The sequence below is a fragment of the Ovis aries genome, chromosome 4, assembly GCF_016772045.2.
Source record: "Ovis aries strain OAR_USU_Benz2616 breed Rambouillet chromosome 4, ARS-UI_Ramb_v3.0, whole genome shotgun sequence".
NCBI classification, from domain to species: domain Eukaryota; kingdom Metazoa; phylum Chordata; class Mammalia; order Artiodactyla; family Bovidae; genus Ovis; species Ovis aries.
In genome coordinates, this window is record NC_056057.1 from 13,701,444 (window position 1) to 14,854,876 (window position 1,153,433).

Consider the following 1,153,433-nt stretch of genomic DNA (forward strand, 5'->3'; position numbering starts at 1 on the left):
CCTGGAAAAGAGAATGGCAACCCACTCCAGTGTTCTTGCCTGAAGAATCCCATGGACAGAGGAGCCTGGCAGGGCTATAGTCTATGGAGTTGCAAAGAGTTGGACATGACCAAGAGACTAAACAACAACATGTATTTATACATTTATATATTGAGTATGCACACACATAATATTTTTGGTACATATTAATATTTTCTCCCAGTCTGTGGTCTGCTGTTTAATTTCCTAAAAGGTGTCTTTCTAAAAACAAAAGCTTTGAATTTTTTTTTAAAATCCAACTTAAAAATTTTTTTTTCTTTAATATTCTTGGTTTTTCAGTAATTCTGAGGACTTATTTTCCCTAGCCATGGTCATAAAGGAGGAAGCGACTTTTCCCCCTGTATCTTGTATTGGCTAATTCCAGTCATTGTGTTAAGACCTACCCCCATTCCCTTCCTTTCCATAGACTCATGATGATTTGGCTGGAAAAGAACCACTTGTTGGGTGTCTACACTAGCCAATTTGACAGCAGCATGATTATGCCCTATTTAAAAAGAACACAGAGGACATATGTAATACATAAAACTCTTAGAAAAATAGCCTGAAGGCCTTTCTCAACCACTTTATTAAACAAGTCTTCTAAAGCTACTCTCTGTCATGTCACCTTGGAAATTTCCTTCAAGGCACAGTTATATTTGACCATCTTGTTTATTTGTGTACCGGTTTCTCACATGACTCCCTCATTCGACTGGAAGCTTTTCTGTCTTGTTCATATGTAATGAACAAGCAGATGAACCAGTAGAGACCAGGTTGCATTGTGACTGACGGTATTGACATCAACTTGAGCTCTGTGGCTCCCACCACTTCAGCCTCCAGAAGCCTTCCCTCTCTGTCACTCTCACCCACAGCATTTGTAAATACTACGCGGAGGGATGGCTTCCCTGGTGGCTCAGAGAGTAAAGAATCTGCCTGCAATGCTGGAGACCCAGGTTCAATCCCTGGGTCAGGAAGATCCCCTGGAAGAGGGAATGGCTACCCATTCCAGTATTCTTGATTGGAGAATCCCATGGACAGAGGAGCCTGGCAGACTACAGTCCATGCATGGGGTCACAAAGAGTCGAACGTGACCGAGTGACTAACACTTTACCTTTCATACGGAGGATAAGGCGTTTGCATAGAACTGTTAAGCCATTTCTTTCAGGGAGGCAATCTCTCTAATTCTCACTTTAATGAGAGCTGAGATTCTCTGAAACTACCATATTCACCCTTTCATGAGTAAGAGATGATTCAGGGTGGAGTAATTGGGGAATTATTAAGAAGATTGCTTCTTTCTATAATTTCCTCTCTAGCCTTTTATATGGGTAATTAGCAACAGAATATTGGTTTTCTTAGATTGTTGCCTAGTAGCCTAACCTCGGTTAAAGCAGTCCTGCTGGCATTCTAGGAAAAGGTTTCATTTACTGGTGTTTATCATTCAGTTCCTGAAACTCACACTGGGTGAAACCTGGCATGGCAGCTCTCAGCTCAATTGCAACTTAAAAGAAAACAGATTCTGCTTTGCTTAAACTGTTTTCGACTGACTGGGTAAGAATAAATTAAAGGTTCTCGTAGGTAATAGCTTCTGAATTCAATTAAAAATATCATCAGGCAGCTGCTTTCTTTTTTTCTGAAAGTACAGAAATGATTTTGAGCAAGTTAATTGATTTTCTTATGTAGTTTTTTTGACTGACAGATTTAGTTGAATTCTTACTTAACATTTTTCACTTATAGCTATATAGAAATAGAAAATGAGAATCAGACAAAAAATTCTAATTATCCTGCTATGGTAAAAATCTCAGAGTAATAACATCTTAAAGGTCAGTCAGTTCATCTCTTCATTTGTTCATTCATTTGAACATTGATTCATTGGTCAAATATTTATCTCTTAATTTGGGCCAGGTTCACTGAACAAGTGCTTAATACTTACCACACTTGGGATTTTTGGTTTGTTTGTTTACAAATGACCTTAGTTTGCTAGTCTGTAAATTTTAAGCAAGTTGGGGCCACGTCTGTTTTATTTACTGCTGGATCCTAGGTACCAAGAATAATGGATGGTGTACAGTAGACTTTCAGTAAGCATTTGGTGGAAGAAAGAAGAAAGGACGGAGGGCGGGAAGGAAGGAAGGGAGAGAGCAAGGAAGGAAGAGCAGGAAGTTGGCGGGGATAGGACACTGTGAGATGTCCTGTGCACTGCGCTCCCTTGGTGTCTGACTTTTCGTGACCCCTTGAACTGTAGCTCACCAGACTCCTCTGTCCATTGGATTCTCCAGGCAAGAGCACTAGAGTGGGTTGCTGTTTCCTCCTCCAGGGGATCTTCCCAAGTCAGGGATCAAACCAGCATCTCATGCGTTTCCTGCGCTGGCCGGTGAATTCTTTACCACTGAGCCACCTAGGAAGCCCTGGAACCCTCTCCAATTATCTGCATTGCTCTCTGTCTCTTCATTCACATATATACTTAAGTGTCCCATATCTGACCCCTTTCCTGACCATCTTTTTTAAAGCACCATACCTCACTCTTATTACATTAAGTGTTTAGATTTTAGAATATTAGTCAGGGCTTCTTTGTTTTGTTCACCATGTCTGGCACACAGTATATGCTAAATCAATTTTTGTATAATAGATGAAGTGTTCCCCAAATGCAGCACAGTAAGTTAATTGCCTCTTTTGCTCCTTCTCTACCTCTAGAAAAATATCTTTGGGAAATGTGAGCAAGAGCAGGAGGTATTATATCACCATAATGATATCGCCGTGGAGCATGTACTTACAAATAATACACAGTTTTGTCCTAATCATGTGATTTTAGAGACACCTTCATCTGTCAATTACCAACTTGTGGCTCATGAGATTAGAAAGGTTCTTGGAAGTCTTTTTAATATTTCAAAAAGTTTAATAAAACCCATGCAGTTATCCTTAAGAAGGCTGTGGTGAAAAACAAAAATAAATAATCCAGAGGTTGCAAAATTTTCTCAAGTCACAGTGATTTGATTATTTTTTCATAGTATTTATAAGCCAAAAAATGTCTTAACCATCTTACTTATTAAATATTTATATCCACACAACTTGTTAGTAATAGTTTGTGTAAGAAATACTGCTATGTTTCCCTAGAAATTTTAAAATATCTTGCAGGGCTCTTGTGAATTTTTTGTGGTACTCTGAAGTGATTTGGAACAGAGTTTAGGAACCATGGAACTTACCAAAGCTTCTGAACAATATATGTTCACCATATTAATAAGACCAAATTACTGTAATTCCAGTTTAATTTGGTCATTGACAGTATCATCAGAATTCCTGAGACAAGATTGCCAAGCCAAATGCAACTATCAGAGCACAAGTTGAGTGATTGTAGTGTTTCAATTGAATGGGTTAAATTCTGCCATGGACAGCCAGTGTTAAGCAACCAAGGGTTCTATGTTGCCTAGACTCAACAAGGAAAAAAAGAGAGGACTCAAGCTATTAAAATTAGAAATGAAAGTGAACATCGCTACCAACTTTACAGAAATAAAAAAGGATTAAACAGAAGTAATATGGACAATTGTATGCCAATAAATTGGATTAATTAGATTAAATAGACCGATTACTACAAAGATACAAACTACCAAAACTGACTCAATAAAAAATACAAAATCTGAATAGACCTGTAAATTTAGTCAAAAAACTAGGCACAAAGAAAAGTCTAGGCCTGGATAGTTTTACTGGTTAATTTAAGAAAACAGTTAAAGAATTAATACCACTTCTCCATGAATCTTCCAAAAAAACAGAAGAGGAGGGAACAATTTCAACTCATTTTATGGGATCACTTTTATGCTGATGCAAAATCCAGACAAGGACATGACAAGAAAGGAAAACTATGGACCAATATTTTTATGACTATAGATGCAATCCTCAACAAAATATAGCCAGCCAAATATGGGAACCTATTAAAAGAATTATGTATATACACCATGACCAAGTGCAATTAATACAAAGTTGGTTTTTACATCTGAAAATCTGTGTAATGTGTGTGTGTGTGTGTGTGTATGTGCTGTGTGCTCAGTTGTATCTGACTCTTTGTGATTTCATGGGAGTCCGCCAGGCTCCTCTGTCTGTGGGATTTTTGTAGGCAAGACTACTGGAGTGAGTAACCATTTCCTCCTCCAGGGGATCTTTTTGGCCCAGGGATCGAACCCACATCTCCTGCGTTGGTGGGTGAATTCTTTACCACTGAGACACCTGGGGAGCCCAATATGTAATAATAAAGGACAAAATCTCACATTATCATCTGAATAGTGAAAAGTGAAAGTGTTAGTCACTCAGTCATTTCTGACTCTTTGTGACCCTATGGACTGTAGCCCACCAGGATCCTCTGTCCATGGAATTTTCCAGGCAAGAATACTGGAGTGGATTGCCATTCCCTTCTCCAGGGGATCTTCCTGACCCAGGGATATCTGAATAGATGTAGCAAACCTATTTGAAATAATCCAATACCCTTTCATGATAAAGTTACTTTAAAACTTAGGAATAGAGGGGAACTTTCTTAATCCAATAAAGGGTATCAAGTCCACAGCTAATATCACACTTGCTGATGAAAGACTGAAACCTTCCCCCCTAAAGTCAGGAACAAGACAAAGATGTTTGTTCTCATCACTTCTAGTCTACACTGTGCTAGAGATTCTAGTCAGTGCATTTAACCAAGAAAGTAAAATGAAAGTCTTCAAGATTGGAAAGCAAGAAGTAAAACTATTTCAAGATTGGAAAACAAGAAGTAAAACTGTTTCTATTCACAGATGTCATGATTTTGTATTTAGAGAATCCTAAGCAATCCAACCAGTCCATCCTAAAGGAGATCAGTCCTGGGTGTTCATTGGAAGGATTGATGCTGAGGCTGAAACTCCAATACTTTGGCTACCTCATGCGAAGAGTTGACTCACTGGAAAAGACCCTGATGCTGAGAGGGATTGGGGGCAGGAGGAGAAGGGGATGACAGAGGCTGAGATGGCTGGATGGCATCACGGACTCGATGGACATAAGTTTGGGTGGACTTCAGGAGTTGGTGATAGACAGGGAGGCCTGGCATGCTGCGATTCATGAGGTTGCAAAGAGTCGGACACGACTGAGTGACTGAACTGAACTGAACTGAAGCAATCCACTAAAAACTAGTAGAAGTTGTAAGTTCAGAAAAATTATAGGTTATGATATTAATATACAAAAATCAATTGTAGACAGGGGCGTGGGACTAATAAGTACAAACTACTATGTATAAAATGAACTGTACGGATGTATTGTACACCACAGGGAGTATAGCCAATATTTTTATAATAAAATTGAGTGGAGTATAATCTATGAAAATTTTGAGTCACCATGTTGTACACATGAAACTAATATATGACATTATAAATCTATGTACATCAATTTAAAATGACTGATTATAGTTCTGTACACTAGCAATGAGTAATCTTAAAGTGAAATTCAGACATTTTTTATAATAGCTTAAAAAGAATAAAATACTTAGGATAAGTTTTACAAAAGTGTGAAACTTACACTCAATAATCTTTAAAGCATTGTTGGAAATGACTAATGAGGACTGAAATAAATAGAAGGACATTTTATGTGCACATATCGTCTTCTAACAATTGATCTACAGATTGAGTTCTTGAATTCTTCTCCCTCAATTCATCTAATTCAATGCAATTGTTATCAATCTCAGACTTGGTTTCTTTGCAAAAATTGACAAGCTGTTATAAAATTCATATGGGGATTCAAGGAGACAGAAAGAGTCAAAATACTCTTGGAAAAGAACAAAGTTGTAAGTTGGAGGACTTAAATTTCCCAACTTCAAAACTTGCTGTAAAGCTACAATAATCAGGACAGTGTGGCACTGCCAGAAGGACACACATCTAGGTCGGGGGGTAGAGCTAAGAGTCCAGGGTTTATAAATAAACCCTCCATGTATAGGCAATTGAGTTTTGACAAATGTACCAAAAAAATGAAATGGGGGAAAGAATAATCTTTTCAATAAATGATACTGGGGCAACTGAATATCTGCATGCAAAAAGAAAAACAAAGTTGGACCTATACCTCACATCATATACAAAAATTAAGTAAAAGCACATCACAGACCTAAATGTAAGAGCTGAAAACATGGCACTCCTAGAAGAAAACATGGGCGTAGATCTGTTACCTGGATTTTGGCAGTGGTTTTTTAAAATATAAAAACAAAAGTATAAGAAACAAAAGAAAAAATTGACTAATTGGACTTTATCAAAACTAACACATTTGTACTGCAAGGAACGTAATCAAGAAAGTGGAAAGACAGCCCACTGAATGGGAGAAAATATTTGCAAATAATATATCTAATAAGGGACGTGCATCTAGAGTGTATAAAGAACTCTCAGAACTCAAAAATAAAAAGACAAACTAATTAAAAAATCAGAAAGGATCTGAACAGACATGTCTCCAAAAAATGTATACAAATGGTAAATCAAAACCATAATGGGATATCACTTCATATATGTATAATAAAAAGACGTGTAAGTTCTTGCTTGAGTAGCATGTATACTAAAATTGGAATGTTACAGAGAAGATTAGCATTGCCCCTGTGCAAGGATGACACGAACTCATGAAGTACAAGCACTGGAGAGGAAGTGGAGAAATTAGAACCCTCATACACTGCTATTAGGAATGTAAAATAGGACACTTTGGAAAACAACCTGGAAACTCCTCAAAAGGTAAACATACTGTCTGTGTGCATGCTCAGTCGTGTCTGACTCTTCGTGACTCTGCGGACTGTAGCCCACCAGCTCCTCTCTCCTTGAAATTTCCCAGGCAAGGATACTAGAGTGTGTTACCATTTCCCACTCCAGGGGATCTTCCCAACCCAGGGATCTCTGGCATTGGCAGATGGGTTCTTTACCACTGTGTCACCTGGGAAGCCGTCAAGTCATTCTATGACCCAACAATTCGATTCCTACACCCAAGAAAACACATGTCCACCAAAATATGTTGTATGTGAAAGATTACAGCGGCATTCTTCATAATAGTCAAAGAGTAGTAGAAATAATCCAAACACCCACCAACTGATGGATGGATAATAATAAGTGGTATAGTCACACAAGGAAATATTATTTGGCAATAAAAAGGAATGAAGTATTGGCACATGCTACAACATAGATGAAGCTTGAAAACACTAAATGAAAGAAGCCATTCACAAGAGGCCACATATTGTTTGAGTGATATGAAATGTCCAGAACAGGCAAATCCATAGGAACAGAAGTGTATCAGTTGTTATCTAGCTCTGGAAGAGTTTCGGAAGTGACACCTAAAGAGAACAGAGTTTCTTTTGGAGTGATGAAACTGTTCTAAAATTTATTGTGATGATATTCTCACAATTCTGAGAATATGCTAAAAACCATTGAATTGTACAGTGGAAATGAATGAATGGTGTGCCATATGATATTTATATTTTAATAAAATTAAAATACAAAATGCCAAAAAGGTCAATAATGTATTAACCAAAGACTGTACTCATTGTGGGATTTCCCAGGTGACACTAGTGGTAAAGAACCCGCCTGCTAATGCAGGAGATATTAGAGACACAGGTTCAATCTCTGGGTTGAGAGGATCTCTTGGAGGAGGAAATGGCAACCCACTCCAGTATTCTTGCCTGGGAAATCCCATGGACAGAGGGGCCTGGCGGGCTACAGTTCATAGGGTTGCACAGAGTCAGATACGTCTGAAGCAACTTAGCACACACAGACACATACTCATTGAAGAGGAAACTAATGAATTGGAAGACAGACCTGAGAAAATCACTCTGAATGCAACACAGAAACATCAAGAAATAGAGAACTTGAATGGGATACATGTTTGAGAATCTCTGTCGTATGTCTAGCCGAGAGCCGAAAAAGAGAGAAGAGCATTGAAACATATGTGAAATAGATCGCCAGTCCAGGTTCGATGCATGAGGCAGGGTGCTCAGGGCTGGTGCACTGGGATGACCCTGAGGAATGGGATGGGGAGGGTGGTGGGAGGGGGGTTCAGGATGGGGGACACATGTACACCCATGGCTGATTCATGTCAATGTATGGCAAAAACCACCACAATATTGTAAAGTAATTAGCCTCCAAGTAAAATAAATAAATTATTTGTTTAAAAAAAGAAAAGCAAAAATAAATTAATCAATAAAGGAAATGAAGATATTTTTAAAGATTGATCATGGCTAAGTAGTTTTCATGATTTAAGATAGATCAGAAGAAGTCCAAGTCTGAAGGATTTTATGAAAAAGGAGCTGTTGCATAGTCATGTTTAAAGAAAACTTTAAATCCAATTGAGAGAAAAATAATATTGCTTATAAAGGAATGGTATTTAGCCTGACGAAACAATTCTGTTTGGCAGCAATGAGTGCCACAAAACGAAGAAACATCTTTAAGGTGCAGAGAAAAAAAATTATCAACTTTTACCCAAAACTGTAACTGTTGGGTTGGTCAATAAAAATATCTCAGGCATCCAAAAAGTAATTGTTACTACTCACAGCTCTCTGCTTTTGAGCTTCTGATTGACATAATTCAGCAAGAAGGAAATTAAGCCTGGAAGAAGGCTATGGAGTCAAGACGCAACACTAAACAGCAAAATTCTAAGTGTGCTGAACAAGGAAGAATGCCACTGAGCCCCATCCACCCATCTTATATTTCATATCAAGGTATCAGGCAACATGACTAAACTTGGTATTGAATAGACTTGGGGGGACTTAGCTATTTTGAGAATCTTTTTATCTGGCATGAGAAGGTTGAATGTTTACGGAAGGAACTGAGATTTAAAGTGTCGCTCAGGTAGAGGTGTGTGTGTGTGTGTGTGTGTTTCACGGAGAGGCATGTCTAGTTTGTTCACAAGTCTCCCCTGTCTCCAGGGAGCTTGCGGTCGGCAAAAGACCAGATTATTGAAATGCAGGCCTCGGAGCTGTCCCCACGGTTCTTTGCCCCGTCTCTCCCTCCTCCATGTCTTACACTTCACTCTTCTCACTCCCACTTCCCTTCTCTGTTCCTACTGGCAGTGACCCCTTCACCGATTGCTGGACACTGGGTGAGAAGCATAAGAGCTGGTCAGTATATCCATGTTGTGGGACCCTTTTGGCAATAGTTACATCTAATCTAAAGTCACTGATGACTATTCAACTGGAATTTTTGCCTCTTTTAAAAATCATGGCATGTTCAATATACAGTTTAAGTATGAGATGACCTGACCACTGTTGGCCAGGCCTTGGAGAAGCAAGTCTCCTGTGATTTACACAATGTACCTGGCTCAAAGCCTTAGGAAATGCATGGATCATTGTTCTTCTGGTATGAAGTAGCTGCTGCTAGGTGCCTCTTCAGACCATTTGTCAATCCCCTTTCAGGAAAGCCCACTGTCCCAGGGTTCCAGCAGGGTATCGCTGGATGGTAGCTTTTGGCAGAGTGAAGTAGTATTCCTGTCTCCATGACCTGATGCACTGCCTCAAGCTTTGTCCTCTTCTTTGGGTCCTATTGTTTACTGTTCCCTTTTATCTTGTGAGGGACTGCTGCTTTCACAGCACACCTCGTTCTGAGCCCTGACGTCAAGGAGCTGATGGTTTCCATGCAGTTGGCAGAGCTCAGCTCACAGTTCTCTCTCTCATCCGCTCGAAGAATCACATGCAGAAAGTCAAGCAGACCCTTTTCCGCACTTGTGCTATATTTATTCTTAGCACTCTGCTGAGACTTGGCAACAGTCAGTGGAGCCAGGAGATACTTTGTTTGGATTAGGTCAACAGTCATCCTCTGAGATTTTCATCTATCTCGTTTGTTATGATGCAGTGATCCCCGTTCCAGCATTCCATCCAAATCTCAAATGGCTTGGGTAAATCCATCTTGATAAATGATATGGAGAGATGAATCACTGGTATTTATTTGCTTTGAAATTCATGTTTAAATCAATCATTATTAATTAAAATGACATTGATGTGTGTCTACCAACACTGTTTTCTTAGTTAAAAAAACATGGACGGAAACTCTTAAAGAATTCCGGTTTCTCTAAGCTATCCTACTGCTGCTCTTTAGTTGCTGCTGCTGCTGCTAAGTCGCTTCAGTCGTGTCCGACTCTGTGTGACCCCATAGACGGCAGCCCACCAGGATCCTCCGTCCCTGGGATTCTCCAGGCAAGAACACTGCAGTGGGGTGCCGTTTCCTTCTCCAGTTAGTTGCTGAGTTGTGTCCAGCTCTTTTCGACCCTATGGACTGTAGACTTCCAGGCTCCTCTGACATGGGATTTCCCAGGAAGAATAGAGGAGTGGGTTACCATTTCTTTCTCCAGGGATCTTCCTGACCCTGGGATCGACCATGCATCTCCTGCTTGGTGGGTGGGTTCTTTACCCCTGAGCCAGCTGGGAGGCCCTTAACTGTCCAGAAGTGTGTAAATATGTCACTGCTTAGAAAGGCCATTGTCACTGCTGTTATAATTTCAGTTAGTCTGAAGAAGGTGTTAATATCCTTGCAAATATATATTAAGTTTAGTAGCTTTCTCTTTAAAGGAAGAGAATAGAGAAATGAATACATACTCTGTAGAATGAAGCTAGGCTGTTGTTATTACAGTTCCTGTGTAGCTTTCTACAAATACAAAGATTTCATGCTTTGTATTTTGACCTTCCTAAATTTCTTCTCTTTAGAAATATAGATTTTCCGGATCAGATACCCAGTTCTACTGCCTCTGCAATATGCTTCTCTTTTCGTCATCCCATCACCCACCTCACTGGATTGTATAACACTTCACAGTTTTCAACCTCTGGTGTCTACTTGGATCTTCACAACAGTCTTGTGAGATAGGGTCACCAGATATTGTATGACTTTTCATTTTACCTTAGGTGTGAATTGTTTTTCTTCTTATAATTAGTGTAGTTACAGTAAAATTACTTATGCTGTAAGAATTGTACTGCTGCTGCTACTGCTAAGTTGCTTCATTCGTGTCTGACTCTGTGCGACCCCATGGACTACAGCCCACCAGGTTCCCCCGTCCCTGGGATTCTCCAGGCAAGAACACTGGAGTGGGTTGCCATTTCCTTCTCCAGTGCATGAAAGTGAAAAGTGAAAGTGAAGTCGCTCAATTGTGTCCGACTCTAGCGACCCCATGGACTGCATCCAACCAGGCTCCCCTGTCCATGGGATTTTCCAGGCAAGAGTACTGGAGTGGGGTGCCATTGCCTTCTCCAAGAATTGTACAATGCCCAGTAAAACCAGAAGAAATGTTAAGATGTTGTGAAAACAGAGGCATTTCTGACTTAGGAGTCAGAGCCTCCTGCATGTACAGTGAAATAAACCCAGAAGCAAGCTAATGGGGAAAAGATGGTATATAGTAAATGCCAAAAACAAAACAAAACAAAACAAAAAAAAAAACCCACAAACCTGGAGCTACACGTAAAACACTGCCATATTTGGCTTCTCATTCCCTTCATGTTTTTCACGCATGCCTCTCAGGCCACATGTTGATCTTTGAACTACATTTCCTTTCTTCTCCCCCTGCTCCTCCCTCTCCCCAGAAGTTGTGTGCCTTATTTTTAAAAAGCTTTACCTACATTACAATTTTAAGATATAGGATGTGGAGGAGTCTGAGTACTGTATAAGTCAGGGCAAGTAACTGCTGGCTGCTATAACAGCCACACTTTAAAATCTCATTTACTTAACACAACAAAGTATTACTTCTTATTCTTGTCACAGTCAAGTGCGGGCCAGGCAGATTTTCTTTAGTGGGATCTCAGAGGTCCAGGCTGCTTTCATACTGTGACATGGGAAGGCAGAGATTCACACATGCTCATAACTGCCTTGGACCCAGAGAAGAACATCATTTACGTTCACATTTCCGTCATGAGGTCTCAAGTCAAGTACAATGTTGAGAAACGTAGAGGAACATATTGAATATCTGGTGATCACTGCATCTCCTGGGCTTCCCTGGTGGTGCAGCTGGTAAAGAATCCACTTGCAATGCAAGAGACCTGGGTTTGATCCCTGGGTTGGGAAGATCCCCTGGAGAAGAGAATGGCTACCCACTCCAGTATTCTGGACTGAAGAATTCCATGGACTGTACAGTCCATGGGGTCACAGAGTTGGGCACAACTGAGTGATTTTCACTTTCAACTATATGTCCTGGGCTTCCCTGAATTTTCACTGGAAGGACTGATGCTGGAAGCTGAAGCTCCAATGCTTTGGCCACCTGATGAAAAGAGCTTACTCTTTGGAAAAGACCCTATTGGGGAAAGATTGAGGGCAGGAGAAGGGGGCGATAGAGGATGAAATGGTTAGATGGTATGACCGACTCAATGGACATGAGTTTGAATAAACTCTGGGAGATAGTAAAGGATGGGGAAGCCTGGCATGCTGCAGTCCATGGGGTCACAGAGAGCTGGACATGACTGAACAACTGAACTATATCTCCTGTGAATGTACAGAGTGATTTCGACTCATAGAAAATTAGAGCTGAAAAAGATTTTAGAGAACATCTAGTTTAATCTATTTCCTTATAGCATCAGAGGTTAAAGAGGTTGAATGGCTTGGCCAAATTTGCACTAAGTGGCAGAGGAAGGCGTGATCATAATAAGTAGTGCTTACTAAGCTGTCGTTATGTGCCAGGCACTATGTTAACACATCTATGTGCCTTATCTCCTTGAAGCCTCACATTGACCCCGTAAGACAGATGCTGTTCTTATCTTCATCTTAAGGATGACAAATTAAAGCTCAGAGAAGACAGGTAAGCAACTCAGGTTACGCAGTTAATAAATGTCAGAAGGCAAATTCAAACCGAGACGGCCTATCATGAAAATGTCAACATGTATTACTCAATGGCCACTATTTTTGTTTTGATTTCCAAAGCCTTTTTCTGATCATACCAACAGACTATGTGGGATCAAATATGGACAGACTATGTGGAGATTAAATATGGACATCTTCATGAAAGAATTATGCTATAGAAACTTTAAGACCTAAACTGTAGCAGTGTCTCTGCTTGTCTAGAAGATAGGTTGAAGTTATTTGTGAGAGCAGAGAGAAAGCAATGCCATAAACGTAGGCAAGTAACATTAGATTATCAAGGTGAAACTCGCTCCTAGCTTTGGACATGGTTTTTCCATACAGTACATGAGTATTTTCTGTCGCAAAAAAATAGCCAGTATGTAGGAAATATTAACTTACACCTACAGGGCAGATGAATGGAGAAAGCAGATTTGCAACATCTGTTTAAGAAGCAAATACTAAATTAGATATCATGGTCATTTCTTGTGGTTCTTGTTCTTCTACATGACAGCAATGCTGGAAGTTTTAGTCATAATTGTTCACATCTACTTATCTGATCAAGTAGCAGGCATCAAAGCCTAGATTTTATGTTGGAAAAGTTTGCTAGTTTACCATCCATGCAACATTTATTTCTAGTAAAAAAAAATAGGTCAAAAATAGATGTATAAAATGGTTTCTCATTAAGATTAAATTATGATGTGTTTTGCACAGTCCCTGGAATATAGTAAGCACTCAATAAATCTCTTGCTATTCTTCTTCTCACTATTATTATTATTACTATTATTGCTGTTACACATCTTACCCTGTAAATCACTACAGAACCAGTTTTTCCTTTCTTTCAACCTTGATTTTATTTTTAAAAATATTTATTTACTTATATTTATTTGGCTGTGCTGGGTCTCAGTTGTGGTACATGGGGTCTAGTTGCCTGACCAGGGGTCAAACCTGGGTCACAGGTCAAACCTGTGCTGCCTGAACTGGGAGCACAGAGTCTTAGCCACTGGACCACCAAAGAAGTCTCACAACCTTGATGTTTTTGCAAAATTCTTTATACCAGCAGGGAATGAAACTTCACTGGGGAGATGGGGGCAGTTATGACAGAATTACCCATCCTGTTTACTTGCTGAAATGATTGCTTGTCTGACTGACTTCACCATATTGCCAGGCTGTTTTAGACCCAGAGTGCAGTAGTGAAAGTGAAGTCGCTCTGTCGTGTCCGACTCTTTGCGACCCCATGGACTGTAGCCTACCAGGCTCCTCCGTCCGTGGGATTCTCCAGGCAAGAATACTAGAGTAGGTTGCCATTTCCTTCTCTAGGGGATCTTCCCAATCCAGGGATCAAACCCAGGTCTCCCGCATTGCAGGCAGATGCTTTAACCTCTGAGCCACCAGAGGCTTGACAGAATGCAGTTGGATGCCACCAACTGGTCCAACAGGAAGGCATGAACCTTCAAAGTTTCCAAAACATATGGACAAAGGCCACATAAAACATGAGATAATTAACTGAGTATCATTCCAAATAAGTGTTTTGGAAGAAAAATAAATTTCTGTTATCTGGTCTTGATGAAGTCTCCTAGAGAAGGAAGCATGCGGTCCAAGAAGAATTAGTCTAGTTGCCATTAGAACTGGTGGGAGTCCCAGCTCTTGTTACTGATTTGTTAAGTCCCTTACTTTCTTCAGAGCTGCCTGTTTTTAATTTTTCTTTTCTACTGTTAAATGGGGTAGTTATTTTGAGAGTCTAATAAGATATATAAGGCTTAAAAAATTCCATATTCATATAAAACCCCATCATAATATGAGAAGTCTAAAAATTAAGTTGTGTAAAATAGAAAGTCATTTTATTTCATGAGAAATAAAATGCAGGAAGTTCCAGGGTCCAAGTGTGTCATCCCCACTACCCAAGGCCTATTGCAGTTTGGGATTTTGAAGTTTCCTGTTTAACTGGCCAGTTTGGGCCAAGGGAATTGAACGCTGGCCCATTCAGGATTCTGAGGACTGTTTTCCTTTCCCCAAATAGTTTGAGATTGTTTACTGTTTCTGCTTCTGATGTCACTTTTTTCCCCCTCCCACCAAAATAAACTTTAGCTTTTCCTGATTGAGACAGGGCAATCTTGTTATATCTAAAATCATTTTATCAGGGGATTTTCACTGTAGGTCTTTAGAATTATAGAGGTGAGGTAAGTGACCCATGGTCAGTGTGTAATACAATAAGAGAAGTTTGTCCTCCTATTTGTTAATAGGGAAAGCACTGCTGTTTACTTGAGATAATAATTTGATACACTGTAATTCATGCTCTGCATGAACTGAGAGGAGGAATTGGCATTTCTACTGAAGGGATGGTATGGCTGAGGGAGGGGTGGAGGGTGGAGAAAACACAAAAAGGAGAAAGCAAGACAAGAGAGCAGGGAGAAAGGGACCAGAAGAATACTGTGCTCAGAGCTCCTGGTAATCCCTGGATGTTCAGTGTATGTAAAATATCCAGATATATGCTTGAGGTCATGGGTATTCCTGTGGAGATCTGAGAAGGGGTTGAATTCTGAATCTGGGTTTCCGTTAAATTGATATGGGAAGAACACAGATGAACACAGGCATTTAGGATCCCTTCTGATATCTGAGCTGTTTGTGAAAGGTCCCAATACTACTTAATAAGATAATTACTCATGGCCAAGTCATTAAAAATGTACACTAGAATCTCAGTGAGACGGTCTCAATTTAACATTAACTTGTGAGTCTGGATCCATATATAGTCTGTAGAAAGCTTAATTTCTGTCTTCTGTTTGATCTAATTCCAGAATATGGTTAAGTTTTAAGACTTACAGCTAAAAACACCACTTTTCCTTAAATCCTTTTAGATTGGAAACGAAGCCAGAATTCACAACTGGTCCCTTCACTGCAGATCAAATAAGCAGGGCTCTGCTGAGTAGCATATTGAAACCTTTAGAATTCTTTGCACAAAATTGAAACTGCAGAGAATGTCATTTTTTGGGAAATAAATCCATCCCATGGCCATTGCCTATAAATTTTCCACTCTGTTCTGAAGCCATAAAGAAAACCTTCATCTATTCATCTACATGTAGTTGATATATAGGAGGAAAACCTCACTTTACTAGCATATAAAATATTTATTGTCTATGTTATTAAAACATTACCCAAGACCAGTGGTTCCTGCTTTGCCCGAATAGCCCCGGAAAAATATCACACATTTCTCATTGGTAACAGCGACTTCCCAAGCCAGGATACTCCCTTAGGAGTTGGGGCAGGAAGCGGAAGAAATGTTTCCATTTTCAAGAAGTGGGTGAAAAGCAGGTCCGAATTTCAGGGTTTGTGCGCACTTATGAAGCCTCATTTTGAGAATCTGACCATTGTCAGTTGAACTGTGTCCTCCTAAATTCATCTGTGAAAGTAGTGACCTCCCTGTTATTTCAGAATGTGACCTTATTTGAAGATACAGTCTTTAAAGAGATAATCAAGCTAAAGGAGGCCTTTAGGGTGAAACCTAATCCAGTGTGTATATGTGTGTGAGTGTGTGCACACGCTCAATCACTCAGTCCTGTCCGACCCTTTGTGACCACATAGACTGCAGCCCATCAGGCTCCTCTGTCCATGGCAAGAATACTGGAGTGGATTGCCATTCCCTTCTGCAGGGCATCTTCCCATCCCAGAGGCCAAACCTGCATCTCTTGAATTCCTTGCATTGGCAAGGTAGGTTCTTTACCAGCTGAGCCACCAGGGAAGCCCCAGTCCAGTATGACTGGTATCGTCACAAAAAGGAAAAATTAAAGAACAAATCCCAAGTCTTGATTGTCCTGAGGCATCTCAGATTTTTTTTTTTAATTTAAAGCATAATGAGGACAAGACATGGATTAACAGCCAGAATTTTCAGGAGGACAAGGACAATTCTGGTAAACTTAATATCAGGTTCTATCAAAACCATTTCATATAATCTATAAAAACAAGTGCCAAGTATAAAAGAAAGTCAACATACTATATAGGAATAAATGTTAAGCCAGATCTAAAGTAAAATTAAAAGAGAAAGTTGTGTTTACTTTTAATTGTCAGAGACAGAGCTAAGTGCAAATATTTCAAACATAGATTACTTTTAATACAAATTAAACCAATTCCTGCCTTGCAGGTGGATTCTTTACCAACTGAGCTGTCAGGGAAGCCTAAATTAATCCACATGACAGTATTTTATGTCAGGCGAGGAAGAGGTGTAAAGGACAATTTGTCATACTGTGTGTTTAAATCCTTTCTGGGCTTCTTGAGGGAGAAACTATAAAAGAAAAATAACAAAATAAATATCAAATTATTTTATGTATGAACCTTATTGTTGTTTCAATAGGGAAGGTATAGTTTGCTTAGCATGGTTTTCTCCTCAAAAAACAAGGGCGTGAATGTAGGTTGTTCATTTTGGGAAGTGGCCCCAAGAAACAAGAGCAAAGGGCAGTGCAGAACAAAGGAGGGAAGTGGGAGAGCTGCTGAAGGGCGCCTTCTTGAGCTGGTCCCTGCTGCGGGCAGGGGGACTCTGACGAGCAGTGTAAGCTGTGCATCAGAATGGACCACCGAGAGGCTGGAAAAGCGAGCACTCACGCTCATCCACTGCCTCGCATTCTCATTGGTCGAGAGTTGCCCTGTGAGTCTTAACTCCCCCTGTGTTTCCAGGCTGCACACACGAGGGAATGCGACAGGTACCCTACAGGTCCTTCAGGGTATGGCAGAAAACCTAGAGGTGAGAAAGTGACAGATGAGGGGTGAAGCCAGTGTGAGGTGCAGTCGGGAGATGCCTGTGAGCAGAGGCGCGGGCTGCAGCAATGTCTGCCGTGAAAGGTGAGCTGAGACGAAGAGACAGGGCACAGGAGGGATCCGCTGCATCCCACCCGCCAGTTCTGACTCACTCATAGTGGCTGCCACAGGTCTGGTATTGAGAAGAATCTGAAGCCGATTCTGGGTGTATCTGCAAAGAACCCAAGGTCTGCGAGGAGGGAATTATGGCAGGTCTTAAGTTCATCCTCACGTTATGTCATCTGGATGTGGAGAGTCATGACTTCGTCTCCTTGCTTCCGTCTTTGAAAAGAATAATGGGAAGGAAGACACTGGCCAGAAACTGACATGATTCAGCTCAGAATGCTCCCTTTCACAGGCGTGTTTAGGTGTCACCACAAGGAGTAAAACGCCTTGTGTTTGGGGCTTCTCTAGTGGCTCAGATGGTAAAAGATCTGCCTGATGTGTGGGAGACTCAGATTCGATCCCCGGGTCAGGAAGATCCCCTGGAGATGGGAATGCAACCCACTCCAGTATCCTTGCCTGGAGAATCCCATGGGTGGAGGAGCCTGGCAGGCTACAATCCATGGGCTCATGAAGAGTTGGACATGCCTGAGCAACCAGCAATTTCACTTTCACAAGTGTAAAACAGAACAAATTTTGTTTGTCAGTGTCCAGGAAAGTCTTTCATGGATTGGACTGGCAGAGAATAACCAATTCCTTTGGATTAGTTTGCTTTTGATTGAAGAGAGTAAACCATCAGAAGCACGGCAGTGAGTGCTTTCTACATGAATATTATCAGGAGAAACGATATCGACTTTTTAAAGGAAAGAAAAGCAGATTTTTGTGTTAGACAGTGGAGAAGGAAATGGCAACCCACTCCAGTATTCTTGCCTAGAGAACTCCGTGGACAGCGGGGCCTGGTGGGCTCTGTCCATGGGCTTTCACAGAGTTGGACATGACTGAAGAGACTTAGCATGCATGCATGCGCTGGACAGAATTCATAGATCTCTGAGTCTTCAAGTATTCTGTGTACAAGTTTCAGCTGCACACTCTTGCCATGTAGCTTGGGAAGTTCACCTCCTTCTTTAGTACTCGTGAGGCTCCTGGGATGGGAGAAGTGTACATTCTTCCGGGTGATGACTGCCATCTGTCCTTCAGACTTCCTTCCCCCTGCCTTGCCTTAGTCACCCATACATGTTTTGTTACGCGTGATGCCTGGCCTCTCCTTTCTTCATCTTTGCTCCTGATATGGAGACTCCACCTTCTCCTCCATTCCTCAAGGCAGCTCCACCACACAGCTGCTGTTGTCACAGTATTTTAATGAAGATTTGGGGATAATAAAAAGATCTGAGATCAGATGAAGAAGCTAACTGAATGGCTGACTTCACTATTCCTAAAGAACTCAGCCTACTCATCCCTACTCAGGGGAATCCATCAGAGCCCTTTGCTCTTTCCCCGCCCGCAAACGCCTCAGGTTGCTGGGGTCTGCAATTTCCCATCTTCCCTTTTCCTCACTTTCCTGGTGTCCCTAATACTTCCTTCCCCTCTAGTTGCCAAGGACAAGTCAAGAAGCCCTGTAACATTATTATGCAACCTAATTTAGCTCCTGCTTTTTCTCAGTTTCTTTTTACCAGACCAGCCCACAGGCAGCTTTTCAATAGAATAACACTAAGACCTAGAGACAAGTCTTCCCAAATGAAAGTGATATATCCTGCTACTCATTCAGAACACAGCTCCAGTGTGTTTACTTTTTTTTTTAAAGGCAATTTTATTTTCTTCATACACAAATAGAAGTCCAATTCTTTAAAATAGGATTGGAGCCGGTTTAAGTTTGAAATCCAAGGACTATTCCAGAGAAATGTCAGGATTTTGGATGGCCACAGAGACTGAGGCTGGTGGAAATAAGTTCTTAATGGAAGTTTTAAACTTATGTCCAAGCTACAACAAGGAGGGATATAAGGATTTTCCCCGCAAAGTGCTAGAGAGAAACAAACACCGGAATTTGCAATGCAATTATGATGATTTTGCTTCCAAATATTATGGCTTAGAGATGTCGTATTTGGTAAAGTAAATAGATATTTTAGAATGAATTAAATAGTTAGCCAGGTAAAAGAAAAGGTGAGTAAGAGAACCACAGAACAGAACTGTTGAAAGTCTTGAATTGTACACTAAGACATTAAACTTTTTACATTGGGATTAGAAAATCCAGTTACTTCCCCAAGAGTTTGCTCCCCATTCTAACTTGAAATGGAATAAATCCCCTTGTATGGGAGGTAGAATTTGAGGGGATTTATTTCTTCTCAAGTTGAAGGGCATTTGGAAAAAGCAGACCTTTGTTATTAATGCTCAAAAGCATCCAGATGCTTTTTTTTTTTCTTTTGGGAATGCTAATGATTAAGTAAAGTGATTACAAATGACAGAGGAAAGAACTACCATCCTACTAAGCATAAAATCAAAGCACTGCAGTTCAAATCACAATGAATGTGCTGAAATTAAAGCAACAGAAAAAAATCTAAGCAACTATAAGTGAACAGTTACCGTATTAGAATATTTCTAAGGTCCTCAGTGAGAGGAAACTAGGGAATAAAACCAATCTTGAAAGTTATTCTGAAATTGGATTCGTTTCCCATTCAAGAAATACAATATTCCCTTCAAAATGGCTCTCCAAGTCAGCAATACTTATAGAACTCTTCATCGTGCTTTGAAATGACACTCCTGTACAGAGCTCTTTCAGGAAATTGAATTTTTATTCTTCAAAGACCAAACCTGCATCCAGCATAGGTAGGAACTCAGGGGCGGATATCTCCGGAAATAACAGTTTGCTCTGTCTTCCCTAAGAACTAACAGAGAACTGGCTCAAGCTAAAGAGTATGAGTTTGGCATTGGGGCAGGCCATGGCCACCCACTCCACTGTGGGCCTTATTGCCAATTCCTGCCATTCTGAAAATGGTGTGTGCTTGGCTCCTTGCAGATAAAATCCCCTCATCTTTGTAACTAGGACTTGTAGACGTTTGCACAGTGCTGTCAAACAACTTCTGTGACTTTGCTTGTTCCTATCCACAGGTTATTTCTCAAGCCCCCACGTCCTATGAAATGCTTGCTTGTAGAAATCTTTGCTAGCACTGGTTCCCATCCTAATGCCTGGGACTCGGCCTGGCCATTCTGGATGGTGTGGCTGGCCAGCCTGCTGCCACCCAGAGCTTTTCCCTGTGCTCTATGTGCCGTAGCCCCAGGTTAAGCAATGTCCTATCCCCTGGCAGGCATGAATTCCCCAGACATTGTATTTCAGGTCAGCCAAGAGTTCCTGAACATTCCTTTCTCAGAGGAGAAAACGTTAGACTGATTGGAACATTTAAGGAGCCAAAGCCACCTCTGCCTCTGTCAGCCTCACAATGACCTTGTGGCCTCTTGCTTTGAATCTGTGATTAATGCTTTGACTTATGCCACAGTCTTTTGACTTAGGCTACCATCTAAGTCTTGATCTTAAGTGACTCCCAGCTACATCTGGGTGACTTTTTATTCTGATTACCCATCTGCTGCTCACAGGGAGAAGGAAATGGCAACCCACTCCAGTGCCCTTGCCTAGAGAATCCTGTGGGCAGAGGAGCCTGGGGGGCTGCTTTCCATAGGGTCACACAGGGTTGGACATGACTGAAGCAACTTAGCATGCATGCATGCATTGGAGAAGGAAATGGCAACCCACTCCAGTGTTCTTGCCTGGAGAATCTCAGGGATGGGGGAGCCTGGTGGGCTGCTGTCTATGGGGTCGCACAGAGTCAGACATGACTGAAGCGACTCAGCAGCAGCAGCAGCAGCAGCAGCAGCAGCAGCAGCAGCAGCATCTGCTGCTCACTTTTCTCTGGGACTGACTGGCAGTACCGATTCTTCCGACCCTTCTTTCCAGTGAATAGAGATGTGTCCTTGGGTAGAAGTCTCCATGTCTGAGTCACTGATGCCCACTCCCTCCTTACTCTACCATAGCCAGCGCCAGGTAGCTATAGACTGTGGCTCCTTCTCTGAGCTCATGTCAATGGCCTATCACCGTAACTACTGTAACTCTTTGTGCCCAGATTCTCTCTGGCTCTTTTTCTCTGTCAGACCATGTCTGATTTCGCTTTTTAAAACAGCAAATCAACGTCCAGAACAATAATACCATATAAGCTGTGATGAACAATTATGAAGTATCAATATTGGGCTTGTTATCGCTAAGTCTCATGACTTATTACTATTATCTTATCCCCAAGGTAGGTCTCATTACTCCATTTTATTGATGAGAAAAATGAGTCTTTGGAAACTATATTACCAGAAAGTAGTAGAGCTGGAATCAGGCTGAGGTCTGGAATCAAAACTGAAGCAGCTTCATTTTACCAGGCTGCCTTCCTTTGACAAAAGCTGTAGTATATTATCTTGAATCACCACCAATATTGTTGACTCTGTTTACAGATGAATATACGGAGACTTCGAATCATCATGAGTGAGGAGTCCTGTTAATAATAGGACTCAAAGTTGACTCTGAAACCTTTTCTCTTTCCACTACAGGATGCTATGTTCCATGATGGCACTTCCTACTTTTCCAGTTATATGCTTGCTTTGTAAACACTCAAATTTCAGCCTGCAACCAGTTTAAGTGCCCCTATGATAAAGTCTCTTGTTATTGCATCTGAAACTTGGTTTGGACAACACCTTCTTTCTCCTTCTGCTTCTCTGCCTCCTTCTTAGCTTCCCCTTCCACCTGTTCCTAGAATGATTCATCTTCCCATCTTTCAACAGGCATCGATTGTCCCTGAGGATGCTCACAGAACTTGAAATACCAGCCAGAATGTCAGCTTTAAATTACAGTGAGGAATGGAGCTATCAAGCTTTCCAGTGACTCATGTTTGTTGATCAGTACCCTCTCTCCCTTTGGGCAAATCTATGTGGGATGTTAAATTTGTAATTGGGAGATGGGTTGGCAAAATAAGAATTGGAACAAGAGCAATTAGTTGAGGTGTCTGGGTGTGACGGGGTAAAATGGTTCAATGCATCCATTTCTGCATTTGAGATTTTTCTGTCGCTGGTCTGGGCTGCTTGAATCCTTGGCCCAGGGCACTGACTCTCAGATGGTGCTACTGTAGAGTGTTGAAAAGCTGTAATTGTGCTTGACATAATAAAAACAATTTTTAAGAATTTTAAAACTTCAGTGTTCCACAAATGCAAAAATATTTGTGAAATATATGTAAGATGTAAAGCACAAAGACAGTGAAAATCCACTTACCCATTCTCCAGGCAAAAAACAGAACATGACCAAGAATGTTGAAGTTTCTTGTGTGTTTCTTTCTCTTCTGTGTCCCATTTTCCTTTTTCAAATAACAATGATCCAAAATTTTGTGTTTATACTGATGAAAGAAATCAAAGAGGACACTAATAGATGGAGAAATATACCATGTTCATGGATCAGAAGAATCAATATAGTGAAAATGAGTATACTACCCAAAGCAATTTACAAATTCAATGCAATCCCTGTTAAGCTACCAGCCACAATTTTCACAGAACTAGAACAAATAATTTCAAGATTTGTATGGAAATACAAAAAACCTCGGATAGCCAAAGCAATCTTGAGAAAGAAGAATGGAACTGGAGGAATCAACTTGCCTGACTTCAGGCTCTACTACAAAGCCACAGTCATCAAGACAGTATGGTACTGGCACAAAGACAGACACATAGATCAATGGAACAAAATAGAAAGCCCAGAGATAAATCCACACACATATGGACACCTTATCTTTGACAAAGGAGGCAAGAATATACAATGGAGTAAAGACAATCTCTTTAACAAGTGGTGCTGGGAAAACTGGTCAACCACTTGTAAAAGAATGAATCTAACACCGCACACAAAAATAAACTCAAAATGGATTAAAGATCTAAATGTAAGATCAGAAACTATAAAACTCCTAGAGGAGAATATAGGCAAAACACTCTCAGACATAAATCACAGCAGGATCCTCTATGATCCACCTCCCAGAATTCTGGAAATAAAAGCAAAAATAAACAAATGGGATCTAATTAAAATTAAAAGCTTCTGCACAACAAAGGAAAATATAAGCAAGGTGAAAAGACAGCCTTCTGAATGGGAGAAAATAAGAGCAAATGAAGCAACTGACAAACAACTAATCTCAAAAATATACAAGCAACTTATGCAGCTCAATTCCAGAAAAATAAACGACCCAATCAAAAAATGAGCCAAAGAACTAAATAGACATTTCTCCAAAGAAGACATACGGATGGCTAACAAACACATGAAAAGATGCTCAACATCACTCATTATTAGAGAAATGCAAAGCAAAACCACAATGAGGTACCACTTCACACCAGTCAGAATGGCTGTGATCCAAAAATCTGCAAGCAATAAATGCTGGAGAGGGTGTGGAGAAAAGGGAACCCTCCTACACTGTTGGTGGGAATGCAAACTAGTACAGCCACTATGGAGAACAGTGTGGAGATTCCTTAAAAAATTGCAAATAGAACTACCTTATGACCCAGCAATCCCCCTGCTGGGCATACACACCGAGGAAACCAGAATTGAAAGAGACACATGTACCCCAATGTTCATCGCAGCACTGTTTATAATAGCCAGGACATGGAAACAACCTAGATGTCCATCAGCAGATGAATGGATAAGAAAGCTGTGGTACATATACACAATGGAGTATTACTCAGCCGTTAAAAAGAATTCATTTGAATCAGTTCTGATGAGATGGATGAAACTGGAGCCAATTATACAGAGTGAAGTAAGCCAGAAAGAAAAACACCAATACAGTATACTAACACATATATATGGAATTTAGGAAGATGGCAATGACGACCCTGTATGCAAGACAGGAAAAAAGACACAGATGTGTATAATGGACTTTTGGACTCAGAGGGAGAGGGAGAGGGTGGGATGATTTGGGAGAATGGGAATTCTAACATGTAAACTATCATGTAAGAATTGAATCGCCAGACCATGTCTGACATAGGGTGCAGCATGCTTGGGGCTGGTGCATGGGGATGACCCAGAGAGTTGATGTGGGGAGGGAGGTGGGAAGGGGGGGTCATGTTTGGGAACGCATGTAAGAATTAAAGATTTTAAAATTAAAAAAAAATAAAATAAAAAAATAAAAAACAAAATTTTGTGTTTATAATTTGATTTTTTTTCATAGTAACATTACTTTTTCCTTGAATCTCTAAATAACAGATTGACTTTAAAGGAATGGAATCATGCAATATATTTTTATCATTTTTTAAAAAATTCATGTTGTTTATATAGCCAAAATTCATTAAATTTCCAGTCCTTAGTAGTTCATTCCAGCAACACACAGCTTATTTATTCTATTGTTGATAGGCATTTGGATTGCTCAGAATTTGTTGAAATAATAAATAGTACTACCAGATACATTTTGGGGTATTTCTGTTGGTGCATACATACATGGATTTTCAGGAGTAGAATTCTTGAATCATGGGGTATGCATATTTTCAACTTTACTAGAAACTAAATTTGTGTTCAAAGTAGTTGTAGCAACTATTAACACTTCCATCAGCTGTATAAAATCCATCTTTTTCCCCACATCCTCACAAGCATGTTATGTTACCAGACTTCAATTTCCATTGTGGGTGTGATATTTATCTCACTCTAGTTAGAATTTATACTTCATCATTTCTAATAAAGTTAAGCATCTTTTCCTATGTTTATTTCCATTTAAGATTATTCATCTGTGAAGTTCTTGTTCAAAATGTTGCCTTTATTTTTTTGAATTGTCTGCTTTCTTATCAACTGATTTGTAAGAGAGGTGTTTTGGTCTAGGTCTTTTATTTTTAAAATATATTTTGGAGATTAATCAATCCTTTTTCAGTTTTGCGTGTCAAAAAAATCTTTTTCCCAGTTTGTGCATTTTCTTGTAATTATTTTTATATGTTTTGAATGAAACAATAGAATTTAAGTTTTCCTTTATGGTTTGTGTGTTTTAAGAAATCTTTCCCTGTTTGGAGGTCATGAAAGCACTTCCTCTGTTGTTAACTTTGCCTTTCTGATCTAAGACTGGTTTAACTAAACTGGTTTTTTAATATAGTGTATGAGAGGGATAGAATTTTATTTTTTCACATGTGAATACTCAAGTGTGCCAAGATAATTTATTGAGAAGTACATTCTTTCTTGTATGACCTGCTACACATTTTCTGTCATATATCAAAGATCCATGTAAGAATAGACTTGTTTTTAAAGTTTCTATTCTGTTTCATTTGACTGTTCCATAACAAGACCCTCTGTCTTAATTATCATGGCCTTATAATAATTCTAACTATGTGATAAAATAAGTGCCTTTTCTTCCTTTTCTTCACGGCCCTTTGCTCTTTCATATAAACTTGAAAATCAACTTGTCAAGTACAACAAACTGTCTGTTGAGATTTTAATGGGAATATCATTGCAATCACCAATCAGTTTGAGAATAATTAATGTTTCTGTGATATCAAGCCTTTTCATCCATATACATGATGTATATATCTATGTTTACTAGGTTTTCTTTACCTTTCAGTGTAGTTTTATAATTTTCTTCATAAAGTTCTTGTATAATTTTGTTATATTTAATTCTAGATGTTCTGCAGTTTTGATGTTACTATAGATATATTTTTAAATTTTCATTTATGCTGTTGAAATTCACTATTGTATACTGAGTTTTACATTTTATAACTGTGCCAAATTATCATATTAAGTTTAGTAATTTATCCATAGCTTCTTTTGGATTTCTAACACACAGATTATATTCACAAGCGTAAGTTAACAGTTTTGTGTCTTTCTTTCCAATTCTCATATCTTTTATTACTTTTTATTTTCTGATTACTAAGGACTCCAGTACAATATCATTCAAATAAAGCTAGCAGATACCATGTCTTTTTCCTAACCACAAAGGGAAAACTTTAAATATTTCATAATTAAATATAATGCTGCTGCTGCTGCTGCTAAGTCGCTTCAGTCGTGTCCGACTCTGTGCGACCCCATAGACGGCAGCCCACCAGGCTCCCCTGTCCCTGGGATTCTCCAGGGAAGAACACTGGAGTGGGTTGCCATTTCCTTCTCCAATGCATGAAAGTGAAAAGTGAAAGTGAAGTTGCTCAGTCGTGTCCGACTGTTAGCGACCCCGTGGACTGCAGCCCACCAGGCTCCTCCGTCCATGGGATTTTCCAGGCAAGAGTACTGGAGTGAGGTGCCACTGCCTTCTCTGAACTATAATGCTAGCTGTAGGTTTTCTGTAGCTATCATTTACTGGTTTAAGGAAGTTCTCTTTTATTTTCATTTAATTCAGAAAAGGATGTGGAATTCTATCAGTTGCTTTTTCTATAATCATTTACTTGAGATGATTATATTATTTCTCCTCTCTTCAATTAATATAATGATATATATTAATTCTTTTCCTAGGTGAAATCAAACTTTAACTCCTGGGATCAACCAGCTAATGCATTATCTTGATAAACACACATGCATACTCCTGGATCATGTTGCTAATATTCTTATTTTTGTACCTGTGTCTATGAGCAAGACTGGGCTGTAATTTTATTCTCATGCGTCATTGGATTTTGTATCAAAGCTACAGTAACCTGATAAAGTGACCTAGGGATATTCCCAATTTTCTATACACTGATAGTCTCTGTGAGAATGGAACTTTTTTCCTTAATGGTTTGCCAAGTTATTTTGTCCTTGACTATTTACTTGAAATTACTGGCTCCCCTGACTAGACCTTGTTTTTCTGAAGGAAGATTTTAACTTCTGATTCAACTTCCTTTGCAGTCATGTGACTGTTTACATTTCACATTTCTTTCTAAGTAAATTTTAGTATGTCGTCTTTTTTTCCTAGGGGTCTAATCATTTTATCTGAGTTCTCAAAGACGTCACATGGAGTAGGCTCTTAGCCTACTTTCTGTTCAGTTCAGTTCAGTTGCTCGGTCGTATCCAACTCTTCGCAACCCCATGGACTGCAGCACACCATGCTTCCCTGTCCATCACCAACTCCTAGAGCATACTCAAACTCATGTCCATCACATTGGTGATGCCATCCAAACATCTCATTCTCTGTCGTCCCCTTCCCCTCCTGCCTTCAATCTTGCCCAGAATCAGGGTTATTTCCAATAGGTCGGGTCTTCCCATCAGGTGGCCAAAGTATTGGAGTTTCAGCTTCAGCATCTGTCCTTCCAATGAATATTCAGGACTGATTTCCTTTAGGATGGACTGATTGGATCTCCTTGTAGTCCAAGGGATTCTCAAGAGTCTTCTCTAACACCACAGTTCGAAGGCATCAGTTCTTCAGTGCTCAGCTCTCTTTATAGTCCAACTCTCATATCCATACATGACTACTGGAAAAATGATAGCTTTGCCCAGACAGACCTTTGTTGGCAAAGTAATGTCTCTGCTTTTAATATGCTGTCTAGGTTGGTCATAACTTTTCTTCCAAGGAGCAAGCGTCTTTTAATTTCATGGCTGCAGTCACCATCAGCAGTGATTTTGGAGCCCTCAAAATAAAGTCTATAACTGTTTCCATTGTTTTCCTATCTATTTGCCATGAAGTGAAGAGACCAGATACCATGGTCTTAGTTTTCTGAATGTTGAATTTTAAGCCAGCTTTTTCCCTGTCCTCTTTCACTTTCGTCAAGAGGCTCTTTAGTTCTTCTCTGCTTTCTGCCATAAGGGTGGAGTCATCTGCGTATCTAAGGTTGTTGATATTTCTCCCAGCAATCTTGATTTCAGCTTGTGTTTCAGCCAGCCTGGCATTTCTCATGATGTACTCTGCATATAAGTTAAATAAGCAGGGTGACAATATACAGCCATGATGTACTCCTTTCCCGATATGAAACAAGTCTGTTGTTCCATGTCCAGTTCTAACTGTTGTTTCTTGACCTGCATACAGATTTCTTAGGAGGCAGGTAAGGTGGTCTGACATTCCCTTCTCTTGTAGAATTTTCCACAGTTTTTTGTGATCCACACAGTCAAAGGCTTTGGCTTGTCAATAAAGAAAAAGTAGATCTTTTTTCTGGAATTCTTTTGCTTTCTCGATGATCCAATGGATGTTGGTAATTTGATCTATGGTTTCTCTGCCTTTTCTAAATCCAGCTTGAACATCTGGAGGTTCACGTACTGTTGAAGCCTGGCTTGGAGAATGTAGAGCATTGCTTTGCTAGCATGTGAGATGAGTGCAATTGTGCAGTAGTTTGAACATTCTTTGGTGTTTCCTTTCTTTGGGATTGAAATGAAAACTGACCTTTTCCAGTCCTGTGGCCACTGTTGAGTTTTCCAGATTTGCTGGCATATTGAGTGCAGCACTTTCACAGCATCATCTTTTAGAATTTGAAATAGCTCAATTGGAATTTCATCACCTCCACTAGCTGGGTTTGTAGTGATGCTTCCTCAGTCCCACTTGACTTCGCGTTCCAGGATGTCTGGTTCTAGGTGAGGGATCACACCATCGTGATTATCTGGGTCATGAAGATCTTTTCTGTGTAGTTTTTCTGTGTATTCTTGCCACCTCTTAATATCTTCTGCTTCTGTTAGGTCCATACCATTTCTGTCCTTTATCAAGCCCATCTTTGCATGAAATGTTCGCTTGGTATCTCTAATTTTCTTGAAGAGAACTCTAGTCTTTCCCATTCTATTGTTTTCCTCTATTTGCACTGATCGCTGTGGAAGGCTTTCTTATCTCTCCTTACTATTTTTTGGAACTCTGCATTCAGATGGGTGTATCTTTCCTTTTCTACTTTGCCTTTAGCTTTTGTTTCCTCAGCTGTGTGTAAGGCCTTGTCAGACAACCATTTTGCCTTTTTGCATTTCTTTTCTTGGGGATGCTCTTGATCACTGCCTCTTGTACAATGTCACAAACCTTCGTCCATAGTTCTTCAGGAACTCTGTCTATCAGATCTAATCCCTTGAATCTATTTGTCATTTCCACTGTATAATAATAAGGGATTTGATTTAGGTCATACCTGAATAGTCTAGTGGTTTTCCCTACTTTCTTCAATTTAAGTCTGAATTTGGCAATAAGGAGTTCATGATCTGAGCCACAGTCAGCTCCTGGTCTTGTTTTTGCTGATTGCATAGAGCTTCTTCACCTTTGGCTGCAAAGAATATAATCAGTCTAATTTCGGTATTTTCCATCTGATGATGTTCATGTATAGAGTTTTCTCTTGTGTTGTTGGAAGAGGATGTTTGCTATGATCAGTGCATTCTCTTGGCAAAACTCTGTTAGCCTTTGCCCTGCTTCATTTTGTACTCCAAGGCCAAAGTCGCCAGTTACTCCAGGTATCTCTTGAATTCCTACTTTTGCATTCGAGTCCCATATAATGAAGAGGACATTTTTTAGGGAGTTAGTTCTAGAAGGTCTTGTAGGTCCTCATAGAACCTTTCAACTTTAGCTTCTTCAGCATTACTGGTTGGGGCATAGACTTGGATTACTGTGATATTGACTGGCTTGCCTTGGAAACAGAGATCATTCTGTCATTTTTGAGATTGCATCCAAATACTGCATTTTGAACTCTTTTGTTGGCTATGATAGCTACTCCATTCCTTCTAAAGGATTCTTAGCCTATTTCAGTTCAGTTCAGTTCATTCACTCAGTCGTGTCAGACTCTTTGCGACCCCATGAATCACAGCACGCCAGGCCTCCCTGTCCATCACCAACTCCCAGAGTTCACCCAAACTCACATCCATCGAGTCAGTGGTGCCATCCAGCCATCTCATCCTCTATCGTCCCTTCTCCTCCTGTCCCCAATCCCTCCCAGCATCAGAGTCTTTTCCAATGAGTCAACTCTTCGCATCAGCTGGCCAAAGTATTGGAGTTTCAGCTTCAGCATCAGTCCTTCCAATGAACACCCAGGACTGATCTCCTTTAGGATGGACTGGTTAGATCTCCTTGCAGTCCAAGGGACTCTCAAGAGTCTTCTCCAACACCACAGTTCAAAAGCATCAATTCTTTGGCGCTCAGCTTTCTTCACAGTCCAACTCTCACATCCATACAGGACCACAGGAAAAACCATAGCCTTGACTAGACAGACCTTTGTTGGCAAAGTAATATCTCTGCTTTTCAATATACTATTTAGGTTGGTTATAACTTTCCTTCCAAGAAGTAAGCGTCTTTTAATTTCATGGCTGCAGTCACCATCTGCAGTGATTTGGGAGCCCAAAAAATAAAGTCTGACACTTTTTCTACTGTTTCCCCATCTATTTGCCATGAAGTGATGGGACCAGATGCCATGATCTTCGTTTTCTAAATGTTGAGCTTTAAGTCAACTTTTTCACTCTCCTCTTTCACTTTCATCAAGAGGCTTTTTAGTTCCTCTTCACTTTCTGCCATAAGGGTGGTGTCATCTGCATATCTGAGGTTATTGATATTTCTCCCAGAAATCTTGATTCCAGCTTGTGGTTCTTCCAGTCCAGCGTTTCTCATGATGTACTCTGCATATAAGTTAAATACGCGGGGTGACAATATATAGCCTTGATGTACTCCTTTTTCTATTTGGAACCAGTCTATTGTTCCATGTCCAGTTTTAACTGTTCTGGACATGTAGTTCTAACAGTTCTAATTGTTCATATAGAAACCTATATGCTTCCTGACCTGCATATAGATTTCTCAAAAGGCAGGTCAGGTGGTCTGGTATTCCCATCTCTTTCAGAATTTTCCACAGTTTATTTGATCCACACAGTCAAAGGCTTTGGCATAGTCAATAAAGCAGAAATAGACATTTTTCTGGAACTCTCTTGCTTTTTCGATGATCCAGCAGATGTTGGCAATTTGATCTCTGGTTCCTCTACCTTTTCTAAAACCAGCTTGATTTACATCTATTTGATTTTTGAAGCAGCATAATATTGTTATTAGCATCTTTTAATCTTTTCAAAAATTTATCTTCAGATATCTTTGCCCATTTTATTTATTATGTTAAAGAATATTATATATATATTTTACTCTGGTAGTCTTCCAGGCAATTTTCTACTCTTATAAAATTATTTTCTCTATCAAGCAATGGCATTCTGGATTTGATATTATACTAGATACTTGAAAAATCACTTTTTCTTTCACAAGTACTTTAAATGCTTCTTAAGTATAAGTGTGGGTAGAACTCCAGTTGAAAAATAATTATGAAACCAGTTTGCGGAGTTAGGATATTAAATGTTCCCTTGTAAGTCTTAACAGGAGGTAAACTGGGTGTTTATACAAACTTCCCACTTCTTTACCTCCATAAGCTTTTGCAGACAGGTCTGAACAGGTTGGTTTTCAAATCCTATAAGCAATCTGCCAGCACAGAACACAGCAACCATCAGGAAAGGACAAGCAGAACCCTGGCTGCTTCAAGTTGGGGAGGGTGGGGTGCAAAATGGAGAACAGGATTAGGACTAAAGGGCAGAGAGTCTGTTTCCAAACTGATTTTACAGGGCATTCCCTCGCTTCCTCTTGCTGGCTAAGCAGAACCATGAACCCATGTATTGGTATCCAGACAGGACTGCACTTGTTTGCTTTGCTTCACTTCTTCCTTCTGCCTGGAAGTCTTTTCTCGTATCTCTTTTGCCTAACACTTGTCTCTCCTAAAAATATATGGTATTTGCCTGTTAGGTTTCGCCTAGCTTATGCCCCCCCTTCTTTGAGTTCCTTCCCTTCTCTGCCCACAGGAGTGGCTCCTGCTGCTTTGTTGTATGCAACCTCTCTAGTCTTACCGCTGTTAATACGACCAGAATTGGCATCTGACCAAAGTGAGACACGCACATCCCTACTTATAGAGTTTGGAACTGGGATTCAGAAGTTTAAGTGAGTCTCCAGCGGTCCCTCTTGGACTTGGATGTTGTGGCCTTTAAGGCTGAGGATGTCTTTCTGCAGCAACCATTCTCAGAAGTAGAGAAAGCCATTCCATAAATAGAAATGAAGGTAGGTACACAGAGAAAAGCAAAGATTTTGAAATTGATGCTGATGGGCTAGATGTAGTAACTCTGTTTTATTTGGCGCCAGATTCCTGGTTCCAGTTTCTCATTAAGCTCAGCTGTACTTTCCACACTTAAGTTCCAAGAACTACCCTTGTATCCTTATATAGTAAAAACAGCCCCCCAACTTTTTTAACTTTGACAAGTCAAGTAAGATTCTGTTTCTCGCAACCAAAAGAAATTTAACAAAAACATCTCCTTCATGAAGCCCTTCTTTATTCCCCCTATTGAAAGAACAATCTTTCTATAGATGACTACCCAACTTTATTCCTTCACTCACTTAGAATATATCCTATTTATAAAAAGCACTCCTATATGCTACTTTCTATTTTTCAATTTTAGACTTACATATTGACTTCACAGGGCTTCCCTGGTAGCTCAGCTGGTAAAGAATCTGCCTGCAATGCAGGAGACATTGGTTCAATTCCTAGGTCGGGAAGATCCCCTGAAGAAGGGATAGGCTAAGGCTACCCATTCCAGTATTCTTGAGCTGCCCTGATGGCTCAGCTGGTAAAGAATCTGCCTGCAATGCAGGAGACATTGGTTCAATTCCTAGGTCGGGAAGATCCCCTGAAGAAGGGATAGGCTAAGGCTACCCATTCCAGTATTCTTGAGCTGCCCTGATGGCTCAGATGGTAAAGAATCTTCCTGCAATGTGAGAGACCTGGCTTCAATCCCTGGGTTGGGAAGATCCCCTGGAGAAGGGCATGGCCACCCACTGCAGTATTCTGGCCTGGAGAATCCCCATGAGCAGAGGGGCCTGGTGCCATGGGGTTGCAAAGAGTCAGACACGACTAAGCGACTAAGCATAGTGCAACATTGACTTCCTAATAAGGAAAAAGAGGACTTGCTTCTGTTCCTGTCCTCTCTTTTTCTTTCTTTTTTTAAATTTTAATTTTTTTGACTTGTATCAAAATGTGATATTTTCAGACTTGTCAAGCTAAGCAACTCTTAGCAACTCCTAAGCAAACTCTTTCCATTCTGTCTGCAGTATCTGTCTCCTGGAATTTATATTCAGGGAATTCTGAGGAGGCCTGAACCTCATCAGCTAATTTTTAAGGCAACTTCAAGGGTCAGACTTTTTTGTGTTTCAAAACCATAGATACCGGTTACCTGGATTACTGATCTACACAGGCCACGTAGAAGAGGTGAAGTGGTATGCCATCAGTGAGAAAAGAAACATTGATAAATAAGTCAGAGAAAATTAGTAATGATAAGATTTTCTTCCATTGTTTAAAGCATTTGACCCCATTCTTAATGATTACCTGTTTTCCCAGTTTTTTAAATTGTGGTAAGAACACACAGGGTCTTCCCAGGTGGCACTAGTGGTAAGAACCCACCTGCCAATGCAGACATGGCAACCCATTGCAGTCTTCCTGCCTGGAGAATCCCGCGGACAGAGGAGCCTGCAGGCTACAGTCCATGGGGCCACAAAGAGTCAGACACGACTGAAGTGAGTTAACACGCACGTGCACATGCAGGAACATGCAACATGAGATCTACTCTCTTGACAGATTTTCAAGTGTACAGTACACTGTTGCTAACTGTAAGCACAATGCTGTACAGCAGTTCAGTTATCTAGAACTTTTTCATCTTGAATGACTGAAACCTCCTAATTATTGAACAGCAACTGCACATATACCCCTCCTTCCAGACCCTGTCAACCACTGTTTATTCTCTGCTTGTACAAATCTGACTATTTTAGATGCCTCTTACATGTGGAATCCGGAGAAGGCAATGGCATCCCACTCCAGTACTCTTGCCTGGAAAATCCCATGGGTGGAGGAGCCTGGTAGGCTGCAGTCCATGGGGTCGCGAAGAGTCAGACACGACTGAGCAACTTGACTTCCACTTTTCACTTGCATGCATTGGAGAAGGAAATGGCAACCCACTCCAGTATTCTTGCCTGGAGAATCCCAGGGACGGGAGAGCCTGGTTGGCTGCCGTCTATGGGGTCGCACAGAGTCGGACATGACTGAAGTGACTTAGCAGCACATGCGGAATCCTGCAGCATTTGTCCTTATGTAACTAACTTATTTCACGTAGTATAATGTCTTCCAGGTTCATCCATGTTGTCACAAATGGCAGGATATCCTTATTTTTTAAGGCCGAATAATATTTCATCAGATATATTTGCCACATTTTCTTTATCCATTCATCTGTCAACAGACACTTGGGTTGTTTCCACATTTTGGCCCTTGTGAATAATCCTACGATTTGTCCTGTGTGTCCTCCCGCTTCATTTTCCTCTCATCCTACTTTGGTTGTGTCATAATTTTGGTTAAATCACTGTTCAATATTTACCTTTGAATATATATGCAAATATCCTAACAGCTGAACCATATGCTATGATGTGATTGCTTTCTGTTTTATTTCACTGAGATTGATCATTGTCTTTTTTAATTTTTTTCTTAGTTTTCTATGTGAAAGTGAAAAGTGAAAGTCACTCAGTTTTGCCCGGCTCTGTGACCCCATGGACTGTACCGTCCATGGAATTCTCCAGGCAAGAATACTGGAGTGGGTAGCCTTTCCCTTCTCCAAGGGATCTTCCCAACCTAGGGGTTGAACCCAGGTTTCCCACATTGCAGGCGGATTCTTTACCAGCTAAGCCACAAGGGAAGCCAAGTTTTCTATGTACTTGTTATTCATTCAGCCACAAATTTTCACTGACAGAATTTTAAAACTCTTCTAAATATTGCAAACACATCAGCTGCTCCGTAGGTTCATTTTACTTTCTTGGAGATGTCCCAATGAAGCCTCTTCCTTCCCTCTTCCAGCATGGACCAGTTGCCATCTGCACAGTTATTATCCTGAAGCTTTCTCTCACCACTCTCCTCTATGCAGTTCTTCTGTCTCCTGGGTCTCAATTTCTTCCTTCTTGGTTTTACCTCTGATGGCTTAGAGACTATTCTCTCTAACCAGTGGTCTAAAACTTCATGGGGATTTGCCTGAATGTGAGTCTTTTTCCATTCATTGTGCAGGATGAGTCTTTTTAATCTACTAAACCATGACCTTGGTATTGGCAATTTTTCTTATTATTTCTTTGATAGTGTCTTCTTTTTTCCTTTTTCTTTGTTCTGTAGAACTCCTAGTAATTAAAGTTTGAACTTTGTGAGGTAGACGTCTAGTTGTTTTTTTTTTTATTTTCCACCTCTTTCTCTTGTAAATGTTACCTTCTAAGAAACCTCCTCATCTTTATCCTCCAAGATTTCTACTGAATTTTGGAAACTTTTTTCTCCTCATCTTTTTTGAACTTCCATGAACTTTTTTATTTGTTTAGTGTTCCTTTCACGGCATCACGATCTTATTTCATAGATTAATCTTTTCTCTTACATCTCAAAGCTTATCAGTTATAGTTGAGTTATTGTCTATGTTATTGTTCAGTTGCTCAGCCATGTCTGACTCTTTATGACCCAATGGACTGCAGCATGCCAGGCTTCCCTGTCCTTCACTATCTCCCCGAGTGTGCTCAAACTCATGTCTCTTGAGTTGGTGATGTCATCCAACCATCTTATCTTCTGTCTCCTTCCTCTCCTCCTGCTTTCAATTTCCCAGCATCAGCGTCTATACCAATGAGTTGATCTTCACATCAGGTGGCCAAAGTATTGGAGCTCCAGCTTCAGCATCAATCCTTCCAATGAATTTTCAGGGTTGATTTCCTTTAGGACTGACTAGTTTAATCTTGCTGTCCAAGGGACTCTCAAAATGGCTCAGCAGGGAAAGAATCTGCCTGCAATGCAAGAGACACAGGTTTGATCCCTGGGTCAGGAAGATCTGAAGGAGGTCACGACAGCGCTCCAGTTTTCTTGCCTGAAATCCCATGGATAGAGGAGCTTGGCAGGTTGCAGACCAAAGAGTCCGACATATCATGTACAGGTGTGAAGTATAAATGTGAAAGCTTTTGTATATAATTCATAATGGAGATTTCCCTCAAATATCATGTGATTCTGATGATTCAGTTTTTATACGTTTCAGTTCAGTTCAGTCAGTCAGTCTGGTCTGACTCTTTGCGACCCCATGGACTGCAGCACGTCAGGCTTCTCTGTCCATCACCAACTCCCAGAGCTTCTCATGTCCATTGAGTCAGTGCTGCCATCCAATCATCTCATCCTCTGTTATCCCCTTCCCCTCCTGCCTTCAATCTTGCCCAGCATCAGAATCTTTTCTAACGAGTCTGGTCTTCCCATCAGGTGGCCAAAGTATTGGAGTTTCAGCTTCAGCATCTGTCCTTCCAATGAATATTCAGGACTGATTTCCTTTAGGATGGACTGATTGGACCTCCTTGCAGTCCAAGGGACTCTCAAGAGTTTTCTCCAACACCACAGTTCAAAAGCATCAATTTTTCAGTGCTCAAATCTCTTTATAGTCCAACTCTCACATCCATACATGACTACTGGAAAAACGATAAGCTTTGCCTAGACAGACCTTTGTTGGCAAAGTAATGTCTCTGCTTTTAATATGCTTTCTAGGTTGGTCGTAACTTTTCTTCCAAGAAGCAAACGTCTTTTAATTTCATGGCTGCAGTTACCATCTGCGGTGATTTTAATACCCCCCAAATAAAGTCTGTCATTGTTTCCATTGTTTCCCCATCTATTTGCCATGAAGTGAAGGAACCAGATGACATGATATTTGTTTTCTGAATGTTGAGTTTTAAGCCAGCTTTTTCACTGACCTCTTTGACTTTCATCAAGAGCTTCTCTAGTTCTTCTCTGCTTTCTGCCATAAAGGTGGCGTCATCTGTGTATCTAAGGTTGTTGATATTTCTCCCAGCAATCTTGATTCCAGCTTGTGCTTCATCCAGCATGGCATTTCTCATGATGTACTCTGCATATAAGTTAAATAAGCAGGGTGACAATATACAGCCTTGATGTACTCCTTTCCCAATTTGGAACCAGTCTGTTGTTACATGTCCAGTTCTAACTGTTGCTTCCTGACTTGCATACAGATTTCTCAGGAGGCAGGTCAGGTGGTCTGGCATTCCCATCTCTTTCAGAATTTCCCAGAGTTTATTGCGATTCACACAGTCAAAGGCTTTGGCGTAGTCAATAAAGCAGAAATAGATGTTTTTCTGGAACTCTTGCTTTTTCAATGCTCCAGCGGATGTTGGCAATTTGATCTATGGTTCCTCTGCCTTTTCTAAAACCAGCTTGAACATCTGGAAGTTCACTTTTCATGTATTGCTGAAGCCTGGCTTGGAGAATTTTGAGCAGTACTTTGCTAGTGTGTGAGATGAGTGCAATTGTGCAGTAGTTTGAATATTCTTTGGCATTGCCTTTCTTTGGGATTGGAACGAAAACTGACCTTTTCCAGTCCTGTGGCCACTGCTGAGTTTTCCAGATTTTCTGGCATATTGAGTGCAGCACTTTCACAGCATCATCCTTTAGCATTTGAAATGGCTCAACTGGAATTCCATCACCTCCACTAGCTTTTTCCATAGTGGTGCTTCCTAAGGCCCACTTGACTTTGCATTCCAGGATGTCTGGTTCTAGGTGAGTGATCACAACACCATCGTGGCTATCTGGATCATGAAGATCTTTTTTGTATAGTTCTGTGTATTCTTGCCACCTTTTCTTAATATCTTCAGCTTCTGTTAGGTCCATACCAGTTCTGTTCTTTACTGTACCCATCTTTGCATGAAACGTTTTCTTAGTATCTCTAATTTTCTTGAAGAGATTTCTAGTCTTTCCCATTCTATTGTTTTCCTCTATTTCTTTATATTGATCACTGAGGAAGGCTTTCTTATCTCTCCTTGCTATTCTTTGGAACTCTGCATTCAAATGGATATATCTTTTCTTTTTTCCTTTGCCTTTAGCTTCTCTTCTTTTCTCAGCTATTTGTAAGGCCTCATCAGACAACCATTTTGCCTTTTTGTATTTCTTTTTCTTGGGGATGCTCTTGATCACTGCCTCTTGTACAATGTCACAAACCTCCATCCATATTTCTTCAGGCACTCTGTCTATCAGATCTAATCCTTTGAATCTATTTGTCATTTCCACTGTATAATCATAAGGAATTTGATTTAGGTCATACCTGAATGGTCTAGTGGTTTTCCCTACTTTCGGCAATCCAAGTCTGAATTTGGCAATAAGAAGTTCATGATTTGAGCCACAGGCAGCTCCTGGTCTTGTTTTTGCTGACTGTATAGAGCTTCTCCATCTTTGGCTGCAAGGAATATAATCAATCTGATTTCACTGTTGACCATCTGGTGATGTCCATGTATAGAGTCTTCTCTTGTGTTGTTCAAAGAGGGTGTTTGCTATGACCAGTGCTTTCTCGGCAAAACTCTGTTAGCCTTTGCCCTTTGTACTCCAAGGCCAAATTTGTCAGTTACTCCAGTATCTCTTGAATTCCTACCATTGCATTCCAGTCCTCTATAATGAAGAGACATCTTTTTTGGGTCTTACTTCTAGAAAGTCTTGTAATTTATCATAGAACCTTTCAACTTCAGTTCTTCAGCATTATTGGTTGGGGCATAGATTTGGATTACTGTGATATTGACTGGCTTGCCTTGGAAACAAACAGAGATCATTTTGTCATGTTTGAGATTGCATCCAGGTACTGCATTTTTGGACTCTTTTGTTGACTGTGATGGCTACTCCATTTCTTCTAAAGGATTCTTGTTCACACTTGTAGATGTAATGTTCATGTGAGTTAAATTCACCGATTCCAGTACATTTTAGGTTACTGGTTCCTAAAATGTCAGTGTTCACTCTTGCCATCTCCTGTTTGACCACTTCCAATTTGCCTTGATTCATGGACCTGACATTCCAGGTTCCTATGCAATATTGCTCTTTACAGCATCGGACTTTACTTCCATCACCAGTCACATCCGCAACTAGGTGTTGTTTTCACTTTGACTCTGTCTTTTAATTCTTTCAGGAGTTATTTCTCCACTGAATATCCTGTAGCATACAGGGCACCTACTGACCTGGGGAGTCCATGTTTCAGTGTCCTATCTTTTTGCCTTTTCATGATGTTCATGGGGTTCTCAAGGCAAGAATACTGAAGTGGTTTGCCATTCCCTTCTCCAGTGGACCATGTTTTGTCAAAACTCTTCACCATGACCCTTCCACTTGAGTGGCCCTACAAGGTATGGCTCATAGTTTCATTGAGTTAGATTAGGCTGTGGTCCATGTGATCAGTTTGGTTAGTTTTCCGTGATTGTGGTATTCATTCTATCTGCCCTCTGATGGATAAGGATAAGAGGCTTATGGAAGCTTCGTGATGGGAGAGACTGACTGAGGGAGAAACTGCGTGTTGTTCTGCTGTATAAATGTTTAAACATTTAGGAGCAAGTTACTGTGAAGCTGATTAATGATTAGGAGGTCTGTATGAAGGGAAGGGCTTGCTTACTAGTGGGACTCCACTTACAGCAATGAAGCAGAAAGTTGGCTCTATTTTGAGAGCCTACTTCAAATTTTCTCTTGGGCTGCTCAGTTTTTCCAGGGAGAATCTTCTAATTTCCTGCTTGGGATATAAACATGATTGTCAGTATTCTGGGAGTCTAGCAAGCTTTCCCTGAAAACTGCTGTTTTTGTTTCAGAGCCTTATCTTGCCTACAGTTATACCTGGAGTTCCGCATTTGTAGTCTTCTGGTGCTTCTCACCAGAGTTTGTGTGTCTGATCTTCTGCTGCTGTTGGGGATGAGGGAATGCAGGCTTTGGAAGCAAATCTAGGGGTCTAACTGTTTCTCGTGCAAGCCTTCAACCAGTTCTGTTTGCAGTCTGCCACACCCAGGCTTACTTCTTATTTGTTACCTTTTTATTATTGAGCTGTAAGTGTTCTTTGTATATTCTAGATATGAGTCCTTTATCAGATATATAATTTGCAAAGTATTTTCTCCCATTCCGTGGGTTGTTTTTTTCATTTTCTTGATGACGTTCTTTCGGCACAAATATTTTAACTTTGATGAAGTCCAACTGGTTATGTTTTTCTTTTTCTTATTGAGCTTTTAGTGTCATGAATAAGAATCTATTGCCAAACCCGAGGTCACAAAGATTTACACTTAACATGTAAGCTTTCTTCTAAGACTTTTGTAGTTTTGGCTCTTATATTTATGTCTTTGATCCATTTTATGTAAATATTCTATATACTATGAGGTAGAGGTCAAAGTTCATTTTTTTTTGCATACGGCTACATAGGTGTGTCTGTACCATTTGTTGAAAAACAACATCATTCTTTTCTCATTGAATTATTGTGATATCCTAATTGGTAATCTGTTGACCCAGATAAATGAGTTTATTCCTGAACTCTTAATTCTATTCTATCGACCTTTCCATCTATTCTGATGCTATTGCTACACTGTTTTGATCATTGTTGCCGTGTAGTAAGTTTTGAAATCGAGAATTGTAGATCCTCCAATTTTTTCCTTTATTATTTTGGCTATTTTAAGTTCCTCGAATTTCATATGAATTTCATCAACTTCTGCAGAGAACCCAGGTGGAATTCTTTCAGATTGCATTGAACTTGTAGATCAATTTAAGGAGTTTCTCAGCTCTTTCTTCTGTTTCCTCCATGAAATATTTCTTGTCTAGAGTGAAATTTTGTCTTCTTTCTTGAAATATCTTAGAATGAGAGTAAAGACTTTATATGGAGTAGAAAATTGTAGAAACAGAGAAATCTATGGGTTTTTTAAATCTCATATTTTAAATTAAAGATTTGTTATTATAAGATATTTTTCTAGAACCTTCAAATTTTCTTAGGGGCCAGAATATGGAGCACAGAATGTGAAACAGGAAAAAGACCATATTTAATATATGAAAATCCTCTACTCTGGGGGGAAATAAAAGCCCTATAGAAGGAAGAAAATATATATATATATATATATATATATATATATAAAATTTTTAATTGAGTTTTTACTGTGAAGATGATAGGCAGTAAATATTATTATTCACCTGTAACTATTGTTAATACTAATATTAATAACAATAACATCATTATCTAAATAACTTTTTATGGGTTGCAAACTAAGTTTATGTACATTATATCTCTTCTGTATCTATTTTAAATCATTTTGCCATCACCACAAATAGGCCCTTTTGTGTCTACATTACTAAATTTCTGTAAAAGTGCATTTTGGAGTTGTTACCTTCTGCCTGACCTATAATATTTCAGCATATGGAACAAGAATTATTTACCTACTTTGTACTATGGGCCCTTTGACATTGTGACAGGCTTCTAAATCAGGAAAATATACTTAAAAACATACAGTAGGATAAATAGGATTACAAAGGAAACAAGCTATACTAAAATGTTGCTATTAGAACATTTAAAACCACATTTGCGGTATGTGTGTGTGCTAAGTCGCTCAATCATGTCTGACTTTTTGCAGCCCTACGGACTGTAGCCCACCAGGCTCCTCTGTCCATAGAACTTTCCAGGCAAGAATATTGGAGTGGATTGCCATGCCCTCCTCCAGGGGATCATCCCAACCCAGGGATCTAACCCCCTTTTCTTGTGTTTCCTACTTGGGAGGAGGATTCTTTACCACTAGCACCACCTGGGGAGAGTAATGTATGTATCTTTAAATAAATATTTTAAGTAATAAGAACTTACGACAGGTCTAATAACTTCTGTGGTTTTAAGGTAGAAAAGAAAACAGTATTTTAAGATACCTTCAAAAAGTTAGTACAATATAAGAATAATTATGATTTCTAATGGTGAAAAAGAGATAGATTTTGTACCTACTTTCAAAATTGAAGAAAATGCTAAATTTCAGTTAGAAGTTATTGAAAATAGTAATAGAACTTTTTCCCCATTCAAGTTCATGGACCCCTGAACTACATCCATAGACTCTTGAAGAAGAAAGAGATATAGGCAGTGAAATCTATTTTGTTACAAATAAAATTCAAGAAAACTACACTCATCACTACATTTCTCTGTGTGTGTCTATGTTTTCATTGAACTTTGATATTTAGTTCACCCTCACAAGGTGAGAGTGATCAGCCGTAGGGAATACTCAGGCTGCTCTGCTTGCTCTCTGTGAAAATGAGATTCTGGCAAAGACATATTAAGATCCAGTATGATGGACGGTTTCCCTGGTGGCCTCCCTGGTGGCTCAGACAGTAAAGAGTCTGCCTACAATGCAGGAGACCCGGGTTCGATCCCTGGGTCAGGAAGATCCCCTGGAGAAGGCAATGGCACCCCACTCCAGTGCTTTTGCCTGGAAAATCCCATGGACGGAGGAGCCTGGTGGGCTACCGTCCATGGGGTCGCAAAGAGTCGGACACGACTGAGCGACTTCATTTCACTTCATGATGGATGGTTTTCTCAACAAATGTGTTATGTCATTTTTGTGTCACCCAGTTAAAAATTCAATGTCAGCAAGTTAAAAGAGACGACTGCAAACCCAGAAACCTATGCCCAAACAGATCTCACATTACTGGTTGAAACACTCTTTTCAAATCTGCCAATTTCTTACCTCTTCCCTTTTCTAATGCAAACAACTTCTGCACTAAATAAATATTCATTCATTAACTAGTATAACACTCTGTGTTGCCTGAGGACCTCATAGTCCAAATTCAAGTTTAGGGTCAAGGTGGCTCCGGGGAAGGTAAAAAGAAATGGAATGACAGGAAGGAACTAGTACACCATAATCAAAAATTCAAATCTTTTCCCAGTAGCCTTTTTGAGCAATACTCAAAAGACAAAAAATGCTGAAATTTAGAATAGATCAATGTTTCCAGACAAAACCTTAGTTCAAATTGGAATATACATTCAAGCAAGGTGGTTAACGGTAGAAACGTAATTTTGTTGTATTAAGACCCACTGAATTACACGTGCTGTAGAGAACATTATGAAGGCCCTCTCTGTAGGGTCAAGATTAGAAGCTGCTTGTGATGTTAAGAGATAAGTAAAATTTTGTTTTGTTTTGCTCCTGCCGCCCTTCCTTCCACCATGTTTTAAAAAGTGAATTAATCAATAAAGTACTTTTGAGAATGTGACCTGACGGGAGCATTGGGTGGGATTTCCTGGCTAAACATATCAACCTCTTTAGTTTGTCCTTTGACCTTTATAGTTTAATTCCTTTGGATCCTGAATCATTTTTAAAAATGTTACCATTTTCCAGATCTTTAAGTGTCTCTGAGAAGCATGAGACTGAACACCCCTCATTAGTTATCACATAACTATTAGAGGATTAATTGACAGATAACTGACAGCTGGGTTCTAGGACCCTGAGATAGCAGAGAAGTGTCTGAGAGGAAGGATACAGTGTGAATTCAGATGACCTGGGCCAAATTCTTCCCCTACTTTCTGAGCGTCAGTTTCCAAATCTTTGAAAAGGTTTTGATTATAAAGTTTGCCTTCATATGTTGTAAGAATAGTTTGTAAAATTGCACTGTAATTAATAACTACTACCTTGTTCTTTTTTTTCCAGTGGCCATGTATGGATGTGAGAGTTAGACTGTGAAGAAAGCTGAGTGCTGAAGAATTGATGCTTTTGAACTGTGGTGTTGGAGAAGACTCTTGAGAGTCTCTTGGACTGCAAGGAGATCCAACCAGTCCATCCTAAAGGAGGTCAGTCCTGGGTGTTCATTGGAAAGACTGATGCTAAAGCTGAAGCTCCAATACTTTGGCCATCTCATGGGAAGAGTTGACTCATTGGAAAAGACCCTGATGCTGGGAGGGATTGGGGGCAGGAGAAGAAGGGGACGACAGAGGATGAGATGGCTGGATGGCATCACCAACTCGATGCATGTGAGTTTGGGTAAACTCCGGGAGTTGGTGATGGACAGGGGGCCTGGCGTGCTGTGATTCATGGGGTCGCAAAGAGTCGGACACGACTGAGCGACTGAACTGAAGTGAACTGAACCTTGTTCTTTAGTGCTTTGTATGAGTCAAAGAGTCAGGAAGGCAAATAACAGATAAGTGAAAAAGAATATTAATTTTTGATGATTTTGCCCAAGCTGGGTCAGCAGGGCCCATGTGGGGTCTCAAAAGTGCGAGAGAAATTTTTTAAAGAGTGCAGGAGAGGTTTAAAATGCGGTTTTTATAAGCAGTTTATACCCAGAGTGTGTCTTTAATTTTCTATCCATCTAACCAACCCCTCTGGAGAAGGCAATAGCACTCCACTCCAGTACTCTTGCCTGGAAAATCCCACGGGCAGAGGAGCCCGGTAGGCTGCAGTCCATGGGGTCGCGAAGAGTTGGACATGACTGAGCGACTTCCCTTTCACTTTTCACTTTCATGCATTGGAGAAGGAAATGGCAACCCACTCCAGTGTTCTTGCCTGGAGAATCCCAGGGACGGGGGAGCCTGGTGGGCTGCCGTCTATGGGGTCACACAGAGTTGGACACGACTGAAGTGAGTTAGCAGTAGCAGCAACCAACCTTCAGCAAATAATTACCAAGCTCCTATCCAATGCCAGGTGTGGAAAGAGTAGAGACTCAGGAAAAATCTGTCATACCCCTACCAGCTTGGGCTAGTTGTAGGAGTCCCAGAGTTATGGATCTTATTATCCTTATCCATTGCGTTTCCTTCCATTCAGCACTTTGAAACCACTGTTGCCCGAAATGTTCCGGCCCCAATGGAATTAGGCCTTCTCTGTCAGAAAACCTAAGGTTTCCTGAAGCCAAGCAGGAGGTACTTTTTGTGAAAGAACCTAGAAAATTATCTGAAAAATTATAAATCCTTAACACATGCATGGGAGTGTTTATTAGTTATTTATTTGGTGGTAGTGGTGTGGAAAGTAGCTTGAGTGTCTGACATATGGAAGGATACATGGTTAAGTGGTAGCAGGCATCCAGACTGAGAAATCATTAAAAACAAGCAACTGGTCATTTTTAGTTAAGGTGCCTACACAGAGGTTACAGTAAAATTATCAATTAAATTTATTTTAATTGCAGGAAAAATATGCAGAGGATACCACACATTGATCGTAGGTAGCTTTGCAAAACCGAGTGTGTGAGTGCAATGCGTTAGTTTGCAGGTCACTGTTTTAGTGTTTTCTTCATTGTCTGTCCTTTCACTTCACATTACCTTCACCTAGTCACATATTTCACTGGAGAAGGTAAGACACAAAATATTAATAAAGCGACATAATCAGTGGAATTTTTTGTGCCTGCCTTTTGCATAATCAGAAATACTACAAAGAAAACTGTAATAGGAATCAGGCAACTTCTGTGAGCTTGAGCAAGACACTTAATTCCTCGGAATATCTGTCAAAATGGTGTAACTTGCTTCCTGACCTCATGAGGTGGTTGTGAAAATCAAATAAAAGTATTCACAAGGAGGTTCTTTTTTTTTTTTTAATCAAAAACGTACAAGTGTTACCTTATTATTCTGTATCGTCTGTGCTTCTCAGTCTAATATTTTGTTCACTGTATAGCCTCACCATGGTACCCCTTCTATTAATAAAAGCTGCCCATGGAGTAGAGTAGATCTCCTTTTATTGATCGGTGTATAACTGTCCAGCAGAAATGGAGCACCACGTGTGCTGGAGCCACCACGGTCATGCCCAGGATGGAGTGGTGCCACCTTGTTATAAAGAGCATGCTGTTCACAGGTTACCTGAGGCTCCAGCCCTGTCTCCTGTCTGCAGGATGATTTACAGTGCCTGCTGAATGGGAGATTATAGTGCTGCAATCAGAGAACAGAGCTCCTGCTGTGGCCAGCACAGCAGGTAGGAATCGAAAGTGGTCGACACACAGTTTGGGAAAAAGAAAGTAGGGACAGAATGAAAGTTTGAAAGATGGGACCTGGGGACTCAAGCCCTCTTGGGCCAAGAGCCCTGTTCCTCGGAGCCACATCACTGTTGCTTAGTGTCTTGGCTATCAGAAAGGACCTGTTTTGTTGTGATGAAGTCAGCCTGCTGTGTCCTAGGTCATGTCTTCTATTTTATTGATTACTTTAAGCTATCTTCGTTATTTTCTTGTACGAGGGCTCTCACCTCGCTGGAGGTCATCGACCCGCATATGCCTTGGGAAAACACCTTAGTGTGTGCACAAACAGCGTCCTGGACTTACGCTGACCCGGCGTCCCAAGGTCCACACTGTGTTTCTCCTTAGCTTAGCAGGGCATGACAACCCCAACTGATCAGCCCAATGTACTTCTATTTGGGTTATGCTGTATTGCTATATTTTGCTTTTATTCTTTTCCCATGGGGATTTTCTCATGGCTTAGCCAGAGTAACAGGTGGCTGACTGTTAACCCCTGTAAGCTTCCACTTGCATTAGAGAACGGCCATACCTAATTCTGTTCACAGGATACACCGTCTTCCCGGAATGGTCGGGAATAATGTAGTAGCAGAAGAGCAAAAGAAAGTAATTCGGGAAATAAAACTAACCTGTTGGTGATGCATAGCACTGCTAGTTCCCAAAGTGTTCTTTGTTCTCATTACGCTTTTATCTTTCTAGGAGAGAAATTAACAGCAGTAATACCTCACATGTGCATGCTATATTGCACCCTATAAAGAGTTTTTGTGAAATATACTTTAATCCCTAACACCTCTTAATAAAGTGGGAAGAGCATGATCTCATTTTAATTTTATAGAAAGGGAGGGAGATAAGTTTTAAAACTAGGTTTAAAACCTTGCTCAAGATTACATACCTCTTTAGTAGTGATGGTGAACCAGACGCAGGCCTTTGCATCTGCGTTTCTGTTTTTAAATATTTTATATTTGTATCTATTTACTCTAAAAGTGTAAACAACTGTGAACACTTGGGATGGTGATTAACTATATATCAGAGAATTTTTCTGATTTGAAATAGACTTTCTCCACCTATGGTACAATCTTGAGTAAATAAAAGCAAAAAACTACAATATCATACAAAAATAAAGACATCACTATAATTATTTTTAAAAAGATTCTGTCAAAGGCATTTTGACTGATTTTCTAGTTGGATATATATCAGTTCCTTGAGTAAAGTATCAGAGTTCTTATCATCTTTTTCAGTTATTGCTTAATTATTCCTGTTCTGCAGGTGGTACAAAATGTACTCATTTTAAGAGGGAGAGTTGCAGAAAATCTGCACTAAGGTCAAAGTACATTGTTTAGTTTTCCCCCGTGATTAGAAAGCCTCAGGCCTAAGGACAGATCTGCCGGCTGAAGTAGCCAACTCAGCAAAAGGAGGAGGACTTTGCTTTCCAGTTGAGTCTCTACTATGGGTACTACTAAGGGAATCTTGGCAGAGCCCCATTCTTATTTACCTATGAGCTCTGTCCTTCATTACATAAGAGGGCAAAACAGAAACACTTCCTTTATGACATCAGAGAAGTCTTTGCTAATGGCCGTGCTCCATGCTTATGTAATATAAAGTAGTGCTAACAGCAGAGACAAGGCAGAAAGGACTGCCTTAAAAGAAGTTTATATGGAAAGGGCGTTTTGTGCATCATGATACATTGCCCTTACTTTCACGTTATGCTGCATTTACACAACATAAGTAAGATGGAGATTTGGCACTTATCTGGCTAATGTGATCAATGTTAATGGACAATCTGGTTAATTTGGCTTTTAAAAGTAGAGTCTTAGCAACAAAAAGTGAAATGCCCAGAGAGCTCTTAAAGGAAATTTGTTTAATTTTTAAGGTAAATTGCAGTTCCTGATTTTATTTTTCAATTACCTCCTGATGTTTTCAATGGTATTGCTGCAATAATAACAGTTTATTCTTAAATAGTCCCTTGCATTCGATTAGTTCAAAGTAGACTCAGGTAGGTTATCAGTTTCCATCCAGCCTGATGAAATGAATTTGAATTACAAACATTGGTAACTCTGCTACTTTTATTATCTTTTTTCTTCTCTAAATTCTAGGCATACTGATTTCTGAGTTCTTTCAGAAATTTCATTTACTCTGTGTGTGTATGTGTTTACACTGAGGGATAAAATTCTAATTCTTTTTACTCTGAGCTAGACTTTTCTTTCACTATGGACTGTATTGCTTATTCTCATTAAAATGTTCATTTACTCATTTTAGGCAAATATTTATTAGACATATGCTAACTTTATACAAAGCACTGAACTCGGTTTTTGTTTGCTTCATAAGAAATTGCCAACATATGACCACTCTTGACCTATAAAAATTTCAATCTCATTTGGTTTGATCTGGTATATAAGAGATGAGATGAGTATTAGGGAAAAAGTCTAAGGTGAAGAGGGAAGATCTTTTGGAGGTGGTGACATTTAGAATTTGCTTGGCATTATTAGATTTCAAGAGAGATACAGTAAGAATGCTATTCCAGAACACAAATGGGATGTACAAGAATATAGAGACTTCCCAGGAGGCGGTAGTGGTAAAGAACCAGCCTGCTGATGCAGAAGACGTAAGAGACTCAGATTTGCTTCCTGGGTCAGGAAGATCCGCCGGAGGAGGGCATGGCAACCCGCTCCAGTATTCGTGCCTGGAGAAGCCCATGGACAGAGGAGCCTGGTGGGCTGCAGTCCATAGGGTCACAAGGAGTCGGACATGATGGAGCAACACTTTTTACTTTCACACAGTGTGTTCAGAGACTGACAAGTGGTTAAGTTGGCCTGATGCCTGAGTAGAGCGAGATACAAGCCTGAAAAGAAAGCCCAGAGGAAGTTCATGTGGGCTTACACAAGTATTGGTCGAGGAGGCTGGGCTTTTCCTGTTGATAAATGCGAACTCATAGAAAGCTTCTTATAAAAGGCATTAAATTATGGAGGCAAGACCCAGAATGAACTGGAGAGGGAAGTTCACAGAGGAAGGGAACTCAGGAGAAAGGTAGTGATGCTTCAGATGAGGGTCGACTAAGCTGGGAGATGTCAGTCTTGTGAAAGAACCGTCAGGCGTGACTACACAGACTGGACAGGAATCAATGTCGACTTTGTACCTTTGAGAATGATGTGTGGGAAGATAGTGCTGCTTCTGTCAGATGACGGTGACAGGAGGAGGAAGTGGTGCTGAGAAAAGATTCTGACTTCAGTGCAGAATAGATAAGATAGAGGTGCAGGCAAATACATCTACACGGAAAGGTCTAACTCAGAGTGGAAATCGAGAATGTAACACTGGAGATGAAAAGCAGCCTGTAAGGATGGATGCCACCAAACCAAGGGAGGAAACATACAAAGAGGAAAGAATGCCAACGATAGAAACCTGGTTAATAACAACATTGCCGAGTGAAAGGAGGGCTAGAGGAAAGAAAAAACATAAGGGAGACTTCCATTTCTGAGACTAAGGCTGATCAGTTTGCTGGGGCTAATACCTCCCTGAGCTAGGTGGACTATGTCATATTTAAAGAATTCTTTTTGCTGAAAATTCTGGATCCAATAATACTCTTTTAAAATAGTAAAGGCTTAAAAGCTGATAATAGAGTAAGTAATTATGAGGCGTAGGAGGAAAGTGGGGCCCCAGAGATTTGGTGCCTTAGCCTTGAGGGCCTTTGCCAGTTTCTGCAAACTTGAACGTTTTTTTTCTTGACTGTGCCGGATCTTAGTTGAGCATGCGGTATATTTTAGTTGTGGCGTGTATCTTTATTTGCTGTGGCATGCAGAGTTAGTTGTGGCATGTGAGATCTAGTTCCCCAACCAGGGATCGAACCTGGGCTCTCTGCATTGGGAGCATGAAGTCTTTGCCAGCAGACCACTAGGAAAGTCCCTTGAACTTTGATTTTTGGCATCAAGTTCCAGGGCTTGCTCAATGGGATCTCAAACAATCCCTCCCCACATTAAGCTGGGACTCCAAAGGGCCAGGGGCTTCCGGGGTGGTGCTAGTGGTAAAGAACCCACTTGCCAATGCAGGAGATATAAGAGATGTGAGTTAGATCCCTGGATTGGAAAGATACCCTGGAGGAGGGCATGGCAACCCACTCCAGTATTCTTGCCTGGAGAATCCCACAGAGGAGCCTGGTGGGCTAATGGTCCATAGGGTCACAGAGAATCGGACACAACTGAAGTGACTTAGCATGGATAGATGCACGCCAAAGGGCCAGATCATTGTGGTAAGGGTAACAAGAGGTAAATTCATGTACAATGACCACCCAAAATAATCCCAAGTGTCGGTGTTGGTGGTAGCTACCCACCAGAGGGAAATAAAATCTTTCCCTTAGAAGTTATATTTACAAACTGATTTTCTGCCAATTTTGCAGTCTGCATTCATATCACTTAAGTAGTTCACAAAATATCAAGGCATGAATTTTATTTTAACCTAAATTGGTCTTAGGCTAGTAATACTGCTAACTATAATAAATGTAAATGCTTTCTGAAAGAAGGTACCTTCTTTCAAGGCTACAGATTCTCCCAACTAATGTTTCAAGGATAATATGCAGCCCACAGTCTAAAATCACAAAGCATATATAAAAAGCAAGTTATTATCCATGAGGAAAGTGAAAAAAAAAAAAACATCAGCAACAGAAACTTAAGATAGCAAATGAGAATTATTAGCAAATAACTTACAGTAATTATGTTGTGTAAGTTTAAATGAATAAAGGAAAAGCTTGCAAGTACCTGCAGGGAGTAGGAAACTAAAAATTAGCATAGCAGATTTTTTAAAGAATCAAATATAACCTTTAGAAATGGAAATTACAATAACAGTTATTAACAACCAAATGGACACTCTTAAAACTCAACTACAGACAATGCAATTTAAAAGATCTGAAGAGAAACCTCACTAAAGAAGATATAAAGTGTTAAATAAATATGTGAAGAGATGCTCAACATATGTATGTTATTAAGAATTTTCAAATTAAAGCAATGAGATACTACTATATACCTATCGGAATGGGCAGAATTCCAGTCTAACAATACTAAATGCTTGTTGGCTCAGATGTGAAGCAACAGGAACTCTCATTTATTGCTGGCGAGAATGTGACAAATACAGCCAATCTGAAGACAGTTTGACAGTTTCTTACAAAGCTAACCATAGTCTTAACCATACAGTCCAGCAATTGCACTCCTAGGCATTTTCCTGAACGGGTTGAAAACTTATGTCCACACAAAACCTGTATGCAAATGTCTGCAACAGCTTTACCTATAATTGCCAAAACTTGGAGGTGAACACGATGTCCTTCAGTAGGTGAACAGAAAAAATGTGGTATTTCCACACATTGGAATATTATTCAAGGTTAAAAAGAAATAGGCTCCTGTGTAGTGAAAAGACATGAAAGAATTTCAAATGCATATTGCAGCGTGAAGGAAGTAAGTCTGAAATATGATATTTAGGGGAAAGCAAAGTTGTAGAGACAGTAGAAACATCGGAGGTTGCCAGGGGTTCAGGGGTGGGGGCAGGGACAGATACACAGTTGGAGCATAGGGGGTTTGGGGGCAGTGACACTATTCTGTATGCTACGTCTGTGGCAGATACAAGACATCACGCATTTCTCAGAGCTCACAGAACTGCAGGACACGAAGGATGCGTCCGTACTTTCACTAGCTATGAAGTAATCACTCAAGCCCATAGCTTACATCAGGGTTTACTCTGGTGTACATTTTATGGATTTTAGCAAATGTTTAATGACACATATTCACCATTATAGAGTCATACAGAGTAGTTTCACTGCCCTAAAATTCCTCTATTCTATTCCTACCCATCCCCCCTCCCTGCTAATCCCTGGTAACAGCTGCTCCGTTCACTGTCTCTGTAGTGTTTTTTTTCTTTTTCAGAATGTCATCTAGTTGGAATCATAGTTCAGAGCCTTGGCAGATTGACTTCTTTCATTTAGTGAGATGCATTTAAGGTTCTTCCATATCTTCTCACAGCATAAAACTCATTTCTTCTTCTCATTCCATTGTATGAATGTATCAGCATATATTGATCTGTTTATCTACTGAAGGACATCTCAGTTGCTTCCAAGCCTTGGCAATTATGAATAAACCTGCTATAAACATTCACGTGCAGGTTTTTGTGTGGACATAAATTTTCAACTCTTTTTTACTTCAGTCCTCCAATCATGTTGACTCTTTGTGACCCCATGGACTACAGCACACCAGGCCTCCCTGTGCCTCAGCAGCTCCTGAAGTCTGCCCAAGTTCATGTCCATTGCATTGGTGATGCTATCCAACCATCTCCTCCCCCTGTAGGTAATTATTAAAGAGCATGATTGCTGTTTATATATTTAGTTATATAAATGTATATATTTACAGTATGTTTAGTTTTGAAAGAAACTTGAGAAACTGTCTTCCAAAGTCTGTTAATTCCTACCAGCAATAAATAAAGAGTTTCTGTTGCTCCATATGCTAGGCAGCTGGGGGGGGGGGGGTTGTGTGTGTGTGTTGGATTTTGGCCATTCTAATGGGAGTGCAGTGGTATCACACTGCGGTGTTAATTTGCAGTCCACTCTTGACATACGTGAACTGTGAACTTCCAGAGGTTCAAGCTGGTTTTAGGAAAGGCAGAAGAACCAGAGATCAAATTGCAAACATCTGCTGGATCATGGACAAAGCAAGAGAGTTCCAGAAAAACATCTATTTCTGCGTTACTGACTATGCCAAAGCCTTTGACTGTGTGGATCACAATAAACCGTGGAAAATTCTGAAAGAGATGGAAATACCAGACCACTTGACCTGCCTCCTGAGAAACCTAGATGCAGGTCAGGAAGCAACAGTTAGAACTGGACGTGGAACAACAGACTGGTTCCAAATAGGAAAAGGAGTATGTCAAGGCTATATACTGTCATCCTGCTTATTTAAATTATATGCAGGGTACATCATGAGAAACGTTGGACTGGAAGAAGCACAAGCTGGAATCAAGATTGCCAGGAGAAATATCAATAACCTCAGATATGCAGATGACACCATCCTTATGGCAGAAAGGGAAGAGGAGCTAAAAGCCTCTTGATGAAAGTGAAAGAGGAGAGTGAAAAAGTTGGCTTAAAACTCAACATTCAGAAAACGAAGATCATGGCATCGGGTCCCATCACTTCATGGCAAATAGATGGGGAAACAGTGGAAACAGTGTCAGACTTTATTTTGAGGGGCTCCAAAATCACTGCAGATGATGACTGCAGCCATGAAATTAAAAGATGCTTACTCCTTGGAAGGAAAGTTATGAACAACCTAGATAGCATATTGAAAAGCAGAGACATTACTTTGCCAACAAAGGTCCGTCTAGTCAAGGCTATGGTTTTTCCAGTGGTCATGTATGGATGGATGTGAGAGTTGGACTGTGAAGAAGGCTGAGTGCCGAAGAATTGATGCTGCTTTCGAACTGTGGTGTTGGAGAAGACTCTTGAGAGTCCCTTGGACTGCAAGGAGATCCAACCAGTCCGTCCTAAAGGAGATCGGTCCTGGGTGTTCATTAGAAGGAATGATGCTAAAGCTGAAGCTCCAGTACTTTGGCCACCTCATGTGAAGAGTTGATGCATTGGAAAAAACTCTGATGCTGGGAGGGATTGGGGGCAGTAGGAGAAGGGGGAGACAGAGGATGAGATGGCTGGATGGCATCACGGACTCGATGGACTTGACATATACTGTGGAGTATCTTTCAGTTCAGTTCAGTTCAGTTCAGTTCAGTTGCTCAGTCATGTCCGACTCTTTGCGACCCTATGAATTGCAGCACGCCAGGCCTCCCTGTCCATCACCAACTCCCGGAGTTCACCCAGACTCACATCCATCGAGTCAGTGATGCCATCCAGCCATCTCATCCTCTGTCTCCCCCTTCTCCTACTGCCCCCAGTCCCTCCCAGCATCAGAGTTTTTTCCAATGCATCAACTCTTCACATGAGGTGGCCAAAGTACCGGAGCTTCAGCTTTAGCATCATTCCTTCCAAAGAAATCCCAGGGTTAATTTCCTTCAGAATGGACTGGTTGGATCTCCTTGCAGTCCAAGGGACTCTCAAGAGTCTTCTCCAACACCACAGTTCAAAAGCATCAATTCTTCGGCACTCAGCCTTCTTCACAGTCCAACTCTCACATCCATACATGACCACTGGAAAAACCATAGCCTTGACTAGACGGACCTTTGTTGGCAAAGTAATGTCTCTGCTTTTGAATATGCTATCTAGGTTGTTCATAGTTTTCCTTCCAAGGAGAAAGCGTCTTTTAATTTCATGGCTGCAGTCATCATCTGCAGTGATTTTGGAGCCCCCAAAAATAAAGTCTGACACTGTTTCCACTGTTTCCCCATCTATTTGCCATGAAGTGATGGGACCAGATGCCATGATCTTCGTTTTCTGAATGTTGAGTTTTAAGCCAACTTTTTCACTCTCCTCTTTCACTTTCATCAAGAGGCTTTTAGCTCCTCTTCCCTTTCTGTCATAAGGGTGGTGTCATCTGCTTATCTGAGGTTATTGATATTTCTCCCGGCAATCTTGATTCCAGCTTGTGCTTCTTCCAGTCCAGCGTTTCTCATGATGTACTCTGCATATAATTTAAATAAGCAGGGTGACAATATATTATATTATGGGTATTTGTCATCTGAATATCTTCTTTGGTGAGGTCTCTGTTTGGGTTTTTCCCCCATTTTAAAGCCAGGTTGTTCATTTTCTCGTTGTTGAATTGTAAGAGTTCTTTATATATTTTGGATAAGTCTTTTGTCAGATGGTAAAGAATCTGCCCGCATTGCAGGAGACCTGGGTTTGATCCCTGGGTTGGGAAGATCTCCTGGAGAAGGGAATGGCTACCCACTCCTGTATTCTTGCCTGGAGATTTCCATGGACAGAGGAGCCTGGCAGGCTACATACAGTCCGTGGGGTCCCTGAGTCGGACATGACTGAGCAACCAACACTTTCATCAAATATGTATTTTACAAATACTTTCTCCCAGTCTATAGATTGCCTTCTCATTTTCTTGGCAGTATCTTTTGCAGAGAAGTGTCTTTTTCATTAAATTTAATGAAATCCAATTTATCAATTGTCTCTTTCATGAACTGTACCTTTGGTGTTGTATCTAAAAGGACGTCACCACACCCAAGGTCATCTACATTTTCTCTTCTGTTATCTTCTGGGAGTTTCTAACATACTTTTTATTGGGCTTCAATTGGGATAGGAAAGAGAGAACAGATTAGAGGCACTTGGGGATGCAGAGGGGGAATGGCTAAGAGTTTTTCAAAAACAGAGGTGGGGAAAAAAGCTACTGGAAGAACAGAACCCTGACTATGCATCCACCAAAACTCATGTCCATGCAGGATTTAGGAGTGGAAAATGAGAAGCTAAATTGTAGGGATTGTTTTTCTCTTTTCCTATTGCTTATTGAGAATGAAAGAATTTCAACAGCTGGTCAGAGATTCATTCACTTTCTTTGTGGGTGTTAAGAGAAACTACACTGGGGAAGAGAAAAAGGCAGGTTAATCCAGTCTAATCTCTTTGTCAACTGAAACTCCAGATAAATAGACTAATAATATTTGCTAAAGGGAAGGGCTCTTATCATAGAATGCCTTAGCACGATGTCCTTGCTAAGGGTTACTTAATAAGTAAACCCAGAATCTATCGATCTATGATGCAAGGTTCCCTGAAGAGTCTCACACAAGTTATATAACTCTTCTGATGTATAAAATGAAGGTATTTCATAACTTAAGCACTCTTCATGCTCTGTGAAGTAAGCCTGCGAAACATTATCTGAAATGTCATCTATTATTCTAGATCAGAGAGAACATATCTGCTGTGGGGTGAAAGGACCCATGGAGCCACCTTTGGTGCCCCAGACTTCTGTCGGCTCTGCCCATGCCTCTTGGTTGCCCATATCCTCCAACTATCAATAAAGTTTGTTATTGCAGAAGCATCCTTCAAATGAGTCTGATTTGACAACCTGATCTAGAGTATTAGCCCACTCATATCAATAAAATCAATTAAAAATCTATAAAAAGAGTTTTCAAATTTAATGGATGGTGCAGTATAATGCTTTATTCTATTAAGCCCTGGGAATAGACTAAGGTAAAATGAAATAGACAGCACATTATGGGCCCTTAGAAATTATTCTGCAACAGACTAGGATCTGTGAATATTTGTATTACCTCTGCTATAAACCAATCTATGTGTGTGTGTGCGCGCTCAGTTGCTGCAGTCACGTCTGACTCTTTGCAACCCTAGGGCCCACAGCCTGCCAGACTCCTCTGTCCATGGGATTCTCCAGCCAAGAACACTGGAGTGGGTTGCCATTTCCTCCTCCAGAGGATCTTCCAGACCCAGAGATCACCCCTCATCTCCTGCATCACAGGCAGGTTCTTTACCTGCTGAGCCATCAAGGAAGCCCAAATCAATATATTCCATTAACAACTTAAGAAAATACCCTAGAAAATGATTGTAAGAACATATGCCAAAATATTGTTAGTAGTTATATGTGGGTAGTGCCATATGGGGTAATACTCACTTTTTTATTTTATCTATTTTTCCAAAATATTTTATAATTTCAGGTATATTTCCTATTTTAAATCATAAAAGAGAAACTTAAAAAACTATAATCAGTCTTTCATGATGCATATTTACTGTAACTATGTTACAAAGATAATCAACAAAAAGACTGAACAGAAATACACCATATGTCACCTAAGATTTTCTTGAAATTGTTGGGTTTGTTCATAATTTTCAGCATTGCTAAAATTTCTATAATGAGGATGAATTATCTGTAATCAAAATAAAAGCTAATTTTTTATGGGAGTATGCACTATGAAATAGATTTGAACAGAGTATCTCTCCCTTCCTTTCTGTCCTTTTTCAACCCAAGTATTCCTATAAAATAACAGTTAATGTTTAATAGGCATAGAAAAAGTTCAACACTTATAGATTTTAGTATTAAGAATGAATTCCTCAGAGTCACCAAGGCCCTTTTGTTCCTACCAGATTCTCTAAAAATGCTATTGATTCTATAATTTCATACATAGTTATGTAATCCTACCTATACGTATTGGAACTAGAGATCAAATTGCCAAAAGAGTTCCAGAAAAACATCTATTTCTGCTTTATTGACTATGCCAAAGCCTTGACTGTGTGGATCACAATAAACTGTGGAAAATTCTGAAAGAGATGGGAATACCAGACCACCTGATCTGCCTCTTGAGAAACCTATATGCAGGTCAGGAAGCAACAGTTAGAACTGGACATGGAACAACAGACTGGTTCCAAATAGGAAAAGGAGTACGTCAAGGCTGTATACTGTCACCCTGCTTATTTAACTTATACGCAGAGTACATCCTGAGAAACTCTGGACTAGAAGAAACACAAGCTGGAATCAAGATTGCCAGGAGAAATATCAATAACCTCAGATATGCAGATGACACCACCCTTATGGCAGAAAGTGAAGAGGAGCTAAAAGCCTCTTGATGAAAGTGAAAGAGGAGAGTGAAAAAGTTGGCTTAAAGTTCCACATTCAGAAAACTAAGATTATGGCATCTGGTCCCTTCAGTTCATGGCAAATAGATGGGGAAACAGTGGAAACAGTGTCAGACTTTATTTTGGGAGCTCCAAAATCACTACAGATGGTGACTGCAGCCATGAAATTAAAAGATGCTTACTCCTTGGAAGAAAAGTTATGACCAACCTAGATAGTATATTCAAAAGCAGAGACATTACTTTGCCAACTAAGGTCCGTCTAGTCAAGGCTATGGTTTTTCCAGTAGTCATGTATGGATGTGAGAGTTGGACTGTGAAGAAAGCAACAACTGTCGGAGCAGGGGCAGGATTTAGGGGCTGGATAGCAATGAGCAAGACCGACACAGTTCCTGATACGACTGAATCTTAACATTTTAGTTAGAGAGGGAAGAATTAGATGAAGGTAGTCAAAGGTAACAGACTTCCAGTTGTAAGTAAGTACTTATTGTTGTCCCATCGCTAAGCTGTCTCCAGCTCTTTGTGACCCCATGGACTGCAGCACGCCAGGCTTTCTTGTCCTTCACTATCTCCTGGAGTTTGCTCAAACTCATGTCCATTGAGTCAATGATGCCATTCAACCATCTCATCTTCTGTCTAACCCTTCTCCTCCTGCCTTCAATCTTTCCCAGCATCAGGATTTTTTTCAATGAGTCAGTTCTTCATATGAGGTGGCCAAAGTATTGGAGCTTCAGCCCCAGCATCAGTCCTTCCAATGAATATTCAGGGTTGATTTCCTTTAGGATTGACTGCTTTGATCTCCTCACTGTCCAAAGGAATACCAAGAGTCTTCGCCAACATCATAATTTGAAAGCATCAATTCTTCAGTGCTCAGCCGTTTTTATCACTACTGAAAAGAACCATAGCTTTGACTATATGGACATTTATGGTCAAAGTGATATCTCTGCTTTTTAATATGTTGTCTAGGTGTGTCACTGCTTTTCTTCCAAGGAGCAAGCGTCTTTTAATTTCATGGCTGCAGTCACCATCCACAGTGATTTTGGAGCCCCCCCAAAAAAAGTCTCTCACTGTTTCCATTGTTTCTCCATCTATTTGCCATGGAGTGATGGGAGCAGATGCCATGATCTTAGTTTTTTGAATGCTGAGTTTTAAGCTAGCTTTTTCACTCTCCTCTTTCACCTTCATTAAGAGGGTCTTTAGTTTCTCTTCACTTTCTTCCATTACAGTGGTATCATCTGCATGTCTGAGGTTGTTAATATTTCTCCTGGCCATCTTGATTTCAGCTGGTGCTTCATCCAGCCCAGCATTTCTCATAATGTAATCTGCATATAAGTTAAATAAGCCGTGTGACAGAATACAACCTTGATGTACTCCTTTCCCAGTTTTGAACCAGTCCATTGTTCCATGTAAGGTTCTAACCATTATTTTTTGACTTGCATACAGATTTTTCAGAAGACAGGTAAGGTGGTCTGGTATTCGCATCTCTTTAGGAACTTTCCACAGCTTGTTGTGATCCACACAGTCAAAGACTGTATCATAGTCAATGAAGCAGAAGTAAATGTTTTTCTGGAATTCTCTTGCTTTTTCTATGATCCAACAGGTGTTGGCAATTTGATCTTTGGTTCCTCTGACTTTTCTAAATCCAGCTTGTACATCTGGAAGTTCTTGGTTCACATACTGTTGAAGTCTAGCATGAAGGATTTTGTGCATTACCTTGCTAGCATGTGAAATGAGCACAATTGTATGGTAGTTTGAACATTCCTTGGCTTTGCCCTTCTTTGGGACTGGAATGAAAACTGACCTTTTCCAGTCCTGTGACCACTGCTGAGTTTTCCAAATTTGCTGGCATACTTGAGTATAGCATAAGGAAGTATGCGGGATGTAATATACAACTTAACGAAGATAATTAATACTTTCATATATGTTAGTTCTCATCATGAGGAAAAATTTTTTTTATTTCTTTAACTTTAAATCTGTATGAGATGATGAATGTTTAGTAAACCTATTGTGGTATTCATTTCATGATGTATGTAAGTCAGATCATTATGGCATCCACCTTAAACTTATACAGTGATGTATGCCAATTATATCTCAATAGAACTGGGGAAAATAAGGAAAATAATAAGAAAGAAATAATCACAAAGTTAAGGATATATTTATAATGTGTGATGATGACTATGAAGGGCCTTGTGGAAAAGAGTACAGGAGAGCCTGTCATAACCTGGAAAGTCCAGGAAAGCTTCTTTGGAAATGACATTTAACTGAGGCTAGGGGTATGAGTAGGGGGCAGAGAGGATGCCTCAGTCAGCAGGAAGATGGGAGAAAGTCCTGAGGGAGGAAACTGTGTGGAAAGAAGGCAGAACCATGGGAAGCTAGAGAAGTTGAACCAGTTAAGTGAAGGAGCCTGGAATGGAGGAGAGTCCAAGTGTCCAGGAACTTACGGGTGGAATTTTTATCCAACAGCAATAAAATTCATTCAAGGATGCTGATCAGGGGAATCACCCTCCTGGAGAAATAAATAAAAGTAAATGCCATCTTCATATCAGAGTTGAAGTACTAGGTCGCATCTCTTTGAGGACCTAACTGTATGTGGTCTGAACAAACATCAGGCATAAAGTGTGCATCTGTGGAATTGAGTACTTTTCATAATATGATGGTTAAGACTTCAGGCTTTGAAATCAGACTGTCCTGCACCTGCCACATCCTAAATGCGTGACTCTAGATGAGCTTCTAAATATGTGCGATGGAAATAATAGTTTGTTGTTGTGAGAGCTAAATGAATAATGCATATAAAATGTGAACACAGTGCTCGGTACATTATAAGTGATCAAAAATAATAGCTATTATTTCCTGACTCACTGCCATAGGAAAAGAATAAAATCATCACACAGTGGACCTTAATGCTCCTTACATAAGCTAATGCTGGATGTGTTTTTAGGGAACTAAATTGTACTCAGTGTTTCCAGAGTAATGAGCCAAATACATTAACTGTTCTGAAAACAGATGAAGCCTGACTATTTTGACTAAATATAGAGATAATTAGAGTCTACACTCTGTCTGTTGATAGGCCTTAGAGAAACATAATGAGAATCATCATGCTATAATAGAATAATATGCAAGGCTAAAACAAATCAGAAATTTCACAACACTGATGAAAAACAACTAATTTTATTGATGTCACAAATACATTATTAGCTGAGTCTTCTCACGATCTTATGATGTTTGTTTCATGTTGTAACAGCTTTCTAATAGTGTAATCAATTATGGTCTTTCTGTTGTTTAGTAAAATTATCAAGTGTCAGATAAAACTCTTTTTCTGTGGTTGTATAATATGCTTTGGAAGCACTCATTCTTTGATGTAACTGAGTATATAGATGAAAGGTCCTTACAAGTACTCTTTATTCAAAGCCAGAGAACTATTTTCTATAGGATATGTATTGACTATTTTGCCTGGTGTCAAGCCCTGACTACAAATTTGCATTCTGTTAATGGAGTAATTCATGTTACCAGGAAAGGGCCGATATTATTGGATAATACACATGCAGATAAATACACAATACCAATGTGTTCCGTGGAAAGGAGGAAAGGACAAGCGATAAAATAATGGACTCTGTCCAGCCTCAGGAAACAGAACCAGATTAAATGTTAGAATTGTAGGACTCCTGTTCATTCTCAGCAGCCTGGAAAGAACTGATAGGACTTAATTAAGACTATCTTCATTTTATACTTTAGGTTTTAGAATCAGGCTGCAGTCCAGATCCAGGAAGACCAAACCACAACTGGAATGAGTAAAACACACGAATCAGGTGAGCTGCTTTAGGGCTAAGCTTGGAAACATTAGTAAAAGGAGTATAGTGCGGGTTTGCAAATATCACTGATTATAACCAGTCCACAGTTGATTTGCTACTGATCTTTCATGAAATGAGGAAGAGAAAGACATATAGTGAGATTTTCATAGGATAAATTCTTTCAGTTAAATTCAGCTTAGTCGCTCAGTCATGTCCGACTCCTTGCAAACCCATGGACTGCAACCCGTCAGGCTTCCCTATCCATCACCAACTCCTGGAGCTTGCTCAAGGAGTCCCTCGAGTCAGTGATGCCATCCAACCAACTAAACCTCTGCTGTCACCTTCTCCTCCTGCCTTCAATCTTTCCCAGCATCACGGTCTTTTCAGATGAGTCAGTTCTTCCCATCAGGTGATCAAAGTATTGGAGTTTCAGCTTCAGCATCAGTCCTTCCAATAAATATTCAGGACTGATTTCCTTTAGGATTGATGGGTTTGATCTCCTTGCAGTCCAAGGGACTCTCAAGAGTCTACTCCAGCACCATAGTTCAAGAGCATCAATTCTACAGCACTCAAGTTTCCTTATGGTTCAACTCTCACATCCATACCTGGCTACTGGAAAAACCATAGCTTTGAATAGCTGGACCTTTGTTGACAAAGTAATGTCTCTGCTTTTAAATATGCTGTCTAATATGTTGGTCATAACTTTCCTTCCAAGGAGCACACATCTTTTAATTTCATGACTGCAGTCACCATCTGCAGTGATTTTGGAGTCCCCCAAAATAAAGTCTGTCACTGTTTCCATTGGTTCCCCGTCTATTTGCCATGAAGTGAAGGGACTAGATGCCATGATCTTCATTTTCTGAATGTTGAATTTTAAGCCAACTTTTTCGCTCTCCTCTTTCACCTTCATCTAGAGGCTTTTTAGTTCCTCTTTGCTTTCTGCATAAGGGTGATGCCATCCGCATATCTGAGGATATTTCTCCTGGCAATCTTGATTCCAGCTTGTGCTTCATCCAGCCCGCATTTCATGTGATGTACTCAGCATAGAAGTTAAATAAGCAGGGTGACAAAATACAGCCTTGAAGTACTCCTTTCCCAATTTGGAAACAGTCTGTTGTTCCATGTCCAGTTCTAACAGTTGCTTCTTGACTGGCATACATATTTCTCAGGAGGCAGGTAAGGTGGTCTGGTATTCCCATCTCTTAAAGAATTTTCCACGGTTTATTGTGATCCACACAGTCAAAGGCTTTGGCATAATCAATAAAGCAAAAGTAGATGTTTTTCTGTAATTCTCTTGTTTTTTCAATGATCCAACAGATGTTGGCAATTTGATCTCTGGTTCCTCTGCCTTTTCTAAATCCAGCTTGAACATCTGGAAGTTCAGGGTTCATGTACTGTTGAAGCCTAGCTTGGAGAATTTTGAGTATTACTTTGATAGTATGTGAGATGAGTGCAATTGTGAGGTAGGTTGAATATTCTTCAGCATTGACTTTCTTTGGGATTGGCATGAAAGCTGACCTTTTTCAGCCCTGTGACCACTGCTAAGTTTTCCAAATTTACTGGCATTTTGACGGCAGCACTTTCACAGCATCATCTTTTAGGATTTGAAACAGCTCAACTGGAATTCCATCACCTCCACTAGCTTTGTTTGTTGTGATGCTTCCTTCCTAAGGCTCACTTAACTTTGCCTTCCAGAATGTCTGGCTCTAGGTGAGTGATCACATGATCATGGTTTTCTGGGTTATGAAGATCTTTTTTGTATTGTACTTCTGTGTATTCTTGCCACTTCTTCTTAATACCTTCAGCTTCTGCTAGATCCAGAGCATTTCTGTCCTTTATTGTGCCCATCTTTGCATGAAATGTTCTCTTGGTATCTCTAATTTTCTTGAAGAGATCTCTACTCTTTCCCATTCCTTGTTTACTGTCACCCTGCTTATTTAACTTATATGCAGAGTACATCATGAGAAATACTGGGCTGAATGAAGCACAAGCTGGAATCAAGATTGCTGGGAGAAATATCAGTAACTTCAGATATGCAGATGACACAGCCTTATGGCAGAAAGTGAAGAGGAACTAAAAAGCCTCTTGATGAAAGTGAAAGAGGAGAGTGACAAAGTTGGCTTAAAGCTCAACTTTCAGAAAACTAAGATCATCACATCCAGGCCCATCACTTCATGGCAAATACATGGGGAAACAGTGACAGACTATTTTGGGGGGCTCCAAAATCACTGCACATGGCAATTGCAGCCATGAAATTAAAAGACCCTTGCTCCTTGGAAGGAAAGTTTTGACCAACCTAGACAGCATATTCAAAAGCAGAGACATTACTTTGCCAACAAACCCATCTATTCAAAGCTATGGATTTTCCAGTAGCCATGTATGGATGTGGGAGTTGAACCATAAAGAAATTTGAGCACTGAAGAATTGATGCTCTTGAACTGTGGTGTTGGAGAAGACTCCTGAGAGTCCCTTGGACTTCAAGGAGATCAAACCCGTCAATCCTAAAGGAAATCAGTTCTGAATAGTCATTGGAAGGACTGATGCTAAAGCTGAAACTCCAATACTTTGACCACCTGATGTGAAGAGCTGACTCATTAGAAAAGACCATGATGCTGGGAAAGATTTAAGGCAGGATAAGATGGAGATGACAGAGGATGAGATGGTTGGATCACATCACTGACTCAGTGGACATAAGTTTGCATAAACTCCGGAAGATGGTGATGGACAGGGAGGCCTGATGGGTTGCAGTCCATGTGGTCGCAAAGAGTCGGACATGACTGAGTGACTGAACTGAACTGATTCTATTGTTTTTCTCTATTTGTTTGCACTGATCAGTTCGGAAGGCTTTCTTACCTCTCATTGCTATTCTTTGGAACTCTGCATTCAGATGGGTATATCTTCCCTTTTCTCCTTTGCCTTTAGCTTCTCTTCTTTTCTCAGCTATTTAAGCCCTCATTAGACAATCAGTTTGCTATTTTGCTTTTCTTTTTCATGGGTATGATCTTGATCACTGCTTCCTATACTATGTCACAAACCTCCGTCCATAGCTCTTCAGGCACTCCGTCTATCAGACCTAATCCCTTGAATCTATTTTTCACTTCCACTGTATAATCATAGGGATATGATTTAGATAAATTCTTTAGTGGGGATTGTTCTGAATTTGTCCTTCTCTTTCTTACATAGCATAATTGTAGCAGATGATTTTTTTTTAATTAATGGTCTTGGTGAGACAAAATTTGATAAGATTATATCAGTCTGCAAAATATCTAAATTATATATTTATTTAATCTGTGAAATCTAAGTCTAGTCTATGCGTGTTCAGTCATTTCCAACTCTTTGTGACACCATGGATTGCCCAGCTCCTCTGTGCATGGAATTTTTCCCAGGAAGAATACTGAAGCAGGTTGCCATTTCCTCCTCCAAGGAATCTTTCTGACCCAGAGATGCAACCTGCATCATCTCTTAGTCTCCTGAATTGGCAGGCGAATTCTTTACCACTGAGCCATTGGGGAAGACCAAACCTCTAGTTCCACTGGTATTGAGACCATGCCTCCAAAATGGTCAGGAAGATGGGAAGTCAAAGGGCCTGTTAAGCCGAAGTCTGGAAACTCAAAAAGTCAGATTGTTAAAATATATACATTGAAAGCAGTAAAGGTTGGAACCTGGAGGCTCTAGTTCAATTCAGGCCTGCAGGCTCAGGAGAGGAGAACTTGCAGAACATTTAATACACAATTCAGGACCATTTATTTAGAACAGACTCTGGCTCTAGTGCTTGCGGAGGGCCCTGGGGCAACATACCAGGAGCAAATCTTTACTGTGAAGAGGGGGAGATGTGAGTTGCAAAGTGTGGGGAAACAAAAAAGGGGCTAAGTGACCAGGGCACTTGGGACCCTCAGGACAGTTGCATTTTACCCACTAGTGTGTGTATGTATGTGTGTATGTTAGTTGCTCAGTCGTGTCTAACTCTTTGCAGCCCCATATACTGTAGCCCACCAGGCTCCTCTGTCCATGGAGTTCTCCAAGTAAGAAAATTGGAGTGGGTTGCCTTTCCCTTCTCCAGGGAATCTTCTCAACCCAGAGACTGAACCCAGGTCTTCCACATTGCAGGCAGATTCTTTACCATCTGAGCCACCAGGGCAGCACACCCACTAGTGCAGAAGTCTTCATATTTTAGCAACTGGTGGCCTTATGTTGGGCTTCCCTGGTAGCTCAGAGGTTAAAGTGTCTGCCTGGAATGCAGGAGACCCGGGTTCGATCCCTGGGTTGGGAAGATCCCCTGGAGAAAGAAATGACAACCCACTCCGGTACTCTTGCCTGGAGAATCCCATGGAGGGAGGAACCTGGTGGGCTACAGTCCATGGGGGTCACAAAGAGTCGGACACAACTGAGCGACATTGGCTGAATATCATCCATAAGTATTTAGAATGGAGCTAAATCCCTTAAAAAACAGCAAGGGAATGCCAGAGGGCTTTCATAAGCAGGCACTAGTATTTGGTATCAGCTTCTATTCCAGACAGTTTTGTGAATTAATCCTTAATGGTGAGCCTTACTTGTTTCCAAAGGAAAGTCTGTCTGGAGTTTGCACTAATTTCTGTTCTGGAGGATATCATAGAAGTCAGTTTGATTCCATAATATTAGCCCTGTTCTTGGAAGGATTAACCTAACCATGGATCTAAACCCCTAGACAGACTCTATCTTTGGAAATTATGGAGAAAGGTCAGTTTTCCCATTCTCTGTCCTCTCCAGGTGCTAACCACAGTAGGTTTGACCTCATGGTTAATACCAACTTTTTTTCAATAAATCTTGTTTTCCTTTATTTTTAGAGGAAAAAAGGAAGGCACAGGAGAATATGATCTGTCCCAGAACCATTGGAATATAGCAAGACAATAAAGAAACTCCAGGGCCTCCAATGCCCTATGTTCACACTGTCCCCAGTCAAGATTATTTGTATATTTAACTCCTCACTTTTCCCAAAAGTGTTCACCCTAAAGGATTCCTCTTTGAAATAAATCACTATAATTATTCAACTCATGTCCTGAGAAAGATGTCCTGCTCTGTACCAGTAGAATAACATTCTAGAAATAGTACTTATAATCTTTAAAATGGGAGTCAATAATACTGAATTTACAATCAAATCTCAGATGGTCCTTTATTGCTCTGTGGTTTGTTGGGTTGGAAACATTCATGGTCTCTGCAAGGAATTATAATGTAGTTATAATACAGTTTAATATCCTCAGATAATATCAGTGCGTTATAATTAAAATGCATTATTAGAGAATCTCTATTTGCTTTTGCTATATTTAACATTTTTAATTTGCAACATATTGCTATCTCTAATTGCTCTTTCTCAGAATTACTGTATGAGATGAATGAAAATAATACTTGTGTGCATCATCCTTTTTTTAAAAGGGAAGGAATGGAAATTCAGACAACTTGTTTAGATTACATAAAAGAAAGGAGAAAACTGGCTGTGAGAGACTTCTGCTTCTGACAATAAGGTAACACTAGAAAACCTGAAAAACCCTAGATGTGTTCAGTTCAGTTCAGTTCAGTTCAGTCGCTCAGTCATGTCTGACTCTTTGCAACCCCATGAATCGCAGCACGCCAGGCCTCCCTGTCCATCACCAGCTCTAGGAGTTCACTCAGACTCCCGTTCATCGAGTCCGTGATGCTATCCAGCCATCACATCCTCTGTCGTCCCCTTCTCCTCCTGCCCTCAATCCCTCCCAGCATCAGGGTCTTTTCCAATGAGTCAACTCATCACATCAGCTGGCCAAAGTACTGGAGTTTCAGCTCCAGCATCATTCCTTCCAAAGAACACCCAGGACTGATCTCCTTCAGAATGGACTAGTTGGATCTCCTTGCAGTCCAAGGGACTCTCAAGAGTTTTCTCCAACACCACAGTTCAAAAGCATCAATTCTTCGGTGCTCAGCTTTCTTCACAGTCCAACTCTCACATCCATACATGACCACTGGAAAAGCCATAACCTTGACTAGATGGACCTTAGTCGGTAAAGTAATGTCTTTGCTTTTCAATATGCTATCTAGGTTGGTCATAACTTTCCTTCCAAGGAGTAAGCATCTTTTAATTTCATGGCTGCAGTCACCATCTGCAGTGATTTTGGAGCCCAAAAATATAAAGTCTGCCACTGTTTCCACTGTTTCCCCATCTATTTCCCATGAAGTGATGGGACGAGATGCCATGATCTTTGTTTTCTGAGTGTTGAGCTTTAAGCCAACTTTTTCACTTTCCTCTTTCACTTTTATCAAGAGGCTTTTGAGTTCCTCTTCACTTTCTGCCATAAGGGTGATGTCATCTGCATATCTGAGGTTATTGATATTTCTCCCAGCAATCTTGACTCCAGCTTGTGTTTCTTCCAGTCCAGCGTTTCTCATGATGTACTCTGCATAGAAGCTAAATAAGCAGGGTGACAATATACAGCCTTGATGTACTCCTTTTCCTACTTAGAACCAGTCTGTTGTTCCATGTCCAGTTCTAACTGTTGCTTCCTGACCTGCATGTAGGTTTCTCAAGAGGCAGATCAGGTGGTCTGGTATTCCCATCTCTTTCAGAATTTTCCACAGTTTATTGTGATCAACACAGTCAAAGGCTTTAGCATAGTTAGAGAGTGGATTCGAAAAAAGCAGATAAAATCCCTAGGCTCCTGATATGTAGTGGAAACAGAAAACTAGAGCGCTAAGGGGTCGTCTGAGCTGATGGTGCCACAGGGTGTGGGCTGAGTGAGAGCCTTGCTCTTGGTAAACTAGAAGTTGGGCTTAAATATCCACATGGGGACAACAGACAAAAGATTAAATGTTTGTGTCTCCCTCAAATTCATATATTGGAGCCCTAACTCCCCAAAATTGGCCTGCAACGCGGGAGACCTTGGTTTGATTCCTAGGTTGGGAAGATCCCCTGAAGAAGGAAATGGCAACCCACTCCAGTATTCTTGCCTGGAGAATCCCATGGAGGGAGGAACCTGGTGGGCTACAGTCCATGGGGTCACAAGAGTCGGACACGACTTAGCGACTAAACCACAACCAGATAGCTCTCCCAGTAAGATGGTATTTGGAGATGGAGTATTTGGAGGTATGAAAACTCAGCAGTGGCCACAGGACTGGAAAAGGTCACTTTTCATTCCAATCCCAAAGAAAAGCAATGCCAAAGAATGCTCAAACTACCGCGCAATTGCACTCATCTCACACACTAGTAAAGTAATGCTCAAAATACTCCAAGCCAGGCTTCAGCAATACGTGAACTGTGAACTCCCAGATGTTGAAACTGATTTTAGAAAGGGCAGAGGAACCAGAGATCAAATTGCCAACATCTGCTGGATTGTCAAAAAGCAAGAGAGTTCCAGAAAACATCTCTTTCTGCTTTATTGACTATGCCAAAGCCTTTGACTGTGTTGATCACAATAAACTATGGAAAATTCTGAAAGAGATGGGAATACCAGACCACCTGACCTGCCTCTTGAGAAACCTGTATGCAGGTCAGGAAGCAACAGTTAGAACTGGACATGGAACAACAGACTGGTTCCAAATAGGAAAAGGAGTACGTCAAGTTTGTATATTGTCACCCTGCTTATTTAACTTCTGTGCTGAGTACATCATGAGAAGCGCTGGGCTGGAAGAAGCACAAGCTGGAATCAAGATTGCCGGGACAAATATCAATAACATCAGATATGCAGATGACACCACCCTTATGGCAGAAAGTGAAGAGGAGCTAAAAGCCTCTTGATGAAAGTGAAGAGGAGAGTGAAAAGTTGGCTTAAAGCTCAACATTCAGAAAACGAAGATCATGGCATCTCGTCCCATCACTTCATGGGAAATAGATGGGGAAACAGTGTCAGAGTTTATTTTTTGGGGCTCCAAAATCACTGCAGATGGTGACTGAAGCCATGAAATTAAAAGACGTTTTTTCCTTGGAAGGAAAGTTATAACCAACCTAGATAGCATATTGAAAAGCAGAGACATTACTTTGCCAACAAAGGTCCGTCTAGTCAAGGCTATGGTTTTTCCAGTGGTCATGTATGGATGGAGGGTTGGACTGTGAAGAAGGCTGAGCATCAAAGAATTGATGCTTTTGAACTGTGGTGTTGGAGAAGACTCTTGAGAGTCCCTTGGATTGCAAAGAGATCCAACCAGTTCATTCTGAAGGAGATCAGCCCTGGGATTTCTTTGGAGGGAATGATGCTGAAGCTGAAACTCCAGTATTTGGCCACCTCATGCGAAGAGTTGATGCATTGGAAAAGACTCTGATGCTGGGAGGGATTGGAGGCAGGAGGAGAAGGGGACGACCGAGGATGAGATGGCTGGATGGCATCACGGACTCAATGGATGTGAGTCTGAGTGAACTCTGGGAGATGGTGATGGACAGGGAGGCCTGGCATGCTGAGATTCATGGGGTCGCAAAGAGTCGGACACGACTGAGCGACTGAACTGAACTGAACTGATGGTAGGGCTTCCCACGTGGTGCTAGTACTAAAAAACCCGCTTCCCAATGCAGCAGACATAAGAAATGTGGGTTCGATCCCTGGGTCGGGAAGATCCCCTGGAGGAGGGCATGGCCACCCATTCCAGTATTGTTGCCTGGAAAATCCCATGGAGAGAGGAATCTGGAGGGGTACAGTCCACATGGTTGCAAAGAGTCAGACATGACTGAAGTGACTTAGCGTGCATGCATGCTTGGTTAGATGAAGTCAGAAGGGTAGGACATTAATTTAACCAGATTAGTGCCCTTTGCAAAATATTAAGTTTTAAATTAATATTTATTCAAGTGTAGTTGCTTTAAATGTGGTGTTACTCTCTACTGCATAGCAAAATGAATCAGCCATATACACACATATATCCCCTCTCTTTTGGAGTTCCTTCTCATTCAGGTCACTACAGTGTGTTAAGTAGAGTTCCCTGATCTATGCAATATGTTCTCATTAATTATCTATTTTATACATAGTATCAATAGTATCTATGTGTCAATCCCAATCTCCCAATTCTTCCCACCTCCTCCTATCCCTCTTTGGTATCCATACATTTGTTTTCTGATCTGTATCTCTATTTCTGCTTTGCAAATAAGATCATCTATACCGTTTGTCTAGATTCCACCTATATGCATTCATATACAATAGTGCATAAAAATATACAATTATTTTTCTCTTTTAAGAAGAGACACCAGAGAGATAGCTCACTTTTTCTCTCTCTCCTTCCTCTCCATCATATGAAGACACAGAAAGAAGGTAGCCATCAGTAAACCAGGAAGGGAATTCTCACCAGAACTTGACCTGCCAACACCCTGATCTTATACTTCCAGTCTCCCAAACTCTGATAAAAAAATAAATTTCTGCTGTATAAGCCCCCCAATCCATGGCAGCCTGAGTGAATTAATACAGGGCTCAAATGATTAAAAAAAATTGGAATTACTTCCCACCTAAACCTGATACCCTGAAAAGACTGCGCCATCCGTGAAAGGGGAGAACTAAGAAATGCATTTGTTCCCTAGCGAAGGGAGAAAATAGATGCATTTATGTGTTTCTACCTTGGTTCAGGGTTTAGTTCAGTTCAGTTCAGTTCAGTCACTCAGTCGTGTCTGACTCTTTGTGACCCCATGAACCACAGCACACCAGGCCTCCCTGTCCATCACCAACTCCCGGAGTTTACCCAAACTCGTGTCCATTGAGTTGGGGATGCCATCCATCCATCTCATCCTCTGTCGTCCCCTTCTCCTTCTGCCCCCAATCCCTCCCAGCATCAGGGTCTTTTCCAATGAGTCAACTCATCACATCAGCTGGCCAAAGTATTGGAGTTTCAGCTTCAGCATCAGTCCTTCCAATGAACACCCAGGACTGATTTCCTTTAGGATGGACTGGTTGGATCTCCTTGCAGTCCAAGGGACTCTCAAGAGTCTTCTCCAACACCACAGTTCAAAAGCATCAATTCTTTGGCGCACAGCTTTCTTCACAGACCAACTCTCACATCCATACGTGACCACTGGAAAAATCATAGCCTTGACTAGATGGACCTTTATTGGCAAAGTAATGTCTCTGCTTTTTAATATGCTGTCTAGGTTAGTCATAATTTTCCTTCCAAGGAGTAAGCGTCTTTTAATTTCATGGCTGCAATCACCATCTTCAGTGATTTTGGACTCCCCAAAAGTAAAGTCAGCCACTGTTTTCCCATCTATTTCCCGTGAAGTGATGGGACCAGATGCCATGATCTTCGTTTTCTGAATGTTGAGCTTTAAGCCAACTTTTTCACTCTCCTCTTTCACTTTCATCAAGAGGCTTTTTAGTTCTTCTTCATTTTCTGCCATAAGGGTGGTGTCATCTGCATATCTGAGGTTATTGATATTTCTCCTGGCAATCTTGAATCCAGCTTGTGCTTCTTCCAGCCCAGCGCTTCTCATGATGTACTCTGCATAGAAGCTAAATAAGCAGGGTGACAATATACAGCCTTGACGTACTCCTTTTCCTATTTGGAACCAGTCTGTTTTTCCATGTCCAGTTCTAACTGTTGCTTCCTGACCTGCATACAGGTTTCTCAAGAGGCAGGTCAGGTGGTCTGGTATTCCCATCTCTTTTAGTTCTGTGTAGAAAAGTCAAAACAAAAGCGTTATATCTGATAATTTGATAACCACAGACCTGTGTCTCAAATAGAATTAGGGTTTGAATTTAACCTACCCAAGAAGGTTAAACTCTTGCCCCAGGCTGAGGAATTAATATAAAATTGGCTTTGGACCAAAAGTACCCCAAGTTTCTGCTCAAAACCAAACACTCTAAAGAAATACTCCCACAATATGAAATTCTCATAGGAAAAAATAGTCTTGCTGAAGAAGAGAGCTCATGATAAAATAAATTACAGAGCACACAAGGAGAGTGAGAGTGAATAAAAATAGCAGAATTATCACCCCAAAATTGAGATAATGGAATAATAATCTGAAGCAGAATGTAAAGTATGTTTAAAATAATTAAGACATGAAAAAATTGAAATTCTAAAAGAGAACAAGAGAATATGAAAAATAGTAGTTATGTTAGACAAAAGAATAAGAAAATAAAAACATGGTGTTTAAAACTAATGAAATAAACAGATTAGACATTTGAAGAACTGGTGAACTGGCAGGTCTAACTGAGGATATCAGAAGGACTTGTAGCACTGGGAAATTATGAGAAGGAAAAGGAAACAAAGGTCCCCACGCAGCTATGAGGAGATCCGGAAGGATAGAATAGGGAAAAGGGGGAAGAAGCTCTCTTGAAAGGCTTGGGAATTTTCCAGAAATGATGAAAAACATGAATCCATAGAATCAAGAACCACATGACTTCCCAAAACCTTAAATAAAAAAGAAATCCACACATAAATCCATCACAGTGAAGCTATAGAACCTAAAATCTTAAAAGCAACAATAAACAAAAGATACAACCAAGAAAGGCACAAAAATTACTTGCAAAAAGTGTCAATATATTATTAATAATATATTATAATTTTTATAAAGAAATTAACAGAATTCATACAGAAGGAGTGGGACAAAAGAGACAGTGATAAAAAGCACATTCATAGACATGTGGCTATATCTAAGCATCAGCAATGACAATAGCAACAAATTTAAGGATATGAAAACAAAACAGAAATACTAGAAAACTATAAAGAACTAAAAACAAGCCTGAAGGTAAAGCATCTAAGACCATTTCAATTTTCAGAAGAGAGTAAATATTGACTGAATTTAGGTGCTGCTGTGTAAATAATTCATGTTAATAGTTTTAAAGTATCACTAAAGGATGAGAAATAGAATGTATGAGTTTTAAACCATGGGCAGTGATTTTTAAAAAACCTATTAGTTAACTAGAATCCTGAAAATAAGAAGAAGAAACAAAACAGTAAGCTAAGTAGAATGCATATGGTAGAAGTAACCATGTGTACTACCCATGTGTGTCCATACTCAAAATAAGTGTAAATATATTAAATTCACCAGTTAAAAGAGTGAAAAAGGAAGCTTCAGTTGCTTAGTCGTGTCCAGCTCTTTGCGACCCCATGGACTATAGCCTGCCAAGCTCCTCTGTCCATAGAATTCCCTAGGCAAGAGTACTGAAGTAGGTTGCTACTTCCTTCTCCAAGGGATCTTCCAAACTCAGGGATCAAACCTAAGTCTCCTGCATTGCAGATTCTTTACCATCTGAACCACGTGGGAAGCACAAAAGAGAATAGATTTTATAAAAATCAACTCCACTGCTTATGAGATGCATGTAAAATATGACGCAAAGAGCTGAAATTAAGAGGATAAAAAAGTCATGCTAGGAAAATGCGAATGAAAAGAAAGTTGGTATCACTGTAACATATCTGACAAAATAGTTTTTAAGTGAAATTTAAAATGTATTTTATATCGGATGAAAAAGCACACTATATAGTGATGAGGAACAAAAACACCAAGATATAAAAATACTAAACTGAAAAATAATTGATGATGAAAGACGAAGGGGGCAGCAGGGAGTGAGATGATTAGATAGCATCACTGACTCAGTGGACATGAATTTGAGCACACTTTGGGAGATAGTCGAGGACAGAAGAGTCTGGCATGCTACAGTCCATGGGGTCACAAAGAGTCAGACATGACTTAGTGGCTACAATAACAACAAACATAATTGATAAAACTACAACAAAAAGTTGATGTGTGCATAATTATATTGCAAGACCTTAATACATTTCTTTCTGTAATTCATGAATCAAGCAAATAAAAAATTACGAAGATTTAGTATATGTTTCAAGAAATTTAAGCTCACTCTAATATACTTACATAGAATTCTACATCAAAGAGTTAAAGAACACACACACTTTTTAAATACTTATACATCATTTACAAAAACTTGACCACATAATGGTTTCAAAACCAATCTTTACAAACACCAATGGATCGGATCTAGATTCCCTACATCATACAGGTATTATTTTTAAATCTCAATGCAGTAAAATGAAAAATAAATAGCCAAAAGATGATATTACGAAATTTAAAAACATACTTCTAAATAATTTATGGGTCAGTGAAGAGACTGTCATATCAAAATTTGTGAGTTGGGATTAACACAATTTTTAATGCATTAATTGTATATATTAGGGGGAAAAGACTGAAAATTAAGATCAGTCTGTGTAATTTTAGAAGGCAGGGGAAAAAATACAAGTTAGGCAATACAGAAAAGATAAGCTTTCCATGCTTTATAAATTTCTGGTAGTGACTTATCTCTAATTGACAACTAAAAGCACTTGGCCCATACCTACACAAATGGTTCAACACTCAAATTAGACTGCCTTCAAATTCTGGTTTTATCATTTATGAGCTGTGTGGCTATGGGCACACTGACTTTCACTGAGCCTCAGTTTTCTCATCGGTAAAATAGAAATCATAAAATACAGGAAGATCTCATCATCTTGGCATTTATTATCCAAGATTTTATAGGAAAATAAAACATGTCATAATATGAAAATATTGACTAGTGAGTTACCTCTTCAACTGACCTCCCCACTCAAGCACGTTGGCCCTTCCCATCAAGGTAGGTCACCTCTCACTGAGAGTACGAAACTTCTGCACTTTCAAATGGTAATGACCATTAGGAATTTTAATGCAAATGACTATAAAATAAAAATATACGTGATGCAAATGATGCAAGATGTCATGAAGTCAATGAAACTGGAGAAGTATTTGAATTACACACAGAGCTACCAACAAATGTTATATTTGGCAGAGTTAAACATGTTAACACTCCACACAAAAAAAAATTAATGAGCACAATAATATGATAGGTATTTCAAATAAAAACAGCTTTGATATCAAAGTTCTAAGGAAATTCATGAAAAAACTCAAATAATTTTGCAAAAACCAACCCTCTTTACAATCACGCTGAAGATATAAACTGAAGAATATTGTATTATGCAGTCAGGTAATTTTCTTGGAAAAATATGCCTCTCCCCTAAAATGTATTTGAATTATTCTTTCTTAGTTTTAAGAATTAGTGTAAAGTTTTAATTACAATATATATGTGTTGTTGACAAAAGATAAACATCTGTCATAATGTTAATCATTTTTAAAGTTAATATTCTAATCATTTTCTCCCCTATAATTTACCATGAAAACATAAATTCCATTTCAACTGAGATCTTTTAATTGGTTTTTCCCAGCATCAATTATATTTTGTTAAGAAGGACTTCATGAACCTACAAAGGAGGTTATTATAAACCTTCATTAAGATAATTTATGTAATTACAATGTACCTGGCCCATAGAAAACATTCAACAAATATTAGTTTCTATCCTGTGCTCAGTCATTAAAAACTGTAAAAGATCTCCATGCAAACTCTCAATGTACCTTTTCAATATTGTTGCCCAATGATTGTCCTTCATAAACCAGATCTTGTTCAAATTTAACTGTTCTCCATCTTCCACACATCAACACAGTCCACCTGGTAGTCTTTCTTTGCCTCAAATATCTTTTCCCAAAATCTGCACATCTAGATTTTTCAAGGTTCAGCTTAAACACAACTTCCGGCAAAAGTTCTTTCCTAGCACTCCAATTGGAAATAATCCCTTCTTCCCTCTTATTCTGTATTCTCCTAGTAAAATGTGTAACAATTGGATGGCACTTATTACATTTTCTCAAAAGGGGTATTGCAGTCTCTATTAAGATCAATTCCCATTTTTGAGTTATTTTATTTTTCTCATAGCCCCTCGAACTTTGATTGGTGCATTATATCCATTCATCTCCCCATTTGTTGACAAAACATTTATGGAACTCCAAAAACAGTTTTTAAGTCTTCATTAAGTATTCATTGAGTGAATGAATTCAAGATAAAGCAGTTTATTAAGTGAGCATAATAGGAAATTTTCTTTTGGCGCTTGTCTGTGAGATCTCTTCCCAATCTCTTCTAAACTATTATTGCAGGATCCTTGCATCATTCCAGAGATGCGCTTGAGGGAATAGCATGTGTTATTCATTACATCACATATAACCTTTTCAAGTTTACAATCAATCTTGCTTGGAAGCCTGGTGTCATTTAAGTACAGCAGTGTGCTGGAAGGGGAGACAATCTGAGTGGGGTTCAGTCTGTGAATCCAAATATCCTGCTTAAAGGTCCAAACGTGGAGAAGGAGGACGTACTGAACACATTTTTCCTCCAAGTGATTGAAAAGGGATGGTACACTGAAGCTTTGTTGGGTTTCAATGCATTGATTTTCTCACTACCTATTGTTCTCAGGCTTGTCAGGTACTTAAGAATCTTATTTCATGTTGCCAGCAAATTCCTTTTCCCATGTTTCTTAAAACTATTTGTGATTAGATTATCTACATTGTCTTCCAGGCTCTAATGATTCTCTTCCTGCTAAATGTGTGATTTTTTCCCCTTTGTATATGTGTGTGCGCACTCAGTCATATCCGACTCTTTGAGACCCCTTGGGCTATAGCCCACCAGGCTCCTCTGTCCATGGGATTTTTCAGGCAAGAATAAATGGAGCGGGTTGCCTTTTCCTTTTCCAGGGGAACTTCCCAACCCAGGGATTGAACCTACATCTCCTAGGCCTCCTGCATTGCAGGTGGATTCTTTGCCACTGACTGTACTCTGTTTTCTCACGTCTTTATTTTCTGTTATGCTGCTTGCTATCAGTATCCCCATCACTTTTTCTGTTTTTGGAGTCTCTGTGCAATCTCATATTTGCTCACCTACTTGTTTATTCACTCAACATATAGTCACTGGGCACATTCCAGCATGGAAGAGTTCTCAATCAGAGCTGTATATTGCAATCACCTGGGAAGCTTTGAAAGACTGTTGGCGCCCACACAGGAGATTCTGAGTTAATTGGTCTTGTGTAGCGTCCTGGAATCACTGTACTTTACAAGCTTTGCAATGACTCTAGCATGTAGCCATGGTTCACAGACACTGCCTGAAGTGTTGCGCTGGGCCTAAAGCCTCTGTTGATTCTAGACTACTGTTTTCTGCTTTGCGCATTCACCAAGACCAATCTCATCTATGCCTGGTTTCAGTAAGCATCTACATGCTGATGACTTTCCAACTTATTTCTCTTAGATCTCTCTCTTGAGCATCAGTATAACAGCCAGTTGGACAGCTGTAATGGATATGCCATTGATAACTTACGATTACCTATCATATGTAATTTTCTTCATTATTTCTTTGCCCGACCGTAAGTATACCTGCTCTTCTTCCTGCATTTACTATCTGTGTGAACAGTTATAAGAATTAGAAACTTCAGCTTCCTCTCCTACTCCTCATTCTCTCGGTGACTCCGTATAATCAACTGTTAACACCTAGTTTCTAGATTTTAATGTCTCTCACATTTGTTCCTATCTTTCTATCTCCACTGCCATCTCCACTGCCATTTCTTGCCTATATTGGTTTCTCTACAGAGTCTTGCTCCCTTCCGATCTTCCTCAGCACAGCAGCTGGAGAGAATATTTTGAAACACACACCCAATCATGACACTTCCTTGTTTCAAACCCTTCAGGGGTTCCCCTTTGCTTTGGGATGGAAGCCAAATGTCTTTGCCGGGACCACCAGTTCCTTCATGATACGCCCCAGTCTTCCTCTCTGAACTCATGGTTCATTATTCCTTTCCTCCTTTATGCTACTATGTATTGTTTAGTCCCTAAGTTGTGTCAGACTCTTTGTGACCCCATGTACTATAGCCCCCCAGGCGCCTCTGTCCATGGGATTTCCCAGGCAAGTTTACCGGAGTGGGCAGACATTTCCTTCTCCAGGAGATCTTCCTGACCCAGGGATTGAACCCACATCTCCTGAACTGGCAGGTGGATTCTTGATCACTAAGCCACCTGGGAAGCCCCTATACTATTGCCTTGGTGTGGGGAAGTGCTTGTAGTTTCCCACATTCAGGTTCTTCTCTGTGCCCACACCTAACTCTACTAAAATGTCCTGATTTCTTAGCTGATGGAACAAATAGTTCCTAGACTTCCCTGGCTGCAGGGAACTGAGTCTTGATTGCCACTTGTTTCTGTAAGCTTTTATATGTCTAAGGTATAGTTGATTCTACAACAAATATTATTTCCTACCTTCTGTGTTCCAAATGTCATAGAGCTTACACTGTGGACTCAATATTTATGGGATGAAAATAGGTTCTTAGTTATTTTATTTATGGCCTAAGAGAGCTTTGATAATTTACCAAACATCACAGAAAAAATTTGACTGAGACCATGTTTGAGCAAGGTTTGCTAGTTTGAAATCTCAGGTGCTCTTCCCATACTAACATTTGCTGTTCAGTTGCTAAGTCATATCCAACTCTTTGTGACCCCATGGACTGAAGCAACCAGGCTTCCCTGTCCTTCACCATCTCCCAGGATTTGCTTGAACTCACGTCCATTTACTTAGTGATGTCATCCAATCATCTTATTCTCTGTCACCCCCCCTTTCCTTCCTGCCCTCAATCTTTCCCAGCAGCAGGGTCTTAAGTGCCAAAGTATTGAAACTTCAGCTTCACCATCAGTCCTTCTAATGAATATTCAGGATTGATTTCCTTTAATTGACTGGTTTGACATCCTAACTGTCCAAGGGACTCTCAAGAGTCTTCTCTAACACCACAATTTGAAAGTATCAACTCTTTGCTGCTCAGCCTTCTTCACAGTCCAACTCTCACATTCATACATGACTACTGGAAAAACATAGCTTTGACTATGCAGACTTTAATCAGCAATGAAGTCTCTACTTTTTAATACACTGTGTAGGTTTGTCATAGCTTTTTTTCCAAGGAGTGTCTTTTAATTTCATGGCTGCAGTCACCAGCGATAACTTCTAAACAAAGACGATTTGTGAAGAAAGTATAATTCAGTTCAGTTCAGTTGCTCAGTCATGTCCAACTCTTTGCGACCCCATGAACCACAGCACACCAGGCCTCCCTGTCCATCACCAGCTCCCAGAGTCCACCCAAATCCATGTCCATTGAGTTGGTTATGCCATCCAACCATCTCATCCTCTGTCATCCCCTTCTGTTCCCGCCCTCAATCTTTCCCAGCATCAGGGTCTTTTCAAATGAGTCAGGCCTTTGTGTCAGGCGGCCAAAGTTCAGAGTTTCAGCTTCAACATCAGTCCTTCCAATGGACACCCAGGACTGATTTTTAGGATGGAACGATTGGATCTCCTTGCAGTCCCAGGGACTCTCAAGAGTATCCTCCAACACCACAGTTCAAAAGCATCAATTCTTCAGTGCTCAGCTTTCCTTATGGTCCAACTCTCACATCCATACATGACTATTGGAAAAACCATAGCCCTAACTAGACAGACCTTTGTTGACAAAGTAATGTCTCTGCTTTTTAATATGCTGTCTAGGTTGGTCATAACTTTCCTTCCAAGGAGAAAGTGTCTTATTTTCATGGCTGAAGTCACCATCTACAGTGATTTTGAAGCCCCCAAAAATAAATTCTGACACTGTTTCCACTGTTTCCCCATCTATTTGCCATGCAGTGATGGGACTGGATGCCATGATCTTAGTTTCCTGAATGTTGAGCTTTAAGCCAACTTTTTCACTCTCCTCTTTCACTTTCATCAAGAGGCTCTTTAGTTCTTCTTCACTTTCTGCCATAAGGGTGGTGTCATCTGCATATCTGAGGTTATCGATATTTCTCCCAGCAATCTTGATTTCAGCTTGTGCTTCTTCCAGACCAGCATTTCTCATGATGTACTCTGCATGTAAGTTAAATAAGCAGGGTGAAAACATACAGCCTTGACGTACTCCTTTTCCTATTTGGAACCAGTCTGTTGTTCCATGTCCAGTTCTAACTGTTGCTTCCTGGCCTGCATACAGGTTTCTCAAGATGCAGGTCAGGTGGTCTGGTATTCCCAGCTCTTTCAGAATTTAAAGGCTTTGGCATAGTCAGTAAAGCTGAAATAGATGTTTTTTCTGGAACTCTCTTGCTTTTTCGATGATCCAGCAGATGTTGGCAATTTGATCTCTGGTTTTTCTGCCTTATCTAAAACCAGCTTGAACATCTGGAAGTTCACAGTTCATGTATTGCTGAAGCCTGGCTTGGATAATTTTTGTTTGTTTGTTTGTTTTACTTTACAATATTGTATTGGTTTTGCCACACATCAACATGAATCCACCACGGGTGTACACGTGTTCCCAATCCCAAACTCCCCTCCCACCTCACTCCCCACACCATCCCTCCAGGTCATCCCAGTGCACCAGCCCCAAGCATCCTGCACCCTGCATTGAACCTAGACTGGTGATTCATTTCTTATATGATATTATACGTGTTTCAATCTGGCTTGGAGAATTTTGAGCATTACTTTACTAGCATGTGAGATGAGTGCAATTGTGCGGTAGTCTGAGCATTTTTGGCATTGCATTTCTTTGGGATTGAAATGAAAATTGACCTTTTCCAGTTCTGTGGCCACTGCTGAGTTTTCCAAATTTGCTGGCATATTGAGTGCAGCACTTTCATAGCATCATCTTTTAGGATTTGAAGTAGCTCAACTGGAATTCCTGGAGAAAGAAATGGCAACCCACTCCAGTACTCTTGCTGGGAAAATCCCATGGATGGAGGAACCTCATAGGCTACAGTCCATGGGGTTGGATACGACTGAAGCGACTTCACTTTCACTTTTCACTTTCATGCATTAGAGAAGGAAATGGCAACCCACTCCAGTGTTCTTGCCTGGAGAATCCCAGGGACAGAGGAGCCTGATGGGCTGCCGTCTATGGGTCGCACAGAGTTGGACACGACTGAAGCGACTTAGAAGCAGCACCAGCAGCAACTGGAATTCCATCACCCCTACTAGCTTTGTTCGTAGTGATGCTTCCTAAGGCCCACTTGACTTCACATTCCAGGATGTCTGGCTGTTGGTGAGTGATAACACCATTGTGATTATTGGGTCGTGAAGATCTTTTTTGTACAGTTCTTCTGTGTATTCTTGCCACCTTTTCTTAATATCTTCTGCTTCTGTTAGATCCATACCATTTCCGTTCTTTATTGAGCCCATCTTTGCATGAAATATTCCCTTGGTATCTCTAATTTTCTTGAAGAGATCTCTAGTCTTTCCCATTCTATTGTTTTCCTCTATCTCTTTGCATTGATCACTGAAGAAGGCTTTTTATCTCTCCTTGCTATTCTTTGGAACTCTACATTCGAATGGGTATATCTTTCCTTTTCTTCTTTGCCTCTAGCGTCTCATCTTTTCTCAGCTATTTGTAAGGCCTTGTCAGACAACCATTTTGCATTCCCTTTTCTTGGGGATGGTCTTGATCCCTGTCTCCTGTAAAATGTCATGAACCTCCATTCATAGTTCTTCAGACACTCTATCTATCAGATCTAATCCCTTGAATCTATTTGTCATTTCCACTGTATAATCGTAAGGGATTTGATTTAGGTCATACCTGAATAGTCTAGTGGTTCTCCCTACTTCCTTCAATTTCAGTCTGAATTTGGTAATAAGGAGTTCATGATCTGAGCCACAGTCATCTCCCGGTCTTGTTTTTGGTGACTATATAGAACTTCTCCATCTTTACCTGCAAAGAATATAATCAATCTGATTTCACTGTTGACCATCTGGTGATGTTCATGTGTAGAGTCTTCTCTTGTGTTGTTGGAAGAGGGTGTTTGCTATGACCAGTGCCTTCTCTTGGCAAAACTCTATTAGCCTTTGCCTTGCTTCATTCCATATTCCAAGGCCAAATTTGCCAGTTACTCCAGGTATCTCTTGACTTCCTACTTTTGCATTCCAGTCCCCTATAATGAAAAGTACATCTTTGCGGGTGTTAGTTCTAGAAGGTCTTGTAGGTTTTCACATAACCTTTCAATTTCAGCTTCTTCAGCATTACTGGTCAGGGCATAGACTTGGATTACTGTGATATTGAATAGTTTGCCTTGGAAACGAACAGAGATCATTCTGTCATTCTTAAGACTGCATCCAAGTATTGCATTCTGGCCTCTTTTGTTGACTTTGATGGCTACTCCATTTTTCTAAGGGATTCTTGCCCACAGTAGTAGATATAATGGTCATCTGAGTTAAATTCACATTATACATGAATACACGTAGACGTATCTACATGGCCTTATAAAAAGGAAATCATTTTGTTTTTCTTTTAGTCAAGTGTTTTTGGTTTTCTGATGCTTTCAATGGAAAAAGCTAGCTTTTTCCAGTTGTCTCAAACTTATAAAAGGTTGTTCAGTCATACTCAAATGAGAGAAACAAATTAAAGTGAATAGGGATGTAAGTTTTCATCTTTCAGATTAAAAAATCTAAGCATTCAATAATATGCTACGTCGAACCTGCTGTGAGGAAGTGGGGCAACCTCATATATTAGTGACGAAATGTAAGGTGGTTGTGGTGTGTACAAAGGGCAATGTGGGACTATTTGTTAAAATTAAAAATGTATGAACTTTTGCACCAGCAAATCCACTTCTAGCAACTTATTCTACAACTGTATTTACATGTCTGAAAAATACCATATGTATCAAGATATTCATTATAGTATTATTTGTAATGTTAAGATGTATGAATCAAACTCTTGCATAATATGAATAAACCTATCAAGAGGTTAAATGAAGTATAGTACATCCATATGGTAGAACACTATAAAGATGCTTTTAAAAATTCTGGAATTTTTATTTTGACATGTTATATTTCTAAGATATGTTGTCTTGCCAATCAATTTTATGCTATCACTTCTATAAAAATGGAAGAATATATATTCATACATATGTAAATCTCTGGAAGGATATGCAAGAAACTACAGACTCATTACATATTTGAGAAACAGGCGTGGGAATTTAGCAGATGGGGGATAAGATTAGAAGGGAGAATTCTTTTTCCTGAATATCCCTTTATTCCTTTTATTTTGGAGTCATATAAATATATTACTTATTCAAAACTTTATAATTTCATTTTAAAGAAAATAATAACTTCCTAACTAATTTGGAGGCCTGGCGTGCTGCGGTTCATGGGGTCGCCAAGAGTCAGATACGACTGAGTGTCTGAACTGAACTGAACTGACCTAATTCATCAAAACAAGGACATATGTAGATTCTGGCACTAACCATTGACGATTTTCATTGACCTGTCAGACTTCCTCCACTTTCCAGAATTTCCAGTCTGCTGCAGTTCTGAAAGATGGGGGTTGTAGTGCCCCCAAAGAAACCTTCCTTGATTAAGGTCGCCCCTACAGGGCCAGAGAATCATGTTACTTTGTTCTCCCTTTAAGGCCAAACAGTTTACAACAAGTGACCAAGGATTTCCCTTTGCTCTTGCTAGAAATGAAAGTTTTGGTGATTACTGATGTAAACACTGCAAACAAAGCCGCTTCATAGACAGCAGATGGAAATGCCAGTGATCTGAAGAAAGGAATATCCCAGGATTCTGACCTCTCCATGTCACTCATCCCAAAAGTCCCTAACCTCTTCAAGCCCTAGTTTCCTCACTTGTGAAACACAGATAATATTACCCTCCTTACAAATGTGCTGCTTTTTACAGCTCATAGCTACTATCGGTCAGGGATGGCTAACCTCTGAAAAAGTCTCAGGTCCCCCAAACTCACTTCAGTAGGAACTGAGCTTGACAAAAACCATAGCAAATATAGAAAGGCTTTCTAGAGAAAAGAGCCAGAATGGCCAGAATACCTCATTCAGGCCATCTAAGACACAGTTTGGGTGGTGTTCTGTTATCACTATTGTGTCTCATTTTCTGCATTTGGGATGGAGTTTTTATCATAATTAGAGTGTTCTTTCTCTGTTAGAGAATAATCCAGGTATTCCTTGAGGGCGATTGATGTTAGGATTTACTATAAATTGCTATAATATTTTATGTATAGTAAATATAACTATTTGTTACAAATTACTATAATGCCTATACTTGGGAGAAGCCAAGCCTAGATCTGACCAACAGTGCATATCACTTAGTTATCCCGGACTTGAACACTAGATTGCCTCCCCCAGAAAGAGAGTGAGTGGTTTTTAATTTTGCTGTGCATAGGAGCATTTCTTAAGATGTATACATGGGAAGAAAGATGAGTATGGATGCTGTGTACGCATTGCAGTACCCATTCATTTCCTTGTGTATTATACAACTTTAGTTTTCCTCAAGAAGGTCGCAACACTAATCTCTGAACCTTAACCCTAAACCTCAATCCACATAATGGGAGAAACAGCTATCAGGTTGATGCTATCTTTGGCTCAAAAAGAAAAATTTAACTCAGACCTGGACCATCCAAGCCCTATATCTTTACACCTCAAATATGAACACATAATCCAGTTCAGCTTAATGATAAGACAGTGTTGTCCAGAAATTTTTTCTCAACTTGGAGCTGTGAGGTTATAAGTATAGAAGTGCCAGGGGTCACCACAGGAAAGAAGCCCCTCTCAGATAGAGAGAAGTCAGCAAACGCCCTCTTCCAACAGCACAGGAGACGGCTCTACACATGCACATCACCAGATGGGCAACACCGAAATCGGATTGGTTATATTCTTTGCAACCAAAGATGGAGAAGCTCTATACAGTCAGCAAAAAACAGACCAGGAGCTGATTGTGGCTCAAATCATGACCTCCTTATTGAAAATTCAGACTGAAATTGAAGAAAATAGGGAAAACCACTAGACCATTCAGGTATGACCTAAACCAAATTGCTTGCTATTATACAGTGGAAGTGACACATAGATTCAAGGGATTAGATCTGATAGACAGAGTGCCTGAAGAACTATGGACAGAGGTTTGTGACGTTGCACAGGAGGTGATGATCAAAACCATCCCCAAGAAAAAGAAATGCAAAAAGGCAAAATGGCTGTCTGAGAAGGCCTTACAAATAGCTGAGAAAAGAAGAGAAATGAAAAGCAAAGGAGAAAAGGAAAGATACCTCCATCTGAATGCAGAGTTCCAAAGAATAGCAAGGAGAGATAAGAAAGCCTTCCTCAGTGATCAATGCAAACAAATAGAGAAAAACAATAGAATGGGAAAGACTAGAGATCTCTTCAAGATAATTAGAATACCAAAGGAATATTTCATGTAAAGATGGGCACAATAAAGGACAGAAATGGTATGGACCTAACAGAAGCGGAAGATATTAAGAAGAGGTGGCAAGAATATAGAACGGTACAAAAAAAGATCTTCCTGACCCAGATACCCACGATGGTATGATCACTCACCTAGAGCCAGACATCCTAGAAAGTGAAGTCAAGTGGGCCTTAGAAAGCATCACTACAAACAAAGCTAGTGGAGGTGATTATTTCAAATCCTTAAAGATGATGCTGTGACAGTGCTAGACTCAATACGTCAGCAAATTTGGAAAACTCAGCAGTGGCCACAGGACTGAAAAAGTTTTCATTCCAATCCCAAAGAAAGGCAATGCCAGAGAATGTTCAAACTACTGCACAATTGCACTCATCTCACATGCTAGCAAAGTAATGCTCAAAATTCTCCAAGTGAGGCTTCAGCAATACATGAACTGAGAACTTCCAGATGTTCAAGCTGGATTTAGAAAAGGCTGAGGAACCAGATATCAAATTACCAACACCCGTTGAATTTGGAAAAAGCAAGAGAGTTCCAGAAAATATCTACATCTGCTTTATTGACTATGCCAAAACTAAATTTTGACTGTGTGGATCACAACAAACTGTGGGAAATTCTTAAAGAGATAGGAATACCACCTTACCTGTCTCCTGAGAAATCTGTATGTGATTAAAAAGCAACAGTTAAAACCAGACATAGAACTTAAGGACTGTTTCAAAATTGGGAATGGAGTATGGCAAGGCTGTATATTGTCACCCTGCTTATTTAACTGTTATGCAGAGTATATCATGCGAAATGCCAGGCTGGATGAAGCAGAGGCTGGAATCAAGATTTCCAGGAGAAATATCAATAATCTCAGATATGCAGATGACACCACCCTGATGGCAGAAAGTGAAGAGGAACTAAAGAGCCTCTTGATGAAGGTGAAAGAAGAGAGTGAAAAAGCTGGCTTAAAGCTCAACATTCAGAAAACGAAGATCATGGCATCTGGTCCCATCACTTCATGGCAAGTAGATGGGGAAACAATGGAAACAGTGACAGACTTAATTTTCCTGGGCTCCACAATCACTGCAGATGGTGACTGTAGTCATGAAATTAAAAGACACTTGCTCTTTGGAAGAAAAGCTATGACCAACCTAGGCAGCATATTTAAAAGCAGAGACATTACTTTACCCACAAAGGTTGATCTAATCAAAGCTATGGTTTTTTCCAGTAGTTGTGTATGGATGTTGAGAGTTGGACTGTGAAGAAAGCTGTGCACCGAAGAACTGATGCTTTTGAACTGTGGTGTTGGAGAAACTCTCGAGAGTTGTTTGGGCTGCAAGGAGATCAAGCCAGTCAATCCTAAAGGAAATCAGTCTGAATATTCATTGGAAGGACTGATGCTGAAGCTGAAGCTCCAATACTTTGGCCACCTGATGCAAAGAACTGACTCATTGGAAAAGACCCTGATACTGGGAAAGATTCAAGCCAGGTGGAGAAGGGGACAACATAGGATGAGATGGTCCACCACCGACTCAATGGACATGAGTTTGACCAAGCTCTGGGAGTTGGTGATGGACAGGAAAGGCTGGCATGCTGCTGTCCATAGGATCGCAAAGAGTCGGACATGACTGACTGAGCTGAATTGAGGGCAGAGAGTAAGAGATCTTGAAATCCAAGAACATCCATGTCCAGTTATGTGAATACAGATTTCTTCCTCTTGCTTCAGTTTCTATGAGTTGGGATTTCTAAACCTCACATTTTTCTAAAAGTGAAAAAAACTCAACTAAACACACAGGGTTTTCATCGATGAAAAATTGCTTAATTTCACTTGAAATAGAAGAAATACAACTGCACAAATATACCAGTTTTTACCTATCAGACCTGCAAATGTCCAATAACTGGATAATTCACTGTAATTGTCCAATTTATGGAGCAAGGACTGTTAGTGGGAGTGCTAAAATGATACCATCAAGTGGAAGGCAATTTGGAAATGTTCACTGAAATTACAAATACATTTACCTTTTAACTCAACAATTTCACTTCTAGGATTTATTCTACAACTATTTTATACATTTACAACGAAGAAGCTTTTATCCATTACTGCATTGTTTGTAACAGGAAAACATCAATATAAATGTCCATCAATAGGGTCTGGATAAATGAAAAATAAGGTAAAATTATACAGGGGAATATATGAAGTTGTAAAAGAATTTCCTTTTTGCTAATATGAACATATCTTCAACATACGTTAAGAGAAAATGTTTAAGTGCTAATATTTGTATAATACATATATAAACAGAGAAGAAAGGAAATATATTTTCTTATTGGCTTGCATGTACATGGTTGTCTCAGGAAAAATAAAACTGTAGTTATCCATGAGGAAGGGGCAATGGAACATGGAATTTAAGGGATAAGATGGGGAAAGAGATTTTTTTCACTGTATACATTTTATTCCACTGTATTTAAATTTTTTTTGGAACTACATAAACTCTTCACAAATATTTTCAGTGCATACTTTTTAGAAAGAAAGACACAATAACAACATAGCGGAGATCCAGAATTCTAAATTATATGTGAGATGCCAGTGCAAAATGTCAGTTGCATAAATATAAAGAGCAGTTTTCTTCCATCTTCTAGAATTTCAGCCTTAAAGAGATCCGTGCTACACAGTGGAAAAGAGATAGCCCATGGTGATGGTGGCACCTACAGGACACATCCAGAATTTTCCATTTCGGTTTTTCTTTTTTTTGTTTATTCGGAGTCAATGGATGGGCCTGGATTGAGGTGGTGATTGATTTTTCCATTGGAGCTCCTGAACAAAAGCATGTAGCTAATCACTGGACATTCACTGTCAGATGCACCTGGATAGTAATACTGTCCCTATCATTCACTGGGTAGCTCTAGGCAAAGAGCTATATCTTTCATATCTTTTTATATCTTTAAAAAGCATAGTTTCTTCACTTGTAAAATGTGGACGACTTAGACCTTGTCATGTTGTTGCTTACTAATATTTTAAGTGAATTTGTGTCACTTAAAGAGTGCTGCCCCCCAAAATGGTCCATGATTGCTCAATGCTTCTGACAACCCCAGGCCTCTGAACTTGCAACCACAGGAGGTTAGATGCTAAATAAATGCAGCCCACAGGAGAAGAGATGAGGGTGCAGTTCTGGAGCCTCCCTGGCCAGCAAAGGAAGGGAGCCTGGAGAGAGGGAGGTAGAGAAAAGGGGAAAAGTGAGAGAGAGAAAGCAAGTGAGGGCGTTCGGACCCTTTGTATCCAGGCACCCTGGGACCTCTGAGTTTACCCCCAACTTTTCAGTTGTAAAGACAGTAAATTCCTTTCTCTAAAGCCAGATGGAGGGGCTTATGTTTTCGTTTTGCTTGTAACTGAAAGACCCCTAATCATTTCTAAGGCTGTCTATTGAAAGCTACTCAACTTCACTCCGTTATAAAGTTATGAATTTAAAATGAGATAGCGTTTCCATCTATTGCAATGACAAAATATAAAAGTTAAGTCGATCACATATTATGTTGGTCAAACTGAGAGGAAATATATTATTGTACTAGTGAGAAAGTGAGTTTAATCTTCCCTAAAGCGGATAAAAGGCATATTTGTTAAACTGCAAATACATATATCCTTTGACCCAGTAATTATGCTATTGTGTAACTTGTCCCACAGATATATAGCCTCCCACACAAAATGAGGCAGGGACAAGGTTATTCAGTGGAGCATTGTTTGGAAATACAAACAATAGGAATCAAACTAAATGTTCCTCCAGGGAGAATCCGTTTCATCCACCCAGTGGAGGATGTGAAATCTCTTAAAAGGAATAAATTTCTTCAGGAACCGCTTATGAAAAGCACTCCGTAATATATAGCTGTGTAAAAGAAAAAGAAAGCAAAGAAACAGGCAAATGAATGTGAATAACTGGCATTAAAAATGGATGGGGAGAAGAATGTGTTTCTATTTGGTTGCATATATATTAACATCTCTAGAAGAATAGACCTAAAACAGAATGCTACCATAAATGCTACATAGATGGATAAAGAGTTTATTTTCAAATAAGATTTTTTTTGTACATTTAAATTTTTGAAACCTATAAAAGTACAAGCTATTAAAAAATGAGGTGAATAAAATTTTAGTTGAAAAGAACCCTAACTTCTATGTTGGAGATACAGAACTCTAAACCTGTGAGCGGGGGTCCTTAGACTGCATTGTGTGTAGACTGGACTCCATCTTCTAGAATATCTGATTCTTTCCAGTCTTAAGAGATCAAGTTGCAGGGCTGGAAAGAAACATCCTGTGGTTAACAGTGCCACCTAGAGGACAAGCAGAATATTTCAGTTTGTTTTCTTTGTGCTTTTCTGGGATGAGGGTGGGGAGGGAGGGAACGTCAGAATAAGCTGACCAGGGCACAGGGGAGGAGGGTAATTTTTCCCATTAGGGTTGCTAGTTATTGTGAGCCTAATTTTTCATATAAGCATATTGAAAGCTTAGACCTTAGGACTGGTTACAGATAGTGGCTCTCTCACTCACTGTTTGTTCCTCCCAGCGGCAGGGCTACAGGTAAAGGCACTTAGTATCTCAGATCCACAGCATCTATTCTGTAAAACAAGAAATAGGCTATCCATATGTGTGTGTATATATATATATATACACACATACATACATAGGGATTGGTGTTCCTCAGTTTACTCCTCAAAAACTAAATTTTTATAGTATCTGGAAATTGGGACGGGGGAGCTTCCCTGGTGGTTCAGACAGTAAAACATTCACCTGTGATGCAAGAGACCCGGGTTCAATCCCTGGGTCGGGAAGATCCCCCGGAGAAGGGAATGGCAACCCACTCCAGTATTCTTGCCTGGAGAATCCCATGGACAGAGAAACCTGGTCAGCTACAGTCCATAGGATTGCACAGAGTCGGACGTGACCGAGTGACTAACACACACACATCCATGTATATATCACAGGCGAATGGCTCACAGTGTTTTTTACATTTATTTTATTGAAGTATAGTTGATTTGCCATATTGGGTTCGTTTTTTCTATACAGCAAAAGTGACTCAGTTATGCGCATCTTTTTTCCACACTCTTTTCTGTTCTGGTGTACTACAGGATACTGAATATACTTCCCCGTGCTATACAGGACCTTGTTGTTTATCTCCACTACACTTAATAGTTTGTGTCTGTTAATCCCAAACCCTCAATCCATTGCCCCCCATCCCCTTGCCCCCTTGGCAACATGAATCTGTCCTCTATATCCGTGAGTCTGTCTCTGTTTTGTAGAAACGTTTACTTATGTCATATTTTAGATCCCACCTACAAGTGATATCATATGCTGTTTGGCTTTCTCTGGCTTACTTCACTTAGTATGATAATCTCGAGGTCCATCCATCTTGCTGACTTACTTCATTCTTTTGTGTGCCTGAGTAGTATTCCGTGGTGTATCTATACCACATCCTCTTTACACAACATCTGTTGATGACATTAAGCTTGTTTCCTTGTCTCGGCTATTATACACAGTGCTGCTAGGAATGTAGAGGGGACATGTGTCTTTTTGAACTGTAGTTTTTTTCTGGATATATGCTCAGGAGCCTCCCAATATCTTAAGAGATGTATTTTGCTAGAGAAACTCCAAATCTGGAAATCAGCAGCCTGTGATTATTTAATCTTTCAGTTTACTTCAGTTCAGTGGCTCAGTCGTGTTTGACTCTTTGCGACCCCATGAATCACAGCACGCCAGGCCTCCCTGTCCATCACCAACTCCCAGAGTTCACTCAAACTCATGTCCATCAAGTCGGTGATGCCATCCAGCCATCTCATCCTCTGTCATCCCCTTCTCCTCCTGCCCTCAATCCCTCCCAGCATCAGGGTCTTTTCCAATGAGTCAACTCATCACATCAGCTGGCCAAAGTATTGGAGTTTCAGCTTCAGCATCAGTCCTTCCAATGAACACCCAGGACTGACCTCCTTTAGGATGGACTGGTTGGATCTCCTTGCAGTTCAAGGGACTCTCAAGAGTCTTCTCCAATAGCACAGTTCAAAAGCATCAATTCTTTGGTGCTCAGCTTTCTTCACGGTCCAACTCTCACATCCATACATGACCACTGGAAAAACCATAGCCTTGACTAGATGGACCTTTGTTGGCAAAGTAATGTCTCTGCTTTTTAATATGCTGTCTAGGTTGTTCATAACTTTCCTTCCAAGGAGTAAGCGTCTTTTAATTTCATAGCTGTAGTCACCATCTTCAGTGATTTTGGAGCCCCAGAAAATAAAGTCTGTCACTGTTTCCACTGTTTCCCATCTATTTCCCATGAAGTGATGGGACCAGACAGTCCTAAATACATGAAATCCATTCTAAGAGGAAGAGAGCTGCTCATGAGAAGGGTCCTCCTTCTCCTCCCAATCTCTAGCTCACAGGGGCTAGGGAAATACAAGACAAAGGTGATGACTCCAGAGAGCAGAGCAGAGCAGCCAGGTTGGCTAAGGCGCTCACTACCTCCAGGTCAGGGAAGACTTGCCCTCCTGTCCTGTGAGTGCTGGACCAGAGACCGCTTCGTGCCGTTTCCCTTACCGAATGGACATTCTGTTTCGATTCCCCTGTTCTTTCGCGTGCCTTTTGGTTTTTTAGGAACCACAGATTGCTGGGCCAGGCGGAGCCCCATCAAGCCCTGACCAAGAAGACGGCACATCACCTAGAAATCTTGACCTTGGAGCAGGAGCCACACGAGTCTCTGTGCTGTCTCCCTCTGGGAAGGGGGTGAGTGCAATTTTATAGCATGTAATGATGGCTTCATTAGAGCTACAGCATGGATATTTTTTAAGGTGTGTGTGTGTGAATGAAAAGTATGTGGATGTTGAGCTGTCGAAGGGGTGGATGACAACACAGATGTGCAGTGGTCCCCAGCCAGTGCCCAGGCATCCGTCTCCACATAACACTCTGACCTTTCACTGAACAGCCAGCATCCCTACTTCTCACTTAATCCACGCAGCTTGCGGGGGAGGCTGGCTCTGTCACGTGACTCAGTCCTGTCCAATCAGAGCCCTGAATCAGAGCCTGTTAGAGAAGAGGCCCAGGACAGAAGGGAAGTGGAACAGAAAAGGAGGGGAAAGCAAGGGAGTCAGTGAGCAGACAGAGAGGAAAACAGAGAGAGAGAAAAAGGCTCAAAAAAGGGAGTCAGTATGCTGCAAAAACTTTTGCAAGCATGTTCTCAATAGCAAAAGCTACTTATTTTAGCACTATTTTTATTGGATTTTTATTAAAATCCGCATACATACTCATCACTAGAGACCTGAGTGGATAAATGTAGCTGCTTCCATGTTGTGAGAATACTTTGAGGATTAAAAAAAGAGTAAGAGAGGAAATTTTATGGGTTGATATAAAAGATTTCTAAGATATAGTGTTAATGTGTTAATGGAACGATCAAGATGGAGAAAAAAATTACAGTGTGCTATGCAAAATTTTAAAAAAGGTAGTTTAAAAATACATTTTCTTATATATGAATAAAACTTATTCTAGAAGTACAAAATAAGCTGATAACTAGTAGCTTTTGGTATGGATTTGATGAAACAAAAGTTTTTCCCCACTACATTCTTTTGCACTTTTTTGTTTGCTTTTGAGCCATTATAAATATATTCCGTCAGTTCAGTTCAGTTGCTCAGTCGGGTCCGACTCTGCGACCCCATGGACTTACCTGTTCAAAAATCAAACAAATTAAAAATAGAAAGAGTCCTAACTAGAGGACATACAGGACCTACATACAAAACAACAGAAACATATTCTGGATGCTGGCACCGGGCTCCATAGATTAGATGCTGCTTCTTGTATCCTTCTAGAACGCCGGAGTCCATGGTCCCCGCGGGAGAGCCCTGCGGCAAAACTGGGAAGATATATTCTATGATGAGGGCGACACCTACAGGGCAAGTTGCGAACTTTTCTTCTGATTTTCGTTCTGACTGACAAGTTTAGCAGGAAGTGCAGTGAGAATGAATTTCCCACTAGAGTTGCTAGATACAAAAGTTTTGCTGATAATGATAGAGATATTACAGACAAAACTATTTTAATATAAGGTACACAGGGAAGCAGGATGAAAAAGAGGGATGATGGAAGGCTCCTCTGATTACAAAAATTGGCTTTGTCTCTCCCCAGCTGTATGGCTTCACGTTTCTGAGCAGTAGAATTCACACTTATGAAATGAGAATAATAATACTTACCTTACAGGGTTATTGCCTCTTAACGTTTTAAGCGAGATTCATAGCCAGAAAAACCTTAAGCCCAACAAAGAATAGCTTGCCAATGTTCAAGGTCCAAGGTCATTCCAGGCCCTCACACCTACTCTTTCAGGAAATGAGATGCCAACAAATGCAACCCATAGAAGGGGCACATCACCTAAGGTCACCACCTCAAATGGGGCCAGGGAAGATGAAGAGAAGAGAGCCTTCCAGGGTGACGGCATTAAATGACTAATGAGCTCACCTCACTAGGGCCAGGGGTCTCAGGACGTGTTCCAAGTCAGGGCCCGCTGTGGGCAGTTCCCCACGCTCCTCTTTTTCCAAGGGAAGGTTTTACTTTGCTTGTCATTATCTCTTCCTATAAGTGTATAATGAGAGTTATAGTTTTCATTTAATCATAATTTGCTGGACTGTGAGAAGCCACTTTAGGACTCGACCAAGAATAATACTCAAAGCCTAGAGATTCTGGGGTGGCAAAGTAACTAGTTTGCTTATGAGCTTGGGGTTGTTTACCTCACCTCCTTCTAAGAGGAGGATGTGCCAGGGGCCAGCGTGAGGAATCCTGCGCGTGACCTTGTCAGAAGGAAGTCTGACAAAACGCAAGGATGTGATCAGGCTTCAGGGGTTCCCCCTGGAATTTCCTGAGCATCCACCCCGCAAGACCAGAGTCTGCCTGCTTTACTGTGTTATGCTTTCCACCTACTCTTCTGACATTAACAGGGGGCTGTCCCCCCACCACCTTTTTCTGGAAAAAATTAGAGCTTTTAGATAATAAATCTCCTGGGCATAATACGAGTGTTTCAACCTAAAAACCCCTCTGATGGCTTTCTAGCCTGCCTGCAGGACTCGTACAGCTGCGCATGTGATTGTTTGCGGCCCCCCGACAGAGGGAGGCACAGGAAGCTTAAAACATCCTAGGAATGTAGGGGCTTCCGTGGAGTCAAAATCATTAGAATAGGACTGATTAAAGGTTTCATTTGTTGAGCCAATACTTGCTGCCAAATTTTCATATCTTTTATTTGTTGATATAGTTGGTATATAGAAAAAACAAGTAGCAACATTAGATCTTTGAGTTAAGTACCTTCTTTGTTATAACCCACTGTGCCTTTGTTCTATAGAGATGTAACTTTAGTGCTTTAAGGAGATGCAGATTAAAGAAAAACACTTCAGGGGAAACGAAATTAACATTCATTAAGGAAGAGAGCCAAAAAGTGTTAGCAAGCCTCTTGGCCAGAAGATAATGTAAATCACCTGAGACCTTTTGTATACAAAAAGATATACAGAAAGAGTCTGGGCTGCTAATGCTACATAATTTTGTATTACCCATTGATCTCATGTATAATCAAAAGTATAAAAGGCCTTGAAAGACAATAGAGGGAGGGGCCAATCATTGGAAGGACTGGCTTCCCCCGTGTCTCCTTAATTTCAGGCTGAATTCCCATCTGGGGTGTAGAGGCTCGCCATGTCTACTTACTTGTCCCGGATCCGTAAGAGAGAGAGTCCAAGGCGGGGCACTCTCTGATATTCAAACGGGCGCCGGCGGCCTAACGTAGATGGTGCAAGCTCCTTGTCTGGAACTTTATTGGCTTTCCGCGTAAACCAAGTTATTCAGCCTCTTTTCTCCACTTAATTTCCCTACTACACTATTTCTTCATAATCTAATCTTATATTAATAAATAAATAAGTTTTTCCCTCGCCAACGCCGTCCCCACTTCAAATTCCCTGGATCCACCAGGGCTGGACCCCGGCAAGGATGAGCACAGCTTTTATTGTGAGTAGCAGAGTTGCATGATTTCAATATGGACGTCTTGGAAGATACATGCGTGGATAGAAGCGAGTATGGTCCTGTGACTCGGGCCTGGGCAAAGAAGCAGGACCTCTCTGTCTACAGTGATGGTTCAAGGACAGGCATATAATAAAACTGGAATCAATGAGCATCAGACCTAGTCTTTTTGCTGAACTTGAAGCTTGAGGATGAAAACCTGGTGCTGCCTGGGGCCACTACAAGGAGACAGTCTCAGAATAGAGCCAAGCAGATGGAAAATTCAGAGGGCCAGAGGCAGAGAGACTGAGAGAGAAAAGACGGGGGGCACAGAGGGAGAGGGAGGTCAGCCTTGATGATATCTTTTGAGTCCTTGCATCAAGACGTGTCTCTAGATATACCAACTCACTTTTCCTTTATGTGAATCTTATTTCTTCTCTGTTGCTTAAACCAGATTAAGTTGAGTTTAATACCGCTTGAAACTGAGTGAGTTCTTAATGAACTTCTGTGAAAATGTTACATCGCTTCATTTAAAAAAGAAATGCAACAACTACACAGAGATATGCTTTTCACCCACCATATCGTCAAAAACACAAGCTTTTGACAGCACATGTTTGGACAAGCTGTGGGATTAAAGTTATTCACATACGGGACCATACGTATACACATATATGTGTATATACTTGCGTGCGTGCTAAATTGCTTCAGTCTTGTCTGGCTCTTTGCCATTCTATGGACTGTAGCCTGGCAGTCTCCTCTGTCCCTGGGATTCTCCAGCTGGGAAAACTGGAGTCGGTTGCCACGCTCTCCTCCAGGGGATCTTCCCGACCCAGGATCCAACCTGGGTCACAAGGCAGATGGATCCTTTTACTACTGAACCACCAGAGAAGTCCAGATAGATAGATAGATAGATAGATAGATAGATAGATGGAGATAGATAGATAGGTGTGTGTGTGTGTGTGTGTGTGTGTGTGTGTGTATGTATATATATATATATATATATATAGTTCCTCTGGAGAACCCTAACTAATACATCATCCCTCTTAAAATGTTTCCTTCATCAAATTCTCTTCAGTTAAATCCCTTGAGTATGCTACTTGTCTCCTGTGACAGACTTCACTGATACAGTAAGTGGTATAAAAAATGGCTCAAGGAAATAAACCCTCCAGATGGGACTCTGAGATTCCATTGCCAATACCTTTGATAAGCTCACAGATATCCTCTCCCAGGGGGAAGTGGGATAATAGTATCCCTGATATGGAGCAATATCATGGTCACCCAAGATAGCACTGCTGTGGGATGCAGGACAAGTGAATGGCGAGACAAGATCAAGCGACTAAGGTGCGTAATTGCTCTGGCAGCAGTGGTGATTATAATTAGTGGCCTGGATGCTCCTGACGGCTTGGAGAGCTTACAAAAAAGGGAAAATTTTTTAAGCCTAGAGACTTGAAACTTTAAGTTGTGGAACAGGAAGAGAATCAGAAAACATAAATGGTGGCCTTAAAAAAATTATTTTCTAGAGGACACACACAACCAAAATTTAGGTCCAAAGACTAACTACAGGTGTAAGAGAGAAATAGTACTAGTCAAGTGTCCAATCTCTCTAGGTTATCATATACCAGTTAAGGCACTAGTTAATGAGTGTGGGTGGGATTCTGAGACTTAAATAGGAATAGTTGGAAAACTAGACATGAGACCAAGATTTTTGAACACTGAAATCTCCCCGAATCTTACTTGCCTGATTAAGCAGCCCAGCTCTTTCTGAAGGAATCTTGACTTTCCTTTCATAAATTTCCTTTGTTGATTTAACTCAGGACAACCACCTCACAAGGGGAATCAGTTCTTCCCCCGCCCAGTCTTACCATCTCTTACTTACTTCTAGATCCATAGTGAGAGTTAAATGCCAGCACAGCCCAAAGAGAGAAGTGCAAAGCATTCTGCAGGAGGTATTGTAATATATGTTAAATGTAGCTATAAGGCTTACCTGGTGGCTCAGTTGGTAAAGAATCCGCCTACAATGCAGGAGACTGCCTGCAATGCAGAAGACTTGGATTCAGTCCCTGGGTCAGGAATATCCCCTGGAGGAGGGCTTGGCAACCCACTCCAGTAGTCTTGCCTGGAGAATCCCATGGACAGATTAAAGTGAGGAGTGCCTGGAGGGAAACAGTCCATAGGGCCTCACAGAGTCGGACACAAATGAAGCAACTTAGCATGCACGCATGAATAAGAACTAGGCAGACAGGGGCAGGACTGAGAAGGAGACTATTGCATACCTTTTTACACTTTCTGAACTTGGCTTCATGTAAAATATTCTCTTTCAAGAAAACAAGGAAAAATGCATGTTAGAGTTACAGAACTCTCAACACATGGGTGGGTTTACCAGCATGAACCATCAGTCACATAAATTGGCTTCTCTCTTCCAGAATTTCTCATCTATCGCAGCCCTGGGAAATAAGAGCTGACAAATAAGAAAGAGGTATTCTGTGGTTGGGCTTCTCTGGTAGCTCAGCTTGTAAAGAATCTGCCTGCAATGCAGGAGACCCCAGTTCGATTCCTGGGTCAGGAAGATCCCCTGGAGAAGGGGGTACCCGCTCCAGTATGCATGGGCTTCCCTTGTGGCTCAGACAATAAAGAACCCACCTGCAACGTGGGAGATCTGGGTTCGATCCCTCGGTTGGGAAAATTCCCCTAGAGGAGGGCGTGGCAACCCACTCTAGTGTTCTTATCTGGAGAATCCCATGGACAAGAGGAGCCTGTTGGGTTACAGTCCGTGGGGTCACCAAGAGTCGGACACGACATGACTAAACACGGCACATTCTATGGTTATGGTGGCACCCACAGGACAAACTGAGAATTTTGGTTTGTTGATTTCAGTTTTCCCTGAAAGGCATACATTGGAAAGAAGGAATTTTGAATCACCAGTGGAACAGCTTAACAGAAAATTTTAATAATAACCAATGGAATTATTCCAAAGACATACTTACACAGGTCACACCAGATGGGAAGTCAGAGTGATGAGATAAATATAGGTTGCAGAGCCTCATACACTTGGCTTCATATCTTCTCCGTGTTGCCTTCGGTACACGAACTGCAGCCTCTCTGAGCATGAGCTTCTTCACATATTTAGTTTCTTCACAAGCACAAAATTGCCCTCTTCTGCAGAGTTAAGTGTAATATTAGAAAGAGTGCATGTAATATGCTGACTATGGGGCCCGGCACAGAGTTTTCAGTGGCCAGTGTGTTCTTGCATTCTATTGATATATATCCTTCAGTATCATTGCACCCACAAGGCTGGTCTCCCTTTAAGGGTCACCATGTTTCAACCCACCCCCACCTTGAAGCACATTCACCTCTTCTCAGCTGTCCATAAGCAAGCACATCACAGCAAGCACAATTTAGCTTTCTTGAGCTTCTTAATATCAAACCCACATAGCCCCATCTCCTCACTGCTACTGTACTCTTGATGCGGGGTCATTTTTTAAACTCTTGCTGTGTCTGTTTCATTTTTCAAGAAAAACACTACAAATTATGTTTAAAGACTTTTTTTTAACCTAACTGACACTAGCCTGTATTTATCCACACAATGACATGGCATTTTCTCCTCCAAGACCATAATGAGACTAGAGCCTGACCTTTTCTCACCCTCAGGACACAAAGGTTCCTATGAATCTCTTGTTGACCTTAGGTCTATACGCACAGCATCGCATTTTTTAGAGTGGTGCGCTCCTCTATGCGTGTAAGCCTCAAGCAAAATAGAATTTGAGACAAGAGCTGAGAGAAATTCATGACTAATTTTAAACCATCAATGTATGTTACAGGCTTTGTGATTCAGTAAAAGAATATTTACTAGGGTAACAAACTAGGCAGGAATGATTATTTAAAGAAAATATGGAGTTATGTTTAAACCTAAAATAGAAAGAGGGTTGACTCCCTGCTCTCATGATGTTTAGACCAGCTAGAGAAGAGAAAACTAGACAGTTAAAGTATATGATGATTATAATCAAAAGTAGTGCAGGATTCAGAAATAATTAAGTAAAAACAAGGGTAGAAAGAATTGTGTTTCCAAACATACGGTGCTGCATGCCGTAAAGATTGTGATGAATCTAATGATCCACGGGGTTCTGAGCTGGTCAGATGACACTCTAATGGGGAATTTCAACAACTGATGGCAAGAATGACAGAGAGTGACTAGTCATGATTACTGAAAAATCTATGCTTTTGTGGACACAAACTCAACCGTAGAAAAATGGCATCACCAATTTGATGGACATGAGTTTGAATAAGCTTCAGGAGTTGGTGATGTACAGGGAAGCCTGGTGTGCTGCAGTCCGTGGGGTCGCAAAGAGTCAGATACAGCTGAGCAACTGAACTGAACTGACAGAAAAATGAAAACATAATATAGCAAATATAATCGTAATATATAATATCGCTATTAAATGGTAAACTATTGCTAAAGAATTCAGAAGTCAGGTTAGAGAATCATAAACCTATGGCAATATATGATGTCATGTTCCTTGATACTGTTAAAGTTAAAAGAAAAGAGACAGTTGACATTCAGACTCCATAAAAGTCACAAGCCAGAGATAGTCATTACTAGAATGGATATTTACAGGATGGATAATTAGATGACCAGCCCTAAACAGCAGTTTAAGAGCTAAACAGGGAAAGATTATAGAAAAGCAAAACTATACTGATGAAATTAGGATGAAAATATTAGTTGCTCAGTTGTATCTGACTCTTTGTGACCCCGTGAGCTATAGCCCGTTAGGATCCTCTGTCCAAGGAATTCTCCAGGCAAGAATACTGGAGTGGGTTGCCATATACTCCTCCAGGGTCTCCTGCATTGCAGGCAGATTCTTTACCATCTGAGCCCCCAAGGAAGCCCATTTTTATCTAGAAACTAGGACAGAATGGGCATAAAACACATATATAAATTGTTGCTCAAATAAGCATAGATGAAATGAAGAATAGATCGTTTTTAAGGCAAGACCCCCTCAGGAAATAATTACAATTATGGGGGAAACTAAAAGTGGGGCTTCCCATCAGATGACTCGGTTAGGTAAAGAATCCACCTGTAATGCAGGAGCTGCAGGTTTGATCCCTGGGTTGGGAAGATCCCTTGGTAGAAAATGTCAACCCACTCCAGTATTCTTGCCTGAAAAATCCCATGCGCAGAGGAGCCTGGCAGGCTACAGTCCATGGTCGAACAACAACAATGAAAGTACAGGTGGGGTGTGATGATATGCCAGTTGAGATAAGCATGATTAGGACATAGTTATACCACTGGAAGATATGGACATTACTGCAAACCAGAGTAGATTTAGGGAAATATAAGGAAAGAAGCATATAAGAAATCTACTAGGAAAAAAGCAAGACAAAAGACAAGGATAGAAAGACACCCTCTCCCCTACACCTGCTGCACTCTTTAGTATAGACATGGAAAGCATCATATCTACCTTACGTACAGGCAACCCCTGAGACAGAATAATAGACACAGAAGGACAAGTGGCTGTTATGCATTACCAAACCCAAGAGGCCCTACCATTCCAACAAGGAAGAGAAAGAATGAGCTATCACAGTCAAAGAGACCAGGGAAAAGCTCAGACCCAGGATAAAGAGCAAACCTAGAGCTCCAAACAAGATGCTTTGCATTGTTGTATCTTCCCAGATTAGACAGTTTTTTCCCTGTATAATCTATTAATATGTCACTGAGCTAAAAATGCTGGGATTACTAGGTACAGGATGACAAATATCAACACTTTCAGGAAAAATGGCAAAGTATACATAAAGGCAAAGATAAGATTTAAAATCTTTGGAAGAGAGGCTTCTCTAGTGATCTAGGCTTCTCTGGTGTTCCAAGAATCTGCCTTGCAACGCAGGGGACACCAGTTTGATCTCTGGTCTGAGAAGATCCCATATGCTGCAGGGCAACAAAGCCCCTGGGTCACAACTACTGAGCTTGTGGTCTGGAGCCCAGGAGCTGCAGCTTCTGAAGCCTGAGGGCCCCAGAGCTGTGCTCTGCAGTAAGAGGAGCCGGTGCAGGGGGAAGCCTGCACAGCCCAGCTAGAGAGTAACCCCCTCTCACCGCAGCTAGAGAAGAGCCCACACGGCAACGAAGACCCAGCACAGGCAATGAACAAACAAATGCATAAAATATTTGGAAGAAGCTGCTCAATAGGAGTTTGGTGAAATGAAACCTAAAATCAGCTAGTTGCCTTATTGGAATTTATGACTTACCCCTTAATACCAAACTCTGAATGAATCATTGGAACAGATATAATTAAGAAATTACAAGACATTGGAGAAGATAGAATCAGTTTAGCTGTACATATAATTCTATTGGAGGGGCAAAATTGATACCATTGTCATTATTCACATTGAGCTGGGAAATGTTACATGTTTTTTTCCTTTGGATCAATTGTATTCTTGTAAGTTTCATAGAATTTATTCAGTGCTTTTAATATGGGAAGTTTTTCTAGAAATTTGCCCATTTAATCTATGTTTTCAAATTCACTGACATAAAATTCTTGTCGAAGTGGCAGTAGTCATGGCATCTCAGTGGTTTCTTTTTGATAATGTTTTGAAAAAATTATAGACTCATGAGAAGTTGCAAAAATAGTACAAAAAGGCCCTGTATACCCATCACCCAACTTCTCCCAGTAGTACATTTGTACCATGTGAAAACTAAGAAATTAATATTGGCACAATAATACTGACTAAATACAGACCTTATCTGGATTGCTTTACCCTTTACATGCACTGATTTGTTTTCTGGGTGTGTATAGTTCTATGAAATTTTATCACTTGTATAGACTCATGTGGCTGCCCTAACAATCAAGATATGGAATCGTTCCATCATACAAAGGTCCCCCATGTGCCACGCTTTCATAATTACACCTCTTCCCTACCTTCTGACAGTCACTCATCTATTCTCTGTCTCTATAATTTTATTTCAAAGTTGTATAAATGGAACTGCATTGTATGTGAAGTAAAGTGAAGTCGCTCTGTTGTGTCTGACTCTTTGCGACCCCATGGACTATAGCCTACCAGGCTTCTCCATCCATGGGATTTTCCAGTCAAGAATACTGGAGTGGGTTGGCTATTTCCTTCTCCAAGGGATCTTCCCGACCCAGGAATCAAACCCGGGTTTCCTGCATTGCAGGCAGATGCTTTACCCTCTGCGCCACCAGGGAAGCCCTTGTACGTAGCCCTTACATACTGGTTTCTCTTTGCTCGGCATGGTTGATGATATTGAACATCTCTTCATATGCGTATGTGCACCCATATCCATTTTTGGGTAAGTGTTTCGGACTGGATTTGGTGTTCTATTCTTTTGCTTTGCTAACTGCGTTGTGTTTTTTCTGGTAAACTCAGAGTTCTTTATATCTTTTGGATACAAGTCCTTTGTCAGATATGTGATATACAAATATGCTTTCTCAATCTGTGGCTTATCTTTCTAACCTCTTACCAGAGTTTTTCACAGAGCAAAAGTCTTTAATTTTTGTGAAGTCCAGTTTATCAATTTTTCTTTTATGGATTATACTTTTGGTGTCATATTTAAGAACTCTTTACTTAGCCTTCGGTCACAAAGATATTTTCTAAAGGTTTTCCTTAAAAGCATTACCATTTTACTTTTCACATGTAGGCTTATGGTTCATTTTGAGTTAATTTTTGCATGAGGCATCAGGTTTTCTTTCTATGAGAGGTCAATGTGTTAAAAACTCTGTTTTTCCTTCATCACATTGGTTTTTCACCTTCATCAGAAACCTGTCGGCCCTACTCATGAATGTCTATTTCTGTGTTGCCTATTTTGGTCCGCTAATCTATGCAGCTGCACTTCACTGGACTGGCCATGTGGAGATAACCCACATCCAAGGTCAGAGAAACCCCAGTAAGACATTTGGCACTGGTGTGGCTATGAGGAGAATCCCCACATACAAGGGCAAAGGAGAAGCCCCAGCAAGAAGGTAGGAGGGGCGAATTCGTGTTTAGAATCAAATCCCATTCCAGCCAGAGAGGCTTAGAGGGCTCAAACAAACCTTGTGTGCACCAGGACCCAGGGACCCCACAGAGACTGAGCCAGAACTGTGTCTGAGCATCTGCCATGGAGGTGTGGGTCGGTGGTGGACTGCCACAGGGACAGGGGCCCTGGGTGCAGCAGACTTGGGTGTGGCATAAGCTCTCTTGGAGGAGGTCGCTGTTAACCCCATCATAGAGCTGCCAGAACTTACACAGGACTGGGAAATAGACAACAGAAACCTGAGCACCAGGACCCAGAAGAAAGGAGCAGCGGCCCCACAGGAGACTGCCCCGGACTTGCCTGTGGGTGTCCGGGAGTCTCCGGCGGGGGCGTGGGTTGGTGGGCTGCAGGGCTGGGGGCGCTGAGTGCAGCAGTACACGCAGTGGATCTTTCGAGGGAGGTCTCCGTTACCTTCATTGCCTCCATCACAGTGTGAGTGAGTGAGTGAAGTCGCTCAGTCGTGTCCGACTCTTTGCGACCCCGTGGACTGTAGCCCACCAGGCTCCTCCGTCCATGGGATTCTCCAGGCAAGAATACTGGAGTGGGTTGCCATTCCCTTCTCCAGGAGATCTTCCCAACCCAGGGATCGAACCCAGGTCTCCCGCACTACAGGCAGATGCTTTAACCTCTGAGCCACCAGGGAAGCCCCCATAGTTTGGCCCCAGGTAAATAGCAGGGAGGGAACATGGCTCCACCCATCAACAGAAATTTGGATTAAAGATTCACTGAGCATGGCCCCACTGATCAGAACAAGACCCAGTTTCCCCCTCAGTCAGTCTCTCCCATCAGGAAGCTTCCATAAGCCTCTTATCCTTCTCCATCAGAGGGCAGACAGACTGAAAACCACAATCACAGAAACTAACCAATCTGAGCACATGGACCACAGCCTTGTCTAACTCAATGAAACTATGAGCCATGCCGTGTAGGGCTACCTGAGATGGACGGGTCATGGTGGAGAGTTCTGGCAAAATATAGTCCACTAGAGAAGGGAATGGCAAAGCACTTCAGTTTTCCTGCCTTGAGAACCCCATGAACAGTATGAAAAGCCAAAAAGATAGGACACTGAAAGATGAACTCCCCAGGTTGGTAGGTGCCCAATATACTACTAGAGATCAGTGAAGACATAACTCCAAAAAGAATGAAGAGATGGAGCCAAAGTAAAAACAACACCCAGTTGTGGATGTGACTGGTGATGGAAGCAAGGTCTGATGCTGTAAAGAGCAATGTCACATAGGAACCTGGAATGTTAGGTCCATGAATCAAGGCAAATTGGAAGTGGTCAAAGAGAAGGTGGCAAGGGTGAAAGTAGACATCTTAGGAATCAGTGAACTAAAATGGACTGGAAAGGGTGAATTTAACTCTGATGACTATTATATCTACTACTGGGGGCAAGAATTCCTTAGAGGAAATGGAGTAGCCATCATGGTCAACAAAAGAAGAGTCTGAAATGCAGTACTTGGATGCAATCTCAAAATGACAGAATGACAGAATGATCTCTGTTCATTTCCAAGGCGAAACATTCAATATAGCGGTAATCCAAGTCTATGCCCCAGCCAGTAATGCTGAAGAACCTGAAGTTAAAGAGTTCTATGAAGACCTACAAGACGTTCTAGAACTAACACCCCAAAAAAGATGTCCTTTTCATTATAGGGAACTGGAATGCAAAAGTAGGAAGTCAAGAGATACCTGGAGTAATAGGAAAATTTGGCCGTGGAGTACAGAATGAAGCAGGCCAAAGGCTAATAGAGCTTTGCCAAGAGAACACACTGGTCATAGCAAACACCCTCTTCCAACAACACAAGAGAAGACTCTACACATGGACCTTACCAGATGGTCAACACCAAAATCAGATTGATTATATTCCTTGCAGCCAAAGATGAAGAAGCTCTATACAGTCAGCAGAAACAAGACTAGGAGCTGACTGTGGCTCAGATCATGAACTTCTTATTGCCAGATTCAGACTTAGATTGCAGAAAGTAGAAAAAACCACTAGACCATTCAAGTATGACCTAAATCAAATCCCTAACGATTATACAGTGGAAGTGAGAAATAGATTCAAGGGATTAGATCTGACAGACAGAGTGCCTAATGAACTATGGATGGAGGTTCATGACATTGTACAGGAGACAAGAAGCAAGACCATCCTCAAGAAAAAGAAATGCAAAAAGGCAAAATGGCTGTCTGAGGAGACCTTACAAATAGCTGTGGAAAGAAGAGAAGTGAAAAGCAAAGGAGAAAAGGGAAGATATGGCCATTTGATGGGGGATGCAGAGTTCCAAAGAATACCAAGGAGAGATAAGAAAGGCTCCTCAGTGATCAGTGCAAAGAAATAGAGGAAAACAATAGAACAGGAAAGATTAGAGATCTCTTCAAGAAAATTAGAGATACCAAGGGAACATTTCATGCAAAGATGGGTTTGATAAAGGACAGAAATGGTATGGACCTAACAGAAGCAGAAGATATTAAGAAAAGGTGGCAAGAATACACAGAAGAACTGTACAAAGAAGATCTTCACGACCCAGATAATCACGATGGTGTGATCACTCACCTACAGCCAGACATTCTGGAATGTGAAGTCAAGTGAAGCTTAGGAAGCATCACTATGAACAAAGCTAGTGGAGGTGATGGAATGCCAGTTGAGCTATTTCAAATCCTAAAAGATGATGCTGTGAAAGTGCTGCACGAAATATACCAGCAAATTTGGAAAACTCAGCAGTGTCCACAGGACTGGAAATGGTCAGTTTTCATTCCAATCCCAAAGAAAGGCAATGCCAAAGAATGCTCAAACGAATGCTCAAACTAATGCACAATTGCACTCATCTCACACACTAGTAAAGTAATGCTCAAAATTCTCCAAGCCAGGCTTCAACAGTATGTGAACCATGAACTTCCAGATGTTCAAGCTTGTTTTAGAAAAGGCAGAGGAACCAATGGTCAAATTGCCAACATCCGTTACATCATCAAAAAAGCAAGAGAGTTCCAGAAAAACACCCATTTCTGCTTTATTGACTATGCCAAAGCCTTTGACTGTGTGGATCACAATAAACTGTGGAAAATTCTGAAAGAGATGGGAATACGATCCCTCTGGGTTGTCCCAGTGCACCAATAGGGAGGGAGGAGGGAGGGGGTTTCAGAATGGGGAACGCGTGTATACCTGTGGTGGATTCATGTTGATGTATGGCAAAACCAATACAATATTGTAAAGTAATTAACCTTCAATTAAAATAGATAAATGTATATTTTAAAAAAAGAGAGATGGGTATACCAGACCACCTTACCTGCCTCTTGAGAAACCTATATGCAAATCAGGAAACAACAGTTAGAACTGGACATGGAACAACAGACTGGTTCCAAATAGGAAAAGGAGTACATCAAGGCTGTATATTGTCACCCGGTTTATTTAACTGATATGCAGAGCACATCATGAGAAACGCTGGGCTGGATGAAGCACAAGCTGGAATCAACATTGCCGGGAGAAATATCAATAACCTCAGATATGCAGATAACACCACCCTTATGGCAGAAAGTGAAGAGGAACTAAAGAGTCTCTTGATGAAAGTGAAACAGAGAGTGAAAAAGTTGGCTTAAAGCTCAACATTCAGGAAGCTAAGATCATGGCATCTGGTCCCATCAATTCATGGCAAATAGATGGGGAAACAGTGGAAACAGTGGCTGACTTTATTTTGGGGGGCTCCAAACTCACTGCAGATGGTGATTGCAGCCATAAAATTAAAAGATGCTTACTCCTTGGAAGGAAAGTTATTACCAACCTAGACAGCATATTCAAAAGCAGAGACATTACTGTGCCAACAAAGGTCTGTCTCATCAAGGCTATGGCTTTTCCAGCAGGAGAAATATCAATAACCTCAGATATGCAGATGACACCACCCTTATGGCAGAAAGTGAAGAGGAGCTAAAAAGCCTCTTGATGAAAGTGAAAGAGGAGAGCGAAAAGTTGGCTTAAAGCTCAACATTCAGAAAACGAAGATCATGGCATCCAGTCCCATCACTTCATGGGAAATAGATGGGAAACTGTGGAAACAGTGTCAGACTTTATTTTTGGGGGCTCCAAAATCACTGCAGATGGTGACTGCAGCCATGAAATTAAAAGACGCTTACTCCTTGGAAGGAAAGTTATGACCAACCTAGATAGTATCTTCAAAAGCAGAGACATTACTTTGCCGACTAAGGTCCGTCTAGTCAAAGCTATGGTTTTTCCAGTAGTCATGTATGGATGTGAGAGTTGAACTGTGAAGAAGGCTGAGCGCTGAAGAATTGATTCTTTTGAACTGTGGTGTTGGAGAAGACTCTTGAGAGTCCCTTGGACTGCAAGGAGATCCAACCAGTCCATTCTGAAGGAGATCAACCCTGGGATTTCTTTGGAAGGAATGATGCTAAAGCTGAAGCTCCAGTACTTTGGCCACCTCATGCGAAGAGCTGACGCATTGGAAAAGACTCTGATGCTGGGAGGGATTTGGGGGCAGGAGAAGAAGGGGACGACCGAGGATGAGATGGCTGGATGGCATCATGGACTCGATGGACGTGAGTCTGAGTGAACTCCGGGAGATGGTGATGGACAGGGAGGCCTGGCGTGCTGCGATTCATGGGGTCGCAAAGAGTTGGACACGACTGAGTGACTGAACTGAACTGAACTGATGTATGGATGCGAGAGTTGGACTATAAACAAAGCTGAACGCCGAAGAATTGATGCTTTTGAACTGTGGTGTTGGAGAAGACTCTTGAGAGTCCCTTGGCCTGCAAGAAGATCCAACCAGTCCATCCTAAAGGAAGTCAGTCCTGAATATTCGTTAGAAAGACTGATGTTGAAGCTGAATCTCCAATAACTTTGGCCACCTGATGTGAGTAGCTGACTCATTTGAAAAGACCCTGATGCTGGGCAAGATTGAAGGTAGGAGGAGAAGGGAGTGACAGAGGATGAGATGGTTGGATGGCATCACTGACTCAATGGACATAAGTTTGGGTAAACTCCAGGAGTTGGTGATGGACAGGGAGGCCTGGCATGCTGCAGTCCACGGGGTCGCAAAGAGTTGGATAGGACAGAGCAACTGAACTGAACTGAATCTAAGTGTTTATACTTCTATAAACCTGTCTTTTTTACTGTAGTCATACAGTAAGTCTTAAATCAAACTATTCTGATTTCTCTAAATTTATTCTTCTTTTTCAAAAACAGCTAACTGCAGTTTATTTGCCTTTCCATATGAATTTTATATTAACATGAATTAAAAGTGGCAACCCACCTCCAGTATTCCTGCCTGAAGGATTCCTTGCCTGAAGTCTCCCAGAGGAGCCTGGTGGGCTACAGTCCATGAGGTCCCAAACAGTAGGACATGACTGAAGTGACTTACCACACACACATATCCACAAAAAGACTGTAACAGTTTTTATATGAATTGCACCAAATCTGCAGATAAATTTAGGGATATAACTGACATCTTCACTACATTGAGCAAAGCGTCTCTTCGTTTTACTGGTGCTTCTTTTATTTTATCAACATTTTGTACTTTGCCGCATATCAGAAGACTGTGCTCAGTTGCGTCCGACTCTTTGTGACTCTATGGACTGTAGCCCAGCAGACTCCTCTGTCTATGGGATCTCCAGGCAAGAATACTGGAGTGGGTTGCCGTTTCCTACTCCAGGGGATCTTCTTGACCCAAGGATTGAACTGGCGTCTCCTGCATTGGCAGGCCCATTCTTCACCATGGCGCCACCTGGGAAGCCCTGCTTTGTAGCATAAGTCTTATAAGTCTTTTCGTGAGACTTGTGCCTGGTGTTTCATTCTTCTGTGAGATTGTATAGGTTTTGCATTTTTGATTTTGGTTTCCAATTTATTAATTCCCAACATATAGAAGTATGATTGAGTTTTGGGTGTTGACCTTATAGAGCCTGCTAAACTCATTTCTGTGTTGTGCTGTGCTAAGTCACTTCCATCATGTCTGACTCTTCGTGACCCAATGGACTGTTGCCCACTGGGCTCCTCTGTCCGTGAAATTTTCCAGTCAAGAATACTAGAGTGGGTTGTCATTCCCTCCTCCAGGGGATTTTGCCAACCCAAGGATGGAACCTGCGTCTCTTACGCCTTGTGCATTGGCAGGTGGGTTCCTTACCACTAGTACCGCCTATAGAGTGTTTTTGGTTTTGTTTTTAATGTAGACTGGGATTCTAGAGAGTATGACCTGTGTGACAAATTCAACCCATTGTCAGGTTTGGAAATAAACTTTCATAAAAACATGCCAAGTTGTTTATGTATTGCTTATGACTGCTTTCAGGCTGCAATAGCCAAGTTGAAAAGTTATGACAGAGCCCATATTGCCTATTTTCAACTTAAAAACTTTTAACCTAACTACATATCATTATATTAATATTTAAAATGAGCTTCTTATTAATAGCATGTAGTTTAGTTGTAGTTTTTATCCAATCTCTTACTGTGTTATCTAAGTATATATATAAGACATTATCATTTTTCTTTCAATTGTCTAATATTAATTATTTTAATATGAGTCTTTAATAATTTTAAAGACTCATAGGAAGATTGATATTTTGTTTTATTTACCCATTTCATTGTTCTTTATTACTGATGTTCTCGGTTTTTTGTATTACTATTTTCTTCCTGTTGTAGCAATTTCTTTTTTTTATTCTTTAATTGAAAGATAACTGCTTTACAGAATTTTCTTGTTTTCTGTCAAACCTCAACATGAATCAGCTGTAGGTGTACATATGTCCCCTCCCTCTTGAACCTCCCTCCCATCTCCCTCCCCTTCCCATCCCTCTAGGTTGATACAGAGCCCCTGTTTGAGTTTCCTGAGACATACAGCACATTCCCATTAGCTATCTATTTTACATATGGTAATTCTTTTAATAGAAATACTTGATTCCTTTCATCTGTATTTTAGAACCACAAACCTGGCATCTTCTAGTATTGCATTTAAATTTTTCCAGATAATCAAAATTTATACCCTTTTAAAAAAATTTAATTGGAGGCTAATTACTTTGCAATATTGTGGTGGTTTTGCCACACATTGACATGGATCAGCCATGGGTGTACATGTGTCCCCATCCTGAACCCCCTCCCACCTCCCTCCCCACCCCATCCTCTGGGCTGTCCCAGAGCAGCACCGGCTTTGAGTGCCCTGCTTCAGGCATCCAACTTGCTCTGGTCATCTATTTTACATATGGTAATATACATGTTTCAATAGTAGTTCTTTTAGACTAGGTCTGCTGACAACAAATTCTTTTTTTTTTTTTTAATCCAAGAATGTCTCTATTTCACCTTTTATCTTGATAGGTATTTTTGCTAGATATAAAATTATGGGCTGATAGTTGTTATCTTTTAGCAAAAGAATCAGGAAGAAACAAACAATTTGAACAGACTGATCACTAGTAGTGAAATTGAATTATTCATAAAAATACTCCCAGTGTTGAGGAGGAGAGAGAACAACTTGAACTCTCATCATTGTTGGTGAGAATGCAAAATGCCGTAACCACTCTGGAAAACATTTTGGTGGTGTCTTACAGAGCTTAATACCCTTATCACATAACCCAACAGTCCTACCCCTACATTCACACAGAAATTGAGCATTGAATGTTTATCGTGTTTATTTATAATCACCCAAAGAGGAGGCCACCTAAATATCCTTCCACTGTGATTGCATCGCCAAATCACATTATATCTCTGCAACAGGATCCTGTCTAGCAATGAAAATGAACAGACTCCTGACAAAATGATGTGAGCATTAAGCTAAATGAAAGACGCTAACTCAAAAATGACAGTACTCCATGATCCCATTTGCATGACATTCAGGAAAAGATGAAACTCTGGAGGCAGAAAGATCAGTGGTTGCAGAGGCTGGAGGTGAGAAAGCTTGACCTGAAAGTGACAGGAGGAAATTGGAGGGGTTGATGAAACGGTTCTACAACTCGATTAAGGTGATGATTACAAGAGTGTAGGCCTTCATCACAATTCTTAGAACTACATACTAAAAATAGTGAATTTCACTTCACAGAAGTTAAGCCTTCATAAACCTAACTTTTTAAAAAAGTACACACAAAGAATTCTCTAGAGGCGTTCCTCCATTCCCCCAACCTAGCAGCAAGTCTAAGACAGGCCAACTATTTCATGGTTTCCATCTGTGGAGTGACTTTGATTTTTCATTCACCCTTCCAACGAGAGTTTACCTCCTTGGGGCCCCAGCTTCATGCAGTGGGATCCTATCTGAATTTTCATCTTCAGAAGTCCTGAAGGTTTGCTTCCTGCTCTGATGTCCTTGTGAGGCCACTGGATAGAAAGCTGGAGGTCACCTTAGTTCTGAGATGCCCTGTAAGCAGGCTGTAGCCTCTGAATTCCTCACCTTCTTAGTTACCCTCTCTACTCCTTTGTGTCCTCTGAAATTTTCTGATACTTTCCTGCCTTCGTTTAAAGATTTTCAGCTTTCAACTTCAGGAAATTAACTCTCCTGAACTAAATATTTATTTTTACATAACTTATCTAGAATTTTTAGAGCTTTTTCCTAAGAAGTAATTTTTAAAAACTATTCTGCCATTCAATCCCTGGGTTGGGAGGATCCCCTGGAGAAGGGAATTCAGTGGGGGGGCGGGGCGCAGAGTCCGAACGCTCTGTATTCTGGCCTGGAGAATGCCGTGGACTGTATAGTCCACACGGTCACAAAGAGTTGGACACAACTGATTGACTTTCACTTTTTGATATTAATTGAAATGCTAGTGGTAAAAAACAACAACAACAACAATAACCAAAACCCACCTGCCATTGCAGGAGACGTGAGAGACCCAGGTTCAGTCCTTAGGTAGGGAAGATCCCCTGGAGGAGGGCATGGCAACCTGCTCCAGTATTCCTGCCTGGAGAATCCCATGGACAGAGGAGCCTGCCGGGCCACAGTCCGTGATATCACACAGAGACAGACATGACAGAAACGGTGTAGTGCACAGGCAGGGTGTATTTAGTCTGTGTAGTATAATATCAAACAGCTGGAGGCTGAAAACCAGGAGACAGGCATGCTAAACTTGGCTCTGCTTGTCACCAGCTAAGTGACGCCGGACAATTTGCTCTCCTTTTTGTGTCCCTTTTATTCCATTTGGAGACGAAGAAAATGAACTAAATGCTAAGTGCTCTCCACTTAAAAAGTATATACTATAGGAAAACCACTGGCCTGAAAATCTGGAGTCCTGAATTCTAGATTCGGCTCTGCTACCTTCTGCTTTTGGACATGTCACTTTTCTTCCTGAGTCTTTGTGTCTTAATTTATGAAATGAAAGTTCCACAACACTGCAAATCAGCTATACTTTGATACACTGTAAAAAAAATCACAATATATAGTGTTCATTCGCTAAGTCACGTGAGACTCTTTGTGACCCCATAAGTGCAGCACATCAGGCTTCCCTGTCCTCCACTATCTCCCAGAATTTGCTCAAACTCAGTCCATTGCGTCGATAAAGGCATCTAACCATCTCATCCTCTGTTGCCCTCAATCTCTCCCAGCATCAGGGTCTTTTCCAATGGGTTGGCTCTTCGCATCAGGTGGCCAAAGTGTTGGAGCTTCAGCATCAGTTTTTCCAATGAATATTCAGGATTGATTTCCTTTAGGACTGACTGGTTTGGTCTCCTTGTAGTCCATGGGACTCTCAAGAGTCTTCTCCAGCACCACAATTAGAAAGCATCAATTTTCGGCATTCAGCCTTCTTTATGGTCCAGCTCTCACAATGTACGATCTAAATATACACAATTTTTATTTGTCAAGCATACCTCCATAAAGAATAAAATAAAATTTTAAATAAACTTAAAAATAAATTTTAAAAAACAATGAAAGTGGTAATATTTACCTCACAGAATTATTGTGAAAACAAAATTAGATATTATTTATAAAAATGCTTGGCATATAAAAGTTGAGTAATAAGTCTTGGGAGGATCCAAGTATATGAAATTAAATGATCTCTAGATTCTTTTCGTGTTCTAGAAGTTTATGATATCAACCCAAGTCTGTTCTTTACATTAAAACAAAATTTTAAAGGTTTAGCTGCAGTTCTAATCGGAACTCGCTAGAGGGCTCTGTTGCCAAACAAATCAGCGTATATTTTGCTGTTGGTTGTGGAAGTTCAGAAACTGAAGTTCCTTCGCACTTTTGAGGCAACATCACTTGATTTCCTAATTATATCCATCTTTTCTTATTCAGGTTACTGAAGAAGAATCTTCTAATGCTCACCAGCAATTTTGTACTGGGAGTAGGTAAGATGCTGTCTCTAACCATAATACGATTTTTTAAAATGTGGATTTAATTCTCCCTCACTCCATTTCAAAAACCCCTAGCCCCAGATATCACCCTATTCTATTCTCTTCCAAACTAAGCTTACTGGTCAAAATAAACAATCAAACAAAAAATAGAGGGGTGGTGGAAGAAGGAAGAAAAGAAAGAAAAACAAAATTCTAAGGCAATGTTTTTCTTAAGCACTCTTGCAGTGGCACCCCACTCCAGTACTCTTGCCTGGAAAATCCCATGGATGGAGGAGCCTGGTGGGCTGCAGTCCATGCTAAGGGTCAGACACGACTGAGCGACTTCCCTTTCACTTTTCACTTTCATGCATTGGAGAAGGAAATGGCAACCCACTCCAGTGTTCTTGGCTGGAGAATCCCAGGGAAGGGGGAGCCTGGTGGGCTGCCGTCTATGGGGTCGCACAGAGTCGGACACGACTGAAGTGACTTAGCAGCAGCAGCAGCTTCCCCAAAGAAGTCTGTGTATTTCAGGTTGCGCCCACAACACACACACGTGTTTAACGGAAACAAGCATTTCACAAGGCAGCAATTATCTTTAGAGAAGGAGATACACTTTCATATTCTCTATTCTGTCCACCCTATGCTTCTTAGGGGTGCTTTGCATGCATGCTCACTGGTTCAGTCGTTCAGACTCTGCGCCCCGCCCCCCACCAGGCTCCTCTGTCCGTGGGATTTTCCAGGCAAGAATACTGGAGTGAGCTGCCATTTCCTCAGGGGATCCGCCCGGCTGAGGCATCGAACCCGCCTCTCCTGTGTCTTCTCCACTGGCAGGCAAATTTTTTACACTGAGCCACCTGGGAAGCCTGAATGGTGCTTTGACACACTAGTTAATTTCCTGGACCACTAAGGGATGCCACCAGCAGTTTTAAAAAATCTCCTCAAGAGTATGCAGAAACTAAAAAGAACGGTTTGGGGTACTGTGCAATATGTACGGACTGACCTCAAAAGACTATGAAGTGACAAGTGAAAGTCACTCGGCACTACACTTGGCAAACAGTATGTGGTTCCGTTTCTACCAAGAATGAGCATGCATGTATACTCATTAATTTAAAGAGGTTGGGTAGGGTGCTGTGCTGGACTGTGCCTTTTTTTTCCAATCCAGGTTAGAGTTGTCTGTAAGGAACTTGGATAAGATTTGGAAAGCAAAAGTAAAACGGCAGCCAATCCTCGGAAGGTCACTGTGGTCAGATGTGGTGATGAACTGTGTGGGTCAAAGCTCCCTGTCCATTTGGTCTTTTTGCTCTCTGGCCCTGATGTCTAATACCAGCTCTGAGCTGTTCAGAAGATGCTTGACTGTGGATCCACAGGGAGGAAGTTTTATGCAGAGGGAATAGCTTCCCATAGCCTCCTCCTAAGCACACTCTACTGGTTGACATGCCTGACTTCACTTTCTCTGAAGTTCCAGGGCTTGGCTTCCCCATCTCTGCTCCAGGCACCTTTCCAGACTTTCACTTCCTCACTTGCAACATTTTTGTTAGATTTAATTCCTGCAATGGGCTTCCCAGGTGGCGCAGTGGTAAAGAATCTGCCTGCCAGAGCAAGAGACGTAGGAGACACGGGTTTGATCCCTGGGTCAGGAAGATCCTGTGGAGGAGGAAATGGCAACCCACTCCAGGATTCTTGCCTGGAAAATTCCATGGACAGAGGAGCCTGGCAGGCTACAGTCCATGGGGTCACAATGAGTCAGACTCGACTGAGCACAGACATAGACCCACCTTGTTGACTTAGGATAAAGCCAGATCCATTCTTTTGTCATAAAAGGTTGCTGACCTGTTTGTCCCCACTAAAAAATCTGAACAAAATGCCCACTAACTTACTTCAACCAAACTTTAGTTAGACTTCTCTCCTTCCCTGGAGCCCTGTAAGTTGGCTCCTCTCCCTGAGGTTAAGCCAACATTGGAATGTGGATTGTTTGTGCTAAGTTGCTTCAGTTGTGTCTGACTTTTTGTGACCCCGTGGACTGTAACCCATCAAGCTTCTCTGTCCGTGGGATTCTGCAGGCATGAATACTAGGGTGGCTTTCCATGCCCTTCTCGAGGGGATCTTCTCGACCCAGGGATCGAACCCACATCTCCTAAGTCTTCCTGCATTGGCAGGTGGGCTCTTTACCACTAGCGCCACCTGGGAAGCCTGGAACCTGGGATAATTCCTCCTTAATGACATCACCCGCGTAACTGGTCATCCCACCTGCTCATCTACTCCCCCAGCTCCTGTTCCTTCTAGCCTTGTTTACGCCTCCCGACACAATAGGCCGTCTTTCTCCCTGACCACTGAGATGCTCTTAGATCTTAGAGTCAGGAGCTCTTGTTCTCCCTATTGCAACATCTCTTTCTCGCTGTTGGAATAGTCTTTGAATCGTCTGCTTCCTGAAGTCCATTTTTTTTTTTTTTGATTTGACAGAAGTGTAAAGTGAGAGAGAGAGACATTGCTCTGAATAAGTCAGGAGTGCGGGAAGGAGGCACCGGCTGGGAGTTGCTGGGTTGGGGAAATCTTGGAGCCAGGACACGGGAGTCCTGAGGCCACATGCTACAGGGGGGAAGGCCCTGCTTGGGCTCCCGGTCTCTGCCCAGGTGACTCTGCTGTGTGGCTCTGCAGTATAACCTCAAGAATCTTGTACTTGGTGTGGCTGGAATCATTTGGAAGGTGGTAAAGGCGCTGCTTTGCAGCAAGCTGGGTATTTGGCTGAAGGATCTGGTCCAGTACACAGTGACTATCAACGATACCAATAGCTACTAGCTATCGGACACTTGGAATGTGCCAGGAGCTGAACAGTGAACTTTACATACCTTATTTCAGATCCATACAACTCTGAGTATTGAGCCTCATTCTCCATATTTTGCACCTGAAAGAACCATGCATCTGAGGCTGTTAAATGCCTTTGCTGGATGACAGCTGGTGAGTGGTGACTGACTTTCCTGGATTCCTTATATAAAAATGCCTTTGTCTGTAGTATTCCCACCGGTACTTATGCAAGCTTCTTTAACACTTTGGGTGGGAAATCCACCATCACCCGCCTTAAATCATGCCCCTGGTTAATGCTCTTGTGCTCAGCAAAAATAAATAATTTGACAGATTCTCAGTTTCTCCTGCAGGTGTCACCCTTGCCACCAGATAGGTGTTTGAGTTCTTAGAATTCCCCTCTCAGTATTGGAATTGATCAGAAATTTTCGAAGAAGACGAGAAACTGATCATATAATTTATGCAGCCTAGATTCAGGATCATGACTCTCACCTGTAGATTTAGAGTTCCCCAGCTCCAATGGATTGGTTGTTCTCTCTTTTATATTTTCATTTTAAAGGTATTGCTTGTATTTGTGAATAGATAATAGGTTTGCAAGTTCTTAAACTGAAAAGTATAAAAATGTACAGTGAAAAATCTATCTCCCATCACTGTCACCCATCTGCCAAGTTTTTATGCCCCGGATAGAAAAACAACTATTATTAGCTTCTTATATATCTTCCTCATGTAATTTTACACATATGCAAACAAAAACAAGTATATATTACTCTACCATATTGTTTTACACAAATATAAGCTGTTCTGTAACTTCTCCAGATTAATATATTGAATAAATCTGTTCACTTTTAAACAACTATAGGATATTCCATTTAATGGCTATATTACAATTTATTTAATAAATCCCCTATATTTTAGGCTGATTCAATCTTTTGTCATCTAATAATAATAGTAATAATAACAATAGCATTATTGTTGTTGTCATTATATTAATAGCAGACACTCAGGCCTGGCACTGTTTCCAACAGTTTACTTCTCCTAACCCATTTAAGCCAAACCACAGCATCTACAAATTGTGTTTTGATTATCATGTTATAGATGAAGAAACAGAAGCAAGGAAAGGTCGGATGATTGGCCTGAGATTTCCTAGGCAGCAAGTGGTGGGTCCAGGATAGCACAGAAAAGGACAAAGGGGGTTCACTATACTTGGAGGGTTGGAGTCGTCGAGTCTATAGACGAGGGCAAGGCTGCAAAGGGGAAGCAAGGAAGAGCCAGCCACCACCACACGAGAGAGGTGGTGTTCCTGTATCTGGAGGTTCCCAGCGCTCAGGACCAGCACACAGTCTGCACACAAGTGCGCAGTTGTGCCAAAGCAGAGGAGGAAAATAAGAACCTTTCTCTTCGGATTCAAAGTGGCATCCTGGGGTTCGAAAAAGAAGAACAAGAAACCAAAATGCCTCAGAAGGCCCAGGAAAATCTGTCTGACTTTATAACACATCAAAAAAAGATACGGATGCTGGTGGGAAATGCCTGCCAGACCGCAGCAGCCATTCTCGCTAAGGACACCTGGCTCACATCGTTACCCCTGCCTTCTAGGCCATGCTGGGGCCTAAATGGTGTCGCTGTGCGACTCAGGTTTCTGCTCAGCTGTGTCCCACTATCCACTTTAAGGACTCTGGTGTCTATTGTGATGACTATCACAGTCTGTTCAGGCCACTGTAAGAAAAATACCGTAGACTGGCGGTTTCAACAATAAAGATTTGTCTTTCACAGCTCTGGAGGCCGGAAAGTCAACGACAAGGGGCGGGCAGTGTGGTGCTGGCGTGAGCTGGCCTCCCGGTTCACACACACTTTCTTCTCGCCACCTACTCTTGTGATGGAAGAAGTGAGAGAGTTTCCGGAGGGGCCTTTTAAAGGACACTAATCCCACTCAGGAAGACCCGCACCCTCATGACCTAATCATTGTCTAAGGCCCCACCTGCTGATACCATCATGTTGGGGATTAGGATTTCAACGTGTGCATTTTGGAGGGACACAAGCATTCAGACCATAACCATGACCCTCCAAGCACCTTGAACCCTTGCCTTCTTGATGCCCCTTATGCCCCCTAAGTGGGACTGCTGCTTGCACATATAGTGAAAAGTGAAAGCGTCAGCCACTCAGCTGTGTGCAGGCCCGTGGACTGTAGCCCGCCAGGCTCCTCTGTCCATGGGATTCTCCAGGCAAGAATACTGGAGTGGGCTGCCATGCCCTCCTCCAGGAGATCTTCCTGACCCAGGGATTGAACCCGGGTCTCCTGTACTGCAGGACAGACTCTTTACCATCTGAGCCACCAGGGAAGCCCCTATAGTACCTTTGTATACAGTAGAATCACAGCTGGGTATATTATAAACTGGGGGCCCAGGAAAAGAAAGCTGTTCCTCTTCCGCCCCTTTGGTCTTCATTTTTATGGGGTGGGCAGGAGAACAACTTTGATACTGGCCACTTTATGTGTGCAGCCTGGCAGCACCTTGACTTGAGCCTGCCGTCGCGCCTCACCAGTTCCTGCCCAGGAACTTTCTACTGATGCTGTGCTGCACAGAGGTGGTGGGAAACTGCTGGCCCTTCACGCATGGATAACTCATAATTCACCATTATGAGATAAGAGTCGGTGGATAAAAGGTTCTTTCTTTTCCTAGGCATATAGTCCTGAGTTGCATTTTAAGTAGCAGACTGTATTCATTTTCTATTGCTGTTGAAACAAATTGCCACAAACTTAATGACTTAAAAAATCAAACTGTTATTTGATTGAGAGTTGCTCAATCGTGGCCAACTCTTTGCGACGCCACGGTCTGTAGCCCACTGGGCTCCTCTGTCCATGGGGTTCTCCAGGCAAGAATACCAGAGTGAGTAGCCAATTCCTTCTCCAGGGGATCTTCCCGATCCAGTGAACCAACCTCGGTCTCCTGAACTGTAGGCAGATTCTTTACCATCTGAGCCACCAGGGAAACCCTCTAGTGACTTTAGTTCAGTTCAGTTCAGTCACTCAGTCGTGTCCGACTCTTTGCGACCCCATGAATTGCAGCACGCCAGGCCTCCCTGTCCATCACCAACTCCCAAAGTTCACTCAAACACATCCATCGACTTGGTGATGCCATCCAGCTATCTCATCCTCTGTCGTCCCCTTCTCCTCCTGCCCCCAATCCCTCCCAGCATCAGAGTCTTTTCCAGTGAGTCAACTCTTCACATGAGGTGGCCAAAGTATTGGAGCTTCAGCTTCAACATCAGTCCTTCCAATGAATACTCAGGACTGATTTCCTTTAGGATGGACTGGTTGGATCTCCTTGCAGTCCAAGGGTGTCTCAAGAGTCTTCTCCAACACCACAGTTCAAAAGCATCAATTCTTCGGCGCTCAGCTTTCTTCACAGTCCAACTCTCTTAAAATGACACAAATTTTGGTCTTGGTCTGTAAGTCACAAGCCTGGTTTGGCTTCATGGGTTTCTCCATTCTGGATTCCACAAGACCAAAATCAAGGTATCTGCTGGTATAGGCTCTTTTCTGGCTGCTCTGAATGCATCTTTTTTTCTAGTTTTTCCTGCTTTATGACCATTAACTCTCATTCTAGCCCCCTGGATCGTACTCTCCAATAAAGTATTGGCTTATAAGCCTTTTTCTCAGGCTCTGTTTTTTTTTTTTTTTCTTTCTTTCTGGTAAACCAGGCTGACACAGATGCTATTCAGTGTTAACCTCTTTTTGTTGCTAGCACAATCTCAGAAGCCATTCTGTATACCAGTGCTCCTGGTCACACAGGAGGTAGGTAGAGGTGGTGAAGCTGTGTAGGACCTTCAGACATTAGTTTAGTTCATTTTGTCTTTGGCAGTTCTTTGGGGCCCAAAGAATGCTGGGAATTAGTAAAAGTAACCCTGCAATCTAGGAGAAAAGGTATATGAATTTACAACAGGGCAACACAATAGGAAATATATTTGAGAAAAATCACCCTGAGATAGACGATTTAAGAGATCATATTTTTAAATTCTTAAAGATAGCAAAATCATGTCTTGTAGTCTTTTAGGTAGAGTTAATCATTGCAGTATGCATGGACTCTGGAGAAATGAGGATTTGGTAGGTATTGTCAACCCAACAGGGATTCCCAGGTGGCGCTAGTGGTAAAGAACCCGCCTGCCAGTGCAGGAGACGTAAAAGATGCAGGTTCAATCCCTGGGTCAGGAAGATCCCCTGGAGCAGGGAGTGGTAACCCACTCTAGCAGCCTGGTGGGCTCTGGTCCATAGAGTCGCAGAGTCAGGCATAGCTGAAGTGGCTTAGCGCACATGGGTGTACAAAAGCTTCACCAACTAATTGTACTTTGAATTCAGAGAATCAGACTGACTGGGTGGCATCTGTGGTTTTATTGGAGTTTATTGTCAGATCCTCATGAATTCAGAGACTAATGAGAAGAGAAATATCATGTCTGGTAGAACTTTCCAGTCTTAAGAGAGTGAGTCAATGTATTTCTAAGGCTCAACGACCTTTCTACAGGAAGAAGGGGATAGAAACTATTTGAAACTTCTGATGTTCTCAGAAGGACTTTGGAGGAGGCTGATTTTGTAGCCTCTTGAAGGAGGCAAGTTGGAACTGATCTCAATAAGCATTGATGCTATTGTAACTTTGCGATGTATAAGGAACACAATTCTTTCCCAATAGGGGATGAGCTCAGAGCCAGGGAACATTTGAGTTCAGAATATTGAGAGCCTCTGGATCCTTCAGTAACAGGTGGGAAGAGGCCTGAGAGCAGCCATTCTGAGCATTTGTGTTATATATTGAATTTTCTCAACCCTAATAATATTTCATATCAATGCCAACTTAAAAGGCTTGAAGTGGTATTATAACAGCAATAACCTCAAGTAGAGAAATCCAAAGAATGAGCTAGGTTGATCCAGCCAGACAATTATATTTGCTACCTTACTCATAAATTAAAATTCTTGGATGTGAAGAAGTAGATGGCAGTTAACGTTTAAGGTTTGTATGAATTGCAATACCTTTTATAGTATGGATGCATATCAAACCACTGCTAATGTCCTTGCCAATGCTAAATTGGGCATGAATGTGGAGAGCAACGCTAGCAACTGAACTTTTGCTCTTATGACTGGTCAAAGTTGAGAAACAGAAATGGAGATGCTCTATTCCTCTGCGACAAGCCAGCCTTTGGGGGCTTCCCCTGTGGCTCAGTGGTAAAAAATACACCTATGATGTAGGAGACATGGGTTTGATCCCTAGGCTGGGAAGCTCCCCTGGAGAAGGAAGTGGCACCCTACTCCAATATTCTCGCCTGGAGAATCCCATGGACAGAGGAGCCTTGTGGGCTACAGTCCATGGGGTCACAGGGAGTCAGACACAACTGAATTGACTTGGCATGCATGCCACCGCGAGGCTCAAATCTCTGATTCCCTCTCTATTGCCATTTGGGATGCTAAAACCTTGTGTCCTGAAGACTGTGCTGTCTGTCATCAGCCACAAATTAAGTAACCTAAGACTTTGGCAGTCATCCCACACGACAGTGGAGGTCTGATCAAGAGGCCAGCAAGAAAATTCAAGGTGACAGAAAGTAGTGGAGTCTTTACATGGGAAAAGAATAAATCTCTAAAGGCCAGAACCCAACTCTGGGAAAGGCAGAAATGAACACTAATGAGGGTTTTCAGAAGGTGCTGGAGTGCTTCATGAGTGGACTGTGGGTAGCCCTGATGCTTTCTCAGCAGTATCCCCTCAGGGTGCTTAGGAGATGCCTGGTGATTATACCTCTGGACTGTGGATAAACCGCAGAGAAAAGGAATACAACACTGTTACGTAGCTCACAGATTTGACACAAAGTTAGGAACTTTGGCTCAGATGACAAGCAGGATTCAAGCCAGACTGGAAAGCAGACAGCGCATCCAAGGTTGGGCCCCAGGGTCCCGTGCAGCACCCGAGCCCTCGTTGACTCCACTCCCATGCATCACCTCCAATGTTCTATGTCTTCCTCTGCGTTCAAAATCCTGGGTAAGGAAGGAAACCTCTGATATTCTGTAAGTTTCATAATGGGGTGAAGTCTCTAGCTCTTAAAATACTCATGTGTGGTGAGTTCTTTTTGTTTTAACAATATGAATGGGGTTTAAGTGCTGGGCAAAGATCACTGGCAAATACCTATTCCCACCACCCCGGTGACTGCCCAATATCTCACATGCATTCTTCCTCTTGTAATTGCACTTCGCTGGAAAAGTTAGTGAAAGACTGGTGCTATTTCTCACTTACTGTTCAAAAAAAATATAACATGTTTGCACATCTATCAGAGCCTGGAACTTTTTTGGAGGGAAAGATTTTTATTAATGATTTAGTTTCTTTATCATCAGTCTACATTATAGAAATTGTGAATATTTGACTATTATGGGACTATTTAGGTATCTATTTCTAGTGTAGATTTTAAGTGATATTTTCTAGAAATTTATCCATAGCATCTACATTCCCATATTTATGTGCATAAAATTGTTGATAATATCTTAGTATCTTCATGAGATTCACCTTTTTCAGTACTGATATTCTTTTATTTATACATTCTGTCTTCTTGATTAGTATTGTTAGGTATTTATCAATACTCGACAAACTTTTTCTTTTGGTGATTTTTCAGTATCAGAGGTTTGTTGTTTACTTCATTATTTTCTACCTTATTTTACTATTATTTCCTCGTGCTTCCTTGGGTTTATTTTACAAGTTTGTATCTTAATTTCTTGAGACTTCTGGTGTTAGCTATGACACGTCAAGAGCCTGGAAGGCATTACTCTTACCCTTAATCAAGAAACAAGATGTAGAAGGCATGGACCATACTAACACCCAACTTATCCTAATGGGCAATTATACTACCCACCAACCGACAGTAGCAAAAGATGCAATATTTTCAAGCGCAGGTGGAATTTACAAAGGTGGACCATGTGCGGGACTTCCTTGGTGGTGCAGTGGCTGAGACTCCATACTCTCAGTGCAGGGGGCCCTGGTTCAATCCCTGGTCAGGGAACCAGATCCCGTATGCTACAACTAAGACCCAGCTCAGTTCAGTCACTCAGTCGTGTCCGACTCTTTGCTACCCCATGGACTGCAGCACGCCAGGCCTCCCTGTCCATCACCAACTCCCGGAGTTCACTCAGACTCACGTCCATTGAGTCGGTGATGCCATCCAGCCATCTCATCCTCTGTTGTCCCCTTCTCCTCCCACCTTCAATCTTTCCCCGCACTGGGGTCTTTTGAGTCAGTTCTTCGCATCAGGTGGCCAAAGTATTGGAGTTTCAGCTTTAGCATCCATCCTTCCAGTGAATATTCAGGACTGATTTCCTTTAGGATGGACTGGTTGGATCTCTTTTCAGTCCAAGGGACTCTCAAGAGTCTCCTCCAACACCACAGTACAAAAGCATCAATTCTTTGGTGCTCAGCTTTCTTTATAGTCCAACTCTCACATCCACACATGACTACTGGAAAAACCATAGCTTTGACTAGATGGATCTTTGTTGGCAAAGTAATATCTCTGCTCGTTAATATGCTGTGTAGGTTGGTCATAATTTTTCTTCCAAGGAGCAAGCATCTTTTAATTTCATGATAACTAAGACCCAGTGCCAAATAAATAAACATTTTTTAAAAAGCAGACAATATACTGGGTCACAAAACAAATCTCAATACATTTTTAAAGGACTGAAATATTTTAGACCACCTTCCAATGTATGGATTATGCCTTCATCATCCAAAAATAGTCTCAAAGTCCAAAAATCCATAGTAACTCTTCACCCAGAAAGAGACAAACTCATAAGCATATTTCTTTGTTCATAAAAGCAATGCTATTAAGAAGCTAGTTTCCTTTAAATATTTTTAAAGTTGCATCAACTTTCCTTTAAACTCTGTTAATGCAAGAGAACAAAATAAATAATTTCACTTCTGTCCATAACTATAATAAATTAAAAGGAAATTCCAGGAGGCTTAGAGGATGCCTGTTGCTATAGGACTGTATAACAAATAGTTGGTCACCTAGGAAAAGTGCCAAGACCTCGAGTAGGCAAACCTGACTGCTAGCAGAGAGCCCTGGTATGATAGTAAACTAATCAGAATCCGTGTTATTAATATTAGGTAAAGGCTAAAGTGCAGTCTGTTACTTAGAAGCTTCTTACCCCTGAGGGAGCTGATAGGGAAGATACCTGCCTCAGGACTCTGACACCAACATCCAGGACTGAGTTAATAAACTCTCAGTGAGGCCACAGAGGAGCCCTTCACCTCTATGAGACGTTAGAAGAGGAATGGTCAGGAGGAGCAAGATGAAAGTGAAGTGGGGGCTGTGAACCATCAACCTTGGCTAAGGAGAGTAGAACTATCCCCCAACAAGATGAGGAGGCCCCGCCTCTTCCACAGATCTGCATTTGGGACTGGTAAAATTTAAACTTGTTGGGCCTCATCAGTGTGATACAGAAAAGCACAAAGAAACAGGTGGTGCCTGCTGGAGATGGATGGGAAGCTCAGATTCTGAAACCGAGGATAAAGGATAACTCCCCGTAGGAAGTAAAAAGAAAGCTGCGGCTGCTGCTGCTAAGTCGCTTCAGTCGTGTCCAACTCTCTGCGACCCCATAGACAGCAGCCCACCAGGCTCCCCCGTCCCTGGGATGCTCCAGGCAAGAACACTGGAGTGGGTTGCCATTTCCTTCTCCAATGCATGAAAGTGAAAAGGGAAAGTGAAGTCACTCAGTCGTGTCCGACTCTTCGGGACCCTATGGACTGCCGCCTACCAGGCTCCTCCGCCCATGAGATTTTCCAGGCAAGAGTACTGGAGTGGATTGCCATTGCCTTCTCCAGAAAGAAAGCTAGTCCAGACCTTATCTGACCTGGGATAAGCTGGGTATGCAACCCCTCCGTCACCTGTTTCTAGACCTTGTTGTTGTTGTTTAGTCGCTAAGTCAAGTCTGACTCTTTTGCGACCCCATGGACTGTAGCCCATCAGGCTCTGCTCTTCATGGCATTTCCTGGGCAAAAATACTGGAGTGGGTTGCCATTTCCTTCTCCAGGGGATCATCCCAGACCAGGGATCAAACACTCATCTCCTGCTGGATTCTTTACCACTGAGCCACCTGGGAAGCCTCTAAATCTTGAATAAGGCCTAACCCAGAGAAACAGAGGGAAATTTTTTTAAAAGCAAAATCATGAGCAAGAGTTATGCTAAGAAGAGGTCAGCGTGGCAGAATGAGTGGACTGAGTTTTGACATGCACCGCATCAGCAGTTCTTCACGCAGCCTCACCTCATCCAGAGTGGATCTGAAAGGAGGCCAAATGATGGGCATTCTGCTTTGCTAAAGGAACCAGACACTGGGAAAGGGTGTCAAAAGGGTAAAAATGACTACTTATTGATTGGGAGAGTACAGAAGGAGTCATATTTTCTCTAAGGATCACTTGGGCTTGGGGATATGGGTAGCCCTGTCACCCTAGATTGTTGTTGTTGTTCAGTTGCTCGGTCGTGTCTGATTCTTTGCAACCCCGTGGACAGTAGCCTGCCAGGCTCCTCTCCGTTCATGAGATTCTCCAGGCAAGTCCTAGAGTGGGCTGCTGTTTCCTTCTCCAGAGGATCTTTCCGACCCAGGGATTGAACCCACATCTCCAGCACTGTCAAGTGGATTCTTTACTGCTGAGCCATGAGGAAATTTCCTGTCAGCCCAGATAAGAGGTCACAAATACACAAAGTGACTGTGAAGACAAGTAGAGGAGAGTCAAGGAGCCACTTCCAAATCCCCGTACTCATCTGGATTCATGTGGTGTTGAAAGATACAGCCCTAATCTGAAATATAGAGTATTTCTTTACAAACTATGTGCGTGTTTGACAACCAAACAGCAAAGCTGTTTAATAACTGACTTCTACTTCCACTATTAAGGAAACTGTATTGGAGTAATTGCCAGATATCTGACAGCAGATACAAAATACACATACCCTTGAGAGTATATAAGATTGTCTGTTTATATACCTCCTGTATACGATATACAACCCTGGGAAAGATCAAAGGCAAAAGGAGAAGGGGGCAGTGGAGGATGAGATGGTTGGATGGCATCTCTGACTCAGTGGACATGCTGCTACTGCTGCTGCTGCTAAGTCGCTTCAGTCGTGTCCGACTCTGTGCGACCCCATAGACGGCAGCCCACCAGGCTCCCCCATCCCTGGGATTCTCCAGGCAAGAATACTGGAGCGGGTTGCCATTTCCTTCTCCAATGCATGAAAGTGAAAAGTGAAAGGAAAGTTGCTCAGTCATGTCCGACCCTCAGCGACCCCATGGACTGCAGCCCACCAGGCTCCTCCGTCCATGGGATTTTCCAGGCAAAAGTGCTGGAGTGGGCTGCCATGGACATGAGTTTAAGCCAATTCCGGGAGAGAGCGGAGGACAGAGGAGCCTGGTTTGCTGCAGTCTGTGGGGTCATGAAAAGTCAGACAGGACTTAGTGACTGAACAACAACATCAATACACCTCCCGTAGGCCTACATCTTACCCTGGGTATTATTATTTTTTCCAAAATAGTTATTTGATTCTATGTTTGCATATTTAAAAATATCCCATAGTAGAAATTTACCAAAGTCTAGAATTAGAAGTTAAGAGGGTGTGACAGAGACAGCTGATTGTCCCCCTAACTCCAGTCTTCCTTCTGTATACAACAGACTTGTGGCTGGGCTCCAGGGACTTTAGAGACTACATTTCCCAGCTGCTCATTTAGCTCAATGAGGTCACATGACTCAATTCTTGCCAGTGAAGCGTGCGTAGAGGTGACTTGTGTCGTTTCAACATCTGAGCCACCGGACAGTGGATTTGTAGGCCCCTTTCTCGCTTCCTGCAAGGTATACGCCGCTCACCCATGACTCAGCTTCCACTCGCTGACGAAGACCTGCTCTGATCAAAGCAACAGGAAGCAGAGAACCCGAGTCTCTGAGTGAGCACCTTGAGAGCTACCTACGGCTCTCAGCCTGGAGTCCTCTCCGCATACAGTGTGCTCTCTGGATTTAGTGTGAGATGAATACACCTCCCTTGTCTTTATTTATTTATTTTTTTCTTTATTTTTCTTTACAATACTGTATTGGTTTTGGCACACATTGACATTAATCCGCCACGGGTGTACATGAGCTGCCAGACATGAACCCCCTCCCACCTCCCACCCCACATCATCCCTCCGGATCGTCCTCCATTGTCTTTAAATCACAGTACTTTGGAACCGGTTGGTTTTACTGCCTCAGCCTGTGATCAAGCTTATAACACAGATTTTAATAAAAAGTAGAGTACCTTGGCAGGTGAGAATTTTACTTTCCTCTGCTTTTGTATTTTGTAAATTAGTAACCTAAATGATCAACTATATAGTTTTTTTTTTCAATTTAACAAAGACATGGCAGTTTGTTTTTAAAACAAAAAACTGAGTAGAGGTGATTAGCCCCTCTGTGAACCTTGAGAATAGTTCTTATCAAATCATAGAAGCATCAAATTTTATAACTTGGGGGAGGGATAAATTAGAAACTTGGATTGATAGATACACACTAGTATTTTTAAAGTAGATAAACAATAAGGTCCTATTGCATTCTGTTCTCTCTCTCTATACGAATAGTTACATATATATTCAATTATATATAAAACTGAATCACTTTGCTATCCACCAGAAACTAACACAACATTGTATATCAACTATACTTAAATTTTCTAAAAGATTATATAGCCTGGCCCTGGAAGTGAGAAAAGAAATATAGTGTCGTCAGTGAGGAAACGACCTGACCAAGATTTCAAAAATTTGCTCAACTATGTGTATTAGAGTGTCGTTATCTTTCTATCTGCCCTTACCAGGGCATGTATGTGTCGGGGATACACAAACACACTTGGAAAGGAAAGGCCCTCATATTTAAGACTCTTAAAGGGAAAGATCAAAAGTTTTCATAAAAACAAAGTCAAAGCTTATCACACCAATGAAAACTGAGAAAAATAAGTGTAGAGTGAAGTGAAAAGTAGCCCTATCCTAAGAGTTCATATTTAATGGTTAATTTCCACTGCTTTTAGAAACTCTGAGCACCTTCTCCACTGCCTTTGCAAAGGCTAATCATTCATAACCAGCACTTTGCAATCTGCAGATATAAAATCGATATGATTTTCTTCCTTCCCACTCACTGCTACAAAAGAGTCCATAAAAATCGTCTGCAAGGCTGACCATGTTTAGGATTCAGAGGATGTTCCATGATTTTGTACACCATCATTGGCAGGAATAACAAACTTCACCATTGGTGCCTGATTAAAGCCTTCAGGGAGCCAGTGTGCAGCAAGGGGTGGAGTCAGGGGCGCGCAGGGTGACGGCACAAGGTGTTTAGATGTGGTCGTGGGAGATCAGAGGCCCAGCTAGCCACAGCCCCTAACAGGCTGCCTCCGGGACAGGAGCAGGTGGTGGCAGGGAGGAGATGCCTGGGAATCAGTGCAGGGAGGGCCTCTGAGGGTGTGATTGTATTACTCTCCTCTGCTCATTTTACCCAGCCCCTCATATTTACTGTCTTGGATTTAACGGGCTAATTTATACCACCAGCTCCCTGAGTCCTGATTTCTATAGAGACAATTATAAGGATGTACGTGAATGTGTATGTGTAATTCTAGGGTAGCTCTTAGAAACTCCCCTTCTGACATGGAATATTTTTCTTTTTCTTTTTTTCTCTCTTTTGGTATCTCTTGATATCATTATGTTTTCTAATTGCCTTTTTGTGTAGCTTTCTTCTTTTAACAGTAACAGCTGAACAGCTGCTTCTGTTTTGTCTTACCATCCCCCAACATCAGAAATAGAGAATTAAAAACAAGACAAAAACTACATATCCACATAGAAATGAAAATCTCTAAGAACACAATTCTAGATAATAAAGAGTTCACAAGATTTAACAATAGAGCTCACTATAAGTGTGACATTTGCCTAATGCTTCATACATGTTAACTCACTTAATTCTCAGGGCTGAGATTAGGTACTATTCAGGAATAACAAACTTCACCATTGGTGCCTGATTAAAGCCTTCAGGGAGCCAGTGTGCAGCAAGGGGTGGAGTCAGGGGCAGGGAGGGTGACAGCACAAGGTGTTTAGATGTGGTTGTGGGAGGTCAGAGGCCCAGCTAGCCACAGCCCCTAACAGGTACTATTAATATCCTCATTTGACCAATGAAGAAACTGAGGCACAGAGAACTTTGGTAGCTTGTCCAAGGTCAAGGGAATATTTATCTGATTAGACACCCTGGCCCAAATCCTAATTTGAAGGAGTCTGTGTACAAAATCCAGGCATAGCAGTGCTAATTAAAGCCCCAAGTAAGATACATGCAGACTGCATTGCCAGTGAAGCACTTGGGTTCTAACATCAAACATCCCGATTTAGGGTCCTGGTTTTACTCTTTACCTGCTGTGAGAATTTGAGCAATTACTTAACCACTCTGAGTCTCAGTTTCCCCAAGTGTCATCCATGGGGATAACGATGATGAAATCTAACACATGGCGAAGAGCCTAGCACACAGTAGGAAGCTGTATCTCTGGTGCCCAGCACATAGTAAGTGCTTGGAAAATATTTGTTGAATGTCAGCCATCAGAATAGTGCTTGTTGACAAGAGGAGCAAATTGTGATTTATTAAAGCCAAGCCTGACTGCCTATTTAGTCTTTAAAAAACGGCCTCATTTGTCCAACATTTGAGGTATACGAATGGATCGTATTAATAAAGCAGAAAACCCACTGATACTGCTTTGATGATGATGTTTCAACCAATAAAAATGGTCTACCTTGCTTCCTTCTCCTGCCACAAATGGTATGCTCATTTATAGGATAGCCAAATGTTTAAAGAATAGTTGGCAACTTATGAATAATGATTACGGTACTGATTTCTTCAATTTTTTTTTTCCTCCTTAAATAATGTTCACCCATAAATGATGCCTGATAGAATATTTGTAGAACAAATATCTGTATCTGATTTGAGGAAAATGGCTCAAAATGTAGATTCTGACCTTAGACATTGTGGTATGAGATGTTTATGTGGATTTCACATAGGGAAAAAAAAAAAAAAAAGGAAACCTAAAGAGCTGTGAAATTCAAAGGGCCACTAAAGATAGAAAGTGAAAATGTTAGTCACTCAGTCACATTCGACTCTTGGCAACCTCATGGACTGTAGCCCACCAGGCTCCTCTGTCCATAGACTTCTCCAGGCAAAAATACTGAAGTGGCTTGCCATTTCCTTCTCCAGGGGATCTTCCCAACACAGGGATTGAACCCGGGTCTCCTGCACTGCAGGCAGATGCTTTACCATCTGCACTACTAGAGAAGCCCAAAGGACATGGGAACATTTTTTAATGAACAAGCCAATTAGCATTGATCCAATACAAAAGTGTTTGAAATAATAAGTGATAGTGTACTTCACCTTACACAAAGGCTAGTCTCAGAGTTTACTGACTCCCTGTCTCTATTTTTTCTTTTGTTTTCTTTACTTATGATTCTTTGAAACCTCTGCCAAATTTCCAACTTTTGGGGAAATCTCTCTGTCTCTCTTTTTCCCACTCCACCATAGAGATGAAACATGAAATATATTCTTACTTGTTAGCTTTGTTGAACATAATTTGGATGCTTATTAATTTATTGACCTGAAATGTTTCAAAATGTTTTTCTTAAAATGCACATATTTATTTGTAATTGCAATTCTTTGACTGTAAAGAAAAACAGAAAGATTTTCAGACTCTTATAATGGCTAATCACCCCGCTTAACATGCTCTTATATGACATTATTCTTATTTGACAAGTTAGAATGTTATGAAACTATTTGAACAGCTCAGCAATTTATCTCCATCAACCTGAGCCTTTAGTGAGGCGGAAAGTTTGACTTAAAAATGATGATGTAATATTAAGAAAGTCAAGGTACCAAAAGACATACTATAGTTTTAGGCAGCTTATGATATTTTATCTTCCATCATTTTTAGTCCATATGGTAAGAATACCTTAATAAGAAAAAATATTTTGAAAAGAGAGATTTCACTTTCAAAAGATTATAAGTTGAAGTTGAATTTTTATAATATTCTGAAAAAAATTTATTCACTACTGCTGTTGTTAAATACCTTCATGCAAAGTAAGAAAAGTAAAGCCGAAAAAATGACCCCAAGATCTAATGCCAAATGGACATACAGCTAACTTTTAAAAATATTTATGAATCACCCTTTATCAGCTTCAGGCTCTTCAGAAGTTGAACACACGTGCACGTGTATTTGAATAATAGAGAGTTCACTTTAAAATATCAGTTTGGAAATCTTCCAAAACAGAAGCGCTTCAAGTGAACCTTAAGCTCTTGTTCTTATAGGAGAACGTAAAGGTTTTCAAATGTGTCAACTGTTTTCCACATTAAAAACTTATTAAATGGGAGATGATGTCTTTCTTTTGCTGTCTTATATGCTAATTAAAGTTATATTTTTCTGTTAGGCTAGAAATCATCTGGCCAATAATGTGAATTATACTAGCCTCTGTTTTCAAACTGATCCTCTAAAACACAGAGGGCAAGGAAAGATCAAAGAAATAAGCCCCTCCAGACTGGCAGTGGTGGTTTTAATAAGTAAGGGAACTTAGATAGGGAGCTTGTCTTGGCGACTGCAAGACGGAGTAGACCTCTGCATCCATCAGGCAGAATCCTTAAAGTCGGTACAGAGCCCTTTACTGGGTTCAGTCCCGTATTCAGTCCCAGTGGCCTCACCAATACACTGCTCTCTCAAGGCTGTGGGAGCACTGAACAGAAGGTACATTCCAAGGACAAGGGAGGAGGGAGGAACCTGTCATTGCCAGATTGCCTGGCTCCAGCTCTTGCATCAACAGGCAGTCATGCCCTCTCGATGACCTCCTCCAACATGCTCTCTGCAAAGAATTTAATCTGAATACTTAAATGTAGGAGAGTAAGGACGGGAAGGTCACAAGGGCACTGCTGGTCACAGGGCTCTGTCTTGTCATCCCTACCATATGGGACATCTCCCCAGAGGACAGACAAAGGCAGTGTGTACTTTTAGTTCAGGGAGGATGGTAGCATATCATTATAAAGTCCCTTGGGAAGGATTCCTTTATGGCTCATTGCTTCTCAGTGGAGGCAGAGCATCACAAATAACCACCTGAGTGACAAGTGCTAGAAGTGTGTGCAGGAAGAGCAACACACGACAGTAAGTATTTATACAGGAAGTAAGAGGGCTCAGTCATTTTCATTCATCCTCGCTCCATCCTTAGCCTGACTCCATTTCTAGCAAAATGGCGTAGCACTTCTCTGTGCTGCTGCTGCTGCTAAGTCGCTTCAGTCGTGTCCGACTCTGTGCCACCCCACAGACGGCAGCCCACCAGGCTCCTCCAACCCTGGGATTCTCCAGACAGGATCGCTGGAGTGGGTTGCCATTTCCTTCTCCAATGCATGAAAGTGAAAAGTGAAAGTGAAGTCACTCAGTCGTGTCCGACTCTTTGCGACCCATGGACTGCAGCCTACCAGGCTCCTCCGTCCATGGGATTTTCCAGGCAGGAGTACTGGAGTGGGGTGCCATTGCCTTCTCCGATCCACAGCTTATTGTTTCTAACGACTAAATTGTATATCGTAACCACTGCCTCAAGTGGTAAAGAATCCATCTGCCAATGCAGGAGATGTGGGTTTGATCCCTGGGTTGGGAAGATCGCCTGGGGAAGGAAATGGCAACCCACTGCAGTACTCTTGCCTGGGAAATCCTATGGACAGAGGAGCCTGGTGGGCTACAGTCCACGGGGTTGCAGGGAGTTGGACATGACTGAGGGCACACGCACACCTTGCAAACACCGCCAAGTGATAAGACTTGCAGTATCTTTAGGGAATTTCAAAAGGAAGAAGGTTATAACATAAGCCTTTATTGCTTTTAAGTGACTTAGTGCTGTTGCTAGCCTATCCTTGATATCTAACAGGCTTGGTGGAACACATGAAGCATATTCATCATAGAGCATTTAGAAAGTAAGCTTCAACTCCAAGGAAAAAAAATCCTTAATCCTGTCACCCAGAATAGCCATTGTTAACCTTTTTGTGTAAACTTTCAATCTTTCTTCTATGCTTACCCACATAATAATAACAATGCTAATATTAATTTAGTGTTTACTTTGTGGTGATAACTAAATTCTTTATAATCATTATCTCATTCAATTCTTATTAAAAGTTTAAGAGATGGGCACTGTTATGCCCATTTTACAGGTGAAGATGTTGAGGCTTAAAGAGTTTAAGCCATTTGCACAGAATCACACAGGTAGTGAGTGAATCATTTGCACTAGTTTTAACCCAGGTATGCCTAACTCCAGAGCCTGTGTTCTCGACTTCAATGTACTATTTCTGAATTATACATGCTTTTGATACTATAAAATTTCACTTTATAAGTTGTGCTTTATAATTCTTCTTAAAATACAATGCTGTAATGAAGTAGCATATAAAGGAAGAGTGGGAAATGTAATATACAAAATTTATATTCTGAAATACATAAAATATTCAGATTGCACTTCTCAAATAGTCAAATGACATTTGGAGTTGGCACATGAGAGATAACAAATAATGAAACATAAAAAGTGCTCAGATTTGCTGGTTAAAGGCACATATAGAGTATCCATGTGTATTGATACATTGTAATTATTATGCGTGTGTAATTATTTATTTTTTTAAAATACAGATGACTCTTTTAGAGTGTTGGGAGATCTATTAGGATCAATCTTTGCAAGAAGCAATTACAAGAATTATGAAGACATGTTTATAGGAAATAATCTAGCGAAGGAACTTACAAAAAAAAAGTGGTTTAATTTCTTTTGGTGAGGTAGGTTTATTTGATTCCTAGAAATAGAAATTTGAAATAACATGTAACGAGGCAGAACACAAGGATATAGATACTGATTTCACAGCTGGAAAAAAATTAAGATTTATATTTGGACACTGATGGAATGTGACTTTAAAGTGAAAGAAATAATTTATGTTTTATAATCACTGTATTTTCCCCTATACATTTAAATACTTAAAATGATCCTTTTGAGATCCAAAGACTTCTATTTTTGCTGTATAGATAGTTTCATGTTTGCATTGTATTATTGATCATGAAAAACATTGTATGCATTTTGGCTTAGCATCATCCTCAAAAGAAAAGCTGATGGAAGGAAATGAAAGGAGAAAGGGTGGGGAGTGGTGGAGGGGCAAAGACACGTGATGGCAAGGTGAAGGCGGGAAATATGGGTGATTATAACACAATTATATCACAAATATAGGCAATCATATAGTATAGAGTATAACTGGTGCTGAACTTGGAAGTTATTCACAAAGCATTTAGAGAAATCTGAAGCTATACAGCAGACATCTTTGAATTCATTTGTCCAAAATTGAAGGCAAATTTATGTTTGTATTTATTTATTGCAGTCTTTGCACTTACTATATAAAAACATAGGCGATGTCCCTTAATGAAAAGTGTCCAGAAGAATAAAAAGTAGACGTTGGAATCCTTGACTTCCCCAGAAGTCACTCTTTAATTTCTAATAAGCCTTCAAACACTAATAATGCCCCTGTTTGGGGACATCTATTGTTATTTTCATTTGGCACAAACAGACCAACATCAATCGTAGAAAAATACGATTTTCTATAGAAAATACTTAAAACATAGCCTACCTAAAAATACCTAACACATTTCCTACCTGCTATGTATCCCATACAAAACTGTGTATAACACTGGGCAGAGCTTTAAATTAGTCTCCTCACAGATTTTTATTCTGAGCATGATGTAGAGCCCACGTCGTCCAAAACATTTTCAAGCATGTTTTTAGAGGGGGGCACTTTTCATTTTTAATAGCTGATTCTGGTGGCTCACCTTTCTTTTCTGTGCTTTTAGAGCCTTTGGACCACTGAGATGAATATTCAGTTTATTTCTTGCAATGAAAATGTAATTAACTGAGGAATAATTTCCAGAGGAGATTTTCCGGCAGACAAGAGGGCATATGGAGTACGAAAGTTGTGCTGGAACCTGTGTCAAATGGGGCCCTGCCTGCATTCAGTGCTAATGGGTGACAGGTGCGCAAACGCAAGTCCTGAAGGCTAGTCATGACCCCAGAGTCCCAGGGGTCCCTCGAGTCTGGTAATGTCAAGACTGAATATTGAAGTTAGAGAGCACAAAGCTCTACCTTTGGTATTTTTCATGAAGGCTGGATTAATTATAGCAAACTATAGCTAAGATTTATTGAACGTTTTTCCTGGGGAAGGAAATGGCAACCCACTCCAGTATTCTTGCATGGAAAATCCCATGAACAGAGAAGCCTGGCAGGCTATAGTCCATGGGTCACAAGAGCTGGACATGACTCAGCAGCTAAACAACAAAAATCACATGTTTAGGGACTGTATCAATTGCTTCACATGGATTAACTCATTGAAATATCATAGAAAGACAAGTAATATTATTGCCCCTTTTAGGCTTCTAGGAAACATGGGTCTTAGAGAAGTCTAGTATTAATAACATGTGCAAATAGACAAAAACAGTAAATGGTAGACTTACGTTCCACACCCAGTCTAATTCCAGAACAGGGGAGCTTAGCCACACTCCTATCTCTCTGGAGGCACCTCCGAGTGGCTATAGCAAGTTAGCCATTTGCCCAGTATGGTGTGTGTGTGTTCATGTGAGTGTGTGTGTGTGTGTTAGTCACTCAGTCGTGTCTGACTCTTTGCAAGCCCATGGAGCCCACCATCCCCCTCTGTCAATGGAATTCTCTAGGGAAGAATAGTAGAGTGGGTTGCCATTCACCTCTCCAGGAGATCTTCCCAACCCAGGTATCAAACCCAGGTCTCCTGCATTGCAGGCAGATTCTTTACCATTCTGATGGTCATTTAATCTGTTCTTAAGGACCTTCTTTCAAATTTTGAAGCAATAGCTAGATTAAGAAGTGAAACGGGTTAGTTTATAATTTGCAGGGAGTATGTAGGAAACAAGCTGTACTTTCAGCACATTTTTTGGTAAACCTAGAGTGCTCTAAAAATGTAAGATCTAGTAATATACTTAAGGTTTCTGCCTCTGTCTCTGCTGGTTTCCTAACCGCATTCTCAAGCGCATATCATCATATGTGAAAATGTGCATCTAACTAAACAAAGACACCCAGAACCTCTTTGACAAGACCTTCTACTTCGCAAGAATTCTCAACTGGAATGCATTTTCTCCTTCTCAATCTCTCATGACAAATGTCTTTAAACGTCCTGCTTTTCTTAGTGTGCCTGGTATTACAACCAATAGTGTCTTTTCTTTAGATTTTGAGTCTCTGGAATATAGAGACCATTTATTTCTTATTCATTTCCGGTACCACACCAAATATCTGTATTATGCCTGAATACATGATAATAAAAATAATTACAACTGCTCTTTATTGAGGGTTTAATTTGTGCCAAGAATGTATTTCAAGTTATTCATGATGAATACCATCGTCAAATTTAGGCCTTCTTAATGCTGGCCTGGGCTTCCTTGGTGGCTGAACGGTAAAGAACCTGCCTGCCAATGCAGGAAACGTGGGTTTGATCCCTGAGTCAGGAAGATCTCCTGGAGAAGGAGATGGCAACCCGATCCAGTATTCTTACCTGGGAAATCTCATGGACAGAGGAGGCTGGCGGGCTACACTCCACGGGGTTGCAAAAAAAGTTAAACACGACTTTGTGACTAAACAACAATCCTGGCCTGGATTCTTACAATGAACTGCGGACTGGCTTCTTTAGCCTTTGTATGTTCCAGTGCCCTACACTTAGATGCCCTCAGATGATTCTTCCCAAGTGTGATTTCCTGCTCAAATATCTGGAACGGTGGTACTCCATTGTCTGCCCTTCAGCATCCGTTAAGGCCCAAAGCTGCTCCCCTAAGAATCTCTTATGCTCCAAAAAGCTGGCTCACTCAACATTTGTTAAGTACACATAGTGCTTCCTCTTCTTTGGAGCTTTGTTTATGCCTGAAAATGTTCTCTGTTCTTCATTTATACTGCGAAACACTTTACCTATCATTTCAAACATTATCCATATTCATAATCCTAATTTCCTCCTACCATCTCCCTCACTCATACCAGTTGGGCTCTTATTTGAGTTCTAACACATTGTACTACTTTGGCCATTTCCTTATTATTTGACTTTAATTATCAATTGGGCTTCCCAGGTGGCATAATGGTAAAGAATCTGCCTGCCGATGCAGGAGACCCAAGGGATGCTGGGTTTGATCCCTGGGTTGGGAAGATCCCCTGGAGGAGGAAATGGCAACCCACTCCAGTATTCTTGCCTGGAAAATCCCATGAACAGAAGAGCCTGGCAAGCTACAGTCCATGGGGTCGCAAGGAGTCAGACATGACTGAGCACCTAACACTTGACTGTTTTTTTCCACTTTCAACTGGATTTTAACCCTACTTGTGAAAAGGGATTCCATTGTCCTCAATTTTGGACCATCTGAAACTTCTAACACAATGCTTTGTAACAGTGGACAGCTCAACAATCCTCATACTGGAAAGACAGTAACCCCAAGTGGGAATGTATAAGCTGTGATGTCAGGTGAACAAGGATTCCAATGTCAGGTCAATCACTCAGTAGCTGTGGAATTTGGGCAAGGTAGTTAACTTCTGAGACTCAAATTTGTTTTCAACAGGCATGGCATTGTATCTGGTACATAGTGTTATCGAAAAATTTTAAAGGAAAATATATGTTGAGTTTGACATTCATTCAATATCTATTACATGGCAGTAGCAAGTATTTGTTTCATAGAATTTTTCTCCTGGAATACCTTCCATTTTTTCTTACTAAAGATATTCTAACTCTCTCTTAATTTAGACATATTTGTGCTTGCAATAATTTTCAAAGAAGGCAAAAATTGGATTAAGGAAAGCTGTTTTATATATAGGTCTGATATTGTATTTAAAACAAGATCTATATTTATTTTGCAAATACAGTAGTACTTGTCAATTAAGTAAATTCATGAATATTTATTGAGCATCTGTTATTCATCAAACACTATTGTAGTGTTTGGGGATACTGCTGTGAGTAAGATACAGTCCTAGCTCTCCACTCTCATTCTAATGTGTACAAAGACCCCACAGATATCTAAGAAACATGATGGAAAGCTTACGTAAAAATGGGGCCAAACCTGCATTGATTAGAATCCCAAACTCCATTTCTGAGTCTTAAAACTCATCTGTTACGGCAGCTTTGGGGGAGTCCGGCAGATGGAGGCCTGGCGGGCTGCGATTCATGGGGTCACAGAGTCGGACACGACTGAGCGACTGAACTGAACTGAAGAATGGTTACTCAGATACTTATTCATTTTTTTTCCTTTTTCATGTGTTCTTTTTTTTTTTTTTAATGAAGTATAGTTGATATATATTTGTTACTGAACCAAACTTGGGTTTGCTTGCCTGCTCACAATAGAGCCAACCGGTTGACACCTGGCTATGATGGGGAAAGTGCAGCATTTATTCCAAGGCTCCATACAAGGAGTCGGGACAGCCAGTGCTCAAAAAGCCTGAAATCCACAATGGGGTTCAGCAGAGTATTTTTAAAGGCAAGGTGAGGGAGGCAAGCCCCAGGGTTGTGCACAATTCTCTGATTGGCTAATGGCGAGGTAACAGGGCGTGTCAGGGGTTATCCTTGGGTTTAGGGGTTGTCCTTAGGCTTCAGTAGGTTTGGGGAGCTTCATGCTCTCCATTTTTTGAATAGTTAACTAGTTAACATCTTCCACCTGGGGGTCTTTAGCCGCGGTAAAAACAACTCAGGAAATGTGCATCTCAGAGGAGCTAAAGCAGAGAATATGAGTGAAGGGTCTGTCCCTGTTAAGGCCCCATTTGGTTCTGCTTGTTTACACATTATACGTTACAGATGTACTATACAGTGATTTCACAATGTTTAAAGGTATTTGCTATATTCTCCGTGTTGTTTAGCTTATTTTATACATAATGGGTTCGATCCCTGGGTCGGGAAGATTCCCCTGGAGAAGGAAATGGCAACCCACTCCAGTATTCTTGCCTGGAGAATCCCACGGACGGAGAAGCCTAGTAGGTTACAGTCCACGGGGTCGCAAAGAGTCGGACACGGCTGAGCGACTTCACCTCACCTTCACCTCTTAACCTCCTACCCCTCCCACTGGTAACCACTAACATTCTCTGCATCTGTGATTCTGCTTCTTTTTTGTTATATCCAATAGTTCCTTGTATTTTTTAAGATTCCAGATACAAGTGATTTGTCTTTATCTGACTTATTTCACTTAGCATATGCAGGGTATTTTGTTACCCAGAGTTTTAAAAGCTAGGACTTTATGAAACAATGTTGCCAAGCCAAGCTGAATATGTGTTTCCTCTTCTGGGCAAAACTAAGACTAAATCTGTAAGTCTTAGGGTGTAGCAGATGGATCTGAGCTTTCTCTATTCCTATTTAAATAACCTAAAGTAGTTCTCAGGGAGTGAAAGTTGTTCCATGTTGGCTGGCGGACAGGAGCTCCCCAAACACCGACGCTCTTCGTTTGCAGCCTCGTAGGTGAGTCCTAGCGGTGTCCCAGGTCCTTGGCCGCTCTGAGCCTCCGGCCGGCGCCGGCAGCCCCCGCGGGCCCGGGTGCGAGGGCCGTCCGGAGGGAGGAGCGCGGAGGGCGTGGGCCGGGGCGGGGCGAGCCCCCGCCTGGGTGCGCGCGGGGAGCTGTCAGTGTCACGCTCGGGAGCGGGAGGAAGTGCCGGGTCCCCGAGGAGCGCGAGCCGAGAGCCGGCGCAGCGTGAGACAGCACATCCTGCGCGCGCCCGCCCGCCGCCCTCGGGAAGCGCTCTGGCGCCGCCGCCGCCGCGCTCGCGAGCCCAGCGCCGCCGCCGCCCGCGTGCAGGTAAACGGGAGCGGGGCGGGGGGTGGTCGCGCTGCCCGGACCGCCGCCCCCGGGGGGCCTCGGCTTTCGCAGCCGCCCGGCAGCAGTGCGGCGCTGCAGCCGCAGCCGGACCTTGGCCTCGGCCCCCTCCCCGGGCTCCTGCGTGCCCCGCGGCGCCCGAAAGCAGCCAGAGCCTACCCCCACCCCTCCCCAGCCCCCGCGGCAGCCCCTGCTGCCGCTCTCCCGGCCGAGCCAGGAGGCGAGCGCGGAGCAGAGAGAGTGAGTCGTGGTGCCATCACCTTGTCGCCCACCTTATGCCCTGGGAGGGGCGTCCCGGGGCGCCCCGCCTCGGTTTTTCTCCCGGGGAGCTGACGGCTAGCAGCAGTGAAGCCTGCACCCCCTCGGGCATGAGCTGACGCACCAGCTGACGGGGAGGAGGAGGCCGCAGAAGGCGGGCGGGCGGGCGGGATGCTGTTTTGAGTACATTTTCAGCTGTCTGCAAAGCTCTTAGATGCTGTTGCTACCCGCCAAGTGGAAGGAAGCGAACGCACTTCCAGCAAGGCATTAATGAAACACTCGCGCAAGAAGGGGCCCGTTTCTCTCACGGCTGCGCACACACAAAAAAGTGTGGCTGGGGGATATGTTTTCGTAAACACCTTTGCGGCCGCGTGGCTCTCCTTCCCCTGCTCCCACTCCCGCAGCGCTCTGGCCTTAAAAATCCGTGCGTCGTCATCGCAAGGGCAGTGATCCTGGCGGCACTGATGGGAACTGAGAGTGCGGGAGTCTCATGACTTATAACAAGGGTGAACACAAACCCGGGATCAGGACAGGAAATTACTTAGGAAATTAAAGAACTCAACCAAATACAGGAGATGGAATATATTCGTTATCCTGGACTCTCCCACATCTAGGTAAGGGGCAGAAGAAGTAGCCAGCCATTTTCTTGCCTGGAATGCCTTTCAAGTGGGCTGTAGACTTGCTGTAGTTAAGCGTTGTGTAAAATTGCTTCCAAATATTCCAGATGAGCAGAAAATATTACTAACATAAAGGCGTGGTAGCTGCAGAAGACAGCATATGGTTAATATTAACACAGATAAGGGTGATTGCTTATGTACACATTTTCATCATGGAAATTATAGAGAAATACATTGACAGTATTTAGTAAATTTGAGCGTTCAGTGCAAGTTGCAACCTGAGGGTACCAGTGGGAATGTGACTCATAATTTCTCTGATTATTTAGAATGCCAAATTTTCACCAGAAGTTTTCTCATGGAAGAAAATGGACCCAAACTCTGCTCTTCTGACTCCGCTTCTTAGTAAAATAAAATCATACACTCCTGTCACCGAGTGGTCATTAGTTCTCTTCATAGGGACCAACTTTCCAATGTTTCTTGAGGTTTGAGGATCCAGTGCTCCAAAGCCATTTCTTTTAAAAATCTTCCAGCACCATCATTGGTATTTTTAAATAACGTCCAGGCTTTCTTCAGCCGGATCAGCTGTGGAGCAACTTCTTGGCTCAGGACATCTTCTCTATCTCTTCCTTGTCTGGGGTATCAGGCACTGATGCACCTGCTTGCTCTCCTTGGACCTCAAGGTTGCTGAGCTTCTGCTCCTCAGTTCCCTGGAGGCAGAGGGATGGCTCAGCCTCTCCCTACACCCCTCAGCCTCTCCCTACACCCAGCCTTTCCTCCTCTCCTGCTGGAAATTTGTCCTGAGGCTTTTGTGGTGTTACAGGTCTGTGTTATTAAGAATAGTCTCCACTTGGGATATGGGCAGAGGAGATAAATGTAACCCACAGGAAAATGGAGCAGAGTTCTTACGGTAGTGGTCCTTGGCCCCTTGTTTGTAATGAACTGAGATGGTAAGAGGAAGTCACCAGCTGTTTCTATCATCACGTTTTATGTCTAAGAGTTGGCTTTATGAACTTTTTTCCCCACCCCTCCTACTTCAAACACTCCTTCCAGAGTCTGCATTTAATAAATGAGCCTTTCCCTTGTGCTGAGTCAAGCAGTTCTTGGAGATAAAGCCTGGGTACTGCTCTGTCCACATTCAGAAAAACCACGTAGAACACTCTGGTAAAATCCATGCCAAGTTTTTAAACCCAGCCATATCTCTTAGCACAGACAAGTATGCACAGGCTTCATCAACAGTTACCTCAAAAAAAACAAAAACAAACAAAAAAAGACTTTACTGGCAGTCCAGTGGTTAAGACTCCGTGCTTCCAATGCAGGGGGCCTTGGTTGGATCACTGGTTGGGGAACAAGGATCCCACATGCCATGGGGCACAGCAAAAACAACAACAAAACATCAAACCCAGTTACCTCAAAGGGCCACTCACTCTCCCAGGTTGAGTGTATCACTTTGTTTCTTTCTGTTACTTAATAGCATCAAATGTAAAGGTCACACGCATCCATTGCAAACTTAAATATATTCTTTCATCATCATAAGCATGTTTTTATTCATTCTTTCTTGTGCTTTGCCCTCTCAAAGAAAACAAAAGTTGTTGATAATACTTTTATTTATAATAAAATAAAACTGAGCATTTTAGCAGTGCTTAGTACATTTCCTAAATGTGTTGCACTAAATGTATATCACTAAATATATTTAGTGTATTTAGTAAATGTATTGAGTTAAATGCATTTCACTCCCAATATGTTTATGAAATTGTATTGAGTACTTGACCAGGTATTGCATTTTAAACTACTCATGTATTAACATATTTAATCCTCACAAAAATCTGCTAAAGTAGATATTATTTGTAATTCTGTTTGACAAACAAGGAAACTAAGACACAAGGATGTCAAGTAACTTACTGAAAATTGCTCAGCTGAGAAGTTATAGAGCCAGGATTTGAACCTAGGCAGTCTGACTCTAGTCTTACAGAGGACAGTTTATACTGGTTAATTTTTATTATTGAAATCCAGCTCTTCTGTTATCTCATTTTAATCCCTATATTAATCTTATGAAGTAGACATTATCTGTGTTTTACAAATAATAAAACTGAGTTAAGTAGGTTGATACACATCAGAGGTAGGATTCAAATCACTTCTGTTTGACTCTAAAACCAGGACTTATCCATTTTAGCTAGCATTCTCTCTGAGAAATAAAAATGTTGAGCTTGTCTGTTCTTTTGGGTTTGTTGCCCATTTTCCCTGTGAGCCATTGCTATTTCTTTTACGCCTGAAGGGTAGCCGTGTTTCTTTGCCAAGCGATTGGTATGCTTTTTTGCCAGGCAGATGATACGGCAAAACCAACGTGGGACCATAGCTCTTTTCACATCAGATATTGCCTTTGTTCTGTCTTCTTAATGAAACCAGCTAATTCCCCATAATACTTTATGGGTCTCAAATACCATATAAATAGTTGTTTCCTTGGTCAGAGATCCCTTTTCCTAGCAATGTTTGCGTCTTCTACATACCCTATAAAATGTGAGAAAATAGTTCTTTCGGGAACTTTGCTGGGACAGAGAGCTTCTGGAGCTCACTTCTTTTGAGAATTAACTAGAGTAAGCCCTACTGTCATTTCTTTGAAATTTATAAACCATTGCCTGGGTCCACGTTAAAAAAAGGAGGCGTTCTCTTGCCTGGGAACTCTTCATTGGTACCCCAGACTTATTTCCTTGGCTTTTTCTCTGCAGGAACGCTGGCACCAGACTGTCAGTGTGAAGTTTGCATTGTAACACAGACATCGCTGCCCGGGTGCCACGTGTTTATAAAGCATCTCCGAGTCTTTGTTTAGAGGAGGCTTCTGAAGCAGTCACCATGGAGGGCAGGCGTATGAGAGTTTCCAGGTGGTCATTGAACCCAATATAATTGATGCAAAATTTTATGCATTTGTGCTAAAGGCAGTGTTCCAGGGAAAAGCGGGTATTTGTGACTAACAAGAGATTAAGAATCGCTGGTTCTGGTGCGCTGTTTAGGAAGGGGGAGGAGTGGAGGCCATTCTGCTGAAGTGTGTTGCAAACAAGGCAAAGCTATCCTGTTGGAGCCAGCCAAGAGGGAATGTTCTTGGCCCTCAGGACATTGTTGGCATTTCACTACAGAGGCATGCTAGAGTGCCTGGTGCAGGGCGACACCCACTGATGCACGCTGCAACCATGAGAGGTCTCCAGGGTTTCTCGCAGCCCTCGCACTGCTTGCCATTCACTCAGCACTTACCCTGCACGCTCACAGTTCATAGACTCTTCCCAACATTCCTGTAAGGCTGGCATTTCTATCTTCACTTGGCAAACAAGGAATTGGGTGACTAGAAACATTAAGCCACTCGATCAAGGCCACAGCAGGCCAGTTAGTAGAAAGACTGGATTTCAAATGTAGGTTAGATTCCAAAGCCAGTTCATCCTCTTCCCAACATAGTTCATTGTTTCTCTATGTGGGATGCTAAGAAAGTACTGTTTAGTGTAGCTTTTTACTGTGGCAGGACAGAGTTCCTCAAGAACACTCTCATATGCTGATAGGAAAAGCCTGAATGTGTTTTTAGAGGGGAACAAGAGAATTGGACATTTCTTGGCACGGCAGAGGATAAGCGCATTTCCTTGAGGTGTGCTCATACGCCACACGTTTGATTCTCAATATGGTGTCTTGCTGAGCACCAAATGAGTAACAGTCTCTGGCAAAGACAGCTCAGAGATTGGATTAGTTGATTTTTCCCAGGTAGCTGCAAGACTTTGCATCTGTGCTCCATCACTCAAGGTCTGTCTGACTCTTTGCAACGCTGTGGACTATGGCCCACCAGGCTCCTCTATCCATAGGGTTCTCCAGGCAAGAATACTGGACTGGGTGGCCTGTTTCTACTCCGGGGACTCTTTCAGAACCCACAGATGGAACCCGTGTCTCCTGAGTGTCTCCTGCATTGGCAGGTGGATTTGTTCCGGCTGAGCCACCTGGGAAGCCCAGCTGAAGACTTTATTTATTGCAAAAATGAACTTACTTCAAAGTTGAGTTTGAAGCAGCGCAGTGTTCTGGGGCTTGCATGATCTAGCTGCACCGTTGTGATCTGGAACCCTAACTGGGTACTTAATCCTGGGAAGACCTCTGCTCACCAGATGACCTACATGCCCTTTAATTTTCAGTTCCTATCAACCCTGCAGTCCTTCCCCATCGTTTCATTTTGGGGTACAGATCAGCTAATGCTGTTAGTGTGGCAAACATGTGAAAGCAGAAATCTATGTTAGGGTCGAGGGCATTCTTTTTATTTATTTGTTTATTTTTACCTTATCTGGCTCCACCAAGTCTCGGTTGTGGCACGAGAGAGTTCAACATTGAGAGAGTTGAACTGTAGCCCCTGGACCACCAGGGAGGTCCCAAAGTGGCATTCTTTATGATAAAAATGAGCCGCAGACACTGTAGAGGATGACTGCCTTTGATCAACGGGTTGTCTGGGGAACAGACACCACCAGTGTGCCTCATTATGCTTCAGCCTTTTTTCTCTCCTATAACGTCTATAAAGGTTTTTAAAAATTCTACTGCTCCCCCACCTCCACACACTTTAGGTTGACATCTAACATTTTTATTATGTAAAGAATCACTGTGAATGTCATTTCCAGAATATTGTAAACCTTGACCTTTACAAATAAAACGATGACATCATTCTTTGAATCCCAAGTACAATCCAAATGCTAGTCCAACCTCTTTTAAAACGTACCCGAAGAAGCTCTTCTACAGAAGCGTGCTTTTATACCTTGTGGTCAAGCATCACAGTGAGCTTTGGGTTTCCTTTTTTACCCCTGGTAATGGAGGTGGGAGACGAGACCTTGAATGACTCTTCAGCCGCAGGTATGTTCCCTGGCTGGTCAGTGTTTGGAAAACCTGCAGACAGAAGGTCGAGATCTGGAAGTAACAATGTTATTAGCTCTCTCCTTTCCTGCACACTCTGTAGAAAGCCTCGTGGGTGCCAGGGCACATGACGCCAGTTTGGAGAGCACATATTTATTTAGCACAGGTGCTGTGTGTTACAGGTCACTGTGGGGCCAGTGCTGGGAGTCAGGTCCGTGGGCTCTTTCCATGTGGCTCAAACTCAAAGTGGCAGGGCTGGAAGGAACTGCAGAGCCGCTGTTCCCATCTCGTGCCCTTAGGCTGGTGACTGTGTGAATAGTTGTCTTTCCTTTATTGAGTGATTTATAGGAAGAGATCTGCCCTTTCCCCTGTGTTTATATCTTATTTTTTATATATTTTTTGATGTGGGCCATTTTTAGAGTCTTTATTGAATTTGTTACCATATTGCTTCTGTGTTACGCTTTGGTGTTTTGGCCATGAAGCAGGTGGGATTTTAGCTCCCCGACCATGAATGGAACCTGCACCCCCTCCACTGGAAGGTGACATCTTAACCCTGGACCACTAGGGACGTCCCTCCAGTGTGCTTTTGTAGATCAGTGGTTCTCAGCCAAGAATGACTGTCCTTCCCAGGGGACATGTGGGCAATTTGGTTTTCACCTTTGGGGAGAGAGGGTGGCTGCTGGCATCTATAGTAGGAAGAGGTCAGGGTGGCTCCTGGCCAGCTTACAATGCACAGGACAGCCAAGCCTGAGAAGCCCTAGTTTAGAGAGCCACTGTGTTTTTCTGCTGAAATCTTCCCTGCCCTAAGCTAAGTTCATTTCTTTAGCCTTCTACCAGGGAAGAACATAACATCTAAGAGGCAGCATAAGGGAAGGAAAAGAAGAAGCATGATATTCCATTGACTGCCTCTGAGAGCCTCAGTTTCTTCATCTGTGAAATGGGAATATCAATACCTGGCTTGCAAAATTATTGTAAGGCGTGCAGATAATGAAAGAACTGGGTGCAATATGTGGCCCATTCTCAATGTATGGAGGATGCTTTTTGTTATTCAACAGCCATGATATCACTCTCTCGCCTTCTCTTTTCAGGGACTTGTGTGATCTTGTTCTGCTTTGAACCAAAGGTATGCTTTTTAAAAATGAAACGTGCTATGTATCTGCCTCCTTCCATTTCTAGACTCTAGGCTCCCTGAGGCATCCTTTGTATCTTTCAGCAGAGGGTTTTTACACACAGTGGCTCTCAACAAGCTTATTGACCTGAAATATTAGCCAGAATAAATCCCACTTAATTTTCCTTTTATTATAAGATTTTATTCTTTCCCCTTGGATTATTTGTAATGTGTTTAGTAAAACATTCACTTCCTAAAATGTAGTTTCTATTGCACAGCTGGGCCCAGTATGAACATGGTCTGGGTAATGCCTCAAATTCTGGAAGCTTTACCTTCCTGAACCAGTATCACGTTGAACATTTCTGCAGAGGGAACAGCAGCCTTGAGGGAGACAGCCTATCATTTTCTAAGTGACGGGTAGGGTGGTTTGAGCCTTGTGTTTTCCTTTGTGAGTCCCTTGGTCTGATCCTTTTGATCTGACTTTGATCTGACACTCTCCTCTGAGCAGAGCAGCCCTTTGGCTCCTTTCTGGTGAGAAAGGAGAAATTTTTATCCATTTGTCAGATTTCTATTTTATGTTAATCTGTAGAGTGAAGCCAAGAGTAACACATGCATTTTAAACAGTGCTAATGAATAAATGATGGCATACTATATTATATCCTTGGCCGCCATCAGTTTCTCTCATTGGGTACGGATTTTTCCACTCCAGCTTGAAATAGTACCTGTTTCTTTGTTTGACAAGCTGAGGATTTTAGTAATTGAAATGGAATGAAGTCCTCTCTTTTTGAAAGTAGTTTAGATCCCGTAAGGCACATATGGAAGCCTTTAAAAGTTGACCAAGTGTTTGAATGCTACGGTGGGCCCACGTGGAGGGGATGATCATAGTAGTCTGTTTTGGATTCAGCTTGTGGGATTTTAGGAGTTGGTGTTAGGAGGCGGTGGGTTTGAGTGGCTGAAAGGGTAGAAGGCCCTGCGGGGAATGTGTGTTTTGACAGTATCCCCTTTTAAAAATGAAATGACTCTCCTGTTTCACCATCCACCCCATTAGTGTCAGAATAGCAACGCATTGTGGAGACTGATGAGTATTTTGTGGGAGAAAGAATAACAGAAAACTTCTCTGCTTGTTTCCTTAAAAAGTGTGACTTTGTTCACTTTCGGAAGGTGTAGGTTACCGAAAGAGGATCCTCTCTCTTTGAATGTTTTCAGACTCAGAGGAGAGTGAGAATCTATTTACTTTAGTTAAAATGCCAAACCAAATCTCCCAATGCAAATATGGACCACCCAGAGACATTGTAAAGGCCAGGTTTGGGGTTTTGAATACAGATTTCCTTGCTTTGTCTTTTAAGCTTTTTAATATTTTTCAAATACTGTCAAAAAGTAATTGGCACATCAAGCAAGGATGAAATCCCATATCTTTTGCCATGAACTTTAAAGGGGGGGAATTGTACTCATTTCCCTTAAGAGCTCCTTGTTTCTTAAAACGAAGGAATATGAATTATTAAAATTTGAAGGCCACCAAGTTGAAGATTTTAAAGTAGATAGAAAAGTTGGGTTATAACACAGGTATAGGAGAGGAGGTCCTGTGAATAGTCAGCAGAAGCAGAGGTGCTACCTCAGGCCAAGGGGGGGCTCATAATTTGAGCAGGTTTGGAGATATTAACCTTGAGGATCCATTATTGATCTCAGCCACCTTGCCTGATGGTTGAGGGTGACAGGGACAGTGATAATTTCAAGTTTACAGGGTTTTGTTAAAGCTTTATATGATTTGCCCAGTGAAGTGGTTGCCACAGTCAGTAATGATTGTGGAAGGTTCACCTCAAGTGGGAATACACTTCCCATCAGTCTCCTGCAGTCTTGCTGCCAGACTCTTCCGTCCCAATGTCCTTACAATAGACAGCAGCCTGCTTCTGAGTCAGAAATCTTAATGGGCAGACGGTGGGGAACCCAGCATCCTGGGTTCCTGAGAGCCCTGACTGGTCATTGAATCGACAGCTGTTTTTTGCCCATCATGATTTCTCTGACTCAGAAACAGGCTGTTTTCTGTTGTCTTTGTCAGGATGGCAAAGTTTGCCAACAAGCAAGCTGCACAACAGGCCAGTATATCTGCGACGAGGCACTGAGGTAAGAAATATGACTTTATTTGGAAAGAACACTGACCAAGACGATGGCAGACTAATGCCTCAAAATAACCATCTCATCCAGGTCTGGATGCCAGGTTCTTTTATAGAACAGAGATGGAGGTGGGCGGGTGGTGAGAAAGCAACGTGAAAAGGCCGTTAATCTTGCAAAATCTCCTGGAATGGCAAGCCAGGGGAGGCAATGGATTAATTTCTTCCTTCCTGTAGTCACCTATATGTGGACAGAGTCCTGTACAAAGGCTCCTTGGTTTAACATTTGGGCAGAGGGGCAGGGTTCCCCCAGGCAGGTCAGTATGTATGGACGCAATATCCTTTTAGTGAACAAAAGCAATGGGAAGCCAAGGTTAAAGAAACAGATCCAACATGGAGTCAAGCTGTTCCCTGTAAGGAAGGCATCAGCCTTGCAGCAGAAGTCTTCAGCCCATCCAAAAAACATACAGACGGTAAGAACATATTGGTAACCCCCACTAAGTGGCAGTTGGATGATGTCCAGCTGCAGGTATTCAGAGGGCTCAAAGGGAGAAGGTTTGAGGCCTCTGGGAACAAGCATCGTTTTCCAGGTTTGGGGAGCTGGCAGGTCAGACATTGGTGGTGAACTGATTTTGCGATTTTATAGAAGGCCTCTTACTGTCAGGGGAGTGTGTAATTTCCTTGGTTCTGTCTCGTTGCAACAAAAATATGAAGTGATGGACAGACCAGCGTTACAGCCCTCGGATGGGCCAGTGTTACAGCTCAGTTTTATTTAGAAAATAAAGGAAAATACATCCTCGAGGTGTGAGGGAATGCCGACCCAAAAGATGTGAAGAGAAGAGAGGCCCTGGCCCAATTTTGGCTCCTCTTTATATATATATATATATATATATATATATATATTTTTTTTTTTTTCCCTCCTCCTGGGCCTGCCCTATGTAAACTGGGCTAGCCAGGAGTGCTGTTTGTTTACCTAAAGTCCTCACTCTGGTCCTCGGACCTCCCTTTGTTCTATTTTCGCAAGCTGTTCCCTTCTTTGTCTTTTAGCCACTGCCATTTGGGACTCCTTTTTTCTATTCTAACTACCTAACACTATCAAGGGTTATTTCCTGATTTGAGTCACTTTAATCGCACCGCAGTGGATTAAGGAACGCAAAACCTGACAAATGGAGCTTGCTGGGGAGCCGGGAAGAACCAAGCACTGTCCTGGGTTCCCCAGTAGCCCTGACTGCTCATTGAATTGACAGCCGTTGTTTGAAGATCATGATTTCTCTGACTCAGAAGCAGGCTGTGGTCCAGTGGAACTTCCGTGGGGGTCCAGTGGTTAAAACTTCGCCTTCCAATGTAGGAGGAGGGGGTTCGATTCCTGATCACTAAGACCCCACATGCCTCATGACTAAAAAGAGCAAAACATTCAAAAGAAGCAATATGGTAACAAATTCAATAAAGACTTTAAAAATGGTCCACATCAAAAACAAAACAAAACAAAAAAAAAAAAACCTAAGAAGCAGGCAGTTGCCTGTTAATAGGGACATCAGGATGGCAAAAGTCTGGCAACAAGGGATCATTTTTTGCAGGAACAGAATGGACTTCATCCACATGACCCACAGCCTTTGTAGATTCTGTTGCTGCTGCCTTTTCATGGAAGTCAGCTAGAGCAATCCCCTGACAACTCAGGTTCAATCTTTTTAGTGTGAACCTCAGTTTTTATGACAGCAGTTTCAACAGATAAGGGAGTAGCAGCAAGGTTTTTTTACCTGCTGTCTGTTTTTGCTGGGGTCCTGTTAGACTTAAAGGGCTTCCCTGGTGGCTCAAATGGTAAAGAATCTGCCTGCAATGCAGAAGACCCAGGTTCGATCTCCGGGTAAGGAAGATCCCCTGGAGAAGGGAACAGCAATCCACTCCAGTATTCTTGTCTGGTGGCTCAGACGGTAAAGCGTCTGCTTGCAATGCAGGAGACCTGGGTTCAATTCCTGGGTCGGGAAGATCCCCTGGAGAAGGAAATGGCAATCCACTCCAGCACTCTTGCCTGGAAAATCCCACGGACAGAGGAGCCTGATAGGCTACACCCCATGGGGGTTGCAAAGAGTCAGACATGACTGAGCAACTTCACTTTTTCTTGTCTGGAGAATTTCATGGGCAGAGGAGCCTGGCGGGTTACAGTCCATGGGGTCACAAAGAGTTGGACGTAATTGAGTCACTAAGACAGGTGAACAAAACAAAACAAAACAAAAAACCCTTAGCTTCCTTAACATTCCAATTATGGATGATCCCAAAGGCATACCAGATTCCGGTATAAATCCTAACAATTTGTCCTTCTGGTAACTAGCATGCTCTTAGTCAGGGCGTGGAGCTCTGCTTGTTGGACTGATTTCGCTTATGGGAGACTTACCCTCTTAAAAATTCATATTGGGTAATGACAATGTAGCCAGCTTGGAAATTTCCTTTTTTGTTTGGTGTGACCCATCAACAGACAAAATTAGATCAGGATTAGTCAAAGGGGCACTTTGTGAATTAGGATACAGCGTCACAAAGGTCATGGGCTCACCGTCTTTGGTCAAGGGTAGTAACATAGCAGACTGTTTTGTTTGGGATGCAGACTTAGGTGCTGAAAGCAGAATTGTCTCATAGGAGGTTAGTATGTTTGCAGAGAAATGTTGAGTTACTTCAGAATTGAGAAGATTTTGGACAGTGTGTGGAGTTGGTAAGTAAATGTCATTTCCTAGGGCTTCCCAGGTGCCACTCGCAGTAAAGAACCTGCCTGCCAGTGCAGGAGACGTAAGAGACATGGGTTCAGTCACTGGGTTGGGAAGTTTCCCTGGAGGAGGGCATGGCAGCCCACTCCAGAATTCTTGCCTGGAGAATCCCATGGACAGAGGAGCCTGGTGGGCTACAGGCCATGGGGTTGCAAACAGCTGGACACGACTAAGCGGCTTTCACTTCCCTTCTGTACTTCTCATGTTTTGCTTGAGCGTCCCCAGGGCTTGGCTATCTGTTTCACGTGCAAATAAGGTGAAACATTTTGAAGTTGGGTGGCTCTGGGGCAGGCGGTTCTTGCAGCACTTGGTTTCGTCTCATAAAGGCCTGCTCATGTTTATCTTCCCCAGGAGCTGGTTCAGTGATTGAGCTTTTAGTGAGTTCATAGAGTAGGAAAGCTGATAGAGGAAAAACTAGGAACCCATACTCTGCAATAACCAGCCAGGCCTATGGATGCACAAGGTGGTTGTTTTGATGTGGCTTAGGGAATTTGGGGATCAGCTTGGTTTTTTGGAGCTCACTGGATTCCTTCAGTGCTTAGACTATGACTTAAGTAATGAGTAGTGTCTGGAGATAATTATAATTTTTCCTTGGAGACTTTATGTCCTTGTTTAGCTAACTGTTATAGCAAATAACTGGGATTCTTTATGGATGCCTCTGGTACCTGAAAATAGCAAAAGTTTGGCTATATACTTAGTGTAGAAGGGTCAATTTCCTGGGGAAATGGAGGGTACCTAAGTTTTGGTGGAGTATTGGTGGGAAAAATAAGAAGGGGTCTCACTGAACTCTCCAAGTTTGCCTGTCCCAGGTATATTGTCGTTTGTTCCAAGTAAAGGTGAATAGCCACTGGTTGTTGGTGTCCCAGCGTGCTGAAGACTGGACAGAGGTCCACAACTGTGAGCCATTTCGAGTCTGATGAAACTTGTGACAAAGGGTTTTGGGGTATGGAACAGCTGGGAAGTAGGGAATCTTGTTAATCTCAAGTCAAATTGCCATCCCCACCCATTGGGTTTCAGGACTGTTAAGACCAGGTGTTACGGGGGCTGGTACAGGGAATGGTTAGCCCCTGAGGGAATTGGTCTATTATTGGTATAAGACCTTGCATCACCTCAGGTTTTAACGGCTGTTGAGGCAGTTTAGGAAGAGATTTGGTTTCCTCTATGAAAATTTTATAGGTTCTGCACCTTTCATTTGTCCAGGGTCAATGTTAGAGGTAGCCCACAGATTTTCAGGCACCTTGATTAAGTTAGAGGTTTTTTGCTGGAATCCTTTCTCTTCTATATCAAGGACAGACTGTAAAGAACATCAAGGATCAGGTTCAGCTTGGTCATAAAATTCTAAGGTGAGGTGTCCACTAGAAGCGGACACCTTTTAATATATTAGCCCTTTTAATTCAGGAAGGAGATCACTACCTGATAGTTAGACTGGAGCTGTGTTAGTCGCTCAGTCGTGTCTGACTCTTCGCGACCCCATGGACTGTAGCCTCTGACTGTGGGACTCTCCAGGCAAAAATACTGGAGTTTGGTGGCCGTCCCCTTCTCCAGGAAATCTTCCTGACCCAGGGATCGAATCTGGATCTCCCGCATTGCAGACAGATTCTTCACCATTTCAGCCACCAGGGAAGCCTGGTAGACTGACTGGAGCTGTATCATGTAGCAAGAAAGGGAACTTTCTCAGGGAAAGGTCCCAGAGTCATTTGTCCTGCTTATGGAAGAATGTTAATAGACACCCACCATGGGAACTTTTTTTTCACTCCAAGGCATGTGTTGTCCTGTGACAGTGGGGTTTAAAGTAGAGACTGTAGCTCTGGTATCTATCACAAGTTGGCAAGGTTTCCCATTACTTTTGACATTTTTAAACTGCTTATTTAATTTTGGCTGTGCTGGGTCTTTGTTGTGGCACGCAGTCTTTCTCTAGTTGCAGCGCTTGGGCTTAGTTGCCCCAAGGCATGTGGGATCTCATTTCCCCAACCAGGGATCAAACCTGCATCCCCTGCATTGGAAGGTGGCTTCTTAACCACTGGACCACCAGGGAAGTCCCTCCATTAATTTTAGTTTCCCCTTGGCTATTTAAAGCAATTACTGGTGGCAGCTTATCAGAGAATTCCTTGTGCTCCTGTCAACTCCTGGAGGGGCCCAAAAGAGGGCCCCCTTTAGGGGGAAGATAGGAGAGAATTTAAGTTGCTGTTGAAGAATTTTGATAGAGTTTTTGAGAGCAATCGTTTTTCCAGTGCCCTGGTTGATTACAGTTGAGATGTGGACCCCTAGACCAGCCTTTTGATGACAGACTCTTGAGGAGGGTGCCCTGTGGGAGGCCCAGGTATTATTTTTGGTCACTTGTCTTGGACCTGTTGTCATGTAAAGGCGAATAGTTGGGCAGACTTTTGTGCACTGTCTTATTCCAAAGTCCTTTCAAAGTGCTCAGCATTGATCATGAGTTCAGTCAAACCAGTGGCCTCCCATCCTGTTTTCTGCCTTTTTCAGTTTAGATCAATCGCTCAGTCATGTCCGACTTTTTGCGACCCTGTAGACTGCAACACACCAGGCTTCCCTGTCCATCACCAACTCCCAGAACTTGCTCAGACTCATGTCTGTTGAGTCGGTGATGCCATCCAACCATCTCATCCTCTGTCATCCTCTCTTCCTCCTGCCTTCAGTCTTTCCCAGCCACAAGGTCTTTTCCGATGAGTCAGTTCTTCGCATCAGGTGGCCAAAGTGTTGGAGTTTCAGATTTAGCATCAGTCCTTACAATAAATATTCAGGACTGATTTCCTTTAGGATAGACTGGTAGGATCTCCTTGCTGTCCAAGGGACTCTCAAGAGTCTTCTCCAACACCACAGTTCAGAAGCATCAATTCTTCAGCGCTCAACTTTCTTTATAGTCCAACTCTCACATCCATACATGACTACTGGAAAAACCATAGCTTTGACTAGACAGACCTTTGTCAGCAGAGTAATGTCTCTGCTTTTTAATATGTTGTCTAAGCAACAGCTAGAACCAGACATGGAATAATGGACTGCTTCCAAACTGGGCAAGGAGTACATCAAGGATGTATTTTGTCACCCTGCTTATTTAACTTACATCCAGAGTAACCTCAGATATGCAGATGACACCACCCTTATGGCAGAAGTGAAGAGAACTAAGAGCCTCTTGATGAAAGTGGAAGAGAGTGAAAAGTTGGCTTAAAGCTCAACATTCAGAAACAGTGGAAACAGTGAGAGACTTTCTTTTCTTGGGCTCCAAAATCACTGCAGGTAGTGACTACAGCCATGAAATTAAAAGACGCTTACTCCTTGGAAGGAAAGCTATGACCAACCTCAGCTCAGTTCAATTCACGGGGTCGCAAAGAGTCGGACACGACTGAGCGACTGAACTGAACTGAGGTTGGTCATAGCTTTCCTTCCAAGGAGTAAGCGTCTTTTAATTTCATGGCTGTAGTCACTACCTGCAGTGATTTTGGAGCCCAAGAAAAGAAAGTCTCTCACTGTTTCCACTGTTTCCCATCTATTTCCCACGGAGTGATGGGACCGGATGCCATGATCTTAGTTTTCTGAATGTTGAGCTTTAAGCCAACTTTTTCACTCTCCTCTTCCACTTTCATCAAGAGGCTCTTTAGTTCCTCTTCACTTTCTGCCATAAGGGTGGTGTCATCTGCATATCTGAGGTTATTGATATTTCTCCCGGCAACCTTGATTCCAGCTTGTGCTTCATCCAGCCTGGCATTTCACTTGATGCACTCTGGATGTAAGTTAAATAAGCAGGGTGACAAAATACATCCTTGATGTACTCCTTGCCCAGTTTGGAAGCAGTCCATTATTCCATGTCTGGTTCTAGCTGTTGCTTCTTGATCTGCATACAGATTTCTCAGGAGGCAGATAAGGTGGTCTGGTATTCCCATCTCTTGAAGAATTGTCCACAGTTTGTTGTGATTTACCTTTTTTTCAATCCACTAATCTCAGGAGATAATCCATTTACAAGTTGGGCAGTGAGAGCAGGTTTATTTATTGTGTGGAACCCAGGATGCCTTGGGAAGAGAACTTCCAGACAAGTTTTAAAGTCAGGCACAGTCAGCTACAGATTCATTTTTCTCTTGTTTGCATGTTTGACCAATCATTGTGGGCAAGGAAAACTCTAGGTCTGGCTTTTAAGAGATCAGCTGCATTTTGCAAGCTTTTTCTGCTCCAGAAGGGACCATGTTAAAGAGGGAGGATCTGAAATATAGTCAGTAGGGTTCCACCATTCTGCTTCTTGCATCCTTTTTAGGAGTCACCAGGTCCTACCAGCAGTTGCACGAGCTCATAAACATCTATCTGGAAGCCCTGGTCATAGGTTCCAATGAGGACTTTAAATTCTTCAGAAACTTTTGGTTCTCTTCCAGTTTTAGGAAATGCTTTACCTATGGTCTTTTAGTTTGGTCTTTGATCAAGGAGTGAAAAATAACCTGAGGAGGATCTCCAGCAGCTTTGGTGGGGTGATTTATTTTAAAAGGTAACTTCCCAGAGTGGAAAGTCAGGTCAGGTAGAGACTTAGAGAGCGTGAGTACTCAGGCAAGCAAGTCAGAGGGGAGCAGCGGGAGTTATGGCAGTCTTACTGTCTTTTGATTTAGGTACCTCTTGCGTCTTTAATTTTTTATTAGCCTTTTGTAATGAATTTTTTAATGATGTTATTTTGGAATCTTGAAGCTTTTTGGAAGCTTTTGCATACTGATTGAAGTAGGTTTCCCATTCTGTTTGTTAACGTGGGAGCACTTGCTTTCAAATGTACTGCTTAAATGAACTGCTGCGGCTGCTGCTGCTGCTAAGTCGCTTCAGTCGTGTCCGACTCTGCGACCCCAGAGATGGCTCCCCCGTCCCTGGGCTTCTCCTGGCAAGAACACTGGAGTAGGTTGCCATTTCCTTCTCCAACACAGTCTTGTCTAATTGGAATATTTCTTCTCATGGCCACTGTGATTTTAGGTTGGTTTTGGTAAGATTTTGCAGGTTTTGAACGTGTATATGTTTCCCAGGACTAGATTCTTAGACATAATGAGCAGGTGTTGCCTAAAGATGGCCCACTCAGCTCTTTGGAACCTAAACATCCCATTTTTGTTTTAAGCTAGGCCTTAAATTTCTTGGAGCCAGATTAATACTTAAGAAGGATGTCCTGGTGGCCAGAGATTGTGTGGTGTTTTATAAGGTACCTTGATGGATGAAAATTTGCTGGAGTTTGGTGGGTGACTTAGTGTCAGCCTAACCATCCAGCCACCAACGTATCTAGTATGGGAGTCTTAGAGATGGGTAGGAAGCCCTGCCTGACAGCTTTTATGATCTCAATCCAGGCTCACTAGTTTTGCAGCTTTGGGTTTCTGAGATTCCGTTAGGCGCAGCCTTGAACTACAAGCAAACATGTGCACGCTAACACAGCAGCAGGACCAAAGACGTGTCTTGTGGACTGGCAATGCTTGGTGTGAAATTGGGGAGTGAACCAGCTGACCCCAACAGATGGGGACCGCAGACAGGCTTCCAGTCAAAGGAGGGACTGCAGGATGAGTCACCAGTGGCTCCCAACACGGAACTAGGGATTTTAGTCAAATAGGGAACTGTGGATTGAACCAAAGATAGGGACTTGTGTTCTGGATGGAACTGTCTCCCAGCCCAAGGGGAACCATGAAATCCTGGACTGGAAAGTCTGCTAGGTTGGGAGTTCTGCCCAAAGACAGCAGAGCTGAGACTTGAGAGGAACTTACCCCCAGAGATGATGAGAAAGACAAGAGAGCTCGAAGGATTTGTGGCTCCCATGCCTTGCTTCTCATCATCCCCAAAGCTGTGAAAAGTCTCCTCTGCTTCTCCCTGCTGCCACCGAGATTGTTGAAAGACAGAATTCAGCTGAGTAAATTTTAAAAGATCTTACGGGCTTTATTCAACCATCCACGAAGCTGGCTGCCCCCATTTACCTATCTAGGGCTTACCAGGTATTTCTAGATTGATTAGTTTAAGTTTCTTCCCTGTGAGAGTTTGAAGCTGTAATTAAGTTGTTCAGTTGCTAAGTCGAGTCAGATTCTTTTGCAACCCCATGGAGTGAAGCCTGCCAGGCTCCTCTGTCCATGAGATTTCCCAGGCAAGAACAGGGGAGTGGGTGGCCATTTCCTTCTCCTGGGGGAGCTTCCTGACCCAGGGATTGAACCCGCATCTCCTGCGTTAGCAACTGAGCCACCTGGGAAGCCCCAGCCCTTTGTGGTAGTGCTATTATTAAGCCAGTAATTAAGTTTAGGTATCGAGTTTTGGTTTGGTGATGACATGGGCTTAGAACAAGTGACTCCATGTGGGGCCTGTTGTCTCTGTCTCTCCTGAACACCGGGTGGCTCAGACAGTAAAGAATCCACCACGAGACCTGTTTGACCCCTGGGTTGGGAAGACCCCCTAGAGGAGGAAATGGCAGCCCATTCTAGTCTGAGAATTCCACGGACAGAAGAGCTTGGCAGGCTGCAGCCCTTGGGTTGCAAAGAGTCAGACACAAGTGAGTGACTATCACTTAACGTTGTCAGGACCACTGTTACCTTCCTGAACAATGGGAAGGTTGATCTGGGCAGCACACAGGAGTGTTTTGTAAACTCTCTGGGGAAAATTCGGAATGAAAGTTGCTTTACCTAGGACACATGTTCTGGCAGCATATGGTAAACAGTCATATTTAGTGTTTTCTTAGTCTTTACACATGTTCCAAGAAAAATGTATTCATGACACTTGTTAAAGAAATGGTAAGGCAAGCTTTATTCAGGGGGGACTATGCATCATGGTAATATCAGGACCATTGCAATGGGGTTTTGCAAAGGGGAGAAGGATCGTGCCCAACTTTAAATACAACAAGGAAAAGTAGGAATTTATAGCCATGTAACAGTCAATCCTAAAGGAAATCAACCCTGAATATTAATTGGAAGGACTGATGCTGAAGCTGGAGCTCCAATACTTTGGCTTCCTTATGCGAAAAGCTGACTCATTGGAAAAGACCCTGATGCTGGGAAAGATAGAGGGCAAGAGGAGAATGGGGCAGCAGAGGATGAGATGGTTGGATGGCATCACTGACTCAATAGATAGGAATTTGAGCAAAGCCCTGGGAGATAGTGAAGGAAAGGGGAGCCTGGAACACCGTAGTTCATGGGATCTCAAAGAGTTAGTGACTGAACGACAGGAACAAGCAGAATAGGGGTCAGTGTATGGAAGATTACTAAAAGGAAACACCAGGATAATGGTAGGGATTCAAGCTAATCCTTAATAGGATTCTTGATAAACGCAGGCCGAGGTGATCAGCTATCACTTGGGAGATGTGGGGCATAAGGAACCCAATCAGATATCAGTCAGGTATTGGTGATCAGCAACCCACTCCAGTACTCTTGCCTGGAAAATCCCATGGATGGAGGGGCCTGGTAGGCTGCAGTCCATGGGGTCACTAAGAGTTGGACACGACTGAGTGACTTCACTTTCATTTTTCACTTTCATGCATTGGAGAAGGAAATGGCAACCCACTCCAGTGTTCTTGCCCGGAGAATCCCAGGGACGGGGATCCTGATGGGCTGCCATCTATGGGGTTGCACAGAGTCGGACACGACTGAAGCGACTTAGCAGCAGCAGCAGCAGCATTGGTGATCAGAGCTGGAAGGTGGGACACTCTGGCCAAACTGACTTACCAGGACTGTTGCTAAAATTGGAGAACATGCCCATGGACAGGGCCTAGTTGAAAAACACTTGGAGGACCCCAACTAGGGTTTGGTCAAGGAGATCATCTTTGTGATACCCTTTTCAGAGGGCACTCCACCGCAGGCTTGGGTGGGGTGGTGAAGGACAGGTGCTGGAAGTTGCTGACAGCAAATTGAGAAAGGGGGAAAAGTAACCAGAATGCTGGATCACTGGAGTAGTGTTTAGGCTGAGGGAATGTATTGATCTGGTTAGGTTGCATCACCATTCAGTATGAAATAACTCACAAACCTCAGCAGAGTAGCATGAGGAAAGATTTTTCTTACTCTCATTACATGTCTAGTGGGGGTCAGTAAGGGGCTCTGTTGACCACATTCACTCAGAGACTGATACTGAGAGAGGTTTCATCTTGACGAATGTGCCCAGTCCCTAACGTGTCATTAGCAAAGTGGATTCATTGGCTCTGCTTGATGACAAATGGGCTGTTACGCATAGTCCTGGAGGAGGGGAACAGGAGTGTTTATAATTAATCCAGATGACTGGAAGGGAGGGGCCTGCCTGAGTTCTGCCTACTCATGCTGCTAATCACATTCCTAGGAAGCTCACTGAGACACAACCACACATGTAGTGGTTTCAACATCCTACTTTAGGAACACGCGAAAGAATGCCCATTTAGACTATAAAGTGCATTTGAATGGTTTTAGCATCGTCAGTAATAACAGGGTCCTGGAATTAGTGGGCTTTGAAATCCAGTTACTGATAATAAATAAAATATGTGTAGGGGTAGAGATGGTCTTCCTACAGTAGTTTTTCAGTTGTGGTCAGGAATATCCTTTAGTCCTGATGGAGTGCCAGCCGTGACCCAGACTTAGTGCTTTGTGGGCACATGAAGATGGACAGGGTATAGACCCAAGGGACTGAGGTCTAATTAGAGGAAAGTAGCAAAGAGTCGGACACGACTGAAGCGCCTTAGTAGCAGCAGCAGCAGCAAAGTTTAATATCCATAACAAAGAGTTTTATGTTATCACGTGTGTGTGTGTGTGTGTGTGTGTGTGTGTGTGTGTGTGTGGTGTGTTCAGTCACGTCCAACGCTGCGACCCTTTGGGCTGTAGCCCACCAGGTTCCTCTGCCCTTGGGATTCTCCGGGCAGAAATACTGGAATTGGTTGCTATTTCCTTCTGCAGGGATCTTCCCAACCTAGGGATCGAACCCAACTCTCTTGCATATTATCACATGTATTACATGGTTATTGTATGAGGTAAAGGTGATAAATACCTAATAGAAGTATAGCAAAGTATAATGGGAGCTCAAACAAGGAAAGCTGTTAATAATCAAGTGAATAATCACTTCTTTTCATCAGGCAAAAGCATTAGTAGTACTGTGTTACCTTCATTCTTCCTGTCTTGTTCTTGGGCTCAATTTGACCTCAAACTAATTGTAACAATGATCAATAGATAGTGTAAGAGCATTACCTCTGGGGTGCGGGTTCAGATCTCAGTGTTACCACTTACTAGCTCCCTGACCTGGGCAAGTTACTTTGTCTCCCTGTTCCTATTTTCATCACCTCTGCAGCAGAACTGATGATTATAGTACCCCCTTCCTAGTGTTGCAGTGAGATTTGAACGAATGCATCCTACTTAATTTTACAGGGTTTAAATGTTTCCCCTTGGATCGTTTTGGTGTCTTTAGTACAAACGCTGACTTCCTGAAGTGTGCCACTTGTTAAGTGTCTCGGCCCAACATGGATGCTTGATAATTCCTAGGATCCTGGAAGTCTTGCTCACCTTGAGCATTTCTTTCTGTGCCCAGTAGATCAGGGTGAGTACATTGTAAGGGCCAGACTGTCAGCATTTTCCTGGCCTGTGAGGCAGCCTTAGACTAGAGATCTCTGGAATATCAAGGTGGCCTCTGTTCTGATCTTGGTTCCGGTCTGCTGAGGACACATTTCCAAGCCCTCACTGTGATTACCTGCACCTCTCCAAAATCATGTTAAATTCAACTCAAATGTGATACAAATCCACTGTGGCAAAGTCCTGGAGGTACTCTGCTTCTTTGAGTTGAAAAAGTTAAAAAGTCTGTGTGTTTGGGAAGATCCCTGGAGAAGGGAATGACAACCCACTCCGATATTCTTGGCTGGAAAATTCCACGGACAGAGGAGCCTGGCAGGCTATAGTCCATGGAGTTGCAAAGAATCAGACACGACTGAGCTTGATGAGCTAGAGGCTGGGTATGATGGATGGGAGGCATGTGGCTCCTCTTGGCCAGCGCACATCCTGCCTCTCCTCTTCCCTTGCTGCTCCTTGAATACAAAGTGGATGAATTTGAGATGATGCTGCAGAAAGCTTGTGGGCTGTGAGCAGGTGAAGGGGTGGGCATGGAGACCCTGTCTTCGGTAAATAGGTCTGAGGACACTTATCTATTGTAGCCTAAACTTATAAGGAAAAAGAGTTCATATCAATATAATGGAGAGAAACTTAAAAAAATGTATGCATTTATTTGGCTGTGTTGGGTCTTAGTTTTAGCCCATGGGCTTAGTTGCCCTGGGGCATGTGGGATCTTAGTTCCCTGGCCAGAGATCCAACCTGCGTCCCCTGCATGGCAAGGCAGATTCTTAGCCTCTGGACCACCAGGTAAGGCCCCTGGAGAGAACCTTTGACTGATTCAAGCTCTCCAGAAAACTGGACTGGCTGCCAGTGAGTTCCTAGTGCCCAGGAGAATTTAAGCGTACCACCTCCAGGGCAGATTTTCTGTGAAGGGATTATTACATAATGAAACTCAGACCAGAGATTCCTCTAGTGAGCTCTCCATTTTCTTTTTTTTCCTCCAAATTTAAAAAGCTCTGATTTTGTACCTTTGATGGAGCCTGGCATCACTCTCCTCTCTGGCCAGGTTCTGCCATTCCCTTGGGGCATGTGTAAATAAGAGAGCAGGTGCCAGACTGGAAAAATAAATATGACAGTCTCTGTCTACTTCCTGTCCCACATAGCTGTTCAAATTGTAACATTCGTCCATCCCTTGCTTCATTCCACAGACATTCCTTAAGCTCCTGCCAGACACTGGGAATGCTGTAGCAGTGTCAGGCCAGGCCGAAAGAAATTTAACTGCGTGTGACAACCGTTAAAAACAGACAAGCGATGCTCGCATCCGACTGCATTCCAAGCTGCCCACACCATCATGCATCTGAGGGCTCAGTGTCTCATTTGTCCATTTGTTTGCTCTTTCAGTAATCTTCTTAATGTACCTTGAAGATGTTCAAAGTCTGAGCCATCCTGCCAACCGCAGAGGCTAGACGAATATGTCACTCCAAAGGCATATGCCAGAAAACCCCAACTACCTTATTCCCTTTGCAGCCTGAAGAATGGAAAACGACAAGATTTCTTGGGGACTAGTTCCCCCTCCCCTGCACCGCCCCCCCCCCCCTACCATCGAATGCTGATCTTATGCAAAGCATGTATTACAAATGCTAAGGTACCTATTTCAGGAAATTTATTCCTCACTTTTTCATTGCATACAGCAGAGGTGTGATTATAAGGGAAGCGTTAATTCTCGTTTGCATTACTTAGCACATTTGAATAGGGTGGATTGGTTTAACACGGAAATTTTTTTTTTTTTTTTTCAAGACCCTCATGTCTTTTAAAAATGAATAGTTTCTTCAGAAGTGAGGAAGGACCAAAGGGCAGAAACAGTTGACCTGGGTCATGAACACTTGAGCGTTTTGTACCAAACACACACCTTTCCAGATGATGTCCCATTATACCGTGGCCACTCCCTTTTTTTTCGAATTGGAGGAAAATTGCGTAACAATGCTGTGTTGGTTTCTGCCATACAGCAACACAAATCAATCACGACTATACATATATAGGCATAGTTATGAAGTGTGTGTGTATATATATCCCTTCCCCCTTGAGCCTCCCTCCCCAGTCCCACCCCCTAGGTCGTCACAGAGCCTCAAGCTGAGCTCCCTGTGTGACACAGCAGCTTCCCACTAAAGCCTTCGGTTTCACACATGGTAGTGTATGTATGCGTCAATGCTCCTCTCTCAGCTCGTCTCACCCTCTCCTTCCCCTGCTGTGCCCACAAGTCCGTGCTCCGTGTCTGCATCTCCATTCCTTCCCTGCAAATAGGTTCCTCAGAACTATTTTTCTAGATTCCATATGTATGCATTAATATACAATATCTTTCTCTTTCTGACTGACTTCACTCTGGATAACAGGCTCCAGGTTCATTCCCCTCATTACAACTGACTCAAAAATTTTTTTTATGGCTGAGAAGTATTGCATCGCATATATGTACCATAACTTTATGCTTTCATCGGTCAGTAGCTCTCTAGGTTGCTTCCTAGATGTCTGTTGCTATCTCGGGTGAACACTGGGGTACACGTGTCTTTTCTCAGTTATGGTTTTCTCAGGTATGCCCCAGTAGTGGGATTGCTGGGTTCTATGGTAGTCTTATTCCTGGCTTTTTAAGGGATCGCCACACTGTTCTCCGTAGTGGCTGTATCAGTTGCCTCTTGTCATTCCACTAGCGCTCGCTCTCCTTCCACGGGAAACACTTCCCCAGTTCCCAGGCAACCCACGTCTCCGCATCCTGCTCTCACGGCCCGCCTTCAGGAAGCCCCTCCTTCAGGAAGCCCACTTGAGCGTGGGTTCTGCAACTCTGCTTTGTGCCTTGAACATTTATCACACACTTGCCCCACTCCTCCCTTGCCACGGAGCTAGCGTTTTCAGACCCTACCGTGTTACAAGTGTTTTGAGACAGACTGTTTTTTTTTTTTTTCCAGGTAATTTATTCATCCAACAAATATTTATGGATAGGTTTGTCTTATAATTCATTGTATAAATCATGACCCTGTGTTATGCCCAAGTATCGAAATCTCCCAATGACCACCAGGGAGCCGATATCCGATGCAAAAGCAAGAGAGTTTTTATTACCAAGCTCGAGCTGGGGCTCCCACTGATACCAATGCAGCAGCTATAGGGAGGAGCCCTGAGCTCTGGGTTACATTGCTTATATAGGGTATTATCGCGCGAAAAATTCAAAAAACGGGAGTCTCCGGGTCTGATTGGTCACCTTCTGGTGAAGGGTTAGGTGTTGAGTTCTGATTGGTTCTCCTTTCCCGGGCTTGACTCGAATTTCCCCCGGGCTGGCCAAGGGTTCTGATTGGTTCGCAGGTGGTGGGGGTGAGGTCAGGGGATTTCCAAAGGCTCTTTTCCCGGAACCTTACAAAATGGAGTAGCTTTGATTCTTCACCTGCCCTTTTTCTCTGAAAATAAATAAAATTGAAAATAGGAAGAGTCAGAGGATGGCTAACGTACTTGAGTGCTTCATAAATTTATTCCAGACCCAGCTGTCACCGCAACAGCCAACGTCTCTCTCTCCAGGACTTTGGTTTGGACTAAGGAGGGACAGATCATAAACAAGCATTAAAAAAGAGTGTTCCTGCTTATAGAAATCAAATATATTTATTATAGAAAAAGGTAAATTCATAACTTGTTTTCTTCCTTCTCGTATTAGTGTGATGGCAGTTAAGGAAAGTTGACTAACTGGTGGTTGGTGTCGTCACTCAGTCGTGTCCGACTCTCTGTGATCCCATGGACTGTATGTAGCCTACCAGGCTCCTCCGTCCATGGCATTTTCCAGGCAAGAGCACTGGAGTGGGTTGCCATTTCCTTAAGCAAGTCTAAAATCTAAACTTCCTGGATAGGCGTCCTGCCTCTTCCAGTTGGCATACTAAACGAAGATTAAATGAGTTAACACGTGGAAAAGACTTACAGCACTGCCTGGCACATAGTAAGAGCTCAGTTAGGAGTATGTTACTTTCATTATTACTCGACAAGGGCACTATATTAATAAATCCACTGAGAATCTGGAAATAAGACCGTTTTCACTGTTCACCTCTTATCAATACATTAAGAGATGGACAAATTGTCTCAAAAGCTAAGGGTAGTTTTCCAGGGCAAAAGGCTCTGTTTTAACTTTTTGCGATAGATCAGTACAGCTAAAATATCAGTTATGTGTTTTGTTAGCCATGAAGGTTTAGAGAAACGAGAGCTACGTGGTGGGTATTAGTATTACCTGTCCAAACACTCCCAGCAGGGAGAGTGTCAGCCTCACAGCTTAGCCCAGTGTTCCCCTCTGGGATTCCCCCCCCCCCCCAGTTTTACTGAGAAATAATTGACATACATCACTGTTTAAGTTGGAAGTATACAGCATGATGTTTTGATTTACATCTATTGTAAAATTATTGCAGTAGGGTTAGTTAACATCCTTCATCTCATGGGTACAACAACAAGAAAAAAAAAAAAATCTCCTTGTGATGAGAGCTTTTAGGAGCTACTCACTTAGCAACTTTCCTGTATAGCAGTGTTAACCATACTGTGAGCAAACGCTGGGAGATAGTGGAGACCAGAGGAACCTTGAGGGCTGCAGTCCATGGGGTCACAGAGAGTCCGGCACAACTTAGAGACGGAATAACAAGTGTTGACCGAAATCATATTGTACATTACACCCCCAACACTCACTTCCCTCATAACTGGGAGTCTTTTGGCCACTTTCCTCTTAATCGTTTGTGTAAGCCCCACAGCACCCAGAGCAGCACTTTGTACTTTATAGGACTTCAGTGAGTCCCAATAAGTTGTATTAACATAAAGATACATTTAGCGTTTTGTGGAGCCAACTACTTGGGCTTCCTGGCTCTTAACAAACTAGAAATTTCGGTTGAGCCGTGTGCTCCTCCCTCCTCTACAAATGTATGGGATCCTGCTCAGATACCCAAGGGATTCTCCCATCCCCTTTGACCCGGTAAATCACCCCCGTTCCTGCCCTCTGCCCTTGACTGACTTCCTGCAGAGGGTTACTGTGCAGCAGGGACTGGAGCCTGGAGAAACGTGCTCTGATTGCCGAAGGAATTTGGGGTCAGATGACTGCGTGTGCACACGTGTGTGGGTGCACGCTCGTGTGCTGGGAACATGTGCAGGCAGCGCTGGTGGGCATCGCTCTGATCGGCACTCAGCTGTCATGTTGCAGCTGTGGGGACAGAGATGTGGTCAGGGCCAGCCAGAAACCAGCTGGGCACACAGATGAGAGTAAAGTCTGAATCTTAGTTTTGAAGGTTGAGATATTAGGTTGTTCGTATATAGCCAAAATTCCCTAGTAACTTAGTGGTGAGTTCACACAATCCAGTGCAAGTGTGAGTTACATATTAGTCTGCAAACATCAATGCCAACTTCCTGACATGCAGGGAGGAATCTAACTTCTTCTTATGGGCTCACTGTGCCTTGCTTAGTTAGTATTCTGCAGTCTCCGGAGAACTTGGGTCCTCAGGCCCTTGGTCTCAAGAGGTCTGAACTGGGTGTGATTGGAACGGTGCTAGCCTGTGGGTATTAAAATTTTGTCCTGAAGGCTAAGTCCAGAGGTAACATGGGCATTGAAAAATCAAGTAGACGGTATAATTATGTCATACATTCAAAAGGACCAGGAAGGGAGGTAGAATCTAGGTGTGGCAATGATATGGCCATTAAGGGTACTTTTGAGAGGGAGGGTCAGGAGCAGACCTAGGAGAATTCCAAAGCCAGTGGAGCCTTGACCCTTCTTACGGAGAATGAGGGTGGGAGGAGAAGAAGCTCACTTAGGGAATTTTTGAAGCTAAATTTGTTCATTCATCTGTGCTGTGCTTAGTCACTCTGTCGTGTCTGACTCTGGGGATTCTCCAGGCAAGAATACTGGAGTGGATTGCCACGCCCTCCTCCAGGGGATCTTCCTGGCCCAGGGATCAAACCCAGGTCTCCTGCCTTGCAGGTGGATTCTTTGCCATCTGAACCACCAGGGAAGCCCCATTCATCTCATAGGTATTTATTGAATTTCTACAGCATCTGCTCTGTACCATTCACCATTCTAAGTATTGGCAGCACGTGAGTGAACAGTACTGACACGATCTTTGTCTTCATTGGAGCTAGGAGAAAGAGAAAACAATGAAATCTATTTAAATGTGTTATGGAATATGTTAAGTGGTAATATACATAATAAAAAAATAAAGCAGTGGGAAAGACTTGGGAACGCATGTGGGGCTGGGGTGGGGGTGGGGGGGCAAGTGGTTTGCTCTTTTAAATAGAGTGATGAGTTAAGAGCTCATGAGATGAACTTTGAACTCCGTTTTCAAGAAGCAAATCTTTCAGAATTTTAGAGGAAAAAAGTGTATCAGGCAGAAGGAATAGTAGATGCAGAGTCCTCGAGGCAGGAGTGTAGGTGATGTGTTTGGAGAACAGCAGGGAAGTGTGCCTGAAGATGAGATCAGAAAAGTGATAGGGCTGGATTGTGTCCGGTCACGGAAGCCAGGCAGGACTTGGGCCTCTCTAACTATGAGATGGAAGTTGGTGAAGAGCGCTATGCAGAGAAGTGGCATGATTTGACTTGTGTTTTAATGAATTACTGTTGCAGCTGAGAACAGGCCCTGGGTAGACCCAGGGAGACTGTTAAGGAGGCTTTGGGAATAATATGATGGGGGATGATGGCAGGGGAGGTGGGGAAAAGCAGACAGGTTCTGGAAATGCTTGGAAGGTAGAGTCCAAATAATTTGCTAGTGAATCGGATGTAGGTTTTGACAGAAAGACAAAGCAGGGATGACTGCAAGAGTTTGGGTCTGATCTAACTGGAGGGCTGGAGTTGCCTCTACCTGGAGTGCAGCAGTTAAAGCTGGATGTACATGGAGGCAGAGCAGGGGGAGCAGTTGTCATAACTGGGGCTGCAGGGGAGCCACCTGGCGCGTCGTGGTGACCCTCCTAACAGAGGCACAGTACGTCAGCTGGTCAGGGCATCTGTCTCCTGGGACACGCCAGAGAAAACCTGAAAACTTCATACCGCATTTCCTGTCATTCGAGACTTCATTCTCCTTTCCTCGTAGCAGGTTTCTGGTGGTTTACCGCTGATCTTGGCAGTGGTTTTCCTTTACCTTTGGTCAGTCCTAGCTTTGATGTTTTAGCACCGTGTGTCATGAACAGAGGAGCCTGGTGGGCACTGAAGTAGCTTAAGTATGCACACACCGTGTGTCATAGTTTTGACTTGGGAGATGCCCTGTCATGTAAGATAAGGTCTAGTTTAACTTCAGAAAGTGGTCATGCTGCATTCCCTTCATTTTCAAATTCTTGGAGACTACATACCATTATCATCTCCCACACCCCTGAATGTTGTCACCCAAATCCAGGAAGTCACTTTTATGTCTCCACTCCGCTCCACCCAGAAACCGCTTTATTCTTATAAGGCGGTGATTGGGTGGCAGAGGTCTAACTGCAGTGATGTCCATTCAGGCAGTGGCCAGGAATGCGGGCAGCCTACTAGGCAGTAAAGGAGACGGATGTGTTCATGGAAGTTCCTCCTTACTTTGAATATTTTGTTACTTCTTAGCAAGAGCCTGAAAATGCCCATATAATTCTTCCTCCACTTTAATTTTTTTCTGCCAAGATTGATTTTCTTCAGAAGCTCGTATATATAAGCCTGTCTCCTATTTTCACTCAAAGAGACAGATGGTTGAAACTGACTCTAGCTTACATTTAAAAAAAAAAAGACATCTTGAATTTGAAAAATGCACATGGGTATCAGAAGGGGGTTAAGCCTTTAAGAACTGGTTGAGAAATCTGTTGTGAATCCTGCCTCATACCACTGAGTGATCCATTCATGTATAGCGTGCTGTGTGCGGGCGAAGCTGGGGGACTCTGCAGCCAAGCTTTTCAGATGGGTATTTGCTTTCTGAAAGGAATATAAAGGTTGTGCTGATGAGACAGATGGCAAACCTCCAGGCCCTGGGCTCAGTCAGCATTTGCTCTGACATGGCCTGCAGGAAACATACCATGGTCCCGCATTTCCGACAGTATCGATTTTCTGCACTCTTAAGGGCATACGAGGGTAACCGGAAAAGCCAGTTAATCTTTGTAAGTACATCCATCTTGATGCGTTTGTGCCCTGAAACATCCATGGGTTTACTCTGTTATCTTTCTCACTTTCTCTGGTGGAACTTAAATGTTGCTGAGCTTGCTTTGGCCATTCCGTGGTAATGCGTCCTCACCAGCACCCTGCAAATGACTGCAGGTTACGTGTTCACCCAGATATTAATCTCTTGGCCCTCAGGGTAGTCGGGGCCTGGGTCAGTCTCCTGTGGTGGCCAACAGCTTTCTCTGATCCCTCAGCACACTGTGCAAGTGTGACGTGGGTGTCATGCCGTGCGAAATGTTGGCTGAGAAAAGACAGAGGTAGAAACAAGTTTATGAATGAAAGTGTATTAATTCTACAATCGATGTAGCCCAGTATATTTGGATCTCATTTACCTGCAACCGACGATAGATAACGCTGTGCCTGTGCAACAATGAACGGGCGTGTGTCCAAAACCAAGTTCTGTGAAACCGTAGTTGTCCTTCCCATGTGCCGTGTGCCTCTTAGCAGTTTTCATCTGTTAATTACAGACATTGCTCCCTGTGACTACTAACGAACTTGATTTTGTTACGTACTGGTGGTTTGCAACCCATGTTTAAAAAGCCTGTGTGTGAAACACATAGCCAGTGGAAGTTTGCTGTATGACGCAGGGAGCTCAGACCTGGTGCTCTGTGACAACCTCAAGGGGTGGGATGGGGTGGCGGGTGGGAGGGAGGTTCAATAGGGAGGGGATATATTTATATATATATAGCCATATATAACTATGGCTGATTCATGCTGATGTATGGCAGAAACCAACACAACACTGTAAAGAATGATCCTCCAGTTAAAAATAAATAAATTAAAATGTTCAGTAAAAAAGGCTGTATGTATTACACCACCTGGTCTTGAACTTGGTTGAATCCTTTGGTGTTTCCTTGCTGCCTACAGAGTTTAGATCTCACTAAAGTATGGAATGGCACCCCACTCCAGTACTCTTGCCTGGAAAATCCCATGGATGGAGGAACCTGGTAGGCTACAGTCCATGGGGTCGCTAAGAGTCGGACACGACGGAGCGACTTCACTTTCACTTTTCCCTTCCATGCATTGGAGAAGGAAATGGCAACCCGCTCCAGTGTTATTGACTGGAGAATCCCAGACACAGGGGAGCCTGGTGGGCTGCCGTCTACAGGGTAGCACAGAGTCAGACACGACTGAAGCGGCTTAGCAGTAGCAGCAGTGGGCATAGGCAGTAATTAAGAGCGACTAGAAACTGGCTTTGAACCTTAGCCTTTCACAGGTCAAGTTGTTTGCTTTGATGTGAGGATAGAGTGTTACCTAGCAGAGTCCTTCTCAGTGTGAATTTCTCCATCATGATAACTTCAACCCAGATCAATGGTCCTTAAAATTACGTAGGCTTAGTTACAAATTTGTAAGTGTTTTGTAGTTAATTTGGGAGGATATTGAATGAAGTGGTTTTAAGATGTACAGACGTATTCTAATAACTTACATGTTTAGAAGATTAAAAATCAATTGACTTTGTGAGCATTCATATTGAGAAAAATCTATTTTTGACTTTATTGTTTAAGGATTAAAATTTTCCTTCCCTTATTTTTGTTAGTATGTCTTGATTTTACTTCCTTTAGTATGATGGTTTGAACTTGCTCTCATTTGTGAGTTGCAAGACTCTCTGGGTAGTTTGAATTTGCCTGCATTCTCTATCAGAATAGAGTAGCCTTGTTAGGCAGCCCTGTTGGGCAGGGCTGTCTTAATTTAATGATGCTGCACAGAACATCTGGCCCCTTCATAGGAATGGGTAGTCAAGGACTCCGAGTCAAAGCTAAACTTAGTCATGTCTGAAGATTTGCTTGCTATCAGTTATTTTAAAGATCAGCCCCACAGGTTACCTGAGAGTCGTTTATTTTTAGACACATTCATTTATCATCTTAGCAACTCAGGGTAAACAGCTTCGGGTACAATGGATGACTGTGTTTTAAAGCACTGATATTTTTACATCACTTCTAATGAGAAAGCCCAGCTATTGGCATGATGATTTATCCTCAAGGCCTTTTGGGCTTCTGGATTGCTGAAATTTTGGCTGAGATAAGCCATGGAGACTGTCAGTTATAAAGTGAATGGATTTTGCTAAATAATCCTTTTAGAGTCAAAAAACAGAGATTGAGATAAACAATGTAAACCAGGTGGGAAAGCGTGATATCAGTGGGTATACATGATTTAGAAAAAGATAGTTGAGAGGATGAGGCAATGCTTGGATTGTGTGTTTGATGCACATATGTCCTAATGGATGAAAAAAATCAATTCCTTCCCCCCACCCCCAACCCCGGCTGCCCATGAGGAATAAAAATTTATTGCAGAAAAAGGAAGCACTTTTCTGAGTTGTATCATTGAAAAGCTTAGTGCAGCGGTCCATAAACTTTGGTACCAGGGACCAGTTTCATGGAAGACGATTTTTGCACAGCCTGGGGAGGGGTGGTTTGAGGATGCTTCACGTGAATTACACTTATTGTGCACTTTATTTCTACTATCATGACATCAGCTCCATCTCAGATCATCAGGCGTTAAATCCCAGAGGTTGAGGACCCCTGGCTTAGTGCACTCACCCACCCAAGGTACTGATGATTAGAAAACTCGCGATTGTGAAATTGTGGAAAATTTCACGCTTCTATCTAATGATTATTTAGCAGTTCAAGGACTTGTATTGAACACTCATTGCTGGGCACTAGAAGCACAGAGCAGAGTGGGCTGCAGTCCATGGGGTCGCTAAGAGTCAGACACGACTGAGCGATTTCACTTTCACTTCTCACTTGCATGCATTGGAGAAGGAAATGGCAACCCACTCCAGTGTTCTTGCCTGGAGAATCCCAGGGATGGGGGAGCCTGGTGGGCTGCCCTCTGTGGGGTCGCACAGAGTCGGACATGACTGAAGCGACTTAGCAGCAGCAGCAGGAGAAACACAGAGATAAATCAGACGTGGCCTCTCCTTCAGAGCAGCTATCGATGCAACAGGAGAGCATCGTGTGAGGTGCACGTAGGAGGACCGCGGGGTCCGTGTTGCCGCCAGCCATGCGCATGCGCAGCGTGCCCGCGGGCCGCCAGAGGGATGCTTGTCCAGTGCTTGAGGCCATAGGAGGCCTTTCTGAAGGGGTGTGTGTGACAGTTTCAGGGGCACAGCAGAGGGATTCAGCCATGGGTACACATGTATCCATTCTCCCCCAAACATTTACATAGTCTTATATAAAGTATAGACTTTGCACTTGAGGCTTCTTTGCTGATACCTGGTGTAGGCAGATGATCCGCCTTTCCCATCTATTTGGGCTGAGGTTAGCTGTTTCAGCAGGAGTCTTTGTATAAGGCCTCACTCCATTCTTCATTCTAGTGTTCCATCGAGTGGTCTTCTCCAGATGGCTCCCATCTCCTTTCTTCCGGTTCTACTTTCCAGCCCCTTTTCTGCCCTGAGTCTTCGGGACCCAGTACCAAAATACTGCTTTCCAGTTGTCCAAACTGGTCCATCTTTAGTTTTCTCTTCTTTCAAGGATGGTCCTTGAAATGCTCATTTCCTAAGGACTCTTGATAGCGTCTGAGTGTTTCCCGAGAGAAGAGGCCCTAAAAACTGAATGAACGATTCCCTTAATTGAAGAGCAATTCCTTTCCCAAAGAGATGAAGCACGCTAAGTCTTCCAATGGGTAGAATGTACCACAGGCATCAGAAGTAACTTGAAAATTTCCGGAACTTTTTGGCGGAGATGACAATGGGTTTTGAGTCTTTTAAATTGAAGAGCTCTCATCTGTATTCTGTTAACTAGATGAAAGGGCAGATCCCCTTTGGATTGATTTTTCTCTCTAGCATAATGGGCCTTTATGCTGAGTGCTGGAGAACCTCTCCTGTTTAATGGGCTGCAATTGCCCATGCTCGAGTTACAGGGCAATTTGGGTAGCTCAGAATCTTCAAGTGGTGAAAGGAGGACTAGAGACAATATGCAGATATAATGATCTTAAATATAGTTCATAAACCCAACAAGAGAGGTTCTAAAGGCATACTGCAGAAATATTACCTGATTTCCTAGTCAAGAACCAACACAATATGAATAAAATGAAGAGCCTTGAAAAATCAACAGAGATTTTTAACTGTTTGTGTGTACTAAGATATTTCCTCTCCAAACCGATAGTTCTCTATTGACATAAGGAGATCCTTCCTATGTATTAATAGGTGAGACTCTTGCAGTGCCTGGGACTACCCAGTATTGGCTTGGAGACCTGGCTGGGAATTTCCGAGGCAAAGCCTTTTCGTGTCAGCTCTCTCATGCAGGTTATGTTTGCTGCCACCAGGCGGTGATAGAGAGTGATTGCAAGATTGGGCTGGGAGTAGACAGATCAGGATCTGCTGTGAGTGCCTTTGGTTTAAGAGCTTTCTTGTGACTGAGAGTGAAATCCTGAATAAGTAAACTGTGACAGGGAAGCATTACTTAATAAAAGTTTTCAAGAACAAAGGCATCTGGCGATTCCATTTCTGACTTGTCCTCTTAATGGTGGTGCATTTAGATACATGCAGCTCAGTTTCCCTGTTTATGGGTAAAATATTGGCACTGGATTATATAATTGTTAAAGTTCTTATGTTAAAAATAAGCAAGTGTAATTTTAATTGTTAAAACAGCAAAATTAAAAGAATAAAACCTTTTCACGTAACAGAGAAGTCTATATTTTATTAATAACCATTTGCGGCTCAGATGGTAGAGTCTGCCTGAGTGCGGGAGACCTGGGTGTGATCCCTGGGTCAGGAAGATCCCCTGGAGAAGGAAATGGCAACCCACTCCAGTATACTTGCCTGGAAGAGCCGCGGATGGAGGAGCCTGGTGGGCTACCGTCCATGGGGCTGCAAAGAGCGGGACGTGTTTAGGTTACTGCTATGAATTCGGCAGAATTTTAAGTAGATGGCTTTCTAGAATCAACTGCGTCTTATCAGAAGTAGGTTAAGGCAGACTGTGCTTTGAGGATCTCTGGGAATCCCAAGATGCATTCTGGTGTCCAGAAGGTCAACACCATTTTCATACTAATGTTGAAGTGTTACTTGTCTTTTTTAGTGTATTGACATTTGCAATGATGGTGTGAAATCAATGGTAGGTCAGTCTTCAGGTAAGTTAGCGTGAGCTGAGACAGGGCAGCAAACTCCTGGCAGTGCTGGCACAGCTCACTGCCACACACTTGCCGCTAAAAAGACAAGCAACTTCACTTAAGAATGTCCTTCATGAAGCAGAAAACGATGCTAGTTACATTAAATCTTCAACCTCGAGCACACATCTTTTCTGTGTGGCAGATGGGGACGTGAAAGGCACTCTGTTGCTTACCAAAGTTCCCTGGTTGTCTGGAGAAAAGGATTTGTGCAATGTTTGAGTTTTGAGCTAAATGAGCTGCCTTTTTTTTTTTGCAAGAAACACTATTTTTACTTAAAACTACGATTCATAGACAAGCTATGGTTGTTTAGGCTTGGTTATGTGGCAGAACTTTACTCAAAAATCAATGACATGAGCTTGTCACTTCAAGAACACGATTGACAATATTTGTTGCTCATGATAAAAATTTAAGCTTCAAGCAAAATTAGAGTTTTGGGAAACTTGTATCTGCCACTGTGAGCTGGACAGCTTTACCATCCACCTGTAAAGACCCTTCTGAAGACTTTGGTAGTGATGGTACCAAATGTGATTTTTGGATGCTGTATAATGAAATGTATCAGTATTTGAGAGAAGTCTGCATAATTTCTAAATAACCAGTGCATGATGTTATAAAATAATACATGGATAAAATAAATTTAGAGTTTAAAACAGAACAATGGATTTTAATGTAACAGAGTATAAAAAGTTCACTGATGGGTGTGGCTCATATTCAGATTGCAAATGAACTTTGGGAAACTGCCATTTGTTGATTGTTGGTGCAATATCAAAGAATATCCAAAATTACTTCAAGAGGCTGTTTAGGTACTCCTGTGTACTTTCCAGAATACACAGTTATGTGAGATCAGATTTTCTTCACAACCAAAATAGTGTATCATGACAGATTGAATGCACACAGAGTTGTAAGAATCCAGTTGACTTTTTTTAAGCTGGATATTAAAAAGAGAAGTGAAAATATAAAAGAAATACCGTCTTACAGTATTTTTTTTGTCTTGGAAAGTATAGCTGTTTTTCCCTAAAAGTTTTATGTTAAGTAATAAAGCTTGGTGTTATTACAGAATTAATTATTAGATATTTAAAGTTTTGTCAGTTTTGATTTTTAACGTGGTTGGTGTTAATAGGTGTAACCCACATAACAAAAGCTCTTTGAAGTCACTGATAATTTTTATAAGTCTCAAGGGATACTGAGACCAAACGCTTGAGAACTCATCTATAAGTAGACTAGGTCTGGGCTACCCTCCCTCTATGAGATGGATCTTATTAAAATGTTTGTTTTCCTAGTATACTGATGGCTGTACAGTTTAGCATATAACCCTCCCACCTCTTTCACCAGCAGACTTCCTCTAAGATTTCTCTCACCCTGTTTTGTTGACAGTGGGGTATAGCTGTAAAAATGGTTGTGGTTCCATTCAGCCCTTGGCCTCCCATCCAAGAGGAAGGAGATAGCTGCATTTTATAAGAAGTCAGGCAGGTGAATCGAGGTTGTAAAAGATCAGTTTCTTATGCATACCAAGTGGCAGATGAAAAGTGCAGTAGCTGATAGTGAAGAGCTGACAAGAGCAATTGTTTTCAGGCAGGAAAAGAGAATTTATTTCCAGGTAGTTTCTTTCAGTGAGTCTGGCAGCAGCTGGGCAATGATTTAAACCTCCTAGGATTCTGACTTTAAGCTTAAAAATACATTTGCATATGCCAGCATTAGAAATGGAATCTCAAACTGCTGCCAACTTAGACAACCAAAAGGAAATAGAGATCTAAACGGTTCAAAAGCTAAGCCTCGGGAGGTTCTGTTGCTTGGCAGCTGTGTAAACAGAGCTAGACCCTGTGCTTGTCTCTGAGACGCTCGGTTCTAAACAGGACCACACCATCTCGCGACCACATGGGCAGGAGTGGAAATGAAGGGGACGCGTCTCATTGTTGGGTTCAAGAAAAGTCGAACATTTTCCTTTCTGTATGCATGTGTGTGGAGTAAGGAAAGTGGCGGCGATGCAGGGTTAACTGGGGAAATGACGTTGGTTTTCCCCTAACTGGGTGTCTATGTTTTTTTCTCTTGTTTTCTTCCTTTCTTCCTCTCTCCGTTCTTTCTTCCTTGAAACATAGGACTGGGAGACAGTTTTACGCCGAAGCAGCAGGAGTGACCCTCCCTGTCATTAACTTCTTAACCAGAGAAGGACATTTCTCCACGCACCCCTCTGTCCTTTGCGGGAAGTGGGTGAGACAGGACAGGGTGCCCACCTGGGACAGCTTGACGTATAATCCCTATCTATGTTGGACAGAAAAAGCGAGAGGGATTTTACTAGTTAGATTAAGTGACCACAGTTAGTTGTGTAAAAAAATAGTTTTCCTTCGAGTCACAGCTCTTTAACCACGTCTTCCGTTTTATAGTCCATTTAGGTCGAGAAGCATACTATACGTTTAGTGCATTTCTCACTGTAACGTTTTAATACTTATTTTTATTGAGGTGTAATTGGCATACATTATGTTAGTCTCCGGTGTACGACGTAGTGATTTCCTCTTTGTAGATATTGTGAAATGTGTACGGTTTCACAATATGAAATTTTGTGATATTCGCCACAGTAAATCTAATTTAACATCTGTCACCATGCCTAGTTAACAGCAGTTTTTCCCTTGGGTTGAGAACTTTTAGGATCTCCTCTCTTAACAGCTTTAAAAGTGTTGTTAACCATAGTCACGGTGCTGCTCGTTACATCCCCGTGACTTATTTGTTTTCTCACTGGAAGTTTGTGCCCTCACTCACTTCACTTGCCCCTCACCCCCAGCTCTGGGAACCATCGGTCTGTTCTCTGTTTCTGTAAGCTTGATTTGGACTCTCTCTCTCTCTCTTTTTTTTTTTTGGTTAAAGTTTTAATTTTTTGTTTTGGCTACTCAGCATGGCTTATGGGCTCTTTAGTTCCCCATCCAGGGATTGAACCATGGCCCCCAGCAGTGCGGGTACTGAGTCCTAACCACTGCACCACCAGGGAATTCCTCCCGCTCCCAAGGTCTTTAGATTTAAATCATTTGCAGTGAACTTTGATGTTTTTAGTTATTGAATTAATGTAGAATTAGTGATGGGGTAAAGAGTTCGCAGGGTGAAAAATAGCAACACTATTAATAATCGTAGAAAAAGAGGAGGAGGAGGAGGAGGAAGAGAAACCACTTTTCTTGCATGTTTAATATTTTGCCAGGTATAGTTTTAAGCTCTTATATTGATTCAGTTATTTGAAAGGTAAGGATGGCGGTTTACTGAGCTGAAAGATGGGCGGAAACCCAAGTTGTGAGAACAGAGGTATCTGGGAGATACCTAGATGGAGATGTCATAGTGATCCAAGGGGATAAAGGCTGAACCAGGAGACAAGAGAGAAATTGGAAGGAGGGAGTTGAAATTTGAAAACGTTACGGACATTGGGAATTGGGGTATGGAATCCAGAGTGAAAACAGAGTAGCTGATCTGAACTTTGAGGTGTCTGCTGTCAGGTAGGAATAATTTGGCAGATGAGAAAAGAAATGCCAGAGATGAAGTGGAATTACATCCAGTGATAAAGAACCTCCAGCAGACCAAGCGCAAAGATGCAGAGGTAGGAAATGCAAATGAGAGAATGTGGGCTAAAGGAATGGCACTGATGGAAAGCAGATGCAGAACATGGGCTCTGCTAGGAGGGGAGCTGGGACGCATCCTGAACAGCGGACCCCGCGTGGGTGGAGCTGGGGAGGGGCTGCCGTGAGTGTTCCCAAGCCAGGATGGAGTTGCGCTGTGGTTGGCTGGTGGGTAGGAGCACAGGGGGATGACGAGACAAGAAGGAGACATACACCTTGGGGTGGGTTTGATTTTTCTGCTTGACTCCTTGCCCTTTGTAAGGGAAAGAAACTGGCTTTTCTATGTGTGTGAAGTAAGTGAGCAATGATTAGCAGCAGGTAGCTCTGACTCTTATTTTCTTAAACTGAAAGCGTCAAAATTGCCTTTGCAGTGTGACCTGCATTAGCCCCAGGAAGCTCTGGTGTCCCCTGTGCCTTGCTCCTCGGTTTGCTTTGTTTAATGTGCAGGGAGTTTTTAGTGGATGAGCCTGCAAGCCCCCCGGGGCAAGCCTGTGACGTTCAGTGCTGACACTGCATTTCGTGCCACTATTTAAGCCATTTCACTCTGTGTAAAGGTCCATTCATTACTGCGTACTTTCCAAAGCCTCAGTGAGGTGTTCTCTTGAGATTTCGTATTCTTCTAACGGTCAGTGCTTAAGTGTCTAGTTTGGGATAGATCCAAAAATCGGTAAGTGGAAGGTATTCTGTCTCTGTCTTTTAACACTGTGCTTCTCCTGCCTTTAAAAAGTGAAGTGTTATTGGAAACATCGCTATGTGGTATAATAGTATGCTACATACTATACTGTAACAGTATACTATGTAGTATGTAATATAATGCTTTTAAAATTCCCTTGGTGTTTTTGTTGTTAAACTTTTTAAATATTGGCTTTGTGACTGGTAACAGCAACTTAAATGACCACCATTATCAGACAGATTTATCAGTGTTAAGAAGACCTTAACACTTCTTCCATAGAGAATACAGTTTACATCCCACTATTGAATCAAGTCCTTCTCAGGAAAATCGCAACAAATGCAGGATGCTCCTATTACATGGTTTGCGCCTTAAGGACCGTGATCTATCCCTGAAGTCATGCTGATACTTTTGACAGATTGGGAAAGGCAGAGAAAAGGGAATGTGGAGAGAGGGAAACTTAGGGTGTTTCTGAGACATTGCCACTGGCTGTTTTCAGCATAGGATGACACAGCTATTGCTTTAACAGTAGTTTTTCTGATAAGACATTTCATTTTTGACAGCAGAAAAGTAACAAAACCGTAAATCGCATTGGCCCCCATTGGGGAAGAATATCCCTAAGTTCTCAGGTGGTTTCTGGCAGCAGGTTCTTATTTTCTCTTGCCAGGATTTTTGGTGTTGAAAATTATTGGCAAACAGTATTTTAGTGGTAACTGTTACTTTTATCAGTTCTATGGCTTTTTTTGGGGGGAAAAAAAATCAGCTCTAACTGCTTGAGTCCATGTTCTTCCATGTCAGCTATCAGTTTGGAACCAGAAAGACCTCCTTCCTTCAGGCAGAATGTTTCCTGCCTCCTGGCGTCAAGCACTGCTTCGTGTCCTCAGGTTATATACCTGTCCTTCACTACCTCCTGGAGTTTGCTCAAACTCATGTCCACTGAGTCAGCGATGCCATCCAACCATCTCATCCTCTGTTGCCCTCTTCTCCCACCCTAAATCTTTCCCAGCATCAGGGTCTTTTCCAATGTGTGGGTTCTTCACATCAGATGGCCCAACTATTGGAGCTTCAGCATCAGTCCTTCTAATGAATAGTTAGGGTTGATTTCCTTTAGGATTGACTGATTTGATATCCTTGCTGTCCAAGGGACTCTCAAGAGTCTTCTCCAATACCACAATTTGAAAGCGTCAGTTCTTTGACCCTCAGCCTTCTTTATGGTCCAGCTCTCACATCCATACATGACTACTGGAAAAACCATAGCTTTGACTATACAGATCTTTGTTGGCAAAGTGATGTCCCTGCTTTTTAATATGCTGTCAAAGTTTGTCATATATTTTCTTTCAAGGAGCAAGCATCTTTTGATTTCAAGGGATAAGAATAGGCATAAGCAAATTTATATGCTGTTTTCATTTGTCACTTTTCTTTTTCATACACCTGTTGATTTCCCAACCCTTATTACACCTAGTGAATCCACTTTTCTGTTTTTTTCAGGTCCTTGCCGCTTGCCTCCACAGGTCTGTGCTTACTGACTAAAGTTTGCATTTCTTGACTTGAGTTCATCTGTTCCTCTCATGCACAGCCTGCTGATTCTCCCCTCTGCAGGTCTTTGCAGACCTCTGTCTCCCCTTCCTGTGCTAGTCCCTGACCTCATTCCATGTCAAGTTCAAATTCCACTACTCAAAGCTCACCTCATCTACTCCACCAGATCTGTGTCTTGTTCTGCATCCACTGGTGATCAGCAGAGTGAGGTTCAGAATATGGACATGCTTAAACCGAGGTCCATCTGTGTATGGACTTTAACTTGAACTCAAGCAAACTCCAGGAGATAGTGAGGGACAGGGAGGCCTGGCCTACTGCAGTCCATGGGGTCTCAAAGAGTCAGACACGACTTAGCAACTGGACAATATCAACAAATGTGTGGACTATACAGGGTTAGGTCTTGCTGAATCTCCTTTATCTGAATTGTGAAAAAGGCACTCATGATAATATTGGTCTCCTTGGGTGATTGTGATTAAACGTGATAATACATGTAAAGTGTCTGGCCCTCAGTGATCAGTGCGCCAAGCTCTCAGGGAGCATTTCCAGCCACACTGCATGCTCACAGAGTTGAGATGTGCAGTCCTTGAAGGAAAGAATCTGGCTCTGCAGAGAATGCCTAGCACAGGTTAACTATTCAACGAGCATGTGTTGAAAATGGAGAGCATGGTTGTGAATAGCTGCTGCTGCTGCTGCTAAGTCGCTTCAGTCGTGTTGGTCGTGAATAGCAGAGATTGACTATCATGATGACGGTTATTATTTCTGCAAATCTTTGCCATCATACTATAAGCAAAAATGTGTGTGGTAGGACAGGAGGAGCACAGTACACTCCCCAGTGTGTATTTCATCTGAACGTGCCTAAGGGTGACTGCAGATTCTTGATTACCTTCTAAAGACAGTGACAGGAAGTTCCAGGATTTTTCATTGCTTGCGCTTTATATGTACATATAATACACACACACACATACATATAAAAAATATATATATAAAGTTTATTTATTTAGTTTTGACTGTGTTGGGCTTTCTTGGCTGGGCTTTTCTTAAGTTGCTAGGAACGTGGGCTGCTCTCTAGCTGTTGTGGGCAGGCTTCTCATTGGAGTGGCTTCTCTTGTTGCAGGGCACAGGCCCTTGGGCACGCAGGCTTCAGTAGTCGCAGTGTGTGGGTTCTGTAGCTGCAGCTCTCCAGCGCTAGACCACAGGCTCAGGAGCTGTGACACGACCAAGGTGCACCTGGGCCTGTGGGGTCATCCTGGATCAGGGACTGACCCCGTGTCTCCTGCATTGGCAGGCAGATTCTTTACCACTGAGCCACCAGGGAAGCCCCGCTTTGTATCCTTTAGGGTGTTTTTTTTTTTTTTCTGTCCCTCGCTTTGTCATCTACTTAGAGGTATATCATATGTGTGTGTTCCTATATTCATCATAGTTGCATACAAGTAGAATTCAAATGGATACTTGTGACATTTATCATTAGTGTTTTAAGAAATGTATTTTAGGAATTTGGGTCAGAGAAGGGTTCTTCATTTCTCAGTGCTTCCATTTTCTTAGTTTCCAATTGGGAGCAGAAAAGAGACAAATATAAATGATGGATAATTGGTGACAGTCTTCTCCAAATTCATTTCACTTGAAATGTCTGGCACCATCACCACTAGTTTCATCCTCACCGTTAACATGAAAACTCTTGTTCAGATCAGTTTTCCCAAGAACTTGTCATGGTGTTATCTCCTAATTCATGTGCTTACAAACATTTTTTGCTGTGAAAAGGAAAAGTGCCAGAATAAGCAGAATTGCATTCAGTATGCAAATGAAAGTTTTATAGAAATAGGGTTGTATTGGAGATGAAATTAATTGTGACAGTTCAGGAGGAGTTTTACGGGAAAAGATTAACATGTTAGGTCCTCAGGGCTGTCTTCCCTGATGCATATAATATTAGGCAAAATGAAATCTCCATGTGCCCAAGCTTGGTGGAGGAATGTTTATTGAGTGCATAGAAATTTAAGCAAGGCATATCTCTAAGAGTTTATGACAGCCCATTTTCTTTTCTCAGTGTGAGGATGAATTGGTCCATTATCATCTAAATTGGAAGTCATGATGATGGTTCTTCTTTGATTCTCTTGTTGTTTACTTGTTAAGAAACTTGTACAGGAAAATGTGTTATTCTGAATTAAGTTGCTATTATAGAATAGCCTATAATGTTGTATTTTTTCATGTGTTTATGTGCACGTGAAAAGGAAAGATTTTATATAGGGGGAGATCAGATGTAACTTATTTGATTTTTCAACAGAGGGTAAGGTATACAATCTGTTACTACCCAGAAGTTCTGTTTTCAAGTTTGATTGCCTTTTGAATGATTTCTGCAGTGATAATACAAAAAAGTTATTTGTGTATATTCACTTTTTTTCTTCTTTTGCTCCAAGGAAACCAACATGTCTGACAAAAGTGACTTAAAAGCTGAGCTAGAGCGCAAAAAACAGCGCTTAGCACAGATAAGAGAAGAGAAGAAACGGAAGGAAGAGGAGAGAAAAAAGAAAGAGGTAAGTCCTGGGTGCTGTGCTGTCATCAGGGAAAAGGAAAACCACTCAATTCCGAGGGGCTGGTCAAATGGATAAAGAGGACCCTGTGAAAGAATGCATTTACAATACCTGCATAAAATGAGTGATATTTACATACTTAGAACAATAAGCTCATTGCCATCTATTGTGCACTGCTCAGGCACCACATAAATGGTCAGTAGCATTTGGTCCAGAGATCCCCAAACCCCAGGTTTACCCCAGACTTGAACAGAACCCTGAAAGTGATCCGCGATAGCTCTACTGTTAGAAGTTGCTTCTCCTTTCCGGGTCTCAGTTCCCTGTGCTTAACAGGGAAATAGGGTCCAGTAGTGTCCAGTCATGAGGATTAAACAAATTGATCTTATAAAGCACTTGGCAACATCTGGGATATATTGTTGTTCAGTCGTGTCCGACTCTTTGCGACCCCAGGGACTGCAGCATGCCAGGCCTCCCTGTCCCTCAACATCTCCTGAAGTTTGCCCAAGTTCATGTCCACTGCATCGGTGATGCCATCCAGCCGTCTCAGCCTCTGACGTCTTCTTAGTAACTCTGTCCCAGTAACCTGGGATGTAGTTACTACTTAATGAAAGTAGTGTCGAGCAAAGCCTTTAGGAAAAAAAAAAAACTACCCAACCTGAACATTTTAGGAGGAAAATAGAAAATGATGCCAGTGGATTACCATTATTTCCTAAGTGTGTGTATTTTTCGGGGTAAATAAGTATGCTGGAATTGGTAAAGGGAAAGCTGCATTTTTCTCCTTTGATGAGGGAGTAGATAGTCTAGGAGATACTGCTGTATGATATGTTACATCCAGAAGAGATTTCAGTGACCTTCCATTCAGGCCCCTCCTTATGCCAGCAAAGCAACAGAAACCCAGAGGTGAAGTGCAGCTTTTCTGCCTGTCAGACCTGGAATACAGAACTCTTTTCTTTTTTTAAAATTAAACCTTTAGACCATTTAATAAGCATACTATAATAGAAAAGCCATCCTTTCTTTTTCCTAATTTCTTTCATTATTATTTCTAAAGATATTGTGATGTATGTTCTTTTCCTCTTATAAAATATTTTAAAAACTCCTTTATTGAAGTATAGTTGATTTATGATGTTTGCCAATCTCTGCTGTACAGCAAAGTGGCTCAGGTATACACAAACATACATTCTTTTTCATACTCTTTTTCATTGTGATTTATCACAGGATTTGCAATATAGTTCCCTGTGCTAATCATTAGGACCTTGTGGTTTATCCATTCTAAACGTAATCATTTGCATCTACCAATCCCAAACTCCCAGTCCATTCCTCTCCCCGCCGCTTGGCAGCTAAAAGTCGGATTTCTGTGTCTGTGAATCTGTTTCTGTTTTGTAGACAGGTTCATTTGTGCAATATTTTAGATTCCACATGTAAGTGGTATCATACGACATTTGTCTTTCTCCTTCTGACTGACTTCACTGAGGGTGATCGTCTCGAGGCCCACACGTGTTGCTGCAAATGGCGTTATTTCACTCTTTTTAATGAGGAAGTCGTAGTCCATTGTATATATGGGTCACGTCTTCTTTCTTCATTCGTCTGTTGGTGGATGTTTACGCTCTTCCCATGTCTTGGCTATTTGAGTAGCGCCGCTCTGAACATAGGGGTGCATGCATCTTTTTGAATTATACTTTTGCCCAGATATTTTCCCAGGAGTGGGATTGCTGGGTCATGTGCTGAATTCTATTCGTAGTTTTCTGAGGAACCTCCATATTGTTTTCCATGGTGGCTACACCTGCTCACATTTCCACCGGCAGTGTAGGAATGGAATCTGGGACTCTTAGTTCCCAGTTAAATGCCTTTCTGCTATATCATGTGACTTTCCTATTATCTCAATCCAACACATAGTTTATTTTTAATTCTCTGATTTGTTGTGGCAGTGTAGAAATAGTCCACATCTTGTACACAAACCAGATGCCACATTTAGTTTTGGTAGTTTTCTAAGAAGGAAGCTTTGTATAGTGTGGTATTGCTATGTGTACAGAAATCAGACCTGCATCCCAACTTTTATTTTAAGGGAAAAAATAATGTATTTTGAAGACTTAGAAGCTAAGTGCTGTTTCACACTATCAGGCTGGGAGACCACGGCAAAAAAATCTCTAACAATTATTTCCCAGCAAAGTAAAACATAATTGTGTCACCCTCTGACCTCCTGGCATCTTGCTTCTCTTGGTACCATTATGCTTTGATTGATGCCATAGTTTATTTGTCCTTGACAGTGAGCATAATGTTTTGCCTTTGGAGATCTCTGCTGTTATATATGCAGTCTTGAGTGAGGCAGAGGTGAGAATTGACAAGGAATGGCTATTCATTTCCATGTGAAGCCAAAAAAAGCATTAAGTTATTATGTTCCCTTTCCTTCAAATGTCAACACTTATTGTAGTTTTAAAGCACCTGTTATCCTTTACTAATAATCGGTTTCCTTTTAAACTGACATCCTAATATCCCACTTGAATTCCATAGAATTACCACAAAATGCCAAGTGATATGGGGAATCTGGCTCCAAATTATTCTGTCTGCTTCATCCTTGTCATTTCACACATTTGGGGGGAGGAAATTACAGGCAAACAAGACTGATGGAAACAGGCCACCCTTTCTGTTCCTATACCACATAACTGCCTGGTGGGGATTTAGCTTTTATTCAACAGACAGAGCCTTGGCGGGTTGGGGACAGCACATTGTTGGGGGTGGGGGTGATGGTGTGCAGAGCACCTGGACTTGGGGCCTTCCTGGGCCTCCACCTCCTTTTGGAATTAAAGTTTTACACAGTCTTAGTCTCCTTGTTGCTAAACTGACAGGCTGGTTGAAACCTGACTGTGCTCCATGGCTGCCTATGTTAGTCACTCGGTCGTGGCCAACTCTTGGCGACCCCACGGATTGTAGCCTGCCAGCCTCCTCTGTCCATTGGATTTTTCGGGCAGGAATTCTGGAGTGGGTTGCCATTTCCTCCTCCAGGGGATCTTCTCGACCCAGGAATTGAGCCTGCATCTTCTGTGTCTCCTGCATTGGCAAGTGGATTCTTTACCTGCTGAGCCATCAGGGAGGTCCTATGGCAATGGAGTCCCAGTCTCCCCTCCCCAGAGTTTCTGGTTTGAAGTATCTAAATAGGGTCAGATTTGGGGATCATTGAACTGTATCATCCTGAAGGTCTATCCTGGCTTTCAGCGCTGACCCTTCAAGTCCATCTCCCCTGCAAAAGATCTTTCCTTGGGTCAGATTGTGATGACTTGGTTTGTTCTGAGAGTCCAGTGTTGTATTAACAAGACGTAGGCAGTAGAACTCTGGGCTGACACAGAGGCTTTCAAGCTTCACATGGCTGGGAAACCTGGTTCTGCCCTTTGCAGGATGGCCTTGAATGGGTCTGGCACCCCTCTGCACTTGGATTCCCCTCTGTAAAATGGAGAGGAGAGTGGGTCCTTCCTTGGAGTTCTGTGAGGATCCAAGGAGGTGGTGCAGGACTGTGAAGACACAGAGGATCTGCTTGGTAAGAAGCGGCTGAAACTCTGCTCCTGAAATGGCCCTCACGCGGGGCCATTCATCAGCATCAATGCTGGGGACTCCATTTTTCAAAAATGCCCCATTGTCAGCAGAGTCTTCTAACCTGAGGCCCCTAATTTCCTGGGATGACAGCATTCTGTAGTTGAAAGAAACCTGGAAGTAATCTCTTCTGATCTTTCTTTTTCACATGCTCTTGGGCCTTAGGGGCTGAGCCTCCGAAGTGATCTGATTTTATCTCCAGTCTCAGGAAGGACCCCCTATTCCAGCCAGTTGTCCAGATCAGAAACGTGGGGCCATGCTTTCAGCACGCCTCCTCCAGCTTCCACTGATCAGGGGTCCCAGACAGGCACAATGGCTCTCCCTGTTCCGTTTCATTTCCTTTCTCCCTAAATCCACATTCCAGCCAGCAAGGCTCGGCTTCTTACATTTCCCCCCATGGGCCAGGCTCTCTCTTGACAGGAGTTCATGAATATTCTCTCCTCTTGGCTTCCTCCGCTCTGTTAACCACATGCCTTCCAGTTCTCAGCCTGGACGTCTCTTCCTCTCGAAAGCCTTCTCTAACCCTTCTTTAACCTTTCTGTAACCCATGACCGAGTTAGTCCTATGCCCTATCCCTGACCTTACCAAATTATTTAGCACCATTTACCTATTTTTTCCTCCTCACTGAGCACAAGCTTTGGGGGACAGGGTTGTATTTTTCATCGCGGAGTCAATGTCCAGCACAGATCTTGCCACATAGTAGGTCTTCAATAGAAGGGCGCTTCCCTGGTGGCTCAGACAGTAAAAGAATCTGCCTGCAATACAGGAGATCCGGGTTCGATTCCTGGGGAAGATCCCCTGGAGAAGGGAATGGCCACCCCTCCCAGTATTCTTGCCTGGAGAATTCCATGGAGAGAGGAGCCTGGCGGGCTACGGTCCATGGAGTTGCAAAGAGTTGGACACAACTGAGTGATTACCATTTTCACTTTTCAAAGAACTAAGGAGTGAGAGAATGAATAAATAGCTGACCTAGGTAGGGCGGGTCTGAGATGCTGGTCACAGACATTCTTTCCAAGCACCTGCATTTTTTTTTCTGTGAATTTCCTTGGAAGCTTCAGATCCTGAGTCTGTGAGATGCTCCAGTTAAGGGTCGTTATCATTGACTCCTGAGTTTAAGATTTTCCAGTTTTTGTCTTGTTTGTAGAGAGACATAGCCTTAAGCTTATGTTGGAGAAGGAAATGGCAATCCACTCCAATATTCTTGCCCGGAGAGTTCTGTGGACAGAGGAGCCTGGCGGGCTACAGTCCACGGGGTTGTGAAGAGTCGGACACGACTGAAGTGACTTAGCATGCATTAAGCTTATGTTTGTTTTCTTTCAGCTTTACTTAGGCTTATATTTGGAATAAAACATGTTTAGAATAAAAAGGAAACAAAGTGCTCTTTAATTGCTAATCTGAGGGTCAGTGTATTTGCCATGACTGAAAACTGGTATGAATTGGGACTACCCAGGTTGATTGTCTCCGCAGACCCAGGAAACTGTGTTCATGTATAATATTACCACTCTCTATGCCTTTGGATGTCAACTGCTTTCTTGGTTGTGCTATTATGGATGCAATCTGATTTTTAAATAATTATAGTGGCCACCATTTAAGATGCAGAGCCAATTTCATGAAAAACTGACTTTAAAGCAATGAGGTGTGCTTAATGAGGCCACCCTGACGTTTTGTCCTGTTCTTGGCCTTCTGCTGACTTGCTGCAAGTTCAGAGGAGATGGTTGGATGGCATCACTGACTCAAGGCACGTAACTTGGGCAAACTCCAGGAGATAGTGAGGGACAGGAAAGCCTGGCATGCTGCAGTCCATGGGGTTGCAAAGAGTCGGACAAGACTTAGCGACTGACCAACGAACAACAGCAGGATGGACAGGGGTTTTCTGACCTGTCGTGTGTTAACAGCTCTGCAGCTGTCTTTGGGAAAATGACAAATCATTCAGCTGACAAATTTTCTTTTTTTGGGTCCCCTCTCTGGGTCTCAACTCACAAACAGAAATACCATTTGCTGGGAGAGACATGGAGCATATTTTAAATTACTAGTATGCAAAAACTCCTTATTGAGTCATTAAAATGTGTGAGGACTCTGTAGTATTTACATGGGAAATGTCAAAGTTTCATGATTAGGGCACTTGGTATAACTGTCTTGGATGAAGAAGCACATTGTTTACTTTAAGGTGTTAATTGATAGCAGTTAGGAACTGGCTTTATTTCCAATAAGGCCCAGTTAGCTAACCTTGCAATTTTCCTGGTCAACGTTGAGTGTCAGCGGCTTTCCTAAGCTTCTGTTGCATCTAGATGGACGATTTATCCTTACTAATACGTGTCATCTGCCATTGCATTGTCTGTTTCATTAAGAAGTGAAAAAGGCTGAAGGCAGAGAATGCGTTGTGGAGGCGCCTTGTGTTGTGGGGGAGACACTTGGAGGTGGAGTTCTGCGTGCTGCCTTTGCACACTGTCTGGCAACGCATGTTGACACGAGGTCTACTCTCTGGTGTGTTTCTTGTTCTTATTTAGTCGCTAAGTCGTGTCCAACTCTTTTGCAACCCGAGCGACTATAGCCCGCCAGGTTCCTCTGTCCATAGGCTTTCCCAGGCAGGAATACTGGGCATAGGCTTTCCCAGGCAGGAATACTGGTGTGGGTTGCCATTCCTTCTCCAGGGGATCTTCCCAACCCAGGGATCAAACCCATGTTTCCTGCTGGGCAGTCAGATTCTTTACCACTGAGCCTCCAGGGAAGCCCACTCTAATATGTTTCTTGCATGCTTAATGATGAAAGTTAGAATGAAAGTAAAAAACAACTTCTGTGCCTTTCTGCCTAGGGCATACATGACAGAAAGTTATAGATAATATGCCTTCAGTTGATTCAAAAGGAAAAGATTGGATGGCTCTTCTGTTTCACTCTATATGAGCTTCATTAGAACTCATGTTCATCATCACTGGCACCCTGTTGTCCTTAAATAAGTTTTTGTTGAAGGGATGAAGAAAGGTTCGATTTTTTTTGTTGCTATTGCTAGAATATAGAAATGGCTTTGTTATGAGCGCTGGGTCACTGGGAGTTTAGGTGATGCCTTCTCATGGTAGTGTGGTAAAGGAGCTTTCTGAATGGGGTGTAGCTGGTGGAAACTCTCCTGAATGGTGTATAATTCTTAGATTTGATATCTATAACATAACAGTTACCAAAGGCCATCGTTTCATTCATTCAGCATTTTTGAACTGAGTGTCGACCATGTGGCAAGCCTGGATCTAGATGTGAGGATATAGTTGTGAACAAAATAAACACATATCTGTTCTCAGTGAAGTTGACAGTCCAGTCAGTTACAGCTTACCTCTTCACTGTAAAACCATGCTATGCCATTTTGGCTTCCTGAGACGAATTTTGTTTATCTTGTTTTTGTTTTTTTTTTTAAAATTTATATTTCAGTAGTGACCGTGGTAATTCCCTTTTCTTTTATTGCCCCACTTTCCCTTCAATCCTTCTTTTAAATTTATGATAGGTGAACATTGACATAGATCATCACTCTGCAAGGTCCTTTTTAAAAAATCTTAGTTCTGTCTTTGCCTCTGGGCTCCACAGGTGGTGCTAGTGGTAAAGAACTAGCCTGCCATTGCAGGAGACATAAGAGATGTGGGTTTGATCCCTGAGTTGGGGAGATCCCCTGGAGGAGGGCATGGCAACCCTCTCCAGTATTCTTGCCAGGAGAATCCCATGGACAGAAGAGCCTGGTGGGCTATAAAGACCATAGCGTCGCAAAGACTTAGACACAGCTGAAGTGACTTAGCATGCACACATCTTTGGCTCTGTTGTCTGCATAAACTTTGGAACTTGCTAGTTTAAAGGTTAAAATTGGGAAAGAAAGTGAGCTTTCATATCTTCCAAGATTAAACTGCCATTTCAGAAATCTCATGGATTACATGAGAGAACCTGAATCTTCTACATCCTCATTAGCCCTTATTGATCCCCATCATGGCAGTTTTCCCTCTGATGACAGAGAGCCAACTCATTGGAAAAGACCCTGATGCTGGGAAAGATTGAGGGCAGGAGGAGAGGGGGTAACAGAGGATGAGATGGATGGCATCACCAACTCAATGGACAAATTCCGGAAAATATGAAGGACAGGGAAGCCTGGTGTGCTGCAGTTCATGGGTTTGCAAAGAGTCAGACACGACTGAGTGACTGAACAACAAAGACATCAAACACCTGAGTGTATTTTAAACCCGAGGTGCTTAAAACAGAAGCACTGAGCCCCGCACTGTGTGCAAAGATGCATTTTGCTTACAGTTGGTGTGTAGGTTACCATCTGGGTGCAAGTCAAAGTTGCATGAGCTCTTTCTGTTGTAGATGCCATGACGGAAATTATGCTTTACTGTTTTGAAATGTACTTTGTACTCCTGAAAGAGGTAATGTGTCTGTGAGGGAGCCCAACTTGCCCCCAGAGAGGAAGGTGTGTCTGATAAGTGGATAATCAGCTTTTGACAAACTCTGAGACAGTCTCACTCCTGGAAACTCACAAAGCCTTGTTGTGAAGTAGCTGCACATCAAATGGGATGTTATCGTGTTTCAGATGTGGGGCAAATGCCTTGTCTTAAGTAGTAATTGTGTTCTGAAAAAGAAAAGAAACCTGAGTATTTAATCCCCCCCCCCCCAGAATTCCACCGCCAACCTTCTTTAACCTGTATTTTGGCTTGTTGCTATTTTGACTTGTTGATTTTCCTTTAACTTTCCCACCAAGCATTCTGTTTTCCTCATTTCAAAAAGACAAACTGGGCATCAGAAGCTCATACAAGGAGTGTCTTCCCCAAGAAAGCACTTGGGGAAAGAGTGTATCTCTCCTGAATGACTTTTTGTTTTATATTTTTCCATGTGCATAATTTTCTCCTTTGAGTTAATATGTATAACAGAAAAGCCCATGAAAATCAGAATTATGTAACAATACTTAAGATAAGTATTGTTCACATGCCTTAATAAGAATTTTAGCCTGGTTTATTGAAACCATGGTAAACTTAGAGTACTGGTACAATCATGTATTTTACAGTTACAGATTTTCATAACTAATCTTACAGCCAGACACTAATAATTCCTTGTTTGCATAATCCCAAATGTGAGGCATGAATATTACAAGTGCATACTCATCAAGAACTGATAATACGTCTTCCCAGAAGGGACACGGGTATCCAAATAACTAGACAGATTTGTTTTTTTTTTTTGTTTGTTTGTTTAAATCCACATCCAAGTTAGAAATATTTTGTCTTGATGGTTTCTTCTGAGACCAAGTGAGAAAAACTCTCCTAACATGTGATAGAGGCAGGAAAATGCCTTCAACCAGAAGAGAAAGTACTGGGTACTTATAGTAGTTATTAAATGGAGCAGTTACAATGTTTCAATGTTTTTTCACCCTTTATACACATGTTTATATCTATTTAGGGCTTTTGCCTGGTCTCTGCTGCCATGCATTTACCACTTTCAGTTTCATCCAGAGGCATACATTTAGCTCGGTTATTCACCTTCTCACTGGCATCTACTTTTTGTAGGCTGACATGCAGCAGAAGAAAGAACCAGTTCCAGATGACTCTGACCTGGATCGCAAACGCCGAGAGACGGAGGCCCTGCTGCAAAGCATCGGGATTTCGCCAGAGCCCCCTCTAGGTACTTTAGAGTGCCTTGTGTTTTAATATAGCCTCAGATTTGACTTGTGTAGGATAGACCATGTCCAGAGTTTACTATTCTGTTCCATCTCCTGTTTTTATGTTTTAAGAAATGCTTTGGCTTATGGTTCAGGTGTATTTATTTTTGGAATTGAGGGGGCTGGAAGGAGATAGGAGGACAGATTGTAGAATGGTTAGCAATTGGCTGCTTACTGGCTGATGCTGCAGTCGACCTACTCCACTGCATTACTGTTAGAGTCTCTTATCCTTGTTAAATGAGTTACCACTGGTAAATACCAGAAATCGCAAGACGGAGGAAAAAAAACTTCATTGCTGAATCCCAGCCTCTCTCTGCCAACCTAAATACTGTGAATCTGGTTATGAATTTCATAACCACCCCAGGCCCAGAGTTATTCTATGATGAAAATAGAATGCTCGGTGGGAAACTTAAAGGAAAACTTGAAATGGTGGCAGATTAGCAGCTAATTAACATGTTTAAATTTCTTTGACTCTGTTGTATATCTTGGTTTCATTGCTAATCAGCATCTCTACTGCAGCACCCTTCCTCCAACTCATTCATACCTAGTTACTTATCCATGATCTCATTTTATTCAGGGTTTGGATGTTGAACTATTTCTTTTATTTTTGTTGAAGGTGACTTGTACATAATATGTTTATTCTGTCACTATATATCACTCATGTGATAAGTTGCTTTATTTTTCTTTATCCATTTGCTTTCCATACATTTCAGAGTAATCCTAGGGTGTCTGTAAAACTACATTATATCCAATATAGTAAAAAAAAAAAGCTTCAGAAATAATACATATAAACAAAGATAGTATCAGATCCCCTTTTATAAATTGTTCATCTTTTAATTCCATCATTGGCTTTTATATCAACATAAAATTTCATTGATTTCCATAATTACTTAAATTAACAGTAAAAATTATCCCATGAACAATAAAATGGCAAGTGTGTATATCACTACAAGCAAGTAAAAGGGCAAAATAGAATAATCATATAAATTATTAAGTGTTTCTGGATATAATTCAGTACATACACACAAAACTAAAACACCATGAAAAAACATTTTATACTCAACCTCAGTGTGTATTAATAGTAAGTAAAATCATATGTCTAACAATGATATAATAAACCCCAAAAAGACGTTGATTATTTTGTTAGTTTCTTTGTGGTATGGGAGATGTAACCCACAGGATATTTGAGTGATGGGTCTTCTGTGAGGAGCTGACAAACCTTTTTATTCCTTAGTTGACAAGTAATACATGTTAGACCCTTGGCAATTATATTTTTGCCTCAAAATAGGCTTTGAAGTTCTGCTGCAGTGTGAACACTGGTTAAACACAACCGTAGAAGATTTGTTCTCCCCTAACCTGCATAAAGCCAGCAATTAAACCGTAAGAGCAAAACAGTTTAAACATCCCTAAACCATGACCAAATTCTGAACTATCCTGTCATCCCTGCCAAAGGGCTCTGGCAAAAGTGGACCCCGTTTTCAACTTTTATCCATCTCTCCGACTTACCCTCTGACTTACTGCAGAGAGTAATCAGTGAATTAATTGTAGAACCACGTGAAATTCCTAGTTTCTTGACAGATCTGCCATTGTGTTATAGGATTTGGGCAACATAGTTAAACCCTTTACCTTATTAAATAAATAAAAGGAAATTGCACATGATTGAAACCAAATGGGAATCTACACTATGGATTGAAGTTTCTTGCTGCCCATATGGCGTCTCTGGCATGAGCGATACTGAGATCCCGTTCTCATCTGGCCTGGAGCCGCCTTGGCTATTTGGTGCAGCTCCTATCTGAAGGACATTTGGCTTGTATCTGAAAGACAGAGGGGAAAAAAATCCACTTGCATTTCCTCTGGTTTATTTTCTTTTATTACCCTGTTTTTGAGAGTTCCAGCCTGCACTGACCTTGCTCTGTGAACCTGTTTCTCCTGTCTTCAGAATGGCGGTTTGCTTATGTGTACACGGCAGTGCTTTCTAGAGCTGCCAGATGCAAAGCACACAATTCCCAAACACAGTAAACAGTGCAAGGGGATGAAACTATTAATTAAGTGTAAAAATAAAGCGGCCTGGCATCGTGCTTTGTTTTGAAAGAGATTTTTAAATTACCGGGCTCAACATTTGCCCTTTTCTCTATCTGTCGTTCAGTTCTCATAGCAAATGCAGTGTATACCCCACAGACAATAGGCTTGCCTCCAAGTGCAGACATGCAGCAGGCTTGTCTGACTCCCCGTGACCCTCTAAAAGTCCTCAGAATCACTTATTTCATAATCATTTAAAGTTTTATAGACACCTCGTTTTATTTTGAATAGGTCACATCTATACTAACAAAATGAAGTGGAGGATTAGAATTATCTGGATAGTTCATGCTAGAGAGGGATTTGCCTTGAATTATCCAGGTAACTGTTTTGATTCTCCATTTTACTTTGTTAAGGTGGACATGGCCTTAGAATCTCTAAGTTAATTCTGTCTAAATTCATTTCAAATTTTAATTTCCGAAGTATGAAAAATTCACTGGACTCTTCCTTTTCTTTTCTTTCCTTTTTTTTTTCCTTATCCCATCTCAATCTTTCCTGACCATACAATCACTTTAATTTGAGCCCGTTTGTTTTGATTTATCTGACACTGCTCTTCCCCAGTGCAGCCGCTGCATTTTTTAACATGGGATACCTGTTATTTTCATTATTTAGTCCCAACCCCTATGTCTCCCTCCTCGAAATCAGTGAGCACTCCCAGTGAAGCTGGAAGCCAAGACTCAGGCGACCTGGGACCGTTAACAAGGTAAGAATTGTCCCTTCATCAAGGCTGTGGTGGGATGTCAGTATTAACTCCCTTCCTCCCCCCTCCCAAAAAAGCAAGAAACCAAAAGTCTGGAAAACCACACCATTCTGTTGCACATTGTTAACTGTGCGTTCCTCTTTACATATCAGTCATTTTTTTTGTGTTTACATTTATGGTGGCTTGCTATTTTTGGTGACATAGGATTGACTTTGAACCCTTGAAGTGATAAGTGTCACCCTTCCGTGAATAGGCTAATTTAACACCACGTGTCTTATTTGACAAACACAAGCGTATCCATTGGCTTCAGTTTAAAAGAAAGTAGGGAAGGACCAAAGACAAATTGAATATATATCTAGCTTCTCACTATTCTACCTTGGTTTTGGTTTCCATGAGAATCTTTGTGAGTGTAACACTGAGATATTCTAACCCTAAATTTACTTTTTCAAAAATCTTGTTTATTTGCTTAGTAGAGTTGACAAATTTGAGAGCTCGGCCCCCAAAGTGCTTTTATTATCATTATTAATTATTATAATCATCAGGATTAACTGCTTCATTTTTGTCAGTTGCCAAACTTTTATTACACTAGGTATATTCCAAGATTATGTAACTAACTTCTCAAGGCTGATATACACATTCTCTAATTTGACCACTGAGGGAACAACCAAAATGTAGCAATGTGATGAGAGAAAGGAGGAGGCTTATTAATATGTATGGGGTCATGGAAACTTTCTCAGTCCAGATGTCTTCAGCAGTATTCCCACATGTGGGTGCCTATAGGCAGGCGATAGAGATGAGTGGGGAGTGGGGCCTTTGGCAGCTTGTTAGCTAGCACTCCCTTTATAAAGCTCAGATGGTCTCTTCATAGCTCTTGGGCTGGTTGAGCTCAAATGGGAACATGGACCCAATTTTTCCACACCTTTCAATTTTTCATGAGAAGCTAAGAATGCGAATATTTATGCAACAGTCTCATGGACATTAAATGTTAATGACTTTGTTAAAAGGAGTTTTGGGCTAGATTTGGCTCATGAGTTGGTAATGTGTGACCTCTCTCTGACTTTTGAAATAATCATAAAACATTTTAATAAAGTTTTAATAAAAGAAGCAATCATCCACAGCCCCAGCATTCTAACAGATCAGCCTTTGTCTTGTCAGGGTACCTTTCAATCCTTATCTACCTGTTTGCATGTCTTGCTACTGTATTGCTCCTGGAGGAAGTGAAGTGAAAGTCGCTCAGTCATGTCCGACTCTTTGCAACCCTATGGACTTACATAGTCCACGGAATTCTCCAGGCCAGAATACTGGAGTGGCTAGCCTTTCCCTTCTCCAGGGGATCTTCCCAACCCAGGGATTGATTGAACCCAGGTCTCCCACATTGCAGGTAGATTCTTGACCAGCTGAGCCACAAGGGAATTCCTGCAGGAGAGGTGTACGATTTTGCATTGTTCTCTGTTCACTTAACACCTTATCATGAGCATTATCCTCTGATGGTCTGTTGTTTTCAGAAAAGCCTCGGCAATTTTGGTAGAGAAAAACAGAAATGAGAATAGGGTTCGCCTGTGTTGTAGGATTTTTAGCTTTCTGAAGTCAATACATAAGACTAAAATGATTTCACCAATACCTGTCTGTTCATGTGTTTCAGACTTGAGGGTTTTATTTTCATAGGGTCTATTGAAACAGGTTGGACACTGCTTTTAATTTGAGAAAAGTGAACATAGAGGCTTTTGTGGGCACCAGGCTGGTTTGCGTTAGCAAATTGCCTTTGTGATTTGGAGTAGCACACGTCTTCCCTCATTTTTCGCTTTGAACACTTCAAAAGGTCTTTGAGGGTGGGGGAGGAAAAATAATAATAACACAGCATGTAAGATCTAACATTTATACAAGAGCTGGCACAATATAATCACATTCCTCAGGGGGGTCCATTGACCTGTCATTAAGTTAATATATTTGCCTGTTTCTGCACAGCGATGGTATTGTGTCAGTGATGTGTAGTGTCGAGGGGTTCCATTGGCAGTGTTAAATACTATTACCAACTTCATAGTTGATTAGCCCTTTTGAAAACTTCTAGAGAAAGTTGACTGATGCTGTTAGCGCTCTGGGGACAGCAGCAGTTATTCTGTTGGAGGGAACGTCATTCCTTTCCCCTTCTTACATGATTTTTTTAACTTAACGACTTTGGAAGAGGTGCTATCTACTCCCACCTCACACAAACTCCGACTAGCTTCAGTTCTTTATAGAAACATTCTGGCAAGAGCAGGCAACTGGAAGTCAATGAGTATATCCCTTGCTAAGTGCAGGTTTCATAGGGATGCAAAGAAACTGGCTTTGAGGAAATGATTTTTCAGAAGAACTGAGCACAGAGTTGGCTTGAGAAGGCATTAGGAATAGCTTGGTAAACTGTGCCCTTGTTTTGAACTTAGGCACATTCCATGCAAATTTATGTTTTTGTTTCCATAAAGTATATATGCGAGTAAAATTTCAGAAGAATGTTATATTTCAGTTTTTAAAATTCCACTTGGAATGTCTTTTTCTGTAGAAGAAACATCTTTGAAAGCAGTTACTGTTAACTCTAACACTTCATAAAACACAAGACTGAGAAAAGCACTTGGTAATTCCTAAGAATATAACGCTATAGCCATAAATTTGCATACTTGTGTAGAATTTGGACTTTTTGAAAAGTGGAAAATCTTGCAGGAGATAACTTAGGAATCAAAGCAACACATCTGGTCCTGCCTAAAGGTGCACATAAATTCTTTCATTTGCCAGACCTTCAAACCAAAACTACAGTTTGCTTTGCAGAGCCAGAATTAGCAAACATTTCTCATATAACCCCTGTAAGTGGTTAATTTGGAAATGGGCATACTTAATATGCCCTATTATAAAGAAAAGTTTAAATGGTGCTTTAAACATATGAAGTATAACAAAAATTTCTTTTATTGATTTTTAGGAGCAGTTAAGTAAATTTTCTAAACTGAGTGAATAGAGTGTAGATATATTTAACATTTTTTCAATTATACTAGTGTGATTTAATTTTTAAACTTATAGTATCATAATTTGTGTTCCAATTTCTGCTTCTGTAGTTATAGCCTGCTTCTCATTACAATTTACATTTGTGGTACTTTTCTCTTTCTCATAATTAGTTTTGGTAGAGTCAGTTAATCATTGCTTGTTTAAACATACTAAACAAAGAACAAGCTCTTTGGTTTCAAAAAATTAACCTATTAATAAAAAATTTGAAAGACTAGTTTTACATATAAATGTAGATGAAGTGCTAAATATGTTATTTGTAGCTGGAATCCAATACAATATTAAAAGGATACAATGTTATGCTTAATTGTGTTGGATTCAAAAATTCAAGGATATTTTAGTATAGAAAAATGTTACCTTTATTCAGCATATAAAAAGGTCAAAGAGGGAAAAGTAAATATTGCAGTGTATACGGAAATGGTACTTGCGAAATGTAAACATCTAGTCTCATATTTTAAAACTTAGTAAACTAGGAATATAAATGTTTTTCTCAATATGATAAAGAATATTAATTTCAAAGCAAGAGCTTACATCTTTGATACATGAGAGTGAAGCATTAGCATTTTGTAGCCCTTAAAGAATGATTTATGTTTGGTTGAATACATGTTTCTCTTCCTCAGGAAGTGATAGGTTCCTTGTGAGAATGGAGTAAGTCATATTTGTGGTTGTGTCCATATAATAGGTGCTAAGCATTTATTGAAAGAATCAAGTATCATCCTACTTTTTACAGGGCATGGAGGCACAGAGAGAAGAAATAATTTTCTCAGATTCACACAGGGCATAGCTGCAATGCTAGGTTTGAACCTGGGCAGGTCGATACAAGTTTCCTCAGCCCTACATCATCTCTAACAGCAGTTGCTATGTGATACACAATCTACTCCATAAAGTAATCATGATTAAACAAATTAGTATCTGTAAAGCACCAGGAAAGGAGTCTGACATGAATTAAGAATATGTGAGTTTTATCTATTAGGTTGATGGAGAAGTAATTGTGGTTTCAGACAATGAATTTTAAATCATTAGAACTAGGCTCAAACACATTTTTATTAATCAAAATAGGAACCATTACAATCAATACCTTTTTGCCAATGAGAAATGTTTGTTTATTCCTGTAGCATAAAAACCCATGCTTCAGGATTCATGGAACTCTTGGAAAGCATCTTCTGCCTCCTGCTTGTTGTAGAAGCATTTTCTTTTCCTTTTTGTTTCAGATTTTATTTTATTTTACTTTACAGTACTGTATTGGTTTTGCCATACATCAACATGAATCCACCATGGGTGTACACGTGTTCCCAATCCTGAACCCCACCCCCCAACTCCCCATACCATCCCTCTGGGTCATCCCAGTGCACCAGCCCCAAGCATCCTGTATCCTGCATCGAACCTAGACTGGCGATTCGTTTCTTATATATTATACATGTTTCAATGCCATTCTCCCAAATCATCCCACCCTCTCCCTCTCCCTCAGAGTCCAAAAGACTGTTCTATACATCTGTGTCTCTTTTCCTATCTCTCATACAGGGTTATCGTTACCATCTTTCTAAATTCCATATATATGTGTTAGTATACTGTATTGGTGTTTTTCTTTCTGGCTTATTTCACTCTGTATAATCGGCTCCAGTTTCATCCACCTCATCAGAACTGATTCAAATGAATTCTTTTTAACGGCTGAGTAATACTCCATTGTGTATATGTACTACAGCTTTCTTATCCATTCGTCTGCTGATGGACATCTAGGTTGCTTCCGTGTCCTGGCTATTATAAACAGTGCTGCGATGAACACTGGGGTACACGTGTCTCTTTCAGTTCTGGTTTCCTCGGTGTGTGTGCCCAGCAGTGGGATTGCCATGGAAGCATTTTGCCTGCAAACGGTGTTTGAGATGCTTGAAGCAGTGGTTGTGGGTTGGCGAGAGGTCAGGTGAATGTGATGGATGAGGCAAAGCTTCGTAGCCCCATTCATTCAACTTCTGAAACTGGTTGTGCCATGTGTGGTCAGGCATTGTCACAGAGAAAAATTGGGCCCTTTTTATTGACCAGTACCAGCTGCAGGCATTGCAGTTTTCGGTGCATCTCATTGATTTGCTGAGCATACTTCTCAGATATAATGGTTTCGCTGGGATTCAGAAAGCTGTAGTGGTGGGCAGCAGACCACCAAACCATGACCGTGACCTTGTTTTGGTCCAAGTTTGGTTTTCAAAAGTGCTTTGGAGCTTCTTCTTGGTCCAACCACTGAGTGGGACATCTGCGATTATAAAATCTGCTTTTCATCACACGTCACAGTCTGATTAAGAAATGCTTCATTGTTGTATAGAATAAGAGAACACAGCACTTTAAAACGATGGTTTTTTGGTTCTCGGTCAGCTCATGAGGCACCCACTTATCCAGCTTTTCACCTTTCCCATTTGCTTCAAATGCCTAATGACCGTATAATGGTCGGTGTGGAGTTCTTTGGCCGCTTCTCATGTGGCTCAAGAGGATCACCTTTGGTGATGGCTCTCAGTCGGTCACTGTCAGCTCCCAGTGGCCATCCACTACACTCTTCATCTTCAAGGCTGTCTTCTGCTTTGCCAGACTTCTTGAACCACCACTGCACTGTGCGTTCATTAGTAGTTCCCAGGCTGAACGTGTTGCTGTTGCGAGTTGTGTCTGTTGCTTTATGACCCATTTTGAACTCAAATAAAAACATTGCTCAAATTTGCTTTTTGTTTAACACGATTTCTGTAAGTCTAAAATAAATGTAAAATACACAGTAGGTAATAAGTCATTAGCAAAAAAATAAGGCAAGAAATGCTCATTGAAGTGATATATAACATAACCATATTTATTAAAAGATGTATTCCAGTATCAAATGGCAAAGTTCAGCAATGCAAAACCGCAATTACTTTTGCACCAGTCTAATATCGCTGTTTGATTTACCCTAACAATTCCTAACCTTCAGATATTTGACCAGAAATGAATCTATTGAAGTGATAATAATTCAGCCCACATTTATTCTCATGTACACGGATGGCTTATAAGGGACTTTGCTTTAGGGATGTTCTCATGTTTGGCTGAGACTCCTTAGGCTTCCCAGTGACAGAGCTAAATTAGAGAACGCGTTGGCTTGTAGAAGCTAGGAAAGTATTGACATCATAAAGTTTACTGTACACCAGGGCATAGGCTACACACTGTCCAAAACTTGATTTAAAAGGAATACTTTCAAAATGATTTCAAAGATAAAATATGTCTCAATATGATAACATATTGTGCAGTCTCTTACTACATAACCTCCTTAACAAGATAGAAGATGACTGATGTTTGAATTTTGTGACAAGTGGCTTGGGTGGATGGATACAGTAATTCGATTGATTTCTGTCTTCCCTTTGGACCATCTATGGCCTTAATATCATCACTAAGTTCTACCTTCCAATCAGTCAAGGACACTCAAGCACCCCCCATTTATTTTTAATAACCTCTTATTATTATAGAAATAATATCAGTTTGTTTTATACAATTAGAAAAGATAAATGAGCAAAAGTAGAACAAACTATGTTCCTACGAAGAATATGCATTAGCATTCTTAATACCTTGGTGTATATTCTTTCACACAAGATGTATGTCATCATATATATCATAAATGATGTCATATTGTACCAACTGAAAAACTTGCTTTTCTATTCAAGTATTTCCATTTTTCCATTTCAGTACATTTTCAACTTCTCTACTATATATACCATCTTCAGATTTCCCCAGTTGCTCCCACCATACTCCCATTATATTAAAATTGCCTTCCTTCCCAGCTGTCAATACCTATCAGCTAAAACCCTTATGTCCTTGATTTTCTGTAGAGAGGTGAAGCCTCTCCCAAGGGGACCTTAGATGCAGCAGAAACAGAAGTGTCTTCCGAAACCCTTAACAGGAGAACAGAAGTATGGAGTGAGTGGATTAGGGCTCTTTGGGGCTTCTAGCTTCATGTGCATACCAGACCAGAACTGAAACAATACAGTATTGTAAAGTAAAATAAAGTGAAATTTAAAAAAAGAACTGAAACAGATGTCTGCAGATACTCTGCTATTCAATTTCAACGGTAGGCTTCCATATAGTTCATATTGTTTTATATTGAGAAAATGCTTTGGGTAAAATTCAGATATTTAATAAACCCTACCTTTCCCTGATTCACATATTGCCTAGTGAACTCATGAATAAGGCAATTAGAAGAATTTATTCATGGTCAACTTGTACTGGCTGCACCCAGTCACCACTTTTTTCTCGTGATTTGAGGAGAGGAAAGTGTGTTCAGGGGCTCCGTGAGCTTAATGCCCAACACAAAATCCTCAGGACTTTCAACTTCATCCACACTTGGACTCCATTGGATTCTCTAGCACTCTATGAACCTCAACGGATTTTTACCTCTTTTTGGTGAAACCATCCCCATCTTTTAAGGTGCTCTGATAACTCAGAGGCTAAAGGCAAGACGTTAAGGAGGTTTTGGTAAAGGTGAAAAAGTACAATTCAATAATGCAAAACCTAGGGGAGAATTTAGTAAGACTATTACGATTTTGTATGTACAAAATTCATTAAATTATCTTTATGTAAAGAGGAGTTGGCAGGATGCTTGCTACCAGCTAATTGGACTTCAGGGAGACTGAAAATCTCTGATTCGAGGCTATTTTAAAGTCAGTCTTTGCAAATTAAAATAAATTGTGTACTATAGGATTTTTTTTCTTTATGTAGCACATGGACTGACTAGTTAAAAATTGTTGCTATCTTGTCAGGCAGAGAGTTCTGTATATAACCATATGGTTATAGTAACAGGGTAAGCATCTATTTTTAGCAGAGTTGCTGAGCTTTCTTCCAGAGAGAGAACCTACTTGATAGCAGGTCCTTTATGGAAGATTTGGGGAAAACACATCCGTTTTTTCTGATGGGAAGTCTTGCATTTCTCTTTGAATCCTGCGCAGATAGACTTCCTGTGTGACTCAGAGTGGCCTGTGTCAGAGCTCCTTGTTAGGGCTTCGCTGTTGGCCAATGGAGGGAAGATTCTCACACAGTAAATTAAGAACGAGGCTTGGTATAAGTGTGTGGTACACTGTTCCAGTTTTATTTCTGACATCAGGAAATCTTTATCATCATCACTGCCAGTCCAAAGTAAGGAAATCATTGAGGCTGGAAAGCAAAACATTAACTCATTATTTAAATGTCATTCTTAATTAATTGACATCACATTAATGATTTTGACAGGCTGAGTGATATGATGGATATTTAAATGTCTTTGTTATTCAATGTATTCCTTTTGGAAATGGCACTTAGAAAAACAGTTTGGGGATGACACTGACTGGAGATTTTCTGTTGGGCACTGTGCTCACATTGGTCCAAACTTTTCTTTATCAGTTTAGTGACTAGTGATTTGTTTGACATAGAAGACATGTGAAGCAAGAGTCCAGAAAAACTCTGGGACTCAGAGTACCCTGCCCTTGAGCAATCTTTCTACCCTAGAGAGAAAAGAAGAAGGTTAAAAAGTTGGGCTCCAATGTGGTTGCTTCAGGGACTAATAAAAGTTGATGAGCTCAGAATGAATAAAAGAAAAAACATTTTCTCCTTGGAATGAGAACTCTTAGATTTACTTTCTTAGCAACTTTCCCATATATTATACAACAGTGTCAGCTTTAGTTATCATGTTGTATATTACAGTCCTAGTACTTACTTATCTTGCAACCTGAAGTTTGCACCTTTTGACCACCTTCATCCAATTTCCCCATCCCTACCCTTTGCCTCTAGTAACGACAAGTCTGATCTCTTTTTCTATGAATCTGTTTGTTTTGGATTCTACATGTCATTGAGATTACATAATTTTGTCTTTTTCTAATTTATTTCACTTACCATAATGTCTTCAAGGTCCATTCATGTTGTCACAAACAGTAGGACTTCCTCATTTTTTATGGTTGAATAATATTTAATTATACGTATGTGTGTGCACACCACAACTTTTCTATCCACTCATACATTGAGGTCAGCCTTTTCAAGATAAGCTTTCCTTCTTCAGTAAGGAAGTGAGTCTGAAAATTCTTCTGGAACCCTGTGATGGCATCAGGCCACATAGACTGAGTTCTTTAGAAGTGGCTTGCAGACATGAAGGAAACAGGCAGACATGCCCTGATGTATGCGCTCATTTTTTTTACATAAAGAAAGTAAAAACTGTTTCTTAGGGAACCGACTTACCCTCATACTTAATACCCATCCGCAGAAAATGCAAGTAAAGACCATTCATTTGTTCATTTGTTCATCACATTCATTCAGTAAACAGTTAAGAATATATCGTGCAACACAATAAATGCTAGACCTGCGAGGAATATAATGAAGGAATTCTTCTCTCTTCTAAAGATCCCGCTTCCAGTAAATGACATATTTAATTTGAAGCCGTCTGAGGATATGTTTCTATGTAGTTACGGCTCTCAAATATTTGTACTCATAGAGGTGAGCAATGATATAAAGCATTATTCCCAGATGCAGTTAATTTGTATATTCTTGTGGGACAAGTGCTTTTGATTCATTACCTAGAGTCTTGATATTAGGTACTTGGTAAATTTATTTATTGAGGTAGGGGTGTGTGGGTGTGTGTGTATGTGTGTGCGTGTGCATACACACTTAGGCACGTGCACAGTTTTCAGAAACCTGCATGGGATGGGTGTGGGGTGAGTGAAGAGATGAGGACCCAGGTAAAAGCTGGGTAGTTCAAGGTTGCTGGGCTAGTTTCCAGAAGTGGCCTTTGCTCAAGGGGAGCTGTTGGCAGTGGTTAGAGCACTCAGATACAAAGCGAGGATTTCCTAGCAGAAACAAGGCAGAAACCAGTTACTGGGCTCAGGGCAGAAAGGCAGATGGGACTAACAGTGTGTTTGTCTTGATGCTGAGGCCCCTGGGCTTGGTAACAGTGCTCCTTATATCCTTCAGACCATCTGTACTTGGTTTTAAAGCTTGATGCCAGGCTACTATTGAGGTCAAGTGGATTGCAGGTTGGCAAAGAGAACTGTGAGATAAGAAGCGCAGTCCCATAGAGAGACAAGCTATTTGTGAAAGAGGTGATTGAGGACAAATATTTTTAGAGAATAAGGCATTTGAGTTGGGTCTCACATAGTGGCTATGCTTTGGACAAGTAGAGATGGGAGAAAGGGCATTCAGATAATATCGAGGGAGATGTGGGAGAGAGGAGACGTGTGGGGATAGAATGTGTGTGAAGGAGACAGTATGAAAATACATCAGAGTCTGGGAGGCAGGTATGGCCTTGGAGGTATTTGAGCTTCCTAGTCCCATATTTGAAGCCAGGAAAATATTGAATTTACCTGGCAACTTACTAAATATACAGATACCTAAGGCATAGATCTGAGTTGAGGTCTGGACCACTGCATTTTTGTAACACTTTCAAGATTTGAGGATGTGTTTGGGGGAGCCACTGATCAGATAAAAAGGACAGAAAATGTGAACGAGGATTGTGGTGCTGGAGAATGAAAGAAGAGCCTGACGAGACAAGAAAAGGTTAAATGCTTTTGGTGTTATGGATGGATATGTCCAAAAAGCATGTGAAAAGGAGGAACTTTGAGTTCAAGGGTGATGAGGACTTTAGGGTTATCTTTTGCAGAAGATATGTGGGCATCTTGGAGACCATCGGTAGCTATAGAGGTGAGGGGAGAAGAAATTACTCTGGTTGGGGAATGTCTGTCTTTATGGGGATGGAAAGAATGAGGATCCTTCCAGAGGTATAACAAGAAGTGAAAAAGACGTGGTTTTTAGGGGCAGGAACACTAAAAGAAATAACATGCTTATGGAGGAGCCAATAGTCACCAGAATGATAGCGATCAAGTATGAGAAACAAGAATAAGCCATGGGATTTGATGGGTTAGTGGTCAGCATCTTCATTATCATCATTTTTGTTATTTACCACTTGTGCTGTTTTATTTCCATAGGGTGAGTTCCTGGGAGTGAAACGAGTTCCAGAGTAATTCTGTGTTTGTGATTCTTGCTCCATGCTGGCATGTTGCTTTCCCAAAGAACTGTGCTAGTTTGAAAGGGCACCAGCAGTAGATGAGAGTGCCTCAGCCACATTGAATGTTAGCATTGCAAATGATGGTTCTTTTAAAAAATTGTTTTTGTTTAATTTTCTTTTTTAAATTAAATTAATTTATTTCTAAATGAAACAAAGATGAGTATTTTTAATGATAAAAGGTACAATTCGCTAAGAAGATAGATATCATAAACCATTAGGCACCTAACAATAAAGAAACAAAGATACAGAAAGCAAAATCAGAAGAAATATAAGGGAAAAGAAAATAGTATATAATCACAGTGAGACATAGTAACATTTTTCTGTGCAGAAAAATAAGAATAGGAGCATTTTAAATGATGTTATTAAAAATTTATATATGATAGATTTCTATTATATTACTCTTATAGCCTATGCAAATATATTTAAAACTTTGTATTTCATATGTTGTTATTAGATGTCCATAGGACATTTAGAAAAAGTGGCCAAAAGATAAATATTACTAAATTTCAAAAAATATAATTCTTCTTTTTGTGATTCAGTTATACATATACACATATATTATCTTTGAAATTATTTTCCAATATAGGTTATTACAAGATAGTGACTCTAGTTCCCTATGCTATACAGTAAATCCTTGTTGCTTGTTGCATATCTATTTTTTTAAAATTAGAAATCTAGCATTCTGTTCATACTGAGTCAAACAAGTGGAATCAAAATGGCAAATGATAGTTCTTAACGACTGCCTTCCAGGTATTTATCAGACATCTCTCTCTTAAAACCAAAACAAACAAACAAACGAAGAAAAGGTAAGAGCAAAGATGCTCTTTAAGGGAAAAATATTAAGACTGTCTACTCTGGAGTCTAAGCAAATGGGAAGAAGACTGAAAACTACCAACATGCTCCGAACAGGAAGGAATTAACTGCTCATCAGGGAGTGTGGTTACACAGCACAGACATCATGTCTCTTACCCCTAAGTTATGCTTTCCGTGGAGGGCCAGGGATTGCTTTGCTTTGTTTGAATTTTTACTTCCTTCTATCTAATAAACTGAGCGAGTAAGATTGGGCCAATGAAGAGAGACTTTTGTAGCCAGCTGAATAGTAAAAGGGTGTGATATAAACTTCTGTTTGTCTCTTAATGGGTTCACTGCTAGTTTGAATATTCTTTTTCTTTGTCATATTCTTTTTCTTTATAAGAAATATTGAAAAACAGATTGTTCTGCAGATTATTAACTGTTATCTGGTAGGCCTTTTTAGATGAGATACCAGAGGCTACACTGTTCAACATGTTTAGTATCCAATAAGTGAGTGATTATTCACCGTGGTGTGGGAAGATTCTATATCTAGAAGTTTGAAACAAGTTGGGAAATGTGACCTTAGAGTCTGTCCAGAACTGCCAGTCCAACCATAGGGCCATGGAGCCACGATGTTGCCACATTAGGTTAGAAATCACTAGGTTATTCAATATCTGTGCAAGTAGCAGCTTCCTCATGAAAAAAATCCTCCTGTGGATCCTCAGAGAGTTAGCCTAAGAAATCAACCTACAGTTGATCAGAGCAGACAAATACAGCTCTTAAAAATGAGTAAACAAAACTAAGATGGTTTCCCAGCCAGGAACAATAGACAAAATCTAATTGACAGAATTAAAGATTACATGCAGCAAAACGGGTTCTATTGGTCATCCCAAGAAATTAGGGAAAATGGAGGCTCTGGCAGCAGTGAGTGGTGGTCTAGTCCTGTTATAAAATGTGGACATGATGGGCTTTAATAGTTAAAAATTCATCTTCACTTGTTCTAATTCTAAAGACACTGCTAAAGTCTGACCTCCAGGAAGTCAGTCTTCAAGGGAGAAGACTTCTTCAGGCTTGTATAATTAATTGGTCAGCCTGGCATTTGCTGTTCCTGTGACAGATTGGTGACTTGGCATCTAAAATATAACTTACCAGGTCTAGTAGTCTTACTTTAAGGGTGCAGCGTGTTCAGGTGAGTTGTAGGTAAATAATAGAACAGCTGTGACCACCTGGGAGCTGCCACATTCTTCCCTTGCCTGAGAAGAGTGAAAAAGGCCCCCAAATTGTCCCATCAGAAACCTGAGCACAGAGGAGCTGATCCCAGCCCTTATGAGGGAATGCTTCTCACAGTCAGCCAGAGCCAGAGGCTACTCCTCTGTCTGTAATCAAGGAAGTATCCATAAAGATAAAAGGTTTGGACTCCAGAGATACATGAGCAGCAAGGGTGAATCACTGTAATGGATTCGGTCACTTCCATCATTTGAAAGGAAGTGATGGAACCAGTGTCCAGAGCCAGGAAGAGCTGCTTTCCTTGGGCAGAGAAAGAGTGCACAGCAGCAGTTTTCACCCCGGCTGCACATGAGAGAGTTTCAAAAAAATCTGGATGCCTGGGTCCCACCCCAAACATTCTGATTTCATTGGTTTAAAAGTGGCCTGGGCCTTAGGCCAGCGTGTGTGAATCACTTGTTTAGATGCTGATGTATTTGAGAATCAGTGATGCTTTCTGCCTGCCAACTAGTGGAAGCAATAGTCTAGCCTAGCTATTCTCTAAAGGTGGTTCTAGGATCAGCTGTGAGCATTCCCTGGGAACTTAGAAATACAGATTCTCAGCCCCACCCCAGAACTACTCAAATCAGAATTTCTGGGCTTGAGGATCAGCACGTGTATCTTAACAGTCCCTCCCAGTCATTCTAATCCATGTCAGAGTTTGAAAACCACTGATCTAAGTCCAGACCTTACTACTCGAAGTGTGGTCCACAGCCCAGCAGCATCGACCCTGCTAGGAGCTGTTAGAAATGCAGAACCTCAAGCCACCCCAGACCTACTAAATCAGGATGGGCATTTTAAACAATATTCCCAGGTGTCTGTGCATTAAAGGTTGAGAAACACTGGGCCTCCTTGGTGGCTCAGACAGTAAACTTTGAGAAGCATTGGTCCCAGAAACAGGGACCAAGTAGTGTTCTCACCAGACTTTAGTTGTCATCTTTCAGTGCATTTAGGTCAGAGGACAAGAGCATAACCAGAACTTACCAGAGGAGCTTAGAAACTGGGTTCTGATACCTCTGCAGGAGGTGCTTAGGTGGGTTCCATTATATAGGTGGTGCATTGTGTCAAAGAAACATTGATAGTAGATACAGTAGCTATTTCACTTTCACAGTAAATGTGGCCTAGTAAAAACAGCTACTGTTGATCAAATACTTTGTGCTGTATAGGTGTAATTGCATGCAATCCCTATAGAAAACCAGAGAGAAACAATCCATCCATCCATCTGTTCAACTATTGTTTTATTATACAAGCATGCATTGTGGGACAAATTGAGAAAGGAGCACTGACATATATATATATATATATATATATACACACTACCATATGTGAAATAGGCAGCTAAAGCGAAGCTGCTATATAACAGAAGGAGCCCAGCCTGGCTCTCTGTGATGACCTGGAGGGGTAGCATGGGGTTGCAGGGCAGGAGAGAGGCTCCAGAGGGAGGGGATATAGAGAGAGTTATAACTGATTTGCATTGTTGTATGGCAGCTGTATTTGCATTGTTGTATGCCAATACAACGTTATAAAGCAATTATCCTGCAATCAAAAAATCAGGGAAAATACACGTGCATGCCAGGCATGGGCCTAGGCATATTCGTATAATTTAGGGATGTAGCTCTTCCTGCTATTTTGAGACTTAATTCCAGAGTTACACAGCAAACAGTCATAAATACACTGATGTATAATAAAGCCGTAGGTAAAGATACCTTATGGAAAAAGTAAAGCAGGATAAGAGAACGGGATGAAGAGTGACGAGGAAGTGCTGCTTGCGGGAGGTGGTGAGAGAAGGAAAGCCTCTCTGGTCAGGGGACATTTGAACTGAGACGGAAACGAAGCAAAAGCATGAGCCATGTGGCTCTTTGGAGAAAAAACATCAAGGAGGACACAGTGAGGGAGAGGCCCTCCCTTCGAGGTGGATTGGGAAGAGAGCTGCAGGCCAAGTCCTGAATTGTTGTATAAGCCATGGTAAATCCTTATGGACAAGGAAACTGAGTGGGCTTCTTAAACTTCAAAACGCCCCCGGATGACCTGGGGCCTTATTAAACTGTAGTCCAGAGTCAACAAGTCTGGGTGAGATCTGAGGCTTGGCATTTCCAGCAAGTTCCCTGAGATGCTGATGCTCCTGGTCCATGAACTACTCTCAGAGTAAGCACAAGGGTGCAGGGGTTGAGAACGGAAGCAGCATGCCCACTGTCACAGAGCTAGTAAGTCACAGAGGCAAGATTTGAATCTCAGGTGCCTGACCCCAAAGTCCCTACTGTCCATTGGCTGCCTCCTACGTACTTAGGCCTCACTCACCTGTTAACTATATACCATGCGGGAAATTTAAAGGGCCTACCCAAGAAAGGGCCCTGTGTGCACTCTGTTCATGGAAGAGCTCCTTTTATGTGGTGGAGAACTAACAAGGGAAGTTGATAACTGTTGGTAACCTTGGTAACCATTGATCCTTTGTGCTAGCTCTTGTGAAGTACTTAGAAGACGTTAAGACATCCCTGGCATCTTTCGAGATGAATGATATTGCCATTGGTGACCGTCTTGGTGTCATACATAAGAAACACCAAAATACCCATGAGCCTCAAAATCTAATGCACTGTAATAGCAGTCACTGACCCAAGGAAGCCAGTTATTCTCCAGGCTCTGCACTCATGCTCTGCCTGGCCCAGCCTCCCGAGATGCTTCTACTCTGGCCCATTTGAACCCTTGCAGTTGGTCACCATCACTGCCTGGGGAATGCTTGCTGCTCCCTGGCTCTGGGGTACATACGAAGCAGTTTGCATGCTCCAGTCAATCGTGCTTCAGTATAGAACGAAACAACCATGAAAAGGGGGTGTGTGGGGGTGGATGAATATTTAGCTCTGGGTTTCCTTCCATGGAAACAACTGTAGCTTCCAGTATCAAGCAGTTGTTCCAGAGGAAGGGCGGCTTCTCGCTTTCTCGTGTCCCTTGATATTCACGGGGTCTCCCTGGCTCCTGGGGGTTTTGGGGGTGACAGAGTGGGGAGAGGCCCTGTGTATGTATTGTATATGCTGTTGCCTTGATGAATGACATGGTTTGGTTTGGTTTGTTTCCCTCCCCTTTTGTTAATTCTCTGTGTTCTTTTTCCTTTGTGCTGCGCGATTAGGACCCTGCAGTGGGACACAGACCCCTCAGTGCTCCAGCTGCAGTCAGACTCAGAACTTGGGTATATGTCTGCTCTTTCGTTACTCCTTTTATTATTCCTTTGCTACGGTTGTGTTGAAAGGCCGGAGCCGTCGTTGCTCTTGCTTTTTTCCCCTTTGTTGAATTTCCAGTTTGATAAAGTTCATTTCCTTCTGTCAGTGTGCCTTCTACAGTTACGCTTTGAAGAAAGTCTCTCTTTGTGGAAAACACCACAAAAAGATGGCTTTTGACCCCCCCCCCCTTTTAATTCCTAGTATTGCAAAACAGCACTCCCCTGAATGAAAATTATAAGCATATCACCATGCCTCTGCTTCAAGGTGGGGCGCACAAGTTCTGTGATGACAGATGTGTTTAACTTGATCCTCGCCGTCTTCCCCTTGACTAACAAGTTACCTTAAGTTAATCTTTGTCTACAACCAGTATGAAAATGTTGTGTCTTGTTTGTTGCCTTTTCACTTGTTTGGGAACTCACAATTAGCATTTAATTTGAATCCAGTTTGAGGGTATAAAGATTCCTGTTAAAGAAAAAAATATGGTTTGTTGAATGCCTCAATATTAAGAGATCTCAAAATTATTTGATGATCGAAAATGTCTCCTGCATGCTAAAGATCATTTTTTTTTTTTCAGGTGGAAATGTATGTTAAAAGGTAGCTTCAGAATTGAGAATTCTTCCACAAAGAATAAAATGTACAGGCAATTCCTAGAAACGTAGTTTACTTCTATTCCAGGGTTAGAGTTAGCTATATTCATACATGAGATGTTTCCAGTGGGGTGCTTGTCCTAGCAGTGCTCAAGCTTAGGGGCGCCGACTATGTGCTTCTTTCCAACTTGCTTTGGTGAATTCAGATCATCTTGAAATCAGCCATGGTAGGGGTGTTTGCACCACAGAAACTGACAAATGTTTCAAACCAGGGCTTATTCCCTTTCCCTCAAGCAAGTTATTGAACTTTTTTACCAACATACCACTGGGTACCTCCATATGTGAGTAACAGATTTTATTCCAATATTTTGTAGAGCTATTACTTTTTATTTCTAAATATAACCTGATGAATCCTGATGTGGGCATTTATTTATTATTTATTTGAATTTCTGAGATTTCTGGGCTTGTGTCTGTGCGTTTCTGTCAATGTTAGTACCTACTGTAGACATGTTAAGTTGAAGGGCTATCTTTATATTAGGTTAAATGCCATCTGCTGTGTCCCTTTATGTATGCAAAAGTTTTCTGCAGACTCTTAACACTGCTAAGCCAAAGAAATATCCTAACATTTTGGGTAACTGATAACACTGTTTTTTTAACACTACTAAATTATTTGCTGTTGAGTTATATAGTTCAGTGTATGTTTTATTTCCACTTGTATTATTTAAATAACAAAAAATATGGCTTAAATCAAGCAGAAAAAAGCAATGAATATATAGTATATTACTGTTCAGGGGAATTTCAGAGAGTAGTTCTTCAATATTTCATTGTGGTTTTTATAGAAAGGAAGCTAGAACTGGCAGAGACTTTGCCGTATGCACTTAACAGATTTTTTAGACAGATTGTGACATTGGTAAATTATATGTGCTGGTGTGGAACAGTTAGGAATTTTCCTATTTTTATCTGTTTTCCAGGCAAAACTCAGTTAACTATACAGATGAAAAATAACCCTAGGGAGATGGCATGTCTGTGACTTCCACCTTGCCAGCCATATTTTATTTCAGAGTGGACACAGTGAGTCAGAGAAAAATGGGAAATGAGATTTTTGTGTGTGTGGTTTGTCTTAGAGTTTGGAAGGAATGTTCAGAGAATATTTGAGAGAGGAGGTTGTTTCAGTCATGTCACAATTTCAAATATTGATTTAATGAAATTTTCTGTCTCGTAAATAGTCCTTACGTGCAGGCAGTCTTCCTGCCACACATATTTTTATGAAGTGTTGTTTGTTGTTGTTTAGTTGCTAAGTCAAGTCAACCTCTTTTGTGACCCCATGGATTGTATAGCCTGCACAGGCTCCTCTGTCCCTGGGATTTCTCAGACAAGAATACTGGAGTGGGGTGCAATTTCCTTCTCCAGGGATTCTTCCCGGCCCAGGGATTGAACCCACATCTCTCGCATCTCCTGCACGGGCAGGCGGATTCTTTACCACGGAACCACCAGGGAAGGGAAGCCCTTTCTGAAGTCTGTCTCAGGCAACAAGAGTTCTGTCGAGACAGGTTTAGTTCCTCTTCTTGGCCTTGCACGTAGAGCTGACCATAACATATAACTGGCTCTGTCAGCTGATTTTTTTTTTTAACAGCTCTATTGAAGTATAATTAACATTAAAGAAATGACACACATTTGTAGTATTTAACATGACAGGTTTTAATGTATACACATTCGTGAAGTCGTCACTGCAGTCAAGGTAATAAGCAGAGTCATCGTCCCTGAAGGTTTTCTCCCACCCCTTTGTCGTCTTCCCACCTGCTTCTCCCCGTCCCCCTAGACACCTGACCTGCTTCCCAGTCCCTTAGTTCACATCTCCGAGAATATCACTGCAAATGAAATCGGGCAGTAGGTGCTCTTTTGACTGACTTCTTCTATCCAAAATTATCATCTGGAGACTCATTCATGCAGGCGTGTCTCAGCAATTCATTCCTTGCTTTTGCTGGCTGGTTTGTTGTGTGGATACATCGCCGTTCATTGATTCGGTCACTTCTGATGTGCATTTGGGTTGTTTCCATTACAAATGAAAATGCTGTGAACGTTTATGTACAGATATTTTTAGCCAATATACTTCCATTTCTTTTGCGTCAGTATCACCAAGTAGAATGGCTGAAGCATACAATGATTGTACATTTAAACTGCCAAACTGTTTTCAAAATAGTTTTGCCATAATACATTCTCACGAGTAGTGTAGGAGAGCCTCAGTCCCTCCACGTTCTTGACAACACTTGGTTTTGACTTTTTGAAAAATTACTCTTTTAACCGTTATTAAAGAAATATGATGGTATCTCATTGTGGTTTTAGTTTGAATTTCCCCAGTGACTAATGGTGCTAGGTTATCTCTTTGTGTGCATATTTGCTATTTGAATATCTTCTCTGATGAAATGTCTGCTTAAATATTTTTGGACTTATTGTTTATGAATTGAGTTGTTGGTTTTCACATTACAGAGGTTTTATGTATTTGGGATACAATCCTTTACCTGAAACGTAATGTGTAAATATTTTCTCCCAGTTTGTCACTTGCCTTTTTCATCCTCTTAATAGTGTCTTTAAGAATGGAAACCTTTTTGATTTGACAAATTCCAGCTTTCAGCTCTGTTCTTTTATGAATCATGCTTTTTAGTGACATCAGTTTGTAGTAATTGCTTAAATCGTTGGCAGAATGTAATTCACTTGTGAGATGATTTGAATTTGCAAGTTTATGTTGGGAAGTTTAAAAATACAAATTTAATAACAAGCAGTAATGGAGCTATTGAGGTTATCTGTATGTATATATATATATATATTTTGAGTGAGCTTTGACAGTTTGTGATCTTTGAAGTAATATGCCCGTTTTGTCTCTGTTGGCAAACATGTTGGCCTAAAATTGTGTATACATTGCTTCATTATCCTTTAATTATTTGCAAACTCTGTAATTACCTCTCTCTTTCCTGATAATTGGCAACTTTTGTCTTGTGTTTTTCCTTCTGATAAGTTTGGCTAGATGTTCATCAATTTTATTGATCTTCTCAAATAACCTGCATTTGGTTTCATTGATATTCCTTGTTTTTCTATCTTCCATTTGATTGATTTCTACTCGGATATTAATTATTGCTTCTCATTTGCTTAATTTGTATTTAATGTGCTTTGTTTAGTTCTTTAAGTGGAAGCAGAAGTCAGTGACTTGAGAATAATAGAGGTGTGTAGTGCTGTTTCTAATGTAGGGGTTAATGCTATTAAATGTCCCTTAAGCATTAACTTCATGTCATCTTGAAGATTCTTACATAGTTGTTGTCATTTTCATTTGGTTAAAAAGACTTTTGAATCTCTCTTTTTATTTCATCTTTAACTGATGAGTTGTTTCGAAGTGCGTTATTTACATTCCACATATTTGGAGATTTTTCGGAGATGTTTCTGTTACTGATTTATAACTTATTTCTACTGCGGTTAGAGAACATACTTTGTGTATTATTTGTATATCATTTTAAACTTGTTGAGACTTATGACTCACTGTATAGTCTGTCTTAGTAAACAACCCGTGTGCCCTTGAAAAGGGTGTGTATTCTGTTCTTATTGGGTAGAATATTCCAAATTTGTCAATTAGATCAAGTTGGATGATTATGATGTTCCAGTCTTTCATATCTTTTATGTCTATGGCTTCTAACAATTATTAGGAGAAGAGTGTTGATGTTTGCAACTACAATTTTGAGTTTTTCTGTTTCTCCTTGCAATACTATCAGTTTCTGTTTCATGTGTTTTGAAATTTTGTTATTAGGTACATAAGTGTTTGGGATCCTTATATCTTTTGATGAGTTGATGCATGTGAAATGAACTTCTGTATCACTAGTAATACATTTTGCTCTGAAAACTCCTTTGTCTGGCGTTAATAGGGCCACACTAGAGAGGAGCCTGGTGCGCTGCAGTCCACAGGGTCGCTGAGAGTCAGACACGACTGAGCGACTTCACTTTCCCTTCTCACTTTCATGCATTGGAGAAGGAAATGGCAGCCCACTCCAGTGTTCTTGGCTGGAGAATCCCAGGGACGGGGGACCCTGGTGGGCTGCCATCTATGGGGTCGCACAGAGTCGGACACGACTGAAGCGACTTAGCAGCAGCAGCAGCTTCCTTCTGACATGTGTTAACATGGTCTATCTTTTCTCATCCTTTTGGTTTTTTAAACTGTTTGTTGCTTTACATTGAAAGTGCATCTTATATGCATCATATAATGGATCTTGCATTTTTAATCTGTTGTAATAATATCTGCCTTTTAGTTGGAGTATTTATATCATTTATATTTAATGTGATTATTGATATGGTTAGATTTAAATCTCTGTGCTATTAATATCTGTTCTCTATCCTCTATATTCTTCTTTCCTGATATTCTTTTGAGCTTTCTTTTGTATTATTGCAATTTTTATGATTCTATTTTACTACTTCTTGATGTTAACCATATTTCTTCATGTTATTATTCTAGTGCTTGCTTTAGTGTTTATAATGTACATCTTTGGCTTATCTTATTGTGGTTTTGATATGCCATCATCTGTTAGTTCTGGGTCAGTTTCAATTGCTTGACTTATCTCTACCTTATAGTTATGTTTTCCTTCTTGTTTGTATGTATGCTGATTTTTGATTAACATCAGACATTGTGACTATTGGCTAGGTATTGGATATATTGGAATTCCTATAAATCTTGAGGTTTGTTCTGAGATATGGTCAGTTCCTTTGAAAACACTGTGATTCTTTCAAATCTTTTTATGGTTTGTTAGTTGGGACTGGATCAGTGCTCAGTCTAGGGCTAATTAATTTTGGTACTTAGGCAAGATTCTTACATGCATTCTATACAGCCTTGACGGTTTCCTGCCTGGGTGGCTGGAAACAGGAACATTTGTGTTCCTGTGTGCATGCCCAAAACTATTACCTCCAATTCCTCCGGGTACTTTTTCCCTTGGCCTCAGGTAATTTCCTCATTAGTATCCTATGATCATAGGATACAAAGCTGAAACCTCGAGAGATCTTCCCTGCTGCACCACACATGGCCTTAAAGCTCTCAGTGCAGTAAACTTAGGGAGTATAGGACTTGTCTTATGTTTCTCTGCTCTTATGCGTCCCTTTCCTTCATTGCTTAACCTCTAGTATCTTGCAAACTGTTGTTTCATTGAAATTTCTGTCCTTTTTGGGAGTTGTTTCAGATGGAGGATAAATCTGACCATCTTGACCAGAAGCACCAACATTGTGTCTCTTTTGTATGATGTTATATTAACTATGTGATCAGCAAAACAGGTCCCAGAATAGAGGAATAAGGGAGAAAAAAATAGCTTCAAGAAAATTGTGAATAAAGAAAAATTGTTTATTTTTTACCAAGTAACTGCTTATGAAAGTACCCCCAGTACTTAAATTTCTTAGACAATTATAATAATTATATAATATATTTATAAATATAATAAAGTACAATTATATAATATAATGAATATTATATTTTAATAATATAATTATATAAACATTATAATTTAATGTTTTAATTATATAAATTATTGTAATATAATATATAAAATATAATGAATACTATAACTATAATAATTAAGTAAATTGAAGATGGTCAAAGTGAAAAATGAAATAATAGGATAAAAAGAGTAAGTTAAAAGATCATAGGATCTAAAAGTCTATGCTGACTGGCAGGTGATTAAATGGATTGAAATTTGGACAACTTTGAGGAAGGATTGTATTTTAAATTTCTTTTTGTTGTCTTATGAAGGGACCTTAGGTCAGATTCCACCATGAGATTGCTGGTCTTTAGGGAGATGTGCTGAGTCAACATAAGGGGTGCAGTGGTGGGAGGGAGGCAGAGATTCTCAGTGAGGAGTAGAATCAGTGAGTAACAAGGGTGTTTTGTTGCCCTTTGCTCCAAATTGTTAGGCTTATGTATATACTTTGCCAACAAAGGTCCATCTAGTCAAGGCTATGGTTTCTCCAGTGGTCATGTATGGATGCGAGAGTTGGACTGTGAAGAAAGCTGAGCGCCGAAGAATTGATGCTTTTGAACTGTGGTGTTGGAGAAGACTCTTGAGAGTCCCTTGGACAGCAAGGAGATCCAACCAGTCCATTCTGAAGGAGATCAGCCCTGGGATTTCTTTGGAAGGAATGATGCTAAAGCTGAAGCTCCAGTACTTTGGCCACCTCATGCGAAGAGTTGACTCATTGGAAAAGACTCTGTTGCTGGAAGGGATTGAGGGCGGGAGGAGAAGGGGACAACAGAGGATGAGATGGCTGGATGGCATCACCGACTCAATGGATGTGAGTTTGAGTGAACTCTGGGAGTTGGTGATGGACAGGGTGGCCTGGAGTGCTGCAATTCATGGGGTCGCAAAGAGTCGGACACGACTGAGTGACTGGACTATAACTATATAGAGGAATATTTAGTGGCTTCTGATTTTATTGAAGCCTCACAATTATATTTCCTTTATGTCTTAGTGTATTAAACCCTTAGTAGGGTTTTTGAGATATTTGGAATCAAAGTGACAATGAGAAAAACTGAGGCTGTGAAGGATTTGGTTGCTCCTTACCTTAAAGAGGAACTTAGAGAGTCCTTCAGTCCTTGGGAGACTTTGTTAGAAGGTGGTGACCTCTTCTCTCAACCTTCTCTTTCGCCTCTATTTTCTGCTGAAAAAGAGAGTGAATATTACTCCTGAATCCACCAGGCACCATCTCAAACTGCTGTGGTGAAACAGAGTGATCCCTCTGTTAAGAACAGAATTTAAACCAGCTCTGTAAAGTCACCAGAAAAAACACATATCCTTCAAGATGGTGGGAGGTGTTTGAGAAGATCTCACCTGCCAGTTCTGGAGATCTTTTCATGTTTTAAAGTTATTTTTCATTTGCCTAGCAGAATAGTAATAACCTCATTAGCTTTTGATGAAGTACCCCTCTTTAGGCTTATTTTGTCAGCAATTATTTTGCATTATGTTAAAATCTCTGATTTGAATTAATTTTTAAGGTTTCCCATGTGACAGTGCCTGGAATTTTCTTGAGAATGATACGAGTTGTATTCTTGATCCAACTGACAGTCTCTGCCTTTTCAGTAATACCTAATCATACTTTCTAGAGAAACTGGAATATGGAACAGCAGCTTGGGAGAGGTGTGTGTGTGTATCAAAAGGTAATAGTAAAATGCATTTCAGAATCTTTAAATATACAGTGAATTCTGACCCATGAAAAACTTGGAGAAATTGGTTTTTGACAGATCCAGTCAAAATTTTGGCACAAGAGAGGAAATAAGTACTTTGTTTACGAAGTCCCCAAACATTGCTTGAGAAGTTGTTACCTGCTGGTCTCTTTGTTCTCTGCCCTCAAGAACCTCGAGTAAGCAATTATAGGATATTTTCTGTTCTGTGTTCACAAATGGATGTTCATAAAATAATATTCCTCTTTTATTCCATTTCAGAAAAATTACTATGGCCATTTGGGAAGGATGTATGCTTACCCTTTGGTACTCAGTGGCTTGAAGATTTCTGTAATTTTAATAGCTTTACATTACAACTTCTACAGAAGGTTGTTCATAAATATTAAGCCAATTAAAGGCCAGTCTGTAAAATTTTTATATCATTGTTGTCATTTATGTGCAGTATTGGAGAGAACACATTTTCATACCTTCTGATCTTATAATTCTAAACTTTCAGTTTCCTTTATAAAGTGGCTACTTGATAGCACAGCTCCCACCAATATTGCCAAGCTCTGTATAACCATGACTATTTTGACTTTTTCCCATCCTGGGAATTTATAAGGTTTACTTGTGTGATGAAGTTGAAGACAGACCATTCAACTGTGCCTGTTGACTGAACCAGACTTGACATTTGCTTCTGCTGAGGAGAAATGATTTAGCTGCCAAGCCAATATCTCTGCACAGTAAGATGCAAATATCATGGAAATGAAATAAATACTTCCTGGAATGATTTTTTGAGTGTGAACATAGATAATGGCAACCGATCCTTCTTGAGGTAATCAGCAAAGGTCAACCATCAAGCTGCTTCTCAGCCCTGGGGAGAAAAACACCCCCTCTGAACACAGAGGATGCATTGCATGTGAGGGGGCCGCGATGCTGGGGTCATTTCAGAAGGTGTGGTACCCCATCTCCACCTTCCCTCTGTGTGAAGTCCCATTCATGACTCTAGGAGCCAGTCCTGGAGATGTCACACACCTTACGACACCAGCATTCAGTGTGAGGAAAACAAGGTGAGCTTCTGTCCTTTTAACAACTTCTTTCCTATTTCATGCGTTTCTGTGCCCTTAGCTCTCTCGGCGCTTTTCTCCTCTGGATGCAGCATTTTCTCATGCGCCTCTAGGTGGGTGGTTGCCAGGACCACATTTTCTCCTTTCTCTTTTTTCCCATAGCTTTGGTCTTAAGCTTCATATAGCTGGAAAACTCCTCACTCATAAACTCACCCACTGAGGTACTCATTTTTATCCCAAAGCAGATCTTTCTCTGGCTTCCCCAGTGTCTTCCAGTTACACTACTTTCTTTCTTCCCATAAGGCCTGAAGTCTTGACGTAATCTCCAGTGTATTCCTTTTCTTTCACCCTCTGTACCGAGTGCACTGCCTTAATTCTTCTCCAGCATCACCCATTTACAGCCTTTCCTTCCTGTTCCCAGTGGCAGCAGCTCTCAGCGCTTTCTCATCCCCCGGGACCTCGTTTCCGCATTGTCTACACTGCGGTTGCAGCTCCAGGAGTCCGGCCTCTGGCTGCCCCTCCTTTGAATTAATGCTTCTTCTGGGTTCTCTAGTTCCTGAAGCCACCCATTGTCTGTTGGAAGGCCCTTTTTCAATCCCCCCTTTGCTTTACACTTAGCTTACTAGAGCCCCCCACCCCCACCCCACATAGCCTGGTTGCTCATTTGTCAAAGAGGGAGATTCAGACTCGATTCTTCCCATAGGTAGCGTGTGTGCTCAGCCCTGTCTGACTCTCTGTGACCCTCTGGACTGTAGCCTGCCAGCCTCCTCTGTCTAGGGGGTTTCCCAGGCAAGAATACTGGAGTGGGTTGCCATTTCCTCCTCCAGGGGATCTTCCCGACCCAGGGATTGAACCTGCATCTCCTGTGGCTCCTGCATTGGCAGGCAGATTCCTGACCACTGCCCTACTTGGGAAGCGCTCTTCACATAGTTGCTTCATTTGAAGTGTCGCCTTGAAGCTGTCACTTTTTTAGTAACTTTCAATGGTTCCTCACTGTCTACCACGTAAAGTTCAAGTTCCTTACCCTGAGATTTAAAGCCCTCAAATTATCTGGCCTTAGTGCTACTCTCTAAATTTATCTTCTGCTGCTGCTCAACTAAGTCTTCGGTTCTGAAAACCTGGTCTCCCAGGCGTCAAATGTGAATTCAGTCTTTAGATCTTGTTCTAGGGATCTGCTCCCTAGAACACCGCCTCATTCCCTTTTACCTGACTGAGTCTTACCGCTCCTTCAAGACGTACATCAGGCCTTCGGTTCTCAGTGAAACTTGTTTCATTTACCCAAATGCATAGTAATCTGCCTGTTGCGCTTTTCTGTCCCACTTATAATGTCAGTCGCCCATGTTGGCTCTTATTCTGTTCCCTTTCATTCTTATTTGCTTTTTGTGGTGTTTGTTTAGTCTCCTCGTCCTCTGTATTGCAAGGAGCGGGCCTGGTTCTGTGCCTCAGAAATGGTGCGTGCTTGCTGATAACGATGTTGGCTTAAAGAGTTCCTGTGCTAGTTGTCAAGGACAGTGTAGGTGCCCACATACCATTTTTAGACAAAGCAGAAAGTGGCACCATTATCGCTCTCACTATCTTAAGGGCCTCTTCTTTGAGAAACCTCAGGGAATTTTATAAGCAGCACCAGGAGACTAAGTCACTGGCAGCACTGTTAGTGTCTGCTGGGGATGAAACTCTCGCATGCAAACAAGCACGGATGAAAACCCAGCAGGGCTGAGTCTGGAACCAGTGTAGACGGTCTTTTATTCCCTGGCCTTGAGCTGCCTTGGCATCTGGCCAAATAGCTCCTTATCTCTGGGAAAATCTGCTTGATTTATTTGTCTGCTTGACTTCAGGTTTCTTCCCTGCTCCAGAGACTGCCAGTCAGTACAATGACCCCTTTTATTTTCTGGCTGCTGAGTGCCGCACACTGGCTTCCGATCCAAGCTCCAGACTCTGCCACTTTATCTGCTGCCCACACTCCTGCCACCAGCTTTAACCAGTATATCCTCAACTTCCTAATTTCTAGTCCCTGCACACTCTGAGACTGCTACTCGCAGGCCCGTTATAGAGAGTCTTTTGTGATTCACAGTTTGTAAAGTTTGAACTGTTGCTTAGATGCTTGGTATATTCTTACTGTGGCTTTTCTGTACCTTCACATAACCTTTTGTACTGTGACATTAAAAAAAAGTCTACTAACGTGAGTCTTGTCTACTCCCAGTATTGGTGATGGGTCAGAAACTGAATCATCAACTCTGATGTAAGTGCATCTTTGAGGATTAGCTGATAGCATCTCCGAATTTACCACAGTAGCCTTCTTGCTTAATACTTGTAGCAGTGTGGAGCCAGATCTCTGATATTATCAGGTTCCCTTTTGAGTCCAGTAGATAGTATGGTAATATCAGTGCAGTTTCCTTCACTTACCCTGAGTATGAAATGCAGGACATCAGGTTTGCTGCATCTGATTTACTTGGTCTGAAATAAGAGCATCAGAAAGAGTCGTATTGTATCTAACTGATTCAGGAGGAACTTGGTGATGCTAGTGATGGGGATGGATGATGTGCTCAGTGTTGTGAAGGCGTTCATGATCCCTGGGAAGCTCTCAGGTGATGAAGTCCCTCCTCTTAAATCTTGTCCTCATATAGTCAGAGTTGGCCAGTGCTTGAGGCCCCTGGGCATCAACAAGGAGCAATATTCATGGCAAAGCCTTCCTCTGCTCCCCTGTACAATCTTGCCAGCGAGCTTTAAGAAAAATTAAGCCTGAGTCAACTGGATATCCACATGCAGAAGCATGAAGTTGAACCCATACTTCACATATATGCATAATTGATTCAAAACAGACCGGAGACCTAAATGTGAGAGCTAAAACTATACAACTCTTAGGAGAAAGTAGAGTTGTAAACCTTTGTGACCTTGGATTGGGCAGTGGTTTCTTAGCACTAGCAGCTAATGAGAAAAATAAATGAATTGAACGTCATTAAAATTTAAAACTTTTTCTTCAAAAGGCATCATTAGGAAAGTGAGAAGGCAACCCACAGAATGGGATTAAATATTTACAAATAATATATCTGGCAAGGGCTTCCCAGGTGGTACAGTGGTAAAGGACCCATCTGCCAGTGCAGCAGGTGCAGAAGACATGGGTTGCATCCCTGGGTCAGGAAGATCCCCTGGAGGAGGAAATGGCAACCCACTCCGATATTCTTGCCTTTAGAATCCCATGGACAGAGGAGCCTGACAGGCTACAGTCCATGGGGTCACGAAAGACTGGCCATGACTGAGCAACGGGGCATAGAGTTCAGTTCAGTCACTTAGCTGTGTCTGGCTCTGCGACCCCATGGACTGCAGCACGCCAGGCTTCTCTGGCCATCACCAACTCCCAGAGTTCACTAAAACCCATGTCCATTGAGTCGGTGACGCCATCCAACCATCTCATCCTCTGTCGTCCCCTTCTCCCACCCTCAATCTTTCCCGGCATCTGGGTCTTTTCCAGTGAGTCAGTTCTTCACATCAGATGGCCAAAGTATTAGAGTTTCAGCTTCAACATCAGTCCTTCCAATGAATATTCAGGACTGATTTCCTTTAGGATGGACTAGTTGGATCTCCTTGCTGTCCAAGGTATTCTCAAGAGTCTTCTCCAACACCACAGTTCAAAAGCATCAATTCTTTGGTGCTCAGCTTTCTTTATAGTCCAACGCGCACATCCATACATGGCTACTGGAAAAACCATAGCTTTGATTAGATGGACCTTTGTTGGCAAAGTAATGTCTCTGCTTTTTAATATGCTGTCTAGGTTAGTCATAACTTTTCTTCCAAGGAGCAAGCGTCTTTTAATTTCATGGCTGCAGTCACCATCTGCAGTGATTTTGGAGTCCATAAAAATAAAGTATGTTTCTGTTTCTACTCTTTCCCCATCTATTTTCCATGAATTGATGGGACCAGATGCCATAATCTTCATTTTCTGAATGTTGAGTTTTAAGCCAACTTTTTCACTTTCCTCTTTCACTTTCATCAAGAGGCTCTTTAGTTCTTCTCTTTCTGCCATAAGGGTGGTGTCACCTGCATATCTGAGGTTATTGATATTTCTCCCAGCAATTTTGATTCCAGCTTTTGCTTCCTCCATCCCAATGTTTCTCATGATGTACTCTGCATATAAGTTAAATAAGCAGGGTGACAACATACAGCCTTGACGTACTCCTTTCCCAATTCGGAACCTGTCTGTTGTTCCATGTAGTTCTGACTGTTGCTTCCTGACCTGCATCTAGGTTTCTCAAGAGGCAGGTCAAGTGGTCTGATATTCCCATCTGTTTCAGAATTTTCCACAGTTTGTTGTGATCCACACAGTCAAGGCTTTGGCAGAGTCAGTAAAGCAGAAGTAGAAGTTATTCTGGAACTCTCTTGCTTTTTCTATGATCCAGCGGATGTTGACAATCTGACTGCTGGTTCCTCTGTCTTTTCTAAATCCAGCTTGAACATCTGGAAGTTCATGGTTCACATACTGTTGAAGCCTGGCTTGGAGAATTTTGAGCATTACTTTATTAGCGTGTGAGATGAGTGCAATTGTGCAATAGTCTGAGCAATATCCAGAATATATAAAAATCTTTTGCAACTCCACAATAAAAAGACAACCCGGTTTTAAAATGGGGTAAGAATTTAAATAGGCATTTCTTGAAATAAGACATATAGATGGTCAATAAGCACATGAAATGATGCTGAACATCATTATCCATCAGGGAAATTAACATCAAAATTCCAGTGAGATACTGTTTTACACAAACTAGGATGACTGTAATGAAAAAGACAGATAATAATAAAGTTGACAGGGGAATAGAGAAATTGGAATCTTTGTATACTGGTAATGAGAATGTAAAATGCATAACCACTTTGGAAAACAGTTTGGCAGTTCATCAACAATTTAGACATAGAATTACTATAAGTGAAAGTGTTAGTCACTCAGTCATGTTCGACTCTTTGGAATTATCATATAATGCAGCAATTCCATACATACCATATACATATACATACAATTCCATATGCATACCAATTCAAAGAGAATTCATTTTCAAGGGAACTGAAACCATACACTTACACAAACTCTTGTACATAAATGTTCATAGCAGCATAATTAATAATAGAAATGGAACCAACCCAGATGTCCACCAACTGATGAGTGGATTAAAATGAATGTGGTGTATCCATACAATGGGATATTGCTTATAAATAAAAAGGGATGACATTCTGATACGTGAGATAGCGTTGTTATTATTCCATTGCTCTTTTGTGCCTGACTCTCCGAGACCTCATGGACTGCAGCACACCGGGCTTCCCGGTCCTTCACTATCTCCCAGAGTTTGCTCAAACTCATGTCCGTTGAATCAATGATGCCATCTAACCATATCCTCTGTCACCCTCTTCCCCTCCTCCCCTCAGTCTTTCCCAGCGTCAGAGTCTTTTCCAGTGAGTCAGCTCTCTGCTTCAGGTGGCCACAGTATTAGAGCTTCATCATCAGTCCTTCCGATGAATATTCAGGGTTCATTTCCTTCAAGAATGACTGGTTGAATCTACATTAACCTACGTAAAAGAAGCGAGACACAGAAGGCTACATACTGTGATAGTCCATTTATATGAAAGTAAACAGAAGTAGATCAGTGGTTTCCAGGGGCTGGAGGAGGGGAGATTCCTATATTTCAGTGAATACAAGATTTCTTTGGGAGGTAAGGAAAAGTCTATGCAAGTACACGTGAGGTTATATAAGTTTCTGAATATGCTAAAACCACTCAATTGTATACTTTAAAGGGGATATTTATAGTATGCAAATTTTATTTCAGTAAAAAAATTAAGACAGCCTTGATCTTAATTCTCTGATCAAAGAGCTGTGCTTTTTGATCCATGCCATCCCAAACCAGCCCCCACCACCCACATCTGTGACATGTCAAAATAATTTTCCTATTTCATTCTTAGAGGCACCTCGACAGTAGTTTCTTGGAAATCTAATTTTTTTTTTTTTTTTTAGCACTGTACAGTTTTAGCACAACACAACTGATTCCATATTTTCAGGTCACAGATGCAGTGACTTCAGAAGCTGAAGTGCTCTTGTTCATGGCTTTGAACGGAATATAGACCTTTTTAAAAACAGAGACAAAACCAAGATATCACACGTTGGTAGATAACTCTGTGCTTTGCAAGTATTTCTTCTTTGGACTATTAAAAGTGACATTTAAAGTACTAACTGCATTTTAAAATATCAATAAGGTTTCTCTTAAAATCTCCTTCATGTTTGAAATGAGAGAAGAGCCACAGAGTTTATAGCTGTGTGTATGGTTTTTCATCCTTTTATTTGGAGTAAGTCTGCATAACTCCAGCTTTCTTCTACTTTAGTAGACATCGTAGACCCTGATGAAGTCACACTTTGTGACTGGATAATGAAATTATCCATTGTGCTTCATTGTGCTTGGATAATGAAACTTTGCGAGTACCTAGGAAAGTCATGCTACCCTTATGGTGGGTAGATAGGCAAAGACAAGGCAAGTGAACCAGAAAGGGAAATGGGAACAGTGGTTTAGGCAGGGGAGTCATTTTCCTCTTGTGATGCATACTGTCTAAGATAAGCAAGCATGCATGTTCGGGCATGTCCAACTCTTTGTGACCCTATGGACTGTAGGCCGTTGGACTCCACTGTCCATGGAATTTCCCAGGCAAGAATACTGGAGTGGGTTGCCATTTCCTCTTCCAGGGGATCTTCCTGACCCAGGGATCAAACCCACATCTCCCGCATTGTAGGCAGATTCTTTACCATTGAGCCACCTGAGGGCGAACGGACAAAGCTGGGTGGATTAAACTCTGCTAGTGGCGGACTGGAAATTTCAGCACCCTGAGCCCTGGCAGATAATCTTCTCAAGCTTCAAATAGTTTCCATTTTTATGCTTTATCAAGACCCGATTTTTATTTTCTGAAGAAACCTTTCAAGTTTGGTGCAGTATGGCTTTGCTCAGCCAGCTTGCTCAGCCAAGTCAACAGGACCAGGTAGAGAGGAGGTTTCCAGGGTTTGCAGTGGGGAGTTGAGCTCTCACCCAGGGAGATGTGGGCCCCATGTCACTTTAGGACTGGGCCAAGTCAGCGAGAAAGGGATCTGTGGTTGCATTGCCCAGCGTCTCTGGGATCCCCTGCCTGACATTTAGTGTTAGATCTAGTGTAGACCCTTATGTTGATCTAGAGGGAGAGCAGTGGGTGGTCATGAAGAAAGATCTCTCAGTTCCCTGCACAGGAGTTAAACCTGGGTAACCTGGGTAGAGGGGTTCCTTGGTGGCTCAGATGGTAAAGACTCTGCCTGGAATGTGGGAGACTCAATCCCTGAGCTGGGAAGGCATGGTCCTCCAGGATTCTTGCCTGGAGAATCCCCATGGACAGAGGAGCCTGGTGGACTGCAGTCCATGGGATTGGAAAGAAGTCAACACAACTGAGCGTCTAAGCACGGCTGAACACAGCACAACCTGGATGGAAACCAAGAATCCTTGCCACTAAACCACCAGGAGCTAGAAGCTAGAAGCGAAGTGGCCCTGGCTCTTGCCCCTGTTTGAAAGCAAGAATGTTTCACGGGGGCAAAAACTAAAAGCAGGTACAAAGTTTATTACTAGAGACACAGCACAGTGTAGGGGAGAGCTCACAGGAAAACAGTTTGTCTAACTCAGAAGCAGGGCAGAGACACACACTCAAGGGAAAGGGTGTGGGCATCTTCTCTAATGAGGAGGAGCGCAATGAGACGCTAGGCAGACCACACGCTCAGGGGAGTAGGGGCATCCTGGGTAAGGAGCAGCACAGAGGCGACATAAATCACTCATACAGGACAGCCCTTCTGGGCCTTTGTTTCCCTTTGGCCAATTATCTTGTTTCTTTCTTCACACCTAACTGGTCCATGGATCCTCCCCAAGATGCATACACAACTTTTTGCTAAGATGGATCCCACTGCAGAGGCCTGAGGGTGCATGTCCACACTTATTATGGGATGGGGCCCCCTCCCTTTCTGACCCCCAAGAGGCCTTTCTTCCTGTGTGCAGACAGGGAAGTCTTCCCTGACCTCAGGAATGGGCCCCTTATCAAGCTCAGCTTTTACCACTAGCTTTGACCTTGGAGTGTCTGCGTGAGGACAAAGTTTGCATTTTACTTCACTTGACAAATACCAGGGGTCTGGCCAGAGGCCCACTGGCTCCTGCCTCAGCATCGGGCCCTTCCTGCTTCGTGTGCTGCAGGCTCCTCTGTCTGACACTCACCCTCTTACCCCCTCACTCATCGTTGCTCACCTTTGCCTGTCTCAGAGCACTTGACAAGCTTGGTCCGGAGATCCCATCCCTGTTCTGGGGAACTGAGGCCTCATCCTTTAAGATGGAGAGGCCCAAGGGAATCTGGAAACAATGAAGCTTCTGTGTCTACACTCTAACATTTCTGAATCAGTGCTGCTCAGGCTTTACTCAGAATCATGATCACTGGCAGGGGTGGTGGGGTGACTGAAACACAGGCTGCTGGACCTATAATTTAATAATAATGCCATGTCCACCACAGCATAGCTAATTGAATTCTAAGTGTTTCTTTTACATCATGCCTTCCTTCTCCTTTTTCTAGTCTCTTCTTCCTTCTTTCTTTCTCAAACATTTATTCCGTGCCAGCTCTGTACCTGACACGGACCTAAGCCCCTGGGCAGTGAGATAAATTACCCGGGGATAAATAAGAAAGTCTGCAGTCACGTCAAACATGAAAAGACGGTGCTGACAGGCAGCAGGGCTCTGGTGGAAGTGTGGGGGGCAAGGGCATGAGCTTTGCAGGAGGGGTGGAGGGACAGCACAAAGGTCTCCCAGAGCCCACACGCAATTTAGAGCCTAATTAGAAGGAAAGAAATTTTATAGTAGCATTAATTCTACAATGTGGTTCCCCACCCCTCCTTTGCTGAGTAGTTTAATTTGCACCCAGGAATAAAAGAATTAGGGGCTGGTAAGACTTTGAACAACAGTAAGACATACAATGCACTGTATATGTAATTTTAAGGAAAATACTATATATTTCATCTTGTAGACATAGTCATATGATAATTTTGTCAGAGGATGGAATTGTAGAAGTATTTTAGGGAAGTTGGACGTCTCTATCGCAGCGTTGCACGCACAGGTAGCTTTTGCATCAGCTGAGACATACGGACCCTAAGGCTGGCCCAGGAGAGACCCAGAGGTGGGGACGCAGTTGAAGAACACGCCTAAGGGGAAGGTCTCTGCCACGGAAGGGTGCCACCTTCTGGCCAGATGTTCAGGAATGGCTAGAGCTGGGAACAGTTGTGTCGTACTCAGACCAATTCAAGCCGTTTTGAAAACAGAATTTTCATGGTAATGATACTTTTAGTTAGGAGAAAACCAAGTGGACTCTCTCAAGTAGCTAAGACCTACCCAAGTACCAAGGAAAAGAAATGAAAGCGCGTGAGGCTTATGTTTTACTGTCAGAGACAATCTTCAAATCTTCTATTTTAGAAAATCAACTTAGAGCATTCATAAATCTGCATTCTCTGAATAGAAATAGAAAGCATATTATAATCAGTCAGAAAAATAAAAGTAAAGCCACCTACTATGTAGGTGCCAGGCACTGCATTAAGTACTTTACAAATATTAGCTTCATTTAATCTTCACAGTCATTCAATGATAGTACCCACTTTATAGATGAGAAACATGAGCCTTAGAGGGGTTTGTCACTCGTCCAGAGCTTTTATACACCATTTGGCTGGTAAGTGACAAAGAGAGGATTTGAACCCAGTTTCTGTCTGAACACGTGACTTAACAATTATGATATGCTGCAGGTAATCCATGGTGGATTATCAAATTGCAGATCAGCTTCTTGCCCAGAGCCTATGGCTGGTCACCTGACAAGGCAGGCCTACAGCTTTTGCTTGCATCTTATTAGCGAGATGCGCTGGAATTCCTGGCTGCAGGTACAAGTATCTCCTCTTGAATTTTGTGGGGACCTTGGAGCCTCACAGATGCCCGTGGAAGTCTAAACCCTAGGGTGACCTCTCCATGCCCAGTGGGACCCTGATTCAAAGGGGTGGGGGTACACTGCCAGCCCATGTTTCCTTTCCATCTCTTTGCCTGAGATGAAGATGGACTTCTTGGGGGCCTCAGAAAGATGCTCTAGGTTCCTAAACAGCAGGAGGGGCTTTGCCTCAAGCAGTCCTGGGATGTCTAGTCCTGTTTTCTTCTTCAGATGCTTCAAGAAAGACCCATTTCAGGAAGAAAAGCACACTTCTCTGACCCAAGGAGGATTTAAAATAATACCTGAATTTCTTACTCTGAAACCTTGAGCCTTTTACCTTGCTTCGTAATTTTGTTTCTAGTATATATTGTGTGTTCTGTGTGAGAAGGTTGCCAGGGAGTACTGGGTCCCCAGCCTCACCCTCCTGCACACTATGTGGTCCAGACATCCGAGTGAGTGAGGCCACATGGCCGAGGCCTGTGTGGAGCTTAGTGGGGCTGCAAAGATGACCAGTGGGGCTGTTTCTCTAAACTAGCCTTTATTTGTGTCTACTCTCTGCTCATCTTAGGTTTCACCTCAATTATTTTAGTAATTCATAAAAAAGAAGAAATTTGTGTTTCCTAGAGTGCTTGGGAAATTGTGTGTGGAAATTCCTAGCTATGGTATGCATTTTCTTTCAGTTTATTATTACTATCTACTGAAAAAATACAGTGAATATGTACCATTGCTAGTAGTAATTCAAAAATTAACACGACTAAGGTGTGCTTCTATTGATTCTAGAAAGCTAGGAAATATGGATTTTTGGCTAAATGGTTATGTAGCCTTTCTTTCTCTATCAGAGAAACACACATATACTCTATTTCCTGGAAATGTTAAAGCAATATAGTAAAACATGTTCAATACTGATACTAAATCTATATATTAAAATAATGTTTCAGAAACTATTTTAAAATGTGAATGTGTGTAAATTGTTACGTATGTATGTGTATATAACACATATCTGGCCTCTGCATTGTATGTAGCGGCACATATACATTGTCTGTAATAATCCTAGTACTAAGTGATGGTGATGTCTCCATTTTACAGATGAGGAAACTGAGGCATAGAGAGATTGGGTAACTTATGCAAGCTCACACACATAGCTGTCAAGTGGTGGGATAGTCTGTGTGCTTAACTACGAGACTCTACTGCCTCCACAAGTAGATGTTTCCTGGGTGATGCAGGAGGCACTTTGGATTTGAGGGGTAACTCAGAACGGACCATTAAGAACCTCAGCTGGGAGCTTGACTTGGTGGCAAAAGCACTGGACCAGGGCTCAGACCAACATCATTTTAGCCCCGGGTCTGCCATTTATGAGTCGCATATGTCTGGGCATGTCTCCTCCTGACTCTGACTTCCCTCATCTGTAAAATGGAGATGGTGATAATATGCCCAGTCGCTTCATAGAAGAGTCGTGAAGACAGCTGACATAGTGGATGTGAAAGACATCTGAAGACACTTGACGTGCTCCATAAACATTCTGGAAGGATTTGCCACAGGCTCACAGCGCACTTGGCAATTCTAAACTAAAGCTGGACCATTCTTAGCCTAGTGCCCTTTTCACTCATCTGTGCCGGGTCAGCGTGCCTTTGAACAAATTCACGCACTGCTTTGTATTAGTTCCTTTTCTGGAGAGACGGGAGATGGTATGCTCCCCCTTGGAATATCATCCTCTCATTACTATCGTAGAGAATGTTTTCTCCTCTCAGCAGTCCTCTATTTTTCCTTCAGGTTTGAGAAGTGTTAGTTTTCTTTTGTCCCTCTTGCCTAAGCGACTAGAACACTGTATTACAAATGAAAATTTCCTTTAACCAAGAAAAATCAGGTTTGCTCAGAGTGGAAGGAGGGCCTCGTTTGAAGTGGAGGAGATCCAGTTTTGCAGATAGAAAAGCTGAGGGTCAGTCTGAGGGGGCACTTAACACCACCCAGCAACACAGGGGCAAAGTGGCCAAAACCAAGTGTCTGGACTTCCAGGCCAGGCCCAGTTCTACTTCATGACGCTGCTCCTTGCACTGAGAAGCTGTGGATGTTTGGGGTTTATTTATTTTATTTATTTTTTTAAATAAATTTTTATTTTTACTTTACTGTATAATACTGTATTGGTTTTGCCATACATTGGCATGAATCCACCACGGGTATACATGGGGTTTATTTATTTTAGATGTTTGTGTATTCCTGATAGATCTTCTGCAAGGAATGCCTTCCGTCTTTGAGTGTTTGTACTTTGTTACTTCCAGACGGAGACTGCATAAGCTGGGCGTGTCGAAGATCACCCAAGTGGATTTCCTGCCCAGGGAGGTAGTGTCCTACTCCAAGGAGACCCAGACTCCTCTGGCCACACATCAGTCTGAAGGTGAGTGATGTCTTTTGTTTACTTTCCAGGTGATCTCTGGGGAAATGGCCAGGGAGCCCCATCGTTCCTGTTGATCTTGTATCATACCGTAAGACATCTTCACAGGACACAAATATAATGACGCACCAAAAGCTGAAGTCTCTTTGGGCTCTGGTTTTGGAAACGGTGGAGAGGAAACCCAGTGGTACTCCTCCAGGGGGATCGTGAACTTTCAAATGGGTCACTTAGGAAGGTCACACTTTGTTAACACTATGTGAGTCTAGGGAACATCTCCAAGGAAAAATGTAATAGAAACTTCTCTGAATTTTATTGGTAAGGGTGTGTGTACATTGGACGCATCATTTACAGGTATCAGCAAACTATAAACCCCACCAGCTCGTCGAGGTAAAGTGTTGGGGAATCCAGCCACACCCAGGCCCGCTTTCTTGCTGTGTGGTAGAGTTGAGCCACTATGACCCATGTGGCCTAAAGTCTTGACTGTAATCTGGTACTTAAAAACTTCGCTGACCCCTGACTTGGTTTGCCAACTCAGATGGCAACACACTAAGAGTTTCTTAACACAGTTTAAAGACTTTCCATGCAGGCTCCGTGGAGGGGGATGGGAATTGAACTCCCTGCCTCCTTGGTGCATTCCTGAAAATATCAGGTGGAAAATGTACATGCAAATCCCAGTACGTCATAAAAATACACTGGTAAGAGAAGTCGAAGGTAATCAATGAAAATGCATCTTAGAAGTGAGTAATGACACCAAAGCGAAACTGCTCCAGAGCAGAAGCAGGAGATGTATACACGTAAAATAGGGTGAGTGAAGGTTGCGTTGACAGAGGGTCGCGCTGCTGTCACAGCTGAGCACATTCTCTCTTGTTATTCTACTGTCTGGTGCAGTAGAGAGGATGTTAGCATTCTGAGTTCAGTGTTGTTGTGTAGTCGATACAAAAGCCATGAAACTGAAAAATGATTTGCATTGCCGGCTTGGTTTACAGCATGTATCCATCTGTGAACTGTGGTCTGTGCAAGTTACCGAGCTTTTTCAGTTTCGGTTTTCAACCCATAATGTGAATAGACAAGTGAAATCAGGTTCCTTGAAGGAGGGTGCTGCCTACACTACACGCCTTCTGAAAACCTGTCTTGGATAATGCCAGCTGGTGTGGTGAGCATTCTTTGGCTGAAGGGCCTCCATTTTTCAGGTGAGATTATGAAATGCATTTTAGAAGCTAACAAGTAGCACCCTCTGGTGGTGAAATGTTAAACCAACTATTTCAACGAACCTAAGAACTGTACATTAACGTGGTGGAAAATATGAAGTTGGGAAAGATTTTGGGAGTTCACCCAGTCTATCCCTGGGCCTCCAGGCAAATCAGCAAGATCATTAAAAACAACCTCGCCACCCAACCAAAACATTTGTTTGAGTTCATTTGCTGCCAGAGGTATTTGCAGAACTGTAGCCTGAGGTATGTTTATTTAGCCCAAAATTTGACCCATAACATAAAGTTCTACAGTTGACATTGGAGAAGGAGTGAATTGTTTTTTGGAAATGTGTAGACTTTAGATATTGGAAATGGTACAGAACTATTTACAAGGGAAGATAAATTAAGGATGAAAAGGCATTGACTCTAAACTTTTAAACTGGAACACATCAGAAGGAGGAGGCTGGGCTTTCCATTTTACGACTGCAGAGAGGGCTTGGGACCCTTCATTATGCTGTGGTCCAAGCAGCAGGAAAGAAAGAATGTATTCCTCTGCTCTTGGCAGAAGTTCTTTCTGTTTTGTTAACAAGGCTCATAGAGCTTTTTTATGGTGATGGGCATTTTGACGGTTCAAATTCCACAATGTAGATTTAAGCTCAAAGTGAGCTACTGTCCCTGTAGACAGTGAAGCAATCTCCGGCAGGTTTAGACGGGCAGAACTTGGGATTTGAGTTCAGCAGTGGTCCGCTCACCTCAGAGGATTCTCTGGCTACCTGAGTGGTCCAGCCCCTGGCTGACAGGGGAGCCCCACGACCCTCTCTCACCTGCAGTGTGAAGGGAGCGGACAGAAGCAGAGTAGGAGGCTCTTCCACGTGGCTGGTTTGCGTTGACTTCCAGTTTGGGAGCTTGGGCCCTGGCACCAGTTTTCATGGCAACTGCAGCCGTTCAGAGTCAGGAAACAATGAACTGCTGAGTTTTATGACCCAGTGAGGCTCTTGGATGGATAAAATACTTAAAGCTGTGGTGCCCATAAGATCCATTTTAGCTCATTACTGCCGTGATGTATGAAGGAATGCTGATTATTTTTTAAGTCATTATGCGACTGGAAAATTTAACTATTTAAACCAGTGATCTCAGAGCGTTGATCTATTCTGCATCTAATGGAGTTCTTATGCATTCCGTTTTTGACGTGTTCTCATTTTACTCTTTAAAATGGAAGGGAAGGTACTGTGGACTTGCCCAGGCTTAAGCCTCTTTTCGCCACTATGTACTATAATGAATAGTCTCTTAATTTGTGATCGTAATGACCTGTTATGAGAAACAGTCCAGAGAATGATTTAAAGCAGAAAGATTTAGGAATGTTGTCTGCACGAACACTGGTTTTTCAATACAAGTTTAGATCTTCCCTCCCTGGTTAGGTCATTAGTTGCCGAGGAAGAAAGCTGAGAATAGGAAATGGTGGTTTGGGGAGCAGGATATCTCTGTCCCCAAAACATTTTAGACACATGCTTTTTATTCCCGGGTAATAAGAAAGGGGGGGAAATGGTTCCCTTCCAAACTACAGCTGCTTTGTGTTATGAATATTAACCTCTCCCTTGATTGTCCGGGAGGTGTTGACGTTAGTTAGGATGCCAGCCTTCTGTGTCTTTACTACAGCGGGAAAAGTGACTGGCCCACCCTAGGCACCCGACAGATGCTTTGAATGACAAGGATGAGGCCAGACATCTCAGAAATGCCAAGTTCTGTGATGACCCCCAGGAGAAGGAAAACTTCTTAACTAGCGGGGTAAATGTAAGCCGATCTGGAGGGAGGAGGTGGAAACTTACATAAGCTGTTGATTGTTTGAAGAGTTCTTTGATCTTCCTTTTCTCTTTATCATATCTTATAAATGGGAACTCAGTGGCCCTGCATTGGCCACCTCCTCTCCCTTAATTTCCTTCTCATGCTTCCTTTCATATATCCAAGAGAGACCAAACCGCTTGCATTTTCCAAGGCATCGTGTAGCCTCAGGCCTCCACACAGCCTGTGCATTCCATGCCTTGAATGCCATGGAATTCCTGTTTGCTTTCCGTTTGGACCACAAACAAGGGCCAGCTCTCTAGTAATTCTACTTCTGGTTGACATCGCTTCTTATACCTTGAGCATAGTCTGTCTTCCCCTTATCAAGCCATTCTTTAATTTATTTAAAAATATACTTTATTATTACTTAAATATCTTCCTTTTAGGTTTGATCTTCTTGAAGGCAAGGTGAATGTTCTTTTTTTAAAAAAATTTTCATTGGAGTATAGTTGATTTGCAATGTTGTGTTAGCGTGAGGTGTACCGCAGAGTAAATCAGTTATACATATCCACATATCCACTCTTTTTTAGATTCTTTTCTCATGTAGAATACAAAGTATTGAGTAGCGTTTCCTGTGGCATACAGTAGGTCCTCACTGGTTGTCTAGTTTGTATATGTTAGTAGTAGAAGTGGTCAATCCCAAACTTTGAGTTTATCCCTCAGCTCCCTTAACTTCGGTAACCATCAGTTTATTTTTGACATCTGTTACTTTATGTCTGTTTTGTAGATAACTTCATTTGTACCCATATTTTTTTTTAAGATTCCACATATAAGCAGTATCATATGACGTTTGTCTGTCTTTATCTGCCTGACTTTATTTAGTACGATCATCTCTAGGTCTGTCCACGTCGCTGCACATGGCACTGTTTTGTTCTTTTTATGGCTGAGTAATATTCTATTATATATATATATATATATACACCACAACTTCTTTATCCATTGCTGATGGACACTGAGAAGGCGTGTGTTCTTTACCTCCATGCCCAGGACAGCGCTTGGCACAAAGGGGCTCAACGGATATCAGTGGAAGAAACAAAGGATGAGATAATTCTAGAGGAATAAGAAAGAAGGGAAAATGCTCATTGTATTTTGGGGAGATTGGAGTATGATGCATGCGTTAAGGCTGCACTGGTTTTGGGGGGTTTATCAGGAAAAGAGAGTACAATTGTGCGAGGAGGGGAGTTCAGTGTTCCTATTTCTACCAGGCTTCTATTTCATTCCCCAGGCTGGTACAGGTATTACTGCTGTAAGAGTGACATAGTTGTCAGACCTGAAGAAGAAAACCACCGAGGTAGCCCATCTTGGCCCAGGATAGAGCAGAGCAGTCGTCAAGTTTTTACTGTGCAGAGATGCTGTTTAAAGTACTTTGGATTTGGAATGGGTGTGTAGGAAGGTGGCTGAGGAAGGCTCTTGTTTCATCTTTGTACTTTGAAAAGATATATTTTCTTGGCTGTTTGAGGGTAATTTCTAGCTTGGCTTCCCATCCTCTCTGGCATATTCTCAACAAAGATGCTTCAAGTATAGAGATATTTTCCCAGGATAAACTAGTCCAGCACTGTGCAATAAGAACATAATGAATCACTATGCATTTTAATAATGCTTTGTTTAATCTAGTACGTTAAAAAGTTATTCTAACATATAATCAACATAAAAATCATCAATGAGATATTATACATTCTTTTTTATATTAAATCGTCAGAGTCTGGTTTGTATTTGATATAGCATATCCCGATTCAAACACTAACTTTTCCTTGGAAGTACTTGAACTGTAATAAAGCTTTCATAAAATTTACAGTTGAAAAAGTAGATTCCTATGCCACTGTTGTTCCAAACACATTTGGAAGCTGTTTAATAATGGGATCAAATATTTAACTTTAAAGTTAAATTATAAAATGCCATTTTTCAGTTGGCTTTAACCATACCTCACTGCTCAGTAGCTGCAGGGGGCTAGTGGCTCCTGAACTGGACAGCTCAGGCCTACCATGGTTCATCATGGTGCAGGTTGGGCTCTGAGAGCCGCAGCCAGCCTGATCTCCGCTTCACTGTGGCCAGGCAGAGGGGCTGGGGTGAGGAGACCTCCCTGACTTGTGGAGAACTCCTCCAGGTTCATGATGACTCTGTAGATTCTCCTCTTGGTGAGTTCAGCCATATCCAAGAAAATGTTAGATGACTGGACAGGATTGAAGTTGTACTGGCAGCAGGCTAAGTCCTCAAGTAAGCCTCCTCCTGTCATATTAGAGGCAGTTGTAGGAACCCCTCTGGGCTCTCCCTTCATGGTCCGTAGTTTGTTATTCAGTCGCTAAGTCATGTCCAACTCTTTATGACCCCATGGACTGCAGCACACCAGGCTTCCCTGTCCTTCACCATCTCTCAGAGTTTGCTCAACATCAGGTCCAGTGAGTCGGTGATGCCATCTGACATTTTCATTTTCTGCTGCCCTCTTCTCCTTTTATCTTCAATCTTTCCCAGCTTCAGGGTCTTTTCCAATGAGTCAGCTCTTTGCATCAGGTGGCCCAAGTATTGGAGCTTCAGCTTCAGCATCAGTCCTTCGAATGACTATTCAGGACTGATTTCCTTTAGGATGGACTGGTTGGATCTCCTTGCAGTCCAAGGGACTCTCAAAAGTCTTCTCCAGCACCACAGTTCAAAAGCATCAATTCTTTGGTGCTCAGCCTTCTTTATGGTCCAGTCTCACATCTGTACATGACTACTGGATAAATCATAGCTTTGACTGTCTGGACCTTTGTCAACAAAGTGATGTCTCTGCTTTTCAATACACTGACTAGGTATGTCATTATTTTCTTCCAAGGAGCAAGCATCTTTTAAATTTCATGGCTGCAGTCACCATCCACAGTGATTTTGAAGCCCAAGAAAATAAAATCTGCCATTGTTTCCATTTTTTCTCCATCTGTTTGCCATGAAGTGATAGGACCGGATGCCATGATCTTAGTATTTTTTGAATGTTGAGTTTTAAGCCAGCCTTTTCACCCTCCTCTTTCACCTTCATCAAGAGGCTCTTTAGTTCCCCTTGGCTTTCTGCCATAAGGGTAGTGTCCTGCATATCTGAAGTTATTGGTATTTCTCCTGTCAGTCTTTATTCCAGCTTGAGCTTCACCCAGCCCGGCATTTAGCATGACGTACTCTGCATACAACTTAAACAAACAGGGTGGCAATATACAGCTATGTCCTACTCCTTTCCCAGTTTGGAACCAGTCTGTTGTTCCATGTCTGGTTCTAACTATTGCTTCTTGACCTGCATACAGTTTTCTCAGGAGGCAGGTAACTTGGTCTGGTATTCGCATCCCTTTAAGAATTTTCCACAGTTTGTTGTGATCCATGCAGTCAGTAATTTAGATGCTAGGATATTCAGTTATTGTACCCTGTCTTCACGTTTCCCAAAGGACTACTGAAGACCACGTATGACCTCCTTGTTAGTTATCTACATGCCTGCTGCCCCTTGTCCTCCTTCATGAAGTAATGAGAGACCAGAACTAAGATTTGTGTTCTTCCCACTGTATAGCACAGGTAACTCTGCTCAGTGTTATGTGGCAGGCTGGATGGGAGGGGAGTTTGGGGAGAATGGATATATGTGTATGAATGGATATATGTGTATGTATGTATGGATATATGTGTATGTATGAATGGATATATGTGTATGAGTCCCCTTGCTGTTCACCAAACACAACTATCAGAACATTGTTAACTGACTATACTTCAATACAAAATTAAAAATAAATGAATTTTTAAAAAATTGAGTTACACACTGCAGAGTGTAGAATTCTAAGTCTTCCTACGTGTTGGTGGTCCCGAGAGCATAACTCTTTGATACGAAATTGACAAGTAAAGACGTCTTCCAAAGAATCTAAGTGGAAATACTTATTTGGAACCTAAAGTTTTAAATCGGACAGTTCTCATTTCCTAACTGAAGCCAGTCCTGAAACACTTGGAGGTGACCTGGGAGAAGACGGGGTATGGTGTGATAACCTTGGCTTCCAACTGGATCCCAGTTTCCTGGACCTCAACACGCCTTCTCTGAACTTACTGTTTAAGGAAGCACCACATGTCTCATGACAAGCCACGGTGGCATCTGGATGCAAATTAAAACTTCCTAGTGAAGGTGGCACCCGCTCATCTTATTTTTAGCTTCTGTTTTTTAGATAAGAACCGACACTCTTCCAGGGAGATGGTGACGTCTGCCACGTTTTGCTTCCTTAAAATATGCCTGCTCTTTCTCTTTTGACACTTGGTTGAAGTGTTAGTCCTCTCTCAGAACAAGCTGTAGAGGCTCCAGGCCCAATGCTAACAAGATTAGCAGTGGAAAGAGTCTCTCCTGGGATATTATTTTTCTTTAGCAATGTTAATCTCATATCTGCTTGGGAAAACTCTTGAAAGACAAAAGAAAAAGAAAGGAGCGGGGAGGGAGTGCTATCTAAGGAACACAGACATTGCAGACAATACTTTTTAGGTATTATTTATATCAAAAAGACACATTTTTCTAGTTAAAATTGTTTTTCCTATCTCTCAACTACCTTTCCATCTATTGGTCAGGAGAGCGCTCATGATTTAGTTTATTTGGTTTATATTAGACACTAAAATAGACATTGGATTGGCTTAGCTGCCAGTCAGTCTTGATATTCCAAAGGAGAAACCTCATGCTAAAAGGTAATTTATTTTTTTATTTTATTTTTTTTTTATATCTACATTATGTATATTCTTATGGCAAAGAATGTAGTTTTCACTTCGTGAATAGCACTTACAAACAAGAACTGTATTACATAGTGGTATGAAGGCAAATTAAATACCAACTTTGTAAACTTATAAACATCCTTTTGTAATTTGAAGAAAATATTTCAGTATTCAAACCCTGAGTTTGGATTCTTAATATAGATTTTGTTTTTATTACACAAATGATTTTTTTTTTAAATTTTTTTATTTTTTAGTTTTTTATTTTTTAAATTTTAAAGCACCCAGTGAGAGACCCAGAGATGGTACAGTCAAATAACAGTCAAATGAGCTCATTTATTCAGAATATTCCTCCCACTGAAAAACAGAAGGGCACCAAATAACAACTAAAAATGAAATCAGAGATGTAATGAAAAGACTAAATGTAGAGAAAGCCTTGGTGCCAGCAGGCACTGTCTTATTTCCTGTAGCTCTGATGGAAGATGAGATGGTTGGATGACTCAATGGACATGAGTTTGAGCAAACTCCAGTAGATGGTCAAGGACAGGGGAAGAAGTGCTGCAGTGCATGGGGTCACAGAGAGTGGGACGTGTCTTAGTGACTGAACAACAACAACTGGAATCTACAGCTCTACAGAGAGGGGAGGCAATGAGCAAAATAGCCCTAGGGCATCCTGGGAACTTTAGGCTCAATATATGATCGTATTTTGGCCACAGTACTATACTAAAAAACAAACAGTTATTTTTAAAAAGTGACTTATGTATTGGCTGCACTAGGTCTTCGTGGCTTTCTCTAGTTGCGGAGAGTGGGCTGCCTCTTGTGGTGGCTTCTCTTGTGGAGAACAGGCTCTAGGTACCCGGGCTTCAGCGGCTGTAGCACACAGGCTTTAGCTGCCCCAACGCATGTGAAATCTTCCCAGACCAGGGATCAAACTCGTGTCCCCTGCATTGGCGGGTGGATTCTTATCCACTGACCCACCAGGGAAGTCTCAAATTGTTTGCGAATTTTATTTAAGCATGGGTGAATGAGTTAACCAACATATCACAGTCGCTAGACTATCAAGAGTTAATGTGCTTTGAAGATGCATGGCATTCAGAAGTAAAAGATTTTGCATAAAATAAAAGCATTGTCCTTTTGAAGTTGTGATGGCTCCATCCCTTTAGTTTTTCATAAAACTGGAGGTATCTTCAGATCAGGAAGATAAGAAGCTTAACTAAAGCTAAGGACCTAGAAGCTCAAATGAACATGAAAGCAGCTGTGAGATTTTTTTTTTCCCCCTGACTCCAAGGCTTACACGTTCAGGTAGATTTTCTAAGCACATTTAACTAATATCTAAATTATAGACCTAATATCAAGTTAACATGTAATCATAGATCACTAATTGCTTCCCCCAAGTCCATTTACAAATCCTATTTTGTTGATCTCCAAGGCATCCCTTCTCAGAGGTTCTCATGAACCTGGTTACAGACACATCAGTTCTGTGTATCACTGATGCCTGCACAGTGCCTAATATTTGGTGTGGGAATGAATGGATGACCTCACCTAGCTAATAGAGTAACCCCAACTGTTTGTCTTTTGAGCTGGATGATGGAAGAAATAAAAGAGAGGTAGGTCAAAGGGTATGAGATGGGAGAAGTTGCCCCAGAATTTATAGTTTCAAATGCAAAAGAACTGTGGTTAATTTAAGCAGAAGAATTATACAAAAAAGATCTTCATGACCCAGATAACCACGATGGTGTGATCATTGACCTAGAGCCAGACATTCTGGAATGTGAAGTCAAGTGGGCCTTAGGAAACATAACTCTGAACAAAGCTAGTGGAGGCGATGGAATTTCAGATGAGCTATTTCAAATCCTAAAAGATGATGCTGCGCAAGTGCTACACTCAGTATGCCAGCAAATTTGGAAAACTCAGCAGTGGCCACAGGACTGGAAAAGGTCAGTTTTCATGCCAATCCCAAAGAAAGGCAATGCCAAGGGATGTTCAAACTACTGCACAATTGCACTCATCTCACATGCTAGGAAAGTAATGCTCAAAATTCTCCAAGCCAGGCTTCAGCAGTATGTGAACCGTGAACTTCCAGATGTTCAAGCTGGTCTTAGAAAAGGTAGAGAAACCAGAGATCAAATTGCCAGTAATCCATTGGATCAGTGAAAAAGCAAGAGAATTCCAGAATAACTTCTACTTTTGCTTTACTGACTATGCCAAAGCCTTTGACCATGTGGATCACAACAAACTGCGGAAAATTCTGAAAGAGTTGGGAATATCAGACCACCTTACCTGCCTCCTGAGAAATGTATATGCAGGTCAAGAAGCAACAGTTAGAACTGGACATGGAATAACAGACTGGTCCCAAATCAGGAAAGGAATATATCAAAGCTGTATATTGTCACCCTGCTTATTTAACTTATATGCAGAGTACATCATGTAGAATTCTGGGGTGGAAGAAGCACAAGCTAGAATCAAGATTGCCAGGAGAAATATCAATAACCTCATATATACAGATGACACCACCGTTATGGCAGAAAGTGAAGAGGAACTAAAAAGCCTCTTGATGAAAGTGAAAGAGGAGAGTGAAAAAGTTGGCTTAAAGCTCAACATTCAGGAAACTAAGATCATGGCATCTGGTCCGATTACTTCATGGCAAATAGATGGGGAAACAATGGAAACAGTGATAGACTTTATTTTTTTGGGCTCCAAAATCAGTGCAGATGGTGACTGCAGCCATAAAATTAAAAGATGCTTGCTCCTTGGAAGAAAAGCTATGACCAACCTAGACAGTATTACTTTGCCAACAAAGGTCCACCTGGTCAAAGCTGTAGTTTTTCCAATAGTCATGTATGGATGTGAGAGTTGGACTATAAAGAAAGCTGAGTGCCGACGAATTGATGCTTTTGAACTATGATGTTGGAGAAGACTCTTGAGAGTCCCTTGGACTGCAAGGAGATCCAACTAGTCCACCGTAAAGGAGATCAGTCCTGAATATTCATTGGAACAACTGACGTTGAAGCTGAAACTCCCAATACTTTGGCCACCTGATGTGAAGAACTGACTCACTGGAAAAAGACCCTGATGCTGAGAAAGATTGAAGATGGGAGAAGGGGCAACAGAGGATGAGATGGTTGGATGGCATGACCGACTCAATAGACATGAGTTTGAGTGAACTCTGGGAGTTAGTGATGGACAGGGAAGTCTGGCGTGCTGCTGTCCATGGGGTCGCAGAGAGTCAGACAGAACTGAGTGAATGAACTGAACTGAATTTAAGCAGGAAAAAGTTTGAGTAGAAGGATAATATGTAAGTCACAGAATCAACATGATGATTGAAAAGACAGACTCAGAAGGCTTCTCAGGGTGAGAAGCTAATTGTCAAGAAGATAACCAACATTTAAAGTATAAAATAGTTTCAGTAAGTCTACCACCAGCGAACCTAGGAGAAGCATGCCAGGTAAGGGGAAAAATCCAGAATAAGCAGTTAGTCTAGTGAAAGCAAGTTGATTCCCCACTATACCACAGAAAAATGTGATCAACCTGGCTGGTTCTTCTTATGAGTTATGGTTCAATATTGGGAATTTTGATTGGTCTCTGGTTGGGCAGTAGCCGAGGCATCTTGAGTTAGGGCAACTGTGCCCTTGTATAGCCTTGATGTACATACTTATAGCTCTGGATACTTTTGAGTCCACTGAGCAAGTATTCATGCAGTGGACACAGAATAACTGGTGTTTAGAGATAGAGTATATCAACTATTCCACCTTAGAAGCCTCCTTCTCAGTGCATAACTTTAAAAAATTTTTTACTGAAGTATAGTTGACCTGCAATGATGTATTAGTATCAAGTGTACAGCAAAGTGAGAGAGTTATATATATATATACATATATCCACTGTTTTTTAGATTTCTTTTCCCATGTAGGCCATTACACAGTACGGAGCAGTGTTCCCTTTGCTCTATGGTAGATCCTTATTGGTTACACCGTGCATTTTGTATATACACATGCAACTTTTTTACAAAAATATATTGATTTATTTGGCTGTGTTGGGTTTTAGTTGCAGCATGTGAGATTTTTGTTGCAGCCCACAGGCTTCCCTAGTTATGGCACACAGGCTTCTCTCTAGTTGTGTGTGTGTTTAGATGCCCTGTGGCATGTGCGATCTTAGTTCCCAGACCGGGGATCGAACCTGCATTGCCTGCATTGGAAGGTGGACTCCTAAGCACTGGACCACAGGAAAATCCCCCCAGTGGGTAACTTTTGATTGTACATAAATATTCTGTCACTCTGGGTCTATGCTGAAAGGTCCTGCCGTATACCTCTTTCCTTAACCTTTTGCATTTGTATCCTCTAATTGTGACCTCTCAGTTATTGCTCATGGATTAGTTTTGGGTAGAGCCCTTTCTCAAACAATCTCTTCTTCCAACTAAAGTGGGCAACGAGATACACGGATCAAAATTCTTTTGCAAGTGGAATTGTAGTGGTTTTTCCTCTGCACTGAACTTAAGGCCTACACCTAAATGGAGGTGTACTGTCAGCTGTCCACTACTGGCTTTTGCCAGCCTATCACCGAGAAATTCCCAGGGTCCAGACTCAAAGGTTTTCAGACAGCTAGTCACAGGCCATTTCTCATTAGGCTGGGAGAGGAGTGAGAGTGCCGCAGGAGTAATGACATGACAGGGTGGACAGCTGGCTCACGGAGACTGCTTCTACAACTCGGTATAGAGCGCCTGCTGATGAGCTGACAGTGGGAACCTGACTTTATGGCCAGATGGATTCGATAGCACTCCAGTTCATGATGCCTTGTCTATTTTCCACAGTCACCCGGTGTCTCTACGTGGGTCTACTTGTTGGGAACACTAATGCCTATCTCTCAAAAGGATAGTATTAACAACATAATGCAGAGCCTCTACTATAGCTCTAAGATCTAGGCATCTGTTTTGTGATTCCCTTTCAGAGCTCTTCTTTGTCTGCTTTTCCACAGACAGGTTGGGCATCATTGGAAATTTTGTTCCACAAAATTTCTAGGTATATAGCCATTAAAAGTAGAAGCCTTTTGGGGCACCTGGTAAATGGGTTGAATAAAGTGCATGCAAATTTTGGATACGTTGCCTGCAAAGGCCAAAATGGCCTACCAAGTGTGACAACTGTTCGTATTACAGAAGGAAGATATTTGCCATAAGCACTGGTGCTTTTGACCACTAGCCTCATAGAAGCTTTCCTGAAGTAGCAGGTCTCTATATTTTCAAATCCTTTGCTCCCACCCTTTAGCCTGCTTTGCACGAGTGCTCAGTTGCTTCACTTGTGTCTGACTTTTTCTGACCCTCTGGACTGTAGCCCGCCAGGTTCCTCTGTCCATGGGATTCTCCAGGCAAGAATACTGGAGTGGGTAGCCATGCCCTCCTCCAGGGGATCTGCCCGACCCAGGGATCCAACGTTTGCCTCTTGCAACTCCTGCATTGCAGGTGGATTCTTTACCGCTGAGCCACCAGGGAAGCTCATCCTCTAGCCTACTTGTGTCTTACCAAAGCACTGAAAGTACTGATCCAGCTTACTCTCCAGGTCCTGCGAGCATGATGCCTTGTGCTCAGTGAGATTATCAAGGTCTGTAGATGAAGCCAGCTTTCTGGCTTAGGAAGATGAAGATGTAATAAGATAGAAGATGATGATGCAAAGAGAAAGGGGGCTTCTCTGGCTGTCAAGAAAAGGCTTGGTATAGAGTGTGGCTTGAGGGGGGTGCTTCCAGACCTCTGTGTTCTCCGCTATATTCAGTTTTCCATCATTTCCTCATCAGTACTGCCACTTTGATCTAAGTGACTTGGTAAGGCCGGAAGTTCAATGGGCTTTCTCCAGGCACCCACAGAATTTTACATTTGTGTTGGATTTTGGCAGACATTTATGTAGAAAATTATCAAAACCAGAGAGATTCCCCAGGTCTATGCCTTGAGCTAAAATATAGAGATCTAAGCCTGCCATCTCGTCTTTAAGCCCTCCAGTCTCATTAGAAGCAGCAACCTCACCCTAGCATCCTTAAATTCTTCATGCTGTTCACACTCTTCAATTTCAATGACAGTTTGATCCCTTAAATCCTTCTTTTCAATGGACACTTCATTAAAGGTCCCCACAGAAGAAAAATTATCTAGTTATTGGTTATAGCTGACAGATTCCCATTCCTGAACTCTGAAGTTTCATATTTTTTTAGGCCCTATTAGGACGAATAACCAGTACCGGTTTCCTGAGTGATTGTCTTCTGATACAAATTTCTGACCAGTCTGGGTCCATGGTTGCCAACAATAGAAAGTAACTGGTTAACTGAAACAGAAAAGGGGTTTGTTGGAGAGATGTGAGGTACTTGATAGAATGGGTTTTAACAGTTAGAAAATTAGATCAGAAAGAGGAACAGGGAAGCCCTAACCCCTGCTGCTGCTGCTGCTGTGTCGCTTCAGTCGTGTCCGACTCTGTGTGACCCCATAGACAGCAGCCCACCAGGCTCCCCCATCCCTGGGATTCTCCAGGCAAGAACACTGGAGTGGGTTTCCATTTCCTTCTCCAATGCATGAAAGTGAAAATTGAAAGTGAAGTCGCTCAGTCATGTCTGACTCTTAGTGACCCCATGGACTGCAGCCAACCAGTCTCCTCTGTCCATGGGGTTTTCCAGGCAAGAGTACTGGAGTGGGGTGCCATTGCCTTCTCCTAGTGTGACTATATTTGAAAATACTGCTTTTAGGAGGTAATTAAGGGGGCTTCCCCGATAGCTCAGCTAGTAAAGAGTCTGCCTGCAATGCAGGAGACCTGGGTTCAATCCCTGAGTTAGGAAGATCCCCTGGAGAAGGGAAAGGCTACCCACTCCAGTATTCTGGCCTGGGTTGCAGAGTCAGACACGACTGAGTGACTTTCACTTAAGGCCATATGCAACTTCTCTCGTGGCTCAGACGGTAAAGGATTTGCAGTGCAGTAGACCCGGGTTTGATCCCTGGGTCAAGAAGATCCCCTGGAGAAGGACGTAGCTACTCACTCCAGTGTTCTTGCCTGGAGAATCCCATGGACAGAGGAGCCTGGTGGGGCTACAGTCCATGGGGTCACAAAGAGTTGGACACGACTGGATGACTGACACTAACAAGGCTAAATGAGGCCATCAGGGTAAGAATCCTAGTTTTATAGGATTGGGGCCTTATAATTGGAGGAAAGGAAAGAGGGAGATCCATTTCTTTCTTTCTCTCCACGTGTATGCACCAAGGAAGGCTGAGTGAGGACACGGGAAGGAGGCTTCTGCAAGCCAGGAAGAGGGTTCTCATGAGAAACTCAACTGTCTAGTAACTTGATCTTGGACTTCCCAGTCTCTAGAACTGTGAGGAAATACATTTCTGTAGTTTAAGCCCCTGTGGCCTCTTGCCGTGGCAGCCCTAGCCGACCGTGACAGTGGCTAACAAGCAAGCTGACGCCACTGAACTTGGTCAGCTTGATAAGGCGACATGGGCCTCCTGGGCTTCCTGTCCTTGAGCACTCGCTGTTATGCTCAGGGTTTTAAACCCTATTAACTCCTGCCTCGAAAACCTCTACTTCTTCCTGCACCTTGATGGTGCTCCCTTGAGATTTATTTACTTATTAAATTTATTTATTTGATTGCACTGGGTCTTCGTTGCTGCACACAGCTTTCTCTAGTTGTGGCGAGCTCCTCCCTGGCTGCAGTGCATAGACTTCTCATTGCCGTGGCTTCTCCTGTTGTGGAGCACAGACTCTAGGGTCTGCGGGCTCAGCAGCTGTGGTTCACAGGCTTAGTTTCCCTGCAGCATGTGGAATTTTCCCTGATCAGTAACTGAATCCATGTCCCCTGCATGGACAGGCAGATTCTTAACCACTGGAAGGCCAATGCTCTGCCTTCTATTCAACTGCTGGCCTGGAAGTCCATCTCCAGCCCAAGCCATGTAGCCCCTTTATCCACCACAGCAGACTCCATGGCAGACTGCTCTATACTGAGTGCCCACGCCTCAGATGGTCTGATGGAGGCTTGGAAGCGCTCACTGGTCCTCCGCTCCACTTTTGCCAGCCACTCTCAGCGAGGCCAGTTGTTGCCTTGTGGTGAAGAAGACCTGTTGTGTATTGGTCTCCTGCTGCTGCTGCTGCTAAGTCGCTTCAGTCGTGTCCGACTCTGTGCGACCCCAGAGACGGCAGCCCACCAGGCTCCCCCGTCCCTGGGATTCTCCAGGCAAGAACAATGGAGTGGGTTGCCATTTCCTTCTCCAATGCATGAAAGTACAAAGTGAAAGTGAAGTCGCTCAGTCATGTCTGACCCTTAGCAACCCCATGGAGTGCAGCCCACCAGGCTCTTCCCTCCATGGGATTTTCCAGGCAAGAGTACTGGAGTGGGGTGCCATTGCCTTCTCCCATTGGTCTCCTAGATTCCTAAATAAACAATGTGGTTCAAAGGTTCCTGTGCTCACCTGTCTTCTTGGTTTAATACTCCATCCCTCCTAATTCTTTTCCTCCAAAGTAGAAATCCAGATATATCTGAAAACGTTTCCCTTCTTCTCCCTAAATGTTCCTTTTTCTTGCCATTTACCTAAACTCCCACATTTAACTTCCCTCATAGATTGGGGGAAAGAAGGAGTGATCTATACTTTTTTTTTTTTTTATTCTAAATGGTAAGGAAAAGAAATTTGGAATGCTTTTTCTCCCTCAGTTAATCCTGACTCTCATCTAACTGTGGGATTCCAAAATCCAGTTTTTTTGAGGAGGGAGCTGAATGTTACCTTTTATTTTCATTCTTCTGCACCAGATTCTAAACTTTCTACTAGCAAATGAATGCCGTAGGTAGACTGATTGAAGATTATTATGTTCAGAAGGAAAAATGAAAAAGCACATTAATACTTAGCAAATACAACTCTCACTGCTTATCAAAATGAAGAGGACATTGTTTCTGCTCATCACTCTTCTTGCAAGGCACATATGTGATTTTTAGAAATTTAATTAATTTCTTTTCCCCACACCATGAGGCATGTGGGATCTTAGTTCTCCAACTAGGGATTGAACCTGTGCCCTCTTCGGTGGAATCGTGGAGTCTTAACCACTGGACTGCCAGGGAAGTCCCTGTTGATCACTTCTGATCAATGATAGAGTCAAGAAATACCGGGATTAAAGAACCTAAATACCGGTGCTTAAGGAACCTTCGGTGCTTAACAAGCCTTTCATTCCCTGGAGAAAATACAACTGATACGTTGACTAAGTTAAGGAGTATATAAGGTTCCCTTTCCAGCATGGCAACATGTGGTGCTCTGTGGATCTGCTTCACAGTAAAATTAGTGAAAAAAATCATTAACCAGCCCCCACCAAAAAAAAAACAAGCTATTTAAAGCCTCTGGAAATGGTACCATGGGCATATAGCAAATGGACAGCAATAACAACAAAAGCACTTACTTTTTAAAAACTTACGAAAATGTGGTAAGAACAGGAAAGAGTGTGCCGTGTTTGAACCACAGCTCACTCTCTTCCTCCCTCTTCTGAGTTCATCTTGAAGCAAACCAGAGCTCAAGTGGGTGCAGAAGAGAACACAGAGCTGTCTCTTCTCCAGCTCCCAGTTGGAGGGCTACTGTATTTTCCCACCTGTTACAGAGCCTAAGTGTCAAGAAAGTGCAGGGAAGAGGTGGATATTCTCTTCTTTAGCACCATCCTGACTTGAAAGGTAAGGGGACAGCATGGTAAAAATCCTGGGACCCTACGTCACCCTCCCTCCAGCTCATGCGTGAAGCAGAGGTTCCATTCAGAGAGAAGTGAGCCGCACAGAGCAGAGGCCATGGGAGGACCCCACTCTGCCAAGCACCTATCCCCAAAAGTGCGGGTGTCACTCAGAAGTATGCCCCTGTCCCCTCCCTCAGCTTCAGAGCCTCTACCCAGAGATTCTGCGCAGGGGAATAAGCAGGCCATAAAACAGCTCAGAATCTCTTCCCAAAGAAGCTGACTTCATTTGCCACAGACTGTGGGGTATTCAAACCTAAGGACTTTCTCAAAACAGTAGAGGTTGTGAGTGAGTGAGTGCTCAGTTGCTTCAGTTGTGTCCGACTCTTTGTGACCCCCATGGACCTCTGTTCTTGAGATCCTCCAGGCAAGAATACTGGAGTGGATTGCCATGCCCTCTCCAGCGGATCTTCCCAGCCCAAGGATCGAACCTTTATCTAGGTGCATCTCCTGCCTTGCAGGTGGAATCTTTACCACTGCGCCACTAGATGTTGTGCTGTGAAACAACAGAGGCAACTGGTAGATGGATGTGAGGTGTAAGCTAAGTCATGGCTGGCTAGTTTACTGGACAGAACTAGGGAAGCAGAAGAAGAGCCTTCTTCTAAGCAGGGCCTTCTTGGGATCAGACAAACCTCAAAATCTGAACTCGAAGACTATTTCTTTAAAGGAGGCTGAGTTTCCTTGGATCAGTCTGTGGAGAGTTTGTGCCCCAGGGCATTGTTGACAACAGTGGGGCAATCAGCCAGCTATTAATGGAAGTTAATAGCTGGGTGTGTCAAGTACAGTGACAGTTAAAGTGACTGCAGAAGGCTTGCTCTCCAGAGATGACTGTCCACATGCCCAAGGCTGCGCCATCTGAGGACCAGTATCAGAGCCTTTATACTGTGAGGTGAGAGGAGAGAACGGACTTCGCCAAAATAGCCCAGTCACTAAACAAATAAGCAAATGACAATAACCAACATCTAGGGAAGGGAATGGCACCCCACTCCAGTACTCTTGCCTGGAAAATCCCATGGACGGAGGAGCCTGGTGGGCTGCAGTCCATGTGGTCGCTGAGGGTCAGACACGACTGAGCGACTTCACTTTCACTTTTCCCTTCCATGCATTGGAGAAGGAAATGGCAACCCACTCCAGTGTTCTTGCCTGGAGAATCCCAGGGACAGCGGAGCCTGGTGGGCTGCCGTCTGTGGGGTCGCACAGAGTCGAACATGATTGATGTGACTTAGCAGCAGCAGCAGCAGGGAAGGGAAAGGCGATCAACCAGCGCCCAGAGTTGCTACCATGTATTATCTAAAATAGCCAGTTTCCAACAACAACAAGAAAATTTGAGGCTACGAAGAAGCTGGAGAGTCTGATAGGGAGAAAAGCAGGCAAAAGAAACTGCCTTGTGAGAGCAGATTAAAAACATCAGTATTTCATTAAGTGGAGAATATCAATAAAGAAGTAGAAATTTTTAAATAAGAAAAAAAGCCTAGAGGAGAGGAATTGGGGGGAGAAAGGAGACTTTTAAGGAAAGAGACATGTGTATATATAATTATAACTGATTCATGTTGATGTATGGCATAGACCATCATAACATTATAAAGCAATTATCTGCCCATCTCCCCACCCCAACTCCCCCCCGCAACTCCCCCCAAAAAAGGCAAATGTAAATTCTGGATTGGAAAGTACAAAAACTGAAAAGAAAGATTCATTAGAGGGCCCAACAGCAAAAATGAAAAATTAGGAGATCCTCAGAGAAATGTGAGATACCATTAGATGACTCAGCGTACATGCAGTGAGAGTGATAGGAGGAGAGGTGAGAGAGCAAGGAGTAGGAAAAATACTCCAAGAAGTAATTGTTGACCACGTATAGATCTGTATAACAACAGCATTGAGAAGGGAAAGGAATAGAGCGATATAGGTATTCTATATTCCATTGAAATTGTCAGTACAAATCTGAAGCAGACTCTGATAAGATATATACGTTAAGCCCTCGCTGAGGGTTGGACACAACTGAGCGACTTCACTTTCACTTTTCACTTTCATGCACTGGAGAAGGAAATGGCAACCCACTCCAGTGTTCTTGTCTGGAGAATCCCAGGGACGGGGGAGCCTGGTGGGCTGCCGTCTCTGGGGTCACACAGAGTCGGACACGACTGAAGCGACTTAGCAGCAGCAGCAGCAGAGCAACCACTAAGGAAATCACTGAAAAAAAAATTTAGTGAGAAAGTTATTTAAAATTAAGTTTTTCTATTTTAAAATGTCCACTTAATGTAAAAGAAAGCTATAAAAGAATGATTTTTGTTGTTGTGTGGTCGCTAAGTCATGTCCGACTCTTTTGCAGTCCCACGGACTGCAATCCACCAGGCTCCTCTGTCCATGGAGTTCTCCAGGCAAGAGTACTGGAGTGTGTTGCCATGCCCTCCTCCGGGGGATCTTCCTGACCCAGGGATTGAACCCACATCTCCTGCCTTGGCAGGCAGATCCTTTTACCACTCAGCCACCAGGGAAGCCCATAAAAGGATAATAGATGAACAAAAAAAGACAGAAGACATACAGAAAACGAAACTAAAATGTCAGCTATAAATCCCACCGTAGTATATGAGTGAGTGGTCAGGTGGGGATGGGTGTGGGCACTTTGATGAAACCGCATCTGCCAGATACGAACCCACGGGGGTCCTGAACAGAGGCAGATACTGGACAACCACATGTGATAGCAGAGTATAGTAGCAGTTCAGGCAAGCAAATTACAATCAAAGGAGAGAATGTAATGGCTTTCAAAGAGATGTCCCAGAGTGGACTATAATACCAGGAGAATAACATAGTTTGTGATAGAAAAAGGTTTGGGGAAAGTAGTGGGGGAAAAGATAGAGAAAAATCCTACCTAAGGTGGCAGAAAATATAGCATATGAAAGTAACATAGTGTCAAGAACCTCTGAAGGGAAGTGATCAGTTCTTTTAAAATGACAGTATGAGGTTATCCAAAATAGAAATGTATTTTATCTTGAGAGTCAACTGAAATCTGTTGGTAGTGACTAACTGCATAGCTGTATTGAGAAGGATTCTAAGGCTCCATTCTACCTCATCTCAAGTAAGGATGTCTTTCCTGAGCCTGAGATGAGAAGCAAGCATGCCTTTTGTTAGCAAAGTGAAAGTGAAAGTCGCTCAGTCGTGTCTGACCTATATCCATGCCTATAGTCCATGGAATTCTCCAGGCCAGAATACTGTAGTGGGTAGCCTTTCCCTTCTCTAGGGGATTTTTCCAACCCAGGGATCGAACCCAGGTCTCCTGCAATGCAGGCAGATTCTTTACCAGGTGAGCCATAGGGAAGTGGGGTTTAAATGATCCTGCTTAAAGCTCAACATTCAGAAAATGAAGATCATGGCATCTGGTCCCATCACTTCATGGGAAATAGATGGGGAAACAGTAGAAAAAGTGTCAGACTTTATTTGGGGGGGCTCCAAAATCACTGCAGATGGTGACTGCAGCCATGAAATTAAAAGACGCTTACTCCTTGGAAGAAAAGTTATGACCAACCTAGATAGCATATTCAAAAGCAGAGACATTACTTTGCCAACAAAGGTCCATCTAGTCAAGGCTATGGTTTTTCCAGCGGTCGTGTATGGATGTGAGAGTTGGACTGTGAAGAAGGCTGAGCACCGAAGAATTGATGCTTTTGAACTGTGGTGTTGGAGAACACTCTTGAGAGTCCCTTGGACTGCAAGGAGATCCAACCATCCATTCTGAAGGAGATCAACCCTGGGTTTTCTTTGGAGGGAATGATGCTAAAGCTGAAACTCCAGTACTTTGGCCACCTCATGTGAAGAGTTGTTGACTCATTGGAAAAGACTCCGATGCTGGGAGGGATTGGGGGCAGGAGGAGAAGGGAACGCCAGAGGATGAGATGGCTGGATGGCATCACTGACTCAATGGACGTGAGTCTGAGTGAACTCCAGGAGTTGGTGATGGACAGGCAGGCCTGGCGTGCTGAGATTCATGGGGTCGCAAAGAGTCGGACACTGAGCAACTGAACTGAACTGAACTGAAGGAGTGTCAGGACTGGGGCAATGAGAATCTCAAAGTTGTTATTTATATTTTATTGTATAAAGACTCCAGAAGAACTCTCTTGAGTACTTTGTTATTTAATGAAATTCTCCAATTTCCATTGTTTTCCTTTGCTAATTTTCTGTAGTGTACAGTAACTAACATTAAAACTCTTAAATGAAAAGGAGACATATTTAGGAGAAAGTGAGGAAGTGAAAAAGAAAACAATTTCCAGGAAGAGGAACCGCAAAAGTAGAGTAAGTGACCAAAAAAGCAGAAAGAGAAGCATGGTCAGCTTTTGTGGCATGAAAGAAGCAAGAAAGGTTAAACAAATAACTGGGCAAGGGCATGGAAGTGGCGGCAAGAGAGCTCCACGTGGTCCCCATACATTTAAGACAGATCGAGGGATTTAGATCTGGGTCATTCCACTGAAGGCATTAGAAATGCAGCTGTATGACCTGGGCTTCATGGGGGAGGAGGTCGTGTATGAGAGAGATGCCTGCCTGTCCCTTCTTCTGGTTTCCAGGAAGAAAGAGCTTCCCTCAAAACTCCTGATTCTTGTTCCTTTCTTTTCTTCTCGTAATAGAGATAAAATTGTGGGAAGGTTGGTAGACAATGATTGGCCAACGTTTCTTGATCGGATGGAACTAATTTACCAGTGGTCCTTAGTGGTGCTTAACACTTCTTCTTAAGTAAGAACTATTCCAGGGTCTAGAATCTGGGGGAAACGTGCAGCAAGTTACCCCTTCCACAGGAAGTTGAAATGGAATGGATTGCTATTTCCTTCTCTAGGGGATCTTCCCAACCCAGGGATGGAACCTAGGTCTCCTGCACTGCAGGCAGATTCTTTACTGACTGGGCTACCAGGGAAGCCCTTCCCAGTAGGTTACAATTGCCGATGTATCCTGTATCAGTACTAATGGTGACAGTTTGGCCTTTGTTAATTTTGTCTTTGCTCTTATTTCTCAATGAATTCATAACTTGGGGCAGGAAAGAGTGGTGCAATTAATGTTAATCTGATTGTTCAAGACCTCAGCATCTTGGTACATAACCTGGAAATCTAATCCAAGCCTCCCCACATGATACGTGAATTCCATCAACTGAGTGCATTTCCTGCCCACAGCTGATGTTTCCTTCAGTATGAAGCTCAGTTAGTGTAATACTCCTGGCTGCTTACACACTTTCACTCACTCCACCCTGCGCCCCAGCCTCTGCCGCAGAGGAGAGACAGTGACTTGTTTCAAGCGAAGTCAGCATGCTTGTAGTGTACAAGTTACCTATCCCTCCGCTGTGCCTTCAGTCATATCCAGGTCACACCTAGCTGGGGAGGCCTGTCAGGTCTGGTCTTGCCTCTGAGTGGATGGGTAATTCTGCCTAATTCAGGAAATCAGTAAGCTTTTCCACTCAGTCTTTATCATTGATGAAAGTATTACTTTGGCCTAGCTTCATTGTTATCTTTGCCTTATTTCCCATTTGGGTGCAATTTATTTCATCTTTTAAGAAGCTCAACAAGTACTAGGAAAATCATGGCAAGATATCAGTTCTATAGAGATCAAAGTACTGAAAATATCAATAATATTAAGAACTCTACGTCATGAGACAGAAAAAGAGTAACTGGTGTTAAGAGGACAGGTTTACGTTCTGACTGTGAGAAAAGGGCTCATTACAGAAGTGGGTGTCAAGATCAGAGGGAATCAGTAATAAAATCAACTTAATGTGGGGCCCCAAACTCCTTTTATTCCTTACTGTTTTTTTTAAGTTACTTTTAATTCAAAGATAATTGCTTTACAATGTCATGTTGATTTCTGCTGTACAACCACGTGAGTCAGTCATAAGTATGCATATATCCCCTCCCTCTTGAGCCTGTCTCCCAGGCTTTTAGGTTATCCCAGAGCGCCGAGCTGGGTTCCCTGTGGTATATGTATAGCAGCCTCCCACTAGCTGTTTCACACATGGTAGTATATACACGTCAATGCCGCTCTCTCAATTCATCCTCCTCTCTCCTTCCTCTGCTGTGTGCACAGGTCTGTTCGCCCCATCTGCATCTCTAGTCCTGCCCTGAAAATAGGTTCATCAGTACCATTTTTCTAGATTCCATATATATAATATACGTTAGTATATGATATTTGCTTTTCTCTTTCTGACTTACTTCACTGTATAACAGGCTCTAGGTTCATCTACCTTAGTTAAACTGACTCAAATTTGTTCCTTTTTGTGGCTGAATAGTATGCCATTGTATATATGTACCACAACTTTTTTATCTGTTCATGTATTGATGGACATCTAAGTTGCTTCCATGTCCTGGCTATTGTAAATAGTGCTATTGTGAACATTGAGGGTACATGTGTCTTTTCGAATTATGGTTTTTTCAGGGTGTATGTCCAATAGTGAGATTGCTGGGTATTGTGGTAGTTTTATTCCTAGTTTTTAAAGCAATCTCTATACTGTTCTCCATTGTGGCTGTATCAATTTACATTCGTATCAATAGTGCAAGAAGGTTCCCTTTCCTCTACACTCTCTCCAGCATTTATTGATTGTGTATTTTTTTGATCATGGCCATTCTGACTGTTGTGAAATGATACCTCATTGTAGTTTTGATTTGCATTCTCCTGTGAAAGTGAAGTTGTTCAGTCATGTTCGACTCTTTGCAACCCTATGGACTGTAGCCCACAAGGATCCTCCTTCCATGGGATTTTCCAGGCAAGAATACTGGAGTGGTTTCTATTTCCTTCTCCAGGGGATCTTCCTGACCCAAGGATCCAACTCGCGTCTCCCACATTGCAGGCAGACTCTTTACCATCTGAGCCACCAGGGAGCTCTGGTGTGGACCAGTGTGGTAGGAGTAAGTGTGCAAATTAGAAAGTGGCTTGTGAGGACAGGGATCCAGGGAGGTTGTTGTATCTGATGATTTGTTTAAAAAAAAAAACAAAAAACAGACAACAACACACAAGCCTAATGACTACAATCACAGAGTCCTGATGTGGAATAGGATTTCCTGTAAAATCGTCAGGTTTGATAACAGTTCAGATGATCGTGTTGCAGGAAAACATGTATCCGATAGAGAAGCTATCCTTTTCATAAAACAGGGTCATTTGGGGACTATGAGAGAATAGTCAGTCTCATTTAACAGCCCCAAACTTGCAATGTGAAATTTGTTTCCTTGTGGTCAGTAGAGCAATTGGCTTTTCTCATTGTGAGTTTGATGTATTGAAGGCTCAGGATGTTGCTGATACTCTTTTCTTTCTTTCTGGTACTGGGAAGAAGGATTGAGCTGAAACCTCAAAGAAAGTGATGATAACTTTTAATCTTCTCTGATTGTTCTCTAGGGTCATTTGGCAGGCCCTGGCAGCCCATTCATATTTCCCAATGAAATAAGCATCTGGAAGCAGGCAGATGGTCACGGCTGCATGGTATGCTGGATAATATTAGTTCAAGACAAGAAGCAAAGTATGATGAAATGGGTGTGACTATAATGAAGTGTGTATGAGCGTGCGCTTCATTAACTGTTCACAGAGGGTCGGATCTGTTTTGTGCATCCCTAGTCTCATAACTCCCATTGGTTCCACACACACTCTGGCTGAGGACCCCCTGCTTTGCATGTGTTTTCCTGTCTTCCTGGATACCATTTAAAATCTCCTTCCAATTCCTATTTTCTCTATGGTAGTCTTTACCAACAGAATCATCATCCTTCTCTTGAACCACCATTTTGATTTGTTCAGACATCACAAAAGTGCTGTCTCCCTTCAGCCCTTTCTTTAAGAGGATGTTACAAAGATGAAATGAGAAAATGATGGCACGATGCCTTTCCTTAAACCATTATTTCAATGAGAGAGATTGATATTGCGGCTGGAGGTCTCAGAAAATGTATCTGGGATACCAGTTTCCCCCTCCCAAAATGGGCCAGGACAGTGTTCTGGCCACAAACTGAGGGTTTCTTAATAATGACAAGTTTGAGGATGTGCCCATTTTCCCAAGAAAAAGAGGACAGAGAGAGAGTCCCTGTTTCTTAAAGCACCTGAATAGAGAGTATGAGCAGCTGTTTCTTCTTGCCTCAGCCCAGGGCATAACAGTAACCTCAGCAGTCATTTCGCAGGACTTAGTATTGTCCCAGGCATCTTCAGGTGCTCCAGACAAGCACTGATTTTGGCTACTGCGGGAATCCTTGGGTGGGCTGGTACTTATGCATCTTCTAGTCCCCATTACTGGAAGTGTCAGCCTAGGTAAATTCATGTCCATCTGGGTCCATTTTATCTTATTTTGCTTTAATTTAACCCAGATCTTGAGATCCAAATGCGATGTTGAGTATGAGTTTAGTGAGGTGTACGGTGAGACTTGCAAAGGAGGGCAAAAAAAATGTTCCTTGTCACTCTTCCAGAGATTGAGGAAATGGGACTTTCCCCCTCCCTCTCTATTTTGGTCATCTTTGGCTTGGCATATTTGGGTAAGAAAATGAAAGGTTTGCCTACATAGCTGAAACCTCTCGTCACATTATATCATCTGAAGCCTATTTGTACGTTGGGATCATTTTATTTGGTTTTGGTTAGACATTAAAGTGTTCTGTGGGCTCCTCTTTTTTCAAGGCCTTCTGGCATTTGGAAAATTGAGTGATTTCATCCCCATCCGGGTTTCCTAGTGAAATCTTGTATTTTTACTCAAATTACTTGATCAATTAGTTATGTCAGTTGCCCAAAATGTGCCTTTTTATTAATAGCCCCTTTTATCAGCTCTTTGGAATTAGACATTGCAACCATGGTCTGCGGCTGGCAACATCTTGCAATAATTTATAAATATTACTTTAAAAAATAGCATCACAATTGCTCAATCGTGAACTTTCTGGATGTGTCCCTGAGTGAGAAATTGCATTTGTATTATTATTAGTTCTGACAAACTGGATTAAGTCTTGGCTATTGTTAAGTGGTTCTATCTGCCCTCAGAGAGACACAGCCTTTCTAATGAGTTTAATTAAAAGTGCATGCAGCTTATAAAGTTGCCTGTAGCCAAGAGGGATGCCATTCTTCTTGACTGAATGGCATGTGCTCATGTGCCATTTCTGCTCATGTGTAATGATGTTTTATTTGGGATATTTGAAACTTCTTCATAGTAGCTCCAAGGTAGTTTCTGTAGAATGACATGGTGATGAAACACTGAAATTAAAAAACAACCCTTTTGACTTAAGTGAGTCATGTTTGCACTAAACAATGTATGCATAAGTGTGTTAAATGTGTTTGTTGAAGCTGTGAGAGACATGGGTTGTGTTTCAACACTAGCAGTATGTTGGCAGTGAAAGATTTTTGAGAAATTCAAATCTGGCAACACTTGGAGAGATCTGCTATATGTATTATTCTTTGAAGTACAAAGAAGAATAGGTCATTATGGAATTTCCTCTTAAAGTCCAGTTCATTTGGCAGGTGGTTCCAGTGATTCTCCTCTAACAAACAAGAACTATTTATAAAGAAGGTTCTCAGCATCAATTTTAGACATAATATTAGAAGATTTTCAGTGATAGAACTTAATGTCTTATTTTGTATATTTAATGTCTTTTTAATATAAAGACGTGCATTTTCTTAATATTTTTAAAGAATGAATTGTTAATAAAGCTTTGAAGGAGGAATCAGTGAAGCCATCTGATTGAATAGCCTCAAATTCTGCTTCTGGAAATTGATTTTTGATGGTGATGACAAGAGAACAGCAGGGAAGTAGCACTCTTCTTGACCCATTTCCCCCCCATATTTAGTCTTTTAAAGTGGTAAAATACTACTAAGGAATGCAGTCTTTTATATCATCTCTATTACATATCTGACAATATTTTCATGATTCTATGGAACCCAGCAGGGGCGGCAGCTAGAGTTGCAGAGAGGAAGTGGTTCCATGACCATGAGAATCTTCAACTGTGATTTCTTGAGAAGCCAATTAAATTACAGTAGACATGGTAAAGAGAGGTTAGAAGGATAACAGACATAAAACCAGCTCGTAGGCTGTGCACATACAGCGCCACCTTCGGTTACTTCTCTGAGCCTCAGTTTCTTCCAGTAAAGAAAGAGTTTGTGCGGTCAGTCAAGCAGCACTGTTGGTCAGTTCACTAAAGTCAAGATAAGACAACCTGGAAAATGCCTTGAAGAAATGTGCTTGCTTCCCAAAGGAAAGAGGCTACCTGGTCTGAGGCAGAGGGGCTCACAGGAAGAAGCTTAAAGCCAGGGATCCTCACAGGGATGTAGTAAATATCAAATGCAATTCATATAAAAATAAAATTCCATGCAAAATGCTTAATACAGTAATTGCTATCAGTATTCATAAATCATAACTTAAGAATTATCGTTTGCACACATTCTAATTAAATGTCTTCATATCTCCATAAAATGTTTTGCATTGATTCAGTATCACCAAATATCCCTTCATTTCTAGACCCCCTTAATTTTCTCCAGAGCTAGAATGGCATGTTATTTTAGAATTCTTATTTTTAGAATTCTTAGCTTTACAAAACTAGAATCATTTTAGGTAGCTGTGTCGCTTTCAAAAATGTCACTGAGTAATAGAAAGAAAGAGAGTAAAAAATATTTATTCTTTGCACTTCATTTTTTGTCCTGTAATTTTTACGAAAATACCATCTCCGAAGGAAGATGAACTAGCAGAAGTCATATGAATCCTGCTTTTAGGATTGTGTGTGTGTGTGTGTGTGTGTGTGTGTGTGCACACTTTCAGTCGCTCAGTCGTGTCTGACTCTTTGGGACCCCATGGACTGTAACCTGCGTGACTTTCTGTCCGTGGGATTCTCCAGGCAAGAATACTGGAGTGGGTTGCCATTTCCTTACCCAGGGGTTGAGGTGCCATTAATTAATAATAGTGGCTATCATTAATTGAGCTCCTATTACATGCTAAGTATGACATGCTATCCCCATATTTTGTCTACGGTCCTCTTTCCTCTGACAGACAGATTGCATTATTCTACATTTTATAAGGAAACAAAGATTCAGAGAGCTTAACTCGAGGACAGATAACCAAGCCAAGATCCACACTCTGTACTTCCTGCCTTTAAGCTTCTTCCTGTGAGCCCCTCTGCCTCAGCCCAGGTAGCCTCTTTCCTTTGGGAAGCAAGCGCATTTCTTTAAGACATTTTCAGGGTTGTCTTATCTTGACTTTAGTGAATTGACCAACAGTGCTGCTTGACTGACTGCACAAACTCTTGAAGTTAAAAAAAAAAAAAAAAAAAAGGATGTGGAAACTCCAGACAGTTGAGGCACAACAGGGAAAAGGAAGTTACCTCAGTCTCATGGAACAACATATGGAAGAGAGCAGCAATAATCACAAAGAACAAGTGGGAAACATGCCCATCATGAGTGATGGTATTCTGTTTCCATGGCAACTAGACATGGAAGATAGAGTCAGGTCCATTTCCTATTTACTCAGTCTGTCTGTGTTGAAGATATATGACAGGGCAGCTTTCAACAAAACATAATTCAAAAGGACAGCCCTGATGATGCCACTCCCCTGATTAAAAACTTTCCATGACTTCTGGCTCCATGCAGAATGCCTTGTGAGCAAAGGGCCCCTCCAGAGTCTGACCCTCACTTATGTAGGCAGTCTCCACCCTCCACAATTCGGTCTCTATGTCCTGGTCCAGTGGTTGCTAACCCTGGTTGCATGTTACAATCATGTGAGGAACTTTAAAAATATACACATGTCTGGGTTTTACCGCCAGGAATTCAGATTTAATTGGTCTTGGGTGGGGTCTTAAAATCTCTCTAGGTAATTAGAATTCTAGGTTGGGATTAAGGATCACTGCTGTAACCAAAGGAGATTCTGAGAACTATTGTAGTGTCCTAACTTTTTACCGAGGTTTTTCCCTTCTGAAATATCTTCTCTCTCCTCTTCCCTTCCACCTCCTTCTCTGACCAACTACATCTTTTAAATTCTTCCTTGAAGAATTTAATGCCTTGAAGCTTCTGATTCCCTTCTGCCCCTTTTAGTGGAATGACATCTCTTGTTTAAACCAGTTACAGAATGTCCTTGTGCCCCTATTATAGCATCTATATGTATGCTTAGTTGCTCAGTTGTGTCTGAATCCTTGCGACCCATTGGACTATAGCCCATCAGGGTCCTCTGTCCATGGGATTCTCCAGGCAAGAACACTGGACTGGGTAGCTATTCCTTTCTCCAACAGCATCTACATCCCCTGTCAAAGTCTCACCCTTCTTCATGAGTAGAAACTAGGTTTTACTGATTTCTTTGGAAGTTTTGGTAAAAAAATTGAACACATGTATTTCAAATGTTATAAAAATTTTTACACAGATCCTTGGAGAGGAGAGTTAATATCATTCTTCCATTTCTAATGGTGTCTGTAATTGAGTCCAAGATAGACATAAGGTCTGTCCCTTAACAATGAGAGTTTGATTTTAGAGTCTGCGAGCCCGCCTGATATGGTATTTAGAATGATGTGTGAGCCTGATGCATGCTTCTTGGGAAAGGTTCTTTGTTTTTAGTCTGAGTATTGAGGCATCCACCTATGGTCCATTGACTTGTTGAGAGCCAGTGTCCTAGAGAGTAAGTCTTCCTGACGCAGTGTGCAGTGATGACAGTTCCCTGTTCAGCAACATTTCATTTCTCTTTCTGCCATGCCCTAAAGCAGTAGTCCCCAACCTTTTTGACACCAGCAACCGGTTTTGTGGAAGACAGAGTTTCCACAGACCAGGGTGGGGGGATAGTTTGGGGATGATTCAAGCATATTACATTTATTGTGCACTTTATTTACATCAGCTATGCCTCAGATCACCAGGCATGAGTTAGGTCCTGGAGACTGGGGACCCCTGCTCGAAATCTCTAGAATGTCCAACTCTGTTGAGGTTGAATGACTTCATGAAAATATCATTAGTCTAAAGACTAATAAAGCACAGCACCTATCATTTGGTTGAGTAATTATTTTTAAAATAAAAAATAAAATCACATTAAAGGTGCTTTTGTTACTGGTCAGAGAATGTGTGAACTTTGAATTTGACTAGATGATGAAAGGATAGTGGTCTTTCCATTGTCCAGCAGCTACTCACAGGAGAAAAGTGCTCACAGTCATGTGTGAGTGGATGTGTTTCTTTTGTGTGTATTTTGCATGAATGTTCTGCCAAAATATAATTTTTCTTGGACAAAAATTGCCAAAGGCCTGGTTGTCTGCAAAAGGGATAAAATTCATTTCAGTGGGCCACCTCTGAGGTTCTTATGTTTCATATTTGCTGCTGAAATATTTAGGACTAAAACAACAACAATCAAAACATGACTTAGTAGCTGTTAGAAGTAATTTTTCTATCCCTGGGCACAAAACAGCTAGAAAAGCATCTGTCTTCTCAATTGAACTGATTTGTAATTCTAGAATGTAAGAGGGAAAAACTGGAAGGACCTCCACTTAAATCTGTAATTTTGGTAATTCTGAGGTAATATGATGTAAGGAATTTTGATCGGTGTTCAGTTCAGCATGGGAGATCTCCTTTCAAGGAATGAGAAATGCTTGGGAGAAGGAGCTGGAAGCAACTGCAATTGGAGATTGACCTGAATAAATAGAACGCGAGAGACAGTTGCTAGTCAATGTAGTAGGAATTAATAGGCTAAAGATACAGGTTAGCAATATATGTATATTCACATATATGTTTCTATATATACTTCAAAATAATGATCAGATATGAACAGTTGCCTTAGCCATGTGAAATACTGATGCACCTTTCTAAGGCTAGCATTAAAGATTAGAATTTCCGGACTTCCCTGGTGGCACAGTGGATAAGAATCTGCCTGCCAGTGCAGGGGACTCAGGTTCAATCCCTGATCCAGGAAGATTCCGCATGCCACTGGGCAACTAAGTCCATGCGCCATAACTGCTGAGCCTTCAGTCTAGAGCTGGTGAGCCGTGACCACTGAGCCTGCGTGCTTCCTGTGTGCTCTAGGGCCCGTGCGTTGCAAGTGCTGAGGCTGTGCTCTAGAGCCTCTGCACAGCAACTTCTGAAGCCTCTGCACCCTCGAGCCTGTGCTCCACAACCAGGGAAGCCATTGCAAAGAGAAGCCTGCGCACTGCAGTGAAGAGCAGCTCCTGCTGACTGCAGCTGGAGGAAAGTCCACACGAAGCAATGAAGGCCCAGGGCGGCCAAAAATAAATAAATAGAAATATTTAAAAAGTAAGTTAGCCTTAAAAAAAAAATAGACTTTCCATGACCCAGAATTAGCAGGTGATGATTCACTGATTCACATTTTAAAAAGGTCTCTTTGCTTTATTAAAAAAAAAAAACCTACCCCAGTCTTCCATTCAAAATGCCTCTTTGACATGTTTATATTGCCATTCAGTCATTTTCAGTGGTTCTCAAACTTTATCCTGCATCAGAATTACCTACAGAATATATTAAAACTCAGTCCCTCCCCGCTTCAGAATTTCTGATTCAGAGATTTGAGGGGTATTCCTCAAATCTTGCATCTCTAACAAGTTCTCTGGTGAAGTTGATGCTGCTAGGTTGGGAACTTCTTGTTTATTAAAATTCCACCTGAACACAGCTTTAAGAAACAGATCTATAATGTAATAGAAGGTGCCCCTGCAAAGGATTTTTTAGTGGGTGTTAGGGGCTAAATTGTATCACCCCCCAAATTCAGATGTTGAAGTCACCTAACCCCTGGAACTTCCGACTGTGGCTGTATTTATTGGAGATAGGGTCTCTAAAAAGGCAGTTAAGTTAAATGAGGTCATGGGGGTGACCCTAATTCAATATGACTTAGTGTCCATATAAGGATAAATTTGGTCACAGACACACACAGAAGGGGGAACATGTGAAGATACTAAGAGAAGACAGCCATCTGCATAGCAAGAAGAGAGACCATAAAAAAACTAACCCTGCTGACACCATAATCCTAGACTTCCAGCCTCCAGAACTGTGAGGAGGTACATTTCTGTCGTTTAAGCTACCCAGTCTGATATGGCATCTCTAGCAAGCTAATCCAGATGGTACATTTTGAAAAGGAATAGCTATCTATAAAGCTTACTTTACTGTTTAGTATTTGGTCTAAGGGTAAATATCAAAGCCTGTAGTAAAGCAAACAGAGAGAAATGTAGTTGTAAAAGTTCTTAAGTTTGTTTCACCTTTTCTTGCTGCTGCTGCTGCTAAGTCGCTTCAGTCGTGTCCGACTCTGTGCGACCCCATAGACAGCAGCCTACCAGGCTCCCCCATCCCTGGGATTCTCTAGGCAAGAACGCTAGAGTGGGTTGCCATTTCCTTCTCCAATGCATGAAAGGGAAAAGTCAAAGTGAAGTCGCTCAGTCATGTTCGACTCTTTGCAACCCCATGGACTGCAGCCCGCCAGGTTCCTCCATCCATGGGATTTTCCAGGCAAGAGTGCTGGAGTGGGGTGCCATTGCCTTCTCCCACCTTTTCTTAGTTTCTTGATAATTCTTTATATATTTTGGCACAGTGGGCTATGAAAAGAGAGGGTTGAAAGGTAACTTCCTGGTTTTGGCTACTAAATACTAGCATGTTTTAGAATTCTCTCCTGGAAAGCTAATTTCCAAAATAACTTACCTGTTTAAAAAATGAGTGTAATTTCCTTCCAGTATTATTAGTTTCTGCTATATAAGGAAGTGGATCAACTATATGTGTGTATTTATATCCCTTCCCTCTTGAGCCTCCCTTGCATCGTACTCATCCTTCCCCTCTAAGTCATCACAGAGCACCGAGATGAGCTCCTTGTGTTATTACATAGAGCAGCTTCCCACCAGCTATGTGTGTTACACACGGGAGTGTATATATGTCAGTCTTATTCTCCCAGTTTGTCGCTTCCCCTCCCGTGACCACATGTCTACTCTCTATGTCTGCATTTCCATTCTTGCCTTGCAAACAGGCTCATCTGTACCATTTCTCTAGATTCCATAATACCTAATATCTTTTTTACCTCTGTTTGACCAAAGTCCCGCACCTTTATTCATCCTTATGGGCTATAATATTAAAAAGTCAGACAAAAACTTTACCTATTACATGAAGATAATAGGAGAACTGTCTATAAGGAGAACTATATATAAGCGAGTGTGTTAATTAGCACCTGGAGAACGGACTTGTAACATAAGAAAGTGCTGTTCATTTCTCAGTCCTTTCCCCTGGTTTTATAATCAGAGGAAGGGTTGGGGAAGTGCGTGGTGTCCATTTAGGAGAAATGTCAGTGACAGTATATGAAAGCATCCTTTGGATGTCAGACCATCAGATTTGTAAATGTCTAGTCCTTTAAGACTTTAGAATTGACAAATAGGAAATATGACTCCCAATAACTCACAGAAAGTTCAGTGTAATAAGAAATGTCTGGGCTTTAGAGTCTCATGAATTGGCTTAGCTAAGAACGTGAGCCTACTCCTGTTTCTGTCCAGCGTCCATCATATCGCTGGCGCTCCTTGAATGTCAGCTTCTGAGCATATAACATTAGGTATCAAAGACTGCTAATGGGGCAAAACCTAGAGAACCAGGAATTACCGAAGAACAGCACAGCCAGACGCAGAGAGTTTGTTTCTTTGACCTGCCAGAGTTAGTAGTGTTAATGGAGAATATAGTTTGTATAGACAGATGTCAAACAAAGCCAAGTGGCAGGAGCAGGAAACACAAATAAGAAATGAAACAGCAGCGTGCTGACTGGCTTGGGACTCGGAGAATTGGGTTTGGAATCTCTTGAAGCCGTCTGCCCTGGGGAAGGCTGAAATTAAGATTTTTGAAGTGAAATGAAAATTTATTTGGTGCCTCTGTGGGTAACCATTTGCCAAACAAAATAGAATGTCTGATGAAGCCTGTCTCCTCTCCTGCACATGAAGAAATTTGTTCACTATTTAACATATCGGTGTGATACTAAACATTATCGCATGATATTATAATTGCCTGCCTGTAATTGCCTCCCTCATCCATCCAGACCCAGCATCCTTGGAGATCCCAGATTTTTAACACTGCAAGCATAGGGTGTGCAAGGGTGTGTCTTCATCTAAATCTGGTTAGTGACCATTTCTTTAGAGATTCTTCCAGGTAATAATAAGGTTCCCCAGGTGGAGCTAGTGGTAAAGAACCCGCCTGCCATTGTAGGAGATATAAGAGATGCGGGTTCGATTCCTGGGTGGGGAAGATCCCCTGGAGAGGGGCATGGCAACCCATTCCAGTATTCATGCCTGGAGAATTCCATGGACAGAGGAGCCTGGTGGGCTATGGTCCATAGGGTTGCAAAGAGTCTGACATGACTGAAGCAACTTAGCATGTAGCAGTGTAAGAGTCCTGACTTATTCTAGTTATGATCTAAGGGATTCATAATGAGATCAAGGCTGGCTGGCCCTGGAGATGGACTCCAAGTTGAGAGTCAGCTGGAGGGGGAGGCCAGAGACCATCTTTTCCACTCTCTAGTACGTGGGGCAGTGATTGGCGAGGGTCGCCAGCAGAAGGCATTAAGCCTCCCCAGTCTGTGAGGTCTTGGACACTGTGCTAATTATAGCAGAAGCTGGGCAGCCCCAGAGAAACTAGGGCTGGCAAGAGTTCGCTATCCAGAGAGGGCTGCTTTCTCCATAGTTATAGGCACAGCGTATAACGGGATTTAGATGGGACTAGAACAGGAAGACCATTGGCCAAGAGTTGCTCAGTGAAGTTGAACTGAAAGGCAGATCGTCATGGAGGAATGTTCCGAATTTGAGAACACCTTGTGGCAAAACATGAGGCAGACAGGTAAACTATACAGGGTTATTAGCATCAGTAACTGAATGGTATCATCAAATGTCTATTACATACTTCTTGTATGTCCACTCGTATACTCAGTACGAGTATTAATTAAAACATTAAGTTCAGTGTTTCATTTAATCCTTCCAGCAACCTTGTGAGTTAAAACCATTATTATTTCCACTTTCAAATGAGAAAGCTGGCAAAGAGAAAACAAGACAGTTGCCTGAAGTTACACAGCAGCTAAACACTTGGAACTGGGTTCCCACACAGCTCAGTCTGAATCAGAATCTCACACTTTCCCCAGTAAATCATGTGGCCTGTAAACAAACACGGGAAAGGCCAGTGAGAAGTAAGAAAGCAAGCTGCTTACTATTTCATGGTGTTGCTACACGCTGTGGGAGCTACCAGCAGCCATAAGTTATTTATACCCACCCTCTAGGAGCCTAGAATGACCGTCCAGGAGCTTTCTCATCAATTCTGTTTGTTCCATTTAGCCTCATACAAAAGCTAAAAAGTAAAAATTTCTTTGTTTGTATAAAACTGAAGGGATTATTTTTAAATTTTGAAAACTAGGCCCATGTCAAATGTTTGCAAATATTGCTGTGTGTACTGACTCTGTTGGTATAACATACTGGGAATAATGAAATTACTCAGGAGTTGGATTTTTAAATATGCGTTGGATGCCAATTGCGTCTAACTTGTAAGAACAAAGTGGAAAGTTTGTAACTTTTCCATGTTACCAGTGGAGGTGAATACACCAGGACTTCATCAGTTAAAAGGGGAAGAATATGCTAGAATCCTTGAAATTTTAGGAAAGAAAGGGAAACCTTTAATTGGGTGAGGAAGAGTGGAATTTGAGTTATAACGTCTTCAGTGGGCCATTTATGAGCACACAGTCATTAACATCGACCCCCAGGTTCCTAAGCAGAAACAGGAAAGGCAACAAACCAGAGAAAGTTCTGAGCCCCCTTTGAACTTTCTAGAAATGCACTTTATAAATCCTAGGAAAACAAATTTGTGTTATAATTTGTCTAGAGTAACTGAGTTCAGACTCTTCTAAAGTTAGGTAGCGCCTGTTCAATATACTCTGAAGAAAACCTCATTCCACTCTCCCCCCACAACCTGTATGGACCATTCTGTGTTTGCTTGCTCCTTGCTCATGATCTCTATATCCTTTCCCTATGATCTGGATTAAAAGTATTAAGACATACACTTAAAGGGAAAGGAGACCCAGATGGCAGCAAGGAAGAATCTCACCCTTTGTCATGAAATGAAATGAGTACTCATTATCCCTGGGTGTGAGTTAAACAAGATTTTAATTAGCTGTGGACAGTTATGACTTACCTGGCAGGCAGATCTGCTTTCTATGTGGAGGAATATATTTGTATGTGTGTGTGTGTGCATGTTTTTTTTTTCTAAACACGTTCCAAGCCCTTACAGTTAAATTGATATTTTTTCCCTCCTGTAATAATGATATGCTTTCAGTCATGTGTCATTTTCTCTACCCTCGTAGAGAGATAACATGCAATTAGGCAGTGATGTCAGCCTGTAACATTTTGGTGTAAAATTTTGGTCACACCAAAATACCAGGCTCCTTAACAAAGCTGGCAGACATATCTTTTGGCAGCAGCTGCTCACCATGTGATTTAAAACTTCCTGTCACTATAATTGATGTGTTTTTATTCTTTCCATTTCCTGAAGCCTGATCAGAATTAAAATTGCTGTTGGAATTTCCTGTCAAAGCAACCCATTTGTTCACTGAGCTCTGTTCTTTGATTGGACATCACCTTCAGCAACCGTCAGGTGGAGAATTGCCCTCTGCACGCAGGCTTGATGGCCGTGCACACATCTGCAAATGTACACAGATTGTCTACCATGTGGCAAACTTGTCTTAATAAAACTCCACGTGCAAAATGTGGTTCGAATGTCAAACTAGGCCACCTGCTAGGGACTCTGGGTTTTGTGTTAATACAGAGGAGCCTGGTGGGCTGCGGTCCATAGGGTCGCTAAGAGTCGGACGTGACTGAGCAACTTCACTTTCACTTTTCACTTTCATGCACTGGAGAAGGAAATGGCAGCCCACTCCAGTGTTCTTGCCTGGAGAAATCCCAGGGACGGGGGAGCCTGGTGGGCTGCCGTCTATGAGGTCGCACAGAGTCGGACACGACTGAAGCGACTTAGCAGCAGCAGCAGCAGGATGTCACAAGGAGTTTTCTACTGATGGTCTCGCTGTTGAATTTGGATTCCTGTTCTAAGGTTCTGTGGTGTTTCTGGTCTATACCTGGTATAGATAACATGGTGGAAGTTTTGAGTTTTCCTGAGCCCTTTCCTCTGCCTTGGCTGAGCCTCCTGAGCTATCTACATTTAACATCTTGGGGTGATTGGATGTGGATGATGCGTGGTTCAATACTATACCCCAGGAGGCACTTGTTCACAGATCTGTGGACCAAAGCAGCTACAAAAATTCAGGATGTGGGTAAAACAGTAGGCAGTGGAAGGATCTGCATTGTGCTTTGTTCTTGTTTTGTTTTATACCCAAACGAAAACTCCAAAACTTTCTCCTTTTGCAAAGGAGAGAATCTTTGACTTGCCTCAGTCTGAGATTACGCAGAATGAATTATTTACTTCAAATTTATGAGTGTATCTTTTTTTTTTTAATGACTACTTTCAGACTAAGACTGTTAAGGGGAAAAACTTGCATGAAATTGAAGAAGATGCCTTGAACAATTGAATAATTAAATTCAATTTAATTAATTAGATTCAATGCCTTGAACAGTAAGGACTGTTTTTGTTATCCTGGTGATTAGGTTCTAAGATTCCTCCCTGGGAATGGGACTCTCTTTACAAAAAGTATTCCTTATTGAAAACAATCTGGCTACAAATACACACTTTTTTTTTTGCCCCCAAGTAAAGGTAGGCTTTTAAATTCATGAATCTCCAAGCACTTTTAAAATATTTTACTTTCCAAGAATGTCAGCTCCACAGGTTGTTCACTGCTTATAAATATCACTTAGGACAGTGCCTTACAAATTATAGATACTCAGTTACTATTCATTACTTAAATGAATGAACTCCTTTGGACTTATAAAGTATCAAAAGTGATGAAGAAGGGACCGTGTTTTTCCTGGAGGCACAGAGTTCACAAGCATAGTGACCATTTTCTGAAATAGAGCTACCAACCCTGCTGGTACATTAGAATCACAAAGAAAGCTTTGAAAATGAAAACTTGATGCCTGGATCCCTCCTTGGGCTATTAAATCAGAATCTTCTGTTGGTTACTCTTTGGCTAAAATGATGTGATTGTCTGATGTCAGCCTCTCTACACACCAGGCACCACCCTTGAGACTGTGTGTGTATTGTTTTGTTTGGGGTTTTTTTGGCCATACCCAGGGGGCCATGTAGAACTCCCCTGACCAGGGATTGAACCCATGCCCTTGGCAGTGGAAGTGCAGAGTCTTAACCACTGGACCACCAGGGAGGTCCCCACCCTTGAGATTGAATCCTAGACTTATTCTACTCAAGACTACTGGATCTGATATGTTGGTCTCATCAAGCTAGAAATCATTCAGGATGTTTTTCATTTGTAAATCTGAAACTCTCAAACAAGACTTGAAAAATGAAGGTGGGAACAGCAGTTGGTGGAGAGAGCAAAACTTTCCCCTTAGGCTTATTGTGGGATGAAACAACAAATCAATTGAAAAATCACAGGGAAATTAGTCAAAGTGATGAAATGACATTAACAACATGAAGGATTAAAAGTCATATGATCATCTCAATAGATACAAAAAAAAAAGCACTTGACAAAATTAAATATCCATTTATAATAAAAACTCTCAATAAAGTAGATATAGAGGCAATGTACCTCAACATAATAAAATCCATATATGACAAACCTACATTATGTGATGTAGGTTTATCATCAAGCCAACATTGTACTCAGTGTGGAAAGCTGAAAGCTCTTCCTGTAAGATCAGAAACAAGGCAGGGATGTACATGCTTGTCATTTTTATTCAGCATGATATTGGAAGTCCTAGTCAGAGCAATTAGGCAAGGAAAAGGAATTAAAGGCATCTAATTGGAAAGGTAGTGAAATTGTCACTATGTTTTAGATGATGTGAGATATATATATATATAAAACCCTAAAGACACCATTAAAAAAGACTCCACTAGTTAGAAATAACAGATTAATTCAGCAAAGTAGCAAGACACAAAATCTGTATAGAAAAACCTATTACATTTCTATGCACTAATAACAAACTATCAGAAAGAAGAAAATAATCCCATTCACCATTGCATTAAGAGACATAAAATACCTAGGGCTAACTTTATCTAAGGATATGAAAAACCTGTATATTGAAAACTATAAGACATTACTGAAAGAAATTGAAGATGGACCTTGAGGGCATTATGCTAAGTGGAATAAGTCAGATGGAAAAAGACAAAACCATATGACCGCTCTTAAGTATGGAATGTTTGTTGTTGTTGTTGTTTTAAAAAAGCAAGAAAACCAAGCTCATAGATACAGAGACTAGATTGATGATTGTCAAAGGTGGAGGTCAGGGGTTTGAGATAAATGGGTGAAGGGGGGGGGTCAAAGGTAAGAAGAGAAAAAGTATAGTTTCTCTCTTTTCCACAGAATTTATCTCCACCATAAAACGGCTTGATAGCATGCTATCTGGCTGGTGTACAATTTGTATTAGATGTCAACAAGAAAAGCTTGTCACTCAGTTTTTCATTTTATGGCCTCATTAAATATTAATCACTTTTAAAACCTAACATCTAATAATCTGAACAAAAAGAAAATCACTCAACATTTAAAATGGCTAGCAAAAGAAGAACAAATGAAGTCACTGGCTAAAAGTTAGATGGTAATATTATTGGGATGTGTTCTTGGTATCTGCTCCTGTTTACTATCATATGTAAGGCATCTCTCTCTTGATAGTTCACTTCTGCAAGACTAGAAAACGAGTTTATTTTGGCATGCTTTTTTCCTGCTTTTGGAAAATTATATCTTAAGAAATACAAAGGTTATTCTTTAAATGCAATGTGATACATTTCGATGTCTGCTCTCTAGAAATATGGAATAAAAATCATGTACACACAAGAGGAAATCAGGGTAAGGATACGCTGACACGTGGAGTGTGTACGGAACCACTGCTTCCACCTGAGGTCTTCAGGGTGTTAAAATATTCAGGACAAAGGGAAGAAAGATTACATCACTAGTTTTTTGTTTTTTTTTTTCCTTAGAGCAAATTTTCAGTACTATATTTTTTCTATGACTGTCCCTGAGATATTTCCAATTCCTCATTATTATCTGACCTCTCTTCTACCTCTGTATCTCTCTCACTGTCTTATCCCTGCAAGTCCCTGATTTAGAGCAGTTGGCAGAAGTAGCAAGTAGAGGATATATTCATCACCGTGGTAAGAGCTCATCTGCGTTATATACACAGGGTCTATCCGTTTCACAGAGTACATGACCTAGAATGTACGCTGCATTCCTGTTGCCTTCTCTGGACGCAACCTTGGGAAATCCATCTACAGAGGGTGTCTGAGGCTGCATGGATTGGGAGGGTCATTCTACTTCATTTCCGGTAGTACTCCATAGCCTGGGCTCAGCACACCCCTGGAAAGGAATCCTAGTTTGTGTTTTCTTCAAATTTCCCTTCCCCTTTAATTCTTGTTTCCTTCTGATGACATTCTGCTCTTCCTTGCCACAAACCCTTGCAGAACAGTCCATACAAGAATTCTGCCTCCTTCTTGGCTAGGGTAGAAGGCTCTTTGGAAACCACAAAGCCGCATCTCCAGGGAACAGTAGCTTTATTAATATAATAATCACCATCATCATGGACCAGTTGCAGTACACACATTGCTTTAGAAAGCAAAATAAGGACAACCTGGGGTTTGCTGGAGACGCTGCCCTTGAGGTTAGACATGTACAGTTAAATTTGAAGTCAAGTTGAGGTCACTGCTAAGGAGATTTGGAGTTGGAGGTCTGTGTGGAAAATGGTTGCCTCGTGGAAGCTATTCACTTACCAATAAAACTCATTTTGAATGATATCAGAGCCGGAAAATTTAAGGGTTTTAATCCAAAAACAGACTTGGACTTTTCTTGAAGTCTTGGTTTTATTTGGAAAGGAGGTTCTATGGTATTTAATCTTTGCCATCCATCCTCTATTTCTTAAAGAAATCCTAGTAAAAATTGAATGAGAAGTTTTATTGGGAAGATACACACCATATATCTTCCATAGGAATTTCATTGTAAACATCTAGGTAATGAGCTATACGTTGTTAAAAGAATGTCAGTTTTTACTTTACTCTCAGTCCCTTGGTGGCTCAGATGGTAAAGAATCTGCCAGAAATGTGGGAGACCTGGGTTCAATCCCTGGGTCAGGAAGTGGAGAAAGGAATGGCTACCCACTCCAGTATTCTTGCCTGGAGAATCCCATGGACAGATGACCCTGATGGGCTACAGTCTATGGGATTGTAAAGAGTCAGATACAACTGAGTGACTAACACACTTATCTGGGTTCCTTCAGACAGAGTGTATTGTATTCCCTGTTTTAAATTGGTATTTAATTTTTAATGTTAAGTCTTTAATTTCCTCTGTGGCTGTTTCTTGGAGGTAGAGGACTGGGGGGGGAAATGTGACAGACAAACCTGGCACCCTCTCTTTTTAAGCGACCACATCAGCTTGGATGCAAATGATTGGTATCAGAAGAGCCAGGCTGTGTGTTGGAGCCTTCAGGAAAGGCAGACTGCTGACACGGCAGCAGCTCCATTTCTAGCTGATTTTAGGCCCAGATAACTATCCCTTTCAGCTTAAGCGATGCTCGGCAGTAATTGACCAATACCCAGTTGGGTTGGAGCAGAGTTCTTTTGGAACCTGTTCAGACCAGCTCTGGCTGCCTGTGGGGTGCTGGGCCAAGAGCAGACTAGGTTTCTGGAGCCTGAGCTATTACACAGGCTGTAGCCAGAGGGATGGGAGTTCTCTCAGTGTTTAACAGGGTGTATTGTTGCATCTGTTGGCTGTTTAATTGATCTTTTAAAAGAAGAATTAATAACAAATGAATGAGAGTTATACTATACAGTCTACAGGCTGGAGCAGGATGAATACTAAACATCACTTCTAAAAACCTGTAAGTTCATCAGGTCGTTTCATTTTGAGAATAGTTTGTAATCTTTTCCAGGCAGCCCCCACCCCTCATCAAGCAGTTGCTCTTGAAATATTTTCATTAAGTTGCCATTATATGGACCTCATGTATGCGTACATCACTTCAGTCGAGTCCGATTCTTTGCAACCCTTTGGACTGTAGCCCGCCAGGCTCCTCTGTCCATGGGATTCTCCAGGCAAGAATGCTGGAGTGGGTTGCCATCTCCTCCTCCAGGGCATCTTCCCGAGGCAGGGATGGAACCCCAGCCTCTTGTGGCTCCTGCACTGGCAGGCGGGTTCTTCACCACTAGCACTGCCTGTTGGACTGAACCCACGTCTCCTGAACTGCAGCAGATTCTTTACCATTGAGCCTCGCGGAATCCCCATGAAACTCAAAGTGTTGGTCGCTCCACTCTTTGCGATCCCATAGACAATAGCCCACCAGGCTTCTCTGTCCATGGAATTCTCCAGGCATAAATACTGGAGTAGGTAGCCATGCCCTTCTCCAGGGATCTTCCTGACCCAGGAAAGCTGGCTTTAATTGACAGAAAATGCCATTTTGAAGACATTCCATTCTCTGCAACAGAGTTGCTTACTACTAGTGCTTATTGATGGAAGTTATGGAATCTAGAGGAGGGAATGAATGAAGCCTTGCATGGTTAGATGAGGGCCACCATCTGCTCCAAGGCTGGTTTAACACCTGCAAGCTTTGGGGTAAAAGACCAGTCATTTCTTCATTCTAAAGTTATATGAGAAATTACTGCTATACATATTTGGCCTCGGCGAACAATGGGAACTGATTTCTCTGGTGGGCCTTTAGAAGAGTAAGCAGTGAGATCCCAGATTGATGCTCCATGTCTCGTGGACCAGTGTATAAAATGCCCAGCTTCTCCAAGTCCCCACAAGCTGCCAGATGGTTTGTTTAGAATAAGCAGTGCAATCTTTGGTTTCTCTAGCTGCCGTCTACAAATATCGGTATTTGAGAATGGCCCTAAAGTGACCGAAGAAAGTTGGTGAAATTCAGGTGGCTACCTTTTACCCTCCCCGCCCCCCCAAATAGTTGTGTTGAGATTATGAGGCCGGGAAATAATGGCAGCCTGGCTTCTTGTTCTCTCACCGAGTATTTTTCTGCCATTGAGAAGAACTTACATAGTTAGCATGTAGAAAAATACATGGAATATTAAACTAAAATATGTCTGTCTAGGGATCCAGTTAGTTCCCCCCAAATGGCTCCTTTCTTTGTGAAGGTCGGGATGTTTATATATATTTTAAATGCCCCATTTGCTACACTGGTTTTAGCTTCTTGTTAGCATCACTTCTTGTTAGCCTGATGTTCTACAGCACAAGGCAGCTGGAGAAATGAAACATGTGCTGAAGAATTTATGCACTGTCCTTAGTTGCTTTCATTAAGAGAACCAGGACTAATAAGTGCATATTATAAGTTTGGTGTGTTAAGCAGTATGTTATGGCCGTGCTTGACAGGCATCTTGTTTACATTCATATTATATATTGGGGAAACCATTGTGTTTTAAGAAACATGGCAATTTTAAAGTAATATTTATACCCTGGCTCCATGCAGGAAAAACTTAGTCCTTGAAAAACATGATATGTTTTAAATCCACTTGTCTCCTCCTCCTGAGGAAATAGTCCACGGGCTTTCTCTCCCCAAAGTAGGTAGTTTAACGTGCTCTTTATTCAGGCTGTTAGAAAGTACTGCCAAGGAAAAGCTCAGCTGCATGGCCTCAGTTTATTCAAACAATGGACCATCTCATTTCAGTCTTGTTGAGTTCACATACGGAAATTTTACTCCTCCGTTCCTCTATGCAGAACAGTATGAAAACTGTCTTTCTAGTTGGTTCAGTGTTTTTGTTTATTAAAAAGCACTGACTGTCTCCGGCCTGACTCAGGGACCTTCATTCATGTCACGAGCATCATGAAGTTGTTAACAAACATGAGGTACCCCAGGGGCTCAGCCCCTCTTGTAGGGCACAAAATTAAAGTGGTCCACAGCCATATCTTGCTAGCAAGTCTTCTTTGCTCTCTTTGCCCCCACTGGGGGGAAACTCGAAGGGTGGAACAATCTAATTAATAGTTAGTGTTTTGGTAGTAAGTCTGTTGAAGATGAGAAAGGAAAATATATCTACATTTTCCCATTTTCACACTTCCTGAGCTTTGTTCAGGCTCTGTCTTTCCAAAGTGCTTAGCCCTGTTGTACTTTGTGCTTCAAACCTGCATGGAAAACTTCATTTCAAAAATGAGGGGCCTTGCAGATTCGGAAGCATTCCAGTCTACCCCCAGCAGAGAGTGCCAAGGCTAGTTCTGCCAGGTTCTCCCTGGAAGGTCTAGCTCATGCCAGGGTCTGGAACCCAGATGGAGTGGAGATGAAGAAAAGATAGGAAACTATGATAAAAGCTGGGACCACATACGAGGAGGCCGACTATAGGAGAGACTTAAAAATTTAAAGTGGGATGGAGGAGCCTGGTGGGCTGCCATCTCTGGGGTTGCACAGAGTCGGACACGACTGAAGCGACTTAGCAGCAGCAGCCCATGGAAGACTGGCTCTCTTGTGGATGTTCTGTCGGAATAAGAATTGATATAATATCATTTTATTCCTACCACAATTCACAGTTTCTTGAGTGTTTCCCTTTTCCAGACCTTGCTAAGTGTTTTGTATCCTTTATTTGGTTTTATCTTTGCAACAACCCTGTGAGGTAAGGCTGAACACTCCTCTTTGACAAGTAAGGCTTAGTGAGGTTACCCAGCTTGTCCAAGGGCACAGTCTCAATAATAACAGAGGCAGAATTTGAATCCTTCTTTGTTTGACTCCAAAGAATGGGACTATGCATCCTTGGCAAAGGGCAGTTAGTTGAATGCCCGAATGCAAGGCAATAGTGGGCACTCCCATGGGCGAGTTTGGCTTAGGGCAAAAAGCAATGGGGGCTTCCCTGGTAGCTCGGCGGGTAAAGAAACCGCCTGCAAGGCGGGAGACCTGGATTCTATCCCTGGGTTGTGAAGATCCCCTGGAGGAGGGCATGGCAGTCCACTCCAGTATTCCTGCCTGGAGAATCCCATGGACAGAGGCGCCTGGCGGGCTGTGGTTTATGGGGTTGCAAGGAGTTAGACACGACTGAAGAAGTAAGCAATCACAGCACACAGGAAGCAATGGTCAGGTCGCCCAGAGACAGAGGCAGTTGGAGAGTGGTAGCAGCAGCGTTCTGAGGGTGTGGTCATAGATCGGCAGCGTTTGTGGCTAGAATAAACTACTTTGAATCCAGTTTTGCCTTGCTGTTTGGAGACATAGATACTGTTTGGCTCACAAGTGAGTTCAGTTGGCTCCTTATTTTAAGGTACATATATAGGACTTAGGCTGTGAGTGTCTACAATAATATAGTGTCAACAACATCACAGAATCCACATTGCATTCGTCTCAAAGTCCTGCTAACAAGGACCTGAACAGAGGAGCCAGATGTCAGGTTCTTGATCCCCAGGTCCTCTTTCCCTGGAAGATGTAGGTAGCAGGGCTTAATGGCAATTGCTGGATGGACTGCTGGATAGAGGGGGAAGTTATGTTTCAAGAATATACAACAATGAGTAATATGTGTTTTGCCCAGGAGAGGGGGTATTTTACAAAAAGTAATGACAAATATCCAGCATCGAGAAATTGTTGTTCAGTGGCCAGTTCAGTTCAGTCGCTCAGTCATGTCCAACTCTTCGTGACCCCATGAATCACAGCACGCCAGGCCTCCCTGTCCCTCACCATCTCCCGGAGTTTACCCAAACTCATGTCCATTGAGTTGGTGATGCCATCCAGCCATCTCATCCTCTGTCATCCCCTTCTCCTCCTGCCCCCAATCCCTCCCAGCATCAGAGTCTTTTCCAATGAGTCAACTCTTCACATGAGGTGGCCAAAGTATTGGAGCTTCAGCGTCAGCATCAGTCCTTCCAATGAACACCCAGGACTGATCTCCTTTAGGATGGACTAGTTGGATCTCCTTGCAGTCCAAGGAACTCTCAAGAGTCTTCTCCAGCACCACAGTTCAAAAGCATCAATTCTTTGGCGCTCAGCTTTCTTCACAGTCCAACTCTTACATCCATACATGACCACTGGAAAAACCATAGCCTTGACTAGACAGACCTTTGTTGGCAAAGTAATGTCTCTGCTTTTTAATATGCTATCTAGGTTGGTCATAACTTTCCTTCCAAGGAGTAAGCATCTTTTAATTTCATAGCTGCAGTCACCATCTGTAGTGATTTTAGAGCCCAAGTTCAGTGGTTCAGTGGCCAAGACATGTCCAGTTCTCTGTGACCCCATGAACTGCAGCACGCCAGGCTTCCCTGTCCTTCACTACCTCCCTGAGTTTGCTGAAACTCATGTACATTGAGTTAGTGACGCCATTCAACAGAGGAGGAGACATCTGTTGTCCCCCGCTCCTCTTGCCCTCAATCTTTCCCAGCATCAGGGTCTTTTCCAATGAGTCAGTTCTTTGCATCATGTGACCAAAGTTATCAGAGCTTCAGCTTCAGCATCAGTCCTTTCAATGAATATTCAGGACTGATTTCCTTTAGGATTAACTGGTGTAACCTCCTTGCAGTCAGTCCAAGGGATTCTCAAGAGTCTTCTCCATCACATTTAGAAAGCATTAATTCTTCAGTGTTCATCCTTCTTTATGGTCCAACTCTCACATTCAGACATGACTACTGGAAAAAACGTAGTTTTGACTAGACAGACCTTTGTCGGTAAGGTGATGTCTCTTTTTTAATAGACTATCTAGGTTTGTTGAAGCTTTTCTTCTAAGAAGCTTTCATGTCTGCAGCCACCATCCACAGTGATTTTGGAGCCCAAGGAAACAAAGACTGTCACTGTTTCCATTTTCCTCTCATCTGTTTGCCATGAAGTGTTGGGACTGGATGCCATGATCTTAGTTTTTTGAATGTTGAGTTTTAAACCAGCTTTTTCACTCTGCTTTTTCACCTTCATCCAGAGGCTCTTTAGTTCCTCTTTGCTTGATTAGATTATAATAAAAATGGTAGGAGACTGAAAGATGAAGAGATGCATAATCAGTCAATGACAGGCACAGACACATTAATTTTGAATTTAAAAGTTGATTAAATCTAACTAGATTTAGATTCAGGAATATGTATTTTGTATACAGAAGAATGCAATGTGATCTTGAATTTTTGGAAAATCACTTTCTTGAGATCCTGAATCCCTGAAAAGACTTAAAATCATATATTATAAAAAGTATTTCAGTCCAAAAAAAGGAGCTATCTGCCTAAACCTGTTGAAGCTTTCCATTTTAATCCCTTGGCATGATATTTCCACATTTATTTCCCCAGTACTTTTTGTCACATTAGTGTCCAGTTTAATAACTTTCTGAACATTGGAATTTCCTATTGTGTTTGACAAGCTAAATTTTCTTATCATTGAAATCAACACTTTTCATGAGCTAGTTCAACCTACATTTCAAGGCTCATTTCTACAGTTTCCCTATAAAAGTAAATAAATAGGTCAGTTTATTGTTTTGACCTTTGTTTAAAATGCTGTTTTCACTTGTAACACCTCCTCTATTTTCTCTACGTAGCAGATTGACAATTGGGAGTGTAACACTGATGGCCTAAGCTTATAAACCATAGCAGGCAGCAAGCAAGGTGTAAGTTGGCTTGGAAAGTAGCTGAAACTACAAATAGCAGTCATCTCGAGAGGGGCTGAAGTAAAGGGGTCCGTGTGTTGCATGTGGAGAAACGCTAGGACAGATCTTGGTCCACTGGGTCAGAGATTGGGATGGAATAAATCAGCACCTTGGATAGCTCCCGGGACCACAAATCTGAGTGCTGATAGGATGCTAAAATTTGAGTTGTAGACCTACTCAGCTGCAGGCCCTTTTTCTTACAGAAGCCACTCTCTTTTTCTCCCAAGCTTACCAACTATAGATTTGGAGATTCATTCTAGTATTGGCCCATCTTCTGGTCTGACTTGTGCCTTACTCATTCACGTGGGGTTCTGATCATTTAAGAGTTACCTTCCACTTCATTGCCTGAGTCATTCTCTGGGGGACTTTTTCTTGGGAGCAGATCCTGATAAGCCCCCTTGTGTCTAAGCATTTTCCTTTTTATGGACGACATTTCATTATCCTGCCAGCATTGTTCATCAGTTAAAATTTTGCCCATCTTTGGAGGTTAAGCACAATCTCACCTTTGCTTTGACTTCTCCACTGACCAAAAAACCCCATGGAGAGAGAAGCCTGGTGGGCTACAGTGCACGGGGTCACAAAGAGTTGGATGTGACTTAGCAACTAAATTGCAACAACTCCGCTGACCAGTGCAATATGAAAGGAACTCTCCTTCATCTGACCAGATCATTTCGTAGTCTGCAATACTCATTTCAATATTAATATATTATCTTTTATAAACTTTTTATTTTCCTATGTTAATCTGCTTATTGCTTCCTCTCCTTCCTTGAGCTGTAGTTTCTACATTTATAAGTGGGGAAATTACATATAATAACCAGGAAAATTGAGTGAGAAGTAGACACTCAATCACTTGATACAGAGTAAGAAGCTCAATTCTTTTGATGCCTTTTCCTTTTTTTTTTTTTTTTTCCTTCTCACACAGATGTAGCTATTCTGTTTTTACTCAAAAGTTCCTGATGGTTTTCAAAGTACTTCCTTTATAGATTTTCCACCATGTGCTGACAGTGGGTCTTTGATCATGGTGAAGGATTTATCTTCTGGTGATACGTCTTTCTTGTTGTTAGGTTGCTTAGTTGTGTCCAAGTCTTTTGCAACCTCATGGTCTGTAGTCCACCAAGCTCCTCTGTTGATGGGATTTCCCAGGCAACAATACTAGAGTGGCTTGCCATTTCTTCCTTCAGAGGATATTCCCAACCCAGGGACTGAACCCAGGTCTCCTGCGTTGGCAGGTGGATTCTTTACCACTGAACCACCACTTCTACTTTTTCCTAAAACGGGCTTTTTTCTTCAGTATAAAACTGAGAGTTAGTGTTGCTATGCTGCTGCTACCGCTGCTGCTGCTGCTAAGCCGCTTCAGTCATGTCCAACTCTGTGCGACCCCATAGACAGCAGCCTACCAGGCTCCCCTGTCCCTGGGATTCTCCAGGCAAGAACACTGGAGTAGGTTGCCATTTCCTTCTCCAATGCATTAAAGTGAAAAGTGAAAGTGAAGTCTCTGTTGTGCCTGACTCCTGGCGACCCCATGAACTGCAGCCCACCAGGCTCCTTCGTCCATGGGATTTTCCAGGCAAGAGTACTGGAGTGGGTTACCATTGCCTTCTCCATGTTCTTACATGCTGCTATAGTCAACATGTAAGAAACAGACCTTTAAGCTTTGTGCTTATGTTTTTGGGGAGCAGGGTAACATTGATCTTTTTGGAAATCAGGGTAAAATCAATTTGTTCTTGCTTCCTTAATTTCTAGAGTCACCTTATCAGGCCCCTAATAGAGCACAGTCCACTAGATATCCAAGAAAATAGGATGCCTGCGGCAAACCCAGAGCCCTTAACATACGCAGGGGGCAGTGTTTCCATGCCTTGCAAGGGGCTGATTCTCAGAGACTACTAAGAGGGGGCGGGTGGGAGGAAGTCTCAGTGGAATAAGCCTGAATATTTATGAAAGAAAACCAAAGCATTTTAGCTGGGCTTCCATTCCTTTAAACAATACCAGTCACAGAAATGTGGTTTCATAGTAATTTAAAATACAGTTTACAGAGGAATTAAGCTAAATCACTTAAGCTCTCTGAGCAGCTGGGCTCCCCAGCTTCCTTGCTGAAATCTGCTTGCTGAGCATCTCCTTTGAAATCTGCAGCTCCATCAGAGACAGGGCTGTTGATCTCTGAGCTACTTGCTTTATCTTGTCCAGTCTTCTCAGGTAATGCAAGAACAGTGGAAAATATTTGGATAGAAGCGCATATTCTTGCCCCGTGTCTTAGTGTTTTAAGGGACGCTATTCTCACGAGGTTGAGTGAGGATCTGATAATGAGTTAAGGTCATGCACTTCATATCGTGAGTGCTTACGTAAGTCCTCAGGTGATTCCCAGAATGGCTCCATGCATTTTGAGAAGACATGTCAGGGCTTTCTGCCTTCCACAAGAGTAAGCAGGCACTCAAAACCTTCTACAGTTTGCCTGCCTGACTCCCCCTTCATTCCCGCGTGTGAGCCCTTGGCTCCAGCTAGTCTGTTCTCTTCACTCAAGTCGAGCTAGTCTGTTCTCTTCACTCAAGTCGACATGTATTCCTTTTCCTGTGCCTGAGGTCTTGCTATTCCCTGCTCCTCAAATGCTTTTCCATCTGTTTTATAGTTTTTTCCCAATGCTGCTCCTTCTGTTGCTCAAAGCCCAAGACCTATCTCTTCACATGGATTTCCTAGCCTCCTCGAGTCCAGGTTCACGTCCCTATTCTCCAGCTTTCACTATGACTGTGTCAGTTTGGTCCTTGTTCTGTGAATTCTTAACTAGAGTGTAGTCTACTTGAGGAAAAATGTGTCTTATTTGACTTTTTGCCCTAGGAAGTGTTTTATATATTCAGCATTCAGCAAATATGGTTTAACAGGATTATCAGATGGAGAATTAGAAAATCGTAGGGCAATTGATTCAGTTTTTTAAAAAACAAGATATGCTTAGCATGAAGAGTAAAACAAGGAATGAAAACAGTCTTGAAAAATCAACTAAATGTGATATGGAGTTATTTGACCATTTGCCACATTAAATGTGATATGGAGATTTTTGTAGTGGTTGCATATACTTTACTTTCTATAATTTATATGTTAATTAATACAAAATAGTGTTAGGTCAGTTCAGTTAAATAGTCTATGAGGGTTTTGTTTAAGGAAGAAAATCACGAAATGTTCTCCAGCCTTGTTAAAGCAGTCACCTGCAGGGTGAGGATGTTTCTGAAACTCTTCTGAAGCTTTCGTATGAATGTATGTGCTTCTGTGTAGAGTTTCATAAAACAGTAAAAGTGTTTGTTTATTGGACTCTCGTGGAGAACTCTAGTTCAGCAAGTAAGTAATTTTTCTACATTTCAGCCTAAAAGCAAGCATTTAGCACCCAAATAATGATCTATAAGTAGATTTGGCATCTACTGCGTGAAAGTGTGAAGTTGCTCAGTCATGTCTGACTCTTTGCGACCCCAGGGACTGTAGCCCACCAGGCTCCTCTACTCATGTGGTTTTCTAGGCAAGAATACTGGAGTGGGGTTGCCATTCCCTTCTCCTGGGGGATCTTCCCGACCCAGGGATCAAGCCTGGGTCTCCTACAGTGCAGGTGGATTCTTTACCATCTGAGCCACCAGGAAAGCCCAGCGTCTACTATATTATAACCTTAAATATCTAATATTTTAAAACATTAGTAGGCACTGCCAATGAGATAATTGAAAGAGTTTGGGGGAAAATAGCATAGGCTTTTGTGTCTGAAACCAATTTAAAAAAAAACACAACACTGACCTGTGATGTTCCTACGGAAGGAAGTGATATGGCAAATGGTCAAATAACTCCTCAACTCCGATGTTTCTAGCAATTTTCCAGCTGATCCGAATGATTTAGGCCAGTGACTTGGCCTCTTTCAGGAAGTGAAAGGTTTGCTCTAGCACCCAAATACAAGAGGAGATACTTGAGGGTTCTTCAGCAGCCCCAGAATCTAGGATTCCTGGGTGTGAATCTGCTGTCTGTCTTTTAAAGAGTCTGCTTTCTGCAGGGGACGCCCAGTGAGCGTGCTGGAAAACTAGCATTCTGCATTAGCCGGAGTCACTAGTAAAATGTACCTTGTTAAACGTGACCTTGACCTTTGAAGGAAGGCAGAAGCCTACTTTTAAGACAAGACTGCATTACAAGGCAGGGAGTAGGGGTTGAAGGGAGGTCGATGGGACTGCAAGGACAAAATGAAACAGCAGGGCTCAGCTCTCCAGTGTCTGTACTGGGGCTGTTCCTGGAAGAGAAAGAAAGGGGATGATGCAAAGAAGGATCAAATGCCCGAGAGACTTGAGATAAAAACAGTTCTCAGTGAAAGGGGAAGAATGGCAGGACACAGGTTCATGAGGAGGGGGGGACAAAACCACACAGTGAGCCCACCCGAAAACTGCAGGCCCGTGGGGTGGGGCACTTGAGTTCTAAATATATTCACTTGAATTTTCTAGCAGGATGAGGACGTTTTCCAGCCAGGTCATTGGCTGTAAGAACCTCACTGTTGCAGATTACATGGAAGACAAAGACCTGTTCAGATTCGGTTGGTTACTTATTTGTTTAATTGTTGTTGTTGTTACTGTTTAGTCACTAAGTCATGTCCAACTCTTTGTGACCCTATGGACTACAGCCTGCCAGGCTCCTCTGCCCATGGGATTCTCCAGGCAAGAGTCCTAGAGTGGGTTGCCCTGCCCTCCTCCAGGGGACCGTCCCAACCCAGGGACTGAAGCCGCATATCCTGTGTTGGCAGGTGGATTCTTTACCGCCGAGCCACTGGGGAAGCCCGTTCATGTATACGTAATGTTGATTGAGCTGCTTCTGTGTGCCTCCCTGTGCAGGAGCTGGGGGCCTCGGGGTGGATAACACTGACACGCTCACATTTTCTGTTCTCCTGGAATGGGAAGGAATTTGGACGCTGAACCATTTTGGATGCTGAACAAAAGAGGAAGGAGAAAGACCAGGAACTGGGAGAAGCAGAGGTGCAGCTTTGTATAAATATAAATAAGTTACAGTACTCTCTCCTCTAACCTTGACCCCCAACCCCAGCCCATGCTTCTAGTTGCCTTGAAATCAAACGTCAGCTCCTTACCTGGTCCTTCAAGGCCTGCAGTATCTTAGAGGCCTTGAATCATCTCTCCCTTGCTCACCACCACCCATCTTCACTGGCGTCTGCTCTGTTCCTCTGGACGCGCCAAGCCTTTGACCTGATTCAGCGCACCCGACATGCCCTTTCTCCAGCTCATGTTCATCCTTAGTCAGGTCTTGTCAAGACAGGTGATCTCGCCCAAGTGTTGGGTAGAGCTGGGGCTCAGCCACCAGCTAGATTTATGGGAACAGACTCAGAAGACAAAGTGGGCAACCGAGACTGGATAGGCCCACCGTTGTCAAAAATTGGGTTGGGGCCGGGGTCTTGAAGCTGGGGAAAGCTCACAGGTTAGAAGTTTGAACTTGTCAGTGACCAAGGCAAAGAGGACTGAAGCCAGAAGTGAAACAGGAAAGAACACTCTGAAGAGAATTTGAGTGAGCACCAGAATGGGTGAGAAATGGCTACCCACTCCAGTACTCTTGCCTGGAGAATCCCGTAGACAGAGGGGCCTGGAGGGCTACAGTCCATGGGGTCACAAAGAGTCGGACACAGCTCAGCACGCAGCATGGCCTGGAGGCCTGGTTAGAACCAGTTTGCTGGGCTTAGCTTTGACTTTCCCTCAAGATGCCATGTGGCGTGGATGTTGCTGGCCTAGGGATCTCTCTTGGAGAACCAATGGTCTAAAGAGAGAGAGAGAAAGTACCTCTAAGAGAAATTAGAAAATGTATGTGTATAGCTAATGTGTCTGGGCCTCTGAAACCAGTAACAGTCATCTGTAAGGAAGCCTTAGAGGTTTTAAAGGGTAGCCCGCATCTCTAGGACAAATTCCATGAACTGGTAATCCAAGCTATTTTTAAGGCTTCTCATTTAGCACTTAGCATTTGAAAATCCTGATGTGGAGTGAGGAGAAGAAAGGCAGTTTTAGATCGGGAGCGTGACTGGTTTTGCTCTGTACCGCATAGCGTGGACACATTTGCCTGTGGGTGACGCTGATTCTGTCCTGTTCAGGCTGTGCCACTCATGGGGCTCAGGTTGGGAAGTGGATCTTCCCTCTTCTTGGGAAGAGGGCATGGGGCTTCCCTAGCGGCTCAGTGGTAAAGAACCACCTGCTAATTCAGGAGATGTGAGTTTGACGCCTGATTTGGGATGATCCCCTGGAAAAGGAAAGGGCAACCCACTCTAGTATGTTTGCCTGGAGAATGCCATGGATGGAGGAGCCTGGCGGGCCACAGCCCATGGGTCACAAAGAGTCAGACATGGCTTAGCAACTGAACAGCAACAAAGAGGGTGTCGTAATGAGACTAGTCTTGTTTTGGTCTTGTGAATGTTCTTCCACCAGAGGGGTCTCCCTCGAGGCGGGTCTCCACCTGATGAAACTGTCCTTACCAGGTACGCATCTTTCCCCGCACCCTCTCCCTGCCCTCCGCTGGGCTGGTGTGGGGCGAGGGGTCAGCTAGCTTTGGAGCCTGGAGCAGGAGAGACGGCCTTTGTCTGTGTCCTGACTTTCATTAGCACCAGCCCTGATCAGAGGCTAACATCCCACAGATGTTGCCCTTCCTCTGCCTTTGGATCGGCTTCCAAAAAGTGGGAGGGTCATCCTGAGGGCAGGAGATGTGTGGAGCACGGACTCAGTTGGACTTCCTGTGTGTTAATGTTGTGGCCGTGGCTTGGTTTCATGCATCCTTGGAAATAGCTACGCCCCCGTGTTCACGAAATGGGAACCAACTTTTGCCAAGTGGAAGAGAGGCCATTTCCTTTGACTCAAGCTATAGTCCCATTAACAAAGACAGTCTATTAATATGTTTATATGGACCTTTTCGTTTGGTTTTGTTCCCCTGGGGTGAGCTAGCGTCTCTGTCGTGATTTGCCTCTCTGTTTAGAAGTCGGAGCCCACTCATCCTGAGTGGGAAAAGTGGATGTTGGTATGGTTGTATATTCGGGTTCCTAGACCGATATTGCTTGTGAGTTCTTTTTAAGTTGAACCTTGACTTTTATTTTGTAAACTGACCTTTGCCTCCAAGATGGGCAGTTATGATGTGAAAACTTGAAAGGGAGGGAATTCAGTTACTGAAAAATCTTCATAAAGGATGCCGAGGGTCTTCCCAGGTGGCGCAGTGGTAAAGAATCCTGCCCATGCAGGAGGTTCAGGAGACATGGGTTTGATCCCTGGGTGGGGAAGATCCCCAGAGGAGAGCATGGCGACCCACTGCAGTATTCTTGTCTGGGAAACCCCATAGATAGAGGAGCCTGGTGGGCTATAGTTCATGGGGTCTCAGAAGAGTCAGACATAACTGAGACAACAGTAACAAACGGATGCCAGGCATGGCCAAGGTGCAGAATTAAGGAAACACTGTCCTAGCCAGTCTTCGGAGTAATGAGTTTGCCTTTCACTCTCTTCACTAGTAAAGGGATGGTTTATTAGTTCAGTGTGCTTCCTGAAATTTCTCACATCAGAGCAACAATATCTGTGTGGTATGCTTGGGTAGAGGGAGATGGTACTCCCATTTTCATCCCAGACTGAAGAGGTCAGTAGCCCCCAACACACCAGTGAGTCACGCATTAGGCTACAAGCTCTGATCTTGGGTGAAATCATACATTGTATCCACGTGCCAGCCTTTCAGCTCTGACTATGTCAGGGCCCAAACTATAGATATCAGCCAAGGCAGCCCTGCATTGATAGGTAGTAAGGCTGATAGAAGTAGCTGACCTGTCACTCCTGGAAAAAAAAAAAAACAAATCAAAGAACATTTCATCTTGTGGGTGCCATGTACCATTTTTCATTTCTTTAACCCACCAGGAAGCACTGAGCCAGCTCTAGCAACCGGGTAAGATAGGGCTGCAGTTTTTGCTCATGGTGTTATTATATCCTTTCATGAGAACTTACCTGGTCATTTATTTTATTCTACTGCTTTTTAGTTCTTCTTATAAGCCACTTGAAATCCTTCTTGTGGGTTGTGGAGAAAAGAGGGAGCAAATAATTGGGAAGAAAAACACTCAGAACACATGTCCTGCCCATATTGGGTCATTTGTATCATTTTTGTATGCAGACAGAATATTTTCACCCATGAATAAAATTGGCAACCAAATATGGTGTTAGTCATAATATAAAATCATGTTCATTTTTAAGTGTGATGATCAGTCTGCAAGATGAGAATAGTTACCCTTTTGAAAACAGCATATGGTCAAATTAGTTAATGTTGGACAAGCGTTTCTAAATGAAGATACCTTACAATTTATGAGCGGCCCTGCTGGTGTGCAATGTGAGAATGAAGTTGGCCTGTGAGGATCTGGCATTTGCAGTAATTCCTCTTTTCCTTAAATTCCTTGTGAGATCTACTCCCTGTTCTCTCCTCTGGTGCTGGCTGTGTTTCCCTGAGGCACGTGGTTTTGTAGCCAACAGCAGTCTTGCTCAAGCATCCAGGAGTCTGGTGATCATGCCTTTGAAGGGAAGCACAGCAAAGAAAATCACCCATGCACTTCTTTTAAAGTAAACGCACTTGTTTTCTTTTTCATCAAAATGAGATTTTTTTGATTCAAGGGAACATCTTATAGCATTTTGTTTTCTACTTCTTCACTTTCCAAGATACACTGACCCCGAAATAAGTGATCTCACTTATATCCTAAATGAGACAAGTGAGCGGATTGTGTTCTGTCATTTCCTTCCAAGTTATTTAGATAGTTAAGCTCCTAATTCAGAAAGCATGAGATTCTGGTGCAGTCACAAAGAGCACACACACATAATCATAATAGATAACAGAATAGCAGCTGTCATTGATTGAACACTCACACCAGAAGCCTAACACAGGTATCTCTATTACAAAGATGCTGACAGGTGTTTACAGATCAGGCATCAGAGAATCAGAAAGGTTTAACTCCCATGCATGGTCACAGAGCTATAAAGAGTTGCAGGGCTGGAATTTGAACCTAGGTATATCTCCAAAGCTTCCCAGGTGGCTCAGTGGTAGAGAACCCACCTGCCAATTCAGGAGATGTGAGAGATGCAGGTTTAATCCCTGGATTGAGAAGATCCCCTGGAGAAGGATATGGTTAACCCACTCCGCTATTCTTGGCTGGGAAATCCTATGGACAAAAGAGCCTGGTGGGCTATAGTCCATGGGGTCGCAAAATAGCTGGACGTGACTGAGAGACTAAATACAACAAACGTATCTCCAAAGGTTTTATATTTCTATTTAATTTGTATTTTAACAACTCTGATTATTAATGAGTAACAGAATAGCAGTTAATAATAAGAGTTAATAATAACTGTTAATAATAACAGTATTATTTCTATACACTTATGAAAAAGCTACTTTTGTAACTATTTATTGATCACTAGGGGCTTCCCTGATAGCTCAATTGATAAAGAATCTGCCTGCAATGCAGGCGACCCCGGTTCAATTCCTGGGCCGGGAAGATCTGCTGGAGAAGGGATAGGCTACCCACTCCAGTATTCTTGGGGTTTCCTTATGGCTCAGCTGGTAATTGCTCAGCTCCTGCAATGCAGGAGACCTGGGTTCAATCCCTGGGTTGGGAAGATCCCTGGAGAAGGGAAAGGCTACCCACTACTGAGAATTCCATGGACTATATACTAAGAGAAGCCACATTCCAGAGGAGCTGGATTATACCGACTGATCCTTTTATTCCTTGGTGACTGAAATTCTATGAACCGATCTGCTTGAGAAACTTTCAAAATATTCAGTGTGTATTCTTGAGTGCCTGCTGTCTACCAGGCTCTGGCAGCTCGTGGTCTAGTAAGATCGGAACATTCATAGAACAGAATTCCTTTTTGTCAATGAAATCAGAAGTGTTTACTTCTAAAGGCAGTAAAATTAGACAAGATAAATCCCATGAACAGAGTCAGAATGTTTTTACTTGTCTGCTCTCCAATTAGGTTAGAATATGTCTTTGCTCCAAGTTGCCGTGATGTGTCAGTAAAAAGGACACCCCCCGCTCCAGCTCACAGGCAGAGAAACAAACCACGCTTGGTAGTCTGTTCATTAGTGTGTGTTCAGGAACAGAAGCAAGCTCACCAAAATGAAGGGAGAGTGACTTGCCTTAGAGTAAGTAGCCAGTCATCCCCATTCTAGGAATCTGTGGGCTTGGAACCTTTGAAAACTAATCTGTCTCAGGGATTATACGCTCTGTACTATAGCGTTGTCTCGGAACTGCCTAACGAAGAACACTTAAAAGTCATACTGGGCCCCATATTTTAAATATTTATTTAAAAAGAAGCAAGCCACAGATGGAAATGCTTCTAACTAAAAATTATCTTCCTCAAGTATAAAAACATTTCTCAAAATCGAATATTTCCCATATAAAGTCAGTTAGCTGTGGGCTTTGGGACTTTATTTCTATTGCCAATAAAAGCTTCTGATTGCCCAAAGCTTTTCTTTGCCTTAAATTTGAAACTGGAGTATGTAAGCAGAGCTTAAATACGAGGAGGAAAAAAAAACTGGCTTAAATTATGTGAATTTCAGAAATATCACTCTGTGTTTATTTGTACAGTTTCCTCTAAAGGGGGAACTTTGTTTAATATTTGAATCTGTTTATTTGTAGAAACGATAGAATAATCAGCAGACATTTGTGTTCTATTTGAAATATGTTATCTGTTTTTCTTTTCTGAGAGTCTACTTTTCCTGTGTCTTACGGTAGAGTATTTAATACTTGAACGTTTAGAAACAGCTACGATTTCACAATTACCTTCAACATGCAAGTATCAATCATTTTCCAAGACTTGTCTCTCTTCTTCTGTGAACCTTTTCCTCTTCTCCTAAACCCAGTTTTACGGCTTTGCCCCGTTTTAGATCCTGCACGCTACAGAAAATAACCAGCAGAGGGCGCCGCTGGCTTACTTTTTAAAGAAAACTGTTGGCTGGCTGTTTTCAGTACTCTTAAAAACATACATGGAAATTATTTTTCTTCAGTCAGAGCAATCAGAATTGCTCTAAGACTGTCTTAGAGTTGTCAAACTTGTTTTTTCGTGTCTTCTGCCATCTCATCTCCCCCAAAGCATTAATAAAACTGGGCAATTTGTTTCTCTCACTCATCTATGGAGCCCTTTGCTGACCCACACGGCAAGGATGAGCGCAGGGCAACCGTTGTGATTATCTAATTTTTCCATCAGCTCCAGGTGCTTCTGTGAACGTTCTATTCATAGAGAGCCAAAAGAAGGGGAAAATAAAAACCTGTTTACACTTTCACTTTCCAACTAGCCTTGCCAATTATCCCCTGACCTGGTACAATGACAAGGAAATAATCCGTGCACTTTGGCCATCGTGGGGTGTGGGCTGGGGGAGGCGAGGGCGGTCAGAGGCTTGGTGGGGAGAAGTCCGTGGGAGGGGAGCAGGATCGTAGAGACTCCGAGTTAGCGTTTCTTCTGCGGGCGCCCCTTCTGCACTCTGTCCACGCTCCGAAGTGATCTGGGACGGGACCTTTCCACCACCTCCATCCTTTGAGATCAACTGACAGCCCCTCAGTATTTTATAAACTGCTGTGCAAACACAGTTTCAAGTCAAAAGTTCTAGCCAACTCTCGCCTTAGTCCTCTTCCAAAGAAAACGCTCTACCTAAGCTTTTCCGACCGAGAAATCGTAGAACCTCCCACACTGATGTGGGGACCTTCTGCAGAACCTCCTCTGGCCCCAGCCACTCGGGAACTTGAACAAGTTGAAGCATCGTGGTGAAACAGGAACTCTCACACTGCCCTGGTAAACCCCTCTGCTGTGTCCACCTTCACGGTGGGCATCGGCGAGTGTCCAAACACCCTGATAAAGTTCTCGGTGAACCCGAACTCTCCTTAATGTGGTTTTTCTTCGCCATGTGGGCGCTGGGACGCACTGTCCTTCATAGCTGGTAGGTGCCACTTTTGGCTGGCCCCGTGTCGGCCAGCCTTCCACAGGATGAAAAATGTCTTCCATTAGCTAATGGCTGTGTTCTCCGAGAAGCATCCTGGCCTGGGGCTGTGGGAGAGCATCAATCAAGTCTCTTAGATGAGGCCTCGGAGGACCAAGGGAAATTTGTATAATCCTGAACTGTAAACATGGGACCAGTGGTTGAGGTTTTGGATTTGCACAACATTTAAAAATGTCTATTTGCGTATCTAAAGTAAACCTTTATTTTAAAGAGAAGCTGAGGCCCAAGAGCCTCTCTGGGTGGCCTTCAGAAGGTCAATTGACCTTTCTGCCTCCATTTCCCTTTCTTCAAATCAAGAAGAAAAAAAAAACACACACACACAAAAAAACCCCTTACGTTTCTCTTTTGCAGGAGAATCAATCTAAACTAATTCCCAGGGAGTGGTCATTAGACTAATTTAGTTTTCACTAGCTAGATTTTCTTTGTGCCTCTGCATACCTAATAGATCATGGTACATATCCTCTGCCTTCAGTGTACGAGTCCCAGTGCTGGCTCCCTGGTGTTCCTTTTTGCCTGTGGGCTTGTAGTTTTCCTTTTCGTTATTTCCTTTTTTGGCGTCCTCTTCTCTCACCCACTGACCAGGAAGACAGGCTGGGGCATTCTCACCCTTCCTGGTGGAGACTACACAGCTTCAGGTTTGTGAGGGAAGTGATGAAGGTGCGGATGCAGGAAGGCAGGAGCAGATGTGTGGGTCTGTCTTCTAGCAGTTGCCTCTTTTTTTTTTTTTTTTTTTTTTGTCGTGGTTTGTTGCTGTTGGCACCTTTAAAAGTAGTCAGGCTGAAAAAATTCTTTAGGAAAAAGAAGGAACTGACTTCCTAGAGGTGACGCGAAGGTTTCTGAGGCCTTGGGGGACGTTTATGTAGCACTCTTTTCTCTCCGCTCCTGCACATTGCTGATTTGAAATTCTTTATTGTCAGGACAAAGCTTTTGTTTGCCATCTCACCATTCTCATTTTTTTTTTTCCTTTAAGCAAATATCATAGATATTTTCATCTGGGGGACAAGCCAAGAATTCCTTGAGTTCAGGCCTTTTCCATCTCAACAGGCAATGTACCAGAATTTAAATCTTGTGAGATCTTCTTAAAGAGACTGCTCTGAGAAACTTTTTACTCTAACCTTCAAAGACCAAAATGGTGGGAACCTGAGAAAGCTGTTACTCCTGCGTGGTGCAGGCAACCCAGAAATATTCATGAAATGAAAATTTAATTATACCAGGCTGATTTTTTTTCTCAGTCATAAAACTTAGAATTTCATGATATATTCTTATATGGTTATATAAGGCCATACATTCTTATTTAGTTAGCAATTAATCCTACCAAAATATCTAAATGATATTTTCTACAAGTTACACCATCCCAAAGAAGTAAAATAAAATCCAGACTAGGAATCTGATTACTGACCCAGTGTCATTGACCTGGAGTTTTTCCCCCAAAGAAAGGGAAAGAGCTAGTTCTGGGTTGTCTAGTTAGAAATAGGTAGCCCATGGTAATTTCGGCACTAAATGTGATGTGATTTCCATTCTGTTTTTATAAATATAAGGCATTTTTATAAAACTGTTTTTATAAGTATAAAAATTAATTTCCACAAATATAGGGTTAATTAGGCTTTATATTCATATGTCTAGTTTCATATTGGTAAACATTTGACAGCTTCTTTGCATAGCCAACACTTCATAGGAAAACATGTAAAACAACGTAAAGGAAAAAATTATGGCAGCTACTAGAAAAGCTGCAATGGCCCATTGTCTTCATTCTGAGGAATAACTGGGCTCCAGGCAAGAGTCTGATAGTCCACCACCTAAGGAACAAACTCTACCTAATGACCTCTTCGTGTGAGCCTTTGGTAGCAAGGTTAAGAATCTGGGTTTGACACTGAAGACAGTGCAAAATCAATATGAAAACTGGCATGTTCTTCTCTTATATAATTTGGGGAAAAGCACTAAGTGAGAACGGGGAAGATATAGTTATGTTTTTAACAAGAAATACTTAGGAGCAACCTTTAGGAATGGAAAGAGCTCTCAGTGGCCAAAGCTTCCTGGAAAAATTTGAGCAACAACCGAAAAAAAAAAAATCATTGGATTGGATTGGATTCATAACTCAAAGTTGAGTATTAGATTATAACTCAAAGTATAAGATAGGTATTCACAAATCCATAATGATATAAATAAATGATGGAATAACTAATTAGCATAGACAAGTCTCCCATACAAAAGGACCCAAATAATTTATGTAGATCATACATCTACATAAATCTTCCCTGAAGATTCAGGGAAGTAGATTGTAGCTCCTCACTCATTGTGGGTTACCTTGAACTTCCTTCCAGGGAGTAAACTGTGGAAGGTGCATGGTGGGGTGGGTGGAATATCCCAACACCAACAGTGATGAATCATATGGATAGCATGTACCCTAACTGTGGTAACATGGGATGATCACTATATTTCTGCGGGCTTCCTCACCCAAACACAGTAATCCCGAGGTGGTGGTGGTGTTCCGTCCCTCGGTCGTGTCTGACTCTGCAGCTCCATGAACAGCAGCGTGCCAGGCTTCCCTGTCCTTGACCATCTCCTGGGGTTAGCTCAAACTCATGTCCATAAAGTAGTGAATCCTGGGGTAAAGTCCCGAGGTAATCATGAGAAAAACTTCACACAACTTCTGCATCCTCCAAAATACCAGATCAGTATTCCTCAAAACTTTCAAGGTTATTAAAAAGAAGGAAAGTCTGTGAACCTGTCACGGTCTGACGGATCCTAAGGAGACTAATGTACGTTACTGATGACTAAATGTAACACAGTCTCCTGGATAGCGTCCTGGGGCAGAAAAGGTTGTTCTTGGTAAAAAACTAAGGAAATCTGAGTAAAGGATGGATGTTGGATAACAGTAATGTATCAAGATTAGTTGATTAGTTGTGATAACTGACACTGATATAAGAAGTTAAGCGTAGGAGAGACTACATGAGGAGTGTATAAGAAGACTAAACTATCTTTGTAACTTTTCTGTAAAACCAAAACTATTCTAAAATGTAAAGTTTTTTTAATAATCCTTATTTTGACATTTTAGCCCTACATCACAATGTAATTATTTTCCTAACTCTTGGTTGATTTTTTAAAATTAATTGATTTTAATTGGAGGCTAATTACTTTACAATATTACGGTACAATATTGGCCACATATTGCCTTGAATCAGCCATGGGTGCGCACGTGTCCCCCGATCCTGAACTCCCCCCCTCCCACCTCCCCCCACCCCATCCCTCTGGGGTGTCCCAGAACACCAGCTTTGAGTGCCCTGCTTCATGCATCGGACTTGCACTGGTGATCTGTTTCACACATGGTAATGTCCATGTTTCAAAGCTATTCTCTCGAACCATCCCACCCCTGCCTTCTCCCACAGAGTCCGAAAGTCTGTTCTTTATATCTGTGTCTCTTTTGCTGACTTGCATATAGGGTCATCGTTACTGTCTTTCTAAATTCCATACATATGCATTAATGTACTGTATTGGTGTTTCTCTTTCTGACTTCCTTCACTCTGTGTAATAGGTTCCAGCTTCATCCACCTCATTAGAACGAACTCAAATGTGCCCTTTTTTATAGCTGAGTAATATTCCATTGCGTATATGTACCAGAAGTTCCTTATCCATTCATCCTCCAGGAGACATCTAGGTTGTTTCCATGTCCTGGCTATTATGAACAGTGCTGCGATGAACATTGGGGTACACGTGTCTCTTTCCATTCTGGTTTCCTCAGTGTGTATGCCCAGCAGTGGGATTGCTGGGTCATATGGCAGTTCTATTTCCAGTTTTTTAAGGAATCTCCACACTGTTCTCCATAGTGGCTGTACTGGTTTGCATTCCCACCAACAGTGTAAGAGGGTTCCCTTTTCTCCACACCCTCTCCAGCATTTATTGTTTGTAGCTTGGTTGATTTTTAAGAGATGACTTTAAATTGGGTAAAAGAAAACACGTTCTCCAAGCTTTGCTACTTTATGTATTTATAATTGTTGAAGGTGCCGTTTGTGGAGCTGTGAACATCATGATTGCCTTTGCTTATAAATAGACCCAATATTCTACTTTCTGAAAAGCTTTTATTAAGGACCCCACATAGGAGGAAGTCTGCTCCCCATAGTTAGGACCACCATAAACACCAACAGGGGAGGGAACTCTGAGTAACTTAGTGGTAAGGAGCCACTTTTGCCTTCAGTCAAGAGTTAGATAATTTTCAGTGGATGGCTTAGAAATAATAATAATCAAACAGTCTCTCTCATTCTCTGTGCACCATCTCGGCTAATCTGATAGCTACCTTCAAAAACTCAAGTTTATTATAGTCTTTATCAAAACTGCACTGTATTTTCTTATATTAAGAAGTACAGTGTTTTTAAAGGAGAATAAAGTGTGTTCTTTTCTGAGATGAAGCAATGAATTTTTCATCTGTGCATTGCAGCTGTTCATAAGAGATGTAAGATTTATCATGGATATTGATAAACCTGTCAAAGAATCTTGAGGCTTTATTATGTCAAAATTATAAATAGCATGTGATTGTGACTGCAGAGCATTCAGATATATTACAGATCTCTGAACAGGCCATGTGTCTGCAGGACAAAGAGGATTTTCTGGGAGAGCTCTTTGCTGTGGTCCAGGGGCCCCCTTTCACATCCATTATTTTCTTTGTATTTGGAAGCTCCTGCCTTTAACTTTTTTTTAAATTTAGTGTTCAGCAGCAGTCCGGGACAAGGGTTTCTGCCTACAGGAAGAAACACATGGTCTGGGTTTCATCCTCAAAAATCCTGGCCTTCCTGGTTGTCCTCTTGTCTTCAGGCACCTTAGTCATCTTCCAAAATGAGATCTCAGTAACAGAATGAACAGCAGGTTCAGGAGTGCGTTGAGTGACCGGCGCGCACGCAGGCGGCCACAGCGCTGACGATGGACGCGTCGTCTTCGGTCACTAAAGCCAGCCTGTTGCAGCATGGTTATGAGCACTGTGACCCCACGGTTCCCTTCCCTTTAACCCGGCCAACCCGTGCTGCCTTGTTCTTTGAAGGAATAGTTCAGTCGTCTAGAAAGAGCCAGGCTCGTGAGCAAGCGCTGTGCAATTACTGCGTTATTGTATGTAGCCTTGAGATGAAATAAGGTCCCAGTAGATTTTACTTCATGTTTTACACACACACAGTCATTTAAATTCTTAACTGGAACACACTTGAATTTTCTCCTGTTTAATCATTAAAAAGGCAAAACTTAATTTCATCAAGTGCAATCAAAGAATTTTTCGTAGTAGCAATTAAAAAATATGAAACAGGAATTTCAGTGGCACAAAATTGAACAGCTGCTATGTCATATTTTTACTCTTCATTCAAATCAAATGGCAAATCAAATTTTTCTTCAGGATTTTTTTCTTTTCTTTTTTTCCCATATCAGACGGTCGAAGGGTAGTTTCAGTGATTCCAAAACCCCCTTAAACATGCTCCAAAAAACCCCCCAAAACAACAGCAACAAAAACATGCTCCAGTCTATTTGGAAATGTATTTCAAATGTTTCTCCAAAGTGAGTAATCTTTATATTGCTATAAGACACAGAGGCAAAGCTCTTTGGAGAAGAACCGATCAGTTAGCTTGCTTTGGCATACGAGGGAACTTCCAAGTCTACTGAGCTGTTTAACTAAGGAAACCAAAACCTATCTTGCCTGGCCTGTCGTTTGTGCTGGACTGCATGTGTGGCCTTTACAACACGAGAAAGAGCCGCGCATGAAGTTCAGGCCCTTCTCACCGCTTCCCATTTCCGTGCTGGGGGAGAGGGGCTATTTTTGGGATATGCAGACTTCCCTACACTTTTATGTGTAAGACTGCGAGCTGGGACATATGTAGCCGATAGATATATAATTAACCAGATGGTTTGTTTTTCACTCCATGCACGAACATGTTCCCTTCAGTTTCCCTCCTTGATTTCTAGGTGTGGAAAAGCAACACCCAGCTAAGCCAGGACTCCAGGTTTTAAAAATGTTTAAGTACCTAGCAAAAGTGGAGCTGTTTAATTATTTTATCATTTTAAAAGCCTCCTTCGTTTCCCTGTATATATATATATTTGCCCCCCCGGCTGCTGCTGCTGCTGCTGCTGCTAAGTCGCTTCAGTCATGTCCGACTCTGTGCTACCCCATAGACGGCAGCTCCTCTGTCCCTGGGATTCTCTGGGCAAGAATACTGGAGTGGGTTGCCATTTCCTCTCCAATCCTAAAAGTGGAAAGTGAAAGTGAAGTCGCTCAGCCGTGTCCGACTCTTCGCGACCCCATGGACTGCAGCCCACCAGGCTCCTCCGTCCATGGGATTTTCCAGGCAAGAGTGCTGGAGTGGGGTGCTGATGCCTTCTCCCTAGAGGATGAGAACTGAGTTATCGTGCTGTGAGGTTGTTATGTCTGAAGAGTCCTTTTTGAGTTTCTTGTTTCTTCTCATCACACCTCTCTCCTGGCTATCGTAGCAGACTTCTCTTAAAGTTTGTCAGCCTCTCGGCTTCAGAGTTTTAATTTCTTCAGGGGCCTTTGATTGTCACACCTTTTTTCTTGATTGAAGGGAGGGGGTTTAGGAGGCAATCGTTCAGTTGCTTAGCTGTTCCTACACTAGGCAGGACTATACATAATGTGACTTAAGGGGAGATCTGTGTTTGGGTCAAGACCTCACCTCACCAGTTTTTAAAAACTAGTTAACTGAATAATAAGGGAATTGCTTTATTTGAGACTTGGGTAGAATTTATTTGACTAAAATTAAATAGGATAAGAACTCTGAGTTATTCAGTATGACAATCAGATGACACCTAGGACACTGCTTATCAAGGAATCTGAAAAATTTGCTGATAATAATTTTATTTTTTAAAAAATGAGATCCCCCGCATTGACATTGTAAATAGTCAGTGTACCCAGAGGAGGTAAAATGTTGGAAGAAAGCCAGTGACAAAGTACTTGTGTTTTGTTTATTTTGCCATCTATGCCTCATAATGTTTCTTGTGATGCTTAATGAGACAGTGTAAACCTTGCTTTGTAAACAGAAAAGGACTATCCACTTGTAAAGTGTTATTATTATTACTAAATTATAGGTTGTGTTATATGGAAGAAGACTGTGCCTGAAGAATCATTTTTGTGGGATAACAACATTTTATAGCTTATTTGCAAAAAGTTCTCTACACAGTTGAAACAATGGCATGCCATTATGGGGAAGCCGTTTAAACTCTCTCGTATCTGTTCACCATTTTTGAAATTGCCTTGAACAAAATGCACACATTTGGAAATTGTATAACTTCCCTGTAGAAATGCATCTGAGTGAAGGGGGAGATTATAATGAAGTATCACTAATATATTTTAAAAATTCAGGCAGTGCATGACAGTTCTGTATAGGAATTTAATGTTGGCATGAGAGCTACTGGGAATTGGCACCGGAATAGCATGGAAACAATGTTATATGTTCCTCCTCTTAACAGTCTTCACACTGGGCCCCACTTCACAGCTACGTTTCCCAAGGGAAAATAAGAGAAACTCATTGGTTTGCATTTTAAGGCTACTATTGAGAAAAAATTGCCCCCCTGGCATGCGATGTTATCAATGGGGTCTCAAAGAGTCGGACACGACTGAGCGGCTGAGCTGACTGACTGACTGACACATAGGCATTGAATGGATGATTTCCAGAGCGTCTCCCCCAGTCTCTTGGTATTGCTGTGCTTATGTAGGGAGATCACGGTCGGAAATCAGTCTTCTGTGTTTTGGGTCTTTTGATTGTCCTTATATTGCTTTCAGTGGAGAAGGCAATGGCACCCCACTCCAGTACTCTTGCCTGGAAAATCCCATGGACGGAGGAGCCTGGTGGGCTGCAGTCCATGGGGTCGCCAAGAGTCGGACACGGCTGAGCAACTTCCCTTTCACTTTTCACTTGCATGCATTGGAGAAGGAAATGGCAACCCACTCCAGTGTTCTTGCCTGGAGAATCCCAGGGACGGGGGAGCCTGGTGGGCTGCCATCTATGGGGTCACACAGAGTCAGACACGACTGAAGTGACTTAGCATATTGCTTTCGGAGTCCTGATCCACAGTTTAATCTCCAGATCCATGTTCCTTCTGATACAGGAGCCGCTTAGGCATGTTGCGCTACTGAACACGGCAAGTCCAGATTGAGGCGCACTGTATGTATAAAATTGGAGAAGGCGATGGCACCCCACTCCAGTACTCTTGCCTGGAAAAATCCCATGGACGGAGGAGCCTGGTGGGTTGCAGTCTGTGGGATCGTGAAGAGTCAGACACGACTGAGCGAATTCACTTTCACTTTTCACTTTCATGCATTGGAGAAGGAAATGGCAACCCACTCCAGTGTTCCTGCCTGGAGAATCCCAGGGACGGGGGAGCCTGGTGGGCTGCCGTCTATGGGGTCACACAGAGTCGGACACGACTGAAGCGGCTTAGCAGCAGCAGCAGCAGTATATATAAAATATACACTGGGTTTTGAAGACTTGGAGTGAGAAATGTGGAAACTACCCCAATAATTTTTAAATTGATTTTATATTGAAATCATAATATGTATTTGATTAAATATAATATATTATTAAGATTGATCTCATCGTTTTTTTTAATTTTTTATTTGTTTTCTTAAATTGGAGCATGATGGCCTTACCATGTTATGTGAGTTTCTGTTGTACAGCAACAAACCTTTTGTTCTTAATTAATTTTTTTTCATTTTAAAGAAATTTTTATCAGGAAAACTTAAAATTACATCTGTGGCTCACGGTATATTTCTGTTGGATAGTGCTAGATCAGGGAGTAACATCATTTTTCTGCTTTTGATGAGAATGGAGAAAGAAGAAACATATTAGGTCAGATATTAGAAAAAATTGTGTTCATTATACTTCAGCTCATTTTGATGGAAGACTTAATTTTAATTTTAACAAGGTATTTAACCCAATGACTCAAAACTATTATTGTTGCAACTTGTAGCCAGTGTTAGGAAGTTACTGATGAAATACTTTCGTGTAGTAAGTGTTTGAAATGGGGTCTTTTTTTTAATTAAAATATGTTTTTAATTGGAGGGTCATTGCTTTACGATACTCTGTTGGTTTCTGCCTTACACCACCAGGGATCAGCTGTAGGTATACGTATGTCCCTGCCCTCCTGAGCCTCCCGCCTCCCACCGCATCCCACGCCTCTAGGTTGCCACAGAGCCCCGGGCTGAGCCCCCTGCATTGCACAGCAAATCCCGACTGGCTGTCTGTCTTGCATATGGTGGCACATGTTTCTGCGCTACTCTCAATTCATCCCACCCTCTCTCCTTCCCCCACTGTAGCTGACTCTAACGCAGCCCTAGCCAAACCCGTGTGACCACTGCAGAAGCTTATCCATCACCAAGGAACAGCCCTTCGATCTCACAGCTAGAGTGCCGTCAGCTTAGACTTTGACAGCTGAAAATCTCCAACGTCATGCCTGGTGGCTTAAGGTTTCTCTTGCTATTCACACAAAATGTCTTTGCTTGTCAAAGACGGATCGCTTTAGTGCCCCATCCCCCCTTTCTGAACACGTTCATTACCATTAGGCTATTCCGGGTGGCTGCTATGGTTCGTGTAAGTGGGGACAAGAACTTGCCAATATGTTATCAATGTCTTGAGCATCAAAACACAGGTTTGGATTTTCACCAGAGTGAAAATTGGTGTCTAATCACCCCCTTTCCACCTCCCTTTTGATGAAAATCATCAGAATGTGAGGTGAAAGGAATCTAATGGTTTGTCTGAATGTTTTTCCCAGCCCTGTTGGAAATGACTGAGACATTGGTTCTTGAGCGTTTCCTCTGAGAAAGCAATTCCAAAGGTTGGTGTCAACTTACAGCTTAGTAATGGACTAATACACATTATCCTGTATGCAACTCTAAATTATAGCCTGCCAGCTGTGACTCTGGAAGCTCAGGATAGATTCCTTCCCAAGATTCTAAACTGAAATGGCTTTGAATGTTGTGGGCATGAGTCTGTCTAACCCTTCTAAAGGCAACATGAACGTTGTAAGATTTCTATTGATTTTTAACATTCAGGGCTCAGGAAAATAGAAAATAGCCAAAATTTGACAGGCACTTTACAAAATGATCTGATCTTTCGTAGATGCTGAGCAAGAGCTGTGTTGGAAGAGACATTTGTGCTTAAACTTGGAACAAACTTCCCTGTTTCTTCTTGTGCTCGTTGTATTATTAAATTGAATTGAATTCAAATTCAAATTATTGGATTTGAAGTCTGCATTGGATATTATTTTATCTTCTTTAGCTTGTTTAATTATTTAAATATGTACGACTTTGCACTAACAAAAAGATAGTACAAATTTCCAATTAAGTTATTTAATGTTTAACTCGATGGATAAATTGAAAAAATCTAAATTTAAACAGGAAGCCATATTGCACATATTTGATGTCAAAGGTAATTCCCAAGGGTATGGTTGAAGAGACTCTCTCTGGCATTACTGCAGGATTTAAAGTTGTCACAATATTGCTGAAAGGCAGCTTGCTAATACTTATCATTATGAGCTTTAAAACAATGTACAAACTGAGCAATTTTATTTCTAGGAATTACTCCTGTGGGAAGTAATCAAGACTGAGAGAAAAGGCTTAACTAAATTACAAGAATTCTTATGGCAGCATTATTTAAAATCTGGGGAAAGGGCATATGGATGTTCTTGGTACTACCTTTATTTTTGTAACTTACATGCTCATTTGAAATAATTTTTCAATGAAAAGATTTTTTAAAAGTCAGCTTTCATATAAGAGGTCACAGAGGGTAGTTATCTTTATTTACTGTCTTCTGAAGACCAGAACTGATGTCAACTGCTTTTTTTTTTTTTTTTTTTGGTCAACTGCTTTTTAAATTTCCTGATCGCAAAGTTAAAAACCTAGAAATATTTATTACTTGGGAGCTATATACATTAAGATGCCTCTATACAGTGAAACATTCTTCAGCTGTTAAAAATGACAGCTTATGATAAAGCGAAGAAAAAAATAAAACAGGTTACAAAAACACATGTGAATATGATTTGATACTGATACAATCATATCTATTTTATATGCATGAAGAGGGAAAGCTGAAAGGATTATACCAAAATGTTAAGGGTAGTTAGCTCTGGATGTTAGTATGGTGAGGGTGTTTTAAGAATCTATTTATTCCTTCTGTTTGAGCAGATGCAACAACTTTGCATCATGAACAGTTTTCATTTTAAATATTTTTTATTTGTTGGTTTGGTGACGTCTTAATTTCAGCTTGGAACTAAGTTGGTCTTAGTTCCAGCGTGCAGGGTCTTTGTTGTGGCGTGAGGGTATCTCTCGAGTTGTGCGTGTGCTAAGCTGTCCATCAGGGATCGAACCCATGTCCCCTGCACTGCACGGGGAATTCTTAACCACCAGACCACCAGGGAAGTCCCTGGTCATGGACAGCTTTCTGAAACTCTTTCTGAGGGAATTCAAGTTTTCCTTCTCTCTATATATATGGTTAAAAGAATAAAAGGTACCTAAAATTGTAATAAGGATGAAACACGGGTGAGGGATATAAGAAATTACATTGTGATTCAAACCAACGTGTCTGTCTAGTAGTTGTTTCAATAGCCACCTAATAGACCTTGGTCTTTTATGATCATAAAGATCCACCCACCCCCTCCTGACACTCTTTCAGTATAGATTCTGCTGCTGCTGCTGCTAAGTCACCTCAGTTGTGTTCGACTCTGTGCGACCCCATAGACGGCAGCCCACCAGGCTCCCCCATCCCTGGGATTCTCCAGGCAACTACTTGACATCATTACCCTGTCAAACTACTTTTCATTGACTGCTCAGTGCAGAGCCAGAAATGGACTGTGCTGTTCAAACTACTACTTTGATTTGTTATGGTGCTTTGGAATTGTAATCTGTCCTCTTCTTTGCTCAAAACATAAGACGATACTATGAAATTTATGTAAAACTATTTCCATAAATTCACCTCATGAGCAAAGACAGTTGTAGTTTGGTAGTTCTGTGTAAAGGTTATTATTATATGTGAATCTTCCTAGGCTAAGAAGCAAAAATGAATTCATTTTTTGAATGACATCGTAGAAGTCTTAAAACATCTAATGCAAATTAACTCTCCAGCCATTTATATTAGTACACACACACACATATATATATGCCTAGCAATTCATCCGATAGATATTTGCTCTGTCTTCAAGAAGCTGACAGTCCAGTATAGCAGGTTAAATGGCCACACAGTTCTAGGCAGGACATAATAACAGTCTCATGAAAAGGAAATCTAAGCACTAAAGAAGTATCATAGCAGGAGAGAGAAATGTTAGGAACAGGGTCATGGCAGAGGTAGGATTTATGGGCTGGAAGGACATTATTGGGTAACTGATAAAATTGAATATGAAGGCTAGATTCATTTAAAATCTTATATTAATGTTCAATGTATTGAATTTGATAACTGTTATGTGGCATGTACAAGTATATCCCTTCAGTTAGGAAATAGACAAGGAGCAGAGGAGAGACAGCACAAAGGATTAAGTAAATGACATAAAACATTAACAGAAGATGAAATCTGAAAGTGCATATAGATGTTCTTTGTACTGGTTCTATTTTTGTAATATATCCGCTCATTTGCAATCATTTCCCAATAAAAAGTTTTCAAAAGCCAGCTTTCAGATAAGAGGCAGCAGAGGATAGCTATCCTTATTTACTGCCTTCTGAAGCCCATCACTGATGCCAGCTGCCTTTTTATTTCCCCGAGTGTGGTTCATTCTCGTTATTTGTTGACTTCACCAAACCACCGCATAATTTCACCCAACCCAGGATGGAGGGCAGCGGCGTCTGTTTTATGGAACCGAGTCCTGAAATAGCAGGCGGGCTGTGTCTGGGGAGGGGTGGGAGCCACCCACCCAGCCACATTTGGCTCCTTTGAGCAGTTTGCTATCAGACCCTTCCTTGTGGAAAAAACAACCAGGACAAAGAAAGTGGAGAGTCTGGCTTAGAAAACAAAGCCTGCTGCCTCCCATTTGAACGCTGCCTTGCCTCCTCCCTTGGGATAGCACATGTTTCTTTAACGACATCCCGCACAGGACACTCCAGCTCCGGCTCTGTCATCAAGGCTAAATTGGCGCTTCGGCAAAAGCACGCCGAGTCCTCATCTCTGGTCTCCAGATTACCTCCTCCAGATAATTTCTCCGTGTGGCTCAGACCCAAGCTCTTCATGTATTTCACAGCTTCAAGCCACTTCTATTCAAGAACACATATTCCAGGGAGCTACAGATATTAAGAATCCCTCAGCAAGGGATAAAGGGCTTCCCTGGTGGCTCAGACAGTAAAGAATTCGCCTGCAGTGCAGGAGACCTGGGTTCAATCCCTGGGTTGGGAAAATCCCCTGGAGGAGGGCATGGCATCCCACTCCAGTATTCTTGCCTGGAGAATCCCATGGACAGAGGAGCCTGGTGGGCTGCATAGGGTCCATAGGGTTGCAAAGAATCGAACACGGCTGAGCAACTAACACTTTCACATTAAGGATGAGGACAGTGGGAGTGCAAACGTTCCCAGAAAAGCAGTCAGCCCCGTTGCAGCTTGAGGATGGACAGGAGCGGCGGCCAGACAGAGGTGTGTCCAGCCCCTGTCTTTTCCTGCTCCAGGAAGCAGAAACACTGAAGTTGATGCTCTTATTCAAGCTGGGAAAAATGAAAAGAGAGGGAGTGCAGGAACTCTCTCCTAGTCCCTGCAGCTCCACGGTGGTCACTTGGTCACTGGGGAAGCTGTGGTCCTGACTGATGGGTTTGCAGCTGTCTTGCACAGCCCGCAAGGAGAGAGCAGGTGTGTGACATCTGAGGCTGGTGCCCATGCAAGGACCTTCATGGAGCAGACAGACCTCAAGGGTGACACCCACCGGTTTCCAGCAGTGGCTCTGCTGCTTACAGGCTGTATGGCCCTGGGCAGTTAGGGAGTCTCACTAAGCCCCAGTTTTGGCACCTGTGAAATGGAGATACTGATAGTCCCCAGCTCCTAGACTTGGTGTGAGAATTCTATGCATCAGACTGTGCATATCAAGTATGAGGCATAAATGGTGGTTATCGCCATTGTTGCTGGGCTTGTCATGAGTGTTAGTGTTTACAGCCGGGCTCTGTCTTTCTCTGTCCCTTCCTTTCCCAGACTTCCTGGTGTTGCATTGTTTAGTCACTCATCTTCTCCGAATCTTTGCAATCCCATGGACTGCAGCACGCCAGGCTTCCCTATCCTTCATTATCTCCTGGAGTTTGCTCAAACTCGTGTCCACTGACCAGTGATGCCATCCAACCACCTCATCCTCTGTTGTCCCCTTCTCCTCCTGCCCTCAATCTTTCCCAGCATTAGGGTCTTTTCAAATGAGTCAGCTCTTCTCATCAGTGGCCAAAGTATTGGAGTTTCAGCTTCAGCGTCCGTCCTTCCAATGAATATTCAGGGTTGATTTCTTTCAGGATTGACTGGTTTGATCTCTTTGTAGTCCAAGGGACTCTCAAGAGTCTTCTCCAGCATCACAGTTGAAAAGCATCAATTCTTTCACACTCAGCCTTCTTTATGGTTCCGCTCTCACATCCATACAGGACCACTGGATAAACCATAGCTTTGACTATACAGAGCTTTTTTGGAAAACTGATGTTCCCTAAACACTATCTAGGTTTGTCATAGCTTTTCTTTCAAGGAACAAACATCTGTTAATTTCATGGCTTGTAGTCACCATCCACAGTGATTTTGGAGCCCAGGAAAATAAAGTCTGTCACTGTTTCCATTTTTTCCCGTCTGTTTGCCATAAAGTGATGGGACTGGATTCCACAATCTTAGTTTTCCAAATGTTGAATTTTAAGCCAGCTTGTCCACTCTTCTCTCCTGTTTCATAGTTGACTTGCTTGTCTTTAGAGAGATTGCTCCTTTGAAGATGAGAATCTTGCAATTGGATATGAGTAAAGTGCTCCTTGAAAAACTGAATTACTCAGTGAATACATAAAGATGAGCACTCTGGGTGGGTGATTGTCATTTTCTCACACGATGTATATCCTTCTCTTCCACCATTGTCCCAGGCCCTGAGCTCCGATGATACCCAAGCCAAGAATGCCCTTGCCCTTTGCTTGGTGCAGAATGAACTCATAAGTCAAGGCTTGGCCCAGTGTCGCCTTCTCTGGATGCCCTTCCCCTTCCCCTTGAGAGCAGAGGACGTCACTCCCGTAGTGCCCTTCTCCCAACTCTTCAGTAGCCTGGTCATACACAATAATACGTTATTTTTCTCTTTCTTTCTTTTTGGCTCTGCTGGGTCTGTGGTTTTGTTTGTCTGTCCTTTCTTTCTTTCTTTTTGGCTCTGCTGGGTCTTCGCACAGGCTCTGTCTAGTTGCGGCGAGTGGGGCTACTCTTTCAGTGTGGTCCCCGGGCTTCCCGTTGTGGTGGCGTCTCTTGTTGTGGAGCACAGACTCTGGGCGTGCGGCCTCAGCTGGTGTGGTGCATAGGCTTGTTAGTTGCAGCTCACGGACTCTGGAGCGCAGACCCAGTAGTTATGGTGCCTGGGCTCAGCTATCCCGCAGCATGTGGGATCTTCCCCGGTCGGGGGTCGAGCCTGTGTCCCCGGCGTTGGCAGGCAGATTTGCATCCATTGTGCCACCAGGGAAGTCTGACACAAGAATGTGGTTTTGGTTCTTCACTTTGTCTCCCCTGCTTGACCCTGCATTTCTGGGGGATAAAGATTATTTATCCAAATTGCAATATATGCTTCTTAGTGCCTGTTGAGTTGGGATTGTTTGTTGTTGTTATAAATTTTTTGAAAGCAGAATACCATAGAGAATAATACTCATATTGGGGGTTTAAAAGTTTGATAGTTTTACAAGGTGAGCATACCCAGGCAGCCAACCTCTAGGTGAACTATTAGGACAACTGTGTGTACTAAGTCCCTCCAGTTGTGTCCAATTCTTTGCCACCCTATGGACTGTAGCCCACCAGGCTCCTCTGTCCACGGGATTCTCCAGGCAAGGATACTGGAGTGGGTTGCCATTTCCTTCTGCAGGGGATCTTCCCAACGCAGGGATCGAACCCTCATCTCCTAGGTCTCCTGCACTGGCAAGTGGGTTCCTTACCACTGTCACCATCTGTCCAGAGGCAATTAGGAGAAACCTGGAAGTTCACCTTCAGCCTCTACTCCCCAAAGGGTAACTAGTAATCCTGTCCCACTTTCCAAAGGCATAAATTAGTGTTGCCTGTTAATGAACTTTCTGAAAATGTAATCATATGGTACAGTCATGGCTGGTGTCTTTTGTTTTACGTTATGTTTGAGATCTGTTCACACTGTCGTGTTTGGTTATAGTCACTTACTTTCACAGCTATGTAGTAAAAGTACTGTTTCTGCATTCTACAGCTGAAGTTTCACTGGAAAGTAACTATCTTGTGAAGTAAATCAAATACTAGTACCTACCTCTTTCAAAACATTTCCCAGTGGAAAGGGTGGCAGAACAGAAGATTGAATCCAGGAATGCCAGAAAGGCAGCCCTGATTTCTCACCCTGTAAAAAGAGCAGTGACAAGGGGTTCCTGATTTCCTGAGCTGGCAAGGTCTTTTAGAATCAGGACGCCTCGGTTTCCCAGTCTGTGAGTTCTTTTTATGTTCTAGCTGATTGCAAAACTGGTAAAAGTCAGATAGAGCACTTTGGGGGCAGAATGGCATTCCTAGAATTCTGTTTTGCTATTAAATATTGACATACAAGTATATGGTTAAATGTGTTCTACTAATGATGGCGGGGCCTTAAGTGTAATTACTTGTCAATTTAACCTGCTGTTGGTGTCTTTATTCACAACATGCTGAAAAGGTATTTGAAGGATTTCATTAGCAGTCTTTCAAGTCGTTTGTCAATAAATGATGAAAAGTTTTGGCTGTTTATATTTCGATGTTATCGTTTTAATGGGCAACTGTCTATATGCCATCCACCACAGAAATGCCATTTCCTTTTTATTTTTTAAGGAAGTGTCTAAGGTGGAGGGAGGTCTGGTTGCTATGGATATCTGAAATTTAATGTTTACATTTAGGAGGTAAGCTGAAACTTTCACTATTTGGTCTCCACCTGAGAGGCGTTCACATTTAGAAATTACAAGATTGTTATTGGCTATCTCAAGCTTGAGGATGTGGCCGAGTACTGGCAGTTAATTAAAATGTGGCCAGCTTTCAATATCAGAATTATGCAGCCTGTTTTTGTAGGATGTCCCTGAAGTCTTCACTCCCCTGCAATGTGTTTTTGATGTAAAAAAAAATATTTGAAAAGGAAACATAACACAGGGCAGCTTGTCCTCATTTACTGCGGAGGCTGGTTGCTCCCTGAGCTCTCCTCAGTGGGATTCTGCCCCAGTGGTCTCTGTCCTTCAGTTCTGCTGGCTCTGGGCTGCCAAGCTTTATAGTTTTTTTAACTTTTGATTTTGTATGGGGGTGTAACCAGTCAATCCTAAAGAAAACCGACCCTGAATATTCATTGGAAGGACTGATGCTGAAGCGCCAATACTGCGGCCACCTGATGCAAAGAGCTGACTCCTTAGAAAAGACCCTGATGCTGGGAAAGACCAAGGGCAGGAGGAGAAGGGGGTGACAGAGGATGAAATGGTTGGATGGCATCATGATTCAGTGGACAGGAATTTGAGCAGACTGCAGGAGATTGTGAAGGACAGGCATGCTGCAGTCCATGGGGTCACAAAGAGTTGGACACGACAGTGACTGGACAGCAGCATAATTGACTAGCAATGCCGTGGTAGTTTCAGGCCAACAGCAAAGGGGCTCAGCCATGCGTGCACATGTATCCATTCTCCCCCAGACTCCCCTCCCGTCCAGGCTGCCACATAACATTGAGCAGAATTCCATGTGCCATACAGTAGGTCCTGTTGGTTAATCCATTTTAAATAAAGCTGTATGCACATGTCCATCCCAAACTCCCTAACTACCCCTTCCCCCCATCCCTCCCCACTGGGCTGCCATACTTTAAACGTACCCTGGAGAGCTGATAAGCGAGCAAAACCTTGGCAGGAAGATGACTTCATGGGATGTTTATTGGGAAGATCTTAGAAAAACTTGTCCGATCAGAGAATTGATACTTTAAGTGGTGGGTGAAGTATTTTCTGTTCTTTTAATTACTTTTCTTTTTTTTTCACATTCTGTCAAAATTCAGTTTTAAATGTGATAAGTAAAATTACATGTTTTGCTATACTTGCATTTTCTTAATTATCAATAAAGTTGAGCTGGCTTATGTTTAAAGACATTTGAAGTTATACTGTGAATTGCTAATCCATATGGTTTTTCTACTTTTATGTTGTCTCTTTAACCTTTCTTACAAATCAAAGTTCTTGGTTCGAAACTGTTCTTAGTTTCATTTGTTGAAAGTATATTCTCATCTCTTTTTTATGATCACTTTTTTATTTTTTACATTTGGTAAAGCCAAATCTACTAGTCTATATCTTCCTAGAGTTTAGTTTTTGCATCATATCTAAAACATTTTTAATGAGCTATTTTTAATGGGTTAAAATATGTACCTGTGTTTGCTTTCACTGTTTTCATAGCTGTATTTTTACAAATCTAAATCTTTTACACTTCTCAGATTTATTTTCAAAAAAGAAGTGAAATTAGAGGTTTGATATTGCCATTCCTTTTAAAATTCTTTTAAATTTTTTAATTATAGAAGTATTCATGTATACATTCTCAAAGTAGAATCAGAATCTAACAATGCAGAGAGAGGAAAAAAAAAATCCCCTTGATTGATTATCTGTTCTGGTTTCCTTTCAGTAGATAATGCTTTAATCAGTTAGTATATATAGTGCTAGATCAGGGGTGAGCAAACTATAGCTCACGGGCCAATCCAGCTTCCTGCCTGTTTTTGTAAATAAAGTTTTATTGAAACACAGTCACCTACATTTGTTTACATATTATCACTCATTGCTTTCACGCTATAATAGCCAAGTCATGCATTCGTAGCAGAGACCATGTGACCCACGAAGCCGAATTGCCCCAGAGTTTACTGACCCCTATGCTAGATATTTTTTCTTAATAATTTTATGTAATTAGAGTAATGTGAATTTTATATGCAGTGTTCATATATACGTATTTTGTTTATTTTTACAGAGATGATGTCACATAGTACATTTGTTTTATTCCTCACATTTTTTCGTTTAACAGTTTACTGTCGTGATTGGTCCTCCATATCAAGGCATGATGCTTTGACTCATAGTATTTATTTACCTGTTGCATATTGCCATGGTGGAATGGAGTTAAACTGATTTTATCATCCTTTATTGGTGAACATGTAGCTTGCTTTCAGTTTTTAATGTGAAAAATAATGCAGCAATAAAACCTGGCAAAAAAATCTTTATTTTTTTCAACCTGTATTAGAAAACCATATAGCATGGTGGCATATTTTTACAGCAGAGAAGTTGCATGATAATCATGGCTAATATAAAAGAAAGGGAGGGGTGTGAATTAACTTGATCAGGGACTTAAAACATGAGAGGAGGTGGTACTTAGGACTGATGTTTTATGCTTCTCATTGCTTGGCAGTGCCTGCTCTGGGATGAGGCCTAAGTAGAATGGAAAGTCTTTTTACTGAAAGACATAATAAGGAAGGGATAGTTAGGAAATTTGGGAAGGTCATCTCTTACTGTGTTTATACGACACTCCTGTATTCAAAGTGGATAACCAACAAGACCTATACGTGGCAGCCTGGATGGGAGGGGGGTTTGGAAGAATGGAGACATGTATATGTAACAGCTGAGTCCCTTCACTGTTCACCTGCAACTACCAGAACATTACTAACTGTCTATACCCCAGTGCAAAATAAAAAGCTTGAAGTTTTTATTAAACTTAATTAAACTTATTAAGAAAAGAAGGTATTGGAAGTATCCTTAAGTAAGGTGTTTGTAAGTTTGCCCTCACTTGAACTGTAGCCTGGGAAAATGTCAAGATTACAGTGCATGTCTTAGACACAGAAAACCATTGAGGATAAAATGAGCCCTGTCAGTTTTTAGATGAGGACACTGAGCCTCTCAAAGGGTAAATGATGTATTCAAGATTGTAGTAATAGGTTTCGATCATGACTTAGCCTGTCCACTGGACTCCACCTCCAGTAGCCTAGAATTGAAATATCTGATTTTCGTAACTCAGGAGGAAAAAGACTTATAGTAGCACATCATTGGTAAGTTTTATACTTCGTCAGGATATTTGTATTTGTAGGATTTTCTTATACAGGACTTAAGAATGATAATTCATATGAGAGTTCTGTTTCCGATAAAATCTTAGTTGTCATCCCTTCAGCCATCACAACAAAAAAAGAATCCAAACTGATCAGTGGCCTAAGCCGTTTGGCCTGACAAAGTCAGGCCATCTGTTCAGGTACATTAAAGTCTCATTGGAAAAGAAATAGACGTCTTTAGCTGAAGTCATTTTAGGCACATTGATGTGACTCAAAGGATTAATCCAGTACAGAAACATAACATTTTCTGGACTTGTAAGGAAATCTTTGCCTCTAGTAAAGCAAAAATAAACTGGTGCTCATGTGAATTAACATTTTTGACAGCTTAGAAATGACACCCGCATTTGATAAAACCTGCATTTGCACAAAGAAGCATCTTTTAAGCATATTACAGTTTGTGTGCACAGTAGACACACCGTTTGAATCCTTACTCTTACGGAGGTGACATGAAACTGCACTAAAGGTAGTGAAATATTGGGTTTTTTGTTTGTTTTCGTTTTGTTTTTCCTTCTAGTTTTATTGAGATATAATTGACATAGAGCACTGTATAAGTTTAAGGTGTATATCGTAATGGTACGACTCACACGCGTCATGAAATGTTGACCACAGTTAAGTTTGTGAATACCCATTATCTCGTACAGACGTAAAGTAAGAGAAAAACTAAAAAAAAAAAAAGTATATTAAAAAAAATGTGTATGTGTTCAGTTATATATATATAACTGAATCACTTGTCTGGTGGAAATCAACACAACATTGCAAATCAACTATATTTCAATACGATAAATTAAAAATGGTTTTAATAAAGAAAACTTACTGAATTAGGAGGGGGACATCATCACAAATGCCAGTTTTCGGTAGTCATCAATTTTTCACCCCTTTGTTCTAACAGTTTATTCTTTTAAAATATTTTTTTCCTCGCAATGAAAAGCATTAGGATTTCCTCTCTTAACACCTTTACTGCCTTACTGTACAACATAGAGCAGTGTTCATTATAATTATCATGTTGCTCCTAACTCCCCTGGTACTTATTTATCTTACAACTGGAAGTTTGTATGTTTCAGCTGCCTTCATCCAATTCCCTGCCTCTCCCCTTTGGTAAACCACAAATTTGATCTCTTCTTCTAGGAGCTTGTTTGTTTGTTTTGAAGTATAGTTGACCTGCAATACTGTGTTAGTTCCTGTTAACACAGCATAGTGTTTCAGTATTTCTACGCTTTCCGGAATGATCACCACAATAAGTCTAGTTACCATCTGTCACCGTACAAAAGTGGTACATGCTGTTGACTATATCTTCCACACTGTGCATTTCATACCCATGAAGCATGTACTTGATAACTGGAAATCTGTACCTTGCAGTCCCCTTCATCTCTTTATCTCATCTTCCCAGCCCGTCTCCCCTCTGGCGACCGCCTGTTTGCTCTCTGTATCTGTGACTGCTTCTGTTTTGTTATGTTTGTTCATTTGCTTTGTTTTTTTTTTTTTAATTTTTATTTTTACTTTATTTTACTTTACAATACTGTATTGGTTTTGCCATACATCGACATTTGCTTTGTTTTTTAGATTTCACATATAAGTGAAATCACGCAGTGTGTGTCTTCGATTTTTTTCTCTTAGCAAACATATGTTTTTGTTTTTAAACCTCACATAATAAAATTGGGCAAATATTTAATGTTGATGAGACTCTCACCTTTAAGTTTCTCTGGCTGTGGCCTCTCATGACCTTTTCTCCTGCACTATTCTTAGCTAGATTTATTTTGAGCCTGGTAGTAGTAAAAGAAGTAATGTGAAATGCTCAGTACTTAGAACCACGTATTTCTTCATTGACAAGTTGTCTGCGGGTCACCATTGGTGCCAGTGAAAGGTTTGCCTAGCAAACTAACACAATCTATTTTCTTTACAGTAGAACACAAGAGATTTTCACCACAGATAATTGTCTTCTTTAAATTGCCAGTAGTAGTTGCCTGCTTGTCTTGGAATAGAGAAAAAGGGAAATGACTCGAGCAAACTTTGCTATTTGGTGTCTGGGTTTAGAAACCAGGTGGAGACAGAGAAAACAGACTGAAAACAACCAACTGCGGTCAGCCTCGGCAGCGGGAAGACATGAGACAGTGTTGGACATCTTGTCAGATTCATAGATGGCCACTAAGTATTTCTAGAGTTCCTGTAAAGTACATTATTAGGTATTAGGGGGCACATATGAAATTACAGACAAGAGCTTTGTTTCCTAAATTATAGGCCTTACTAGGAAAAGCAAGGCAAACAAACCATAATCAACATCCAAGAAGGAATTTCTTCCTAGCAGGGTGAGGAGCAAGACTCGTAAGGCTTCTATTACTTAAAACTGTGGCTGAACATATGCAATAATGAAGCAGTTCATTGAAAACCAATCAGTTACATATCCACAAATAAAATTGTTTGATAAATCGTTCTCTTTCTCATGCACACAATTATGTTGTTGTTTTGGCTACATGTAGGCAGAGAATGAAGGCAACCATTCATAGAATAAACCAAAGTTATAGAATAAAACACTGAAACCATAGAATGAAGAACCCCCCAGAACTGGAAGGGACTTTAAGGTCACCGAGGCAAATGCCAATATCATCAAAAATATTATCCACTTGGTGGATTTTACTTGTAAATTTTTAAAATCCCAGCCTGACTTACCCTTGCCTCTGCTTGAATTCTAAAGCCACCACCACACACTGTCCCTTGAGAATACACACCCTTTTTAATGTTAGCATAAGAAAAATATAAGAAGGTAAGTATAAACGAAACTACAATTTTTTTAAAAAAAACACATAGCATCTCAAAGTTAAAAAACAGTGAAGCTTTTTGTCTGTTTGCTTTATAAAAAAAATCTTAGTTGAAGTATACAGTATCAAAGATAATATATTCCTCCTCCCTGTTAAAGGAGCTAATCAAATGTGACCACATATACTCCAAATTTGCCACCATGCGTTTCTCCAGTTACTAATAGGTAAGCAAAACGTTAAAGTCTATAATGGTGTCTGTGCAACAAAAATAGTTATTATAAGGAACTATAGTTAAGGAGAAACTAATGAAATAGATGTCTGTTGAATAAAATAAGGAACCTAACAGAATTCAAGCATACACATAGCTGATATACTGAGAAAGAAAAGGAAATGGTTGGGACACTCTCATGCCAAATGGTCGCTAAGTTGTTAGCAAAATTGTTTCCCTGGACTTAGCATCAACAGTAGTCACAAATAGCTACAAGCTAAACAGTTCTTCTTAAAAAGAAGATCCTGGAATGTTCATAGACTCTGGGAAGTTGGCATGAAGATCGTGCCCAGGTTTAGAGAGACAACCACAGAAGGATGGGTTTTCATCTGTAGCTGGTTTTTGGGTTAAATGAGGTGTGTTTAAAAAACATACCCAAAGCAAAGGCAAAAACAAATAGAAAAAAATAATCTGGAGGGCAAAGATATGCAAGCAACAGAAGAAAGCTACCAAAAAAGAGTGCTGTTATTAAAAGATTTTGAGCAATAAGAGATGCTCTTACACTCAAAATAAGAGTGTGATGTGAGGAAAGTACAGAGAATAAGAAATTTAGTTTCATAAGTGAAAAATCTGACATAGCCCGAATATGAAACACTCGAGAAGAATGAGAATGTTGATTAAAAGTAAATGCCATTTTTTAAAAGGTATGTGTATGGGATGGGGGGATGCAAAGATTGAGGAATTGGGCTTTATTAGGTTAAAAGATTCTAAAAAGGCACAACAACCAAATTCAGTGTGTGAACTTTACTGAATCCTGGTTCCAAAAGAAGGCAGCTATGAAAGATATTTGAGGGACAGCTAAAGACATGTACATATAGATAGGGTGTGAGATGATTTGGGATAGTATTATTAATTTTCTTGGTGTGGTAATGGTATTATGGTTAATAGGAAAATGTGCTCGTTTTATGAGATGCCTATGGAAGTAATTAGGCATGAGGTATCATCATATCTGAAACATTCTAAATGGCTCAACAAAATATTAGAACAAAAATACACAAAATTTTTTATCACATTTTACTTTTTCTTTATGTTGGCAATCCATTTGTCCTTAGAACAAATGGAAAATATGGGAAAACCAGAAAAGAGAATTTGCTTGTAACCGTAATTACCAATCATCCCAGGACTGCTAACATGTTGGTGTGGCCTGTGTGTGTGATATGTTTAGTGTGTATTATCACTAATATGCTTCCCTAGTGGCTTAGTCAGTAAAGAATCCACCTGCAGTGCAGGAGACCCGGGTTCGGCCCCTGGGTTGGGAAGATTCCCTGGAGAAGGGAATGGCTACCCACTCCCGTATTCTTGCCTAGAGAATTCCATAGACAGAGGAGCCTGGGGGACTATAGTCCATAGGGTCGCAAGAGTCAGACATGACTTAGTGACTAAACCACCTCCGTCACCACTAATACATTTATAACACATATGTGCCGTGACACACATCCTTTTCTTTTAGTAATGTAAATGTACTCTTTTCACATTAAAAACATTGACGATAGAACATCATTTTGGTGGATGGATATAACACTGCATTACATGCATGAACTGTGGTTTATCGTTTCCATCTGCTCTAGCGAAAGGAGTTTTATTTGTTAGCACTCAGGTACCCCTCTTCTTCCTGGGGCTTTCTTTAAGTGTGCTTAACTTGGACCACTTCTGAAGTCCCTCTTGGTGAGATATTAACAGTCTGTTATGTTTTCTTATCCCGTGTGCTGTCAATGACATTTTCCTCTCATTTATGTTAACCTAGAAGGGCAGAGAACATTTTTATCTTGATGGGTAAATGTTACACATAACAAATTGGCTGCGTGTCTTTGCTCACTGCTACTTAATTTATCAGGCTAATCTGATAAGCTACCTATTTCTCAAATTCTAACAACATTCATGGTGGTGGGGAACTTGATAAAGTTTCTGAGTCTCCAAAGACAGAAACTGATGGCTTGTGGCTACATTGCATTTTAGCTAATGCAATAAAGGATTGCTTTTCATAGTGAAAAGATAAAGACTGGGGGGAAAGGGGGTGGTTAGCGTATTAGGGAAAATGCAGAATAATCATATATGACAATGTTTGGCTTTGGAACGTAGAGTAGTTTTATTGTGGTATGCTCATTTTAAATAAGGTCACTTGGCATCAAATAGACTCAGCTTCAAATAATGACTCTGCTCCTTTTTAACCTTGGTCAAGTTACAGTTCTCGCTGCCCAGTTTTCTCATCTGTAATAGGAATCGTGAGATATGTATGGAAATCTCATAGATCTGTTTTAAGGATTTAGTGAGTCTGTATTAAAAGCTCTGTAAACTGTAAAGTGCTGGTGGGTGATGGGGGAGACGTGGGTTGTGTCAGTAGCAGTAATAGCAAGAAGTAGTAGCCTCAGTAATAATAGTTGGAGGAGAAATATTAGTAATGGGTAATCTTACTGAGATAGTTATATTTTAACACAAGTTCCTTGTGGATAAAAGTCAGATCTTAATCAGATGCATTTATGATAGTGTCCTTCCACTGTAAATAACTTATACATGTTTGGAAGCAGAGCAGGGACGAGGTATTGCTCACAAAATTTTATGATGAAAATTAATGTTTACTCTATATTTTATGATCTCTGGAAAGGATTTATTTTATTATAGAATACATCGCAGTTTAATAATAAAGTCTTCTAAATAAAGTATTTCTATTAAATTTAAAACCTTTTTGCTCCCTACTCAAGATTCCTCATGTTGCAAAAACTGTTTCTTTAAATTCACATTCGTTTTCCTTGAGTCTTCATTTTAAAGGAGAAAATGTACTCCTTTATAAGTAAGTGTTCTGAAAGAGCCATGTATTAAGATTAGCTATCTCACATAGTAAATTCACTTCAGAATACACGTATTTTTTCTTCATTGTAACAGGTACTTTGGGGAAATAGGCATATTTCCAAAGCATTAAGTTAGCACCATTCTTTTTCTTAACATTATGCATTGAGTATTCTGTAGCCCAAGAGACACGTAATACATGAGAAGTGAACACATTTGTTTACAGTGAAGGATGTATGGATGTGAGAGTTGGACCATAAGGAAGGCTGAGTGCCAAACAATTGATGTTTTGAACTGTGGTGCTGAAGAAGACTCTTGAGAGTCCCTTGGACTGCAAGGAACTCAAACGAGTCCATCCTAAAGGAAATCAACCCTGAATATTCATTGGCAGAATTGATGCTGAAGCTGAAGCTCCAATACTTTGACCAGCTGATGCAAAGAGCTGACTCACTGAGAAAGAATCTGGTGCTGGGAAAGATGGAAGGCAAAAGGAAACTGGGGAGGCAGAGGACAAGATGATTAGATGGTATCACCAACTCAGTGGAAATGAGTTTGAGCAAACTTCAGGAGATAGCGAAGGACAGGGAAGCCTGACGTGCTGCAGTCCATGTGGTCCCAAAAACTCAGGCACGACTTACCAGCTGAGCAGCAACAGTGGGGTGGATGTTTGCTGTGTTATTTTTAGTGAAGAGTTAGTGGGGTGCATGTTTAAAAAAGCACCAGCACATCAAAATATAGAAATATCTAAGGCACAGAAATATATTCTTCTACCACTAGAATTATTTCATTTTAAATTAGCGTGTTAGGAAAAGCACATAAGCATGACAATATGAAATGCTAAAATATACATGTAGATAGGTAATAACTAACCTTGTAAAATTCCACCTCTTTCACAAAATCAGCCCTGTAGAAAAAGATGTGGTTCTTATCACTTGTGATCTTCTATAAGTTCAATATAATCCTCTCTCCATATATATATAGGTGTATATATATCTTGTATATATTGAATATATACCTCATTCACAGATTATAGGGACACTATTTGAAAGTAAATTGTCATAGAGCAGAAAGAGTCTTGGTCCATGCCGCTTATAGTTCATTCATTGATTAACTTATTCAATAAATATTTAATCAGTATTAATGTTTACCCTGAGCCAGACCCTATTTTAGGTGCCAAGGACACTCTAGTGAATATGGCAGGCACAGTCCTTGCCCTCAAGCAGCTTACATCTTGGTTGGAGGGAAGGGGAGAATTTCAACAACTAGATTAAAACAAGTAGATACAGAATACATCAGATGATGGTGAGTGTTATAGAGAAGAAAGAGCAGAACAAAGGAGATAGAGATAGAGAAAGCCACATGGAAGGAGGGTGCTTTTTTGTATATGATTGATTGCAAAAACACATCATTGCTCTGCTGAAGTTAGAACAGAAACAAGGAGGTGGGAAGAAAGACAGCCCCGGATTGCTGGAGGGAGTGATGCAAAGCAGAGGTGATGCAAAGGCCAGGTGAATGCAGCAGTTTTAGAATCTTTGAAGGACAGCCCAAGTTAACTAACTTCTCAGTGTTGTGGTTTCCTCTGTGATCAAAGTGGAAATAACCATACAGTGAAGGGTGATTCATGAGGATGAAATGAAATTAGTGTGTGCTCTAAGTCCAGCACAGAATGAGTGCTCTGTCAATTTTCCATGCCTTCTTTTGTAAATGTCTGTTCACACTGATGGATGTGCTTGTCTGCATCATAATCTCTCTTCCTTGATAGTCACGTGTCTTTAAGTGTGTTTAAAACACTAAGGCCAAAATCGTTGCCAAATTTGTACTACAGAAAACACCAAGGCAACTCTGTTATACAGTAAAGATATCTCTGAACCACTTCATGAAGACAGGCTTCACTTGACTTTGTCAAACCCTAACTCCCTTAGCCCACCCCAGAGCCTCTGCTGAGATCTTCTGTACGTGGTACGGTTTGAGGGAAACTATGATCAAGATAGTTGGATACTCTAGATAGATAGATATGCTCAAGATGGTTGGATGGCATCACTGACTCGATGGACATCAGTTTGAGCAAGCTCTGGGAGTTGGTGATGGACAGGGAAGCCTGGAATGCTGCAGTCCATGGGGTTGCAAAGAGTCGGACGCGACTGAGCGACTGAACTGAACTGATGCTCAAGATAACTCCAGACCAGCTCCTATCATCCATCCCTGGGAAACTCATGCCTCCATAAAGGGGGTGGACCACATTCTCCATCCCATACTCCTTTAATTCTTGATCTTACTCTCCAGTTTCTTCTTTTCTAGTTTAGGCAGGCACAGAAACTAAGGCAGCTGAAATGTTCTATATAAAAGAGGAGGAGAAATTTAGGGCCAGAATGGAGGTTTACACCTGAGGCAGAGAAGAGAGAAAAGAACACAGAAAAATAATTCTCCAAGCATTATGACAGAGTGGCTGAGAAGCTTTTAGAATAGAAGAGATCAGAAAGCAATTCTAAGTGGCTTACATTGCTGCATTATAAATTCTTTTCATCTCCTCAAGCCTTCAATAAAATCTTCTCCAAAACAGGTCCCTTTATATGGCCTCTTTGGGGTTGCTGTTCTTTAGTTGCTAAGTCATGTGCTGCTTTTTTTTTGACCCCATGGACTATAGCCCACCAGACTCCTCTATCCATGGAATTCTCCAGCAAGAACACTGGAGTGGGTTGCCATGCCCTTCTCCAAGGAATCTTCCCAACCCAGGGACTGAACCTGCATCTCCTGCATTGGCAGGCACTGACCCACCAGGGGAGCCCTTCTTTTGGGTTAAAGAAAAGGATGAGTTCCATTTGAGGTTCAACATCAGGGCAGAAATAAATGAAAAGCCCTGATATAGGGGGAGTAAGGATTCTGCCGGGGCAGGCAGCCGGGACCAGAGATGACCATCCCTTCATACTGCAGAAACTCTCAGAAGTCTCTCCAGGGCATTGAGAGTTTCAAGCCAATGTGTGTGCTGAGTGTCTTCAGTCGTGTCGAACTCTTTGTGGCCCTATGGACTGTAGCCTGCCAGGCTCCTCTGTCCATAGCTATTCTCCAGGCAGGAATACTGGAGTGGGTTGCCATGCCCTTCTCCAGGGGATCTTCCCAACCCAGGGATCAAACCCACATCTCTTCTGTCTCCTGCATTGGCAGGCGGGGTCTTCACCACTGGCGCCACCCGGGAAGCCCATCAAACCACTAGCATCCTGATCTTTAGGAACAGGGCAACCGATTGACAAGCACATCTGCCTGACGCTTGCATCGGGCAGCATTCCAACAGACTGATCTCTCGGGATGCTAACCTGAAAGTCAGGCTGAAACCAAAGATCTGAAAGGGCCTTTGGGCCAGCCAGATGATGGATTCAACAGAGGAGAGGTGTCATGCTTGCCAGTGTCCTTCGATGGGCCGGTGCTTCTGTCATTCCGCATTTTCTCAAGCTACATTGCTGAGGTCCCAAGGCCACACTCAGAAGTGGCTCAGAGGGGCTGGCTTTATTAACTTCAGAAGTTCACTGGCTTGGTCTTAAGTCAACACCTTTGATTTCTTAGCAATGAAAAGGGATGAGTTTGGGGCAGCTGCCTTGGTCGATATGTGTCCAGGGCTGTGCATCAGATAGGTGTTGTATTAAAGCTGACATTTATTGAGTATCTGGTGTGAGGAAGGCTTGTGCCGGGGTTTAGCTTGGATTAACTCATCTAGTTCTCACAACAGCTCTTTGAGGCAAGTACTGTTCTTGGTTTTCCTGAATGAGGAGGCATAATTTGATCCACATATAAGTTTTAGGGGGCTTCCCTGGTTGGTGGCTCAGATGGCAAAGAATCTGCCTGCAGTGCAGGAGACCTGGGTTCAATCCCTGGGTCGGGAAAATCCCCTGGAGGAGGGCATGGCAACCCACTCCAGTATTCTTGCCTGGAGAATCCCATGGACAGAGGAGCCTGGTGGGCTACAGTCCACGGGGTCACAGAGAGTCAGACACGACTGAGCGACTAATATTGACACTGACTGACAGGTTTTGGGAAACCGGCGCACCTCGAATAACGAAGAGGGCTAAGGGAGAATTTTGTGAGGGGATTGGGAATTGAAGAAGCAGCCAATTCGGGAACTGTTTTTTCTGTTTTTAATCGAAGTATAGTTGATTTGTAGTAATATATTAGATTCAGATATAGAGCATAGTGATTCGGTATTTTTGCAGGGTATACTTCATTATAGGTTATTATAAGATAATGGCTATAATTCCCTGTGTTGTTGTTGCTCAGACTAAGTTGTTTCCAGCTGTTTGTAACCTCTGGCAAGGCTTCTCTGTCCTCCACTATCTCCCAGAGTTTGCTCAAACTCATGTCCATTGAGTCGGTGGCACTACCTAATCATCTCATCCTCTGCCGATCCCTTCTCCTGCCTTCTATCTTTTCCAGCATTAGGGTCTTTTCCAATGAGTTGGCTCTTCACATCAGATGGCTGAAGTATTGGAGCTTCAGCATCAGCCCTTGCAATGAATATTCACGGTTGATTTTCTTTAGGATTGACTGGTTTGATCTCCTTGCAGTCCAAGGGACTCTCAAGAGTCTTCTTCAACACCACAATTGGAAAGCACCAATTCTTTGGCACTCAGCCTCTTCTATGGTCCGACTCCCACATCTGTACATGACTGCTGGAAAAACCATAGCTTGGACTGTACAGACCTTTGTCATCAAAGTGATGTCTTTGCTTTTTAATATGCTGCCGAGGTTGGTCATAGCTTTCCTTCCAAGGAGTAAGTGTCTTCTAATTTCATGGCTTCAGTCACGTGCTGTACGATAAATCCTTGTTACTTATCTGTTTTATATATAGTAGTTTATATCTGTTAATCCCATACTCCCATTTGTACTTCCTGCCTCCCCTTTGGTAATCACAGTTTGTTTTCTATATCTGTGAATCTGTTTCTGTTTTGTGTATATGTTGATTTGTGTTATTTTTTAGATTCCACATATAAGTGACAGAATAGTTTTTGTCTTTGTCTGACTTATTTCACCCAGCATAATGTTCTCTAGGTCCATCCATGTTGCTGTAAGTGGTAGTATTTCATTCTTTTTTATGGCTGAGTAATAGTCCAGTTTAGCTATCTACCTATCTATATATATATACACACACACATAGGTAATATATATATACACATATATAGCTATATATAAACACACACACATATATATACAACATTTTTTAAAAAATTTGAATTCATTTTTTTTAATTTTTAAAAGTAGGTCCTCATTGGTTATGTATAATATTTTAAATATAGCAGTATATACATGTCAATCCAAAACTCCCAGTCTATCTCTCCTCTCACCCATTCCCCATGGTAAGCATAAGATCCATCTCTTAAGTTTGTAAGTCTATTTTTGTTTTGTAATTAAGTTCAGCCGCATCATTTTCTAAAATTCCACATATAATGTTATATGATATTCGTCTTTCTCTACCTGACTTACTTCACTTAGCATGATACTCTCCAGGGCCATTCATGTTGCTCCAGATGGCATCATTTCGCTGTTTTCTGACTGAGTCATGTTCCATTGCATGTATGTCCTGCATCTTCTTTGTCCATTCATCTCAGTGGACATTTAGATTGCTTCTGTGTCTTGACTATCGTAAACAGCACTGCAGTGAACATTGTGGTGCATGTCTCCTCCTTGAACCAGGTTTTGGAGCTTGGTTCCGCCCATGGGTGGAACCACTGAATCGTATAGTAGCTGTCGTTTTAGTTTCTTAAGCAGCCTCCATACTGTTCTCCATACTGGTTGAACCAATTTCATTCCCACTGATAGTGTGGGAGGGTTCCCTTCTCTCCACACCCGCTCCAGCATTTATTCTTTGTAGTCAGAATGATGGGCATTCCAACTGGTGTGAGATGCTATCCCATTGTAGTTTTTATTTGCATTTCCGTAATAATCAGCATTGTTGAACATCTTTTCATGTGCCTCTTGGCCATCTGGATGTCTTCTTTGGATAAATGTCTCTTTAGGTCTTCTGCCCTTTTTTAGGGGGTGGGGGTTGTTTGTTTTTTTTGATATTGAACCACATGAGTTGTTTTTAAATTTTGGAGATTAATGCCTTGTTGGTCACATCATTTGCAGATATTTTCTCCCATTGTTTAATAGCAGATAGCTGTTAACTTTATACAGATGCTAATGTCTGCATCAGGCTGATAGGATGATGATGTAATTTCACTTACATCTGTCAAATATTGTTTTTTGGATCATAAAGTTTCCCAGTTCGTGTTCTTCTCAGGTCCTAGGTCTTCCTCTGTCTTTGCAAGCCCACTCTGCATGGGAAGGTTTGTAGCCCACTGCAGGCAAGAATGGGACACGATGACGAAAGGTGGGAGCAACTTGGACTTTCGGGAGAAATAAACAAGGTTTAAATTTGTGCAAAGATCAGCTTGAGGTGAACCAAAAGGAGAATAGGGTCAGGGTAAAAGAATTTTGTGTTGGTATGTGTGCTTAAGGCATGAAATGTGGCTCTGGAGTTCCATGGCAGGGTCTGGTCTTCTAGTGAGCATGTAACTCTTCTTTGGAATTTATACATCCACTCGTGCAAGTGCACTAGTCCTTAGAACAACTAACGACCCATTACTGCCCTGCACAGGCCGGGACTGTGCCTGGGCTGCCCTGGATGTTGGCTCTCAGTGGTCATTAACTGAAGCCTGGCTCACAAGAGTGGCTGGTTTTTAATGAGGAATTGCTTTCCTGCAAGAAACATTCTTAAGTTTTGTTGGAAAAGGGAAAAGTAAATCCCAGGGGAGTGTTAGAACTGGCAGCGGAGGCCTGTTCACTAGCCTGACTGGATTTCCTTTAAACACCAAGGTGAAAGTCAGTCAGCATGGACCTCTCACCAGTGAGGATTTAGTAGGTTTTTGTTCTTGTTCTAAGCCAATGCCAGGAACTGTAATTAGCAGGTAAGTGTAAGAGATAGAGATGTATTTTTTTTCTGTTGACTTAAATACCCTTCTCTTTACAAAACCCACATCCATCCTTACCAAAGTGGACCTGCATAGTGGAAGTCCAAGTGGACAGAAGTCTTTTGGAAATTCACATACAGTGGGTTTGTTAGTTTGCTTTTGGACTGGGAATAAATAAACGGCCTTGGACTGGTTTGCCGTTAATCTCTCATCTTTCTTTTTTTCTTTTCCTAGTTATCTTAACTACAAAATACTTTACTGGCATGTTAGAAATCCTTGATTTTTAGATATGTTCATTTTTAATTCTTTCCTTTTTTTCTCTCCCTTGGCAAATCTTTATCACACTCTTAGACTACTTGCGGTTTCTTTCATAGAGAGGTGTCCCCTTAAAGGAAATGGGGTAAATGGTTTAGTAGAAAATGGAAGGAACCTAGGAGGCTTTCATATATCTAAAAGGACGCTTATTAAGAGCATGAGGGACATAAAATGATAAACACTGGTTATCCTTCCAGTATGAAGATGTTGCTCCTTAACCTTTTTCAGGTGTTTTGAAGGTTTTGCTTTGGTTTGTTTGGAGTTTTTTTTTATTTTAATTTTTCAAATTATGAAAATATGATAACACACTTAGAGGAGACTTGGAAAATACAGAACAAAGTTACATATAGTTCCACTATATATTACAGTTATTTTTTAAGTAGATCAATTAAGATTTTTCATTGAAGTTTCAATATCAAAATCTCAAAAATTAGTAGAATAAATGTACAGAGAATTAGAAGGATGTAGTAGACCTGAAAATCACTGTGAACCAGTTCAGCATAATTAATATTTATACAATTTTCACACAACAGTAGGATACAAATTATATTCAAGTTCCCATAGACTGTTTGGATTTTTTGATGTTTGGTTTTGTTTGTCTGCCTACTTGTTGTTTCCATTAACATGAATGGATTTGCATTAAGTCATCCATATCTGACTCTTTTGACCAAAAAAAAATATAATTTCATCTGGGGAAAATCAATGAAAAAGCTTATTGATGTACCTGTTGAATATGTGCCATTGAATCTTATATAAATAAGTAGCTTGTGTTGCAGAAGATATTAAGAAGAGGTGGCAAGAATACACAGAGCTATGCAAAAAAGGTCTTCACGACCCAGATCATCACAATGGTGTGATCACTCAACTAGAGCCAGACATCCTGGAATGCAAAGTCAAGTGGGCCTTAGGAAGCATCACTACGAACAAAGCTAGTGGAGGTGATGAAATTCCAGTTGAGCTGTTTCAAATCCTAAAAGATGATGCTGTGAAAGTGCTGCACTCAATATGCTAGCAAATTTGGAAAACTCAGCAGTGGCCACAGGACTGGAAAAGGTCAGGTTTCATTCCAATCCCAAAGAAAGGCAATGCTAAAGAATGCTCAAACTACCGCACAATTATATTCATCTCACATGCTAGCAAAGTAATGCTCAAAATTCTCCAAGCCAGGCTTCAACAGTATGTGAACCATGAACTTCCAGATGTTCAAGCTGGATTTAGAAAAGGCAGAGGAACCAGAGATCAAATTGCCAACATCCGTTGGATCATTGAAAAAGCAAGAGAGTTTCAGAAAGCATCTACTTCTGCTTTATTGACTATGTCAAAGCCTTTGCCTGTGTGGATCACAACAAACTTGGAAAATTCTTCAAGAAGTGGGAATACCAGACCACTTGACCTTTCTCCTGAGAAATCTATGTGCAGGTCAGGAAGCAACAGTTAGAACTGGACATGGAACAACAGACTGGTTCCAAATAGGAAAAGGAGTATGTCAAGACTGTATATTGTCACCCTGCTTATTTAACTTATATGCAGAGTACATCATGAGAAATCCTGGACTGGATGAAGCACAAACTGGAATCAGGACCAGTGAATATCAATGACCTCAGATGTGCAGATGACACCACCCTTATGGCAGAAAGCGAAGAAGAACTAAAGAGCCTCTTGATGAAAGTGAAAGAAGAGAGTGAAGAAGTTGGCTTAAAACTCAACATTCAGAAAACTAAGATCATGGCATCTGGTCCCATAACTTCATGGGAAATAGATGGGGAAACAGTGGAAACAGTGACAGACTTTATTTTGGGGGGCTCCAAAATCACTGCAGATGGTGATTGCAGCCATGAAATTAAAAGATGCTTACTCCTTGGAAGAAAAGTTATGACCAATCTACATAGCATATTAAAAAGCAGAGACATTACTTTGACAGCAAAGGTCTGTCTAGTCAAGGCTATGGTTTTGCCAGCAGTCATGTATGGATGTGAGAGTTGGACTATAAAGAAAGCTGAATGCCAAAGAATTGATGCTTTTGAACTGTGGTGTTGGAGAAGACTCTTGGGAGTCCCTTGGACAGCAAGGAGATCCAACCAGTCCATCCTAAAGGAAATCAGTCCTGAGTTCATTGACAGGACTGCTGCTGAAGCTGAAACTCCAGTACTTTGGCCACCTGATGCAAAGAACTGACTCATTTGAAAAGACCCTGATGCTGGGAAAGATTGAAGGTGGGAGGAAAGGGGATGACAGAGAATGAGATGGTTGGATGGCATCACCGACTGGATGGACATGAGTTTGAGTAACCTCTGGGAGTTGGTGACAGACAGGGAGGCCTGCTGTGCTGCAGTTCATGGAGCTGCAAAGAATTGGACACGACTGAGTGACTGAACTGAACTGAACTGAGCGTATGTTGCCAGTAAGAAATGATGAGCCACAAGTTTTCTTTGTCATTGTCCAGTTCTCACTGCAGAGTTTGGCAAAACTGAGTTAAGAATCAGAATCAACAAGTCAGATTCAGAAGAAGAGACAAGTGAAGGATAAAGGAGCAAGACTGTGGTCAGTTGGGAAGGTTACAAATGCAACCATGCTCATTAAACAGAAGCGAAAATCAGGACCAAGTTCAGCCTAGAAACATCAACAGAAGCAAATTAGTAAAATGCCCAACAGGAAAGATCATAACAATTAACCCAATATAGAATAATTATGATATAATAAAGATTCAAATCACCTCTACTTCAGGGTATGTGAAGAATTCTTTACCTGTTGCAAAGCATCACTGTTTTTTCTAGTCTTTCTCTCCCTCAGACTTGTCTCAACTCTTCAAAATAAAATGGTCCATGGAACTAAGAATGAACGGGGTTGAATAAAATAGTTCAGTGTTTTTTGGTGACAATGATTATACCTTTTAAAGTTTTCATAACTAGCACTTTACTGTTATCATTATTTTCCGCTCAGTAGACAGCACCAGTTCCAGAAGTTTCGTGATATAATTGAAATTGATGTTTGTGTGTTTTTTTTTTTTTGCTAAGCAGCATATTTGATATTTCTTCAATGAGGTTCCAGCTGTCCTCCCAGCACTCGCTCCCAAAATCTGTGGTGAAGAAAACATGACTTCACTCCATCTCATCCCTACAGCAGCCTAGGCTTTCCTCTTCACAAAATTGTTAAGGCTTTAAAGCAGTATTTACAAAGGCTAAGATGTAGTATGGGAGAGGCAGTGATGCTTGTGTTCTCATAGTTATGATAAAACATGGAGTATTCTGAGGATCAGGTCTTCCCTGGTGTTGCAGTAGTAAAGAACCCGCCTATCAATGCAGGAGACTCTGGTTCGATCCCTGGGTTGTGAAGATCCCTTGGAGAAGGAAATGTCAACCCACTCCAGTATTCTTGCCTGGAGAACTCCCTAGACAGAGGAGCCTAATGGGCTTCAGTCCACGGGGTCACAAAGAGTCGGACACGAGTGAGCAGCTGAATGCACACAACTGAGGATCAATATGGGATCCTCTGAATTTTGCTTTTGCAAGTTTGCTTGGAACCTAAGGATTGTTTTTCTTTTTCTTTTTTCTCCTTTTCTTCACTACCAACACGTATCTGTTACAGATTCAAACAATGCATTCAAGATAACCTTTTTATTAGAGGTTAATTTTAACATACCCTTTCTTGTGGAGAAGGAAATGGCAACCCACTCCAGTACCCTTGCCTGGAAAATCCGATGGACGGAGAAGCCTGGTAGGCTACAGTCCATGGGGTCACAAAGAGTCGGACACGACTGAGAGACCTCACCTCACTTTCTTATGGCGCAGTCCTGAGCTCACGCTCTGCTTGCTTTCCAAATGGCTCCAGCTCCCACAATGAGAAGGGAGCTATTGCCGTGCCAGGGCAGCACGGCCGTCTCTTTTCGAGTGGGAGGACAGCATCCACATTTCTCGCCTTGGAGACTGCCCGGAGTGGAGATCGGGAAGGAGCCCGCCCTGACACGTCTCGTCTAAGTTTGTTTCTCGGTGGTTCTCCACAGCCTCCTGGACCATGTTCCTTTCAGTCTCCCTCAGAATCATTTATGCTTCATTTTTTGCAGGTGAGAAAAAAAAAAAAAGCAAATTGGCAAACAGGGAAGGATCTCTATTTCATAAGGCTTTGGCTGCCTATTTGATTCCGCAAAGTGTGCTCTGCGCTCCAGCTGAATGAGTCTCTGATCCTAGGGTGTAAGAATCTTTCTTACTGTTTCCTCCCTCCGTTCCTTATTTCCTTGCATTCCCCATTTCCCTCTTTCCTTGTCTCCTTTCCATCTCCCCCATTCTAGTGGCTTTAAGGCCAATTTGCCCCCAGATCGCCCACTTCTGTTCTTTTCCTCATGATGGAATCTCTTCCTCCTTCTGACTCTCAGGCTTGTTCCCAATCGCTGTTAATGCGTTTATCACTTCTGACATAAGGTGGTAGATTTTTTTAGCTTATATTTTCCTCCCCTTTGCAACTCCCTTCCTTCACTAATGGCGGAGAGTGACAACTAGTGATTAGAGGAGTCTTGAAAATGCCACCAGGAACTCAGCAACCGAGGTGCCTCATCAAGACAAACACGTGCGTTCAAGCCTGGATCCCCAGATGTCCCCTCCTCCACCCCTTTTATCCCCACTTTACTGGCAAAACCTGAGTAACCTCTTTCTACTGCCTGACCTGAAGGTTCTAGCTGAAAACCTTCTGAAGCCCACAGGTGCCCACACCCTGCTCAGGGCTTTTATACTCCCCTCCCCCAAGCAGCCTGTTGGGAAGCAAATACTCCGTTATTTCCCTACCAGGCACAAAACCTTTTTGCGTAAATGGGGCTATAAAATTTGTGCGTGCTCAGTCACTCAGTTGTGTCTGACTCCTTGCGACTCCATGGGCTGCAGCCCACCAGGGATTCTCCAGGCAAGAATACTGGAGTGGATTGCCATGCCCTCCTCCAGGGGATCTTCCCAACCCAGGGATCCAGCCCTCCTCTCCTGTGTCTCCTGCATTGGCAGGCAGATTCTTTACCACTCACACCATCTGGGAAGGCCTCTAAAATTTGTAGGTGCTACATAATAAACTTTAAAGAAAAGAACAAACATTTTGGTATATTTCCACTTTGCAAGCCTGTTTCCTCTTTCCTTGCCTTCCTCCTGGGTCCTTCTTTCAGTCATCATGCTGCCCTTCCTGTCTTCCTTTCTTCTTTTTTGGGCCTTGCTGAGGTGTGTAGCTGAGTTCAGAACACAAGCTTAGGGAATGATTGATCACATCAGACCTTCAGGGTCTGCTTGTCCAGCAGAGCTCAGCTTAAAGCCAGGCCACAAAACTGCTGTGGTCTCCATGGGACAGAATTGTATTGATCACAACAGCCACTGGCATTTGTTAAATACTATTTATGAATTATGGTGGTTGGCTCATGTCTTTACAAGTTCATGCGTTCACTCTGCAGATATTTGCATTTGCCTTGTACCCAGCTTTTCTAGCTTTGAGGACAGTACAGATAACAAAACAGACAAATGTACCTTCATACAGATCTCACAGATCACAAAATATTAGAACACATTTTCATAATCTCTTGCGCAATAGCAGTTTTTACAAGTGACTTCCCAGGTGGCACAGTGGTTAAGAATCCTGCCAACCCAAGAGACACAGGAGATGCAGGTTCGATCCCTGGGTTGGGAAGATCCCCTGGAGAAGGAAATGGCAACCCACTTCATTATCCTTGCCTGGAAAATCCCATGGACAGAGGAGCCTGGCAGGCTACAGTCTGTGAAGTCACAAAGAGTCGAACAGGACTTTGTAACTGAACAACAACGTTATCTCCTGTAGGCTTCCTAGGCAGCTTAGTGATAAAGAATCCATCTGCCAGTGCAGGAGGTGCACGTTCGATCCCTGGGTCGGGAAGATCCCCTGGAGAAGAAAATAGCAACCCCCTCTGGTATTCTTGCCTGGCAAATCCTATGGAGAAAGGAGCCTGGTGGCTGCAGTCCATGGAGTTGCAAAAGAGTGGGACATGACTGGCTGACTGAGCATGCACATGCACTAACGTCTCCTAGAAATAAAATCCCCAAAGTTTTAATGAACTAAACTGAAATACTTTGTTCTCTTTCTGTGTTAGTGGAACAGCTTATTACAGGATGTGCTTTACTTTCTCTTTCTCTCCTTCCCCCTTTCCCTTGCTCCTACTTAAAAAAAAAAAAAAAAGGCAAAAAAAAAGAAAGAAAAGAGAAGCATGTTTGGGTTTTCCCCACCTGGTTATGGTTAGTTCTTTATTTTAAAATCGCTTTCAAAACAGATCAGACATTACACTGTTAAAAACAATTTTCACTGTCGGCATTGAATATCATACTGCGCTTGTAGTAATAACTGATAGATATCTAGAATAATCTTCAAGAGGACTGAGACTCTAAAGAACTGTCAATCACAGAGTTTAACTTTAAACACAGATGATTTGAATTCGTATTAGCAGCATGAGGAAGCCAAGAAGATGGAGTAGTGCTGGTTGGAGAAAAGATGATAGGATTACCTCTGCAGTTTGCCTTTCTTGCTGGTTGTTTGAGCCACTAAATCAAGGCAAAGTTTATGAAAAGCCTGTGGCTGGGGTCTCCTACTCTTTATTCCTGCTGAGATTTTCCTATTATAAATCTGCTGTCAGAAATAAGTGCTTTACTTGTGACTTAATTCTATGCAGGCACAAACACCTAGGTTCAACACTTAGGCCAGGCAGCCTTCACTGTCTCGAGAGCAGCAGAGATCTCATTAATTTGAGCTGCTGCAAAGAAAAGGGGTTCACATGCTCTGTGGTCACCATTCACTTCTCTGGCAATCACGCTGTGGATGCTGAAAGAAAACATGAGCTCCAAGGTGCCCATCGGCCCAGAACCTTGAGGGCTAGCACGGAGCGGCAGTTTTGGGAGTGTCAGGGTGTGTGGATCCCAAAGTATTATCCTTCTAGAGAGAAGCAGTTCCTCTCTTTTAAGATTTTTCGTGCCACCTCTTTTTAAAAAATCTGTCATTTAAAAACATGTCTGTTACTATCATCCTTAGCTAATAGGCTGTCCAGTCTGGGAGCCATGTGAGGCTATTCAAATTGTAAATAATTAAAATCAAATACAACTTTAAATCTGGTTCCTCCATTTGCATGAACCTCACTTGAGTGCCTGATTGCCACCTGGGGCTCAGGGCTACTGCCTTGAACAGCACAGGAAAGACATTCCCACGGTCACAGAAGTCTCTGTGGCTGGAGCTGGTGTAGAGATTGTAAACCGTCTCTTGGTCTTTGATCACTCAGCACATTTATGCTGATCAGACTTAAAAGGTATAGGCAGTATGAGCTGGATACTAAAATTTCAACATGTTTTCATCTTAGATATTCCGATTTTGTATCTTCCTGTTAAAGATTCACAGAAATCACTTTCTTGGCTGTCTTAAGTGTCTTTGGATATCTATATATTAGCACCTTGTAACATGTGCTTCCCAGAGGATCTAGTTTACAAGCTGTTGGTTATCAGCAGGAAAGAAATTGAGAGGATGAATTTAGACATTTTTGTATGGATTCAGCTTCAATGTGACATCCAATCATTCATACTGATTATGTTTTATGAAAAGATTGGTCTGACACAGAATGGAAAATTTTAAAACTGGCCCTTTACTGCACGGAGTTAAGGACCAAAGATGTAAGAAAAGTTTCACCTTTGGAAACACAGTCCACCTAAGAATTCCAGACAGGACCAGCTAAAATGAAGGGAACAAAAGCTCAATTCAGAGTAAAAAAAAAATCTGTATATTAAATGTGTAATTATTTGGCATGACTGTGAACATGATCTACGGCAGTCTCCTCATTCACTCTGTAGTGTGTAGTAAGGATGTTAGTGCTCAGCGCTCTTCTCGATAAATTTTGGCTCCACTTTTCATATAACCTTGTTTATCTCAGGGAGCTTTGGCCAGAGTGAGGGGAAGGAGTTCCCGTTATTGAGGGTACTACAGTGCTTGTTTATTACACTTGACCAGCTTGGGAAGATTTGTGCTTTAGCTGATAACAGTCACTACTCTTTGAAAAGTATTACAGTATTTGATTGAAAACTGAGATACGTGACTGTATCTCAGCACAGTGGAGACATTTCTATATGATGAGAGCTAATACCTTATAACAGGAGAATTCTTAGCCTTGTCCCAGTTCCCCCCCTGGGCGCCTGGTCATGTTTCAGTGCACTCAGATCAAGTACCAGAGTCCACGTGGTACAAGCATGTTGAGTTGCTCAGTAAGTAATATATAGTATTAAGTGCTTATTTGCTAGCTTCCCTGACTAAACTCTGAGCTTTCCGAGGAAAAGAGCTGTATTTAGCCACCTTTATCTTCCTTGACTTGCATAGTAGATGCTCAATAAGAGTAGGCATTTAATTGGCTACTGGAACTACAAGATTCTACTAAAACACGCATATTTAGTGACCAAGTCAGTCCTCTGGTTCATTCAGAAAGTGAAAGTGTTAGTCGCTCAGTTGTGTCTGACTCTTTGTGACCTCATGGATTGTAGCCCGCCAGCTCCTCTGTCCATGGAATTCTCCAGGCAAAAATACTGGAGTGGGTTGCAAACCCTCCTCCAGGGGATCTTCCCAACCCAGGGATCAAAGCCAGGTGTCCTGCATTGCAGGCAGATTCTTTACCATGTGAGCCTCAGATGATACCAAATTACTAACCTTTCCTTTGCTTCATCTAGTTGTTCTGTAGTCCTAAATGTGTTGAGTTTAAGCTCCATCTAGGTCACTGACTTGTTACGTAATCAGAAAACCTTTATTGTGGGTTATTACTATTCCTTCCTCAAGGAGGGCATCGCAGTCCACTCCAGTATTCCTGCCTGGAGAATCCCATGGACAGAGGGGCCTGGTGGGCTATGGTCCACTGGGTCACAAAGAGTTGGACATGACTGAAGTAATAGTGGGAAAAAAAAAGGAAAATGTTACTCACTCAGTCGTGTCTGACTCTTTGTGACCCCATGGACTGTAGTCCGCCAGGCCCCTCTGTCCATAGGATTCTCTAGGCAAGAATACTGGAGTGGGTTGCCATGCCCTTCTCCAGGGGATCTTCCCCACCCAGAGATCAAACCCAAGTCTCCGGCATCTGCTGCATTGCAGGCGGATTCTCTACTGTCTGAGCCACCAGGAAGCCTTTCCTTAACTTTAAAATGATAATATAGGTTTGCATTAGAGGCAATATAATGAACAAATTATTGTAAATACTATGAGAAAAGGTTAAAACATTTATTACATGAAATGTTTATCACCAGAAGTTTAGCCAGCATTCATTAGTCCTTTTTGTAAAACTTCTGCATGTCAGAGGAAGTTGGGAGTTGCTGCTTAGATTTTCTGAATTGGTGGCAACTTCCTAAAGCCTTGCTCCTGGAATATGAATCTCAGGGCAGTCTGTTTGCCCTACCCCCACTCTTTTATTTCTCTGTTGTATAGAAGTGCCCCTAAAATCAGTACTCCTTCCCAAATGAATAAATTGTTAAGCTGTTTATTGCCTGCTGCTGCTTTACTCATTGATTCGGGATTTTAGAGTTTTTTCGTCAGAAGCTCCCACCTTTGGGAGCTCAGGTCTCATCTGAGAGTTCTTGAATAGGGACCCCATCAACCCAAGGAAGGAGGAAGCTGAAACCCTGCAAACCTGCAGGTCTTCTCTCTGCCCACTAGCTTGCATGAGCTACAGGTGTCAGAATGGGGAAATGACTCTTGCAACCTGAAGCTTTCATCTGGGTGCCACAGTCAAGAGCTGGAGGCTCATTTTGAGAAACAAAAGGTTTTTGCTGATCATGGAATTTACAGGAAAGGACACTCGTGGGAGCAGGCTCTGAAAGAAGTGAAGCTCTCCTCAAGAGCGTACAGCTTATCCTTCTGGCCTTGGTCTTTAAGCCACGTTCACACCCACATCAAATATCGCTACACATGAGAGCTTCTACCGGGAGAAAGAAGTATAGGCTGAGTGTTAACCCACTTCATCACAATTGCGGACGGATATCTTCAAAGAGAGAGTGGATCTGGATACCATAAACCAGAGTTTTTCGGCCTGGACACCGCTGGCATTTTGGATGGATTTAGTCTTGGCTGTGGGAGGCTGTCCTATGCATTGTGGAATGTTTAGGCCAGGGCCTCTGTTTAGTGGGTTCCAATAGCAACTTCCCTCAGATGTGACAGCAGCTAAACACATCTCTAGACATTGTCAGATGTCCCCAGGGGCAGGAGGTGGGGGGCAAAGACACCCTGGATTCAGAACCACTGCCATATGGAGAGTCTCATAGGATTCCGTATGTGCCATTTCTTAGTAACTTTCTTCTAGGAGTCTCTGGGAAAATGATTAAGGAATGTACACATTATGTCATAACCAGAAAGTTTGCATAAGCCCTCACTTGTACGAGACACAGTTGAGTTCTAACCAAAGCAAGCAAACTCTTTTCTCTAGACATAAGTTTTCTAAGCTGATCAAATAACAAGTCTTCCCTTGTAGAGAATCTGAAGATAAATCATATTCAAAATACATGGGTAGAGATTAATATTGACTCTGTCCTAAAATGTACCCTCAAGAACTTGGCTGTTAATCTAGAAATCTGTATTGGGGATCTACAGTGTGCCAGGTGTTTGGCCAAGCACTGGCAATCAGAGGCAAAGAAAACATGATTACCCTCCTTTAGGAGTTTAGAGCATAGTTAAGGCAGATATACACTCATCAGTTACTAATAATACATGGCTAAGTTGCTCTACACTGAGAAGCAGCAGCTACATCAGAGAATTATTCTAGAGGAGGTGAAGTTGCAGCTGTGTTTTGAAGGATGGATAGGAGTTAACTGGAAGAAGAAGTGAGCATGGACACCCTCAGAGAAGGAGCAATGCCTGTGAAGATTCAGAGGGATGAAGCCACACGATGGGGAGAACTGTGAGAGGCTCTGAATGCCCAAGCTAGGGAATCCTATGGGACAGGGATACAGGAGGAAGTGAGAGAATCCAAACCACATCCTGCAGGACTTTGGGTGCTGAACTTGAAGCCGTGGTTGAAGATGCACCAGCAGAATTTCAGCAGGGATGGGATAGTTAGCAGGCAGCAGGAGTAATTTGGGAGCAAATTAAGTGGGGCTGAAATCAAGGCATGGCAGTGAGGTAAGGAGGAGGAGGAGCTAGGGGTCGTTCAGAGATTAAGAAGGTCATATCTATCAACTGATTGAAGGTAGGAGCTTGACATAGAAGCCACATTTCTGATGGAGCCCATGCTTCTAGCTGAGGTGACTCAGTAGCTTGTTCTCAATCCCAAAGATAAGAGAATCCAAGCAGATGGTAAGTTTGAAGGAGAGAACCATGAGACTGCATGATGCGGTGGAGCACTCCTCGAGTTCTGAAATGAAATTCAACCTGGTTTACATCCCAGTTGTTATTTACCAACTGCATGAACTTGCTCCCACTCACTTAACATCTCTAGCCTTGGCTTCCTCCCGTTGTTAAAGGAGGGCTAATAATAATACTTACTTGGTAGGTTATTATAAGGTTGAAATGAGATGACTGTTAGGGAGAACCATGCCTAGCCCTGAAAAGTGTCCATTAACATGAGCGACAATGTGAAGAGTGTCTGTTGGGAGTTCTGCAGCCTAGCATCCCAGGGTCCAGGCAGCCTGACCGAGCTTTTCACCATTCCTATATGCTGTCCCGTGGGGCTGGAGCATGTAGGTGCAGTGGTTAGAATACAGCCTGCTCGAGAGGAGTGGAGAGATATAAGGACGGTAAACTACTCAAGGGTTAAATCACGAGAGACTGTGTACACCAGACTAGGAGATTTAGCATTTCTCTGTGTGAGGAATGAGGAAGTACTGGGGGTTTTAGGCAAGGAGATGTATGTCAGGATTCACATTCCGTAATCACTTCAACAGCCAGCGGTGTGGGAGGGCTGAAGTAAGGCCATAGGGAGACGGTGGTGGAAATGCTCCCATCAGCCTTCCTTATTCCTGCCTCCCTCCTAAGAGCGTAGAAAACTCAGTTTGCCAGCTTGATTGACTTGCTTCAATGTAAAGGGGAATGAAACAGTGATAGTAACTTGAGGAGCTACAAGCGTGTCAGCTTGGAGCAAAACTATCCTTTTTCTTAGTTTTTCCTATGGCTACAGATAACGTGGGGCCAGAAGGTTTCACTTTGCCTTAAAAGGCCAACACTCGACACCACAAAGCTAGGAAGGAAGTGCCTTTGCAAATCGATAGGAGCAGCCAAGCCTGTGGGACCACAGTCGGCCCCGCTCCAGATCCTAAACCCTATTCAGCACCGTCTAGACCTGTCTGAGTGATTTGGTCTAATTAGCCTGTCCCCTAAAGAATCTTCGAATTTTAATGGTGTGCTTGCCGACTGCCCTCTGCCAAGCGTGGACTCTAGGGGTGAGGGTTTGATGGCCCACGTTGGCTTGGCCGGAAGCCACAGGGTGCTTTGATGACTTTGTGGAATTTAATGATTTCATTCCGAAAGAAAACTTGGGAGTAGAGGAGGGGAGTAAATCCACGAGGTGGCCACCTTGACAGGTGAAGCTCGCTGAGAGCATGTCACCTATTCTACTGCCAAAACACCTTGCTCCTTCAAGTCTGATTGGAGCTGGGCTTTTCTCTGTCTCTGGGACAGTCTTGCTGCTACAACGTGAGGTGCGGGGAGAGCACTGGAGTGAGAGCTGTCAGGTCTGAGTTCTAATCGGAGCTCTGCCGCTAGCTGGCTGTGTGAACCTGGGGAGGCTTCAGCTACATGGACGGCCGTAGTGCACCCATTAGATGAGCCTAACCTAGATCACTGGGGAGGGAGGAGAAAGAAGGGGAAAAGGAAGAGGAGGAAAGAAGAAATTTCCGCGTACCTGGTTTTTTATCTCGTTTTCTGAGCATCCTGCCATGTGGTTTACCCGTATCATCCCCAAATCTCACAATATTCCCACAGCCGTCTTTATGGGTCTTTTCAGCTGTATGCGTTTGAGTGTGAGTTTATGTGAAAGCTCTAGGAGTGAAATGGAATGGCAGAAGATGGAGGCAAAAATAGGAGGTGATGTTTTAAAACCTTGAGGCCACCTCAGCAGTGTCCAAGGACAGGAGTAGGGATTGTCATGTGCTGTGGAAAAATGGATTTCACTGGAATACCATGCTGAAATCATGGCAGTTATGATTTTGGTTCTTTCTCCTTGGTTGGTCCACCTGACGACTGGATTAAAGCTAGGGCTGAAGGTGACGCGTGTGCATTGCATGGCTCCCATCTAATACTTATTTTAAATTGAATTCTTTCCCTGTTCTGTCTGCTCCGTCAAAACTCACAGCCTTAGCTTGGCTTCTAAGCTGTCTATCACAAAGTGTCCCGCCTGGCCATCATTCTTGTCACGCACTCCCTTGTCACATGGTTCTTCTTCCCTTACCCTTGAATGTGCACTCATCCTCTCCTGACTTTACACCTCCCTTCATCCTGTACCTGGACTGACTTAACACCCAAGAGAGGAGTCCCTTTTATGGGCCAAACACTGGACAGAGAGCTGGGAGTACAAAGAGAATGTAATTTAATGCCCCCACGTTCTTTGTTCTCTTTTGTCAGTTGCCCGTCATATCTGACTCTTTGCAACCCCGTGGACTTGTGCCCTTAAAGAGGGAAGTGTAAGTTGCAATGGGAGCCCAGAACACCTAAGCGAAATAATACAGACGCTGACACTCTCTTCCCTCTCACCTGTCCTTCATATTCTCACATGTCCTTCAAAGCCGAGCCTGCAGTAAGCACTGACTCAGTCTAAATGCTTAATGATCCATAGCTTATAGGCACACTCTACTGTCAACAGGACTTAGAACTTTGATAGCTTGAACCCGTATTTTGTGATCTATTGTCTGAACTTGTTTAGTCACTCAGACTCTTTTGTGACCTCATGGACTGTAGCCCGTCAGGTTCCTCTGTCCATGGGTTTTTCCAGGCAAGAATGCTAGAGTGGGCTGCCATTTCTTTCTCCAGGGCATCTTCCCAATCCAGGGATTGAAGCCACGTCTCCTGAATTGGCAGGTGCATTCTTTTTCTGCTGAGTCACCAGGGAAGCCCTGTTGTTTGAACTTCTCACCTGCAAATTCTGCCACAACCCCACAATAGTTGTCTCTGTGGATCTTCTCTGCAGAGAAGAAACAAACGTTTGTTTCTGTGATGAGGATGTCTCCCTTTTCTTTTCTGGAAGAGCTCCCTTCCAGATGGAATGTCCCTTTTTTGTTACATAACCTTCTCCCTACTTTGCACATTTTTGTGGCCGAGTGGGCCATTGGGCATCAAAAAGCTGTAATTATTACTACAAATTATCCTGCCTTACTAACTAACACTTAATGGCATTTTATCAGTGACAAAGCATCTCTGTCTCTGTTATATTGTTGTTTCAGACAACAACTTTGTTATGTAAGTAGCACAGAAATTAGGATCCCTGCTTTATGGACGAGAAAATAAATCTTCAAGGACCTAACCTATCTTTCTCATTTTTCAGTGTTCAGTTATGTCTGACTCTTTGCAACCCCATGGGCAGTAGCCTGCCAGGCTCTTCTGTCTATGGGATTTTCCAGGCAAGATTCTGGAGTGGGTTTCCATTTCCTCCTCCAAGGAAGCTTCCCGACCCTGGGATTGAACTTGTGTCTCTTTCATCTTCTGCATTGGGAGGCGGGTTTACCACAAGTGCCATATTATGTAACAAATGGTTGTGAATAAGACCATGTTTTCCCTATGCTATCTCTGGGGGGAAAAAGTAGGTAATTTATATGCTGCAAATTTTCTGATGGGAAAACTGTTCTCTTGAGTCGTGTCACTGGCTAAGTACCCAAGGATCCTTAAAAAGCCTCTTTTGACATGAATTAAAGCAACAAGGATTCACAATGCTTCTTCTCAGCAGAGCTGTGTGACTCAAATAGCAAATGTGTATGACGCTGCTTAGCTAGGTATTTATCCTGGTGTTTAAGGTTTTTCCATTCCTTCCTCTACTGAACTGCCTGCCACTGCCATCTTTCCATTGTTTCGTACTCGTCCATGCCCTCTCCTCTTCTTGGAATGATACTCTGCATTCCCATCTCTGTGTCCCTCTAAAGATCTCTCCACCCCTCAAGACCCACCTGAAAGTAAACTCCTTGAAACAACCTGCCTCCCTTCCCTCTGTCCCTATTCATCCTCTCCCTTAAGAAGTTAACGTTACCCCTTGGGGATTCCCTGGAACAGATATCCAAGCATTCTGCCTTCCAATATAGATATTTACATACAGTTGCTATTTCTCTACCCAGATGCCAAGCTCTTGAGTTGAAGCATCTCTGTGGATTCATTTCTGTGGCCTCATACGATGGAGCCGATGCATTGCACATGGTAGTTTCTCAAGAACATGTATCCAAGGAGTAGAAGCTTGGTATTTAAAGGAGACAATTAGGTTGGGTAAAGATACCCAGCTGAAACTGAAATCGCTGAGACCAGGCAAAAGAGAAAAAAAAAAGGACTGCATACTCTAACCACTGGACTCCAGTTCCCTTTGGGATAGGACAATAATGGTTATCACTTTTGTTGTCACAGTTCGATTCTCACACTCACATGGAGCTTTTGAAGTGAAATCTCTCCTAGTACCACTGAGGTGGTTCTGTCTGAAGGGATATTCAGTAGAAAATTATGAAGTCTCTGGTGAAATGCTGCTCAGTTCAGTCTCTAGAGATTCAGATTCTTTTGACCAACTTGATGTTTCAACAGCTTGAAAAATGAAGGAATGAACCATGTCTGTCTAGACTGACCAGAAAGTAAAAACAAGGGGGCACTTTGAAATCTGTGAATCTGACCACAACTGAGAGTTGTACTTAGTCCAAGTAACTGGAAAAATCAGTTTCTTGGATTAGACAAATGCTTCCCTTAAGACTCTCAAACTGCTTGCTTTCTTCTTTCATAATTAATAGAAAATTATTGCATTGACAGACAAGGGACTTCATATTTGAGCCAATGGGAAAACTTGACGTTGAAACCAGGGGAAATGATTTAGCCCCAAATAGAGTTGTTAATGCCAGGATAAAAGCAAACAAATGTGCTAATGATCTTCCCTGAGAATTGGACCGTGATGAATTTTGATGTATTTCCAGATGGAAAATAGATCAGTTCTCTCTGGGCTGGGGGTGGACACCAGAAAGAGAAAATGCTGAAATGGAAGTTCAGCAGAAAGCACTCATTTTCATTTTCTGGAGAATCAAAGTGCTAAAGAGATAGAAAAATCCCATTTGAAGGAACCAGACCTGTGGGCTTGTGAGCATCCATGACAAGGTGGAGGAGGTGAGCCCCTGATTCTGCAGCAGAGACTGCCATCATTCTGGGGGTTAAGGAATTGCATGCGTGCTGGTTGCAAGATGCAAGGCTGCCTTGCTGTCCTGTGGTGCGTTCAGTCGTCTCATCATCCAGCAAGTATTCATTGCCCACCTGCCACATACCCTGCTATTTTCTAGGTGATTTGGGTAGAGCAGGGGAGAGACAGTCTCTGATGCTGTAGAATTTCCATTCTAAGTGGCAGGAGGCAGACCATACATACATACATACATGCATACATGCATTAAATCAGATAGTTATCAGTGCTATGAAGTATATGCTGGAGAAGGGAAGGGCTCCCCACTCCGTTATTCTTGTCTGGAGAATCCCATGGACAGAGGAGCCTGGAGGGCTACAGTCCATGTGGTCACAAAGGAGTTGGACTTGACTGAGTGGTTAACACCGACAGCAATGAAGTATATGTATGGCTGAGACACTTTGCGGTGTATCTGAAACTGTCACAACATTGTTAATAGGCTATACTCCAATATAAAATAATAAAATGTTTTTTAAAAAATCAAAGTAAGGGGAAAGCAAGCATTGTGTGCCAGTATGGAATGGGCTGAGGCATGGCGCCACATTGTATAGGTTGCATCGGGAAGACCTCGCAGACAAGCTGACATTTGAACAGGGACTCAAAAAAGTCATGAGGAAGACACATGACTGTTTGGATAATGGGTATTCCAGGCAGAGGGGACAGCAGATGGAAAAGCCATGAGACGTGAGAGTTCTTGGCAAGATCAAGAAAAGCTAAGTAGCTAGCTCCACTGAAGCAGGGTTGGCAAAGGGCAGAGGAACCCACGCGCTACGAGATGGAGCAAGGCGCATCCTGTATTCCTGGCCTCGTGCTGGAGGAGACGAGTTGGTTCAAGTAGACCTCCTGGAAGTAGGTGGGAATGCTTCTGAAACTACAGGCAGATTGTGAAGCAGCCACTCACTGGGCTGAAACTATACTGAAGCTGGGCTTGGCACAGGAAGCTGGGGCCTGTGTGAGTGAATATGGGGGGCAACTTTGTTTTCAGCTGTGCTCCAACACAGCTTTGCCCCTTCCACGACCTGTGTCTCCACTGGCTATGCTTGTTCTTGCCTCCAGACCCGTTGAGACATCTCCATTCTTCCTGCTTAGCTCAGGGAGCTGGAGACCGTGTGGACACAGATGAAACAGAGTGGAATTTGGTGCCTCCGAAACTTGGGTTCAGAAACCTGCCGTATAATTTACTAGCTGTCTGACTTGGAGAAAATTATTCAACCTCTTTAGTATCTTAGTTTCCTCAGCAATAGTAATAAAAATGTTCTTTAAGTATCTTAAGCCTTGAAAGAATCATCATTAACCAAGGAGAGCAACTCTGTAATGAGTGGATGAGAAAACCGAGGCACAAGGGGTTCAGTAAGTGGCCCATGGTTACTACTAGATGATAGAATCAGAATTTGAACTTGAGCGGCATGGCAACAGGACTCCTGCACTTAACCCCACACTGCTGCTGCTGCTCAGTCGCTTTAGTCGCGTCCGACTCTGTGCGACCCCATAGACGGCGGCCCACCAGGCTTCCCTGTCCCTGGGATTCTCCAGGCAAGAACACTGGAGTGGGTTGCCATTTCCTTCTCCAATGCATGAAAGGGAAAAGTGAAAGTGAAGTCACTCAGTCGTGTCTGACTCTTAGCAACCTCATGGACTGCAGCCCACCAGGCTCCTCCATCCATGGGATTCTCCAGGCAAGCGTACTGGAGTGGGGTGCCATTGCCTTCTCCCAACCCCATACTACCTTGCAGCTAATGTCCTTGCTAAGAGAACATGTACAGAAAATGCAGAGTAACTGCAAAGAGTACAGAGTACTTAGTCAGTGTCAGGAGTTATTAGCTCCTGATCATTCACACTTTTCTGGTTGCCAGTGACGGAGAAACCACCCCAAATTACTGAAGCCAAATGGACATTTGTTTGCTGTTAACAAATATAAGTCTAGACTCTAGATTCCCCTGGGGCATGCTGACTTCAGTTACTACTCAATTTAGGTTTCAAACTGTTAGTTACCACTCTCGGCCATGCTCTTTCTTTCTTGATTTCTTTTTCAAGTTCCGTATAGGGAGCCAGAACAGCTTTGGTTCCGTATTGGGTATGACACCCAATCCAGTGAAGGAGAGGCATCCATTTCCCTGGTGGTTAGAGATACCACGTGTCCTGTTTTGGCGAGAACAGTCGCATAGTCCAGTGTAAGAGAGGAGCCCACTGCCCTGCGGCAGGGGTGCCCACACATCCTCGACTGTCCAGACTCCCCTCGTCCTTACCTGCCATATCTCCCTTCACCGTATCATGCTTAAACGTTCACTGCACCTCCATTTCCTCTGAGAAGTATCCCAATTTGGACAGTAGATTTTACGGTCACTCTACTGATAGTCGAGAGGGAAATACAGAGCTTTCGTGTCATTGGTCACTGCTTCAGATACAAAGTTTCCCCTTGAATCTTAAGAAGGATTTGCTTAACTGAGAGTGCGGAGGGATGGGTCTGCCAAGGAAGAATAGAAAGGCTGTTGGTCAAAGACTTGATGTGGTGGATTCTGGGTGGTCAAAGTCAAAAATATCTATCACAGGTCCCTTTTCTTCCTTTACAAAGTTTGGTATGATTTAGTAGCAAGTTGAGAGAGTTTAGGGGTTTGCAAAACATGAGTTTGAATTTTGGCTCCGTTCTTCCTCTAGTGCTGATCTTATTGATCACCTTCCATTCAAAACCTTGTGTGTAGCAGGGGTCCCCAACCTCTGGCATCTAATGCCTAATGATCTATTATTATTACTACTACTACTATTAGTAGTAGTAGTATAATAGAAATAGACTGCATAATAAATGTAATGCTCTTGAATCATCCTAAAACCATCCCCCACCTCAGTTTGTGGAAAAATTGCCTTCCATGAAACCAGTCCCAGATGCCAAAAAGGTTAAAAACCGCTGAGCTAGAGGGAACTAATTATGTCTGCCTTGGTGAGTTGTTGGGCGGATTAAACAGGCTAATGAAATAAAACCCTTACCACAAAGCTTAGCATATATGATTCAATAAATGGATAGCTGTTGTTTTTCCGTGATGCCTAGCACACACCTGAGCACACATTAGGTAGTGAGCATTTACCTGGGGACCAGGACACAAAACACGATAAAGGACCGGGACCCTCAGAGTGAGTGTAGGGAGTCTCTGGGTAAGTTCAGAGAAGAGATGCTGGCAATGATGACAAGACCTAGCGATCAAGGAAAGGAACCTTAAAATCGGAAATTGAATGAAGAGTTTTGTGATCCAGCTAAAACATTGGAGAAGCCACTGAGAAAATATGCTTTTCAGAACCCTGAGGGAAATGACATTCTTAACTTTTAAAGCAATCAAGAACATTTTCCTAACACCCATATTGGGGCAAATAAATGTGAATAGTTAATGTATCCCAGTCCCAAGAAGCTCAGAATTTTGGATGGGGAAGAAAGCTCAGAAACGCACAGGGATGTACTCTACCTAAAATAGTGCATAAAATTTGTTATTGTTGTTCAGTTGCTAAGTCCCTTTATGACCCCATGGACTGTGGCATACCAGGCTCCTCTGTCCTTCAGTGTCTTCCAGAGTTTGTTCAAATTCATGTCTATTGAGTTGGTGATGCCATCCAGCCATCTCATCCTCTGCCGTCCCCTTCTCCTTCTGCCCTCAATCTTTCCCAGCATCGGGGTCTTTTCCAGGGAGTTGGCTCCTCTCATCAGGTGGCCAAAGTATTAGAGCTTCAGCTTTAGCATCAGTCCTTCCAGTGAATATTCAGAGTTGATTTCCTGAATAAAATAGAGAATGAGAAATGTCCTACTTTAAAACACGCTAGTTCTTTGACTGGTTAAAGAAAATTGTTAAGACAGTCTCAACTCAAGTGCTGTGAAGGGTTAAATGAGGAAGACATCCCTTCTAACAAGGGTCAACAGGAAGGATTTGGGGAGCTGGGGTCATTTGAATCAGATCTTGAAGTACAGCTGGATTTTACATGCAGGGAAGATACAAAGGTATTCAAAGCCTTGAACATTCCAGACAAAACTCCGCCCTTGTGTTTTTGCTTCTTCTACCTAGAATGCCTTCCCCAGCTACCCACGGAGCTTGCTCCTTGAGTCTTCTTGTCAAATGCCACCTCTCAGTAAGGACCTCCCTAGCTACCTGTGTGCAAAATTGTGATACTGACCACTTGGTCTGTATTGCTGTTCTCTAGTGCTCGCAACTCTCTAACCTACTTTATGCTTTCCTTGTGTATCTTGTTTCCTGTCCCTGCCTCTGGAATGCAAGCTCAATGAAGGCAGGATGTCTCGTCTGTTCTGCTCACTGCTGTACGTCTGGCGCCTGAGATAGTGCCTGACACATGTTAGGTGCTCGTATTTCGTAAGAAGGAAGGAAGGGAGGGAGAGAGTCTGGCTGAGGGAGCCATGGGAACTGAAGGACAGATGGACGGTGGTGGTTTGTGCCGTGTTGCAGGGTCAGTGACAGAAGTGTGTGCGTGGATGGGGGTGAGAGGGGCTGAGCGTGGTGGAGGCAGGTCAGCAGGAAACAGGTGGTTTTAGAGCCAGAAGTCTTCAAGTCTTCCTACCTAGAAGACTTGGAGACGAGGCCGAGGAATCCAGCTTGTATTCTGCATGGCACGGGGACTCTCAAGAGCTGGTGGCAAGGGCAGGCATTGAGAGCAGCTAGAGTTAAGAATGCCAGCGAGGAGACCCTGACGGTAAGCCACATGGTGGCCTTTCCCAGAGAGAAGGAGGTGGACAAGTAGAGAGGACAGAGGGAGCGGTGCGAGTGAAGGGGATACGAAGAGGCAGAATTCGCCATTTGATCCTATTAACGAAAAGACTGCAGAAACAGACTCACGGACACAGAGAGCAGACTTGTGGTTGCCAAGGGGGTGCGGAGGGGTCAGGGAGGGCTGGACTGTGAATTTGGGGTTAGTAGGTACAAGTGATTACATATCGAATGGATGGACAGCAACGTGCTCCTGCACAGAGAACTATATTCGATGTCCTGGGATAAACTGGAATGGAAAAGAATATGGAAAAGAAGGCACGTATATGTGCAGCTGAGTCACTTCACCTGGTATACAGCAGAAATTAACTCAGCATTGGAAATCAAGTATACTTCAATTAAAAACAACCCCCCCCCCAAAAAAAAGCACAAAAACAAGATGAATGCTAGAGAACAAGACGACTTCTGCATGCAAGCATGGACGTGACAACTGCTCTGACAGTAAAAGTCACCATTTTTTCCTTACAGTTCCTTTACAAGCAAAATATTGTTTCTAAATGGCATCTACATATTTTACTCTGTCTTCACTAGTTAACGCAGTAACCATTTTAATATCTGGAGGCCTTGGGGTCTACTTTTTCTGGGACGTATCTGTGGTTACTGCCTAAAGTTAGATATGATGACATGTCTGTCCTTGCAGCCTCAGTTTTCTTTTCCACAAGCCATGCTCCTGTTAAGAGGAAGCACAGGTTTGCACGTTAGAAGAAGTGATAGAAGAAACCAAGGGAAGGGCATGGGATTGTCCAGAATCAAAAGCGGGCTGCAAAAGGGCTGTGAGTCTGGAAAAGAAAGCTAGGAGTCCCTTCTCCCCTTCCAAGAAGCTGAGAATTGCATTTTCCAGTGTTTTGAATTATTGCCCAGAATGTGTGTGTGTGTGTGTGTGTGTGTGTGTGTGTGTGTGTGTTTGTGTGTGTGCGCCCATGCACGCACCCCTATACAAATAAAACTGCCGAGAATAGACATAGAGCCTGTGCCCTGGGCGAGTCAAGAAGGCTCTGTTCACACAGAGTACAATGGCAGTGCTTTTTCTGGAGTTGTGCAGTGAATGCTTCAGCTACCAAGACTCCAGAACAGAGGACTGTTTTGAGGGGTGGCTTGGCTCTTTCAAAATCTCTCTCTCTCCCAAGTCCTGCAAGAACTGCAGGTTGCCATTAGAGATTAATTCACTGGGGTGACCATTCTCTCATCTGTTAGTATGAATTAGCTCATCCAGTTGATCATGGCTGAAGACTCCATGACTTCCTGTGGAAGCTTAGGAGATGAGGGCCTGAAAAGTATAAAGGAATCAAGAGAGGAAAGATGGGGGTGGTTTCTGGCAACAAATTGCATGTACAGATGAATCAAGGACTCTTCTGTTCTGAATAGTGCTGGAGAATTCAGTTGAAGTTAGCTAGTCATGAGCCTTCAACACTGAGCTCGTCTAGGAAATAGAAAGCCATTGATGGTTTTTAAAGAGGAAAATGTATGGAAATAGAGATCAATCAAGTTTTCCCAGCCCCAAACATCAAATGCTGAGGTTATCCCTGGGCTCCAGCCTGGACAGCTCTAGAAGGGAAGTCTCCTCCTGGTCTCTGACCTTGTATGCAAGCTGACTAATCCATGTCCATTCAGTTCAGCCCATATTTGCTGCACGCATTTCATGTATTAGCACAGTTATAGGTTTCAGAAACAGCTGCTAAAAAGTACTCTTCTCTGGCTTCCTCTCTCGCTTTAAATATTTTCCTTCGTTTCCTCCCATTTGCAAGGCCTTGTGTGACATTCCATCAGGAAGTAAACTTTCCAAGTACTGTCATGTTAGAGGCTTAGGAGAGAACTGATGTGGCCTAGAGTGTTAACAGGAGTGCTCTGTATGATGAGAAATGTATGTTTTCTTTGCTCTGGCCAGATTTTTCTAGACCAGAAAGCGAAGGTTTTTTAAATATTAGCATGTAGTATATTTAACAAAGTGCTTACTGAAAATCCCACAAAATATGTCTTTGCTGCATATTTTGAAAGCACCGAGGCGCTCACCTTGGTTTGTGTAAGCATTCAGCGGTGCATGTTATACTTTATCTTGGCTGCCGTGATACGTATCAGGAGGTGGCTCTCTTTGGACTCCCAGTGAAGTTGGCAAACCATCCACAAAGCCGGTCCAAGGATAGGGTGACTTGAGTGAGTTCTGTACGAGAGCCCTCACTGTCTGCTGTGCAAACACATCTGTGCATTCACAGTTCAGCTCATCATGCCTGCTGGCGGTCAACCGTCCTCAGCCAAGTTCTCATCATCTGCTGCTTGGATTAGGGCTATAGCTTACCTTCTGACTGTCTCCCTCGTTCCAGGCTCTCCCACTCCCTTCCAGCTCCATACTACCTCTGTATTCTTAAATAAAATGAGACCTTGTCTCTTGCATTTCTAAGTGCCTCCAGATTCTCTGCAGGGTCGGGTGGCAGCAACAATTTTCATCAAGGGTCAGGCCACCCCTTAGGCGTATCAGAATATGCATAAAGAGCTGGCCAAGAAGGAGAGGAGTGAGGTTTCAAAAGTCATATTTGGCATTTCCAGTGTCTTGGATTCCTTTTGAAAATTTAAATAATACTTTTGGGTTAAATGAGATGTATGTTTATCCACATGGAGAAGGAAATGGCAACCTACTCCATTATTCTCGCCTGGGAAATCCCATGGACAGAGGAGCCTGGTGGGCTACAGTCCATGGGGTTAGAGGACTTGGACATGACTCAGTGCTGAAACAACAACAGATGTTTATTCAAAACGGGGATACTGATCTCCAGAAAGAAGTCCAAACCTGTTTTGTCATTTAAGGAGCTATATGATGTTGTTCATACTAGCTTTCCAGAACCATCACCCATCTTGCTTTTGCTAGTGTTTGTACTTGACATTGATGGTACTATCAAGAGTAGGTCTTTGAGGGACTTTTCCTCTGGTTGTGGAGATAAATGCAGAACTGTGGTTTCTTGGCTGTGTTATCATGGAGATCCCAGGGAGAACAATGGACAGTGTCCATAGGTCTGCTTGGGACGAGGTGTTAAAGCTCTGGAGTTGCAGCATGAAGAATTAGTAGTAATCACCTCCTGGACACTGGAGGGAAGACAGAGACTGGTAGAAAGAAAAAATGTGTAGTGCTTTTGAGGCATGTACCTACTGGGGTTTTGGGTGATTGTGTGTTGCTCAGAGTGCAGGTTGAGGTGGAAGAAATAAGAAGTTGTGGGGTTTTATGCTGCAGTGTATAGGGAACTATAGAATATTTTTGGTGGGGAAAGGATACATAGATGTATTTTTTAAAAAATAAAAGTGAAACTACTAGAAACACAGAGCAAGACTTGTCATTTTAGAGAGACCAGTCAAAATACTACTATAATACTCCAGGTGAGAGATGGTAATGGCCTGGATCGGGGCAGTGCAGAAAAGACAGAGGCAGATTTAGGACAGATTTTTGAGGAAGGATTGAACAAATGTAGGGACCCCTTGTTACAACCTCTGCTGGAAGAGTTAAAGTGAGTACTGTGATTTCTAATTGTGAACCCATATGTGCAAGGTGTGCAGTTGCTCGGGGGGATGGAGAATGTAGTCAAAGGAGCTCTCAGCAGAAGGTGGGGGTTCTGCTTGGAATATGTGGAGTGTGAACACGTTGGGAGACATTCCCGTTGAAATGTACAACACAGAATCTGGAGTCTAGAGGGGATACCTTGGCAGGAGATACCCATTCATGAGTGATGATGGAAGTGAAATGTGAAAATATTAGCTGCTCAGTCCTGTCTGACTCTTTCTGACTCCGTGAACTGTATCCCACCAGCCTCCTCTGTCCATGGGATTCTCCAGGCAAGAATACTGGAGTAGGTAGCCATTCCCTTCTGCAGGAATCTTCCCGACCCAGGGATTAAACCTGGGTCTCCTGCATTGCAGGCGGATTCTTTACCGTCTGAGCCACCAGTAAAGATAAATGTAAATATTATCCAGAGTGACATCTGACATGAGAAAAGATGAGGCCAAAGACAGAACTGCAAAGAATATCTTCATTAAGGTAAATTCTTTTTAATAAATAAATTTTAATTTGAGAGATTAACTCTGGTTTTCTATAGAACATGTAAAATACGTTATAAAAAGAATCCCTATCTGAAATGGCTATACATAGAATTGTATAAAAGTGGCTAGGGCATTTGATATTAAGTTAAGGGCAATACATCTAAAACACAAAAAAACAGGGACTTCCCTGGGGGTCCAGTGGTTAACCTCCATGCTTCCACTGCGGGGGGGTATGGGTTCAGTCCCTGGTCAGGGAACTAAGATCCTGCATGCCCTGTGGTGTGGCCAAGAAAAAGAAGGAAAACACACAAAAAATAAACAAACGAAGAAAGACCCGTTTTTTTTAATCTCTCAAAGTCTTTTCACCAATAGTAACATGGTAGTACGTTTGATTTAGAATTGATTCTATGTTCTTGCCATCATCCCTTTTATCCTTTGGAAGCTAGTGTTCTATTCATTTCTACGCCACTAATTATTTGATCAATTCCAACATTCACAATTTTTCACATTAGAATTGATGCTGTGTTACAGTTTAATTAGCAGAGATCAGTTTTCTTAGCAGTACATGACTTTGGCCTGTTCGATTTGAAGTCCTACGGTAATTGCTTTGTATGTCCCCCTTTTGGCAGCAGCAGAGTGCCCTTTGGAGTCAAGAAGGATGGAGTGAAATGGCCCACTATGCTCCCTCCTGTCTGTCTCCTCCTGACCAGACTTAGCCATCTTCCATGAAGCCGTAGACCCTTTGTGAAAAGCCAGGAACAGGGCATCAAGGACTCGGGACAGGCACTCAGAACCTCTTATCCTGGGGTTTTGCAGGTCCTGAGAGAGCTGAGGAAAGCAAGAACCCACTGACCTCATAAAACACAAGCCCTCTTCACAGAGGGCTGCCCGTGTCACTCCGGGTTCTGGTTGCAAGCAGCAGGCACTGAATCCAGGGGGATTTATTGGAAGAAAATCTGGTGCTGACATCACTTCTAGTAAGATTTATTGGAAGGAAAGCTGGTGCTCACAGAATCAACAGGAGGCAAAGGAACAGGCTTGGGAAAGGGGCAAGACCAAGGGAACCCAGACCGTGGATTTCTGGAGCAGTCTGGCCAGGATGTCAGACTTGGCTGGCTGCATGTTGCCCCTCATTATCCTCGGTGTCCTCTTGGCTTTGCTTCTTGGCCCCAAAGACAAAGGCCCAGTTAGGAGCATTCGGTCTGACTGCCCAGATCCTGCCTGTGTGCTGGTCACCAGGAAATGGAGAGCAGGAAATGTCTCTCTGGGGCTGCAGGATGAGAAAGTAGGGTCACAGCAAGTCACCAATGCACAGTGCTACCAGGAAAGCCCCCTCCCCGACAACCCCCAGACAGAAAAGGGTCTTGGTGTTGTATTACCAGCAATAACAAACGGCTCCCTATACTTCTGTCCCAAAGTCTCAGATTTGTGAGGCCATCAGAAAGTTACAGTGCTAGTCACTCAGTTGTGTCCAACTCTTTGCGACTCCTCTGTCCATGAGATTCTCCAGGCAAGAGTACCGGAGTGGGTAGCCATTCCCTTCTGTAGGACTCTTCCTGACCCAGGGATTGAACCCAGGTCTCCTGCATTGCAGGCGGGCTCTTTACCATCTGAGCCCCCAGGGAAGGCCGTCAGAGCAGCTCAACAGTCAGACAGCTGTTGTGTATTCAGGTTGGTGGCACTGGCTTCCTTCTTCACCACCAAGTGGAGGAGACTTACCTTTCCGGAGCTCATATACAGGGTCAGGGCCTGGACTAAGTGTGTTATGTGCAGTTTCGGTGGACGTGCAAATTACTCGTGTTTAGACCTCAAGAATATCTTAAGGGAGGAGGACAGTAGGTACCAAACTTTTTTCCAACTACAGAGAAAGAAGGCAACAACTAACTGCAGAGGGTAGAATTTAGGTGCTGAATAAAATAGTGTCTAAAAGATGCCATTGTTTGAAATTAGCCTCTTAGACTGACAGGTAATTAACTTCTGCCAGGAGTTTAATTTCTCGCCTGTACCTGGTACAGGAGACCGTACATGTGTGGCAATTTCCCGCCCCCGCCCCCCCCGCCTCCAATCACAGAGGAAATGTAGCCGGGTATGAACTCGTGGCACGACTCATATATCAGTAGTCCGTAGCGGTTCTACATAAATCCTTTTCTTTAAAGTTATTTAACTGTTTTGAAAATGGTTTCAACAGAAGTAATTCCAATTGCACCAGAAAGGAAACCAGAATCTTAAAGAAAAATACACTCTCTTTGCTGAGCAAGGCAAACATATCAGTATGCAGAGAGACAAGCCCATCTCTTATGTTTTATTTCCTTAATAAATCCACCAAAACACTTACTTTCTGTCTTTAAAAAGCTGATAGACAAAGAGTTCTGTGGCCATTAAAAATTAATGCCTACAACTGGTTTGTAACCACTTTAAAACAGTACTGTTTTTTAAAAAATTTGTATTTCTCTTTTATTTACCGTATCTCATTATGGGACTTTGCATATATTATAAACACAGTAAATATTTGTTGGGTTTTTTAAAAACTCATTGAAAACATATTCTCTGGGGAAGTGTTTTCTATTTAAAGACTTAGATAACCTGCTATTTTCCCACCTACTTCAAAAATAAACTAACACACTTCTATTACAAACCTATCCCTTTTTATAGCCAGGCCCTTACAGAATAATATATTTCCAAAAAGCTCTAAGTGGCCACTTTCTGTCATGATGTTTCTTTTTAATTCTTTCAGGAGTCAGTGTTTACAAATCCTTGTGTCTGCGAAAGATAGGAGCTTGATGTTGTTTAAAGCTGTCTAGCGCAAAGTCATTTGATGAAACTGACTTCATTTTAAGAACTAAAAAAGTGAATGTAAAGACTAGGTGGTTCTCCAAAATTAAGTCAAAAGACTTGCTTTTGCTTTGCTTTTTAAAACCTCTTTAAATAATGTGAAAAAAAAAATCCACCCATAAAAGAGCATTGCTTTCAAAAAGAAATAATAATAATAATTTTCCTCTTAATGAAAAAAAAATCGGTGATTCTAATAAAAGCACAATTGTTTTTCTATATTCAGTGGAACTAAGACTAAAGTAATTTAGAACTTGAGCTGTTGTCCCCTTTGGGTCTATGGAGGGAGGTGGAAGAACCTATTGGTTATTGGTTTTACTTCCCTGAAATCTTTACTTCTCAGTCCTGGACACCTTTAAGTTTTTGCTCAGTGTGGCCTTTCTTGAGCACGTTGTTTAAAAATTCGCCTCCTCCTCCCCTGATCAGCATGCCCAGTGCCCCTTCCCAGCGTTCTCTGTCTCTGTCCTAGTTTCCTGACTCAGTGTATGTTTTGTTTATTTATTTGCTGTCAGCTTCTTTCTGCTCATTCATGGAAGCACCGTGGCGTGAGCACAGATTTTGGCAGGGGGGAGGGTCCCTGTCCTGTGCCTGGTACATGACACACTGTGAGTGCTCCCTACATGTTTGCTGACATACAAGCCTAGGCAACGCTTGTTTGTAGATTTCTCTGTATGGATATTTGCAGCTCTCTTGGTGGTTTAAAAAGCAATTTCACATTAATAATTTTATCTGTGTATTCTTGATAAATTTGTATTTTAAGAAAAGGTTATTATCCCAGTTCAGCAAATGACGGAAAGGGCCTCAGAGAGTTCCTATGAATTATGCTAAGTGAGGGGCTAGCAAGTGGTAGACTCCAGCCTCGGACTCAGACTGATTACGTGCCTTGAAATGCCCCTACCATCCAGGTTGTGAATCTGTCTGAAGGAATACAGCAAGGCCTGTAGTAAGTATCGCTGAATCAGGTCTCAGGAGAGTGGATTCCACAGAGTAAGTAAGAATACAGTGTGGATGGATAACATGGGTTGGGAAGATCCCCTGGAGGAGGAAATGGCAACCCACTCCAGTATTCTTGCCTGGAGAATCCCATGGACAGAGGAGCCTGGCAGGCTACAGTCCATAGGGTCCCAAAGAGTTGGACACAGCTAAGCAAGTTCCACCCTCATAGTCTTGATATACACGCCCTGTGTGCTGTGTGTGGTGACCTCCGGAAATTGAAAGAACTCTCCATGCGATGTCCACCTCAAGAGCCTCCACACACCCCTGCTTGCACTGCAGCTGAGCAGCACACCTGCGCTTCAGGCATCTCTCCATGACATTTCTATTTCATGATAGCTGTGGGTAGGGAGGCAGTGCCCTTAATGGTTAAAGATCAGAGACCCCGTTACATGCAGAACCAGGTAGAACGTGAAGCCTGACATGGTTGGAAGATTTTGGGGGAAATTACTCTGTCTCCTCATCTATTAAATTAGGTTGGTGGTATCAAGTTCTGACATATAAATTACATGATGCAAGTAAAGCATTCATCACTGCTTTAGGTGTGATTATTGTGCAGATAAATGTGGGAAAAGTGGAAACAGTGTCAGATTTCATATTCTTGGGCTCCAAAATCAATGCAGATGGTGACGGCAGCCACGAAATTAAAAATGGTTGCTCCTTGAAAGAAAAGCTATGATAAACCTAGACAGAGTATTAAAAAGCAGAGACATCACTTTGCTGACAAAGGTCCATCTGGTCAAAGCTATGGTTTTTCCCGTAGTCACGTATGATATGAGAGTTGGACCATGAAGAAGGCCAAGTGCTGAAGAATTGATGCTTTTGAACTGTGGTGTCGGAGAAGACTCTTGAGAGTCCCTTGGACTACAAGGAGATCCAATCAGTCCATCCTAAAGGAAATCAATCCTGAATATTCATTGGAAGAACTGATGCTGAAGCTGAAGCTCTAATACTTCAGCTGCCTGATGCAGAAAGCTGACTCATTGGAAAAGACCCTGATACTGGAGGGCAAGAGGAGAAGGGGACAACAGAGGATGAGATGGTTAAATAGCCTCACTGACTCAATGGACATGAGTTTGAACAAACTCAGGGGGATGGTGAAGGACAGGGAAGCCTACTGTGCTGCAGTCCGTGGGGTCACAAAGAGTCAGACAGGACTTAGTGACTGAACAACCACAATTGTGTGTCTCATTATCTCTTCTACTAGATTATAAAACCATAGAAGTTAAGGCACGTCACTGGCTTTATTAGTTTGCTAGGGCTGCCATAACAATGTCCCATAAACTGAGCAGTTTAAACAGTAAAAATGGAAAGTCTCACAGTTGTAGAAGCTAGAATTTCAAGATCAAGGTGTTGGCCAGTTGGTTCTGACGGCTGTGAGGGAGAATCTGTTCTGTGTCTCTGTGGTTTGCTGGCCGATTTTGGCTCTTCTTGGCTTGTAGAGGCAGCCCTCTAGTCTTCGCCTTCATCCTCAATGGCGTTCTCCCTGCATGTCAATCTGTGTTTGAATCTCCCCTCGTTTATGAAGACACTGGTCGTGCTGGGTCCGGTGCCCTCACTGCTCTGGCACAACCTCATCTTAACTAATATACCTGCAGGGACACTAATTCCAAATAAGATCAACATTCTGAAGTCCTGGAGGTTTGGAAGTCAACATATAAATTTGGGGAGGGGGGACACAATTCCACCCATAACGTGGGATTTGGCACCTTCATATCTGTCGTATTTTACTTGTATTTAGTAAGTTCCAGGGAGTGGCTCCGGGACCCACTGGACTTGATAAAAGTCTCTAGAAGGTTCAGAGGTAGAGCTGCTTCCCAGCTTATTGGTCTTTTGAAAACTGCCTCTCCATCCAAGGTTTACCAGAAGAGAAACTTCCTTCCTCCTAGCACCTCCTTGGGCTTTGTGTTTGATCTTTGGCTCAGGAAAATATAACATGTCAAGTTGAATATTTTGCTCAGGACTTTCCAAGCTGGTTTTTAACAGACAGGTAGCCATAATATCTTTACATATAAAGATTTAGGTGTGTTATTTATAGTTTAACATGTCTAAATATCTGGGTAACTCAGTGTACTTATCAAAATTTTAAGTGAATGTCTTTGTCTCACAGGTATGTGTTAGTAATAATGTATTAATAATAAATGTGTTAATGTGTTAATAATAAATGACAGTTTCCCTCAAAGGCATCTTACTTTCTTTCTGATATGTGTATAGTGTGATTATAAAGTAATGAGGTTGGTTCCACAGTCTACACACATGCATATAGATTGCTGTATTCTATTGAAAATTTGCATGAGATATTTCCAGTATCTAAATTGTAATACTGTACTTCACACATCCATGTTTTTAAAATGGATATTCCCTCCACAAATCACTTGCTTAATACAGCAGAACTTTTGGAGTTGATTTTCAGGCTACATTTGTTTGGGCGTTTAAACGTGCATTATATAATACATTCTCTAAATGGTTGGAGCTGAAAGTTTGAGTTGTTATAAATATCAGGATTTGTTGTCATGGAAATGGGACTCTCTACAGAGCTCTGAATGTATAGAAAGTCTGCAAATATTTGTTGAGTGACTGAATGTATGAGTGAGTGAGGGGGTGTGGAGGAAGTGAAGGCATTTCTTTTAAATTCCACTTGAACCAATGGAATCAGTAACCTATGGTGAATGTGATACTGAAGAGTGAAGGTAATATATTTAAAAAACACAGAAGCGAGTTTGAATTGTTTATATTGTCTTATTCCTGTAAGTTGGACTTTGTTGTGATACTTTGTCTTGTCCCCGCACCCTCTACCCTGTGACTGATGGTTTCAAGCACTCTGCAATGGAAGGGATCTCCAAGAAAGGCAGTTTTAGGGGGAAGAGACACAAGGGATGCACATTTGCATAGGGCAGGAAGGGCACTGGAACATCTGGTGGTGGTGGCTGACTGGTACCATTTGTTAGCACTCATTAAATTCACATTAATGCACGGGTTGCTCTGAATGTGTAAATGCCATTTCAGGTCAGTTTTTTTCTCCCAGGTCAATGGCAATGACTTTGGGGGGCCCTATCCTGGTTGTTTCCTTGCCAATGGCATTTGACCTGGAGTCAGACCTGTATTTAACCCTTTCCTGTAGGTCAAAACCAAATCAACAGGGTGAGGATGAAACTGGAAATGAGTGGTCTGTACAGCAGGTGTCCCCTGCGGAGAATGTGCCGCAGGTGGAAACAGTTTGAGATCTGTTCCTGGCCCATCTCCGAAGACGCTTCAGAGGTCAAAGATGCAATTCCAAGACATCCCGTGTGGCGGGGGGCCTGGGGATAGATGGAGCAGGTGCTGACTTGGAGCGGTTTCTCAGCAGCACGGTGGGAGGACTTTCAAAGAGACCCCTTCTGGAGATAATGTATCCATATATTCATGAGCACATATCTCGGGCATCCATCGTGGACTGATTTACTTAGAAGTTGCCCCGAATGATTAGAACTTTACCCTCTGCCCCTACCTCCCACCAGCAACCGGAGATTTTGATTGGAAGACAAGAATATAATGCATTTTTCTCTTTCTTTGTTCTAGAGGATGAGGACGATGAGGAAATGGTGGAACCTAAAGGGGGCCAGGATTCAGAACAGGAAAATGAAGACAAAAAGCAGGAGGTGAAGGAAGGTACAGTGTGGGAGAGAAACTGAGTCACTGTTTTATTGTTTTTGTTTTTGTAACCAACATAAGGGGGTATAGAGGTAAGTAAAAAATTTAATATATGCCTCCAGAATGGAAGGTTTTCTGGGATTGTTCAGTACATTACATGTAGCAATATAAACTGAGTTCCTTTAGTTTTGACTGACAGAAACAAATAAAATACAGGTCATCCACAATTCCAGCAACAAGTCCAGTTCCTTTAAAAGTCCTGTAAAATTATTACTAAATAGCAGTAAAACAAGATACTTGTTATCAATTGACATGTTACCTAATTGACTCCGTCCTATATTCCCAATGATAACAGGAAAGGAAAGAAGCAGATAGAATGACTTTGTCAGCAGATTCTGAGGTTTATGCTTGTGCGCTATAGAGAAACGTCAACCATGGTCATCACTATGGTGCATATGAGCTGAGCCACTTCAGTCGTGTCTGACTCTGTGCGACCCTGTGGACTGCAGCCCGCCAGGCTCCTCTGTCCATGCGATTCTCCAGGCAAGAAGACTGGAGTGGGCTGCCATGCCCTCCTCCAGGGTACTTCCTGACCCAGGGATGGAACCAGCGTCTCTTCCATCTCCTGTGTTGGCGGGCAGACTCTTTACCACCAGCGCCACCTGGGAAGCCCAATCATCACTACTGACTATGCTGTGAATGTTTTCTCCATGCTCTGCCCAGATCAGGAGCAGCCTCTATTTGCTCCAGGATAACAACGACTAATATTTAGTAAGGGCTTACTAGGTGTTTGGCTGTGTCCTTAACACTCCAAAGATACTATGCACCCTTTGCAACACCCTTTTGAAGCAATATAAACTGGGTTCCTTATTGTTTCTATCTTATAGATAGAGAAATAGGAAAAGAGACATTTAAAAACATACCCTGTATGCATAATGTATAGGTACCGGGCCTCTGCTTGGAGCTGACGCCAAAGCCTATATACCTCCCCATGGTGCCCTCCTCCCGTAATAGTCGTGGGTTTCAAAACACAAGAAAGCAGGAATGTAAAAAGAATAGAAAGGTGTAGGCCAGAAACACTATAGCTGATGTCCTTAGAAATCTAATTTTGTGTGCTTTTGGAGATTTCCAGCCTAAGGAGAAAAAGAGAATTTGAGATTGTCATTCTTACTGAGAAGCGGAGTATCTGTGAGGGTGGACTCTTGCATATTTCCTGTTAAGTGTCCCGGGCTTAGAGCAACGAAAGTCTAATTAGAAGCTCAGCTTATTTTATTTTTACATTTATTTATTTTTAATTGATGATTGCTTTACTGTATTGGTTTGCTTTCTGTCATACATCAATTTTAAAATTTTCCATTTGCCTGTGACTCTGGCACACATGGTCGTCCCCAGGGACTTTGTAAGAGTGGGTATGTACTGGCCATGTGGACTCACCTCACCCTGCCCAGCCATGAGTGAGGTGGCTCTTTACTGCCAAATTCTAGGGTATGGCTGTAGACAGGTAGTAGATTCAGCATCTTTAAGAGTGGCATTCACAGAAGGCCCAAGTTACTTTTTCTGAGAGATTGTAAAAGGATCTGACTGAAGCAATTTCACGTTTAAACTCCTGCTAAGAATGTGGGGAGGCTTCCCTGGTGGCTCAGATGGTAAAGAATCTGCCTGCAATGTGGGAGGCCTGGATTTGGTCCTTGGGCTGGGAAGATCCCCTGGAGAAGAGAATACCCACTCTAGTTCCTTGCCTGGAGAATCCCATGGACAAGAAGCTACAGTCCGTGGGTCTCAAAGAGCTGGATATGATTGAGTGACCAACACTTTCACTTTCAAGAACATGTATATATATTTAAGCTGGTGAATAGAATATCATTAACACAGGTGTAGCAAGAGACAAAATAAGTCCGAGTTTACTAAAATACTATTTTTTTTACCAAAATATCCTTAAGATGTACTGAGTGATAAGGAGCCAGGGTATATTTTGTGTGTCTTGGCACAGATTCCCTCCTGCCCCCCAACCCCAATCTCCAAATTGTCTTCTCTGGCAAAGCACTGCAACCTCCTTCTTAAGTTCTGAGCAAAAACGCCCTCCAGTTTTAACTGTTACTCATGCTTCATGGAATTGATTAAAGTCCTGTTCAAAGTCCAAAAGAAGTTTGAAAGTACATTTCCTGTTACTGCCATGCGTGCGTCTTAGTCTCTGTTAATGGCTTTTCTGCACATTAGCACATGATGGGTTAAAAGCATGTTTATGCTGGCATCAAACTCTTGCTGGCTTTTTTTTTTTAAAGCAAGATAGTATTTTGCAAACTTTTAAAAGAGTCTCTAGCAGATACGATCATGGCGCCATTCACACAGCTGCGTGGTAGGCAGGGCTGTGTCAGCACTTCCATAGGAACCCTGAATTTCAGGGATTTATTACTTAGCCATAAACATTTGCTCTGGGCTGAAACTTGACATACATACACAGTTTTAAACCAGGGAACACATTTTTGAGAAATCTGGCCTTTTTTAGAATTTAAAAAAGAGTGCTGAGGGGAAGATGGGGAAAAAAAAAAAATCTGTGCTCACTAGCTTTTGACATTTTTGCCCATGTGACATCAAAATTCATTAAACAGTAAAGAAATGTAGGTTCAACTTATTACTCTTCCCACTTTTTTTTTTTTTTTCACAAAAGAGTTGGGGAAAGCAGCAAGTACCTTTTAGCTTTTAATCAAATTTTAGGAAATTTCTGTATGTGAGTGTCCTAGTATTTTCATGTTTAGAAATTTAAAACAACAGAATCAGAAACTTAGCTCTTATAATTGCACATTAACTCATAAACCTCACATTAACGTCAGAGAAGGGCATCATTCTTTATTCAGTTTGGTTTTTCTTACTCTTATTTTTGAACTGATTTCACTGTAAAATTCTCTAAGAACCACTGTGCCTACTTAATCTGATTTAATATTTAAGTTATGTGGGTTTACTTACTTATTTTTTAACCTTTTGGATATATTTTTGAAAACTATTTAAAAGATGTAATTTCTACATTGAAATTTAAAGCTACCTCATTGAGAAAAGCATTTCTGAAATGGAGATTTTGAAAATTACTTTTGACCTAAAATGAGGTTGTATAATATTCAATATAAATTGTGGATTTCACTATGGATTTTACATTTTTACAGGGAACAAAAAACCCAGGAACTCTAGACATCAAAAGATATAGTGTATAGTAAATAGAGTAAATAAAAAAGAAACTGAAAAAATGCACATTCAGGTCAATAAGAAAACTCAAGAAAGCATAGCAAATAGGATAGGATCGCTATGAGAAACACATAAAAAAAGTATTGTCATAAAACCAAGACAAATTAGTATTTTAGTAATAAAAAGAATAAAAAATAGACCCTAAAATAAAATTCATACTAAAGTTTAATTTTTCAGGCTATGATTTCATAGAAATTGGGCAGTTTTCTAAACTTTGAATTTTATGACTCTAGGGCTTTGTTTTCATACTTCTTATTGAAGCTGAATGTTAACTGTTCGGGTAAAGTTCGGTAAGTTTGAAATTGGTCCTGTTATTTGGATTATATGAAAGTAATAACCACATCTTCTGCTTTTCCTGAAGAATCTTTATTTCTTACGAAAGATCACTTTAAATGCATAAAATATTGCCAGCTCTTGGCAGAAATAGTCCATGTTGCAAAAACAAACAACAAAACCTGCTATAATAGCACTTTCTGCTTAACTTGTAAGAAAAATCAAACATTGCTATTGTCCTTGTTTTTCTCTGGCATGCCTGTGGCTATTAATTCCCATCTTTTCATGCAGTGAAGATGTTGAAAACAGTTCTTTAGGTTCCAGGGATAGGGGAAAACTGAAGAAACGGAAACTTCAGGGAGAATCTGAGGTCTATCCTAGAGTCAGACTGTTCAGGTTCCAATTGTTTATGCTTATATTTTAAATTTTGTGGACTCCATTAATACACTGATTTTCTTCTCGTGAAATACAGTGTCTGGAGAGGTTTTATCTCCTGAATACTGATATTGATTATGGTTCCTGGATAGTCCATTATGTTTTCATTACATTGTAATAAAACATCAGTTTAAAGATTCTTAAATATGAGAGGTTTGGGGTCTTATCAAACATAACTATGGCTCTATTTAACTCCTAAGTTGAATATTGTTTATGACTTTTAAAAAGTACTCATCTGTTATTTTGTGCTAACAAATCATGTCATTTGATCTCTGTTAGACATCAAAGCTTAATATAAAATATGTTCTTTGTTTTGGTTCTGTAGCAATTTAGTTTCAACCCAAATATTGTATTGTCAAACATAATATGTGGAGAGGCTCCTGCTTCACTTACCTGAACTTGGCTTCTGCAAATACACTTTGATCAGCCGTTTAGGTTTCTTTTAGAGAAGAAGTTATATGTCTTTAAAGCTGAGATCAAAATGACAATAAAGTACAGGGGGAAAAAATTACAGAAAATTACGCAGGAACTATTTTTTATTCAAAGTAATGGACCTGTAAGGAAAGATACAGGTGGAATAAAAGTAACTCAAAAAGATAAGCAGAATAGAATAGATATTTTTTAAATATAAAAATAGGAATAAAAGGGAAAAAATTCCTACTTCTCTGAGTAATTTCAAGTGTGTTTCAAGTCATTCATCAGCAGTGACTAAAGTCAAATGAAGCTTTTTAAAATAAAACATTCTTCTTGACCTTGTAGTATTCTAGTTTAGTGATGCTTATTTATGTAGCAGTAGTGACCAGAGATTGAAGGCAAAAGGAGAAGAGGGCAGCAGAGTATGAGATGGTTGGATGGCATCACCGACTCAATGGACATGAACTTGGGCAGACTCTGGGAGATAGTGAGGGGCAGGGAGGCTTGGTGTGCTAGCGTCCATGGCGTTGCAAAGAGTTGGACATGACTGAGCAACTGAACAAAACAACTGATTATTGAATGCTCAACTATTTGCTGAGCTTCCCCAGTGGCTCAGCGGTAAAGAATTCACCGGCAGTGCAGGAGATGCAGGAGACTCAGGTTCGATCACTGGGTCAGGAAGATCCCCTGGAGGAGGGCATGGCAACCCACTCCAGTATTCTTGCCTGGAGAATCCCTTGAACAGAAGAGCCTGGCAGGCTACAGTCCATAGGGTCACAAAGAGTTAGACATGACTGAAGCGACTTCAAATGCATGCAACTATTTGCTAGTGTGTTTATTTTTAACTCTTAAAGCAGACTTGAAGTTTGGGTATCGTTGCCTCATTTTATAGATAACATTGCTGCTTAGAGAGCTTTTATTGATTGAAGAATCCAAGTTAGCAAATGGCGTAGTAGCTCTCGGATTCCAGGTCAATTTTATAGAGTTCTGGTTATTAATGGTTTACACACAGCCTACCTCACTATTTCTCAAACCAGTGTCTGTGTAGCGTTTCTCAGCAGATGTTGATGGAGGTTCTTATAGAGTCCCAGTATACACAGGCGTATTTGGGACTCTGGAGATTTCAGCAACAAAGAAATCCCTCTGCCTCTTAGAATCGCTGGGGTGAACTGTATTTGGAGATTACCTTCTGCTTAGGGGATGAATCATGTTTTTGGTATAACATCACCTGGAGAGCATTTTATAAGGTGTGAGCCAACTACGTCATGATCATTCCAGTTTCTTGTTCAAATACAGACTTTGGGAGTCTGTCTAGAACCTCTTTCATTTTGATTTGGGGCAGAGGAGGGCAGGCCACAATGGGGGAGACATTCTGAACATTACGGGTTTGAGACCTACTTCCATGGCTCTGCAAAAAGACTTCCCTGCGCCTTCTTTTATTTCTCTTATCCAGTGGGTCACCAGCTCTGATAAACTGTACAAGAATCTGCTCTCTTTCAGTCCTTACTTTCACTGGTTAAGTTTAAACCCCCATTGTTTCTTTTCTGAACCATTACCATATATTCCCAATTGGTCTCCCCATTTGTTTTCAGGGAATAACTTCTTATGTTGGAGTGTACTAAATTAACAGTGTTGTATTACTTTCAGGTGTACAGCAAAGTGATTCCTTCATACATATACATGTATCTATTCTTGTTCAGGTTTTTTGCCCATTTAGGTTGTTCCATAATATTGAGCATAGCGCCCTGTGCTATACAGTAGGTCCTTGTTCAAGGCAGTGGCTTCAAGATACCATTAATCAAGTCAAATAACTCTTCCATAAAACCTTATGCTGCAGGTGACTGCACCTAAATGATTCCTCTGATCATGTAGCCAGGTGGACTTTGGTCCTAGTTATGGGGATGGTTGTGGAAGTGTTTGGGAAAGCCTGTGGGTGAGTAATTCCACCCAGGGACCTTTAATACACTGCCCTCCTCCTGAAGTTTAAACTTCAGGAGCTTCTGATCCTACTAGAAGAATAATCAATCAAACACTTATTGAAGTCTCTGTGCACGGAAGTTGAGATGGAGTTCCTGAAGAGCCACAATGGTTCAGCTGACAGTTTCTGCCCTTAGGGATTTCTCATTCTGGAGGAGTTCCTAACGCTTCGTTTATAGGTTTATGTAAACTTTGCTACTGAAGGAACAGTTTTTGTAACCTAATCCTGACTCCGAGGTGAGCTGACTTTCAGACACTGTGACATATTGCTAGTTATTTAGTCTCTCTTGGCCTCATTTTGTATCTTCAGATTTAGTTTTATATGATTAATCATGCTGGAAAGTAAGGCATAAAAACAATTGTGAGGTATCTTATAGCATTTATTTGTTTCTTGTGTTTGTTCAAAAGCAGAAGACATCTTGGGTAAAGGTGGGTTTGCAAGGACATGCTTTAGTTTTTGAGGGGAATTTATATAACAACCTTATCAAGCAACTATCTAAAATAAAATGAATTTATCAGTAGAAAGAGGCAAGGTGCTATCTGAATCGTATCTGAATCGTATTATGAAAGTGAAAATGAAGTCACTCAGTCGTGTCCAACTATGCGACCCCATGGACTGTAGCCTACCAGGCTCCTCCCTCCATAGGATTCTCCAGGCAAGAGTACTGGAGTGGGTTGCCATTTTCCCTCTCCAGGGGATCTTCCTGACCCAGGGATCGAACCTGGGTCTCCAGCATTCCAGGCAGACGCTTTAACCTCTGAGCCACCAGGGAAGCGTATTATAGATAGTTCTTAATTATTTGGTAAATGCAGCTTAACCATAGCTTTACAACCTAATATACATGGTTTTACAGATTTCTCTACTATGTACTATTTGAGCTGTTTTTCAAGTTCAATTCAAAAGAAAGTAACATTCAGAACTGATTATTAAAACACACAATCATCTTCATTTGTAATATTTGTTCAACTCTTATGACATCTTTTTGTAAAGCTGGCAATGCAGACATCTGCAAAAAACCTTTGGTGTGAATTTAAGAGTAATTTAGAATTAATGCTAACAATGGCTTATTTTACTGTGTCCTATTTCTCTTTTGATAAACAGTGTCTTTCAAGAGTTGGATTCCTCTTGAAATGTTTTAATTATCCTTTTTGGTTTTTTTTTTTGTCTTTCCCAACAATCTCTTTTACATAAAAAAGCTCCCCCAAGGGAGCTGACAGAGGAAGAAAAACAGCAGATCCTTCACTCAGAGGAGTTCCTCATCTTTTTTGATCGGACAATACGGGTAATTGAGAGAGCCCTGGCAGAAGACTCCGATATCTTCTTTGACTACAGTGGTCGAGAATTGGAGGAAAAAGACGGGTTAGTTTCTTGTGTGCAGTTAAAAAAAAAATACTGTGATAAGTTATCTGTTGCTTCTGAACTCATTTATGTTTTGAGTAGGCAAATTGCAAGCCTGACAAATCAGAAGAGACTGAAATTCCAGAGCTGATCTTGCTGAACAGCTCTGGCTAAGGGCTTTGGTTATGATTTCTGGCTTAGAGTTTCCCTGTAATTATCATGTGCTTCGGTGAAATGCTTTTGAACTTGATATCTGGGGGACAGTCCAGGTGATAGGGGCTGGTAGAGTCATGTACATTGTCCTCTGGGAAAACATCCTTATAAGCAGTAAGAGGAGATTTACGTTATATCCAGGAGGTCTAGTTTTGATGTCTAAGCAAACAGGAAGCTGAGGAAAATAAACATGAGATCCAGGAGAACCTTAACTGATGTGCAAGGCAACAAACAGAGACTGGCAACTTTTTCCTCTCTTGATACCGTAAGATTATGTATATATGCCTTTTAGGAAACACATGTGCAAGCATATATTTACAGATTTAAAAAAACCTGTCTATAAAACTATGGCCCCAAGCAACTTGCCCTGTGACTTCAGCAAGTGTATTGTCAACCATCTTCACGTAGATAATAGGAGGCACTTTACGAGCTTTGTAGAGAGACAGAACTGATGTTTAGCCACCAATTTCTCTTGGCAATATGAAAAGATGAGATCACCTGTCGTTTTCATCAGACCTGACATTTTACTACTTCTAAAATTCAAATACATTGTCAAAGGCCAACGCTGAAGATGCTCAAGGCCATGTAAACAGGTTTGGAAGGGAGTTCTGAAAATGTTCGTAACTGTTGATAGTATTGATAGACTATATCAAAGAGACAATAGTTTGAATATACATGTTATATTTGTTTAATTTTAAAAAGCCATTACTCTCTGGCTCACTTAATATTCTGAGTCCTGTTTCCCTCTGGGTGCCTGGCACAGTATTATCTTGGGTGTATGTACCTCTTGGGGCTTCCCAGGTGGTGCTAGTGGTGGAGAACCTGCCTGCCGATGCAGGAGATGCAAAAGACGTGGGTTTGATCCCTGGGTCGGGAAGATCCCCTGGAGGAGGAAACGGCAACCTACTCCAGTATTCTTGCCTGGGGAATCCCATCGACAGAGGAGCCTGGCGGGCCACAGCAGTGGGGTTGCAGAGAGTCAGACACGACTGAGTGACTGACACTAAAGGATAGTGTAAGGAACTTGTCTGAGTTTGCAGTGGTGGAGCTGAGGAAGAGTTAGCTAGGGGAGAAAAAGTCATAATAAGTTAGCTCTGTGGAACCCAAATACCTAGCCAGAGATCAAGTCACCCAATCGGACAAGTGGTGCAGGGTGCAAGGCCATAGAACAGAAGAAAGAACAGAAAATAAGGTGAGTGGGGAGGAATTCCTGAACTGAGGCCCGAGGAGTCTAGATAGCTTTTTATGTGGATCCAGCTTTTTATGTGGGATCCATACCCAACTTAAGTATGACCCAACTTAAACACGCAGTCTTGTGGAGCAAATGTATGATCAGTGCAGAGTTCTTCAGAGGATGGTCTGTGGCCAGTTGAATATCAGCCAAAAAAAAAAAAAAATCAACACTGGCCAAAATGTAATCCTCCCCCACCAGGATGCTATTCTGGTCTATGTTAAGTACCTACAATGTTTGGTGAATCCCTCACCCCGCCCACCCCCCAGCAGGCCTGTCTCCCCGTGCAACTTTTCACTTGCTATTGCACAAGGAGGCAGCCCGCCACAGTAAAGCAGAAATTATAGGTAAAGTGAAACTTGCGTACACTTCTGGTCTAAGGCCGGATCAGTTGACACTGATATCAAAGAATCTCCCAGTGTGCTGTGCTTTCTTGAAAGCTGGGAGATTTCTTGTAAACTCTGCTCCAAGGCAGAACGTTTTAGGGGGAGGAGAATGCTTTAGAACTGGTCAGGATGGGAACCTGAAACAAATTTGACATTTCACACCAGGCTTGGAACAACATGTGGAAACCTTATCTGGGCCAGGTAAGAGAGAACTCTGCATGAAGGAGGCTGCCTTTAGTGGTCATTTATGATCAGCGTTTACTCTCTAAGTTGATGCTTTGGCTTCAGAGTACTGTGTGCCATGCTCTTGCCATTTTGTTCTTTCAATATGAGCAGTAGAGATGGAATCCCATTTTGAGGCATCTTATTTGTCTTTGATCTTTAAACCCTCCTAGGGACGTCCAGGCTGGAGCCAACCTTTCTTTCAATCGTCAGTTCTACGATGAGCATTGGTCCAAGCATCGAGTTGTCACTTGTATGGACTGGTCTCTCCAGGTAAGAATTGTTGTTGGGTCGGGACAAACTGGACTTGTGTTCTCATGGCATTTGTATTACAAAAAATAAGAGAGAATTGCCTCGCTACTTTGGATGTGTTCACTGACCCATAGTTTTCTTGTATGCTTATGGTTTTCTTTCTCATTTTGCTGAAGTTTCAGTTTAAATTTGCACTCTGTTATTCATATCCATTGAGTACTTACTCTGTGCCAGGTACCAGCCCAGGAGCCAGGCCATTCTTTCCATGAAACCACTCTCACTAAGGTCGCCAGTGCTTTGTCAAATCCTGTGGGTATGTTTAAGCCTTCATCTACCCTGACCTCTCTTTGTCACCCAGCTTTGTTGACGTTCTCAAACCTCCAAAAATATTCTCCTTCCACTGAGTTCTACAGTGCGACTCTCTTCTAGTTCTTGAACTCCTCTAAGACTTATTTTTTCCTCTTCTACCCCATGATCCTCCTGGTCATGCTCCCATTCTCTCTTCTGGACATGCTGTCTGTGGGAAGGGATCTCTTCCACTGCTATCGATTCAGCCATCACATGGGCAGTCTTTTTCTGTCCCCACCGAAAATCTCTCCTGAATTCCACTTTACACCCCAGAGAGACAGATCCATTCAGGTGTCCCATAGAATGGCAGATTCATCACTAACTCATTATTTCCACACATCTAAAGTCCTTTTTTGCCTACTCTAAACCCTGACTATTCACTGGAAGGATTGATGCTGAAGCTGAAGCTCTAATGCTTTGCCCACCTGATGCAAAGAGCTGACTCATTGGAAAAGACCCTGGTGCTGGGAAAGATTGAGGGCAGGAGGAGAAGGGGGTGACAGAGGATGAGACGGTTGGATGGCATCACCAACTCAACAGACATGAGTTTAGGAGGTAGTGTAGGACAGGGAGGCCTGGCATGCTGAAGTTCATGGGGTCGCAAAGCATCAGACATAACTTAGCAACTGAGCAAAAACAACAATTCTGTGTTAAAGCCATCACAACATACTCAAAGGCCTAAAAAAACCTTTCATCACTAACATCAAAAACTTCCTCTCCTTTATCTCCCAGACTTACTCAGTCACGAGGACTGTCTATTTCTCTACTCCTATATTCCTTATCTCACCCCTGTCGTATTGCTCATCTTCTCATGGTCTTTCTGCACCCAAACTTGTCCACCTGTCGTTTTCTATCTAGACATCTAGCCAAATAATCTTTCTAAAATACGGATCTGATCACTTTACTCCCTGGATTAAAACTCCCTGTTGCCTGTAAGAGAAAAAAAAAAAAAAAAATCTAACTAAACTCCCTAGTGTAGCACTCCTAATGAAAGCACTCAACTCCCTAGTGTAACGTTCTAGGGAAAGCAGGCAGAGTTACCAAAAGCCAGCTTGCTGAATGGCCAACTCGCTTAGTGTGTCATTTACCCAGCAGTGAGAAGTTACATAATGCACGTCGAGGCACACAGCTGAACTGCGGCGATCTAACTCACGAGCCTGTGCTCTGGGTGGTCATCGGGTGGTCATGCCGTGTTCCCTCCTGTAATGACAATGATATAACAGCAATGAGGGAGCTAGGGACGATGGATGCTGGGCACTTCTACACAGCACATCTCTTCTTCCTTTTAATCTGTGCTTTTATTGGGAATAGTGATCATGGCTAGCTTCTTTCTCTCTTTTCCCATTGTGGCTTCACTGGGTCTTCACTGTGGTGCCCGGGCTTGTCTAGTTACAATGCTCGGGCTTCTCGTTGCAGAGCGTGGGCGCAGGCTCAGTAGTTGAGGCACACAGGCGTCTTGAGTTACAACACGTGGACTTAGTTGCTCCCAGGCACATGGGATCTTAGTGCTCCAACCAGGGATTGAACCCACATCCCCTGTATCGGAAGGCAGATTCTCAACCACTGAATCACCAGGAAAGTCCCCATGGCTAGCTTTTAATTTGTGCTTCTTATATGCTAGGCACTGTGCCAGCTACTCCAAAGGCATTATTTTATTTCACCCTCATAACATCAAGCTTCCTGGGTAGTGCTGGAGGTAAAGAACCTGCCTGTCAATGCAGGAGACTTAAGAGATACAGATTTGATCCCTGGGTCAGGAAGATTCCCTGGAGGAGGGCACGGCAACCCACTCCAGTATTCTTGCCTGAGGATTCCCAGGGACAGATAAGCCTGGTGGGCTGAGAAGTCAGACAAGAGGTTCTAAGTGCTGAATGACGTAGGGCTGATAGCAGGTGCTTTCAGGGTTCAGTGGAGATCGGAGTCTGTGCCTCTTGTTGGACAGGGTGTCTTAGAAGACTGGGATTAGAGAAAGGGAGGGGGGAAGAGAGTGTTCCCAGCAGAGCAGTGAAGCGGATGATGTGAAGAGCCCCATGTGATCGTGCTGGGGAACAGAACACTGAAGAGGAATGTAATCCCCCGCAACCAGGCTGTCAACAGCCACAAAGTGGGCGAGTGTTCTCTCCTCTTGAATCTCCTCTTACATCCGAACAAGAGAGCATGCGGGGCACAGTCGTGCAGAGGCTGATGCAGGCAGGGGTGTACCCAGCCACTTCCTGCCAGCCGGCGCATGGGTGGTCTGTAAGCACGCTCGGTCGTGTGTGCAGAAATCAGATCCAAGGTGGAGGAAACACTTAGTGCGGCTCATTCACTTGTTCACAGTCTGAAGATTACACAGGAACCTTATCTGACACATTGCTCAAGGGCAGCTTTTGCTGAGTCCCTGGGTCTGCTGATAACGCTCCTGGAGGAGGTGGTGGGACCCTCGCCGGTAGGGCTGGTCCCCACCTGGCCTTGGCATGGGGTGGACATCTACCTGTTGCCCACAGGGAGATGCGTCTCCACACAGGATCTTGTGTATTGTTCGTGTTGCTGAAAGAGAAACTGGAAAGGGCGGAAGTTCTACCATAGAGACTCTATATCGGTTTTCCCCCATTTTTGTGTAATCTGTCATCTGCAGTGTGGGGAAGGGGTTTGCAGTTCTGAAGACTGTATTTTATATGAAGCATAAGAAAAAGGAATGAGAATCCTTAGTTCCAGGGTAGCATTGACATATATACACTCCCGTGTATGCAATAGGTAGCTAGCAGGAAGCTGCTGTATAAGACAGGGAGCTCAGCTCCAGGATCTGCGAGGGTAAAGGGGTGGGTTGGGGTTGGAAGGGAGGCGCTAGAAGGAAGGGCTAAATGTATACGTATGACTGATTCATGTTCTTGTACGGCAGAAACCAACGCAACATTGTAAAGCAATTATCCTCCAATTAAAAATAAATTTTAAAAAGGATAATAAAGGAATTTGATGAACACAACACCGAAGAACCCCTAGTTCCTACATCCTGACAATTTAGTGGCGTTCAATTACCAAGTTTACATACTTATGGGATGAAGAGACTTTCTGAGTAAATCTATGTGGAATCCCGTGATGTTCAGAAAGAGGAAAAGGACAGACGCATAGTCTTCGAGTCCAGCAGAGACGTGTGTACTTACGAGTGCAACAGAATGGCAAGGGTGGGGGAGGAAAAAACCATAAGATTCCTCATAGCTTCGCTTTGAGCTCCTGGATCAAAGGTCTCCTTGGTCTTCTTCCTAAACAAGAACACTTTACCTTGGCAATATCTGCAAAATAGCCCCCAGTCATTATCTCCTGAAGGACATTGGGGCCCTTGGGGAGTTATGTCAACTTTGCTGTTCATCAAATATTGTGTAATAGAGGGAGTCAATAATACTGTCTGCATTCAACATGACAGATTTAGCAGTTGTATACAAAACCAGATTTATGATCTTTCTCCCACCCTGTGTATTCCTCTCACGTGTGATTTGCATCCTCTCACCTTGGAGTCATTCAGGATACAAACACAAGTCATCTTTTTTATTGAAGTATAGTTGATTTACAATGTTGTGTTACTTTCTGATGTACAGCAAAGTTATACATATATGTGTGTGTTCTTTATTCTGTTATTTTTCGTTGTGGTTTATCACAGGATATTGAACACAGATCCCTGTGCTATACAGTAGGACTTCATTGTTTATCCATTTTATACATAATAACTTACATCTGCTAGCGCCAACTTCCCTCTATTCCTCCCCCACTTCCCCTTCAACCACGCCCCCCTTCAAGTAATCTTGGATAGCTCATTTAATTGCCAAGCCCAGTCAAATTTATGGTAGCAAAAAGACCCCCACTGTCACCAATTCAAATCTACTTACATGTGGAATCGATCCCTACTGTATGTCATGCCATCTTCTTCTTGCTTATATCAGGAAATAGCTTCCTATCTGGTCTTCCTGCCTCAGTTCTCTACACTGTTGAATCATTAAGTACTTTTTCCAGGTTACTATTTGTAATGATTACCTGTTTGCCCTCAGTGTCACCTTGAGCAAGTCACCTGACTTCTCTTGGCTTAAGTTTTCTCATTCCCAAAATAGTCATCAAACCTCGCTCCCGTGCTTATTGTGAGTATTAAATGAATTAATGTACTTTAAAAGCTTAGACTTTAATAAAGTGTCTAGTATAGTAAAAGTGCTCAATAAAGGTGGCATAGTAGTGAAAGTAGTGGTCTAATTAGAAATATTAGCAATTGCAGAGGATGACTCCCAGCATAAAGTCTAAAATCATTAGCCTGTATTCAGTGACTTCTGTGGGAATGTCTTGAAGCACCTCCAGCCCTTTAATCTTTTTCATCTCTTCGCCTAACTTGCCTCCCAGCCAGGTGCTATAACCTCACTGTTTTCTGAATGTGTTCTCCATTGCATTAGCTCAGAAAAATTTACCCCTGGCTACCTTCTGCAAAGAGGGAAATTTATTCTAGTCACTGGAGTACTCAGGGAATCCACAGAAAAGACAAAGAACTGGGACTCAGGAGTATAAATCTGGGCAGCTTGAGAGGCTTCACCAATAGAATGCTGTCATTACTTGACTCATTTGCAACCCAGGGAGTCTATGTCTCATTTCAAAATTTACAGTTAACAAGGTAGAGAATATGATTGCCCGAGCTGGGATGAATGAATTCTCCCTGGGGAGTTTGACATCTGTGTATTGAGGTAGTTTCCAAGGATTGGGAGAATTATTGTGAACCAGGCTGATACCCAAGAGAAATCTCTGGCATCAGTATTTGTTCCCTTGTCTATACTCTTCTATCTCTGTTCTCCTATCACTTTCCCATGTGACAGGGCCCAGTCAATCTCATTTCTTCTCAGAAGTCCTTTTCAATATCTCTCCCTGGCATACCACATTCCAGCTGAAGTGGCTCCTTTATCCTCTGGGCTTTGATAGAACTCCTTTCCTATCTCCATCGTAGCATGTCCTGCTTTTCTATTCGTGTTGCAGTTTTCCATACACATGGCTCACCTCCTCCTACTAAATGGTGAGTGCCTGTAAAGCAAAGCATGTTACTGTTGACATTCTCGTCCTGCGTTTTCTTATTGCGGTAAAAGTCACATAATATAAAACATACTATTGTAACCATATTTAACTTACAGTTCAGTGGTGCTAAATACATTCACATTGTTGTACAGCTCTCACCGTCATCCACCTCCTGAATTTTTCACCTTCCTAAACTGAAATTCTGTCTCCATTAAACACTAAGTCCCTATTCCCCCTCCCCAGGCCCTACCCCCTGAAATCTACCAGTGTGCTTTCTGTCTTGTCCCACATTTTACTTATTGAACTGAGGGCCTTACATAGGCTTCCCTGGTGGAAGAATCCGCCTGCAATGCAGGAGACCCGGGTTCAATCCCTGGATCGGAAAGATCCCCTGGAGGAGGAAATGGCAACCCACTCCAGTATCCTTGCCTGGAGAATCCCATGGACAGAGGAGCCTGGTGGGTTACAGTCCACGAGGTTGCAAAGAGTTGGATATGACTGAGTGACTAATATACTTTAGTGCCTTACATATGCTTGGGGGCCACTTGAGGCATGCCACAGTGTAAGAGACGTGGTCTTGAAACAAATAGACTTCAAGCAGGATCTCACTTTGTCATTTATTAGCAACTTAACTTGGAACAAATTCCTTACCCACTTTCTTACCTGGGCTGCTTTGTCTGTAGAAATGGGAAAACCCGTTGCTTACTTTAGACAACTGCAAGAATCAAGTGAGTGAACATGTCACCCAGCCCCTTGTTAGATGCATAATGACACTTAAAGCATGTTGGTTCCTTCCTTGCTAGTAAATGTCAGGTTTTATTTTTTATAAGAACAAACAGCTTGAGAGCAGAGTGGGCAATTTCTGAGTAAAATTCCCCTAGGTTAATTATTAGATAATTCAGCCCTGTGAATAATCACCAACTTCCCAGGAGTTGATATTCTCTTTAAAATAATAATTTTAATATTTCAATAATCATGCAGAGAATGACTACTTTTTTGTTGGAAAATAAGAAAATATTGATTAGTCATGTTCAAACAGACATACTAGAGGAGACTTTGAAATCATAAACACTTTCATGACTTAAGAGTTAATCAGTATCTTTAGGCCTTTTGATCCTAGTTATAGAAATTACACCAATAGCATTTCACTGGTATTTGAAAAAAACTCTCCCTGTTTTCTAAAGGGGTTTTAAGCCCAATAATTTAAGATTTTGTTTTAAAGTGGGAGCCAGCGATGAGACCCAGATGTGAAGCTGTGGGATATTATTCCAGACACATCTGGCTGCTCATTGGCCACTGGGGTAGTGGTGTTGATGTTTATAGAGTTGCCTTTTCCCATGTGACCTAGTTAAACTTCAGATGGACAGTCTGGAGACTTCTGTGTTTATCTGGATGTTAGTTTCTTTGAGTGGGCTTTGAATCAAAGGCCTTTCTTAATAGGCCTTTGATTCATCCGCTGAGGAGTGTTTTCTAATAAAGAATGATTACTTCCCCTGGCGGCCACATACATGCGTCTCGTTGCAGGCTTATACTTCCTCTGCACCAACTGGTAAGTTGTAACTCTCTGCAGCTTTCTTAAGCTGGGGGAGTTCAAAGAATGAATAAAACACATAGAAGACTCAGGCTTAATTATCTTTGATAGGAAAAAAAAGCTGATGTTCAAATTTTTACTGACAAACTTATGTTAAATATATACAGTGTAGTGAATAAGAAGGAAAAAACTAAACTACCCGTGAGCAAAGAGTGGTATGATCTGCTATAATCCTGATAATCCTGATAGTATATTTAATGGGGCTGCCGTATGGAAATCCCGGGTAGGAATGACGTTTTCATACAATGTACTCTGACTCATAAATACTTGCCATGAGATTCAACCTGTCTATTTCTAACGCTCAACGCAGAGTTCATGTATAGTGAGTAGGTATTTCTACTTGCTGTAGAGTCCTCTTAGTTATTTTACTACTTGAGTTTCTTTCACTTGAGCTTCTAATTGTTGGCATTATTTAACAACAAAGGATTAAAGATAGGATCTTGCTGCTGAGCGCAGAGTCACTAACATAAAAAAGAGTATTTGTAATTCAGTAGATTTTGGCACAAGTTTATCATGCTAGGACTTACTAGGCCTGGATTCAGAGGTCAATAAAACCAAGTCCCTACACTCAAAAAGCTTACAATCTAGTCGTGGACATAGACCGGGAAAAGCCGTAATACAATTTGACACGTGCCTTAATAGGGGGACATACGTAATGCTAAGGGGGGTGATGAGAGGCAATGAGGGGTGGTGAATGATTAGGTAGGATTAGGTCTGGAGGACTTGATGCCTACATGGAGTCTTAACAAATAAGTTAACAATGTAACCAACACAGGAGAGGCTTTTCAGTGAGAGTGAGTGTCAACTCATGGTACAGAGGCTGTACCTATGAACCTCAGAACTAGCCCAGTGAGGCTGGGTCATAGGTAGGGGTTGGGAGGAAAGGGGGTAGGTTGTAAGAGATTAGGCAGAGAAAGTAGAAGCTAACAGATCGTGTGAGCTCAGTTGTTCAGTCATGTCCAACTCCTTGCAACCCCATGGACTGTAGCCCCCTAGGCTCCTCTGTCCATGGGATTTTTCCAGGCAAGAATACTGGAGTGGGTTGCCATTTCCTCCTCCAAGAACAGATCATGAAGGATCCTAAATGACCTAGATTTTATCTTGAAAGTAATGATGAGCCATTAAGCTTTTCTAAGCAGAGAAATGACTTAGCCAGATACATGTTTTGTAAAGTCATATTGACAAAGGATGGAGGGTGGAGTAGGTGAGCGCGGGGCCTGGCAAGCCTAGAAGCAGAAAGTCATTTAAAATGCTGTTGTCTTCATCCAGACAAGAAATTCATTTAGGAGGCTCTGACATTAAGGATAGAAAGAAGCATACATTTGAAAGGTCTTGAGGAAGTTCTGAAGCAGCATGTAGAGAAGAAAGAGGGAGGGGTAAAAATGAACGTGGAGTGTCTGGCCCAGTCAGTACAAAGTCCTAATGAGAGGAATGTTGAAACAGCTTTTTGTAGAAGGCAACAAGCTCACTTTCCTGTGCATTGCATCTGATGTGTCTATGTACAGCCTTGAGAAATCTCCAGTAGCTGTAAAATATGCATCTTAGAAATCAAGCCCAGAGATAAATGTTTGAACATTGTCAGTATATGAATGCTAATAAAAGCTATTGGATGAGATCACCAGGGAAGAATGTGTAAACAGACACCAACAAGAGGACAGAAAACAGCCCCAGCCCCCCATAGGTAGTAGAAGGAGCTGCAGAGGCTAAAAACAGTGGTTCAGAAGAGTGGGAGAGAAAGGTGTGATGGAAGCCAGCACAGGAGAGAGGAGGAAGCCGCCCAAACGTCAGATACCGCAGAGGTTCAGCAGTGTGTGTACTTTGATGGTGACTATGACAAGCACATGTGGAATGTTGCGGGTAGAAACCAGATTCAGTGGGCTGAGACGCGAAGTTGGGACTAAGTATGTGCTGTGCTGTGCTTATAATTACTCAGTCGTGTCCAACTCTTTATGATCCCATCAACTGTAGATCAGGGTCCTCTGTCCATGGGATTCTCCAGGTCAGAAATACTGGAGTGGGTTGCCATGCCCTCCTCCAGGGGATCTTCCCAACCCAGGGATCGAACCCATGTCTCCCGCATTGCGGGCAGATTCTTTACCATCTGAGCCCCCAGGGAAGCCCTAATATACTGGAGTGGGTAACCTATCCCTTCTCCAGGGGATCTTCCTGACCTTGGAACCAAACCAGGGTCTCCTGCATTGCAGGCAGATTTTTTTAGCAGCTGAGCTACCAGGGAAGCTCTGGTATTAAGTCTGCCGCAGCTTAAAAAGCAAGTACCATTTCAAGTGTATAATATAGCATGCGTCTGTTGCAATAAGAATCTTTTCCTTGTGTTGTCATCTTGGCGTAACCCATCCTGTGACTTCTTCCATTTAGTACCCTGAGCTGATGGTCGCTTCCTACAACAACAACGAAGATGCTCCCCATGAACCAGATGGAGTAGCCTTGGTTTGGAACATGAAGTTTAAGAAAACCACACCAGAGTACGTCTTCCACTGTCAGGTAGGAGTCAGCACTGCAGAAATAACTGACATCTCCCGTGAGGCCAAATATAGCTCGTGCGGCCTTGCATCTGCTTCATGTGGAGAAGCAGCACAGAGCTTAAAGACGGAATTGTTGACAATTTTGGAAAATTCCCCCACAGTAACCTAATGTTTTGGGAAAGTGGCCACCCTCTCCAAACAGTTAGGAAGCCTGGTTGGGGACTGTGTGTCATTTTCTTTCTATTTAAAACAGCGCCATGAGGACGAGTTTATAAAGGCCTCGCACTTAGGAAGAAATCCGGGTGTACCACTTCCTCTGCTTAGCAGGAACATATGTTCGCCCACCCACGTGGACATCCGCAGAGCAATAGCATTTCAAGTTCCCGCCTCGCTCTGAAATGCAGTTCAATACGATTTCGCCAGTTTTAAGTTGATGGGCACCATCTTACTTCACAGATAATAATACTTTGGTAGCCAGTTTAGGGGAAGGTTTATCACCCTCTTTTTTTTGAATTGTTGAGAAATAGAGATAGTGTTTCTGGTTTGCAACTAGTTTGGGATGTTTTACTGCTTGTGTCTGCTGACACATTGGTCCAGTCCTCCATTTGACACAACACAGGCTGAAAGTATGTAACAATTGCCCTGTTGCCACGGCTCTGCTGAAATAATAGGCCTTGGTAGTGGCCAGTATACCAACCCCTGTATTAATGCCCCTCTCCTATGATTATGCGCAGGAAAATGCAAACTAACATTCTAGCTCAAAGTTTCAGCTCCTCAGATATAATTCAGAGGTCCTGAGTGACAGATTACTCTGAAAACAAATACATTAGTTGAAGAGACTGGGTAAACTTGTTGATATTTGAAAGCTTAGTGCCATTTTATATCTAAGAGCTGAGTATCGTTTTGAACTAAAATATGTTTAGACTTTAAAACATTATCAGATATAATTTGAGGAACAAGGACTGCTGGAACAAATGTCCTAGCTTCAACCTGATTGAGTAACCTCTAACTCTGACCATGTTTTTCTAATTTGCTATCATAAAAACAACAAGTCCTGGTCTGCATAGTAAATAACCTTTATTTTTTGAACCTTTGAAATGAGAACAGTTTTTTCTTTCTTTCTTTCTTTTTAAGATTATCAAATTTGTCAGTCTGATATGCTCTTTCTGTAAACATAGAAGCACAAAATCCTAATTTTATTCAGTTTAAAGAGTTTTGCTGAATTACCGAGCAAATACTAAAAGGATTATGGGATAAACAGAAGCACATTAAAAAAAAAAAAAAAAGTGTCATTTGAAGTATTTTGAATAGTGTATAAATCATATACTGAATTTTTTTAACTTTAAGAAGTGACACACTATATTGTTTTGGTAAGCGTACAAAATGTTTATCATCATCAAAAAAATGTTTATTATTATATTAACTAGCAGTGGGTTGCCTGTGACAATAACAATTTGAGAATGTGGTTAACATTCACAACATTGCATAGTAACAGGTCAGTAGGAACTAATAAGTTGAGTGAAGACACAAATTCCAGAAGGTTTGGGAATTAACTAGAATTTTCAAATTTTCAAATTGTGTTTTCTGACACATTGACTGAGAAGAACATCCTTTCTTTACGTCTCCTGCTATCTTTGGGATCATTTATGAAAAGCTTCACCAGAATGCCTTTAACCTTATTTTTACTTGCTTTTTAAATGCTCCAATGTATGTGTTCTAGAAGATATGCTCTTGATTTTTTTTCAAGTCAGAAGTGCTCTTCATATCCTACCAAAAGATACTAAGATATCTCTGTATCCCCCAAATTCCTACTACTATCTTCACTTCATCTGGTGACCAGAAGCTGGCGGGGGGAGTTTCTTGCTTTTGCTCCCTATTTGAGAAATTTCGTACCCAACTCCCTGCCCCTTCTTACCACGCCCCGCCCCTGCCCCCCCCCCCCGCCCCCACACACACACATACACACTTATTCCCTGTGGCTCACTCATTGCTGGGGTCTGCTTCTGAGGTGGTCAGAAGAGCAAGAGTTTTTCCAGGAGGGGATTCACCCGTGTTGAACATGACACAGCGTGCCCTGGAGAGTACCATCTCTGTTGGGATAGTGGCCCATCTTGCCACAGTTGATCTCGATGAAGTTTCAATCACCACCAAGTAAGTAACAGTGGTTGTGGAAGTGCTGTGATCCTGAGTGTGGCTGAGCTCTTGGGAGACCAACGCAGGGTTAACTTGGACACCCAGGGAGGGTGCGCATGACTTGGGGGGTGGAGGTGAGGTGGAGGGAAGAAGTAACAGGACAGTTTGGTTGCCGTGACGTAGCCATGGTAGTTCAGGGGGAATTTGGAGGGGCCACAGGACTAAAACTAGTGACGTGTAGAAGTGTTAGCCGCTCAGTTGTGTCTGATGCTTTGCAACCCCAGGGACTGTAGCCCCTCGGGCTCCTCTGTCCATAATTCTCCAGGCTAGAATATTGGAGTGGGTAGCCATTCCCTTCTCCATGGGATCTTCCCAACCCAGGGATGAGACATGAGAGAAACCAAACCCTCCACTCACTGACCTCTCGCTCTCTGTTACGCCCCTTCAAATCATTAGTAGAGCTTATTTATTGCAGCTGGTCCTCTCTAGATACACTCTCACTGAAATTGGGTAGGTTGAACTTGTTTCCACATTCTCCTGTGATGTTCTAATAATTTCAAAATTAGTTTGCTTAATAAGAAAGGGGGCTGAGGGTAGGGAGGAGCTGCGAGTGCCTTATGATTGTACTTTTATCAGTTTGGACTAATTGCATTAGCTGGCCATTTCTTGCTGATCTCTGCCGATTCTCCGTGTTTTTGGCAAGTGTATGTAGTTGCAAACAAATCCTATGACTCAGAAAAACATCATCTGGGGCACTAGAAAACAAATGCACAAGATACAGACAGCGGTTCAGTGTTCCTTTGCGAGGACTGACAGGCTTTTATCCTAATGGTAGAAAGATTGCAGGAGGAAGGCTCCTTTCTCTCTGAAAATAGCAAGGCCAAATACCCTCTACTTTCGTGGGCAGTCTTCTGTCCTTACTAAACTGAATTTTTAGTATGGGCTCTGGTTCTGCGTTTTCTATTTTCATTTCAGTAAGAGCCATCCGTACTTGGAAAACATCAGTGGACTCTGCGTGGAAGTCAGTCACTGGTCCCCGCCACACCGTCTGGCAGCGCTCCTGCCGTCTTCTGTAGTGGCTTCCCCACACTGTCATTAGATCATGCGTCTGACCACCCTGCATTGCTTACCCTGGTGTGGTCTTTCTCTTTTAAAACAGAATGAGTAGAATCAGAAATACATATCTTAGAATTAGCTGCATTGAGGAAAGTGGAAAAGCTATATTTAGAGGCTTGGCTTTGTCAGAGGTTTTTATTTTTACTTTTTTTTTTTTTTTTTCCCGATTTGGTTTCTTTGTCCTTGGCATTCTCTTCTTATTATCTGACAATGACCTGAAATTGACATAGACCCAAATCGCTCCTGATTTGGGGGTTGGAGCAGGGGAAGCAGAATGTGAAGTGGGGTTCATACCAACTAACCTCATTTGTGCCCGTGTTTAAAATCCTCAGCTGACTTTTTCCGCATCTTCTCTTCTCATTAAGGTTCTATAAAGATTACAGATTGAGATTGCAGTGACAGCTTTAGCCATTCAGCGTCTGGTTCTGCATGAGGTTCTCCCAGGCTGCAGACCTCCCTGGGAGGAGTGATGGGATTGTGGGCTGCTGGTGAGGGCAGTGGACACAGTGGACAGGGAGCTCTGTTCCTGGCTGACCACACTGCCGAGTGACCACGGGGTAGTTGGTGAGGCATTGTCGTCACGTCATAGAAAGGAGACTTCCTCCAACTCTGGCGGAGCTGTGAGGTTTATTGCAATAAACTTGATTTCTTCTCCCATCAGCTTTCGTCCCTTCCCTAGCCCAGACTGTGGCATATAATCCAAATAACAAAGCAGCTATAGACACAAAGATATGCATTAATTTAAAAGAATTTCCCAAGGTATTTTATGACCAGAAAAGTATTAGAATTTGACTTACAGATTCTTTTTTTAATTAAGGGAGGGTAACTTCCTTATGGCCTCACTGATTTTTTTTTTAAGTCATTTTCTAAGCTTTTCAGTGTGGAAAGTGGTTGTTGCTCGGTTGTTGTTCTTTAGTCGCTAAGTCGTGTCTGACTCTTTTGTGACCTCATGGACCGTAGCTTTCCAGGCTCCTCTGTCCATGGGATTGCCCAGGCAAGAACACTGGAGTGGGCTGCCATTTCTCCTTCAGGAGATCTTCCTAACCCAGGGCTGGAACCTGCATCTCCTGCATTAGCAAGCGGATTCTTTACCACTGAGCCACCAGGGAAGGAAGCCCTGTTACTCTGTAGAGGTCAGAAAAGAGAAGGGATGAATGAAGAGAAAACAACTATATCCCAATAAATTTGAAAAAAAAAAAAAAAAAAGAGTTTGACAACTAGGTTGTATATTCAGTATGAATTCCCGGGCTGACAAAGTGAGGGCCCATATTAGGTGCTTAGTGACTGGCGAGTGAACTCCATGGATAAGGACGTGCTGACGAATGTAAGACCCAGTTTTCAAAGGCAATGCAGGATGGAGAGACCCCAAAGAGCAAACCAGCATCGTTGGTTGTATAGATTGTGAGATGCATTTCGAGGTACATAATTATGGGTAATTAAGGAATTCAGGTGACACAAAGGTAGAATTAAACTTTTACACAAAAGATTCAGGTTATAAGGATCAGACAAGAACAGCAGCAGCACAGCAGTGCTATTTTGTGTCTTTAGGAAAAAGCACACGGTGATAACTCAGTTGGTTAGAATCTGCCTGCAATGCAGGAGACCCCAGTTCAATTCGTGGGTCAGGAAGATCCACTGGGGAAGGGATAGGCTACCCACTCCAGTATTCTTGGGCTTCCCTGGTGGTTCAGCTGGTAAAGAATCTGACTGCAATGCTGGAGACCTGGGTTCAATCCCTAGGTTGGGAAGATCCCCTGGAGAAGGGAAAGGCTAATCACTGCAGTATTCTGGCCTGGAGAATTCCATGGACTGCGTGGAGTTGCAAAGAGTCAGACTTGACTGAGTGACTTTCACTTCACTTTCACACGGGAATTTACATGTACTTGCTGAAATGAAATGCAGACGCTTGGAAACTCTTCTTTTATGCCAATTGAGTAAGACTGGTCCGACGAGAGAGGCTTGAGCTAGACACTGATTCTTATTAAATCAAACAGCAGGAACTTTTCTTTTTCTGTTTCAACCCAGGAAGCTGGCAGCAGAGAAACTGCCTTGCCAGCTTTCATTCTTTATCTGCCTGCTTTCTAGAATCTTCGCTAAAAATTAACATAAGAAGCAAAACTGGTCATTAGGATACATCTAGGGAGATAATTAGTTATCGGCAGGATTATAACAAATAGATAGTATCAGGGGCAATTCTTCATCTGAAAATAGCATCGAAGGGGCTGTATACCTGACAAGTGGCCAAGCGAGCTATTATTACATGCAAGGGATGCTGTAAAAGAGAGCCCATCTTTGAACAACTTATTTTTAAATTGTTTCGTCTTGCCATGTCATGTTGCAAGTGATCAAGCTGACATTCAGTGTTATTACAAAGCTACCTAAGATTTATTAGCGTTTGCTCTGCCCCATTGATGTGCACACAGGTTGGAGGCAGAGAACTCAGTGTGGAAGATTTTACTCAGTCCCCTAAATGCCCTTCTCTCCTCTTGCCATGCACTGTGCTAAAACGGTCTGAACTGGGCTTTCTGCAGTTGTGCTTCATCAAGGAATTGCCCAGGAATCATTGGTGCTGTGCAGTGAGCTCCAGGAAACAGCATGAGTGAGGCTTCCAGCCTGTAACTCTGCTTGTCCTCCGCACCCTGCCCCCTGGCTGTTCACTGAGGTCCCAAGAGCTTGGTCTAATGGAAATGAGTGTTATCAGGGGTCTGGCTTGAATGCCAATGGACATCTGTTTACCTCTTAGGATTATTGTGAGGATAAAAGAGATAATATGGAGAAGGAAATGGCAACCCACTCCAGTATTCTTGCCTGGAGAATCCCATGGACAAGAGGAGCCTGGCGGGCTACAGTCTATGCGGTCGCAAAGAGTTGAACATGACCGAGCACTGAACACAGTGTGTCCAGGTTGTCATAATAATGGATCACAGACTGGGTGGCTTAAAAAGCAGAAAACAGTTTTCTCACAGTTCTGGAGCAGGTAAGTTCAAGATCAAGGTGCCAGCTGTTGTGGTTTCTGGTGAGGACTCTCCCTGACTTACAGGTGACTGCCTTTTAGGTCTGTCCTCATGTAGAGAGAGAGTGTGAGCGAGCTTTTCTCATATTTTAATACCATGACGAGGGCCTCCCCTTTATGACCTCATTTAAACCTAATTACCTCCCAAAGCACCCGTCTCCAGATAACATTCCTCTGAGTTTTAGGACTCCAACATATGACTTTGAGGAGAACGTAATCCCATAGTAATAGGGGAACATGCTTTGAAGAGACAAAAGCATTCTCTTTAAATTTGGTTGTTTCTCTGTTACTGCATGATAGTCCATCTCATTGAAGGACGCTTAAACTTTGGTGTTCTTGTTTTCCTTACTTGAGTCTTTTACAAAGAAATCTCACCTTACGTATTCATCCATTCACTCAGTCCTTTATCCGTACACTTACAGGGTACCCACTATGGCAACAATAGGCTAGAGCTGAGAAGAGGCCATCCCCTCCCGACAAGAACTCTTCAGTTGGCCCCAGTGCCCCCCATGCCCTAATTCCCATCACCATGGCCCTCTCCTCTCATTAGACCCCCACGTGTGCTTTTTATATACAAGAGCCAAGTGAAGAGGACACCTGAGCAGTTACAAAGTTCTGCCTTCCCAATCCTTTAAACTTGTTTCATGACTAAATGACGAGATATTTACTGAGTCCTAGGAGACAGTTGGGGCTTCCCAGGTGGCTCAGTGGGTAAAGAAACTACCTACAATGCAGGAGATGCCAGAGATATGGGTTCGATTCCTGAGTTGGGAAGATCCCCTAGAGGCAGGCATGGCAACCCACTCCAGTATTCTTGCCTGGAGAATCCCATGGACAGAGGAGCCTGGTGGGCTACAGTCCATAGGTTGCAAAGAGTCAGATATGACTGAAGCGACTGAGCACAGCACAGGAAACAGTTGGGGCTTCCCTGGAGGTTCAGCGGTAAAGAATCTGCCTGCAATGCAGGAGACCTGAGTTTGATCCCTGGGTTGGGAAGATCCCCTGGAAGAGGGCATGGCAACTCACTCTAGTACTGTTGCCTAAAGAATCCCATGGACAGGGGGAGCCTGGCAGGCTACAGTCCTTAGGGTTGCAAAGAGTCGGACACAACTGAGCAACTGAGCATGCACGGGACAGGCAGGAGGCAGTATGTATAAAGCATTCACTGTTAGGCACCAGTGTCAGTTATTTACTATGCAGGACTGGAATTCTAAGTATGTAACAATCTGTACAGTACTGTCCAGAGAGCATGGATTAGGGCCCCCTTTGTGTTAGGCATCTCACCTTTAGGTGCTGAATGGGGGAGGTCATGACTGAAGGGTGCAAGAGGGAGGGTACAGGGGTCCAGTAGCAGGGGAGCACTGGGAGGATGTGGGGAAAAGCATTTTTCTAACAAGTACAAAGTCATCTCAGTGTTTTGGTAACTGGTACTATTGTGTTATGACCAACACGGATAGCATATTGAAAAGCAGAGACATTACTTTGCCAACAAAGGTCCATCTAGTCAAGGCTATGGTTTTTCCAGTGGTCATGTATGGATGTGAGAGTTGGACTGTGAAGAAGACTGAGTGCCGAAGAATTGATGCTTTTGAACTGTGGTGTTGGAGAAGACTCCTGAGAGTCCTTGGACTGCAAGGAGATCCAATCAGTCCATTCTGAAGGAGAACAGCCCTGGGTGTTCTTTGGAAGGAATGATGCTAAAGCTGAAACTCCAGTACTTTGACCACCTCATGCGAAGAGTTGACTCATTGGAAAAGATTCTGATGCTGGGAGGGATTGGGGGCAGGAGGAGAAGGGGATGACAGAGGATGAGATGGCTGGATGGCATCACGGACTCGATGGACGTGAGTCTGAGTGAACTCCGGGAGTTGATGATGGACAGGGAGGCCTGGCGTGCTGCGATTCATGGGGTTGCAAAGAGTCGGACACGACTGAGCAACTGAACTGATTGACTGAACTGACTGTTGTGTTGCGACATGTGTCTGCAGTAGGATCCCTGCTAGTCTGCTTCCCCCATACACAGATAGGTACAGATGCCTCGTTTTCATGGCTCAGTTACTCACACGGATTGTCTCAGGCACAGGCTTCATAAGAGTACCCACTGGTCTCTTCTATAGTTCATGTGTGTGTACAATCGTGTCCAGTTCTTTGCAACCCATGGCCTGTATCCTTCCAGGCTCCTCTGTCCGTGGGATTCTCCAGGCAAGAATGTTGGAGTAGGTTGCCATTCCCTCCTCCAGGGGATCTTCCCAACCTAGAAATCGAACCTGTGTCTCCTACATTGGCAAGCGGGTTCTTTACCACTAGTAAAGAAGCCCACCGTAGCTCATGTGGCTGCATTGAATTCCGTAGAGATGCGCTGGCCCTTTGCCATGCTGAGCTCACTCTGTAGACCCTGGAGCGAGAATAAAGACCATGAGGCTGACCCATGTTCTACTTTCATCTGAGACCAGATTAGCATCTCTGTTAGGAGCTGTGTCTCCTAAAGGCTTGGGCTCCAGTCCCCCTGGTTGGGGCATCCGTTCTCTGAAATCTCAGATTGTGCTTTTCCTTTATCCTACAGTATTTTAATATAGGCAGAAGCAGGTTGAAATTCTACCAGGTGGTCTCAAAGGAAAGAGAAGTCTCAGAGAGGCACCCCTCTCCCTCAGAGGTGTGGGGGTGGAGGATCTCAGTGCAGGAAAGGAAATAGCAGCCAGAGATGGACTGTGGTGAGGCTCCAGACCATGTTAGTGCCCCCCCCCCGACCCCCCGCAAGGGTGTTCTGGGCTGCAACCACCTCTGAGGCGGGGCCTTTGCATTGCTTTGGCGTCTTTATGTTCTAAACACAGACTCAGTCTGGACTTCAGCCCATCTGTTTCTAAAGAATAGACATCTTCCCCCTTGATGAGCTTCAGGGAAACCTTCCGGTTTGTGTATGTCTTTAGGTTGCCTCATACTATTGGATGAAAGGGATGTAATATGTACAGGTACAGTCAGATTTCCCAGCAGTCCCATCATTATTAAAATTTATTTTGGGCAGTGGCTCCTAGCAAAAATGGGGGATCTGTCCATTTTTTATATTAAGTTTTGAGCTTGTCTAAAAGCATTATTATCAAAGAATTTGTGGAAGGAGAGTGAGCCTCCTTACTTGCAGGGAAAGTTTTTTAATTATTTACTCGGCTGTGCTGGGTCTTTGTTGCTGTATAGGCTGCTCTCTAGTCGTGGTACGCAGACTTCTCATTGCAGTGGCTTCTCTTGTTGCAGACCACAGGCGCTAGAGGGATTTCAGTAGTTGTAGCTCCTGGGCTCTTGAGCTCAGGCTCAGTAGCTGTGGTACACGGGCTTAGTTGCTCCACAGCATTGGGATCCTCCGAGATCAGGGATAGAACCCATGTCTCCCATATTGATAGGCAGATTCTTGACCATTGAACCACCAGGGAAGCCCCAGGGAAAGTTCTTTTAGCCTTTGTTGTGACAAGTGGTCCACGGTTTGCTTTTAGCATGCTCATATCTGATTTTGTTTTTATTTATACTTTTTAAATATATTCACTGGTAGCCAAAGAATTAAACCAGATGTTGCTTTCTTAGGCAAAGATTTAGCTTAGTTGATTTTTAGTTATGATCGCCTCTTAAATGTACTGAGTTCATATGTTACATCTACAAATCATTATTGCCATAATCACTTTATACTTTTGATAGTTGCTTCTGTTTAAAGTTGATATATTTTCTTCTTTTAATTTGTTTAAAAAGTATTTCCAGTACCTATGTACAGAGAGGTGTGTTTCTTAACATAATGTTGAGTAGTTAAAATTAATTTTATCCTTTGTATACAACAGAGACCTGTATTTCTTGAAGTTTGTTGTAAATATGATCTTCTGAAAAGAGAAAGAGACGAGCAAAAGTGTACCCAAGTGCCTGCACGCACACACCCAAGACTCTCAAATCCTAGTCAAAAGCTATATTTCAGAAAAGAGAATTACAGTAATGTTGATGGCTTGCCAAAACCTCAAGCAGTGACAGAATCCGCAGAGTGTCCTGGAAGGGTTGCCTCTGCAAAGCCATGCCTCTCCAGATGGTTTGGATTAGAGATGTTTAAAAACACATGGCGGCATTAGTTTGGTTTAGAATTCAGAGTTAATTTGGTAGATAAAATAATGCAAATTTGAAACCCTAGCCTGTGTATCAGAAAAATCATCAAATCTTATGATTGCTCTTAGGGGAGGTTGGCATGTGATGTGTTGATTTTTTAAATGATCTAATTGAAATAATAAAATTAAGCAAGAAGGGATTTTAAAAAGGGATCGAAAATACAAGAGTCTAAGTAAAAACTTTCTTTTCTGCAGAATATGTATTCTTTTAGCTGTCATATCCAATCAATTTGTATGGGATCCGACAGCCAATTGTCATTTCCTGAGATAAACTACGTAGAGTGGTTGTGTTACAGACGCAGCATGGGGAGGGGAAAATGGAAAAAGTAATTCTGGAGCATGATCGAAGAGGGGCCAAAATGTGCTTAGAGCTCAGAAAGTGTGGCCAGGATCCCCTCACCTCGCTAACAATAGCAGATAGGCAGCTTTCCCTTTGGCTTATTCAGCTTTTCTCCCTGAACTTGTTGTCGTTCAGTCACTAAGTCATGTTCGACCCTTCATGATCTCGTGGACCTCAGCAGGCCAGGTCCCCCTGTCCTCCACTGTCGCCTGGAGTTTGCTCAGACTCGTGTCAGTCAGTGATTCTGTCCAACCCCCTCAACCTCTGCCACCCACTTCTCCTGTTGTCTCAGTCTTTCCCAGCATCAGGGTCTTTTCTGATGAGTCGGCTCTGCATCAGTTGGCCAAAACGTTGGAGCTTCAGCCCCTGTCCTTCCAGTGAATATCTTTCTGAAGGAAAGTGCTCTTGGTCTACATTTTAGTGAAGTATTTTGCCATGTGTGTGGTTCATAATCTCAGTGGGGCTCTGTGTGAATGGTGAGGTCTTTGTTCTCTGCCACGAGAAGTATAACACTTACCCCAGGGCCCCAGAAAGCTCTGTTGCTAAAAGCCCAGCTCCTACTGTCCCCTTCCATATGTCTAAAATCAAAAGTGTCCCACCCTCTGATCCCACAGCGGGGCAGCTGGCAAATGATTCTTGGAAGAGAACTTCTATATGGGAATAGTATTCACTGAATGATGTCTATTATTGTGTACGCTACCTGCAGCACAAATGAAAGCATTCAGCTATGTTAAAATTGCCACTAGAAGAATGTTCGTCCAAGAGCTCAACGCCTTTCAGAAAATACAGGACAAAGATGCTACAAAACTGGAGCCTGAAGGTTTGGAACAACAGCTGATGGGCTTCTAAGGGCTTGCCTCTTGAAAGAGGCACAGCGTTTCACTCCCCCAGAAGGGAACACATTTTGAGTATTTTCTCAGTGTAAAAATTAGAATTGCAGCTCTTAAGGTCTGGAAAGAGCTCCACAATCAAAGCAAATGTGCTCCTTTAGCCACAAAGTATACACACGTACAAGAATGTGAGGGAGCGTGGTCAGGTACTGTGAGCAGAGTTTTTGTGGGCTCATGGAGATTTCCATAATTAATTTACTTTTAGCAGCAGAGACATTGTATTAGCCAAACTTAACTACTGATCCAGAGTTCTACATCCACACCCACTTAATATTTGTAACTAGGGATTGTATTTTCATTTCATCGTCTAATCATTTTTTTAAAAATAAATGGAAAGGCAAACCCCACCTAAGTCCAATTACCATTCTAAGATAGACTAACCATATTCTGCTGTGTTGTGCGGGGAAAGGATTGTTTTTTGCTTTTCATTTTGTTTTTTGGGTGTTTGTTTCTCATATGAAAGTGTTAATTGCTCAGTCGTGTCTGACTCTTTGAGACCCCGTGGACTGTAGCCCACCAGGCTCCTCTGTCCATGGGATTCTCCAGGCGAGAATACTGGAGTGGGGTGCCAGTTCCTTCTCCAGGGCGTCTTCCTGACCCAGGGATCTAACCCAGGTCTCTTGCATTGCAGATAGATTCTTCATCTGAGCCACCAAGGAAGCTCTTTATTTCTCATATGAATTAATATTTTTTCCATAGGACCTATTCATATATAGAACTGTAGAACCTCAGGGTTTGAAGAAACCTTCATGGTTTTCCAGACTGGCTGCCTTTTCGATGCCTGAATTCTCTTGAATGGTTCCGTTTTCCCCTGCCCAGTCATCGTCTTGCCTTGTCAAACATAGCTCATTCTCCTGTCCGGGGCAAACCACCCCCTCTCTGGCCAGTTCTGCAGCAGAATAATATTCCATCCTAAAGGACTGCTCATCACAGACAGAATCACCTTGGAATGTCAAAGGGAGCAAGCCCCAGAGTAGGGCAGCACCTTTGGGTTGCTTTGGGAGTAGGAAGGTACGATGCTGTCTGCCCTCCCCCACCCCTTCTCATGTGTCTTTCCGTCTTCATCCTCACCTGCTTCCTTTCACATCATGTCGTCAAAGGCATCGACGACATGTGTCAACCCACTGTCACTGAAACTCTTGAAAAGACTTCCCTTGGAGGAAGGTGCTTAGGGAGGTGCTGCCTGTTCCCTGCCAACCTGCTTGTACCTACGCTCTGCAACCCCGCTCCTGCCAAGCCACACTTTTGGGCGATGCCCTCTGCTTGTTTCCTGGCATTTTCTTTAATGTCCTTGGTCACATTGTGAGGTGAGGACTTGCTAAATTTCAGAATTGGGTTTCACCTGACTTTCCACTTTAAATGATGAAAGTTGCAGAGACAGGCTGAACACAAAACTCCTGCCTTTGGAGCATTCCAGTATGTTCTCCCCTTTGTATGAGGGACCTTTGAGCCAAGTTCTATAAAACATCACCAACTTGGAGAAAGAGGAATCTTTATATATATATATATGTGTGTGTGTGTGTCAGGTCCTCTGATATAATATCTGCTGATATGGGGCATTGTTAGTCTTGGTGTTAATGTATTTTCATTTCTGTATGTGATAGCCTGAACTAGTAAACAAACATCGGGGGCCTGACTTCTTTGATGAAGAGTTAAGAAGTTTCTGTTGTTTGTGTATGATGGTTTATAAATGGACATTTATGAAATCCTTGAGGGACTTAGAAACGATTCCCCCACACTATTCATTTATTAGCAAGGATTATTTTCACTGAATAAAGGGAAAACAGTCAGCCTCTATTAGTCTGTAATAATATCACAGCTAGCTAGGTAGGTCTTGTGTTCTAGGAATAATGTCAAAATAAATGGGAAAGGAGTCCCTTGACCTTCGCAGACCTATATTATTTCAAAACCAAGTTAACAGTATTTCCCTCAAAACGCTTATGGATAAGTTGTCCACATCATGGAAACTTCTCCAGAGAGACCCAAGACTGTTGAATCCTTCCTATCAGTGGAATGAATTCAACCCATAAATACTTTATATCACTGCTGTCACCTTCAAAACTCCTCTAAAGCAAGGAAGGATATAAATGAACAAATAAATCATATATTGCTATTCTATGTAGTTCCCCCGAAACCCATGAAAGTAAAAAGTGAAAGTGAAGTCGCTCAGTCATGTCCGACTTTGGGACCCCCTTGGACTCTTGGAGCCCCCTACCAGGCTCTTCCATCCATGGGATTTTCCAGGCAAGAGTACTGGAGTGGGGTGCCATTGCCTTCTCTGATAGCTGTGACTAGTTCATATCAATAATGTTTGGGAGCATAATTCTGAGACAGCAGAGAGCTTCAAATGAAAGCATAGAAATAGGGCAACTCTTTGTATATTTATCTATAGAATAAATTTGCCACACCCCTTGATTGATGGCAGGTCAGCTGTTAAGCATCTTACCAGCATATTTTTTTTAAAAGACCAGTGGATTTTTGCCTAGTTCACTTGCATCAAAGTAGGAAAGATGACGCCTTGGAAAATAGGCAGTGTCAGTTAAAACAGTTTGGTATAAAAGCTCAGTAAGACCTGTATTCGAATTTTTTATTCCCAAAGCCTGATTACTTGGAGCCTGAATTGTGTTCCCTCTCTCTCTGGCAGTGAGCCTGAGGGGCCATGATCCATCTCACTAGTTGATCTGGTTCAGTGATCACCTGTGTTCCAACAGTGAAGTCAGACCAAGAGGACAGGCAGCTTGCTGGGCTGCTCAGATTCATATCCACTCCAGCCGCTCTATTTATTATTCCACTAGGGAATGCTTTGCCCTTGAAGGCTGATCCGATGAGGGTGGGATGACAGGCAGCAGGTATGCCATGAACAACAAACCCATATTCTTAACATATGTTTAATTTGAGTAACTCTCCTCCTTTAAAATACCTCTTGATTTTAAATCCACATCCTGATTTGCCCACTCTTGTTACCATTTTCTGCTGCATGTTCTGAATTAATCCTTTGAGGTGGTCATTCCCCGGAAAGAAAAAAGGAAAATGAGAACAGAGATGCAAACTTGGGAATGTGAATGAAAGAGAATGGGAGAAGGCAGAGGGAAGGGGATCATTAAGTAGAATCTGTTTTCATGAGCTAGGCTTTCTTTGAGCTGTAGAAAGCAGGGGATGCAGAGGAAGAAGAGAAATACGAGGAAAGGCACTCGAAAGGTTATCCGTTAATATTCCTACTGAAGAATGGAAATCTTTTTTTTTTTTTTGCAGTGGAGCTCAGTTTACAAAGATTATTTTCATTCTCCATCGTACTTCATCTCAAAGAATTGATATAATCTAAGAAGTGGTTAAAATTATTAAAATAGTTTCCATAGCAGAAAATTAAATGATTTTACTAACTGTCAAAGTCAGTGTTTAAACTGAGATAATTTGAATTTTATTTTATATAGTGATCATGTCACTGGGATGTCTAAACATTCTTTGTAAAAGTAGTAATCCCTGATTCTGATTTTTCATCAACAGAAAACTGAATAAAGGTTAGAAATATTAGCCAGCAATGGCTGTTATTTGTAAAATCTACAGAGAAGGCTGGTTTCTATTGAGGAATTCTGAGTTAAAATACATTCCTCACCTGGGAATTATTAACCCTTTAAGAAGCCTTTCTACTTTTTTCTCAGGTCTGTTTTCCGCTCAGAGGAACATGAAACTTACATACTCGATTTAGAATATTTTAAAGTGCAATGACAATATTTTATGCTATTAAATATATTATAAAGTGTCAGTATGTTACATTGCTTGATGTTACCAAATTCATTTTCCCTATTTCTATGTTTTAATCATCTATCTACCTATCTATCGAATCCAGGTTTTCCTAGGCCACACCAGACTGGTTATATGAGGTCTTGTTTACAGTATAAACTATATTCCTATCATTCTTATCCCATCTGTGATTTAAGATTTTTTGAGTTCTTCAGAGTCTCCCATTTTTTCCTGGAAGCTTCTAGAGGAGGTTGCAAGCCTGTGTATAAATAAGGTTGCAAGGACTGCCTGTGACACCACAGGCAGCTTGCTGGAACTCCAGCGCTGAGGTCCCACTGCCTTCCCCTACACCCTGACCCCAACAGACCCCTCAGGGACGTCCTCACACTCTCCAAAGTGAGCTTAACAACCACGTGCAGGTTTATGGCTGCAGCTGAGCTCCAGAGCCCCGAAGAGCCCAGTGACTTCTAGAACCAAAGCCAATCAGGTCAGGGCATGTTCCATGAAGAAGGAGATGGAATGATTATCTCCCCAAAGTGTGTATTCTTTGTGTCAAAGAATCCTAAATAAGGTAAGCTTGTACCCCATGGAGTCTCCAGACTTCCTTATGCATAGTCTTTACGTTTTACCAGTGACACCTTAATGCCAGGAAGCTCTGGTGGACCCGTCCTGTTAATCTGCTATTCGTGGCGTAACTACCCAAATGGTGAATGCTGCTTAGGTTCAAACCTGACTACCTGCTTGATTTGCTTTCGAGTTTGAAATGCAGTCATGTTTACTTCAGTGCTGGGGCAGTCTGCATTTTATCCAGAACAATTCAGTAGACACTTAGCATGCCTAGTGCCACGTTCAGTGCCAAGGCCACAAGGGTAAGTATGGTCTGTGCCCTGCCTGTGAGGAGCTGATTGCTCTTCTCCTGGGTCACCAGCAAGAACCTACTTTACCCAGAACACCACCCCCCACCCCAACCCCCAATGCTGTCACCCGACTTAAGGCTTAGTGTGAAAGGTTGCAAGTGGAGCGGTGCTAGGGATGGTTAGGTTAGTTTGTGGAAAAGGCCTCTGGAAATCTGAGCTGGCTCGCCCGAGGAGGGAGGCGACCTCACATGAAGAATACCTACCTCCTACCTCAGGATCCTGCAAATGGTTTGGGGATGGTTGGTGAACCACAGGTATTCCTAAGGCTGGTTCCTATTAGACGGGCAAAGCTAGAAGCCTCGCTTTTCCTCATCCTTGCTGAGGAATGAAACCAATAAAGTCAGTTACTATTTAGACAAGTGAGTGAGGGCTGTTCTTTTGGGAGAGAATGTTCCTGGGGAGGGACTGACCAGTAGAGGCCACTGAAGGGCTTTTGCGGGGCTGGGGAGGACACAGCTAGAGAGGAGTACAAGTCATGCACAATCAGTGGCAACTCTGTTAACATCATTAAGCTAAGTCTACCTAAATCAAAATCACAAGGAAAACCTTGCCTTTGCATATATATGTATTTTGCATATAAGCATGTATTTTGCAAGTATATGTATTTTGCATACATATATATGTATATCAATTCCACAAATTAAACATGCAGTTCAAAATCTGGAACAATGACTCTCTACACAGGACTGAATTCTATAGAAGAAAAATTTCTAAGAGAAGTTTGTATTGCCAAATGCTTGGCATCCTGTAGTGAAAACATTTTGAATGTGTTTTAAAATAGTCTTCCAGATGTGTGACAACTTGTAGCTAGCTATATAGCCATTGTGTGCATTTTGGAAGAAGGGATGTGTGTGTGTGTGTGCAAAACTGAGGTAGTTTATTCAAATTATACAGGAAAATGAAACTCTTTTATTGCCTTCTTGGTCTGATTGCCTTGAAAAAAAAGTAGTTTGATTTTTTAACTTAGAACTTTCTGACCAATTTTCTTCAACTCTGCAGTTGACTTGGCTAATATAGACGGAGACAGAACCTTCCACAGTACCTTGTATATACCATGTGAAAGGCATTATTGCTACCAAGCTGTAACACTTTCTGACTCTTGTTCGGTCATTGAGTTGTGTTCAACTCTTTGTGTCCCTATGAACTGCAGCACATCAGGCTTCCCTGTCCTTCACCATCTTCCAGAGCTTGCTCAAACTCATGTTCATTGAGTCGGGGATGCCATCCAACCATCTTGTCCTCTGTTGTCCCCTTCTTCTCCTGCCTTCAATCGTTCTCGGCATCAGGGTCTTTTCTAATGAGTCAGCTCTTCGCATCAGGTATCCAAAGTATTGGAGCTAAAACTTCAGCATCAGTCCTTTCAATGAATATTGAGGATTGATTTCTGTTAGGACTGACTGGTTTGATCTCCTTGCAGTCCAAGGGACTCTCAAGAGTCTTCTCCAACACCACAGTTCAAAAGTATCAGTTCTTTGGTACTCAGCCTTCTTTATGATCCAACTCTCACATCCATACATAACTACTGGAAACACCATAGTTTTGACTACAGGGACCTTTGTTGGCAAAGTAATGTCCTTGCTTTTTAATAGGCTTTCTAGGTTTATCATAGCTCTTCTTCCAAGGAGAAAGTGTCTTTTAATCTCATGGCTGCAGTCACCGTCTGCAGTGATTTTGGAAACCAAGAAAATAAAGTCTGTGATTGTTTCCGTTATTTTCCCATCTATTTGCCATGAAGTGATGGGACTGGATGCCACAATCTTAGTTTTTTAAATGTTGAGTTTAAAGGCAACGTTTTCACTCTCCTCTTTCACCTTCATCAAGAGGCTCTCTAGTTTCACTTTGCTTTCTGCTATAAGGGTAGGGTCATCTGCACATCCAAGGTTATTGATGTTTCTCCCAGCAGTCTTGATTCCAGCTTGTGCTTTATCCAGCCCCGCATTTTGCATGATGTACACTGCTGCTCCTGCTGCTGCACTGCATATAAGTTAAATGAGCAGTGTGTCAGTATACAGCCTTGATGTACTCCTTTTCCAATTTGAAACCAGTCCATTTTCCCATGTCTTGTTGTAACTGTTTCTTCTTAACCTGCATACAGGTTTCACAGGAGGCAGGTCAGGTGGTCTGGTATTCCCATCTCTTTCAGAATTTTCCACAGTTTATTGCGATCCACACAGTTAAAGGCTTTAGCATAGTCAGTGAAGCAGAAATAGATGTTTTTCTGGAACTCCCTTGCTTTTTTGATGAACCGGTGGATGTTGGCAATTTGACCCCTGGTTCCTCTGCCTTTTCTAAAACCAGCTTGAACATCTGGAAGTTCATGGTTCATGTACTGCTGAAGCCTGGCTTGGAGAATTTTGAGCATTACTGTACTAGCATGAGAGATGAGTGCAATTGTGCAGTAGTTTGAACATTCTTTGGCATTGCCCTTCTTTGGGATTGGAATGAAAACTGACCTTTTCCAGTCCTGTGGCCACTGCTGAGTTTTCCATATTTGCTGGTATATTGGGTGTAGCACTTTCACAGCATCATCTTTCAGGATTTGAAATAGCTCCACTGGAATTCCATCACCTCCACTAGCTTTGTTCGTAGTGATGCTTCCTAAGGCCCTCTTGACTTCACATTCCCGGATGTCTGGCTCCAGGTGAGTCATCACACCATCGTGATTTTCTGGGTCGTGAAGATCTTTTTTGTATAGTTCTTCTGTGTATTCTTGCCACCTCTTCTTAATATCTTCTGCTTCTGTTAGGTCCATACCATTTCTGTCCTTTATTGTGCCCATCTTTGCATGAAATGTTCCCTTGATATCTCTCATTTTGTTGAAGAGATCTCTAATCTTCTCCGTTCTATTGTTTTTCTCTATTTCCTTGCATTGATAGCTGAGGAAGGCTTTCTTATCTCTTCTTTCTATTCTTTGGAACTCTGCATTCAGATGGGTATATCTTTCCTTTTCTCCTTTGCCTTTCACTTCTCTTCTTTTCTCAGCTAATTGTAAGGCCTCCTCAGACAACCGTTTTTGCTTTTCATTTTCTTGGGGATGGTTTTGGTCACCACCTCCTGTATAGTGTTACAAACCTCCATCCATATTTTTTCAGGTACTCTGTCTATCAGATCTAATCCCTTGAATTTATTTGTCACTTCCACTGTATAATTGCAAGGGATTTGATTTAGGTCCTACCTGAATTGTCTAGTGGTTTTCCCTACTTTCTTCAACTTAAGTCTAAATTTGTCAGGGAGCTCATGATTTGAGTCATAGTCAGCTCCCAGTCTTGCTTTGCTGACTGTATAGAGCTTCTCTATCTTTGGTTGCAAAGAATATAATCAGTCTGATTTCAGTATTGACCATCTGGTGATGTCCATGTGTAGAGTTGTCTCTTGTGTTGTTGGAAGAGGATGTTTGCTATGACCAGTGCATTCTCTTGGCAAAACAGCCTTTGCCCTGCTTCATTTTGTTCTCCAAGGCCAAACTTACCTGTTAATCCCGGTATCTCTTGACTTCCTACTTTTGCATTCCCATCTACTATGATGAAAAGGACATCTTTTTTTGGTATTAGTTCTAGATCTTGTAGGTCTTCATAGAACTGTTCAGCTTCAGCTTCTTCAGCGTTACTGGTTGGGGCATAGACTTGGATTACTGTGATACTGAATGGTTTGCCTTGGAAACTAACAGAGATCATTCTGTCATTTTTGCACCCAAGTACTGCATTTTGGCTGAGAAGGCAATGGCACCCCACTCTAGTACTCTTGCCTGGAAAATCCCACGGATGGTGGAGCCCGGTAGGCTGCAGTCCATGGGGTCGCTAAGAGTCGGACACGACTAAGCGACTTCATTTTCACTTCCATGCATTGGAGAAGGAAGTGGCAACCCACTCCAGTGTTGTTGCCTGGAGAATCCCAGGGACTGGGGCCTGGTGGACTGCCATCTCTGGGGTTGCACAGAGTCGGACACAACTGAAGTGACTTAGTAGCAGCAGCAACTGCATTTTGGACTCTTTTGTTGACTATGAGGGCTTTCTCCGTTTCTTCTAAGGGATTCTCGCCTGCAGTAGTAGATAAAATGGTGATCTGAATTAAATTCACCTATTCCAGTCCATTTTAGTTCACTGATTCCTAAAATGTCGATGTTCACTCTTGCCATCTCCTGTTTGACTACTTCCAATTTACCTTGATTCATGGACGTAACATCCCAGGTTCCTATGCAATATTGTTCTTTACGACATTGGACTTTACTTTTACCATGAGACACGTCCACAACCGGGCATTGTTTCCACTTTGGCTCAGCCGCTTTATTCCTTCTGGAACTTTTTCTCCACCCTTCTCCAGTAGCATATTGGGCACCTACTGACCTGGGGAGCTCATCTTTCAGTGTCGTATCTTTTTGCCTTTTCATACTGTTCATTGGAGTTCTCAAGGCAAGAATGCTGAAGTGGTTTGCCTTTCCCTCTCCAGTGGGCCATGTTTTGTCAGAACTCTCCACCTTACCCATCTGTCTTGGGTGGCCCTACACAGCATGGCTCGTCGTTCCATTGAGTTAGACAAGGCTGTGATCCGTGTGATCAATTTGGTTAGTTTTCTGTGATTGTGGTTTTGATTTTATCTGCCCTCTCTGATGGATGGGGATAAGAGGCTTGTGGAAGTTTCCTAACGAGAGGGACTGGCTGTAGGGAAAACTGGGCCTTGCTCTGGTGGGCATGGCCATGATGAGTAAATCTTTAATCCAGTTTTCTCCTGATGGGGGATGCTGTGTTCCCTCCCTCCCCTCCTGTGGTGGGGGTAATGGTGGTAATGGGAGCATCCTTCAAAAGGACCTATGCCAGCACGCTGGGCTCCCAGGACTGTGTAGTCAGTGCCCCTGACCCTGCAGTAGGCCACTGTCAACCCATGCCTCCGCCAGTGACTCCTGGACACTCACAGGCAAGTCTGGGTCAGTCTGTTATGGGATCACTGCTCCTTTCTCCTGGGTCCTGGTGTGCACAAGGTTTTCTTATGCCCTTTAAGAGTCTGTTTCCCCAGTCCTGTGGAAGCTCTGTAATCAAATCCCACTGGCCTTCAAAATCAAATTCACTGGGGTTTCTCAGTCCCTTTGCTGGATCCCCAGGTTTGAAAGTTGTTGTGGATCCTAGAACTTTTACAAAAGTGCAGGAACTTCTTTGGTGTAATTGCTCTGCAGTCTGTGGGCCATCTGCTCAGCAGCTCTCTAGTGGGGCTGATGGCGACCCCCTCCAGAAGGACTTCTGCCACATGCCATGCCTCCCGGGTCTGCCGCAGCCAGAGCCCCTGTCGCTGTGGCAGACCACCGCTGACCCGTGCCTCCGCAGTAGACGCTGAAACCCTCAGAGGCGAGTCTGGCTCAGTCTCTTGAGGAGTGGCTGCTCCTTTCCCGTGGACCTGGTGCACACAAGATTTCTGACTCCAGAAACAACTGTTTAGAAATTCAACTTAATTTTGTGCTTGTCTTCTTCATAGTAAATATATGTTTACCTATATACACACACATAGATACATTTTCCTAGTTTCTTTGCATTTTAAAACTCGTGTTTAAGAATATGGAGTTAAAGAAGGAAAAGAAAATACAGTAGAGATTGGTTTCCTTTGAACTAGATTTTCCTGCAGAAATTCACATTCTTCAGTGAGAGCTGTGTGCTGTGTTAAACCTATCTCAGGAGATCTAGATGCGGCCCCACGGGCTGTGGCTCCTCTGTCCAGGGGATTCTCCAGGCAAGATTACTGAAGTGGACCGCCATTTCCTACTCCAGGGAATCTTCCCCACCCAGGGACCAAACCCACATCTCTTATGTCTCCTGCGTTGGCAGGCAGATTCTTTACCACTGTGTCACCTGGGAAGCCCCATGCAAACAGCAAGTGCTAAATATTTAATGACCTACTGAAACTGCAGGAGAAATTGCTCAAGAGAATTTGCGTCTTGTGAGTCTTGCACAATTATTTCCTCTGGGCCAGAGAAGGACATTTTGTTTGTACTTAAGATAACCCGTAAGTAAATCTGTGGACTTCATCTTTCATATAGTTTGATATCTTTTCCATGTTTAAAAGAAGAGAATGCATGGGTATCAGATTCTGAAGTACAGTTTCACATGTCAATCTAGTTCTCAATACTTATCTGTCAACATACTTATGTACAATATTTTATTTCCAATTATTCTCAATTACTCTGTAATACCAGTTATATATAATCCATGGATAGAACTGGGTATTGGGAGATACTGAGTTGTCATCCCTTTATTAATGCTGCAATTAAGTAAAAAATGACAGGGTTTCTGTAATTGTTTTGACTAAGAACTAGTAGAAGTTTGTCCAAGTGATACAGATGAACAAGTATCATATCAATTGCTTCAAAACAGCAGAAAAACTTCAAAATGAAAATTTGTAATTGTCCATTATGAAGTTCCTATAGATTACCTGCCAAAATCACCATGCAACTTTGCCTGCATTGGTGGGAGGAGGGTTGGGTGACACTTGGGGGTAGATTATTATCATATTTTATGATGCCATGGGGACAAATTTGAAAAAGTTTTGACAGATGGTATCTGAATCTTGATGTGATGTTTGGTAACACCTCTAATGTGAGACCAGCTCTTTGATCATGACTTAGATTTGAAGGATTCATTTTGGAGGGAAAGATATGTAACATCCTCAGGGTGTTGTTAATAACAGAGCTTGAGTTTTTGCTAGTAGAATTCCAGTATGCTGTGTGCATCTTTATTCCTGCCTGAAGATCACCACCTCTTCTTTTGTTGGTTGATCTGTCTGAAATGGTAATTGGGGAAAGGAGTTTAGTATGAAATGGGATGCAAGGGAAGTAAAAATTCTATATCTTTGTCTCTGTGTGACAGTGAGCAATTCATTTAATTTGGTTGGGAAAAATCTGTCACAGAAGATTGTATTCTGTCTACTAGGTGAAAGAGATTAAGATTGAACCAGAGTGCATTTTTAAAGCCAAAACAGGGTGAAGTGCACTTGAACTTGAATGAGTATGAAGGTTGTGTGTCTAGGAGGGATCAGAAATGTCCAGTGTATCTGTGACTATGACTTTGGCTACTGACAAGCCATGGAAATAAGTTAACCTTATAAATAATGTAAAATGGTCATTTACCATTTTCTCAAAATATTTATAAGTTGATCAACTATTTATTGAACACTGTGGTAGGCAAAATAATGCCCATCTACTAATACCAGGAAACTCAGTGTCTTACTTCACATGGCAAAAGAGACTCTGCAGATGTTCTAAATGAAGGATCTTGAGAAGGGGAGATTATCCTGGATTATCTGGATGTGCCCAGTGTAATCACAGAGGTCCTTGTAAATGAAAGAGGGAGGCAGGAGAGTCAGACTTAGAAGGAAATGTGATGATGGAAGCAGAATCAAAGTGATGAGACGTGAGCAAGACTCAACCAGCCATTGCTGCTTTGAAGATGCAAGGTGGCCATGAGCCAAAGAATGAGAAGCTGGAAAGACGGCAAAGAAATGGATTCTCCCCTCGAGCCTCTAGAAAGGAATGCACCTCTGCCCTCCCCATCAGTTTTAGTCCTAACCTCCAGAACTCTCGGGTAATGAATGTGTATTGTTCTAAGATGCTCCACGTAGGGTAATTTGTTACAGCAGCAATGAGACCCAAATACAGGGACCTCCTAGGCCTCAGAAGTGTCTTAGGCACAAAGCACAGCATACAGAAGAGAGAAGCTCAAGCCCTGTGAGTGAGGCTCACAGGTCCAACGTGACCATTTTATTTTCCCTGTGAGAAAGTGAAGCCTGGTAGAATTGACATGATTTTCTCAGAAAATCGTTCTCAATTACCAGTCCATGGATCTTTACATAGCAACACCTGTATCCTATGACTAGAAGAAACTAATCCCATCCTGCTTCTCCCACCCGAGTTTTGTGTCTTTCCCCAAAGGCTCCTGTCCTCTGACCAGCACAACAACCCATTTAACCCCAGTCTGACCTTTTATTTGTGAAGGACCTTCTCTAGACAGTCAGCTCTGATTTTGCATCCTGAAGAGCTGAGAGGATCTAAGTCATGAAATGGAAAGAAGGTGATCTATTCTCTAGGGCAATGCTTGTTGACCTAAATGAGGAAACTACATCCCAAAGGAGTTGAGTAACACGACTAACAATCACAGACTCAGCCAGAACTTGAGTTTCCTGACTCCCTTTTCAGTCTCGGCCCATTTTCCTTACAGATCAGACTCTAGAGTGCCTTGATCCTGCTGGTTTTTTAGAATCTGAATCTAGTCTATTTCACTAACCTCCTTCCTGGCCCACGGTGTGGATTATGGAAGGAGACTAAGGTGGAAAGAAACCCTTTAGAAGTGAGGGGAGCTATGTTAGCTCTCTTGCTATAGGATTTGGCGGGTCTCACTGTTGGCGTCATGTTCAAGTGTGGGACTTGATCTAATAGAGACGGCCAACAACTGTGGATCTAATCAAATGGGGCCAGAAGCACATAACTTCCAGCGTAAGAAGCGTTCTCAAGTTTTGGAGTGGTGCAACACGGATAAGGCGAGAAGCATTCAAAGGGAGCCGGAAAATCAGGCTTAGAAATCTTGTTTTTCAGGTCTGTTATAGTCACTTTGTGAAGTACTGCAGACAGTTCATTATAATTTATCACACTGATACTCTTAGATTGGATGAAGCCCAAATACAACTGAGTTCGATGCAGATTAAATTACTTCTTCCTTAAAAGGAGGGTGGTCTCACCAGGGCAGGATGGAGTTCATTAGCAGCCCGAGAAGCTTTCCTTAACTCTTCATTATCTGGTTTCATATTGTTCCTGCTTCCCCAGGACCATAGGGCACTTCTCCTTTGTCAGCTCTTAGAAAAGTACACTGGGTACCGTGTGATCTCTGAGCCACCAATCCCTAAGGTAAAATACTCACCGTCACAAGTCTGTAAGCAAAAGTCAGATTACCAGGAGAACTGCTCCTATTCATTACATAAAATCATTTGTTTTCCTTTTTAGGGAAAAGGAGAAAAAAATATTGTCCTTGTGTGTGAGGTTTTGTTTTGTTTTGTTTTGTTTTTTGGTCCCTGTGTATTTTTATTTACATACTCCATTGTGATAATTGACTGATGTACACATTGAGTGTACTATGACATACATGTTCGAGAAGTATGGTCACATTTCTTTTAGCTAGCCAGCACTGTCACCCATAGAATTGAGTGAAGGGCAAGGTTCAGACAGAATTCTATTGACAGAAGGCTTTGAATGTGCCTCCTGATTCTTTTTCTAGAACTGAGAACTTCAAACTCCATGTAAACGGCCTTTAATTTGTGCATTCTAAGTCTTGTGAAATAGGGTTTTTGCCTGAGGGACAAAAAAGAAATCTCTGAAGTGCTATAAATTTAATCATTTGATCCCAAAGGAATTTTTATTCATACATTTTTGTTTGTCTCTGAGCTTGTTTATTATTTGTGCTTCTTTGAAAAACCAGCTCAGGTTGAACAGTTGGGAATTTGATACCCATTTATCCGTTAGTCTTCCAAGTATACATAAATGTTATGTTAAGAGGATTTATCTCCACTTAGAAATGGACTACCAGGACAGATTTGTCCCCTTCCACACTACTCACTCTGAGTCTTTGGGTCTCTAGTTAAACATCAAAGAATCTTCGGTGGAAAAAGCATTGGTATAGAATGTGGGGGATGGGTGAGACTTGGGATTGGATGACAATCACAGAAATTCAGTTTACCCTTGTCTCTTGCGTTGATCTTTTAGCAAGCACTTAAACTGAGGTTTTTTTCATCCTTTTCAGTACTTCAAAGTAGCAGTTTATCAGTAGAACCAGCAAGCTAGACACAGTCCTAAGAGGTCATCTGGTTCATCTCCGTGCCTTAGGCACAGGCATACCTAAGTAATTCCAGGCAGATAAAAAGAGACAAAGAAGCTTCTTGGCTGTAGAACCTCACTTCCCATTTGCTCCCCTGAGATCTATACTCACCATCTAGTTTTAATGTGAGAAAGCACCTCTTCCTGCCAAACTCTTTTACTTTCTTGCTAAATTTAGAATAATCCTACTGATTTCATGCACCATCACCGTTGGCAAAAAAAGCACCGCAGTAACTCAAAAAACTCATGTCAAAAGCCTGCATGGAGTGGAACACTTTAGGTTTTTATTTTTCTTTTCTTTAATAGTCCCCCTATAATTTCTAGCCTAAGTGGCTTGGTAATGATCTAATGTGGGAGGTCCCATGACTCTTTGGGTGGAGTTCCCAAATACAGGTTTATTTTATCAGCAGGGGGTTGTCAGATGACACGTGGAGACTGCATTTTCTTCCTCATTTTTGGACCTCCTCTGGCACAAAATCTGAACCCTACAAATTCAGAAAGAAATGGCCCACAAAGCACGACATAGATTTATCATGCAATTGTTTTTACACCTTCTTGCCAATACAGTCCTTAGAGGAGGAAATGGCAACCCACTCCAGTATTCTCACCTGACACATCCCATGGACGGAGGAGCCTGGTGGGCTGCGGTCCATGGGGTCACAAAGAGGTGGACACGACTGAGCACGCATGTACCTCCCATATGTGCACACACATTTCTCTCGTTACTCAGCCAGTACGATAGTTCTGACTCTGGTTGGCCTATTTATTGTTTGTTTGTTTGGGGAAAAAAGCCTGCTAAATGAATTCTGTTGAATTTTATTGCTGAAAGCCACTATTGTCTTTTTTATGTAGCCGAGGAAGAATTCGTAGACCAAGAAGCTCTTTTTACAAATTTTTTGCATGACTTACACTATCAAGGAGGGAGTAGGGGGCAAGGAGTGGCAGGGGTCGTTGGGGCGGGGGGCGCCTTCCATTTTCCTGAATGCTGTTTGCCCCCTTTGAAAGGATTTAGTACTTTTCTAATAGAAAATAAGTTTAATTTGTGGCTACACTCTTAAGTAAGATGGCTTGATGGTAAAAAGTGGAGCAGCCCCAGCCCTGGATTTAGAGGAGTCGTGTGGCTGAATCCCTTAGCCTCACTTTCATGTGGTTGGATGAACCATTCTCAGAAACCCCAAGCATTTTTGGAGATGCTAAACTGGAGACATTCACAATTCTTCCCTCCCTTTTTGCAATTAATCCTTCATGTTTTAACAAGCACTGAAGCTAATGCTGCCTACACTCCTTTCCTGTCAAATTGGAACTCGTTTTCTTCTCTCTCGAATAATCTGTTCTCTCTAGTTCATACTCATATAAATCAAAGGGGTAGATGTCAACACATGCCATATCCAAATATCAATTTCCTTTTTTTAATTAGGCAGGATTTAGACATTTGATTTGAAGAAAGCTCCTGCTTTTTAACTTATAAAACAACCCATATATTCACCTCTTCCTATTTTCTTTTGTCCCTTTAATAAAGCAAAATTGTGCTTTCAGCCTATACCGCACCCCTGTTCTAGTTTAGGCAGAACAACCTGGGTTTCATATTTCCCAAAAAGGAGACCCTAAATGGCTAGTAAATGATGGAAAGTCTAGACTGAAGAAGCTTCTTTGACCTGAACACGTTTCATTGAGCATTATTATCAGAGATGATGGCCTATCCTCACCTTGCTTTATTTACCGGAAAGATTTGGAATAACCAAATTTATAAAAATTGAATGTGAGTGTGGGAGTGTTATAAACCCCTTTCACCAAATGATCTCAAATTATCAAATTTTGTTGTTGTTCAGATGTTTCCTAAGACCAAGAACATCTATGTCTAGGGCTAATTACAAGGAAAAAAAAAAATCAAACCCAAATTGGCGGGCATGCTAGGGAAATACCTGACTGCCAGTACTCCTCAAAAAAGTTAAGATTATAAAAAACAAGGGAGGTCTCACAGACTTAGAAAATGAACCTGCAATTGCTGAGGGGAAAGGACAGAGAGGAAATTTGGTATAACACATGGAAGGAACTCTGCTAAATGTTATGTGGCAGCCTAGACGGGTGTGGGATTTGGAGAAGAATGCTGCTGCTGCTGCTGCTGCTAAGTCGCTTCAGTCGTGTCCGACTCTGTGCGACCCCAGAGACGGCAGCCCACCAGGCTCCCCCATCCCTGGGATTCTCCAGGCAACAACACTGGAGTGGGATGCCATTTCCTTCTCCAATTCGCATGAAAGTGAAAGTGAAGTCACTCAGTCGTGTCCGACTCTTCGCGACCCCATGGGCTGCAGCCTACCAGGCTCCTCCGCCCATGGGATTTTCCAGGCAAGAGTACTGGAGTGGGGTGCCATCGCCTTCTCCGTTGGAGAAGAATAGATACATGCATATGTATGGCTGAGTCCCTTCACTGTTCACCTAAAACTATCACAACGTTCTTAATCTGCTATGCTGCTGCTGCTGCTGCTGCTAAGTCGCTTCAGTTGTGTCCGACTCTGTGCGGACACAAAGTCGGCAGCCCACCAGCCTCCCCCGTCCCTGGGATTCTCCAGGCAAGAATACTGGAGTGGGTATACCTCAATACAAAATAAAAAGTTCAAAAAAACAAAAACAAGGGAAGTCTGAGAAACTGCCCCTTCCTAGAGACATCTATAAATGTAATGTGGTGTCCTAAATGGGACTCTGGAACAAGGAAAGGACATTGGGTAAAAATGAAAAACTTCTGGATAAGGTTTGGCCTTTAGTGAAGTGAAGTGAAGTGAAGGTCGTTCAGTCGTGTCCAACTCTTTGCAACCCCATGGGTTGTCCCTGGAATTCTCCAGGCCAGAATACTAGAGTGGGTTGCCTTTCCCTTCTCCATGGAATCTTCCCAACCTGGGAATCGAACCCAGGTCTCCTGGCCTTCAGTAATATTGTTCAAATATTGGATCAAAGACCCTGATGCTGGGAAAGACTGAGAGCAGGAGGAGAATGGGATGACAGAGATGAGATGGTTCCATGGCATCATGACTCAAGGGACATGAGTTTGAACAAACTGAGGGAGATGGTGAAGGATGGGGAAGCCTGGCACGCTGCAGTCCATGGGGTCACAGAGACACGACTGAGCGACTGAACACAACGAAGTGGTTCATTATTTGAGACAAATGTACTCGTACTAATGTAGCGATAGGGAAGAGGTTAACATTAGGGGAAACAGCATGGAGGTGCATGGGAACTGTACCATCTTCAGAACTTTTCCGCAAATCTAAAACTATTATAAAAACTTTACTAAAAATTAAGAAGAGTAATTGTTGTGCTCATTTCTCTGCAGAACTCTTCACTTGCTGCGAGGATTGTTTCCAAAGTTCCTGTGGGAAACAAACTGCTTTTAAGAACAAGGAAGGAGAAATTTCCTAGTTGTTCTGTGATGTAACACATAGGTTGTACCTAGCTTGGCTCCTGGCACTAGGCAGGCTTCCAGTGCCCCTGTGTGGTTCACAGTCTGAAGCAGTTACTTTCTACGAGCAGCTTTGTATTTTAAAGAGCTTGTTACCAAGACTGTCCATCTTACGGTTGGGGAACTGTCAGCTGGAATGTATGCACACACAAATTGTATGGCACACACAAGTTGTATGGGTGGCGAGGCTCATTTTCACCTTGAATTTTTGGTACATTTCTTGGTTAAAAAATTCTTTTTTTATTGAAGTACAGTTAATTTACAATGTTTAAGTGCTACTTTATAGCAAAGTGACTTAGTTATACATATATGATCTTTTTCATTATGGTTTGTCACGAGGTTCTGAATATAGTTCCCTGTGCCATACAAGAGGGCCTTGTTGTTTATCCATCCTATAGATAATAGTCTGCATACTGTTAATCCCAAACTCCCAGTCCTTGCCTCTCCCAACCCTCTTGGCAACCTCTTTAAGTCTGCTTTAGTTTCATAGATATGTTCCTTTGTGTCGTATTTTAGAGTCCACGTATGAGTGCTATCATATGGTATTTGTCCTTCTTTACTGACTTACTATGATCGTCTCTAGGTCCATCCATGTCGCTGCAAATATCATTATTCTTTTAAGTGGCTAAGTGATAGTCCATTGCGTACAGATATAGATAGAGATATAGGTATCTGTGTATGTGCATGCCACATTTTCTTTATCCATTCATCTGTCAATGGACATTTAGTTGTTTCCGGTTTTCCTATGGCAACTCTTATTTTTAGGTTTTTTGAGGAACTTCCATGCTGTTCTCCATAATGGCTGTACCAGTTTACATTCCTACCAGCAGTGTAAGAGGGTTCCCTTTTCTCCTCACTCTCACCAGCATTTATTATTTGTGGACTTTTAATATGGTATGTATCTTGCAGTTTAAGACTCTTTAAGAGACTCTTCAGTTATAGGTAAGGCTGAAATATACTGTAAAATTTCCACTAATCATTGTTTTTGAACTTCTTCCTTAACACAGGCCACCCTTTTATTTCTCTTTTTTTAATTTTTAAATTTTTTTATTAAGTGAAAGATTCTTTAAAATCTCTAGTGCTTCGCGATTTTTAGAAGTTTCACACAGATGATTATATAGGATCCCATAATAACCCTCTTTTCTCCTACCTGTTACTACCCTCTCTCCATTGGTAACCATCTGTTTGTTCTCTGTACCTGAGAGTCTGCTTCTTTTTTGTTTTATTCACCAGTTTGTTGTATTTTTTAGATTTGACAGGTAAGTGAGACAGTATCTGCCTTTCTCTGACTTACTTTCACTTAGCATAATCCTTATCTTTCATTTCTTTCATTTTACTCAAGATGATCCCAGTTCCTAATGAACTTCACGTTTAAAAAATGTATGCATGTTTCATATTTCTTGAGTTCAGAAGAATTTTCCCCGGGTTACTGCATCTGTGTCTCTGAGTAGGAAGTCTCTCTTGTTCGTTAAAGCACTTGGGGGCACTCTCCCCTTTTCACAAGAGCTAATAACAGTTCACATAATTATGTAGGGGGATGGACACTCATTTAAGAATAACTGGTTGTACTGAAGTGGCATTTTTTATTTGGCTGCACAGTGACATTGTGTGGTCAGTCGCTCAGTCGTGTCCAACTCTTTGCGACCCCATGGACTGTAGCCCGCCAGGCTCCTCTGTCCGTGGGATTCTTCAGGCAAGAATACTGGAGTGGGTTGTCACTCCTTTTTCCAGGGGATCTTCCCCACCCAGGGATCGAACTCACCTCTCTTGTGTCTCCTGCATTGGCAAATTAAGTCTTTACCACTAGCACCACCTGCCTGGTGTCAAGAGGAAAACAAAGCATTTCTTTCCAAAGCCGTGACAATAAGTGCAGAACTTGTCATTAGTGACCCAGTTGGTTTCCAGCTGCTAGCTGACTCCCATGAAATGATTAATTGGTCTCAGTCAGTTCTCAGCAGGAAGGAACCACCTCATGGTAAATAGCACCGCCACTGGTGCTAATTAGTTCTGTTGTCACCTGTCAAAACTGGTAGACTAGGAGTTGTTGAGTCAGGTGGTCGATTCCTACGGTGGAACCAGAAGTCCAACTGGAACGGGGTTGGAGGCTCCACGCCAGAGCCATTTTAGCAGTGAGGAAGCCCCAAAGCCTTCTCTGACCTGTTAGGATGCGTGAGGTGTTCTCTGATCATGAGTCCCACAGCATGAAGTCAGAAGGCGGGAGATTGTCATCCCAAAGAGAAAATGTACCTGCATTCACCTGATACAAGGTTTCACAGTATGTTGCCTTCTAAATCAGCCAAGCCACAGTTCAAATCTGGGCTATGCAGCTTACTCTTCATTTGATCTTAAGCTTATGACTTGACTTGCCTGAGTCAGCATTTTCTGATTTGGCAGTTGGTGGGGGAGGCAAAATTGCCCATCTGATAGTACTGATATAGAGATGTATACAGCATGTTTGGTACTTAGTAGATGCTCAAAAAATTTGGAATACCCCTACAAGTAAATAATCATGAATCATGTAATCCAGTGTGGCAGTGATAATGTTCATTGTTGATGTTGTTTAGTTGCTAAGTTGTCCCTGACTCTCTGTGACCCCATGGACTGTAGCCCACCAGGCTCCTCTTTCATAGGATTTCCCAGGCAGTAACACTGGAGTGGTTGCCATTTCCTTCTTTGGGGATCTTCCAGACCCAGAGATCAAACCCACATCTCTTACATCTTCTGCATTAGAAGGCATAGTCTTTATTGCTGAGCACCAGGGAAGCCGAATAATGTTCATTAGCGCCCCCTCCAATAATAAACAAGAAAACCCTTGGGTGTTCAGTGTCAGCTTGGAGCATGATGCTGAAAGGAACCTGGGACCTAAACCTTCACTAGCTCTCTTGTTGATCACTTTCTAAGAGCCTCCTTAGAAGGGAAGTGGAAGCAAGGAGAGATGCAAACACGAGCAAGTCAAATTGAAGGAAATTGAGCAACGATACTTTGGCAGAAGAACTTTTATTGTATCATATGTGTCTCAGTTGGCCAGGTTATGCAAATAGGCGCATGACCCCATGACTGGAAACATTCCAGGCATGGCCTACATCGATGCAACGGGAAATTCATCCCACAGTGACTAACAGCCCTACTTTTGACTAATTCATTGCTTTCAGGGTTTCCAAATTTCTCAGTGATGGAAAGAACAGACCTCCCAGCCTCTTCAGTTTCTGATCCAGTAGATCCAGCCTGGGACCCTGAAACCTGTGCTTTTAATTAACTCTGTAAATATTTATTCAGATAAGTTCAAGAACCGTTGATTTAAAACAGTACTGTTCACTTGACTGCACGTAGGGATTTCCTGTGGAATTTTAAAAAAATCTTGATGCCTGGGTCTTACCCCCAGAAATTCTGAATGACTTGGTATCATATGTGACTTGAGTGCTGGGGAATTTTCAAAAGGTCCTCAGATGATGCTAAGGTACAGGCAAGTTTGGAGTAACACTAACTTAGAAAATAGCTTGAGGGGTCCATGCACCTGCAAATAACGAATACCAGTAATCAGATATGAGGTCACATCACAGATAAATAAGTCCTAGCTCAATTCAAAGTGTGAAGTACAGTAACATTTTTTAAAAAAAATCCTATTGCAGCAAACTTGCTGGAAGCAGTGTGAAAATCATCCCGTTGCCCTAGAATTTTATTGTGTTCAGAAATTCTTGCCCTGAAGGGACTGCTAAGTATGATTTAGAGCCTGAATTCTCCTAAATCAGCAGGGTTGCAATATAGTGTGCATGAATAATAATGTGGCATGAATCCAGTTGTGGCTTTTACTGTGTAGCATCTCTGGTGCTAACAGTTCACTGTTTCCCCTTCCTCATTACCCAATGTCAATAAATGGCAGAATTTGGAATTGCCATCAACAACAGGAGCTATAACCAAGCATGAAGATATGTTACACCAGAGACAGTGTCCCAGGAAGGAGGGGAGGGTTGTCAGAATAAGGACCCCAGAGAGTTAAAAATGTAACCAAAGTGCAGTAAAAACTTCTAGGAGATAGTTTCTCAACCTATATTGTCAAGGCAGGACCAAGCGTTATTATCAGAACTGTTTAGGAAAGAGTTGTTGAGCCAGGATGAAAACTCGGCTGGACCACTGGTTTTCTCTGGAAATGTTGGTTCAAATCACAAAGTAGTCATTTCTAACTCTCTATGGGGGCATATTGTTTATCGTCTTTAAACTGCATTGCTTAATTGAAATCTTTTTCAATTAAGAGAATTAAAATTAAATTTAAATCTTTTTCAATTCTCTCTGGGAAGAGAGCCAAAGAAAATGCCCTGTTTCTAGGCAGGGCAAGAACTATCATGCTCCTACTGTGAACTGAAAATGTGGCTTAGGATGGAACTTAACTTCAGTTAGGATGGTTACTATAAAAGTAAAACAAACAGAAAAGCAGAAAATAAAGTATCAGTAAGGATGGAGAAATTGGAAGCTTTGTACATTACAGTTAAGAATGTAAAGTGGTACAGCTACTATAGAAAACAGGATGACAGTTCCTCACAAAATTAAAACTCTTTTTCATCTTAATACTTTTTTATTTCAATATCCAAAAAACTGAGTATGAAGTTTAGGAGGCCTCAAGACCCCTTCCTCAACTGTAGGTATGTGCCATCTCAAGACTGTATGTTGGAATTATAAAGGAATTCGGATATACAGAGAAAAGAAAATGCCATTTTTTCATAAACATCCTGTGTCTCTTACTACCAATCACATATCCTTTTGTAAATCCTGGAAATTTTTCCCTATAATGCAAATATTATATGTATAGTGTGTGTGTGTGTGTGTGTGTGAAGTGTGTGTGAAGTGTGGGTCTCTCCCCTCCCCAAAGATCACCTGTTTTCCTTAATCATCTGCATTAGTGTCAACAAATGGCTACAGGTACATATGACTTAGAAAATTAGATCCAGCAACCCATTGGAAGAGACCCTGATGCTGGGAAGGATTGAAGGCATAAGAAGAGGGTGCGAGGAGATAAGATGGTTTGATAGCATCACCGACTCAATGGACATGAGTTTGAGCAAACCCTGGGAGATGCTGAAGGACAGGGAAGCCTGGTGTGCTGCAGACCATGGGGTCGCAAAGAGCTGGACACGACTAGTGACTGAACACACACATGATCCAGCAATTCCACTTACGTGTATATACCCAAAGGAATTGAAAGCAGTGTCTTGAAAAGATATTTGTACACCCATATTTATAGTACCGTTTTCCACAATAGCCAAAAAAGTGGAAGCTACCCAAGGACCTATTGACAGATGAACGGAAAAACAAAGTGTGCTAGTTGCATATAATGGAACATTATTCAGACTTAAAAAGGAAAGATATATGCCACAGTGTGGATGCACTAATACTTGTAATGTTACGTGGGTGTAATAACACCTTTAGGGCATATGCTAAGTTGAAATAAACTAATCACAAAAAGACAAATACCTGTATGATTCCATTTATATGCAAGTCCTAGAATAGATTCATAGAAAGTAGATCCTGATTGCAAAGGATTGAGAGAAGGGTGGGAATGGGGACCTCATGTTTAATAGACAGGAGTTTGAGTTTGGGAAGATGAAAATATTCTGACGATGGATGATGGTGATGGCTACGTGACAATGTGAATGTATTTAATGTCCCTGAATGATATATTTACAAATGGTTAATAAGTTTACATTACGTATATTTCCCCACACTTTTTAAAACTAAATAATTTTCCACTATGCAAAAAAAAAAAAAATTAAGGCTTAGAGGATGTACATGACTAATAGATACCAGAGCAGGAAGTCAGCTCTGGAGACAGCCCTCCTTTTCCACCTCCAGGACCTCGTGGGGAGCAGAAACTGAAGAAGCTCTTCATGGGCAAGAAAAGAGAATGATTATTTGAGGAAAGAGTGGTCAAAATAGTCCAGGCAGTTGTCCTGAAAATAAGAAATACGGTTGTTAAAGCTCACAGGATTGGAACCATGTCAGCACACCACCTTTTTCGTAGTTGTTGGAAGGGTTTTAATTATGGATTCAATTTTATCTTTAATTCTTATTTTCTTTTAAAATTATAGTCAATTTACAGTGTTCTTCCAACCTCAGCTGTACAGCAAAGTGACTCAGTTTTACAAGTATATACATTATTTTTAAAGTATTCTTTTCTGTTGTGGTTTGTACCAAGATATTGAATATAGTTCCCTGTGCTATACAGTGAGACCTTGTTGTTTATCCATTCTAAATGTCACAGTTTACATCTACCAACCCCAGACTCCCAGCCCACCCCTCCCCGTCTCTCCCCCTTTTCAACCACAAGTCTGTTCTCTGTGAATTTGTTTCTGTTTTGTAGACAGGTTCACTTGTGCCATAGTTTAGATTCTACACATAAGTGATATTTTTAAAAATTTCTAATTAAGTTTTTTAATTAAAAATTTAAAAAATTTAAAAGTGAGATGTAATTCATGCAACATAAAATTCACGATTGTACAGTATAAGATTCAATGTTGTATATTCAGAGTTGTGTAAGCATCACTACTGTCTAACTCCAGAATATTTTTATTACTCCCCCCCCCCTGCAAAATACACCCAGACCCATTAGTAGTCATTCCCCATTCTCCCCTCATCCCCATTTCAAAGCACATTCTAAACTACCTTCTGCCTCTATGGATTTGCCTATTCTGGACATTTCATATGGAAGAATCATACAACATGTGACCTTTTGTGAGTTCCTTCACTTAGCATCTTTTTAAGGTTCGTCCATGTTATACCACATATCAGTACTTCCTTCATGTTTATTGAATAATATTGTGTTGTATAGATTCACCACCTGTTGTTTATATATTCCTCAATTGGTGGGCATTTGGGTTGTTGCCACTTTTTGGCTATTATCAATAATGCTGTGATGAACATTTGTATACAATTTGAGTACTTATGTGTTTTCAGTTATCTTGGGTGTAAACCTAGGAGTGGAATTGCCGGGTCAGATGTTAACTCTATGTTTATTGGTTTCAGGAACTGCCAAACTGTTTCCCTCATTTTATATTCCTACCAGCATTGTCTTGAGTGTTGCAGTTTCTCCATAGCCTCACCAAGAATTACCATTTTCCTTTGTTTGTTTGTTTTTCCCCCTAGATTTATTGAGGTATAATTGACATGTAAACATTTAAAAATTATAGCCATCCTAGTGGGTGTGAAGTGGCATCTCACTGTGGTTTGCACACTCACTTTTGTGTACTCAGCACACAGCCTAGGTCTAAGCACACACAGTACTGAGAGGCACAAAAATTCCAAGGGATTCAAAGAAAAGTCATTGGAATATTGTTGTTGTTCAGTCACTCAGTCGTGCCCAACTCCTTGCAACCCCACGGACTGCAGCACGTCAGGCTTCCTTATCCTTCACTGTCTCCCAGAGTTTACGCAAACTCATGTCCATTCAGTTGGTGATGCCATCCAACCATCTCACCCTCTGTCGCCTCCATCTCCTCCTGCCCTCAATCTTTTCCAGCATCAGGGTCTTTTCCAATGAATCAGCTCTTCACATCAGGTGACCAAAGTATTGGAGCTTAAGCACCAGTCCTTCCAATGAATATTCAGGTTTGATTTCCATTAGGATTGATTGGAATGAATGGTTTCTAATTTCCCAGAAATCAGATTTTAGAATCAGCTGCTTTTCTTTCTTAAAAAAAATACAAACTGAGTCAGGAAGTAGCAAGCAAGCTAATTCAACTTTTGCTCCCAGATACCCCATTACTAATGGGGTGATGCCTTTCAGTAGGTGGTTCCTTTTAGAGTTGAGAAGAATGACGTGTGTTCTGTAGGACAGAAACTTAGGCATAGGAAAAGAGAGCTCTGAAGAAAGAAGGACCCTTTCCTTTCATCTCAAAGTTCCATGCCCAACTCATGACTCATGTCTTGGTTTTCCACCTTCACACCTTCTGCGTTGTCAGATGCCCGGTGCTGCATGATTGCCTGGAAGAGGTGTTTTCGGCAGCAATGATCTCCGATTACATTTGTTTCCATTAACAAGAGAAATGTCTTTGAGGGTTTCTTAGGTACTTTCAGAAATATAGACTAGCTCAGAAGTAGCCAGCAACATCTGATCTGTCTGCCTCACAAGCCTCTGACAGCTAAGCATTTGCTTTTAGGCGAGTGAAATGTCAGTCGCCATTAAACAGCATATGGCAACAATATGGCCATTCCCTCTCCAGGACCAGCTTCTCCCCAGAAGAGATGGTGCTTGAAATAAGAGATGCTTTTCAATACAGGGCCCCTGCCCCTCCTGGCCAGGCACGATAGCTGGGGAGTGGGCAGAGTGCTACACACGAAAGGACCCAGGCAACCAGATCACATGTGAAGCCACGGGGCCTGCCGCCCAACCAGTGATGACCAAAGGCTGTTTGCCCTGGGCATCTGGGTCTGTGGTTAAGAGAAAGTGCCATCCTTAAGCTGGCCTGGATTAACTCTGTGAAATAGAAAACAGCCCCCACAGCCACTTAGGGATTGGGGCCGACTGGAATTGAATACACTTGGTGTGCAGTGTGAGGAGGGAGGTGTGGTGAATGGAGCCCCTACCCTGCTCCTCTCTGGGCAGTTCCCTTGGCGAATGGGGTAAAATAGGCTGCTTTGTCTCTGAACAGAAGACGAGGGTGTGGAACCCTGCTGTAGTGGGTCAGCTCACGTGCAAGTGGCCTTGTGGCAATACGAAGAGGGCTGCCTTTGCACCAGGCGGCCTGTGCAAGATTAGAAAATAAACGGGCTCCTCAGGAGCCTCTGGGTGACCACATCTGTGGAGGATACCAGAAATTGTCCGTAGAGATAGCCTGACCCTCATAGTCCTAAAATCTGGTTTGTCTTTGTTTGGGGAAACTATGGCATGTAAATAGTCAAGATGAGATGCTCAACCTGTTGGAAATAGTGGTTCCTCGTGTAATGATGTCTCTCTGTTACTTGTATTGGAATACAGTCAGTCAGGCTTACCAGTTTTACATGAAGCTTTTAACGTGCGCATGTGCGTGCTAGGTTGCTTCGGTCGTGTCTGACTCCCTGTGACCCCATGGACTGTAGCCTGCCAGGCTCCTCTGCCCATGGGGATTCTCCAGGCAAGAGTACTGGAGTGGGTTGCCATGCCATCCGCCAGGGGATCTTCCTGACTTGGGTCGAACCTGCGACTCTTAATGTCTCCTGGACTGGCAAGCAGATTCTTTACCACTAGCTTTACCACTACCACTAACTTTACCACCTAGGAGCTTATATTTCTGGGACCCTGATTTGACCATTAAATTGGCCACATCAGTGAAATCACTAGCCTTGTAAAAATAAGAATTTAACTGTAGTGTTGGGAAAACTTTTATTAGATGGTTAGCAATTGTCCCCAAATTAGCATCATCTTTATCATTATTTTTCCACTTACGTAAACTCCTTGATTTGAATGTTTAAAGGCTGTATATTATTTCTTAAAATAATTCCAAGGCTCTAATATTTTAAACAATAAAATGAAATAAGTAAAAAGTTAAAAACTGCAAAAATATCTGTATAGATATGTATTCTTATAGAGCCAAGAACACCAAGGTTAGGGAAGCTTCTTGTTTCCAATGTGTTTGTCAAAATTGTAATAATCATATAGTGCTTTATTATGACACTGAATAAGTGAACGAATACAAATTTTAAATGCCGAGGAAAGTGATGAAATTTTTAAAATAGCATTAATGTTATTAATGTTTTTCATAGACTATGTCTTCAGGAAATGTACTGTTAAAAATGAGAACAACAAAAAGCCACGTGTTTTAGTAGCGTCAATCACTTTTTCTGGAATGCTTTTTAACTCTTTACCCAGTCGATGTAACTGACAGGATGATCTCATCCTTTGCTCTTTATGCTGACAGTCAATAAATTGCATGACAGTTGGCAACAATGACTAGCTGTAAGAACAGCACAAGGTTGCAGGCGTTTTTCTAAGACATTGTTTGGGGTTTAATGCAGACTTTGCAGATTAGAAGAGGAGCTGTCTCTATCAGGGCTGCAACTGGGGGGCTCTTTTCCCTTGTTCCTAAAGGAACCTAAACATTTGGATGAAAAATAAAAAATTCAGTCAGTCAACCAAATGTTTGCTACCATTATGTCAAACATCAGGCTACTTTGAAACATTGCAAGAAATGACTGAATTCTAAACTTCACATCCAGATAATTGTGATCATATTGCCTTAGAGTTTCCATATGAATGTCAAATGTGGCACACCCTGGAGGTCTCCTTTTAGCATTTATACATAATCTGTAATGGGCCTCCCTGGTGGCTCAGTGGTAAAGAACCCGCCTTTAGGAGATGTGGGTTTGATCCCTGGGTCATCCTTTGCTTTTTATGCTGACAGTCAATAAATTTAGGAAGATCCTTGGAGAAGGAAATGACAGTCCACTCCAGTATTCTTGCCTGGGAAATCCAATGGACAGAGAGGAGCCTGGTAGACTACAGTCCATGGGGCGGCAAAAGAGTCGGATACAACTGAGCAACTAAGCAACAACAACATAGTCTATAGTGCATAGAATATTTTCCATAGTTAACATACTAAGCTTAGAAATTAAGTGAAATTGATGAAGCACATAACTACTCCATCATTTCAAACCTTCCAAATAAAAAATGAAAAGTATGTCTACTCATTTTTCCTCATGGAGGTATTGTAAAGATTCAGTTCAGCTCACTTCAGTTGCTCAGTTGTGTCAGACACTTTGCGACCCCATGGACTGCAGCACGCCAGGCCTCCCTGTCCATCGCCAACTCCCAGAGCCTACGCAAACTCGTGTCCGTTGAGTTGGTGATGCCATCCAACCACCTCATCCTTCTCCTCCTGCCTTCAATCTTTCCCAGCATCAGGGTCTTTTCAAATGAGTCAGCTCTTCGTATCAGGTGGCCAAAGTACTGGAGTTTCAGCTTCAACATCAGTCCTTCCAATGAACACCCGGGACTGATCTCCTTTAGAATGGACTGGTTGGATCTCCTCGCAGTCCAAGGGACTCTCAAGAGTCTTCTCCAAAACCATAGTTCAAAAACATCAATTCTTCTGTGCTCAGCTTTCTTTATAGTCCAACTCTCACATCCATACATGACTACTGGAAAGACCATAGCCTAGACAGAACTTTGTTGGCAAAGTAATGTCTCTGCTTTACAATTTGCTGTCTAGGTTGGTCATAACTTCCTTTCCAAGGAGTAAGCGTCTTTTAATTTCATGGCTGCGGTCGCCATCTGATTTTTAAGCCCCCAAAAATAAAGTCAGCCACTGTTTCCACTGTTTCCCCATCTATTTGCCATGAAGTGATGGGACCGGATGCCATGATCTTAGTTTTCTGAATGTTGAGCTTTAAGCCAACTTTTCACTCTCTTCTTTCACTTTTGTCAAGAGGTTCTTTAGTTCTTCTTCACTTTCTGCCATAAGGGTGGTGTCATCTGCATATCTGAGGTTATTGGTATTTCTCCTGGCAGTCTTGATTCCAGCTTGTGCTTCATCCAGCCCAGCATTTCTCATGATATACTCTGCATATAAGTTAAATAAGCAGGGTGACAGTATACCGCCTTGACATACTCCTTTTCCTATTTGGAATCAGTCTGTTGTTCCATGTCCTGTTCTAACTGTTGCTTCCTGACCTGCATACAGATTTCTCAAGAGGCAGGTCAGGTGGTCTGGTATTCCCATCTCTTTCAGAATTTTCCACAGTTTATTGTGATCCACACAATCAAAGGCTTTGGCATGGTCAATAAAGCAGAAATAGATGTTTTTCTGAAACTCTTTTGCTTTTTCGATGATCCATCAGATATTGGCAATTTGATCTCTGGTTCCTCTGCCTTTTCTAAAACCAGCTTGAACATCTGGAAGTTCATGGTTCACATATTGGTGAAGGCTGGCTTGGAAAATTTTGAGCATTACTTTACTAGCGTGTGAGATGAGTGCAATTGTGTGGTAGTTTGAGCATTCTTTGGCATTGCCTTTCTTTGGGATTGGAATGAAAACTGATCTTTTCCAGTCCTGTGGACACTGCTGAGTTTTCCAAATTTGCTGGCATATTGAGTGCAGCACTTTCACAGCATCATCTTTTAGCATTTGAAATAGCTCAACTGGAAATCCATCACCTCCACTAGCTTTGTTCTTAGTGATGCTTCCTAAGGCCCACTTGACTTCACATTCCAGGATGTCTGGCTCTAGGTGAGTGATCATACCATCGTGATTTTCTGGGTCATGGAGATCTTTTTTGTACAGTTCTTCTGTGTATTCTTGCCACCTCTTCTTAATATCTTCTGTTTCTGTTAGGTCCATACCATTTCTGTCCTTTATTGAGCCCATCTTGTAAAGATTGGTTTACAGCAAAACAAAGTAGACTCTAGTGGCAGAACTCTGATGCTCCAAAGTATTGTTATTCTTTTTTTTAATGTTAATTTGACTTATTTTAAAAACTGAAGTATAATTGGTTTACAGTGTTGTATTAGTGTCTGGTGTACAGCAAGTGATTCAGTTATACACGAATATATGTGTGATGATCAGTCATGTCCGACTCTTTGCGACCCCGTGGACTGTAGCCCACCAGGCTCTTCTGTCCATGGGATTCTCCAGGCGAGAAAACTGGCGTGAGTTGCCATTTCCTACCCCAGGGGATCTTTCCGACCCAGGGATTGAACCTGCGTCTCTTTTGTTCCCTGCGCTGGCAGGCAGATTCTTTACCACTGAGCCACCTGGGAAGCCCACATGTGTATTTATGCCTTTCATATTCTTTTCCATTATGATTTATGACAGGATATTGAATATAGTTCCCTGGGCTATAGAGTAGGACTTTGTTGTTCATTTTATACACAGTAGTTTGCATCTGCTAATGCCAAACTCCCTATTTATGCCTCCGTCCACCCCTTTCCCTTTGGTAACCATACGTTTGTTTTCTGTGTCTGTGAGTCTGTTTCTGTTTCATAATAATTTGCCTTTTTATCAAATGTAAAGAGTGTTCTGAATTGGAGATGGCTGGCTTTTGTGACATTGCCAGTTTTCTTGAAATGTGATGTAGTTAGGGCTTAGCACTGTGTGCTGAATGAATGAATGAAGAGTGGACTCACTAATGAATGGGGAAGTAGGGCTTAGAGTTCTCCTCTTGTGGGGCTGCATTCTGGTTGATCACCAACTGTGTGTTTCTGTTTTGTAAAAATATCCGTACTGTTTATTTTTCTCTAGCTTAGTCTCTTAACAGCCTGCAAGGTTTGGAGCAGTATTTGCTAGGATTTAAGTGAAACATGGAAGCAATCAAGCAGTTTAATTCTGGATTTTTCTAATTTAATGACATTCCTTTATCTGTATTGATGGGAGCTTTAGTAAATTCAATTGTTGATACCACCTGGATAATTTTAAGTCTTTCTGAAGTTTTAAACAAAATGTCTCCAACATAGCTCAGGCAACATAAGAATTTCATCAATTGAAAACTAAGAATCATTTTGGTGGGATGTGTAAAACAAGAAGCTGACCAGCATTATTTTCTTTTTCTTTAATTCAGTACCATTATTGAGAGTTATTCTTGAACTTTATGAAAACCAGATTGGGGCACCGGCATGTTCTCCATCGACCTGCGTTCAAGAAATTGGAACCGAAAATCATTCAAACTGGGAAAACGTGACATTGAAAAATAGTCTACATTCTTCTACTTCAGAGACTCTGAGACTCTTTCTAAGCCTTCGGCTGATAGTAGATCTGATATATTTTTTAATGGACAGTGATCTTCTCAGTCAGAAAGAGGTCGTCATTTCTTTTTCAGCCATTTCTTCACTTTACTGGCTTATCTGGTACAACCATTGGTCCTCTCTGTCTCTCTCTGTCTTTTTTTTTTTTTTTTGTGCAGAAAGCTGTGACTTCTCACTGTTGCCCACAGAAAACAATCCAAACAGTACCTGCCATTCAAGCTTCTCTCTTGCCTGACCCCTCGGCCACGTTTCCCACTCCCCGCATCTTCCGCACAGGCTCCTGCTCAGCCAAACCAGACTGGCTGTTCCCCGGCCTTGCTGCCTCCAGTCTTCTCCATGACCCCATCTCTCGGGGGTTGCTGTTGCTTTTCCTCTCTACTTGCTGAACATTCCATATTTACAGCAAGAGTGGTACATTGCCTTTCATGAGGTCTTTCTAACTCTCCCACCCTTTCCACTCCCCTCTTTTTGCCCCCTCTCCTAGCTAAAGCACGCCTTCCTCACCACTCCCTTCAAACCCACACACACGTACGTATGATCTGTTCATGGCCCCTGTTGCCTTCAGGACTGCAGCTTGTGTGTGCAAGTCGTGACCTGCATAAGCATCTCAAACCCAAGGGACAGTGAGGACAAAAATCCACCTTCCTCTCCACTTGCCAAGGCACGTACCTGCCCACATAGTGCAGAGAATCGCCTTTTTTCTTAAACTCCATACAAAGGCGTGAACTCACATGGAGGCACCGGCAGCAGTAGGTTCCTCACACACATGCTTTTTAATTCCCTTTCCTAGGGCCCAGGTTTGTCAAGGCCAGTGACTCCCTTTGTATTCCCATCATGTTGGTTCAGTGCCTTCCTTACACATGATCATCCATTGAGTTTAGTTGAAAGGATGAAACGTATTTATTAAAAACAAGCCCTTGTGTGTGAAATGCAACCATGTAAAGCAAAACAGGAATCCTTATGGACTTTTCCACAAATGTGGCACAGCCAAGTTGTCTGATTTTCAAATGTCTCATGGCTCTGTCTCAGCTAAGTAATTTCCTATAAAATGTAGTGCCCAGTAGTCTTTTGTGGCACTTTAGAAACCACATTCGTGATGCTCTGACAGGCCATGGCAGAGTTGGATGAAAATCCATTTTTGGCTGTTTGTTAAAATAGGCAAAGAATAACATTAAGAATTGTCTGAAGTGGGCAGGATGAAGGTCAGGAGAATACCCATGGGAGTTGAGGGAATTTGGGGAGGAACCAGTTGGATCAGTCTGAGGTCAGTTCACTTCCTAGAAGTCTACATTAAGCCAAAAGAAAAAGAAAAAAAAAGAACCCCGTCTCAAAGTCCTCAAAGGCTTGCCAACACTGTACAGTGATGAGGACATGCCCCCAAAGTAAAGAACTGCTTTGTGAAGACTTCAGTGGAGAATTGATATTCATTCTGATGCTGTTGTATTGATAAATGGGAAATTTCCACAAACCAAGCTTTACAGACCACAGAGCGGTGATGTACATGAGATGGGTCTGGCGCCTATTTGATGACATGGCCAGGACTTCAGATTTCAAGCTTCAAGGAGTAAACATTGGTCAACTTCTCCTGGGAAAGTCTGTGTCCGTTACGTGATGTTCTACTCACTCTGTGCTGAACAGTTGCTTTGTGATTTCCAGGAGGTGCCGAGTTAATGTGACTAGCGGTTTCCTCTTCAGAATAAAATAAGCCTCCTGAGACCATTTCACAGCATATCTTTCTCCACTTTCCCTCCACAGTCCTCCGTGATGTCTGTCTGCTTTGCTCGTTTCCACCCCAACTTGGTGGTTGGGGGGACTTACTCGGGCCAGATCGTCCTGTGGGATAATCGCAGTCATCGGAGGACGCCTGTCCAGCGGACGCCCTTGTCTGCGGCTGCACACACGGTACGTCCAGTTCTCATCACATCCCAATCAGTCATCCAAGCCCTGAAAGAGGGCGTAACTGACAGAGGAACTTTGGTTGTCAGTGACTCCAACCTGGAAGTATCTGATTTATAGCGATCACATCCTGACTAAAGGAAAGCTGAGTGGACAGTAGATGGAGGAAGCCCTGGGTCTAGAGGCATCTCTTAGTAATCTACAAGTCTGAACACACAGTGGAGAAGGAGATGGCACCCCACTCCAGTATTCCTGCCTGGAGAATCCCATGGACGGAGGAGCCTGGTGGGCTACAGTCCATGGGGTTGCCAAGAGTTGGACATGACTGAGCGACTAACTTTCACTTTTTTAACACGCAGAAGGGATCTCTTTGGGGGTCCCCAAAGCAACCAGGGAGGATAGCTTAAAACTAAAAAAAGGACAGAGAAAGGAAGAGGCCTCTGTGGAACTGTTTTTCCAAAGAAACTCTTCACATGTATATTATAAGGTGGAAACCCATATTTTCTTTTTTAGAAAAGTTATTTATTTTTAATCGAAGGATAATTGCTTCACAATATGGTGTTGGTTTCTGCTGTACATCAGCATGCATCGGCCACAGGTATATCTGTCCCCTCCCTCTTGAGCCTCCCTCCCTCCTCCCACCCCATCCCACCCCTCTAGGTTGTCACAGAGCCCTGGTTCGAGCTCCCCGAGTCATATAGCAGATTCCCACTGTATGTTTCACATGGTAGTGTATATGTTTCCATCCTACTCTCTCCATATTTTCAGACCGTGAAGAGTAAGCATTTTCTCTTTAGAGATGGCATATGGGACTTTGGCCAACAGGCTGTTTCCATTTGTGATTAAGGGAGTGCTACGGCTTTAAATTCTGGAATGCATGGTGTAAGTCTCAACAGTAACGTCTACAGTGACAGTATAATCCATAGGGTTAAAAGTCAACATCTCAAAACCATTACCCATAATTTAGCAGAAGAGGTTCAGTGTAGTGTTCGTAAGACAACTACTCTGCCATTTCCTTTAAGAGAATGACAGGTGTGTTTAGCAATTGTCAGGAGCAATGAGAAGACAGGCATGTCTCCATCAATCTCTTCTACCCTGACATTCAGGGGAACTGATGTCCTTTCTCCGAAATGCCCAAATTATGCCCAAGGGTACAGGTCTACTATTGTTTCAATTTCCTTAATGTGGTTGCCTCATTTGTTTCATCTGCTGCCCTTAAAACCATCTAGCTTTGAAAAAGGACTGCCAGTTGCTTTAGCCGAGACCACGAAGAGGAAAATTCGCCCTCTCTTGCAAGATCGACAATGGGAAATGACAAATACCGAGTCAGCCTTAATTCTGATTGACTCGGACCTAAGACACACGCAGGTGAAACTAGTTCTTGGGAATCTTAGAAAATTGCTCTTGCCTACCCCACTTGTTCAAACTAATAACAGAAAATTGTGACGCAGGAGGAGACAGGCTTGATGCAGGTGTTTGCTCAAGAAGCATGAAGCCACTTCTTGGCTCTGTGTGCCTATCTGGTGTGTTTGTGAGCATACCTTCTGAAATTTCAAAAGTCATAAATCCAACTTAGAACATTCAGCACGAAGCTTTTGGGGAGGATCCAAAAGCTCTTCCAAAGTGTTCATCTATCTTTTCAAGCAACTTACGATGTGATCATCACAACAAAAATGCTATTATCAAACAGTGACATTATCTCTGTTATCACACAGTTACTTCTGTTAGAAAAGAACCACTCTTTTCTCTTTTGCTGTGTTCTGCTGAATCCATGGCTCAAAGGGCTCAGTTAATTTTGTGACTGTCTTTCAACCTCCACTAATGCCTGGCAGATTGGTACCAGGATCAAAAGTGGTTAAGGAAAAAGAGGCCCACCACAGATTACTAACTAATTTCCTTTCACACCCACCACACATATGCATTTGGGACAACAGGAAATCCTAATTAAAGCAAAAGCCTTCTGCCACACAGCAAGTTTATTCCTAAAATAAATAAAAACAATCTGGCCCCTATACTGGAAAAATGAGCTACACTGTTGCTTTTTTCTTTGCATTGGGTAGAGTGATGTGTGTGTGTGTCTGTCTGTCTGTCTGTGTATAAGTAGGCATGCCCATGTGCCTGCTTCTGTTCTAGTTTTTTTTTTTTTTTTTTTTGCATCTCTCTCTTTTCTTTTAAGCTGAGCTTTATTACTCTTGAAAGCACAGGCCAGTAGTACTGATTAAAGCCAGGGAGGGGCTCCCACACACATTCCTTCTCGGGGCATTTGCTCTATACCTCCTTCTGGAAGCTTTCTTTTCCTACTACACCCACCCTTAGGGGTCCTGACCCATTAGGGTTCTGGTGATTTGTGTTGATGCTCCATGGTTAAAAGAAACCACCGCGGGACTCTTCCTGAAAAACACTAGGCGGACTGGGGGCTTGTAACAATGTTTGGAGCTTGCTTTCTCATCCTCAGTGTTACCGTCTGCCATTTTCAAGCGAGAACCTGTCTCATCCATTCTTTCATTTGTTTGCACGTAGAGCTCAGAATGCCACATGACTCACGCTTGAGTTTCATACACCAGAGACTTGGGAAAAAGCATTGTCCACAACCAATCAGTCTCTCGATAGTCAAGAGACCTGATCAGGAGAATATTTCACTTCACATCTCTGCTGTGCTTTCCACTATCCAGACCCACTGAGGCTGATTTCTTTGAAGGTTTATGTAGGAAGACAGTGTGAAAAACACACAGGGACTTGGTTGTCTCTCTATCCAGCATGGGTAAACGAGGTGATGCAATTTCTGAAGAAGCAAGTGTAAATCTTAGTAGACATTTGTGCAGGCATATTTCTTTTGTCACATGAGGAGTGACAGCTCAGTGCTCCCATTCTCTGTATCCTGTGAGTCAGAGTATAGGTAGACAGTTGTGTTTCGTTCTCAGAACTTCACTGGCAGGAGAACTCACACAAAATATAGCAAAACAGAAGAGAGTAACCAGGATGGGGAGGGTATTGAAAACCAGATACTCAGACCAGTTGAAGGAACTGGTGATGATTAGTCTGAGAAAGACAAGACTGGGGTGGGGGAGTGGTGGGGGCGGGAAAAGGGGGTTATACAAGAACAGTCCATTAGTATTTATGTTGGACTTGATGAATATAATGTCAGAAGGTGCTTCACTAAAGATACCTCCTTGAGATTTCTTTATTCCCATTGGTAGAAGGCAGGATCGCCCAAGAATTAGTGCTGAAATTGGCTAAGAAAGGTGTTTCAGCAGAGTTTGGACCACGTCTTGGGAGAGGCAGATGAATAGCTGCGCTTGATGATTATTACAGTTCCTTCTGACCAGGAGTTTATATGATAATAATAGTTGGGGAATCATCCTTCATATGATATCAACTTTCCAATATTAGAGATTGTTTCATCGCTTTTTTGGCTAGGTCTTATGGACAGTAACTCATCAAGAGAAAGACTGTCAGCTGTTTGCACAGAGAAGCATCAGCTAAGTTGTGGTTTGGCCACTGAAGGCTAAGCTGCCTGAAATCTAACCCAAATTACTGCTAGGTTCTGCTTATGCTAACCTTCCATTTAGTATTTAATATGCAGCTGCAAATGATTTGAGCCTACCATTTAGGACTCTACCAAGTAGAAAAACCTTCTCGAGTTATGACAAAAGGTTAGAGCATCTTGCTTATGATTTCTGAGACGTTTAAGTGACCTTTCTCAAGACCCTGGCCAAATGTAAGCCTCCATCCTACCCTAGCAATATTTTGGAAAACACACACACACACACACACACACACACACACACACACAACAACTATCATTACCCTATCCTAGATGTTGTAGTAAAAAAAGAACCTAATTTTATCTCACTAGGTTCCTTGTACCAATAATTTCCACCACCAGTATCTCTCCTTCTAATCAAAAGAGGCTGATGAATATTAACCACTTTTTTTTTTTTTATAAAGAATGTTAACAAATGTTTGGTGCTGTGGCTGTGATGCACTAAACTTGAGATTTAGTAACACTCCTTCCAAAAGTCAATCATTCTACCCTTCTGAGGACTGTCCGTTTCCATCACTCATGGTGAGCTTAAAAGCCAAACTCCATGCTGGAGCCTCATGTAAGTCACGCGCATTCACCTGTATCCCTTTTGTCCCACCAGTCCTCACTGGCTCCCGCTTGCTTCATTGCACTGCCTCTGACCGAGCAAGGTGAAGCTTTCTGAGTATTTCCACTACTCCGTGGTGCTGCCAGAGCTTTGAAACAAATAAATCAGCTTCCAGTCAACAGTGGCCAGTGACCCGAGGCTTCCATTATTGTAGGGCTGTGTCACTCTTTCATCCCTGTTTCAGAGTAGTGTGTTTGACACTCAGATGTAAGCATTCCTCTTGGATCAGCGTCTGATTCTCCATGTTTTTGTTTCCGCAGCATCCCGTGTACTGTGTAAATGTTGTTGGGACCCAAAATGCTCATAACCTCATCACCGTCTCCACCGATGGCAAAATGTGTTCCTGGAGCCTGGACATGCTCTCCACTCCACAGGTGGGTTTGTTTTCCCCTACACATAAGAGCATCCTGGTTAAAAGAGATACCTCCCTAATGGAATGGAGTTCCTAAAAGCCAAACCCTCACATCCTATAGGAGCTCAAATCAGTGGGTGCACTTGAAAGAGTGGGGCCTGTTTTCGGCAGCCTTCTCTGGAAGCCAAAACCCATTTCCTTTACCGCACATCATGTAATTACTGTAATACGTTAATCCTTAGGTCAGTTTCAAGTGAAAATGAAATAATCCATTTTAAAGCATAGTAATTATGGAAGTTGGCTGCGGTAGGAATCCTGCTTACCCTACAGCATTGTTAAACAAATGCAGAGCGATCCCTGATGGGTGCTTGCCTTGGAGAAAAAGGTATCCCAGCGAAACAGAAATCCAAGCCCTTGCTCACATCTGTAGCCTAGACAACCGCCTTGTGTGTTTGAAGAATTTGTCCAGCCATCTGTTTTCTCCTCTGGAATGTTTGTTAGGGTGGCTGCTGCCATTCCTTGCTCAACAAGCGAGAAGTTGAAAACGAAGAAGTTCCAAGGTCTCCAAACTGCTCCTGATGAGAGTAATGGGAGGCAAACGAAGGAGCAGACGTGGAAGAGACCATGGGGGGAGACAGCTCAGCACAGCTTTCAGAATATACGTGTGTACACACACACAGAAGACAACGCATACACACGCAAACGCGCAAATAGCCACGTCTTTCCACTTTCCTTTGTGGGGAATAAAGTACTTCACTGTCCACCAGCTAAAAACAGAGCACGGTTTCCTGTTGTAGCCGTTGACAATGTGAGGAAACATCAAGAAAGTTGTATAAGATAACTAGGAGATAATTCTCAATGTTAACATTCCTTTCCCCTTTCCTGAACTAAGAATGCTAGAATGTCTCCATCAGAAGTTTAAAAGATACTGGAAATTTCAGGAGACGTAAGGAAATGTGGAAACCAAGAAGAACCTCCCAAAAGTCACCACAAAATAGAGATGTAGAGAATAGTAAAACAAATGTTCTTTTTATCATTTTAGTGTGGGGGGAAGAGCTCATAAGTTCCTTACTGTTTAAGTTCCTCTGCTTTTGCTGATCTTTAACATTTATACAAGTTTAGGGAGTTGTGTGTGGGTATTTTACAGCTTTGTCTTAAATTTCTCAGCAATATGTTGTTTTCTTTTAAAAGCCCTGGAGATTACAAACAGATATGAGTAAACCCTCTAATTAGGAATTTTTAATTGCCCATTTTGATGATTAAATGTGTGTGTGTGTGTGTGTGTGTGTGTGTTTAGGTTACAGCCCCTCGGCTGCGGGGTCATTTTCATTAGTTTTAGGATGCCCACGGATGCCTGTCTCTGGCCAGAGGTGGAAGCATTTCGGTGGTATGGCTGTGGATGGCAGGCAGACAAGGGGGCAGAAGACATTTGCCCTGCTCCCTCTCTGTCCCGAGTGGGTGCCCGCGAGGCCGTGCCCTCCCTCTGCTAATTTTGGCAATGGCACGGTTTGTGTTACTGCCCTCACAGCATCCGCTCACTCAGGCACTCCCCGCGTCTGGGTCTCGCAGACGGCGAGCTTGTCACATGCCCACGTGGTCTGCGTGTTCCAGACTGCTAGCATGTGCTTCCGATTTATAGACTCCATGGCCGAGATGCCTCGGTTTATTTGTTTGCATAAAAGAGACTAAACTTCCAAATATAATGACATGGTCCCTCAGAATTTTTTTTTTTAATTACTTTAGGTGTACCAAGCAGGCTTTTGGATGTAAATAACCAGAAATATTCAAGAATGTTAGTTACATCTAACTACTCTGCACTGTCCTTAAACTCAATTCAGCAGAATGTCTTTTAAAATACACTGGAATTCCCAATTCTGAAAATCATTTTAGATAAAATAAAGACCCTCATTACTATTTTAAAAACCAACTTGAACATTGTTTTTTGCAGACTTAACCGTCTACACACCCAATGTCTGCCCTTCATGAATTCGAGTCCCTATTGAAATCTGCTTCTTATGACCTGAGTGACAACTCTCGGTTTTAGCCCATGGAGGACACACACTCCGGCTTTGACAAATGTGCTCCGTACATCTGATATTAATACATGTGTGTTCTCACGAACAATTGATTTTGAAAATGTTTGTAAATACAAGGGTATTGTGTGTTTTATTAAAGCCTGGGGCTGACAAGTGTAACCATTACAGTATTATCTTTAGTTTCTGCACCATTAGTTTCAAAATTCTCACCTGTCATCTCTGCCTGACTTCAGAAGCAACAGCACATGCTGATGAAATCCAGCCGCTGAAACCAGAGATACACAGAAGCTTGAATGTCAGGGGCAGTAAAGCGTGGTTTCTGGCACAGCCGGGGTCTTTTGTAACGCTGTGTGAAAAGCAAACAGACGATTTAGTCAAATGATTTTTCCGTGCTATCTTTGGCATGGCAAGGAGTTGACAGAGGAAATGTAACCACGCCGTGTTTTGGTAGGAGAGCATGGAGCTGGTGTACAATAAGTCCAAGCCTGTGGCCGTTACTGGAATGGCTTTCCCAACGGGAGACGTCAATAACTTCGTGGTTGGCAGCGAGGAGGGTACAGTCTACACGGCCTGTCGTCATGGAAGGTGAGTTTCTGTTTTCTTACCCGTGACGTGTTCTTCATTTCCGACAGTCTGTTATCGCTTGCTGGATTGTAACACCTTGCATTACGAGAAAGGCATTTCTGAAGAAATGCAAATCACAGCCTCAAGTCTTCACTGTTTTATAACATCCGTCCGCTCTGGTCATTAGCCATTTGTAAGCCTTTGATGGTTCACATTGCCTGGAGGAAAAAAGCCCAAACTTTTTAGCATATCAGAGACGATTCTTGACTGCCCCTACCGCGTGCCCCTCCCCAGCTTCAGCCTTCAGGCTCCAGCCACGCACCCATCCCCACACTGCTGATCCCACTACATATCTGTGAGTTTGTACATTCAGTTTCTCCTGCTGCATCTGGTATTTCTCTCTTCTTGGCCTGATCAATCTCCCCTGCCCTTATCCTTCAAGAGCCAGCACAAAGGTCTTTCCACAAGCCTCTCCTGACTTCCTTGGAGGAAGGAAATCATTTCCTCCTTTATGTTTCCATAGAATTTTCATTCCCTTTATTCATGTGTTCATTTAAGGGCTATTTCCTGAGAACCTACCTTATGTCCGGCACCATCACTTTATAGGGAATGCAGTCAGGAACAAAACAGACCTGGAGTTTATATTCTGGTTGAGGGTGACTGACAGTAAAATAGTAAGTAAATCTGTGGTTTGAGAAGATGAGTACTTGGAGAAAATTAAAGTAGAATCAATGGGATAGGAGTACAAGCTGTCAGATGGATTTGTTTTTTTACTTATTTTTATATCACTTCTGCGTTAGCATTCATCACATTTTTAACTATTCAGCCATCTGCCCTTTTTTTTTTTTTTCTGAACTATTTCCATCTCATTATTGATTTCCTGCTTGGTTCTGGGAACATAGTAAGTGAGGAGTTAAAAATCTATATAAGGAAAAAAGAATGAAAATAACTGCATAATATAGAGAGTGCCTTAGGGCCCTTCCTCCCAATCAGAGGCCAAAATAGTAAGAGATACACGAGGTAGAATGAAGATTCAGAATGAAGAGAGGTGATACAAACTCAGTCTTGATTGAGAGACTGGCAAATACTACTAGGAAAATCTCAGGAAAGAAGTGGAATCCAGTAATTTGGACTAGATTATAAAATTACACACAATATTTAACGAATGGACTCATATTTTGAAAGTTTCACTGTGTTCACCTTGGTGCGTTTTTTCCCTTTCACTTGAGAAGTTCTAATTCAATTGATTTTGCATTTCTTGCACTCATCACAGGCTTTTTAGGTTGCATGAGGAACCAGGAATTGTTCCAAGTCCTTACTCTAGTGTGTTTGTGATTCTTCGAAGAACCAGGCATCCGTGGCCCAGGTGTACGACTCTCCCACTCACACAATACAAGCTATGAAGTTCCTACTTTGCTGCCCACAGAAACCAGCAGTATTTTCCCTCCTCACATGAGTAAAAGATGACTAGGAAGATGTTCCTTATAATTCCATGCCCAGCAGTCTTACTTCATAGAGTTGTTCTCTCAGTCATGTCTGACTCTTTGTGCCCCGCCATGGACTGCAGCCTGCCATAGTCCTCTGTCTGTGGAATTCTCCAGATAAGAATACTGGAGTGGATAGCCGTGTCCTCCTCCAGGGGATCTTCCCGACCCAGAGATAGAACCCAGGTATCCTACATTGCAGGTAGACTCTTTACCTAGTCTGAGCCACCAAGGAAGCCCCCTCCTCCTTCTTTAGTACTGGCTATAACTCTGTATCAAAGTTTTCCAAAAGCAGAGAAAGATCTGATAAAGTTATTCATTCTTGGAAATGTTTGCTGCACAACTACTCTCAGCAAAGGGCATTGCTAGACCTTGCCAGGCATGCAGACATCATTTAAGCCTGTTCCTATCTCCAAGAAACTGATGATGGTGGGAAAGGTAAACACATAAACACCTGCAAGGCAGGTGGAATGTCGTAAATGGAAGGAGAGAAGCACAGAATGCACAGTGGACCAAACAAAGGTTCACAGGTTTATCTACATATTTATTAGAATAGGCAGGACACAGGTTCAGTTCCCTTAACCCAGGGCCTTAGTTATCTGTGAGGGCTCCAGAACATGTTCAGTGATAACTTTTCAGATTTTTTTTGTGTGTGTGAAAATTCTCTAATGTGAGCAACCATTTTCATGATGAATGTTTTTGCTCTGTGGCTCTTTTCCTTTTCAAGCACAATCAGAAGATGCACTGTTCAAAAGAAGGGGACCTAAGGGGCTTCCCAGGTGGCACTAGTGGTAAAGAACCTGCCTGCCGATGACGTAAGAGATGTGGGTCCAATCCCTGGGTTGGGAAGATCCCCTGGAGAAGGGCATGGCAACCCACTCCAGTATTCTTGCCTGGAGAATCCCATGGACAGGGGAACCTGGCAGGCTACAGCCCACGGGCCCTCAAAGAATCAGACACGACTGAAGCGACTTAGCATGCACGCAAGGTACAAACCACAAGTCATTTTCCAACAAGCTTGATTTTGCTTTTTACATTTGTCCATCCGTCTGAAATATAAAACACAGATCTTAGTAAAGTTATAAAGTCACAGGCGTTTGGCTTCATAGTAAACTTAAATGGGTCCTATAGGGCTACAGAGGAGAGGTGTGAAATTTCTGTTTTTCACCTAACATGGAAAAGGTGCAAATCCACTTACATAAATCAAATAAGGTCCTCATTTTGCACCCTATAAACCCTTTCAGGATGCTGTTAAGGGCGAGTGGAATCTCACCTGGGGCCACTCCAAAGATCAGTTCCTCGAGCTCTCTAGAACAAATGTAAGTGATCACATGTAGAACTGCTGTTGGCAGTTTTACCAGGCATAGCTTTTGAGTGCTTGTTACACTACAGCACTTGGCTAGTGATTTCGAATTTTGCTCAACACACTGACATTTACTGGTGGCCCAGAAGCTCACATGCTTTGATAACTTGGTTCATTTTCACTCTTTGTGATGTAATATTTAGAAGCCACAACCTCTCTGTATTTGTCATATTTATAACCTTGTGTATACTTGTGTATACTTAACTTTGTGTAACCAAAATACAGCATTTTGATGTATTTTTTTAATTGGGTGTTATTGCATGCAGACTGTTGTATAATAATGGGTGATAGAAACAATCCCAGCTTAGTTAAAGAAATGACATATGTCTGTGGATAACTTTCAAACTGTGTATCACCATTTCTCAAATGTGCTTTTCTTGGGGAGAAAGGCAGGAGTTTGTCTCTTCTTTTGCTGTTTTGTTCATCAAGTGTTTTTGGACACTTACTACACTATGCAACAAGGAAAACAAGGCACCAGCCCTTACGGAGTTTACATTTAGTGGATTTGTAAATTACTCTCTTCCTTTCAGTGAAAACATAGTTTCCTCTGTATTACATTTAAGTTACTTGGCCTATGATTTTTGTGACAACAAGGGTTTCCACCAAGTTTTACATTTTCAGGAGTGTCAGCCTAATTTAAGAAATTTTCTTGAGGGACTTCCCTGGAGGTCCAGTGGTTAAGGCTTTGTCTTCCAATGCAAGGGGTGTGGGTTTGATCCCCGGTGGAGGAGCTAGGTTCTCAAATGCCTGGTGACCAAAAAACCAAAACAGAAAAAAACACAGAAGCAATGCTGTAACCAATTCAATAAACACTTTAAAAATGGCCCACATCAAAAATAATAATAATAAACTTTAAAGAAAAAAACATTTTGTTGAAAGGATAAATACATGTACTCAAGGATATGTGAAGTTTTATAGCCAAAGTGAAAGTGAAGTTGCTCAGTCGTGTCTGACTCTTTGCAACCCCATGGGCTGTAGCCTACCAGGCTCCTCCGTCCATAGAATCTTCCAAGCAAGAGTACTGGAGTGAGTTGCCATTTCCTTCTCCAGGGGATCTTCCTGACCCAGGGATCTAACCCAGGTCTTAAGTCTTCTCTAAAAGGAGTTAAAATGGAAGTTGTGCCAAATGTCATCACAAGAATAGAATCATCTTATTATAACTATGAAAGCTCTGGGATCTGAGTATATAGTTGTCCCCTGGTATCTGAATCCATGGGGAATTGGTTCCAGGAGCCCTTGCAGGTACCAAAATCTAAGGATGTTCAAGTCCCATCTAAAAATGGCACGGCATAGCTTCCCCTCCATATCACAGGCATCAGTGGATGTGGATGGTTGACTGTGTGTGTTTTCCATCAAAGTATCAATAGCTTCATCAGCAGTGATGGGCTTTGAAATACTCCTAAAGAGGATTAAGTCGATGTTCAATTCTGAAGATTAAAAAGATGTTATTGCGCCATGTTGTTTCAAATCACTGAGAGCAGGCTAGCATTTATTTCTCTTGACGTAACTGTGACAGTGAGTGTCAAGTCTGGTGGTGTATGGCTGTGCTAAATTATGGAGAAGCAACCATGCAGAGACAAACTTGTTTTGTTTTGTTTTTTTCCTTAAAAGCAGTCACTGATTTGTGAAGGTCACTGAAACTCTTGTCTTGTGTGGTCTTCATGCAGCAAAGCCGGCATCGGGGAAGTCTTTGAAGGCCACCAAGGGCCAGTGACAGGAATTAACTGCCACATGGCAGTGGGCCCAATCGACTTCTCACACCTGTTTGTCACATCGTCATTTGACTGGACCGTCAAACTGTGGACTACAAAGGTGAGCACACCGTGATTTCCTTTCCCAGGTTGCACCTAGGCAAGAGGACAGTGTTGTCCCCTGCAAGGAATTGTGGGGAGCCTGAAGTCTCTTCTAGGCTACCTGACATTGGGAATTCATACAACTTTCTGGTGTGTGAGCTAGTTAAGGCTCACTTTCTCAGTCCATTTAATTTAACATATATAAGTAATATATGTTACTGGAGAATACTCTCATTGTAAAAATTCAGACAATGCAAATAATGATAAAAACAAGTCCTTCTTCACCAACACTAAGCCTGCCCATGGCATCCCCTTCATTGACTTTGATCCTAGCCTTCTCCCCAGACGTGTACCCCCTGTTATCACTTCAGTTTTGAGTATCCAGAGCTTTGCAGTGGTTATGTACATCTGTATCTATGGAAATACAGGACTTGAGATGGGGTTCTTGGTTTTGGAGGTTCGGGTTTTAGGGACTTCCTGAGTTTTGGTGGTTTTCAAATGAGTAAATGGCACTGTCTTATTTGTACTTAAAAAATATGTTTATTTATTTATGACTGTGCTGGTCTTTATTGCTTTGCATGGGCTTTCTCTGATTGCTGTGCGTGGGGACTACTCTTCATTGAGGTACACGGGCTTCTTATCTCGGTGTCTTCTCTTGTTGCAGAGCACAGTCTCTAGGCACGTGGGCTTCAGTAGCTGTGGCGCATGCGCCCTAGAGCGCAGGCTCAGTGGCTGCAGTGCATGGGCCCTGGAGTGCAGGCTCAGTAGTATGGCGAATGCGCTCACGTGCTCCAGGGCATGTAGGATCTTCCTGGATGAGGGATCAAACGAGGATCAGCTGCACTGGCCGGCAGATTCTTATCCACTGTGCCACCAGGGTAGTCCTCTGATTTGTACTTTTAAAGGTAGTTCTGATCATGTTTGGGAGCAAGAAGAACTGGGAAAGGCCACCTACAAGAAAGGTGCAGGAGTCCAGGGAAGAAATAACAGTGGCTTAGATCAGGAATTTGAAATGGAGAAGAATAGATGGGTTCAAGAATCATTTATGAGGAAAAAGTCACAGAATTTGGCAATTGATTTGATTCAAGGAAGGTGAGAGAGGGAGAGTCAGCAGAAAAGAGCCCTGGTTTAAGACTGGGGCAGCTGGAGATCTGGGGTGCCATTCATTGTGCTGAGCAATGCCCAAAGAAGGGCGTGATGGTAAGGGGAAACACACAGGTTGGGTTTATGGTGCCTGGGAGGCACAGTTCACAGCCTTCACTGCGCAGTTTGAGAATTGGGACAGAAGAAGAGGAAGCGTTTGGGACTGCAGGAATGGACTTAATTGCAACAAGAATAACAATGATTATTAAGTCCAAGGAGTGGGTCGTAAAAGAAATGCTGAAACACAATGCAGAGAAAGAAAATATTTAGGAAATAGGAGTTGTGGAAGTAGAAAAGAAGATTAAAAATTAACAGCCCAAGAAATGGGAAAAAATGTTGTTTGCAAATGGGGCTTCCAGGATATTAATGAAAAGAGACCGTGTCAAGAGGACAGAGTTGCCTCTTAGCTGCATGAAAAACAACCACACTAGAAATTCACACTAAAAGCAAGTTGAGAAACCTTTTTTCAACTATGAGATTGATATAAATCCAGAAGATAGCATTGTCTGTGGTGAGACTGAAAGAAAACAACCATTCTCCTACAATGTCATTGGACATGCAAATAGTACTACACTAGGGAGGGGAATTTGGCAATATCTAAAAATAATGAATACATATTTGCTCATTGGTAGAGCAGTTCCCACTTCTAGGATTCTAATGCCAAAGATATACTAGCAATAAATGAGAAAAAGACTTACACAGAGAGATTTCTTGATAGAGAAAGACTACCTTGAATCGCAGAACACTGGGAAAAACCCAAAAGCCCATCAGTAGGACACTGAACAAATCTAAAGTATGGCATGTCCACGTGAGGGAGTACTATTCAGGCGTAGAAAGGAATGAAGATGTTCTCATACTCTTATGAAGTGATCTCTAGGATATATTTTTTAAATGAGAAGAGCAAGGTGGAGAAACATGTAAATAGTTTGTTGTCATCATTTACTATTAACTTAGACGTTTTTTAAATTTAATTTTTGTTTTATAGTTGATTTGCAATGTTGTGTTAGTTTTAGGAGTCCAGCACAGTGATTCAGTTCCTTTTCAGGTTGTTTTCCCATTTAGTTTATTATAGGATACTGAGTAGAGCTCCCTGGGCTATGCAGTAGTGTGTGCGAGTCAGTCTCAATCTCCTGATGTATGCCTCCCCACTTTTCCCCTTTGGGAACCATAAGTTGGCTTTTGAAGTCTGTGAGTCTGTTTCTGTATTGTAAATAGGTCCATGTGTATCATTGTTTTAGATTCCACATACAAGTGATATCATATGATGTTTGTATTTCTGTCTGATTACTTCGCTTAGTGTAATAATCTCTAGGTGTGCTGCAAATGGTATTATTCTTTGTTATGACTGAGTACTATTCCATTATGTATTATGTACCGCATCCTCTTTATCCACTCTCTGTCTGTGGACATTTACATTGCTTCTATGTTTCAGCTATTGTAAATAGTACTGCAGTGAACATTAGGGTACATGTATCTTTAAAAAAAGTTTTTTTGGAGTATTGTTGATTTACAATGTTGTGTTAGTTTCAGATATACAGCAAAGTGAATCAGTTATTCATACACATATAGCCATACTATTTTTTAGATTATTTTCCCATGTAGGTCATTGCAGAGTATTGAGTATAGTTCCCTGTGCTGAACAGTAGATTCTTATTATTATCTATTTTATATATAGTAGTTATAGTAGTAATGTATTTATATCTATATTACATATGTAACATTACATATATTGTAATATAGATATAATGTGACATATATATATATGCAAATTCCAACCTCCCAGTTTATCCCTCCCCTACTTATGCCCTCTGAGTGAACTCTGGGAGATGGTGATGGGACAGGGAGGCCTGGCGTGCTGCGATTCATGGGGTCGCAGAGAGTCGGACATGACTGAGCGACTGAACTGAACTGGACTGAACTGAACTTATGCCCTGGTAACTATAAGTTTGTGTTCTACATCTCTGACTCTACTTCTGTTTTGTAAAAAGTTCACTTTACCCCCTTCCTTTTTTAGATTCCACATGTTAGTGACATGTGATATTTGTCTCTCTGTGTCTGACGTACTTCACTCAGTACGGCAGTATCTAAGTCCGTCCATGTTGCTGCAAATGGCATTTCACTCTTTTTTATTGCTGAGTAATATTCTGTTGTATATATGTACCATATCTTCCTTATCCGTTCCTCCGTTGATGGACATTTAGGTTGCCTCCATGTCTTGCCTATTATAAACAGTACTGTTTATAAACATGGGGTGTATGTATCTTTTCTTTTTTTTAATACATACTTTACTTTTATTTATTTATTTATTTATTTTAAATTTTGGTTTTGTTCCAATATATGCCCGAGTGGGATTGCTGGATCATATGGTGACTCTATTTTTAGCTGTTTAAGAAACCCCCATACTGTGCTTTATAATGGTTGTACCAATTTACATCCCACCAATAGCATAGGAGAGTTCCCTTTTCTCCAGACCCTCTCCAGCATTTATTGTTTGTAGTCTTTTTGATGATAGCCATTCTGACTAGCATGAGGTGGTATGTCATTGTAGTTTTGATTTGCATTTCTCTATGGGAGGGATTGGGAGCAGGAGGAGAAGGGGACGACAGAGGATGAGATGGCTGGATGGCATCACTGACTCGATGAACGTGAGTCTGAGTGAACTGTGGGAGTTGGTGACAGACAGGCAGGCCTGGCGTGCTGCGATTCATGGGGTCGCAAAGAATCGGACAATACTGAGTGACTGAACTGAACTGAACTGAACTGAAGGGTTAGCAATGTTGAGCATCTTTTCATATGCTTTCGGGACATCTGTTTATCTTCTTGGGAAAAATGTCTCTTTATATCTTCGGCCCATTTCTTGATTGGGTTGTTTGTTTTTATTCTGAGCTGCGTGAGCTATTTATATATTTGGAGGATTAATCCCTTGTTGATTGCATCATTTGCAAATATTTTCTTCCATTCTGTGGATTGTCTTTCGGTTTTGTTTATAGTTTCCTTTGTGGTGCAAAAGCTTTTAAGTTTAATTTGGTCCCACTAGTTTATTTTTGGTTTTATTTTCATTACTCTTAGAAGTGGATCCAAAAAGATATTGCTGTGATTTATGTCAATGTTCTGCCTACGTTTTCCCTCTGAGGGGAGCTTATTTTGTGTATGGTGTTAAAGAATGTTCTAATTTCATTCTTTCACATGTAGTGGACATGTAGTCAACTTTATTCAACAACACTAATTGAAGAAACTGCCTTTTCTCCATTGTATATTCTCGCCTCGTTTGTCAAAGATAAGGTGCCCATAGGTGCATGGGTTTATCTCCAGGCTTTCTGTCTTGTTCCATTGATCTATATTTTTGTTTTTGTACCAATTTCATGCTGTTTTGATGACTGTGGCTTTGTAGTATAGTGTGAAGTCAGGGAGCCTGCTTCCTCCAGCTCCATTTTTCTTTCTCAGGTTTACTTTGGCTATTCAGGGTCTTGCGTGTTTCCATACAAATTAAAATTTTTTTTTTGTCTAGTTCTATGAAAAATACCATTGGTAATTTAATAGGAATTGCATTGAACCTGTAAATTGCCTTCAGTAGTATATTCATCTTGACAACTTTGATTCTTCTAATTCAAGAACATGGTTTATCTTTCCATCTGTTTGTATCATCTTTGATTTCTTTCATCAACCTCTTATAGTTTTCAAAGTACAGGTCTTTTTCTCCTTATGTAGATTTGTTCCTAGGTATTTTATCCTTTTTGGTGCAGTGGTAAATGGGATTGTTGCCTTAATTTCTCCTGGTGACCTTTCGTTGTTAGTGTGTAAAATGCATGAGATTTCTGTGTATTAAAGTTGTGTATCCTGCAACTTTACCAAGTTCATTGATGAGTTTTAGTAGTTTTCTGGTAGCATCTTTAGGATTTTCTTTTTTTAATGAGTTTATTTAATTGGAGGCTAGTTACTTCACAATATTGTGGTGGTTTTTGCCATACGTGGACATGAATCAGCCACAGGTGTACGTGTCCCTCATCCTGAACTATATGTAGTATCATGTCATCTGCAAACAGTGACAGTTTTACTACTTTTTTCAACTTGAATGCTTTTTATTACTTTTTCTCCCCTGATTGCTGTGATTAGAGCTTCCAAACCTATGTTGAATAAAAGTGGCAAGAGTGGACATTCTTGTCTTGTTCCTGGTCCAAAGTAAATGCTTTCAGCATTTCCTCATAGAGTGTGGTGTTAGCTGTGGGTTTGTCATATATGGCTTTTATTATGTTGACATATGTTCCTTCTATGTGCACCGTTTAGAGAGTTTTTTATCATAAGTGGATGCTGAATTTTGTCAAAAGTTTTTTTCTGCATCTGTTGAGATGATCACATGGTTTTTATTCCTCAGTTTGTTAGTGTGATGCGTCACACTGATTTGTAGATATTGAGAAATTCTTGCATCCCTAGATAAATCCCACTTGATCAAAGTGTATGATCCTTTTAATGTAGGAATTATGTTTGCTAGTATTGTGTTGAGGATTTTTGCACCTAAGTCCGTCAGTGATATTGGCCTGCAGTTTTCTTTTTTTATGATATTTTTGTCTGGTTTTGGTGTCAGGGTGCTATTTCATAGAATTAGTCTGGGAGCATTCCTTCCTCTGCAATTTTTTTGAAATAGTTTCAGAAGTATAGGTGTTACCTCTTCTCTAACTGTGTGCTTCCCCAGTGGCTCAGTGGTGAAAAATCTTGCATGCAGTACAGGAGACACTGCATTGAGACACAGGTTAGATCGTTGGGCCAGGAAGATCCCTTGGAGGAGAAAATGGTAACCCACTCCAATATTCTTGCTGGAAGAATCCTATGGACAGAGGAGCCTGGTGGACTTTAGCCCATGGGGTCACAAAGAGTCGGACATGCCTGAGCATGCGTGCACACACTTCTCTCAGTGTTTGATAGAATTTTCCTATGAAGCCATTTGGTCCACACTTGATCCTGGACTTGTGTTTGTTGGGAGTTTTTAAATCATAGTTTCACTTTCAGTGCTTATGATTGTTCTGTTAATATTTTCTGTGTCTTCCTGGTTCAGTATTTGTAGACTGTATCTTTCTAAGAATTTGTCCATTTTTTCTAGGTTGTCCATTTTATTGTCATAGTGTTGCTTGTAGTAGTCTTTTATGATCATTTGCATTTCTGTGATGTCAGTTGTAACTTTTCCTTTTTTATTTTTGCTGCTGCTGCTAAGTCATTTCAGTCATGTCTGACTCTGTGCAACCCCATAGACGGCAGCCCACCAGGCTCCCTGTCCCTGGGATTCTCCAGGCAAGACCACCGGAGTGGGTTGCCATTTCTTTCTAGTGGTATTAATTTGAGCCCTCTTTTTCTTGATGAGTCTAGCTAAAGACCTATCAATTTATCTTTTCAGAGAACCAACTTTTAGTTTCACTGAGTTTTTTTCTATTGTTTTCTTTATTTCATTTATTTCTGTTCTGATCTTTTATTTCTTTCCTTATACTAGCTTTGTGCTTTATTTATTCTTCTTCTAGTGGCTTTGGGTGTAAGGTTTGACTGTTTATTTGGTATTTCCTCATTGATTTCTTCAGTCATCCATTAGTTGTTTAGTAGCATATTGATTAGCCTCCATGTGTTTGTGGCTTTTACAACTTTTTTTTCTTATAGTTGATTTCTAATGTCATATCATTCCTGTCAGAAAAGATGTTTGATATGTTTTCATTTTTTTACACTTATCAAGGCTTGCTTTATGGCCCAGCATGTGATCTGTCCCAGAGAAAGTTTCCCATGCACTTGAGAAGAATGTGTATTCTGCTGCTTTCAGATGGAATGCTCTATAAATATCAGTTAAGTCCAGCTGGTCTGATGTTTCATTTAAGGCTTGTGTTTCCTTATTAATTTTCTGTCTGGATGATCCGTCCATTGTTGTAAGTGGGGTGTTAAAGTCCCCCACTATTACTGTGTTACTGTCTATTATCCTTTTAGTGTCTATTGGTGCTTGTCTTATGTACTGAGGTGCTTCTGTGTTGGGTGCATAAATACTTACAATTGTTATGTCTTATTGGATTGATCCCTTGATCACCATGTAGTGTCCTTCCTTGTCTCTTGTAATAGTCTGTTCTGAAGTCTATACTGTCTGTTATGATATTTGATTTCCATTTGCATGGACTATCTTTTTCCATCCCCTCAGTTTCAGCCTGTATGTGTTCCTAGGTCTGAAGTGAGTCTCTTGTAGACAGCGTATATACTGGTTTTGTTTTTGTATCTATTCAAGCAAGTCTGTGTCTTTTGATTGGAGCATTTCATTCATTTTCATTAAAAGTAAGTATTGATATATATGAGTTAAATTCACCCATTCCAGTCCATTTTAGTTCGCTGATTCCTAGAATGTCGACGTTCACCCTTGCCATCTCTTGTTTGACCTCTTCCAATTTGCCTTGATTCATGGACCTGACATTCCAGGTTCCTATGCAATATTGCTCTTTTACAGCATCGGATCTTGCTTCTATCACCAGTCCAGTGCACAGCTGGGTATTGTTTTTGCTTTGGCTCCATCCCTTCGTTCTTTCTGGAGTTATTTCTCTGCTGATCTCCAGTAGCATATTGGGCACCTAATGACCTGAGGAGTTCCTCTTTCAGTATCCTATCATTTTGCCTTTTCATACTGTTCATGGGGTTCTCAAGGCAAGAATACTGAAGTGGCTTGCCATTCCCTTCTCCAGTGGACCACGTTCTGTCAGACCTCTCCGCCATGACCCGCCTGTCTTGGGTTGCCCCACGGGCATGGCTTGGTTTCATTAAGTTAGACAAGGCTGTGGTCCTAGTGTGATTAGATTGACTAGTTTTCTGTGAGTATGGTTTCAGTGTGTCTGCCCTCTGATGCCCTCTTGCAACACTTACCATCTTACTTGGGTTTCTCTTACCTTGGACGTGGGAGTATTTCTTCACGGCTGCTCCAGCAAAGCACAGTGCTGCTCCTTACCTTGGATGAGGGTTATCTCCTTACTGCCACCGTTCCTGACCTTCAAAGTGGGATAGCTCCTCTAGGTCCTCCTGTGCCTGCTCAGCCACTGCTCCTCGGGATGCTCCTCCCGGCTGTGGGCCCTGGCCTCGGGCACGTGGGTGGCTCCTTCCAGCTGCCCTCCCTAGCCTCAGGCTCGGGGTGGCTCCTCAGGGTCACTGCTCCTGACCTCGGGTGCGAGGTGGCTCCTCCCAGCTGCCGCCCCTGACCTCGGACGCGGGGTGTCTCTTTCCGGCCGCCCCTGACCTCGGATGTAGGGTAGCTTCTCCCGGCCGCCACTGACCTCGGACATGGGGTATCTCCTCTCGGCCGCTGCCCCTGACCTCCGACACAGGGTAGCTCCTCTCAGCCGTGCTTACTGCGCTGGCTTTCGCAGCCACCTGTGCTTCTACTACTGCAGGCAGGAATCCCTCAGAAGAAACGGAGTAGCCATCATGGTCAACAAAAGAGTCCGAAATACAGTACTTGGATGCAGTCTCAAAAATGACAGAATGATCTCTGTTCGTCTCTAAGGCAAACCATTCAATGTCACAGTTATCCAAGTCTATGCCCCAACCAGTAATGCTGAAGAAGCTGAAGTTGAACAGTTTTATGAAGACCTACAAGACCTTTTAGAACTAACACCCAAAAAAGATGTCCTTTTCATTATAGGGGACTGGAAGGCAAAAGTAGGAAGTCAAGAAACACCTGGAGTAACAGGCAAATTTGGCCTTGAAATGCGGAATGAAGCAGGGCAAAGACTAATAGAGTTTTGCCAAGAAAATGCACTGGTCATAGCAAACACCCTCTTCCAACAACACAAGAGAAGACTCTACACATGGACATCACCAGATGGTCAACACCGAAATCAGATTGATTATATTCTACGCAGCCAAAGATGGAGAAGCTCTATACAGTCAGCAAAAAGAAGACCAGGAGCTGAATGTGGCTCAGATCATGAACTCCTTATTACCAAATTCAGACTTAAATTGAAGAAAGTAGGAAAACCGCTAGACCATTCAGGTATGACCTAAATCAAATCCCTTATGATTATACAGTGGATGTGAGAAATAGATTTAAGGGCCTAGATCTGATAGATAGAGTGCCTGATGGACTATGGAAGGAAGTTTGTGACATTGCGCAGGAGACAAGGATCAAGACCATCCCCACGGAAAAGAAATGTGAAAAAGCAAAATGACTGTCTGGAGAGGCCTTACAAATAGCTGTGAAAAGAAGAGAGGCAAAAAGCAAAGGAGAAAAGGAAAGATATAAGCATCTGAATGCAGAGTTCCAAAGAATAGCAAGAAGAGATAAGAAAGCCTTCTTCAGCGATCATTGCAAAGAAATAGAGAAAACAACAGATTGGGAAAGACTAGAGATCTCTTCAAGAAAATTAGAGATACCAAGGGAACATTTCATGCAAAGATGGGCTCGATAAAGGACAGAAATGGTATGGACCTAACAGAAGCAGAAGATATTAAGAAGAGGTGGCAAGAATACACGGAAGAACTATACAAAAAAGATCTTCACGACCAAGATAATCATGATGATGTGATCACTAATCTAGAACCAGACATCTTGGAATGTGAAGTCAAGTGGGCCTTAGAAAGCGTCACTATGAACAAAGCTAGTGGAGGTGATGGAATTCCAATTGAGCTGTTTCAAATCCTGAAAGATGATGCTGTGAAAGGGCAGCACTCACTATGCCAGCAAATTTGGAAAACTCAGCAGTGGCCACAGGACTGGAAAAGGTCAGTTTCCATTCCAATTCCAAAGAAAGGCAATGCCAAAGAATGTTCAAACTACCGCACAATTGCACTCATCTCACACGCTAGTAAAGTAATGCTCAAAATTCTCCAAGCCAGGCTTCAGCAATACATGAACCGTGAACTCCCTGACATTCAAGCTGGTTTTAGAAAAGGCAGAGGCACCAGAGATCAAATTGCCAACATCCGCTGGATCATGGAAAAAGCAAGAAATTCCAGAAAAACATCTATTTCTGCTTTATTGACTATGCCAAAGCCTTTGACTGTGTGGATCACAATCGACTGTGGAAAATTCTGAAAGAGATGGGAATACCAGACCACCTGCCCTGCCTCTTGAGAAATCTGTATGCAGGCCAGGAAGCATTGTTAGAACTGGACATAGAACAACAGACTGGTTCCAAATAGGAAAAGGAGTACGTCAAGGCTGTATATTGTCACCCTGCTTATTTAACTTCTATGCAGAGTACATCATGAGAAACACTGGACTGGAAGAAGCACAAGCTGGAATCAAGATTGCTGGGAGAAATATCAATAACCTCAGATATGCCGATGACACCACCCTTATGGCAGAAAGGGAAGAGGAGCTAAAAGCCTCTTGATGAAAGTGAAAGAGGAGAGTGAAAAAGTTGGTTTAAAGCTCAACATTCAGAAAACGAAGATCGTGGCATCCGGTCCCATCACTTCATGGCAAATAGATGGGGAAACAGTAGAAACAGTGTCAGACTTTATTTTTTGGGGCCCCAGAATCACTGCAGATGGTGACTGCAGCCATGAAATTAAAAGACGCTTACTCCTTAGAAGGAAAGTTATGACCAACCTAGATAGCATATTCAAAAGCAGAGACATTACTTTGCCGACTAAGGTCCGTCTAGTCAAGGCTATGGTTTTTCCTGTGGTCATGTATGGATGTGAGAATTGGACTGTGAAGAAGGCTGAGTGCCGAAGAATTGATGCTTTTGAACTGTGGTGTTGGAGAAGACTCTTGAGAGTCCCTTGGACTGCAAGGAGATCCAACCAGTCCATTCTAAAGGAGATCAGCCCTGGGAATTCTTTGGAAGGAATGATGCTAAAGCTGAAGCTCCAGTACTTTGGCCACCTCATGAGAAGAGTTGACTCATTGGAAAAGACTCTGGTGCTGGGAGGGATTGGGGGCAGGAGGAGAAGGGGACGACAGAGGATGAGATGGCTGGATGGCATCACGGACTCGATGGACGTGAGTCTGAGTGAACTCCGGGAGATGGTGATGAACAGGGAGGCCTGGCGTGCTGCGATTCATGGGGTCGCAAAGAGTCAGACACAACTGAGCGACTGAACTGAACTGAACTGATTGATATATATGTTTCTATTTGCATTTTCTTAAATGTTTCGGGTTTGTTTTTGTAGGTCTTTTTTCTTTCTTTCCTCTTTTGTTCTCTTTTGTGATTTGATGAGTATCTTGAGTACTGTGTTTGGATTGCTTTTTTTATTGTTTATGTATACATCTATTGTACATTTTTGGCTTGTGGTTACCATAAGGTTTTGATATAGCAATCTGTATGTATCCAAGGTTGTTTTATGTCCAGTCAGTTCAGTTCAGTCACTCAGTCGTGTCCGACTCTTTGCGACCTTGTGAATCACAGCACGCCAGGCCTCCCTGTCCATCACCAACTCCCAGAGTTCACTCAAACTCATGTCCATCGAGTCGGTGATGCCATCCAACCAGCTCATCCTCTATTGTCCCCTTCTCCTCCTGTCCCCAATCCCTCCCAGCATCACGGTCTTTTCTAATGAGTCAACTCTTCGCATGAGGTGGCCAAAGTACTGGAGTCAGCTTCAGCATCAGTCCCTCCAGTGAACACCCAAGACTAATCTCCTTTAGGATGGACTGGTTGGATCTCCTTGCAGTCCAAGGGACTCTCAAGAGTCTTCTCCAACACCACAGTTCACTGGTCTCTTAATTTCAAATGCATTTCAAACATCCCACATTTGTATTCTCCTCTTCTCATGATTGCTGGTTTTGTATATTTGTGTGTGAATGATTTCCTTCTTTTATTGTATATTTACCCTAACCAGTGAACTTTTTTGTTAGTAATTTTCTTCTTTCTAGTTGTGGCTTTTTCTTTTCCTCCTAGAGAAGCTCTTTTTGCCCTTGTTACAAAGCTGGTCCAGTGGTGCTAGATTCTCTTACCTTTTGCTTGTCTGTAAAGCTGTTGATTTCTCCATCAGATCAGAATGAGAGCCTCGTTAGGTAGAGCATTCTTGGTTGTAGGTTCTTCCCTTTTATCACTTGCAATATGTCATGTCCCTCCCTTCTGGCCTGCAGAGTTTCTGCTGATAAATCAGCTGATAATCTTACGGGAGTTCCTTTGTGTGTTATTTGTTGCTTTTAATATTGGTTTCCTTGTCTTTAATTTTTGTCAGTTGGAGTACTATTTTTCTCAGCATGTTTCCCTGCATGGGCCTCTCTGCAATGTCTGGATTTGGGTGCCTGTTTCTTTTTTTGTGTTAGGAAAGTTTTCAGCTATTATCTCCTCAAATATTTTCTCAGATACTTTCCTCTCTTTTCCTTTTGGGTCCCCGATAATGCAAACATCAGTACATTTAATGTTGCCTCAGAGGTCTCTTAGATGTTGTCATTTCTTTTAGTTCTTTTTTCTTGATTCTGTTCTGTAGCAGTGATTTCCTCAGTGTGTTCTCCAGGTCACTTATTCTCTCTGCCTCATTTATTCTGCGATTATGCCTTCTAGTGTTATTGTATTGTTCTCCTCTGTTTGTTCTTTAAAGCGCCTGTTGCTATTGTTCAGTCACTAAGTCATGTCCAGTTCTTTGCACCCCATGGCCTGCAGCACACCAGGCTTCCCCATCCTTCACTATCTTCTGGAGTTTGCTCAAACTCGTGTCCATTGAGTAGGTTATGCTGTGTAAGCATCTCAACACCGGCCACCCCTTTCTCTTCTTGCCCTCTATCTTTCCCAGCATCAGGGTGTTTTCCAGTGAGTTGGCTCTTTGCATCAGGTGGCCAAAGTATTGTAGCTTAAGCTTCAGCATCAGTCCTTGCAATGAATATTCAGAGTTGGTTTCCTTTAGGATTCACAGATTTGATCTCCTTAGAGTCCAAGGGACTCTCAAGAGTCTTCTGCAGCACCACAGTTGGAAAGCATCAATTCTGTGGCTCTTTATCGAACATTTCTTCTCTCCTCTTGGTCTGTGTCTCCAGTCTGTTTCCAGTATCTTGGACCATCTTTACTACCGTTACTCTGAATTCTTTTTCAAGAAACTGCGCATCTCCACTTCACTTAATTGTTCTTTATTTTCTTCCTTCGTCTGCAGCATATTTCTCTGCTGTCTCATTTTACCTAACTTTCCGTATCTGTGGTCTGTGTTTCTCAGGCTTTAGGGTTGTAATTCTTCTTGCTTCTGATGTTTCCCACCTCCCTTGTGGGTGAGCTTAGTTTAGGGGCCTGTGCAGGCTTCCTGGTGGGAGGGGCTGGTGCCTGCTCAGGAGGTGGAGCTGAGTCTTATCCCTCTGTGGGTAGGACCATGTCAAAGAGTGTGTTTGTAGGTGGCTGCTGGCGCAGATGGCTTTGGGCAGCCTGTCTGCTCGTGGGTGGTACTGTGTTCTCACTCTGTTGGTTGTTTGGCCTGCGGCATGCCGGCACTGGAACCTGTGGGCTGTTGAGGGCGGCCAGTTCTTGGCGCCAAAATGGTGACCTCTGGGAGAGCTCACACAGATGAATGTTCCCTGGATCCTCTGCCACCGGGGTCGCTTCCTCGTCAGTGAGCCGCAGCTGACTCCTGCCTCCCCAGTAAATCCTCCAGGACCCATAGGTAGGTCTGGCCTAGGCTTCTGTGGAGTCACTGGTTTGTCCAGGTTTTCTGGTGCACATGGAATCTTGTGTGTGCCCTTCAAAAGTGGAGTCTCTGTTTGCCCCAGTCCCTCTCTTGTACTCGAGGCCTGCTGGCCTTCAAGGTCAAATGCTCCGGGAGCTCCTAGTCTCGGTTCCAGACCCCCAGGCTGGGGAGAATGACGTGGGGCTCAGAACTCTCATTCCTGTGGGAGAACCACTGCAATGGAACTGTTTTCCAGCCAGTGGTAAAAAAATCTGTTTGTCGATGCAGGAGACATAAGAGACGTGGGTTCAGTACCTGGGTTGGGAAGATCCTCTGGAGGAAGGCATGGCAGTCTACTCCAGTACTCTTGCCTGGAGAATCCTGTGGATAGGGGAGCCTGGAAGACTATGGTCCATAGGATCACAAGGAGTTGAACATGAGTGAAGCAACTTAGCACACACTTGCTACATATGGAGTTTGATCATATTGTGAAAGCACACCTCCTACGATCTGTCTTTGGGTGTTCAGTATCTCTTTTGGTAAGTTCAAGTCTTTTTCGTTGATAGTTGTTCAGCAGCCAGTTGTGATTCTGCTGTTTTCATGAGAGGAGTTGAGCTCAAGTTCTCCTACGCTCGAGTCCTACTCTGCCTTCTTGTCTCATCTCCTAAATTAAATGTCTACTTAAACATTTTTAAAAGTTTGAAAGATGAACCACACACAAAAAGATTATTATTTATAGAGAGGCTGACGGCTTAAAGGAACAGCCATTCTTCCTTGAATATACCTTGGTAGTACATTTGGCTTGAGAACCATGTAAATATTATTTTACATAGTAATAAATTTCACAATTGGTTCCTTTACATTGAAGTAACATGAAATCAACTTTAGTGTGGTTCAAATTGAAGGCAAAACCTTACAGTATGGGACAATTCTAAATGACTTTAAAACCCTCTATTTTTTACTATATATTCCAGAAAAGATATATTTTAAGGATAAAAAGACTCCCCGCCCCCCCCTGCCCCCGCCAAAAAAATAAATCGTTTAACTACTTCCGGTATTCATATTGCTGATGGTTTCTTTGCTTCTGTCTCTGACACTGTTGCATTTGTATCTTGATGTTGATGGCTGTGAGGTTGAGGTCACTGAGAATTCATATTATTAGCAGGGTTGAAAGAAGACACAAGTACAGAAAGTTAAGTAAAAACTGTTGTAATCCTGAGTTTGAGTTGGATGTATCAATAAATACTCATGGTGTTTCCTACCTTTAAATCTAAAAGAATACATATCCACATGTCTGTCTACCAAAATGGTTTAGAAACAATGATCAATCCCGTATCAGTGACTCTTCTGGTGTCCATATCGTGCTTTCTAAATGCCAGTGGCTCTAAAAAAACCCAGAGATCCTTGAAGAAATTAATGATCCTAGATCTGGAGCAGGAAATGTATAAAATGAGTCTGAAGTATTTCATCATAATAGAAAGTAAGGATGCTAACAGGTGCTACAGATTTCTTGTTTACGAGTTTGGAAAACAAGCTGAATACGCTTCTGCTGTCTTTAAGAGTAATAGGCTGAGATCATAATGATACTGAAGAACAAAACAAACCCATTAATTATCTTTGGGGAATATTAAGGAAACCACTTTATTATTTTAAAAACTAATAGCTAAAGGAAAAAATCAGTCATTTATTCTGAAAGAATCAAAAGTTTATTTTGTCTTTTCTATATGATCTGTACTTCAGGGTTACTGTATACTTGATGAGAGTAGTGTTTCTTTATGGGAAAAAGAAATGATAAATTTGAATATTATCACTTTGCAACCTCTAGTGATCTAAGCAATGATTATTGCTGATAACATCTTAAAAATAGAAACCACCTTTGTAATTATGGGAATATATAATGCCACTTTTGAAGTAGGTTTGTCCCCCAGATTGAATCTGAATCTTATCCGTCTACCAGATCTCTGAATTTAGAGGCAGTAGAAGGTACAGATGCAAAATGGTAAATAATACCACAGGGATGCAATCAGCCAAATCCAGACTGTGGGGAAATCTATAGGAAAACTCATCTCATTTCAGCAACAAAAATCAAAATAGTTTTTTAAGGGAAAAAAAATGGAAGGTGGAAGTTATATGTCAAAACAAAATAGAACAAAGCAAAATTTGAGACATTTCAGCCAATCTCGAGATATGGATCCTATATAGATCTTGATACAAGAAAACAACCCATTACAAAATTAGAAAGCTATTAGGGAAATATGAATATTGACTGAATATTTGTTGTAATCATGAATTGTTAGCTTAGGGGTCATAATGCCTTTGTGATCACTTTAAGTGGTTTGACCTTTTAGAGATGCATGCATACATATTTATAGAAGAAGTCATATGATATCAGGGATTTGTTTAAAGAGAATCTGTTGGGAAGGGGACAGCCTGTGAATGTTGATGAATAGGATTAGTCATATATTGATAAATATAGAAGTTGGATATTGGTATGACCCTATTTCTAAATTTTTGAAATTTTCTATAATGGGAGAGTCAAAAGGCAACAGAGGAGGGAGTAATCAACAGTAATAAGTACTTTAGAGAAGTAATATCAAGACGGCAGTATATCCTTTGTATCTAATAACTCCACTGGTGTGCATGACAAGTAGAGTCCCAGTGAAGTACGTTGAGAGTGGAACATAGATAACAGTGGATTAATAAGTGCATGGAAAACAGAAGGTGCTGCAGAAAAATCAAGAAGCTTGGCTATGAGGAGAGGAAGATGAGACGTGAAGAATGGGCTTTTCTTCTTTTTTTTCTATTTTCTTTCTTTCTTTCTTTCTTTTTTTTTAAGATTTCAGAGGCTCTTGAGGATATTGCTCTTGTGGAAGAGTCAGTAAAGAAAATAAGTAGGAAAAGCTGATAAGCGTAAGGCAAAGAAAGGCCTGAAAGTGTTGGAGTGAATGTGATGCACAGCATAGGCAGGGGTGAATTTAAAATTTGATCAGGTGACACTTTTTCTGTTGTAACAGAACAAGATGGGGGCAAATATATGTAAGTGTACAGGTTTGGTGAATGAAAGCAAAGAGAACTCTTTCTTGGTCCTATTTTCTCTGTGAGGTCGCAGATGAAATATTCTGCTGAGTGGGAAGTGGAGGTGCTGAGGGGAGCAGGTTTCAGCTGGTCACGGAAGAGAACAGAAAGGACTCATTAGGGGAGCAAAGAGGGGACTTGGGCAGTGTGGAGGACCAAGTGGGTGGGAGACCAGGGTGTTTCAGTGGCATCAGTCTTCAGGGCTGACTTCCTCCGAGAGAACTCCGCCCCACAAATACGGACATGGGTGAGATACTCAGTTAGATGGAGCCTGGGCTGGAGCTTTGACAGGGCTGCTGGAAGGACAACAGCACATAGGGCTTGGAAATGCGGGCAGGACAGTGTTTGATGTTAGACCAAGCTGGAGCAGAAAGGAAATGAAAGGAGAAATTCCCTGAAAGAAGTCCCTATAATATCAAAGAACATTATGAAGAGAATGGTTGGGTGAGAGAATTAGTAAATTTTTAGAAATTGATACTTTTGAACTGTGATGTTGGAGATGACTCTTGAGAGCCCCTTGGATTGCAAAGAGACCAAACCAGTCAATCCTAAAGGAAACCAGTCCTCATTATTCATTGGAGGGACTGATGCTGAAGCTCCAAAACTTTGGCCACCTGATGCGAAGAACTGACTCACTGGGAAAGACCCTGATGCTGGGAAAGATTGAAGGCAGGAGGAGAAGGGGGTGACAGAGGATGAGACGGTTGGATGGCATCACTGACTCAGTAGACTTGAGTTTGAGCAAGCTCTGGGAGTTGGTAATGGACAGGGAAGCCTAGCGTGCTGCAGTCCATGGAATCACAAAGAGACACACCTGAGCGACTGAACTGAAATGAATAGAAAGTGGGATGTTTGGATATAGCATTTCACAATTAAATTACAAGTGATTTAAAAAAAAAAAAAGGTCTAGGATGTGGTCATATCTGTAGCTGCAGACCAGTGAAGTTGAAGTTCACTGGAAATGATGTAGTCACGGAAACGAAAGATCAAGTCCTAGTGTGATGTGGGCTTTGAAATGAGCCAGGATAATAAATGGCAAGACAGGCTTAGAAAAGAAGACAGTGATCCCAGTGCTAAAGTCTTTAATGAATTAGGAAGAGGGATCAAAAGACGTAAAGGATGGCTCAGACAAGTGGCCTGAGCTTGAAAGAAGGCAGGGCTTTTTTCCTGGAGGGCTGAAGAGCCCTGGAATGGCCCTGGTAAGCAAGGAAGAAGCGGAGTGTATCATTCTTCTGAAATAGGATAGTCCATGGTGAATATAGCAGGGGAAGTGGTGAGCTCATGAGGCAGGCAGTCTAGGGAGCTTTCAGTGAGAAGGCTGAGAATGGAGGCGCAGGAGATTACCGTGGAATAGGAGACGTGAAGGGCACGGAAGCAACATGTGGAAAGGAGGGGGAGCAGTGAGTGGTTGGTTCAGGTGAAGCCAGTACTAATAGCAGTCTCATGAAAATGCAGAGACCACTGGAATAAGGAGGAAAGACGCAAGGGGGTGAATTCCAAACAGGATGCTAATTTTTACAGACTCCGGTGAGGATAGCATGGAAGGAGAGAGAATTCAAGCACATTACATTGCCCTCCCCCTACCAAGTTTCATCTTTAAACCTCAGTCCAGGAAGGTTTCCCATTGAAGCAGAAACATTGTTGGAGAAGTTTACCTGGTAGACCGCAGACCAGGTTGCCTTCTTGTCAGCTGAATCAACAAATGAGCAGCCATGTCCACCTAAATCACTGAAAGCAGGGATCCTGTTCGGAAACGACATGCAATGAGGCTGGAAAGATAGGTGTATGCTTGATCGTCTAGATTTATTTTTATTTTATGAACAGTGAATCAAAATTTAATTTCATGAATGAATAAGTCATTTTACATATGAATCAAAATTTAATTTTAGGGAACTTTCCAAGGAAGGTGATTTGCAGGGATGGGGGAAGTGGAGCTAACACTTACTGAGGTTGTACTGTGTGCCAGGCATTGTGCTAAATGTGTTACATACGTTAGTCCATTAAGTCCTCACAGAGTTATGTGTGGGTAGTGTTATCCCATTTTATAGAAGAAATAGACGTAGGAGAGTTTAAATATTTTGCCTGATGTGCTCAGCGGAAAAGTGGGGAACTGGGAGTTGAACATAGCTTTGTGTGACCGCCCCCAAAGCCATGTTCTTTACTACACCCACGTACTAAGTCTAGAGCCAGGATATCCAGTTACAAGGCCAGTTAGATCATTCCTGTGAGAGGCAGATTGTCAGCAGAGACAGAAGCAGTGAGCTCGTGCAGGAGAACCCACATCTGAGAAAGTAAAGCACATGTGGTGACCAACTGACTTGAGAAGAGGGGACAGTGCCTGTTCTGGTATTTGTCCCTTAAGCATCTGAGTGAAAGAACAGCGGTGCTAGCAGCTGGGACAGGAAGTAGGAGAGGAGCAGCAAGCTTCTACTTGGGGTAGAAAATTAGCATTCCGTGGCATGCTCCTCCTGAGGTGCCTGAAATTTCTCAAAAGTAATTGCAAAAACAGCAACTCAGAGGCCAGGAATGGAGTTAAAAATGTAGCTATGATGTGCACGCATAGTCAGTCACTAAGTCGTGTCCAATTCTGTGCGACCCCATACTGTAGCCCGCCAGGCTCCTCTGTCCATGGGATTATCCTGGCAAGAAAACTGGGGTGGATTGCCATTTTCTCCTCCAGGGGATCTTCCTGACCCAGGGAACGAACCCACATCTCCTGCTGCTTCCGCATTGCAGGCGAATTCTGTAGCTGCTGAGCCAGCTGGGAAGCCCATAGCTATGACAGTGATCAACATATAGTTAGCCATTTCTTCCAAGGGAGAAAATTCTGAATAGAACAGGAATTGAAGATGACAAAGGTACAGCCTTAGAGTTGCTGATGCTGCAGGGTGAGGAGGACAGAGATCAAAAAGGCTAAGAGGAGGGTGGCATGGAGCTCAGTGAGCAATTTCAGCAGAGCCCTGGGGACAGATTGCAGGTGGTTGCAAAATGAGGAGGGAAAAGAAGTGGACCGAAAATATAGACTGTTCTCCCAGCCATTAGGCTGCAAACTGAAGGGGATCCAGTGAGGCCGGCAGGAAAGGCCGAGTCAAGGAAGGATTTGGTCTTTGTACTTTCTGAGGGATTTGAGCACATTTGTGGTCGGAAGAGAAGGAACCAGTGAAGCATAGGTCAACAGAGGATGGTTTGAAAAACTGATAAAGATGATGTCAGGTGCCCGTATAGGATTGGGTTAGGGAGACAACGGGACACCACAAAGACTAGAGGAAAGGCTTATGGGTGGATTTAGGTGATGGCGGGAGAGGGAGAAGCAGAGAATGATGGAAGGTCCCTATTTTCCAGCGAAGTCAGAGGCACTTTCACCTTCTAACAGTGGTGGGAACTGGGATGTGGCAGGGAGAGGGGGAGATTAGATCAGGTCCTGTGAGAGATGGCAGGGAGCTTTGACTCCCGAGGATATCTGAACTTCACCAATCTGAGGACCAGCTGGCATTAAATATCAGAGATTCGTTTCAGTTTTACAAGGATGCTAAAATTGTTGGCAAGTTGTCATTGGTGAATCTCTGTTGTCATTCAGTCGCATCCGACTCTGTGACCCCGTGGACTGCAGTGTGCCAGGCTTCTCTGTTCTTCACTGTGTCCTGGAGTTTGTTCAGACTCATGTCCATTGAGTCTGTGATGCCATCCAACCATCTCATCCTCTGTTGTCCCCTTCTCCTCCTGCCTTCAATCTTTCCCAGCATCAGGGTTTTTTTCCAATGAGTCGGCTCTTTGCATCAGGTGGCCAGAGACTTGGAGATTCAGCTTCAGCATCAGTCCTTCCAATGAATATTCAAGGTTGATTTTCTTTAGGATGGACTGGTTAGATCTCCTTGCAGTCCAAGGGACTCTCAAGAGTCTTCTCCAGCACTATAGTTCAAAAGCATCAATTCTTTGGCACTCAGCCCTCCTTATGGTCCAACTCTCACATCTGTACATGACTACTATGGAAACCATAGTTTTGACTATATGGACCTTTGTTGGCAAAGTGATGACTCTTCTTTTTATATGCTATCTAGGTTTGCCATAGCTTTTCTTCCAAGAAAAAATATCTTTTAACATCCATAGTGATTTTAGGGCCCAGGAAAATAAAGTCTGTCACTGTTTCCATTGTTTCCCCATCTATTTGCCATGAAGTGATGGGTCCAGATGCCATGATCTTAGTTTTTTGAATGTTGAGTTTTACACCAACTTTTTCACTCTCCTCTTTCACCTTCATCAAGAGGCTCTTTAGCTCCTCTTTTCTTTCTGCCATTAGTCGTATCATCTGCATATCTGAGGTTATTGCTATTTCTCCCAGCAGTCTTGATTCCAGCTTGAGCTTCATCCAGCCTGGCATTTCTCATGGTGTACTCTTCCATAGAAGATGAATCTCTTAGGTGGTCCTTAGAAACCTCCTGAGTCTGATATTCAGAACTGTCCAAAACCTATCCCCAACTTACCATAGCAGGTTGACAAATTCAGGAGTGGAAGATATACCACTTTTCTACTTTTCTAAACAAAGGGTTCTCAAAGTGCAGCCCCTTAATCAGCAAAATCTAAGACTTATAGAAATTCAAATTCTTTGGGCCAGAACTTTGCATCAAAGGCTCTGGGAGTGAGGCCTGGCAATCTGAATTGTGATAAACCCTCCAAGAGATACTGATGCTGCTAAAATTTGAAGAGCTGTGCTCTAAACCAGTGTAAAGTTTTGTTTCAAATTCTCTGTTCTTCCGATCTGGGTTAGGTAAGTTCAGTTATTTTCAGGAGTCTCTCCTTTCTCCTCATCCTGTTAGGGACTAGAGAGCTAGTTCAGGATTCAGGCAGGAGAATGAAAACCAGAGTCCCACTCTCCAGCCAGGTTTCATGATATAATTAGTACCCTACTTGTTCTCCCTAGAGGTTTGTACTGTGAATATATTTAAAACCGCACATTAATCATAACCTTTTGTGGTGACGTACTGAGATAATGGTTATGCTTGATACTCTTGACAACATGGGCTAGAGTCTTTCTCATCTTTGTGATCTTAACACACATAGAATTTACAAGAAGTGGTAGAAACATCTCCTAAAATTACTAGTCACTTTTGCAAGACTGTGCCTGAACATAACCTTCTCTATCCTAATAAAAAGAGAAAAGTAAAAATATATTGTTTTGAAAATTCTGGAAAGCAAGGCTTTTTTTAAAAAATTTCTTGTTGACAATGACCATTTTCAGATAGGTGCAAAGCAGAAAAAAATAAGATGAATAATTATTCTTTGAGGCTTCTCTGGTGGCTCAGATGTTAAAGAATCTGCCTTCAGTGTGGGAGACCTGGCTCCGATCCCTGGGTCAGGAGGATCCCTTGGAGAAGCAAATGGCTACCCACTCCAGTACTCTTGCCTGGATAATCCCATGGACAGAGGAACCTGGCAGGCTACAGTCCATGGGGTCACAAAGAGTCAGACAGGACTGAGCAACTAACGGTAACTTCTTTAGCTCCTTCTGATAATAATGGTTACCTTGATAATCTTTAAACTCATTGGATAACTTGGAATCCTTTAATGATTTAACAAAAATAAAGAAGGTTATGGTCAAGACTTTTTCAACTATGAGTTAGTGATACACTAAGATGCTTAAGTTATCTTACTCTATTTGACTGCTGTAACAAAACATCACAGGCTAGGTGGCTTATAAACCACAGAAATATACTTCTTGCAGTTCTGGAAGCTGGAAAGGTCAAGGTTAAGGTACCAGCCTGGTCACATTTCAGTGAGGAGCCCTTCCTGGTTCATAGCCAATGTCCTCACTGGTGGAGGGGCCCAGGGAGCTCTATGGAATTGTCTTTAGAAGGCGCTAACCCCATTTACAAGAACTCCACCCTCATGACCTAAACATTTCCAAAGGCCCCACCTCCTAATACCATCATGTTTGAGGATTAGAATTTTAATGTAGGAATTTCAGGAGGATACATTCAGATTGCAAATTAAATAGTGTAAAGAAAAATCCTGAAGTCATATTTTTAAAGTGGCTTCAGTATAATACTATGTGCATAAAAATAAGTATAGCTCATAAAGATAACAAAAAAGAAACAATAGGTTTAAAGGAAAACCAAACAACAGAAAAATTTGCCAAGGCAAACATGCATTTTGTACATTATATTGACTGAGAATTTGCATTTCTCACACAAAGATAATATTAGCAAAGAAAAATCTGTATTCCAAGGAAAAATGTGATGCTGGAATTAGCACCCTGAGAGAAATGAATCTAATTTTGAAGCCTGTAGCAAAGTCCATACCAATTCACTTTGCATAAGTAATGTGATTGCCCAAGAGACAATAGCACTTCCCACCCTTTTAGAAAGTAAGAAGCTATGATTTTGAAGATCAAGACTAAAAAATAAAATTGCTCTACACCCAATTTTAGAAATATTATAGTTAAATTAAAAAGTGTATTTGGAGGAAAATGCAGTCATTGTCAACTCTGTGATTTGAGAAACTAATACTCCCATCAACTTGACATATGATTTTAGTTAAATTTTGAGGAAAAGCTAAAGAGAGAACATAATATGGTATATGGCATATTTTTGGAGTTTGGGTCTTCTAAAGAGTCATTTAGCTCACAAACAGCAAATAGACACATTGCTTACAGAATCTTGAAATGTTTAAATGATTCTTTCTGATTTCATTAGCTTAGTTGACTTATGAAGAAAGTAAGTAGAGTTGGTCTTTGAACAACATGGGGGTGAGGAGCACTCACTACTGTCAGTTGAAATTCTGAGTACTGCTTTCTCTGCCTCAAAAAAAGTGGAGGGGGTGGAATTTCTGATAAATGACCCATCTAAGGGCAGCAAGCTGAAAGTTTGGATAGTTAGGGCTCACACCCTAGTTCCTTGATTCCAGATGTTGTGATCTCTAATCAAACAGAAACTTTCCTCTACACTTAGTTTAAAGATCTATAAAATGAAAATACAGGTGCGATGTTTATTGAAAAAAATCCATGTATACGTGTACCCACGGAGGTCAAGCGTGTGTTTAAGGGTCAGCTGTAATTGCATGTTAGTGATACAAGCATTGAGGAGTTTTTGGTGTTTGGCTTTGGAAGGTGGTGGTTGTTGGTCAGAACTTTAAGGCAATATAATTAAAGACACATTTTTTTTTTTTAAAGAATAGGAATGCATGCATTTTCAGTAGTGAGAGGAGCCTTGTGTATCACCTTAATTATCAGTGTTTTTAACCCCTTGTAAGAGAGGTAAAGGAAATGAATTATATGACCCTTGCCTCAGTTGATGGCACCCCACGCCAATACTCTTGCCTGGAAAATCCCATGGGCGGAGAAGCCTGGTAGGCTGCAGTCCATGGGGTCGCGAAGAGTTGGGGACGACTGAGCGACTTCACTTTCCTTTCAGTTGATGAAGAGTAGGCATACAGCCATGCATAGTAGGTGGTCTTCTTTCTGGCCGGTTACCACATAGACGGTATATGGAAGAGTCCAAATGAATCATAGAACAGACAGCCAGGCATGTCCCCGCCGGGGTGTGGGGCAGGGCATGGGAGGCACAGGTCCTCTGCTCTCCCTGTGGAGGACGGTCATAGCATCATCCATCCCTTTTCTCTCTGTGCCTGACATCTCCTTCCCTCCAATTTATTTGGGGGCGGGGGGGGGTGGCGGCGTGGAAAAGGCAAAACAGGAACACCTGCCTTGGACCTTGCTGCTCCTTTCCAGTCCTGTTTCTCTTCTGCCTTTTTTTTTTTTTTTTTTTTTTACCAAACTGAAGTTTTGCCTCCTACAGTCTATCTTTATCCCGGCGATCACCAGCAAGCCTGCTCCTTCCAAATGCCCCAACCTCCTTGCCGGTTCCAAGGTCACTTTGCCTTTTCATTTCCTCTCATGACTTTGCTGTTTCAATAACGTTGATTCGTCCCTTGGATCATTCTTCTTTAAATATATCGACGAGGTTGTTTTTAAGAGAACAGTAAAAGGCTGCATATTTAAAAGTCTATCCTTGATGATCCCTTAAACAATAAAGCATTGCGGGAATAAATTCTGTTTGAGTACCAACTCTTACCTTTTACTGTATCTTAGCACATTAAATTTCCCATCCATCAGGAAATGTTGGAATTGATGCTTAGACATAAAATATGAGCTCTTGGCTGAATTAAAACATTCATTATTCCACTCAACTTTTCTGTTTGCTGAGGTTTGGGATAATTTTTTTCCTGTGCTGTAGTTTAGTTTAGTGGCTAGACAAGTTATGAGTCTTTGGACTTTTTATCACTGCATGCAGTTTGGAAAGTTTCAGTGGATTCCAGTTAAATATTGGGTTAACATTTATTTTGGTCCTGGTACAGCTTCACAAGGATTTGGGTTCTTGATCCTGTTTGTGTATTCGCCAGGTCAGTTGTTTCCTTTAGACTTCAAAGGACTCAGATTTCTTCCACTTGTATTGATATGATAATATTCTCTAAATCCTTTCTGCACTAGAACTTTTGGTCTCTAAAATGCAGCTTCTTTATGCTGACTGGTCTAGTGTCTGGCCTGACTTAACCCACGTGTCAGTATGTTGGTATTTAATGTGTATCCTGGACAGCACCCTGGAGTGCACTCATCCAAAAACCTTTCAGGACACACGTTTGATTGATGGGAGTCACTGACTTCCTCCAGGTGTATCTGTCTTGTATCGACATTGTATAATTTGTCTTAGCAGTTAACATACATCTCAGTCCCCTAAGCTGTTAACAAAGCAGTGAATCTGACAATGAAATTTTCTAAGTGACTGAAGGGTGAGGACTTTGCTGAAATTTGAAAGATAATCTTCAATTTTCAAGCAATACTGTGAGATCAATAACTATTACCTATTTCATATTTATGAATACATCCTCTGCCAGGGTTAAAATGTAAAATGACTGTCTTAGCTGATTTTCCCCACTCTTAGCTACTAGAAAGGAATCATCATCTCAGTTTTTCATGAATAAAAGAAGTTGGAAAAAATTTGTTTCTTAGGGAAAACATTGGTTATTACCTTTAAAATAGATTTGTTAAAAATGATTAGGTCTTGTGATAAATGTTAAGTGTAGCTAAAGGGCTTCCCTGCTGGCTCAGTTGGTAAAGAATCCGCCTACAATGCAGGAGACTGCTTGCGATGCTGAAGACCCAGATTCAGTCCCTGGGCTGGGAAGATCCCCTGGAGTAGGAAATGGCTACCCATCCCGGTATTCTTGCCTGGAGAATCCCATGGACGGAAGAACCTGGTGGACCACACAGTCCATGGAGTCAAGAAGAACTGAACACGACTCAGTGATTAAACCACAGCAATTATAGATAATGCGGTAATAAAAACAGCGTGGTCTTAGTCACTGAATCTCATTATCATGTGCAGAATTTCTGCCCTTTCCCTATAATAGTAAGAATAAGACTGAGAGCTCTTTGAGTGTAGACCCACCATGTTATTCTGTATATTTTCCCCAGTACCTGGCATAGTGCTTGGCACCTGGTAGGCACATAATAAATCACTGGATTAATACATGGGTGAATAAGTCCTGGGTCATTTAAAGATGTACATTAAAGAGACACTGTAGCAAATATTTAGTTAGCAGTGGTTTTGAGTAGTAAAATTTGTAACCATAATTTAGAAATATAATTATTAGAAAACTGAGGTTAAGCTTTAAAAATCCTATTAGGAAATATTTAAGAAACTATAATTTGGGGGAAGAAAATCTAAGGCAACCATCCAGGGATCGAGGGCCTCCTGATATTTTTCTTACAAAGTAGGTGATTAGAATTCCTAGTCGTTTACAAAAAGGATCCAAAGAGAGGGCCGACCAGAGTGTGTCCTTAACCACCCCTTTCATTCAAAAGGGTATTTGATCAAGTGATCAAAGGAGGACTTTCCCTAACAAGTCTGAAGGTGGCCCCTTGGTCCACTGTTTCATACAGTATTGCTCTTTCTAAAGATACCTCTGGGAAAGTCTGGCTCTTGTAGGAAGTGATTCTCTCCAGAAGAAGGGGACTCAACTCTTCTCTAAGCCATAGTTTATAAGAAAAAATTCCTAACTCAGACTAAAACAGTGGAGAGGGGATAGAGAAAGAAATATGCTAAAGAAGCTTCTCATAGTAGGCGACATTCAAGGTGAAGCTCTGGAGAAAGGGAAAGGAATTCAAGCAAAAGGAACAGCGGTTTCAAACTCAGAACCATGGGCCAGTTGGCACTCCAGCTGTGTGATTTTAGGAAAGGCCCTTACCCTCTTTGTGTGCAGTGTATTCATCTATACAATGGGGATGAAGATACGACCTATCTCATAGGGTGCTTGTGAAGGTTAAATGATTTAGTGTATATATAAAGCTCTTAGAACAGTGCCAGGCCAGGGTAAACACCATGAAAGAAGTCGAAATCCTTTTATTGCCATTAAACGGTGTTCCTGTTGCTATTGTTGTTGTTTGGATGTGGAAGCAGAGTTGAGCTGGAGCGATGCGCTCAAGGTGACAGGAAGGGAATAACAAACAGGAGACTCTTGAGGCCAAAAGGGACGATGGAAGGCAGTCTGTGTGTGAGGCCTTGCGATGACGACAGAGTGAAGTCTCTCAGTCAAGTCCAGCTCTTTGTGACCCCGTGGACTGTAGCCTACCAGGCTTCTCCATCCGTGGGGTTTTCCAGGCAAGAACAGTGGAGTGGGTTGCCATTTCCTCCTGCAGGGGATCTTCCCCACCCAGGGATCAAACCTGCGTCTCCCACGTTGCAGGCAGATCCTATACCCTCTGAGCCACCAGGGAAGCCAGAGGTGACAAGGGCAATGGCTTATGATAAAGCGGGCCCTTACGCCTCCGGCTTGGTGTACTGAGTGAGCCTGGGCACTGAAGACATCTCACCTTCCCCCCAGGATTTTGAACCACACGGTCAGCCTAATGTTCTATGTCTACTGCTGCTTAAGATTACCAGCCATACTTGTGTTCCACAGCAACCCCTGGATTCAGCATAGTGATCCCTCTTCTCTCAGCACCAGCTGGTTGAATTATTAATGAACACTCTCACAGTTCTACCACATTAAATAGTAGCATCTTTTCTTTTCTTTTAATTTATTGTTTTATTGGAGGATAATTGCCTGACAGTGTTGTGTTGGTTTCTGCCAGACATCAATATCAATCAGCCACAGGTATGTTTATGTTTCCTGGTGGCTCAGACAGTGAAGGATCACTCCAGCAGTGGAGGAGACCTGGGTTCCATCCCTGGGTCAGGAAGATCCCCTGGAGAAGGGAATGGCAACCCGCTCCAGTATTTTTGCCTAGAAAATTCCATGGACATAGGAGCCTTGTGGGCTACAGTCCATGGGGTCGCAAAGAGCCGATCCCAACTTGAGTGACTCAGCACGCACACCCAGCTCCCTCTTGAACTTCCCTTCCACGCCCATCCCACCCCACCCCTCTGGGTTGTCACAGAGCACCGGGTTTAGCTCCCTATGTTATACAGCAGTATCCTACTGGCTGTCGGTTTTACACATGGTAATATATATGTTTCCATGCAATAGTAGCAGCTTGATTAACCAGAATGTTTATTTTTGCAACCCTTCATGGGACTCCCCTCCCAGCTCACTCCTACACTAAAATATTCAGATGAAGCCCTGTTACGATGATAAAGACTACAGTGGTAATAATAATCATCGTAATAACAAATTTCATTCAACCGAACACTCCCATGTGACTGGCCTTGTGCTGGTGATATCTTGTAATGGTAAGATTACTTTGGTAAATATTCTGCCACGTGCCCGCCCCGTCCTGAGGGGCTTGTTACAGAATCGTCTCATCTGACCTTTCTGCTGGCTTCGTGTTTACTTGTTCATCTGTTGTGTCTTCAATCGGACTTTTTAAAATCAACTTCTAATTGTTTTTAAATTTTTGAGCCAATATATATTATTCTCTTTCTTATCCTTCTTAGCTCCAAAAAATCTGTCACTGTCCCTTCTAATCCTCGCCCAGAGCACTATAGTTTGTTTTTTTTTTTTAATACCGGTCCCCTACCTCTCATCAAGTCCTGACTTCTACAAGGGGATTTAAATATGGCAAGCCTAGAAAACTGATAATACTCTCATTTGTCTTAGATCTAAAGGAAACACATGGAAGGGTTTTTCTTAGTATGTTCTAGTATCAATTACTTTCACGGTTTCTAGATTGTTTCTTTAACTTGTTTGACTATTTAGGATGTATTGATACCCTTTTTTTTTTCAAAGTAGGGTATCACTTTGATGATCTTTATCCTGCTTCTCATATATGTTATTTGCCAGAATTACACAAAATATGAGTAGAATTTGACCATTAGGACTAATTACTATTACATCAACTTGGGACAGTAAAAATTGAGAGATTGTTCTCATTTTCCCAGTACTTTGTAAAGAATAAATAAAAGTTTTGTAGAGGAAAAATAAATATAATGTTTGAAAACGCTCCTTTTTCCTTCCAAAGTGGAGTAATAGGCCCTCCCATAAATTCTGGGGAAGCGACCTCAGTGTTTACTACTGGAAGCTCACCAGTGCTGTGGACGTTTCTGGAGAGGAATGTTGTGGAATTGGCCGTAAGAGTGAAATAGTTTTCTCTCCTGCCCCCTGCTCGCTGGGTTGAACTACACCCAAGTCAAAAGCAAGAAGTCTCTTAGAAGTTGTCCGTTTCCCTCTCACTTACGACCTTCCTTAATGATTAAAAACGTAGCTTTTAAACCAGATTTCCCCTTTACCACTCTGCCAGGCCCAGCTGCATTAAGAGCTGTAAAGGGTGCCCCCATCCAGGAGGGTTATGTTTGAACCTCTTGGCTTCTGCCCACCTATGAAACCTAACCTATGCCTGATTGGTTTGCTTTTTCTCTCCCTCAGTCGTCCTCCTTTAACAAGATTTAGTTAATGAACTGAGTTTTGCTAGTCCTTTCCTATTAAGACCATTTTTTTTTCAATATAGCAATCCATGGGCCATCAAAATGAAATGTGTGTGTCTTTATGTCTGTGAGTGTGTGAGTGATACTGTTTATTCTTATTACAGTATTTCATGTATATCTAAATCTATAATGAATTAGAGCAGGCACACACCTCACTAAGAATGCCTTCTCCAGTCTGGAGTCTGAAAAAACAGTTTCTCAAGAGTAGAGAATGACTACTTCTTCTTTAGCAAGTTTGTGACAAAATTACTACCAATTTCTCTGAGGTCGGTCCCTCCTCATACTTAGCTCCCTACATAATCCTCTTAGATAATCTTCCTAAAATAAAATATATCACAATATATAACAATGTTTGTATTCTGTGGGAATCTTAACAGGTATTTTTTTTTTTAAGCCAGGAGAAGAGGTTGGTGATTTAAAAGCAATACAGAAAGAGTTAAAGTGAACAAGTATTTTTACCCGAGAGGCCTTTTAAACTTATTCTTCAGGAATGGGCTGATTTATGCCATGCAGAAGTCCCCAAACTCATCTGGATATGGAACTCATTTTCACCCAGACACACAGGAGAACAGACTTGGAACATACTCTTGGAAACTCTGACAGACACCGCTCCACTTGCTCTCCTAATCTCTTCAGACACCTCAACCTGCGTTTCATGGTTTTCCACTCTCTTGGACAAGCATGTGCCTATTAGTCCCACAAGTCCTAAATGCAGTCTTTCCAATATGCACTTTCCAATAGTAATGTTAAACAAGCAAACAAAAGAATCAGTAAGGGTTCAGGGAGGGTAAAGATGACGTTGCAATTTAGGCACTCAGTCATGGCCGACTCTGCGCCCCCAGGGACTATGGCCTGCCAGGCTCCTCTGTCCATGGGATTTCCCAGACAAGGATGAGGTGATCAGTGAACCTTAATTTCTAGACAGGAGAGGAGAGAGAGACTTAAAGGAAGGATTAAGTGTCCAGAAATAGTATTTAGAGATGGAGGCGTGACAGGTGCTGAAAGTCATGCATAGAGATTTCCAGGAAGATAGGTATGGTGCCAGCACTATTGGAATAGTGATTGAATAAATATACCACTTATCTTCTTATAAACAGCTTTTGTGTCCTTTATGGAATCGAAGTCCATGGGTGGGAAACAAGAAAGAAGAGCAACAAGGAAATATGGCTTAAGTCAGAGAAGTCGACCCACTGTGTGATTCCCTAATATTACAGTGAAGAGAACCACTGTGTGAAGAGGGGTGATTTAGACATTCTTTTAGTTCCATAGTTTCCACCTCACATTGATTGTAACTGAGTCAGTTAGAAATCAGAGCATTTTTTAAAAGTCTGTAATATTTTCGACTGTCCGCCTATTTTTATTTGCCATATAGTATGGATGTGACCAACAGACTGGCTCCAAATAGGAGAAGGAGTACGTCAAGGCTGTATGTTGTCACCCTGCTTATTTAACTTCTATGCAGAGTACATCATGAGAAATGCTGGGCTGGAAGAAACACAAGCCGGAATCAAGATTGCTGGGAGAAATATCAATAACCTCAGATATGCAGATGACACCACCCTTATAGCAGAAAGTGAAGAGGAACTGAAAATCCTCTTGATGAAAGTGAAAGAGGAGAGTGAAAAAGTTGGTTTAAAGCTCAACAGTCAGAAAACGAAGATCATGGCATCTGGTCCCATCACTTCATGGCAAATAGATGGGGAAACAGTGGAAACAGTGTAAGACTTTATTTTTGGGGGCTCCAAAATCACTGCAGATGGTGACCGCAGCCATGAAATTAAAAGATGCTTACTCCTTGGAAGGAAAGTTATGACCAACATATTAGACAGCATATTGAAAAGCAGAGACATTAGTTTGCCAACAAATGTCCATCTAGTCAAGGCTGTGGTTTTTCCAGTAGTCATGTATGGATGTGAGAGTTGGACTGTGAAGAAGGCTGAGCGCTGAAGAATTGATGCTTTTAAACTGTGGTGTTGGAGAAGACTCTTGAGAGTCCCTTGGACTGCAAGGAGATCCAACCAGTCCATTCTGAAGGAGATCAGCCCTGGGTGTTGTTTGGAAGGAATGATGCTGAAGCTGAAACTCCAGTACTTTGGCCATCTCATGAGAAGAATTGACTCATTGGAAAAGACTCTGATTCTGGGAGGGATTAGGGGCAGGAGAAGAAGGGGACGACCGAGATTGAGATGGCTGGATGGCATCACTGACTCGATGGACCTGTGTCTGAGTGAACTCCGGGAGCTGGTGATGGGAAGGGAGGCCTGGCGTGCTGCAATTCATGGGGTCGCAAAGAGTCGGACACAACTGAGCAATTGAACTGAACTGAACTGAACTGGACTGAATGAACTCAAATGCTGGAATAACTTGCAGTTTTCCCTTGTTTAATGAGGCATCACTCTATTGTCATAAAAATATTTTTTAAATCATTTTAGTTGGCACCAAAAAACTCAGCACTTTAATATAATGTCAATGTCTTTATTTGTTGTTTCCCTCTTTTTACTGAGCCATGAGCTTCCTGAGGTCAGTGGCTATGGTTCACATCAATTCTATATTCCCCACAGCTTTCAGTCAGAACAATAAATGGTTACTATATAATATAGGCTGATTATCTTACTGACACTTTTATTGACTGTATAAATTAAATTAAGCTGTTAGCAGTTATGGGCTACCCTGGTTGCTCAGAGAGAAAAGAATCTGTCTACAATGAGGGAGACCCAGCTTCAATCCCTGGGTTGGGACGATCCCTTGGAGAAGGGAATGGCAACCCACTCCAGTATTCTTGCCTGGAGAATTTCATGAACAGAGGAGGCTGATGGGCTACAGCTCACGGGGTCGCAAAGAGTTGGATACGTGGCAAGTCAGACAAGTGATCAACACACACAGCAGTTGTGTAGCTGATTAATGATAGGATAAACTCTGAAGCTGTATATTCACTACAAATTTGTTTTAATCCACTCTACCCCGAACTGGACCTGCAAGGACACGTCTGACCTCTATTTATTTAGCCTGTGCTGGGTCTTTGTTGCTAACAGGCTTTTTCTGTAGCTGTGGCCCGCGGGGTCTTCTGTCCACTTACAGTCCTCAGACTTCCTGTTGACACGGCTTCTCTTGTTGCAAAGCATAGGCCCTAGGCGCATGGGCCTCAGTGGTTGCAGCTCGTGGGCTCTAAACACAGGCTCAGTGGTTGTGGTGCACAGGATGAGCTGCTCCACCTCATGTGGGATTTTCCCGGACCAAGGATTGAACCTGTGTCTCCCACACTGGCAGATGGATTCTTTACCACTGAGCCACCAGGGAACCCCCCTGTGTCCACTGATATCTTTGATTACTGCGTTATCCACTTATTACATTTTTTCTACTCCTTTTTTTTTTCCTTCTGTCCAATCAGTTGTATAAACATATGAACTTATGAATGTTTACATATCAACCTCATGGTATCATTGCAACACATGCAAGAATGTAATAACTATAGGGTTTTTTTTTTCATATTCACCCAAAGTCCACAGCTTAGCATTCACTCTTAGTGTTTTAGCGTGTGGATCTGTACAAGCACAACATGTAGCCACAATTATAACATTGTACCGAGTAGCTCACTGCCCTAAACTTACCCTCACTGTTCATCCCTCCCTCCTCCCAGCTCTTGGCGCCCACTGATCTCTTCCCGTCACCATAGTTTTGCCTTCTCCAGAGTGTCCTATTCTCAGAATCATAATGCGCAGCCTTCCAGAGTAGCTTCTTTCACTTGGTAATATGCATTTAAGGTTCCTCTGAGTCTTTTCATGGTTTGAGAGCTCATTTTTTCTTATCAATGAATAACATCGCCTCAGTATAATATAGTTCACTAGTTCATCAGGACATCTTGCTTGGTTCCAAGCTCCGGCAGTTATGAATAAACCTGCTGGAAGTTTTCATATACCAATTTTTGTGTGAGCCTTAGTTTTCACTTCCTTCAGGTGAATACCTGTGTGCGTGCTCAGTCATGTCCGACTCTTTGCGACCCCATGGACTGTAGCCTTCCAGGCTCCTCCATCCATGGGATTTCCCGGGCAAGAATACTGGAGTGAGTTGCCATTTCTTTCTCCAGGGGATCTTCCCAGGGATTCAACCTGCATCTCCTGCACTGGCAGGCAGATTCTTTACTACTGTGCCCCCTGGGAAGCCCACTACTCTGTGGGGAACGTTAGTAATGGAGGGAGCGTGCAGAGCAGGAGTGCATGGCAACTCTTTGTACCTTCCTGTCAGTTTTTTTGTGAATCTAATACTGCTCTAATAAAGTTAAAAACAAAACAAAAACAAAAAAATCTTGCTCTATAGAAAACCAAACACTTCAGGGATAAAGTAAAGATATATTTTTAAAATTAATTTTTATTGATATATAGTTGGTTACAATGTTGTGTTTGTGCTGTACAGCAAAGTGAAACAGTTTATGTGTGTGTGTGTGTGTGTGTGTGTGTGTGTGTGTGTGTGTATTCACTCATTTTTAGATTTTTTCCCATGTAGGCCATTGCAGAATACTGAGTGGAGTTCCCTGTGTATACAGTGGGTTCTTATCAGTTATCTCTTTTATATATAGTTGTAGGTTTATGGGGCTTCCCTGGTGGCTCAGTGGTAAAGAATCTGACTGCAATGCAGGAGACCTGGGTTTGACCCCTGCGTTGGGAAGATCCCCTGGATGAGGGTAGGGCAATCCAGTCCAGTGTTCTTGCCCGGAGAATTCCATGGACAGAGGAGCCTGGTGGGCTGCCGTGCATAGGGTTGCACAGTAAGACACGGCTGGGTGACTCAGCAGCAGCAGCAGCATGTTTACGTCACTCCCAGTCTCCCAGCTAGTCTCTCCCCCTACCCTTTTTCCCTCTTGGTAACTTTAGGTTTGCTTTCTACATCTGTAACTCTGTTTCTGTTTTGTAAACAGGCGCACGTTAACCACTTTTTAGATTCCACATACAGATGAACTCATGATACTTGACCTACTTCACTCGGTACGACTGTCTCTGGGTCCATCCTTGTTGCGCCACGTGGCATTATTTATTTTTATGGCCGTGTAAAGTTATGACCAACCTAGACAGCATATTCAAAAGCAGAGATGTTACTTTCCCGACTAAGGTCCGTCTAGTCAAGGCTATGGTTTCTCCAGTGGTCATGTATGGATGTGAGAGTTGGACTGTGAACAAGGCTGAGTGCCGAAGAAGTGATGCTTTTGAACTGTGGTGTTGGAGAAGACTCTTGAGAGTCCCTTGGACTGCAAGGAGATCCAACCAGTCCATTCTGAAGGAGATCAGCCCTGGGATTTCTTTGGAGGGAATGATGCTGAAGCTGAAACTCCAGTACTTTGGCCACCTCATGCGAAGAGTTGACTCATTGGAAAAGACTCTGACACTGGGAGGGATTTGGAGCAGGAGGAAAAGGGGACGACAGAGGATGAGATGGCTGGATGGCATCATGGACTCGATGAACGTGAGTCTGAGTGAACTCCGGGAGTTGGTGACAGACAGGGAGGTCTGGCGAGCTGCGATTCATGGGGTTGCAAAGAGTCGGACACGACTGAGCGACTGAACTGAACTGAATAGTCCATATATTATGTACCACGTCTTCTTATCCATTTCTCCTCTGATGGACATTGAGGTAGCTTCCATGTCCTGGCTATTGTAAAGAGTGCTGCCATGAACATTGGGGTGCACATGTCTTTTCAAATTCTACCCAGTTTCCTCTGGATCTATATCTAGAGGGATTGGTGGGTCATATAAAACTCTCCTTTTAGTTTTTTAAGGAAACTCTATAGTGACTCTACCAATATACCTTTCTGCCAAGTGTTGGAGGACTCCCTTTTCTTCACACCCTCTCTAGCATTTATTTGTAGATTTTTTGATGATGTCCATTCTGACTGGGGTAAACTGATACTTTACAGTGGTTTTTATTTGCATTTCTCTAAAAATTAGTGACATTGAGCATCTTTTCATGTGCCTCTTGGCCATCTGTATGTCTTCTTTGAAGAAATGTGTGTTTAGATCTTCTGCCCACTTTTTGAGGAGAAGGCAATGGCACCCCACTCCAGTACTCTTGCCTGGAAAACCCCATGGACGGAGGAGCCTGGAAGGCTGCAGTCCATGGGGTCGCTAAGAGTCAGACATGACTGAGCAACTTCACTTTCACTTTTCACGTTCACGTACTGGAGAAGGAAATGGCAACCCACTCCAGTGTTCTTGCCTAGAGAATCCCAGGGACGGGGGAGCCTGGTGGGCTGCCGTCTCTGGGGTTGCGCAGTGTCAGATACGACAGAAGTGACTTAGCAGCAGCAACCCACTTTTTGACTGGGCTGCTCTTTTTTTTTTTGGATAATGAGTTGCATGGGCTATTTGTGTATTTTGCAAATTAATCACTTGTCTGTCACTTCATGTGCAAATATTTTCTCCCATTCTATGAGGTGTCTTTTCATTTTGTTGATGGTTTCCTTTGCTGTATAAAAGCTTTTATATTTAACTAGGTCCCATTTGTTTATTTTTGTTTTTATTTTTACTAGGAGGTAGATCCAAAAAGATTGCTGCAATCTGTGTCAGAGAGTGTTCATCCTGTGTGTTTCCTTAGAGTATGATAGTGTCTAGTCTTACCTTTAGGTCTTTTACCCATTTCAAGTGCTATCTCCTGGGGTTTGCTCAGATTTATGTTCCATTGAGTCGGTGATGCCATCCAACCATCTCATCCTCTGTTGCCCCCTTCTCCTCCTGCCCTCAGTCTTTCCCAGCATCAGGGTTTTTTCCAGTGAGCGGGCTCTTCGCATCAGGTGGCCAAAGTATTGTAGCTTCAGCTTGAGCATCAGGCCATCCAGTGAATATTCAGGGTTGATTTCCTTTAGGATGGACTGATTCCTAGCACCGTTTATTAAAGAAAGATATATTTAAATATAACCATACAAGACTCATGACAGCCGCAGACAGAGCACCTAAGAAGACAGAAAACAAAGCTGGGGGCCTGGGAGGAGGAGACGTCGGGTAGCGGGTGTAGGGGTCCGAGAGGGGATTGCTCAGGTCAGCAGGCCTTCATAGGGATCTCAAGATTGGTTTACCAGGAGGAGAGAGAATCCTTTTTTTCTTAAGTGGTAGGAAGCAGCAGTGTGAACACAAGCTTGAAGGCCAGAAGGGATCCAGTGTGCAGAGGGGATTGTGATTGCAGCCAACTGGCTAGAGCAGAGGGTTTTGATTAGGGGGTGAGGAGTTTGGGGGGGGGGGGGGCGCGTTTGGAACATGTGGTCCATTTCAGCGCTGATCTGCCCCAGGGGGATCAGATGGTGGTTTTCATATCCCGGGACTGTCTTGCTGGAGCCCTGGCTCTGGCTGTGTGGCGTGGAGGTACTTTCTCAATGTAGCTATTTGTACCGAGCCTGTCACTAGCTCGGCAGGAGGTAAAAATCACTTGACAGTCTCCCCTGGCTCTCACCCATCCAAAGCCTGAGAGAGTGGGGGTGTCAGAGTGGGTGGGCGCCAGGGAGAGGGCATGCTTAAGAGCTAAGCATTCAGTGAAGGAGAGTAACGGGCACTGAGAGGCTTGCCCACAGGCCAGAGCCACCCGTGCCAGGCTGACGGGCCCCCACCGTGGGGCCCCTGTGCCTACACGCTCCCCACGGTTGGCCTTTCACTTTCACCATATTTGGTTCTATATGGAAATCTCTCTCGTACTCGTTCTCGATCTCATTTTCTGCATGTACACACACACATACACATGATTATTACCAAAAAATCACTTTAGAATTTAAGCTCTCAGCTATAAGATTCTTCTCCTGAACAAAAAGCTACAAGTGAGTGCATTTCTGTTTGTTTCGAATTACAGGAACCACTCACCACTTGCAGTGCCTATTAAACCCATTCGACTTCTAAAGGCGAGAACGATAACATTTTGGATTTCATTTTTGTTTGTCCTCTGAGAGTCTTGAGTTTGGGCCAAAAACCCAGGCCCTGGATGAATGTGCTTCAGACCTCACTTTTTGTCACGAGGCCAAGTGGACTTGGGAGAGAGGGTGGAGCTGTCTGTTCAGACATGATTCTTAGTTTTGCCCTTTGCCTCTGGAGCCAGGGCCCTGGCCCACATCCAGCCGCACGATGGGAAGGTTATGATATTTTCTAGGTAATTTTAAGGAGCACAAACCCAAAGTAAAGTCAGGTGGTTTCAAGCCTGCACTGAATTTTTCGTGTTAAGGATTTGTCCTGATTTGGGGTTTCAGCAGAGCTGTATTTTGAATGATGAAGGGAGCTGTATTCTTCTGGAGACAGGCATGTTTTGGTTGTTTGCTAATGACCTCTGGTTTTGCTTATGGAGAGTTTTGTTAACAAATGGAAGTGTAGCAGAATAAAACACTCTCTTCCATACTTGCTTTTTTCCCCACTTCCTTTTTCTCTTCTATTTAAACAATAGGAACCCTTGCAATAAACTGTCAAAACCAGGCTATAGATATTAGTTATTGTAGCATCATTAATACTGTGTAAAAATAAATTAGTCACTTTGGCAATCAAACACATTCTTGTGATCTGCCGTCGGTGCTTTTAAACAGAGCCTTCCCTTTGCCGTTTGATAGATGCTATTGTTAAGAGAAGGGGCTGTGGAGATGTATTCAAAAATTCTTTGAAAATTTTCCAGCCTCAGGAACCCATTATGCAGGGGTTAGCCTTTAAAGGAGACTGATAATGAGTGGGCTTCCCAGATGGCTCGGTGGTAAAGAATCCTCCTGCCGACGCAGGAGACATAGGAGATGCACGTTCGACTCCTTGGTCGGGAAGATCCCCTGGAGTAGGAAGTGGCAACCCGCTCCAGTATTCTTGCCTGGAAAATTCCAGGGACAGAGGAGCCTGGCAGGCTATAGTCCATGGGGTCTCAAGGAGATGGACAGGACTGAGCGCGCAGAGGGGCCTGGCAGGAGCCTGCCTGCCCTGGAATCGAAAGGTTAACAACCCAGGAGAGGAGGGCTCTGCTTGGGGACCCTAGTTGGGCTGGCTACCCTGCGTGCTTGCCTTCTCACCCCGTCCCTACCTCACCCTCCAACCACCTTGTCTAAAAGAAAGAGACCTCAGGATGGAGCCTGCAGAGGGTCACAAGACTAAACCAAATTACACTCTTATCTCAAGCACAGAAGGCTTCATTTCGGGGAGGGGGTGGTGGAATTAGCTCTGTATTCAGGCAAAAGAAAATGAATTGGATGGAACAGTCATTTCTGGTTCCCGTTCAGTTGGGTCCCTGCAGTGGTTTGGCACCTTGGTATTGAGGTTGCATAGAGTTTTCCAGTCTCCATCCTCCCTTGTCCCAGTGGCCTCAGACACATGGCAGAACTACTGGTGTGATATAAGGTGAAGTTGAAAATTAAAAGGAGTCTCTGCTGTCCCTGTGTCTTCCCATGGGAGACACAGGCTGGGCCTGCCGTCGTTGACTGCGTGTTAAGTCCACACACAGTGTACTGTTCTGTGCTCTTGGGAGAAATTCCGTAAATTCAGAATTTCAGAGAGTATGTGTGCCCATGTGGGTGTGTACTGGAAGCCAAGGGAAAAAGAGAGCCTTCTCTTTTCCTTTGAGAGCTGCATCAGTTTGCTGGAGTCGCCATCACAAAGTATCAGAGATGGTATGGTTACAACAACAGAAATTTCTTTCCTCCCAGTTCTGGAGACTGGAAGTCCAAGATCAAGGTATTGATAGGGTTGTCTTCTGAGACCTCGCTCCTTGGCTTGTGAATGGCCATATTACCCCTGTGTCTTCCCCCCGTGCCTGTCTATATCCAAATCTCCTCCCCTTATAAGGACACCAGTCACATTGGATTAAAGCCCCCCATTATCTCGCTTAACCTTAATCCCCTCTTTCTGGAGGCTATATCCAAATAGTCACTTTCTGAGGTGCTGAGGGTTAAAACTTCAACAGTGACTTTTGGGGCCAACACAGTTTACCCTATGATAAAAGCTAAGGATTGAGCCTTGGTTATGGACAAACAGCTTAACAATAATGAGCTTCTCCTGATGTTCTTACACACCCACACCCACACGCAGACACACATACACATGCACACCCACACTCCTAGTGCCTAAAGGGCCCTAATCCCTCCAAGGCTGGCTCCCAGGGGCAGCAGAGCCCTGAAGGACCCATGGTTGGTGAGGGAAAGTTGCAGGAATAGTCAATGCATTATAGCTAATGTGAGAAGTCAGTTTTTTTGCTTGGGGTAGGGGGAACAGTGTTGCTTCCTACAGGACTTGAATACATTTAATTCCTGATTTTTGGCATTTGTGAATGGGATTTTGCATTACAATCATGGACTTACATTAATAGCTTCATCTTTAAACGCCTGAATTTATAACATAGAAATTTCTTCCACAGTATAGAAGTAACATCAGTAGTTGTCTCTGCAGTTTTTAAAAAATTAATTTTTATTGGCGTGCAGTTGATTTGACAATGTTGTGTTTTTGCTGTATATCACAGTGGATCAGTTACAGATATAGCCACTCTTTTTTAGATTCTGTTCCCATGTATGGTTATAGAGTACTGAGTAGAGGTCCCTATGCTGGTTCCTTGTTAGTTATCTATTTTATATAGTAGGGTGTACATATAAATCCCAGTCTCCCAATTTATTCTTCCCCTCACTTTCCCCCTTGGTAACCATAAGTTGGTTTCTTACATCTATGACTCTATTTCTGTTTATAAATAAGTTCATTTGTACCACTTTTAAAGATTCCATATATAAGCAATATTATCATAAGATATTTTTCTCTCTGTGTCTGACTTACATTTCTCAGCATGACAGTCTCCAGATCCGTCCATGCTGCTGCACATGGCATTATTTTGTTTTCATGGCTGAATAATATTCCATTCTGTGTGTGTGTATACACATCCCCGCCCCCATATCCTCTTTATCTATTCCTCTGTTGATGAACTTTCCAGGTTGCTTCCATGTCTTGGCTATCATAAATAGTGCGGCAAAGAACACTGGAGTGTGTGTATCCTTTCGCTAATAGTTTTCTGCAGATCTGTGCCCAGGAGTGGGATTGTTAGATCATACGGTAGCTGTGTAGAGAAGTAAGTTTGTTGACGCTGAATCCAAAGACCCATCTCATCATTATTACTGTGTTCAGATTACATTTACAAACTGGTGTGGGATGTCTAGTCTCTGTGTGGTACTGATTTCAATTCAGGATCCTTTACCATCCATACAACATTCTCTTGTTTCTAGGTATCTCTCTTCTTCTCTAGACAAATAAACATAAGAATATGTGAATGTAAAAATATTTCATGAAAAATTATGTTAATCTCCCTCTCAGTCAATCTCTCTCTCTTTCTCTTCCTCTCTCCCACTGCCCCCCAACACACACCAGTAGAACTGTATGTTTTAAAAAGAATCTCAGGTACATAGTAATGTTTTAAGTCCATGGATTACTTTTGTTTGTGTCCACTGAGATAAAATTCGTCAGACGTTTAATTCCCAATACCCTGTTCTTGTGATACACAGGAAGTACCTGACTAGGTTCCCTACCGTCCCAGCCTACTTTTCATATCACCTTCCTCCAAGAACAGTCCCTTGTGTTTGCTTTGGTGCCCGTTCTGTACAAGCGTGCTGACCCCTTTGCCATGATGGGGTGCTCTTCATCAGAGATAATATTTAAGTGAGCAGAGTGAAGGGAAAGGTTCGAACCAAAGTGGCATGCTTGAATAAGAGTCTTAGGAGGATGCTGAATCAAGAACCCATCAGGAGAAGCAGAGGTTCAGCCCCAGGGAGACCAAGAAAGAATCCAGAGCCCAAAGAATCAGGGGAAAGTTCAAGGCTCTGCTCAGAGGTGTCAGAAAAAGCTGGGACGGCACCCAGATGTTACCTGCGCCAGCACTTTCAGTGCATCTTCTCTGCCTCCTGTTCGCCAGGCTTACTGCCAAGTGTGAGATACAAAGCTCCGTGAGAAATTGTCTGAAATATCAAGGATGGTACATCAAAGTGGCAAGTGGGCGGACTTATGAAATGAGGGGAAGCAGCCCTAGACACAAACACTAGTAACACTAGGGTCCTCTTAGAGATCTTGGAGACACTCTGGCCACCTGATGCGAAGAGCCGACTCATTGGAAAAGACCCTGATGCTGGGAAAGACTGAAGGCAGGAGGAGAACGGGATGGCAGAGGATGAGACGGCGGGATGGCCAACTCGATGGACACGAGTTTGAGCAAGCTCTGGGAGCTGGTGATGGACAGGGAGGCCTGACGTGCTGCAGTCCATGGGATTGCAAAAGACTGAGCGACTGAACTGAACTGAGAGAGAGGTGGTTTGTGATTGGATGGCTTTAACTATCACAGGCGTGTCCAAAAATTTGGGTTGGCTTGCCAAACCAATCACAGAGCCTACGTGCCTGCAGTCCAACCGCAGCCACATTTCCCGGCCGCTCCTTGGCCAGCCGTCGTTAGCTTTCAGACGCTTCCCTCTGCAAGATGGCTGGTGAAGCCCCGCACTGTTGCACGTGATGGCTCCTTTTTAGTCCTCATCTGGCATCATACTGTCTGTCTAGGACTCATTCCTGCAGCCCTCTCTCCTCTTCCTCAGCGTCTCTTGTAAAAGATTCTTTGCCATGGACTTCAAGCTTGTCCCCTCTTTCAGTTTCAGACCTACATTTTGACTGCCAGCTTAACCTGAGTGTCATCTCCAGAGACTCAAATGCACCGTGTTGGATATATAAATCAGATCTTCCGGCCCCACTGTGCAGCTGCTTCTGTTTTCTGCAGTAGAAAAGCTGAAAACTCCCACGAGTGTTAGACATCTCTGAACCAATGCCCTGTACATTTATCACTACACGTTTAATAAATGAGTAGCTTATTGCATTAAAAAAACAGTCTTAACTCTATACCAAAGACCATTCATAATACGTCTTTACCCCCGACTCTATCCAAACAAAAATGATTTCCTATTATTCCATAGGACAGATCCTCAGATTCCACAGCCTGTCCCCACGTCTCACCTTCCATCTGGGAATTCCACGCTGATGTTCACAGCCAAGTCTTTTCATGTTGTGATTCTCCCCCCACCAACCGCCTGGCTTCCTTACCATCTATCAAAGTCTGTGCATTTTTCTAGGCGGGTCCCATCACCTGTCCCAGATAATACCTTCCTTGACCACATCAGACTAAAGGTAACCACCAAAACGCCATCTCCCCAGTCTCTGAATTCCTCTGGCACCTAACATCTGTACCACAGAGTTTAGCACCTGGCTACCTACTTGTTCGCTTTCTTTGGTATAAACAAACCAGAAAGCCAGTCTCTTTTCCAGAGATTCACAGACATGGTAAATTCCTCCTTGAGTTTTCCCCAAGAACGTGTCTTTGAGGACATTCTTATATATTTTTTTCTTTCTTCAGATGGGGAAATCTGCATACCTCCTTGTGACATGATGGGTTTTACCCTTTGTCTTAGTTATCAGGAAATATAGAGCTGATTCGCTACCAGACTGTGATAATCAGTTTATCTCGGGATCCTACTATTAGCTCTCTGTTCACCTGCCTCTGTTGTGTGTTTATTCTTACTTTTGCGATCTGTTTCACTTGTAAGACAACAATATGAGAAAATGGGCTCCCAAGAAAACAATTCTCTCTTATTACTTCATAATTTTCATTTTCCTATCTGGACTCCAAGTCCTTCTGAACTGTCCCATCTTGTCTTTCTATTGATTTCCTGAAGTAGGAAGAATATGGTAAGTCCTCAGTAAGTCATTGTTGAGGGATTAATACTTTCGAAGAGCTTAAGTGAAATAATGTATTTTGTTAAGGTGAGTGAGGTTATTTTAAACTCCGATGGAAACATCTCCTTAAAAATTACATAATTCTAGCAGAGGGCCCTGAAGCATATCTATTTCTGCTAGCGTTTTGTTAAGATGTTTAAAGCATCAGAAGAAAAACAATGAAAATCAAAAGTTAAAGGTTACAGTAACTTGAGCATAACCCTTGACACAGGGAAGATGATGAACCAAATCAGTAGTCTGCGGCCATTAACACTTCCTGGATGAAAGTGCATTTTTCCTATTAACACTTCCTGGATGAAAGTGCGTTTTTCCCCACAACCCCAAAGCCCTGCTGGCTGCCTCTGTAATAAACATGTAATAAACATGAGTCAGGTGGTGTCTGACTTATTCTTTCTTCATTTATCCTCATTTTCACCCCTTCTTCCCCTCCCTTCCTAACATAAGGTGGCAAACATTAAAATCAGCTTTCTAGAAAACTACCTATGCCAGTCATCAAATTCTTTTCTTCCCTTTTTTGGGGCGGAGGGAGAAGGAGGAGGTTCCGTTTTTTAAGCTCACTCAGGGAGGATACTTGAACTGTGAAAGAAACCACAAGAATGTAATCATCAAGTCACAGCCAGACCTGGCCTGTGTTTCTGCTTCCCGTCCATTTACCCCTGAACCCCCCGCCCCCCCAAACAGTCACCCACCAACACATACCTGTTAAATATTTATACAGGCATGTGTGAATAATCCGTAGAAGTAGAAGCACTTTTGAGACTTAAAATTCGCCCTGCTGACTGCTCTTTATCCCTGTGCAAGCAAGGCTTGCTGAATCCTTTCTTCTCTCTTTTAATGAGAGCAGAAACGTTTGCCCTTTCATTTTGGTGATATGCCGGAGGGGTTGCCTTCCTCATCCTTCTCCTTCTAAGTGCTAATGTTTGAAGAGTGAATGAGAATGACAAATAACAGATACAACTATGTACATAATCCATGCTTAGTCGCTCAGTCTGTCCAACTCTTTGCGACCCCATGGACTGTAATAGCCCAGCAGGCTCCTTTGTCCACGGGATTTTCCAGGTAAGAATACTGGAGTGGGTTGCCATTTCCTCCTCCAGGGGATCTTCCTGACTCAGGGATTGACCTGTGTCTCCTGCATTGCAGGCAGATTCTTTACCCACTGAGCCATCTGGGAAACCCACATAATTATGAAATTCAAAGATACCTCCATCCCCACCTCCTGGTCTAACCTGCATGTTATGTCTAATGTTGGAAGATAAATTAAATCTCCTCATTATCCCCCAAAGTAGCTGTGTTTGGATCAAACCAGGATAGGTCCATCTACAACAGCCTCGTGTGACCTCTCAGCCTTGCAAATTGTCCAGGGTTCATCATTAATAACTAGGTTATTTTCTCATGCCCATCTCCAATGTCCTGAATCACCTCATCTCATGCTTAGCTGGTGTTTCTAGTTTGAACAGACGTTAATTTCAACTTGGCTTGGGCAAAATAAAATAGGTCATCAGATCAATAAAGAGGGTAAGCAGGAAGCGTATCAAATGTATTCTCTCTCTAAACTGAATGTTTTGAACTTTTGCTGCGTGGGATTCTCTGCGCCAATTAGAATGAATACACAGTTTTCACCATTAAAATAAATAAAATTGTCAGCTATCCCACTTTACATATAATATTTTAAAAAAAATACATTGCATTTAACACCAGGAGATGCAGGGGTGCACACCCAGAAAAAAAACTTACCTTGACCCTTTGAAAATGTGCCGTTCTTATGTATGTATGTGTGCTGTGCTAAGACACTTCAGTCATGTCTGACTCTTTGTGACTCTATGGACTGTAACCCACCAGGTTCTTCTATCCATGGGATTCTCCAGGCAAGAATACTGGAGTGGGTTGCCATTTCCTTCTCCAGGGGATCTTTCCTACCCAGGGATTGAACCTTCATCTCTTGCGAATGGCAGACAGACTCTTTACCACTGTTCCACCTGGGAACTCCATCTAGGCTTATACCTTTATCTTTTTAAATCTCTAAGAATTATGTGTTTTTAAATTTATATATTTATATTTTTGCGTGCATGCTAAGCTGCTTTGGTTGTATCCGACTCTTTGTAACCCTATGGACTGTAGCCCACCAGATTGCTCTGTCCATGGGATTCTCCAGGCAAGAATACTGCAGTGGGTTGCCATGCCTTCCTCCAGGGGATCTTCCTGACCCAGGAATCAATTCTACACCTCTTACGTCTCCTGTGTTGGCAGGTGGGTTCATTACCAGTAGCACCTCCTGGGAAGCCCACTTTTCTACATATATATGTGTATTTTATAAATATATATACAGATATACATTACATATAAATTTATTTACAATGGGGAGAGAGTTTGTAAGTCAGACGCTAGAGTTGGATGGAGGTGGACAGTTTAGACCAGAGTGGAGATGTTCTACCACTGAATCTACCCACTAACAAAATGCAGTTGTGTGATTTAACCCTAAATAGTAACAGAGACCTGGAGAAGGCAATGGCAACCCACTCCAGCACTCTTGCCTGGCAAATCCCATGGATGGAGGAGCCTGGAAGGCTGCAGTCCATGGGGTCGCTAGGAGTCGGACATGACTGAGCGGCTTCCCTTTCACTTTTCACTTCCATGCATTGGAGAGGGAGATGGCAACCCACTCCAGTGTTCTTGCCTGGAGAATCCCAGGGACGGGGGAGCCTGGTGGGCTACAGTCCATAGGGTTACAAAGAGTCGGACACGACTGAAGCGACTTAGCAGCAGCAGTAACAGAGAAATATGCAAAGCTGCCTAAGGCTGCAAGCATGGCTATCCTTGCTTGTCTTTCTAACCATTAAAGGTACGGCTACAACCACACTTCTGGCTGCGTAGGTCCAGTCCGAGGTCATCCCTGTCCACCACCATGTCCTAAACATCAGTCTTCACCCATCCCCTCCTCCCTCCTAACACAGTCTCTCATCAGCTTGCACATTGGCGGTAAAATGAATGTTCCTTTAACCAGCATCGTGTTTGGTGTGAAACCACTCAACCATGGAGGAAATAGAGTCAGGGCAGCAGTAACCAGGGAGGGTCTCTCTTTAAACTGGCTTGCCTCCTTCTGCAGTCACAGAGTCTGTATTAGAGAGAAGCCAGCAGTCCAGAGAAAGACCACCCGAATGGTGCCAACAAGCCAGCCATCAGTTGACCCTCCCTGCTCTGCCTCTCTCCTGTCAGGAGGCAGAACTTATCCGAAGCGCCCTAGCAGCTAAGATGAACCCAAACAGTTCAGTTCAGGAGGGCACCCCAGCTTGAGTGTTTTCACAGTAATTCTCTACAGGCTTCACTAAAACGCCTTTAGGCGAACCCTTCGGTGCAGCTGATGTGCATAAAAATCGTGCCTGTGCAGGGAGAAATATACTCCTTTATGAACGAGGGAAGCAAAGCTTGTAGGTTTTTTCCCCCGTAACTTTAAACACTCAAATACTAGTCAAAACCTGTGAATATGTATACATTCTTTTATATGGATAATTATGCTCTTTATTGGTGGCGCCTCCTGGATTAGAAGGATTTTTCATGCAAATAAGCAGGAGAGGAAGGTAGTGTAACAAAAAAACACCTTTTATGTGGCTTATTCAGCAGAACTTCTACATTTATACAGAGGCAAAGGCTTTATTCCTGGATTTCTAGAGCCTTCTTTCTAATTATTTTATAATAACTAATTCAAATTAAAGTCCTCAGATGTACTTTTGGTTGAGGCAACCAAACAATAAACAGACTCCCTGTGCTTAACTCTGTTAAGAATAGTGCAGCCGAAGTGTTTATGCCTGATTTTGAGTCTCTCACCATGATAGAAGCAGGTAGAGGTAGGATTTGGGTATCAGGAGTATTGTTACAATATGAGCCACACAAATTAAGATAAATACAGGCTACTTTGTGCTTCAGGAGGACCCAGCATGTAGTTTGCAAATAATGTTTTCCATTTGGTTCAACAGCACCAAACTTCCCAACACCTTTTTTTTGGGCCAACGGTGTTGGTTTTTTGGTTTGGTTTGTGAGTTTGGATTTGTTTGTATAAGGACTTTCTTTTTATGGTAGAGGCATCCATTTTTGTGAGCTTCAAGTTTGGGGGTCCTTTAGTTTTTTTTTTTTTTTAAGTGATATTGTGGTCTCACATTTTTAATGTTTCCTGGAAGAACTGGCTGGCTATTTAATTACTTCACCAGAACCCACATGACAATTTTTGAAGGACATTTTCTTATTACTTGTTGTTTAATATTATGGTGATGATGATTTTTTCCCCAACAAGATACAGTTTTCAAGGTAAGATTCCATTTGTTTCCTTGTATTTCAGAATAAAAATACAGAAATGCTACTGTTAGTTGTCCACCCCCATCCGACCAACCCATATAATACCCTTTTCCCTACTCCCCGCCCTTCCAAAGAAAGGTTCATGGTTTGGGTCGAGATTTCTAAGTTGGCTTTGAAAGCTAATCATTTACAGGCAGATGCAACCTCAAGAACCACAGTGTTTGGAGGTGTTCGGAGGCATTTTAGCACAAAATATTCCTTTTCATCAGCCTTCAAAAAACTAAAGCCCATTGGGACGCCTTGAGCTCTCTGATAAGAGGAAAATAAATCATATAGAGGAAAATAAACACTATATTTCCTGGATGTGACTTTGGTACATTTCTGACATCAGAAATAGAAATTCACCTCTCATGAAATCATTTTATACTTAACTGATTGGAAAAATGTGCAGCTCTCCTCATCGTCAGAAGTGTACTTATAAAATCAAAGCTCAATCTAGAGATCAAGTCTTTATTGTAAAACGTTGATGGATGTTGTAACTGTTCATTTTTGAACAGAATTCACTACCTGCCTCTTGTATGTAAATTTAGTATTTTTTATCCCTTCTCCAACTGGTCAAATAAATCTTTTATTACTTTTATTATTTCATTTTTTTCACTGAAAACTACCTTCATATATCTTCGTGGATTTTGATGAAATATGAACTCAAAGTAAAAAAAAAATTGCTGAGATATAAATTCCACAGAACATCAAGGAAGATGGCTTTAATTATAATATGTACTTTTGAATAACTCGTTGTTAAACTTTCACATGCCTTATTCCATTCAGCTCTTACCACAGAACAGTTATAGAATCACAAAGCCAGTGGGAACCCTTGAGGTCAGTTTCTCCAGATTTCCATCTTACAGATGAAAATAAACTAAGATCTGAGGATGCTAAGTTGAAATTTCCCGAGGTCTGTAGTTTTTGCACTTTCTCTTACTTCCTTTTCCGTTCCATCCTCCTCGTTTTATCCCCATCTATCAGATAATATAATTCAATTGGAGTCCTTCACCCAAGGCTGTATAGGCATTGAGTGAACTTGAACCTGGATCTTTGCTTTCAGCATCATTTTATTCTCCTCTCTAATGCATGGCCTGCATTAATCTCTGCTGGCTAAAAGGCCATTTCCACCCTTTTTCTTAGTTTGCTGGAGAGAAAGATTTCTGTTAGCGTCACAAGATGCCAAGGGTCCCTGGAATTGTATGGGGAGCAGCCTTGGGATTATTAATAACTGATTCAGGAAATGAAAGGTTCTGACTGTGATATTTTTAACTCTTCCTAAAAGTTACATAAGGTGTGCTTAGTAAGTATGGGTTGAATTGAATGGGATAGCAGCCAGGACTGGTAACAGATTTCTCTTTCTGTGAAGACTGGAGACCTTCACTGTGTTTCATAGAGGACCCCCCACGGTTCCAGCAAACAGAAAATGGACTTGACAGCTAGAAAAACCAAAGAACCAACTCCAATGTCGCCACGTACAACGTCGGGAAAGCTACTGACTTTCCTGAACTGTCATTTTATTTTCTGTAAATATTGTCTACCTTTCAGAGATTTGATGTGAATTAAATTAGGCAATATGTATATGGAGTCAGGCACATGCAAACACCCAGTAATATACCCTGCCCTGCCCTTCAAGCCTGTCTGGGAGGTGACTGGTAGCCTACTTCTCCACGTCGAGAATCAGGGCATTAAAATCATGCTGATCCGTGTCTGGATATTTTAGCATTTGGGGGGCACAGCCCTGGAAACTTGTCTGGTTATTACAGCTTTTTTTCATTGGCGTGCGTCACACATACTGTGGGCTGCGTTACAAGGCAGTTTTCCTTTTCCTTTTCTTTTTTCTAACAGGCCACCAATACCAAGCAGGGCATCAGAAAAAGAGAATACACAAGTGAAGGGGTTTTTGCCTAGTGAAATTTGATTGTCTTGAAAAACACTTTCTATGGTACACACAGTGGAATGATATTTACTTTACTAAGTGGCCTAGTATTTTGCAGAGTAAATATCTAAGATTATCAAGCTTCTGTAGCTTTAATACATACAAATGATGTTACAAGTTCCTCCTCAAAAATCACTGGTCAAATTTGCCCCTACACTTTCCACCTTTTCAAAACTTGTAGTGTTTTAAAACTGGTGCTAATGCACTAGCAAGCTATAACAACTTTGTGTATACAAGCATCTATGTTTCAGAATTCAAAACCAGAATCTTTAGGCCCTAATGCTTTTGATGTATTATATGAAAGTGCTAGTATTTCATGATATATATGTAAATTAGGAAATGTTTTATATTAAGTGTTTGAGACAAATTTTCAGAGAGGTTTTCAGCTTACCTTTTGAGTCCCAAATAAGATAGAATGAAAGCTCCTTTATCGAAAAAAAACTGCACTTAATATTTGGAATAGCAGTGCTTACTGTTATAAGAGTGGCATTAGCCTATGCCTGTGGTGTCTGGTGATCTAATCTTGGGAACTAGTGGGTCACGGATGGTGGTTCCCTTGGTACCTTGCTAATGCCTTCAATCCTGACCAAGGCTTCTTCATCCTGTAAATTTATCAAGGTTAAAACAAATCCTTTGAAAAGATAAATCCTCTCCCTTGCCCCAAATGTGCACAATCTGTAATTTAGAATTACTTGCATAGTGACTTTTAGAATGAAAGATTCAGTCTTGGAGGTAGGAGGTAATAAGGGAATATTAGCATTTCGGTACAAGACGATTTAATACGAGAAAATTGGTTTTTGGTCGGATGAAACTAAAAGTTATTTCCAGATGTTTAAAAGGTAAAATATCCAAGATATACTACAGTTTTGACTAAGTTTCTTTAAAAAAAAAAAAAGCCACCAAAAGAGAAAAGGAAAGAAACACTAGAGATTAGCAATGTAATTTGAGAGAATTAACATATCAAATAATATCAGCTTCTTAGAAAATGCCTGGATGGTTTTAAAGCTGGATGGTTTTCTAATTGAGCAAAGCAAGGACTGTAGATTAGTTATATATTTATTGAATGTCTGTGTTCATCTGTGTCTACACCTCTATATGCTCAGTTATCCTATCAGCTGGGTTATTAATAAAGGGTCCTGAGAACTGGCTTTTTAAAGCATGTATAAATCTTTTCTACTCTTTGATTTTAAGAAAAATATGTTACTCATATTCTCTAACAAATAGTGACTGGCTAGCTATAAAGTCAAGAATTTGGGACAAATAATCTTCTACTAAGAGAATTTAATACTCAGAAGCAATCAATGAAGGACCACCTACTTTATCTACCCTGGCTTTTTTTTTTTTAATATTAATTTAAAAAGATAATGTTTTCATACTATTTTAAGGCATCACTGGATATTCAGATTCTCTGGAGAAGGAAGTTTGAATCATCTAGTCCAAGCAGTGAGAGAGGATGGGAAAAAGCCACATCAATAGCAAATAGGCAAATAATCTTAGGTCCAAATTAGAGTGCAAATATGGGATAGAATAGATATGTTGGCATAAGAGTTATAATGTAGAGGAGTAAAATACAAAGCTGTAAAACTAATGTCCATTTAATTCTTTTTGCGATTAGCAGTGTTACATGTTTTTCTAGCTACTTCTTAAATTAAAAATAAGACCACACACACTACCCACCCTACACACACAATGTCTCACCTAAAATCTTCTGTTGCTTTAATAGTCTTACAACTATATTCACGTCTCAGCAATGCCAAAGCAAGATAATTCATGGAAGGAGACATCACTTAGTCACTACCTTAAATTTTTGCATTAGGTTCAGGCTGTGGGAGTTTTATTGTCTTCTTACAGATTTTTTTCCCACTTTGAGTTCAGCATATGGATTTTGGGCTTTTTATTTTCTCTCACAAAACATCTTGGGAATTTGCTCAGATATTTGGTGCTGATTCCCCACAGATAGGTTCTTTGAACATTTTCTGCAGAAAGGATTTGCTTGTTCATATTGTGTGTTATCATTCTTTGGTCTTATTACGCTGGCCTGTACAGGCATTCCACGGTGCCCATGAAGAGGGTACAGACAGCTGACTGGATGAAGACATTGGGGAAAAAAACTCCCATTGTTTAGATTTCTGTCAGAGGATATAAGAATACTTAATTTCTTTTATCTCTAGGGCTTTCATTATCATTTAAATTTCATTTTACATTAATTGATCAGGGATTAGTAAAGCCATTATGCAGAAATTAGAATAAGACAAGCCAGATGGAATGAATAATTCATGAAGTCCAATTACGTTTTATTTCTGGTGTACTTGCCTCTGACTTCTGTGCTATTTTGATGTGACAGTATTCGCTGGAAATCAGGAGTGCCATTTTAATTTATTGTATCCCTCTGGAGGGGAAGCTTTTGTATGCAGTAGGGGTGTGTTAATGCATTTTCCCCCCAAAACACCGATTTTCAGGGCTCTTAGAAATATTGGGTGAGCTAGAAAATGTGATTCGCCTTCCACGGAGGTTGAGGGGACAGTGCATTGAGCCTCACCAGTACACTTGATTTGGGTGAACTGATCCTAGATGGAGAGGCCAGAGTCTCAGAACCGCGAGATGTTTCGCGTGCCCGACGAGCTAACGATCCCTTTAAACTACGTGACCCCATTCCCGCGCAAAGGAGCCATTAAAGTATAAATCTGGCCCCGGAGTCGGATTGGAAGCAGAGCTGCAGCCACGGAAAACGGCCGCTAGGTGGCAGGCGTTGCCTTCCGTGCTAAGGGTTCTGGGTCACCGCGATTGCCCGGGCTTCCAGAGCCTTCCCCCGCGGGTCTTACCCCGGCGAGCCGAGCACGCCTGGGTTCGGCCCCCAGCAGCTCGCATCGCGCAGCCCGACGAGCACCCCGAGTGCCCGGGCCGCCCGTTCACCTGTGTGGAATGTCTCCCCCGACTGTGTCCGAAGCCGCCTCCCCGCCCGTCCCAGCCCCCAGCCCCTTAGGAGTCCCTCCCCGCCCCCCACCCCCGGTATTTATTTATGCCAGTGGACAGTTCTAGTAACTTTAAAGCTGCGGTTCACCTTCCCGAGGACTTTCATCTCGGGAAGTTTTATGACACTTTGTGAATGTGCAAAGTTTTTAATTAGGCTCGCTAGACAGCCCGAGGCAGCGGCAGCGCCACAAAGTCTTCACGGTCTCTCTGCTTTACAGCACAACAAGCCGCTCTACTCCTTTGAAGACAATGCCGACTATGTGTACGATGTCATGTGGTCGCCCGTGCACCCCGCGCTCTTTGCCTGCGTGGACGGGATGGGGCGCTTGGACCTCTGGAACCTCAACAATGACACCGAGGTGAGCGCAGGCGCCGGACCCGGCGGGCTGGGAGGGGGGCGCCGGCGGCTTCTCTCCGTCTCCCCCTCTCTCAGAAACGGCCTTTTTTTGGACAGACCCTCTAATTGCAGCTGTGCTGCCGACCCCCCCATTCTCCGCTGCTCTGCAGGGAATTGGCAGATGCATTTGGCCCCAAATCATTTAATCTCACTTCATCCCTAAAACCGTGGCAGAATCCTGGACAATTGACGACCCTTCTTTGCAAAGAGCAAAACCATACGTGTTCACGCCTTTCACTGCGGGAAAGGACACTGGGGCATATTTGAGAGTGGTGTTGAAATAACTATGGGCAAACACTTGGAAAAGTAAGCTTTTGTGGACTCTGACTTGAGATTGGGCTTTTTTAAAGGGCTATTTGCCAGTGTTTGCTGTTTGCACGATTTCTGTTTTAAATCTGTAAAAGATGATTCTCTGGACTGTTGATGTTTAGATCTAGTGTTCATTTAATTTTTAGAAGGTAAATAATCCTTGTCTAAGAGACTGAACTCACCACTCTTGTAATAGTTTCTATCTCTGAACATGTTTATTAAATTCAGTAATTTTTAAAAAATATTTTAACATGTCACATTTGGAGTACTTCACAAGTGAAATTTTTTTCAAAAGGCAATTAATCACAGGGAAATAGTCTTTAAAAAATCATGCTGTATATATTCATGTTTTTAAAATTATGTCACATGGCTTATTCCTTTTTTCCACTCTCAAAATTATTGAGGTGCTGATTTTCAGGTACTAGAGTTTGGGGGTTGAGTTTAAAAAGAAACAAGAATATTAAAGGTCCTTCAGTTTAATACAATAAAATGGTCTGGTCATCAGCTGGTCCGTGATTTAGGGTAGCTCTCCATCAATAAGAGTGGACAGGTAAGAAGAACAAGTGCTGAAAACTACGTGTCAAGTGGAGAACAAGGGAGAGGTCTTTTGAAGTGTTCTGAACAGGAAACAGCTCAGCCTTTTTAATTAGGAAGCCTGCAGCTGGGGGATGTGAAGAGAACCGGGCTGCCCTGATATTTTTTGGGGAGGGGCAGAGAAATATCCTTCAGGTGTTAATACTGAGTCACTGTATCATACAAGATTATATGCACCTAAAACCACTGCCAAATAGTTGTCTTTTACAAATCTTTCCATTTAACTCTGTTTTTGATTTTTCCTTTTGGCTACCAGAACTGCATGACAAGGACAAGAGTTATGTAATGAAGTGTCCTTGGAAATGCAGGGCAGCAGTACGTGCAGGGCCCATCATTTCAGACTTTGAAACATTTATAACATTATTGCCTTTCATGGAAAGGTGCCTACTACTAGACAATGTAATGGTTTCCCAAAGTCTTTCATCACCATTGATTAAAATCATATTGTTTCTTTTGGTAGAATAAACTCATTCACTGTAAACAACCCAAAAAGCACAGTTTTCAGTTTGACTTAGGAAACAACCCACCTCCTGCCACACACACACGCAATTAGAAATCAGATTTACTAGAAGTGAGTTCAGGTGATACTCAACTATTAATATGGTGCAGTGGCGTGTCCTACCAACTCCTTAGTAATTCCTCTGTAACTCTTTTTGTTTAGTTTTGGGTTTTTTTTATCTGCTCTTTAGGTAAAATGAAATAATATCTCAGCATTGCCAAATGTGATTTTTTTTTCTCCCTTCCCTCTCTCTAGGTATCAAGAGACAACCGCATAAGTCCTTTATAGCTAAGCATTTTAAGAAATCATTACTAGGCATGCAAATCGTTTAGTTTTGCGGTGAACGTAGGTCTGCTTTTGCAATAATAGTAGATACATTGAGCCTGATTCAGATCCAGTAATAAACTGAACACTTTTTAAAACCCTCAAATCACTTTCGTCTTCTGTCAAGTTGAACAAGATTTTTAAAATATTTGTCCGATTAGAAATTAGATTTGTTTAAAAAAAAAAAACCAAAAAGCCTGAAACTTCAGTGCTTCTTAGTCGGTGTTCGAAATACAGTGCTTTTTAAACCAACTTATTCCAAGTACTCCTATGCAAAGACAGTTTTTACATTCACCTACTTCACTGTTACTGATCTCTACACAGTGTGGTAAATTATGTATATATATTCTGTGTTTGCAATTAAAATGATTAAAAACTGTGAAAATAAGAAACTGAAATACAGGAGTAAGAGACAGTTATGCATTATTTTCATTATAGATTCAGTGACTTTTGAAAACTCATTACTTGTCAAATTAATGAAATATTTTTGTCATTTTCTTCATACATTTCATAATTCTTTTAGTATGTGTTATAGACTGCCAGTTTCTATTTTTTTACCCCCACCATTTATAGCATCTATGAAAAGAAGATATTTTTAAATGGTTAAAATAGAAATTGTTCCAGTTTGCTACATTACTTAATTCTAAATAAATATATAAAATTCTTTAATATGTTTTAGGCATAATTTAAAATGTATCCAAAAATCATTTTATTTTGAGTGATCTTTTGTCATATTTATATTAAGATTAAATACTTTTTATTCAATTTTTGAGATTGTTCAGAGATAAAATCTGATATTAACCAGCATTAGGAAAAGTGGGAGCCTTATGATCTACCTAAATTATGGAGTTAAAAATTTTAACTCTGAAAACTATCTAGCTGATTCTCAGATTTGTTTTCTGAGTAGCACACTAATGACAAAGTGTATTGACAGAATTATGGCCTATTGCAATTCATATTGGTTTGGCCTTTGAAAAATGTGGTTAAAAATTCAGTCTGTAGCACTGCACAGCAGGTCCCTTTATTGTAGAAATTGTGTATTTAAAAAAAAATGAGCTGGGGACTTTTTGTTTTACATTTTTGCTATCAATTGACATACCGTGATTTAAGCAGGTAAAAGAATTTTTATTGATTTCAAGATTAAATTTAAACATAGATTCTTACATATGATGGAGTTTTTATTGCTATTTTAAAGATAGGTGTTGGGTCAATAATCTCATATAAACAGATGGTTTCAATTCCCTTAATAACAGAACGCCGGGGGGGCCGGGGGTGGGGTGGGGAGGGCAGAGGCACAGGCCAGGTTGTGTTTCCACCCTAAGAAGTCATGTGTATTAGACACAGGTCTTGAAACAGTGGCATGAGATGATGTTGGTGGCCCTCTTTTCACTATATATTTTTTTCCTTTTTGTTTTAACATTTACCTTTTTTAATGGGCTGTTGTCCTTTCCTATTCAACATTTTTGTAGAAAGCTCAGAGAGCTGATCTTTCTATCAGTTATAAACTCCCAAACTTCCAGATGCGAGTTTACACACTCATGATGAAAGAGGGGTAGACCCACTAAAATTCTTTTTTCCAAATAGTAAGGTCCTTACAACAAATACTGTGGGTTCCATCTCAGCACCTCCAGTTCACTTTAATAATGATTAATATTTGCAATTATCAATGTTGTCAGATTTCAGGTGCTTATTAAAGGAGGTGTAAGGCCTTTTCTACAAGTGCGTGCTCCACTCTGTCAGGATATCGTCCTGAGGACATTTTCAGAGTTAGCCCTTCCTGCACCTTGGTACTGCTGGGAGGAAGGAAAACAGGGTGGAGAGAGAAGAAGCAGGAGAACGTGAGGTTTTGAACTTTTTCTTCTGAGCATCCCTTCCGTGATGAGGTTTCAAGGGACCAATACATTTTTTTCCCCTGAAGACTCTTAGTGATATGACTTATTTTTCACCGTACACCCCATCCTCACCCTTTATAGTATCCTTAATCTTGGTAAATCCTGAAGTCTCCCTCCTCTCCGTCAATCCATAAATCAGGACCCGATCAAGAAGTCTCACATTGAGCTGCCTGTGCCTGTACGCCGTGCATAATCCGCAGAAATGTTTATGTCACTCGTGCCCACTGACTATGGCAAGAGACTCCCTCTCTGTTCCTTTTTCGTTGAAGTGTCTCTCCTCTCTACCTCTTAATTCAGTGGAGCATATGATTTAAGAACAATGAATCCTTTACCAACTGCACAAGAGACGAATGTTACTTCACGCACACGCAGGCCGCGGTGACTCATCCAGTTAAACGTAGCACTGTCGATTCGTATGTTTCAGTTCATATTCAGAGGTTCTTGGTTTCTCTTGTAACCCCTTTGGCAGGTCCCAACAGCAAGTGTGGCCGTTGAGGGGGCGTCCGCCCTGAACCGTGCTCGTTGGGCTCACGGTGGCAAGGAAGTTGCCGTTGGGGACTCGGAAGGCCGTATTTGGATCTACGACGTCGGAGAGGTACATGTTACTCGGTTTGGGTGTTTTGATTTAGTGTTTCGGTGTTCAGGCTTCTTCTTTTTTTTTTTTGGCTTGTGTATCTGGTTTAAATACCTAGTGAAATTTTTGGCAGCACCTTGTGGACTGTGAGAGCCCTCTCGAGTACATTTGCAGATTTCCATTGACTTCAGTGGGAGTTTGGGGAGACTTCCTTGGGGCCTCCAGGACCTGTTAGTTAATGATCAGGCTACTTTCTGAGTGCTGTAGAATTCCCAGCTATCCTCTGATGAAGCATGGTCCTCTCTTGACCTGCACTCCCACCTACCCCACTCCCCTGCCAATTTCATGAGAATGAAAAGGTTGCCAAATTCATCATGCTAACATTGAATTTGGAATTTGTTGTTTATTTTGAAAAGTCAAGCTTTAGTTGGTGTGTTCAATTAAAAGGTATATACTATTACTCTTTAATTAAAAGTAGCCAATTAAATAGCTGAGGTGAGTCAACTTTGTACCGCTTTCGTGATATTCAAAATTGTTATATGCAGTGTATACTTCTCTGGTTTATCTTGTTATATGATTTATAAAATACTTCTGAATATTATGGCACATATCAGAAGAACTGCATATTTGATTTCAGATAAATCTCCTTGAATATCCATACTACACTTAATCATTACATTACAGAACAATTTTATGGAAGCATATCTGTTTGCTTTTGCTCTGTGAGAAAGTGTTGACAAAAATCTTCATTTCTGATGGGGTGAAAGAAGTTTTTTCTTCAAGACAAACAAAATATTGAACTTTCAAGCCAAACAAAATAAGCATGTGTAACTTGTGTTAGTGTAATACGAATCAAACATTTGCATTCCGGGGGGAAATACACCACATTTCTAGGCGTGACATCCTACGCCTCAGGAGTGCGCTTTGAGTGCCTGGTGGGTGGGCAGAGCTGATCACACCGAGAAGGGTTCTTTATGTTTTCATCAATGAGCTTTCTACGATTTTGGCAGTCCTAGGTGGTTTGTTTGTGGAACTTTGGTGATGCTATAGGGCAGAGTCGGTTGTGCTGAAACAAGCTGGATGGTGTTTGTGTGTGTACATGTTTTTATATGGAGGCAGAAACTGAATGACTTCAGAGATGGGAGTTTTCTGCTTGGAGATGTACCCCTCTAAGTAAAATAGCTGAAGAACCTCTCCGTTTCACTGCATGCTGTTTCATTAGACTCCCCCTTAACTACTCCTGATGCCACAAGCTGAGTCATTCCAACAGTGACAAGGCTCTGTTAATATTCATCCCCAGTGGCGAGAAGGGAATGGTCTGGTGACTACTGACGTAGCTTGGAATCTTTGAGAAAGAGAATACCCTTCGGAACTGAAAATATTGCCGATACCTTCTAAAGCCAAAATATTGCCAGTATTTCCTTCAGTGACTATTTCAGTCAGTGCATCTTTTTCATGGTCTTCGTCAAGACAAAACTAAGCAGCAAGAACATGTATTCTACACCGGTTCATTTGTTTAGAAAATTTGAGAGGTAGAAAAGAAGGGAAATATTAAGAAACAAAAAAGTTTCTCTCTTTCCTTTGTTTATAATGGGTATAATAGCAGCAGAGAAAACAGATGCGCTCAGAGATGAAATGGTAGAAATAGATGAAATTTTAAAACTCCCGTCTCTACCTCCTTGCTTATTATACATAGCATTCCTTAACTCCTTTAGAGTATATACAACATTACTTTATCCAAAAGCACTGAAAAGTATCATAGTTCGACAGTCTGGTTTATTTAAAGGAAGGCATTTTGAAAAACTTGCATGTTGACCACACATACTTCATATATAAACATAATTCATATATACATGTAATACACATTCACACACACCACCTTTAGGCAGTAAGGAAATACAGCATAACATGTATACGGAATTTACTGCAATAAGTTATGATATAGCCATGGGACAGAATTACTTGACTGACTCATAATTTGGGAATATATTTGATTTTGTAAGTTGCTTTGACTGATATGTGGCTGCTAAAACGTCTTCCTACGTTGCTGTCATCATTTCTAAATTGTATAGTGGTGTTATACTCATATTTCCTCTATCGTACTAGCAGGTCAGGCTGGTTTTCATTTGGGTATTATTGCCCTTGCTTTTCTAAGTGATATTACAGGCTATAGTAATGTCTGCAACTCCAGGCCAGTCTCACCTATTGTCTGGAGTCCAGACAGGCTATAGAAAAATCTCTGTGACATATAATAGGCCCAACTATTTGTAGGGTTGTTTATCCCTACAAATTCACTACCAGGAAAAAAAGGGTTATACAATTTTTTGAGAGAAGCTAATATTATAATCTTCTAGCCCTTTTCTGAGGGACCAAACATCAGGATAGGCTTATATATTTGAACAGTTCCTTCTGTATTGTTTGATCCTGTAAAAAGTCATCTATAGCTCAGAAAAACTCAGACTTTACAACATAATTTTGCTGAAAGTATATATTTTCCTGAGTATTTTTGTAACATATTTACAAATTTATCTCATGTATTTTGGGGGAGAAATAAAGGGGGTACTTTTCTGTCCTAATACCCTGTTCTAAGTTTCTGAAGACCAACTCTGTAGAGTTCCATGTACTGAAGGGAAAGATGATTTTCCAGCAGCTAAGTTTAGCTGAAGCCCACCTGGGAGAGATGGTAGATCATGGGAGATACTGCCTTGACGGTAATTATTGTTGTCTCGTTCACCAACCTGGAACTGACGGAGCGTAACTGTCCTTAAATGCTGTTGTGTTATGTTAGTCACTTCCAACTCTCTGCAGCCCCGTGGACTGTAGCCCGCCAGGCTCCTCTGTCCTTGGGATTCCCCAGGCAAGAATACTGGAGTGAGTTGCCATTCCCTTCTCCAGAGGATCTTCCCAACCCAGGGGATCGAACCCCAGTCTTCCACACTGCAGGCGGATTCTTTACCGTCTGAGCCACCAGGGACGCCCCTTAGAAGAGAAGGGCACCCCGTAAACAGCACCCCACCAGCCTTTGTAATCACCTACACTGTGGAAAGCCAGACAGAGTGCCTTTACAGCAACCTGGCCCATCTAGAATTCAAGGTCAAATCCAATACCGGTGCACAGCTGACAAAGGAGAAGGGTTTGGAGCAGGAAGTGACTTTCAAAGGAAAAAAATTTAGAGGAAAAGAAAAAGGATGTCATTGAGGATCAGACTGCCCGGAAACTCTGCTCCCATTATCTGTATTTAAAATTGGTCCTCCAGTCCCCTTTAAAACGAAACCCATCACCAGGGTCACGCTGGCCTTTGGATAGAAAACCTGGCCTGTGAAACCTTCTAGGAAGATGAAACACTTTCAGGTAAGCCTTATAATACACTCTGGATATGAAAGTTAATGGTAGTTTTGAGAGGACAGTTTGTTGATCCATTTTCTTGGACCTCAGTACTTCAGATGGGTGTCTTGTCAGCCAAAGAACATCTCACACTCGTTCTCCCGTGGTGTTCTTGACCGAATCTTCTGTTAGGCTGTAGAGAAAGGAGGCGAGAGCAGCAGGCTCTCTCTCACTAAGGTCCTGTTTTAGAGCAAGGCTGGCTTTACCTGCGCTGTCATCTCGCAGGGGCCCATGCAGAGGAGCCCTGCTGCTGCTGCTAAGTCGCGTCAGTCGTGTCCAACCCTGTGCGACCCCTTAGACGGCAGCCCACCAGGCTCCGCTGTCCCTGGGATTCTCCAGGCAAGAGTACTGGAGTGGGTTGCCATTTCCTTCTCCAGTGCATGAAAGTGAAAAGTGGAAGGGAAGTCACTCAGTCGTGCCCGACTCTTGGCGACCCCATGGCCTGCAGCCCACCAGGCTCCTCCCTCCATGAGGTTTTCCAGGCAAGAGTGCTGGACTGGGGTGCCACTGCCTTCTCCGAGAGGTGCCCTGAGCTTGGTTTAAAGCTCTGCTGTCACCGTCCTGCAGTTGTTCAGACATTTTCCAGCAAGATGCCTCATGTTGCCAGGTTGCACTGGGTCCCTCAGACTCTGTATTCAGTCTGGTCCAGGAGAATATTGTTTTCAGTACCCTCACAGTACAAATCAGAAATGAAAAGTTCTGGTCTTGACGAAGACCATTAGGAAAGAGAAATCTTTAGTGAGGTAGTTAAACGTCGTACCTGCTGTATGATGTTGTTATTACCTATTCTTTGCACGCACATGTGCGTGCTCAGTCAGGTCTGACTCTTTGCGGCCCCAAGGACCGTGGCCTGGCAGGCTCCTCTGTCCATGGGATTCTCCAGGCAAGAATAATGCAGTGGGTTGCCATTTCCTTCTCGAGGGCATCGTCCCAACACAGGGATTGAACCCATGTCTCCTGCGTTGGCAGGTGGATATTTTTACCACTGTGCCACCCGAGAAGCCCAGTATTGATATTACCTATTCCTTAGGACTATTTTAAAATGTTGGATGAGAAGAGCAATGTTTCCACATTCTCAGTGTCATGATATTTGGGTATTTGGTGGATATTCTAGTTCCTCTCCCCACAACCCTCTTTTGATCACATAATTTTAACTGAGAGTGTAGTAAAGTTTTAGGGAGAGAGCACTATGATACCTACCTTCAGGTGGAGTTGAGGGACAGCCTTTCTCTGGCCCCTGAAAGGAGACTTCTGTGACTCCTGGTGGAGACAGCACCATTCAACCCAGGTCGCTGTGCCTTCCTGTGGGACCTGACATTCACCAGAGGGCACTGCAGAAAGGGACTTGGTGTCACCAGTCATAACCACCACCTGCCTCATCCCGTGTCCCAGCGGCGGTGCAGCTGCTGCAGGGAGTCCCGGCACAGTGCCCCCATGATCGTGCCCACCTCTGTTATGTACAGTTACCCTCCGTGACTTTAAAGATGATGGCAGAGAGCAGTGGCTCGGATCCAGATTTACTGATGCAATTTATTATGAACTTCTGAAGGGGTAAACAGGGGATTCTGTGTGCGCTCACTGAAATCACCAGATTGAGTCTGTCTGTCCATTTTTTTTTTTCCTGTTACATTTAAATGGCAAAGGCATGAGTAACATCTCAAAGCCTCTGAGTAAGGAGGTAAAATATAAAACGCAGTGTTTTCAGGTAGGCCACATGATGCTTTGTTTATGCAGAATGTTTTTGGTTGTTTGATTTTGGCATTGTATCTGGAAAATATACTGTACACATTTATTTTCACAGGTAGGGGTCTGTTTTCTTTGCAGAGCAGGTGCTTACCTCCTATTAGCATAAATGGAAGTTATATGAATTCTATGAAAGAGAAGACCCCTTTTATTATTTGGCTATAATTTTTATTCTATTCATGCATCTCAGAAGTTACTTAAATAGACAGTGGTTGCATGTACCCCTTAAAATTCAAAGATCTAAATTTTAAAATGAGCCCAGCACTTTAATAAGTTTGCAAGATTTTGCTCCCCAAACTATGGGACACCATCTGTGCTGGAGCTGTGTGAGCCCATTCAATTAATTGAAAGACGAGTAAGATAACAAGTCATAAATTAGCTACAAATATAACCTGAAAATGTTGCGTGTATTCTTCTTCAGACCTGTTAATCATTGTTGGATTTTTCAAAAATGATGTGCGAACACACATATTCTTAAGAATTAAAAATAAGAATTACTCACGGCCAAGGCTCTTTACCAAATAGCAAGGTTTTCTATATATAGAGAGAGAAAGCTGATTTTAACAGCACATGGGCCAGTGAGTGTAGAATTATTCACGTGTCCCGATGATTGATAACCAGCCTCGCTACCTGTCTTTCTTGCCAATGTGTTTTACAGAAAGCCCGTTGCCACTGTTAATGCTTCAGTGCAGTCACACAGATGCAGCTGTCATAAATATCCCCTAACAACTATGTTTGCTGCTTATCTGAATTAGTCAGAATGCTGTTTGCAGGCCCAGTTGTGAAAGAAGCAGTTTATCTTCTACCTCCTATTTATTTCTTTTTCCATTAACCTCTTCTAGGGAAGATTTTGTTTTCAGTTGGGATAAATATGCGTAAGTTTCAAATCCCTGATTATATTCCTACAGTAGTCAAACGATAAAATTCCAAAATCATTTCGGCTGAAAGTAGAGTTGGAAAAATAAAACGGCGGCTGAAAAACTGTAATTTGGGAGATGAGGAAGTCTTATTGCCCTGGCTCTCTCTGCTTAGCATCCTGTTCACTCATTATCTAAGGGAATGTGTATTAATCTTTACATTTTAACCCTGAGCTCTGGCACCATTTCGTGTGCCTTGTTTGCTGTGACTCTTGGGGGCCGAAAGAAAGGCAGTCATCTTATACAAATTGTAATCAATGCAGTAAATTTGACATTTGTCAATATGTTAAAAAGGGCCTTAAAAAATCTTGGAAGGGAAAAAGGAGAATATGAGATTAAATGCAGTAGCTAAAGCATGGTTTTAAATGTTCATCTGAATCTATTTTAAAGCTATAGTTAAAAATTGGAATGAAAATTCTACATGGAATCCCAGTAGGAAAAATGACCTATGCAAGATACTTTAGAATGATGGTCAAGGTGTAATGTACAAGGACTATAAAAAGTGCCTCCAGCCGTTCTCACCGACAGCTAGAGTAAGAAGAAAAAGATTCCGTGAGCCATTTTCCTTGTACTTTAAATCGCTGATCAGCATAGTAGCACCTGATAAACTGGAAATATTGGGAGTTGAAAGAGTGTTTGAGCGATGCAAAATAAATAATACACGTATGGTTTTTAAGTGGATTACACTGAGGCAATAATTGTTCGCTTCATGGAATGACTTCACGTTTTCCAGTAGGACAGGGCCTACATCCCTTTTCCACAGGAATTTATGCCCTGAATATAAATAATCCCCCTCTGTGGGGAAGGCTGGCATGCAGAACACAAAATACGAAGTTAAACTGAAATTTGGGGGTTGATTCAAATGAGAGTTCTTTAATGAAAAAGAACTGCACTTGAAATCAGCCGATTTAATTATTGTGCTTTATGAAAGCCATTATCCTCTGCCGATGACGAGCCCGATAGCGTGGCTAAGTTCTGGCAGTATCCAGGAGGGGAGGGGAGGGCAGAGCTAGGCTCAGCTTACCAGAGTCCAGTTATAATTGCCCCGAACACTTGTGTTTCTCATTAAATGAGTGTGGCCATAGGTTTCTGGACTCTAGAAAGTCTTTTAAGTGCTAGCTTATTCTTCCGTGGGTTAAACAGTGTTTTTTCCTTCGCTAATGCTAAACACTTCTGGTTTTTCCCTCCATGGAAAAGACTTATGCGATGCCCAAATCCAGATAAAAACTGAAAATCCAGATACTTAGTGTTTTTAGCCTGAATGTTTATTATCATAGCCACAAACCTGTGCAGTTAAGTAAAAAGCACAAAGGCATATTTGTATGGACAGATTCGGGGTGCTAATAAATATAATTACATAAAATAAGCTACTTTGAAATAATATATTAGTTCATTTCCTTGTCATAATAAATTATATGTATTTGAAATAAAATCATCTGGTTAAAATATATGATTATAATTTTAGTGTTAACGTGATTTTTTTCTAGGAAAAGTATGTTAAAAAGAAAGTGCTATTTCAATTAATGTTATAATTATTCATCTTATAGTAAATGTAGTAGCAGTGGGTCTATTTTGATAATTACATATGTTAAAGACCATGATTAAACTAATTATTATATAAATAGTATGCTTATTCAGGTAGCATTACTTTATAAATTTTCAAGCCACTTTTTTTTCTTAATTGATAAGAAAATACTTATGACTTTTATATGTTACGGAGTAGTTGACTAAATGAAAAGAAAACCCTAATATCTAATTTTATAAAAACCAAATTAATGTGTGCATAGTAATTTGCAATATTCAATGAGATTAATATATTCCCATTTTGGTGATAAATGGTCTTTGAATATAAACCTTCTGAAACAAGTATTAGTTTGTATAATTAATCATCTTTATGATTCTTCTGTGGTTTCAAACTGTCATCTTCAATAGCAGTTTGGATTCTGAGGCAGTCATTAATTATAGTGTTAATTTTTTTTATGTCTAACAAAATTGTGTTTAGTTTTAGAATTTCAAAACTGCTAAATTTTATCTTGAAACATTACTGCCTAGAACAGTAGCCTCAAATCACGGCTTGGACCAGCCAAGCATGAAGCTGCTCCAATCATATGAGTCTAGATTAACACTAGCCTGTACAGAAATGAAGAGTTATTTGTTTCTTCTGTGAGTATGTGTGTTCCTATTGGTATATCTGAAATAGAATGTGAAATCAAATATCTGCCTATACATGTTCACGCATAAATATTTATATGCCACGTAGGCTGGACGTGCAAAGTGAGGAAGTGAATGGATCATTGTATTCCACTTTCACGAAAGGTTTGCGTGATTTCTGAGACCGTCAGCTATCAGAACATCTTTTCCATTTCAAAACATGAATTATTTATCGTTTGGGGCATATCAGAGCTTAACACTGCAGGAGCAGTTTTGCATTCTTACTTTTTAGGCTGGCAGATAAAACTGATCAGTGGGCCCGGAATTCTCTCCGATCTTCGTCCTCATGGTCGGCCAGTACTTTTGCAACATTTAGATAGAACCTTTAATCAGTCTGGCAGCCCTCCTCTGGTTAATCACATGCCTCACTAGAGTTTTTCTGATCTTTAGAGTGCACATCTACAGGTACACAGATACTTACCCATTGTCGTCTATTTGAACAGGCCTAGAACAGTGCCTGGCACATACAGGCACTCAATAGTAATAAACAGGTGAATGACTGTTTCACAGGTGAAGGTTAAGAAAAAGCTTACTTGTGTGAAGTGTTCGGACGGCAGCCTCCAACTTGTCTATAGATTGATGGCCAGGAAAAAATAACTATATTTGCATGGGAAAAGGTATGTAGAACATAAACTTAGAAAAGAGCGCCTGTTCTTCCTCTCCAATCTCTATTCCAGTTACTCTTCTCTCCTTTGCTTTGAAAAGTGAGCAGTTGGTCACTAGCCATAATGAAAGCCTAACAGTTGACTCAAATAGTTGTTAAACCACTGGAAAAATGCGTCTTTTTCATTATGCTTTTTTTGGACACTATAGATACGGTAAATCATGAACTACATTATACAAATAGCTCTTTTATGCCCAAACATTCAGTAGGAGGGAATGACATTTCTTTTATTACTTTGGTAAATGTTTTTAAGGTGTTTAGCAATAAGCCTTCGTTTTTGTCAAAACTGCTTAGATGCAGTGGTTGCTAGGAATTTACCAGAAAAACTATAGTTAATAATATCCGAAAGAGAAAGGATATATGTTTAGTCAGCTAGTCTGACAGGTCAGTTTGAGCCGTGTATGCGCTCTCATTTCCCCGTCATCCTGATCTTTTGTGTTATGGAAAAATAGTGGTAATGAAGTTTAAAAAGTTTATTTTCCATTATTGCCCATCAGTCAAATGTCTTTAGCATTTTTTTCCATCTTTTGAACAGAGAAATAGGTGGTTCAAAATAATAGAAAAATAATGCTTAAGACATTTCTAAAGAAGAGGGTGACAAGATTTTAATACTGATGTGAGCAAGGTCATCTTTAAGCCTTAGTGAATTAACTCTTTTTCAGCTGTGTGATTTTTTTTTTTTTTCTTCTTCTTCTCAGGTGAAAACTTTAGAATTTTGTCATGGATCCCATGATGCTAAATTTTAACATGAAGAGTATTTCTAAATGTTCATTTTTTTTAATGAACAGTGTTTAAAATGATTTCCTTTGACATTTGCTGGCTTATTGAAATTGATATAGGCCCATATTTGTTACTGTTTACTTTGGACTTTTATGTCCTACCTTTATATCTTTCCTTAATTGGGTGGTAATGGATTTTTTAAAAGTATTGTTCTAACAAACATGCTATAAAAGTCATTTAAAGATTCTAGGAAGAGAACTTTAGCAGAAAGGTCTCAAGCTTCATGGGTGACTGAAGGTTCCCTTAGATGGGATTTTTAGACAAAAGAGATTCTTTCTTAACCAAAAAATAGTCAGATACCATCAGACGCCCATGGGGTAGCATGCTGCTAAATTTCACAGAAATTTTAACCACTGACTGGTAATAGCAGATGCTACAGAATGGAGACCAATGCAACTCCTACTTTCTGGGCTTCTCTGAAACTGCTGTAAATACTTAGTTACCGCACAGTATGCACTCCGGTATATTTGTGTGCTCTCTACACTGCGTTCTGGCTTGGAATTTTGGTTCGTGGTTTCATCCATTGTTACCAGTGATGGTAGACTCTCCAGAGAGTTAAATACAGTGGAGCTTGGTCGTTCCATTCCGACGGCTGTTTCGTTGCTTATTACCTCCCACTTTGCTTCCATCTGTGTGTGTGGCAAAGGGGATTGTCCTAAAAAATATAGGCTTCCTCTGAACACAAATGTGTGTTTGTACACCAGTTAGTCCCCAGTCTCCTGAACTGGGGTGACATTAATTATCGTACTTTAAAAAAAGCTTTTAGAGCTTAGGAGGGTTTAGCAGTTCTATAGAAATCCATGTTCATCTCCACAGTTTCTGTAAATGCATTAACAAACAAACAAAAAAATCAATGCTTATTAAAGTAAAAAGGTAATTTGTAAGATATTTTTAAAGAAAAGTTTCATTTTTAGGTTAATACAGGAGCTGAATTGTCATGTATTTTGGAATCCATGGTTCATGTAATCAGGGTATTTTTTTTAATGACTCCGTTTAATTGAAAGATTACAAAGATGCTGGTGAACCACATACTTATGGAATATTCATCCTGAAACCTGGAGTCCTATTCATTTTGTTTGGTTTCTTAGATACATTAAGCATTATAAACTGAAATCACGGAACACTTTTTGTCTTAATTATCCATGCTTTTTTTAAAAAAAAAGTAACCTACTTTTGTACTAAGCAAGGCCTGAGAGATATTTTTACCATAAAAAATATAGCATTGGGCTGGTAGGAGTTACGCAGATAATGCAGCTATTTAAAATCAGCTGCTAGGTACTATAAACCCTTTAAAATTACTAACAAATGAGGGAGGCTTGACTGAGGACTGTTCAGAATGGTTAGCCACGTGCTTATAAAAAAGGACACATGAATGATATTTGTGTGTTTAACCCTGGTTATAAAAAGTCATTTGATTTTTATAAGAGCATGTTCAGTGGTTACAAGGCCTTACGACTTGAGCTAAAAATGTAGAATCCCACTATAGAAAGTGCCATAAAAAGGAAATAGCTTGATAAAACTGTACTGGTCATATGTGAAAAAGATGCATGTGTGTGTATGTATATGTTTATAAGGAATAATTATACTTTAAATTTAATTTTTTTAATGAACAACGCATCCTCTGATTTTTCTTGTAATCTGAAAGAACCCTTTCCCCACACCCAGTTCATAAACTGTAGCTATTATTAAATGTGTGACTGTCTAGGAAGTGATTTGTGTGGGCTTTTAAGAAAGCAAATGTGATAAAATTTAAGGTGTACTTCTAAAAATATGCAGCTCTATATAGGTGAATGGAAGGAAACAGAAGAAATAAAAAAGGAAGCAACAGCGATTGGAGGAGAGGGAATTAACACTGAGAGGGAAAAATATAGGGCAAACAACCTTTAGTCGTGGTTTGTAATGTCCAGACATTGAGCTTAAACTCTTTGTATTTGGGGGGAGGTCTTATTTAATATTCACAGTGGCCCTGGGAGTTGGTGGCCAGAATTCCTTTCTCGCAAATGAGGAAGGAAAGATCTGAGATGCTAGAGACATAAATTTCCTAAGGACGCACAGCAAATCATTGGCAGAGCTGTGAAAGAAATCATATCTGGATGATGTCTGAGGTTGAAAAAAGTCCCTCCTGGCTCCATTCTCAAAATCGAGTTATTATGCAGTCTGTGGCAGTGGTTAGCCTAGAGAGTTACCTGGGGGTGAGGCAGGGCAGGATTGGGGGGGGTGCCCATTCCAGTGTGGGAGGAGGGCAGACCTGTGACGGCCTCGGAACTGGAGGGGTGGAGGGGAGGCATGAACGGGATAGATTTTCGTGCGTCTCCCCCACAACTTTTGCTGTTTATTTCTGACCTGTGCATCTTTCGGGAACCCCGGAAAGTTAAAAATAATGTTTAGACTCTCTTACCAGGTGACTGAGAACACATGAGCCGCCTGCCCTTCTGCCATGACGCGCTGGCATTTATTCCTTGCAGGGGTGAGGCTTCCAATTGCCCCACGCTGGCCTGGGGCAAATTACGTGGTCTGGAGCAAATCCCTGAGCTCCCCGTCCTTCCATTTCCTACCTGTTAGAGGCCTGTTCCTGAAAAGTCCTCATGTAGCAGACATTGGAAAGAATTCCTAAGGAAAACAGAACCACAAAAACAATATAGAATTGATATGTATGCCACTCGATATATTAATGTATCATTTTTAGGAATATGTTCAATCTGAGTATGCAAAGAAAAGGAATGCCTGGCTATTCTGTGTTGAGCTCATGGTTCTTCATTAGATTACCTTTCTCATCCTCTCCGCATCTCTGCTGACGCATGGGTCAGATGCCAGTATCTCCATTACAGGGGAGGCAACGAGAGGTTAGGTGCCTGACCACGGCCACTAAGCAAGCTGAGAGCAGGACATAAGCTTCCTGTGCAAATCTAAGGTTCGTGTCACCTCCTCCGTAAGGCCAAATTGCTACTTCAGAAACTACCTTTGGCCTTAGTTCCCTCAGCTGTAAATATATGGTCATATCCTATAAAAGGCATTTACTCTTAGAGCGAAGATTTTGTTATTTCAGGAATCAGTGCCCTGAGTGCTTTTGGCATAAAAATGCTTTATACATTTAGCGAAAAGCTAGAAAACAGCCATATAGTTGTGGGGAGCTGGGGGTGGACTAGATATTGGTGAACCCTGAATATGAAAAAAGCAGTAGGAAAATCTGAGTCATCTCTGACCTAGGTTGTGGACTTTGGCAGATGAATCTGAAGGCAGAAAATGTTTCCAGATCCACTTTGATTCAGTACAATACTGCTCAATTTTTACAGCCTCTTTTTTATGGTATCCTTTGATATAACTAGGCTATTTGCTTCCCACTTCTCATGTTTAATTGAAATTACTCGTCACTAATAGAAACTTACGAATATTTTTCCTATCAGAAATGTCAATTGTTTGAAAATTATTCTAAAGTACCGTTTTCCGGTGGGGGGTGCAATCTATAGTGATGGTCTAGATTTAGCCTTTAATGCCTTGATAGAGCCTTGAAGAGATGCTGAAACCATGTCATTAACATGCCATTTGCTTCCTCACTATTTGCGTGACACATAGCACATCCCAGAGAATGTTGTGGTTGTCACTGTAAGAAGGTAAATTTTCAAGTACTTCACTTTCTGAATGTCAGTGAAGTTTAAAAAAAAAAAAAAAAAACTATGCCAGTATTCCCACATTTTGACCTAAGAAAACATGGTAATTAATATGCATTTTCTTCATATGCCAGAATGATTAACCATTGTATCTTTAGTCCTACCCTAGTGTCTGGCGTGTAGTTGGTACTCAGTCCATGCTGAAATCATTATTTAAAAAGACATATATGCTAGTGAGAAGGGCATGGCAGCAATCTTTTTCTTTGACTAAGAAACATGACAGAGATTTTTCACTTACTTGATGAGTAAGGTATTACTGGCTTAAAAGTCTCCTAGAGAAAGTTTCAAATGCATTTGCGCTCAGGAGAAGAGTTAGGAGCTGCCAAGGGTAAGAAGGACACAATTCTGTCCAGACAGATGTTATTTAAAATGAAAAGAGTGGTGGTCTTGTTTGTTAGGACACTTGTTTGGTCTTACCTACAAGTATTAAAATGGCAGAAATTATTAACTTTGGGTGTGTATACAACCTGTGAATACACATTCACACATTCAAGCTAAGATTATACTTAAAGTGCTTCCTGATAGTGATATTTAATTCTAAAAATGGGGCAGTATGCAGCTCACCCTCTAAATCTAACGTTACGATGATCTTGTTTTTATTGTCAGCTAGATGAAAAAGTATAATAAAACAAGGTAGATAAATTTAAGTTTCTAGAAGCAATTTTGTTTTCATCCTGTGCTAATCAAGCAAAGCAAACTAACATTTCTAGTGAGGAAAATGTTTGGCAAAATAATCAAAAGAAAGAAAACATCTAATATTTTCCCAACCTAAGTGAAACTTTCACAGATAAAGACAGTGAGCTATGTTAGAATATGGTGAAACATTTTATGTGGGTGAATCTGCATTTTTAAGGACTGTTATTTCCACCACTATGAAAAAAAGTCAAATGCAAGTTCTATGGTAGGGTATATTTTTATCAAAAACTTTTAAATTTGCTAAAACTCATTTTTAAATAAATAAACAGAAGTCTGTTACATTTCTATATACTGAAATATTGGAAGGAGAAAGTAAAAAAAAAAAAATCACATTTAAAATCACATCAAAAGTACCCACCAAAAATTTCCTGGCAGTCCAGTGGTTATGACTACACTTTCATAATCCCAGGTTGTTGAACTAAGATCCTGCAAGCTGTGCAGTGCAGCAAAAAAAAAAAAAAATTATATATAAATAAAATATATTTATATATATAATACCTAGGCATAAACTTAACAAAGGAGGTGAAAGATCTATATACTGAAACCTATAAAATATTGATAAAGGAAACTGAAGATGATTCAAAGAAATGGAAAGATATCCTATGCCCTTGGGTTAGAAGATTTAATATTGCTAAAATGGCCTTACAGCAAAAGCTGGACAGCATGTACATCAATGAAATCAGAATGTTCCCTCATACCATATAAAAAATAAATCCCAAATAGTTTAAAGAATTAAATATATGACACCATAAAACTCCTAGAAGAGAACAGAGGCAAAACATTTTCTGACACAAATCGCAGTAATATTTTCTTAGATCAGTCCCCCAAGGCAGTAGAAATAAAAACAAAAATAAACAAATGGGACCTAATGAGACTTAAACTTCTGCACAGAAAGGAATGGGAGAAAATATTTACAAATGCTGTGACTGAGAGAGGTGTAATAGCCAAAATATACAAACAGCTCATATAACTTAGTATCCAAAAAAAAAAAAATCAAAAATGGGATTTTTCCCCAAAGACAGACAGATGGCCATATAGGCACATTGAAAAAGTGTTCAACATCACTAATTATTAGAAAAATGCAAATCAAACCACAACTAGATATTATCATTTCACAATGATCAGAATGGGCATCAAAGAGTAAAAAACCGAAGAGGGTGTGGAAAAAAAGGGAACCCTCCAACAAAGTTGGTGGGAATGTAAATTGGTGTGGAAACTATGGGAAACAGTATAGAGTTTCCTTAAAAAACAAAACTAAAAATAGTTACCATATGATCTAGCAGTCTCACTCCTGGGTGTATATCTGGAAAAGACAAAACTCTAATTGAAAAAGATACATGCACCCCAGTGTTCATAGCAGCACTATTAACAGTAGCCAAGACAAGGAAGCAATGTAAGTGTTCCTTGACCAATGAATGGATAAAGAAAAAAAATGGTATAGATATATAATGGAATAGAAAGTGAGAGTGAAGTCGCTCAGTCGTGTCCGACTCTCTGCAGAGTCCATGGAATTCTCCAGGCCAGAATATAACTTAGCTATAAAAAAGAATGGAATAATGCCGTTTGTAGCAACATGATGGACCAAGAGATTATGATGCTAAGTGAAGTAAGCCAGACAACTATAATATTGCATAATGTGGGAATCTAAAAAATGACAGAAATAAATGTATATACAAAACAGAAACAGACTCAGACATAGGAAACAAAGTTATCAAAAGGGAAGCTAAGGGGGAAGAGGGACATATTAGAAGTATGGTATTCACAGATAGAAATTACTATATATAAAAATTACTAAGCAACAGAAATTTATTAACATGGACAACTATATTCTATACTTTGTAGTAACAGAAAATGGAAAAAAGTCCAAAAAAAATAATAACTTTGCTGTACAACTACAACTAGCCCAATTTTTAACTATGCCTCAATTTTAAAAAAAAATTCAAAATTTTGGTGAAACCTACTTAATAAATTTAATGCTTTATTATTAGAAATATTAGAATTACTAGTTCGATTTCTTAAAGGAAAAGGACCTCTGAAAAATTCATTTTTAAGGAATTACATGTGCAACTTCAGATGTCATAAATGATACTCAGTTCTGTCCCATACTGTATCTGGTTGCAAAGTCAACCCTTCATGTTTCATAGTGTTTATTAGAGTTGTTTCTTAACAGTCTTGCCATGACCACCACAGGAAACTATGTAAACACATGGACCTGGGGTTTTTTTAGGATATATTTTCTATACATTGCTATCAATAAAACATTACATATAGTATCATACAGTAACTTAAATTTGTGCCATTTTAACTAATGATAAATGTAGTTTTATGTTTAGGAGTCAAACCCCTAGACTATATCACTTTCGTTAGTGAGACATGCTTTCTTCCAATATTTAGTGTTATATGCAGTTACGAGGTGTTTCAGATTTAGCTTGAGTCTCACCTTCTATGAGACAAATTCATAAGTATGGTATCATGATTGGCTTTTGTCTCTTCCTGAGCTTTTTGTTCTGTGCTTCATTGGGGTGGAGGGTGCTTGGTCAGGAGTTGGAGAGAGAGAGGAGACCTATGCTTTCATATAAATGTGGTGTAACCCATTTCTGCTCATGCTTTTTGTTAGCTCTTTCATATAATTTATTTTGAAGACTTCATTTCCCCAGTGCAGTATTTTCTACAATTGAAGAGAAAAATGAAGAATAGTGGAACACAGGAAAAGGACCCAAAGTAGAGAAAATGACCTGAGCAAAGAGGTAACAGTGCCACTCGAGACTATTGTGAGCTTGTTTCACTGTGCGAACGGGAACGTGGATTCATTGCAGTAACAAGGTGAAGTAGTTCACTCATATGACTAAGCCAGAGTTCTCGTTAGCATTGCATTTCTCAAAATAACAAATAAGAAGGTAGGAAGTACCCCCAAGAAAAGTTGTTTAAGAAAACGAGCACCTGTATATCATTTGCAGAATTATATCCTTGAAACCATCTGAGGACCAGAACACACACTGAAGGATGTACTTTGCAGGGTGATGGTACAACTCTTTAATAAGTTGTCTTGGATAGATCGTATCTGAGAATACCAGCCCCTGTAATAAAAATGTAAAGTTCTAAAAGTTTGGCTTTATACAGTAAGAAAGTTTTCAGCTGTAAAAGTGATCTCAGAGTTCAGATTTGCTTATTTTTGAAAATGTACACTGATTGGGATGAATGTGTTATTGATGTTTATGACATCTGTAGACGGATTACATCTTGTAGGGCAATCCTCTGAGTAAATGGCTCTACAGTCGAAATAAATTTTTTTCTATATGAAAATCATTTGGACTTCTTGATCCTGCTTCTCATCTTCAAATAACTCTGTTTTATTCCGAACACTTGCATGGTACCTAAACAGTTCATCTTTGGATGCCATGTAGAGAAATCATTACCCTTCAACTCAGCTCACAAAAATTCATGCATGCGATTTGTGTCAGATGGGATTAATTTTTCTGCTTACTCAATTGTGCGCAGGAGAAGATATATATAGGATTATAAGTCCCTGTTTTTGCTGAGTTAGTATTAGAATACTGGCTAAGGATATAAATACCAGATGACATTGGCACGGATATTGGCAAACTGGGCAACTTTGGCAAGATGAGTTGATCTTTTGGTGCCTCAATTGACCTTCTTCTGCAAATACTCTGATTATCCAACATAGGATTGCTGTGAGGAAAGAGGAGAATACATGTCAAGTACTTAGAGCAGAACTTTTGGTAAATGTTACTATTATTATTATTCATTGGCATCATCATATAGGATCTTGCTAGAAAAGCCAAAGCATCTTATTACAGTAGTAAGATTTCCTTGTATATATAAACTATACTTTTGTCATATATACTGGCATGTTAGCAACATCTTTTTAAAAAGGATCAATAGCATTGACTTAGATAATACCACCGTCATTTCAAAGTCCTAATAATACAGTTTTTATTTGTCACGTTCCCTGTAATTCTGGTCATCTTACTGCAGGTGCTTTAATGCGGCTACTGTATTAACTGTATAGTTTACAGAAGCTTTTTAATGTTTTATGAATCGCACACAGGATTGTGCTTCTGAGAGTGACAGTATTCTTTTAAATTATCAGTTTAAGAGCAGCATTTCAGAGCTCTGATTCAAGGAAGAATATCTGATTTCCTTTGCATTCCACGGGAATCACCTGTTTCAAGAGGAACGGTCATGCAGGCTTCAAGGCTTTCGGTGTAAAAGATAGCTTGTTGACCATTTTCCATTCATTTGCTTTGCAGCTTGCAGTTCCCCACAATGACGAGTGGACCCGATTTGCCAGGACCCTCGTGGAGATCCGTGCTAACAGAGCTGACAGCGAGGAGGAGGGCACCGTTGAGTTATCTGCCTAGTGGACGTGAGCCGTCCCCACCTAGACCTTGTCCCCACCTAGACCTTCTAGAGCTCAGCATCTGCAGTCAAGTCAGCCTGTATTCATGTTCATTCAGTATCAGTATTGCCTGGCCTTTTGAGGGCCATGTTGTGCCAGCTTTGCTCCAAGTATTCCAAATGTAGCCCACCATACTGTCCACTGACCTGAAATTCACCAGAGCATTTCTGTCTTTATATTTCTGTCTCAAAAATGGGGGGGGGGGCTGGGAGCCTTTCTGGGTTGAGTTGTCTTTTAACTACTTAGTAGCTGTATTTAATAGCTGGAAACCTCTGGTTAAATTTGTGCTTACACACACTCCTGGCATAGTCCTATTAAATCCATATGAAGCCAGATATGATTAGGTACAGATGTGGTGTGCTTCATGCTATGGTACAGGGCCAAAGACTTGAGATGTGGTGTTTTACACGGTGACTCACATTATGAATGGATTTACTAGAAGAACATTGCTGCTCCTTATTTATTGTGGTGTGCTGCATGGAACATATTTATTTGAAAGCATTAAAATAAACGATCCTAGAGCATGTGCCTAATGAGAGGACTACATTGTCTCTCTGTTGCTGTTGAGGTTACGTTAAGTTCCAAATAACAATTACAGTATGCCGGTTCCACTGAGGACAAGAAATCTTTAGAGGTTTGTTGGCAGTGAACGGAATGAATTTTAATGCCTATTATTTCTAGGTACTTTAACAGTATTTCAAATATAGCTGATCATTGATACTTGTCATTCAAACTAACCCAGTCTGACAAAAGTCTATGGTTCCTAAATATGACACCAGTATTGCCAATAAAATGTTCCAAACCAGGTCTGCACCAGTGTAGATAAACCCTTTGCTTAGGAAAAGCCTGATTAAAATTCTGCTGTGGCCAGGGGGTAAGAGAGATACATTAGAGCCATGTTAAGATTGATAATGAATTTACAGGCAGCCAACCTGGCTGGACTTAAACCAAGGCTCTGGTTTTATTTTTTTGAAGGAACGTGTGTGGTGTTTCTGGAAAGCTCTTTCTTGTCTCCTTCTCTGGAATCACTCTTTACCCAAAGAATAAAAAGCATTGGAGTAAGAACAGGTTAAGATGAACCTATACCGAATGCTCCACATTTCATTAGTTTTAAATTTATACCAGAAAATTATGTATACTACTATTGGACTAGGAAAGATGTCTATAAACAGCTTTATGGGATTTTTTTTTTCAAAAAGTCATTTCATGCTTAAGAGAGAATTAAATAGTGGTTGAGTCATGAAAATTATTTGAAGAGAGGCTTTTGGTGTTTTAGGAAGAGAATTTCCACGGTGCTTCATTGGTAGGGATTCCTTGAACTGTGAGACTTCTTGTACTTTTGAAATAATTACTTTTTCTCTAAGTGTCATATGGTAGATATATCAATATTAAACTTCTTTATAAATATATATTGTTTTTAAAGATAAAATAAGTGTCTAAAATAGGTTTAAAAACAGTCCACAGTCCAATGAGACAAAAGACCTGTACTCTAAAAACTGTAAGATCCTGATGGAAGAAATTGAAGGCACAAACAGATGGAAAGATATACTGATAACCATGTTTCTAGACTGGAAGAACCAATATTGACCATATTGGTTCTTTCAATCAATATATAACCACTCAAAATGATTATACTACACAAGGCAATTTACAGATTTAATGCAATCCTTGTCAAATTACCAATGGCATTTTTCATAGAACAAAAAATTTTTTAATTTGTATGGAAACACAAAAGACCCCAAATAGCCAAAAGAATCTTGACAAAGAAAAACAAAACTGGAGAGGTCAGACTCCCTGACTTCACACTATACTACAAAGCTACATTCATCCAAACAGTATGGTACAGGCACAAAAACAGAAATACAGATCAATGCAACAGCATAGAAAGCCCAGAAATAAACTCATGCATCTCTCATCAATTAATCTATGACAAAGGAGGCAAGAATATACAATAGAGAAAAGATAGTCTCATTAATAAGCAATGTTGGGAAAGCTGGACAGTCACATGTACAAGAATGAAATCAGAACACTCCCTAAGGCTGTACACAGAAACTCAGAATGGATTAAAGATCTAAATGTAAGGCTGGATACTATAAAACTCTTAAGAGAAAAACATAGGCAGAACACTGACATAAATTGCAGCAGTATCTTTTTTTTTAATTCAGCTACTATTATAATGAAAATAAAAACAAAAATAGACAAATGAGAACTAACTGAACTTAAAAGCTTCTGGAGCAAAGGAAACCATAAACCAAATGAAAACACAGACTACAGACCAGGAGAAAATATTTGCAAATGAAGCAACTGATAAAGGATTAATATAAACAGCTCATGTAACTCTTACGTCAAAAAAAGAAAAAAAAAACAGCCAAAAGATCTAAACAGACATTTCTCCAAAGAAGACATATAGATGGTCAAAAATCAATAATCAACATCATTAATTAAGAGAAATGAAAATCATTTCAAAACTGAAAACAACAGTGGGGTATGAGATATCACATCACGCAGGATGGCCATCGTCAAAAAATCCACAAACAATAAATGCTCAAAAGGGTGCAGGGCGCATGTAAATTGGTCCAACCAGTAGGGAGAACAGTATGCAGGTTCCTTAAAAAACTAAAAATAGATTTACCATACGATGTAGCAATCCTACTCCTGGGCATATATCCAGAGAAAATCATGATTCGAAAAGCTACACTCACCTCAGTGTTCATTACAGCACTATTTACAATAGCCAGGACGTGGAAGCAGTCTAAATGTCCTCAGCAGAGGAATGCACACAGATGTGGTGCATGGTTATATGTGGAATCTAAAAAGCATTTTTAAAAAAGCATTTAAACTTACCTACAAAACAGTTACAGATGTAGAAAACAAACTTATGGTCACCAGAGGGTAAGGTGGGGGGAGAGAGAAACTGGGAGGTTGGGATTGACATACACACTATTTACAAAATGTTATATACACACACACTATATACAAATAGTTCATTGCAGCACTATCATAGCCAAGACATGGAAGTAACCTAAATGTCCATCAGCAGAAGATGAAGTATACACGTACAACAGAATATTGCTCACCCATTAAAAAGAATGAAATAATGCCCATAGTAGCAAAATGGATGGACCTAGAGATTATTATACCAAATGAAGCAAGTCTGACAGAGAAAGACACATATCATATGCTCTCTCTCTCATATGTAGGGTCTAATTTTAAAAAACTATACAATGACACTTACTTACAGAAACAGACTTATAGATATGGAAAACAAACCTCTAGTTACCAAAGGGGAAACATGGATGAGGGAGGAATAAATTGGGAGCGTGGGATGAACACATATACACTACTGTATGTAATATAGATAACCAATAATAACCAATAAGGACCTACTGTCTAACACAGCACTCTACCCAATATTCTGTGATAACATGAGAAAAGAATCTGAAAAAGGATGAATACATTTATAACTGAATCACTTGGCTTTACACCTGAAACACAGCATTGTAAATCATCTATAATAAAGTTTTTTTAAAAAGCAATGCAATGAAAAGTACCGGGGAAAAAAGCTGCTCGAACATAAGCGAAAGGACCTTGGAACAAATCAGTAACCCATGCGTTGAACAGACAATTGTCTGAATAAGTCAGTGCGTCAGGACTATGAACACTTCAAAGGCCAGTCATTTGTCGTAGGCACGTGAAGAATTGTGAGAGCTTACGTGCGTGTATGGCTTCCCAGTGGTAGAGAACCCCCCTGCCGATGCGGGAGATGCAGGTTCAGTCCCTGAGAGATCCCCTGGAGAAGGGAATGGTTACCCACTCCAGTGTTCTTGCTTGGAGAATCCCATGGACAGAGGAGCCCAGTGGGCTACAGTCCCTGGGGTTAGAAAGAGTGGGACACGCCTGAGCATGCACGAATATGCATGTATATCCTACCACGGTACGGTCTCCAAGGGTTTCCCACTTCTGTGACAGTGTCCCACGAAGAATCTGGGATGTGTAATGACAATATGGGGGAGTACGGGGGAGGTGATACTATGCGGAGTTCAGAACAAGGTTATAAGAAGACACAGAGATTCCTTCTGGGTTTCTTGGCACACTCACTCTTCATTCCCAAGCCATTTTGCAACCTACCCTGTCCCCCCGAGGCTGTTCAAAGGCCTAAGCTCACCATTGGGGGGCCATGTGGATACATGGAGAGGGAGATCCCGCCAGCCCACAGCCAGTCAAGTTATCCCAGAGGAGGTCCCAGATGGAATGTGGGAGTCACGAAAATCTGCCTTCAAGATCTTTTGTTGCCAAGAGTGTAACTGACAGCTCCAGCTGTGTTGCTCTAAAATCCTCCAGTATGTTTGGGCAAGGCTGTGCTCCCCACAGGCTGCTCCCAGCCAAGACTGAGCGTAGCAGGTATAGGGAGGCAGGCCTGTTGCTGGATGCAGGAGTTCTCAGAGATGTGAGTAGCTCAAGGACACCCTGTCAGCATTGCTAAAACTTTCTTGGAGTTAGCCTGAGTCTAATCTGCCTTCTTTCCCTCTCTCTGTCTCGGGGTCAGACTGACATCACTTTCTGCTGGCTCTCCCAGCTCTCCTGGCTGGGCACATGTGAGTCCTGATAAGGGAGTGAAGGCACTATGCACTGGAAGGGTTACAAGAATTAGCATGTGCCATTAGGGCTGGGGAGCAGACTGGGGTCAGATTCCAAGCAGTCTGATTATGGGGCCAGCACCTAGGACTGGGTAGATAAGAATTTATTGACTTTCAGACACTCTTCTGGGATACGTGATTTTATACTCCGGCAAGGACCCCAGGGCATAGGTTGGCTGTTACAGTGGCTCTTTAGAAGTATGAAAAGGCCGTAGCCTATACTTGGTGAAAATGTTTGAGTTGCCCTGACGGATGGTACAGATAGGAATAAAGAGACTGAGGGAAGTGGGGGGTTAGAGTGAACGTATTACATAAGGCTAGACGACACATCCAGCAATTAAGGTGTCTAAGAGCACCTAGAGCGCACACCCTTCCTCAAAACCATTAGCAATGAGCTAGGGAGAGAGGCATCAGCATCTCTCGGAATTTTAGTTGAGGCCAGCTAGAGCTGATGGAAGGAGGGACAGTCACAGAGCAGGGCTTTTTATATCTGTGGGAAACCTCGAAATGATGAGATCTCAAAGTAACAGTGGCTAGATGGTGGCAGTTTACCACAGTAGCCAGGGAGTCATATTTACCTTAAAGGTCTATGGAAAAGACCCTGATGCTGGGAAAGATTGAGGGCAAGAAGAGAGAAGAGGGCAACAGAGGATGAGATGGTTGGATAGCATCACCAACTCAATGGACATAACTTTGAGCAAACTCCCAGAGACAGTGAAGAACAGGGGAGCCTGGCATGCTGCAGTCCATGGGGTCACAGAGTTGGACACAGTTTAGTGACTGAACCACTACAAAGGGTCCCACTACTCTTTTTCACTGAGTTTGTCCTTATATGATACCACACTGTTTTGGGACTTACCTAGTGGTCCAGTGGCTAAGACTCCACGCTTCCAATGCATGGGGCTCAGGTTTGATGCCTGGTCAGGGAACTAGATCCCAAATGCTGGAACTCAAGAACTTGCATGCCGCAATGAAGACTGAAGATCCTGCATATTGCAACTAAGATCCTGTACAGCCAAATAAATAAATAAACTCATTGTCTTGACTGCTACAGCTTTCACTGAGTCTTGAAATCAGGTAGTATGTACTTCAACTTAAGCACTGTGAAAAATTGTTTTATTAGTTTTTCTAGGCCTTTTGTGTCTCTACATGAATTTTAGAATCACTATAAAATTCACAAGAAAACCATATTGTTTGGATTTCTATTGGGATTTCATTAATCCATATATATATATATATAGTAATATATATAAATTTGAGAGAGTGGATATCTTAATTTAAAATTTTCTAATATGTGAACAAGGTGTATCTTCCCATTTAGTAACCTCCTAGTTTTCAGAATTAAAATTTAATTTTATATATCAACCTTGTATTTTGCAACCTTGCTAAATACACTTACTAACTTCTAGTAGATCCTGTAATCCTGTTGGCGATTTTGTATATAGTCATGCTCTCTGAGAATAATGACTTGACTTCTTTCTTTCCAATTTTATTATTTTTGCCTTATAGTACTAGCTCAGACTTTCAGCTCTATGTTGTATTGAAGAAATGAGAGCAGATGTCCTTATCTTTTTTAATCTTAGTATCAAAGAGATTGAGGGCAGGAGGAGAAAGGAGCAACAGGATGAGATGGTTGGATAGTGTCATTGACTGAATGGACATGAGTTTGAGAAAATTCAGGGAGATAGTAAAGGACAGGGAAGCCTGGTGTGCTGCAGTCCATAGGGTCGCAAAGAGCCAGACATGACTTAGCAACTGAACAACAAAACAAATCAGAGTGCTAATGTTTACTTTTAGCACATGAAAGAAATTCAGTTTTATTTTCAGATTGTTAAGAACCTTTATCATGAGCAGATAGGGAATTTTTTCATATGCTTCTGTTCTGCATCCATTGATATGGTCATTTTTTTCCCCCACTTATTCTGCTAATGTAGTGAATCACCCTAAGTTGTTATTTTGAATACTAATCCAACCTTGCCATCCTGGGATAAACCTCCTTTGGTCAGATGTATTATCCTTTTAATTTTGTTTCATTCTGCTTGCTAATAATTTTTAAAGGATTTTCCCATAATTGTTCCTTAGGGACACTGGTCTGTAATTTTCTATTCTTGGACTGTCTTTGTCAGGGCTTAGGAACTGTGATTATGCTCATATAATGAGCTGAGAAGTGTTCCGGTCTCCTCTATTTTGTGACAGAGTGTAATATTTGTATTATTTCTTCCATTACTGTTTGGTAGAATTCACTAGTGAAACCGTCTAGCCCCAGTTTTATTTGTGGGAAGGTTTTTGGTAATAAATTATTTATTTAATAGAATAGGGCTATTCAGATGTTCTGGTTTTTTTTTTTTTGGTTCTATTTTGGTAAGTTGTAGTTTTCAAGAAATGTGTGCATTTCGTCTAATTTGTCAAATGTATTAACATAAAGTTGCTCATAGAATTCCCCTTATTAGCTTTTCATGAATGTAAAGTCATAATGATGTCTCCTTTTTAATTCTTGATGTGTTGGTAATTTGCCTTTTTAAAAACAGTCTTGCCAGTTATCAGTATTATTCATTGTTCAAAGCATCAGCTTTTAGAGTTGCTAATTTTCTCCACTTATTTAGAGTTGCTGATTGTCCACTTATTCTTCTATTTTGGATTGAACATGGTCTTCTTTTCTCTTATTTCCTAAAGTAAAAGCTTAAATCATTGGTTGTAAAACACTTCTTTTCGTCTAATTTAGGCCTTTAAAGTTGTAAAAATCCCTCTAAGTACTGCCTTTACTGTGTTCCACAAATTTTTGATATGTTATGCTTTCATTATCATTCTGTTCAAAATATTTTCTAATTTCCGTTGTGGTGTTATTTGACTCATGACCTTTTTTTAGAAGCATGTTTAATTTCCAAATATTTGGAAAACTTTCCAGGTATCTTTATTTTCATTTCTAGTTTGATTCTGCTTAGTAAGAAAACATACAGAGTAAGAAATACTACTCTGTATTTCCAAGTCCTTTGAAATTTATTAAGATTTATTTTATGGCCTAGGATATGGCCTAGCTTGGTCAATGTTCCACGTGCACTTAAAAAAAAAGTGAATTCTTCATATGTTGAGTATGTGGTTCTAAAAATGCAAAATAGATTAAACTGGCTAAGAGTATTGTTTCCATATTTTATAACTTACTGATTATTTTCTGTGTGTTCTATAAATGACCAAGAAGGAGATATTAAAATATCCACTTACGGCTGATTTTTTTCTATTTGTCTTTTAGTTCTCTCCATTTTTATTTTTGCATTTTGAAGCTCTGTTACTAGACACACATTAAGTTTATTGTATCTTCTTGATAAACTGATTGTTTTATTATGAGATCTCCCTTTGGTGTTTCATTTCAACCTGAAGGGCTCCCTTTAGCATTTGTTGTAGGGCAGGTCTGCCAGGAAAAACTCTCAGCTTTTGCTTATTTGGGAATGTCTTACTTTCTCCTTTATCTCTAAGGAATAATTTTGTCAGAAGTTGAATTTTTCATTGACAATTTTTTTTTTTTTTTTCTCAGCAGTTGCATATCTTATCTCACAGCCTTTTGGGCTGCGTGTTTCCAGATAGGGTATCAGACGTTAATCTTTCTTAGGAGCCCGTGCATATGATAAGTTGCTTGTAACTTTCAAGTTTCCTTCATCAGCTTTGGCTTTGACAGTTTGATTATGATGCATTTAGGTGTGAGCCTTTTTAAGTTTTGCTACTTGAATTTCATGGAACTTTTGAATGGATAGATTGTTTTTCATCAAATTTGGGGGAAATTTTAGCCATTATTTCTTCGTGTGTTCTTTCTGCTCTTTGTCTCCTGCTGGAATTCTCACTGTGTGTATGTTGGCATGTATGATGGTGTCCCACAGGTCTCTGTTAAATTTTCTCTCATTTTTCCTTTCTGTTCTTCAGACTGCATAATTTCAGTTGATTCTTCATGTTTTCTTATTCCTTCTTCTGTCTGTTGAAATCTGCTACTGAGCTCCTGTAGTGAAATGTTCAGGCTTCCCAGGTGGCGCTAGTGGTAAAGAATGCCTCTGCCAATGAAGGAGACAGAGATGCAGGTTCTTTCCCTGAGTCGGGACGATATGCTGGAGGAGGGCATGGCAACCCCAGTATTGTCTGGAGAAGCCCATGGACAGAGAAGCCTGGCAGACTATAGTCCCTAGGATCGCAAAAAGTCAGACATCATCACTCAAGTGACTGAGCGAGCACACAGTGAAATCTTCACTTGTTATTGTGCTTTTTGCCTCCAAAGTTTCTACTTGGCCTTTTATAATATCTATTGACATCTTCTATTTGGTGAGACGTTACTTGCATACTCTCCCTTAGTTATTTAGACATTTTAATTGTTCAGTTGCTAAATTGAGTATATTCATAATAGTTCATTTAAGGTCTATGTCTAGAAAAATCCAATATCTGGGCTTCCTCGGACAGAGTTTCTATTGACTTCTTTTTTTTCCTTGTACACATGCAGTACATTATTTTCTTTGCATGTGTATTTTTAGTGGTGAACATACACATGCAAAGAATTATACTTAATATTGTAATATATACAGTCATTATAATATTATAACATACAACTCTGGAAATCAGATTTTCTTCCCTCCCCTTCAATTGGAAACACTGGCCTTCTCTTCCTGTTTATACAGGGCCCCAGTGTCAGCAGGAGGTGAGATCTTCCGGCCGGCCTTCTCACATCTTTTCTGAGTATGTGCACAATTCTGAGTACGTGTGTGTTTCTTTCCAGATTCCCAGGGGTCTATCAGAATTATTCACAGCCCTCAAGAGATCTCCTTCCCTAGCCTGTCCTCTCAAATTTTTGGTCTGTTGTTTGCCTTAACTGTTATTTATTACCTCAGCCAGCAGCAACTAAGATATTGCTGTGAATGCTTTTGACAAATGCCCCTTCCCCCACCCCCTGCCCAGGAAGGAGCTTTAGCATTACACCAGTTCCAAGGTAGGTTCAATAGAGACAAGTATTTTGCCTACCAGGGAGGAACCAGATAGGTCAGAACAAATAATTAGAATTCTTTGTGAATGAAGTACTTTCTGCTTCCTGTAGTACCAGGAATGTGAGCTATTATTTTCAGAGCTACTGCTGGACTAGAGAGGGCAGATGGGACTAGGGTAAATTAAAATGACTCAAAGTTCATGATTCTTTCAGAGAATCAATACTGTTCTTCAGTCAGTGTCCCCTTAGTTGCTACAAGTCTTTGGTTAATTTCCAGAATCTAAGAACAAGAGTTGATTTTGACAGTTTCAGCCTGTTCTTTATTGCTTTTATGGATTGGCTCATGTCATTCCCACTCTTTTAATCTGTTCAAGACTTAATATTTGGAGTATGTTTCTTGTAAACATCTTAAAGTTGGGTCTATTTCTCTTTTTTAATCCAGTCAAATAATCTTGGCCTTTTAATTATAGGATTTAGTCCATGAACAGTTAATGTACTTTGGGGCATGATTGATTTTTTATTTTGTATTAGTAATTGTTTTCAGGTCCCATTCATTGCTCTTACATTCTTCCCCTTCTGCCTTCTTTTTGAGGGATCAAATAATTCTTAGTACTGTCTTACATTTAATCTAGTGACCTTCATTATTTTTAGTAATTTCACAAGAACACAATATGCATATTTAATAACAGACTACCTTCAAATGATGGAGAAGGAAATGGCAACCCACTCTAGTATCCTTGCCTGAAAAACCCCATGGATAGAGGAGACTGACAGGCTAGAGTCCATGGGGTCGTAAGAGTCAGACTTGACTTAGCGACTAAACCACCACCATCACCACCTTCAAATGATGTTATGCCCCTTCGCTCACACACACACACACGCAACAGAACCTTCTGTCTCTCCTTTGTTCCCTTGTCATGTATTTTACTTCTGTACTTACTGTAAGTCCCGCAATACACTAATATCTGTGCTTCAGTGAATAGTCTTTTATGAATTAAAAGTATTTATAAAGATAATTTTTAAAGATTTTAAAAACTATTACCTTCCATTTTTTCTTTTCTGGTTCTCTTCATTTCTTTCTGGAAATCTGGGCTCTCCATTTACTATCATCTCTCTTCAGCCAATAACATTTTTTTTTGCATGTCCAGTAGTGAGATTATACAAGAGAACAATTTCTCCAGTTTCTGAGTGTATAAATATGCCTTTATTTTCTCTTCATGTATGAAGCTTTTTTTTTTTTTTGATATACAATTCCAATTTGACAGTGTTTCCTTCATTAAGAATGTTTTCTAGAATCTTGTCTTATCTGAAATATTTTTGCCTATGCAAAGGTCATAGAGATTTTCTCTTACATTTTCTTATGAATATTTATAGTTTTAACTCATATTTATATGCATGATTCATCTTTAATTAATGGCCAGAGAATATAATCTGTATGATTTCAATTCTCTTCATTTTATTGAGACTTGTTTTATGGCCTATATTAATGCTGGTAAAATGTACTGTTAACTTAAGAATGTATATTCTGCTGTTGTTGAGTGTTCTACAAATATGAATAAGGTCAATTATTTGATAAATTTGTTCAAGTTTTCTATATACTATAGATTTATGCCTATTATATCAAGAGAAGTATTTTGAAAATTCAAAGTACGATTGCGCATTTCTGCTATTTCTTAACGTTTTGTTAGTTTTTGTTTCATGCATCTGAAGCACTGTTATGAGGTACATATACATTTAGGATTCTGTGTCTCTGTGATAAATTGACATCTTTATCAGTATGAAATGTCCCTCTTTAAAAAGCCTTACTACTAGTTCTCTTTCTAAAATATACTTTGGCTGATATCAATATAGCCTACTACACCTTTTTAAAAATTTGTGATTATATAGTTTATCTTTTACTGTCAAGTTACTTTCCATCTATCTGTTTTTATATTGAGCTTTTTTAGATAGTATATATATATAGTTGGACCTTGTTTCCCCCACTCACCCCCGCCCGCCTTTAATTTCTGACTGGGGGTTAGGGAGTTAGGCTATTTGCATTTAATGCAATTATAAATATGTGCTAAGTCACTTTAGTCATGTCTGACTCTGCAATCCTATGGACTGTAGCCCTCCAGGCGCCTCTGTCCATGGGATTCTCCAAGCAAGAATACTGGAGTGGGTTGCCATTCCCTTCTCCAAGGGATCTTCCCAACCCAGGGATCGAACCTGGATCTCTTACGTCTCCTGCACTGGCAGGTGGGTTCCTTACCACTAGTGCCACCTGGGAAGCCGAGTCAAATCTACCATCTTGCTCTTTTTTATCTTTTCTGTCTTATTTGCATTTTTAAAGGTTTCCACTAATGTCTTATTAGCTAAATCTGTTTAGCTTTCATTTTTTAGTGTACTCTAGGGGTTTACACGGAGAAGGCAATGGCACCCCACTCCAGTACTCTTGCCTGGAAAAATCCCATGGGCGGAGGAGCCTGGTGGGCTGAAGTCCATGGGGTCACAAAGAGTAGAACACGACTGAGCGACTTCACTTTCACTTTTCACTCTCATGCATTGGAGAAGGAAATGGCAACCCACTCCAGTGTTCTTGCCTGGAGAATCTCAGGGACGGGGGAGCCTGGTGGGCTGCCGTCTATGGGGTCGCACAGAGTCGGACACGACTGAAGCGACTTAGCAGCAGCAGCAGGGGTTTACAACATCTTTTACTTACTGCACTTTACCTTCAGATAATAGTATATTACTTCATGTGTAGTAGTATAAGCACTTTTCTGACAGTGTATTGTCATTTTCCTTTCTTCTTTTTTGTGCTGTTACTGTGCATTTTACTGTTATGGAAGCTATAAACTGGGGGCCTCCCTGGTGGCTCAGTGGTAACGAACCCTCCTGCTAGTGCAGGACATGTGGGTTTGATCCCTGCACTGGGAAGATCCCCTGGAGAAGGAAATGGCAACCCACTCCAGTATTCTTGCCTGGGAAATCCCATGAACAGAGGAGCCGGGTGGGCTACAGTCCATGGGGTCAAAAAGGAGTCATATACAACTTAGTTACTAAGCAACAACAGCATGCTATAAACCTCACAGTACATCATCATTAATTTGCTTTAAAGAGTGAGTTATCTTTTAAGGAAATTTTTTAAAAATGTAAGTATTCATTTATTTTCAGTTCTGAAACTCTTCATTAGTTTGTCTAGATATAAAATTTCCATCTGGTATCACTTGTGTTCTGCCTGATGACCCATCATGAACATATCTTTAAGGGGCTTCCCTGGTGGCTCAGACGGTAAAGAATCCGCCCGCAATGTGGGAGACCTGGATTCAATCCCTGGCTCAGAAAGAGCCACTGGAGAAAGGACAGGCTACCCACTCCAGTATTCCAGCCTGAAGAATTCCATGGACTGTCTCCTTCAGTGCAATTACAACAACACTCTGAATTCTCTTAGTTTTTGTCTGTCTTATTTTGCCTTTGTTTTTAACAGATATTTTCACTGGGTATAGATTTCTTGGTTAGCCTTATATTTTCAGTACCTTAAAGATGTTACTCTGTTGCTGTCTGCCTTAAATTGTTTCCAAGTAGAAATGTTCTCTTATTATCATCTTTCCTTATAGGTTATAGGAACTTTTCCTGCGGCTGCTTTTAAGATTTTTCTTTTTATCATTCATTAGTCTTCATCATTTTCATTATGATATATCTCTCTGTAGACTTCTTTCGTGACATTTGTTTTGCTTGGGGTACAATGAGCCACATGGATTTGTGAGCATATAATCTTAAGCTTGGAACTATTTGAATACTATTTCTTTAAATATTTTTTTCTGGAACCCCTTTTGCTGTGCCTTCAAGCTCACTGATCCTCACTTATATAATATCTTAACATAGTCAGACAGTCCATTCATCTTCCATTGGAGGCACTGTAGTTTTTGTTCTACCTTTCATGTCTTCCATTTCTCTCCGTATAATGTCCATGTTTACCCCTCCCTTAACTTTATGTATTACCTATGGTAGCTGTCTTACTGGCCTTGCTGCTGGTTCTAACATTTGTCATTCCTAGGTCTATTACTGTTGGCTGACTTTTCGTTTTTCATGGCTTACATTGATATTTTCCTTACTATTATGGGTGACAGTTTTTTTTTTATTAGATTTCTTATTGTGAGCTGTGGGCTTTTCTTAATACTGTGTGAAATAGTATCATATTGTGTTCTGACAAGGAGTTAAATTACTTGGAATCAGACCTTTGTGAAGTCTGCTTTTAAGTTTTGTTAAGGGCAGAGCAGCCTTTATCATAATTCTTATTTAGCACTATTAAGACACTTTTTCTAAGGATTCTACCTGATGTTCTATATATTATGGAGGAAATTTCTACTCCAGTTGGTGGGAAAACAAACTCTTTCCCCTCTGTGAGCTCCAGAATTTTTCTGCTTCTTCCTTTCCAGTGGTTCTTTCCCAAGCCTGGTATAGTTTCCTCCCAGGACTCAAAGATTGGGGAACTCTCTGTAAACCTCCAGAGCTGTCTCTCAGATCAGCTCACTCCTGTTTGCTTGCCTGGTGTGTCTTAAAAGTCTAGCTATCCTGGCTTCCCTGATTTCTGACCCACATCTTTCCAACTGGGGAGAAGGTCGGGCCCTGTCTGGGTCCTCCTTCCCTGCACACTGGCTGGAGACTGCCTCCAGGTGGAAAGCTGGTGCGACAGTAGGTCTCACCTTTTTGTCTCCTTTCCCTCAGAGGTCACAGATCTATTCTGCCTCATATCCAATGTCTTAAAACTACCATATAATGTGTTTTGCCCAGTTTCCTAGTTTTCTCTCCTAGTCTGTCATGGCCAGAAGCAGAACTCTCCCAAAGGTATAATTTTTAAGGTAGAAAAACAGTAAACTAGAGTTTACTGTCTATAGAAAGTAAAGCATTTATTAATTACTTCAGGGCTCCAATGATAATTATTTTGTAATTTATCTTTGAAAGTGAAAATCACTCAGTTGTGTCTGACTCTTTGCAACTGCATGGACTATACAAGTCCATGGAATTCTCCAGGCCAGAGTACTGGAGTGGGTAGCTGTTCCCTTCTCCAGGGGATCTTTACAACCCAGGGACTGAACCCAAGTCTCCCGCATTGCAGGTGGATTCTTTACCAGCTGAGCCACAAGGGACGCCCAAGAATACTAGAGTGGGTAGCCTATCTCTTCTTCATCAGACCTTCCCGACCAAGGAATCAAACTGGGGTCTCCTGCACTGGGCAGGAGATTCTTTACCAACTATCAGGGAAGCCCCCCAAATATGGAATGCTTCACGAATTTGCATGTCATAGCTTTAATAGAGATAGTAGTTATCCTTTATAACCAACTCATTTCAAATGCCTTAATAATTTGCAATAACTTAGCCAGATATGTATGGTTAGAATGGTAAGTTATTAAGCTAATCAAGACACTTTCTAAATGGAGTAAGAGGAAAAAATGTCACAATAATTTCAAGTCCCCAAAAGACCCAGAAATAATGGTTTTTCTCTTTTACTTTCAGACAGGCAAACTGTTTTTAAAAAGAAAGAAATCACTTACTTAATAAGTAGTGGTCACAGGTAACTTGAAGTTCCAGGTCAAATGTGAACTGCTTCTTCAGTTCAGAAGGTGAAATACACATTTCATAATGAGTCTGGACAAAGGCTGAGATTAAAAGTGTGGAGAAGTATCTGCTTTCACTGTAATAAAATTCAGACATCAGCAATCACTTCACTTCTGTCTTCAGAAGCAAAAAGACCTGTTTCAATTTCTGTCCTCCCCAGTTTTTCCTTTTTCTGATGTGATGTTACTCTAACAGAGTGTAAGCCTTTTATAACACTGGAGCTGGCCCTAATGAAGAGGTCATCAGAGAAAGCAACCTCTTACATGGAGTAGCTAACTCTTCCTAAATTTTCAAATTGATTAAGCATATTCCATACTTAGAACTTACATTGGAAATTCTGCTTCAAAACAAAAATTCACATTTTGAGATCACTCTGAAAAAGGAACATGACATTTTAATACACAAATACATATATATGTATTCATATAAATACATATGTTTGTGTGTGTGTGTGTGTGTACACACACACACACATATATCTTTTGCCCAGGAAGAAAATTCCACAAGTTTTTGGTGTGGGTTAGTCAGTAATTTGCTTTCATTTATATAAGAATGGGAGAGAGGGTGGCAAAATGCAGTGGCAGATATCCTCCTTTAAGTTTAGGGACAGCAGGTAACTTGTTGGGAATAGAGCAAGACTTTTCCACCATTAGGGGTGATGGAGATTTTATGTCCAAAAGTAATTCCGACAAATCCCACATTCTGTAAACTGTCTCCATTCCCTCCAGACACACTTTGAGGCCGAGTACCCATAGATATTTACTTTTAAGTTGCTTTTCCATTATTTCCAACTTTTGTTGAAGAATGGCATTTTCTGATTATAGTAGTGATTTTTAAGATGGTCCAGTTCAGTTCACGTCATATCATGTTGCACTGTAACAGTTTGTAAATTTATCTCTGCTTTTTCCACATTACCTTCCAATTTTAAACCCGTGGGGCAAATGCTTCAAGTATACCTTAATCCCCTCTTTACTGACTTTAATAGGCTGTAAAATAGTTTAAGATGAACCTCAAAAGGCTTGTCAGGATTCACCTGGTCCTCAAGCTCTGGAATTGTCTTGAGATAGCAAATGTACTTAACAACGGTAAATAATCTGAGGTCACCCTTCCTTTCGGCTCTGAGCTAGGAATGATACATCTGATACTGAGAACTGGAGAGAGTAAGAAATTCTGGGCATAGATGATCATATGAACTCCCTCTACTGGGTTGTGAAATGCTCATATAGAAAGAACAGGGCCTTAGGCTGCCATCAGACCTGGATTCAAATTTTAGCATCATTATTTGCTAGCTGGGACCATGAGCAAGATATTTAACCTCTCTGAGTCTTGGTTTCCTCATTTGTCACATGGGGTAAAACAGTATCTACATTAAGGGATGTGGGAAGGGTTTCATGGGATCATGCCTAGCGTGTAATACTCATATTTAATGAGTTCTGACTGGCTGAAGAACTCCAGGCTGGGGCAGGATTACTTGTCCCCCTCTCATTTGAAAGTAGCCCAGTAACACACCAGAGCAAGAGCTTGGCTAAGTAGCAAGGGATGGAGGAGGGGGTGATGAAAGTTAAGGAGCCTGTTGTAATCAGTCATCTTTCATTAACCTGAATTCCCCTTTCCCCATTCTGTGCGACAGACGAATCGCATATACAGTGTGCTTGCCTGAGTCTGTTCTGAGAGCCTGAGTCTGTTTTAAAGCCTCCTTAAGAACTGCTCACAGCAAAATCAAGCATCTTCCAGGGAGCAGGAGCCCAGCCCAGCCCAGAAGAATCAACTCAGCGGTGGGCACCGGAGCCCTGGTGGCCAGACCAGTGTGCAAGGGGTGTGTCTGGGCCCTTGAAGGAGCAAACCTCAGACAGGCACAATTAGTGTGTCTTCTTAACTCTCCTTCTAAAGTTATTCGAGGGGACTGTGGTTTTGCCTTGAGCAAAACCCCCCTTACCAGCCGGGAATCTAAAAACAAACAACATTATTTTATTAGGTTACCCCAGCAGATGAAAGCAGAGTGTTCCATTTGGACTCTTTTTGGAGTCAATTAATGCATTAGCTAAAAACAAACCCTTCTGAAAGAGAGCCCCTGTTGTCTTCAGCAGCTTCTAAAGGAAAACTTGCCACTGTGCTCCTACAGATGTCAGGCAGCGAAGAGCAGAGGAGTTCTAAGTCATTAACATTCATTGATAAGAAAAGCTGTTTTAATGCTAATGTACTCATGTGCCTAATGGTACAAGCCTAATGTACCACTAACCTCAAAAGGATGATTTTTTAAACTTCAATTTTTAACCATGACCAGGACATTTAAAGATCATATAGTTTACATGAAAGTTCCTGACTCAGAGTAACCAGCTAATTAAAACCAATTTACATAGCTGTAGTTGCTTTAATAAAAGATGTACTTACGACTTCTAAAGTAAATGAACAATACATTAGAATAGGGTTGTTTTACATTATGGTTTTAACTCTAGCCATTAAAAACACTACTGAAAAGGCCTATAAAGTGGGAAAATGATAGAGATTACTAATTGGAAAAAAAATTATCAAAACCCATTCATCCATCTATCTGTTCATCCGTCCATCCCAATGAAAAGAGCCTACTCAAAGTTCCAGGCACTATGGAACATCACAAGCACAGTTCTCATGGAGCCCAATCTGGGCTTTCAGGTTAAAGACTTCCACTGTTTTAAAGAAACAAGTGACAATGCTCTTTTCTGCCTCAGATCTTAAAACGTGCACCCCCATGCCCGCGCCCCCCCCCCCCATTGCCATGGTCCTCATAGCATGGAAAACAGAACTCTTTAGTGAGGGTTGGGTTGTTCCCAGAAGGTAAAACAAAGGCACTTCCCTCCCTGCCCCCACAAGGGGCTTCCCTGGTGGCTCAGATAGTAAACAACCTGCCTCCAATGCAGGAAACCGGGGTTCAGTCCCTCGGTCAGGAAGATCCCCAGGAGAAGGGAATGGCTACCTACTGCAGTACTCTTGCCTGGAGAATCCCATAGACAGAGGAGCCTGGCAGGCTGCAGCCCATGGAGTCGCAAAGAATCGGACACAACTGCCTGACTAACACTTTGAGGGCAATACCATTTGTGAAAAGAACATTTCACTGCTCTCACCAGGGAATGTGTCTTTTAAAAAATCTTTGGAAAAATCCCCATCCTGAAAATGACCCTGAACTGAAAATGGGATTTCACTCAGTGGCAAAGATACAAATTCATCCCCATAAGAATGGCTTCTGCGGTAAAAGGCACATGATGATTCTTAGGGTTTAGCTACAAGGTTGCTAAATGGGGCTACAAGACACCAAATTCCATTACCTGGAGATTTCCCTGTCTCTACCTGAAGAATTCCAGCGTGCCTTGAGGAATACCTAGTCCGGGGGGAGGGGGGAGGTTGCAACGTTTCAAGCACAATTTGTTCCCAGTTTTTATCCCCTGCTTACTGAGTTATGTGCTGTTAAACATTTCCAGAAGACTGTCAAAATGTAAGCATCCTGAGGTTTACATCGGCCACACCATTAAACAACATATAAGCAACAAAATTTTAAACATTGTTTTCCAGCAATGGTAAATATTTTCACTAAGTAAAAACTGAAGCTTGAAATGCAATAAGCATTTTAAATGACTCCTTTCTGTGCCAGGATTCTTATGTTCCCCTGTGCAACCCTGGCTGCTTGGGATTAAGGCAACCCCAGGGAGCACAGCGAATGGTTGTGGGTTATGAGGTGTAGCATGAGCTTGGCGACAGCGTGCCACCCAGCCTCAAGAAACCCAGCCACGGCTGGAACCCAAGAATCAGCGTGTTCATTCTGTGGTCAGCTCCACATTTTTTCCCCTCCTAGAAAAAAAGTTGCTACACAAAAGTCAGGCCTCTTCCCCGCTCCCCCTAAGCAATCAGGAGTGGACAGGGGCAGAGGGAGAGACTCCAGGGCCGGCGGGGCAGGGGGAGGTTGGCCCCCTTGGGTGGGCGTTGCTCAGCTTTCAGTCCCTTGGCGAGGAGGAGGAACAGAGCCACTGCAGAAACGGCGGCCACAGTGCTGCTGAGTATTGTGCTGTCACTTCAGGAAGGAAAACCCAGAACAAATTTGACGTGGTTTTCACCGCACGGTGATTGCAGTCCTATTCAAGGATGTCACAGTCACACCACCCACTGAGCACAGCTCAGATGGAAATGGGGCCTCCTGCGTGTCTTCAGTCACTGCCTACCCCGGAACAGACTAAGCCAAGGATTTTAAAGAAACACGGCCGCGTGGGCCTATCTCCTTGGCTTCCTGGTACCTTTCTGCTTTTTCCTTCCCTAAAGAGAATCATCCTCAGCTCCAGGTAGGACTAAGGGAAGCCAAGAAGCTCTCCCACCAGATGCAACACCTCCTGAAGAAGCAAGCAGGAGGACTTCCCTGGTGGTCCCGTGGCTAAGGCTCTGAGCTCCCAATGCAGGGGGCCCAGGTTCGATCCCTGGTCAGGGAACTAGGTCCCACATGCTTCGACTAAGACCCCAGAGCAGTCAAATAAGTAAGCAAACATTAAAACAGCAGCAAGCAGGGCAATGCACTCGCTTGAGATCTGGGTCAGTGTTTATACCTGGAAAATCTGATCTTCCATAAAATTTCAAGCAGTTGAAGAAAAGAAAGGCAGGGAGGCAGGGTTTACACTCAGGGGACTTTTCTCCACATTGAAAATAACAAAGCTTGAGCGCTGTGTTACTGTAACACCACCTAAATTTCCATAACATATGTGGAGTCTTGTGACTGGTCTTGGAGATTAAAATATAAATGTTGCTTGTCACACTGAGCAAGGAACTGGGGGAAGGGGGCAAGCTCGGGGAGACGGAGGGGATTCTCTCTGGTGTTTGCCAAACGAAAACCATGAGGGAGCCATGTATATATCTGTCCTATTTCTGGTGAGAATTCAAAGCTTTTGTTCACTGAAAAAAAAACCCCAGAAAACAATAACAAAGCAGGCTCACAGATGGTTTCTACACTTTCCAATTTTGAACAGTAACTCTGAATGTCAACCTGCTGACCTACAGCAAGACAGAAACTGAAAAATGGCTTTCTTCTGGAGGCAAATTTTGGAGACACAGGAAGTTCAAACTCAGCTGACAATAAGTAACTTGGGAGCACAACTGCAGCCTTAGGAGCGCCTGAAAGTCTGTTCAAGACTAATACCTTTCCCCTGGCCATTACAGTGTGGGCCAGATATGTGCAACCTGGGCCACAGGCTGCACACAGTGGCCCCTGGTTCTGGTATGAGGAAGAGTCAGAGAAGATTAGAAGGCACCATAGCCATTTTGTGTGAGTTTTCATGCCCAACCTCCAGTGAAACTCAATATTAATTCTCACAGTAAGAAACTGCAGAGAGCACTGAGGATGTATAGAGCAAGAGTCAGTTTGCTAGGGCCCTCACTCATCGGGATCAAACGTAAACAGCCTCTCTTACTCACACTGAACACTGGCATACTGAAGACGTGTGTGCACATCCCCCTGAGAGACCAGCGAGACAAACCCAGGGGTTCATGAACAAGCCACCCTCAAAATGAGACTCCGAGAGTCCAATCATGACCACTCTTGCAGTCATTTGCCACATGACGTAACAAGAGCAAAAACACTCAGTAGCTTTAAAAATAGTTTATTTCCTTCTTCACAGACACACAAGCCTTCTGACCATTGTTTGAGGCACCACAAATTAAATAAAAATGCATATTATAATGTATTTTTCCATGATTCAAGATAAAGTGGATTTTAAAAGCAAATGGATGCCAACTACGGCGGGCTGGGAGGGGCGAGGGTAGGTATCAGTAAAGGAGAGCACGTGTTTTTCTGCAGTGTTTACTGAAACAGGCGGTGGTCAGCACATGTGCCTCCTACGAGCAGTCATCCCAAGCCAGGAGTGGGGCTGTGTCTCTGGGTTTCTCAGTCTGTCGAGTGCAGAGCCAAGAGTAGTTTCTCTAAAGTACAAAGACTTCCCCCTGGTAGCCTGAGTACCAGTAACAGAATATGATTATTAAACATCTTCAATGTGATTTTCATTACAAAACAACATGTTTCACATCAAAGCTTCATAATATAATCCAGAGTCAGAATTAGTGTGTGCTTAGAATCCAAAGCCGGGCTGGCTATTTCTGATAATACTCATTTCTCCCAGTGTTTTTTCCTCTTTTTATAAACATGCGCCCAGTCTCCTGCACAGGAACACTTGCTTGGAGCACCATGATTGCTTCTCAGTAGCTTCTTCTGGGCTGTAATCCTAATTTGAGGAGACTGGTTCTAATTTCTATTCAGACTTGCTTCTTCCTCCAGATCGGGTTAATGTTGGCCAAATCCCAGAAGATGTCAGGTACCAGCACAGGTTTGTGAGAAGAGGCCCAAAGAATAATTACGAATAATTTCACAATGATCTAGTTAGGAGAACACACAGAAAAAGCAATGATTTCACCTTATCAAAAGCCTCGACTTGAATTTAAACAGGAGATGTAAGTGACAGGGGTGAAGTGTTTCCATTGAGGTGGGGTGTTCTCTCCAACAGTCACACCAGAGACGCAGCGATGGCCCAGTGGGTGCCAGGCCTCCTATGGGCCTCCACCCATGGCTTGTGAGGTAGATGCTGACGGCTTGAAGAGAGGTAGGTAAAGTCCAAATTTGTTTTCAATCCCTGCAAATGTTGCAACTGCCAGTTTGTAGCCCCCAACGTGATCAGGATTGGGAGCAGGCAGGGTGATCCTGGATTTAGGAACTGGCTCTGATCCCATGGGTTTCCTACAAGAAGGGAAAATAGAGTGAGAATCTGAGGGTTTTTGTTTAACTTGGTAAAAGCAACATTCAAAAACTGCTAACATCTGGATCGCAGAGGAGCTGTGGAATTCTGGTTACTTGTATGTTCCCTTTTGAAATGAATCTGATAACATGATTTCAGTATTTTCCTACATCTCTTCTACTTCATCACAGGGACTAAAAGGACATACCTTTCTGGATGACAACAGAGTATTAGAAGCAGCTGAAGTTTACCAAGATACTTACACTCCTCCGAAATCAATGTAGAACCATCGCTGGAGCAATTCATAGGTCAGCAAAGTCACACCAAACTGCGGGGAGGACCGAAACACACGAGCTTGGGGGGAGAACAGGAAGTAACAGACAGGGTTAAGATTTTTAAAATTTGCCTGATACCAAAGGTTTAATTAAGAGCCAATTATTTCCGTACCGCCAGCTCCTTTCCACAAAGCTTTCGGGCCTTCCTCTCGCAGGATCTTCCGAAAGCAGTCTATCACTCCGCTGTAAGTGGTCTGGCCAGCCCGGGCGGCCACCTGTAATCGCGTCTTGATGACATCAGCAGGGGTCACCAGTGAGGCTGCAGGCATACCTGCCAGAAAAGACAACATCTTTGCAGTCGGGTCCCGTTCTCACCGTGTAAAAGACACTGCTGTGCACTGCCGGCCACGGAAAGAAAGCTGAGGCTGGGATTGAGTCAAGTGTCTGCTCGCTGTCGCCTCCGGGAAACGCAGCTGTGACTCTGGTCTGCCAGGCATGGAGGCTCCGCCACACCTAATGGAGTATACGCCTCGCCTCGCCTTTCCCAGACCACCAACTTCCATTAGTTACGCTTACATTCTTACACAGTCTCAAGGAATTATGTATCAACGCAACTTCAAGTGGTCGAAAACAAATGGAGAGAGATTTGGGGGGTTTTCTGGTTGTTGTTTTTTCTACCTTTTTTTTTTTGTTATCCTGTTGAAATCAGAGTTATTGGGTCTGATTTTTCAGAGGTGAAGCTTGTTATCCGTTTCCTCTTCCTGCTTCTCTGCGGCTGCTGGCAGTCAGCGGAGGTGCCTTCTCACACACATTCAACCACTCACACCCTCCAAACCCTAAGCTCTCCAGTTACACCAGGAAAGACTTTACTGATAGCTAAACAAACATTGTGTGTTTGTGTGTGTGTATGCATATATGAAGGTGGTGGGTGACCTGAGGGGGACGCACCCACCGATAATACTTTAGGATTCCTCTTTCCTATGACTGACATCTCCCGAAAAAAATATCTGCCAGAAATCTTAAAATTTATACTGGCTGATAATCAATGAAAAAGAAACAATAACAACAACAACAACAAAACCCTCCCAAAATTACCAATGGGAAATTTTTCTACAGTCATTTTATCCAAACTGGGGCAGCCCATGTTTAGATTTTTTAAAAGCGAGACTGTACTCAGAAGACGCTGTCTCTTATGGTTTTATTACTTTTCCATTATGAACCTATTCCAAACCAAATTGGTCAAATGCAGATGCATAAATCTCCTTTGCTTTTTTTAAGGCTTAATAATTCTGTAAGAATTTCGGTCCAAACCAACGTGGTCTGGCTCACAGCTCCATCTCATCCTTCTAAGAGACAGCTTTAAAGTTACAGGGTGTGCGTGTGCGCCCGGGGGAATCCGCATAGTACACGTTTGCATTTATATCGCTAAGCTGTATCTTCTCCTCTTCCATCTTTCCCGAGGCTCCTCAACCATTCATCTGAACAGTTTTTATGAAATACATGGCATCTTTGCATGTGAAAAAGCTCCCTTTATATCCAGCGCTTCACTGGATAAGTCATACTGAATTTCCTATTAGCTTAGAGGAATTATTTTAACTTTAAGCCAGGAATTTATCCTCCAACATAATGGAAGGAAACATGAAAAATGCTTAGAAACCCACTGTGTTCACACCACCAATTTTGTTTCACTTCCTGGTTTAGAAAGAGTTTAGCAAGGCTGTCTGCTTTAGACATGTAATAAAATCCTTCTTACAAGGGTGGGCAGGCATGGCAGAGTGAGACTCTGAAAGACACACAAGCAATAAAATGGGTAACAAGTTTCCTTCAGTTAGGGTAGTTTTCATAAATAGCTACTTGCTGTGAAAAAAGAGAGAAGTGTTGGCGAGGGCAGGGAGGAAAGACACTGATCCGTGGAATAAGAATGCTAAGGGAAACGTGTGAGATGTTTAATAAGTTGTCTGGCAAAACTGATTGGGATGTGTGGGTGTGTGTGTGGAGTCGGGGCGGGTGCTGGAAACAGGGCGGCCTGCACAGGACTCTCATCCTCTCCACCACCAGCTCCCACCTCTCCCTGGAGGACAGCTGCTAGGGCTGCCGAGGGGCAGACTACATCCCTGTGGACGGGATTTCTGGTGTGGAGACTTGCTTAATTCACCAGGACAACAACATCAGGCTGCTCCACAGCTAGGCAAGGAGGGCAGCATTTACAGGGAAGAGCTTGGCTCCCGGACACGTGTTGATCTGGGGGATCAGGGATGGAAAAGACTCGGAGCAACTTTGCCTGGTTTCTCCTGGCTTGCTTAAGGATAAGATGACGCTGACCAAGAGGTCAAGTTTTCTCCGGTCCCAAAGATGGGAGAGCGAGAGGAGGCTAGGGAACAGGGACGAGACCCGCCTCCCCGCTGATGCTTCCGTGATGAGACATATGATGAGATCTTTGGACCACCTACTGCGTATGACAGGGATGTTCTCCAGCCAATCAAAAAAATAACAATTCTTTAAGGGGGTGCCCAGCAGCTAGACGGTAGAAGTTTGTTTACCACAAAAAGAAACCATGATTGGCAAAATACAACTTTGGTACAAGGACATATTGTATAACACGGGGGAATGTAGCCAATATTTTACAATAATTACAAATGGAATATAACCTTTAAAAATTGTGAATCACTAGGCTGTAGATATGAAACATATACTACTATATATAACCTGTACCTCAAAAAAAGAAGACCCCAGCAAAGACCAATAAACAGATATCATAAGACAAAAAAAAAAAAACAACAAAACACCAAATCTGGGGCGAGTCATCCTTAATTTTAACAAATACTCCATTAGTATTTGTTAAAAAAAAAAAAAAGTGCTTCTCTGTTTATGGGACACAAAAGTTAATAGCTACTTATTTGGGAATCAAGGTTAAGCATTTGCCAAAATCCCTCTGGACCCTTATGTACATTACGTACATGATGTATCAGTTGCTAAGAAAAGCACAAAGATTTTCATTTAGAAAGTATCACATTATCGTCATACTTCTAACTTGAGGTTTTATAAGACAACATTATGTTGATACTACAGTGAGGCTCCTTGGTGAATTTTACGTAAGTGTGAAATACGCCTCTGTGCTTCTGAATGCTGTTTTTAAACCCTGAATTCCATTCAGTTTGACATTATTATTGCTACACTTGCTTATCATTGGTATTTGCCGGGTACATATTTTTCCATCCATTCTCTTTCCATCTTTCTATGTCACTGTTTTCTCAAACTTCAGATGACTAGATTTCCTTTCACAACTTAGCTAAAAAGCGTTAGCTTTCACTGGGGGCACTGAAGGCATTCAGCTGTGTCTCAGAGGCGATTCCGGCCATCCTGGGTTGGGGTCCCAGTTTTTAGTTTCTCTGCATCTAGGTGTTTCCCTCTTGATTTCACCCTTTCCTGACTCAGTTCAGCTGAATAATGTGTGTTTGCTGCACAGGTGTGACAGTTACAGCGTGTGCAGCTGATGAGCCCTGACGTCTTCTCTGCAAGTTGAGGATCTGGCACCGCACAGCTGCCCCGCCCCCCGACCCCGCCCAGCTTTGTCCTCCTTTCTGTTGCCTGCCTCCCAGTGACCCTTCCTGGATAAAAAACACAAACCGAAGTGAGCAGTTATGCAGACCGACTCTAGGGTCTAACTTTGATTTGCTCATTTCTGCACACTCACATTCCCCTCTTCCTTAAACTCACTTACATTCATTCTGCCTGCCAGAGGCCTGTGGGGGTTCCTGAGCCCTGGCTGGGAGGGACGCCCTTGGGACTGGCGCCCGCTCCTGAAGGCGAGTGTGCCCACTGGGAAGGAGACTGCGGTTCACACCCTCCCCTCCTGGGGTTGTGAGGGAGCCCAGCACCATGGACGAGCAGCCAGTCTTCCATTCCTGGCTGTTTTCTGTCCTCTTTGCCTTATACTTCTCCCTGGGTGAGTCCCATTAAACAGACGTTAGACCTCCCAGGCACATCTTACATACCTCTTAAATCTGTTATTTCTTGCCTCTGTATTTGTGATCCATGTACAGTTGCTCAGTCGTGTCTGACTCTTTGCGACCCCATGGACCGTAGCATGCCGGGCTCCTTCTGTCTATGGGATTTCCCAGGCAAGTATACTGGAGTGGGTTGCCATTTCCTCCTCCAGGGGATCTTCCTGACCCAGGGGTTGAACCCGCATCTCTGGCATTGCAGCAGATTCTTCATCAGTGAGCCGCCTGGGAAGCCCCATTTGTGATCCATATTCTAGAGGGTTTTGTTTGTTTTCTCCCATGCCTTTATTTCTCATGCATCAAATCTGGTGTTTTTCTGTGGACTTTAAATTCTAGCCATCTTTTCATTAACTTTCGAGAAAGCTTCCTGACTGGTTGTTTCTTTCAAATCTGAGGACCTTAATTATAGTTCTTAACAGTCCTCCTCTGTTCCCTGAATGGCCTGTTTTCTCGGTCATTCTTCTGTTTACTTAGCTTATTGCTCCTCTTGTCTGAGGACCCCTGGCTGTCTACTGGCATTCAAGTTCAAAGGCCAGGCTGATGAGTGCTGTGGACGGCTCCCACTGTACCCGGGTCAGCCTCACCCACGGGGCTCCTGAATGGAGGGCGGTCCATTCACAGGTTTTGTGAAATGGGTGAGGCCTGGCAACTGGACAGGAGTTAAAGATAGGCCTGCCGGGCAGGGACCTTCCAAATCCTGCCACGTGGGATGCTTCACGCTGGACGTAGAAGGAATTATTTCCTACCCTTCTTTGGAAGAGCTGCTGTTAGTTCATTCCACCCCCCCCTCCCCACCCCCGCGCCTTTGGTAAAGGTCTGGAATTACCATAAACCTTGCCCTGCTCTCCAGTCTTTACAACTGCCCTCTCCAGGCAAGTGTTTCCTTTTTTTAGAACATAGCTTTGGGCTTTTAGCGGGGATTCAAATATTGCTTGAAGCTTCACATAAAAAGGAGGAGAGAGGAGCAAGCCGACCTTCCCGCAGTAAATGAAGTTCCTTAGCTCGTGTTAACCATTTACCCTGCAACCTCCCTCCCACACTCCAGGCATTGTATCCATTGTTCACTTGGAGGTTGAAATTATCTGGTTGTGATCTGACAATAAAGGACAGAAATGGTACAGACCAAACAGAAGCAGAAGATACTAAGAACAGGTGGCAAGAATACACAGAACTGTACAAGAAAGATCTTCATGACCCAGATAACCACGATGGTGTGACCACTCACCTAGAGCCAGACATCCTAGAATGCAGTCAGGTGGGCCTTAGGAAGCACCACTAAGAACAAAACTAGTGGAGGTGATGGAATTCCAATTATTCAAATCCTAAAAGATGATGCTGTGAAAGTGCTGCACTCAATACGCCAGCAAATTTGGAAAACTCAGTAGTGGCCACAGGACTGGAAAAGGTCAGTTCCCATTCCAATCCCAAAGAAAGGCAATGCCAAAGAATGTTCAAACGACCGCACAACTGCACTCATCTCACACACTAGCAAAGTAATGCTCAAAATTCTCCAAGTTAGGCTTCAACAGTACATGAACCGTGAACTTCCAGATGTTTAAGCTGGATTTCGAAAAGGCAGACGAACCAGAGATCAAATTGCCAACATCCACTGGATCACTGAAAAAGCAAGAGAGTTCCAGAAAAACATGTACTTCTGCTTTATTGACTATGCCAAGGCCTTTGACCGTGTGGCTCACAAAAAATTGAGGAAAATTCTGAAATAGATGGGAATACCAGACTACCTGACCTGCCTCCTGAGAAATCTGTATGCAGGTCAAGAAGCAACAGTTAGAACTGGACATGGAACGACAGACTGGTTCCAAATTGGGAAAAGAGTATGTCAAGGCTGTATATTTTTACCTTGCTTATTTAATTTATATATGGAGTACATCATGAGAAATGATGGGATGGATGAAGCACAAGCTGGAATCAAGACTGCTGGGAGAAATATCAATAACCTCAGATATGCAGATAACACCACCCTTATGGCAGAAAGCGAAGAAGTAAAGAGCCTCTTGATGAAAGTGAAAGAGGAGAGTGAAAAAGTTGGCTTCAAACTCAACATTCAGAAAACTAAGATCATGGCAACTGGTCCCATCACTTCATGTAAAATAGATGGGGAAACAGTTCAGGTCACTTGCTGTTTTCAACTGTTCGTGACCCCATGGACAGCAGCACACCAGGCTTCCCTGTCCATCACCAACTCCCAGAGTTTACTCAGACTCATGTCCATTGAGCCGGTGATGACATCCAACCATCTCATCCTCTGTCGTCCCCTTCTCCTCCTACCTTCAATCTTTCCCAGCATCAGGGTCTTTTCAAATGAGCCAGTTCTTCACATCGGGTGGCCAAAGTATTAAGAGTTTCAGCTTCAATATCAGTCCTTCCAATGAATATTCAGAACTGATCTCCTTTAGGATGAGCTGGTTAGATCTCCTTGCAGTCCAAGGGACTCTCAAGAGTCTTCTCCAACACCACAGTTCAAAAGCATCAGTTCTTTGGCGCTTAGCTTTCTTTATAGTCCAACTCTCACATCCATACATGACTACTGGAAAAACCATAGCTTTAACTGGATGGACCTTTGTCAGCAAAGTAATGTCTCTGTTTTTTAATATGCTGTCTAGGTTGGTCATAACTTTTCTTCCAAGGAACAAGTGTCTTTTAATTTCATGGCTGCAGTCACCATCTGCAGTGATTGGACCAGATGCCATGATCTTAGTTTTCTGAATGTTGAGTTTGAAGCCAACTTTTTCACTCTCCTCTTTCACTTTCATCAAGAGGCTCTTCTTCGCTTTCTGCCATAAGGGTGGTGTCATCTGCATATCTGAGGTTATTGATATTTCTCTGCAAATCCCAGCAGTCTTGATTCCAGCTTGTGCTTCATCTAGCCCAGCATTTCTCAAGATGTACTCTGCATATAAGTTAAATAAGCAGGGTGACAGTACATAGCCTTGATGTACTCCTTTCCTGATTGGAACCAGTCTTCCAAATCAGACTGGAAACAATTCAATGGAAACAGTTACAGACTTTATTTTGGGGGGTTCCAAAATCACTGCAGATGGTGACTGCAGCCATGAAATTAAAAGACACTTGCTCCTTGGAAGAAAAGTTATGACCCACCTAGACAGCATATTAAAAAGCAGAGACATTACTCTGCTAACAAAGTTCTGTCTAGTTAAAGCTATGGTTTTTCCAGTTGTCATGTATGGATGTGAGAGTTGGACTATAAAGAAAGGTGACCACTGAAAAATTGATGCTTTTGAACTGTGGTGTTGGAGAAGACTCTTGAGAGTTCCATGGACTGCAAGGAGGTCCAATCAGTCAATCCTAAAGAAGATCAGTCCTGAATATTCACTGGGAGGACTGATGTTGAAACTCCAGTACTTTGGCTACTTGATGTGAAGAACTGACTCATCTGAAGAGAAGAGACCCTCATGCTGGGAAAGATTGAAGGTGGGAGGAGAAAGGGACAACAGAGGATGAGATGGTTGGATGGCATCACCGACTCAATGGACATGAGTTTGTCAACTCCAGGAGTTGGTGATGGACAGGGAAGCGTGGTGTGCTGCAGTCCATGGGCTGCAAAGATTCGGACATGACTGAGCAACTGAAGTGAACTGATCTGACATTAATAAAAGCAGCTTCTCCTGCCTGTTTTGGGCTATGACTTTTTTTTTTTTTTTTGCCATTTCAAGTTTGGTTCCTGTCTTCTGAAGGCTGGTACTAATAAGGACTTACAGAAAGTATTTTCTAACATTTTAAGGTATCTGCGAGGCAAGATGGATGAACATGCTCAGTCCATTGCCTTCATCCACCTTCTCTACTACTTGTTTTTTGTTAAAGGATATAAGATCACTGACTCGATGGACGTGAATCTGAGTGAACTCCGGGAGTTGGTGATGGACAGGGAGGCCTGGCGTGCTGCGATTCATGGGGTCGCAAAGAGTCGGACATGACTGAGCGACTGAACTGAACTGAAGAACTGCTTTTAAATTATCTGAAGCTTTATGTCTACATAATTTAAAAATTGTTATAGTTTATATAATTATGTGCCAATGGTACTTTTCTCCTAACTCAATTCTTCTAATACATTTGTGAAAGCATCATGATCGGTCACCTCATAACTCTCCCGTATCTGTACTTTGAACAGCTGTTAAAAGATATTTCTGAATTGCTACTTAAACTAATTAATTCAACAATCACAGGACCATCACTGCAGTCTGACTTGTTCCTCTACCTCACCACTCTGAAATTAAGACCCTCTGGGATAAGCTGCTCTGTAACATTTGATAAGTATTAGATATCCTTCATTTGATATTATCCATAAAGCACTTTGAAATGCCCTTCTTTAATCAAAAAAGCAACACTTAATTAGAGTGAATTAGACTTTGGTTCCTTAATTTCAGGTCCGTGGCGTTAACCCTCACCTTCTGACACGTGAAGCACTTGGGCTAATGAACATAAATTCAAACATCCGTTAGCCTTAACTCAGTCCTGTGAATTAATGGAGATGTTCCCAGTATTTAAAGATCTTCCAAGTTTATAACCAGATATACACAGACCAAAAAAACTGTAATATTCTCTACATTTTAAGATACCAACAACCACTTGTTAAAAAGTTGCATATTACTAAAGCAACCTAACTTCAAATCAAATCAAATTTTTTGGAGAAAGTCAGGTAATACTTACTGAATAACTGAAACTGCTGTCAAAACATAAAAGGGGAAAATCATATTCATTGAACCCAGATGGATCTTATGTATAACAGCATTGTCCAACAAAAAATATATGCAGCCTGTGTAAGAATCAACTGAAGTATAAGATATAAAAATTATATTTTGTATAAAAATGTGTATTCTGTCACATAAAAATAGTACTGAGACGTTTCTCATAATAAGTAAGTTAGTGGTCAATTACTATTCCTTACAGCTTATTTTGAGATCAGATTTCCTCCTTTCTCTTAATGACAAAGATCAGTTTGGCCTTGGAACCTACCTACTCCCTGGGGTTCATGACTATGCACCCCATCAACATGTCCTCTCCCGATTCATTTGTAGGTATTTTAATTTGGATTTTCAGGTAAATAATCATTTTCAAATGACAGACTCATTTCTTCTAATACGTATGACTGTTACTTCCCTTTCATGTTTACCATATTGACTGGCACCTCTAAAACAAGGCTCAAATAAAGGGTAACCAAAAGCTTAATTTTAATGAGACTGGAGGTCAGGACATTTGCCATGGCTTCTGATATTTGTTATGAAATTAAGGAAGTAGCTCAGTTCTCCTTACACAGTTGATGCAGATTTGTGGAATATTCAAGACCATCAAGCTCTGTGGCTGACCTGTGCTTTCGAGACCAATGACAACCTCTGTCTTACATATCGCCCTGTCTTACAGGGAAGGGGAGGTGGACAGTGAGACGGAAGGAAGCCTTCCATGGTCACAGGGCAGCTCGCTCCCAAATGGGCCTCAGTGGGCTTCCCTCCTGATGTTCTGACCTCTGCCTCTCTGTCGTCTCCGTGACATTACAGGGGCTGATCAGGATGACCAACGGGACAGTGTGGAAATGAAGGGGTGCGGCTGTTCATAAAGACACTGCAGCTTTGCTTCCTCTTCTTCTCTCCTACCCCTCCCTCATCCTGCTCTGAGGGCAGCCAGTGGCCGTGGCATGAGGACACCCAAGGAGCCACAGAGAGGCCACGTGGCAAGGGATCAATGGACCAGCCAATGCCATGTGATTGAGCCATCCTGAAAATGCTTCCTCCACCCTGGCCAGGCCTTCCGGAGCCCTGGCTGACATTCCCACAAGAGACCTGAGCTAGAGGGCACCCATGGAAGCTGCTCCTGACCCATAGATCCTGGCATAATAAACATTTGTTTTTCAAGCTGCTGAGTTTTGGCATAATGTGTTATGTGGCAACCAATAACTAACATAGATGGTATCTGGAGAACAACTCTGAAAGATGATAGGATGGTTAGAGGGCTAAAATAATAGCAGCATGAGGATATAATCTAGTATGCCTTTAACTACATATATATATATATATATATATATATTTTTTTTTTTTACCAGCAAACTCATTTCAGAGAATTTATGTCTCCCAAAGAAATGATCTAAAATGGGGAGAAAAGTCTTATGCACAAAGATGTTTAACAATATCATGTATTTACATTTTTTCTGAAAAAAGTTTATCATCCAAGATTGATGATGATGCAATAAGCATACAGAAATTAAAAATTTCATTTACAAAGTTTTAAATTAAGAAAATTAATACTAGTACTGAACACTCAAAAATACTTATTAGAAAAAAATAATAAAAATACTTATTATGTCCCAGGTTCTTTCCTGGATCTTTATATCTATTAATTTACTTGATCTTCATAATAGTCTTATGAGACTAAGTCTATTCTTAGCTCCATCCATAGGTGGAGAAACAGAGAGACATTAAGTAACTCATTCAGGTCACATAGCTCTCAGTGGGGAACCTGGAATCTGAACCTAGATAGCCTGACCCCACTGCCATTTTGCATTTTGCCATGATGGTGAGCAACGCTTCAGACATGATAGTGAGTGAAGAGCATGCCCATAGTGTGATCACAACCCTGTTAAAAACCACCCAACGGGGAGAAATCAGCAAAAATGTTAAATGAGGATTATCTTAGGTTCACAGAATAATGGAGTTGTTGTTGTGTAGTCTCTGAATCGTGTCCCATTCTTTGGCGACCCCATGGACTGTAGCCCTCCAGGCTCCTCTGTCCGTGGGATTTTCCAGGCAGGAATACTGGAGTGGGGTGCCATTTCCTTCTCCAGGGGATCTTCCCGACCCAGGGATTGACCCTTTGGCTCCTGCATTGGCAGGTGGATTCTAAGTGGTATGCTAGTTCTCCCCAGTAGGTCCTACTGGTAAGCTGGTAAGTTTTTCACTTATTTTTGGGAAGTGATTTGAAATAAATGGTATTATAACCTTTGGGCTCAAAACATTATCACTTATCCATCTGTAAATGACATATAAAGGAGACAGTGAGTCAACGGCCAAACTGGCATTAAAACTGGGAATCTATGCTCTAGTTATAAAATCATGATTTTCCGATGTAGGTAGAGTAATCCCACTGTGGATTCGTATAATAAGGCTCCCTGAGCTGCCAGGAAAGGATAACCCTGCCTCATACACCAACATCACGACCTTTGAAGAAAAACAATTAACCAAGAATTTAAGGCTTCCCTGGTTATTCAGATGGTAAAGAATCTGCCTGCAATGTAGGAGACCTGGGTTTGATCCCTGGGTCAGGAAGATCCCCTGCAGAAGGAAATGGCAACCCACTCCAGTATTCTTGCCTGGAGAATCCTATGGACAGAAGAGCCTGGTGGGCTGTAGCCCAAGGGGTCGTGAAGAGTCAGACACAACTGAGCAACTAACACCTCTACTTCATGAGCTTGTGGCTCAGATGGTAAAGAATCTGCCTGCAATGCAGGAGACCTGGGTTCGAGATGGACATTGGCTGAGCACAGCACACAGCAGAATCGTAAGAATTTAAAGAGTAGTTCCAGGTTCCTGCCTCCAGGGCTCCTCGGCTACAGGCAGGACACAGGGGCTCACGAGACTGCAAAACGTTTCTCAGAACAGGGGGTAGGTGTCCAGAGGGGCAAGCCACAGTCTGAGGAGAACACCGCTTGTATGGAAACTTTGAAGCCAGGCACCCCATGACTGCCTCAGGGTCTGTTAACTCATTAAATGTTTGTCACCACCTGGGGAGTTAATCCAGATTGTTCTACCCTTGGGGTCTCTAAACAAGGAGCAGCCTCAAAGAGCACAGTCATTCCTGTTGGGGCTATAACCAAATTTCCTCAAGGGATTTACATTGGGAGTGGAAAAGCCAGCTTCCACCCTGTTTTCTTCCTTTCGTACTTGCACCGTAGCACTAGAGAGAGAAGACAGTCACTTCTCGCTGGGATTCAGTACATACACACACTCTCATCTTACAACCTTACACAGCTACCTCAAATCGGACCCAAGCCGCTTCCAGTTCCACTACATTTCTTTTCTCTGGATGAGAGTAACTATTGCTTAAATTTCCTGGACGAGCTTTTATGTATTACTTCGGTCAGACACCTTTAGGGCACAAGTATTAACATTTAAGTGATTCCCTGGTGGCTCAGATGGCAAAGTTTCTGCCCACAATGTGGGAGAGCCGGGGTTCGATCCCTGGGTCCGGAAGATCCCCTGGAGAAGGAAACAGCAACCTACTCCAGTACTCTTGCCTGGAAAATTCCATGGATGGAGGAGCCTACTGGTCTACAGTCCATGGGGTCACAAAGAGTCGGACACGACTGAGTGACTTCACTTTCTTTTTCTCACATTAACAGTTAAAAAAAAAAGTCTGATTGAACAGCTCTTGTTCTTACGCTAGTAAGTGAAACTACAAAAGGACATGAGCTTGAATTGGAATCTGACAATGTTACAAAATGCACCGATCTTTAATGAGCCCCCCCACTTTTTTTTGGTGGTGGTAGCAGGGGAGGTAGTTAACGAATTAAGCTTGTCTAACAGCCAGATCTGCCAGAAGTAAGATTCATTTCTTTCCCTTTCTTTTCAGGAGCTCTTCAAAGCAATCTCTGGCCATCTCACATCAATAATGTAAGCGAAGACCCCGGCCCAGGGGCATGGGTGGGAGCTGAGCTCCGAGGACACTCACCAGCTATGGCACCAGCCAAGAGCAGGCTTCCAGGGCTAACCTGCCCGTCTTCGTTTGCGAGGGCCGCCTTCACATGAGCATAGCACGGGAAGTAGATGGCCGAGAAAGGAATGTCCCGCAGGAAGCAAGCTTTGGCACCCTGTGCGTTTGAAAGGGAAGGGAAACCACATGAAACACATATCCCATTGAGAAGATCAAGCTTCTCTGGAACTACCCTCAGAACAAAATATTCCTGGAGAAGACCAAATGTGTACTTACAAGCTGAAAGAGGAATGGAAAAAAGTACATAGAACCCGGATTCTGCAAGTAATAAGTCAGAATTTTGTCATTTAAAGTAAAGCATTTTATTGCATGGTATGAACAAGAAGGGAGAGTTCTTCCTTATTCTAATGGTAAGGTTTTGGTGATTTGGAACTCTGCCTGCAACATTCTTTTGAATCCCTAACTGACGGCAGGTCACTGACATTTCAAGGAGGATTTGTTCTCAGAAGGTAGGCATCAACAATCAAGATGCCTCTTCGTTATACACCTGGAAGTGGGCAAATTATAGAGGTGGCAGGGGAAGGGGGTTGTTTTTTGTATTGTTTTTGAGACTCTCATGAAAATGTTGGATTTTTTCCCAGAAAAAATTACACATATGTAAAAAATTATATACCTTTTCAAGGGGTTCATGGATCCCCCAATTTATTCATGTACTTACCCTACTCTCCAGGGTCTATGAAACGTTGATAAATGCCTGTACTAAAACCTTAAAATGTTTATAATAATTCCTGTACATTTAAGAGCTCTGTGTAGAACAATTAGCAGCTAAGGCAAGGTCTTCACCAAATCATTTCTGGTGCCAAAATAATGCTATGGGGAGGCCTTGAAAATTGATGCATGCCCAGAAACATGATATAAAATTCTACCAAAAACCGCAAGACATATAATGTGTTTTAGGTAGGCTAAATGGGAAGGAAGCCCCCCTTTTCAACACCATTTCTTTCACAGATTTCTAATACCTAAAAATTTTCACCAAATTGAGAGAGTCTTCAAAGACAGGAATGAATCCATTCGATTCCACAGATCTAGCCAAGCCCAGTGACATTTATTGAGGTCTAGTGATGTTGGATCTCGGCTATTAGCCTGATGCCAGGCTTCCGTCTGTCAGAGCTCCTTAACACTACACATCTGTTATCGTAGCCTTTCCTGCTCTGACACCCGAATTACACTCCTGACTCACACTGAGCTTGTGGGTAATAAAAGCCTTAGTCTTTTTCATAGGAACTGCTATTAACGTAGGTCTACTGTAACTTAATTGATTGCCCTAAACAAGTAACATAAGCAGGGCTTTATGTTTAATCCTATTAAACTTCATCCTGGTTTGGCCCATCCTTCCAACTGGAACAAATGCTTGGAATCTGGATTCTGTCATGTTAGCTGTTCTTCAACCACCTCACCCATGGATGTGTTAATAAGCTGCCTCTCTCCACTGTGAGTACAGATATTCTAAATAAATAAATAAAGGACATATCTCTATCACATAGGGCCAATCAGCCCACACGTCTGTTAACCCCAACCTGTTAAATGACTAACGGAAAAGAAGAACCACAGAATTCACCACAGCCAAATTCCTCATTTTATACATGTGCAAAATGATGGACAGTTAACCTATCAATTGCATATTTATTAAGGGCTTTGCTGTTGACTTGCTCAAGGGACTTTCTTGGAGGCAGTGCCAGAGACGGGTCCAAAATGTAGGATGCTCGAGTTTTTGCCATCTCGCCCAGTTTTTTCAAGAGGAAAAAGTACAGTATAAGACCAGTATCCATGCAGCATTCAATCCTTTCCTAATGATTTGTGTTTTTAAAGGTTAAAATCCGGGGAGTTCCTGTGTAGGGGTAATACTGTTACTCACAATATTGTTTGTCTATTTCCACTTCCTCTTCCCTATTTTGCCTCCAAACCTGCCTGTTAAGTTCTCTTCCCTATTTGCTCACAAGCAGAGTCTGTCCAGGAAACATTCAAATTAGATACCAAATGACCATCTCAAATTAAGATCAGTTAAAACTTCTTCGTGTTTGACACTCCCTCAGTATAGTAAAAAAAGCAAAGTGCCATTTTACTGACTTCCTAAACAGGTCACTTTGGAGTAATTGTTTAGAGCGATGTCACTCCTCACACAAAGCCAGCTACTAATCTGTTCGTTTTTACCTATTGACCTCATCTCACGAATCTTTGCATCTACAGAACTTTAGTCTATATGCTCTGGTAATGCTACTGGTACTATTTTCCCTTTAACATATTTTCCTCTCTGATTATAAAGTATTAAGTGCTGATCTCAGACAATACAGGAGAATATTAACAATTTAAATTGCCCTTAATTTTCGAGAACAAGAGATAGACACTGCAACTACCATGTATGTTTTGGAGCACCACCTGCAAAAGTAATGGTAACAACCATCCCACACTTGCGATCATGCTCCTGTGGTTCATTTACGCCTTTTCTTCTCCTGCAACTCATGCTATCTGGGTTTCTTTCTGTGGGCGAGTGAGGGGGTAATATGGTCTAACATAGCCTTAGCCAAAATGCCTAAATTGCGTTTCTATATGCCGTTTCAAAAACTCCACCGTCATCGTGGTCTTGGCTGTCCTTGGATTAGACCCGGTATTCTCACCTTTGTCAAAGCTTTCGAATGGCTTCCCTGTCCCATGTTCCTCTCCTGGGCAGCCTGATTCCTCTCAGTGAAAGCCTCATTCATCTGATCAATCAAGGCACACCTATCACTCTGCATCTTCTCTGATGACGGTTAAGCTAGGCACATGGAGCCCTCTCACATACCTCCTCTTCATTCATTTAAACCCAAACACCACTCTTTCAAAGTAAGTAGAAAACAGACAAGGAGGGGATTCCACATGGCTCCACACTGTCTGGCCTTCCCGGGGGCAAGGTGGTAAGGAACCCATCTGCCAATGCAGGAGACTCAAGGGATGTGGGTTCAATCCTTGGGTCACGAAGATTCCCTGGAGGAGAAAATGGCAACCTACTCCAGTTTTCTTGCCTGGAGAATCCCATGGACAGAGAAGCCTGCCCATGGGGTTGTGGAGTCAGACACGACTGAGCTTGCGCACACCACACTGCCTACATCTCCTAGACGCCATCCTGAGACCGCTTCCGGCTCTTCTATCTGCCCGGATCACTGCTGCCTGCTTCAGAGGTAAACAACCGGGACCCAGAAACTACATCTGATTCAATTCAGCAAACAACAAATGCCTTGGCTCTTAGTTAGGGCCTAAGACACACTCCTGGTGACACGGATTTGGCTTTGCCAACTCCCATAGAAAACACCACAACTGAGAGGCTCGGGATACACCGATATGTGATCTGAAATGAGAAACATCCCTTACTCTGACACAGAAGAGTAAGGCGAAGTGAAGAAGCAGCTGAGTTTTCCCGAGAAGGAACTCTGCTTTCCTGAAATCATGGCAATCAGCCATGTATCACTGTGAGAACAAGAGGCTAACAAGAGGCGTAGTGTGCTTTAAGAGATGTTTGAAAACAGCTCCGGATGACTAAGAAGAAAAATGACTTGATCAAAACACAATGAACAAACAAAACCCATCGAAGGAAAAGGTGGAGCTCCACCGTGAAACACGAAAGGAAAAATGGTCGGGAATTTGTTATCTTTTTTTCTACCAGGGATCAGACAATGTGGTCAAATAAGTTACATGTGCTGGAGCCAAGGTGAGACCCTGCAAGAGGTTTTAGGTTTCTGATTATCTGGAAAAAAAAAAAAAAAGGAAGAAAAGAGAAGAGTGGAAGGAGAAAGATATTTTGCAGAACAGCCACCATCTCTGCTCCATAGAAGCAGGGATGTCTTGTCCACAAACGGAAACTTTTAAAAACTCTGCTTTCCACGGAGCAAGTTGTGAAGGGGCCCTGGGGCCTAACAGATGTACCATCCGGGCGCTAGAGGAGCAGGGAGGCAAGTTAAAGACGAAATCCTCTACTTCTACCAAAAAGGCCGACCGAAGGTTGCCTGCTTTGGGGCAGGCAGGGGCACAGGGGTTTGGGAATCCACGAGGAAATAATTATTAAAGTCCCAGGCAAAGTATCAAGTCCAGTGCAAATGTGAGGGCCGGTGGGGACGAGGAGGTCTATGGTCCCTGCCTCTCCCGGCACCTGCACCCTGCCCAGATTGGCACCTGCTCGGGCATCTCTTGGCAGCCACGGCTTCTCCCTAGCCACGAGGTGCCCCTCGCCTCTCTCACACGCCAGGCGTTAAAGCCCAATTCCCGAGGAAAGCTACCTCTGAAAAGGGTTGAGGGAAAAGGCACAGACTTATTAAATTTCCCTGGTCTCCTTTCTCTACCACTTCCTTCAGGTCTAGGCACAAAGGCAGGTGCCGATTTGTAAGGCTGCCTCAGGCAACACCTGACCTGTTGCTCCCACACCTCGGACAGAGGCCGGACGTGAGGGAGGCTTTTCAGGTTCCAACAGTGAGAATGTTTCCCAGATTCACCCATTCTCCTGTCCTACATCAAAACATAAACCTGTTTGACTCGAATGCTACTTGCCCCACGTACAGTTTTTACTAAGTCGTCACCCATTCTGAACAGGCAACCTTATATTTAATAATAAAGGGAAACATTCCACGCTGCCCAAAAACCTGCGTCAGCAACACAAAATTAAGTACTTTGGCCATTAAAAAATTAATAAATGACAAAGGGTGTACCACCCAAAATAAATCTTTACATGTTCCTCCCCATAAGAAAAATCCACAGATTTCCCTGCTGTAGGCAGCCCTGCCCTCAAACATTCCCTGGCTGGCCCCGAATTTCCTTTGTACACACAGTAAAATCACTTGGGGGAAATTAATATATGAAAAATGCAATCATCTAATTTTCTTATTCTCCATTAAAGCACTCTTTCACTGAAAAGGGGAAATTATGTGTGTGTGTGTTTTTTTCTTGTTAATAAAAGACCCACTAATAACACACAGAAACAGTAAAAGGCATCTTAGGGGAGACCTATATATGAATGAACTAGAATCAAAACTCAGATCTAGATTAATTACCAACTCTGGCTCCATTCCAATCCCATATTCATCCAGAGTCTCTCGATCACCACTGTATTTAATAAGGTCTAGGAACTTCACTTACCCCCTTGTTAATAGTCCATGATGGACAGGACAATTAAGACGGTTTAGAGACGCTGGCCACAGCACAGCCAGGGTAAAGGAATTATTTGTTTTGCGTCTCATTTTTTTTTCTCTTTTCCTGATGTGGACACTATGGTGAAAGCCCAAGGGAACTTTAATCAGTTCTTAAGTTGCCGGAATCATCCACCCAAGTTTACTCTGCCAGCTCTGTCTGGCATGAAATTGTCCAAAGATGTTAACACAACAGGATTTGTATTTTACACACACATACACGTTGCTATCTCCAGTGTCTTTCTCCTTCTTTGAAAGCTCTTCATCTTGGATGGCATCACACCTGCCCAATAATCCGAGGGGTGGCGGGAGGGGGTGGGGGGTGGGGAATCCTGAAGGATGGTGGCTGATAAAGAAGTCAGGGCCAGGGCAGGTCTTTTCACATGCTAATTCCCGCCTATTCTAGCTGCACCTACAAATAGAGCTCCAAACAGACTACTTCTAATACAGGGGAAGGTAATTACACTCACAAAGGCACCTCTGTGTCAGGGCCCGGCACCAGGAGCCAGCAGGTCTGGGAGACGGAGGCTTAACAGAGACTCCTGCAGTGAATACACATTGTCTAACACGAGGGAAAACGCCAGACCTGGGGACCCTGCCGCCTGCAGCACAACAGTGGTGCACCTTGTCTGGGAAGGTTATTTAATGCCTCTGGCACCTGTAGGCAGAGCCACCCCTCTTTTCCTACCTTCCAGGTTTAGAATTTATTTGGCATGTATAATTGTATATTTTGATCCTGGAGCGACAAACAATGGGCGGCATGTCATGTCTTGATCCCTGAGCATTCCTCTTAGTTTCTCCCAAGCGAGTTAACCCTTGGGTACTCGACCTGACAGTACCTTTCCCACCCAGTCAAGGGACAGTTAAGGATTTGAAAAGGGTGCATTTCAGCATCTTAACAGAAATACCACTGGTGCCTAGCCCGTTATGTTGTGTCACTGGTGTTAAAGCCGAATCAACCAGTCAACAATCGGAGACTCCATGTAAGTGACTCCATGAAGTTAACTTCAACTTGTATGCTGCTAAGTCACTTCAGTCGTGTCCGACTCTGTGTGACCCCATAGATGGCAGCCCACCAGGCTCCCCCGTCCCTGGGATTCTCCAGGCAAGAACCCTGGAGTGGGTTGCCATTTCCTTCTCCAGTGCATGAAAGTGAAAAGTGAAAGTGAAGTCACTCAGTCGTGTCCGACTGTTCGAGACCCCATGGGCTGCAGCCTACCAGGCTCCCCGTCCATGGGATTTTCCAGGCAAGAGTACTGGAGTGGGGTGCCATTGCCTTCTCAACGCTTATTCTTTGCTTTCTTTAGTCCAGGGACTTTTAGGATATTGGTGTCTCTTTAATTTCATTGCAGTCCTAACAAAAGCACCTTGACAACTTGAGGGATTTGGGTAGGAAATGCCACACCTGCACCAGGTGTAATTCTCTAGTCTTCTACCATTGAATGTTGCTTTGCCATCAATGATGCTCATCATTCAGATGGGATGGAGAGCTTCACTACATGGGATTTTAGTCTCAAACAAGTTTTGTTTTCTTCACAAAGCTAATCTGTAAACTATGTCCCATGTTTTCAGTTTTTCTTTCCTTTCATGCCTTCCTTGCCCCCAACTTTTCCATGCTACTCATTTACAAGTTGCATACTTTGTTTCTAGTCTCAAGGTTTAGATCCTGAAAAATTTAATATAAATACTCTGTCTGTAATTTTCACCTTCCTCTTATACTATACTTGCACATTAGACTATTTAAATTATAAGCAACTCCATCTTATGGTTATGTATTTAATTCTAGCTCAAATTACATTAAGCATTATAATTACCATTATATATAGATATTACATTTAAATTCAGGCAAAGTTATTTAGAGTAAATATTTACCACTTTCTTTGCTCTTCATCCCTTGTTCCATCTCCAAACTATCATCTGGAATCACTTTCATCTTACCTGAAGTGCATTCTAGAATTTCCTTTGGGAAGGTTCTACCAATGATACGTTTTCGGAGTTTTGCTAGTCTAAAAAATATCTTTATTTTACCCTGTTCCTGGAAGACATTTTCATAGGCCATAGAATTCTAGGTTGAAAGGCTTTTTTTTCCTGTACACACTGATGATGTCATTCAAATGACCTCCAGCTTCCTCTGTTCCTGCTTCTAAGTTAGCCAACAGTTCAACTGTTCCCCTTTAAAGACAATCTGCTTTCCTCTCTAGCCACCCTTCAGCTTCTCTTCAGCTTCAGTGTTTAGCAGTTTCACTCTGATATGTCTAGTTTGGATTAATTTATTCAGATTGGGATTTGCTGTACTTCTTGAGTGTCTAGATTGATAGCTTCCAATAGTTGTAGAGAATTTTCAGCCATCATTTCCTCCCGGTTTTTGTTTATACCCATGAAACCAGCTCACAATTTCCTGTGTACCACTCTCTCTCTCTATTCCGAATAATTCTCCTATCTTCTAGTTCACTAATTCTCTCTTCAGCTGTGTTTAATTGGCTGTTAAAGGCAGAATTTTGAAATGCTGAATTTTAAATTTCAATCATCATAAATATTGTCACTTCTACATTAAAAAACATTCACTTTATAGTTACAATAATTTTGAAATTTTAAATCTTTGAAGGTTTAAAATGCTGTCAGGTTGTGTTGGCCCTCTTTTTAAAGTGTCTTGTTTCCTTGTGTGGTTTGAGAGGTTTAAGAGCTGCTCATTTTCCTTGGAACCATCTATGAAAATTGTTTAACATTTGGGCTGAAGGTCGGTTCATCTTGAGAAAACTTGTGTTCTTCTCTCAGGTAGCTAGAGGCACTACCAATTCAAGATTATTTAAAAATAAATTCCTGTATCTTGAGAGCTTGCATATCACTCAAGAAACATAAATTCAGTCTGTAAACTCATGCGAGACAAGCTTGGCATTCCTGATGCTTAGGGAAGGGTTTTCCCCACCCCCTTCTCTCTCCCTCCACTCAGAAACAAAGCAATTTTCCTTGCTGTCTAGATAGTATAAGAGAGAATTAAAAAAAGCTTTTTTTACTCAACTATACTTCATTTACAATACTGCATTAATTTTAGGTGTACATCAAAGTGATTCAGTTACACACACACACACACACACACACACACGCACATCTATGTGCAACTCTTCTCAAAGAGGATGAGAAGAGGTAGACTGCATTCAAAGAAATAGTAAAAATATATCATCTCCAATGTGGATCTATATCTGAATTCTGCCAGCTCCACATCAATGGCCAGGATACTGCAAGAGCAAGAGTACAGGCTGCAGAGTCAGAAACCTGGGCTCAGATCATTACTCTGCCACTTAACTACAGTATGTTGGGCAAAGTTCTTAAAACCTCTGCACCTCAAGTTCCTCTCCAAAACCAGTGAGGAACATTTGTACTGACATAAGATTTAATTTAAATCCAATGATTAATATAAAGTGCCTAGTACAAGCATCTTCAATTAAAAAAGGGATGCTATAAAGATAATTACTATTATCAATGAAAAGCACACTGTCCTGTCAGAGAGGAAGATAGAAATAGTTGACATATTCTTTAAAAAGCTGGCAGCTGGCGCACGACTCCTATATGGTTTCTACATGAATCACGGCGAGAGTTTACCAGGCTAAGAGCAAATCTTTTATTTGGCAAAAGACCTAATTCTATCAAGTAAATTTAAAGACGTTTGCTACACTCGTCACACCCCAGATAGGGTCTGGCTGTCACGAGACATATCTCCTTTACTGTACACTCAGTGCATATCTCTCAGGTTAGCCACCTTTTAAACGCAGACCATGGTCAAAACTAGAAACGAGAGAAATGAAAGAACAAATTATAAGAAATGTACCTATCACTTCTGGAAAATATATTCAGAGCCTTCCTCAAACAGTGGATTGGTAGCATCGTTTTCAGTACTTCTAAATATAAAGGACAGCAAATTATAGTCCAAAAGTTAAGCTAAAATTTAAAAAGTGCTTTGTTGAAACTAATCCTGCAGGTACTTCGCAAAAAAAACAAAGAAACAACAAAATAAAAATACTAACTTGATAAAAATGTTTGCCTCTAGAAAGACAGGTTACCCATAGCATGAGGCTAGGAGATTAATGTTCTGTTATTACATACCTTTTTATAGATGAACTTTCTTTTAAAAACTATACTACCTGTTAACATTAACTTTTGAAAGAACTTTACGGCACTGGAATTATTCTCTCACCTCCCTTAACACTCATCACTCTGAAGGCAATGAGGCCACCCTCATCTACATAACTCAGCACACCTCATAGAAGGTCAGCCCTCAACAAATATTTGGTCAATGAATGGAAGAATGATAAAAAACCCAACCCATTTCTAATATTTTAAAGGATCTTTTTCTAGTTCTATTCAGCACATTCAGTTCCTTTAGGCATCATTTAATAAAAAATATTTTTCACAGTATCTCCCTTTATTTGCTGTTATAAGTGTAGATACTAGTAATATCCCCTTTTTACAGATAATGCATCTGAAATGTAGGAACAGAGAGATTTAAAAAACATTTTCTTCCAGTTTATTTTCCTTTAATGCAAACTTCTAAGCACAATATGGACAGTATTACATCATTTTGACTATTAGACACAAGTTCACATCACATTAGATACAAAACCTGGCCTCTTGATGTACTTGATACTCCTTAATTCCTAAAATTTTGCCTTTTAATAAGACAAAATGTCCCAAATGTTCATTTTATGGCAGATGTTAATGACAAAGTTGTCAGGAAGGCATAAAGTTATTTTCCAATACTATCATTTGGATAGCCACTTGGCTGTCAGATTATGTGTCTCTCTGCAAGGCAGGCAGACTGCACACTGCTACGTTGGTCAATACAAGAGTTAAGGGAACAGAACTGCCTCACAATGGATAATTTTAATTTCTATAAAGAGCTGATAGAAGATCAAAGATAACGTGCTTATTCTAAACAACAAAACAAAGCAAAATTGAGTCATTCTATCTAACGTTTTAAAAAAGCATTTGGTATTAAAAGCAACTAGGAAAAAAATGATCCTTTAACTACCCTAGCCTAAACTATCACACAATTCATGGCATTTAGTGACTTCTCATCCCAGGGACGGGGGAGCCTGGTGGGCTGCCGTCTTTGGGGTCGCACAGAGTTGGACACGATTGAAGCGACTTAACAGCAGCAGCAGTTCTTTTCATTTCCATTTCCTTAGCAAGCAAGTGTCAACAATGACACCAGACCTGTGCACTGCTCCATATCTGTGCACAGCACGGAACCTTGTCTTTAGACTTCCTTGCATTATCTATCAGGCACAGGCTTTCTCTTACCCGCCTTGATATCTCTGTGTGATACCTTGCGTTCCACAGAGAGATTGCACTGAGTCTGAAACCCAGCCTCCCACTTCCTTATAAGGTATAGGACCTTAGAAAAATTACCTAAACCCATCACGCGTTCCTTTCCTCAACGGTAACTTGGAACTGCTTAAAAACAAAACAACTATCTGCATCATAGGCTGTAAGTAATTGTTAGTCGCTCAGTCATGTCCAACTCTGCGACCCCCTAGACCATAGCCTGCCGGGCTCCTCTGTCCATGGAATTCTCCAGGCAAGAATACTGGAGTGGGTTACCATTTCCTTGTCCAGAAGAAGTTCCCGACCCAGGAATCAAGCCCGGGTCTCCTGCATTGTAGATGGATTCTTTACCGTCTGGGCCATCAGGGGAGCCCATCATAGGCTGTAATAGGGATTAAACGATGTAAACTGTATAAAGCGCAAAGTTAGAGGGCTAGCTCAGAGTGAGCGTTGGCCCTAAAGAGCTTGTGTGCACACATTAACACACTCACTCACACACATACACACCTAAGACTGGACCCTGCTTCCGCCCCTCCTGAAAGTCCTAGCACCATATTTGACCCTGCTATATTTTCAGATTTTTCAAATCCTTCCATCGTCAGTGACTCTTCTGTCTACAGACAGGCATGGTTCTCCCAACAAAATTAAAAAACAACAACAACAACAACAACAATAAATCTCCCAACCTCTCCTCCCTGCTAACATTACTGCTCGGCTCCATTTTTTCTTCCAGTTGCTGTATGCTTTCCCTTTCGTTTTTGCACAGTAAAATCTTTAGGCTGAGTGGTTTGAATCTGTGAATATTTTCTCCTCCAGATTTCTAGCTCTGCCAGTCTCCTTAAATTGATTTCTGAAAGATAACCAGTGACTTCCATCTTTCAGTTCACAGTCCTTTTCTTGGACTTCAGTCCCCTGGTCTCTGCAGGACTTGAAAAGCACTCACCTCTTTCTCCTCCACTTCCAGCTCGTCACTCCTGGGGCTCCCACCTGTTCCTCCCAGTTCTCCACTGGACAGCTATTTCTACTACCCTCTGCCCCACACTTACTTATCCCTGCACCCAAATGAGGGCAGTTGTCGAGTTCCACAATTGGTGTCCCATAAGTTTGGGGGTCTTACCCACTCTCATAGCCTCTTGCACGCACATGACCCCTAAAGAACATCTCAAGCCCCCATCCTCTGACAAGGCTTGAGCCCTACATTCAGCGGGTAGAGTAAGAACACCACCAGAAAGGGGGTCAGGAGAAGTCTCGGTCCTAGCCGTGCCTCCACCTGCCAATCACCTAGCAGATTCTCCTGAGATTTCTGTGCTTTGATTCCTCAGTTAAAAAGGTAACACCAAACAGAAGGTTTTTTTAAGGTCTCTTGCAGCTTGTCAAATATTATGAAATTACAAAATTCACAGTATCATCAGCCACCCAGGTGCTCAAGCCAGAAATCTGGCTTTTAATCTTCCTATACTTTTCTTGTTTCATTACTTTCTAAGACTCAGTAAGTCTAACTCTCACATACCTTTTAAACAGATCACCTGCCCCCCAAAACACACCCATCCACCCCCCCCCATATCATTGCTCCCTAGTTTAGGCCATGGTCATCCCTCCTCCCCACCATCCCCAGCCTTCCTCTTGCTCTTGAACACGGCACTCTCTACACTGATGCTGAATGACCCCTCCTCAAACACAAACCCGATCATGCCACTTGTCTCTCCTTCCCCCTGGCTAACTACGCCTCATCTTTCAATGCTGTCTCCCCTCTGGAAGCCTTCCTGGCTTTCTTGCTATGCGTCAGCTCCATCTCTGTTAGAATGGGGCATGGCTGACCCTCTGACAGCCCTTCTCAACTGCACATGTTGTAGTTCAATGATCTCGTTACTTGTTTGACTGCTCCCACAAGATGGTAAACTACTTGTTAAACCCTGCATTAGGGATGCCCTGGTGGCTGAATGGTAAAGAATCCACCTGCCAATGCTGGAGCCTCGGGTTCGATCCCTGGTCCAGGAAGATCCCACAAGCCACAGAGCAACTGAGCCCATGCGCCGCCAACTACGGAGCCTGTGGGTCGTAACTACTGAGGCCTGTGTGCCTAGAACCCACGCCCTGCCACAGGAGAAGCCCACACACTGCAGCTGGAAGGGGGACCCCACTTGACGCAGCTGGAGGAAAGCCCACGCAGATGCAAGCAAACGAAGTCTGCAAGCCCAACGAAGATGCGAGCAAACCCAAATGAATAAATCATTTTAAAAGTATGCACTAGAATTCACTCCCATATTCCCAGTGTGCAGGGCAAAGCTTGTGGATAAATAAACGGAGGCCTCAGAGTTCAGGAAAGCACTCTCTCACCTAATCTGCTATTTCCTTCACCTTCAGCTGCCCCAGTATCCTAGCTGTCTTTGGTCATTACTTGCCAACTTATCCTCTTTCTGTGCTTTCATATCCTTGCTATATGGCAACACCTGGCTTTTGCTTACCATTCATTTGCTCGACGAATACCGATCAAATGTCTACTCTTGCACCAGAGGCTGTCACAAGGACGCAGCAGTGAGCAAGTGAGGTCTCTTCTATCCCAGTTCACTTTGGAGGAGGAGAGACAAGAGGGGAGGGTCAGGTGGTGATGGGCCACTTAGAGACCCGGAGGAGGGGATGTGACAGCCAGGGACGGGGTGTCCTTCCAAGCAGGTATCCGAGGAGCCAAGATGTGAGGGGAAGGGCCTTCAGGCCACTGAAAATGAAGGGATGAGCCTGAAGGATCTGAAGAGGAAAGGCGGCCAGTGTAGTGAGCAGAGTAGGCGGTTGGAGGGGGTGGGGTGGCCGGGGAGCAGGGCGGAGAGGAAGGGCTGGCAGGGAAGGGGCCGGGGCTGGGGTCTACATGCAGCAGCACAGACGCTGCTGGACAGGTTTCCACCAGAGACATGGTTTCTGTCGGGCACACTAGCCTCCTCTTGCCTCTGGTTTCTTCTCAAATATCATCAGCTTAGAGATGCTCTTCTAACCACTCTATTATGTCCGAGTCATGTATGGATGTGAGAGTTGGAACATAAAGAAAGCTGAGCACCGAAGAATTGATGCTTTTGAACTGTGGTGTTGGAGAAGACTCTTGAGAGTCCCTTGGACTGCAAGGAGATCCAACCAGTCCATTCTAAAGGAGATCAGTCCTGGGTGTTCATTGGAAGGCCTGATGCTGAAGCTGAAACTCCAATACTCTGGCCACCTCATGCGAAGAGCTGACTCATTTGAAAAGACCTGAGGCTGGGAAAGATTGGGGGCAGGAGGAGAAGGGGACAACAGAGGATGAGATGGTTGGATGGCATCACCAACTCAATGGACATGAGTTTGGGTGAACTCCGGGAGTTGGTGATGGACAGGGAGGCCTGGCGTGCTGCGGTTCATGGGGTCGCAAAGAGTCGGACACGGCTGGCCAACTGAACTGAACTGAACTGCAATTCCATGGACTGGGATCCACCAGGCTCCTCTGTCCATGGAATTCTCCAGGCAAGAATACTGGAGTGGGTAGCCATTTCCTTCTCCAGGAGATCTTCCGACCCAGGGACTGGACCTGGGTCTCCTGCATTGCAGGCAGATTCTTTCCCATCTGAACTAGGGAAGCCCTATTACAAGTATGCCCACCCCCACCCCCACTTTCATCTGGAGTCGGCCCTTCTCCAGCCCTTCATCCTGCCTCCTGTTTCTTCAAGATTCTCAGCCTCACTTGATGTCATACAGTCTTCTGAACGGCTGACTTCTTTTATCCACATGAGTGTCAGCAGGGACTTGGCTTTTCCTAGAGACATTCTAAACGACTAGACCAGTGCCAGGCACACAGTCAGAATGAGTTAATCTGACTTATATTTTAAATTTAGATCACTCTGGCTTCTGTGGGAACTATGGACTTGAGGGAGTCAAGAAACAGAGAAACCCACAAGGAGGCTTTCACAGAGCTTCAGGTGAAAGAGATGGATGGATGAATTACTGCTTTGGTGGTTGTAAAGCCATATAAACATCCCCTGATATTAGAAAATTAGCATGGCATGATGTCCTCCAAGTCATGACTAAACACTTGTTTTCCTTATGTGGGGCTAAGAACTCATAAGAGCAGGTATTTTTATAAACTGCTATCTTGAGAAATTACTCTGACGTATTTGTATATTGCTAACATTAAAGTGATAAACTGATGGGATTTGACAAAATCTACTAATGCTAACAACTGCACATGCCCCTTGACCTAACAATTTCATTGCTAGGGATTCATTGTATTTATTCACAAAAGTATATCACAATATCTGCAGGGATATTCACTCTGTCATTGCTTGTAATGTCCCCAAACTAGAAACAAGTATTCATCAGTAAGAGACTGCTTAAAAAAAAAACAAAAAAAAAAAACCTGTATACAGTTATTAATGAGAAAAGAGCATTAAGATACACTGTGCTCAGATGGATTTTGTTTTTGTTAAAAAACAGATATAACATTGATGTGTGTGTGTGTGTGTGTGTGTGTGTGTGTGTGTGTACAATTTGTGATAGGAGAGAGACAGAGCGGAGAGAAATAAATAAAAATTTAAATTATTTATAAAAATATATGCAGTGGTAATCTTTTGAAGACAAAATAGAATGGTAAGGAGTAAACAGGAAATTTTACTTTCTCACAGACATTTATGAATTATTTGATTTTGTTTTGAAACAGGCTTGTATTTTACTTTAAAAGACCAAACAATATCCCTTTGAGATAACTAGCAGAATAATCAAGTCTAGAGGTCTCTTCAACAAAAGAAGACATACCAAGGGGCATTTCATACAAAAGTAGGCACAATAAAGGACAGAAATGGTATGGACCTAACAGAAGCAGAAGATATTAAGAAGAGGTGGCAAGAATACACGGAAGAACTGTACAAAAAAGATCTTCACGACCCAGATAATCACGATGGTGTGATCACTCACCTAGAGCCAGACATCCTGGAATGTGAAGTCAAGTGGGTCTTAGGAAGCATCACTACGAACAAAGTTAGTGGAGGTGATGGAATTCCAGTTGAGCTCTTTCAAAACCTGAAAGATGATGCTGTGAAAGTGCTGCACTCAATATGCCAGCAAATTTGGAAAACTCAGCAGTGGTCACAGGATTGGAAAAGGTCAGTTTTCACTTCAACCCCAAAGAAAGGCCATGCCAAAGAATGCTCAAACTACTGCACAACTGTACTCATCTCACATGCTAGCAAGGTAATGCTCAAAACTCTCTAAGCTAGGCTTCAACAGTACATGAACTATGAACTTCGAGATGTTCAAGCTGGATTTAGAAAAGGCAGAGGAACCAGAAATCAAATTGCCAACACCTGTTAGATCAAAAAAGCAAGAGAGTTCCAGGAAAACATCTATTTCTGCTTTATCGACTACACCAAAGCCTTTGACTGTGTGCATCACAACAAACTGTGGAAAATTCTTAAAGAGACAGGAATAGCAGGCCACCTTCCCTGCCTCCTGAGAAACCTGTATGCGGGTCAAGAAGCAACAGCTAGAACTGGACTGGCTCAAAATTGGGAAAGGAGTATGTCAAGGCTGTATAGTGTCACCCTGCTTATTTAACTAATATGCAGAGTACATCATGTGAAATGCTGGGCTGGATGAAGCACAAGCTGGAATCAAGATTGCAGGGAGAAATATTAATAACCTCAAATATGAAGATGACACCACTCTTATGACAGAAAGTAAAGAGGAACTAAAGAGCGTCTTGATAAAAGTGAAAGAGGAGAGTGATAAGCTGGCTTAAAACTCAACATTAAGAAAACGAAGACCATGGCATCCAGTCCTGTCACTTCATGGCATACAAATGGGAACCAATTGAAACAGTGACAGACTTTATTTTCCTGGGCTCTAAAATCACTGCAGATGGTGACTGCAACCATGAAATTAAAAGACACCTGCTCCTTGGAAGAAAAGCTATGACCAACCTAGACAGCATATTCAAAAGCATAGACATTACTTTGCTGACAAAGGTCTGTATAGTCAAAGTTACAGTTTTTCCAGTAGTCATATATGGATGTGAGAATTGGAGCATAAAGCTGAGAAGTCAAGAATTGATGTTTTTGAACTGTGGTGTTGGAGAAAACTCTTGAAGGTCCCTTGGACTGCAAGGAGATCCAACCAGTCCATCCTAAAGGAAATCAGTCCTGAATATTCATTGGAAGGACTGATGCTGAAGCTCTAATACTTCAGCTACATGATGCAAAGAACTGACCTGTTAGAAGAGAACCTGATGCTGGTAAAGATTGAAGGCAGGAGGAGAAGGGGATGACAGAGGATGAGATGGCTGGATGGCATCACCGACTCGATGGACATGAGTGTGCACAAGCTCTGGGAGCTACTGGTGGACAGGGAAGCCTGGCATGCTGCAGTATCCATGGGGTCGCAGAGTCGGACAGGACTGAGCGACTGAACTGAACTGAATCAAGAACTGTTTCATTACTTCCTTTCTGATTTTATGAACAGTAGCTCCAGTAACTCCTTTACATACACGCTTCGAATGAGAACACATATACAACATCCAGGAATTTGGATGGAATATACAGCTGAATGTGAAGGCTGTGCATACAGAGGACCAACTGTATTCATTATTCTACACCATTTTATATACGAGACTTGAGCATCTGTCCCCACGGGTACTGAAGGGACCTCTCACTCTGTCAAATGCAGTGGGGCAGAGACCTTTGATTAGAAAACAGCAGACAGGGCTCAGATTCCTAGGTGACTTTCCATGCTAGATGGAAGTGTTTAATTTGCAATTACACAATCTGGAAACAATTTTCAACAAAGCTTGATGGATCTTTACCATCACTGCTTCACTGACCACTTTTTGTTCTCAAAAAGAGCCATGAATTATTCCATTGCTTCATAAGGAAGCATCTTTCAGTCTATCTTAGCTGTGCTGCCATTTAACATTAAATAAATCCTATTTCATTAAGAGGGTGCAATTTATGCCCTAAATAAAGCTCTGTTGGCACCTAAGGAAAAGCAATAATCAAAAGTAGATACGTATCGCTTATCTATATAGAATTTATTTTGCGTATACTTTAGTTACCTAATGAAAGGGAAACACCAACTCATGGTTTCTTAAGAAAAGTAGTATATGTTGTAGATTTTTAAAAACTACATTATATTCAAATAGCTCTTTAAAGGACAATTAATTATCCTGCCTTTACTTCAATTACCTGTGGACTCTGAGCTGTAACTCTCTAAATGTTACCAAAATGGGGGCGGGGGGGGGGGTGCTTTGTTTACAGAGTCCGCTTCTATCTAAACTATTTCTAGCTTTAGGAATGTGAAATGTTTACCACATCCACATTTTTTTTCAGTTGCAAATGTATATCCAAAGCAACTATTCTAATTACCTTTTACTGGGGAAGTCACAGTTAGAATAGCTGGGTATTTTGCAAGTCAATTCAGGAGAAAAACAGAAAGCCTGGTTAAGTCCAATTAAGTGAGGTTAAACACTGCAGGTCTAAACACACAGACAGAGCCTCCCCTCACCCCTCCTAGATCCCACATTGTCATGTTAACAGCAGCAAACAAAAGGTGCAATGGAAGGAAAAATGAAGACTATCTGTTCCACCCCAAACTAGGATAGAGGTCCTCTTTTTCCAGACCCACCCAGAGGGACACTGAACCAGATTTAACAGTATTAGTCACCCCAGGTCACTGACAATTTTCTACTTGGCACCAAGACTAGAAACAGAAAACTTGAGCACTGAAAAGAGGTATGCTGAAGCTACGACTTGGCACAGTACACAGAGATGCTGAAGCTGCGAACGTCGCTCGGGCACGTCCGACTCTCTGCGGCCCCTCGGACTAGCCTGCCAGGCTCCTCAGTCTGTGGCATTCTCCAGGCCAGAATACTGGAGTGGGTAGCTGTTCCCTTCTCCAGGGCATCTTCCAGACCCAGCAATAGAACTGGGGTCTCCTGCATTGCAGGTGGATTTTTTTTTACCAGCTGAGCTACCAGGGAAGCCCTAAAAAAAGAAATTTTTTAAAAATTTTATTTATTTGGCTGCACCGGGTCTTAGTTGAGGCATGTAGGATCTTTGATCTTTGTTGCTGCATGTGGGATCTAGTTCCCTGACCAGGGGTCAAACCTGGGCTCCCAGCACTAGGAGCATGCCGCTTTAGCCACTGGGCCCTCAGGGAAGTCCCTTTACTCAGTCGTGTCCAACTCTTGGCGACCCCACGGACTGTAGCCCCAAAGACCCCTTTGTCCATGGGGATTCTCCAGGCAATGCCCCTCCAAGGCAGGATCTGGAATCAATAGAGATTTCTGACCAGGGAGGATTGGGGTAAAGTAGATAAGCCCAGAGAAAAGGAAACTCACGGGAAAGAAAACCTAAGGCTGGAAAGCGGGACAAAACAAATGAGAATGAGCCAGGGTGGCGACACAGCCCAATCAGACTGAGTGGAGAAGGGTACTTGCTGATCTGCTGAGGACACCCGTGACCAGCAGAATGGAAGGGTCTGACTGCCAGGTCATTCTCTCTCCAGGCAATCAAGTTTCCAGAAGCTCAAAGCTCAAATTGTTAGTGACTTCACTTGGTAATTACCAATACACCGAAAGCAGTGTTTTGAAAAGCAGCAGCCAGGCCTGTGGAATGCCTCTGAACTAGATTAAGCCACCAGGCTAGTAATTAAACTAACTTTATATGGGAGAGGTCTCTTGCTCAAACTTGAGCAATCCTGCTCATGTCAAGAAAGCCATTTTAGCACAAAAGTGGAAACAAGAAACTTTTGAGCCTCAATTTCAGCTCAGATACCACCGTTGGCACCTCTGTTCTCCTAACTACAAAATTAGGAGACTGACTCCTTCCAAGGGGCGTTAAAGAGGATTAAGATTATGAAATACTATGAAGATGAAAAGGACTGAGTCTGAGTCTTGAAAAATTTGCAGGTAGTTTAACAGTCTCTGTTTCTGTGTCAGCAAACACGTTTTTACCATTTTATCCATCTAGACATTTCGATAGCAGTCATTGCCATAGCACCTAAGTGCTTTTTACCAGACAAGCCACTGAAAGACTGCTTGGCATCTTGTCAAAATGACATGCTGCTATATCATGTGGAAGTCTGCATGAGCCTAAAAATTCAGAACAGAAGATGACTTTTCTTCAAATTGATGATGAATGCTATGCCTCATGACAATACTGTTTATTTCTTACAGCTGGATCACAATTTGGTAAATGAAACAGCTATCACATTGTGTTCCACTGCACGATCACACTGAGCATTTTAAGCGCTACTTTAAAAAAAAAACTAGCTTAGGACTTGCCTGGTGGCTCAGTGGGTGAAGAACCTGCCTGCCAGTGCAGGGCTTTGAGACACGGGTTTTGATCCCTGATCCAGGAAGATCCCACATGGCACAGAGCAACTAAGCCCAAGAGCCACAACTACTGAGCCCACGGCTGCAACTCCTGAAGCCCAGGTGCCCCAGAGCCGGTGCTCCACAACAAGCAAAGCCACGGCAGAGAGAAGCCTGGACACCACGGCTAGAAAGTAGCCCCTGCTCACTGGAGAAAGGCCCGCAGAGCAATGATCGAGTATCATGTGACGCCCTCTTAGTGTTTTGGGAAGACCGTGTTCTCCTTGCCCCCTTCCCGTGCTGAGGAAGGCACAGTTGTGTCTCTTTAACTGGACACCTCTTGACTTTCACTTCGTGGCTGCCTTCGTGTGCTTGGCTTTGAGTCTTGTGGTGGCAGTTGATTGCGCTTCAAGGAATGTTTGTCACTGTAGCATGAGGACTTGGGGGAGGCCAACAGGAGTCTCTCTGTTGGACCAGGTCTCTGGTGTTGACTCTCTTTTAGCCTCCACGTGAAGGAAGCAGAGCCTGACCCAAGTCCTCCCAGGCAGGCACTGTATTTTGATAGACCCAGCACGGCCAAAAATACATACATAAATAAAATTACTTAAAAAAAAAAAAATCAGCATGTTTATTCTTAAACACTACAAGATGTCCACACAAAAGGCGAGGTTCTCCCCCAAACACTAAGAGGGCATCACCTAATATTTGATCCTCACAAAGTCTCAGATCTTCAAGCACTCTTCCCACTACTTGACCTTGAGAAGTATGGAGTTCCAGGTGAGGAAGGCAGACTTGCTTGAAACAACCTCGGTTATCACTCACACTGACTGTTTACCAAGGTCACCTAAAAAACTGAGTTGAAAAGGATAAAAAAAATATTCCTAGGGGATACTTCTATAAATGCTGTGCTGAATGGCAAAACTAGGCATTGAAAGTTCACTTGCAAAAGCAGTATGGTACACATGGACCATTTATATCCATTCAGGATAAATTGGGAATAGAAAAGAAAAAGGAACAACTCTAATGCTATGTGTCTGTGGGACAAGGTTTCCTGGGCCAGTATTATACAACGTCCAAAAGGCCTTCCTCTTGCCAGCGTGGAATGAAAATGAAGATGGCAGGCTTGGCAAAACCGTATGAACTGCTGATTTAAAATGTGGAGTAAGTGGTGATCATGAAACGGGTTCAAAACTCATATGAAGAATTAAATTTTTCTAGATACGTTTACATAGAAAAAAGCTACATTAATTCTATACAATGTGATTTTATATATCTACATGTAAACAAATGAAAGATATTTTAAGTAGACATTTGACTTACCTTCTTAAATCCCTGAAGGTTTACTTATTCAAACTGGCCATGAAACTGCTTTTTAAAAATCTTCTCATTGAAAAACAGTGAACACCTTATGTTTGATGAAGCCTTATAGCAGGACATAATATAAAGCTTAGTTCTAGTTCATTACAACTTATTTGGCAGAAAAGCGTAAATAACAAATTTGAAGAATTTCTAAAGTTTTTGTTTTGCAACTGTTCTCAAAATGTATTTCCTTAATGATAAATGGCTAGCATGCAAAACAGTTGTGACAAGGCACACATGTGGATAGGTTTGGAACATAAATTCCTGATCTAGCACGGGCTTCACATGTGGGGGTAAACGGAACTCAGCCCGTCTCCCTTGCAAGATGGCGCCCCGTGAGCCTGGCAGCTGCCATTCGTGGGCAGCGGAGCTGAGAACCAGATTTTTACATCAGTAACGACTCGATGGACATGGGTTTGGGTGTACTCTGGGAGTTGGTGATGGACAGGGAGGCCTGGTGTGCTGTGGTTCATGGGGTTGCAAAGAGTCGACCCCATGAGTCGACCTCGCGACTGAGCAACTGAACTGAACTGCAAGTGAACAGATCCAAACAAAACTCTAGCCAGTGCCGTGGCAAACTGTGTGCGGGGATCACGGCTTCATATTCATCCTTGATTTATGCCTTCTAAGGACAGCTACTTGGCAGATGCCAGGAAGGGACACCTCTCCCTAACAGGCATTAAGATGCCCTATGAGCTCTGGCAGAAGACCTTCTCCAGGTACACGAATATGAGGAATCAATTTCACACCAATGAACACCCACTAGTGTAGGAGATGAGCATGCGCTCCAAGAAATGACTAACAGGACTTACCTTGTAGATCCCGAAGAAGCCCAAGTCCCTGACGACGGACAGCGCGCTGACTCGGGGCCCCGTGGTGATCTCTCCAGCCACTTGCAGACGGATCTTGACAATTTCCAAAGGGTTGGTGAAAATCACCTGGGAGCCCCCTGCCTAAAAAAGGAGGAAAAGAAAAGATTTAGTATAAAGCAGGGTGGTTCAGGAAGAGATGAGTGATTCTCCTCAAAGGAGCGCAGAATATTCTATTCTCAATAGACTGGAGTTTCAATTCTTGCCCCAACAATTAAAACAGCGATTATGAGTCTGAATCAAAATACAGTGCCTGCCTGGGAGGACTTGAGTCAGGCTCTGTTTCCTTCACGTGGAGGCTGAAAGACAGCCAACACCAGAGACCTGGTCCAACACAGAGAGGCTCCTGTTGGCCTCCCCCAAGTCCTCACGCTACAGTGACAAACATTCCTTGAAGCGCAATCAACTGCCACCACAAGACTCAAAGCCAAGCACACGAAGGCAGCCACGAAGTGAAAGTCAAGAGGTGTCCAGTTAAAGAGACAACGACTGTGCCTTCCTCAGCACGGGAAGGGGGCAAGGAGAATACGGGCTTTCCCATGATTTTTTTTTTTTTTAAAATAAATACTTCACAATTCTATCACTATTTCAAAAATTGCCAGAGAACAGACAAACTTAGATGAAAGCTATTTTACTTCTCTTAAAAAATCAGATCCCTCATCAAACACCATTTTACGGACTTAGGTATCATTATATTTTATTTCTGTATTAACCTGAGTATAGAATTGTTCTTTTCATATAAGATACATATTAAAGTAGTAAAAAAAATATGCATTAAATCAATTACAGCCAGAACTACGAACAACATGTGTTCATTCTGGCAAATGGCTGGACGCCGCACCTCCAAGATCATCTGTGGAAATCTCTAAAGTGCACACTCTAAGGGAAATTTTAAGCTATTTTGAAGCTATAAGCCTATATTTATTATAAGCAATCACATTCTTACTATACTTCAACTTGTTATTCCTTGTCTCAAACTTATTACATTTTTATATCTTCCAAACTAAGGCTGACACACGCATGTAGCTCAGAATCTTCATTACGCAGCCACATCACCAAACCAGACCACAGACACGGTGCTGACGTTTACAGCTTAGCAGATGCTATTGTGGTAACAGGCACAGTTTGGGTCAATTTCATACCAAACTACTTCTTGCTAGAGTCTTTGATCCTACCAACGTGTGTGCCCTCAGAAAATGGCTTGTATTAATCAAAACCAGTTATAGGAATGGCCTCTGAAGTATTGTTTAATACCTGGAAATAAAAATCAGAAACAACATAAATATGCAGTGGGAAGGGACAGATTAAATGCCCTTGAGTATATGCCTGCAATGAGATATTATGCTGCCAATAAGAATAAGGTGGGAGATACTCAATACGCATTATGAAGCAAAAACTCTCAGATGTGCAAACACACGCATGCCTCTCTCCCTGCTATCCCTGACCATCACGCAGCAGAGATACAGATGGTTTATTTTCTTTTCTGCTATATTTTTTGTTTCCTCCACATAGACCATGTGATGCTTCCATAAAGAAAAATAAATATTGCTGCATAACTTATCTAATACGAGAGGTAATGTTAACCAAAAAAACAAAAAACAAAGAAAAATGTTCATCCTTTAACTGTCTGAATCAAATCATTTTTCCATTTTTACCAAACTTAGTCAAGACACACATTCTTAAAAACAGTCTAGGATGTTCCCCTCTCCCCACATATAAACTATGGAGAAGTCTGTCTAGACAGCCACCGACTCCCTGTCTGTACTTGCTTATCTCATGTTTCACCCATCATCTTCATCTCTCCTGGGTGACTTAGGAAGTTGCAGAGAAAACCTGGTTTGGATTCATGAAAAGCCCCACAGAAGGCCCCCCTCTAGAGGGGAAGGAGAGCCTGCTGGGGTCTTCTGCCCACACGAAGCCATGCTGCTTCCCCTGCTCTAGGGCTCGGAACAGCCACACCTTGCTCACACGCCTGCGACCTGCAGGTGGGCCAGAAGACCCAACCCTGCCTGTCTACAGCCCTGGAATATTTTGTGAGTTTGCACCTGCATCTTTCCAAGTGACAGGGAGGGAGCTGCCTAAGGGAGGCAAAACGAAGAGCTGAAAGGGACCTGGCCTGATACCAGGGCTGAGGGCACAGTAAAGGACTGTGTTTGTGCTTCTGGACTTGAGTTTTCATGTTGCGAAGATAAATAAAAATTGAAAAACTGTTCCATGGGGCAGATCTACTGGGAAGGATTTGCTGAGCTGGAATTAGCCTGAGGCTGACTTTTAAAAGTTCAAAAGCAGGGAAGACCATGTCCACCAAGGGTAGAATAGAGAGCAGTCAGCACACATGTACTTGGATCTTCTAGAAGAACAGAACAGAACTCCAATGCACACTCACCACGTGCTGCCAAGAGCGGTTAAGGGGCAGCTGAGCGTCACGTGTGACGACAGAGCCTCGGTCACTGCTGGTCGAACCATCTCACTTGTCATGAGGATCAAAGAGATGGCGAATGTACAGCAGCCGGCACGGTGCTCAGCGATTCTAAACACACTGGTTTCCCTTCCTCCAGCTCTCAGGCTGATGACTGTCCTCCCTGGTGGCATGCTATGGCTGCTTGAAGAGCTTTTCAAAAGCAGTGACTCCTAGATCTTACTGTTGGCAAATTAAATGAGAATTTCTGCATCTGCCCCTCCCTACGTGATTAAAATGTGCAGTGAGAGTTGAGAACCATTTCACTTCACTACATCATCTCTAGGCTGCCTTTCAACTCTGAGAGGCTGCTTAAAGGGCTTAAGGCTTTGATTTCTAATTCTAGTTTTCTACATACTTTCAGAGAGTAACATTTACATGTTTTACATCTGAACTTCTAACAAACCTTTTATACATATCCAAGTAGTAATAACATTATTAAAGGTTATGATGTTTAGGTATAGAATTGCTATCTTATTCATTACCTTTGTTGTTACTGTCTAGTTGCTAAGTTGTGTCTGACTCTTTAGCAACCTCATGGGCTGTAGTCCGCCGGGCTCCTCTATTTATGGGACTTTCCCAGCCAAGAATACTGGAGTGGGCTGTCGTTTCCTTCTCCACAGGATCTTCCTGACCCAGGGATCGAACCCGCATCTCCTGCATGGCAGGCAGATTCTTTACCGCTGAGCCACCAGGGAAGCCCATTCATTATCTTATAAATAATACTCACAAAAGTTAATATTATATACAATAAAATAAGAAATAATACACACCTCCCTTGACTCCAAGCCAACTGATACATATCAACCTTTTAGGACAGCACAGTAAAGTCTAATCACTAAGGACGATGCAAAAGTTCCCTTCAGAGAGCTGCAGAAAATAGAGGCAGTGGGGAGAAAAGAGTGCAGTGATATTAGGAAGAAATGATGATGGGCTCATTACCTCTGGGGCTTCAGAAAGAAAGAACCTACAGACTCAAAGTGGCATGCTGTAGTGGGGCTGAAGACGAATCAGTCCTTTGGAGTCAAACTGGAAGGAAATGAGAGACTCCGAGGCACCAAGAGAAGATGCTTATCATCAGATGCACGGGGTCTGGGCACCACCACGACCCGCTCACTGAATGGTGTGCCACGGCTGCTCTTCAGCCTCCTGGCCGATTGTCCATTCACAGCGCCGTACCCACACCCCTCCTCTGCAGACATCAAAGACAGCTGAATCTGCAGACAGCGGACAGGAACACCTATTGTGCATGTGATGTCTCCATGTCCCTCATCACTTGAGGCCTCTGGCTGGGAAGATACTGCTTTTTGTATGTGTACAATTTCGTCACAAAGCACTTCCCGGTGACTTTCTGGAGTCTGTGGCAAGCAGGCCAGGTGACAGTTTTGCACGTCAGAACCAGCATAAAATATTATAGTGGGTTCGCTGACTTCTTTTCAGGCTTCTCAGTATAGTTTTCATGATTGAAATCTTACTTAATATCCAGTATCTGGATCCACCTAAACAGAAACTCACGCGCCTATTGCAGATTCACTTCTGAGGCTTGATCATTCATTCATGTATTTATTCGACAAATTAAAAAAGAAACATATATATAGATGTATACATTTGGCTGTGCTGGTCTTAGTTGAGGTATGTGGGATCTAGTTCTCTGACCAGGAATCGAACCTGGGCTTACTGCACTGAGAGCCCATAGTCTTAGCCACTGGACCACCAAGGAAGTCCCAAGTCACCAAATATTTTTACCAATCAGGTTCCAAGTTTGTCCTAGCAACAGTAAGGACACAAGATGAGTGAGAAAGCATTCCTGTTCTCAAGGAGTTTTAAAGAGGACTGGAGGTAATAAACATTCATTAAGCAACCATCAGAGGCTATTAGGGTGTTTGTCTTGCATGCATCAATATTCTCTATGCTTTCTGTTCACTCAAGAGGCAATTTTCCCCCCAGATTTTACATAAGAGGAAACCGAGGCATAGAAAGATGGAAGCAACTATTATGTGCTGAACAGTATTCCACCAAAATTCATATATTAAAGTCTCAGCCCTTAGTATCTTAGACTGTGACTAAAATCAAATACAGGACTTCATAAGAACTAATTAAGGGAAACTGAAATCCTGTGGGTAGGCCCTAATCCAATGTGACTGGTGTCCTTACAGTAAGAGGAAGCCAAGATGCAGACACGTGTATACACAGAGAAAGGGCCGTGGAGCAGAGCAAGAAGGCAGCTGTCTCCAAGCCAAGAAGAGGAGCCTCAGAAGGAACCAACCCTGCACACACCTTGGTCTTGGACTTCCAGCCTTCAGGAATGTGAGAAAATCAACTTACCTTGTCACCCCACCAGTGGGTATTCTGTTACGGCAGCTCTAACAAACTAATACAGCAACTTACACTTCAGAGCTACCCAACCAACAAGCAGAAGGAAGGGTTTTCTACTGACTCCAAGAAATATATCCCTTATGAATACAAACAACGGCACGTAAGATAAATATGTGGGAAGAGCGAAGGTCCAGACACACTGCCGTGAAATTCAAAGGAGGGAAAGGTTTCTGCTAGCTTGGATAATCTGGGGAGGCGGTAAAATACATAAGGAGATAACAGGTGCACAGATGTTTTTAAAGTTGAGATAGCTTCATTTGTCTAACCTTGCTCCTGGGCCCTTGGTGTCATACCAAGAAATCACTGCCGAATCCAACGTCATCAAGTTTCTCCCCTGTGCTTTCTTCCAGTAGTTTTACGGTTTCAGGTCTTACATTTAATGTAAGGTTAGGGTCCAAATTAATTTTTTTGCATGTGGATATCTGTTTTCTCAAGGGCGCCCCAGGTGGGAAAGAACCCCCGCCTGCACATGCAAGAGACATAAAAGACATGGGTTCATCCCTGGGTCGGGGAGATCCCCTGGAGGCGGGCACGGGGACCCACTCCAGTATTCTTGCCTGGAGAATCCCATGGACAGAGGAGCCCGGCAGGCCACAGTCTGTAGGGTCACAAAGAGTTGGACATGACTGAAGTGACTTAGCATGCACGCATATCCAGTTTTCTCAACACCCTTTGTTGGAAAAAACCATTCTTTCTCCCACGGGGTGGTCTTGCCACTTCCATATGCACAAGGGTGTGTTTCTCAGTCCTCTGTTCTATTCCATTAGCTTCATGTGCCTGGTTTTCAGCCAGTACCATGCTGCTCGGTTACCGTGGCTTTGTATAACTTGTCCTGTTTTTTTAAGACACCCTTTCCCTTTTACTGCTTGATACATCTTACAGCAGATGTCACACAACAGAGTTTTTACCTCTACAGGATTCAGCATGGCTCCCTAAATGCGCGGATATTTTTTAACAAAATCACAATATTATTTTCACTCATACTATTTCTTTGGTATCATCTCATACCTAGTCCAAAGTTAAAAATACAAATTGGCTCCAAAATGTGTTTACTGGTTTCTTTGAATCAAGATTTAAACAAGGTTTCCACTTTGGCTTGATTTTATCTCTAAGTTCCTTTTTTTTTAAGGAGAATATTGAAAATACTCCAAAATGTCCATCAGCCAATGAATATACAAAGAAAAGGTGGGACATACATACACTGGACTGTTATTTAGGGAAGAGATCCTGTCACATGCTACAACACGCATGAACCTCAAGGACAAATTCATAGAAAGCCATGGTTGCCAGGGACTGGCAGAGGGAAGAAAAGAGAAACTGTTCTAAGAGCGGAGCTTCCGTTTTTTAAGATGAAAAGCTTATAGAGATGTGTTGCATAGCTGTACGAATACAGGTAACACTACTAAATCGTACAGTTACGAATGGTGAAGCACTTCTCCTGTGGTCATGCATGGATGTGAGAGCTGGACTGTGAAGAAGGCTGAGCCCCGAAGAATTGATGCTTTTGAACTGTGGTGTTGGAGAAGACTCTTGAGAGTCCCTTGGACTGCAAGGAGATCCAACCAGTCCATTCTGAAGGAGATCAGCCCTGGGATTTCTTTGGAAGGAATGATGCTGAAGCTGAAGCTCCAGTACTTTGGCCACCTCATGCGAAAGTTGACTCACTGGAAAAGACTCTGATGCTGGGAGGGATTGGGGGCAGGAGGAGAAGGGGACAACTGAGGATGAGATGGCTGGATGGCATCACGGACTCGATGGACGTGAGTCTGAGTGAACTCCGGGAGATGGTGATGGACAGGGAGGCCTGGCGTGCTGGGATTCATGGGGTCGCAAGGAGTTGGACACGACTGAGTGACTGAGCTGAAATGAACTGAAGGACTTCTCTAGTGGTACAATGGATAGGAATCCGCCTGCCAAAGCTAGGGCCTTGGGCCTGATCCCTGGTCCGAGAGGATCCTATATATGCAACAGGCAACTGAAGCCTGTGAGCCACAGCTAGTGAGCCCACGCACTGAGAGCCGTGCTCTGCGACGAGAGAAGCCACCACAACGAGAGACTGTGCGGCACAACAGAATAGCCCCGCTCACTGCAACGGGAAAGCCCTCACACAGCAGCAAAACCCAGCGCAATCAAAAACAGACAGATACATCAAGAAAAAACAACGGTTAAGATGGTAAATTATGTGCCATGTGTTTTTGCCACAACTAAAATTAAAAAATAAAAAACAGGATTGGTGAAAAAAGAAAAAAGTAGATAACATGTAAACTGGTCACTGAACCGCAGTTAGGATTTAGGTAATCCCATGGACTGCAAGGAGATCCAACCAGTCCATTCTGAAGGAGATCAGCCCTGGGATTTCTTTGGAGGGAATGATGCTAAAGCTGAAACTCCAGTACTTTGGCCACCTCATACGAAGAGCTGACTCATTGGAAAAGACTCTGATGCTGGGAGGGATTGGAGGCAGGAGGAGAAGGGGACGACAGAGGATGAGATGCCTGGATGGCATCACCAACTCGATGGATGTGAATTTGAGTGAACTCTGGGAATTGGTGATGGACAGGGAGGCCTGGTGTGCTGTGATTCATGGGGTCACGAAGAGTTGGACACAACTGAGCGACTGAACTGAACTGAATCCAGGCAGAGAAAGACACAGTCACCCTGACAAGAGCTTGTGCCACACTCAGAAGGGAAATAAAACCAGCAGCACAACTGTCCAAAGAGATTCCAATAAGGATAATTATGATGAAATTAACATGATCATCCCAGAACATCTATTGAGTGCTTGCCAAAAGCTCTATCAGACTTTCTCTGAGTCCTCAAAACATCATCAGATAGGTGATAATAGTATTCTCATTTTATAAGTAAGCAAGTGAGGCTGAAAGGAGGTTATGTACCTTGCCAGAGGTCACACACCTAAGAAGGTGAAGCCTGGATTCAAAACTAGACCTGCTGCACGCCAGAGCCTGAGCACTGATTTCCACTGCTTATCGTGGAAGCATGGAAGAATCATCGCTTCAGATGGCTGGAAGGGGTATGAGACGGTATGGTGGAAAATAAGACTACTGGGGCCAGTGCGGGGAAAGCCTGCACTGCCACCCTCGGTGAGTGGAGCTGCCCTGTGGGGAGATGCCTGGGCGTGAGCCTGTGGTGGGAGGGAAGCTGGCAAGTTTAGGAGCCGGCCAGTGTTGGGACTAGTATCCAGGTCTCAGAAAGGTGACTGGGCAGCAAAGCGAAAGTGAAAGTTGCTCAGTCGTGTCCGACTCTGCGACCCTGTGAACTATACAGTCCATGGAATTCTCCAGGCCTGAATACTGGAGTGGGTAGCCTTTCCCTTCTCCAGGGGCTCTTCCCCACCCAGGAATCAAACTGGGGTCTCTCGCACTGTAGGTACCAGCTGAGCCACAAGCGAAGCCCAAGAATACTAGACTGGGTGGCCTATTCCTTCTCCAGGGGATCTTCCCGACCCAGGAATCAAACCGGGGTCTCCTGCATTGCAGGCAGATTCTTTACCAACTGAGCTGTGAGGGGGCAGTTTACTAGGAGGGAGAACCACTGAGGCAAGGATAAAAAGTAAGCATTTAGCAGACTAGGTGAGAGAGAAGAAAGGCCGGAATTACAACCGTTACTTGGTGATGAGGTAGGGGTGGGGGTGCGTGCTCAATCACTAAGCTGTGTCTGACTTTTTTGACCCCGTGGTCTGGAGCCCACCAGGCTCCTCTGTCCATGGACTTCTCCAGGCAAGAATACTGGAGTGGGTGCCTGCAGGGGAACCCTCCTCCAGGGGGTCGTCCTGACCAGGGATGGGACTCACATTTCATGTGTCTTCTGCATGCACAGGCAGGTTCTTTACCGCTGAGCTGTCAGGGAAGCCCTGAGACAGGCGGTGGGGAGAAGCAGCAGAGATCAGCAGGGCTTGGAGCTGAGCGCGGGGCTAAGAGTGGGTAGGATCAGAGAAAGGATCAGAGTTTTTGCATGCGTGTAAAATGGAGGAACAAAGAGACCTAGAGAAATGACACATCCAGAGGCAACAAAAGGGCAAGGTGGGAATTAAGGACTGAGACACGGATGAGGGCATCACCCTACGTATGTGCTGCCTGAAGGCAAGGGTTCATATGGGGTGAAAGGAAGATGAAACACCCAGGAGAGAGGGCTTCCTTGGTGGTTCAGAGGTAAACAATCTGCCTGCTAATACGGGAGATGTGGGTTTGAACCCTGGGTTGGGAAGATTCCCCTGAAGGAGGAAATGGCAACCCACTCCAGTGTCCTTGCCTGGAGAATTCCATGATCTTAGGAGCCTGATGGGTGACAGTCGATGGAGTCGCAAAGAGTCAGACACAATTAAGTGACTAAGAAAGCAACAAAGAGCTAAGAAATGATGAGATCCTCCAGCTGCACACCACAGTGCACGGTGACACAGGCACGGATGTCAAGAGAGGGGCTTCCTGAAGGGCAGAGGGCAGCCAGCCAAGGCTGCTGAGACGGGGAGGCCAAGTCCAGCGCGTGCAGCGACCTGTGATTGCAGAGGGAGGCTGAGAAATTAGAGAGCGCCTGTCATCTCCATTTCTCAAGGGAAGCGGAGAAAGAGAGAATGCTAGTCATTTACGGAAGCAAGCAAGGTGGAATGAAAATTTATTTAGGGTATTAAGGAGAAAAAGATCTAGGGAGAGTGAAAAGATAAACAGATAATTATGTTACACTTAAGCAGAACAGCACAAGTTCTGAGGTGAGGAGGAGGGGTGGAAGGGAGTTTTGTAAAGCTTGCAGATTTGCTTTAATGATACACACAGAGTTGTGGGATAATTTCGATTCACAGCAGAAACTGACAATTATTAGTCTTAGTCTTACTATATAGCCTTCAAAGATACAGAGAATAGAATCAAATGGATTGGGATTTGGCGTAAGGAGCCACAACTCAAGTTCTAAAGCATAAATCAAAACAGCAACGTAAGAGCCCTAAGCAGCAACAGCAGAGTTACTCTGGCTCTCCCGGGGAAGTTATGGCACAGTCAGTCTGACCTGCAACATAGATGAGAGGATGAAGCAGTTAGTGACCTCTAAGGAAGAGCCCCAGGCCCCTGCTCATGCCTTCAAGCCCTCTGACCGAAGACTGGAAGATGAAGCAGGCAGCTAGAGTTTAAACACTACACAGGGCTGCTCTGATCAGGGCATCCAGTCCCACCACTCCATGGCAAACAGGTAGGGAAAGTGGAAACAGTGAAAGATTTTATTTTGCGGGGCTCCAAAATCACTGTGGGTGGTGACTGCAGCCATGAAGTTTAAAAGATGCTTGCTCCTTGGGAGAAAAGTTATGACAAACCTAGACAGTGCATTAAAAAGTAGAGACAAAAAAATAAACAAGTAAAAAGCCGAGACATCACTTTGCTGACAAGGGCCATCTAGTCAAAGCTATGGTTTTTCCAGTAGTCATGTACAGGTGTGAGAGCTGGACCACTAAGAAGGCTGAGCACTAAGAACTGATGCCTTCGAACTGTGGTGCTGGAGAAGACTCTTGAGAGTCCCGTGGACAGCAAGAAGATCAAACCAGTCAATCCTAAAGGAAATCAACTCTGAATATTCACTGGAAGGACTGATGCCGAAGCTGAAGCTACAGTACCTTGGCCACCTGATGCGAACAGCCAACTCACTGGAAAAGACCCTGACGCTGAGAAAGATAGAGGGCAGGAGGAACAGGGGGCAAGAGAGGATGAGATGGTTGGAAAGCAACACCGACTCACTGGACTTGAGTTTGAGAAAACTCCAAGAGATAGTGAAGGACAGGAAAACCTGGTATGTTGCAGTCCACGGGGTCACAAAGAGTCAGACATGATTTAGCTACTGAACAACAACAAAGAGTTGTAACCATTTCACAGACTCATTGTGAGGACTAAATAAAGTAGTATGTACCAACACCCAGCACAGGGCCTGACACAGAGCAGCTGCTCAAGCAATGGGGGGCGCTGTTGGGAGTCAGTGTGGCCCCGTGATTGACAGCCTAGGCTCTGACAAGCTTCTTACAGGCTCAAAAGTTACTTCATCTGTAAAATGGACACAGTGACATTAAGGCTCTTCATGCTTTCAATGCGCCAACTGTAGAATTGGGTGGACAGGAATAAACGAAACTGACACAAATCCTCACCCTCGTGGAGCCCATATTTTGGGTGTTATTTAGAGGGTGATGAGAGCAGAACATGGAAATAAGAACCGGATTTGGTACCAAATCAAGTACCAAGCGCCAGCACACCACAGCGCTCAATCAGTGGTACTGCTGCTGCTAAGTCGCTTCAGTCGTGTCCGACTCTGTGCGACCCCATAGATGGCAGCCCACCAGGCTCCTCCGTCCCTGGGATTCTCCAGGCAAGAACACTGGAGTGGGTTGCCGTTTCCTTCTCCAATGCATGAAAGTGAAAAGTGAAAGTGAAGTCGCTCAGTTGCGTCCGACTCATAGCGACCCCATGGACTGTAGCCTACCAGGCTCCTCCGCCCATGGGATTTTCCAGGCAAGAGTACTGGAGTGGGGTGCCATTGCCTTCTTCATCAGTGGTACTGAGCACCATTAATATATACATGATGGAACTCTGTTTAGGTGAATTTAGTTTAAACAAGCCTTTTTAAAGCCAGTGCAATTGAGTTTTCAAATTTTTCTTTCCTAGGAACTTGCAAATTAAACCTTTTTTCATAGGAAAGCACGGTCATAATCAGGATTCCTAGGAAGTGGCCTTATCAGGTCAAAAAAAAAGGGGGGGAGTAAGAAAAGGATGGAAAGAACTCCTCTGAGTGACAGGTGATGCCCTAGAGCTCAGTATAACCTGATGGCTTTTGTTTAATACAAATTCATTCAATTATATTTAATGAAATTCACACTAACATTCAATACATTCTGGGTACTTATATATTTTGAAGTTTTTTTTGTTTTTTTGTTTTTTGTTTTTTTTTTTTTACTGAGAAACAGTTAATCATGATGTCCTGGTAAAAATGACAGTGGCTAGGTAGATAACCAGCACAGGTTATAACACCATCTGTGGACTGGTCTCTGTCCTATTAGGTGTGGGCTGCTCTCAACAGCTGGCAAGCCGCTGTGGAAATGTGCACAGAAGGGGCTGAGAAAGAGACTAGACGGAGTGCAGTACAGAAGAGCTTCCCCTGCCGAAAACGACGCACCATGCACTCCTGATCAGGCGATACGACGGCTAGAAGGGAAAGGCAACACAGTCACCCTTAATGCTCAAGATCGAGTTTTAATATTTGGCTTTTAAAGCCATCCCAACAGGATGCTAGGGTTTATGGTGGCACTAGTGATAAAGAATAAATGCCTGCCAATGCAGGAGACCTAAGAGACACAGGTTCGATTCCTGGGTCAAGAAGATCCCCTGGAGAAGGAAAAGCCAACCCACTCCAGTGCCTGGAGAATCCCATGGACAGAGGAGCCCGCGGGCCACAGTCCATGGGGTCAACACAAAGAGTTGGACACGACTGAAGCAACGGAGAAGAACGCAAGTGGATGCCAGACGCCAGATCTTGCTCCGGACACAAATGGAAGTGCACGTCTCCATATGCCAGTTTTAGCTGCGCGAGTCCCTCTAAAGTCCGTGATCTTCATCAATTCACTTCTGCTTCCAGGAGGGCTGAGAGCAACCAGAGAGGGACGTGGGGCTATGGAAGCTACAACTATGTCAGCATGAAGCCGGAGCACCAAGCTTCTCAAGTGAATGGCACTCTATCGACACAAAGCATCATTCTTTCCAAATGCTCTAATTTTTCCCATGATACGGTCCTCAAGCCTCTAAGTAAAATATAGGTTTTTTTCTTCCAATACCCCCTCTCTGAAATGGGTGAGATAGTGTGCAAAGAACCTGAAATGTGGCTCCTCTCACAGCTTTTGCTCAGTGCCAAGTGCTTCTGTCGGCTTGATTTTTTCTTCTCTTTCTCCCACTTTTGCCACCCAAGTTCCTTCGGCCGTATTATATGATTTACTTCATCACTAACACTTCTGATCTGCACAGTTAACGTTACTGGAGGAAGAAATAGTTCTTTCTTAAAAACAGAACTTCAAGAGATTAAATATTTAGAAAGGCAACAGTGTCCAGAATCTCGCTGTGTTGCCCAAATTCTCTGTTCCAAGACCAGTGCTCTCCACTAAACTGCAACTTATTTGGGGGCCAATGATTATGACCAAGTGGGTTTTAAAGTCATATGGGAATAGAGAATCTCCTGATAGTCCAGTGGTTAGGGCTTGGTGCTTTCACTGCCAGGCTCCATGCAGGTTCAATCCCAGGTTGGGGAACTAAGATCTCTCAAACTGCGGGGTGGGAACAAACAAAAAAAAAGTTACACGGGAATTAAACATGACTTGAGGCATTCTGCTCACGACTACAATCACAGGAAACAGCAGCAGCTTAAACACATTATTGAAAAGATAACCTTTTAGATAATGTAAAAGACGTTCGGGAGCCCCCATAACTCATTGTCTCTCAACTGTTACAAACTAAACGAGCCTTTCTCTTAATGCTTCTTTACTAACCAAGATGCATTCCTTGAACATTCTTTCTTGGAATTTGGGAGGCATCAAAAGAACTCACGAGATGATAAAGCCCTGATGATCTCTGTTCCTGCCCCCACCATTCTAGGCAATAGTCTTGTGAATACTCAGAGGATAGTAATAGTGTTCCATGTAAAAAAAAAAAAAAATTGATTCTGTCATCAATCTGCTGTCCACAGAAAACACAGCAGTGTATTTTTTAACACAGTGTAATTTCTGCTATATTTTAAACTAAAAGCATTAAATATAACTATAATTTAATCACCTCCCTTTAATTTGAATTCACATGGTAGATACTTAGAGCTACTTAAAAAATTAAGTGGCAAAATGTATATGAAGAATATGTATCTTGATATTTTAATTATGCTCAGTTGAATGTACTTAGATTTAAAGTGCCTTTCACAAGTGACATGTGCTAAGAATATCTAATTGCACAGTGACATTCAAATATGTGTGCTTACATGTGTCAAAAATAGATTAATATGAAGTTATGGAGTACGAGGTGTTTTTTAAAACTAAAGCCTAGGTACATTAATTTGATTATTTAGATACAAATAGAACTACAAAGCTGTAACTGCAATAAAGGTCCATACTAGTAAATGTCTGATGATTTGTGATTTAGTCGCTAAGCTGTGTCTGACTCTTGCGACCCCATGGACTGTAGCTTGCAGGCTCCTCTTATCCATGGGATTCTCCAGGCAAGAACACTGGAGTGGGTTGCCACTTCCTTCTCCAGAGTATCTTCCCAACCCAGGAATCGAACCCAGGTCTCTTGAAATGCAGGCAGATTCTTTACCAACTGAGCTATGAGGGAATACAGCATGATAAAGAGTGTGATATTTGAATAAACTGGGAAACAAAGATTTCTTAGGAAATCTAAGCTTCGACACATTTTCCATTTACTCTCTACCTCAGTGTTAAATGGAGGCATGAAAATAACTCGCATGTCACTTGTATGCAGTGCAGGTATTATCATGGTGTATGAAGAACACATGTACAAAAGCAGATATTCAGCAAATAACAGCGAGGGACTTAAATTCAAACTCAGTGCCCAACAGCACTCGGCTGCTGTGCACAAATATTGAAGACGGGCAGGTGCTCGGCAATCTTAAGGAGAAGCTGGGAAGTATGAGGGCATGAGGCTGAGGTGCCGCTCACTCCATCCAGCTGTGAAGGGAAAGTGCTGGACCCAGTGGCTGCATGAGGGGTCAGCACCCTGCTGTGATCAAGAGCCTGAACCTTTCCTGCAGCTGAGAAAAGAACTCTTAACTCCTGGGCTTATGGGCTGAATCTTGTCCCTCCAAAATTTGTATGCTGAAGACGTGAGCCTATGCTTCTTACGTGACTGAACTTGGAGACAGAGCCTTTTAAGAGGTAATGAAGGGAACATGAGGTCATATGCACTTGTGCTAAAGTCGCTTCAGTCGTGTCCAACTCTTTGCAACCCTATAGACTGTAGCCCTCCAGGCTCCTCTGTTCATGGGATTCTCCAGACAAGAATACTGGAGTGGGTTGCCATTTCCTCTTCCAGGGGACCTTTCCAACCCAGAGATTCGAACTTGCATCTCTTATGTCTCCTGCATTGGCAGGCAGGTTCTTTACCACTAGGGCCACGTGGGAAGCCCGTGAAGTCACGCGTGCCATGCGTGCTAAGTCGCTTCAGTCCTGACCGACAGTTTGTGAAGTCTTATAACTCAAGGCGCTCAGTCGTGTCCGACTCTTTGCAACCCCATGGACTGTAGCCTACCAGGCTCCTCTGTCCATGGGATTTTCTAGGCAATAGTACTGGAGTGGATTGCCATTTCCTTCTCTAGCGGATCTTCCCGACCCAGGGATCGAACCCGGGTCTCTCGCATTGTAGACAGACGCTTTACCGTCTCAGCCACCAGGGAAGTCCTTGTGAAGTCTTATGGGTGTGCCCTAACTCAATATGACCGGAGTCCTTAAGAGATTAGGATAAAGACAATACACAGATTGAGGGGTTGGCCATGTGAGGATGCAGGGGGAAGATAGCCACCTGCAAGCAAAGGAAAGAAGTTTAAGAAGAAAATCAAACTTGCAGACACCTTGATCTTGGACTTCCTGCTTCTAAAAGTGTGAGGAAAACGTTTTCTATCGTTTAAGCCATGCTTCTATTGTTAAGCCTGTGGCATTTTGCTATGGCAGCCTAGAAAACTACTACACCTAGTTAAACTTATTAAATGCACGCCTCTTAACACAAAGCAATATGGAATTTTCTTCTTTGATTTGATGTGTAAATTAAGCTTTTAAGCGAAAAATCTGTGACTTGACTGTTAAGAATTCTGAAAAGAGAACAGATTCTTACCACTTACCTGTTTTTGAGACAGACACCAAATTGAAATCTCCTATTCTTAATTTCTTAACTACATGGCAAGGAGAAAAAACGTACACGGTTAATGTGGTTTACAAATATTAAATTTCAAGTTTTAATATGCTTATAGAAGCCTAACCAACAAACTGAAGTGGAATTGGTTTGACTGATATTAAAAACTATTTACGTATAGACCTGTCAAATACATTCACATTTGGGCTCTGCCTGTTATGTCTATTTTGACTACAGAATTCCTTAATGATTTACAGACCTTCAATGTCTCAAGTATCTTAACTGTATTAAAGATGGGAGCCAACCTTTCTTCATATTTTCATATTACAACAAATCCCTCTCCTATTTATTAGAAAACCAGAAGGACGACCCAGGGTTTGAACTGTGTTGAGTCAAACAAAAACTCAGAGATTTTCCCAAAGAAGGGGAAGGGAGGAGAACAGAAGAGCAACAGCTGGCTGGCTCAGGGTCTATCACGAGATGGGCTTGCTTCAGGTCAGACGACGTCTCTGAGGCACCAAGGGAGCCCTTGGCTTCCCTGGGGGTTCAGATGATAAAGTATTTGTCTGCAAAGCAGGAGACTGGGGTTCGATCCCTGAGTCAGGAAGACCCCCTGGCGAAGGGAATGGCTACCACTCCAGTGTTCTTTACCCTGAGAGTTCATGGACAGAGTAGCCTGGTGGGGGCACAGTCCCTGGGGTTACAACTGAGGGGCTGACACACACACACAAAGGCAGCCCTCAGCCACTCAGGCCAGCGTTTGGAACTCTGACTGCCATCAGATATCTTCTATTTTTTCCCCAAGTTCAAGTACAAGTCTGGAGAAAGAGTTTTCCATAGCACCAGGCAAGCCATAGAATTCTTACTGCAGCCCAGTGCCTTAATCCTACCCCCCAGAAGACTTACTGGGCTAACTGTGAAGGAGCAAAATTATTTTCGTAATCCTCCAAAATCCAGAGTTTAATTAAGGTTCACTCAAGGAGGTGTACAGTCCATAGGTCTGGGAAAATAGTTACTGACATATTAGCAGCATTATAATATGGTTTTTCCAGTGGTCATGTATGGATGTGAGAGTTGGACTGTGAAGAAAACTGAGCGCTGAAGAATTGATACTTTTGAACTGCGGTGTTGGAGAAGACTCTTGAGAGTCCCTTGGACTGCAAGGAGATCCAACCAGTCCATTCTAAAGGAGATCAGTCCTGGGTGTTTACTGGAAGGACTGGTGCTGAAGCTGAAACTCCAATACTTTGGCCACCTCACGCGGAGAGTTGACTCATTGGAAAAGACCCTGATGATGGGAGGGATTGGGGGCAGGAGGAGAAGGGGATGACAGAGGATGAGATGGCTGGATGGCATCACCGACTCGATGGACATGAGTTTGGGTGAACTCTGGGAGTTGGTGATGGACAGGGAGGCCTGGCGTGCTGTGATTCATGGGGTCACAAAGAGTCGGACACAACTGAGCGACTGAACTGAACTAAATATCATACAAAGTATTTTCACTGCCCTAAAAATCCTGTGTTCTGCTTTTCATCCCTTCCTCCTCCCAATGCCTGGCAACCATTGACCCTTTTGCTGTCTGCATAGTTTTGCCTTTTACAGGATGTCCTGTGGTTGGAACCATACACTATGTAGCAGTTTGAAGGCTTTTGCTGAAAACATAAGTTTTCAACCCCTTTGAGTAAATACCAAAAATGTAGTTATTGGATCTTCCTGTGAGAGGAGGTTTCGCTGAGAAACCTCCAAACTGTCTTCCAAAGTGGCTGCGCCACTGTTCACCATCCCCACGAACAAATGAGAGTTTTTGCTGCTCCACATCCTCACCAGCCCGGGTACTGTCAGTGTTCTCGATTTCACCTACTCTAGCAGGTATGTTGTGGTATTTGAGTGTTGTCAGTCATTTTTTTTTTAAAAAAGCCATTCTTTTCTATGATTCCTTCATGATTCTGACATAATTTCACATGTTAACCATCCAATAAAATCTTTTCTACTAAGAACATAAGCAATAATGAGTAAGTTCTACCAAGTGCCCCAAGTTGTTTATCTTCATCCTGTTCTTAAGATCCTGCATATATTTGCAGGTTAGTTTATTTGCCATTTTTAGAACTGAAGTCAAATAAACCAATATGAGCTTTTTAAAGCTTGGTTCCTTTCCTGAGTGACCAATGAAAATATTATCTGAGAAACATTGGGGGGTGTACATGTGTAAGCATGTTAGAGGTATTCCCTAAGGTCCATCAATTCCTTCACCCTGTTCCAATCCCTGGAGGTACGGTGTCTCCACTGCCCATTTATAATTAAGTCAGTGGCAGCACAGTGTATCAGATGACTATCCTACATTTACTGCCCTCATCACCAACACTAGTCGAGCATCTATTTAATCATTTCATAAATGTTTTTAACCCTTTCCCAGATGTCAGGCACAATGTTCTGCAGAGGCAGAAGAGTGAGACAAGAGTCCTAGCCTGGGCATTTACAGATGTCTCAGTTCTGTCAACATCTACCCAAGGCCCCCAGGATACAATGAGCTGTCAGCACAAAGTTATAAAGGAAGAGCTCAAATAGCAAAGCAGGATCACATCTGACAAAGACAACAGGTCATGCATATTAATAATACCTGATACAACCTCTGAGCCTTGAAGTCAGTAGAGTTGGAAGTCAGGGAAAAAGCATAAATACAGATTAAGAAAACTTACCAGTGTGAGAACTGAAGAATTATGGACAGTTTCTTTTGCTTAGTTTTCTACTCTAACTTTAATATGGTTATTTTTTAAATGAAAAATCACAATCATATGTTGAAAAACAGAAAACGTTTATCATATGATCTTGACTAAAATATGTATGTTTGGTACAATTTTTTGTTCGTAAAAATATGAAAATTATTTTAAATAATCTAAAGTTTATGAAACAAGGATAATTTAATTCACTATAATCTTGCTGGAAGTCATCTATTAAACTATTACTATAAATTACCATGGTGTGGGGAAGCTTACAACATGGTTTTGTATTTTCAGGGGTATGCAAAAAGTCTCCTAGAGATACTCCAAATAAAAACAATAATGAAATGTAACTAGCTGTTAGATTTTCATTAAACTATAAATAAATTGTAATGTAAGTATTAAAACCAAAGCATCATTATAACACGTAATAAATCTTGCTCCTTGACATGTGACACAGCAGCAATCTCATAGAAATTCAATTTAATGATTGAGTCCTGTATCAGTCTATATTTCTAAGTAGGATATGTGTCCCTGCACAGACGAATTAGAATTCTGCCTTCAGAACACTATACCATGAGGCCACATCTCCACAGAAAACCCTGGGAAGAGAATGGTCACAGAAGACTTAAATCCAAGTGAGACCCTCTGACGACCGGCTCTGATTGCCAGGACACATGTGTTCATTACATGAGGGAATTTTCTCCCTGGTTTGAAATGACTGACTGGAAGGGATTCCACGCTCAGTCATAAGGAGTGAGGCTCTGGGTATATTTTATGACAGAAGTACCTACACTGTTAGTCACAGGATACTTACAGAACTCAAACTAAGAAGCAAAATGGTGCAGCAAGCGTTTGAACACAGTTATAAATACTTGAAACAAACAGGTTTGTCAAGCAAAGGCATGAATATCTGGCATGTCATGGGCTTCCCTGGAGGCTCAGATGATGAAAAATCTGCCTGCAATGCCGAAGACTCGGGTTCAATCCCTGGGTCAGAAAGATCCCCTGGAGAAGGGAATGGCAACTCACTCCAGTACTCTTGCCTGGAGAATCCCAAGGACAGAGAAGTCTGGCAGGCTACAATCCAAGGGATAACAAAGAGTCGGATACGACTGACTGACTCACATACACACACACACACACACACACACACACACACACACACACACACACTGGTGCTCTACGACCAAGCACACAAGTTGAGGCTTGTCAGTCAAATTTCCTCTCAAAAAATTAAATGAAAAACAAAACAAAATTAAGCAATTAGCTAGAGCTGAGGATAATAATAAGTTGCAGGTCAAAATGTAAACTGAGAGACCAGATGGCCAGCAGAAATATGAAAGGAATTCTTGGAGAAGTGAACACCGTGAGGAAGAGAAGATGGCTCACAGAAGTCAAGAGATGCACGGAACACCGACAGCACACATGCTGGCACGGATGCCAAGCGGCCTTGCTGGTACGATGCAAAGCGGCACAGCCCCTTTGGAGAGCAGTTAGGAGGTTCCTTCAAAACTAAACACGGTCTCACAGTGAAGATTCGACAATCGCACTCTTTGGTATTTACCCAAAGGAGTTGAAACTTTATGTTTTCAACAAAAACCTGGCTCAAGGATGTTTACAGCAGTTTTACTTGCAACCGCCAAAATGTGTAAGAAACCAAGATGCCCCTCGGTAGGAGGACAGACAACCTATGACACACTCAAAGGAATACTGTTGCTGTTCAGATGCCAAGTCATGCCTGACTCTTTTGTGACCCCATGGACTGGTAGGCCACCAGGCTCCTCTGTCTGTGAGATTTCCCAGGCAAGAATACTGGAGTGGGCTGCCGTTTCCTTCTCCAGGGGATCTTCACGACCCAGGGATCGAAGGCAGATTTTCTGTTTGGCAGGTGAATTCTTTACCACTGGGCCATTAGGGAAGCCCTGTGAAAGACATGGAACCTTAAACGCACATTACTAAGTGAAAAGAGTCAATCTACAAAACTGCATGGTTCCAACCATAAGACATTCTGGAAAAGGTAAAACTATGGAGACAGCAAAAACACCAATGGCTGCTAGGGGTGGGGCAGGGAGGAAAACATGGATGGATAGATGGAGCACAGATTTTCGGGGCAGTGAAAACACTCTGCATGATATTACAGTGACGGGTATATGTCATTATACATTTGTCCAAAGCCACAGAATCCATGACACCACGAATGACCCCTAATGTAAACTATGCACTCTGAAGGACTAATGTGTCGACCTAGTTTCATCGGTTGTAACAGACGCACCACTCCAGTGGGGATGTTGATCATGGGGAGGCTATGCAGGTATGTGGGCAGGGGGTACACGGGGAATCTTTGTATCTTTTTCTCAATCTTGTGAATCTAAAACTGCTCTTAAAAAAGCAAAGCCTTGCAGCTGATTCACTTCACTGTACAGTAGAAACTAACACAAACATTGCAAAGGAATTATATTCCAATAAGAAAAAAGGAAAGTCTTTTAAAACTATGCAGAGATGCAAAGTCACTGTGAGAGAGACCAAGAAGCCACAGAGAAAGCAGAGAGAGTAGCCCACTTCAATTCTCAAGAGCCCTTGATTTCATGTATACCCTCAATGGAAACTTTGACTGAGTTACTCCTTTTCCAGTGGGCTTCTGCTCCCTGCAACCAAGAGTGCTGTGGACCAGGAATGGGTTCTGGAATCACCAACAGGTCCTTGGAGAAGACATGCGATTAACTACAAAGCCTTCATAAAGTGCAGGGCAATGAGGATGCTCCTGTCCCATGACACTGCTAACTGAACCCTCCAGTGACAGTTTAAAGATTCTTTGCCATCATTCTCATTCACTCAGAGACTGAGTCTAACTTCTCTCCTCCTGAAGCTGAACTGGCAGAGCGCTTGTCTGACCAACAGAATGAAGCAAAATGCTATTGAAAGCTAGGCCATACGAAGTTTTGCAGTTTCTACCCAGTACCCTTAGAATGCTTGTTTTGGGGAAGCATTCTCTTAGAATCAAGCTGCCAAGGTTTGAAAAACTCAAGCTACAGTGAGGAACCTAGCAGGTGCTCTGGAGAAGAGCCCCAGACACTCCCGGGCCAGAGTAAGCACCAGCCACATGCGGGAGCCATCCTAGCTGTCCAGTACAGCCTTCAGACGATGCCAGCCCAGCTGCTGTCTGCCCGTCACCACACGGAGATCACAGGCAAGAACTGCCCCAGTGCACCCAGTCAGCCCACAGAACTGGGAGAAAGAGTCGTCAACTGCTGTTTGAAGCCACTACTGTTTCAGGATGACTTGTTACACAACAATAGATAGCCAGAACCTCCTTCCTCCACAGTGATGGAGAAACACTGACATCATTCCTGTTAGGAAGAAGAGCAGGAGTCGGGACAGTAAGGCAGGTGGGGAGCTTGTGCACCACTCCAGTGGATGGAACTATCACCAGCCATACCGAGCAAAGTCAAGCCAGAAAAAGAAACAGTATATTGACACATATATATGGAATCTAGAAAATGGTACTGATGAACTGTTTTGAGGGAAGGAATGGAGACACAGAAGCAGAGAATGGAAGGACTTGTGGACACAGTGGGAGAGGGAGCGAGTGGGATGAACAGGGAAAGTACAATAGACACATATTCACTATCACATATAAGATGGAGGCTGGGCAGAAGACGCTGGGCAGCACAGGGAGCCCAGTCTGGCGCCCTGTGATGACCCAGAGGGATGCAACAGGTGAAGGGAGGGAAGCTCCAGAGGGAGGGGATATATGTATAACTATGACTGATTCCTGTTGTATGGCAGAAACCAACACAACACTGTAAAAATTAAAAAAAAAAAGAAATAAAAAAATATACCATTCCAACTATATTTATGCAAAATCCTATAAATCCACACATCTGTAAGATAGACTTACTGTATGCCAGCCACACGACAGCATTTGAAAATAATATTTGCATTTACTATTCTTTTCTTCCAAGCAAAGCACACAGTTGCACTAGTAAGAAAATACGCGAAGGTGCCAGTACAGGATTCTCTGGGTCTGTGTTCCTGTTGCACTGGGTCAGAACCAAGCATCCGAAAGCAAACACTGACCTAGCTTAGGGACACACTCAGATGGCACAGTAAGTATAAAGAGCAGGTGTGGGAATGAAAAACACCAATTTCAGGGTAGGTTTATCTCTCGGGAGATGGGGGAGCTATTGGGACAGGTACATGCGGGCTTCTGGCTGCATTTGTCAAGTTTGACATCTTAAGTGGTAGGCACATAGGTGTCTGTGTCTTTTAATTTTTCTAAACCATAAAAACTAATTGCAATTGAATGTAAAGCAAAAAAAAAAAAGTTATAAAAACATCCCTTAAAAATGGTATTTTGATACACAGCTATACACACAGGCATAAAAACATCATGTATGTGGAAATTACCACAGTAATGGGAATATCGGCAACAATATTAGGGTCATACTTACTTCTGGGGGTGAGCAATTAACTTACTGAACAGAGACGTATTAATACATCTTTTGTTACTTAGACAGTATTGACAGGAGATATTTCAATATTCACTTACATAATAAATCAAATGGCCATAAGCATTAATTTCTGCAAAAATCCCCCAGTCAACAGTGTGTTGAGATTGCTCCTCATGTCATGTTTTCCCACAAGCATATTCTCACCAATCCCTTTCAGAACCAATGATGTGAACACATCAACTATTTCTTTCTCTTAAAACGAATATAAACTCCCATAAGCATTAGATAGATTCACACATACACACACACACAAACGTACATGTATATATCTTGATGGAAAAATTACCAATGGCATTTTTCAAAGAACTAGAACAAAACATCTTAAAAGTTGTATGCAGACACAAAAGACCCCAAAGAGACAAAGCAATCTTAAGACTTAAGAAAAAGGGAGCTGGAGGAATCAGGCTCCCTGAATTCAGACTATACTACAAAGCGACAGTCATCAAAAATGTATGGTACTGGCACAAAAACAGATCAACGGAACATGATAGAAAGCTCAGAAATAAACCCACATACCTACGGTCAATTAATTTATGTCAAAGGAGGCAAGATTACACAGTAAAGGAAAGACAATCTCTTTAAGAAATGGTGCTGGGAAAACTGGACAGTTACATGTGAAAAATGAAATAAAACATTCTTTAACAACATACACAAAAATAAACTCAATATGGATTAAAGACCTAAATGTAGGATCAGATATTATAAAATTCTTAGCGAAAAACATAGGGGCAAAACATTTTTTGACATAAACTGCAATATCTTTTTTGCAGTTTCCATTACTATCTTTCCATTACTCCTACAGTAATGGGAAACAAAACAAAACAAAACCAAAAAACCCAAATGGGATCTAATGAAACTCAGAAGTTTTTGCATAGCAAAGGGATCCATAAACCAAAGACAACCCACAAAATAGGGGAAAATATCTGCAAATGATGTGGCAAATGAGGGATTAATCTCCAAAATTCACAAACTGCTCATGTGTCTCAACATCAAAAACGGCCAAACAATCCAATCAAAAGATGGGCAGAAGATCTAAATAAGATATTTCTCCAAAGAAGACACACAGATGATCAACAGGCACATGAATAGATGCTCAACATTGCTAGTTATTAGAGAAATGCAAATCAAAACTATGAGATACCACCTCATATCAGTCAGGATGGCCATCACCAAAAAAAAAAAAAAATCTACAGACAATAAATGTTAGAGAAGACATGGAGAAAAGGGAGCCCTCCTACACTGCTGGTAGGAATGTACATTCGTACAGCCACTATGGAGAACAGTATGGAAGTTCCTCAAAAAACTAAAAACAGACCTAACATACGACCTAACAATCCCACACTGTGCATATCCAGAGAAAAGCATGGTTCGAAAGAATACGTGCACCACGATGCTCACTGAAGCACTATCCACAACAGCCAGGACACGGAGGCAACCGGCATGCCCAGCGACGGAAGATGTGCATACACACCACGAAATACTGCTCAGCCATGAAAAAGAGTGAAACGATGCCATCTGCAGCAACACCGATGGGCCTAGAGATCATCATTCGAAGTGAAGTTAAGCCACACGAAGACAAACACCGTAAGACAATGCTCACATCCAAAATCTTTTAAAGACGCTGATACAGATAAACTTATTCACAACACAGAGATGCACTAGGAAATGGCAACCCACTCCAGCGTTCTTGCCTGGAGGATTCCATGGACAGAGGAACCTGGCAGGCTACAGTCCATGGGGTTGTGGAGAGCAGACTCGACTAAGTGACTGAGTGCTCAGGCACACAGCAAAGAGAAACAGACTCATGGACTTAGAGAACAAACTTACAGTCAACTGGGTGGGGGGGACAGAGAATGAATTTGAGATCAACATGAACACCCTGCTATTTTTAAAACAAATAACCAACAGGACCTACTGTGTAGAACAGGGAGCTTTGCTCAATAGTCTGTAATAACCTAAATTGGAAAAGAATTTTAAAAAGAATACATACATGTATATATATAACTGAATTACTTTGCTGTACACCTAAAACATAACACTGTTAATCAACTGTACTTCAATATAAAATAAAATTTTTTTAAAAGAAGGAAAAATACTGTGGACCCATTATGTTCAGTAGCATTTAACTCTTCGTGACTCCATGGACTGTAGCCTGCCAGACTCCTCTGTCCATGGGATTCTCCAGGCAAGAATACTGGAGCACGTTGCCATTTCTTCCTTCAGGGGATCTTCCCAACTCAGGGATTTAACTGGTGTTGCCTGCATCTCCTATGCTGGCAGGCAGATTCCTTACCACTGAGGCACCAGGGAAGCCCATTGTCAAAGGACTACTGTTCAAGAGTATATTTGCTTGTCTTTCCAAAAATTACTGCAGAATACTGTTAAATTTTATTGGTATGCGATAATTTTTACTAAATACAAGCTTTATAGGATGGAGGTTTATCCTTTTTTGACATTTTTTCCCAGTGAATATCATTTCATTTCTTTTCATTTCAATGTAGATTTTCAGGCCAAGTAGATTAGACTGCTAATCTAATGATGCCATGACGGAACCATTTGTGTCTCCTTTTCAGACAGCCTTAAGATCAGAAGATCAAAAGCCAAAGACCCCAGTGCCTTCAGGATTTCAAGCCTCTATTCCACTACAACAGGCACATAAGACTCACTTGAACTGAGGACTATAACCTACAGACCACATGGCACGGTATATGTTATTTTTTCTTAAAGCAGCAGCAACACTGCAATCACAACAACATACTCAGAGATGACATGTCAGGTTTAAAGTCACTGGGAACCTAACTGGAGATGGGTAGTGGCAACAGGTCCTCTGTCCTCTGCCCCATATCCTGAGAGCCACCACCATTGCTGACCGTGCTGACCGTGCTGACCGTGACCACCCCAGAGCGGTCTCCCTCCTGGACTGAGCTCCCGACTCAGGAGGGGAAGAAAGGATGGAAGAAACAGATTGAATTATCTTAAAAATTAACGAATGAGACCTATTTTATTCTCTCTTCTCCAACCCTTTCCTTCAAATTTACTATCATTTCTGTTGTTTTCCTGATACGTATCTTATAAAACAAGCCTTAGTTTAGCTAGAAGACAGTTAAGTTTAGGAGACAAGGACCTCCTTGCCTCTTACCCTTGTTTTTGTACAAAACAGATTACAAACCAACCACACACACAAAAACCATCTTCAAAGAAACCAGAATTTGGGGTTATAAGTGCAAAAGCCAGCCATGTATGCTAATCCTCTCTAATAATAAAGCAAGGTGAGCTCCCGTGGCTGGGCGATGCCTGGGTGAACTAAGGGGAACTGCCCATGCGACACCATCTTTTAAGCTCTCTGTTGTCCAGGCTGGCCAGCAAGGCAGAAGCACTCTCACAGGACCCTCTAAGGGGGCATGTGACGGGCTCTGAGGATGGGGACAAGGCCACCAGGGCCTGCAGAGAAAGACGCGGCTGCTTACTTCCAAAACACACGCTGAATGCAACCAGCCACCCACTCCTCAGAGATCTAAAGGAGCTGGATTGTTTGCCACCTACAGGATTGCTTACCTGAAAAATAAACTCCTACTTCTTAAAGCAGTGGCATGGGGGAAGGAGGGGCAAGACGAATCAAAACAGGAGACTTGAAACACGGAGGACCACTGTCTCCCCAACCTTTGAGATGAAGGATGGCAAACCTCATTTCGCAGATATTTTAAGTAGCTGTAAAGCCCCAGTGGCTCCAATTTTAAGCCTGTGTTTAGATCAGGTTTGCAAAGGGGCTGCACCACTTTACAATAACTAGGCACCACGTCTGATGCCAATCGGTGCTTTGTATTTGAAATGGGCGACCACAAACGAAAAAACAAGACCACCTACGGCAGACGATACGTGCCACGACCAATCTCCTTGGCACCCAGGCCTGTGTGTGGGCAAAATGCTTTCATAAAAAGAAAATAAAGCTCAAGATTATTGCCAAAAATCTTGAGTAGTATCACATAGTTAGTTTTCCACTTTAAATTCTTACAGAGATATATAATCATGTCTTTTCAGCAAGTTTAAAACCTGACTTGAAAAAAAAAAAACCTACCTGACCTACTGAAACGGCCCGTTCTCTCAGGCCCCTGGTAGCAGCCTTGAGGATACACTAAATATAGCCCATGGTTATGCCTACTGAAAATTAGAAAACCTAGTTATTCAACTGGAAGCTAGAATTGTTTTAAAGGAATACTTACTGGCAAAAGCCATGTCTGCAACTCCTCATATTCTTTTTGATTATTATTGTGTGTCCTTTTCACTCAGGACATTAAAGGCTCCCTTTTTCCATCCTCAATGCTCCTAAAGTTACAGGACAAGGGGCTCTTACCTGGCCGTCTCTGACAGGTCAGTGATCAAACAGAAAGAGTCAAGCCGGAGCCAAATTCCGTCCGCCTCTTAAGAATCACCAGAGGCTAGGACTCTGTCGCCCCTGCTACACTCAGGGAACCCCATTCAATGTTAGGACAATAAGCCCTCTCCAGACAAAGGTTTAATATTCTCGGGTGTTTTCCCAACTTCTAAACTCAATGACTTTTCAAGAAAAGATCATTTTATGATCACCAATTCCTGCACAGAACAAGCGAATTTTTTAAAAAAATTAAAAAGTGATCTCGTCTTTTGTATAAGAAACACAGGTTTAGATGGAAAATATACCCATATTTATTGCCCCAGTGATCAAAGACCGTTTACTTAACCAAACTTATCTTTAAATAGCACCCGTCTTTGTAGAAGAGTTTAACTTACTTAAGGTATTTACATTCACATGAACAAACCCGTATGTGAACTAAAAAAAGACACGATGTTTTGCCGAGCTCAGGAACAAGACGCAGATCGCTCGTCCACATAAAGAAATACTCATTCCAAGCGTTTCTGACAATGCAGAGCGCACTCAGCCCACCACCCCCCACCTCCTTCTCCCGGAAGCACGGGGAGCGCCTTGAAGACCTGCTGGCATGTGTGAAGTAAAGCAAAGCAGAGGGCTATGGCTGCTGGCTTCAAACTACAAATTCCAGTGCCTGACCCAGCAGAGGGTGCCGTAGGAGAGACTGCACAAAAAATAAAACTCCACGAAAGGTCAGCAAAGATGTGCTCAAAGGCCAAACACTTCTGCCACAGACGACTTCTACTGCAGAACGAGCTGCAAGCAATGGCGGATTTAACAGGCATGACTCAACAGGCAGGAAGACCAGAGACGTTTACCCCTTCCACCTCAGGAACGGCTGCCTGTCTAGGAAACGCCAGGGTGCCCTAGGAGACAGTGCCCTTGAGCAGGATCTGTGGGGAACAGAAGCCTTAGTCCACACTTGGGTAGCATGGTAGGGCTATGCACATGAAACAAGTCTCTTCAGTGTTGAGATCGGCAAAAGGTACTTACACATCCTCCGGCAAGAATTTCTGCTGCCAGTGGGACTGAGCCATCTTTGCGCATAAATTTATCCCTCACAAAATCATTCACCTTGAAGAAAAATATTTAGAAAAGCTGATAAAAAATACAGAGACAGTCATCAAACACACATATACAACTGTACATAAATGTTATTTTTTTTTCAGTGTTTTGGAGTAATCATAAACTAAATAAAAGAACGATCTTAAGAGCTTGCTCTTGATCTCATATATGTCGTTTTTGAAAGCTAGAATATATAGACATGCATTCCTGATGTTTGGGGGAGAAAATAAATTAAGAGAGGTGGTTTAACAAGCCTAATTCATGTATGTCTGCAATTACCATAGCATAGAAAGAGAGACATATTAACAAGAGATACAATTAAAACATACATTCTATAACTTAAAAACTTCTGGAAGATTTGATTAAAAATCACTTTCAAGTCTTCTAACAGGATTTAATCTCAACAGCTTCATCACTGAAACACATTTAGCTGACCAGATCTTTCATCGTGGTGGAAACTCAGCATCTCAGACATTTCTCAAGGATTCTCAAAGAACATCAAGAGCGTTAACTAATTAAGAACAATATTCTCAAAATGGTGTACACCACAAGCAATTTTAAGGATCAATCAGAAGATTAGCTGTCCCACCAGTCACATCGGAAGATGATAAAAGGACCATTTCAGCACCAACACTACACAGCCCAATACAGAGGGAAGGTTTAACTCTCTGGGGCTTTATGACCTTAGTGATGAAAATGTGATCACTGACCCATTCCAGAAATCCGTACTAACTACTTACCACCTGTCAGATAGGAGTCAGGCACTGGAAAACCAATCTGATGGAGCACCAACTTCAACCAGAAATCAGACTGCTCAACCTGTTGCTCTGGCAAATGTTACACAATACACCTCGAACACAAATTACTTGTGTACTTGAGTGATATGTTCTGGAGTCAGAAAAAAACTGCTTTTGGATTCTAGCTTTCCCACAGATGAAGTGTGCAAATGCAGGCAAATACTTCACCCTCGTGGGCCTCACTCTCCGTATCTGTAAACTGTACGCGGTGTGCTCGAGATGAAAGCGACCACAGGTAAACCGTGAAAGCACCTAGTACAGTCAGCACTGAAGGGAATTTCGCTGCTGCCGCTGCCCCTGCTATGATGATGATAATGGTGACAACCACCAAAAATCTTGTTCAAATACATGATCACATTTTCAGATGTTCAGTGATACCTCGGGGAATAATAAAAAGCTGTGCGTGGTGAGTGCCCTACATTCAAATCAGTTAGCGCCTCCTAGGAAACACAGACCTGCTATTTCATGTGAGAAGCTCTGCTAGATTCCTGAATATGTGCAAACTACCTTCATCAGAAGCATCAAATCAAAAGACTTACTGTAAGTTTTATGGCCTTCTCTGGGGCGACTCCCAATAACTGTGGCAACAGACCTGAGAAACAACGAAAAGTAGAAGCATATTAAATAAATTAACATTGACTAAACATGTCAACAGCTCTAAAGAAGGGATCACCGTGTAAAAACCAGGGCGATCTGGGCTGCAATTTTCTGTTCTTACCTTTGATGAGAATACTCGAAACGGACTGTTTAGGTACTAATGTCTGAGAGCCAGGTCTGAGCAAATTCCCACTCACATTTTAGATCGTTTGCACGTTGGGTAAGTCAACAGTGTCGGTGAATCAGGAAATCTCATTATTCACAAATTTGCTCTTTTCCCTCCCACCTCTTAAACAAGTGGACTTTAGTCAATATATTCTTTTTTTTAAAATACTTTTCTCATCTCCCCACCCTGCTCCCTCACTGCCCACAGTTCAGCCATTTATACCCTTAGCAACTAGGACTTGGTGACGAGCACCAGACAGACAAGGTTCCTGCTCTGACCAGGGTCAGATGGAAGGAGGGGAGAGGGCTTCCTGCAATAGTGACAGTTACTGGGAAGCAGGCATTTCAGGGAGGGGAGCACACGGGGCAAAGTCAGCAGAGCGGGAACAAGTCTGTTGTGCTCAAAACATGAAGGGGCACATCAGCGTGCCCTCTTGGACGAGGCGGGCACTGGGAGACACAGCTGGGGCCAGGGGCAGGAGCCACACCCAAACCAGGACCCGGGCTTGATAACCTGCAAGTTAGGAGAGAAGGTTTTCCATCTGGAGGAGAGTGATGTGCTAACGCACACTGTTGAATGACTGCTCTTGCTCCTGTGGAGACAAGGCATATTGGTGTGCATTGCACTGATGTGTGTGGGTGTGAGTGTGTGCGTGCGGAGACAGGGGACTGTGAGAGACAACCGTCTGACTGCTAGCGCTTGGCTTTTTTAGTACCGAAAAACTACCTGGTGGAAATGAAGATGGCTGTAGAGAGTAACAGGACGCGGGTGGAGAGGGAGGAGCTAGGGCCTGAGCACGTCAGCGGGAGTGGGAATCAATCAGCGCCCAGGGCTCCCCAGGCGGTTCAGTGGTAAAAAAGCAGGCCTGCCAGCACAGGAGATGCAGGTTCAGCCCCTGGGTCAGGACAATCCCCCGGGCAAGGGCCTGGCAACTCGCTCCAGTACTCCTGCCCGGGGAACCTCATGGACAGGGGAGACTGCAGCGCTTCAGGCCGTGGGGTCTCAGAGTCAGACACGGCCGCGTGACTCAACAATGGTAAGAAAACACGAGGAGGAGGTGTGGTCTCTGACAGGAAAGGGCCACTTCTAGGAAAGGTGGTTATGACAGTAGTGGACCTACCTATCTGAGCTAAAACTAAGTTATCTTTTCATCTGTTCTAAGAAAATAAAGTCAAAAGACAGATGCTTTTCCTTGGAAACCCAAGGGTCAGAATATATTGTTCCCGGGCCATGCTGCTATACTTGGGAGGAGCTTCATGGTGTCATCCTTCACCAGTGAGCTCGCTTTCCTAATTTGCTATATAAAAAGCTCTGCTTCCAGCCTCTTTGGAAAGACCGGCTCTGGCCACACCATCTTCTTAAAGGAACAGTCTACAACCAAGTCTCTAGAGCCAGGGCTGTGTGTATCCAGTCTGCAGATGTGTTTTGCTGAGTAGCACAGGTTTGAAACCTAATTTGAGCTTATTTTAAAGATAAATAGATGTCCGGATGGACGACTGGACTGATGGACTGACTGGGTAATGATCTGACAACTCTGGGCTTCCTTCTGACATTATAGCAATCTATCTCCCTTTGGGGGAGGCTCCACCCTTTAGACAGGACCCAAGCATCAATTCAGCAAGGTCCCTACCACACCCTAATGCCAGCATGGCAATAAGGGCAAGTATTGCTCATCATTTTTCATGCTCTGTTGATATCCTCACACTAGAGAAGACATCTCTCTGTGCTTGAGGCTCTGCAAAAAGGGGAGAAACTAAAGCACTAATGAAACCAAGACAGCTTCATGTCTTAGGAAAATTGAGGAAAGTTCATTTCATTGTAAAAATAAATGACAAGGATGCTGACGCTAATCAAAATGTTCTCTAAAAACACAGCTAACATACTGTTTACTCTATGTCAGGGGTCATTTTAGCACTTTACTAACTCTTTAATCCTTAATCCCTGCAGAGAGGAAACTGAGGCATACAGAGATTGAGTCATTTGTTCTAAATTGTGCAGATGATAGATAGTGAGATTGGGATTCAAGTCTAAGCCCTCTCCCTCAAGAGTCTATGCCTTTAGACAACACCCAACTCTGCTGGATGGCATCACAGACACAACGGACATGAGTTTGAGCAAGCTCCAGGAGTTGGTGATGGACAGGGAAGCCTGGTGTGCTGTAGTCCATGGGGTCACAAAGAGTCAGACATGACTGGGCAACTGAACTAACTCTGTCCTATGCCTAATATGTGGAGAGGGAAATAGCAACCCACTCCAGTGTTCTTGCCTGGAGAATCCCAGGGACGGCGGAGCCTGATGGGCTGCCGTCTATGCGGTCGCACGGAGTTGGACACGACTGAAGCGACTTAGCAGCAGCAGCAGCATGCCTAATATGCAAACGTGTATGTGCCCTTCCACATCTGGCCTCATTTGTTCACTTACGTAACTAACCTGCCTGGACCCTATAATTATTTGGGTTTGCAGCATCTTCTCTAGCCAGCCACGTTTGAGCCTCCAGGGCTACAGCTAATTGGAGAAGGCACCAAAAGACGAATAACCGATGAGTTCAGCAACCGGACCTGGCACCACAAGCAGAGCCACGGAGTCCAGAATCCTTCTCCCAGGAGCATGACAGAGTCATCAGAGGTGGCAGTGTTGCTGAGTTGCTAAGTTGTGTCCAACTCTATGATCCCATGGACTGCAATGTGGCAGCCTTCCCTGTCTTTCACTATTTCCTGGAATTTGCTCAAACTCATGTCCATCTGAGTCTAGGATGCCATCCGACCATCTCACCCTCTGTTGCCGCCTTCTCCTCTTGCCCTCAATCTTTCCCAGCATCAGGGTCTTTTCCAATGAGCTGCTTCTTCACATCAGGTGGCTAAAGTGTTGGAGTTTCAGCATCAGTCCTTATAATGAATATTCAGGGTTGATTTTCTATAGGATTGACTGGTTTTACCTCCTTGCAGTTCAAGGGACTCTCAAAAGCATCTTCTCCAGCACGACAATTCAATAGTATCAATTCTTTGGCACTCAGCTTTCTTTATGGTCCAACTCTCACATCCATACATGACCACTGGAGAAAGCACTGCTCTGACTATATGGACCTTTGTTGGCAAAGCAATGTTTCTGCTTTTTAATACTCTGTCTAGGTTTGTCATAGCTTTGCTTCCAAGGAGCATGTGTCTTTTAATTTCATGGCTGCAGTCACCGTCCACAGTGACTTTGGAGCCCAAGAAAATAAAATCTGTCACTGTTTCCACTTTTTCCCCTCTTATTTGCCATGAAGTTATAGGACCAGATGCCATGATCCTCATTTTTTGAATGCTGAGTTTTAAGTCAGCCTTTTCACCTCCTCTTTCACCCTCATCAAGGGGCTTTTTAATTCCTAAGAGGTGAGGAGCCAGCTAACACAGAGGCACAAGCTGAGAAGATGCCACGTGGCATGGGAAAAGTGGCCAGTCGAAGCCACGTATGTGTGAGTGCCAGAAGGAAGTAGAGACTATGATAGGAAAGGAAGTGGCCTGGCAGGGAGGAGAAACGTGCCACAAATAGAATACGGACGCCAGAGAGAACACACAGGCTGGAAGGGTGCCCCGATGGGAGAGTCGCCCTCACGCAGCTTCTGGTCCCACTGGGGCCAGATTCCAGTGAAACTCCTGCCCTGGGATCCCTGTGAGTGCTTGGTTTCCCTTCTCCCTCATGAACTCTTACGGAACGTTCCCATATGCTCTTGCTAGCTTGAGTATCGCCATGCTCTTTTTAATCTAAATGAACCGAAACAGCACAGAAAATGTGAACATGGAACCATCTGGGCAAAGCAAGCACTCTTATTCAAAGTGAGAATTTCCTCCTCCTGAATTATACTCACTTATTAGTCCTTTACTTACACCATGAGATAATATCTATGAGGGAAAAAAGCACTATTATTACTTTATGAAAACACAACATTCATTTCTACCAGTAAAATTCAGGCATAAGCCATTTAAACTACATCGTAACATTCACAATTTCCATTCTACTCTCTACATTGAGGTCAAGTACGGAAATGTTTAGTTAAATATTTACTTGCTGGATGTATTTTTCTCATCATTAAATTGCAGACCAAAACCATGGATGGGTTGATGGCACTGTGATTTGCGCGATGATCTCGTCTCCAGCACTACCCTGTGACAGTCTTTTTAAATGACTAATGAAAAACAGCCCACACAGCCAAATGACTACAGCGTTAGATACAATCACTCCAGCCAGCCTTTTAAGCAACCGAGATTTGTCTTTCTCACTATAAATTTAGTAATGCCCTGTGAACAGCAGAGACCAAAACAAAACAATAGAGAAAACCCTGCATTTAAGACTAAATATAGGGCGGCAAATATTTATTTGCTCAGCAAACATTTACCAAATGCTCTCTGTGCCTGGTACTGGAAGAAACTAGGTTGAAATAGTAAGATCTGCGGCGTCCCCTGGAGCCAGCGTCAGTTTAGAGAAAGAGGGAGACCCAGGTGTCTGTGTGTGCCAGAGGGGACACAGCCCCTAAAAACAGAGTGTTGGATACCACAGCCCTGGGGCACCAAAGAGCTCTGGGAACACGGTGGAGAGAACCAGCTATTCTGCCTGCAGGGTGGAGCAGGGCCTCAGAGAGGAGGCACTGGGCGTGATTCTTTAAGGACAAGCAGAGGTTCACTGGAGGAGAGAGACACGAGTAGGATGGAGAGCCAGGTGGCCTGGGCAGAGAGAACAGACTGTGAGAAGGCACCCAAATCTCACGTTCACAAGTTCACGGCACAGGCAGGGCTGGGGCGAGGTCACAGACCTCGTAAACACACAATGGTAGTAGAGGCCATTCAACGAATCAACAACAGTGGAGATCATGACGGTATCGGGGGCACTTATTACACGCCACACACGACTGTGTGCTGTATGGGAATCAACATATGAAACCCACGCCACAGAAAGTGAAAGTGTCAGTCACTCAGTCGTGTCCCACTCTTTGCGACCCCACGGACTGTAGCTCGCCAGGCCCCTCTGTCCATGGAATTCTCCAGGCAGGAATACTGGAGTGGGCTGCCATTCCCACCTCCAGGGGATCTTCCTGACCCAGGGATTCAACTCAGGTCTACGGCATCGCAGGCAGATTCCTTACTATCTGAACCACCAGGAAAGCCCCAATATGAAACCCACACCACGGAAAGTGTTAGTCACTCAGTCGTGTCCAACTCTTTGCAACCCCATGGACTGTAACCCACTAGACTCCTCTGTCCATGGGATTCTCCAGGCAGGAATACTGGAGTGGGTTGCATGCCCTTTTTCAGGGGATCTTCCCCACTCAGGCACTGAACCCCAGGTCTCCTTACCGTCCTTATCTCCAGGCAGACTCCTTACCATCTGAGCCACAAGGAAAGCCCCAATATGAAACGCACACCACTCAGCAGCAAAACTCGGCGCATGTCATTTTTATCCCATCAACGGATGAGGAAACTGAGGCAGACTTCCAGAAGCCGGCCCAGGGTCACTCAGCCGGCATGTGGGGCACTGGAGTTCAACCCAGGCAGTCTGGCTCTCGGGGGTGCTCCTGAACAAGTACACTGTGCTGTTTCTCCAAGGGCCACGTGAAGGGGCTTGGGAAAAAGTCTGGGTGGCTTTTAAAGAGGAAACTTCGAAAAGAAATAGAGTTCTGGAGGCAGGTGAAGGACAGATGGTAAGGGCAGAGACCCAAGGCAGGAAGAATAATTGGGAGGTTAAGGTAATTTAATATTAGGCCCTGAGTTTCACTGTATAAAATGAGTAACTTAATCCAGTAAGAATAAAACCAAAGTACAAATCCCTTCCTAAGACCTAGGCCAGATGCTGGCACTCAGGGAGGCACTGGATCAGTATCATTCTTGTGGTGGTGACCTTGGGAATCAAGGGTGGCTGCGAATGGCAGTCTGAGAGCCAGCAGAGATGTGGGCCTTGACGCCATCAGTCGTGGCCAAACGCCCTCTGGGAGGGGTCCTGATCTGCAGGACAAGGGAAGCCAGAGAGCTGGGGATTTCAACAACCTCCTGATTCCCTGACCTCAGAAAGAGGAAGAGTGATGTGGCTGGGTAATGCCTAAAACAGCCAGTCTGGTGAAGGCGGCTCAACACGATCACACTGAAGTTTAAAGCACATGTGTGTCTGACAGCTGGATAACTCAGCAGAAAAATGAGGCTTCTAATACAAGATGTTTCTGTTGGATTCTGGAAATTCATTTTAACCATTAGAAACAGAGAATGCATGTGTGTGTTGTTTCTGACTTGTCAAAACAGCAGTCTGTTTTCCAACTGCCTCAAATGAAATTTATTAGTGTGGTTAGTTTTCTAATCTTCTCATTTCAGTTCAGCTCCATCAGCACATGTGGCAATCTTCCTTGGCAAACTTTACCAGAAGGCCGCTAATGCGAGAAAAGATTTACAGGGTACAGTATTAATATAGTATTTTGTCTTCAGATTTCATGGGGTTGAGATATAAATCACACTATCCCCTCGGATCCCCGTCCTTTATGCAACTCGATGAGAAAGGACTGAGCAAAAGATGTGGAAGCTAAGCCCACACTACGAACCTCAACTGCAGGCTTTACACAGAACCCCCAAAAGGAAGTTTCTGAGAACAGTATGCTGACCAGAGGGCTACTGAGCTGCAGTTTTTACTTAAAAACTTTTTTAGAAATATATAATTCCAGAATCTCAGGGTGAGAAGGGACTATGAGAGAAACTCATTAATAACAGTGGCATGATTAAAGCTACCTGTTCCCAATGGCTTGGCAACAAAATGAATGGCTTGGAGCATTAGGGCCGTGGAGGTTGACAAACCAGGACCAAGGAATCCTAGGTCTGCCCTGCTCTCATGCTGAGTGATCTCGGGGACGTTATCCTTTGATCTCTTAAGTTCCTCATTAGTAAGCCAAGGAGGCTAATTACGACTCACTGGTTTATTATGATAATGATATGAGTAACTGTATATAAAGAGCCAGACACTGTTCACAGCCTAGACTGTGTATTCCGAAAAGGTCACGTTTCTCTCCACCTATCTGTTCATGGCATATTCTTGATTCTCCTCTTGCCTCTAAGAGGCAATTCATCCCGAATAGTGCTCACAGTCAAGCATGAGGAAAGCATGGCAGTATAGGAATTAGGGGCGTATGGCAGGAGTATAATGCTCTTCCCCATGGCTATGCCCCAAGCTCAGAAGCACTGACAGTGTCCAGCAGCACCACGTACTTTAGCAAAGGTGAGGAAGCAGGACAGACATAACACCACATCTTCAGCTAGACTTTTAGCTAAAATAAAATGCCTTGGCTCAGAACTTAAACAGTTCTCAACCTCCGATGATAAGCAACTTTTTACCATGTGATTTCTCCTGAGGGGCAGAAGAGCCAGGTGATTAACAGCATGGAGTCTGAAGCCAGGCTGTTGAGTTTGAATTCTGACTCTTGTTATTTAGTAGCTGTGCAGTTGTGATTAAGTTACCCCCACCTCCCCGAACCTCAGTTTCCACATCTGTAGAATGGGGATAAGCACAGCACCATGCACACGGGGCAGTCCTGAAGATGCAACAATACACACAAAACCCTCGGAAGCATATCAGCACACAGTAAGCCCTCTAGATGTGTGTTTCGGTTGTTGTTCTTTATGCTCCTCATCGTCACCATCCTCCCCCTCCTTCAGGGAAACTGGCTCTAAAAGGCTGAGCAGTGTCTCCCCAGTCCCTCACAACGTGGTGCCTGTGTTGAATGTGGCCCCACTCCGCCTCTCAAAACAAGGCTCTCTGCCCCTCAATGCTCATTTTGCTCCTGTTCACCCTAGTGGACTTACTGCTCCAACCTCCTTCTCTGGTCTACAAAGGCATTTCTTCCAGCCCAGAATGTTCTGCAATGCTTCTCTGAGCGCCAGCTTGCACTGGGCTAGCAGGCTGCATGGCTGGGCCCTTTCCCACTGCACAGAAGGGAGAAGGCACTGGCCGGCAGAGGCGAACTGCAGGTTACGACCTGGTGAACAAGTGGGAATCAGGGCGCAGCTGGGGAACGAGGCTCAGAGAAAGCAGTGGGTCAGGGGCTGGACTGACAGTCCAACCACTATAAGCGTCACACGGCGGGTGTCCCAACAGATCACTCTGGACAAGACATGGAGGAGCACAGATGATGCAGGGCCATGACAAGGGAGAAATCTCATCACATCACCTCTGTATCAGCTCGGACAAAAAACAAGTTCCAAAGTGACCGGCCCAACCTGGAGAAAGGTGGCTTAGAGCATGTCAGGTGGGGCGGAAGGCAGGCGGGGCAGAGCCAGGCTGCAGGGCCGGTAGACGATGCTAATGCAGAAAATACTCCTATTGCTGCGGCCGGAGCCACATCCAGTGCCCCGTTATCTAATTTCAACCCCGAGGCGACCCCTCCGAGGTTAAATTCTTAGCCTCCTGACCTCTTCACGGAGGTCCCTCTACTTGCTCCCATCTTCCCAGAGAGCCTGCCTTGCTTTCAACATCAGATTAACCTTTATTCTGGAGCTATCAGCGCCCTGCGCACCCTGCCTCACGGCTTTTATTCCTGCTCCTATTTCCGTGGCCTTCTCTCTTCACTTGTTTAAGCTTTCTTCCCTCCTCCCTTCCCCTGTGTCTGTCTGTTTTTGATTCACACAGCCCCCAGGCATGAGGCACCCCCCCACACCCCCCCACCAACTACACTATCCCCTTTCATGGCCCTTCTTGCAATCCAGTTTTCCACCGGCTCTTGGGGTGTCACCCCAAGGCAAGTGTATGGTGGAGCAGGGCACATGGCAGATATTAAGATTTAAATGCTTGCTTGTCTGGGTCAGATGCTTTTGTTCAAAATGTCAAGAACCATCTGCTATTTTAGCTAAGGCTAGGGATGGCTTTGGGAGACTGGGTGTTAAAGCACAGAGGGATGATATTGTCATGGTCTAGAAAAAGCATGGTTCCTGTGAGTCCTCCCTGGGAACTTCCTAAGAGATCACTGGGAAGAAGAACCGTACCGTCCCTCCTTGAGTTTTTCACTCTGGTATATAAGCAACTTTCGAGGTCCTGGTTATCTTTTCTTCTATCTAAACTTTCTGGGTGCTGAGATTTTGTCTATTGCCCTTGTTTCAGCCTCAGCAATGGCAATGAAAAGTGGAAGTGTTAGTTGCTCAGTCGTGTCTGACTCTTAATGACCCCATGGACAGTAGCCTGCCAGGCTCCTCTGACAACGGAATTCTTTAGGCAAGAATACTGGAGTGGGTAGCCATTCCCTTCTCCAGGAGATCTTTCCAACCCAAGAATCGAACCTGGGTTTCCTGCATTGCAGGCAGATTCTTTACCATCTGAGCTACCAGGGAAGCCCTAGGAAAGGCAGTAGCTAGCTATAAATGATCATCCTCGAGGCCTGGAACTAATTTGTTCGCTAATTAATCTTCTCTTCTCCAGGCTCTGCCTAGTTTCCTCTTTCCCAATTTTCCAAGCTCCTCACTGTTCTCCATCAGGCCCTCTCCAGCCTCTGATGATCCACTCCCATCCACCCCAGTGGCGAGTCGCCATCACCTGTCTCCCCTTTGAAAGCTCTGTGCTCATGGTAGAGTTTTGGAGATTTGATTACCCAGCTCAGGAACTGTCCAAGCTTTCTGTTCATTTTTGTTTGATTTCCTACAACCAAATATCTGCTTTTTGATCTAGTCACAACTTATCGCCCTAAACGAAAATGTGCAGAAACTGGCCAAGAAAATGAGGAGCAAAACAAACCATTCTGCACTCGTGAGAAGTGCTGGTGGACACTATGAGTCAGCACAGTGCACAGACTGTGGTTTGTGCCAAGACGCCTGCCTTCTTGTAGGACCTCCAACTGCTTTATTTTGGTGATAGGATTTTTGGACTTATTTTTATCCACAAGGATTAAAGAAGGGATCTCACTGTGGGTCCACATAATTTGGAGCCTCCCCTCTATAGAACCACGAGCCACATCCAGGAGACCTAGCTTAAACTAGCTGTCCAACCACACCTCCTTCTAGAATGCAAACATATCAAAAACTTCCTGAGATATCACCACATCATCCTCTAGATGTCACCTTGAGAACATTCCAGGATGGAAGATGACTGCTTTTGCAGCACACAGACAACCTGAAATAGATACATTTAAAACTCTGCAAGCCTGGTCCATGGGCTGATTAAAAAACATCTTCTTTTTTTTTTTTTCTTGCTAATTGCCTCAAAGACTAAGTAGTACTCCAAATTAAGTTTAAATCATAAAATTATCTAATTTCCTTTTCTGGCAGATTTTCCTCTTTTCCCCGGCAAAAGCAGAAGTAAAAAACTAAAACCTTCCTTTAAGAAGTATTTTTCCTGAATCCATCCTTTTCCCCATGGCCTTCCCTCCCCAAAACATTTTCCAGTTTCTAAGGGTACTCATGTCATTACTTGAAGCATCTGAGGGAGGAGAGTGTGACAAAAATTTTAAGGCAGAAATTAGTTATCTGCTGCGATTCATGGAGCTGCAAAGAGTTGGACACGACTGAGCAACTGAACTGAACTGGAACGTTAAGAGCATTTAATTATGGATGATCACCCAATCAACCGTTTCTCTTTAATAAGCCACGTCTACAGCCGGCCAATAACTGATTCATCTGGTCATGCGGTTGATTCAAATCAAATGAGCTGTCAGGTAATTCATTAAGGATTTTAAACACCTCGGTGCATTAAATCAATCTGGAGACTGGGGAGGAAACAGAGGAAGACTTTTACAAGTGACTTCAGGGAGATTTGGATTATCTTGGGTGTTATTTCCTGTGATACAGATATACTTAGCCTAGGGGGCCTGAATTTCAAAAACTACAGGCCTAGAAAAATCAATTAATTTTCCTGTAAAGAAAAGTAGTCTGTATTATAGAGAATGGTTGCAGGGTCAGTCTCATAGGAAGGGGATCTTTCTAAGGGGATCTTTTCTAACCACCAAACTTACTCCCAGAGTTAAGAGGCTCTGATGGACAAAGAAGCTGGGAAGTGCACAGAAATATGGGGAGAGGACCTCACCAACTCACAACACTAGAAGCCCTTGGACTCAGCATCCATGGAAGACAACACGAACTGTCCCCAGAGCTACTTTATCGGTAGCCTCCCTGATTATGATCAGATAACTTCCAGGACCACAAGCGATGCTGGCAACTGACAGAGAAAAGCACAGGGGAAAACAACTCGTGCTGAAAGCGTTCTTTAACAATAACAATCACTCGTGGAGTTCCACAAGAAGTACTTCTAAATACAAAACAGCTCCCTTTAGAATCCTGTGTTCTCACTGTAAGAAGGAAAAAGAGAGAGATGCTATATACTTTTTCTCCAAATATACACAAAGATAATTTTAAAACAGGGGAGAGAACTTACTTATGCAATATCCCCAAAGTATCCTCCTCAGGAAATATTAGCAATTATATATGTCCTGCTGCAGAAAAATTACATGTTAAGCAAAATTCCACAATAGGAAAAAACAGGCTCAATATTTTGAAACATGTTTATAAATTAGAGATGTACTCTGCCATCTTTTCAAGTATTGCTAGGTAGAGTGTGCACAGCAGCATTTCTAAATTCTCAAAATTAAAATTTAACTATTTTCCCCTGGAATATTAAATTTTTAAACAATAGAATTACATTGAATAAGAAATTTATAGTCAAAGAATCACATGTGGGTGATTATAGCTTGATTTTGTATACAAAAGTTAGAATACGGATTCTCAGAAATAGTTGGGGTTTTTCTGTTTCTCTTATCATTTTTTTGCTGGTAATGACAGTTTCCCATTTTCATCTCATCCTTCTCTTATTCAATGATAAGCATTTACAAATATGCAGTTACATATAATTATTAATCAATGATTATGTGCAAGGCACAAAAGGGAATTAGTCCCTAGCCAATCAAGAATAGGAATAATTCATTTATGAAGATTATAAACACTTTTTCAAAAACGCTGTCAATCACCTCTTTGCTCTCAAGATCCAAATTACAAAACAGAAACTAAAAAAGTTTTACAGTACATCTTTTGTTCTAAAATTATCAACTAGAAGAGATAAGAAGTCAGGGAGAAATGAACGTAGGTGACTCCCAGCACTCCTCTCCTTATATTCACACTCTACTCATCACTTCTGACAAGAGAACCCCTTAGGGATCAGACACCCCACACAGGTTAGATAAATGGCTCTTTCTAACCAGAAAAACGATGAGGAGTCGCCTCTTTGGTGTTCAAAGGGAGTCTCCATGTCTGCCTAGTAGGCGGACACAGCCCCCTTCCCTGAGGAGTTAAAACCAGTTCCTCCAGTCTCTCCGATGTAACTGAAACAGCATGAGGTTTAGGGGATGGCCCAGAGCAGCTCAGAACTCAGGTACACGTCAAGCTGTTTTGTCCATGGGGTCAAAAGGACAGGTCAAGGAAGGAATTCCAGGTGCCCCCAAGAATCAGGAGCCACCAGGTGTGGTCAAAGAGGAAAGAGAAGGGACTCAAAATCCAAACGAGCCAGGTCAACACACTAGGGGCATGCACAGGACAGAAATTATTTTCTTACAATTCTAAGGCACCCTTGATCTTTAGCCCAATGCCAAGGGAAGCCCACAGACCAGTGTGGTCCAGCTTGAGGCTCAAAACTGTCCCCGCAGAAAACAACCCACGTGAACACGTAAGGTGGTGGCCTTTGCTTGAATCACTCAGTGCAGAGCAGGAACTGCGACATTAACCTTGTACTACTTGGGGGGACTTTTCATTTGCAAGGCTTGTTGTCACTAAGAGGGAGAAGTATTTCAGATGGAAGGCAGTGACCCTGTAGGGGTCATCATCAATCACCTGGGGTCAAAGACCTTCCCAATTGTGAGAAGAGGCAGGGGGTGAGGGAAAGAGAGCAGAGAAAGATCAAAAGGCCTTTGATGGAGGTTATCTACCTGCACCAACGAACCTGCAAAATGGAGCGTCTCTGGAGTTTGAAACCCCCTCATTTCTAAGGTGCAAAATTTTAAGAGGGATCTTTGTTGTTGATTTTTTTTTTTTTTTTTTAACTTGGGTGCTTAAGAAGAAGACTGAAGTCAGCAGATGGCAGAAGAGGCCTAGCGGCACAGGCTTACAAGGCTGCCAATTTCCGGGTCTGTCTCTGAAAGTATTAAATACCATTTTCTTCTTCAAGAGCAAGTACTGGTTGGGTAAGGGAGGGACCCCCTGCCCACCACCTTGCATCTGCCAAACAGCAACGTGGCTCAGCTGGAACTGTCTCACAACACTGGATTTTAGCTGAGGCAAATACCTTTACTTCTTTTCTCTTTAGGCAAAGCAATCACAGAGGGAAGGGCTGGGACGTTAAGTCCTGGCCTTTAGGCCACTGGTCTGGCAGTCAGTGTCTGTGGGATCCTTTGTGATGATCCTTTTGATCACATACTTCTTGCTACTTTTCTTGTTGCTTAAATGAGCCTTAGATGATGAAAGGAACAGCTGGATAGAGGAGTCCCTGGCTGCAGCGGCAGGTGAATCAACTCCCCTGGGTACAGAGTCTGAGGAAGGGAAGGGAAAGGGGCAGCTTTAACTCAGGAAAAGACAGTGAATGATAGTCCGGGGACTAAGACTCCGGGGTCCCAGCACAGGGGGTCCCCATCGGATCCCACATGCCAAAACTAAGACCAGGCGTAGCCAAGTGAATAAATAAATATTTGAGGTGGTGAGGTGGCACTTCCCAGGTGGCGCTAGTGGTAAAGAACCTGCCTGCTGAAGCAGGAGAAGAAAAAGATGCAGGTTCGATCCCTGAGTTGGGAAGCTCCCATGGAGAAGGGCATGACAGCCCATTCCAGTGTTCTTGTTTGGAGAACCCCACAGACAGGTGAGCCTGGTAGGCTACAGTCCACGGGGTCACAAAGAGTAGGACACATGACTGGAGTGACTGAACACATACACGCTGCAAGCCCAGTGATTAAGAGCCCACCTTCCAATGGAGGGGATGCAGGTTCGATCCCTGGTCAGGGAACTAAGATCCCACATGCTTCATGGCAACTAAGCCTGAATGCTTCAACTAGAGAGCCTACACTCTATAACGAAAAATTTTTAATTTCAAAATTAAAAAAAATAAAAAAGACAGTGAAAGAAGGAGGGCTGCACTGAACCCCTGGTTAGAGGCTTGATGGATGATTTTGTGGAATATTCAAGGAGAATCATTGTCCCAAGTAAGTTTTGTCCTATCCTCCAGCTGCTCTTCCCTGTTAACTGGTGAGCAGAGTTATTTCAAGAACACAAACACTGAGTCTTTTAAAAACTTACTGGACATGTTTATAAAAATAATTATTTTTAAGAAACAAAACATACTGCAGAGCAATATAAATGGCTTTCAGATTATGGGCTGTTTTGATTCGCCATGCCCTAGAGCCTCCAGCCTACACCCATCAGCATGGATAATTGAGAATCTGCTGTATTTCCATTTTAACACAGTCTCTCTAATACATTTCAGGCATTCAGATGGAAAAACCAAACCTCCGACTACTATTTCACCTTTCATGAATTTAGCACATGGCACTAACCTCTGTACAGTCCAAAGAAGCCTTCATAGCGCAGCACTTTCTTAAAACAGTCAAAGCTGTTTTTATACATAAGTTCTCCTACGAAAGAGCCGGTCGATCGTTGGTTCTGCATTCGAGTTTTTACCAGATCGATAGGATACACCGCAGTGGCTCCGACAGCTACAATCAAGTAATACCAATAATTCAGAAGAAATTAAGGTCACAGGAAAGAAGGGGGTGGTTAAAGTCAAAGATAAGATTGATGAAATAAAGAAATTGTGCACACGTAAATTTTAAAATGAACTTTCTAAACAACAGTGGCTTTCACTCAAGGGTCTCCTGATACAAGGATACCACTGAGTTCAAATTTTAAAAAGCAGATCACTACAGCCTAGCCTTATTACTAACCAATATCTAGAAGCCCACCTGCAGACAGATGTGAGAAAAAAGTTACTTCTAAGTCCCTGATCAAATGCAGGTACGAAGGAAAATTTCCCTTTGCTGTTATCCCATCACATAGATACAGATTTGGTAACTAGCTTGGGAAAAGACCAGAGAAGGTTGTTTCCTTCGATATTTCAAAGTGGAAAAAATCAGAGGAAAAACAGGAATAATAACAATGAACAATCTGCCCTCATCCATGACTCACCTCCAGCAATAGAACCGAGACCAAACCTGTAGGCTGACTCTGCAATCTGCAAGAGAACTGGCCGAGATGAATCAACTGATGCCTTCTTCTTTGCGTGCACAGGAATTGCAGAGTGGGAAGACAGGAGACGGAAAGGAAATCGAAACAAAAATGAGCACGCTATTTTACTTTTAAATTACAACTGCGTTCTTAAACTCATGATACAGCTAAAATGTCAAAAAGGAAGAAGGTATGGTTAGATTTTTGTAAATTCTTGTTAATAAAAGCAATTATTGCCATCAATTTTTAAAATCAAGTTTCAGTATAATGAAAGACACTACTGTGTCCCGCAAAATGTTATGAATATGAACTCATCTTCAAATGTTCAATTCTCATTAGTGATCAAAGAGATACAAATTGAAAACCACTAATGAGACATCATTCTTCAACAAATTGTCAAACTGGTAGGTTTGGGGAGTTTTGTCTGTTTTTAATGGCAATGCCCAACCTGGCAGAAGATGACAAAAAACAGGGCTTCTCAAATCTGCCATTTAATCAAGTATAAACTGAAGGGAAATTTGGCAATACACCCTGAACACTTAAAATGTACAAATGCTTAAATTGACCCTGCAATTCTATTTCTAAAAAGTTAGGCTAGAAAATAATCATCTATATAAACAAGGATCAAGCTACAATAATAATAAAAAGCAGTACTGTTTAAAAAAAAAAAAGCAGTACCATTTTAAGAGCAAAACCTCTGAGAATACCCAAAGGTCCAATAACGGAGGACTGGTTAAAAATAATGCTATAGCTCTAAAACAAAATTGCATGTCATTAAAAAACAATACTGTGAAAAATATTTCATGTTCAGAAAAAGTGTACATACAGTATTATAAAGAAAAAACAGGCTAAAAAAACAATATGGTGCGTAGACAGGTATTTATTATCTATTTCTCTCTGCCTTTTAAACTGTTTGGAATGTTTCATGATTATCTTTTTAAAACCAGTGTTGAAGACTGTGTGTGAATATGCTGTGCTTTTCATTAAAATTATTTTGGTATGTATATGCATATAAAAATAACACTAGTGTTTTGGCTATCACATCACCCAGAGACACTCAGCTGTTTATAGTGGCTACAACTAAGCGGTTATATTACAGGTGATCTGATATTTTCTCTTTTTTGTCCATCTCTTCTAAATTCACACTTCAGGCCAGTCAGTTGTTGTATTATTATCAGTGTTCTTTTGACCTACTATTCTTACGGTGTTTTTGATGTCAGAACATTTCAGAGTATTTTACTCCTCTGTCTACATAAATAAAACAGTAATTTTATGTCACACAGAGCTGTCACGCGAGGGTGGCATATAGTTAGTGCTTAATAAATACCTGTTGAGTGAATAAATACATTCAATAAAATGTGTTTTTTCATAAGCCATGATAATTAAGATTGGTGAACAATGAAAATAATTACCCACCCCAACTACCAACCCACTGAATTTTAGTTGCTGTCAGTGGAGCAATTCTAATACAATGAGATAATTTGGAATCTCCTTCAAAGTGAACTGAAAATAGCTTTATGCAGAAATACGCATTTTTAAGAAAGTAAAACATTTCTTCTGCAAATTCCATGGGGTGCTTCCAAGGGTACCCCCGTATAGACGGATGGCCTCCATCTATATCTATTATGCATAGTAACTTCATTTTGACAGCTGCATCGGTAAGAAAGGCACTGCTTTATGTACACAGATATAAACTGGCAATACAAAAAAAGGTTCTGGCATCAAAACAATGAGTGAAAATACTTTGAAAACAATGGGTTGATACCTACCACTATCACTAATTCATCTAAAGACAAACAAAACCCCAGACTTTCAGATAACTTTTCTGAAGCTAGAAGTGGGGCATCCTCACAAAACGAATACTAGAAAAGATTCCTCTTCCCACACTCCTCTCTCGAGGAGAAGAGTTAGCTCCCTAGCCTGGCAGGCGGGTGACCTCTGTTGCTTGAGTCTGCCAATGTTGTCAGGCCCACCAGGGTTCACATAAGTAAAGAATATTCCAGGCAAGGCCCCAGTGAATTGCTCTGAACCTCCAAGCAGCAGCCAATCATTTCCTGCTGTAAACCTCATCAATCTCATCCAACCCTTTCATGGACAGGATCAGTAAGCACCCACCATCAGAAACTTGCTAAAGCTGCAGAGGGCATAGAGGAGAAATTGTGGGGTACCACTGTCACAGGAGAACAGGGGGAATCTTTTTTTTTTAACTCTCTTTTTCTTAATCCCCCAATTTCTACAGGAGTTAGTAGCACAAAGGCAAAGAGATAATCATCTGGTAAGTCGTGTTTAAAAATCATAGGGAGGGGAGAGTGGGGCTGTGACCCCCTCTCCGTGTGATTCCACACTCCTCCCTCCTGCACTCGGGGAAATCGGCTTCCTCTTTTAACAGCGACCAGCTGGTTTTCCAGAGGTGCCTAGCGAGGGTTTGCTGCGTGCACGCCTACCACGCTGCACACAGAACCCGCCGCTGCCATCGGGTGGGAAAGAGCTGAAAGGAGGGCGTCCTGGCTCCAGGCCTGCCCGTCCTAAAAATGCAGCCCGCATCAACCCATTGTGGTCAAACTGGCGTCTCAGTACAGACCCGGAGCTCCCAGCCAAAAACTGTTAAGTCTCACAGGATTCGGAGATGGCTTTGCCTTAAAGGAGGTATTTTTCTGAAACGACGATGCTCGTCTGTGAGGGGATTTATTTTACAAACATCGTGGAAGCACAACAGACGCTCTGAAGGCTTTTATTCTCTAATCCCGATCTATAGAAAGTCGAGCAAGAGTTAAGCGTAAGGAGGTCCCAAGTCTTAGGTTTCTGACTCCCACAACTTCAAGAGATTGGTTTCTGTTAACCATAAAATAAAATTTAGCATTCCTCAAATTGTTTCCACATAACTTATGAATCCTTTCACAAAGAAAATAGGTCTAAAAGCCTTCAAACTATGACTCCAGACTAAACAAAATTATCTCATTTTGATATTCAGAAAAACGGCAGGCATGGCAGTCAGCGGTGCCCTGCCGGAGCGCCTCTCTGCGAGGCAGAGCCGGCCCTCATGTCTCGACATGATGCTGGGACGTGACACCCAAAGGGGGCTGTGGCCCCAGCTCTGCCAGCATGAGGCTGAGGGAAGCAGGAAAGATAAAGATCTTCCTCCTCTTTGGGGAGGGTGAGGCTTCCCATGCAGCTAAGAAGTCATCCCATCTTCTGCAGAAGAGAGCAAATGCCAGTTATCTGTTACTTAGAACATTTCTAAGTAAGTACTCTTTCCAGCCTTCTGAAATGGCCTGGTTTTCTTTTTTGGTGCAAAACAGAGAAATAGTAGGTCAGGAACCAGTGCCGAAAAGGCAAGTGCAAGTGAAAAGGGGCTGTGGGGCCTTATCAAGGCAACACCGGGAAGCATGTGTGACCCTTCTGCCCACCTGCCTCTGGGCTTCAGCCAAGTTGAAGGGCAGAGTCCCCTCCTCCAGAGGAGCAATCCGTTCAATGTCGGCCAAGGTCATGCGTCTAGAACGAAAAGCAAACAAACGTAAGCAACAGCAAAACACAAATTAAAATTTAAGGTATGGAATTTTAAAATGTTCCTTTTCTTGTTTCCCACATTTCAGAGTCACCTTTAATTTGGTTTCTTTTTCTCCAGGCTTGCTGCCCTCCCCCTACTCCCACCTCCCAACCTCCCTTTATTAAGCTAATTAAAAGAAAAAAAGGCCAACTTACCCCCGTGGCTCATACAAATCTGCTAACTGAAACAAGATGTCAACTTCCATGGGTGTAACCTGACCAAATTTCTGAGCTGCCAGAACAAACTCCTCTGTATGGAAAAAGAGTTAAAAGGGAAAGATTCAAGAAGGAGTAGCCACTAAACGCAGCATTAACTCAAGGCACTGGAATGAGCGAACATCACCAAACTTTATTATTAACAGTCACAGAATTCAAGTCAATCCAAATAGGGTAGGAATTTTTGCAGTTCTTTCATTCGTCTGGAAAGAGTGTGCAGAATGCTTGCTCTAATAGTGACTTTAAAAGGTTGGTGTCACCTGGAGGCTTTGAATAAATGACACAGGGAGCCATTCAAATTGTAAGTCAAGGAGAACCAGGAAGGAGATATGAAATTCCATACACATAGGTCCCAGGATATCATATTAATGAAGCTGTGGAATTCCAAAGGGAACTCTTGTTTGTTTGTTTTTTTTAAATCCCATTAAAATGCTGATATCTTGATCAAAGATTGTCGATCAACACACACTGTCAGCAGTCTAAGTTTTAAGAATTCCTTGTGTACTTTCGAGGGTCATTCTAGAGGACGTCAGTTTAGTTTAGGTTTTATTAAGATTTGAAAATATTTCAGAAACTTTGGGGGCTTCCCAGATGGCACTAGTGATCAAGAACTCGCTTACCAATGCAGGCAGACTTAGGAGACACGGGTTTGATCCCTGGGTAGGAAGGATCCCCTGGAGGAGGAAATAGCAACCCACTCCGGTACTGCTGCCTGGAGAATCCCATGGACAGAGGAGCCTGGTGGGCTACGACCCACAGCATTAGAGAGTGGGACATGACTGATGAGACGTAGCGCACACGCAAGACACTTTACATGGTTCCCTCATTCAAAGAAAGCCTTGGATTTATTTACAATGTGCTGAAGATTGTTTCATTTGTTTCAAAGAGTGGAGAACACACAAGTACCAAATGGTCAATCAGATAGAAAACTAGGGATAGAAAACTCTGTAACATCAACTTTCGGTTGTCTTCTTCCCTCTAATAATACTTCACCAAGATACCTGCCGGCAAGAATTCAGATTTAGTGGCACTCACCCTTGGTCACCTCTACGTCTTTCCTGTTGCCAGCCAGAGTGCTGTAGATCTTTCTAATGAGTTCCATGTTGTTCAGGAGCGAGTTAAATCCATTAAAATAGGAGAAACTAACTTGATGCGATGTGGTACCTCCAGCAGCCTCAAGTAAGTTGAAAATAAGAGCGGGGGCGGGGGGGGAGAAGAAAAATAAACAAAGGATTTATAGAATGAAGAAGATTCAGAAGTACGTATATCAAATGCTAGTTTGGGAAGTAATCAAAAAAGCATGTATAGCAAAAAGTGGCCAGAAGTATTTTTCTTTCACATTAAAAGAAAAAAAAAAAAAAGCTATAAATGATTTTTAGAAGTAACTGCAACTAATCACGACCAGAACTTGTACTCTCCACACACAGGTCCTAGAAAACTAAATAAATACACATGTAGGATTATAACAACAGGACCAGTAGTAATTTACAGAGTTCAAATTTCCATTGGAAATGTTTTATAAGTTTGTTTATTTCATCTAATGAGCAATTCGTAAAAGCTTAGACATGCAAAACTGTATTATACACAGGCCCACATGTGTATACTTAAGCATTCAGAACTGTTATACCAACACAACATGCTGTGAAAAGTGGCTAATCTAACACTAATATCATGATTTGTCATGTTACTTCTAAGTAGTAATAAATAATCATTTAAGTACATACTTTGTATTGGTAGGATTTCCAGCAAACAAGCACATTATGATAAAATTATGAGATGTCATATGCTTTGATGGGGGTTAAGACTGGCCAGGACTCTTGATAATCAGAATTTGTAAGAAACCATATTTCTTCACGGGATAAGGGAAACAGACAGCACGTCCATTATAAATGGAACTTCAGTTTGGGGTTTCAAATTCTATCCTTCCCTAACAAGGCAAAATATTTTTATTAGGAAAGCACTTCTTTATAAGGTAACAACCACATAAATCTTCACTTCGTAAACGTTTGAAATAGCTGACATGAGAGTTTAGATTGGGCTAGGGAAGGGACGGACCAAGAAAAGGAGCTAGCGTGCCAGAGTGGGAAGGCCTTATTAGAACACCGTTATCTTCAAAAAGAGGGACCAGTGAAAATGAAGAGGAAAAATGAAAAGCTACTCTGAGTTCTCACTTAAGGTAAGCATTATGGGAAACTCAGATGACGGTGAAACACTCAAAAAGTCCTCTCCCCAGGATTAACACAAGAAGAGTTACCACTGCACATGGGTCCCAAATCTAGGGGCTCATCACAATTATCTGAGAAGCTCTGGAAATTAGGTAAGAGGACTTCCCTGGTGGTCCAGGGTTAAGAATCTGCCTGCCAGTGCCGGCGTCACAGGTTCAGTCCCTAGTCCAGGCAGATCGCACGTGCCACAGGGCAACTAAGCCCAGGTGCCACAGCTACTGAGCTCAGGTGCCCGGAGCCTGTGCTCCACACGAGATGCCACTGCGACCAGGGAGCAGCCCGGCTCACAGCAACTGGAGAAAACGCATGCACAGCAATGAAGACCCAGCGCAGGCAAAAATGAGCAACTAAATAAAGCTTAAAAAATTTAAAGGAAAAGAAATCTGGTCACCACTGTGGATGGTGGATCAGGAGGCCCAGGAAAGACCTCAGAATATGCACTTTTAATAGCAATCCGTGATGATTCTTAAGCTCCGTGATCAAGGCTTGGGAACCACCACCATGGAATGTTCCAGGACACCCTCAGGGCCCATGAGAAGCTCAACAGAGGACAGCAGAGACCTGCCCGCCACATGGGCCGCTGTTGCCTCAACACACGGGGCACGAGTGACAGAACCCAAGGCTTAGAGTTGCTCTTCTGCCGACTCCTCAAATATATCTATGCACACTTTTTTTTTTAACACCTTTTCTTGGAGAACTTGTAAAAGTGAAGACAAGCATTTGACATATCTCAAAATATAAAGCAAACCAATATGAATTATATAGCTGTTTTTCCTTTTTTAAAAAAAAAAAAGCCCAGTTAATACATTTCTTTAAGATATTTCATACTATCCAGCTAACAAATTAAGACACCCACTAACACTGACAAAGCACTTCCTGTAACTTTGGTAATGGATGCAATACCATTGAGCAAAGAAGAAACCGTCAGTGCTTAAACAGAAAAACACTCTACATAATTTATAAGACTTGTTCTTACAATTCCTTATCTCCTGAGCTTATGCCAGATAGAATAAATTATTTCATTAGGGCAAATTACAACTTGGGGGGGGGAGACATAAACTGGGAGATTGGAATTGATACAGACACACGACTATACATAAAAGAGATAATAACGACCTACTGCACAGCATAGGGAATGCTACTCAATATTCTATAATGACCTCTATGGGAACAGACTCTTACAAAGAGTTGATACACAAATACGTAGAGCTGATCACCTCGGCTGTATACCTGAAATGAGGACAACACTGTAAATTAAAGTATACTCCACCAAAAATTAAAAAGCACCGCCCCCTACTTACTGCCACTAAACATTCTTCCACAAAAGGCGTGAGGACGTGAGGGCGAATGGTGACCATGATGTCCCGGAAGTCGATGGCTGTGACTTTCCCAGTCCTGGCACTGTCCCTCTGAACAAAGGCTTGCTTTGCATGTTCCAGCTGTATCTCCTGCAAATAAAGAAGGTGAATGTACACGTCTGGCTGCATTCCTTTGCTGTTCACCTGAAACTATCATAATACTGGCTTCCCTGGTGGCTCAGACGGTAAAGAATCCACCTGCAGTGCAGAAGTCCAGGGTTCGATCCCTGGGTCAGGAAGATCCCCTGGAGGAGGAAAGAGCAACCCACTCCAGTATTCCTGCCTGGAGAATTCCATGGATGGGCTACATCCAGCCCACGAGGTTGCGACAGGGCAACTAACACACACACCACAACACTGCTAATTAGCTATAACCCGATACACACTAAAAAGCTTAAAGTTTGGAAGAAAAAAAAAACGGTGAAATTATTTGTATTTCTCAGTTACTATAAATGACATGTATGGATGTGAGAGTTGGACTGTGAAGAAAGCTGAGCACCAAAGAATTGATGCTTTTGAACTGTGGTGTTGGAGAAGACTCTTGAGAGTCCCTTGGACTGCAAGGAGATCCAACCAGTCCATTCTGAAGGAGATCAGTCCTGGGTGTTCTTTGGAAGGAAAGATGCTAAAGCTGAAACTCCAGTACTTTGGGCATCTCATGCGAAGAGTTGACTCATTGGAAAAGACTCTGATGCTGGGAAGGATTGGGGGCAGGAGGAGAAGGGGACGACCGAGGATGAGATGGCTGGATGGCATCACCGACTCGATGGACATGAGTTTGGGTAAACTCCAGGAGCTGGTGATGGATAGGGAGGCCTGCTGCTGCTGCTGCTGCTAAGTCGCTTCAGTCGTGTCCGACTCTGTGCGACCCCATAGACGGCAGCCCACTAGGCTCCTCTGTCCCTGGGATTCTCCAGGCAAGAATACTGGAGTGGGTTGCCTTTTCCTTCTCCAATGCATGAAAGTGAAAGGTGAAAGTGAAGTCGTCCAGTCGTGCCCAACTCTTAGCGACCCCGTGGACTGCACCCTATCAGGCTCCTCCGTCCATGGGATTTTCCAGGCAAGACTACTGGAGTGGGTTGCCATTGGCATGCTGCAATTCATGGGGTCGCAAAGAGTTGGACACAACTGAGCGACTGAACTGAACTGATAAATGACTGTTCAATTTCAAATCAGGGTGAAGAAACAGATATTATATCTTGAATTACTGAGCCCCACACTTGTTCAATAGCACCCCCAAGTTATTGTCTCCTTCCAAAGAGGAAACTTTGCTCAGACTGGTGAATATGTCTTGAGAAAGTACATCCCCCCCCTTAAATCTCTTACCCAAAGAAACCAAATCACTTCTGTTCGAGTCCAAAGACACGAGGGAAATAAAAACTAGAATGAGGCTTGCTAGGCTCAAAGAGGGCTTCCTTGGTGGCTCAGATGGTAAAGAATCTGCCTGCAATGCATGAGACCTGGGTTCGGTTCCTAGATTGGGAAGATCCCCTGGAGGAGGCCAGGGCCAACCCACTGTAGTACTCTTGCCTGGAGAATCCCCATGGACAGAGGGGCCTGGAGGGCTACAGTCCATGGGCTCACAAAGAGTTGAACACGACTGAGCAACTAAGCACAGAACAGCACACACACAATGATCCGGCCAAACCCTGCTTGGGTGATGCAAATGATCAAAGGAAAACCAGCTAAAAGGATGTTAACCTCTCTCCAAAGAAGAGAGAAAAATTCTTAATGGTAACTTGGTTCACAAACACGGGATGTAGCAACAGATTGAAAAGGGTGGTTCTGCTCCAGAAGGCGCTATTCCTCTACGTTACTGGTGCCTGGGCGTGGGTGAAGCCTTCGTTACATGGGCTTTTCTGAGCATTCCTCTCCTCTCTCCACCAGATACTGCAGCCCCTTTCCAAGGCCATGGCAATCAAGAATGTCTTCAGGGAGGTCCTTACGTCCTAATTGAGGACCAATGCCCTAGAATTAGGAATTGGATGGTATGTGGGTCAGAGATGGCCAAACTGTGGCAGTGTCGCTGGGACGTATCTTTTAATTCGTATGATCTATGGATGAAGAGCCCAATCTTAAGATCTCTTTTGATATTTCTGGAGATAAGTGTGCACACACAATAAAACACAGCCTCCCATCAGAACCCAGCATGTGCCACGTAGGAGGTGTATTCATTCTGTGAGACTCTTCCTCACAACACTCTGCCCATTTCCCAAATGGGCCGTTGGAGTGAGATCTCATCTCGATGAAATGAAAAGGCATCATGGATGAGGGTTTTGAGGACCTTAAACTGTTTCAAGTTTAATAAGCTTTGTTAGATGATATTGAGGAGTTAATAAATACTGAAAATGATAGAAGCTGGAGTGAGAACATGGCAGGTCATGATTCCCTTACCTTTACTTCTGTGCAGTTTGAAAGTGTCTACAATAAAACCTTTTTAAAGACAAAATAACAATAAGAACCAGAGTTCTAATTCTATGGAAAAGCCTCTTTTCAGTTATACCATCTGCCAGTGCTGGCCAGGCCCATCCCTGCTGGAACTCTTGCCTGGGACCTAACCTTCCTAGTGCCTCTTCCACTCACTCCTTAAATGGGAGGCACCAATCAGCCCTCTGTCCTTGGGTCCTGAATCAACTCTCCTCTGCAAAGAACTCCCCTCCCTAGGTCTTCTTTTAAGACCGCTCACGGGTCTGGATTCCCAGATCCAAGTCTCTCACTCCCATCTTCTGCACCAGATTTCCTGACAGCTTACAGAATCTCCCCATGGGGGATCTTGTAAAGGCCATAAAATTCCACGTCACTCAACATGCTGTTGGGTGCCCCCCACCTAGCCCTCAAATGTGGTCTCTCTCCTGTGTTCCAGACTTCATTATTAGCATCTTGTTTTCCTGGTCATCTACCCTGGAAACCGGTCATTTTCAATTCTCCAAGCTTCTTTCCCTCAGAGTAAACCAGTTACTAAATTAAGTCACTTAGACGTTTGAAAGTTCACTCCAATGCATCTTTTCCTTTTCATTCCTGACACCACGCATGCAAGCCCTCCTCAGAACACGGCTCAATGGCCACCGTGAGCCCAACTTTCAGTCCAGCATGCTCTCTGATCTCTGCATGCCCCTCGCACACATCATCAGCTGCCTTTAAGCATCTCAAACCCGACTCCCACCACCCTTGCCCTAACCCGTCCATCATAATGATCTGTCTCCAAAGCAAGACTCTTGAGACACTACAAGGCGTTACTCTCAGCCTGGTCTCCAGTACCCAGGCCCAGCCCAGCCAGACCTTCCACACACCCAGGCCTTTGTCCATCCTCTTTCCTCCGCCTGGTGCAGACTGTAGCCTACTTCTCTAGCTCCCGAAATCCTCCAACTTGCTGGCTCAAATGCCACCACTTAGGTAACTATAACCAGGCCTCCTAACTGAAAATAACTGATCTGATCACGTGGTCTCCTGAGTGGCCATCAATTATAAGACTTTGTCTTATTCCATCCTACATTATAATCAGTTGTTTGCAATGCTGTCTTTCCCCCACCTTCCTGTGCCCTGCTCATCCTCCTTCGCAGCATGGGCAGAATGCTTTAGATATAGTAGGCACTCAATAAACCACAGACGTATCATCAGTGATATGAAATTGTATAAAACCAATTGAGTGAAGAAATTACAATGTATTGAACAAAAAGGGGTCCTCTGTACAAGTGTCTCCAATTTATGAGGAAGGCTGGAACCAACTGTTAAACACCCTGTAGTGAAAAATGACCACAGTATGTATTCAATTGGAAGTAAATGAACAGAGCCTTTGAATTGCCAGACCCACTGCTAAAACTATCGTAAGCCAAGATTGCTCTCGACCATACCAGAACGTGTGTTCAGTTATTTACCACTTTCCCTACTTTATAACTAAAGTAGTCTTGGGGATCCTCAGATCATTATACCCCAAACAGTATCGCTTTCCCTGGCCATTTCCCCTCCTCAGAGAGCAGGAAGCCACCACACTGAGACCGACCTGTCTGAAATGTTGCGCTGGGAAGCGGACACCCACCTGGGGGCTGATGCTCCCATTACAGGATGGGGTGCACTGGTAACGCGGATGAACACCGTCACCATGCACTTTGGTACTCGATTAATTGTAAGCGGCAGGGACCCCGCAATCACTGGGGAAGAAAGCACTTTCAGCCCTAACGAAGAACTTGAGAATGCATTTCCAACAGTTCTTAGGAGACTGGGAACACTATATATTCCATGAAAAACGTGAAGGCAGATCATGCAGTTCTCTATTAATAGCAGGAAATAGTAAAAACGTTGAGCTATGTGTTTCCCTAAATTTAAAAGTAGCTTCTGAAGATGGGGCCCGCCTTCTGAAGAACACCTGTTTGTGTCATGACTGTTTCTTGCTCTAGGTAAGGAAATGAAAACTATTACCTCAAACAATAAAACAGAGACAGTAACAGCATTTCATGAGCATGCATCACCCACCAGACTGTTCTAAAGTACTCTGCAGTACCACTCATTTAATGTTCACAGCAACCCTACGATTTAGGAACCACTATTAACCTTACTGCAGCAGATGAGGAAACAGAGGTCTCACTGACAGGAGGCAGCAAAGCTGGCCTTTAAGCCCAGGCGGCCCCACTGCCCTGACCTTGCTCCTCACACCACACTAGACTGCATGGGAGCCTGGACGGCGCTGCTCTCAGGAACTGGATTACAAAATACTCGTGACACTTAGGAGAGGATGAGCTTTCAATTTGCTTTTAAATTATTCTCAGGCTCTAGATTTTTCTGTTGCCAACTTTCATGAGAAAACAAGATAATTTCCGAAAGCTTTTCATTAAGGCAAAAATGCTTGCAATTGCCACAACTGTCTTCCTAACAACAGCAGAGAACCTGGAAGAGAGAAACCACATCTACAAGGCCTTCTCCCGGCCGTGCACACAAGCAGAAGACTGAGGAGGACAAAGACAGTAAGGAGGCCTGGGGGAGCAAAGACAGGGCCTCTATAAATACTGAATTCAAGAATGAATGACTTTTGAAACAAAGCCAGGCTCGCTACTTTTGGCAGAGGAACTTCTAAGTTCTCCTCTGACACCTCTACAGCTGATTAAGGAAAATGTAGTCCTATTCTGTGAGGGCTGGACATATCTGAATCCAGAAGGGTAAGGCTGTGACGGAAAGCTTTTGGGATGCATGGTGTGCAAAGCATGGGTAGCTACTGGTCATTTCCAAATGAAAGGGGCCAGAATGGATTAACTCGTCCTGTGTGTGGGAGAGGGGAGAACAATGGGAGAAGCAATAGTTACATTCAAATATTTAACAGTCTAAAGGACTACCAGGTAAAAAGAAGCTAGACTGCCTCTCTGTTTTTTACGAAAGAAAATCAGTGGAGAGAAAATAGAGGGATCAGGTTTTGGCACAAAGCATAGAGGTATTTAGCCTACACAACTATTCAGCAATGAAATGGGCTACCTTGCAAAACAGCAGGTTCCCAGTCACTGGAAATATCTGTTCAACTACCGGCTGAGAAACACATGTCAAGGAATTTATTTTAATTTAGCTTTATTTCATACAGGTGGTTGTGGAAGCAAGATGTTATGATGATAAAAATCTTAAATCTGGGACCGGAATGGGCAGAGCTCAAGTCTCAGTTGTGGCGCTCCAAGTTGGCAGGGCTTAGGGAGTCGTGTTTGAATCTTAGAATGAAATACCCAGCAACACCGTGCCGTACAGGGTGGTAAAAACTAGACGTCATGTGCAATAGGCACTTCATAAAAAGGAGCATTAATTTTGGTCAAAGTGAATGTATTTAAAAACCTCTCCAATCCTTTCCAATATAAGTACTTTGGAGTCTTTCAAAAAATCCCTAGTAAGGAACAGTAGTACTGCTAAATTATTCTGAACCAGCAAGAGGGACAGAGAGATGAAATCCAGTTAGGGCAGAGGGTGACAGAAACAGCTGAAGGCCTGAACACTTCCTCCAGGCTGGGGACTCTGTCAAGAACTCCAGAGATGGTATTTCATTCAAGTTTCACAATAATCCTGTAAAGTAATAACATCTTCATCTCCCAGAGGCACCTGAAGCTCATGGAGGTTAAGTTACTAGTCCAAAGTCACACAGTGAGGAGGAAGCCAGGCTTCGCTCTCTACATCAAGGTATTATCAGATTCCAAAACTGAGATTTTAACCACTAACTTACACTGCCTTGGGCAAAACCTTAAGTAAGGGGATCATAAGTGATGTGGACAGATAACTAGAAAAGAGATTTTTAAGGAAAGTTTGGGTGGTGATTCATATCTAAAAATGGAACAAGAGTTTCTAAACGAATTCTCACCTTGGAGAATGGGGGTATTTGCCACAAAAGAAAATGCTTCAGGGGAAAGAAATGAGGTTGTTGACCATGAGGGAGAAACCTGGAGTGAGATGAGCTTAAGTTATACACAAAAGTTAAGCAGAAACCAAAAAACGTCAGAGGCGTGTGTGGAAGTATAAATCTGGGAAATGCAGACAACAGAATTTTAGAAGAAAAATGCCTGCAAGAGACCATGAACGTGAACGTGAAGTCGCTCAGTCATGTCCGACTCTTCGCGACCCCATGGACTGTAGCCTACCAGGCTCCTCTGTCCATGGGATTTTCCAGGCAAGAGTACTGGAGTGGATTGCCATTTCTTCTCCAAGGGATCTTCCCAACCCAGGGGTCGAACCCGGGTCTCCCACATCGTAGACAGACGCTTTACCGTCTGAGCCACCAGGGAAGTCCCCAAGAGACCATGTTTACCATTATTCAGTGTAGGTTATACTGAATGTGTAGGGACAGTTGCATTTTCCTACTTCATCATCTCAATAGCCTTCTAAGGTGGGGCTGCCCATCACCTCCATTTTGTAGCTGGAAAAATAAAGGAAAGGGCAGCTGAGGGTCATATGACACTAAGGGTGAGGCTGGATGTGCAGCGGGGTGGTCTGGCTCCAGAGCCATATTCTTAACCTTCACGGACTTCCTGTTCCTTTTAAGGGAAGGCCTGCCAAAAACCAGAAGGAAAAGAAAAAAAAAAGTTGTACCAATGGATGAGATCATCCTAGGATACACAGAAAGAGTGGGCAGGTGACAGAAACAGAACCGATACCTACAGGAGTACAGACGATAAATCTGAGGGGCCTGAGACCCTGTGGAAAACCCAGAGAGCCGGGGGGAAGATGGCTCTACGGAGAATGAGGGCTCTTATCAGTAACAGGCCACGGGGCGCTTCCTAAACGCTGCTGCTGGAGCCAGGAAGGACTGTGCAGAGAAAGGGGGCTCCTTCATCTAAGGCCAGGGCGCCGCACCAGCACACAGCTGGGCCGCAGCCTCTAAGGCGGTCCCACCCCTGCGCGTGAAAGGAGTCCCCCAGTTTCTTTACATTTCCAAGTGAACTATTTTCTGTCCCCTCTCTTCTGGGGCATAATGATTAATGGACTCGCCTTCTCCTCTAGCAGCTTCCAGCACCTTCAACACAACCATTCAGAATGCTATAGGAAGGGGGTTAAAAAATCAAACTCTTCAAAACTGCTAGCTGTACAGAAATACACATATATAGGGGTTACACCACTTTCGGTTTAACATTCATGCTTCTTCTAAAAGTTCAGGCCTGTCATTTCCTTAATAATTTCCAATTTTCAATTGGGTATATTTTGAATGCAGAAATGTTCTCTACTTCTATTCAGACACATAAGTTTGTGCTTCAACCTCAACAATGTATCAGGAACCAAAGAAGGTGGGGGGGGGGGTGGTACAAAAAAAGACCCCTTTTCATTTTTTGTGTTTTGTACAGTTTTGAAATTAAAAATAAATATCTAAAACTTTAATAAAAACAGGGACTATCAACATGGATTTGTATCAAATTTATACTTTTATAATTTAAAAAACTCCTTTTGAAAGTGGTGGTTTAAGAATTCTGAGGAAAATGCAGGTTAATTATTTATGAAAATGAGGAATAAAAAGGTGTAAAGAAGGTTTGCTTACAAAATATGGTATCCTATTTTGCTCTATTTCAAATAAATTGTATATTACATCAAGTATCAGGACCTGTACCATTTAATATGTTAAGTATCATTTTCATAATCCTGTGCTAACTTAGAGGAAGAAAATTCTAGTTAAAATAAAAATCCATATATTTTTAAACTGAATCAAAAAGAGAATCTGGCGCTGGAGCAGGCAGAGAAAGCAGTTGTTCCCATCGCAACATTTTTCTGTGCTGCCCACATTCAGCCTAAGCAGTCAGACTTCCAGAGCTTGGGGTGAAATTTTATCCCCATTTCACTGGGTGGGGGCTCTAATTTTAAAAGTTGTCTTAAAAAATTAAAATTAAAAAAGGGTCTTAAGAAGCAGTAATTATTTGGCATGTAGCATGTGGAACCGCCCACACAGCAACACCTTGGCGGCAACCAAATACAGAGCTTTTCCATCTCAATTTCCTGGCTCTCCTGATTCAACGTTAAACTTCACAGTAGGTAACAGCTGTATGGTGTGTTCATTTTCACCAGGATGTTACTGTAAAAGCTTGTACAACAGGCCACTGCACAGAACAGCAAGCTGACAAACACCATGGACACCACAGCACAATGAACTCTGATTTCCTGTGCCCAGAGAGCAGGAAGTGCAGAGTGAATGAGACGAGTCCCGCATGGAAATCTCCAAGTGACCAGGCTTTTCCCACACCTCTTATCACCCACTGCCAAACCGGCAGTGGCTGCTATTTGGACACAAAACATGATCTCATCTCTTAGAAAAGCTGAGAGCAAAACGACATGAGCGACACCTTTACCATTATTTCATCTCGGATCATCCAGGGGCGCTGTATTTATGAAGCAGGACCAAAGGCGTATGGCAGATCCCATCTGGTCCAACTTAAAATCAACATAAAGAGCACATGCGTGTTAAAAATGCAAATATAATCATGGTCTCTGGCTACTTAAGATCCATGGTCTAGATATTTTAGTTAATACAGATGGCAAGCTGGGAGAGCCAGGGGAGGCACACACGGCTTGGGTTACTCAATCCCAAGCAAGGACTTGGGTAGCGGTTCACTAACTGGTTGAAACAATCGTGGCTTCAGCAAGTCCTACTTACAAAGCATTATTTTTTGTTAACACCTGAAATGCTCTTTCAGTTCCAAAGCTTGAGAACTTGATGTTGCCGAGGTTGAAGGTTATGTTTCTTTTGTTTGGTGATGTTAAGAGTAGCAGCAGGGGGAACAATTTCTTGTTTTAACAAGATAGCCTATTGTGTTGAAAGTTTTGCCTTAAACTAGTATACACTGGGGCTTCCCTGGTGGCTCAGATAGTAAAGCATCTGTCTGCAATGCAGGAGAAGGAAATGGCAGCCCACTCCAGTATTCTTGCCTGGAGAATCCCATGGACGGTGGAGCCTGGTAGGCTACTGTCCACGGGGTCGCAGAGGCGGACACGACTGAGCGACTTCACTTATGTATACACTGACATACACAGTCGCAAACCTGTGATGAAAAACATCTGATTAGGAGCAGTGAAACCCTGGCCTCAAGAAGGATTTGGGAGCTGCCTACTTCCAGAACTCTGCTCTCTAGGACCAAAATGCCCATTTTGCACAAAAGACTTGGGTTGATCTGTATGCCGTGCCGACCCATAAGCCAAAATACTGGTCAATTTGATTTAACAAAGAACCAAAATTGTTCAGTTGTGTTATTTGCATGAATATACTTTGGCATCTCACAAAGTTATCTTGGGGCTTACATGATCTGAAGACAAAAGCTTTGAGGAATATGAATGGCTGATCTGAGACACAAGACACAGCTCTGAACCCTAGGTTCTAGTCCTGGCTCCACCAACTATGATTCACCTCTCCTGGGGTCACCATTCTTCTGACAAAAGGAGGACCTGAATAAAGTTATGACAAAACACTCATACCCTCATGATGAAGGCTTTCTGTTGGGTCAGGTAACTTCATGCCCAAACTCTATTTGATGAGACAACATTAGAATTATTAGCCCCACTCTCTCCCGAGTCAGCTATCCCATTTCTTGGCTAACGAATGGAATCCTGACACTAATATCTGGTCTCTCTACCAATTTAGAGCACTGCTAATTTCTGAATGAGTCCTCTTCCTACAGCAAGAGGAGGAAGGCCTCTAGAAACAAAGAAATGTCCTGTCTCCGTGAAATGAAGGAAAGAGAATTTTCTTGGAAATGCCCAGGTCTGTGGGGCCATCAGTAGGGCATCTATGAGATTCTAACTCCAAGGAACTGATGATGAGGTGGAAACAACTCAACCGCACACAAGTCACTGGAGATTATGTGCAAAGCGCTCCTAACAGCCCTTCATCCACATGCTCTCCGTCCCTGTCCCCGCTGCCCCCAACCTCAGTAAATCACCACCGTCCGTCCACTTGCCCAAAGCCTAAAATACAGGAGAGAACTACAAGTTACGCATATGCGTACCTGTCCACATCCTAACAAATCACCAAGCCTGGCCAGGTCCATCCCTTTAATTTTTCTTGAAACCCATCTTCTTCAGCTCGTCACTGTTCCCAGCTGTTACACTGGAAAGTGGCCAGCTGGTCTCCCTCTCTCCATCACAGGACTCTCCACTTCATTTTCCACACAACAGCCAGAGTGATCCTTCTGAAACATCAACCTCGTCATCTCTGCCTCTCTGAGCTCCCCATCAATCTTCGGATGAGACCTGAACACCAGATTCTGTGCTTTTAAATGGTCAGGGTTTGTCATCTAGATCAGCGTTTCTCAGTGTGTGGCCCTCAGACCAACTGGGACATCACAATTCAGGATGCTTGTCTGAAAGGCAACTTCTTAGGCCCTATCCAGACTTACTGAATCAAATTTTGTGGGGACAGATGGGCCCAGGGTGCAGCCTTTTAAAATAATCACTTCAGAAAAAAATTCACATAAAATTTGAAAACACTGCTAGAGATTTAGGAAACTTAAAACCAACTTGTGTTCCACCTGTCTCATCTTGAACAAAATCGGAAAACTCCATGCTTCTATGTGCTCATCTTTCATACAGAAACAGCAGCCCCTCAACACCTAAAGTGACTGTAAAGACCAACAAAAGCCAAAGCACTTGCCAAGCTGGAAAATGCTATAGGAGAAGTAGTTAACAGGCAATAGCCTTCTAGTCAACAAGTATTTCACAGCAGGGAGCAATCCAAGATACTCGGAGACAGGAGCCGTTAGAAACTCCTATGCGCAGATTATTTTTAAACTGTAATTCAGTTCAGTTCAGTTACTGACTCTGTGACCTCATGAAGCGCAGCACGCCAGGCCTCCCTGTCCATCACCAGCTGCCAGAGTCTACTCAAACTCATGTCCATTGAGTCAGTGATGCCATCCAGCCATCTCATCCTCTGTCGCCCCCTCCTCCTAGCCTCAGTCTTTCCCAGCATCAAGGTCTTTTCATATGAGTCAGCTCTTCGCATCAGGTGGCCAAAGTATTGGAGTTTCAGCTTCAGCATCAGTCCTTCCAATGAACACCTAGGACTGGTCTCCTTTAGGATGGACTGGTTGGATCTCCTTGCAGTCCAAGGGACCCTCAAGAGTGTCCTCCAACACCACAGTTCAAAAGCATCAAATCTTCTGCACTCAGCTTTCTTTATAGTCCAACTCTCACATCCATACATGACTACTGGAAAAACCACAGCCTTGACTAGATGGACCTTTGTTGACAAAGTAATGTCTCTGCTTTTTAATATGCTGTCTAGGTTGGTCATAACTTTCCTTTCAAGGAGCAAGCATCTTTTACTTTCATGGCTGCAATCACCATCTGCAGTGATTTTGGAGCCCCCCAAAATAAAGTCAGCCACTGTTTCCACTGTTTCCCCATCTATTTGCCATGAAGTGATGGGACCAGATGTCATGATCTTAGTTTTCTGAATGTTTATCTTTAAGCCAACTTTTTCACTCTCCTCATTCACTTTCATCAAGAGGCTTAGTTTTTCTTCACTTTCTGCCATAAGGGTGGTGTCATCTGCATATCTGAGGTTATTGATATTAAATATATACACATGATTATAAAACACTATCAAAAAATAACTGGAGGGGAATTCCATGGCAGTCCAGCGGGTAGGACTATGGCCAGGGCCCAGGTTCAATCCCTGGTCGGGGAACAAAGGTCCCACAAGCTGTGCAGTGAGGCCAAGAAAAGAAAAAAGTGACTGGAAACAACAGTAACACGCACCCTACTATGGCCTTATCATCATATCTGGCAACTGTTGGGCAGGGATCAAGAATTCTAAATGTCCAATAATGCATGACTGTACATCCCCATTAAGAGACACGGCCCCTCCAGGAACCGAAGCTGACTTCACAGCACAGCCCTGGAGACAGTGCAGTGGAGTCTAAGTAGTCATGGCACCGTATTGTTTGATTCCTCACACATCTGTGATCTTATGGAAGAAGTTAAGCTCCAGAACAGCTGTTCTGCACTCTTTGGGGATATTCCTTTGGTAACCTTACGAAAGTCATGAGCATTTCCCAAAAACAGCATCTGAAAATGCAAAATTTTACCCTAGAGTCTGTTTATTCTTTTGCATATAATAGGGGAGAATGATCATAACCTCTCAGGATACTGGGGATGCTACTGTCAGAAACAGAATATTTTAAAAAGCACTTTGTAAATTACAAACATTGTTACTATTATTCCTTTTTTTTTTTTTTTTTTCTGAGTGACTGTCACTGCCGACTCTACAGAATTATTTGGCAGAGAAGCTTAAGGGCCTTCCTTTCACTCTGTGCTCACAGTTGCCTACAACTCCCATCCAGTAAGAAAGGCGGTAATGGATTTCAGGAGATACATCTTCAAAGAAAACATACAAGTGGCAACAGGCATATGAAAAGATGCTCAGTCACACATGAGATACTGCTAAGAGACTCTAAGGTAAAGGCCTAGTCTCCTCATCTGTAAAATGAGGCTGTTAACTACCTTAGACTGGTATCCGGACCTTTAATTTTGTACTTTGGATGGCTGTTATAACCAGACTCTGAAACTATTGGTTTCGAATTGACACCTGCCTCAAGGGTTTATGCTACAAAGCTTCAAGGATTTTTGTTATAGAAGAGCACCTTCCTAGGGTATACATTGTATATCTGCTTGCAATTGCGCCTTTTGAGCTGTCAGGCAGAAACACACAGGAATGATGCCCAGACTCGTACACTGTGTCCCGAAAGTTGTCATTCCCTCCGCACCTCTGAGTCTTTTGCACAAAGCCTCTTGACAAATCCTACATCCCCAGCAAGTATTTCTTGAGTTGGGTGGATTGCTCCATGCAAGTAACAATCACAGAAATACTCCCAAACAAGATATTCTATGCTAATATCATTTATGAACAGGAATTCCATCAGGCACAGGATACAAAAATTCCTCTGAACTGGTTTCTAAATATACTGCTTTCAGTATATTAAAAAGCCACTTTTCAACTCAGAATCATAAAATTACAGCTTTGCCCGAAGAGCTGAGAGGGAAGAGATGTTGGAAATGTATATAGACTATTCTAAAATCCACACATATATACCCATATATAAAACTACATTCATGGGCTTCCCCGTGTTTCAGGGGTTAGGGATCCACTTTATGATTCAGGGGACACAGGTTCAATCCCTGGGCTGGGAAGATCCCGCATACCATGGAGCAACTAAGCCCGTGTTCCACGTCTGCTGAAGCCTGCACACCTTGAGCCGCTGCTCCATAACAAGAGAAGCCAGGGCAATGAGAAGCCGGCACGCTGCACTGGACTGGAGTCCCTGCTCACTGCAGCCAGAGAAAGCCCACACAGCAACGAAGACCCAGCGCAGCCAAAAATAAATAAAACTGTCTTCACATTCACACGCACACACCATCACTCATGCAGTTAACTAGAGATGATAGAACCAGGCATAAAAAACCAGCAGCAGTGGGTGCCACAGTCTCAAGGATGGTGGCAGGGCTGTACCCATTATCCCTTCTGAAATCCTTCCCTGTCTTGAGGAACAGGACTAGGTAGCAGGCTTTGCATCTCTGCTACTTGCTTCAATGCTATCATTTAGATACAAAGTACAAATGAGGCTTTGTACTTTGTATCTAAATGATACAAAAAAAAGACTGAAGGCAGGAGGAGAAGGGGATGACAGAGGATGAGATGGTTGGATGGCCTCACCATCCATGAATTTGAGCAAGCTCTGGGAGTTGGTGATGGACAGGGAAGCCTAGCGTGCTGCAGTCCATGGGGTCGCAAAGAGTTGGACACAACTGTGCGACTGAACTGAACAAACAAGGCCAATTTAGTTCAAAGTTTCTCAAACTGATTCACCCCTTTATGACAGAAAACAGCATGCCAGCTCAGCATGCAACCCATGCCCGTGACCAGCACCTCCTCAGACAATGCCTGGACAAGCATGTGGACACATGGAGCCCTCACAGCCACATGGCGGCCTGTAACAAACACACACCTGCTCCCGCATGCTGAAATATTTTTTAAATGAAGGGGGAAGGTAACTGACCTCGCAGAGAACAGCACTGTCCACCGAGCACAAACAGGAGCACTTATATGAGCACAGGGAACACACCAGAGTATGGGGCTGCGTTAGCTGAAACCAATCCAAGCCACCCACCGTCTAGGACCTCCAGGCTCCTTGAAGCCACAAGCGCGTCTCAGCTGACCCCACAGTTGCTCCTCTTCCTCCTCAGGTGACAAGCGGGGACATGCACGGTGGCAGTTCTTTCAAGACCCGGGCACAGCCAGGGAGCTGGTGCCTGTGTTTCTATAACCTGCCCCAGAGCAGAAAGGCAGGCATCATGCTTAACACAGCAAGAGCCCTAAAGGCCACTGACATCTTTAAGAAGTTCCCTTAATCCAGAAAACAGTCCAAAAGGACAATTAAAGTGTTTAAAGTTGAGGTCATTCAGAAAAGACTTCAAAGAAAGCATCTGAGTGGGGGCAGTGGGAGAGAGACCCAACGGCAGACGTCAAAACTGGTAATACACTGGCATTTATATCAAGTCTATCATGACACACACATCAATTCTTTGAAATCTGGGCCTGGAGTGGAATCAAAAGCAAGGCCCAAATTATCTACCTAAACCATCTTAACCTAGTCAAAGTTTAGCACTTGTAATCTTGCTATGAAGTCAAAATCATCCCATGAAGGGCACCGAGGGATGAATGCATTCACCATTACAGAGAGAATGGAGTCGGACACGAGTGAATGCCTGCAAGCTGCAGCTGGAAACCTAGTCAGTAACCCCTGAGTCATCTCATCTCTGCCTCTGGCTCGTCTGTATCTCGAGGAAGGCCCAGAAGAATCTGGGTGGCTTATAGTTGACTCATGAGTCCACATAATTGATATCTGCTTAAAGGGAAAGGTGATCATCCTTACTACTGCTAACATCCCATTAAGCCTAAAAGTTAATTAGGCTGTATTCCATAAAGTCAATTGGAGGCATTTGTCTCAATAGCATTATCACATTTATTCCTCATCAAAACGAACACCACCTCCTACTGCGCATGATGTCTTGTGTAAACAACAGCACAAACCTAACTCACAGGCCATCTCCACCTGAGTTACGTAAGCAGGTTTATGTTGACACAGAACTGCAACCAGGAATTCATAGATATTAACACGTTTTTTAAAAAAATACAAAGGCATGTATTTAATAAATCTTGTTTTATATTTTCAGAGGCTGGGAAAATAAAAGCCAACTAAAAACTGTAATAAATTCTATATATCATAATGATGTGTGTGAAAGTCAAAAAGAGAAGGCATCTATGAAAGCCAGCCAGTTATAAATGCTGGCACCTAAGAATGGAGCCCACAAAATGCTCACTGAATGGTTACAGGGCACAGCACATGTGCGCCCTCGGGCCCTCCCCCTCCACCCAACAGCTGTGCTTCAAACCACTCCTCAGGGTTCCGGCAAGGTCTCAGGCACACAGGGAACAGGCATCATGAAGCCCACTGCCATACCCACTGCTAACGTTACTAATAACAGAAGAGAAGGTGGCTTGAGGAGGTGGATGGGGCGGTGGCCGGGATGAAAAGATGATGGAAAGTAAGAGAGCGGTAAACCTAAAGGAAAAAAAACCAATAAGCCATGACAATGTCATATACAACATGAGGGTTATGGTCAACACTGTAATAACTGTTACTACATGTAACTATGTTACTAGACGTATCATGGTGGCCATTTCATAATGTATGCAAATGTCAAACCACTACCAGTTCAGTTCAGTTCAGTTGCTCAGTTGTGTCCGACTCTTTCAGATCCCATGAATCGCAGCACGCCAGGACTCCCTGTCCATCACCAACTCCCAGAGTTCACTCAGACTCACGTCCATCGAGTCGGTGATGCCATCCAGCCATCTCATCCTCGGTCGTCCCCTTCTCCTCCTGCCCCCAATCCCTCCCAGCATCAGAGTCTTTTCCAATGAGTCAACACTTCACATCAGGTGGCCAAAGTACTGGAGTTTCAGCTTTAGCATCAGTCCTTCCAAAGAAATCCCAGGCTGATCTCCTTCAGAAAGGACTGGTTGGATGTCCTTGCAGTCCAAGGGACTCTCAAGAGTCTTCTCCAACACCACAGTTCAAAAGCATCAATTCTTCGACGCTCAGCCTTCTTCACAGTCCAACTCTCACATCCATACATGACCACTGAAAAATCATAGCCTTGACTAGACGGATCTTAGTCAGCAAAGTAATGTCTCTGCTTTTCAATATGCTATCTAGGTTGGTCATAACTTTCCTTCCAAGGAGTAAGCGTCTTTTAATTTCATGGTTGCAGTCACCATCTGCAGTGATTTTGGAGCCCCCAGAAATAAAGTCTGACACTGTGTCCACTGTTTCCCCATCTATTTTATACAGTACATCTAAAACTAACATAACACTGTACATTAACTACACTTCAATTAAAAAAAGAAAAAGATGATCTCCTTGGCAAATTTTTCCTGAGGACCCAGAATTAAAACACAGCAAACCAATTCTTTTAAACATTATGTCAATATTTAATAATATATAAATAAAATCAAATTGTTAGAGAAACAAATGCATAAAAATCTGAAAGAGTGGTTTATCACGTAGACCTACATATTAGACAGATATTGATCTCCAGTGACTAAACAGTATCAGAATAACACCATCTTACGCTTTGGGAGGAAAACTAAATGGTGGTCATATTTTGTTACGAGTCTTCTGTTGGCGTCATCAATGGCCCAGTGAAAGCACCCCAAAGGGGGAAGTGAAGAGCGGAGGAAGGAGGGACTGGACCGAGGGGCATGCCAGAAATGCAGACAACTGCCACAGAGCTGAATGCCAGTATGGATAGCATGTGCCCTGAACAGTGTTTCTCACACTTGGCCGCACAACAGAAGTGCCTCAAAAGACTCCAAGCGCCAGGCAGGCCCTCTCTGCCCTTCACCATAGACACAAACACACACCCGACACACAGAGTCTAATCTCTAGAGGTGGGGGACCAAAACAAGAATAGTTTCAAAAACTCCCCAGGTGATTCCAATATGCAGGCAAGTTTTAGATCCAATGTCTTATCTATAAAAGGCTAATAATTCTACAGTTAGATGCTGATGATGACATCTGTCCATTTCTCAAGGGATAACAAAATTATTAGTAAGCAGTCGTGGAACCAGTCATAAGCCAAGAAGTCAAACTCGCCTGCCAGTGCAGAGGTAACAGATGTGAGTTCAGTCCCTGGGTGGGGAAGATCCCCTGGAGTAGGAAATAGCAACCCACTGCAGTATTCTTGCCTGGAGAATTCCACGGACAGAAGAGCCTGGCAGGCTACAGTCCATAGGGTTGCAAAGAGACACCCCTGAGTGACTTAGCACGGACACAGTAGTGGAACCAGTCATAAGCCCAGAGTTCAGGTTCTAATTCGCCCCTCTTAATGTACATAACCTTTCAGCAGATCACTTAATTTCCGGGGTCCTCAGAGTGTATTCCATTAAGCATGAAATGGTTCTACAGAGTGTGTCAGAGCCTGTTCAACCCTATAGTTTCTACGTACTAATGAAGAAATACTTCCGAATAGGATGGTTTGGCCAGGGTTAGCAAATTTGGATTAGGATCCTAGTTTTATTTATTCATCCATTCTTTTTAACTTTTTACAAGAGCTGGACTCACCAGTAAAAACTGAGTGAATTCTGCGTAGGTCAGGTGTCTTTTTCTTTCTTTTCCAAAGTGTAGTTGCACAAATTCTGAATCCCAGTTAAATGGAATATGTTGATGGATTGTCGTCTGTCCGAAAACTTGCTTAACATCCTCTGAAGAAAGAAAAAGAAAAGCTGATTACAACAAAGCAGATTAAAACAAAGCAAATCAGGTACTTCCTTCTAAAACCTGTTATTAAATGCATATTGCTACGCTCTTTATATAAAAAGGAACTCCACTTTAAAAACGCAGGTTTTAAAGTCACGGCAGAAATAGACGTAGGAGTCTGACGGAGTAGAAGGAAACAATCCCATCCAATAAAACAGAAAAAATCAAGAGGTCACCCAAACACAAAAAGGCCTGAAGGCAGCAGCAGGCCAGCATTAATCAGCCAAGTCTCGTATCATCATCTGTTCAGTTTCAACAAATATTATTTTCTAGGCACAGAAAGTATAAATCAGTCTTCAGTGGCAGGAAGCTCACACATTCATAAAGACACACTGAGAACGCAATACAACTCTTAAATGTAGCCCTCCTTATCAAGCCGTTAAAATGTTTTTGAGGACTTGGAAATGAGATATAAACCTTCAAGCATATATTCAACAGTGCTAAGACTTTAAAGAGTTTTAAAACATTCCACTGTTCACCAGGCCACACTTGAAGGCAATGGGGAAACGAGCCAACAGTCCAATCCTTTAACTTTATCCTGAACACTCTGACTTGACACATACTGATTCTCCCCCTCTTTTTACCCTCTACTATGGGGTTTTCCCAGTAGCTCAGACCGTAAAGAATCTGTGTGCAATGCAGGAGACCCAGGGTCCATCCCTGGGTCGGGAGAAGGAAATGGCAACCTATTCCATCCAATATTTTTGCCTGGAGAATTCCATGGACAGAAGAGCCTGGTGGGCTATAATCCATGGGGTAGCAAAGAATTAGACAGAACTGAGCAACTAATACTTATAAATAAAAAAAACCTAAAGACAAAACTGTAAAGGGACTGGCAGAGAACAGAAAAAAGGATACAAAAAAACCTTTTCTAAAGGTTTTCTAAAGCTTCATGTTTTTATTTACTAGTCTCCCCACCTTCCAACAGGAGTGTATGCTTGGAGGGTACAGGGACACAAATCACATGCCTGGATTTGTCCTGGCCTTCACATCTCTAAATACATCTTCCAAACCTGCTCACTTTTATGAGCAAACTGTGCCTACTACCTTGTTTTTCTTCCCCTTTGCAACTATTTTAAAAAAGAAAAAAAGAAGTAAATTCTTTAGCTCTCTAAAGGGTGCCAAAAACTTTGGCATGTATTTCCACTGATTCCCCCAAATTTCCTACTTCCAACCCCCCTTACACCCACAAGTTTTTATTCCATGCTTTTAAAGTTTCCAGAGAGTTTTTAAGTCTGGCCATGAAGAAACAGTAGTGCTGCCATCAGCATAAGATTGGGTGTGTATCTGCACGGAGGAGGCAGTAAAAATCAGAATTATGCCAGGCATAAATTTTATAAAAGATGGCAGAAAACCTCAGGCTGGCCCTGATGAGGACAATAAAATAAAAACTTTTAAAGTGTAACCCTCAATTTCTTTGCATTTATTCTGTTTCTCTACTTTAGGAAGAAAAGAAAAGAGTGCCAGGACATAAGAAAATGAAGTGAAACTAGAATTGAGATTTAATTATTGAGCCACTGGTGGCTCAGTGGTAAAGAATCTGCCTGTCAGTGCAGAGACACGGGTATGACCCCTTGTCCAGGAAGATCCTACATTCAGTCAGTTCAGTTCAGTTGCTCAGCCGTGTCCGACTCTTTGTGACCCCATGGACTGCAGCACGCCAGGCCTCCCTGTCCATCACCAGCTCCCAGAGTTTGCTCAAACTCATGTCCATCGAGTCAGTGATTCCATCCAACCACTTCATCCTCTATCATTCCCTTCTCCTCCTGCCTTCAATTTTTCCCAGCATCAGGGTGTTTTCAAATGAGTCAGTTCTTCACATCAGTGGCCAAAGTATTGACGCCTCAGCTTTAGTATGAGTCCTTCGAATGAACACTCAGGACTGATTTCCTTTACGATGGACTGGTTGGAAGTCCCTGCAGTCCAAGGGACTCTCAAGAGTCTTCTCCAACACCACAGTTCAAAAGCATCAATTCTTTGGTGCTCAGCTTTCTTTGTGGTCTAACTCTCACATCCATACATGACTACTAAAAAAACTATAGCTTTGACTAGATGGACCTTTGTCAGCAAAGTAATGTCTCTGCGTTTTAACATGCTGTCTAGGTTGGTCATAGCTTTTCTTCCAAGGAGCAAACGTCTTTGATGTGACCAAAAGAAAGAAACCTTTTAATCTATAAAATCTATTAATTTACATTTTTAATCTATAAAAAATGTTTATAGACTATAATAAAATTTTAGAGAAATATACAAACAAAAATGACTTTTTGGCCATTTTTCTGACAAGCTGGAGAAGTAGAGTCCTTTCTGCCAACCATTTTGATAAAATAATGGTCAATGAAATAATCATAGGATAACTATCACAAATGAGGTCCTTCCTTTTCTTGAGCTCTCCCTCAATGTCCTATAGGAAGTAAGGAAAGATATTAACTGGAATCATGGGTGGATGGAAAATAAGTAAAAGTCATAAAGAAATGATGTCTCTGGGGAACAAAAAGGCCAGCACTGCAGACCTTGAGGAGGTTAGTGATACAGCTGGAAGAGCCAAGTTCATGATGAAAGTTTAGTGTGCCGTAACAGAAGACTTCAGAGGTGACAGGACATGAGATCTATGTGCTGTGCTGTTTTTGTATTGTTGAGGTCATGGCCCTTAGAATCTTAAAAGTGACTACTTTGTGCCCCCATGGACTGTAGCTCACAGGCTCCTCTGTCCATGGGACTCTCCAGGCAAGAACACTGGAGTAGGTAGCCATTCCCTTCTCCAGGGGATCTTCCTGACCCAGGGGTCAAATCCAGGACACCTGCACTGCACAGATTCTTTACCATCTGGGCCACCAGGGAAGCCCAAATGAGGCGGTGGCATAAAATAATATGACTTCCATCCTTATTAAGAAAAACGGGTTAGGACACGGACATGCAGAGGAAGACCACGTGAAGTCACAAGGAGAAGACTATCATTTACAAGGAGAGAGGCCTCAAAAGACACCCACCACGCCAACACCCCGACCCTGAACTCTTGCCTCTAGAACTGTAAGAAATTAGTTTCAGTTGTTTAAGCCACCCAGCCTGTGACACTTTGTTACAGCAAGCCCAGCAAACTATTACAATGAGCAACAGGAACTTCCCTGGCAGTGATGAGGAAAATTACCCTCTGTATCTCCTGCCAGCATCAGCAAGATGAGAGACATTTACAAAAGCAGGCATGTTATAAAAAGGGTGTATCAGCTGGATAGTAAAATCAATTAAATGTAGCAAAAATGTGTTTTAGGTTAAACACATGCAAACTAAATGTTTTAATACAAAAAAAAAGAAATAGAAGATATTGACCTGACATTGGCATATAAAGCTAAGGCATTTTTAAAATCCATTTTAATATTTATACGCTATCAGTTCAATTCAGTCGCTCAGTCGCGTCCGACTCTTTGCGACCCCATGAATCGCAGCACGCCACGACTCCCTGTCCATCACCAACTCCTGGAGTTCACTCAGACTCACGTCCATCGAGTCCGTGATGCCATCCAGCCATCTCATCCTCGGTCGTCCCCTTCTCCTCCTGCCCCCAATCCCTCCCAGCATCAGAGTCTTTTCCAATGAGTCAACTCTTCGCGTGAGGTGGCCAAAGTACTGGAGTTTCAGCTTTAGCATCATTCCTTCCAAAGCAATCCCAGGGTAGATCTCCTTCAGAATGGACTGGTTGGATCTCCTTGCTGTCCAAGGGACTCTCAAGAGTCTTCTCCAACACCACAGTTCAAAAGCATCAATTCTTCGGCGCTTAGCCTTCTTCACAGTCCAACTCTCACACTCATACATGACCACAGGAAAAACCATAGCCTTGACTAGACGGACCTTAATCGACAAAGTAATGTCTCTGCTTTGGAATATGCTATCTAGGTTGGTCATAACTTTTCTTCCAAGGAGTAAGTATCTTTTAATTTCATGACTGCAGTCACCATCTGCAGTGATTTTAGAGCCCCAGAAAATAAAGTCTGACACTGTTTCCACTGTTTCCCCATCTATTTCCCATTATATGCTATAGAAGTATAAATTAAATAAATTTAGGTGACTCAAAACTTAGTAAATGAATTTAAAATACATCTCATATGTCCCCTCCCTCTTGAACCGCCCTCCCATCTCCTTCCCCATCCCACCCCTCTAGGTTGATACAGAGCCCCTGTTTGAGTTCCCTGAGACAGCAAATTCCCATTGGCTGTCTATTTTACACAGGGTAATGTGAAGTTTCCATGTTACTCTCTCCATACACATGTACACCTATGGCTGATTGATGTTGATATTTGATAGAAAACAAAATTCTGTAAAGCAATTATCCTTCAATTAAAAAATAAAATAAATAAATAAAATGCATCTCACTCTAACCAACAATCTTATTTTTCCTATAAGTAACTATCATTTATTGCTTACTAGAGTTCTGACTCGAATTCAAAACTGTGAACTCTGAACCCTAAGTACAGAGTTTTCTCCACTATTCCGTGGGAGTCTGTCTCTCTTATGCAAATGTCTGCCTGAAGAATTGAAATCTCATCCCCCTGAAGTTTAGAGCTAAATGTGATCTCTGAGACATGTTATCTCTACAAACTGTCTATCCTACAGATCTGAACTACTGATGTGTTTTCAAAAAGATAGGTCTAAGTATGCAGTTAGGTCTGTGTGAATATACATTTTTTTATCTATCTTTTCTTTCTACATAGGTTATTAGCACCTTTCTACACAGAGGAGAGTGAAAAAGTTGGCTTAAAGCTCAACATTCAGAAAACTAAGATCATGACATCCGCTCCCATCACTTCATGGCAAATAGATGGGGAAATAGTTGAAACAGTGGCTGACTTTATTTTGGGGGGCTCCAAAATCACTGCAGATGGTGATTGCAGCCATGAAATTAAAAGACACTTACTCCTCGGAAGGAAAGTTATGACCAACCTAGACAGCATGTTAAAAAGCAGAGACATTACTTTGTCAACAAAGGTCCATCTAGTCAAGGCTGTGGTTTTTCCAGTAGTCATGTATGGATGTGAGAGTAGGATATAAAGAAAGCTGAGCGCTGAAGAATTGATGCTTTTGAACTGCGGTGTTGGAGAAGACTCTTGAGAGTCCCTTGGACTGCAAGAAGATCCAACCAGTACATCCTAAAGGAGATCAGTCCTGGGTATTCACTGGAAGGACTGATGCTGAAGCTGAAACTCCAATACTTTGGCCACCTGACGCGAAGAGCTGACTCATATGAAAAGACCCTGATGCTGGGAAAGATTGAAGGTATGAGAAGAAGGGGACGACCGAGGATGAGATGGCTGGATGGCATCACTGACTCGACGGATGTGAGTCTGAGTGAACTCCAGCAGTTGGTGATGGACAGGGAGGCCTGGTGTGCTGTGGTTCATGGGTTCACAAAGAGTCGGACACAACTGAGCGACTGAACAGAACTGACATAGATTATTAACAAAGACTATATTTTTCCCATCTGGTTCTCCCCCATGCCTGCACCATGGTGGGCATAGAGCAAATAAATACTCACTAAGCTGTGGCTGAATTTATGAATTTAACTGAAGAAGAAAAGGTTTACAACAGTGTAGCGGGTTGAGGACAGTGGTATTAACCTTTTGAGGCACTACAGTTTGCACCCTACTGAAGTCACTTCATCAATCATACCCTAAGATTTTAGTGAAGTCCATAAGGATCGTTAACTGGGTTCCCTGGTGGCTCAGTGGTAAAGAATCTGCCTGCCAATGCAGGAGATGTAGGTTCAATCCCTGGTCTAGGAAGATCTGCTACAGAAGGAAACGGCAACCCACTCCAGTATTCTTGCCTGGATAAGCCCATGGACAGAAGGGCCTGGCTGGCTACAGTTCATAGGGTCACAATGAGTTGGACATGACTTAGGGATTGACCCCCCACACACACACACACACACATAAGAATTATCAGTCTTGCTTATAGAAGTCTTCAGGCCCTCGCCTAGGCTGATACAAGTGGACTAGAGAAGCTGCATTTTAATTAACATCCTACATTTTTCTAGGACTTCCCTAGAAGCTCAGCAGTAAAGAATCTGCCTACAATACAGACCCTGGGTTTGATACCTGGGTCAGGAAGGTCCTCTGGAGAAGGAAATGGCAATCCAGTATTCTTGCCTGGGAAATCCCACGGATAGAAGAGCCTGGCAGGCTACAAGTTCCTGGGGTTGCAAAGAGTCAGACACGACTTAGTGACTGAACCACCACCGTGTTTTTCTAATTTAAGGGTCCAGAACCTCTGAAAAACACTGTCCTAACAGGCTACAGAAGGGTTTTAAACCCCGGATTGAAACAGACCAAAGATATGAAAGGAAGGAAGCAGGAAAGATTTTTCAGAAGGGCTAATGTAAGGCAGTAAGTGTACACACCGACCACTTGGAGACCCCGGAGACAGGCAGGTCGTACAACCCGGTGAACAACATTCACGTCCTGGCCTATGTGGCCGGTGTTGCCTGGAGCTGGACAGTGTCCAAACTACACGGGCCTGAGAAAGGTGTCCATCTTCAGGTCTCCTCTGTTCTAACATGCTGGCCACTTTAAAAATGCCAGCCGTCAGCCAGCCTGCCCAGGTGGGAGCACTGTGCCAGGTCCAGGAAGCAGAAGGGCCAGAGAAGACACAGTGCTGACTCCAAGGCCAGTCCTCGAGAAGTAACTGAACAGCACATCCAAACACCATGCTGGATTAAGGGCTAAAGGGCCAGGGTCCCTAGCAGCAAGGAAACACAAGTCTAAGGACGGATGCATTTACAAAGTGGGAGAGAAAAGGCTTCCCGGAGAAGATAAAGCTCCATCTGGGTCCTGAAAGTTGTGGAGGATTTATTCAGATGCATCTGTGAGGGAGTTTTTTCAGTAAAGAGCAACAGCATGAAGAAGGGTTCCTTTCTTTTGAAGTGAATTAAGGGTCCAATCGAAATACTGAGGATCAAAGCCAGCTGGTGTCACTGAGACAGGACAGATCCTGGCTGAGGTACTTAATAGATGCTGGCATCACTTGCCAGCAGTGGGTATTATTTTTCAGATCCTAAGATCTTGACACAACATTTGTGGTGAAGAAAAAGTCACTATGGGAAGAACAACTGGTCATGGAATTCTACAGGAAAAAAAGAAAAAAGAAAAAAGACCTGGAGTTTTTTTATTATTTGGTAAAATCTCTACAAAATTTCTTTTTCACTCTCCAAACTTACCTAACAGAGGTTTGTGTACTGAAATACCAAATTGTGTAAGATTACCAAATTCTAGTTAAACAAACCAAATGATACGTGTAAGAGGGAAGGAGGACTGTGGACAAAGGAAAAGTAGCAAGGTTTCTGTAGTCATTCTGGTTGACTCATTGGAGAAGACTCTGATGCTGGGAGGGATTGGGGGCAGGAGGCGAAGGGGACGACCGAGGATGAGATGGCTGGATGGCATCACCGACTCGATGGACTTGAGTCTGAGTGAACTCCGGGAGTTGGTGATGGACAGGGAGGCCTGGCGTGCTGCAATTCATGGGGTCGCAAAGAGTTGGACACGACTGAGCGACTGAACTGAACTTTCAAGGCTAATCAACTCTTAAGAAATTAAAGTATTAAATCTTGTCAGTTGTGAAAACTCACACTTTTTCTCTGAAAATATTTTATAGATACTTAAGTATTTGAACACTTCATCCTGTTCCAATAAGTCACTCTGGGGTATTGGTTTTCTTGGCCTTGACATTTTCCTGTGCATTTATGAATAGGAATACTGAAAAGCCCAAGGGTCACACTGAGTTCTGAAATTCCTTCCTCACTTTGGAAGACACTCTAATATCATCCCTGGTTAATATTCTTTTCTCCTTTTAGGAGACTCAAATCAGTTTTTCATTTAACATTTGATTAAGATTTCCCCATGCCTTGATGAGGCATTCAGAGGTAACGGCACCCCTTCCATCACATAACTGGAAAATGAGAAACTAAAAACCAAAATATTTTCAAATTCTGCGCTGTACTCTTGCTTTCATGGAAAATTCCATGAGTTTTACCATGAAAGACTCTAGCAGGCTATCTTAGGACCATTCCTATCACTAAACCTTTACCATTGAGCTTTCTAAACCTATCATCCTAACTTGTAGTTCTGGAAAGGAAAGGGGAAAATGTTTTATGCTTTTTGGTTTCTTATTTGGTTCAGTGAAATAAATACATATATACATACATACATACAGATGACTGTAATTCATAATACACCAGCTAATGGCTTTCAAATAAGCATTACTTGGCAGATTCATTACTAACTTAAAAAAATTAGATGGTCTCTCCCCTAAGTACAAGGTCTTAAAAATCATACCCGAGGTTGAGCCCATATAGGCAAAGAAGCAAAACTGAATTAGAAGTAAAATATAAATGAAATCAGAAGTGAAGTGAATTAGAACTGAAATAAATACCTAAATATTAGATATATATTTTGGGTATTAGTTTTCTCAGCTCAATCACTCCTTCTGAAAGTAAAAACAAATTAGAATGCTTATCTCTTAAAGTATAATCATTGTTATTGTAATATGGGCCAAACAAACTATGTTTGGAAGGTCAAAAGTTCCCATAATATCACCAAGTAATGATGATATTATTTAAAGCAAGACTTTACCAAATAAACTCAAAGAGTCTTTACCAAATAAACTCAAAGAGTCTTTGAGTTTATTTTGGGGGACTTCGACTTCCCTGGTGGCTCAGAGGTTAAAGTGTCTGCCTGGAATGCAGGAGACCCGGGTTCGATCCCTGAGTCAGGAAGATCTGCTGGAGAAGGAAATGGCAACCCACTCTAATACTCTTGCCTGGAGAATCCCACGGAGGGAGGAGCCTGGTAGGCTACAGTCCATGGGGTCGCAAAGAGTCAGACACGACTGAGCAACTTCACTTCACTTTCACTTTGCTTCCAACACAAATGTTTCCAGCCTAAAAGTCTGCTGCAATTTTTTTAAAGATCATAAAAAGACAATTACAAAGTGATAATCGCTTCTTTCCTAAATATAATCTCAAAAACTCAACCGATTCCCCTCAATATGTTTCCCAGGATACACAGTATGATTGTAGTAAAAAAAAAAAAAAAAAAAAAAAAGCTATGATTTTTAAAAGCTGGGTCATAGATGACATGACCTTATATTCAAAGTCCTAAGGAATCCACTAAAAAACTCTTTGAACTAATAAACCCAGCAACGTTGAAGGATACAAGATCAGTGTACAAAAATCAAATGTACTTCTATGCACTGGAAGTAAGCAACCCCAAAAAGAAATTAAGAAAACAATTCAATTTACAATAGCCTTAAAAGGAATAAGCATCTGAATGCAGAGTTCCAGAGTATAGCAAGAAGAGATAAGAAAGCCTTCCTCAGTGATCAATGCAAAGAAAGAGAGGAAAACAACAGAATGGGAAAGACTAGAGATCTCTTCAAGAAAATTAGAGATACCAAGGGAACATTTCATGCAAAGATGGGCTCGATAAAGGACAGAAATGGTCTGGACCTAACAGAAGCAGAAGATATTAAGAAGAGGTGGCAAGAATACACGGAAGAACTGTACAAGAAAGATCTTCACGACCCAGATAATCATGATGATGTGATCACTAATCTAGAGCCAGACATCTTGGAATGTGAAGTCAAGTGGGCCTTAGAAAGCATCACTACGAACAAAGCTAGTGGAGGTGATGGAATTCCAGTGGAGCTCTTTCAAATCCTGAAAGATGATGCTGTGAAAGTGCTGCACTCAATATGCCAGCAAGTTTGGAAAACTCAGCAGTGGCCACAGGACTGGAAAAGGTCAGTTTTCATTCCAATCCCAAAGAAAGGCAATGCCAAAGAATGCTCAAACTACTGCACAACTGCACTCATCTCACATGCTAGTAAAGTAATGCTCAAAATTCTCCAAGCCAGGCTTCAGCAATACGTGAACCGTGAACTCCCTGATGTTCAAGCTGGTTTTAGAAAAGGCAGAGGAACCAGATATCAAATTGCCAACATCCGCTGGATCATGGAAAAAGCAAGAGAGTTCCAGAAAAACATCTATTTCTGCTTTATTGACTATGCCAAAGCCTTTGACTGTGTGGATCACAATAAACTGTGGAAAATTCTGAAAGAGATGGGAATACCAGACCACCTGCCCTGCCTCTTGAGAGGCCAGGGAATGCAACAGTTAGAACTGGACATGGAACATGGAACAACAGACCGGTTCCATATAGGAAAAGGAGTACGTCAAGGCTGTATATTGTTACCCTGCTTATTTAACTTCTATGCAGAGTACATCATGAGAAACGCTGGACTGGAAGAAACACAAGCTGGAATCAAGATTGCCGGGACAAATATCAATAACCTCAGATATGCAGATGACACCACCCTTATGGCAGAAAGTGAAGAGGAACTAAAAAGCCTCTTGATGAAAGTGAAAGAGGTGAGTGAAAAAGTTGGCTTAAAGCTCAACATTCAGAAAACGAAGATCATGGCATCTGGTCCCATCACTTCATTGGAAATAGATGGGAAAACAGTGGAAACAGTGTCAGACTTTATTCTTTGGGGCTCCAAAATCACTGCAGATGGTGACTGCAGCCATGAAATTAAAAGACGCTTACTCCTTGGAAGGAAAGTTATGACCAACCTAGATAGCATATTCAAAAGCAGAGACATTACTTTGCCGACTAAGGTCTGTCTAGTCAAGGCTATGGTTTTTCCTGTGGTCATGTATGGATGTGAGAGTTGGACTGTGAAGAAGGCTGAGCGCCGAAGAATTGATGCTTTTGAACTGTGGTGTTGGAGAAGACTCTTGAGAGTCCCTTGGACTGCAAGGAGATCCAACCAGTCCATTCTGAAGGAGATCTACCCTGGGATTTCTTTGGAAGGAATGATGGTAAAGCTGAAGCTCCAGTACTTTGGCCACCTGATGCGAAGAGTTGACTCACTGGAAAAGACTCTGATGCTGGGAGGGATTGGGGGCAGGAGGAGAAGGGGACAACAGAGGATGAGATGGGTGGATGGCATCATGGACTCGATGGACTTGAGTCTGAGTGAACTCCAGGAGATGGTGATGGACAGGGAGGCCTGGCGTGCTGCGATTCATGGGGTCTCAAAGAGTCGGACACGACTGAGCAACTGAACTAAAGTGAAGAAAAAGGAATAAAATACTTAGGAAAAAAATGAACAAAAGACAGGCAAAACCTATAAAAGCTATAAAACATTGTCGGACGAAATGAAAGACCTAAATAGATGGAAAGACAGTCTGTAGCCAGAAGGACTTAATGCTCTCCAGATGATAATACTCCACAAAGTGACAGATTCAGTGTAATCCTTATCAAATGTCCAGCTACTGTCTTTCTAGAAACTGACAAGCAAATCCTAAAATTCACATAGAAATTCAAGGGGCCCAGAATAACCAAAACAATCTCAAGAAAGAAGAACAAAGTTGTATTTCAAATTTACCTCAAAGCCACTGTAATCAAGACTATGTGGTACTGGCATAAAGATAAACATATAAGACAAATTGGAGCAGGAATTGGCAACTCACGCCAGGATTCTCATCTGGAGAATCCCGTGGACAGAGGAGCCTGGTGGGCTACAGTCCAGGGGGTGGTGAAGAGCTGGACACAACTGTAGCGACTTAGAACATAAGACAAGTGGCATACAATTGAGAGTCAAGAAATAAACCTTTACATTTATGGTCAATTAATTTCCAACAAGGGTGACGATTCAATAGGGAAAGATCTGTCTTTTCAACAAAAGCCTCCAAGACAACCGGATATCCACATGCAAAAGAAGGTGGAACCTACCTCACATCATATATAAAAACTAACTCAAAAATGGAGCAAAGACCTAAATGCATGCTTGCTAAGTCACTTCAGTAATGTCTGACTCTTTTAGACCCTATGGAGTGTAGCCAGTCAGACTCCTCTGTCCATGGAATTCTCCAAGCAAGAATAATGGAGTGGGTTGCCATTCCCTTCTCCAGGGGATCTTCCCAACCCAGGGATCAAACCAGCATCTCTTATGTCTCCTGCATCGGCAGTCGGGCTCTTTACCACCAGCACCACATGGGAAGCCCAAAGACCTAAACATATGAGCTAAAACTGTGAAGCTCTTAAAGGAAAACATAGGCATAAATCTTTGTGACTCTGCATTAGAGAAGTTTCTTAGATATAATATTAAAAACACAAGCAACAAAAGACAATAATATATAAATCAGACTTCTTCAAAATTTAAAACTTTTCTACTCCAAAGGATACCATCGACCAAGTGAAAAAACAGAATACAGAATGGGAGAAAAATGTTGCAAATCATGTATCTGATAAAGAACTCTGGAATAACATGAAGACCTCTCGCAACTCAAATAATAAAAAGACGATTCATTCAATTTTTAAAATGGGCAGAGGATTTGAGTAGACATTTTTCCAAAGACAAATGGCCAATAAGCACATGACAAGATGTTCAACATCATTAGCCATTAAGGAAATGCAAATAAAATGAGATATCACAATGAGATTGCAGAAGGGCATGGCAACCCACTCCAGTATTCTTGCCTGGAGAATCCCATGGGCAGAGGAGCCTGGCAGGCTACCGTCCATGGAGTCACAAGAGTCAGACGTGACTAAACCACCAAACCACCATCACAATCAGATACTACTTCACCCCCGCAAGCAGCAAGTGTTGGGGAAGACATAAAGAAACCTGAAATCAACATACATTGACAGCGGGAATGCAAAAGGGCACGGTCACTTCAGAAAAGAGTTTGGCAGTTCTTCAGAAAGTTAAACACAATTACCAAGTGACCCAGAGCTTCCCTGGTGGCTCAGACGGTAAAACAATCTGCCCGCAAAGCAGGAGACCCAGATTCGATCCCTGGACTGGGAAGATCCCCTGGGAAAGGAAATGGCTACCGACTCCAGTATTCTGGCCTGGGAACTCCCATGGACAGAGGAGCCTGGTGGGCTACAGTCCACGGGGTCGCAGAGACATGACTGAGCGACTAACTACTAAGTGACCCAGCAACTCCACCCCTAGGCATATGTCCAAGAGTAGTGAAAATGCATGTTCACATAAAAACCTGTGCACAATGTTCAAAGCAGCATTATACACAACAGCTAAAAAGTGGGAACAACCAGATTGTCCGTAACTGAAAGATGGATGAAGAAAATGTGGTATATCCAGCAACAATGTGATAAATAAAAAGGAAAACAGTTCCATTCCAAGCTACAACATGGCTGAACCCTGAAAACATAAAAACCAGTCATAAAAGACCACATGTATGACGCTATTTATACGCAATGTCCAGGATGGGGTGTGAGGATTGCTAAGCAACAGTGTTTCTTGTTGGGGTGATGAAAATATTCTAAAACTTACGGTTGCAGAAATATGTGTATAGACTAAAAATCACGGAATAATACACTTTAGATGGGTGTACTATATCTCAGAAAAAAAAAAAAAAAGCTGTTTTTAAAAACCTGGAGCCCTCAAATCTGCTTCGCACTAATGAGTGATATTAGGCAAATTACTTTTTCTAACTCCATTCTCTCAATGTATAAACAGAATAAAATACCTCAAGGGTTGCTTTGTAGCTGAGTGTGCCCAGTACAATTTTCTAAACATAGTAGATAACCATTAAAATGGTAAAGTTTCAAAATCTAAAGTCTTAATTATAATGAAGATTGTTATCTGGGCACCAAATATTTACAAATGATACAAAAAAATCAGGCATAGTGTCATTGGAAATATCATAGTTTATATATTTCTCAAAAAGCAATAATTTTCCTCAAACACTTAAAATTCATCTTTCTTTTAGCTCACATATTAAAATTTTGAATGAAAAGTGATCAAAAACTAATTTTCTATTATGTTTCTGAAAGTATGAAATTAAGAAAGATTAAGAACCTCCACTCTTTACTTTGAAGATCTTTCAGATACTAGAAATATTTAATTGGCAAATTACTCGCACATGCCATTAAGTGGTTAGACTGAATTTGTTTTTACAAATTCTATGGCCTCTTATTCCTTAACCTCCACCACACTATAATCTGAAATCATCGAGGTCTTCACTTATGCAAATTCTAACTTTCTACATTTTTGTTTCCATACAGTGTAACTAAATTAGTGCACTTTCATTTCCAAAAGATTCACTTTTTGAAGCTGCAAATCAAGGAAAACGAGTTTCCCATTAAAATAAAAAAGGTTCATCAAGCTACATTATTCCAAACACTGAACCATAATCTCTCTCACTCTCATGGACCCTAAAAATTTCATTAATACAATAAACACAGAAAGGATGTTTCAGTTAAACCCAAAAGTAATCCATCTCTCTGAGGCAAAGGGAGAGCTGCGCACAGCGCGCTTTATTTCCCAACAGCTTCACTGGGGTGCTTTTTCTACTGTGTGGCTAAATCCTCAAAGAAAGTTGCGGTTTCGCTTGAAGGGATTTAATATTCCGCCCTGCTGATACGGTTAACAGCAGCTTATATGGCCATCATCTTCTAAGCAGAGAGCAAAAGACAAATTGTTGAATTCGGAAGCTAAATAACATAATGGAGCAAAGTGGATGCAGACCTGTCTCTACTGCCACACGCACCAGCATCAAGGTTTGCCATTTCCAACCCTTCTGACAAGTGCCTCTTCCTATTAATCACAGTTAAGGGTCTGAAGAGGAAAGAAGTGTTCTGGCTACAATTCAGACTTGCTCAAGGAAGTTCTGGGGGAAGATGGGTGCCATTAAAACGGCGAGTACAGAGTAAGCACTTCACACGCTCGACTCTTCCCATTAAATTGAGTTCTCTACAAGCCCCTGTAAACTTTTTATTATTATTATTATTATTCTGAGCATGCAGGTACAGTAGTAATAAGTATCTTTCAAAAAATAAGTGTACACACAGACTCAAGTACACACACACAGTCAAGCTGAGCTGAACATAGTTTTGAAGCCATATGAGGTGTTGATGCATGTAGAAATTAGGGCTAAATTTAAACCTCTTCCAAGACATCCCACTGGTTAAGACTCTGAGCTTCCACAATGAAGAGAGCATGGGTTAGATATCTGGTCGGGGAACCAGGATCCCACATGCCTTGGGGTGTGGCCAAAAATATATAATAATAAAAAAAAATAAATAAATGAAGGCTCAGAAACCCCCACACCACCACTAACAAAAAAAACTCTTGCAATTCTGTGCAGAGAGATAAATGGGACTATCCTGATATGAGGTCACGGGGCATTCTAGAAAATAATATCATCGGTCGGTTAGTGTCAGAAGACAAAGTTGTGGTTCCTATGAAAACAGTCACCTTCCCCTCCCTGTACCTGTTTCCGTGTCCATGAAATAAAGCCATAAGTGACATCAGCCATTGTTTGACTGCAGGGTGAACCGTGTGCCCTGGGAGAGCTTGTTCAAAACACATTCCCAAGCCCCACACCCACAAACTTTGATTCAGCAGCTTTGCGATGGAGCCAGAGAGTCCAGAGTTGTAATGAACACTCCCCCCGCCCCTACTACAATGAGAGCCTGTGCTCTGGCTTATTGATAAGAATCCTTCCTATTCTAAAACGTGATGGATCTATTAATCCTCAAGATTAATACACTATTTAAGCCATCATAGTGAGTGCTGGTTCACAATGAAAAATGTTCCCAGTTGGCAACTATGTGGCATTTGACACTAATCCTCTATCATAGGCACTATCTAAATCAAACAGTGGGAGCGGCCAACTGAGATATTTCCAACCTATCTGAAAGAAAAAGTTATTTTCAATTGGAGAGAATAAATCATTAGCAGTCTTCCATAAAATCAAAAGTAGGTCATTAAAAATGGTGTGTGGAGGTATACACAGCAGACTGCGGTCATTCTCCAGATGTGTAAGCTCGTATTAATTCCTGCTAATTCATCTGTTGTGTTAATTCCTGTTAACTTTCCTTACCACTGGAGAGGAACACACCAAAAAACTCTCAACTCTCTGAAAGTTTTAAAGCAGTACAAAGAATCCTGATTCACTCCTTAAATGCAAGTATAATCTCTCTATTGTTTAAAACACCAATTTCCTAAGCCAGTTTCCTTAGACGGATGTTATCAAAAATAATTTTCTTGCAAAAGCATTAACATACATTTAACCCTACTTAAATGCTCAAGAGCAGATGCACTACAAATGTACACCCACAGTGATCCCTTATTAGTATAAAACTGTTTTATTTCAATTAAAATGTCTAACTATCCACCCCCAACATATACCTAAACTGTAATTTTCTCTGAGAACTTCCAATATGTTCTTGATTTTGTTTCCTTTATCCACCTATCGGAGCAAAAACTGCCTTGCAAGTGTTGGAAGAAATCAGTCATTAGCAGCAAGATTACAGCAAATTTTCCAATTTAGAAAAACTGTATTTTTATCTCCTCCTATACTGAAAGAATAATGGTATAATTTTACTCTTTTTAAGTGAGCAGAACAGTTTAAAAGAGTCAAATCTTCCCCAGGACTCCAAGTTTTAGGATTTACCGCTAGCTTTCTGGTTTCCACACCTTTTTTCCTGTTCACCAGTTCTTCTCTTCCTTCATCCTACACACACACACACACACACACACACACACACACACACACACACGTGCGCACACGCACACCAGAAGCCCCCAATTCGGCCTCTCCACACTGACCAGCTTCTAAAGCACAGTTAACCTTCAGGCGATAGTTAACTAAGGAGTGGCTTCACAGGGTTATTGTCATTTACTCTCCGATTGCCATTCCTTCACCTACAGGCCTCCCTGCCCCCAACTCCCTGTTTAAAATGGAGTGAGGAAGTAGCAAAAGTAGCGGGATATTTTAGCCATCTGAGCATGGATGAGTCTCAAATTATCCCACCAACTGGAAGTGCTCTCTGATACCACTATCTTTCAAAATTGAAGCCATTACGGTCAATCGTGCAAATCCGTCTTTAGCTTTTCGCAAATAGTGGATTTTTGACCCAATGAACTGGAACAGCTTCTGCGCAGTCTCTAGGATCTCAGACAAGCCACTCTGCCCCCAGGCACACCAGTTCTCAGCAATGTTGAGGTTATTTAGTCTTAAAATTCACACTGCTCTTACTCAGTATTTCCATTCTCTATCGGAATGTGCATAAGAAACTATACTTGGGACCTCCCTAAACCATGAAATAAAATCTACTACAGGGTAATAACGTCCTCTCACCAAAATAACATGCTTTTGTGAAATATCAAAATCAGAATTTACATTAACAGTGAACTTTGCTCAAAAAATGGCCCTTATGATTCAACCATTTTCCCTCTCAGTCATTGTTCTGAATATTTCATTTCTCAAGTGTCTTTACAAAGGTAATAATAAATGGCCTTCCTTCTAGTGGGCTTCAAAAAATTATGGCAAAAGTCCTTTTCTAGTCCAATACCTGCATTTCATTAGCTTTTTACATTTATTATTAAATTTGAGTGTCTATCTTCAAAACTTATTTGCGTGCTTTTTGCTCTCATCGTTTTCTTCAACTGGAATCAGAATGACTGAAGCAGGCTGTTTCCACATAATTCCTCATGTCATCTAACCTGTCCAACGTTCCCAGAACATTCCAATTCCATTTCATCACAGCAGGTGGTCCCGCACAAATCCAACTGTGAACCCAGGAAAAGCCCCTCCAAATACCAACATACACGTCAGAGAATTAACTAGAGAAGGATGTTAGAGGTCGCTTCATTAGTTCTGTGGATTCTGTTTACATCTCACACACAAAGGAATGGTAGGTTCTGTTCAAATAGTTGGACAAAGTTAATTTATTTTTCTCCGCAGGACTTCTCAGAGCCTTCGTAAAGTAAAAATTTGTCTAATTGGAGGATCCTGTCTCATACAACACTACCATAAACAGGAGATACCACTTTAAAGTAACCAAATTTAAGACTATCACTCAATAGTTAAGATTAAAGGACAAGAGGCCACTGCAGTTCACAATAAAAGATCAATATTGGGCTAGTTTCTTTTGGATTCCAGGCTAACTGACAGAGCTGAAACAGCAAAGCAGCCAAGTTTCCCAGTGTGGCTCAGAGAAAAGATGATTTTACAATTGAAGTTTTTAAACAGCAATACTGGAAAAGTCTTAACTGACATATGTCTAACTCATTCAAAGTCCCTCTTTAAAAAAGCAAATAGTTCCAGTCATTTGGCAGATCACTGACTCCTTTGAGATCTGCTCAAAGAAAACGCTCATTTCGACAAAACATTAACTAACAACTGTGGCCATTCAAGGACTCTCTAACACTCATCTAGAACTAGACAGTTGAGAATCCCTGTTGCTAAAGGTCAGTTAAGAACTGTGGACAGACACACCACCAACAAAACAATGAAACTGAGTGCTTATGTTCATATACTAAGAATGGAAACTTCAAAACTGCATATAAAACATTTCATGAAATTTTGTTTACAAGTAATTTAAAAAAAAAGTCAAAGGAAAAGAAAGATGTGATGGCATTAAGCAAGTAAAATTGTTGCATTTCAACTTAAAGGGAGTACTCTGGTATACAATGTACTCTGAATTTTCAGAAGGTCGATTGGGACTTATGCTAGACAGAGTTAAGATTCAGGTCCTCCACTAGTACTGAGTTAGGCTATCACTGTTGCCTACTGCAGATACAACTGCTAAGAAACACTGATCAGTAGGGTAGTTAATGTTAAATCAGCATCATGAGAAAACCAATCACTGGTAGGTGTACTAAATATATCAGATTAACAGTTTCACTAAACATACACACACCCCTTTGTTAAAATTCATAATGAAAATGCTCTGCTTTCGCAGCATTAACAAATAAGAAGCCTGGGGAAATGAAAGGTTTGGAAAACCACCCTACACCAACTTGCTCAGAAGGCGGGTAAGTCCTTCCAAACCCGGACTTTCAGTCCGTCCACTCACAAAACGGGAGTGGTCATCAACCTCTCTGTTTCAGGAATCCAGGATCCCAGGCACACCTGCCTCTGGCTTTGCCCACTCCAGTCAGCACAACAAACCCCACCTTTTCCAAGCATCACTCGGATTTTGTCCCTGTCCTCTCAGCAGCACTGGAGGACTCCCAACTGCTTCTCCTAACAACAACCAAAAAAAACCTGCTCAGAGGCCTACGGTGGACGTGCCATCACATGGGGCCCCTGCTCCCAGCACCCACACTTCAATCAAGGGACCGCCCCTACTATCCTCCATCTGCACAAAGGCCACCTCCCCTCCCCTTCCCACAACTCCATGACTCCCCCTCCACTCAAAAATCTGCTCACATCAAAAGATAAAGCCACCTAGGCAGGTAGAGCCCATCACAAGTGCCTCTTGACAAAATACTTGGACATCTGTAACCAGGGCATTTCTATGTGTACTGAGAACTCTAATCCAGGAACCTTCTTATAATTACTTTCCAGTCTGGTAAACCTTTAATTAACGCATTTACTTGTTGTTCTTTACTTCTTCGCAGAAAAACTGCCCCCCCCCCAAAAAAAAGGGAGGTGAACGGGAACCTACCTGGATCACAAAGGCAGGCGGTCCTCACAGAACCTGGCCAGCGCCAGCGGGAGGCGGTGTGGCACAGAGAATGAGGCCGGCTGCCACCCCGCCTCCACCACAGGCAACTCCAGGACCACAGAGGAGCTACTCAACCTCCCAAGGCTCATCAGAAAAATGAGAATTATAACAGGACGGGCCTCCAAGGCTGTGAGGGTTACATAGTTAATTACGTGTAAAGCACTTAGCTCAGGTCGGGTATGAAGCAGGTGACCAATAAACTTCAACATCACAATGACAGCTACTTCCCTTCTCTCACCAGGGCCTTCCCTGGTGGCTCACCTGGTAAAGAATGCCCCCTGCAATGCGGGAAACCTGGGTTCGATCCCTGGGTTGGGAAGATCCCCTGGGGAAGGGAAAGGCTACCCCCTCTAGTGTTCTGGCCTGGAGAATTCCACGGACTGTACAGTCCATGGGGTCATGGAGAGTCGGACATGACGGAGCAACTTTCACTTGCCCTTCTCTCAGGAGATTATGTAAAACCACACGTCATGGAGGGGAACAAGCTCAGCGGCTACTCCCAGGTCCCCACCTCTTCCTTTCCTCTGACCCCTTTTTACCCAGAGCCAATCAGGGGCCAAGTCATACAGGACTCCTTCTTGGGAACAGCCCCGCTGGTGCCCAGTCCCGGCTTCCATCACCCCTGCCTGGACTGTCAGCACCTCCTAAGTGACCATGACCTCCAGGCCCCACAGCTCTACCTCTTCCCGAAATGTGAGCTTAGTCGGCTCGGGTGTGCCCGACTGAGTCTTTGCAACCTCATAGACGGTAGCCCACCAGGCTCCTCAGTCCATGGAATTCTCCAGGCAAGAATACTGCAGTGGGTTGCCATTTCCTTCTCCAGGGGATCTTCCCCACCCTGGGGTCAAACCCAGGTCTTCCACATTGCAGGCAGATTCTTTACTATCTGAGCCACATAATTCATATCATGTCACTTTGGGACACAGACTCTTCCAGGTCTGCCTGGCCAGCCTCCATCCCTCCTCCCCACTGAGCCTGCTTTACCTTATGGATAAAACCTGACATCATACTTAATTTGTTTCCTGTGTCTCTCTCCCTACAACGTAAGCTGCCTGAATGGAAGGATTTTTCCGTCTTGTCATTGCTGTATCTCCAGGCCTACAACATAGTAAGCATTCAATAGACACCCCATCTTAATCTTTTATCTTCCTTGTCCAGTTGAATGGCTTCATACACTACCTATTTGCTGATAACTACTAAATATCTATCTCCCAAATTCCACACTCATACCTAAGTGCCTATTTTATCTCCTCACTTTGATATCCAGTAGGCATCAAAATAGGCTTCCCATGTGGCTCAGATGGTAAAGAATCTGCCTGCAATGCAGGAGACCTGGGTTTAATCCTTGGGTCAGGAAGATTCCTTGGAGAAGAGAATGGCAACCTACTCCAGTGTTCTTGCAGGGAGAATTCCACGGACAGAGGAACCTGGCAGGCTACAGTCCATGGGGTCACAAAGAGTCAGACACAACTGAGCAACTCACACATACACAGGCATATGCCTTAAACTAACACATTCACCGGTGGGCTCCTGTTCTGTCCCCAGCACCCTAAGCCTGCAGTCCTCTAAGTTATCAGCGGATACTCCTCTCTTCCAGTTAATCTGACCAAAGATTCTGGAATCGTTCTTGCCTCTTGTATCTCTCTCACAGCCCACATCCAACCTGTCACAGACCCCTCTCTTCAAAGCATCCCTAACAGGTCCAAGCCACCACGACCCGTCGTTTGGGTACTGCACCAGCTTCCTAACCGTTCTCTCTTCCTCCTCGAGCCCTTCTATGATCTGTTCTCAACACAACGGCCAGAGTGATGTGTTAAAATTTAAGCCAGACTATGGCACTCCTCCGCTAAAAACAAATGAACAAATCCAGCAACCGGCAATGGTTTCCCAGTTCACACACCATCAAAGTCAAGTCCTAACCTTGGCCTACAGAGTCCTCCTTGAGCAGATCCATGTCTGAGCTCCTCTCCCACCAGGACCCCCTTGCCTCACTTAGTTCACATGGGTCCCCCTTGTTGTTCCCTAAACGTGCCAAGAATATACCCTCCTTCCAACCAGGGCAAAGGCCATTTACCCTCCCCCCCTTCATCCCTGTTCCATATGATGAACTACCTTACCTCTTTCAAATTTGTGTTCAAAAGGCACTTTCTCAAGCCAATCAAACCATGTCACACACAAAGAAGAGACCTTTCTTTGTTTCCCAGCTCGTGGCAGACACCCAAATATCACCACAACCAAACCATTCTACCCAGTGTCTCAATCCCTAGTCTTAACACCATCAACTGGAGTATGTTCCTGTTAATGCACTGATGGAAGGGTCAGCAAATTATGATCCGCTGGCCACCAGCTGTCTTTACAAACTGAGTTTGTGGGAACACAGCCACATGCATCCACAGAACAGCAGAACTGAGTCACTGTGAGAATGAGCCTATGAACCACAGAGCCCCCAATATTTACTATCTGGCCCTTCACAGGAAAAAGTCTGCTGTCTCGGATCTAGCAATTAAGGCCGTAAAGCTCTGGTGCAGAACAGATAATTATGAGAGGACAGAGTTCAGAAACAGACCCACGCCTGATTCAGGACAGCAGTGTCACCGCAGCTCTGAAGAGTGGCCCTCTCCCAGTGGTGCTGGGCGAATCAGACGCCCACAGCAGGGCCAGGATCTCAACACCCGGCTACACCCAAGGATGAGCCGCCAAAAAGCCAGCAAATCCAAAAAGATTAACATCTGAATTTGAAAGGAAAACAAAGCTTCTGTTAAGATAATATAGGAGGACCTCCCTGATGGTACACTGAACAAGAACCCGCCTGCCAAGGCAGGGGACGGGGGTTTGATCCCTGGGTCTGGAAGACCCCACATGCCATGGGGCAACTGAGCCCCCGCACCACAAGTGCGGAAACCCATGTGCCCAGAGCCCGAGCATCGCACCTAGAGATGCTCTCTCCCCACACAGTTAGAGAAAGCCTGGGATGCAGTGAAGACTGAGTGCAACCAAAAACAGAAATATAATAAACAAAACTAAAAACAAATATAAATACCAAAAACATTAAAACAAAACATATTAAAAAATACAGGAGACGGGACTTCCCTGGCAGTCCAGTGGTTAAGACTGTTTCCACTGCAGGGGGAGAAGGTCCAATCCTTGAGGGGGGACCTAAGAGTCCATATGCTGTGACGTGGAGCCAAAACATTAAAAAAAAAAAAAAAGGTAGTATAAAAAATATCCTCATGACTGTGGGGTAAGCAGTGATTTCTTAAATCTAAGAAAAGCACTATTGATTAAAAAAAAAATACTGGTGATATGTAGCATTTACAAATTAAAACTAGGAACTTTAAAATTAAGAACTTAAGTTCCTCGGGATTCCTTGAATTGAATAAAAGTACAAGTCCCAGAGTAAAAACACCCACAAAGGCCTTCTACCTAGAAAGCAGAAACATACTAAAGAGGACACTCAAATGGCCAATAAAGACTTTTCTACAGTTGTGCAACCCATAAGTAACCAGAAAAATGCAAATTAAAGCCATGGGTGGAACACTAAAATGAAACTGACTTCCAACAGCAAGTGTCTGCAGAGAAGTACACTAACTCGAACTCTCACACACTGATGGCATGATTGTAAACTGCTACAACCGCTGCGGAAAACTGTTTGGCCATATCTACTGAAGCTCAATACATGTATTTTCTATGCCTCAGCAATTCTGCTCCTACAATACCTACACACACACCATGCACACACACAAATATATAAACCAATGTTCAGAACTTACGGTTGCTGGGGGGAAGAATGGGAGAAGATCTACACGCTGCTAGATTTAAAATGGATAACCAGCAAGGTCCTACTGGAATAGCACAGGGAACTCTGCTCAGTGTTATGTGGCAGCCGGATGGGAGTGCAGTTTGGAGGAGAATGGATAGATGTGTATATATGGTTGAATCCCTTTGCTATCTACCTAAAACCATCAGAACATTGTTAATCAGATATACTCCAATATAAAATAAAAAGCTTAAAAAAAAAACCAGAATGTTCAGAGCACCTTTGCAGCAATCAAAACTGAAAATGTGCAAATGTCTATCAACACTAGAATGAGTAACAATATTAGGGTATAGTCATATTACGGAATATTACACATCGAAGAAAAAGAAAGTAAAAATACATATAGCAAAAACATGGACGAACCTCACAAATAACATGTGAACAAAAGAAATGAAAGAGTACATTCTGTATCACAAGCAAATAAATGTCAGTTGTTATCACTGGGACCAGAGTGGGGTGGTGGGCACTAACTGGGATGGGATCTATTCTCTTTCTGATCTGTATGGTGGTAAAAACAAGTTATGATTACTGTGCAAAGTCATCAAAATTCACACTTATGACATGAATCCTTCTGCATGTATGGTCTACTCTTCAATAAAGTATATTTAAAAATCATGAGTAAATAATCACTATCACATAAAATAGAATAAAAATGCAAATATTTAGAACAGAATCTTTTTTTCCTCCAATCACACAGAACAGGAAACTGTGAAGTAGAATTTTCTACTTATACTGATATGTTAATATACCTGTTGATATAAAATACACTTACAAGTATCAGGTATCAAAACAAGAAAACATGGTGAGAACAAGAATATTGGAGACATGTTTTCCCTCAAAGGAAATGGGAGAACATAATGATGCAGATATCAAAGGAACAAAATAGGCCTACTCCAGATCTTTTCATTGTAGCAAACACAGGGAGTGATCGAGACATGAAAATACGGTAAACATAAACAAGGTCTGGGAAGACACCGGGCAAGGCTTCACCCAACTGTGACGCTGAAACGCTCCGTGAGAATTCTGTTTAGCGCGTATCAGAATCAGCATTAGTGGGAGCACGGGCATTGCCGCTTGTTGACAAGCACTGGTGCTTACTGAGCTTAGCCCTGGAAGCCCTGCTTCAAATGAGCTCTTACGTGGAAACCTAGTATGTAAACAGATAAAGAATGTAACTGCCCTCCTCTGGATGAAATACAAGGCCAGGAGACATGGGGGGTCTGAAGCTACTCACCGCCTTCCCAACAGCCCCCGGGGAGGCCACAGATGACTTGCTGTTGAGTGCAGGAACAGTGCTCAGCTTGTGACCAGAGCTGACTGTCCCCATCTGGGAGGCGAAAAGAGAGCCCTTCCTCTCTTGCCAGTCCATGGTTCCCCCTCCCAAAGATGCATACTCAGGTGGGAAACCTTTTGAGGTACAAAAGGGTCACTCTTGAAAGAAGGATTTGCAGAGAGCTGAGGAAGGAGTGTGTCTCTCAAACAACCTCATGGACAGAGCCAGGGCACAGATCCAAATTCTCTTATAATACTGTGGGTTCTGAGACTGAAACTGACGTGTATGTTCACTTTTCTGCCCAACTCCTAGAGGAGAACATAGGCAAAACACTCTCAGACATAAATCACAGCAGGATCCTCTATGATCCACCTCCCAGAATTCTGGAAATAAAAGCAAAAATAAACAAATGGGACCTAATGTGTGTTCTTCTGCACAACAAAAGAAACTATAAGCAAGGTGAAAAGACAGCCTTCTGAATGGGAGAAAATAATAGCAAATGAAGCAACTGACAAACAACTGATCTCAAAAATATACAAGGAACTCCTGTAGCTCAATTCCAGAAAAATAAACGACCCAATCAAAATGGGCCAAAGAACTAAATAGACATTTCTCCAAAGAAGACATACGGATAGCTAACAAACACATGAAAAGATGCTCAACATCACTCATTATCAGAGAAATGCAAATCAAAACCACAATGAGGTACCACTGCACGCCAGTCAGAATGACTGCGATCCAAAAGTCCACAAGTAATAAATGCTGGAGAGGGTGTGGAGAAAAGGGAACCCTCTAACACTGTTGGTGGGAAAGCAAACTAGTACAGCCACGATGGAGAACAGTGTGGAGATTCCTTAAAAAACTGGAAATAGAACTGCCTTATGACCCAGCAATCCCCCTGCTGGGCATACACACCGAGGAAACCAGAATTGAAAGAGACACGAGTACCCCAGTGTTCATCGCAGCACTATTTATAATAGCCAGGACATGGAAGCAACCTAGATGTCCATCAGCAGATGAATGGATAAGAAAGCTGTGGTACATATACACAATGGAGTATTACTCAGCCATTAAAAAGAATACATTTGAATCAGTTCTAATGAGGTGGATGAAACTCGAGCCTATTATACAACGTAAGCCAGAAAGAAAAACACCAATATAGTATACTAACGCATATATATGGAATTTAGAAAGATGGTAATGATAACCCTGTATGCGAGACAGCAAAAGAGACAGTCTTTTGGATTCTGTGGGAGAGGGAGAGGGTGGGATGATTTGGGAGAATAGCATTGAAACATATATATTATTATATATGAAACGAATCACCAGTCCAGGTTCGATGCATGATACTGGATGCTTGGGGCTGGTGCACTGGGATGACCCAGAGGGATGGTATGGGGAGGGATGAGGGAGGGGGGTTCAGCATGCGGAACACGTGTATACCTGTGGTGGATTCATGTTGATGTATGGCAAAACCAATACAATATTGTAAAGTAATTAACCTCCAATTAAAATAAATACATTGGGGGAACCCACTAAAACCCAAGAAGTGAATATTGTACATATAATAATAAATAATTATGGGATAGTGAATATGAATGGAAAAATAGCCAGGTTGTCACATCTGGTTGTACTTTTTTATCTTATAATCAGAGAAGTTGACTAAGAAACACCCATTATATAAAAGAGGTCAGAAGGTACAAACTTCCGGTTATAAAATCTCCTAAAAATGTATGGCACGGTGTCTATAGTTAATAATTCTGTATTAAATATTTAAAAGTTGTTAAAAGTAGATCTTAAAAGTTCTTATAAATTTTTTTTACTATGTGTGATGATGGATGTTATGTAGACTTACTGTGGTGATCATTTCATAATATAAACAAATATTAAATTGTATTGTACACCTGAAACAAAAAAAAATAAAATAAATACATTTATATTTAAAAAATTTCTTTAACCGCATTGAGTTTCCTGAAAAACCAACTATCTGTTGGCTTCTTCTAAAGGTACAGGCTAAGAAAACACTCCTAAGGTTGCCACACTTGTTATATGATGTGTTTACCTGGCAAAAGCCTGTTGTAGAGAGCACTCACCTGCACTGAAGGATTCTGCCTGACTCAATGAAAAATGTTGTCAGCTATTATTTTGCAATAATCTTCGTATGGCTCTTTCAATTTAATCCTAAATAGGTATTAACAGCTCAGAAAAGCCCAGGCTACATTTTATGACACCCACAGAGTGAAGACCCCATCGGCTCATCATCAACAGACAGAGGACACACCCTGTTGGTGTTCTGTGAGGCAGGTGGATTTTGGAACAAATTACCTGCACAAGGCAGGCTTCCGGGAGATAAGCTACAAACTCTGCCACAATAGTCACACACACCTGAGGACAGAAGCAGAATTTTGGCTGCCTGTGTGCGAGCATGCTAAGCTGCTTTAGTCCTGTCCAGCTCTCTGCAACCCTATGGACTGCAGCCGGCCAGGCTCTTCTGTCCATGGGATTTCCGAGGTAAGAATACTGGAGTGGGTTGCCATCTCTCCTCCAGGGAATCTTCTCCACCCAGGAATCAAACCTGCATCTCGTGTGTCTCTGGCATTGGCAGGTGGGCTCATTACCTCTAGCACCACCTGGGAAGGCTGTTAGCTGCCTAGAAGCCTTGATTTCTTATGTACTCTTCAGAAATAGACATTTGCCTAACACATGACAGTAAGTAAATTACTGGCTATCTGGTCAGTGATTAAACTGCAAGTTCAAACCCAGGTCTCCTGTACTGCAGGCAGATCTTTACTACCTGAGCCAGCTAGGAAGCCCAAGTTAACATAAAGGGTTTCTCAAACAAAAAAAGAAGGGAAAAAAAAAAAAAAAGAAAACCCTCCTTGTTCTCTCACATTACTTCTACTAATAATATCATTAAAAAAATTTTTTTATTGAAGAGTAATTGCTTTACAGAATTTTTTTTTGTTTTCTATCAAACCTCAGCATGAATCAGCCATAGGTATACATATATCCCCTCCCTTTTGAACCTCCCTCCAGTCTCCCACCCCATCCCACCCCTCTAGCTTGATACAGGGCCCCTGTTTGAGTTTCCTGAGCCACACAGCAAACTCCTGTTGGCCATCTATTTTACAGATGGCAATGCAGGTTTCCATGTTATTCTTTCCATAACATCTCACCCTCTCCTCCCCTCTCCCCATGTCCGTAAGTCTATTCTCTATGTCTGATTCTCCACTGCTGTCCTGTAAATAAATTCTTCAGAACCATTTTTCTAGATTCCATATATGTGTGTTAGAAAACAATATTTATCTTTCTCTTTCTGACTTACTTCACTTGGTATGATAGGTTCTAGGTCCATCCACCTCATTAGAACTGACTGAAATGCATTCCTTTTTATGGCTGAGTAATAGTCCACTGTGTATATGGGCCACAGCTTCTTTATCCATTCATCTGTTGATGGACATCTAGGCTGCTTCCATGTTCTAGCTATTGTCAATAGTGCTGCAATGAACACTGGGGTACATGTGTCTTTTTCAGTTTTGGTTTCCTCAGGGTATATGCCCAGGAGTGGGATTGCTGGGTCATATGATGGTTTTATTCCTAGTTTTTTAAGGAATCTCCATATCATCTTCCATAGTAGCTGTATCAATTTACATTCCCACCATCAGTGCAAGAGCATCGCCTTTTCTCCACTCTCTCTCCAGCATTTATTGTCTGTAGACTTTTTGATGACAGCCATTCTGACCAAGGTGAGGTGATATCTCACTGTAGTTTTGATTTGTATTTCTCTAATAATGAGCAATGTTGAGTATTCCTCAGGTATTTGTTAGCCATCTATATGTCTTCTTTGGAGAAATGTCTGTTTAGGTCTTTTTCCCACTTTCCAATTGTTTGTTTGTTTGTTTGTTTTCTGGTATTAAGTTGTATGAGCTGCTTGTATATTTTGGAAATTAATTCTTTGTCAGTTGTTTCATTTGCTATTATTTTCTCCCATTCTGAGGGTTGTCTTTTCACTTTGCTTATAGTTTCCTTTGCCGTGCAAAAACTTTTAAGTTTAATCAGGTCCCACTTGTTTACTTTTGTTTTTATTTCCATTACTCTAGGAGGTGGGTCATAGAGGATCTTGTTTTGATTTATGTCATCGAGTATCCTGCCTATGTTTTCCTCCAAGAGTTTCATAGTTTCTGGTCTTACATGTAGATCTTTAATCCACTTTATCTTGGTGTATGGTGTTAGGAAGTGTTCCAATTTCATTCTTTTATATGCAGCTGTCCAGTTTTCCCAGTACCATTTATTGAAGAGGATGTCTTTGCCGCATTGTATATTCTTGCCTCCTTTGTCAAAAATAAGGTACCCCTAGGTGCATGGGTTTATTTCTGGGCTTTCTATCTTGTTCCATTGGTCTATATTTCTGTTTTTATGCGGGTACCATACTGTCTTGATGACTGTAGCTTTGTAGTATAATCTGAAGTCAGGAAGGTTGATTCCTCCACCTCCATTCTTCTTTCTCAAGACTGCTTTGGCTATTAGGGGTTTTTTGTGTTTCCACATGAATTGTGAAATTTCTCAATCTAGTTCTGTGAAAAATGTCATTGGTAATTTAACAGGGATTTCACTGACTCTATAGATTGCATTTGGTAGTATAGTCATTTTCACAATATTGATTCTTTCTACCCAGGAACATGGAATATCTCTCCATCTTTTTATGTCACCTTTGATTTCTATTATTAGTGTCTTATAATTTTCTGTGTACAGTTCTTTTGTCTCCTTAGGTACGTTTATTCCTAGATGTTTAATTCTTTTTGTTGCAATGGTGAATGGGACTGACTCCTTAATATCTCTATCTGATTTTTCATTGTTAGTATATAGAAATGTAAGTGATTTCTGTGTACTGATTTTGTATCCAGCAACTTTGCTGTATTCACTGATCAGCTCTAGTAATTTTCTGATACTATCTTTAGGATTTTCTATGTACAGTATTATGTCATCTGCAAACAGGGAGAGCTTTTCTTCTTCTTTTCCAATCTGGATTACTTTTCTTTTTCTTCTCTGATTGCTGTAGCTAGGACTTTCAGAACAATGTTGAATAATAGTGGTGAAAGTGGATACCCTTGTCTTGTTCCTGATCTTACGGGGAATGCTTTCAGTTTTTTACCACTGAGAATAATGTTTGCTGTAGGCTTATCATATATGGCCTGTACCATGGTAAGGTAGGTTCCTTCTATGCCCATTTTTTAAAGAGCTTTAATCATAAATGGGTGAATTTTGTCAAAGGCTTTTTCTGCATCTATTGAGATTACATATGGTTTCTATTTTTCAATTGGTTAATACAGTGTATCACATTGATTGATTTGCATATACTGAATAATCCTTACATCTCTGGAATAAACCCAACTTGATCATGGTGTATGAGCTTTTGGATGTGTTGCTGAATTCTGTTTGCTAACATTTCGTTGAGGATTTTTGCATCTATGTTCATCAGTGATATTGGCCTGTAGTTTTCTTTTTTTGTGTTGTCTTTGTCTGATTTTGGTATTAGGGTGATGGTGGCCTCATAGAATGAGTATGGAAGTGATCCCTCCTCTGACATTTTTTTAGAATAGTTTTAGAAGGATAGGCATTAGCTCTTCTCTAAATGTTTGATAGAATTCTCCTGTGAAGCCACCTGGTCCTGGGCTTTTGTTTTTTGGGAGGTTTTTGATCATAGCTTCAATATCAGTGCTTATAATTGGGTTGTTCATAATTTCTGTTTCTATGAATCTGTCCATTTCTTCCAGGTTATCCATTTTATTGCCATATAGTTGTTCATAAAGTCTCTTATAATCCTTTGTATTTCCACATTGTCTGTTGTAACCTCTCCTTTTAGATTTCTAATTTTGTTGATTTGATTCTTCTCTCTTTTTTTCTTGATGAGTCTGGCCAAAGGTTTGGCAATTTTCTTTATCTTGACTAAAAGAACTAGCTTTCAGTCTTATTAATTTTGCTATAGTTTCTTTCATTTCTTTTTCATTTATTTCTGCTCGGATCTTCATGATTTCTTTCCTTCTAGGAATTTGGGGGGTTTTGTTCTTCTTTTTCCGGTTCTTTTACATGTAAAGTTAGGTTGTCTATTCGATGTGTTTATTTCCTGAGGTAGGATTGTCCTGCTATAAATTTCCCTCTTAGAAGTGCTTTCACTGCATCCCATAAGTTTGGAGTTGTCGTGTTTTCACGGTCATTTGTTTCTAGAAATTTTTTTATTTCTTCAGTAACCTGCTGGTTATTTTAAAATGTATTGTTTAATCTTCATATATTTGTGTTTCTTACAGTTTTTTCCTGTGACTGATATCGAGTCTCATAGCGTTGTGGTTGGAGAAAATGCTTCATACGATTTTGATTTTCTTTTATTTACTGAGGTTTGATTTGTGACCCAAGATGTGGTCCATCCTAGAGAATGTTCCATGTGCCCTTGAGAAGAAAGTGTATTCTTCTGCATTTGGATGGACTGTCCTGATGATATCAATGACATCCATCTCATCTAATGTAGCATTTAAGACTTGTGTTTCCTTATTAACTTTCTGTTTTGGTGATCTGTCCATTGGTGTGAGTGGGGTGTTAAAGTCTCCTACTATTACTGTGTTACTGTCAGTTTCTCCTTTTATGTCTGTTTTTGTCTTATGTATTGAGGTGCTCCTATGTTGGGTGCATAGATATTTACAACTGTTATGTCTTCCTCTTGGAATGATCCCTTGATCATTATGTACTGTTCTTCCTTATCTCTTAAAAAATTCTTTAAGGTCTACTTTGTCTTATATGAGAACAGATATTCCAGCTTTGCTTCCCATTTGCATGGAATATATTTTTCCATCTTCTCACTTTTGGTCTATATGTGTCTTGAGGTCCGAAGTGGGTTTCTTGTAGACACCATATATACAGGTCTTGTTTTTGTATCCATTCAGCCAGCCTGTGTCTTTTGGTTGGAGCATTTAATCCATTTACAGTTAAAGTAATTATTGATATATATGTTCCTATTGTCATTTTCTCAACTGTTTCAGGTTGATTTTGTAGATCTTTTTTTCTTCTATTTCTTGACTATATAAGTCCCTTTAACATTTGTTGTAAAGCTGGTTTGGCAGTACTGAATTCTCTTAACTTTTGCTCGTCTGAAAAGCTTTTTCCTTCTCCATCAATTTTGAATGAGATCCATGCTGGGTACAGTAATCTTGGTTGTAGATTTTTCCCTTTCAGTATTTTAAATATATCCTGCCATTCCCTTCTGGCTGGCAGAGTTTCTGCTGAAAGATCAGCGTGTGAGGTTTCCCTTGTATGTTACTTGTTGCTTTTCCCTCACTACTTTCAATATTCTTTCTCTGTGTTTAGTCTCTCTTAGTTTGACTAGTATGTGTCTTGGTGTGTTTCTCCTTGGGTTTATCCTGTATGGGACTCTTCGTGCCTCCTGGACTTGATTATTTCCTTTTCCATGTTGGGGAAAATTTCAACTATAATCTCTTCAAAAATTTTTTCATACCCTTTATTTTTCTTTTCTTCTTCTGGGACCCCTATAATTCAAATGCTGGTGCATTTGATATTGTCCCAGAGTTCTCTGAGACTATCCTCAGTTCTTTTCATTCTTTTTACTTTATTCTGCGCTTTAGAAGATATTTCCCTCATTTTACCTTCCAGCTCACTGATTTGTTCTTCTGCTTCCGATATTCTGCTACTGATTCCTTCCAGAGTCTTCTTAATTTCAGTAACTGTGTTGTCTGACTCTGTATGTTTATTCTTTAATTCTTCTAGGTCTTTGTTAATTGGTTCTTATATTTCCTCCATTTTGCTTTCAAGGTTCTCAATCATCTTTACTATCATTATTCTGAATTCTTTTTCAGGTAGTTTGCCTATTTCCTCTTCATTTATTTGGACTTCTGTGTTTCTAGTTTATTCCTTCATTTGTGTAGTATTTCTCTGCCTTTTCATTATTTTTTTTTTAAACTTATTGTGTTTGAGGTCTCCTTTTCCCAGCCTTCAGGGTTGAATTCCTTTTTCCTTTTGGTTTCTGCCCTCTAAGACTGGTCCAGTGGTTTGTGTAAGCTTTGTATAGGTGAGGTTTGTGCTGAGTTTTTTTTGTTTGTTTTTCCTCTGATGGGCAAGGCTGAGTGAGGTGGTGATCCTGTCTGCTGATGACTGGGTTTGTATTTTGTTTTGTTTGTTGTTTAGATGAGGCGTCCTGCACAGAGTTACTGGTGGTTAGGTGATGCCAGGTCTGCTATTCAAGTGGTTTCCTTCGCGTGAGTTCTCACTATCTGATCCTCCCTAGGGTTAGCTCTCTGGTGGTCTAGGGTCTTGGAGTCAGTGCTCCCACCCCAAAGGCTCAGGGCTTGATCTCTCATCAGGAACGAAGATTCCACAGGCAGTTTGTTATGAGGTTAATGAGATTAAAACAAATACCCAAAAAATGAGATACCAAAGATGAACCCGAGACAAATGGCAGTTATAAAATCAGGCAAATAATAATTACAATAATGGAATATATACATACACATATACACCCATAAGCAAAGTCAAAATAGTCCAACTAAAATAAAGTACAGTAGATTGACCCAGTGAAGAAAGGAAATCAAAAATTTTATTTACCAGTTAAGAACAAAACTAACTAAAGCAAAAACTGGAAAACAAAACTAAAGCAAGGTGCCAATTGGGGAATAAAGCAATGAAAATAAAACTAACAAGTATGTTGAGAGGAAAAGAAAGAAAGAATAGATATTCAAAGTTAAATAGAGGTAGCTAAAGAAGATTTATATACATTAAAGATTAACTGCAAGGGGAAAAGAACAGTAGGAAAAGCAAGCAAAGGAATAAATGCAGAAAAAAATAATAACAAGTTTAAAAAATTTTAAAAAGAGAAACAAACAAACAAAAAGACCACCACAGAACTGCAAAAGCCCAATATAGAGGCAGAGATTTATAACAATAAAAAATGTGACTGAGGGAAAAAAAAAAGCTCAAAAGCTTAATTAGATTTCATAGTGCCAATAAAATTGACAACTACAATTGTCAATTGTAGAGACAGGAGATAAAAAGGGAAAAAAAAAAAAAAGAAAAAAAATCCAAAAGAATCTACAGAACAAGTCAAAACATAAGAATAACAAAATTTTCTCTACAGTTACTGCTGTCAGAGTCCTTTCCCTCACTGGGAGTCAGTCCACCTCACCTCCAAGTATGCCCTCCAACTCTAGGCTGATATCCGGACCTGCTGTGGGTGCAGCTCAGACTCTAATCTGGTCCTACTCCTGTGTGTTCTTGCCTCCAATATCCACAGCTATCAGAACTAGTGTGTTTTCTTCTGTGGGAGCTCTCAATGACCTTTTATATATTCCATAGATACAGAGTCTGCCTAGTTGATCATGTGGATTTAACCTGCAGCTTGTATAGCTGGTGGGAAGGTTTTGGGTCTTCTTCCTTAGCCACACTGCCCGAGTTTCAACTGTGGCTTTATTCCACCTCTGCATGTGGGTCGTCTACTGGGGTTTGCTCCTGAGGCTGCCCTGGAGGACTTGGGTCTGCCCCTGTGAGGGCCAAGTGTGGAGGTGGGGCAGCTGCTTGCATTGCAGGGGTTCTGGCAGCACCAGGTACTCAGGGGAGTTGGCGGCTAGGGCAGCAGGAAATATAGTGCTCTAGAAGGGCATGGCAACCAGTATTGGCCAATATGAGCCAGTGTTCTTGCCTGGAGAACCCCTCTGATAGAGAAACCTGGCAGGCCGCAGTCTACAGGGTCACAAAGAGTTGGACACGACCGAAGCAAACCTGCACACACAGAACCAAGACTCTTTTTTTTTGCCTGTGGCAGCTCTGCCCTTGTAAGAGTTGGGCATGAAGGTGGCGTAGCTGCTTGGCTTGCAGAGACTCTGGTGACGCCAAGTGTGCAGGGACACAGACTGCCCCCACTGCAGGAGTTATGGCCCCATCAGGGTCCTTTTTCAAGCCTATTGTAGCTGGCAACCAGAAGGCCTTTTCAGCCAGTCTTTCTCCATAGCTCCGCCCTTTCAGGCACTTACAGGGCTCCCTTGCCTGGGGTCCTTCTCTGTAGATCAGCACGTGAGGCACTTAAAGGGGCACCCTGGGTGGGGTCCTACTCTGTAATTCAGCGCGTCAGGCATTTGATGGGCCAGTCTCTCTACTATTCAGCTGCTGAAGCAGACGTGTGGGGTGAGAGAGGCTATGGTTATGGGTCCACCCACTACGGGTGACTCAGCAGTATCACCTTGCTTCCACTGCTGCCCAGCTTTCCTCCACAGGCACTTCCCACCACAATCTCCTCCCTCACATGCCCTTGATCCATCTCTCCTCAGTCAACAGCAGCCCTTGCCCTGGATTTACCCCACAATCCCTAAACTCCAGCTCCCAGCTTTTGCACCCTCCAGGGAACCTGTGTCCCTGTCCAGGGTATGTATGGCTGCAGCAAGGACTGTCTGATTCTCATTCCATTTAGGCTGCCACAGATCAGCTGTTTCCCTCTCAGCCTTAAATGTTTCTCCTGTGACTCAGACAATTGCCCCAGTGTGGGGATCGGAGCCCTGCTTTAGTCCCCCATCCACCGAGGGCAGGTCCAGTCCTACTAACACTCCTGTTTCCCCCCAGTTCCTTCTTCCTACAGAGTTTTGCGTGGGTCTATATATTCTTTTCCACCACTGGTCGGGTACTCCTGTCCGTTCTCAGCTGGTGTTCTGCATGCTCTTCTGTGTCTGAAGGTGTATTCCTGATCTATCAGTGGAGAGAGATGTACTCCACATCCACCCACTCCTCCGCCACCTTGTTCCTTTTAGTAGCATCATTTTTGTAAAGGCTTTTGTTTTCCACATAGCCCATTTTTGTGCAGTAGGTCTTTTAACCCTTACATAGTCCTGGAAGGCAGGGGTTATTACCCTAATTTTATAGATAAGGAAAATAAGACTCAAAAAGCAGAAATGACTTCCCCATCAACAGCCAGCCAGTAAGAAGCAGAAACAGAGTTTGACTTCCCCATCAACAGCCAGCCAGCAAGAAGCAGAAACAGAGTTTTCAAGCCACTGTTCTTTCTACAGAGCAGAGACGGCTCCCACATACCTCCTTCCTACTGTTTACCTGGTCTTTTCTTCTAGTCACACTAACACCCCTTCCAGCGCTGGCAAAAGTCTTTTGTTTCTTTCCTCCACCAGGCCGGCAGTGTGCTGGTGCCAACAGCAGCCCCCACCACCCCACACCCATAAAGGGAAGATGGACTGGAGTCAAGTAGAGTGTCTGAAGTCCATTCCTCAGCCCTCCATCTCCAACCCAGCTCTCTCCCAGCCCTTACCCCAGACCTGCTGCAGAAAGGGGGAAAGCAATAGAGAGCGAGCGAGCGTGCACCTGTGCTGAACTCACTGACGCTTACAGGCTCTCCCTGCTCATCCCAAGCAAATGCAATCACAACATCCTCATCAAACTGACTTTCACCGGATAAATCAACACCACCATGAGCTAGCCACTCATTTATTATTTGTGGATTTTAACAGAGACATTTTGATTGGGGTTCCATCGAAAAGCTGTGGTTACAGTGATGCTAAGAGGAATTAGGTGACAGAAAGGGAAAAACCTAAAATTATTCCCAGGATTTTTAAATATTAAATAATCTTCATGAAGTGCTAATGGAAAGCATCTGAGCTGCTAGTCGATATGAAACAAAACCAGGTAAATCTACATGTTTCACCTTTATCCTGGCTGGCCTAGCCTTAAATAACTGTCATGTCAAATGAACATGGAGGAATGGGTGGAGAGGGGAAGGGCTAATAGGATAAATCTATCACAGTGCTTTACCTAGACTTTATGTAATTATTATCTTCATTTCTCATTAGGAAAATCAAGACCTGAAAGGATCCTTAGCTTGGCTCAGAGACAGAAGTGGCAGAGCTGGAAGGAGGGTCGCTCTTGTTCAGTCGCTAAGTCGTGTCCGACTCTTTGCAACCCCGTGGTCTGCAGCACACCAGGCCTCACTGTTCCTCGCCATCTCCTGGAGTTCATCCAAGTTCATGTCCATTGAATTGGTGATCCCACTATCCAACCATTTCATCCAATGTTGCCCTTTTGCCTTCAGTCTTTCCCAGCATCAGGGTCTTTTCCAATGAGTCAGTTCTTCACATCAGGTGGCCAAAATATTAGAGCTTCAGCTTCAGCATCAATTGCTCCAATGAGTACTCAGGGTTGATTACCTTTAGGATTGATTGTTTTGATCTCCTTGTAGTCCAAGAGACTCTCAAGAATCCTCTCCAGCACCACAGTTCAAAATTCTTCAGTGCTCAGCCTTCCTTATGGTCCAACTCCCATATCCATACATGACTACTGGCAAGACCATAGTTCCTTCGGAAGGAGCTAAGTCTCTCCAATTGTAAACCATCCAGAATAGATGGTGCTCTATTACACCATCTATATTCCCCCATCTATACATTCCTTATGAGGAAGACAAGCCCTAGAGTTCTGAATAAATTAGCAACAACAGAGATGTTTAAAATGGGTGCATTAGCTATTTCCCCTGAATGCACAATTTGTGCAAAGGAGCTCTGAAGTTCTTTATGGCAAAACTGTTTATACCAAGCTCACACACGCAGACAACATACACTGGACACTGCACAGTCCGAGAGAAATGGGGTACCTTCTGCCCGATGTATCTTCAGTAACCAGCGTATTTAAAAAAAAAAAAAAAAAACTTACCACTGTCCTGGTTTCCCCTTTCTTCTAATCCATAAAGACTTCCAGGGTTTCTGCAGCTTAGCAGCTGACCCCTGTGAAGATGGCGCCGCCCTTTCAACAGAAGGTGGCGGTGGGATAACAGACGCTCTCAGTCCAGCCAAAGGGAACGGTGTTATTTAGAAAAGCAAGGTTCGCCACATACCGCTCCGATCTACCATCTCACGTGCTGCCTCTGGATTTCAGCCACTCCATGAGCACAAAGTAAGGAGACAAGGTACTGGGAACATGAGCCCCCTCTGTTCTTAGGCACTGTATTAATGTCTTCACTAATCCGGAAAGGCACGACCGACTGCGAGGGGAATGAACCGGACACTCAAATCCTGTCTGCCTCTCGCCTTCTATAACCCTGTGACTGAGTCGTGCTCCATCCTTCCTCGCCTTAAACCACAGTGTCAGACCTACTGAGCCAGGACTCCTCTGGTGGTCCAGTGGTTAAGAATCCGCCTGCCAAGGTAGGGGACACAGGTTCAATCCCTGCTCCAGGAAGATCCCACATGCTGCGGAGCAACTGAGCCTGTGCTCTGGAGCCCACACCAAGAGAAGCCATTGCAATGAGAAGCCCACTCTCAGCAGCGAGAGAGGAGCCCCTGCTGGCCACAACTAGTGGGAGCTTGCGGCACAGCAACCAAGACCCAGCACAGCCAAAATAATGCAAAATCAATAATAATGAGCCAGAAACTTAAATTTTCACGAAGGAAGATTTTTGAAGCATTAGAGCCTGAAAACACTGGGCTATCTTGTTAAAGTGAAAGTGAAGTTGCTCAGTCGTGTCTGACTCTTTGCGACCCCGTGGACTGTAGCCCACCAGGCTCCTCCGTCCATGGGATTCTCCAGGCAAGAATACTGGAGTGGGGTGCCATTTCCTAAAAGGAACAGCCTAACTTCTTAAAAGCATTTCTACATACTTCATTCTTGGGGAAAAACTCAAACCGGTCACACAAGTCTGCACGTCTTTAGGTGTGCACACACTCTCATCACTTACCGAAAGTAACTTCTCCTTTGCCAGCTTTGTCAAACAGCTGGAAGGCCACCATAAACAGAGCATCCGGGGCACACAGGACAGATTCAAATGCCACAAATTCTTGAAAGGATATTAATCTGCAACATAAGACAAGCACAAAGCATAGCGTCAATAGCTTGTGAAAGATAAAAGCATACACAAATATACGGTAAGGGGAAAAATAAAACATCACTGTCAAACACCAAAATTCAAACCTAACAACATGTATAAACACTCAGCATTCCCTTTTACACAGAGTGGACTGAAATAACAACACAGAATCTAAAAGACACGACAGATTTGAGGATAAGGTGACACATTAAATGCATTATAATTTCAAATGTAACTGTTTTATCCAACATACTACTTTTGTTTTGGGGATGTTGTTAAGATTCTAAAATTAGAGCTTAGACACTTTAGATTAATATAACAAAACAGCCAGCTCTGTCACTCATTCACACCTTTTCCACACCATGTAACACGGTTCACAAAGACTCACTCATTACTGGCACCTGCCGACCACACGCAGATTAAAGTAAAGGATGACACCAGGGCGAGGGGTAAAATCCAGATAAATTAGATATGAAATGCGGCTTCCCCAGTGGCCCAGACGATAAAACATCTGCCTGCGATGCAGGAGACCCAGGCCAGGCTCAACCCCTGGGTCAGGAAGATCCCCTGGAGAAGGGAATGGCTACCCACTTTAGTATCTTGCCTGGAGAATCCCAAGGACAGAGGGGCCTGGCGGGTTACAGCCCGTGGGGCTGCAAAGATTCGGACATGACTGAGCAACTAACACTTTCCCTTCCAGACATGAAAAGTGACACCAAGACACTAACCTAGACTACTATACAGGGAAGACAAATCATACGACAGGCACCAATATGACGGCGACAGAATTTTGGTAAGAAATCGAGGAAAGCTTTGCAGAGTGGGTCTCAAAAATTAGTGAAGGTCTGGTGTGCAGTAGAAGTGGAAGAGGAGCCACCTCAGGGGAAATGGCTGCAGAAAGGCAGGTGCAAAACAGTATGGGAGTCTGTAAGGAAAACAGTGAGGAACTAATGTTCTCTGGACAGTAAAGTGCATCAGAGAACACTGGAAGGAGATCAGAAGTTGAGAGATATAAGTTTCTGAACAAGGCCATGATCTGATCAAACCTATCCATCAGGAAGAACAAAACAGGCCACAGAGGCTTAGACTTCCAATGAGTAAACAAATCCACGGAGGCTGTCTTAGAAAAGTTCTTTGCCAGTTTTGTATTGTTGTTTAGTCATGGAGTCGTGTCCAACTCTTTGCGACCCCATGGACTGTAGCCTGCCAGGCTCCTGTCCATGGGATTCTCCAGGCAAGAATACCGGAGTGGGTTGCCATGCCCTCCTCCAGGGGACCTTTCCATTCCAGGATCAAACCCTCAGCTCCTGCTTTGACAAGAAGATTCTTGACCACTGAGCCACATGGGAAGCCCCGTTTTGTATTATAAACATCCCAATATTTCAGTGATACATTGGGATAGTCCAAGTCTCAAGGAGATAGAAGAAGAAAGAGAACAGGAGTGGTTTCCTCTGTTTCACTAAACACTTACTTCTAAACATTTAACAGAGAAAACGCATTTTCATACAGAGCATGAGCTACAAAGGTAACTGCTATTTCCCGGAATGTCACCTAATTATGACGATAATGCCACCAAGAGAGGAAAACTCCGGTGTGTTCATTACACCATCTCTATGTTGCTCACTACCTGAAACACACCCTTCCGAAAGCAGGGGAACATTCAGGCACAGCAGGTGCTATGGGAAAACACTTGCCCAGAAGGTTTTCTCCTCAACCCTAGTCTGCCTCATGGAGAATCTCGCTGTGAGCAGGACCGGGCGTGCGTGGGCATGGCGGAGAAAGCAAACACGGAGTGGAAGGTCCTGGCCTGGAGCAGCTGACAGCTGCTGGGGGGTGGGAGGCGGACACATGCATCTGTCTCCCCGAGAACGCAAGCTGCATGTCAGAAGTAAAACGAAGAAGAGATAAAGCGTTCAGGGGCACAGTGATTTACACTGCCTGGAAGAATGTAGGAAGGCTCCGCAAAGCTGTGGCATTTAAAGAGCAAATTTTCAAGTTGAAAAGATATTAGAGATCATCGACTTGCACCCCCTCCTTTTACGTGTGAGAAAACCAGAAAATGTCATGGCTTATGTGAGGTCAGACAACTGGCTTCTGCCACTTTGGCCTGAGAACAAAGTATCCTGGTTCCCATTTGACTGAGACCGCATTCCAAGTGGTAAGGGAGGATGCAGAGGTGAGAGAAGGGGCGGGGGGACGATCCACACGGAGGGAATAACTCCACACAGAGGTGACCACCAACAGAGCGTGCTGTGCTTGGAGAGGGACGGAGGCACTACCCACCCTGCATCTCGTGACCCTGCGGAGTCGAAGGGTGGTCGAGCTGTCATGCCAGCCACCTGTGAAGGCCTAGAAAGACCAGCTGGAGAATCCTGATTTTTTCTTTTCTTTTTCTCTTTTTGCAGGCAGTAAGAAATCACTGGAGGTTTGGGGGTTAAAAAACATCAGGGTCAGATATTCGTTTTATTTATTTATTTTTTTTTCAGATATTCGTTTTAGAAAAGGAACTGGGACACAAGATGAACGTAACATAAGAAAGATGAAACGTGGGGGAAAAGGACGAGATGTGGGGAAGAGAGCCTGACAGCTAGAGTGAGCAGGGGTCTAAACCAGAGCTGGAACACTAGGATAGGAGAAAGGGGAAAGGAGGGAAAATACAACTGCCGCAGGAATGACTTAGCACGCATGCACGCACGCACGCACGCACTGTGAATGAAGCTGCCCGCACGCGTTCACTCAGGGATGCGCGCGCACCCAGCTCCAGATCACGGAAGCGCAGCGCAGAAACGTGCTTCTGATTGGCTGCTTTCCTCTCGCCACCACCCAGCATGCCCTGGGACTTCCTCAACGCAGCACCAATTGTCCCACAGCCACACACTCACCAGCTTAACCTTGCTGGCAGTTTGGCAAGGCAAAAAATATTCACGTTCGCTAAATTACCCCTGCACAGATGGTGGTGAATTAAGACAAATCACAAAGTGTGAGCAGAAACGGGATGTCTCTTTAATGTGAATAAAGGAAGACGTAAATAACCAGAAAAAGAGAATCTCGTCTCTCTTAGAACGAAGCCTCCTCTGGCAACATCAGAGTGATTTCATAACTGGCCAAAGAATGCTCTGGTATTTTAGGCATGTTACAGATACCAAAAAGGTATGTAATTTGCTAATCCTGTTAGATACAAGCATCATGTCGATACATCTACGTAGGAGGTATACAGGTGAACCATGAAATAATAATGCTTTACTATTCATCAACGTCATTCTGGATTTTCAAGGTAATCTGACTAGAAGGCTATCAGAATAATTATATAGGACTATATTTATTTACAGTGTGATATCTAAAAACATTGTGTGTACGTATATATATTTTTTCATATAAGCAGTACTCCAGGCTCACTTTACATATTTAATGGGATTAACATAAATTACAATAAAGGATCCAAGCATAATCAGTTTCAGACCTGGCTGGTGAGCTCACTCACTTCCTTTTCTACCCTCAACTTGCCAAAACTTCGACAGGGGTGTGTGAGTGCTCAATCAATCACCTCAGTCCGGTCTGCCTCTTTGAGACCCTAGCCTGCCAGGTTCCTCTGTCCATGAGCTTTCCCAGGAAAGAATATTGGGGTGGGGGGGAGGGGGTTGCCATGCCCTTCTCCAGGGGATCTTCCCGACTCAGGGATCAAACCAACGTCTCCATCTTCTGTATTGTGACTGGATTCTTCACCACTGAGCCAGCAGGGAAGCCCTGGACAGTGGTAGATGCCCTCTCTGATAAATCACACAACTCTGACAAGCTCTGTGACTGGTCTCTAAGGAACAGTCACGCTGGGACACTGATGCTCACCTTCAGCACCTGACTGACAGTGGGGTACAGGGAATCTCAAGATTCAGGGAGAGTGGGTTTCCAGCTACACTATTTCATGGTTCTGACACAAGCAGAGAGTTTTGTTTTGTTTTTTTTTAAAGCAAATCATTTTTGTTCTCCAAACCACCAGAGTTATTGTTCTTATGAAAGCCATGTATAACAGCACCTACAAGTCCTTTAAAGTCTGGGTAAAACAGCTGAAGCACTGCACACTGCTTTCACACACCAAGCCAAGGAGGAAGGGGATTAAAAGTGGAGCGCCTCTTCACATTATGCTTAGGATGATGCAAGACTGCACATCTACTCTGGACAGAGGAAGATACCAGAGGATACCTATACCAAAGTGATGGCAGTGCTTCTTTTTTTTATTATTTATTTTTAATTGGAGGATAGTTGCTTTATGATGTTGTGGTGGTTTCTGCCATACAACAATGTGAATCAGCCATAAGTGTTAAAAGTGTGTGTGTGTGTCTCCTCCCTCTAGAGCCTCCTCCCACCCTGCCCCGCCCCACCATCCCACCCCTCTAGGTCATCATAGTGCGCCAAGCTGGGCTCTCTGTGTTATACAGCAGCTTCCCACTAGCTATCTATTTTATTCCCAGTAATGTATATATGTCAATGCTACTGTCTCAATTGGTACCACCCTCTCCTTCCGCCTCAGCAGTGCTTCTTTACAGTAGCATACTGTAGGCCTCCTCCTGCCCTTCTCATTTTGCAAGGGCTAGCTCTCAGCCTGGAGAGACTTACAGTAGAGAATATATACTGAAAATTATGACATTATGGAAAAAGTCATAAGCCACGTAAGAGACGTAGAGATAAACTGCTGTATGAATTCAGAGGAGGGAAAGGGTCCTGTTACACTGAGAGAAAGGAGGAGATGGAGAAAGTAAAATTGGGAACACATGGCATCAGAGGGAAGCTGTGACCACACGGTCATGTAATACTGGTCTTATAAGAGAGAGCAGATGATCAAGTAGAGAGGGCAGGCAGGGGATGGAGAGACCGTTGACTCCAGTGGGAATCTGGGGTGGGTCTATGTGCTGAGCGCAGGCCTGTGCTATGAACACACAGAGGAAAAGTACAACTTCTGCCCCGAACACCTGGAGGTCTGAGGCTGGGGAGGGGAGGGGCAGCTGGTGAGTGAGGAACCAAGGAAAGCAGACTGGAGATGAAGAGCCACAGGAAGGGCAAGCAAGCTAGAGTAACGGCGAGCGCAAAGGCAGGCATGGTGCTTGCAATAGCAGATGAAGTCTGGAACTTTCAGTGATGTGATGCGTTTGGGCTTCAGACCATTCGATCTGGCAGAAGAGTGTAAAATGAATTGGAGGGAGAAGAGCCTGGGTATGCGGAGACTGCTGGCTGAATCCAGGGTAGACTCATGAAGACCTGAAGGAGAAAGAAAGGCTCCTTATGACAAGAGGATCCAAGTACATGGCACCTCGCTCTGCAGAGGGCAACCCGACAGCGCAGCGAGTCTCTCCTCTGTTTAACTGGAAGATAACTGCTTTACAGTGCTGTGTTGGTTTCTGGGTACAGCTTCGTGAACCAGCTGTAAGTGTACATAGGTCCCCTCTCTCCTGAAGCTCCCTCCCACTCCTCTAGGTCGTCACAGAGCACCAGGCTGAGCTCCCTGCATCATACAGCAAATTCTCATTAGCCACAGCAAGAGTCTGAACAATGCCCACACTCTTTGACACCACAATCCCACTTCTCAGAATTTACCCTAAAAAATAATCAACGGACATGTGCAAACTTAAACCTATAGGAATGTTCAAGCAGGACGGTTAACAGTGAAAAGAGGGAAAACCACCTCAATATGTGACAATGCGTGACTGATTAAAGGACCATTCATACACAGAAAACCGTCTAACCACTACCGACTGCAGTAAACAAATTCATGTCATTAAGTAGAAAATCGGTTACACAAATTATATACAGACAACAAGCCCACTTTGTTAAAAATGGACAAAAAAGCAATACACAAAAAGAGCTTTGAGAATGGACACCAACCTGTTAGAGGTATCTCTAGGAAATTAAAAGATTAGAAATTACAATTTTTTTTTCTTTTTGCTTGCCTTTATTTTCTAATCTTTTCAACACACACATACTGAATTACTTGTGTAGTAAGAAAAAAAAATTTCTATGAAGCAAAAAACAGCAAGGACCTAAACTTGGGTACTGGCAGAAAGACTGAATAAGATGGGGTGCGGGGGTGGGGGGAGAACTAAAAAAAGCAGCAAATGACTGCGGAGAGGCTCACACCACCGCTGGCCATCCAAGGTGGAAAACCTCCAGTTCTCTTCCTCCCTGCTGTTGCTTATTCTTAGTCGGCAGTAGCTTGTACCCCATGTGGTCCCTTTCATCTCTCGCCTGGTTCCCATCTCCAGGCAAACTCTGCGGCTATGAAAGTTTAAGCGACTGCACATAAGGATCTGATCGCTTTAGACTCAGAAACTTTGGTCGTAGACAATGCACCATATCAAACTCCAATAACCACTTTTACTTAAGGTTCCTAACCACAAGAATGCTTCGCAAAAATAACTTCTCCTTATAACCCTCTTCTGTGTGTCACAACAGAAGCTAAACAATTGCACAGATTAATGGCAGAGATAAAAGTAAAATCTAACTCTAAAAGCTGGGTTCCAAACACCAGACCACCAGGACCACAGATGGACAAGAAAAGAACAAAAACAGAACTAGGCTCTCCTGTGATCACCAGTTTATCAGAAGAGCTTTGTTCTCCATGACTTAAACATCTCTAACAGCTTTGGGGGTTTTCCAGTCTTTTATCTCCCTCCTGAATGCCTGGCAAATATACACTGTTCAGGCCACCGAAATATTTGTACCCTACACTTATTATATGCCAGGCAATGCTCTTGGCACTGGGCATACCATGAAAACAAATAGGTGGACAGAATCCATGTCCTCGAGGAATTTCAAGTCCACTGGAGAAGGGAGGTAATGAGCACAAACATACACAAATAAAGATGAGATGATTCTAGATCAGGTAACAGTTGTGTAGAAGATAAATCTGAAAAAGGCATTAAAGCAGTGCTTCTTAGTCCTGGCAAGCCTATTTAATGGACATGAGGAGGGACCAGATCAATCAACTTTTTATTTGTTTTGCTGTAAACTTTTTATTTTGTATTGGGGGTATAGCCGATTAACAACATTGTGACAGTTTCAGGTGAACAGCAAAGGGACTCAGCCATATAAATGCATGTATCCATTCTCCCCCAAACCCTGCTCCCATCCAGGCCAGCGCATAACACTGAAGAGTTCCATGGGCTGTACATTGGTTATCCATCTTAAATACAGCAGTCTGTCAGTTCAGCTCAGTTCAGTTGCTCAAACTCGTGTCCGACTCTTTGCAACCCCATGAATCGCAGCACGCCAGGCCTCCCTGTCCATCACCAACTCCCGGAGTTCACTCAGACTCGCATCCATCAAGTCGGTGATGCCATCCAGCCATCTCACCCCCTGTAGTCACCTTCTCCTCCTGCCCCCAATCCCTCCCAGCATCAGAGTCTTTTCCAATGAGTCAACTCTTCGCATCAGGTGGCCAAAGTACTGGAGTTTCAGCTTTAGCATCAGTCTTTCCAAAGAACACCCAGGACTGATCTTTAGAATGGACTGGTTGGATCTCCTTGCAGTCCAAGGGACTCTCAAGAGTCTTCTCCAGCACCACAGTTCAAAAGCATCAATTCTTCAGCACTCAGGCCTCTGCACAGTCCAACTCTCACATCCATATATGACCACAGGAAAAACCATAGCCTTGACTAGACAGACCTTTGTTGGCAAAGTAACATCTCTGCTTTTGAATATGCTATCTAGGCTGGTCATAACTTTCCTTCCAAGGAGTGTCTTTTAATTGCATGGCTGCAGTCACCATCTGCAGTGATTTTGGAGCCCCAAAAAATAAAGTCTGACACTGTTTCTACTGTTTTCCCATCTATTTCCAATGAAGTGATGGGACCAGATGCCATGATCTTCGTTTTCTGAATGCTGAGCTTTAAGCCAACTTTTTCACTCTCCTCTTTCACTTTCATCAAGAGGCTCTTTAGTTCCTCTTCACTTTCTGCCATAAAGGTGGTGTCATCTGCGTATTTGAGATTATTGATATTTCTCCTGGCAATCTTGATTGCAGCTTTTGCTTCTTCCAGCCCAGCGTTTCTCATGATGTACTCGGCATATAAGTTAAATAAGCAGGGTGACAATATACACTCTTGACATACTCCTTTTTCTATTTGGAACCAGTCTGTTGTTCCATGACCAGTTCTAACTGTTGCTTCCTGCATACAGGTTTCTCAAGAGGCAGGTCAGGTGCTCTGGTATTCCCATCTCTTTCAGAATTTTCCACAGTTGATTGTGATCCACACAGTCAAAGGCTTTGGCATAGTCAGTAAAGCAGAAATAGATGTTTTTCTGGAACTCTCTTGCTTTTTTGATGATCCAGCAGATGTTGGCAATTTGATCTCTGGTTCCTCTGCCTTTTCTAAAACCAGCTTGAACATCTGGAAGTTCATGGTTCACGTATTGCTGAAGCCTGGCTTGGAGAATTTTGAGCATTACTTTACTAGTGTGTGAGACGAGTGCAATTGTGCAGTAGTTTGAGCATTCTTTGCCATTGCCTTTCTTTGGGATTGGAATGAAAACTGACCTTTTCCAGTCCTGTGGCCACTGCTGAGTTTTCCAAACTTGCTGGCATATTGAGTGCAGCACTTTCACAGCATCATCTTTCAGGATTTGAAATAGCTAAACTGGAACTCCATCACCTCCACTAGCTTTGTTCGTAGTGATGCTTTCTAAAGTCCACTTGACTTCACATTCCAGGACATCTGGCTCTAGGTAAGTCATCACACCATCGTGATTATCTTGGTCATGAAGGTCTGTTTTGTACATTTATTCTGTGTATTGCTGCCATCTCTTCTTAATATCTTCTGCTTCTTTTAGGTCCAGACCATTTCTGTCCTTTATCGAGCCCATCTTTGCATGAAATGTTCCCTTGGTATCTCTAATTTTCTTGAAGAGATCTCTAGTCTTTCCCATTCTGTTCTTTTCCTCTATTTCTTTGCATTGATCATTGAGGAAGGCTTTCTTATCTCTTCTTGCTATTCTTTGGAACTCTGCATTCAGATGCTTATATCTTTCCTTTTCTCCTTTGCTTTTCACTTCTCTTCTTTTCACAGCTATTTGTAAGACCTCCACAGACAGCCATTTTGCTTTTTTGCATTTCTTTTCCATGGGGATGGTCTTGATCCCTGTCTCCTGTACAATGTCACAAACCTCATTCCATAGTTCATCAGGCACTCTATCTATCAGATCTAGGCCCTTAAATCTATTTCTCACTTCCACTGTATAATCATAAGGGATTTGATTTAGGTCATACCTGAATGGAGTAGCGGTTTTCCCTACTTTCTTCAATTTCAGTCTGAATTTGGCAATAAGGAGTTCATGATCTGAGCCACAGTCAGCTCCCGGTCTTGTTTTTGTCGACTGTATAGAGCTTCTCCATCTTTGGCTGCAAAGAATATAATCAATCTGATTTCGGTGTTGACCATCTGGTGATGTCCATGTGTAGAGTCTTCTCTTGTATTGTTGGAAGAGGGTGTTTGCTATGACCAGTGCATTCTCTCGGCAAAAGTCTATTAGCCTTTGCCCTGCTTCATTCTGCATTCCAAGGCCAAATTTGCCTGTTACTCCAGGTGTTTCTTGACTTCCTACTTTTGCATTCCAGTCCCCTATCATGAAAAGGACATCTTTTTGGGGTTAGTTCTAAAAGGTCTTGTAGGTCTTCATAGAACTGTTCAACTTCAGCTTCTTCAGCATTACTGGTTGGGGCATAGGCTTGGATTACTGTGATATTGAATGGTTTGTCTTGGAAACGAAGAGAGACCATTCTGTCGTTTTGAGATTGCATCCAAGTACTGCATTTCAGACTCTTTTGTTGACCATGATGGCTACTCCATTTCTTCTAAGGGATTCCTGCCCACAGTAGTAGATATAATGGTCATCTGAGTTAAATTCACCCATTCCAGTCCATTTTAGTTCACTGATTCCTAGAATGTCGACATTCACTCTTGCCATCTCCTGTTTGACCACTTCCAATTTACCTTGATTCATGGACCTGACATTCCAGGTTCCTATGCAATATTGCTCTTTACAGCATCAGACCTTGCCTCTACCACCAGTCACATCCACAGCTGGGTATTGTTTCTGCCTTGGCTCCATCCCTTCACTCTTTCTGGAGTTATTTCTCCACTGATCTCCAGTAGCATATTGGGCACCTACTGACCTGGGGAGTAGTGTACCAGTGTGTACATGTGTTTGTTTATTTTTAAACTTCCCATGCAGCTGAGCTTGAGAACAATGGGGCTAGGTGGCGAGCAGATGCCTCTTGGGGAGGTGGCATTAGGATCTGAATGATGAAGAGGAGGGAGCACGGGAAGAACTGGATCAAGGGTATTTTGGTGGAAGAAAGCTCGCTGTGAAGTCTGGCCCTACCACCAATCTTGGCAAGTTCCCAGAGCGGAGGGGGTGGGAGTGGGGGGTGGTGAGAAGTCAGAGAGAGAGGGATGAAGGAGGGTGCAGAGGACCCAGACTGCATTTCATCCACACACTTGGATTTCATTCCAAGTACATCAGTCCCCTCTGCTGAGGACCTCCAGTCATGTTGGAGGGTCTTTGGCAGGGGGAGTGATGTGAGCTCCTGGAAAGAACACTCGGGACACCTTGTAGCACGGACTACAGGTGAAGCAGTGAGTCCAGTTTCAAGTGGGTGGGACCAGGGCCATGGCAGGAGAGTGAGAAACAAAAGTGGCCAAATCCAGGATACGTGCTCTAGACAGAGCTGGTGGGTTTGTCCCAGAAGTCAAAGCACTCAGCTTTTAAAGCCCCGGAGCCAGTCAGGTGTGCCCTGGGGACGCCCGGTGCCCTGAAGCCACTAGAGCAGCACAGACTACTAAGGATATGAGATCGGCTTCTTGAGCAGATGATGGAGGTCATAAATAAAGATTTTCTTCAATACCCAATAGATTGTTAGTAAGTACACAAACTAAGCTTCAATAGCCCTAAGCATATAAATTTAAAGCAACTGTTAACACTCTCTAGAAAGAGACAATGAGTTATGACCTCATTTTATATTCTAACAACAGTTATACATGGGAATCTAGAAAAATGGTCCTGATGAACCCATTTGCAGGGCAGGAAAAGAGACACAGAGGACAGAGGCAGAGGCTTGCAGACCCAGCGGGGGCTGGGGGGTGTGGAGGAAGAGGGTGGGCCGAATTGAGAGAGGAGCCCTGACACATACACTGCTGTGTGTGGCACAGACAGCTGGTGGGAGGCTACCGCGTGGCACAGGAGCGCAGCCTGGGGCCGCGGCGACCAGAGGGGTGGAGGGGCTGGTGAGGGAAGGAGGTTCCAGACGGAGCGGCAGAACCATACTTACGGCTGATGCATCTTGCTGTATGGCAGAAATAACGTTGTAAATTATACTCCAATTAAAAAAAATTTTTTTAAATCAGTAACAAGGTAGAAAGGAGCTGGAGTTCTAGTCTTCCCTTCGCCTAACTGGCAGCATGGTTCTGCTGGGCAGGTTGGAACAGACCTCCTTTCCTCATCTTTCACAGGTGCCCTACAGTTCCATTTTCTTCCCTCTTCAGGCACAGGGAGCCGTCCACAGCCACCCTGGCTCCAATGCCAGTTTGCATTTCCAGGAGGGCATCTGTTCTTGGGCCAACTGGGGTCCCCTGCTCCACTATGCATTCAGGTTGAAGTCTCACGGCAGCGTTTGCCAAGGGGCTATTTAAATTCATTGGCTGCAATGAAATCTGGCAGACTGAATATTGTTCAAACAAGCAGGCTACTGTCTGGCTTCAAAAACATATTAAAGATTTTATTAGCAACTTTAGTGTACTGTTATCATGAATTTAGCCTATAAATACCACCTCTGCATATATCATGGTCCCCATATTGCCAAAAGAAGATAAATAGACAGGCTTTCCTAACTGTGAGCTTAACTCGGTAAGTGATACGCCCATACTTCCAGATCTACCTGTCTGGCCACTGCCTTGCAGTTCATTTCAAACAGCATGTGAGCTGCCCAAGCCTGGCTGTTCCAAGCACTGGGGTTAATAGAGGGTGTTCTTCTATCTCCAATATTTTCTCCCTTATCAGAGGGATCAAACATGTTTAACACGTGTGGTTAATCCCTGTTCTACTCCACTTTTGCTAACAGTTCATTCAGTTACATACCAAAAAGTATGTAACCTACACATCCTCTATACCCCATTGCCTCTTTCCTTCCTTGTTAAATGATACTGCCCAAGGACCTCAAGAGAACTGTCTGGCCACCTCCCATCTTTCAACCTCTGAGTTATAAAAATGTTCTGCTGCTGCTAAGTCACTTCAGTCATGTCCGACTCTGTGTGACCCCATCCCTATAAGAGTGATACTACGTCAAGAAAAAGAACCACCACAAACTTTGTAAAACTGAGACAAATCTCTGTCTCCATAAGATTCTATTCTTTTTTTTGTAAATAAATGATTATTTTAGAAAGAAAATCCAAAAAGCTATCTTATTATATTACATTGTATCTATTCTGAATAGTTACCTATTTGGAGAGATTTCAATATGGTATACCACAAATCATCTTTATTTTAATTATATCACAGGGGCATTTTGAGTTCTGGCCAAGGACTTTTATTCTTTTAAATAAAAAGCGTACTCTGCTCATGAGTATATAAATTGGTGCAGCCACTGTGGAAAACAGGACAGAGGTTTCTCAAAAAATTAAAAACAGAACAACCATTTTGACCCAGCAATTTCACTCCTGAGTATATATCTCAAGAGGAAGAGAACACTAATTGGAAAAGTTACCAATGCTCACAGCAGCATTATTTGCAACAGCTAAGATAAGGAAGCAACCTAGGTGTACATCAACTTACCTGAATGGATGAATGGATGTGTACACGAATGGATAAAGAAGAGGTGACTGATACACAAAGAATGAACTACTCAGCCATGAAGAAAGAATAAAAATGTTTGCCATCTGCAGCATCATGGATGGACTTGGAGAATATTATGCTAGGTGAAATAAGTCAGACAGAGAAAGACAAATATTGTATGATATAAGTTATATGTGGAACCTAAAAAATACAATCAACTAAAAAAAAAAAAAAGAAAAACAAAATACAACAAACTAGTGAATATAACAAAAAAGCAGCAGACCCACAGACACAGAGAACAAACTAGTGGTCAGCAGTGTTGGGACCAAGAAGGGGTGAGGTGAAGTATAGGGGTAGGGGATTAAGAGGTACAAATTATCATGTGAAAACTAAGCTACACAGGTATACTGTATGACACAAGGAACACAGCCAATATTTTTAAATAACTAAAAAGAAATTAAATTATTAAAAGATTGATGAAAAGAAAAGAAAAAGTATACAAAGTTACAAAAAAAAAAAAACCACTATAAATGACTCATTTTAAACTGGGGATTGCCTATAAAGGGGAAAAAAGTTGAAAGACAGGAAGACCATTGGTGAAAAAAGGGAAAAGCAGTTGCTATAACTATCCTGAAAAATCCACTTGGGTAAGAGATGGGAATACCAAACCACTTTACCTGCCTCCTGCGAAACATGTATGCAGGTCAAGAGGTAATAGTTAGAACCAGACATGGTTCAAAATTGGGAAAGGAGTATGTCAAGGCTGCATATTGTCACCCTGCTTATTTAGTTTATATGGAGAGTACATCATGTGAAATGTCAGGCTGGATGAATCATAACCTGGAATCAAGATTGCCGTGAGAAATATCAATGCCCTCAGATACATGGCAGAAAGCAAAGAGAAACTAAAAAGCCTCTTGATGAAGATTAAAGGAGGTCAACCCTAAATATTTACAGGAAGGACCGATGCTGAAGCTCCAATACTTTGGCCCCTGATGTGAAGAGTCAACTCACCGGAAAAGACCAATGCTGGGAAACAGAGGGTAGGACGAGAAGGGAGCAACAGAAGATAAGACGGTTGGATGGCATCATCGACTCAATGGACGTGAGTCTGAGCAAACTCTGGGAGACAGTGAAGGATGGGGGAGTGTGCTGCAGTCCATGGGGTCACAAAGCATCGGACACAACTGAGCAACTGAACACCACCAAAGCAGACTTTTTTTTAAATCTAGGTTTCTGAGATCTTCCCTAATTCTTTTAAGGCTGGATGAGAAGGCTTTCAATGCTATTTAAATGGTTAATGCCTAAAAATAAAATGTAAAAAAAGGCACTTCCTAGCAGTCCAGTGGTTAAGACTCCATGCTTCTAGCGCAGGGGGCACAGGTTCAGTCCCTGGTTGGGGAACTAAGATCCCACATGCTATGCAGCATGGCCATAAATAAATACATTAATTAAATAGCAAATGAAGAAGGATAGTGGGGAGATAAAATGCAGATAAGCCTGATAAATCAGTAACTGAAAAGTCAGCAGGCATACACATTGTTAGCTAGCATTTTTACGTGACCTCTATCACTGCATAACGCAGCCGGCTAGCTGTCAGATCACCGCGGAAATCAGTACTTTAAATGCTTCCGGTAGACTACATGCCACCAGTCCCTTTGGAATATGCAACTTCAGTCTCCAGTTTGCTTAGTACAGTTGGGAGCTGAAAAGCACAAAAGCAGCCTGCACTCCAGAGACTCTGTGAGCAGCTACAGCACAGCAGACAGATCAGGGAGCAACCTTCTCATGCCTCCTGCTAGCAGACATCCATGCTGCCTGGGTTTCCCAGGTGGCGCCGGTGGTAAAGAACCCGCCTGCCGATGCAGGAGACGGGTTCAATCCCTGGGTTGGGAACATTCCCTAAAGGAGGGCACAGCAACCCACTCCAGTATTCTTGCCTGGAGAACTGCATGGACAGAGGAGCCTGGTGGGCTACAGCCCATGGTGTCACAGAGAGTCAGACATGACCGAGCATGCTCTGCGTGCTACCTGTGGGGCCGCAGAAGAGTCAGACACAACTTAGTTACCGAACAACAGCAACATGTTCCCTGTGGGGGTTTTTTTGTTCAAATAACATTTTAAAATACCAAAAGCTGATTGAGTCAAATCATTCTGTGATTGCACCACAACACCTTTCTCAATGAGTCTTTCTGATCTCTGGAGCAAAGTGACGATTAAAGACGATATTCAGAACCAAATAAGAGCAGCTAAGTAAGCACTGGCACACAAAAAGCGGCAAGAGCAAAGTGCCACTGGCTGGCATCTGCCAATGCAGCAAGGGCCCGGCTAGACACGCTGTGACTACAAAGCAGAAAGCTAGATTTTTTAAAAAAACATGTGAAATCAAGTTTTACTGATTCCCCTTTGAAAAACCTTATCAGGTACTAAGAAATATTTTAACATTTTTCTTTCAGTTATGAATTTCACATTACGGATACACACAATAAGCTTTTTTGTTGTGATCAGAACAGAAGCCCTGAGCACCGCAAAAAATTCAGTGGCTGAAATGGCCTTTATCATATTTTTCTAAATAAAATTATTCATGGTGTGGGCAGGAAGAAACAGAAGTACATAAGCTTGAGCCAGAATATCACATGCACACACAAAAAAAGCCAACATTAATATCTGCTGTGCCAGCTGAATTCAAATTAACCTAATTTTACATGTTAATTAAACCAGCTATTTTCTTCTTATTGTATTTTTGCTTCTTAAATAGTAGAGTCTACAAGTGGTTCCCAACAGACTTGTTCCAATAACAATGACGTATTCATTTACTTCTATTATGACCGTACAATACAGTAACTGAGCAGTAATTTTTCACAGTCAATTACATGTGTGGTTCTTTATGCTTAAAGATGCTGAAATAATGTGTACTATAGAGCCATATGCCTGAATCTCTAGTCTGCCTGAGGCAGTTGCCTGGGTAACACATTTTCTCTTCGGTTTAGCATAACCCTTCATTGAATATCATTAGGTGTCATTAAATAGCAAACATTAACATGAACTTCAATACACTACTTAGATAGAGTCATTTTACCCATGTAAACAAGTGCTCCATCATTTACAGGAAGCTTAAAATAGATTATGATTTTCTGTATTTAAGACCATGAAAAAGAAATTTTAAAAGTGCCCATGTGTTGATTCCAAATTGAATTTGCAGAAATTTCTCTTATATTAATAAGAACTCAGACCAAGTTTCACGGGCAATACTTCTCATCAATAGGGTCATAATATTTCAATGTAAGCAAAGAAGGATTAGGGTTTTAAATTTTACTTTAAATTTACTCAAAGTTGTAAAATAAGTCCATCAATCGCATCTCAGACCATCAAAGACTTTTACTCTCTTTTCTAGCAAGGCGAGAGAATGCACGAGTTCGGTAACAAAATTAAGACTAAGGTCCTTAAAAATCAAGGCATATGGTAAGAAACCGAAAGTATGGGATAAATTATGCACTATCTAAAACATTTAAAATTTAAAAATTTAATGAAGTGTTCTATAGCTCAGAAATGGTAATGTGTGGTTTATACAGGGTATTTCAGAGCAATGTCTGCATCAAGAATGGCAGCTGTCCCCAATAATCTCCACCAGGCCTCCACCCCGCCCCCGCCCCGCCACCAGATGAGCATCCCTAAGGAAAAAAAATGACATTCTTGCTCCACAGAGTCTCAGCACTTAAGCCTTCTCCCTCCCCACCCACATTCCCAAGCAGATTACAGCTCCTAAACCATGGAATTATGATTTTTCTGAGATACATCATAATTCCGTGTAAGCCTAATCTCTCAACGTATAAACAATTACAACTTGTTCTTTATAACCTGCATCACAGAGGGCCTCCAAATTTTCTACGTTTATTTTAAAGGACACACACACACAAATACGAATCATCAAATGGCACAGCTATCTCCAACATACTTTCTCACCTTTCCTAGCAAGGGAGAAAAACCTGCATGGGCTAGCTGCTTCACTCGTGTCTGACCTCTTTGCAACCCTACGGGCTGTGGCCCGCCAGGCTCTTCTGTCCAAGGGATTTTCCAAGCAAGAATACTGGAGTGGGTGGCCATTTCTTCCTCCAGGAGTCTTCCCAGGGATCAAACCCACATCTCTTATGTTTCTTTACCGCTAGCGCCACCGAGAAAAGCAGGTTCTCCAAAATGCTGCAAGTGGGGGTGGGGGTACTGATCAAGGTTCCAAAGGCAGCCCCAGCACTGTCCTCGGTCAGCCTAAGAGTAAAGAGACAGATCTGCCAAGAGCAAAGAGTTTCTTGCTAGTGAGGATGGAGATACCAGCAACAACTCTGATGACGAACCGGGATCTTCTTTCCCTTTTCCACGTCTGTTTCAAAGGAAGGAAGAGATGGCCACACAGAACACAATGACTTGGCCTCAGGTGCCACACTTCCACCTCGCACTGCCACACAAATGTCCCCATAACTGTCTGAGGGAAAGCCCAATCACCGTGTTCAGCCCAGCCACTGAGGTGCGGTTGGCGAGGAGAAAATTATCTGATATTAAGTGTATATTCTGTTTTGGCTTCAACACTCTGAAGTGAGGTAAATCATGAGAAACAATTTGAGAGGACAAATAAGTCTTTAAGCAAAACCTGTTCAAGGTATTACTGTGATCAGTATAGATTCAGTCACATCTTTGAAGCCTCTATAATTGGTGTCATGAATGATTATCTAAGATACTCCAGGACTGAAAATAAAACTTTAAAATTAAAACCAGATTGTATACACTGTTATTGCAGAGAAAAGTAGCCTAAAAAGAAATATTATTAATGAGAATTGAAATAAAGAGTGATTTCTGCTTACATTATTCTGATTAGGTAATATTTCTGGATATTACCCCAAATCTACAATAAACAAAATGCTTTTTTCCACCTCTGTCTTCCATACCGATTAATTTAAATTTTACCACATAAGCATAATTTGCTTAAGAGCCAGCACAAGATCTGATAAAGAAAAATGTAAGTTTTTCATATTGAATTATGTTTTGCTAAACAAATAATCACTAACAAAACACAATAAATTCACCTATTAACACAGGCTACCCATGAACATAGAGTCTTATTAAAATAACCAAGAACATTTATTATAACTACATGAGTCTGCTCTACTTAGCTTTATAGTTTATTTTACTCTCTGGAAGAACCTACATCAATTCTCAAAAAAAAAAGGGTAAGAAAAGAAAAATTTTTCCATCAAATATATTTCCCCATCCTATCCCACACAGTCTCTGCATTCATTAGCAAGTCCTGTTTCTAAAGATCTCATAATAATATCAAGGTTTTTAAGCAGGCAATTAGAACACAGAATAGCAATTGTAAAAAAAAAAAAAAAAGCAAAATTAGAAACTGTTGGGAGTGCTTTTATACTTTTGCAAAAGCAAACTGGGCTACAAGACTTTTGAGACTCTTGCTTTTTCTAGGTACAACTATTGCTAATTGCGAAACAGCAACATCAGTGTTTTAAAGCCTTTTCCTTAAATTGACTTTCATTTCCTGACTAAAATTAAAAAAGAAAACCTTCTGAAATTATCACAATATTGTTTGTTAATGGATCATAACCCAATACAAAAAAAAAAAAACCTCTGTAAGATTATACTCCAATACAAAAAAAAAAAAAAAAACCCAACTCTGTAAGAAAGCACTACTCAGGAAATTATAAAGCCATAGAAAGAAGCTTTACATGTTCAGCGAATCTCAGATACCTTCAAGGGAGGCTTTCCCTAGATGGAAATGCAATACCCCTAGTTAATTTTAAAAATTATATTCAAAATAAATAACTGGGAAATGATATGAACTAAACTCTATTAGAAGCGACATGGCTGCATTTCTTTACCTCTGCCACAGCAGGTTATAGCTTACCACACGATAAGCAGAGGACAGAGGGGCAGAGACAGGCCGTGGCATATGGTGCCCAGCTAGCCAACTCCTCGGCCTTCACAGGGCACTCAAAGGGACGGGAAGGAATCGAAAAAGGATCAGTAACTTAATCACGTGGATGGTCTTCTCAATACAAAGAACCCCTCACAGTAATTTTACAAAAACAAAGACTGACCCCAGACTACTGTGGTACCAGCCTACTTGGAGAGGATAAAAGTGAAGTGAAAGTGAAAGTCACTCAGTCGTGTCCAACTCTTGCGACCCCATGGACTGCAGCCCACCAGGCTCCTCTGTCCATGGAATTCTTCAGGCAAGAATACTGGAGTGGGTTGTCATTTCCTTCTCCTGGGAACCTTCCCGACCCAGGAATCGAACCTGAGCCCCCTGCACTGCAGGCAGATTCTTTACTGACTGAACTAAACCCACAGACGTGAAGACAGGATAAGAAAAAAGATTAGCTAAAAGTTTCAGTATCTGTTACAGACAGATTCAGACTGCATAAGACGTCGTTAGAGTTCCTAGGAGAAAATGACAACCTGGGAGCTCAGTACATTGAATTCCAGTATGGAACCAAGAAGACAGCCTGAGAATCCTGCTTCTGACTCATTCTATGAGACCACCATCACCCTGATACCAAAATCAGACAAAGACATCACAAAAAAGGAAAATTAGAGGTCAATAACACTGATGAACACAGATGAAAAAATTCTCAACAAAATCCTAGCAAACCAACTCCACCAATACATTAAAAGTATCATACACCATGATCAAGTGGGATTTATCTCAGGGACGTAAGGATTTTTCAATATCACATATCAATCATGTGATACATCACACTAACAAACTGAAGAACAGAAGCCATATGATCATCTCAACTGATGAGGGAAAAACTTTTGATAAAATTCAACATTCATTTATGATAAAAACTCTTCATAAAGTAGGCAGAGAGGGGACATATTTCAACACCATAAAAGACATATGTGATAAACCTATAGCTAACATTATACTCAGCATTGAAAAGCTAAAAGCATTTCCTCTAAGATCAGGAACAACTCAAGGATGTCCACTCTCACCACTCATATTCAACATAATTTTGGAAATCCTAGACAACCTATGGTCTGGGAGAAAATATTTGCAAACAATGCCACCAAGGGATTAATTTCCAAAATGTAGAAACAGCTCATATAGTTTAATTTTTTTTTAAAGTAAAAAAATAAGCAGAAGACCTAAATAGACATTTCCCCCTACAAAACGTACAGATGGCCAATGGGCACATGAAAAGATACTCAATGTTGCTCATTATTTTTTAAAATGCAAATCAAAATTACAATGCGGTATCACATCACACTGGTCAGAATGGCCATCATCAAAAAATTTACAAGTAATAAATGCTAGGGAGGGTGGGGAGGAAAAAAAACCCTCCTACACTGTTGGTGGGATACGGAGGCTCCTTAAAAAACTAAAAACAGAATTATCATACGATCCAGCAATCCCCCTCCTGGGCATAAATCCAGAGAAAACTCTAATTTGAAAAGATGCAAGTACTTCAGCATTCATAGCAGTACTATTTACAACAGGCAAGTCATGGAAGCGTCCAAAATGTCCATCAACAGAGGGACAGATAAAGAAGATGTGGTATCCATATACAGCATATCCCATCACCTCATGGCAAATAGATGGGAACAATGGAAATGGAGACAGACTTTATTTTCTTGGGCTCCAAAAAAAAAAAAAATCACTGCAGACGGTGACTGCAGCCATGAAACGAAAAGATGCTTGCTCCTCTGAAGAAAAGCTATAACTTATTTGCAGAATCTTAAAAAATGATACAAATGAACTTATTTACAAAACAGAAATAGATTCACAGACATAAAAAGCAAACTTAAGGTTACCGATGGGAATAATAGGGGGCAGGGGAGGAAGAGATAAATCAGGAATTTATGATGAACATATATACACTACTAAACATAAACAGCAAATTCCTAGAGTATAGCACAGGAAACTACTCAATATCTTGTAATAACTATGATGGAAAAGAATCTGAAATATATATGCATGTATGTATGTATAATTGAATTCCTTTGCTGTGCACTTCAGACTAACACAGTATTGTAAATTAACTACATCTCAATTTCTAAAAAAGCTTGCCAAATAAATAACCTGAGTTCATAATACTCATTATATAAAAAAAGAAACGTCCCCATTCCCACAAAACAACACCCAACCCACTGAACCTTCAGAAGTTATTACACCAACTCCTTATGCTGAAAACTGGCTCAGATCAAGAAAGTAGTTGGGTTGACTCCTATTTCTAACCCAGACCTTTCCCCTGAAATTAATCCAATCCTTATTTATAGTATCTGCCTACATCTCTCCAACTACATGTTTAATAGGCATCTGAACACTATCATGCCCAAAAGAAACCTTCCAAACCTATTCCTCCCTCAGAAGGCCTGGAGTCCCTGAGACGGCTCTCTCATATGTATATCCAACCTGTCAAGAAAATCCCAAATCCAATCACTTTTATCATCTCCACAACTAGCCCTCCAAGTCCTGCCATCTTTTTTCTTTCCTTCACTCTGCCTGCTTTATTCCACTCTCTGCAAATCAGCTAGAGATCCTTTCAATCTGTGATTCTGATGATGTCAGTCTAGTGCTCAGAAACTCATGACGTCTACCTACATGCGAAATAAAATACTACAATATCTTTATAATCTGGCTCCCAGATACCTTCCTGACTTCCTCCACACTTCTGCTTATCATCACCAGGCCCTAAACAAACTGGTTTCCTTGCTTCATCTCAAAGATGTCAAGCACAGTTTTATCTCAGGCTCTCTGCATCTTGTATTCCTGCAGCTGGAAAGCTCAACTCATGGATTCGCACGCAGCTCACTCTCACTGAGGTCTCTGCCTACACGTCACTTTTCAAAGAGGTCTTCCCCAACCACCCTATCAACTGTAGCACCCCAGAGGCCACGGTCACGCACCATCTCCCTCCCTTGCTTTCTTTAACAGGTACAGCCACCAGCCTCTCAATCACGTGTATCTACTGGTTTACACTGTCTACTGGCTATATAAGAGCACAACATTTATCTGTTTTGTGTAGAACAGTGCCTAGCACATTTGCTGTGCTGCGTTTAGTTGCTCAATCATGTCTGACTCTTTGCGACCCCTTGACTGTAGCTTGCCAGGCTCCTCTGTCCTTGGGGATTCTCCAGGCAAGAATACTAGAGTAGGTTGCCATGCCTGCCTCCAGGGGATCTTCCCAACTCAGGTATTGAACTCAGGTCTCCCACACTGCAGGTAGATTCTTTACCATCTGAAACACCAGGGAAGCTTAACACATAGCTGGTGTCAATAAATATTCATTAAATAAATTAGTAAATCTGAAATTGACACAGATATTGAAAGTATCAAGGTTTTGTTGGGTAGAGAACATAAGGCCACTCTATAAATCTTTTATTACAGGGGCTTTCTAGGTGGTTCAGTGGTAAAGAACCAGCCTGCCAACACAGGAGACAAGGGTTTGATCCCCAGGTGGGGAGATGCACTGGAGAAGGAAATGGCAACCCACTCCAGTACTCTTGCCTGGGAAATCCCATGAACAGAGGAGCCTGGCAGGCTACAGTCCATGGTGTCGTAAGAGCTGGACACAAACTTAGCAACTAAACAGACCTCCCTGGTGGCTCAGATGGTAAAGTATCCGCCTGTAATGCAGGAGAGCTGGGTTCGACCCCTGGGTTGGGAAGATTCCCCTGGAGAAGGAAACGGCAACCCACTCCAGTATTCTTGCCTGGGGAATTCCATGGACAGAGGAGCCTGGAGGACTATAGTCTGTGCGGTCGCAAAGAGTCAGACATGACTGAGCAGCTAACACACTAGCAATTAAGCATCAACAGAGACTCCATAATAAATATTAATAAAGGTTCTCTATAATTTCTGTGAAAGTTAAATAGTTATCTTCCTTCATCTCTTGCTTTTCCAGACTGAAGATCCCCAAGTCTTTAAATCAGATTGCTGTGGCAGTGTTACCCTCCCAAACCTTCGTTAATTCTGAGAATCTCACTTGGTTCATTAGGAAGTGACTCACTGACAATTATGCCACCATCAATGGGAATGTTAACAGTCACGATCCCCTCACATCTGACTTCAGAAATTCCTCACAACTTAGCACAAGACTTTCAGTTTAAGCAACTGCCAAATCCTGTACCAACGACACTTCATCGCAGAAAGAAATCTGCAAGTGGCCATGAAGCAGAGCTTACATTCGGTCCTTTCCTTTAACATCTTTGATCTGAGTTTTAAACACCGATGGGGCAGATAAAGCAATGCCAGACAACCAAGCAAGGAAAGGGAGAGGGAAGGAACAGCATTTGCTCTTCAAACATTTTCTGAGCACCCTGACATACTGGGAGGGACGTGGAAGAAGGGTTGCTATTTGCAGCTGGCCCAGAAAAAGCAAGCATCCTGAGAATACTGGGTGCAATCTTACCTCAAGGTTGAGTCTGTGAGGAATAAAAGGGGAAGAGTATTCCAAAAACTAGTTCTAGCCTTAAAAAAAAAAGTGAGGAACGTGAGGACAATTTTCCCTAAGTTTGTGGGTATGGATGAGATAGTTGGGGTCATTCTCATGAAGGTTTCAGGTCCACCTTAAGTTGGTCAAATAATCAGTCTTAGGAACTAAGGGTACTGCAAAGGGCATCAGAACTTCTAAGCAAAGATGTATGCAAAGTTCTCATTCAAGGCTCCATTTTTAATATTCTTCTCTAAATACAAAGCTCATAGCACAGAAGACTGGGCACAAACCAAAAAAGGACTGGGTCCAAATTCTAGTTCCACCACTAGATATATTACTTCAAGAAAATTATACTGGACTTCCCTGGTGGCTCAGTGATAAAGAACCCATCTGCCAATGCAGGGGACAAGGGCTCGACCCCTGGTCTGGGAAGAGTCCACATGCCTCAGAGCAACTAAGTCTGTGTGCCACAACTACTGAGCCGTCCTCTAGGGCCCTCAAGTCTCAGCCACCAGGCCTGTGCCCCGCAGCTGTAAGCTTGTGTGCCTAGAGCCCAGGCTCCACAACGAGAGAGGCCGGTGCGGAAGCAGCCCAGGCACCAGACTAGGGAGCAGCCCACACAGACAGCCAAAGACCTGGCGCGACCAAAAACAAACAGCATTTTAAACAGCAAGCCCTGAGAAAAACCAAACTTAAAAAACTGCTTAAACTTTATGATTCTGCACCTAAGTTTGTGCGAATGAGCAGTAAGTACCTATTTTAAGGACTTGTTGCAAGGATTAAACAAGAAAAAGGGTGGAAATGATTAGCACCGGATCTGGAACCTTCTTTACTTTTTTCATCCTTCAACCATCTATGATAAAAACATCAGCAGAAAGCTCTGATCCCACAAAATATTTTTGCTTTAAAAGTTCTTCAAGGGACCTCCCAGTGGTCCAGTGGTGAAGACTCTGCGTTCCATACGTAGGTGCATGGGCCCCATCCCTGGTTGGGAAAGGTCCCACGGGACACATGGTGTGCCCCCTCCCACCAAAGTTCTTCAAGTAATAAGACTGCCCTTCCCCAGGTTTCCTTGCCTCTCTGCAAAGACCCCTGTCTCCCAGCAGGCGCAATCTGGAGCCCTCAGGACAATCTCATTGTACCCTTTATCCTGTGCCTGTGGACCTCCACCAGCAGCCCCAGACTCCCAGTTCACGCTTCTTCACCCACACCAAATCCCCACTGGGGCTCAGCTCTTCCCTATTCTGTCACCTCCCCATCTCCCAGAAACCCCCCAACTGCGCCCTCTAGAACTCACAGCCTGTGATGAGCACAAAGTCACCCTCAGTTGGGAAGGGAATCTCTTCCCAAGGAATCCTGTAAATATCCCTTCACCCATCCACTGTAACCAACACCTGGCTCCTCCCTGAGGTCCATGCCTCTGAGGCAGCGAGGAGCTTCCCTCTGCAGGCCTGGGTTGCACCCTGTTTATAAGCAGGGGAGGTGTACTTCTCTCTCCTACCATCCCCCAAGCCTTCCTTCCTAACCCCTTTTAAATACATCATCTGACTAGTGCACAGCACCTCTTCTTGTCTCTATCACCTAATAACCCCAGACTCGCACCTCCCCACCACGTTTTACCTCCTGCCTCCCTGATATGCTTGGCAACCTACTCCTACCTAATTCTCAATAATTTCAAACACCCAGGCCTCCCAATTAGTTGAACTTGCCTCTTCCGATGATCTTTTCTTCACTTACTCTCAGTCACTCAGTCCCATGGTCAGACTCCAGACTTCTGCCAGGACCAGTAACCGCAACACCTCCTTATTCTCAATTTGATGCGTCTCACATTTCGGCCACTATCTTCCAGTTTTCCTGCTCACTCTCTCCTATTCCCCAACGTCAACAATTGTCAGCCACACCGAAATCAACAATTCATTAAACCTACCCCCTTTCCTCACTGCTTCCCATTCCGAGTCCCTTGCCCCTTCATCCAGATTAAATCCACAGTGGATCATCATAATTACTCCCCTGCATGCCCCTCCCCTCCCTGCTGTATCTCCTACTCTGAGTTATTCAATGGCCAAGCCTGCAACTCTGGTTATAGCCAACACCTCTGGCTCCCTGCCTGCCTCTGTGCAGCCGAACTCAGAAGCCAGAAAACAAACAGCCACGCTAGGTGGTCTCACTTGTGAATTTCAAGACCACAAGCCCATGGGTGGATCCTCAAGTGAGTCCCATGCGGCAGTCAGGCTACATTTCCTTACACGTTCAGTTCTGAATAAATAGTTACTATTAATATATTCCCCTCTCTCCTCAAACTGTCAATACTTCATCTGCATCCTTCTTATCTACCTCCCAGAGAAAAACCAGGGAGATCAGAAGGAAACTTCCCCGAAATCCCACCACATCTACACAACACATCTGCCCCACTGTGGTACCTGACCTTCCACTTTTCTAGCTCAGCATTTTTCCCACTTTCAAGTCTCAGGAGCCCTTTGCGTGCTTTTGAATTACTGAGGATTCCAAAGGGCTTTTATTTATCTGTACCTATCGTATCTTGTACCTATCATATTTACTGTGTGAGAAATTAAAACAGATACATTTTTAAAATGTTAATTCTTGCAAAGTGAATAAACCTATTACATGGTAATAGAAATAACATTTATATGAAAAATAAATAAAACACAAAATGTAGTGAGAAAAAAGTAGTATTATGTCTTTGCAAATCTCTTAAATATCAGATTTCATGGAAGACAGCTGCATTCAAAATGCTGTAATATGTTGTTTGGGTTGAAGGATATGAAAGATTTCAGCTTTATACAGATTCATAGTTAGAAAAGGAAGAAGCATTTTAACAGCCTTTTTTTTTTTTAATTATTTTAAAATTTTTACAATGTTGTGTTGGTCCCTGCTACAACAAGTCAAATCAACCATAATTATACATCCATCCCCCTCCTTCTTGAGCCTCCCTCCCTCCCCCTCATCCCCCCTGCAGGTCATCACAGAGCACCAGACTGGGCTTCCTGTGTCAATAACACCTGTGGATATTCTGTGATATATCAAATCCCAACAAGGGGTAGTTTCTTAAAGATTAGTTGCAACATGAAATCTGAAACTGTGATCAATGACCTGTTCCCACTCTGTTACATTAAAACCCACAGGTCTGTCTGCACTTTGAATACAAGTTTGACTCAGGATTTTCTAACACCATGTACTGCCTAACAAGAAAAGCTATTTCCCTAAGTAACAAGAAAAGATGTTTCCCTAAGCTACGCAGATCTTCCAAATGTTGACACATTTCAATTGCTGCTAAGACGCTTCAGTCGTGTCTGACTCTGTGCGACCCCAAAGACGGCAGCCCACCAGGCTCCCCCGTCCCTGGGATTCTCCAGGCAAGAACACTGGAGTGGGTTGCCATTTCCTTCTCCAATGCATGAAAGTGAAAAGGGAAAGTGAAGTCACTCAGTTGTGTCTGACTCTTCACGACCCCATGGACTGCAGCCTACCAGGCTCCTCTGTCCATGGGATTTTCCAGGCAAGAGTGCTGGAGTGGGGTGCCATCGCCTTCTCCGACATATTTCATTACACTATGTTAAAAAACCACATGATTACGATCACCACTAGCTACATCAGAAAAGGCTTTAAGTATCAGAAGGCTGTCAGGTGAAAATTTTCTCTCAAAAAGTTTTCCTTTGGAAAAAAAAAAAAAAAATGACTAGCTCAGCAAGCACCTGAGTTGCTTCCCCTCTGACAACTGCTACAGGCCAGTGCCCAGCAGTCTTGACCCATGCTTCCCCCTCAGTTACTCGAATTTGTAAATGATACGTAGTAAAAGGTGAGATTTCATAGAAAGTCAGTACCTTTACTTCTTCAAAGGCATTCTGAAGCAAAACTGGCACTATCGTTACTGCCTTATTGGGAACTACTGGTGCTGAACAATACAATGACCACTCCTACTCTTGGGTCTGGTGTTGCTGCTGAGCTGCTGCTAACCAGCAGTTCTAGAATCTGGCTTTTAAAACCATCAGTTAAAGTACAGCACAACAAAAAAAAGGCAGACGATGTCTTAGCAACTTTATGTCAACAGTTCAGACTTCATGGACTCCTTATAAAGACCTCAGAGACCCCCAAGGGGTCTTTCCATGATAACTTTCCACGTTATCAGAAGAGGCCACGGCCCTCTCTGAATGTACCAGAATTTCCCCCCTTTTCTCTCTGACACTGTCAGTACTCCACTCACTGTATTCATTTCCATCAGCGTGCATTACGCTGTTCTCTACCCACTTTATAAAGACCCTCTCTTTCACCTACCTTCCCCCTCCAGCTATAGCCCCATTTCTCACCTTGCTGTGACAGCAAAACTCTGCAAAAGAGGGCCAGGCTTGGTAAGCAGAAGGGGGAAGAGGAGGAGGGCTAACTCTACATATGAATGAGGAGTGAAATCAGCACCTCGTCTTTAATCAATCCTTTCTGGAATTAAAAAGAAAAACAACCCAGGCACCTGACACTCCTAAAGGTTTGCTAATATACCTGCGACATAATACAAACCTTTTTAAGAATTCTTTCTAATTTACTCTGCGCAGACAGCGTCTAGCCACCACACTGCACGCACCACCACCCCCGTGACTTCAGACATCAAATATTAACACAAAGTGAGTAATGCAAAAAGAAAGGGGGTTAATCAGACACCTTGAGAGAAAGAAAAAATAACACTGATTCAACGAGAGCTGCTAATGAGGCTTTTTGTTTTGGTGGATTAATTTGGGAGTCTGATGACTAAGAAGAAAATTTAAGCTTCTCAGGTGACTGCTGTTGATTATTACCGTTTTTTTTTTTTCTTAATTAAAGAGATGCCTTTGCTTAATTCTACAGCTTATGAATTCCAGGTATTTATCTAAAATCTGTGTACACCTGAGTAGTGCAGACAACTATCCTCATTAGTAAATGGAAAGACCTCCTCTTATTGATTATGGATTCTATTTGACAGACAATGAACATTTCAGGCTGTGAACTGCTGTATGTTTAAATACATTACCCTAATACTCTTTAAGCATTGCCAATTGTCAACCTCATTAACTCTCAGCATGTGGCCAGGGCCTGGATTTCATCGCAACAGCCTCACAAAGTGAAAACAGGTATATAAAAATGATTTTATCATCAACAACATTATTATATCCTCCTTCACCTTGTGAAGTATCTAAAAGGCCTTTTTTCCCCCTTCTCCGAAGGATAAACAGCGAACGTGGGAAACACAGAGAACACAATTTATATAGCCACGTGTTTTAAAACACAAGATTTCCTTTTTTATCTTTTCTCCTTTGACACCCTTATTCCTCATGCCTCAAAATGGGAACTGTCCCAGGACTGACTGACTGTACTCTGAAGAAAAAAAGACTTATTTGTGGATGCCGACTATATTATCATTTTGTTTCAACAGAACAGGAGGCTAACAAGGTGTTATGCTGGACACGCCAGCTTGTCATGAGGAAATCAGGATTTCACTTTTCGGTATGGTTCAAATTTTTCATAGTTAAAATGTCCGAGGAGGGGGGAGAAAGGAAATCAGGATTTCTGACATTGCTGTTTTCAAAAGAAAAAGCCAACTTTTGTTCTCTCGTGGAGAACAAAGAGTCTCCACACCTCAGACAGAAAATACACAGTAAATTCATGCTTGACCCTAGCAACCCAGTTAGATACCAGTGCAGTCCAGTACCCACCCCACACTGACGGGGTCAGACCTGTATCGGCCGACAGCATCCTGAGCCCAAGAGCCAGGCAGCCCACACCTCCAGCTTCTTTGGGCGATGCTTTGTCTTCCCAAGTGACGCCAAGTAAACGCAATAGCATCTGCATTACCAGGATCTCCCCGGGCCCCTCTAATGAGACTTCAGTTCATAAACCACATCTAGAAACATGTTTGCCAAGCTTGAAGGGACACAAACACAATTTATTTTTCCCCTTGCTCTTAGGAGATAGCTAGGCGAACAATGTACTAAAACTGCAGGTTAAAAAGTTTCATTTTAAACAAAAACATAACAGAGACAACCAAACCAAAAAGACACACCAAAAATTATCCAAACACAACATCAAGGGGAAAATTCACATCATCCAGTCAAGGTAAGAGGACCTAAGTGGGAGGAGCTGAGAGACCCAACCTCTCCCCTTCTCTCCCTCCTCAGAGGCTCAGAAAACCCTTCGCACCTAGAGGCTCATTTGACAAAGAGCTTCCAGGCTTGTGCACCCTCAAGGAACCTCAAAAACCGATTAAATTCATCACTAAATCTATTAAAACAAGGGAATGCAGAGAAATCTAAACACAACAGGCAGTTAGAAGGGAAAGTGAGGACTAGTGAAATCAAAGAAGATTAATAGGGAAGATCGTGTTTACCGTGCAGGGCATGCCAACCCTCCAGCTCACAGGACCCTGTGATGGCTCGCCATTGGTCCTGTGACAAAGACCCCCAACCTTAATATCAAGTACAAGTTCCCACACAGTCTAGCGTGGCCCACCTCTCCCCGACCATGCCCTGCACTTGCCATGCTCTGGGCCTGCCAGCCTCAGCATTTCAGAATGTGACTTTGAAGCTGCTGTTGCCTCTGTCTCCAACGTTGTCCTCTGTCCCCAATGCCCGGCCCAGTAACCTTTCCAGTTCCCATGGCTCAAGAATCCTTCCTGATCTCCCCATCGGCATGAAGCCCCCAGGCCGTCTCCCACACCACCTCTCTGCAACATAACACCCATCACAACATCAATTCACATTTATTTGTGGTTCTGATGAACAGCTGTCTGTTCCACTAGTTAAGAAGCACCCAACGGACAAGCACTCCTTTTCCCCCCATTCACCATGGCATCCTGCACACACAGAACAGCGCCAGGCACAGAGATGAGGGTCTCAAACAGCTGCTAAATGACTGAGTGGACAGCCCTCCACAACAGGCTCACAGTGTGGAAGTCTGGCCAAGCCTCAGGAATCATTAAATTAGTGTCAAGAGGGCTCCAGGAGAATAAGATCCCTTTGCCAGAAAGCCTCTAAGTCCATGCAGCGCACAGGTGTTTAACTTCCATGCTGACGTCTCCCCAACCCTAAGCGTAGCTGAAGCCTGCAGGAATGGGCCATGCCTTCCAGAAAACAGTCCACAGCAGGGGTCTCTGCCCTGCCTGGAAAATGTCTGGACCTACGAAAAGCTACTACTGGAAAAAAAAAGCTGTTAGCACTTCTCTCGTGGCTCAGTGGTAGAGAATCCGCCTGCCAATGCAGAAGACATGGGTTTGATCCCGGCTCCAGGAAGATTCCCCCACGCCACAGAGCAACGAAGTCCATGCGCCACAGCTCCCTAGTCTGAGCTCTAGAGCCTGGGAGCTGCAACTACCAGAGCCCATGCACGTACACAGCCTGTGCTCCGCAACAAGAGAAAGCTCCGCAACTAAAGGCCCGTGCACTCTAACTAGAGAGCAGACCCCACTCGCTGCAACTGGAGAAAAGCCCATGCAGCAACAAAGGCCCAGCGCAGCCAAAAATAAATAACTTTTCAAGAAAACCTTTCCTCCTGTATTAGGCTGATGAGGCTCTGTTCCCTGAAAATTCTTTACAACCACACGCCTTGTAATTGGGAAAGGAGTACATCAACGCTGTATATTGTCACAGCTTATTTATATTGTATGCTAATTTAATTTACATGCAGAGTATATCATGCAAAATGCCAGGCTGGATGACTCACAAGCTGGAATCAAGATTGCCGGGACAAATATCAACAACCTCAGACATGGAGATGATATCACTCTAATGGCAGAAAGCAAAGAGGAACCAAAGAGCCTCTTGATGAAAGTGAAAGGAGAGAGTGAAAAAGTTGGCTTCAAATTCAACATACAAAAAATGAAGATCATGGCATCCAGTCCCATCACTTCATGGCAAATAGATGGGGAAACAATGAAAACAGTGACAGACTTTCTTTTCTTGGGCTCCAAAATCACTGCAGATGGTGATTACAGCCATGAAATTAAAAGACACTTTCTCCTTGGAAGAAAAGCTATGACAAACCTAGACAGCGTATTGAAAAGCAGAGACATTACTTTGCCGACAAAGGTCCATATAGTCAAAGCTATGGTTTTTCCAATGGTCATGTACCAAGGTGAGAGCTGGACCATAAAGAAGGCTGAGCACCAAAGAACTGACGCTTTCCAACTGTGGTGCTGGAGAAGACTCGAGAGTCCCTTGGACTGCAAGGGAACCAAACCAGTCAATACTAAAGGAAATCCTGAATATTCAGTGGAAGGACTGATGCCGAAGATCCAATACTTTGGCCACCTGATGCGGAGAGCCGACTCATTGGAAAAGACCCTGATGCTGGGAAAGATAGAAGGCAGGAGAAGAAGGGGACGACAGAAGATGAGATGGTTGGAAGGCATCACAGACTCAATGGACATGAGTCTGAGCAAACTCACAGACAGTGAAGGACAGAGAAGCCTGGCATGCTGCAGTTCATCGAGTTGCCGAGAGTCGGACACAACTTAGCGGCTGAACAACAATAAAACGCCTTCTAATCCCCCAAAGAAAATGGCTCTGTAAGGGGACTCATTTCCCAGGGCTGCTATATCAATGACCACAAAGGGGTGGCTTAGCACAGCAGGAATTCATCTCCATCACAGTCCTGGAGACCAGTTATCTGAAATCAAGGTGTCAGCAAAGCCATTCTCCATCCAAAGGGAGATTCCACAGGGAAGAACCACTCCTTGCCACCTCCATCTTCTGGTGGCCCCAGATGTCCCCTGGCTGTGACCCGATCACTCCACTCTCAGCCTCTGTGGTCACAATGCCACGTGCCTCTGCAAGTATTATATCATATCTCTCTCTGCCTCTCATGTGGCTGCTTATGATGGCATTTAAAGCACAGGTAATCCAGGGTCATCTCCTCAACAGCCCCAATTTAGCCACATCTGCAAAGACACTTTTCCCAAAACGTCACATTTCCAAACTCTGGGATCGCTATCTTGATATCTTCGGGGGCCATATGTCAGCTTCCAACAATGAGTAACCTAGGATTTGAACCAGATCTTCCATTTCCCACTACTCTTGGACTTTTGTAACAAGAAGGGGCAAAAATCTTAGTAGGTTTACCTAAGCTGAGCCAACCAATCGATGTGAAATGGAGGCCAGATATTGGGCTAGACACTGGAGGTGGTAAAATGTGCAGGGCCTGGCGCTTGGACTCAGGAGACCACGGCTAGAGGACCCATAATTAACTGAAAAGGAGTGTTTCACGTCTCCATGACGTCTGGACCACCACAGCTGTCATTGGTTTTAAATCCTAAAGTTGCCCATCTATAAACAGCTTTTGACATTTTAATAAAGTTGTGCACTAATATTCCCTCCGGTCAGTCAAGCCAGGCGCTCAGACCCCAGAGAATCAGGCTAGGGGAGCGGCACCCCCTTCAGCGCTCCCTGGCTGCCCTGGGTGTGCTGCGCTTCTGTGGGCCACCGTGTAGCTTCTGTCGTGTAATTCTTTCAAGGAATAGTACTTGATTTAGGAGGATGGTGTGTGACTGGTGAACCTGACAGATGCTATGATTCTAAAGAAAGGGAAAGGAACGGGGAATGCAGGCATCCACCACTTCACACTGAGAAGGGGCCTACAGCTAGACCATTTGTGAAGTGAATACTGTGGAGCCAGCTGCGGGCTGGGGTTAGGGTGAGGGAAAGCGGCACGGGCACATGTGAATGGATCTTGAACCCTGGTCCTTTGCTACAAGCTCAATCAGCTTAAATACCAGACAAGTTCTTGTTCAGTTCAGTCCTTTTGGAAAGAACTGTAACAATACATATCACAACTATAAAATATTCCTACCCTTAGACCCAGGAATCCCTCTGTTAAATCTAAGGAAGTGATTAAACAGATACCACATTAATGGCAGGAAGCAAAGGGGAACTAAAAGAGCCTCTTGATAAAGATGAAAGAGGAGAGTGAAAAAGCTTGCTTAAAACTCAGCATTCAAAAAACGGAGATCACGGCATCTGGTACCATCAACTTCATGGCAAATAGATGGGGAAAATGTGCAAACAGTGTCAGACTTCATTTTCCTGGGCTCCATAATCAACACAGATGGTGACTGCAGCCACAAGATTAAAAGACACCTGCTCCTTGGAAGAAAAGCTATGACAAACCTAGACGGTGTATTCAAAAGCAGAGATATCACTTTGCCAACAAAGGTCTGTATAGTCAAAGCTATGGTTTTTCCAGTAGTCATGTATGGATGTGAGAGTTGGACTATAAAGAAAGCTAAGCACTGAAGAATTGATGCTTCTGAACTACAGTGTTGGAGAGTCCCTTGGATAGCAAGGAGATCACCAGTCAATCCTAAAGGAAATCAACCATGAATAGTCATTGGAAGGACTGATGTTGAAGCTGAAGCTCCAATACTTTGGCCACCTGATGCGGAGAGCCGACTCATTGGAAAAGACCCTGATGCTGTGAAAGATTGAGAGCAAGAGGAGAAGGGGGAGACAGAGGATGAGATGGTTGGATGGCATCACTGACTCAATGGACATGAGTTTGAGCAAACTCCAGGAGATAGTGAAGGACAGGGAAGCCTGGCGTGCTGCAGTTCATGAAGTACCAAAGAGTCCAACATGACTTAGCAACTGAACAACAACAAATTAAACAGAAGGGGAAAATGCCATATACATGAATATATTCAGTCCAGTAGTATCGATTATAGAAAAGGAGAAACTGAAATAACTCTGTAAGGGCGTGATTTCATAAAGTATGGTCTATTAGTCTAATAGAAAATGATGAAGCTATCTAACACTGTTCATATGAACAGTATATGGAAATATGAAAACTAGTAAAGACAGAAAGATTATAAAAGAGAATTAAAACAAAAATGAATTCAAATTTTGGAAAATATTGATGCAGCATAAGTCATAGAATATACTGAAAAATTCAAAATACTGCGGCAAGCTGAGATGGTTATGGGTGGTTGTTTTCCCTATTGAAACTGAACTAGTCACTGTTAACACTGAAAAGGAAGAAAGGAGAAGAAAAGAAAAAATTAGTCATAGGGTAAAGGATTGAGACCATCGAAGATTTTCCTTGCCACAGTCAAATGCCAACATTTAAGATAATACAAAATCAGAAAGAAAATGTCAAGTCAAAGAGAACTGTGAGATGATGAGAGAAGAGGCCGCTCTGAACAGCAGAAAGGCCCAGGACTAGAGCCAGACAGGCCTGGGTACCTTTAGGCAGCAGATTGCTTGATCCCTTAGTTCTCATCTGGGAAACTAGGGAAAGAAAGCCAGGAATCTGTTATAAGCACATGAGAAAATACATGTTATATTACATTATATACAGAAAATGTATGTTACATTGTTGGCATGTAATGAATTTAAGGTTATATTTTTTGAAGAGTATATGTAAAAAGAAATAGGAAAAGCCAGTGTGTTAATAGGGGTGGGATGAAAAGGAAGCCAAGTACATTAGCAGATACTACAATCACATAAAATTAATGACTGTAAACACATTCATGTAACTAGGAATCAAAATGTTCCCCTAAAAAGATACAAACACAAAAGAAGGGAAATTCCTGTGAGGTTAAATTTAAATTGGAACTATCATTATGAACTTTTGATTTTTTTTTTGAAGTATATTTTCCCAGCTCTTTCCACTGAAATCTCAGGGAGGCAGAACAGTCCAGGAGCAATGAGTTCGTGCCCAGCTTCATGTCCCCAAGCACCAGTCCCAGCCAGGAGGAACCTCAGCCTTTCTTTGAGAAAAGATCTCCTGGACAAGGGCAGGACAAATCCAAAGCCAGCCGAGCACACCGTATTTACCAAAAGCAAGGAACACTCAAAGGCTGAGGGTCCAGGAGCCAGCTTGAAGGGACTCGCGCTGACCACATCGGGACAATCTGAGTAATTCAGAGAATTTAGTGATAGATTCTAATACATTGACTTCAGTGTAAATAAATCCATGAGTTTACACTGATACAAAAATTAACAGAGAAAGAAAAGGGCGTGGAGGGACGAAAGCTTTTCCTTACCAAAGAATTCTAGGCAATAAATGAGAAATAAAAAGTCAGAAAAATCACTGTTTTTTCAAACACCAATGTAATGCCTCATCCAGAAAAGGGTCACCATGGATGTAATGCCTGGTCCACAAAAGGGTCCCTATGGATGTAATAGCTGACCCAGAAAAGGGTCACCATGGATGCCTAAACTACTGGGTGAAAGGCTGCTGTGAAACAGGATATTCCCATCTTCTGAAAGTGCCTACTTCCTAATTACAAAACAAAAGTGGTTCTGTAGAATGGAAATATCTGGTGGACACCATCTGAACCAAGTGATCAAACTGAGTTATCATCAGTGCTGGGACAAGATAGTAGGATCTCTCCTAACCTGCACCCCAAAATTGATCGTGAATCCAAGTCATAAGGAAACAACCAGACAAGTCCAGAACGAGGAACTTTCCACAAAATAACTGGGCCTGGGTTGGAAGTCATGATAGAATAATAAAACAAGGATGTGTTGTTCTTTCTCCTGTTGACTGCAAGATACAGTACTATTTTATATATTAAAAAACGTATATATGTGTATATATGAATGCTAATTTTATTGCAGAAGTTTAGAGATGATAATGGTAGCATTTACGTTTGAGTCTGTTTTGGACAAATAAGCACTATGCTTTTCAAATGATTGGAAAATCAGTTTTATTTGCCTCTTTTTTTTTTTTTTTAACAGTGGCTTGATTTTTTTAAGTAAAAATATCACTCAACTTGATCAGCGGTTAAAAAAAAAAAAGGCAAGGGTCTGTTCTAGATTAGAAGATATACAGCAACTAAATATAATACAGGAAACCTGATTAGATGCTGGATTTGAAAAACAAAAGGCAATAGAGCATTTGAGGTTGGGGAGAGGTGAGTGGAGAGATCTAGCGTATTTAAAATTGACTGGATATTAAATATTTCACATGATTGCTAATCTACTGAATATTAGATATTTCACATGATTGTTAATCTTCCTAAGTATGATAATGGTTAAGAAGAATACTCTTATTCAAAGTTAAACACTGAAGTATCTTGATGTCTGCAATTTATAGTTAACTGGTCCAGCCAAAAGAGGAAATTATGTGTGTGATGTGTAAAAAGTATGTGTGTGTTAAAACAAATTTTAAAAAGGCACACAGGTTTTAAAAATGTTAACAATCAATCCAGATGAAGGGTATCTATTAGACATTCACTGAATTCCTTCCATTTTCTATAGCTTAAAAAAATTGTTACTCATGTAAGAATTAAAGATATTAAAATTTAAAAAATAAAAAACTAAAAAATAAAATAAAATAAAGCACAAAAAAAAGAAAAAGAAAAAAAAAATTGATCTTAAACATTGAGTCAGCTAATTCATACTGCATGTGAACTTGGTCACATTTCTTCCGCACCTTATAAGCACAGAAGATGTGGAAGCAATCCAATCTGCCTCCCCCGCAACCACCACCACCAAAATGTTTGCTAGAATAAAGCTATGTTCTGTGCAGCTGTTTAGCCTGAATGGACTAGTGTGAAATATATCTCCCCCTCTCTCCCTGCACCTCCACAGACAGGCCCTGTGAGGGAAGAAACAGCTGCTCCTAAATGATATTTTCCTCCAAAGCAAAGAATCCCACCTTGGGAGGGATTACACAAGTTGTGGAAAACACAAGTAGCCACCACTGGAACAGGGAAGGTATAATCTAGCAATCTGCCAGCCTATGACAGGAAGTATAATTGCCAATTTCCTCCCCACTTGCTTCCCATCTGCAAGACTTTTACTTTAGAGGGAGTTGCCTTCCTGCACGATGGAACAACAGATGTATAAGCAAGTAAGGAGAAGTACTGGGAAGACTGACAGCATTCACAGTACATCAGGGAGTTTTCTTTGGTTGTATCTCAAACCCATGCATATGAAAAAAACAAACACAAGACCAAAAGAGGACACTCAGAACAGAAGAACACCCCAGAAAGGCCAGTCACTAATCTATGAGAGGGGAGTGTGGCAAGTGGCGAGGGCAGACAGCTGGGTTCACTACAGTTTACACAGAAAAGGCTAGTTCTGACAGATTATATTTGGTTATTAGGAAATATTGGTGATATTTTGGAGCCCAAAATTCTGCACTTATGGTAAAAATCAACTGCATTCTTACACAACTTAAGAATGACTCACTTTTTAAAATGTAAACAGAAAATATTGGTAAAAGAAAAAAAAAAAGGCATTTTGCAAAGTGTCCTATTTAAGTTTAGGTGGTTCCATGTTTCTCTTCCCACTTGGGCAGAATGCCTTTCTTGGGGATTTGGAATCATTATTCTGTCTGTCAGATTTATAGCATTTAATCATATGGGACGTTTAAAAGTTCCTTGAGCAGAAAGATTATAGAAAAGTTAGGTTCACAGACTTATACATTTGTAATTTTTACAGTTGCCTTAAAACTTAAAATATACTACACACACTCAAGCGCATCTTCACACCACTCAACTACAATAGCTGTGAAATTATAAATAGTTGTTTAAACTATGTCAAGAAGTCCAGATATAGAATCCCCAACTGGGATAAGAACACTGAAGGAACTGTTCAGGGCACCATTTCTAAAATAATGCATTAACTGTAATAGGGAGAAAAAATGTAGGACATTGGCTTCCTAATCATTAAACAAACAGAAAGCTGTTTCAAACAAAACAAAAACTAAATGAGATAATCAAAAGCAAACATACCCATCTTTAGTCTGATCCACCACACCACTTAAAAGTTCCACAGTCTTCGGATTAGGCTGGCTTTCTCCAAAAATGTTCAAATATCGGGTGACGAAGTCATTGGGAGACATGAAAAATTCACCATTTTTTTCAATGCTTGCATACTGTTTAAAAAAAGAAAATATATTTTATTCTCAAATGTATATAATCAGATCAATACGTGAAAAAAGCTGAAAGTATTCAATGGATATAATACCTGATATGACAATATACTATTACAAGGACAATTATTTCCCATCACTCCAAGTAAAAAGCAAAAAGACATTGAGTTTGCCAAGTTTTATCTTTATACCAGAGGTTCTCAGCCTGACTGTCCAGCTTACAAACACCAAAGTCCCCAGTAGGCCATCTCCGTTATAATACCTGCCTTTCTTGGCTGAACTTCTCTAGCTCTGAGCAGCCTGTTTTCACTTTTCCCCACAGAGGGCAGAAGTAGAAACTGGTATCTACTTGGGACAGGCCAGGGATGCAGCTAAATATCCCCAATAAACAGGCAGTATGCCCACCCCCTACCCCCCAACCCAATTAGAGTCATCCAGACCAAATGTCAATCGTGCTGAGGGTGAGAAACCCATGTTGACAGAAATTTGGAAAGACAAACTATATCTTGTTCTTTAGCAAAGACATACAGTTTTCTTAAAAAAAAAAAAAAGTATTATGAAATCATGAATGAAAACAACCTCATTCTTTTGCCCCTTTTCCTGTTTTGAAAGCATCAGTGATGGAAAAGAAGAAAAGGAATGTCAAAGAGGAGAAACTAGAGAGCAAATTGTTAACAGCAAGGCTTCTGTAAGACTTCATGGAAGACGGTAAGAAACGCTGCTATGAATGCATAGAAGCGTGGAGCACAGTGTTAGGTGTTTACATTCAATATCCCATTAGTATTACGCAACCGCTCTACAAAGTAGGTGTTCACATCCACATTTTAGAGATGCAGTGGCTAAATCTTGAATGGTAAACTAATTCACCCACATAGGCAGGGGTAGAAACAATATTGAAATCCAAGTACACCTGACTTCAAGGTCTTCATTCTGCTTTTACTCCAGAGCTAACTAAAAATTACATCTTTTTTTTTCACTTGAGCCAAAGAAGAAATTCGGCCCCTATTTTTAAAAAGACCTTAACCATTAAGGCTAAGCCCCGAAGACTTGATGCTTTTGAACTGCGGTATTGGAGAAGACTCTTGAGAGTCCCTTGGACTGCAAGGAGATCAAACCAGTCAGTCTTAAATGAAATCAGTCCTGAATATTCATTGGAAGGACTGATGCTGAAGCTCCAATATTTTGGGCACCTAATGTGAAGAGCTGACTCATCAGAAAAGACCCTGATGCTGGAAAAGATTGAGGGCAGGAGAAGGGGGTAACAGAGGATGAGATGGTTGGACGGCATCATGGACTCAATGGACATGAGTTTGAGCAAGTTCCAGGAGATGGTGAAGGACAGGGAAGCCAGGTGTGCTGCAGTCCATGGGGTCACAAAGAGTTGGAAATGACTGAGCGACTGAACAACAAAATTTAAAAAAAAGAACTTGTGTCCTTTATTCCTTTACTATGTACGTTTGGATCGTCCTTCTGCGTTAAGTCGTTACAGCGAATAAAGGAAGAGCTATCAGTTCCTTTCCACCTGAAAATGGGAACAAAGGGTATCATGAAAGAGGAAAATGTGCATTTATTTCAGTTCCATCTTCTCAAAATGCCTAACGTAGTAAGTCCTAAAGAGATATTGATTGGTGAATAAACAATGAGAGAGTTCCTGGAAAAATAAAAATAAAAAAGAAATGCTGCTATGGTTAATGTCCTCTCCATTCCAGAAGAGAGTGAGTGAGTGAGAACAAGGCAGTGTGCGATGCTTTTTCACAGCCTTCCCCCCGTTCACAACATGGAACCTGCACATTACTGTTCTGTAGAGGTGGGGGGCTGTGAGAAATGCTGAGGAACAACTTGGGGTCACACAGATACTTACAGAGCAGGAGAGGGGCTCTTGATCTTTGGGATCAAACAGTGTTTTGTGGTGGGGAGATGGGGACCTCAAGCTACAAGAAGAACAGGACTAGCTGGGTGGCAGAAGCCGCCGTGATGGGGGAGCACGGTGAACAGGGGTGCAATGACAGTCAGACCCAATTAAAACTGCTTTTGCAAGTCACGTGTGGGCTTCCCGGAGACGCAGACATAGAGAACAGTCACAGGATGGACACAGAGAACCCCATGAACAGTGGAGAGAACCCCATGAACAGTGGAGAGAACAGACTTCTGGACAAAGAAGGGGACGGGCAGGGTGGAAGGAACTGAGAGAGTGGATTGCCGACATACACATTACCATATGTAAACTCAGATGGCCAGTAGAAACGTGCTGGATGACGCAGGGAGCTCAAATCTGGTGCTCTGTGACAACCGAAAGGGAGGGGATGGGGTGGAAGGCAGGTTCAAGGGGGAGAGGACACACGTCTACCTATGGCTGATGCATGCTGACGTATGGTAAAAACCAATAAAATACTGCGAAGCAATTATCTTCCAATTAAAAATAAATACATTACAAATAAAGAATCTGCCTGCCTAACACTAACCCTAATTGGGTTCCATCCCTGCTTCAGGAAGAGCCCATCCGATGCGGGCAACTAAGTTTGTGCACCACGACTCTGGAGCCAGCGCTGCAGAGCCCGCGAGGCCCAGCTGCTGGGCCCAGGAGCATCAGCTACTGAAGCTCACACAGCTGCCGCCTGCGCTCCACAACAACAGGGGCCATCCGGTGAGAAGCCCCGGGCCCCAACCAGAGAGCAGCTTCTGCTCGCTGCAATGAAGACCCAGCACATCCATAAGTACATGAATAAATCTTAAAAAAAAAAAAAGTCACTTGTTCTTTCTACATTTTAGTCATTCCAAAGCAGGATCGGCTCTTGAGTAGATACTCAGCTACAGGCTTTGGAGTCTCTCAGGTCTGGGATGCAGGCAGCTCTGCTTCTGCCTCTAAAGGACCTCAGGTAAGTAACTAAAGCTTTCTGGGACTCTGGCTCCTCACCTGTAAAATGGGGATAAGGACACTACCTGCTCTTAAGGTGATGCTGGAAATAAATGAATGGTCACGAAATACACTAGGCACAATCCCATACACACAATAGGCATCTTATAAATAAAATGTTAAATAAAAACCAATAATCTAGCACATTTCTGTTCAGTCGCTCAGTCGTGTCCGACTCTTTGCGACCCCATGAACTGCAGCATGCCAGGCCTCCTTGTCCATCACCAACTCCTGGAGTCCCTCCAAACCCATGTCCATCGAGTCGGTGATTCCATCCAACCATCTCATCCTCTGTTGTTCCGTTCTCCTCCTGCCCTCAGTCTTTCCCAGCATCAGGGTCTTTTCCAATGAGTCAACTCTTCGCATTAGGTGGCCAAAATATTGGAGTTTCAGCTTCCAGTGAACACCCAGGACTGATCTCCTTTAGGATGGACTGGTTGAATCTCCTTGCAGTCCAAGGGACTCTCAAGAGTCTTCTCCAAGACCACAGTTCAAAAGCATCAATTCTTCATCGCTCAGCTTTCTTTACAATCCAACTCTCACATCCAAACATGACTACTGGAAAAACCAGAGCTTTGACGAGACGGACCTTTGATGGCAAAGTAATATCTCTCTTTTTAACATGCGGTCTAGGTTGGTCATAACTTTCCTTCCAAGCAGTAAGCGACTGAACTGAACTGAAATGTGCTAGATTACTGGGTTTTATTTAACAATTTTTTGCACAGTACAAAAGAAAAGCTCAAAGATGGCCCAATAATCATACTATTCTTTAGTTCGTATTGAATTTGGCTTTTTGCAAACGTGGAAGAATTATAATTTATTTTCCTAACTGAGGCAAAACAGGACTGAAATATAAAGGAAATGTCACTGTTAATTACAGCAATCCTATGATTTAGAATTATACCTATGTTTGCTTATAGTAGTGAATAATTCACTTATTTAAAAACACAATTTAACTCTCCTCTCACCAGTAGACATTATTATTACTGGATTATCTCCAATTTTTCTTATTTTTTTTTTAAAGCTAAAGTAACCAGCTTTGCATATGACATCTGTCCAAATTCCTGGCAGTTTTCAAAGGCTAGACTCCCAGAGGAGAAAGTGTTGAGTCAAGGGAGAGGATCTTTAAGGCTCTTGATACTTATCACACTGCTCTCCAGAAAGGACTGTACCAATTATACTCCCAACCAACAGCATGAGAACATGCCCTTTCCCCCTTTGTCTATCATATTTGCTGCAAATAGCTTGATATTTTTATATAATTGAGTCTGTCGACTTTTATCTGCTTTATAATTTCTTCCACTACTTCTAAGTTTAGAAGCTATTATAATTCTTCATCACAAGACTATATACTCACCCACATTTTCTCTTAGCCTGTTTTGAATAGGTTTCGCTTTTCCCTTTAAGTTTCAATACATTATTGGTACTTTGTTTTCGATGTGGTTTGAAGTAAGGATCTTCCAACTTGAGTCTCTTCCACTTACTCTCTTGGTTGTCTCTCGGAAGGGAAGATCCCCTGGAGAAAGGAACGGCAACCCACTCCAGTGCTCTTGCCTGGAGAATCCCACAGACAGAGGAGCCTGGAAGGCTACAGTCCATGGGGCCATGAAGAGCCGGACACAACTGAGCAACTAAACAACTCTTGGCTGTCCTAGGAGCCCGCACATCAAATCATTCTCCCTTCCCTAAATGGATGCCATAGGCTAAATTATCATATGGTTGGGACCTCCCTGGTGGTCCAGTGGTTAAGAATCCACCTTGCAATGCAAGAGATGCAGGTTCGATCCCTGGTAGGGGAACTAAGATCCCATATGTCACACAGCAACTAAGCCAACATGTCACAACTAGAGAGCCTGTGCACCACAACAAAGGACATCCCGCATGATGCAACCAGCCCTACGCAGGCAGATACACAAATGCTCTCAAAAGTCAGCATATGGTCACAAGGGAATGGCTTGGCAAGGAAGTCCATCTCCTACACACTTCTGGTGGGCAATGCCTTCCTAAGTGAAGATGTACTCAGACCCAACTCCATGGGAGGAATGCCAGGATGAGCTGACAGCTCCTGTCTTCACCGCAGCGGGCAATGTTTCAGGACTAACCTTGGCAACTGACCCATCTGCTCTTGCAAGATTACTTGCACCTTAATTGCCATAACTAGAGGGAAAGCTCTGCCAGGACAGAATTTCTTTTCCCCTTTCTCACTGTTGCGTATCCTCGAGCTCTAGACTGTTCCCTGGTAGATAGGCAACATGTTCAATAAACATCTGACGAATGTGGAGTAAAAAAAAAGCATTGCAGTACCTGACTTCCCTGGTGGCACAGAATCCGCTGCCAGTGCGGGGTCCGACTCCTGATCTGGGAAGATCCCATATGCCCCGAACAACTAAGCCATGCGCCACAACTACTGAACCAGCGCTGCAGAGCCCTAGAGCTGCACCTAATGGGCCCCTGTGCCGCACCTACTGAAGTCCAGGCGCCCAGGGCCCATGCTCCGCAACAAGGAAAGCCACTGCAGTGAGAAGTCTGAGGACCGCCAGGAAGAGGAGTCCCCGCTCGCCTCCACTGGAGAAAGCTCTGGCAAAGCAATGGAGACCCAGTGCAGCCAAAAATAAATAAATGCACGAATAAACAAAAGAAGAACGCATCTCATTACTTTTTTTCTTACAAGTCTTCTTACAAGACTAATCACTCTCTTGGTTTTCCCCAAATGATCTTCAGAATCATTATCAAGCTCCCAACCCCTAAAAGAGAAATTTCCACTGAAAAGGCAAAATAAAACTACAATGTAATAATACCACTACTCATACACAAGATAATTAAAAAGAAAAAAACCAATGTTGGCAAAATATGGAGCAAATGCAACTGGCAAACCGCTTCAGAAAACTGCTTGGCAATGTCTACTGTAACTGAACGTACATGTAAGGACAGACCCAGCAATTTTACACCAGAGGGATTTTTCCCTTCCCATAATTTATTATTTCTCATTGGAACTTTTACTTTTTCACTTTCAGATGACCCTTTAACACCTTTTGTAAGATCAGTTTAGTATTAATGAACTCAGTTTCTGCCTGTCTGACCTCTTTGCTTGTTCTTCAATTCTGAATGATAATCTTGCTAGATAGAGTATCCTGGGTGGTAGGCTTTTCCCTGTTAACACTTTAAAAGTAGCATGCCATTCTCTTCTGGCCTGCAAAGTTTCTGCAGAAAAATCAACTGATAACCTTATGGGGGTTCCCTTGGATGTGCTTTGTTTTTTTTCCTGCTGCATTTAAAATTCTTTATTTTTTCTATTTTGATTGTGATCTATCTTGGCGTGGGTCTCTTTGGGTTCACCTTGTTTGGAACCCTCTGGTGCCTCCTGTACCTGGATATCTGTTTCCTCCTCCAGGTTTGGGAAGTTCTCAGCCATAATTTTGTCAAATACATTTTCTACTTTTTTCTCTTTCTGTGCTGTGCTAAGTCGCTTCAGTTGTGTCGGGCTCTTTCTGACCGCATGGACCCTAGCCCGCCCGGCTCCTCTGTCCATGGGAGGTTCCAGGCAAGAATACGGGAGTGGGTTGCCATCCCTCCTCCAGGGGATCTTCCTGACCCAGGGATCGACCCCACGTCTCTTACGTACCCTGCACTGGCAGGTGGGTTCTTCACCACTAGCGCCCCCTTTCTTTTCTGGGACCACTATCATGCAAATGTTAGTACCTGTGAGGTTGTCCCGTAAGTCCCTTTAACTAGCCTCAATTTTTAGAATTTTTTTTTTGGGGGGGGGTGTAGTTCTTACTGGGCAGTTTGCATTACTCTAGCTTCCAGATCACTGATGTATTCTTTGTCACCCTATCTCTTGTTCACATCCTCCAGTGTATTTTTCATCTCAGTTACCGTATTCCTCAGTGCCGTCAGCACTTTTCCAACATTATCTAGCTCTTCACAAAAATCCTCAGTGTTCCTCGATTCTTCCCCAGTTCAATTAGGATTCTTATCACCAGTGCTTTGAACTCTTCTATCAGGTAAATTACTTATCTGTGTTTCATTAGGGTTTTTTCCCAGGGTTTGTTTTTTTCCTTATTCTTTCATTTGAAATATATTCCTGTCTTCTCATTCTGTCTAACATTCTCTGTCTTTATGAAACTAGGTGAGAATCTACCTGCCCTTGAAAGCATGTCCTTGGAGCATTCCCAGCAGCTCTGGCAGGAGAAACAAAAGTGGGCACGAGCTGCGTCTTCCCCAGGGTGCGCTGGCAGCCACCGCGCTGGGAGGAGGTGCGGCCGGGGCCCAGCCAGGTGCAAGCGGCCGTCTCCTCTGCTCAGGGGCCATCACTGCCCTCCTGGGGGTGGGAGCTGCGTTCTCCTGGGTATGACAGCACTCTCTGCCTTGGTCTGGGGCGTGGCCAGGGCCTGAGGGTCTAGGGCTGCATTTCTGTGCGGGTTTCACTTTTTCCCCCATGTATGAACCTTGTTAGAGGCTGGATGGGACTGGGGCCGGAGGGGGCTGTGCCACAGCTCTAAGCGGACACCACCCCCCAGTAGCATTATTTTGGATAGCAAAAAAAAAGTGGAAAATAACACAAATGTCCACAGCAGAATGTTTCAATGAATTGTGGCATACTCACACAGTGGAATAAGCTAACACCGACTACACGTGCCAACAGGGATGAATCTTACCAATAAAGAAACAGAGAAAGAGGCCAGACTCAAGAAAATATAGTATAAAAAAAAGAAAAAGGAAAACACATTGTATTATTCATTTTATATAAAGCAGAAAGCCAGGCAAAGCTAACACGTGGTGACAGAAGTCAGATGGCTAGTTCCCTCGGGAGGGGTGGGTATCGCCTGGAACGGGCGTCAGAGGGCTTCTGGTGATGGACAGGGAGGCCTGGCGTGCTGCGATTCACGGGGCCGCAAAGAGTCGGACACGACTGAGCGACTGAACTGAAGGATGCTGGTTACATGAATGGATTCACTTCATGAACATGCATGGAGCTGTACAGTTCTGATTGATGCACTTGATTTATTCCCCAATAGAGTTTACAAATAAAAAATCTCAGGTCTTTTATCTGCCTTGTTTTTTCAGAGGTGATAAAACATCTCTTCAATACAAGGACATGTTAATATGGACACAAGAAACACAGTTTTCCTCAGTTTTAAAAAACAGCTCCCCACCAAGGCTTGGGTAGTCTACTTTGATTAAAGATGTCAAAGGTTCTTCCTTAGACTGATGAACAGAGGGTCCCTATCAGGGGACTGGACTATACCTTGCAGCTACCACACCTTTTATTTAATCCTTCTTCAGTAATAGATTTGATAAATGACCTGACGCTTCTCTCCTTTACCATTTTTGGAAGTTCAATATGATTAAACATATATACTTATGAAATGGGAAGGCTTTTAGGATTCCTTGCATAACCTAGTAAAATACTAACTATGATGGTTAACTTTATGCATCAGCTTGACTGGCCAACAGGTGCCCAGATGAAGCACCGTTTCTGGGTGTGTTTCTGAGGGTGTTTCTGGATGAGACTGGCATTTGAATCTGTGGACTCAGTAAACTGGACTTCCCTCCCCAGTATGGGTGGGCTTCACCCAATCCATTGAGAACGGAATAAAAGATGGAGGGAAGAATTCATCCCTTTTTTCCCTGCCCCGCTGCATAAGCTGGGTCCTATCTTCCTTCTCTGGCCCTCAGACCGAGATTTACATCATCAGCTACCCTGTTCTCAGGACTTCGGACTTGGACTGAATTACAACACAGCTTTTCCTGGGTCTCCAGCCTGCACACAGTACCATCCTAGGACTTCTCGGCCTCGAAAATGGATGGTGTGAGCCAATTCCTCATAATAAACCTCACTAGGTAAGTACCTAGAGATGGAGCTCTCTCCTACCGGTTCTGTTTCTCTCAAGAACCCTGACTAATAAACCAAATGTCACTAGGAAGACATACCTCCACACCCAATGAATACGGTGGCAAAGGAAAGCAATGCGTCACGACACTATCCTCAGAAGCCAGGGGCCCTAACTGGCCTGCCCACTACTGGTGGAACAAAATAGTCTATCAACTGTGAACACGCCAGAACCATAATCACCAGTCTTTCATTTCTGCCACAAACCATTCATGTCTGGAGGCTGAAGGGCAAATTCTTCTTGAGTGTGTTCCAGCCACTGAGAAATGCTTTGCACACCTGATCACTGTGTTTGACCATTCTTCCCCTGTTATGCGGGTAGAATAAAGTATTATACTTAAGAATCTGAAAATGGATCAAATATTGTATGTTATTCAGTTCAGGTGCTCGGTCATGTCCGACTCTTTGCGACCCCATGAATCGCAGCACGCCAGGCCTCCCTGTCCATCACCAACTCCCAGCCATCTCATCCTCTGTCGTCCCCTTCTCCTCCTGCCCCCAATCCCTCCCAGCATCAGAGTCTTTTCCAATGAGTCAACTCTTCGCATGAGGTGGCCAAAGTACTGGAGTTTCAGCTTAGGAACTACTATTAATTTCATTAAGTGCACAGTGATATACATTATGGCCACATATAATATTTACTAACATATATTATGACCATTTCTCAATAGGGAATCTTAAAATTATTAGGAGCTATATGGAGATAGCTAACTTATACTGAAATACATCAGTAAATATTATATGTGAAACTAATGTGACAAAAACTTATTTAAATTAGGTGGTGGTTATGTGGCTACTTACTACTCTATTTTCTGTAAATTTGTAAATTTTAATGAAATGGTTTAAATGTCATTAGGTATCATGAATAGTCAACAAATACAGTGCTGATGATAAAAAACACAAATTTAAAGCAAGATACAATTTTTCAACGAGTTGTCAGAACGGCTTTTCATTGTTGCTGCTCAGTTTTTTTAACAATCTGAGTTGATGTCACAATGTGGAAAAATGTAAACTTCTATACTCCCAACAAAAATGTGTATTGATGCAACCTTGAGAGGCAGTCTGCCAAGAATCAAAAGCCTTGAAGTGTTATAAATCCACTCTTCAACAATTCCACTTCTATAAATTTATCTAAGAAAATGCTAGCTATGTGCAAAAATGTAGTCTCAGGGCTATTCATTTCAGTGTTGTTATGATAGCAAAGCAGAGCAGACAACTAAACATCCAATAATAGAGAGTGGCTAGATAAATTATGGTAAAACAGCCATATACAAGAGTATCATAGCAATAAAAAAAGCAGAAATGCTTTCAATTATAGGAAAAGGTATTCATAATGTATTAGGTGAGGGAAAAAATGAATACCAAATAGTATTTTTCCTCCTGTTAAGGAAAAAAATTATACTCATGCACAGAGGCAGAGAAACAGGAACAGAGACATATGCATATATAAATAGATTTAAATAGATACATGTATATATACAGATAGACTTAAATATATATGGATCACAAGTTTCAGCTCTTTATACACATCTTTCTTTAATTTTCAAAGAATATGAACTGTTGTGTCATAAGCAAAAAAGGTTTTCAAAGTGGAAATTATTTTTCCAATTTTCCCTACAAAATCTTCTAAAAATATATACTATGCTTTTGTTGATGAATTACAATCATAAAATTCCAAATGCTATTCACTACATATTACTATCCCAGCTTGTAATATGACCCCCTTCCCTTGTCTGGTCTTCCCGTCCTCCACATCTTACACCACAGTAAGGCATTTAGTTGCGTCCAGCTCTATACTTCTAAACAGTAAGTATCACCTCCTTCACTCTCACTTGAGCTAATGGTTGTCTCCTCAATTTCTGCATTCTTAATACTGGTACTTCCATGCCCCCAGGCTATATATCCAGTGGTCATATTTACTCCCTGTTCACGATCAATCAATCCACCCTGAATATTCATTAGAAGGACTGATGCTGAAGCTCCAATACTTTGGCCACCTGATGTGAAGAGCTGACTCATTGGGAAAGACCCTGATGCTGGGAAATGTTGAAGGCAGAGAAGAGAAGGGGACAACAGAGGGCGACATGGTTGGATGGCATCACTAACTTGATGGACATGAGTTTGAGCAAACTCCAGGAGATGGTGAAGGACAGGGAAGCCTGGGGTGCTGCAGTCCCTGGCGTCACAGAGTCAGACACGACTGAGTGACCGAACAGCAACATGATCATCCATCACACAAGATCACGCATTTTCAATCAAACAGTCCTTCAAAATGTGTCAGCTTGCCCATTCTCCATTCTTCCTGCCAGCACAACCCTAACCAGGTTATTAGGGTTGCACACTGGGATTACACCCGCAGCTGCCTAACCCATGGCCTTCCTGCACCAATCCAATCTCAGACCCATCCTCCAAGTCACTGGAGAACTCAGAAAACCTTCAACGGCTTCCTATTGTTTAGCAGAAATGCCAGACTCCCAATTATCTTTCTAATTTTGTCACCCACAACCTGTAAAACTTGGCAGACTCCTTCGCACAGGGCTGAATTAAGTAAACATTTGAAGAATGAGCAAAAATCCTTCCATCTGGGGGAGGTTTGCTCCCAAGGTGGTCCCTCCAATGTGGTCCTGGTTCCCAGAAGCCTCCGCTGCCCCCCTGGGTGCCTCCCCTCCACCCCGCCACCCGCCCTGGCTCCCACGCATCCGCGAGCCTCCTCAAGTCCCCACTCCAAGGAGCCTTCTCTGACCTCTCCCCACAACAGGGACTGCTCCCTCCTCCCATTTCCTGTGGCGTCTGCTTTAACCACACAAGTGACCCTTGACTGTGCTGACTTAGATACTTTTTTTTTTTTTTACCTTCTGTGTGCCTATGAATTTTGTCTCCTGTATAAAACCTGAACATCTCTAAATAAGACACGGATGTTGCTTATACCTTTTTACACATCTCACTCACTGCAGAGTTCCATGGCATTTCATTTAAACTGTAAGCACTCAAATACATACCTGTTTATTAACATGAAACAGCACAGAAAGTGTCAGGCAGAGAAAAAAACTCAGGTTCCCAACAGTCAGGCTGGAAACAAAGCTGACTACACCTAGACTTCTACATCCAGACAAAACATTAACCGCCACATGTCACTAAAACAGCCTGCATAAAAAAATTCACACGCCTTAGGCTGGAGATGTTTTATGCCAAGTTCCACTCCGCCCACCATTCTAGCACCATCTCCCAAGCTTCTCTGAGCCAGGCCACCTCCACGCCTGGAGTTCTTTGCTTTTGCTTGCACTATATTTCCTCTGTCTTTGCTCCACAATCCTCCTCCACCATCTCCATCTGATAAACAGCAGCTCAAACATCACCACTGCCCAGCAATTGTAATGCCCCTCTCTAGGAAGATGTAATTAGCCCCACATCATCTTCTTGCTAATTAATACTATACAATGCATATCAACCATATTATGTACTATATAATGTATATCAACTATATTGTGGATTTTTTTTTAAACACTCAAACACACACAGTGAGATAGTTAAGGGCAGGAGCCATAATTAATTCATCTTTATAACCCCAACATCTGACAGTAAGCAACTTCAGAAAAAGAACTGATTTTAACTCTTTTCAAAAAAACAAACAAACATAAAATAAGCCAGAACAGGGCTCATTTTAGTCCTCCAGGACCCCTCTTTCCTTATCGGTTTCGGTTCCACTAGGTCTCTCTGCTCGCCACAGCTGTCAACTCCCCCATCACCAGCACATCTGATCTCAAAGGAACAATGAAACTTCCCTCCACCTCCCCGGAGCTACAGGAGAATCACCTAACTAGTGTAGCAGAGAGGTTGGGATATTTATAAAGAAGAAAAGTCAGGAAAAATGTCAGGAAAAAAATCACCAAATAGGTTTACAGAGTGCTTGCTGCTGATCCGCTCTTGGAACTAACAAGTCCAGGTGTACAGCCAAGCGATTCAGTTATTCATTGTCAATCAGCTAGGCATGCTAAGTCCGACTCTTTGTGACCCCATGGACTGCAGCTTTCTAACTCCTCTGTCCAAGGGATTCTCCAGGCACGAACACTGGAGTGGGCAGCCAGATCGTCCTCATCCAGGGACTGAACCTGCATCTCCTGCATGGGAAGCAGATTTTTTACAGCTGAGCCACCAGGGAGGCCCCTCAATCAACCATATGCTAATACAAAGTGAAAGCTTTTAAATAAATAAATAAATGAACTACAATTTACTTAAGCCAAAAAAAAAAAAGCCCAGGCTCACTGGAGACGTGCCTGGCACAGCCCCCAAAGGCGCCTCGCTCCCTATTCTTCCCCCACAGCACTGTCTGCGGTAGAGAGTAAACAAGAGATCCTCAGCGTGCTGAGCCAAGGTGGATTTGCATTGGTACCACACTACCCAAGCCTGATGAGGTCACCCGAACCTCTGCCAGATCCACAATCCCTTCTAGAAACTGCTGATCACTTCTTTTCTTCAGGGACAGTTCCCCCCCACATCATCCCATTGGACTCTAAGTCATCTGGAATTCTCACTCAAAAGCCACGTAGTCCCAGCCACACCAAGGGAGGACAGCACTTCCTTTCTGGTCCCAAAGATTCCACCCCAGCCTTCAGGCCCACTGACATAGAAGCCCCATAGGCCGCTCTCCAGAACTCTGGAGAGACTCCTGCCCTCCCCTGGGTTTCCCTGGCCAACCCCACTTGTCTCCAGTGAAACTCCCCTGTGACTGCGATGCAGCCACTAGAAAAGATATCTGCTTCCATTGGAAGGTTCTTAACCCAGCCTCATCCGCCACCACACGGCCTCAAACTGTGGTCGCAGCTTCTAGCTGGAGCCTTTCCACCGAATCACATCAAGAAGACCAATAAGGATCCAAGAAGCACCATCTACTGAGACCCTCTAAGTTGTTCCCATTTCCCGATGCCCACAGCTACGGTTGGCTTAGAAAACAGAGGTCACAGATTCTGAGTCCCGAGAACGGCCGTGACTCTGCCGACTCAATTTTATGAGCTTCGTCCATCTCTCTAGGCGCTTTAGCAGCTGCCTTGCAGGCTCTTCTGCAAGTGGTCTTCCAGAACTACATCATTAGAGTTTTACAACAAAAACCTTATAAATACACAGCCTAAAAACATCTATGGCTCCCTCATATACACTTCAGCCCCGTCATGGGGGGCCCAACGTGCGCAGCAGCAGACACCAGGTGAGAAACAAAAGCGTTTCTGTTTTCTGCGCTTTCATTACCCAAAATCCTTTCCCACCTTAGAGTCTCTATACCATATTTGCCTTTTCTGGGCAAAACACAAGCTTTATAAAGAACTCTGCCTTCTAATATATAACCCAGTCTACTTTACAAATTGATTCTTTTTTTTCTCCTATTTTTTACCTATCTTCTCTCGGAGTCTTTGTCTCTATGAATGACTTAATTTCAAGCATTTACTGAATCAAAATCTAATGCGTATCAGGTGCATGTCTAATACACAGCATTTTCAGGTACGTTTTTTTCATGGACTCTTTACAACTTTTTATAACATTATGTAAATGTTCAAATATACACAAAGTAGAGTGAACAGTATAGTAAATCCAATACTCCATTTTCCAATTGCAAAAAATTATCATACTGCCTATCTTTCCTACACCACCAAAACTGGGTTATTTAAAAGCAAATCTCAGATATCACAATCTCACCTGTAAATACTTCAGTGTACATCTCTAAAAAACTCTTTATAAGTTTCCATATTCAGAATACTATTACCTAGCCTAAAAATCAATTACTTAATATCAAATAATCCTATCAGTATTCAAATTCCCTGATTACTCAATTTTTAACAGTAACACATTTTGATACGGAAAGTGATGCGGAAAGTGAGGAGAATTAATAACTTCCTAAGCCATATATACACAGCAGCAGAACAAGTTTTCTCACTTGAAGCCTTGGGTTCTCTTTAAATATAGCACACCTACCTTCTGACCACGTTTAGAAAAGGCCTACATATGTACTTTTCAAAATTATCTTTACAAAAATGGCCTTTCTTCTTTTGAGTACTTTTATTGCCAGTTAGATAACCTCAGAAGTGGTTCAGTATCTGGGACCTGAGGCAGACTTAATTATTAGAGTATTAGTCACTCAGTGCTCAATATCACAAAGTAGGTGAAAACATAAGAAACGAAGGAAATAAACTTGTATGGTGTGATGCAGTGTCTACTGCTACTCGTACTGAGGCCTCCTCGAGGGCATCACAGCTGAGGTTAAATGATATGATGATGGTAACATCAGCAATGTTCTGCTCAGGAGAGACCAGGGCAGTCCATTCTGGATGAATGAAAGATGAAGAAAGGTGTTTACAAAGAGCTTTAAACTTAGGCCGGAAAGCTTTAGTATCATCTGCTGCACAGGACGATCTCGGAAAGGTAAATGGCTTGCGAGACTAAACTCAACAACTCCTTTTCGGTACCGAACATCATGTGAGACAGCAAAGTAAAATGTAAACCATGCAGCCATCACAGACAGTCGCCTACAAGCATGGGATACATTTTAAAAGGCAGATACAGAATCGATCTCTTTTACAAGTCTTAAGTAAAGGTACTTCTGGGGATGTTTTTAACAACGAAATAGAGAGCTGCTTGAAAATCATCTCTAAAAATTGTAGAACACAAATAAGAAACAAAACAGATTCCTTTATACTGACCTTCAAAAATATTGTTTTAAGTTCAGCTGGATCTGCTCTCTTGGTTAAAGCCACCTATAAATAAACATAAAAATGTTTATATTATTAGAACAAAGCTGAGAAATCAAGCTCGCAGACTGAAAGAAAATAAACTCCAGGTTAGAAATCAGTGAATTTCATTTCTGCACTTAAAGCACTAAATTTACCCAGTGCTTAAACTACTCTCTGGATTTTAAATTAGACTTCTTATGAGGCTTCTGAAATGATAACATTCCATACAAGAAACAAAAGCTCCTAATATGCAGTGTTTAATATACATCATTTTTTTTCCAAAACGAGTAAGAAAAAAAGAAAAGTTAAAACAGACTTGCAACCACCTGGCATTTTAAACTGCAATCCAGAGTGACCCAAACCCTTTCACAGGGGAATATTAAAGTACAACTTGTTAAGTATGCAAGAAAACGTAGTTTTTAGAGAGGTTAGTGAGCAAAGCAAATAATATTCACAGACAGAAGGCAATTAATTCCCATGGCTCCACAATGGACAGGCATGAACACCCAGCAGTCTGGTCATGTCCAGCAGTATCCTCCTCTCCCCAACTTTATAAAAAAATCCAGAAGTCTCCAATTGTACAGCATTGGGAAATACAACCATTGTTTTCTAATCACTTTAAATGGAATATAATCCATAAAAATATTGAACAATGTTGCACACCTGAAACTAATACTGTAAATCAACTGTATTTCAATGAAAAAAAGAGAAAGAAACCATAAGTCTCCAAATGTTTGATTATTATTTACCACATTCTGGAATACAAGGGGCTATGGTTACCTTCCAAGAGCAAAGTTTGACAGATTAGCTCAGAATAGGTGTTGTGCTTAATTCTCCAGCCCACAAAGTCCAAAAACATCACTGGGGAAAGAGAAGACAAACTTGAACATGGCTGCCCCAGGCCAACACAAAAGAGTCCTTATGTGGAACCAAACAGTGGGCTTATTCAGCGTCCCATCACCCAATCCTGCTGGCAGAAACCGTCATGAGACTGAACTCTCCCCAAGCACAGCATCACCCCATGATACAGCCAAGGAGGGGTTCCTGGAACCACCCCAATACTGGAGCCATGTCGCCATCCATGGGGAGATTTATGCAAATTGTTCTAAATCCCTTCGGTGTGTTTGCAAAGGCTCTCCTGGGATCTTCGGACAATGGGTTCTCTGTCTTGAAATATGTAACTGCCTGAGCTCCTTGGCCCGCCACTGTCAGGAATAATTTTATTAACTAATTGTTGGAATAGGAGAGGTAGTTTTCCTGAAACCAGTTAGTTGGTCACCTTGTTTCCCAAACCAAGACTGATAACTCCTAACTTCTGCTGAGAACTTATAACCACCAATGCTATTTTTATCCATAAGAATTTGCCATCTTTTTAAAATCCTCAATCACTGAGTGTTCTCTGCTATTCAACTAAAGAGAAAAATATATATATAAAAGTCGACTGCAAAGCCAACCGAAGACAGATGATAGTGCTGCTGAGAGTCTCACAAGATCCCCTCCGTGTGGGCCTGTATTCTGAGAAAGGCGGGAAGGACACTGTTGGAGAAGGGACAGCATGAGAAGTTTCCATCCTTTTCTTCGAGAGAAAAGACACTCCCTCCAAGTTCTACATCTCAAGACCATAAGCAACATTTTTTTTAAAAGGCATATGGTGACCCTCAGCACTTAACTGGGTTTCCTTTTAAAAGCAAAGGTAAGTTTCCACAAAGTGAACTATTCTTCCTCCATCTGAGTAACACATCCTTTAAAATCAAATTAATTCACTCTGCCACACACACTTCATAAAGCCTTCCCTGGGCAATGCTATTTCAGAGTGAACGCCCCCCGCCCTGACTCCCACAGCATTCTTCTCCCTACTGATCCCAGAATGCAGTCATTGCTCACCGCCAGGACTACACCTCTGTGAGAGAAAGCAAGCTTTCAGCCTGTAACGCTCCCAGGGCGGAGGGCATGCGAGAAACCCATCCATATGGCGGCCCAACGCGCCTCAGCCATGTCACCTAATGTGTACAGCACACTGACAAGTTTTCAGAGCAGGACTATGATGTCACTGGATCCTCACGGCAGACCTCAGCTCAGACAGAGCATATTATTGCTCTCATTTGACAGAAAGGGAAACCAAGACTCAGAAAGGGTCACTTATTTCCCCGAAAGTCAGATTTAGCAACAATTTTTGCTGACATTTCTAAGTGTTTTCTGAGCGGAGGTCAAGTTCCAAGTCTTCCATCCCCTTACTGTGCTGGTCTTCTCACTGAGTCACATTGTAGGCAGCTTTAAATTGACCGTAGCTTATGTTACCCCTAATATAAAATAGCACATGCCTAAAAAAAAGAGTCTCCCAGTTTCTCCTAGTACCACTAGTTTGTAGTGTCCATCCAGTGCTATGATTAGGAACATGTTCCAGTATCAGACTGCCCTTGACTGTGGGGGGCAGACCTGAGCTCTCAACTCACTAGCTGTGTGACCCTACGGTTTTAAGCCAACTCAGAACACCTATTCAGGCAAGCTCACATTGCATCACCTAACAAGCCTTAGTTCATTAGGCTTTAGAAGATTCTCAAACTTTAGGTTTTTCTCCAAAGGCCAATTTTCATTGTTTTATATACAAGTATATATTTCTCAAATACGAATAGCATGTAAATATTTACAGCTATTGGGAGAAGGAAACGGCAACCCACTCCAGTGTTCTTGCTTGGAGAATCCCAGGGACAGAGGAGCCTGCTGGGCTGCCGTCAATGGAGTTGCACAGAGTGAGACACGACTGAAGTGACTTAGCAGCAGCAGCATTTACAGCTATTATTCGTAGTACCTAGTTGTCTGATTTGCTTTATCGTTACTGTTCTGAATTTGCATTTTTAAGACTAGATGCCACCATTAAAACAAAGTTTTTATATCAAAAGCTTTAAATAAAGTAATTTTCAAACATTGTTAGGGAGCAAATCACCAAGAAGAAAAAGGATTCTTGGCAGATGACTAGGAAATATCACCATTTGCTACTTAATAATTTTATACACAAGCACATAACATTCACACCAAGTGGAGGTTAAGGAAGAAAGAGGTGGGGGGGGGGGTAGTTAAAAATGGAAACTATGCATTATCTTTTTTTCCATAAACTGGGAGACCTTTATCTTTGTTAATGACAGTACAGAAATTTCAGGTCAATTCCCCCAAGGTATGTTCCATAAAGTATGTTCCACAAATTTGAGGATCACTGAATATGTTAACATTTTTGACAAGACAAACATTATAAATAACAGTTTAAATAGGTTATCAATAGCATTTGCAAAACACATATACTGGCTAGGTACATTCCAAATACAAAAAAAAAAAAAAAAACAGCCAACAATAATATAACTTGAAGGACTGGTTTTAAAAAGCGGGCAGTGGGACGCATGGCAAGGAAACCCAGAAAGATATTTTTGAGGACAAATAAATTCATTTTTGTTTTAATATGAGTTACAGCAGCCAAACAGAGGAAGACACTGGAAAAGATTTTTCTACGTGTAGGAGTATTGTTTAAACTGGCTTTCTTACACTGGAATCAAGACTCAGTTGAGGGCTCATTGCTTTAACAAACTGCAGAGGTACGGAACTGTGCACTTAAAATAGTTTCTAAGTCTAACCAGGGGTGATGAGAGGGAACAAACTTAACCTACAAAAAAATCAGGGCTATTAATTTGAAGAAGAAAGCATGCAGAAAAGCTCTCTTCTTACACTGGGAAGCTCGAGCCATGTAAGACCACGATCTCGTAGACACCTTATTCCTCGTGTCCCCTGCTCCAGTAAAGGTCAGAAACTAAGTAGGAGCTCTGAACGTGTTCTTAAAGAAAAACTTCCAGGTGAGCAGAAATCAAATTTTACAAGGAAAACAGGCAGCTCTTGTTAGGCCAATGCAAATTCTCACACTCTGCCCCAAATCTACCAAATCAGAAACTCTGGGGGCAGGATCAAGCAATCTATGGTTTAACAAGTCCTCCAGGTGATTTCGGAGAAGGCAATGGCACCCCACTCCAGTACTCTTGCCTGGAAAATCCCATGGACAGGAGCCTGGTGGGCTGCAGCCCATGAGGTCACTAAGAGTTGGACACGACTAAGAGACTTCACTTTCACTTTTCACTTTCATGCACTGGAGAAAGAAATAGCAACCCACTCCAGTGTTCTTGCCTGGAGAATCCCAGGGACGGGGGAGCCTGGCCGGCTGCCGTCTATGGGGTCGCGGAGTCGGACACGACCGAGCAGCTTCACTTCAAAGTGTGAGAACCACAGCTGTAGTTAATGTAAAATCCTGTCTGACTGGGCTTGAGATCCACTGCCCTGGCTGCATGTTTGCATTGCCTCAGGGCTTCAGGGTTTTATCAGTCCCCAGGCTGATCAAATTAGACAGCAAAGTCCAACTGAATTAGAATCTCTGGAATGAGTACCTTTAAAGCTTCACCACGAGATGGTGAAGGACCAGGCTGAGAACCACTGGGTTAGAACCCAGGACGCCGGACCTCATTCGGCTTGCTATCTCACTCAGCAACAGTTCTTCCATCACCCTACGAAACCTGAAAGGTCTGAAAGGAAGACAAGCTCAGACTCACACTGAAAATTCTACTGTCATGAAGTAATTGTTTACTTTAGATAGGAAGTGAAAACAGAGAGGCAGCGCATCGAAAGCTACTCTGTGTGTGTAAGCACATGCAGGCTTGTCTGCGTGCACTGACAAGCAGAAAACGGAGAGGTGGGGGAAACCTCGTAGTGGGTGGTCCCGAATCTCATGGAAAGCACTACTGGGTGCGACCTAATAACTCAGAAGCTGGGGCTACCCTTTCTTCCCACGTGTCTTCCTATCCTGCAGAGACTGCAAGGTTAAACTACATTTCCCAGAATCCCTTGCAGCTATGCGGCCTAGGTGCTGTCAATCAGACGAAGCTAAGTAAGGTGTGGGAGGCAAAGTTTTGGTAAGCGAAGATTTGGAAGGTAGGGGCCATGCCTTTGCTGTTTCTGCCAGCAAGCATCATCCTTGGAACTGGCTGATCTTCCTGAGGCACATGGAAGCGTCCAGGTTTCCTCCTGCCATGTCAGCAGCAGCATGGTTCTGAAACCCTCCCGCTTTGGTGGGTAGTTTCATGACTGCACAAAAGGCAAGTGCTCCCCTGGTGGCTCTGAGGCAGTGAGGCTCTGCAAGTCACTCCTAAGAGCTCAACCTGAAGTTTGTTTCTTCACCTTTCCAACAAATTCCATAAGCCATTTAACACTCTGTAATAAATTTCCCTCTGCTTAAACCAGCTAGAGTGGATTCTGTTCTCTGCAAGTGAACTGTGACTGATACAATCAGTAGCTGTAAAAGAAAGTTTGAAATTCCCCAAAACCACAGTCACCATTCACTCAAGAGGGATAAAAATGAAGTGTCTCATCATGTTTAAGAAAAAGAAGTTTTCATTGACTTCACTGAATCACTCATTCCTCGTCCTACAGTTCCCCTATGGTCTAATAAATGAAGAGTAGTAACTATAAAAAGTTACTGAAATTAATATACAAACAAGATATCATGTTAAGCAGTATTCAAACCACAACCTTTCTGTGTAGTCAACCCTCAAACGTTCAAGTCACTCAACAGTTGACTTATAAAGCAGCAGACACCACAAATGTTAACCCACTGGGTAACTACGCAAGTGGGTTATTTCAGGGATGTGGAAATATTTTATCAGAAGGACTCAATAGTTTACGAAATGGGTTGTAGACAAACATTAGACAATGATAAAGCCATCACCATTAAGCTTCTGTATGAAGAAGCAGAGTACAGCAATTAAGAAATGAATGGCAGTGTTTTAGCTGTGGGTGCTGCTATGCCAAAATAACTTTAAACACTCTAATTTTAGATTTTATTATTATTAAGCTAAAGCTAACATTCCAGTAAATGTTCCCAAGACTAAAAATTTGACAAGAGACAGTATAAGTCTCCTCTGAAATAGACATTCGTCTCTTTATATTTTCAGCTCCTTATGGAGAAAGCATTGCTTGCTCATCGTGTCATGAGCAAACATCACCAGGTCTGGGGTTTCAGTATGTTGCTAACTTGGTGATCTTGGACAAGTCAGTTCGCATCTCCAAGTTTTAGTTTCCTCATCTATAAAAAGGGCAAAATCCTTTGCCGCCAATTAAGTCGACTATGTTCTTTTCCCCAGAGCGGCCCCGTGTGCAACGGCTGCAAACAGCAGCCTCCCCAGCAGTGTGCACAGCCTGTCGCCTGCAGAGGCTGCCCTAAGGGGCCTTGGAGAAAACCCTTTCCAGTGCACACTCACAGCTGGCATGCTGTCCCCAGTGCAGGCTCCAGACATGCATGCCTGCTTTCTTTGGAAAGCCCCAGGGCAGTGGCCAGGGTCCACACTGGCCAAGTCTTAATGTCCATCCGCACCAAGGTGCAGAACAAGGAGCCTGTGATTGGGGCCATCTGCAGGACCAAGTTCAAGTTCCCTGGTCACCAGAAGATCCGCATCTCCAAGAAGTGGGGATTCACTCAATTTAATGCGGGTGAATCTGAAAACATGGTGGCAGAAAAGCGGCTCATCCTGGACAGCTTTGGGGCCAGATACATCCCGAACCCTGGCCCTCTGAACAAATGGTGACTGTACGCATGAGAGCGTTGGCACTATTCCCTCCTTACTCATGCCTACCAATAGATCCTACCTCCCTGTCCAAAAAAAAAAAAAAAAAAATAGGGCAAAACGACAAAATTTACTTATCTATTTCATAAAGGTATCTTAAGGATTAACTAGGATGAAGAAAAAGTGCCCTGTGAATTACAGAGTGATGCATAATGCTGGTAGTGATTAACAGGTACCGTTAACAAGTATAAGCCAAAAACACAGCTATCCATTTCTAATCCCAAATAAGAATGGAAGATGAGCGAGTAGATCCAACGTGTATTCAACTTAGAAATAAGCAACAGAAGATGGAAAGCTGAGGAGAAAATTAAAATTCTATTGGATGATCACAGTCTTGTTAGGAAGCCTGCAGAATCAATCAGCTTGAGGCTAAGGGGGCCACCAATGATGCTTCAAACTATCCCAGGATCTGAGGTGAGGAACCCACAACAAAAGCAGGTTGCCTAGGCTGCCTGTTAGGTCAGCTGAAATGGCAGCTTCACACACAAGCTGCTCTGTGTGTGTTTGTGTGTGTTCAGTCATGTCAGACTCGCTGTGACCCCATGGACTATAGCTTTCTAGGCCCCTCTCTCCATGGGGTTTTCCAGGCAAGAATACTGGATGGGTAGCCATTTCCCCCTCCAGAGGGTTCCTGACCCAGGAATCGAACCCCTGTCTCCTGCGCTTACCCCTCGAGCTGCCTGCCCTCTTCCAAATCAAACCCACACTGAGTGTCCACTCGGCAAAGACAGATCAGGCGCTTGTGCCCTGGCTGCAGGGAAAGATGGGACCAAGTTCTGACTCATGTTCAGGCAGGCAGACCTTGTAATGTGGGGATTTGCTCCAGTACAGGAGAGGCAATCAGAAGATGATGGGGAGACGTCTAGTTTCCAGCCCAGCGTGCAGGGGCTTAGAAATGGTCAGTCCGTCATAAAAGCAAGTGAAAAGCCTAAATGCTGAAAAATCAACTACTCCCAAACCACTGCCCCCCAAAATGGAGACAGAAAGGCAGAACCAGAAAATCACAACTTATCAGAGCTGAAACCCATCCTCTGAAACCTCTGCAGGAACCAGTGTTGAGAGTGGGTAATTCTGAGCTGCAGATGGACAACTGCTGGAGGCTCAGTGTGGACAAGAAGAGACCTGGCAAAACTCTAGGTGGACCTAGACATCATGGATTCTCCACACTTTGGTGAGTGTTACCTCCTGGAGCTCAACTTGGCTCTCAGTGACTACCAGGGAAAGACTACCTGGCACTTTCAGTAGGAGGGAAGGAAAAGGAACCAAGCTGAAATGCACAAGAGCACCCAGCTCCGCTTCAGAAGAAACCATTTCATAGACACCTAACCTGCGGGAGTATTGCCAGAGCCAGTTAACCAGAGGAAAGGCAATACCCAACGCCAGCCACTTTCAGCCATCCTCTCCCACCTGAGGGGAAGAGGAGCTGAGAAACACTTGTGAAGCACACTGTCCAGGGACGTGGGCTCTCTACTGAACTGGGACCTGGTCACAGGACTGCAGAACATTCCTCCTCCCTCTACACCCTACCCTTGTAATACCAAAGGACCAGTTACCGCCATTCCTTTTATCCAGTACATCACGTCTGGATATCAAGAAAAAAAAATCACAAAAAATACCAAAAGGCAAAACAGCACAATCTGAAAAGACAGGATGAGCATTAAAACCAGATTCAAATATGGCAGGAATGTTGAGATTATCAGACTAGGAACTTAAAACAACTATGATTATTAACCTTCCCTGGTGGCTCAGATGGTAAAGCGTCTGCCTGCAATGCAGGAGACCTGGGTTTGATTCCTGGGTCGGGAAGATCCCTTGGAGAAGGAAATGGCAATCCACTCCAGCACTCTTGCCTGGAAAATCCCATGGACGGAGGAGCCTGATAGGCTACACCCCATGGGGTCGCAGAGAGTCGGACACGACTGAGCGACTTCACTTCATGATTATTAACATGTTAAGGGTTCTGATAGATAAGGTAGACAGCATGCAAGAACAGAACAGGGATGTAAGTAGAAAAATGGAAATTCTAAGAAAGAATGTTCTGATAATATGTCAATAGAAATCTCCAAAACTGGAAACCAAAGGGAAAAAAAAGACTGAAAACAAACAAACAAAAACAGAACTAAATATCCAAGTCTGTGGGACATCTACAAAAACGCCTCATATACATGTAAGGGGAATACCAGAGGAGAAGAGAGGACCAGAAGGAATATTTGAAGTAACAATGATGCAGAATTTCCACTCAATCGAAGTCAGACACCAAACCACAGATACACAAAGATTAGAGGACACCAAGGAGAATAACCAAAATCACCTTAAACATCAATGTACCAATTAATTGAAAGACAGAGACTGTTACAACGCAGCAAAAAACAAGACCCAGCTATATGCCATCTACAAAAAAGACACATATAGAGTAACAGTAAACGAACGGAGAAAGACATACCATGAACACACTAATCAAAAGAGAGCAGAGTGGCTATATCACTTTCAGGCAGAGCCCGCTTGAAAGCAAGGAAAGTTAACAGGGATAAAGAGAGACAGTATATAATGGCATCAGGGTCAATTTTCCAAAAAGACATAACAATTCTAAATCTAACAGGATAGAAAGCCTAGAAATGAAAAAGAAAAGTGAAAGCGAAACTCGCTCAGTCGTGCCAGGCTCTTTTGGACCCCATGGACTACACAGCCCACAGAATTCTCCAGGCCAGAATACTGGAGTGGGTAGCCTATCCCTTGTCCAGGGGATCTTCCAACCCGGAGATCAAACCCAGGTCTCCCACACTGCGGGAAGATTCTTTACCAGCTGAGCCACAAGGGAAGCCGGCCTAGAAGTAGACCTTCACAAATACAGTCAACTGATCTTTACATAGGATCAAACATAGTCTCTTCAACAAGTGGTGCTGTATAGCCACACGCATTCATGAAATTAAAAGACATCTGCTCCTTAGACGAAAAGCTATGACCAGACGAGACAGCAGAGACATCACTTTGCTGACAAAGATCCACACAGTCAAAAGCTATGGTTTATTCCAATAGTCATGTATGGATTTGAGAGTTTGGCCATAAAGAAGGCTGAGTATCGAAGAACTGCTGCTGGAGAAGACTCCTGAGTCAACCTTAAAGGAAATCAGTCTTGAATATACACTGGAAGGACTGATGCTGAAGCTGACACACCAGTACTTTGGCCACCTGATGCAAAGAGCTGACTTACTGAAAAAGACCCTGATGCTCGGAAAGAACGAAGGCAAAAGAAGAAGAGGGTAGCAGAGGATTAGGTGGTTAGATAGCATCTCCGCCTCAAAAGACAGGAGTTTGAGCAAACTCCAGGAGATAGTGGAGGACAGGAGAGCCTGACGTGCTGCAGTTCACTGGGTCACAAAGAGTCGGACACAGCTTAGCAACTGAACAAAAAAACATCTGCCTGCAAAAAAATGATTCTAGACACAGACCTTACTCCCTTAACAAAAATTAACTCAAAATGGATCACAGATCTAAATGCAAAATTCTTAGAAGATAACACAGGAGAAAACTTAGATGATCTTGGCATTTGAGGATGATTTTTTGGATACAGCACCAAAGGCATTATCCATAAGCTGGACTTCATTAAAGGAGATGTTTCTGCTCTGTGAAAGACACTGTCAAGAGACTGTAAAGATAAGCGAACACTGGGATAAAGTATTCACACAAGAATAGTTAATAAAGAACTGTTCCCCAAAATACACAAAGAAGTCTCAAAACTCAACAACAAGGAAACAAACAACTCAATGAAGGTCAAAATATGGGCCAAAGACCTTAACAGACACCTGACCAAAGAAGATACATAGACAGCAAATAAGCATATGAAAAGATGCTCCACACCGTCTGTCATCAGGAAAATACAAGCTAAAACAAGGAAATACCACTATATACCAACTAGAATGGCCAAAATCCAGGACAATGACAACACCAAACACTGGTGCAGATGTGCAGCAAAAAGAACTCTCACTGTTTGCTAACAAGAATGCAGAATGGCACAGCGACTTTGGAAGACAGACTGCAGGTTTCTTACAAAACTAACGTACTCTTAACATGAGCCAGCATTCATGCTGCTTAGTATTCATCCAAACGTGTCGAAAACTATCTCCACGCAAATACCTGAATGGGTGGATGTTTACAGCAGCTCTATTTGTAATTGTCAAAAGTTGGAGGCAACCAAGATGTCTTTCACTCAGTGAATGGATAATCCAGATAACAGAATATCATTCAGTTCAGTTCAGTTCAGTCGCTCAGTCGTGTCCGACTCTTTGCGACCCCATGAACCGCAGCACGCCAGGCCTCCCTGTCCATCACCAACTCCCGGAGTTCACCCAACTCATGTCCATCGAGTCGATGATGCCATCCAGCCATCTCATCCTCTGTTGTCCCCTTCTCCTCCTGCCCTCAATCCCTCCCAGCATCACAGTCTTAATGAGTCAACTCTTCGCATGAGGTGGCCAAAGTACTGGAGTTTCAGCTTTAGCATCAGTCCTTCCAATGAACACCCAGGACTGATCTCCTTCAGAATGGACTGGTTGGATCTCCTTGTAGTCCAAGGGACTCTCAAGAGTCTTCTCCAACACCACAGTTCAAAAGCATCAATTCTTCGGTGCTCAGCTTTCTTCACAGTCCAACTCTCACATCCATACGTGACCACTGGAAAAACCATAGCCTTGACTAGATGGACCTTAGTTGGCAAAGTAATGTCTGCTTTTGAATATGCTATCTAGGTTGGTCATAACTTTCCTTCCAAGGAGTGAGCATCTTTTAATTTCATGGCTGCAATCACCATCTGCAGTGATTTTGGAGCCCCAGAAAATAAAGTCTGACACTGTTTCCACTGTTTCCCCATCTATTTGCCATGAAGTGATGGGACCAGATGCCATGATCTTAGTTTTCTGAATGTTGAGCTTTAAGCCAACTTTTTCACTCTCCCCTTTCACTTTCATCAAGAGGCTTTAAGCACTTAAAAATGAGCTATCAAAACATGAACAAAACTTAAATGCACAAGCGACAGAAGCCAGTCTGAAAAGGCTACATATGTATGATTCCAACTGCATGACATTCTTGAACTATGGAGACCATAGAAAGATCAGCAGTTTCGTCACCAGGGTTGAGAAACAGCGAAGGAAAACAGGCAGAGCACAGATCCTCAGAGCAATGGAAAGACTCTGTGTGACACTATAATGAAGGATACCTATCATTACAAAATTTGTTCAAGGACTGTTCAGCATCAAGAGTCAACTCAAATGTAAACCACAGACTTTGAGGGAAAAGGGTGCGTCAGTTTAGGCTCACCAACTGTAACAAATGTACCACTCTGATGGAGGATGATGATAACAGAGGAGAGGTTATGCACACATGGGGGCAGGAGGTATATAGAAAATCTCTGAACCTTTCTTCAAACTTTGCTATGAACCCCAAACCGCTCCAAAATAAGAATAACAGTAATAATACTAATGTCTATTTTTTGAAAAGATCATGGGTGGCCAGGCCCTATCAAAGTGAAAGGAATCAGGCAGAGTCACTAGGCACACATCTGTATAAACCCCCTTTCTTTTCAAAGTCTCCTTGAAGTAGGTTGGATTCTTTTATTTTACAATTGAGAAAACTGCAAACAAACAGTTGATGGGTCCCAAGCCCCATGCCTTTCCCACAGGTCCACAACCTGAGCGGTCAAGGGTTAGACCAGGGTTTCTCAACCATGGCCCTACTGACATTTTGGGTCGGATCATTCTTCATTTTGGAGGAGGGTCTGGTGCATCGTAGGATGTTCAGCAATATCCCTGGCCTCTAATCGTTAGATGCCAGTAGCAACCTCTTCTCCCAGACGTGACAACCAATAGTCTCCAGATGTTACCAGGTTTTCCCCTGGGAGCAAAACTACTCCACCCCCAGGGAGAACCAGTGCCTGAGACAGCACTGCTCCACTTGCTCATGCGAGAAAAGACGAGCACCTACAGGAAGCCTACCATGTACCAGGCCCAGCGCCAGGAATGAAGGGGACAACACCCAACAACCAGAGACCCTACCCCTCTGGGGGCGGGGGAAGGGGACGATGACAAATTTATCAGCAAGTGGCTGGTACAAAGTGTGTGATGATACAGGCTACCACGAATTAAGAGTGACGGCAGAACTAAGACCATAACTGCTGGAGTCAGGGGCAGTGGAGGTAAAGTCTTGGACTGGGTTGTTTATCACTGGATTACAGCAGTTAACACTGACTAGCTAACTTTTACTGGGCCCTTAACTCTAGGCTTAACTCTAACTTCCCTGATGGCTCAGATGGTAAAGCGTCTGCCTACAATGCAGGAGACTGGGGTTCGATCCGTGGGTCGGGAAGATCCCCTGGAAAAGGAAATGGCAACCCACTCCAGTACTCTTGCCTGGAAAATCCCATGGACCGAGGAGCCTGGTAGGCTACAGTCCATGGGGTCGCAAAGAGTCGGACATGACTGAGTGACTTCACTTTCTCTTTAACTCTAGGCTAGGCATGTCCTAAAGGCTGTACGCCTGATCTTTACGCCTGATCTCACTTAAATATCACCAAAACTATCTAAAGTGAAGAACCATTAATAGCCCCAGTCTTCACTCACAGAAAACAAACCTATGGTTGTCCGGGGGAAGGGGCAGTTAGGGACTTTGGGATGGACATGTACACACTTGTATACTTAAAATGGATGACCAACAAGGATCTATTGTACAGCACATGGAACCTGCTCAACGTCGTGTGGCGGCCCGAATGGGACAGGAGCTTGGGGGAGAATGGATACGTGGGCATGCATGGCTGAGTCCCTTTGCTGTCCACCTGAAACTGTCGCAGCACTGTTCATTGGTAAAAAGCTCAAACACACAAAATATCCCCAGTCTCCAGACGAGGAAGCTCTGGCATTAAGACACTTGGTCTTAAGTGAGTGGTAGCAAATCACAGAGCAATAATGACCCTAGAGCCCAAGTCGTTTCACACTAACTACACTATTAATACCTGGAGGATGTGCCAAGAATTTGGCGATCAAAGAGGGGTCTTTAAGCTATCCTTGCGAATGGTGCTACTGGACAACACTGTAGCTGAAAGCAATTTAAAATAAAGTCTTTTAATTTGGCATTATGATACATAAACACCCATGGTTAGGTGGATGGTAGATTTACCTAATGCAGAATATTATTCTCAGTATTATATGCTGAACTCAGTCTCAATTTTTTTTTTTAAAGCATCAAGGTTACAGTATAATTAGGAACCAGCTGCAGTTGTAATTACCACTCCCAATATAATTTGTTACATATTAGCAAGTGTCAAATGACTACTGCTCCTTAAATGAATAAAACTGATTGTGCTGTTCCGAAGACTAGGATGTATGTTCTGATGGGGAACAAAGGAATATAAAAAGTATATGACATATTTATAAAGTGCTGAAAGGTTCTACTTAGGAGATCACAGGTTGCGGGAGCCCAGATAATGCCACAGAAAAGTTAAAATGGCTTCTGGGAGAGAACAGCTAACTTAATAAATGCAGAGGAAGAGAAAGCAGCAAGTCACAGGACAATAGAAAGTTGCTTTCACTAAATAATACCTTACCTGTTCAATTTCTGCTGCATATCAGCATCATATAATTGAAGAGTAGTCAAGAATCCAGGAAGAAGGTAAAAGAAAATCAACAGGAGCCCTCTGCATAGCTGGGATACCCATCTCAAAGACTGTGCACAATTTCACTGGAGCAAGTCCTCCTCCACCCGCCCCCACAACTTCCAACATGACCCTGGGCACGTGCTCTGGTTCCAAACTCGCTTGGACGCTCCCACTTCTGCAAAGCTTTCTACGTCCAGGCCCAGCTCTAAGCTTTAGAAACATGAGTGCATTAACTGCCCCCCGCAATAACCCAAGAAGGAAAAACAGCCTTGGCCCGTTTATAGATGAGGAAACTGAGGTGCACAGAGGTGGAGTGACTTGCCCAGAGCCACAGTGTGAACAGAGCTCATGATTTCAATCATTGTGTTATAAAGACTTTCAGAAGGAAGAGAGAACACGTGATTAAGAAAGCAGAGGACCTGGAGAGTAAACAAAATTAGGTCACATCAACCAACCACAATCCTGGGCCTCATTTAGATGACCATTTGAAAAACAATTTTAAAAATTGTAAGATGATGGTGATGGTTTAGTCCCTCAGTCATGTCTGACTCTTTGTGGCCCCATGGACTGTAGCCTGCCAGGCTCCTCTGTCCATGGGATTCTCCAGGCAAGAACACTGCAGTGGGCTGCCATTTCCTTCTCCAAGATGATAGTGGGAATGCGTAAAATGTGTACAGAATAGATACTTGATCAGACTGAAGAGGCACTGATTTTTATTTTTTTTAATGTGACAATGATATTTCAGTTGTGCTTTGGAAATATACCTGTTTTGGAGATATACTGTAATATTTACAGGTATGATGTCGGGGGTTTGCTTTGAAAAAATCAGGAGGATGGGAAGACAAGAGAGGGTGTGGTATAAATTAACACCATCATCCATAAATTGAAAATACTGAAAGTGGCTGGAAAAGGACATAAGAGTTTGTTATGCTGTTCTAATTTCCTGTGAAGATTTTCCATTATGAGACATTTTTTTTTTTTAAGGGTATTATTTTTTTACAGTTTTAAGTCAAAGGCCAGTTCCTCCTGGAAGATTTTCTAACCAGGTTTCCCACATAGAATGCTATTTGCCCCTATTTTATGGACTTTGCAAATGAATGTTTAAATTTTGATTCTCTTGCTAAGCAGCAATGTGACATAGTGTTTTTCTCACCTGTTACCAAGAGAGAATGAGAGAGAATCAGGATTGAATGAAAGCAGCATAGCCTGGGACAGAATCTAGCAGTTCCCTGCTTCCCAGCTACTTGCAACCTTTCTGTATTCACAGCGGCCCCGCTGACCGAGGCATCGGCGGACAGCTGAGCCCTAATGCAGGGCTCTCTTGGCTCCTGGAACGAGTCAGAGCCTGAGCCAGCAGAGTGTCTGGGCCGGCCTGGCAGCAGGTTGCCCTGGCTGATGATGTGGCACTAATGAGAGTTCATGACCGTGTGGGATGGAACAGCAACAAAAATTACACTGGCTCCCTACCTTTCATCTGATATCAAACATGAGTGGTTTCTTGTGTAATACTAAGAGGGAAAGATGAGTTTAAACATGACAGACGACCCAGAATGCAGGAGCCACCATACAGGAAAAGATTAATGGCTCCTCTGTCCGTGGAATTCTCCAGGCAAGAATTCTGGAGTGGGTAGCCATTCCCTTCTCCGGGAGATCTTCCCAACGCAGGGATCGAACCTGGGTCTCTGGCATTGCAGGCAGATTCTTTACCATCAGAGCCACCAGGGAAGCCCAAACATGTAACATACAAGGGTATAAAAGTTGAAAGTGTGTATGAGCCAGTTAAACATCAAACAATTGCAAAAAATAAATATATAAATAATGTGTAACAGAACAAAAGGCCAAAGTTCTTAATTTAAAAGCGCTCTTGGACAAAGTCAATATGAGAAGGCAAATAATCCAATGGAACAGTGGGCAAAGGTCAAGACCAGGCTCTTCTTAAACTGCAGATGAACACCAAACATAGACTAACAGAAATCTCCAAGAGCCATCGTAAGGAACCCAGGGGCTGGACTACCTTTTACTTCTGGAGCTGAAATTCTCAATGGAAAGAAAGTGGAATCCTGAAATGCAGACGGAAATCTACCTGCAATAACATAAATGAGTGGGATCTCCTTGGTGGTCCCGTGGTTGGGATTCTGCCTGCCAATGCAGGAGACATGGGTTTGATCCCTGGTCCAGGAAGATCCCACAAGCCACGGAGCAACTAAGCAGGTGAGCCACAACTACCGATGCCCACGCACCCTAGAGTCCACACTCCACAACCAGAGACGTCACTGCAGCGAGAGGCCCACACACTGCAACTAGAGAAAGCTCGCATGCGGTAACAGAGACCCACAGCCAACCAAAAAAAACAAGAGTGTGAAGATTCACAGGGAATCAAAGTCCTTGCTAGGGGGCCTGGCAGAGTCAGATAAGAGACCTGACAGGTCACCAGCCTTTCTGGTCAAACCTCCTGCAGGACCCAGTATGCTTTTGGGAGCAGCTGGTCTGAAACAGCAGCAGTGGACATACTGTTTGGACTTGCTGGAACTGTCTCCCTTTAATCCAGCCAGACCTTCTCAGTCACAAGGAAGCACATTTCTCTGGGAGCCTCCTTCCGAAGTAGCTACTTTGTAGTCATGGAGACTCATCCACCTTGAATGGCCAGATCCCTGCCGGGCTTTACTCTGCAGCTATGATTCCCCATTATGCACGCTCTTGGTGGTGACTCACACACAGCTCCTCAAGTATTCCAAGTTAGTGTTTTTTGTTTGTTTGTTCAGTGAAGGATGGAGAGGCTTGATAAAAAATGGTTTATTAGGGAAAGATAAAAGTTTCTGACAAACCACACACATGCAACAGAAAAATCTCCTGCCCCATTTCATTCTGCCATGGGTGGCACCCACAAATAGATGAACAATTTAACGAACAGTGTCTGAATGTTATGGAACATGTACTGTGAGGGCTCAGTTCTTGGCTTAAAATCTAGCGGAAAACATAAAGCATAAGAAACATAACCAGGACCATCTTCCTTCAGAACATCATTATCACTCTCTCCCCCGAGGCAATTTAAAAATGATCCAATATCTGTTATGGGCTGAACTGTGTTCCCCCCTTGCCAAATTCATATGTTGAAGCCTTAACCCCCAGGACTTCAGAATATACCTGTATTTGGAGATAGGATACTCAAAGCAGTGATTAAGGTAAATTGAGGTCATTAAAGTAGGCCTTAAGCCATTAAGACTGGTGTCCTTACGAGAAGCATAAATGAGGGCACAGACACAGAGGAAAGACCACGTCAAGACACAAGGAGACAAAGGCCATCCGTGAGCCCAGGAGGGAGGCCTCGGAAGAAACCAACCCTGCCTACACCTTGATCTTGGACTCCTAGCCTGTAGGTGTGTGGGAAAATAAACTTCTGTTGTTTAGGCCACTCAGTCTGCGGTACTTGGTTATGGAGGCCCCAGCCAACTAATACAGTATCACTGAATATAAACTCCTCATTCAAACGGCTCCAACAGGACCATTCTTTTATTTGTTTTGGATCCAGTTTCAAACACTGCATTTGGTTGTCATGTCTGTTTGGGAGCCTCCTTTATTTGAGCCTTTTCATTCATAAGACTGGCATTTTTAAAGTCAGACCAGAGGTCTTACGAAATGTCCTACTTTCTGGATATGCATAATTGTTTCCTCATGATTAGATTCACGCGCAACCCTTTGGCAGGAAATCTCTAAGGGTCACGTTGTGTATTTTCCATCACATCGCACCAGTGGGTGCTCCACGCTGGCTTCTCCCTCCTCCCGGTTATGTTAAACTGGATCACAGACGGAGGCCAAGTTCTCTGCTATAACGGTATCTATTCCCTTCTGTAGTTGGTAAGTAACTTATAAGGAAATCTTCCCTGGTGGTTCAGATGATAAAGAATCTGCCTATAATGCAGGAGACCCAGGTTCCATCCCTGGGTTGGAAGGATCCCCAGGAAAGGGGAATGACTACCACTCCAGTATTTTTGCCTGGAGAATCCCATGGACCAAGGAGCCTGGCAGGCTACACAGTTCATGGGGTCAGACACAACTGAGTGAATAACTCTTTCACTCTGAGATGCAGAGAATTGCAACAATCTTCTACTGAAGATTTTAGCATCCACTGAGGACATCTGCCTGAATCAATTATTACCTGCATGTTGCCAAATAATTTTTTTCTCTAGTTCTAGCATAACTTCTACTTTATTAGCTGGCATTGTTCAGAAAATAAGAACTTCACCTCCCCACCTACATCTCACTTTGGCTCTTCTTGAGGAAGAATAAGCATCATGGAATGATGGACTTTTTAAAAAAATTCAGTATGCTACAATCCATTTTCAACTGATTTGCTTTTGTAGTCATAAAACATCCATAAAAATTAACGTTTTAAGTGTACAATTCAGTGGCCTTGAGTACATTCACAATGTACAATCAACAGCACTATCCATTTCATCATCCCAAACACAAACTCCATACCCCTTTGATTAAAATCCAGTTGATTTTAATAGCCACCATTTGTTTTAACTGTGACACACTCACTGTAATACACGTGAGGTGTACATATATATACGTGTATACAAACACACAGGCACACGTGTGTGTGTTTAGAAGATGAATAAATACGATGCACGGAAAAGAACAGTTGTGAATATTAAAACCTAGCCAACTAAAATAAACCGTTATCCAAAATGCTGGTGGATCGGGACGGCAGTATCCAAACCCACTCACCAAACATAACAACAGAGGAAATAACCAGGAATTATGTGCCTCCTGCTGCGTGTATCCAATACCAGGGATCCAGTAACCTGAGAGAGACAGCCAGCAACCACCTAGGAAGTATTCTAGCCAAAAACAAAAAATAAAAATAAATAAAGCCTTAAACTCAATCAAGCGTCCACATCTAACTACCATTTGTGAGGAAACACTGGGGACAGGGGAACACGGTGGAGGTGGGGGGTGGAGGGTGCAGCTAGCAAAGTCCAAATTGTGGGAAACTACAGGAAAGACGACCCAATCCACTCATCAAATAAACTGCAAGCGGGCACACACAAAGATGGGGAGCCAAACCTATAGATTCACAAGAGTTAAAAGACATATCGACCAAATGCCATGTGCAGACTGTGTCTGGATCTTGATCGGGACAAACCAACTGTGAAAACTAGGGCATGGGTTTTAACATCCTTACAGATGCTCCAAGGAAAGAGAAAACACAATTGAGACCGGTTTTCCCTAAAACTGAAGGAAAGAACTAAAAAAATAAAATAAAAATAAAAATCTGCCCACCAATGGAGAGGAAAGACAAGAAACATTCTTGCTTCTGACTGAGCTCTAAATTAAACAAACAAACAGGCTCCCCGCCACCCCCCTCCCCCACCTTATTTTTCCTGCTACACTGTTGCCACAGCTTTATGGCAGGGAATCTGAACAGGGGTTGGACATGTCCCATTTATAATACAAACCGCTGTGAAGGGTATGAGAAGGGAACGGGCATGAGGTTACACTGGAAAAGTGAGACAACGGCCAAGACCGAGGAGGCGGAATCTGGCTAAAGAGATTGCATTTTTATTCTCAGGGCATCACGCAGCCACACTGTGCAGCCAGGTCAACTCAAGAGGGCCATGCAGGACATTTGTTATGTGCCTTGACAGGCCAGGCTGCCCATGTGCAAGTCACAGCTCTGCCGCTTGAAAGCTGTGTGGCCTGGGGCACGTCACTGAATCTCTCTGTGCCTCAAGACGTAGCCATTCTGCACAGACAAGTTTCCCCATCTGGGTAGTGGAGACAGCAATGGCCCTCACATGCCACGGGACTGCTCTGGAGATGACGTGACTTCACGCACTAAGTGCCCAGAACAGTGCGTGGCTTTCGTCGGCTGCTGCTGCCACTGCTACCTGCACAGCCCTTCTGAGCCTCACCTCTCTCTCAAATGAGGTGACAACACCTTCCCCGCTTTCTGACAGATGATGATAAAGATCAAATAACAAAGACTGAGTCTTCACATACCTGGGCATTTTAATCTCTGTAGACCACGAGGTTGAAAACAAGTCCAACAGCTTACTCGTTCAGGGAAGACCAGCAATCAGCATCAGTCAGTCAGTCAGCTCAGTCACTCAATCGTGTCCGACTCTTTGCGACCCCATGAATCGCAGCACACCAGGCCTCCCTGTCCATCACCAACTCCCGGAGTTCACTCAGACTCACGTCCATCAAGTCAGTGATGCCATCCAGCCATCTCATCCTCGGTCGTCCCCTTCTCCTCCTGTCCCCAAATCCTCCCAGCATCAGAGTCTTTTCCAATGAGTCAACTCTTCACATGAGGTGGCCAAAGTATTGGAGTTTCAGCTTCAGCACCATTCCTTCCAAAGAAATCCCAGGGTTGATCTCCTTCAGAATGGACTGGTTGGATCTCCTTGCAGTCCAAGGGACTCTCAAGAGTCTTCTCCAACACCACAGTTCAAAAGCATCAATTCTTCGGTGCTCAGCCTTCTTCACAGTCCAACTCTCACATCCATACACAACCACAGGAAAAACCATAGCCTTGACTAGATGGACCTTAGTCGGCAAAGTAATGTCTCTGCTTTTGAATATGCTATCTAGGTTGGTCATAACTTTTCTTCCAAGGAGTGAGCATCTTTTAATTTCATGGCTGCAATCACCATCTGCAGTGATTTTAGAGCCCCCCAAAATAAAGTCTGACACTGTTTCCACTGTTTCCCCATCTATTTGCCATGAAGTGATGGGACCAGATGCCATGATCTTCGTGAGGTGGTGTATAGCTGGAATCAATAACACACTTCAGTGCATTTTTTAAAGACTGTCAAGGGCTGTACCCAGGAACACAGGACTGCTCTTAACATGGATACAAGAACCAATTTTAGAAACGTCCTTGACAGTTTTAGGCACTCCAGAGTGGAGAGGAAAGTGAAAGGAAGAGAGCAAAGGTAAAACCAGCTTAGAGCTATGGCAGTGCTGGAGCTAAAAAGGAATGAGGACCTGAAGCCAAAACATGCAACAGATGAGACACGCCTGCCCCAGGCACCCAGAAAGGTCGAAGTGACCCATCTCTTGGCCAGTGTCCAGGTTCCCACCAGCGGTGTCCCTCCTGGCTGCCCACAAAGGTACTGAGTGAACCAAGCGGAAACTTGAACTAGCAGGAAAGTTAAACTGCAGCTAAAGGTGAGGAGTGATCACGAAAATGAATTCAACTCTAACAAACAGAGCCTGGAATATCTCTGAGACAGACAAGTTGAGATTTCCAACAAAAAGCCCAAAATGCAAGGCTGGTGCTTGAGAGAGCTGCCGTGGAGCCCCAGGGGTCAGAAGGCAGAGGATCTCAGGTGGAGGCCTGGAGGACACCAACATTTCAGAGTGGGGGAGTCAAGGGGAGCAGAAGGACAAAAAGAAGCTGGCCAAGGAGAAGGGACCAGCGTAAGCTAATGGGCCAACCAGGAGAGGGGACGCCATGAAGGCTGACAGAAGGCGTCCCAGCAAGGAAGGAGCAGGTCACGATCCTGTGAGGTCACAGATAAAGGAGAGCATGCCAACAGTTTCAGAACTGAGATCACTGGTGACTCCTAGAAGAGAATGTCAAAAAATAGAATGGGCATAAGTTTATTTTCAAGGACTTTAAGTACAAGTAGGCAGCAAAGAAATGGAGAAGGTTATAACCCTTAAATAGGCTTCCCTGGGCAGCTCGGATGGCTCAAGAATCCAATGTAGAAGACCTGGTTTCAGTCCCTGGGTTGGGAAGATCTCCTGGAGGAGGAACTGGCAAGCCACTCCAGTACTCTTGCCTGGGAAATCCCATGGACAGAGGAGCCTGGCGAGCTACAGTCCATGGGGTCGAGAAGAGTTGCACACCACTGAGCGGCTTTCACTGACTGATTGACTGATAACCTCTAAACAGTAATTCAGAGACGTGTTCTAAAACAATACACTGGCACCGGTGGAATCAAAATTAGCCCGAAGAACCCAAAATTTTATACTGGGTTTCATCACCATGGATTTAATTCTGCAAAAATGGAACTGATTGACAACCAAATCGAAAGACACTGTACCCTTAGTTTAGAAAGGCAGCTACATTTAATAACACAGTGACAAGAGTTCCAGACCAATATTCTTGGAACTTTAATGCACATACAGTACCCCTGGGAGCTATTTAAAATGCAGATCCTGAAGCCACAGAGTCTTTGTCCTGGGATGAGTGTACAGATGCTGCAATTCTAACAAGCTCCTGCGTAAAACCAATGCTCTTCATCCTTGGACCATAAACTTCCAATCGCCAGGCTCCAGGAAGACCACTAAAGAGAATCTGGTTATTGGAGCAGACAGACTGCCTAGCCATTACTAGATGACTACTTAGTAGATGACGAGCTTAAGGAAGCACACCATCTTCCGTTCAAGTAGGTCAAATAATATCTGTGCGTGTGCTCACTCAGTCGTGTCCGACTCTTTCCGACCCCACGGACTGTAATCCACCAGGCTCTTCTGTCCATGGGATTTCCCAGGCAAGAATACTATAATGGGTTGCCGTTTCCTTCTCCAGGGGATCTTCCCAACCCAAGGATTGAGCCTGGGTCTTTTGCATTGGCAGGTGGATTCTTTACCACTGAGCCACCTGGGAAGACCCAAGTAATATCTATTAATACGTCCCCAGTTTTCGGCTCGGTGGAAATGTCCCACAGTCTCCAACAGATACCACCTGACAGTTCTACAGCAGTTCATAGTCCTCACATGCTTTCCCACATTATATCTCATTTGCTCATCACAGGCCTTGTTTTCCATAGCGGGGACACTAAGCACCAGAGAAGTCAGACTTCATGTTCTCACCATCAGCGGAAGCACTGGACTGGTAACCTGGGTTTTCCTGCCTTCCAGTCCAAAGCTCTCTCACTCAATCAGAGCTACTGATTAAAAAAAGTTCTTGAAGCTTTTCCCAATTGAGACAGTGGTGCCGACTGAGGAGCTGGGGGTTCTCTGCATCTCGGACTACAACCGTGCCCAGGGTCGGACAGATACAAATCACGTCAAACTCAGAAAAACTACTAACTGTGCACTTAGGTCTAAAAACCCCGTTCAAATCAGACTTATGACAAGGTTCAGAACATGCGTCCTCAAAATGTGGTGCATTCAGTATCTCAAGCTGAAGGAGTTAAAGAAAACAGCAGAAAGGGGAATGTCACTCTGACCTTCCCCCCAACCCCACCTTCTTTCCTGAACCAGGTCATGAACTCCCCTGCAGAGAGTACCATCCCTGTACCAGGAGGAGGGAAGACAACCTTCTCACCAAAGATGGGCAATTTAGGACTGAGAAACGCACACACACAGAGACCTTGTTTAACTCACCCTTATCTTCCCAGTTACTTCTTCACCATTTACTAACCCTAGTGCGAACCCCTTTGTCTTGTCACCTCTTTACAAATTTATTTTTCACCGTCCAAAGGATTTTAAAGCTTTGTGCTCTGGTCACTTTCACTTCTTGTGCGGGTTCTCAGGCACACACAGAAATTCCACAAAATGTGTATGCTCTTCTTTTGTTCATCTGTCCTTGTCATTTTAATTTTCAGTTCCAGCCAGGAACCCTAAGAGAATTGAGGGAAACTTTCTCTTCCCCTACACTTACTTAGACAATTTTCTTACAAATTGTACCGTCCTATGCAAAAGATATTTTACCATAAAATAGTAAGTGGATCTTGAAATATCTGACTTTCATATCAAGTCAACAGTTTTCAGGGAAAACATGTGGAAACTGTGACTACATGTGGAAATCAAGACAAAGCTACTAGCCTAATAACAGTCATTAAATAGAGTGGTTTATTTAGGTTGAATTGCTAAGAATTTCAACACTGCCAACTTTGCTATGTTGTCAGCACCTAAAGTCAAAAGGAACCATCCAGGCCTATTTTCACTCATGCAACTACACAGCAAATTCCCAAAGGAAATGGTAAGCATGAGTGCTCCATCTTTAAATGTTTCCAACCAACAAACCAGACCACCACTCTACAAGTTAGTCACTGGGGATAATTCTGAGCTAGGAGACCAGAGCCACCATTGATGGAGTCGACTTGATCCAACAAGAGGGTCTGGTCAGATGGGCATGGAAAACAGGGTTTGCTCAGTTGCTCTTAAGTACTGTGCCAAGGGAATTACATCACTGTGCCAAGGGCATGTCCTCCTTACGCCCAAGAAGCAAGAACACCAGCAGGCTCATACATGCCTCTGTTCCAAGACCCACCCAAAGGCATCCAAGAAAACATGGCGGGAAGGATAGGTGCTTATGAGGCAGCAAATGCCAAGCAGGGGGAGTAGGAACAGACCATGCTCAGCAGACCTAAACCTCACAGACAGTGGGCAACACAGGCAGGCATGCTTCCCTGTAACTCAACAAAAGCAGAGGCTGCTCATAAGACAAAAGGTCAAAGAGGCGGAAGGAGTCAGGAGTTCCTCCAGCAATTTTACAAAAGAACTTGATATCCAAGAAGACCGGCTGGATCTTCTTACCCTGCACACCAGCTTTCAGCACTTCCCACCCCTCTCCTCACCCCTGGCTCTCTATATGCTAAACAACACCTGTAGAGCCCTGTGACCCAACACAGACAACACGTGGGCACCCAACCAAGTTAGCCAGGAAAAAGGCTGCAAGACCAGCGTTACAGTCCTCTTTGCAACATTTCCCCTACAAGCACCTACACTGATAAAGAAAGCCACCGAGACTTCACCGGAGACGAAAGGAGCTTTCCATCAATTTGGTGATAAATACAAACTATATAAACTTGAGGCCTAAGCACGACGGTGAAATGGGGCAGGAATGGAAAAAGCTTGTCAAGAAAGAACTTGTAGGGATCCCCGCATATCCTTCCTCTGAAATGACACACTGGGGATTAGGGATTTACAGTGCTCCCACTGCATTCCTTCCTTATTCCAAGGAACCACCAGAGGATCAAATGAAGCAAAGAGCAGGAAAAACAGCCTAGAGCTGTGGCTGGCAACCTCAGAAGCATATTTGATTCACTTGGAGAGCATTCAAGAAACCCTGGGGTTCAGGCCACACCTAAGTCCAACTGAATCAGAACCTCTAGGTGAGACCCAGGCATCAGCACTTTTATCCCCATAGAGAGGACTACAATGTACTGGAACCCCTGGTCTACAACAGTGCAAAAAGCAAAGGAGTTTCAATTACAGGACCAATTACAGCCCTTCCTAGGACTCCATTTCTTCATCTGGTAAAAGGGAACAGGATTAATGAAGGGAGGAGTAAGGAACACTGTGTTATGTAAACCTAAGGCCAATCCAGGGCCATCAATTTAAAAAACCCTAAATCCAAACATCGGTGGAAGCACAGAAACTTACCAACATCATGGCAGCATAAAAACGACTCACACAGTCTTTCCTTCCTGCCCAGTACAAAAACTGGTCTGTTTTATCATAACAGTATCATACCACCAAATACCTAGCAGTTTTTACCATAAGGGAAAGAAAACCTTCAACCTGAAGAATATCCTTAATAAACTCAATCACATTTTATCCTCAATAATCAATCTCGGAAGAAGGTATTACTTACCATCAATGAGAAGCATGAGAAACATGGAGATCAAATATACAGCCCAAGTCCTAATTAGTGAACACTGGATTAAAATTTCTACCTGGTATATGAAGAGGTGACAGCTGTGCAATTCCGTGAACATGCAGAACACCACTAACACCTACACTTTAAATGGGTGACTTGTATGGCATATGACCTATGTCTCAACAAAGCTGTTTTTTTAAAAAAGGCATGTGACAATTTCTGACCTATGCAATCTTGTTCGAAAGCCACTTAAAAATCAAGCATATGTGTGTGCATGCATGCTAACTCACTTCAGTTGTGTCCAACTCTTTGCAACTGGACTGCAGCCTGCCAGGCTCCTCTGTCCATGGGATTCTCCAGGCAAGAATACTGGAGTGGGTTGCCATGCCCTCCTCCGGGGTGATCTTCCCAACACAGGTATCGAACCCCCATCTTTTTTGTCTCCTGCATCGGCAGAAAGGTTCTTTACCACTAGCACCACCTGGGAAACCCACCAAGCATATACCGAGTGCCAATGCATTCTATAGATACAAACCACTGGATTGGGAGGATACATATGTCCATAATTGTTAGTATGTGAATTCTCATATGCAAATAGAACTCTTTTTAAGGCCTAGGAAGGTGAGGCAGAGACTCAGAGCACAGAATGCCAGGTTTCAAATCCAAGCTGCAGAGCTTATTCTCTCTACAACCATGAGGAAACTACTTAACCTCTCTGCAACTCAGTTTTCCCACCTGTAAAATGAGGACAAAAGCAGACCACAGTTGCTGCTTGGTATTATGAAGAGTAATGGAATTATCATTTGTAAAGTGCTTGGGAAAGTGCCTGGCACACAGTAAGCACTGTGGAAGTGGTTCTCAAAAATAAAAGTCTGGTTTAGTTACAAGACCAAAATAAAAGTCTGAAGAAAAAAGAGGCATCTAATTTCCCCTCCCAAGTCATCTCCCCTGCCCATAAACGCTACTCCCCAGTATGCTAAACTACCAGGCAGACAGTCTGGTGGACAAGGGGAGAGCACAGACTCTGGAGCCAGGCTGGCTGATCTGAACCCCAGCTTCTTTTTAATTCTCAGGTTTTAGGCCACTTACATCACCCCCTTGGTGTCCAGAGTGTTCATCTATAAACCAGAAACGACAGTTTATAACATATAAGAACGTTAAAGGTCTTTAATAATTTAATTAATGTTTATGTAATAGGTCTTGTGCTTAGTTGCTCAGTCATGTCTGACTCATTGCGACCCCGTGGACTGTAGCCGCCAGGCTCCTCTGTCCATGGGGATTCTCCAGGCAAGAATACTGGAGTGGGTTGCCATGCCCTCCTCCAGGGGATCTTCCCAACTCACAGATCGAACCCAGGTCTCCTGCACTGTAGGCGGGTTCTTTACCAGCTGAGCCACAAGGGAAGCCCAAGTCACAGCCTATCTCTTCTGCAGGGGATCCTCCCAACCCAGGAATTGAACAGGGGTCTCCTGCATTGCAGGCGGATTCTCTACCAGCTGAGCTACCAGGGAAGCCCATTCAGTTCAGTCAGTTCAGTCGCTCAGTCATGTCCGACTCTTTGCAACCCCATGAATTGCAGCACACCAGGCCTCCCTGTCCATCACCAACTCCCGGAGTTCACTCAGACTCGCGTCCATAGAGTCAGCGATGCTATCCAGCCATCTCATCCTCTGTCGTCCCCTTCTTCTGCCCCCAATCCCTCCCAGCATCAAAGTCTTTTCCAATGAGTCAACTCTTCACATGAGGTGGCATCTGGTCCCATCACTTTATGGGAAATAGATGGGGAAACAGTGGAAACAGTGTCAGACTTTATTTTGGGGGGCTCCAAAATCACTGCAGATGGTGACTGCAGCCATGAAATTAAAAGACGCTTACTCCTTGGAAGAAAAGTTATGATCAACCTAGATAGCATATTCAAAAGCAGAGACATTACTTTGCCAGCAAAGGTCCTTCTAGTCAAGGCTATGGTTTTTCCAGTGGTCATGTATGGATGTGAGAGTTGGACTATGAAGAAGGCTGAGCGCCGAAGAATTAATGCTTTTGAACTGTGGTGTTGGAGAAGACTCTTGAGAGTCCCTTGGACTGCAAGGAGATCCAACCAGTCCATTCTGAAGGAGATCAACCCTGGTATTTCTTTGGAAGGAATGATGCTAAAGCTGAAACTCCAGTACTTTGGCCAATAACAGTCTTGTTAATGCTTATCATTAAGTCTTATTAACTCATTTAATAATGCTTTTCATTATTACCTCCTTTAATACTGATACTTGGGCTTCTCTTGTGGTTAAGAATCCAACCTGCCAATGCAGGAGACACAGGTTCCATCCCTGGTCCAGGAATCCTACTTATCTCACAGCACCTAAGCTCTTGCACCGCAACTAAAACCCACATGCCCTATCGCTCATGCCCTGCAACAAGGGAAGCCAGTGCAACGAGAAGCCGTGCACCTCAACGAAGAGTAGCCCCCGTTCACTGCAACTAGAGAAAGCCCAAGTGCAGCAACAAAGACCCAGTACAGACAAAAATAAATTAATTAATGAATTTTTTTTTTAAAGAACCAAATCTCACATCTAGTAAACGGTGTCAGCTCCACTCCTATTTAATTTATTACCTGTTATCCCCTAAATGCAGCAGGTGCTCTCACTTCTCTGCCTTTCAGTTGCTGTTTCCTGTCCCTGGTGTGATCTCCCCTCTTCCTCCAACCGCTCCTTCTGAACCACCACTACCTTGGAGAAGTCCTCCCTTCCCCGCCCCCCGCCCCGGGGAGGGAAACAGGCTCCTTCTCTGATGCTCCTATTAGCTTTTGTTATGGCACTATTCTTACTTGGGCCAATAATCAAAAAAATTAAGAATAAGTAAGTGGTCAACAAACTGCTAGGTGTGGCTAAATTCATCCAGAAAATATCAAACTGGCTTAAATATTCAAATGATTCACCACAGTGAGTGCTGGAATTCACCTCCAAGTATTGAGTTTCAGATTCTGGGCCCAATTTCTTAGACACTCCATTGAGATGAGATTCTCTCCCTAGACAGTCTCCTCAAGTTTTAAGAGGGGATGTCAATCCCATCCCTAGATAAGATTGCTAAGTCTACGGATTTGTGTTCAATATGGAGTATCTGTGCTCCAAGAAAAAGCAAAGGGCGTGGCCTTTAACAGGCTGCACAGCACTGCCTAGTAGTGAACAAAATCAAGCAGCGTCCAAAGGTAATAAATAAGGGGCATTCCTGGACTACGGCGGACCAGCACAGCTCACCTGGAGACCTTCTAAGACTACAATTAGGCCTCCCTAGTGGCTCAGATGGTAAAGAATCTGCCTGCAATGCAGGAGACCCGGGTTCAATGCCTGGGTTGGGAAGATCCCTTGGAGAAGGGAATGGCAACCCACTCCAGTATTCTTGCCTGGAGAATTCCGTGGACAGAGGAGTCTGGCGGGCTACAGTCCATGGGGTTGCAGGGTCAGAAACGACTGAGCAACTAACACACACACACACACACACACACACACACACACACACACAAAGACTACATTTACTGCACTGCCCTTGTGCTAGAATGAGAGACACTGTAAGAAATGGCCTTATGGACTCCACAAACATGTGTTTGTGGTTATGAGGTAGTTTTGAATGCAGTTTGCGCACTGCTTATAAAAAGAGATGGGGAGAAACTGCCCTCAGAAAGCAGAAAAAGGGGACCTCTCTCCCAAGTAACTGACCTCACTGATCACTTCCCCTTTGCTTTGGCTGCTAGAAGGTTCAGTCACCTCTAGCCAGTACCTACATCCTTTTTGTCTATTAACCTTAGTCCTTGTTTCATCTTACTTTGCCTTCTTTCTGTTTTTCTCATCTACTCTGACTTGATTTTGACATGTCTTGTTGTTTTATAAATATATATATGTATATATGATGTCAGCCGTAAGAAATCCTTAAAAGAGGCAAGTTTAGATGAATAAATAAATAAAAACACAAGTTCGCAAAGAGTAAAAATGAAATGATTCATTTTCCCTGACTCGCACTACTTGGCTAAAATTCAACTGCCCTTATTGATATGATGTGACAGTTTAATAAAAATACAGCCCCAAAGTTAAGCCTGTTTCCAGGTCATTTATTTTATTTCATACTAGTTAATCAGTATTATACTCCATCTACATACCCACTCCTCCATTTAAATTCCTCACTCTATCTCCAAATTAAGTAAAATTATTTAATTCATCTACAGAAGTAAAAGTCAAGTATGGGTATCTACTCCCGCCTACTCTCCTGAAAGAGGTGACCTGGAGGGAACATAATTGTTCCCTGGTACTCTGATTGCATGTAAATTTAATGCAAAGAAAAGGTCAAAAGTTGTTAGGTTGGAAAGGGCTAAATGTAGGCTCCAAAAATGAATCCCAGTGATTCTCAGAGAATCTACTTAAAACAGTTGTATATGTACATGTGTCTGCTCGTGTATACTCAGAGTGCCCTTCTTAGGATGGAACCTGGAGTAATTACAGAAAAGAAAAGGGCCACTCAGGCCACATAATCTAGGAACACGGAAAAGCCTGCAGAGTTGGGGAGGCCTGGAGAAACTTAAGTCATAGAACAGCATTTAAATATATTTGTCTGCTTACAATTTCCATTGCAAATGTGATTAGTTTGCACGAATAAATAGGAATATGATGTGTTGGCCATGTTTTCCTCTTGAGGGTTATCACAGAGTTTTGATTAAGGACAAATGTCTGAAATGTTGGATATATTTAAGTTCACGACACTTAAAATGAGCTAGGAAGTTGTATAGGCTTGATTAAAGGGCTGCCTTCGTGAACTTAAAATTAAAAGCAATAAACTCCAATGAGTCAAGTGATTGGGACTAAATATGGTATTCTGCCAAAAAAGTTGAAATGGAGTCCAAAGAGACTGAAATGGTGCCCAGGTTTCAAGAAACGGTGAAAGAGGAAAGGTCAAGCTGTCGGAGTTGCCTTTCTCTGGGTTAGTGAATGAGTACCATTACGCAGAACTCCTTTTAAGTAGAACTTCACAGGAGTTACAGGCTCGCAGGACAATCTGTTTTGTCATTTCTATAAAGAAGCCTCTCAAACGCTCAGAGGCCGGTGTGTTAAGTGTTGTCAGATGCTCAGAGCAGAGAGAAGGAGGAGAAGTGGGGGCGTGGGGAGGGGAGGTACTCTGGAGTTTTTATGCACACGCGCGCTGGCCAACTCCAACAGTCTCCAAAACGGAAGTCAAGGTGACTTCCCCCGCCGCGGGAGGGCGGAGCCTTTGAAACCTAATAGGATCATGCTTCGGCGCCGGCGGTGCCCCCGGGAAGCAGCTCGGGTCAGCAACAACCCGGATCACGAGCAGGAGCGCGCTGGGGTGGCCGAGGGGACCTGCTGACCCGGAGCCCTCTCCCACCCCGGGACGCCATCGCGCCCGCTCTTCACCGGCTCAGCCCGCCGCGCGCCCGCCAGGCACCGACTCCCAGTCCCGGCCAAGTGGGAGGGTCCAGCCGGCAAAGTTTCCGCTGCAAGGCCGGGCCCTCGGGCCCTGGGCCCCGCAATCGCCGCTTGTGCTGGCCGGGAGGGACGGCGACCTCCCTCCTCCCGCTGCTGCAAGGTGGAACAGCCGCCGTGCGCCCCTTTCTCTTTCCCTGTTGCACCAACCGAGCACGTGAACGCCAGGGCCCCTCGCGGCCCTCGCGGCCCCGGGCCGACGCTTACCTTGGCGGCCGCCATGCCTCGCCCCGGGTGCGGGCAGCTGCGGGCTGCAGGACGCTCTCACTGGCTCGCCGGCGCTGCGGACCTGGGCGGCTCACTTCCCGTCCCGACGGCGGCGAGGGCGGCGATACAGCCCGGCAGCGTGCGCGCCCGGCCTGCTTCCCCACGCCCTCCTGCCGGCGCGGGTCATGCGGGCGCTGCCAGCCCATTGGCTGGGCCTGGCCGGGGCTGCCGGGGCGCGCGTGATCCGGACGGCCTCTGCCCCGCTGCGGGGCGGGCCCGGGTCTGGGGGCGGCGGACTGGCCCCGCGCACGTGACCCCGGCTGCGCTGTCCAGCAGGGCGACCTCTGCAGCGGGGGGCCGGCAGGCGGTGGCGGGCTTCACGACCGACTTTTGCGAGCAGGTGGCCTCGCGAGGGAAGCTGTTGGCTTCGGCTGCTCCCAGGGGCTGCTCCAGGGCCTCCAGACCCACAGGCGGGGCATGCAGCTGGGGAAGTTGAGAACGACACTAGGTCCCAGGTTTATCCAGGTGTTCCCTGTCAGTTCCCTTTCAGAGGGGTTCCCCTCTGGGGTGGGGGATGGGGGGGATGTCATTTAAAAGATCCTGAAGCATTGACTAGTCGATGGTAAATAGGAAAGTAGTGTCTCTGGCAAACCTAGTTTTAGATCAAATCTAGCCAAGTCGAAGTACCAAACAGCTGTATGTATAAGCGCAGAACTTACATGTGCTGGGGCCACTTCATTTTCACCCTACATAGTAGAATGGCAGAGATCAAAGAACCCCCCCCCCCCAAAAAAAATAGGCCCTGTGAAAGAAACAGGTTAAATTTTAATGTTAAAATAGAATGTGTAACCCCCAGAGGTCTTTCTCGTCATAAGAATTTCATTCAGTTACCTTTGCTACCAAAATTTATAATTAAGGCAATGGTGGTCAGTGAAAAGGGCTTTAAATGTTTTGTAGATTATGGATATAACCTAGCAACAAAAGTGTTTTTTACCAGTCATTTTCATTGATTAACACTGATTGACTGCCTGCTACTTGCCAGGCACTGTGTTAGGTGCTAGGAACACCAAAATGACTTGAGAAATGGTCTCAGCCTTTAAAGAGCTTAAGGACTAATGGAAAAGCTGGCACATAAACACTTAACGTCCATATAACCTGTCAAGGCAGCAACCTCTACCCAAGGACTATGGGACCCCTGAAGACTAGGGAAACCTCTTAGAGGAGATGATGCCTAGGCTGAATGCACTATAGTGGCTGTGAATTAGCCCAGTAAAGTGGAGGGGGATGGTTTTCCAGCCAGAGAAAATAAGGAGGAGAGGGGGCCCAGAAATTACTGAGGAAACAAGACAAGTTATGGAAGTGATGGGTCATGAAAGGTAAGGAGCTGTGGAACTCATGGAAGAAGAGGCAGGACAGGCAGGTTGGGACCATTCATGGCGGGTGCTCGGTGCCACTGTGAAGGGTGTGTGCCTTAACTGAAGGGCTTTAAGGGAGGTGGCATGGCCAGGATTATAATATTGATGGATCCTGCTTGAGGTGTGGAGGATGGGGTAAGGCCACACTGTTGGGATGTTCAGATAAGATGGACTGAGGACCTGAAACCAGAGATGGGATAGGGCTAGAGGAAGGAACAGGAGGTAAAATTAGTCAGTGTGGTGACTGATAATATGTGGGGGTAGGAGAGAGAAAGACAGGAAGTCACCCTGTCTTGCACATTGGGCACTGGTGTAGATGCTGGAAAGACGCCAGAGATAACAGGTAATACATCAGTAATACAGGAGTGTTTTGAAGTGTGTGCCTCTTGTCTGTAAGGAGAGTGTATGTGAAATACACAAATTATACTGTAAAAGGCAAACATTTCGAAAGGGAGTGATTGATTAAGAGATTCTCAAGAGGTTTAACAAAGACTGGAACAACTCGAATGTGTTCAATAGGCAATAGAAAAAGAATAGAGACAAAAGCAAAACCAGGAGAAATGATAGCGAAAAGGATAGCAGGGGACACGTCTACAGCTCATGCACAGGGCTGGTCCTGGCTGCTGTAAAGAGTTCTTAAAATGTGCAGAGAAAATACAATCTCATGTAACCAAGATCACATCATATACTATATACTATTTTAAAGGGCATCACTGAAGTCTCTGTTTATAATACAGTGAACTTTTAAAAAATTTAAATGTATGTTTTCTGGAAATCTCAGAAAATCATAGTAATGACCGTCACTCATATTTCTTGTATCAGAGTTAGCCACTGTTAACATATTACTGTTATATTCTTCAAAATGATGTCTTTATGTGTTCACGTAGAGAGTCATTTTTTTTAAAAATTTAAATACAGGACTCATACTGTATGTAATTTTTTTATGTCCACTTTAACAAAGCAAACACATACTGGGTGGTTTACAGTAACAAGTTTACTCTCTTCCCATTCTGGAGGTCAGAATTCCAGAATGAGTCCTAAGGGGCTAAACCAAGGTGGAGGGGTTGGGTTCCCTCCAGAAGGTTCAAGGGAGTATCTGCTTCTTTGCCTTTTCCAGGGGGCCCATGGCCCCTTCCTCCATCTTCAAAGCCAGCTCACAAACATCTCTCTGAACTCCGCTTCCCTCACATTTCCCCTTCTGCTGTGATCTTCCTCTGCCCCCCGCTCATAAGGACACTGTGCTGTGCTCAGTCGCTCAGTAGCCTCTGACTCTCTGCGACCCCGTGGACTGCAGCCCGCCAGGCTCCTCTATCCATGAGAGTCCCCAGGCAAGAATAGTGGAGTGGGTTGCCATGACCTCCTGCAGGGGATCTTCCCAACCCAGGGACTGAACCCAGGTCTCCCACATTGCAGACAGATGCTTTATCTTCTGAGCCACCAGAGAAGCCCTAAGGACACCGACGATGGCATTTGGGATCCACCCAGATAAGCCAGGATGATCTACCTCCATATCTTTAACACAAGGGCATCTGCAAAACAAGTCTTTGCCATATAAGGTAATATAGGCTCCAGATACCCACTCCAGTGTTCTTGCCTGGAGAATCCCAGGGACGGGGGAGCCTAGTGGGCTGCCATCTATGGGGTAGCACAGAGTCGGACATGACTGAAGCGACTTAGCAGCAGTAGCACCAGCAGGCTCCAGATATTAGGATGCAGACATCTGGGGGAACCGTTTGTCTACCTACCTAACCTACCACACTCTGGATGCAAATATAACCACATATGAATAAAAGTGTATTTCCACTTACAGTTGGAGTCAGACTCAGTCAATTAAGCTTTCTCCCTCCTAGAATTCCTCTAGAAAATATGAGACTTTTGAAAAATTAAACTGTCACAAGCCCTGAAATGTTGAAGGAGGCTCCCTGTCCTCCACATGACCTGTCAACAATGGGAAACATCATTTGAGAGGATGAAGTGTAAGTTGACCAGTCACCTGCTGCTTTGTCTTGTCCTGACAGCCGCCCTCCTGATAAGTGATTCGGGCCATTCTAGTCCCTATCCCCAGACCACCCTCTTCCCTACCACTGAAAAGTAGCTGGCGCTGAATTTTGACTGAAGAGGCCCTGTTATGGGTTGTGTCTCCCTCCAGTCCTAATCACCATGACCTCAGAAAATGACTAATTTTGAAACTGAAGAGGTAATTAGCAAAGATGAGGTCATACTAGAGTACAGTGGGCCCTTAACCCACCGTGACTGGTATCCCTGTAAGAAGGCACAGAAACACACCAGGAGGAACCACGTGACGTAAAGGCAGTGACGAGAGTGATGCGGCTGCAAGCCAGGGGATACCAAGGGGCAACAGCCACCACCAGAAGCTAAGAAGAGGCAAGAAGAGATGCTAACCAGAGTGTCAAGAGGGCCCATGGCCCTGCCAACACCTTAATTAGGGATTTCTAGCCTCCAGAACCAAGAAAGAATACAATTCTGTTGTTTGAAGCCCCCCGAGTTTGTGGAACTTTATTATGGGAGCCCAAGGAAACAGATAAAGAGCCCAAACCCACCTACATGTTGTTGTACCAGATGCCAACATGGCCTGTTGGGAAAGCGGCAATCCAAACCATGGTGAAACTCGAGGGTTGACAACATGAGCTCAAGCCCTGGGGTTCAGAAGAGTGAGCGGTGTGTCCTGTTCTGAGCTTTCACCTTCCTCAGAGTGGCGGTGCTTTGCACATGCCCCTTGACCATGCCCTTTAAACCATCTGGTTTTCCCCAGCTCCACTAAAGCAAACAAGCAAACAAAAGGCACCACTCTCCCTATGAGCATGTTGCTAGATTAGACTGCAGGAAAGGGTATCCTGCGAGAATGCTTGCAAAGTGCCTCATCTACCAATTAGTTTGGGCATATAACTGAGAATTATAATAATGATCTTTTGTGTGGGTGGCTTGCTGCAAAAGTAATGCTAGGGATGGTAAAGAACATGTGTGACAGACTGAAAGGAGCCCCATGAAATAAGTCAATGAAGAGCTCCCAAGTTCTGCGGTTGCAGCTGAGTCTCGCCAGCTCAAGGACACAGAGAATCCCTCTGTTGCAGTCATCTGTCTTTGGGATTCTTCCAAGTGTCAAATGAAGCATGATAAGCCTTTCCTGAGCATGGGCAGAAGGTAGGTCGGAAATGAACATGATCTAGCTTCTTAGTAGATCCAAGGGAGAAAAGCTGTGTCAACATTTTTAGAGTTAGAGGGAAGGTAAGGGAGGGAGGAAGAGAGTAAGGATGAGGAGACAGGACACCTTGAGTAAGTGTGCTTGCAAACAAATCCCCAAGTTTTGAGAGCCTAGGCTCTGAAAGCAAGGCCTTGAACAACTAGGTTCTGAGAGAAGAGCAAGTATACAAACCCGGGGACACCTGCCCCCACCTCAGCAGAACACAGGGGGACCTCAGTTTCACCAAATACAAAGTAGTAAGCATCGAAATTTACCCCAGAGTGGAATAAGGGGCCATATTAGCAACTACCAGGGGTCTGCTGGGGAAAAGGAATAATGGGTATTAACTTTACAAGATAATTCATCATTGTGTCCTGGTCAGATACCCAAATACCCCGATTTAGTGATAAATAATTAGATTCACAAGTACTCAAGGTACACAGAACTTTGTGAGAGGCAAAGAAAGCCTCTAAAATCTGATGCAGCCACTACAAATTTGGGGGTGAATACACATGTCCAATTTCAAGTCAAGTCACTAGCCTCGAAGGTGTATTGGTAAAGTATCTTCAATTGAGATTGGGGTGAGAGATGGCACATAGTACCCTCAAAAGCTCTCAGCTTGAAGAGTAATATGACTGCTCCATGTCCCAAGAGCACAATGAACTCTTCAGTAAGATTGAGCACATGGCTGTCACTGACCAGCACCCATGGGGTAATGTACATCATTCATACCTCCCTGGGATGCATGCTGACCATCGCTGCCTCTGCCAACACAGTCTTACAATCCAGTATTAAACAGTTTCCCTGCCCTACACTATAAGGACTTGACCCTGGCACAGAAACAAAAGTGAAAAAGACAGAGTCCTGGGACTTGAGAGCTCAAGTCTTTGTCGAATGTCACCATATCAGAGATGCCTGCCACCTCCACTCACCTGCTATTAGCATTTCATCCTATCTATCCCTTATCACCTGGCCATACATTTATTAGTTTACTGTCTGCCTCCCCATATTGGGATGAAAACAGGGATTGCATCTCTATTAGTTCATATCCAGGATATTACAATACTGTTTGCATTAAACAAGTATCACCTATTTGTTTAATGCATGCATTGGAAATAGAAACTCGTATGCCTGGGGCACCAAGACCAATAAAAATTGAAGAAGGTTATCCCACAGAAGCAATGAGTAGGAGTTTAAATTAAGGCATTTTGATGATTTGGTTTTGTCCACAATTGTAGGGCATATTCTGAATTTCCTATGTGAGGATATTAGACCAGAGCATTTGCACTTCCCAATACTTTACTCCAGCCACCGTTTCACAAGAACAATGTCCCCAATTCCTTTACAACACTGACAAGAAGGCAAGCAAATAAACAGTAGGAATATTTGGGAGATCCGACTATATGAGTACAGACAGTTCTAATGGAATGAGTACAGCAGATGTTCCAACCATACTGAAGGAAGTCTCATGCCTCATACTTTATTGTGTTATACAGACCAGGCTTGAAATTTTGGTGTATTGACACCAAACAGGACCCTCTGTTGGGGGAAACATCCTGGCTGAAACCACCCACACTAGCCAGGCCCCATAGTAACCATTTGTGTGAATTATTTTATGACAGGAGGTCCTGGTAAGGAACCTGGAACTAACAAGCCACCACCACCAGAAGAGTTCAGAAAGGGTTAAAAGGAGATGCCACGTGTCCTACCACCTCCCAGAATCCTCCTTACTGGCATCCATCTTGGCTGAGCAATGCGTGTGCCTACAGGAAAGACCCTGAGACAGAGTGATTGTCCAAAGACAACCTGGAAACTAATCCCATTACCATAAAACGCTAGACTGCAAGCCACGTGGCAAATTAGTCTTCCTAGGGTTCCCTTACCCTCCTGCTCTCCACATGGTGGCCCCTTCCCAATAAAGTCTCTTGTTTTGTCAGCACATGGGGGTCCTCAGACAATTCACTCCTGAATATTAGACAAGAATCCCCTTTCAGGCCCTGGAAAGGGTACCCCCTTGCTGCAACACCTGTGGGGCCCTCTTGGGCACAAAGCCTTTCTGTGTCCCCTGTTTCTCCTTTATAAGGAATAGGCTTCATTCAGCCTCCTCAACTTTCCCTGAGTTCCAAAGGGCAGATTCAAACAGTTGCTAATCAGGGAAGGGAGGGAATGAAGAAAGAATGGAGGAACAGCCAGAAAACAATAGGACAGGCTTGGAGCAGAATCCTGGTTCCTCCTGAAGTGAAGTGAAGTCGCTCAGTCGTGTCCGCCTCTGCGACCCCGTGGACAGTAGCTTACCAGGCTCCGCCATCCATGGGATTCTCCAGGCAAGAATACCGGAGTGGGCTGCCATTTCCTTCTCCAGGGGATCTTCCCAACCCAGGGATCGAACCTGGGTCTCCTGCATTGCAGACAGAGGCTTTACCGTCTGAGCCACCAGGGAAGCCCTGAAAGAATATACATAATAATACCTTTGAGTTCTTCTGCAGGAACTAAAGTCCCCACCCAGATGTTGCTGTTGTTCAGGCGAAAGCCATGTCTGGCTCTTTGGGACCCCATGTACTGCAGCACACCAGGCTTCCCTCACCATCTCCCGGAGTTTGCTCAACTCATGTCCATTGAGTTGGTGATGCCATCCAACCATATCACCCTCTGTCATCCCCTTCTCCTCCTGCCTTCAATCTTCCCAAGCATCAGGGTATTTTCCAATAAGTAAATAAATGAAACTCAATAAAAAAAATTTTTTAAAGCCTACAACAACATAAATTTATTATCTTGCAGTTCTACAGTTCAGAAGTCTAAAATGGGTAAAATCAAGGAACCAACAGGGCTGGGTTGCTTTCTGGAGGCTCAGAGAGAATCCAGTCCCTTACTTACAGCTTCTAGAAGTCAGGCTCAAGACCCTTCTTCTCCATCTTCAAAGCCAGCAACAGCACGTCCAATTCATCTCCTATCGCGTCACTCTGATCCCCTCTTCTTTGCTCTTTTACGTTTAAGGACCCTTATGATCACACTGGGCCTCCCAGCTGGCAATAGTGGTAAAGAACCTGCCTGCCGATGCAGGAGACGTAAGAGCTGTGGGTTCTGTCCCTGGGTTGGGAAGATCCCTTGGAGGAGGGCATGGCAACCTACTCCAGGGTTCTTGCCTGGAGAATCCCATGGACAGAGGAGTCTGGTGGGGTACAGTCCATGGAGTCGCAAAGAATCAGACACGACTGAGCAATTTAGCACACATAATTACACCAGGTTCACCCAGATAATCTGGCGTAAACTCCCAATGATTATCCTGATGGACAATGATGCTCGATTGATTAGTTTGTTAAGGCTGCCATAGCAAAGCACCACAGATTGGGTGGCTTAAACAACGTCTTATTTTCTCACAGCTTCAGAGGCTGAAAGTCTGAGATCAACGAATCAGCAGGGTTCATTTCTTCTGAGGCCTCTCTCCTTAGTCATAGATGGCCATCTTCTGCCTGGCCTTCCCTGTGTGCATATCCATGTCCTAATCTGTTTTTTTTTTTTCTTTTAATGTATCCATTTATGTGTTTTATTTATTTACTTTTAATTGAAGGATAATTGCTTTACAGTATTGTGATGATTTCTGCCATAGGTCAATATGAATCAACCATAGGCATACATATGTCCCCTCCCTCTTGAACCTCCCTGCCACCTCCTTCCCCATAATCTTCTCTTCTTACAAAGACACCAGTCATATTGGATTAGGGCCCACCATAATTATCTCCCTCAAGTTAATTACCAATTTAAATACCATATTCCCAAATTCAGCCATATTCAGAGGCACTGAGGATTGGTATTTCAACATATGACTTTTGTGGGAGAGACAATTTAGCCCATAGTAATTAGCAGCTTTAATTCCACCTGCTACCTTAAGTCTCTTTTGCCATGGAATGTACCATATTCACGGGTTCTGGGTACAGATTTGTGAACATCTTTGCTGCTGCTGCTGCTGCTAAGTCACTTCAGTCGTGTCCGACTCTGTGTGACCCCATAGCCTGCAGTCCACCAGGCTCCCTCGTCTCTGGGATTCTCCAGGCAAGAACACTGGAGGGGGTTGCCATTTCCTTCTCCTGTGAACATCTTTGGGGAGCTATTATTCTGCCTAATACACCTTGTTCTGAAAATGCTCTAACTGGTAAAGCAAATCTATAGAAGCAAGAGATCTTAGAGTAGAATATTTGGTACCTATCACCATAGTCCTTGCAATCCCAGTGAAGCAAAACTGACTGCTGGGGAAAATTACATCAAACGTCCTTAAACAGATTGAGCCCAGTTTCAACAGCCCAGAGGCAGAAAACCTCAGGGTCTTGCATCAAGTCCAAGCCTCTGCTCATGAATCTGCCTGAGGTCCTCTGGGCCCAGTGAACCACTCAAAGTAGTAGCAAGTCAAGCTCAGGCTGCCCTGGCCCCTCAGTATATTCAGGAAAGTGAAAAATGTGAAAAGTCATCATGTCCAGCTCCTTGTGACCCCATGGACTGTAGCTTGCCAGGCTCATCTGTCCATGGGGATTCTCCAGGCAAGAATACTGGAGTGGGTTGCCATTCCCTTCTCCAGGGGATCTTCCTGACCCAGGAATCGAACCCAGGCCTCCTGCATTGCGGGAAGATTCTTTTACCATCTGAGCCACCAGCGAGGCCCTGAATACTCTGGTGGACATATCAGAAGAGGCAGATGCACCAGCGCCCAGGGTCTGAGCAGCAGCGAGGAGCAGCAGCTAAAGATTCATACAGTGAGCTCTCTGGGCCTGGCCACCTGTGGCATTGCTTCTAGAGCAGCAGTTTCTTTTGCAAGAAGTCCCCAAACTATCAAAAATTCTACAGTTTTTGAAAGAAATCGGATGCTCAGTAAGACGATCTTACCAAAACTGGTTTAATGAGACCTACGTTTTTATAAAAACAACAACAGAGCAATAAGAACAAAACTCTATACAGATGTTGTTTCTCCCTCATACTCTTCCTTACAGCCAATCACAAATGGAGAAAAGTTGAAGCATGTATTGGGTTGGTCCAAAAGTTCATTTGGACATTAGGGAAAAACCCAAATGAAACTTTTGGCCAACCCAATATATTCTACCACTGGCTATTATTATTTCCTCATCATCCTGTCTGTCTGTCTAACTAGCTTCAGCTAGCATGAGTCAGTGAGTGTTAATCGCTCAGTCAGCTTTGACTCTTTCCAACCCAGAGGACTATAGCCCACGGGGCTCCTCTGTTCACAGGATTCCCCTGGCAGGAATACTGGAGCAGGCTACCATTCCCTTCTCCAGGGAATCTTCCCGAACCAGGATCGAACTCAGGTCTTCTACACTGTAGGCAGATTCTTTACTAACGGAGCCACCAGGGAAATCAGACAGACTATTTGAATCCCAGCTCTGCCATTTAAGGTTCTGTAACACTTGGTCAGTTATCAACCTCTCTGAGCCTCTGTCTCCTGATCTGTAAAAGAGAGAGAGAAAAAAAACAAAACCCATTTTGCAAGGTTGCCATGATATTTAATTGAATGTATATAAATGGCAAATAAGAATATGTTGCAAATAATAATAATAGAATGAGAGTCAAAGCAGCTGTCCTGGGAGATTCCTTCTAGCTGTGGGAGTTATGATTCTATTCTTGTGCTATTCCTTCTAAGAGCACCCTGTCACCCAAATGAAGATGATTTATACCTAGGCTTAGTGTCTCAGAATCTTCCAAAGGCAGGGAAGTATAGAAGTGGGGGAAGTAAGGAAGGTCAATCGATTGGAAAATCTGCTCTCAAAGCTGGAGACTGAAACTCTAGTGAGGCAGAGACCATGAAAGCACTTGAGTATTTAAGAACAGTCTGTTGGTGTTTGCTTCTGACTTGAAGAGACTGGACCAGCTCTTTCATGTCTGAACTTGTTTGTCGGTTGGACACCCAAGTCCAGCCCCAGGACCAGCAGCCTTTGCGGTGCTTTATCATCTTCCCTCCTGCCACGACTGCCTGAATCCATTAGAGATACATTGTTAGGAAGAGAAGTCCTCACATCCACCCCCTACGGACTCTGGTGAGTGGCAGACCTAATTCTCTTAAGGTTGCAATGCAGTGAAGAAGATCCTTAAACAGCAACATTTAAAATTAAAATGAAGCTCATCATATACCAAGAGAGGCAGAAGACTCAAACTCTAACCGAATGTCTAGGTTTTCTCTGTAAGGCTCCGAATAATATGGCCCCTGCTGCCTCTCAGGTCCTCCTGTCCCTTCCTGGCTGCCATCCGCAGGCTAAGCGTGTCTTGCCCTGGGGCCTCTGCACTGGCTGTTCCTTCTGCCTGGAGCTCTGCCAGCCCTTTGCCCAGATCCTCTTCCTCCTCCCTCAGGCCCCTGGGGTCCTACCCTGACCTCCCATCTGAAGCGGGAACCTCCCTGTTATTCCCAGTCTCTGCATCCCGTTTCTGGCCCTTTTGGCACCTGTTACAGGGAATAAGCAAGCCACACAGATAGCCCTGGTAGTAAAGGACCCGCCTGCCAGTGCAGGAGATCTAAGAGACGTGGGTTCGATCCCTGGCTCAGGAAGATCCCCTGGAGGAGGGCGTGGCAGCCCACTCCAGTATTCTTTCCTGCAGAATTCCCACGGACAGAGGTGCCTGGCAGGCCACAGTCCATGGGGCTGCAAAGAGCTGGACACGACTGAGTGATTTAGCACACAGAACAGTGAGTAACTATTTGTTTATTCTCTTACCTGTGGTGTGAAGAGGTGACCTAGAAAAGGGAGGCTGGACTGAGCTGGGGCAGGCTAATGGCCTGTAGTTCTGGGGCAAATCCTGGAACTTTCTCCTAGTAAATGACCTGACATGTGAGCTCCATCAACACCTCCAAAATCAGTGCTCTGAGGCCTGACATAATGGAATGAGGGTCAGGAGGTCTGGATCGTAATCCCAACCCAGCTCTGCCATTTAGCAGCCATGTCACTGTGAGCAAGCCACTTGCCCTCTCCAGGATTCATTGTTTCACCAATGAAATCGGCGTACTTGATTTTGAAGAGGCTCAATCAACCACTAACATGCTTGTCCTGATTCATTTAGACAGACAGACAGACAGCAAATAGTCACTCTCAGACTAAGGCAGAAGAGGAAGCTATTCACTCCGGTGATGATCGGAGGGGTGGATTAAGGATAGTGATGACCTCTGTATTCACGTTGCGAGTGTCCTTTAATATGGGAATCGACCTCCACTTGCATCATTCCCCACCCAGGCAAGATTCACCAGGCAGACAAATGAGTGCTTACTCTGGGTGACAGAACCACAAAAGGCCCCGATCCCCCTCGGGGGGTGCGTGGCACGGTCTGTGACAGGAAAGTTCCTCCAAAGCCCCTGGCGAAATGTAGATAGCTGTCCTAGAGGAGTCCCCAAAGCCACCACCAGGCATTTACATTTTTGGAAGCTCTAAGCTAAGGGACATGGGACAGAAGTTGTAGAGGGAAAGATCTCTCCAGACCTCAGGTCTGATACTAAAACCACAAGCTCCGCATGGCTTCTGGGCACTTGAGAGGCGGCTGGTGTGAACTGAGATGTGCTGAAAAGATAAAAAGCACGTTGGATCACAGCGATTTTAGTATGGAAAAGTATATGTAAAATGTCTCAATAAATAATTTTTAAATTTAGGACATGTTGAAATGGCAATGATTTAAGACTTGTTGGGTTAAATAAAATATATTCTTAAAATTCATTTCATATGTTTCTTTAATATTTTTAATGTGGCTAATAGAAAATTTTTAAGGAGGGGCTTGTGTTATATTGCTCCTGAATAGTGCTTTTCTAGAGCTAGACTGATGTGTGTGCGGAGAGGGACAGAAGGTGGAGGAGTTGAAGCAGCAAAGACTGATGGAGGAGAAGGGAGTGAGCCACAAAGACATTTAGCCTAGTACATCTCCAGTTTACACTGATTTGCACCATTAGTCAGCAAGCTTAGAAAAATCTGGCAATGCCAAGGTCCAGGCTGGAGTCCCTGGGGGTAGAAATTCTAGGGATTTTCCGTACATGTGACTTGATATGAAGATGGGGGTCTGTTGAATTGGGTGAGAGGGGCAAGGTGAAGTGGGAGGCCAAGAAATCAGTTAGTTGGTGTTAACCCCACTAGACCGCACCCCTCAAAACTCTGCTGGACAGTGCACTTCACACTGTGAGGAGAGCTGCAGATGGAAAGGGGAAAGGCTACAGTGAGCTCGGTGGTGGATGAAACAAAGACTGAACTTTAGTGTAAGTTAGTTATCCAGGAGTAAGATTTTGATTTTACTCTCTAAGGGAAATTTTAAAAAACATCTGATTAGACTATAAGGGGTTTCTGACGACATAAAAGACAACAAAGAAAAAATATCATCCATATTCCCCAACCCAGTTTTAACTATTTGAAAGTAATTTTGAAAGGTTTAATATTTGAAAGTAATTTTCTTCCAGTTACTTTTTTGCATGCGTGAGTGTGTGTTATAATGATGCATTACATTACTGGGATAACACAATTTGTATATCTTACTGTCTCACTTAACAACATGTATACACTTACATGTATCCACTACCATGTGTAAAATAGCTCGTGGGAAGGAGCTGTATAGCACCGGGAGCTCAGCTCAGAGCTCTGTGAGGACCTAGAGGGGAGGGCTCGGTGAGGGGGAGCCTCAAGATGGGGGGATATATCTATCCTGACAGCTGACTCAAGTTGTTGTTCAGCAGACACCAACCCAGCGCTGTAAAGCAATTATCCTCCAATTAAAAAAAAAAGAAACGATATGTATAAAAACTTTACCCTGTTATTAAATAATCTTGAAAAACATAATTATTAATGTTTTCCTGATATCACATCATAAGAATTTACCCATATCTCAACCATTCTCTAATGGGTGGGTGTTTTTAACTCATTTATCATTTTTACCTATCATAAGTAAAATGTGATGAATACCTTTGTACATCAAAGTTGTTCTACGTTTCTAAGGAAAATTGAAGACATCTGTAAAAGCCACTATGGAGAATGCAAATGAAGAAAATGAGAGTTAGTCTTTATTTCTCTTTTTAATGGAGAGAATCAGTGAATCAAGCTCTTTAAGTTCTTTTCCTACTCTGAAATTTTATGGCTGACTCTTTAGAAAAACATTACTTTTTTCATTCATTGGTGATTTTTTTTTTTTTTTTGGTCCAAGACAATATAGGCAAGTATTTCTAATTTTCTATACTGTGAATGATTTAGAACACACTTTGACTATTATTTGGCTTTCCACATCTCTTTCAGAAATATCTTTCCTTTCTACTGACTGCAGATCAGTTCTCTGTTTGCTAAATCTCATTTTAGAAGGAATGGAACCACAAAGGCAAAATTTTAAGGTACATTAAAACTGAAAATGACTCATGTTAAATATTAGACATGTTGAAACCTAGTGTTAAGTGCTATAAAGGGCCTAAGATGCTAGTCTACCTGCAAGCTAACAAGTTTCACGGATGCTCGCAGGAGACATGAGACTCCTGGATTAGAGACAAAGAACAGTCTAGTACTCCCAGAAGAGCAACAGCCAGAATGTCAGCTTTGGTTTCCCGTAAGCCCAGACTCCCACAGGGCAACACAAAGAGGCCACGTGACACCGCACAAGCTGTGGGTTGCATTACAGAAGAGGAACCCTAGTTAGGGAACCTGACTCTTCTATAAGGGACACGAAGTATGCTGTTCTGTGTCCCAAAGCTTCTAAGTCCCTTTGTTATACAGCGTCCTGATAAGATCGTTTGGAGCAAGGCCATCAGAGCCTCAGCTCTTAAGATGTGCAAAAATGCAAGAGACTCGTGGAGAATTTTCTTTAACATAATCATGAAGATGGAGTTAGAGTCTATTAATAGAGTGTACATGTACATTTTATTCATGGAGCTGTTATTTTCTGCAGGACCAAGCCAAGGTCTCTTTTTCGTCTGGCACTGTCTACTTTCTTTCCATGTTCCTTAGCCGCAGAAGTCAATTCCTTTGCAGCCTGTGCAGAGATCTCCCATCAGAGTCATCTGTTTGCATCTGGATACACTAGCTGTCAGTCCACTTCCATGAATGCAGTCAGGACAGACCATCCCAGGTCTGCCATCAGCATTATAAGTGTCTGTGAAACAGACTAAGGGGCCCGCTCTCTCCCTCCTGGAGAGAAGAGTGGGCTAACACCCCAGAACTCCCATAGACTCCTTACAGTTAGCTACTTCCCTTTGAATACGGCTGAAATGTCACTGATCACCAGAAACAGTCTAAAAAGAGGTCTCCCCCCAAAGAAGATTTTTGTTTCCTAAGGGAAAACTCTTCATAACATTAGCATGAATAAGTTATGAAAAGCCATCACAACTGAGAGAGACATAATCATCATTCATGTATAACAGATCTGTTTATTCTGTAAAGATTCATTTCAGTTGATTAATTATCAGTATCTGCTGATGGTGGGGGGAACAAGGCTGCTCTGATGAGAGAATTATTGAAGTGCATGCTTAGAATATTTATCACTGAACACATATTGTATGAATTTAGCATATTTATCACCTTCTTTCTGGATGGGCTCATTCTTCCCCCAAAAATATCAAATAGTACTGCCATGCTGTTGGCACTCTGCCCTTCAAATGTGGACCCTATTGTTTTTATACAGAATACTGATTTCTTCCTTCTATTTATTGAACATGATAGTAACATTATCAGTTGATTCTCTGCTAGAAGCCAAAGACTGAGATGCTTTAGTGCCGTTCATCTCCAGCACTCTTGTGGCTGATATTATATTATCTCCTTATCATAACGTGGGCTTTCATGGTGGCTCAGATGGTAAAAAATCCACCTGCAATCCTGGAGACCTGGGTTTGATCCCTGGGTTGGGAAGATCTCCTGGAAAAGGGAACAGCTACCCACTCAACTATTCTGGCCTGGAGAATTCCACGGATGGAGAAGCCTGGTGGGTTGTAAAGAGTCAGACAAACGGAGTGACTTTCACTTTTACTTTATCATAACTTGAGAAAATAGAGACTAGGCCACTTGCTTGGTATCATTTGGTTTATATGCAGCAAGGTTGCATATAAAACAGAGACTGAAACTGCTCTCTCTCTGCTTCCTGAATTGGGGCTCTCAATTACCACGCTGGTTCTTAGGCAAGACCACTACGAGCAGGCGTGCTAAGGCTCTTCAGTCCTGCCCAACTCGTTGCAACCCCATGGACCAGAGCCCAGCAGACTTCTCTGTCTAAGGGATTCTAAGGGCAAGAATACTAGAGTGGGTTGCCATGCCCTCCTCCCCAGGATCTTCCCAGTGCAGGGAATGAATTTATATCTGAGGCAGGTTGTTTACCACCAGCACCATCTGGAAGCCCCTAAGAACACTATACTGGGAGTCAGACAACCTGGACTGTGATCCAGGTCCAATAATAATATCTTTGTGACATTTTTACCCTCTGTAGGTCTTTGTTTCTCTGTAGTCTTATCTCATCTCATTTGTCTCTATGTTTACCTCTTGATCTGTCTTCCTAAGCCCCAAACTCATAACATTTATGCATTTGCCTTCTGGTCATTGATACGATTTCCCAGTGTCAGACTTTATTTTTTTGGGCTCCAAAATCATTGCAGATGGTGACTGCAGCCATGAAATTAAAAGACGCTTACTCCTTGGAAAAGTTATGACCAACCTAGATAGCATATTCAAAAGCAGAGACATTACTTTGCTGACTAAGGTCCGTCTAGTCAAGGCTATGGTTTTTCCAGTGGTCAGGTATGGATGTGAGAGTTGGACTGTGAAGAAAGCTGAGCGCTGAAGAATTGATGCGTTTGAACTGTGGTGTTGGAGAAGACTCCTGAGAGTCCCTTGGACTGCTAGGAGATCCAACCAGTCCATTCTGAAGGAGTTCTTTGGAAGGAATGATGCTAAAGCTGAAGCTCCAGTACTTTGGCCACCTCATGCGAAGAGTTGACTCATTGGAAAAGACTCTGATGCTGGGAGAGATTGGGGGCAGGAGGAGAAGGGGACGACCGAGGATGAGATGGCTGGATGGCACCACGGGCTCGATGGACATGAGTCTGAGTGAACTCCAGGAGATGGTGATGGAGAGGGAGGCCTGGTGTGCTGCGATTCATGGGGTTGCAAAGAGTCGGACACTACTGAGCGACTGAATTGAATTGAAAATTGAATTCAGGCGGTAATCACAATAAACTGTGGAAAATTCTGAAAGAGATGGGAATACCAGACCACCTGACCTGCCCCTTGAGAAACTTGTATGCAGGTCAGGAAGCAACAGTTAGAACTGGACATGGAACAACAGACTGGTTCCAAATAGGAAAAGGAATACGTCAAGGCTGTATATTGTCACCCTGCTTATTTAACTTATATGCAGAGTACATCATGAGAAACGCTGGACTGGAAGAAACACAAGCTGGAATCAAGATTGCCGGGAGAAATATCAGTAACCTCAGATATGCAGATGACACCACCCTTATGGCAGAAAGTGAAGAGGAACTAAAAGCCTCTTGATGAAAGTAAAAGAGGAGAGTGAAAAAGTTGGCTTAAAGCTCAACATTCAGAAAACGAAGATCATGGCATCTGGTCCCATCACTTCATGGCAAATAGATGGAGAAACAGTGGAAACAGTGTCAGACTTTATTTTTTGGGGCTCCAAAATCACTGCAGATGGTGACTGCAGCCATGCAATTAAAAGACGCTTACTCCTTGGAAGAAAAGTTATGACCAACCTAGATAGCATATTGAAAAGCAGAGACATTACTTTGCCGACTAAGGTTCATCTAGTCAAGGCTATGGTTTTTCCTGTGGTCATGTATGGATGTGAGAGTTGGACTGTGAAGAAGGATGAGTGCCAAAGAATTGATGCGTTTGAACTGTGGTGTTGGAGAAGACTCTTGAGAGTCCCTTGGACTGCAAGGAGATCCAACCAGTCCATTCTGAAGGAGATCAACCCTGGGATTTCTTAGGAAGGAATGATGCTAAAGCTGAAGCTCCAGTACTTTGGCCACCTGATGTGAAGTGTTGACTCATTGGAAAAGACTCTGATGATGGGCAGGATTGGGGGCAGGAGAAGAAGGGGACCACAGAGGATGAGATGGCTGGATGGCATCACAGACTCGATGGACATGAGTCTGAGTGAACTCCAGGAGTTGGTGATGGGCAGGGAGGCCCGGTGTGCTGCGATTCATGGGGTCGCAAAGAGTCAGACACGACTGAGTGACTGAACTGAACTGAACAATGCTGGAGACCCAGGTTCGATCCCTGGGTCAGGAAGATCCCCTGGAGAAGGAAATGGCACCCCACTCCAGTATTCTTGCCTGGAAAATCCCATGGACAGAGGAGCCTGATAGGCTACAGTCCATGGGGTCACAAGAGTCAGTCACGACTGAGTGACTTCACTTTCATTGATACTGTAATATGTCCAAATTGGATACAACCTCAACCAGATTCTCCCCTACTGACCTCTACCTGAATGAACCATCAGCTACCTTATTGCCCAAAACAGGAAAATGGGCGTCATCCGTGGCTCCTGTCCTTCTTGGACTCTCTGCATCTGCTCAGTCCTTGTAGGTTCACGTGCTATAGATTCATCATGTCAATATCTCTTCTCTCAATACCACCGCTGTGGTAGTGCAAGCATGATCACCCCTCCTAAGGAATTTTTACATAATTTCTCACCGGGGCTCCTTGCCTCCAGCTTCACTCACCTCCACACTGTCCACCACCCTATCTCCAAAGTGGACTTTCAGAATCCAAACCTCATCAGTCCACTCCTTTACTCAGAATCTTCTGATAGTTCCCCAATGTCCTCAAATTGCTTACTGGCCCTCTCTGCCACTTCAGCCTCATTTTTTGCCATTTCTTCCCTGCAACGTCTGCTTTAGTCAAGCTGAGCTAATTTCGGTTTCTTAAACTCTTCCCCCACTCTCATGTCTTGGTTCTTTTGTTCGTCACACTGCGGGGAAGATGGTTCTCTCTTCTTACTACTCTTTCACTTGTCTCCTAAATGATTGCTTTCTAACACTACAAGGAAAGGACACCGTCGAGTTTCCAGATCTAGTCTCATTTGGAAATACCCTATGCTTCCTGATTCTCTAGCATGAAGGCTCAATTTGCAGCACTGGTAACATCTAGCCTGCTCAAGAGAAGGGCATAGCAACCCACTCTGGTATTCTTGCCTAGAAAATCCCATGGACAGAGGAGCCTGGCGGGCTACAGTCCATGTGGTCCCAGGGAGCTGGACATGACTGAGTGACTAAGCATAACACAACCCTGCCCGAGGGAACCAAGTCCTTTATTTTCCCTCTCCGCTGAACCTCTCAAACATTTGGAAATATAACTGGATCATAACAAACACAGAAAGTAACCCTGAACATGGAAATAAGCAGTTTTCCCACAGGAAAAATTGATCTCTGATTGATTAGGTTGACTGATGATTTACGGTTGGGGTGTAGTGGGCTCAACAGTTGCCAAGAGGCCTCATGATATCAAGTGTTACCATAGCCTTGACACCCATGTACATGTTAAACTGGAGGCTACTATTTGCTTTATTGCTATTACACCTAGACATTTATCACGCTCTTAAAACTTGTCAGAGACTCTCAGACATCGTGAGTCTTGATGCAGCCACATGGAGCTATATGAAGCCCCATTTTTTATGGATCACTTTCTTTTCCATTTTCTCCCTATTTGTGACTTTTTCCATCTTTTTTCAGCGTTACAAAAATGCATTCAAAAGCTTATAAACAGCAGTTGGTAATCAGTGCATAGCAGCTTTCTGTGTATAATACAATCATTAGATGTACATTAGACATTTGGCATAATAAGAATACTGTCACTGTAATAGAACTCTGTCAAAGTACCAATGCCTCCTGCATTGAAAATATACAGATCAATTCTTCATCCCCTATGAATGGGGAATAGTATCATAGCTGCATGATATTTCTCTAAAGACAAAGTGTCACTGATTTTACTGATCAAATTCTAAAGGAGGACAGTATACATGCAAATGTGTTCATACCAATCTCTCTTACATGGTACATAATATCCTTTAATCTCCTCCTTGTTGAAGCTGTATTCTTAATGTCTTTAAGCTAACTTTAAGCACAGTTTAAAATCATGTCCATAACTGGTATTAGTGAAAGAAATTTTATGCTGCTGAGAATTGAGCATGTTCCAATTAAAACTAAAATTTGTTATTTATATGAAATATCCAGGAGAGACAGATCCATAGAGACTAAGGAACATTAGTGGTTACTTAGGGCTAGGCTAGAAGGCAATGACACCCCACTCCTGTACTCTTGCCTGGAAAATCCCATGGATGGAGGAGCCTGGTGGGCTACAGTCCATGGGGTCGCTAAGAGTCGGACACGGCTGAGCGACTTCACTTTCACTTTTCACTTTCATGCATTGGAGAAGGAAATGGTAACCCACTCCAGTGTTCTTGCCTGGAGAATCCCAGGGACAGAAGAGCCTGGTGGGCTGCCGTCTCTGGGGTTGCACTGAAGCGACGCAGCAGCAGCAGCAGCAGCAGCAGGGCTAGGATCGAAACAGAAAGCAACTACAAATGGGTGGGAGGCATCTTTCAGGGGGTAATGGAAATGTTCTAAAATTGGATTTTAGTAATGGTTTTATGACTCTTTAATTACTAAAAATCACTGACTTGAATATTTTAAATCAGATCATTTTATGGTATATAAATTATAGCTCAGTGTTGATATTGTTGTTCAGTCATTAAGTTGTGTTTGACTCTTTGTGATCCCTGGACTGCAGCACGCCAGGCTTTACTGTCCTTCACTATCTCCTGAAGTTTGCTCAAACTCATGTCCATTGTGTAGGTAATGCCATCCAACCATCTCATCACCTTCTCCTCCTGCCCTCGATCTTTCCCAGCATCAGAATCTTTTCCAATGTGGCTCTTCACATCAGGTGGCGAAAGTATTGGAGCTTCTGCTTCAGCATCAGTCCTTCCGATGTGTATTCACGTTGATTTCCTTTAGGACTGACTGGTTTGCAGTCCAAGGGAATCTCAAGAGTCTTCTCCAGCACTACAATTTGAAAGCATCAGTTCTTTGATGCTCAGCCTTCTTTATGGTCCAACTCTCCACATCTGTACATAACTACTGGAAAACCCACAACTTTGACTATATGGACCTTTGTTGGCAAAGTGATGTCTCTGGTTTTTAATACTCTGTCTAGGTTTGCCATAAGTTTTCTTCCAAGGAGCAACTGTCTTTTAGTTTTGTGGCTGCAGTTACCATCTGCAGTGATTCTGGAGCCCAAGAAAATAAAATCTGTCACTGTTTCCACTTTTCCCCTATCTATTTGCTGTGAAGTGATAGCACCAGATATCATGAGCTTAGTTTTTTAAACATTGGGTTTTAGGCCAGCTTTTTCACTCTCCTCTTTTACCCTCATCAAGAGGCTCTTTAGTTCCTCTTCACTTTCTGCCATTAGACTGGTATCATCTGTGTATCTGAGGTTGTTGATATTTCTCCCACCAATCCTGATTCCAGCTTGTGATTCATCCAGCTTGGCATTTTGCGTGATGTACTCTGCATGTGAGTTAAATAAGCAGGGTGACAATATACAGCCTTGACATACTCCTTTCCCAATTTTGAACCAGTCTGTTGTTCCATGTCTGGTTCTAACTGTTGCTTCTTGACCTGCATACAGGCATTGCAGGAGGCAGGTATGGTGGCCTGGTATTCCCATCTCTTTAAGAATTTTCCACAGTTTGTTGTGATCCCACACAGTCAAAGGCTTTGGCATAGCCATTAAAGCAGAAATAGACATTTTTCTGGAATTCCCTTGCTTTTTCTATGGTCCAAAAGATATTGGCAGTTTGATCTCTGGTTCCGTTTGTCTTTTCTAAATCCAGCTTTTACATCTGGAAGTTCTCGATTCAAGTGCTGCTGAAGCCTAGCTTGAAGGATTTTGAGTATTACCTTGTTAGCACGTGAAATGAGCACAATTATATGATAGTTTGAACATTCTTTGGCATTGCCCTTCTTTGGGATTCAAATGAAAACTGACCTCTTCCAGTCTTGTGGCCACTGCTGAGTTTTCCAAATTTGCTGACATATTGAGTGCAATATTTTAACAGCATCAAATTTTAGGACTTGAAACAGCTCAGCTGGAATTCTATCACCGCCATTAGCTTTGTTCATAGTGATGCTTCCTAAGGGCCACTTGACTTTACACTCCAGGACATCTGGGTCTGGTTGTGTGAACACATCATCATGATTATCTGGGTCATTAAAATCTTTTTTTTTTTAACAGTTCTTCGGTGTATTCTTGACACCTCTTCTTAATCTCTTCTGCTTTTATTAGGTCCTTGATATTTCTGTCCTTTATTGTGCTCATCCTTGCATGACGTGTTCTCTTGGCACCTCCAGCTTCCTGAAGAGATCTCTAGTCTTTCCCATTCTATTGTTTTCCTCAGTAAAGCTTCCTTTAAAAAACCAACTAAATTATATTGAACATCCTTATATCTTTGCAATCTCATGTGAGTACATTCACAGAACTAATTTAGAGATATGCAATTGGTGGACCAAAGGAATGTCTATTTAAATTTTTCATAGGAACTACCAAATTGTCTTTCAAAGTTAATTTACCAATTTAATTGCCTACCAACAGTGTATGGCATTATCAACTTCTCCACAAAGTTGCTAGCACTTGATCATATTAATCTTATTTGGTTTTGATACTGTAACAGAATGTTGTCATTGTTTTATTACTAGACTCTTTTAGCCATTTTTATATCCTCATTTAATCTGAAACTGGGGCTTCCTAGGTGGCACTAGTGGTAAAGAGCCTGCCTGCCAATGCAGGAGATGGAAGAGATGCAGATACAATCCCTGAGGGAAGTTCCCCGTGGGAAGATCCCCTGGAGAAGGGCATGGCAACCCAAGCCAGTATTCTTGCCTGGAGCATCCCCATGGACAGAGGAGCCTGGCAGGCTGCAGACCATGGGGTAGCAAAAAGTCAGATATGACTGAGCAACTAAGCACATTGTATCCTTTTTTTTTTTTTTAAGGGTTGTTTGTGATTTCCTCATTGACATATATTCTATGTTTATGCATATTAATTTTTCCTGTTACATTCTTCAAATGTTTCTTTCTAGAAACATTTCTAGAAACTAGAAATGTTTCTTTCTAGTCCAGTGTACAAACTATAGCCTATAAGCCAAATCCAACCCCTGCTTGTTTTGAAATTCTATATTTAAGTTTTTATCTTGAAATATGATTCATTATAACTGTGAAATTGCAAAGATAGTACATAAAGATGTCAAGGACCCTTCACTCAGTGTCCCTCAAGGGTTATGTTTTGCACAATTATAATAGCAAAGGCAAGAAATTCATATTGGCACTGTGTGTGTCTCCACCATTATATCACATGCCTACCTAGATTCATGTAGTCATCACTTCAATAAAGACAGAGATTTATTTCATTATCAGAGAAATCTTCCTCATACCACCTCTGTAGTCACAACCATGCCCCTAGCTCCAATAATTCCTAACCCCTAACCACTAATGTGTCTCTGTCTCTATAATTTTGTCATTTTAGGAAAGTTATATAAATGGAATTACATAGTCTGTGACCTTCGAGACAGACTGTTTCACTCAGCATAATTCCCTTGAGATCTATCCAAGCTGTGGCATGTATCGAGTTCATTTCTCTTTATTGCTGAGTTATAGTCCATGATAGGGATGTACCCATTATCTGTTTTTAAATGGACGCAAGCTTAAAATAATTTGTATGTAGTCAATGGTTCTTTAAAGATCAGAAGGTGAATAATAATTTGTGACCTGAAAATCATATGAAAGGCAAAATAAAGTGTTCCTAAGTAATGTTCTATGGGAATACAGCCACACCCATTTACGTTTGTGTTGTCTAACTTATGGGTGCTTGCATGTTACAGTGGCAGAGCTGAGCATTCATGAGAGTGACTACTGTCACCATGAGGGTATAAAACCAGGGAGAGGGAGGGCCCTGCCTTGACATCTCCCAGGCAGGTCTCACCCCTCTTGCTTCCCTAGCTGGTTGGTTTGGACTTCTTCCTATAGTTCCGTGAAAGTTCTGCTTACTTCAACCTTATTTGCCCTGCTGAATGATGCCTCTTGAGCACTTTAAATCTCTACCCTAAGTGATTTTCATCACAGCCTTATTCCCCTTTACATAAAGGATATAAAACTTATTGTGGACATGCATAACTCTGGCATTTCAGGGCTTTGTTCTGGTAGAAATAGCTTGATCAAAAGCCTAAAGCAACTATGGTGCAATGTCACAGAGAGGGGATATATAGAGAAGTTGGGGGGCAGAGCTTAGGTAGATTGTTTGACTCATATGAACCTCAACTTCATAGCTGTAAAGTGGGAATCATTGTTAACTAGCCATGTTCCACAATATATCTTTTGCCTTTTCCCTCGTGTATATGAATTTCTGCTTTTTAGCTTGGCCTGAGACTGCCCATAATAAAACCCAGATTACACAGGTGGCTTTGGCCAGGAGGCTACTCTTTGGCAAACAAGTTGTGAGCAGAACTAATATATGCAAAGGGGAGGGAATGCAGATGGGGTGGAGAGCCATTTCGGACCATGCAGATGAGAATAACACCCTAAGGAGGCTGAGCAACAAGACAGAAAGTGTCTGGGTCCCCAGAACAGAACTGTCACACCAGTCCTGGAGCACCTACTTCTGGACTCTGGCATGAAAAAAAAAAAAAGAAAGAAAGAAAGAAAGAAATTTCTACTTTATTTAACTCCTTCTATTTTAACCCTCCATTACACAAGTCTGCACCTTTAATCTAAACTACCCAGCCTCTCCCTGCTGTAACAATTAAAAGAAATTTAAAGCAGACACATAGAATGGGCTTCCTCAGTGACTCAGTGGATAAAAAAAAAATCTGTCTGCAATGTAGGAGACATAGGAGAAGCAGATTTGATCCTTGGGTAGGGAAACACCCTGGGGTAGGAAATGGAAACCCACTCTAGAGTTCTTGTCTGAAAAAAATCCCATGGACAGAGGAGCCTAATGGGCTACAGTTCATGAAGTTGCAAAGAGTTGGACATGACTAAGCAACTAAGCATGCATGCATGTAGAATGGAGTCTATAAATATGACTTTCCTTTCCTTCTGTCTTCATTACTCATGTCTGTTTCCCACAGAATAATGTACAGAGATATACACACAAAAAGCATTAAATACATAGTTATGATGAATTGAATTGAACTGAATAGCCTGAGATAGGAACAGAGTCCAGTCTTCACACACACTTATACACTTGGCAAAACATATACGGTGGTTTATATTTCTAAAGGAGAGAGACTGACATTTATTCACTTGCCTCCACTGGAAGATCCCTACTGTTAAACAGCCTGAATTCTTTTGCAAGTGTTTGAAGTTGGTTTCTATTGCCTTCTGGGAGCCCAGGAATTACATACCACCTACTATGCCTACTGAGGTTCCACGTGGGTCTCAGCAGGCGAGCCAGAAAGGCCAACCAAAGCTGTGTTCTCCGGGGGAGGCCGTGCTGCAGTTAACAGCCGCCCCAGGCCACTGCCCATCATAAATTATAAGAGCTCTTCACGGGGTCTATCCTTCCATGCATGAGTCCACAGACTACTCTCCTCAAATTTCCCACCTCTCCAAAAGGAAAATGACCCTATTATAGAATCCTGGGTAGCTGCCAAAATAAACGGTGGGGAGATGCCGTATTTACTGAGACCCTTCACTCAGTGGGAAGGTTGGGTTTTCTGAAAGACTCCAGCGTATGAGGAGATTACTGACGATAACTCCCATTGCACAGCCCTGGCTTTAAGGACTGGGACTGTGACCAGATTTCTTCGTATTTGCGAAGCAAAGGAAAGAAGACACATCTGCTCCCACATGTAATAACACTATTTAAATCCTGTAAGAATCAAGTGATTTGATCATCCTTTTTTTCCCCAGCGTTATTAAGAGGTAACTGACATACATCACTGTATAAATTTAAGGTGTACAGCATGGTTGATTTACTTATACTGTAAAATGATTACAGCAGATTTGGTTAACCACCGTCATCTCATGGATACAATAAAAAGAAAAGAAAAAAATGTTCTTCTTGTGATGAGAACTCTTAAGATCCACTCTCTTAACAACTTTCCTATGATCATCAGCAGTATTAACTACAGCCATCACTGTCGGACATCATATCCCTTAGTCGCTCAGTCTTGTCCGACTCTTTGCAACCCCATGGACTGTAGACTGCCAGGCTCCTCTGTCCTTGGGATTCTCCAGCCAAGAATACTCCCATTCTTGGATAAGTAAGTGGGTTACTTACTTATCTTATAATTGGAAGTTTGTACCTTTTGACACCTTCCTCCCCTCCTCCCTCCCTGACCCGCACTCCTGGAAACCACAAATCTGATTTCTTTTTCCGTGGTTTGGTGTGGGTTTTTGTTTGTTCATTTGTCCTGGGTTGTTTTATTTAGATCCCACATGTAAGTGAGAGCATAATGTACTTGTCTTTCTCTGATTTATTTCACTTAGCGTTATGCCCTTAGGGTCCATCTTTGTTGCTGTTCAGTTACTAAGCCGTGTCCGACTCTTTGCAACCCCATGAACTGCAGCACACCAGGCTTCCCTGTCCTTCACTGTCTCCCAGAGTTGGCTCAAATTCATGTGCATTGAGTCACTGATGCTACCCAACCATCTCATCCTCTGTCAGCCCTTTCTCCTCCTGCCTTCAGTCTTTCCAAGCATGAGGGTCTTTTCCAATGAGTCAGTTCTTTGCATCAGGTGACCAAAGTATTAGAGCTTCAGCTTGAGCATCAATCCTTCCAATGAATATTCAGGACTCATTTCCTTTAGGACTGACTGGGTTTGATCTGCTCTCTGTCCAAGGGACTCTCAAGAGTCTTCCCCAGCATCATAGTTCAAAAGCATCAATTCTTTGGTGCTCAGCCTTCTTCATGGCCCAAATGTTACTTCCATACGTGACTACTGGAAAAACCATAGCTTTGACTGTACAGACTTTTGTCAGCAAAATGATGTTTCTTCTGCTTTTTAATACACTGTTTAGGTTTGTCATAGCTATTCTTTCAAGAAGCAAGCATCTTTTAATTTGTGGCTGCAGTCACTATCCGCACTGATTGAGGAGCCCAAGAAAATAAACCTGACACTGTTTCCACATTTTCCCCATCTATTTGCCATAAAGTGATAGAACCAGATACTATGATCTTAATTTTTTGAAGGTTGAGTTTTAAGCCAGCTTTTTCACTCTCCTCTTTCACCTTCATCAAGAGGCTCTTTAGCTCCTCTTCACTTTCTGCCATTAGGGTGGCATCATTTGCATATCTAAGGTTGTTGATATTTTTCCTGGTAATCTTGATTGTAGCTTGTGCTTCATCCAGCCTGGCATTTCGCGTGATGTACTCTGAATACAAGTTAAATAAGCAGGGTAACGATACACAGCCTTGGTGTACTCCGTACCCAATTTTGAACCAGTCTGTTTGATGTTCCATGTCTGGTTCTAACTGTTGCTTCTTGTCCGGCATACAGGTTTCTCAGGAGGCAGATGATGTGGTCTGGTATTCCCATCTCATTAAGAATTTTCCACAGTTTCCTGTGATTCACACAAAGGCTTTAGCATAGTCAATGTATTAGAAGTAGATGTTTTTCTGGAATTCCCTTACTTTCTCTATGATCTAGCATATGTTGGCAATTTGACCTCTGGTTCCTCTGCCTTTTCTAAATCCAGCTTATACATCTGTAAGTTCTCGGTTCATGTACTGCTGAAGTTCTAGTGTGAAGGATTTTTAGCGTAATCTTGCTGGCGTGGGAAATGAGTGGAATTGTATGGTAATCTGAACACTCTTTGCCATTGCCTTTCTTTGAGATTGGAATGAAGACTAACCTTTTCCAGTCCTGTGGCCACTGCTGAGCTTTCCAAATTTGCTGGTATTATGAGTGTAGTACTTTAACAGCATCATCTTTTAAGATTTGAAATAGCTCAGCTGGAATTCCATCTATGTTGTCACAAATGGTAGGATTTCCTCACTTTTTATGGTTGAATAATATTCCATTGTATCTATCTATATATTTATAAACCACAGTTTTTTAATTCATTCATCCCCTGATGAACACTAAGTTTGTTTCCATGTCTTGGCTATTGTAAATAATGCTGCTATGAATATGGAGGTACAGATATCTTTTCATGTTAGTGTTTTCATTTCCTTTGACTGTGTTTCCAGCGCTGGAATTGCTGGATCATGGAGTAGATCTATATTTAAATTTTTGAGGAAACACTGTACTGTTTTCCATAGTGGCTGTGCCACTGTACAATCCCACCAACAGTGCGCAAGGACTCCTTTTTCTCCACATCTACTCCAGCATTTGTTATCTTTCTTTCCCCTTATCGTTTGATGACAGCTATTCTAACAGACTTAAGATAATATCTCAATGTAGTTTTAGTTTGCATTTCCCTAATTAAAAGTGATGTTGAGCATCTTTTCATGTTTCCGTTGGTCATTTTTATATCTCTTTTGGAGAAATGTCTATTCAAGTCCTTTGCCCAATTTTAAATTGTATTATTGAGGGTTTTTTTTTTTTTTTTTTGCCATTGAGATGTATGAGTTCTTTACATATTTTGAATATTGGCAAATATTTTTCCTATTTCATAGATTTTTTTTTTTCAATTTGTTGATGGCTTCTTTTGCTGTGCAGAAGCTTTTTAGTTTGATGTAGCCATATCTGTTTATTTTTTATTCTGTTGCTTGTGCTTTAGGTTCCAAAAAAAAATCATTACCAATTCCCATGTCAAGGAGTTTTTTTTTCCTGTTTTCTTCTAGGAGTCTCATGGTTTCAGGTCTTACATTTATGTCTTTAATCCATTTGAGCTAATTTTCACGAGTGGTGTAAGATAAGGGTTAAGTGTCACTCTTTTTCATGTGAATATCCAATTTTCCAAGCATCAGTTGAGGAGACTGTCTTTTTCCCGTTCAGTGTTCTTGGCTCGCCTGCCAAATATTAGTTGGCCATATATGCTTGGGTTTATTTCTGGGTTCTTGATTCTTCTCCATAGGTCGATTTGTCTGTTGATCATTCCTAGTTATTCCTTTCACTTAGCTGGTAAGAATTCAGAATATGAGATGGAGTACTTTTGTGTGTTGGGTTACATGGAAGAGAAATAAGATAAAGCATTTTTATGTGTTAGAGAAAAAATCTTGCATGTGTTTAACTTTTGAGAGGTAGAATTGCTGCCTTTCTAATCAGCTTGGCAGTAAGGTTGCAAAGAAAACAGTGAAAGTTACATTGAGAAGGTTCAGGAACTTCCTTGGTGGTCCGGTGGCTAAGACTCCATTCTCCCTGTGCAGCGGGCCCAGGTTCAATCCCTGGTCAAGGAACTAGATCCCACAGGCCACAGCTAAGAGTCTGCATGCCGCAACCAAAGGTCCCGCACGCTGCAATGAAGACTGAAGGTCTAGCGTGCCGCATCTAAGGCCCAGCACAGTCAAATAAATGAACAGTTTAAAAAGAAAGAGAGAGGAAGAAAGGCAGAAAATAAACAGTAAGGGATTTTATACTGATACACAGCATTTATAAAAAGAACATAGGTAAACAAAATTGCTCTAAGAAAGGTGGCTCATCCATCTTAACACAAAGAAAGAATCATTGTGTCCATATATTTTTGCCTTTGTATGGTACCCTTCCCAAACCACATTTGTGTTTTTAGTTAGAGAGTCTCCTAACTAACCTCTACAACCCTTGTTCTGGATGGAGTTCATCTCTTGAAAGGAAACAGGCAAAGGGAAACCCTAACTGACAGAATCTGGTTTGGCAAATTAGTTTGGGCACTGAGCAGAAATTACCGATTTGGGAGTGGGGAGATGCGGGAAAGAAGGAGGGCTCTCCAAGACAGCTCAGCTCTCGAGGATCCTGATGAGGAAAGGCTGAGAAACCATCTAGTTCCATAAAAATTGCTCTGAACATTGAGAAATGAATGGAAATTTAAAGTTACGATTCATTGAGTTATTTTATGCCAGGCATTATACATTATCTCATTTAATTATCACAAAAACCCCTGGCATGGATCTCATTATCCACATTTTACTAATGAAGATATCAAGTTGGAGAAATTAAGTACCCCAGGTCACTCTGGGGAAAGAAGTGACAAGGTGCTTAACTAAATGCATTGAGTCTAAAGCCACTGCTCTTCATCACGGTGCCCCACCATGCCTTTCTTTTAAATCACAGACTTCCAAAACATTGCTATTCTATTTGTATCTTAATTGTTCAAAGCAGTCTTACATCACTATTACCTTGTTATTCCATGTGACTGGATTGTGATCTCCTGGGTATCAGGACCTGTTTATACTTCTCTCCATCCCATTGCTTCCCATGTCCCTGAACACAATAGATTCCTAAGAATGAAGACCACATGCCTGCTCTCTGGAGTTAGTGAGTAATGTTGAGCAATTTCAACAACATTATTAGCAGTTCATTGACTCAGTGGGACAGGCAATGGGCTCAATCTGAGGGCTACCGCTCCTCATCTTGAAAAGTTTGTATTCCTGAAGGAGTGGAGTGGTTTAAAAACAACTAGCAAGCAAGTCAACCGAACAACAAAATTTCAGCTAGGGAGAAGTACTAGAAGGAAATAACGTTGGAGAAGGAAATCGTGTCGCTGACTTGGTGTATGAGTATCTTACTGCTGCTGTAACAAACTATCACACGCTTAGTATCATAAAACAACCAAAATTGATCACTCAGACCTGGAGTTCAGAAGACTCCAAACTGGAGTTTGCTGGGCCAAAATCAAGGTCTTGGCAGGACTGTGTTCCTTCTGGAGGCTCTAGCAGAGACTCTGTTTCGTTCCTCTTTCCAGCATCTAGAGGCTACCTGCGTCCCTTGGCCCATAGTTCCTTTTTCTATCTTTAAAACCAGCAGCACAGCAGCTTAAATCTTTCCCCTGATTACCAGTCTCCAACCTCCGCTTAAGACTTTCTGATTACACTGAAAACACCTGTATAATCCAGGCTCATTTTGCCATCTCCTTAACTTAATCATATCTGCAAAATCTCTTCCGTCGTGTACGGTGGTTTCAGGAATTTGGACGAGAACGTGTTTGAGGAGCCTCTGTTCTGCCTGCCACACTTGGTGAGGAGCTTCATAGTTCAGACAGACAGGACAGACATCAACTTGGAGGCGAATATTACTCTTCTGGTCTTGATTTTTTTTTCAAACTTTAAAACTTTCTATTTTGTATTGGGGTATAGCTGATTGGAGAAGACAATGGCAACCCACTCCGGTACTCTTGCCTGGAGAATCCCAGGGATGGGGGAGCCTGGTGGGCTGCCATCTGTGGGGTCACGCAGAGTTGGACACAACTGAAGCGACTTAGCAGCAGCAGCAGCAGCAGAAACCTGATGACTCACTACTTCATGCCTTTCAGTTCATCTTCTCATTGACACCTTCCATGGATACCCATATCCAAAATGCCCCAGGGACTTCATTCTCCTTTCCTGCTTAATTAACTAAAATTAAGCACCATTTAATATAGTCTATTAAACTCATCTTTTTTTTCTTTTTTGGTCTATCTCTTCCTCTGAAATGGAAGGTCCTTTAAGGCAAGAATTTTTATCTGTTTTGTTCAGTGCTATATTGCGTACGTGCATGTGTGCTAAGCGGCTTCAGTCATATCTAACTCTTTTTGACCGTATGGACCATAGCCTGCCAGGCTCCTCTGACTGTGGGATTCTCTAGACAAGAACACTGGAGTGGGTTGCCATGCCCTCCTCCAAGGGACCTTCCCGACCCAGGGATGGAGTCTGTCTCCTGCTTTGGCAGAAGGTTCTTTACCATTAGCACCACCTGGGAAGCCCTTCGGTGCCGTATTCCCAGTGCCTAAGTATGCTTGGCACATGTGGATGGTCAATTAATATCTGTTAGAAGATTGAATGAACGCCTGGACGAATTCTTTAGCTGACTCACAGACTGATGTTTTTTAAAGAGTGTTTATTTGTTGGGAAAACGTCCAAGTATCTGTCTATCCAAATATTCAGCTTAAGAAAGTTTAAATTTCTTTCTCTTTTCGAATAGGTTGGGAACCATATAGAGCTGTAGATGAATTATATAGCTTCTGATCATAAAAATAACAATTATTGTAGGAAAAGTGGAAAATGCAGAAAAAGAAAATGAAGTTAACTTGTAACCCAACCACCCAAGACTGGTAACATTTTGTTAAACTTCTTTCCAGACACGTTTAATTTCAGTGATATTTTATTTTCAAGTTTCCTTATCCCCATGACAAGAAATGGAACAAACAAACCAAGGAACTCAAAGCTGACTGTGGTTTCATGCTTCTAGCAAAACGCCATCCTCACAGTTCACTAACAGCCACAAGCACTTCCATGGAATTTTTGGGCGCTACTATTTTCCTTTTCCAAGAAAGCATGCTATAATTTGGATATTTAGGTTACCCAAACTTCCACTGAAGGATCTCCCTTCTAAAGTAACCTCAGAATTCCCAGAAAACTAAATGCTTGTAATTTGGAAACTCAAGTTGATTAATATTATGACCACCTCATTGGACTAAAAGCCAGAAGCCTGGGATTCTAGAACCGGTTCTACAACTTCCTGGCTGTGAGGCTTTGGGTAAGTCACCCACTCTTAACTTCAGGTTTTTAAACTAGAAAATGGAGATGATGTCTGTATCACATTTTACTGCAGAATCAGATACAGTGATGGAGATATGTTTTTAAACCTGAAATGTTATAATAATATAAGGGATTATAATTATAATTGAAATGTGATAGATGTCGGGGCTTCCCAGGTGGCTCAGTGGTAAAGAATACGCCTGCCAATGGAGGCGGCGCAAGTGACCTGGGTTCGACTGCTGGGTCGGAAAGATCCCCTGGAGAAGGAAACAGCAACTTGCTCCAGTATCCCTGCCTGGAAAATTCCACGGACAGAGGAGACTGGCAGGGTACAGTCCTTGCGGTCGCAAAGAGTCAGACACCACAGAGCAACTGAGCACACACACACAGATCTTGGGGCAAAAATGATACAATGAGACACATACTACCACTCCTAACAAGTCCAGGGGAGAAAGCTAATCAGTCCTAGCTGGATCTCTCATTCTTGTTCTGATGCTTTTCTAATCAAGGGTATGTGCTTTTCCCACCAGAACATGGACTCCTGAAAGAGAGAAACTTTCCTTCTCATTCACTGGTGAATCCCTGTTATTTATCACAGTGATTCTTAACATGAAAGACTTTTAAAATATCAATTAAAAAAATAATACACCACAGTAAACTTGTTAGCTAGTGTTGTGAATACAGACACAGCAAAATTTAGTAGAAAGTAACCTAGGTTGAGAGGAGAAAAGCTATGTCCTAGTTCAGCCTGTTGACACGGGTCAGGTCAGTTTCCTTATCTGCTGGCAGGTCTGCTGGTAGAGAGAGAGGTACCTATGGTCTCGCTCTGCTCCAAGGTTTCATGAACTTTGACCCTTGCAATGATACATGCAGTCTTCAGTGAAACTCGTTTTTGAGAAGCGGGATTGAGTAAATCATTAGCTTAATGTAGACTTGCCTTAAAAAAAACAAAGCTTCTGTTCTCTGTTCTGTGGGTTAGCATTTGGAATTTGTTAACTCATTAACAATAGGTTGTTTACTGTTTAGAATGTAACAATACTCTTTGATGTTCCCTAATTATCATGCATGTTTTAAAATGAGTTCTGAACCATTTCTCAGCCTAATGAACTCTCATTGAAAATTTGTTGAATTTTAAAGAAACATTTGATTTGCAAAAACAAGGCATATGCCAGTAACCTTCAGCATATCACACATGCAAAAAGCACAAAACATTTTTAAAAACAAGAAGGTGCTGTGAATGAGAGATGAGCCTTGAACAAAATATGAGGAACATTTGGAAAACATCATTTTTTCAAACTACTCTTTTTTCTCACAAATTCCTGCTGATGGTATTTATTCTATTATTTTCAGTGGCTATTATTCTCTTATTTGAAAGTCTGTGAAATATCTATAACTCCCCAAATTAAGGAAATTACTTAGGAAATTGTTCATAAATCACTCTATGGTAACATCAACTCAACAGAGATGTATTTTCATACAAGGACAGAGTTCATTCAACATTTAACTCCTCCTGTTAATCAATTAAATGTTTTCAGAGTTATTCATCTGCAGATAGAGCCTCTGGATAATATCTTAGAAGTGCTAAGTCTGACTCATATATTGTCAGCATGTAAATTGGAAGAAATATATAGCTTCCTTCTAGAAATTCCTCCTACAGATACACTTACATAAAAGTGCGAAGAAAAAATGCTCATTGCAACACTGTTTGTACAAACAAAAGACAATATAACTGCAATACATATACATGGAGGAGAGGGGACAGGTTAGATTAAGATCCATTCATACGAAAGTATACCATGCAGATATTAAAAAGATTTATGTAAAAACTTGCCTGCTAGTGCAGGAGACGTAAGAGATGAGGGTTCGATCCTTGGCCTGGGAAGATCCCCTGGAGGAGGGCATGGCAACCCACTCTAGTATCTTGCCAGGCAGAGGAACCTGGTGAGTTACAGTCCATGGGGTCACAAAGAGTCAGACATGAGTGAGCGAATGAGCACACACACGCACGTATGTATAACCGATTCCCTTTACTGTAACCTGAAACTAATACAACATTGTAAATCAACTATATGCCAATAGAACTTTTTTAAATTTGAAAAATAAAAGAGAAACAAGAGGAAAAGTGAATTAATCCAGAAGTTATTTAGGGGAACATGTTACAGTAGACACAGCCGAAAATCCACATCTAACCTGCAGGAGAGGAAGTGATCATGATGAACCTGAAGCACCCAGAAACGTCTGGATTATTCTGCTTATCAAAGCAGAAAAATGTGTGAGGTAGTTTTAAAATGTCTGTCAAAAGCAGAGAAAAGCATCAGTAATTACAGTTAAGACGCAATTAGAAAAATAGGTCACCCCCACCTATTACAGGCACTCAAAACTGTATAACTGAGAAACTTTTATATTCTAGCAAAGTGTTTTCCTGGTAGCTCAGGACCTGCAATGTGGGAGACTGGGGTTCGATCCCTGGGTTGGAAAGATCCCCTAGAAAAGGGAATGGCTGCCCACTCCAGTATTCTTGCCTGGAGAATTCTACAGACAGAGGAGCCTGGCGAGCTACAATACATGGGATCGCAGAGTGGACATGACTGAGTGACCCATATATTAATAATAGAGTGTTTTCATTTATAGAAAAGAAGTACTTAATTTTAAAAATTGATTATTTCTCATTACATCATATTATCAAATATTTCTTGAGCCTTAGTCAGAAGACCAGATATTGTGACTTTAAAACCGTACTATAGTTTAGATAACAGAACCCGTATTTTTAACTAATTTGTTTAAAATTTAAATAATTTTAAACTAATAATGTTTAAGCAAATTGAAATCTGGAATCATTAAGTTATGAAAATATTCAGTATCATTACGTCATCTACTATTGTTACAAATAAGTAAATTTAGCAGGAGCAATATCTAACAAGAAGATAACATACATGGTAATTGCTGAATGTCTAGATAAGAATAAATATGTTAGCCAAGTAAAATAAAAGGACCAAAATTAGCTGAGTTGTCAAAAACCATGAGAAACTTGGTTGAAGTGAGATTTGTTGCCTTTCTTAGGCAATATACAATTACACTCATATCATTGCTTGCTCTGGGTTAAAGTTTTACTTTTTTTTTTTTTTTTTACCATTTCTCTGTTTCTACTGAGAACATGTAAGTGGACATTTTTCTAAATAAAAGGCCTAAGAATGTATTTGTCCCGTTCAGTTGGTGCCCTTTTTATTTTGTTGATAGTTCTGTTTGCTACGTAAACACTTTTTGAAAATAATCTTACTTTATTTATTTATTTTCAGCTGTGCTGGGGCTCGGTTGCTGTGAGGGCTTTTCTCTGGTTCTGGTAGGCAGGCTTCCAATTGTGGTGGCTCCTCGTTGCGGAGCTCGGAGTCTAGGCACATGGGCTTCATTAATTGTGGCACATGGGCATAGTTGCTCCACAGCATGTGAGATCTTCCTAGATTGGGGATCGAACCTGTGGCTCCTGCATTGGCAGCAGGATTGTTTACCACTGAGCCACCAGGGAAGCCCCACAAATGCTTCTGAGTTTGATGTAGTCCCATTTGTTTTAATTTTGCTTTTGTTCCCTTGTCTGCAGAGACAGATCCAAAAAAATATTATTAAGGCTGATGTCAAAGAGATTACTGCCTGTTTTCTTCTAGGGGTTTTATAGCTTCAGGTCTTACATTTTAAATTCTTCAAGCCATTTTGAATGTATTTTTGTGCATGGTATGAGAAAGTTGTCCATTTTCATTCTTTTGCATGTGGCTGTCCAGTTTTCCCAACACCATTTATTGAAGAATCTGTCTTTTCTCCATTGTATATTCTTGCCTTCGTTGTCACAGATTAATTGCCCATGTAAGTAAGGGTTCATTTCTGGGCTCTCTGTTCTGTTTTGTGTATCTGTGTGTCTGTTTTTATGCCAGTACTAGACTGTTTTGATTTTATTTGCTCAGGCTCCAAAATCACTGTGGATGGTCACTGCTGCCATGAAATTAAAAGAGGCTTGCTCCTTGGAAGAAAAGCTATGACAAACCTAGACAGCGTATTAAAAAGCAGACACCATTTTAATGACAAAGGTCAGAACTGTGGTGCTGGAGAAGACTCTTGAGAGTCCCTTGAACAGCAAGGAGATCAAACCAGTCAATCCTAAAGGAAATCAATCCTGAATACTCATTGGAAGGACTGATGCTGAAACTGAAGCTCCATTACTTTGGCTACCCAGTGTGAAGATTCTGACTCACTGGAAAAGACCCTGATGCTCGGAAAGACTGAAGACGAAAGGAGAAGGGGGCAGCAGGGGATGAAATGGTTAGATAGTATCCCTGACTCAATGGACATGAGTTTGAGCAAACGCCAGGAGATGGTGAAGGACAGGGAAGCCTGGCGTGCTGCAGTCCATAGGGTTGCAAAGAGTCGGACACAACTGAGTGACTGAACAACAATAGCAATACTGTTTTGATAGCTGCTGCTGCTGCTAAGTCGCTTCAGTCGTGTCCGACTCTGTGCGACCCCATAGACAGCAGCCCACCAGACTCCCCCGGCCCTGGGACACTCCAGGCAAGAACACTGGAGTGGGTTGTCATTTCCGCCTCCAATGCATGAAAGTGAAAAGGGAAAGTGAAGTCGCTCAGTCGTGTCCGACTCATAGCGACCCCATGGACTGCAGCCTAGCAGGCCTCTCTGTCCATGGGATTTTCCAGGCAAGAGTGCTGGAGTGGGGTGCCATTGCCTTCTCCATTTGATAGCTGCAGTTTTGTAATATAGTTTGAAATTGGAGAGCATGATACTTCCAGCTTTTTCCTTCTTTTTCAGAATCGTTTTGGCTATTCAAGGTATTTTTTGTTTCTATACAAATTTTAGAATTATTTGTTCCACTTCAGTGAAGAATGCCATTGGTGCTTTGATAGGGATTGCACTGTATCTGTAGATTGCCTTGGGTAGCATAATCATTTTAACAATACCAGTTCTTCTAATCCATGAACAGGGCACGCCTTCCCATCTGCTTGTGTCAGCCTCAGTTTCTTGCACCAGTGTCTTACAGTTTTCCAAGTACATGTTTTTTACTCCTTAGTTAGATTTACTCCTAGGCATTTTATTATTTTTGATGAGTTTGTCAATGGAATTGTTTCCTTTTTTTCTCTCTTTCTGAGGGCTCATTGTTAGTGTACAGAAATGCAAAATGATGTATGGAATGAAAGTGAAAGTCACTCAGTTGTGTCTGAGTTTTTATGACCCCCATGGACTATACAGTCCATGGAATTCTTCAGGCCAGAATACTGGAATCGGGAGCCTTTCCCTTTTCCAGAGGGTCTTCCCAACCCAGGGATTGAACCCAGGTCTTCCACATTGCAGGCAGATTCTTTATAGCTGAGCCACAAGGGGGAAGTTCAAGAATACTGGAGTGGGTAGCCTAGCCCTTCTCCATGGGATCTTCCCGACCCAGGAATTGAACCATGGTCTCTTGCATTGCAGGTGGATTCTTTACCAACTGAGTTATCAGGGAAGCCCCTCTAATAAGGGGTTAATATCCAAAATACACAAATAACTCTTACAACTTAATATCAAAAAACCCAAACAACCCAATTAAAAAATGGGCAGAAGACCTGAATGGATATTTTTCCAAAGAAGATGTACAGACAGCCAGTAGGCATATGAAAGGTTGTTCAACATCATTAATCATCAGGGAAATACACATAAAACCACAATGAGATATCCCCTCACATCTGTCAGAATGTCTGTTATCCAAAAGACAACAAATAAGTTTTGGCAAAGATGTGGAGAAAAGGGTATTCTCATACACTCTTGGTAGGAACATAAATTGTTGCAAACACTAAAGAAAACAGTATGGAAATTCCCCCCAAAATTAAAAATAGAACCATCATGTGTGCATGTGAGCTAGGTCGCTCGATCATGTCCAACTCTTTGCTATCCTGTGGACTGTAGCGCACCAGGCTCCTCTGTCCATGGGATTGTCCAGGCAAGAATACTGGAGTGGGTTGCCATGCCCTCCTCCAGGGGATCTTCCTGATCCAGGGACTGAACCCACATCTCTTATGTTTTCGCACTGGCAGGCAGGCTGTTTGCCACTAGCGTCACCTGGGAAGCCCCAGAACTACCATATGATCCAGCAATTACACGATATAGGAAAGATATGAAATGAAAGCACTACATAGGAAAGATACATGCACCTCAATGTTTTTAGCAGCATTATTTATGATAGCCAACATATGGAAACAACCTAAGTGCCCGCTAATAGATGAATGGATAAAGATGATTTAGAATATACACACAATAGGATGTTACTCGGCCGTAAAAAGAATGGAATGAATCTTGCCGTTTGTGGCCTCATGGGTAGACCTACAGTGTATTCTGCTAAATAAAATAAGTCAGACAGAGAAAGACGAGCACTGTATGATCTCACTTACATGCAGAATCTAAAACACAAAACAAATGAACAAACATAACAAAACAGAAACAGAGCTATAGATACAGAAAACAACAGGTGGTTGCCAGGGGAAATGGGGTGGGGGAATAAGAGAAATAGGCGAGGAAGATTTAGAGGTGCAAAACTCCCGTTGCAAATTAAATGAGTCAGAGGTATGAAATGTACAGTGCAGGGGATACAGTCCGTAACTACATATGATGACATATTATAGCTAGACTTACCATGGTGATCATTTTGAAATGTATAGACATATCATCACTATGCCACATGCTAGAAACTAATATTGTATTTTAGCTCAGTTATATCTCAAAACAAGCAAAGAAATTCATAGTGGTTACTAGAGGTGGCAGGGTGAGAGGAGGGTTAATTGGGTGGTGGTCAAACGGTACAAACTTCCAGTTATAAGATAAATCAGGACTAGGGATGTGATGTACAACAAAATAAAAATAATCCAACACTGCTGTATGGTACATATGAAAGTTGTTCAGAGAGTAAATCCTAGCACAGGAAAAAAATGTTTTTATTTCTTTAATTTTGTATCTATATAAGATGATGGATGTTCACTAAACTTATTGTGGTCATCATTTCACAATGTATATAAGTCAAATCATTATGCTGTATACTTTAAGTTTATATAGTACAATGTGTTGATTATATCTTAATAAATCTGAAAGAAAAATAAAGGGCCTGAGAAAGAATACAAATCAAAATATAAAAACTATCACCAAAGAAACTGAAAATTTTAAAATTCAGGATCTGGGGAAAATTAATGACTCCAGAATGTAAAAACAAACTGGATCCTCTATTTGTCAAGCTAATTCTATAGCATATTTCTTACAAGTATTAAGATATTGAAAAATAATAGTTCCCACAATATATTTACATGCTAACAGAGATTATTTGCTATTGGCAGAAGTCACTATGGTTGATACCCCCAAATCTACTTCATCTCAGATCATTCCTCTGCATCAATAATGAAAATTCTACCTCTAATGCCAGTGATTGGTTCAAAATGGTCTTGTGACACAGTTCTAGTCAATGAGGTATAAAGGTCTTCTCCTGGAAGGTCCCCTGCCCCTAAAAGAAGGATGGAGAAAAGATGCTTTTCCATCTTGCTTTTACTATTTCACATCTGAATATAAATCCTAAAGCTGCTACATTTCTTGGTGTCAGTGAGATTCCAAAGAGTGAAAAAATGGAAAAATCTGAATTTTTAATGACATAATTGAGCTGCGAAATCAATCTACTGCTAAAATCTGCTGTACCCCTTACTTCTATATTCAGGAAAATCTGGGTTATGCTTATCTTGTAAATAATAACAATCCCCAAATTTCAGTAGCTTAAACTAACAAAGATTAATTCTTGCTCATATTTTATGTCCATCATGAGTCTGAGGAGGACTGATCTCAATGTCTTTTTCACCCAGGATGCAACTTGATCAAGTTTCCCATAATTGGAATGTTCCCTTCTGGGTGCTGTGGTGAGCAAATAGGAATATGTTAAATAGTGCAACAGCATTTAAAGATTTCATTATCCAAAACATAACCTAAAAGGGGTAGGTGGAACATTTCTACTGTGTGCTTAGAAGGGGAGAAACAGTTAGTGACTGGCAAAATGGGAAAAAATAAATATGTAAATATATAAAGAACTACAAAAATAGTTAATACGGTAAATCTGATACACACACACACATATTACAAAAACTGCATCCTAAAAATATAAACTAATTTCAGTTGCTTTATGAATATATACCAGAAATTAACTACTTGTTAGGAAATTTGAAACAAAAGCTCAATAAACTTCAAAATGCAGATATAACATAGGCAACATTATATGATACAATGACATAAAATTATAAATTACAGACAAGTTTATGAAAAAAAATTCCTTCTGCCTAGAATCTAAAAAGTTCTTTTTTAAACAACTTCTCATCAACAAATCTAAACTAAAATCCTAGAATTTCTACCAAAGAATAATAAAAATACTAGATATCCAGATATGAAGTATAGAACTAAAGCAACCTTTAGAGGAAATTCAATAGCTTTAAATAACTTTATTAGAATAATTCAATGAAGCACAGAAATGAAATGAGGTAATACAATAGTGATTTAGAACACATAAAATATAGAACTAATAAAGAAATATAAAAGGTTATTAAATAATAATAGGTAAAACACTAGGTAAGTTAATTTTAAAAAAGAACAGAAACAGATTTGAAAAATGTAATAGAGAAATCATGGCAGAAACAGAGGAAATTAAAAGAAAACTAAGAGAACACTTAGCTCTGTGGAAATATATTTGCAAATTAGGATGAACAGAATACCTCTCATTTAAGAAAATCTAATGGCAAAACTGATCAGAAGATATAGGAAAATCTAACCAAAATGATGTCCTTAGAAGAAATAAAATCAGTAAAACTCCAAGGCCATTTGAGTCTATGGAAAGTTTTAACAAACCTTTAAAGGGAATAAATACAATACTAGCGCTATTTAGATAACCATAACATTTAAAAAAAAAACACTATTCCAAACTATTTTTACAAAGTGATATACTGATTTCAAAATCTGGCAGATTATACTTAAAATGACTTACTGACCAATCTCATTTATAACTATTGTTTGGTTCATAAATCATGTTCAACTCTTAGCAACCCTATGGCCTATAACCCACCATCCTCCTCTGTCCCTGGGATTTTCCAGGCAAGAATACTGGAATGGCTAAACTCGAAAATAAACTCTAGCAGCAAAATTTAAAATTAAAATATCATTAATAAGAGGAGTTTATTTCATGACTCAATAATATATATATATATATTAAAAATTATTAAATTGAAAGAACTAATTAGAAATCTCACATGATCATCTCCATGAATGTTCAGCAGGTACCTGACAGAATCCAGCAATGAGTTTTGACAAAAACATTCAATTAAATGACTAGGTTAATATTTCCTTAACATGATTTAAATATATATTTTGGCCCAAAAGCCAGCATCACAACTAAGGGGGAAACACTGTAGCCATGCTACTCAAGTCAGGAAGGATTGACTTTAAAGTCATCTCGGGACTCCCCAGTGGTACAGGGGTTAAGAATCTGCCTGCCAATGCAGGGAACACAGGTTCAGTCCCTCCTCTGGGAAGATCCCACATGCCTCAGAGCAGCTAAGCCTCTTCTCCACAACCACTGAGCCCATGTGCTGCAACTACTGAAGCTCACTTGCCTAGAGCCTGCGTTCGGAAATGAGAGAAGCCTGCGCATTGCAGCAAAGAATTAGCCCTCCCTGGCCGCAACTAGAGAAAGCCGGCAGGCAGCAACCAAAGATTAAATAAAAAAAAAAGTCAGCTCTGTATCCCCGTTGCAGGGTAACCTTGTAATAGAGGTAACAGTACAATCAAATAAAGAAGTGTGAAATTTGGAAAGAGAAAGATAAAATATCCGTCAACACAAGCAGGGATAAAAAAGTCTTGGAGTAGCTGTACAAATAAATACTATCCAGCTGTGACAATGAATGGATTACTGCTCTACATACCTTTGTGGCTGAATCTCAAAAACATAATGTAAACAAAAACAACAAATACACAGAAGAATGAGTACGGTACGATTCTGCTTATATTAATATCAATGCAGACAAAACTTTAGTGTTAGGCGGCAAAATTATATAATACAGCAAAGGAAAATTTAGCACAAAATTCAACAAAATGGTCACTTTCAGGGGAGGTGATTTAGTTGGGGACGCACAGGTATCTTTGAAGGGTACTGATAATATCCTATTTCCTATGCTGGGTGGTCAGTGCACAATTTTTCACTTGTTATTTTTAAGAAATATGTTCATCATACACTCTTTATATTTCATATTTTCACAATAAAACTAAACTTCATAATATTTTTGCTTGTAATTAAAATATACTGATTATGGGTATGCTTGTTTTAATATTTTTGACATTTAAGAAGGCCAAAATTTTAAGGAAAACATTACATATGTACCTTAGATTCAGAAAAGATGTATGTTGGCACTAAGGCAAAGAGAATTTAGCTGTGAAAATAATTGTGATGGCTATCTCAGAATTCTAAGAGTTGAGTTACCAGCAGGGAAAAGGGAGATGGAAAAAAGCTAAATAGGAATATTAAAGATGAAACAAGTAGGATAAAAATATTCTTGCTGGAGAATAAAAAATCAGTGAAGTTACTGAAAATTATAGATCTGCTGCCTTTATTTATGTTTTTAAACTTTTCCCCCCTTTTCATTTGTAAATATTTTAATATGTACATCTGAGAAATAAGAACTCCTTTAAAAAATACCAGTAACACACCTAAAAAATTAACCTTAATTCATTCAGTCAATGGTCAAATTTCTAAATATCGTATAAATTAATAAATACTTTAAAATGCAGGTAAATAAGTATCCAAGTAAAAATTTACATATTGCAATTGATTGGTATATCTTTTAACCTGTATGTTCCCTTTCATCTTTATTTAAATTGAGACTTATGTATTTAAGAATATTTTTTCCTTTACCCACCCACAGTCTGGGATTGTTGATAACATCTCCATGGTGTTATCTGACATGTTCCTCTATAATTTGTAGCTCCTGTAAATTAGTATGTTGATCTAGAGAGGTTCTTTTCAAAGGGTGGGCTTGGACAGCAGCCTCAGGTTTACCTGGGGACCTGTTAGACATGCAAAGTATTGAAATTTACCCCAGGCTCACAGAATGAGAAACCCTGGAAATCAGTCCCACAATCAGTAGTTAACAAGCCTTCCAGGTGATTTTGATTCTGGTGATGTTTGAGACGAGCTGACCTAGAGGGTTAGACGGTTTCAGGCTTGATATTTTTTGTCAACGTCATTTTATAATAGTGGTGTGTTCTCATAAAAGGCATATAGTACGTGACTGTTTTTCCTTTTGTGACCATTGATGCTCAATGCTTAGATCTATGAGTATATTAAAGATCACAAAATGGGGCCAGTCTAATTCTACCATTCCGTCTTCCTTTATTACCTGAAAGCTTTCTAAGCCTTTAGCTACTATCTAGTAACCCAGTGTCTTCATAAACAATTTCAAACCCACTAAAACCTGAGATAATAGTACAATACACTTTTCACCTGGATCCACTAGCTCTTAATATTTTGCAGCATTAGCTTTTCTCTTTTTCTCTCTCTACACACACACACACACGCACACACAAATCTGTATGTACACTCGAAAGCAACTTCCAGATATGACCCTTTACCCCAAATGCTTCAACATGCATTTCTTATGAATGAAGATAGTCGTCTACAAAGCCACCCAAGATATTTAAAAATGAGCCAATAATACCTACCATAGAGTCCCTATTCAAATTTCTTCAATTGTTTACAAAATAATCTTTGTTACAGTTAGTATTGACCCAGGATCCAATGAACGATTATGCTTTACATATGATGACCTTATCACTTTAGTTTCCTTTAATGTAGAATAGTACCGTCTCCTGCTTGTCTTTCATAGCATTGCATTCCCTAAGGGTCAGATCCAATTCTTTTACAGCAGGGATCCCCAGCTTCCAGGATCTAATGCCCGATGATCTGTGGTGGAGCTGATGTAATAATAATAGAAATAAAATGCACAAAAATCATCCTGAAACCATCCCCTCCACCCCCTCGGTCCGTGAAAAAACTGTCTTCCGTGAAACTAGTCCCTGGTGCCAAAAAGGTTGGGGACCACTGTTTTAGAGAATATTCCATAATCTAGATTTCGTTGTTTCCTTGTGAACATGTTCAGATTAAACATTTTGGTGAGAATGCTATGGAGGTTGTATTTTGAGCTTCAAATAGCATTCCATCAAGATGGAATCAAGTAATTTGTTCCATTACTAGGGATGCTACATTTGATCATTTTGTTAAGGTGGTAACTGCTACATTTTTCTACTTTAAAAGAAGGAAAGTTCAGTAATTGATTTAAACAATTATATTTAACTTAATTGGCTACCCAGACGGTTCAGTGGTAAAGAATCCACCTGCCAGTCCAGGAGATGTAGGAGATCCCTGGTTTGGAAAGCTCCTCTGGAGAAGGAGATGGTGACCCACTCCAGTATTCCTGCCTAGAGAATCCCATGGACAGAGGAGCCTGCAGTACATAGGGTTGCAAAGAGTCGGACAGGACTTGAGTGACTGAGCATGGACATACACGCGTCTAACTTAATTAAAAGCATATAGTGACAGTACTTAAAGTGACTTACCATTATCATTAAGCGGATTTAAAATTTAGCCTATAACTTTCCAAAGAGCATTAATCTACACAGAATATGGCCTGCTCTGCTTTTCCAAGCATCATGAAATTCAACCCAATCGTTTATTGGCAGAAATTCCCCAGTTGAATTTTTTTTCTTGTTCTTTCATGTCCACTAAACATATAGTTAATAATGTGAATGTTTATAGTCTATTTTCTTAAAAAAATTGCAAGAAGATTAAACTATTTCAGACTCTCAGGGAAAGTATAAAAAATTTACTTATAAAATCACAGAATATACGAAAACATGTATATATATACTGGGTACATTTTTAGCCTTTAGAAGAAATAACTTCTCTCTTCTTAAATTCTCAGTCTTCGAAACCAGAATTCTTTCCTTCACTCTGTATACGTTTCAAGTAATTTTTGTTATGACTACTAAGGAGGACTGGGGGCTGGTATCATGCGCATTGTTGTAATTCATACAGTGAAATGATTCCCTTATTCAACAAGGAGCTTGGAAAACACCCCTGTTCTTGCCTTACTCTGATGTCTGAGGGCCAGCCTTTGGCCACTTAATCACATCATTTTAGATGGAAGTTTGTTTTGACTTCCAATTCTGCCCTACATTCTCCTTGGTTGTTTTGCTATACTTATTTTTCTCTTTTCCGTCCTTCCTTGTGCACATGCAGGCAGAGTCTACAGAAGAGACTGACTGCTTTCCAAGTGAATTACCTGACAAGAATATTTTGCACTAATTATACCCACTCCAGCGTTCTTGCCTGGGAAATCCCATGGACAGAGGAGCCTGGTGGGCTACAGGTCATGGGGTTGCAAAGAGTCAGACATGACTGAGCGACTGAGCACATACTTTCATATCTACCTTAGTTTGTGTCTATTTCTGTTCATATTGCATAAAATATCAGATTTCAGGCTGCATCATCACTGTCTTTAATAATACTAACTAAAATCTACGCCCAGGTACAATTAGTTTTCATGAACTTGATAGAAGCAGGGATTATAATTAACCTTGTCTCACACTTTTGTGATACAGAAACGCCTTGGCTACAGCGAATGCTCTAAAGCCCACTATTAGAGCCACACTTCTGAATTATCTACATTTCCCCCAGGCTCTTATGATTCCTCCCTTTTCTGTTCTCTACCTCACTGTAGTCTGTAGAACCGCATCCTGTGCTCTTTTGGGTTTCTTTCAAGTTTGGAGACCGGCATTTGAAGTTAGAAGCAAAATTCTTTTTTATTTAAGGATACCGGACCAGTTGTTTCAAAGAGAGTGTTTTATTTGGCTCACGATACTGTTTTCCATGCCTCATCACACTTTTCTACATGGCAATGGAGAAAGGAAATGTAGCGGGAAACAATTTGGGCCAAAATTCCTGGGGGCAGCAGCGGGAGGGTCTCAGCACCCAGCGTGGTTGGCCGCCTGACAGAGACGGCAGGCGTCCCCAGGCTGAGTCTCACGGGGGTCTGTGAGAATGGGACCTTGCTGATCTGGGAGTCTCAACATCTCGGCACTCAGTCCGTAATGGGCTACTGGTGCCCCGAGACCATCTCGTTCTTAGAACCCGCTCGCTCACATTCTCAGGGGTGGCTGCCTTCCGCTCCGCCAGCAGCCCTCGCAGCGGTCCCGAGCTGCAGAGAGAGCCAGAGCGCTCAGCTGCTGTGGGTCCACTTGCCCAAGCGATCTAGCCCAGCAGAGAAACCATGTCGCAGTTTTATCCAGTGAAAGACCTCGGCCCTCCAAGGCAGTAAATGAACTTGTGTTCTATCAGTGTGAATAGAATAAATTTTAAATTTTTCTGGGTTTTGGTAAATATCATGACTTATTTACTTGACTATTTACCCCTATTTATTGTGACTGTCTATTTATCAGAGATGAATGCTCACCATCCTTCAAGTGATTCTTTAAAAAGGAGCCAGAGACCTTTAGAAGTATTTTAGTCTTAGTATTCTTTCAAACTTTTTTTTGGTTAAATGTCATTTACCATGCGCTGTAAAAAGACAAACAGTCACCACTGTCTCCTGGCATTTGCCAACACATTGTAGTCTTTTTGTTTTTCCTTTTTGGTCAATTTAAAGTCACTACTTATGAGGGAGGGAAAAAAAAGGCTTTTTTTTGTTGTTGTTCAGAAGAAAAATTCAGTGCCAACAAAAATGAGACACAAAGGAACTCATTCCTTTGATTATATTTGAACTTTGGTTCCCTCTACAAAAAGGCCAGCCTGACATTGGCATATTAACATAACTGCAAAAAAAGATGTTAAAACACAGACTTTATCAATCTGTGACTTTTTAAAATTGAACAGAAGAATCCTATATATAATAAATAAACCTCCAGATTCATTTATTTGGTTATCAATGGTGCTAATAAAAATAAAAATTCTCTGTGTTTTAGCAATGGTTCACTTACTACACATGAAGTGTGACATTAGTCATTATGCCATTTTTTTTTTTAAGAGGTAAATTTTAGGCCAAGGAGATAAGTATATTTATGGGTCACATTTAACTACAAGGTGATAAAATTACCAGTTTTTTGGTCTATTTTTAAGCTCATGAATGAAATTTAGGTTGTTACTTGGAGGCAGATATTGAAGATAGCCTGGGTTTCTGAGGGACCACCATGCAACAGAATCACCAACTGGCAACACTTCCTTCAGACTGGTCCATGATCAAGAAGGCAATTTGTTTCTTTAAGCCACTAATTCTTTTTTTTTTTTTTTTTTTGGCGGGGGCTGTCTCTTTAATGCAGCAATTTATCCTTACTCTCACCAGTGTAAATTTATATATGTGCCTACACTAGGCAGAACACAAAGTGATCGGATAATAGCACTCTGAGTTTGTCAGGCATGAAATATGACAGGCATATTTAATGTTATTAAGTTGGAAATATGGTGATGTCCATGCTTTTGCATATTGGAAAAATCTCAAGTAGAAAGCAACTGAAAGTGAAAGTTGCTCAGTCATGTCTGTCTCTTTGCGATCCTGTGGACATACAGTCCATGGAATTCTCCAGGCCAGAATATTGGAGTGAGGAGCCTTTCCCTTCACCAGGGGATCTTTCCAACTCAGGGATCGAACCCAGGTCTCCATATTGCAGGTGGATTCTTACCAGCTGAGCCACCAGGCAAACCCAAGAATACTGGAGTGGGTAGCTTATCCCTTCTCCACTGGATCTTGCCGACCCAGGAATCAAACTGGGGTCTCTTGCATTGCAGGCGGATTCTTTACCAACTGAGCTATCAGGGAAGCCCTCCACAACAAATGTGAATTCAGACCTTCATTGAAGACTCAGGTAAATTTTAGGCTAGACTTACTGAAACCTGCTACAAAGCTGTGTGACCAGTAATAAATGACCCAAGTGAAGAACTGAATGTCACTCAGTCATGTCTGACTTTTTGTGACTCCATGGACTATAGAGTCCATGGAATTCTCCAGGCCGGAATACTGGAGTGGGTTACCATTCCCTTCTCCAGGGGATCTTCCCAACCCAGGGACTGAACCCAGGTCTCCCACATGGCAGGTGGATTCTTTACCAGCTGAGCCATCATGGAAGCCCCAAAGAACCCTTTTAAGTGTAAAAAGATTCTGAAAGTGGAGGAAGTAAAGACAGTTATGAGAACATAGAGTACAGTATATACTTTTCAGTTCAGTAAATTTATATAGTTCTCTTTGCAGAATGTGTTTGATCATTGTTCAAAAATCATTTTGCCTTCTTATTGTCTTAAGATACTACTTCTTAGCATCTAAAGATATATAAGTAAAATAAATAATATGCCTGCATGCTGAGTCACTTCAGTCATGTCTCTGTGCCACCCTATGGACTGCAGCCCTCCAGGCTCCTCTGTCTATGGGATTCTCCAGGCAAGAATCCTGGAGTGGGTTGCTGTGCTTTCTTCCGGAGGATCTTCCCAAGCCAGAGACCAAACCTGAGTCTCTTATGTCTTACTTGCACTGGCAGGCAGGTTCTTTACCCCTAGTGCCACCTGGGAAGCCCCGCAATATATAATATCATCAAAACTAATTATGTATATATGTGTGTATGTATGTATATATGAAATCCCATGGGCAGAGGAGCTTGGACGGAGACCATGGGGTCGCAAAGAGTCGGGCATGACAGCGGCTCAAGAGCAACAGCAACTACATATATAAATAACATATCTCTCTCTTGTATTTTTTTGGCTACTCTATTGTCATAAAGGGTGTGATGCCAAGTGAAGGTGAGAAAAAAATTTCTTTTAACCTGATTTATTCCATCTGAAGCATAGTACAGATAACTCCAGAATTATTGCTCCAGAATAGATTATCTGGGGAACTCCCCTCCTCTCTTTTCAATTTATAGACAAAGGAGCTAAGACAGAGAGAGAGGAGGGGAGTGATTTGGCCAAGGCTGCCAGTGTGGCAGGTAGAACAGAGGTAAATACGCCTCAGCGTGTGTTACCCAGTGGAATTTACATGCGGATTAAGTATGAACAGGTTGCTGCCAGTGTGGTAAACAGTAAATGTTCTTGAAGAGCCAATATCCTCCCACAATTTTTCAGGTTAGCTGTACAGATTTTGGGAAGCCCTAGACACCTGCGGATTGGGGGCTTCTCAAAATAGAGTAGCATAAAGGAGAATATCGACTACAGAGTTTTGCTTAGGGACACTCTATGTAACCGAAAGACTCTTATAGCATCGAAAGTTAGTATAGATGTGTTTCCTGCATTTCTCATTGGACATAACATAGAGAGTGTTAACCATGGTTTATGGCACTAGTGAATTCAATTTACTTTCTTATATAGGATATAGGAGTTTATGAATGTTGTAACTTGGTATCCTAATCTGTTCAAGAACCTTTAAAGTATTGTAATTATGTGTATTTGTGTTGCATTGATTCATTTATTTACTAAAGTAATAATTTTTTAATGCTTATCAATGTGCCAGGCTAGAGATACCACAATGAATAAAAGAAACGAATATCTCTGCCTTTAGGAACCATAGATAGCTTTCCGGACCCTATTGTTTATAACTTTGGGAGCATTCAGCTACCTGGAACTCAAAAAACGTCAGGACATTTTCAAATGGAGCTTGGTAGGAATGACTTCCCTTTAGAGGACTATCTGGAGACTAGTGGAGAGTACACACCATTTAAGTGATCTGGAAACCTTCAAACTAAGAGGAAGTGGATGTGGGAAATGCCAGCAAGGCTGAGGTCTTGAATTCAATTCTGTCCAAACGAAGATTATTACCCTTGAAACAGATTTGTTGCAATATGGTTTAATTCATATGCCAGTACTAATAATCTCTGATAGCTCCCTATTTCTGTTTTATTATTATTACCAAACTTATGTTACCATTCAAGAGCTAGTGTTACACCATTGGATCATTTGGAAAGCCAAACTGAAGGTCTTTAGACACACGAGACCTAGGAATGTGAAAAGCCAACGCCAGTCTCCTGGAACTAAATAAACCCACAGCTAAGCTCAGATTTGCAAAACCCAGCAAGCACAGCAGACAGCCCAGTTTGGAGGAGGCCAAACACTCTTCTGAGACCTGCAAAAGCAACCGGCCATCATCCACCAGCAGAGAGAGGCTTCGATTAAGAGGGATGCAAGCAAACCCTCAGTCCGGCAAGCCCTCAACAAAAAATCTTCACATCTAACTGCACAGCTGAGGCTCCTGTGTGACCTATTTACTGAACGAGATGTGCTTCCTATGGTAGCCCAGTTTAATAATAGAGATTAATGACCGCAGCCTTTAGTTTCCACCAAGACTCAGTCACTCTTGGTAGCTGAAATTAGACTGAACTGACAGGCCTGAAAGAGTTAATGTCATTGCTTCAGGACAGGGATTGCCACATGCCACCTGACAAGGGCGCATACTAACATTTTATCAGAGTGAACTGAGACGGACAGTTGTGAGTGTTGACTCTGAGGCATATTTTTCCCATTTTATCAGAGTGAACCGAGACGGACAGTTGTGAGTGTTGACTTTGAGGCATATTTTTCCTTGTCTTTCTCTTTCATTTCCCTCCTTTGGTTCAAGATGTGTATGTGTGTTGCATGTGACCTTTGCTGAGTCTGGCGAAGCATATGAAGAATAATCTTTCTAAACTCATAAAATAAAATACCATCGTAAAGGTAACCAAATATGAAACACAGTTATCAAAATATTTAAATAAAAGTTAATTCATGATATGGTATTATATGTGCTTCTTTTTAACACATTAAACACATTATTTATCAAAATTAACACATTATTTATTAAACACATTATTTATCAAAATATTTAAATAAAAGTTAATTCATGATATGGTATTATATGTGCTTCTTTTAAGCACATTAAACACCACTATTTCAAAATAGTGGTGAGCATAGAAGATATTTTGAAATGCTGCAACACTATAATGTGATATGAAAATATTTGTAATTTCCATGGGTGATAGTTACAGGTATTCCTATACCACTGTGGTTTGCTGCTGACATTCATAAGTAAGGAGATGCTAGATTTCTGAGTAAGAAATAAAGCATATAATTTATTTTTTATTTTTTAATATAAAGAGAGATAAATAGATATATAAAAGGTATATAATTTGTACTATATAAATAAAAAAATGGAGATATGTTTTTTTCACATTCAGGCTCATAGCCTCTTGAATTCTATCCTGGACTCCAGGTTAAGATCTGCTGATCAATCAGTCAAGAGCTTTCTTTATCTTAGACCAGAAGTTACAAACTAGTAGCCTTTGGGCCATATCTGGTCCTTGGATGCATTTTATAAGAGTTGCAGTGTAAAATTTTCTGGTGTTTTATATATAACTATCCAGATCTGCAGCTTCCCTTGAAAAACGAGTGTGCCTGACAATACTGAGCTAAATGCTACATGGCTATTCAGTTGACCTTGTGATAAGGGGGTTATCCTGCAGTATCTGGGTGGGCCCAACATAATCACAAGGGTCCTGAAGTGTAAAAGAAGGAGACAGGGCTTCCCTGGTGATCTAGCGGTCAAGAATCCGCCTGACCACTGTTTACAACAGCTAGGACATGGAAACAACACTGATGTCCGTCGGCACATGAATGGATAAGAAAGCTGTGGTACATGTTTATGTACCATGGAATATTACTCAGTTATAAAAAGGAACACATTTGAATCAGTTTTAATGAGGTGGATGAACCTGGAGCCTATTATACAAAGTGAAGTAGGCCAGAAAGAGGAAGACAAATACTGTATATTAACACATCCATGTGGGATTTAGAAAGATGGTAACAACAATCCTATGTACGGCACAGCAAAGGAGACACAGATGTAAAACACAGGCTTTTGGACTCAGTGGGAGAAGGTAAGGGTGGGATGATTTGAGAGAACAGTGTTGAAACATGTACATTATCATACGTAAAACAGATGACCAGGGTGAATTCAGTGCATGAAGCAGGGCACCCAAAGCCAGTATTCTGGGGCAGAGGGCTGGGGTGGGGAGGGAGTTTCAGGATGGGGGGACACGTGTATACCTGTGGCGATTCATGCAGATACATGGCAAAAACCACCGCAGCATTGAAAAGCAATTATCCTCCAATTAAAATAAATACATGAAAAAGACTCACAGTACTTGTCACGTGGTAGGTACTCAGTATGTAATAGTTACTACTACTACCATTGTTATTGATGTGATTCCTGTTTCTTTTAGCCCTTTAATGTAACAAGTGTACAGCCACACTCTCATATCCGCAGAGTCATGTGACCTTGTCTTTCACATTCTCTGATGAGTGTACTGACCTATGAGAACCTGAGCTGACTTGTCCATTCTTGAGCTTTCTTAAAGTTCTCACTAATCAGGATGGATAAACCAGCTAGTCTTTTCACACCTGAAACACAAGTGTCTCACGACAAGAGCTGAACAGTTTTTCAAATTAGTTCTCAGCAGGTTACTACCTGCACTGTAATCTACCTAATAAACTCTAGGGAAATGCAAGTTCTTAATCAGACCTCGGGAAAAAAAAAAAAGAAAGAAAAGAATCTGCCTGCTAATGCAGGGGACACAGGGTTCGATCCCTGGCAGGGAAGATCCCACGTGCCACGGGCAAGTGAACCCGTGCACCACAACTGCTGAGCCTACGTGCTGCAGCCACTGAAGCCCGGGTGCCTAGAGCCCCTGCCCTGCCACAGCAGAAGCCGCTGTAGCGAGAAGCCCACACAGCTCAACCGGAGAGCAGCCCCCGCTCGCCACGACTAGGGAATGCCTGTGCGCAGCAATGAAGACCCAGCATAGCCAGAAGGAAAGAAAGAAAGATTAAAAAAAAAAAAAGAGGCAGAAAACAAAGAATCCGATAGATGGCAATGTAAACATGACTATCCCTGACATTTCTGGCTTTGAAATTGGAGGAATGGGGCGACAAGCCAAGGAATATCGGTGGTCTGGGGTTGCAAAGAGTCGGACACGACTGAGCGACTGAACTGAACTGAACTGATGGAAGGCAAGGAAACAATCTCCCCTAGGCCTCCCGAAGGAATTGATGACACTTTGACTTTAACTTAGTGACACTTATTTCAGACTTCTGACTCCCAGAACTGTAAGATAATTAAATTGTTATGTTGTAAGCTACTAAGTTACAGTAGCAATCGGAAACTAATGCAAGTGCCTAAGAAACATCCTGAAGTTAGCTATTAGGTCATTCTTCACCAAAAGATTATAAGCTTCTTGTGGTAAACCACTAAGTCTTATTCAATTAAAAAAAATTAGTTCCTACAAAGTGCTCAGTACAAAAGCAGCAATCAACTTGTGGAATTCAACTGAATTAATATTTCATGTATCATATTGATCTGCTTGATGGTTAGTTGATTGATAGTGGTTTACCACTATTTGTTTTTGCTTTCAGACAATAATTATAATTATAATATATAATATAATAATATTACAATCAGGCAGTTTTAGAGACGGAAGAGACCTCAAAATATAGAATCCTTTTTAAAATTCAGTGAATTACTTTATGTGATATTTTTCTCTAAAAGTAATCTGCTTTTCTTTTTAAAAGTTTATTGATTTTAATTGAAGGATGATTGCTTTCCAATATTGTGTTGGTTTCTGCCATACATCAACATGAATCAGCCATAGGTATACATATGTCCCCTACTTCTTGGCCCTCCCCCTCATCTCTCATCCCATCCCACTCCTCTAGGGTGTCACAGAGCACGAGTTTGAGCTCCCTGAGGCACACAGTGAACTCCACTGGCTGTCTGTCTTACATATGGGAGTGTGTATGCTTCCATGCTACTATACTACTTTATAGCACTCACTGTTTCATCTGTTGACCACTTTATTTAGTAAAAGATTATTTCTTATCTACAGCCCAAGTTTGCTTTATTCTCACTTCTTTCAAGGTCCCAGTTAAGCTAAATTAATCTTAGCTTAGTTAAGCTAAGCCCTCTGGAGCAACCAAAAAGAATGTGACTCTTGCTTGTGTATCCTAGCGTTTCAACAGGGGAAGGTAGCTATCAGGAAGACTCCCACCACGACTCCTACACCTGCACACATTTTGTTTTACAATTTGGACAGATAACCCAAATGTTTTTACATTTTTCTCACAGGAGCCCCTTTCCATTATGCCCATTCTCATCTGGACACTGTCTCTTGATGACTGATCCTCTTAAAACACAGTGCCCAATGTGAATCAATTTCCACATGTTGTCTCAGAATGCAGTGGCAAACCCTGTTATCTTCCTGATTTGTCCATAAGGCCATGTAGCCTGTATCACTTTTGTAAGGAGAGGAAAGCAGCCTATTAATTCATATTTGGTCAACTAAGTTTATTTTTTTTCACATGTTAAATTAGGCTTTCAATCCTATAGTTGTACCATTGATTATTTGAGCCCAACAGCACAAAATTCATCCATTCCTTTTCAACATTATTGTATTGAATATTTCTATTTTTGCTTTCTTGCAGCCTAATGAACTAATTTAGAATTGTGATTCTGTCATGTAAAGTATCGTTTCCTCTCAGTTAAATTCAACAAACATTTATTGAGCAATTACTAAATGCCTAGCATTGCACTAAATGTATTTGATCATCTGCCAGATTAATAATATATGTTGCTATCCAAGTGATTATGAATTTGATGAACAGGATGGGGTTTTCTGGGACTTCCATGGTGGCCCACTGGTTAAGACTGCACTTTGCCTGCGGGGGGCAGGGATTCAACCTCTGGTCCAAGAACTAAGATCATGCATGCTGTGACAAAACAGCCTAAATAAAAAAAAAAAAAAAAAAAAACTAAATAAAGAGAATAGAGCCCTTCTTACAAAGTGTCAGACTCATTAATCAACATCCTCGGAGTACTGTCAAATTTAAATCAGGCTACCCACATAACCTTCTCCAGTCCGCATTTCTCCCCTTTGTTCCTTATTCTGAAACTTTGCCAGATTCCTTTTTGAAAGCCAGATGCTCTGTATTGCTCTGATCCAATATATGATGTCATATGTTTTAACAAGGCATGTATGTGTGCTAAGTCACTTCAGTCGTGTTTGACTCTTGGCGACCGTACGGACTGTAGCCGGCCAGTCTCCTCTGCTCATGGGATTCTCCAGGCAAGAATACTGGAGTGAGTTGCCATGCCCTCCTCTAGGAGATCTTCCTAACCCAGATCCCTGACCCAGGGATCGAACCTGCATCTCTTATTCCTCCCGCGTTGGCAGGCAGTTTCTTTACTGTTAGCGCCAACTGGGAAGCCCGTTTCAACAAGGAAATGCATTTAAATGCGGTTCTGTGATGCAGTATGTGATGAGTGACATTCAGGAGATCAGACGCATCTTCTCTCCCTCCCTTTCTACTCCTTCCTTAGATCAGTTGCAAACAAACAGAATGATAGCAAATGAGGTCTCAAGATATCAGAAAATACAATCCCCTTTGCCTGGGAAATCATGTTCCCTTTCAAAGAAGAGAGAGTTTGGGACTGGAGAAACTGACAACAGAAATAAAGTGGTTGCTAGAAAAAGATGTCCAAGTGGGATTTCTGTTAAAAGATACATGAAGAAGTAGCCTTGCTAGTTTCGGTTTGTAATTTTCCAAGCAACCCCAAAGGGTTTGGCCTGAGATCGAGACTGAGGGCAGCACGGTGCAGAGGGCCTTGTATGGAGTTGTCTTAGCAACCAAGCCCTTTTGCTGCCTGACTCAGCAAGGCAGGGAAGTGAGAGAAGCTTTGTGGAATGTGCTGAACTTTGCAAGAGGTTGGTTTCCCACTATCGGGAAAGTTAAATTAAAATTTCCTCAGTGTATGTGATATTCTTATTCCTAAGGCTTTTGGTTTAAAAACTTGGCCTGAGCAGCGTTCTGACAAACAAGGGGTGGTGAGAGACCTTAACGACATAACCAGACGGTTCACCATCAGCGTGTTCTCTGAAACCAGCCTTAGTGACTGCGCGTGTTCCGAGCCCACCTTGCCCTGGCTGCCCAGCTGGAGTGGAACACCCACTGGGCCCGGGTGTTCAGCTCGCCGACCACCCGTTTCTTTCCTGCGGCTGTCATCAGTGACTTTTCTAAAGGGAACGTCTGCACTCGATTCAAAACACACTGATAACGCCCGTTGTCTTTAAGATAAGAACCAAACTTAAGGTAATATACGAGACCTGAGAACACGTGGCTCACACCTCGTCTCTGGCCACTCCCCCCAGCCCCCTCCTCAGCCTTCCTGCACTTCAGCGCTCTGGAACTACTGGCATGTCTTCGTTCCACCAAATTCCTTTTTGCCAGCTTTACCTGCTGCTCCCTCTGCTTGGGCTGCCCAGCAGCCCCCTCCCTCCCCATTCCCCCATCTTGTCTCAGACATCATCCACGTCTCTCAGAAGCCTTCTCCAGCTTCTCTCCCCTTTTCCCACTTTGTGAGGATAGTGGCCACATATCATATTATTTTGTAATAATGATTGCAGAAGACAAACAAAGCCCTTATTTAAATGCCTAGAGAGCTGCATAGGATTCATAGAATTTCTATCCATCATAGCAATTTATGCTAACGAAACACTCATTAGATACCCACAGTTAATTGGCTGGGTCAGAGTGCTTCTGCAGCTTGTGCCTATGGGGGGCAAGTGATTCCACCAGCTTCATGCTTGTCATTCACGAGCACTAGAAATATAACCAGGAGCTGATCTCACCTCCATCTTCTCCAGCTCCTGGCTGGTCATTCAACACCATGCTCAAACGTGCATTTTCCACAGAGTCTTCTGTGTTCCTTTCAGCCAGAACTAACCCTTCAATCATTCATATTTACTTTAACTTGTCCATATTTTTTAATCTAGGTAAACTGGACAAGTTCTTGGTTCCTCTAATTCATTGATTAAAAAGAGGATTCCTTAAGGGACTGGTTTGTCTTACCATTTGCATTTAACCCAGGTTATATTGGATTAACAAAAATATCATTTACTTTTAGCCAAAAATTCTATACCTTTTGCTGGTACAGTTTCCACTGGCTATTGGTGAGAGTCGGATCTATATGTATGGTGCACACAGACCAACTTCTTCTCTTTTTTAAAAAAATAGTCTTCCCTGCTTGTCTCTATTCTCATTCTAGCCACACCCTACTATTCTGCCTATATTCATTCTACACATTTCTTTTTTTTTTTTTTTTTGGAAAAAAGTAAACTTTTCTCTTCATCAATGACATGAACACTTACAGAAAAATCACAATATGAGAGCTGATCATTTAGCTCAGTAATTTGGACAACCAACAGGAACCTACTGCACAGCACAGGAAATTCCGCTCAATATTATAACCTAAATGGGAGAAGAACTGAAAAAGGATAGATACAAGTTTACATATAACCAGATCACTTTGCTATACACCTAAAGCTAACACAACATTGATAATCAACTATTTGTTGTTGTTGAGTAGCTAAGTTGTGTCCAACTCTTTTGTGACCCTGTGTACTGTAGCCCACCAGGCTTCTCTGTGTATGGGATTTCCCAGGCAAGAATACTTGAATGGGTAGCCATCTCCTTCTCCATATTCCATGCCTTTCTTTATGCAGTTTTCTCTCTTGGAATGCTCTTCTTTCCCACATCACTATTGAATTCATACCCAGCTTCAAGGTTAAACGCAATCTTCTATGAAACCACCTTGGTTAATGGTCTGAATCTGATCTCCTTTTTTTGACCTCCCTCCTCCTGCCCTCAATGTCATTTGTTTATACTGTTCCAGAGCACATGCCTTTTCTTATGATTGGTTTTCATTGTTTCTGTATGCCCTTTCCTTCCAACTAAGTTGGAATTTCCTTCTCATCTTATTTATTGTATCTACTATGGCTCTTAAAACAGAGCCTGGTACAGAGTAGGTGACTGACAAATATTTGTTGAGTGAATAAAAAAAAAAAAGGTAGGTGCTCAAAAAACATCAGCTGAATTGAACTAATCATATAGATTTCCAGCCACTGAATGACTTAGATATTTGTTGAGACTTCACTGAACCCACATAAGAGGTGCAAGTTGCAATCAATTCCTTGCGAACTTTCTCCTCTTGAGATGGTCAGTCCTCAGCAAGAAGAATGGATGACAGTAACTTTGAGGGCAGCAAGCAGAGCATTAGACAGAAAGACAGTATACTTCTCTGCTCTTCTTCCCAGATTACTCCCGAGGGCATGGGTGAGCTGGTTTACTGGATGGTCTAGGGAGAATGACACTGCCATGTATATCTTATAGTGAAGTCGCTCAGTCGTGTTCAACTCTTTGCGACCCCACGGACTGGAGCCTACCAGGCTTCTCCGTCCATGGGAAGAATACTGGAGTGGGTTGCCATTTCCTTCTCCAGGGGATCCTCCTGACCCAGGGATCGAACCCAGGTCTCCTGCATTGGAGGCAGACGCTTTAACCTGAGGCACAAGGGAAGTCCACGTATATGTTACTGAGAGGAAGCAGTCATTTTCTTTTAAACCTTTTAACCTTCTCAACTCCTGTATTCAGGCTGGAGCTTAGTCACAGCAGGGTCTTTGCATAATAATCCATCCTTAGATTTTTAGGAGAGGGTATGGTCAGAAAAACTTCCACTTGCTTTGGTTTGGCCATAAAAAAAGCATGAACTCATATTATAGACAGGGAGGATGAGTGACAAAATGATCAGATGAGCAAGATGGAATAATTAAGAAAATTTGTCAGCAATATCATAGTGAGCTGGATCCTTTACAGAGATGGTCTCACATTTATCTCATTTGAACAAGAACTCTTCCAAGCCTCAGGATCAGAAAAGTGAAAGTAGAAGTGTTAGTCACTCAGTCGTGTCCAACTCTTTGTGACCCCATGGACTGTAGCCCGCCAGGCTCCCCTGTCCACTGGGGATTCTCCAGGCAAGAATACTGGAGTGGGTTGCCATGCCCTCCTTCAAAGAATCTTCCCAACCCAGGGATCAAAACCAGGTCTCCTGCATTGCAGATGGATTCTTTACTGTCTGAGTCACCAGGGACTGTGTTATAGAATGTGGCTGTTTTATAGAATGAACACTTGGCCTGAATTGCAAACTGAGTTCAAGGTGAGTCTAGCAGTACCTTCTACTTTTGCTTTATTCTTTCACTTCACTAAGTTTCCATAACAGAAACATATACCCTATATATTAAAGAAGCAAAGACAACATTCCCAGTGCTGTCTTCTTCCCTTGTGAGGGCTACACATGTGTGTTCATTTGGTGATTCTTCAACAACCTGTGCACCCAAGATGTATTCACTTTTCTTTATGTATATTTCAATAATGAGGTTTATTAGAAAAACAAACTAAATGGAGGACTGAGCAGCAGAAGAGAAAAGCTAAGGAGCCAAATAACAAGCTAAAAACTGGATCAGCTATCTTTACAGAAGAGAATGTTAACAACAAGTAGGTAGAAAATGTGCAAGAGAAGTTGGGAGACCTGGATGAGATATCTGAAAGTTTCAAAGCCTGTTTAACGATGCGTGGTTCTCCTGGGCTGGTCTGAAATAAAATAGAGACAGTGAAGGAAATCTTCAAGTAAATGACAAATAACACCTGGAAAAAAAGAACAGCTCTCAGACTGAATGATAACATCGTGTGCCAAACAGGATGAAAAACCTCACAGATCCGCGCAAAAGTATGACATTTCCATACACTAAAGATTAAGAAAATTGCAAAAGCTCCTTTAGAGAATCAAAATAGATAACCTGCAGATTTCTCACCTGCAATACTGGATGAGAGAAAACACTGAAGCAAAATCATCAAGAGTATTGAAGGAAAAGAAACTTTTGAGTCTAAAATTGAGATTTAGCCATTGTCAGTAAGAGTTTCAAGCATTCAAGGTTTAAGAGAGAGAGAAAAGAGCTCTCTCTTTTGCTGGTAGAGCCCTTTTTTACTGAGGTGCGCTTTCTTCCTCCATGTGATTCAGGGATAAGGCAAGACAAATTCTCTCCCCTGTTCCATTTGCTAACCTAGCAACAAACCAGCTCAGTGAGGAGAACTCTGAGGTCTCTAGCTGACACCAGAATTGGAAAGAAACCTCCTCCAGGTGGCTGCTGCCCTACACTCACATTGTCTCACCACCAAGACTGCTGCTCAGCTGAAAACTCCTGCTGCTACAGGGCCGGTTAAGTTTCCGGCTCAGCGTGGCTACCTGTTCTCTGCCCCAAGGCACACTACCATGGTTCCTGCTTTGTTTGTTTCAAGCACGACTCTCTATGGGGAGCAAGTGCATTCTGGAAAGTTCTTCCTGTGTTGTCCAAAAAGCAAGTGTTATCCATGTCCTAAATTTATAGTGGTATTTGCCCTACCTTCTAGTCTGACAAAATGTTAGTTGCTCAGTCGTGTCCAACTCTTTGTGACCCCATGGACTGTAGCCCACCAGGCTCCTCTGTCCATGGGATTCTCCAGGCAAGAATACTGGAATGGGCAGCCATTCCCTTCTCCAGGATATCTTCCCAATCCAGGGATCCAACCTGGGTCTCCTGAATTGCAGGCAGATTCTTTACCATCTGAGCCACCAGGGAAGCCCAAACCATCTTAATTAGTCTATACCAATCATAGTAATCCTGTTCCCCTTGAGAGTGGTTGGTACATACAGAAAGTGGTGGGTGACTCAGTCCTGACCAATAAGATGTGAAGATAAATCTGCTGGGGGACTTCAGCGAAAGGGCTCTTTTCCTTTCAAGAGCTCATAGGGAGAAGAGGCAGAATGCTCGTCCTTTGGACACTGTCATGTTTGCCAGTGATTCCTGGGACTGCAGCAGCTATTGCCAAGAAGGGCATCAACCCCAGAGCAGAACAGAAAGGTGGAGGATGGCAGAGAGGGTGGTGAGAGGACCTTCCTTTATGTGACGGCTTTGCCTGCTGGAGCCACATTCATCTTAGGACTGGGTGGTAAGTGAGATAATTGAATTCCTTTATCATTATTATTTTTCAAATTTATTTCTTTTTTAATTGAAGAATCCTTTAGTTTTTAAAAACAATTTGAGTAGGGATTTTTGTTACTTACAGACCCAAATTTCCTAATTGAAACATAGAATTCAAGAAACTTACCATATACAGATCTTCTCAGACACAGTTTACACCAGAGAGAAGAAATGCGAAGTCAGGAAGAAACAATGAGATACGACAGCAATGATGAGCTTCCCAGCTGGCGCTAGTGGTGAAGAACCCAGCTGCCAAAGCAGGAGACATAAGAGAACACAGGTTTGACCCCTGGGTTGGGAAGGTGCCCTGGAGGAGGGCCTGGCTATATACTTAATCGCTGTCATGTCCAACTCTTTGCAACCACATGAACTTATAGCCTGCCAGGCTCCTTTGTCCATGGGCATTCTGGACAGAAGAGAATACTGGAAGTGGGTTGGCCATTCCTTTCTCCAGGGGATCTTCCTAACCCAGGGATTGAACCCAGGTCTCCTGCTTTGCAGGTGGATGCTTTACTGTCTGAGCCATGAGGGAAGGCCAAGAGTACTGGAATAGGTAGGCCTATCCCTTTTCCAGGGGATCTTCCCTTTCTCCAGGGGAACTTCCCCTCTGAGAAATTGAACCGAGGTCAGATTCTTTACCAGCTGAGCTACCAGGGAAGCCCAGCCTGGTGGGCTACAGTCCATGGGGTCACAAAGGGTTGGATACTATTGGAGCGACTGACCATGCATGCACCATCTACAGATACTCTCGAAGACAGTTTACAACAGAAAGAAGAAACGCCAAGTCAGGAAGAAGCAATGAGCTACAACAGCAATGAAGAGCAGGGAAATGAGTGAAATGTAATGCAAAGCTGAAATCAGAATGAATGTATAATGTTTGTGAGCACTTAATCACAAATTCTACAGAATTAATTAAGCGCTAAACAGGTTTTAGATCATGTGCTTTGGGAGAAATAGAGGACTTATTTTGGAATTTTAAAACACATTTATTTCTCTGTGACTTGTCCTAGTTGAGCACTTGGGATATCTGATCTGGCGTGAGGAAATCTCTGTCTTGTTCTGGTGGGAAGGGCCATGCTCAGTGAATGTTTAATCCAATTGTCTAATCCAATTAGCCCAATGGGTGGGGCTGTGCTCCCTCCCTGTTAGTTGTTTGGCCTCAGGCAACCCGGTCCTGGAGTCTCAGTTCAGTTCAGTTCAGTTGCTCAGTCAGTTGCACAACTCTTTGCGACCCCATGGACTGCAGCACGCCAGGCTTCCCTGTCCATCACAAACTCCGGGAGCTTGCTCAAACACATGTCCATCAAGCAGGTGAAGCCATCCAACCATCTCATCCTCTTTTGTCCCCTTCTTCTACCTTCAATCTTCCCCAGCATCAGGGTCTTTTCCGGTGAGTCAGTTCTTTGCATCAGGGGACCAAAGTATTGGAGCTTCAGCTTCAGCATCAGTCCTTTCAATGAATATTTAGGACTGACTTCCTTTAGGACTGACTGGTTGGCTCTCCTTCCAGTCCAGGAGACTCTCAGAGTCTTCTCCAGCACCGCAGGTCAAAAGCATCAATTCCTCCTGGAGTCTGCGGGCTCTGCGGTAGCGCTGCTGCGTGTGCGGCCAAGTTGCTTCAGTCGTGTCTGACTCTGCGACTCACGGATCATAGCCCGCCAGGCTCCTCCGTTCATGGGATTCTCTGGGAAAGAATATTGGAGTGGGTTGCTATACTCTCCTCCAGGGCATCTTTTCAACCCAGGGATTAAATCCATATCCCTTAGGTCTCTTGCATTGGCAGGCGTGTTCTTTACCACTAGCGCCACCTGGGAAACCCAGTAGGGCTACCGGCAACCTCCAAAAAGGGCTTATGCCAACACATGCACGAGGGTGAGGGATCTTTCAGTTGTAGCATATGAACTCTTGCTTGCTTCCTGTGGATCTAGTTCCCTGTCTAGGGATTGAACCTGGGCTCCCTGCCTTGGGAGCATGGAGTTTTAGCCACTGGACCATGAGTGAAGTCCCTCTGGAAGTTTAAAGAAAGCTTCATAGAGGCTGCAGCATGCAAACGAGGCCTTGACGTCTGAGTGGGATTTTAGGAGAGAACGGGCCTGAAGGGCAGTCAAGGCTTTAGGATGAGTGTGAAATGCATGGGAGGCTGGGGCCTCAGTGAGTGGTGGACTGAGTAATTGCTGTTCTGAGAAGTTTTAAGTCCAAAGTATTCTCCTGCCTACAACATGCATCGGAAATAAAACAGAAAATATTCTTACACCTCTGTTACCAAAATGTAGGCCATATGGATCTTTCAGTGTGGCAATTCTGGTTTCTGTGTATCCAGAAAAATAACAATGGGGAAAAGGGTCAAAGGAAGGGCACCTTAAACCATATGAAGGGCAGAGGCGCTTCTGGGGAGATGATGATAGACTAGAAAATGAGGGGTTTTCCGACCGTACTGACAGCAAGAAAAGCAAGAAGGCTTTCTGAGAGATTTGCAAAATCTCAAAGGACTACGGAAAGCATAAATATGACATAGTTCACCAAAGAGTTTTTTAAATTTTTATTTTAATGGGGTTAGTGAACTAATCCCAGTAAATCCTACTGAATTAAATAATAAAAAAGGACAAAAACAAATAAGCAATCCCAAATCTATGGTATTTTCTCAGTTCTGCTAGTTATTAGCTGTGTAATGCAGCAGATCAATAAATCTATACTTCAGTGACCTCAGGGATAAGAGGCCACTTCCCTGATCTACTTTATGGGATTATCCAGAGGGTCTGAGCAGACAACAGAAGTGATTGGGCGGGGGGGGGGGGGGGGGGGGGGGGGGGAGGAGAAAACTTTTAGATTCTGTGGAGGCACAGAAGGAATCTCTTTTAGAATGTATTTTTGAAAGGGGGCAAGATCGTTCACTCAGGAGAGATGCCCAGGGGTGTCCTTTCAGAGAGAGGAAAGTGCAGTCTCCAGGGTGACTGTAGCCCAGAATGCAGGAAGCCACCAAGTTTGGTTCAGACAAATTACCAGTGTGGGCATGGAACCAAGTTGGAGACACATATAGAAAGGAATTATTAGATTTTTTTAATAGTGCGGGAGCTACGCCAAGACTTGCAGCTTTGGTTTGGAGTCTGCAATTAAGGGTGAACTTAGAAGGGAAAATGAAATGGAGGCAAGAGCCTGAACCTTTTTTGAAGCCATAACGACATAATTTGCAAGTTCAACCCTAGAGGTTCCACCATGCCACAGTAAAGTTGTTTATGTACTTTCACGTTTATGAAGCTTGGCGAAGGTGGTGGTGGACAGAGTGTCTAAAGAGAAAGGCAAAGGGTAAGATCTCGGGCCCATGGCATGGGCAAGGACATGAGAAAGTCACTCCTCAAACTGGCAACCGCCCCAGAGGCCTCCCGGCCTAATTTGTCCTTGGAGCATTTCTCTCTCCAGACCCCACCCTGGAAATGTGGCATGTAAACACACTTGGGGATTCTTAGAGGCACTTCAAATGATCTGCTGGTTTCCCACCTCTAAAAAGACTAGACCAGTTATACTCCACCTCTGGCTAATTTTTTAAATTGTGGATTTTTTGATTGTCATACTGATTGGGGGCCATTATTAACATTTACAGGGCAAATGTCAGGGATGTCTATGTTATGTGAGTTTGCCTGCGCAAAGAATTTTTCTGCATTCCATATAGGACTTTCAAATATCCAACTGGATAGTCATGAATATGTACAAACTTATGCATTATTTGAACTGAAAATCTAATTCTATTTTACATACAAGCACAATATACTTATTACAGTCTTAACACATTCTAAACTTTCTAAGAATAAAACTTTATATGCTATTCAGAATTTTTTTCTAAGTTGTTCATTGAGTTGGAAATATGCGTAACTGTTGGAAAATTGCAACATTACTCAAGGGATTTAGTTGTCTATGTCACACATTTGTGTTAGTTTGTATCTGTAGTTGTTGAATTCAAAAGTGATTATCCCCCTAAATGCCAGCTTCTGACGACTTTATTGGGTCTTTCAATATAGTTATTGGGTTTCCCTGGTGGCTTAGACAACAATGCAGAAGACCTGGGGTAGATCCCTGGGTTGAGGAGATCCCCTGGAGAAAGAATGGCTACCCACTCCATTATTCTTGTTTGGAGAATCTCATGGACAGAGGAGCCTGGTGGGCTACAGTCCACGGGGCCAAAAAGAGTTGGACATGACTGAGTGGCTAAGCACAACAATAGGTGTATATAAGTTATATTGCCTATGAATTTCATTTTACAATTTTAAAGGGGAATTAACAAAATATTTGTAAAAAGGCGGCATTCGTCTCATTGGGACTGGGAAATGCTAGACTAAAAGCTGATAAAAAGAAAAAAATGGGAGGAGTTATGAATGTGAGTTGTGTTAAATGCCCATATTCTACACACTGTACCCATCCAAAATTTATCTGAAGGAAAATTACAACATGTATTCAGGTCAAGGAGGATCAAAAAATGTGCTCTTGGGGTTGACCCTAAGTGCCTCAGGGTCAGATTTTTCAGTCCTTTTGTTTTAAGAGAGGAATTTGTCAGTAAACAATACCGGAAGATCTGAAAGAAAAATGAAAATCCAAAACCTCTTCGGCTTCTCAGTCAACAAGGAAAGACTTGCAAGCGCTCAGAACACTGTAAGTTAAGCAAAGCCCTGTCAGATCAAAGCCTTCTGCTTTCTTTTATGGAGCGTTAACAAGCTCTAAAACGCGGGTTACAAACAAGAGGAAAACAGATCAAAATTCTGACTTTTTAAGTTGAAAGTTTGCCTTTTTAGAAATGAAATTTTGATACATACTACAATATGAGTGGACCTAGAAAATATTATGCTTGGTGGAATAAATTGGACACAAAACAAATATTGTATGATTCCAACTTATATGAGATACCCACAATACACAAATTTGTAGAGAAAGAAAAACAGAAGGATTACCAGGGGCATGAGATTAGTTTAACAATAACTAGGAACATAGGTTTTTTTTTTTTTTTGGCCTTGCCTCGCAGCTTGTGGGATCTTAGTTCTCTGACCAGGGATGTAGCTGGGCTTAAGGCCGTGAAAGTACCGAGTCTTCACCACTAGGCCACCAGGGAATGCCTGGACATAGATTTTTTTTTTTTTTTAATTAGAGATGGTAAAAATGTTTTGGGTGTAGATAGTGATGCTGGCTATACAACACTGTGAATGAAATTAATGCCCCTGATTTGTACATTTATGAATGGCTGAAATGATGAATGCTACATTGTATGTAGGACTTCCCCCGTGTCTCAGTGGGAAAGAGTCTCTGCCTGAAGAGCATGAAACATAGGAGACGTGCGCTTGAGCCCTAGGTTGCAAAGATCCCCTGGAGGAGGGCATGGCAACGCACTCCAGTATTCTTGCCTGGAGAATCCCATGGACAGAGGAGCCTGGCAAGCTACAGTCCATAGGGTTGCAAAGTCAGACACGACTGAAGTGAGGTACGCACACATGTTGCATATATTTTTTACCACAATAAAAAAAAAAAAAAAAAGTTTGCCTTTAAAATAAAAAAGTTCAACCCCCAAATACATTTCTATTCCTACAGTCTGTAGATTTCCACCCCCACCCCCCCACCCAAGAGGTTTTATTTTATTAGAGGGAAGCCAAGTTAAAGTCTCAGTATTAATTTTCTGTCATGCTTTATCTACCAAAGAACAGATTTCCAATGTCTCTCACACATTTGATGCAATTTTTTCCATTTGCTAAACTTCATCAAAGGTTTTCAACTGATAAATACATTTTAAGTCAGAATTGAACAAGTTTTACCCTTGAGTATAACAAAGTGTATCCTATCTAAGGCACTGGACTAATAGAAGATGTTTTCAGGGTTTTTTTTTTTGTTACAATATTTTTAAATTATTTTTTAAATTTATTTTTAGTTGGAGGATAATTGCTTTATAACGTGCTAGTTTCTGCTGTACAACAACATGAATCTGCTGTAAGTATACGTATATCCCCTCCCTCGTGAATCTCCCTCCCAAGTCTGTAGATTTTTAAGTCCCATGCCTTCCCACTCACATCCTTCTTTCTAACTCTGCGTATTAAGCCATAAACACCATTTTATTGGGGGGGCAGGGGAGGAAGAAAAAGAACAAGGAAGTTCTGTGAAGGAAACTTTCACCTTGCTGTTTACTGTCAGATCTTCAAATGCTGCTTTTAAAATACAGCAGGAAAGATGACTGTTTGACATATACGGGAGATTTATCAGGCTCCAAATACATTTTAATGAACGCAAAAGGTCTTAAACTCCTTTTCTTGGGCTGACTTGCCTGTGACTCCCTTTGAAAGAAGTTTAATTTCTCTGCGCCGTCAGAGCCTGGGGCCCATGCTTGCTGACACAATCATACACACGGCCGTTTCTTTCCAGCAGAGAAAAATAGAATATAAAAAAATAAGCTGCTCCAATATCTAATTTGGGGGTTGGTTTTCTAGCTAATCTTTTGAAACTGAAAACAGTTTTCTGAAAGCTGTCGTTTTCCCAGGTACTTTTTCTCATGATCACAAGAGCAGATGTCCACCATGCAGAGAATCAAGAAGACAAGCGTAACCAGGGCCCGTAGGTTCTACCAGAATCAGAAGCTGGAGGACCAGGCTGATGTGTCCTCCCCACTGTCCCCTTGAGGGGCTTCAGTCTCTCTAGGCCCATCTGTGACTTAAGTCAGATTTCCATGGACAATGTTCTATTTTTAAGTCCTGTCTTTTCTGATTGAGAAGCTGCTTTGAATGAGATCTCTATCTGTATAGTTATGTTACCCTGTGAATGAAAACTTTTATTTACATGTCCATTTAAATGCACATCTCTTGGCAATGACGACCCTGTATGCAAGACAGCAAAAAAGACACAGATGTGTATAACGGACTTTTGGACTCAGAGGGAGAGGGAGAGGGTGGGATGATTTGGGAGAATGGCATTCTAACATGTATACTATCATGTAAGAATCGAATCGCCAGTCTATGTCTGACGCAGGATGCAGCATGCTTGGGGCTGGTGCATGGGGATGACCCAGAGAGATGTTATGGGGAGGGAGGTGGGAGGGGGGTTCATGTTTGGGAATGCATGTAAGAATTAAAGATTTTAAAATTAAAAAATAAATAAAAATACAAAATAAATAAATAAATAAATAAATGCACGTCTCTTTGTTGTTGTTGCTGTTCAGTCCTAAATCATGTCCGACTCCTTGCGACCCCATGGACTGTAGCACACCAGGCTCCTCTGTCTATGGGATTTCCCAGGCAAGAATATTGAAGTGGGTCGCCATTTCCAGATCTTCTGACCCAGGGAATGAACCGAGTCTCCTGCTTAGCAGGCACCTGGGAAGTCTAATGTCTCTATATCTATTTATAAATGCATATATACATAGACAAATATATACATCATATTAGTCAGAGATGTAAAACCTCTTTGTTCCACCAGTGGAGCTGCCAGGTGGACCATTAAATCTACATGGATGGGCAGACAGGCTTCAACTGAGCCCAGCACATCCCTGACCTGGGTGTTTCCATCACAGGTCAGAGGCCAACAGAAGCAGTAACAGCCTCTAGATCACCTAAATAGAGCAATAGAAACTTTAAGAAAAGCCTGCCTTCCTGGAGACATCAAAGTTTTCTTTTCTCCCCCCTTTTTTGAATTTTATGGGTAAGGCAAATAATAGAGTCTTTGCGTTTTATCAGAAAAGTTAATGAAGTTTACTTCTTTAGAACTTGGATGAACAGTAAACAAAATTACATTGTCACTCCCCCTGGAGTACATCCCAGTGCTGTCACATTAAGCAAACTTATTTCTTCTCATGGGACCACAGTGCCTGATGGCTTGTGCAGAAAGAGCTGGAGAACAGGAGAGTATGAGGCACTTGGAGTCCTGTGTGATGGGAACGACAAGCAGAATCAGCTTTTTAAGTATTTATAATTTATCCCGGGCTTCCCAGGTGGCTCAGCGGTAAAGAAACTGCCTGCTAATGCAGGCGATGCAGAAGATGTCAGTTTAACCCCTGGGTCAGGAAGATTCCCTGGATCTTCCCTGGAAATGGCAACCCACTCCAGTATTCTTACCTGGGAAATCCCATGGACAGAGGAGCCTGGTGGGCTACAGTCCATGGTGTTGTAGAGTCAGATACAACTGAGTGACTAAACAACAACAATTTTAAGACTTTTAGGGAAACTGACTTGGGGCCACCCTGTGTGTCTGGGGGGACTTTGTTCTGAAATGTAGTGGGATAGCCTCAAGCCTCTTGCAGACAGAGGGCAGGCAATGGGCACCGAGAAGGCATGGCCCTTCCCTAGGGGATGGCTCTGCATTTTGAGGAGATGTCTGGGACTCTCACTGGACCACTGCTGGCTTGGCCTGGACTGCACAGGCTTAACAAAGGCACCGGGGAGAGAAAGAGGGGCTTGGAGAGCACTGTGACGACACGCCCCGCTCCGCCCCGATCCCATCTCCCTGCTGCTCCCGGCTTCGGCTGACAGCTTCTGGAGCAAAGGCATCACAGGGCATCCCGACCAGCTGCCAGCAGAAGGAGAGGGCACCGAGGGGACTGGTCAGAAACCCCAACCCAGAGTTTGGAGAGTTGTCCCAAAATGGCAACAGGTCTTTAGGAGTGAACAATGGAGTTCATTTTAAGGAAGAAATATTTATGATTGAACACGACAGGCATAAAACGCTGGGAGAAACAACTTTATGGGCTACAAGAAAAAGAGTGAGAGTTTACCCATGGGTTGGTCCCCCTGCTTAGAGTGTTAAAAACCTTTCTCCCCTCCTCTGCGGTCTTTGGCAGGAGACGGTCCCCATTGGCAGAAGACCTGGGATTGCTTTTCCCTCGTCCCTAGTAAACTTGCTCTGGACTCTGGCTGGCGCCCTGTTGGATCGTCACCACTGACTACATTTCAAGTGGCATGTGGGGTGTAGCTGGCGGGAGAGCTGGGTTCTCTTGTGGTCAAGGAGCATTCAAAAGAGCAGGAGAAGGAACAGCCACGTCAAGGCCTGGCTTGTCCATAGGACGTGCCTTTGCCAGGAACCACGGGACGCCCGACCCCAGCACAAGGAAGGCCACATGGAGCGGCTGGCAGGGGGAACTGGCCCTCGGCAGGGCAGAGGAAGCCGCTTCTGTGGGTTTTTGCAGCGGTCGCATTGCCAGTGTTACACAATGTGATATGATGGCGGGGGTGGGCAGGGAGAGTGGTCTTTCTTGCTTTTCCAAATTACGATAGCATTTCCTTGAAAAATTAATAAAAAATGAGTTTTTTAGAGTGAAAAATGATCTGGAGCCATTTGCCCATTAGCCGATGAAATGAATGGCATATGGATATTTGAAAGGGAAATGGATAAATTGCAGTTTCACTCAGCTCCCTCAGACAAACGCTGAGACAGACAAGCTTGTTTCATCCTGGTCAGGAGCGTGTGGTTTGATGGTCAGAGGACAGGCGAGGGAGTCAGAAAGTCTGGGTTGCATTCCCAACTTTGCCGCTGACTCACTGGGTAACCTTGACCAATGGTTGCACCCTCTGTGTCCCTATCCAGAAAACGGCGATTTAATGACAGCCCCCAGAAAGGAATGTTTGAGCAGTTTCTAGGTATATGGGGTTAGATATTTTGAGGTCCCAAGCAGGCAAAGGTGGCAAGATTTCCAAACTTAATTTTCTTGTACAGGAAAGCATGGCTGAGAGCTTTTAGAAACAATTGGGGTTGAGAACACGATAAATCCCCATAACTGTCAGAAGTAGCCTTTGATATATGGCTTCAAAAACTCTCAAATCTCTAAAGCCACCCTGTCACCTTCCAAGGTTTCATGCTATTGGACTCTGTGAATTTATTAGAAAACAATTTAAAATTAAATTCCATGGCACTGAGTCATCTCCTGCCAGTCACTAAATACTAAGATGAAAATCTCTTGTGACATTTAACACAATGGCTGTTCAGAGGTCTTGCATTAGAATATTTTAAAGACTTTCATATTTTGATTTGCTGCCTTCCATAAGAATCTTAATAGTTTGAAGCACTGTTAATCATTTTCAGCCAGAACATGAATACCTCAGGTTTAGGATGAAGACACTCCTCTTTGATTGGCTCTGTTTTTTGCTTGTCTGATAGATTCTTTCTTTGAGGAGCCTAAATAGCTCTGTGAAAATAGTAACCAACAGAACAAGTGTCAGGAATCCTGCATTCTGGTCCTGGGGTTTCTGTTCTGCTGACTAGGTAACTAAGTCCCTCTAGGCATCAGTTTCCCTACTTGTGAAATGAGACTGCGTCTAAGTGCTGTTTGTTTCTGTGTTGCCATAGATCCCTTCTTTCAAGAGAAGCTTTGGGCATCAATCTAGGATTAAAAAGATGAAGGAGAGGGACCTCAGCCCTTCTCTGCTCTGCTGATGAGCCCAGGTCAGCAACATTATGAATCCCAGCAAGAATATCACTGGCTAGAGTCCTTCAAGTCATTTTCAAAAATGAGAATCTGTGGATGAGAAGACGAGGGAGGAACTGGGTATATTTACAGCCAAGCAATGCTCATTATTAACAACTATTGAATCCAGAGATACCTATTTTTGATTTTGGTCCAGTCACTAAAAATAGAAGGCTTTCTACAGGTTTAATGTGATCCCTATCAAAATATCTGTGACATTTCTCACAGAACTGGAACAAATAATCCTAAAATTTATAGGGAATCACAAAAGACTCAGAATTGCTGAAGCAATCCTGAGGAAAACAGAACAAGCTGGAGGCATAACCTTCCTAGACTTCAAACAATACTACAGAGCTACAGTAATCAAAGCAGCGTGGTACTAATACAAAAACAGACATACAGATCAGTGGAACAGAATGGAGAGCTCAGAAATAAACTCGCACACCCATGGTCAATTAGTCTTCAAAAAAAGAGGCAAGAATATACGGTGGAGAAAAGACAGTCTCCTTAGGAAGTGGTGTTGGGAGAGCTGAACAGCCTCATGTAAATTAATGAAATTAGAACACTCCCTCATACCACACACAAAAATAAACTAATAAGCTCAAAACTGTTTAAAGTCCTAAGTATTAATATAAAATATAACACCATAAAACTCCTACAAGAGAACATAGGCAAAACATTCTCTGACATAAATCGCAGCAGTATTTTCTTAGATCAGTCTTCCAAGGGAAAAGACATAAAAGTAAAAATTAACAAATGGGACCTTATAAAACTTACAAGCTTAGGCACAGCAAAGGAAACCATAAATGAAACGAAAAATCTATGGACTGGGAGAAAGTATTTTCAAATGATGTGACTGACAAGGGATTGACTTCCAAAATATACAAATAGCTCATTCAATTTAATATCACAAAACCAAACAACCCAATCAAAAAATGGGCAGAAGGTCTACATAGACATTTCTTCAAAGAAGACATACAGATAGCCAATAGGTACAATAAAAAATGATCAACACCACCAATTATTAGATAAATGCAAGTCAAAACTACAGTACAGTGTCACCTCACTTTGGTCAGAATGGCCATCTTTAAAAGGCTACAAATAATGAATGCTAGAGGGGGTGTGGAGAAAGGGACCCCTCCTACACAGCTGGTGGGAATGTAAATTTCTATAACCACTATGAAAACAGTATGAAAGTTCTTTAGAACACTAAAAACAGAGTTACCATATAATCCAGCAATCCCACTTCTGGACCTATATCTGGGAAAGATGAAAACTCTACATTTACAATACAAAGATGAAACTCCGTATTCAAAAAGATACACGCAAATGAGTGTTCATAGAGCCACTGTTTACACTAGTTAAGACACGGGAACAACTTAAATGTTCATTGATAGATGAACGGATAAAGAGAACATGGCATACATACACCATGAAATACTTCTCAGCCATAGAAAAGAATGAAACGGTACCATTTGCAGCAACCTAGATGACCTAGAGATTATGATGTTAATTGAAGTAGGTCAGAGAGAGAAAGACAAATATTATATGATATCATTCATATATAGAATCAAAAAACTAATACCAATGAATTTATTTACAAAGCAGAAACAGACTCACAGACATAGAAAACAAATGTTTGGTTACCAAGGGAAAAGGAGGCGGGAATAAATTAAGAGTAGGGGATTAATGGAGCTTTCCTGGTGACTCAGTGTTAAAGAATCCATCTGCCAACGCAGGAGATGCAGGAGACACTGGTTTGATCCTGGGGTCAGGAAGATCCCCTAGAAGAGGAAATGGCAACCCACTCCAGTGTGCTTGCCTGGAGAATCCCATGGACAGAGGAGCCTGTTGTAGCATAGCGTCATAAAGAGCAACTGAGCATGCATGCATGCGTGGGATTAACAGATACACACTACTCTATATAAAACAGACAAACAACAGTATCCCACTGAATAGCCAAGAGAACTATATTCAATATTTTGTAATAATATACAATGGGAAATAATCTAATATATATTACAATATATAGAATACAATATAAATATATATATACCTGAATCACTTTGCTGTACAGCTGAAACTAACATAAAGCTGTAGATCCTGCAGACCCTAGAGCTTGTGCTCTGCAACAAGAGGCCACCGCAGTGAGAAGCCCGAGTACTACAACCACCACACCTAGAGAAGCTTGCTCAGCAATGAAGACCCCGCACAGCTAAAAATAAATAAGTAAAAAAAAATTGAAAAAAGAAAATGGTTAAAAAAAAAAAAAGAAGAAGAAGAAAATGGTTAGACTGCCATATGATTGGGTCCCCAGCTGGAATACTTGGTGGGTTTCTAAGGTGCACAGCTAGTTTGAAACTTAAGGAATGTAAATACTTTATCCTTGCTCATTGAGAAAAATTCCCTCTCCATTCTATTATTTTTTAATATGTGAATGACCTATATGTTAAAATGATTAGATACAGACAAAAGTAGAGTTAAATTGATGGATAGTGGGGATAATGTTTAACCAGGAAGCAATACATACCACAAAGCTATCTCTCTTAAGTAATCTTAGGCTGAAGAATGACTTGCCCCAGGGACTTCCCTGGCAGTCCAGTGGTTGGGCCTCCACACTTCCACTTTCATGGAGTCAAGCCTGGGTCCAGGAACTAGGATCTTGCATGCCGCAGCAAGACAAAAAGTCTTGAAACACATCAGAAACAACTTAATTTAAAAAAAAAAAAGAATGACTGTTTGAGACCATCACTTTCATGTTATTAAACCAGTTAAGGAAGAAGTACTATTATTTTTGTGCTATGAAGTCATCTACCGCCCTACACAATGCTGACCTGTCACTCTTGACAACACAGACATAGAAACTCTAGGGCAGAAGGAAAACCCATCGTGTGACCAATGGGAGATTTACCTTCAACAGAAACTGCTCTTCTATGTAATACCTTTCAAAATACATAGACAACTAGAGAATCTTATTTCTAGCAACATTTACATCATCATCTCAAATTTCCACAACTTTTTCAGAAATTAGAAATATAAATCAACTGGTTTAATTTAGAATGTATGGCCTCTTAAAAATTATTTTTAATTGGAATATATAGTTGATTCACAATGCTCTGTTAGTTTCTTTTGTACAGCAGTCAATCAGTTACACATATACATATGTCCATTCTTTTTTTAGATTCTAGTCCTATATAGGTCAATACAGAGTATTGAGTAGAGTTCCCTGTGCTATACAGAAGGCCCTTATTAGTTATTCATTATTCATACATAGTGGCCTTTCCTGGTAGCTCAGTTGGTAAAGAATCTGCTTGCAATGCAGGAAACCCCAGTTCGATCCCTGGGTCAGAAAGATCTGCTGGAGAAGGGATAGGCTGCCCGCTCCAGTATTCTTGGGCTTCCCTGGTGGCTCAGCTGGTAAAGAAACTGCCTGCAGTGTGGGAGACCTGGGTTCAATCCCTGGGTTGGGAAGATCCCCTGGAGAAGGGAACAGCTACCCACTCCAGTCTTCTGGCCTGGAGAATTCCACGGACTATACAGTCCATGGGGTCACAAAGAGTCAGACAGGACTGAGTGACTTTCACTTTCACTTTCATATATATATAGTAGTATGTATATGTCAATCCCAATCTCCCAGTTTATTCTTTCCCCTTCCCTTCCCACCTTGGTAACCACAACTGTTCTCTACATCTGTGATTCGATTTCTATTTGTAGTTCATTCATACCATTTTTTTAGAGTCCACATATAAGTGATATCATATGATATTTATCTTTCTGACTTACTTCACTCAGTGTGACAATCTCTATGTCCATGCATGTCACTGCAAATGGCATTCTTTCTTTCTTTTTTATAATTGAGTAATATTTCATTGTATGTATGTACTACAGCTGCTTATCTATCCACCTGGCAATGGACATTTAGGTTGCTTCCACATCCTAGCTACTATAAATAGTGCTGCAGTGAACATTGGAGTGCACATATCTTTTCAAATTATAAAATCGGTGACTCTTAAGGAGAGAAGTTAGTGGAGGGATTAATTAACAGCCTCTGATATTCAAAGCATCTATCATTCTCTTCTGAATAAACAGAAAGGTCAACACATAAAGCCTAAGAAGGTGCTTTGTGACTGGAATTTGCCATACTACTGTGAATTATTATTAACATATTTAATGAAAAGTTATAGAGACTATGGCTATTTGAACCAATTTATTAATGTAGAATAGCTTATAATGGAAAAGAAATTTTTATAAATGGAATTAGACAAGAGCTTCAAGAATACTAAGAAGAAACTGATTGACTGTCTCTCTCCATCTTTATTCTACGTCTTCTCAGTCCCTTTGCCCACGTAGAATACAGGTTTAAGGTTAATCTAGAGCCTTAAGTTAGATGTTAGAAACATTTTTGATGATGCATATATTCTAACTACAGTAATGGGACTATAAAACAACACATAAAATTAATTTACCTAGAAAACTTTTAATAATAAATTTGCTATTATTGGCTCTTAAGAAAGAGAGAGATAATAAGAGGAGATCCTGAAAACTTTTTAGTTCCTTGAGTTTGTACCGTAATTTGGACTTTGCCTCATTGGAGTGTTAGGAAGCTCTGGGCATCGCCCTCTATAATTCTGCATATAATCTCTACTTGGGAGAACGTTTATTTTAATAATGCATGGCTCAGATATTGATATTTTCCTTCATTTCCCCAACATCTAGAGAGAGGTATTCTGCCTTAGCATTAACATGGCATCATCAACTCAGTGGACATGAATTTGAGCAAACTCTGGGAGATAGTGAAGCAAAGGGAAGCCCGGCGTGCTGCAGTCCATAGGGTCACAAAGAGTCAGACACAACTGAGTAACTGAACAACAACATTGATATTATTTTTGCTCCCTGATGATATCACTGTGGTCTGTGTGTGTGTGTGCATGCTAAGTCGCTTCATTCGTGTCCGGCTCTCTGGGACACTATGGACTGTAGCCTGCCAGGCTCCTCTGTCCACGGAACTCTCCAGGTAATAATACTGGGGTGGGTCGCCATGCCCTCCTCACGGGATCTCCCCAACCCAGGGATCGAACCTGCGTCTCCTGGTACTCCTGCGTCACAGGTGGGTTCTTTCCTGCTGAGCCACCTCGGAAGCCCCTCATTGTGGCCTACTTGATTTTAAAGATTTGGTTATACATCTTATACGCACACTCATTAACAATGGAAAATGAAGATATATTCATACCAAGTAATTCTGCCTGAGGAAATTTGAGCTTTTATGTGTTTCATCTTGTAGATAAGAGCTGGGTGTTCACAAAACTGAAAAGTCTGCCTCAGACTACAATGACTGCCTGAAGATGTAGAATGGCTTTCTTAAGAATCCAGCAGTTCGAATTTACATGGGAGAAAAAAAATACTAGTTGGTGAATATAGCAACCTGGTTAATTTATATGGTCACCCCAATATTCCACTAGGCAGAGAACAGGTTTCAGAGGGAAAATGAAGGCAAAGACAAGAATCAAAAGGAAGTTGACAGAGAAAGTGGGAACAGAGGTTCCTGCCCAGGCCCAATCCTGGATGCCCACAGAAAGGTCTGATGCTAGGTCTTACTTGTCCCTACTGCCTAGCAAAGGGTCTGGTGCTGATGAATACATAAAGGAATGAATATGCGGGTGTCAAGGTGAGAGGGTGTTTAATAAGTGTTGACGGTGGAGGCAACCTCATAAAAATGAGAGTACCTAGATGGGGGCGGTATGGATGTACAGGGAATAAATTTATTTATTTTTTTGAAGTGCGCCTCTCAAGATCTGGAATTCGTTTTGGGAACAGTCCCCCATAGCAGTTGTCTCCCACGTGATTTGCCGGGGATAAAATTGGCAGGTCCTCTTTCTTAGCCTCTCTTTCTGTGTTCTGGCCCACGCTGTCAGCTGTATTTTCCTCAGGACCATTGCAGAGACCACCACCAAGGAGCTCAGGCCTCTGTTCAGTACACCTTGCTCGTGGGGGCTTCAACCTGCTTTATAGTGTCTCCTCCCAGGTTTTCAAGTAAAACTGTTCTCAGATATTTGGGCAAGGAGTTTATTTATTTATTTTTCCCCCAAACTAGATGCAAAAGTGTCTCTTTGGGGCTTCCCTGGTGGTACAGTGGATAAGAATCTGCCTTCCAAGGCAGAGGATACAGGTTTGATCCCTGCTCTGGGAAGATTTCACATGCCATGGGGGCAACTGAAGCCCATGCGCCACAACCACTGAGGCTACGGGCTGCAACTACTGCAGCCCACGCTCCTTGAGTCCCTGCACCACAACAGGAGGAGCCACCACGATGAGAAGCCAGCCTGCAAATCGCAACTAGAGAGCAGGCCCTGCTCACTGTGACTAGAGAAAGCCCACTCCCAGCAACAAAGACCCAGAGCAGCCAAAAACTTAGAAGAAAAAAAGAATGAGCTTTGCCTTTCTTCTCATTTTGCTAATGAGACGTTGTTGTTGTTGTTTAGTCACTCAGTCGTGTCCAGCTCTTGCGACCTCATGGACTGTAGCCTGCCAGGCTCCTCTGTCCACGGCATTTCCCAGGCAAGAGTACTGGAGTGGGCTGCCATTGCCTTCTCCTATATATATCCTTTGCACTGGGCCCATCGCACATGTCTTTTCAAAGTACCACAGTGGGGAAAAAAAGACTTAGAAGGTATTTACAGTTCTTCCGCAATAATCTCAAAACTTTCTGAGGTGGGGTCCTGACATCTTTGGATGAACTGAGCACTGAGGGCCGAGGAGGAGGTAGAAAGTTCCATCATTCCATCACTATCCTGTTTCTGTTGAAGGCCCCAAGTAACACACTTGGTGGGAGGCCTGGGCTGAGCAGGGTGAGTCTTCTTCCCAAGGAGCCAAGGAGAACATAAGGTCATTGTCAATAAGGTGCACGGGCTGTTGCAGAAGTCTTGGGTAGTGGCTGTCCCCAAATACCCACTGCCAGGGACTCCACAGAGCAGCTGGGACCTCAAAGGGACGGCGGAAGCTGCCATGGTGGCCTGGGCTCAGACTGTGTGTGGTGACGGGGAGAGGGATGTGGACTTTGGCTGAGTGAAGAGAGGAAATATGGGAACCGAGGAGAAAAGCCACCTGGATTTGTTGAAGATTTACCACCAGCCAGGGAGGAGAAGGGAATGGCTACCCACTCTAGCATTCTCGCCTGGAGACTTCCATGGACAGAGGAGCCTGGCGGGCTACTAACACACACAGGGAGGGTAATGTTTCTGGCCCCTCGAGACATGATACAGGAAGCCCCAGTCTATTAGCTGCTTTGAGAAGTCTCGCTGTCTGTCCGGTACCATCTCAACAAACAACATGAGTTCTTTGGTGAGGGAAAGAACTAATTGTTGGGTCCATTCCATGGAGAGTGGAGGCACATCAAAGAAAGAAGTCATTTCATAAGCACACAGATTTGTCCTTGACTTGGATTGTTATAAAACTGATCTGCAACTAGAAGTTACAGAAAACCCTCAAAGGGGGAAATTACTTAGCAAAGGTCTGAATGATAGTTGTGAATGGTGGGCTCCAGCAGATCAGGTTAGGAACAGGGATATCTAGGAGGGAGCCCACTGTCTTCCATTTCCTAGTTGTGACGGATTTGAATGAGTCATAAAACCTTTCAGTCATTCCTATAACACGAGGATTAATCATTCCTTTCCTAACTATCTCAGGGTTGTTGTGAAGACTACAGGTGGAAAACACTCTTTCAGTTATAAAGTTCCATGCAGGTGCAAAGATTTATATTTGCTAGAGATCAGTTACCTTTCCTCCCGTTTCCAAAATGCTACCCTGCCACTACACAGAATACAGAAGGTGGACACACAGTAAAGACTAAAACAAACAAACTCATGCAGTTACAGAGCAAACACTGGGATGCAATGATCTCGCACTGCAGCAAACAGTGGGACATTCCCAGTCCTGTACAGTCAGATTTCTAAAGCCCAGCTGGTTGCATGGTATGGTCAAGCCCTGCATTCAGAAAACGTCCACATTTACTTTTTTTGTTTTTTTAATAACTTAACCCACTGCTTCTTAGCTGATTAGCACAGATATAAACCAAAAAAGACTGCTCTGTGACCGCAGAAGTTTTAGACAAATAATAGTCCACCCAGGTTGTAATTACACAAGAGATATATTAATAACAAAAACAAATGTGCCATTTGTAATAACCTCTGAATGCTGATATGAAACTGTTCACATCTGACTGACTCTCATGTCCAACTGAGGGTAATATAAAAAGGAATCAAAATATTATGTGCTGGTAGTATGAGGTAAGACTCTAAAAAGTATAATTCAGCTTCTATTAGTGACAGAAATGCTCTAGGAATGGGGTAGGGGGAGGCAGTGCAGAAACCAGGGGAAAACTGCATTATTAAAGACCTTAAGTCCTTTAGAAAATCCTCTAACTGAGCTGCCTTAAATCTTTTTTACAAGAAGGGACATAAACCAATGCATATAGACACACATTAAACCATGCCCTGATTTCTTCCCTACCCTTGTTTTTAGTCTCTCTCTACCTGGCCAACGGGAATACAGACTTAGAAAAAGTGACCGGTGAAATATGTCCCTACAAGGGAACCAAGTAATCGTTTAGCCCAATAACTGAAGACACACATCAGAAGAACATGCTTCTGGTTTGGCTTTGTGCCTCTACTGCTCTCCGCTGTCCCCACCCCCTCCAGTATCACTAGCTCTAGTGGCTTCTCTTCTGCATCTCTTTTGTTTTCTGCATCCTTGTCATACTCCATGTAACTGAAATGGCCATTGGGACTGGGAATGCCAAGGGATTCTGACATGAAAACTGTAAGAACTACATAAAAATCTCATAATCACCCAATGTCGTTTAACTTCCAAATAAATGTCTAGGATTAGGAGAAGAGTTCAAGCAGTAAAGAATCCACCTGCAGTGCAGGAGATCCGGGTTCAATCCCCAGGTTGCAAAGATCTCCTGGAGAAGGGAATGACAACCCACTCCCCTATTTTTTCCTGGAAAATCCCACGGACAGAGGAGCCTGGAGAGCTACAGTCCATTGGGTCACAAAGAGTTGGACACAACTGAGCAACTAACACTTTGACTTCGCTTAAATTTAGACTCAGTAGCACGATGAACTATAATATGCAATCATTTATATAAATGAGAAATATTTATAATATAATGTAAGGGAGAATTAGTGGAATTCAAAATATGACTGTATGTTATCTGAAATCTATGTATAAGAAAAAGTAAAATGTAGTAACATTGGTGGATGTGTGGTCATTTACTTGCTGATAACATTACCTTTAATATTATTTTAGAATTGCATTTAAAAACATAAATGTTGCTTTTTATTCCATCTCAACAATGATTGTTCAGAGTACCATTTTGATCTCCATAAAAAAGAATAATAATCCAGGACCTCTTCAACATTCAATTTAGTAAAGATTTTTTTATTTTCTGATACACACTGAAGGATTTTGTATTCATGCTGTTTCATGTTTTTCTCTGAATGATATGCAAACATCTACTTCTGCCCTCCCAAGTGCAATATTGCCCAAGTTTAACAACTATTTAATCTATTTCTCTTGAATAAATATGTTTGTTTATTAAGCTCTTAAGAAGTATATACATGTAATAAGTTGTTTGGTGACATGAATCATGGTATCTTTCCATTTCATTTTGATTTTTAAAAATTAATTTGGCATTTCTATGCAAATCAAAATTACAATGAGATATCACCTCACACCAGTCAGAATGGTCATCATCAAAAAGTCTACAAACAATAAATGCTGGAGAGGGTGTGGAGAAAAGGGAATACTCTTGCACTGTTGGTGGGAGTGTAAATTGACACAGCCACTATGGTAGATGGCATGGTGATTCCTTAAAAATCTAAGAATAAAGCCACCAATACCACTCCTAGGCATATACCCTGAGGAAACCAAAATTGAAAAAGACACATGTATCCCATTGTTCACTGCAGCACTATTTATAATAGTTAGAACATGAAAGCAACCTAGATGTCCATCAACAGATGAATGAATAAAGAAGTTAAAGAATGGATAAAGAAGTGGTACAGACACACTATGGAATGTTGCTCAGCCATAAAATGAAATGCATTTGAGTCAGTTCTGATGAAGTGGATGAACATAGAACCTATCATACTAAGTGAAGTAAGTCAGAAAGAGAAAGATAAATTTCGTATTCTAACACATATATATGGAATCTACCAAAATGGTACTGAAGAATTTATTTACAGGGCAACAGCGGAGAAACAGACATAGAGAATAGACTTATGCACGTGGGGAGAGGGGAGGTGAGGGTGAGATGTATGGAAACAACAACATGGAAACTCACATCACCATCTGTAAAATAGATGGCCAACGGGAATTTGCTGTATGGCTCAGGAAACTCAAACCGGGGCTCTGTATCAACCTGGAGGGGTGGGATGGGGAGGGAGATGGGAGGGAGGTTCAAAAGGGAGGGGATATGTGTATACCTATGGCTGATTCATGTTGAGGTTTGACAGAAAACAATAAAATCCTGTAAAGCAATTATCCTTCAATAAAAAATACACTAATTTAAAAAATATTAAAAAAATTAATTTGGCATTTTTAAAACACACTATGGAAAGTGCTGACGAAGAGAGAAACCAGAGTAATAGTGAAAGAAACTGTGATAAATTGCTCTTATGTTCTTGAAAATCCTGCAGTTTCAGATTCAGTCAAAGTGTGGCGAGAGCCTGTGTGCCACACGAGGCACCGCACTGGGCCTATTGAATGGCTCCTCACTCAGCCCCCCTAGACTCTGTGCCACAGGCTTATTTGCTCCATTCTTCAAATGTGCACAACGAGGTTCAGAGAGGTCCAGCCATTGACAAAAGCCACAGAGCTAGTGAGAGGCTGGATTTTCACTCCAATTTTCTGATTTCAGGTGTAGGGCTCTTTCAACTAGAGCTTGCTCTAATATATTGACTTTGATAAATTTATCCTTTTTACATTAAATAATATTCTACACAATAATCACGTCTCAAAATGAACAAATAGAGTAAGTATGAGAAAGACATATTTCTATTAAAAATAGACAGTATGAATAGAAAAATGAGGTAACTCAGATGGTAATGGAACCCTCTATTACCATAGGACTCTGATAAAAACTATGTGATTCTTAAATCAAGGTATGCTAGAATGAGTGTAATGTCATCCGACACACAGATTGTGGAATAGTTGATTCCTGAGCAATGTGAGTCTAGGCATGGTCTCTTAGCTCTGCTAGTTACTGCAGGACTGCAGGCTGACAGATGTAAAATAAGGATCTCCTGTCTAAGTAGGGGAAATGGTGCTGCCCAAAGGAGTGAGAGAGTGCCTCCTCACTTGATGGAACCTCCTGGAGCCATGAGGACTTGGGGCTATTAGTTCAGTGGCCTAATGCTATGGACAGGCATGAGAACAGGAGGACGATTCAAGAAACCAAGCCAATCCAATAAAAGCAGGAACTAAAATATTAGTAGGACTAAGTTTGAGATGGTAAACAAACAAACAAATAAAAAAGATGAGGCTTCCCAAGTGGCACCAAGATAAAGAATCCACCTGTCAATGCAGGAGACTGGGGCTCAGTCTCTGGGTTGGGAAAATCCCCTGGAGGAGAAAATGGCAACCCACACCAGTATTCTTGCCTGGGAAACCCCATGGGCAGAGGATCCTGGCAGGCTACAGTCCACAGGGTCACAAAGAATCGGATACGACTGAGCAATTAAGCTCATATACACAGACAAAAACCAAAAGCCCAGCGGACCAGTGGGCAAGGTAACTGGCTTTAGTCATAGGCTTTTCATGAAGGAGCTGGGTAAATCTGGACAAACTACATGACCATTTGGGGCTTCCATTTTTCATACATAAAATGAGAAAATTGAATTGTATGACCTACTATCTCTCCCTACCTCCATCTCTCTGTTTAAGTTGCCAGGAATTCCTAATTCACCAGTAGATCCAGAGATTCGGGACTGAGGGAAACCTAAAACTTGTGCTTCCTGGGGCATTTCAAGGCTCTGGGGAAAGCACCTCTGCTTCAGATGCTGATAGGCAATTTTCCTTTACTCGTGATGATCCTGCTTTGATTGAATTGTCAGTAACATTTTTGAGAGAACTGAAAACTTTATAAACTTGTCCTGTAAGATGGGCTCAAGAAAATCCTTAAATAAATATCATGGAACTGGATAAATAAAAAGGGAAACTAGTTGAAAAACAAAAACTTTTATAGATAAGATTGGACCCAAGTCAAGCAGAAGTCCTTAGAAGAAGATATCGGGCTGAGTGGAAGCCAGAGACCGTTTCATTGCTTTTTTGAACAAACTGGATACTTGTGAAATTCAAGACTCTGTGCTGGTTAGTTAAAGACATAATATTCAATTACAGGTATGGTCTTCAAGGGCTTTTACACTCAAAAGTGACATAAAAATATACATAAATACAATAATATATAGAGTAAAAAACATCATTTCACTAGAAATAGAGGTCAAGATAAAAGCGCCGTTATGATCACAATGATAGAGGCACACCACCTTCTGATGATCACAGACATCAGGAAATGGCATTTGAACCTAAAGTGCAATGAAAGCTCACTGAAAGGAATCTAGGAAAAGAAGGTGAAAAACGGAGCGACTATAAACCACAGAGAGTAAACGTACTAATTCTGGGCCACTCATGACGGTTTAGGATCCAATCCAGGGCAGGACTGGAATTCCAGGGTCCTCTGATCTCCCTGGTACCTTGGGTCCAGGCTGCTGTCCTTGGATTCCGAACTGCACTGTGGATGGGAGTAGAAATTCTGTTCTGAGATCACCTGGCTGTGTTAATCATGGGAGCATTTCACAGTTTTAGGAAAGAAAGTTATTAATGTTTTCAATGATGTATTAAGGTGGTTAAAAGTGGAGAGTTGTCAGATTTTAACATACCTCCAGGATTAGGTCTGAAGGAAGGTATCCTTTTCTCTCGTTGTCTCAAGATGGAGCCAGATACAGGGTGATTTAGTGGTAAGAGGCAAAGACTCAGTGAAGCCCCAGCTCCAGACCTCACCCAGGTTAAGACGTGATCACATCACTTGTCACTTTGAGCCTTAGCTTCATTATCTGTAAAATGGTGCTTACAGAACTGCTGTTTACCCGACTGGATTTTTATAAGAACCAAATTTAAAAAGGCTTTAAGTTAGTACTTTCCTCTTCCTTAACAGCTGGCACGTGTTGTGTGCATCTTTCTCTCTTTAACCCTTAACCCATAACGTTGCATGTACCAAACCCTTGACCAATAATGTTCCATCGTGTTGCCCTTTATATAAAGCACATTGGACCCCTGCTATGCCCTTGCTTAGGAGTGTGGATTTGCCTGTACCAGTGACTATTTACCCCTTTGGTCCATCACATCTGATCAAGGTGAACTTCTCTGATGAAGTACAGTGTAGTCTTCCATTATATCATGCTGTTTCCCTGTGGTCACCATTCATCAGCATGATGTCATTTGTCATATAAAAGGATTTACTATTCAAGAGCCTAAGGTCTGTTCTCTGTTAGCTAACAGTTTACCCGATATGGGACAGCTAACAATACCACTCAGTGGGAAATCATGCTTTAAATAATTTGTTTTATTTTAGTCATGTCATCCCATGTAGCTCTGTGTTGCTTTATCTGGGCTATGGGAATAGTTTTGAGTGTGTGTGGTCAGAATCAAGCGCTGTTCTCTTACTTCATCGAATCTGGCACATTTTCTCCCTGGACAAATCCTATGGACATTTTGCAGACCTGCTAATCTCAGGAAGACTGAAGTTTTTAGAAGGCTGCTCTTCCTATTGAGGGGTAAGTGGCAAGGGGAGGAAATGTTTGCTACTGTTTGGGTTGTGTTTTCTTAGCTTGGCCAAGGATTATAACTTAATGGGATTGATTAATGACTCACACAAGGGAGACACAGTCCAGTAGTTTGGGCTGAATGAGGCTGAGTTTCTATTCTGCTTTTCCTTCTCTCAAGACCTGTAGTAACTGTAAAGATCTACTTCCCCAGTTTACTCTTGGAAGTAAATTAGACGGGAAAGAAGTGTGCTTTGGCCACCTGATGCGAAGAACTGACTCATTGGAAAAGACCCTGATGCTGGCAAAGATTGAAGGTGGGAGGAGAAGGGGACGACAGTGGATGAGACGATTGGATGACATCACCAGCTCAATGGACATGAGTTTGAGCAAACTCCGGGAGCTGATGATGGACAAGGAAGCCTGGTGTGCTGCAGTCCACGGGGTTGCAAAGAGTTGGACACGACTGAGTGAGTGAACTGAACTGAACTGAACAGTGTCCTTTATCTGCAACTCTCTGGGGAATGTCACCCCCAAGAGAATGATCTGTCTGATTTCACAGAGATAGTAGAGTTGAGCGCTTACACGCTCTTGACATGGCTTTCTGACATTATGTCATTTGATTTTATGAAATTTGCTTCCAGAACATTTCATTCGGTGAGGTTAGACTGTGAGACTGACTTGGTGGAGAAGTCAGCACCTTAGGAGGAAGAGAAAGCTCAGGGTAGGAGGACCCAGGGGTCTGGTACTGCTCCCTTAGGCTTGGCATGTCCTCTCATAGTGGCAAGGCATGTTTCTGCCCAATTTTATGGAGCCCCTTCTCAACTGGAGTGCAAGTGCCTTAAGAGTACAAACTAGATCTTGTCCATATTTTGGTTCCTTTGTTGATAGCATTTCAATATGTTAGCTGCTGCTGCTAATGAATGTTTTCCTTATTAATTCATACATGTATGCAACAAACGACAGGACCTGTTCTGGGCAACAAGGCTACAGATGTGAGCCAGACCAAACTCCTTACCTTCATGGAACTTGCTTTCTAATGGTGGATGGAGCAGTCTATGAAAAGTCAAATATTCAATATTGTAACGGGTTGCTATGAGTGCAATAAAAAATGAAGTGGATTAAAGGCATAGAGAGTCACAAGGAGTACTGTTTTAGATCAAAGAGCCAGGAAAAGTCATTCAGAGGAAGTGACATTTGAGCAGGGGTCTGAATGGAGGGGTGATTCCCAGGTGGTGCTAGTGGTAAGAACCCACCTGCCAATGCAGGAGAAATAAGAGAGGTGGGTTTGATCCCCGGGTTGGGAAGATGCCTAGGAGTAGGACATGGCAACCCACTCTAGTATTCTTGCCGAGAGAATCCCATGGATAGAGGAGCCTGGTGGACACTAGTCTATAAGGGTCATGAAGAGTCAGACACGACTGAAGTGACTTAGTTCACATGCACACAGGCTGAAAGGAGAGAGGAGAGGAGCCATGACACGTGCTCAGGGAAAAGTGCTTTCTGGGTGGCAGGACCGAGCAAGCACAGGGGTGGCATACGACTGTAGTTAGGAAAAGTCTTTGAGTCTGGTTGACTAGGTTCAAATCCCAGCTTCGGCTCTTAGATCTCTGCCTGACATCATGACGATGACAATCACAGTTCAGTTCAGTCGCTCAGTCGTGTCTGACTCTTTGTGACCCCATGAACTGCAGCACGCCAGGCCTCCCTGTCCATCACCGTCTCCCGGAGTTCACTCAAACTCACATCCATCGAGTCGGAGATGCCATCCAGCCATCTCATCCTCAGTCGTCCCCTTTTCCTCCTGCCCTCAATCCCTCCCAGCATCAGAGTCTTTTCCAATGAGTCAACTCTTCCCATGAGGTGGCCAAAGTACTGGAGTTTCAGCTTTAGCATCATTCCTTCCAAAGAACACGCAGGGCTGATCTCCTTTAGAATGGACTGGTTGGATCTCCTCGCAGTCCAAGGGACTCTCAAGAGTCTTCTCCAACACCACAGTTCAAAAGCATCAATTCTTTGGCACTCAGCTTTCTTCACAGTCCAACTCTCGCATTAATACATTACCACTGGAAAAGCCATAGCCTTGACTAGACAGTCCTTTGTTGGCAAAGTAATGTCTCTGCTTCACAATATGCTATCTAGGTTGGTAATAAATTTTCTTCCAAGGAGTAAGTGTCTTTTAATTTCATGGCTGCAATCACCATCTGCAGTGATTTTGGAGCCCCCCAAAATAAAGTCTGACACTGTTTCCACTGTTTCCCCATCTATTTGCCATGAACTGATGGGACCAGATGCCATGATCTTCGTTTTCTGAATGTTGAGCTTTAAGCCAACTTTTTCACTCTTGTCTTTCACTTACATCAAGAGGCTTTTTAGTTCTTCTTCACTTTCTGCCATAAGGGTGGTGTCATCTGCATATCTGAGGTGATTGATATTTCTCCTAGCAATCTTGATTCCAGCTTGTGCTTCTTCCAGTCCAGCGTTTCTCATGATGTACTCTGCATAGAAGCTAAATAAGCAGGGTGACAGTATACAGCCTTGACGTACTTCTTTTCCTATTTGGACCCAGTCTATTCTTCCATGTTCAGTTCTAACTGTTGCTTCCTGACCTGCATATAGGTTTCTCAAGAGGCAGGTCAGGTGGTCTGGTATTCCCATTTCTTTCAGAATTTTCGAAGTTTATTGTGATCCACACAGTCAAAGGCTTTGGCATAGTCAATAAAGCAGAAATAGATTTTTTCTGGAACTCTCTTGCTTTTTCCATGATCCAGCGGATGTTGGCAATTTGATCTCTGGTTCCTCTGCCTTTTCTAAAACCAGCTTGAACATCAGGAAGTTCACGGTTCACGTATTGCTGAAGCCTGGCTTGGAGAATTTTGAGCATTACTTTACTAGCATGTGAGATGAGTGCAATTGTGCGGTAGTTTGAGCATTCTTTGGCATTGCCTTTCTTTGGGATTGGGATGAAAACTGACATTTTCCAATCCTGTGGCCACTGCTGAGTTTCCCAAATTTGCTGGCATATTGAGTGCAGCACTTTCACAGCATCATCTTTCAGGATTTGAAATAGCTCAACTGGAATTTCATCACTGCCACTAGCTTTCTTCATAGTGATGCTTCCTAAGGCCCACTTGACTTCACATTCCAGGATGTCTGGCTCTAGATGAGTGATCATACAATCGTGATTATCTGGGTCATGAAGATCTTTTTTGTACAGTACTTCTGTGTATTCTTGCCACCTCTTCTTAATATCTTCTGCTTCTGTTAGGTCCATACCATTTCTGTCCTTTATCGAGCCCATCTTTGCATGAAATGTTCTCTTGGTATCTCTAATTTTCTTGAAGAGATCTCTAGTCTTTCCCATTCTATTGTTTTCCTCTATTTCTTTGCATTGATTGCTAAAGAAGGCTTTCTTATCTTTTCTTGCTATTCTTTGGAACTCTGCATTCAGATGCTTATATCTTTCCTTTTCTCCTTTGCTTTTCGCTTCTCTTCTTTTCACAGCTATTTGTAAGACCTCCCCAGACAGCCATGTTGCTTTTCTGCATTTCTTTTCCATGGGGATGGTCTTGATCCCTGTCTCCTGTGCAATGTCACGAGCCTCTGTCCATAGTTCAGCAGGCACTCTATCTATCAGATCTAGTCCCCGAAATCTATTTCTTACTTCTGTATAATCATAAGGGATTTGATTTAGGTCACACCTGTATGGTCTAGTGGTTTTCCCTACTTTCTTCAATTTCAGTCTGAATTTGGCAATAAGGAGTTCATGATCTGAGTCACAGTCAGCTACCGGTCTTGTTTTTGCTGACTGTATAGAGCTTCTCCATCTTTGGCTGCAAAGAATATAATCAATCTGATTTTAGTGTTGACCATCTGGTGATGCCCATGTGTAGAGTCTTCTCTTGTGTTGTTGGAAGAGGGTGTTTGCTATGACCAGTTCTCTTGGCAAAACTCTATTAATCTTTGCCCTGCTTTATTCTGTATTCCAAGGGCAAATGTGCCTGTTACTCCAGGTGTTTCTTGACTTCCTACTTTTGCATTCCAGTCCCTTATCATGAAAAGGACATCTTTTTGGGGTGTTAGTTCTAAAAGGTCTTGTAGGTCTTCACAGAACCATTCAACTTCAGCTTCTTCAGTGTTACTGGTTGGGGCATAGACTTGGATTACTGTGATATTGAATGGTTTGCCTTGGAAACGAACAGAGATCATTCTGTTGTTTTTGAGATTGCATCCAAGTACTGCATTTTGGACTCTTTTGTTGACCATGATGGCTACTCCATTTCTTCTAAGGGATTCCCGCCCACAGTAGTAGATATAATGGTCATCTGAGTTAAATTCACCCATTCCAGTCCATTTTAGTTTGCTGATTCCTACAATGTCGACATTCAGTCTTGCCATCTGCTGTTTGACCACTTCCAATTTGCCTTGATTCATGGACCTAACATTCCAGGTTCCTAGGCAACCCACTCCAGTGTTCTTGCCTGGAGAATTCCAGGGATGGGGTAGCCTGGTGGGCTGCCGTCTATGGGGTCACGCAGAGTCGGACATGACTGAAGCGACTTAGCAGCAGCAGCAGCAGCATGCAATATTGCTCTTTACAGTATCAGACCTTGCTTCTATGACCAGTCACATCCACAGCTGGGTATTGTTTTTGCTTTGGCTCCATCCCTTCATTCTTTCTGGAGTTATTTCTCCACTGATCTGCAGTAGCATATTGGGCACCTACTGACCTGGGGAGTTCCTCTTTCAGTATCCTATCATTTTGCCTTTTCATACTTTTCATGGGGTTCTCAAGGCAAGACTATTGAAGTGGTTTGCCATTCCCTTCTCCAGTGGACCACATTCTGTCAGACCTCTGCACCATGACCCACCCATCTTGGGTGGCCCCACAAGGCATGGCTTGGTTTCATTGAGTTAGGCTGTGGTCCTAGTATGATTAGATTGACTAATTTTCTGTGATTATGGTTCCAGTGTGTCTGTCCTCTGATGCCCTCTTGCAACACCTACCATCTTACTTGGGTTTCTCTTAACTTGGAGGTGGGTATCTCTTCATGGCTGCTCCAGGAAAGCACAGCTGCTGCTCCTTACCTTGGACGAGGGGTATCCCTTCACCGCTGCCCCTCTTGACCTTGAACATGGAGTAGCTCCTCTAGGCCCTCCTGTGCCAGTGCAGCCACCGCTCCTTGGACATGTGGTTGCTCCTCTCAGCCGCCGACCCTGACCTTGGGCATGGGGTAGCTCCTCCTGGCCGCTCCTTCTCTGTCACAGTCTGGCACTCTCGGCTGCCGCCCCGACCTTGGACGTGGGGTAGCTCCTCTCGGCCATGCTTGTGTGCCCTCGCAGCCACCCATCACTGGTGTTCACTAAATACTCACCACCTACCAGTTACAAAGCTAACCCTTTTACATAAGTTCTCTTGCTGAATTCCCACACCAGTCCCACAAAATCAGTACTATTATGGATCCTATTCTACCAACAAAGATATGAGGCAGAAAGAGGTTAATGAACAGTGGAGCTGGGGTTCAGTCCCTGCAGTCTGACTGGCCAGCCAGGAGATTTAAAACAAAATAAAATGTGGGAAGGGCAGAGCCAGATGCAGGAAAATTGGGACACTTGCCCTTTGTAATGTCCCCCTCTCCTGCCAGTGACGTCCTTTCTTCCAGCACTGCCTTGCGCCTTCTGAGCTAGTCTGGGACTGGTGTACCCATATGCATTACCATCTCTTTTTCTGGACTTTACCCCACAGAAACCATTACTGGTTCCCAAACCTTGGGGAACAGCCATCTTGGTCTTAGTATAAACTGTCAAACTAAGTTCAGCTAAACTGCCAGTGGGAATTGTGATTTATCAGAAATAGCAGGAAACGATAAGTCTTGGCTCTGCAAGGAGCCAGCTATGTGACCGAGGTCAAGCCACTGGATCTCTGAGTCTCAGTTTGCTCCTACATAAAATGAATTTGTACTATTTCCACTTTCTTATCACATGGAAGTCACACATGTAAAGTAGAACGTAAAATCGTAAGCTCTATTCAAGGACAGCATATTGTTATCAATATGCAAATACATTCTGTGATGTTTAATATCTTGATTATTAGAATATGTTACTGTGACAAACTTCTGACCTTGTTTCATATTTCTGTTTCTGATGTCATACTCTCTCCAATTCTTCAAATTTCATTGCTCAGAACAATGAAAATTGGACTTCCACCAACAATTTACTTTAAAATGTTCACTTCTTTGGAAACTAGAAATTAGAGCAGTTTGTACCTTTTTGGAATTGAAGCTATTTGATGCTGTAATTTCAAACATGTGTATTTATTTTGTACAGAAAAATCTCAGTTAACCAGAATGCTGAGGAATAAGAAGTTTTAGATAACTTATTTTTGATTAACTAAAAAGCTAAAATGCCTTAGAAACCCCTTTCTTTGTTTATACTGTAGACAATATTTCTGGAATACATGATTTACTCCTCTGATTTAGGAACTAGAGTCCAGTGAAGATCACCAAATAGGTGTGTGTGTGTGTGTGTGTGTGTGTGTGTGTGTGAGAGAGAGAGAGAGAGAGAGAGAGACAGAGACAGAGAGACAGAGAGAAATGTTGGGAGAGAGGGATATATATGTGTGTGTGTGTGTGTGTGTGTGTGTGTGTGTATAAATTATGGCAAACAGAATTGATATTTTGAACATCTCTGTTCAGTGTACAACACTATATATATAGTCATAGGCAACATAAGAAGTTGAATTAAGGAAGAAATAACCTTAGGGCATCACTTAGAATAATGAAGACTCATTACACATTAAAAAGATGTCCATAATAAAAGCTACACAGCGATTAAAGGCTTAGGCTCAGTGTCAGTTCACTTGGGTTGGAATCCTGGTTTGGTTACTTAGTTGCTCTGTGTCCCTGGATTAGTTACTTAGCTTCTCTGGGTCCCTAATTTTCTTATCCGTAAACTTAGGATAATAATAATCATACCTACTTCATAGAGCTCTTCAAGTAAAGGCAGTACCTGATGCTTAATAGTAAGTGCCCTATAAAGGTTAGAATTATTTCTGTGTTGGTGGTGATGAGCACTTAACTATGTCTTTAACATACTAATTAAAACTTTGTGAAGAAGGTACTATTATTATCTGTGTTTTACAGATGAGAACATTAAATAGACGTAATGAGTAACTTGCCTGAGGCCGCTCAATTAATACCAGTGTGGCTTTGAGGAACTGTCCCACATTTCCCTGACTCCAAATCCATGATCCCAATGAGACGGTCACGAGGAGGAGGAAATGGAAACCCACTCCAGTATTCTTGCCTGGAAAATGCTATGGACAGAGGAGCCTGGAGGGTTATCGCCTAGGGTGGTGCAGAATTGGACACGACTGGGTGATTGAGCATGCATTTGACCTCCATGCTTACCTGCTTTGGTCACATATTTCCTGATCTCAATCCTTCTTATCATCTATCTTATTTTTCATTCTCTCCCTGTATTCCCTGGGTTAGAATAAACAAAGCATTTACAAAATGGAGTGGTACAGAAAAGTCAAAATTGATATCTGATAGCTGGACTCCATTTAACTGAGGTTTTTGGACATTTCAGATTAGTGAATGTGGCCCTTTAAATAAATCACATACTGGCAGTGGCCTTGAAGAAATCATTTTAAGTTAATACTTCTTTTGCATCAAACCTAGGGAAGTCATCACAAGACTCACCTAGAGCAATTTTATTCTGTTTGGCTTTAGGATGCTTGGAAAGTTTTTTTTTTTGTTTTCTCCAATTAGTGCTCTGTCTTAGAATGTATTCTTCCAGAGGCCCAGGGTAAAACTCTCAATGGTGCCTAGAACAGTCTACACCCACCCAGCTGCATCCTGACATTATTTGATGTGAGTGCTGGATTGCGTGACAGATGAAGCCTGTGAAGATGCGAGGATGGGGTGAGGAAAGGTATGCCTGATGAAGTCCGCCTTTTCCAGTAACAGTAATGGGTCATGGCTGCATTTTAAAGGAAAAGGGAAAATTACTTTTCCAGCCCTGAGTATAAAAACTATGACTCATGCTGGAATTGGTCCAGAATGTTGGTCAAATTATCCAGATTGACAACTGAAGCTGAAAGATCTTGGGAAGACAATGTAAAGAGCTGAATTGCAAGGACAGACATATGGGAGGTTTAGATTCATTGGAAAAATGTGAACTGGTTTGAGAAAAAGAATAAGAGCAGAGTTTATAACATTAAAAAAAAAAAGAATGCCTCTTTAAAATAACTTTCCTGATCTCCTTAGATAGTCCTAGGAACTCCAAACTCCCTACCCAGCAAATTAATGGGATATCCAAAGAAAACCAGTCCCTCCTTGTAAACAAAGTGGAAATTTCCTTCTTTCCAAAAGGGCCCCAGTCCCAGCCATAGAGGAAGCAAGGAGACGAAAACACATTTCTGCCTGAAATGACCTCCTATTTTAAGAAAAAACAACAGCCTCAAAAGAAGGAAAGGAAAAACAAAGTTCCACCCAGAAGGAAATTGTATGTAAACAGCCCAAAGGGAGACCGAGAAGGAGAGGGCTGAAACACCGAAATAAGCCATGAGCAGACGCCTCTGACATTGCTGTCACCCTCTGACAATATCAGAATCTGAGCTTTGCGACAACGGCTTTGTGATTGACAAAAAGGGGTTGGGGTAGGGGAGGATCCGAACAAAAGCAAGCTGGTGGAAAGGTCCCCTCCACTGCCGTGGAAACTTTGATCTTTGAAGTTTGCCTGTTTCTTTAGGACTCTGCTAGTGTGTAACCCAGGGGAGCCCAGCAACCACAAAGTGCTGGCTATAATTTTCTGCAATTTGTCACATGCCCTCTTCAAGCCCTGGTGAGATGGTTTTCTTTTGTTTTTAGGCTGCGGATGGTACTAAGGTAGTTCAGGCAAGATAAGAGCGAACTGGAATCTTGTTTGTCTAGGCCTGGAAGCTACACCAGCCCATAGGTGTATTTGAATCTTATTATTATTATTTTTTTTCTGCAGAGGTATTTGGTTTGGCCCATATAACACTCATTTCCCCTCACCCCTATTTTTGGATCCAACATGTAAAAATCAAGAGATTCCAAATCAAAATTGGATTTCTATTTACCCTTGAAAAATTTGGTGACACGGGTCCCAGATTCCTGCTGGGTAACATCTGAAGTTGAATGCCTGCTGCCCTGCTCAGCACGGGCCTCCATGGGACAGCCTGCAAGTCCCACCCTACTGCTTCTCTCAGTTCTGTCACCTGTTTGCATCCATTGCCCAGTGGGATTTTGTGTTGAGTTCGAAACTGACCCACAGACCTCTTCAGGAACTGTTGTTCAGCAGCTAAGTCTGATTCCTTGCAACCCCATGGACTGCAGCCTGTCAGGCTTCCCTGTCCTCCACTATCTCCTGGAGTTTGCTCAGTGTCCATGGAGTCAGTGATGCTTTCTAATCATCTCATCCTCTGCTGCCCTCTTCTCCTTCTGCCTTCAACCCTTCCCAGTATTGGGTTCTTTTCCAACAAGGAATACCTGCAATCTAATCTACGATTGCATGGGCCTGCTGAGAGGGATTCGAAGGCTGTCTGGGCTTGGCACAGGAGTCATGATTAGTTGTCAATGATCCCTTTGGCCACAGAGGGAGTGGGTGGTGGCACGGATGCCAGGTATTTCCTCCCTGATTAGTTACATCTCTAGTTTAAGCCTGTGTCTTGCCTTTAAAATAGGACCTGGACTGCTTCTGAGTGCACTTTCTCCATAAACATTCTTGAAACTCAGCAGTGTTCATAACCATCTCAAAACCTTATGGAGTCTTGTTGACTCTAGAAATCTTATTATTCCCACCTCCTTTCATAGACCTCCAACCACTTTACAAGCAGCACCTGGTATAGTTCAAACAGAGACCCAAGTAAGTGAAAGGGAAAGCATTGATAATTCATAGCTTTAAGAAAATATGTGAAGCAGCAGCCGCTGCTGAGGTCTCTGTCTATCAACTGCCTATCTATCTATTTATCCACCCATTTAGATCCTTGCCTGCTAAATCTCTCCAGTCATGTCCAACTCTTTGCGACTCTATGGACTGTAGCCTGCCAGGCTCCTCTGTCCATGAGATCCTCCAGGCAACAATACTGGAGTGAGTTGCTGTGCCCTCCTCCAGGGGATCTTCTCCACCCAGGAACTGAACCCATGTCTCTCAAGTCTCCTGCATTAGAAGGTAGGTTCTTTGCCGCTAGCGCCACATGGGAACTCCCTGCCTGCCATAGGAATCTGGCCTGCAGAATTCTCTCTTCTTTTTTATGTGACTTTTCACATCCTCACCATGGTTCTCTAGCTACTGTTCATTGGCCAACCTCGACAATTAATGGAGGGCAGTACATAACCAACATTTTCACGCAAAACGGCTTACTAGAAGTCCAGGGGTGGGCATCTTGGTAAGCTGCTTTTAAAAGACCTCTGACCCTTAAATGAAACCTCTTTGGTGCATTTATGGATTCTGTTGTTGGAGTCATAGGGACCCTTAAGAATAATGTGTGGAGCCAGCTGGTTCCTGCCATCATTGAAACCCAAAGGGAGGAGCTCCACAGGCAAGGAACTGCTCCCTAGATGTCTTAAAGTTGCTTATATTTCAAAAGAATTCAACTTACCACCAATGTGGCTTTTAGCCTCTCTAATAAAGCAGTTTTTAAAAAGCTAAAAACGTAATCTGCCTTTTAAATCTGTCCTTCCTGCTGAGTCTAAATGGGGTTGCCGCAAAATGCCTGACTGGCATTAGAGTTCTCTGAAGCCAATCACCTTAAATAGGGTTGCTTGGGGGTTTGAAATATATTTGAAAACACTCCAGGGGTGGTGCAAAATAACTGAACAAAGGTGAATTACATGAAAGGAAGAAGCAGGTGGAGGTTTATAAAGCTAAAGAATCACTAGTGTATTTTTGAAATATCAGTAATTGAGATGGGGATGCTGACCTTAGAAGTTCATTTATCTGATCATAACAATGGTTTTCATTTAGCATTAGAAAAAGATCATGCTAATAAATAAGATACAGCCTGGAATAGCCAAGGGTATGTGAAGTCTGTGAAGAAGTACTTTAGTATCCAAAGAGAAGCCGAGGCTAAAACAGGTCCCAGGCAAGGACAGGCATCACTGTGATGTTTTCTCCAGCAGCTCTGAGTAGGGCAGCATCTTAAACTGTCTTCATCATATTGAAAAGGCAGAGTTTCCTGAGAATTGATTTTTTGGGTAAGATAATTATAGAGTTTGCTATTGTATCCCATGGAAAAAAGAAAGTCAAGGTAAGAATTGCCATGGCAAAAATCACTACATATATACAGAATTTTTTTGGTGAAGACAAAATTAAGAATATGGCAAGCAACCCCTTGTACTCTACAATTTCCTAGAAGGTAATATACCTGTGGGTCACAGTTGTTTAGATAAGGATGACTTGTAGACTAGCAAATGCAAATTGTGGATTATCCAACAACACGTAACTTTTCTGACAGGGCAAATTTGGGTGACCACCACTCCCACCGAAAGACATCTCTCTAAGGCCTTAAGAGAAGCACAAGACCCGTTTGCTAGTAAATTTTCAGGTTGGATGACATGAATTGCCTTAAAATTTTACTTGGCCTAAGTGGTTTCTACACTTAAGGAAGTGGATAATTTAGCAGTGCCAAATATGCTGAAAATAAGACATTTCTCTGCAAGAGGGTCTTCAGTGTTGCCTCTCCTATACTTTCAGTTTGCACTGAATATATGGAGAGTGGAGGAAGTTGCCAGAAGTTCTTGTTCTCTTTGTTGGATGAGGCGACAGGGCTACAAACTTGAAAATGCAGCTTACGCCAGCACACCGTCTCTTATGACCCTTGGAAGGCCAACGTGTGTGCTGAAAGAAATGCCCCAGAACACTTGAGAAGGTGGATGCATATGAGGAAATTGCAAGGGTTGGAAGCATTGGTTTGGAGAAGAATGGAAAAATTCAGTTGCTTAGCCAAGGCAGTTCCAAACAGCTTTGATCTGGATATCTCAGGAGAAAGAGCTTGTGCCGTCCCAGCATTTTCTGGTTTTGGCTAGGAAGGTATATAGTAAAGAAATGAAGACAAAAAAAAACCCAAAGTTTTTAATGGGTTTTTAGAACTTCCACTTCTGGCTAAAAACGGGAGACAAAAGGCAAATAGATATTGTTTTAAAAATGCTAAGCCAGGACTTTTTTAACCTCAAGAAAACATTGGGGTTTGATTAGGTTCAGATTGGGGGCAAGTTTTCAGGACAGTGTTTGTTCTAGCAACTTCCTCCCCTTCCCTGCGGAAAGTGCTGGTCTGTTGTGGTTCTGGAAGGCGTGCTCTGAAGGCTCTAGGCTGAGGCGTCGAGAGACGGGCTCCACAGCCTGTCATTTGTGCTTCTGCCCACGCTCCCTTCAGTGTGTTCCTTGGAGCCAGGCCGCCCTGACTGCATGAGCCTTGGCATGACTAAGCAGAGCCTCTAGCCCTCTTCTTGTCTCAACCCTTTCTGGTAGAGTCTCTACATTTCCCTCCCACCTCCAGGCATCTCGAGTACTGCAGATCAGCATTTGTTCCGTTTCTGCCTTCAGCTGAGCTTCATTCCATTCTTCTAAGCTGCACTTTGGGTCTGGGGCTGTTTTGTATGTTCATTCGGTCAGCAGCTTCTTTGGGTTGCATCATTCATTTAGCTCAGGAAATCAACATCTGTCTGGGAGATATATTCTATAAGGAAAGATAATGAAGTCTCTCTCCTGTAAAATAAAAGGAGGATCAGTTCAGTTCAGTTCAGTCACTCAGTCATGTCTGACTCTTTGTGACCTCATGAACTGCAGCACGCCAGGCCTCCCTGTCCATCACCAACTCCCGGAGTTCACTCAAACCCAGGTCCATTGAGTCAGTGATGCCATCCAACCATCTCATCCTCTGTTGTCCTCCTTCTTCCCTCAATCTTTCCCAGCATCGGGGTCTTTTCTAATGAGTCAGCTCTTTGCATCAGGTGGCCAAAGTATTGGAGTTTCAGCTTCAACATCAGTCCTTCCAATGAGCACCCAGGACTGATCTCCTTTAGGATGGACTGGTTGGATCTCCTTGCAGTCCAAGGGAATCTCAAGAGTCTTCTCCAACACCACAGTTCAAAAGCATCAATTCTTTGGTGCTCAGCTTTCTTTATAGTCCAACTCTCATATCCATACATGACCACTGGAAAAACTATAGCCTTGATTAGACAGACCTTTGTTAGTAAAGTAATGTCTCTGCTTTTGAATATGCTATCTAGGTTGGTCATAACTTTCCTTCCAAGGAGTAAGCATCTTTTAATTTCATGGCTGCAATCACCATCTGCAGTGATTTTGGAGCCCAGAAAAATTAAGTCAGCCACTGTTTCCACTGTTTCCCCATCTATTTGCCATGAACTGATGGGACCAGATGCCATGATCTTCGTTTTCTGAATGCTGAATGCTTAAGCCCACTTTTTCACTCTTGTCTTTCACTTACATCAAGAAGGCTTTTTAGTTCCTCTTCACTTTCTGCCATAAGGGTGGTGTCATCTGCATATCTGAGGTTACTGATATTTCTCCCGGCAATCTTGATTCCAGCTTGTGCTTCCTCTAGCCCAGCGTTTCTCATGATGTACTCTGCATAGAAGTTAAATAAGCAGGGTGACAATATACAGCCTTGACATACTCCTTTTCCTATTTGGAACCAGTCTGTTCTTCCATGTCCAGTTCTAACTGTTGCTTCCTGACCTGCATATAGGTTTCTCAAGAGGCAGGTCAGGTGGTCTGGTATTCCCATCTCCTTCAGAATTTTCCACAGTTTATTGTGATCCACACAGTCAAGGGCTTTGGCATAGTCAATAAAGCAGAAATAGAGAGGAAATAAATATTTTGTGAGAATCAAAATACTCCTGGCATGGTCTAGAATCTTTATCAAAGATCTCGTTCAACTGTGGTATCAATATAATATGTAACATATTGCTGTAAAAATCAAAAGGGGTAATAATCCATGATACTTAGCATAGGGCATAGCACAGAGTCAATAAATTTGAGTTATTATGATTATTTATTAATTTTTTCTAGAAAGGAAGGGACTCACTAATCTGTTCATTTTAGTCAGAATCTCCTAGAATGGTTTTATATTTGTAGGGCTCCATAAATGTTTGCTGAGTAACTGAGTGAATGGACTCTTGCCAAAAGTATCTTATTACTGTTGCTGATTTTTGGTTAACAAGATATAATTTTCCAGATTAATGTGTGCCCCTTTATAAGGCCACAGTTCTGAAGAAGAATCTGACATCAAAATGGTTGAGATAAGAAAAAAATTTTCCCCTTACTTCATCTTTGTTTCTTTTACTTCACCTTATGTTATTATCCCAGATTTCTAATGAGCCATGTACTTCTTATGCTTGGATGAAATATAAATACACTACTTAGATATAACTGTTTGATAAACCTAACCAGGGAATGTAGTGCTTTGCAGACTCAGAGATTAAGCTGAAATCAAGCCATGGGAATAAAAAGTAAGAGTGTGAGAAAATAGAATATTGCCAGAAAAGCACAATGGTTGAGGAAGCCAATATAGGCAAATATGGTAGGGACAGCAGGAATTTGGAATACGTTTCCTAACTGTTAGTGGGGCGATGTGGAATGATGGAAAAGCTCAAATCTCCAGCACTTACTCTGAATCTCACCCAGTTTTCATATCTGTGAAGTGAAAAAGTCATGTAGGTGACTCCACAACTTCCCTAACCCTAAATATTGTGTGATTTTATTTAATAATAATAAATTTAAATGTATATAGCTTTTTCACCCTTTGAAAACTCTTTCATAATGTCCTATCAAATACAGGGTCCTACTATACCAATAGGTGCACGTAAGTTATTTGAGAAAGAAGAAATACAAAGGCCCAAATCTATATATTATTATAAAAAAATGTGATGCACCTAAATCTGTTGAACAGCTTGTCAATCTTAACGTCAAAAATAAATTTAACTTATTATTTAGCCACCCAGGATGTTTGAATGGAAGACCCTCAGAAACCATGGCATCACCATCTTCATCATAGACCACGGATGGTAAAAGAACAGGCTCAAGGTCACTTGGCTTCAGGTTGCGATCTCTGAACTCCCAATAGGCTATTCTTTACTCAACATCAATGTCAATTAATTGATTGCTCAATTGATTATACCAACAGTCCCAACTCAGGCAACCTTTTGATCAAATAGAGACATGTAAGTAGTGAAAAATATTACAAGTCAGAGAAAGAAGAAATTTCGCCAGAAAAATGTCTGACAAACTTAAGTGATTTATGCTCAACTGTAACTGCGTTGCTCAATTCTATCTGACTCTTTGTGACCCTGTAGACTGTAACCTCCCAGGCGCCTCTGTCCATGGAATTTTCCGGGTAAGAATACTGGAGTGGGTAGCTATTCCCTTCTCCAGAAGATTTTCCCAATCCAGGGAACAAATCTGGGTCTCCTGCATTGCAGGCAGATTCTTTGCCATCTGAGCCACCAGAGAAACCTAGTATCACTCTATCCTACAAAGATCTTGGCTCATTTGTCATCAAGGAAAAAGATGTAGTCTCCATGTTACTTTTGCTTCTTTTCCCCCCTCAAATCTACTCTGGGAATGTTTAGTGTTTACATCTTTACCTATATTCTCTTGAACATACGTGATGTCTCACTTCATAAAACCAATAACAGAATTCTATGTTTCTTAATAAAATAAATGCTAAATATAGAAGTTCTTTTAAATGAACATTACATAGGTTTTGAATTTATCCTCAAGAGAGAAATGCCAGGAATCAAAACTTTTTAGTCCTTAATTTATTTTTGTGCTAGAAAACTAACATAGTTTTATGTACTGACATTTAAAGTTTGAATAGTACATTAGTGTAATTTTCAAGATTTCAACATGAACATGTATTTTATAGTTTTTTTTTAAAGACTATAAAATTACATCTCTTTTTGGATATGATAAATTCTTATTTCAGCATGAAGTTTCTGTTTTAAAAAATCTTTTGTAGAATTCATATGCTAAATATCAAACTAAGTAAGTGTCAAATTTTGCAGAAATATAAAGAAATTAGTGCTTTCAGTTTTATTAGCATATAGAAACAAGGATTCTGTGGCACACATTTGAGTACTAAAAAAGTTTAAAAAGTGGTGTTAAAGTAAGAGGCATTTATCAAAAATCATCAGACTTGATACTAGAAAGATTTCTTCCTTTCACAAGCTTATCATCTAATAGAGATCAAGGGTCAACAACATTTTCTGTAAACAGGCAGATGGTAAATTTTTTTGGCTCTGTAGGCCATCTAATCTCTATTGCCAATTACTTTACTCTTGGTAGAATGAAAGAGGGCAATGACAACATACAAAAGTGAGAGCCACCCTGTTCTAATAAAGCTTTATGAATGAACACATATTTGAATTTCATATTATTTTCATGTGTTACAAAATGTTGTTCTTGCTTTGATTTCTTTTTCAACCATTTAAAACCATGAAAGGATATTCTCAGTTTGTAGACCACACACAAATAAATAGTGGGCCAAATCTGGCCGGTCAGCCACAGTTCACTGAGCCCTGCAGTAGAGGCGTATAAACAATAAAATGGAACACAGGACTAGTACGCTATGATGGAGGACGCATATGCTATGGGAGGACAACATGGGAGAAATCAGCTGGAAAAGGCTACAATGAAAGAGTATAATGCTAACATTTTTATGGAAAGAATCATTTGCTTTTCTGTTTTTTGAAATGAGAGTTACACAAGGTAAAATTAAGTGCTTAGAAATTAACAACTGAGTGACATTTAGAATATCCACAGTGTTGTACAATTGCTATCTTTAGTTCCAAAATTTCTTCACCCCAAAAGTAATCCCTGTTCCCATTAAGCAGCTGCTCCCCACCCCTCTCTTTTCCTAGCCCTTAGCAACCTCCTTTCTGTCTCTATGGATATACGTGTTCTGGATATTTCATATACATGGAATCATACAATATGTGATCCTTTGCATCTGGCTTCTTTTACTTGGCACATTTTCTAGGTATATCCGTGTTGCAGCATGCATATTTCAGCTGCTGTTCAGTCGCTCAGTCATGTCCAACTCTTTGTGACCCCATGGACTGCAGCATGCCACGCTTCCCTGTTCTTCACTATCTCCAAGAACTTGCTCAGACTCATGTCCATTGAGTCGGTGATGTCATCCAGCCATCTCGTCCTCTGTCGTCCCCTTCTCCTCCTGCCTTCAACCTTTCCCAGCATCAGGCCTTTTCCAATGAGTTGGCTGTTCGTATCTGGTGGCCAAAGTATTAGAGCTTCAGCTTTAAGATCAGTCCTTCCAATGAATATTCAGGACTGATTTCCTTTAGGATTGACTGGCTTGATCTCCTTGCAGTCCAAGGGACTCCCAAGAGCCTTCTGCAACACCACAGTTCGAAAGCATCAATTCTTTGAGCTTTTTTATAGTCCAACTCTCACATCCATACACGACTATGGGAAAAACCATAGTTTTGACTATAGTTTTGGCACAGTAATGTCTCTGCTTTTTAATATGCTGTCTAGGTTTGTCATAGCGTTACTTCTAAGGAGCAAGCACCTTTTAATTTCATGGCTGCAGGCCCAGGTTCGATCCCTGGTCAAGGAACTAAATCCCACATGCCACAACCAAGTTACTGCAGTCAAATAAATAAGTAAATAATAAAATGGGAGAAGATATTTGCAGACCATATATCTGATGAGCGTATAATGTCCATAATATAAAAACAGCTCTTATAATTCAATAGCAAAAAGACAATTCAGTTTTTAAATGGGCAAAGGATTTTAAAAGATGGTACTCCAAAGAAGATATACAAAAAAGATGCTCAACATCATTAATCATTACAGAAATGTAAATCAAAAACATAATGAGTTACCACTTCATAGCCACTAGGATGGCTATATTTAAAAACAAAAAACAAAGAAAATAACAAGTGTTAGTGAAGATGAAGTCAGGCCTTTTGCATTGGGAGCATGGAGTCTTAGCCATAGGACCCTCAGGGAAGCCCCCTTCCATTCTATAGGTTGTATTTGCACTTTCTTCACAATGTCCTTTGATACATAAAGGTCTTTAATTTTGGTGAAGTCCAATTTTACATATCTTTCAAACTTAGGTGCATCCTACTGTTCAAACCTCCAATTTTTATAGCTTATTAATAAAAATATAAAAACCAAATTACTAAATTTTGTATCCTTATCTGGTTAGGATCTAAGAGAACATCAATGGCATCACAATAATTAACATTTATTGACCATTTATCATTGTTCTTGAGACACATTATCTTAACTAATTCTCATAGCACCAACCACTAGGCATGGAGAAGTCAAGTGTCCTGGACAGGGTCACATACTTATTGCATGTCAGAGGAAGCATCAAACCCAGGCAGTTTGGCTTTACCACCTCATAACTTAAAAAAAAATTGTTTTTAATGTCCATGTGACATATATATGAAGAAGAAGCAAATGTTATCATTATTTGTTTGACATATAGAGGAATGGAAAATTAAATTCGGTATTTCAAAAACATCTGGTGGAGGGAGGATCAAATTGAACCAGATCTCTTAAGTAATTTGATAATAAGAAAAAGCTCTAATTATGCAAGTTTTTTGTTCAAATTGTTTCCATAAATAGCCAACATCTTCTGAATAATAAACAAACAAAAACCAAGATTAATAAAATACAGTATGTGGCAGTGCTTTCAAATATGTTATTTTGTTAGAACTCTGATAAGGAAGTATTAACATTTCAATTTTGCTAAAGAATCGATTTTTAAAATGTTAGGTTTGTCCATAAGGCCCACCTCCCATGGTACAAACTATTCAGCATATTCACAGGCTTCCAGGACCTCAATGCATCACTCCGTCTATATCTCCTCTACCCCCATTACTGTTAGTCAAGGCACACTAGACTTTCTGCTGCATTACCTTGTTTTCTGACTCTTCTGTGGGCCAATGTCATTTTCATGTGTCTGCCTATTCTGCAGTGTCTCTATGAAGCATCAGTTCATCCTTCAGGTCTCTGATCCTCCCAACAAAAATTCTTTTCTCTTTTATGAGACTTCATGACATGCTCTGTCTTTAGATTCTCGCTGCTGACTGCATCTGTATGATCAAAGCTGGGTTTTTCTCTCTTCTGCTAGACCATAGTCTTCTAGATTCTGAATCTCATTTTAAACCCCTTTGTGCCTTTCACAAGTCCTGATCTTGTCTTGTCTTTAATGGTTCTCTAGAAATAAGAAATACCTCATCAAATGGATACGTGTATATGTATGGCTGAGTCCCTTTGCTGTTCACCTGAGGCTATCACAGCATTATTAATCAGTTATAGCCCAATACAAAATAAAAAGTTACAAAAAAAGAAATACTTCATCAACTGGAGCCAGATCCTACCCTAAACACTGAGATTCAGTCCTCATTAGTAAAAGCTATTATCAGTACAGTTTGAGAGAATGATTGTTATAATGATTGTTATATGCTGGGTACAGTATACTTTGGGACACTCAGTAGGTAAAGAATCTGCCTGAGATTCAGGAGCCGTAGGAGACATGGGTTTGATCCCTGGGTCTGCACGTTGCCCTGGAGAAGGGAATGGCAACTATTCCAGTATTCTTGCCTGGAGAATCCCATGGATAAATGAGTCTGGCAGGCTACAGTCCACAGGATCACAAAGAGCAGGACATAACTGAATGACTTAGCATGCACCCATACTTTGAAAAAGTTTATATTAAAATACTGGGTATTCCAGATGTCAGACAATCATACAAAGCTAGAGTAATAAAAACAGCATGGTATTGGCGCAAAAAGAGATACATGGTTCAATGGAATAGAATAGAGAGTCTAGAAATAAATCCACACACTTAAGGTCAATTAATCTTTGACAAAGGGGGTGAGAATATACAGTGAGGAAAAGATTATCTCTTCAGCAAGTGGTGTGAGAAAAGTGGGAGAGCTGCATGTAAATCAATGAACACAACTTCACACCATGCACAAAAGTAAACTCAAAAGAGTGTAAAGACTTAAATGTAAGACATGACAACATAAAATTAGAAGAGAACATAGGCAAAACATTCTCTGACATAAATTGTACCAATGTTTTCTTAGGTCAGTCTCCCAAGGCAATAGAAATAAAAGCAAAAATAAATGCAATATAACCAAACTTATATGTTTCTGCACAGTAAAGGAAACCATAAACAAAATGAAAAGACACTCATGTTGATGTATAGCAAGAAATTATCCTCCAATAAAAAAAGAAACCAAAGAAAAACAAAGATAGCCTATAGACTGGAAGAAAATATTTGCAAATGATGTGACCAACAAAGGCTTAATTTCCAAAATATACAAATAGCCCATCTAACCCAATAACAAAAACAAACAACCCAATCAAAAATGATTAGAAGACCTAAATAGACATTTCTCCAAAGGAGACATACAGACAGTCAATAGGCACATAAAAGATGCTCATCATTGCTAATTATTCAGTTCAGTTCAGTTTAGTTGCTCAGTCATGCCCGCCTCTTTGCTAATTATTAGAGAAATGCAAATCAAAACTACAATGAGGTTCGCCTAACACCATTCAGAATGGGAATCATCAAAAAGTCCACAAATAACAAATGCTGGAGAGGGTATAGAGAAAAGGGAATGTTCCTACACTGTCGGCAGGAATGTAAATTACTACAGCCACTATGGAAAACAGTATGGAAGTTCCTCAAAAAACTAAAAATAGAGTTGCCATATGATCTAGTAATCCCATTCCTGGGCATATATCTGAAAAAACCCCATAATTCAAAAAGAGATAGCTACCCTTAGGTTCATAGCAGCACTATTTACAATGGACAAAACATGGAAGCGACCTAAATGCCCATTAACAAATGAATGGATAAAGAAGATATGAGATATATATCTATATATGAAGAATATAAATATATCTGAAGAATATATATATGTATAAAGAATATATATATTATAAAGAATATATATACACACACCAAAAAAAAACACAATGGAATATTACTCAACTATAAAAAGGAATGAAATAATGTCATTTGCAGCTACATGCATGGACCTAGAGATTATCACACTAAGTGAAATAAATCAGAAAGAGAAAGCCAAATACCATATGGTATCACTTATATGTTAAATCTAAAATATGACGCAAGTGAACTTAGCTACAAAACAGAAACAGACTCACAGACACAGAGGACAGATCTGTGGTTGCCAAGAGGGAGGGGGTTGAGAGAGGGATGGATTGGGAGTTTGGGATTAGCAGATGCAAACTATTATATATAGGATGGATAAACAAGGTCCTACTGTATAGCACAGGGAACTATATTCAATATCCTGTAACAAATCATAATGGAAAAGAATATGAAAAAGAATGCATATATATTCATAACAATCACTTTGCTGTACAGCAGAAATTAACAAAATATTGCAAATCAACTATACTTCAATAAAATAAAAATTACTCAGTATTCATTCATTCACTCAGTCACTCAACCATTTATTGAATATGAATAAAAGAACCAATTTCTGTTTAATGAAGCTTACAATCGTGTGTGTGTGTATGTGTGCGTATGACAGAGATAACATAAAAAAATAAACATGTCAGTCAGCAGGAAGTGCTTGACTATAAAGAAAACAGGTGCATGAGGTAGGGAATGATGTTGGAGCCTGGGTGGTGGGGAGTCTGGTCAGGAAAGCCCTTTTTATAAGACATTTCAGCAGGCAGATATGGGAAGTAAGAGATTTCACTGCGGGTTATCTGGTGAAGAGCATTTCAGGCACAGAAACATTTCAAGAACTTGAGCCAGAAAGCTGGCTGGGCTGGAGCGGTGGGAGAGGAGGTCGTAAAGGTAAGGGAGGCCATCTGTGAGAGTCTTGCAGGTCATGGTAAGGAGTCTGAAGATCACCGCGAATGAGAAGGAAAACTAGTGGGTGTTAGCCGAAGAGTGGCACCGTTTACCTGATGTTAAAGGGTCATACAGGCTGCCGTGTCTGATTTCTTCACTGACTATATCGCCTCAATGGCAGGGAATACCTGACTTATCTTTCTGTCCTCAGCCACTAGTACAATCAGACTTCTCTTTGGTATCCGTTAAATAAGTGCTCACTGGAGAAATGTTTGTCTGGAATACTGACTGTTGGAAGGACTGTGAAAAGAAGTTAAAAGAGCAAAGTTCCCCGAGTTATCACAATCCCAAAGATACAATTTACTTCCATAAAACATGCTAAGGCCTTTCGTATTTGTTTATTCAGTAGAGAGTTGTAATTCTTTTCCTTAGTATTAACGCTGAAACTAAGACTTGTGCTGCAATAGCTGAGAAATTTACAGCTTTTCTTCATAAGAGTCTTATACGATTACAATGGTACACACGTTTTGAATACAGGGCAAGGGTAAGACACTGGATTTAATCTTAGCTCTCTCATTCTTTAGCTGTGGGACCTTTGAATGTGAAATGATCACACTTCCGTTTGTGGAGCGCCTATTATGTTGAGCCTCCACTCACTGTCCTTGAAGTCAAGACTATCCCAGTCTGACAGAGACAGACATGTAAACAAAGATAAAGAAGCCAGGGCAGTGAGCTGGTTGTGGTGAAGGTTTGCATGGAGTGCTTGGAGGTTAACCATCTCATCTCGAGTTCACCAGGCAACTAAGAGAGAAGGGAGTTCAAGGCGGGGACACGTGCAAGGCGCTGGTCATAGGGAAGAGCATGGCACGCGCAGGGGACTGAAAGGCCTTTGGGGGCCTAGAATAAAGAGGCAGGCAATGTGTCACTTTTCTGTGCCAGCGGCTCTTGGGGAAGTCACACTCACCCATTCCATGTGACCTTCATGGGTTGTTTGTCACTGTGCCAGGCTTGCTGGTCACAGGACTGGGACAGCTCATCCAGGATGAGCACTCACAGTGACTTAGCCTACTGGACCCCTGCAATTTCCCCCCTCAGCTTTATTGAGAAGTAATTGACTTATACCGCTGTATACATTTACATATATTGTGAAATGACTATCACATTAGGGTCAGCTAACATTCATCTTCTCATATTGCTACAATAAAGAGAAGAAAAGAAGAAAGGAAAAAAAATTCTCTTTGTAATAGGAACTCACAGGATTTACTCTCTTAACAACTTTCCTATATATCATAGAACAGCTATAGCTATTGCCGTCATGTTGTACGTAGATCCCTAGTACCTAGTACTTAAACTTATAACTGGAAATTTGTACTTTTTGACCACCTTCCTCCAATTTCCCCTGCTCCAGCTCTCTGCCTCTGATAACCACAAATACGATCTCTTTTCTATGAATTTGGTGCTTTTTAAAAATTTTGGGGTTTTTTTTTTGTTTGTTTTGTTTTTTTTTAAGATTCTACATATAAGTGAGACCATACAGTATCTTTCTCTGTCTGACGTTTCACTTAGCATCATGCCTTCAAGATCCCTCCACATTGTCATTTCTATAGCTGAATAGTATTCCATAGTACATATGTGTGTGTGTATATATAGAGAGATGTAGATGTAGATACAGATGTAGATATGCCAACTTCTTTAACCAATAATCCATCAATGGACACTTTGGTTGTTTCCATATCTAGGCTATTGTTAATAATGCTGCTATGGACATGGGGGTGCACATTTCTTTTCAAGTTAGTGTGTTCATTTCCGTTTGATATATCCCCAGAAATGGAGTTGCTGGATCATGTAGTAGTTCTATTTTTAATTTTTTGAGAATTCTCCACACTGTTTTCCATAGGGGCTACACCAGTGAACATTCCCATCAACAGTGCCCAAGAGCTCCCTTTGCTCAACATCCATGCTAGCATTTGTTATCGCTTGTCTGTTTGATGACGGTGATTCTAACAGGAGTGAGGTGTTATCTTGTTGTTTTGTCGTCACTGAGTTGTGCCTGACTCTTTTGCAACCCCATGGACTGCAGGCCACTAGGCTCCTCTGTCCATGGGATTTTCTAGGCAAGAATACTAGAGTGGGTTGCCATTTCCTTCTCCAGAGGATCTTCCTGACCTGGGGATCGAACCCATGTCTCCTGCTTTGGCAGTAGGATTCTTCACCACTGAGCCACCTGGGAAGACCAACGTGTTATCTTACTGTGGATTTAATTTGCATTTCCCTAATCACTAGTAATATGGGCCTTTTGTATATCTTTTTTTGGAGAAATGTCTATTTAGGTCTTTTGTCCATTTAAAAAATTGGTTTATTTGGGGAGTTATTGTTTTTTGGGCTTTTTAGTTTTCTTTCTTTCTTTCTTTCTTTTTCTTTTTTGCTATTGAGTTCAATGAGTTCTTTATATATTTTTTATATTAACCACTATCAGATACATGGTTTGCAATTTTTTTTCCATCTGTAGGCTATCTTTTCACTTTATTGATTATTTCCTTTGCTGGGCAGAAGCCTTTTAGTTTGATGTAATCCCATCTATTTTTTTTTTTTGTTTTTGTTTTTACTTTGTTGCTTGTTCTTTGTATGTCAGATCCAAAAAATTATTACCAATATTCCACATCAAGGAGCTTTAGTCCCATGTTTCCTTCTAGGTCTTTCATGGTTGCAGGTATTACATTGTAAGTCTTTAATCCATTTGGGGTTAATGTTTATGAGTGGTGTAATATAGAGGCCAAGTTCCATTCTTTAACTTGTGGATATTCAGTTATTCCAGCACTATTATTGAAAAAACTTCTTTTCACCATGAAGTATTCTTGGCTCCCTTGTCAAATATTAGTTGATGATACAGTCAAATTGGGTTTATTTCTGCGCTCTCGATTCTGTTCTATTGGTCTTGCTGTTCAGTCATGAAGTCATGTCAACTCTTTATGAGTCCAGGGACAGCAGCATATAAGGCTTCCCTGTCCTTCACCATCTCCCAGAATTTGTTCAAACTCATGTCCACATAATTCTCCAAGCAAGAATACTGGATCCCTTCTTCAGGGGATCTTTCCAACCCATGGATCAAACTCGGGTCTCTTGCACTGCAGACAGATTCTTTACTGTTTAAGCCACCCGGGAAGCCCCTCTATTGGTCTACTGACCAGTTTGTATGCCAGTACCATACTGAAGTCCTCTTCTGAGGCCTTCCCAGATGGCATTAGTAGTAAAGAATCTACTTGCCAAGGCAGGAGATGTAGGAGATGCAGGTTCAATCCTTAAGTCAGGAAGATCCCTTGGAGGAGGGCATGGAAACCCACTCCAGTATTATTGCCTGGAGAATCCCATGGACAGAGGAGACTGGCAGGCCACAGTCCATATGGTTGCAAAAAGCTGGACACGACTGAAGCAACTTAGCATGCACACATTCTCTTCTGATGACTCCGGCTTCATTCTTCTTCTTAGGATTTCTTCATTCTTCATTTAGAGTCTCTTGTGGCTCCATATAAATTTTAGGAATGTTTTTTTCTACTTCTTTTAACAATGACAATTGAAGTCTTGATAGGGATTGCACTGACTCTACAGATGGCTTCTGGTAGTATTGATATTTTAGCAATATTTATTCTTCCAATCCATGATCATGAAATACATTTCCATTTATTTGTGTCTTCAGTTTCTTTCATCAGTGTCTTGTAGTTTTCAGAATAGAGATCTTCCATCTTCTTATTTAAATTTATTCTTGTCTTTTGCTTTTGATGCTATTATAAACTAGTTTTTTTTCTTTTTTTTTTTTTTTCAGAAAATTTGTTGTTAGTTGGACCAATGCGAAGTGAATCAGGTGTAACAGTCCTGTAAAATTCACTTAAGGACATTGGGAGAGGAGTATCTCCTCCTTCTGATGAAGAATTGTAAGAATGTGAGTTAGGATGTGGCTGTGGTTGTGTTTTCCTTCACAAGGTGAGAACTTGACAAAGAATGAACCCACAGCACTGAAGGAAGTAAGTTTAAGAGACAGAGATGGATACTTACGTCTCTATCCCTGTGTGTGTCTGTAAGTCCTATCTATTGTCTATCTGTCCAGAAAGGGAGAGGTGGGGGAGAGGTGAATGACAGAAGTCGAGCTTCTGGGTTCAGTCAAATTGAAATCAGCCATGTTCCCAGATTTCCTAGTTTTACGAATCAGTGACAGTCCCTCTTTAAATTCAGGATAGCTTGAATTATATATCTGTTACTTGTAGCGAAAAGAACCTTGATGAAAACCACAGTGGTAGATGACGAAACTACAGAATCACCTTCAGCTTTTTAATTTAAAAAACTTAAGACTTTGGTTGGTGTCTGACAAAAGAAGTTTATTGTTGGGATACTCCTGTCCTGAGTTAAGAACTGGGACACTGTTCCCATGGAAGACAGTTGTAGGGTCTATATTAATTCTTTTCCAGATTTTGGCTAGTTTCTGTGATCATTTTCATGTCCTCTTTATCTCTTGCTTATGAATATACTTTTATTTTCTCTGCTTGTACATGGTCTTTAGTCTACTTCAGGTTGTCCCAAGTACAAGTACATTAGCAGCTCTAGTATGTCCATTTGACTTCCTCCCTAATCTTCATTTAAGTAAAAAATTATTGAGACCCCATTACTGTGCCAGGTACTCTTCCTTGTGCTAGGTTTACAGTGATAAGCAATTTATGCAAGGTCCTTGCCCTGATAAAATATATATATATATATTTTTGATGGAAGAAAAGGTCAATAAGCAAGCAAAGACACTAATAAATAAGAAAGACTGTGATAAAGCCTATGATGGGAAATAATAGTGAAGTAAATTGAAGTATAAGTCACTCAGTCATGTTCAACTCTTTGTGACTCCAGGGACTGTAGCCTACCAGTCTCCTCTGTACACGAAATTCTCCAGGCTAGAATACTGGAATGGGTTGCCATTCCCTTCTCCAGGGGATATTCCCGACCCAGGGATCAAACCTGGGTCTCCCACACTTCAGGAAGACTCTTTACCAACTGAACCCCCAGGAAAGCCCTGGGAAATAATAGGAACTAGATAAAATAACTGTGGGTGAAAATCACTTTGGAATGGGTGACTAGTGAAGGCCCTCCCTGTAAGGGTGACATTTAAATTAAAACGATTTCAAAATAAGCTCTGCAGAGTTTGAAGGAAGAACATTCTAGCAAGTGCAAAGTCCCTGGAGCAGAGAGAACCTGATGGGCTCCAAGTACTAACAGAAAGTCAGTGTGGCTGAAGGGATTGGTTTGAGTCAGATTGGAGAGGAATGCAAATTCCAGATCATGAAAAGCCTTGGAAATCATGACAATAAGCTCTTGAACTATGAAGAATCTGTGAAAAAAATTAAGTATATAAATGACATGTTTGATTTACATTTTATAAAGCTCATGATGACTGTTGTGTGGAGAAGGGATTACAATGGGGCAAGAATGGAAGCAGGGAGACCAACTTGGAGGCTATTACCAAGTTAGGCAAGAGATGACTATCGCTAGGGCCAGAGGGTAGGCAGTAGTGATGAAAAGAAGCAGATAGACTAAAGCTATCTACACAACTGGCAGAATTCACTGAGAAATTGGATGGAAAGAAAAGGAAGACTCAAGGATGACCCCTAGGGTTTTGGCTGAGCAAATAAGTGGATGGAAGTGCCTTTTTCTAAGATGGAGAAGACTGAGAAAGGGGCAATTTGAGAAAATGTCTCAATAGGTCTATTTTAGAAATGTTGAGACTCAGTATGAGCTGTATAAAGAAGTCTGTATTTGGACAAATTACCTTGCCTCTGGTGAGAGATCCATCCAACTGGGCCAGTTCATCTTTTAGAGTCTTGTCTCACTAGATCATGCATTGTCTAGCTTATGGTTTGATTTGCTTGCATTAAGTATTTCTACCGTTCCAATCAGTGGAGGCCATGGAAGAATGTAGGTTCACGCAATCCAATTCATAGGTCTGGTAAATACGGCCATACACAGGGATAATAATGTTGGCTTACTTTACTTCACAGGAATATTATGAGGGTTAAATGGGGGATTCGGTAGGTAAAAGCACTTTGTAAACTCTGAAGTGGTCACAAACGTAATGAATGTAAAGGACTTTGAAAGCTGTTTAATTTACCAAAGCTACACATTTATACCAATTTTACTACATCAGTTGAGAAATTATAATAAACTTTTATTTAACCAGACTGGTTGTTGCCAGATGCCCACAAAAATGCAGCAAAAACTCACATACTTTTGTGTTAAACATAATTTAACACAAAGGCTAAATTGGTTCCATAAAACTCTGAATAACAACTTGTGAAGAATTACTTCCTATTCATTGAGGAGTAAGTCACCTCTAACACACTTGCCAGCAACGGCCTGCAGCCTGGTGTTGGGTTGGTACAAGGCCCACTTGTTGTTGGTACTGTAGCGTCCTGGCAAAAGTGAGAGCAATTGCTTAAAATAAATTGTTCCACCACTTGTCCCTCCCTTTCAATTCACTATCCTGGAACTCAGCCTTCCTGGCTGCTCATCTGCAGCCTGAATTCCCTTAGGTCCAATCCTCTGTCTAGGGCCAGTTTCACAGGCATGTGACCTACGCCATTGTGCATGGCCCCGTGCCCAGAAGCACCTCACACTTGGTTTATTTCTCTGCTGTCTCTGTTTTAAAATTTTTAATTTTGTCTCCAGACCTGTGTTCCATCCATAAAGTCTGATGGGACAACAAAGCCTGTGTCTGAGCAGAGAGGGTATGTGCAGCGTTAGCCTCCTTCTTCCTAGCTGTCCCATTTGCAGTCAGGGTTCACAATGTCCCTGGGCACAGGACTCTGGCACACTCATGACACATGAGAGGGAGTTCAGTTAAGTTCAAAGCAGGTATAAGGTAAGCATGTTACAACAAGGAATGAGTAGTGGAAGTTGTGCAGGGAGATAACTGCCTCCCATATCACACTTTCTGTTTAAAAGGGAATGTTTCATAATAGTGTTCTAAGAAACAAAACAACCTGGGAAGCCTGTCACATCTTCTCCTGCTCATATTACCCCTCTGCGTCAATCACTTAGGTTGAAAATGATGGCATAGAGGGACAGGGGAAGATGGGGCAACCCAAGGCTCATTTTCCTTTCGGTCTTTACTCATCAGTAAGATGAAGGTAAGGCATACTGGTAGAATATATCAAGAAGGGAAACACAGACTCAAAGAACGAACTCGTGGTTACCGGGAAGAAGGATGGGGGAAAGAAATTGGGAGTTTGGGATGGACAGGTACATTCTGCTATATTTAAAATGGATAACCAACAAGGACATATCGTATAGCACATAAAACTCTGCTCAATGTGATGTGGTAACCTGGATAGCAGGGGTGTTTGGGGAAGAATGGATACATGTATATATATGGTTGGATCTCTTTGCTGTACGTATGAAACTATCACAACATTATTAACTAGCTATGCTATGCTGTGTGCTAAGTTGCTTTAGTTGTGTCTGACTCTTTGTGACCCCATGGTCTATAGCCTGCCAGGCTCCGCTGTCCATGGGATTCTCCAGGCAAAAATAGTGGAGTGGGTTGCTGTTCCCTCCTCCAGGGGATCTTCCCGACCCAGGGATTGAAACCATGTCTCTTGCATCTCCTACTTTGAAGGTGGATTCTTTACTGCTGAGTTAGCAGGAGTCAATCCCTCTAGGTCATCACAGAGTGTCAGGCTGGGTTCCCTGTGTTATGTAGCAACTTCTAACCAGCTATCTATTTTACAGTGTTATTCCTATTAGGAAGCCTGCCTGTCTGTGATAGAAACCATATTCCTACAACAAGCACATTCTCTCTTATGATGTTTAAGACAGTATTAAATTTTGGTACTGTTCATGGGGTTCTCAAGGTGAGAATACTGACGTGGTTTGCCATTCCCTTCTCCAATGGATCACATTTTGTCAGAACTCTCCACCATGACCCGTCCATCTTGGGTTGGTCCTACGGGGCATGGCTCATAGTTTCACTGAGTTGGACAAGGCTGTGCTCATGGCATCTGGTCCCATCACTTCATGGCAAATAGATGGGGAAACAGTGGAAACACTGACAGATTTTATTTTGGGGGGCTCCAAAATCACTGCAGATGGTGACTGAAGCCATGAAATTAAAAGACGCTTGCTCCTTGGGAGAAAAGTTATGACTAACCTAGACAGTATATTAAAAAGCAGAGATATTATTTTGCTAATAAAGGTCTGTCTAGTCAAGGCTATGGTTTTTCCAGGAGTCATGTATGGATGTGAGAGTTGGACTATAAAGAAAGCTGAGTGCAGAAGAATTGATGCTTTTGAACTGAGGTGTTGGAGAAGACTCTTGAGAGTCCCTGGGGCAGCAAGGAGATCCAACCAGTCCGTCCTTTAGGAAATCAGTCCTGAATATTCATCGGAAGGACTGATGCTGAAGTTGAAGCTCTACTTTGGTCACCTGATATGAAGAGCTGGCTCATTTGAAAAGACCCTGATGCTGCAAAAGATTGAAGATGGGAGGAGAAGGGGGTGATAGAGGATGAGATGGTTGGATGGCATCACTGACTCAATGGATATGAGTTTGAGTAAACTCCGGGAGTTGGTGATGGACAGGGAGGCTTGGCTGGCTGCAGTCCATGGGATCGCAGAGTTGGACATGACAATGTGACTGAACTTAACTGAAACTTTCTTTAAAATATTGAGGTAATTTCCTTAGAAAATATAGTAAAATATGAACTGAATTCTATCACTTAAAATAAAGGTAGTATGAGTTCTGATCCACCTTACCCATTTGTCTTATTACTTATTTTGTTCAGATCTCAGGAAGGGAAGAGAGAGTGTTATTTATTGTGCCTCTTGAATTCCAACTGTGGCAGTACTGTTACCTCTGATATTGGTGACTTCAGGAAACTAGTTGTTGAGATAGTATTAGATGCCTTCATTTTCATTTCCATTTTCATGTTCTTTTTATATCTTTTGTAGTTGGTATAATGGCTTAAGCTTACTACAGTTTTTACAATGCTCCCAAGGAGAAAAATTAAAAAAAAAAAAAAGAAGAAGAAGTAAGTGAAGCTTTGAAACATGCCATAGGGTAGACAGACCAGGGCCTGTGACTGGACTTCTGAGAGGCAAGGCTGGGCTTGTACATTTCTGTCCCAAGCTTTCCTAAGAATGAGGAGACAGGAAAGAGCAAATTGGTTCCATGAACTCTATCAGTCTCAGTCAGATTCAGCTGCTGTCTAGATGTGGAGAGAAAGTTCTGTACAGAATTCATACTGAAAATTGAAGGTCCAAGGCTAGAACAATCATTATCTTGGCTTAAACTTGCTCTTTGGCAAAGTCAAGCTTATCAAGCTGCCCTAAGCTGTTTTCTACATCTATTATGAAAAGTAACCTGAATTCCAGCCTCATTCACCTCCCACACACAAAAAGCTACAATCACCTAATTCTATCACTTTTTAAAGACAGTCTCTATTCAGTAAACATGGAAATGAGAACAAATTTCACAATTACCCTCTTTCATCTTATTAAATCAAATTCTGAAACAAAACTAATTAGGGTCAAAAAAAAAAAAAAAGCACACACAAAAACCTTTCTATTTTAAATTTTCACAACCAACTTTTCTTTGGCAGAGAAAGCTCTATAAAGACTAATGAGCTCCAGATAGTTTTGGGGGTGGTCAGCGGTGCCCCATAGATTCTGTAATGTCCCACCTTGGATTTCCTCTTTTACTGATGTCCAAAATAGACCCATTCATCTATTTTTAAACTTTCTAAAATTAGCAAGAGAAAAACAGAGTAGCAAGCCGGAGCCATAGGCTACTTCATTACCTGTTATTAGCCGGACAAAATAAGTGACTTTCCATTAAACAGCAGTGACAGCATGGTAGCAAGGTTTAAAGGTCAGCAGCTCCTATGATACATATCCCTAAATGTAGTTCTCTAGGGATTGTTGGAATTAACTGCTGACAAGCTAATTGCTCTTATTCCCTAATTAACCAAGTCTTGCTTCATTAATAGCTTGTCTCAATTGGACAACATTTTCAAGGATCTAAAGATCTACCCAATAATAATTAGTAAACAACTGAAATGAAACCAGCTTCCACTTGTTGACAAGATTAATTGAATAATTATTGTTTCATTGGGGAGAAAAAGAGCAAGGAAATGGAGCTAGGGAAACTGAGCCAGTCTTTCCTTGGGCACAATTTCCTCGGAAACACACGAAGCCTTTCAATTAAGAAGAGCTGCTGAATGTGATCTATTCAAAGAATCCCAACATGGAATGCAATATTGAATTTGTTATGCTTTATTGGGTTTTAACTATTTTTTAAATAAAGGGTACTTTTTCACATATATACTTAACATCTGTATATATCGTTTAAAACACTAACTATATGGATAGATTTTAAACAGGCATCTAACAGATGCTCTACACAAATATAACTTTGCAAAAACTAATTGACATAGTGAAGCAAATTGTACCCTGAAACAACTTTTGGGAAATATCTGAGAACAATGTGTTTGGTTTAGTTTGACTTAATAGCTGTGATCTTTGAAATTGTTCAACTGATTCTTGAGTGCAACCGAGTGCAAGAAACAAAAATTTACAGCAAACTTCCATGAAAATTCTTTTTTTTGTGTGTGTGGCATAATTAAGCACTCATGTGGATTTTGAAGTTTGAAAATTGGTCACTGTAGATGGTCTGTGATTTCTTTGTACTTGAGCTGTTTTTTTTCTTGTCACAAATGATCTCAAGAACACAACTCAAACTGTCAGTTAAAAAAAGAAAGAGTCCTGGCTGCCTCAGACATGATAGTTCCCTCTGGAGACCTGATAGACTGTTAGTAAAAACCCATTTTAAGAGGTCTGGAAATTTGCCGACCTCTATATCAGTGGGAAATAAGATCTCCCAGATGACGATGGGGATGTCTACCTGTCTTATTCTTCCAAAATGGGCTGACATTCCTGGGCAAGCTTGAAAGCTGAGGGAAATTCTGGGCAGGGAATCTAGAATTGGGGTACTCAACCACCTCTGTGTGACAACTTTAAACAGGCATTTACCTTATCCCAACAAATTATATCAAAGCAAGGAGATGGTGACAATATGAATCTGAATAGTAGCTGCATGCATTTAATAACTGGTCCATTTAATAACTGGTAGTGCTGAGGACCATATGGGCTTTATTGCACTGAATCCATATAAGGACCCTTCAGGTTTTCCCTTATCCCTAGTTTATAAATGAGGAAACTGGGACTTCCCTGGCAGTCTATACTTCCGATGCAGGGGGCACAGGTTTGAACCCTGGTTGGGGAACTAAGATCCCGCATGTTACCAGGTGCAGCCAAAAAAAATGAGGACAGTGAGGTCAGAAAAGGCAGGTGTGCTTTAGAAAGCCACACAGTAGCAATCGTTTGGTGAGAACATTGTCCAATAGATGCTCTACAAGAATCAAAGTGATACAGAATATAGATGAGTATACAGATCTACTCCATCTGGATAATTATATATCCAGTCTATCTATATAATTATATACATATGGAGTCTGTTGATCCAGAATCAGACAGTGCCTTTTTGGAGAAGAAAAGATCAGTGTGGGAGAAGATATAAATTAGAGGTTTAAAATTAGCAGATACAAACTACGACAGACAAATGACAAGTCCTCCTGTCTAAGAATTGATGTTTTTGAACTCTGGTGCTGGAGAAGACTCCTGAGAGGCCCTTGGACAGAAAGGATATAGAAACAGTCCATCCTAAAGGAAGTCAACCCTGAATATTCACTGGAAAGACTGACGCTGAAGCTGAAGCTCCAGTACTCTGGCCGCGTGATGCAAAGAGCCGACTCATTGGAAAAGACCCTGATGCTGTGAAAGATTGAGGGCAGGAGGAGGGGGAAGAGAGGATGAGCTGGTTGGACGGCATCATTGGCTCAATGGACATGAGTTTGAGCAAACTCAGGCACGTGGCAAAGGACAGGGAAACCTGGCGTGCTGCGGTTCGTGGGGTCACAAAGAATACAACTGAGCGACTAAGCACCGCCAACGGCAGGGCACAGGCAACTATATGCAACCTCTTGTAGTAACCTGTGATGGAAAAGAATATTACAAAGAATATATACACATATAACTAGATCACTTTGTTGCACATCAGAACAACACAACATTGTAAGTCAACTATATTTCAATTTTAAAAAATCAGTTCATCTGGACGAGTGAACTGCAAGTCACACTTCAGTGAGAAGCTGTATCGGTCATGGGGCCAGGACTTGAATTTGTGCTCTGAACTGAAAAAATGCTACGGATATCTCTTCTTTGTCTATACTCAACACCATCCTTAGATGGAAGAGCCTCTCTGGCTTCCAAATTAGAAGCAGCAAGGGCAGCAGTTTAAGGCAGCTTCATAGACTAGGAGTAGAACCTCAATTTTGGTAGACAGGGGTCCAACTGTTAGGGCAAAATTCAAAAGGAGTGAAGGACAGAAAAAAAAAAAAAAAGAAAGAAACTGTAGCTGGCAGGAAAGTCCATACGCTGGAGAGGAAAGAACAATAGGCTGGGAATCAGGAAACCTGGGTTCATCCTGGCCTTGCGTGTGTGCATGCTCAGACGCTTCAGTTGTGTCTGACTCTTTGCCACCCTTTGGACTGTAGCCCACCAGGCTTCTAAGACCATGGGATTCTCCAGGCAAGAATACTGGAGTGGGTTGCCATGCCTGCCTGCAGGGCCTCTTCCTGACCCAGGGATCGAACCTATGTCTCCTGTGGCATCCTGCATTGCACGCAGGTTCTTTACTGCTGAGCCACCAGGGAAGCCCCGTCCTTGCCTTGCACCCTGACTAACGCTGGGGAAATCATTTCAGAGCCGTGTGATTCTCAGCCCAGGTGGAAGCAGACCATTCTCTCCCACTAGCTGACTTTAGGCAACGCAAATATGGGAGGGCATGATGGGCGTTTAGCTGAGGAAGTCAAAGGACTATGACACAGAGGTAAATCCTACACAGTAGAGACTGTTTCTGCCCCCAGATGGCAGTAACACCTTCACTGAGAAACACTGAATCCAGCCTGCAGGTTCTCCGCGTGTCCAGGGATGGAGTGGCATTTCCCTCTGGGAATCCTTATTCAGAAGGGCAGGCCAGTGCCGCAGGTGGGCGGCTGGCGGTGCTGTGCTCCATGACCAGAGCACATCCGGGGGCTCTGTTTTACATCTTGGGTTTCAGGGTTAGTCTTTATTTGAGGGGGCTTCCCAGCTGGCGCTAGTGGTTAAGAATCCATCTGCCAATGCAGGAGACATAGGAGACTTGGCTTCGATCCTTGCGTCGGGAAGACCCTCTGGAGGAGGACATGGCAACCCATTCCAGTATTCTTGCCTGGAGAATCCCTTGGACAGAGGAGCCTGTTGGGCTACCGCCCGTCCATGGGGTCCCAAAAAGTCGGACACGACTGAAACGACTTAGCATGCACGCACTTCATTTGCAGACAAGTGAAAGTGAAGTCGCTCAGTCGTGTCCGATTCTTTGCGACCCCATGGACTGTAGCCTATCAGGCTCCTCCGTCCATGGGATTTTCCAGGCAAGTGTGCTGGAGTGGATTGCCATTTCCTTTTCCAGGGGATCTTCCGACACAGGAATCAAACCCGGGTCTCCCTCATTGCAGGCAGACGCTTTACCGTCTGAGCCACCAGGACTCTCTTATTTTAAAAAATAGTTTGAAAATCAGTGGATTAGAAGACCATTAAGCTCCATTCTATTGTGGGTATTTGTGAGTAGAGGAAAATGGAGGCTGAAAGTGAGAAAGCGTTCTAATGGGAAAAGCAGTCAAGCCTGATAAGATCTAGGAGAACAAATGAGCAGGCCCAGCTGCACATTGAGTCTTTGATTGGCCCACACCCTCTGGGTCACAGCTGTAGAGGGTCTGACATCATTCTTTCAAATGCAGATACAATCTCACTGGATTAGTGGCTGGAACTGAAGATTCTCCCTCAGGCTTCTCTTGTAATAGGATTCAGAGAAATTGATTATAAGTGTACTTCTCTTACAAAAAGTTTTATGCAACTCAAAAGTTAAAAGTTGAAAGTCATGTCATATGCAGTGTAGGAGCTTGCAGTAATTCTCCCCTGGAAAGTGGAAAATCTTTCTTTAATCCTGCTAAACTGGTTTATCTATTGATTAATACATTGTGCTTCCTTAAAGTAATGGATGGTCATGTTACTTAGGGAAGCGCACACACTGCTGGGCTGCCCTTCAGACAGTTCATTCCAAACAGACTGCCTCAAGGGAAAAATGTCTTTTATTTTTCCTCAGAAACTCTTCAGAAGAAAGAATTAAATAAATGAAAAGTGGTCTTGAAAATGGCTACATATAAGAAATGAGTGGAAATTTTTAATTATCTACTAAACAGTTCCTTCCTTCCTTCCTTCATCTCTCTCTTTCCTTTTTCTTGCCATAACTCTTCTCAGAAACAGGGCGTGAATGATCAAAATATCACATAAAATTGGTCTCTCGCAGCTCTCCAGCAGCTGAGGAAACTAATTCCATTTAGACGCTGCTGTGTTATACTAGCAATCATTGTAAGTGAAAGTGTAAAGGGACCCACTGTACTGAATAGTGTAAATAAAGAAAGAGACAGGAACAGAGACAATGCTCGTCTATGCAAGCACAGGGAAGTATTAAGGGTTCTCCGCAGAGCACTCTGTATATGGTGCTCTGGGAGGAACTGTAGGGCAAACGAGGTATAATATGCGGTCCCTGTTTATGATCCTATTGGGAAACAAGCTATAGTCAGTCACATAGGGAGATAAGAACCACCAGGGATGGGATGGATCATTCATACATTTATCGTATTCCTACTATGGGCGGTATGATGTGCTTGGAAGTATGAAGTGGTACCGGGAAGCCCATGTGGTGCAGTGATAAAGAATCTGTCTGCAGTGCAACGAACGTGGATTTGGGAATATCTCCTGGAGCAGAAAATGGCACCCCATTCCAGTATTCTTGCCTGGGAAATTCCATGGACAGAGGAGCCTGGTGGGCTACAGTCCATGAGGCTGCAAAGAGTCGGACGCGACTGAGTACGCACACATTCATTCCATGGAGCAGTACTAACAATGTGACTTCGAGGCACCCGTGGCAGAGTTTGGTCCTGCTACATGGGTAAGGATGTAGCTTTACCTCAGAAAGCAAGCTGCAGATGAGAAAAGAGGCACTTACATGGGTGCAGGGTTCTGCTCCCTTGCTTCTACCTGGAAAGTTCCGTCTAATACTCACATCCTTCCTCAGTTGCACCTTTGTTGATGCAACCAGACAAGAAGTGCATGTGGGAGAGAGACCAAGTTCCAAGTGTCTAGAATGACTCCTTCACGTTGCCCAGGTTCCCAAGACTTTCGCAGGAAGGGAACGTCGAGTGTCATACAACACTCCGCATTGCTAAGCCTGCCCCGTCTGTCCTGTTGTTTATTCTCAGCTCTGGACAAACTCAAGTGCTTTTGGCTGCTGAGCTAACTGTAGTGTGGCCACTGCAGAAGCTTGTGTTAGAACCTGCTGGATTCTCTCTGACTGCCTCATCAACTACCCCAATGTCTGAGGCTCTCGGGACCTAACATGGGTGCTCTGAGGAGCTGAATTTTGCATTAATATTCTTGTTCTTTATACAAAGATCAGAGAGGCACACATAGCCCTCTGTCCTGGAAAGCTTTGAAATAAGGCAGAGTCAATAGTTAGGTTTTCAGGGAAACCCACACAGTATAACATCCCCAGGCTCCCAGGAGGGCAGTCTCATTTATCAGCTCAGTGCCTATTATTCTGTGTTCCATCATTAGAGCTTTGCCCATTTAACTTAAGACCCTAATCTTGGTCAAAATGAAGAAGGTTTAGGAAGTGGTTACAAATCTTACAAAAAGAAATAACACGTGAAGACTTGACTTTCCTATGAGACTGTATTTATCAGTCATTTATACCTTCAGTTCAGTGCAGTTGCTCAGTCGTGTCTGACTGTTTGCGACCCCATGAATTTCAGCACGCCAGGCCTCCCTGTCCACCACCATTTCCCGGAATTCACTCAGACTCACGTCCATCGAGTCCGTGATGCCATCCAGCCATCTCATCCTCTGTCGTCCCCTTCTCCTCCTGCCCCCAATCCCTCCCAGCATCAGAGTCTTTTTCAATGAGTCAACTCTTCGCATGAGGTGGCCAAAGTACTGGAGTTTCAGCTTTAGCATCATTCCTTCCAAAGAAATCCCAGGGCTGATCTCCTTCAGAATGGACTGGTTGGATCTCCTTGCAGTCCAAGGGACCTTCAAGAGTCTTCTCCAACACCACAGTTCAAAAGCATCAATTCTTTGGCACTCAGCCTTCTTTATGGTCCAACTTTCACATCCACACATGACTACTGGAAAAGCCACAGCTTTGACAATACAGACCTTTGTTGACAAAGTGATGTCTCTGCTTTTTAATATGCTGCCTACGTTTGCCATAGCTTTTCTTTCAAGGAGCAAATGTTTTTTAATTTCATGGCTGCAGTCAGCATTTGTAGTGATTTTGGAGTCCAAGAAAATAAAGTCTGTCACTGTTTCCATTGCTTCCATATCTATTTGCCATGAAGTGATGGGACCGGATGCCATGATCTTGGATTTTTGAATGTTGAGTTTTAAGCTAACTTTTTCAGTCTCCTCTTTCACCTTCATCAAGAGGCTCTTTTGTTCCTCTTCACTTTCTGCCATAAGGGTGGTGTCATCTGCATATCTGAGGTTATTGATATTTCTCCTGACAATCTTGATTCCAGCTCTGCTTCATCCAGTCTGGCATTTCTCATGATGTACTCTGCACAGAAGTTAAATAAGCAGGTTGACAATATACAGCCTTGACGTACTCCTTTCCCAATTTTGAAACAGTCCATTGTTCCATATCTGGTTCTAATTGTTGCTTCTTGACCTGCATACAGGTTTCTCAGGAGGCAAGTACGGTGGTCTGGTATTCCCATCTCTTTAGGAATTTTCCAGTTTGATCTGATCCATACAATCAAAGGTTTTAGTGAAGCAGAAGTAGATGTTTTTCTGGAATTCTCTTGCGTTTTCTATGATCCAATGGATGTTGGCAATTTGATCTCTGATTCCTCTGCCTTTTCTAAACCAAGCTTACACACCTGGAATTTCTTGGTTCACCTACTGTTGAAGCCTGGCATGGAGGATTTTGAGCATGACATTGATAGCATGTAAAATGAGTACAATGGTGCAGTAGTTTGAGCATTCTTTGACATTGCCCTTCTTTTGGATTGGAATGAAAACTGACCTTTTCCAGTCCTGTGGCCACTACTGAGTTTTCCAGATTTGCTGACTTACTGAGTTCAGCACTTTTAGGATCATCATCTTTTAGGATTTGTTTGTGGATTCCAAATGGATTCCCCAAATGGATTCCTCTAAGGACTGGGGACTCCAAATGGATACTTTGACTTTTACAGTGTTTTCCAAGATATACTTTGTGTGACACTGTTCAGAAAATTATATTTCTGTTGATAATTGTGTGGAAATATTTGTAAAAACATAACAGTGAAATTGATTAGTTTTAATGGCATATGAACGCCCATGTCCCTGGGAGCCTGTTCTCTCAGCAGGAAGACAGTTGAAACACAGGGCAGGTTCCCAAAAGACTGCTAGACAGTGCTAGAAATCACAACAGAAGGTAGACAGACCAGACAAAGTGTGTTAATGGCTAATTTTGCCTCTCAACACACACACACACACACACACACACACACACACACATTTTTACATATCGAGTTAATTTACCAATAACACCTTAGTTAGATTTTGCTTTTTCATCAGATCCTGCTGCAAATGCTTGCTGGGTCCCCAGAACCTATGTAAGCCCCATTAGCTGCCTTTCCATGGCTTCCACACAGCAGGTCAATCTATTATTTATTAGCGTCATTCAACCTTACAAGAATTGATGCTTCTGAACTGTGGTGTTGGAGAAGACTCTTGAGAGTCCCTTGGACTGCAAGGACATCCAACCAGTCCATTCTGAAGGAGATCAGCCCTGGGATTTCTTTGGAAGGAATGATGCTAAAGCTGAAACTCCAGTACTTTGGCCACCTCATGCGAAGAGTTGACTCATTGGAAAAGACTCTGATGCTGGGAGGGATTGGGGGCAGGAGGAGAAGGGGACGACCGATGGCTGGATGTCATCATGACTCGATGGACGTGAGTCTGAGTGAACTCTGGGAGTTGGTGATGGACAGGGAGGCCTGGCGTGCTGCGATTCATGGGGTCACAAAGAGTCGGACATGACTGAGCGACTGAACTGAACTGAACTGAACTGAACTTTACAAGAAGATCTCCTGCTACATGGGCAGATACTCTAAATGCTGATTTCAGATCAAGGCCTGCTGCTCTGTTAGCATTTTCTCTCCATTTACCTGAATGCAGAACGCCATAAATGAATGGAAATGCAAACAGAACTCAAAATCCAGTAGATGAAATGACTGCTTCACAACTTTCATTTGCACAGAGGTTAAAAAGAGAGTGAAAGTGGGCTTTCAGTGAAGAAAGGTTCATGTGTTACAAAAGATGCTTTTGCTATACTGGAAGGAACAACCTGGATTGACACAAGCAGATGTTTTCCTCATTAATTTTTTTCTAAAAATTCACATTTATCATCTGGAAGAGAGCAGCATGCACTTGGTTATGCCATGCTTTCCAACTGATTTTATTTAATAGCATTTAAACAGATTTTAAAAAGCCCCCAAACTTGTCATGGCTTCTTGACTTATTTGCATGGTGACCACTCGGTGGTGGAAATTATAATTGGGTAACTATGGATTCTAATAACTTGAGCTCACTTGATTCTAATAACTTGAGCTGAGATGTTGATGACGCACATTCTTGTTTGAATCTGTTTCCCTCCACCCCGATCAGCTTAACTTGTTGCTGAAGGGCCTTGGGGTAGGAGGATGGAAGGAGGTAGAATGTCAGAGAAACCGTTAGTCTTGCAAGAGCATTGGACTTCTAGGCTGAACTGATTCAAAATGGAAGTGGGCTGCTGATGGACATCTAGGTTGTATGTCCTGGCTAGCGATGAACATTCATGTGTCTCCAACTGTTCTCCACTGTTTGCAGCTTTCTTTAGAATTTGGGTACTTGATGGTTGGGCTTCCCTGGTGGTTCAGCAGTAAAGATTCTGCCTGTAATGCAGGAGACATGGGTTCGGTCCTTGGGTTGGAAAGATCCCCTGGAGAAGGAAATGGTAACCCACTCCAGTATTCTTGCCTGGAGAATTCCATGGACAGAGAAGCCTGGTGGGCTACAGTCTATGGGGTCGAAAAAGAGTCAGACATGACTTAGACTAAACGACAACAACTTGACGGTTCTTTATTCTGGCCAGTTTAAGGGCAAAAATATGAGGGCAAAAATATCTTTTAATGTTCCAAAATTATTTGGGAATCTCCTCATTTCTCTATTTTTAAATAGCATTAAGTATACTTGCTCCTGAGAGCTTTTCTAGAAATTGCCTTTAACAGATTTTGCCATGGTACTTTTTATGGGAGAGAGGCTTATTCTTGGTTCTCTTTTTCGATTTTCTTCTATAGTTAAGCTATCAGTTTATTAATATCCTTCATCTTCTTTAAAGTTTTTCTCGAGCTATAGGTCACATATAGAGTAGTGCAAAGATCTTAAGCATACAGGTTGATGATTTTTACATATGTATAAACATATGGAAGCACCACAGAAACCAAGAAGCAGATATTTCCAGCATCCCAGTAGGCTTCCTCATTCCTCTCCCAGGGTGGCCATTATTCTAATTGCTATCTTATGTATCACTTTTGTGTATATGATAGGACAAGATGAAGAGGACTTAGAGAGGGGCAATGGGGGATGAAGTATGTTCCCATCTATCTAAATCCATAACGCAAGGGCTAAGACCATGATCCTGGAATGGAGGATGTGTACTGGAGAAAATAGTGCTAGTCTGGAGCTAAACAAAGTACTAAATCTCTGTACAACCTAGGTGGAAACTGGAGGAAGGAAAGAGGGAAAAAAAATTTTAAATATGGGAAAATATCATTTGTGAAGGGGAAAAGAATGTTGAAAATGTGTTCTAAAGAGCCTTTCTTTAAAGGAAAAAGTAAAGAAATGAAAGACCAAAGCCTTGTTGGAGAATAAACAGTTGGTATCCACTTTTTGTGTGTTAGTTGAATAAAAGGTGCTTGCTTATGACCTCCAGGAAAGAGAAAGTGAATACTTATGGGTTGGAAAATTAATACAATGGCATTTTTAAATAACAGGAGATTGTGAATGGAGGGAATAATTAAACAACAGAAAAATACCAAAGATCACAAATAGTATAAAAAATGAAATGAAATACAAAATATGAACATTATGCAAATAGACTGAATTCTCCATTTAAAAGCAGACTAATTGGATGTGCTATTTACAAAAAACATCCCCCAAAACTGACAGAGTTCTGGTCCTCATCAAGATGGAGTAAGCTTACCACACTTTATCTCTTCCACTGATTCCAACTGAAAATCTGCACAGACTACAGAAAGCAATGAAGCAACTATCTGAAGAATCTGAGAAGTAAGTAATAGCAGGCATATGCAAAGGAAAGTGAAAAATGACCAGTAAGGTTGAGTTTCCTGATTTTTTCCCCCTCAGTAAAACATTAACAAATAAAATCCAGCAACAAAGAAAAAGGATGTCACAATCAAATGAGATTTATCTTGGGAAGGAGAGGCTAGTTCAATGTTTCACGATCAATCACTGTAATTCACCATATTAAGATATGAAAGAAATTAAACTGCATCATCATCTCAATAGATACAAAAAAAGCCTTTGACAAAATTGAAGATCCATTCATGTTAAAAAGAAAAAAAACTCTCAACAAAATGAGAATAGAAGGAAATGTCCTTAACCTCATAACGAGCAAGATATAAGTTTATTAAAATTCATCCAAAAAGAAATGGGAAATTTTAATGGAACAATTACATTAGAAGAAATTGAGAAGGTGACTGAATAGCACCCATTGACAAGATAATGGTGAAATTATACTTAATCTCCCCAAGTTATTTAAAGGATACTAGACCAGTATTTCTCAGGACTTCCCTGGTGGCTCAGACAGTAAAGCGTCTGTCTACAATGCGGGAGACCTGGGTTCAAGCCCTGGGTTGGGAAGATCCCCTGGAGAAGGAAATGGTAATCCACTCCAGTACTATTGCCTGGAAAATCCCATGGACAGAGGAGCCTGGTAGGCTGCAGTCTATGGGATCGCAAAGAGTCAGTCACGATTGAGTGACTTCACTTTAAAGACTCACTAGAACCACCTGTGCAACCGTTTTAAAAAAATTTTATTTAATTAAAAATACTGTTTTCTGGTGAATCCCAGACTACCTGAATCAGAATCTGGAGGAGCCTGGCCTGAACATTATTACTTCTCTAATATTAAAAAGCAGAGACATCACTTTGCCAACAAATGTTCATATATTTGTCGTTCATATAAATGGTTTTTCCAGTAGTCATGTATGGATGTGAGAGCTGGACCATAAAGAAGGCTGAGCACTGAAGAACTGATGCTTTCAAACTGTGTTGCTGGAAAAGACTCTTGAGAGTCCCTTGGACAGCAAGGAGATCAAACCAGTCAATCCTAAAGGAAATCAACACTGAATAGTCACTGGAAGGACTGATGCTGAAGCTCCAATACTTTGGCCACCTGATGTCAAGAGCCGACTCATTGGAAAAAGATCCTGATGCTGGGAAAGATCGAAGGCAAAAGGAGAAAGAGGAAGCACAGGATGAAGTGGTTAGACAGCATCACCAACTCAATGGACGTGAATTTGAGAAAACTCTAGGAAATAGTGGAGGATAGAGGAGCCTGGTGTGCTGCAGTCTAGGGGGTTGCAAAGAGTTGGGGACACAACTTAGCATTTGAGCAACAGCAAAGCTCCCCAGGTAATTCTAACGTGCAAACTAGGTTTGCCAATCACTGTTCCAGCCTACTGACAAAGATGACAAATATAGGCCCCAAATCATTTTATAAAACTGCTATAATTTAATACCTCAAACCATTAAAGAAAGCTAGAGATAAATTGTCTATGGATATAGAATAAAAAATTAAAATTAAATATTTAAAATATTAAGATATAGGATCCAATAGCATATTAAAAGATTACGTTGTTGGTGTAATGAACTGAACTATTTGTTGCTGTAGTGAATTATACTAACTTAAAGTAGAAAGACTGTATTATCATATATATAAAGAAATTTGATATATTAGCGTATACAAAGAAATTCTAAAGAAAAAATTCTAAGATGGCAAGAGAAAAAAATTATACTCGTAAAAACTTCACCAAAATTAGTTAAGAAGTGAAACATAGAGCCCGCTTCAATTAAAATCAGTAAATGGATTTACTGTAGCTAAATTAAAAGATGCTTACTCCTTGGAAGGAAAGTTATGACCAACCTGGATAGCTTATTTAAAAGCAGAGACATTACTTTGTCAACAAAGGTCTGTCTAGTCAAGGCTATGGTTTGTCCAGTGGTCATGTATGGATGTGAGAGTTGGACTGCGAAGAAGGCTGAGCGCCGAAGAATTGATGCTTTTGAACTGTGGTGTTGGAGAAGACTCTTGAGAGTCCCTTGGACTGCAAGGAGATCCAACCAGCCCATCCTAAAGGAAATCAGTGCTGAATGTTCATTGGAAGGGCTGATGCTGAAGCTGAAACTCCAGTACTTTGGCCAACTCATGGAAGAGTTGACTCACTGGAAAAGACTCTGATGCTGGGAGGGACTGGGGGCAGGAGGAGAAAGGGATGACAGAGGATGAGATGGCTGGATGGCATCACTGACTCAACGAACATGAGTTTGAGTAAACTCTGGGAGTTGGTGATGGACAGGGAGGCCTGGCGTGCTGTGATTCATGGGGTCGCAAAGAGTCAGATACAACTGAGCGACTGAACTGAACTGAACTGAATATCTTGAACTGTCATCGTTGCTATTCAATATTGTCTTGCACATTCTGTAGCAGTAATTGCTCAATCTTTGTTGTGTACATGAGTCACCTAAAGTGAAAATGAAAGTTGCTCAGTTGTGTCCGACTCTGTGATTTCATGGACTATGCAGTCCCTGGAATCTCCAGGCCAGAATACTGGAGTGGGCAGCCCTTCCCTTCTCCAGGGGATCTTCCCAACCCAGGGATCGAACCCAGTTCTCCCGTGTTGCAGGCAGATTCTTTACCAGCTGAGCCACCAGGGAAGCCCAAGAATACTGGAGTGGGTAGCCTATCCCTTCTCCAGGGGATTTTTGTGACCCAGGAATCAAACTGAGGTCTCTTGCATTGCAGGCAGATTCTTTACCAGCTGAGGGGGGACCTTTAGAATGCAGCTTATGATTTAGTAGCTCTAGGGATGGGACTGCGATTCTTCATATTCAATAAGCTCCTAGATGATGCCAGTACTGTTGACTGCACACTTTCAGTAGCCAGATTAGCAAATGCAATAAGACAAGAACATTGATTAATCAGCAAAAACTAAGAAAAGGAAAATAAACTAGCTTTTTGCCAATTCTTTGAATTTATATTTAGAAAGTCCAAGAGACTATAGTAAAAAGATTAGCACAATTTAACAAGATGCCTGAATATTTGAAAAATATACAAAAATAGCTTTTGTTTCTGCGATAGCAGTAAGCACCTAGAAATAGAAATGGGAAATATATCCCATTCTCAATGGAAGCAATTTAATATATCTGGGAATAAACCTAACAAGAATTTCATAAAACTCAATAAAGAAAATATTATTGAAAGAGAAAAAAGTAAATCAGTAAGAGTCAGGTTTAGGGCAGGAAGAAAATAGTAGGTCTTAAACATGTTGAGTGTGCGATGCTGGTGGAATATTCGATTAGAAATATCAAGTAGGCAGTGTGATACAAGTCTTGTCTAAGTTAGGTGGATGGAGATGAAGATTTCGGGGTTGTTAGCAATGCAGATCAGGAAAACCTTCTGAAAGATCCATGTATAGGTTTCAGGGTGTCCACGAACCTCCTAAAATGGTTTGGAAAAATTTCTGCTTGTGCACATGTTTTTAGGGACAATGTCCAGAATTTCCATCAGCTTCTCAAATAGACCCATGACCCAATTTAAGGACTGCTGATACTAATGGTGGTTGAAGTTATAGGAATGGGTGAAATTACTTGGTGAAAAGATGCAGAGTGAGAGGATAACCAAGGATGGAGCCTTAAGGTAGAACAATTGTAGGGGAGGCAGAGGCAGAGACTGAGGAATGGACGGGTGTGTACTAGGAAAACCAGGAGTGTAGTGTTGTAAAAAGTAATGGGAGAAAGTGTTCCAAGGAGGAGGAAGAGGTTCACAGAAGTCAAGTTAGTTAAGAACAGAACTCCATCCACTGAATAGCAACAAGGAGGTCATCAGTTAACTGGTAAAAGTACTTGCAATGGGTTAGTTAGAAGACTTAGTTGGAAGTCAAAGCATAAGTTTTAGGATCAGCCTCAGGAGGGGAAGCTCTTCTTCTGAGACAGAAAAGAGAAAAATACAATGGTAGGCTTGGTTAGTTTCGTAGATATGAGAGTGGGAAGCTAAAGAAATTCTCATAGGATTGTCTGTTCATTCTTGCTAAAGTAGGAGGTGAGGACGTATCTTAAGAGCCAGATAGGAGGTGTGAGGCATGCTCCCTGAGAATACTGATGAAGTTTTAAAAGTATTACAAATACTTGATAAGAAGAGATTGTTGGCAAGGAATATATGGCTTACAGGCAGTGCTAAAAACCAAGAGAAGATCAAAGATCTAGAACAAGAAAGGTCACCAATATGCATTGTGATTTTATATTTTCCAGTACTGCCTGGTAGATCATGGAAGCTGAAAGTGGGGTTTCCTAGGATAGTGTGAAGGGAGGATATGGGGCAAGGTTGTTGAGAAGACTATTATGAGAGGGGTGACATGATGGGTCCTGGGGCATAGACTAAATAAAAAGTAGAGACAGAAAAGAGCTGAAGTCTGAGAAGAGGCAGAGTAGGAATGGGACACTTTAAAGAGCGGAAAGTAATTATTATACATGGGTATTGATTGGGATCTCTGGATGAGACTTGGAGTAGAGAGGAACATTATGATACAGAGGCCAAAACTTTGATTAAGACCATGACCAGGCGGTTAGTAGTTAATGGTTTAGGAGGAGTTGATGATAAATTAAACAACACGAATCTCAAGTGACAAACATACCTTGTAAATGTAAGGACAGGGAAATAATGGTTTGAAAAATGCACTGGTGAGTGAAATGAAGGCAGAACGCATGCCTTAGAGCTATGGAATATGCTATTTGGGAGAGAGATATGTGCTATGGCATGTGGGAATATGGCCCTTGAAAGGGCCACGAAAGAAGAAGTGGCCTTAGGAGATGCACCAGGTTTTAGTAAGCAAGGCAGTATAGGAAGTGTTCTGCGTAGCAGCTGAGGGTAAAAGGGAGCCTGTTTACTCTGCAATAAGGCACAGAGGGTTTGCAGTGGGATGGTCTGGAAGGAAAGGAGGCTAGGGGCTGGGTCAGAAGAGAGAAAGCACAGAGAACGAGGGACTGAGCTGCCTGGGTAGCTGGTCTGGATTGTGTGTATTCTGGGGAGGCGACCAGGGATGGCAGGACTCAGAGGCACAGAATTTGTTGGCCTCCTTGGACCCGACAGAGTCTGCCTCAGAGTTATATCAGACGCGGGCTGCTTTGTAAGATAATTTTTCTCTGACAGACCGCAGCTTGTTTTGTAGATCTTAAATCACTGTATACTTGCCTAGGTGTTTTTTTTTTTTAAATTATAAACATGTTCATTTAAGGCTGCCAATTAATAGATTTTGACAAAGTACTTAAAGTTTGAGTGTGAGATGCAGGAATTTATAAAGTGATAAGGCTGAAGATCTAACCTCATGGAGCCTTTTGTTATGGTTGTTCAGTTGCTAAGTCAGTGTGTGCAACTCTTTATGACGCCATGGACTGCAGCACACCAGGCTCCTCTGTCCTCTACTATCTCCCAGAGTTTGCTCAGATGCATGTCCATTGAGTCAGTGATGCTATCTAACCATCTCATCCTCTGTTGCCCCCTTCTCCTCCTGCCTAGCATTAGGGTCTTTTCCAGTGAGTTGGCTCTTCGCATGAGGTGGCCAAAGTATTGGAGCTTCAGTTTCAGCATCAATCCTTCCAATGAATACTCAGGGTTAATTTCCTTTAGGATTGACTGGTTTGATCTCCTTGCTATCCAGGGGACTCTCAAGAGTCTTCTCCAACACCACAATTCAAAGGCGTTGATTCTTTGGCACTCAGCCTTCTTTAAGGTCCAACTCTAATATCTGTTACGTGACTACTGGAAAACCATAGCTTTGACTATATGGACCTTTGTCGGCAAAGTGATGTTTCTGCTTTTAATATCCTGTCTAGGTTTGTCATAGCTTTCCTTCCAAACAGCAAGCATCTTTTAAGTTCATGGCTGCAGTCACCATCTGCAGTGACTTCGGAGCCTAAGAAAATAAAATCTGCCACTGCTTCTACATTTTCTCCATCTATTTGCCATGAAATGATGGGACCAAATGCCATGATCTTAGTTTTTTTTAATGCTGACTTTTAGACCAGCTTTTTCACTCTCCTCTTTTACCCTCATCAAGAGGGTCCTTAGTTCCTCTTCACTTTCTGCCATTAGAGTGGTATCATCTGCATATCTGAGGTTGTTGATATTTCTCCCAGCAATCTTGATTCCAGCTTGTGATTCATCCAGCCTGGCATTTCACACAGCATCTAGACTAAATTCTATATGGGAATATGTCATTAAACAAATGTGTTAAAACCGACAGGAGGTTTCTATATGTTATGGAATTGTATCTTATGATATTCAGCCTTGTGTGGGACAGGGAATGGTCTCCTTCAGCTTATGTAAAATAGGTGATAATAAAGAAGCAAGAAGAATATTTGTCCTTTAGACAGACTGAACTGAGGTCCAATTTATTATTCCATCACTATGTCTGTGTAAACCAGAACAGGTTTCATTAAACTCTGAGCCAAAGTCTTTCATTTCTGTATTGAAGATAGGTTATATCTTGTAGAATAGTAGTGAATGTTAAGCAAGTTAATGCAAATATAGCAGCAGGTATAGTAGTTAGCACATGATAAATATGCAAAAGGTTAGTTCTCTCTTTTCCTACAGTACTTCTTTTTGGTACTTCATCAAATACTAAAAAAAAAATAAATAAATTATAAAAGAAGAAATGTGCCCTATCATGCAAGCCATGTCTTTCACATTACTATATTTAGACTAGGAAAATTATCTTACCCATTTAGTTGATGGAATTTTTAGACTAAGTTAAGCATATGGTGGAACATTATCTGATGAAGGTTGACTGGGAAATCTTGAAAAGTTGTATGGCTGCTACTGTTTTTCTTTTACAAAATGGAAATTGTAGGGGAAAAAAATCTTTGTTCAGGATTGCCATGAGAGTTGTTTCTATTTTTCAGTTAAACTCTGTTGATTCTGCCTATATCCATTTGTATCTTAGTAACATACATAAGTGTCAAGATGACCCAACATTTTATCATGGAACTACCAATAGTTCCATTTGAAGCTTTCGATGTTTTCTAAGGGAAAGTCATACAACCATTTTTATGTAACACCCAGAGTAATTAGAGAGCACCACAGTAACAAAAGACAAAGTTATTCCTTTCAGTAATTACAATCTTAAACCTTAGGCTTAACAAAACCCCCATCCAAACAGGGGCTCAATTTCTTTTTCTTGGGTACAAAGTAATATTAGTTGTCCTGGAAGCGGCCCCCAGTTAAAATAGCAAATAGAAGCAAGCATGGGAACACGTGACATAATTCCTGATTCAGAAGTTCAATAAAGGAACATGCAAAGTTCCTAATAACTCTCCAGCCATTGTTGATGTTTTCCCTTAGATTTTGCGGGGAGGATACATGTAAAGTGGCCCTTCATAGACAATTTAAATAGGATTGTAGCGGCAGGCAGAGCCTAGGCATTTTCTACCCAACATTTCTTCTCTCTTCCCAATAGAACTTGGTTTCGAAAGTTTACCCTTTCTTTGACCCTCAGTTCTAGAGAAAGATTCTGTTTCCTCTGAGCCAATCAATATTTGACAATTCCCCAGTGACTGACAGAGGGGCTTCCCAGGTGGCGCTAGTGGTAAAAATCCCGCCTGCCAATGCAGGGGACATAAGAGATGTCGGTTCGATCCTTCGGTCGAAGATCCCCTGGAGAAGGGCATGGCAACTATTCCAGTATTCCTGCCTGGAGAACGTCATGAACAGAGGAGCCTGATGGGCTGCAAAGAGCTGGACAGGACTGAAGCAACTTAACACACACACACGCAGGCAATGACTGATGAAGGGTACACGGCTTCATTTGGCTCAGACAGACTGTAGCTATATTCTGTACTTGAGAGAGAGGTTTTCTATACATTCTGGATTTAAACAATGGAGCTTAAGATATGTTCTACCAAACGGTATCCAGTGTGAAGGAGCTGGACCAGCCTAAAGATGAGATCAGTGCTAAGGACTGCAGAGTGCAGAGGAGGACGGAAGATGGGTCCTTGATGAGCCACTGTTCACGTTGTCCTGGGGACTGCCCCACTTTTGAAGTTTCAGTTATATGAAATCATTAGTCAAGGTGAGTGGGAATCAGATATGTTTCATACAAAGGTTATAATAACTAGCACACTGAGTCAATATCCCTGACTGCAGCTTTATACATATTTGGCTGGACAATATGTTGAAAGTGTAGGCATGTAGCCATTGGAGTTTATTGAAAGCCATGGGCCTTGAAAGGAGACCACTGTTGGCTCCTCTCTTTATTTGCTGTAAGGTCCTGGGCTAGTTACCTATCTCTTTGCTTCAGTTGACTCCACAGGTAAATAGTAAATTACACTAATATCTTATCTGATAGAATTCTAAAAATTAAAATGTTAGATAAAAGTACATAGTGACTGGCACATAGTGAGTAGGCAAAATATGGTAACTAGTATTAGTTACTAGAAGAAAAATGAATATTTCTTTACCAAAGTCTCATTTCTTTGATCCTTCCTATAAAACTCTGAAGAAGGGTTGCCTATAATACTTCTTCGCTTTCCTCAAGTTCCAGTCTTTTGGCAGCCTACTATAATCAGGTTTTAATCTTCCTTTCAAGGTCATCAAATCCACTGAATGTTTCTTGCAGTCACCTTTCAATTCATTTCAGCTGCACTTGACTCAATTGACTAATTCTTCCTTAGTCACAGCACTTTCTTCTCTTGGCTACCAGAGCACCACCCTTTCTTGAATTTCCCCCTGCTTTGTTGACTGCTCTTTGTTGGCTTTTTGTCCTCTGTTTTCCTCTAAATTGGGGGATATTCCCAAATTCAGTCCTGGCCCCCTCTTCCTCCCTCTCTAGTCTTCCTGTGCGGCAATTCAGCCCCCAAGGATTCATCTACCATTGGTTTGTTGATGACCTTCACATTCACAACCCTCACCCAAATCGCACTTCCTGCTTGCCGTCTCCCCTGGGATGCCTATTTCTCCCTGTTTTCATGTAACCGTCTAGTGCAGCCATCATTCTTCCCACCCCCGCATTTGTAATAGCCTCTGAAATGCTGTCTCCCTCACCACTCTGGGCACTCCCCATGCTACCTCTCTTCATTTTCTACACAGCAGACTGAATGATACAAAAAAAAAAATAATAAATAAAAATTCAGAATATATCCTTTACCTGTTTAAAATTCTCCAATGTCTTCCCATAGCTCCTGTGATAAAATTCTGGGCCCCAGCAGGGCCCACATGGCTGGGCTACTGCCCTTCTCTCAAGATTCACCTTGCACTGCTCTCTCACCTCACCACACTCCTCCGTGATTTCTTGTCCTCAAACAGGCCCAGCTTAGGCCGCTGACTGCCTTTGCTTCTCTCTCTTTTTGGGATGTTTTCTCAGTGGCTGGCTTCTTATCATTCAGTTCACTCAGTCTCCAGCTCAAAGGTTACTTTTTCTAAGGGACTTTTCTGAAGGAACCCCACCCAGCTGGCTCTCTATCACTTTATCCTGCTTCATATTTTTCACAGGAATCATTATGCCCTAGAATCATCTGATCATCTCTCTCCCTCCTCACAGTGTAAACTGCCCTAGAGTTGAAATCACGTCTTTCTTATTCACCATTCTAGTCCCTTCATCTAGGATAGGGCTTGGTGCCTACTCGGTGCTCAAAAGCTTTTCCTGAATAAACAAAGAAACGAATGAGTGATAATAGTGTGTAACCAGCATTGAACAACGTTTGGTGTTTTGAGGAGTCCTTCCACTTTCATCACCTGGCATTATCCCCATGAAAATTTGTGACGTAAGCATTATTGTTTAACTTCATCTACAGAGAAATTGAATAATTTTGTACTCTTTTACCTCCACATCTAAAAGAGAATAGAGTTGCATTTTCTTAAGCCCCCAAAGAAGAAGAAAGTCAAGGAACCTTAGTAAAATTGTTCAATAGGCTAAGTTAACCATCTGTGAACTTCTGCTTTTTTGTTCTTAACCAAATGTTAGAAATTGAACTACATGTGTTTCTAGCCTGCACACTACAAACCATTCAAACAAAATTCTCTCTATTATTTCTGGGTCCAGATGCAAGTGGTCCATGGTAGTCAATGCTCTGTAATTAAATGAGATTTCAGGCTGAGCTTCTAATCCCCTGAGACACAGAATGTGCAGCTGTACTAATAACTTGGCCTATTATATGGAAAGCCAGCCGGTCCTGTATTTCTTTATGTATGTACACACATACACACTCACTCACACATATGCATTCACATTTATATTTTTAAAGCCATCAACAATCTAAACACAAGGTTCTCATTCTGTCTTTAAATATGGGAAATAATATTAGATTAAGTTAATGTAATCACTAACATCATGTTCTGAAAATTGAAAACTAATGCAGCTTTGTTCCACAACCCCCAAACTGCCCAAGAAATCAGAATTTCCAGAATACCCAGACCCATAGTTTTCAATGATAAAATATATGTACCCCACTTGGAGTAAGGTGCATAATTTAATATTTTATTGTGTTTGATTTATAGGCTTCCTCAGTCCTTATTAAATTTAAGTTTTCACAATTGAGGAAAGGCCTTAAAGAAAACATATTTTGTGGTTAAAGATGTATCCCACATGTGCTGGGCTGGCAATTTAAAAGGCCTGTTAACTCCTCTCTGAGCCTTCACAGTGCTGCTGAAAATTCTGATTGCAAAGCTCAGGTTAGCAGAGCTGAAGCAGAAAGGGTCAGTATTCGGATTCCAGGCTGAGAGCAAGGAGGCTCAATATTATGTTAATATCCACCCCAGGACAAAATCTGATATGCAAAGCTTTGAAAAATTGTATCAAAATGTGTCTATTGTCTTTTTTTTTTTTTTCCCAAGAAATGTTAAGCCTGTAGGGAGAGTGATTTGTTTCTGACAACTTTGGCAAGGCTTTCACTAAGCACACTTTCAGAGCAGCAATTCCCTGGCTGACAAAGACCTGGACGTGACCTCGAATATCTGCAGCTTGGAAAATGTTACCCGGAGCCACAGATGACTTCAGGCAGGAGTTCCAGGTCCTGATGAACAGGTACCTCTGGACCTGTGACTGTCAGTGCCTTTTCCTGAAAGCCTCACCTGCCCCCAGGACTCTAGCCACTGAAAAGGACCCAAGCTACGAAACTGCCATCAATGAAGAATGAAGACACCATTTTTGGCTTTTCCAAACTAACAGTCCTGGCTAATCATAGTCCAACTCCAGTGCCCATTAACCTTGAAGATGTTTCCAAGCCTCTTGTTCCTAAGGAATTATTCTCTCATGCCTCTCCTGCATCTCTGCATCTCTCTTACGTTGGTGATCATGTTCTGTCCTACACCTGATTCTGCACAACTGGGAACAGAAGGCTTTGCCCTCTACTTTGTGTCCTCTTATCTCAGAGTCCCCTTCAAGTCTTCCTTCTCCCACACTCACTACATTTCGTCAGTCAGTAACTCCTACTGATTTTCTTTACATTCCCACTGTCCTATCTGAGTCTGGGCTACCTCCAGGTCTTGTTTTATCATCACAACAGCACAAGATTTTCCTGACTCAAGTCTGCCTTCTCTTGTCCATTTATTTCTTACTCTGTGGCTAGAGTGATTTCTTTTTTTTTTTTTTCTAAAATGCCTATTATCTGATAATCTTATTCCCTTGCTTAAAACTTTTAATATCAGCACATTGCCCTCGCGATAAGATCCAAACACCTTGCCATGGCTTACAAAGTTCTATCAGCATCTTCCTTCTAACTCCTAATGTAACTTCCTTCTAATGTGCTATACTTTCAAGAGATCCTTAGCTCCTATTTGTTCCTTCTTTGATGCCTGTTGGGCTCTTTCTTGCCTCTGAGCCTTTGCCTGTATCTTTCCCAGTACTCTCCCTATTGCTTCACCTGACTTCACCTGGCTAATTCCTACTTATGTCTTTGTTCTTACGTTAGATACCACTTCCACCTGGACACCGTTCTTGACCTCCTCTTCATCTTCTTTTCTCTCATGGCATTTTTGTTTTGTTTTCATGACAGTTAGAGTTTATTATAATTTTGGCTTATTTTCTTTTTTCCCCTCTAGACTGGAAGCTCCCCAAGGACAGAAAGTGTATACACTTTGATCTCATCTCTTCATCACCTAGCTCAGTGCCTGGCACACAGAAAGCCATTGAGTAGCCGTTCAGTGAAACATTCATCTTTATCCTTCCACACAATTTGACTCAATGCTTTCTATATAACGGATGCTCAATAGCAATTTGATGAATCAGATCAAATTGACACGGTGCTCAAATTATCTGATAGAGAATGCAGACACAGAGTACCACAATTAGCCAGCTTGGGAACTATTAAAAGGTTATTCGCTGAAAAATGGATTTGACTCTGCTGATCAATGACATTTGATCACTAAGGTGATCAGAATAAGCAGACCATGATATGGTTTCTGAAATCATCTGAAGATATTGGTGTTTGATTTTTGCTGTTTTGCCATTCCACCTAAGCCTAGAAATTGGCCACTATAGGGATTGGTAGGAATAAAAATGACCATAATCCTAATTATAATAACTATTAATAGGCATGTACCATGTGCTGTTCATGTATGCATCAACTCAAATAATTCTCTCAATAACCCTGTAAAGTAGAAACTGCTATTATTCTACTTTACAGATAAAATAAGTGAGACTGAAAAAAGTTCAGCAACTTTCTTTAAGTCACACACTGGAGAACTGTAGAGATAGAATATGAACCTCAGAAGCCTTGCTTTGGACTCCATGCTTTAAAATATGATGCTATATTGCCACTACTTTTTGTTTCAGTAACAAACTAGGGACCAAGATTTGGGGATATATGGATTTATGAGCTATGCAAAAGTCTTAGGAGTCTTTTGTGTGGGCAGCATGCATAATGCTTAGGAAACAAGGTCAGCCTCCTGTCATACCTGCTGGTCTTGATTTTAATAAAGCTTTGCAAGCTAGTCATAAGAGAAATGGGAGCAATTTGGAAATAAATTACTTCCATTATGCTGCAGGATCTCCTATATACTGTGGCATTTAGGAATTATTCACAGATGTATGTTTACAGTTAAAAAATCAACTACACTGTGCTCAATTATATGGGGGGAAAACTCTAGTAAACAGTTTTTAATTGGATTGAAATTAAGATAAATTTAGGATAATGAAGGAAAATGTCTTAACAGCGAGATTTATAGACTGTGTGCAAAACTCTCATTGGAAGTGAAGGAAGTCCAGTATTTTGAAATGCAAAATTTACATGCACTTGAGGAAAAAAGATTATGTGTACAATCTATTTCCATGTAGTCATGAAATTCTTTCAAAACAACTTAAGGGATATGTGGGTTCTTCAACAGACACATACAAGCATTTCCTGTGCACAAAGCCGTATGCTAGGTACTATGGGAGACAGAAAAGTCTCTGAGATCTACAGATTTTACACAAGTTACAGATTTCAAGTAACTTATTATCTACTTATTTTAAGACTTCTCATTAAAGGGACTACATGGAATAGGCATAAAATGTTGATAAAATGAGAGAACTAAGTTATTAAGTGTTATTTTGGAAGAGATGCTACATTTGCTAAAAGAGGAAATGAGACCCAAGAAGCACATACGTTCTGAAAGAAGAGAAAGACCGAGATTTATTTTTTCCTCCTTTAATTCTAGGGTTTAAATGCAATAAAATGTATATGGAACATCCTCTATGAAGCTTTAAAAATATTCTTTGAAAGCATTAGTATGATGGGGTGAATTTTGAAGGATGGCATTAAACCTGTGTTTAAAATTGTAGAAATGACTTGGGATAAATCATGGTCTATTCTAAACCTTTGCTATTCAAAGTGTGGTCTGTGGATCAGCAGCGTCAGCATCAAGTAGAAGCTTGTTAGAAATGCAGAATCTCAGACCCACCACAGACCTACTGAATCAGAACCTGCATTTTAACAAGACCCCAAGTAAATCTGTATGCACATTAATGTTTAGAAGCATTGGTCTAAATTAAAAATCTGTGGCACAGAAGATTTTACATCTTTGCTCTTTTTGCAATAATCATGTCTTATTATATCATCACTTTTTTTTCCATTTCCATCTGGAAACCATCTCCTCCAGATAAATTGTCTTTTGCCACTGTCTCCTAACCAAAACTTAAGATTTTCTGTCTCTACTGCTTTCCACAAGTACTGCTCTTTACCTGAATGCCTTCCACTTTCCTTTATGGCTAAGCCACCTAGGACTATTTTCATTTCCAGAATGTTCTGGGTTCTTCCATAACTTGGGCCCAGATTTCCTTTTTTATCCTGTTTTGACACACTTGGGCTTCAGGACTCTGTGAAGACATCTATGTTCCTTTCTTACTCTATTTTAAATCTTTTTTCACTTTATTCTCCTGGTACTTGATAATATCTGTGTGTAATCACTCAATCGTATCCAACTCATTGTAGCCCCATGGACTGCAGCCGCCAAGATCCTCTGTCCATGGGATTTTCTAGGCAAGAATATTGGAGTGGGTTGCCACTTCCTACTTCAGGGGATCTTCCGGATCCAGGAGATTGAACCCTCCTCTCTTGCATCTCCTGCATTTGCAGGCAGATTCTTTATCACTAGCACTACCTGGGAAGCCCTGATAATATTTCTATATGATTAGAAATCACATTGCAATGTAATTGCTATGATGTCTCTTTCAGTATATCATAAGTATCTCAGGGGAAAAGATGTTTTAGCTGCTTTTGTAGCCTGGGTGCTTAAAAAAATTTTGCTGAGTCCTTTACTTGCAGATTTAAAAATTATGCTTGTCTATTCCATCAAGCACTGGTTAGTGAACTAAGTACTAAGAAAAGGATCCAAGTCTAGGATCTCTAAAATGTCAAATACTTACACACACACACACACACACACACAATTTGACCCTAATTTATTGATTTATACTAAGTGATAAAGCTTCTATAGAAAAAATACCTGACCAAAGTCAGATGGTCTCACATTTGACAAGTATAAGTCAGATAATGCTAAAATGTATCAGGAGTAGCAGGACATTTACCCATGGGTAACATGGATAAATTGTAAGATGGGTTCATACAGTCTCTGTCGTGGGAATCTGTGAAAATACCATGATTTGTGATCTTATATCAGGTTGAATCTCTTTTTGTATTGTAATTTCACCTTCTATAAATTGCTTGTTACCCACCTATGGGAGAAAGATTAGTATGGATAATGACCTCTGATAACACCCTAGATATATGTTTAAGTGGTTATTGCAGATTTTTCTGGAAAATTGTTCAACTTTGGGACATCTAGACTGAAGGACAAGATTATTTCTGCCAGACCTCACTAGGATTTTCTGGTAAGATTTTCTTCATCGATGCAAGCATTTGTCAGTTTTTATAGGATACTGTTAATTTAGGAAGACATGGTAGATTATAAGATAGACTTCGGAGAAGGCAATGGCACCCCACTCCAGTACTCCTGCCTGGAAAATCCCATGGAAGGAGGAGCCTGGTAGGCTGCAGTCCATGGGGTCTCTAGGAGTCGGACACGACTGAGCGACTTCACTTTCACTTTTCACTTTCATGCATTGGAGAAGGAAATGGCAGTCCACTCCAGTGTTCTTGCCTGGAGAATCCCAGGGATGGGGGAGCCTGGTGGGCTGCCTTCTATGGGGTCGCACAGAGTCGGACATGACTGAAGTGACTTAGCAGCAGCAGCAGCAGCAAGATAGGCTTAGCTTATGGTAGTCAAAACAGTTTGGTACTGGAACAAAGACAGACATACAGATCAATTGAAGAGAACAGACTGCCCAGAAATATACCCACACGCTTATTGTCAATTAATCTACAACAAAGGAGGCAAGAATATATGATGAAGAAAACACAGTCTTTTTAATATGTGATGCTGGGGAAATTGGAGAGCATTATGTAAAATAATGAAATCAGAACCTTCTCTAACATCATATACAAAAACTAAATTCAGAATGGATTAAAGGCCTAAGTCTAAGACTGGAAAGCATAAAACGTAGGCAGAATACTCTTTGACATAAGTCGTAGCAATATTTTTTGACTCTGTTTCCTAGAGAAAATAAAATAAAAGCAAAAATAAACAAGTGAAACCCAATTAAACTTAAAATCTTTTACACATCAAAGGAAACCATCAACAAAAAAGACATCCTACTGAGTAGGAGAAAATATTTACAAATGATATGACCTGTAAGGGGCTAATATCCAAAATATATAAATAGCTCATACAGATATTTCTCCAAAGAGGACATGCAAATGGTGAGCAGGCACTTGAAAAGATGCTCAACATCACTAATCATCATGAAAATGCAAATCAAAACCACAAAGAGATATCACTTCACACCTATCAGAATGGCTGTCACCAAAAAGTACACAAATAACAAATGCTGATGAGGATGTAGAGAAGAGAATCCTTGTACACTGTTGGTGGGAATGTAAATTGGTGCACTATGGTAACCATTCTGGAGACTTCCCAAAAAACTGAAAATAGAACTACCATGTGACCCCACAATGGGTATATATCCAAAACCTCAAAAACACTAATTCAAAGAGATTCATGTCTCCCAGCATTCACAGGAGCATTATTTACAATCGTCAAGTGTCCATCGATAAGGAAGAGGTGGTATATATACACAACAGAACACTGCTGCTGCTGCTGCTGCTAAGTCGCTTCAGTCGTGTCCGACTCTGTGTGACCCCATAGACGGCAGCCTACCAGGCTCCTCTGTCCATGGGATTCTCCAGGCAAGAGTACTGGAGTGGGTTGCCATTTCCTTCTCCACAATAGAATACTACTCAACCATAAAAAAAGAAATTTTGCATTTGCAACAACACAGATGGACTTGGAGGGTATTATGCTAAATGAAATAAGTCAGATGCACAAAGACAAATACTGTATGATATCACTGATACGTGGAATCCAAAAAATACAACAAACTAGTGAATATAAGACAACAGAAACAGACTCATAGGCATAGAGCACAAACCAGTGATTTCCTTGGGGAGAGAGTCGGGGAAGGGACAACATAAGGTTAAGAGGTACAAACTATTATGTGTAAAATAAGTTACAAAGATATATTGTACAACACAGGGAACATAGCCAAAAATTTTTTTCATAATATGAAATAAGCCAAGTATCCAGAAACCTGGGCCAATATTTTGTAATAACTGTAAATAGAATATAACCTTAAAAATTTTTGAATTTCTAAATTGTACACCTGTGATTTATTATAATATTGTACATCAATTAAACTTTAATAAAAAGACTAATAATAATAAAGAAAAATTAGCTTGAAGAAAAGTAGAAATAGGATTCAACATTTTGTGTGGATGCTGGGTTAGAATTCCAAAATGTTCATGTAATTGAAAAACTGAAATATAAATGACATACGACATTATATCAGTTTCAAGTGTACAACATAGTGAGATATTTGTCTACATTGTGAAACGATCGCTAAAATAAGCCTAAAATGTCCCTGTATTCTTTAGCAACCAAAATTTAAAAATAGATCATTTTAAAAGATCTATGTGCTGCTGCTGCTGCTGCTGCTGCTACTGCTAAGTCGCTTCAGTCTTGTCCAACTCTGTGCGAACCCATAGATGGCAGCCCACCAGGCTCCCCTGTCCCTGGGATGCTCAAGAATTTTAATACTTTTATTTGCATGTGTATATGAAGTATTTATTCTAAAGATATGAGGACAAAAGGACTGGATAACTTAATGTAAGGTACCAAATGTCTTGGTACATTCAGGCTGCTATAACAAAACACCACAGATGAGTGGCTTATAATCAACAGAAATGTACTTCTTACAGTTCTAGAGGCTGGAAGTCCAAGATAAGGGTGCCAATGTAGTTGGATTATAGTGAAGACCCTTTTCTAGGATGAAGACTGCTGACTTCTTGCTGTGTCCTCACACAGTGAAAGGGGTTAGGGGACTCTGTGGGGGTCCCTTTTACAAGAGCACTAATCTCACTCATGAGGGCCCCATCCTCGTGACCTAATTACCTTCTAAAGGCCCTTAATATCACATCAGGCATTAGGATTTCAAAATATGAATTTGGGGGAAACACAAACATTCAGATCATAACAGCAAGCAGATAGTAGAGGGATAGTACAGACAATAACTCTTGGTTTCTTTTTCTGTTAAAATGGCAGACAAAGGTATCTTTCAAAGATATGGTAAGAATGACCAAAAATGTCTATTAAAACTATGGTCCCAAACACAAGGAGACTGTTAATAGTACCAAGCTGATTTTAAAAAGAACCAACACAATTCCTAGAAACTAAGAATATAATAATTAAACTAAATACACAATGGATAAAACACTCGATTGGGGAAAAAATGAAGGGAAAATTATTAAACAGAAAGTCTAACTGAAAAGACCATCAGAACACACCTTGGATATAGATTAAAAATATGAAAAATATGAGGTATTGGGTAACACGTGCTGACACACAGCTACTTGATGTTTCAGGCAGAGGGTGGGAAAGAAGCTATATCTGAAGAGACAACATCTGACATTCCAGAACTGAGGAATAATAGGTCACATAAAATGTAAGAGTTTACAGAAATCCCAAGCAGTATAAGTAAAAAGTCCTAATTTTAGATATATTTTAGTAAACACCAAAGGCAAAGAGAAGATTTTAAAAGCAGAGAGAAGATATATATCAGAAAGGCTACACAGTATAATGGTCAAGAGTGTAGACTACAGCTAGACTGCCTGAGTTCAAAGCTAGGTTCTACAGTGAATGAACTGTTTGCCTCATTTCCCTACTTGTGAAATGTTAGGACCTGCCTCACGGTAGAGGAAGTAGCAGATAAGCATATTAAAAAGCAGAGGCACTATTTTACCAACAAAGGTCCGTCTAGTCAAATCTATGGTTTTTCCAGTGGTCATGTATGGATGTGACAGTTGGATTATAAAGAAAGCTTAGTGCAGAAGAATTGATGCTTTTGAACTGTGTGGTTGGAGAAGACTCTTGAGAGCCCCTTGGGCTGCAAGGAGACCCAACCAGTCCATCCCAAAGGAGATCAGTCCTGGGTGTTCATTGGAAGACTGATGCTGAAACTGAAGCTCCGATACTTTGGCCACCTGATGTGAAGAACCGACTCATTGAAAAAGACCCTGATGCTAGGAAAGATTGAAGGCAGGAGGAGAAAGGGACGACAGAGGATGAGATGGTTGGATGGCACCACCAATGCAATGCATTTGAGTTTGAGTATGCTCCAGGAGTTGGTGATGGACAGGAAGCTTGGCGTGCTGCAGTCCGTGGGGTTGCAAAGAGCTGGACACGACTAAGCAACTGAACTGACTGACTGAAGTATACCTGAAAATAGTCCTTGGTACATTATCACACCATAAGTTTTAGCTATTATTTTTTATCTTTATTATTATTACTTACACAGAAGAGATATCTTAAGAACAATGAGGCCAGAAGAGAATAAAATATTATCTAAAAATTTCTGAAAGAAATAATTATATGCAGTAACATTAAATTCAAGAAGTTAAACTACCTTTCAAGAAGTCAAAATTATCTTTCAAGAAGACAATAACTGTATATCCAGTAAAATCATCTTTCATGAATAACAGTGAATTACAGTCATTTTGAAACCAACATGTAAGTTTACCACCAACATCTTACTAAATAACTTCTAGAAAAGTTACATCAGGAAGAAAGAATATGGTCCTATAGAAAAGCCTAAAGTGTAAAAAGAAATTGTATGCAGAGAAAATTCAAACACGTCAATAAATTTAAAAAATCAAGTTTGTAAAATAATTATAAATGTTTAACATGTAGAGCTAAAGAAATAAGGTAATACTTAGCAGTAGCATAGCTTTGTCTGTGAGGTGGTGGTAATCAGGAATGGAAGCATTATAAGGATCTCATATTCTAAAAGAACACAAAGATATTAGCTAATGTTGACTAAATATTTGTGTTAATATTTACAGGAAAATCATTAAAAGAATAGAAATTGAATGAATAGAATTGAATAGAAATTGGAAAAAAAAGTATAACGTTTGTACTAATGGAAAAAGTAAAATGAAAAAAGATTGAATTTAGGCAGGAAATAAGAAAACAATCCCAGAAAAAGGACAAATAAACCCAAATGATAAGATGGAAAAAATGAGAACATAGTCTAAATATATCACAATTCAAAATAAGTGTAAATACACTCTCTAGTTAGAAGGTAATGATTATCATGCTGAGTTTAAAAATAAAATCCAATTTAGTGATGCTTTTCCAAAGGCACACGTAAAACAGAAACATTTCACCAGAAATGTTGAAAGTTAAAGGAAAGAAAAATATATACCAAGCAAATACTACTTAAGAGGAAGCTGGCATAATTATATTACATCAACTATATTAATATCAGACATAATAGACTGTAAGGTAAAAAGTATTACTAGAGATAAACTACATAAGGACTACTGATTTAACCTACTATGAATCTCTGATCATTTGAGATAATGATTACTGACTAGTGAACATTAATGATAATTAAACAATGATTAGTAATTAATTCAATAAAAAGTCTTTCCCTTCCACACACACACACACACACACACACACACACACACACACACACACACATACATATTCATTTTTTTTTTTTTTTTTGGCTGCAATGCACAGTTTGCCGGATCTCTGTTCCCCAACCAGGGATTGAACCCAGGGCCATGGCAATGAACGTCCTCACTACTGGAGTGCCAGGGAATTTCTGAGATTTATTTCAATTGAAAGGAAGTTTTTATAAAATTAACAAAGGTAACTGTTAAATTCACCACCATAGTGAGAGACTTAATACATATACCCATTTCAGGAACTGATAGATCAAAAGACAAAAACATTACAAGGTATGTAGAAAAACAGCAACCCAGTCAACAGATGTGATAGAATGAACTTGTATAAACATTGTACTCAACAGTTTGCAAACACATGTTCTTTCTAAGAACAAAGAAATTGATGGGAAGTGACCTACAGTATGACACAAAAGACAACACCATTTTGCCTCCTTTGATCACAATACAATTAAGTTAGAAATCAGTATCAAAAAGATAACAAATGGTATGCTTGTAAATTAAAAAAGACTTCAAATAATTTATGAATTATAAAATTAATATAAGTGGAAACCCTGATGCGAAGAGCTGACTCATTTGAAAAGACCCTGATGCTGGGGAAGATTGAGGGCAGGAGGGACGACAGAGGATGAGATGGTTGGATGGCATCACCGACTCGATGGACATGAGTTTGAGTGGACTCCAGGAGTTGGTAATGGACAGGAAGGCCTGGTGTGCTGCAGTTCATGGGGTCGCAAAGAGTCGGACACGACTGGGCGACTGAACTCAACTGAACTGAAAAGATACTTGGAAATGAATGCTTGAAAATACTAGATACAAAAACTTAACTTGTAGAAAAGTTGTACTTAGCAGGAAATCCCTAAGTGATCATATTGACAAAAGCTAAAGATTAATCAACTAATCATCAAACTAGAGAAATTGAAAAGGAGACGGTGCCTCACTCAGTCGTGTCTGACTCTTTGCGACCCCGTGGACTGTAGCCCACCAGGCTCCTCCATCCATGGGATTCTCCAGGCAAGAATAGTGGAGTGAGTTGCCATTTCCTTCTCCAGGGGATCTTCCCAACCCAGAGATCGAACCCGGGTCTCCCACATTGCAGGCAGATGCTTTAACTTCTGAGAGTGAAATAAAAAAAGAAAATGGGAGGAAATAATAGAGTGAAAATTAAGAAAATAGGAAAAAATCAACAATGTCAAGTTTGGTTCCATGAGGAAAATTTGAAAATGAGCGAAACTGTGCCTGACTTTATCAAAAAATAAGAGACAGATCAATAACATAAGGAATGAAAAAGTGGATATAACTGGAGACAGTGTTTGTTAGAGGCACTTGGAGACAGCAACAGTGTTTTGACTCAGAACATAGGCTGAAGGATCAAAGAGATTTGGGGATGTGATCTTGGGCCAGTCTCCTCATTTCAGTGACTCACTGGAAAAATAATGATAGACTGTTTGCTGATGCCCAGTCACTCAGTCGTGTCTGACTCTGTGACCCCACGGACTGTAGTACGCCAGGCTTCCCTGTCCTTCACCATCTCCTGAGCTTGCTCAAACTCATGTCATTGAGCCAGGGATGAGATTATGAAGATAAATGAAATAGGATAATTCTTGGCACACAAACGCACGATGAAAATCAGCTACACATTTTATTTATTTTATTATTAGCACCCTGAAGCAGTACCACTGGGAAACTTGACTGATTTGGGTGGATAAGTAGGGTGTCAAGAGCAAGAAGTAGGGTTGCACAGGGAAGGGAGGACATGTTGAAGTGGGGGAAGGATGAACATGTGAGCAAAGGCAGAGAGAGGGAGGTACAGGGCCAAGTGCCAAGTTGCTTCAGTCACGTCCGACTCTGCGACCCCATGGACTGTAGCCCGCCAGGCTCCTCTGTCCGTGGGATTCTCCAGGCAAAGATACTGGAGTGGGCTGCCATTTCTGCCTCCATTACAGGGCCACAGCAAGCCTAATATGTAGAAAAATCGCTGTGGCAAGTGTGTTTTATAACATCAGAGACTCAGAACACACACAGCAAAGTATTTGTATAACCCTGCCTCAGAAAATATGTCATCAAAAATGGTTTTGCCCACACCTTACCTCCACATCCCCTCACTCTTCTCTGTGTACACTCCCCAAGCCCAATCACTGGTGTGAGCTTCCAGTGCGGGGACCACACCTCCAGGAAGATAGATTTAAGCAGCAATACGAGGAAGAGAATCCTGTTAGATGGCGTTTCTGTACGAAACTTTAGAATACCAAATTAACAGATTCATTGGGTTGGGGCATGGAGAGACTGTTTAAGCCCCCTCTTCCCGCTTCAAACTGAATGGCACCTTAGCCAGTCCATGTAGATGAAGTGTGGTTCTAAGCGTTCATCAATATTGTGATTTATTCACATTCTTGTATTTCAACTCTCTGGCACTTAGCTGGCTCTAAATAAATGTCTGTTAAATGAGCACAGGGATGAACAATGTGAACAATGATGGTACCGGATATTTTATGCATATATGCACACGGCGCGTCAGGGTAGAGTATGGGAGGCTTTCTCAAGTGTTTGAGTCTTGAGGTATGGGCCGTGTTCAGCTCTTGGTCCAGCACTCCCTGTCCTCTTCCTTAATTAATGCCAGGTTCCCAGACCAAATTCTGTCGGGGTGTTGAGATTTCAGGCAGAATTTGCAATCCCCTGAGGTTGCAACGCCATCTTACATACAGTCTGGAACCCTGGGGTGTCCAAAGAATCCATCATTCCTCTCAAGGGAGACGTTTCCTGGCAGCATGTTCCCAGAAGAAGATACAAATCCACAGGCCTAGATCAAGCTTCGGCAGGGAGCCTGCTACATGGGTAACCTCTGAGAAAGGAGGAGTAAAAAGCTAGAGAAGCCCAGCTGGCTTCATCTGGGGGCTTCCCTGCTTAGAAGCCTTCCTCACCAGGACCAGACAATATCCTCCCCAGGCTTCTCCTTTTGAGTTCCAGGGCTGGAGATTACCCTGAACAGACACATCTCGAGCCCGGGTTGCTCAGGCCTCTGTCATTATGTAGTCCAGGGAGCCCTCAGACCGCTGGAGCCTGGTGTTTTGAGGGATGGCTGGGAGCTTTGCCCCCGCTGGTCCTGGCAGCCTTTATGGCTGGAGATTGCAGTGCAATGCAAAGGGAGCCATTTGACAGTGTTTGCACCTTATCATTTCCAAAGAATCTGTGCTCTTGAGACAATCGGTGCTCTCAGCTGTCTGTCAAGTTCAAGCACTTTTTATCTTAAACATATCCGAGTGTTGGTGCTGAGGAAACAACTAAAGGAAGCTCACTACAAGAAACATTATTTGTGGGGCTCAATTTCCTCCGTTTCCCCATCTCTATGCTACTCCTAACCAGGCCAATCTGGGAACATAATTGACCCTCTCCCTGTGGATTTGCATCCTAAGGCACTTTATAATCCTGGTTGGGAGCTGCTGGACAGTCCTTTTGGATTTCACAGTGAATCAAACACTTCCTCCAAGCCACCACTTCCTGTTCTTTAAAAGGTCAAGGACATTGCCATTTCTGGACCATCCTGGCAGGGAGAGCAAATGGACACTCCTTCAACCATAGACCCAACAGGATTATCGAAGCTGCCTTTTCTGATAGGATTTTAGTTCTTTATACAAATTGGCAAAGAAAATATATTCTATCCTCCTATCTTGACAAATATATTCTCATAATGACAAAAACCAAAGGATATGTGTAAAAGTATGGTTTCAATGTGTCTGAGATCTGGCAAAATATCAGACTACTTAATTTAATTATTACTGCAGATATCTGATATCTGTTAAAGGGTTAGTGATAGTTGAGTAGGTGATAAAGATTTTATATAACTTATGAATTATGTATTTTTTCATAAAATTAATTTTTCTTACCTTATTTCCACAAAATCACTGATTTTATTGTTACATGCAAGATGTTTACAAAATTTATTTTCAACTCAGGGCAATGGTCTGAAGGGTTTCAAAAATTATAATTACTTCAAAGCATACAAAAATCAAACAGATTTAGGAGAACATATAAATTAAGTATAAAAGTTACATTTCCAAAAGTTTGCTTTTAAAATATGCAAAATTACCTATTCAGTTTAAAAGTACAAATTATAGTTAATAAATGCCAAAATTTCACTGAGTATATTAATATTTTGATTAAATCATGTTTATTTTTATAGACAAAAAACCATTCAAAATTTAAACATTCTATGTCCATCAAGTTGCTGATACTAAGAACTGCTATCATGATATGTGAATGCAAATTTAAAAGTAATTTAAAGTGTTAAAATCAGAAAATGTTTGTAAGCCACCATTTGCAAATTTTGTGAAACATTGTGCTAATTGAATTGAGTACCATGGGAACCAGGAGTAAGAACAAAAGAAGTAAGAAAAAGGGTTCTTGATGTTATTGAGAAACGATACTTTGATATGAAAGAATTTCTTGCATTCATGTTATCAGAGGAGGAATTTGACAAGCTTGACTTTTCTCCTAACCCAACACTCTTTTCCCTCACATCATCCAAGCATTCCAAAGCAATGTCATCATCCTAACCTATGGTCTTTCACAGCTTTCAAACCCTATCACCTTTTCTTTCGTGGATATGGGGCAAGAGATGTGGAAATGCATTTCCGAGGGCCTGAACAATGTGGTCACCAAGGTGGGTGTTAAGAGCTATGAGCTGTGCTGTGCCAGCTCTGAGGGCAGATTCTGATAGAGGCACCCGTGTGGTTTTAATAAATTTATGTGTGTGATTGTGGTATGCGGACAAGTCTAAACTATCTCTTACCTAGGTCTAAAGGAGGTTCTGTATGTATCAGCCATAGTCAGACTTCCCAGGAGAACTGTCTGCTAACATTTTGGAACATTTCCTTGCAGCTATTTTCCAGGGTATAGAAAAGACCCTGATGCTGGGAAAGATTGAAGGCGGGAGGAGAAGGGGACGGCAGAGGATGAGATGGTTGGATGGCATCACCGACTCAATGGACATGAGTTTGAGTAAGCTCCGGGAATTGGTGATGGACAGGGAAGCCTGGTGTACTGCAGTCCATGGGGTCACAAAGAGTCAGACACGACTGAGCGACTGAACTAAACTGAACTGATAGTCTTGTATCCCACTTTGTTGCTAAAGCAGAAGTTACCAGGCTAACTTCTGCATTCTTTAAATACAAGGGCACATATTGCCCAGTCATGGAAGGAGGAAGGATCATCTTGTTCTCATTATGGTGAGTACAGCAGAAATAAGACCCCATTGGAATATATTAAATACATAAAAATTCAGAAATATGTCCAAAGCACAGTGTTAGATGCAGCGGAAGGCATTCAAAGAAGTATAAGATAGATCCTCCGTCTTCATCAGGGTAACTTACAAGTCAGTTCCCTGGCTTTGTTCTCAGCAAAAAGATGACTGAAGACTAAAACTGAGCAGGAGGGATTAACAGATCAATGGAATGGACTAACCTCTTCTGCTAAATGATCGGCTAATCTTTAGCACAAATTTACAATGGGAAGCTGGACCATTTAGAGATGATATAGTTCTAGAAACTGCTTGGGAGAATGTCACGGCTCTGTCAATTTCCTGTGTTCTAGTATGAGGAGTTACTATTTACTGGGTACATCATGAGTTTGAGTAAGCTCCGGGAGTTGGTGATGGACAGGGAAGCCTGGTATACTGCAGTCCATGAGGTCACAAAGAGTCAGACACGACTGAACGACTGAACTAAACTGAACTGATAGTCTTGTAACCCACTTTGTTGCTAAAACAGAAGTTATATTTATAAAGCAATAATAATATGCTTTATTATTTCATTTAAATTTAACCTTGAAATATAAATTTGAAATTTCATTTGAACTGATATTTGAATACCTCTTATATTATTTTCTCCCCAATTTTTAAAATAAAGACTATATTTTTAGATAGACTTCAGATTCACAGCAAAACTGAGCAGAAGGTATGTTATTGCTACCGCTAAGTTGCTTCAGTTGTGTCCAACTCTGTGCAACCCCAGAGATGGCAGCCTACCAGGCTCCTCCATCCATGGGATTTGCCAGGCAAGACTATTGGAGTTATATACCCTCTTCTCCCAGATATGAATAATATCCCTCATTATCAACATCCCCCAACAGAGTGGTATAGTCATTACAACTGGTGAACCTACACTGAGGACTTCCTAGGTGGCTCAGCGGTATAGAATCCCCTGGCCAATGCAGGAGATTCAGGAGACCTGGTTTGCTCCCTGGGTTGGAAAGATCCGCTGGAGGAGGAAATGGCAATCCACTCCAGTATTCTTGCCTGGAGAATCCCATGGTCAGAGGAGCCTGGTGAGCTACAACTGATGAACCTATATTGACACCTTATAATTACCCAAGGCCCATTGTTTACTTTAGGGTTATCTCATGATGGTATATGGAGAAGGCAATGGCACCCCACTCCAGCACTCTTGCCTGGAAAATCCCATGGGCAGAGAAGCCTGGTGGGCTGCAGTCCATGGGGTCGCAAAGAGTTGGACACGACTGAGAGACTCCACTTTCACTTTTCACTTTCATGCATTGGAGAAGGAAATGGCAACCCACTCCAGTGTTCTTGCCTAGAGAATCCCAGGGACAGGGGAGCCTGGTAGGCTGCAGTCTATGGGGTCGCACAGAGTCACACACGACTGAAGTGACTTAGCAGTAGCAGCATGATGGTATATAATTCCATGGATTCAGACAAGCATATAATGACATGTATCCATCATTATGGCATCATGCAGAGTAATTTCACTACCCTAAAAATTCTCTGTGTTCTATTTATCCTTCCTACTGGACAATCTCTGGCACCTATTCAACTTTTTACTGTCTCCATAGTGTGGGCCTTTTCTAGAATGTCATGCAGTTGGAATCATATACTATATAACCTATTCAAATTGGCTTCTTTCATTTAGTAATATAAATTTACTTTTCCTCCATGTCTTTTCACGGTTTGATAGCTCATTTCTTTTTAGCACTGAATAATAATCCATTATCTGAATGTACTACAGTTTATTTATCCAATGATCTACTGAAAGATATCTTGGTTGATTCTTGTTGGTCAGTCGCTAAGTCTTGTCTGACTCTTTGTGAAGCCATGGACTGCAGCAGGCCAGGCTCCCTTGTTCTTCACCATCTCCCAAAGTTTGCTCAGATTCATGTGCTTTGAGTCGGTGATGCCATCCCACTATCTCATCCCCTGCTGTCCCTTCTTCTCTTCTCCTGCCCTCAATCTTTCCCAGCATCGGAGTCTTTTCCAATGAGTCAGCTCTTCACATCAGGTGGTCAAAGTATTGGAGCTTCAGATTCAGTATCAGTCCCTCCAATGAATACTCAGGATTGATTTCCTTTAGGATTGACTAGTTTGATCTCTTTGCAGTCTAAGTTTTGGCAATTATGAATAAAGCTGCTGTAAACATTCTTCCACATTTTGTGCGTGTGTGCGTGTGTGTGTGTGGACATAAATTTTCAACTCCTTTGGGTAAATACCAAGAAGATAATTGATGGATCATATGATACGGGTGTTCAGTTTTATAAGAAACTGTCAATTTATATTCCAAAATGACTATACATATCATTTTGTATTCTCACCAGCAATGAATGAAATTTCATGTTTCTTGACATCCTTACCAGCTTTTGGCACTGCCAGTGTTCTGAATTTTAGTTATTCTAATTTGTATGTAGTGGTATCTCATTGTTGTTTTAATTTGTATTTCTGCGATGACACGTGATGGCTTGGGGAATGGGATAATGAAAGGAAAATTGAGCTGTCTTCCTTTTGGTGAGGCTATTCTCAGGTTTTCTTTATTCCACCGTTTTGCTGAAGTTTCTTAAGTGGTCTCCTGAACTCTCCCAGAGTTGTTTTATTTGTGGCATGCCAGTGTGCTAAGTCACTTCAGTCATATCTGACTCTTTGCGATCCTATGGACTGCAGCCCACCAGGCTCCAATTTCCATGTGATTCTCCAGGCAAGAATCCTAGAGTGGCTTGCCATGCCCTTCTCCAGATAATTTTTCTGATCCAGGGATTGAACCCATGTCTCTCATGTCTCCTGCATTGGCAGGTGGGTTCTTTACGACTAGCGCTACCTGGGAAGCCCTCTATTTGTGGATAGCTGTCTAATTGTTGAGCATTGTTAGTGACGGAAGCTAGGGTCCCCTATTCTGCCCATTTTGGCCCACATGCAGTCTTTTTTATTTGTTTGCTTGTCTTATTTTTTGTTTTACCTTGTTTTAATTTAATTTCTTAACATCTCAAACATTTTGTATTGGGGTACAGCCAATTCCACGTGTAATCTTAATGTGGAGTTTGGTGGCTCTATTCCCTAATATCAACAACACTATAAGGACAGCATCCCAAACTTGAAAATACTTTGTCTTCAAAAGTTCAATTGGAAGATGATTGTTTGGACACACCTTTACTTGAAGCAATGCCTGGTACTGTCCATGACAACAGACAAATATTCTTCCTAAACTTTCTAAGTACTTCCTATACTTTCCTATTCCTCCTATACTTGCTGTACTTTTCTAATGATTTCTCCATTCCCATTTGGAGCATCTTCCATTGCCATGTATCTTCTCTTACCGATGAGAGCAGCACTTCTAAAACAGTAGTGGCGTCACAATCACCAAAAAGCTTGATCATTTACAAATTGGTGGACCTCACCCCCATACAGTTGGTAGGGCTGTATGGGGCCAGAGAATTTGAATTTCTGTTAAGTTCCCGGTTGTGGATGCTGCTGCTTCTCTGGAGACTTTGAAAGTCAACAAACTAGAATGATGGCTTTCAGACATGGAATCACTTGAGGAACTTTTATAAAGGTACTGGTGCCTAAGTTCACCCCAGACCGATTAAGCCAGAATGTTTGAAGATGAAGGCTTGTATTAGATTCCGAGGGCTACTGTAACAAATGATCGCAAACAGCATGGTTTAAAATAACAGAAATGACTTCTTTCACAGTTCTGGAGGCCAGACATCCCAAATGAGGGATCCGTAGGGCCGTGACCCCTCAGAGGCTCTAGGAGTGGAGCTTCTAGCTCCTGGTCGCTGCCAGCAGTCCTAGACGCGCCTCGGCTTATGGGGATGCGGTGCTCTAGTCTCTGCTCTCGCTCTCACGTGGCCTTCTGTCCTGTGTCTCTGTGTGTCTGTGTCTCTGTGTCCTCCCCTCTTCCTATACAGAAACCAGCGATTGCCTTTCAGGCCCACCCTAATCCAACGTGATCGTGTCTTAAATTGCATCTTAATTATATCTGCAGAGAGTTTGTTTCAAGTAAGGGCACTGTCTGAAGTTCCAAGCAGACATGAATTTTGGGCTGGGGGACATTTCAACTCAATACTGGTCCCTCACCTAATTAGAAAATCCCTGAAGGCAAGATCCATATATTATGGAACTCCCATAAAGATTCTAGCATAGAATATGATGCCAGAAAACAAAAATTCCTCAGTGGATGAGTCTGTGTGTCTTCTTCTAATTCACAGTCATCACAACACAACAGATACAACACACTCTTAATTTATCTTAAAAGCTTGTTAAAACGAAGTGCAGATTCCAAGGACTTTAAAGTGTTTATCTGTATGACTAATTCCGCTCTAAATTAAAGACCTTTTTCCTTAAGCAATGGAAGATATTGAAGGTATTCCTTTGTAGAAAGAACGCATGCTATTCCTCCCTACATTTTATAGGGAACATACCTATAAAGAGCCCAGATTACACACTTCTGAAAGCTTTTAATTGTAAGAAACAATGTTTTTGAATTTCCCATTATAAACTAGAAATAATATTCTCACATGAAGCAAAAAATGCTAAATTACCAAACTGCATCCCTCAGGTTTTGAATTCTGTACAGTGGAAATTATTGTTTTTCATGAATTAAGACCACAGGGGTGTCTCAGCAGAATGCCTGTGATGCAAAGCAGGAGACAAGTTACTTGTTGCCTGAATTCAGCATTGGGGGCTGTATTCACTGGGTTGGCGTGGGGACTGATGAAGAGCCAGGCCATAAGGCCAAGCAAAATGTGGTCACATGTTGGGAAAAGAGGAGTGTATTCTAAGAGTAACTGGAAATCAGGGAGTGAGTAAGGTTTGTATTGGATGAAATGGCATCTGAGGATCACTGCTGCTGCTAAGTCGCTTCAGCCGTGTCCGACTCTGTGTGACCCCATAGACGGCAGCCCACCAGGCTCCCCCATCCCGGGGATTCTCCAGGCAAGAGTACTGGAGTGGGGTGCCATCGCCTTCTCCATCTGAGGATCACAGAGTTGTCCTAATGGCTCTGCATTTACACTGGCTCTGTTAAGCTGACATCAGGGATAGACGCTTGCGCTGCGCTTAGTCACTCAGTCATGTCAGACTCTTTACAACCCCACATGGGAGCCGGCCAGGCTCCTCTGTCCATGGGGATTCTCCTGGCAAGAATACTGGAGTGCATTGCCATGCTCTTCTCCAGGGGATCTTCTGAGCCAGGAATCAAACTGGGGTCTCCTGCACTGCAGGAGGAGAGGGGCAGAATGAGAAGGGAGATGAGAGGAGGGTTTCAGGAGGAGGGGGACATAGGGACCTGTGACTGATTCATGTCGATACATGGCAGAAATCAACTATTGTAAAGCAATGATCCTCCACTTAAAAAAAATCAAGTTAAAAAAAGAGAATGAGGAGATTTGGTCATTCATTTATTTTTGGAAATATTTTTTCATTAGTGTGTAACTGGTTTTAACACCCTTTGGGGCTTCCCAGTTGGCGTGAGTGGTAGAGAACCTGCCTGCCAATGCAGGAGATGAAAGAGACACAGGTTCGATCCCTGGGTCAGGAAGATTCCCTGGAAGAAGAAATGGCAACCCACTCCAGTATCCTTGCCTGGGAAATCCCAGGGACAGAGGAGCCTGGTGGGCTCTTTATGATAGAAAATTACTTCCTACATAAACTAGGAACATGATACTGTTCAGAAATTTTGAGAATATCCAAGTGTTTCTGTAACATTTATGGTGTTTTAAAAAATACTTAGTCACACGCTCAATAGTCATAATAATTGTTCACTTTCTCTTTTATGCATTGGAGAAGGAAATGGCAACCCACTCCAGTGTTCTTTGCCTGGAGAATCCCAGGGACAGGGGAGCATCCCAGGGACGGGGGAGCCTGGTGGGCTGCCGTCTATGGGGTCGCACTGAGTTGGACGCTACTGAAGCGACTTAGCAGCAGCAGCAGCAGTAATGACAGCTCTCCAATAACACCCTGTCTTGCATCTCGCATGAACCGTTTTCTCTGTTCTTAAACTCCACTGAGAGGGATTGAATCATCTGCCCATTTCTGAGCAGACTCTCAGTTTTCTGAGAACTTGGGAGTTCTACCTTAGTTCTCACATCTTAATACATTGTTTAGTTATAAAGATTTTTCAAGATAAAAATCAAACACCATCAAGTTTATGTGACAGATGTCCCTGGGATTTGGGCAGGAGATTTATACTGCAGGGATAGCGGTCAGTCAGAGGTGGCATCGTGTTAACTGGTGCATTTTGTGTATTTGTAGTCTTTGCATAAATAAGCCTAGCCCTTCTTTGCTTGCTGACAGCCACCCTATGTCATCTTTGAAGTTATTCTTTGTTTGATAAGAAAGATGTATAGTAATACACCCAAAGTCTAATTCTGCTGAGGGGAAAAATTTTCAAATTGTACAGTGGGTTTTTAACTGAAAAGGAAAATAATACTTATGGAACACTTACTAAGTGCCGAAGGGCTTTCTATACATCATTTCTTTTAATCTTCATTAATGTTCCCATTTTACAGCTAGTTCAGTGGCAGAGTCTAAATTTGAACCCAGGCATATAGTCTACTTAAATCTTCGAACACTTCTTTCATTAACATAACACCTTCTCCATACAGACTTCTCAGGGTTTGTATATTCTTTCCCTAAGATACTGATTTTTTAAATTTCTGGTAACCTATGCATAACATGGGCTTCCTAGGTTGCGCTAGTGATAGAGAACCCACCTGCAAATGTAGGAGACATAAGACATGCAGGTTGGATCCCTGAGTCGGGAAGATTCCCTGGAGGAGGCATGGCAACCCACTTCAGTATTCCTGCTTGGAGAATCCCATGGACCGAGGAGCTTGGTGGGCTACAGTCCACAGCATCGCAAAGAGTTGGACACGACCGAAGCGACTGAGCATGCATGCATACATAACATAAATTTGACCTTTTTAACAGTTTTTAAATGCATAGTTCACTGGCATTACATGCATTCAAATCATGGTGCAGCCATCACACTCTCCACCACCAACATCTTCATCCTCCCAAATTGAAACTGTACCCATTAAATAAAAACTCTCCTTTCCTCTCTCCACCCAGCCCTTGATTATCACTGTTTTACTTTATTAATCTGAGTTTAACTATTCTAGGTACCTAAGCTAAGTGAAATCATGCAACAGTTGTCCTTTTGTATCGGTCATTTCATGTAGCATAAGGTCTTCAAGTTCCATTCCTGTGGTTCCATGCATCAGAATGCCCTTCCTTTTTTCAGACTGAATAATATTCCATTGTATACATGTCATTTGGTCTCTTTGCCATTGATGTCCTCATATATTTAGTCTGTTATTAGCATTGTTCATTTCTTCAAAGCGTCCACAGATTGGGTTCCTCTCGTTAACTCGGCCACGACTGTCCCTAGGGTCTGATCACTGTGGATTTGCCTCAACAGCTGCCTGACAGAGCTTTGTGCTTCCAGACCATGCCCCCCACCATCCCTCCAATATCATCACTGTCAGAGTGATGTTCCTAAAAGAAACAATTCCATTATGTCACTACTGAAGATCATACAGAGGCCCTAAATTCAGGCTGCTTGGTCGGTTTAAAGGCAGTAAATTACCTGACTTCCTCTTATCTATATAACATTATTTTGTGCTTCTTCCCTGCTCCAAGGGTTCTCTTCAGTGCTCACAGTAAGTCCTCTTTTTCTTGTATAATCGCTCAGTTGTGTCCAACTCTTTGCGACACCATGGACTGTAGCCAGCCAGGCTCCTCTGTCCATGGGATTCTCCAGGCAAGAGTACTGGAGTGAGTTGCCTTTTCCTCCTCCAGGGGATTTTCCTGATCCAAGGATAAAACCTGAGTCTCCTGCATTGGCAGATGAATTCTTTACCACTGAGCCACCAAGGACTGCTTTTTGAAAATCAAATCTTCTTTTTGGTTTATATTTTATCTCAGCTGGTAATAATTATACATGATCAATGATCATACATTTGCTTTCTATGTTACGTGAATGGGCCAATATGCCCATTTAAAAGGGCCCATATGCCATTTGAGTCACTTTTCAGGTAAGATTTTTTTAGTGTTGTCAGGAATTAGAGCTTCTATTTTGATGTTGGTTGGAGTCAGTTAAGAAAAGGTGGCGCTACCTCACAGGAAATAGGAAAGTGTCTACCTGGGACCCTGCGAATACTTATAAATATGTATTGATGGCTCTGTTAGAATCTGGAACTTCATCTGTGTAATTACCCATGCATCTATTTGTTTACAATTCATTTGTTCATTTACAATTCAGCTTTTACAAGGGCAAGAAAAATTATGAATAGATTAATTTGTCAATGATTAAAAAACATGCTAGCCTTACAAAGCACACTCTTTCTCCAATCTATGCCGTTGCTTTTTATTCATTTAATCCCTTACAAAGCCATTTCCTACTGCACTTCAAAGCATATATGGTCTCCATTTATTTCCAATGTTTATTAGTTTTTGCTTCCCCCAACCACATGCTAACATCCTTGAATACAGGATCTTTGTCCTGTAATTTTGTGACAATCCCATGATTTAGGACTGATAAATACTTGCTGGTTCATGAAATAAGAGAAAGTAACAGGAATACACAAATTTCAAAATGTGGAGATAGACTTTTATCAGAGCCCTTAGGAAGAAAATGCTTTGCACCCAGGAAGAAATCTCTTATAGAAGTTGTTAAATATCAGAATAGCAAGAATGGAGGTGTTTAAATAGTTCCTTATGTATTTTTTACACTGCGGTATGCAAACTCAGGCCAGTGAATTTTAGGGCAAATGCTATCCAGGTGAATCTGTTTCTCATTTTAAATAATTCTCAAAATATGTGAAATACTCAATAAGTGTTCCCTCTTCTCCTAAGGGTCCAGATGATGTCCAAACCCTAGATACACACTGGTCTAGGATATGTGAAATGTTTTTACTATTCCTAAGTTTAGGAGTTATTTTCAAAATGGGCTTTTAAGTTCAGTTAATAAACAGAAAACTTTCCCTTTAGGAGGGCTTAAGAGGGACAGTTTTCACCTTATGACAGTTCCAAAAATGGACAGTTTGACACTATGTCGGGAATGCAAATCATACTTCTGTAAGCAAATATGACATCCAGAAGGTTGACCCAGCATCTACTATGCCCTCTTATTGGATTAGGACATGAGTGTTAGAACCACTACAAACATCAACCAACGAAGGTTTCAGAACAGAATATGTCAAGCGCAGATAAACTAGAGAAAATAAAAGAGAGAGAGAGACAGAGAGAGGTAGAGAGATGGAGAGAGAGAAAATACAACATTGGAAGAAAACTGCCATAATATCTCAGGCCACAGAAATGCTGAGAAATTTTATAGATACATAAATTAAAGGCAGCCAGGATTTTTTTTATTATGAATAACGAATAAACAGAATCATACAGTCAAATTAGCTCATTTCCCTCCCCTATCTATAAATAATTTATAGAATAAATTAAAATTTAAAAATTTTAAATAAATTCTAAAAATATATAAATTTATTTATCTATAAATAAATAGTATTTTTTCACAAATAAATACTGAATTTGGAGTTAACATGGCCAAGTGCATCCCTACTTTCTATTCTTTTCATTTTCACCAACTTTAGGTGGTTAAATAGACATGCAAGACTTTTACTTTAAAATGCTATTCTTCTAATTCCTGCTAAAGCAATTTGGAAGAGAGTTGTATTAAAGTATTTACAGGAATCCTGATAGTAATGTGCTATTGTACTTGCTGTTGTAGTAATGAAAGTTAAACTTAAAAATATTCACAACTGTACCAACATTTAATTAGCAATACCACATCACTATTGGCACCAGAAAGCCTGGAATAAGCTGCTGTTGTGGGTTGCTGATAGACAGCTTGTCAGGAAATGATCAGTATTGGCAATGATTTGGGGCTAATTTCATGGATGTTTTCCAGTTTCCGTGATCTTCCTTTCCCCTTTTCCAAACAAAAGTGCTTCTGAAAATTTCTGTTTAACGTCTTTCACTTTGAATAAAGAAAACACAAAACATTCCCCTTTGCAGCTGGTATTGGTGAAATTACTTCTCTGGAGGGACCAGCAGACGAGGGGTCTTGTTTGAGAAGCACCAGGCAGAAGGTTGCGTTCTGTATCAGAGCCCACACTCAGACTTGCAACTTGAGATCTGTCCCCCTTTCTGCCTACACACACACACACACACACACACACACACACACACACACACACACACACACACCCCTAAATGAACACAGATGGCTGGCACCCAGAGTAAGCATCTAGAAAAACAGCCTCAGGTCTCTCTGGTTGCTGTCATTCCATTCTACAAACAGAGAGCCTTCAAGATGCCTGTGCTGTTTCTTAATCTTAGATCACTCCCGTTTGGGTGTTTACCCACTTCCTTTTGGGAAATGTACTAGAAGTATCAGAAAGATACCCAGAGATTGATTTGACTAAAACAAAACATTCCTTTAAACTCACTGGTTGTATAGTATTATATTTAATGAAAGCCATATTATGATAAAAATATGTATCAGTTTCTAACAGACAATTTTTTTTCCTCCAGAGCTGTATAACATCACCTGATCTATTTGTTTCTCTGTGTGAAATAAATTAATTTTTCAAATGTAATACAAAGGAGGATAAAGTCAAACTTCATAAATGCTGAAAAACATCTAAAGCTTTATACCCCCCCAAATCAAATGGAGCATATGTTTTTCCCCATTTTTTTCTGTATAAAGTATGTAAACAATTACCTGGATTTGGAGGGCATAATTATGAAGGGGTTGATATCTAAAAGGTTATTATTGATTTATAGAGTTCTCTAGTTTAATCGAAGACAGATTTAGGAATAAGGAAAAAAAAAATACTGCTTTCCCCAGGAACAATAAATGTCTCAAAGGGGAAATGTAAGATTTAAGGGTAATTTTTATAAGACACATATACTGCAGTTTGTGGATCTGGGAGGTGTTTCTCGTTTGAACAACTTCTATATAATGAACATTTTGTAGAGCCATCTCACTCATTGTAGCATGTGTTATAAGCCTCAAAATGCAGTGGTTAAATTCCTAGGGTAAGTTTTGTTAAGTCTAAATTCCTCATTTTCCATTATGGATTTATAATCCTCAGTCTGCAGATTAAATACATACAACAAGTATAAAATATTTATTTAAACAATAAATTTCATTTAATTCACTCCCCATCACGTATGAATGCTTTTTCTCTGTCTCCAGTGCATGCGTTCACACACACCACAAATTCATTCATCTAACGTCAGACAATGGGATACTACTTAATATTAGCATGTGGTTGTGTAATAAAAATTAACCCTTGCTTGGGGAGGATTCCTATGCTTTAGTTTTCTATGTATGTTTAATTATCACTGTAATCTATTTATGTAAGAGCAGTCTAATCATTGCGCGGTATCAATATTCAGAGTAAAATCAAAATTTTTAAAAAACCAAATTTCTTCTTTTAGGGAAAAATTTAATTTATTGAGTCATTCACAGAAGCCTTAATCAGGACTTCCCTGATGGTACAGTGGATAAGAATCTGCCTGTCAATGCAGGGGACACGGTTTCGGTCCCCGGTCTGGGAAGATTCACATGCAGTGGAGCAACTGAAGCCTTTGCAACCAGCTACTGAGCCCATGTGCTGCGACGGCCAAAGCCTGGGCACCTGGAGCCACCGCAGCGAGAAGCCTGCGCGTCACCGCCGAGAGCAGACCCTGCTCACCAGGACTAGAGGAGGCCCTCGCGCAGCAATGACAATCCAGCGCAACCAAAAAAAAAAAAAAAAAAAAATTACAAAGGCTTAATCATGCCTTCAACTGGATTTTACCTTACACAAAAGCTTCCTATTTTGTGGCTTTTACATAAAGATGGGGCCTTCACCAATCATCCAAAAGCAAAATGTTAATAAGGAGTGAAAAAGAGAAATAAGATGTTGCAGACGTACATTTGTGCTGGTATTTAATAACATCCTGTAACCACATACATAAAGTTCCACATGTGCTACTCATTGTAATCTGACTTGTACCTGAGGACTTTTTTATTCCTAAAACCGGCATTGGCAGAGATAACAGTAGTCAAGGACTTCTGGCCAAGATGGAGTAACTTAGACTGGGCTTACCTCACACCTCAAGCAAGTTGAAAACTGGACAAAAGATGGGAAACAATTTTCAGATATTGGACGACAGGCAGCACAGGACAGTTATTCCTGAGAGAAGAGAAACAAATAAGGTGAGTCCTATGATGGCTGCAACTTAATGGCTAAAGTCAGCTGCAGCACGGAAACCCAGCATCTGGTGATATGGCTGCATTGAAGGAGATGAAATGGATATTCAGAGAGGCCAAAACATATAGAGTCTGTGGGACAGGGTATTGGAGAAAGAGAGCTACACAGGACAAAAGGAGAGAGGAAGAGAGGAGAGAAGGGGAGGGGGACAGGACAGGGAGAGCAGAGGGGAGGAAGGGAGGGTACTCTGGAGATCTGCAGAGGGGTTCCCTTGAGTGTTCGGTTGAGAATTGATTTGTGCATGGGTAGGGAAGACTCTTGAGAGTCCCTTGGACTGCAAGGAGATCCAACCAGTCCATTCTGAAGGAGATCAGCCCTGGGATTTCTTCGGAAGGAATGATGCTAAACTGAAACTCCAGTACTTTGGCCACCTCATGCAAAGACTTGACTCATTGGAAAAGACTCTGATGCTGGGAGGAATTGGGGGCAGGAGGAGAAGGGAACGACAGAGGATGAGATGGCTGGATGGCATCACTGACTCGATGGACGTGAGTCTGAGTGAACTCCGAGAGTTGGTGGTGGACAGGGAGGCCTGGCATGCTGCAATTCATGGGGTCACAAAGAATTGGACACGACTGAGCGACTGAACTGAACTGAACTGAAGAGTAAGCTGCCTGGCACCAAGGAAAGAACCACTGAAAAGGAATAAGGAATCCAATAGGAATGGGATTAGTTGTGTTCCCACCAGCCAAGCAGAAGGAACTCACAACACAGGAGATAGAATCCTTACAAAGGTATTGGATTAGTCTCCTCCTCTCAGTAGGAGACTACATTAGCTGTAGACCAAAGTCTCAATGAACCACCCTAACAAAGTTTAAAAGCTAGCTTTCAAAAGACCCGACCTGTTCCAAGTAACTTAGCTGCATGCCAGCTTGAAATCTAACACTAATGAAGGAATACAACAGCCAGCAATCAAAAGCAAAATTTACAATGCCCAGCATGTAATAAAAATTTACCAGATGGGCTATAAAGCAGGAAAATATGAACCATGACTAGGGAAAAAAAATCAATGGCTAGAAACAGACTTGGAAATGATAAAGAGGATGGAACTAGCAGACAAGGGCTTTAAGCAACTACTATGTTCTCTATATGCTGAAGAATTTGGAGGAAAACATAAGCATGATGAGGACAGAAATAGAGGTATAGAAAAAGACCAAATAGAACTTCTAGATATGAAAATACAATGTCTATAATGAAAAGCAACAATAGCTAAACTTAGTGAGCATTTCCTAGGTGCCAAACACTGGCTTCACATGCGCTGACTCATTTAACTTCAGCTTCACTTCTACAGAGCAGGTGTTAAAGAGGAGGAAACTGAGGATTAGAAAAGGTAAATAATTGTACATGATCACAGAGCTGAAATTTGAAACCACGCAGTCTACTCCAAGGTTCAAGCTTTTAAGCAGCATTCCATATTGTTTATAGCATTATTTGCAATAAAATATAATTCAGTTTAAAGAACGAACCTTATCTGAGGAAGTTTAGTGAAATTAAAGGATCCCATTAAACATGACATTCTGTTTTGTGTGTGTGTGTGCACATAGGGACACGTATGCCTGCATGATTTGGGTGTAGATTTGTTGGAGATCAGACAGATTTTTTCTGAAAGTGCTATAAGATTTGAGATGGAGAATAACTGTATTTCTATCTTGCCATTTTCTCAAAAAGATAAGATAGAGATGAGTTGAATGGAACTTGCAATTTAATGGAACAAAATGATGTTAAAATTGTTCATAGCTCTAAAGCATTTTACAATTGGTATTTCAATTAAAGTATGGCAATAATAAGGAGATGAATATAATCATATTACGCAAAATTTACTGAAAGACTGTCATGTGTCATGCTCTAGGCTAAAGTACATGTATTAACACATTTAATCCTTACAGCAACCCTTTAAGGTAGATTCTACTCTTTTTTATAGAGTTGAGGAGCAGAAAGAGGTTATCTGACTTGCCTAAGGTTATATGGACAAAGGTCATGCAAAGTATTTCTTGTATAGAATCATCTGTGTAAGGGAGTTAAATAATGGTTTCTGTTGCAGTACAACTTTCTGCATGACTTTCACTTTAATTTTTTCCTTATAATATGATTTTATACAAAAGCTATTTAATAAGCTAGCCCTGACTGTAGACAATACACTATCCAACTGATAAAGAATGAAAGCATGTAGATTTTTTAAAATGTCTTAATATGCTGGTACGAATGCCATCAATTCAGTAATCATATTTATTCTCAAAAGTACATTAACTTAAATACATGGGTCAATCTATCATTAGATAAAAATGGTTGGGCTCCTCAATTCCTGGGGTCCATAAATTATGTCAAGGAATTATTTTTTCGCTGGATGGCATCACTGACTCGATGGACGCGAGTCTGAGTGAACTCCGGGAGTTGGTGATGGACAGGGAGGCCTGGAGTGCTGCGATTCATGGGGTTGCAAAGAGTCGGGCATGACTGAGCGACTAAACTGAACTGAACTGAACTGAATAATGCCCACATACTTAATTAACTCTAATGCCCTCATACCAAGACTATTAGGCAACAGAGACAATTAGACACTTTTTCACCCCTTGCAAGTAGGACAGAAAGTCCACTTGGATGTCACGGGATGTCAGGTCACAGAATAAGTAAGGCTGTAATAAAATCAGAACTGAGATTCTCATAAATGGGTCTCACTCAAATGCCTTAGCCCCTCATATAAGCTACATTCTCCTCACAGGAGGTGAGTAACCCTCTACTGGTTCGGCATGACTCACCATGCTCATGAAGGAGCTGAGTGAGGGCTTCTAAACCTTGCACAGTTCAATTTAATTCCATTTTCACAATCATTCACTGAGCACGTACACCAGATGCTATTCTAGTTTTCTAATCCAGATACCTACTCAACAAATAAACAAATCAGGATGCAATGCCTACTTTAGTTGTAACTCTGCTCTGGAAAACCAGTCAAATGAGTAGTCAGGAGACACAGAGTAGAAAAAACAACCATCTGATCTGATGATCGTATTGACTTGCAGGCTAGATGCATTCCTGTTGAGTTGATCAGGAATTTGATTTCACCAGCTAGAAAATGTTAGGATTGTAACATAGATCAAGCAAAATAAAAATCAAGGAGCAAACCACCATCAACTATCACCATCAACAAGCACACAGAATATAGGATCTAGCCTCAAATAAGTAATAAGGACATAACTTTTGTCCATATAAGAATAAAGGGTAGTCATTTACATTGAATAAATTTAGCTCTGTGAAAGAAAATTCACTACATTTTTTTCTGTTCTCATTTCAAGGTGGGCCAGTGAAAACCTTGTCAGACTGGTAGGCACCTCTTTGAAAATAAGTTTAAGAACCATTTCTGTGGGTGTGTTTTAGTATCACTGGTATGAACAACATTTCACTAGAAAAGAAAGGTTCAGCAACAACAGGCAGCAGTTTTGAAGGACACATAGCATTGCTCCTTCTGCAGTAAAACTGAATTCACTAGTGGCTCTCACTACCAGATGGGTCCTCTTTGGAAATGAACATCAGCAGCATATAGAAGGGCTATGACTTCATTAGGCACTCAGTTCAGTTCAGTTCAGTCACTCAGTCGTGTCCGACTTTTTGTGACGCCATGGACTGCAGCATACCAGGCTTCCCTGTCCATCACCAACTCCCAGAGCTTGCTCAAACTCATGTCCATTGAGTCAGTGATGCCATCCAACCATCTTATCCTCTGTCCATCTTATCCTCTTCTCCTCCTGCCCTCAATCTTTCCCAGCATCAGGGTCTTTTCAAATGAGCCAGCTCTTCACATCAGGTGACCAAAGTATTGGAGCTTCAGCTTCAGGATCAGTCCTTCTGATGAATATTCAGAGTTGATTTCCTTTAGGGTTGACTGGTTTGATCTCCTTGCTGTCCAAGGGACTCTCAAGAGTCTTATACAACACCACAGTTCAAAAGTATCAATTCTTTGGCACTCAGCTTTTTTTTATAGTCCAACTCTCATCCATACATGACTATGAGGAAAACCATAGCTTTGACTAGATGGACCATTGTTGGCAAAGTAAGGACTCTGCTTTTTAATATGCTGTCTAGGTCGGTCATAACTTTTCTTCCAAGGAGCAAGTGTCTTTTAATTTCATGGCTGCAGTCATCATCTGCTGTGATTTTGGAACCCCAAAAACAAAGTCTGTCACTGTTTCTACTGTTTCCCCATCTATTTGCCATGAAGTGATGGGACCAGATGCCATGATCTTCGTTTTCTGAATGTTGAGCTTTAAGCCAACTTTTTCACTCTCCTCTTTCACTTTCATCAAGAGGCTCTTTAGTTCTTTGCTTTCTGGCATAAGGGTGGTGTCATCTGCATATCTGAGGTTATTGATATTTCTCCCAGCAATCTTGATTCCAGCTTGTGCTTCATCCAGTCTGGCATTTCACATGGTGTACTCTGCACATAAGTTAAATAAGCAGGGTGACAATATATAGCCTTGACATACTCCTTTCCTGATGTGGAACCAGTCTGTTGTTCCATGTCCAGTTCTAACTGTTGCTTCTTGACCTGCATACAGATTTATCAGCACGCAGGTAAGGTAGTCTGGTATTCACATCTGTTTAAGAATTTTCCAGTTTGTTGTAATCCACACAGTCAAAGGCTTTGGCGTAGTCAATAAAGCAGAAGTAGATGCTTTTCTGGAATGTTCTCGCTTTTTTGATGATCCAGTGGATGTTGGCAATTTGATCTCTGGTTCCTTTGCCTTTTCTAAATCCAGCTTGAACATCTGGAAGTCCACAGTTCACATACTGTTGAAGCCTGGCTTGGAGAATTTTGAGCATTACTTTGCTAGTGCGTGAGATGAGTGCCATTGTGTGATAGTTTGAGCATTCTTTGGCATTGCCTTTCTTTGGGATTGGAATGAAAACTGACCTTTTCCAGTCCTGTGGCCACTGCTGAATTTTCCAAATTTGCTGGCATATTGAGTGTAGCACTTTCACAGCACCATCTTTTAGGATTTGAAATAGCTCAACTGGAATTCCATCACCTCCACTAGCTTTGTTTTTAGTGATGCTTCCTGATGCCCACTTGACTTCGCTTTCCAGGATGTCTGGCTCTAGGTAAGTGATCACACCATCATGGTTATCTGGGTCATTAAGATCCTTCTCGTATAGTTCTTCTGTGTATTCTTGACATCTCTTCTTAATATCTTCTGCTTCTGTTAGGTCCATAACATTTCTGTCCTTTATTGTGCCCATCTTTGCATGAAATGTTCCCTTGCTATCTCTAATTTTCTTGACGAGATCTCTAGTCTTTCCCATTCTATTGTTTTTCTCTATTTCTTTGCATTGATCACTGAGGAAGGCTTTCTTATCTCTCCTTGATATTCTTTGGAACTCTGTATTCAAATGGGTGTATCTTTCTTTTTCTCCTTTGCCTTTAGCTTCTCTTCTTTTCTCAGCTATTTGTAAGGCCTCCTCAGACAATCATTTTGCCTTTTTGCATTTCTTTTTCTTGGGGATGGTCTTGATCACTGCCTCCTGTAAAATGTCAGGAACCTCTGTCATTAGTCACTACCTGTGTTATTTTTATTTGTGAGGTTAAAAAGTAAGTAAATATGGGTAATTTTCCACCTTGTTAGTGCAACTACCAAATTAGAACGTTTATATGGACTTTACTAACAGAAGTGGTTATAAATGGTTTCTTGCTGCAGTCTTCCTTATATCTCCCCAAACATGTTCCTGGACTGGAGATTTGATTTTTATCTTGATTCCCAGTTTGCATGCCTTCCAGCTCCCTGCCCAGGCCTGGGTGTTGTTTGGCTGGGGCCCTGACAACCAGTCTAGCTCCTATTATCTTTTCCTCAATTTCTGCATCTTGCTCCTGTTCCCCTTACCATGGTTTATAGCCAGCTGCAACTGGATGGTGTGAAAGAACAGTCTGCTTCTTACCATGAAACTCAAAAGGCCAAGATACTATCAACCGAGCTTTACACATTACTGCTGTCCAAGACTATTGCCATGGTGCTCCTACTCTGAGATCAGATTTCTTGCATATCACTACAAGCTGGAATTATACCTGAGGTCACCATTACGCCTGAGCACGTCCTAAGTTTAAGAACTGGCCAAGACTGTCAGGTACTTGGTAGATATGGGCTTCCCAGGTGGCGCTAGTGGTAAAGAAGTCACCTACCCATGCAGGAGACATAAGAGACATGGATTCGGTCCCTGGGTCTAAAGGATCCCTTGGCGGAGGGCATGGGAACCCACTCCAGTATTCTTACCTGGAGAATCCCATGGTCAGAGGAGCCTGGAGGGCTATGGTCCATAGGGTCACAATGAGTTGGACACAACTGAAGCAACTTAGCGTGTAGCCCTGACTTAAACCTTTCTATATCCTGCCTTGCCATAGAAGTACCGCATACCTGAGAGCTATGATATCATCAGAGTTGACTATGGCTACGTCTCTATGTGGAAAGAAACAGTCAGTGCAGATCTTGAGATGTTTCCTCACTGGTCATTTAGCAATATTAACTCCTAGTCAATAGGGAGTGGGTTTGAGCAAAGTTTAATGGGCTAGCTTTCTTCAACTCTCTGATTAGGGTATCCTAGTAGCTTACAGACCTTTCACAGAAAGAATCATCATTTTAGATTAACTATTAGTTTGAGGTTAATGAGGATCATTCCATAAATTTGAATTCAATGATGATAAATGTACCTCAATTGTTAGAAAAGACTAAAAACCATCCAAACATGGTAGACATTGAGCTGTCATTGAGCACACTGAGCTATTTTAACTAAAATTTATTGGATGTTTAATAAGTGCATAGAAAATGTTCAATGAGTGTGAGTGAGTGAGTGAAGTTGCTCAGTCATATTTGACTCTTTGTGATCCCATGGACTGTAGCCTACCAGGCTCCTCTGCCCAGGTTAATGAGTGCAAGTCATATTGCAATTATTACAATTATAATTTTGTGTGTGTGCCAAACATTGTACTAAGGCCCTTAATATGGATTATTTCATTTAGTCCTAAGAAATGTTCCCCATAATAAGCACTGTTACCTCTAGCTTAAAGTCAGCTTAGAGAGGTCTCTCAGGGTCACTGGAAGAACCATAATTTAACCACTGTATAATATTGCATTTCTATTGCAAAGAAAATTTTCTTTGAAATGACTTCAAATATAAGTGAAGATTTTTAACAAGGCTTTTGTTCTCTTGCCATGAATAAGGAGAGGCAGTTTAGAATACTGGTTAAGACTGCAGATTCTGAAAAGACAGGCTGGGTTTGAGTCCAGGCTCTGTGACTCACTGCTATATGACGCTGAGTAAATAGCTTAAACTCTCTGTGCCTCAGTTTTCTATCTATAAAAATGGATCATAGACTTGTGAGATCCATTTAATATGAAAAATGAATTAATACATGTAAATACACATAAACTCAAAATCTATAAACATATATTACACATGTAAAATGTTTAGAATAATACCTGGCTTACATCAAATATTCAAAAAAGAAACACAAGCTATTATTATTTGAAAGTGAAAGTGAAAGTCGCTCAGTTGTGTCTGACTCTTTGCGACCCCATGGACTATATAACCCATGGAATTCTCCAGGCCAGAATACTGGAGTGGGTAGTCTTTCCCTTCTCCAGGGTATCTTCCCAACCCAGGGATCGAACCCAGGTCTTCCATATTGCAGGTGGATTCTTTACCAGCTGAGCCACAAGAGAAGCCCTTTGCTTCCTTGACACAGCAAAGGAAAAAATAAACAGAACGAAAAGACAACTGACAGACTAGGAGAAAATATTTGCAAATGATGCGATCAACAAGGGCTTAATTTCCAAAACATACAAACAGCTCATATAATTTAATAACAGCAGAAAAAGACCAATAGAAAAATGGCAGAAGACCTAAATAGACTCTTCTCCAGAGAAGACATGCAGATGGCTAATAGGTACATGGAAAGATGCTCATTAGAGAAATGCAAATCAAAATTACAATGAAGTATCACCTGGTACTAGTCAGAATGGCCTTCATTAAAAAATCTACAAACAATAAATGATGGAGAGGGTGTGGAGAAAAGAGAACCCTCTGGCACTGTTTGTGGGAATGTAAGTTGATACAACCACAAGGGAGAACAGTATAGAAGTTTCTTAAAAAACTATAAATAAAACTACCATATAATCCAGAAATCTCACTCCTGGGCATATACTCTGAGAAAACTGTAATTCAAAGAAACATATGTACTCCAGTATTATTTGCAGCACTATTTACAATAGCCAAGGCATGGAAGCAGCCTGAATGTCCATCGACAGATGAATAGATAAAGAAAATGTATATATATATGCATAAATATATACATTTGTTGTGTGTGTATATATATATACACAATGGAATATTGCTCAATCATATAAAGGAACAAAACTGAGTCATTTGTAGTGATGTGGATGCACCTAGAGTCTGTCATACAGAGTGAAGTAAGTCAGAAAGAGAAAAACAAATATTGCATATTAATTCATATTCATGGAATCTAGAAAAATGGTCCTGGTGATCCTATTTGCAGAGCAGGAACAGAGATGCAGGTGTAGTAAACAGACTTGTGCACACAAAGGAAGAAGGAGAGGGTGGGACGAATTGAGAGAGTAGCATTGATATATGTCACTGCCACGTGTAAAATAGCTAGCTAGTGGGAAGCTGTGCAGAGCTCAAGGAGCTCGGCTCAATGCTCTGCGATGACCTAGAGGGGTGGGGTGGGGCAGGGTGGGAGAGAGACTCAAGGGGGAGGACATATATGTATATTTAGACAGCTGATTCACACTGTTGTACAGCAGAAACAAACAACAACCCTGTAAAGCAATTATACTCCAACTAAAATAGAGAGAGATGGAGGAGGAAAGGTGCTTGGGAGTGGAAAAATGAACACTAAGGTAGAATCAACAGTGACTTAAAAAAATTATAAAATGTGTTATGTATTATTTATATAAAACAAAACTAATGCACTTTAGCAAGAAATAGGGAAGGTGAGGAACAAGAAAAGAAGCAGAGAGAAAAGGATGAGGGGCAGTAGTTTTGGTACAACTGAACACTGTAAAACACGTCTGGTGGTGGGGCAGGGTGGGAGACAGTTTGGGGTCAAGAGGAACAGAGCAATTACAACATTCTTCGCTCGTGCATACATGGCCTAAGTGATGAAGCCAGGAAGAGAGGCCAGATCTCCTGATTCCTGGCCCAGGGCCTTTTGTATTAAATCATGTTGCCTCTGTTGTCAGATAATCATCTTGCATCTGGAACATAAATACAGCCAATTCAAATATGCATCTTGATCTTATCATGTGGTTAGCAATCCATGCTGCTATTATTGTCTAAAGGGCTGCATCCCATTAATACCAGTTCATTTTTTGGCAACAAATCTCGTGGCATAAGGTGCATAAATACAATATAGAATGTGGTTAAAGGAAATTATTCTCATTCCAAATACCACAAGACATGAGAGGACGCTCCTAGGTAGTGCTACTGTGGAGAATCTTCAGGAAGTCAAAGGGAAAATGGGGAAAATTAAAGTTTTGTTCAGCTTCTAAATCAGGTGGGATTTTTTTTTTTAAGTGTGATGATTTGATTACAGATCTATTCTTTTTTTAATTAATTAATTAATTTTTAATTGAAGGATAATTGCTTTACAGAATTGTCTTGTTTTCTGTCAAATCTTAACACAAATCAGCCATAGGTATACATATATGTCCTCCCTTTACAAATCTATTTTTTTAATTAAATGACAATCTTTACTGTAAGAGATAACCTTTACTATCTTCAATACACAAGTGAAGTCCACATGATTCCCATGTATACTGCTCACAGTTCCTTCTCACACTAATGGGTGCTGCAAGCCACACACACCAGAGAAGTGATGATCAGAATTAGTTATGTGATGCATGATGAGTGATCAGCATCAATGCAAGTTTTGACATGACGTAATAAACCCTATGGCTTGTACTTCCCCTCCAAACACATTGAAACTCCATGGTCAAAATGCTAGGCTGTCTTAGAAACCTAAATTAAAAGTTGTATTACCCATGTCATAGCAGTATTATTTACAATAGCAACCCAGTGTCCATGCGGGATGTGTAAACAACACATAGCATATATAGACAATGAAACGGAAATTCTGATACATGTTCCATTAAGTGAAATAAGTCAGTCAGAAAAGGATAAAGATAATATGATTCCACATATGTGAGGTACCAGGTATAATTAGATTCATAGAGACAGAAATTAGAATGATGCTTTCCAGGGGACTGGGAAGAGAAGACTGGGGAGTTAGTGTTTAATGGGTACAGTTTCAGTTGGGAAAGATGAAAAAATAGATGGATGATGCTAATGGCTGCAGAACAACATGAATATACTTAATGTCACTAAACAATACACTTAAAATTATTTAAAATGGTAAATTTTGTATTATGCATAGGTTACTACAATTTTAAAAAACCTTAAAGTACATTTTATCAATCATTTTTAATTTAAATATATAAGCTCTTCAGTTGGCCACAGGAAATTTGATTTAGCTGTTTATTATATTGGTATTCATGTTACAAATAGTTTCTCAATGGCCACATAGCCTTTGAGATGTTTTTTGTTTATTTGTTTATGTAAAGGAAACCAATACTTAATAAATCTCAAAAGAGAAGCTGGGAATTGGGTCAGAATTCAAATGATATAATCTGGGCCACCACATAGCATGCCAATATCAGGGAAGGTGAAATCACTATGATGGGATTTCTTTGGAAGGAATGATGCTAAAACTGAAACTCCAGTACTTCGGCCACCTCATGCGAAGAGTTGACTCACTGGAAAAGACTCTGATGCTGGGAGGGATGGAGGGCCGGGGGAAAAGGGGACGACAGAGGATGAGATGGCTGGATGGCGTCACCGACTCAATGGACGTGAGTTAGAGTGAACTCCGGGAGTTGGTGATGGACAGGGAGGCCTGGCGTGCTGCGATTCATGGGGTCGCAAAGAGTCGGACACGACCGAGCGACTGAACGGAACTGAACTGAACTGAATTTTATAACATAAGTTCTGTTTCTGAGGTTCTTGCCTGGAAATGCTCTTTTAAAGCTCAAATGAGAAATTTCGGAAGTGACGATTGCATACAATTAGGGTATTCCATCTTCTCTCTCTGCCTAGCAACATGCAGTCCTCTTTCCCTCAGCGCTCCTCTGAGATCTTTTCTGAATTAAGAAGACTATCGTTTGGATGAATTTATGTTCTAAAAGCTCATTGGCCCACAGTAACTGGATGAGCTAAAAGGGTTCTCAGTACACAAACCATGCAAAGATTGCCTTTGCCTGGGGCCCTTGGAGCCACCCTTAGTCTGAGGAAAACTGACGTTTTCTTGTGTTTTTGATTCAAGCAAGTGTCCTTGGTAGAGTCTCATTGCTGTTGAGAGTTTTATGTGAGAAGGAACTGAATATCAACACCTCAGGAATTAGTAAACAAGTAAGACTCATAGTTCTTAACTGGTGTCAAGGAATCATTTGCTGAGGCCCTGACTTCACAGATTCGCTCATTCAGTCCTAGTCGCTCACTTGATTACTATTGATCACCTGGACACTGTGTTGGTGCAGCCTAGTGGGGAGACGATGGCTATAATAAAGTCAATATAATCAGTTTCAGAGAGGTGTCACCTTTTATAAGAGCTCAGAGAGATATCATATTTGATTGGAAATTATGAAGGGGCTTCATGGAAAGGGCAATTGCAATTAGGAGAGAGTGTGAGAAGATTAAACCCAGGAAATCCAACGAGGAAGATTACATGGTGTTTGTCCAACTTGTCCAAGGAATATACCCATGGGCTGAAGTACATACTCAAATTTGGAAGAAGCAATACAGTTAGAATAGTAAGTTGAGGGCGTAGAATGTCCAATTGAAGTGAATACACAGGGTTTATCAAAAGAAGACTGATTATAGCCAAAGGCATAGTCAGGTTTTTATATCAAGGAGCAAAGCTGGACAAGGGGCTATAACTGGACCGTGGCCTGGGGAGTTAGTGGGAAAATGGAAGCATTACTTCCTGATTGCCTCTTTTCTGGGTCTCACAGTCTGACCACTGACGTGAGAATCACATGCTGAACAGACTGACCCTTGCTTTCACAAAACCAGGCTTCCTCTAAACCAGGGCTGGAGATCTTGTTAAAATTCAGATTCTGATTCAATGGTCTAGGGCAACAGTCTGCATTTCTGGAAAGCTCCTAGGTGAGGTTGCTGTGGCTTGTGGGTGAACACATTGAGTAGCCAGGCTTTGAAATCATATCATCAGTCAAGTACTTGACAACCATCTCAGCCACATACTCCCTTATAAATTGTTAAAAAGACACAACTTGTGGAGATTGCGCTCATGGGTCACACAGTCATACCTCCTACACACACAACAGCACCCTCTCCTCATTTCCAGCTTCAGATTACTGTTTATTAGTGCATTCTGTGTTGGGAAAATGAATGGGGCTTTGGTAGAAGGGATTGGAGCAGAAAGGACCTGACCGCAGAGACTGCCCTTCTGGTTGGAGATGACAGAGCCCCTTGCTGAGGGATTGCAGGAACAAGTATAACAGGGGATGCTTAGAAGAGGTGAGAGCCACCTGACTTATGCTATGATCCATCTGAGATTTATAACAATTTAAAATATCAAATTAGCTAGCATACATCAACTACTATGCTAATGAGCTCTCACACCTGCCTCATTTCACCTCAGGCTGCAGGTAGCCTGTGAGAGCAGGCTTGGATCAATTAGTCAATGTAATTGAAGCCAAATATAATTAATTATATAATTTAGGGCTGTTTGAGTTTAATTTCACTAAATCACATTATGAAACTGGGGCATTATGAAGGATTAGTGAGAAGAGGAAAGCAGGCTTGAGTAAAGCTTTCCCAGGAACTATAATACATGTATTATTTCTTGACCTGACACCCGTGAAAGAAGGGCAGATGCTCTAAATTCCCCCACTATTATTGATAAAAATCCCTATGTCCTGCACATTTAGGAGTTTGTGGTCAGACAGTTGCTAGAGAGAGCATAAATGGGCTGTTAAACCTGATGGGATGGGCAGCTGGTGGGTAGAAAGGGCAGGAGAAAGAGTCCGAGAGGGTACCCAGATTTTGATGCTGACTCACAAGGAGCCATCAACAGAAATACAGAAGGAAAATTCATAAATCAGAGTGGAGGTGAAGAGCATAAACTGGATTTTCTTAATTGTTTTCACTAAATAAACAGCACTATGGATGGAATTGCGTGTCCCCCTCCAAAAGAGGTCGAAGCCCTAACTCCCAGGACCTATGAACATGATCTTGTATGGAAATAAGGTCTTTGTGGATGATCAAATTAAGATAAAGTTGTTAGGTGCAACCTAATCCAATATGGTCTTCTCTCTACAGAAAGGGTAGATTTGTATACAGAGACAGACAGACACATAGAGGAAGGGTGATGTGAAGACACAGGGAGAGTGCCATCAACAAGCCAAGCAATGCCCGAGGCTACCAAATGCCAGCAGAGGCAAGAAACAGATCTCCTTCACATCCGTCAGAAGAAACCACCTCAGAGGGATAAGTTGGGAGTTTGGGGTTAACATATACACACAAGTATATATAACAGATAACCAGCAAGGACCTACTGTATAGCACAAAGAACTATACTCAGTATTTTGTAATAACCTATAAGGGAAAAGAATCTAAAAAAGAATAGTCATAGGTGGGAGGGAGGGAGGTTCAAGAGGAGGAGACATATGTATACTTATGACTGACTTGACGATGTATGGCAGAAACCAACACAATACTGTAAACAGTTATCCTTCAATGAAAAATAAATACATGTTAAAAAGCATAGATATTTATGTATTTATTACTGAATCACTTTGCTGTACACCTAACACTAATATAACATTGTAAATCATCTGTACTTCAATAAAAAATAATTTCTTAAAAGAAGAAGCCAACCCTGTCAACACCTTGATTTTGAATTTGTAGCCTCCAGAACTGCGAGACAAAGATTTCAGTGATGTCCTGTTGTTTACTCCAATTTGTGGAATTTTGTTATGGTAGTCCTAGGAAGCTCATACAAGCAATGTACGTTACCATACAAAAAAATCCAATACTACCAAGGTATGAAGCACAGAAATGAAAGGGAAATTCTTGTCATTATCAGATAGTTGGAAGAGGTTGGTGCTTCTTCCAAGACCTTTTTCTATGTACATAAAAATATGTTTGTTGTAGAAATGAGATTACACCATAGACATGTTTTTTTTTTTCATTCAGTAAATACACTGTGGCCATTCTCCCACATCAATCCACACAGATCTGCTCCTTCACTTCAATGGCTACATGGAAGGCAGCTGTGTTCACCACTATACCACCAATGCTGTACTAACAGCTACATGAATTTCATTTTATGAATGTATTACGATTTATGATACACATTTAAGGAATTTGCTATTACAAACAATTTTGCAATTAATATATTTAAACTCTTCTGAGAGCTTTGTTTCAGGATGGATTGTAGAAGTGGAATTGCCAGGTCAAAGCTTTTCACACTTAAGAATTTGAGAAGAATTGTCAAATGCTCTTTAAAAATGTTGCAGCTATTATTCAGTCATGGTATTAGATACCCTTTCTCCACACCATTTTCAACATATAGTGAATAGTGAAAGTCACTCAGTTGTGTCCGACTCTTTGTGACCCCATGCACCATAGCCCGCCAGGCTCCTTTGTCCATGGGATTTTCCAGGCAAGAATACTGGAATACATTTCCTCCTCCAGGCGATCTTCCAGACCCAGGGATTGAACCCAGATCTCCTGCATTGGCAGGCAGCCTCTTTACTGATCAATCTCTTGAAATTTTTGCCAACCTAAAAGAAAGAGAATCTCATTATTTTTAACAGTATATGTCCACGGTCACTAATAAGATGGAGAAACTTTTCATACTTTTGGCCATTTGAAGTTCTTATTTTGAGAATTGCCTAGTCACATCCTTTGTTCTTTTCTAATAGCTTCCTTTTTTTTTCTATTAAGTATTTTTATGTTTGAGATAGTAACAAGTAGTCAAGATGAATAGTCCTCCCATATTTATTAAGCTTAATCTGCTAAAAGTATGCAAGATATTTTCTTCCATCATAACGTTTTGTAAACTTTTGTTCAGTGTCTTCTGCCTCTAGTATATCTAATTTGACAGTAGTCACATCTGTCAATCAAATGAAAATATCACAATTAATTTGTGATATTTACATTCTATGTCATACTTAGGCTTTAAACAGATACATAGAGAGGCAAAGGCATACTTGCATATTTCTTAAATGTGTAACTACTCGTACTATATTTAAGGAACTGGAGGCATTACTGTAGGTGGTACAGGGACAATTATCACAAAGGTTGGTGTTAGAAATTAGAGAAACTTAGAACAGGCTAGTGCCAGAAAGGTGATTTCTCTGGTCGAGGCAAATCACAGTTTACCTAACCTGTGTAAGTGTATATAAACAATCCATTCTCTAATGTCATTGAATACGTGCACCGAAGATATGTATTGAAAGGAAGTTACCTCGTATTCCTCTTACTCAAATGAGGGGCTGGGATTAAAGGGTCTACTACCGCCTCCGGTCACCCGTTAGCAACAGGCATAACGTTTACCAGCCTCTATGGTAAACTGGGAGGTTATAAGCTAAAGTAAGTAAAATCCATGAGCGATAGAAGGACGAGCAGAACAGAAGCGTAACGCTATTCAGTGAAAAGCTGAAGAGGTAAAGCTGGCAGCCAGCGCCGCAGCGTGTGTGGCAGTGCAGATGCACCAAGTGACTCCTGGCGCAGACGTCTGACCCACTGTCCGTACCTCTAGCTGCTGGAACTGTGGTATCACTACTGCCAGTCAGAAACAACCACGTTCCTTCGCTCTGAATTTATACTCATCATGCAACCTTCAGTTCATAATTTTGTTTCCTAAGTAGATTGCCCCACTGGGAAGGCAGTGCTCAAATTAACCAGTATCAATACTCTGACTAGCTTGGCAGATATGTGTCTTTCTGTGAATTATTCAGTTCTTTAGTAAAGGAGGTGATGCTATGCACCATTGTTTTTTTTCTCTCCACACATTTTCCCACAGTGACCGGTTTATCTGGCCAGGAAAAGTTTACAGGTTAATACATGCAATGTCCTGTAGACAGGTCTGTCTGTCTTGTGTCTCCATCATCCATATGTCTCCATCCCCTATTATTCTGTCCTTATGCTAACAAACATTGAATAACTTTTCTTTTTCTTACTTTTACACAGCAGTCTGTGTAACACAGGTGCTGGAGATTATTGTGAAAGAAAGTAGAGAAGAGAGAAAGGTCATGAAGGACAGAGAATGTAAAGAATTTCATAGTTTCTTAAGATATGAAAACTGACACCTAGTTTTTTGTGCACTGGAATTAATAATTCTTGGTCTCGTGATTGGGGGCCACATAAGCAGTTTCCCAAGGCCTAAGAAAACATAGCTCAATAAAAACTCCTACATCGACAGAACTGAGATACATTCTAGTTCCTTGATAGTCCTCATAAATGCCCTACTTCACCTAAAAGGCGCCGTGACTAATCGGCCTGGTAAAATATACATGCGAATATTTCCAGGTGGAGGCACATCAGTGATTTGGGGTGATCTGGTGAAAAGAAATGAGTGATTGATGACAACTGTAATGTGAACACGATCTGAAGGCTGAGAAAGGAGGGGTAAGATGGAAGGAAAGGAGGAAGGAAATTTCATTGTTTCAGCAAACACTTTTTTGAGCACTTCCTATGTGTCCGGTACTGCTTCAGGTGTTTGGATTCAACAAAGAGCAATAAAAATCTAACTTCTTCCCTTCTTAGAACTTAATTCTTGCAAAAGAGATGAACAATAAACAACATAAATATAAATCAGTAGATTATATGAGGTGATGCATGCTATGCGAAAGAAAAAAAAAGGTAGAACAAGGCAGGTGGGATCAGGACTAAGTGGGCGTGGGTGGGTTGAGACTTTTAAGTGGTGGGGAAGAGAGGCCCGTTAAGAAGGTGACACGGGGGTGGCTACTTGATTGGAGGCGAAAGAGGGAGACATTTGGGAGGCAGAACATTCCAAGCAGGAGGGTCACCAGTACAAGACTCCTGCATATCTGTGAGTGTGAAAGTGTTAAGAAACAAACAAACCATTCTGCAAAAATCCCCCAAGTCTCCCTGCGCTGGCCGGAAAGGTAAAGGTATGTACGGGTGTACACTTATCCACCCAGGTAATGGATGGTTATTCCTCGAGTTTTAGATCACATGCAGAGACTAAAAAGAGCAAGGCTTCTTGGTGACCGATAGCGAAAAGATCACCTGACCGTTGTAGACTTGCAGGGAAAGGAGACGGGTGGGGAGGAAGGGGCCTCTTGACGGACTTTTAATGAACAGTTTGACTTTTTTCTCAAAGTAAAACCCGCTCCAGTCCAACATGGTCTGCCAGGAAGATCCCACTAGAAAGGATTCTGAGGTACTGCTCGGGGTCGGGTGGTATGTTATAATCACCCTAGGTGAAAGGACCACAGTGGGAGCAGAGGTGACGAAGGATGCCGTGGGTCACTCACATCTCCTGTTACTTTGCAGCCTGAGGTGCGAATTTGGCAGAGGACTAGGTGCAGTGACAAGACTACACCCCAGGCTACACCTGCTCTGCCATGTATTTCTGTGGTTTCTGGCTAGTTATAGAATCAGCTGGGGGCTCAGTTTCTTCATCTGTGGAATTGAGAAATACCACCTGGCCCACTTACTTCACAGGGCTTTTGTCAGACTCAAATGAAGTATCAGGGGAAACTGTCTCCAAAGTAATCAAATGCTTTTCAAACAGAAGATATTATTATTCTCAAGGCTTTTATTCTTATCAAATACCGATTTAATATTTGATTCCTTTTAGTTCACACCTGGAAATAATCTGCACTTTCAGAACGACAGTAACTTCAGTCCTGCTGATTTGCTATCTAATCTACAAGAGTTGGTGATAGCCAAAGGTGGGGAGAAGGTTCAGGAGAAAATACAGTACCACTGTATAGGTCAGGAAGCAGCATGGGAAGAAAATCCATGCAAGTGGCGCTAAAAATCCCTGCAGGTGGTAAAGAGCCCACCTGCCAACAGAGGAGACAAAAGAGACACGGGTTCAATCCCTGGGTCAGGAAGGTTCCCTGGAGGAGGAAAGGCACCCCACTCCAATATTCTTGCCTGGAGAATCCCATGGACAGAGGAGCCTGGAGGGCCGCAGTCCGTAAGGTAGCAAAGAGTCGGACATGACTGAAGTAACTTAGCATGCACCTCTTTTTCTTCTAGAACAGAAATAAAAAGGTGCTGTGTCTTCGTTGGGGGGAAACCTTCCAGCATCTGCTCCCAGATTTTTTTTTTTCTGTGGCTCAGGAGAAGACAGAGGCCCTTAGGCTGGGCTCACCTTTGTCGTGGCTCTCTTCTTCCGGGTTCTTATCAGATTTGAGCTTGGCCAGGTGATCTTGGCAAAAGGTTTGCCCTTTTCCTGCACTGCTGATTTTCCTGAGAGCCCCATCATACTCAAGGTCAGACCTTCCCATGTGATGCTGAAGCTGACAAACCTAATCTGTCAAGAAAACAGGTTATTTTCCTGCAAAATCTCACCAAGAAAGGGGAGGGGCATTACCCTTCACTTGAAATTTTAAGCTACTTTGAGTCCAATCTCACAGAGTCTCCATGATTTTCTTCAAGGGGGCCTAAAGGCAAAGAAGAGGAGGGCTTTCTTTGTGTCTCTCATTGAATATCTCCATTTCCAGTGTCAGTCAGCCTCACTCGAAAAACACTCTCTCCAGCTTTTATCAGCTTAAACCTGGCACAGACATGTGGTGTGTGCAAGGATGTAGGTTGTTATTCAGTGCCTCTGGCATATCATGTTAAGATGAAAAACATAAGTTTGCTACTTAAAGGGGATCTGTCAGTCCAAGGTCATCATTCCCCAGCAGGCCACAGAAAGAGCCACACCACAAATAATGTTCTGGGTGTGGGACAAGCATCTGGTTAGTGTCTCCATTTGGGAGAAGCAAAGAGAACAGCATTTCCTCCAAATACCAGATCAATCATTTAGGGGCAATCCATCTTCTGCAAAAATGATCTCAAGTTCACGACTAATAAGACCACAGCTGCCTTTTTATGGTTGAGTTACCCACACACAACTCGGCACCATATTCTAGGTCAGGTCACAACTGCGTAATAGGCCTCAGACTTGGCAGTTTCACGTTCTTCGGTCTTTTCCTTGCCCAACCCACACTGAATTACACGCTGACCAAAGCTCCCCTGGAGTCACATGGAATGAGGATTTGGCTCTAAATCTCCAAATTTACAGCCCAAAATGGAGGCCTCCCTGGGCCAGCTAAGTTTTTCCATTTCACTCTCAGAGTGCTGCCATGCTCTTTCCAGAGCACTGCGCAGATTCACTGGGCTGCATTTTCCTGCTGGTGGTCCAGGTTATGCATACACAGATAGGAGAATCGCAGGTGGCCCTTAAGCAGTAAAGTCACTCCAAATTCAAGAGGAAAATGAGACCCATTTGTTTATAGAACAAACTTGAACTGCAAGGAGCATAGCGGGAAACAGATCTTAGGGAGAGAAAAGGAAAAGAGTAAATAAAATTTTGTCTTTGTTTCCCCTCTTTTCAAAATCAGTTTTGCCAAATTGTTAATTATCCTTGAAAGGCTGTGAAGTGTGGTAAGGAGGAAGTCAGTGTTAGCAGTTCAGATATCCTGGCATATGTCATATGTGGTCTCTGGGACGTCCAGGGTGACATGGACTGACACGTTGCTCCAACCACATGCTCTACATTACCATTATATTTGCGTAATTGATCCATTCCTGGCATGTAAAGCCCTGACCTCTGGGTGCTGAGGGATTAAAATATCACTCACAGGGTTTAAACTGTTGTCTTTATGTGGGTAGATGTTAACTTCTATTGCCTAAGTCCCTGGACTTCTAGTTTGCTGTAACAGTGTAGCACTGGAGTCAAATAGTGGGCACTGCTCTCTTTCCTGCCTCCTGCTTTTTATCTCATATTTCTTTATTACACCATTAGCACTCCACACTGGGACAACTACCATAGCCATGTACACATGCAGAGCTAAGCACAGTGCCCTTGTAGAAACAGAGGCTGAGTGAAAGACACGGAGAGGATTACGCCTTTCTTCTTGGGTCCCATCTTTATCAAGAATCCATCTTGCATGTTTCCACTGTATTTCTTTTGCTTACAAATCTATAATGATATTCAGCGGCTTTGCTTTGTGCTATTTGCCTAAGGGAAAGTGAAAAAGTGAAAGTGTTAGTCACTCAGTTGTGTCCGTATCTTGTCTGACCCCGCGGACTGTAGCCTGCCAGGCTCTTCTGCCCATGTGGTTCTCCAGGCAACAATGCTGGAGTAGGATGCCATTCTCTCCTCCAGGGGATCTTCTCCACCCAGGGATCAAACCCAGGTCTCCTGCATTGCAGGTGATTCTTTACTGTCTGAGTCACCAGGGAAGCCCTTGTTTATAAGAATCTCAATCAAGAGTAATTCAGTGTGAATTTATTGATATTCAGAAACTTGAATAAAAGAGGAAAGCATTGTTCTAAACGTCAAAGGCCTTACAATCCGATGAGAGTATGTGTGTACGTGTGTAGCAGGTAGAGACGGGAGTAAGGGCTAGAGGGAGGTGGGGACGTGAGGGGCAGGGGAAGTGTTTAGATGAGTATCTGAACAGCCACAGTTTGCCAAAGAAGTGCAAAGTGCCTCAGCATTCAAGCGAGGAAAGAGGTTACATTTGATTGAAGAAAACCAGAGCAGCTTTATGAAGCAACGTATGCCTTGCTTCCCACATCACTTCTGATCATCATTTCCAAGTCTTTTCTGCACAGTTTTTTTTTTGGTTCTGATCATGAACTTATTTCAGCCTTTCCCTTTCCTGACCTCAGCACCTACCTGGCCATTCTTCCACCTTCAGCACCTAGCAGGCCTCTCCCTCTTTTACCAGTTATCCTCCTCAAAAACTCTAACAATCATGTTGTTAACATTGTGTTATATTGGCTCCACCCCATATAATCAACTCCAAACTCAGCAACCCACTTGAAGAGTCATACCTTTGTCTACATCACCACTTGAAATTGTTCCACTCCAATAATGCAGACTTCAGATTTTTTCTGTTGTATGCTATCTCTCACACTTCTCTCTCACATTTCTCTTATCAATTTAAATTTAATAAAATTTTGCTCTTGTCCACACTATCATCTTCATTCTGTCCTTTGTATCCATCACCATTTTCTACTGCCTCCACCTCAATTTTGGCATTCGTTATTTTCTTCCTTAGCCTAGAGCTTCTGGTTAACCTATTAAACAATGCATTTGCTTGCCAGGTAAAATCCCTTAATCAGCTGCCATTATATCTCTATCAAACATCAACTGCCTTGCTTTAGTGAGGGCTTCATAGCTACAACTCCTGTTGGTTTTATTCATCTCTTGAAGACTTGGTGAAATATTTCCAGCATCTGCTGTTTCAGATCTTTAATCCTCTCCTCAAAACTCCTGGTATCATCTGTAGGAAAGAATCTTGCCTGTCCATTTATTGAAAACATGTAGATCAGAGCTGTTTAATAGACTCCCCTACGCTGTTATCAATATTCTCTATCTGCACTGTCCAATATGGTAGCCACTGAGCATGTAAAGCTATTGAGCATGTGAATGCAGCTACTGAGACTGCGGTACTGAATTTTAAATTTTATTTGATTTTAATAAAAATTTAAATCGCAGCATGTAGCTAGTAGCTACTCTGTTGGACATCACAGAGACAAGAGTTATCCAACAGAAATATAACAGCCTCATAAATAATTTCAAATTGTCTAGTAGCTATGTTAAAAAGTTTTAAAAAGTAAAAATTAATTTTAGATAACTAATAATATTATTTTCACATAATTATTGTATTTTATTCAACCAAATACTTGAAAAAATCTCATTTTAACATGTAATCAATATAAAAATTATAAATGAGATATTTTAATATTGAAACCAAGCTTTCAATATTTGATATACATTTTTTGCTTCTAGCACATCTCAAGTCAAACATTAGATTTTCATGGAACATATTTGATCTGTATTAGATTTCATAAAATTTACAGCTGAAAACAGAGATTCACATACCAAGTTGTTACAAACATGTTTAAAAGCTTTCCATTAAGTATCAGCTTTTTGTTTTCAATTTTAATGAATTAAAATTTAAAACTTTATTTCCTCAGTCACATTGGCTACATTTCAGGTGCTCAGTGGCCACATGTGGCTAGCGACTGCCATGATCTAGCAGAAAGGATGGTGACAGCTTCTCCCCAGCCTTAAGGCTCTCAGTATCTTCCATCTTGCTCTTTCTTCACCAGGTTGCCTAAGGAAGTCACATCTTGCTCAACCAACCTCAACCCCACTGTTTCCCTAAACCTTCCCTACCAACCTCAGGTTTTTATTTAAATTTACTAGTCCCCATGGCCTCCTTCATATTGCCATCAGTGACTTCTCCTTGTCATGATTCCTCCTCCTTTTTTGTAGCAGGGGCTCCAACAGGCCAACAGCATCATTATCCCCTGAAAACTTGTTAGAAATACAATTCTCAGCCTCACCCCACACTTATACTGAATCAAAAACTACGGGTAAGGCCTGACTGTCTCTGTTTTCACAAGCCCTGTAGGCAATGCTGATCCATGTTTGAAAACCATTGATTTATAAAAAAGTACACTTGAAAGATACACAAAAACTAATAAAAGTGTATAGCATGGGGGCAGGGGACAAAATGGATAGAGAGAAGGCTAGAAGCGAGATTTTTTTATATTGTTATGATTTTGGAATCATTTAAATGTTCAACTAAAAATTTTTAAAAAGAGAATATTTACAATATACTGATGGGCTCTAACCCATGTTTTTGTTTGGTTTGGTTTTGGGTGGGGCTTTTAGTAAATTTTAAAAGCTCTCTAGATGATTCTATAAAACACACAATTCAATAATTTTCAGTATTCTTACAGAGTTGAGCAAACATCACCTCAGTCAATTTTATAACACTATCATCACTACAAAAATAAACCCAATAACTACTAGTAGTCACTTCCACTGCCCCCAAGTTCCCCCCAGCCTTTGGTTATTTCTTAGATTTCTTAGACTATTTCTGATTTTGTAACCAGCAGTTTCATTCACCATGATGTATCCAGGTAAAATATATTTTCAGATAGTCACATTAATTTTGGAGATAATAAAATAAGTCTCTGGATCATAGGTATCTCTCTAGGCCTAAAACTTTTAAATTTTTCAAAATATATAAAGTATACAAAGTTTTTACAAACAATAGTCAAAGGCACTTTTGACTTGGAGGTGAACTGGGTCCCAAGTATAGAAAGAAAAGAATCTCCCTATTCCCAACTGCTAGTAAAAGGCCCAAATTTACACAGCAGCAAGTGAGGGAATACTGAATGAAAAGCCTCTACCCAAACCAAAAAAAGAAAAAAAAGCAGGGGGTTGGGGAAGTGGAATGGACTCCAGAAACTTCCTTTGACTCAGCCTATGCTGAGAATCCTAGAAAAAGGCAGAGGAAAGCCACTAGAACAAACAGAAGACTGGAATATTTAACTCAGCCTTGACGGGAACTTTCCAAACAGCGCCTTCCTTGATCTTGTAGGACCGGAGGATGATAAAATGGTTTGTGGGCTCTGGCTGGTGCCACGGGGATGAGAGGCTGCACATGACCCCCCACCCCTCCCCACTCGTCTCTGAGGATGGCTTTGTTCTTCCCAGCCCTCGGGGCTTGTGTTCTGTGGGAGGCTAGGACAGTTTTTGTTATCGACTAGACATATCAGTTTCAATGACAATCATCCTCCTAAAATACACACACACACACACACACACACACACACACACACACACACACACACGCAGATTATTTCTCATTATTTCCTCCCTAGCTCTGAAAATGTAAGTTTCAAAGGAAAAGGAAACTAAAGATGTGGGTAAGGGAAGAAAAAACTATACTATCAGGGAAGTTAAATGTTGACCCTACAACCATCTCTTAATCCTTGCCAGGGATTTTGCTTCCAAAACTGTATGTACAAAAAAGAAATATACTTCTTCAGAGCACATGCCAGGAAAGTTAACACATAAGGAAGTTGGGGCATAAGGAATCTTGAGAGGAAAGATATAATAGATATCTTGGGAGGGAAGGGAAATACCACATGCAATGAAATGCGATGAGAAAGGAGGGTGGTGGAGGGAGAAGAAAAAAAAAATCCCTAGCTAATAACATGTTCTTTCCTTCCTTCCTAACACAATGACACACATGACTTAATGAAGCCAGTGAGTTTTGAGACTGATGTAAAAGTTCCAAAAAAAATACTCCTCAGCAAAGGCCCCTGGGTAAATGGTGTCATTTCTAATTTCTCCAGTTTCCATGATTTAGAGCAGACCCAGGATCTGAAATTCACACCAGCTCTTTGTGCACCAGGGTCTGGGGCAGGCAGGGCCCAAGCCTGGGGAGCAGGAACGCAGACTTCCTATGTGATTTCACCACCGTGGCCCTGCTTTGTCTCACATTTAAAATAATTTGCCAGGTAAAAATAAACTTCTCAGAATCACAGGGTGAAAAATGTACTTAACAATTCAATCCCTGTAAGTTTGGGATTGACAGAGAAAGTACAGCCAAGGCTAATTAAATTACCCAACATGTATTTGAATGGTGGTTTCACTGGTGAGTTTATTAATTCACATAGTTATCATTGTTATTATTACTGCAACTCTGTAAATTACACTTTTCATGAGATAGCAAAATGTGCAGGCTCTTAGCTGTTAGACATACCCTGCTTAGTTGTTGGTTTCTCCCCTGGGTACCAGTCTTAGAAAGCAAATTTCATTTGTCCTCAGTCCCATGTCCCCAGATGACATGTCTGGAGCTGTTTTTGTTTATTACTTTTTGAAAATAATTAAAATCTACCACTACTTTTCATCCCCCCCCCTTTTTTTTTTGCCAGTAACTCTCACAATAGAAATAAGTATGGTTCACGATGCCAGCTCCTTGTGGGGTAGTTTTCCTATACTTAGCTGATTTGCAAAACAGACTCTAGGTTTAAAACCAGTGCAATCAGAACTGCTATTTAGCCCTTAGGGACAATTTATGATATATGTATAGGAGTTATAGTCATCCAGGTTATCAAAGATTAATTGCCAACTGTATATATGCTCATTTGCCCCCAAATTTGGGGCAAATTTAGCTATAAATAAAACAGGAAAACATGCCAAGTCTTCTTGATTCAGGAAGAATCTCTCCAAATTTGTGAAAGATGATTCTTAACTCTGAGATCAAACAATTTTGACTTCTGAGCCATGCTCCTCAAAGTGCGATCTCTGGACCAACAACCTTGGCATCATCTGGGAGCTTGTTCAAAATGCAGAAGTTTAAACCCATCCCAGACCTACTACACTTTATCAACACCCCCAGTTGATTCCCATGCACATTAAAGTTTGAAGAGTGCTGCTAGAGTGTGGAGCAGTAGGAAGTAAAGTGTGGGATAGAGTGTGGAGAAATGTTCCCATCCTGTCCCTCCCCACCAGGAGTATCCTGACACCATGATTTTCTACAGCAACCCTTGAAATATACTACATTGGCAAACTTAGAAATTATACTCAAATGTGTAGTCCCATAATCAAGAAATTCATGCAATCTATCCAGTATCTGGGCTTCCCTTGTGCTTCAGCTGGTAAAGAATCAGCCTGCAATGCAGGAGACCTGGGTTTGATCCCTGGGTTGGGAAGATCCCCTGGAGAAGGGAAAGGCTACCCACTCCAGTATTCTGGTCTGGTAGTCCATGGGGTCGTAAAGAGTTGGACAGACTGAACAACTTTCACTTCACTTCACTTCTTCACCCAGTATCTATCTCAAAAAATTAACAACATAAATCAAACATCTATTCAGTTCAGTTCAGTTACTCAGTCGTGTCCGACTGTTTGCAACCCCATGAATCGCAGCATGCCAGGCCTCCCTGTCCGTCACCATCTCCCGGAGTTTACTCAGACTCACATCCATCGAGTCGGTGATGCCATCCAGCCATCTCATCCTCTGTCGTCCCCTTCTCCTCCTGCCCCCAATCCCTCCCAGCATCAGAGTCTTTTCCAATGAGTCAACTCTTCGCATGAGGTGGCCAAAGTACTGGAGCTTCAGCTTTAGCATCAGTCCTTCCAATGAACACCCAGGACTGATCTCTTTTAGGATGGACTGGTTGGATCCCCTTGCAGTCCAAGGGACTCTCAAGAGTCTTCTCCAACACCACAGTTCAAAAGCATCAATTCTTTGGTGCTCAGCTTTCTTTATAGTCCAACTCTCACATCCATACACGACTACTGGAAAAACCATAGCCTTGACTAGACGGACCTTTGCTGACAAAGTAATGTCTCTGCTTTTTAATACGCTGTCTAGGTTGGTCATAACTTTCCTTCCAAGGAATAAAAGAGTATATCAAATAAACCTTAAAAAGGTTTCTTCAAATATTTAAAATGTTAATTTGTAAAGTGAAAATACTAATTTAAAATCTACTTTCTTCTCTATCATTAATGCTTTGAATATCACATCATGCCAAAAGTAGCTTATTTCAGGATCCACTTCACTGAGAGCAACACTGTATATTTATTTGGTGGATCAATTACAAGCCACTTTTGCATATGGCAATGACATTTCTCGTCTTCTCCTCTAATTTTCATCTTAAATTAATGTTTTATCCCTCACTCATAAAAATATTCATGTCAAATAATTAGGTATTTCAATAATTATAAGTATGATTAAATGCCTTGCATTGAAAGAACTCACTGTAGTCCTTGGCAAAAAAAAAAAAACAACATATATAGTTCTTGGAGAAAAATTCTCACTTAGAATTATTTTAAGCACAGAAAAGTAGCATTTCTAGAAAGGACTATCACTTTACAGAAATAGTTTTCCGGGTGTTTTACACTATCTTCAACCATCTTCGGGGAGATACAAATAAAATGTTTTTTCTGTATAGTAACTGTGATCCTCTTCTAAAAACAAATACACACTTTGAGTTTAAACAAATCTCTTGGTGACACGAACAGGAAGCGCTTTCACCATGGTCTTAATGCATTTTGAATCCCTGTGGAGGAGCTCTGGGAATCCCTAGCTCCTAGCATAAAAATAGTTGTTCTGCTCCTCTCTGGGACACTTTACAGAAGACAGTACCTTACTAATCCAACAACTCTCAATTAAGATGCATGAATATGTGTGGACATTATGTTTTGCTTTGTTTTAGAATTGTTTCTTGGATGGTTGCTCTTCATGGCTCCAGTTGATGTTACAGATGCAATATGGCAGTGAGGAAAGACCGAGACCAGGGTGGGGTTAGTCTCTGGGCTCACAGCCAAAGAAGAACAACTGTGAGGAAAGGCTCTTCAAGACCAGGCTTGTGTGGATGGAGAGAAACAGGCTAGAATGGAGGGGAGGCACGCAGAGTGATTGGGTGGCAGCGGGAGGATGGAAGAGGAGGGGCGGCAGCCTGGAAGGAATAGCAACAACTTAAGGGAAAGTGAGGAAAGAGTTGCTGCTCTGGTCAGGGTGGTGGTTGTGGTTTAGTCACTAAATCACGTCCTACTCTTTGCAATCCCATGGACTATATAGCCCCCCAGGCTTCTCTCTCCATGGGATTTCCCAGGCAAGAATACTGGAGTGGATCATCATTTCCTTCTCAAGGGAATCTTCACAGTCCAGGGATCGAACCAGTGTCTCCTGAATTGGCAGGTGGGTTCTTTACCACTGAGCCACCAGGGAAACCCTTGGTCAGGGTTAGAGTAGTTATAAAACAGTGCCCAGAAAGTATCAGAGCACGTCCGTGCCCACCACAGTGAAGGCTTCATGGAAGGTTCCTAGGGAACTTGGGAACAAAATCTAGGTCAAGGACTGCTGGATGGAGTCCGATGGGTTCTGAGAAGTCTGTCTGAGGACACATGGGAGGGAGATGGATGTTTTTCTGGTTGGGAATGGGTTAGAATAAAAAGGATGACAAGCTCCAGAAGTTTGCTTCGGAGTCATAAGACATACCCTCCAGTATCAGAGTCTAAACTAAGGGACAAACAATCCCATTCCCAGTGACCCCTTTTCTCCAGTGGCCAAAAGCCAGAAAATAATCCAGTGTAGCACTCCTAAGCAGGCACAGCCCTCTTGAATTCCACCAGAACTCCTGATGGAGCTGGAGAAGTATTGGCCCGTTATATACCCTGTAGAACACCTACGGGTAGATTTGAAAAAGCTGAAATGGACTGGGAGTGGGCAAAAGCAGATGCAAAGAGGTCAAGCTGCGAAAACTTAAAAGAACAACCCTAGTGGGGTGGAGTAGGGTAAAACTATTCCTAGTCCTGCTAAGCTGTGTTGGGTCTTCAGAAATGTGATAATCATTGGAGGAAGGGAAAAGGAGCATTTATTTAGCAAGCAGATGGTTCTTAAGAACCATGATGGATGCTCATAATAAGCAAAATTATTATAATATTCTGGATCTATATCATAAAATTTAGCTGAGAGGGTAGGGAGGAAACCTATCTTCTAGAGATATTAGTGTCTTAGAGCTGAAAGTCATGTTGGAGATACTATTGTTAAAATGGTCATAAGGGATAAAAGGGCTTCCCAGGTGGTGCGGAGGTAAAGAACCCACCTGCCCATGCAGGAGACACAGGAGATGCGGGTTCGATTGCTGGGCTGGTAAGATCCCCTGGAGGAGGAAATGGTAACCGACTCCAGTGTTCTTGCCTGAGGATGCCCATGGACAGCAGATCCTGGCTACAGTCTGTGGTTTACAAAGAGTCAGACATGACTGAGCGACTGAGCACACAAGGGGATAAAAAGATGACCAAGTACTACAACATGAAAACACCTTGAAAATTATAAATATGGGATACACACATGAAGATTCACCCTGTGATAGGAAAAACAGACGTGAAGATTCTTTGTGTGAGATCCAGTCTAATGGTTTTGCATTGAAGATGCATAATTGCTCATGTGTCCATCAATCCTAGAAAGAAAACTTCTTGAGAGTTGGAATAAGAGTACGTGACAGGGATCAGAACTTATAGATGCTCAGTGTTAAAGAAATTTTAACATTTATCCTATTATTACTGATAGTTAATAATACGGCAAGAATGTAGACATTTCAGCATTTCTGTGTGCATTTCTAGAAAACATTATGAATGGCGGTCCTATACTTTCTGTGTCTATAAGAATCAAGATACAATTTAATTCCCAATATTTTTATCACTTTGGATTTTTATCCCTACTAAGTGTTTTTACAGATATAATTGAAATGCCATCCTCTCCTCTGTGACAACTGTTAACTTCTGGGAATTTTGTCTCCTCTTTCTCAGGGTCCCATGACCTCTGCTCAGCCTTCTCTTGAAGCACTAGAAGTTATTTACTCACTGTCTGCATCACCCATTAGGATTTGAGCAACTTGTTACAGGGACTACGTTAATACACCGTTATATCCTGGCAATATGTAGCACACACTGTGTAGTCAATAAATACTTGTTAAATAAATGAATAAAAAGGCAAGTTAGTGTGAGACATATGTAGCTAATTGAAACCAATTGCATAGACTCAAAGCCTGAATCACTTGGAAAGTTTAAAGTACTATGAAGACTGGGGAAGGTATTTTCATGGGTTAAATCCCTCCTCCTGCCAGCTAAGTGTCATCATCCTATTCTCTTGATCACCCTCACTAAGACTGAACTCCCTACCCCAGCCCAGCACTCACATTCCTCTCCTAACCTGTTCTATTTGCCCAACAGTATGTATTATGCTAGCTTATTGTTTTTCTTCCTCAATGGAATAAAGCTATGATAACAAGAGGGTTGCTTTTTTTTTTTCTTTCCTGTTTTCTTCACTTCTACATCCTGAATACCTAAAACAAGAAAGAGCAGGAACATAAGTAGAGGCTTAATGCATATCTGTTGAATAAATATAAAAGCCTGGTCAGAAGCATTTGTTTCTTGTTTTGTTGACTGGGAGAGTAATTGCAAAGATTTAGGTAAGTTTATAGATTTGCACATTATGGGTTGTGAAGAGATGAATAGGATTGTCTTATGACCTTCAAAGTGAGCATGAGGTATCAGAATATATCACACTTACATAATGAAACATTATAAGTCTAATGCAGTGTATACTGATAAAGATGTTTCATAGGACAGCCAGTTCTAATAAGACTTTAAGAAAACAATAATAGTTACTTCTGATGAATAATTTTTAGGGTGACACCCTGGGGTGCTCTATTTTCTCTTGTAAGGGTGTTTTTGGCACCAACTATTTTAGTCGAAGACTTTAATACAAGTATAATATAATTATTATTTAGTATTTGCTGTTTTATAGCCATTCTGGGGGAGCTTGGTGGGCTGCCGTCTATGGGGTTGCAAAGAGTCGGACACGACTGAAGCGACTTAGCAGCAGCAGCAGCAGCAGCCATTATTGAGGCTAAATCCATCAAAGCAAAGAGATGTGACACGCCATTTGTACTGCCTGGGATTTCTTTGGAAGGAATGATGCTAAAGCTGAAGCTCCAGTACTTTGGCCACCTCATGCGAAGAGTTGACTCATTGGAAAAGACTCTGATGCTGAGAGGGATTGGGGGCAAGAGGAGAAGGGGACGACCGAGGATGAGATGGCTGGATGGCATCACGGACTCGATGGACATGAGTCTGAGTGAACTCCGGGAGTTGGTGATGGACAGGGAGGCCTGGCGTGCTGCGATTCATGGGGTCGCAAAGAGTCAGATAGGACTGAGCGACTGAACTGAACTGACTGAAACTTTTGTGAAATTTTGGTTCACCATGTCAAAAATAATTTTCATGTCCTTGAGCCAATCCCACAGACATGTACTCCCTTCTCTTATCTCATCATTGCATATACGCACTATTGTAGATAATGGTGCTAGCCATTAAGAATGTCAAAAGAGATCAACTGTGGTCTCTGCTCTAGTCTGTTGGGGAGATAGAAACTGCCCATAAACAGCACTGGGGTGCCAGGAAGAGGGCGATAGAAGTGCACACAAGAGCATAGAATTTCAGAGGAAGAAGTGAGAATGAGAGTGGCTGGAGGTTATGCTGGAAGAGTTAAAATTTGATCTAAATCTTGAAAGAATTTTACAAAGCGAAAATGAAAGTTCTTCTTCTAGGTCAGCTGTATCTTCTAACAGGTGTGCTGATTTATTGGGGTAAAAACCTTCATTCTCATACTTCTTGATTTTTTTCCCCTACAAAAATAGTGTGAGTACAATCTGCCTTCAATATGCCAACTCCCTGAACTGTTTTACGTGACACAAATTTCTCACTTAGGAAAGTTGATATTTTTTCTCACATCATTTTAACAAAAAGTAGACTTGAACCTCTTGATGAGGGTGCCAGAGGAGAGTGAAAAAGCTGGCTTAAAACATTCAAAAAACTAAAATTATGGCATCTGGTCCCATCATTTTGTGGCAAATACGTGGGGAAAAAGTGGAACCTGTGACAGACTTTATTTTCTTGGGCTCTGTTATCACTGTGGACAGTGACTGTAGCCATGAAATTAGAAGACATTTGCTCCTTGCAAAAAAAAGCTATGACAAACCGAGATGGTGTATTAAAAAGTAGAGACATCACTTTGTTGACAAAGGTCTTTATAGTCAGAGTTAATGGTTTTCCCAGTAGTCATGTACAGATGTAACCGTTCGATCAGAAAAAAGGCTGAGTGCCAAAGAATTGATGCTTTAGAAATGTGGTGCTGGAGAAGACTCTTTAGAGTCCCTTGGACTGCAAGGACATCAAATCAGTCAGTCCTAAAGGAGATCAACCCTGAATATTCATTGGAAGGACTGATGCTGAAGCTGAAACTCCAATACTATGGCCACCTGATGCAAAGACCCGACTCATTGGAAAGGGCCCTGATATTGGGAAAGATTGAGGGCAGGAGGAGAAGGGGGCAACAGAGTATGAGGTAGTTGGCTGGCACCCCCACTCAATGTACATGAATTTGAGCAAACTCCAGGAGATAGTGAAGGACAGGGAAGCCTGGCCTGCTTCAGTCCACAGAGTTGCAAAGAGTTGAACATAATTTAGTGACTGAACAACAACTACATTTTGTTTTTAATGGGTTCCACATGACCATACAAATGTGAGAGGATTTTATTTTCCCAAAGACAAATAGACTGGGGCATATTTAAAACGATAATTCATTAATACTTAAAAATCTTTTCTAGCAATGACCACACAAGACACTGACCCAACTTGCCCATGAGTGTCCAGAAGTCTCTGGCAGAAGCGTGGGTGGACCGTGGCCTGCTGCAGGGTTGGGGGCACTTTTGAAGGAGGTCACCATTATCTTCTTTACCTCCACCATAGTTTGGCATCAGGTAAAACAACAGGGAAGGAACACAGCCCCATCCATCAACAGAAAAGTGGATTAAAGATTTACTGAGCATGGCCCCACCCATCAGAACAAGACCCAGTTTCCCCCTCAGTCAGTCTCTCCCATCAGGAAGCGTCCATAAGCTTCTTATCCTTCTCCATCAGAGGGCAGACAGACTGAAAACCACAATCACAGAAAACCAACCAACCTAATCACATGGACCACAGCCTTGTCTAACTCAATGAAACTATGAGCCATGCCATGTAGGGCCACCCAAGATGGACCATGGTGGAGAGTTCTGGCAAAATGTGGTCCACTGGAGAAGGGAATGGCAAACCACTTCAGTATTCTTGCCTTGAGAACCCCATAAACAGTATGAAAAGGCAAAAACATAGGACACTGAAAGATGAACTCCCCAGGGTGGTAGGTGTCCAATATGTTACTGATCAGTGGAGAAATAACTCCAGAGAGAATGAAGAGATAGAGCCAAAGCAAAAACAACACCAACTGTAGATTTGACTGGTGATGGAAGGCCAATGCTATAAAGAGCAATATTGCATAGGAACCTGGAATGTTAGGTCCTTGAATCATGGCAAATTGGAAGTGGTCAAACAGGAGATGGCAAGAGTGAACATTGACATTTTAGGGAGCAGTGAACTAAAATGGACTGGAATGGTGAATTTAACTTAGATGATCATTATATCCACTACTGTAGCCAAGAATCCCTTAGAAGATATGGAGTAGCCATCATGGTCAACAAAAGAGTACAAAATGCAGCACTTGGATGCAATCCCCAAAATGACAGAATGATCTCTGTTCATTTCCAAGGCAAACCATTCAATATCACAGTAATCTAAGTCTATTCCCCAACCAGTAATGCTGAAAAGCTGAAGTTGAACAGTTTATGAAGACCTACAAGACCTTTTAGAACTAACACCCCCAAAAGATGTCATTTCAATTATAGGGGACTGGAATGCAAAAGCAGGAAGTCAAGAGATACCTGGAGTAACAGGCACATTTGGCCTTGGAGTACAGAATGAAGCAGGGCAAAAGCTACTAGAGTTTTGCCAAGAGAACACACTGGTCATAGCAAGCACACTCTTCCAACAACACAAGAGAAGACTCTACACATGGACATCACCAGATGGTCAATATCAAAATCAGATTGATTATATTCTTTGGAGCCAAAGATGGAAAAGCTCTATACAGTCAGCAAAAACAAGACCACGAGCTGACTGTGCCTCAGATCATGAACTCCTTATTGGCAAATTCAGACTTAAATTGAAGAAAGTGGGGAAACCACTAGACCATTCAGGTATGACCTAAATCAAATCCCTTATGATTATACAGTAGAAGTGAGAAACAGATTCAAGGCATTAAATCTGATAGAGTGCCTGAAGAACTATGGACAGAGGTTCGTGACATTGTACAGGAGGCAGGGATCAAGATCATCCCCAAGAAAAAGAAATGCAAAATGGTTGTCTGAGGAGGCCTTACAAATAGCTGTGAAAAGAAGAGAAGCAAAAGGCAAAGGAGAAAAGGAAAGATATACGCATTTGAATGCAGAGTTCCAAAGAATAGCAGGGAGAGATAAGAAAGCCTTCTTCAGTGATCCATGCAAAGAAATAGAAGGAAACAATAGAATTGGAAAGACTAGAGATCTCGTCAAAATTAGAGATAGCAAGGGAACATTTCATGCAAAGATGGGCACAATAAAGGACAGAAATGGTATGGACCTAACAGAAGCAGAAGATATTAAGAACAGGTGGCAAGAATACATAGGAAAACTATCCAAAAAAGATCTTCATGACCCAGTTAACCATGATGGTGTGATCACTCACCTTGAACCAGACATCCTGGAAAGTGAAGTCAAGTGGGCATCAGGAAGTTTCACTAAGAACAAAGCTAATGGAGGTGATGGAATTATAGTTGAACTGTTTCAAATCCTAAAAGATGATGCTGTGAAAGTGCTGCACTCAATATGCCAGCAAATTTGGAAAACTCAGCAGTGGCCACAGGACTGGAAAATGTCAGTTTTCATTCCAATCCTAAAAAAGGCAATGCCAAAGAATGTTCAAACTACCGCAAAATTGCACTCATCTCACACACTAGCAAAGTAATGCTCAAAATTCTCCAAGCCAGGCTTCAACAGTATATAAACCATGAACTTCCACATGTTCAAGCTGGATTTAGAAAAGGCTGAGGAACTAGAGATCAAATTGCCAACATCCGCTGGATCATCGAAACAGCGCGAGCATTCCAGAAAAGCATCTATTTCTGCTTCATTGACTACGCCAAAGCCTTAACTGTGTGGATCACAACAAACTGTGGAAAATTCTGAAAGAGATGGGAATAGCAGACCACCTGGCCTGCCTCTTGAGAGACCTGTATGCAGGTCAAGAAGCAATAGTTAGAACTGGACATGGAACAACAGACTGGTTTCTAATTGGGAAATGAGTACGTTAAGGCTGTACATTGTCACCCTGCTTATTTAACTTATATGCAGAGCACATCATGAGAAACACTGGGCTGAAGGAAGCACAAGCTGGAATCAAGACTGCTGGGAGAAATATCAATAACCTCAGATATGCAGATGACATCACCCTTATGCCAGAAAAAGCAAAGAGGAACTAAAGAGCCTCTTGATGAAAGTGAAGGAGAGTGAAAAAGCTGGCTCAAAGCTCAACATTCAGAAAACTAAGATCATGGTATCTGGTCCCATCACTTCATGGCAAATAGATGGGGAAACAGTAGAAACAGTGACAGACTATTTGCGGGGGTGGGGGGGCTCCAAAAATCACTGCAGATGGACTTCAGTCATGAAATTAAAAGACACTTTTTCCTTGGAAGAAAAGTTATGACCAACCTAGATAGCATATTCAAAAGCAGAGACATTACTTTGTCAGCAAAGGTTCATCTAGTCAAAGCCACGGTTTTTCCAATAGTCATGTATGGATTTGAGAGTTGGACTATAAAGAAAGCTGAGCAGTGAAGAATTGATGCTTTTGAACTGTGGTGTTGGAGAAGACTCTTGAGAGTCCCCTGGACTGAAAGGAGATCAAACCAGTCCATCCTAAAGGAAGTCAGTCCTGAATACTCATTGGAAGGGCTGATGCTGAAGCTGAAACTCCAATACTTTGTCCACCTAATGCGAAGAACCAACTCATTGGAAAAACAGTCTGATGGGAAAGATTGAAGGCAGGAGAAGGGAATGACAGAGGATGAGATGGTTGGATGGCATCACCAACGTGATGGACATTGTCAGGAAGCATTTAACAGGAGGTTTCCTGTGTGCTGTTTTGGATCTGTCAGGAATTCTCTGTTCCTTATTAATTCCTGAATATTCAGGAATTAAGAGGAGAAGCAAACCTCTCCCAGGAGCTGAGGAATCCAGGCATTTCCTTTGTTAGTTTTTCTATATGGTGATAAGTACCCTCTTCCTTTTTATGAACCATATGATAAAACTGATTATTTACAACCCTCTCTCTTTCATATGGATGACCTCATGTTTCCTTGGTAACTTGTAAGTTTTGATTTTATCTCTGCTGAAAATAGCTATCTTGTCAGTTCAGTTCAGTTCAGTCACTCAGTCGTGTCCGACTCTTTGTGACCCCATGAATTGCAGCACGCCCAGCCTCCCTGTCCATCACCAACTCCCGGAGTTCACTGAGACTCACGTCCATCGAGTCCATGATGCCATCCAGCCATCTCATCCTCGGTCGTCCCCTTCTCCTCCTGCCCCCAATCCCTCCAGCATCAGAATCTTTTCCAATGAGTCAACTCTTCGCATGAGGTGGCCAAAGTACTGGAGTTTCAGCTTTAGCATCATTCCCTCCAAAGAAATCCCAGGGCTGATCTCCTTCAGAATGGACTAGTTGGAGCTCCTTGCAGTCCAAGGAACTCTCAAGAGTCTTCTCCAACACCACAGTTCAAAAGCATCAATTCTTCGGTGCTCTGCCGTCTTCACAGTCCAACTCTCACATCCATACATGACCACTGGAAAAACCATAGCTTTGACTAGACGGAACTTTGTTGGCAAAGTAATGTCTCTGCTTTTAATATGCTATCTAGGTTGGTCATAACTTTTCTTCCAAGGAGTAAGCATCTTTTAATTTTGTGGCTACAGTCACCATCTGCAGTGATTTTGGAGCCCCACAAAAGAAAGTCTGACACTATTTCCACTGTTTACCCATCTATTTCCCATGAAGTGATGGGACCAGATGCCATGATCTTCATTTTCTGAATGTTGAGCTTTAAGCCAACTTTTTCCCTCTCCACTTTCACTTTCATCAAGAGGCTTTTTAGTTCTTCTTCACTTTCTGCCGCACAATGTTGAATAAAACACCTTTGCTCCATCAGAGCTTTGATCCCCGTGTCTGTCTTTCTCTTGTTTTTTTTCTCTCTCTCAGGCTATTTCTTTTGGAGCGCAGAGGCTGAGTTCACTTTCCTGCCTGGGGTTCTAAGACCCTCTCGAGAAGGCTCTCTGTGCCTTCACCCCATCGAGAGGGCGCCTGAGGCCTCTGTGAACAGAGCAAGCCCATGTCATGGACTTTATTGGCTTTCTGCGTAAACCAAGGAATATCAGCCTCTTTCTCTCTCCTTTACTTTCTTATCAATCGACTCTGGACCACGAGGTTCCGGTTCATTAAAGGACCTCAACAGAACATGAGTTTGAGTATGCTCTGGGAGTTGGTGATGGACAGGGAAGCCTGGCATGCTGCAGTCCGTGGGGCCGCAAGGAGTCGGACATGACTGAGTGACTGAACTGACTGACTGAGGATGAGCTCAAAATTTTGCTTTTTCAAATAATTTTAATATTTTTTATGCATATTAAAGGTAGTATGAGTAAACTATGAAAATACAGAAATGCTTTAAAAAAGTCTTTGATCCCACTTCATATTCACTGATAATATTTTGGTAAGAGTAACCAGCAGTCAATTACTGAGTGTATGCTTGGACCCTAAATAACACTTAAGTCTGTCTTTGTGGGAGTTTTACAAAGTAAGCATTAATGCTTACTTTGAGAATCTGAGTGCTTCTCCCAACTTTTCCTTCTTAATTCCTCGGATGAACTGTTTCCTAGCCTTCTCTATAGAGGAGCCTTTAAAAATGGTGCGTGTTCCTTGTCGCCAGCATTCCTGACTGGTGAGCAGATACACAGATCATCCTGTCATCCTTGCACCTGCAGGAGATGGTCCTCTCTAACGTGCTTTGCCAGAGTGTAGTGGATGCATCTGCTTTACAAGTTAACCGGCAGGATTTGTTTATAAACCCGCTGAAGAGCTAAATGAAGCAAACTGCATTATCGTGGTTGCTAATTACATTTCATTTCAGCCGAAAGCTTATTACAGATCCAGCCTGAAAACCTGACTTTTTAATTTTGTTTACATCCACTTCTGCTTTTCCTTCAGACCCTGGAAGATGTTTTCTTTCTCAAAAAATAATAAAAAAAAAAAAAACTGAAAAGGAGGAAAAAAGCAGTTAATCGGAGGAGGCTGTGGTTACTGATTCATATCCTCTCAACCATGTTTGTGAATAAGAAAAGGCCTTTATTCCTGCAATAGATTGGTATTATTATTACTGTTTGTATTAATGGACTACTCAGACATCCAGAATGCACAGATACATTTCACTTTCCTTTAACTCATCATTTCCGGAACAAAGGTTACGTTTCTTACAGATGTAGCAACGTGACTGTTAAGGGCAAAACAAATTGGTAACCCCAAAGCACATATATCGGAAGAAGCCACATTTTTAACACTGTCATGTCAGCTGAGGTGTGCTCTCTTTTTTTCATCAAAATGAAATTTTGCCAACATTCCATTAACTGCTAGCTTGCTATGTATTCAGGAATGGCAGGACCTGTGCTAGCCTCAGCTCCATTGCTAGTTCATCTTTCCGTATTTCCCCTAAAAAAGCAGTTTCTCCCTCCACCATCTCCACTGATCCACAAAAGTGAAAGATTATCATTACCCACCACCTTCTAGAACAGCCACCTACAATGTCACCATACTTACAGTGACCCTGAATCTTTAGGCTATTTAGATTACTGCAGGCATATCTCCTTTAATTGTGCTTCACTTTATTGTACATGACAGATGATTGTGTTTTTTTTAAATAAAGGACTGTGGCAACCCTGCATTGAGCAAGTCTTTTGGCAGCATTTTCTCCAACAGCATTTGCTCACTCTGTGTCTCATTTTGGTAATTCTCATAATATTTCAAACATTTTCATTAATATTTTATTTGCTATGGTGACCTGTGATCCGTGATTGCAAAAAGATTATGATTTGCTAAAGGCTCAGAATGGTTAGCATTTTTTAGCAATAAACTATTTTTAATTAAGGTATACACATTTCTTAGACATGATACAATTGCACACTCAATAGACTATAGTGTGGTGTAAATATAACTTTCATAAGTACTAGGAAACTAAAAAATGTGTGTGATTTGCTTTATTGTAATATCTGCTTTATTGCAGGGGTCTGAAACTGAATCTGCAATTATCTCAGAGGTATGCCTGTATACTCATTAACAATTTTCTACCTAATAAAATTAGACTTCCCCACGTTTGTGTATTTTGGTTACTTCCTCCTTAGCTTCTCCATTCCACCATGCCTATAGACGCTACCTCAGATTATCACATCTTTACAGTGGTGACAGACACATCAGGTACTGAATTTGGGGGATATGAATGACAAAGGCCTTTTAAAATTTTCTTCATATATCTCCCTTGACAGCATTTTTAACAGTCTGTGAGGTTCACTTCCAGAGGCCCATAGGGTCAAAATTATTTTCATAAAAACAGTAAGGCACCTTCTGCCTTTTTTACACTGCTGACCTTTGAACTGATGGTGTAAAAGCAATGGTGGATGTAAGTGCTGTACCTGAGTCCAAATAGAAGCAATGACACCAAATTGCTAGCAGTTCTATTTTTCATCACCATGCACTTGCAGAAAAAAAAAAAAAAGCCAGTGTCATTAAGAATATCCTTGATGAAGTAGTAAAAATCATTTTATTAGATCTCAGCCCTTGAATATGCTTCTTTTCAGTGTGACCAAATAGTAAGTACATATAAAGCTCTTTCTTCTGTATACTGAAGCACACAGGCATCTGTGAAGATACTTGAGAGCTAAACTAACTGTTTTTTCCCCCATAGAATGGCACTTTTGCTTGAAAGAATGACTGACAAAGCATGGTTATTCAGACTTGGGTATTTGGCAGACATTTTGTCAGAAACGAACAAAGTGGGCTTGTCACTTCAAGGAAAACAACTGACAGTATTTGTTGCCAACAATAAAAATCGAGCTATCGAGCAAAAATTAGAATTTTGGAAAATTTGTATCTGCCTCTGTGAGCTTGACAGCTTCCCCATACTTAACAGCTTTTTTTTTTTTAATAAGACTGGAATGATATTAATGAATGTGATTTGTTGATACTATATTACAAAATGTATCAACACTTAGAAAATCTGTATAACTCAGTAAAGCAACATTTTCCAAATGACCAACGCATGTTACAAAATCAAACTTGAGGAAAAAATCCATTCAAGGTGCAAAATGTCTATTAAGTCCATCTGATTTAATATTGTTCAAGGTTAAAGTTTCCTTGATGTTTTCCTGGTCTGATGAGCTATCCATTGATGCAAATGTGGTATTCGAGTCCCTTGCTATTATTGTTTATTTCTCCCTTTGTATGCTCACTCAGTTGTGTCCGACTCTTTGCGGCCCCATGGACTGTAGCCCATCAGGCTCCTTTACCCATGACATTTTCCAGGCAAGAATACTGGAGTGGGTTGCCATTTCCTACTCCAGGGCATCTTCCTGACCCAGGAATAAAACCCATGTCTTTTGTGTCTCCTGCGTAGGCAGGCAGATTCTTTACCACTAGTGCCACCTGGGAAGCCTATTGCTCCTTTTAGTCTGTTAATATTTGCTTCATATGTTTAGACACTCCAGTGTTGGATGCATGAATATTTACAAATGTTGAGTCTTCTTGTTGAATTAACGCCTTTATCTCTTAATTACAGTCTTTATTTTAAAGTCTATTTTGATTGGAAAAAATACAGCCACTCCAGCTTTCTTTTGGTTTCTATTTTCATGGAATATCCTTTTTCATCCCATTACTTTCTGTCTTTGAGTGTCCTTTCATCTAAAGTGAGTCTTTTGTAGGTAGCGCACAGATTTTTTGAAATACATTTACATGTGTTTTAATTGGAGAATTTAGTCCATTTACATTTAAAGTAACTGTTGATAATTATGTGACATTTTGTTCTTTTCTTGCTATTTTTGCAGTTCCTCTCCATTTCTTTTTTCTTCTCTTGCTCTCTTTCTTTGTGATTTGATTAATTCCTTTAGTGGTATGCTTACATTCTTTTCTATTTACCTTTGGTGCATTTAATATATATTTTTGCTTTGTAGTTATCATAAGGCTTACATATAACAATTATTATCGATAACAGTCTATTTTAAGTCTATACAACTTAAGTTTGATCCCATTGTTAAACTCAATATTATTCTCTCCCTTCTTTTATGTTTCTGATGTCATATTTTAAAATCTTGTATATCCCTAACTAATTATTAAAATTATGCTTATCTTTTTTTTTTTTTACTAATTTTGTCTTTTAACTTTCATACTATCTTAAAAGTGATTAATCTACTACCTTTACTATGTATTTACCATTCCAGTAAGATTTATTCTTTCATATGTTCCTGTAACTAACTAGGGCCCTCTCTTTTCAGCTTAAACAAGTCTCTTGAATATTTTTTTGTAAAACCAGTTTAGTGGTGATGAACTCCTTTAGCTTTGCCATGTCTCGAGACATCTTTATCTCCCTTTACTTCTGAATGATTACTTTGCCAAGTAGTGTGTTCTGGTTGGCAATTTTTTTTTTCTTTCAGTATTTTTACTATATTGTGCCACTTTCTTCCAGCCAAAGTTTCTGCTCAAAATCTGCTGATAGTCCTATATGGATTCCCTTGTATATAACGTTTATCTTTTTTTTTTTTGCTGCTTTTAAGATTCTCTCCTTGTCTTTGCCTTAGTGTGGGTCTGTTTGGGTTCATCTTAGTTGGCATTCCCTGGGATTCCTAGATCTGGGTGTCTGTTTCCTTCCTCAGGCTAGGGAACTTTTTAGCCATTATTTCTTCAAATAATCGATTTTCTTCAACTATTTATCCAAGCAATTTCTTTCAGATTTTCTTCCTTTCTTCAAATAATGTCCATTCAAAAAATAATGGCATTTCTCTCTGTCTCTTTTCCCCTCTAGAGCCCTATGATGTGAATATTAGTTTATTTGATGTTGTCACATAACTATGTTAGCTTTTCCCTGGTGGCTCAGAGGGTAAAGCATCTGCCTGCAATGCAGGAGACCCAGGTGTGATCCCTGGGTCTGGAAGATCTCCTGGAAAAGGAAATGGCAACCCACTCCTGTATCCTGGCCTGGAGAATCCCATGGACAGAGGAGGCTGGTGGGCTACAGTCCACGGGGTCGCAAACAGTCGGACACGACTGAGTGACTTCACTTCACTTCACTTCATAATTGTGATAACTTATCTTCACTTTTATTCATCATTTTATCTGTGTGCTCCTCAATTAGGTAAGTTCCACTGGCTTCTATTCACGTGAACCAGTTCTTTCTTCTGCTTCACGTCCTCTGCTCTTGAACCCCTGTAGTGTATTTTTCAGTTCAGTTATTATATTCTTCTGTTCTGTAACTTCTGTGTTGTACTTTCTCATATTTTACATTTCTATGTTAGAGTTTTCACTGTGTTTACCATTCCTCCCTCCAGTTTGGTAAGCATTTTAATGACTATTGTTTTTAACTTTTTATCAAGTAAGTTACTTATTTCTATTTCACTGAGGTTTGCGTTCTGAGATTGTATGTTATTCTTTCATTTGGAACATGTCCCTCTGTTTCTTCATTATGCTTGACTCTCTGAGTTGGTTTCTATACAATAGATGAAATAGCCTCTTCTAGTCTTGAAGGAGTGGTTTTGTGTAGGGGATAAATCTGTCTTTCAATCCTCAGATCTGGGTTGTCTGTCAAATCTCTGTACTTGTCCAAGCAGGCTGTATCTTAAATAGCTCCCAGCAGTTGAGGATGTGCAAAGACCTGTCAGTGTCCCAGAGAGGAGGATCTCAGCACCTAGATTCAGGCTGACCAGAAGCTAGATATTTAGATATCAGTTTTTAAAAGCATGCAAATATATATAGTCCTGTGACACCACAAGCATAAACCCCACTGACTACCAGAGCCAGATAAAATGCAAGTATCCCCTGGGTTGCAGTCAGAGATCAGGGCTCCAAACAGGTGGATAAGCTCTTTTCTGGGTGATAAAATGAGCTGGAGTGCCCAGATGACAGCTATAGCCTATCTTCCTTGAAAGCAGCTCTGTAGGCTACTGAATATATGCTAAAAGCCTGCGCCTCAGGCCAAAGCTTCAGGACAAGCAAAGAGGTCCCGTCACAGAAAGATCGGGGAATGTGCTCCAGTCTACTATTTGTGCAGTGCCCTGGGGTGGTAGCCTGCAAAGAACTATCTTTCATATTGCCACAGTCCCGTGGAACCCAGGAATGAAAGCCTTCCCTAACTACCTGTCACCAGAGCCAAGTGATAAAGGAACATTCCTTGGGCAACAACCACAAAAACCAGGATACCAAATATAAAAACTCAGGCCCCAGAGACATTTAATCTCCCCTCCAGTAGACACTGGTGCTCTGTAGCACCAGTAGAAGATGAGTGGAAGATAAATGCAAAGCTAAACCCACCTTCCAAGGTCTCTGGTAATGATTGTTCCACCCCAAGATCTGTATTTAATTAGAAGCCTGTCTCTCAGACCACAGTCGTAATAATTAGCTAACAGATCTCCTTCACAGAATAATCAAGTTCCTCAATCTGTTGTCTCTTGCAATGCCCTGGGAGTGGTAGCTAGTCAGTCCCTCTTTCCCCTTTGGTTTTAGTCCTGTGAGACTCATGAGTATAAGCCCTACTGACACCAGAGCCAGTCAATGTAGAGATGTCTCCCGGCAGCACTCACAAAATTTAGAGCACCAGCCAGGGGTAAAAGGTCTTTTCTGGGTGATATCAATTATTACAGTCCCATGGGACCCAGAATGCAAGATCCCCTGGCCTCCAGAGCCAGGAGATCAAGAGGCATTTCCCTAGGTGTCAGCTACAAAAATCAGACATGTATGAACCCTCTCATCTAGTAGACACGGAGCATAGCAAAAGGAGAGTGAAAAGATGATGCTCATAAGCTATTTACAAAACATTCCATTCAAAAGTAGCAGAATACGTAGTCTCCTCGAGTGCACATGGAACAATTTCCAAAATACATCATATGGTAGGCCACTAAACAAGTCTTAATAGATTTAAGAGAAGTGAAATTATATACAACCAACTTTCATAACCACAATGACATTAGGTATGACACTAGAAATTAATTACACAAAGAAAACGAAAATTCACAAATTTTATATGGAGATTAAACAACACACTACTGAACAAGCCATAGGTCAAATAAGAAATCTAAAGAGAAATTAAAAAGCACCTTGAGACAAATGAAAATGGAAACTTAACATAACAAAGTCTATGGGATACAGCAATAGGAGCTTTAAGAGGGAAGTTTCTAGTGCTAAATGTCTACCTCAAGAAACAAGAAAAGTGTCTAACAACCTAACTTTATATACCTCAAAGAACTAAGAAAAAGAACAAACTAAATCCAAATTTAGTAAAAGGAAGGAAATAACAAATTTAGAGCAGAAATAAATGAAATTGACACTGAGACAACAGAAAAGATTGATATAACTAAGAGGTTCTTTGAAAAGATGAAACAAATGTACAAACCTTTAGCTGGATCCACCAAGAAAAAAGAGAGGTCTCAAATAAAATCAAAAAAGAAATAGATGTTACAGCTGATACCATGGGAAGACAAAGGATAGTAAGAGACGATTATGACCAATTATGAACTAACAAAATGGACAACCTAGAAGAAATGGATGCATTCCAAGAAACGTACAACCTACCAAGAGTGAATCATGAGGAAATAGAAAATCTGAACAGATCAATGACTAGTAAGATTTAATCAGTAAGCAAAAATCTCCCAGAAAGCAGAAGTTCAGGATGAGATGGCTCCATAGTGAAAGTGAAAGTGAGGTTGCTCAGTCGTGTCCGACTCTTTGCAACCCCCATGGACTATAGCCTACCTGGCTCCTTCGTCCATGTGATTTTCCAGGCAAGAACACTGAGTGGGTTGCCATTTCCTTCTCCAGTAAATTCTACTAAACCTTCAAAGAAGAAATAATTCCTATCCTTCTCAAACTCTTCCAGAAAATAGAAGAGAAGTGAACTCTTCCAAACCCATCATCACCCTAATACCAAACCCAAATGAGGATGCCTCAAGAAAAGAAAATGACAGGACAATATTTCTGATGAACATAGATGCAAAAATCTCAACAAAATACCAGAAAACAACCAAATTCAACAGGCATTAAAAGGATTATACACAATGATCAAATAGGACATATTCCAGGATGCAAGGATGATGCAACATCTGTAAATCAGCTAATGTGATTCATCACATTTATAAAGTGAAAGATAAATATTATGCTAACATTTCAATAGATTCAGAAAAGCATTTGACAAATTTCAATATCAATTTATAATAAAAAATAAAGCATGTATAGAGGAAACATAGCTCAACACAATAAAGGTCATATATGGCTAGCCCACAGCTAATATCATACTCAATAGTGAAAAGCTAGAAGCTTTTCCTGGAAGATAAGGAACAAGTAAGGATGTCCACTCCTGCCGCTGTTATTCAACATAGCACTGAATTGCTCTAGAGCAATTAGGCAAGAAAAAGAAACTGAAGGCATCTGAATTGGAAGGAACAAGTAAAACTGTGACTATTTGATAGACATGATATTTTATGTACAAAACCCTAATCACTCCATCAGAACACTGTTAGAACAAATAAACACATTTGGTCAAGTTGCAGGATATAATATCAATATATACAAATCTGTTGCATTTCTATACACTAATAATGAACTATCAAAAGAGTATAGTAACTAAGAAAACAACTTCATTTAAAATTGTATCAAAGATAATAAAATATCCAGGAGTGTATTTAACCAAGAATTGAGACCTGTACATTGAAAACTACCAGACATTAATGAAAGAAATTAAAGAAGACACAGAAAAATGGAAATATATTCCATGTTTATGACTGGAAGAATTAATACTGTTTAAAGTGTCCATACTACCCAAAGTAATATACAGACTCGATGTAATCTCTATCAAAATTCCAAAGGTGTTTCTCACAAAAATAAAACAAAAATCCTAAAATTTGCATGAAACCATAAAATATCCCATATGACCAAAGTAATCTTGAGAAAGAACAAAAATGGAGATATAAAATTCCCTGATTTCAAACTATGTTACAAAGCAATAGTAATGAAAAGTGTGATACTAGCATTAAAAAAGATACATAAATCAATGGAACAGAATAGAGAACCCAGAAATAAATCCACACATGTATGATCAACTAATCTATGACAAAGGAGCCAAGAATATACAATGGGGAAAGAACAGTCTCTTCCATAAATTATGTTAGGAAAATTGGACACCCACACGCAGAAGAATGAAACTGGATCACTATTAATTCATACACAAAAATTAACTCAAAATGGATTAAAGGCTTGAATGTAAGACATGAAACCATAAAACTCCTTGAAGAGAACATAAGCAGTAAGTTCCTTTACACAGGTCGTGACAAATGATTCTTTGAATCTGACACCAAAAGCAACAAAAGCAAAAATAAACAAGTGGGACTACATCAAACTAAAAAGCTTTTGCACAGTGAAGGAAATAATCAACAGCAGGAAAAAGAAACCCACTGAATGGCAGAAAATATTTACAAATCATATATCTGATAAGGTGTTAATATCCAAAAATATAAATAACTCATGCAATAGCAACCCCCCTCATATAATCTGATTTAAAAGGGCAGAGAAACTAAATAAACATTTTTCCAAAGAAGAAAATAGATGACCAAAAGGTACAAGGGTATCACTTCACACCTGTTGGAATAGCTATTATCATAAGATAAGAGGCAGTGTCGGTGAGCATGTTGATAAAAGGGGAATTTTGTACACTGTTGGTGGCAATATAAATTGGTGTAGCTACTATGAAAAACAGTATGGAGACTACTCAAAAAATTAAAAATAGAATTACCATATGATCCAGCAATTCTACATCTGGGTATTTATCCAAAGACAACTAATTTTAAAAATTTGTTTACAATAATAAAGATATGGAATCAAGCTAAATCATCAATGGATGAATGAACAAATATACATATGCATACATATATATGTGTAGATAAACATGTATATAATATATATACACATATATACAATATATTTATATCAGTTAAGTCGTCAGTCATGTCTAACTCTTTGCAACCCCATAGACTGCAGCACGCCAGGCTTCCCTGTGTATCACCAGTTTACAGAACTTGCTCAAACTCATGTCCATCATGTCGGTGATGACATCCAACCATCTCATCCTCTGTTGCTCCCTTCTTCTCCTGCCTTCAATCTTTCCCAGCATAGGGTCTTTTCCGATGAGTCAGTTCTTCACATCGGGTGACCAAAATATTGGAGTTTCAGCTTCAGCATCAGTCCTTCCAATGAACACCCAGGACTGATCTCCTTTAGGATGGACTGGTTGGATTTCCTTGCAGTCCAAGGGACTCTCAAGAGTCTTCTCCAACACCACAGTTCAAAAGCATCAATTCTTCAGCGCTCAGCCTTCTTCACAGCCCAACTCTCACATCCATACGTGACCACTGGAAAAACCATAGCTTTGACTAGATAGACCTTTGTTGGAAAAGTAATGTCTCTGCTTCTTAATATGCTGTCTAGGTTTGTCATAGCTTTTCTTCCAAGGAGCAAGTGTCTTTTAATTTCGTGGCTGCAGTCACCATCTGCAGTGATTTTTGGAGCCCAAAAAGAGAGTCTGTCACTGTTTCCACTGTTTTCCCATCTATTTGCCATGAAGTGATGGGACCAGATGCCATGATCTCAGTTTTCTGAATGTCGAGCTTTAAGCCTACATTTTCACTCTCCTCTTTCACTTTCATCAAGAGGCTTTTTAGTTCCTCTTCACTTTCTGCCATAAGGGTGATGTCATCTGATCTGAGGTGATTGATATTTCTCCCAGCAATCTTGATTCCAGCTTTTCATGATGTACTCTGCATATAAATTAAATAAGCAGGGTGACAATATATAGCCTTGACATACTCCTTTCCCAATTAGAAATGAGTCTGTTGTTCAATGTCCAGTTCTAACTGTTGTTTCCTGACCTGCATACAAGTTTCTCAAGAGGCAGGTCACATGGTTTGGTGTTCCCATCTCCTGAAGAATTTTCCACAGTTTGTTTCAATCCACCCAGTCAAGGCTTTGGCATAGTCAATGAAGCAGAAGTAGATGCTTTTCTGAAATGCTCTTGTTTTTTTGATGATACAGTGGATATTGGCAATTTGATCTCTGGTTCCTCTGACTTTTCTAAATCCAGCTTGAACACCTGGAAGTTCATGGTTTATATACTGTTGAAGCCTGACTTGGAGAATTTTGAGCATTACTTTGCTAGTGTGTGAGATGGGTGCAATTTTACAGTAGTTTGAGCATTCTTTGGCATTGCCTTTCTTTAGGATTGGAATGAAAACTGACCTTTTCCAGTCCTGTGGCCACTGCTGAGTTCTCCAAATTTGCTGGCATATTGAGTGTAGTACTTTCAGAGCATCATCTTTTAGGATTTGAAATAGTTCAACTGTAATTCCATCACCTCCATTAGCTTTGTTCTTAGTGATGCTTCCTGATGCCCACTTGACTTTGCATTCCAGGATGTCTGGTTCAAGGTGAGTGATCACACCATCATAATTATCTGGGTCATGAAAATCTTTTTTGTATAGTTCTTCTGTGTATTCTTGCTACCTGTTCTTAATATCTTCTGCTTCTGTTAGGTCCATACCATTTCTGTTCTTTATTGTGCCCATAACTGCATGAAATGTTCCCTTGGTATCTCTAATTTTCTTGAAGAGATCTCTAGTCTTTCCGATTCTATTGTTTCCTTCTATTTCTTTGCATGGATCACTGAGGAAGGCTTTCTTATCTCTCCCTGCTATTCTTTGGAACTCTGCATTCAAATGGGTATATCTTTCCTTTTCTCCTTTGCTTTTTGCTTCTCTTCTTTTCACAGCTATTTGTAAGGCCTCCTCAGACAACCATTTTGCCTTTTTGCATTTCTTTTCCTTGGGAATGGTCTTGATCCCTTCCTCCTGTACAATGTCATGAACCTCCGTCCACAGTGTTTCGGGCACTCTATCAGATCGAATCCCTTGAGTCTACTTCCCATTTCCACTGTGTAATCATAAGGGATTTGATTTAGGTTATACCTAAATGGTCTAGTGGTTTTCCCTACTTTCTTCAATTTAAGTCTGATTTGGCAATAAGGAGTTCATGATCTGAGCCACAGTCAGCTCCCAGTCTTGTTTTTGCTCACATTATAGAGCTTCTCCATCTTTGGCTGTAAAGAATATAATCAGTCTGATATCAGTATTGACCATTTGGTGATGTCCATGTGTAGAGTCTTCTCTTGTGTTGTTGGAAGAGGGTGTTTGCTATGACCAGTGCATTCTTTTGGCAGAACTCTAGTGGTCTTTGCCCTGTTTCATTCTGTACTCCAAGGCCAAATGTGCCTGTTACTCCAGGTATCTCTTAACTTCCTACTCTTGCATTCAAGTCCCCTATAATGAAAAGGATATCATTTTGGGGTGTTAGTTCTAGAAGGTCTTGTAGGTCTTCATAAACTGTTCAACTTCAGCATTACTGGTTGGGGCACAGATTACTGTGGTATTGAATGATTTGCCTTGGCAACGAACAGAGATCATTCTGTTCTTTTTGAGACTGCATCCAAGTACTGCAATTCAGATTCTTTTGTTGTCTATAATGGTTACTCTATATCTTCTCAGGGCTTCTTACCCAGAGTAGTGGATATAATGATCATCTGAGTTAAATTCACCCATTCCAGTCCACTTTAGTTTGCTGATTCCTAAAATGTCAACATTCATTTTGCCATCTCCTGTTTGACCACTTCCAATTTGCCTTGATTCTTGGACTTAACATTCCAGGTTCCTATGCAATATTGCTCTTTATAGCATTGGACTTTACTTCCATCATCAGTCACATCCACAACTGGGTGTTGTTTTTGCTTTGGCTATATCTCTTAATTCTTTCTAGAGTTACTCCACTGATCTCCGGTAATATATTGGATACCTACTGACCTGGGGAGTTCATCTTTCAGTGTCCTATCTTTTTGCCTTTTCATACTGTTCATGGAGTTCTCAAGGCGAGAATACTGAAGTGGTTTTTCATTCCCTTGTCCAGTGAACAACGTTATGTCAGAACTCACCACCATGACCCGTCCATCTTGGGTGGTCCTACATGGCATGGCTCATAGTTCCATTGAATTAGACAAGGCTGTGGTCCATGTGATTAGGTTGGTTAGTTTTCTGTGATTGTGGTTTTCAGTCTGTCTGCCTTTTAATAGAGAAGGATAAGAGGCTTATGGAAGCTTGCTGATGGGATATCCTAACTGAGGGGGAAAGTGGGTCTTGTTCTGACTGGTGGAGTCATGCTCCATAAATCTTTAATCCAATTTTCTGTTGATGGGTGGGGTTCTGTTCCCTTCCTGTTCAGTTCAGTTCAGTTCAGTTCAGTCCTTCAGTCATGTCTGACTCTTCACAACCCCATGAATTGCAGCACGCCAGGCCTCCCTGTCCATCACCAACTCCCGGAGTTCACCCAAACTCATGTCCATCGAGTCGATGATGCCATCCAGCCATCTCATCCTCTGTCATCCCCTTCTCCTCCTGCCCCCAATTCCTCCCAGCACCAAAGTCTATTCCAATGAGCCAACTCTACTCATGAGGTGACCAAAGTATTGGAGTTTCAGCTTTAGCATCAGTCCTTCTAATGAACACCCAGGACTGATCTCCTTTAGAATGGACTGGTTACATCTCTTTGCAGTCCAAGGGACTCTCAAGAGTCTTCAACACCACATTTCAAAAGCATCAATTCTTCGGCTCAGCTTTCTTCACAGTCCAACTTTCACATCCATACATGACCACTGGAAAAACCATAGCCTTGACTAGACAGACCTTTGTTGGCAAAGTAATGTCTCTGCTTTTGAATATGCTATCTAGGTTGGTCATAACTTTCCTTCTAAGGAGTAAGCATCTTTTAATTTCATGGCTGCAATCACCATTTGCAGTGATTTTGGAGCCCCCCAAAATAAAGTCTGACACTGTTTCCACTGTTTCCCCATCTATTTGCCATGAAGTGATGGGACAAGATGCCATGATCTTCGTTTTCTGAATGTTGAGCTTTAAGCCAGATTTTTCACTCTCCTCTTTCACTTTCATCAAGAGGCTTTTAGTTCCTCTTCAGTTTCTGCCATAAGGCTGGTGTCATCTGCATATCTGAGGTGATTGATATTTCTCCCAGCAGTCTTGATTCCAGCTTGTGCTTCATCCAGCCCAGCGTTTCTCATGATGTACTCTGCATATAAGTTAAATAAGCAGGGTGACAATATACAGCCTTGATGTACTCCTTTCCCTAATTGGAACCAGTCTGTTGTTCCATGTCCAGTTCTAACTGTTGCTTCCTGACCTGCATATAGGTTTCTCAAGAGGCAGGTCAGGTGGTCTGGTATTCCCATCTCTTGAAGAATTTTCCAGAGTTTATTGTGATCCACACAGTCAAAGGCTTTGGCATAGTCAATAAAGCAGAAATAGATGTTTTTCTGGAACTCTTTTGCTTTTTCCATGATCCAGCGGATGTTGGCAATTTGATCTCTGGTTCCTCTGCCTTTTCTAAAACCAGCCTGAACATCTGGAAGTTCACGGTTCACGTATTGCTGAAGCCTGGCTTGGAGAATTTTGAGCATTACTTTACTAGTGTGTGAGATGAGTGCAATTGTGCAGTAGTTTGAGCATTCTTTGGCATTGCCTTTCTTTGGGATTGGGCTAAGTGAAATAAGTCAAAGTCAGATATCTTATATATATGAAATCTAAACATGTGTGTTATGTATGTGTGTGTGAATTTTATATAACCAACCCCATAGATACAGAGAACAGGTTAGATTAGCACTTGTCTGAGGAACGTGGTAGGGGTTAGGAGAAACGTGTGTGTGTGTGTGTTTTCAGCTTTAATAAATTGAATTTAAAACCACATACATCTACAGTCTCACCAGAAATGTATAAGTATGCACATATATTTGAAGTCATATTTGAAACATATTAGGATGGGTCCCTATAAGAAGAAAAGAGTGAAGTAGCAACAAGGAAGAAAAGATGAACAAAACAACCATGAAATCAAAAAAGAAATGGTAAGTCATGGATTGATAACAGACTAAATTTCAAAAATTTTATTATGTATCCTAAAAGGTGTAGTTTGAAAAGCTGAATTTGTGAAATCCTCTTTTATTTAATGCAGGAACACATGTCCTAGACCATTCTAGTTTTTAATATATTAAAAATAATTATTCTTATAAACAAGATCACATGGAATATTCACTAGAAGAAAAAGAAAAGCATCATATGATGCGACTTATCTGTGGAGGCTAAAAAATGATACAAATGAAGTTATTTACAAAACAGAAAGAGACTTACAGACTTAGGGAAAAAAACCTTATGTTTCCCAAAGGGGAAATGTGTGGGAGGGATAAATTAAGGGGTGCGAATTAGCATATATAATACTAGTATATATATAAAATAGGCAATCAACAAGGACCTACTGTAAATCACAGAGAACAGTACTCAATATTCCATAATAACCTATATGGGGAACGAATCTAAAAAAAGAATAGATATATGTATATGCAGAACTAAACCACTTTGCTGTACACCTGAAACGAACACAATACTGTAAATCAAATATACTCCAATACAGATAAAATTTTAAACATAATAAATAAATGGAATCATTCAGCATGTTAAAGAATCCATGAAATATCTTTAATGTTTAATCTTAGTATTAATGACATTTTGAAAGATTGTTCATGATCCTTTACCCTTGACTACTTCCCTGTAATGTCCTAAGTACTCAACCTCACCAAGGTGTTTTCAATGCTTGAATTTCACAGATGGGACAGAACTGCCTATTAGTCCTGTTAGTGACATGGGTTATTTGCTTGACAAGAGGGAACATAAATTTCCTTCTATTTATCATTCTGGAATCTATATAACCAAGGTCTTTTCATTTCCATTTCCTCATATTTTCTGTCTACCAGATGCTTAATAAATTTTCTATGTTACATTTATATTATAGTCTACATGGACTGTCCCCATGCAAGGCAAACATTCCACTTGGAATAGTAAACATTTTGTTCTTTTTTCCCGCTCTTTCCCAATATACCACTCTCTTCCTTCTCTTGCCCTGTTCAACTTCAATCTGTCCTTCTTAACTATTACTCATACTTCAGATGTATTTGAAAGTAAATTAACTTTGGGGAAATTTTATTCAATTTCTTTATCCTTTTCTCATATTTTTAATGATTTACTGCAAAAATATTTAAGATATCATAATAGTTATTACAAAGAATGCATTTGAGTCAGTTCTAATGAGGTGGATGAAACTGGAGCCTATTATACAGAGTAAAGTAACTCAGAAAGAAAAACACCAATACAGTATATTAATGCATATATATGGAATTTAGAAAGCTGGTAACGACAATGCTATGTGCAAGACAGCAAAAGAGACACAGATATAACGAACAGACTTTTGGACTCTGTGGGAGAAGCTGAGGGTGGGATGATTTAAGACAATAGCTTTGAAACACGTATATTACCATATATGAAATAGATGACCAGTCCACGTTCAATGCATGAAACAGGGCTCAAAGCCAGTGCACTGGGACAACCCAGAGGGATGGGATGGGGAGGGAGGTGGGAGGGCGTTCAGGATGGAGAACATATGTACACCCATGGCTGATTCATGTCAATGTGTGGCAGAAACCACCACAATATTGTAAAGTAATTAGGCTCCAATTAAAAAAAATTAATTAAAAAAATGAAAAAAATAAATAAAAATAAAAAAAAGATACCATAATAAAAATAAAGAGGTTTCCCTGGTCGTTCAGTGACAAAGAATCCACCTGCCAATGCAGAAGACACAGGTTCAATCCCTGGATTGGGAAGATCCCCTAGAGAAGGAAATGGCAACCCACTTCAGTATTCTTGCCTGGGAAATCTCACGGACAGAGGAGCATGATGGGCTACAGTCTATGGGGCTGCAAACAGTCAGACATGACTTAGTGACTAAACAACAATAAAAATAAATACATAAATAAACAGCAAATTTGGAAAAATCAGCAGTAGCCACAGGACTGGAAAAGGTCAGGTTTCATTCCAATCCCAAAGAAAGGCAATGCCAAAGAATGCTCAAACTACTGCACAATTGCACTCATCTCACACGCTAGTAAAGTAATGCTCAAAATTCTCCAAGCCAGGCTTCAGCAATACGTGAACCGTGAACTTCCAGATGTTCAGGCTGGTTTTAGAAAAGGCAGAGGAACCAGAGATCAAATTGCCAACATTCACTGGATCATGGAAAAAGCAAGAGAGTTCCAGAAAAACATCTATTTCTGCTTTATTGACTATGCCAAAGCCTTTGACTGTGTAAATCACAATCAACTGTGGAAAATTCTTCAAGAGATGGGAATACCAGACCACCTGACCTGCCTCTTGAGAAATCTATATGTAGGTCAGGAAGCAACAGTTAGAATTGGACATGGAACAACAGACTGGTTCCAAGTAGGAAAAGGAGTATGTCAAGGCTGTATATTGTCACCCTGCTTATTTAACTTATATGCAGAGAATCCCAGGGATGGCGGAGCCTGGTGGGCTGCCGTCTATGGGGTTGCACAGAGTCGGACACGATTGAAATGACGATTGAAATAACTTAGCAGCAGCAGCAGAGTTCATCATGAGAAACGCTGGGCTGGAAAAAAACACACACTGGAATCAAGATTGCTGGGAGAAATATCAATCACCTCAGATATGCAGATGACACCACCCTTATGGCAGAAAGTGAAGAGGAACTAAAAGCCTCTTGATGAAAGTGAAAGAGGAGAGTGAAAAATTTGGCTTAAAGCTCAACATTCAGAAAACGAAGATCATGGCATCTGGTCCCATCACTTCATGGCAAATAGACGGGGAAACAGTAGAAGCAGTGTCAGACTTTATTTTTGGGGGGTCCAAAATCACTGCAGATGGTAATTGCAGCCATGAAATTAAAAGACGCTTACTCCTTGGAAGGAAAGTTATGACCAACCTAGACAGCATATTCAAAAGCAGAGACATCACTTTGTCAACAAATGTCCATCTAGTCAAGGCTATGGTTTTTCCAGTGGTCATGTATGCATGTGAGAGTTGGACTGTGAAGAAGGCTGAGTGCTGAAGAATTGATGCCTTTGAACTGTGGTGTTGGAGAAGACTCTTGAGAGTCCCTTGGACTGCAAGGGGATCCAACCAGTCCATTCTAAAGGAGATCAGTCCTGGGTGTTCATTAGAAGGACTGATGCTAAAGCTGAAACTCCAATACTTCAGCTAGCTCATGGAAGAGTTGACTCATCGGAAAAGACTCTGATGCTGGGAGGGATTGTGGGCAGGAGGAGAAGGGGACGACAGAGGATGAGATGGCTGGATGGCATCACCGACTCGATGGACATGAGTTTGAGTGAACTCCAGGAGTTGGTGATGGACAGGGAGGCCTGGTGTGCTGCAGTTCATGGGGTTGCAAAGCATCAGACATGACTCAGTGACTGAACTGAACTGAACTGAAACACTAATAACACAGAGTAAAACAAGGGCCAAATAATGAAGATGAAGGGCTAAGGATGGTTCAGTTAAACAGGAAAATCTTGAAGAAATGAAATTTAATATGGTTGAGCCGAGAATTTAGCTGAGCTTCAAGGCAGCCAGATTGAAAAAAGACACTGTGTTACATACTTTGCTTTGGTTATAAAGGAAATGTAAGTTTTATTTTCTAATGTGAGGATTGGCCTAGAAGTCTCTATAACCTATAGCATGGCATGAAATTATTCCTTTAGATGGTGGATTGTCATAGAGTTCCTCTAGGACTTATAAGTCAATTTAAACATGCATCAAGTTGTTCCTTCATGCCAGGCACTGTAATAGACTGGGGATGTATAGAAACAGAAAAAACCTGCCTACAAAGACCTCCAGAATCTTTTTGGCTACCTGATGTGAAGAGATGACTCATTGGAAAAGACCCAGGTGCTGGGAAAGATTGAGCACAAGAGAAGGGAGCAGCAGAGGATGAGATGGCTAGGTAGTATCACTGACTCAATGAGTTTGGGCATACTCTGGAAGATGGTAAATGTCAGGAAAGCCTGGTGTGCTTCAGTCCATGGGGCTGCAAAGAGTCAGACACAACTTAGCAACTAGAAAACAACCACCTACTAATAATGATAGTAGTGAGATAGTACAACAGTTAAAGCTTTTCCCAGATAGAGAGAAATATACAAAGGTGGAGTTTAGTTAGGTGGGTGAGGGAAGAGGAGTGGGGACATAGGGAAGGGGGTGTGTCTCAGCAAGAACGTCCCAGATGAGGTGATTTCTGAGGAAAGACTTTCGCAGCACAGGAATCAGCATTGAGAAGCCATAAGGACGGCACTGCAAGATACTTTGTGGGGCGGGCTGCAGGCCTTAACTGCCAAAGCATAAAGGCCCTGGGCAATGCGGAAAGGGGAGGCCTGGACCAACTCTGCACTATGCTCATAAGCTTGGAGTTTCCTTTTGGTGATGAGGAGCCATGGAGGAATTTTTTTGTTTGTTTTAAGCCAGAAAGACACATGGCCAGATATTTTAGACTGTTTTGGTGGCACAGTAGATGATAGAGGCAGGAAAATGGGATAGAAGTATCTCCTTACTCACGTGGAGCAGCGATGGCAGGAATGGGGTACGGAGGGCAGATATGGGAAACTCGGCTGAGCAGGCTGCATGGTTAGGCTCACCCTCAGCTCCACCCAAGCCCTGTGTTAGCCTCAGTGTGGCCTGTGCCACATAACTTACATGGGGTCATTCTCTTGTAGGGCCTTGGCTGGTCCCACCAGAACCTCCAGGATGAAGGAGAGTTAGAAAGTGGATATGCACCCATGTGGCCCTAGTGGTAAAGAACCTGCCTGTCAATGCAGGAGACTTAGGAGGCAGGTTCCATCCCTGGGTCAGGAAGATCCCCTGGAGAAGGGAATGGCTACCTGCTCCAGTATTCTTGACTGCAGAATCCCATGGACAGAGGAGCCTGGCAGGCTACAGTCCATAGTGTTGCAAAGAGTCAGACATTACTGAAGCAACTTAGCATGCATGCACGCCCCTTTCTAGATTCTTCAGCTTACGGCATTTGGAGCTTTTATTTAAGATTCAAAAGGAAATCCAGCTCCCAGATCCTGGGGTGGCAGAGGCACTAATTTTTTTATTATTATTACATTGGTATTTCAAAAATTGAGCCCAATGTTTTCAAATTTCCTTACTGATTTTATTTAAAGAATAGTAACAGTTTGCATTTTTTTGGAGAAAGATTAAATGAAGGAAATCACAAGCTGCTCAGAGTTCCTGATGCTTTGGAAGTAGCAGTTCCTCAAGCTAAAGTAGTAAAACTCAACAGCTTGCTAAAATACTGCCATATGAAAGAAAAAAAAATTTAAGACCAAGGAATTAGTGTGCTGCCAGCAATAAAAGACTATTTGTTAGCACTTGGCTACCACCAAGTTTTATGTTATTGCTAACAAGAAGCTGATAACATGATTTCTGAAAGATTTTCAATGCTTGGCAAGTACATTCACTGCTTACTACTTCATACTTCAATGCTAAGTATTTCCAGAAAAACTAGGCTTCTTAAACACTTATCTTAGATATTTTAGAGCCATGAGCACTACCCTGAACTTTCACTATTGAATACTTACACATTCCAAAGGCAAGCCACATTTGGCCCATGAGATAAATGCAAACAATAGAATGAAATGTTTCTATTCTCTGCTCTAAATCCTACAGCTTAATATCTGCAACAACTTATAAAGTTGAAAAGAGGTTTGGGATCCAAACTGTCATTGCTTACACTTCAGCGATTGGTCTAGCAATGCTGTGGACTAATAAGGCACTTTGGCCAAATAGATCCTCTTCCTGCCTCCTTCAGAAAAGGCGCCTGAAGAATGAGACCTGAGAATCTAATTAGCATGCACATTTTTGCCTCATCCTTTGAAGCAGCTTGTGGGATGAGCAGCTGCTCTGCAGCCTTCTCTGTTCCTTTGCAAAGCAGTTTGCTCTTGAGCAGGGAGTCGCTCATTAGCCAAGCCTGTCAATCATATTGAACCTGAGAGGGATCAATGAGGCATTCAGATAAGGAAGACCCTACAAATGTCAAAATTGATTGTACTTACTGCTAAATGCAGGGATTCAATGATGTATACTATGGGGAATAAAATGGATAAGATGGCAAAATGGGTGAAGGTGGTCCAAGAGTAAAAAATTTCCAGTTATAAGATAAATAAGTTCTGAGGATGTAATGTGCAGCATGGTGCTTATAGTTAGCAATACAGTATTGTGCATTTGAAAGGTGCTGAATGAGTAGATCTTAAAAGATCTCATCACAAGGAAAAAAATTGGTGACTATATGAGGTGATGGGTACTAAATTCATTGTGGTGAATGATCATCTCATAATATATATGTAGCAATCAAATCATTTACATTTTATACCAAAAACTAATGTAATGCTATGTCAACTGTATGTCAATAAAAAATAAAGATAAGAAGTTGGATGTGGCCATGGGAGGTGAAGGGAAATGTTTTACAGATCAGAGAACATCAGTGGGAGAGATTATTCAATTGTAAGCTTCTTAAAGGCACAGTACTATATTTCACTCATCTTTATCTCTTGTATAGGGCCTATTTCAGTGCTCTTCAAATTAAGAAACAAAAAAGATGAGTAACATGGTTCCTGTCTTCAAGGAACTCACTATTTGAGAGGAAGAAAACAAGTAAACAATTGCAATACAAATTACAAATGCTACACACAGGTTCCTCATCTAGAACCGTGTACACACTCCTTGCACTCTCAAGCCAATTAGCACATTCCTCCTTTTGCTTACACAAGCATCTCTAGAACTTGTGAAGTAATATGACCTTTGAAAAATATTTATGTAGTTCTCTACCATCTTTCACATGAAGAAAATGCTGATCGTTTTCAGTACCCACCTCTTACGTGCCGACAAGAGCCAGCAGAGTTCTCTCAAGTGTTCCTGGATTTATGTTTAGGTTTGACTAATTAACTGAGCAGGAGAAAGAAAGATTAGTCACTATATAGTTTTACAACTCATCAGCAACTCCAGGACTCCATTAGTAAAAGCTGGAACATTCCACAGGCACGATCTTCACAAGGATACTGAACAGATTTCATTCTGTGGCTTGTTTCAGAATGAAATCCTACCTGCCCTTCTTTGTGGATAAATGTGATCCAACACAATTTGAAAACTTTAACGCATCAGATGAGGAGGTAAGCTGTTGTTTAAGATAAACTGCCATGCCCTAGCTCAAAGCACATTTCCACAGTGTTCACAACACTCCACCTTGGTCAGAAACCAAGGAGTTTGTTTGCTGTCACCAGTAGCCATCTGTCCATCATGAGTGAACATCCTTTCCACTGTCCCAAGAAAGAAATATATATGTACCGCGTGGGGAAGCTGCAAATTCTCTAAAGCAAGTTGCGGTGGAGGAGGCAGAAATGTGAGTTTAGTCTGCAGGAACTGATGAAGTCTTCTCTGAACATCTGGTTTTTATTGAGACAGCAATTACTTCCCCGGGAAGCCAGAGAAGACACCCCAACTCACTAAAGCTTGAATGTTAAAGCTCAGTCACACAGTCATACACATTTTAGAATTGAGGTTTCTTACATCTCCATGTTAGTTTTTCTTTGATTGACAGTCCAGAAGACATCAAGGAATCCTGTCAACAAAACTGATCCCTTAATACTGTTAAGTTAAAGACAGTCTTTTATGTATGAAAAGGGGCTTGCAGACTTTGGTTATGCTTTCATTCAGCTGCTAAGATTCCTAGGGATGAAGGGTACTGTGGTCAGTTTCATCCCATGCCATTCAAGGTCCCAAGGAAAAAACATGGCATTTTCACATTTGAAAAGTGGCATATGTTTTCCTAGTAATTACATCTTATATGTTTACTATTCAAAAATGCAGGTGTGAGTTTTTGAACAGTGGCCAATGACAATGTGCCTGACTGGCAGCAGTTCCTAAGTGAGTCATGTTTCACTGTCTGTCGGTTTTTATAACTGTTTTCACTACTAATTTAGTTCTGTGATGCAGTGTGCAATTAGTTCTATTATGGAAGCAGCTGTCTTCAGTTTTACAATGACGCTTTCCCCTTTGGCTTGCACAGAGTGTGTTGTGGTTCTGCTGATGTGATGATGGGAGTTGTAAAGAGGTACCTCGATGAGCCACAGTGGGCCCGGATGTTCCACACACATAGGATTCTTGCTTACTGACTCATTGCTATTCTAATGCTGTTTCTCACAGTTCAGTTAAAAGGGGCATTGGAAAGGAAGTTGTTCCTTGAAAGACATGTTCTATGGAGACTGGCGGCCATCTCACTTGTATGCCCTCCAATCCTGTTGTTTATAAGTGATGTATTAGGTCAAAGTTGAGGTGGGGAGATACAGTGGGCAGAACAAGAGAGTTGTATCTGGTTCTCTTTCTAACCTTGAGCTGTGGTTTTGAAGAACCAAGGATAAGCGTAAATGGAACAAATGCCTTTATATGAACAATAGAAGAACAGAAGAAGGGGCTTAACGTTTATAGCTAGAGGGGATGGGTTAATATTCTATGGCTTTCACTGCTCTCTGGAAAAGCATCCTATCATCTCAAGAGTTTCTGTGTTTTTAATTTGCAGTCCCAGGTCCTTTCTGTCACCCAGAATTCTCAGGAAATCCAGAGCAATGCTCATTCTGAGCTTATGTGCTCTAAGTAGGGTCCATAGTTTGAGTATTCCCTTCTAGGTCTAACTCCAAGCATAATTTTCTAGTATATCTTTAGAACCTTAAGTATCCTTTGCAAACTGGGAGTATTAACTTCACAAGAAGCCTGTTAGAAACACAGGCCCTCCAGCCTCACTTCTGACCTACCTAGTCAGAATCTGCACTTTAACAATATCCTCAGGCAATTTGTATGCACACTAAGGTTTGAGAAGCTCTGCTTTAGAACTTTATTATTTGGCTGCTACTTGTTAGTGGTTGCTAATGAGCAGGACTGAATTTTATTGAATTCAGAACACTTATGATCACCTGAAATATCTGCTTCCTCTATTTGTCTCTATTTTTTATTGACCACACCTCCCTCTCTAAAACATAAGCTCTTTGAGCACAAGTACTTTCTCTGTACTTCCCCCACATATTAACATTCAACAATTATTTGTTGAGTGAAACAAATGAACAAATGACCCATTGTAGACAAAATGTGTGTGTAGTAACAGAGGCCTGGCAGATCAAATTCCATAATCCCCTGGTGTTGCCTCAGGACCTCAGCACATCATGCCTGGGGCAGGCAGATGAGAGGGAAATTGAGACAGGCAGTTCAGAGACCATACTGCTATGAGAGCCCCAGAGAAAATCTTGGTTGTCTAGGATAGGATTGGTGGCTCCAACTTTCTGCCTTTGATTTTTTGAGAATGGGAGTTATCAGTCCTGCTGCAAGACGTCATGCATTCCAGCAAACCAGAACAGTCCTTTAAAATCCTACTCCACAGTGGTGGTGGTGATTTAGTCCCTAAGTTGTGGCCGACTCTTGCGACCCCATAGACTGTAGCCCACCAGGTTCCTCTGTCCATGGGATTCTCCAGGCAAGAGTACTGGAGTGGGTTGCCATTTCCTTCTCCAGGGTATCTTTCCAACCCAGGGATTGAACCCAGGTCTCCTGCACTGCAGGCAGATTCTTTACCAACTGAGCTATGAGGGAACACAGGGACTGCTGGAAAAGCAGCCAATGAGGTACAAGAGCCTGAGGCTTGGTGGGCTGACCAACTCAGTGGTCGGAGACTGTTTTGGTTTCAGAACTGGAAGTTCCATGTCTCAGAAAACCCCTTAAGTCCTGGGGAAACTGGAACCACTGGTCACCCCACCTGACTGCTTGCTGAAGTGCCGTATCTACTGACAATCTTGCTAAAGGTGAAAGACTTGGAGTCTCTGACAGACATTTATGTTTTTAGGGTACTTTTGCAATCTTTCGTTGCAAGAATGTCCAACAGCAAAAACTTAACTAGAGGCAGATCTCTTAAGTCCACCCACGGGATAGCGGCTTAACTCCACTAATTTCACACAAGAATCCTTTATTTTTTCTTTTTTATAAATATGGAGAGGGACAGACTTTTTTTTTCCCCCTCACAAAAGGATGGCTCACTTAAAAGCACCATCTTAGAAATCTTAGCTTTTTTTCCCATCAGGTACTGCCCCAAAGGTGCTACTATTTGAATTATCTTAGAAGTATATGGCCCCAGGACCAGAGCAAAACCTTTCCAGAAATGCTTTCATATGGGAAAGGCACAGGGGTTGTCTTCCTAAATTAAAGTCACTTCCAGACATAATTTTTATGACTGCCATTTCTAAATAAGCTCATTTAGTTCTTTCTACCTAACAAAAAACCCCTAAAATACAGATGGTATTGGATGGGATTGGACTGTGGTGTTATAAATCCAGGACCAGATGATTTCATTGTAAAGTACCATAATTCAATTGGATTGCTTTTATATACATATAGCATTATTCAGCTAAGTAACTAAATAATATTACCTAATGATTTAATCTACAAATGGTCTGAGTGTCCCCTTTTGTCATGATGATGTTGCCATGGTGGGACTCAAAAACACAGGACTCAAAAAACACAGGACTGTTCAAAGCTGGACTTTCTTGAATTCAAAAATGGGTTTTTCTCAACATCCTGTGTTTAAATATCTTAATTTAGTCCTTAAAATGTGTCCCACAATGTAGTATATAAAGTTTAAGAAATGGATAGGGAAAATCATTTAAAACAACTGTCCTGTTACAAGTGTTGTGAGAAAGTGGTTATTTTATATAATCCCAACATTCTTCTTTAAAATACCATTGTATCACAGACTTTATATAGAAAACACTGAACATAATACATGGTTCTATAATTGAGAAAGACTAAATAAAGCTATTCCCCAAACTCTTATTAAATTGTTTAACATACCTGAGTGACTTTAGAATAGCTAAGTGCTACATTACAGAGCACTTGATCACGACAAATGCAATTACCAACTGAAGTGCATTAGTATTTTCTGAACTGCACTTATTACTTTGATTGCAAAATAGTTTATGTTTCCATTCATAAAGCATAATCTTATTCTTCCTCACTCGCTCATCTGTTGGACACTTGTATACTGTTTGCTTGTGATTACAGCAATATTCTTAACTGTGATGTTGCAGTATACCGGTATGTCAGGATCAATTATGAAGTGTGTTGAAAGAAGATGGTACTAATTAGAGGAAATGGGGTCCAAGCTTACAAATTATTTACTTTATAACATAGATTAGAGTAGCTCCAGATTATCCAAGTCATTTTATCATGTGGAGCTTTCTTAAGAGAGAGAAAAGGAATGGGTTTTGAGCTAGCTCGCCATAGCTTGCTCTCTACGTTTCTGAACAGCAGCTGGGGAGTGTGACACATGGGGAGGTAGCTGAGAGAAACTGGATAGGAAAAACTGTTAAGAATGACTGGCCTACCCTGTCAAAAAGAAAGAACTGGGAAACAGAAAAGTTAGGATGTTGTATGAAAAGTCCAATTTGCTCCTGCACTGAAGTTCAGTGGAAAAAAATGAATGTTTGCACCAATGTTCATTCAGAAATAGTTACAAATCTATCAGACACTATGTGCGCCAGTTCAGGTCCTACAAGGAGAATTCACCTTAGGAGAGGCATGGTTCAGTTCAGTTCAGTCGCTCAGTCATGTCCAACTCTTTGCGACCCCATGGACCACAGCATGCCAGGTCTCCCTGTCCATCACCAACTCCCGGAGTTTACTCAAACTCATGTCCATTGAGTCAGTGATGCCATCCAACCATCTCATCCTTTGTCATCCCCTTCTCTTCCTGCCTTCAATCTTTCCCAACATCAGAGTCTTTCCCAATGAGTCAGTTCTTTGTATCAAATGGCCAAAATATTGGAGTTTCAGCTTCAGCATCAGTCCTTCCAGTGAGTATTCAGGACTGATCTCCTTTAGGATGGACTGGTTGGATCTCCTTGCAGTCCAAGGGACTCTCAAGAGTCTTCTCCAACACCACAGTTCAAAAGCATCAATTCTTCTGTGCTCAGCTTTCTTTATAGTCCAACTCTCACATCCATACACGGCTACTGGAAAAACAATAGCTTTGACTAGACAGACCTTTGTTGGCAAAGTAATGTCTCTGCTTTTTAATATGCTGTCTAGGTTGGTCATAACTTTTCTTCCAATGAGCAAGCGTCTTTTACTCCTGCTAATGTGTGCTTCCTTGAATTTCTTCACTTTGACATTCACAGCACTGTTATTGTTGTTGTTTTTAGTTTAAATAAATTGAAACAAAATTTTTTTAAAGGACCATTCACTAAGATGGTCTTTAGAAAAGACCCTGATGCTGGGAAAGATTGAAGGCAGGAGGAAAAGGGGATGACAGAGGAGATGATTGGATAGCATCAAGATTCAATGGACATGAGTTTGAGCAAGCTCCGGGAGATGGTGAAGGACAGGAAACCCTGATGTGCTGCAGTCCATGGGGTCACAAAGAGTCAGAAATGACTGAGCAACTGAACAACAACACCACCACCAAGGTGGAATAGACGTGCAAGAGATTTGTTGGGGGAAATGTTCCTGAAGGATAAATGGTAAGGGAGTAGGAATAGCCAGGGAGAGCCTTCAGAACAATGCTGCTATGACACATGTGAAAGGAAAGAAGTAAACATTGCATTAGGTGTACAGGTCACTGACCACACTACAGCTCTGAGAAAGTTTCAACCGACTCAGTTGGGAGCCTCCGAGTGTAGTGGGTTGAATGCTGCCTAATCCCTGCCCCAGATGGGTATGTCTTCCTGGAACCTGTATATGTGACCTTATCTAGAAGAGGAGTCTTTACAAATATAATCAAGAATATCAGGGACTTCCTTGGTGGTCCAGTGGTTAAGATTTCACCTGCCGATGCCAGGGACACGGGTTCAATCTCTGGCCTGGGAAGATTCCACATGCCACGGGGCAACTAAGCCCATGTGCCACAACTACTGAAGCCTGCATGCTCTAGAGACCATGCTTTGCAACAAGAGAAGCCACAGTAATGAGAAGCCTGAGCACGCAACTGGAGAGTAGCCCTTGCTTGCCACAACTGGGGGAAAGCCTATGCACAGCAACACTCAGGGCAACCAAAAATGAATTAATAAAAAAAAAATTTTAAGGGAATCAAGATGAGATAATTCTGGACTATCCATGTAGTCCCTAGATCACATGACAATAACAGAAAACATGGATATGCAGAGGAGAAGGTCATGTGAAAATAGATAATGTGAAAATAGATACAGATACTGGAATTATATAATCTACAAGCCAAGAAACACACACTCCCAGCAGCTACCAGAAGCTAGGAAAGATGAATGAAGTGGATTCTCTCGCAGCCTCTGGAAGGAACCAATCCTGCCAGTACACTGATTTCAGACCCTGGGCCATCAAACTGTGAGATAATATATTTCTGTTGTTTGAAGCCATCCAGTTTGCAGCCACTTGTTATGGAAGCCACAGGAAACTAGTATACTAAGTCAAAGTTGCTCATTAGAGAAGCCCTGCATCTCACAGGACCAGGACAGCACTGAGCTATGTCATGTCATTAGCTAGAAGAGGCCCAGGAGAAGCATGGCCTCCCCATGAACACACAGTCAGTCCAAAGGAGTGGCGACTGGGGCTATCGTTTAACGATGAAGAAGATCTGGGTGATGCAGTTCCATGACTGCCAGGTCATGAAACAGCAAAGAAGCAAAGATTAGAGACTACTGTCCTTCCTTTCAGAAATTAAACTGGTCAAGCAGTGGATGTTGCGCACATGGAGATACAAGTATGTGTGTGACAAAGCAGGACTGCTTTATGCATGCATTGGAGGGAAGCCAGAACCCTGGGAGGGCCAGCCGAAATGAGTTGAATCTGGGAAGGCTCCCTAAATGAAGAAAGTGCTGCCCTGAGGTCAACGAATGGGAAGCAGGACAAATGGAATGAGTGCAGGCATCAAGCAGAGGGCCAGCAGTAAGGATACAGCTGCAAGGAAAGAGTCTGGCCTAGCTGTTTCTTACAAAACTACCTACAAAAAGAAGAGGTCGAAGAGGAAAAGATTTCACAACGCAGAGAGTAGATCTGAAGGAAAAGGTGAGCAGAAACATAAAGAAGCAATAAGGCCTTCTTAAATCCCATATGTATTTATTTTACTTAAAAAAAATTTCCCAGGTATCTTCAGACCTGGGAGAAGAGGGCAGCAGAGGATGAGATGGTTAAATAGCATTACTGACTCAATGAACATGAACTTGAGCAAACCTCGGGAGATAGTGGAGGACAGGGAAACCTGGTGCATTGCAGTCCACGGGGTTGCAAAGAGTCAGAGATGACTTAGCAACTGAGTGACAGAAACAGCAACAGCAACTTCCAACCTACATGGCAAGAATCTTGGAAGGTCTAGTTTGCTGGAATGAGAAAGATTTAATCAGGATCAAAAAGAAATTATTACACTTTTTAAAAAATAAACAAGGAGGATAATAATTAGAGCTGGTAACCCTCGCAACCCTATTTATTGAATAATATGGGGCAAGGTGCTTATATTCTGAAGTAGATTTTCATATGTTAGACAGAGATAATAAAATCTTTATGTCACAGTTATTGAGAGGATTAAATGAACCAGAGAATGTTAACGCAGTGTTAAGTTACTATGCTTGATGGCAACCCATGCTATCATCTAAATTTGAGTTAAATACACATCAGTTCAGTTCAGTTCAGTCACTCAGTCGTGTCCAACTCTTTGTGACCCCGTGAATTGCAGCACGCCAGGCCTCCCTGTCCATCACCAACTCCCAGAGTTCACTCAGACTCACGTCCATCGAGTCAGTGATGCCATCCAGCCATCTCATCCTCGGTTGTCCCCTTCTCCTCCTGCCCCCAATCCCTCCCAGCATCAGAGTCTTTTCCAATGAGTCAACACTTCGCATGAGGTGGCCAAAGTACTGGAGTTTCAGCCTTAGCATCATTCCCTCCAAAGAAATCCCAGGGTTGATCTCCTTCAGAATGGACTGGTTGGATCTCCTTGCAGTCCAAGGGACTCTCAAGAGTCTTCTCCAACACCATAGTTCAAAAACATCAATTCTTCGGCACTCAGCCTTCTTCACAGTCCAACTCTCACATCCATACATGACCACTGGAAAAACCATAGCCTTGACTAGATGGACCTTAGTCAGCAAAGTAATGTCTCTGCTTTTGAATATGCTATCTAGGTTGGTCATAACTTTCCTTCCAAGGAGTAAGCGTCTTTTAATTTCATGGCTGCAATTACCATCTGCAGTGATTTTGGACCCCCCAAAAATAAAGTCTGACACTGCTTCTACTGTTTCCCCGTCTATTTGCCATGAAGTGATGGGACCAGATGCCATGATCTTCGTTTTCTGAATGTTGAGCTTTAAGCCAAATTTTTCACTCTCCTCTTTCACTTTCATCAAGAGGCTTTTTAGTTCCTCTTCACTTTCTGCCATAAGGGTGGTGTCATCTGCATATCTGAGGTTATTGATATTTCTCCCGGCAATCTTGATTCCAGCTTGGGGTTCTTCCAGTCCAGTGTTTCTCATGATGTACTCTGCATGTAAGTTAAATAAGCAGGGTGACAATATACAGCCTTGACATACTCCTTTTCCTACTTGGAACCAGTCTGTTGTTCCATGTCCAGTTCTAACTGTTGCTTCCTGACCTGCATATAGGTTTCTCAAGAGGCAGGTCAGGTGCTCTGGTATTCCCATCTCTTGAAGAATTTTCCACAGTTTATTGTGATCCACACAGTCAAAGGCTTTGGCATAGGTATCTGTAATACCATTACTCAAAAACAATTACTATTAACTTTTAGTATGTAAATCCTCCCATGTTTTTTCAATTGGTATGTGGAGATATATATTGATATATTTTTCCTACTTGTATGGATTACCACTTACCCATAATCCACACACAAATGAATTATTCAGAACATGTTTTTCCTTGTACATAATGTATTGTGGTGGAGAAGGGAATGGCAACCCCAGTATTCTTGCCTGGAAAAATCCCATGGACAGAGGAATCTAGTGGGCTATAGTCCATGGGGTCTCAGAGTGTCGGACATGATTGAGGGACTAACACAACAATGTATTGTGGACATTCCTTTGTGTTAGCAAATGAAGATCTAAAGCATTTTTGATCACCAAATATGGTAGAGATTGCTAGAGCTCAGCCACATCTTGCTTTTGTCTTCTTCTGGATACCCAGAAAAATACACACCCCACTTGCCTCTAAGTTAGGCAGAACCATAGTACCAGTTCTGGCCAATGAGCTCTAAGCAGAAATGAGGTGTGTCACATACAGGCTGAAGTACTGAAGAACCTTTGCATTGCCCTCCAATCCTTCCAAAGTGGCATTTCAAAGAAATCATGGAGCTATAGAATGGAGACAGACTTTTTTTAAAAGCTGTCTTTTCTCTCAATGGATTTTGTGAGAGCAAGAAAACAAACTAGGTGTAAAGCCTCCATGATCTCAGAATTTGCTTGGTATAGCAATGTTGTCTAGCTTGTCCTAACATGCAGGGTAATGTGCCATTGTGTGTGTGTGTGTGTGTGTGTGTGTGTGTGTGTGTGTGTGCTTGCTCAGTCTCTCAGTTGTATCCAACTCTTTGCAACCCCATGGACTGTAGCCTGCCAGGCTTCTCTGTCTGTGAGATTTTCCAGACAATAATACTGGAGTGGGTTGCCATTTCCTATTCCAGGGGATCTTCCCAAGCCAGGGATCAAACCTTGTGTCTCCTGCATTGGCAGGCAGGTTCTTTACCACCAACGCCACTATTACCCATTACTGTATGTGAACACATGTGTTGTTTCAAATTCCTCATTATTAAAAGAAATTCTACAATGAATATTTATATATAAATATTATAAATTAATCTGATTATATCCTTAGAATTATATCCTTAGAATAAACTCCTAGAAATAGAATTTCTGGGTCAAAGGTATGTACACTTTAACTTTTGATAGATACTGACTGACTGCTCCCTCACAGGGGTTGTACTCAAATTGCAAAGCCTATACATGTTTGGCAAATCTCTATGTGTTATCAACTAAATTTTAAAAATCAATGTCTTTGATTACTAATGAGGTTTTTTTTGTATTTTTAATATTTATTGGCCATTTAAATTTTTTAGTGAAGTATATGATTCTTTAATATAGCATATTTTTTCCATTTGGTTGTTTGTTTTATAGTAGTAATAGTGCTTGACATCTCAAGAATATCTAACTTCTACCTATATATTCCAAATATATTCCTTGTTTGTTGTCTGTCTGTTAATCTTACTTTTAATGTTTTACCATAAGGGTGTCTTTACTTTTTCCATAGGTAAAGTTAAGAGTTTCCTTTATGGTTTCTGATTTGGGTGTCTTGATTAGCTTTCTAAACTTTTCTATATCAGGTTTAAAAAATATTCACCTATATTTTATTCAAGCACTTATAGGATTTTCTTTTTCATAGTTATTTTATTAACCCACGTAGCAACTGTATGATAGGGCTCCTATATCATACATTAAATAATCTATCATTTTCCATTTGATTTGAAATAGCACCTTTCATATAAAAATTCCTATACATGTTTATGTACTTCTTAAGCTGTCTATTCCTGAGCCAATATATGCTATTTTATTTATTATGGACTTAGAATTTACTAAGCTTAATGTAAATCTTCTTCCCAATAACTCTTTTCTTAAAAATTAGGACTTTCTAGATATAGTTCTACTTTAATTCTTCAAGACAAATTAGAATAAATTTGTAAAGGTCCATGCAACAATCTATTTACTATGTAAATAAAATCTTCTGCAGAACAGCTCAGGTTGAAGCAATGGAGATGGCAAAAGTGGGCTAAAGTCCTATTTACTTGTCCACCAACTGGGTCCCTGCTACAACTTCTGAGGAGCAATCTGAGAAATTACCACTCTGGGATATTCTAATGCACTAAAGTACATCCTGTCCTATCAGAAAATGCCATGGGGCAACCAAAAACAAGGGAGACTCATGGTCTTGTTTTCAATACTGATGACCTTGTGTTAGCTGCTCAGTCATGTCCGATTCTTTGCAACTCCATGGATCCTCTGTCCATGGAATTATCCAGGCAAGAATACTGGAGTAGGTTGCCATTCCCTTCTCCAGGGGAATCTTCCTGACCCAGGAATCAAACATAGGTTTCCTGCATTGCAGGTAGATTCTTTTACTGTCTGAGCCACCAGGGAAGCCTCTTGATCCCTTCACAAAACAGCAGAGGCTCCCATACCTTGGGATGCCAGTAGCCTTCTGCTGCTTCTTCCTGAAGTTTCTTTGGCTGCAGGTGCTCATCCATCATGAGTTGATCTCCTCCACCCTTTTATCTGCTCCTCAGCTGCCCAAAATAATATCTGTATAACCCTAATATTTGAACATCTGTTCCACGTTTAAGATTTTCACTTAACGGTTGCTTTGGAACCATTTAAGTAACTATTTCCATACTCGGCTGAGGGGAATATAAAATGTGAAACATTAAAGATGTGCTATAGCTGGAAAGGTGACAAGTATGTGGAGACTCACTTCCCCTGAGTAAGAGGAGAAAGCTCTGCAATGGTCTGATTTTCTCAAGTTACTATGTCCTTGACACCGAAGGTGGAAAAGTAAGGAACTCATCTGGTACATTTGTATTATCATTATTCACTAAAAAAGGTAGAACATTTACCACTGGTTTCTTTTTACATCTGTGGCATGAAATAAGGAAGGCCCAGTCAGTCCCTACTTAGTGAACACATTCTAGACCTAGTAATGACCAAATGTAAACCCAAGTCATTAATTATGACTCCTTTCCCAGACGGTGCTAGCAGTAAAGAACACGCTTGCCAATGCTGGAGACTTAAGAGATACGGGTTCGATCTCTAGGTTGGGCAGATCCCCTGGAGGAGGTCATGACAACCCACTCCAGTATTCTCGCCTGGAGAATCCCCACGGACAGAGGAGTCTAGTGGGCCATAGTCCATAGGGTCACAGAGTCGGCATGACTAAAGCAACGGAGCACACAGGCACGTGGACCACATGTAATTCCTTTAGTCAAATTAAAGTTTAGAGAAAGTTAAATAGAAAGTCATTTTCCCGTGTTGTAATGATTTTAAAATACACACAGTACAAATTAAAGATCATGCTAAGGGCTTCCCTGGTGGCTCAGTGGTAAAGAATCTACCTGCCAATATAGTAGACATGGGTTTGGTCCCTGATCCGGGAAGATTCCACCATCCAGGAAGATCCCACATGCCATGGAACAACTAAGCTGTGTGCCACAACTGTGCCCTAGAGCTGGGAACTGCAGCTACTGAGCCCGTGCACCACAACTACTGATGCCCAGGGGCCCTAGAGCCTGTGCTCCACAAGAGAAGCCACCACAATGCAAAGCCTGCACACCACAACTAGAGAGTAGCCCCTGCTCATTAGAACCATAGAAAAGGCAGCACAGTAACAAAGACCCAGCACAAGCAGAAATAAATAAATAAATAAATAAATAAAATTATTATTATTATTTTAAAAGACCACATTAATTTGTTAAAGCAAGGAAATGGAACATGTCTTACTAGAAGGTTGACTTCCTTTCACTGGAATTTTTTAGAAGTTAGAAGACCCCTCATTCATTCATTGATATTTATTAAATGTCTAATATAAAGCCCTGTTCTATGTGCTAAGGATATAGTGCCTGGTACCTATAGCAGGGGAAAAGTTCATGCTGTAGTAGAGCTAACAATTTAGTGGGACAAATTTTTTAAATTGTTAAACAAGCAATACATAAGAAAAATATCACATACTGAATGATAACAGCTATAACTAAAATTAAAATAGAGTAGTATAATAGACATTGCCTCCTTTGAACTGGATGATCATGGGAACTTTTCCGTGAACATGACTTTAAGGAAGACACCTATATGAGTATCAAAGAAAGAATCTTAGAGATGGATACAAAAATAGGAACAAAGCCATAGAATCAGGAGAATTTTGGTGAGTTTTGTAAGGTCCAGTGTGACTGAAATACAGTGAATAAGAGTGACCATAGTACACAATGAGTTTTAATAGGTACAGGCTAGATCACAGAGGGCTTTGCAAACTTGGTTAAAGGGTTTGAATTTTAGCCAACGTATGAAGGGAAACCACTGAAAAATTATAAGCAGATGAGTGAAGCGTTCTAATTTTACACTTGTAGTAGTCTGGCTGCTAAATAGAGAATTGATTAAGAGAGGCAAGACTGAAAAGATAGAGTAGTAAAGGGGGAAAATAACAATGCTGGGGAAAGGGAAAATTTGTTAGAAGGATGCTCCTGAGTAGACAAGATGTGAAATGCAAAAGGATGTCATTAGAACATACTGTTCATTCAGGACAGGAGGAAAAACAGACTAATCTAGATATACATAAATGAATAGAGAGAGTGGAAATGGAGGAGTTTAGAAGATTGCTTGGAAGAATTGTTCTGCTTGCTCCTATTTTCTCAGTGAACTAGGAAGCAAAGTCAGCCCTGAAGGTAATGATGGGTGAGGATATGCTGGAAGTATGAAAAAGGGGAGAGCATGTAAAAGGGTAATATAGCAGAATGGGATTATAAATGGTCATAGGGAATGCAATATGATTGCCAGACAGCACCAAAAAAAGGTCTTCTTAATGTTAATGGTCATAAACTTGGAAAAAGACCAGTCAATATGGTTCTGTTTTTTTTTCTTCAAATTCAGCTATACTGTGGTACATGGAGAATACAGAAAAGTTGGAATTTACCAAGACTGACATTTGTCAAAGCCAGAGAAGTACATAGGAGTTGAGGATTTATGTAATAGGGAGTTTTAATATTAGACCATGGAATATCTGCTGTTGGTGTTGGCGAAGACTCTTGAGAGTCCCTTGGACAGCAAGGAGATCAAACCAGTCCATCCTAAAGGAAATCAGTCCTGAGTGTTCATTGGAAGGACTAATGTTGAAGCTGAAACTCCAATACTTTGGCCACCTGATGCGAAGAGCTGACTCATTGGAAAAGACCCGACTCATTGGAAAAGACCCTGATGGTGGGAAATATTGAGGGCAGGAGGAGAAGGGGACGACAGAGGATGAGATGGTTGGATGGCATCACTGACTCGATGGAGATGAGTTTGGGTAAACTCTGGGCATTGGTGATGGACAGGGAGGCCTGGCATGCTGCAGTCCATGGGGTCACAAAGAGTTGGACACAGTTGAGTGACTGAACTGAACTGAACTGAACTATCTGCTGTAAATGTAGGAGTAAGGAAACAGTGGAAGGGTGGGCATAAGAGACAGTGAAAAGGTTGCGTGATTGATAGCTTTTGGTTTCCAGAGGAAGAGAATACTAGCATTAGAATACTAGAAGGAGTAAGCTACAAAGATAGGTGATGGACAAAACAGAAATGCTGAAATTGAGATTATGGAGTAACTTCAGTTATTGGTAGTGAAAAGGACTAAGATATAACTATGGGAGTGGCTGACTGAGGGAGAGGAGAATAGGAGAGGAAAGTAAGGAACTGAGAGTCTAGGTACTGGAAGGATCCACTAATTGCTATTAAAATTGCCAAGAATTATGATAGGTGTAATGGGACAAGCATAAACAGTGATAATAAAATGTAGCAGAGAAAAGAAAAACAATGAAAATAAAAAGATTGTCAAGTAGGTAGAGGATGGCAATTGAGCATATACAGGGGTAGTTAGTATTCCTGATAGGGAAATGCATAATTAAAACAGAAGAATCAAGTAAAAACATAATGGAATTGGACTTTCATTTCCAGAAATATGGCAGATTAGACCTCAAGAGGGGTAGCTAAAAGGCTGGGGAACATTTTTCCAAAATACTTATAAATCAATTATTGAACTAATATAAAATAAGGAATCTATATATTCCCAAAAGAAATAAAAGCAGGAACCTTTGGAGATGAATGAATTTCAAACTTGCCTCTTCCTTGAGGAATACTGACATGCCCTGGATACTTCATCCCTCTACTTTGTCAGGTAAAAGGATGCAGGAGATGAAAGCGCAAAGCTAAGACCAATCCTAACTGAGAGGTCAACTTGGGCTTCTTCATAAAAAATGCTCTCTTAAGGCCATACTCTCAGTGCAATGGTACATGACAAACAAAATCCCACCGCACATTAAGGGCAAGAAAATATGCCTTGAATCTGGCAGTAGGCAGAAAGGAAAAAAATAAAAACCTCTCTGGAGAATTCCTAGCCATAAATCAGCCTTTACTTGTATTTTTATTATGAATTGATACTACATGGAAGTGTCTGGTCCAAATGAAAAACATACAGATTACATGAAATCACAACAAACGAACTAATCCCCAAACCCACAAACAATGACTAAAGCTAAGAAGTTAAGTTTTAGGTGGTTATGTCAGAAACGGGTGCAAATCCTCTCTGGAGGAAGTCAATTTCAACTCTAGTTTAAGGAATTTCCATTCAAAGTTCAAAGGAAAATAAATTACTTATGGTAAAAATTACAAGACATTCAAGAAATCACTGTTCTATGGGTTTGCTAGCAGGAAAAATAAACAGAAGAAATAGATGCAGGAAGACTTTAGATGTTACTTATCACCAGACACAAAATATAAAATAACTACACTTAATATTTTCAAAAATATTTTAAGTATATTGAAAATGTGACAGGGAACATACTACCTTCTAGCATAATCAAGAAGATGAGAAAAAAAGAAGTAAACAGAACTCCTAAAAATGAAAAATACTATACCTATTTAAAAATTGAGCAAAAGTATTAAACAGCTGAGGAGAGACTCAATAATCTAGAAATCAATTTTTAAAAAATTATCAAAATACAATCAATCCAGAGATATGATGAAAAACAGATTACAAGGTATGGAGAATTTACTGTGAAAATATAGCGCACGTTGAATCAGAATTTCAGAAGGCAAAAGAAGGGATTATTCGATGAGTTCTATTATTGTGGAAAAAACAGAAGTTTAGTAAATTCCAAATACTATTAATAAAATCATACCCACACCTAAAAACACAGTAGATAAAATTTAAATTATAAAAAATAGCAACAAAAACAAAAAGAATGAGACATAAAATATGAAAACAGCCTGGGAAAAAAGACAACAACATAGACATAAAAACAGCATTTAGATTGAGAGCTGACATTCTCAACAAAAATGGTAGAAGCAAAGCATAATAGAATAATATTTTAAGTAAGCAAATATCATGGAGAAGGCAACGGCAACCCACTCCAGTACTCTTGCCTGGAAAATCCCATGGACGGAGGAGCCTGGTAGGCTGCAGTCCATGGGGTCCCAAAAGAGTTGGACACGACTGAGTGACTTCACTTTCACTTTTCACTTTCATACATTGGAGAAGGAAATGGCAACCCACTCCTGTGTTCTTGCCTGGAGAGTCCCACGGATGGTGGAGCCTGGTGGGCTGCTGTCTGTGGGATCGCACAGAGTCAGACATGACTGAAGCGACTTAGCAGCAGCAGCAGCAAGCATATATCAACCTAAAATTTTATACCCAACAAAACTATTTTTCAATAAGATGAATAAGAAAATTTTGCCTAGTCCCGGTACTAACATTAGACTTTGTGAAATACCTATATTAAAATACCAAGTGTAACTATTAAATATATATTTATTAAGTGTAAGAGCCAACTCATTAGAAAAGATCCTGATGCTAGGAAAGATTGAAGGTAGGAGGAGAAGGGGACGGCAGAGGATGAGATGATTGGATGGCATTACCAACTCAATGGACATGAGTTTGAGCAAGCTCTGGGAGCTGGTGAAGGACTGGGAAGCCTGGCGTCCTGCAGTCCATGGAGTTGCAAAGAATTGGACACGACTGAGTAACTGAATAATAACTATTAAATGAATAGACATAACAATGTTTAAATTTCAAAACAGTAGAAGATAAAAAGAGGAATGAGAAAAATTCAAACCTGTCAATAATCCTTTCTTTACCCTTTCCTCCATCCTTCTGGCTACAACATGAATGTGATAGCTGGATTATTAAATGACCTTGGGAATGGAGCCATGCATGGAGGAACAGGTAGAAGAGGCCAGTTCCCTGAGGACTTTATAAAACAGAGATGCAATCCAGCCTTGGATTCTCTGTCTGGATTTTAATATGGGAGAGAAAAATTTTCTATCCTTTCTATATCACTGCTGTTAGACATTTTTTAATTACTTGCTAATAAACCTAATTATAATATGGGTGTACATACATATGCTATGCTAAGTATGCTAAGTCACGTCAGTCGTGTCCGACTCTGTGACCCCATAGACAGCAGCCCACCAGGCTCCCCATCCCTGGGATTCTCCAGGCAAGAACACTGGAGTGGGTTGCCATTTCCTTCTCCAATGCATGAAAGTGAAAAGTGAAAGTGAAGTCGCTCAGTCGTGTCCGACCGTCAGCAATCCCATGGACTGCAGCCTTCCAGGCTCCTCCATCCATGGGATTTTCCAGGCAAGAGTACTGGAGTGGGTTGCCATTGCCTTCTCTGTGTATATACATATATGTGTGTGCATATATATATATATATATATATCAGAATAGAATGATAGGATAATATATAGATGTTGATTCTTTTTTTCATCCTTTTTCATGTTTTGTATTTTTCAAAATTTACAATAGATGCTGCACTTAAACTGTAAGCATAATATTTATTGATTTAGACATTAACATATAAACAAAAATTACTGATAGTTTCACTACTTAATTATTTTGAATTTTGACATATATTTCTACAAAGAAATACAAATTAAACAAAACAAACACTAGCCCTCTCTCCCCTACAAATTCAGTTAGAAAATTTAGGAATCCTGATCAGCATAGGAGGTTTAACTTGGTGGTCTTTAGGGTTTTAGTCAAACCTATTATCTGAGGATACCATACTTAAAAAAAACTTTTCTACTAAAAGATAAACTTGATTTTTAAGAATGTCATTTCAAACATGAAAAGTACCCACAGTGGGCTAATGGTTTTGGCTTTTGGTTGGGAAAGTGAATTTACAAGTAAAGAGTTAGGTACTTTGTGCTCTAAAACTTTGTAACCTTTACTTGTGGGTTGAAGGATTGGAAGGCATTTGCCCTATAAATCGTAATAGCCCCAAGTAAGCCATTATAGTCTAAAGGTCAATGCTCTGTGAAACACAATTTTAGTAAGTGGAGTTTGTGATTAAAAAGAGAAGAAAGAAAAGAAATAAATTCTCCCAGTTCAATCCATACAGGGTGCTCTATAATGTTCCAAAAATAAATTCCTTCAGAGTCCCTTAGCTCATTTAACTAGGACACCATGATGTGTTTTTATTCTCAATCTAGGTTTTGCAATTTAATAATCTAAATTTTAAGTAATGATTACACACACACATTCACAAATACACACACACATACAACACTAACTTTGTCATTGAAGACTTTTAAAACCCCAGAGTTTTAGATATGTTTCTTAAAAACGAAGATGTCACAAGTTGTTTCATATCTCTATTAAGTAAAAATATCGAAGAAAATAGTGAAAGGAGAGTAAGAACATCAGCCTCCTAAGAAATGTTCATATGGTTCTTCCTTAAGAGATGGTCCATATACACAGTATCCTTGTCACGTTGGATAAGTTGACAAAAAGTTTAGAAATAATAATGCAAATTAATGTCACAATGGACCTGTGTGGTTTAGCCAAAGTCATGTTGCCTTGGGCTTGAATGAAACATCTGCTGTTTACTAACTGTATGACAATAATTAATGTACTTATTTTCTCTGGCTTCAATTTATATTTTGAGGTAATTATATTACAAATGCTAAAGGATCCTCTCTAGACAGGAAACACAAAAGGGGTGTATAAACTCAAATCCAAAACAATAAAGTAAATGGCAATGGGATCATACTTATCAATAATTACCTTAAACGTAAATGGGTTGAATGCCCCAACCAAAAGACAGAGACTGGCTGAATGGATACAAAAACAAGACCCCTATATATGTTGTCTACAAGAGACCCATCTCAAAACAAGGGACACATATAGACTGAAAGTGAAGGGCTGGAAAAAGATATTCCATGCAAATAGAGACCAAAAGAAGCAGGAGTAGCTATACTTATATCACATAAAATAGACTTTAAAACAAAGGCTGCGAAAAGAGACAAAGAAGGACACTATATAATGATCAAAGGATCAATCCAAGAAGAAGATATAACAATTATAAATATATATGCACCCAATATAGGAACACCGCAATATGTAAGACAAGTGCTAACAAGTATGAAAGGGGAAATTAACAATAACACAATAATAGTGGGAGACTTTAATACCCTACTCACACCTATGGATAGATTAACTAAACAGAAAATTAACAAAGAAACACAAACTTTAAATGATACAATAGACCAGTTAGACCTAATTGATATCTATAGGACATTTCACCCCAAAACAATGAATTTCACCTTTTTCTCAAGTGCACACGAAACTTCTCCAGGATAGATCACATCCTGGGCCATAAATCTAGCCTTGGAAATTCAAAAAAATTGAAATTATTCCAAATATCTTTTCTGACCACAATGCAGTAAGATTAATTAAAAATTCCAGCATATGGAGGCCGAACAGCACACTGCTGAATAACCAACAAATCACAGAAGAAATCAAAAAAGAAATCAAAATATGCATAGAAATGAACGAAAATGAAAACACAACAACCCAAAACCTGTGGGACACTGTAAAAGCAGTGCTAAGGGGAAGGTTCATAGCAATACAGGCATAACTCAAGAAACAAGAAAAAAGTCAAATAAATAACCTAACTCTACACCTAAAGCAACTAGAAAAGGAAGAAATGAAGAATCCCAAGGTTAGTGGAAGGAAAGAAATCTTTAAAATTAGGGCAGAAATAAATGCGAAAGAAACTAAAGACACCACAGCAAAAATGAACAAAGCCAAAAACTGGTTCTTTGAAAGGATAAATAAAATTGACAAACCATTAGCCAGACTTATCAAGAACAAAGGGAGAAAAATCAAATCAATAAAATTAGAAATGGGAATGGAGAGATCACAACAGACAACACAGAAATACGAAGGATCATAAGAGACTACTATCAGCAATTATATGCTAATAAAATGGACAACTTGGAAGAAATGGACAAATTCTTAGAAAAGTACAACTTTCCAAAACTGAACAAGGAAGAAATAGAAAATCTTAACAGACCCATCACAAGCATAGAAATTGAAACAGTAATCAGAAATCTTGCAGCAAAGAAAAGTCCAGGTCCAGATGGCTTCACAGCTGAATTCTACCAAAAATTTCGAGAAGAGCTAACACCTATCCTACTCAAACTCTTCCAGAAAATTGCAGAGGAATGTAAACTCCCAAACTCATTTTATGAGGCCACCATCATCCTAATACCAAAGCCTGACAAAGATGCCACAAGAAAAAACTACAGGCTAATATCACTGATGAACATAGATGCAAAAATCCTTAACAAAATTCTAGCAATCAGAATCCAACAACACATTAAAAAGATCATACATCATGACCAAGTGGGCTTTATCCCTGGGATGCAAGGATTCTTCAATATCCGCAAATCAATCAATGTAATACACCACATTAACAAATTGAAAAATAAAAGCCATATGATTATCTCAGTAGATGCAGAGAAAGCCTTTGACAAAATTCAACATCCATTTATGATAAAAACTCTCCAGAAAGCAGGAATACAAGGAACATACCTCAACATAATAAAAGCTATATATGACAAATCCACAGCGAACATTATCTTCAATGGTGAAAAATTGAAAGCATTTCCCCTAAAGTTAGGAACAAGACAAGGGTGCCCACTTTCACCACTACTATTCAACATAGTTTTGGAAGTTTTGGCCACAGCAATCAGAGCAGAAAAAGAAATAAAAGGAATCCAAATTGGAAAAGAAGAAGTAAAACTCTCACTGTTTGCAGATGACATGATCCTCTACATAGAAAACCCTAAAGACTCCACCAGAAAATTACTAGAGCTAATCAATAAATACAGTAAAGTTACAGGATATAAAATCAACACACAGAAATCCCTTGCATTCCTATACACTAATAATGAGAAAATTGAAAGAGAAATTAAGGAAACAATTCCATTCACCATTGCAATGAAAAGAATAAAATACTTAGGAATATATCTACCCAAAGCAACAAAAGACCTATATATAGAAAACTATAAAATGCTGGTGAAAGAAATCAAAGAGGGCACTAATAGATTGAGAAATATACCGTGTTTATGCAACGAGATCCAACCAGTCCATTCTGAAAGAGATCAACCCTGGGATTTCTTTGGAAGGAATGATGCTGGAGCTGAAACTCCAGCACTTTGGCCACCTCATGCGAAGAGCTGACTCATTGGAAAAGATTCTGATGCTGGGAGGGACTGGGGGCAGGAGGAGAAGGGGAAGATGGAGGATGAGATGGCTGGATGGCATCACGGATTTGATGGACGTGAATGAGTGAACTCCGGGAGATGGTGATGGACAGGGAGGCCTGACATGCTGCGATTCATGGGGTTGCAAGGAGTTGAACACGACTGAGCGACTGAACTGAACTGAACTGAACTGAACTGATGGATTAGAAGAATCAATATAGTGAAAATGAGTATACTACCCAAAGCAAACTATAGATTCAATGCAATCCCTATCAAGCTACCAACAGTATTTTTCACAGAGCTAGAACAAATAATTTCACAATTTGTATGGAAATACAAAAACCTTGAATGGCCAAAGCAATCTTGAGAAAGAAGAATGGAACTGGAGGAATCAACCTGCCTGACTTCAGGCTCTACTACAAAGCCACAGTCATCAAGACAGTATGGTACTGGTACAAAGACAGAAATATAGATCAATGGACCAAAATAGAAAGCCAAGAGAGAAATCCAAGCACCTATGGACACCTTATCTTTGACAAAGGAGGCAAGAATATATAATGGAGAAAAGACAATCTCTAACAAGTGATGCTGGGAAAACTGGTCAACCACTTGTAAAAGAATGAAACTAGAACATATCCTAACACCATACACAAAAATAAACTCAAAATGGATTAAAGATCTAAACATAAGACCAGAAACTATAAAACTAGAGGAGAACATAGGCAAAACAGTCTCTGACATAAATCGCAGCAGGATCCTCTATGACCCACCTCCCAGAGTATTGGAAATAAAAGCAAAAATAAACAAATGGGATCTAATTAAAATTAAAAGCTTCTGCACAACAAAGGAAAATATAAGCAAGGTGAAAACACAGCCTTCAGAATAGGAAAAAATAATAGCAAATGAAGCAACGGATGAAGAATTAATCTCAAAAATATACAAGCAGCTCACACAGCTCAATTCCAGAAAAATAAACAACCCAATCAAAAAATGGGCCAAAGAATTAAACAGACATTTCTCCAAAGAAGACATACAGATGGCTAACAAACACATGAAAAGATGCTCAACATCACTCATTATCAGAGAAATGCAAATCAAAACCACAATGAGGTACCATTTCACGCCATTCAGAATGGCTGCTATCCAAAAGTCTACAAGAAATAAATACTGGAGAGGGTGTGGAGAAAAGGGAACCCTCTTACACTGTTGGTGGGAATGCAAACTAGTACAGCCACTGTGGAGAACAGTGTGGAAATTCCTTAAAAACTGGAAATAGAACTGCCTTATGACCCAGCAATCCCACTGCTGGGCATACACTGAGGAAACCAGAATTGAAAGAGACACGTGTACCGCAATGTTCTTCTCAGCACTGTTTATAATAGCCAGGACATGGAAGGAACCTAGATGTCCATCAGCAGGTGAATGGATAAGAAAGCTGTGGTACATATACACAATGGAGTATTACTCAGCCATTAAAAAGAATACATTTGAATCAGTTCTAATGAGGCGGATGAAACTCGAGCCTCTTATACAGAGTGAAGTAAGCCAGAAAGAAAAACACCAATACAGTATACTAACGCATATATATGGAATTTAGAAAGATGCTGTCTTGTATGCAAGACAGCAAAAGAGATACAGATGTATAGAACAGTCTTTTGGACTCCGTGGGAGAAGGCAAGGGTGGGATGATTTGGGAGAATGGCATTGAAACATGTATAATATCATATGTGAAACGAATTGCCAGTCCAGGTTCGATGCATGATACAGGATGCTCGGAGCTGGTGCACTGGGATGACCCAGAGGAATGGCATGGGGAGGGAGGTGGAAGGGGGATTCAGGATGGGGAACACGTGTACATCCGTGGCAGATTCATGTTGATGTATGGCAAAACCAATACAATATTGTAAAGTAATTAGCCTCCAATTAAAATAAATAAATTTATATTAAAAATAAAATAAAAGTAATACACACATGGTAAAAAATTTAAACATACAATATAGTGTGCTACAATAAAAGTATGTGTTCATCTCACTTTGGCCCCTGGTTGCCCTCCATAGAGGCAAATTCTCTTGATATCTTGAGATGATTCACTCCAAAGAATTCGTATATGCATACAAGCATACATGCATACATATGTTAGTATAACTCAATCTGATAGGTATAAAATGATATATTATTATTATTTTAATAAACATTTCTTTAATGATAAGACTGAACATATCTTAATTCAATTAAAACTGTTTGAATTTACTTTTCTATTAACTTGCTACTAATGTTCTCTCCTCATTTTCCTCTTGGTTTTAACAGTTTTTTTCTAATTGACTCCTAAGAACACAATATATTTTAAAACAGAGCCATTTATTATATATAGTATGCTACAAATATTCTTCCCAGCTTGTCATCGATTTTATTTTTAAGATTCTAAGGCAGGAAAGAATTGATGCTTTTAAACTGTGGTCTTGGAGAAGACTCTTGAGAGTCCCTTGGACTGCAAGGAGATGCAACCAGTCCATTCTAAAGATCAGTCCTGGGTGTTCTTTGGAAGGAATGATGCTAAAGCTGAAACTCCAATACTTTGGCCAGCTCATGTGAAGACTTGACTCATCGGAAAAGACTCTGATGCTGGGAGGGATTGGGGGCAGGAGGAGAAGGAGACAACAGAGGATGAGATGGCTGGATGGCATCACTGACTCGATGGACATGAGTTTGAGTGAACTCCGGGAGATGGTGATGGACAGGGAGGCCTGATGTGCTGCGATTCATGGGGTTGCAAAGAGTTGGACATGACTGAATGACTGAACTGAACTGAACTGAAGGCGGGAATGTTTAATTTTTATGTAGACATATTCATCATCTTTTATGACTCCATTTTGTGTCATATTTTAAAATGCTCATCTCATTCCAAGGTTAATTTTTAAATTCTCATATAATTTCCTTTACTAACTTTAGAGTTCCCTTTTGTGAAGCTAAATCTCTGATCCTACTGGATTTCATTTTGGTATAAGCCTGGGGTAGGAATAAATTTATTAATTTCTGGAAGGCCAGGCAATTGTCATCATTAGTTATTGAATAAATCATTTTTTGCAGGGGGTTGGGGGGAATAAAATCGAAATGTTTCTTTTACAATAAGCCACATTACAAGGAGGCTTTTGATATATATCTCAGTTCTTCATACTTTTCTTTCCACTAGTTGATCATTACTCTTAGTTCTTTTAATAGTTTTCTTTACATCTTTAAATGATATTCTGAATTCTGTTTCAGGTAATGTGGCAAATAAGCTATTATGAAAGACAGTACAAAAAAACTGTCTCTAGTACAGAACAATTAGAAATGTTGGATGCAATCTTTAGCCCTTAAGTGAATAACTAAACTGGCAAGAAACTGTGCCCCAACCATAGGAAAATTTATTGCTAGAGAGTATACATCGTACTATCATTGGAAGCAACTGCAAGAGCATCCAGTATTTGCTGATGGCCTGGAGCTTAATGGGTTACTTCAGGTTAGGGGATTGAAAGCTAAGGAATAAGTTCTGGTGGAGAGACTCCTTCATGAACCCAGGACCTCCCGAAGTGACCTTTTTGATGAAAGGGTAAAGATATTATTTTATTACATTATAATTGATTAATTAGTGATGTGTTTAATTAACTGAGACACAAAACAACCAGCAGAGGGAAAGAAATGTTTTGCTATCTTAGACTTTGTTCTGGATAAAGGGGTTTGGGAAACTTCTACCCTAAGAATTTAAAACCATAAGCAAGTCTTTACAAGGGTTTGGGAATGGATTTCAAAGAATTCAGTGACCTGAAAAACCCAGAGAGCTAAGAATTTAATTTGAACTAGTCCTGGCTAGGCAATGCCCCTAGGTGACTGTCAGAAACAAAAATAAATCATACATAAAGGAAAACACTTTAAACTTGAGCCTCAAAATATTCCTATGGCCAAAATTCCAAAGAAAATAGGTTAATGAAAAATATATTAAGTGAGGAAATAAACCACCATGAGCAAAAGTCAATAGAAAGTTTAAAAAAAACACCCACTAAATATTAAACTCACTAAGACCACTGGACTTTGAAATTTTTGCATACAGAGTATAAAATAGGTATGTTTGAAATCCTTAAAGAAATACAAGACTCAAGTATAACTAAGAAACAAAAGACTATGAAAAATGACGAGGTAAGATTTAAAAAAAATGTATGAAAGAGCTTTTGGAAATCAAATTAGAAACTCAGTGGACTAAACAGATTGGATTCTAACAGCTGATTGAAAATAGTGAAGATAAAATCAGTGAATATGGAAGGCAGAGTAAGGAGGTCTAACAAACATCTAATCAGGCTTCTTGAGGAAAATAATAGAATTAGGGAAAGACAACATTCAAAGTGACATTGGCAATTGGGAGATTGGGATTGACATGTATAAACTAATATATATAAAGTAGATAACTAATAAGAACCTACTCTATAGCACAGAGAACCCTATTCAATATTCTCTTATGGCCTATATGGGAAAAGAATCTAAGAAAAAAGAGTGGATAAATGTATATATATATATATAACTGATTTACTTTGCTGTAACCTAAAACTAATACAACATTGTAAATCAACTATACCCCAATAAAAAATTTCTTTTCTTAGTAACATTGGCTGAGAATTTTACAGAATGACGAAAACACAAACTCTCTGATTCACAGTCCCAATGAAACTCAAATCCCAAAGAAGCCAGAGGGAAAAAGAAGACACCTAAATACACAATGAAAGTTACAGTTTGCCAAAGACAAAGAGAAGTTCTTGAAAGAAGCTAGAGAGTAAAATACAAACAAAACCCAGATAACTTAAGCAGAATGATAATTTAGTTGAGACCATCAGAAGATGGGGATATCTTCAAACTGCTAAGAGTTTTCAATCGTCAACCTAGAGTCACACAGTGAAACATCTTCCAATGTGAAATTAGCACATCTTACAAACTTAAAGATGTCTCTTCTAAAGAAATTTCTAAAACCTTTGAGACTCACACACACAAATGATTCCAAAATGAAGGGCTGAGATGCAAATACTAAGGAGAGACATTTGTAAACATTGTAGACAAATCTGTATTGAGAACAACCACGTATTGGTTGTGATGTAAAAAATGGAATTTTTTTCATCAACCTCTTGGCTGATGTGGTTAGTGACTACAGGTGCCCACCCATTTATTCTAAAGTACTTGTTTTATGGATAAAATTATTGGTTATAATAGTGTTCTTCAGTCTGGAGATCAATTTGTTGAACTATGAATGTCATAAAGTGAAAGTGAAAGTGAAGTTGCTCAGTCGTGTCCGACTCTTTGCAACCCCATGGACTGTAGCCCACCAGGCATCTCCATCCTGGGGTGCCATTTCCTTCTCCAGGAGATCTTCCTGACCCAGGGATTGAACCTGGGTCTCCCGCATTGTAGGCAGACACTTTACTGTCTGAGCCACCAGGGAAGTCCCACGAACGTCATGGGTATGCCTTTTAACAAGCTAGGAGCCGCAGTCATACAAAACTGTGAGAATTGGTCTCAAATTTTGACATATCTGTATTAATATTAAAGGCCAGAGGAGAACATGGCAAAGAATATAGGATAAAATCAGTTATATTATCAGTGAACTTTTACTTCCTCAACTACTAGGATGAAATTCTAAGCTTCCCTCATTTTTTAAAAAAAAAGAAAAGTCATTATAATGCCATCATTAGATCATTTCTAGCCCAGTGGTGTCAGTCACTGCTACCTGTTGAAATATAGTTATGCCTTTCAGCTGTGGCTTAGTAATGATATTAAGTCTGAATTTTCTTGCAAAAGCAATTTATTCATGTCACCACTTACTGCTGTAAGCTTGTTTATGGCCTTTTAAAATGGGATCTGTTTCACCATTTGGTTCTTTCTTCAGCACTTTTTGCTTTCTGTGAAACACATACATTTCCCCAATGCAATCACAAATGATGACAAAGGAGAACTGAATTAGAATGTAGTTACTTCAGTGATAACTTCCCAAAGTATTTACATATGATGACCAGATTTAGAAAGAGGAAAGGGGAAGAACATTGCAACCATAAAAGAAATGTTCAGAATCCTATGAAAACCCTGAACTGTGATATCAAAACCCTCAAAAATTACTACTTTTTTGCTATTGTCTACTTCTAGTTGTGAAAGTTGAAATAAAATTACAAAAGTTAACACATAGTAATGTGAACTGTTTTTATTTTGCCTCTTAAAAAGGAAAAATTGGATAAAATAAAATCTCAAGTTCCCTATCTTGATTGTGGAGGTGAATGTGATAAAATGATGCAGAACTATACACATCCTTTATACCAATTTCAGTTTCCTGTTTTTGATATCACAGTACTGTTACCTAAAATGTAACCAGTGGGGGAAATTGGTGACAGGTATACACAATTTCTCTGTATCATCCCAGAAACATCCTGTGTATCCATAATTATTATTTCTGTAAGATCTTACATAAAAATGTGAATGAACTTTTTGGCCAATCCAAATATTTCTAAATAAAAGGCTTTTTTAAAAAAAAATCTATTTCCTCACCTCTCCATTTTAAAAAGGATGAAGGCAGGGGTTTATCTGTATCCCTGGGTAAAATGCAATGCAGGCCTTGGCCTTCTGATCCCCATTCTGAGGGTTCACCACCTCTCCCAGTGGTTTCATCTTTCTTTCAAAATGCCAACTGCCAGTGTGAGAAGGATTCTTCCAACCTGAGTTCACAGGTACACAAATCCAAGAGCCCATACATGTCTCAGCAAAGATTATGAACAGAGCAATGTAAGGGGCGAAGAAACCCTACTTATCTCATTTGTATTAGATAATATAAATTATCTAATTTAGTTAGTTCATCTTTGCCACAGTTGCCTATCAAATCATTTACCCTTTGTGCATATAATCTCACTAAATCCTCTCCATTCACCACGGGACTGCTAAGGTCATATTTCATTTGGCCAAAGCCCAGGTACCATGTTGCTTGGCTAGAGATTCATAATTCATTTAAGCTCTAATCTCCAAAAAAACATTTGAGTAGATCTCTGGGTTGGGAAGATTGCCTGGAGAAGGGGAAAGGCTACCCACTCCAGTATTTTGGCCTGGAGAATTCCATGGACTGTATAGTCCATGGGGTCACAAAGAGTCAGACACCACTGAGCGACTTTCACTTCCACAGCCAGATAAAAATTGTGCTCAGAGAACTCACAAAGGAGGAGATGCAAGCACAGGATTTATAATACTAAGATTTTTTGTTTCCTGAAGGAAATAATGCCATTTGCAGCGACATGAATGGAGCCAGAGATTATCACACTTAGTGTTAAATCATATGTGGAATGATATGTGGAATCAAAAAAAAGTGATACAAATGAACTTATTTACAAAACAGAAACAAACTCACAGACATAGAAAACAAAAATACGGTTACCAAAGGGGAAAGGAGTTGAGGGAGGGATAAATTAGGAGTTTGGGATTAACAGATATATACCACTATATATAAAATAGATAAAAAACAAAGTCCTACTGTATAGCCCACTTAATGTATATTCAATATCATGTAATAACCCATAGTGGAAAAGAATCTGAAAAAGAATCTGAATGACTATGCTGTCCACCTGAAAGTAACACAATATTATAAATCAACTACACTTCAAAAAATTACATTTTTTGTTTACCATTTGCTGAGCATTACACTATATAATTTATGAGGAATATCTCATCTGATTCCCTGAACAAGCTATGAAATACATCCTGTTATCATTGTTAGTTCTTTCCTCTTTGACAGAGAAGGAAATTGAGGCTTAAAGAAGTCAAGGACCCTGCTGAAGGAAGTAGAAGACCTAGGATTTGAACCCAGGGATTCTCAATTTATGGGCTTCCTTGGTATCTCAGATGGTAAAGACTCTGTCTGTAATGCAGGAGAGCTGGGTTTGATCCCTGGGTTGGGAAGATCCCCTAGAGAAGGGAATGGCTACCCACACCAGTATTCTTGAGCACACACACACATACAGACACACACTCTCAATTCGACATCATGGATGTGATAAAGTAAAGCCTTCAGATATCATCAAGGTATAAACAGTATCCAGATCTAAGTTCCCAAATAACCAATAACTGCAGAATACTAGAGTTCATTGGGCTTCCCAGGTGGTGCTAGGGGTAAAGAATCCTCCTGCCAATGCAGGAGACATGAGAACGCAGGTTCAATCCCTGGGTTGAGAAGATCCCCTGGAGGAGGGCACGGCAATGCACTCCAGTATTCTTGCCTGGAGAACTCCATGGACAGAGTAACCTGGAGGGCTGCAGTTCATAGGGTCGCGCAGAGTTGGAGGCAGTTGAAACAACTTAGCACTCATTGCACACACTAGAGTTCATTGCTTCATCCACTCATAGGATAGAAGATGTTACTAGAGGGCCTGAAAAAATAATCCTATACGTATATAAGTTGCATTAATACTACAAATTAATACTAATATTGTTTATTAATATTTATCAATATTTAACATGTATTCAGTTCAGCTCAGTCACTCAATCATGTCCAACTCTGCGACCCCTTGAATCACAGCACACCAGGCTTCCCTGTCCATCACCAACTCCTGGAGTTCAATCAAACTCATGTCCATCAAGTTGGTGATGCCATCCAGCCATCTCATCCTCTGTCGTCCCCTTCTCCTCCTGCCCCCAAATCCCTCCCAGCATCAGGGTCTTTTCCAATGAGTCAACTCTTCGCATGAGGTGGCCAAAGTACTGGAGTTCAGCTTCAGCATTAGTCCTTCCAATGAACACCCAGGACTGATCTTCATTAGGATGGACTGGTTGGATCTCCTTGCAACATGTATATATCGTTATAAAATGTAAGTTTTTAGACACAGGACCTCTCAGAAATCGTAGTATTCAGTTATGTGCTGTATATCTTCAAGATAGGAATATATACATTTCCCAAGCAAATTCAGTCATGGAAAATCCCCCCCCCCACTTTCATGGCACACCTTTTATACTTTTGGACACTAATTTCCATAGAATTTTGCTGGAGAAATAACATCTTCCCTCTATTCTGAATTATGCTTTTGTTATTTTCTCCCAGAGAAGTCTTCATTTTGTGCCCTCACTGCTTCTGATCCATTTCTATCCTTGTATTCCACTGTCTTCTTTGAGCTTTTATTTCTTTGTATTTCTTATTCCTTTTTTCTCCCTTTTTGGGAATCTCTCTCAGAGTCACAGCTTTATCAAGAATGGGCTTGAATCCTCAGCCTCAACAAGCACTGAGTGTAGTACACCTTGTTTCTGGTTGGTCCAGAGAGCAGACCTGTTCTCATACTGCAACTGGGACTCTTTCTGGCTCTTTTTTTCTATTGCTTTAAACCAAGACCTTCTTTTTCCCCAGAAAAATGACATTATGAACTCTTCTAAAGCAACTGATGTTTTTTAACTGGTGTTGATAAAACAAGAGAGCTGGATAGCATATGGTAAATTAACAGATCCTTTACGTATGTTAGATTATGGATGTGAGAGTTGGACAATAAAGAAGGTTAAACACTGAAGAATTGATGCTTTTGAACTGTGGTGTTGGAGAAGACTCTTGAGAGTCCCTTGGACTGGAAGGAGATCCAGCCAGTCCATCCTAAAGGAGATCGGTCCTGGGTATTCATTGGAAGGACTGATGCTGAAGCTGAAGCTCCAATATTTTGGCCTCCTGATGCAAAGAGCTGACTCATTTGAAAAGACCCTGATGCTGGGAAAGATTGAAGGCAGGGGGAGAAGAGGATGACAGAGGACAAGACAGCTGAATGGCATCACTGACTCAATGGACAGGGGTTTGAGAAAGCTCCAGGAGATGGTGACGGACAGGGAAGCCTTGTATGCTGCAGTCCATGGAGACACGACTGACTCAACAACAATACATATTTACTTATATTAGAATCTTGCATGATAAATTTGACATTTTCCTACACTGAGGAGACAATAAACATGTAACATTAAACATTTTTGGAAGCTAGATAAAAAAGTTAGAGGAAACTTTTATACCAGTATATCTAGTACCTATATTTTGTCATGTGAACTAAAAACTTCACCCCTTAAAGCACCAAAAAGAAACACTTGTAATTGGCTTCCATTTAATCAAGTCAATTAAAAAGAGTCATTTCATTTGGTGAAATTGAGATTATAATAATAAGATTAGACTAAACAAGATAGGTATATTATTTGTTAATAAAAGCCCATTTCCTTATAATAATAGAAATACCAAGCTTTCTCGTTCCATTTTGAACTCTATTATTTTAGGAGTAAGGAAGAAAAGTGGGAATTATTAAGTACTGAGGGGAAAGATAACATTAAGAAAAATAAAATTAATTTTAAGATTTGACATATTTCAATTCAGACACAGGGTGGATAATAGCATACATTAGAAACCTTGAAATATGTGAAATTCTAATATTAATGAAAATAATTTGTAGCACATTCCTTAACTTTATTAGTGAATATTTTTATTTGGCTTATAATATTTAATTTGTGAGGAAAGAAACCATAAGGAATTCATGAAACTCACATTCAATTGATTTTGTGACCATTTTGCTAAAATTATGAGCCATCAAAAATAAAAATAAAAAAATTAAAAATTAAAATAAAGTACAAAAAATTAGAACATTCCACTACTATAATTAGGATTTTGAAAAGAAAATTGTCTTTATTACATTTTTCTTGGAATCTGAAAGATACCTGAAGTATTCGTTTCCTAATATTTTGCTTATGACAGTTAATTTAAAGCAGAGTTCCTTCTTCCTTGAAATAAGCTAATTTTATTCAGACTTCTATTCCTCCATTTGCTATTCTTGTAAGGCTTGGAAAGTGTTTCAGAGGGTCATGAAGAAAAATAACAAATGCTAATTAAGGCAGAAAATGGAATTTCATAAACAGAGAGAAATTTTATATTTTACTAGAATGTGAAAAAAGTCATGAAGACCCACTCAGGTTAATATTTCTTGTCAATAGTATTCTTACCTATTATTTAAATCGATCTTCTCATGTTTTGCCAATACCAAACTTGAACTATAATTCATTCCTTTGCTTCCCAATAAAATGTGATTCATAGAAAACATATATATATATATAAATCATTTTGGTTTTACTCAACTGTTGGTTGCCAGATAAAATACAGGACACCTGGCTAAGTTTGAGTTTCAGATAAACAAGTAATTTTCAAAGTATCATTAAATCCCAAATATTGCGTGGGACATACATTAAAAAATGATTATTTATCTGAAATTCAGATTCAACTAGGGATGTTGAATTCTAATTTGCTAACTTTGGTTCTACTTTTATTTCCACAGGTCATAGAAAACTCCATAAACTAGCACTCTTTTTTTGTTACATTAAAGTCCAGATACAGGAAACTAGTTTCATACACAGTATATGTGGAAGGGGTCCAAAGTAGCAGGGATTTTTAGCTGTTTCTAACTGGGTCATGAATGATAGTAAAATTCTAGACAACAAAATGACATTGCTTCAAACAATCAGGATTCAATAATTAATAAAAGTCTGGTACTTCATTCTAATTTAAATTAGAGTGCTTGAGAAAACTAGCACATAATTTGTCAAGATCTAAGGCAATTACTTACAAAGAGGAACAGGTGTAATTGAGCATGCAATCTTGTCATCTTGTCATTCCAAGAGCAGGTAGATTCTGCCATTGAGGAAGTGTGAGATGCCAGAAGCATTTGTTGAAACCCTGTTTGTGGATGCCCTGGGGAAGGAGGAGATTGTCAGAGGGAGGGTCCAGATTGCAAACACAGGAATGTGCCCTCCAAAGTCAATTAATATTAGAAATTACCCTGGCCAGAGCTGAAGAGTAAGACTTTACTTGATGAAACTATCCAAACTAAATGAATATCAGAACCAGCAGTTAAAAGAAGACACATTACTTGTTTAGAGAAGTGATCAAGATTTTTAAAAATAGAATAGCAATTTATCTGTAACTACTTGTCGGGGGTTCTTGTTAAATCTACCATTTCCCCATTTGTTTTTCATGAGGGTTTTTTATATCATAATTTTCTTTTTAACTATATAAGATTTACAAAATTAAGCTCTCTGATAGGACTGCAGCATTTATTTTGCTTGATTCCCTTTCTGATCATTTAACATGAACAGCAAACATCTTTACCACCACCTAAAAAGAATACTTATACTTCATGATAAAAGACTTTCAATTAACTGAAGTTTAAAATAAAGAACTGTCAACTGCCAGAACAGTGAACTCTGAACCTCAAACAAACTGAAGATCAAGTTAGCACATCAGCCTCCATCTAACAGAATTCAAAATGCTTTCCCAGAGTTAATATATGCATTATATATTTTCAAGGAGACTCAAATGACAGATTCTACAAAGGTTGCCTTAGCCAGAGTACTGAAAAAGTTATTCAGCATGAATATAGCTCAGAACGTGCACCCATACAAAACTGATAAGATTTCACGGGGTGTTATTTCATTGATTTCACCTCAAAATGCTGATGCTGGGGTCAGTTTTGCTCAACATCTTCCTCACCCCAAATAAACAATTTACAGCTTTCTTGGGCCTTCTCCTTTCCCCTTTAAATGCCATTTTAATTCAAATCCTTCCTTCACTGAGACAGCCTGAAACGACCCTCCAGGCCATGGTGACGATTTTTCTCCTTTCAATACAACAGGCATTTGCTAAGTTTCAGGGAAGCACCTGTATTAATTGTATTTCCTGCTCATGTGCTGCTTTTGTTTGCAATAAAAGAATTCATCTCAGGTGAGTTAACCTTGCTTTTTAGAAAGGGCACCTGTAGTTATCTTGGTGTGGATTGTAAATCAAAACATGTTGAGCCTTTAAAGAGGGAAATAAAGAGGTGCTGATAAGAGGGTATGCCGTAGGATTAGGCGACTTTCTCACCACTTGTATTATCAGGACAGAGAACAACTGAGTCACATTAAATTACAGGGGGGAGAAAGAGTCCCAGAAATTCCACAGCTGGGAGGTTGACTGGCATCTTTGGTAAGCCTGGGAAGAGGAGGGGTCTACTAGGTCTGAAAACCCTCCTTAGCCTCAGGCTTCTATAATTGACCAAGATTTTTCAGCTTGTGATTTGATCCAGCTATACCCTGTTAGAGGCACTTGCCCCCAACTGAGACCAAGGCTGGAGTGAATAAGAATTAGGTGACTCACTGGTATGTACAATACATGCGTTCATATCTATTAGGATAAATGACACGTCGCTCACTTTAAGCACAGGCAGCTGGAGATTGTCATATTTTGAAAATGACAACTGTTATTTATTTATTGAGAATATTTATACAGGTTCTTCCTGGGCATGGAGAATGCATTTTTCAGCATCACTGTGACACTAGGCTGTCACGTGTCTAGAGCAGAAGATAGAAAACCATTAGCACCGGCAGAGACAAACTCATGCACTCGGCAGCGATCTATGTCGATTGAGAGGGGTAGACGCGGCAGGTTTTTAAGTGAGGCCGAAGCCATTATCTTAACAGGGTTTCAAGCTACTCCGAGGAAAAGAGATTCCCCCCCCCCCCACAGTATGGTTTCATTAACTGCAGAGGGCTAGTATTGAGGCATTGAATAATTTGGTCAAAGGGTTCATGTTTTGTAGCTCAGGGGGCATGCTGGTCAGCTGGTAAAGGAGAGATAGAGAAAGATTCAGGAGCATAAGCAATGTTTCTCATTTCTGTCTCACACATCACAGTCCTTGTGCGTGCCTGCTAAGTTGCTTCAGTTGTGTCTGACTCTTTGCGACCCTATGAACTATATAGCTCCTCTGTCCATGGGGATTCTCCAAGCAAGAATACTAGATTGAGTAGCCACTTCCTTCACCAGGGGATCTTCCAACCCAGGGATCCAACCTGCATCTTTTATGTCTCCTGCATTAGCAGGCGGGTTCTTTACCACTAGCGCCACCTGGAAAGCCTTTACAGTCCTTAGGTAGTCTCTTTTTTGAACCTCTCACTGTAAGTCAAGTGATTTACTTCCTCGTTGTTGTTGTTCAGTCACTCAGTATTGTCCGACTCTTTGTAACCCCACGGACTTCAGCACATCAGACTTCCCTGTCCTTCACCATCTCCTGGAGTTTGCTCAAACTCACGTCCACTGAGTCGATGGTGCCATCCAACCATCTCATCCTCTGTCATTCCCTTCTCCTCCTGCCCTCAGTCTTTCCCAGCATCAGGGTCTTTTCCAGTGAGTTGCCTCTTTCAAAGTAAATCAAGCTCCTTTTTGTGCTTTGCTATAATTTCCTCATTATTAAAAGCAGCACACTTTCTTAAAATGGTGTTTCTCCAAGTATGAGCCCCAGTTCAAATTTCTCATTCCTGGGTCCGGTCTCAGCTCTACTCAATCAGAATATCTGAGAGTGAGGTTTTGGGATCTGCATTTTACCAAGTTTCCTCATGTGTTTCTTTTGCATACCAAGGACTGAGAACTTGCAAGGATCTTGGAAGAATAGAGTAAGGTTATGGAAACAAATGTGTTCTGAGCTCTGTATATTCTAAGTGGTGGATCACACTGCATTTACAACAATAAATATTGCTTGAGGCAACTCAGATTAATGTATTTTATTTATGTACACCCCACGTTTCTAAAGGGTCACTATACTTTCCTATATTTTAAATATGAAGGAATAAACATAGTCTTTTCTAGGTAATCCTTTAAATAAAATATATACATATATACATTTTAGAAAAATTTGAGTTAAGTATAAAAATTTCTCTTACAATCCCCCTTTGGAACTAGTTTTAGGGGACCCTGGCCTTTCCCCAGTTACAGGAATGAAATTTGCAGATCCCTCAGTATGCTGTAGGGGAGATTGATTTGTCTCATATTGCTACAGTAATTCCTAGAGAGTAATCCTTCTTAGAAATAGGTTAATGTCTCTTAGAAATGAAATTTTAGCATGAATACTGAAACTGCATGTATAAGTTTTAATTTCAGGCCATTATTTTACTTGAAAGGATGAAAATCCAATGTCACAGTACTATTTCTCTCTTCTCTATTTTCCAAAAAATAAAAATTTTTTATTATTACCAAAATAAAAGATGCTTATCAGTAAAATTTTAATGATACAAGTAAATGTTTTTAATAAAAACAAAAATCTTACAATTACATCTGCTCAAGGACAACTACTGTCAACACCTTAGTACATATACATCCATAACTACATATGTAAAGAGTCTTTTTTTTTAAAGAAAAAACTAGGATTTTTACTATTCATATTATATCTTACTTGTTTCATGTAAAAACATATAATAACAAACTTTCAAAGCAATAAATATACTGTTATGGAACATTTTTATATGTCGCATGCATCCGTTGTGTGGATATGTAATGATGTGTTTAACCAACACCTGACTTTTAAATATTTGGGTTATTTCCAATTTTGCCATTATAATGAAAGAGATGTCAGCCAAAAAGAATTTGCTGAATGGTTTATCTCTTGTGTGAAAGGTATTCATAAAACTGTAACAACCAGATGCTATTAGGAATAGATTATAAATGAACTTATGGGTCCTGACATCATGCTGAAAGAGGGACAGTTCTCAAGAGTCATTCCTTCTCATTTCCCTACCTCCCAACCAAGGGCTTCTTTCCATTCCATTCCCACCCCTGAGAATTCTGGGGAGAGACATACTTCCTCCTCCTTCCCCAATATTAGCTTGAAGCTTTAGTTATGTATTTGGTTACATGCTGCACTGAGCAGGGAAGCACTGAGGAGTGAGGCATGACTTATTTCCAACTGCACATTGACTTACACCTATTGAGTCATCACGCAGAGGTCCAAAGGCAGATTCTTCATGACTTTAATGAGGCTTAAGTTTCACTGGCTTTTTATTTGCATAGCACCTTTCAAATAGTTTGCTTTTTTAAAGTTGTGAAATTATTTTAACATGGGGAAACAAATTTGGAAAGATGTTTTGGGATGCTCAATGAAACAAGTGAAAATTTATCTACAGTATACTCCTGAAGTGAATGTTTATGAAAGGTACTATTTTTGTCCTTTGTTGTTATGTTTGGTTGCTAAGCCATGTCCAACTCTTTGTGACCCTATGGACTATGTAGCCTGCCAGGCTCCTCTGTCCATGGGATTTCCCAGGCAAGAATACTGGAGTAGGTTGCCATTTCCTTCTCTAGGGGATCTTCAGGACCCAGGGATCGAAGAAATGCATCTCCTGCATTACCAGGTAGATTCTTTACCACTGAGCACCAGGGAAGCCCTTTGTCCTTTGTAAATGTATTTAAAAACTAAAAGGAAGTTAAGGGGAAAAAATTAAAGGAATACAAAATTAAATGCAATAAAGAGGAGTGATGACACCAGTAGAAATTCTGATACAAAGAGCAGTATATATAAAAAAAACGTTAAGATTAAAACAAAAGCAGTAATTGATTAAGAACGGGATATAGTTCAATGGTATTATCTAATATAAGCTAGTGAATGAATATATTTCAGTTCAAAGTGTATTCAAGATTAGTCATTGCAAGATAAAACTTGAAATACCCTGAAATCTTACAGCTCATGTACAGAAAAGTTTTTTCTCCTAAATTTAATAAGAATTCGAAAAAAAATTGATTGACATTACCAAAAACAAGATATGAAGCTGAAAGAAACTTCACTAAACTATATTAGTAATAAAAGATTTTTCAGTGTTGCTAGAGGAAAGACTGAGTTTCTTTTCTCTCTGTAAAACAATTATAAAACTATTGGCTAATGAAGAGGCAATCAAAGAGCCTGCTGCTACCCCTGCCAAAAACAAGAAAAAAAGTTCAGAAAAGAGTCAGGCAACTGATTTTAACATCTTTATTGTTCTTGTTGTTGGTGGTGTTGTAGACTTTGTGATGTCTGTAAGATTTGCCAGCTTTCTAAATTTTGTAGTTGGTTTCTCATTCCAAATATTAATTTTTGTTTCTAATTTTATGTTCAGAAAATGTCTCATTCTTTTTGTTAAAAAGGGCCTCCCCCAAATTTGTATCAGCTTCAGACCCTAGGTACCTGAATTCAGCCCTGATGTCCAAACCCATAAAGCTCAGTTGCATCAACATTCATTTACACCAAGAAGGTGTTTGTGGCCAGCAAAGAAGTGTGTGGGCCAATTGAAGATCAAAGAATGGGGAAAAGCATTGCAGCCTTTGGAGGGATGGGGGTGGCAGAGTGGGTGGTGTTGGGAAGGAGCCAAGCAGAAAAGTGCAATGGACTTGAGAATCTCTTTGTAAATAGGTAAAGTAACTTTCCTAAGCAGCATGTTAGGTCCCTAAGTGGTGCTTAAACATAGCACAAAGGTAGCAGATGAAGGATCAAATTGTTAAGGAACAACTTGCTTGTAAAACCCAAAGAGCTGTGGTTGATCTGATAACTCGAGGATTCTTAATAGCGCAACATAAATAAACCACTTGTAAATGCCCCTGGGCTGGCCTGCCTCACAGCCCTTTTCACATGGCAGTAATATATGGCCAGTAATTACCATAATGAGCCACCAGAAGGCATCTATTTGTTAGCCCTGGAAGAGCTTGCATCTGGCTTTTAGGTGTGAAGCTAGTAGAGGCAAATGACAAAGAGCATTTGAATATACATTTCCTCAGGCAGCTACTTATTTGAACAGCTGCTTAGGAGGTACACAGCAACATTAAGAGTTAGTCCAATTCAGGAGGCTGTGTACATCTTGATTTCTATTTTTCTTCTTTGAAGTACAGGACCAGCCTATTTTCTCTCCGGGTAATAATTTCTCCAAATTAAAAGTAGTTACCCGACTTAAAACCTGTGACAAGTCTATTGTGTTGACCTCTGCAGCTGGGAGAGGGTGGAAGTTGCCAGGGAAATGGGCTCTAGAAATGAAACATGGAACATGTTCAGAAGTCACATGCCTGGTTTTAGATTAAGTTTCATAGGAAAAATGATCAGAACTTTCTTTCTCTATTTTTTTTGTCAAAACAAAGAATGTATAATAAAGGCAACATCTGCTGAAAGTACAAGAATATTTTCATCAAAACAACAAATTGGTGGTTTGTTGTGTCCCCTTGTACATTTAATAATTCCAATGATATTCATTCCTCAGATACTAGATAGAGACAAGTTTGCCATCTGAAGAAAAGAAAGGAATCTAAGTACAGAAGAGAGCTTAGAATGACACCAGAGAATGGGGAATGTTCTGGGGAAAAGTCTGCGAATCTTTGGAACTGTATGGCTAGGAATTAAAACAGATGTGTGCCCTTCTTTATCACTGAACACACTGTTACAGGGCTGGATTGTTCAGAGCCTTCACATCTCTGTGAAAAGATATTAGAAAAGCTGTGTAGTTCACTAGCTAGTGGGATGATGTGTGAAATAATGCCTCTAAAACACTCATGACCATGAAACAAGGGTCGCAGATATTTCTTATTTGGCTCCAAATTTACCTTAGATGAAGAGATTTATATGGAACCTAGAAGAGGCATATCAGAGTCTTGCCTTGACATTCATGGATCACTGAGCAGTCCCAAATGCTTCTAAGAAGATTATCAGGTGGTTGTGTTTTTTGAAGTTTCCCGATCTCCTTTACCTAGGGGTTGAACTGTTTAGGTATTTGATAGCTTATGCTTGAGATATTAGCAAGACACAAGATGACAGAGCCTAAAAATAAAACATAGATCCCTATACATCCATCACCCTGCAATTTTCTTCTAACTACTGCATTTTGTTTCATTTTTTGGTATAATAAAGGACTTTAAAATTATACATGTATAGCTAATATGGGCTTCCCTGGTGATTTATACAGTAACGAGTCTGCCTGCAATGCAGGAGACAGGGGTTCGATCCCTGGATGAGGAAGATCCCCAGGAGAAGGCGATCCTCGTTCTGTGGACAAAGGAGTCTGGTGAGCTACAGTCCATGGTGCTGCAAAGAGCCAGACACAACTGAGCAACTAACACTCATTTTCACTACCATTTAATAGATTTACTGTATTGCTGTATTATTTTGTAACTAATATAGTCACATAGTTCAAGGATCTAATATTATAAAAGCTGTCTATAGTAAAATGCCTTCTTACCCTTACTCCCAATCAGCCCAGTTACCCTCTGCTCTTAAATATTAACTGTTGTTAATTCCTCATGTATTCTTCCTATACTTTGATTTTATATCTGAGTAAATACATACGTATATATTGTTCTCACCTATTTTTATGTAAAAGTCATACACTCTGCATACTGTTCTGTATCTTACCTTTTTACCTAATATTATACTTTGGAGATTTTTTTTTTTGTATTTCAGTACATGGTTTCCCCATTCTTTTTTACAGCTACATAGTATCTCATTGTTTTAATCAATTATTTATTTAATCCAAACTGCAGCATTTTAAAGTTTTAGTCACTCTTAGAAACACCCTAAAAAAAAGATCTAGAAAATTCCATGTACTTTCATTTGTATTAAACTTTGAATTAGATTTTTATTTGCCTGTGGCCTGAACTTTTAAGATATCAGAAAACAGAGAGAGCTTGTGGTATCAGGGATAATTTGAAAGAATAACCTGATTTATGAGTTTGAGGTAGATAAAATGTATGGAATTAGAACACACAGTGAGCTAAAAACATTTAAGATGTTACTAGTCCTCCATAGGCTTTTGTCTTGGGTTGCCTATATTCTATGGAGTGTTTGTCATGCCCACCTTATTTTCTTTGAGTAATGTATAAACACCCAGACTTACTTTGATTTTTTCCAAACATGGCAGCAGCTGCCCGATAGGGCTTTGTCTCTCAGACCACAGAACTAGTTTCTCTCTAAGGTCTTTCTGCCTCTCTGATCCTACTTTTACATTTAATTAAGGTAATCCTTCAATCTACATCCTCTTCCAGACCCCATTCTCCTTTCTTTCTAAGTTGTTATCCGTGTTCCACCTGAAGTAGGAGATCATATTGCAGTTTTGGTCCTAAGCTCATTAAAGAAGAATGCATCTGGCATTTCTCTGGGAGGGAAATGGGCTTTCAAGTTCTAATTGGAAAGATCTGAAGAGCGTAGAACTACCATGTCTTTCTGACCATGGGCCCCAGACCACTGAGTTTATATGTTCACTATGTAGAAAATGTAGGGTCTATGATCCTACCGTTGTTTGCCTGTTAAAAAAAATTAGGTGTTTTTTTTTTTTTTTAAAAAAAAAAAAAAAAAAAACAAAACAGAACACACACACACATACAAAACTCCATCCTGATGTGGGCAAAATTGTGTGGGCATGTATGGTCTCTGACTGAGATTAATATAATTTGTCTCTCTTTAAAGAAACTGCATGAGGTTTGTGGATAACCCTGGAGTATTAGAAAAGTTCAGACAAAGAGGAATACAACCAAGAGTGAAGTTGTGCCATCAGAGAGCAAGAAAAACAGAAAAGGAAGGGAGGAAAAAAGGAAGGGAGGAAATAAGGAATCCCTTAGAACTAAGGTTGCTGTCTTTGTCTTTGCCTCCCATCAAGATAAAAGATTTAGACCTTTATCAGGGGTAAAGAGCTGAAACAGAAGCACTTGGTTTTGCCTGCAGGGAAAAGCTAATGAGTAATGTTCCCTTTTTTCATAAAGGTATTGGTGGCTTAAAGACTTTTTAACTGCAGAAATTGAAAGAGGACAAGAAAAAAAAATCTGAGTAATAATAGATTCTACTTACATATCTATCTAAACATATGGGGGTCCCTCCAGCACTCCCTTATGTGTTTATACACTCAACTGCTGCTTGTGTCATCCCCAAGGGTATGCAATAAATATTTGTTGATCTTATTGGTAACAGGTGATATGATTTTCCTGGCTGGTTCTATATATTACTACATGATAACGCATTGTGTGCATTAAAAGTATTAAGTTGAATTTCTTACACTTCCTTTCCCAGGTCTCCTTTAAAAAGTGACATGTATTTTGCTCCTACAAGATGTTAAAAGAGAACAAGAGGACCAGCAGGTCCCCTTCCTGCCCTTCTGACCCACACCCAACCTGAGGTCAGCCCCCTGGCCTGTCTTTATATAGTCGCTGGAAAATAGGTGCCAGATCCCTTTCTTTCCATTTAAACCCCAGCTCTGCATGCATTTATTTTCACCTGTTGAGAGTGTAGTTCCACTGACATGCAGAACCAAACATACAGATCCCTACTGAAATAATCATAAAAGGATTTATTTCCCTAAGAACTTGTTAGCTTATCTAAACATCTGCTACTCAAAAGTGATTACTTGGGAATTTCCAGGTCACAAAAGAGCATGCAAGTCTGTTGCTACTGGATGCATTCAGACAAAAACCAGTCACCAATCATTTTGAAGTGAGGCAGAGAATGTTTTAAAAATTAGTCCATGTTTAAGGAACACCCACCCCCAACAAAAATGTGAATTGACATACTTTTAAATGCCATCCCTGCTTTTGTTTTATTCTAATCAATCTATGTAATTGACTTTCCTGCTGAAGTCCTTGGGAGCAAGTATGTAGACACCATGAAAAATCTTTGAAAGTAAAGATCAAAAGATTAATTCTCATGTAGCAACATCAACAATTTAAGTGCGAGAGAAAAACACAGAATAAAAAGAGTGTTTTGCAGATAAAAGTTTAAGGAGAGACTTTAAAACCTAGGAAATACAGTATGCAGGTGATACAAGAGACTTAAGTTCGATCCCTGTGTCAGGAAGATCCCCTGGAGAAGAAAATGGCACCCCACTCCAGTATTCCTGCCTGGAGAATTCCATGGACAGAGGAGCCCGGTGGGCTACAGTCCATGGGATCGCAGAGTTGGACACAACTTAGCGACTTAGCATGCATGCACACATGCACAGTAGGTTGAAAAAAATCACAATATTTTGAAGATAATATGTTCAAAAAGAGTAAAGGTAATGTGATTTTAGAGAAAGGGAGGACACAAATTCCCTAGAATGGTTACAGCAAACCATTTCCCTTGGGAGAAGGAAAGGAAGCAGTCATCAACTGAATTATTTGGTATTTACTATTCTGTTAGATGACTCCCACTTGACAGACTAGGAATCTACAACTGAGCAAGATTGAGTAAGCTGCCCAAGGTAAGTGGCAGAGCCAGGGTTTCAATTCCGCCTGCTCGGGAGCTCACTGTGCCCTATCATATCTGCTTTCCTACAGTTACTGTAAAACATGACTTAAGCAACAGAGGTGTTTTCTGTCATGTGAGTGCTATGGCTCCTGGTGATTTGTTCTGGCCTCAACTACTCCAGGAGGTAGGTACACAGGTTATCACCGTGGATAGGTAGCATTCTTCTTGGATTTCTCCATAGGCCATTTGTCTGCGGGTTGGATTCAGCAGTGCTATATCCCCTGGAGAGAGCAAGGAAGCCATAAGTGGAGAGGATGTAAAGAACAGACATGTGGAATGCGGAGGGGTGGGACAAGTTGAGAGAATAGAATTGACGTGTATGCACCGCCATGTGTAAACTAGCTAGCTAGTGGGAACCTGCTGTCACAGGCAGCTCAGCGCAGTGCTCTGTGATGACCCAGAGGGCTGGGATGGCAGGGACAGGAAGGAGGGGAGATATATATATATATTTATAGCTGATTCACTCTGTTGTATGACAGAAACCAACACAACATTGTAAAGTAATTATCCTCCAATTAAAAAAAAAGTAAAAAGGAAGCCAAGGATATGCCTAGAAGAAACACCCTCCATACACAAACCTCAGTAAGTTTTAGTTTCATTTTGCTCGCTGTTGCTGTCCTCCTTGGGAACGGATACCTTGAGCAGTTGGTAAATGGTTCCTATAGCAACAGTCACCAAGTGAACTCTCTCCCAACAAATCTCCTCTCTCCCTCTAGCCTCACCTCAGTCATTTTTTAAAATCTTTTCAGTTTTTTGTATCAACATGTTTGGGTAAGCAGCTGCTGCTGCTGCTGCTGCTCCTACTGCTGCTGAGTCACTGCAGTCGAGTCCGACTCTGTGCGACCCCATAGACGGCAGCCCACCAGGCTCCCCCATCCCTGGGATTCTCTAGGCAAGAATACTGGAGTGGGTTGCCATTTCCTTCTCCAATGCAGGAAAGTGAAAAGTGAAAGTGAAGTCGCTCAGTCGTGTCTGACTCTTCGCGACCCCATAGACTGCAGCCCACCAGGCTCCTGCAATCCATGGGATTTTCCAGGCAAGAGTACTGGAGTGGGGTGCCATTGCCTTCTCCTTGGGTAAGTAGAGAGATGTTAAAACCTATTCACCAAATTACATGTGAAATTGTAAGATCATTGAACTTGATAATAAAATTAAGCACTTGTTAAAGAAAACTTCTGTGAAATAGATTTTACTGTTTTAATTTTGACTGTGAAATATTCAATAGATGACAAACGGGGTTTAAAGACCAAAACATGAGCAAATACCTGTTTCACTTAGCAAAGAACAAAAGCAGCAGGAGGATGCCCAGCTTGAATTCAAGGATGTGAAAGCCACCAAGATCAGGTCTATTGACTCTTCAACAATTTTTATCATCAGCAATGGGAGTGGCATTACGACATACAATAGGAACATGAGGCTTTTTATACTAGATTCTGCCTGACTTCCACACCATTCTTTGGTCCATCCGGAACAAGGTCTCTTAGGCAGAGTTTGCAGACATCATGCTTGTGTCCAGCTCATCAGTAATTTATGGGTTGATACCCTCCAGTTCCCCCAATGTCCATTCGTGTTACGTTATGGATTTAACATTCTTAAACTTAGTAATCATGCCTGCTTATGTTTACAGCCACTGCTGTGTCATGATATAAAGAGTTCTATCAGTTTTATAAGTTTACAAGTTTTGTAATTATTCAAACAGTTGAGTTTAATTCAACATACATCAGAGGTCATCTAGTAGGTAACTAAGATCATAAACCCTAGTGCTAGACTGACTGGAATCAAATCCCAACTTTGCCACTATGAAACCTTAGACAAATTACTTTACCTCCCATATGTGAATTAGGAATAATATTTTCTTACATTAAATAAGCTAATATCTATAAATTATATGTCATTGATTACATATAATACATACCGTTAATTTATTGGTTTTATTAATAACGCCTTTCAATCTTTGCCTTTTCATGTTACAACTCTGCTTTAAAATAAAATTAACCAGTGTGTGTGACCATCAGTTCTCTGGTTATCCTGATTGTTCTTCTGTTTTCAGTTCTACATAGTCATTTATGAGGTGTAGAAACTAGAATTAAATTAAAGTGAACAATGGTGTTTTGACATTTTTTTCAAAGTAAATATGTACCAGCAAAACTGTGATGGTTGGATATATGTATCAGCTAAGGGATGCCAGCTGGTTAAACATTCTTTCTGGGTATGTCTCTGAAGATGTTTCTAGAAGTGATCGGTATTTGAGATGGTGGACTGAATAAAGTGGATGGCCCTCCCCAGTGTGTGTGGGTATCATCTAAAACACTGAGGGCCTCAACAGAATTAAAAGGGGAAGCAAAGTGGAATTCATTCTCTGCCTGACTGCTGGAGTGGGACCTAAATCTTCTCTTGTCTATGACCTTGGACAGTGACTTTCCATGAGCCCTCTCTGCTCCTGTTTCTCAGGGCTTCAGACATGAACTGGGATCTACACCATCAGCTCTCTGGCTCTCAGGCCTCTGAACTACATCACCTGTTTGCAGGTGTCTAGCCTGCAAACAGCCAATTGTAGGACTTTGTAACCTCCATAAAAAGCATATGAGCCAATACCTTATAATAAGTCTCTGTGGATAGACAGACAAATGTATAGATATATGCTATTTGTTCTGTTTCTATGGAGAACACTAATATAAAAATTAACAATAGGAAAACAACAGTAAGATCACACAGAGGACTGGATTAGCAAATGGTAGTCTGCTGATACAAAAGTAACTCTACTTTCTACACTGGGAATTAGATAGTAATGCTTGGGGAGCTGGCCAGGAGTTGCCCTCAAACCTCACCACATCAGAGATACAGAACAAGGGATATTTAAAGTAGGACTTTCCAACCTGGGGAAAATCAGGGCTTCCCTATGGCTCAGATGGTAAACTGTCTGCGTGTAATGCAGGGGACCCAGGTTCGATCCCTGAGTCAGGAAGATCTCCTGGAGAAGGAAATGGTAACCCACTCCAGTACTCTTGCCTGAAAAACTCCATGGACTGTCGCCTGAGGAGCCTGGTAGGCAACAGTCCATGGTGTCGCAGAGTCAGACATGACTGAGCAATTTCACTTCCAACCTGGGGAGACTATTCAGTCCTTTCCAGAATCTACTTCCAAGCCTCTTTACTAGTCAAATTGATTTGCACTGAGTTCTTTTATTTTTTTGCAAGATGGGATAGGGGAATTTTTTCCTCTTGAAATATTTTACCTATTGATATCTGGGATTTCTTTGATTGCAATATCTAGAAACCTACTCAAACCAACTTTAAGTAGGAAAACTTATACATGGCATATGGGCAAAAAAAGAGATATGGACAGTAAATGGTGCTCTGACTCTAGTTAGATGTAACCAGAAGGATTATGGGTCCAACTTATTCAGAGCAGCTGACCCCACCATAGTCAGAGCTCTGGAAGTCCTCCCTGCAGAACAGGCACCCTAACTGTGTCATCTGTACTGCTTTTCTGGTAAGAAGAAATGAGCCCACATCCACAGACAACAGACTAGAATGCAGAGAAGCAGAGAGAAAATTGTGACACAGCCACTGCAAAGGATTTATTTATCTTCCACAGTCATTTTTCACCCAAGGCCTGAGATGTGTAATTAAAGTATGTGGGACTTACTCCTGACACAGCAGTAATGTTGGAGAGTCACCCCTGGGCATAAAATAGAGTGCATTCAACAACTTTTTGGAGTCTCTCCTGGTTCAGATCTGATAGTTAGAAATCATTATCTTATAGGCACATTTGTACCATTTTCCCATAAAGTCTTATCATCTTACATAAGTCTATATGGAGCTTATTTGCCATTTTTATACCCACTCATATGGCCAAGTTATTTCCTTTTACAGTTGATTCTTATTGCCTCAGTATGTCACTACACAGAGAGCTCTGCAGAAAATGTTATTCTAGCAGATGTTTTTCCAAATCACTTATAACAACGTTAAGTAAGGTTGATCCAGCACTAATTCCTGGTATTTATACGTTTCCATACATAACAGTCTTCTTTCCCTCAGCCCCTCACTTGTTCCTTTCCTGTCTCCCTTTACCAGCAAATATTTATTAAGTACCCATTATGTGCCAGAAATTGTTCAAATGCTCAGGATACCTTAGTGAACCAAACAGATAGAAATCTTGGCTCTCACAGAGCTTACTTATTGATGTGGAATGATAGCCTATAACAAATAACAAATAAATGAATGATATGTCATGTTGCTACAATGATAGGCACTGTTTTTCCCTTCACTTAGCTTCACAATTTGAATTAATTCTTCAGTGATATTTTCCCCCAGACCCACAGTATCTCTCTCAAATTGAAAGAGAGTCACTTTTCTGTATTTTGGATTTCATTTCTGAAAGAGTTAGAATGAAGGAATCAGCAAAAAGGAAACAGAATCTTTACTCTTTTTCAGGAGAAGATGTTTAGGGTGAAAGGAGTTCATTAACAAACATTTGTGCATTATCCATGAGACATATAAGAGAAGAATTTATAGCCTTGACCTTAAAGACTTTATAATTTAACTGAAAAGAGTAACAAGTAGGTAATAACAGAAGCCAGCAGCCCCCACCTCAAATGCCATCTCCAACTGCCCAAAAGGGAACCCACTGGACTTCGGAAGCGCTGGTCACAGGAGTCCTTTCATATTTCCAATTGCTCAGTTACTACATAGCCAATGCGTTGACAGTGGGCTACCCATGCAGTAATTTTTCACAGTGGGATTTTGGCCTTAGATTTTGTTTCTGAGTCCCTTAACTAAATCTATCTAGTGTATCAGGCTATTTCATGGGCACTTGCCCTTTTTCTACATTTAGCAAACTGCGTGCAGGCCTGTGGGCTAAGGTGCTTCAGTTGTGTCCGGATCTTTGCAACGCTGTGGACTGGAGCCCACCAGGCTTCTGTGTCCACGGGATTCTCCAGGCAAGAAAACTGGAGTGGGTTGCCATGCCCTGCTCCAAGGGATCTTCCTGCCCCAGGGATTGAACCTGCTGTCTCCTGTGGCTCCTGTGTTGCAGGTGGATTCTTTACAGTTGAGGCACTGGGGAAGCCCTAGCAAACATATATTGAGCATCTACTAATCATCATGTCAAGTGCTTGGGATATTAATAAAGAAATTGCCTCTGCCCTTGAGGACATACCATTGTTAGGATCAGTTCAGTTCAGTCGCTCAGTCATGTCCAACTCTTTGCAACCCCATGAATCGTAGCACACCAGGCCTCCCTGTCCATCAACAATGCCCGGAGTTCACTCAAACTCATGTTCATTGAGTCGGTGATGCCATCCAGCCATCTCATCCTCTGTCATCCCCTTCTCCTCCTGCCCCAAATCCCTTCCAGCATCAGGGTCTTTTCCAACGAGTCAACTCTTCGCATGAAGTGGCCAAAGTATTGGAGTTTCAGCTTTAGCATCAGTCCTTCCAATGAACACTCAGGACCGATCTCCTTTAGAATGGACTGGTTGGATCTCCTTGCAGTCCAAGGGACTCTCAAGAGTCTTCTCCAACACCACTGTTCAAAAGCATCAATTCTTTGGCACTCAGCTTTCTTCACAGTCCAACTCTCACATCCATACGTGACCACTGGAAAAACCATAGCCTTGACTAGATGGATCTTTGTTGGCAAAGTAATATCTCTGCTTTTTAATATGCTATCTAGGTTGGTCATAACTTTCCTTCCAAGGAGTAAGCGTCTTTTAATTTCATGACTGCACTCACCATCTGCAGTGATTTTGGAGCCCAAAAAAATAAAGTCTGACACTGTTTCCCCATCTATTTCCCATGAAGTGATGGAACCAGATGCCATGATCTTCGTTTTCTGAATGTTGAGTTTTCAGCCAACTTTTTCACTCTCCACTTTTACTTTCATCAAGAGGCTCTTTAGTTCCTCTTCACTTTCTGCCATAAGGGTGGTGTCATCTGCATATCTGAGGTGATTGATATTTCTCCCAGCAATCTTGATTCCAGCTTGTGCTTCTTCCAGTCCAGTGTTTCTCATGATGTACTCTGCATATAAGTTAAATAAGCAGGGTGACAATATACAGCCTTGACATACTCCTTTTCCTATTTGGAACCAGTCTGTTGTTCCATGTCCAGTTCTAACTATTGCTTCCTGACCTGCATACAAGTTTCTCAAAAGGCAGGTCAGGTGGTCTGTATTCCCATCTCTTGAAGAATTTTCCACAGTTTATTGTGATCCACACAGTCAAAGGCTTTGGCATAGTCAATAAAGCAGGAAATAGATGTTTTTCTGGAACTCTCTTGCTTTTTCCATGATCCAGAGGATGTTGGCAATTTGATCTCTGGTTCCTCTGCCTTTTCTAAAACCAGCTTGAATATCAGGAAGTTCATGGTTCACATATTGCTGAAGCCTGGCTTGGAGAATTTTGAGCATTACTTTACTAGCATGTGAGATGAGTGCAATTGTGTGGTAGTTTGAGCAGTCCTTGGCATTGACTTTCTTTGGGATTTGAATGAAAACTGACCTTTTCCAGTCCTGTGGCAACTGCTGAGTGTTCCAAATTTGCTGGCATATTGAGTGCAGCACTTTCACAGCATCATCTTTCAGGATTTAGGTACCCATAAAAGTCACGGATGAGCAAGGTCAAAACTCTTAACAATGCTATGTATGTGGCACTATGGGAAAGAAAGATGATAAAGCCACTACCTTTGTCCAGAAGAGGTCGTAGGAAAGAATTCAAAGTGTATACCTAGATGAATCTCAAAATAATAAGAATTTACTAGGTGGGAGAGGAGGGAAAGACATGTTAAATTGAGCAGAATATGTTAGCAAAGAAATGAAAATATGTGAAAGAGCTCTTGACGACACCCAAATAGGGAGACTGGAGATTCTAACTCTAGGTCTTAAACTCTAGATATTGAGCATGTTGCCTGGGGGAATGCTCACTTCTGCTCATTACTGTTGTCCCTACCTGTTGGCACAGGCACTACTTCTACTATGTTTTTAATTCTTTTGAAAACTTCAATCTTTTTGCATTTTAAAAACAGTTTTATTGAGATGATTTTCATATCATTGGCCACCCCATTTTAAAGGTGCAATGCAATGGTTTTTAGAATATTTACACAATTAGTGCAACCATTACCATGATTTAATTTTAGAACATCTTCATCATTCCAAAAAGAAACCTCATACCCACCAAGAGTTACTCCCCATCTCCATCCCACATACACAGTCCTGCTGCTGCTCCTGCTGCTAAGTCGCTTCAGTCGTGTCTGACTCTGTGCGACCCCATAGATGGCAGCCCACCAGGCTCCCCTGTCCCTGGGATTCTCCAGGCAAGAACACTGGAGTGGGTTGCCATTTCCTTCTCCAGTGCATGAAAGTGAAAAGTGAAAGTGAAGTCGCTCAGTCGTGTCCAACTCTTCACGACTCCATGGACTGCAGCCTACCAGGCTCCTCCTTCCATGGGATTTTCCAGGCAAGAGCACTGGATTGGGTGCCATCGCCTTCTCTAGACAACCACGAGTCTACTTTCTGTCTCTAAAGATTTGGACCTTTTATATAAAGTGACTCATACCATGTGTAGACTGGTTTCTTTCACTTCGTATGATGTTTTCAGTTTGTCCCTGTCATAGCATGTATCAATCCCTCATTCTTTTTCACTGCAGAATAATATTCCATTGCATGACCATAACACTTCGTTCATCCATTCATCAATTTCTACTGATGGGTTGCTTCTACTTTTCACCTATTGTGACTAGTGCTATATGAACATTGGTGTACAAGTTTTTGTGCATTTTCATTTCCCTTGGGTACACACATAGGGGTAGAACTGCTGGTTCATGTGGCAGCTCTGTTTAACTTTTTTGGAAAACTGCCAAAGTATCTGTGAAAGTGACCACACCATTTTGCATTTCCATTAGCAATATACACAGGTTCCTTTTCTTGACATCCTTGTTGGCACCTGTTGTTGTTTAGTGATAGTCATCCTGCTCCTGCTAAGTCGCTTCAGTTGTGCCCAACTCTTCGCGACACCATGGACTGCAGCCCACCAGGCTCCTCCATCCATGGGATTTTCCAGGCAAGAGTACTGGAGTGGGCTGCCATTGCCTTCTCCAAATAGTCATCCTAGTGAATGTAAAATAGCATACCATTGTCATTTCTCTCTACGTTTCCTTAATGGCTGATGAATTATTGGAAGTACAGTACCACAGCATTATGATATAGCACTTCACTCAAATTTTTGTACAAATATAACTGATTGCATAGGATGGAGGTAGGGGGATCTTCTTGTAAGAGAGGACTCAAAACAGGAGGGTAGAGTTGGAAGAAATGATAGAGGCAGAGAGCAGTAAGGATGTGTGAAGAAGCAATAAGGAGGCTTTAATGGTGAGAGTGAAAGTATGGTTGAAACCTGTTATTTTGTCTTTTGAAAAACAATATTCTCCACCCTTCTGTTGGGATTTTTTTCTCCTTCCCCTCATTCCAGCGCTTTCCACAGTTCAGATGGAAAAATCCATGATTTAATGTGACTTCACCTTCACTCCTGACTAAAGTAGATTGGTCTAGGCATGATCACCTGCCCCAAGCTGGAACAGCTAAACACTTTTCCACAGTAGTTGTGAACTTGAGAAAGAAAAAAAAAAAAGAAAGAAAAAAAAAAAACATTTCAGTCCCTTCTCACTGTGGTAACCTTAAGTTAAAAATTCCAGCAGCACTTGGCAATCAGTTATTTCACAATCTGAGAGTTGGACTATAAAGAAAGCTGAGCACCGAAGAACTGACACTTTTGAACTGTGGTGTTGGAGAAGATTCATTTGAGAGTCCCTTGGACTGCAAGGAGATCCAATCAGTCCATCCTAAAGGAGGTCAGTCCTGGGTGTTCATTGGAAGGACTGATGTTTAAGTTGAAACTCCAATACTTTGGCCACCTGATGTGAAGAGTTGACTCACTAGAAAAGACTGTGATGCTGGGAGGAACTGGGGGCAGGAGGAGAAGGGGACAACAGAGGATGAGATGGCTGGATGGCATCATCAACTCGATGGACATGAGTTTGGGTGAACTCCGGGAGTTGGTGATGGACAGGGAGGCCTGTTGTGCTGCGATTCATGGGGTTGCAAAGAGTCAGACACGACTGAGCGACTGAACTGAACTGAACTGATTTCACAACGTGGAGAACTGCCTGCTATGAAGGTGAATAATATGGATACCAAAGACAAGCCAGATAAGAGAGTACTGGTTGTGTTCAAATTTCTGGCTTAAACTGTTTTAAAGATTCAACAACTTTTAGTGACAAAATTTTTTTTTAATATAAAAGATTGTGTGAATTCCTAGAATTATGCCATAAACCTTGCAAAAATCATGTGTCTCATTGTCTTCCAATGTAGGACTGGACTTTTTGAGTCTTGGTCAATGGTTCACATAATTTAGAGAGGTTGCCAGAGTCTGTAATCCTCTGTGTAAAATACTAGACTAGGAAACCCTAAGATGTATACAGCACTGCTGTTGCCTTAGGTTGCTGATCAACTGAGAAGGAAGAGACAAAATAGGTAAAAAGGACTGGCAAGTCATCTACAATAATCAGGCTATGGAATATGAGCCAAAAAACAGTCAAGTGATGGAAACCACGAGTACTCCTTGGAGTTCAGAAGAGGCAGAAAGATTTGGGAGCTATAGCAGGAAGTTAAAGGCAGATTCACAGAGAAATAAAGTGGGTCTGGAAATTGAGTAGGATTCAGATAACCACTGAAGAAGAAAACGAGAAGCCATAGAGATGAGTTCAGTGAGTACTGTTTTTAAAGGATTTTACTTGTTTATTCTCATAAGAGCTTTTGGGTCAGCCTAACCTACAAAGCAATCACAGATTCTCCTGTTTAAATAATTTCATCCCATTCTACTCTTGAACAACTCCTATCAAGTGTGGAGCTTTTCCATCCTAGTGCTGCCTGACCCCAAGTCTATTTCTACAGAAATTACAACCTTGTTTACATTACTGGATTCCTAAGTTGATCAGACTTTCTCCCTAAAGGTCAATTTATGACTCAGAGATTTCATTAGATTTTTTCAAATACAGCAGTCCAATTCTATTTCAACAGAAATTACTATCTTGTTTACATTATTGGGTTCTAAGTCGATCAGACATACTACCTAAAGGTCAATTTATGACTCAGAGACTTCATTAGATTTTTTTCAAATACAACAGTCCCTCCCTATCTGCATTGTGTAAGTTCTAAGACCCTTAGGTAATGCCTGAAACCATAGATACTACCAAACTCTATACATACTATGTTTTTTCCTACATATACATCATTTGATAAAGTTTAATTTATTAATTACACAGAGTAACACATTAACAACACCTAAAAATTAAATAGAACAATTATAGCAATATAATGTAATAAAAGTATGTGAATGTCTCTCACTCTAAAAATATCTCCTTGTACAAATTTAATGCCTTTTCTGTCTTAACTAAGCATTTATCATGACCAATGGTCATAATTTTTGCAGTCTAAGGTAAGAAAATAAAATAAGCACAAATTTCTTTTTCCTTCCCCACAGTTTCAAGGACAGACGATTCTTACTGCAGATCTTAGCAACCTCAACATACAATTTTTTTCTTTCCTTATTAAGTCAAGAACGTTTCTCTTTTCATTTACAGGAAGCAGTACATGGCTTCCCTCTGTCATATCTGAATTGCCAGCATCACTGCCCTTGTGTTTTGTGTCCATTATAAAGAGAAATAGAGGTTACCTGAACACAGGCACTGCAATACCACAACAGTCGACCTGATCACCATGGTAGCTACTAAGCGATTAAATGAAGGGATGCAAGGGACAAAGGGATGATTCACATCCCGGATGGGACAGAGCAGGACAGTGCAAAGATTTCATCATGCTACTCAGAACAGCACACGATTTAAAACTTATGAATTGTCCCCAAACCAAAAAACAAGGGCACAAGTTATAAATCTCAGAGTTGGAAGGAATGTTAGTTACCATCAAGTGAGAGGTGCCCAAACCTGGCTGCACATCACAATAACCTGGGTTAGTATTAAAAAATTTACAAAACCCCAGATCCATCCCCAGACCTATAGACTCAAAACCTTTTGAATTTGGGGCCGTGGACTAGGGAGTTTAGGGAGCAGTGGCGAGGATATGGTCTTATAACTTAAAAAAATTGAACTGGTTTTAAATCAAGAAGAGTACAGAAAATAACATGAAAACTAAAACGGGAAGATGTTAACAATTATGGCTATGTAGAGAAAAAGTTATAATTTGATAGAAAGCCTTGCATTGGCTAGACTCTATAGAGGAGACCTGTCAGCATTATCACATGCTGATTCTACGGAAGCTACTGTACAACTCCGTGTATTGTAGATAACTGATAGCAATGCAAAATAGTTCTTGTCTACAGACATACAAATTCTGTATCTTCTTTTACCTTGGATAAACACTTTTAATACATACTTCAATTTTCCTGTTGTATAGATGTGTCTTTTCACTGAGCATCTTTTGAGTGCATTATAACATCTGCCTAGTACACTCATTAAGTTAAAGAAAATCTATAATGTATTCATTTTATATCCATAGGAGAGTCGGGATTTTATAGTTTTTGAAAATTAATAGTTTCTTCAAAAAGTTTTTAAAAGGTTGATTAATCCTTACAGAAAATGTTAATATACACTACATTTTCCCTTTTGGTCTCATTTCATTTCTCTCCTCCTTCTCTCTGCAGAGGCAGCTCCTTTCCTGTATTTAGTGTAAATACAAGTCATGCCTTTATACTTTTCTTAAATATATAATATTCAAAAATAATGTATGGTATTAATTAATTTAAAAAACATATTCTATATGACATGCTGCAAACTTTTTAACTTAGCAATAAATAGCTGAGATATCTTCATGCCCATCTATGTAACTATGCCTTTAATGGCTAGTAGTGTACTTGGCTTTGGGACCACTTTTTGAGACTAACTTGATAATTTGCTTTTGTAGAAAAATATCTATTCATTTGCTTCCCAATTTTCTAGCCTCAGGTTTTTCAGTTTCCTATACTCATTTTTCTTTACTGTATATTATGCCCACATTTTTTATTCCTTAAAGTGTTTACTTTTGTCTTTTCTGTTTTTACTTGCTTATTTCTTTGTTTGCTTAGAAATAAATACTTGATTATACTTGATTATTTCTGTTTTTGTTGACTTGCTTTTTAAAGTTATTAACTTGTTATCTTGATTATTTCCTTCATTCTACTCTTTCCTTGTTTACATACAACATATTAATTATGCCTTCACATTCCAAAATGTATTGCTTCATTGTTGTTCAATTGTAATTTTTTGCAGTTGTTTTCTTTTAATTTCTTACCTAACCCCTTGCATTCTTTAAGAGTTTATTTTTCAGTTTTCAAATATGTCAGTTGGGCTTTGTACTATTTTGTATTAGAGTTCTAATTTAATTGCATTGTTGTTAGGAAATGTAATCCACATAAGATATTGATCTTTGAAATGCTTAAGACATGAGTTATAAGAATTTTTAATAAGTGTTTCACTTGGTAAAAAGAATACATATTCTCTATGGACAAAATGTAGGCAGAAATATTTTTGTTTGTATTGTACATTTGAGACAGAAGTAGTAAAATCTCTTACTATGGTTATATGTTTCTCTGTGTAATTTTGTCTGTTTTTCTGAGCTATGTTGTTAAATGTGCATGCTTTCATGATTATTTTTTCTATTGGTGTACTATTATTTTTTCTTGTTATATAATGTTTCTCTTTAATTAATACTATTTTATGGATTAGTGCTTTTTCCTTAAATTCCATTGTGCCTAATATCATTATTTCTGTACTAGCTAGCTTTCTTTTGTTTAGTGTTTGAACACTTCTTTCTATGGTTTTATTTTCAATCTATGTGACTTTAAGTATAACTTTTGCAAATAGAACATAGATGGTGTTTTGAAAGATCCAATCATATAGTCCTTCTTTTTTGATGCATTTAATCCATTTACATTCACTATAATTCATAATATTTTTACTTACTAACACTAATTCATCTTGTGGTTTCTTCTATTATATTTTATCTTTGTGTCTCATTACTTACCTTCTGTGGTATTTGTAAATATTCTTTATTTCACTTTTTCTCAGCTGATTTTGAAGTTGTCAATTGTATTTCTATTGATTTGGCAATTACTCTTAAATTTTTCTAATGACTATGATATTCAGCATCTCTATTTTATTCTATAAAACTATCTATTAAATAGTCCCTTTTCTCTGCCACCCACACTGTCCCATCTTCCTTGTTACTCTTGTCTAGACCAGGCTTCAGCCAAATCCTGCCTGACACCTGATTTTGTATAGCTCATGAGTTAAGAATGGTTTTCACATTAAACAATTTTTTTAATCAAAAGAATATAGTTCATGACATCAACATTATATAAAATTCAGTGTCCACAATAAAGTTATATTGGAACACAGCCATTCTCATTTGTTTACATATTTTCTAGGGCTGCTATCCTGACACAATGGCAAAGTTGAGTAGTTACAACAAAGATCATATGCCCACAAAGTTTGAAATACTCTTTATATGGCCCTGTATGAAAAGTTTTCTCATTCCTAGTCTAGACATCAGAGTGTCATTTTACTTCGAAACTTTTACCTTAACAAATGTAAATCAAAAATTATGGGTATTTCTCTCTTTTATAGATTAAAGTTAATAACATATAAAATATATTTTATCAACTTGCATGTTTCCCATTGTTTCTTATATCACATTATATCTTATTCTTTCCAAGTTCACTTTTCTTTCTGCCAAAAAAAGAAAAATGTTCATTCTCTTATCAAGAGTTGCTGGGATAGTAAATTCTGTTAGTCTTTGCATTTCTGAAAATGTCTTTAGTTTGTTTTCACTTCCGAAAGCAAATTTAGCTGGATATGTAATTTCAGGTTAGTATTTTCCCTAAGCAGTTTGGAGATATTACTCCATTGTCTTCAAGTGTTTGTTATTCTCATGAGAAATCTGCTTGTTGTCCAATTGCCTTTCTTTGAAGTTTTAAACATTGTTTTACATTGTTAGCTTTTGAGTTTTTTTTCTTAAATATGTGAGATATCAATACTTCTGTATAATAAATCGAGTTGGGTTTATTTTTGTTTTTTACCTCTGTCAGCATTTGGTGTGTACTTTTAATCTGAAAACTCATCCTTTCTCACTGTTAGAACCTTTTTACCTGTGATATTTCAAATATTATTTCTCAGTCGTCCTCTCTTTTCTCTGTCCCTGAGATACCTACTATATATACATAGTATATATGTGTGTGTGTGTATGCTGAAATCTTTCAGTGATTGTCTTTTAATGTCTTTTTCATGTTTTTCATATTTTTATTTCTCTATGTTTAACTTTAGGTGATTTTCTCCACATTATTTTTCAATTCCCTAATTCATTCTTTAACTAAGTCCAGTCTGGAAATCACTCTGCTTAGGGAGATTTTTGTGGGCTTCCCTGGTAGCTCAGTTGGTAAAGAATCCATCTGCAATGCAGGAGACCCTAGTTTGATTCCTGGGTTAGGAAGATCCCCTGGAGAAGGAAACAGCTACTCATTCCAGTATTCTGGTCTGGAGAATTCCATGGACAGAGGAGCCTGTTAGGCTACAGTCCATGGGGTTACATTTATTCCAATAACTACATTCTGCATTTTGAGAATTTCTAATTGGTTTTTTGGTTCACATCAATTTATTTTACTTCCATAATCTTCTCCCTGGATAAAATTGTCTATAACTATTTGAGAATCTTAAACATATTTAAAGTTAAACTGAGTATTCTATTGCTTATATTTTCTTAATGTGTGAATGTATTTAACTCCTCTGTGTTTTGTTTTGATTTCAAACTTGATGTTCAGTTTTCTAACTCTGAAAATTTAATTTGCATGTTCACTTTGAATGGAAAATGTTTTCATTGTTTTATGTTCCTGATCTGTGGTCTGACTCTGTAACACGTAGTTTTTATACTAAAGTTCTTTGTTCCTGTACCAGAACCAGGTCTTAAATAAACAGCTTGAAGCTCCACTTTCAAGATGCTCTATGAATATCAAGATCCATCCACTCAGATAGCAGGGAGTTCTGTCCAGAGCCTAAATTTTCTGAATGACATTTTCTCTTTTTTCTTGACATAGCTCATATTTATTTTATGCAAACAGTAGCAAAGACAGTAGTACTGGTTTTCTCACCCTTTATTTCTTTCCACCTTCTCTGCCTAGCTCCTGGTTTCAGGCAATGAAACCCAGCTTACAATGCATGGGGAGCTTTGGGCTCTCTACAGTCTCATGACTGCAGAACTTTGCCTCTCTCTTTCTGCACATAGGATGTAGTATATGGACCTCAGCTCAACTTACAGCTCTAGGCTTCTGTTCCATTTCTGGTCCAGGGGATATTCAACTTGTCTTTTACACAAGTATATGGCATACAAATACATACATACACACACACAATTGTTTTGTTTAGAAAGGAAGAGAATTTAAGGTATAAGCTCAAAATTTAATTGTTCCTTCTTATAAGCCTATATGATTCTGACCTTTAACACAAGGGTGAGCAAACTACAGCTCATAGACCAAATTTGGCCTGTTCATGTTTCCATAAATAAAGTTTTATTGGAATATAGCCACATCCATTTCTTTTCATATTGCATTTTGCTGTTTTCACTAAAAGTACAGAGTCGACTAATTATGACAAAGACCATACACTCTGCAAAGCCTAAAAGTTTTACAGAAAAAGATTGCTGATCCTGCTGTAACAATAGAGAGCCTCTTCCCTTCTTTATCTACTCTTCCTCACATGGCTTGAAATATCAAGTACATGATGACAAGTCCCTGAACTTCCTCATTTACTTAGCTGAATATTTCAGTTTGGAGATATACAGTAGGCTTCTTAAACTTAATATGTTCAAAACCAAATCCCTGACATTTCCTCTGTACCCTCCCTCCTCTGCATGAAAGACTTTCTTCAAGTAGGCTACTCCATGCAGCAAAAAAAATTAATCCTTCCCTTTGCTCAAGTCAAAAATTTTAGAAACATCCTTGACTTCTCTCACACTCCATATCTTTTCTACCAAAAACCTAAAAAAAAAAACAAACACAACACTGAAAATTCATGAGTAAGTTCCCTCGTCAGCGAATTACGTGTCTCACTTGTGAACCAGGTTCCAGGAGAAGTAAGCCAGCAAATGTTGAAGTCAGTCTCACTGGGAAGTTTGATATGGGATCTGTTCCGTAACTCAGGCTCAGACAGTCTGCCTGTTGACGTTTTCTTATCTTTATGAGAACAGGAAATATGCTAGCCTTCTAGTAAAGGCCTTTGGATTAAACTCTCAGAAGGAAACTGGCCTCACCTAATAAACTCACCAGAACATAAAAGGACATGGAAGAGAATAATAAAACTAATGTGCTAATCAGTTCAATAAATGCCTAAAGCAGACCTTAAATCAAATAATAGACAGGAAAGGATGCCTTATTTTAGTGCCTTGAGACACACAGTGATGAGAAAACACTTCCTCAGCTTTGAATTTCTGCAGGGAAAACAGTAATCGATTCAGGAGAAGTAGCCTATCATGAGACACCAGCGGCAGTTTCTAAACAGAAAGAATCATTTTCCTTTCTGTCTTCTTCCAGAACTGATGGAAGATCTCATATGCCGAGAGGGTGCCTTAGGCTTCCATCCTACTAGCTGCATGAGCAATGTGAAGCCTGTGTCCTTGGAATGAGCAAATCTCTCCAGTCATTCAGTTCTAGACATCTAGCCATAGGCAAAACTAGAACACAAGTGAAGATTTTCTCTGTCAAACATCCATCAGCCTCAAATATCCCTTGACCACCTGATCAGTAGGAAAGCCATGTGTATAAAACCCATTCATACTACTATGTTAGCAACATAATTCATTTTCCTGACTAGGAATGTGGTATTTTCAAAGAGAACAGGCAACATTCACATAATTGTAAGCATCTCAGAAGGTGGAATTCCAGCCTCAGTGTGTCCTATGTGGAACACAAATGCTTTGGGGTCAGTTCCAGTCTTGAAATTCTGAAAATGAAACTTCCTACTTCTCCTACTTTTTCTAGGCTGCCACAAATCAATTCCAGTTTAGTGGCAAAGAACCCCATTTTACCTTTCTCCAGCAGGAGCATCAACTTAGTATCTACTACAGAAAGGTTCTTAGCAGGTTAGAAGGGTCACTGTTAGCTAAGAGAAACACTATGAGGAAGGAGATGCAGAGGGCCCCCAGTGTGAGTGTGTGTGAGTGTGTGTGTGTGTGTGTGTGTGTGTGTGTGTGTGTGTGTATGTTTGGGAGTGGAGTAGGAAGGGATACAGGGAGTAAGGTACTTGCACAGGGCAGAGGAGAGGCCTCGGAGAAAAGTTAGGCATTGACTAGGGAAGCAGGGAAATTCTGAAAACAAGGACAACTCCTGGACACTTTAAGGCAATTCCCTAATAGCCATTGCTCAGGGCCTGATTTCTTAGCCTTGATGCTGAAGGAGCTAATGCAAATTCTCAAAATACTAAGTGTATATAGGAAGCTGCTTCATGCTAAGTGACTATGACTCAACCTAAGTGGAAATGTTATTTCTCAATCCATGCTAAAACATTTATTTAAGACCAGCTCCTTCTGTCTCACGAGGAGGTTGCTACTTGTGGAGTTTGGGGGAGGCTCAGGTGTGGCCATGCAATTAGGAAACCCCATTGTTCCAAATGGGAGTGGAGCTCACCCCACTCGAGTGGAGCGCTGAGGCTGCCACCTTCTCCTCCCACATCTCAGGGTGTCTGTGCATCTCAAGGCAATTCACACTTCACATTCAGGGTGTCATTTCATTTTTAGATCAAGAGCATGAACATTTTTGCCACTGTTACTTTTCACTTAGCATCATCCTTTCCCTCAACCTCTTGCAATCATCAAATACACGCAAGACCATATATTAGGAACAACAGAAATAAAGGAATTATACCAAAAACTTTAAGGTAAAACCAGCAAGAGCAACAGGGATTAAATGCCAAGGAGACAGGAAGCTCCCTAAAAACATCCAGGTTCTTTTTTGAAACAATTCTTTGGAACCACTCCACTGTGTTGTTACTTTCTACTCCCCACTAGAGGAGGGGGAGAACAAACTCACAAGTCTCAAAGTTTAGGTTCTAAGATGCAAGGCTGAAACCCTTGTGTAGAGACTGCCACTAAAACTCTCATGTGACAAAAATCATCTACAGATATGGTATACCTGAGACCCAACATTACTAACAAGCTCCCAGGTGATGCCAAAGTTTTTGGACCAGAAGTCACACTTTGAGTTGCAACAGTATAGAGCACACTGGTTCTCGAATTTGGCTACACTTTGGACTTGACCTGGGGAATATAAAATAAGACTAATGCCCCACAAATTCTTATTTGTTCCTGAGTGTGACCTGGAAATTTGAACTTTCAACAGCTCCCCAGTGTTTCTAGCCTTCAGCAAAGTGTGAGAACCAGTGGAATGGAGGTTGTTGATTTTCTTGAGGTCACAGAGGGCAAGACTCAAAGTGCTTTGCTCAGCACCAAGTGAGTCTATTGGTTCAACACTAGCATTTTCTGGAGAGCTTTTAATTAATACTGTTTGAGACCCACGCCTAGAAGTCCAGATTTAATTGATTTAAGGAAGGGCCCAGACAGCAGAATATTTCAAGTCTCAGCTACATGCACCCAGGTTAAGAATCTGTATCATAGACGTTATAAGAATGAACTAAAAAACATCTTTAATTGTCATAGAATGAGCAGACATAGTTTAGAGGGAGAATGTATGTCAGTTACGAGTACACATATATGTATATTACAGCAACTACTTGCTTTGTTATTTTATAATAATAAATCTAACTTTTTAGTAGATAATAATGAGGTTAGAGTATGCAGGTCAGGAAGCAACAGTTAGAACTGGACATGGAACAACAGACTGGTTCCAAACAGGAAAAGGAGTGCGTCAAGGCTGTATATTGTCACCCTGCTTATTTAACTTATATGCAGAGGACATCATGAGAAATGCTGGACTGGAAGAAACACAAGCTGGAATCAAGATTGCCGGGAGAAATATCAATCACCTCAGATATGCAGATGACACCACCCTTATGGCAGAAAGTGAAGAGGAGCTTAAAAGCCTCTTGATGAAAGTGAAAGAGGAGAGTGAAAAAGTTGGCTGAAAGCTCAACATTCAGAAAACGAAGATCATGGCATCTGGTTCCATCACTTCATGGGAAATAGATGGGGAAACAGTGGAAACAGTGGCAGACTTTATTTTTTTGGGCTCCAAAATCACTGCAGATGGTGACTGCAGCCATGAAATTAAAAGACACTTACTCCTTGGAAGAAAAGTTATGACCAACCTAGATAGTATATTCAAAAGCAGAGACATTACTTTGCTGACTAAGGTCTGTCTAGTCAAGGCTATGGTTTTTCCTGTGGTCATGTATGGATGTGAGAGTTGGACTGTGAAGAAGGCTGAGTGCCGAAGAATTGATGCTTTTGAACTGTGGTGTTGGAGAAGACTCTTGAGAGTCCCTTGGACTGCAAGGACATCTAACCAGTCCATTCTGAAGGAGTTCAACCCTGGGATTTCTTTGGAAGGAATGATGCTAAAGCTGAAACTCCAGTACTTTGGCCACCTCATGGGAAGAGTTGACTCACTGGAAAAGACTGTGATGCTGGGAGGGATTGGGGGCAGGAGGAGAAGGGGACAACCGAGGATGAGATGGCTGCATGGCATCACGGACTCGATGGACGTGAGCCTGAGTGAACTCCGGGAGTTGGTGATGGACAGGGAGGCCTGGCGTGCTGCGGTTCATGGGGTCGCAAAAGAGTCGGACACGACTGAGCGACTGAACTGAACTGAGTGAGGTTAGAGAAGCAGTAAACATGAGTTTAGATTCGTATATCAACATTGAAACTCTCATTTAATCTGCTTACTTGCAGAGTTAAAAACAGCACAATGGTTTACACATAGTGGGTATAAAGTTAATATTTAATGGCCTATTAGAAGATAGGCAATATTATTACATTTTCCTGCGTGAATTCCATACTAAAACAATGAAAGTATAGCTGTAATAAGGGTACATTATGCTGCCAAGCTATGAGGGAACATCACAAGACAGGCTAGGAAATATTAAATGACTTTGGGAGGCTTCAAAACTAGGTTTAGGCTGCAAAACTAGGTTTTGCTCAGTATCCACATTCAGACTGGCAGAGTTCATCATGGGGATGAGCTGTGGATATGAGGTTTGGACAGGAGACATTACAGCTTCTGGCCCAAGTGCTCTTTGAATACATGTGGAAAAGACATATCAGGGACTTGGCTCTAAAACATGGACAGGAATGAGTGCAGGCAGAATTCCTGTCTAAACCACTTTCTAATCATGACCATTACATAATTAAGACCATAAGCACCAAATTCTAATGAGGCGAAAGCTTGAAACTCTCATCATGTAGTTACTCATCTTGGGACAGGCGAACTGCAACAGAAGGTAGACATCAGGGGAATTTGTAAGAAACCCTTGAGACTATTTCAAAATAATATTAGTGTATGCCCCTCAAATAGGCATGCCTTAGCTGAAGAAGAGAAACACAGTCTAGAAATACTTTCATTTAACTGAGTGAATGAGGGCAATTGAGAGGACAACATGGAGCTTGACTTCATGAGAAAATAGTGGCTTGATGGAATTACAGATGAACACAAAAAGGCAAGAGCAGAGATGCTCACTTAAGCATTATGCATAATATCAATAAATTAGAAACAATCTAGGTATGCAACAATAGGGTATTTAGTTAAGTTTGCTATGGTTTTGTTTTCTTTTCCCCCTCAGCTTCATTCAGGTATAACTGACAAATAAAATTATATACATTTAAAGTGTACTTATGATTTGATATTCACACACATTAAAAAAGATGGTCATAATCAAATTAATTAATATATTTATCAGAGATTTTGTTTCTTAAATTAGGGAGTATGTACTCTGTGGAATCATTAATAACAGTAACGAAGTAGAATACTTATTACTATGAGAAAATATTAATGATGGTTGTTAAATGAAAAGGAGATGTAAACATGTACAATATGAGCCTAATTGTCCTAATATATAGAAAAGTAGTTAGGAAGAAAAAATTAAACAGTTAATAATAAATGGGGAGATTGTAGATGATTCTATGTCTCTTCACTGGAGCTTTTCTGTGTTTTCTGAGTATATCACATGTGCACTTATTTTGTAATTAGAAAAAATATATTGTGTAAAATGCAAATAGAGAAGAAAGTAGGATGGTCAAATCTAAAGAATAAGAACATCTAAACAAGAATTCATGGAGCATCTTACGTGTTTCTCCAAACAGAAGAGGTTCTTTTTCCCCCCTAGAAGGGAGAGGTATTTGTGGTACCATCTGAGAATGATGGTGAGCAAGGGGAATGCTCAGGGAATAAAAGTTAGGTACAAATTAAGCATGAATTCTTAGCTTTGGCCTTCTCTGAAAGGGGCTAACATAATCTTGACCACAAACCATCCTGAAACAGGTAGATTAGAAAAATGTGGCTGAGCAGGACTCATTCATTGACAACTGAATGTGGAAACAATGCTATGTGAGAATACTTAAAGTTAGCAGATGATGAGGTGGCCAGGCCAGGCACCAAGTGCAGGCAGTGTCTGCTAATTTACTTTTCACTGGTAGCTGTAAGCTGTGGTCTCTGTGACTGGTTTACTAGAGAAGAAGCAAGTTGATGAGTCTGCTATTTCTCTTGGAAGCTCAGTGGTCATCTATGGACATGAGAATTGGACCATAAAGAAAGCTGAGCACCAAAGAACCGATGCTTTTGAACTGTGGTGTTGGAGAAGACTCTTGAGAGTCCCTTGGACTGCAAGGAGATCCAACCAGTCCATCCTGAAGGAGATCAGTCCTGAGTGTTCATTGGAAGGACTGATGCTGAAGCTGAAACTTTGGCACCTAATGCGAAGAGCTGACTCATTTGAAAAGACCCTGATGCTGGGAGGGATTGGGGGGCAGGAGGAAAAGGGGGCGACAGAGGATGAGATGGCAGGATGGCATCACCGATTCGATGGACATGAGTTTGGGTGGTCTCTGGGAGTTGGTGATGGACAGGGAGGCCTGGCGTGCCGTGGTTCATGGGGTCGCAAAGAGTCAGACACGACTGAGCGACTGAACTGAACTGAACTTGGAAGCTCAGGGAGGAGGAGCATAGAGGAAAAGGAAGGCTACTGACTGGAAGACAGTCTGAATTAATCCAGCAGAGACAGCCAGAGGTACATGTCAAGAGTCAGAGTAAGAATGAGTCAGGATGTTAAGAGAGGAGACAATAGCCAGAGAAAGGGAGTGCTCAGCTCAAACAGGGGCTGTGAGCCCGTGCCCAGCTGGCTCACAGGCCGAACCACACTGAGGTCAGTCATAGGAGAGGCTTTCCTTTCATCTCATGCAGAAGCACCCTGTCCAGCACTGGAACTGAGAGTGAACTGGGCCGCTCATGATGCTCGCCAAGAACCTAACATCCTGAAATTAACCAGAAAATACAATCAAGCATGTAACCCACTGTCATCAAAATAAAGGGAAATATTTAAGTCCCAGACAAAAGGGACTTGCCAGCAATTAGAAGAACCTCAAAAGAAAATAATTCATTTAATGAAAGCCCTAAGGACATAAACATACGAACAGCACCTAGACGACATCTTGCGTGTGTTGGCTTCAGGTTGTGAATTGAAGAAGATCACGAATGCTTGGGACACACAGTTCAGTAGTTGGAAAGCTGAAATGAGAATTGCATCCTATTTTTTGATCAGGGACAAGGGAAACACGCACCAGTCTTTATGTGAGGGCAAAGAACACACTGAGACAACCAGAAAAGACTCGTGAGTAATGACACTGACATTTAAAAATCTTCCTTCCCTGAGTGTAAGTACACCCTGGCGAGCTCATGGTTTCCTGATAGAAGCAGCACAGTCATACCCTCTCCACATCAGATCATTTTCTTCTGTGGCACTTGCCTAGGGATGGTGGAGAGCCAGGGAAAGTAGCTAACAATAGCCTTAGACTCACTGCATCTGAGTCACAAATGAGTAGCATTTTGAATCATCTCTTGCTTACACATTTTTTTTTTCCACTTTGCTCCTCCATCCCACCCAGAGCGTACTTATCTCAATTACAAGGAGGCACCTCCATCCTCTGCTGAGTCAGACATGGAAATCTAGATCCTTCTCATCTTTGTAACAAGCAGTACGAGGTGGACTTTAAAGTGAATGATGGACTAATCCAGCAGATTGAAAACCCACAGCAATCACAGCTACCATGTAAAACATAGAAAACTGGTGTCTCCACCCAGCTCCAGTCCTGAGGTCTCCCTTCTGGGCCTCTTTCACTAACCACATTTCTTTAAACATAATCAGAGCTAACCCTTCTCTAATTAGACTCGGACAAGCTACTTGAGCCCTGGAAACAAGATCCAGGGGGGAAAAATCCAGGGCCTTTTGTGAACAGCTGATTATGATCTCCTGTGGTGACTAGAGACACACGTGTGTGTGCACACATTTTAGAGATCCTGGGTTATACATGCTACTTGCTTTTTCTCATTGAATTGGTGAACAAATATTCCTGAAGGAGGGGAACAAAAGGGAGACTTTTGGGTTTCTCCCTTGTCACTTACACTGCCTTGAGAAGCTCAGGGCATAACCACTGATTGGTGACCATGTCCTGTGAATTACTCCCACAGAGGTACTGGAGTACAAATTCTGCCTTCCCAGCCCAGTGATGTTGCTCATAATGATCAAGTCACCATGATCTTCCCTTCATCAAGCCCTTCCATTTTCAGAGTTTTACTGGATGATCAACAAACCAGGAGTTTCAACCCCTTGTTTTGACTTCTCTTAGGTTATTGTGTTCCATTTAGGACACTCATCTCACTTCACTTTTGTGTCATAAATCTAAATATTCTTAAAATTCACATCTTTTTAGATAGTAGGCTCATGATGCAATGCTAATAGTCTACTGAACTGAGTGGATTTAATTTGGTTTGGAACGTAGGAGCCTGATAGAAGGGGCTTCTCTGATGGCTCAATAGTAAAGAATCTGCCTGCGATGCAGGAGACAATCCCTGGATCATGAAGATCTGGAGAAGGAAATGGCAATCCACTCCAGTATTCTTCCTGGGAAATCCCATGGACAGAGGAGCCTGATAATCTACAGTCCATGCACAAAAGAATCAGACGTGATGTGGCAACTAAAACCAAAAGCCTGCTAGAAATGGTTGGTTTTCAGGAAAAGACATTAATTCTTTGACTAAAAAAGAGTATGTACTATGGGAAATTAAAATTAAAAATATAATTACAAAAGGAAAACACTCATTATATTACCACTTAGAGATAAGGTATTATCCTTTTGAAGTTTACTTTGTAAAACACTGAAATTAAACTATTCAGTTTTTTGCCCAAATAAGTAAGAAATAATATCAAGATCATTTATAAAATCAGCCTTGTTCTTCCAAGTGATTCAAACTGTCATCATATTGAAATGGTTGAAATGCTGCTTTACTTATATTTAAAAAGTTGTCAGAAGTAGCAGTCTCCACTTAATCTTCCTATACTTTAATTTCCTCATCTGTAAAGGGGGTACAGTAATGGAACACACCTCATTTATTGTTGTGAGAACTGAGTTAATACATGAGCAGATCTTAGAATATAACAAGTTCTATGGAAGTTTTTGCAGTTGCTATTCAGTCCTAAAAGTAACTCTACTTTGTCATGTCCTCTTCATATACAGCTGGGTTTTCTCATCCATATTTAGAAGTGGAAATGATGTCCAGGTTTTTTCCCATTATTCAATTTTTGTCAGGTTTAGTACAAAAATTATATGATCTTTATAGAAAAAAATTTTGAATTTCCCATCTTTCCCCTATGCTCTGGAACAACTTAAAAGAACTGGGAGTAATGTCTTTCTTAAAATTTCGAAAGAGCTCACTCAAAATTTCCAAGATCAGGTTTTCCGAGGTAACGGTGTAAAAGCTTAAAATTTGTTTCTTCAGCTATCAAATTTTCTACTTCTTAATTATGATAACACACTTTCCTGAAAAAAATTTCAAGATTTTATTTACTGGGCTTCCCTGGTGGCTCAGACGGTAAAGAATCTGCCTACAGTGCAGGAGACCTGGGTTTGATCCCTAGGTCCAGAAGACCCCCTGAAGAAGGGAATGGCTACCCACTCCAGTATTCTTGCCTAGAGAGAATCCCGTGGACAAAGGAGCCTGTTAGGCTACCGTTCATGGGGTCACAAAGAGTCAGACATGACTGAGTGACTAACACTTTCTTATCCATCATATTTCCTTTCTTATTCATAACTTTGGCTATTTTATTCAGTTTTTCTTTGATTAAGCTAGCTAGCCTGGTGGGCTGCCATCTATGGAGTTGCACAGAGTCAGACATGACTGAAGTGACTTAGTGGTAGTAGTAGTAGTAGAGATTTATTTATTAGTTTTTCCCTTCAAACAACCAATTCTCTACCATCTTTCTACTTAAGAATAATGGGAAAAGACCTGGACATCATTCCCACTTCTAAATACAGATGAGAAAACTCAGCAGTATATAAAGAGGGCATGACAGAGTAGGTTGTTTCTTTTGTTTGTTTTTTTGTTTCTTTGTTTTTTTCCGGGTAAGAATGAGAGGCTAATAGAAGAGCTAGGGAGCTGCTTCAGGAGTTCCAGTGTAAGGTGATAAAGGTCTGGACTCGGGAAGTAGAGGCAGCATCTTTTCAGTCTAGCAGAATGCCATCTTTCATGGGTAGAGATGATGATACATCTATCTTCCACAAAAAGAAAATATATTCTGAGAATATTTAATCGTGATAATGTTTCTTTCACATATTAAAATATTTCACTGGTCCGTCCATATTTCACTGCCCCAGGAATACATCCCTCCCTACACATTTGATCATGCCTCTTTCTTACAATGTCCTTCTCCATGGCCTAGGCCAGGGGTCAGTAAACTACAGGCTGCATTCAAAACCTGGCCTGCTGTCTCTTTCTGTGAAGTTTTGATAGAACACAACTCAGTCCATTCATTTGCCTATTTCTCTCTGGCTGCTTTTGTACTAAAATGGAAGAGCTGAAGGGCTACAACAGAGACCACAAGTGACCCACAAAGCACAAAATATTTACTCTCTAGCCCTTTACAAAAAAAAAAAAAAGTGGTGATCTTTCATCTACTCTAGACGTATCCAAATCCTGCTCATCCCTAAAAGCTCAGTTCAAAGTGCTGTTGAGTCCTCAGACCATAATGACCTTTCTCTTTCCTTTGAATTAGTAGTTGCTACTGTCTGGGGCACATGTTATTTCAGTCCTCTTACAATGTATTGTCTTGAGTTTCTTCTCTTATAAAAAAATTATAAGCATAGATTTTTTAATACCAATTACAAATATAAAAAATTTTTAAAGATTTTTTATGTGGACCATTTTAAAAGCTTTTATTGAATTTTATTACCATATTGCTTCTGTTTTACATTTTTTAAAATTTTTAACTTATTTTTCAATTCAAGGATAATTGCTTTACAGAATTTTGTTGGTTTCTACCAAACATCAATGGAGAAGGCACTGGCAACCCACTCCAGTACTCTTGCCTGGAAAATCCCATGGACGGAGGAGCCTGGTAGGCTGCAGTCCATGGGGTCGCTAAAAGTCGCACACGACTGAGAAACTTCACTTTCCCTTTTCCCTTTCATGCATTGGAGAAGGAAATGGCAACCCACTCCAGTGTTCTTGCCTGGAGAATCCCAGGGACTGGGGAGCCTGTTGGGCTGCCGTCTATGGGGTTGCATAGAGTCAGACATGACTGAAGCGACTTAGCAGCAGCAGCAGCAGCAGCCAAATATCACCATGAATCAGCCATAGGTTAACATATATCCTCTCCCTCTTGAACCTCCCTCCCATCTCCCTCCCCACCCCACCCCTCTAGGCTGTTACAGAGCCCAGGTTTGAGTTCCCTGTTTTGGTTTCTTGGCCACAAGGCATATGGAATCTTAGCTCCCTGACCAGGGATTGAACATACACTCCCTGCACTAGAAAGTGAAGACCTAACAAGCAGAGCACCAGGGAAGTCCTATAAATGTGAACTTTCTTGAAAACAAGGACCATATATACAAAATACTTGCTGGCAGTTTATGACATTCAAGGCACAGTTCTAGGTAATGTGGGGAATGCCATTGCCTACACACACCCTCACCGCCAGCCTTGCCCCGGATGACATGGGCAATACGACTTTAGGATAGTTCCACACAAAGGCAGATATACTTGGAAGACGACTCTGTGGATTAGTGATGCAATTGGAGTCCCATCTAAGAACCTTGCAATTTATCTCTTTACTGTTAACGGCTTCTGAAAAGGTGAATTAGTAGATATCTAAAAAGGCTAGTGTTCACTAGCATCATAACTCTCCAAAAATTAATTGCCTAGGTCAATTCTCCAACCTTCACTGACATTCAAGGGAACTTCCTTTCAAGTAACAGGTGGGTGTTGACAAAAGCCACACATTAAGCGCTGGGAGAAACTGGAAAAGTATACAGATAAAACTCAACATTCAGAAAACTAAGATCATGGCATCCAGTCTCATCACTTTATGGCAAATACATGGGGAAGCAGTGGTAACAGTGGCTGACTTTCTTTTTCTGGGCTCCGAAATCACTGTAGATGGTGACTGCAGCCATGAAATTAAAAGACACTCCTTGGAAGGAAAGTTATGACCAACCTAGAGAGCCTATTGAAAAGCAGAGACATTACTATGTCAACAAAGGTCCATCGAGTCAAGGCTATGGTTTTCCAGTGGTCATGTATGGATGTGAGAGTTGGACTATAAAGAAAGCTGAGCACCAAAGAATTGATGCTTTTGAACTGTGGTGTTGGAGAATACTATTAAGAGTCCCTTGGACTGCAAGGCAATCCAACCAGTCCATCCTAAAGGAGATCAGTCCTGGGTGTTCATTGGAGGGACTCATGTGGAAGATGAAACCCCAATACTTGGGCCACCTGATGCAAAGAGCTGACTAATTTGAAAAGACCCTGATGCTGGGAAAGATTGAGGGCAGGAAGAGAAGGGGACGACAGAAGATGAGATAGTTGGATGTCATCACTGACTCAATGGGTTTGGGTAGACTCCAGGAGTTGGTGATGGACAGAGAGGCCCGGCGTGCTGCAATTCATGGGGTCACAAAGAGTCGGACACAACTGAGTGACTGAGCTGAGCTGAACTAAACTCAACATATGTGTTTTAGGCTGTCATATGGAGACATTTACAAAGAAGTCACATATTTTAACCTCTTTGGTGTTCTGCTTCCTCCCCTACTTCTTTGTTTTTATGCTCTCTCAGTCAAGTTTCCTCATGGACTAAATGGCAAACCCCACTAGGGGTGTAAGGTATTCTCACTCTATACTCGCTTTATTTGTGAGACAGTTTTGCATATTAACAAAGAATGCAGGGTCTGGAACCAAACCAAGTTCTAAATCGCAGCTCATATGCTCACTAATTTGCCCAGGTTCCTTAACTTCCTTTAATACCTCATTTGAAAAATGGGGATAGTAAAAAAATGGGAGAAGACTCAGGAGAGTCCCTTGGATTGCAAGGACATCAAACCAGTCACTCCTAAAGGAAATCAACCCTGATTATTCATTGGGAGGACTGGTGCTAAAGCTGTAGCTCAAATACTATGGCCACCTGATGTGAAGATCCAACTCATGGAAAAGACCCTGATGCTAGGAAAGACTGAAGGCAAAAAGGAGAAGGAGGGGCAGAGGATGAGATGGTTGCATAGCATCACCAACTCAATGGACATGAATTTGAGCAAACTCTGAGAGATAGTGAAGGACAGGGAAGTCTGGCATGCTGCAGTCCATGGGGTCGCAAAGAGTCAGACAGGACTTAGTGACTAAATAACAACAAATCTCGGAAGATGGGTGTGAACTTCCATGAGATAATACAGGTCATGTTCTCAGAATAAAGCCTAGAACATTCTATGTGTGTGTGCTCAGCCACTCAGTCATGTCCGACTCTTTGCAACCCCATGGACAGTAGCCTGCCAGGCTCCACTGTCCATGGAATTTTCCAGAAAGGAATACTGGAGTGGGTTGCAATTTCCTTCTCCAGGGGATCTTCTCAACCCAGGGATCAAACCCACATTTCTTGCATCTCCTGCTTTGGCAGGTGGATTCTTTATCACTAATGCCACCTGCGAAGCCCTAAACACTCCGAAACACTTTAAACAACCCATAAATATCAGCCATTATTATTTTTGTTTTTATTATGAGACAAGTACTTTGTTTCTAGAAATATTCTGTGACTGTTTAGTCATGTATGGTTTCTGCCAGATACCGATTTGATGGACTACTTGAAATAAAGCTGGGGATCCAAGATCCTAAATTTATCAGCAGTGAGATCATGACACTTTTTTTTTCTTTTGGAGGATACACTAGAAAATAGGAAATAAGAGCTCTAATTTTGAAGTCACTTGAATTCAGTTGAAATCCATTGAAAAGCCTCTTGTAGGGACTGTAACCACTATTTTATTTTAAATAATGGGGAAAAAAATTAACAGCAAGGAAAAATAACTTTCCAGGACTGACATCACATCCCTTGAACACATTGTAATTGTTTTTCTTTTCTTCTGAATAAAATAACAAGTATTATGTTAATATATCCAAAGCCAACCTGGAATGTGTGATCTATGCAGGAACGGAATTGCAAATGTTTGATCAGGATAGCAGGAAGCACACATTCTGCCACTCTACTCCCAAAATAGAAAACCTATTTAGCACTTTGTAAAACACACTAAATGAAGTTTGCTCTCTCCTGCAGATAGAGATTTTACTTCATTTTGTGCCAGCAAAATTTTTGAAAATTGCATGAGGAGAGAGCAATTTTTGGCACTTTGGCTGGGAGTACAAAATGTTAGCAAATGGGGCTGAAAGGATCTTAAGTGTAATGTTGGAATAATATTCACACAACACTGGCTGCATCTTCATTTTTAACCTATTTACATATTCACAGGAAAAAATGCTTGGCAGTTATTTGTCTAAAGGGACCTATTTAAGGGGAAAATGGCATTCACAATTCTTGAATGCATTAGTCAAAATTTTGCTGTGCATAACAATTCATAAAGAAAAATATCATTTCAGCTATCATGGAAGAATGTGGAAGGATATAGGTGTAAGAATTCTGGATGTCAGTGTTAGCTTTGGACCCAGACAGAAGGAAAAAGGGAAGGAAGCGAAAACTACATCCTGAAAATTTCCAGAGTAAGAGGACATTGAGAGACTCAATAAAGAAGCTGAAAGGACTGACAGAAATTTCAGTTTTCCAACATGGCTTTCTTAATTTGTGACCACTTTCTCAGTATACACGGATTTCAAAAAGAGAAGCATGCTGTCCACCTGAATAAAAAACATATCATTTCATTCATAACATGTTTAACAGCTGTCTTCTTTGTCCATGGCACAACTGTAGAAACTGTGGAATAGATATAGAGGTCTCTATATAGTTCTTGCTCACAAAGAACTTACAATCAAAGAAAGAATGCAGTATTCATTATTACAGCCTAGATATTTAGGAGTAAAAAGAAGCTCCAGCCTCTGGCATAGACTAGCTTCTCCAGAAGCAGATGCCAAGATTTTGGAATCAATATCTGTAAAAAGGAGGTAAAGGGAGTAGGATTAAGCAAAGGTCAAATTGTTGTTGTTCAGTCGCTAAGTCATGTCTGACTCCGCAAGCCCATGGACTGCAGCATGCCGGGCTTCCCTGTCCTTTACTATCTCCTGGAATTTGCTCAAACTCATGTCCACTGTGTCAATGATGCCATTCACCCATCTCATCCTCTGTCACCATCTTCTCTTGCCCTCAATCTTTCCCAGCATGAAGGTGCAAATTGCATTTTTTTTTTTTTTTGGCTGGTCGATTTTTTTGCAGACCACTGCAGGTCCAACTGCAATTCAGGCCTGACAAAGCCATGGCCCACCCAGCGAGGGGTGCTGAAGTGCATATTGGCCAATAGAGCTATCTCAAGTTGGACCAAAATGGGGAGCATTTTTACTTCTGCCTGAATCAGTCATTGGATGTGGACAATCCTGAGGAGGGTGTGACCTGAGGTGGGCAACTGAGGTAAATCCTTCAGGAACGGAGAACTGAAGTCTCTGCAGATGGACCTCCTAGATGTTGGGAAGCAGAGCACACTGTAAAGAAGCCATGGGTGGAGCAGCTCCATGCCTACCACAGTTCATTTGTAAGACTCTTTGAGAACTTCTAATGGTCATGTTTGGGAACGCATGTAAGAATTAAAGATTTTTAAATTAAAAAATAAATAAATAAATAAAATAATAATAATAATAAAAAGAATGTATTAATGGAAATAAATGGAAATTCAGCAGAAAGAGCTAGCAATGAACTCCTGAGGAGTTAACTATATACTGCTGGGTACCATGTGTATATAGAAAGTTTACTGTAGAGAAAGTTCGTACATGTATAGGTATGCCTGAGTTCTTTTGCTGTTCATCTGAAATTATCACTACATTGTTAATCGGCTATACCTTGATACAAAACAATAAAGTTAAAAACTTTTTTGGAAAAAAAAAAGACTTTAAAAAATAATGTGTTTTCATTTAAACTAGAGCTTAACAAACATAATTTTCTGAGGTATGCCAACATATTCAGATGAAAATATTCCCCCGGTCTTTGAAAAAAGTCTCAAAATCATCCACAAAAGATCTAAAGTCATCCACTGAAGATCTTTAGTTAATGTTAGCTGCTTGGTTGTCTAAGGAGAAAATATCACAAGCCAAAGCTGAGACTGAAAGATTTGTGTTTTTCCTTCTGAGGAAAGAGTCTACTAAATCTCCACAATTAATGATCTTACTTGTCTTTTGAGAAAAACAGAGTTGATTCAGCATTATGAGAGTGGTTGTCCTGATCCTTTGTGACTTCCAGATGGCCAATCTTGACTGAAGAAGGTCAATTTGGTGGCATAGAAATGCTCGTATCCCTTTCAACTGTACCAAGCTCATCAATAAGCTGCTCTTCTCAACCCTGCCTGAAGCCATCCCACACAGCATGTATGTGCATGTCAGACGGCAGCAGGGCCTCTGTCAATCACTGTGTGCCATGTACCCCATTGTGTCATTCAGTCCCAGTGTTCATTCCTCAAGAAGAGTCAATATTTGACCAAAACTGTACCAAGCACTAGTCCCACAGCCTCCCACACACTGCCTTCTTTCATCTCACCAGCAGTCTGTGTGATCAACAGTATTGCTATTCCCGCCCCCCCCCTTTTTTTTCCAACGGAGGATGAGAGAGGTCTGGAGATCTAAAATTAAAGTTGTTGGGACTTCCCTGGTGGTGCAGTGGATACGCATCTGCCTCCCAATGCAGGGGACACTGGTTTGATCCCTGGTCCAGCAGGATTCTACATGCCGTGGAGCAACGAAGCCTGTGCACCGCAACTACTGAAGCCCGTGACCTGAGAGCCTGTGTTCCACAACAAGAGAGAGCCGCACAATGGGAAACCCAAGCACCACAAGTAAGAGTAGCGCTCACTGCAGCTAGAGAAAGCCTGGGCACAGCCCTGAAGACCCAGTGCCACCAAAAGTAATAGATCAGTTATTATATTATATATATTTTGGTAAGCAGCAGTTCAATGTGAATAGAGATCTGTAACTCCTCATCTATCCTTCCTATTGTTAAACTAATCCATCCTCCTAACACTGTCCATCAGTACATTCTTTGTGTTTGCCATAGCATACCAGTGCTATGAAATATTAATAACGTTTTTTCCTCCCAACAAGATTCTGTGGTCAAAAAAAAAAAAAATTGGAAATCACTAAGCTAAACAGTTAAACAGAGTTTTTTTTTTTTAATAAAAACACAGGAAGTCTCAGAGCATGTTCATGCTAATGTGCACTGTGAATCTATAAACAGCTCAAAGGCAGAGGTTTCCATAACTGACTTGACCACAAAAATCTTTCCTATGGGCATCTTGCAAAAAACTAAGGGTCCACAGCACGACTGATGGGAAACTGCTGTGCAGCCCTCCCTCAGCCAGATATCAGAAACTTCTCTTTGGCCTGGTATATTACACTGATAAGAAGACAAGTTTTCATTACTGAGGGGCAGTGGTTCCCAAACTCCGGAGCATGGTCTCCCAGCAGTGGGGGAGACATCTTGCCTTCAGGTCCTTTGACTGAATCAGTTTGATCAAGTAGATGCTAGGAGAGACTAAGTTCTGACAGTTTTAACATGAAAGAATACAAAGATTAAAAAATCTGAAATGATAAATAACAGTACAACATTGTAAGGGCTCTTCTGTCTCTGAATGGCATTTCTTAGAATTCCAAAGAGAACCACTAACTTCTAAATGAAAAACGCAAATGGAAGAGCTTATACCACTCACACACTCAGAACTACAGATAAGATCCAACGTTTTCACGACATAAAAAAACAACAACAACAAACTGGCCTGACAGCTGTTAACCACTTCAAAATATATAAATTTCTCTGTTTTCCTGTTTTTTAGGCAGCGACTTTTTTTTTGGTATAAGGTAAGTCTCATCCATGAAATTTGATAGCAGCTGCTTCTCAGAGTTAGTCTGGCAGTCAGCTTGCCTGTGGTGTGTTCAGGTGTGAGGGTCTGGGATTTATGTTTCCATTTGACTGTTGCCTTTGGACTTCTATGCCTCTGGGTTACTAGGACTGAGAGGAAACCAGTTACTAAGGGAGAAAAATGAAGGGTGGGTGGGATGAATGACAACAAAGTCAAGAATCTAAGATGCCACAGTCTCCGAGTCTTCCAAAAGAACAGCTTCAAACAGCATGTGGGTGGCAAGTCAAGGATTGATTTTTATTAGTATTGCCATAAATTTCCCAAACCTCGTAGGAAATGTCACCTCTGTGGCCAGAGTGTAATAAATTAGGGATTAAGAGAACTTAAAATTCCACACTGAAAAAAGGTGTTAGGCTCTTCCTTTAAGATCCCTATTTAAAATATTATTTATGTATACGAGTTCCCATATATGATTAAAGTGGCAGGTGGTACTTTTCAAAGATAAACTATTATTACTTAAAAATAAGTACAATATAATAACTGAGGAAGTCTTTCAGGAATAGCCACACTATCAAATATAATTCATGTTGGGTGGATTTGAGAGAAAGAACCACAGACACTGTCAAGAATTAGGTCACAGTAGAGACCAAGGTCTCTGCTCATAGACAATGGCACTTATGATCATCAAAACCAAAAAAGAAGCTTCAACCTACAAGGCTGATTAAGAACAAGATGGCAAAATGGTTTTAGGATGCAAAAAGATAAGGTCAAAAGTTTTATCAAACTCAATTAAGAAAAAAAAAAGGTTTTACCAAACTCAAAACATGGGAAGAGACTGAAAATAACTTTGCTCAGGAACTGCAGAGCAGAGACCTCATGTTTGAATATGTAAACGTTTCTACTTTTTATTTTATTTCATATCTCTTCCCATCTCTTTTTTTTTTCATGGGTTTCGAACAACATGTAAAACTGACATAATAAACTTGTCCGAGAAGACAGAATCTCTCTTAATCTGCAGGTTTGGTTTCAATGTAATTGAATCACGAAGAACTTTGTGGCGGGCTTCTCTAGCGGTGTAGTGGTTAAGAATCCCTCTGCCAACGCAGGTGACATGAGCTCAGTCCCTGGTCCAGGAAGATCCCATATACTGAGGGGCAACTAAGTACTGAAGCACATCACAAGTTCTGAAGCCTGTGTGCCTAGACCATTGCCACAGATACTGAAGCTCGTGAGCCCACGTGCTGCATAGCAAGAGAAGCTACCACAATGAGAAGCCTCCACACCTCAACTAGAGGGTAGCCCCAGCTCGCCGACACTAGAGAAAGCCCATGCAACAAAACGACAAAGATCCAGTGCAATCAAAAATAAAAAATAAATAAATGTTTTTTAGAAAGGTGATAAGATCCAGTGCAACCAAAAATAATAAATAAAGAAATGTGAAAAAAAAAAGCTAAAAAAGCATACCGGTTCAAGCTTAATAGTGATATAACTACACGCTATGTTAAAAAAAAAAATTTTGTGGTAAAATACATACCCGCAAGTCAAATAAGCTTCTTATGTTAAAATCAATGAAAGTCCCTCAGTCGTATCTGACTCTTTGCAACCCCATGGACTATACAGTCCATGGAACTCTCCAGGCTAGAATACTGGAGTGGGTAGCGTTTCCTTCTCCAGGAGATCTTCCTAACCCAGGGATCGGACCCAGGTTTCCCACACTGCAGGCAGATTCTTTATCAGCTGGGCCACAAGGGAAGCCCAAGAATAGTGGGTAGCCTATCCCTTCTCCAGCAGATCTTCCCAACCCAGGAATCAAATTGGAGTCTCCTGCATTGCCAGCAGATTCTTTACCAACTGAGCTGTCACAGAAGCCCTGTTAAAATAGTATTTGTTACTTTATTGTTTACTGAACATTTGCATTTCTTATGGTGGGAATTTCCTGTTCATGTCTGTTGCCCATTTGTTACATGTGAGTATTTGTATTTTTATGAGCTAATTCTATAATAAGGTTAGTAATCCTTTGCATTTTATATATGTTGCATATATTTTGGTAAAGCAGTTTGAACATATTGTAGGCATGATGAAATATCTTCTCTTTTTGCTAAAAATGGAGGAAAATCACAAAAAATAATCACCAACACAAAAAGAAGAGGGTAGATTTTATATTTAATGAGGGTTATTTCAATTTTTATGGTAATCAAATACCATTTTTTACTACTTTGCAAGCATAATAATTTTGTGTAGGACTTGCCTGGTGGCACAGTGGATAGGAATCTACTTGCCAATTCAGGGGACACAGATTCAATCCCTGTTCCAGGAAGATTCTGCATGAAATAGAGCAACTAAGCCCATGAGCTGTGAGTATTGAGCCTGAGTGCCACAACTGCTGCTGCTGCTGAAGCCCAGATGTCTAGAGCCTGTGCTCTGCCACAGGAGAAGCCATCACAAGTCTGTGCCCTACAAGGAAGAGTAGCCCCCTGCTCACTGCAGCTAGAAAAAGCCCACTTACAGCAACAAAGACCAAGTGTAAGAAAAAACAATCCTCTCCTTTAAAAAAAATAAAAAAGATTTTGTGTATGATAGCATTTAAAATCCTCCGTGAAATTTAAACTGCCTTAGAAACTGTTCTTTTTCATCTTCAGTTGTATTTCTGCAAAAAAGAAAGTGTAGTGTTTTTCCCCTTTGTACTCTTAATTGCTTGAGATGTGAAATAAAAAGCTAATTGTATGAATTAAACTTAAAACACACATACTCATACAGATGATCATTCAAGCATGCACTGAAAAGAGAGTCTAAGAACAGAATAAATATGTTTCTCTTTTTTCTTTTTTATTTCCACTGTAGTTTTGACAGGACTTCCCTGGTGGCTCAGACAGTAGTGTCTGCCTACAATGCGCGAGACCCAGGCTTGATCCCTGGGTTGGGAAGATCCTCTAGAGAAGGAAATGGCAACCCAACCCAGTACCTTTGCCTGGAAAATCCCATGGACGGAGGAGCATGGTAGGCTACAGTCCATGGGGGTCACAAAGAGTCAGACACAACTGAGCAACTTCACTTTCACTTTGACAGCACCATTACTTGTTGACCTATAAGAACAATTCAGGTGGATTTTCTAGCAGCTACAGAACCACAGTTTTGGAGATTCCTCAGTTCTAATAACAATAATGATAGAAACGGCTAAGGTCCCAAGCACTGGACTGCATACTTTATATGCCTTATCTGACTTAATACAGCAACGCTATGATGGTGGGTACTGTAATTAGCTCCACTTTCACATGAACAAATGGAGGCACCAGAGCTTTAAAGAGTCATTTGACCAAAGTCATATGGCTTATAAATGGCAGGGCCATGAGTCCGATGCAGGGCTCAATGGCTCCAGAGCCATATGCTGACCATTACATATCTCTGCCTCTCAAAATACAGAACATGACAATGTGTGTATGCTGTCAGTCGAAAGCCTGCGAGGCTCATCTGTTCATAGAATTCTCCAGGCAAGAATACGGGTGTGGGTTGCCATTTCCTCCTCCAGGGATTTTCCCCACCCAGGGATTGAACTGGCATCTCCTATGTCTCCTGCATTGGCAGGCAGATTCTTTACCACTGAGCCACCTGGGAAGCCCTACTAATCATTCAGTTCAGTTCAGTTCAGTTGCTCAGTCGTGTCTGACTCTTTTGCGACCCCATGAACCGCAGCACGCCAGGCCTCCCTGTTCATCACCAACTCCCGGAGTTCACTCAGACTCACGTCCATCGAGTCCGTGATGCCATCCAGCCATCTCATCCTCTGTCGTCCCCTTCTCCTCCTGCCCCCAATCCCTCCCAGCATCACAGTCTTTTCCAGTGAGTCAACTCTTCCCATGAGGTGGCCAAAGTACTGGAGTTTCAGCTTTAGCATCATTACTTCCAAAGAAATCCAGGGCTGACCTCCTTCAGAATGGACTGGTTGGATCTCCTTGCAGTCCAAGGGACTCTCAAGAGTCTTCTCCAACACCACAGTTCAAAAGCATCAATTCTTCAGCGCTCAGCCTTCTTCACAGTCCAGCTCTCACATCCATACATGACCACAGGAAAAACCATAGCCTTGACTAGACGGACCTTAGTTAGCAAAGTAATGTCTCTGCTTTTGAATATACTATCTAGGTTGGTCATAACTTTTCTTCCAAGGAGTAAGCGTCTTTTAATTTCATGGCTGCAATCACCATCTGCAGTGATTTTGGAGCCCCCCAAAATAAAGTCTGACACTGTTTCCACTGTTTCCCCATCTATTTGCCATGAAGTGATGGGACCAGATGCCATGATCTTCGTTTTCTGAATGTTGAGCTTTAGGCCAACTTTTTCACTCTCCACTTTCACTTTCATCAAGAGGCTTTTAGTTCCTCTTCACTTTCTGCCATAAGGGTGGTGTCATCTGCATATCTGAGGTTACTGATATTTCTCCCGGCAATCTTGATTCCAGCTTGTATTTCTTCCAGTCCAGCGTTTCTCATGATGTACTCTGCATATAAATTAGGGAAGTGCAAATCAAAACCACAGTGAGATATCACTTCACAGTCATTGGGTTGACTATCATATTTTAACAGAAAGTTTAAAAAGTATTGGTGAAAATATGGATAAATTAAAATCCTGTGGACCGTTATTGAGGAAAATACCACAGCAATCCCTATCCCCCACAAAAAAAAGAACACAGACTTTCCACCTGATTCAGCAATTCTACTTCTAGTGTGTGTGTGCGTGCTCAGTCGTATCTGACTCTTTGTGACCCCATGGACTGTAGCCTGCCAGGCTCCTCTGTCCATGGGATTTTCCAGGCAAGAATACTGGAGTGAGTTGCCATTTCCTTCTCTAGGAGATCTTCCTGACCCAGGGATTGAACCCAGGTCTCCTCCATTGTAGGCAGACGCTTTACCATCTGAGCCACACCGGCTACCTATTAACCAGCAATTAATCTTGATGACAGAAACTTTGGGCCAGAGTCCCACAGCTGCTTCTACACAGTCTTTAATGGACTCATTCAGTAAGGAAACTTGCTCTGGAGGGTACCTCCAGCCCCCTGTCCTTTTGCTCCTTGTCTCAAGTCTCCTTGCTTCCTTAGGCTCAGACTAGACTTCTCTCAGAGACAAGCTCTCCCTTGGATAGAAGCTAATAAATGCTCCCTCCACTCTAACAGCTCAAAATCAAATTCCACTGTTGCTGGTGGTGCTAGCATCTGCTACACATACAAGTTGTTTAGTCACTAAGTCATGCCCAGCTGTTTGCAAACCTGTGGACTGTAGCCCACCTGGCCCTTCTGTCCATGGGATTCTCCAGGCAAGAATGCTGGAGTGGGTGGCCACTTCTTTCTCCAGGGAAGGAAATGCAAGAAGGATCCTAATTTCTCTGGTCTCAGTTCCCTGGTCTCAGTTCCTGGCCTTTGGTTGCCCAAACCCACTCATCCCCAGTCTCTTAGCCATCCCCAGTCTCTCCCCCATTCCTATAGTCTTAGCAGTCTGAGCCCCTCATTCCTGAGCATTCTTCCCTCTCAGCTTGACTCATCTTCACAAGTCTGACTCTCTTGTCTGATCATCATTACTTCAGCTGAATTCTTTCTTGTAATCTCTGATACACCGAACGCATGAATCCCCACCCCAACATGGCCTCCCTGGCCCATCTGATCTGTCACCAACCATCCAAATCCCAGCATGACATTTTAATCCCCTTGTCCAACCTCCTCTCGTCTAATTCATTTTGCACTTAAGCACTTCCTTGATAAATTATACATTTTTTCTTTAGTCCTCAAGAGTCAGTTTAGACCTAGTAAAATATAAGTAGAATTCTTTCATCTAAATGCAGGATCAGTGTTTACAAATCTATCTTTATACATCAAAAATAATCTATATTTACTTATCTAGTGATGCAAGATCAAGTGGGAAAAATAACCTCTGAGTCCCATAAAATCTGTAAGAAAGGGATGAATAAGAATGCCACACTCCAATACTTTTAACATGTGCTCTTCAATAGCTAAGAGTGCATGTTAAAAACATATAAAATATAAAAGGAAATTTAAATATATATATATATAGTATATAAGTTTGGCTTATTTACAGCTTGAGCCAATTTATGGACAGTATCTGCTACTATAAAATATGCAATCTACAATATTAAATTTTGATTACACACCCCATAGAAATATTGTTTTTAAGCCCTGAAAAATATGAAACATCTGTTATTCATCTCCACAGAGACAAGAAATTTAAACAGCAGCAAGAAAATTTAAGTTGGATCATGGAGAACATGGAAGAACAGTAATAATGGTTAAATCAAGGAGCAAGTTAGGGTACCCTTTCTATCTCACCAATGACATGGGCATTTTTTTTCTTAGTTGATTTTAGAAATGCCATTTATAGACTTGAGGTTAGCTCAGCACTCTGGAGGTGATTCTAAACTGGGTATGTCTCATACTTGTAGCGGGTGTATTTCAAATGGAAATTTCCACTGTGGATGGAGAGGCATGCTTAAGAATAGGGTACCTATAGAGATGAATGAACATCCCAAAACTATCTTGGACATCTTTCAATTTGTGACCTTAAAACTCAGCATCTTTCTCAGGACTTGATGCCAGTCTTTCAGATTTTAGTTTAGGCCATTTCCACCCTAAATAGAAGAGGATTAAAACCTTGGGAAAGGAGAACCACCTCTTGTGACTCCAAAGGTATTCTGAGCTGGGTGGCTGCTCCCAGCTTCACCTCTCACTGATGAAATCAAACAGAAGGAATTGCACATTCTTTAGGGCCACCTCTAGTGGGTTTTTCTCAGTTGGCTGGAAAACCTCAAAGGTAAGAATTTAATTAGGAATTTAGCATTGGCTTCGAAAAAGAAGTCACAATCTCTAAGTATTTCACACAGGGGAGAAGTTTAATCACTCACAAAAGAGTTTCCTGCTGAAAATTCTTGACTGGCAAGGAGCATGCCTTGCTAATTGGGGTGGTGGCCAAGAGGACTCTAGGGCCTGCCCTTTGCCCAGGGTGGCTGCCTCCATTAGGAATGGCAATGCGCCCTTTTTGTTCACTCTGAAAGGCGCCCAGTGGGGCGGCCTGAGGAGCCACTGGCCGCCTTTGTGCAGAGGGCAGGTCTGGGCAGGCCTTGGGCCAGCAGGGCTGAGCAGCCACCTGCTGACAGGGCCTTTCTTCCTCGTGAAGGAGTCCAGGGGATGCTATTAGAGAAAGTGCTGCTTCCAGCAAGCCGTGGCCACCTTTAATGATTTGCAGGGAAGGAAATGAGTCTCCCAAATCAATTATGACACTCGATTAGGTTATTTAGGCTGATGAATCCCAAGTGAAACCAGAGGATGGGTTGTATGATTCCATGGCTTGCATCTTTTCCAGCTTCAAGGCCCCAGGGTTACCATGTTAGTATTTTGCTAATATTTCCCTTGTACTCTTGTTGCACAGTGCTTGGGACCTGTCCAGTTCTACACACAGAGTTAGTGCCCAGTAAAAAGTGGCTGAGTATAAATCTCAATGCCTCTCTCTTCACTGGGTTTACTCAGTATCTAAGCACCCGTTTGGGTGATCAGAAACACTTGGTGTATCTATTTCCTATAATGAAATGGCTAAACATTTGTAATGTACAGTCTTTTCATTGCTTTACTAATTAAATGGTTAAATCACATAGCTCTTTTTCATTAGTAAGAAACATCCAAATAATCTGTTTTTATATGAATAACCCCTACCCCCAAGAAATAATGTAGGTAAAAAGAAACAAAGGTTAAATCCATACACAGAAACAATGTAATTCCTAGGATACAGGGCCAAGGAATAGTCCCCATTTGACAAAGTGAGCCATAAAAGGTGGCAGGGTCTGTGTGCAAATGTTATTTCCTGTCATCAAGCCATCTTTCCCTTTGCACAACGTGAAGATTTCCCTGTTGTCCTGTAGCCGTTTGGGGCTTCCTTCCTATGCCTCTGATCTTGACCCTGCACCCAGTTACCACAGGTCTTACCATTTCAAGGGTGCTGCAATTGGTTAAAGGAACCCACCCTGAGCCCTGCTCCCCAGACCATGCTCTCTGCTCACTAAATCTACTGCCCTGATCTGCTGACTGCTACTGCTAAGTCACTTTAGTCGTGTCCGACTCTGTGCGACCCCATAGATGGCTCCCCCGTCCCTGGGATTCTCCAGGCAAGAACACTGGAGTGGGTTGCCATTGCCTTCTCCCTGATCTGCTGAAGGGAGCACTTTTTCCTAATTTGCACAAAGGCTATAACTCACTCAACTGAGAGCCTATAGATGTGCTTAGTTGCATTATTGTGGCTGTCTCTAAACTACTTCTAGGAACACAGCAGCTTCATTGAAAGCCTTGGTACCTGTTCGTACCTGCAGACTACACAAATACCAGGAAGAGACAAGAAAAGTTAATATATAAAATAAAGTCTCAGAATTTTTCAGAAATGAGGAAATATGACACACACCAAGAAAAAACAAATACAATAAGAATAAAATAAAAATAAACAAGAAATCCCTATCTGAATACATTTTATTGAAACTACAGAACACCAAAGACAAAGGGAAAATCATAAAAGCAACGGGAAAAAATGACCTACAAACTACAGGTATAGTCTCCAGTGCAATGAGGGAAGCCAGAAAACTGAAATAATATTTTCAAAGCATTGATAGGAAATAAACTACCAACTGATATCCTCAGAACAATTGTCTTCCAAGCACAAAGGCAAAAAAAAATTTTTTTTTTTGCAAACAAAAGTTGAAATCATCACTAAAAGACTTTTACTAGATCTGGATCATAAAGAAGGCTGAGTGCCAAAGAATTGACGCTTTTGAACTGTGGTGTTGGAGAAGACTCTTAAGAGTCCCTTGGACAGCAAGATCAAACCAGTCTATCTAATGGAAATCAATCCTGAATATTCATTGGAAGGACTGATGCTGAAGCTGAAGCTCCAATTTTGGCCACCTGATGTGAAGAGCCAACTCATTTGAAAAAGACCCTGATGCTTGAAAAGATGAAGATAGGAGGAAAAAGGGATGACAGAGGATGAGATGGTTGAATGGCTTCAACAACTCAATGCACATGAATTTGAGCAAACTCCAGGAGATGGTGAAGGACAGGGAAGCCTGGCGTGCTGTAGTCCATGGGGTCACAAAGGGTCAGATATGACTGAGCGATTGAACAACAGCAACAACAAAGGAATTTCCAAAGGTGATTTATCAAGAAGAGGGATTATCCCAAGAAAGACACAAATATGAGAGACACAGGAAGAAAAGTGAAATTATTTGTATAAAATAGTAATAATTCAAATTTGACGGCTTAAAGACAGAAACACTAAAGGTGGGTGAGAGAGTGACTAGAATTACAACATATTAACGATCTGTGTATGCTTCCAAAGAGAGAGATTAAGGCACTGATTATTGACTCCTTTAAACTTATTTCCAAATTTCAAGGGTGATCACTAAAACAAAAGAAGTACAATGATAAACTTTCAGATAAACAGAAGAAAATGGAATGAAAAAAACCATATTCCATCAACCTCCAAAATGCAGGAAGATAATTGGAAGAGGCAAGGAAAATGTGAATCAAATAGAAAGAACAAAGTACGATGGTTTTTTAAAAAGCCCAAATACGTCAATAATCACAGTAAGTGTAATTGTATTAAATTTGCCAGACTGGATGAAAAGTAAAATCCAACTATTTATTGTTTATAAGTGGCACACCAAAAAATACCTAAGGAAATGAAACAGTGGAAAATAAAAGAGACAGGAAAAACTAGCCATGCAAATACTAATCAAAATAGAGTTGGGATAGCTATAATAATACAGAAGCGACAGACTTTGAGACAAAAAAAACCCCACCATTTTTATGGGTAGAGAATATCCCAATATAACAACAGGAGTTTCACCTCCCCAGGAAGATATATAACAGTTCTAAAATTGCATATAACTAATAAAATAGCTTCAGATGCTATAAATCAAAAGTTGATACAACCATAGAGAGAAATGGACAAGTCCTTTCTCATAGTGGGAGATTTCAACACACCACTCTCAATTCTGGATCAGTCAGAGAGATTAAGAGAACAACAACAAAAAAACTAGTAGATTGTCTCTCTCCTATTCATTCCTCTCTCTTATCCTCCTGGTCACCTCTGTCTACTTCCTCCCTCTCCTCTTCCCCGTATAACTCTGTAAATACCTCTGAGCGGTCCAGACTATAGAGCGCACATAAGGAAGTGACTACTGGCTAGCTTGCTCTCTCCTCTTTTGATCTCACCACATCTCATTCCAGTTACCTCTAACTACCCCCTCCATCTTCTCTTCTCCTTGTAACTCAGTGAACCTCTCTGAGTGTCCCTCAATGTGGAGAAACTTTTCATCTTTAACCTAGATGTTTTATCATCGGTGCTGTATAGATGGAGAAGTCTAGAGGCTACTGTAAAAATAAAACTGAAAACCAGAAGCAGGAGGCTTAAATCCAAAGCCTGAAAACATTAGAGAACTCTTGAATTCAGGGAACATTAAGCAATAGGAGCTCATCAAATGCCTTCATACCTACACCGAAACCAAGCTCCACCCAAGGGCCAACAAGTTCCAAAACAAGACATACCACGCAAATTCTCCAGCAACACAGGAACACTCCCCTGAGCTACAATATACAGGCAGCTCAAAATTATCCCAAAACCTTTGATGTCTCATAACCCATTACTGGTCACTCCACTGCACTCCAGAGAGAAGAAACCCAGCTCCAACCACCAAAACTCCAACACAAGCCTCCCTAACCAGGAAACCTTGACAAGCCACTGATAGAACCCCACCCAAAGTGAGGAAGCTCCATAATAAAGAGAACTCCACAAATTATCAGAATATAAAAAGGCCACTCCAAACGCAGCAATATAACCAAGAGAAGAGACAGAGGAATACTCAGCAGGTAAAGGAACAGGAGAGTTGCCCACCAAACCAAACAAAAGAGGAAGAAGTAGGGAATCTACCGGAGAAGGAATTCCGAATATTGATAGTGAAAATGATCCAAAATCTTGGAATCACAGATAAATAGCCTAGAGACAAGGATTGAGAAGATGCAAGAAAGGTTTAACAAGGACCTAGAAGAAATAAAAAAGAGTCAAAATATAATGAATAACGCAATAAATGAGATCAGAAACACTCTGGAGGCAACAAATAGTAGAATAACGGAGGCAGAAGATAGGATTAGTGAAATAGAAGATAGAATGGTAGAAATAAATGAATCAGAGAGGAAACAAGAAAAACGAATTAAAAGAAACAAGGACAATCTCAGAGACCTCCAGGACAATATGAAACGCTCCAACATTCAAATTATAGGAGTCCCAGAAGAAGAAGACAGAAAGAAAGATCATGAGAAAATCCTTGAGGAGATAATAGTTGAAAACTTCCCTAAAATGGGGAAGGAAATAATCACCCAAGTCCAAGAAACACAGAGAGTTCCAAATAGGATAAACCCAAGGTGAAACACCCCAAGACACATATTAATCAAATTAACAAAGATCAGACACAAAGAACAAATATTAAAAGCAGCAAGGGAAAAACAACAAATAACACACAAGGGGATTCCCATAAGGATAACAGCTGATCTTTCAATAGAAACTCTTCAGGCCAGGAGGGAATGGCAAGACATACTTTAAGTGATGAAAGACAATAACCTACAGCCCAGATTACTGTACCCAGCAAGGATCTCATTCAAATACGAAGGAGAAATCAAAAGCTTTACAGACAAGCAAAAGCTGAGAGAATTCAGCACCACCAAACCAGCTCTCCAACAAATTCTAAAGGATATTCTCCAGACAGGAAACACGAAAGGGTGTATAAACCCGAACCCAAAACAATAAAGTAAATGGTAACGGGATCATACTTATCAATAATCACCTTAAACGTAAATAGGTTGAACGCCCCAAACAAAAGACAAACACTGGCCGAATGGATACAAAAACAAGACCCCTCTATATGCTGCTTACAAGAGACCCACCTCAAAACAAGGGACACATACAGACTGAAAGTGAAGGGCTGGAAAAAGATATACCACGCAAATAGAGACCAAAAGAAAGCAGGAGTGGCAATACTCATATCCGATAAAATAGACTTTAAAACAAAGGCTGTGAAAGAGACAAAGAAGGCCACTACATAATGATCAAAGGAACAATCCAAGAAGAAGATATAACAATTATAAATATATATGCACCCAATATAGGAGCACCGCAATATGTAAGACAAATGCTAACAAGTATGAAAGGGGAAATCAACAATAACACAATAATAGTGGGAGACTTTAATACCCCACTCACACCTATGGACAGATCAACTAAACAGAAAATTAACAAAGAAACGCAAACTTTAAATGATACATTAGATCAGTTAGACCTAATTGATATCTATAGGACATTTCACCCCAAAACAATGAATTTCACCTTTTTTTTCAAGTGCTCATGGAACCTTCTCCAGGATAGATCACATCCTGGGCCATAAATCTAAACTTGATAAATTCAAAAAAATCGAAATCATTCCAAGCATCTTTTCTGACCATAATGCATTAAGATTAGATCTCAATTACAGGAGAAAAACTATTAAAAATTCCAACATATGGAGGTTGAACAACACACTTCTGAATAACCAACAAATCACAGAAGAAATCAAAAAAGAAATCAAAATATGCATAGAAACTAATGAAAATGAAAACACAACAACCCAAAACCTGTGGGACACTATAAAAGCAGTGCTAAGAGGAAAGTTCATAGCAATACAGGCATACCTCAAGAAACAAGAAAAAAGTCAAATAAATAACCTAACTCTACAACTAAAGCAACTAGAAAAGGAAGAACTGGAGGACCCCAGAGTCAGTAGAAGGAAAGAAATCTTAAAAATTAGGGCAGAAATAAATGCAAAAGAAACAAAAGAGACCACAGCAAAAATCAACGAAGCCAAAAGCTGGTTCTTCGAAAGGATAAATAAAATTGACAAACCATTAGCCAGACTCATCAAGAAGCAAAGAGAGAAAAATCAAATCAATAAAATTAGAAATGAAAATGGAGAGATCACAACAGACAACACAGAAATACAAAGGATCATAAAAGACTACTATCAGCAGTTGTATGCCAATAAAATGGACAACGTGGAAGAAATGGACAAATTCTTAGAAAAGTACAATTTTCCAAACTGAACCAGGAAGAAATAGAAAATCTTAACAGACCCATCACAAGCACGGAAATTGAAACTGTAATCAGAAATCTTCCAGCAAACAAAAGCCCAGGTCCAGACGGCTTCACAGCTGAATTCTACCAAAAATTTCGAGAAGAGCTAACACCTATCCTCCTCAAACTCTTCCAGAAAATTGCAGAGGAAGGTAAACTTCCAAACTCATTCTATGAGGCCACCATCACCCTAATACCAAAACGTGACAAAGATGTCACAAAAAAAGAAAACTACAGGCCAATATGACTGATGAACATAGATGCAAAAATCCTCAACAAAATTCTAGCAATCAGAATCCAACAACACATTAAAAAGATCATACACCATGACCAAGTGGGCTTTATCCCAGGGATGCAAGGATTCTTCAATATCCACAAATCAATCAATATAATTCACCACATTAACAAATTGAAAAATAAAACCATATGATTATCTCAATAGATGCAGAGAAGGCCTTTGACAAAATTCAACATCCATTTATGATAAAAACTCTTCAGAAAGCAGGAATAGAAGGAACATACCTCAACATAATAAAAGCTATCTATAACAAACCCACAGCAAACATTATCCTCAATGGTGAAAAATTGAAAGCATTTCCCCTAAAGTCAGGAACAAGACAAGGGTGTCCACTTTCACCTCTACTATTCAACATAGTTCTGGAAGTTTTGGCCACAGCAATCAGAGCAGAAAAAAAATAAAAGGAATCCAAATTGGAAAAGAAGAAGTAAAACTCTCACTGTTTGCAGATGACATGATCCTCTACATGGAAAACCCTAAAGACTCCACCAGAAAATTACTAGAGCTCATCAATGAATATAGTAAAGTTGCAGGATATAAAATCAACACACAGAAATCCCTTGCATTCCTATACACTAATAATGAGAAAGTAGAAAAAGAAATTAAGGAAACAATTCCATTCACCATTGCAACGAAAAGAATAAAATACTTAGGAATATATCTACCTAAAGAAACTAAAGACCTATATATAGAAAACTATAAAACACTGATGAAAGAAATCAAAGAGGACACTAATAGATGGAGAAATATACCATGTTCATGGATCGGAAGAATCAATATAGTGAAAATGAGTATACTACCCAAAGCAATTTACAAATTCAATGCAATCCCTATCAAGCTACCAGCCACATTTTTCACAGAACTAGAACAAATAATTTCAAGATTTGTATGGAAATACAAAAAAACCTCGAATAGCCAAAGCAATCTTGAGAAAGAAGAATGGAACTGGAGGAATCAACTTGCCTGACTTCAGGCTCTACTACAAAGTCACAGTCATCAAGACAGTATGGTACTGGCACAAAGACAGACATATAGATCAATGGAACAAAATAGAAAGCCCAGAGATCAATCCACACACATATGACACCTTATCTTTGACAAAGGAGGCAAGAATATACAATGGAGTAAAGACAATCTCTTTAACAAGTGGTGCTGGGAAAACTGGTCAACCACTTGTAAAAGAATGAAACTAGATCACTTTCTAACACCACACACAAAAATAAACTCAAAATGGATTAAAGATCTAAATGTAAGATCAGAAACTATAAAACTCCTAGAGGAGAACATAGGCAAAACACTCTCAGACATAAATCACAGCAGGATCCTCTATGATCCACCTCCCAGAATTCTGGAAATAAAAGCAAAAATAAACAAATGGGATCTAATTAAAATTAAAAGCTTCTGCACAACAAAGGAAAATATAAGCAAGGTGAAAAGACAGCCTTCTGAATGGGAGAAAATAATAGCAAATGAAGCAACTGACCAACAACTAATCTCAAAAATATACAAGCAACTTATGCAGCTCAATTCCAGAAAAATAAACAACCCAATCAAAAAATAGGCCAAAGAACTAAATAGACATTTCTCCAAAGAAGACATACGAATGGCTAAAAAACACATGAAAAGATGCTCAACATCACTCATTATTAGAGAAATGCAAATCAAAACCACAATGAGGTACCACTTCACACCAGTCAGAATGGCTGCGATCCAAAAATCTGCAAGCAATAAATGCTGGAGAGGGTGTGGAGAAAAGGGAACCCTCCTACACTGTTGGTGGGAATGCAAACTAGTACAGCCACTATGGAGAACAGTGTGGAGATTCCTTAAAAAATTGCAAATAGAACTACCTTATGACCCAGCAATCCCACTGCTGGGCATACACACCGAGGAAACCAGAATTGAAAGGGACACATGTACCCCAATGTTCATCGCAGCACTGTTTATAATAGCCAGGACATGGAAACAACCTAGATGTCCATCAGCAGATGAATGGATAAGAAAGCTGTGGTACATATACACAATGGAGTATTACTCAGCCGTAAAAAAGAATTCATTTGAATCAGTTCTGATGAGATGGATGAAACTGGAGCCGATTATACAGAGTGAAGTAAGCCAGAAAGAAAAACACCAATACAGTATACTAACACATATATATGGAATTTAGGAAGATGGCAATGACAACCCTGTATGCAAGACAGGAAAAAAGACACAGATGTGTATAATGGACTTTTGGACTCAGAGGGAGAGGGAGAGGGTGGGATGATTTGGGAGAATGGCATTCTAACATGTGTACTATCATGTAAGAATTAAATCGCCAGTCTATGTCTGAAAAAAAAAAACTAGTAGAAACATAGTGGCATTTTGTTGTGCAATGATTTCATCTTTAGAAATCAGAAATATAAATAACTGCTACTCTGAACATAAAGAAAGAAGGAAAGAAGAAATGCAAAGACTGAACATAAGGACTCAATCTAATTCAGGTAAAAAGCAAAGAAACCTTCTGCTTTATTTAAGCCGAGAAGCCTCGTGGCTATTGTATGTATGATTTTCAGTAGGTGTTGTGAAAAATTTAAATTATTTAGAGGAACTTCCCTGGTGGTCCAGTGGCTAAGACTCTGTGCTTCCAGTGAAGGGGGCTCAGGTTCAATCCCTGGTCAGGGAACTAGATCCCACATGTCGCAACCAAGAGTTCACATGCCACAGCAAAAGATCCTGTAGCCGCATCTGAAGTTCTCATGTGTCACAACTAAAACCCGGACAGCCAAATAAATAAATACATGTTTTTTTAATAAATAAAATTGCTTAGAACTCTCCCATATTACTAACTCAATTTCATTCACAAATCTAGATAAACTGAAAACACTTTAAATGTATTAATGTAGAAGATTTGAACAACACAATTCATCAACTCAAGTTAATTATCACATAGAGAAATCTGTACCAAATAACTTAAGAATATATATTCTTCTGAAGAACTCATGGAATATTTAGGAAAACTGAATGTAAACCATAAAGCAATCCTCAAGAAATTTCTAACAAATGGTTATCTGACCACAACATAATTAAGTTTAAAATCAATATTAAAGTCAATTACATGTTCATGTAGAAAAATGTAATTATAAAAAAAAGGAACCTAGGAATATTAGCAGCAAATACTTATGTTTCTTATTATTTCCCAGACTTGTTACTATATGTTTTACATACTAATTCATTTACTATTTACAATAACCCTTTCTTTACCACTGAGCCACCAAGAAGGCCCAAATAGCCTTTTGAAGTGAGCATAATTATATCCCTACTTTAAAGATGAAGCAACTAAGGCACAGGGCGGTTATGTAAGTTTACATTTAATAGGTGAAAAATGACAGAGTTCAAATCCAGGGAGTCTGGTACCAGATTTCAAATGCTACGGCTCTATTCTTTACTACTTCTCAAAAGACATGAAAGGTCTTTCTGGGTAAATCCACAAAACTCTATTGAAAGCCATTCAGACCTAATAGTCAAAGAACATACCACATTTCTGAAGAGAAAGACCTCCCAAATCATTAAGATATCAATTCCCCCTCGAAATTGTTCCCTAAATTCAATGTAATTGCAATAAAAATCTCAACAACTTGCTTCAAGAAATTCAGCAAAGTGATGCTAAAATTCATGTGAAAAGAACAAATGGTCAATAATGTCAACACCTTACTGGAAAAGAAGAAAAGTTGAGATGATTTGCTCTATAAGATATAAAGACTTTATTAATTAGGTTATGGTGGGGCTGGCATAGAAATAGATAAATTTTGTAATTAATTACTTTATTTGGCTGTGGCAAGCCTTAGTTTTGTCATGCAGATCTCTGGTTGCGGCACCCTGACTATAGTTGTGGCACCCAGCCTTTAGAGCATACAGGTTTAGTTGCCCAGTAGCATGTGGGATCTTAGTTCCTTGACCAGGAATCAAACCTGCATCCCGTGCATTGCAAGGCAAATTTGGAACCACCAGGGAAGTCCCAGAAATAGACACATTTGACCAAAGTGGTGAACTTAGTTTCTGCTAAACCTTGCTTCAGTTCAGTTTAGTCGCTCAGTCGTGTCCAACTCTTTGCAACTCCATGAATCACAGCACGCCAGGCCTCCCTGTCCATCACCAACTCCCGGAGTTCACTCAGACTCACATCCATCGAGTCAGTGATGCCATCCAGCCATCTCATCCTCTGTCATTCCCTTCTCCTCCTGCCTCCAATCCCTCCCAGCATCACAGTCTTTTCCAATGAGTCAACTCTTCCCATGAGGTGACCAAAGTACTGGAGTTTCAGCTTTAGCATCATTCCTTCCAAAGAAATCCCAGGGCTGATCTCCTTCAGAATGGACTGGTTGGATCTCCTTGCAGTCCAAGGGACTTTCAAGAGTCTGCTCCAACACCATAGTTCAAAAGCATCAATTCTTCGGCGCTCAGCCTTCTTCACAGTCCAACTCTCACATCCATACATGACCACAGGAAAACCATAGCCTTGACTAGACGGACCTTAGTCGGCAAAGTAATGTCTCTGCTTTTCAATATGCTATCTAGGTTGGTCATAACTTTTCTTCCAAGGAGTAAGCGTCTTTTAATTTCATGGCTACAATCACCATCTGCAGTGATTTTGGAGCCCAAAAAAATTAAGTCTGACACTGTTTCCCCATCTATTTCCCATGAAGTGATTACCTGGCTATAAAGAGCTTTCCATTTGTGGGACAACTGTTCCCTCAAAGTAACAAATGAATTTGGTAAATAATTTTTGCTTTTATCCTCATAGGTGGATATATCCTTACTATTTTTTGAAATTCTAACCTAAGTCTATTGATATAGTTAGTGTGACCAGTTCCAATTTAGAAGAATATGGAACTCCAACACTCTTTTACAGGGAAGCTGTATAATTTTTATTTTTATTTTTTTGGCCAAATCAAGGGCAGCTTTGAGAATGAAAGGGAGCCCTATTTATAATTAAGTTATACCTGTCAAACAAGGATGGACACCCTATTTTTACTCTAGTCTTTGTTCTTTCAACAACTAGTCTGTTTTATCAGCTATGCCAACTCTTTCTAGCCCAAATGATACTTTGAAAAAAAGTATTAGTCATACAGTGACTTAAGGATCATGACATATATCTGTTTATGACAAGCCCACCTTGACCAAATAAATCAGCTCAACACTCACAGTTTGGGCAGTGGATACACAGTGTGGTTTGAGACAGTCATTCAGCAACCTCTCCTCTGATCCTGATTCAATCCAGTTTCCATTCAGCTCTCCCCCATTTACAATCCCGCACCTGCTCAGTGGACTCAGCATTTGCATCTGGGCTCTCAATTCTGAAACTCTCAATGTCCCTGCAGGCACGGGCCTCCAAACTTCCCACTGGCCATGTCCATGATCCCCCACCCCAAACAGGCAGCTCTACATTAGCTTCCCGCTGAGAGCCAGTTCCAGACCCAGGCCTCAGGTTGCACTGCCCCCTGGCTTGCCAAATCCCAGAGATGGGTTTCAAACATGATGTGGTCACAGACACCGCTAATCCACAACACAGGCAGCTCCCAAAGGGGAAAATATATGTGTGTAGGTGGGGTTTCCAGGCAGGGGAGTGATGTATGATAATCTGCTGTGGAGGTGTATACCCATCCTTAAAAACTTGCCCTTGGTTTCTCATTCTTGTTCATTGTTCAAATTAATAGATAAAATTGGAGACCTATTAAAATAAAGGGAACAGTAACTTTGAACTCCTGAGACAGTAAACATGAAAAGCTAGTTCTGTATTTATAAATAGGAAAATACCTTTTATGTTTAATATTTAACTTAGCCATAACTTGCACTCAGGAATTTCTCTAATTCTTTGCTAGACTAAGGAAGAAAACTACCTTTCACCTAAATGAGAGAAAGTATTATTCAACATTTACATGTAGGTGCTCAACCTTGGCCTACAATGTAATCATATAGGGAATTTTGAAAAACTGGATCTGGATTGATGTCCAGATCCCATACCTAGAGATTCTGATTTAAGTGATCTGGAATGTGCCCAGCCATCAGGGGTTTCATAGGCCTCCAGGTGATTCTAAAGTAATTAATGTAAGTATTGTAATGTAATGTTGAAGACCATTGACCACGCGTCACAGGCTGAACATGTCTATAAGACTTCATTGACTCTTCCCACCAATCCTGTGAGTTGCTGGCTCTGCAGATGAAGAAAGCAGGGCTCAGAGAGGTTTAGTATTCCTGTGTGCTACCCCTAACCACACAGCTAATAAGGGTCTGAAACAATATTTGAAATTGCCTCTGTATGACTTCAAAGTCTGTACCCATAACCAATAAGTGAGGAAAAGCTGTCACTATGAGGAAGGGCACTTGCACATGGATAAGGACCTGCTTAGTAACCTCAGTCTCTTGCTATACAGCCATTTCATGCCTACTTGAAAACTCAGCCAAGGCTCAATCTCTAGAATCAATCTTGTTCTTAAAAAACACATTAAGAGTTTTCACATTGCATCCAACAGCCTTGCCCCTAAGATTTCATAACTAGGCTCTCATCTCATACCTATGGACTGATACGTCCCTCTCCTCCAGTGAGGACGAACACAAAGCATGGGCAGTGGTACTGGAGTCTTAAGTTCAAATCCCTTCTCTCTCTTACTGTATCCCTGTGACTTTAGGCAAATCAGTTAACCCCTCTGAGTCTCAATAACACATTTACATTTACAGAATATGAAAAATAAAACCTACATTGCAGGGCTACAGTTAAGAATGAACAAGATAACAAATGTAAAAAGCTAGCATAACATCCATCCCATAGAAGTTCAATAAAGAGTAGGTATTACATAGTTATTATTGATGTTAATGTAATGGTTATTATTACCTGGTACACCATTCCAATGTTGTAAGTGTGTTTCTTTACTCTTACAAAAATAGCTTGGATGTTGACATTGAATCCGACTCTTTGAGCCTCAACCCCAAAGATGAAAATCCCAGCCTCCATGATGTCTGAGGGTTGTCTTACAGAGCTTCAGCCTGGCACCCAAGGTCAGAACCCACTTCTGTCACTGCTTCTGGATACACTGAAGGCTTTCTCAGTGCAAAGTTTATGCCCATTCAGTTCCCTGCAGATCACCCACCTCAGGGCCATTCCAGATCACCGTGTGGCCCCAAGAAGTGTGCTCTCTCAGTTTCCAAGTCTCCAATCCTCTCCTCTCTGGCCCATCTTGTTATATCCATGGCAACCTATGTTATGACTTCTGCCAAATAAAAAGCATAATGTTAACACATTGATTTGTGCATCATGAACTCAACACAATTGGTTTAAAAACTTTGGTCCAAGAGTGAGGCAAACTTCCCAGTTTCCTAAAAGGGACCCTAGCCTAACCCATACCACAAATGTGGTGGGGCCAAAACCCACATTTATTCCAATCATTGCATAATCAACATAGATAAAGAGGCATAATTCCCTTGAAAGATTTTCAAGGTCCTCCTTTAAGTGCGTTTCCCTCACTATTGTGGTTCTAAACTATGGCCACGGCTTCAAGACCAAATTACAGCCTTTGGCAGCTGGTTTTAGTCTGGTGGTTACAGCAATGAATTTGGAGTCAGGAATCCTGGAGTCTCAGCCAACTATTCCCTGGGTAACCACAAGCTAGTTAGCTGCCCTCATCTCAGTTTTTCTATCAGTTAAATGGGGTAATTTTTCCTTTCTTCCAACTACTTCAAAGGCACACATTGTGGCAATTAATTACTCCATGGCCTACTAAATCTGGAACCTTCTGGGCAGCAACAAAGCTATTGTCAGCTTTTTCCTTCAATGTTCAGTAATTTAATCATGAGATACTATAGGTTGTAAGTGTCTAAATGTTACACCTGAAAGTTAATTTAGGGTATTCATATCTAGGATTACTGAGCCATGTACCCAATTGCCTTAGTGCTGGCCGACAGAGGCAGAAGCATCTTCCAAAACATTAAACCAAAAGCCTGAATTCAGCTCAAGGGAATAACAGTGCTAAATCACACAGGTTGATGTCTTTAATCTCAAATGCCCTGGCTTCCCCATAACATGAGTACCTGATACTACATGAAAAATATTCTGAAGAACAGTTGGTATTCACAGGTAAACAAAGTCTGGTGAAAATGTTCCCAGCTCTATTTTCTGCCCTTGGGTAACACCAGTATACTTATTTCCCATATTTCTATTATTTTTTGGTTCTAAAGGAATCCTTTTTTTCCCCCCATACACCATATTTTAATGATATTTTAACACTGAGAAATTCTATTAGCTCCTTGCATACAACCATTAACTAACTTTTGGAGATGAGAATCTATCTACAAATAGTACTTTTAGAGTGTTTTGAAAGAGGAATAATTTTAGGCTTGAGTTTTTATGGTTGATAAAAGTGATAGCCATTGGAAAAGAAAAAAAATATATAGTTAGCAGATATGTTATTTTTAAAAGAACTTTAAACAAATTATTATTTATATTACTGATTTTTCCTCTTTAGTACTGTTTTGTATGCATGTCACTTCTGAATAAGAAAGTAAACTTTGACAGTTTAGCAGAATATTAAAGTGTCAGTACATAATACAGATTATAAATACTTTATTCTGTTTTCTGGAATGGTTAGCTGACAAATGAAACAGAAAACATTCATCACACTTATTCTCTTTTAGGTGTAAATAAATAAGCATCCAGAACTTTAAATAGTATGTTTCATTAATAATGTTTATATATATTTGTATATATATAGAGAGAGACTAACAGGACTCAAAAATTTTCTATATTGCATATACATTAGGTGTGGGTGATTAATTCACATTGAACATATAGTGTAGTGGAAAGTTTATTCATTAATTAAAATTTTAGTCTTATGACTTCAAAGTTTTGTCTTGGTTCTGCTACTAACTCTCCTTGTGACTTTAAGTAAATCCCTTCATATTTTTGGAATCTAGTTTTCTGATGGTTATGGGTTGAATTGTGTTTCCCCAACCAACCTACCCTGCAAAATAAAAAGATATGTTGTACAGCAGAAACCAATACAACATTGTAAAGAAATTATCCCCCAATTAAAAAATTTAAAAAATAAATTAATTTTTTTTTAAAGATATGCTGAAATCCTAACCCACAGTACCTCAGAATGTGAACTTATTTGGAAATAAGGTCCTTACAAATATTAAGACGAGGTCACACTGGAGTAGGGTATGTCCTTATAAGAACACAGTCAATGAAGCCAGACACAGGGAGAACGCCATGCGACAACGAAGGCAGACTCATTTATGCAGTTGTAAGCCAAGGGACACAAGACTGTGAGCAAACCATTAGAAGCTAAAAAGAGGCAAGAAAGATTCCGCTATAGGTTTCAGAGACAGCATGGCCTGCCCACATCTTGATTTGACACTTCTAGTCTCTAGAACTGTGAGACAATACATTTTGGTTGTTTGAGCCACCCGAAGTTTCACGTTTGTGATACTCTGTCACGGCAGCCTTAGCAAACAAAAGTACAGTCTTTAAATGGAGACTCACTTCTGAAAGCCTTATCCATAAATATATTTTTTTTATTCGAAGTCAGAAGTAAAGGGCCTTTCTGTGAAGGGCTAGATAATATTTTAGACCTTGCGGGTCATGCAGTCTCTCTCACAAGCACTCAACTCTGATGATCAAAACCTGTCTCAGACAATATGTAAATACATGTGAGTGGCTGTGTTCCAATAAAATTTTATTTATGGTCACTGAAATTTGAATTTCATATAAGTTTCCTATGTCATAAAATATTATTCTTTTAAAAAATTTACTTTCCACTTAAAAATATACAAACCATTCTTAGCTCTCAGACCACACAAAAACAGACAAGGGGCTGGACTTGGTCTGCAGGGTGCAGTTTGCTGAGTTCTGTTTCAAGCTGTTTATATTAGTACAATGAACTTGGTAGAAAGCACGAGAGAAAAGCAATATACAGTCTTTGACCCAAGACATGTGAGTCAAGCAGTGCATGATTTTCTGCAGATGATAACTGTATTCATGAAGCTATATCTCTCTACATATAATAAAAATAGTTTTTAAAAACCACCAGAGAATCACATTTAAAAATAGAGTAGGAGGTTTTTAAAAAACTCCATTTCATTACTTCATCTCTTTAGTGGTCAAAATTAGTTTAACAGAATAAACATTGAAAATGAAAACTATTATCACTTATGGAGTACTTACAGAGTGTCAGGTTCTCTGCTAAATGCTGTAAAGACTTACCTCACTAACCCTACAATAACTCCTCAATTTACATAGCCCTCAGCGATCAATGCAAAGAAATAGAGGAAAACAACAGAATGCGAAAGACTAGAGATCTCTTCAAGAAAATTAGAGATACTAAGGGAACATTTCATGCAAAGATGGGCTCGATAAAGGACAGAAATGGTATGGACCTAACAGAAGCAGAAGATATTAAGAAGAGGTGACAAGAATACACAGAAGAACTGTACAAAAAAGATCTTCATGACCAAGATAGTTGCGATGGTGTGATCACTCACCTAGAGCCAGACATCTTGGAATGTGAAGTTAAGTGGGCCTTAGGAAGCATCACTACAAACAAAGCTAGTGGAGGTGATAGAATTCCAGTTGAGCTATTTCAAATCCTGAAAGATGATACTGTGAAAGTGCTGCACTCAATATGCCAGCAAATTTGGAAAACTCAGCAGTGGCCACAGGACTGGAAAAGGTCAGTTTTCATTCCAATCCCAAGAAAGGCAATGCCAAGGAATGCTCAAACTACCACACAATTGCACTCATCTCATATGCTAGTAAAGTAATGCTCAAAATTCTCCAAGCCAGGCTTCAGCAATATGTGAACCGTGAACTTCCAGATGTTCAAGCTGGTTTTAGAAAAGGCAGAGGAACCAGAGATCAGATTGCCAACATCCTCTGGATCATGGAAAAAGCAAGAGAGTTCCAGAAAAACATCTATTTCTGCTTTATTGACTATGCTAGACTTTGACTGTGTGGATCACAATAAACTGTGGAAAATTCTCCAAGAGATGGGAATACCAGAGCACCTGACCTGCCTCTTGAGAAACCTATATGCAGGTCAGGAAGCAACAGTTAGAACTGGACATGGAACAACAGACTGGTTCCAAATAGGAAAAGGAGGATGTCAAGGCTGTATATTGTCACCCTGCTTATTTAACTTATATGCAGAGTACATCATGAGAAACACCAGGCTGGAAGAAACACAGGCTGGAATCAAGATTGCTGGGAGAAATATCAATAACCTCAGATATGCAGATGACACTACCCTTATGGCAGAAAGTGAAGAGGAACTAAAAAGCCTCTTGATGAAAGTGAAAGTGGAGAGTGAAAAAGTTGGCTTAAAGCTCAACATTCAGAAAACAAAGATCATGGCATCTGGTCCCATCACTTCATGGCAAATAGATGGAGAAACAGTGGAAACAGTGTCAGACTATATTTTTGGGCTCCAAAATCACTGCAGATGGTGAGTGCAGTCATGAAATTAAAAGACACTTACTCCTTGGAAGAAAGTTATGACCAACCTAGACAGCATATTGAAAAGCAGAGACATTACTTTGCCAACAAAGGTCTGTCTAGTCAAAGCTATGGTTTTTCCAGTAGTCATGTATGGATGTGAGAGTTGGACTTTGAAGAAAGCTGAGCACTGAAGAATTGATGCTTTTGAACTGTGGTGTTCAAAATAAAATGAACATTTATTCAAAATGAATAAAAAACATTGATAATCAAATGTATAATTCAGCATAGCATGGCAAGAATGGATAGGATAGAAAGAAGATCAAAATAATGGAAGAAAATTATACTTCACTCCTTAAGTTGGATCAAATATAACATTTAATCCCTTTGCCTCAAATACTGGAATTACTAATGGCTCAGTCTTAAACTTGGAGAAGGCAATGGCACCCCACTCCAGCACTCTTGCCTGGAAAATCCCACGGATGGAGGAGCCTGGTAGGCTGCAGTCCATGGGGTCTCGAAGAGTCAGACACGACTGAGCAACTTCACTTTCACTTTTCACTTTCATGCATTGGAGAAGGAAACAGCAACCCACTCCACTGTTCTTGCCTGGAGAATCCCAGAGACAGGGGAGCCTGATGGGCTGCCGTCTATGGGGTCGCACAGAGTCGGACACGACTGAAGCGACTTAGTAGCAGCAGTCTTAAACTATTTAGCTCTGGAGTAAAGATTGAGTACAGTGTAAAACTAGATGCTGTCTTATGATATACTCCCTTTCAAAAACTTTTTATGGTTCAGATGGTAAAGAACGCTGGCAATGTGGGAGACCTGGGTTTGATCCCTAATTTGGGAAGATCCACTCAGGAGGAGGGCATGGCAACCCTCTCTAGTTTTTTTGCCTGGAGAATCCCCATGGAGAGAGGAACCTCATGGGCTACACAGTCCACAGGGTTGCAAAGAGTTGGACACAACTGAGCCACTAAGCATAGCACGGCCAGTTAACAATGCTGTGATATTAATAGCTTCAGGTGGACAACAAAGGAACTCTGCCATGCATATATATGTATCCATTCTCCCCCAAACACTCCTCCCATAGGATATCCTCTTTTATTACTAAATCATAAAAGAGAAGGTGGGGGGGGGGGGGAAAAACCTGTTGATAGCACATGTGATTAAGTTCCTCATTCAAGTATATTGACAGATGGCAGAAAAGAGAAGAAAGGGTAGAGATGACAGAGAGAGGTAGGATGGTGTAACCAAATACAAAACCATCTGGATTCTGCCCCTCTGTGACCTAGTGTTTGTGTTTAAGTTAAACCTTTTGTATCATCACCTGACTGAATCTCTAATCTAAAGCATTCTTTCGGTAAGCAGGGAGCACCAAAGTATTCTTTGAGGAAATTATACAGTTCATCTATATAAAGGTTAAGTCAATGAAATTATTAAAATGAAAGAACAGGATTCAAAAGCTTAACCTCCAAGAATGCCATCATGCCTGGCAAACAGGGAGCTTACAATATGCCCAATGTGAAACATCCACAGAATACAAACCCAACAATATGCTTTGTGTTACTTTCTAATAAATGTTGATGGGGAAAGTGTTTATAACTTGAAAAGCAGGGAGGGTGGGGAAGGGGGATTCAGCAGCTTGCCACATGGAAATATATCTCCTGTCGATTCCAGGAAAATGTCAAGTCAGTACATACTGCTCCAGGACTCTTGGTCTTCGCTTCTGCATCAGTTAAGTGGCAGTGGTGTTTCTGGCATAATGAGCTGCATTCATAATGGTTGATAGCCAATGGTTCAATAAGAATTCCAGGCCCACAAGTTTCAATCAATGCAACACAGTCATTTTGCAGCTGTATAAATTAAGACACGTGGAATAAACATCTTGCTTCAAAACAAGTTAGAAGTCAGCAATATGTTTGAAATCTAGCTTGAGTATTTTCTATTTACCTTCTCTGGACTGACTGAATTGTGGAGCTTAATTTTGATTCCATTGTTTCAATGATGGCTATATAGAATCAGTTCTCACTTCCAAAGCTCCAAAAGAATTGTGGAACTCTCCCTACATCTTATCACCAGCTTTTACCCATCATAATTAGGCTCTAACTGATATCATTAAAGACTTCCCTGGTGGTTCAGCTGGTAAAGAATCAGCCTGCAATGCAGGAGACCTGGGTTTGATCCCTGGGTTGGGAATATCCTCTGGAGAAGGGAACAGCGACCCACTCCAGTATTCTGGCCTGGAGAATTAAGGACATCATTAAGGACTTTACTAGATCTAAATCACTGCAGATGGTGACTGCAGCCATGAAATTAAAAGACACTTACTCCTTGGAAGGAAAGTTATGACCAACCTAGATAGCATGTTCGAAAGCAGAGACATTGCTTTGCCGACTAAGGTCCGTCTAGCCAAGGCTATGGTTTTTCCTGTGGTCATGTATGGATGTGAGAGTTGGACTGTGAAGAAGGCTGAGTACTGAAGAACTGATGTTTTGAACTGTGGTGTTGGAGAAGACTCTTGAGAGTCCCTTGGACTGCAAGGAGATCCAACCAGTCCATTCTGAAGGAGATCAACTCTGGGATTTCTTTGGAAGTAATGATGCTAAAGCTGAAGCTCCAGTACTTTGGCCACCTCATGAGAAGAGTTGACTCATTGGAAAAGACTGTGATGCTGGGAGGGATTGGGGGCAAGAGGAGAAGGGGATGACCGAGGATGAGATGGCTGGATGGCATCATGGACTCGATGGACGTGAGTCTGAGTGAACTCCGGGAGATGGTGATGGACAGGGAGACCTGGCATGCTGCGATTCATGGGGTCGCAAAGAGTTGGACACAACTGAGCAACTGAACTGAACTGAGAGGTGAAAAGGCTGAACAAAGACAGATCCCACCATGAGGACTTAATTTAATGAAGGGAGGGAAACCCCTCAAAGCAGATAATTTCAACTCAATGAAGCTAAAAAATAAGATAAAGGTACTGAGTGCAGCAGGAAGCACCAAGCCCAACCTGGGAGTCCAAAAAGAAGGCTTCCAATAGGGGATAGTGCCCTAAAATGAATTATAAAGAGTAATAACGATTTCACCAATTGAAGAAATGAGGAAAGGGCATCCCAGCTTGGAAAACTGCATGAGAAAAACCAGAAGGCATCCCAGCTTTGGAAACTGCCTGAGCAAAACCAGGAGGCAGGAATATGCTGGGAAAACATGCTCTGGGGATAGAGAGCAGAACTAATCTGAAAACTATAATCCATGACTAGTGCTAAATGGAAAAAAATTAACTATCTGGATAATACTGTTAAAAAGCGTTAAATTCACGGTGTGCACTGAAGCTGAGAAACCTACTGCTATTATATGGTGCCCAGATCAGGAGGGAGAATTTGGTCCTAGAGCTATCTTTTATAAAAATGGATTTATTTTTAGAAAACCAAAACACTCCCTGTCTCCAGGTCAGTTATATAACTCATGTTGGTTCTCAGGTCAGTGCCCTCATCGAGCGAAACTTGCTTTGACTCCAGGTAAGACAAATAGAAACTCAATGGTCTCTCAAGTATAATTCCCTGAGAGTTATTTACTGAATATCCTGCACACCCAGCATTTCTTCCCAGGGCTTCTAGATAGTTACTTTGCACTTCTATCCCACAGTCACTTACTATGTGGGAAAAAAAAAAGGTGGGCAGAAAACCAAGAATGATACCCTCTCTGCCCCAAGGTCATGACTCGGTGCCAAGTTATTGAATTCAGCAGACAACTACGCAAAAGTTTGGAGGGGAGAACTGCAGACCCACCTAGGTTTTAGTATTGAAGGGAAACACAGTAGGTGGGGAAAGGCAATTGTTCAAGAACCTCCAGCTTCATCCCCATTGAATTTTCATCCCTCTGGTTTCTGTGCTTTAATAGAGGTCCCTGGATGGTGCTCTATGACTTGGGCACTAGAGCAGTACAGGGTACCTTTTGTTCTCCAACTCAATATGAAAGACCAACAACAAGAACAGCAGGGCAATATCTAGTTAAGCTAACAAAGTAATGACTTCTCACTATCCCAAACTGAATTCTCAGGATAAACACTAACCCCCAAAGGCCATGCAACTCCATTAGCACCTTACACTCATTCCTTCCTCCTGTCCTCCATCTTGTGCGTCTAGGTGCAATAACACTTCCTCTTCTACAGGGTCAGACACCTGGTCCCCAAGGCCCTTTCTGGCCAAGACCAAGAAAACATTTTCAGTCTGCATTAGAGGCAGTGGTGAAATGGGCCCTGAGTCAGACTGCCTGAGTTTGAATACCAGCTGCATCACTTACCTGCTGTGTGACCTTACGTAAATCTCTTGGCCTTTTTGTAGCTGTTTCATCTGTAGAATGGGAATAATAGTACTTACACTGAGTACATGTATGTACTATATATTTAGTTCAATTCACTCAGTCGTGTCCAACTCTGCAGCCCCATGGACTGCAGCACACCAGGCTTCCCTGTCCATCACCAACTCCCAGGTCTTACTCAAGCTCATGTCCATAGAATCGGTGATGCCATCCAACCATCTCATCCTCTGTCATCCCCTTCTCCTGCCTTCAATCTTTCCCGGTACCATGGTCTTTTTCCAGTGAGTCAGCTCTTCACATCAGGTGGCCAAAGTATTGGAGTTTCGCTTCAACATCAGTCCTTCCAATGAATATTCAGGACTGATTTCCTTTAGGATGGACTGGTTGGATCTCCTTTCAGTTCAAGAGACTCTCAAGAGTCTTTTCCAACACCACAGTTCAAAAGCATCAATTCTTCGGTGCTCAGCTTTCTTTATAGTCCAACTCTCACATCCATACATGACTACTGGAAAAACCATAGCTTTGACTAGATGGACCTTTGTCAGCAAAGTAATGTCTCTGCTTTTTAATATGCTGTCTAGTATGGAAGTGACAAATAGATTCAAGGGATTAGATGTGATAGACAGAGTGCCTGAAGAACTATGGACAGAGGTTTGTGACATTGTACAGGAGACAGGGATCAAGACCATCCCCAAGAAAAAGAAGTGTAAAAAGGCAAAATGGTTGTCTGAGGCCTTATGAATAGCTGAGAGAAGAAGAGAAACAAAAAGCAAAGGAGGAAAGAAAAGATATACTCATTGGAACGCAGAGTTCCAAAGAATAACAAGGAGATATAAGAAAGCCTTCCTCAGTGATCAGTGCAAAGAAATAGAGGAAAACAAGAGATTGGGAAAGACTAGAGATCTCTTCAAGAAAATCAGAAATGCCAAGGAAACATTTCATACAAAAATGGGCACAATAAAGGACAGAAATGGTCTGGACCTAACAGAAGCAGAAGATATTACGAAGATGTGGCAAGAATACATAGAAGAACTACACAAAAAAAAGATCTTCATGACCCAAATAACCACAGTGGTGTGCTCACTCACCTAGAGCCAGACATCCTGAAATGTGAAGTCAAGTGGGCCTCAGGAAGCATCACTATGAACAAAGCTAGTGGAGGTGATGGAATCCCAGTTGAGCTATTTCAAATTCTAAAAGATGATGCTGTACTCTCTCTCTCTCTCTATATATATATATATATTTTTAATTTGACCTATGTGTTATTAGTTTCATTCTGACAGCTTGGTGGAGAATACGATACAGAAAACACAAGTTAGACAGTATAACTATATATATTTATATATACTTCATATAAATGTATATGTTTATATATTTACAAATATAGCATATGCATGTTCTCAGTTTATTCTAAGTACTATTATTTCCATTCTACAGATGAGGTGGCTCAGTGGTTCGGAATCCATCTGCCCATGCAGGAGACACAGGAGATGCAGGAGACCCATGCTCAATCTCTGGGTCGGGAAGATCCCCTGGAGGAGGAAATGGCAACCCAATCCAGTATTCTTGCCTGGAGAATCCCATGGACAGAGGAGCCTATAAGACTGCATCCCATGGAGTTGCAAAGAGTCGGACACGACTGAGCACATATTTATCACTAACAGTATAATATTAGTAATCATTAGTAGTTATCTCTTTCCCATCTAGGACTCTAAGATTTTGAAACCATATTTTTATATGAAAGACATAATTTTGCATTAACTCCGGTAACTGAAACAGTAGATGGTGTCACACCTCAACTGTGCGTCTTATACATAACTACAGGAAGTGGCATGATCTCTCACAACCCGACAGTTCTGCAGTATACTGACCAAAATCTTACCTCAAAACTTTTCCCCAGGCTGCCCTCTCTGCCTAGAATGTTCTAGCTCCTGTCTCACTCCCACAGACTCTGAGATGGAAGTGATTCATGCTCAACAATATACAGCTCTCTACTCCCTCCTGAGCATTCCAGCTCTGTGTGCTTAGGTAAGGCTGTCAACTCAGACCTGGTCAATGGTCTGTTAACAGTGGAGAAAAGTACCATATAACCTTCCCCCCTTTCAGTGGAGAATGTGGCAGCTGTGTGTGGAGATGGGATTCCATGTGATGGACCTGACTCACCAAGAATACAGCTGTCTCACACAACATACTTTATGTAAGCAAAAGATAAACTCTTAAGTGTTCAGCTATGATGATTTGGGGACTACTTGTCACTACAGCTTAAGCCTGGCCCGTCTTGAATAATATATACCACTTACATCCCACCCCTACACCAACCTTACTTCCCCCACCCTTGACTCCTACCTCCCCATCCACCTGTATAAAGGTTCCTTGTCAATTTTCAGATCATGATTTACCTTCCTCAAACTCATCGTTTTTTAAGCAGGTCCCAGCATCACTTACTCAATGGATGTGAATTTGAGCAAATTCCAGGAGATAGTGGAGGACAGAGGAACCTGGTGTGCTGCAGTCCATGGTGTTAAAGAGTCGGATATGGCTTAGCAACTGAACAACAACAACTGTTACTATTTTCATTATTGAGCCCCGTTTTTCTTTAAAATTATTTCCTTCATAATTTGGAATTACATATTTACACAGTTGTCTACTTGTTTTTTCCTGGTCTCCACCACTAGACTGTAAAATATGCAAGGAATCTATAAGAATATATAAGTTTTACTTTCCACTAAAACAGTAAACTAGGGCTTAGAACACCACTAGGTCTTAGGACAGTGTTTTATTCTTTCTAAATAAATGAACATCAACCCATCAAAAGAAGTATATACAAAGTAGCAGGAATTTTGTTGTTTCATAATACGGACAATGGTATTACTGGAAGAAAGACAAAACCACTGGATTATGTGCCAGGCCAGGAATTTGTACAGAGACTTGACTACAAAAAGGCTTTGTACACACAAGAAACTCAAGGGCATTAAAAATTCACAGTTTAAAAGAAAAATCAGCAGAGAGTCACAGGTAACAAATGAAAAACAGAATCACTGTCAGTCTCTCTCCCATTCTGGTAACCTCGTCTAAAAGCAGCAGCCATCCTCTATAGCAGGAAGGAGCAGAGAAGGGTCACATAGAAGGCTCTGAATCTTCCAGAAGCCTAGGGACACATGGTCTCACCCCACTGCCAGCAGATCACTTTGTTGATTATAAGAAGCACTTCTTTGCTATTCATGGGTATGGCAGAAAGAAGAAAGAAAAGGTAAAAAGAGAAGAAAAAAGAAAGAACATGAAGAAAAGGAGAAAGTAAGGAGGGAGGAAGGGAGGGATGGAGAAAGGAAAGGAAAACAACAGAGAGAAAGGTAGGAAAAAAAAAAAGCATTTCTATCTATAAGAGAGGAGATAATAGAAATTCTGGATCTTTCTTGAAGATAATTGTCTTCTGGCCTCTGAGGCAGACAACAAAGACCCGAGAGGAATCATGAATTCACAAGATTACTTCTCGAGTATTTCACTACACACTTTCACCTGAGATTCTTCTCTTCTGGGTCATCCATTTCTGCCATCACGTCTATACACAGAGAAAAGGACATGCACTACAACACTGGGTCAGGAAAACTAGCTACCTCTCTGCCTCTAGTTAGCACGCTTTTAATGTGGCCGTCCTTATAGCGGTTTTGTAACTGCTTGGTCTAGATAATACTTTATTAGGTAACAAAAAAAATCAGATACTATCACCTAAGCCCTACACCAGATATTATTTTGTAGTTATCCAGCACCCAGCTCTCTCCATATATAACACACCTTCCTAATAGCCTCCAGGCCTCCCCTTGGGGATAGTTTGAATGGTATGTAGTATCAGTGGGAGGTCACTAAGTGCCACCTCTCATTGCCAATTCCCATTTCAGGAAGTGGGGAGCTTGCTCCTTCCTCCACCAGCTCCCTGGTACACCCAGGGTCCAGGCAATCACACACCACTCCTGGGGTTGTAAATCCCAAGTGAGCGATAGAAAAGAAGAGCGCACAGGCCAAGGTCAAATTCATTGCAGCACTTGGGACCCAAGGACCAGGAAGCTACTGAGTTGAAGCCTTAACTCCTGATGCCAGAGAAGCCCTAACTCTTGTCACTTTCTCAGATTCCTGCTGCCCCTGGTATCCTGCCCAGTAAATTCCCCTTTGGCTTAAGATATTTAGGGTTAATCTCTGTTGCACACAACCAAAAATTCAAATCAGGGCTGTTATATATAGCTATATAGGCTGTAACTTTGTATAAAAGAACCTAGCAAAAGAAACCAGGAGAGCTGAAATCCAGCCTGTGTTCCACTTGCCAGGGGGCTGTATTCTACTGCAGGAAAGGGTAGCATTTTCCAATTTCCACTGAGGTATTGTAGAGACAGGTAGTGGCCTTGCACCTGACTGATACATCCAAACTTACTTCAGTTATAAAAGAGGCCTAGAGACTAAGTCATTGACATGTAAACTGTGATTATAATAATGCAATGATATTGCACTGGCCTATTCTGCTGCCCTTTTCTCTATCTACAGATTGAACTACCTATTTACTGCTGCAAAATTTGAAATGAGGAATGTTCTTGTAATGGTCCATCTTTCTATGACAAGGCCTAACACAATCATGGGTACCTGTAACTTGCCTCTAAGTATTAAAGGATCAGAATTTTAAGAATATGTACATATATCTAACATTCTGTGCTGTGATGTAGTTAGTTTTTAATACTTAACCCTTCATATTCATCACCACTGGGAGGGGGGTGGGAAAGACTAGGAGAACTTGAGAACTTTATACATATCTCAATTTCCTACAAGTTAATTTCCCCAGTTTTACAGAGATCATGGAGAGGGAAAGATCAAATTATGCTGACAAAAGCTCCATTCTAATCTCTTTGATTTTTCCATCATTGTTTTATGTCTCCCACATGTCTTTTTTCTCCCAATTTGGATCACAAATTTATCTGGAGGGTCTGTGAGCTAGTAGGCACACCATGCCTAGCATGTGAATGGCATTTACTGTTGGAAAGGAAACTAGACCACCACCACTCCTTCCATTAGGAACCTAACAGTCATGTTCCCTTTCCTCTACAAAGTTTCCTTTTACCATGTGAAGTCCACCAGTCTTCCTTTCATGTTACTTTAAGACACTGATCGAAATCTGTTCCTATTTCCCCTCCCCATAAAAGAAAATTAGATTTGTTTCCAGGCTTTAATCCTGCGAAGATAAAGTGAATCAGCTCTGTTTTCATTACTGTCCAGTCATCTCATCAATCACTGAAGGGAATCACTAAAAGCAATCAGCGAACAAAGTCAACAGCCCTCAGCAGAGGGCCGGTGAGATGGTACTTTAACAGATCAAAATGAAGAAAAGGATGACAGTGCTTCACAGGCCTAAGAGGCCCAGTGCCACTCCTTAGGAAGCAGCCTTTAAATGAGAAGGGAGATGAGTGAGAGAAGGGAATAATCTTTATTGTATAACAGTTCTCCTGATATCAAGCTTGTTAATGTAACAAAGAGCTAAATGGTTCATTCAGGCAGTTAGAATTGTCACTTCTTCCTACAATGACTCAGGATTTGGACTTTGAGACAAAGAACTTAACTATCCGTAGCTCCTGTTCTTCTCTAGCTATTTGCGTTGTCATGTTCAAAGATATCAGTTGGGGTTAAACAATTATAAGCACTAGAAACCAACTTTACTAACATAGGTTAATTAACATAGGTTTGGCTTCCCTGATGGCTCAGTGGTAAAGAGTCTACCTGCAACGCAGGAGCCACAGATTCGATCCCTGGGTAGGGAAGATCCCCTGGGGCAGGAAATGGCAACCCACTCCAGTATTCTTGCCCAGAGAATCCCATGGGCAGAGGAGCCTGGTGGGCTACAGTCCATGGGGTCGCAAAGAATCTGACACAACTGAAGTGACTTAGCATGCAAGGGAATTTAGTGAAAGGACATTAAAGTTATGAGAATCAAAGATAAGCCTGAAACGCCAGGTTTCAGAAGGATAGAATCTGGATGCTCTGTCAAGGAAAGGATCTCAGAAACAGGAACTATTCTGTGGTCAGGAGAGAATGAATTCTGACATCTTTGTCTCTCTCTGAGACAGAAGGTCCTAGGATAAAGAGTTTAACTGGCTTAGAACTGGCGGCATGTTTTCACCCATTTCCTTAGGACTGGATGGATGAATTTGATTTTTAGCCCTCTGAAGGTGGAGGAGTTGGGAGGAGAGATGGAGTAAGGAGGTGGTGGTGTTAATTACCTATAAAAAATCTGGATGTCATCAATACAAAGAGCAAGGTATCCTAGGTGTCAAGATGAAACCAATGTGCAATACAGTGTTAACACAGAAATTATTTTAACCCTCAAGGCCAGGAGTCATCTACTTAACTTACATGAACACTACACACCGCAGAGAGCATATGTAGAGTTTTCATATGTAAGTTAACAGCCTCATTTCAATAAGGAACGTGCTACCCAATGCCTCTTGAGAAATCTGTATGCAGGTCAGGAAGCAACAGTTAGAACTGGACATGGAACAACAGACTGGTTCCAAATAAGAAAAGGAGTATGTCAAGGCTGTATATTGTCACCCTGCTTATTTAACTTAGATGCAGAGTACAGCATGAGAAACACTGGGCTGGAGGAAGCACAAGCTGGAATCAAGATTGCTGGGAGAAATATCAATAACCTCAGATATGCAGATGACACCACCCTTATGGCAGAAAGTGAAGAACTAAAGAGCCTCTTGATGAAAGTGAAGGAGGAGAGTGAAAAAGTTGGCTTAAAGCTCAACATTCAGAAAGCTAAGATCATGGCATCTGGTCCCATCACTTCATGGCAAATAGATGGGGAAACAGTGGAAACAATGGCAGACTTTATTTTGGGGGCCTCCAAAAATCACTGCAGATGGTGACTACAGCCATGAAATTAAAAGATACTTACTCCTTGGAAGGAAAGTTATGACCAACCTAGATAGCATATTAAAAAGCAGAGATATTACTTTGTCAACAAAGGTCCATCTAGTCAAGGTTATGGTTTTCCAGTGGTCATGTATGGATGTGAGTTGGACTGTGAAGAAAGCTGAGCACCAAAGAATTGATGCTTTTGAACTGTGGTGTTGGAGAAGACTCTTGAGAGTCTCTTGGACTGAAAGGAGATCCAATCAGTCCATCCTAAAGGAAATCAGTCCTGAATATTCATTGGAAGAACTGATGCTGAACCTGAAACTCCAATACTTTGGCCACCTGATGTGAAGAACTGACTTGCTGGAAAAACCCTGATGCTGGGAAAGATTGAAGGTGGGAGAAGGGGACGACAGAGGATGAGATGGTTGGATGGCATCACTGACTTAATGGACATAAGTTTAAGTAAATTTAGGGAGTTGGTGATGGACAGGGAGGCCTGGTGTGCTGCAATCCATGGGGTCCCAAAGAGTTGGACACTACTGAGCAACTGAACTGAACCTGATGCATGGTAGCTCTTCAATATTTTTTGAATGGATAAATTTCTTCTGCAATATTATTTGCTCTCATCCTTCCCTGTATGCCATTAATATTTCCTAATATTTAACAAGGGGCTTATCAGGTGATTCAGTGGTAAAGTATCAGCCTGCCAATGCAGGAGACATGGGTTTGATCCCTGGGTTGGGAAGATCCCCTGGAGAAGGACATGGCAACCCACTCCAGCATTCTTGCCTAGAAAATCCCATGGACAGGAGTCTGGCGGGCTACCATCCATGGGATTACAAAAGTCAGACACAACTTAGCAACTAAACAACATACAGACACACACACACAGGAATTCACTGGCAGTCCAATGGTTAAGACTCTGCACTTCCAATGCAAGGGACACGGTTTCCATCCCTGATCAGGGAACTAAGATTCCACATGCCCTGTGGTATGACCGAGAAAATACATATATTGGGGGAAAAAAAAAAAAAAGTCTTGATGAAATAGAACCTCTAAAAGAGAAAATTCAATGCAGTGGAAAGAATATTGGAACAGAATCTTTTCTTGCTTCTGTCCAACGTGACCTTGGGGACAGGTCACAGTTGCTTAGGGTTTATATCTTCATCTATTGTAGAGGTAGGTGCTCTTTAAGAATCTGTCCAATTTTACAGACCTAAAATCACAGTCACAAATATATAGATAACAGAGACTCAGCAAACTTAGAAAAAATGTTCATAATTTTCACAGTATGAAGTGGCTCTACCCTGAATCTGGACAGAAAGTAAAATCTAACTTACTTGGTAGTATTTAGGAGAAACTGCCAATATTGTAGAAAATCGAGATCACTGTTATCAAACGTTAGAAGAAAGGCAGCAGAATCAATTTTGCCAAGTAAAATCTTACATTGAATCCCAATGGCTAAAGCGGAAAAGGTAAAAAAACTTGTGACTGAAACAAAGAGGGATGTGCGGATCTCCAAACCTCACACCACGCAGGCTCCCAGGACCTGTACCCTGTGACAGTTCTAAAAACAAGACTACTAATTTCATTCAAACAGGAAAAATTAGGGAAAAAAAATTCCCAAGGAAAAGCATATATGCTCTCTTCTAGTGACTTTAAAAATACTTGGATTATTTATTAGTCTATCAATAATCAATTTTAATTTGAAAAACAATAAAATCAAACAGAAATCAATCCCTTACACTATTGACAACTAGTAACTATATATAGACAAAGACTACTGGGTCAAAGAGTGGAAATTTAGCTTCCAAAACATTTTACTATTTTAACAAGCTAAATTGCAAAATATGAAGAAAACTCTCCAATATATAAATCATAGCATTTAACATTTTGCTTATAACTGATAAATTTCAGCAAGACATTCTTCTCCTGTATAATTTTTCTCTATAGAATTGCTTCAGAGGAAAGATAAATATGTCTCCAAAGCTAAAGTAATTTAGCATCTATCCATTTTTTAATTACCAAAGGGGCAATTACTGACAAATAGTAAATGACATAAACAAATTATCATCTTTGTAGTTAGTGATAGTGACCTTAGCAAAGAAAAATTGCTCTTCTCATAAAATCAGTGTTCTGTCCATTCCTCTACTTAGATATATCAAAATCATGAAGATACTTTCAATTACCTTGGACCACAGGTTTCTACACATAAAATGCCAACCATAAAATTCAAACATTCTAAGCAAAATCTTTATTTACTTATTAACACTAATGTAGAAAAAAGCTTATCATTTCACCTTAAACAAGAGATTAATCTTGAAAATATAAACACAATCTATTGAATCTTACTGGGTTTCAATGATGCCATATTTTAGTCAAAGCAAAATGTTATGAAAATTTTTCTGCAATGTATTTTCCTGAAGGTAGCAATTAAATGTCTATTTACTTATTATAAAGATTTGTGTCTGATAACCAGAAGGCTGGCAAAAGTTATCTCTTATTGTTAAAAGATACAGTATCTCTACTCTACTTCCTGGTCTATGCTGATTCTGCCGATCCTTCTTCTGATATCGGAATCAATGGTTTTCAAGATTTTTAGTAAACCTCTTAAGACACATTAGGTACAGCCGAGGGATGTGCAGTTGTTGTCAAGTCCCACCCTTATTCCTTCATCACTTACCACTTCCAGGGATGACAGCCCCATTTCTAACTGTCAGCAGCTATGATTCTGCCTGAAATCTTTCCCTGGCAGCCAGAAATCTACTCAACATGCACATGGGCTAAACCATGATTTACTGGGAAATTAACAACTAACCCTCAACCAATGATGGACTGGAGCTGGTAGATAAATAGCTGGCCTGCAGCCTCCAGGTTCAAGTAACTGAGGTATGTTGTAAACAGCCTCCCAAAATTCCCAGGTAGAATTAAGGTCTATTTGGTCACTGTGGTAATTTGCTTGATAAATACTCTTTATTAGCTGCCCTCCATTTCTTTCCTTACTCCCCCAGTTTTTCATGACTTCTGTAATAAACTACTCACATTCAAATCCTTATCTCTAGGTCTGCTTCTGAGAGAAGCCAAACTAAGACAAGGAAGTATAAGATGAATACAAAAGGGGTTCTATCTTTAAAGAATTCACAACCTAGAATAGGAGATCAAAAATAAACAAAGGACAAAAACAACAAGAGGAAAAATACACAATATTACATTATAAATAAAGGTGTGCTGGCCCAGGTGAAGATATCAATTTAGAGTTTTCAATTTCCCATGTACTACTGCCATATTAGCTAATGGTCCTACCTCCAACTATAATCTCCATGGGGGGGGGAAAAATCACAAGACTATCTCTAATAGTCATCTTACTCTAAGATGTCATCCTACCTTATTGCCATCACTGATACTGTTCTAATACTTCCTGAATAATAAACAGTAGTCGAAGGATAACAAAGAGGGCAGAAATATTAACTTCATTTAACTCCATGACATCTGTGGAACAAAAAGAGTAATAATACAGTGATTCCACTTGACAAGTAGATTCAAACTATAGCTACTATAAAATGAAATCCCACCCAAGGCAACTACATAAGAGAGCAAAGCCAAATCAATATTCTGGTCATTGTTCACCATTACTTTCTGAAAACACACATTTCTAATCATTTTCATTGCAACATTAATGGAAAATCATTATTGAAGAGCTTTTTTTTTTTTAAAGCAGGTAACCTCTTATGGATCAACTACTTTAGACTGGATTTAGACTGGAGGTCCTTCTAGTCAAGGCTATGGTTTTTCCAGTGGTCATGTATAGATGTGAGAGCTGGACTGTGAAGAAAGCTGAGCACAGAAGAATTGGTGCTTTTGAACTGTGGTGTTGGAGAAGACTCTTGAGAGTCCCTTGGACTGCAAGGAGATCCAACCAGTCCATCCTAAAGGAGATCAGTCCTGGGTGTTCATTGGAAGGACTGACGTTGAAGCTGAAACTCCAATACTTTGGCCACCTGATGCGAAGAGCTGACTCATTTGAAAAGACCCTGATGTTAGGAAAGATTGGGGACTGGAGAAGAAGGGGACAACAGAGGATGAGATGGTTGGATGGCATCACCAACTCAATGGACATGAGTTTGGGTAAACTCTGGGAGTTGGTGATGGACAGGGAGGCCTGGTGTGCTGTGCTTCACAGGGTCGCAAAGTTGGACTCAACTGAGCAACTGAACTGAACTAGAAAAGGCAGAGGAACCAGAGATCAAATTGCCAACATCAGTTGGATCACAAAAAAAGCAAGAGAATTCAGAAAAACATCTACTGCTTCACTGTCTATGCTAAAGCCTCTGACTGTGTGGGTCACAACAAACTATAGAAAATTCTTAAAGAGATGGGCATACCAGACCACCTGACCTGCCTCCTGAGAAATCTGTTTGCAGATCAAGAAGCAACAACTGGAACCAGACATGGACCAACGGACTGGTTCCTAATTGAGAAAGGAGTACATCAAGGCTGTATATTGTTGTCACCTTGCTTATTTAACTTATATGCAGAGTACATTATGTGAAATGCCAGGCTGGATGAAACACAGCTGGAATCAAGATTGCCAGGATATACAGAGAAATATCAATAACCTCAGATATGCAGATGACATCACCGTTATTGTAGAACTAAAGAGCCTCTTGATGAAAGTGAAAGAGGAAACTGAAAAAACTGGCTTAAAACCCAACATTCAAAAAAATGAAGATTATGGCATCAGGTCCTATCATTCATGGCAAATAGATGGGGAAACAATGCAAACAGTGACAGACTTTTTCTTGGGCTCCAAAATCACTGCAGATGGTGAATGCAGTCATGAAATTAAGATACTTGTTCCTTGGAAGAAAAGCTATGACAACCTAGACAGCATATTAAAAAGCAGAGGCATTACTTTGCCAACGAAGTCCATATAGTCAAAGCTATGGTTTTTCCAGTAGACATGTATGCATGTGAGAGTTGGACCATAAAGAAAGCTGAGCACTGAAGAATTGATGCTTTTGAACTGTGGCGTTGGACAAGATTCTTGAGATTCCCTTGGACAGCAAGGAGATCCAACCAGTCCATCCTAAAGGAAATCAGTCCTGATTATTCATTAGAAGGATTGATGCAAAAGCTCCAACACTTTGGCCACTTAATGCGAAGAACTGACTCGTCAGAAAAGACCCTGATGCTGGAAAGATTGAAGACAGCAAGAGAAGGGGATAGAGGATGAGATGGTTGGATGGCATCACTGACTCAATGGACATGAATTTGAGCAAGCTCTAGGAGTTGGTAATAGACAGGGAAGCCTGGCCTGCTGCAGTCTACGGAGCTGCAGAGTGGACACTCCTGAGTAACGGAACTAACTTTAGACTTAGTGGCTAGGAAAGGCCTGACTTGTATGGATGATGAAGGCAAGCATTCCAGGTGACAGCTCGTAGGCCCCTCCCCTGTTCAAGCCAAGTACGTGTAGTATAATCATTTTCTGCTAAGGTGAGCTTTTTTAAAATTCATTAAGTGACCAAAACATGACATTACTGAAAATTAAGTGATGTTAAGTTGAGATAAGGAGAAGCCAAATTATGAAGCCCCTGATGGTATTTAACGTGTAGCATGATCTAAATTTTAACAAGACCACGATGTTTTCCCCACAAGACTGTTGGGCAGAGAAAGCAGAAGCAGAGACCAGTTAGGTGACCACTGCAGTAAATCTGGTGAACAATGGTGGCAGACTAGACTAGTAAGTGGAAGTAGGTAAGATTCTGGACATACATTAGAAACCAAATCTCCAACCTAAGATGTCTTAAATGTCCAGGTAATTTGTAGGCTTCTTTTACAGGAAGCCTAGTGCTAGAGCAGGTTCAATGACATCAAAGAACCATTTTCTCCAGGCTTTCTAATCACTTTAACCCTCAAACTGGTATGGTTGCTAGATGACGGCCACTTCCAACAGATTAGATGCTCCCTTCCCTGGTGGCTCAGAGGGTAAAGCCTTTGCCTGCAAGGTGGGAGACCCAGGTTCAATCCCTGGGTCGGGAAGATCCCCTGGAGAAGGAAATGGCAACCCACTCCAGTATTCTTGCCTGGAAAATCCCATGGGAGGAGGAGCCTGGTAGGTTCCAGTCCACGGGGTCACAGAGTCGGAAACGACTGAGCGACTTCACTTTACTCATATGCAGAGGAAGAGCCTCCCTTTATGTGCTATTTCAAGAGCCAGAATTCCTCTTTGCAATTTTGACTCTGGTCCATTGTTTCACTAGCTCACACTTGCAAAGTCAGTCCATCCCTCATTCATTCATTCATACAGAAGATGAACTGGGGTTGGGGTTGGCTTGCCTTGAGTCACATGGTCTCTGTGAATGAAGGATGGATATCTGAGAGGGGGAAATGTGTATCTGTTAGAAGAGGAAGAGGGAAATGGACGCTGCTAGTAGGCAAGCAATGGTAACAACTACACAGGATATTCTTTGGAGACAGTGACAAGTTTTTTTCAATGGACTGAATACTGGGAGAAAAAAGGATTCAAGAAAAGTTCTAACAGTGCTGGCTTCAGCATGGGGACTAAGGGGCCACTGAGATGCAGAAGACTAGAGGAAAGATCAGGTTTAAGATTATCAAGGCTTCTCTCCACCAAGTTATCTTTAAGATACCCATTAGACACTGGAGAGGTGATACAGCTGTCAGCTGAATATATGAGTTTGAGTTTGAATATATGTCAGCTGAATATATGAGCTTGGGGCTTAAGGGAGAGGCCAAGACCGAGAATAGAGAATCAAATCATAGAGCGATTTTTGTTGTTTTAAGCACCTGAGACGGGATGAGATTATTAATTTATGGATAAAGCAAGAAGTGGACCTAGGGCAGGGTCTGGACCCATACCAAGATTTAAAAGTGGAGTGCAACAGAAGCCACTAAGGCAGCTAGAGAACTCTGGAACTCTAGCCCAACTCCTTACTGTCATATATGTGAGTGGATTGCATGTGTATTCAGTCCTGTCTTTTAGCAACCCTATGGACTGTAGCCTGCCAGGCTCCTCTGTTCATGGCATTTCTCCTCCCAGCAAGAATACCAGAGTAAACTGCCATTTCCTCCTCCAGAGGAATCTTCCTGACCCAAGGATCAAACCTGAGTCTCCTGCATCTCCTGCAGCGGCAAGCGGATTCTTTACTGCTGAGCCACTGGGGTAGACTAAAAGTAGTGCAAACTGTCAGCTCACTGCCAATGAGTGAATAATGTTCCATCGTTTAACTTAAGGTTAAGCATGGGCGAGATAAGATACAAGTACCTTTAAAAAATGAGGCAGATCTTGAAACACAAAAAAAGCATTATTAACACACTATTTTTAAAAAAAGAGGGCTCATTATCATAGTCCTCTAAGTTAAATATTCAGTGGTAGTAGTATGACTAATCCAAGGCCTGATATAAATTACTGACCATCAGGGATTCCACTGGTGGCCTAGTGGTTAAGATTCCAACACTTCCACTATAGGGCGCAGGGATTTGCAGTGTGGCCAAACAACAGATAAAATTTAGAAAAAAGAGAAGAGTAAAACTCTTTTAAAAAAACAAACAAAAAACTGGACCACTATTATACCTACAGTTTTAATTTAAAATGATTCAACTAAAATTAAGTGATTATGAAAAATTATAAGGTTAAAAACCTGGGTTCGAGTCTATATCTGACAATTCAAAAGCAACCAGGGACCCTTTCACCTCTTATTTTTCTGTGAGATCCAGTTTTCTATTTGATAAAATGTTTACAATAAACAGGCCCTTCTTGCTTGCTTCACAGACTCACTGTGAAGATCCAAAGTTAAAGAATATCAACTAACCATAAAATCCATAAACAGAACTTTCTTCAGCTGTCTGGCTGGTCTAATCTTCAACCACTGATGTGCTTCATCATCCGGATGCCAAATACCAATTATCAGGTACTCAGAGAAAGCCACCTAAACTGAATTTTGAAAACTTATTAAGAATAAAACATTGAGAAACTAGAGGCAACCCATTTAAAATCTCTGTCCAAATCCTATGAAATTTCAAAACTGTACCTCACCAATTTAAATGCAAGGCATAGGAGATGGCCATCCCTCTGTGTACTAATCTGACACTATCAGGGTGACATGGAGTCTAATGATGCCCTTGTAATCACTGATCATAATACTGAGAACACGTACATCAGATTTCTTCACAGGCTACATTAGTATGGCTGCCTGTGCCTCATTATATGATTAAAAATATCATTTTGAAAAATAGTTTCCAAAGTTCTTTCTTATTCTTTATTCCATCTGTTCATCTAGTAGTTCCATCTAGTAGACAAAGCAGAGGCATGCTTGTCTTAGAAGAATAAAATTATCTATGTCCAAAATAATTTCAAGGCACACCTCAAATGATATTTCAAGTGTCCAACCCTCTTTTTCATGTCAATACTATCTCATGATACATAAATTTTAGATTTTAAACTACTCAAGAGTACCAATGATTCTACTTATAAACAAATAACACATTAAAATTTGAAAATATTCCTAATAAAAGCTATATATATTAGCTGCATTCTGAATGTTATAAGAATCCTTTACCAAATTAAATCTCCCCACTCACAAAAGTTGATGTGGCAATAGTAACCCCGTGCAGAAATTTAATTGTACTAACTGAATCTATTAGGTAGTATATAAGAATGTATATATGTTAACAAAATATCTTGAGTCCACTTCCTCAGTTTTGACAGAGACATCATTCTTAGAACTGTGGTCAAACCACTCTGCATGTTAAGTACTAATAATATTTTATCAACTATTAATATTATTAATGGCTCAGAAACTAATTACAGCAACTTAAAATGACTAATATTTTAAAAACACAGGTTATGAAGGGTCACCTTAGAAATGTCAGTAAATGCCTAAGGTTTCAAAATAAAGATGAAATTAAGGTTAAATGTAACTTAAAAGAAGTACCTTATAAATAAGACCAACATTTAATCTACGTGGTTTAAGAGAAGTACTGAATTGGCAATCAGATGAATTCTAGCCTCAAAATCACTTAACCTCTTAGAGCCTCAGTTAACATTAAAAAAAAAAATTCATTACAAGAAAATCTTGCTGTTTATAATAAAGTTCTGAAAAAAGCACAATGAGAAAATTAATAATTACAGTCAAAAGATGAAGACTTCTGAACCAAACCAAAATTAGATCAAAACATTTATTTTTTTGCGTTACAAAAACAAAAATAAATCAAAGCAGGTAATGAAATAAACATTTTTAAGTATCCCATCCTGGGTTCTCTGTTCTAGAATTTAGTCAACAGTTCAGGTTTAGGTTGCTTCAACACTTCTTCTGGATGCTATGAAGTCTCCATCTTATAACCATGTTTCTCTAGTTCAGCTCTATAAGAAAGACAAAAGAACAATATCACTAGGCAGTCTTCATGATAAAGAAACAAGATTTTGAAAAATAACACAATTAATAAATAAATGAGCTAACAGCCTGAACATCAATTTAAAATACTATCAAATAGTTTTACTTTAGTCCTTAAGAAGGAAACTGGATGTGTATCAACATAATGACAATGCAACTTTGCTTTCCCATTAATAAACCTGTTTTTTATTCCTTATTTTTCTGATAAATCTATTTATGGAAGAAATGTGAGGGAATTAGTGATATTTTCCAAATACTATGTAATTATTCTGTTCATAATAAATATAAAGCATAAACTTTGAGTATCATTAACCATATGGCTAAGAACACGAGACACTGCTACCAAACTTTCAGGTATTTTTATAATCGTACTGTTATTTATACATAAAGAATAAAGAGATTACTTTTCACACTGACATATGTATCACCCTAACCAAAAGTTATTAAGCAAATTTAAGGGTGTGTGAGAATTATTCTGTATTAATTATATGTAAGCAAAATAAATACAGTAATACAAAATATTAAATAAGACTTCATTTTTAACTTATTATTAACTGAAGGATAACTGCTTTACAATATTGTGTTAGTTTCTGCCATACATCAATATAAATAGGCCACAGGTACATATATGTCCCCCTCCTCTTGAACCTCCCCCTCCCACCTCCCACCCTTCTAGGATGTCACAGAGCCTGGTCTGCGCTGCCCAAGTCATACAGCATTTTTCCACTGGCTATCTATTTTACATACGGTATATGCTTCCATGCTACTCACTCCATTTGTTCCACCATCTCCTTTCCCTTTCCTAACTTTAAATACGGATAAAAATTTCAAAAACGTGTACTGGTACAAACACTTTTAAAAGATACTTTTTACAATTGTAAGTAATTTTTTCAGCCTGAAATTTCAGTCCTGCTGATCTGCATTGTATAAACATCTGCATAAAAAGGTTTTTAGTCGTATAATCAATTTCAGTTATTTAAACTACCATTCCAAGTATCACCAGGAACTGATCTGCTGCAATTTAGATTTTATAAAAGTTCACAACAAAATTATGTGAGGGCCAATTTATAAAACACTGTATAAATGTTAAGTATGATTAATGTGCACAACTATATCATTATATCTAAGATAAAAAGACATTAGTTCTCAAGCATAATTTAGCTTAGACACTATCACACAATCTAATGTAAATGCAATGCAAAAATTACATATTAGGAAAAAAAAATACATGGTAGGAATGATATATGTTATTCATTTCCCCAAACTCTTTCACTTCTTAAAAATTTTTAGGTATTTATAATATAAATACTGACCTAACGTCCATGAATAATATTAACGCTAGAGCTTATTCATATGAATCATCTTTGTCTTCTGCTCAGGTGTAGAGGATGGTATGGGCTGGTGCTAAAACACTGGATTAGGAGTCAAGAGATCAGCACAAGTTTCTGATTCTATCCCTTCCTTCCCTAAATTTAACTAAAATGTTTCCATTTTCCCCCACTCCAGAAAACTGAAGATTGTAATACCTGTCCTTCACATGTTTCTTATTTAAAATGGATGTAGTATCTTAAACAGTAACTTCTACTGCCTTTAAACAAAATCAATGTAGATTATTCATTCTCCCTTATTTTACAACAACAAGAAAAAAAACACCCAAGATTCAATCTAAGATTTAGGTAGTAAGTCACCAAATTCATTCAGCTTTGTGCGTCTCTCTTCCTTCATGACAGGAGGTGGAGACCAATTAGATTTATAAACTCTCTACACATGGACATCACCAGACAGCCAACACCAAAACCAGACTGATTATATTCTTTGCAGCCAAAGATGGAGAAGTTTTATACAGTCAGCAAAAACAAGACTGGGAGCTGACTGTGGCTCAGATCATGCACTCCTTATTGCCAAATTCAAACTTAAATTGAAGAAACTGGGGAAAATCACTAAACCATTCAGGTATGACCTAAATCAAATCCTTTATGATTATACAGTGGAAATGAGAAATAGATTTAAGGTGCTAGATCTGATAAAAAGAATGCCTGATGAACTATGGACGGAGATTTGTGACACTGTACAGGAGACAGGGATTAAAACAATGGCAACCCACTCCAGTACTCTTGCCTGGAAAATCCCATGGACAAAGGAGCCTGGTAGGCTGCAGTCCCTGGGGTCGCTAAGAGTCAGACACGACTAAGTGACTTCACTTTCACTTTTCACTTCCATGCATTGGAGAAGGAAATGGCAAACCACTCCAGTGTTCTTGCCTGGAGAATCCCAGGGACAGGGGAGCCTGGTGGGCTGCCATCTATGGGGTCGCATAGAGTGGCACACAACTGAGGCAAGTTAGCAGCAGCAGCAGCAAGAAAAAGAAATGCAAAAAAGCAAAATGGCTGTCTGAGAAGGCCTTACAAACAGCTGTGAAAAGAAGGGAAGCAAAGGGGAAAAGGAAAGATATACCCATTTGAATGCAGAGTTCCAGCAAGGAGAGATAAGAAAGCCTTCCTCAGCGATCAGTGCAAAGAAATAGAGGAAAACAACGGAATGGGAAGGACTAGAGATCTCAAGAAAATTAGAGATATCAAGGGAACATTTCATGCAAAGATGGGCTCAATAAAGGACAGAAATGGTATGGACCTGACAGAAGCAGAAGATATTAAGAAGAGGTGGCAAGAATTCACAGAACTGTACAAAAACAGAGCTTCACGACCCAGATAATCACGATGGTGAGATCACTCACGTAGAGCCAGACATCCTGGAATGCGAAGTCAAGTGGGTCTTAGGAAGCATCCCTACAAACAGAGCTAGTGGAGGTGACGGAATTCCAGTTGAGCTACTTCAAATCCTAAAAGATGATGCTGTGAAAGTGCTGCACTCAATATGTCAGCAAATTTGGAAAACTCAGCAGTAGCCACAGGACTGGAAAAGGTCAGTTTTCATTCCAATCCCAAAGAAAGGCAATGCCGAAGAATGCTCAAACTACCACACAATTGCGCTCATCTCACATGCTAGTAAAGTAATGCTAAAAATTCTCCAAGCCAGGTTTCAGCCATATGTGAACTCTGAACTTCCAGACGTTCAAGTGGGTTTTAGAAAAGGCAGAAAAACCAGAGATCAAATTGCCAACATCTGCTGGATCATCGAAAAAGCAAGAGAGTTCCAGAAAAACATCTATTTCTCCTTTATTGACTATGCCAAAGCCTTTGACTATGTGCATCACAAGAAACTGGGAAAACTCTGAGAGAGATGGGAATACCAGACCGCAGGTCAGGAAGCAACGGTTAGAACTGGACATGGAACAACAGACTGGTTCTAAACAGGGAAAGGAGTACATCAAGGCTGTATACTGTCACCCTGCTTTAACTTATGCGCAGAGTACATCATGAGAAATGCTGGGCTGGAGGAAGTACAAGCTGGAATCAAGATTGCTGGGAGAAATATCAATAAACTCAGATATGCAGATGACACTACCCTTATGGCAGAAAGTGAAGAAGAACTAAAGAGTCTCTTGATGAAAGTGAAAGAGGAGAGTGAAAAAGTTGGCTTAAAGCTCAACATTCAGAAAACTAAGATCATGGCATCTGGTCCCATCACTTCACGGCAAATAGATGGGGAAACACTGGAAACAGTGGCTGACTTTATTTTGGGGGGCTCCATAATCACAGCAGATAGTGACTGCAGCCATGAAATTAAGACGCTTGCTCCTTGGAAGCAAAGTTATGACCAACCCACTCCAGTACTCTTGCCTGACGAATCCCATGGACAGAGGAGCCTGGTAGGCTGCAGTCCACTGAGTCGCTAGAAGTCGGACACTACTGAGTGACTTCACTTTCACTTTTCCCTTTCATGCACTGGAGAAGGAAATGGCAACCCACTCCAGTTCTTGCCTGGAAAATCCCAGGGACGGGGGAGCCTGGTGGGCTGCATTCTCCGGGGTTGCACAGAGTCGGACACGACTGAAGCGACTTAGCAGCAGCAGCAGCAGATAGCATATTAAAAAGCAGAGACATTACTTTGCCAACAAAGGTCCGTCTAGTCAAGGCTATAGTTTTTCCAGTGGTCATGTATGGATGTGACAGTTGGACTATAAAGAAAGCTGAGTGCAGAAGAATTGATGTTTTTGAACTGTGGTGTTGGAGAAGACTCTTCAGAGTCCCTTGGACTGCAAGGAGATCCAACCAGTCCGTCCTAAAGGAGATCAGTCCTGGGTGTTCATTGGAAGGACTGATGCTGAAGCTGAAACTCCAATACTTTGGCTACCTGATGTGAAGAGCTGACTCATTTGAAAAGACCCTGATGCTGGGAAAGATTGAGGGCGGGAGGAGAAGGGGACGACAGAGGATGAGATTGTTGGATGGTTATCACCGACTCAATGGACATGAGTTTGGGTAGTCTCTGGCAGTTGGTGATGGACAGGGAGGCCTGGCGTGCTGCCGTTCATGGGGGTGCAAAGAGTCGGACACGACTGAGCAACCGAACTGAACTGTACATGAATATGAAAAAGTACATTCCCAACACCTCAATCTCCATCCCCGTTTGAGAATCACTAATATATTGAGTCTGAGTAATTCACGATTCTAATTTCTGCTGAGTTGTTCAATATTGGTAGAAAATTAACACTGACAGAATTTAACCCACCAGGATGAAAAAGACAAATATGCTTCAATTTAACTACCTTTATAAAGAGACCAGAAAGAACAAAAGTTCTCTGCAATTACCCAAAGAATTCATGTTTAGAAACACAAGAGATGAAGGCAATGTATCTTATTTTCCATAATTCAAAAATATTTCAAAGGTCAATTGTCATATATTTTACAAATTCCGTACTTACAATACCAAGCTATATAAATTTTGACTTAAACTTACCTTAACTGATTGGAGAAGTCATCCTCTACGTTGTCATCATCCCAATTATCCTCCCAGACATGTGCATCTTCATCTTCATCTAAACCAGCCCAGTCTAAAAAACAGAAACAGAGGCTAAGTATTTCTCATACATTATTTCCATAAAGACAAAGCTTCAGAAAACTTGCTACTTAAGAATCTCTCAATTCAAAACATCTAATCTTCCTCTTTACATCTCAATTGATGCTATCTTGTCTTCTCAATTTTTGAATTTGCAGATAATCTAAAATAGTAGTTAATACAAAACATTCTATTTGCCATGAAAATTCATTATAACTTCAGGAGGATATTTCACTGTTGATTTTTCCTTTGGCTTATTTTTATAAGGCTTATTACACAGTCGTTCAAAACACAGCACCAATAACACTAAAGTAAGTTGAGCAGCAGGAAGATATCAGCCTGGAATTCAAAACTGCTTAAAAAAAAAAAAAAAAAAAAGATAACTCAGGGCTTCCCTGGTGGCTCAGTGGTGAGCCAGTGCCAATGAAGGAGACATGAGTTTAACCCCTGGTCTGGGAAGATCCCATATACCACAGAGCAGCTAAACCAGTGAGCCCCAACTATTCAGCCCGTGTTCTGCAGCCCCAGAGCTGCATCTACTGAAGCCTGCACACCCCAGCATGTTCCACAAAAGAAAATCCACTGCTATGAGGAGCCTGTTCACCACAGACAGAGAAAAGGGCATGCGTACTGAAGAACTAGCAAAGCCAAAAATAAATAAATAACATTATTTTTTTAAAAGATAACTCATACACAAATAGTAAAAAGCAGAATATTTTCTTAAATATGGTTGTAAAATTGTCTTAGAGAATGTCCTTATTCTTTAAGACATGCATGCTCAAATATTTAAGAACCAAGTGTCATTTTGTTGTGCTTACTTGCAAATGCTTCTCAAATATATATAATATATATCCACATATATACATTATATCATGCTTTGATAGAAACAAAGTAAATATGACAAAATGTTAGCTGGTGAAATGTGGGTGTTTGCTGCCCCTTTTTTGAAGTATAACTGACATGTAACATTGTAATTGACATACAACAGTAGGTGTTAGCATACATTATTTGATATTTGTATACACTGAGAAATGATCACCACAATGAGTCGAATTAAAATCCATCACCAGCATATATAACCTTTTTTCTTGTGATGAGGACTTTTAAGATCTACTCTCCTAGCATCTTTCAAACATGCCACAGAGTGTTAGTAACTACAGTAAGCATGCTATACATGACATTCTCATGACTTAAATAACTGCAAATGTGTATCTTTTGATCCCTTCACCCATTATACAACCCCTTTTTGTGCCCTCAAAAACTTCTACGGGGTTAAAAGTTTCAAAATCTGAGAAAAACAGCTTTTAAAAAAACCAGTCTGGATATCACCTCTGGAAGCCTTCCTAATTCCCTCTCTTCTCTTCCTTCAGATATAAGGTCCCCTCTTACATGTATATCTCTATCACAACACCTATATACTGTACAATCTAATTCTCAGTTTATATGTCTATATCCTTTCCGAGTATCTAAAGCTCCTTAAGAGTAAAAACTTTTATTTATCTCTATACTCTTAAGCTACACAATACCTGTTGTGCATATGCACAACTGGTTGTGAACGATTCAAAAGAACTAAATCAGATCTTGCATATTTTTGTTTGATCCCATCCCCTCCAAAAACAGGAAGCATGTGTCACATGCTTAAATGTGTCCTAGTAGGGATTCCTTGGTGACTCAGGTGGTAAAGAATCTGCCTGCATGTGGGAGACCTGGGTTCAATCTCTGGTTGGGAAGATCTCCTGGAGAAGGAAATGGCAACCCACTCCAGTATTCTTGCCTGGGAAATGCCAGGGACAGAGGAGCCTGGTGGGCTACAGTCCATGGGGCCACAGAGAGTTGGACACAGCATAGTAACACTTTTCAATAGTTCATGAAGGGACTAATCTCTTTTAACATAATGGCAGTAATAATAGGGAGGGGGAGAATAACTAGATTTTTGAGTTGAAATGAAAAGGACTTAATGAATAATTTTGAGAGCTGAAGGAGAAGGGACAGCTAAGATGCCTCCCAAGTTTCTGGTTTGGAAAACCAGGTAAATGTAAGTATTCTGTTCATCATGAAAGGATTTTCATGATGTTGACAAATGGCATTTAAAATATTTTGTTAGGTACATAATATGATAAATAAATACCAATATGAACCATTGCTGAATAGCTTAAAATCTGTATGTGCTTTATAAGAAAAGCCTAACTCATTCCTTTTCTTATTGATTTTTTTTTAAGATTGAAATGTTCTTAGCTATGTTTCTAATAAGTAACTACTATCATGAATTATTAGTGGTCTTTTTCTGTCCTTCCTACTCTATACTTATCTTCCACTGATGCCCAAAATGACTACCACTATTTCCATAAGCAACTACTCAAAACATTCAGGTAGGAGCATATTTTATTAAATTTGGAACTCTAATATCTAGAGCTGAGTACTGGGCACAGTGTTAGCCACTCAGTCATGTCGGACTCTTTGTGACCCCATGGGCTCTAGCCCGCCACGCTCCTCTGCTCATGGGATTTCGCAGGCAAGAATACTAGAGTGGGTTGCCAATCCCTTCTCCAGGGAATCTTCCTGACCCAGGGATTGAACCCGAGTTTCCTGCATTGCAGACAGATTCTTTATCATCTGAGCCACCAGGAAAACTCACAGTAGGCACTCAAAAAAATGTTGGGTAAGTAGAACTACGTTTCTCAAGTTCTCTTCCTTCAAGTGGTCAATCTCAGGGCAGTGGGTGGTTCCAGTAGAATCAAGAGTATAAATTTCAACACAGAAGAGATCAATAATATCATGTATTGTGAATGAGTCATGTAAAATTCTCAACCGTATTTACTGTAAGAATACATGATCATCTCTTTGAGTGCTCCCTGAAGAGAGATCATGTGGGAAATTTCTTTACGATATCAGTGCCTGAAAAGATGAAGTTTCTCTCAGGCAATTTATTTCAGGTTCCTAGGAAGCTTAGGCAAATGTATTGGCAATGGCAATGTGTGTGCTCACTTGTATTTCAATCATCTGTATAGGGTAGTGAATAAGGCATTCATTAGTAAACTTTCAATAATCGAAAATACTGATTTTTATCTGCATAAATATTTTTGTATATTCCAGTAATAATTATTATTCTCAAGGAGGAAATATTTTTAATGATCTAAATTCAAATCCTATTACTATTCTCTGAGGTCCTTAACAACAATACTAAATATTAACTACACCTCAAAATTAAGTTGACTGGGCTTGAGATACCCTTACATGTTCTCCTTTCTTAGAGAAGTACCTTTCAAATTGAAATTTTTTATTCTGTTTATGGATCCACCTATAGTTCATAGTGAGTACAGATTAAGAAGTTAAGAGAAAAGAAAATCACATTCAGGATTTCCTTCAGTCTATGGGAAGAGTGCTCAGAAAGCTAATGCAACCAAATTTGAAAAAAAAAAAAAAAGTGTATCGAGGGACTTCCCGGGAGGTCCAGTGGTTAACGACCCTGTGCTTCCACTGTAGAGGGCACAGATTCCATGCTTTGTCAGAGGACAAAGTCCTGGGAGCCACACAGTTTGGCCAAAAAACAAAAAAAAACACAAAACACGATCTATTTCCAGGGTTAAAGATTAAATAATAACATTTCTGAACATTTATAAACAAGCAAACTGACTTAGTTAAGAGTTAATCATTAGGTATAAGGATAAAAGAGTACTGTTATTCTCATACTGTCATTGCAATCAATAATAAACTGTTTACTCTCTAAATTGTTATATACAAATTTTCTTTTTGTTCTTCTAAGAGCAAAGAAATCTCAGAAAGAAGGAAGCTGTTTTAAGGCAAAAATAAAGGGGACACAAATTGCAGCATTAAGTATACAACAGGAACATTAAGATGGTATGGGTTGCAGGCTGAGATCAAATTTGAAATTAAAAAGGAGCTCAAGAGTAGATATATTTCTCTATTACTAAATCACCAAAAGTCAACCTCATGATTTTATCTTTAATTAAAATTCAATAAGCCACTTCAAATCACAGAAATTCAAATTCTTGAATGTTGAACTTATAATGGAAAAATGCAATCCATTATCTCTTTTATGACAAACCTAGACAAGTGTGTTAAAAAGCAAAGACATCACTTTGCCAACAAAGGTCCATCTAGTCAAGGCTATCATCTTTCCAGGAGGCATGTATGAATGTGAGAGCTGGACTATAAAGAAGGCAGACTGCCAAAGTACTGATGCTTTTGAACTGTGGTGCTAGAGAAGATTCTTAAGAGTCTCTTGGACTGCAAGGAGTTCAAACCAGTCACTCCTAAAGAAATCAACCCTAAATATTCATTGGAAGGACTGATGCTGAAGCTCCAATAATTTGGCCACCTGATGTGAAGAACTGACTCACTGGAAAAGACCCTGATGCTGGGAAAGATTAAAGACAGGAGGAGAAGGGGATGACAGAGGATGAGATGGTTGGATGGCTTCACTGACTCGATGGACATCAGGTTGAGCCACTTTCAGGAGTTGGTGATGGACAGGGAAGCCTGGCATGCTGCAGTCCATGGGGTCATGAAGAGTCATACATGACTTGGCAACTAAAAAACACCAAAATCCTTTTTATAGCAAGTGAATAATGACTATAAAATGTTATTCATCCTCATCCCCTCCAGTCTTCCTATAACCTATAGCCCTGAGCTATCTAATAGTACTAATGGACGGCTTAGGATTTTTTGTTTCTTGATTTAATTACACTAACACCGTCCAGTATAAAAAATTCATACAAAATCATTTCATTAAATCATAATAGCAAAGTCTGGCTTTATACCTGAAGTTTTTATAAAATGACTGAAGGTTATTTAAAATTTCAGAGTTTTGGAAACAGAGAAAGCCTTAGAGATCACTATATAGTATACCCCTCTTTGGAAACCACCACCATTACCTCTACCAAAAAAAAGAGAGAGAGAGAAAGAGAAGACTATTTTACAAGAAAATGTTTATTGATTTTTTTCTAACATTATTTCATGACCTCAAATTCCAGATTTTAAACATATTTGAGTTAAGCATAGAAATGGGAATTGTCAAAAGAAGCATCTATTTTACTAATATTTTAAAGAATCTTTATAAAGATATCTAATAGTTTAATATTCCAAAAATTAATTTGAGTATATTATGATTTGATTAATTTGATACATAAATACATTAATTAGAATACAATACATGATCTTGAGTAAAAGAGATGACATAGGCTCAAGTCACAACTGATCTTTAAGGTTCCAAGACACCAAACCTCTTGTAAGTTTACCCTTTCGAGAACAATTAAAATACAGGGCCCACAGGAACTTTTAATCTAATTATGAGATGATTTAAAATGTTGATTTCAGGGAATTCCCTGAAAGTCCAGTGGTTAGGACTTCATGCTTTCATTGCCAAAGGCCTGGGTTCAATCCCTGGTTGGGGAACTAGGATTCCACAAGCCGTGAGGTATGACCAAAAAAAAAAAATAAATAAAATAAAACACTGATTTAATATTATTATTACTTGTATCATTAAAATATCTTCAAGTTGGCTTTAATTCTTTTAACCTTAAGCGACTAAAAAAATACTGTTAATTTGTACTTTATTGTTTCAGATAAGAAGCAATCTAGAATAAGAAACATAAAAGATTTGATAACTTATTTTGTAGGAGGTCCAATTCTTAACTCTTTCACATACTAATAATATGGGAAATACTAGTTTGAACACTATCTTTCTTGTGGGGAGAGCGTCACTGCAGCATGCAGGAATCTTAGTTTCCTGACCAGGGATCAAACCAACACTCTCTGCAGTGGAAGCATGGAGTCTAAAATCCTGGACTGCCAGGAAGTCCCTGAACAGTGTCTTTAAAAAAATTTTAAGACTAGCACAATTTCACTTTATCAAGTTGAAGTCTGATGATCATTTAGCATAAGAGTCACACATCTCTTTCTCTGTTACAACCCTTTCATGTAACTTTAATGGCAAGAAAAGGAAAAGAAAGAAAGTAGAAATAAAGTCCCAAGAAAAAGAAACTGGCTCACGAATGGAGAAAAAACAGTATTGCAAGCAAGAATTTAGGTACAACACACACACACAAAAAGACTCATGACAATAGCTCTATATTTCTTAGGTATTATTATATAGTACTTCATAATTATGACACTAGGGAGCATACAAAGACAAACCAGAATCTATAACCTATTTTAAACAAAAACTGTAAATAAAGATTTTCTTTATTATCTAGGAATGTACTGAATGAACTATATTACATAAAACGTTTAGAGTATAATATCCCCAAATTTATTTCCAACTCTTATAAGCCCTCCATACTATACATGTTACAATATATATAAACTACAATATATGTCAATGCAACTGAATGAGTATGCAACATAAAAACGTGACTGATTAACCTCTGAATTTGGCAGACTTCTCTTGCAAAACATCTCTGAACTGTGTTTACTTTTCCATTATAACACTGCATTGATAACCAAGCAATCTTAACTACTTTTAAAGCATTAAACTCAGAAATACTTTTGTTTTTAAGGGCAAAATAATAAAAATTAAACAAGGATACCTGATTTATATCTAATGCCCTCCTTCACTATGCAGATGACTATAAAGTACACACTGTATCTTCAACACTAAATGCACTGCCAAGGTTGTGATTAATCATTTAAATAACCTCAGCTGTGTTTACTTCAGTGTGCAGACCTCCAGATGTGTACTGGTAAAAAATTACCATATTTTAAGAAGTCAGAATTGGAAATAACCAATAACAGATGCCTAATACATAAGTTTCTAGCAATCCTAAATTATTTGAGACTTTGCCCCAAATTTGGCTTTGTTCACAGTTGCCAGTGAGAATTATATCTTTGACTAGCTTTAGATTTCAAAAATCATAGTTATCAAAGATCCCAATACTTCATCTACATATCACCTTGACACTTAAGTATGAAAAAGTTTTTCTCTCAATGTTTTTAAAAGTATTTACTCTCCCCACTCTCCAACATACATTCTGAAATTTCTTCAAAGTATGAAGTATACCACTTTGGAGAAAAGTAAAGAGGAAATTCTATTTATACCAAAGAGGGTTGCAAATGTTCTATTTTACAGCACTTTTCAGGAGCATCAAACTCTCATTTATTCCTTAACAGTAAAACTACTCTGAATATAAACAAACTAATCTCCAACAAAGTTCCTTCAAATAAAAAATGTGCATGTATATACAGAACATTACAAGAAGAAAAATATAAAAGAAACAAAGGAAAGTTCAAAAAAGTTTTAAATTGTACATTCACCACCATAGGTGAGACACCAATAGTTGCAAATGGCATCATTACAGTCATAAATATGATAATAAAGCCACACTATATCTAGTCATTCTGAGATAAATTTACACATGTTCCTGCTTAACTTGCATAAAATGTATCAAACTTTTTAAAATAAAATTTCAGTTCTGTAGGTTATCATGATACAAAAACATCTACATACCCAGTAGCTAGGAAATCAAAAGCAGCATAATACCACTGTACTATACCTACATTTTCTCCAACAAGGATCAAAAATGTCAGTGGAGAACTTCAGAGCAAACAACCAAAAGCAAGTCTTAAACGATGGTGCTACCAGACTACTGGTGAACTTTCAACTGTTTGTGGTTCAGAATCTGAAACAGAGGCCCAAGATAACTTACATAATCATCTGTAATTTTTCTTACATTTTTTAAAAAAGGAAGTTCAAACATAATTCCTTTCATCAATAATTAAACATATCTGGCTTAAAACTCAACATTCAAAAAACTAAGATCATGGCATCTAGTCCCATCACTTCATGGCAAATACATGGGGAAAAAATGAAAACAGTGACAGACTATTTTCTTGGGCTCCAAAATGATTGTGGACTGTGACTGCAGTCATGAAATTAAAAGACGCTGGCTCCTTGGAAGAAAAGCTATGACAAACCTAGACAGTATATTAAAAAGCAGGGACATCACTTTGCCAACAACGGTACATATAGTCAAAGCTATGGTTTTTCCAGTAGTCATGCATGGATGTGCGAGTTAGACCATAAAGAAGGCTAAGTACCGAAGAACTGATGCTTTTGAACTATGGAGCTGCAGAAGACTCTTGAGGGTCCCTTGGATAGCAAGGAGTTCAAATCAGTCAATCCTAAAACAAATCAACCCTGAATATTCATTGGAAGGACTGATGCTGGAGCTCCAATACTTTGGCCACCTTATGCGAAGAGCCAACTCACTGGAAAAGACCCTGATGCTGGGCAAGATTGAGGGCAGGAAGAGAAGCGGGCAACAGAGGATGAGATGGTTGGATGGCATCACCAACTCAATGGACGTGAGTTTGAGCAAACACTGGGAGACAGTGAAGCACAGAGAAGCCTGGCATGCTGCAGTTCATGAGATCAGAGTCAGACATAACAGCGACTGAACAACAACAATCTATGTTGTGTGTGTGTGTATCAGATTCACTACAAACACACTGACTTTGGTCCTCTTTGTTGATTAGTGCTTTACTTCTCTTTAATTCTATAAAATTCCCCAAAGCCATTAACTAGTCTTATCTTTTCCGCTATCACTCTTTCCACTAGTCATGGAAGTGAAAAATCACAATCCCTGATTTTTCCTATTCCCACACTCTGTATCTAACCAGTTGCCAAAGCTTCCTTGCTATTTCTGCATCATTCTTTCCTAATAACAACCTACTACAGGCCCTTAGTCCTAACTAAGCTATTTGAACAATTTGCTAATTAGCTTCCCTGACTCTTTCTTTCTATCCTTTCAAATTCATTCTGCTGGGTTAATTTTTCCTAAACTGCCTATTGCCTAAGGAAACTTACACATATCAAACAAACAATCCTCCCCCCTTCTCATCTACCTAAGGATCAGGTCCACACTGGTCATGTGGCTTAAAGCTTTCCACGATTAGGCCCCAAACTACCTGCATGTGTAACTACTTCACAGTCAAATAAAACACACGTACACACTGATTTTCTACCTCCAAGTATCTACTCCTCTTTTTTTTCTGGAAATCCCTTTCCTGCATTTCTACATTTTGAAAGCTCTGTTCAAATGTTGCTGCCTCACGTGGTACACAACTGGAAATAATTTCCCCTTCTTTTAACCTGCTGCTGCACTTTACTATCAATGGCTTAATCCCCACACCACCAGTAATTCCCCTTTCACTGGAAAGAAATGAAGCAAAAAAAAAAAATCCAACAGATAAACACAGTCAAAAGCAAAGGTGTTCTGGTTTAATTGGGGGTGGGGAGAGAAAGGCTTGGAGCCCTCCCCACAGGATAAGCACCTGCAAAATACTAAAAAGCGCAAGCCTGGCATGAAAACTTACTGATCCGTATCTCCACTGACATTTATATCACTGAATTCAAAGACAAATATCTACCTAAAGAGTCAAATTTGACTCAGTGCAGCTTCTAGTTAACTTTGTCCTTGGTTAAGTTATTTTGCTGAACCCCAATTATAAAACTGTCATTAGGCTGCTATGGGGATTACACAAGACTATTTAAAGCACTTTGTACTGATAAATGGCAGCTAGAATCATTCTCATTCTGCACCTTTCAGTGCCAGATTTATAGGAAGCACTCTACAAACATATATCCAATTAGTAAGTTATTTATTATGTGCTAACCATTGCAAGGAAACTTAAGGGGTGATGGAGGTAAAAAAAGAGAATCTGGGTCCAGAATAAAGATAATACTATTTCTACCAAGCATTACATCAATAATAGAACAGAAAATTGGGGAAAAAAGTATTTGGTGAATTTTTAATACTTCAGAAGAGTATAAGTATAGTTTTTGAAACTTCTATTTTTTCCTCGTTTTCACTGTTCATCACATCTTTCAATGGATTATGCTTAAAAACATTACTACGTAACACTGAACGCTATTTAAATCACAACTGCTTAATACTTCTTCATTCCACTAAGTTAAATAAATAAGCAAATAGTTTTTCCAAGTAGTTTTACTGTTTAATATCCTGAGTCATACCTCTCACAAAGCTCTGGCGAGCACTAGTATCTTGACTTGGGGTTTTTTCATTCCACTGTATTTCTTTATATCTCCCGTACACATTCTTAAAACAATGTGTGCCAGTATATATCTTCATATTTTATGTAAATAACCAACTATTTTTAAAGTACTTTTGGAAAAACTTTTCACAATGTTTTTTAATTAGTAAGTTTTTAATACTAAAAAATAATCAAATAACCTACAAACTCAACAAGCTTAATTTTGGATACATCTAAAATTACAAAATATTTGTCACAAATGGTTCAAGTTAAATAAATACCAAACATGCAAAAATCCAAATCCTTAAGATTAGGAGGGAGAAAAAAAGGGGGGACTAATGTTCACTGAATACCAACTTTGTGCCAAACTCTATGCTGTACAGAAAATATATCATTCTTATGGACTGAATGCTTGTGTCAAACCCTGAAATTTATATGTTGAAGCCCTAATCACTCTCATTGTGATGGTATTTGGAGATGGGGACTTTAGAAGGTAATGAGGGTAGTATGAAATCATGAGAGTAGAATCCCCATAATGAAATTAGTGTTGTTATAAGAGAATCCAAAGAGCTCGCTCTCTCTATCCTGTAAGGATATGGTGGGAAGGCAACAATCTGCAAGCCAGGAGGAGAACCCCTGCCAGGTTGAACAGGTATTGAACTTAATCTTGGACTTCCCACAATCCAAACTGCAAGAAAATAAATTATTATTGTTTAAGTCACTCAACCTACAGTATTTTGTCATGGCAGCTCAAACAGACTAATACAATCATATAATCCTTACATGACTCTAATTATTATACACAAATTACATGAAGGAACTGAGGATTAAGAAGGTAACAATTCAAGAAAAAATGCAATGGTTAATGTCACTCAAAGAAATAAACCCAAATCAAAATGATGCAATTCCATTTCCATCCCTCAGGTCTGCAAAGACTAAAATGCTTAATATGGAGTGTAGGCAACCTGAGGGAAAAGGTGAATTATAGCTGGAGAAGGAAATGGCAATCCACTCCAGTCTTCTTGCCTGGAGAATCCCATGGACAGAGGAGCCTGGTGGGCTACAGTCCATGGGGGTTTGCAGAGAGTCTGAAACGACTGAGCAACTAACACTCGTAAATGGCAATTTGAGACTATGTCAAAATTCAAAAGGTACCTGGTTCTGAATAAGGCGTCAGGGCCCAAGCAGAGCCAGGAGTGCATTCCCGTGGAGGGGCAGTGTTGTGTGGTTGCTGTGTCATAGTCAAGACAGAGGAAAGAAACCATCTAAGACTAGAGGAAGGAGAGGTGACAGTGGCCTGGCATAAAATGTTGAAGCCCAAGTGAGAGAACAAGGGGATGTGTGGGGTGGAGAGGGCAACAAACACTGGTTAGGAATGACAATCGCCCACGAGACAATTATTTATGATAACAGGAGCCAGGTTTCTCACTACTGGGGAAGAAAGTCACAAATGTGGAAAGGGAATGAACTAGAATGAGCTCTATGGTGTTGAATTGTAAACTAGAGATATCTATCTGAACTCCTGGTTTTATACAAGCACATACTTACAAATAGATGTAAAAGAGTGTGTGTGTATATATATATATATACACACACACACACAACACACACACACACTTGTGTATTTCCTAGCTCCTTCCATTGAGAGCGTCTCAAAAGTCATTAGCACAACTGGAGGTAAGACTTTGCCATCTAAGTATCATTCTCCACCAAAACGAATGCAGCTTAAAGGAATGGCTGATTCCAGGACTGGAACAGGAAAAGATAAGATTAGCTTGAAATACTTTGTTGTATCAGAATGTTATGAAATACACAAAGAATGATGGTGACATCAAAAGGTCACAGAAGACAGCTTGATGGGATTTCTGATGTTCAAATTTGGGACAATCTAAAGATCAAAATAAATAATAGCAACAAATTATAACCCACTGAATGAGAATCCATGAATCTGTACTGATTCAAATACACAAACGAATAAACTGAAAGTCTGATAATGAGTGGAAAACTGTATTTACATAGGTTCAAAGTCCCTCTCGGTAAAATATCTATTAATTACAAAGGGAAAATGTGTAATCTAACAATGGAAAAGAATCACAGACACTAACTTAATAAAGAGATTATCAACAATGGGATAAATTAGTGTTAATTTATTTCACTGTTAATAGTTGGAATGATAGTTGGAATAACTATCCAACTATCCTAAGAATTTATCTTACAAATAAGAACAAAAGCAAAGATATAAGAATATTCACCTCAATATATTCTGTAACAGAAAAAACAAAGCATAAAAACAAGCAAACAAAAAAATCTAAAACCACCTAGATATCAATAAATACTTATAGAATATTTAATGTGCATACCATGAACTAGTAGAACAGAACTGATTACTATCATGTTGGATAGTTATTCCAACTATTCCACGTTAGTTGGAATAACTATCATTTTCCACCTGATAGGATGGAATGGAAACACAATATCACTACTATGATACTCCTACTACAGTATAGAACCTAAATCTAATCATATAGAAATATGAGCCCAATCTAAGTTGAGAAACATATTATAACTTGCCTATAACCTTCAAAAATATCAAAATCATAAAAGTCAAAGAGACACCTGCTGTAGACTGAAAAAGAGGTACACAGAAGAAGAGACAACTGAATGTAATCCATGATTTTAATCAAAATATTACTACAACTAGAGAAACCTGAAAGGTACCTGTGGATTAGATGATAGTTATACAGCTGTGTGTTAATTTCCAATTTTGTATATTGTATTGAGGTTATGTCTCTGTAGGACATACACATTAAAATATGTAGAGGTGATCAACATCAGGTTGGCAACTTACTCTCAAGTAGCTGGGGCGGGGGGAGTTGTTTGTGTTATACTTTCAATTATTCTGTAAGTTTGTAATTTTTTAAAATAACTATTTCAAAATTAAAAATGAATTATTTGACCTAACAACTTCTAAGAATTTATCTTACAAATAAGAACAAAAGCAAAGACGTAAGAATATTTACCTCAATATATCCTGTAACAGAAAAAAACAACATAAAAACAAGCATACAAAAAACCTAAAATCACTAGATAGCAATAGATATTTATAGATTTGATGTGCATACAATGGACTAGTAGAACACAACTATTAAAAAGCATGAGATAGATGTTTATATTAATGTGACACATGTCCAAAATATATAACGTAAAAGCAAGTAGAAAAACAGTTTATAAAATACTGTCCTTTGTGAGGAAATACACAAACACACACATATATTTCATATATAAACTCTAGAAGGATATTAAAAGAACCGTTTAACTGGTTATACTGAAGCATGGGAGTTGTTTTTGGGGAAAGCAGGAGAAACAGTGCTTTCACTTTTAAATTTATATCTTTCTATAGGTTTAACTTTTAAATAAACAGCTACTTATACAATCATCCTATATATTCTGCTGAAAAAATATTTTAAAGAATTAAAGTAACTACTACAAGTTGACAAGTTAAAAGTTGATGAATGGTGGATTCTGAACCTAAGTCTGATCCTAGATTCCATCGTGGGGCTCAAAACTTTCTTCTTGTATATGATTTCCACGTACAGAAATCACATACATACTTTAGCATGTATTATATTAAAAAATATATATATATATATATAAAAGGCCGAGGCATGGCCCACTCTTTTTATTATTATTATTTCTTTGGCTGTGCCGGATCTTGGTTGCTGCATGCGGGATCTTTAGTTGCAGCATGGGAACTCTTGGTTGTGGCATGCAGGATCTAGTTTCTTGACCAGTGATGGAACCCACACCCCCTGCACTGGGAGCTCAGTCTTAGCCACTAGGCCACCAGGGAAGTCCCTCACTATTATTTATCTTTTTTCTTGGAAGATATTAGTTAACATAATTCTATGTTTCTTGCTACTACCATGCAATTAATTTAAATGTGATTTAATTTATGTGTCCGCTATACCAAAGCCCCTCTGGTTCTAGGTAAACTGACTAGTATAGTAACTGGCATGGTACTAGCTGTATCTACTTGTAACATTTAAGATTTTAAGGAACCTTCTTGTTGAGGATTTAGCTCAGTTGGTATCCAATGTTCACATACGCATTTCTCAGTGACATTTTTCATAGGATAACTCCTCCTTGTGCAAGACTGGTCTATGCATAGCAGGTGTTTAAAATCCTTGACCTTTACCCACTATATGCTAACAGTTATTTTACTTTCTAACTAGACAAGTGAATGTGATATCCAAAAATACTCCCCTGGTTAAGAACCACACTGTAAGATATCCTATTTTGTTAGGCACAGGCCAAAGTGCCTCAGTTATTCCACAATGCTAATACTAGCATTAGGGAACCACCAGACGCATGTTCAGTCCCTGGGTTGGGAAGATCCCCTGAAGGAGGAAATGGCAATCCACTCCAGTCGTCTTGCCTGGTAAATCCCATGGACAGAGGAGCCTGGCGGGCTACAGTCCATAGGGTCGCAGAGAGGCAGACATGACTGAATCAACTTAGCACACAGTCTGCTTCAGCTAGCACAGCAGTTCCACTGATTTATAGAAAAGGTACAGACTACTAAGCATAACAGTATTTTCTTATAAACATCATTGCTTCTGAAGGCAAAATCAGGTTCATTTTAAATATTCTTTTCCCTCAAAAAAGGGGGAAAAAAGCCTCTCAATTCTGGCACAGGAAGAAGTGAATAAAAGAACTTAAAGGCCCACTTGCTCTTCCCATTTTTATTCACACCCACTTCTCACTGTTAGAGAAATGAGATTAATGAAAATATTTTAATAGCTTTTATGTCTGATTTGCAAGATTGTTTAAAATTTCAAATATATTACAGAGTAGTTCAATTTTAGGCGCCACGCTGCTACTACTAACCTAGCTATATAAGGTCTTAACAAGTGCTAGGTTCTCTGGACTTTAAGTTGCTTTCCAGTTCTAAAATTCTAACCATTCCAAGCCTCCAAAACTATTATGATCTTTCTCAAAATGTAGAAAGTCCTCCAATAAAGCCTATACTCAAGCAGTTTAAATAGTCAAGAAGCTGCAGAACTCACAAAAATCCTAAACGTGATTTTTAACAGTTCCTGTTTATGACCAGATTACATATCCACCAATTAGAATCCTGAGGACTAACAATGTAATACAGATCCACAGTTTTAAAGTTTAAAATAGTCTGGAGAGTAATCCCTTGTGTGTCCCTTCATTTATAGATATTTTCTCATCTGTAATCTTTTTGTTTAGTTTATGGTTTCCTTTGCTGCAGAAGCTTTTCAGTTTAATTAGATCTCATTGGATTATTTTTATTTTCATTCTAAAGTATAAAAAGGAGCATCTGTTTCCTTGCACCTTCAGAAAATCACCCTACATGTCACATCTCACCCTGAAGAAGACCTATTCAGAAGAAATAAAGAAGTCTCCATGAAAACACCTTATTTTAGTTTCCTTTCTAGAATAGAAATTCCCTTTCCTTATAATTGAATTGACACCCTACCAAACACATTCTTATCCAGAATGAGATGAAACACCACCACCCTCAAAAGACCTACAATCCTTTAGTCAAACCAAAGATACAGTTTCAGTAATGGCTTTCATGAAACAGGCTCTTAACAGAAAGCTACCCTAGATAATGGACATCATCCACTTTCTGGAGCATAGAACCCAACAGGCCATTGAAAGTAAGACCTCCTCCAAACCACACAGATGATTATATGCAATTTTAAGCATTACCTGCTAGCAAGTTTATCAATGGCATATTTACCATAAACACAATCACAAGGAAAAGAATCTCCAAAGAAAGGAAAAGACTCGAAAGTAATTCAGGGCACTAGTAGCTGATCTGAAAACTGAAATACTGAAAGATTCAAAGCGGGCCAGTTTCAAAGTACTGCTTTGAACAGTACTTCTCTAACTTTACCTGTTTGAAATATAAGCTGGAGAACATACAAAAATCTGAACATGCAAAGGCATTTCAAATGTTATTTCTCATTCTCAACAGAAAGTTTACTGAATGAATTAAGTTCTACATATTCAAACCTGAAGATGATAAATTTTCTGTAAGGTGACCAATAAATGATGAGTTACTAATGCTAACAAACCAGTCTATTGTGAGAGAGAAAACCAGTCTGTTTAGAGGGAAAAAAATTCTTTTGCTTTTCCTTTTAACTTTAATAAGATTTTTTAAACGTATGTAACTACCAATATTTTGGATAAATTGATGCTCACAACATAAACTTAGTACAAGAATAACATATTCTGCAAAAACTGATCAAAGTTGCTGAAACATCATATGTATCATCAGGTACACAATTATCTTTGAAAAAGTGAAAGTGAAATCACTCAGTCCTGTCTAACTCTCTGCAACCCCACGGACTGCAGCCTACCAGGCTTCTCTGTCCATGGAATTTTCCAGGCAAGAGTACTGGAGTGGGTTGCCATTTCCTTCTCCAGGGGACCTTCTCGACCCAGGAATCAAACCCAGGTCTCCTGCACTGTAGGCAGATGCTTTAATATCTGAGCCACCATACTTTTTAAGCAGTCAATTCTCAAGTACTTATCTTAAACACAGGTTCATTCATTCAGCAAGCATTTACTGACCATCTACCATGTCCCAGGCACTTTGCTAAACGTTAAGAGATTTAGGTTGAACTTTGTTTGGGTTGGGGGCTCAAAGACCTTTCAGATCCTGACAATCACTTAATGACACGCTTTTACAATCTCTGAGCCTCAGTTTCCTTAGAGTTGTGAAAATTAAGAGTATAAAATGTAGATAAAGTGCCTAATATTGTATCTTGTATCTGATAAACAATGAATAAACGCTAACTATATCAAATATTAAGTTTGAGTTATAAGCAGATACTAATCTCAATAAGCCAATTTTCTACCAGGCAGCTAACAGTTAAAGGATTATGAACCAACTTGAAAGTGAGATCAAGAAAATATGTCTGGACAGAAAAATCCACTACCAAAACAAAAAACAATACAAACTGAATCCCAGAACTGAAAATAAATGTACTTTTTAGTTTATGAGTTTGTGTAGTATAGGCTCTAATGTCTTCTTCCACTAAACAGAACACACTATAAATAAAAATAACAAATGTTACAGCTATGTGGTTTTATGCACAGGAGGAGTACAACTTAGGAAGATTTTGGTGACTCAGTAACTGTTTAATGTAACAGATTTGTTCACCATCAACCCCAATTCTCTACCACTTTCAGAAAAGCCACTCCTTTCATTAGGAGACAAATATTTACCCTATGCCTAACAATTAGTCCATAAAAACCAATTAATTTTGGAAATCTAACTGGAACAAACAGAAGCAATAGGGCTAAAGAGTTAAAGAGTGCTAGTGTCAACTGAACCAGCTGTCCATTTTTTCGAGCCAGTTATGCCACACTGGGCAAGTTTCTTAACTTTTCTAAGCTTCTGTTCGTTTATCTGAAAAATGTTAATAACAGTTACTACTTACTAGACTTGTGAAAATGAATTAAGTTAATACAAGCAAAACACTCAAGACAAGCAACCATTCAATCACTGTTACCTATTTGCTATTACCTACAATGAGATAACTAAAGTTCCTCTTGGCAACCAAGAAGCTAACAAAAATGCAGACGGCTTAGGATTTTATAAATCCTAAAACTTTAAGTGATCAAAAATGAATGAGGAACAAGAGAAAGGCAATGACGGGTATTAAGCACCAACACCTGATCCTCCCATTCTACTCAACAGGCTTCATGTGTGAAATCCTGAAAGTAAGCAGCACTGGTCTAACTAGGAACAATTTAACTGTGGAAGGGTTCAAGGCAAAGGAAGACTGCTAAAACAAATAATAACAGTAACGACAACAATAAATAAAGGGAAAAGAGATTCCGTAGATGCGAACGAGGTGGCGGGTAACCGAGCTGAAGCGCAATAGGACACACCACCCCGGATTTGGGCTGGGGAGCCACTGGGGCTCCTCCCAGTGAGGAAACAGAACATTTAGCCTCACTGCTGAGGTGAATCCCACCGTGACACTCCGTCCCGAAGCCAGCCGTGAAGGGTCGAGCGAGCAGAGAGCCTCGAGTCCCAATAGCACGGTCCTCACTTCCCACCGGCGCCCCCCGGCCGGGCCCTTCTACTCGCACAGCCTCCACTCGGAGGCCTGAGTCACGGTCCACGAGGCCCAGGGGCCGCGGCCTACCTTCCGCAGGGAACTCCTCGAACTCGTCGTCCTCCTCCAGGAGACCCAAGTCTACCGGCTGTTTTTTCTCTGACATCGTGACCCCAGGAGCCCAAAAGCTCTCAGGCCAGTAGGAAAGTTCGAGCCCTCGTTCTTCCTCACCACAGCCGCCTCCGCCGTTGCCGCCTCTAGGCTGACTCTACCATAGAGATACGGGAGAAGAGCAACCGGGTAACGCAAGGAATGCTGGGATACTGGAGGTCCGCCCAGCGCTTCCTGAGGGTTTAGCAGTTATTCAGAGTTAGAAAGATGGATTGTTTTGTGCCTTTACCATTTTACCAGGACTCTCTGACTTGACAAATTGAGAAACAGGGTAGGTTTCCCTGACTGGAAAAGGCTCATAATGTGTGGAAAAAATAAACACCGTTACTTGGTTTAGGCTGAGGGATGAAGTATCGGCTAAAGTTCGTCAAAGGTCGGCCGAGTGCAGGTTCTTAAATTAGATTAACTCCATCCTTAAACCAGTTCCCTAACCATGAAATGAAATGTCTCCACATCACAGAAAATTCAGATTCAGAAAGAATAGCCTGCATCACTCAGGTAGTGCTAAACAATCCAAAGGCAAGTTTGTTTGCCTGCCTTTAATCTTCAAGCTTTTTCATTGTTCAGTTTTCTTGTCTTGTGCGAAAGCTATGGTAAATACCCTGCTAAACAGTGTGCTGTGTATATGTGTATGTAATAACTAATTTACAAGGTATTAGAATACTATGTAAAACTCTATACATGTGAGATTTTATGGTGTTCTAAATATGTAATTTAAAAATTTTCAAATATTGAGTATTATTTTAAATATAGTTGTGAACTACATATAACTTTATGATGATATGTGTATATGTAGTATACAATATTGGGCTTCCCTGGTGGCTCAGACGGTAAAGAATCTGCCTGCAATGCAGGAGACCTGGGTTCTATCCCTGGGTTGGGAAGATCCCCTGGAGAAGGGAGTAACTACCCACTGCAGTATTCTTGCTGGGAGAATTCCATGGACAGGGGAGCCCGGGCCATGGGGTTGCAAAGAGTGGATGTAACTAAGCGACTGACACAGGTAGTAGTATAGAGGACTTGTTTTGTAATACCCAATTAGTAATGGGGTATTATTGTAGGTTTTGATGCATTGTTAATGTATTTAAATCTCATTCCTTCATTCAACATTATTTTATACCATGTACCAGGCAGTGTGCTGAAAATCAAACAAAGACAAAGGCCTTCTTTCAAGGAGTTCATATTCCATTCAGAGACGTGTAAACAGGTAAATCATAGTGAAATGTAATACATTTGAATCTTTATTTTAAAGTAAAATTGTCTGAGAAATGAACAGAATGTGTGCACATACAGACAATGGAATGAAGTAAGAGCACATATTTGGACCAGGATTTGGGAACTTAGATGTAAATTTTTTTTAAATCGGTTCTTATAATACTGTTTTTATTTGTACTGATTACTGAAAACATTAGTTGTCTTCAAATTAAGTTCAAAGTGTATGTAATTTGGCATGTTATATAACTAAATACCAAATTAATGAAAGAAAAGATGAGGAAAATTTAAAATTGGAAGTAAAGGTCTCTTAGAGTGAGGTCTCTTAGAGTTTCATACTCTCTATTGTACCCTCGGTTATACATATTACATATGCCCCTGGCAACCCACACAGCAAGGTGAAGTTTTGGGCAGGCAGTTTCATTTAGGCAGAAAAGAATGAAAACCAGATCACATATCTGAGACAGCCATTTTGTGCATAGATAAAAGATATTCCAAAGGTCATATCTGAAGAGATAGAAACATTAATGACTACTAAGAAATGGATAAGGGAGATTTGGGACTAATTGCTGATAGGTGGAAGGTTTCTTTGTGGAATGATAAAAGTCCACACTGTATAGTAATGATGTTTGCAGTATAGTGAATATACTAAAATCCACTGAAGTGTACACTTTAAAATGGTGAATTTTGTGTTATAGGATGTATATCTATCTCCGTTTTTGAAGTGCTATAAAATTTTTGACCAAGAAGTCAAGAGTTTCTAGTTCCTGGACCTATTATTTAATCTGATATATCATGACATTTATATCAGTTTTTAACCAGAGAAAAAATAATGAGTGACATATGATGATTCTCTCCTAAAATAGAATATATTCAATTTAAAGGAATTAATTTTTAAAAGACAACCCTATGTTAAATCTCCAATTTAAAAAAAAATTTGTTAAATTTGTTTAATTTGTTTAATTTGTTAAATTTTTTGTCTGATTTGTTAAATCCAGAATGCTGGAACCACGGAAATAACTTTTCATTTTGGTCATCATGGCACGTGGCACAATGAACAACTTCTTATTTTAATGGTCATGGCATGTGGAAAAACTTTGGAAAATGGTAGCTATTAATAAAGTATAAGCACCATTATTACTTAGTTTAATTGAACACATAAGAATATGTATTTGATGGACCAGTTCCTACTAAACAGGAGTTTAGTCAAATCACTTAGTTTCTTTGAAAGTGAAAGTCCCTCAGTCGTGTCCGACACTTTGCGACCCCATGGGCTATACCGTCTATGGAATTCTCCAGGCCAGAATCCTGGAGTGGGGAGCCTTTCCCTTCTGCAGGGGATCTTCCCAACCCAGGGATCAAACCCAGGCCTCCTGCATTGCAGGCAGATTGTTTACCAGCTGAGCCACTAGGGGACATTTTAAATATCTCAGGTTCTCCATACCAACCTTAAAAGTCTCAGAATGTGGGTTTTGTTTCTTAGATGATATTTTGGTGATATTTTGCAAGTCAGTCAGGTCCTCCAAAAGTCAATTATAATGATAATAATAAAATAATAATAGCTAACAAGTATTCCCTGTGGGCTCAGACGGTAAAGAATCTGCCTGCAATGTGGGAGACCTGGGTTCGATTCCTGGGTCAGGAAGATCCCCTGGTGAAAGAAATGGCAACCCACTCCAGTATTCTTGCTTGAGAAATGCCATGGACAGAGGGGCCTGGTGGGCTATAGTCCATAGGGTTGCAAAGAGTTAGACAAGACTGAGCGACTGACACTTTCAGATTTCAACAAGTATCAAGTACTGTGCAAAGTCTTTATCTGTGTATTTACTTACTGAATTGTCCTCACAACTGCCCTATGAAGTAAGTAGAAAAAAATCCCTTTTATGCTTATAGGAATTGAGGCACAGAGAGATTGTGATGTGGCCAAACTCACAGTGCTAAGAAGTGGTGAAGTGCTAAAGGGTTTTCATAAGGATAGGAAACAGACTATCTCAATGTGTGAAGAGGTCAACAGTTGATACAAGAACCCCTGGAATCATTTCTTTCTACCACTACTAAGCATAGACACGTGTAGGAAAATGGCAGAAACATAAAATATAAGTAGACTTGCAGAGGGCAAGCAGTAGAGTGAAGAAGAAAACAATCCTCAGCATTGACTCAGCTCTCTGGAGGGGAAACCCTTCACAACTCTAATGAGAAGCATCATATTAACAGTTAAAACTATGTCTTTACCTACACATCAGAAGATGTTATCATAGAGGAGGGCCAGGTGCCGCCACGAGTGCAGGCTGTTGCTGTGTCTGCCACAGTTCAGTTCAGTCGCTCAGTCATGTCCAGCTCTTTGCAACCCCATGAATCGCAGCACGCCAGGCCTCCCTGTCCATCACCAACTCCCAAAGTTCACTCAGACTCACGTCCATCGAGTCAGTGATGCCATCCAGCCATCTCATCGTCTGTCATCCCCTTCTCCTCCTGCCCCCAATCCCTCCCAGCATCACAGTCTTTTCCAATGAGTCAACTCTTTGCATGAGGTAGCCAAAGTACTGGAGTTTCAGTTTTAGCATCATTCCTTCCAAAGAAATCCCAGGGCTGATCTCCTTCAGAATGGACTGGTTAGATCTCCTTGCAGTCCAAGGGACTCTCAAGAGTCTTCTCCAACACCACTGTTCAAAAGCATCAATTCTTCGGCGCTCAGCCTTCTTCACAGTCCAACTCTCACATCCATACATGACCACAGGAAAAACCATAGCCTTGATTAGATGGACCTTTTTTTGGCAAAGTAATGTTCTTGCTTTACAATATGCTGTCTAGGTTGGTCATAACTTTTCTTCCAAGGAGTAAGCGTCTTTTAATTTCATGGCTGCAGTCACCATCCGCAGTGAGTTTGGAGCCCCCAAAAATAAAGTCTGCCACTGTTTCCACTGTTTCCCCATCTATTTCCCATGAAGTGATGGGACCAGATGCCATGATCTTAGTTTTCTGAATATTGAGCTTTAAGCCAACTTTTTCACTCTCAACTTTCACAGTTACCTGGCAACAGTTACCCACAAGACTGATAGCAGTCACTCAGCCATTGGTCAGGCACCACAGTGGGTGCCTCCCCCAAACGAGCAACTGTCACTGTGCAACCGTTACTGGGGCCGTTCCACTTGGCTGGTGGAGTGGTGGATTGGAAGTGGGAGGTAAGAGGTGCCTCCTGGCCTTCTCCCAGGGACTCTCCAGCTCACATGGCTTATGGCTGGCAGCTGACCTGGGGGGCCCAGGGAACAGACTGAAGCTGTGTCCTGCAGGTCTCCAGAGCCCTCACCAAGACCACCCACTGGCCAGGCCCAGGCCTTGAGGCAGTGGTGAACCTCTTCCCTGTCCCCGCCTCTGCAACCGGATGGTGGGAGCTGTCTGCCAGGCACCTGGTTTGTGGGCCCAGCCCCTGCCCTCTGGGCAGCCTGAGGAGGCCGAGAGCCAGTTGGGTCCTGGGTACCTGGCTCCCTCAGCAATAATGGCTGGGTGGGGCCTGGGGACTTGGCCCTGAGGGAGCTGCCAGCTGAGATCTGCCTCCTCTCAGCCAGGCATGGACTTTGGAGGATGAACGTTGTGTCTGGGGACCTGGCCCTTTGTTGTCAGAACAGAAAATAACATTTGTTTGGTGGAGATTGGCAGGAACATATTACCTGACCAGATGCTGGTTCGATCCTTGGGTTGGGAACATTGCTACAGAAGTAAATGGCAACCCAGTCCAGTATTCTTGCCTGGGAAATCCCATGGACAGAGGAGCCTGGTGGGTTACAGTTCATGGGGTCACAAAGACTCAGACATGACCGAGCAGCTGAGCAAACATGCAAATTACCTGACCATTACCTGACCTCAAGCACGCAGGTTCTGACACCAGGAAGTTTGCAGCAACTCACCTAACCTCCCTCACCTCCCTCCCTAACCTCACACCCTCCCTAACCTTTCCTAGGAAACTGCTTTGCTGAGAACTTACTGAGAGTTTGGGGTTTTTAAGGCATGAGCCACCCATCTCCTTGCAGGGCCTTCAGTACACCTTTCTCTGTTCCACGTGGCCATTACTGTGTGCTGTTATTGCCTATGCTCTTGCCAGGCAAATGTTACTGCAAGACCATTAATAGTATTAAAGGTATTGTTTGGCTTCACTGTGTGTCAAGCACACGGACTTGTATTTTGGTAAGCTTCACAGAAAGTCAAGTCAGAAGCAGATTTTACAGTGGATAATTCCATTTATTTCAATAAAATGAAACCTAAAGTTCCTTTTGGGATGCACATTCAGTTCAGTTAGTTCAGTTCAGTTGCTCAGTCATGTCTTACTCTGCATGGACTGCAGCATGCCAGGCCTCCCTGTCCATCACCACCTCCCAGAGCCTACTCAGACTCACGTCCATCGCATCGGTGATGCCATCCAACCATCTTGTCCTCTGTCGTCCCCTTCTCCTCCCCCGCCTCAATCTTTCCCAGTATCAGGATCTTTTCAAATGAGTCAGTTCTTTGCGTCAGGTGGGCAAAGTATTGGAGTTTCAACTTCAACATCAGTCCTTCCAATGAGTATTCAACTGATTCCCTTTAGGATGAACTGGTTGGATCTCCTTTCAGTCCAAGAGACTCTCAAGAGTCTTCTCCAACACCACAGTTCAAAAGCATCAGTTATTCAGCCCTCAGCTTACTTTATAGTCCAACTCTCACATCCATACATGACTACCAGAAAAATCATAGCCTTGACTAGATGGACTTTTGTTGGCAAAGTAATGTCTCTGCTTTTTAATATGCCGTCTAGGTTGGTCATAACTTTTCTTCCAAGGAGTAAGCATCTTTTAATTTCATGGCTGCAGGCACCATCTGCAGTGATTTTGGAGCCCCAAAAACAAAGTCTTTCACTGTTTCCCCATCTATTTGCCATGAAGTGATGGGACCAGATGCCATGATCCTAGTTTTCTGAATATTGAGCTTTAAGCCAACTTTTTCACTCTCCTCTTTCGCTTTCATCAGAGGCTCTTTAGTTCTTCTTCTCTTTCTGGCATAAGGGTGGTGTCATCTGCATGTCTGAGGTTATTGATATTTCTCCCGGCAATCTTGATTCCAGCTTGTGCTTCATCCAGCCCAGCCTTTCTCATGATGTGCTCTGTATATAAGTTAAGTAAGCAGGGTTACAACATACAGCCTTGACATACTCTTTTCCCTAATTGGAACCAGTCTGTTGTTCCATGTCCAGTTCTAATTGTTGCTTCCTGACCTGCATACAGATTTCTCAAGAGGCAGATCAGGTAATCTGATATTCCCATCTCATTAAGAATTTTCCACAGTTTCCACACAGTGGATCACACACTATGCTTTAGCATAGTCAATAGAGCAGAAATAGATGTTTTTCTGGACTCTCTTGCTTTTTCGATAATCCAACAGACGTTGGCAATTTGATCTTTGGTTTTTCTGCCTTTTCTAAAACCAGCTTGAACATCTGGAAGTTCACGGTTCACGTACTGTTGAGCCCTGGCTTGGAGAATTTTGAGCATTACTAGTGTGTGAGAAGGCAATGGCACCCTACTCCAGTACTCTTGCCTGGAAAATCCTATGGACGGAGGAGCCTGGAAGGCTACAGTCCATGGAGTCGCTGAGGGTCAGACACGACTGAGTGACTTCACTTTCCCTTTTCACTTTCATGCATTGGAGAAGGAAATGGCAACCCACTCCAGTGTTCTTGCCTGGAGAATCCCAGGGATGGTGGGACCTTTTGGGCTGTCATCTATGGGGTCGCACAGAGTCAGGACATGACTGACGTGACTTAGCAGCAGCAGCAATGTGTGAGATGAGTGCAATTGTGCGGTAGTTTGAGCATTCTTTGGCATTGCCTTTCTTTGGGATTGGAATGAAAACTGACCTTTTCCCACCCTGTGGCCACTGCTGAGTTTTCCAAATTTGCTGACATATTGAGTGCAGCACTTTCACAGCATCATCTTTTAGGATTTGAAGTAGCTCAACTGGAATTCCATCACCTCTGCTAGCTTTGTTCACAGTGATGCTTTCTAAGGCCCACTTGACTTCACATTCCGAGATGTCTGGCTCTAGGTGAGTGATCACACCATCATGATTATCTGGATCATGAAGATCTTTTTTGTAGTTCTGCCATGTGTTCTTACCACCTCTTCTTAATATTTTCTGCCTCTGTTAGGTCCACACCATTTCTGTCCTTTATTGAGCCCATCTTTGTATGAAATGTTCCCTTGGTATCTTTAATTTTCTTGAAGAGATATCTAGTCCTTCCCATTCCATTGTTTTCCTCTATTTCTTTGCATTGGTCACTGAGGAAGGCTTTCTTATATCTCCTTGCTATTCTTTGGAACTCTGCATTCAAATGGGTATATCTTTCCTTTTCCTTTGCTTTTCACTTCTCTTCTTTTCACAGCTATTTATAAGGCCTCTTCAGACAGACATTTTGCTTTTTTGCATTTCTTTTTCTTGGGGATGATCTTAATCCCTGTCTCCTGTACAATGTCATGAACCTCTGTCCATACTTCTTCAGGCATTCTGTCTATCAGATCTAATCCCTTGAATCTATTTCTTACTTCCACTGTATAATCCATGGCAGCTCAGCTGAGGGGGACTGCTGGCGGCAGATCGCAAGCTGAAAGTGTTAATAACGGCAAAACAGTTACAGAAGACCCTCCTGCAAAGAAAATTCGGAAATGTCACAGAGTGAAAAAGGAGCCTGTGGCTGAAGGAAAGGCAAGTAATGACAGGACTGAAGACAAGCAAGAGTCTTTGAAGAGCTTGCTGTTGAAGGGCAAAGCTCTGGTGGACCCAGAGTGCACAGCCAGTGTGGGAAAGGCCCATGTATACTGTGAAGGAAATGGTGTCTATGATGTCATGCCCAATCAGACTTATCTCCAGTTCAACAGCGAGTATTAATCTGATTCAGCTGTTAGAAGATGATGCCCAGAGAAACTTCAGTGTTTGGATGAGATGGGGCCGAGTTGGGTAGACAGGGCAACACAGCTTGGTGGCTTGTTCTGGGGACCTCAACAAGGCCAAGGAAATCTTTCAAAAGAAGTGAGTGCTGAGAAATGAGTACAAAATAATATGTTTCATCTTCTTGGATATGTGGTCTTTAGGAATTTCATAATAAGTGTGAGTTGGCTTAAATGATACTGTCTTTCCACCGTGACATTGTATGACTGGAACACCAAACTGATCCTTAGACAGTGATTAAATCACTTGGAACCGGAAATTGACTAATATCAGAAGAAGCTAACATATTCAGCACATGACCAACAATTTAGGAAATTTGAGGAGAATGAGATGAGACTCATAGTTTCATTGAGTTAGACAAGGCTGTGGTCCATGTGATAAGATTGGTTAGTTTTCTGTGATTGTGGTTTTCAGTCTGTCTCACCCAAGATGGACAGGTCATGGTGGAGAGTTCTAACAAATGTGGTCCACTGGAGAAGCAAATGGGATGCACATTATAAAAGTTAAATCACAAATACCTGAATGCCTGAGTCTGCTGTGGAGTTGACCAGTAACGGGGCCGAATGGATCATCAAGATTGTCCTTTTGTATTTCCTTCCAGGTGAGGGATCATCAAATGGCTAATATTTAAAGGAAGGACCGATTTCAAAGGCACTTTCCTTTTGATTTTAGGAAATAACAGCTAAGTGACCAGCCATGAAGAACTGAAGAGGCCAACATATACTTCAAGTCTATGACGTCCGTTCAAAGTATGCAAAAAGCTTTGGATCCAAGGTCACCCTAACTTAGTTCAAACTCAAGCTCTGCTACTTATCAGTCGAGAGGTCCTAGAAAATTACTTTCCTTCTTGAGTCTCAGTTTACCCATCTTGGAAGTGGGAGTAATATATTACCTTCCCCATAAGGTTGTGGTAAGGATTAAATGATCTATTTCATACAGAATACTCAGAAGAGTGCCTGGCATATGGTATATAGACAATAAATAGTAATCGTTTGAAGTAGAAAGGAGAATAATGCTGATTCCCATCTTATATCAATGCATAAAACTCCTCAAGGTTAGAAGAAAAGTTTATTTCAAACAGCATCCATGTTTGACATCAAAGTTCAGTAATGAACTTTTGCCTTGTTGTAGCTATCTTTTTACCTGCCTTTTCTAACCACCAGAACACAGCCGTTTGCTGCAGCTTCTCCCTGTCTTCAAAAGGCAGGTTCTAGATGAGATTAAATCCATGAAACACACCTTTAGGACCCTCCTCTCCCCACCAAATTCATAATATATGAAATTTTACATACATTGGTAATAAATGCAAATGTAACTCTATGAGAAAACGAAAATATAAAAGGAGGTGGGTCAAACCAAACCACTTGCAGCCATGGAAATAAAGCAAGGGAAGTGTAGAAAGGATGAGATATTAGAAAATAAAGATGAGGATATCTCTGGGTTACAACACTGGACACTTGCAGCTAGCTCTGAACCCTGCTGTGATCTATGTTGGGTGTTTTTGTTTAACTTAACACAATTTTAAATGCACAATACAGTATTGTTAACTATTGCCACAGTGTTATTCAGCAGACCTCTAGAACTTACTGATTTTGTATAACTGAAATTTTGTGATTGAAAAGCAATTCCTCATTTCCGTCTCCTCCCAGCTCCTGGCAACCACCTATTCTCTGTTTTTATGAGTGTGACTATTTTAGGTACCTCATATAAGTGGAATCATTCAGTGTTTGTCCTTCTAAGACTAGTTTATTTCACTTAGCATGAATATCTTCCTGATTCATCCATGTTGTCAAATATGGCAGAATTTCTTTTTTAAGGCTGAATAATACTCCATTGTGCATATATACTACACTTTCTTTATTCTCCCATTCATCAATAGACGTCTAGGTTGTTTCCATATCTTGGCTATTGTGGTTAATGCAGTAAACGTGGAAGTGCAGCTATCTTTTCCAGATCCTGATTTTTTATTCTTTCAGATAAATGTCCTCAGGTGGGATTGCTGGATCATATAGTAGGTCTATTTGTAATTTTTTAAAGAAATGTCCATTCTCTTTTTCCGAGTGGATGCAGCTTTTACATTCCCACCAGTATTATATAAGGGTTACAATTTCTTCACAACTTTGTCAATACAAGTTACTTTTTGAGGGTTTTTAAATAAGAGCCATCTTGACAGATATGAGAGAATATTTCATTGTGGTTTTGATTTGAATTTACTTTATAATTTATTATGTTGAGTACCTTTTCACATACCTGTCACTCTTTTGTATGTCTTCTTTGGAGAAATGTCTGCTCAAGTCATTTGCCCATTTTTAAATTGGGTTATTTGGGGTTTTTTGCTGTTGGGTTGTAGGAGTTCCTTGTATGCTTTGGAGAGTCACCCCTTGTTAGTTATATATAGTTTGCACATATTTTCTCCCATTCTGTAGGTTGTGGTTTCACTCTACTCTTTATTTTGCTGTACAGATTTTTTCGTTCAATGCAGTACCACTCGTCTATTTTTGCTTTTGTTGGCTGTGTTTTTTGATGTGATATCCAAGAAACTGTCTAGACCAATGTCATGATGCTCTTCCCTATGTTTTCTTCTAGGAGTTTTTTATAGCTTCAGGTCTTACATTTAAATCTTTAATCCATTTTGAATTGATTTGTATGCATAATATATTTTAATGGCTTGGCTTATGGGGAGTGGGTGAAAATAAGAGAATGTTTTCTTTTAAAAACAAAACGAGAATTTTTTTGAAATTTTCAAAATTAAGGAGTTTTGCCAGTTTCAAAATTAAGGAGATAATTTCCACTCTCTTTTATCAAACTTATTTAATTTTGTTTATGGATTCTTCTCTGAGCTACCTGCTATGCAGATGCCACTTGCAGACATGGTCTTTCCTCTTTTAGATTTGCATCCTGTTCAGTAGCTTCCATCAGTCCACTAGAATAAAACTAAATTTTTCTGGAGCAAATACTTGGACTAGCTGTGTTAATCTTGTCTGCCTAGGGCCTGAGATTCTACATTTTTAACAAGCTCACAGGCAATGTCAGTGTTGCTGGTTTGGGAACCACCTTTTAAGAATCAAGTGTTTCAATGAAATGTAAGGGAAAATATCTAAGTTTCTGAAAATTGATCCAGTTATCAATACTGTGTGACTAGTCCATAACTTGTTGTGGTGTCTTTAACTTCGTAGGAGAGAAAAAAATTTCCCTTTACTCTCCTAGGTTCAATAGCTGGGTCTATAAAATAAATTTATGACAGGCAGCTTAATAGCATTAAAGAGAAACAAAATTATTATTTTTTATTATAACACACAGCAGGGCATCACAGGGAAAAAAAAGGAACACCTCAAAAAGCACTGAGATTTGAGAGCTTACACTCCAGTGTTCTTGCCTGGAGAATCCCAGGTATGGGGGAGCCTGGTGGGCTGCCATCTATGGGGTCACACACGACTGAAGCGACTTAGCAGCAGCAGCAGCAGCAGCAGCAGCATACTGTCTTATTATAATAGGGGAAAGTGGGGGACATAGGCAACCAAGGAGAGAATAAATGATTTTTAAGAATGATAAATGGGCTTTTGAAGAATAGATGGGAGATATAGTTTGTGACAATTTGTCTGGGTTTGAATTGGACATCTAGTCTCTTCCCAGGTGATGAGAGTCAATCCTAGGGAGAAGATTTATGACAGTTGAATTCCTTTTGGAGGATTTGTCTTTAGGCAGGTAAAGTTCAAAGAAAGCTTCTCCATTGTCTTGTCATTTTTCATGTGACTTCAAGCTTAAAATCAATATACCAAAGCAGCAGCATATTTTACGGTGTTATGTCCAGAACTCCTTCAACAGCTACACTAAATTCAAGTGTTTGCTTCTCATTGTTGGGACTTTCCCTCTGAAATTTTCTTGCTCCTTAAACACTAGGAGACTTAGCTCTTCTTAGAGGGAGGTATATCTCTGTGAACAGCTCACATTCGCATCTTCATTAATATTATGGGTACTCTATACTCAAGGATTGGTTCTGGACTTTGAGAAGAATTACAATCCCAATAAAAGATTTCTTGAGTCTTTTATCATGACAAAATTCTTGGACAAATAAAAACGTGAAAAATCGTAGTTGTAAAATAACTCTCTAAAATATCTAGATCTCGTTGTCGAGCAATTAATAATGAATAGAGAAATGGTTACGTAAAATTCAAATGCTGGTAATGATAAGTACTTAATCTACCATAAAGAAAAAGACCTAGCCAATAAAAGATCCGTCCTGCACCAAAATACATGTTAAAAAATTGATATTTGCATGCCCAAGACTTGTTTGAAAAGGCAATTATGGTCTCACAAGTAAATCATAAGAATTTTTAAAATTTTGTAAATGCTGTATTTATATGACAGACAAGAACCACTCTGAAGGAATCATTATGGTTTGGGAAATGATATGCAATTTCAAAATCATCTAAATCATTTCAATTGCCTGTATTTACATTTATATAATGGGTATTTATAATGGTGATTATTTTAGAACTTACCTTGTTTTCCTGGATCTCACATTGGTTTCTATGGGAACAAGAATGGCTGTGAAGAGGAGCATTTTAAGAACTCTTTTCACATTCAGTGACTGCTAACTGAACTGCAAATTCTGTTTGTCTGTTAAATGGTTTTTAACTCTTAAATTTTAACACAGAAATAAAAGTTAGGCATCTAGCTTCATAAATCATTTTAAATAATGAAAACTATTTTTATGAAACATCTGGCACATTGGAACATTTGAAAACAAAATAACTAGCTTTAAGAGCTAATAATCTGTTCGCTTTATTAAATTCATTAGTAATTAATCCACATTAGCCATATGCTTGCTCTTAGAAAATTGTGTAAAGAAAACTTCATCTGATACATTGTTTTAATTCACTTTTCTGATATTGATATATATTATGTGTGTGTACTTTTTCCTTACCTTTGTAAAAATCCCTTTAAAAAAGAAGTATAAAATGTCCTGTATTTAAAGGTTTCCACTGCCAGGACCTCACTCATCCTTTGCTATTATTTACCCTGGTGCTGTATTGTACCTTTCCTGTGTTCTCAGACCAGCTGAAACTTATTTTTTACTGTTTTTCAAACAAGCTCATAAGTCTTCAAATTTCAGTTTTCTTTTTCTTGGAATAGATTCTTAGATCCTAAAAAGCTCAGTGTCTAACTTATGCATTACATTTGTGCAGTTTACTGTAATATTTCCCCACATTTCATGTTTTCCCATAAATTTTATTTTTTTAATTCCCTGGCAAAATGATAGTTTAGTATATTTTTATTTAATTCCCTCTAAAAGCAATTAAAACCCACTAAAAGTAAGAGAAGTTTATTTCAGAAAAGTGTGCTAAAACTAAATTTTTGTTATACCCAAACTGTATAAGATGCCAGTTGAAAGCACATGGCATCCCATAACCAGCTTATGTAATAGCTACTCTGGTTATTGCTGACATATAATCTGTGTCTTAAATCCAAAAGGTACAGATTGATGGCAGAGTGCCAGACAGGGTGAAATAAGTGAGAGTGTTTTTTAATCTTTCCTGGATCGATGGATTTCTGCCCACTATCAGTGTGGCCTTGGTCAGGACTGCTAGAGACTAGTGAGAGTTGCAGAAAATGAAGCTACTTGCATTTGTGACCAAGAGACCATTCTTATAACTCACTGACCTGGTATAAACTCCAAGAAATTGCTTTTTTCTTTCTTAAAGGTATTTTTCATTCAGATTTGATTTTATGAAATAAATTCAGGATTACTACATGTTGAAAAAGTAACACAAATAAATGGAAAACACATTACCGGATGTTTGGGGGAAATAATTGACTCTTCTATTTTTTAAAAGTTGAATTTGAAGGGAAGCAACAGACAAGCTGAATAGTACAAGCAAGTATTATGTTAACCATCAGAAGAGACATATTTATGTTGAAAAGTATCAGAATCTAAATGTAAGGAGTATAATTGTTCATCAAGGCTACTCAAAATGAGGTCCAGGGACCAGCGCCCATCTGAGACAAGATAAAAACAGAGTATAAATTTGAAAATTTTAGAGCAGTTGACATTACTACTTCACCCAACCTGTAATTTTATATTTTACAAAACTCAGTCCATAGCATTTGGCAATTTAAAAAATTTTCACTTTAGTAGAATTAGTTACAGATACATTGATCTAGCATAAATTACTGTAAACAAATAAAAAAAAAAGAGTGCCATTTGAACTTCATAGTAATGAAAATAATTTAACCTGTGTGACTATGTCTGAAAGCTGGGAAATGAAAGCTTTTTTATCTCTGAAAGATCTCTTTCTAGTCCTATAGTCATATATTTACTATTATAAGATTATGGCAAAGGAGGCTAAAGCAGATATTCTCTCCTTTTGCAGATATGAAAACAAAAGTTCAAAGGGCTTCAATGAGATATCTGATATTGCACAATTATCATCAAAATTTTAAAGTCAAGTGAACAGCATTGCATAGAAATTATTTAATATTCTGGTAAATATATACACCCTAGTTGATTATGGCAATGAATTGTATATATTTGTAATTTCACATGGTAGATGGCAGCGCTTTGTCTTCCAGGTTTCAGAAGGAAAAGCATTATGTTACAGTAGTTCAATGGATGACTAGTGAAAGTACACATACTAATAATTAAGATGAAGAGTTTGAAGGAGTTCAGTAAGCAAAAATACAATTAAAGAGAATATAAAAAAGATTAAGGGAGGGACACTTGTATTAGATTGGCTAAGGAACAGAGCAGAAACGTAAGTCTACACTTCTCTGAAAGGTAAAAAATCCCCAAAGAGAAAGGGCTTGCTACCTTGGACTACCAATAGGAAAAAATAAAATGAAAATATGAAAGGGAAAGTTTAGACAAACATTGAGAATTTTTGTTAATTGTTAGGAGTATTAGGTTAATTGAGTAGGCGCCCAAAGGAATCTCTGAGGACATTTAAAACCTCATTCAACAAAGCTGTGGACATTGTATTGTGGTAAGCAAGACTTCAATGGCAAGGGGGATAGACTGGATCAACTGTGAGTTCTTTTCCATCTCTAATTTCTACTATTCCATAGCCCTGAGAAGAATAGTTGCTAAATTGCTTGATCAACACAGAAAAATAAAACTCAATAGAAGAATAAAGCCCCAGACAAAACAGTAAAGTCAGTCAAAATTGAAACAGGCCCATCCAAAAAGAAAAAAAAAGAAAAAAGAGAAAAAGAACCTAAGATGGACAAATTCAGGCTCTGGCAATTTGCCCAACAGAAAAAATTTCAGAGACAATTTCAGTGAGCAAGCCCAGCCAACAGGTTGGGAGAGTTCAACTTTTCAGACAGGCTCGCAAAACCTCCCAGCTGATCTTAATGCTAGAGCAGTCTCAAAAATTGAAAAGGAAATCTATTAAAGAGCCTGGTCTATGAGAGAACTAATTCATTTCCTCATTCTACAAGGATATGAGCCCCTACTGTAGGCTAGCCACTGCTCCAGGATAGGGTACATCAGCAAATAACAACAACAAAAAACCAAGAGCTCTGCTCCTGTGGCTTTTATTAATACATAGTAGTATGAGGAACAATGAACAACATAGTATGATATAAGTTAAAGATTGGTAGGTGCTAAGGGGGATGAAACGTAGGGTAAGGAAAATGAGCGGCAGAGGTGGAATCCAGGCGCTTACTGTACTCAATGTGTAAACTCAGGTAGAATTTGTGAAGGAAATACATCGGAACAAGACTTGAAGGAAGAAAAGGCGGTAGCTAAGTGGATACTGGGGGAAGAGCAGTACAGTCTAAGGGAACCTAAAGCACAGGAGGAAGGTTGCAGCAAACTTGGTGTGTCTGAGTAGCAGGAAGGAAGCTTGTATGGCTGGAGGGGAGTGAGCTTAAGGAAGATTACTGCAGAGAGGTCTGGGAGGCCTTATAGGTTGTTTTTAGGACCTCATCTTTTACTCTGAGTAAACTTCACACACCAACTTGCTTCATGACTCCTAGGAACTCAGAGAAGAAACTAATTCAGAGCAGATACTGGTCTCCCTGGGAAACCACTCCACCCCAACCACATCCACAGTGTTTCTATACGTTTATAATAACGTCAGCATTATCCAGCGGTGTGGGCCCTTAATGTGTAAATATGTCCTAGATTATACTAAGAATAAAGAAAGCTCATCAATATTGAAACTCTAAGACATTTGCTTCCTTGCTTCCATTTGTTCTTAGGCCAGCAATAGAAAAATCCAAACAAAATTCTGTTTGTAATTTTTGTATGATGTCTGTACATATATGAAATATGTATTCTGGTATGGAAAATAAACTCCTAATATCAGCAATTCTATTATGGGCTCATACTCTAAGAAACCTGATCTTTACTAGGGGCTTGATAAATATTTTAAAATAAGGAAGAGCTTAAAAATCAATTTAGAAGATGAAAGTGGATCTGCTTTGTGAGAAATAAGGGCATATTAAAGGAATTATTAGATATTTTCAGATATTTGGAAAAATGGTAATAAAATTAAAAGGTTAAGTTAGAAAAGCATTGTTCACTTATTAGTTTAAAAAAAAATCTGTTGAGTGCCTGCTCTGTGCCAGTTTTCTAGACCCTGTGAATACCACAGCAAATAACATGCAAAAAGCTGTAATCTGCCACTCTATTAAGATTCTCCTCAGGCAGTTTACATGATCATTCTTGTATAATAATATGTAGTTGAGAACTTGTTGTTGTTGTTTTTGTTGAGTCACCCAGTTGTGTCCAACTCTTTGGGACCCCATGGACTGCAGCATGCCAGGCCTCCCTGTCCCTCACCATCTCCTGAAATTTTCCCAAGTTCAAATCCATTGCATTGGTGATGCCATCCAGCCATCTCATCCTCTGACACTCTCTTCTCCTTCTGCCCTCAATCTTTCCCAGCATCAGGGACTTTTGAAATGAGTCAGCTGTTTGGATCAGGTGACCAAAATCCTGGAGCTTCAACTTCACATCAGTCCTTCCAATGAGTATTCAGGGTTGATTTACTTTAAGATCGACTGGTTTGACCTTACTGTCCAAGGGACTCTTAGGAGTCTTCTCTAGCACCGCAGTTTGAAAGCATCGATTCTTTGGCTTTCTGTCTTCTTTATGGTCCAGTTCTCATAACTGTACATGACCACTGGGAAGACCATAGTCTTGACTCTACAGACCTTTGTAGGCAGAGTAACGTCTGTGCTTTTCAAGACACTGTCTAGGTTTGTCATAGCTTTCCTGCCAAGAAGGAATTGTCTTCTGATTTTTATGGCTGCAGTCACCATCCACAGAGATTTTAAAGTTCAAGGAAAGGAAAGCTGTCACTACTTCCACTTTTTCCCCTTCTATTTGCCATGAAGTAACAGGGCTGGATGCCATGATCTTAGTTTTTTTAATATTTGGTTTTAAGCCCACTTTTTCACTCTCTTCTTTCACCCTCATCAGGAGGTTCTTTAGTTCCTCTTTGCTTTCTGCCATTAGAGTGCTATCTTCCACATATCTGAGATTGTTGATTTCTCCCACCTATCTTGATTCCAGCTTGTAATTCATCCAGCCCAGCATTTCTCATGATGTGCCCAGCATATAGGTTAAATAAACAGGGTGACAACAGACAACGCTGTCATGATCCTTTTCAATCCTGAGCCAATCAGTTGTTCCATACAGGGTTCTAACTGTTGCTTCTTGAGTCACATACAGGTTTCTCAGGAGACAGGTAAGATGGTCTGGTATTCCCATCTCTTTAAGAGCTTTCCGCAGTTTGTTATGATCCACATAGTCAAAGGCTTTAGCGTATTCTATGAAACAGAGATAGATGTTTTTCTGGAATTCTCTTGCTTTCTCAAGTTAAGTCACTCACTCAGTCGTGTCCGACTCTTTGCGATCCCGTGGACTGTAGCCCACCAGGCTCCTCCGTCCATGGGATTCTCCAGGCAAGAATACTGGAGTGGGTTGCCATTTCCTTCTCCAGGTGTCTCCCCGACCCAGGGATCAAACCCAGGTCTCCCACATTGCAGGCAGATGCTTTAACCTCTGAGCCACCAGGGAAGCCCATGATTCAGCAAATGTTGGCAATTTGATCTTTGGTTCCTCTGCCTTTTCTAAACCCAGCTTGGACATCTAGAAGTTCTTGGTTCACATAATGCTGATGCCTAGTCTGGAATCTTTTGAGCATGATCTTACTAGCATGGGAGATGAGTGCAACTGTCTGATGAATTGAACATTCTTTAGTATTACTCTTCTTGGGAATTAGGATGAGGATTTACCTTTTCCAGTCAAGTGGAAAAGACCCACTGCTGGGTCTTCCAGATTTGCTGACATATTGAGTGCAACACTGTGATAATACCGTTTTTTAGGGTTTTGAATAGCTCTCCTGGAATTCCAACACATCCACTAGCTTTGTTGACAGCAGTGCTTTTTAAGGCCCGCTTGATTTCACACCCCAGAATGTCTGGCTCTGGGTGACTGACCACACCATCATAGTTATCCAGTTCATTAAGATCTTTTTTGAACAGTTCTTCTGTGTATTCCTCCCATCTCTTCTTGATCTCTTCTACATCTACAAGGTCTCTACCATTTCTGTCCTTTATTGTGCCCACCTTTGGGCAAAAAGCATGTGTTGAAGGCTTATCTGCAACCCAGCATCACCTGTTAAGATGAGACATGGTCAGGAAAAGATGCTTCTTGACCTGTCCCCACCTGGCCATCCATTCCTTGAAAATCCTTGGGCAGAGACTATGTGCTGAAGGCATAGGAACTTTAGAGAGGATAAACCGCTCAGCATTTGTGTCAGAGTGGTATTGTCCAGTATGATAGTCGCCAGCCACAGGTGACTATTGAGCAACTGAAATGTGGCTAGTCTGTATCGAAAAATGCTCTAAGTATAAAATACACTGGATTTTGTTGACTCTGTTTGGAACAGAGAATGTAAACTATCTTAAACATTTTTTACATTGATTGCTTGTTGAAACACTAATATTTTTAATACATTGGGTGAAATAAATTATATTATTATTATTTTGTTTTTACCTTTTTATGTCGCTGCTAGAAAATTTAAACATGTATGTGGCTCAATTCCACCAAATTAGGGGATCTGCATTTGATTGATAGAATAATAGCTGATTCTTACTGAGTATTCAACTCATTAAGTGGCAAGCTGTCTTCCAAGCACATTACTTGTATTTAAATATTTTATCTTCATAATAACTTCGTTAGGAACCATTTCTCCAGATGAATAATTTGAGGCACAGAAAGGTCAAGAAACTTGCCAAAACAGAGTTTACGAATCTGATGAGTGGAAGAGCAATGAGGCCTTACAATTGTAACTAACCCAGTGGCTTTCAAACCTGAGTGTTCATCAGAAAAACCTGCAGAGCTCGTTAAAACAAGAGTCCTGAACCCAGCCTTCGGAGGTTCTGACTCATTTGACCTGCATGGAACCTAAGAACGTGCATCGCTAACAAGTTGCCAGGTGATGTTGACGCTGGTGACTTGCAGGCTACATTTTGAGACCTATGGGTTTAATCAGTCTTAAAGTTCTCAACCTTTTTAAACCATAATTTCTTTACCTTAAAGTGTGGGGACTTTGTATACCTATCTCATACCACAAAGGTTACCATTTTAAAGTGTACAGTTCACAAGTTTTTAGTATAGTCACAGTTTCACAACTATCACCACTAATTTCAGAACATTTGCATCACTCCAAAAAGAAACCCAATACCTGTTAGCAGTTACTCCCATTTCCCCTTCCACCAGGCCCTGGCAACCACTAATCCTTTCTCTATAGATTTGCCTATTTTAGACTTTTCATACAAACGGAGTCATACAGTGTATGGGTTTTGGTCTGACTTCTTTCCCTTCGCATAACATTTTCAAGGTTCATCCATGTTATAACATGTATCAGTACTTTCTGCCGTTGTATGGTCAAAAATATAACATTGCTTGAGCACAACACATTGTGTTTATCCATTCATCAGTTGATGCTCATTTGTGTTGTTTTTCACTTTTTGGGTGTTATAAATTTATGTGGATTTATGTTTCCATTTCTCTTGGGATATAACTAGAAGTGGATTCTGTAGGGGTAGGTTTGTTGACTCATGTAGTAACTCTTTCTTTAACTTTTTGAGGAACTATCAAACTGTTTCTAAAGGGTAGTACCATTTTACATTCCGATCAGCAATGTTTGAGGGTTCCAGTTTATTCACAATCTTGGCAGCACTCGTCATTGTCATTTTGATTATACTCATTCTCATGGTTTTGATGTAGTATCTCATTATGGTTTTGATTTGCATTTCCCTAATGATTAATAATGTTCACTTGTTCAAATGGTTATTGGACATTTGGATATCTTCTTTGGAGAAATATCTATTCAAATCCTTTCTCCATTTTAAAATTGAGTTATCTTTATTTTTAGCTTTTCAGATTAGACATTTATTGATCAGTAAGTTTTTTTAAAATTTTATATTGGAGCATAGTTGATTAAGAATATTATGTTAGTTTGAATTACATTACCATATGTAAAATAGATAGCCAACAGGAATT

At 41.5% G+C, this 1,153,433-nt stretch overlaps 2 protein-coding genes, 3 long non-coding RNA genes, 5 other non-coding genes and 1 pseudogene across 23 annotated transcripts; 8 read left to right on the plus strand and 3 right to left on the minus strand.

Moving 5' to 3' along the window:
• Positions 1-1,451: 1,451 nt before the first annotated feature.
• Positions 1,452-66,482, plus strand: LOC121819384 (uncharacterized). The gene is made up of 4 exons (XR_006059590.2): positions 1,452-1,563; positions 43,889-44,028; positions 61,396-61,469; positions 66,275-66,482. It is a non-coding gene; the product is annotated as an uncharacterized LOC121819384 (long non-coding RNA).
• Positions 6,533-6,633, plus strand: LOC114114688 (U6 spliceosomal RNA; annotated as a pseudogene).
• On the plus strand, positions 65,650-65,721 carry TRNAS-GGA (transfer RNA serine (anticodon GGA)). The gene has a single exon. It is a non-coding gene; the product is annotated as a tRNA-Ser (tRNA).
• Positions 66,483-103,310: 36,828 nt separating the features above from the next.
• DYNC1I1 (dynein cytoplasmic 1 intermediate chain 1) lies at positions 103,311-511,092 on the plus strand. 12 transcript variants are annotated; one of them, XM_060414492.1, is made up of 18 exons: positions 140,166-140,338; positions 183,029-183,145; positions 192,247-192,361; positions 195,036-195,177; positions 211,395-211,454; positions 232,568-232,683; positions 358,425-358,514; positions 366,030-366,192; positions 368,397-368,496; positions 377,810-377,935; positions 422,949-423,095; positions 427,501-427,614; positions 430,080-430,213; positions 432,921-432,995; positions 434,707-434,851; positions 487,706-487,846; positions 491,972-492,097; positions 510,411-511,092. In XM_060414492.1, the coding sequence occupies exons 2-18, from the start codon at positions 183,038-183,040 to the stop codon at positions 510,519-510,521; spliced, it is 2,013 nt and encodes a 670-aa protein (XP_060270475.1). In that variant the 5' UTR covers positions 140,166-140,338; positions 183,029-183,037; the 3' UTR covers positions 510,522-511,092. The 12 variants fall into 12 exon arrangements, with proteins under 12 accessions (XP_004007789.2, XP_060270480.1, XP_060270475.1 ...); XM_004007740.5 differs by lacking the exons at positions 140,166-140,338; positions 211,395-211,454; positions 432,921-432,995 and adding exons at positions 103,311-103,387; positions 113,643-113,695 and having other exon boundaries at positions 195,087-195,177; XM_060414497.1 differs by lacking the exons at positions 140,166-140,338; positions 211,395-211,454; positions 510,411-511,092 and adding exons at positions 103,311-103,387; positions 113,643-113,695 and having other exon boundaries at positions 195,087-195,177; positions 491,972-507,160.
• On the minus strand, positions 365,533-365,605 carry TRNAS-GGA (transfer RNA serine (anticodon GGA)). Its single transcript has one exon. It is a non-coding gene; the product is annotated as a tRNA-Ser (tRNA).
• A 20,252-nt stretch (positions 511,093-531,344) lies between the features above and the next one.
• SLC25A13 (solute carrier family 25 member 13) lies at positions 531,345-762,154 on the minus strand. Of its 3 annotated transcripts, none has more exons than XM_012176365.5 (18): positions 761,998-762,154; positions 730,417-730,470; positions 714,784-714,926; positions 676,684-676,799; positions 638,144-638,283; positions 619,968-620,114; positions 617,477-617,615; positions 616,382-616,475; positions 616,087-616,171; positions 612,641-612,725; positions 612,013-612,171; positions 597,274-597,326; positions 595,866-595,946; positions 567,466-567,606; positions 545,462-545,600; positions 532,933-533,091; positions 532,749-532,839; positions 531,345-532,487 (listed from the first exon to the last, which is right to left on the minus strand). In XM_012176365.5, the coding sequence occupies exons 1-18, from the start codon at positions 762,010-762,012 to the stop codon at positions 532,301-532,303; spliced, it is 2,028 nt and encodes a 675-aa protein (XP_012031755.1). In that variant the 5' UTR covers positions 762,013-762,154; the 3' UTR covers positions 531,345-532,300. The 3 variants fall into 3 exon arrangements, with proteins under 3 accessions (XP_012031755.1, XP_004007792.1, XP_060270474.1); XM_004007743.6 differs by having other exon boundaries at positions 612,641-612,728; XM_060414491.1 differs by lacking the exon at positions 761,998-762,154 and adding an exon at positions 734,868-735,009 and having other exon boundaries at positions 612,641-612,728.
• Positions 647,028-647,100, plus strand: TRNAS-GGA (transfer RNA serine (anticodon GGA)). The gene has a single exon. It is a non-coding gene; the product is annotated as a tRNA-Ser (tRNA).
• Positions 736,580-736,714, plus strand: LOC114114643 (small nucleolar RNA SNORA70). The gene has a single exon (XR_003589263.2). It is a non-coding gene; the product is annotated as a small nucleolar RNA SNORA70 (small nucleolar RNA).
• Positions 762,155-823,107: 60,953 nt separating the features above from the next.
• On the plus strand, positions 823,108-830,404 carry LOC132659664 (uncharacterized). The gene is made up of 3 exons (XR_009600327.1): positions 823,108-823,201; positions 829,136-829,194; positions 829,739-830,404. It is a non-coding gene; the product is annotated as an uncharacterized LOC132659664 (long non-coding RNA).
• A 264,166-nt stretch (positions 830,405-1,094,570) lies between these two features.
• On the plus strand, positions 1,094,571-1,098,748 carry LOC132659665 (uncharacterized). Its single transcript, XR_009600328.1, has 3 exons — positions 1,094,571-1,095,198; positions 1,095,277-1,095,367; positions 1,095,599-1,098,748. It is a non-coding gene; the product is annotated as an uncharacterized LOC132659665 (long non-coding RNA).
• Positions 1,098,749-1,109,254: 10,506 nt separating this feature from the next.
• LOC101119038 (SEM1 26S proteasome subunit) lies at positions 1,109,255-1,132,819 on the minus strand. Its single transcript, XR_006059591.1, has 3 exons — positions 1,132,646-1,132,819; positions 1,114,344-1,114,437; positions 1,109,255-1,109,452 (listed from the first exon to the last, which is right to left on the minus strand). It is a non-coding gene; the product is annotated as an SEM1 26S proteasome subunit (transcript).
• Positions 1,132,820-1,153,433: the final 20,614 nt, after the last annotated feature.

What these genes read in the sequence shown, in the direction of transcription:
- SLC25A13 (XM_004007743.6), bottom strand. An exon ending in CAAAGGAGAAGTTACTTTCG is followed by an intron (nt 638,284 to 676,683) that starts GTAAGTGATGAG and finishes TTCTTTCTTCAG; the next exon opens with AGGATGTTAAGCAAGTTTTC. An exon ending in GCTTCTTCGGGATCTACAAG is followed by an intron (nt 545,601 to 567,465) that starts GTAAGTCCTGTT and finishes TCAAACGCACAG; the next exon opens with GGTGCCAAAGCTTGCTTCCT.
- DYNC1I1 (XM_060414492.1), top strand. Translation starts at nt 183,038, where the DNA reads ATGTCTGACAAAAGTGACTTAAAAGCTGAGCTAGAGCGCAAAAAACAG. An exon ending in AAAGCAGGAGGTGAAGGAAG is followed by an intron (nt 358,515 to 366,029) that starts GTACAGTGTGGG and finishes TACATAAAAAAG; the next exon opens with CTCCCCCAAGGGAGCTGACA. An exon ending in ACGGCCTGTCGTCATGGAAG is followed by an intron (nt 430,214 to 432,920) that starts GTGAGTTTCTGT and finishes AAACCCTTTCAG; the next exon opens with GATGCTGTTAAGGGCGAGTG.